This window comes from Hippopotamus amphibius, chromosome 4 (genome assembly GCF_030028045.1).
Source record: "Hippopotamus amphibius kiboko isolate mHipAmp2 chromosome 4, mHipAmp2.hap2, whole genome shotgun sequence".
Taxonomy (NCBI): Eukaryota; Metazoa; Chordata; class Mammalia; order Artiodactyla; family Hippopotamidae; genus Hippopotamus; species Hippopotamus amphibius.
Window position 1 is genome coordinate 16,141,376 of NC_080189.1, and position 1,105,632 is coordinate 17,247,007.

The 1,105,632-nt window shown below is 39.7% G+C and overlaps 5 protein-coding genes, 1 long non-coding RNA gene and 1 other non-coding gene across 11 annotated transcripts; 3 read left to right on the forward strand and 4 right to left on the reverse strand.

Moving 5' to 3' along the window:
• Positions 1-124,457: 124,457 nt before the first annotated feature.
• AKR1D1 (aldo-keto reductase family 1 member D1) lies at positions 124,458-168,310 on the reverse strand. The gene is made up of 9 exons (XM_057733366.1): positions 168,145-168,310; positions 153,159-153,326; positions 149,618-149,734; positions 146,152-146,229; positions 136,239-136,361; positions 131,655-131,764; positions 130,792-130,957; positions 127,783-127,865; positions 124,458-125,808 (listed from the first exon to the last, which is right to left on the reverse strand). Exons 1-9 carry the CDS (start codon positions 168,235-168,237, stop codon positions 125,766-125,768), a joined length of 981 nt encoding a protein of 326 aa, XP_057589349.1. The 5' UTR covers positions 168,238-168,310; the 3' UTR covers positions 124,458-125,765.
• A 69,494-nt stretch (positions 168,311-237,804) lies between these two features.
• On the forward strand, positions 237,805-349,687 carry CREB3L2 (cAMP responsive element binding protein 3 like 2). The gene is made up of 12 exons (XM_057733076.1): positions 237,805-238,311; positions 305,678-305,894; positions 320,437-320,612; positions 322,220-322,307; positions 326,158-326,342; positions 328,695-328,841; positions 329,812-329,870; positions 331,202-331,270; positions 343,650-343,749; positions 344,039-344,165; positions 346,005-346,221; positions 348,299-349,687. The coding sequence occupies exons 1-12, from the start codon at positions 238,210-238,212 to the stop codon at positions 348,372-348,374; spliced, it is 1,563 nt and encodes a 520-aa protein (XP_057589059.1). The 5' UTR covers positions 237,805-238,209; the 3' UTR covers positions 348,375-349,687.
• TRNAK-UUU (transfer RNA lysine (anticodon UUU)) lies at positions 339,425-339,496 on the reverse strand. The gene has a single exon. It is a non-coding gene; the product is annotated as a tRNA-Lys (tRNA).
• A 32,747-nt stretch (positions 349,688-382,434) lies between the features above and the next one.
• Positions 382,435-838,609, forward strand: DGKI (diacylglycerol kinase iota). 2 transcript variants are annotated; one of them, XM_057733401.1, is made up of 34 exons: positions 382,435-382,838; positions 543,602-543,710; positions 556,796-556,891; positions 578,091-578,165; positions 579,497-579,553; positions 586,691-586,756; positions 600,896-600,967; positions 604,302-604,418; positions 615,472-615,546; positions 616,074-616,172; positions 633,011-633,093; positions 642,880-642,940; positions 653,817-653,930; positions 655,388-655,525; positions 658,485-658,563; positions 664,519-664,574; positions 665,516-665,578; positions 669,376-669,449; positions 670,901-671,012; positions 688,980-689,179; positions 694,449-694,511; positions 716,046-716,146; positions 750,365-750,444; positions 752,858-752,902; positions 764,183-764,252; positions 766,723-766,763; positions 767,565-767,692; positions 769,728-769,850; positions 789,210-789,235; positions 816,225-816,262; positions 819,828-819,948; positions 832,842-832,878; positions 834,553-834,652; positions 838,493-838,609. In XM_057733401.1, exons 1-34 carry the CDS (start codon positions 382,435-382,437, stop codon positions 838,607-838,609), a joined length of 3,240 nt encoding a protein of 1,079 aa, XP_057589384.1. The 2 variants fall into 2 exon arrangements, with proteins under 2 accessions (XP_057589384.1, XP_057589385.1); XM_057733402.1 differs by lacking the exon at positions 694,449-694,511.
• On the reverse strand, positions 460,178-461,301 carry LOC130852392 (cytochrome c oxidase subunit 7A-related protein, mitochondrial-like). The gene has a single exon (XM_057733403.1). It carries the CDS (start codon positions 461,228-461,230, stop codon positions 460,886-460,888), a length of 345 nt encoding a protein of 114 aa, XP_057589386.1. The 5' UTR covers positions 461,231-461,301; the 3' UTR covers positions 460,178-460,885.
• Positions 830,625-877,481, reverse strand: LOC130852393 (uncharacterized). Its single transcript, XR_009053342.1, has 3 exons — positions 877,418-877,481; positions 836,465-836,572; positions 830,625-831,812 (listed from the first exon to the last, which is right to left on the reverse strand). It is a non-coding gene; the product is annotated as an uncharacterized LOC130852393 (long non-coding RNA).
• Positions 877,482-896,106: 18,625 nt separating this feature from the next.
• On the forward strand, positions 896,107-992,416 carry PTN (pleiotrophin). Of its 4 annotated transcripts, XM_057733922.1 has the most exons (7): positions 896,117-896,380; positions 901,824-901,940; positions 905,695-905,795; positions 964,472-964,587; positions 965,508-965,681; positions 967,838-967,999; positions 991,686-992,416. In XM_057733922.1, exons 4-7 carry the CDS (start codon positions 964,473-964,475, stop codon positions 991,739-991,741), a joined length of 507 nt encoding a protein of 168 aa, XP_057589905.1. In that variant the 5' UTR covers positions 896,117-896,380; positions 901,824-901,940; positions 905,695-905,795; position 964,472; the 3' UTR covers positions 991,742-992,416. The 4 variants fall into 4 exon arrangements, with proteins under 4 accessions (XP_057589903.1, XP_057589906.1, XP_057589905.1 ...); XM_057733921.1 differs by lacking the exon at positions 905,695-905,795 and having other exon boundaries at positions 896,118-896,380; XM_057733920.1 differs by lacking the exons at positions 901,824-901,940; positions 905,695-905,795 and having other exon boundaries at positions 896,107-896,380.
• The last annotated feature ends 113,216 nt before the right edge of the window (positions 992,417-1,105,632 follow it).

The following is a 1,105,632-nucleotide window of genomic DNA, read 5'->3' on the forward strand; positions in this document are numbered from 1 at the left end:
AGGGGGACCCCTTCCAGAGCCTGAGAGAGAGTGGGTTCTTGTCTAATACTCGGAAATGAATCATCTGAGGAGAGACACTTGCTGACAAAGCAAGAGAATTTGTTGGGAAGGGCCTCCCGGATGGAGAGCAGCAGGGTAAGGGAACCCAGGAGAACAGCTCTCCCACATGGCTCACAGTCTTGGGATTTATGGTAATGGGGTTGGTTTCCAGTTTGGCCAGTCATTCTGACTCAGGGTCCTTCCTGGTGGTGCACGCATCACTCAGCCAAGATGGATTCCAGGGAGAAGAATTCTGGGAGCTTGGTAGGACATATGGACTGGTCTTTCCTTTCTCCTTTTGACCTTTTCTGAATTCTTCTAGCTGGTGGTAGCTTGTTAGTTCCATATTTCTTGCCAGAACCTTCTGTTGTAAGATAACTTGTGCAAGTAGTGACTATGGTGCCCAGCCGGGGCAGATGGTTTCAGTCAGTGGTTCCCCTAACAATAACAGGGTGCTCTCTGCTTTGGACAAGCAGGCCCCCTAGGTAGTTAGATGTATATCTCAGGAAGAGTTTTTAATGAATGCAGATTCTTGCATCTTCCCATACATAGAAAGGCACTAAAATCATTAACTTGAGATATCTGTGCTTTGTAACTAGCAGTAATCTTTACGAACATGTATACTTGACTACAGGTATTCCCTAGCCAGAAATCACATATAAACTGGCTTCTCCCCTGCCTCTTCAGAACAGCTTCCTCGGAGCTACTGAGCAGCTGTCTCCCAGGTTATAGTTCTCAGTAAGACCCTGGATAAGACTTAAACTCACCATTCTTCTGTTGTGCATTTTTCTTTCAGCTGACAGGTGACATTCTGGTTTCCTTCAAGAGCATCCCAGAGTGGATCAAAATACCCTGTGTGGCTGAATCACCCTGACACCATTTTGTCAGCTCAATCTCAGGACCACAGTCCTACTCCCTCCCCTTTCTGCATGACTGAGCTTTAGCCTACTCACAAAGAATGCACCCAAGCTTGATAAGCTCCTTGCCATCATCTGATATGAAAACTAGAATGCCTTTTGTTGATGCCGATGGTTAATGAACTGCGAGGCATGATGCTCATGAGATCCTCTGCGGGGAGGAAGAAAGCCCAGTTCCCATAGGTGTGAACATGGTTTTCCCCTGGTAGTCAGAGCTTTGGCCCCTTTAAATCCCCCATACCCCTCTTTGTGGCTTTCAGTGGAGCAGAGTGCAGCTTCGAGTGCTTCTGGATCTTCATTAGGCCCTCCTGCCTGTATGTAAATTACCCAAAATAAACTTCATAATTGCATTTCATGGAGTTGCCTGCTTTGTTTTTCAGTCTCAAAGTTCCGTCTCAGTCCAGAGGGTATTATTCAAGACCCCTGACATCCAACATACTCCATTTCTAACACCATTTTTCTCTCTTACCTGATATACAACCAGAAAAGACATGATGCCCTACTATGGGTTCATCATGCTTTTATTTAAGGAGGTTTACCAATACTAATATTACAAATGTGACTTTGTTAGGTGTCCCATAGGTTTTTACACTGCAGGGTAAGATTCAGGTATGCCTTTCCTTTGTAAAGTTGGAGAAGGAAGATAGTGAAAAGGAAAATAGAATCACCTTGCCTGCAGGTGTTTTCTCAGAGTGTATCAGTTTAGGAAGTAGTACTTATGGAAACTGAGGATTTAGAAAGCCTTAGGAGAAGCCTAGTGTATTCTCAACAGTGTACATCCTCCTCTAAAGACTGCTGCTCTAGAGTGAGGTAGCTTCAGATGTTCAGTGGGACTACAAAAAGTCTGCCTGCTTTCAGTTTATGTTTCTTCTAAATGGCATGCATGTGAATCACTATTCCTAAGGCAGATAGCCCCACATGAACACTTCTCCCCCATAATTTTGCAAAGTGGTTCTATGAGTTACCACCTCCTTTCAGGTATATTTTTGTACAATGTTCGCTGATAGAAGAAAATACCTACAGCTTCACCTAAGACCAGCAACCCATCAATTTGCTGAATGTGTTTCCTATTTCCATTTCTTTCCAAAAATCCACCTGTTTCATTCACTTTATTTTTATTTTTTTTTAATTATTTATTTATTTTATTGGCTGTGTTGGTTCTTTTTTTGCTGTGCGTGGGCTTTATTTAGTTGCAGTGAGTGGGGGCTACTCTTCGTTGTAGCGCGCGGGCTCCTTATTGCCATGGCTTCTCTTGTTGTGGAGCGTGGGCTCTAGGCACGTGGGCTTTAGTAGTTGCAGCACATGGGCTCAATAGTTGTGGCTCATGGGCTCTAAAACACAGGCTCAATAGTTGTGGTGCATGGGCTTAGTTGCCCTGCGGCATGTGGGATCTTCCTGGAGCAGGGATCGAACCCATTTCCCCTGCACTGGCAGGCGGATTCTTAACCACTGCACCACCTAGGAAGTCCCATCATTCACTTTAACACACATATATTTTTCTTAATAAAATTAATTATAGCAACATTTCAGAGAAGTTGAACTCTCTCCACTTAAGAATAGTTGATTAATACCTTGCCACTCTAATTCCTTATGTCATTTTTTAAGATGAGAAATTATTCATTTCTCTCCAAATTATTGGCCTCATTAAATTGTTGAAATATCTCAAATTATTACATTAACCCTTCTTGATAAGTTATGGAACTTGGCCTCTAAATTGTACATTTAGAATGAAACCAGGAAAGTAGTCTGTCATAGTGGGTAAGAGCAAGTGCTCTGAGAGACATATATATGTCATTCAAATACTATTTCCACCACTAACTATGTGAATGTAGGCAAGTGATGTAAGATCTCTGAATCTCAGTTTCATCAACCATAAAGTGTAGCTAATCATACATATACCATGTGTTTGTTTTGAGGGTTAAATGAGTATTTAACATACAAAGTACCTAGCATAGTACTTAATATATTGGAAGCATTTACTAGCTACCTGGTAGGTGATAGTAATATATCAATGCAGATTCTCGCTACACTCTATCTAACTGATAAAATGATTAACAAGTTTATCTCATAACATTCTTAGATCTCTTCATACTCTTTCATTTTAGTAACAGGAACTTTCTGTTGAATGAAGTTGTAGTGCATAAGTGAAATTGAATCTGTTAATATCTGAATACTCTTGCCAAAATGAAAGTGTATTGTAACAGGTTTTCAACAGATGACATTCACCTTCTTAATCATGTAAACTTGATGGTGTTCTATTCTAAAGACAGCAGAGCCAACTCTAGAATCTAAGTCTCTTTATTCCTGTTTCTATGCTCATTGCACTAAACCTCAATATCTTTCATAATGGAAAATCAAGGCAAAATACTTGGAAATTACCACAAGGGCAATGGATTAAAAAATATAGTTGCAAAGACTCAAAAAGAAGAGGAGGATAACTTGTCCTTCCTACCAGTGGTTACAATCTACTCTGCTTCATCTTCTTTTGTTGCCACAGGTATTTTTATGGAACACAAATCTGACCACTTTCCTGTTTAAAAGTCTTTGATGATCCTTATTTGTCTGCAGAAGAAATTCAACTCCCTGCGAAGATTCCAAGGCCTTTTTTTTCACATCCCAGCCTTCTTTTTCAGACTAATCTCCACCTGAGATCTGAAGCACTGCTTTCAAGAATTCTGGATTGCATGGAAGAATAAGTTTTCACAATTTAGGGAGGGGCACCAGACATATTTAATATGCCCAACCATCCTGCTCTTCAGGTCATAGATCTTGTTTCCATTCATCCTCACGTTTTCTCACACTTTAGGCTCATTTCATACATGACTCTTTAAGATATACGGGAGAAAGACCTAGTTCAGAATCTGGCCTGAGTGTGAAAAGTAGGTCCACAAATTTAGATCTAATATTGCCCAACTGAATGAATCTAGAGATGCTTAATTTTCTTGAAGTTAACAGCTTTTGTTATCTCTATAACCAATAAGAGGGAAATGATGAAGGTGAATGGTGCAAATACGTCAGTTTGCTGGTTTGGTGTTGGAAAGTAAATCAGAATTTAAGTTTATGGGTTTAAGGCACATTCTCTTAAATGTCTTTGTCCTCTCATAGAGCCTGTGCATTTGCTCATGTAATACTATTCTCCTGGAAAGCTTCCCTCCCCGCCCCCCCACTTCCTGAAAAACCATAACAACATTTCAAGTCCTATTCAACTTTAATCACTTCCATGAGCACTCCTTGATAGTGACCATCTCCTACCTATTTGCAATGAATCATAACCTCTTCTGTTTTCTTACTGTACTCTGATGATAACATTATTGTAACTGAGCAGGACCCTATTTGGCCTTTTCAGGACAGACTCCTCCCCCACATCCTCTGTTTGAGCTCCTCTCTGGAGTGCCTAGATAATAGTATCCGATGCACATTTCCTGAGTTGTTTTACAGATGTGAAAACCCCCACCAAATGGAAGAAGGTAAATACTTGATGACCACGAGAACATAGCCCCCAGACCAACTGGAGCCTGAGGATTGATAATGTTAACCTCTGTGACACTGCCCTGCTACCTCATCAACCAATCAGAGAATTTTGCACAAGCTGATCACATAACCCACAAATCCCCTCCCTCATCTGACTTTTAAAAATGCCTTTCTGAAGCCCATTGGGGAATTTGGGGTTTTTGAGCATGAGCTGCCCTGGACTCCTTGTCTGGCTCCTTAAATAAACGTTCACTTTCTTTCATCACAACTGGGTGTCACCAGATTGGCTTTACTGTGCGTGGGCAAGCAGGCCCAAGTTCGGCTTGGTAACACTATTAAAACATGTACCACCTGGTTTTAGCTGTTCAGTTCTGTTCTCATCCACTGACTAAATAGGAGCTTCTTGAGGGCAAGGACGATGTCTTTTTCATCTCTATTTCTCTGAGAATTGCTTTGCAGTGCAGGCCAGGAGAATAACAATGGAGGTTATGAAGAGGTTATTTATAGAGGCTGTGGAAGGAAACTGCACATGCAGCTCATGTTGCACTGCCTATTACTTAACAAGGATATCTTGGGAAAGTATTTACACAGAGCTACATGTACATGTGCCAAGGCCGTTCATTAGCTGAATTGCTGAAGCATGAAAGCCAGGTTTATCCAGACATGAGCTATAATCTATGCTACAAAATTAGCAATGGAACAATCTTTAGGTTATCTGCAACAGCTGGGGCAGCCTGGCCTACAGCCATGTCTAAGAGCTTGCTAATCACCAGAACTGAGCTCAGGGTGCAGGCAGATGACTATGAGGTGGAAAGAGGCAGTGAAGAGTTTGCAGAGGTGGTGGCCCCTGTCCCACTGCCCCCTGCCAACCTATGCATCTGGAAGATTATGTGTGTGGTCAGTATCCTGCCCAAGGAGATGGGATAGCTTGCTGTGCTTGGCAGAGTAATTGTCGTTAACTCTCAGGCATTGGTTACCATTGGACACACCTATTTATGTCTGCCCTGTCACTACCATATTACTCTTTTAAAGTCTTCCTATGAAGTTGTGCACCACAAAAGAATTCTTTTAATACTTGAAGAAAGAGAGGAAACTAACAACCATTATATATTAGTCAGAGTTCTCCAGAGAAACAGAATCAATAAGTTGCGAACATATAGAGAAAGAAGGAACTGGCTCATGTGATTATGGAGGCTGACAAGTCCAAGTCTGCAGTGTGGGCCGGCAGCCTGATCACCCCGGAAAACGGATGGTGAGTTCCAGTCTGAAGGCAATCTACTGAAGTATTTCCTGTTCCTTGGGGAGGCTGGTCTTCTCATTCTATCTAGACCACCTACATTATGGAGGGTAAACTGCTTACTCGAAGTTTACTGATTTAAAAGTTAACCTCATCCCAAGCCCTCTTCAAGTTGACACATAAAATTGACCAGCACATGTTGAATACCTATTATGTGTCAGACTCTACTAGACGCTTTGTCATCTTACTGAATTTTCATGGAAACCCTATGAAATGTGTATCATTTCATCAGTGAGAAAACCGAGGCTTATATGGCCTAATTCCCTTATTTAAGGATATAACTGGTAGGAATTAAAAGTGTACTCTAGCCTTCATTTATTTGCTTAAAAGCCTGTACTCTTTCCACTAAAATAATAAATACAGTATATTGTCCTGATACTTTTTTCTCCAGGAAAAATATCCCAGTTTCAACTACTTTTTGAAGGGATTTACCACTCCCTCCCCCACCCCACCCCCAAGCTAGGTTTTTGGAGGCAGGAGATTTTCAAAACTCCACCCTCATCATCATATACTATAGATATGTATTTCTGGATTTAGTATCAGGGTTATTGTGTTATCTGGCTGATAATTATTCCAAAGTGGCTTATAAGATAGAATGCATTGTGGGCAACATTTTCCTCCCCTGCCTGGGTAGGATTTCCTGTGCAATTATCCAAGGAAGCCAGGTCCACAAGCTGGAGGTGGGGCAGGTTCCCGCAAATCACAGAAAGTAAGCATAATCTAGGTATATGTGACTCCATTTTAAATTCCATTTGGTTATACCTTGGGCTTTAGTTTTGCATAAAAAGTTCCATCTCCTTTTAATGGTGTTATGGGCTATTAAGGGCAGGGCTATGTGTTCCAAATGGATCAGAGTGTTAGAGCCAAAGCTACATGAGGTTGGCAGCTCAAACTAATGAGAAATTGCCAAAGAGAGGGTTAATCTTGGAGACAGAGTAGAAGTTTAGGTCCTAACTGCAGCAAACCACCTTGAGGATCCACTTTCACTGCCATATTTGGAAGACCTTCATTTTCTTTCAATAACATGGCAGCTTTCTTATCCTTCTTCTACTATTAGGCACATGTTTCATCATATCCTGGGAAACAAAAATCTTACATTTCTGTTCTCATATCATATTACTAGCCTCAGAAATGGCCAATAATAACTTGTCTCCCCTCTTGAAAATTTCCAGAAGGATCTCTTAGGAATCACAGCATAGATGGCAAGTGTTTATATTATGGGTTTTGTCCTTTAACTTGACAATTTTCAAGTTAATAGTAATAAATAGAAACTGTTTGCCCTTTAAATTAAACTATTTTCCTCTCCCTTGTACAATTCTAATTAATTACCAAGCATGGACTTATAGTTACTTTTATTTTTATCTTTTAAAAAATTTTGGCCGTGCTGCATGGCATGCAGGACCTTAGTTCCCCGACCATGGCTCGAACCCACAGAGTCTTAATCACTGGATGGCCAAGGAAGTCGTTAGATGACTTCATATCATTAGAATTTGTGAAATCATTGAAAACAAAGTCAGGCATAGACATAAGAAATTCACATCATTCATTCCAATGTCTTATATATCTAAAAATGTTGTCTTACCAGATGGAAAGGAAATGGAAATCATTCAGAGTAAAATAAAATATTAGACTAGGTAGTTGAATCTAAAAAAGCTTGAATTAGCAACCTTGGTGGAAACTACAGACACATCTGACCTGGTAATTAGGTAATGTAAGTAAGTGAGCCTGGGAGCCAGGGCTATAAGACTACTCATCCAAATGACATACATTTAAGAGTCTCTATTGACTTAGAGGCTACAGAGAAAGACTCAAAATGGCAGTCTAGAATGTGGGAAAACTTGCCCCAAGTATTTGCAGCTTTGCATCTCATGTTCCAATTAAATGTCTGGTTGATATATGATCTCAGCATCCATGAAGACAAAACCAAATGTATCGCCTTGGTATGTACTAACATACCCCATGAAGATTTAGAACTAAATACAGAGAGGATGAAGTAAATCGATCCAATACAATGAATATTTTTGTTTTGTTTGGAAATTATATATGAATATGCAGTGTTTTAATAACTTATTTGGTGTTTTAGAGAGTAATTTGACATATCAGCTCTGGGATTACAATTTAAAATGTGTGCTTGAGTCATTTCTTAGTATATTTGATATGGCAAGTCACTTTCTAAATATATAAAAATTTACACTATTAGATATATAAATTATAGGGGTGCACGGGAAAGCTTGTTTTTATCAGACAATTGAAACATCTTTTTAAAAATTGGAGTATACTGAATGTATAAAGGTAGTTAAAATGATTACAATATTAAGTGCTTAAAAAATCCTTAAGTAACTGTTTAAATGTGTGGATTTATAAATAGCATAATAAGATTTACAAATTTAAGTCTAAGAAACAACTCATTTTTTGAATTTGTAACTTTAATAAAATAAATACTGAATTTGAAAACAGAAGTGACCCCTGAAATAATCTTTTCACAAAAGCTACCTTCAAGGGCACCGAAAAACTCACATTGATTTTATTGGCAATATTAACCTCATCTTTTGATAGGACACATTGTCAGGTTGTGTAACATGTTGTCAGAAAGATGAAACTTAAGATTTTCTTTTTCCTTACTCCTTTATTTTGAAACCTGACCTTCAGTTTCCTTCAAGATCTCTATTTCTGGGCTTTCAGTGTAAACATGGCTGTGTAAGTCACATACTTGCCCTGTTACTCTTGAAAATAATAACAAACACAACAGGAGAATCAAGCAAACCCTGTATATTCCATTTTCAGTGAAACTATGAGACATATATAATCGGCATATTCCAAAATATGTGTAAAGCCTTCAAAATCAGGTGAGTTTGGCAGAAGCCTCAGGAGAGAAAGTGAAATAAAGAAGCAGAATAAATTTCAAAATAGTTCAGTGGTGGCAGAATGTTCCGGTAATAACACCATCCTAATGATGAGTGGCCCACCCTGAAGTACAAATACTGCATCCTTCATTTTCAGCAATGAGTAAAGGAACTGGGATAAATAGGACTAATGGTAGAAGCCTTCCTGATCTGAGAGCAGAAGAGGTAAGAGTACAAAGAGTCATCATATTTGTGGGGAGCAGTGTGTCTCTGAGGAAGAGTAAACTGGGATTGTTAATATTCAACACAAGATGTTATTGGATTGGCATCTTCAGGATAAATGGAAAGAAAGCATGTAAAGCAAAGATTTAAAATCCAATTATGTTATCTTTCAAACATAAAAGCAGAAGATTATTTAACATGCAATAATTCAGGAAATGTTATGATTCTCAAACTTTCTTTTTCTTTTCTTCTTCTTTTTTTTTTTTTTTTTTTTTGGCCATGCCATCCATGTGGCATGCAGGATCTTACTTAGTTCTTTGACCAGGGATTGAACCTGGGCCACAGCAGTGAAAATGCTGAGTCCTAATCACTGGACCACCAGGGAATTCCCTCTCAAACTTTCTTAGGGAAACTTCCAGAGGATGAATTCTAATGATGCAAATATGATAAAGGAAACCATTACAAGTGGACTGGCAAGGAACATTGAATATATTCAACTCTAGAACTGAAACTGAAAGAAATATGAGGACTAGACTCACAGGTAAGAATGTAAATAGTATAAATTCTGAAAATAAGATAACTACCAAAAATTAGGAGGGGAAAGAGGGGATAGAAACTCTCAGGTAGTGTAAGCTTAGTGATTACCTTATCTATGTTCACTAGGAGTCAATGCATACAATTTAAAGATGATAAATCAAATAAGAAAATTATAAGCATTAAAATAGCAGATATGCTAGGAAAGATAAAATTGACTAATATCAAAAGTAGAAATGGAATGGGAGAGAAAAAGAAAACACAACAGTACATTTATTACTGCACATTTTATGTATGTGAATCAAGCAAGAAAAAGGAACTATGATGTGTATTTAAAACTGAAGAAAATAAGGTAAGAATTTGAAATGAGATAACATAAGTAGGTGGTCAACTTCATTAGTTATGAGGCAAATGCAAATTTAAATCATCATGCAATGCTACTACATATACATAAAAATGGTTAAAATGAAAAAGGGAGGCAATATCAAGTACTGGTGAGGGTGTGGAACAATTGGAACTCCTATCACGGCTGATGAGGATGTAAATTGGTACAGCTACTTTGGTAAAACTGGTGGAATAAGCATATCTGATTTCAGCACCTGCACTCATACATATATATATATATATATATATATACTCAAGAAAAATGCATAGTATGGTCACCAAATGAAATGTACAAGAATGTTTATAACAGCACTATTCAAGCCCAAATCTGGAAACTACTCAAATATTCATGACCCAGAGAATGGATAATTGATATAGTCACACAAATACAGAATACTATTCTGTACTATACAGAAACTAGACTGAACAAACTACAAAGAGACACAATGATAAGTCTTACAGGTATATTGTTGGGCCAGGAAGTCAGACATAAAAAAAATACATAAGTATTTTTCTATTTACATAAAATAAAAAATAGGTAAAGCTAATTTATGACTTTAGAAGGATAACCTTAGCAGAGTTTGACTGAAAAAAGGACAAGCGAGGGTTTTCTGAGATGTTGATCATGTTTGTGATTCTTGATCTGGGTGGTGATTACATGGACATGTTTTCACTTTGTGAAAATTCATCAAGCATAGGATTTTGTACATTTCTGTATTATGTTAAACTTTATTAACACCTATAACAAAAACAACAAAATAGAAGGAATTTAATGCAGGGAATTGATTACACATGTGATGGAAGAGTTGAGCAATCAAAGGCTGATGAGGCAACTCAGAGACTAGCAATAACATGAAGCAACCATGCCTCCACGGCTGGAGGAACAAAGGCAATATTATTGGACTCCAGTTATGAGCTCCTTTGAACTCTCTTTTTGACTAGACCTCCAATTTGATCTTCTGTGTCTTTGGACTGCTAAACCCAGTTTTAGCAAGAATCTTGTTAAATTGGTCTAGTGAGAATCCCCCCACCCTTCATAGCTGATCAAATTCCTCATTCCTCATTCTGACATCTAAGTCCTTGGTCTGCCTTTAGAGAAAATTCTATTAGGCCAGCTGAGCAAGAATTCCCCCTATCCTTGATGTCTAATCAAATTCCTCTTAGTACTTTTCCATTCACTGACACTTTCACTCTGCTTTTTGGCTATAAATCCCCAGCTATCTTTGCTGTATCCAAAGTTGAGCTCAGTTTTATATCAAGGTTTCTCTCTCCCTACTGCAGTAGTTTGAATAAAATCTGTCTTACCATTTTTATCAAGCATCTGGTGAATACTTTTTAAAATTTTTCTATGGACTAGGGCCAGGCTGCAGAAGCTGAAACCACAGCAGCCAGGTCTGGAGACCCAGAGGAAATGAAGCCACAGCCAGGGCTGCTGCAGTAGGTAGAGAGATGTCGGAGAGGGGAAAAAGTATTTTTCTTCCAACCATCTTAGGTTCCTTAGCTGTGGCCCTGTAAATTAGACTGGCCAAAGACAGATCAACAAAGAAAAATGAACATAAGTTTATAAGAATGTGCATGGTGCTTACGTTAAGGAAACCACTGACTGAAACTACCATCCCTGGGCAGGCAAGATAGTAACCACTTGCATGAGTTATCTTACAACAGGAGGTCTTGGTAAAGAACTAACAAGTTACCACCAATAGGAAGAATTCAGGAAAGGTCAAAAGGAGAGAGGAGATACCAGTCCATATGTCCTACCGAAACAGGAGGGAAAGGGGCTGGGCACAACTTTTAAAAGGATGACATAGCCATAGGACATGACAGAAACTGATTAGAATCTACTAGGTCCAAGATGGCAGAAGATTTGACTTCCAGTGGACTTTGAGCCTCATTATATGCTCATTGTAATACATTAGCATGCTAAGTGACACACCCACCAGTGCCATGTCAGTTCCGAGGCTGACCATCAAAGATCAAAAAGTGGGTGGTGGCCCAATTCCTGGAAACCTCTGCCCCTTCCCCCAAATACTTGGAATAATACTCCTGCTCAGCCCATAAAAACTAACCACACCATATTTTGGGGACTTTCACCTTCTGAGATGGCCCACACTCTGTCTGTGGAGTGTGTTTCTTTCTAAATAATACCACTTCTTACCTATCACTTTGTCTTTCACTGAATTCTTTCTGCAACAAGACATCAAGAACCTGAGCTTTGTTAAGTCCTGAGACCAGGTGTGTGATCTCAATTAAAAGACTGTGGGTTCAAGTCCCAATCTGAGTTGCCCAGTTCCACTGTCAACCTCTCAGAATTCTTCTTGCTGGAATCCATCTTGACTGAACAATGTTTGTGCCACCGGGAAGGACCCTGAGTCAGAACAATTGGCCACAGACAACCTGGAAACTAACCCCATTACCATAAAACCTGAGACTGTGAGCCACGTAGCAGAGCAGTTCTCCTGGGCTCCCTTACCTTGCTGCTCTCCACCTGGGTGCCCCTTCTCAATAAAGTCTCTTGCTTTGTCATCATGTGCATCTCTTCGGACAATTCATTCCTGAGTGTTAAACAACAGCCCACTCTTGGGCCCTGGAAGTGGTCCCTCTTTCTGCAACACTTACATAGGGAAGTATCCTGAGATGAGTAACTCAAAGGTGTGGTTAGAATTTGCATTTAAATACTAACAAAAAGGGGGAGAGATTTGGGTTTCTGGACAGGGGAAGCAAGTTATGGGAAAGTGACCAGGGAAAGTATGGTAAACAAGAAATGTTTAGTAAGATTTTGTTATGCAGATTTAAGTCTGTGCCTTCTCCATTGATAAGACTTATTATGAGTCCTCTTCTTCCTGGTATGGGAGAGGGAGATTTCTTTACAAATGGAAATTTACTTTATAAATGTAAAATTTTCTTTATAAAAGAAAAACCTGGGCCTTGTTTTTAGAGCTTTTCTTATGTCTGCTGGTTTTCAATGGCCTTTAGCTCAACATAATCCATATGATAAAGAGGCCTTTTTTTTTTTTTTTTTTTTTTTTTTAGCTGTGCAAGTGGGATCCTAGTTCCCTGACCAGGGATGAACCCACACCCTCTTCAGTGAAGGACGGAAATTTAACCACTGGACCACCAAGGAAGTCCCTAAAGAGGCATATTTTGGGGCAGTATAACCTGGTATGCCACAGAGGGTGGAAGAAATACTCAAACTTCTCCTTTTCCCCTCCATTTCCTGACCTCCCATCTTCTGCCAGCTTCTCCCATTGGCAGAATCCAGAAGGCAACTAGCTGACATAGTGAAACTAAGCAGGACACTGTGGGGCCCTCCCAGGTACAAATACTTTCCTAGTCCCCCATTTCTTGTTTGCAGGAAAAATGCTTTAGCCTCCTAGGTCTTCCCTGAGTTCCTAAGAGCAGATTCAAACACTTTCTAATCAGGGAAGAAAGGGAATGCAGTCAAGAAACAATAGTGCAGTGATGGGACAAGGTCCTGGTTCCTCCAGAAGGTATAAACCTAACAATATCTTTGAGTTCTTCTACAGGAACTAAGGCCCTCACCCAGGTGGAAGATGGAACTTCAGGCTGAACACAAGATTCCTAGAGCACTGCCCAGTTAACTCACCACTATGCCATTTGAAGAAAGCCACCCACACTGCAGCCCTCACCCCAAATTTTATCTATTAAAAACCTCTCCCCAAAAACCATCAGGGAGTTTCAGTCTTTTGAGCATGAGCCACCCATTCTCCTTACTTGGCCCTGCAGTAAACCTGCCTCACTGTGCATAGAGCACATGAACTTGTGCTCAGTAACAACAGGTCTAAGAAGGGAGCATTAACTTGATTTTAGCTTTCTTATCTATTCTCTCTTTTAGGCTATTGTAGTTTGTCTCTTTTCCTGTTACATCTGTTAACAACTCTACCACATAAACCCCACTTCCCTGCCTGAAAAATCAAATTCTCTCTCCTAAAAACTTTTAAGTGCTGGAGATACCTGAGGTTTGTCCCAAATTCTAAGATAAACAAAGAAAAATTTCACTATTAAGAAAGAAATAGGACTTCCTAGGTGGTGCAGTGGTAAAGAATCTGCCTGCCAATGCAGGGGACATGGGTTCGAGTCTTGTTCTGGGAAGATTCCACATGCCACGGAGCAACTAAGCCCGTGCGCCACAACTACTGAGCCTGTGCTCTAGAGCCCATGAGTCACAACTACTGAGCCCATGTGCTGCAACTATTGAAGCCCACGTGCCTAGGGTCCGTGCTCCACAATAAGAGAAGCCACTACAATGAGGAGCCTGCGCACCACAATGAAGAGGAGCCCCCACTCGCAGCAACTAGAGAAAGCCCGTGTGCAGCAACGAAGAACTAAAGCAGCCAATAAAACAAACAAACAAACAAACAAAAAAACAAAACACACACACTATATAATTAAAAAAAAGAAAGAAAGAAGCATCTTTTGGGGGTCCACGACACAAAGTTGGAAGATGACAAAAAAATTTGAATTCAAATCCTGTTTTACTTCTATTTTCTACAAAGAATGTTTGTGGATTTAAAATGGTAGGAGAAAAGTGAATTTGAAGATGGGTAAAGAGATTATAAGAGAGAATCTTGTTGCTCTAAAATGAGTTTTTAAACCTCACTCAAATCATATTCTAAGCCCTTAAAAAACTTGCAAATGAAATTGGCAAGAAGATCTAGGATGGCAAAATGTTTAAATGTTCACAGTAAGAAAGAGGATGTGTTCTATGTATGCCTTGTGCATTACTTAGAATCATACTTCAAACAACCCCAAGCAAGATTTGAGAAGAGTTCATTAAAGAAGTTGTTATTAAGCAAGAAACTGGTGGTCATTTAGACCAAACATGAGATGCCTAAAGATACGTATCAGCCTAATCTAATGCTTTACTTTGACCAATAATTGACTGGCATGGTTGTAGGGAAATGAAGATCTTGCTCATGGTCTTCACCTTGGACTCCACAAAGAGTTCCATCTTCCCTTGTGAATAACTTAGAATTGTATTATTTGAGTGCTAATACATTTAGCCAGATTGGAAGTTGGTTAATCAATCATACCTAGAATTTACTCATTAGTGGTGGCTATTAACCCAGATATTTTTATTAGTATGAAGCCAGGCTCTTTCCCTGGCCTTATAATTGGAACTTCCTTTTAAAATCAATTCTTGGATAAATAGAAACACAATGAGATTATCAACTATTTGGATGATGCCAAGCTGTTGGGCCTAGATCTTTTATGCCACTGGATAGAGGCTTATGGTCATAGTGCTTGGTTGATGTTACCCCTGCAGGTAGATTGGCCTGCTTGTTGGTGTCACAGGTATGGAATAGGTGTAGTGTCAGCATGTCTGGGCTTCCCTGCTGCTGCTCTAGGCATTTGGTTGGCCTGCTTGTGCCCCCACTTATGGACTGGGGATTGGGATTGAGACAGGAGGGAATGGGGCAGGGCACAATCTTTAAAAGAATGACATACCCATTGAGTATATGACAAAAACTGGTTAGAATAAATTAGGCCCCAAATGGAATATTCAACTTCTAGTAGATCTTGAGCCTCATCATATGCTCACTGTAATACATTAGCATGCTAAATGACACGCCTGCAGGTGCCATGACCATTCCAAGGCTGGCCATAAAAGGGCAGAAAGTGGGCAGTGGCCCAATTCCTAGAAATCTCCACCCCTTCTCCAAAATAGTTGGAATAATCCTTCCACTGTTAGCTATGGAATTATCCAACCCATAAAAACTAACCACCCCATATTTCAGGACTACCCTCGCCTTCTGCAACAGACTGCACTCTGCCTGAGGAATATATACCTCTGCTTTCACTTTACTATGGCTTGCTTTTGAATTCTTTCCTTTGCGAAGCCAAGGACCCTTACTTGGCAGCCCGTCCCAGACCTGGGACACGACCATTCTCTCGCTCCCTATTTTCCTTATTTCCTGAGGAAGAAGGTGGTCTTCTCTCCCTCCCAACTTTTCCTTTGATTATAAAAATGTAGCCCACTTAGTTCTTGGGGCAGAGCCTTCTTGCCTACCCACTTGTATCCTTCATAAGTAACCTATATTAATAAATCTATGTCTTACCTATCACTTTGCCTTTCTCTGAATTCCTTCTATGCTGAGACGTAAAGAACCTGAGCTTCACTGAATCCTGAGACAAGTTGTGCAATTTCAGGATGGCCTGGGGCTTTGGTGGTGTTGCTGCTGCAGGCTAATCTGGCCCTCTGTGTTGCTCTGGTTGTGGAGAATGGTGTGCCTGCTTGTCAGGGCTTCGCTCCTGCTGCTGCTGGAAACAGATTGGGCCACATGCTAGTGCCTGATTGTGGCATGGCTGGGGCTGGCATGGCTGAATGACCACCCACCAGTTCTGGAGCAGGGGTTGGGCTCCACACTAGGTCTCTGTTGGGCCTGCCCTTTCCTAGTCCTTTTTAGTCAATGCCTGTTGGTAGTCTGGGTTTTAGGTCTCTCCTTCAGGTTTTAGGTGCCTAGTTGGGGTATATGGGAGATTAAAAAAGTAAACAAAAAACCCAGTGAATTTACCCTGTTGTCATTCCTCAAGTCCTGAGGTCCTTAGCCAGTCCACCTTCTGCACAGCTTTCAGAGTTCTCTTTATCATTGCCTGTTGAATAATTTCCAGGTATTTAGTTGTATTTAGAGAAGAGCAGGGAGAAATGAATCTACACCACCTTGTTCTGAAACCAGAAACATAAATCTTATTTTGATAATATAGTCAAGTAGTCTAAACAAAATATTAGATCAAATCCAGCAACACATAAATTATATCTTGGGTAAAATTCCAAGAATTAATTAGAAATTTAATTGATGTAATTCATCATATTAATATGTTCAAAGAGAAAAATCATGATCTTCTCAATCAATATAGACTAATTTGCTAAAATGTAACAATATTTCAGTGTAAAAACACCAAACTAGAAGTTTCTTATTCTGAAAAAGAAGTATATCTATAAAAAAATCCCACTGCAATTATATTTAATAATTAGATATTGAATGTTTTCCCTTTGAAATCAAGACAAAAAAGAAGCATAATAGCAGTACTTTTATTAAATATTAACAGTTCTAGACAGTGAAAGGGGCAATAAAAATAAGTAAAAGACATAAAGATAGGAGAAGATAAAATATTATTATTTGGAGTTAATCTGATTGTGTATATGGAAAAATGTTTTAATCTATAGAAAAAATATTAGGACCAATAACAGGGCTTACTAATATTGATGGATATAAAATTAATAAACAAAAATTAAGTGTATTTCTGTGTAACAGCAAAAATCAGATAATAAAATTTGAAAAAGGATACCTTTTAATATAAAAGCATCAGAAAATATCATGAGTTTAGGAATAAATCTAACAAAAGATATGTAAGAAGTTCAAGGGGACAACTACAAAACTTTATTGAGGGAAATTAAAGAAACCTATTTGAATGAGGGGAGGTGTCATGTTCATGACCTAAAATGCTTAGCATTGTAAAAACTTCAGTTTTCCCCAAACTGACCTATAGATTCAATGCAATGTGTTTATATACTGACAATCTGATTCTAAAATTTATCTACACATTGAAGGGTTAAGAGCATGTTGAAAAATTAATTAGTTGATCTAAGAAATAAATGGAAAATTTTATTTGAGTCAAATTGAGGATTATAACTCAGGAACAGCTCCTTAGAAAGCTCCAAGAACTGCTCTGCCCATTAGAAGTCAAAGAACAGTTGTATTAGTTTTTTGAGACAGAGGGCTGTACATTAAATGACATATTATTAACAGTTTACACAACCCAGATGTGCAAGTACAGAGTGTTGGGTCATTGTGACCCCTTACAAGATCAAGAATGTTATCTTGTAAGGAGTTGTCTTATTGATGCTAGGAGACTGTTGCTTTCTATGGTTGAACAGGTATTTCTGCTGATGGGGGAGGTTTGGTTGTTGTGTAATGCAGATACACAATACACAGTAGAGGGGAAAGTGGAAGTCAAAGGGTGAGAAAAACTTTTGTTTAAATTTTTCATGCCTTGCCATAAAATATTTATTTTATTTCACAAACAGCTAAGACTAGGTTGAAGAACAAAATGGGAAGTCTTATTCTGTCATTAGATATCATTACTTATTATAAAACTATGGTTATTATAATAGTGTGGTGTTATTGCAATAGCAGAAAAGTTGAACAATGAGATAGAATAGAAAATCAAGAAACAGACTCCTGCATATATGGGCACTTGATTTGTGAGAAAGTTGGCACTGCAGAATTGGTCTGTTTAATAAATAGTACTGGGTCAATTGGATAGCCATAAAAAATGAAATAAAATTGAACCTCTACATGGCACCATACCAAAATTCAATTCTAGATGTATTATTGACCCAACCATGAGAAGCAAAGCTGGAAAGCTTTTATAAGGTAATATAAAAGTACATCTTTATGACCTCAGCATTGGGAAAATTCTTTTAAAAAGGAAACACTAACCATAAATGTTAAAATTGATAAATTAAGCTACATTAAAATGAAGACATTCTTCATCAAAAACACTATAAAGATAGTAAAACAAAAGACATAGAATTAGATAAAATATTTGAAGACTTAGAAATGACAGAGTTGTATCTAGAAGATATAATGGTCTCCTGCAAATTAATAAGGAAAAAACAAACCCAGTTTAAAAATGGGCTATTTTCATATGTTCATTCGTCATTTGAATATCTCCTTCATGAAGAAGAAATCCAGATGACCAATGAACATATGAAAATATGCTGTCTCCTTATTAATCATAAAAATGCAAATTAAAACCACAAGGAAATATTATTGTGTACCCGTTCAATTGACAAAAATTGAAAATCTGACAATAACATGTTGAGTGAGGAATGTGAAGCAGTAGTAACTTTCATACACTATTGATGGGAGTGCAAATTTGAATAACTACTTTGGAAAATTATTTTTCATTACCTTGTCAAGTTGAAGATGCATATATCTTTTAAAATAGCTATTTCACTCTTGCAGTATACCTTGGAGAAATGTGTGCATATGTGTATGAGCATACCCAAATGGCAAAGTTCATAATGGTATAGTTCATAATGGTCTCCAGACTGGAAGTAACCCAATTATCTATTAATTGTATATTCATACAGTGAAAATGAACTACAGCTACAGGGAATGTAGGTGAATCTTATCAACATAATGGGGAGGAAAAGAATCAGACACAATTGAATACAAAGAGACTGTTTCCATTTTTGTACGAAACAGGTAACACTAAATCATGGATTTTGGGTTGGTTACTGTGGTTAGGCATAATACTGTAGTGCCTCTTCTGCACCCTCTCCCCACAAGATGTCCACTCTCTAATCCCAGAATTTGTAAATATGTTACTTTACATGTCAAAAGGAACCTCCCAGCTATTCTTAAAGTTAGGGATCTTGAGATGGGGGAGATGATCCTTGATTATCTGGGTAGACTCAATGTAATCACAAGGGTCTTTTGAAGTGAGAATTAAGAGTCAGAGAAAGAGATGTGACAAGGGAAGAAGGGTCAGAGAGATGGTATATTGCTCATTTTGAAGATGGAGGAAGGGAGCCATAGCCAAAGAATTTGGGAAGCCTCTAGAAGCTGGAAAGGGCAAGGAGAAGATTTTCCCCTAGAGCCTCCAGGAAGGAACACAGCCTGGCTGACACCTCAGCTTTAGCCCAGCAAGACTTGTGTTGGGCTTGTAACTTACAGAACTCTAAAATGATAAATTTGTATTGTTTCAAACCACCAAGTTTGTGGTAATTTGTTACAGCAGCAATAGGAAACTAATGCAGATACACAAGTGATAAAATTATAAATAAAGGTAAGGAAGTGAATGTCATAAGTCGCAGTGGGGATCATTTCTGAGAAGGGGTTGAAAAGGCAGTGTGAAAAGGAAAGGGCCCTTGGAAGGGTGGTGGGTGCTGGCAGTGTCTTGTCTTTCTTGACTTGGGTTGAGGTTACCTGGGACTTTGTTTTCTAACTACTTTTTATACTTTATATATTTATATTACGTGCCCTTTTATGCTCATGGGTTGTATATCACAATTAAAGGGGAGAAAATTTTTCTACTTTCACAGGTTAGAGAAAAAGTTTTCTAAAAAAGAAAAGATGATCTCTGAGGCTGAAAAATCTTGAGACTGTTTCCCAGGAGAAACTTGGAAAGACAGGCATTATCATTCTTGTTCTCCTAGAGGAAGAGTAAAGGCCATCAATCAGTTTATCCATGGGGGCTTCTCAGCTATCCAGTGACTACTCCGTGTTTCTTGGCCAATGTTTTTAGCATATATGGGTTGATGCCTCTATCTGGCTGAACATAGCTCAGAGTGGTCCTACTCCCACTTCTTTGAATAGTGTTTTGACTGGTCCTTGTGATTGCAGCCTTTTTTTTTTTTTTCTATTTAAACAGACTCCATTTTGCTAGCTGTTTAGTTTATGTAATGGTCTGCTTCAGTAATTGAGATTTATTCATTCTTTCCTTTAGTATCCTCTCTGTTCCAGGGACCATGCTCAGCTCCTGGATACAGACACAAATAGACCATAGTCCTTTCCTCATGGGAACTCTTGAGTCATAGGAGGACATCTCCTGGGAATAACAAATAATTTTGACAGTGCTCTATATTCCAACAGAGATTATATATCGAGTCATAAAAATACTCATGCACTCTGACCCACTTTGGTCATTCCACACTGGAGTTTTAGAGAGAAGCAATTTAAAATAAGAAAAAAGAGCTATATGTATGAAGATGTTTATAGCACATAATTTGAAATAGCAAGAAAAAAATGAAGAAGTGTTAAACTATAAATATCCTAAATTTTAGAGACTAGAGAATGCTCATAAATTATAAAATATCAATATGTTGGAATATTTTACAGTCATTGAAATAAAAAGTATGATTATTGTGGAACACATGGAAAACATTTTTGAAATAAGTTTAGGTAAATTAAAAAAATTAGAACTCAAAATTTAGCATACTTTATATTTCAAGTATGTAAAAGCTCTATATACTTTCATAATGACAATAATTGGTACTAGCTGCACTTTGTTGAGTGTCTCTTTCCCAGAAGCTATTCTAAGCACCTTATCTCATCTTTCATCCTCACAAAAATCTTTCAAAATGAACGTGATCATCTCCAAATAACAAATGAGAAGCTCATAGAGCTGAGGTTAATTTAATAAACAAATGGGAGTACAGATTTTTAATCCAGATTTATCTGACTTAAAATCTTTTGCATTTTCTTCTCTCCAAACTGCCAGTCCAATCTTGGAAAGGAAAGCTAACAAAAAATAAAACATAAATACAAAGAATCTAGTTGTCACATAAAGGTAGCATGATTGTAAGAGAAATTTTTATATTTTAATATATTTTATTGTATTTTGAAATTGATTTAATAATTTTTCTAAAAGGTACCCAATATTCAGTCTGTATCCTCAAACACAGAGTGATGTCCGTGCATTACCTGAAAAATGCCAAGTTCAGTATGTACTTTCCTCATCTCCGTTTCTATTTTAATTCACATACCAACTAGTGACCAAAAGCAACCAAAATTAAAAGCATCATTGTAGAAGTAAAAAACCCCTTCTGAAGACAAACCAGACTACAGTCCTAAGTTCTGTCATGCAAATTTCCAACACAAACAGCCTTTGAGGATTTCTTTCTCCACATCAAGCCAGAAGTGGGGAGGATTACTTACCCCACACCAGGCCAACAGAAGAGGGCTTCAACAAGATTATTGGGAAAGATTAGAGGTGCCTACAAGAAGGGGAAAAGGATATTTCCCTCCTCTGTTGGATGCCAAATAAACTGCTAAAGCTCATAGACTCATCCTGGTGAAGTCACTGGTGTATAGAATGGTGAGAATGTTCTTGGGAGAGCTTGATATATGTGCCCTGGAATCTGGAAGCATCCATGAGCCTACAAACTTGTGCCTCCCCCACTGGAGAATGGAAGGTAATAGGATGGCTGCCTACATATCCACCAACTTGCATTGCAAGTTTACATGTGTTTCCCTTAGGTTAAATGGACATCAAAGAATGGTAACAGGGCTCTGGGTGACTATCTAAGTCATCCTATCCTAGAGGAAAGCCTGCCAGGGTGAGGGGACCACAGCAATAGAGGACTGTGATTCCCACCACCATGGGCACTTGCTGAGGGGGAAGGGCATTACAGGAGTACAGGCAGGGACTTCCCTGGTGGTCCAGTGGTTAAGACTTTGTGCTCCCAATGCCGGGGGCCTGGGTTCCAACCCTGGTCAGGGAACTAGATCCCACATGCTGCAACACAGATCCTGCACATGGCAACTAAGACCCAGTGCAGCCAAATAAATAAATAAATAAGTAAATAAATACATAAGTAAATAAATAGCAAAGGCCAACAGTACTTTGCTCTTGTCAGGATCCAAGCAGAGTCTCTTAAAGAGCTCATAGCCTGCATCCTAGAAAGAGAGTCAATATTTGGACTGCACCAGATTATGATAGCACCAATTAGTCCCATATTTTCTAATTCTTCCTCCTCTAACTTGACCAGAGACAGCAAAAGATATATTAGTTATCTACCACTGCCTAGCAAATTAAAACTTTCAGCCTAAACCAAAAATAAGCATGTCTTATCTCACAAGTTTCTGTGGATCAGGAATTTGGCAGTGGCTTAGTTGGGTGTTACTGGCTCAGGGTCTCTCAAGATATTATAGTCTAGATGTTGGCAGCAGCTGCAGTCATCTGAAGGCTTGACTGGGCCTGGAGACTCTACTTCCAACGTGGCTCAGCCATGTGTCTGGCGAGCCGAGGCTGGCTGTTGGCAGGAGGCCTCAGTTCTTCACCATGTAAACTCTCCATAAGGCTGCTTGAGTGTATTCAAGACATGGTTTCTGGTATCCCCAGAGCAAGTGAATCAAAAAAGAACAAGTCAGAAATCAAAATATCAGTTTTGAAAGTCATATGCCATCATTTCTGCCATACCTGTATATATGTGAGCCCTTTTCTGGTGTGGGAAGGGAATGCATGAGGGTGTGAATACGGGGAGATGAGAATCACTGAAGGGAGGCAGAGTTAGGACAGAGCTAAACTTGGAAGAGGAGAGAGGCTTTGAACAGGACTTGCAATTGTTTCACCTATCTATCTATCTATCTATCTATCTATCCATCCAGCATGTGGGATCTCAGTTCCCCAACGAGGGATCAGACCCACGCCCCCTGCATTGGAAGCATGGGATCTTAACCACTGGACCACCAGGGAAGTCCCAGGATTTGTAATTGAATATGCAATTTATATTGCACTGGATTTTTTTAAGACCTGAAAGTGAGCATAATCATGGAAATGGACTTATAACTGGAAGTAACTGAAAAAATATAGGCAGAATGACAGCTAATGTCGACATCATTTTGTAAGAATAGGAGTACTGGCACTTTCACTTTGATTGACATTTGCTCTTGAATATGTGTAGAATCTCCTCCAGATATTACAGTAACTTTATCTAACATATGAATGACATGATAATGTTGTGTAATATTTGCAACCAAGTCATACAGTTTAAGTTACTTATATGTAACACTGATTGTTTTAGGCTCCTCCTGATGTGATATGGCTACAGTCCTCCAATAAACAGAAAGAGATATGGACTCCTGCTATCTGGATTGAGACCTTATGGAGACCCTTCTGTTACATGATTATTGCCTGGATGGGCAGTTGGGGAGTTAGGACAAAAATGTTCTATGATCACTGAAAACCAGTCAATGAAAGGAAAGACTATCCAGAAGCCAAGAATTAGCAGCAAAGTAGGAAGTTAAGAATTCAGTTGGTCAAGCCTATTGCAGGTTGTCACCTACAGGTGAACGGTCCCTTAGCCCCCAACTTGTCCTGAGCCTGATGGTTATACTTCCAGTGGAATCTTGATCCTCTTTTCTGTAAGCTTCAGGGACATGCACACTCCAAGGAAACAGCCTTTTACGTTATTAAACAAAGAACAAAGGAGGGATATTTGCCTTATATATACTTGCGTAAATACAGAAAATACATCAGCAAATCTACTTGTTTCCACCTCAGAAGTAAATGAAGATCCAATGCTTCTCACCTCTCTTGTGCTCCTGTTCTCAGTGAGGTATCATCTTCCTGCATGGACTTCTGGGACAAGTCTGGTGGTTTCTCTCTCAGCCCCCAGAGTCTCATCTCCACACAAAGCTAGAGTGGTTCTTTGAAAACACATCCAGATCATGTTGCTGCCCTACTAAAAACCATTTAATAGCATACATTCTCACTTAGTAAAATGTAAAATTTAAAATACCATTTTCTGATTCAGAAATTTCACTTTGGGACATATAACCCAAAGAACTGAAAGCAGAGACTCAAACAAATCTTTGTACACTCATGTTCATATTCAATGGCATTATTCAGAAAAGCCAAAATGTTGACAAGTATTTGTCAACAGATGTATGGATTAACAAAATGTTAATACATGTAGTAGAACCTTATTCACCCTTAAAAAGGAAGGAAATTCTGATGTGCTATAGCATGGATGAACTTTGAAGACATCATGCTAAGTGAAATAAACTAGTCAAAAAAGGAAAAATAAAATAAAGTAAAATACCATTCTCTACTCAGAAAAAAAAAAAAAATCTTCCTTACCAAGTACACTACTACATAAGCCTCTGTCAAAATCTTCCAAGAAGAAAACTGAAGAAAATATTTTGGTTGCAATTTTTCTTCAACATTCAGAAAAACTATCTAAAACTTAGAAATCAGGCAGAAGGCTGCTTGCATGATTTTTTTAAATTAATTAATTTTTTTGGGGGGGTACAACAAGTTCAATCATCTGTTTTTATACACATATCCCCGTATTCCCTCCCTCCCTCGATTCCCCCCCATCCTCCCTCGAGTCCCCCCCATCTTCCCCCTCCCAGTCCTCTAAGGCATCTTCCATCCTCGAGTTGAACTCCCTTTGTTATACAACAACTTCCCGCTGGCTATCTATTTTACAGTTGGTAGTATATATATGTCTGTGCTACTCTCTCGCTTCGTCTCAGCTTCCCTTTCACCCCCCGCCCCCTCCCAAACCTCGAGTTCTCCAGTCCATTCTCTGCATCTGCGTCCTTATTCTTGTCACTGAGTTCATCAGTACCATTTTTAGATTCTGTATATGTGAGTTAGCATAATGCTTATTGCAGCACTATTTACGATAGCCAGGACATGGAAGCAACCTAAATGCCCAGCAACAAATGAATGGATAAAGAAGATGTGGCATATATATATATACAATGGAATATTACTCAGCTATAAAAAGGGATGAGATGGAGCTATATGTTATGAGGTGGATAGACCTAGAGTCTGTCATACAGAGTGAAGTAAGTCAGAAAGAGAAAGACAAATATTGCTTGCATGATTTCTTAATGTCCAAAAAGCCCACTGAAGGGTCCTCAGACTCTGGGAATATAATGCATGTTGACTTAGAACCAGTCTTTTTTACAATTCTGTCAAGTTGCAAGTTAATTTATAGAAAACAGATAAGGTGAAGTTCCTCAAATGTTTGGGTTTATTGCCTTGTTTTGTGTCTGATTTAAAAACCTTAATTTTAGCATTCCTCCTTTCACTTTTTAATCCACTTTCTCCTATCCCCTTAGAATCTGCATTGTCACCCAGCTGGTTCCCTCATTAATGAGTTGATTAAAACTTTGATGTGGGCTATTTGTATGAGAAATGAGTTTATAACATTTTTTCTAATCACATAATTTTTATTTTCTATTTATTCAAAGACTTCTCTTAGATTTATTTAGGCATAGATTTTTATTTTATATCACTCTGGATTATACAAAAAGGAAAATATAAGTGAAAGCAATTGGTTAAGGAATTCCTAAATCCTCTTTATATCCACAGGCTAACTCTTCTACTAAACTTTCCAATGCAGCTTCATCAATGTCTCTGTTTTTCCACAGGCAGTGGTGATGTAACGTTCCTTAAAATTGTGCTCTTGAATCCAGCTGTCTCCTGAATATTCCAATTCAGCAAGTTTGGATGCTTGCATTTTCTGGCTTTGCATGTAATCTTTAATTCTTATTCAAACATTTCAGTAATGAGGTATAATACGACTTCATCTACAAGATCTTCTCTTAGGTCCTATAAAGTATTTTATTATTGCTTTGTAGAAAAATGTGGAATTGTGGTCATTTTGTTTGTTTGTTTGTTTCTCCAAAAAGAATTTTCTTCATTACCATTGCTAACTGGGAAAAAAAATGTATAATGTGAGAGATGTGAGTTAAGTTTTATTGGGGGCCTAATGAGGACCACAGCCCAGGAAACAGCCTCTCAGATAGCTCTGAGGAATTTCACCAAAGACGTAGAGGGGAGGTCAGTATATACGTGATTTTAGTGAGGGGGGACACGTGCACTCAAGCACACATTTTGGCACAAGAAGGTTGCTGCTAGTCACGAGGAGCAGATGTCTCCATCAAAGATTTTAGAGCTTTTCTAGAAAAAATATGCAAGAATTGGACTCATAAAATCTTCTCCTGAAAATATCTAACTATCTGAAAGCCTGTTCTGCCAGTTTTTCCCAGAGCACAGAGTGCCTCACTCCTGGTCTCCACCCTGAACTCATTTCAGGGTGTGGTGAAGGTCAGAGACTGCAGTAGCTAGTGACTTCATTCTTGTAGAACCAGATGGTGAGTGACAATTTTTAGTTGGCACCAATCAGGACTCCCCTGGGCTTATGGGGACCATAGAGTCACCAAGAATGCAGAAGGCAGTTGGGCAAGGCCTCTGTGTCTGGGGGTAGTCATTCCTGCTGATGATTAGCTCTGAAGTATAGATGTTGAGGACAAGAAGTTTTTTCCCCAGAGAAGACTCACCTCTAGCCCTGGATAGGCCAGTAAGAACAACATGTGTCCTTCAGTGCTCTTCCTCTTGGTATTCTCCCCTGGCTGCTCCCACTGGTCCCTTTTTCCCTTCTCCCCATTCATTTCCCTTTAGTTCTCTCATCACCTCTACATCCTGTAGGGTGTTGCCCACTTTCTGTTCTCAAGATAAAAGCCTCTTTCATTCTTTTCTTTCTTAATAGCTCTCAGGAAGAGCCTAAATCTTCAGCACAAAGAAGAGATTTCCTTTTTCTAAAGGGCAGTGGAGACACTGCCAATTTAGTTAATCCATTCAAGAGGAGAGAGAGGTTTTCTTTCCATCCTGGAGAACATTTCCCTCCTCTTTTCTTTCCTTGCCCCACAAGGGGATGAATGATACCTTCTATTAAAGAAAACAACAATCAAAGCAAATATTTTTTAATACTTAAAAAAACAACCAACAGAAAAATTATAATTACAATCTTTCCCTCCTCAAAACAGGAGGGAGCATCATGAAAGAATTTTTTGGTAACATTTAAGTAATATTAAAATAGTTATTCAGGGACTTCCCTGGTAGTCCAGTGCTTAAGAATCTGTCTTCCAATGCAGGGGATGTGGGTTCAATCCCAGGTCAGGGAACTAAGCTCCCACATGCCATGGGGCAACTAAGTCTGTGTACCATAACTACTGAGCCCACATGCCACAACCAGAGAGAAACCCACATGCCACAACTAGAGAAGCCATGTGCCCCAATGAAAGATCCCACATGTTGTGATGAAGATCCTGCATGCTGCAACTAAGATCCAATGCAGCTAAACAAATAAATATTTTTTTAAAAAAGTAATTCAGAGGGGGGAATTCTGTTGGTGTGTTTCCAACATGTGAATGCATAAAATGCAGATGAGTCCCAACTTCATCTCCACAGTTCTAATTCCATGTATGCAACATCTTACGGAGCATTTCCATTTTATTCTTTGTAAAGAAAAATGCTGAAATTTTCTTTGGGGAGGGAAGCAGCTGCCATCCCTGCCTTTGTTACTTTGTTACTGAACTCAAGTTTGTGTGCACAATGCACATTGAGGCCAAACAAACTGAAATGTTGAGGTTTGGAGAAGAGAAAGGTTTACTTCAGGGCCAAGCAAGGAGAATGGGTGGCTCATGCTCAGAAACCCTGAACTCCCTGATGGTTTTCAGGGAAGTTATATAGGCAACATTTGGGATATCTGCAGTATGTGTGACTTTCTTCTGATTGGTTGGTGGTGAGGTAATAGGATGGTGCTTCCAGGACTCTTAATCACCAACCTGAAATTTCCATCCTCCATCTGGGTGGGGGCCTTAGTTCTTGCAGAAGAACTCAAAGATATTGTTCTGTATATCCCTTGATGAGGAACCAGGATCCTGCCTTAAATCGCTGCACAATAGTTTCTCAACTTCTCCTCCTTTGTTTCTGCATTCTTTTACTTCCATGATTAGCAACTATTTGAATCAGCTCTTTGGTATTCAGGAAGGTCTGGGAGGCTGAAGCCTTTATCCTGACAATAAGAAACTGGGGATGAGGAAAGGTTTTTTACCAGGGAGGGTCCCACAGTGTTCTGCTTGGTTTCACCTTTCTCTTCCCTCCTTAGAGTGTCTCACTGAAAAGATAATAAGCTCCATAAGAGGCCCTAAATTGGATTCTATAATGCAAGATCAAGGTCTTCTCGTCCTTGGAACTGTAAACACCTACCACTGAAATTAATTCAGAAATCTTTCACATGTACAGAGCACATAAATAGGGGACAAACACAGGCACATTCATTTATCTGCTAAAGAAATGAGGCATCTTCATTGTTCTTTCTTCTACTTTACCATACAAAATTGCATGAAATTGTGACCAGACTTTGTAGTCATTTTCCTGTTACCTTACATATATATGTAAATTTGATCTTACTTACTATGTAATCAACTGTTATTCTCTCTCCTATATTGGTACTGTTAAAGTAACCAGATTGAGCCCAAAATGCAGTCACTCATGCTAAAACAAATCAGCAAACCAAAACTTAACTGAGTTTCTTCCTTCCCTCCTTCCTTCCTTTCTTCCTTCCACTGCACCAGGTCTTTCTTGTGGCATGCAGGATCTTTGTTGCCACGTGTGGGATCTATGTTGTGGCCTGCAGGAACTTTAGTTGTGGCATGAAAGATCTAGTTCTCTGACCAGGGATTGAACCTGGGACCCCTGCATTAAGAGCATGGAGTCTTAACTACTGGAACACCAGGGAAGCCCCTTAACTGAGTTTCTGTGCTCAGCTCTCCTGGAGAAGGAAGGTCCAGGTCAACCAGTCAGCACTTTCTTGCTTACCTCAGGGTACTTCATGGCCCCAGGCCTTCCCTTTACTCCATGTAAGGGGGTAACCCTGCTTTAACCAATCAGCACATGCCCAGCATAACTTCCTCATTCTTGCTAGCTTTGGTCTATAAAAATATCTTCTTGAAGCTCCTTTCTCTCTGCTAGATTGGATGCTCCCAATTCATGGCTTGCTGAATTAAAGCCAGTTTCCTTAAATTTCCTCAGCTGAATTTTCTTCTTTAGCAGTACAGAGGGCTGTTTGTTGGCAGAGCTGTTTTATTTCCCCTGAACTCCTCAAATTCCTCAAATTCAATACACTCAAAGCAGAATTCACTGATTTCCTGAATCACAGAAACCATGTAACTCAGATTGGGACTTGAACCCATGCTCTTTTAACTGAGTTCACACACCTGGTCTCAGGTCTTAATGAAGCTCAGGCTCTTGATGTCTCATTGCAGAAAGAATTCAGTGAGAGACAAAGTGGTAGGTAAGAGAGACACACTCCACAGAGTGTGGGCCATCTCAGAAGGCGAGAGTGGCCTTGGGGGAAACACATAACACAAACAGAGTGTAGGTCATCTCAGGAGGTGAGAGGCACCAAAACATGGCATGGTTAGTTTTTATGGGCTGGGTAATTTCATAGGCTAACAAGGGGGAAGATTATTCCAAATATTTGGGGGAAAGAGCAGAGATTTCCAGGAATTGGGCCACTGCCCACTTTTTGGTCTTTGATAGTATGCTAATGTATTACAATGAGTGTATAATGAGGCTTAAGATCCACCGGAAGTCAAATCTTCTGCCATCTTGGATCTAGTTAGTTCTAAGGAGTTTTTGTCATGTCCTATGGCTATGTCATTCTTTTAAAGGTCGTGCCCTGCCCTCTTCCCTCCTGTTTTATCCTGTGACTCAAGCTTCCTCTTAAACCTAAGAATGACAACAAATTCACACCTAGGCACCTAAAGTAAAGACCCATGTTATCCATGGTCTACCATTTCCTTTATTCATTCCACAAATATTTACCGAGCACGCTTTCTGTGTCAGACACTGTTTTGGGCACTGGGAGACAGAACTCTGAACAAAACAAAGTCCTCCTGGAGTTTACATTCTGTTGGGGGAAAAGACAATGAACAAATTGTTAATTTAATACCAGGTAGTGTGTGATGTGTATGAAGTTGTAGGGGAGCTAAATTCACTACCCCAAAATATGTCTCTTTGGTGTGAAGATTATTTCAGGCTGATTATTTTTAAGAAATAGAAGGCCCAGGAAGTCTTTCTTTTTACCTCCCCCTTAGCTGCCTAAGAATTTTGATAAAGGACATATCTAGAACAGAGCTATTACCAGAGATATCTGCAAAGAATATGGGCTAGGTGTGGTGGAGGAAACTCAGCAGGGCCTAGAGATCAGAGTCCACTCTGTGTCTCATTGTCTCTGCAAGGTCCAGCAAACATTAGTTTAAGCCAAACATTTGCTTTTCTATCTCCAAGTGAACTGCCTTCCTCCCTTTTGAAGTCCCAAACCACTGCCCACAACAGCCTCTTTTGTCTTTAGCTGAAGGTGGTATTTAAAGTGAGGGCTTTGGCCATTTTGGTGAGTTACTTGGTTCTCCAGTGTTTCTCCCATGTATACATGTTATTAAACTTTTCTTTGATTCTCCTGTTAATTTGTCTTATGTCAATTTAATTCTTAGACAAGCCAGAAGAACATAGGAGGGTAAAGGAAAATTTCTTCCTCCCTGACAAAGTAAAATAAAGAAGATTAAGGAGGACAGAGGATAACAAGAAGTGGTGTCTAGAAAAAACTCCATGGTGACATCTGATTAGAGGCCTGAATGCAGTGAAGAAGTGAAGAAGACAAAGATTTTGAGTGTGGTTGTAGCTCAATGAGACAAAGAAAGAGTGGTGGGTAAGGAGGTCCAATAGATATGCAGGGCCAGGCCCCTAAAACATGCAGGCTGTCCAGGGACTTGGATTTCAATACAAGTATGTTGGGAAGCCACTGGAGCCTTTGAGCAAGAGAATAACATGATCTGATATAGGTTTTCGTGAATCTCTTCACCCTGAAACCAGATGGTCCTCCCCATTCTTTCTTCTTCCTTCTTTGATTCCTCCTCTTTTCTTATTTATTCTTGATGAAAAGAGCTCTACTAATCATGTTAGTTATAAATATTTTGTCTACTTACTGTAAAATATTCAAACAGAATAGACAAAAATTTTTTTTAAGTATAGGTTGAGTGAAATCTCATGGATAACATTTTGGTACATCTTACTAGTATTTTGGTAAATATAGAGAGTGTTCTTATAGTACAAATACACTCATTTTACTCCTTGAATCAAAGCCTTTTAATAGCTTTTCATTGTGTAACCAAGCAGGACACTATGGGACCTTCCCAGGGCAGACGCCTCCCCCATATCCTCTGCTTTAGCTCCTCTCTGAAGAATCTAGATAATAGTACGTGATGCACATTTCCTGAGTTGTTTTACAGATGTGAACGTTCATCACCAAATGGAAGATGTTAACTACTTGATGACCATGAGAACATAGTCCCCAGACCTATTGGAACATGAGGATTGATAACGTTAACCCCTGTGAAATCACCCTGTTACCTCACCATCAACCAATCAGAGAATCATGCACAAACTGACCATATACCCTGAGACCCTCCTGACTTACTTGGCCTTTAACAATGCCTCCCTAAAACCAATCTGGGTGGGTCAAAACTCAAGCCTCGATAAATTCAAGAAAATTGAAATCATATCAAGCACCTTCTCTGACCACAATGCCATAAGACTAGATATCAATTACAGGAAAAAACTGCAAAAAATACAAACACATGGAGGCTAAACAATACACTATTAAACAACCAAGAAATCACTGAAGAAATCAAAGAGGAAATCAAAAAATATCTAGAAAAAAATGACAGTGAAAACACAATGACCCAAAATACATGGAATGCAGCAAAAGCAATTCTAAGAGGGAGTTTATAGCAACACAATCCTACCTCAAGAAACAAGAAAAATCTCAAATAAACAACCTAACCTTACACCTAACACAATTAGAGAAAGAAGAAGAAGAAAAGAAAAAAACAAAACAAAACCCAAAGTGCGCAGAAGGAAAGAAATCATAAAGATCAGATAAGAAAAAAATGAAAAAGAAATGAAGGAGACAATAGCAAAGATCAATAAAACTAAAAGCTGGTTCCTTGAGAAGATAAACAAAATTGACAAACCATTATCCAGACTCATCAGAAAAAAAGGGAGAAGATGCAAATCAACAGAATTAGAAATGAAACTGACACTGCAGAAATACAAAAGATTGTGAGAGACTACTACAAGCAACTATATGCCATAAATTGGATAACCTGCAAGAAATAGATAAATTCTTAGAAAAGTACAATCTTCCAAGACTGAACCAGGAAGAAATAGAAAATATGAACAGACCAATCACAAACACAGAAATTGAGACTGTGATTAAAAATCTCCCAACAAACAAAAGCTCAGGGCCAGATGGATTCACAGGTGAATTCTTTCAAACATTTAGAGATGAGCTAACACCTATCCTTCTCAAACTCTTCCAAAATATAGCAGAGGGAGGAACACTCCCAAACTCATTCTATGCAGCCACCAGCACCCTGATACCAAAACCAGGCAAAGATGTCAAAAAAAAAAAAAAAAAAAAAAGAAAGAAAGAAAATTACAGGCCAATATCACTTGATGAATATAGATGCAAAAATCTTCAACAAAATACAAGCTAACAGAATCCAACAGCACATTAAAAAGATCATACACCATGATCAAGTGGGGCTTATTCCTGGAATGCAAGGATTCTTCAATATACACAAATCAATCAATGTAATACATCATATCAACAAACTGAAGGATAAAAACTATATGATCATCTCAATAGAAGCAGAAAAAGCTTTTGACAAAATTCAACATCCATTTATAATAAAAACTCTACAGAAAATGGGCATAGAAGGAAATTACCTCAACATAATAAAAGCCATATATGACAAACCAACAGACAACATCATTCTAAATGGTGAAAAACTGAAAGCATTCCCTCTAAGAACAGGAACAAGACAAGGGTGCCCACTCTCACCATTATTATTCAACATAGTTTTGGAAGTTTTAGTCACAGCAATCTGTGAAGAAGATGAAACAAAAGGAATCCAAATTGGCAAAGAAGAAGTAAAATTGTCACTCTTTGCAGATGACATGATATTATACATAGAAAACCCTAAAGACTACCAGAAAATGGCTAGCACTAATTGATGAATTTAGTAAAGTAGCAGGACACAAAATTAATGCACAGAAACCTCTTACATTCCTATACAGTCACAACGAAAGAGCAGAAAGAGAAATTAAGGAAACAATCCCATTCTCCATTGCAACAAAAAGAACAAAATACCTAGGAATAAACCTGCCTAAGGAGGCAAAAGACCTGTATGCAGAAAACTATAAAACATTGATGAAAGAAATCAAAGATGAAACAAACGGATGGAGGGACACATCATATTCTTGAATTGGAAGAATCAACATTGTGAGAATGACTATTCTACCCAAAGCAATTTACAGATTCAGTGCAATCCCTATCAAATTACTGATGGCATTTTTCACAGAACTAGAACAAGAAATTTTTGTGTGGAAACACAAAAGACCCTGAATAGCCAAAGCAATCTTGAGAAGGAAAGATGGAGCTGGAGGAATCAGGCTTCCTGACTTCAAACTATACTACAAGGCTACAGTGATCAAGATAGTATGGTGCTGGCACAAAAACAGAAATATAGATCAATGGAACAGAATACGGAGCCCAGAGATAAACCCACACACATATGGTCACCTTATCTTTGACAAGGGAGGCAAGAATATACAATGGAGAAAAGACAGCCTCTTCAATAAGTGGTGCTGGGAAAACTGGACAGTTATATGTAAAAGAATGAAATTAGAACACTTCCTAACACCATACACAAAAGTAAACTCAAAATAGATTAAAGAGCTTAGTGTAAGGCCAGACATTATAAAACTCTTAGAGGAAAACACAGGCAGAACACTCTATGACATAAGTCAAAGCAAGATCCTTTTGACCCACCTCCTAGAATAATGGAAATAAACAAACAAATGGTACCTAATGAAACTTAAAAGCTTTTGCATAGCAAAAGAAACCATAAACAAGACAAGAAGACAATCCTCAGAATGGGAGAAAATATTTGCCAATGAAGCAACTGACAAAGGATTAATCTCCAAGATATATAAGCAGCTCATGCAGCTCAATATCAAAAAAGCAAATGACCCAATCCACAAATGGGCAGAAGACCTAGACATTTCTCCAAAGAAGACATGCAGATGGCTAACAAACACATGCAAAGATGCTCAACATCACTAGTCATTAGAGAAATGCAAGTCAAAGCCACAATGAGGTATCACCTCACACCAGTCAGAATGGTTATCATCCAAAAATCTAAAAACAATAAATCCTGGAGAGGATGAGGAGAAAAGGGAACCCTCTTGCACTGTTGGTGGGAATGTAATTTGGTAGAGCCACTATGGAAAACAGTTTGGAGGTTCCTTCAAAAACTAAAAATAGAACTACCACATGACCCAGAAATTCCACTACTGGGCATATACCCTGAGAAAACCATAATTCAAAAAGATACATGTACCACAATGTTCATTGCAGCACTATTTACAATAGCCAGGACATGGAAGCAACCTAAGTGGCCATCAACAGATGAACAGATAAAGAAGATGTGGCACATATATTAGCCATAAAAAGGAACAAAACTGAGCTATTTGTAATGAGGTGGATAGACCTAGAGTCTGTCATACAGAGTGAGGTAAGCCAGAAAGAGAAAAACAAATATCATATGCTAACTCATATATATGGAATCTAAAAAAATGGTACAGATGAACCCAGTGACAGGGCAAGAATAAAGATGCAGATGTAGAGAATGGACTTGAGGACATGGAGGGGAAGGGGTGTGAAGGGGAAGCTAGGACGTAGTTGAGAGAGTAGCACTGACATATATACTCTACCAAATGTAAAACAGATAGCTAGTGGGAAGCTACTGCAAAGCACAGGGAGATCAAGTCAATGATGGGTGATGACTTAGTGGGCTGGGATAGGGAGGATGGGAAGCAGTCACAGGAGGGAGGGGATATGGGATATATGTATAAATACAGCCAATTCACTTTGTTGTACAGCAAAAGCTGACACAACAGTGTAAAGCAATTGTATTCCAATAAAAAGCTTTAAAAAAAAGTCTGAAAAAATAAAATAAAATAAAATAAATAAAACCAATTGGGGAGTTTGGGCTTTTTGAGCATGACAATCCTTGTCTGGTGCCTTACAATAAATACTGCATTTTCCTTCACCACAACTTGGTGTCAGTAGATTGGCTTTACGACATGCAGGTGAGCAGACCCAGGTTTGGTTCCGTAACAATTGCCCTTCAGTTAAAGTTCATATCCTTTATGTTGAACACTTTCCTTTAATCACTTCTCTATCCTGCTCTCTTTTGCATCAGAACCTCTGCAGAGACCCAATGGTCCAATCTCCTGCATCCAACTAAGTCTTCTTCCATAGCCTCTCAGACCCTCCACACGTGCCTCAGTCCCTCTGCCTTATAGACCAGCTCTCTCCCTATGGACTGTGTGACCTTGGAGGGCAGACAGACTGCTAGTACCTAGCTCAGTGCCTGGTACATAAGAGGAAAAATAAATATTTTTCAATGAATGCATGAGAGATCTTTGATTCTAGATACCCCATTCAAGAGCTATTTAAATATCAGCTGTATGCCAGATTATATTCTGTTACTGAGAAGACAAAAGATCCTCACGACAAGCCTCCCCTCCTCAAGGTTTTCATAGTCTCTTGCTTGTCTAGTTCAGAGATGTTTCTGAACTAGAGAAAGGCAGTTCTTTGGGCTGTGTCAGCTTGATACAAATACCCTTTGTGTATATCACCTTTAGCTGTAATTCTGGGATTCCAAGTACTCGTATGACCTGCTATTTTGTCTACTATCTGTTTCAAGATAAATCAGTGCAATGAGGCTTTTCTCTTGCGTTTTCAAAATGTGGTAAAATACACAACATAAGATTAGTCTTTTAACCATTTTAAGTGTACAATTCAGTGAGATTAAGTACATTCACAATGTTGTGCAACCACCACCTCTATTTCCAAAACTCTTTCATCACCCCAAACAGAAACTCTGTACCCGTTAAGCAATAACTCCCCATTTCCCCTCCTTTTAGCCCCTGGTAACCTGTAATCAACTTTCTGTCTCTTATGAATTTGCCTATTCTATTTCACTTGTGGAATCATACAATATTTGTCCTTGGATATCTGGCTTGTTTTACTCAACCTCATGTCTTCAAGGTTACAACGAGTCTTTTTATTTTCATTTTTACTTTTTTATTTTTTTAGTTATGGGGGAAATGTTTGGTCTACTACCCACTTAGAAATAAATCAGTGCAATGTTTTTTATTTTCATTTTTGCTTGGAATATTTTTTACAACATGGAGTAAATGCTTAAGAATTCTACTTCTCCTGTTTTCTCCTTCCTTTGGTTTTGGCTCACACACTTATGGCATGTTCTTTCTACAGGGACCTTATTCTGTCTCCCATCCCGCTCCATAGTTTTTTCCTGCTCCTGAGATGTTTGCATATACTTACTAGAGTACAAGAGTTCTTGACCCTGCATCTGGGGGAGTGGATGACTTTATTCCTTAGGTATCCTGTTCTCTCTCCCCAAATCTGAGACGGGAATATCTTGAAGCTGGGGTAAGAGAACATTTTGGATTGCCTGCTATTCGTTGCCTTCTAGTTTTATTTCACATTCAGTCATAATTTTTCTCTCAGTGGTCATGGGCAAGATTATGACCATTCCTTCAAGTTCTTCAGTTCTTTATAAGTGTTTTATTATCAGTTCTCATAAGCATGACCACAGCAATGGCTAAGTTTCCTTCACTGCTCCTTCTTCTCAGCTGGCTTACCCTGGTCTCTGCTCTCTTTCTTTTGGCAACATCAACAGAATAATAGTAGTGTTAAGGAGAAAGAAAACTTTACTCTTCTAGGTTCTTCTATCTGGTCTAAGAATTAAAATGACATGAGATAGATTAACAGGAGAAAATCAAATTTAATTTTGTACATACTGGAACCCCACATACATGAGAGGGTCAGAGAAACACATATCTAAGAAGCTTAAAGACAGAAAGATAAAATGAGGTATACATACCATAAGGAATGGGATAGGGGCTGAGGCTTCCAAGGACAGGAGGGTCGTTCACAAGATGATAAGAAGAACAGCAGATGTTTGGTGATTAGCTATTTGCCCTGCCATACTGATGGAGGCCACTTAGATAAAATTTATCTCTGGTAATAATTCTTGTCTGGGAAAAATCCCCAATTTAAATTCTCCTAGGTAGTTAAGGGAGAGGTAGTTGTTTCTCTTGACTCTTCAGAGTCTCCATTGCTTTTAGCTCAAAAATAATCCTCATACAAAAGTTGCTCATTTGATGGAGACTGGTTCTGAACCCCTACAGTTGTGATAGTTGTGTAGGGGAAGCTACACAAATTCTTGTCTACACAAATTTCACCACCCCACATTATAAAGGACAGATTAACAACAGAAAAACAAGTTTAAGAGACGTGTATACTTCATGTATACATGGGAGATATCTAGGAAAACTGAGTAAGACTCCCTGAAATGGCCCAAGACACCACCTTGAATACCATCTTCAGATGAAGACAAAAGAAAGACGTTGGAGAGGGGGGCAGTCTAGATGCTGGAGGTTACTGGGAAAAAAGAGTAAGGTTTGTTATGCAGATTTGACTGGGTCCTCCACCATTAACAAGATCCCCTTTTTATTTAGAGCCAATCTTTTCTTCCTGGTACAGAAAAGGAGACACAAATAGAAGTTTCCCTTAAAAATATAAATTTCCTTGATAAAGAAAATGTTTTTAGGAAGTTCCCTGGTGGTCTAGTGGTTAGGATTTGGCCCTTTCACTACCATGGCTCAGGTTCAGTCCCCGGTTGGGAAACTGAGATCCTGCAAGCCACGCATCACAGCTAAAATAAAAAATTAAAAAAAAAAGCTTTTAGAGATTTTCTTGTGTCTACTTTCTCTCAAAAATAGTGGGCTCAAAATAATCCATATGCCCAAGAGGCATATTTGGGGGTTGCGTACTCTGCTACCTTCAAAACTCACTTATTTTATTCTCAAAACAATCTTGCAAAGGAGATAGGGTGGGGTCTATTTTTCTCACTTTACAAATGAAGAAACTTAAGATATAGAGAATTTAGCTGACTGCACAAATTCATGCAGCCAGTAAGTGGGAGAGCAGGAACTACGACCATGATTTGTTATCGGTTGCTAGGCCCCATCTCAGCCTGACAAAGCAAGCACTCAATAAATATTTGTTGAATGAATGAATGATGTGCTTGTGTTTATTCTTGTCTGATTGGCCATTCTGTTGGTAGGCTTGACAAAAAGCCAGCTGTTTCTTAGAGTAAACAGAGCTTTCCCACCCCTACTTACTTCCATGTGTCCCGGTAATGCTGACTGTTATTTGGACAAATCTTCAATAGATAATTTACTTTATCCAAGTAGCAGAAGAGCCTTGATTTACAAAAATCTCAAAATATTTTTATAGGAAAATAACACATGAGAAAGTGGAGGCCTTGGTTCATTGTTCATTCACAAAACACTTATATTTAACAACATTTATCTAACATTAAAACAGGAAGGAGGAGGGATAATAGGAGTTGAGTTTCAGCCTAAAGGAGAAAACATTTTTATAATTAAATAGAAGAAAGCCACTCATGGATCTATGGTGATAGTAAACTGTGAACTGAAGAATATGATAAACTCTTTTGCAGTTGAGATCCAAGAAGAAAAAAATATTCTATATATTTCTTTTCATACAATAATGGAGGAGACAAACAAAAAACCTAAGCCCTTCTAAAGAGATGTAGTTTTTGAATTTCACTTTTATGTTGTAAGTACTATCCTTTTGGAGAAGTGTAATCTCAGAAGAGAGAAAACTCTTTTCAGAGTTGCAGTCCTCAATGCAAGCCTTTTCTGCCATTGCTTGCAGATCTTTTCTGCCACCTGGGGAGTTGCTCTCAATTGTACTGACTTTCTGTGACCTTCCTTTATCATGCAAACCAAGGCAGTCAAATTGGCTGAGCTGGGTCCTCCCCAGTCCCCAGCAGATGGTCATTACTTATAGCAAGTAAATGTAGGAATATTGTTGGGCTCTGGCTCTGCCTACCATTCTATAAACTAGTAAACAGGTTCAAGGTCCCAATATTAGACAGCTATTTGCAATGGCTGATATTCTGTCATGCTCTCTGGAATGGATTCCTATTTTGAAAGCTTTAAATGTTTCCAAAGCACAAGTGAGAACTGATCCAAAATATTATGTAGGGGTTAGTTTAAATTCTTAAATCATTTACAAGTAACAGTAAAAATAAAATGTTATTTCAATGCTAGTCATAAAAGAAATAGAAAACATTTTTAACTTAATGTTTTCTGATTCCAAAATATCTTCTCTTTAGAAAAACTGGAAAACAGAAATTGCAAAGGAAAAAAATCTATTCAAGAATCACATTACCCAGAGATGAGACACATAACCCTTGGTTGAATTGTATTTCCTTCCAACCTTTCGCATTTTTACTAAATTAGAACTAAGTATACATTTAAAATTTTTGCATTATTTCACTGAATATTGTAAGTCATTGGGATTTTTCATATCACTAATAACTCCATCAAAGTGTTTTTGAGTACTGACATTTTATCATATAGACATCCCATTAAAAAATCAAGTTATAAAGTGTTAAAAGAAAAATTTCTATAGACAATTTACTGATTGGCTAGATTTTACTCAGTAATTCTTGAATTGGGCAGCATCCAATCTGGCAGATAGAAAGGAGCTCCAATGTGCTGTACACAAGGCAAGAAATTTAATAGCCTAAAGTGAGCAGCAAAAAGCACATTATACTGGGTGTGTTGATTGGTTAGAGCAGGGTTACTTTCCTTATTTGTAGCCGTGGTAAGTCTTAGAGCAGGTCAGATAACCTGTGCTGAGGGGGCAAGCAATGATTAGTTGATCTGGACCTTCCTTTTCTGGGGAGCAAAGCATAGAAAGTTAAACTTTATTTTGAGTGACTCCATCCTGGGCCTACTTTATTTATATTTAAGATTTTTTTTGACGTGGACCATTTTTAAAGCCTTTTTTTTTTAAATTTGTTACAATATTGCTTCTGTTTTATATTTTGGCTTTTTGGCCACAAGGCATGTGTGATCCTAGCTCCCCAACTAGGATCGAACCCACATCCCCTGCATTGGAAGGCAAAGTCTTAGCCACTGGACTGCCAGGGAAGTCCCAATGGGCCTACTTTCAATATTTAAAAAAAGGGAATTTCTGGACACTGTTAAGGGCTTTAGAGTTTGGTGATGGTACATGTTTATTACATCCAATTTCAGTTAAACATTTATGACTTTAATTTTCATTTTTTAATTAATATTTTAAAAACAGAGAGAAGAGTACAGAGAATAATATAACCAATATCTTTGTATTCATTACTCAGAATTAACCAATGCTAATGTTTCATCATTTTTCTCCAAAAATATTAATAAGTAAATGGAATATTAACAGGTAAATTATCTATTACTAGGTATAGCTGTATTCTACTTTATTTCCCCCTGCATTTCCACATTACAAATCTGTCATGGAGTCAGTATCAGTCCATTTTTTTATACTTTCTGTAGATGGAGGTTATATTTTATGTGTTTTAAAAACTATGTAATAGAATCATACAACACATATGGTTCTGCTACTTACATTTACTGCCCAGCATTGCCTTTTGAGATCTTCCGATCGATATAGATTGATTCTTTCATTGAAATGGTAATCCATACAGTATGCTACTCTGTAAACATGCCAACGTTTTGTTTATCCATCTCCCAGTTGATAGATGAGTTGTTTAAAAAGAAATTTTTTTGGTTACAACGTAGCATATTTAAGTCTCCTTGTATACAAGTATCAGAGATACTAAAAAAGTGAAATTTCTGGGTTGTAGGGTATGCTAATTTCAACTTAATAGCTGTTACTCCAGTAATTTTTCAAACAAGTTCTAGCAACTTATACATTCCTGTTTTCTCACATCCTTGTAAACACTCGATATTATAAAACTTAAATTTTTGTCAGTTTGATATAAAATATCTCATTACATTTTATTGTGTATATCCCTGAATACTGACAAGATTGAAGACCTTTCTACATATTCATTGGTTAGTCTTCATTTGTGAACTGCCTGCTCAATTCTTTGTCTTAAAAAACAAAAGAAAACCCTGTAATGTCAATGTTCTCTTTGCTTCTTTTCATTGATTCGTTCTTTTTATATTCTGAATACTAATTGTGAAAGGAAATTCATATATTATGGTAAGACAATAAAAATTTAAACAAAAAATTTTCTCTGTCTTTGGCCTTCTCTTTCCTCTCTACTGTTCATTCTGTATCTGCATTATGCATTGACCAAACCTCCCCCATCAGCAGAAATATCTGCTCAACCATAAAGAGCAACATTCTAGCATCAATGAGACAACTCCTTAAAAGATAACATTCCTTCTTGATCTTGTAAGGGACCAGATCTGGATTGTGTAAACTGCCAATAATACATCATTTCATGTATACCCCCTTGTCTCAAAAACTTATATAACTGTGCCTTAACTTCTAATGGGCAGAACAGTTCTCAGAGCTTTCTGAGATGCTCTTCCCAGGTTATAATTCTCAGTTTGGCTCGAATAAGATTTTCCATTTCTTTCTTAGACCAACTGATTAATTTTTTGTTGACATAATCCTTTGTGGTTTGTCTGAACAAATGCTTGCATTGATTTTGTTTGAAAGTTTTAATACTGATGTACCAAAATACATACATTTTTTTCTTTATGATTGCTGTTCTTAAATTTATGATTTCTGTTCTTAAGTTTTTTATTTTGTTGTTAAGAAATCCATCATTACTCCAAAGCTATAAAAATACTTACATTTACTTCTGAAATTTTTATTTTTATTTTTTATTGAAGTATAGTTGATTTACAATATTGTGTTAGTTTCAGGTGTACAGCAAAGTTACTAATATAGATAAGCACATTTTTCAGATTCTTTTCCCTTATAGATATTACAAAGTATTGAGTAGAGTTCCCTGTGCTATACAGTGGGTCCCGTTAATTATCTATTTTATATATAGTAGTTTGTATCTGTCAATTCCAAACTCCTAATTTATCCCTCCCTGAAATTTTTAAATAATTATTTTTACAATTAAGTTTGATATACTTTTGAAGTTTTCTCATGAAATGGAAATCTACTTTTACTTTTTCCCATATGGTAATCCAATTGACACAGGATCATTTACTGACTTGTCCATTATTTTTTTTTAGTAATTTGTATCGACATCTCTCTAATACATTGAAGCCTCATATGTGATCATGTGGGTTTCTGGGGACTTTTATGTATTTATTAGTCTCTATATCATACTGTCTTCATTTATATGGCTTTATAGTAAATTTAGGTATTGCGCGTTTTTAAAAAAAAAATTATTTATTTATTTATTGGCTGAGTTGTGTCTTTGTTGCTGCACATGGGCTTTCTCTAGTTGCGAGAGTGGGCTTACTCCTTGATGCGTTGAGCAGGCTTATTGCAGTGGCTTCTCTTGTTGCGGAGCATGCGCTCTAGGCTTGCGGGCTTCAGTAGTCGTGGCATGTGGGCTCTAGAGCACAGGCTCAGTAGTTGTGGTGCACGGGCTTAGTTGCTTTGTGGCATATGGGATCTTCCCAGACCGGGACTTGAACCCGCACTGGCAGGCAGATTCTTAACCAACTGCGCCACCAGGGAAGCCCCCGCTTTTTTATTTTTCAGTATTATTTTAGACTTTTATTCTTTTATATGAGTTTACCAAACTGTTGACCTGAAACAAATAGACAACCAGATATTTCTGCAGCATATAGGGGTTTATTGTGGATAGCAGAGAATTGCAATTCAGGGTCTGTAATCATGGTGAACCACATGCAAGTTCCTGAAGGACAAGGAAAGGAGAATACTTTTTATAAGGAGGAGAAGGAAGAGGGGAGGGCTATAGTAAACAAGGAAATCATGGTTTTTCATTGGCTGAGTCCCTGCCAGGAAAGGAGTCTTTCTTTTTCCCATTGGGCTCTATTATCAGCATAAGGCATGAGACTCCTCTTCTGGTCTTCCAACTCTATTTAATTGAAGTTTCTGTTTATTAATTTTTTATGAAACTGTTGATGAGTTTAAAGATGTTGCTTTCTATTTCTACTTTGCTAAGAGCTTTTATCAGAAATGAATATTGAATTTTAATGAGTGTTCTCATCTCAATCTATTGAAAAGATTACAGTGATTTTCTGTTTGTTACATCTAACATGGTACATTATATTGATAGTTTTGTGTTAACCATCCTTGTACTGATGAGAGAAACTTTACCTGATTATGATATATTGTTTTGTAAACACACATACCACATTTATACTATACATACAGTCAATTCTCATTATTCACCACAGTTTATGGTCTATATAGTTTCTGGAAACAGAATTTGTGAACATCAGATCATTGTTCTTAGAGGAAACACAAAGTTAGGTTCCTATAAAACTCCAGACACATTTTAGTCAACTGGTCAACATATAATCTTGTTTTTATGTGTACTTTTGTTTAAAGACACTTTAATATATATTGTTGATTCATTAGCATTGAACTCATGGCCAACAACACTGTAACTTACGCCTGAATGAGGTGTATCTAACACATATATTTTCTCTATAATACACATCACAGCCTTTTGTGCTTAGAACACCAGACGGCACTTTAGCACATGCTTGGGGGCCATTTTAAACAGCAAAGTCACCAACAAAAAGCACAAAGATGTGAAAAATGTGGCACTAAAGAGGCTGCCAAAAAAACACTAGTAAATGAGTGAAAACAGGAAGGCAGAATGTTGCCTGGTTTGACCTCAGCTGGGAACCTGTGAGTCAGGCAACTCAAATTTTTTGCAACACTGCACATAGTTTTGAATAACAATGAAAGCATTTTGAGTATTGATTTTGAGTTTACAAATACATTTTGACAAGTAGGCGATTTCGTAAATACAGAATCTACAAATAATGAGAATTGACTGTACTACAGAATTTGATTTATTTTTAAAATTCAGGATTAATGCTTCTGTGCTCATAGTGAAATTATTCTGTCCTTGTTCTCTTTGATAGCAATGTAATTTGATGACTTTTCCTCTTTCTGTTCTCTGAAACATTTTATGTGAAATAGGAATTATGTATTTTTTAAAAGCTTGGTAAAATATATATTTTTAGTGCTGAAAAATTGTCCTTTGGAACAGGAAGGGGAAAATTTGACAACCTCTTCAACTCCTTCAATGTTTATTAGTTTACTCAGCTTTTAATTTTTTTCAGTAAGATTTGGTAATTTGTATTTTTTCTGTTTTTTAGAAAATTTTCGATTGCATCTAATGTTTAAAATTTATTGGTTAAAATTTTTTAAATTATTTTTGCATCTCCAAAATACCTGTAAAAATGTCATAATTTTTGTTCATTATTTATGGCTTCTTCCTTTTATTCTTGCTCAGATTATCTAGAGTGTTATCTTTTATATTCATCTTTTTAATGACTACTTTGGGGCTGTATTGATTAGGTTTCCTTTGTTGTTATGTATTTCATTTGTTTTCTTGCTTATTTTTATTCTCTCATTTTCCAGACTTTAGTTTGCTCGCTTATTGTTATTTTTATTATCTTGAGTGGAAATCTTAATTTATTTTCACCCTTCATGTCTTCTAATTAGTGCATTCAAGGCTACAAATACTCCTCAGAGCATTAATCTTGGTATATTTCACAAATTTGAAATGCAATTTAAAAAATTTTTTTTGGATTTCAGTATAAAATACTGCTAATTTTCACTTTGATTTTCTTTTCAAATCATGGCTTATATTGGTTTTTTTTCAAAATATGTACACAATTTTTTTTTTTTTTTTTTGGAAAACTACCACACTATGGTCAAATCTGGTCAATTTTAAAAAGAATTTCACAATAGGCCAAAGATAATGACAACTAAATGCAATACCTAACCCTAACTAGATGCTATGCAAGTGGGGAATAAAATGTTATAAAGGATATTATTAGGTCAACTAACAAAAGTGGAATATAAACAGCAGGTTATAAACAGTGGGTTAAACTTATACCAATATAAGTTTTTAAAGTTGATAACTGTGTAGTGGTAATATAAGAGAATGTCCCTATCTTTAGGAAATACACCTTGAAGTATTTAAGGGTGAATAATCACCATGTGTGCAACTTACACTAAAATGATTCAGGAAAAACACTACATACATACACACAGAAAATGATAAAGCAAATGGGGTAAAATATTGACACTAGGTGGGTCTGAGTAAAGCCTATATAGGTGTTCTTTGTACTATTTCTAGCTTTCCTTATTTAACTTTCTGTATATTTAAAATTATTTCCAAAGAAAAAGTTTTTTATGGTTCCTCAAAAAGAATATGCATTTTTTCCTTGTTGGGCACAATAGTCTGTATGTATTAGGTGAATATTCTTAGCTATGTTATTCACCTCTGTATCCTTAGTAATGATCCACTTGATCTGTGTCAACTATCAGATTCAGAGAGAGGTTTTTTAAAACTCTCAGTAACTTTGGGTTATTTGTGTTTTCCTAGTTACTCCCTTAGGTTTTGTGTTGTTTTTTTAATTTATTTATTGGCTGTGTTGGGTCTTTGTTGCTGCACGCGGGCTTTCTCTAGTTGCAGAGAGCAGGGTCTACTCTTTGTTACAGTTCGTGGGCTTCTTATTGGGGTGGCTTCTCTTGTTGCAGAGCACGGGCTCTCAGTGCACAAGCTTCAGTAGTTGTGGCACATGGGCTCAAAAGTTGTGGCTCGTGGGCTCTGCGTCACCAGGTAAGTCCCTACTCCCTTAGATTTTGCTTTATACATTTGAAAATATAATGCTAGGAACATCATTTTTTTCTCTTTATTTTCAACTTCTATGTAATTTCATGTTAGGAGTACCTACTATGAAAACAGACAAATAAAGGACACCCACTGGCCAAATCTGGGATAAGTTACATAGCAAAATAAATGATGATAACACTAGGTCATAACCCAAGGAATAAAGTATGAATCTGTGAGTCCATGCTGATATAAATAAAGATTGAATAAAGAAATGGGGCCTAGGCATATATCCAGAGAAAACCATAATCTGAAATGGGACATGCACCCCAATGTTCATTGTAGCACTGTTTACAATAGCCAGGATATGGAAACAACCTAAATGTCCATTGACAGAGGAATGGATAAAGAAGTTGTGGTACATATATACAATGGAATATTACTCAGCCATAAAAAGGAACAAAATAGTGCCATTTGCAGAGATGTGGGTAGACCTAGAGACTGTCATATAGAGTGAAGAAAGTCAGATGAAGACACATATGATATTGTTTATATGTGGAATCTAAAAAAATGGTACAGATGAACTTATTTACAAAACAGAAATAGACTCACAGACATAGAAAACAAACTTATGGTTACCAGGGTGGAAAGAAGGGGGTTGCAGGATAAACTGGGAGATTGGTATTGACATATTCATACTACTATATATAAACTGGATAACTAATAAGGACCTAATGTATAGCACAGGGAACTATTCTCAATACTCTGTAATGACCTATATGGGAAAAGAATCTAAAAAAGAGTGGATATATATTTATGTATAACTGATTCACTTTCATGTACAGTAGAAACTATCACAACATTGTAAATCAACTATACTCCAATAAAAATTTAAAAGGAAATGGGGGAGAAGGGAAATGTCTTCTTTTCATCAGAATGCCAGCTAATAAATGCAGAACAAATGATTCAATTGGAAAACTGCCATCTGGCAACCAACAGAGAATAATTATTTTAGGGGAGGGTCATCAAGGGAGGCTAAAATGATTGGGTGAAAATTTGATGACAAACAAGATACTTACACAGTCTCAAAGTATCTTTCTCTAAGATAGTTATTACGTCAACTGGAAGAAAAACACACAACGTAAGAGCTGTGAATTTGTTTTATTCAGGGTCTTACTGAAGACTATAGCCTGGGAGACAGCTGCTCAGTAGCTCTGGGAAAGCTGTTCTGAAGAGGTAGAGGAAGAAGCCAATTTAACTGTGATTTTTGGCTGGGGAATACACGCAGTTAAGTACACATTTTGGTAAAAGATTTCTACTAGTCACAAGTAACAAATACCTCAAGTTAATGATTTTAGTGTTTTCCTATGAATGAAAAGATGCAAGAATCTGGGTTCAATAAAATTCTTCTGTAGATTATACATCTAACTATCTAAGGGGCCTGCTTGTCCGAAGCACAGAGAATCCTATTATCATCTTCATTTCCTCTATCCGGAACAAGAGTGCGTCATCCCATTCTCACCTTAATTTTCTGTCTGAAGCACAGAGTACACTGTTGGTCAGAGACTGCAGTGGGTGTATGAATCTTTGTAGAATTGTGTGGTGAGCAAAAATGCTCTTTTGTTCTTCATTTACAATTACAAAGAGAAAATAATAACAAGTGGAGAAATTTGGCAGATACCATCTTAATCATGTGATCAAGTTCATTAGAAATGGGATAAATCAGTATTTTGTCATCTAGGTCATGAACATCTCAAATTTATACTCTGATGGTTTTATCCATTACATGATATTTTTCCTTGAGCCATGCCTATAAATCCACAGATTCCTGGCTTATTTATCAGAAGCAATCCTAACCAACTTGGTTCTTCCTATTAACAGCATTCCATAGATAAGGACTCCCTTGCTAGCAAATCCCTTCAGCTCTTTTGCTAGGAGGTATTCATCAGCATTTTTACAAGGAAATAAGGTCTAATCACCTGCCTTTCTTCTGCCCTCACCCTCTTTTCCCCCAACCAGAGGCGAGAAGAGACTGCAGACTTACTGCTTCACCCTTTCCTTCCCATAGACATCACAAATATATTCACATATTCTTCTCTATTAATTTTTGACCCTGATGTGATTTATTAAATAGAAATCCTTGATCCAGCTAGAACTGTGTTCATCAATAGTTTACTATATGGTTCCTACTTTTGAATTGTGTTTATAAAATCGTTTCCCACCTCAGGTCACAAAGATAGTCTCCTTTATATTCTTCTATGGGTTTTATTGGGTAATGTTTTCTAAATCTTCATCTCAGAGCTGAAGCAGTCCTCCAAAACTCTTAACTTGATGCACACAGCCCTGGTCTAGCTCTCTGTGCCAGGGCATAGGCTGAATGCTACTTTCTGAGAAGTTGTCCTTGCTGTAGCCCAAAGCGTTTAAGGTGCCATCCAGCTCCAAGAACTCTGTGAGCCATTTAGGCTTCAGCTTCCTTGTGCTGCTTAGACTTTCAGTTCACTCTTTGTTTGGCATCTTGGGTTTTTGTTTTTAGCTTGGCTATGTTTTTTGGCCTTGCCATGTGGCTTGTGAGATCTTAGTTCCCTGACCAGGGATGAACCTGTGCCCCCTGAAGTGGAACTGCAGAGTTCTAACCACTGGACCACCAGGGAAGTCCCTCCCATCCTAATTCTTGACAAATAGCTTATGTAACTTTGCAGTTTTGGCCTATTAAGCCTCTCTCATTTTGTAGACCATCAGAACACAATTCAAGTGCTTCTTGAATATGTATCTCCCAGGCTACAGTCCTCAACTTGAATAAAATTATCTTCTAACCCTTATTATAGAATGTTTATTGATTATTTGCATTGCCACTTGTAACATCATAGAAAACAAACCTCTGAGAATAGGAAACTTTTGGAGGGAGATAGCAGAAATAGCTAAAGAAGACTTCAACTAAATTTTTGCCTAATGTGATATGTGATATGAATTTTCCTCAATGGATCCTCCCAATCTTTAGCAAAATATTCTGGGAGTTTTTGTTGTTGTTGTTTTGTTTTGTTTTTGTCTTTTGGCCACGTGGCATGCAGGACCTTAGTTCCCCCAACCAGGGATTTAACCTGTGCCCCCACACCACCTGCAGTGGAAGCACGGAGTCTTAAACATTGGACTTCCAGGGAAATTCCAAAATAGTCTCTTCTTATAAATGCCTTTCATCAGTAATCTGAACTTGGATGTAGCTAAGGATAGAGGCTGCTCATAGAACTCAAGTTACAATTTGAGGTTCAAATTCCACTTCTCTTAGTAGCTGTGTGACCTTGGACAAATTATATAACTTCTCAGAGTCTCAGAAGAGCTTTCTTTATCAGGATATCAGTTTTCTTCAAGCAGGATAATATGTACCTCACAAGATTGTTGTGTTGAATGAGGAAGGTCATTTCTTTTCCCCTCCCTGCTTTGGAAAAACAGAATAGTAAGATGGAAAGATTTCAGGGAGCATTTGGACTCCTTATTAACTTACACTGCAAAATTAGATTAGTAACTAAGATCAGTAGCTTAGTTAGTAACTAAGAAATTCTCTAAGATTTCTTCCAAATCAAAAAGTCTATGATTTAAGATTTTGCAATTGTATTTAGGATAAAAGCCTGAGAAGGCTCCTGGGCAGCTGTTTTTCTTTGCAAATATTTATTTATATTTATAAATTTACCAAATGAAAGAAGTGATTTATGAGTTAAATATTTCACAAGGTAGCACAGGATATTTCTTTAAATACCTGCTTTATCCTAATACACAGTTATGTTGTACCCAATTCCAAGAGGTGTGTTAAGAATTTTGTTTCTAAAATTGCTAATTCGAGTGGTTAAGTACAATGGAAGGAAGAAAGAAATCCAGCATGGGGGATCAGAACTGTCCGAGAGATGTTGGGGGTGGGGGGGGGCATTGACTGCAATCTGCTTTTGCTTTGTTTGGAAGTTTATTTAAACATTTATTCCTGAAAGAGCAACAGTGAAACTAATTTAAGTCTTCTTGTGTTAATTTGCCTAATTTGATGATCATGCGAAAGTTTTAATTTCTAGTAGACACCAATTTTTTCTTCTAGCTCAAAATGACAAAGAACCAAGTAAGGTAGAACTGATAAAGGCTCTCTCTATGCATATTTTTACTTTTTTACAAGTCATCAATCTTTAACGAGATTCTTTTTGTAATAGACAATCTAAATTGATCCATGGTAAATGGAAAATAGCAGGCTATTCTTAAATAACTGTGAACAGGAGGCTCAAAACTAGCTCCTGCTGGAAACAGTTGCAGAATGTGGAAGAAATCTGCACAGGCACACACACAAAGAGACCTCTCCCAGCAACAGAGGAGCAGCTGAGCTGCATCGTTGCAGAAGGCCATCGATCACATTTATTATACTGCAGACAGCAGCAATTTTAAGTGAGGCTGGGCTTCCTGAATGAATTCCAATAATTCAAGTTATGATTCCTAAACTGTGTGTCAGACTAATTCAATATTACTTTTAGGCAGAAAAAGAAAAAGGAAGAAATTATTAGTCCCATAGTATGGGTAAAAGAACATGATTTTATCACCTTGATTATTAATAATGGCATTACAAACCATGTGATGATTTTTAAAAAATAAAATAGTGAGAGAAATTGTGAAAATCCTATTTACTGCATTACTGTTGCATAAATGGTAACTTTTTGTTTGTTTTTACGTTAGAAATAAATTTACTTCAGAGTATAATTTGAGCTTTGAAGAACAATTTTTTTTCCCTAAAGTGGAAATACTTTTGTTGATTATAAAAGTCATTCATGGTCATGAAAAAGAAAGAAATACAGGATATTTAAAGTGAGTTTCCCCCATATAATATCTTTTGGGGAAACATGCAAAAAAAAAAGAAGTTATATATTTTCTAGACTTTTAATATAGAGCTTTCCTTCCTTCCTTCCATCCATCCATCCATTCATCCATCCATCCATCCATCCATCCATGCGATCTTTCCATATTGAGAAGTAAAGAGTTGAAGAGGGGCGGGACAGAGGAGTTTCCTGTTCCTGTGAAGTGGAAGACTCAGCATAATCAGGGCACTGCTCAGGCTCCACCGTGGGCCAAAGAAGGCACCCCTGCTTCAGGGTAGGCAGAGCTGAGTGCTGGGGGTTTGGGCCTCCATGATCTTATTTCAGGTCAGTTTCTAACTAATGTGAGACTTCAGGCAAATCATCCCAACCTCATTTATAAAATATATGTTCTTTGCATGTTACTATACTTTGAATTAGATTCTGCTTTATAACTGTTTTGAGAAACGAATCAATTTTTGATGAAAGGTAATTTTTAATTTATAGGACCATTTAATTGGTGGATGCTCTGAAATAATACTCTAACCAAGATGTGATATTGTATATATTTTTTAAAGCCCCGTAATGCCTATTTAGTTAGCTTCCTTTAGGCTGAGCTTAAAACACTCGATGTTTTTGAGGAATAGAGATGAAACAGATGTTTCTGTTGGCTCTGAGAAAATGCTTCAAACAATTGATCATGTCGTGTCATTGATAAAACGATACTAGCACTGGGATCTGTAACACAGACAAGGGTTTGGGAGTGGTTGTCTATGCATGTGGAATTTCAAAGATGTGGGCCTCAGGAATACAGGGGGTTTTGTATGGAGCTGAATGAACCTTCCACAGTCTGAAAGACCATCTTTGGGAAACAAATATCTGGTTGCCATGGAGACACTCAAGGTGGATGAAGGATGGATTAATCAAAATACAGTAAATCCTTTTTACGAGCTTCCTAAGAAATCTAGTGTGACATGAACCCTCTGGTCTGTCTCCTCTTATTCTTCCCTCCATCACACAGGAAATCCACCATGGATGTGCAATGACACACATTGATTGTTCTGAGTTCTATGTACACACTAACAATACCCACTGTTGTCTGAAAAGCAAAATCAAACAAGCACAAGGGCTCCTCAAACATTTATTTTTTAAAATAGTTTTTGAAATTTAAGGAAAAAATTATCCTACTCTCTCTGCTATAATAAGAGAGTGGTTAGAAATAGCATCTGAAAATTGATTATTTATTAACTGAGCTACATTCTCTGGGGAATAAAGGATATAAAATAATTTGTGCTGAGATAGAAGTTGCATTCAGACAGTCTAAATGTACAACTGATCTGATAATTTTAGCTGTTCAATTTAGTAAAAAAAAAAAAAGTCATTCCAGTCCCAGTATCAGTTAAATAAAGGAATGAATCTAAATAAATTATTAAGTGGAATAAATTAAGTGAATAAATAAATTAAATGGCTATTCCCTTCCTTCCCAACAAACTGACAGGCCAAATTAATCACAATAGTTAATCCAGTTGTGGGGGACATTTCCAGAAGCCTCCAGTAAATCATTTTGGGGCAGCCAATTCAATTTTTAACCTCTGGTCTTGAACAGTCACTGCATCAAGTAGATTGGATGAGCTTGCACAGAATCAAGCCAATGTAAGTAGGTTTTGGATACCCTCCAAGAACAGATAGATCCTTCACAGTGAGGATGTCAGTTATTGCAGGAGAGGGCCCAACAAGAAGTCCAGAGGGACCCAGTTCAGGGTACAGGCAGGGAGGTTTTCCACGTTGGCACACCAGGTCTGAGACTCCATGTGTTCTCACAGACTGAAGGGAAGAGGGGATGCAAATTCCTAAGGAATTCAGCACAGAGTAAAACAGTGATTCTCACCTCGGGTCGATTTTGTCATGACTGCGGTAGGGAAGGCTGGGAGTGGGTGCTATTGACATCTGATGGGTAAGCCAGGGATGCTGCTAAATATCCTACAGTGCACGCAACAGCCTCTTGTGGGGGAAGAAAAAGAAAAAAATGTTGATAATGTTGAGGTTGAGAAATCCTGGAGTAGGAGAAATAAATAGTTAATAGATTCTAAGCAGCACCTCAGATTGAACACAAAATAATGGATTTACCTGAGCAGAACAGACGGGCTATAACTTCTGAGCTGAGCAATAAGGAATCAGCTCCGAACTTGGAATCTGAAGACCTGAATCTCAATTGGAGCCTTGCTATTTATTTTTACCTATAACACGTCAGCCTCTTTGAACTCAGTTGCTTCATTTGGTAAATGGTGATGGTATTATCAGCCTACCTTATAGAAAGGATTGAGTGAGATAATAGATGTGAACACGTGGAACACAGGGTTAGTGTTCAGGAAGTAAAGACTGGAAACAGACAAGCCAGCTTATCTTTTATGTTTGTTTTTAGATTATTTTCCCATATTGGCCATTACAGAGTTGTGTGGGGTTTTTGTTGTTGTTTTGGCTGCACCACTCAGGATACAGGATCTCAGTTCCCCAACCAGGAATCGAACCCGTGTCCGCTGCAGTGGAAGCCCGGAGTCTTAACCACCAGACTGCCAGGAAAGCCCCTATTAGGGAGTATTGAGTAGAGTTCCCTGTGCTATACAGCAGGCTCTTATTAGTTATCTATTTTATATATAGTAGTGTCTTTTAAGTTTTTTGAGGCAAGACTGGTCAGTTTTGGACAACGGTGACAATAAAAAGAAAAAAATTGACTTGAAATTTATTATTCATTTTGGATCTTAATGTACTGTAGGGAGGAAAGTTTTCTTCAATCCTCTTAGGGTCCCTGGCTGGGTCTGAAACTTAAACTGACATAAGACAGATTAACAGAAGAAACACAAACACATTTTATTGAGTTGTTACAAGTACACAGGTGCCTTCCCAAGAGAATGAAGACCCAAAGAAGTGACCAGAGTAGGAGCGTTTATACCTTGCTGACAAAGAAACAATAAATTTGTAATTAATTGAGAAGACAGACATGTTTGGGCTAGGAGTAGTCAGTGATAAAGGAGTAACTAGGAAGATAAGAGTTAGTTTAACAAGGTTTATTTATACAGATTTCTCAGCCCTCAGTTCCCTGTCTCTGGTGATAAGGATGCCTTCCTTCCTCCTGGTACAGGGAGGGTACATTCACGTGGGAGATTGTTGATCTGTTTCAGAGGATAAGAGTGAGACAGGGGAGGTCAGAGTGACCTTCCTCCATCTCCTTCTGTTTAAGATATTCATGATACCGAGGTGCCATATTTTGGGGTCACATGTCTTGAACCCCACTAGTACAAAAAGTTTTTTTTTGCTTAGAGCCTGTTGGGCATGAGGCTGCAACACTGCAGAAGGCTATGTTTCCTGTGTGGATGAACCACACTGACTCCATTTTGTCAGCTCCATCTCAAGCCCACAGTACGACCCCCTCCCCTTTCTGCATGACTGAGCTTTGGCCTACTCACCAGGAATGCGCCAGAGCCAGATAAGCTCCCTATCAACCATTACCCTTGCCTTCATCTGATATGAAAACTGCAAGAATGCCTTTTGCTGATGCAGTTAATGACCTGCAAGGCATGATGGTCATGAGACACTCCCCGCCCTGGGGTGGGGGAAGGGGAGAAAACCACCCCCAGTTCCCATGGGTGTGGATGTGCTCCTCCCTTAGTAGTCAGATTATGTTTTTAGCTTAGGCCCCTTAAACCGCCCCCCCCCCCCCCCTCGCCGTGCCCCTTTCAGCAGCACAGGGTGCAGCTGGGATTGCCTCTGGATCATCCGCTCCATCCTGCCTGTATGTAAATTTCCCACAACAAACTTCATAATTGCCCTTCATGGATTTGCCTGCTTTGTTTTTCAATCTCAAAGTTCCTTCTCAGTTTGAAGCATATTATTTAAATATCCCCACCATTCAACACTTTGCACTAGAAAAAAGAAGAGCCCATGGGGAGGAGTGTAGGTAGGAAAGCTGGATAGGAAGCATGGGGTGCAGGTATCTAACGGGATTTCAAAAATGAAGTTTTACTGTGAGCTAGGCAGTGTAATGTGCTATCTATTTCTTTAAGAGTTATGTTTTTAACATTTTGAGACTATGCTTTGGCATCCATGTATTGCCTTTGTGTAAATTAGGAAATATGTCCCTTCCTTGAATACAATTAATTTTATTTTCCTCAAGTACCATTTTTAGAAGGTAGCGTATTATTTATTTGTTAATAATAAAAATTACAGTAAGCCTGAGGTCATTCTATTTAAATTCTACAAATTAACACCCCTATGTTCATTGCAGCATCACTTACAATAGCCAAGATATGGAAACATCCCAAGTTTCCATCAATGAATGAATGGATAAAGAAGATGTGAGATATATATATACGATTGTGAGATATATATGATGTGATATATATATATGATGTGATATATATGTATATATATCTATATCTATATCTATCTATCTACCTATCTATCTATCTAATTAGTAGTTACCAGAGGGGAAGGGCATTTCAGGATGGGTGAAATGGGTGAAGGGGGTCAACTGTATGGTGATGGGTGGTAACTAGACTTGTGGTGATTACTCTGTAGTGTGTACCGTTGTTGAATTATAATGCTGTACACATGAAACTTACATAATAATTTTAAAGATGTACAGATTAAAGTACTGAACACACAATAAAGGAAGTAAAATTTCTAGTCATAATAATAACTCACGAGAATACTCAAGATATTAGGACTTAATAATGTTATAAAATAATAATACATAATGCTTTCACAGAGACAAAATTTTTTAATGGCAGTTAATGCCTACTTCCTTCTGTCCTATTTTCTATAGAAATGCAGTTTTTCTTGTGACATTGTATACCTTTAATAAATTTTATTTTCATGAAGCTATAAAACTCTCCACTGGCAATTGCAATTGCAAGGTTAAATTTATCCCAAGAGCTACAAAGAGTTATTGGAAATGTGTCCTGTAAATTATTATTGCAAATACACTGCAATTCTTAAACTAGAGTATTGTAAGTATAGATTTTAGAAATCAACTTAGGATTTTAGTCCTTATACACTGAATTCCCATCAGAATCATTTTCCTTACTTTGTTCACCAAGCAACCTCATCTATTAATGCTTACATAGTTGCAATAGTTTATTCTTTAAATTACATTTGCCATCTATGACACTGAAAGGCCATTATATTCTTTCATTATATTCTGTATGTATTTAAAATATATATATTTTAAAACTGTCCTTTAAAAATGATGTTGTTGTATCTAATATAGAAAAAAAGAAAATTGAGTTTGAAATTAGTTTTGGATCATAAATGGGATTCTCAGTTGAATTAAAACTTACTCCTTTTTCGGTATTGCCTATATTGGGAGAGTTATCAATGTCAAGAGATTCTGCAATTTGTTTAGTATCAATATATTTTTTATAAACATTATTGTTTTATTTGTCTTTAAAAATATATTAATTCCTTTGATGCTTTTAAGTGCATTGTGTACATTGAATTTTTTTCCTGCATCATTTTTCACTTAACATCAATTTTACTGAAGCTATTACAACGAATTGGTACCTAACAAATAAATGTTAAAATGATTATTTTCAAAATCATATCTTTGACTTGTGTTGCAGAAAATACAACAGCACAATGGTTTTCCACAGAGCATTGCATTTTCCTTTAAGTAAGTTTCTGGTGTCATGATAGCTTCAATTTCATTTTCACATATTTTTTTTTCCAAAAATGGCTTCAAATTTCTTTCTTAAAATTGTTTTCAATAAACTCCAACATTGATACCAAAAAAGTTGTTGTATGTTTTCTATCAAGTTTAAACAAAACAAGGAATATGGAAGGTTTTATAATTTTTTTCAGGGATTTGCTGCCATGATCCCTTACGTTTTCCATGAATATTTGTGGCACTGTCATATGCCTGGTCATTCAAATTATTTTCTCTAGATTATTTTGTTTATTATTTGTAGATTTGTCTAGATTTTGCCTAGATTATTTTTGTAGGCATTCTACTGCGAATCGACAGTATCTGTGTCAATATGGCTTAACTGCTTTTCCCCAGGAAATTCTACCCCAAGGAGAAAAGACTGCCAACCAGTAAATAACTAACTTCATTGTTTGCTTCAGAAAATTTCTGTAAACCAATTTATCAAGGCAAATGGTTAGCTCACAGTGGAAAACAGCTAGTCATGTCAAGAAAACTGTGTGCTCACCTGGACAAACAGCTTGCTTATCAGGATAAGAGTTTGTGTATCCAGACTTGTTTCAAAACTTGCTATGCCCACTAATCCTACACTATTATGTTACCAACTTTGCCTAATCCTCACCAGTTCCTTGTCTTGAAGAATTTGCCTTAAATTACCTGAGCATAAACCCAAAAGCTTTTCCCTGCTGAGACACTAAAACTCTGTTAAGATGGTGCCGTCCCTTGCTGCTGTAAGTGTAATACACTTATCTTTGCCTGACCAACAGGTTATTCTTGTAGTTTTTTATTTATTTTTTATTTTTTGGGGGGTACACCAAGTTCAATCATCTGTTTTTATACACATATCCCCGTATTCCCTCCCTTGACTCCCCCCCCCCGAGTCCCCCCCACCCTCCCCGCCCCAGTCCTCTAAGGCATCTTCCATCCTCGAGTTGGACTCCCTTTGTTATACAACAACTTCCCACTGACTATCTATATTCTTGTAGTTTTTGTGGAGGGAGTTAACAGTCAACATTATTAAAAATAGAAAAATCCTAGAGATGCCACCAGAAAACTACCAGAGTTCATCAATGAATTTGGAAAGGTTGCAGGATTCAAAGTTAATGCACAGAAATCTCTTGCATTCCTATACACTAACAACTGAAAAATCAGAAAGAGAAATTAAGGAAACAATCCCATTTACTATCACAACAAAAAGAATAAAATACCTCAGCATAAACCTACCTAAGGATACAAAAGACTTGTATACAGAAAACTATAAAACACTGATGAAAGAAATCAAAGATGACATCAACAGATGGAGAACTATATCATGTTCTTGGGCTGGAAGAATCAATATTGTGAAAATGACTATACTACCCAAAGTAATCTACCGATTCAATGCAAATCCTATCAAATTACCAATGGCATTCTTCACAGAATTAGAACAAAAAATTTTATAATTTGTATGGAAACACAAAATACCCTGAAAAGCCACAGCAATCTTGAGAAAGAAAAATGGAACCAGAGGAATCAGGCTCCCCGCTTTCAGACTATACTACAAAGCTACAGTAATCAAGACAGTATGGTACTGGCACAAAAACAGAAATATAGATCAATGGTACAGGATAGAAAGCCCAGAGATAAACCCACACACACATATGGTCACCTAATTTATGACAAAGGAGGCAAGAACATACAATGGAGAAAAGACAGCCTCTTCAATAAGTGGTGCTGGTAAAACTGGACAGCTACATGTAAAAGAGTGAAATTAGAACACTTCCTAACACCATACACAAAAATAAACTCAAAATGGATTAAAGACCTACATGTAAGACTGGGCACTATAAAACTCTTAGAGGAAAACATAGGCAGAACACTCTATGACATAAACCATAGCAAGATCCTTTTTGACCCACCTCCCAGAATAATGGAAATAAAAACAAAAATAAACAAATGGGACCTAATGAAACTTAAAAGCTTTTGCACAGCAAAGGAAACCATAAACAAAATGAAAAGACAACCCTCAGAATAGGAGAAAATATTTGCCAATGAAGCAACTGACAAAGGATTAATCTCCAAAATACACAAGGCAGCTCATGCAGCTCAATATCAAAAAAACAAACAACCCAATCCAAAAATGACTGGAAGATCTAAATAGACATTTCTCCAAGGAAGACATACAGATGGCTAACAAACATGAAAAGACGCTCAACATCACTAATCACTAGAGAAATGCATGTCAAAACCACAATGAGATATCACCTCACACCATTCAGAATGGCCATCAACAAAAAGTCTAGAAACAATAAATGCTGGAGAGGGTGTGGAGAAAAGTGAACCCTCCTGCACTGTTGGTGGAAATGTAAATTGGTACAGCCACTATGGAAAACAGTATGGAGGTTCCTTAAAAAACTAAAAATAGTGCTACCATATGACCCAGCAATCCCACTACTGGGTATGCACCCAGGGAAAACCATAATTCAAAAAGATACACGTACCACAATGTTCATTGCAACATTATTTACAATAGTCAGGACATGGAAGCAACCTAAATGTCCATCAACAGACAAATGGTTAAAGAAGATGTGGCACATATATACAATGGAATATTACTCAGCCATAAAAAGGAACAAAACTGAGCTATTTGTAGTGAGGTGGATAAATCTAGATTCTGTCATACAGAGTGAAGTAAATCAGAAGGTGAAAAACAAATACCATATGCTAACACATATATATGGAATCTAGAAAAATGGTACTGATGAACCTAGTGACAGGGCAGGAATAAAGATGCAGACGTAAAGAACAGACTTGAGGACATGGGCGGGGAGGGGAAGCTAGGACGTAGTGAGAGAATAGCATTGACATATTAACACTACCAAATGTAAAATAGATAGCTGGGGGAAGATGCTGCAGAGCACAGGGAGATCAGCTTGAAGCTTTGTGATGACCTAAAGGGGTGGGATGGGGGGGTGGGATAGGGAGGGTGGGAGGGAGGTTCAAGAGGCAGGGCTATGTGGATATATGTATACATATAGCTGATTCACTTTGTTGTACAGCAGAAACTAGCACAATACTGTAAAGCAATTATACTCCAATAAAGATGAAAAAAATATATATATATTCTTTTTCTAGTCATATTATTTACTGAACAAACTCTCATAAAATGTTACAGACATGTTTTCTTTTTGAAATCCAAAAAATTGGTAATAATTATAATCTATTTTACATAGTGTGCATCAGGTGTTGTATCTAAAATAGGTGAGTCACATGTAGCACTTCTTACATTATTCAAATAATAGATGATTTGTTGTTGATGTTTGTATTCTAAGACAATGTTCTACATTTAATATTATCATTTGTTGTGGTTTCTGACAGATGTAGAAAATTCCCATTTATTATGCTCATAAAGTTCTTGGATGATCTGAATGTTAGCACTGTTGCACCAAAATCGTATCATCTATATTGTGTTTGACAATTGCATGAGATATTTTATCTTGTTTTCACATAGTTTCTGTTTTGTAGCATTAATAATAAGAGCTACAGATTTAAATTAGTTCAATTTCAAATGCCTAACACTATTGTTGATATGCATTTAATTTTCTTCATGTTTACTAAGAGCATATGATAAATGCTTCCAAACTTTGTACTATTATCAATCTTAAGTCAATTTTTTTCATTCACAATGACTTTGATATAAAGACAAAATATGGACACCTTTGAAGTTGAATGTTCTAGTAATCACTTTTTTTTTTCATTTGGAAGAATTTGTGTCTAATGGTCCCTAAAATTTATTATTCATAACTTGAGATGGATAGTTATCAACTAGAGTTTCCTTTGAATATTCAAGTTACATGGATCTGTACCAGCATTCACAAAAAGTATGTTGGGTTTAATGCAGTTTGGGGGTTATTTCTCTTCCAATTTAAATGAAAACTCATCAGTTATGATTGATATGGAGATAGAAGGTAAATTCATACCCTGTCCAATCAGTGGCATCGCAGTGCTACATTTTGTTGAAACTGGTAACTCTAAGGTCTTCTCCTTTCCCCTCCTGTATTTCATCTACTTTCTCCAAAAATGTGTTCAATTATACAGATATATATATCTTTCATTTTCTCTAATGGAGTTCCATTTTCTTATACTGATAATTAAAAAAAAAAATTATTTTTGACATCTGGGGAGAAGTTATGAATAACTTAATATCTTATAATTTGAAACATTTAAATATAATAGGCTTGGGGGGAAATATAACTTTATAGTATAGAAACCTAGCAGTCAACACCTTAACCAAGTGATCAAAGTTAACATTCCAGCAATGAGTGTAAAAGAACAAAATTTACCCCAAAATGTCTCTTTGGCATTCAGATTATTTAGAGCTATAAACAATCAAGGACCAAAAGACTCAGGAAGAAACTTTGACCTTCCCCCTAATTGGCTAAAAGAATGTAAATAGAGAACTTATTACAGGAAACGAACTGTCACCATAGATAACTACAGTACAAAGTAGATATGGTAGACAGGAAGGAACCTAGCAAAGCCTGTCTGTTAAAATTACTCTCTATGTTCCATTGTCTCTGTTTACCCAATGTTTGCTTTTCCATCTCCCTGTGAATTGCCTTCCTCCCCTTTGAATTCCCAGACCACTGCCCACAACATCCTCTTTTGTCTTTAGCTGAAGGTGGTATTTAGGGTGAGGCTTTCTGCCATTTTGGTGAGTTACTCGCTTCTCCTGGGTCTCTCCCATGTATACATGTTGTCAAACTTTTGTTTGATTTTCTCCTGTTAATTTGCCTCATGTCAATTTAATTCTTAGATCGGCCAAAAGAACCTAGAAGTGTAGAAGAAAGTTTCTTCTTCCCCGATATGAGACATGACATCATCATGTGCCTGCTGACACCATGAACTGAGAGGGACTCAACATCACTCTGAGACAGGAGGTATCTGGGCCCCAGGCTGAGCAGCTGAAACTTGTCTCCTGTTGACTCTTCGAGATAAAGATGATGACAGAAGCAGAGCTCTGCTTGAGTAACAGATAAGGAGGCCACATTTTTCTTGGGATCAAGAAGACATCTCAGACCACACATGTGCAGAAAAAACCCTGAGGGGTCAGGAAAGGGAGGGGGCACCAGCCCATAATATGTCCTACCACTCTCCCAGAAACCCTCTGCTGGAATCCATCTTGGCAAAAACACGTGTGTACACAGTGGGACGGACCCTGAGTCAGACCAAACACGAGCAATGGGCAACATGACTGGCCAGAGGCAACTCAGAAAACGGCCCCCATGTCAGCAATTTCAGCCACTCCAAAAGTGTGCGGCTCACTCTGAGCTGGGCTGTGTGTTCCTCCACACATACTTTGCTTCTAAGAAATGCATTACCCACTTCACAGCTGAGGCAGGTTAATAACAAAAACAGGGAAGGACAAGGCAAACAAAGGAAAATGCAAGCCCCAGGGAATAAATAACTTATGGCCTCTTTCACAAGACCCTGCCAGTGACACTGCAAACATCTGGGTCAACAAGATAAAAAAAAACTAACGTATGCACTCTGGCTTCTGTACATTGCTTCTGCATAGATAAATATTGCCATAGGCTCCCCAAAGCATGGGAACTGGTCTACAAAAGAAGCAGCTTTCCTTTGGGTTGGGGCTCAGTCTTTGGATGTGAATCCACTGGGCCTGTACCAGTACAATAAACATTGTTTCCTGCATTATAAGCCTCAGTGTCCTGCCCACCTCTACCAATTCCTTCAACACTACCTCTGTCTCTTTGCTGAATTCTTTCTTCAAAGAAGACAAGGACTGAGGTTCTGCTTCAAGCCTGCTGGCTCTCGTGTTCTAGTGGTTAGGATTTGGTGCTCTTCCCACTACAGCCTCGGTTCAATTCCTGGTCAGGCAACTAAATCCTGCTTCAAGCCTCTATACCCCATGGCCCCCCAAGATTAACTTCTGTGGTTTTCTTACCAAAAATCTGAATTTATCATGAGGAGACATCAGATAACCCTATGTGTCATTTTCCAAGATTAATTTTGTGATACCAGCTGGATGTCCTATAATTCAATTCAATCCTGACACTAACTATCTGGAATTAGCACAGACCCTGTAGGTTAAGGGCATAGTCCACAAGACTGCCCCTACTTCAGACACCAGCTATAATTCTTGGGCATCCTCAAAGCACCACATTTCTGCCCACCCAACCACCAATTTGGGAGTTCCCACAACCATGCCCCTCTGCTCAGGTTTGATGATTCTCTAGAATAGCTCACAACCTCAGGAAAGTGCTATACTTACAACTACAGTTTTATTATAAAAGGATACAACTCAGGAAAGGCCAAATGGAAGAGCTGCATAGGACAAGTGTTGAGGAGGGATTGGGGAGTGCAGGGCTTTCACACCTTCTCCAGGTGGCTATCCTCCCAACACACTGATGTGCTCACCAACCCAGAAGCTCCCAGAACCTTGTTGTTCAAGAGTTTCTATCAAGGCTTCATTACCTAGACATGGTTAATTATGCCAACTAAAAATTGTCACTCACCATCTGGTTCTACAAGAATGAAGTCACTAGCCACTGCAGCCAATGACCTCCAACATACCCTGAAAGGAGCCAGGGTGGAGATCAGGAACGAGGCACCCTGTGCTCTGAGGAAAGCTGGCAGAACAGGCCTTCAGATAGTTGAATATTTTCAGAAGAAGATTTTATGAGCCCATTTTCTTGCATCTTTTCATACCTGGAAAAGCACTAAAATCATTGATGGAGACATCTGCTCCTCATGACTAGCAGCAGCCTTCTGCCAAAATGTGTGCTTGAGTGCACGTGTCCCCCCTCACTAAAATCATGTATACACTGACCTCTCCCCTACCTTTTCATTTATTTATTTATTTATTTTGGCTGTGCTGGGTCTTAGTTGCACCACACTGATCTTCACTGTGACATGTGGGCTCACAGTTTTGGCATGTGGACTTCTTATTTGCAACATGTGAACTCTTAGTTGTGGCATGCATGCAGGATCTAGTTCCCTGACCAGGGATCGAACCCGGGCCCCCTGCATTGGGAGCAAGGAGTCTTACCCATTGGACAACTAGGGAAGTCCCCCCCACCACCACCTTTCCAGAGAAGTTCCTCAGAGCTATCTGAGAGGCTCTCCCCAGACTACAGTCCTCATTAGGCCCCAAATAAAAACTCAAAACCCTCACGCTGTGCATTTTTTTCAGTTGACAAAACATTGGTTATTGGTGACTGAACTCAATCTCCAGTCCCTCTTCTCTCACAAAGGCTGAAAGTTCTACTCTTTTAATCATATGGTTGGGTTTTTTTGGCAACCAGCCCACATCCAGTTGCTATCTAGGGTCAGGAGTAACCTTATTAGCATAACAAAGACACTTGTATCACTCAGGAAATCTCAAGAGTTTTAGGAGCTCAATGGCAGGAAAAGGCGACAAAGACCAAACTTTTTTTTATTGCAACATAGTTGATTTACAATGTTGTGTTAGTTTCAGGTATAGAACAAAATGATTCATATATATATTAGAAATTAATCCCTGTTTGTCACATCATTAGCAGATATTTTCTCCCATTCTGTAGGCTGTCTTTTCATTTTGTTTCTGGTTTTCTTTGCTGTACAAAAGCTTTTAGGTTTAATTAGGTCCAATTTATTTATTTTTGCTTTTATTTCCATCACTCTAGGAGACAGAGCCAAAAAATATTGCTGTGATTTATGTAAAAGAGTGTTCTGCCTGTTTTCCTCTAGTTTTATAGTAACCAGTATTACATTTAGGTCTTTAATCCATTTTGAATTTATTTTTGTAAATGGTGTTAGAGAATGTTCTAATTTCATTTTTTCACATATAGTTGTCCAGTTTTCCTAGCACCGCATATTGAAGAGACTTTCTTTTCTCCATTGTATATTCTTGCCTCCTTTGTCATAGATTAATTCACCATAAGTACATGGGTTTATTTCTAAGACCAAACATATTTTTATCACACCACAACCCCAAATTGTGGGACATTTCACAAAATAACTTGCCAATGCTCTTCAAAATTGTCAAAGCCATGAAACAACAATAAAACAAAACAAAGCAAACCAAACAGAAGAAAACAAAACTGTCTCAGATTGGAAGAGACTGAGGAGGCGTGATAACTAAACGCCTTGGATTGGATTCTGAACCAGAAAAAGATATTAATGGGACAACTGGTAATATTTGAATAAGGTCTTTAGCTTAGTTAATAGTACTGTATCCATGTTAGTTTACTCGTTTTGATTTGGTCACACTAGATGTTCACATTAGGGAAATGTGGGCAAAGTGTATGTAGAGAACATTTTATACCATTTTTGCAACTTTTTTGTAAGTCTGACATTATTTAAAAATAAAAAACAAATGTAAAATAGTATGCATGTTACACACTCTAAATGTTAATAGCAGTTATTTTTATACTGATGAAATGTCCTTAATATTAAAGAAATTCTTTCTATAAAGTATATAGTGAGTAATCATTTAGTAATCTCTAATTTATGACTAGGAAATACTGCTTTGTGAATTTTTAGTGGTAAATGAATATTAGTTATTACATAGTGATTCATATCATAATGAAAGAACTTAGAGATTTAAATTAGAAACTTAATAAAAGACCTTTCTAGTACAACAAATATATAGCTGATGATATGAAGTACAATATGAAACTAGAGCCAGTGCTCTGGTAACAACAGTGAATTTTGTTTTAAATTTTATTATACTCCCCAACCAATATATTAGTTAGTGAAGTACATTTAAAAAAATGTACTCTGGAACAATCAATTCAAACAATTTTTGCCTTATGTTTTTCTTCAGGCTTGCATTATAAATAGCAATTGCTCAAAGATCAAAGAAATGTGCTTTTATAATCAATTATACTCATTATACCTAAATGTTATATTTCTGCCATGGCAAATTTAAATCATCACTTGCAAGCGATTTGCTTTACAATGATTAGTTCTGATGCCAACTTCCAATCATCAAGTGTATGTATTATAGTTTTCTCTAAGGGTAAGCTGGCCTTTTAAGTGAGTTTTCCAGTGGTCATTGTGAAACAGGAGGGAAGGGGATATGGCACAACCTTTGAAAGAATGACACAGCTCAAGGACATGATATAAACTGACTACAATCAAATGGGTCCAAGATGGTGGACACATCTACTTCCACTAGACCTTGAGCCTCAGTATGCGCTCACTTTGACACATCAGCAAGCTAAATGACACACCCACAGGTGCCATGACAGTTCCAAGGCCAGACCACAAGGATCAAAAAGTGGGTGGTGGCCCAATTCCTGGAAATGCCCACCCCTCCCTGAAATAGCTGGAATACTCCTCCCACTCAATAGCCTATAAATTACCCACCCCTATAAAAATTGACAGTGCCATACACTGGTGCCTTTCTCATCTTCTGAGATGGCCCACACTCTGTCTGTAGAGTGTTTTTCTCTCTAAATAAATCCACTTCTTACCTATCACTTTGTCTCTCACTGAATTCTTTCTTCGACAAGACATCAAGAACCTGAGCTTCATTAAGTCCTGAAACCAGGTGTGTGATCTCAGTTGGAAGACCTTGGGTTTTGGCTGGATTTGAGTCCTGGCTGTGTGGGTTCAAGTCCCAATCTGGATTTAGGCTGGGTTCAAGACCCAATCTGAGACTCACAGTTTCACTGGGACACTAACTTTTCCAGAGTAAAGAATTTTTGTGTGAGGCAGATTGGGTTAGGTGAAAAACTAGGCTGAGAAACAGAGGATGTTGTGGTCTCTGAGGATACAGGTTGTGACAGAAAACCTACTGGAAAGTGCTCAAGACTGAAGTTAAGGGTTAATGTAACTGGGAAGTCTGGAGTTCATCTCTAGAGCAGCAAGGAGAAATTTATAGCAGGGATTTCCCTGACAATGGCCAAAAGTCTTCTATCTCCTTGTGCAAAAACAGCTCAGATGGGTTTGCTCTACCTCACACTTGCAGGCCATGCTCTGGATTTGGTGTCCCCTATAGTTACTGTTTTTCATGGGTGACGTGCTTCCTTCCAATGTGGCCAGTGTCCTTGGGCAGCCAGGTGGATGGCAGAGCCTGGGCTGGGAAGCCAGACCATTTAAGGGGCCTACACTATTACTGGCAAAAATAATGTGAAACACCTATATTCAGACATTTAATAATGGCCGCGAAGGAGCCATGAGGGGAGAATACCCTAGCATCACAGCTGCAGCACATCAGGAAGGGCTGGATTATAACCTAACAGTCCCAAACAGTATTTGGGGAAATACAGTATTGTATCAGTGTTAGTTTCCATCCCCAAATCCATCCTGAATAGTGTACAGAAATTGAGGTATATTTACTTACAATGGAACACCATATAATAACGAAAATGAATGAACTTCAGACAGAGGCAAATTTAAGATTAAGGCAGCATCATAAGACTATTCATTGAAAAATAGCATCAAGAAAACTGTTTTTAAAAAGTTATAATTCAGGGATATGGGGATATATGTATAAATACAGCTGATTCACTTTGGTGTACCTCAGAAACTGGTACAAGAGTATAAAGCAAATATATTCCAATAAAAAGCTTAAAAAAAGTTATAATTCATACATCTAATAAAATTCCATGTTACACACTTTAAAAGTTTAAGTGATTGTGAATAATTTTTGTATTCACATAAACTCCCTGAGTAGACTGTATACTTCTTGAGGACAGGCAGTGAATATTATACTTATTTAACTTCCTCCTTCACTGAAAAGCATTTGGGTAAAGGAACAGGAATGAACTAATGGATGAACAAATAAATAAATGTTGGGACTTCATAGGTGGCGCAGTGGTTAAGAATCTGCCTGCCAATGCAGGGTACACGGGTTCGATCCCTGCCCCAGTAAATTACCACATGAACGAGCAACTAAGCCCGTTCACCACAACTATTGAGCTTGTGCTCTAGAGCCTGTGAGCCACAACTATTGAGCCCACATGCCACAACTATTGAAGCCCGTGGGCCTAAAGCCCATGCTCTGCAACAAGATAAGCCACCACAATGAGGAACCCATGTACCACAATGAAGAGCAGCCCCCACTTGCCAAAACTAGAGAAAGCCCATGTGCAGCAACAAAGAACCAATTCAGCCAATAAATAAATAAATAAATAAATTTTAAAAAATAAATGTAAAACGGGGGGGGGGGGTGGGGTGTGTAGAAATGCTCCATTTTCTCCTGGTCACTGTCATTTGTAATTGTCCTGGTCTAGTGGGGTCTTTTTAGTTTGTCATGACAATGTCTGGTATGTACACCAAGAGCTAGAGTGAGATGAAACTCTATTGTCTTGAACTGAACTGTTGGCTGAAGTCCAGAAAGAGGTTAAGGCTCCTGGAAAATTCTGTTACATCGAAAGCCCTATTTAGTGTTAAAACATAATGGTATCGAAACATAGATTAAGTGTTGAGTGAAGGGAGAAAGCAAAGACACTGAGAACCATAAGTCAAAACACTGGTTCTCTATCTGGTACCCACTTAGGGGACAAGTGGCAAGTGGCATCTCTCAATCTCTCTGAGGCTGTTTCCTCATCTCTCAAATAGGGTCATTAATACAATAATTCTCGTGAGGATCACTGAGATCGTGCATGCGTAAATGAATGATTAGACAAATACCTGTGTTGGGGAGGAAGAAATTTCCCTCTAACCTCCCAGGTTCTTTTGGCTGGTGTAAGAATTAAATTGATAGGAGACAGATTAACAGGAGAAAATGAAACAAAAGTTTAATAACATGTATACATGGGAAAGATCCAGGGAAATTGAGTAACTCATCAAGATGGCAGAAGCCCTCACCTTAAATACCACCTTCAGCTAAAGACAAAAGAGGATTTTGAGGGTGGGGAGACTCAGTTATGAGAGGAGTCCAGGAAAAGCACAGCAAACAAGGGTAAGGCTATTATACAGATTTAAGTCACTGCCTTCTCTATTGATAAAATTTCCAGAGATTTGGTCATCCTCCTCTTCCAGGTACAGTGAGGGAGATACCTGTAAAAAAGGAGATTTCCCTCACAAATATAAATGTTTCTTACAAAAGGGTAACTCCTACTTGGTTTTCAAAGTTTTCCCCACATCTGCTGTTTCTTAGAAAATAACTAGCTTAAAACAATTAATATGCCAAAGAGGTATATTTTGGGGTGGCAAATTCTGCTCCCCTACACCTGCAAAATATTTCACCCATATTGGTATTTTTTGTCTCGGGGCAACTTTAAAGATTGGAAAACAAAAGACCTCTTCTCAAGAAGTTAATACAAAGAAACCATTTATGATTGCTGGGTAGCAGAGCTTGATTTACCACATTTTCAAAATTCTGAACTGAGCGGTCAGAAAGGGTTTCTAGACATTTCAGCAATACTACCAGCCCCCGCAGACATACCACCAGATTGTGTGTCTCCCTCTCACTCTTATTCTATATAGATTGCCATAATTATTTTAAACATTAAAACAACAAACAAAAAAAACCTGATGAATGGAATACATATATAGAGGAGGAAATAAAACATAATTATGTCAGCTTGGGGTCCCTCAAGAAGCTGTTGCTCAAAGGCAGAGTACCTGGTTGTTGTTGGAATTTCCTGGTCCAGGCCTAACAGGTCACCCCATGCAGTAGCAGTAGCAGCAGCGGCTCTTTCTGGAAGAGGCTCCAGTCAACCTTTGTGGGTGGTACTGAAACCAAGCAGAACCCTGCAGGGCCTTCCTGGATACAAAAGCCCCATGTCCCTGTTTCTTGTTTTCAGAAAAAGGCTTTATTCTCTTATGCCTTCCCTAAGTTCCAAAGAGCAGACTCAAGCTGTTACTAATTAGGGAAGTGACGGAATGCTGAAACAAAAGAAAGGGAAGAAAAGTAATGATAGTTTAGACACTAGTTCAGAGTCCTAGTTCCTCCCCAAGGGATATATGTAACAATCTGATGCTCATCTTTGAGTTGTTCTGCAGAAAAAAAGACCCCCACCCAGGTGGAAAAGGCGATTACATGCTGACCATGAGCATGTAGACCCCAGACTGGTTGGAACCAGAAAGCTGATGGTTAAGATTCCCAAAACATCACCCTGTTACCTCACCACCAACCAATCAGAAGAAAGTCCATAAGCTGCAACCTTCACCCCAAATGTTTTCTTTAAAAATCCTTGAAAGTCATCGGGGAGTTTGGGTCTTTTGAACATGAGCCTCCCATTCTACTCGCTTGGCACCCTGCAATAAGCACTGTAATTTCCTTCACTACAACCCAGTGTCAGCAGATTGGCTTGGCTGCATGGCAGGCAAATGGACCCAAGTTCAGTTCAGTAACATTGCTGAGACCTACAGTTCAGAAGGACTGAAGGGCAATGAATCCCCTGGGCAGAGCTGGGTGTACTTCACGTTGTATTTTCTCCAGTGTGCCTCTGTTCAAATTCTAAGGTGGGGTTTTGTGACCTGCACCAGTGGGACAAGCAGAATGCAAAGGTGTGGAATGTGTTGTCTCCAGTGTCTAAGCAGCCCCAGCAGGTGTTGTGCTTTTTGTTGAAGTTGGGAGTACTAGGGTGAAGTAAAATTCATATTTTACGGCAAGACAAGAAACATTTAAACATAAAAAATTTTCTTTATCCTTTGGCCCCCTCTTTCTCCTCTACTGTGCATTGTGTATCTGCATTACGCATCAACCTCCCCATGGGCAGAAATACCTGCTCAACCATAAAAAGCAACATTCTTCCAGCATCAACAAGACAACTCCTTAAAAGATGACATTCCTTCTTGATCTTGCATGTGGTCACATGACCCACCACTCTGTACTTGCAGATCCGGATTGTGTAAACTGTCAATAATACATCATTTAACATTCAGCCCTCTGTTTCAAAAAACATATAACTGCTTTGATTTCTAATGGGTGGAACAGTTCTCAGAACTTTCCAAGATGCTGTTCCTGGGTTATAATCTTTGATTTGGCTGGAATAAAATTTTTCATTTCTTTCTTGATCAACTTATTAATTTTTCAACTGACATAGGTATAGTCAGAAACTTCTCCTTAAAGTCAGTTGGAATGTCCCACTGGGCTCCATCCCAAATTGCACCTAAAAAGACGATATATTGAGCTGATCCTACAAATCTTTTGATGTTAATGACCCAGCCATCTGAGGTCACTGCCTGGACCACATTGTCCCAGACTGATATAGATGAGTGATAGCTCTTGAGCTATTACTAGGTGCTAGTAGAGACAATATGTGATGTGCGTCTATGGTGTTACAAGGCCTGACCATCCCCTCCTAAACTGGGTTGACATTAACCCAACCAACAAAGTGGGGCAGGCACAACAAAGTTCCATCATCAAATGGAAAAATGCATACAGCCCAGGGCCCCCAGGGATCACATACTTGCATAAACAGGTGGCTCACACCCAAAAAGAACCCCTTCTGGATGCAATGAAGCCTCTGGTTACCCCAGTAGTCTGCTGAGGACCATGTTTAGAAGAGGTTCCCACAGAAGATGTGGCCTGGTTCATAGGTGGAGACAAAAGCCTGAGGGGGTTCATTAACAGCTGTCAAGATGGACACATCATCAGCAACCAAAGATCAGACAGACAGACCCAATGAGCAGAGCAGGTGGCTGTGTGGTTAGCCATGCAGGCTATCTTCAAATCCCCTCCATGCTACACCTTCATGGACTCCTAGGCCTGGCCTGTGACTTGGTTATATGGTAAAGGAAATAACAAAAAGCAAATTGAGCTATCAAAGGTACCCAGTAAGGGGACAAGATTTACGGCAAAAACTGGCTGAATGAGAAGGCAAAATATTCGTCACCCAGATAGATAAATATAAAAAGGATCCCTACCAAGCTAAGAACAATTGGACGAGCAGGCCAATATTCCCTGCACCAAGTTGGTAGCCATCACAGGACACTGGAGCCACCAGTAGATCAGATATGGGACTGCAGTCCATATTCAGGACTGTCTCCCCCTCAGTGAAGCAGAGGCCAAGGATGAAGTGGCCAAAATACATAAAGTTTCTTGTTAAATATCCTGGTATGGATGAGCACAGTTTTCTCAGGGAATATATGTCCAGACATAGACTTGGGTCACTGCATAGGTCTCTACTTTTTTTTTTTTCTCTCTAATATTTAAATGTGAAGAGCTGGGAACGATTTTGGTGGGTTTTTTACACTGAATTAAATAGAAGAAGGTTTAAATTTTTTTCCTTTAAAACCATGAGGAGACAAGGATTAAGACTCAGGATAGTTGATGGGAGAGAGGAAAGAGTGATGCAGAGCAGTAGTGGACAAGTAGGTCAGGCACCCAGGTGCTCGAGCTGATGCCCCAGTTCACCCAGTGTGAACCTTGGACCTGCCGCTCCATTTCTCTGAACCTCAGTTTCCTCATCTCCAAGGTCCCTTCCAGCAGAAACATCCTATAATTAAGAGTAAGGTAACTAATAGCAATATTTACCTTCTTAAATCTTTTTCTAAACATACTTTACAGTTTATTTTTCTCGTCAGAATTTAAAAGTGTTTTTCATGCATAGGTACAGCTTGTGTGTTCCTTGGGTGTGGCCCTGGTTCCTCCTTCGTGAAGCGGCAGCCCAGTGGAGATTGGTCACCAATGCCCAGGAAGAGCCTGAGGAAGGAGGAGGGCAGTGATCATATTAATTTGAAGGTGGTGGGATATTAGAGGAGGTCATGGAGAAGATGTGACCACCAATGGACCCTGATCCCCTGTCCTTAGAGTGTATGCTCTGTCCACTATTCCCATAGTTGGAAGCATTTTCAAGGTTGCATTCTGGACAGAGCAATGTGATGCTGAGAACAGCTGGCCTGAATATGTGACTGAAACCATTAAGGCCTCTATACAAACTTTTGAGATTTTGGCAGCAGGTGCAAAGATGCAGTGTATCTTGGCACCCAAGCCTTACAAGTTCCCTTCTTATTCAACCTGTTGCCTACCAACTGGAATGCTCTGCCTCTTTCTTCAGTCTCTCCTTGCCCCCAGGTATAGGGGCCAGTTTGAGAACCAACAGGGGACAACGCAGTTCTGTGGTGCCACTGAAGATTAAGAAACATACCATGAAGTAAACTAGTGTGATATGATTTATAGTAAGAAATATACGTTTGGGGGGCTTCCTAGGTGGCACAGTTGTTGAGAATCCGCCTGCCAATGCAGGGGACACGGGTTCGATCCCTGCTCCAGGAAGATTCCACATGCCACGGAGCAACTAAGCCCATGTGCCACAACTATTGAGCCTGTGCTTTAGAGCCCGTGAGCCACAACTATTGAACCTGCACTTTAGAGCCCGTGAGCCACAACTATTGAGCCCACGTGCTGCAACTACTGAAGCCCACGTGCCTAGAGCCCATGCTCCGCAGCAAGAGAAGCCACAGCAATGAGGAACCCGTGCACCACAATGAAGAGTGGCCCCCACTCACCACAACTAAAAAGAAAACCCGCGCACAGCAAAAAAGACCCAACACAGCCAATAAAATCAATCAATAATTTATAAAAAAAAAAAAAGAAATATATGTTTGGCTTTTGTCCGTTTCCGCCACAAAGAGCCGAAAACTCTTGCATTTCCTAAGTGATAGACTCCATAACTTTTGTTATCTTAGTGAAGTGACTTTTTGGTGGCCAGCAGAATCAACCAAGTGATTAGAGGGTTGGGACCTAACCTCTGGGGAGGGGAGAGGAGCTGGAGATTCAGTTCAGGTACCAGCAGCTAAGGATTTAATTAATTGTGCCTATGTAATGAAGCCTCCATAAAACCTCAGCAGGACGGGGTTTGGAGAGCTTCCAGTGGTTGAACATATGGAGGTCCTGGGAGAGTGGAGCATTCAGAGGGAGCATGGAAGCTTTGCACCCCTTCCCGCATAACCTCCCCTATGCACCTCTTCCATCTGGCTGTTCATGAGTTATGTCCTTCTATAATAAGCTGATACTTACTTACTAGTTAACTGTTTTACTGAGTTCTGTGAGCCTTTGTAGCACATTAGTTGAATATAAGGAAGTGGTGGTTGGAACCTCCAATCTGTAGCCAGTTAGTCAGCAGCACAGCTGACAACCTGGACTTGCAATTGGCACTGAAGGGGGTTAAGCGCTGAGTCCTTAACCCATGGGATCTGATGCCAGCTCCAGGTAGATAGTGTCAGGACTGAGTTGAGCTGTGGACACCCAGCTGGTGTCAGAATTGCTTGGTGGTGTGGGAACCCCTTCCCTTGTACACACACACACACACACACACGAATTGGGTGCAGAATCATTAACTAGGTGATAGGTACAAGGAATCACACAGGTTGTCAATGAGGCGGATTGATGGGAGCGATCAATTTAAGGGACACACTTTTCTATCTGGAAACATTGCAGGGGAGAAGCTGTGTCCCAGCAGCAGGAGGTGTCTACTACAAAGGGAGCCTCACTCTGCTCCAGAACTGTGCTCCCTCAGAGGGCACATGCTCAGTTAAGAAGTTTGTTCCCCTCCCCCCATATACCCCACCTTCCTATTGCCACATCCTGACTACTCCAGACTAATTTTGTCAAGTCTTTCGTTGTCCCATTCCCCATTTCTTAATGTACATAGAGAAACTGGTGTATGTAAACAGACATACTGCCTCTTCCCCTATTCCCCCCCCCTTTTTTAACTAAATGTTCAGTGTTGTGCTTTAATCAAATGGAGATGTTTTGGGAAAAAAACCTGACACTGAAAAAAAATAATACCCCCAAATGCCTTGCTTTTTCCATGAGTAGTCTGTCTCAGTTAACTTGTTACTTTATATTCCAATGAGTTATTTTGTAATCACTGCAATAAAAACAATTCCAGCAACAATCCTTGGGAATCTTATTTGATTGGAGAATTTAAATATTTTTGATTGATTATTATAAAACCAAAGACAAAGTCATTACTTCTTTTGGTATGTAGCTGTTGTCTGTAGAGCAATCTGCCTTTAGAGGAGGAAGAGGTTACTTTAAAAGAAAGGAAACCTACATAAGTTTCTCTTTAGGTCAACTGCCTTATTATTTAATTACATTTCTTGTCTTTAAAAAAAAACCTCACAATTATTCTAAAGACACAATTAAAATGTGAATTGATGGTGTTAAACTTAAGTTTTCCTTAAGGTTAAGTACTGTTAGCTGTTTCAAGAAATATCTCTATTTTTGTAATTTGGTATTTGTTTTGTTTTAATTAATTTTTATTGCAGTATAGTTGATTTACAGTGTTGTTGTAATTTGATATTTGAATGGGAAGAATGCCCAGTTAACCTCATTCAGTTAAAAATCTCTAAGAGATATCTGACTGCTTCTCTGTCACATCCAAAGTCTTTTAACTGATGTCCCTTCAAGGCAACAAATCTAAGGAGAAGTAATCAACTTTTGTATTAGTTACAAATCTGAACTCTGACTGCATGGGCACTGGGTCAAGTTCAATACATCCAAGTTGCTGATTTTGGCCTGGGTTTGCTGATTTTCAGGAGCCAAATCCTTGAAAGTTTTGGCATCAAAGATTTTCTTTGCTTGTTTGCTGTTTGTTTTGGGTAATTGGGGGCATCTAAGATTTTTGGTATCACCACTTGCAGTAGTTCTGTCCATAAGTGTAATCTATTTGCATGAATAATCTTAGATGTAATTTTTTAAGTTAAAATTTATGTGTTTTTTGAGTAATTATGATATGTTGAGGGGAAAAATGGCATTTTCTTACTAGTATTAAGATTAAATTCTAGTCTAAAATTTTTGCTCAAAACATATGTGAAGTACAATTAGATTATTCTGAAGAAAGATTTTTTAAAAAGCAGAATTTTCTTTTGCTACGATTAGGCTCTATTAATTACTCTCTTATTCTGTGTTTAGAATGGAAAGGTGGGCGTTATTACCAAGTGCAGATGCAGGAACAAAAACAGTGAACCTACAAAGGAGGGGGAGGATTCATCTTAGCTCTTTTAGGATCACAGGGCTTTGTAAGTATGCTGATCAGAACTTCCTGAACCTTGGTGACATCACTGAGAAATATTCTGTCACTCTAAAAACATCCCTGAGGTGGGTCAAGCATGATCTAATCATAACACAATGAATTCATTTTATGAACATCAGGAGAAAACACTTCATGCTAAAATGAATGCCTTGGACTATCTACTCCCATTTAAAATTGAAAGACTGGAAAATTCACTACTGGCACATATGACTCACCCGCTAACCAAAATACCATGAAGCACGTGCTGGTAACAGCCAAGGTTTTCTTTCCATTCATCTTTAGGGAAGCTCTAAGAGAGAGTTTGCCTTTGGAATTTTTCTCTGTGTATTTGTTTAACAATCATTAAAAGAGATTTTGTAGACACTGTATTTTACTATTTCCTCCTCTTTCTTCTGTCTCTTCCTTCCACTCCTCCTCTTCTTTCTCTTCAGGAATTTCCATTTAAATGATGATAGGGCCATCTATGGTTGCCCTTGATGTGGGAATTGAATTTGGGTCACAGGTGGAGCTTTACAGCCATGCAGTGATGGAAAGAATGTTATATGAGAACTCAGACCTGGGTTGGTCCTGGATTCTAAGTGTCTGCCTATACCAAAATTGTGATTCAGGTTTTCTGATTTCACACCCTGTACTCTTTCAACCACATCATTATTTCTTCTATTTTTATGTTGAGCTCTTTGTATCATTTGCATATCAACTCCAGTTGGGAACTACTAAGTATTGTGGGGTTCCCCACTAGGAGGAACTAGGTTAGCCCAATGAGTGCACAGTTTTCCTGGGACAGGTAGGTTTGGGTTGGGGTACATTCAGAAGAGGTGTTTTCCTTAAGCAGTTACATTACTGAGAGAAGACTAGTTTGGCTTTACAGTAGCAGGGATAAGGTGAAGTCTGGAGGGAAAGGGAAGGAAAACAATGCTAGAATAAATAGCACAATTAGCTGGGAAGGTGTTGTGGATTGAATTTCATCCTCCTGAAAGATACATTCAGGTCCTAACCCCAGTACCTGTGAGTGTGATCCTATTTGGAAATAAGGTCTTTGCAGATGTAATCAAGATAAAATGATGTTGTGCTAGATTAGGGTGGGCCCCAATACGACTGGTGTCCTTATAAAAAGAGAGAAATTTGGACCCAGAGACACACATAGAGGAAATACCATGTGATGATGAAGGCAGAGATTGGACTGATGCATCTGTAAGCCAAGGAGCACCAAGGATTGCCAGCAAATGCCAGGAACTAGGAAAGAGGTGTGGAAAATCCTCCCTTGGAGCTTTGTTGACACCTTGCATTAGGCCTTCTAACTTCCTTGTTTTCTGTGAGACAATAAATTTCTATGGTTTTAAGCTACACAGTTTTTAGTTCTTAGTTACAGCAGCTCTAGGAAACTAATACAGATGGTTAGAAGTAGGATAAAAAAAAAAATCCATGGAAAGGGTTGAATGAAGTAGTTCAGAACTATAGAAGAATGGGGCTTCGTGCTGTGTTTATATTTACATTTGTCAGATACATTTCTTTCTTTTCCTAGTTTTATAGAGATATAATTAGCATATGACATTGTATAAGTTTAAAGTGTATAATGTGATGATTTGATATATGTATATGTTGCAAAATGATTACAATTTAGTTAGCACATCTATAACCTCACACATTTACCATTTATTTATCTATTTTTTTGTGATGAGAACTTGTAAGATTTACTCTCCTAGCAAACTTCCAAGTATACAATACAGTATTGTTCACTATAGTCACCATAGAACTTACTCATCTTTTAACTGGAAGTTTTTACCCTTTGATCACGTTCACGCATTTCCCCCACCCCCATTCCATCCTCCATTACATTTCTTTATTGACTTGCATTTTGCAACACTTGGGAAGAGATCACTTATATCAGGGATCTGAGATTGTCTGACAGCAAGAAAATCTTTCTTAATAACTATCAGTAAACATAAGAAGAGGATTTTGTATCTAAAGAAACAGAATATGCAAACAATCTTTAAAAATATATTTTTATCACTCAAATAATTTTTAAATCTTTTAATGAAAAATGATCATCCTCTGCCTTTTTTCTGCTTTATCTTTAATTTCCACTCTTTAGAGGAAGCCATTTTAATTCATTCAATTGTTAATGTTTTTTCCATATTTTAAAATAACTATTAAATTATTAAAATATTTTTTTCTTGATTTAGGAGTTTTAGGTACTATTCATTAACCTCCTAGTGTTGAAAAGGAGGCATGAGCCCTTGGAGTCCTTCCACCTTTGTACCTCAATGTATTCTTTCTCTATCCCCAATAATATTATTTAGTTTCCACTCAGAAAATCCAGGTGTATTAGCAAACATAATTTCCCTTTACCATGTAACATACTGTATTCACAGGTTCTGCGGATTAGGATGTGGACATCTTTGGGGGACCATTATTCTGCCTACCACAGGGGTATATTCCTGGTTACTATTATTCTACAGGACAGGTAGGAGAAGGGGGCTGGGAAGTAGAGTGGATACACGGTGTGTAGACTACTATTTAGTTCCCCTTATTCAGATAGCATCCTCAGCTATGCCTCTTGTCCTGAGTCCAGAGTTCAAAGCAGGATCTCCAGAGAGTAAATTTCTAGTCTTCTGCCAGGGTGAGGAAAGGTAGAGTCCTAGCTCTGTGGGTGTAAGGAGTATATCTGGAGACCTAAATACTTTTTTCATTTTCATTTAGTTCAAAATACTTTTAATTTCTCTGAAGACTTCTTCATTGATTCATTTGCTATTTAGAAGTATATTGTTTAATACCTAAATATTTTGGATTTTCCATCTACTTTACTGTTATTAATTTCTGGTTTAATTTCATTGCGGTCTGAGACCACACGTCATGTGATTTCTATTCCTTTAACCTAGTTGAGGTGTGTTTGATGGCTTAGAATATAGTAATTGTTGATGAATGTTCCATGTGAGCTTAAGAAGAATGTGTATTCTGTTGCTGTGGATGAAGTGGTCTATAAATGTCAGTTAGAACCAGTTGATTGATGATGCTGTTCGCTTTAGCTATGTCCTTAGTGATTTTCTGTCAATTACTGATAAAGGAGAGTTGCAGTCTCCAACTGTAACAGTGGATTTGTCTATTTCTCCTTACAGCTCTATCAGGCTATGTCTCACATATTTTAATGCTCTGCTGTTAGATGCATACACATAAAGAATTGTTAATACCTTCTTAGAGAACTGACCCCTTTATCATTAGGTAATTCTCCTCTTTGTCCCTGATCATTTTTATTATTCTGAAATCTCCATTGTCCGAAATTAAGATAACTACTGAAGCTTTATTTTGATTAGTATTAGCATGATGTATCCTTTCCTTCCCTTTACTTTTAATCTATTTGTGTCTCTATATTTAAAATGGGTTTCTTTCACACAACATGGTTGGGTCTTATTTTTTGATCTAGTCTGTCAGTCTCTGTCTTTTAATTGGTGTATTTAGACCATTCATATTTATATTTCCTTTTTTTTTTTTTTTTTTATAGTTGTGGCACATGGGCTTAGTTGCTCCATGGCATGTGGAATCTTCCCAGGGCAGGGCTCAAACCCATGTCCCCTGCATTGGTAGGCGGATTCTTTACCACTGCGCCATCTAGGAAGTCCTAGACCATTCATATTTAAAGTGACTATTGATATAGTTAAAATAACATCTGCCATATTTACAACTGTTTTCTATTTATTGCACTTTCTCTGTTTCTTTTTTATCTTTCCCTCTTTTCTGCCTCCTCTGGTTTTAATTGAGCATTTTATATGATTCCATTTTCCCTCCTCTTAGTATATCAATTACACTTCTCTCTAAATTTTTTTCCCAGTGTTTGTCCTAGAATTTACATTATGCATTTGCAGCTAATCTAAGTCCACTTTCAAATAATACTATACCACTTCACATCTAGTGCAGATACATTATAATATTCAATTTCTCCCTCCCATCCCTTATAACATTGTAATCATTCATTACACTTATCCATATACCATAATCACCTAATACACTGTTGCTATTATTTTGAATGAACACTGATCTATTATATCAATAGGAATAAGAAAAATAAAATATTTTATTTTCTCCTGATTTTTTCCTTTTTTACTGCTCTTCCTTTCTTTATGTAAATCTGAGTTTCTGACCTAAAAAATCCTTTTCTCTACAGAACTCCTTTTAACATTTCTTAAGAGGCAGGTCTACAGGCAAGAAATTCCCTGCTTTTGTTTGTCTGAGAAAGTCTTTATTTCTCCTTCACTTTTGCAGAAAATTTTTGCTGGATACAGAATTGTAGGCTCTTGGTTTTGTTCTTTCAACACTTTAAATATTTCGCTGACCCTCTTCTTGCTTGCATGGTTTCTGGAAAGAAGTTCATATAATTCTTACCCTCATTCTTCTATAGGCAAGGTGTTTTCCCCCTCTGGTTTCTTTCAAGGATTTTTTGTTTGTTTGCTTTGTTTTCTGCAGTTTGAATGATGTGCCTCAGTGTAGATTTTTGGTATTTATCATATTTGGTGTTCTCTGAGCTTTTTGGATTTGTGATTTGGTGTCTGTCATTAACTTTGGAAAATTCTCAGCCATAGTTACTTCAAATATTTCTTCTTATCCTTTTGCTCCTTCTTCTAGTATTTCCATTTTGTGTATGCTACATCTTTTGCAGTTGTTCCACAATTCCTGAATGTTCTGGGTTTTTTTTTTTCTCTTTGCATTTCAGTTTTGGAAATTTCTATTAATACCTTCAGGCTCACTTTCTTTCCTTGGCTGTGTCCAATTGACCAATAAGCTCATCAAAGATAATCTTCATTTCTGTTACAATGTTGTTTTTATTTAAACATGATTCTTCCTTAGAGTTTCCATTTTTCTGCCGACATTATCCATCTGTTTTTGCATATTGTCCACCTTTTCCATTAGAACCCTTAGCATACTAATCACAATTATTTTAAATTTCAGCCAGGTAATTCCAAAATTTCTGCCATATCTGAGACTGATTCTGCTGTCTACTTTGTCTCTTCAGACTGCATGTTTTCTTGCTTTATAGCATGTCTTTGAATTCTTTGTTGAAAGCTGAATATAATGTATTGGGTAATAGGAACTGAGATAAATGGTCTGTAGTGTGAGGTTTTATGTTTATCTGGGTAGGTGTTAGATTGTGTTTAATATTTGCTGTAGCTGTAGGTGTCAGAGAGTTCACTTTCCTCTAGTGTTTTTGTTTTTGTCTTTCCTATTCCCTTTGGGCTTCTCTAGCAACTCCTTAGTTAGAGACTGTTTCTTGCAGCTCTGTCAGTTGTAACTCACTACTGTTATACCAGAATCCTGTTTATATGGTGATAAGGTATTGCAGAAAGGAAGCATTGTATAATTTTATGATTGAATGTTGGTGGGTTTTTTGTTTTGTTTTGTTTTTGTTTTTTATTAAGTGGGCCTGTGTCTCTGAGTTGCAACCTTCAGAAGAATTTTTATAGGCTTCCCCCCCTCCTTTTACGTGAGTCAGGAAGGCTAGAGAAGGACAGGAAGGCTAATTACCCTTCCTCTAGGACAGGTTAGGTTCTAGTAAAGCATTTGTTTCTCTGAGGGTGAGAAACAGAACTTTCTGTCTGGATGCATTTATAGTGGTTACTTTTCTCCTCCCCCTATCCTAAGCATGAGAAGATTTTTCTATAATTTTTTATACAGAACTTTCTGTCTGGATGCATTTATAGTGGTTACTTTCCTCCACCCCCATCCTAAGCATGAGAAGATTTTTCTATGATTTTCATCATGAGAACTTGGTGTGGCTCCTGGAGGTAAACTCATGAAAGTATCAGAGGACACCCTGAGAATGGGCCCCTGAGACTTTTTAACTCTCAAGCCAGTTCTTGTTCAATCTCCAGTAATTAGTCAATAACATCAGAAGTGTTCCTATAGGCTTTATCTCCAGTGGCTTCTGCTCCATGTAAGCTATGATCCACCTGTCTCCCCAGTTTTTGGAGTGGGAATTTGTGCTGTAAACTCAATTTTCTGGTGGCTTTAAGAAGAATGATTTTCAGTTTGTATAGCTTTTTTCTTGTTTTGAGGATTGGAGAGATGATTTCTAAGCTCTTTTACATATTGGAATGGAACCAAACAGGCTTGCATTTTTCTGCATAAAATCTTTCTATCAATTTCCTTTTGAGATCACCATTGGCAGGGCTTGGGCTCAAAGAGTATCTAAGGGTTGCTTTCCAAGATGCTGTCATCCACAGGTAGCTCAAAGTAGGAGTTCAGGGCTCTTCACTTTCAGGTAAGTATTCTGCCAGATGGTGGTTCTCTGCCAGGTAGCTCTGTGTTGCAGCTTACATTTGAGGCAAACCCCACACATAAGATCACTGCCGCTTCACCTCATTCTTTCCTGCTTTTACCCAACTGCTTTAAAAACAGACTTTTTCCTCTGTTTTTATACCACTTGCACCCCACCTATGGGGGATCCTGGTGCCTCAAATCCCTGAGGCTGTTTGGGCTTCAACACTGTGAATCAGGAGCACACCTACCCACTTCTGGTTTGGTGCTGCCTGATACGAATCAATTTTTGTTAAACTGATTTAAGCAAAATTTAAATTTTGCTTAAATTTTAAAAGGCAAAACAAAATAGAAAACCATTGTCAATCAGTTTGCTTATATTCTACTTCCACATACACTTGTGCCCTCCTTCCATGCACTCTCTAGCCTGGTAAGCCAGTTACCCACCTTTCATTTTTATTCCAGCTCCCAAATTTTGGTTGACACACTTTCTCTCTCTTTCCTATTCTCTTTGCCCTTTCAGATTTATGCATCATAGGACTTTACTATTATTCAGTACAGTTTCTGGATGAGCAGAGGCAAACTTGTATTCAATTCACATATTTAATTGGAAATATTTTTGCCCTACCTAGTGTCAAAGAAAAAAATTATTCATAAAATTGTGTTAAAAGATAAACTGGGGCTTATTAAATTTATAAGTTTATTTGGATGTGGGAAGAAGGGAACTTTCATACACCATTGATGGGAATGTAAACTGGTGCAGCCACTGTAGAAAACAGTACAGAAATTTCTCAAAAAACTAAACTAGAACTACCACATGACCCGGCAATTCCACTCCGAGGTATATAACCTAAAAAAACAAACACACTAATTCAAAATGATACATGCACCCCAATGTTCACATTGTTTATAATAGCCAAGGTATGGAAGCAACCTAAGTGTCCATCAACAGATGAATGGATAAAGTAGATGTGATATGTATACATGTGTATGTGAATATATATATATATATAAAATGGAACACTACTTAGTTATAAAAAAGAAGGAAATTTTGCTATTTGCAACAACATGGATGGACTTGGAAGGTATTATGCTAAGTGAAATAAGTCACACAATGACAAATATTGTCATTGTGTGACATATCACTTATATGTGTAATCTAAAAAATACAACACTTTAGTGAATACAACATAAAAGAAGCAGACTCACAGAGACAGAACAAACTATTGGTTACCCGTGGGGAGAGGGAAGCAGAGAGGGGAAATATAGGGGTGGGGGATTAAGAGGTACAAACTATTATGTATAAAATAAACTACAAGGATATACTGTACAACACAGGGAATATATCCAATATTTTATAACTATAAATGGAGTATAACCTTTAAAAATTGTGAATCACTATATTGTTCACCTATAACATATAATATTGTACATCAACTATAACTCGACAGATTTTTTAAAAATAAAATTAAACAAAAAGCTGGGGGAAAAAAGAAGAATTAGGCCACATCAGAACTGAAGTGGCTAGGAGCTAAGGGAAAGATGCGGAAGCATCTTTTATAGGGAAGATGTGGAAGCAAAGCAAGGAAGTTATCTGATTGGCTATATTAAGTGTTTGCATATTTGGGAAAGCCTACTTGTCTGTTTGTGATCTGCTGTCTGTAGGTTTTGATTTCTTAACTCTGAGGCATTTTAGGCTTAGGCTTGGGTTTGCTTATGTAGGCTATTAAGGCATTAAAGCCACCTTAAGTCTAACAGCCTCCTTGTTTAACTTTACACCTACTAAAGACACAGAGGCAGATCTTATTCAGGACTATCTTGATAAGCATAGGGACTAGTGTAGGAGAGTTTTGCAGTGAGAGAGAGAGATTGGGCTCAGCTCTGAATACAACAAAGGAAAATGGAGATTTATAGTCAAGAAGCAGGGTCAGGGTGAAGGGCTCGGTGGATGGAAAATTATTAAAAGGCTGGGTAATTCTTCACTAAACTGAGCTGACAGGATTCTAGATGAAGACAGGCTAGGGCAATATTACCTGGGGGATGGTGGGGGTTGAGGAATTTATCAGATATGGAGGGTGATTAGATATCAGGGGTGGGGATTCTGGTGAAACTGACTTCACAGGATTCTTGCTAAAACTGGACAATTCAAAGATGGGCATAGAAGGCCAAGGTCAGCAGGTGCACTTGAGTTGAAGGCTCAGAAAAACCTTACTAAAGTTGGTCAAGGAGGGAATCTTTGTGACGAGTTCTTGTTTTTTTGTGTGTTTGTTTTTTTAATGGTTATTTCCAGAATGTAAATATTTTATAGCCAACTCCTTTTTATTTGTACTGAGAAAGATAATGGCCATCCCAGCATTCTGGACTTCATCAAACTTATTAGATATAACTGTAACTTACATTTCTATCATTATTGTTAGTCTGATAAAATCAAAGCTGATACTTTCTGATTTCCACAGAACTCTGTCATCGTCTAGTGTTTCCTGAAACCCGAAGCTCTGCTTTTTATAATGTGTTTGATGGTTGTGTGTAAGGGAAACAGGAGAATTTTCAGGTAAAAGTGGCTCTGTGAATAGGTGCTAGATGAAGGGACCAAGGAACCTCATAAATTCTTCAGCAGAAAGCTGCAGGCTGAGTCCCTGCTGCCTTTGTGTTTGGAATTTAGAACTATTCCCAAGGTATGAATGAGCATTGCTCTCTGTTCACACTGCCCCCTTCTCCATAACATGGTGATTTCTCATAACACATTATCTGTTTTCTTTTGATAGAAAAATTTTTGGCACTATAACTTTGATTTTGCTTCTGCTCCATTTGTTCTGATTTTTTTTTTTTTTTTTTTTTTTGGAATGCCTGCTTTTCTTTCATCTTTATCATCTCTTTATTTATTTTAGTTCAGCTGCTATCTTTTGTCATATGATTTCTCTTATGAAAGCCCATTCTGGTTTAATAAAGGAAAGCAATGCTTTCCTCTACCTCACTGAGAATAAAATGTGTGTATTTTATTTAAAAATCTTATGCTTTATGAAGGAACTCAATAGGAGGTGGGTTTGTGTGAGATTTTCACATGAGGCTTTCCTATCTTACTCTTCTATTGTTTGTAATACTGGGTTATTTTTGTTTGCAATACTAAGTTAATTTGTTTTTTATCCTATGTTTATCTTGAAATTATCTAAATGTATTCCTTGGTGGGGAGAGAGGGTACTGGTTTTAAGGCTAGTGAATTAAAACCTGTTTGACCTTAGAAAGAGTTATCCAGGGACAATATTAAAATAAACTCAGCACTGAAAATTTTGCTTTTGGGTTTCCATTCACTTGGAGGTCTCCTCTCTTTCAGAGTGGAGGCAAGATTATTCTAAGGAGCGCCTCCACAGTGTTTTCTAAAAGCCATTCAGTATTTTTCAGTTTCCTTTGAAGATGCAAATTATCAGTTCAAACCATCTAAGCAAAGAAAAAAGACCTTTCCAAATCTCATCTGAGAAGAAAATCTCCTCGGGAGTGAAGTCCCAGTTCAGAGAACAAAGGAAGAATAGACCAGAGGTTTATTTACCTTTCACTGCTTCAGGGATTCAGAGACAGGCAAGCATACAGATGCAAAAGAAAAGCTTAGGGCTAGACATTCTTTTTTCTACTCTTTCTTGCTTCTTCTTTTGTGAGATGCAATAGACAAACCTGCCCAGAGGCAAGGGAGCTAAAGAGTTTATAAACCTGGGGGGTGGAGGGTGGGGGTGAGCAATGCCATGGTATTATTATAAAGGCCTTTGTTGCTGATTTAAGGTCAAGGGAGTGGTGAAATACAGACTCCAGAGAGGAGTCCTTTGGGAATGCAATTTCAGAGTGCTGGGTTTGGGAAGGTGAATAGTAACTTTCCCTCTTGGGAGGATTAACAGGATGGAGAGGTCTTTCCCTTAGGAGACTCTGATAAGCCAAACTTGGAATGGGATCCTTACCCAATGTCCCATCTCCTCTTGAGAATCATGGACTGCATTGAGAAGAGAGTATAATTCATAATATCTAAGGTTAAGACAAAAGAGGACTTGGGCTTCTATGGTGACTTCCAAGCCTAAACCAAATCTCATTCTTAAAAGCAGGTGATGAGTCATTTTTGTAATCACAAATACTGGTGTTATTGTCACCAGCAAAGCCCACTGACAATTCCTAGGGAATAAAAATGGAATCTGGATAACAAAGTCTAACATTTTTTCCTTTGTGCCTAGTCTAGTTTCACTTGTTCATAGGGTACCATGTGTAGAGGCCTTGCATCTGGCACTTCAGACCAGAGTTCCTTGTGTGAAATGGCTGTGCCTGACATCTCAGCTTGGCCGGCTGTGTGAAGAAGTCCTGTGCACGACACTGAAATTCAAGATGATGGCAGCATACTGTGTGCAAAAATGCTGCACCCAGCACTTTGATCTGGAGTACTGTGAGCAGCACATGTGTGCCTGACTCTCAAGAACTCCAATTCCCACCCTGCTGACAAGAACCCTATAAGACAGTGCTGTCAATGGCCTTGCAGGGAGAAAATGGACTCTAGAGTACAAGTTCATACCTCTCCATTCTTTGATCAAAGAATAAAACTATCCCTTTCTTCTGAACCAACTCAGCCTCATTCTATTGGTGCAAGTGACACCAGGCAGGAGAACCCTTTGTGGAGGGGGCGGGGAGGGGGGACCAACTCAGGAGGGTTGGTAACAAATTTTTGGTGACCCAGATGGGACTGACTGTGGCCCTTCCACCTGGATCACCTATCAGACTCTGGACTTGCTAGACACTCTAGGAACTAGAGAAGCTAAACTGCTCTAACCTTGAGGCAGTCCCATCTAACCTCCTGAGGGGCATTTTGACTGAGGAGGGGCCATATCTAGCATGGACCATTATGAATTCGAGGGGTGCCCCCAAGTAATATCAGAGTCCATGCCACTTGGACGCCTTCTATTTGGGTATCTTGAGGAATCTATTAAGAGTTTGGTACTGGTTCCAAATTTCCTGAACTGGAAGTCTTATTTGAATCAAATTTTGTGGCATTGCATGCCAACAAATCACTCCAACTGTTCTCTAAGTAGCTGGAAACAAATCTAAAATAGAATATCTAAGGTATGGGGAACCAAACATCCTCCATACTGATGTCATCCTGCAGAACTGAAAGTTTTTCGGGTGTCATCTCCTGACCAGAAAACACTTAATATTCCTATATAATACAGCCTGGTCCCAATATTAGCTGAGAGATGGGGAAAGTTGGCATCTCAATGAGTCTCTAAATTACAAAACCATTTTACAATTGGACCTGTTATGCCAGAAACAAAAGAAATGGAAAGGTACTCCCTATGTCCAGTTTTTCATAGCCCTTTTTCAGAACAAAGGCCTTAAAAAAGGATGTGGGCTCTCTCCACTGAGGTAATACCAGTCCTTGACCCTCCCCCTGAGGACCCTCTTGATCTCCTCTCTAACCCTCCTCCTAATGCTCCCTCTCTACCCTCTTCCTTCATATATCTTGATTTGGGCCACAGGCCTAAGGAGTCCCATCCATACCAGTCTCCTCCCCTGGAATGCAGTCCAGCTAATACATGGAGTGGGACTAATTATCAGCTAAGGTCCAACAACCCACCAGGAAAAGTACTCATTTTGAGGTAGAGCTCCAAAGAAGAAGGAGATTTACAATTTACCACTTCTGATGGTTTATTATTTACCACTTCTGATCTGTATAACTGGAAAAGTCATAGTACGTGGTTGAAGTAAGATCCAGAGGCATTCCTGAATCTGATTAGGGGAATCTTTCAGACCCATGACCCCACCTGGGCTGACATTCAGAGCCTCCTCAGTGTATTCCTAATGGGGAAGAAAAGCCCACAGTATTTTCAAAAGCCTGAGAAGAAGCAGACAAAGAGAACAGAAACAGTGCAGGTCATGCTATTTTCAGACTTGGGATCAAGCAGTCTTAGATAACAAACCCAGCTGGGACTGAGACAATGGAGAAGGGGGTGAAAGACAGACTGATCCGTTATAAAAATATGACCTAAAGGGAATCCAGGCAGTAGGAAAGGAACCTGTCAATTGGAATAAGATAAAGGAAATCACAGACTTCCCTGGCCATGCAGCATTGGCACTCTGTGATTCCAATGCAGGGGCCTCAGGTTCAATCCCTGGTGGGGGAACTGGGATCCCACATGCCACGTGGTATGGCCAAAAGATTAAAAAAAAAAAAGAAGATAGAGGAAATCAACCAGGAGACAACAGAAAACCCTTTGGCATTCCTAGAGTGCCTCAAGGAATGTCTCTGAGTTTATACTACCACTGACCCTGAGTCATTGGAAGGGAATGCACTCCTGAGGACATATTTCATTTATCAAAGTGCCCCAAAGGCATAAACTTCAGAATCTGGAAACAGAACCAGATACCCTACCTATTGCCTGGTGGAAGTTGCCTACTGGGTGTTTAAAAACAGATACAGAGGAAGAAAAGTCAGAGGGTAAAATACCCAGAGGCATTCCCACCTACTGGCTGTTGCCCTCCAGTGTCATTTGAACTAACCACCCACAGAGACCTTTGACTCTGGCGAGTGACCACTGGCTCCCACTGAGGGACAGTAAGCCAAGGAAACTGGGACCCATTCAATGTGCCATATGTAAACAAGAGGGACACTGGAAGAGAGAATGCCCTCACTACCCCTGAAGGGGGAAAGAAATGGCACTACCCTCAAAGGCAGAAAGTCCAAACAGATGAAGACTGCCAGGGCCAGGGGGCTCCTAAGCTGGTACTCCAACTGACCCCCAAGGAGCCCTGGCTGACATTGGACATAGGCAAAAAAAACCTGTCAAATTCTTAGTTGACATTGGTGTCACTTACTTGGTTCTGATCACCAGATCATGAGAGTTGTAAAATTATGGGGGGTACCAGAGAAGGCCCAAGAATGGGCATTCATAGAACCATTAGAATGCTCATCCATTCCTTCCTATAAGTTTCCAAATGCCGTATATCTCTGCTGGGAAAGGATATCCTACATAAATCGGGAATTATTATCCACCTAATGGGAGACAAAACGGAGATTGGCATTTCCTAGACAAGGGGCACAAGATGATAACGGCCAGGGACAAACCTCCCTGGACAGAGCAAGTCGACCTCCCTGGAGTAAATCCTAAAGGTCTGGGCCCAGGGGTGGGTGGGACAAGCTAAAGGAGGCCTGTTATAGTCCATCTAAAACCCAGACATACATGGCCCAATAGAAAATGGTACCCTCTCTGTTGGGGGGCCTTGCTGGGCATTGCCCCTGTTGTACAAGGCCTAGTTACCAGGGTCTTATTAGGCCATGCCAATTCACCTGTAATACCCCCATTCTTCCCGTAAAGAAACACATTGGGGAATAGTGGATGGTACCGGACCTCAGGGCAGTCATAAAGCCACAGAGAAATATACCCAGTAACCCTTAATCCCTACACTCTGCTGACCACTCTACAACCCACCAGGACCTGGTATTCTGTATTAGATTTAAAATACACTTTGTTCTATATTCTAATCACCCCAGGGTCACAAGAAATTTTTGCTTTTGAGTGGCAGGACCCAAACATGCAACAAAACCAAGAAAACTGCTTGACAGTCCTGCCCTAAGAGTTCAAAAATTCTCCCACCATCTTTGGGGAAACTTTAGCTAAAGACCTTAAAGATCATATGGGGATATATGTATGGATGCAGCTGATTCACTCTGTTGTACAGCAAAAACTGGCACAAAAGTGTAAGGCAATTATATTCCAATAAAAAGCGAAAAAAAAAAAATTAAAAAAAATAAAATCCAGTTTATAAACTTGAAAAAAAAAAAAGACCTTAAAGATCTATCAATATATGTGGGGGAGGGTTCCCTCATATATAAGATGACATTCTGATTGCCAGCCTTACTAAAGAAGCCTCTGACAAAAACACTATAACCACTGGAACTGCCTAGCTAATAAAGGATATAAGGTGTCCAAGAAAAAGGCTCAAATATCACTAACTAAGGTTACCTATATAGGCTTCATCCTCACAGAAGGTCAGATAAGCCTACCAAGGAAAGGAATGAAGCCGTTTGCAGCCTTGTCGCCCTTAAAACTAGAAGACAGCTTAGTGGCTTCCTGGGGATGGCTGGGTTTTGCCACCTCTGGATCCCTAACTGCAGTCTAATAGCTGGGCCTCTATATGAAAAACTGAAAGAAAAGGATGATGATCTTTTTCAATGGAATTCAGAATGTGAAGGGGCCTTTCAAAAATTGAGAAAGCAGGGACTTCCTTGGCCTTCCAGTGGTTAAGACTCCATGCTTCTACTGCAGGGGGCACAAGTTCAGTCCCTGGTGGGGGAATTTATTCCATGTGGCATAAGATCCCTCATGCCTCATGGCACAGCCAAAAAAGAAAAAAAAAAACCAAGAAAAAGGGAATTGAGAGTGCAAACAATAAGGTCCTACTATACAGCACAGGGAACTATATTCAATATCCTGTGATAACCATAATGGAAAAGAACATATATAAAAAAAGATAGTCTGTGTATAACTGAGTCACTTTGCTGTACAGCAGAGATTGGCAAACACTGTAAATCAACTATACTTCAATTTTTAAAAATTAAAAAAAAAAAAAAAAGAATTAAGAAAGCAATTACTTTAGGCCCCTGCCCTGGCCTCCCAGATTTAGTTAAACTCTTTGACCTTTACATTCATGAGAGAAGGAGAATTGTCCTTGGGGTATTAACTCAAAAACTGGGACTCCTTATTTGGGTGGTTGCTTATTTCTCTAAACAATTAGATAAAACCATTAAGGGGTGGGCTCCTTGCCTGTGGGCAGTAGCAGCTACTACAACCCTGATAAAGGAGGCTGAAAAGTTAACATTTGGTCAGCCAATCACTATTTGGACTCCATACCAGGTTCAGGCTTTAGTAAGTTCTAAGGGAACAGAACGGCTATCCTCTGGAAGGTTGATTCAAGTTCAGGCTATGCTTTTAGACAACACGGTGCTCACCATAAAAACCTGTCACACCCTAAAGCCTGCCACCCCACTAACCAAAGAAATGGAACCCCTGAAGCATGACTGTATAGGACATAATCTATTCCAGTCTCCCTGACATGGGAAATGAGCTTCTCTCAAATGCCAAAGAGGAATTGTTCACACATGGGAGCAATTTTAGGAGAGAGAAAAAAGGATGGTGAGAAACAGTGACATCTCAGACCCAAGTCATTGTGGCATGAAGCCTACCACCAGGGATTTCAGCACAAAAAGCTGAGCTGATGGCCCTCACCTGGGCCTTAGAGCTCAGGAGAGGGAAGATCGTAGATGTTTACACAGACTGCTGGTATGCATATGCCATCCTGCAAGCACATGGGGCTTTTTGGAAGAGAAGACATATGCTTACTGCAGAGAAGAAGCAGGTGAAGCATGGCTTAAACATATTGAGACTCCTAGAAGCAGTGTAACTTCTGAAAAAAGTGGCAGTGATTCACTACAGGGGTCATCAAAAAGGGAATACAGAGGGAATAAAGGGAAACGACAAAGCAGATGCAACTGCCGAAAGGGCGGCCCTAGAACCAGTAACTGGACTCATACCTAAGAGGCTGGATCTATCCAATTACTCCCCAGCCTATACTGAGGAAGAATTAGCCAAACTCAGAAATGGGGTTCAACAGAGATCTAGGAGGCCATGGGTGACTAGTTAATGAACATGGGCAATACTTCTTTTCCCAAACTGCAGCTTGTCAAAACATCAGGGAGGCTCATCAAGGAACTCACTACGGGAGGGAAGCCCTATATATGTAATTGGTTAGTTGAGGTCATGGTAACTTCTGGCATGAAAAGTATAATCAGTTGGATAGTTGAGCCATGTCCCATTTACACAAGGAACAACCCCAACACCAGATCCCTTAGAGGCCCCTAGATAAAGCCCATTTAGACCACAGGGACTTATCCTGGGGAAGATCGGCAGATTGATTTCACTGTTCTGCTGGGAGTACCTGGCAATTTTAGGTATCTCCTGGTGCCAGTGGACATGTTTTCAGGGTAAGTAGAGGTGTTCCCCGCTAGAACTGAAATGGCAGCTGAAGTGACTAACGTATTACTAAAAGAGATAATACCCAAGATCCTAAGTGATAATGGTCCAGCATTGTGTCTCAAATGTGTAATGGGACAACAAGTGTCCTGGACATAAAATGGACCTTGTCCTCAGCCTGGAGACTGCAATCATTCAGGAAAGTAGAGAGATCCTCAAAATGAACCTTAGCCAAGCTATGCCAAGAAGACTCAAGAAAATTGGATTAAATTACTCCCAATTGCTCTGCTACACATGCCGCTGGCTCCAAGAGAGAAGTTAAATTTAAGTGTGTTTGAACTTACATACGGCAGACCCATTCTCAAAGCCCGAGAGAAGGGACACCTTAGCCCCCTTGAAATGGAACAACTCAAGTATGCCCTCCAGGTAGGAGAAGTCATGAAAGCCCTCACGGAATATGGTAACCAGGTGCTGCCCACACCAACTGACCTAGCCCTCCACTCCTTCTGGCCAGGAGACTGGGTATATCTAAAAACCTGGAAAATTAGCAGCCCACGAGACCAGCTTACTCCCAAGTGCGACGAACCCCACTTGGTGATCCCAACCACCCCTTCTGCCCTGAAGTTGCAGGGGATCACTCCATGGGTACAACACACTTGAGTGAAGAGGGCCCCAGGGCCCCAACCTCTGATAACCCGGGGGCAACGAACCCCCTTGATTACTAGTGTGAGCCTCTTTCTGATCTGAAGCTTCTCTTCCCCAAAACAACAAAAGTGTGCCCCCAAAGAGCAGACTACTAATTGCAGGAATCATTGCTCTCATGGGGGTTCTAGTGATCTTGGCCAGGGAAATCTTATGTAACTCTTTCACCATAAAAAACGGTAACAGGCTTTGCGGTGTTCGTGGCCAATGAGACCGGCCTCGACGTCAAGCTATGACAAAAGTCCACTGGCTCCCTGGCTGGTATGGTCCTGGGTAACCAAATTGCCCTGGATTGTCTGTTAGCTGCCTGCAGAGGGGTCCGTGCACCAGCCAATATGTTGCGCTGTTTTTGTGTTGATGCAAGTGGCCTCACTGAAGAAAGTGCAGACAGAACACTGGGAAAAGCCCCTTGGCGGGCAGAAACCAGGCTGGTGAACAGATGTGGAGGGGGTAACACAGGCCCTCTGGAGTGTCATTTGGTTTGCACCTTTCCTGGGCCCCTTCAGGACCATGATTCTATTGTTAATACTTGGGCCTGCATCCTAAATCATCTGGTGTCCTTTGTCTCCAAAAGGTTAGAATCTATAAAACTCCAAATGCTGGTCACTCGGGGATATGAAGAGTTAGAGCTGAGGCCTGGTGACAACCAAACAGATCTAAGGGGCAGCTGGGGACAACGTCTGCTCTCCTGCCCGCGGTTATGACAACCGTCGCCCAAACTTAGCAGAAAGCAGGTGAAGACGGGCCCCGTCGCCCCTCAGCGCGCCTCAGGAATGAGGAGCAGGACAGAAGACAGGAGGGGATTTGTCACCAGCAAAGCCCATTAACCGTTCCTGGGGAATAAAAATAGAATCTGGGTAATAAAGTCTAACCTTTTTTTTTTTCCTTTGTGCTTTGTCTGGTTTCACTCGCTCATAGGGTGCCCCGGGCAGACGCCTCTCAGCGGGTGCTTCAGGCCGGAGTTCCTTGTGTGACACAGCTGAGCTGGTACCTCGGCCAGGCGGGCGGTGTGCAGAAGCTCAGCGCCCGACGCTGAATGCAAGATGGCGGCAGCGGGCCGTGTGCAGCGACGCTGCGCCGGGAACTGCAGTCTGGAGCCTGAGGCACACAGCGAGCGCCAGCCCCGCGAGAGCTCCGCCCCCTTTCCCCGCTGACGAGATCCCTATAAAGCAGCCCTGCCCGCACCCTGTCCAGAGAGAGTGTGCTCTAGAGCGTGAGCTTGCACCTCTCCATTTTTCCGTTGAAGGAAAGAACCTTCCTTTGCTTCTGAACTGAACTTGGCTTTGTTCTATTGGCTGCAAGGACACCAGGCGGGAGGACCGTTGTTGGGGGCTGACTCAGAAGGGTAGGTAATTTTGCCTTGTCAGACTAGGAGATATGAATATCTCCAAGAAATAATGAGAAATACGTGTCTGTGATTAGATGATCTTTACATTGAATTTAAAATGTTTCAGCATAGATAGTGCAATACGATATGTTCAATTTAGTTTTATTCTCCTCTTAGGAATGGTTACTCGACATTTGAAGAATCCTAATTGGGAAAACATTCTGGGGGTGGTAGGTTAACATTTGAAATTCTCAATTCAGAAACCACATTCCAGAGGGGTTTGGTTAGATATAAGATAAAGATGGTCTCCAGCCATCTTTATCTTATATCTATCCCTGGGGCTTTGTTAATTAGCATACTGAGGGTGGAGATAATTTCTCATTGGTGAAATGAGTTTCAGATGAGTTTCAATTGTGTGGATTGGCTAAAAATGTTTTAGGTGTACTCTTGTCTTTGCATAAACAACATTAAGAAAATCTAGCCAGACTAACCATTTATACGCTTTGGATTATCTCTCCACGTTTAGGATGCTGAAGTGTGTTTTGGGCTGTAATGGGAGGATTCTTTCAGCTGACTCTGATTTGAGAGCTCAGTCCTGCCCCAAAGCTGAAAACCTTTTCTTCCTGCCTCTAGTGCCTGTAGAGTGCTGGGCACCTAAAAGGCCCAAGTTCTGAGGCTTCATCAAGCAAAGCAGGTCATGTGATTGTTTGGGACCTGATTGCTAAATATTTATACATGTGGCAGAATGTGGTCTGAGACTTTTTTCATTATAACATACCATCTGGAAATGAGGTCCCTGTAGTTGTCTCTTGCCTCTAATTATTGAAAGGCGTGGATAGCTATCAAAAGGCAAGTAATAACCGTGCATGACCAAATTGACTTGAGGTACATTTGAAAAAGTACTGCAGCGCCTTCCTAGTACCTTTCTTGGTCTTTAGCCACAAATGCATGCAAGTGACCAGATATCTGTAACATTTGCATTTCTTTTAAAAATCATTTCTTCTTCCTCGGATTACTCCTTCATAGCACCAAATGGAACTTAAATATATGTATCTGATTCGGGGAATCTGGCAGAACTAGGAGACAAAGAACCACTCTACAGAAGGTCTAATAAAATAATTATAATAATAGTATAGAGGAGGAAAAAAATTTCCCTTCTACCCTTCTAGCTTCTGTGACTGGTATAAGAATTAAATTGATATAAAATGGCTTAACAGGACAAAAAACCAAAAAACTTTACATATATAAGTACAGAAGCCCCACAAAAATATGAGATTTCAAATGTGGCAGAGGATTGAGACTTATATAGCATCCTGAGCTAAGGAAAGGGAATAGGGCTTGGGGCTTCTCAGTCGGGGAGGGGGGGGGGCAATTCACGGGATGGTGACAGGAGGAAATGTGTGGTGGATGAAGTTTACGCTTCCATGCAAATAAGAATCTCAGGTGAAAAAGTGGTCTGTGATAGTAGCACTCTTCCTGGCACAGATATTCTTTCTAATGGAAGTTTCCTTTATTAATGTAGGTTTTTCCCACAAATGGGGAAATTTATAGTTTCTTTTAGTCAGTTAAGAGTTTTTCCCGAGTCTGCTGCCTCTTGATTGCCTAGCTCCAAATAATCTACATGCCAAAGTGGCATAATTTGAGGTGGAATATTCTGAACCCCTTCAGTAATAATAGCTTTTTCCTTATTGCAAATTACCTCTCAGTATATTAAAAAAAAGTTATATTTGTAAAGAAATTGACATAAACACTTAAAAATCACGGAAGAAACTGATAATATTTTTTGAGAGTTTTTTTTAAGATTTATTTGTTTACTTATTGACTTATTTACTTATTTGGCTGCATTGGGTCTTTGTTGCTGCGTGCAGCCTTTTCTCTAATTGTGGTGCACAGGGGCTACTCTTCGTTGTGGTGCGTGGGCTTCTCGTTGCAGTGGTTTCTCTTGTTTCAGAGCATGCGTTTTAGGCGTATAGGCTTCAGTAGTTGTAGCATATGGGCTCAGTAGTTGTGGCTTGAGGGCTCTAGAGTACAGGCTCAGTAGCTGTGGCTTAATTGCTCTCAGGCATGTGGGATCTTCCTGGACCAGGGATTAAATCTGTGTCCGCTGCATTGTCAGGTGGATTCTTAACCACTGTGCCACCAGGGAAGTCCCTGATAATATTTTAATTCTGGGAAGCCTACCCCCACCAAATTTTATCGTTAGCTAAAAGCAAAACATTGTAAGACAAAAGATATCATAAAAAATGTTAAAAAGCAACAATCTGGCAGAAAATATTTGCAATATATAAAAAAAATCAGAAAATAATTATTTGCAATTGCACTAATTAAATGATGACATTGATGATGGTTCTTAATCACTTGGAGGGTGTGTCTATCTGTCATTGATCTCAATATCATAATTTTTCCTCATTTAATGACATAATTTCAATATATTTCCATATTATTAAGTACACTTCTAGGCATAATTGTTAACAGCCCCACAGAATTCCACTGTGCTGAATGTGGTATACAAAGTGCAGTTGCTGTAATGGCACGCTTGGGAGGAAAGTGAGCTGGTTACTTTGCTCAGGGACCTTCCTCCATTCTTCCCCCAGTCAGTGACACAGGCTCCTGTAAATAAGCACTGGACAAATATTTATGAAGTGGTGCCAAATTATTACCCTGCATGGTGTACCCCTGTCTCTTGACCCAGTACTGCTCTTGGTTCAGTTTCTTCAAAATCTTTTTTCTTCTTTTTAAGCAGAAAATGGAGAAATATGCAATAGTATGAAACTAGTAAATGCGTGAAAATCCCATGACTAATTTCTCAAATTACAAGCAGCTTTCTCAATAAATACCTATAGCATCTTTCTTATCAATATTTTCATAAAATAACAGGAAACTGTTTGATATATAATCATGTGTATTAACTCCCCTCTTTTGATATCCTTAAATAATACTTTAATTCTTAGACAGTACTAGATAAAAATTGTTTGGGGTATTTTTTATTTATAAATTTTTTAAAAGTTTGTTGTCTCTTAGTGTAAATATATTAAAATTTATTTAGCAATTAAAATGAATTAAAATGATTTTTGAGGGAAGTTCATGATTTTAAATAAAATGTTAAAAATTTTATGTTTGTAACATAAGTGAAAATGAGATTGCTTTAATAAAATTAAAATGCATTCTAAAATATATTTTAATGTTTTGTGTTTCTGACAGAGTAGTAAATTCTCTTGATTAAAAAGTAGAAAATGCATGTGTGGAAAAAAAGAAAAAAATCCATTCAAAATCTCAAAACTGTTAATATTTTTTTTTTTCTTTTCATTTTCTTAGCAGAGGTTCCTCTCTTCCACCCTTCATGATTATTATTATACTACATGTACAGTGTAAATTCTTCATTTTTCATGTGACATAAAATAATGTATTTTTAACAGAATTTTAATTCTATGAGAAGGATTTTTCATCCAAAGAATGCACATTTAAGATATGGCCCTTCTATCTAACAGCCAGGAACAACACCAGGCTGCAATAGATGTATTTATAAATGAGTTCTTGTTCAGTACAGAACCTTTTAGGAATTTAGAGAAGATATTTGGATAACATAACTCCTTTGGGCTCTGTTCCCAATGGCAAAGAGAATGGCTTTTGGCAGCCTGGCTTGTGATATACTGCCAATCACCAGAGGCAACGCCTGATGATCAGCTTAGGAAATCTCATTACTTTTGACTGATAGAAAAGGAAAGGGATAGTCTCCAATTTATAAATATTTGGTTTATTATTGCGTGACAGATACAAAACACATTTTGTGGGAAGATACTATTTATGTAAAATGCATCCTTCCAGTAGGTTGGCAAACAGATATTTTCTGTCTATAGATTAGTGATAGTTACAGCAGACATCCCTTTTGTCCAGGCAGCTCTCAGGGTCATTGTACCTACAACAGATTTAAGCATTGAGCTGGGCATTTTTGTTTGTTTTAACCTTGGTCCAGAGAGGAGTCACTCACTCCATCCTGCATTTCCCTTCAATGAAGTCTAGCCTCCCTGGAGAAAGCCTGCTGTGGAGGGCGTGGCCTTCTCAAATATCACTGCATAGTCTGCTTTATGCAGACACAGTGAATAATGCACAGAAAATAAAATTAATGCAACTGACCAGAGGTATTTATCTGTCTCTGGCACTGGAATTCCCTTCCCAGAAGTAGAAACCCTGACTCTGTGAAGAATGAAAAGCACATAGAACTACCATTTCAAAGCAAAACCCCTAGTGTGCACAAAACACTGCTTTGGATAAAAGATGGCAGCTGCAGAGCTGGAATGGTAGCTGGTTGCCATGGTTACCAAGGCTCTGATTCAGCCACCATATGCCACCTGGTGTTCTCAGCCTGAAAAAGCAGGTCTGTGGTGTCCTAGATTGGAGATGGAGCTATGGCCACAGTTCTTCAGAGAAATAGTACTAGCTTTGTTTGTGAAGCAATATTTGCACTGTTTTATCCATTGATAGATTTGAGGTCTACAGCCTTATCACTTAAGGCAGGGGTTCAACTGGGGAGAGGAAACAAACACAGCCGCTCCTCCTTTTTAAATAATTATTTTTCTCTCATGGAAACACTGCTATATGGATATTCATTCTCAAAGATCTTTGTCCTCTCTTCAGGGCAAATTTGCTCCCCAAATATGCTAGGTCATACAATATTGCAATAGCAACAAACTCAAACAATTATTGCAAAACACTGGATTATACCAATTCTCAGGCATCCAGAATCTTTAGTAACCTTATTTCCTTCTAAAAGTGCTAATGGCAAATAATAGCTATATGAATTTATTTTAATGTTGAGTTGTTAATTTTATGTATAAATTATTAATATATATTACAAATTTATGATAATTTTTATCCTGCTTCACAATAGAAGATAGAGATTCTTAGTACTTGTCTTGGGCTTCCTTGAGAATGTTCATAGTCACTGGGTAGTTGTCCTTATGTAGTAATAAATAAATATACAACATACTACAAAATGACAATAACATATAAAATTTTCAGGCTTTACTATAAGTTTTAGGACTTCATGTTTGATTTTGTATATTTATGACAAAGACACCAACTAGGTTTAGCAATTGCCAGTGATTTAACTTTGAAATCAGCATTTCATGTTGTACTACTTTCTAATTTCAAGAGCTATTAAAAATAAAGTGATTACTGATTTCACATTAATGATTTGAGCATTCAAAACTACGTGTTATTTTGCTGTCATTTTTATCAGAGCTGAGGAAACAATTATCAATGTAATAAATAAGGTGGATAAAAAATAAGAAAAAGATAGTAATTGTTACTCTTTACTCTTACAATTATTCCTATATTGTGTTAGGATTTTTAATACTATGCAATTAAAACAAAGGAATTTGATCTATAGATTGCTATAGTATTTAATGTCTTTAAAATTTGGGGGTTTATCACAACATTCTCATTATTCTAATCAATTGACTTTATAATAATAAATATTACAAATTTGAATTTCTAAACTGCATTATGTCAATTAAAAATAGCTTTTATTTCTCTTACATATTGGGGTCCCAAATTCAATTTTCTTTCTTTTTTCCCAAATGAGTTCTGCTGCTAAAAACAAGTCTGAAAATCACTAGACTCGTTAACGTCAGGCCCTAGTTAAATACCCTTTTGTAAAGAATTGACCCCATCTCAGTAGAAAAATCAGTTGAGGGAATTTCAGGGAATTTGGTCTCTCTTCCGGTCCAGGTAGAAGTGCCAGTAGTTTTAATCATCCTCCCAAAGAAACTCCATTAATGGCCATTCCCCATTTCCCAAAATCTCCCAAACCTAGGCAACCACTAATCTGCTTTCTTTCTTTATGTATTTGCCTATTCTGGACATTTTATATAAATGGAATCATATAATATATGATATATATTACAATTCTCCAAAATACAGAAAAGATATTTGCTGTGTATCATAAGTTAGGTGAGAAAAGGCAAAAACTGTTTAAACTACTCTTTTTAAATTTTTTTATTTTTTACTTTTTATTTATTGGCTGTGTTGGGTCTTCATTGCTGCACGCGGGCTTTCTGTAGTTGTGAAGAGCAGGGGCTACTCTTTGGTGCTCAGGCTGTTCATTGCGGTGGCTTCTCTTGTTGTGGAGCACGGGCTCTAGGTGCATGGGCCTCAGTAGTTGTGGTACATAGGCGCAATAGTTGTAGCTCATGGGCTTAGTTGCTCCACAACATGTGGGATCTTCCTGGAGCAGGGATCTAACCCATGTCCCCAAAATTGGCAGGCAGATTTTTAACCACTGTGCCACCTAGGAAATCCCTGTACATTTATTATTTAAACTAATTTAATATTATTCATGCTTTTCTACATTAAACTTGAAGCTTCTGTGTTGTGCCTGGTCCACAGAAGTTGCTTAATTTTATACATAAATAAATATTTCTTTTTCCTGAATACTTCATTTCATTGTTTATATTTGCTTATTTTTATTTCTGGATATAGCCTTACCTTATATATTGGTAAACTAAATGCTTTAAAATTTTCCATTTTTTAAACAGCATTATAAGCATTCATCTCACCAGTATGTGTGTATGTGTGTGTGTGTAAAATAAAAGAGAAATAGTTTTAATCTAAATTTCTTTTTTCCCCCCACTCACTCTGAAAGGAAAGCAATTACCAATCACCTATCACTTTCTAAAAGTTAAAAATTCAAGATTTTAAAAAATACTATTATATATAAAAAGATAATTTAGAATGATCTCTAGATACAAAGTAATTCTGATGAAGTCAACAGCTTTTCTTTATAACAGCGTTCCTGTTAAAAATGGAAATTTTAAAAAATTTATAGTAGCAACAAATTACAAATTACCAAGTATAAGTTAAACAAGAAAGGTGGAAAACTATACAATTTTACTGAAGGATATAAAACAAAAGCTGGAATACAAAGACATATCATGTTCCCGGGTGGGAAGATATAATATAAGGCTGTCAATATTTCTCAGAATAATATATAAATTGTATGCAATTCCAGACAAAGTCCCAATAGAGCATTTGGAGGGGATGTATTTTTGATTTGAAGGGAAAAAATGTGATAATTACCAAGAAATTGTTGAAAAAGAATAATAGGGAACACCTAACATATACTAACCATACTAAAATATAAAACAACACTAAGTAGTTTGTGTAGAAGAATAAACAAATAGATCAGAGGAATAAAAAAGAACCCAGAAATAGACTCGTGTACGTACGGGAGTTAAGCATATAATAAATGGAGCATTTAAAACCTGTGAGGAAAAGGATGGCTCCTTGAATATATCACATTGGGGCAACTGGATTTCAATTGAAAATATGGTTGTGACTATTTTGCGGAGCAAATGCAAAAGCATTTTCAGATGTATTAAAGATCTAAATGTAAACACACAAACAACTAGAAATGATTAGAAAAATAGGGGTGATTTATGTAATTTTGGGGTAGGGTAAAATAGTCAAACTATCTAAAGGAAAATACTGACAGATTCAGCTCTATGACATTTTATTTTATGTATGTTTTTCTTAGTTGGACTTTATGTACAGAGGGTTGAGTTCATCACAAGCCTTGTTTTATGGCACGTTAATATTATTAGGGTGTGTGAGGTGCCTCTTTTTGTTTTTATATATATACACATGTATTTGTGTATTGTTATTTATTCCTTTTCATTTTCTCCTCTCTCTATCCAAGTAACCATTCTAATATTTTTTAATTAATTAATTTATTATTTATTTATTGGCTGCATTGGGTCTTCATTGCTGCACTTGGGCTTTCTCTAGTTGTGGTGAGCAGGGGCTACTCTTCATTGTGGTGCGTGGGCTCCTCATTGTAGTGGCTTCTCTTGTTGTGGAGCACGGGCTCAAGAGCACAGGCTCTAAAGCACAGGCTCAGTAGTTGTGGCGCATGGGCTTATTTGCTCCACGGCATGTGGGATCTTCCTGGAGCAGGGCTCGAACCTGTGTCCCCTGCATTGGCAGGCAGATTCTTAATCACTGTGCTACCTAGGAAGTCCCCATTCTAATATTTTTAAATGCATATTCCGTGTGTGTATTGCTCTAACATGGGTAACATTGTTTAGAATACTTGTCTCTAATTACGTAAATTGTATCGTTACAGATCTCATCTTGTTTCTTGTTCTTTTATATTCTTCTCTCAGCACTGTGTTTTAAAGATCCATATTGCTATGTTCACAATTAGCCTGTTGCTTCCTCTGGCTGCATGAGTACTCTGTGCATTTACTGTCTTTTACTCATTCTCTCCCCTGCCATGGGCATCCAGATTGCTTCTGACACCCAACTACAACAAACAATGCTTCCATGAATATCCTTGTATGTGAAACTTTATGCACACGGGTGGGGATTTCTTTGAGATACTCAGATGTAGAATAGCTGAACCACAGGGTATTGCAGACTTAATTTGGCTAAGTGCCAGATTGCTCTCCAAAATAACTGTGCTGGTAGAATAACTTCCACCAGCAATTCATTAAGGCCAATATCCCCCAACTTTTCTAACAAATATAAATTGGTCTCATTGCTTTGTTTACAAAGATATATTTAAAAGATGTCCTATAGACAGCATATATAGTTGGGTCTTACACTTTTATTTAGTCTGACAATATCTGCCTTCTATTTTGGATTCTCAAATTACATTAGATACAATTATGAATTTGATTGGGTTTGCATCTACCATCTTGCTATACACGGTTTGCTCTGTCTGTTCTTTGATCCCTGTTTCTGCCTTTTGCATTTACTGAATTTTTTTTTATGTTTATCTCTACTATTGACTTTTTAGCTCTACGCTTTTTTTTTAATGGTTGCTGTAGAGTTTCCCTCATACATGTTTAGCTTAAAATGGGCTGTTGTCAAATAACTTCATATTCAATATAAAAGCCTTATTACAATATACTTTCATTTCCCCATTGGATAGCTAGTTGGCAGCTACTATAGGGGTCGGTCTGGATATTCTGTCCTTAAGAAGGCCAACTACAGGTATCTAAGAACGTCATTGGTTTATGGATTCTACAGAATAATTTGGGGGTTTAGTCAAGGAGTATACCCAGTAGCTGTCTCTGTGTAACGTCTGCCTGGGTCCTTTGCTTAGCACCACCCTTCGGCTCCACCACTCTCTTCACAGAAATTTCTCAGCTTTGGTCAAGTGAGCTCCAGGTGAAGCAGATTTGTCCGTAGGGGTTAGTCTCTTCTTGACACAGTCTTATCAACTGAGTGTCAGCTTGGGGTAATGGGACCACCACATGGCAACATTTTCACACTTGGCTATCAAGCAGTGGCAGAGGGCACAAAAGGATGAGGACAGCCACAGATATTAACCGAAAATTGGGTATGCAAAGCCTAGCAAGAAAAGTAGCTTTGCTAAGGTTAAATATGCTACTTTTCGTGTGCCTGTCTTAAAGGAGTATTTTAACTGTTATCTGGTTTATCATCAGAAATACATTATGGATCACACATTGTAGTTTTTGAAACTTCTCGCCAGAGTAGGATCCTCGTAGAAATCAGTGAAATCCAGTGTCTTAGGTGCTTTTTGATAAGTTTTAATATCAGGCTTTATTTTAAATACTTTGGAGGATTGGACAACTCATTTAACAGTTGGAAATTGATAGTGTTGCCCATAGAAAAGAGTAACATGAAAGGAGTAAGGAAATGGGAGGTGAGATGATTATTAAACCTAATCTCAAATGTAAATCCTGTATCCTGTTTGTGAGTCTTGATTTGAAGGCCTTGGCGGGACACTGTCTACACCCAATGTCGTCTTTTTTTTTTTTAAATATTTATTTATTGGCTGTGTTGGGTCTTTGTTGCTGCACATGGGCTTTCTCCAGTTGCAGAGAGTGGGGGTTACTCTTCATTGTGGTGCGCAGGCTCCTCATTGCTGTGGTTTCTCTTGTTGCAGAGCACGGACTCTAGGTGCGTGGGCTTCAGTAGTTGTAGCTCACGGGCTCTGAAGCGCAGGCTCAGTAGTTGTGGTGCACAGGCTTAGTTGCTCCGCGGCATGTGGGATCTTCATGGAGCAGGGATTGAACCCGTGTCCCCGGCATTGGCAGGCAGATTCTTAACCACTGCACCACCTAGGAAGTCCCCCCAATGTCATCTTGAGTCAGAAAATCTTAATTACAGAATTCACGGGAAGCTGTCTGCTTTGGTCATGGTCTATTTCTGGAGCCTTTTAATGGGTTTCTGGGTCAGGTCTCTAGCAGGTTTGTGTGGCCAGGTTGTAGAATCTTAAGTTGTCTCTCCTCCTTTTCCTTCTTGTGGTATAATATATATAAAATGAATTTTATCATTTTAACCACTTTCACGTGTATAGTTCAGGGACATTACTCACATTGTTGTGCAACCATCACCAGTACCCATCTCCAGAGCTTTCATCTTCCCAAACTGAAACACCATATCCATTAAACACTAACTTCCCATTCTGCCATCTCCCTCCCCCACCCCATCATTCCCTGGCAACCACCATTCTACTCTCTGTTTCTGTGAGTTGACTATTCTAGGTACCTCCTCTAAGTGGAATCATTCAATATTTGTCATTTGTGACTGGCTTATTTGACTTAGCATAACGTCCTCAAAGTTCATACATGTGGTAGTACTTCTAAACTAGTTAGTCTGTAGAGGTGTGTTATTGGTTTCCCTTTTGGATGTGTGGCTGATTGGCAGCTGCTGGGTATATAACTAAGCACATAAATTGGCTTAAATAATCATAGTCAATGAGATCAGGATGCATCAAGGTAGAATCTGTTAGTAGAGAACTCAAGCCAAGTCCTAAGGAAATTTTAGTAACAATCTGTTATAGTGAGAGTTCATGGAGATTTTGAGATAAGATCCCATTATCATTCGGGCAAGAGTAAGCTTCTTTGGAAGCTGGGCAGTATTGACTTTATTTATTTATTTATTAAGAACTTTTATTGAGCTACAGTTAACAGGCAATAAACAGCATATATTTAGAGTGTACAATTTGGTATCCCAATCTCCCAATACATTCCCCCCAACCCTCCCCGCTTTCCCCACTTGGTGTCCATGTGTTTGTTCTCTACATCTGTGTCTCTTTTTCTGCCTTGCATTTCCTCTTTCATAGTTGTTAGCATTTGACTTATGTACTGAGGTGCTCCTATACTGGGTGCATATATATTTATAATTGTTATCTCCTCTTCTTGGATTGATCCCTTGATCTTTATGTAATGTCCTTTCTTGTCTCTTGTAACATTTTTTATTTTAAAGTCTATTTTATCTGATATGAATATTGCTACTCCAGCTTTCTTTTGATTTTCATTTGCATGGAATATCTTTTTCCATTCCCTCACTTTCAGTCTGTATGTGTGCCTAGGTCTGAAGTGGGTCTCTTGTAGACAGCATATATATGGGTCTTGTTTTTGTATCCATTCAGCCAGTCTGTGTCTTCTGGTTGGTGCATTTAGTCCATTTGCATTCAAGGTAATTATCGATATGTATGTTCCTATTACCATTTCTTAATTGTTTTGTTTTTGTTTTTGTAGGTCCTTTTCTTCTCTTATGTTTCCCTTTTAGAGAAGTTCCTTTAGCATTTGTTGTAGGGCTGGTTTGGTGGTGCTGAATTCTCTTAGCTGTGGCTTGTCTATAAAGCTTTTGATTTCTCTGTCAAATCTGTATGAGATCCTTGCTGGGTAGAGTATTCTTGGTTGTAGGTTCCTCCCTTTCATCACTTGAAATATATCCTGCCACTCCCTTCTGGCCGGCAGAGTTTCTGCTGAGAAATCAGCTGTTAACTTTATGGGAGTTCCCTTGTATGTTATTTGTCATTTTCCCCTTGTTGCTTTTAACAACATTTCTCTGTCTTTAATTTTTGTCAATTTGACTACTATGTGTCTTGGCGTGTTTCTCTTTGGATTTATCCTGCCTGGGACTCTCTGCACTTCCTGGACTTGGGTAGCTATTTCCTTTCCCATGTTAGGGAAGTTTTCCACTATAATCTCTTCCAATATTTTCTCAGGTCCTTTCTCTCTCTCGTCTCCTTCTGGGACCCCTATAATGCGAATGTTGGTGCGTTTAACATTGTCCCAGAGGTATCTTAGGCTGTCTTCAGTTCTTTTCATTCTTTTTTCTTTATTCTTTTCCATATCAGTGGTTATCACCATTCTGTCTTCCGGGTCACTCATTCGCCCTTCTGCCTCAGTTAATCTGCTATTGGTTCCTTCTAGTGTATTTTTCATTTCAGTTATTGTGTTGCATATCTCTGTTTGTTTGCTTTTTAATTCTTCTAGGCCTTTGGTAAACTTTTCAGTCTTTGCATCCAGTCTTTTTTCAAAGTCCTGGATCATCTTCACTATCATTATTCTGAATTCTTTTTCTGAAAGGGTGCCTATCTCCTCTTCATTTAGTTGTTTTTCTGGGGCTTTATCCTGTCCCTTCATCTGGTACAAAGTCCTCTGCTTTTTCATTTTCTCTATCTTTCTGTGGCTGTGGTTTTCAGTTCTGCAAGATGAAATACTGCTGATACTGCTGTCTGCCCTCTTGTAGTATTGACTTTAAAATGTCACTAGCTTGCCTTTTTCCTCTTAGAGCTTTGAAAATCATATGGACTTTTCTGTTAAGTATGAATACTTTGCATACATTTAAAAAATATTTTACCTGTAAAGTAAGCTTTCCCTATTATTGATTATTGAAGATATTTCCTGGCAGGAAAATGAAATCTGTGTTTTTGTATGGGCATGTTAGTCTTTTGGCAAATGACTGCTTAAATTCAACCAGGATATTTATTTATAAATAATCATTAAAAATATATATATCAAAGCTTGAAACAAAAAAATGAAATTCATTTGTAAATATTCAGATGATTCACTAGGTAAGGATTTCAGTTATTGCCCTACAGCTTCAGTTTGTTAGGGGCTTATAAAAATTACAAATAATAGAAGATTTTATCAATAATTTTTTCCTTCCAGAAACTAGATTACATAGCTATCTTTCTATTGACTATAAATGTTTAGTTTCTTTTGGATGCAAACCAGTAAGAGTTACTTGTTTTCATAGAAATAATTAGATAAAGCATTTTCTTCATTGGTTTTAAACTTAATAATGAGATTTTTTTGGATGTTGGATTACCTCTAATAATTTTATTGGGCTTCACAAAGAAGTTAGAAAACTCCTTTATTTTTGTAGCATGGCAAACTCATAGGCAACTTTAAAGGTATAATATCTACTATTAAGTATAGATGTTAATTCTTAAGCCTCTGGTAATGTGGCATGCTTGGGTTAGTTATCTGAATGGAATAATTTGTTAGTAACATAATATTTTAAATAACATATTTAGAAATTACCTTAATTATTCTTAATACCAAGTAAAATCATATGAAGATTGTCATCAGAGTTTAGTATCAGACAAATTAGAATGAGAAGTTTAGGGTTTTAAATTGGAGTTACTATCCTAAAACATAAGCTTGGCTTTTATAAACTAATAGTGAAAGAGGCTTAGCATAGTTTGAAATATCCAGAGATTGGGGGCTGTTGCTATAATACTTGTTAAGAAAGGAAGGTCTATTTAGCATCTGGCTTCCAAGAGAGGGCTTTTGAGATCTTCAACTATAGCAGCCAAATTTTGTATCCAACTGACAGGGAAAATTAAAAAGAGAATAAACAAGAACTAGGTAGCTATGTTTCTCCATGAGTACTAATTATCTACTGTCAACTAAAAAAAAAAAGCACAACATGAGAGTTGTGAGTTAAGTTTTACTTAGGGTAAAATGAGGATTACAGCCTGGGAGGAACTGTTCTGAAGAGGTAAGGGAGGAAGTCAGTGTATACATGATTTTAGTGAAGGAGGTAAATGCAATCAAGCACACATTTTGGCAGAAGGTTCTACTGGCCATGAGGAGCAGATGTCTCTGTTCATGATTTTAGTGCTTTTCTAGATATGAGAAGATGTAAGAAATTGGGCTCATAAAATCTTCTCCTGAAAACATCTAACTATCTGAAGGCCTGTTCTGCCAGTTTTCCCCTGATCTCTGCCCTGAACTCCTTTCAGGGTGTGCTGAATTTCAGCTACTGCAGTGGCTGGTGACCGTATCCCTGTAGAGGCAGATGGTGAGCAGCAAGTTTTCATCCACACTATCATCTTATCAAATTTTAAGTTGGCAAAAATATTCATGAATGTTTTCATTTAAAGGCATTTTCATCTTTTAATCTGCTGATTGCCATTCTATAATTTTTGTAAAAATAAGAGAGAGGGTAAATTAATATGTTTAGTGACCAATGTTTTGTGTCTTTATCTTGCTTAGAAATTTTCCAGGTACCCAAAGATAACTCAGTGATTAACACAATTTACTATTAGTTTAAGTACTTAAAACTAAGGGTTTGGCTATTATATTTTATACTGACATGTTAAGTCTGTATGATTTATAGCATTGTAAGAATCCCTCTTATAAAGAATTATCTGTTATAATTCAATTTATTTTGACATGATTTTAATATTTTATAATCTTACACGAATTGACTTATTTGACCATTAAAATCAGTAGAGGAGCTCTAGAAAACTCAAATTAATTAGCTTTTTTTATTAGAAAATAAAGCCAAGAGGATATGCTAAACAGTTTTATACTGGTAAAATCAAAGATAACTATTTCGAAACCAAAAGATTAAACCAGCCTAATTTATCCAAGGTATCATCTTATGATATAAAACTTTTTCCTATATAACTATGTACCAGATATTAAAATTTCTAAGTTCTTTAAAAATAATTTTTGCTCTTGACATATTTCCAAATAATCAAGTAACAAATTATCATAAGCTTCTTTTAAAACATTTTTTCTGTTACCACTTTAGCAAGACATTTTTTTCCCCTTAAAGACAGTACATATAAAGCATAAAAAAGCAAAAAAAAAATCCTTAGAAATCTTTGCATTCTTTATATTCTTTATATTAATATTTGATATTAATGTTTTATTGGATAATTGCAATAAAAACTTGCTCCATTAAATTTTAATAACTCATAATCTGATTTATTAATTCTTCCTAGAGGTAGATAAGATATATATTTGCTCAAAAATTATATTTATAATATGGGAAATTTTCCCAACTCTTGTGCAAGCTAGAGTTGCAGTGGTGACAAAGGAGACTGTAACATGGAAATGGTGCCAATATCTATTAGGAATATTGATCAGTTAAACAAAGATGTAATTACGTACCAGCAGGACACTTGGGGAGAAGCATTATTGAAATCTAAGTAGTTTTATAATTTTTTTCTATAGTAGCAAAATCTTTCTCTTTCTCTCTCTGTCTTTTCAGTTTCTATGTCCCTATGATAATGACAGTCTCCTCCCTTTAGTCTCTGGCGTAGGGCAACACCGACATAAAAGGGTCCAGGTGATTGCGACATGAATAATGGGCCTTCCTGTTGCTGAGGGGCCACTGCTGTGTTGCTCCTAAGGCACTTTATAGTCTGCAGCTGGACCCCAAGGGGTGTGACAGAGGCCTCAGGCCTCATCAAAACCTGGGAGAAGATGAGAAACTGCCTCATTGTGGCCTCCTCCTTGGCAGATAGGGAACTGAGTGAGAAATGGCCTGGTACCAGCTCCTCACATGGCTCCAGCACATTCTTGTTTTCAGAGGATCCAGGATGTTCTGCCAAGGCTCAGGCCAGCTGCAGGTCAAGCTTTGCGTATGTGCCTGTGTGGATACATGCAGGGTCCTTACGTATTAGCGGAGAACTGTTCTTTAACATTACTCCTAAAAACACGTGTTTAGGGTCTTATCCAAAGGTGTACGTGTGAAGCATTCCTGGCAGGGTCTACCACCTGGTTAGAATGCAGTTTCCAGTTTAAAAAGGTGGTGCTAATAGTCAGGTGCAGCTATGACTGATGACACCTGTGCATAGGGGCCATCCTTTTCATGCCACACAGCTTTGAAGAATGCTCCTGGAATTTTGAACATCAGCAGTGCACTTGGAGCCTCATAGCTATGTGGTTCTGCCTCCTCGACTACCAATTGCTCAAGGCCATGTTAGGCAAAGACCTGTTGCTGTCTTCTTTGCAGTTGACTGGTGTAAACTATCTTCTGCTCTTGTTCTCAGTTTTCCATAGTTCACCTTGGTGTTTAACTTTTCTTTCAGAGGCTCCTTGCCCAGAAGGCAGGTGGAGTTGGCAAGAGAAGACAACTGGTCTTATGGTTTCCATGATGATTGTTCATGTCATTGGCTTCTTTGCCTCCTTTATTAAAAGCATACTATGAAGAGACAAAGGAGGAGCCGCAATGAGACGGTAGGAGGGTGGGTGACTCACAAACTGGACAACAGTTATACCACAGAAGTCCACCCACTCAAGTGATGGTTCTGAGCCCCATGTCAGGCTTCCCAACCTGGGGGTCTGGAAACGGGAGGAGGAATCCCCAGAGAATCAGACTTTGAAAGCCAGCGGGATTTGATTGCAGGACCTCCACAGGACTGGGGGAGGGAGAGACTCCACTCTTGGAGGGCACACAAAAAATAGTGTGCTCACCAGGACCCAGGGGGAAGGAGCAGTTGTTACAGAGTCCAAGCTCATTCTGCTCACAGCTAGTAACATTGACAAAGACATACTGCAGCAGGGAGACACAAAGCACAAACAATTTGTAAACAAAGAACAAATTAAAACAATGATTAGTATAACCAGTTGTAATCCAGGTGCAATAAAATATCAAGTCCACAGGAGAGACAGCTGGAGACACCAAATTCTGGCAGGATCAGGTAGAGAGAAAAAAGATAAAATGTTTTGTCTTTGTTTACAAAGGCATACTTTATCACCTTGTTGTAGGTCAAAACATAAAAGGTTTTTTCCAAAAATCAAGGATTAAAGCCAGTATGTTTCCCAAAGCCATAAAGTTATAAATCATATTTACCAGTCCACTCAGTCTCATGTAATTAATTCCCATTGATCTGGGTGAAATAATCAAGCTTCTCATGTTTTTGTCATTTGTTACCCAGCCCAGTGATACTATCTAAAGGAAACTTATATTTGTTAAGAAGTTCTTTTTAAAGCGTCAGGACATATCAGAAGTTAGGGATTCCATATAAATTTTGGGATATCCATATAAATGACAGTTATCCATACACTATAACCTGAGGTTCATTTCCAGTCACTTGACAATGTTTTTGAAATCATGTAACACACCAAATAAACTTAGCTTGACATCTCTCTCTGAGATGTCTCAGAAGTGTTCTTTCCAATTATCCCAGGGTCAGCTTGAGGCTAAAAAGCTTTAGTCAGATTTTGATATTTGGGAAGTTTGTTAAAAATATCAAAAAGGTTTTAAAATATAACAGGATCATAGGTTACTGTGAAACAATACTTATTCATTTAACCAAAGTCACAAAACAATTGAAAGAAAACAAATACGGATCACCTAAGGGCACAGAAACTCATACAGTCTGTTATCAAAGAAAGAGCATTCTTAACAGATCAAATTCCAGTCTTGTATTAGGTTACTTAACAGTCTGTTTACTTAGTTAACGTCAATCTAACTTTTTTTTTTTTTTTGGGCACACGGGCTTAGTTGCTCCGCGGCATGTGGGATCTTCCTGGAGCTGGGATCGAACCCGTGACCTCTGCATTGGCAGGTGGATTCTTAACCACTGCGCCACCTAGGAAGCCCAACTTCAATCTAACTTTAGTTAATCCTGACCATATAGAAAACTTTCTCAGTAAAATGTAATTCCATTTCTCATAACTTCTTAACTGAAAACACACATTATACTATCAAGTTATTTTTCTTGCTGACAAATTTGCAACAGATAACACTATTTCATTTAACTTCGATTAAACCTAGGTGCAGTGAGAGTACCATACTTAATGTTGATGGCTCTAATGGCATGTCTATATTAATTAGATCAACAAAATTAAACACTAATACTAGGTATTAGTTTAATACTGAATATGTCCCAGTTCACATCAACCTGAAACTCATTTAGCTTAATTTCTCTTGTATTTAGAAGTATTTGGTTTGTAAACACTTACTTTTCTTTTCTTTTCTTTTTTTTTTTCAGTATTCCTTGCTCTTTATTCTATTTTATTTTTTTCAGGTACACCAAGTTCAACACTTACTTTTCTTTAAGCCAATTAAATAGAGCTTAGATTAACCTCAACAATGGTATCCAAAGACAAAGACACACACAAACACGTAAACATAGAGACCTCATAGTTCTCATTTCAAAATTTCAGCCCAGAGTCAGGTACAGCAATATAAAACCCATCAGTTTACAAAAGGTTGGACTAAGATTTGTGTTTCTGGCAGATGGAACAAATCAAGCTCACTCGTCTAGATGGCTAAACCCTTTTTACTAATATTTATGGAAAATAAGTCAAGTTCTAAATTACTATCTCCTAGGATGACTTTGTTTCCCCTTTGTTGGTCTCTGAGCAGACAAAGCCATTGCAATCATGTGAGCCCTTTGCCTATTTCTTTGGGTGTGTTCAGCCTTTTCAGCCATATCCCTATTATAGAAAACTGAATAAGCCAATTGGACACTGGAGTCTGAGGACCAGCAATTGCTTTCTGAATTCTGTACCTGATGTCTGGGGCAGACTGGGCCATGAAATGCCTAGCCAAAAGGGCCTGCCCCTTGAGGGAGGAGGTATCCACGTTCATTTGGGATCCATTGCCCTGTAGGGTGAGGTCCCCTAGTTGGCCTTCTAGAGGTTGTAAGAACGAACAGTGTTGTACTTCTCCAGAAATTCCCATGACCAGGATTGACCGAGATGTTTTCCGTGCCACCTTGGTGTTTACCACAGAATATGTGGCACCCATATCTATTAGAAAGTCAGTCAACGTGTTCTCCACTATCAGTGTTATCTTGGGTTCCTGTGGGGAGATCAGAATCAGATGCCTCAAGTCCAAGGGAGTCTCCTGGTCTCTTTCCAGATATCAGGCAAAGGAAATTGCCCTGCTGCAGAAGTGGCAGCCGGTCCAAATTGGGTGCCCCACCAAGTCCCTGTGCTCCAGGGGTTAGTATCATGTCCCCACTCTCATTTTCTCTCTCTTCCCTTGTAGAACAGGTTTCCCCTTGGGTTTCCTTTCAGACCACTGCACCATAAGTTTGCAGTCCTCTGACTCCTTTTCTTCATGATGCGTTAGCATATGCTTCTACATGTGGAATCTCATCTCTTTTCCCTGCTCTTTTGCAAAACACTTCTAACTGCTAGATAGCATATTAATTGAGTGAGCTATTCAGGGGCCATTGTTCTGATCCTAGCATATATTGGGTCCACATCTGATTACAATAGTATACCACGCCTTTCTTAGTCGTAAGCTCACGGCTATGCTTTGCCCATTTATTTAATATTCACTTCAAAGGGCTCTCCTTCGGGATTGATGGAGTGTTTCCCATTTTTATAAATTTGATAACAACAGAACACAAAAGAAACAAACAAATTCCAACACTAGAAGCCTAAACAAATTCTAGCATCGATGCATATAGAACCAAGACAAAACCAAGACAAAAACCAGTGAACTAGTTCCCAGCAAGCCAGCTCCCAGAATCAAGTAGAGTCCAACAACAATTCACACCTCCAGCAGGGTGCCCCAACCAGATTTGTTTGTCCCATAAAGAAAAAGCCCAGATTGATGGGGAATATGTTCCCAGCATGCACACTGGAGTGACTTACCCTCAGAACTGGATCAAGTCCATCAACTCATATCCCGAGATGGGACTAGAGTCCCACAGATGGGACCAGTGTCCCCCAGACAGAACTGAAATTCCCCAGATGGGACCAAAGTCCCCCAGACAGAACTGAAGTTCCCCAGACAGCACCAAAGTTCCTCAGATGGGACCGAAGTCCCCCAGATGGGACCAGAGTCCCGGAATTGAGTTTAGTCTGTTGACTTGCAACACAGAAGGATACACAAAACCAAACCAAGGCAACACCAAGACAAATGAACCAGTTACTGAATTGGGTCGACTTACTGTACAAAACTGAGCCTGTGAACTCGCAGAAGTTGGTTGGTTCCTTGCTTCAGCTGCCAAGCGCCGGGGTAGCTGGTGCCACTTCAGGGAACTTTGAAGGGAATATCCTCAGGACAAATGGTCCTGGCAGCTGCTAGGGCCTTTCCCCAATATTCCCTGACCGGGGCCAGCTAGCCACAAGCAGCAAGGCTCCTGGCTGGCTAAGCCAAATTTGTTACCGAGTCCAAGCTCATTCTGCTTGCTGCACAACAGGCCAATGAATCAAAGACAACGTGTTGAAGCAACGAATACGACTTTATTCGGAAAGCCAGTAAACCATGAAGATGGCAGACTAGTGTCTTCAAAAAACCATCTTATTGGGCTCTGGATGCCAGTTTGTTTTATAGAATCAGAGAGGGAGGGGCTGGGAATTAAAGTAAAAAGGATTATCAGCCTTGCAAAACATCTCCTGGAATGACTAGCCTCCAGGGAAGGAATGTGTTTATTTCACAGGTGGGTAGGGTTCCCTGAGGCAGGCCATTGTGTATGATTAAGCAATGAAAAGCAAAGGTTAAAGTCAAAGAAACAGGTCCAACATGGAGTCCGATTTACCTCTACATGGTAACACAGTGACTCCATAGGAGACTGAACCAGACTTACCTGCTGGTGTTGGAGGGTTGCTTGCAGAGGTGGGGGCAGCTGTGGCTCACTGAGGGGATGGACACTGGCAGCAGGGGTTCTGGGAAGTGCTCATTGGTGTGAGCCCTCCCAGAGTCTGCCATTAGCCCCACTAAAGAGCCTGTAAGGTCCAGTGCTGGGTAGTCTCAGCCCAAACAACCAACAAGTGGGAACACAGCCCCATGCACTGGCAGACAAGCAGATTAAAGTTTTACTGAGCTCAGCCCACCAAATCAGATTGAAGTTTTACTGAGCTCTGCCCATCCAGCCGTACCCACTATTAGTCCCTCACATCAGGAAGCACACTAGAAAACTTCCTCCACAAGAGGGCAGATAGCAGTATCCAGCAGTATCAGCAGGATTTTGTTCTGTGGAACTGAAAACCACAGCCACAGAAAGATAGAGAAAATGAAAAGGCAGAGGACATTGTACCAGATGAAGGGACAAAACCCCAGAAAAACAACTAAATGAAGAGGAGATAGGCACCCTGTCAGAAAAAGAATTCAGAATAATGATGGCAAAGATGATCCAGGACTTTGAAAAAAGACTGGATGCAAAGATTGAAAAGATGCAAGAAAAGTTTAAAAAGAGACCTAGAAGAATTAAAGAACAAACAAACAGAGATATGCAACACAATAACTGAAACAAAAAATACACTAGAAGGAACCAATAGCAGATTAACTGAGGCAGAAGGGCGAATAAGTGACCCGGAAGACAGAATGGTGATAACCACTGATATGGAAAAGAAAAAAGAATGAAAAGAACTGGACAGCCTAAGAGACCTCTGGGACAACATTAAATGGACCAACATTCGCATTATAGGGGTCCCAGAAGGAAAAGAGAGAGAGAAAGGACCTGAGAAAATATTGGAAGAGATTATAGTGGAAAACTTCCCAAACATGGAAAGGAAATAGCCATCCAAGTCCAGGAAGCACAGAGAGTCCCAGGCAGGTTAAATCCAAGGAGAAATACGCCAAGACACATCGTAGTCAAACTGACAAAAATTAAAGACAGAGAAAAGTTATTAAAAGCAACAAGGGGAAAATGACAAATAACATACAAGGGAACTCCCATAAGGTTAACAGCTGATTTCTCAGCAGAAACTCTGCCAGCCAGAAGGGAGTGGCAGGATATATTTCAAGTGATGAAAGGGAGGAACCTACAACCAAGAATACTCTACCCAGCAAGGATCTCATACAGATTTGACAGAGAAATCAAAAGCTTTATAGACAAGCCACAGCTAAGAGAATTCAGCACCACCAAACCAGCCCTACAACAAATGCTAAAGGAACTTCTCTAAAAGGGAAACATAAGAGAAGAAAAGGACCTACAAAAACAAAAACAAAACAATTAAGAAATGGTAATAGGAACATACATATCGATAATTACCTTGAATGCAAATGGACTAAATGCACCAACCAGAAGACACAGACTGGCTGAATGGATACAAAAACAAGACCCATATATATGCTGTCTACAAGAGACCCACTTCAGACCTAGGCACACATACAGACTGAAAGTGAGGGAATGGAAAAAGATATTCCATGCAAATGAAAATCAAAAGAAAGCTGGAGTAGCAATACTCATATCAGATAAAATAGACTTTAAAATAAAAAATGTTACAAGAGACAAGAAAGGACATTACATAAAGACCAAGGGATCTATCCAAGAAGAAGCGATAAAAATTATAAATATATATGCACCCAGTATAGGAGCACCTCAATACATAAAGCAAATGCTAACACCTATGAAAGAGGAAATCGACAGTAACACAATCATTGTGGGGGACTTTAAAACCCCACTTACACCAATGGACAGATCATCCACACAGAAAATTAATAAGGAAACAGAAGCTTTAAATGACATAATAAACCAGCTTGATTTAATAGGTATCTATAGGACACTACATCCAAAAACAGCAGATTACACGTTCTTCTCAAGTGCACATGGAATATTCTCCATGATAGGTCATGTTTTGGATCACAAATCAAGCCTTGGTAAATTTAAGAAAACTGAAATCATATCAAGCATCTTGTCTGATGACAACGGTATGAGATTAGAAATCAATTACAGGAAAAAAACTGTAAAAAACACAAACACATGGAGGCTAAACAATATGCTACTAAATAACCAAGAGATCACTGAAGAAATCAAAGAGGAAATCGAAGAATACCTAAAGACAAATGGCAATGAAAACACAATGATCCAAAACTTATGGGATGTAGCAAAAGCAGTTCTAAGAGGGAAGTTTATAGCAATCCAATTGTACCTCAAGAAACAAGAAAAATCCCAAATAAACAATCTAACCTTACACCTAAAGAAACTAGAGAAAGAAGAGCAAACAAAACCCAAAGTTAGTAGATGCAGAGAAATCATAAAGATCAGAGCAGAAATAAGTGAAATAGAAAGAAAGAAAACAATAGCAAAGATCAATAAAACTAAAAGCTGGTTCTTTGAGAAGATAAAGTCGATAATAAAATAAAATAAAATTGATAAACCTCTAGCAAGACTCATCAAGAAAAAGAGGGAGAGGACTCAAATCAATAAAATTAGAAATGAAACAGGAGAAGTTACAATGGACACCACAGAAATAAACAGCACCATAAGAGACTACTACAAGCAACTATATGCCAATAAAATGGACAACCTGGATGAAATGGACAGATTCTTGGAAAGGTATAACCTTCCAAGACTGAATCAGCAAGACATAGAAAATATGAGCAGACCAATCACAAGTAATGAAATTGAAACTGTGATTAAAAATCTTCTAACAAACAAAAGTCTATGACCAGATGGCTTCACAGGTGAATTCTATCAAACATTTAGAGACGAGCTAACACCCATCCTTCTCAAGCTCTTCCAAAACATTGCAGAGGAAAGAACACTCCCAAACTCATTTTATGAAGCCCCATGACCCTGAAACCAAAGCCAGACAAAGATACTACAAAAAAAGAAAATTACAGACCAATATCACTGATGAATTTAGATGCAAAAATCCTCAACAAAATACTAGCCAACAGAATCCAGCAACACATTCAAAGGATCATACACCATGATCAAGTGGGGTTTATCCCTGGAATGCAAGGATTCTTCAGTATACGCAAATCAACCAATGTGATACACCATATTAACAAATTGAAGGATAAAACCCACATGATCATCTCAATAGATGCAGAAAAAGCTTTTGACAAAGTTCAACTCCCATTTATGATAAAAACTCTCCAGAAGGTGGGCATAGAGGGAACCTACCTCAACATAATAATGGCCATATACAACAAACCCACAGCTAACATCATTCTCAATGGTGAGAAACTGAAAGCATTCCAAGATCAGGACCAAGACAGTATGTTCACTCTTGCCGCTGCTATTCAACATAGTTTTGGAAGTCCTTGCCACAGCAATCAGAGAAGAAAAAGAAATCAAAGGAATCCAAATTGGAAAAGAAGAAGTCAAACTGTCACTGTTTGCAGATGACATGATACTATACACAGAAAATCCTAAAGATGCCACCAGAAGACCACTTGAGCTAATCAATGAATTCGGTAAAGTTGCAGGATACAAAATTAACACACAGAAATCTCTTGCATTTCTATACACTAACAATGAAAGATCAGAAAGACAAATTAAGTAGACAATCCCATTCACCATTGCAACAAAAAGAATAAAATACCTGGGAATAAACCTAACTGAGGAGGTAAAATACCTGTACTCAGAAAACTATAAGACACTAATGAAAGAAATCAAAGACAACACAGACAGATGGAGAGATATACCATGTTCTTGAATTGGAAGAATCAACTTTGTGAAAGTAACTGTTCTACCCAAAGCAATTTACAGATTCAGTGCAATCCCTATCAAATTACCAATGGCATTTTTCATAGAACTAGAACAAAAAATTTTACGATTTGTATGGAAACGCAAAAGACCCCAAGTAGCCAAAGCAGTCTTGAGAAGGAAAGATGGAGCTGGTGGAATCAGGCTTCCTGACTTCAAACTATACTTCAAGGCTACAGTGATCAAGTCAATATGGTACTGGCACAAAAACAGAAATATAGATCAATGGAACAGGATAGAAAGCCCAAAGATAAACTATGGTCAGCTAATCTATGACAAAGGAGGCAAAAATATACAATGGAGAAAAGATAGCCTCTTCAATAAGTGGTGCTGGGAAAATTGGACAGCAACATGTAAAAGAATGAAATTAGAACACTCCCTAACACCATCCACAAAAATAAACTCAAAATAGATTAAAGACCTAAATGTAAGGCCAGACACTATAAAACTCTTAGAGGAAAACATAGGCAGAATACCCTTTGGCATAAATCACAGCAAGATCTTTTTTGATCCACCCTCTAGAGTAACGGAAATAAAAACAAAAATAAATAAGTGGGACCTAATGAAACTTCAAAACTTCTGCACAGCAAAGGAAACTATAAGCAAGACTAAAGACAGCCCTCAGAATGGAGGAAAATATTTGCAAACGAATCAGCAAAGGATTAATCTCCAAAATATGTAAACAGTTTATGCAGCTCAATATCAAAAAAAACAAACAACCCAATCAAAAAATGGGCAGAAGACCTAAATAGGCATTTCTCCAAGGATGACATATGGATGGCCAAGAGGCACATGAAAAGCTGCTCAACATTACTAATTATTAGGGAAACACAAATCAAAACTACAATGAGGTATCACTTCACACCAGTTAGAGTGCGCATCATCAGAAAATACACAAACAGTAAATACTGGAGAGGGTGTGGAGAAAAGGGAACGCTCTTGCACTGTTAGAGGGAATGTAAATTGATACAGCCACTATGGAGAACAGTATAGAGGTTCCTTGCAAAACTAAAAATAGAGTTACCATATGACCCAGCAATCCCACTGCTGGGCATAGACCCAGAGAACACCATAATTCAAAAAGACACATGCACTCCAATGTTCACTGCAGCACTATTCACAACAGCCAGGTCATGGAAGCAACCTAAATGTCCATCAACAGATGAATGGATGAAGAAGATGTGGTACATATATACAATGGAATATTACTCAGCTGTAAAAAGCAATGGAACTGGGACATCTGTAGAGACATGGATGGACCTAGAGACTGTCATACAGAGTGAAGTGAGAAAGAGAAAAACAAATATCGTATATTAACACATATATGCGGAATATAGAAAAATGGTACAAATCAACTGGTTTGCAAGACATAGAGAGGCAGATGTAAAGAACAATCATATGGACACCAAGTGGGGAAAGTGGGGAGGGTTGGGGGGGAATTAATTGGGAGATTGGGATTGTTGTATATATATTGCTAATAAGAAATAATACCAAACTGTACACTCTAAATATATGCAGTTTATTGTCTGTTAACTATGTCTCAATAAAAGTTCTTAAAAAAAAAAAGGATACTATGAGCTTCTACTTAGTTTTATAGATGAGGACAAATCTCTTCCTCTACCCACCTTAGGTTCTCCAGCTGGAGCCCTGTAGATTGGACCGACAGACAGATTAACAAGAGAAAAACAAAGAGAAGTTTACAAACGTGTATTTTTGCACGTTATACATGGGAGTTTCCAGAGATGCGTAACTCAAAGGCTTGGTTAGAACTAGGTCTTACATAACTTCTTAACAAAGGAACAATACAGTTTTAGAGAAGTGACAAGATGAAAGTGAAGGACTTTGAGTCTCTAGGGGCAGCAAATTGTGGGAAGACAAATATATGGGAGACTAATAGAAAATAAAGTCTAGTTAGCAAAGTTTGTTATGTAAATTCCTCTGGTGCCATCTCCAGATTGATAAGGATCTAAAGTTGGTTCTAGCAATTAACTCTTTTCCTTCTTGGTAGAGAGGGAGGAGGGACACCTTTGTATTGTCCTCCTTTTATGCAAATACGGGGAGGACAGAGAGCTTTTCTTATGTCTGTTTCTTCTCAATTGCCTTCAGCACAAAATAATTCTTATGCCAAAGTGGAATATTATGAGGTGGCAAAATCTGTTCTGCTTCAGTTATAATACACTGGTTCTCGTACAGCCTGGGGTAGCCTTTAATCCTCCCTCTATTGTCACTTCTCCCCCTCCCTCACCCCATAGCTTTATCCTGGAAGTAAATGCCAAAATCAGCTTTGCTCTTTTCTTTTTTTAATCCTACCTTTTGTGTGGTTTTTTGAAGTTTTGCAGGCTGTGATTTGTTTCCCCAGTCTCAATATTGTGTTACCTGCTCGCTTCTGGAATAGTATTCACTTTGATTAGAAAGAAATGGGTTTCAGCCTGAAGAACAAGCATGGCTACAGGGAGCCACTCAGAGCTGTTTATACAGAGGTGATAGCCCTGTCAGGTGTGAGGTCATGGGAACTTCCACTATTTTTGTTTTACTCTAAATTTGAAGCATGTCTAAAATTGCTATTATCTTTGCAGCAGTTGTTTCCTGCAAGTATGTCGAGCTACAGATATCTACTCTTCTTTGTCAATCCAGTTGTCTCAGCTCTCTAATCTTAAGGATTTGGGGTTCAGTGATGGTACCCTTTCTTTATTCTATCTATAGACGTGGTCTATTTAATTGGCTTTCTGCGTAGTTATTTCAAGAAATTTGGGACAAGAAGGAAAGTAGATTACCAGCTTAATCTAATTTTTCAGATTGCTTCTGTTTTTCAATGGCGATCTGTTATTTATCAGAGTAATTTTCTCTTGACTCATACTGAAGAAATAATTTATAACTTCTGTTTCCTGCATTAACTCATTTTCACTGGAGCTCATTTGCCCATGTGCTTTGAACTCAAATACTAAAAGCATGGAATCCATTATCAGTCCAATAATCTGAGAAAAGATAAAATACATAAAAAAAAACACAGATGAATTATAAAAGATGGACAGTTTACCTCAAGCACTATAAACATGAGGCTAAATGGATTAGTTTTTCAGTTATATGCAATAAATTGAAATTATGGCACTAGGAATCAGCACATTTTAACATCCGGCAAGAAAGACTTCTGTTAACAGGGTTTTTCAACCTCAGCAATAATTCTTTGTCACGGGAGCTGTTCTGTGCATTGTAGGATGTTTAGCAGCATCCCTGACCTCTTCCTAGTAAATGCCAATATTACCCTCCCCACCACTAGTTGTAACAATCAAAAATGGCTCCAGACATTACCAAATGTTTTAACCCCCAGTGAAGAATCACTGTTTAAAAGAAAGAACCACTCACTCAAAATAGCTTTTCTAATTACTAAATGATAAAAGTGTATAACACAGGATTATATGTCCATTATATCCAACTCAATACTTTAAAATAGAATGTATCTTGTCACAATTCCATGAAATGTTGAAAACATTGACTGATGACATCTGAGCTCAGCATGGTTAAAAGTAGAATATAAAAGCTAGAAGAAAACTCTAACAATAGAAATTAAAGTAAAACAGGAACTCTAGTAAACAACTATTAAAGAAGAAAGCAAAACCAAAACTCAGAATATCTGGAAAATAACAAAATTGACTTAAGAAATCTTAACTAAAACAGTACTCAATGGAAAATTATTATATTCAGTGTTTATATTACTACACAAGAAAAACAAAAATCATTGAAACAGGTATTCAGCCTAAGAAGTTAGAAATCTATAGATGAGCTATAAAAAAACAGACGAGATAAGGAAAAGAAAATGAGATATGAATGAATTAAGAAACAGGCAGCAGAAGTAATCAATGAATTTTCTTTCCTTTGGGAAATTTGCTCTAAATGAAATCCAGAAAAAATAAAAAATAACTTGATAAACCACTAATTAATTACAAAACAAAACCATAGACATACAAAAGAATTGGAAGAGACAGGTGACCACATGTTTAGGAAAATTAAAGGAATTGGAAGAGCACAGGTGTGTATGAGAAGTCAGGGACTTTTGTTTACTGAAATATCACAACTGCCTAGGATAGACCCTACCAGAGTGGTATGCAAAAAAACTTGTTGACTAAATGAACAAATATATCTCCACTTGCTAAATATATAACATTGATAAATTTTAGAAGATAAATCTGCAAAATTGATCCTAGATGAAACAAAATCTACAACCTCCCTGTTGACAGAGATGCAATTCTCAGGTGAATTCCACCAATAGTTTAAGAAACAAATCATTTAAATTAAATTTAATTTGTTCTAGAGTGGAAAGTGTGAAAGAAAATCTTGCTCTCTTTTTAACAATGAAAGGAGCAGAATTTGATAATAGAAACTAATTCAAGAGTATACACAAAGAAGACTACAGAATAGTCATACACGAATATCAGTGAAAAATTCTCAGTAGTACACATCAAATAGCAACAGTTTAAAAACATATGTTCAATCATTTCCACTAGTTGCTTCTCTTTGACCACTATGTGACCAACTTCAGCAGGATTTAAAGTGAGGGCTTCCCAGCTCTAAGTCCTTCGGCAATTTAATCTCTTCCTGACAACCCCCAAGACAGGATTAAAGGGGCCCCAGTGATCCTAAGGATGCCACAGAGTCTTTGTAGGAAGATTTACCAACAGCCAGATTTAAGTGGGGCCCTACAAAGTCCACGTACTTTTGTCAAGACCACTGCTACTCCTTCCCTCCATATTCTGCATCCCAGCAATCAAAGTAGGCAAAATACCAGTGCCCAGAGGAGACTATGATTAAAAGTGATTATCTATTCCTCCCTACCCCTTATCCTCATCAAGAGAACTGAGAACATGGAGATTTGGTATCTGGAGGTAGAAACATGATGGGTACAGTTCAGATTCAGTGAGGGCTCACATTCAAGGACCAAGGCTCCACAAGATATCATGATTTAGTTACTAGTCTGCAATGGTCAGAAATTGAAGTCACCCATGAAAGCTTGAAATTTTAAGGGAGTTCCAGAGACGTACCAAGCCTGGTATTAAATATAATTTATATTATTAAATATAATTTAGCTCAACCTATTAAATTCCCATACTGTGGTCATGAAGTGTGCAGCATGTCACAGTGTTGAAGCCTGCAGACTTGGGATTGGTGCCTGTGTGTCTCTGGTGACCTCTTCCAATAACCTCTGTATTATTATCTACCGAAGACAGTGCCTGAGGGGAGGTCCTCCAGGGAGACAAGTCAGTGATGGGCAAACAAAAAACATTCTATAGGCTGGGCCAGAAAGTCCTTGCTGTTCCGGCCCATGTGTTTTTATGGCTTAGTGGGTATGCTGTTGGCCTCCTCTCCTTTTCCAGGCAGGTTATGTAACTACTGATGTATATTACTCCATACTCTACAAGAGGCCTCTGATTAGGAAAGAGATTGATTTGGGTTAACCAACATCTCCAGGGTTGCAAAAGTCCGCAAGAAGATCAAAAAAACTGGTCATCAATACCCGAGCTCAGTAAAGCATTGACTAAGTAAGGCCATTTTTACTGCTGATGTCAGCTTGAGCGACTGAAAATCTTGATTGAGAGATGGTGTATTTGTTTGCTAGGGCTTCTTGAACAAAGTGCCACAAACTGGCCACTTAAATAACAGAAATTTATTGTCTTAGTTCTAGAGGACAGAAGTCCAAGATCAAGGTGTTGGCAGGGTTGGTTCCTTCTGAGGGCTATGAAGGAGAATCTGGTCCATGCCTCTCACCTAGCTTCTGGTGGTTTGCTGGACATCTTTGTAAAAGCATCACCCCGATCTTTGCCTCTGTCTGCACATGCTGCTCTCCCTGTGTGTTGTCTGTGTGAAAATTTCCCTTTTTTATAAGGACACTAGTCATATTGGATTAGGTCTACTCTACTCCAGTATGACCTCATCCTACCTAATCACATATGCAATGATGCTATTTCCAAATAAGGTCACATTCTGAGTTACTGAGGGCTAGGACTTTAACATATGAACTTTGGGGTGGGGGTGGGAGGGACAATTTATCCCAAAATAGATGGGAAGCTTGAGAGGAGTGAGAGTGAAGGGAGAAGTGACATGCAGAAACTCATGCAGACCATCACTCTTTCCTGACTCTCTGTTTTCTGTCTCCAACTTTTTCCCCTCTATCTCTGTTAAGACTAAGAGAGAATTCCCCTCTCCCAAACTTTAGAAATACATGTATACATTTTCCCTGACAAATAGTGGGACTCTTTTCCAATGCCTGTCCTTAAAAAATGGTTTGATAGGTGTGGACCTTCTTCCACACCAGCCCTCTGAAATATTTTGAAGAGTTTTGACAATAGGGATCAGGACTTGAGTTTCTGTTCTTTCATTATGGTACCCCTCTTTTCTTCCCTATCTTCCCAGTGCTAAATGTACAGTGGGAATGCAACCAAAGGTCTTTAATTTAAATGAATTCAGATGATTCCCTACTCCCACCCCAAGCAATAAAATGGAGACTCATGTGGTAGAATAGATCATCATTTTTATTATTTCTTGTGAACAAGATATTTTCCAGAGAATAGTAAGTATTAATATTAGAATTAGTGGAAACAATAAATAGAAATCAATTTTTTAAAATGATAATTTCTCAGAAATGTATGTTTTCAGATCACAGAAGATTATCTATAAGCAATTGATCTTGGACAAATGTAAGTTTGTTTTGAAGTTTCGAAGAGCTCTCTCGTCCTGTGAGGGTGGCTTAATATGAATGAATAAAATATATTGCTCTGGTTGGATTGAAAATAGGTACATCTCTACTATGGAATTCTAATAATCTTTTTATTCACTTTTTAAAAAATTTACATACAGTAAAATTATCAGGGTTCTTTTGAACTTGCTACTTTCTCAAAATTCAGTTATCCCAATAACTTTCAAAGTCTTAAGTCTAATGATTTTATAAAGCCTCTTCTTTCAGTATGTTTCCTAAAGCTTCCTTTTTATATATCTTCTTTTGAAATAATGGTCTGTGGACTGTTTCACAATACAGGGTTTGTTGTTTCAAGCCATTTTGCATAATGGTGGTCGTATAATGAATGGGGGCAAGAGTGACAGGCAGTGTTAGCATGGATCACTGGCTTTTTGAAGTTCAGGCCCTTTAAAGCACGTGAGAGAAAACCAACAATTATCCATCTCTCAAGCTGGATAAAAGCTACGCAAACACACATTGGATGGAAACAAACAACCACCAAATCGGTATGGCTTTATTAACCACTGTGTGTTTAATTAGCTCGATTTAAGACTTTTCTATACTTAGCCCTATCTCTTTACTCAAGATGAAGCAAATCATTTCCTTGTTAATAATGCTTGTGTGGATCTTACCTTGGCTGTGTCTGTATTACAGTCGATGGTCCAAACCATCAAGGCCACTGCCAGCACACTGGCATGGTCCAGCTCTCCATCCTTGTTGTTGCCCTGTTAAGTGCTAAAGAACTCAGGCTACCCACAGCAGCAGTATCTGAATTCATGAGTTATTTATCTTCATATGTTGCCTTTAAAGTATTTCAAAAGCCTAATGTTTTTCTGTCTGCAACCCAGAAGACACTGATTTAATAAAATATTAGCTGATAATTTCCAATGATTATTTCAATAGATTTAAACCTTTTTCCCGCCCACATAGCTAAGTCAAAATCACTTACACCACACAAAAGTTAATTATATCTCCAACACCACTTCATCTGAGGATAGTAAACCCCTTTCATTTACATAGCTGGAGGAACCACCCAGCCCAAAGTCCTGGCGCACATAGGAGGGAAAATATCTGCTGCAGAACTCTCTGAAGTCAGTATTCATCATGAAATGGGTATTCAGGATGGTCACACCACCTGCCAAAACAATTGCCCCAAAGGGAAGAAGTTCACTTCAAATGTTGCATGGCTGTATGCGTCACTAGTATCCTTTGATGATTTCACCAACCACTCCCTCTTTCTCTTACTCATTCCATTTCTGTTTCATGTCCATTCTCCTTCCCTGTTTCCCCTCAAGCCAGCACCTTTTACTGAAGCCCCAGATAGCACCCCGGCTGTAAGTCTGTGTGTGTGGGGGTGGGTGGGTGGGGGTGGGTAGGGGGAGGCTAGTTGTCTCCATATTAACATTTTGCTTAGAACAAAAGCACACGAGGTGAGCCATACCTGCCTACTTTACACACCTTGTCCCAACTTCTTCCCTCCTTCTCCTCTCTTGATATAAGCTGCCTCCCATTTCAATAAACCACATAAGCATTTCTCTTCAAAATTCTATTATGAGTCAGTGTCATTCTCTTCTCAGAGTTTTTACTTGCCCTTATCACTCGGCCTCCTGAGAGTTGAAAGTTTGAGATCTTAGAAAGGTGATTACCAGCAAAGTAAGTTTCCATGATAATGTTGATGGTGATGACAATGCGGACTCTATCTCTTAGATAAAATGGTGAAACAGTCTATAAAAGGACTGGAGTGTGTGTGTGCCTGTCCTGAAACACACTCAAGATTTGGTTCTCTGCAAGTACTATGAGCTTTAAAATATAAAACAAAACCAAAAAAGGCTCTCAAATATCAAAGATCAACCAGATGAAAAACAGAAGAACCATGGCCCAGCATCCCTAAATGATACATTTTTTTGATCAATGGGGCCTAATCTTTGTTTCTCCTTGCTGATTTTTCTAGTTATTTCCTGGTGCAATGAGTTGTTTTCCCAGCATTGCTGGAATTAGGTATTAAAAATGTCAAATGTCAAGCCAAATAATGTCTTCAACCAACTGAAAAAGAAATTAGCACATTGGTGCATTGGCTGTCTCTTACTATCTCTTTTTAATTTAATGATATTTATTCAATAGAAATAGTTTATCTTCAAGAGCTGTTAACCTATAGTGTTTGTTAGTTCTGTGTTTGTGTTTACTTTTTTGTTCTTGAGTCTAGGAGGTGCTTTTTGATGTCAAATAATTTTTCCCCTGGAAAATTCACATTAGAAAACTGTTTTATTAATTCAGAAATTGATTCAGAATTTCAGTATTAGCATAGGCGGCACTTTCTGACTCATGAAAAATAGTGGGACCGAAAAGATAAGTGCCCAAACTATATGAACCATCCTAATGAGCATTTTCGAAAGGCTCACTTATAGAGAAGACTGTAAAAAGATTACTATCCGGGTGATTTCAAGAACTGGAAACACTATGGAGAGTGATTAAGAAGAAAAAAAATGTGGGTATGCATGTATACAAACATATGTATATACATACATGAACTATATTTTTTTTTAATTTTTAAGGTTCTATAATATTTAGAGAATAAAGGGTTACTTCAGTTGATAGCTGAATTTGGCAACACTCTGAAGGAATTTTGCTTGTGGGAAGTCAGACAATAGGTGAAGCCAGAAACTCCAAATCTTATAGACAAACATTTGTCTGAAACTCAAGGTTCTTGTCTCCCAACCTGGTGCTTTCTATTACACTCTCATGCCTCTCTCTCAGGAATTGTTTTTGCTGACAGTTTTACTCTAATTTGTGCCCAATTTGATTTTTAAGGAAGAAATAAATCTGTTGTTTGAATATCTGTGCTGCTGTTGTATTAACATATGAACACTGTGACTTAATTCTCCTTAATGTCTTTAGCCCGTGATGCCTTAACTTAACCAATGGGAATATCATAAATGCCAGAAATCTTTTAAACAAAAATGTAGGTTTGTAGGAAGTTCCTAATTCAGAACATGCTGCCCACCAGCCTTTACCCTCATGCCTTCTGTGGACATGGTCCCAGTTCATGAGGGCCTGTTGGTTGACTCTTGACCACTGGGCAGAACCTGATTAACGATCCCCTAGAACTCACATGAGCATTTCCACGAAGCGGACATTTTTATTCAAGGCTTCAATGTCTTTCATTTCTTCTTCAGTGAGAGAAAAGTCAAAGATCTGAAATAACAGAAACAAAAACAGACATTTATAATAATAGAAGATGGATCAAGTGTGGGATCAGGGAGTGGGGCCAGCAGTGGGAACCCTTCAAAGATTTATGAACATCTCTGCAGATGTCTTAGAGGAGTTGGGCTAGTGCTGGGGGGCCATCCCCCTCATGTGGAGCTGGAATTCTTCCTGCCCTTTTTGTCTTTAAGACAATCCTGCTAGGAACATCCTGCAAGAAATTTCAAATGTCTGAAACAACATGTGTTCAGAACATCTCCTGAAATTCTAAAAGTGAAGAATTCTTATTATTTTGGTATAAGATGCTGAACTTTTGATTCTGTGCTTTGGCCTTTGTACATTTTTTTTTTTTTTTACAAAAATATTTCCTAGTCTCTAAATTTGCTTATGTATTTTTTTAACTTTTAATTTGCTTTGTTTCATCCTCTTAATCCTTTCTCATCATGTTTAATGTCCTCTACATTTTAATTCTAATTACATTTTCACTGTTTGGTTTTTTCTTAGCTTGTATACTTTATACCTTGGTTTTATATTGCTTTATGAACATTTTAATAGTTTAATTTAGCTTATTTATATTTTTAACACTTGGTTATCTGTTTATAATTTATCTTCTCTTATTGTTTTATCTTTCTATCCCTTAACTTTTATTAATTTACATTAATAAATTTTAATTATATAATACATAAATATATGCTCTTTGTAAAGAAATGAAACACTGCAGAAGTACATGGACATTTATGGAGTGAAAAAACAAAAGTGCCTCTTGATACCTACCACCCCAGTCCTATTCTCCTTCCCACAGATTCCTTCCAAACATTCAACACTCCAAGAGCAAAATACAATAATTGTATCATATTTTTATTATTCTCACAACTTTATCTCATTCACATAATATGTCTTGGTGATCTTTTCTGCCAAAATATATAGACTGACTTTATTTAACCACTGTATTCGTAGTATAGATGCAATACAATTTACTTAGTCATTCCCCTGAGAATTGTTTCCAAGTGGTCTTTTCACAGCATTCTTTCCTTTGATTATTTATTATCCAAGTATTGGAGTTATGAGATCATATAAGGAGTTTTATTATAACGTACAGTCAGGAATGAATCAATCACTTATAAAATAAATTCTGACAAGCTTCCTTTTTCCTTAACACCTTCCCCCACCTAGTGGAGTTATTTGTCACGTGACCTCAGCTCCTTCAGCACAGGAATAGGGATGTAGCCCAGGGCGCCAATCAAGGTATCTTGTTCATTGGACACAGTGATTACTATGGGGCTAGCCAATGACCCATAAAGGGTCAAGCAGGCGTTGATAGAGACAGAAGCCTTTATCTATGATCATCTTTACTAAATATGGCTAATAGATTAACCCATATTAATCTGTGTGCCACCATGTGGAGAAAGGTGGTGGGGAGAACTCTCTCCTTTTATAAGTCATTTGAATAGCTGTGTCCAGTCATGTCTGATCTAACCATGGACTTTTCAATTATGAGAACCTATAAGTTATGTCTCTTTTTCTTTGGTACATTTGAATTGCATTCCTTCATGTTGCAGCAAAAAAGCTCTGAAGATGATTGTCTAATATCATGGATGTTTTCCCACGTCAGTACTTACATTTTCACTTTATTATTTAAAATGGATATAAAAGCACACATTGTATGAATTCATTTATATGAAATTCTAGGAAATGCAAGCTAATCTATAGGGATAGAAAGCAAATCAGTGCTTGCTTGGGATTGGGGACCAGGAGAGATAGATTATAAAAGGGCATGAAGAGTCTCTTAGAGGTGCTGAATATGTTCATTATCTTGATTGTGGTGATGGTTTCATGGGTGTGTACATATGTCAAAACTTTTCTAGTTTTACACTTTATGTTCAGTTCATTGCATTTCAATTATACCTCAATAGAGTCCTTTTAAAAAAGAAAAATAAGAATGGCTATATAATATTTCATTGTACAAATATATCATAATTTTACAAGATCATATTGAAAATTATTTCCAGTTTATTTTAGCTGATAATGTATGCTGTAATAAATAGCTGTATATGTGTGCATGAATATGCAAATACATCTATAGGAAAAGATTGTTGGATCAATGGATATGTATGTTTGAATTTTGATGAATCTGGAAAAATGACATCCTCCTCTTCCAAATCTTACATCAATTAATGTTTCTAACAGCATTATATGAAAGTGCCTGTTTTCCCACATATTGTCAACATTCTGATTATTTTCCTAAGGGGATAAATACTATCTCATTTTTATCTTTAATTATGAGTAAGACAAAGAATAACTTACTTTTGAAATTTAAATTATTAACTGATGGATAACTCATTAACTTTACATGGTACTTTTCTATGGCTGCATTTACCTAGCAGTTTATTCTTTGGGAGTAGCACAGTAAGCTAATCACTCTGTTGGCCTACTGGGCTCTTTTCTTACCTATAATTTATAATGCTGACTACAGATTACTAATAGAGGAAATAATGAGGGTTGGCATTCATGAATTCTAAATGATCCTCTTCAATAATTTCCAAATTTGTCCCCAACTTTTTCCAGAGCCGTTAAGAAGGTGGAAAGTTGGCTACTGTGAATTTCAAATTTTATAACTTCTCTAACTTCTCTTCCTGCTGTGCTGGCAGAGAAGGGAGTAGGTAGTGTCCAGAGTCAATGGTAAGGAAACAGAAGAAATAAGGGAGCTAGATAGCATACAAGCAGCAGAGCAATCCCTGAATTACTAGGAACTGTCTCAAATTCAGCTAAAATTAAATCCAGATATGGGCAGAGTGGGTCAGGGAGCTGGTATAAAATAACATACGAAGGCAGTGCAACTTTCTTATTAATCTGAGCAGAAGATTCTCTAAACATAAACAAACCCTACTTTTTACATTTCCAGAAGCAGTTCTCTTACTTGAAAGTTTTCTTTGATCCTTTCAGGGTTAAAGCTTTTAGGAATGACAACCACTCCTCGTTGAATGTTGAAACGCAAAACAACCTGAGCTGCTGTCTTATTGTGCTTTTTCCCCAGTGAGTTTAGAAGTGCATCCTTTAACAAAGGTGGGGAAGACACATTCACCCTTTAAAAAAAAAATTCAAAACATGCATCATATTTAGTCCAAGTAATGAGAACCAGTGGTTAACCAATCACCCTCCTCCTCTGACCCCCCATTCACCTGGTAACATATCCAGAACACGTCAGGTCACCTGTAACCAACTTATCTGAGTGCAGACTACTCAGAAGACCTGCTTTTAGTATGGGAAGATCAAGACAGGCAGATTCATAGAGCTGCCTCTTCCAGAGGGTAAACAGTATTTCTTTGATGTATCTTGTAGAGAGAATGGGGTTGGAAGTAGGCATACAGGGGAAGGCAAGAAGACTGAAGTAGATGAAATAGAGAAACAACTCTTGGAATCATCTTAGAGTAGAAAAATTTCTACTAAAGTCTGCAGAGCAAATCACAGTAGGAGTATTGCCATTGAGTACAGAGATTCAAAAAATTCAAAAATTTCATTATATGGTCGTAGAGACCCTTTGTCAAATAATAATCGAGGTACTGGTAGATAATTCCACAGGTAGAGTCTAATCAATTATTATAACACCTCAGTGAGGAAGGTTTCGTTAGCTCTAATTTGCATATGTGGAGAATGACTTGAAGAGATTAATTCCTTAAGATCACACAGCTGAACAGTCATGTCAATCAAGCAATTTACATCAGCCTCATACTCTACACCAACGGAAGTATACTTCCTGAGGCGACAGGCAGCATTACTTACCAGGATGGATTCCTAGAGGTCCCCAAAGGACTGTATGCAATAATGACAATGTCATGTTGTTGGCAAAATTTCAAGAGCCTTGGCTGGGTGAAATACGGATGGCACTCAACCTATGTGGTTGCATTGGAAAGCAGAGCACAAAATTAAGGCCTTGTGGATGAATGCAATTTTATATAGTTTGTAAAAAGTTCTTCAGTAAAGTCAATTGCAAAGTATTATAGAGAGTGAGGTACATCTTAAATATTTTCCCCAACAAGGACGTTTCCATTGTTTATATATGGGTGAGATGAGTTAAAACAAGGTTAGTGAGGTCAACATCTGTCGGTTGATCCTAAAATAATTGGGGAAAAAATTCAGTTTTTACAGCTATCATGGTGTAAACCTTTAAGTGAACAGACAATTATTTATAGTAAATATTCCAGCAAATACGATTCTCCATAACAAACACAGTCTCAAGGTTCTCATTACAGCCTTGGTAAATAGAAGTGACATGTTGCAGAAGCCATCTGTTCCTCACTATCAAACACCTAAGGATGTTTTCACCAGAGATAGAGTATATATAAAACTAAATTTAAAGATGAATTTTGTCTTCTTGGTGGAGAGTTCTTTACACCACCAAATGTAGGCCTACTTTCATTCTCTGTATCTTATTGACAAGATTCCTGCACTAAAAATACTTGTGTCAACAAACGTTCTTCTCAAAGTTTCTTCTTCTTTTTTTTATGTGAGTTTGGAGTTTTACTTTATTTATTTATTTATCTTTTATTTCTTTATTTTGGCTGTTCTGGGTCTTCATTGCTGCTGGCAGGCTTTCTCCAGTTGTGGTGAGCCGGGGCTACTCTTTGTTGCAGTGTGCAGACTTCTCATTGCAGTGGCTTCTCTTCTTGTGTAGCACGGGCTTTAGGTACGTGGGCTTCAGTAGTTGTGGGCCACGGGCTTAGTTGCTCTGTGGCATGTGGGATCGTCCCCAACCAGAGACTGAACCCGTGTCCCTGCATTGGCAGGCAGATTATTAACCACTTTGCCACCAGGGAAGTCCCTCAAAGTTTCCTCTTAAACACTATGGTAGTTTTTGACCTACGTGTTTCTTTTCTTTTTAATTAAAATCAGTCAAGGCTTAATTAAAATATTTTAAGTGTACAGTTACTGTTTTCACTATCTGGAATATTAAATACTTAAGTTACATTTCTAGAAGGGACAAGAAAATGCTGTTGATGAAGTGGAAATGTAAACTGGAGCTCTTAGAGGTGGGTCTTCTTTCCTTTTTCTAATTTGATAGCCTTTTTTGTCTTCCCCTTGTCAGTTTCTCCCATTTCTTCTCTTTCCCCTGACTCCTCATGATCTTGATCTCTTCTTTTCCCTAAGACACTTCTGTTTTTCCCCCATTTGGGAACATTTCTCAGTTCTAAAAAGTGACACACAGTGTCCATAGTACAGTAGTCCATAGGTGTTCATGTAGGATTGGTTCCAGGACAGCCCCCCCGCCCACCAGCAAACCCCCAAATCCGCAGATGCTCACCTCCATTCTATGAAATGGTGCAGCACAGTGGGCCCTCCGTATTTGCAGGTTCTGCCTCCACAGATGTGGAGGGTGGACCATGTTTCTTTCCCTTACCCTCTCCCACTCCCAGCATCACTCTCTCCCTTTGATCTCTTTCCCATTTTCCATCTTATTGGTACACTAATCTTTCCAAACACATTGTTTTATCATGTCACTCCATTGCTTAAAGACTAAGCGTGAGTTCCTTAATTTCATGCCTGCCTGCTTGTTCCAAACAATTTAATATTCCCCACAGGGACTCATTTCTAATCAGGTTGGAGTGCTGTTACTGGTCTCTGGCCTAAATATGTATATGCACATGTGTATATAGAATATGTATTTATGTATATATGTGTATATTTGTATATATAGAGAGAGCATTTTTATAACCTACACTTTGTAAAAAGATTTTATATGGTTTGTAGCAAAATGTATACATAATAAGGCTAATACAATTAAAAAAGAAAAACAGATATGTGAATATCTATTCTGTGACTGAACAAATATAGGAGTTTACAGAAAGTTGTATTGGGCAACATACTAGAAACCTGTACTCAACAAGAAATTTGAGTTAATATATATAAACTCAAGTATATGATATAATATAATATGATAGTTTTTAGATAAAAAAACTTTAGGGCATGTCACTAAAGGAACACTCAGTGAAGGAAATGCTGGGGATGGAGGTAGGGGTGGGGGTGGGAGTAGATAAGCTGACATGATCCAAGTGCATATGACTTCAGAGAATCACATTCTTTCTTTCCAGAGAATCTGTTTCAGTTTCTAACTACAAATAACTTTCAGTTTGTATCTCTGGAGCAGAGATGGTCCTATCAGGGCACAGGGTTGTGGCTGGTGGCCAGGAGACCTGCACTTTGATCTGTGCCAGCTCTAGAGTTTTGACATATTCTGCTTTCAAACACCAGAGAACACATGAATAGGTTCAGGCTATGATCCTCCAACGTGCCTTGTTTCTCTTTCAGGGTATATTTGTGAAGCTGCTCAACATTCCTGTGCCAACAGATCAGGACATTTCCTCCTTGGCATGAGGAAACACACTGTCAAATTTTCACTCTTTTTCATTCTCAGGTCGAAAATCACCACCTGTCTCTGTGCATTTGTAAGAAGAAATCTGCTTGTCATTTCAACATTTGTATAACAAAATATTGTTCGTAGGGGTGCAGGAAGGAAATGTGAAAGATATGCTGAGGAGGGGATTGGTTAGGAATAAAGGGATGGATTGAGATCAGTGAGGAAGGCAAAGTTGTTGCTCTCTGTTCCTGAGAGCATATGATATAGCGCTAGCTAAGGTGTCGATTTGGAAGTGGTACTTCTAAATATGGCAACACTTCTATTTAGCTGTGGGCTATTGTCGTGATGTAGGTAATACTTTGTTTTCTCTGTTATGCACTCTTTTGAGTTTTTAAAAATAATGAATTCAACAAACAAGTCCATCAGAATTCCAGAATGTGAGTATTTACCAGGTCTAAGAGCCTTTTTCAATGCATCTTCTTAATGTTTTATGAAGTAGAGGGCAGAGGGTGTCATATCCCCATTTAACAAGGTAGATAATAGTATTTTGTTGTGATTATGAGCAATATATGCTCACTGCAGAGGACTTGAAAAAATACACAAAAGCATAAAGAAGAAAACAGAATTTACTTGCAAACTTCACAGCCAGAGATAGCCACAGTTAGCATTTTGATATATTTCTTTCCAATATTTGCACTTTTTAAATAATATAATCGCCTTCACACTGTATTACATTTTGTATCCTGGTCTTTCCACTTAATATCATGGCCATTTCTATTTTCCTCAAAAATGATTCAAGAACATCTTTTCTTAAGATTTCGCGTATTATGAATGTTTTAAAGTTTATTTAAACATTTCCTGAATTTTTCATATTTATGCTTTCCTTTTTGTTTTTCATGATAAACAGTGCTGTGACAAACACACATATGGCTGTTCTGAGATTTTTTCCCCAAGGATAGATTCCTAGAAATCGAAAACTGAACACTTTTTATTTAAGGCTCTTGCTACTTACTGCAAAATTGCTTTTCAGGAAGGTTGAACCAATTTGCATTCACCAGCACTCCATCACTTGCTTACATGTAACATTATATTAAAAAATAAAACAAAAATTGCTAATTTGATACTCAATACAAAAGTACACTTAAATTTAAATTTCTGTAATTGCTAGTGCAGCTAAACATTTTTCATGTTTACCAGTCTTGCAATTTGTCTTCTGTGAATTTCTGTTCATTTCTTTGAGCCTTAGTATTTTTTCTCATTGATTTTTTTTTCATTGATTTTCATTAGGCTTTTAATTCATAAGAATATGATTCCCTTTTTCTGTTATACTTTTAAAAATATAATTAATTTTGTTTGCTCTTTGTTTCTAATATTTTTAGGGTTTAACATTTTTATACTGTTATATGTATGGGTTTTCTTTATAATTTTCCCATGGCTTCCCTTTCTATCCCTGGCTCCAGAAAACTAAAATTTTTTTGTAGTATTCGCAAATAACTTTTTGTTTCTTCTTTAACTCCTGATCAAAGGGACACTTTGGAGTATGAGGCAAAGTTCTATGTTTGTTACTATATAACTATCAATTTTCCCCACAGTATTTACTGTAAAATCAATCCCTTTGTCATTAGTTTGTGCTATTTCATTTTACATTGTTTTTATTTTATTTGAGACCGTTTCTAAGATATTTCTTATTTTCTATTTATTTGTATGTTGGTTCTTGTGCTAATCTTACATTATTTTAAATACTCTGTGTGTCAATATCTGGTAGGTTTTGTTCCCCCTCATTATTTTTCTTCAGAAAAAGTTTGGGTTTTTTTTGCCTGGATTTGAACTGTCAAATCTTTTTTCTTAAGAGACATAAATTGACTTGCCCAGGGTCTAATGATGAGATATTTGTAAAGTGACCACAAGACTTTCTGTCTCCTGGTCCAGGATTCTTTCTGTTAAGTAATGGATTCTCCCACATTCCCCAACCCCCACACTCCCCCCATCTCCCTCCCCTTGTCAAGCTGTACCTGGTTGCTGACAGGCTTATGCTTAAGTCCTGGTTTGTTCAAAATGAGCTCCAGCTGCCTACGATTAAAATTGGATACTCCAAGGGATTTCACCAAGCCAGCATCTTTGCAAGCTTCCAAAGCCTGTAGGGTAAAAGCCAATGGGATAAGAAAGAAACCTCAACACAAGCAAGAATAAAAGTTTATGAGGGTGAATGTGAATTCTTTAAAAAGGAAAGTCCTTGGGTATGTTAATAGGCATTCTGTGAACTAAAGAAAAGTGGAGGAGACAGGCAGGAATTCTGTAATTGAATGATTTCTGGGAAATGTTGTATATCACATCTTTCCCTTGTATTTTCATAACGTATACCAGCACAATAATAATGATCTTATTTCTTAAAATTTGTTGAGGTTTTCTTTATGGTATAGTACCTGAAAATTTTTATATCTGTCTGGTATGTGTGGAAAATGTATATTCTCCTATTTTTGGATACAGATCTCTCTTATCTCTCTCTCATATACACACACCTTATATAGAAGATTAGGTCTAGCTTTCTCTGGCTTTTCAATAATTTAGAGGAATATATCAGAAATCTCCCACTGTAACAGTGGATTTACCAATGTCTTTCTGTATTCTGTCAATTTTTGCTTTATATATTTTGAAGGTATTTTATTTGGTACATATGTGTTTAAAATTGATATACCTTCTTAGTAAATTAAATCTTTAACATTATGGTTTTTACACTTCCCTATACATTTTAGAATGAGCTTTTCAATTTCTTTTGGGGTTTTGATTGGGATTGCATTGAATCTATCCATGAATTTGGGAAGAATTAACAATTTATCTGTATTCAATCTTTCCATCAAAAAACATGACGCAGTAAGTCAGAAAGAGAAGGACAAATATTGTATGCTAACTCACATATACGGAATCTAAAAATGGTACTGATGAACTCAGTGACAAGAATAAGGATGCAGATACAGAGAATGGACTGGAGAACTCAAGGTATGGGAGGGGGCGGGGGGTGAGGGGGAAACTGAGACGAAGCGAGAGAGTAGCACAGACATATATATACTACCAACTGTAAAATAGTCAGTGGGAAGTTGTTGTATAACAAAGGGAGTCCAACTCGAGAGGATGGAAGATGCCTTAGAGGACTGGGGCAGGGAGGGTGGCGGGGACTCGAGGGGGGGGAGTCAAGGAAGGGAGGGAATACAGGGATATGTGTATAAAAACAGATGATTGAACCTGATGTACCCCCCCCAAAAAATAAAAAAAAAAAAAAATAAAATAAAACAAACATGATGCAGCTCTCCATTTATTTAAATTAAAAAAAAAACTCTCAGTAAGATATTGTAGTTTTAACTATATATTTTGTTAAATTTACCTCTAAATATTTTGTTAAATTTATCTCTAAGTATTTACCATTGTTTTTTTAAAATTCCACTTTCAATTGTGTGTTGCTAGCTTATAGGTTACATATAGATACAGATTTTGTTACTTTTTTCTTTATCTTATGGGTTATTTACCTGTATGCTTCTTAGTTTCCAAATATTTGAGGATTTTTCAGATATATATATATATATTTTAGATATTAAAATTTATTTTCAAAATACCAATTATCATTTGCACACAGTTTTGTAAATTTGCTTTTCACTTAGCAATGTACCACAGACAGCTGTACATGTTAACACATAGCTATTCCTTATACTTTTAACCACATCATAGTGGTTCCTAATATTGATATTTAATCAGTTTCCCTTTGATGGTCATGTAGATTGTTCCCAATTTTTCACTATTCCAGAACATCCTTGTGCACCCTTGGATGTATTCACTTATTTCCTTAGGCTCATTTTACAGAAATTGTTTTACTAGGTTAACATTATCACCCACTATCAAATTGCTCCTCAAAAAATTTACATTTCCATCAATTTACATTCCCATCAGCATTTCCATTCCCATTAGCAAGATGTGAAGGTATTACATTGCTGCCCAGAGTATTAGCATCTTACTCTCTTGCTACTCCCTTATGTATGTATGTACGTATTATGTTTTGTTTTTGTTTTTTTAATTTAACTTTTATTTTATATTGGCATATAATTGATTTACAATGTTGTGTTAATCTCAGGTGTACAGCAAAGTGATCCAGCTATACATATACATACATCCATTCTTTATCAGATTCTTTCCCCGTATAGGTTATTACAGAGTATTGAGGAGAGTTCCCTGTGCTATACAGGTCCTTGTTGATTATCTATTTTATATATAGTAGTGTGTGTATGTTAATCCCAAACTCCTAATGTATCCCACCCCCCATCTTTCCCCTTCAGTAATGATGTTTGTTTGCAAAGTCTGTGAGTCGGTTTCTGTTTTGTAAATAAGTTCATTTGTTTTTCTTTCGTTCGTTCTGTCGTTCTTTCTTTCGTTTTCTTTCTTTCTTTCTTTCTTTCTTTCTTTCTTTCTTTCTTTCTTTCTTTCTTTCTTTCTTTCTTTCTTTCATTTTTATTCGAATATAATTGCTTTACACTCTTGTACCAGTTTTTGAGGCACACCAAAGTCAATCAGCTATATTTATACACATGTCCCCCATTCCCTCCCTCCCTCGACTCCCCCCCCACCATCTCCGTCCCGGCCCTTTAAGGCATTACCCGTCATCGAGTTGATCTCCCATTGTTATACAGCAACTTCCCACTAGCTATCTATTTTACAATTGGTGATATATATATGTCTAAGTTACTCTCTCACTTCATCCCAGCTTCCCCTTCACCACCCGCCACCCCCCAACCTCGTGTCCTCCAGTCCATTTTCTGCATCTGGATCCTTGTCTTGTCACTGGGTTCATCAGTACCATTTTTTTTGTTTGTTTGTTTGTTTTAGATTCCGTATATATGAGTTAGTATACAAAATTTGTTTTTCTCTTTCTGGCTTGCTTCACTCTGTATGACAGACTCTAGGTCTATCCACCTCATTACATATAGCTCCATCTCATTGCTTTTTATAGCTGAGTAATATTCCATTGTATATATATGCCACATCTTCTTTATCCATTCATTTCTTGATGGGCATTTAGGTTGCTTCCATGCCCTGGCAATTGTAAATAGTGCTGCAATGAACATTATGGTATATGTTTCTTTTTGGATTATGGTTTTCTTTGGGTATATGCCCGGTAGTGGGATTACTGGATCATATGGTAGTTCTATTTTTAGTTTTTGAAGGAACCTCCAAACTGTTTTCCATAGTGGCTGTACCAACTTACATTCCCAGCAACAGTGCAGGAGAGTTCCCTTTTCTCCACACCCTCTCCAACATTTGTGGTTTCCAAATTTTGTGATGATGGCCATTCTGACTGGTGTGAGGTGATAACTCATTGTGGCTTTAACTTGCATTTCTCTGATGATTAGTGATGTTGAACATCTTTTCATGTGTTTATTGGCCATCTGTATGTCTTCTTTGGAGAAATGTCTATTTAGATCTTCCGCCCATTTGTGGATTGGGTTATTTGCTTTTCTGGTGTTAAGCTGCATGAGCTGCTTGTATATTTTGGAGGTTAATCCTTTGTCCATTGCTTTGTTGGCAACTATTTTTTCCCATTCTGAGGGTTGCCTTCTTGTCTTGTTTATGGTTTCTTTCGCTGTGCAAAAGCTTTTAAGTTTCATGAGATCCCATTTGTTTCTTCTTGATTTTATTTCCTTTATTCTAGGAGGTGGGTGAAAAAGGATCTTGCTTTGATATATATCATAGAGTGTTCTGCCTATGTTTTCCTCTAGGAGTTTTATAGTGTCTGGCCTTACATTTAGGTCTTTAATCCATTTGGAGTTTATTTTTGTGGATGGTATTAGGAAGTGTTCTAATTTCATTCTTTTACATGTTGCTGTCCAATTTCCCCAGCACCACTTATTGAAGAGGCTGTCTTTTTTCCATTGTATATTTGTGCCTCCTTTGTCAAAGATAAGGTGCCCATATGTGCTTGGACTTACCTCTGAGTTCTCTATTCTGTTCCATTGATCTTCCTTTCTATTTTTGTGCCAGTACCATACTGTCTTCATCACTATGGCCTTGTAGTATAGTTTTTTGTTTTGTTTTTTTTTTTATTTATTTTTTATTTTTTGGGGGGTACACCAGGTTCAATCAACAGTATAGTTTGAAGTCAGGAAGCTTAATTCCACCAACTCCATTTTTCCTTCTCAAGATTGCTTTGTCCATTCGGGGTCTTTTGCATTTCCATACAAATCGTAAGATTTCTTGTTCTAGTTCTGTGAAAAATGCCATTGGTAATTTGATAGGGATTGCGTTGAATCTGTAAATTGCTTTGGGTAGTACAGTCATTTTCACAATGTTGATTCTTCCAATCCAAGAACATGGTATGTCCCTCCATCTGTTTCTGTCGTCTTTGATTTCTTTCATCAATGTCTTAAAGTTTTCTGCATCCAGGTCTTTTGTCTCCTTAGGCAGGTTTATTCCTAGGTATTTTATTCTTTTTGTTGCAGTGGTAAATGGGAGAGTTTCCTTAATTTTTCTTTCTGCTTTTTCATTGTTAGTGTATAGGAATGCAAGAGATTTCTGTGCATTAATTTTGTATCCTGCTACTTTACTAAATTCATCAATTAGTGCTAGCAGTTTTCTGGTAGAGTCTTTAGGGTTTTCTATGTATAATACCATGTCATTTGCAAAGAGTGACAATTTTACTTCTTCTTTTCCAATTTGGATTCCTTTTGTTTCATTTTCTTCTCTGATTGCTGTGGCTAAAACTTCCAAAACTATGTTGAATAATAATGGTGAGAGTGGACACTCTTGTCTTGTTCCTGTTCTTAGAGGGAATGCTTTCAGTTTTTCACCATTTCAAATGATGTTGGCTTTTGATTTCTCATATATGGCTTTTATTATGTTGAGGTAATTTCCTTCTATGCCCATTTTCTGGAGAGTTTTTATTATAAATGGATGTTGAACTTTGTCAAAAGCTTTTTCTGCATCTATTGAGATGATCATATCGTTTTTATCCTTCAGTTTGTTGATATGATGTATCTCATTGATTGATTTGCATATATTGAAGAATCCTTGCATCCCAGGGATAAACCCCACTTGATCATGGTGTATGATTTTTAATGTGCTATTGGATTCTGTTAGCTAGTGTTTTGTTGAGGATTTTTGCATCTATATTCATCAGTGATATTGGTCTGTCATTTTCTTTTTTTGTGACATCTTTGCCTGGTTTTGGTATCAAGGTGATGGTGGCCTCGTAGAATGAGTTTGGGAGTGTTCCTCCTTCTGCTATATTTTGGAAGAGTTTGAGAAAGATAGATGTTAGCTCTTCTCTAAATGTTTGATAGAATCTGCCTGTGAATCCATCTGGCCCTGGGCTTTTGTTTGTTGGGAGATTTTTAATCACAGTCTCAATTTCAGAGTTTGTGATTAGTCTGTTCGTATGTTCTATTTCTTCCTGGTTCAGTCTTGGAAGATTGCACTTTTCTAAGAATTTATCCATTTCTTTCAGGTTATCCAATTTATGGCATATAGTTGCTTGTAGTAGTCTCTCATGATCTTTTGTATTTCTGTGGTGTCAATTGTTACTTCTTCTTTTTCATTTCTAATTCTGTTGATTTGCATCTTCTCCCTTTTTTTCCTGATGAGTCTGGCTAATGGTTTATCCACTTTATTTATCGTCTCAAAGAACCAGCTTTTAGTTTTATTAATTTTTGCTATTGTTTCCTTCCTTTCCTTTTCATTTATTTCTGCTCTGATCTTTATGATTTCTTTCCTTCTGCTCACTTTGGGGTTTCTTTGTTCTTCTTTCTCTACTTGTTTTAGGTGTAAGGTTAGGTTGTTTATTTGATATTTTTCTTGTTCTTGAGGTAGGACTGTATTGCTATAAATTTTCCCCTTAGAACTGCTTTTGCTGTGTCCCATAGGTTTTGGGCTGTTGTGTTTTCATTGTCATTTGTTTCTAGATATTTTTTGATTTCCTCTTTGATTCCTTTAATGATTTCTTGGTTGTTTAATAGTGTATTGTTTAGCCTCCATGTGTTTGTATTTTTTGCAATTTTTTTCCTGTAATTGATATGTAGTCTCATGGCATTGTGGTCAGAGAAGATGCTTGATATGATTTCAATTTTCCTGAATTTACCGAGGCTTGATTTGTGACCCAAGATGTGATCTATCCTGGAAAATGTTCCATGTGCACTTGAGAAGAAAGTGTATTCTGTCATTTTTGGATGGAATGTCCTATAAATAGCAATAACGTCGAGATGGTCTAATGTGTCATTTAAAGCTTGCGTGTCCTTATTTATTTTCTGTTTGGATGATCTGTCCATTGATGTAAGTGGGGTGTTCAAGTCTCCCACTATTATTGTGTTCCTGTTGATGTCCCCTTTTATGGCTGTTAGCATTTGCCTTATGTATTGAGGTGCTCCTATGTTGAGTTCATAGATAGTTACCATTGTGATATGTTCTTCTTGGATGGATCCCTTGATCATTATGTAGTGTCCTTCCTTGTCTCTTGTAATAGTCTTTACTTTAATGTCTAATTTGTCTGATTGAGTATTGATATTCCAGCTTTCTTTTGACTTCCATTTGCATGGAATATCTTTTTCCATCCCTTTCCTTTCAGTCTATATGTATCCCTTGGTCTGAAATGGGTTTCTTGCAGGCAGCATATAGAAGGCAGTCTGTGTCTTTTGGTTGGAGCATTTAATCCATTTACATTTAAAGTGATTATTGACATGTGTGTTCCTATTACCATTTTCTTAATTGTTTTGGGTTTGTTTTTGTAGGTGTTTTCCTTCTCTTGTGTTTCCTACTTAGAGAAGATCCTTTAGCAGTTGTTGTAAGGCTGGTTTGATGGTGCTGAATTGTCTTAACTTTTGCTTGCCTGTAAAGCTTTTGATTTCTCCATTGAATCTGTATGAGATTCTTGCTGGGTAGAGTATTCTTGGCTGTAGGTTTTTCTCTTTCAGGACTTTCAGTATATCCTGCCATTCCCTTCTGGCCTGCAGAGTTTCTGCAGAAAGATCAGCTGTTATCCTTATGGGTTTTCCCTTATATGTTATTTGTTGCTTTTCTCTTGCTGCTTTTAATATTTTTTCTTTGCACTTAATTTTTGTTAGTTTGATTAATATGTGCCTTGTTGTATTTCTCCTTGGGTTTATTCTGTATGGGACTCTTTGTGCTTCTTGGAGTTGATTAATTATTTCCTTTCCCATGTTGGGGAAGTTTTCCACTATAACCCTTCAAATATTTTCTCAGACCCTTTCTTTTTTCCTTCTTCTTCTGGGATGCCTATGATTTGAATGTTGGTGTGCTTAATATTATCACCAAGGCCTCTGAGATTGTCTTCTAGTCTTTGTATTATTTTCTCTTTTTCCTGCTCTGTGGCAGTTATTTCCCCCATTCTATCTTCCAGCTCACTTATTCGTTCTTCTGCCTCAGTGATTCTGCTGTTTATACCATCTAGAGTATTTTTAATTTCAGTTATTTTGTTGTCCATTGCTGTTTGTTTGTTCTTTAGTTCTTCTGAGTCCTTATTAACTGTTTCTTGTATTTTCTGTATTTTGTTATCAAGATTTCATATCATTTTTACCATCATTACTCTGAATTCTTTTTCAGGCATTTTTCCTATTTCCTCTTCATTTATTTGGTCTTGTGGGGTTTTTTCCTGCTCCTTTGCCTGCATGGTGTTTGTTTTCTCATAGTAGTCCAAACTTCAGAGGTTGCTTGTCCCAGCAATAAAGGGGTTTAAAGAAGACTGTCCAAGCCCCAGACTAATGGCAGAGTGTTGAGTCAAACAAATACTAAGTCAAGGAAACACAGACGTGTATGAGACACACAAATACTGAATCCAGTAGAACATAAGGCACCAGAAAGACCTGAGAGAAGAACCCCAATATGCTATCAGACATTCAAAGAGGAAACCAACAGAAATTCAAAACCAAAACAGAAGAAAACAGAAACAAAAGCAAAAACAAGCAAACAAACAAATAACACTACACACACACAAGCACAAATCCAGGGAGATATTGAAAGCTAGAATCAAATATAATAAAGAGCTAGAGTACCGCCAGACAGACTGGAGATTCTCAGAATGAAATTAGACAATTATACTAAGAACTAAGATAAAGACAAAAACCTAATAACAAATACCAAGGCTGTGTGTCATCTGGAGAATAAAGCAAGGAGACTTGAGCAGATCGATAATGTTGCTTATAAGTATATTAAGATAAAATAAACTAAAAATGGATAGAGGACAGGGCAACAGAAGAGCATAGTGTGACTGGAAATATGAAAAGAAAAAGAAAAATAGAAATGTATAAAAGATAGAGATGAAAAGAAGGTAGGAGAGACATATAGTCAGCAATACAAAAAACATAGCTAGAAATAGAAATATATAAAAAGGCTAAAAATAAAAATAGAATAAAAAATAGAATAAAAAAATATGTTATAAAACCTGTAGATCCCTTAGGACTAAGATCATAATTAATAAAAGAAAAAAACAAACAAACAGACAAACTAGAACTGATCCCAGAATGGACCAGTTCAATAGAATTAATAGTAATATTTCTGTTTCCTTGGGGTCTCAGCTGTAAGTGTCCTTCTACTCGCACCTTGGGTTTTTTGTATTATTCTGCGACCAGCAGAGCTTCCTTTATTGTTCATCTGTAAGCGCTGGTGTGTGGGGAGGGAAAGGGTACAATAGTGGCTCCTTCCCCTGGGAGTGAGTGAGCAGTGGCACACTGTCTGGGTCACGGCGGTTCAGTCAGGTGAGGAGGTGCCTGTTGCAGAGCAACACTGGTGGCTCAGGTGTAAACAGAATGAAATAAATGCCTTGTTATTTTGGGCTCTAAGATCATTTTCTCCTGAGACTGTGAGCTACGTGGTGAGGCAGCCCCTTAGAGGAGAATGCCAGACTCCAATCCTATTCAGCGCCAGTGAGGTCAAGAAGAGTGTATGGTCTTTCAGGTAGAGAGCCCCAGACAGCAGAAAACACAGTCAGCACCTCCTCACCCCTGAAAATAATCCACAGTTCAGATCTTCAGCTATTATCTACATGGGGGTGGGGAGGGAGTCTATTAGAAAGAAATAATCATTAGAGTATAATTTCCAGCCTTTGGAGTTTGAATTTGGAGAGGCAGGGAAACAACTGCCAGAGGTCAGAGACTTAAGTTTTTCTCAGTTTCTCACAAGTTCAAGATTTCAGTGCTGCTCCGACTTGATTCCTGAAGACATCTGAACATGAGTCCTAAGTGTCTACATGTGTGGATTGGACAATATGTTTCCCAAGGTGATAGCAAGAGAGAAATAATAGCAAAAGTAACTCTAATAGTTCCTCTCCTATATTATCTTACTGGTTGCTGAGCTGCCTCTTACTCTAGGTAAAAGCTGCCATATTATCTCAAAACAAACCAGTTCAAAATATCTGTACTTGCCCCCCTCCACCTAAATCCATAACGGTTTTCTCATTATCTTCCCCTAGTTTCCCACTCTTATAATCTTGGGGAAGGAGCCAGCAGCCTGCTCAGAAATGGAACTAGAATTATTTTTCAGTTTTTCATATATTATTCTATTTGTTTCTTTTAGACATCATATTACTGATTTTTTAAAAACTCTATTTGAGAAACAAAATATTTGTAAGTTTATCTCATTTATATATTTCTATTTACTGTTACAGTAGAACTAATTTCTTTTACTTTCTTTTTCCTTCCACACTCCTTATCTTTGGCATTCTTCTCTTCCATCAAAGCAAAATCAAACATTTTTTAGCACCTAGAAGTGGAGTTTTTTTTTAGAAGTGGAGATTTTATACATCTTTGCTCATGTTTAGAAATACCTGACTATTACTTTTCATTGGGAGTAAAGGTTGCAACTCTCCATAAATCAAACAGGAATAGTCAGATCACAGTTTAAAAATGCAGCATTTAAGATAAGAGGCCCACTTGAACTCACCTCCCAAGTGGCACACAGATTTGACTTGTGATATAACCACTTGCCATTTTCATCTTTAGGATAGAAGTCATCTCCAGGCTGTTAAAAACAAACAAACAAAGAAACAAACAAACAAAGTGTAGTTAACTTTATTTATATCTGGGGGTTGAAATGATGAAATTTGAGTTGTCAACATTCCAATATACCCAGGCCCTGGGAAAACAAAGATATAGGTATATAGATAGATAGGTAGGTATCTATCTATCTATATATTTTTTCTCCCCCTTGTGGAACTGCCCAGAAATTCATTTGCCCAACATGTATGACACATTAGTCTCATTCTCTCACCCTGGCATTCATTATTCCTTTATTTATTGACAAATTGTTGTTCTTAAGCCATGAAGTTCTCTCTTAATGATAAAATTTCTCATTAAAGAAAAGTAAAAGTTGAGAATTAGGACTTTTAGACTCAGTGTTTGAATAGTCTATCGTTGCCAAAGTTGCAAAACACAAATTTCTTACGCTCATAGGAAACCAAAGGTCATCACTAAGGCTGAGAGGAGGAAATTCTTCAGCTAAGAAAAGCATAGTTGATGAATGGAATGCTCCTTAAGTATAGGGGAAATGCACAGTACATTACTTCTCAGGTCTGGCTAATTGCCCCATGGTTCTTTTCTTCCCGTTTTTGGACCCTCCAGGAGTTCAGCATCTTTTTTTCTACCTTACATAATATCTAAGTGTCAAACCTCCTTCTCTAGCTTTTGGATGATACTTTCCCAATGAAGATTGACTATGGTGTGGAAATTGTCTTTCAGATTTCTCCTTTTCTTGCTATGTTTAAAAATGGGACTCATCTCTTATGGGTTTGGAAATGGGATTGAGAGAAATAAAAGATGATTTCCAGGTTCCTTGAGTGGGTGATGGTAATCATTTCCTGAGGTTGGGAAAGGAATTGAGAGTTTTGTTTTGGATATTTTGAGTTTGAAATGACCATTAGATAGTCAAGTAGACATTTGAAGAGAACAGCAAAGTCTTAGAGAGTGGCTCAGAGAGAGGTCATGGGTACAGATAAAATTTGGGAGTCCTCAGCGTATAAAATGGTATTCAATCCGTGCAACTGGATGAAATCACCTATAGAGAGAATGTAGCTCAGTAAGACACAAATATTGAGGATAAAGCACTGGGCAAAACATTTGGAGTTTAGCAGAGAAGCTGTCAAAGAATCATTAGAGGGTGATGTCATAGAAACTATGAGATGAAAATGTTTAAAGAAGGAGGCAGTAGTCAACTGTGTTGAAAGAGATCAAATAAAATACGAGGACAAAGCATCTACTGGATTTGGTTGGTGGCATAGAAGTCTTTGTAGACCCTGATAATGGGAATTTTTTGTTGTTGAAAATCAAGCAATTGGGTAAAAGCCATTATATTCTTAAAATTTTTCCCTCTGCCATCTCACCTGAATGAAACTTTTACCTGTGATAACACTTTCTCCATGCCCTCTTTAGCAAAGATAATTTCGTCTCAATTTTCTTCTGTTTCACTGAGAGCAGGAAAAGGACTCCTTTCTCCTCAAAGCCATGTAAACATTCATATTCACTACTATGTCTGTTTTTGATTTCTAAGCCCTTTGACCGTCTCAACACTTATGACACATTTCCACTCCAGTCTCCCTCAATATTTCTTGCTTTTTGCGCTTCCTAACTTTTCTTCTGGTCTGGAATGCCTCCATCATGAACTCTGTTAATAGTTTTTACTCTCCCAAATTTTAATTAAGTCCTTATCAAGTCTGACCCCATGTTAGATATTTCTGTGATGTTCCACTGTGCTTACTTTACTAATCCCTTCATCTGGATAAGCCCACTGTCTTTTTCTTCCTTTCCTGCTCCTGACTGTAAGGCACTATTAGAAGAATAATTCAGCCCTCTAAAAATCCATGCTACTGACTCTCATTCCTGTTTAGCAATAACTTTGTCTTCTTAAAATGTCTTATCATGATTTTTTGTACTTCATATTTTGTTGTTCTGAAATTGTGTCTGCTTGTTAACATTTAAAAAATAATAAAGTCATAAAATATTTTAGCGAGAAAGGTTTTTCTTTAAAAAAAAACATGAGATACAAAAAGCACATGATATTTTGGCTTCAAAGATTGATTTCTCAATTACAGGAAGTACAGGTTCAGTTGGGAGGTACTGTCACTATATTGTATAATTTCTCACTGTTAAAAGTTTACCTTCTCAGTGTTGTTGAGCCTCAATCCTGTTTAAGAATAGAAATAGAATTTATTTACCTTCTCCAAAAAGATTTTACAAGTCAGCCACAGAAAAGTAAATTTCATTTTCTCACTTTTAAATACAGGTTCTTTCCAAATCTGTAAGACTCAGCTTAGAACTCTGCCATTTGAACAAGAATTGAAATTAGTTGAGTGAGGAGAAGGGCTAAGGTCAAAATCCCAAGAGCCTGAAATCAAAAAAAATCACTGTAGTCCACAGGACATTGGGATTATTAGGCTTGTGAGGATAAGGCAGAGGGTAGTGTAGTGTAAGGGAACACGCATGAGATTGGCATCAGGGGACCCAGGAGCTGGTTCCAATTCTGATGGACTTTAAGCCTGACTAAGTAGCTCAGTGCTTTTCTATTCTGTGAAATGAGGTTATTGGGGTATATAATTGCTAAGGTCACATCTTGGATGTGACCACAGAGGAGAGTCAATAAGGAAGGTGCTTCCAAAGAACAGAACATGATGAGCCAGGTTGGCTACGTAAAGAAATTCTGGCCAATGCAATGGTAGAAAGTCCTTGTTTTTCCTGTCCAGCAGGATCTGGTTTACCTCACGGGCAAGTGGTCAATTTTGTTTTTCAGTCACTCCTTCCCTCAATGAAATTTTAAAGCAGTTGCTGATCGTCAGCAGTGCATATTGGGTGCGCTGGTGGTGGTTAAACTAACGTTGAGTCCATAGATTGAGAAAGTTCAAGGAAGGAGTGCATTTGAACTAGAGGAATAGATATCATATAGAAGTCCTGATCTTGGAGCTGGCTTCAAAAACCTGACTAGTCTTTGAGTTATTTTCCTTTGGAGAGGGTGGAGTGTAAGTTTTCAGTTGTATTTATTATTTTACATTATGTTGTGGAGGGGTGTTTTCATGACTGTGTGAATGGGAAGAAGGTTGTGTCTGGATGCTGGACAACTACAATGTGGACTACAGTTAGGAGACTGCTTGTTGGTTTGATGGAGAGGGTTTATAGCTATAAAGACATGATATAACAGAAAGTGCATTAGATTATGAAACAAGAAACTTGGGATCCAGGCCTGAGCTGGCTACACATAATCCTCCTTGGCATTTGTTGGGCTAGGTCAGTACTATGTGATTTATGGTAACAAAACATCATAATATTGCATGGTGCTAAGTAATGAATGAGCTTCCCATACATAGCTGTTGGCTCATAGTTGCCAAAGAGCAGAGGCCTAACCTTTCAGCATATGAACTTACCTTAAAAGCCATGGGTATTTCGATGATGTAAAGATCCACATAATCTAGCTGAAGGCCCTTGAGAGTCCTCTCCAGAGCTGGGCGGACCATCTCTGGGACATGATGTGTAGCCCACAGCTGAAAGAAAAAAAGGGGGACAGTTAACTAATATCCACCCTATTTTTTTGTTTGTTTTACAATAATGTAGCCCTTTAAAAATTTTTTTACTTTTTTGTTTGTTTGGTTGGTTGGATTTCTTTTTTTTTTTTGGCTGCACTGAGCAGCATGCAGGATCTTAGTTCTCCGACCAGGGATGGAACCTGTGCCCCCTGGAGTGGAAGTGTGGAATCCTAGCCACTGGGACAACCAGGGAATTCCCAGCCCTTTATTCTTTTTTTTTTTTAAATCAATTTATTTATTTATTTGTTTATTGACTGCATTGGGTCTTCGTTGCTGCACATGGCATTTCTCTAGTTGTGGTGAGTGGGGGCTGCTCTTCATTATGGTGCGCCTCATTGCAGTGGCTTCTCTTGTTGCAGAGCACAGGCTCTAGGTGCGTGGGCTTCAGTAGTTGCAGCACACAGCCCACCCCTTTATTCTTTACAAACACTCATACACATTGTATTCACTCATTTCATTTCACAAAAATATGTTTACCTTGCAGTGTCACCTAAGTATAGGTTGAGCTGATATAACTCTTGACATCCAGAGTATAACTTTATCCAAATATAGTACCAGAGATTTAAAGACCCACCTGAACCACAGAGTACCTAATTCAGCAATAACATCTTCCTCTGCCCTGTGCTAATTGCCTGATTAACTCTTAGCACTTTCACTTTTCCTCCTTGTGTAATTAGGGAACATGTATCTGACTAGTGGTTCTGACCTGGCCTGGTGCTTTATTTTCATTTCACTGATAAAAGGTGTGCTTCGTCTGAGTAACAAATATGGTTGTGTGCGTGACTTCACCAGATCCTTCCATTGTGATGGGCGGTGCAGAAGCTGGTGAAATTTTAAATTATTGCAAAGGTTTAGATCCCTTTTCACTTCTCCTTTGTTCTTATTTGGTCCACTTCCTCATTTCCCCAGGAAAATTCTGCCAATCCCTACTAAGAAATTACTCCACCTGAACTGATGATGTCACCAAAATGGCAGCACAGGAGACCCCAACCTCCATTGCTCCAACAATGATCAACAAACAGCTATTCATGAAAAAAACAAAACAAAACAGCTATTCATGAATACAGATGGGGAGATTTTGGTCAAAGTGTTCAACTCCCTGTTATAAGATGAATAAGTTCTGGGGATCTAATGAATAGCATGGTGATTATAGCTAGCAATACTGTATTATATACTTGAAGGTTGCCAAGAGAATAAATCTAAATGTTCTAATCACAAAAAATAAGTGGTAATTATGTAATGTGATAGAGGTGTTAGCTAACATTATGGTGGTAATCATTTTGCAATATATAATTGTATCAAATCAATGCATTGTACACCTTAGACCTATACAATGTCATATGTCAATTATATCTCAATAAAGCTGAAAAAGCAAATAAAAGGGATGTAGACTGCTTACATAAATAAGAAAGAAAGAAAAAGAAATTAATCTCTAAAGTTATAGGTAATGAAAGATTAGGCCTTGGGTTGTCAAACTAGAGCATGTGTACCTTTGAGGTCTATAAAACATAGGGTACTGAAGGGTCCTCAAAGCCTCAGAATAAATGAATACATCTTCATGGAGCATCAAATTTGCTTACATGTTTTTTGGGGAAAAAAGTTTTGAATTTGTGTACTTTTTTTGCCACAAGTAAGGGCAAGAAATATTGGTAAAAATTGATTTTTTCCTATGTTGGACAATAATTATTTTTCTTGCCTTCAAAGCACAGAGAAGAGAAAACAATGTGAGAGTAGTGAAAAATGTGTTTTTGTTGTTACTGTGGGTACTTCTGGTGTATTGTTGAAATCCCATCTAATTAAAAATTCTGTTTTGTATATATTAATCTATTTTTATTCAACAAACACATGCAGTACTAGTTCTAGGTACTCTAAGTGCTTTGTAAATGTTAACTCATAGCAACTTTGAAATGAAATGAAATGGGTGATTTAATTCAATTCAATTTTTTCAATGTGATAGGTATTGCAAACAGCTTTAACTGTTTACCAAGGAGATAAGAAGGCAGATTATAAATTTTTTTTTTATAAATTCAAAAAATCTCTGGCTTTGGGCAGGCTTCTTTGGCTCAGGTCCTCAGAATAGGAGTTCAAGTTTATTCTTCCCCTGAAGCACTTTGTAAGTTCTAATGAGAGACTCTGTAATAACAAAAACTCTTGGAATCAGGTTGTCAAACTATAATAAAATGACAAGCTTCAGGCTGATCTTTTGGGACAGTGGCTCTACATGGCCCCTTGAAATCATAACCCATAAGTGGCTGGTGACGAGGAACTGCAAACTCCTGGAGAGGCTGGAAAGGAGGTGGGAGGACGGGGTTCTGGGGAGTGAGTGAAGTCAGAAGCACCATTTTGTTCTCTTTAGAAAACTTAGGAGAATTGTATTACAAATTCTCTAAAGTTATGCACTTTTATCCTGCAATGCTACCTGTAAATATGTATCCTATATTTCCACTGGCTTTCGTTTTATCACAATGCTTTATCTTTCTGATGGCTCCTCGATGGATAGTGATTTCTAACACTGGAGATTTCAGTTTCTCAAAAGATAGTGATCTAAACAAAATGTGGTGTATCCATAAAATGGAATATTATTTGGCCATAAAAAGAAATGAAATTCTCATACGTGCCATAGCATGGATGAAAGTAGAAAACATCATACTAAATAAAAGAAGGTAGACAGAAAAGAACACATATTGTATGATTCCTTTCGTATGAAATGTCCAGAATAGGAAAACTAGAGAGACAGAAAGTAGATCAGTGTTTATCAGTGACTGGGGGAGAGGGGTAAATGGGAAGTGATTACTAGTGAGTAAGGGGATTCTTTTTGGAGTGATAAAAACATTCTGGAAAAGGTAGTGGTCATGGTTGTACAACTTTGTGAACATACTAAAACCACTGATTTAAAATGGTGAACTTTATGGTACATGAATTATATCTCAAAAAAGTTAGTGTTCTATGGACAAATAGGCATATACAGAAGAAAAAGTCTGCCTCCTTTATAAAAAAAGTTTTGACAAATGTTGATTGTAATATGAACCATCTCCCCACTTCCCTTCACTCCTCAAATCTACTTTCTTTGTAGATTTGGCTCTTCCATATTGTCCTAAATCAATGCCCAAGTATGAAGAAAGAACTTTGCCCTAACCTTCAAGGGGCTAATTAGTCCCTAAATTCTTGGCAAGATTGAGGAATTTGGCAGTGAAGAACTCACTCCTCAGGACTTCCCTGGCAGTCCAGGGGTTAGAACTCTGCACTTCTAAGGCAGGGGGCACTGGAGAGCTAAGATCCCACAAGCCACATGGCTTGGTGAGTTCAACATGCTTCAGCAGAGAAAGGTGACGTCAGACACACCATGAACATAAGTCGATGTAGGGTGAAGGGAAAATCTCACCTTTCCGCAGTAGAAGATATCCTCCCTCCGCACCTTTCCTTCTGCTATCTTCTCCCTGATGGCCTCCCCCACTTCGTGCTCGTTCTGGTAGATATAAGCGCCATCAATGTGCCGGTACCCCATGTCAATGGCAGTTTTCACTGATGTTGCACAGGTCCCCTTAGGGGTCTAAAATGATAGGGGGGTGAGAATGGGGGAGAAGAGAAATGTGTCTTTCCTTTAGTTTAATCATTCTTAATCAGGACACTTGGCACATACATTGTTTTATAGCAAAAATGACAAATTCCTAATTATATGCTGTTGTGATTGGAAGATGTTGTCCAAGAACTGGAGAAACTGACCTCCCAGGGAGCTTCCAACCCTCAGTGGACGAATCATCCATCCCAGGTCTACCCTCAGCTTTGCAGCTTCAGAAATGTAACTTGATCAATTTTTTCCCAGTGACACAAGATTTCAGGGTAGCCCTGTTATAGGAGGGCGCAAGTTCATTGAAAAAGGCTCAATTATAAGTCACAAGCTTGGGTAAGCAAACTGAGATATATCCACAGAATTGAACACCACTCAGTAGTAAAAAGGAATGAACTATTGTTACACACGACATGGATAAATATCAAAATAATTATACCCGAAGTTATGCAAAAAAAGAATAAGTATGTTATGACTTTATTTATATAGAAAATGAAAACTAGGCTATAGTAAGAGATTAGTGATTGCCCGGGGTAGAGGGTAGGGACTGTGGGTGTGAGTCACAAGGAGGGATTACAAGGGAGTTCAAAGTAACTTTTGCAGTGATGGACATGTTCACTGTCTTGATTATGGTCTTGATTATGGTGATGGCTTCACAAGTGTATACATGTGTCAAACTCCTCAAATTGTAAACTTTAAATACATGCTGTTTGTTGTATGTCAATTATACCTCAATAAAGCTGGGAAAAAATGATTGTCAGGGGCGTGTGTTACATTTTTCAAGATACATTTTATCAAATTTGTCAGCGGAAGCTTTGTTCATTTTATTAACCTGCAGGAAGCATAAGAATGAGAAAATTCAAGACCAAAAAACCTGACAAATTCTTAGCACTTGAGGTATAAGTTATTCATTTTTCAAATTGTACATAAATTACTGCTCTTTAGTCATGATGACATTTAAATATACAAGAGTGTGCTTCATTTAGTTACATTTTTTCTTAATGAGAAATGGAGGACTTGATGGAGACTTTCCTCAAGACAAACAACTAGTCTCATCAAATTAAAATTACAGATCATCTTTTAGGTTGTGTATGGGGAGAGGCTTAATTCTATTTGTATGTAGATTTTTATTGACCTCATAGTCAGATGATGATCATTCCCATCTCGTTCACAAATGTTGAAAACTATTTGTGCTTGCTTCTGTATTTTCAGTGTTCTATCCAAATGCTTGACAATATCATATCAGACAATTATTGATTTGTTGTAAAATGAAAGAGGCAAGGAATCTCTTGTATTTCTAGTGACTTTATAGTCCTGGGCTGGAAAGAAGACAGTGTTGGGAGCATAAACTGTATTTTCTTTCCCTATTTCAGTTAAAAGTCATTACTACTAAGGTAAGAGGATATGAAAAATGAACCAATTGGCTACACAGATGGGATTAGAAAAAAGGATTCATAGTCACAAACATAAAATAGTTGGGAAAGGGAGACACACTTTCCAGGAATGTCAGAAATATTAATACTTCTTTGGTGACTTAACAACATGATCAATAAGGCTTGAACAGAAATTGAGACAACCCTCCCCCACCCCAAGCTGTAAAATGAGGTGTTATGGATGACAATTGTGACAAGAAAAGCACAGTGGGAAGAGGAGGGTTGGGGTAGAATCAGAAATTTACAGGGGAAAAATAAAAATACTGCTTTCTTTCTTGGGTATATACCCAATACTAATGAAAAGAATAAAGTTCAATATGAGTAGTAAATATATCTCAGACATGTCACTGAGATTTTGTGGGCTGGAACTGATAGTTTAAGTACAGAGCTAAAGTAAATTTAATACAAGGGGAAGAGCCCAAAACAATGCCTATTAAATTATATGATTATATTTTCAAAGGTTAGCAAGAGAAGCAGCATTTAGGATAAAGAAAGGGTTAAAGACTAGGACTAAGGTAGGAGTGTGGTACTGACTCAGCCTGAGTAATGTATGGACGATGCTTTATTTAATAAAGATTATAGTACAGCAGCAAGTTCTAGTAGTGAAAAGCTTCAATTATTCAGTTATCATTAAAGAGCCTTTTCTAAAAGCTCTTTACTCGCTAAAAATATTCTCTCTTAGATGGCAGAAGCAGCAATGAGGTGAATTACTATTTTGGACTTAATTCTAATCAACATGGAGGAACTATTTGGAAATGTGGACATGAGAAAAATACTTCTTTGTAAGTCTTACACGTAGCATAAGAGAATTCTATATATAAATTCTGACAGGTTCTCTGGGAAAATCCATTTTAGGGAAAAATAAGAAAGCTCAAGTAGAATACCATGTTTGGAGACTCAAATAAGTGATATGATAGGAGAATCTAAAATGCAAAACATTTGACTCCATAATTAAGAACACTCTCAGTAAAATAAAGAATTCTGTTTTCTGAAATGGACAACAGCACTCTTTATCCACTTAAGAAAGGGGGGAGTCCCGTAAGAATGAGAGGTGATACACCCTAGGTCAGTATCCAGCATATGGTGTTGTGTGACCTGTAAGTGGAATACAGGAGTCTGAAAACCCAGCAGGCTTGGTATCACTCCCTTTGACCCATTTAGAAAACGTGTGCTTTCCATCCCTCAATTTTAGGCTCTGTGGATCTAAAGGTCCTAGTTGCTGGGGGAGAACAGGCTCCTTATTTCCAGAGTTGAGCATTCAAGGGGAAAAGCTGCCATTTTGGCAGGGGTAAGTGAGTTGGAGGTGGTGGGGCTCCTCCATAATTACACAACGGGACAGGGAAGAAAATGTTTGGCATCTAGGCCATCCAGTGATATACCCCTTCCCAGTTTTGATAGTTAATGGACAATGACCTGAGTAAATGACGTGAGAAGGGTAAGTTGATCAGACTCACACAACTCAGAAATGACGATCTGGGTCATAATATCAGGTAAACCACCTAGACCAGCAGAGATATAGGCTAAGGGTGCGGAAGTCTAGAATGGGGAATCTCAGAGGGAGAGATAAGTATAAATTGCAACTTGAAGACAGCTTTAGTGGCAGGAGCTGTATTCATCCTGTTAACCTACCTCTTTAAAATTTTTTCCAGGAAAGAGGCCAAATGGAATTCTGGAAGCACTTTTCCCAGGGGTGAACTTAGCACACATAGCCAATCGGTCTAATTGGCACCAGGGGTAGACTAGTGGATGGTGTGGGGTGTCCCCTAGTAGAGAGGCTCATCTGCTCAGCTGTCAGGAGTCCTGGCTTCTGAGTACTCACATCGATTCCCTCTATGGATGACACGAGGGTATAAAAGCCTTGTCCCCTTGACTCAGTAGAATTCTCTGGCACCATTCCCATTCCAGAGCTCTCTATGGGGTTGGTGAGCTCCTGCATCACAGTTCAACCCTCCCTACTTCACAGACCTGTTGTTCTCACTTCCTTACAGGTCTGGTTCCTGAGACTACACCCCAGTAAGCCTCCTGTGTGAAAATTTCCTTCTCAGAGGCTGTTCCCCAGAGTATCCAAACTAAGACACTTGGGTAAAGGAGGATTTCTTAAACAAACTAAAGAAAGTGCTAATAATAAATTAGAAGAGTGATAAATGTGACCACATTAAAATTGAGAAACTCTGGTCATCAGAAGACTATTAAAATAGTAAAAGGCAAATGGGTAGAGATAGTTTTATATGACGTAACTGACAAAGGACTCATATCCAGATATTTTAAAAATCCATCACATAAATAAAAAAGGAAACTCCAATAAAGAAAAATGCATAGAAGGCACAGCCACTTTACAAAAGATATACAAATGGCTAACGAAAATGTGAAAAATTGACCATCTTCATGTGGAGTAAAGAAAATGCAAACTAAAACCACAATGAAAGGAGAAAAGGGAACCCTCCTGCATTGTTGGTGGTAACGTAAATTGATACAGCCACTATGGAAAACAGTATGGAGGTTCCTTCAAAAACTAAAAATAGAACTACCGTATGACCCAGCAATACCACTACTGGGCATATATCTGGAGAAAATCATAATTCAAAAAGATACATGTACCACAATATTCATTGCAGCACTATTTACAATAGCCAGGATGTGGAAGCAACCTAAATGCCCAGCAACAGATGAATGGATAAAGAAGATGTGGCACATATATACAATGGAATATTACTCAGCAATAAAAAGGAATGAAATTGAGTTATTTGTAGTGAGGTAGATGGACCTAGAGTCTGCCATACAGAGTGAATAAGTCAGAAAGAAAAGAACAAATACTGTATGCTAACACATATATATGGAATATAAAAAAAAATGGTATTGATGAACTCAGTGGTAGAGGAAGAATAAAGACACAGAGGTAGAGAACAGACTTGAGGACATGGGGTGGTGGGGAAGGAGAAGCTGGAACAAAGTGAAAGAGTAGTGTTGACATTCATATACTACCAAATGTAAAATAGATAGCTAGTGGGAAGCAACTGCCTAACACAGGGAGATCAACTCCATGATTGCTGATGACCTAGAGGGGTGGGCAAGGGAGGCTGGGAGGGATGCCCTGGAGGGAGGCTCAAGAGGGAGGGGATGTGGGGATATATGTATAAATATAGCTGATTCGCTTTGTTGTACAGTGGAAACTGGCACAACAGTGTAAAGCTATTATACTCCAATAAAGACCGGGAAAAAAAATAGTAATAAAAAAAAACCCACAATGAGAGATGATTTTACTCTAACTAAAGTTGTGTAAATTAAAAAGACACCAAGTATTGGTGAGAATGTGGAGCAAGAAGTTCCCTCATGAATTGTTGGGAGAAATGTAAATTATATGACTACTCTCAAAATTGTCTATATTGACCTCATCTACTAAAAACTGAAGATACTCATACAGTGCATATCTTAGCATAATTCATGTACATGTGCAATAAGACATATATAATACTCTTTGTAACAATATTGTCTGTGAAGTCCCAAACTGGAAGCAATACAAATGCCTACCAATAGAATATAGGTACTGATATACTGTTTTAATTAAATATTATACAGTAATAAAAATGGTTGAAGACACAACACAGGTGAATATTACAATGTAATATTTGGAAAAAGAGGCAAAACAAAAAATACTGCGTTCAGTGTGTTTCCATTCATAGAAAGTCCAAAAACTCAAAATTTGAAAAGATGTACACACCCCTATGTTCATTACAGCATTTGTTACAATAGCCAAGATATGGAAGCAACCTAAGTGCCCACCAACAGATGAATGAAGAAAGAAGATGTGGTTACATAACACACACACACACACACACACACACACATACACACACATGGGAATATTACTCAGCCATTAAAAAAGAATGAAATAATGCCATTTGCAGCAAGATGGGTGGACCTTCAGTTTATCATACTAAGTGAAGTAAGCCAAGCAGAGTAAGACAAATACGATATGGTATCACTTATATGTGGAATCAAAAAAAAATGATACAATGAACTTATTTACAAAACAGAGATAGACTCACAGACATAGAAAGCAAAATTGCGGTTACCAAAGGGGCAGGTGGGGGAGAGGGATAAATTAGGAGTTTGGGATTAACATATACACATATATAAAATAGATAACCAAAAGGATGTACTGTATAGCACAGGGAACTATACTCAATATCTTGTAATAATCTATAAGAAAAAAGAACCTGAAAAAGAATATATATATATACATTGAATCACTTTCACTGTATACCTGAAACTAACACAACATTGTAAATCAACTATACTTCAATTAAAAGAGAGAAAAAAGATTTTTTTTAAAGTTGTATGACCTTTAAAGGGAGTCAAGATGGCAGAAAAGTAGGAGGGTATGGAGTTCATCTCTACCCATAAATGCATCAAGAATATATCTACAAATGGAACGATTCTCACAGAGCATCTGCTGAACAGTAGTAGAGGACCTCGGACACCTAAAAGGACAAGAAAGATCCTAGTAACTGGGTAGGATGAAAGAAAGAAGAGGGGGAAAAGAGAAGAGGAAGTGGGATGGGACCTGCAGCCCTGGTGGGCAGCTGAAGGAAAGGAGAGGTTTCCGAAGCCGGGGAAGCCCCTGCACCAGTAGGGAGATCAGTGAGAGCAGAAGGAGGAGCTTTGGGGGCTATCAGAGGAAAGTGCAGCAACCAGCCTGTGGCAGGCGGGACAGAATGAGACCTACACAGATGGTCCGTGCCACAGCCCTGAGCACCCCAGCCTGACAGATGTGTCACCAGGGTGTATGGGGCCTGGGTGCTAAAATGTGGGGTTTGGAGAGCAGACCTGGGGAAAGGGCTGCTGTTGGCTGTGCAGAGACAGCCTGAGGGAATGGGAGTGAGGAACTCCACAACTGGGAATGCTCGTGGAGGAAACCCACGCTGCCGTAGAAGCGAATTGCCCTTGTTAAGTGACCCATAAGAGGCGGGGCCACCATTGCAGCCTTTCTCCCCATGTGCGGCCCCTGCCTCACCCTCCCTGGGCACTAGGAGGGGCTCCCACTGGGGCAAGCACTTTCGTGACCCCAGCCAAGGCTGCATCCTCGCCCCCCTCCTTGCCAGGGCAGACTTATGTGCTCCAGGGCAGAATTGGGAGCAGACCCCTGTGGGTGTCCCACATGCGGAGGTGGTGCTGAAACCACAGCTGAGCCCCAGGGGCTGCGCAACTAAGGAAGAAAAGCTGAAATCTCTCCTCGTAATTGTGCAAACCGTGAACTGACACACCTGCAATCAGCTTTGTAAGCTCAGTGCCTGCAGAACGTCTAAATGGACAACAAGTGCTCCTGCAGCTAAGACGGGCCTAGCTTTAGCAGCTGTAGACTTTGTGGGCACTTACACGGAGAGATTGGGCCAGGCCAGAGTCTGAGCTGCCCTGATAGCACCCACAGTGGGTCCAGATCCAAGATTACTGCAATCCTGGGACCTGACTTCAGTGGATCTGCACTGGTGGCCTGGTGAAAACAATGTCTGAGAGACACCAGAGCCAACTGCTGGCGTACCCGTAGTTAAGGTGGGGCCAAGAGCAGTACCAACAACAGTGTAATCTAAGAGCTTGCACAACTGGTAAAAGGTGACACAACAGAGCACACCCATCGGTGAACATCTCCAAAGGAGGAATACTCAGTGGCTTCTGTCCCAGGGGGAGTGCTCCAGTCCTGCCTACCTCTCACCGCAGATCAGACACAGCTAAGAAACAGATCCGGCAGCCTCTACTCCAGCATCTAGGAAGCAGACCCCACCTCTTACAGGGCAGTGACAACCACAGAGCAAAGGGGAGGCCCTGCTCAATATCCAGTGCAGGCTCTGGTCACCACAACATCAGTCACACCTCCTATCAAGAGGATAATGGCCAGCATACACCGAGGAAAGAAATGGCAGACATCTATACTAAAAACAGCCCTCACACACAAAAAAATTAAACCCATGCAGGCTACACAGGGATGCTCCCACCTAAAAGTAGCCCTCCATGACAGTATGAGGGTCTGCATTGGGAGGAAGAACCCCCACAGCATTTAGCCTTGAAGGCCAACGGGGCTTGAGTGCAGGAGCTCCATAGGGTTGGGGGAAACAGAGACTCCACTCTTGGGGGGCGCACACAGGTCTCACGTGCACTGGGACCTGGTGCATACATAGGAGTACCTCCATAAGAACACGGGCTGGACCTACCTAGGGGTCTCGGAGGGTCTCTTGGGGAGGCGAAGGTTGACTGTAGCTCACTGTGGAGGCAAGGACTCTGGTGATGGAAGACCCAGTGAATACTGATTGTAGTGAGCTCTCCCAGAGGTCCACAATTCGGCACCAAGACCTGGCTCCACCCAACGACCTGCACGCTCCAGTGCTGGAAAGCCTCACGCCAAACAACCAACAAGACAGGAACACAGCCCCACCCATCAGAAGACAGGCTGCCTGGGACTTCCCTGGTGGTGCAGTTTTTAAGAATCCGCCTGCCAAAGCAAGGGACATGAGTTTGATCCCTGGTCCAGGAAGATCCTACATGCCTCAGAGCAACTAAGCCTCTGTGCCACAACTACTGAGCCCATGCGCCACAACTACTGAAGCCCACAAGCCTAGAGCCTGTGATCCATGACGAGAGACGCCACCGCACTGAGAAGCCTACACACTGCAACTAAAAGTAGCCCCCACTCACCACAACTAGAGAAAGCCCATGCACAGCAACGAAAACCCAACACAGCCAAAAACAAACAAACAAAAAACCAAAAGAAGCAGCAGACAGGCTGCCTAAAGCCATACTGAGTTCAGAGCCACCTCAAAACACACCCCTTGACATGGCCCTGCCCATCAGAGGGACAAGACCCAGCTCCACCCACCAGTGGGCAGGCACCAGTCCCTCCCACTAGGAAGCCTGCACAAGCCCCTGTACCAGCCTCACCCACCAAAGGGTAGACACCAGAAGCAAGAGGAACTATGATCCTGCAGCCTGGGGAAAGGAGACCACAAACACAGAAAGTTAAACACAAATGAGATGGTAGAAAAATATGTTGCCAATGAGGGAACAAGATAAAAACCCAAAAGAACAACTAATTGAAGAGGAGATAGGCAATCTACCTGAAAAATTTGTATGACCTTTAGAAAAAAGAAAGAAAATAATTGCCAAAAAAGTTAGATGACCAGGGGCTTCCCTGGTGGTGCAATGGTTAAGGGTGCACCTGCCAATGCAGGGGAGATGGGTTCTATCCTGGGTCAGGAGGATCCCACATGCTGCGGAGCAACTAAGCCTGTGCACCACAACTACTGAGCCTGCGCTCTAGAGTCCACAAGCTACAACTGTTGAGCCCACGTGCCACAACTACTGAAGCCCTTATGCCTAGAGCCCGTGCTCTGCAACAAGAGAAGCCACTACAATGAGAAGTCTGCACACCACAATGAAGAGTAGCCCCTGCTCTCTGCCACTAGAGAAAGCCCACGCACAGCAACGAAGACCCAATGCAGCCAATAAATTAATTAATTAATTAAAAGAAAAGTTTGGGGCTTCCTAGGTGGCGCAGTGGTTAAGAATCTGCCTGCCAGTGCAGGGGACACTGGTTCTATCCCTGCTCCAGGAAGATCCCACATGCCGCAGAGCAACTAAGTCCGTGCGCCACAACTACTGAGCCTGTGCTTTAGAGCCGTCAGCCACAGCTATTGAGCCCATGTGCTGCAACTACTGAAGCCCACACACCTAGCGCCCATGCTCCACAACAAGAGAAGCCACGGCAATGAGGAGCCCACGCCCCACGCCCCACGCACCGCAACGAAGAGTAGCCCCCACTCACCGCAACTAAAAAGAAAACCTGCACACAGCAAAAAAAAAGACCCAACACAGCCAATAAAATAAATTAATAAAAAAAAAAAAGTTTGAAGACCAATTACCTCTTGAGGGAGGGAGGGTTTTGGAATGGAAAGGGCACACAGCGGGCTTCTGGGGGTTGCTATGTTCTAATTTTGGATCTGTGTGGTGGTTACTCAGATGTTAGCTTCAAAAGTATTCACCCCTCTGTATATTTCAAAATTTTGTGTTAAAAAATAAGGAAGTAGATCAAAAATAAAAGGTAAGTGACCCAAATAAATTAAAAATTTTAGATCCAAAGAATGTAGTGACTTGGGCATGAAACACCCATTTTTGGCCTTGGATCTACTATTCACGCTCCTTTGTTTGGATCCATCCAATGGGTTGCCAAGCTTTGTAGAGTCTACCCCATGATTTGTATCCTTCAGCCAATTTACTTCTTTTCTAAGCTCCAGCCAAATTATTTTCCTCACAGCCACCAACCACGTTCAAGTCATTATTATTTTTTGCCTGATTTATTGCAGAAGCCATCTCACTTGATCTCTATGTATTTCATCTCTTCTCATTTTCGTTCATTTTAACTTTGGCAGGTTAATAGCTTTGAAATACGAACCTACATTTTTCTCCCTGGTATTTTTTGGTTACCATCTACCCCCAAGACCCAACCATTTTTTGCAGCTTGATGTGCAGCATTCATTGCCTCTGGAGAGGAATGACATAAAATGTAGAAGTCAGTTCTTGGTATTTGATTTCTAAGAGCCAAGGCTTCTGTGGCAGGAGTGTGAGTGTGAAGGGGTCACAGGTACTGCAAAGAACTCAGGATACACACTCTACTGAAAGGAAAAACAAACACCAGCTGAATTATATTCTTTGACCCTTAAAATACTATACCATATAGCATCTTACAAAAATATAAATGAGTCACCATTACTTAAAAATTAATTACTTTAAATATTCTCTGAAAAATGTGAGACGATCAGGCCACACTAGACTTTTGTTTATTCATGAGAATTGGCCGTAGTGGAGAAATGCCATCTTCGTTTAGAGTAGTGAGTGGAATCCCTGGTACTCTATTTATTGTGTTTTGTACCAGCAATCATCTTCTAAGTGTTATTTGCATGTGTTTTTTGTTTGTTTTTTTGTGTGTGTGTTTTGGGGGTTTGGGGGGTTTTTTGTTTGTTTTTGTTTTGTAGCAAAGAAGAAAAGAAAGCATTTCTGGCACTTTTATCTACTACAAAAATGGGAAAGCAGAACAAAACTGAGAAATAGACTTGGATCTCCCGGACCACTTATTTATGGTTTCTGCCTTGTCCCTGGTCCCTTTAGGTAGAGATTGTGAGAATACCCTCAACCCTGATGAAGATTCTTGCATGGACCACACTCGAATCAGACTCCTTTGAACTCTTTTCCAACATGGATTTTCACACTTATCTCTGCTCCATCTAAGCTTATCAAGAATCCTGCTGAGTCAGTTTAACCACAAACTCTCACTCTCCATATCTGATCACCCTTGATATCAAATCAGGTTCCTCATCCTCCACCATGCCCCAGGAGATGTCTAGTCATCCCGCCTTGTCTTCAGCAAGAATCTTGTTAGGTCGGTTTAGCCAGAATTGCCCCTTATTCCTGATATTTCCTCTTAGTAATTTTCTATCCATGGACCCCAGCCCTGCTCCTTGGTTATAAATTCTCACTTGCCCATGTATTGAGAGTTGACACCAATCTCTCTTCTCCACTACAAAACTCCATCACAGTGGCACCTTGATGTTTCAGACTCTTCCTTAGTACTCAAGAGCTTGGACTTCACCTTTCCTTTGCTCTGCATGCAAAGTCTTTGGCTCATTCTTCAGAGTGCATAAACTGTTCACAGCTACAGAAATCTTAACCAGGGCCACCCGGGAAGGGATACTGGATCAGTTACAACCCCAATTTACCCTCCTGGGCTACTCATTCCCCATAGCTTGGTGTTTCCTGATCTACCCCATAACTAGATTTGTTCAATGTTACTTTCATCTTTGAACAAGTGTTACCTCTTTTAAAGCACTTCAGCTTTATATTTTATTTATATGTGTATCTATTTTTTCTGCCTTCAGTCACTCACAGGTTTTAAATCCCTTGTTTCTAACCCATTGTTTCGATCCCTGTGTTACCTAGAAAAATGGTAGGCACAGAATAAATAACTGAATTATTGCCCATTTTCCAAAATATTTACCATTGGTCCCAGACTTGTGTCATTTGCACGCGTGGTAACATTCTTGAGTTTTACTTGAAGTTTTTGATGAATATTGGTTATTAACTCATAGGATGATATGCATAAAAACCAAATTAATTTCTATCAAAGCAGAAAAAAGGAACAAGATTCAAAACTCCTGCCTATTGGACTTTCTCAGACAGAGATATAGGGAGAGAGACAGGAAGAAGGGAGACCTGCTGGAAGGCTATTATAGACTATTTCATTCTTGTATGAAAACATTCTGGGAAGCTGTCCTAGGGAAACAGTGCATAACTAATTTGTACATCTTAGTTTTCATGAGTTAGTGATCATCAAGTGCGGAAATGCCCAGAGTGCTTGGTGCTACTAAATGTTGGTTCCATCTCAAATTCCCTGGCTCCACAGGCATGAAACACCTTTATAAGAAAGTTGGGCATATTAAGAGGAAAAAAAACATCTTCGTAAGTCAGGAGAAGCTAGGATGGTTGGCCTCACACAGCTGCACAGTAATGTTCCTCCAAGCTGCTGTCCTATAGTTCCTATCGCCACTTGTGACAGTGGAGTCTCAACTGGACAGATGCTGGAGGAGAGTGTGTTGTTAGTCTTCCTTATCTCAGCTTTTCACCTCTGCTCCCACCCTGCCTCCCCCTAAAGACAAGCCTAAATCTTCCTCTGGAGCCTGCTGCTAACTTTTGCATCAAAATAGAACAGGATCCCAGGACAAATATTGACTGACTTGATTATATATACAAAATGTGAAGCATTTCAGTTAAAGAGTTACCTCAGCCTGTCATTCTCCTTCCACCGCTTATGGAATGGAAGGTTCTGAAAAGGACCTCTAGCATGCTGAGGGGAGAAGACTGAATTTTGGCATCAGATTGCATCTCTAGGACTAAGACTCTGACGTTAAATCTAATGTGGTACTTTTATTTCCTGGTGACCGACTTGGGCATGGGTACTCCTCGTATCTGTCTCACCAGCCCTGGGTAGATGGTGAGGGAGTTGTCAGTTGTGTGGCTTTGAACTGAAAGCACTGAGTGCTCCACCTCCAAGATACTCCACCCTCCCGGCTCCCTGGCTCCCCCTCAACCCAGCTCTACCTCTCCCCCTCCCCCAAATCTTCCATGGTGGGTATTTTTCTTCACATTAGAGTTTCCGATTTCATGAGACATGCCGTTAGCTCTGTATTGCTGATCACAAATGTGGTTTGTGCATGCACAATCTTCATTTCCAGTAGGATTCCTCTAATGTCATATTCTCTAACTGCAGTATGACATCTTCTGAAGTGAGTTACAACTCTTTTTTGGGAAATGACACATGACTGCTTTTGAATGTCTCAACCCTGTAGAACTTAATATTACCAGACACACAGCAGGCACTTAATAATATCTATTGGTAGATGCAGCACTTTGAGCCCCAACTGAGTTTCAGGAGGTAGTAGATAGATAGAAAGATAGATAGATGTGCAAGTAAGGAGCCATATAATTGATAGGGAGCCATTGAAATAAGTAGAGGCATGACATAATCAGATTCACATCCTAGATCTATCATTCTCTCTCTCTCTCTCTATCCGTCCATCCATCCATCCATCCTAGGTACTTTCTGGATATATATTCCTAGTTACTTTCATATATAGACATACACATAGAAAGTCATAGAAATATACAGCTTCATTGACATAACATATATTTACAACAGGTAATATAGTATAGGGATTTAGAGGATGGGATCTGGGCCCAAACTACATTGGTTCAAATCCTAGTTCTCTTCCTCAGCATTATAAGTTTGGGGCATTTTATTTTCTCTCTCCCTGCCTCAGTTTTCTCATCTGTAAAACGGGGTAAAATGGTATCTCTTTCATAATGTTGTGAGGATTAAATTAGAGAATGCATGTACTATAAAGTACTAAAAAGAGTTCCTGGCACATGGTTAAGTGTTAAGAAAATTGTGGGTATTATTATTTATGCATTTACATCTCCATATCCTCTGGATGCTTTCATTCACTTGGCAAGCATTAGCTGAACACCCAGCACATACTATACTGGGAATACAGGGGTGAACAAGACATGGTCTCTTTCCTAATGGATTTTACATCTTGTGGGGAAGATTGCACAGAAACAATGGTTACAACATAGTGTGATGAGTGCTACAATAGAGTTGAGCATAAGGCGCTATGTGTACAGGCAGGAAGAGCTAGTTGTGGTGGCTGGGAGGTGGGTTTCTAAGGAGAGGTATCCTCCCGCTGAATCTTGCACATTTAGTAAAAATTAGCCAGCTCAGGAGAATGTGTGTTCAGGTGGAGGGCAGCATGTTCAGGGTCATGGAGATAGAGCTGTTCAAGAACTCATGTTTTATATGTAGGGAGAAGTAGAAGAGTGGTGGTAGGTGCTGCTGGACTGACAGGTCTTGACTGAACCATAAGGCCCAATGTGCAAGTAAGGAGTGTGGCCTCTACCCTGTGATTGATAGGGAGCTATTGAAAAATTAAGAAGAGGCATGACCTAGTTAGATTTGCATCCTTATGCCTCTGTGCTTCTCATTCTGCGTACAACGTCCTGCTTCAGCTCTGCTTCTCTGCCTAACTAACTCATACTCAGCTTTACAGATTTCATTCACACATGATCATTCAAATTTCAGTAGCATTTCTAGACATAGCAACTGTTTATTCTGGTAATCAGCATTAAATGTTGAATTGCAATGTGGAAAGCAGAAAGATATTTTTCTTACAAGTAGAAGCTTTTCTGTGTTTTAATGGAAACCCACTTCAGTCCTCATGGTCAAATCCAACTATTCCCTTTCCTGTGTTTTCCTAGAGTTACTGTTTACAATTCTCAGACAGCATTTACTCTTCATTGTTCTATGATTAGTTAGTTATTAAAGACTCTGTTTCCTCTATTAGATTTTTAATCCCTAGACAGCAGAGACACTATTCTCTTCATATTTGCAGCTTCCATAGCCTAGTGCTTCACACATGGTAGGTTTTCACTAAATGTTTTGTTAGACTGAACTAAAAATTCTCAAATATGAACTTAAAAAAATCATAAACCATCAATTCAAAAATTTTGTGTGCTTCAGTTCAACCCAATAATCAGCATTCAGGCTGAATTTTAGTAAAAGAAGCAGAAAGGTCCCATTCTTAAAAGCCAAGATACTTTAAAATCATAAACTGATCTCGTTTAACCGTTGGCTCAGTACTTAGCCAAACAGCAGTCCTTCAAGGTTGCATTCATTATTACAAAAATTAAATCAATGAAATCCATTCAAAATGAATTATAGATTATCCTTTAGGAGAGTTTTAATTAAAAAACATATAGAGAGATAAGCTTACCAGTTTAGGCTCTGAGTAGGTACCAAGTCCGATGATAGGAATGCTGTTTCCATCACTTAGAGGTATGCGGTGATATGCAGCACTGAGGTACATCTTGGAGAGTCTGAGGTTTCAAATTTCTAGAAATGATTCTGAACACCACAGAAAAGCCTTTTTGAAAAGGTGTCCTAATGCCTATTTAATCAAAGAAAGGAGAGCCAGAGGGAGGAGCAGTGGGAGGGAAGAGAGATTTCTCAACCTATTTTTTTTTCTTTTTTTTTTTCAGGTTGTTCTGGAAATCCTGAGATTGTCCTTTGAACTTATCAGAGGCATGTAAATAATTACCCATTTTGATCTTATGCTTACTTCCCTGCAAAGAAATGATTTTAAAAAGAAAAGAAAACAAATCTAGCTGGCTTCTGTCAGCTGGGATGCTTTTGTTGGCAAGTAACAGACCTATTGCAAATTCTCTTAAATAATAAAGGAAATTTATTGGTCTATATTCCTGAAAACTCCAACCTTAGGGCTAGCTCCAGGTGCGGCTAGAGCAAGTTTTCCAGGACTTCCCTAGAGATTCGAGCCAGCAGGAGTGGGAAAGGGTCTGGAATTTTTATCACCTAGTAAGTGGGAAACTGGACTGGAGGAGAAAATATGGCCAGGAACCAGTTTCTCACTCTCCAGTTCATTTCTCTGCCTCCTTGCTCTCTCAGCGGACTTTATCACTGAAAGATGGTAACCAGTCCTTAGAGTGACGGTTCCAGGCTCAAACCCAACAGAAAAAGGTATTTTACATCATAGCTTACACAGTAATCCAGAAATAGGTCCAGTTGGCCTCAGTTGTCTTTCTTAGTTCATGGAGCCAACCACTAAGTCAATCATAGGGGTCAAAGAAAATAAAAGACTGATTGCTTAATATAATTAGAAGTCATTTCTAAATTTGGAGTTGGGCTTAATCCCACCTGGGGAGATTCTGCAGATGGTTAAGAAAAAAGAAAGAAGTAGCAGCTAGTGAAGCAATCAACACGTGTTTATTATAGTCTTCCTCCAAAGGATTGTGCTGTGTTTGAGAGTTTTGGACCTGGTGATCTTAAAGATAACTGTGTCCATGATGGTGAAAGTATCCTGAACTTTGTCTCTAACTGACTTGTCTTCTCTCCAGGACAACCTCATTCTTGGTTACACACACATGCGCAGCCAGTGGACGCAATTATTTCAACTCAGTTGGGGCAGGGTGGAAGATGGGCAGTAGTCATCTTCAACATCGTTTGTAATTCGACCCAACAAACACTGATTGTGCACCTTTGTGTGCTGAGATGTTGGCTATATGCATTTCTTTATTTTTCACTTTTTTGGTGTTTAGCTCTATGACTTTTAGCACGTGTACAGATTTGTGTAACCAGCATCACAATTGGGATATTGAAACATTCTATAATCCGAAGAACTCCTTCATGCTATTTGTTTGTAATCACACACCCCCACCCTCCACCCCTAAAAATCACTATCTATTTTCTGTTGCTATAGATTTATCTTTTGAGAATATCATGTGAATTGAATCATATAGCATGTGGTTGGTCTTTTGAGATTGGCTTCTTTCACTCAGCATAACGCCTTTGAGATTCATCCAGGTCGTTGGTTGTGTAGATAGCTTATTTGTTTTTAAATGCTGAGTAGTATACATTACATATATGTGCCACGGTTTCTCTATTTGAAGGACATTGGTTCGTTTCCAGCTTTTGATGATTGTGAATAGTTCTGCTATAAATATTTGTGTACAGGCTTTTGTGTACAGGCTTTTCACTTCTCTTGGCTAAATACCCAGGAGTGGGATTGCTGGATCATGTGGTGTACTGAACTTTGTAGGAAGGTGCTAAACTGCTTTTCAGAATGATTATATCATTTTGCATCCCCATTAGCAATGCATGTGAATTGCTTTTTCCCGCATCTTTGACAGCACTTAGCATTGTCAGTAATTTTTAATTTTAGTCATTCTGGTAGGTTTGTCATGGTATCTCATTGTTAATTTTAATTTGCATTGTTAATTTAATTTGCATTGTGGATAATGATGTTGAACACTTCTTTTTTTTTTTTTTTTTTTTTTTCCTATGGTATATAATTTATTTTAGAAAATAAACAAGAGAAAAATTCAAACAACTATGAGGCTTTTCCAACTTTTAAAGCAAGATAAGGGTAGTATGAGAAAAAAAATAGAACAATTTCACTTTTGGTTATAGATCTGAAAGTCTGAAATAAATGCCAAGGAATAGACTTAAGTGGTATCTTAATTAATAACAAACTATGACAAAATAGATTTTACATCAATAATATGAGGCCACCTCACTATTAGAAACTATATTAATGGCCAAAAAAAAAAAAAAATCAGAAACTTGACAATATCAAATGTTGGCAAGCAAACATAGAACTTCTTTGAAAACAACCTTTGTTCTAGCATTGAAATAATTACTACAAATTTTTTTTCTTTTTAAGAAAAAACTCAGCACACAGTCCGAAGTAACCAAGCATCAAAGAAAGAAAACATCATGAAGCATGCAAGATTATTTTAATATTAGAAAATCAGTCATTCATTCATTATATTTAAGTAAACTAAAGACAATTCATACTGAGTCAAAAGAGGCATATTATAAATTTTACACATGATCTTTAAAATAACTTATGGAATTAGGAATGGAATTTATGGTTAAAATGAACAATAACAGAATCGACTGTTAGAGTGTTAGGTTTTAAACAATTTGTAGGAAACGTTGCTTAATGGTGAAGTGTTAGAAATTTCTCCCTACGATAGGGAACATTGTACAGTGTGTCACCATGATTTCTCACTTGGCTTACTATACAGTCTTTTTAAGAAAAATTTAAAATATTTGTCAGATTGTGACAATCTCAGCTCAAATCGCTGGTGACTTTCCATTACAAAGTGGGCTCCCTACATCATCTGGCTCTGTTACCTCTTCTGTTATTTCTTACCCTAGTTATGCTGTTTTAACCCCTCTAGACTATCTGGTATTTCTTAAACATGCCAGACACACTCCTGCCTCAGGGCCTTTGCTCTTGCTGTTTCCTCTGCCAGGAAAGCTCTTCTCCCAGATATCTAACTGCCTATCTCTTACCATCTTTAAGTTTTTTCCATTGTCATCTTCTTTAAAGGGTCACACTGACTTCTGTATTTCATACTGTAACCCCCACCTTTAGCTCCCCCTTACCTAATCTATATTTTCTTTTTCCCTTGGAACTTACCACTATATAACATATTATATAAGTTTTGTTATATGTCTTTTTTTTTTTTTTTAAATTAATTAATTAATTTATTTATTTTTTGGGGGGGTACACCAGGTTAGCATTGTCAGTAATTTTTAATTTTAGTCATTCTGGTAGGTTTGTCATGGTATCTCATTGTTAATTTTAATTTGCATTGTTAATTTAATTTGCATTGTGGATAATGATGTTGAACACTTCTTCATGTACTTATTTGCCATCTATATCTCCTCGTGGTGAAGTGCCTGTTAAACATGGGTTCATTGCCCATTTTTTAATGGAGTTGTTTGTCTTCATAGTGTTGAATTTTGAGATTTCTTGCTAAATTCTTGGTAGATGTTCTCTACTGAATACATGGTTTATAAATATTTTTTTTCTTAGTATGTAGCTTGTCTTTTCATTCTCTTGACTGTCTTTCATGCAGCAAAAGATTTTAATTTTGATAACATTTGATTTTTTTTGTAATGTTTTTGTTTCATGTGAAAGAACGTTTTTGTCTAACCCTAGGTCACAGAAGTTTTATTCTATTTTTTTCCTAAAAATTTTATAGTTTCATGTTTTCCATTTAGATCAATAATCCATTTTGAGTAAATTTTTGTATAATAATTTACTAGCATATTTAGGTAGAGGTGTTTTGTTTTGTTGTACATAAGGGTATCCTATTTTTGCAATTCCATTAGTTGAAAAAACTTGTGCTTTCTTTACTGAGTTTCTTTTGCACTACTGTTAAAAACCAAAGGTCATATTTGGGTAAATCTACTTTTGGACTTTCTACTTGGTTTCATTGATTTATATGTCTCTTCCTTCACTGATACCACATTGTTAAAATTATTCTAACTTTATAAAAGGTCTTAAAATCGTATGGTGTAATTTCTCCAACTTTATTCTTCTTTTCCAAAAGTGTCTTAGCTATTCTTTTTTATTAACTTTATATATAAATGTTAGAATCAGCTTGTCTGTGTCTTCAAAAGTCGTGCTAGAATTTTTTTCAATTGAGTTAAATCTACAGGTTAATTTCTTATCTTTACTACATTGAATCTATGAATCCATGAACACAGTATTTCTCTCCATTTATTTAGGTCTTCAGCATTTTGAAATTTTCAGCAATACACATCCTATATTTGTTTTGTTAGATTTATACCTAAGTATAGGTATAAATATATTTTTTAGAGCTATTGTAATGGCATTTTAAAAACCCCGTTTCCAGCAACCATACCCCAATTAAAAAAAAAAAAGAAAAACACCTGTTTCCAACTGTATATTGCTAATACATAGAGATAGGATTGATTTTTATAACTTCAATCAATTAGTGTTTATTGAGATTTGATTTGTTTTTGTTGTTTGACATACTGTCTATCATGGAGAATATTACATGTGCACTTGAGAAAAATATGTAATCTGCTGTTTTTTCGAGGGGGGGTGTCTTCTATAGATGCCTTTTAGATATAGTTGGTTCATAGCATCATTCAAATCCTCTATTTTAAAATTGATCTTCTGTCTAGTTTTTTAATTGATTGTTTAGAATGGGGTATTGAAGTTTCCAAGTGTTACTTTAAAACTATTTCTCCTTTCAGTTATGTCAGTTTTTGCTTTATATATTTTGTGGTTCTTTTGTTAGAGGCATATATGTTTATAATTGGTATATCTTGATATGTTAACCCTTTTGTCAACATGTAATGTCCTTCTTTGTCTCATAACAATTATTGTCTTCAAGTCCACATTGTCTGATATTAGTATAGCCACCCCAGGACTCTTTCGGCATTTTTTTTTTTATTGTATGGAGTTTATTTTTCATCCTTTCAATTTCAATCTATTTGTGTCCTTGAAATTAAAGTGAGTCTCTTTTAGTCAACATATACTTGGATCATTTAAAAAAACTGTTTTTCCAATCTCTCCTTTTTAATTGGAGAGTTCAATCCATTTATAGTTCAAGTAATTATTGATAAGAAAGGGTTTATATCTGCAATTTTGCTATTTGTTTTCTCTATGTCTTATTTTCTTTTTATTCCTCAATCCCTCCAGCTCTGCCTTGTTCTGTGAGTGATTTTTTTCCCCCTAGTTTATTGTTTGAATTCCCATCTTGTTTCTTTTTCTGTATACTTAAAAAAAGGTTTTTTTTTTTTTCTTTTTTTTTCTGGATGTTTTAGTCATCTTGAGCTGCTGTGACAAAATATCATAGACTGTGGCTTAAACAATAACCATTTATTTTTCATGGTTGTGGAGACTGAAATGTCCAAGGTCAAGGTCAAGATAATGGCAATGAGTTGCTGATGAGAGCTGTCTTTCTGGGTTGCAGATGGCCTACTTTTAGTTATGTCTTCACATGGTGGGGAAGAGAGAGAGAGAACAAGTACACTCTGGTGTCTTCTTATAAGGTTATAAATCTCATCATGAAGACCTTGTCCTCATGACCTCATCTAATTACCTCCCAAAGGTCCCATCTCCAAATACCGTCCACATTGGGAGTTAGGGCTGCAAGGTATGAATTTTGGGGAGCCACAATTCAGTCCCTAATACTAGGATTATCCTGGGAATACAATGAGCATTTTAACTTTGTAAGAATCAAGTTTGAATTAGTAGCAAATGACTTCAATAGTATATAACAATTCTGATCCTTAAAAACTCCATCTCCCTCCTTTATGTTGTTATTTTTACAAATTATATCTTTGTACATTGTGGGTCAGTTAACATAAATATATAATTATTGTTTTATTTATTTATCTTTTAATCATGTAGAAAAAAAGAAGAGTTATAAAGCAAACATGTAATACTACTGGCTTTTATATTTATCTGTGTAGCTACATTTACTGCTGTGTTCTCTATTTCTTCACATGGCTTCAAGCATCCCTTTATTTCAGCCTGGAGGACTCTCTTTAGCTTTTCTTATAGGGCAGGTCTACTAGTAATGAGCTCTGTTTTTATTTATATGGGAATGTGCTAATTTCTTCTTTTTTTTTAAAGGATAGTTTTGCCAGATATAAAATTATTGGTGAACAGTTCTTTTCTTTCAGCCCTTTAAATATGTCACCCTACTGCCTTCTGGCTTCCAGTTTCCAAAGAAAAATGAGCTATTAATTGCACACAGTATCTCTTATATGTGATGGGTCATTTCTGTCTTGCTGCTTTCTAGATTCTATCTGTCTTTGGGATTTCACAATCTGACTATAAAGTGTCTTCCTGTGAATCTCTCTGGGTTTATGCTTCTCAGAGTTCATTGAGATTCCTGGATATTTAGATTCATGATTTTCATCTAATCTGGGACATTTTTGGCCATTATTTGTTCAGTCTTTTTGTTTCTTTCTCTCTTCTCCTCCTGGGACTGCTGTTATGTATATTTTGGTATACTTGATGGTGTCTCATAGGTCTCTTAGGTTTGGATCATTTCTTTCCTTCTTGTCTCTTTTCACTTCTTAAACTGGATGTCAATTGATCTCTCTGTACTTTTCATCTCCAGAATTTCTATTTGTTTCCTTTCTATAATTTCTACTAATATTCTGTATTTGGTGAGACATATTCTCCTGGTTCCTTTAGTTCTTTCTCCATGATTTCCTTTAGCTCTTTGAGCATAGTTAAAAGAGTTGATTTAATGTCTCTGTCTAGTAAGTCTAAATGCCTAGGTGTCCTCATAGACAGTGCCTATTAATTTTTTTTCCCTCGTGAATGAGCCATACTTCCCTATTTATGTGCATGCTTTGGAAATTTTTTTTTGTTTGAACCTAGAGATAGATAGATAGACAGATTGATTGATTGATTGATTGGCTGCATTGGGTCTTCATTGCTGCATGCAGGCTTTCTCTCTAGTTGCGGCGATCAGGGGCTATTTTTTTGTTGTGGTGTGCAGGCTTCTCATTGTGGTGGCTTCTCTTGTTGTGGAGCGTGGACTCTAGGCACACAGGCTTAAATAGTTGCAGTACACAGGCTCAGTGGTTGTGGCTCATGGGCTGTAGGGTGCAGGCTCAGTAGTTGTGGCACATGGGCTTAGTTGCTCTGCGGCATGTGGGATCTTCCTGAATCAGGGATTGAACCCATGTCCCCTGCATTGGCAGGTGGATTCTTAACCACTGTGCCACCAGGGAAGTCCTGAACCTGGAGATTTTTAATATTAAAATGTGACAACTCTGGAAATCAGATTTCCCCGCTTCCTGGGGTTTGTTTTTGCTGCTTGTTGTAGACTGTTGCTATTTGCTTGTTTTGTGACTTCTCCAGACTATTTTGGTTAAGTTCGTATTGTTTGTTATGTGAAGTCTGTGTTCCATTAACTTCGGGGTCACCTGGTGTTTTGAAAGAGTTTCTTTTCAATGGAAAAAGAAAAGAAGAAAATACTCTCCCAGTCTTTGCAGATTGGTTCTACGTTGGAGTACTCCTTCAATGCTTAGCCAGGTTGCTTATAATTCTGCCTTAGTCTTCACTTACAACTTGCACAGAGCCTGAAGGCCAGTCAGAAGTAAAAGTTTGGAGTCTTCTCATGCCTTTTTTGAGCAAGAACCCAGCCCTGACGCTATGTATATCTGATTCCTTGGTATGCACAGGAGCCTTTAAAAGCCCCTTTACCCCCACATATCTCTTTTCCCAACCTGTTGTTTCCCAGGCTTTTTAGTCTGTTTGTTGCTTGTCTCAGCTATTATCCCTAGCCTGAGGCTCCCACAGCCAATATTTCTGCCTTTAAATGCAAATAGCAAAAGCCTCCTGGGCAGCCACCTTAGCCCTAGAAATGCTTTGAGTCAGGCAAAATGAAGGCAAGCCCTTCAGAGAGCTACCAGATGGGCTGGAACTCACAACCACAATTCTTAGAGAATTCTTTGAGAAATTCTGCATCCTTCCCTCTGGCGCTAGCATCCTGCACCATGAATGTGGGTGCAGTTTTCATGGCTGGCAACAAACAGGGGTATAGGACATGGTACATAGGCAATTTAAATCACCATAGCAGTCTCTTACTGAAAGTCAACAGCTTCTTTCTTCATTAAGCTTTCTCCTGGTTGTAAGTTTTTGACTAGACTCCAGAGTTCTGTAAAAATGATCATCAGGTTTTTTGTAAAGGGACAGAGCCCTGGAGTTCCCTACTCTGCTATTTTCCTCTATGTATTTTTTAAATTGGGGTATAGTTGTTTTACAATATTGTGTTAGTTTCTACTATACAGCGAAGTGGAGTTCCCTGTGCCATACAACAGGTTCTCATTAGCTACCTATTTTATACATATTAGTGTATATATGTCAATCCCAATCTCCCAATTCATCCCAACCCTCCTTCTCTAGCCTTGGTGTCCATATGTTTGTTCTCTACATCTTTGTCTCTATTTCTGCCTTGCACACTGGTTCATCTGTACCATTTTTCTAGACTCCACACATATGTCTTAATTTATGATATTTATTTTTCTCTTTCTGGCTTGTCTCACTCTGTATTGTTGAAGAAAACCAATCCCTTGAGAGACCAAGCATCACACTCAGAGGGTTAGAGAACTCAGGTTTATTGAGCTGGCGGACCCAGACAAGCTAACACTCCAAAATTCTGGGCCCCATTTCAGGGGAGTCTTCTCCTTATTATAGGTTAAAACATACAGCTATAATTGGTACAAACTAATTGGTTACAAAATTACTATAGGTTACAGGCAGTTTCAGAGCGCAGGAGTTGCTATGGGTTACACACATGGGGGGTTCTAACAGAAACTTGCAGGAGCAGGACATTCCATACTTATCAAGACTAAGGTCACAATTGGCATTCTCTTATTGGTTACAGGTTGAAGTTAATGATTGCATAACAAGTCTATGTGTAAAGGGTTTCGAACAAAGGCTTGGGGTAGGTGCCTAAGAATGAAGCATTCCTCCCTTATCTGATCACTTTAGTAACTCAACTCATTTTACTGTTTAACCGAGTGGCGAGCAGGCTTTTGCAAGATAGAGGAGAGTAAGCAATCACAAGTATTGAAGTTCCAATTTTCCTCACCATTCCCCCTCTTGATGCCCTTGGAAATTTCACAAGGCATCAAATTCTTGGTCATCCAGGCCCAGGGGCTGGTAACCTCTCAGGGCTAGAGGTGTGTGGTGGCCCCTCTATCCATGGTGGCTTCAGCTAGGCTGGAAATTATCCTCATGAATAAGGGCAAGAGGCAAGGTAAGAGGAGGCAGGTCCCAAGGAGGAGTAGAACTATTTCCACAAGAATTTTGAATCCTCCTAAGTAAGAGAACCACCCCCCAAATAGCTCTCCAGGATTCCATCCCTTCCAAGTCTGGATTGGGACATGAGCTATTTTAGTCATCTTGTTGGTTATTTTTTTTTTCTATAACCTTGCCCTTATTATTTATCTGTAGACAACAGTTACTGAGATTGAACTTCCCATAGATGCCCCCCTCTGCAGCCAGTAAGTAATCTAGGGCCAGGTGATTTTGATAAACAGCATTACGCATCTTGGTTTGTTGTTTTGTCAATAAATTAAGAGCCTTGGCCGTTTCATTAGTAATGATTTCAACTACCGCCTGGAGCTGGATAATTCTGTTAAGCATGTAAATTGGGGTTCAGAAGACCCAGGACCTGTCTTCCGCCCAAGTGGATGTCACCACGTAGGGATTTAGTGCTTTTCTAGATGTGAGGAGATGCAAGGGTTGGGCTCATCAAATCAGCTCCTGAAAATATCTATCTAAAGACTTGTTCCACCCATCCTCCAAAGCACGGAGTGCCTCATTTCTGGTCTCCACCCTGAATTCCCTTCAGTGGATGTAGAAGGTCAGTAGCTATAGCAGCACAAAGTGATTTAGTCCTTGTACAGGCAGATGACAAGTTCCAATTTATAGTTGACAGGGGCCCCTCATGGTCATAAATTCAACCATGCTTTAGGAGGCATTTCATGACCATTTTGTCCCACGGTGCTAGGAAGGCTCATTCCTAGGTCTGATGAAGATCTCACCAATAGGCCACTCAATGTGCCGGTACTGGGCTAGGTCTTTGTAACAAAAGCCAAAGCTCTCTGGACCACCTGTATTCCTAATCTGTTATGGTCCAGGAAAAATTCCCTTTTGTTGCATCTTCCCATATCCAGAGTTACACTATTACAATCATTGATCATATACAGAACTATGTACTTGATCAACTGCATCAAGTAGCCTAGTTATCATTATTTTTGTTGGCAGTTCAGTCACACATTTGGTAATACAAGAAGCAATAATCTTGAAAAGCAGGCAAAAATACAAATAATATAGCTAGTAGCATCAATAGAGTTACAAGTAAATACTTAAGCCATGAGCTTCCCATGCCAAACCCGTTTTGAAGAGGTCAAGACTTCAGAGTGGGTCGCAGAAATCTGAGCAGGTATTATTAATTGGCCAGGCAAGGGGATCACCAAACAGGACTATAATTTTTTTTTTTTTTTAGAGCAAATTTCCTAAGGGCCATCAAATTAGAGCCTTGGAGGGGAGAAACCCACCAAGGCAACCCAAAAGTACTAGTCATAGGTAATTGGCCGCAAACCCAACAATTGGATTGATTTTCAAAATTAGCATAGGATTGTGCCCATGATAGAAAAACATTTGATTTATACATAAAGGTCCAAGAAGTCAAGAAAATGCCCATACGAGTCAGGTCCAGCATCTTGGGCTAGCTGTCTACTTCTGATGTCGGCTTCTTCTCGTCCTAGTGTGAGAGTAGTTTCTCTTTTTATGTGTGCTTCTATCTAGGTTGCAGGTTGTCCTTTAAATTACGTCCTTTTAGTATCCATAATACCCAGGTTGCAGGTTTTGGGGCATCTGGTTTTTAGAGAGATTACTGAAATAAGCTTCAGAAACAAACTTAGAGTGTCCTTTTAAAAACTTAGTTGGATTTTATGTTACTATAGCACAACAGCAAGGAACTTTCCAGGGAGTGAATCTTAGTAAATACAGACCTCCATCAGCAAAACTGGCACTTAATATTTATTGAAACATAATCTTCTTCTCTCTGAAATCACCCTCATTTTTACCTAATATAACCAGATTAAGGCTAATTTGTTTGCAAAATAAGTCTGGTCTCAAAAGAAACTTGGCCTGATAATTTATGTAACTATAATTGATCATATAGGCTTTTGGCTTTGTTGAAACTTTTATAAGGAGCCTCACACTGGACTTTTAAAAGACCTTTCAGAGCTAGGAAAGCCATGCCAAGGGCTTGGGCTTATCACAGATTTTTGCCTAACAAATGTAGGTGAATTCCTCCATTTTCAAGGTTCCCAAAATATCTTAAGTTTTCTATACCTGTTAGTGACGTAGCCTTTATAATTTATCTGACAAAGCTCCTGGGAACCTAAGAGTTTCCAATGTCTGGAGGGAACAGATAGAGAGAAAATATAAATGTTTCAATCCTGCTTACAAATGTACAATTTACCAAATTATTGTAAATCATAATTAGTTCGAAGGGAAGGTTTTCCTTACACCTGGAAAACAGATTTAAATCAGTAATTTTTTAGATAGAAACCATAAAATTTATAACCATATTCAACAGTTTACTCAGTCCTATGTAACATCCTTTTTGTTAACAGCTTATGAAGCCATCAGGTTTCTCATTAGGATTCTTCAATTTTTTTTACCCCGTTCAGCATTATGGTCTGAAAGTCAGAAAGTTGTATTTATCCAAAAGTCCTTTTTATAAATCTTTTTAAAAAGGAGGCATTTTGCAAGGTCATCAGAATAAAACCAGAATCGTCTTAAGACATAAGACTTAAGAAGGCGTGTTTAAAATCTGATTGCAAGGTCAATCAATTTGGTTATTGTTGTGTCATACAACATTTTAAGATAATAACTAGAATTATGACTGATCAGGACATATCAGAATTTTAGGAACTCCATATAATTTCTAGAATATCTATATTAATAACAATTACTATGCACTAAAATCTAACATTTATTATTCATTTGACAATACTTCCTATGTAACTTAATGTACCAAATGAACCTAGTTTATATCTCTCTTTGGGATGTTTCCGGGGCTCTTTGAAGCATACCAAAGTTAGCTAGAAGTGAAAAGGATTTCATCAGAATTTGTTTTAGGAAGTTTTGTCCAAAATACCCAAAAAAGGGTTTAGAACACTCTGTCAGATAGGCTCACAGGTAACTGTGAAACAATAGTTAGTCACTAGGCCAAAGTAACAAGAACAGATCACTTAAAAGGTAAGGAAAAAAAAAAAAAAGGTAAGGAAACTTAAAATCTTTTATCAGAGGGCAGTTCAACATTTTAAGAAAATTTGTCCTCTTAACAGAAAGACCAAATTCAAGTTTTGCACCAGCTTACTTTCCAAATTAATTTACTCAACTAAATTTATCTAAGCTTAGTTAATCCTGATCATGCACAAAACTCTTTTCTTGGCATCCACTTTCCACAAACCTTATCACTTTCTGTATCATAACTTTATTTCCCATTCAGTCACCTGTAAGTCAGACCTACTTTCTTGGCTGTGTTGGGTCTTTTTTGCTGTGCACGGGCTTTCTCTAGTTGCAGTGAGTGGGGGCTATTCTTCGTTGTGGTGCGTGGGCTCCTCATTGCTGTGGCTTGTCTTGTTGTGGAGCAAGGGCTCTAGGCACGTGGGCTTCAGTAATTGCAGCACATGGGCTCAATAGTTGTGGCTCATGGGCTCTAAAGTGCAGGCTCAATAGTTGTGGTGCATGGGCTTAGTTACTCTGAAGCATGTGGGATCTTCCCAGACCAGGGATCGAACCCGTGTCCCCTGCATTGGCAGGCGGATTCTTAACCACTGTGCCACCTAGGAAGACCAGACCTACTTTCTTTTCCCTTAATAAAATGTAATTCCATTCCTCAGGCCTTCTTTAGTGAAAACACACACCCTACTTTCCTTAAGCAACCATGAACTGTCCCTTGTGACAGCATTCTGTAGATTGGTGAACATACATACCAGTGATATTTTCTAAAAACATTTGTTTTCTTTACAGAATGTGGCACCAAGCATATTTGTCAATAGTCCTAAATATCTTTATGTCTCTCTGTAAAAGGAAGCTGATGTCCAGTAATTTATGTTTCAGTATCTTATTTTATTTGGGAATGATCCAGCTGGTCAATAAGCTTTCATCACTTAATTTAGGGCAACTCCAAAATTTCAAATGACCAGGATCTGGAGAGACTATTTTAGGTAGATATTCCTAAGGCATAATTCTTCTTGACAGAGTTTATCTAAAAGCTTTTATTTCATTTACATTTTCTTTCCTCAGAAGTTTCTTTACATCAGGTTACTTTCCATGTTGACAAATTTGTAACAGACACAACAAGACCTTATTTAGCTTATATTACATCTAGGCACAATAAAAATTTATATGAAAATTATACTTAATGTTGATGACTCTAAAACATGTCTATATTAATCAAACCAGCAAGCTTAAGCCATCTTCAATACCAGATATCAGTTTAGTACTGAATTTTCCAGATGTCATGAACCTGAAATTCATTCTGGCCAGATTATTTTTCTATTTCTAAATATTTATAAGCACGTAATAATTTTTTAAAGCCAATCAGAGCTCTTTTATGAATTCTTTTGGCAATACCATACACCTACAATGAACATACAGATACATATGAGCACACAAACAAACACAGAGGCCTCATAATTCTCATTCTAAAATTTCAGTACTGAGTCAGGTACAACATAAAAGCCATCAGTCACAAGGGGCTGGATTTAAATTGGCTTCTACCAGATGGAAAAAATCGAGGTCACCTATCTAGAGGTCACCTATCTAGATGGCTAAACCCTTCCACTATTTGCAGAAAAGACACTTAGGATTTCTATTTATCTTTGACAAGTCAAGTTTTAAATTATTTTAATTTTTTTAATCTGCATTCAAAAAGATAGCAGAGATAAGTGTTCCTTAGGTGACCAGATAAGACATTTACCTCTCAAAGGTACAAGCAAGTTCTTTCTAAGATGACTTTTTCTCCCCTTTGTTGACAAGTGTAATTTATTTCTTTGACCAGGAAGGAGAGGGGCGCCCATGGAAAGGGCCTTGTCTTAGAGCCTTATAACCTAGGTAGCGCTGATGTTGCCACTCCTGGAAAGCCCAGTATTCCCAAACAGCATGATTACGTGCCTCCCTGAAGATGGCCCTGATCATTAAATGTCTGAGGGAGATGGGGCTGAAAGGAGGCGGTCCCTTGTAATGGGGTTCGCGGAGGAATAACTTCAGGTGGGGCTCTGGAGGGGGTCTGGGTTGATTGACCCTCTCGAGGGCACTGAGCAGGCAGAGGAGCAGTATGCGTACTCCTCGCCTAAGTGAAGAGCCTGAAATCCTTGGGGCATCAGGGGAGTATGAAGGAAAGGTGACAGAGGAAGGCAACCTTGTAATGAGAATCCAAAAGTATACAAGAACACATCAGAGTGTGCCGCTCCACATGGACCGGCCCAGGGGACCTAGAGAGAGAGAGGTGCAGATCTGTCTGGCAAAAGGGGCAAGTCTTTTGGGGAAAACCTAATTTCTCAATAAGTCAGCTCAAAGAGTCAGCTGATGGAAGGGGAGAGTGAGCCTTAAAACTTTAAGAAAACTTTGGTGGCGGGCCCTAGGGCAAAAGGGCCGTTTGGACATACACAATTGCTAAATCAAATCAGTAACCAATTCCCCCCTTGTGTTGATGATGCAAAGACAGACAAGGATGGGTGTCCCCTCCGAAGAGGAGGCCACTCAGGTGCCCACCTGGCCATGTTCCCATGGGGAGCTTAGGTGCCTCTTAGCTTTGGTGGGTGGTATAGAGTCCCACTTGAATCTGACTTGTAGAGAGGGACTGGGTCCCTCAGAGACAGATACCACCCTGAGCCATGAGGTCACCATGGAACCGCAGGTTAGGGCCCACTCAGGCTCCGTAGCCATGAAGGCCGTGGAGCCACACAATCGCTCTGGAACGAGGACGAACCAGGGTGCTCACTCACACACACATTCACACCAGAGTTTATCACAGTGCTATCACGGTGCTTCCCCTCTCTGGGAAGGTCCCTGACTGGTGATCTTCTTACTGAAGACCGTAGGAGGTGATCAAGCTCCTCTTCCATCCGGAGATGGGACCTGACTGGGTTAGGCACCCCGGGGTCTCACCTGATTCTGTGGCCATTCCTGGTGAGCTGGTCCGCCCTCCAAAGAGTCTGGTTGGGGCCCGGCTGTCTGGAGAGTCAGAGCACCAGTCTGAAAGAGAACCCCGAATACTGTCGGGTGGTGCACCTCCTCTTTCATCTCGGAGCTCCTTTGCCCCGACCCGGCCAAGCCACCGGTCCAGCGGCTCAAGGGGCCAGCGTGGTTGGAATCTCACTGGGGCCTCTAGAAATGTTGCAGAAAACCGATCCCATGAGAGACCAAGCATCACACTCAGAGGGTTGGAGAACTCAGATTTATTGAGCCGGCAGACCCAGACAAGCTAATGCTCCTAAATTCTGGGCCCCCTTTCAGGGGAGTCTTCTCCTTATATAGGTTAAAACATACAGCTATAGTTGGTACAAAATTACTATATGTTACGGGCAGTTACAGAGCATGGGGGCTGCTATGGGTTACACAAATGAGGGGGGTTCTAACAGAAACTTGCAGGAGCAGGACATTCCATACTTATCAGGACTAAGGTCACAATTGGCATTCTCTTATTGGTTACAGGTTGAAGTTAATGATTGCATAACAAGTCTATGTGCAAAGGGTTTCGAACAAAGGCTTGGGGTAGGTGCCTAAGAATGAAGCATTCCTCCCTTATCTGATCACTTTAGTAACTCATTTTACTGTTTAACTGAGAGTGGCAAGCAGGCTTTTGCAAGATAGAGGAGAGTAAGCAATCACAAGTATTGAAGTTCCAATTTTCCTCATCAGTATGACAGTCTCTAGGTCCATCCACATCTCTACAAATGACCCAATTTCACTCCTTTTTATGGCTGAGTAACATTCCATTGTATATATGTACCGTATCTTCTTTATTCATTCATCTATTGATGGGCATTTAGGTTGCTTCCATGACCTGCCTATTGGAAATAGTGCTGCAGTGAACATTGGGGTGCATGTGTCTTTTTAAATTATGGTGTTCTCTGGGTATATGCCCAGTAGTAGGATTGCTGGGTCATATGTTAATTCTATATTTAGTTTTTTAAGGAACCTTCATACTGTTTTCCATAGTGGCTGTACCAATTTACATTCCCACCAACAGTAGGAGGGTTCCCTTTTCTCCACACCCTCTCCAGCATTTATTGTTTGTAGATTTTTTGATGATGGCCATTCTGACCAGTGTGAGGTGATACCTCATTGTAGTTTTGATTTGCATTTCCCTAGTAATTGGTGATGTTGAGCATTTTTTCATGTGCCTGTTGACCATCTCTATGTCTTCTTTGGAGAAATGTCTATTTAGGTCTTCTGCCCATTTTTTGATTGGGTTGTTTGTTTTTTGGATATTGAGTTGCATGAGTTGTTTGTATATTTTGGAGATTAATCCTTTGTCTGTTGATTCGTTTGCAAATATTTTCTCCCATTCTGAGGGTTGTCTTTTCATCTTGTTTATGGTTTCCTTTGCTGTGCAGAAGATTTTAAGTTTTGTTAGGTCCCATTTGTTTATATTTGTTTTTATTTCCATTACTCTAGGAGGTGGGTCAAAAAAGATCCTGCTATGATTTATGTCAAAGAGTGTTCTTCCTATGTTTTCCTCTAACAGTTTTATAGTGCCCAGTCTTACATTTAGGTCTTTAATCCATTTTGAGTTTATTTTTGTGTACCTCTATTCATTTTTTTAAAAAATCTTTTTTAATTTCTCTGTTTTGAGATTGGATTATTTCTATTGACTTTTATCTTCAAGTTCACTTAATCTTTCCTCTGTCTTCTTTCTTCTTTAATCCATTCTGCTACAGAACTCATCCATTGAGGTTTCTTTTTTTTTCCTTAAATAGACTTTCTTTTTTAGAGAAGTTTTAGGTTCACAGCAAAATCAAGCAGAAAGTTCAAGAGTTCCCATATACTTCTTGTCCCCACACATGCTTCTCCCATTATCTACATCCCCACCAGAGTGGTAAATTTGTTACAATTGATGAACCTATATTGACACATCATTATCCACCAAAGTCCATGGTTTACATCAGCATTGACTCTTGGCGTTGTACATTCTATGCATTTTGAAGACTGTATAGTATCATGTGTCCACCATTACAGTATCATATGGAATAGTTTCACTGCCCTAAAAATCCACTGTGGTCTGCTTACGCATCCATCCTTCCTTACTAATCCCTGGCTACCACTGATCTTTTTACTGTTTCTGAATTTTTGTCTTTTCCAGAATGTCATACAGTTGGAATCATACAGATTTTCAGATTGGCTTCTTCCACTTAGTAATATGCACATAAGGTCTCCATGTCTCCCCCCCACCCCCTGCCCCATGTCTTTTCATGGCTTGATAGCTCATTTCTTTTTAGTAGTGAATTACATCCCATTGGACAGTTTTTTTTTTTTACCCATTCATCTACTGAAGGACGTCTTGATTGAGCCCAAATTTTGGCAATTATGAGTAAAGCTGCTATATATATTTGTGTGCAAGTTATTGTGTGGACATAACTTTTCAACTCCTTTAGTTAAACCCCAAGGAGCGTGATTGCTGAATCATGCTGTAAGAATATTAGTTTTGTTAGAATGTTTGTTTAATTTTGTAAGAAACTGCCAAACTGTGTTCCAAAGTGGCTATACCAAAGTGCCATTCCCACCAACAATGAATGAGAGTTCTTGTAGCTCCACTCCAATGAATTTTTAATTTATGTTTTTCATTTCTAAAATTACTGTTTGATCATTCCTTTTTTAAACAGTTTCTTTGTTGAGACTTTCTATTTTTATACTGGCTTCAAGTGTGTTCTTGATTATTTGTAAGGTACTTTTGCAATAGCTGCTTTAACATCTTTGCCAAATAATTACAATCTCTATGACATCTTGGCATTGACATCCTTCATTTTATTCTGCATAAATTTATATTTTCCTTATTCTTCACTTGCAATGTAAATTTAGATTATATTGAAGAGTTTTTGAATATTACACTTTAAGACATTTGGTCCTATTTATATCCTGTAAAATGTTGATAATTTTGCTTTAGAAGGCAGTCAACCTGGTTTCGTTTAGGTCACAAGATTCTCCTGGCTTTTGTGCACTATGGTTCAGTTCTCAGATTTTGCCGTGATCTTTGGATTTATCTTGCATATATACTACGTGATGGCAAATCTGAGACCTAGGCAGTGATCTATCTATAGTTCATTTCTCAAAGTATTTGGTATACTTAATAGTATCAGATCCAAGCATACACAGTTCAGGGGTGAGCTCAGGGTAGTTTATAAACAATTTTATGCGGTTACTTTCCCAAATTCTTCTCTCACTGCAACCTCTTTGTTATTTTCTAGTTCCTTAATGCTCTCTTTTTGGTCCTCCATCTAGACAGCTTTGGTTACCCTGCTGCTCTATTTTGTGCTTCCACAACTGCACCTGAATCTAGGGCCACATGACAAGAGACTATAGAGATGGTATAAAAGCAACACAGGTTGGATCCACCCTTTGCAGCTGCAGCTCCACTGAAAAAAGAGGAAAGTTTCCCTTCTGCACAAAAAAGTAGGGGAAAGTAGGAGATTTTCATATTCTCTAAGTATTATGAATTTCTCTCTCAAGCCACAACTAGAGGTCTTTTCCTGAAGTTCTGTCTGCACCCTGGTACCCACTTTGTGGTTGGCAGGGTGATACATAGAGAGCCCATTGACACTTGAGTTTTGTTCTTCTTTCCTAATACACCTGCTACTATTCACTCTTCAGTGTCCTGAAATAACTTCCCCATGTACTATTTCATGTTTTATAGCTGTATTCAGTGGGAGAATCAGGGTAGAATATGCTTACTTCATCTTACCTGGAGCTAGAGCCCTCACCTATTCCTAAAATTAATTTTTAATTTATTACACATGTTGAGTAAACTGACATGAATTTATGTATTGGATTGCTCTTCTTATGAGAGATGGCTGAAGTTACTCTTTAGATATAGATACTTTAAAAATAAATTAACCTAATTTAAAATAACCCATTTTCATTCAGTAAAAAAATTTCTTGTGAATTATTACTTTGCTGATATACATTCATAAATAGTTTTATTGGTTACAATAATGTAATTATTTTCAAGTATTTACTATGCCCTTTACATGGATTTTCTCATTTAATTTTCACAATTTTATGTGATGGGTGTCCTGAGTTGCATAGAATCCCCCAAAAGCTCATGTTCACCCAAACCCTCAGTATGTGACCTTATCTGAAACAGAATCTTCGCAGATATAATTAAAGTCACAATGATATAAAAATGATATAAATGAACTTATTTACAAAACAGAAATAGACTCACAGAGATAGAAAACAAATTTATGGTTACCAGAGGGGATGGGGAGGCAGGGGGAGATAAATTAGGAGTTTGGGATTAATATATACACACTATTATGTATAAAACAGGTAAACAACAAGGACTTGCTGTATAGCACTGGGAACTATATTTAGTGTCTTGTAATAATCTATAATAGACTATATATCTATAACTGAGTCACTTTGCTGTACACCTGAAGCTAACACAACATTGTAAGTTAACTATACTTCAATTTTAAAAATGGTTAAAAAAGCAAACAAAAAAACAAAACAAAACAAAACAAAAACAGATAAGGTCATAATGCATTAGGCTGAAACCTGATCTTATAACTCGTGTTATAAGATGAGAAAACAGATACAGACACTTGAGGAAGAATGTCATGTGTTGATAGAGGCAGAGATTGGGAGCATGCATCTGCAAGTCAAAGAATACCATAGATTGTTGGCAAAAACCAGAAGTTAGGAAGAGGAAGAAAAGGATTTCTGTCTAGAGCCTTCAGAAGGAGTATGAGACTGCTGATACCTTAATTTTGGACTTTTAGACTCCAGAACTGTGAAAAAATAAATTTCTTTTGTTTTAAGCTATGCAGTTTGTGGTAATCTGTTATGGCAGCCCACGGAAACTAATATAGTTGGTAATACTGTTACGAAAAGGGTCTTGAGGTCAAGAGAATTTACTTGTCAAAAACTTCTCAATGACTGGAAGAATTGTCAGTCTGTCTGACTCCAGAGTTCATGATTTTATCTAATGCCCTCTGGTAACCCTAATGGAACTGAACTGTTGACACATCAGTTAACCACAGAAAGTATTTTAAAGAGTGTGCAAATAACCAAGTCAATCAAATCAATCAGTGGACAAATCAATCAGCCACAAAAAAGTATTTAAAAGATATTGTGCAAATGACTATCTCAAACAAGTCTTAATTAAATGAAAATAAATTGAGACCTCCATATATGTAATGTGCTTATAATGCCAACTAGAAACTATTTTCTCTGTAGTCTGTTGATAGAAAAATCCTTACATTTGACCATATCAGAGATAGAAGTTGATATGTTTACTGGATAGCTAATATTAATAATCATTGTAACAACAAAAATGGAAATAAACATTTCTTGAGTATATTCTATGTCAGGTGCTTTACATGGTCCCATTTAGTAGTGCTATTAGTCAAGGACCATTAGAAACGTATCTGTAAACAAATGAAGTTAGTTTTACAAGCTTCCTGCAGCAAGACTTGCAATCTGCAGGGAAGCATGGGATGCCTTAGTAAGAAAGGGCTTGTTGTAGCAATTGGGCATGTGTTAGGTGATTTCAGGAGCAGGCTTGAGGATGCAGGTATTGTGTGTGTGTGTGTGTGTGTGTGTGTGTGTGTGTGTGTGTGTGTGTGTGTGTGCACGTGCGCGCATGTGCAGCTTCATAAACAGGGGCGATATAGTGATTGGGTACTTTAACAATTTTTATCTAGGAAGCAGAAGGAATAGAACATGGCTAGAGTTGCCACTGGAGAAAAATTAGCAGTCACTCATTAGTTGAAGACATAATTGATAATTTTTGTGGTTGCAGAGTATCCCTACTCAGGCATAATTATGGAGTGGACTTAGTTTTTTCTTATTCCATTCTGGTCATGAAGTGTCCTCATTTGATTTTGATAATCTGTGAAATTATTTAGGTTTAGTAGGAGAATAGCATTGCCTAGAGGTAGAAACTAGGCTAGCTGCCATTGACGGGCATAGGGCTGCTTTTTTAAAATCTTCTTTTAGTCCCCACTTTTGGCCAAGGACAGACAAAGTCAGGCTATAGGATATTAATCTTTGATGTTCAGATCTTTCCCATTGTCAGGATTCTTCTGGTTAGACTGTCTGAAGAATGTTACCTCAAAGTTGGACAAGAGGTAACTGATCCATCTATTGTAGAATGAATTGTTGAATTATCTGATATGAAAGTGGCTATACAGTTGCATCTAAGAATCTAGGTAGGATTCACTGACCAACTGTAATTCAGTCAATTACCAGAAAAAAAAGTATTATTACTTTGTAAAAGACTATTCATTAGGGGGCCTAGATGACTAAATCCGGGTCTCAAAAATGTGCTTAAAAATCTAGTTGTGTCTATTGTAGCATTTATGTATTTGCATCATGGCATGTTTGTTCCAGCATAAACTCCCTCTTCGTTAGTCAAGAATAAATCAAGGGCTTTGTGACTATCCAAATACCTTGGGCAATGAATTTAAACTGGTATGATGGGCCTCTAGTGGTAGTATCCACTAAGGAATTGTACTTTGGGTTGGGGGAGAGGAGTATAGACTATGGAGAGTATAAATGTTGCTTATCTTAACAGGAGTGAACCAGCCACTGGGCCCTGTAGGCAGACATATTTTGATCCTGCAAAACAGGATACAGTGACCCTGAAGACAGCAAATTGACCCTTGCAATGAGGATGGTTCCTGTTTCTCAGTAAACTAGGTTTGGTTGGCAGGATTTAATGACCTTACAAGAAGCATTTTTTGATGTGGATGTAAAGTCCATTTTTACAAGGTTGAAGGTTGGATTCATAATATGAGAAAAATTTTAGTACCAGAAGAAATCTGCATAAGGAAATCTATTTTGAAAATGTTTTTAAAAACACCTATTAATTTTTTTCAGCAGGGTCAGCAGGGTATTGATCGACCAATTCGATTTACAGCAGTGATTATGGTCTAAAGAAAATGCATGAGAATGTTTTGTCTCTCCTTAAATGGCACAAAAAGACCATAGCAGTTTAGAAGGAAAAAAATAAAATCGTAGAAAAGCATACTGAGAACTCTTTAGTCATTTGCCATATGCTATTAGGCAAGATTAGTAGAAAACAGACCCAAAGAAAAAGACTGTTGAGTTTTCTGAAAATGAATCTTGTTCCAGAGATTTGAGGAGAAACTGTCTACTTTGTGTAATCTTTAGTTTCAACTGAGGATTTTGAGTCAACTATTATTTTGGGTGATTGTCTACTTCTGGGAGATTTCAAAGAACCCTCAGCTTGAATGAAGTGAAATGGAAGTCTGATGATTTAGAGAAAATGATGTATTTTTTTAATTGAAAATATGAATCCAAGGATCACTACCTTAGAGTTTTATTACTGTGTTAATTATTAACAGTACCTGATAAGGTCCTATCTGTTGGCACCAAGGCAAATCTCCCTTTGTTTTCTTTTCCAGAAATTCAATCTTCAGATTTCAGGTCATTCAGAGATTGCTTCTGTGGTTAATTCGGAAAAGCCACTCATACCTGTTTAATGATAAGATTGGTAATATCAGCTTGCAGTAAGGCAAAGACTAGGATTATGAAACTTCTAAATGCACAGAGTGGGCTGTTACTAACTCATAAAGGGAGAGTCCATGTCATTAAGGCTAATAGGAATACCTTGAGATGTAGAAATTCCAGTCTCTGAGAACTTTGACAATTTTCAGTTTTAGAATTCCTTGGCTTTCTCTACATTTTTATAAAGATTAAGGATAAGGATAATAAAGATTTTGAGTAAAAGGCAAAATTCTTCAAAGTTCTTTAATAATAGCCTGGCAAGAAAAAGTCTTAATCTACCTTAGAAATAATGAAAGAATGATCAAAGCATACTGGAAAATAGTGATCAGATCAATATTTGCTCTTTTGTTTCATGCTAAATGGCAGGCTGGCCCAGGTAATTGTTATCTGAAGTGAATTTTCTTTTGGAAAAGGCCCATATGCCAAGAGTGAATTTGAATCCAGGTGCAAAACTTGCTTGACGACCTCTAGTTTTTGTGTTTAAGTATGAACTATAAATGAACGAAATTAAATTAGGGTTACCAAAGGTGCGTTATTATATTTGATTGCTTGATTACTGAAGGGATTCACAGGACTCAATTTATACTCATGTTACAGGCAACAAATATAATATAGCAATATTATAGTGATATATATATTTGTGGGAAGACATTCTGGAACCTATTTGAAACATTGAAAATGTTGAAGTATGTGGGCCCAGCGATGGGATTCAGAATGTCCTGCTTGAGCAGTGGAGGAGCTGAGGGTGCGGGGCGTGGAGACTAATATCACCCTGTTTGGTCCTGAGGGATGGCTGGTTAGCCAAAGACGGGTAAGATTCCTCAGAGGAGGAACAACCTAAGACAGGCACAGCCGCAGAGGGGCCAACAGGGGTGGTGCATAGAGCCTTCCTTATATCACCGTGTTTGGCCCTGGAGGATGACTGGTTAGCCAGAGACGGGTAAGATTCCTCAAGGGAGGAACAACCTAAGACAGGCACAGTCGCAGAGGGGCCAACACGGGTGGGGCACAGACCCCCAATATCTAAGAGAGGTCTCCTGCCCCCAGGGCTGTTTTGCTCTCCACACCCAGCTCAAATCCACACCTGCTCAGCTCGGACCCAGGAGGCAAACAAGGATCATTGCCCCAGTCATGTGAGGCCTTTGATTGTTTATGAGTGTAACCTGAGAATGTTAGCCCACGAACTCAATAAAAGCAACCTGGGATGAGTCAGCAGGGCTCTTGATCCGAGAGGTCTTGAGCCCCCCGGTCCCACTTTTCTCTTCAGTCTGTGTCTGTGTCTTCTTCAAGCTTGCGGCACCCGTCACTCACCTCGAGTCGCCGAGCTGGTCTCGGCATATATTATATATTATAGCAGTAATAACAGGAGAAGGGTATGCACTGGGAGGGGCCTAGAGATCTCAGGTACAGTTTTCCTCACCCTTCCACCACTGGATTACCCAGGATACACTTAGTCTTCAGGTTTTGACCCTCCACTGCCATGTATGTGAAGCACCTTGGTGCCAAGAAACCCAAAGCCTATTCCAGGTAAGCTGATCAGGGGCCCAGGCATATTCCAGCCATGTGACCAGTCTGAACTGGCAACTCTGCCCTTCAAGTGGAAGTTATAAATCCAACTATTACTACTGAACATTGTTGACAGGCTGGTACCTCTGTCTCAAAATAACTCACAGATCCATGGTTACAGAATCTCATAGTGTTTTCAAGGGTTGCCATCATGCTCCAGGCAGTTCTGGAGATAAGCATTTGGCCAATTCAGATCAGCTGAGATTAGTCCAAAGGGAATATTCAAAGGTCTGGATAAGCCACAGGTAGTCTCCTAACACAGGTTAAACAACCAAGGGATTTTTTTGGGGAATTCCCTGGTGGTCCAGAGGTTAGGACTCTATGCTCTCACTGTTGAGGGCCTGGGTTCAATCCTTGGTTGGAGAACTAAGATCCCACAAGCCGCACAGTGTGGCCAAACAAAACAAAACAAAACAAAACAAAACATAACAATCAAGACTTCCCTGGTGGCGCATTGGTTAAGAATCCTCCTGCCAATGCAGGGGACGTGGGTTCAAGCCCTGGTCTGAGAGGATCTGACATGCTGTGGAGCAACTAAGCCCGTGAGCCACAACTACTGAGCCTGCACTCTAGAACCCATGAGCACAACTTTTGAGCCCACGTGCCACAACTACTGAAGCCCGCGAGCCTAGAGCCTGTGCTCCACAACAAAAGAAGCCCCTGCAATGAGAAAGCCACACACCACAACAAAGAGTAGCCCCTGCTCTCTGCAACTAGAGAAAGCCTGCGCACAGCAACAAAGACCCAGCAAGCCAATAAATAAATAAATAAATAAATATATTAAAAAAATAATAACAATCAAGAGATTTTTCTTGCTCATATGTGGAAGGAGAATTGGGTTCAAGTTGCTACAGCTGCAGGTAGTGTGATATGTGAAGAAGCAGCAACTATGACAATAACCTGTCTCCAGGGACTTTAATTTATCCCATAAATGTATTATAATTATTTCCAATTGACAAAACATTTAAGTCTAAAATCCAGGGGAGGGACTTCCTAGGTGGCACAGTGGTTAAGAATCCACCTGCCAAAGCAGGGCACACAGGTTCTATCTCTGCTCCAGGATGATCCCACATCATGTGGAGCAACTAAGCCTGTGCACCACAACTGTTGAGCCTGTGTGCTGCAACTACTGAAGCTGTGCTCCACCACAAGAGAAGCCACCACAATGAGAAGCCTGTGCACCACAATGAAGAGTAGCCACTGCTCGCCACAACTAGAGAAAGCCTGTGTGCAGCAATGAAGACCTAATGCAGCCAATAAATAAATAAAATAAAATAAAATAATAAAATAAAATTCAGAGGAAAAATCTTTTAATACAGAGTGACTTTACCAGTCTTTTATTTAATAATAGGTATATTTCTTTTAACCTGAAAAGTATACAATTATTGATTTGTACTTATATTAATACATTTTATTATACATAATTAACCTGGGAAGGTGAATTTTCATTTTGATTTATCAGGTGTCCCTCCCCCCACCCCCCGCTTTCATTTTAAGTTTCATAAACAAAAGACTTTGTATGGTTGTTCTAAATTAATGATAATTTGGAGAATGCCAAGCAAACCTGATTATTTTTACCTATTTTTAAAATAAAATTTTGTGGTACCTAGTGGTCTCTCCAGGAAATTCAATGATAGTTTGGTCATCAAAAGACATCTTAATTGAAAAAATTTCCCAAATTGGGACATTTGAAGGGATTCATGAGACCCCACAGAGTCAAGTCAGGTAAAGAAACTGATCTTGCGGGTAGAGTTGATTTCTAGGGGTGTTTCATTGTTTAACTCGCAGACCATAAAGCTGACCCCTTTTTGGCCAAGAGTCAAAAATGTCATCCAGGAGATCCAGAGATAAAGCTAGAGGTTTTCCATTCCATCTGTAAATCAACTCTATTGTCCATATGGTTTTACTTTTCTGAATTTGGGCCCCAAATTTGGGAGAAGCAAAATCAAGAATGTCCAGAGGATAAAAGTTATAAACATAAGACATAAGTTTCTAGAGGCAAGCACAACTTATAGGGAATGTTTTGTTTTGTCCAGGCATTATTCTTAATGCAAATCACAGCCAGAAACAATCATTAGTAGAAACTTTTACCTCTTTTAAGCAATAAGGAACTTTTTATTAAAATGATTTAAGAACACGCCAGAATTAATGAGGGCTAACAGAATACTGTGACAATAAAAAAGATATTTTTTATTGAAAAAAAAAAGTTATTTTGTACTATGGCACAAGATAACTGAGTCATTTTACAGAAAGGCAACCTAAATTGTAATTTTCTCCTTTGGGTCAATAATCATGTAATAATTTGTAATAATGGATTTATTAATATGTAAATGTTTATATGTAAGTATTAAAACATACAAGGATATATAAATATATAAATAGATGATAAATGTAAAGGCTTTAATTTTAGTCTTAATATATAATTAATTTACAAGCATATATTAAATAAAATTGTTTATATTGAGTTTATAATCTTAATCATTGCAACAATTTCTTTGATAAATAGACACATTATATTTATTATCCTGTATTGATATTTGTATTTTTCTGTATCTACTGCTAAGCCTGTAAGGATTGCCTCTACATCAAAGCCTAAAAACCAATAATAAAAACACTTGTCTGGGACTTCCCTGGTAGTCCAGTGGGTAAGACTCCGAACTCCCAATGCAGGATCAGGGAACTAGATCCCACATGCGTGCCACAACTAAGAGTCCTCATGCCGCAACTAAGAGTCCGCATGCTGCAATGAAGATCCCACATGCCACAACTAAGACAGGCACAGCCAAAATAAAAATAAATAAATAAATAATAAATAAATATTTTAAAAACCCACTTGTTAATATTATGCAATTGATCAGTTTTGGTGGGCATCTATTGTCTGCCTAGCACTCTTGCCATCTTTGGGAGACAATCTTCCCTCCATCTTTTTGAAAATTGCTCCTTTACTTAGTCTAGTCACATGGTTATCATAGAGGCTGCTAACAACAATAGCTTTCCCACTTCCTGGCCAGTGTCAATTGGTCCAGAGGGTAGGCACATAAAATAGGTGGTGTCAGTCAGAATCCCTGCCATGAAGAGGAAGATGATCTGAGAGAATATAACTGATAAGCAAAGAAAAGTGTTGACAAGTGATGGAGAATGTCCTGATTGTGTTTGTACTCCATCATTCAGGCACTCCCAAGGTTCAGACCTTCTTGGCTGCCAAATGAACTAGAAGGAAGTGTGTAAGAGGACTTATAAGGAGAGATGTGTGATATATAGGAAATGTATTTGGTAAAAAACAAATCAGGAAATTTTTAGTAGACAATATAAATGTGAACAAGGTTTGGAAGATTTCAAAAACATTTTTGCATTATATATGATGTAACCCATTATGTATGATGTTACCCATATGCAAAAATTTCTTCCAGGTTTATTCCCTGGTATAGCAAGGGCAAAAAGTAACTCTACGTGATTGCAAGAGTGATGTTTATGCAGCTGTATTCTGATAATGCCGTCCGACAATTTCACCAGGTATTGTTAAGAAAAGTTACCTAAAACTTGGAAATCATACGAGGGTATTGTTTAAAAAGTTCCTCCAAGGATTATTTAATTCTCTAGGACTCTTTAGTACTTGATAAAAATCTAGGTATTGAATTTGTACGTAAACTTGTAGATTTCTATCTGTTAGAAAAGATAATCCTAAAAGTTATAGCTGTATTGCTTTATGGAACATTAACCAGTTTTGCACCTAACCCAGCATTTTTTTCCTCTAAATTTTTAAAATGTCTTTCCTCATGGATTACTTAAACTTTTGTTTTAAAATCCTCTTGGAACCAGCTTTACCATTTTATTTTTTCTTTTCTTAGTAAGTGAAATTTTTTTGTATTACACTTATATGAGTCATATTTTCAACGTTTTGGCAATTATAGTTTGACAGGATATTTGTGGAGAGTAGTCCTGTCCTTAAACTCGGTGCCCAGAAGACCTAAATAGGCATTTCTCCAAAGAAGACATATGGATGGCCAAGAGGCACATGAAAAGCTGCTCAATATCACTGATTATTAGAGAAATGCAAATCAAAACTACAATGAGGTATCACCTCACACCAGTTAGATTGGGCATCATCAGAAAATCTACAAACAGTAAATGCTGGAGACGGTGTGGAGAAAAGGGAACACTCTTGCACTGTTGGTGGGAATGTAAAGTGATACAGCCACTATGGAGAACAGTATGGAGGTTCCTTAAAAAACTAAAAATAGAGTTACCATATGACCCAGCAATCCCACTGCTGGGCATATACCCAGAGAACACCATAATGCAAAAATACACATGAACTCCAATGTTCATTGCAGCACTATTTACAATAGCCAGGACATGGAAGCAACCTAAATGTCCATCAACAGATAAATGGGTAAAGAAAATGTGGTACATATATACAATGGAATACTACTCAGCTGTAAAAAGGAACGAAATTGGGACAATTGTAGCGTCATGGATGGACCTAGAGACTATCATACAGAGTGAAGTGAGTCAGAAAGAGAAAAACCAATATCATATATTAACACATATATGCAGAATATAGAAAAATGGTACAAATCAGTTGGTTTGCAAGGCAGAATTAGAGACACAGATGTAGAGAACAAACATATGGACACCAAGTGGGGAAAACGGGGGGTGTTAGGTTGGGATGAATTGGGAGATTGGGATTGCCATACATACATTACTAATAAGAAAAAAATTATCAAACTGTACGCTTTAAATATATGCAGTTTATTGTATTTCAAAAAAAAAACCCCAAAACAAAAAACTTGGTGCCCAAATTTGGGGGTAAAGGTAAATTTGTTTTGAGTGATACACTCAACAAGTGGTCACTCAGTATGTAACTCAGGGCTCTGGAAATTAGAAGGGCTTTTTTAGCCACTTTGCTCAAGATTTTATGAGAGACTTCTAGAAAGAGCAGGACTATGATGGTAGTATAGTGTTTGAGTCTTTCCAAATATAGAAGAAAATTTTCCTATGTTCAAAATCCAGAGACAATAATAATAAAACTCTGTGTGTGTCATATATTTAGGACATTAATTAGGATTGATGTTGCTAACTAATTAACAGCTTCTAAAAAAAATGAAGAGCAGCAACACAATAAATTACTTAAAACATTGAATATTCCTCTAAAAAATGATACAAATGAACTTACAAAACAAAAACAGACTCACAGACTTAGAAAAAGAACTTATGGTTACGGGGAGGGGGGGATGGTGGGAGGGGAGAGATAGTTAGGGATTGACATGTACACACTACTATATTTAAAATGGATAACCAACAAGGACCTACTGTATAGCACAGGGAACTCTGCTCAATATTATGTAACAACCTAAATGGGAAAAGAACTTGAAAAAGAATAGATACATGTATATGTATAACTGAATCACTTTTCTGGATACCTGAAACTAACACAACATTGTGAATCAACTATACTCCATTTTTAAAAATATTGAATATTCAGATTGAAAGAAATTAAATGGCCCTTAAACATGTTAAAAGTTGTTCAACCTCTCTCACAATAAGAGAAATGCAAATTAAAACTAAACTGAGATATTATTTTTCACGTATCAGGCTGGAAAAAAATCTGCCCCATTGGAGAAGCTGTGTGGAAGCAGGGACTGTCACATTTTGATGAAGGGAATACAAGATGGTACATCACTATGTACCCCTATGGATGGAAATTTGGCAATATCTAGAAAATCAAATACACATTTACTCATTGATCTAGCAATCCCTGGCCTAGGAATCTATCCATAGACACAAGGCAAAAACATAAAATTATGTGTACACAAGTTGTCGCTGCATAAATTATTTGTATTTGCAAAACACTAGAAAAAAATCAAAAGAACTATGTGACAGGGACTACTTTGCTGGCACCATGGCTGAGTCTTCAGTAGTTAATTACAATTTTATTTAGCTAGCTACTTCTGGTTGATGATTAGACATCAACTAGAAGACTATGACTTGTATGAGCATAAATCTATTGACATACTTTCCCAATAAATGTGATATTTAGTCAGAGGCATTGTTTTTTGGTAAATAATTACAATAATGAAGATTCTGTAAATATTTATGTTCTGGAAGAAGTGCTGTGAGCAAGGAATGCATATCTGAGCCAAAGTGTCAAACTTCAGTGAGGACAAACACTGTTCCCTCTTTGATAGAAGGGATCCAGTATAAACAATCCATCACCAATGAAACATACACAGTCCTCCAGGGAACAGGATGATTTCTGACATTGTCTCATTGGGTACTAGGAAGTAACATGTTCATTCTCTAAGCATCTATACAACTAGCTAGACACTCCCCATGAATTTGTGTTGATCTTTAGACTATTTCTCCTTTCACACAAAGTGGGCAGCTAGATATACCATACAACATTTCGCCCATTGGGAGGATTTTCTTTCACCTATATCTTCAGGGCTACTGTGGAGTAAGACCATAGTGTAGTGGTCATTCTGTTCTATCTGGAGTTGGCCATAGTGCCTGCCATCTAACTGTAAGCGTAAACCAAGCCTTTGGTTTTCTACCTTTATTAACTGGTCACAGGGAACTTCCCACGAAGATGTATGTATAAGGAAATCACAGAATGTCAGGACTGGTGATGGGGTGACAATTACCCCCCTTAGCTTGGACAGGCCAGAACAGGAAGTGGCTCCTGGAACCAACATAGTGACTGTGTTTTGTTTTGTTTTAATTAATTAATTTATTTTTATTTATTGGCTGCATTGGGTCTTCATTGCTGCACATGGGCTTTCTGTAGTTGTGGCAAGTGGGGGCTACTCTTTGTTGTGGTGCGCAAGCTTCTTATTGCAGTGGCTTCTCTTATTGTGGAGCACGGGCTCTAGGTGCATGGGCTTCAGTAGCTGTGGTGCGTGGGTTCATTAGTTGTGGCTCTCGGGCTCCAGAGCACAGGCTCAGTAGTTGCTCTGCAGCATGTGGGATCCTCCCAGACCAGAGCTAGAACCCATGTCCCCTGCATTGGCAGGCAGACTCCTAACCACTGTGCCACCAGGGAAGCCCAGTGATTGCATTTTAAATTTTGTTTCCTTTAAAAATCATTTGTTATTCTGGAGAAAACTATAATTCAAAAAGATGCATGCACCCCAATGTTCATTGCAGCACTACTCACAATAGCTAAGACATGGAAATAACCTAAATGCCCGTGATAGATGAATGGATAAAGGAGATATGGTACATGTATACAATGGAATGCTACTCAGCCATAAGAAAGAATGAAATAATGTCATTTGTAGCAACATAGATGGACCTAGAGATTATCTTACTAAGTGAAGTAAGTCAGAAAGAGAAAGACAAATACCATATGCTATCACTTATATATGGAATCTAAAATATGACACAAATGAACTTATCTATGAAATAGAAACAGACTCACAGACATAGAGAACAGACCTGTGATTGCCAGGGGAAGGGGGTGAGGGAGGGATGGATTGGGAGTTTGGGATTAGTAGATGCAAACTATTATATATAGGATGGATAAACAACAAGGCCCTACTGTATAGCACAGGGAACTATATTCAATATCCTGTGATAAACCATAATGGAAAAGAATATGGAAAAGAATATATACATATATATACATATAAAACTAAATCACTTTGCTGTACAGCAGAAATTAACACAACATTGTAAATCAACTATACTTCAATAAAATAAATTTAAAAATCATGTTTTGGTTATTTGCAGTTTTCCTCTATGAATCACCTGCTCATGAAAACTTATGTCCATGCAAAGCCTTGAACACTAATGCTCATAACAGAATTATTTATGAGTCCCAAACTAGAAACAACACTAAAGTCCATCAAATGGGGGAATGGATAAACAAATTCATACACGAGAGTGCTACTCAGCAATAAAAAGGAACCAATTATGTATGCATGCAACGACTCAGATGAATCTCAAAATCATTATGTTGAGCAGAAAAAAAAACAGACACAAAAGTGTACATAAATTATTATTATATTTACATGAAACTCTAGGAAATACCAATTCCACCTATGGTGATAGAAAGTGATCAGTGATTGTCTGGAGTCTGGGATGGAAGGTTGGAATTCCCTGGGAAAGGACACAGAGGAATTTTTTGAGATGATGGGAATGTCTCCTATATCAAATTGTGGAAGTGGTATATGAGTATATAATTTGTCAAAAATTATCTAACTATATTCTTAACATGGGTGCATTTTACCGTATATAAATTATGCTTCAATAAAGATTAAAAATGTGTAAGTTGTGCTTGTTATGTCTTCTAAGAGGTTTAACTCCATTTACCACTCTTCTGATTTTTATATCATTATCATGTGTTTTAATTTTATATATACTTTAATAGCCTCAACATTAGTTATTTTTTCAGTAAATGATTATTTAGATTTACCCAACGGTTGATTCTGAGGAGCTCATTTCTTTCCTTCCCTCCCTCCTTCCTTCTCTCCATCCTTGTTTCCCTTTCCTGGCTTTAGCTACAATGATTGAGTTATTTTAGTGTATTTCTTTCTCCTTCCAGTGGTTGCTGGCCTCCATATTCTGCCTTGTGAAAAAACCTGGCATTTACCTTTGTTTTGGCTTTATATGATGCTTATTAAGTAAACATGACATTGATCTGGGGTCAGTGTGAACCTATCCCAGGACTCTGGGGCAAAGGGTCAGGGAGCTGAATAGATATTATTGTGAAGACTTTTCCTATAAACTCTACTGAATAATGCAATGTTGTAGAAGAAGGAAATGATTATTGAATGTGACATTATAATTCACTTATGTATATGTCTTTCTTAGAAATGAACTCTTAGAGGTGAGGTACATGGTCTGGAAAATTTTGTATCCTCAGTGACTGGTATAGTTTCTATAATATAATAGCGGCTGAAAAAAAAGATTTGTTTGAATTCAGTTTACATGGATGGTCTAGCCTCTGGATAATGAAGCCTAGAACTTCATAGTTGGAATAAAGTTTGAAAAGACACTGCTGCAATATTAACAGAGTAACACAGTATTAATGTCCTAATTGTTATTCTTAAAATTACTGGCCTCCTGAATTGTTACAATTGGTTGTCTATGCACACAATGCCTTTTGATTTTGAAAGAGTCATTCTGGTAAATTCATTTTTGGGTGTATGCTGAGATAGCTTTCCATATGAGGAAGATTCTGCCGTAGAAACACTAACCTCCTGATAATAAAAAAGAACAACATACAATATGGATAAGTTCACAGATATGTTAAGTGAAAGACATGAAAACATGGAAGAGCCCATATTATATGATTTCATTTCAATGAAATTCAAAAACAGGCAAAACTAACCCATGGTGATAGAAGTTGGAATAATGATTACTTTGGGTAGAGGTTTATTGACTGGGAGGGATCACAGGGGAGCACTCTGGGTGGCCAAAAATGTTCCATATTTTCTTCCTGGGTTGTGGTTACACGGATATATACATTTGCAAAACTTTGCTTAGCTGTACACTTAAGATTTGTGCACTTCAAAGCATGCATGTTAAACCACAATTTAAAAATTTAAGAAAAGAGTAACTATGTATCCTGCATATAGGCACTTATGTTTGTTTACATATTATATTGTGAAGTGGCAGAGGTTATAATATTAGTTTTTGAAAGAGAGGGAGACTAGTGTAAAAGTCTGGGGTTTCCACACATTTTCTCATTACAGTCACTTGTTTTCAACTAAGATTTGAGGTGTATGTGTTTCTTCTTGGCCTTAAATAATACAGATGCTGACTACACACTTCTCCAGTCAGTGCCAGCACAATTCAGTCTAAGCATCAGGGTACTCCACCAGCAAGCAAAGGGGCAGTGCGGTGGAATGGTACAAATGTATTATGTTTATTTGCTCCTTTCTGCTGCTGCTTCTTCCTCTTCCTCCTCCTCGTCCTCTTCTTCTTCTACATGCTAGATTTATTTGTCATCTATGTGCAGTCTTTGTTTGTTGCTTTGTTTCTGTTTTTTTTTGTTTTGTTTTTTTTTTTTTTTTTGGTCAGCACCATGCAGCTTGTGGGATCTTATTTCCCCAATCAGGGATGGAAACCATGCTCCCTGCAGTAGAAGCACAGAGTCCTAACCACTGGACTGTCAGGGAATGCCCTGCTCCTTGCTTCTTTGTCTCTCATAAATAACTGGGTTTCTAAGTGTAGGGTGCCCCGTTATTGCTGTGTCTCCTCAATGTTCTAAAGCAAGTTTTTTACATTCAAATATTATCAAACTGTCCAAAGTTTGTAAAATCTAGCCATGTAAATCGGAGAAGCACTAATGGTTTTCTCTTTGTTTTACAGTGGTGTGAATACAACAAGAATTTCACTTAAAATAACAAAGACATGGAAAAATCATGAGGTTTTCACTTGTACTATCTGTAAAGGAATCTAATATTACTATGCTTAAGAAATTGGTGCCTCATTTTTTCCAAAAGATTTTTTAAATTGAAGGATAGTTGATTTACAATATTATATTAGTTTCAGGTGTACAGAAGGGTGATTCAGCATTTTTGCAGATTATACTCTATTATAAGTTATTACAAGATATCAGCTATAGTGTCCTGTATCGTTGTTGCTTATCTATTTTATACACAGTAGTTTGTATCTCTTAATCCCATATCTTTAATTTGTCTTTCCGCCTTCCTTCTCCCTTTGGTAACCACAATTTTGTTTTTTATGTCTATGAGTCTGTTTCTGTTTTGCATATACATTCATTTATACTATTTTTTTTAGATTCCACATGTAAGTGATATTACACAGTATTTGCCTTTCTCTCTCTGATTTATTTCGCTAGTGATAATATCCTCTAAGTCCATCCAAATTGCTGCAAATGTCAGAATTTCACTCTAATATTCCATTGTGTGTATATACGAGGGTGAGTCAAAAATTATCTGCACTCTGGTTATATTAAGACTTATGTAAATTCTACAGCCAGAGTGCAGATAATTTTTGACTCACCCTCGTGTGTGTGTGTGTGTGTGTGTGTGTGTGTGTGTGTGTGTGTGTGTATCTCCAGTCGTCTGTTGATGGGCGCTTGAGTTGCTTCTATGTCTTGGTTATTGTAAACTGAGCTGCTATGAACATTGGGATACATGCATCATTTTGAATTAGTGTTTTTGTTTTTCCAAATACATACCCAGGAATAGAATTGCTGGATCATATGATAGCTCTAATTTTAGTTTTTTGAGGAGCCCCAAAGCCCTCTTTCCGTAGAGGCTGCACCAATTTACATTCCCACCAACACTGTACAAGAGGTTCCTTTTCTCCACATGCTCTCTGACATTTGTTATTTATAGACTTTTTGATGATGGCCATTCTGACAGTGATATCTTATTCTTGTTTTGATTTGAATTTCTCTAATAATTAGCAATGTTGAGCATCTTTTCATGTGCCTGTTAGCCACCTGTATGTCTCCTTTGGAAAAATGTCTATTCAGGTCTTCTGTCTATTTTTTCAATTGGGTTTTTTTTTTATACTGAGTACTATGAACTGTTTATTTTGAATATTAACCCCTTCTTGGTCATGTCATTTGAAAATATTTTCTCCCATTCCATAAGTTGTCCTTATTTTGTTGATGGTTTCCTTTGCTCTGCAAAAGCTTTTACATTTAATTTGGTCTCGTTTATTTTTGCTTTTATTTCTCTTGCCTTAGGAGACATATCTAAAAAAATATTGCTATGATTTGTCAAAGAGGGTTTTGCCTATATTCTCTTCTAGGAGTTTTATGGATTCAAGTCTCACATTTAGGTCTTTAATCCATTTTGAGTTTATTTTTGTATATGGTGTGAGGGAATGTTCTAATCTCATTGTTTCACATATAGCTGTCCAGTTTCCCCAGCACCACTTGTCGAAGAGACTGTCTTTTTTCCATTGTATAGTCTTGCCTCCTTTTTCATAGATTAATTGACCATAGGTGTGTGGGTCTATTTCTGGGCTCTTTATTCTGCTCCATTGATCTATGTGTCTGTTTTTGTGTCAGTACCATGCTGTTTTGATTATTGTAGCTTTGTAGTATAGTCTGAAATCTGGGACGTGATACCTCCAGCTTTGTTAGTTTTTCTCAAGAATGCTTTGGCAATTTGTTCTAATTCTGTGAAAAATGTCATGGGTATTTTGATAGGAATTGCATTAAATCTGTAGGTTTCTTTGAGCAGTATGGCCATTTTAACAATATTAATTCTTCCAACCCAAGAGCACAGACTATCTTTCCATTTCTTTGTATCATCTTTCAATTTCCTTCATCAATGTTTTATAGTTTTCAGAGTATAGGTCTTTCACCTCTTAGGTTAAGTTTATTCTTAGGTATTTTATTCTTTTTGATGCAATTTTAAATGAGATTTTTTAAACTTTCTTTTTCAATATTTCATTATTAGTGTACAGAAACACAATAGATTTTTAATCTTGTATCCTTCAACCTTGCTGAATTCATTTATTAGTTCCAATAGTTTTGGGGTGAAGACTTTAGGGCTCTCTATATAATGTATCATGTCATCTGCAAATAGTGCCAGTTTTACCTCTTCCCTTCAAGTTCGCATATCTTTTATTTCCTTTTCTTGTCTGACTGCTGTGGCTAGGACTTCCAATACTATGTTAAATAGAAGTGGCAAGAGAGGGCATCTTTTTTTTCCCTTAATTTAGTGGGAAGTCTTCCAGCTTTTCACCATTGAGTATGATGTCAGCTGTGAGTTTGTCCTGAATGGCCTTTATTATGTTGAGATATGTTCCCTCTTTACCTACTTTAATTTTTATCATGAATGGATGTTGAATTTCATCAAATGTTTTTTCTGCATCTATTGAGATAATCAAGTGATTTTTATCCTTCCTTCGGTTAATGTGGTATATCACATTGATTGATTTGCTAATGTTGAACCATCCTTGTGACCCTGGATTAAAAAACTTGATCATGGTGTATTATTCTTTTAACATATTGTTGGATGCTGTTTGCTAATATTTTGTTGAGGAATTTTGCATCTATGTTTATCAAAGATATTGGCTTGTAATTTTTTTTGGTAGTGTCTTTGTCTGGTTTTGGAATGGGGTGGCTTTATAGAATGAATTTGCAAGTGTTCCTGCCTCTTCAGTTTTTTTTTTTTTGAATAGTTTGAGAAGGATAGCTATTAGTTCTTCTTTATATGTTCGGTAGAATTCCCTTGTGAAGCTGTTCAGTCCTGGACTTTTGTTTGCTGGGAGGTTTTTTGCTTTTGTTTGTTTTTGTTTGTTTATTTACAGTTTCAATTTCACTTCTAGTGATCAGTCTGTTCAAATTGGCTGTTTCTTCTTAACTCAGTCTTGGCAGGCCTTATATTTCTAGAAATTTGTCCATTTCTTCTAGGTTGTCCAATTTATTGGCATATAACTGGTCATAGCATTCTCTTAAAAGAATATTGTTTGTTATTTCAACTCTTTCATTTCTTATTTTATTTATTTGGGTCCTCTCTCTTTTCTTCTTGGTGAGCCTGGCTAAATGTTTATCAAATTTATTTATCTTTTTAGAAAAAGCAGCTGTTGGTTTGTTGATTTTTCTATTGTTTTTTTAATCTCTATTTTATTTATTTCCTCTTTGATCTTTATTATTTCCTTCCTTCTGTTGACTGGGCTTTGTTTGTTCTTTTTCTAATTCCTTTAGGTGGTAGATTAGGTCATTTATGTAAGATTTTTCTTGTTTCCTGAGGAAGACCTGTATCGCTATGAACTTCCCTCTTAGAACTGCTTTTGCTGTTAACTTTTGCCATTTTAATATGATATGCCTTGGTGTGGGTCTGTTTGGGTTCATCTTGTTTGAGATCCTCTGTGCTTCCTATACCTGAATATCTTTAGATTTCCTTATTTAGGTCTGGGAAATTTTCAGTCAATTTCTTCGTATACATTTTCTTTTTTTTTTTTTTTTTTTAATTTTTTTTTTTTTTATTATTTTTTTGGCACACGGGCTTAGTTGCTCCGTGGCATGTGGAATCTTCCTGGAGCAGGGATTGAACCTGTGTCCCCTGCATTGGCAGGCGGATTCTTAACCACTGCGCCACCTAGGAAGCCCCCGTATACATTTTCAATCCCCTTCTCTCTTTCTAACATGTGAATGTTGGCATGTTTTATGTAATCCCAGAGATCTTGTTTGTGGCATTTCCCCCCCCCCATTTGTCTTTCTGTCTGCTGTTCTGATTGGGTGATTTCACTATTCTGTCTTCCAGATCACTTTTGCATTCTTCTGTGTCATTTAGTCTGCTATTCACTGCTTCTAGAATGTTTTTTATCTGAGATATTGAGTTATCAATTTTTGAATAGGTTTTTAAAAAATATTTTCTAGTTCCTTATTAAAATGATCTGTGTTTAGGTCAATTCTCTTTCCTAATTCAGCTAACATTTTTATTGCCAATGTTTTGAATTCTTTTTCTTGTAAATTGTTTATTTTTTTCAGGGGCTTTCTTTTGTTATTTCAACTAAGAGTGGTTCCCCTGCCTTTTCATTTTACTTGACTTTCTTTGCCCCTATGAATTTAGGTGAAACAGTTACCTAGTGTGGTTTTGAAAGGCTGTTCTTATGTGGGAGCACCCCTGTGTACACTATGTGTACTCAGTGCCTCTAGTGGGGGGGTCTGAATTTGATGTAGAAACCAGTTATGTCTTTCCTTGGGGTGTGCTGGCAGCTATCACTTCAGTAGGGGGTGTGGCTGCTGATGGAGGAGCTATAGCCTGTGCAGGGTGTGAAGTGGGACTTCCTCTCTGATCAGAGGCCATCACCATCTTGTTAGGGGTGGGTCTACTTGCAAGTTGCTGGAGTAGAAGCCTTAAGGATCAGGCTTAAGCTGGCTCTGTTCCCTTTAAGTGTGTGTTTTTCCCTTTCTCAGCCCTGGGACCTTTGCTCTAAAGGAGGGGAGTGCTGAAGCAAGTGGGGGTTGTGTGCTTTCAGAGGTCTGATACTCTGCCTGTGTAGGCATCTGTGGCTCTACTCAGATGCAGCCCAAAGTCACATCTTTTCCCATGATGGCTGTCCCAGATATAATGCTAGACTGTAGCATGGAGTGAGTGAGGCCAGAGTGTTTGCTTGGCTTGGGCTAGGGTGTGCAGCAAGGTGGTCATGGGAATTCTGACAGCCGTGCTGCTGTCAGAAGTCTGGGCCCTTTCTGCAGTGCCACTTGAGTAAGTGCCAATAATGGCTACTGCTGCCCCACCTGGTCTATGCTTTGGGTCCCTGGGTCACCTCTTTGTCCCTAGGTCGAGTCTTTTCCAAGGTCTTGACTGACCTAGATCTGGTGCCAGGCTGTGGTGTGGAGTGAGCATGGCTGAGGCATTTACTTGGCTGGGATTGAGGAGTTTGTCAAGTTGGCACCCATTAGGGCAGACCTCTCTCTGCCCTTCCTGGGGGGAGGCCAGCACCTGCACACTCCCCACAAGTGGAGTCTAGCTTTCTCTAGACTTTCTATCTGTCCCAGTGGTTCTCCAGCAGCCAAGGGGGCTTGTCTCCTATGTGTAGGACCCCCATACTGGGATACCCAGTCTGTGGCTCGACCTGCTCACTCCCCAGGGGGAGTGTCTGCCCATGCAATCTCCCTTTTTGTCTGAGTCCCCTCCCAGGGGCACAGGTCCTAGCACAATACTTTTCTTCCTGTCTTAATTGATTACCTGTGTATCTTCTTATTATGGCCTTGGTTGCATAGGAGTCCTTCTGCCAGTTTCCAGTTAGTTTTCCATGAGAATTTATCCACATTTAGATGTATTTTTGATGTAGCTGTGGGGAGAGGTGAGCTCCATGTCTTCTTACTCCACCATCTTGATCTCCATACCGCCCCAAAAATATTTTAGGAAAACCAATTGCTCTTTATTTTTTAAAAAACAGCTTTATTGAGACAATTTACATACCACACAATTATCCCATTTAAAGTGTACAATTCAATGGTTTTAGGTATGAGGGTGAGTCAAAAATTATCCACACTCTGGCTGTAGAATTTATTTTAATGAACTTTTAGAAAAGACAAATACATCATTTTTCGACACAATCTCCTTGCTTTTCAATACACTTTGTCCATCTGTCAACAAGCTTTCATATTCCCTCATTAAAAAATGTTTTAGGCTGAGCTGTGAGCCACAAATGCACTGTTGTCTTCACTTCTTCATCAGAAGTGAAACTTTATCCTGGTAGGGCTGTTTTCAGGGGACCAAACAGGTGAAAGTCCAATGCAGCAAGATCAGGACTATAGAGAGGATGCTTTAACACCTCAAAACAAAGTTTTTGCAGTGTGTCAACAGTGTGGGCAGAAGTATGCAGACACGCACACCCTCAGACCACAAAAACGAATCACTGCATGCTGTTCTTTCATGCAAATCACAAGTGGGGCATTCATTTTTGCTCGCACCACAGTTACAAATGAACTGATGTAACACGTTCATAGCCTTGAACAGAAAGTGCTGATAAGACAGTGCGGCCAACAGAAGTTTTAATAAAACTGGAGTGAGGATAATTTTTGACTCACCCTTGTATATTCACAGATGTGTACAGCAATCACCACACTCAATTTTAAAACATTTTCAACACAAAGAGAAACTTCCCTATCCCCCCATGCCTCTCAGTCCTAAGCAGCAGCCAATCCATTTTCCTTCTCCATCCATTTTCCTTCTCTAGATATTTCATATAAGTAGAATCATATAATACATGTTCTTTTTCTTTTTTTTTAAGATTTATTATTTTATTTATTTATTTTTCTCTGCGTTGGGTCTTCATTGCTGAGTGCAGGCCTTTCTCTAGTTGTGGTGAGTGGGGGCTACTCTTTTTTGCAGTGCGTGGGCTTCTCAGTGCGGTGGCTTCTCTTGCTGCGGAGCACAGGCTCTAGACGTGTGGGCTTCAGTATTTGTGGTGCATGGGTTCAGTAGTTGTGGTTCATGGCCTCTAGAGTGGAGCCTCAGCAGTTGTGGTGCACAGGCTTAGTTGCTCCATGGCATGTGGGATCTTCCTGGACCAGGGATTGAAGCTGTGTCCCCTGCGTTGACAGGCGGATTCTTAACCACTGCACCACCAGGGAAGTCCATACATGCTCTTTTGTGAATGACTTCTTTCACTTATTGTTTTCAAGGTTCATCTGCATGGTAGCATGTATCAGTAACTCATTCCTTTCTATGGCCAAATCGTTTTCCGTTCTATGGATATATCACATTTTGTTTATCCACTCATTTATTGATTAATGTTTGAGTTGTTTCTACCTTTTGGCTGTTGTGAGCAGTATTGCTATGAATATTCATGAACATGTGTTTGAACAACTGTTTTCAATTCTTTTGGATATATACTTAGGAGTGGCATTAAGTCGAATGGTAATTTTATGTTTAACTTGTTGAGGAATCACAAAACTATTTTCCACAGCAGCTATACTATTTTACATTTCCAGCAATGCAGGAGGATTTCATTTTCTCTATATTCTCACATTCCATTTTCCTTTTTTATTATAGCCATCCTAGCAGTTATAAATTGGTATCTCATTGTGGTTTTGATTTGCATTTCCCTAATTACTAGTGATATTAAGCATCTTTTCCTGTGCTTGGCCATATGTATATATTTTTGGAGAAATATCCTTTCAAGTCCTTTACCTATTTAAACAATTTTCTGTTTGTCTTTTATTCTTGAGTTGTAAGAGTTCTTTGTATATTCTAGGTGCTATACTCACATAAGATAAGATATGGCTTGCAAACATTTCCCCCAATTATTTAGGTTTTATTTTCTCCTTAATCAATAAAGCTATTATAAACATTTGTGTGCAGGTTTTTGTGTTCCCTTAAGTTTTCAACTCATTTGGTTAAATAGTTTAATTTTGTAAGAAATTGCCAAGTGGTCTTCCAAAGTGGCTGTATCTTTTTGAATTTCCACCAGCAATGAATGAGAGTTCTTGTTGCTCTACATCCTTGCCAGCAGCTGGTGGTGTCAGTGTTCTGCATTTTAGCTGTTCTAACATGTGTAACGGTGTCTCATTGTTTTAATTTGATATTCCCTTATGATGTTGAGCATCTTTTTTATGCTTATTTGCCATCTGTGTACCTTCTTTGGTTAAAAGTCTACTCAGATATTTTGTCTTCTAAAATCAGGTTGTTTATTTTATTATTGTTGAGTTCGAGTTCTTTGTATATTTTGGGTACCAGTTCTTTATCAGATACGTGTTTTGCAAAGTTTTTCTCCTAGTCTGTGGCTTATCTTTTCTTTCTCTTAACAGTGTCTTTCTTGCATGAGGAGTTTAAATTTTAATTAAGTCATACTTATCAACATTTTTATTCATGGATTGGGCTTTGGTGTTGTATGAAAAAACTCATTGCCAAACCCAAGGTCACTTAGGTTTTCTCCTATGTTATAATCTATAATTCTTATAGTTTTGCAGTTTATATTTAGGTCCATAATCCATTTGAAGTTAATTTTTGTGAAAGGTGTAAGGTTTGTGCTTAGAGGTTTTGTTTTGTTTTGTTTTTGCATGTAGCTGTCTAGTTGTTCCAGCACCATTTGTTGAAAAAAAAAATTATATTGCCTTTGCTCCTTTTTCTATTGAGTTGCCTTTGTCAAACATCAAAGATCAGTTGATTGAATTTATGTGGGTCTATTTTGGGGCTCTCTATTCTGTTCCATTGATTTATTTGTCTGTTCTTTTGCTGATGCCACACTGTCATGATTACCATGGCTTTTATAGTAAGTCTTGAAGTGTCAGTCCTCTGATTTTGTTCTTCTCCTTCAATATTATGTTGGCTATTCTGAGTCTTTGCTCTTTGTTCTTCTCTTCCAATGTTTTGTTGGCTATTCTTGATCTTTTGCCTTTCTATATAAAATTTAGAATCAGTTTGTTGATATCCACAAAATAACCTGCTGGGATTTTTTTTTTATGTCTTATTTATTTATTATTTATTTATTTATTTATTTAGGGGGTCTTCATTGCTGCACACGGGCTTTCTCTAGTTGTGATCAGCGGGGGCTACTTTTTCTTGTGGTGTGAAGGCTTCTCAGTGCAGTGGCTTCTCTTGTTGCGGAGCAAGGGCTCTAGGTATGTGGGCTTCAGTAGTTGTGGCACCATGGGCTCAGTAGTTGTGGCTCACAGGCTCTAGAGTGCAGGCTCAGTAGTTGTGGCTCACAGGCTTAGTTACTCTGCAGCATGTGGAGGATCTTCCTGGAGAAGGGATCGAACCCGTGTCTCCTGCATTGGCAGGCAAATTCTTAACCACTGCACCACCAGGGAATTCCCTGCTGGGATTTTGATAGGGATTGTGTTGAATCTATAGATTAAGTTGGGAAGAACTGACATCTCGACAATATTGAGTCTTTCTGCCTATGTACATGAAATCTCTTTTTTTTTTAATTATTTTTTTGGGGGGTACACCAGGTTCAATCATCTGTTTTTTTTTTTTTTTTTTTTGATTTTTAGGCAAATTTTTATTACTATTGGTGTAACTGTAAAAATTTCTTATAAAATATCTGCTTTCCAAGAACTCCTTTTTTTTTTTTTAATCTCTTTATTGGAATATAATTGCTTTACACTTTTGTACCAGCTTTTGAGGTACACCAAAGTGAATCAGCTGTATTTATACATATATCCCCATATCCCCTTCCTCCCATGACTCCCTCCCACCCTCCCTGTCCTGGCCCTCTAAGGCATCTTTTCAAGATTTTTTGTTTTGTTTTGTTTTGTTTTATTATTATTTTTTTGGGGGGAGTACACCAGGTTCAATCATCTGTTTTTATACACATATCCCCGTATTCCCTCCCTTCCTTGACTCCCCCCACCTCGAGTCCCCCCCACCCTCCCCGCCCCAGTCCTCTAAGGCATCTTCCATCCTCGAGTTGGACTCCCTTTGTTATACAACAACTTCCCACTGACTATTTTACAGTTGGTAGTATATATATGTCTGTGCTACTCTCTCGCTTCGTCTCACTTTCCCCTTCACCCCCCGCCCCCTCCCATACCTCGAGTTCTCCAGTCCATTCTCTGCATCTGCATCCTTGTTCTTGTCACTGAGTTCATCAGTACCATTTTTAGATTCCGTATATGTGAGTTAGCATACAATATTTGTCCTTCTCTTTCTGACTTACTTCACTCTGTATGACAGACTCTAGCTCTATCCACCTCATTACATATAGCTCCATCTCATCCCTTTTTATAGCTGAGTAATATTCCATTGTATATATATGCCACATCTTCTTTATCCATTCATTTGTTGATGGGCATTTAGGTTGCTTCCATGTCCTGGCTATTGTAAAGAGTGCTGCAATAAACACTATGGTACAAGTTTCTTTTGGGATTATGGTTTTCTTTGGGTATATGCCCAGTAGTGGGATTACTGGATCATATGGTAATTCTATTTGTAGTTTTTTAAGGAACCTCCAAATTGTTTTCCATAGTGGCTATACCAACTTACATTCCCACCAACAGTGCAGGAGAGTTCCCTTTTCTCCACACCCTCTCCAACATTTGTGGTTTCCAAATTTTGTGATGATGGCCATTCTGACTGGTGTGAGGTGATACCTCATTGTAGCTTTGACTTGCATTTCTCTGATGATTAGTGATGTTGAGCATCTTTTCATGTGTTTGTTGGCCATCTGTATGTCTTCTTTGGAGAAATGTCTATTTAGGTCTTCTGCCCATTTGTGGATTGGGTTATTTGCTTTTTTGGTATTAAGCTTCATGAGCTGCTTGTATATTTTGGAGGTTAATCCTTTGTCCGTTGTTTCATAGGCAATTATTTTTTCCCATTCTGAGGGTTGCCTTTTAGTCTTGTTTATGGTTTCTTTCACTGTGCAAAAGCTTTTAAGTTTCATAAGGTCCCATTTGTTTCTTCTTGATTTTATTTCCTCTATTCTAGGAGGTGGGTCCAAAAGGATCTTGCTTTGATGGATGTCATAGAGTGTTCTGCCTATGTTTTCCTCTAGGAGTTTTATAGTGTCTGGCCTTACATGTAGGTCTTTAATCCATTTGGAGTTTATTTTTGTGTATGGTGTTAGGAAGTGTTCTAATTTCATTCTTTTACATGTTGCTGTCCAATTTTCCCAGCACCACTTATTGAAGAGGCTGTCTTTTTTCCATTGTATATTCGTGCCTCCTTTGTCAAAGATAAGGTGCCCATATGTGTTTGGGCTTACTTCTGAGTTCTCTATTCTATTCCATTGATCTTCCTTTCTATTTTTGTGCCAGTACCATACTGTCTTGATCACTACGGCCTTGTAGTATAGTTTGAAGTCAGGAAGCCTGATTCCACCAACTCCATTTTTCCTTCTCAAGATTGCTTTGGCTATTCGGGGTCTTTTGTGTTTCCATACAAATCGTGAGATTTGTTGCTCTAGTTCTGTGAAAAATGCCATTGGTAATTTGATCGGGATTGCATTGAATGTGTAAATTGCTTTGGGTAGTACAGACATTTTCACGATGTTGATTCTTCCAATCCAGGAACATGGTATGTCCCTCCATCTGTTTGTGTCGTCTTTGATTTCTTTCATCAATGTCTTAAAGTTTTGTGCATACAGATCTTTTGCCTCCTTAGGCAGGTTTATTCCTAGGTATTTTATTCTTTTTGTTGCAATGGTGAATGGGAGAGTTTCCTTAATTTCTCTTTCTGCTCTTTCATTATTAGTGTATAGGAATGCAAGAGATTTCTGGGCATTAATTTTGTATCCTGCTACTTTACTAAACTCATCAATTAGTGCTAGCAGTTTTCTGGTAGAGTCTTTAGGGTTTTCTATATATAATATCATGTCATCTGCAAAGAGTGACAATTTTACTTCTTCTTTTCCAATTTGTATTCCTTTGATTTCTTTTTCTTCTCTGATTGCTGTGGCTAACACTTCCAAAACTATGTTGAATAATAGTGGTGAGAGTGGACACCCTTGTCTTGTTCCTGTTCTTAGAGGGAATTCTTCCAGTTTTTCCCCATTGAGAACGATGTTGGCTTTTGGTTTCTCATATATGGCTTTTATTATGTTGAGATAATTTCCTTCTATGCCCATTTTCTGGAGAGCTTTTATCATAAATGGATGTTGAACTTTGTCAAAAGCTTTTTCTGCATCTATTGAAATGATCATATGGTATTTATCCTTCAATTTGTTGATATGATGTATCACGTTGATTGATTTGCGTATATTGAAGAATCCTTGCATCCCAGGGATAAACCCCACTTGATCATGGTGTATGATTTTTTTAATGTGCTGTTGGAGTCTGTTAGCTAGTATTTTGTTGAGGATTTTTGCATCTATATTCATCAGTGATATTGGTCTGTAATTTTCTTTTTTTGTGACATCTTTGCCTTGTTTTGGTATCAGGGTGATGGTAGCCTCGTAGAATGAGTTTGGGAGTGTTCCGCCTTCTGCAATATTTTGGAAGAGTTTGAGAAGGATAGGTGTTAACTCTTCTTGAAATGTTTGATAGAATTCGCCCGTGAACCCATCTGGTCCTGGGCTTTTGTGTGTTGGGAGATTTTTAATCACTGCCTCAATTTCCATACTTGTGATTGGTCTGTTCATATTTTCTATTTCTTCCTGGTTCAGTCTTGGAAGATTGTATTTTTCTAAGAATTTATCCATTTCTTCCAGGTTATCCAATTGATTGGCATATAGTTGCTTGTAGTAGTCTCTCATGATGTTTTGTATTTCTGAGGTGTCCATTGTTACTTCTCCTTTTTCATTTCTAATTCTGTTGATTTGCATCTTCTTCCTTTTTTTCTTGATGAGTCAGGCTAATGGTTTATCAATTATGTTAATCTTCTCAAAGAACCAGCTTTTAGTTTTATTTATTTTTCTTATGGTTTCTTTCCTTTCTTTTTCATTTATTTCTGCTCTGATCTTTATGATTTCTTTCCTTCTGCTCACTTTGGGATTTCTTTGTTCTTCTTTCTCTAGTTGTTTTAGGTGTAAGGTTAGGTTGTTTATTCGATACTTTTCTTGTTTCTTAAGGTAGGACTGTATTGCTATAAACTTCCCTCTTAGAACTGCTTTTGCTGCGTCCCATAGGTTTTGGGTTGTTGTGTTTTCATTGTCATTTGTTTCTAGATATTTTTTGATTTCCTCTTTGATTTCTTTAGTGATTCCTTGGTTGTTTAAGAGTGAATTGTTTAGCCTCCATGTGTTTGTATTTTTTGCAGTTTTTTTCCTGTAATTGATATCTAGTCTCATGGCGTTGTGATCTGAGAAGATGCTTGATATGATTTCAATTTTCTTGAAGTTGCCAAGGTTTGATTTGTGACCCAAGATGTGATCTATCCTGGAAAATGTTCCGTGTGCACTTGAGAAGAAAGTGTATTCTGTCATTTTTGGATGGAATGTCCTATAAATAGCAATGAAGTCGAGATGGTCTAATGTGTCATTTAAAGCTTGTGTGTCTTTATTTATTTTCTGTTTGGATGATCTGTCCATTGATGTAAGTGGGGTGTTCAAGTCTCCCACTATTATTGTGTTACTGTCGATGTCCCCTTTTAGGGCTGTGAGCATTTGCCTTATGTATTGAGGTGCTCCTATGTTGGGTTCATAGATAGTTACCATTGTGATATGTTCTTCTTGAATGGATCCCTTGATCATTATGTAGTGTCCTTCCTTGTCTCTTTTAATAGTCTTTACTTTCAAGTCTAATTTGTCTGATATGAGTATTGCTACTCCAGCTTTCTTTTGCCTTCCATTTGCATGGAATATCTTTTTCCATCCCTTTCCTTTCAGTCTATATGTATCCCTTGGTCTGAAGTGGGTTTCTTGTAGGCAGCATATAGAAGGGTCTTGTTTTTGTATCCATTCAGCCAGTCTGTGTCTTTTGGTTGGAGCATGTAATCCATTTACATTTAAAGTGATTGTTGACATGTGTGTTCCAATTACCATTTTCTGAATTGTTTTGGGTTTGTATTTGTAGGTGTTTTCCTTTTCTTGTGTTTCCTACTTAGAGAAGTTCCTTTAGCACTTGTTGTAAGGCTGGTTTGGTGGTGCTGAATTCTCTGAACTTTTGCTTGTCTGGAAAGCTTTTGATTTCTCCCTCAAATCTGAATGAGATTCTTGCTGGGTAGAGTATTCATGGCTGTAGGTTTCTCTCTTTCAGGACTTTCAGTATATCCTGCCATTCCCTTCTGGCCTGCAGAGTTTCTGCAGAAAGGTCAGCTGTTATCCTTATGGGTTTTCCCTTATATGTTGTTTGTTGCTTTTCTCTTGCTGCTTTTAATACTTTTTCTTTGTGTTTAATTGTTGTTAGTTTGATTAATATGTGCCTTGGTGTATTTCCCCTTGGGTTTATTCTGTATGGGACTCTCTGTGCTTCTTGGACTTGGTTCATTATTTCCTTTCCCATGTTGGGGAAGTTTTCCACTATAACCTCTTCCAATATTTTCTCAGACCCTTTCTTTTTTTCTTCTTCTTCTGGGATGCCTATAATTCGATGTTGGTATGCTTAATGTTATCACTGAGGTCTCTGAGACTGTCTTCTAATATTTTTATTCTTTTTTCTTTTTCCTGCTCTGTGGCGTTTATTTCCCCCATTCTATCTTCCAACTCACTTATTCGTTCTTCTGCCTCAGTCATTCTGCTGGTTATAGCATCTAGAGTATTTTTAATTTCAGTTATTTTGTTATCCATTGCTGTTTGTTTTTCTGAGTTCTTATGGACTGTTTCTTGTACTTTCTCTATTTTGTTATTGAGATTTTGTATCATTTTTTCTATCATTACTCTGAATTCTTTTTCAGGCATTTTTCCTATTTCCTGCTCATTTATTTGGTCCTGTGGGTTTTTTTCCTGCTCCTTTGCCTGCATGGTGTTTCTTTGTTTCCTCATGGTTGTCCAAACTTTTGGGGTTGCTTGTCCTGGCGATAGAGGTGTTTATAGAAGACTGTCCAAGCCTCAGACTAATGTCCAAGTATTGGATTAAATGAATATTAAGTCTAGGAAACACATACATGTATAAGACACAGAATTACTGAATCCGTTAGGACATAAGGCTCTAGAAAGACCTGACAGAACCCCAGTGTGCTATCAGATATTCAAAGAGAAACCCAACAGAAATTGACAACTGAAACAGAACAAATCAGAGACAAAAGCAAAAGCAAACAAACAAACAAATAACACCTTACACATACAAACATTAATCCAGGGAGATTTTGTAAGCTAGGATCAAATATAGAAAAGAGCCAGAGTACCACCAGAGAGAATGGAGATTCTCAGAAAGTAATTAGACAACTGTACTAAGAACTAAGATAAAGACAAGCCTAATATTAAATACCAAGGCAGTGCGTCATCTGGAGAATAGAGCAAGGAGTCTGAGCAGACCGATAGTGTTGCTTATAAGTATGTTAAGATAAAATAAACTTAAAATGGCTGGAAGAAAGGGGAACAGAAGAGCGTAATGTGGTTGGAAATATGCAAATAAAAACAAAGGAATAGAAATGTATAAAAGATAGGGATGAAAGGAAAGTATGAGAGATATATTGTCCATACTACCAAAAACTTAGCTAGATATAGAAGTATAGAAAAAGGCAAAAAGAAAAAAAAAAAGAATAAAAAATATCATTAAAAAATTATGTTATAAAACTTGTAGATCCCTTAGGGCTAAGATTGTATTTAATAAAGAAAACAAAAAAAAAAAAAAGAGAGAGAAAAAGAAAAGAAAAAAAAAATCCAGAATGATCCCAGTTCAATAGGTATTGATACTACTATTTCTGTTTCCTTAGCGTCTCAGCTGTAAGTGTCCTTCTCCTTGCCTTGGGTCTTTTTGCATTATTCTGTGACCAGCAGAGGTTCCTTTATTGTTCGTCTGTAAGCGTGGGTGTGTGGGGAGGGAGAGGGTACAATGGTGGCTCCTTCTCCTGGGAGTTAGTGAGCAGTGGCGCACTGCTGTTTCAGTCGGGCTTGGAGGTGCCTGTTGCAGAGGGATGCTGGTGGCTCAGGTGTAAACAGAAAGTCTTAGAGTTGGGCCTCTCTCAGGTTTTTTGTTTTTGTTGTTGTTGTTGTTGTTGTTGTTTTTCTCTCGGCAGCCTCCCTGCTGTCGGTGTTCCAAGGGGTTTTAATCTAGCCCTGCCCAAGTGCCTGAGGGTGCTTGTTATCCCTGAGCGCCTTAGGTGGCCCACGGACGTCTCTCCACTGTCTGTTGCAGAGGCGCTGAAAGAGAGAGAGAGGCTACGCACGTGGCTCCTCCCCTCCGCCCGTGAGCCTGCAGCCTCCAGCCGCCATGATGGCTGGGCAGCTCTCAGGGACGGGCACTTCTCTCTGCGGACCTCCTCCCTCCTGTCCTCTCGGTCCGTCACCCTACCGGCACAATGTTTCTCACCCTGAACTAGCTCTCCAGTTCCCACATTCTCGCTCCCGGACCCTCCGTTCAGCCGCGGATCGACCTCTCGGTCCGGGAACGCTGAGCTGTGGGGCGGACCCTCCGTATGTTTCTCACTCCCTCCCATCTGCCACAGCTCCGCCACTTCACCCTCTTTGAGCCTTCGTAGATGCCTCCCTACCGGCTATGTCGGGCTCCCCGCGGTCCTTTCTGGTGTCCGAGGCCGTCTGCTGGTGTTCAGCTGGTTCTCTGTGGGAATTACTGTGTCCTTCCATGCATTCCCAGTGCATCTGTGGAGAGGGATGCACTCCACGTCTCTCTACTTCGCCGCCATCTTTTCTCTCTGAAATCTCTATTTATTTAGATCTTCTATGGTTTCAGTAATCATTTTTGTAGTTTTCCCTCATATAGATCTTATACATATTTTTTAAGAAATATACTTATTTCATTTTCTGCATGATAGTGTAAATGCCATGTTTTTAAAATCAAATTTCAATTGTTCACGATATCTCTGAGTTTGTTTTCCTATACACATTTGGTTTCCTTTTTAGATTCCACATGTAAGTGAAATCATACAGTATTTGTCTTTCTCTGTCTGACTTATTTCACTAAACATAATATTTTTCATTTACTCCTTCTCTAACATTCTTCCTTTCTTTATGTAGATCTGAGTTCCTGACCTATATAAGTATATAATTTATATAAATTCTTTTTGAAGAATTTAACATTTCTTGCAAAGCAGGTCCACTGGTGACAAATCCCTTCAATTTTTGTTTTCTGAGAAAGTTTTTATTTCACCTTCATTTCTGAAGGATAACTTCACTGGATACAGAATTCTAGGTTGGTGTTTTATTTCTTTCAACACTTTGAATTATTCACTTCACTCTCTTCTCATTTATATGCTTTCTGTAGAGAAGTCCAATTCTTATCCTTGCTTCTCTATAGGTAAATTTCCTCTTTTCCCTCTTGCTGATGGCTTCTTTCAAGATTTTCTATTCATCTTTAGTATTTTGCAGTTAGAATACAAATATAAGTATAGCTTTTTGGTATTTATCCTGCTTGAGCCTCCTGGATCTGTAATTTGTTGTCTACCATTAACTTTGAGAAATTCTTAGACATTATTGTCTTAAATATTTCTTCTGTTCCTTTATCCTTTCTCTTTCTGGTATATTCATTATATATAGTACACTTTTTGTAACTGTTCCACAATTTGTTGATATCCTGTTCTTTTTCTCTCTCTTTTTTCACTTTGCATTTTAGTTTTGAAAGTTTATATATTTCTTTTTTTTTCCGGCCATGCCATGCAGCATGTGGGATCTTAGTTCTCTGACCAGCGATTGAACTTGTGCCCCCTGCAGTGGAAGCACACGGTCTTAACCACTGGACCACCAGGGAAGTCCTCTATTGACATTTCTTGAAGCTCCCTGATTTTTTCTTTCCCTGCATCCAGTCTATTGATGAACCTATCTAAATCATTCTTCATTTCTGTTACAGTGTTTTTGAGTTCTAGCATTTCCTTTGATTTTTTTTTAGAGTTTCTATCTGTTGTGACTTTGTTACATTAGCTTTTGCTAAGTAGTGCCCCAGTGTGTCAGAGAGTGAACCACGGTTACACACACACACACACACACACACACACACACACAAAATGCAAGGAAAAGTGAAACAGGGAGGCCTATTACTCACAAGTCCTGGATGAGGAACATTGCACACCTCAAGAGGGCACATCTCAGGGGGGCCTCCATGGGTAGGTCAAAACAGAATGCAGGCCAAGAGGATAGGGCAGGACCTGGAGCACATGTTTTCATTAGGGTCTAGGGGTGGAGTGCTTTGGGGTTCCCAGGCTAAGACCAAATTTGTCATTCAAACCCCAAAGAGTAAGGTTTTGGTAACCTTCACAGGGATCTTACCTAAGGGGTGCCGAATGGGAAGGCACTGGGAGGCATGGGAAAGTGCTTAGCACAAGGGTAGTTGGGGAAGTCATATCAGGAATTTAATTTACATGTGATTCTGCAGGCTGTTACGTAAGGGATGCACCCATAGGAGGGCCTAGTGCCAGTTCAAAGCCCCTGCAGGCTGCTCGGTCATACAAATGATGCAGCAATATCATGGAGTAGTAGTTAAACTCTCAACACTCTCTCTCTGCTTACATTACCCATCTGTTCTTCACCTTTTCCACTTTTTCCTCTAAAGCCATTAACATGTTAATATAGTTGTTTTAAACTCCTGGTTTGATCATTACATCTCTGCCAAATCTGAGTCTGGTTCTGATGTTTGTTCTGTCTTTTCAAAGTGTGTTTTTTTGTCCTTAGCATGGCTTGTAATTATTTGCTGAGAACTAGACATGATGTGCTGGGCTAAAGGAACAGAAGTAAAATTTTAATCTGATAATTTGTGGTTGTCTGTATCTGCCTTTCTCTCCAATTTGGAGGACAGCAGTTTGCCCTGTTATCTCAATTCTTTGATGAGTTAGCTTCAGATGTACAGCAAAGTGATTCAGATATACATGATTTTATATATATATATATATATATATATATATATATAAAAGAGTTTAAATATATATATTTCAGACTCTTTTTCATTATAGGTTACTACAAGGCATTAAATATGTTGAATGTAGTTCCCTGTACTATGTGTTAAGCTTCTTGTGTGGATAGGAATGATGACTTTTAAGCACCTTACATGCTGGACTGGAAACCAGAAGTCTCTCTACAGGTTTTACTATAGTGGGACATTACATACTGTTCTTTCCAGCAATTCCATGTTGTTTAAATAGGTGGGAGTCTCACACGTGTACCAGGAAACATGAATAAGAATATTCACAAAAGTATACACATAATAGGAAAAATGCAAGAAACAATCAAATGTCAGTGACAGAAGGATAAATGACTTGAGGTATATTCACACAATGGAATAGCACACCTCAATGAAATTGAAGGAACAGCAGCTACACAGAGCAAAACGCACAATTCTCAGTAATATAACAGAGTGTGAAAAAAAGAGCCTTAGAAAACAACAAATGGTAAAGATACCCTTTCCATGAAGTTCAAAAGCCAGCAGTACTAAAATATACATTGCTTGGCACAGATATCCTATAGTTCATTGATTGTAAGATGCAAATCAAGGAAAACATTTTGAAACAGAAGCACTGGAACAACAAACTAGAAACAAATAAAAAAATAGTTCCCTCTAGTGGAAATAGTGGTAGTTTGGTGTCACAGTGAAAGGATTTGGAATAGAAGCAAATCTTCTGTGAGTATATATATATATATATATATATATATATATATATATATATATATTTTACACAATGCAAGATTCTATACAAGAAGGAAGCTCTTTCAGTACTAGAGCAATTGAATATCTTTATGAAAAAATCAATCTTGATTCCTACCTCACTTCATATAGAAAATTTATTTTCGGATAGATTATAGACCCAAATGTGAAAGGTAGAATAATAAAGCTTCTAGAAGAAATCAGAGAATGACTTCATTACCTAGGTGTAAGCAAAGTGTCCTTAGAACACAAAAAACACTAATCTTAAATGAAAAATTGACAAATTGAACTTAATTGAAATTTTAAACTTTGACTCATCCCAAGTCACCATTCAGTAAGTGAAAAGGCAAACCACACACTGGGAGAAAATAATTATACTACATGTATTGTAAATATATGTACATAAATTCATACATACTAGTTCTTGACAAAGAAGTTAGATATAGGATCTATGAAGAATTCCTATAAATCAGTAATATGAAAGATAAACATCCCAATTAAAAATGGACAAAAGACTCGAAAAGTTCTTCATAAAGAAATATATCTAAATGGTCAGCAAGTGTATGAAAATGTATGCAACATCATTAATCATCAGGTAAGTGCAAATTAAAACCCCCAGTACACACCCACCTGTCTAAAGCAGGTGTTGGTGAAGATGTGGTGCAAGTGAAACTCTCATATTGCTAGTGAGAGTATAAAATGGTAAACCACTTTGGAAAACTGAAAGTTTCTAATAAAGCTGTACAAGAACAATAATTTCACACCTAGGTATACATCTATCCAAGAGAAGTGTATGCATATTGCCATAAAACAGCTTGTACAAGAATGTTCATAAAAGCTTAATTCATAGTAGCCCTAAATAGGAAACAATCCCACATTTCATCCACAGGTGGAAAGATAAACAATTACCTACATACATACCATAGAATATTGCTCAGCAATAGAAGAGAGCAAAGTACAATCAACCCTCATTATTCATGGAGTCTGTATTTGAGAATTTTCCCGTTAACATTTATTTGTAAGTCCAAAATATGGCACTTTCATGGTCATTCACAGCCCTGCAGAGTGGTGAAAAATCTGAGTCACCTGGTGTGCGTGTTTCCAGTGAGGCTGAGCAAGGCCATCCTCTGACCTCTTGTTTCAGCGCTCGTATTATATAAATGTATGTCATTTGTGTGGTCTATTTAATGTTACATTTTCCACACTTTTGTGCCCTTTGATGTTGATTTTGCTGTTTAAAATGGCCCCCCAAGTATAGTGCTGAAGTGTTGCCTAGTGTTCCTAAGTGCAAGGAGGCTGTGATGTGCTTTACAGAGAAAATCAGTGTGTTGGATAAGCTTCTTTCGGGAATGGGGCGTGAGCTATAGTGCTGTCGGCAATGAGTTCAATGTTCATGAATCATAAACATATATTAAGTAAGGTACCTTTAAACAGAAACACACATAAAACAAGTTGTTTCGATTTTCTTGTTTACGTGCATTGATCAGCTAATACGCTTTTCTATATATTGATATGTTTGTTGATACATGTTAATCAGTTGATGAAACTGTTGTGAGTAGACTTGCAGGAACAATGGTTCAGCATTTGCTAATTCAATGTTTGTGGGACTTTATAGAATGCAGCTACTGCGAATAACAAGATTGACTGTACATGCACCATCATGGTTGAATCTCACAGACGGTGAACCAGATACAAAAGAATATGTGCTGTAGAATTCCATTAAGATCATGCTCAAGAACAGCAAATATTAGAAGTTGGAAAAGTGATGACGGGAGAGTATCAGTTTGGGAATAGCACAATGGCACTCTTTGGGTTGATGGAAAAGTCCTACATCTTGATCTGGGAGGTGGAAATTAAGATAGAACATGAGAATTCATTCTTTTTAATGACTACTCAGCTCTTCCAACCCATCCCTTCGGGTTTGCTAGCTGCAATGTTCTTCTATAGCCACATGGTGGCAGTGTTGTAGAAATGAACAAAATCCTGGCTGAAACTTAAGTTCCTGTGCTTTCTTGTTCAGATGTTCAGTTCCAGGTTGGTTGTGTCTTCCATCCTTCTGTAATCGCGCCTCCACCACCTCTCTTGTAACATAGCACGAACAATATCCCAAGGTGAGGGCCCCACATTGGTTTGAGGCAAAATCATGGCATAGCAAAGTCTACCTCTGAAGCCTCTGTCTCTTCCCCAGCCCTTCACATCCTTTTAGTTCCCTACTCCTTTCTGTCCTGCACTCCTGGCACCCCATTCCCACTCTCTGGGCACCAGGAGCTCTGTAGGCTGTCAGATGCAACAATGGGAGGCTAATCTTCCATTACTAGGAGGTCACTTATAGCAAAATTCAAAACAGAAAGGCATATTAACCCATTTCATACAATTGATGTTTCTAGAAGTAAAATCTGGAAATGGAATAAGTGCTTATCAACTGAGGAATAAAAAGTGCTTTATCCTGTTAAAATAAGACAACAGGTCCCAAATGGAGTCCCTTATGCTAAGTTCCACCAAACTGAGACTTAACATAAATAGAGTTTCTGCTCTGCTCGCCCAGAAATGGAATCTCCTATCAGCATTAGTTAGGTAAACTGCCTGATAGACCCCAGCCATTCCCTAAAGGAAAATAACCTTGCCAAAACCAACCTGCTTTTTCGGCCTAGTGTAACTTCCTTGTTCCTGCTCCCTTCTGTCTGCAAAAGTCTTTTGTTTTGTGCAGTTCCTCGGAGCTCCTTTCTATCTGCTGGCTTTACTGCTGCTCGATTCAAATCGCTTTTTTTGCTCAAGCAAACTCTTAAAATTTTAAATATGTCTCAGTTATCTTTTAATAGTCCTTTTTAGTCATTAACAAAAATGTATTAGCTCTATATTGGAGGACTTGGGGGGGGCGTTGAGATCTATTGTTAAGTAAGAAAAGAAAAATTCAGGGAAGTATGCATAATGCAACAACGACCAAGCTCCCCTATGTGTATGTGTATCTGTACAGAACTATATGAGCATAAAGTAAAATGTGGAAAGCTTTACATGGGATGGGAGTACAGGGAAAAACAATAAAAAAAAGACCTTCACTAAAAAAGATTCAGGTTAACAACAGCATGTATAACATTTTAATGACATCTGTTCAGGTTACATTTTCTGTGTGGATATATATATGTGTATATAAATATATATACATACATACACACATATATAGGTATACACAAATCTAGCTTTTCCTAGATGTTTTCTGCCTTTTATATTATGCCTAGATCTCTCTCACACTAAAATTATAGAAGTATTTTATCTCTACTCTGAACAGCTCTGTTTCCTTTTACACGCATATCCTTAGTCCATCTGAAGTTTATTTCCATGTAAGTTTTTAAGGTAGGGGTTATAAAATTTTATTTTCAAACGGTTAGCCAGCTGGCTGAGAAAATGTTCTTTCATGTTTGAAAAGAAGCTATAGTGTATTAGCTGGCTTAGTCTCAGTGGCAAATTAACACGAGCATGGATTCGGAATGTGATTGCAAAGCTGCCTTGTGGCACTGAGATGGGGTAGCCAGGATCTTCTGAGGGCAGCAAAGGTGCAGCAGGGCCAGTGACGCGTGGCTGCAACTGCCCACACCTGCAGCAATTCCTGTTCTTCACCTCGGCTTTGCTATCTCTGATCTTGCCAGGATGGGAAGAAGTTTACAGGTTTTTTTTATTAGATTTTCCAAGCTCTCTAGGCTTTCCTAGCCTCCTCTTAGAGAGAGAGAGAGACAGGGAGCAAGAGAGAGATGTTTCCTAGGCTTCAAGCAGAGTGGCACCACCCAGGACCTGCCTCAGGGGCTATTCTCTGTCAACAAGCAATTGTATCTGAAGTCAAGGCACTTGTGCCCTCCAGCCCTTTCCAGCTCACTATCTCATCAGGCCTGACTCCTCAGAGCATCTCCCTTCACCTCCTCCTTTTGTTTGATTCTTTATCTTGATGCTCAGGGTTCTCATACCATTTTTTTTTTTCAGTATCCCTCAGGGCTAAAGGACTCCATAGCCACTCCTAAAATCCCTGATTTTCTAAGGAGGGATTCTCCCAGACATCATCTCTCCTCTATGTGCTACATGTAGAAAATAATGACTGTGAAATAGAAAGACACCATTTCTAGTCAAGTAATGATAATTGAAAGAAATTCCTCATGGCTGGGAACTGTCTTTATTAAACTGAAGATGGTTAGAATAGGGAGAATTAAAAGAAGGAACATCAAGGAGCAGTAAAAGTTTGCTCCCATACAAAACTAGAGTTAAGGGATGGAATAAATTAAAATAGAATGAAAATTCTGAAAGTATGATAGAAAGCCAAGAGCATTATAGAACAAAGTAGATATTTGCATCTTCAGAACCATTAAAATAATGTTCAGAGACAAACCATTTATCTATCAAGAATAGAAAGGGGACAAGATAATGTGGGCTAAGAATGTCCCTGCCTATCAGCAAACAAAGGATATTGTGGCCATCAAGCCATCAGCCACTACAGCTCCCTATGGTGAACTCTGAGGGGTCTCAGGATGGGAAAGAATAGGGTACTGGCTCTAGATAAGGTGCATATCAAAGGAAGGATTTCAGTGAGCACAGACACTTGTATCTGCCCATACGCAGAAAAGTACTAAATTCATTACTTGAGATGTCTGGTTTTCTTTAATTAACAATAATCTTTTGATGTTCTGACTACCTGGTTTTTGTTGCAAAATGCCCTATATATCCTGGCTCCTCCCTTACCTCTTTGGAGCAGTCCCTCAGAGCTATTTGAGAGGCTGCCTCTCAGGCTTGAGTCCTCAGAAAATTCACCAAATAAAACAGAATTCTCTACTTTTAGATTGTGCATTTTTTTTTTAGTTGACAATAAAAACATAGGAGGAGGGCTTCCTAGGTGGCGCAGTGGTTAAGAATCCACCTGCCAATGCAGGGGACACGGTTCGATCCCTGCTCCAGGAAGATCCCACATGCCGCAGAGCAACTAAGCCTGTGCGCCACAACTATTGAGCCTGCGCTTTAGAGCCTGTGAGCCACAACTATTGAGCCCGTATGCTGCAACTACTGAAGCCCACGCGCCTAGAGCCCATGCTCCACAACAAGAGAAGCCACGGCAATGAGGAGCCCGCACACCACAACGAAGAGTAGCCCCACTCACCGCAACTAAAGAAAGCCCACACACAGCAAAAAAAAGACCCAACCCGGCCAATAAAATAAATAAATAATTAAACTTATAAAAAAACAGCAATAAAGAACAAAAACCAAAACAAACCAAAGAAAAACATAGGAGGATCCTGAACTCAGCTCCTCTCATGTACACACCAAATCTACAGCTACACGTGGAACAATTTCCTTTGAAAGGAACCCCCAAATGAGCTGAGTGACTCCTACACACAGAGCAAACCATTAGTTTACCTTGATAGCTGTGGCCTGAGGGGTAGGTTTCTAATTAAACACATCTAGGAACTCACTCAATCCTCTCCATAGACTAGGGAGGCCAGTGGGTATCATCTTCACACTCTTTCTCTGTCCCACTCCAGGTTGTCAGGTCTCTGAACAAAGAGCTGTGTACATGTCTGGCTCACCAGCTTTTTGTGGTTGCTACCCAGAAAACACATCACTTGATAGCCTGCCCTAGTGGCCAATGGAGCTTGTGTTCTTGGGTTCATTGAGATGGTGCCAAACAAAGAAACAGTTCTTAACTGGCTATCCCCCAGGGCTCAGTGCAGAGGGAGCAGACAGAAATTCCTATCTCCAGTTTTTCTCTGAAAGAAGTGTATTTGCATGTTTCACAAGCTGCTGCCTGAGAGTCTGACTTCCAATCAGCCTAAATCCAAGTGTTGACTGAGAGCCTTCCCTTTGGGATACTGACAGGTCTTGGCACAGTCTCAACTACTGTGAACCACTAAAAATAAAGTATGCTGCTTGGATCACAATGGTTTGAGAGATACCCAAGAGTTAAGGCTCAGTTGAACAATAACATTTTACATGAGGCCATTCCTTCAAGACTGGGAGAAGTGGCTATTCTAGCTAATGTATAGAAACCAGCAGAGAGAGTCAAAGAAAAAAAAGGAAGAAACAGAGTAATATGTTCCAAACAAAAGAACAAGATAAAACCTCAGAAAAAGACTTTAATGAAACAGAGATAAGTGATTTATCTGACAAAGAGTTCAAAATAATAGTCATAAAGAGTCTCACTGAGCTCAAGAGAAGAATGGATGAACTACAGTGAGAATTTCAATAAAAAGAAAATATAATAAAGCACCAGTTGAAGTCACAGAGCTGAAGAATACAATACCTGAATTGAAAAATGCAATAAAGGGCTTCAACAGCAGACTAGATGAAATGGAAGAAAGATCAGTGTACTCAAAGACAGGGTGGTGGAACTCATCCTATCAGAGCAGAAAAAGAAAAAATAATAAAAAAGAGTGAAGATAGTTTAAGGAACTTATGGGACGACATCAAGTGGACCAACATTTATGTTATGGGGACTCAGAATGAGAAGAGAGAGAAAAAGGGGCAGAAACATATGTGAAGAAATGATGGCTGAAACATTCCCTAACCTGGGAAAAAAACAGACATCCAGATCCAAGAAGCACAGAAAGGTCCAAATAAGATGAACTCAAAGATACCCACACGAAGCTACATTAAAATCAAAGTGTCAAAATTTAAAGACAAGGAAGGAATCTTAAAAGCAGCAAGAGAAAAACAAGTTTTTATGTACAAGAGTAACCCCCATAACATTATTAGCAGATATTTTCCAGCGGAAACTTTGCGGGACAGAAGGGAGTGGCACAGTATATTCAAAATAGTGAAAGAAAAAAAAACTTCCAATCAAGAATACTCTACCTAGGAGAGTTGTCCCTCAGAATTGAAGGAGAGATAAAGAGTTTTCCAGACAAGCAAATGGAAAGGGGTCCATCACCACTAGACTGGCCTTACAATAAATGTTAAAGAAACTTCTTTAAGCTAAAACAAAAGGGCACTAACAGGAAAACATATGAAAGGTCACTGAAAATCACTTACAAAACTAGTATAAAGGTTAAAAGACAAAAGAGTAAATAACTATACAATAACTTTTTTCCTTTCATCTATTTAATGAACATTATAAAATACACAAAAAGTTGTAAGTGACATTCTATCAGACATTGGTAAAGTTCTAAATATAAACTAGATAATTCCTTGAGTTATGGAACTTACAAACTTATAATAAGGTAATCAAACTTATAATAAAGATCAAATTTTCTATTAAAATTATAGTTTTTTAATTGTCCAATTTATGGGATATGACTTAATATAAATTTTTCTTCGTTATAGCACTATTTTCTCCTCTGAACATTACACTATATGGACATTTTATATGGACATTATATGAGTGTGAATAAAATAATACAATTCTAACTTTAACTGGCCTGGGGAAATAATCTTTTTTTTGGTATTTAAAAAACTTTTTTATTTTATATTGGTGTATAGTTGATTTACAATGTTGTGTTAGTTTCAGATGTACAGTAAAGTTATTTAGTTATACATATATCTATCCTTTTTTGGATTCTTTTCCCATATAGGTTATTATAGAATATTGAGTAGAGTCCCTGTGCTATACAGTAGGTCCTTGTTGATTATGTGTTTTATATATAGTAGTGTGTATATGTTAATCTCAAACTCCTAATTTGTCACTGCCCCCACCTTTCCCCTTTAGAAACCATAAGTTTGTTTTCTACATCTGTGAGTCTGTTTCTATTTTGTACATAAATTCATTTGTATCATTTTTTTTAAGATTCCACATATAAGTGATAGCATATGGTATTTGTTGTTATCTTTCTGACTTACTTCACTTACTATGAAAATCTCTAGGTCTATCCATGTTGCCGCAAATGGCATTATTTCATTATTTTTTATGACTGTATGATATTCCATTGTATACATGTACCACATCTTCTTTATCCATTCATCTGTTGATGGGCATTTAAGTTGCTTCCATGTCTTGGCTATTGTAAATAGTGCTGCAAGAAACATTGGGGTGCATGTATCTTTTTGAAGTATAGTTTCCTCCATATATATGCTCAGGAGTGGGATTGCTGGATCATATGGTAGCTCTATTTCTAGTTTTTTAAGGAACCTCCATACTATTCTCCATAGTGGCTGTACCAATTTACCTTCCCACCAACAGTGTAGGAGGGTTCCCTTTACTCCACACCCTCTCCAGCATTTACTGTTTGTAGACTTTTTGATGATGGCCATTCTGACTGGTATGAGGTGATACATCATTGTAGTTTTGATTTGCATTTCTCTGATAATTAGTGGTGTTGAGCATCTTTTTGTTGCTTTTTGGCCAAGTATGTCTTCTTTGGAGAAATGTCTATTTAGATCTTCTGTCCATTGTTTGATTGGATTGTTTGTTTTTTTGATATTGAGCTGCATGTGCTGTTTGTATATTTTAGAGATTAATCCCTTGCTGGCTGCTTCATTTGCAAATATTTTCTTGCATTCTGTGGGTTGTCTTTGTTTTGTTTATGGTTTCCCTTGCTGTGCAGAAGCTTTTAAGTTTAATTAGGTCCCATTTGTCTATTTTTGTTTTTATTTGCATTACTCTAGGAGATGGGTTGAAAAAGATATTGCTACGATTTATGTCAAAGAGTGTTCTATGTTTTCCTCTAAGAGTTTTACAGTATTTAGTCTTACATTTAGGTCTTTAATCCATTTTGAGTTTATTTTTGTGTATGGTGTCAGAGAATGTTCTAATTTCATTCTTTTACATGTAGCTGTCCAGTTTTCCCAGCACCACTTATTAAAGAGACTGTCTTTTCTCCATGGTATTTTCTTGCCTTCTTTGTTGTAGATTACACACTAATTTTTAATGGATACACAAGATAAAAAGATGTAAATTGTGACATCAAAAACAAAATGGGGGGGAATGTAGAGCTTTAGACTCTATTCAAACTTTATTATCAACTTAAAATAGATTATGATAGATACAATTTGTTTTCTGTAAGCCTCACGGTAACCACACAGCAAAAACCTATAGTAGATACACAAAATATAAAAATAAATATATCTAAGCATACCAATTATAGCAAATCATTAAATCACAAAGGAAGAGAGCAAGAGAAGAAGAAAGGAACAGAGGAATTACAAAACAGCTAGAAAACAACAAGATGGCAACAAGTACATATTTATCAATAATTCCTTTAAATATAAATGGACTAAATTTTCCTATCAAAAGACAAAGTGGCTGAACAGATAAAAAGATAAGACACATCTATATGTTGCCTACAAGATACTCACTGCAGCTATAAAGACATGCATAGACTGAAAGTGAAGAAATGGAAAAAGATATTTCATGCAAGTGGAAACCAAAAGAAAGCTGGGATAGCCATACTTATATCAGACAAAACAGACTTTAAGAAAAAGACTGTAATAAAAGACAAAGAAGGTCATTATATAGTGATAAAGGGGTCAATCCAACAAGAGAATAGAACATTTGTAAATATTTATGCACCCAACATAGAAGCACCTAAATATATAAAGCAAATATTAACACATCTAAAGGGAGAAATAGCAATACAATAATAGTAGGGACATTTAATACCCCACTTTCATCAATGGATAGGTCATCCAGACAGAAAATCAATAAGGCTTTAAATGACATGTTAGACCAGATCAACTGCACACACACACACACACACACACAGAACATTCTATCCAAAAGCAGCAGAATACTCATTCTTTTCAAGTGTACAGGATGGATCATGTTAGGCCACAAAATAAGTCAATAAATTTAAGAAGATTGAAATCATGATCAAGCATCTTTTCTAACCACAGTGGTATGAAACTACAGATCAAGAAGAAAATTAGAAAATTCAAATATATGTGGGGATTAAGCAACATGCTATTGAACAACTAATGGGTCAAACAGGAAATCAAAAGAAAAATCAAAAATACCTCGAGACAAATGAAAATGGAAATACAACATACCAAAACTTATGGAATGCAGCAAAAACATAGTGATAAATGCCCATATTAAGAAACAAGAAATATATCAACTAAACAACCTCAAGGGCTTTAAAAAAGAAGAAAAAATGAAGCTCAAAGTTAGTAGAAGGAAGGAAATAACCAAGATCACAGCAGATACAAGAAGAATAGAAACTCAATAGAAAAGATCAATGAAACTAAGATCTGGTTTTCTGAAAAGGTAAAGTTGACAAATCTCTAGCTAGACTCACCAAGAAAAAAAAGGAGGGAAGACTAAAGTACATGCAGAACAATTATATACCAAAAAATGAGACAACCTAGAAGAAGTAGATAAATTCCTAGAAACATAAGCCTACCAAGACTAAATCAGGAAAAAAAAAATCTGAAAAGACTGATAGCTGTAAGGAGATTGAATCGGTTGATTTTGATTAAATCCTCCCAACAAACAAAAGTCCAGGACCAGATGGCTTCATTGCTGAATTCTACCAAACATTTAAAGAAGAATTAACACCAATCCTTCTCAAACTTTTCCAAAACAAAGAAGAAGAGGGAGCAATTCCAAACTAATTTTATCAAGCCAGCACTATCCTGATACAAAACTCAGACAAGGACACCACACAAAAAAGAAAATGACAGACCAGTATCACTAATGAACATAGATGCAAAAATCCTCAACAAACTACTAGCAAACCAAATCCAACAATATATTAAAAGGATCAGACACCATGAGCAAGTGGGATATATTCCAGGGATGCAAGGATGATTCAATATCCACAAATCAATCAATGTGATACATTACATTAACAAGATGATGGATAAAAGTCACATGACATCTCAAAAGATGCAAAAAAGCATTTGACAAAACAACACTCATTTATGATAAAAATCTGAAAAGTGAGTATAGAGGAAATGTACCTCAAAATAATAATGGCCATGTATGAGAAGGCAACAGCTAACATCTGTTATATTCAATAATGAAAATCTGAAAGCTTTTCCTCTAAGATCAGAGACAAGACAGGGATTCCCACCCTCACCACTTTTATTCAAAATAATGTTGAAAGCCCTAGCCAGAGAAACAGGTACCTGAAAAAGAAAGAGAAGGCACCCAGAAGGGAAGAAGTGAAACTGTCACTATTTGCAGATGACATGATATTACATATAGCGAACCCTAAAGACTCCAGGAAAAAACTCTAAGAACTAAGAAACAAATTCAGTAAAGTGGCAGGATACAAAAATCAATACGTAAAAATCTGTTGCAGTTCTATACACTAATAATAAACTATAAGAAAGCTACATTAAGAAAATAATCTCATTTACAATTGCATCAAAAAGAATAAAATACCTTGGAATAAATTTAACCAAGGCAGTGGGAGACCTGCACACAGAAAACTGTAAGACACTTATGAAAGAAACTGAAGAAGACACAAATAAATGGAAAGATATTCCATTTATGGGATCCGAAGAATTAATGTCGTTAAAATGCCCATACTACCCACAGTGATCTACAGATTCAATGCTGTCCCTATCAAAATTCCAACGGCGTTTTTCAGAGAAGTAGAGCAAACAATCCTAATATTTGTATGGAAGCAGAAAAGACCCCAAATAGCCAAAGCAATCTTGAGAAAGAAGAACAAAGTTGAAGGCATCATGCTTCTTGATTCTAAACTACATTATAAAGCTGTAATAATCAAAACATTATTGTATTGGCATAAAAACAGACGCACAGATCAATGCAACAGAATAGAAAGCCCAGAAATAAACCCATGCATATATGTTCAATTAATTTATGACAAAGGATCTGAGAATATACAATGAAAAAAGGACAGTCTCTTCAACAAATGATGTTGGGAAAACTGAACAGTCACATGCAAAGAGTGAGACTGGACTGTTATCTTACATAATACACAAAGATTAACTCAAAATGGATTAAAGACTTAAACATAAGACCTGACACCCTAAGCCTCCTACAAGAAAACTTAGGTGGTAAGATCCTTGACAGTCATCTTGGCAATGATTTTTTTTTTTTTTGATTTGTCACCAAAGCAAAGGCAACAAAAGGAAAAATAAAAAATTGAGACGACATCCAACCAAAACGCTTTTGTGCAGCGAAGGAAACCATCCACAAAATGAAAAGACAACCTATTAAATGAGATAAAATATTTGCAAGTTATATACCTGATAAGGGTTTAATATTCAAAAAATAAAAGATTTATATAACTCAATAGCAAAAAAAAAAATCTGATTAAAAAATGGATAGAGGACCTGAATAGACATTTTTCTAAAGAAGATATACAGATGGCCAACAGGCGTATGAAAAGGTCCTTAACATCACTTGTCATCAGGGAAATGCAAATCAAAACCACAATGAGGTATCACTTCATACCTGTTAGAATAGCTGTTATTGAAATGATAAGAAAGAACAAGAGTTGGCAAGGATGTGGAGAAAAGGGAATCCTTACACACTGTTGGTGGATATGTAAATTGGTACAGCCACTCTGGAAAACAGTATGGCGCTCCTCAAAAATTTAAAAATACAATTATCATATGATCCAGCAATTCCACTTCTGGCTATTTAGCCAAAGGAAAAGAAAACACTAACTTGAAAAGATATCTGCACCCCCGTGTTCATCGAAGCATTATTTACAACAGCCAAGACACAGAAGCAATCTAAGTGTCCAACAGTGGATGAATGGATAAAGAAAATGTGGTATATGTATAAATTGGAATATTATTCAGCCATTAAAAAGAAGGAAATCCTGGCATTGCAACAGCATGGATGGACCTTGAGGGCATTATGCTAGCTGAAATAAGCCAGATAAAGAAAGACAAATACTGTATGATCTCACTTATGTGGAGTCTAAACAAACATACAAGCAAACTCATGGATACAAACACACTGGTGATTCCCAGGCAGTGGTTGGGGGGGGGGGGGGGTGGGTGGGCAAAATGGGTGAAGGAGGTCAAAAAACACAAACTTCCAGTTATAAAATACATAAGTCCTGGGGATGTAATATACAGCATGGTGACTATAACTAGACATTGTGGTGACCATTTCACAGTATATATAGATGTCAAATAATTATGTTGCATACCCGAAGCTAATACAGTGTGATATGTCAATTAAATCTCAAAAAAACAAAAACAAACAAAACATTCCAAAACCAGACCAATGAGCAAGTGCTGCTACTTTTTTTTTTTTTCTTTTTCCTTTTTGTGGTGGTGCTGTGCAGCTTGCAGGATCTTGGTTCCCCCACCACGGACTGAACTCAGGCCACCACCGTGAAAGCACCAAGTATTAACCACTGGACCACCAGGGAATTCCTGAGTGCTGCTACTTTTTAAGGGATGCCAGAGAAGCTGGAAAAAAAGTCAACTAAATTGTTAAGTCCTAAGAATGACAGGGGAAGGGACAAACTCTAGACTCAAGATGTAGAACAAGAAATGTGCTGTGAGAAGTCTTCGTACACTGAACTGGAGAAGCATACATGAAACAAAGGAGGCTGAAAAAATTCACTGTTAGGGATTGTGACATTACTATGGCAATATAGATAAATTTAATTAAGCATTTAGGAGACCAATTATTATGTTACTGATTTTATGAAGAAAAAACTCGGTGGCTTAAAACAATATAAACTTACTACCTTTAGTCCAGGAATCTGGCTGTGGCAGAGCTACATCTGGCTCTGGGTCTCTTGCAAGGCTGCAGCCATCTCAAGGCTCAGATCAGGGAGGATCTGCTTGCATAGTCACTCCAGTCGTTACATTAGCAGGATCCAGTTGCTCATGAGTTATTGGATTAAGGACTCTGTTCCTTGCTGGCTATTAGTTGGATACCTTCCTCAGTTCCTTGCTGTGTGGGCCTCTCCTTAGGGCAGGTCACAGCTCAGAGCAAGCAAACAAGAGAGGAGGGAATGAGCAAGGCAGGAGCCAGACAGTTTTTGACATCCCATCACTTTTGCCATATTCTCTTTGTTAGAAGGAAGGCCCCAGGTCCAGCCCATACTCAAGGGGAAGCAGTGATACAAAGGTGTGAACACGAGGAGGCAGGATCATTGCAGCCATCTTAGAAGCTGCCAACCACAGGGGGCAAAACCAGGGACTGACTTTGCCTAATGCAGAAGTGTTTGACAGATATATGCTTGTATTCCAGTGTTGAGGAGGGTGTACATGTTTCTTACCTCACTTGCTCATGTTGAGTGTCATGCTAAGAAAAATGGGAAAAGGCGATCTATGAAAAGGATGTGGTGAAGGATGTAGCAGACTGGAAAATAAAAACCAAGGACTAAGAGAAAAATGAGAAAACTATTATACAAGGAAGTTACAGCCCCATGAACTAGAATTTGTACTTAAAATATTAAAAATTAAAATATTTTCAAACGACTCATGAGATAGGACAAGAAAAATGGAATAGTTTCCATGATAAACTGCTGCTTAAAGACACCACAGAGTTCTAAGACAAAACTGGACTGACCCTACATACCAAAAAATACTTGCGAAGGGAACAAAGTAACACCTCCATACCGGAATATGCCATTGTAAGAAACTCCTAGAGACAACTGGCAAAGAGTCCCTAACATTTAAAATGAGTAAACTATATATGCAAGCACTTTGTTTCCTTAAAAGGAGTCTGACAAAACACTGTAAAGCAACTACACTCAAATAAAAATAGAAAAAAAAAAAAGGAGTCTGAAAGGAGGAAGAAAAATCACAATGTTAGCAGAGGCTACCTCTTTCCTAATCTAGGCAGGCCTGGTGGTCTGTCCCCTGCCCATCTTTCAGGCCCCTCTCTGCTCAGTCACTGCCCAGCCACACTTGTCTCCTTGGCTGTCAGTAAAACACCAGCTTCTCCCCAAACCTCGTTTCATTCAGGTTTGTTCTCAAATGTCACCTACCCAGAATGAACTTCCTTGTTATCTAAAACAGCATCGATCTGCCCCATCCTCTCACCTTGCTTTGACTTTTCTTTATAGCAGTTACCAGTTTCTGACATGATGCCTTTCTTTCTTTACCTGTTTATTGCCTGACTATTCCATTCAGGTAGAACCTCTATGACCTGGAAAAGAAAGCTGTTGGCTCTTTTCAATAATGTCTGTTGGGTAAATAAGAAAAGAAAAATAGAATAAAGAGAGCCTATGAAAAATAAAGAAGAGCCTAACAGCGGGAGAAAAATGTGAAGCACAAGCAATTACAATTTGCCAGATTATGTGCTAACATAAATTCATGCACAATAGGGAATATTTATACCTGTGTGTAACATGTGACTTATTTTTTTAAAATCTTGCAAGATTCAAATGAGCTAACCTACTTGAAAATATTTAGGACAGTATATAAACCTGCCCTCACAGCAGCGCTCTGTTCCTCTGGACGCGCGCGCTAATTTCTCTGGATCCTCAGGCGGCTGAGCGCACCCTCCTTCTTATAAAATGTATTCTTGTCGCTATTTGATTGGCTGTCCCTCCCAGGTGCTCCTTTCTCATTGGCTGCGCCCCCAGTCCGTCGCTCCTGGACCCAAGCACTTCATTTGTCTGCCGCCGCAGGCCGCGGCGACCCGCGGCACTGAAGCCGGAGTAGTTCCCGGGTGATGTCAAAGCGCTGCCCGCCCACATTCCAAGGCCTGGGCGGAGACTTCCCGCTGCCCCGCCTTTGGGCGGAGAGCAAGACTTCTGATTGGGTAGGGCGGGAGACGTGAGCAACCGATTGGCCCCCGGCCTGGAGGGAGGTGGAGTCGTAGCTGTGTCCCGGAGCAGAGCTGAGGAGCCCTGGGGAGTCTCAAAGTTTGTGTCTGGAGCGGTAGTGGAAAGTGGATTTAGCAAGGAGGGCTTTTTGGGGGATGAGAGCTGATCTCCTGCCTTTATTTTGGATGCACACCGTGCTTTATTGTCCTCAGCCTCTGGTCTGATCTCTAGACAGTCTGTCTCCTCCGGGGATCCTCAGATCTCGGAGGACGCTGGACCGGAGCCCGTGGCAAGTGTCTCTCGGGCAGGGGAGCGAAGGTGTTCCTTCCTAAGTGCATAAGCTACACGCACACACACGCACGCACACACTCGCGCACACACTCGCGCGGAGGCGGACCTCGCCCTCCGAGGCCGCCCTGCCCGCGCCTCTCCTGCGCTCAGCGTCCTCGGCCCAGCGCGCCTCGGCCCACGATGGAGGTGCTGGAGAGCGGGGAGCAGAGCGTCCTGCAGTGGGACCGCAAGCTGAGCGAGCTGTCAGAGCCCGGGGATACCGAGGCTCTCATGTATCACACGGTGAGGACTCGGCGGGGCGGGGAAGGGGTGGCCGGAGACGGGGGAGTGTCATCAAAGGAACAGCTCGGGGCAGGGGACCGGGAAGGAAGAATTTGGGAAGATCATGCCCAGAATGGAGAGATCTGGGGAGAGGTGTGGTTTTTCTAGCTGAGCAGTGAAGGGGGGCCGCTGGCCCTTTTAAACTTTTGATAATGGTAACGACGCTTTGTATGCCTTTAGCAACTTATAATCTTTTCTCCCAAGGGCTTTTCACATCTGCTGTATCATTTCCTATTGCGCCGTAAAGCAGGAGAAGGGGTAGATGTTTTGATAATCTGCTTATATTTACTTTGCTGCTAATTTTTGTGCGAAGGTTTTTTAAAAAACTGGACAAAATAAAGTAGCGTTTTCTTTCCTTCGCTGTCATGTTCTCTCTCTCCCTTTACTTTCTTGTTTGAGTTTTAAGAAGTATACGTGTGTGTTTGTTTTGAAAAAAGGCCCTTCCTAGTAGGAGGAAGACTTGCTTTATTTGGCTCCTTTAAGCAGCCAAGAAATCTGCTTCCTCCGTCTTCAGAGGAAAGATCAGCAAAGGAGCATGGAAAGTCTGAGGCAGTGCGTATTTCAGAAAGGCTTTGGAGAAGGTGGGACAGCTTACCAGTTCCTTGTTTAGTCTTCTGTCCCGGAGATCCCTTTGGGCATTAAACTGTCACAGAGCACACACATTTCTTGTAAAGTTTTCGGTTTCAAGTTTTTGATATTAAATTTGCAGAATGAAATTTTGTTTCCAACAGCCAACACGAGTAATATGACTTTATTGTGAGATCTCTTTGTTTCTTTTTACAAATGCAGAGTTTGTTTTGAGAGAGAGAGAGAAACTAATGGGAAAATGAGAGGCTTGGCTGTTTCCCCTTCATATTCTTTTAATGGGGTCAGTGCCAGGATATTTGAAACTTTTGCAAAATGGCCTGCAGGCTCCACCTCTTTGGCCTTTGCCTCTGGCTGACGTTATTTTGGGAAAAGGGATGAGGGCCTCCCTGTGATTCCCACCAAGGCATTTGTGGTGGCTGAGAATGGCTTGTTGAAAATACACCGAGTGTGGGGCTGAGAGGGAGTGGTAGTTCATGCTGGGTCAAAAGCCAGATGTGTGGTGTGATCTTCTGTGCTTTGCTCACTGAGCCTGTCCTGAGGAGACCACGTGGGCTGCATTTGGATTGGGGGCCCAGAAGTGCTTCCTGTCGCTGGGACAGAACTCAGAGCACGTTGGCCCTCAAATATCTTCTGATAGTATCTCCAGATGTTTCTCCTGACAGGGCAGCATTTTAACCATTTGGGAGGGGCAGCTCTTCTCTTTTGTTCTCAGGAGTACTGTGAAAATGTCTCATCTGGCAGCTGTAATGTTTTGGGTTGTCTTTCAGCTGGTGGGATGAATATGCACAGGGTCCACATTCCCTTTCTCGGGCCTCCTGACTTGCGTTTGTGAGATCTCAGGCCAGGGTTTGAGATGCTCCCTGTGACTGTGACATTAACCTCAGATGGAAGGAACAGCTTGGACTGCATCTGACATCTTTATGCAGTTTCAGGGGTAGCGACCTTACGTTCCTTTGGGTAGTAAGGGCTTAGTTTTTTTATGTCATTGTGATGAAGCAGTGATGGGTGATTATTTTTCTTCTAATTGATTTCTTAAAAAATTACTTTTGTGTCTGCCACTTAGGAACATATCTCTCTTCTGGGCAGCTCACTCGTATAAAATGCCACTCGTCATTGCTGCAAGTCATGGCCCACAAACGGTATATGAATTAGTGTTGAAAGACGTATTGAATTTAGTAGTACAGATGACTGGATTATATTCCTTCTAAACTAAGGGGAGTTTTGCAGAGATTTGAAAATAGATAACTTTCCCATCTGTTTCTTGAACTCTGCTGGGTATCCCATTGCAGAGCTGGTTATTATTGCCATTTGTCCATAACGCGAAATGGCCTGATCTGCAAGTGGAAAAAGGATGGCCTGATGATGCATTCGCTCAAAGATTTATGTGCTTTTGGTGGATGCTTATTGAATAGCTTCTGTGTGCAAAACCCTGTCCTAAGCAGTTGGGATACATTGGTGAACCAAAAAACGTCAAAATTCTTGACCTTGAGAAGCTTGCTTGAGTGTGTGACTGTGTGTGTGTGTGTGTGTGTGTGTGTGTGTGTGTGTGTGCAGGGAAAGGTAAACAGTGAACAATAAACATAATAAAGAAGTAAGTGATATAGTATGCCAGACAATATAAGTGCTATGGAAACGATAAAATTAGAGCAAGGTGAGGGGGCTAAAGAAAACAGGATGGAGGAAGGGCAAAATATAATAGTGCATTGAGTGATCAGAATAAGCCTCCCATAGAAAATGAATGTGAACAGAGGCTTGAGGGAGGGGAGAAGGTATCTCAGCAGGATGAAAAGATGGAGCAAAGGCCCTAAGGTGGGAGTGCATCTGGCGTGAGCTTATGGTAACATCACCTTCTGTTTTAGGTCCCCCCATTTTGGTCAGTTTCTTCCTTGTAAAAATGCAGGTTATTTCTGAGGCAGAGTGCCTGTTTTTGGAATGGCCCAGTGAAACTTTTCAAGTTGAGTAGATTACGCATCACATAGGGAGTGGAGAGCCTGCAGAGAGGGTAAGGCGCAGATGTACATTGGGAAATTGGTAAGATAGTATAGCTACCATGTGCTGAATATTTGTTATCTGAAAGGGAGGGCTGGCTTCCTGGGCCTGCCACCTGTACAGTCCCACAGGGCCCTGCACTTTGATGCTCTGCCTGTCACCATCCTGAAATCCTTAATAGTTTTTGAACGAGGGGCCCCACATTTGCATTTTGTAGCAGGTGCCATAGATCAGGTAACTGGTCCTGATGAAAGGTGTTGTACTCAGTGCTTTACAAAAATGACATCTCAATGGGACTTCCCTGGTGGTCTAGTGGTTAAGACTCTGCACTTCCACTGCAGGGGGCACACGTTTGATCCCTGGTTGGGGATACATGTGGCTAAGATGCCACATGTCCAGCAGCGTGCAAAAAAAAAAAAAAAAAAAAACTCAATGATCCAATGAAGGAGTTGATTTAAAGATAAGAAAACCGAGGCTTAATGAGTTTAAGGGACTTGGTAAAAGGTCATTTAAACTCAAGTCTGCCTGCCTCCAAAGCCCAAGTTCTTGCCTGCTATATGCATGAAGGATCCAGACTTAAAAGGAACTGAGTCAGAGGATGAGGAGTTAGAAATTGCTGAGTCTGAAGGCAGCTAATATTTAACCGAGGTGTCAGTTCTGCCACCAACCCTTCCCAGCGTGATCACTCTCTTTGCTCTAAATAGGGATTTAGCTACCACACGCATGATTGCTAATGCCCTGTTTTAACAAAACTGTCATTTAACTGATTTTAAAAACACAGAAGTTGCTAGAGGCTGGGATTGTCACATCTCCCAAGCGCCTTCTGTGAGCCATCGGGAGCAATGTTCTTCTCATTTGGTTAGTTAAGAAGAAGACTTCTTGGTCCAGAAGGACAAAGGCTTGGACCGGACAGGTTCAAAGTCTATAAAATAATGAAGCACATAGATATAGCGAATTTGGACTTGCTCATTAGATCCTGAATTATTAGCACTTTGGGCTTCCTCTTGAAGCTTAAAAAATAGTTCCCATACAGATGATGAGATATAATTTTAAATCAGTGAGTAGTACATTTAGGAAAGCTATTGCTTCTAGAGTGGATACAGGCTAAAAGTGGTTTCAGAAAAGATAGCAGATATAAAAATGAGGCGTGTGTATATTATGGTTTCAAATCATTGCAAGACACCTTGTTCCTTCCCCTAAACGTGCCAGGATGTTGGACGTTTCTAACATTCATGTTGTGTTTCCTATCAGACTCTGTGCAAATTACATTTCTGGGAATTTACTTTGGGATTTTGCAATTTAAAGAGCAAAACAGTCTATAAATCTTATCTATGTATGTTATTATATGCATCAACTGTATCTGGGCAGATGCTCGGGGAAACATAACCGATGTTTTTCTGATAAGGGGGCTTGAGGGACTGGAGGTCAAGAGATGGAGGGAGAGGGAGGGAGTTATTTACACACTATCCCTTTTGTACTCTTCAAATTTTTACTTCCTGTAAGTATTTAGGGAACGAAAAATGACAACTTAAATGCACCACGTAAAACTGGACTAGAGGTAATTTTAGCCTGTGTTTCCTTGGGGAGAGAGGGGGTTCTGGTGCTTACTCAGTACCACCAGAGTTGGTGGGGGCCTTGGGTAATGAAAAGAGGAAGCAGGAGTGCTTGCTGGAAAAGCACTTTGAGGATGGAAGATTAACAGTGAGTTTGTGTATGATAAACTTCGTGCTCTTGGTGACTTTCTTATAGCTCAGTTTAGCAATCTGGAAAACAGGGATTTTATCAATTTTTGCAATGATTATTTTTTTAAAGTATACAATAGGAACTACCAAGTCTTTGCAATGACAATGACAGAGGTTCTGCTTGGTATTTTATTTTATTTTATTTTATTTTAGGTATAGTTGATTTACAATGTCATGTAAGTTTCAGATGTACAGCACAGTGATTCATTTATATATATACATATATATTTTTCTTTTTCAGATTCTTTTCCATTATAGGTTATTACAAAATATTAAGTATAGTTTCCTGTACTATAAGTAGGTCTTTGTTGGTTATATATTTTACGTATAGTAGTGTGCATCTTTTAATTCCAACCTCTTCATTTAGTTCTGCTTGTCTTAAAGGCTAAATTCATGTAAATCCAATTCTTTGTAGAATTATTTAGTGGTTATGCTACTTAAATTTTATATCCAGTTGCTTCTTAAAGTGAAATGGCTGAGCCCAAAGGGTAGTAGGTGGGGAGTTAAGGGAAGGTTCTGAAACCGTGCACCTCAGATTGGGACTCGAAACCGGCCCAAATCCAAGGTCTTCCAACTGAGGTCACACACCTGATTTAAGGAATTAATGAAGCTCAGGTTCTTGATGTGTCATTGCAGAAGAATTCAGTGAGAGACAAAGTGGTAGGTAAGAAGTGGGTTTATTTAGAGAGAAACACACTCCACAGGGTGTGGGCCATCTCAGAAGGCGAGAAAGGCACCAGAGTATGGGGTTGTCAGTTTCTATAGGGGTGGGTAATTTATAGGCTAATGAGTGGGAAGAGTATTCCAGCTATTTTGGGGAAAGGGTGGGGATTTCCAGGAATTGGGCCATTGCCCACTTTTTGATCCTTTTGGTCATGGTGCCTGTGGGTGTGTTATTTAGCTTGCTGATATGTTACAATGAGCATATAATGAGGCTCAAGGTCTAGTGGAAGTCAACTTGTCTGCCATCTTGGACCCATTTGGTTCTAATCAGGTTATGTCATGTGCTTGGGCTACGTCATTTTTTCAAAGGTTATGCCCTGCCCCATTTTTCCTTTTTCAGTTCTACCTGCCTGGTGTGTGGATGTGAAGGCCTTCCAGCTTCCACATCGTGATTACCAGAAGGTGGATGGTTGGTCTCAGAGGCTGGTGGTTTCCCCTTCCTCTCAGTAGCCCAGAGACATGACCGGGCTCCTGTGGGATATGGGAGCTTTTGGTTTGATGTTCACCTCCTATTGTTGGCCTCTGGCCAGATTCTGAGCAGGACCCTGGGTCCTCATGGCTTGAGAAATCATTACTTCTGGTGACCTGACCTTCACCAATTGAATAAAGGCAATGAGTTCCAGTAGGAGACAGAATTGTGAAGTCGGTATAACTTGTCTTCAAGGCCCTACGTCACCTTTCTTCACCTTTACTCCTTTTGTGTTTCCCTCACTTCTTGGACCGCAAGTACTCACTGTAATGATGTTGTCTTTCCAACTCCTCCTCTTTAATTTTGCTCTCAGGAAAGATTTGATAAGCTTATACTAAAAATTTCAGTATTGGTAAAGCTTAACCTATGACCCCTAAGTGGGCATTTATATTTAACAATAATGACTTCAGGTTAAAATGGTGAATCTTTGAATGGAGAACTTAAGGCAATAGCCAGGTCGTAGGGGAGGAGTATTTGCGGAATGGGGGGGGGGGGGGGGCTCGCTACCTCTCTGCGTGTGGCCCCTATTCATAAGGTGACCTTGCATATGTGTTGCTGATTTAGCTATGATCTAAAGAATTTTCACTGCTTTGGTGAAAAATCTTTGACTCAGTTATATTATTGTCTTTGAAATTGTTCTCATGCTGTTAACATGGGTTGGGGGGAAGGTGCACTTGGGCACAGTTCTGAAAGATAAGAGCGCAGTACTGGGTTTTGTACTTGCCCTCTTTCTTGAGACATCCCTGAGCTCAATATCCTTGTGAGCGCTGATGTGAAGTTGCTCCGACAGAAGAAATGAGGCATTGCATCTAGATTAATAATTGAATTAAATGACAATGCTTGTAGCTGCGAGTAACTGAAAACGGATTCAGATTGCTTACACAACAAGTGAATTATTCTGTCATGTTGCAAGAGGCCTAAAAGTATAGCTGCATGTTTGGCTGATTCAGCAGCTCCTCAGTGTCATCATGGACCTAGATCCCATCCATCTACATGCAGGTTTCATCTTCAAGTTGGAGGCAACCGGAAGGCAAATCATACCCATATGAGTTTCAGGTGTTCAATCCAAAATGACAATATCCAGAGGAAGAAGAGAGGTTGTGTCTTCCCTGGGTCCCTTTTTAGGGTGGAAGAAACTTTTTTCAGAAGCCCACCAGCTGATTTCTCTTTGAGCCTTATTATCAAGGATTAGATCACATCATCATTTCTAAACTAATGGCTGGAAAGGGATTTACCTGATTGGCTTAGATTAGTCATGTGAGGATGGAGGAACTATTGGAGGCTCAACCAACATGACGGTGCGTAATGATCATTAGTAGTAAAGTAGTCTGAGTTGGCAGACCTTTCCTTCACGAAAAGGTGTGTTCACTTAACCAATGGCTATTTTTCTCACAAAGATGGGCTAGCAAGTGGAAACTGTTTTAAAACATTTAAATATGGAATATCTCTGCAGTGCATGCAGAGGCTATCATAGAGTGCGTACTACTGTGTCCCAACTCACAAGCCAGGAAATGTAGAATTAACGACACTGTCTGAACTCTCTGCGTCAGGGTCAAATATCAGGGCTGCAGATAACTGGCTGAGCCTGTAATCACGATCACTGTGCAAGACAAGAATGACTTGTTCTGTTCGAGGTCCATACAATCTCATCTCTGCAGGCAGAAAGCAGAGTGCCATTTTTCAAAGAAACTTTTTCCAGTTGCATATGGCTGTTCCAGCACTGATAAGGTCAGAGTGTGCCTGTTTGCAGCTTGAACTGCCGGCCTCAGCCCTGCCTGGCTGTGACCTGTCTGTGGACTGTCTTGGGGCAAATGGTCTTAGGCTTTGGCTGGGCATTTGTTAGGATCGATGGCCTAGGGCTGCAGGGTGACTGAATTGCCCAAGTCAGTGATTCTATGATTGAGGGAGTAGTGTTTACATTCCCTACCTCAGTAGAGTCAGGACTGTGAAAGGAAATGGTCAGATCCACCATTGGTGTGGACCTTGAGCCTGTTCCCCCTTCTGCCGGTTCACCACATGCTCTCCAGCTCTTCCAAATGAAGTTCCAAGTGACCTTATTTTTTTCCTTGAATGGAATTGTCTAGGTTACCTACAAGGCACATAGGAGGTGAAGGCCCCTTTTATCTATGGAGAATCTGAGGCCTCGAGCGAAAAAGAGATTTTCTCAGCTGGAACAAAAGTTCCTTGAAGGCAGGGGACGTGCCTGTCTTTTCTATACTCCCAAGCACCAGATGCTCAGACTTGGGTAGTATGATGTCAGTAACTTTTCTTGTTTTGTTTTGAGAACCAGATGGGGAGGGGTGGGTGGGGGGTGGTTGTGTAACCGTCCCAGTTTTCACTAGAGTAGAGTTGAAGGCAGTGTTGTGGAAAGGGTGTGCCTTTGAGCCAGGCAGATTTGGAATCCAGGGCCACTGGTTCTCTGGTGACCTTGGGCAAGTTACCTTTCCTCTTTGGGTCTCAGTTTCTTCACATGTCACTGCCTAGCTCTTAATGTACACACTTTTTCACCCTCTCCCCTAAGTCAAATGTCTTCTTTCTGGGGAAGAGGTATCCCCACCTCAGGAGTCTGACATCATTCAGGAAGCACAAGGGACCTGTAATTATTCTCTCTCAGGCATCTTCATTTCCTCTCCTCCCCAGCTTTTGCCTTCTGCTGTAAACACAGGTCTCTGCCTTGGACACATGTTTGCCAGATGCTGTAGCCCCTCCTTGCTCAGCTGGTTTTTTCTCTCTTGTTTACTGCCAGGTTTTCTCAGACAAGTAGTCAATAGCTATGGCCTCCATTTCCTCACTTTTTACTTCTGCCTCCTGTATGTTCTGGTTCCTACTGCTGCTGCCTGAACTTCTCTCTAACTGCTCCATCCACTAGTCTTCTCTCCTTCCTTACCTGCAAGGCCTCATGGAAATATTTGGCAATATTGACTGACCATACGGTCATCTCGTAACTCGCCCTTGCTTTGGCTCCCATGACGCCAAGGGAGGCTTAGTTTTTCCTCCTTTGCTGGTTGCCTGACTGACCGCCTGTTGAATGTGAGTGTTTGGTACTTGGTCTTCAGTTCTCTCTGTACACTCTCCTGGGCTTCTCCATCAACTTCAGTACAGCTGGTTCTCAGATCTTTACATCTATTAGTTGTCTGTGGATGGAAACTGGGAGATCTTTGGAATATGACCCAAGATTCTTCTGGGCCCTCATGAACTGTAGAGCGGCTCTGGCCGGGTAATCCTTGAATCTTCCTGATGCATTACTTTGAGAAGAACTGGGAGCACTTTGATCCCGCTTATCACCGCACCTATGTTATCTCAGGGGATGTTTCGTGACTCAGCTCTCCTGCAGTGTAAACCCAGGAGAGGCGCACGAGTCATTGCTGGGACACAGCTGTTTGTCGAGTCAATGTCACCCATCAGATGCAGGCTGTGTTTTGACTGGGCTCGTACTTATTCTTCAGCTTGGGAAGCCCTTTTGGTGTTCTGCGGTGGTGTGTCTAAGTTTTCTCTAGGACTGAGTGGAAGGTCAAGGCAAAAGTCAGACATAACTTCTCAGATCGTATACCTTCGATCCTTCTGGTGTGTATAGCTGCTGTCGAGCTCAGTTACAGTTGCCTGATTTTGAATTACCTGCCTTCAAGTTGCTCTATTCTGGTGTAATTTATTTATCTAAACTTTACTGACATTACTGAAGAGTTTTTTAAGCGTTGAGATGGGTTACTCTGAGCCACTCAGATTTCTTTGCCTGCTTCTTGTTAGAAGTATCTTGGAAGAGAGTTTTTCTTTGGAAAAACACATTGTAGTACAAGTGAACTTCACATTCTCCATCTCACTTTATCCTGCTGTAAAATGCAGTGTTTGTATTATGGTCCCAGAGGTTCCTTTTAACTCCAAAGTTCTGTGCTGAGTATCATGCTCTTACCCTTGAAAGTCTCTGATCTTTAAAAAATGGGTGATTTAAGACAACGACAACAAAGTTCATTTGATTGCCTCTTTTCATTTGGGCGATTTAGTTGGCGGGTATAGTTTTGCATTTTGTAGCCTCTATTTTCTGACTTAAAAACCTTGCTTCTGTAAAACTCAGACAAAATAAAGAATGGAAAAACAGAGAGGCACAGAGGTAGGAATTTTTTTTTTTTTTTTTAACATCAGAAACACACACACACACACACACACGTACAAAACCCTCTTCAGACTTCTTGGCAAATAAGAGGAGTCTGGGGGAAAAAAATCTACAAACAGTTTCCTAGTCGTCTGAGTGGAAAATCTTGGTTTTTTAACGTTTTATATCTTGGAAATGTCTGAATAGTTTTTGTTTAAAGGGAAATTCCTTTTGGCTGAGAAAGAGTCTGCAGGATTCAAACTGATAGGGTGATGTTTTTAGAAAACTTGGAGGAAACAAAGATTTGTGATGAAAATGCTTTCTTACTGGCCAATTGTGTTAAACAGACATTTAAATCCAAGGTTACCAGTCCTAGCATTTGAAAAGTTCAGCCATTAACTCCTTCCTTCCCCTCGCTTCCTGTCTGTACATCCTGGGGAAACATCTCTCATTGCTGGTCCTTCCTCCAATTTGAGGAACTTAATGAACAGCTTTTCTAAGCCTGTGCATGTTCTAGAGAGGAGGATATACATTCTTTTTTTTTTTCTTTTAAAAATATTTATTTTATTTTTGGCTGCGTTGGGTCTTAGTTACGGTGCACAGGATCTTTGTTGGGCTCTTCGTTTCGGCATGCGGGATGCTCCGCTGCTGCATGCTGGCTCCTCATTGCGTGGGCTCCAGAGTGCGTGGGCTCCAGAGTGCGTGGGCTCTATAGTTGTGGCCTGCGGGCTCTCTAGTTGTGGCCCACATGCTCAGTAGTTGCAGTGCATGGGCTTAGTTGCCCCGTGGCATGTGGGATCTTAGTTCCCCAACCAGGGATCGAACCTGCATCCCCTGCATTGGAATGTGGATTCTTAACCACTGGACCACCAAGGAAGTCCCAGGGTATACATTCTTGACGTTGTGGTTCTCCCAGCAGAGTGGGAAGGAAGATATGTAAACAAGTCATTAAGTCACATGTCATTAAATGTCTAGTGTACATTTTGCTTTAAAGCTGTGTTCAAAGTATTTCCGGAGCACAGAGGGTGGAATAACAGATCTGAAGGAGACGAAGAGTTGGAGAGCCTCTCACAATAAAGGGGATGTTTGCACTGGGTCCTGAAGTATAAGTAGGAGTTCTCCAGGCCGTGGGAACAGCAGGTACAGAGTAGAAATGTATAAAATGTCATAGTTGATTCTGGGGATCCCAAGTAGTTTTATGTAGTTTCGAGTAGGATGCTCTGTGGGAGTGTTGGGAAATATGATAAGATCATACAAGGTTTGCATGCCTTGTTAACCATTTGGATATTCCTTTGTGGGCAGTAGTATGGGAAGCTTTTAAGACTTTTCACAAAAAAGACACAGGGGGAGAAACGTGTTTTGGAAAGGAAACCCTAGTGGTTATGAAGGATGGATTGGAGGGGAGAATTAATGGCAGAAAGATGATCTGCTGACTGGCTATTTCATCCATGAATTAGAACAAGGCACTGCGAGGGCCTTGAACCTGGCAAGGAGGAGCACATGAATGCAAGAAAGGGGTAGGAGCTGAATGTAGAGACTTGGTGGCCGTGGGGCATGAGAGGGATGCGGGAGGCATCCTGGTTTCTGATGTGGCAGACTGAGTTGACGGTGCTGCCCTTGATGGAGGAAGAATGAGTCTGGTGGGGAAGCTAACAGTTTTGGACGTGATGGTTCTGATGTGTTCATGGAACATTCGGGAGAGATACCTAAAGTGCATTTGGAAACGTGGATCTGGAGTTCTGGAGAAAGGTCTGGAGATATAGATTTGTGTGTTATGAATCTCGTGGAGGAGAAGCGAAACGAATAGCTCTAATAAGATAGTCCAGGGAGATCAAGCGGAGAGTGTGGAGTGTGAGAGCAAGGCTGAGGATGAAGCCCCGAGGACATGTGAAGGGTTAGCAGGGGAAGAGAAATCTGCAGATGGAACGCAGAAGGAATCAGCAGAAAACGTGGAGAAAATCCAGGAAAATCCAGGATCCAAAGAGGGGAGGGTTGCCACAGAGTGGTCAAGATAAAGAAGGGCTGAGTGTGCTCTTCAGCTGCCTGCCAAGCACTGTGTGGTATTAGCTCAGGGTGGGACCCTATCCTTGAGCCCTGGAGGCCCCCCTGGGGTCTGTAGCTGTGGGCGCGCTCTGTGGCTTTGTGCCGACGGAGTGGAGGCCTTGCTTCCAGGCGAGAGCAGAAACTGCAGAAGGGCAGGCACTGGGAGTAAATATGCATTGTGGATAATGTGTACGGCCTCTTTCTTTCCTTTTGTTTTTGTAAAATCAATCCTCAAAATTGGCCTTGGAGACTGTCCTGGTGCCCGTGCAATATTATGAGGGTCCTTTCTTCATTCTTCTCTCCAGGCTGAATGCATGTATTCCTGACGTCCTTCTCGTGAGCAAGGAGGAGTTTGTGCCTGGGTCCCTTCATGCATGTGTCATTTAAGGGTCTCAGGCTTTGGGGCATGCAAAAGGAGGGTCTCTGGACCCATTAAATCTGTACGAGGTGATTGGGATTTATCAAAATGCCTAAAAGGTTTGAGCCTTTTCCTTTCTATATTTCTGCTGACTCTTCCCACTGAGAAAGTATCAAGTGGACCCAGTAGTTGCCAAGGATAAGTTTGATCACAGAGACATCAACAATATTCACATGGTAGAAAAATAGAAAAAAAACCAAATTGACCCCATTTTTAATGACATAATAATAGGGGCAGGTGAGGACAAATGGCAGGTGAGGACAAAAGCCCTGAGGGCTTTTCAGTGGAAGGTACATTAAAGTAAATGATGCTGCTTCAGAGAAAATGTGCAGCTCCAAGCAGTGCCTGGGTTTCAGGACCTACAAAGGGGACTCTGGGGGGACCCCCTCCGGCCCTCCCCGCCCCTCACATTAGGGGGCTTGATTCTACCTTTGCTGTCTGCTGCCCTGGGTCAGGGATGTTGCTTTCATGGCCCTTAGCCCTCCCAGGGAGATGAGGAGCAGGAATGGGAGGAGAACTCTGACGCTAGGACTGAAGTCGGGGCCCAAGAATGAAGGGGGTGGAGAATAAGGAGAATTCTGCTTTCCGACTGACAGCTCAGAGAGGAAGCGGGCGGCCCTTCTCAGCCAAGAGCGGAACAGACTGCTGTGAGGTGACACCGAGTTGAGGATTCTCTCTGCACAGTTCAGCTACAGTATGGGTTACGTGGGTCTCTTGGCTGCCTGGGAGCCGCTTACTTTTGTATATGTGTATATTCTTTTCCACTCTGGTGTATCACAGGATATTGAGTATAGTTCCCTGTTCTCTACAGTAGGACCTTGTTGTTTACCCATCCTATGTGTAATAGTTTACATCTGCTAATCCCACACTCCCAGTCCTTCCCTCCTCCACCCACCTCCTCCTTGGCAACCACAAGTCTATTTTCTATGTCTGTGAGTCTGTTTCTGTTTTGTAGATAGGTTCTTTTGTGTCACATTTTAGATTCCACATGTAAATGATATCATATGGTATTTGTCTTTCTTTGTCTGGCTTACTTCACTTAGTATGATAATCTCTAGGTCCATCCATGTTGCTGCAAATGGCATTATTCTGTTCCTTTTTATGGCTGAGTAATATTCCATTGTCTATATGTACTACATCTTCTTTTTTTTTTTTTTTTAATTTATTTATTTATTTATTTATTTTTTTGGGGGGGGGTACACCAGGTTCAATCATCCGTTTTTATACACATATCCCCATCTTCCCTCCCTTCCTTGACGCCCCCCCCAAGCCCCCCCCACCCTCCCCGCCCCAGTCCTCAAAGGCATCTTCCATCCTCGAGTTGGACTATATGTACTACATCTTCTTTATCCATTCATCTGTCAATGTACACTTAGGTTGCTTCCATGTCTTGGCTGTTGTAAACAGTGCTGCGGTGAACATAATGGGTGCATGTATCTTTTTGAATTATAGTTTTGTCTGGGTACATGCCCAGGAGTAGGATTGCTGGGTCATATGGTAATTCTATTTTTAGTTTGCTTTGGACCCTCCACGCTGTTCTCCATAGTGGCTGCACCAATTTACATTCCTACCAACAGTGTAGGAGAGGGGAACTGATTTTTTGATCACATTATTTCAATAACAAAATCTCTTGTGAGTTTGAAGCACCTGTGTTACAAATTTTTAAAAAATAACCTTCATTTTTTAGAACAGCTTTAGGTCTACGGCAAAACTGAGCAGGAAGTGCAGTCTGCATACATTCCCTGCCGTCTGCCCACCACGCACAACCTACCCTACCATCAACGTCCTGTCGTTACAAACTTTTGGAATGTGGATTCATAAGCTGGGGTTACCTGTGGCAGCTTTTGATTTTAACTTTGTTTTTTAAAATTAGTCACAGACAAGCTTCCTTTTGTAATCCAACAAGAAGCCAGATTGGCCCACGAGAGCCTCAAACATATACGTGTGTGTGTAGGCTCTCCCCCTGTGCCCCCTTCCATTTACAGACGGCTTGGGAACCGGACATTGTCCTTTGGAAAGGAGGGTGGGATTGGGTGGGGGAAATACTGTATTGTTTTGTAGCTGCAGAACCTGAAGCCGATCTTTGTAGCTATGACTTTTAACTTTCTACCCAGAGATGGGATTCATTTCTGAGGCACTGCCAGGAGTTGTTTTTCTGGTTCTGCTCTGGATTTGCAAGTTTTCTTTCCAGGGCTCTCCTGCAGCCCATGACCTACATTTGGGAGCAGCTGGAAGACCTGGGGCTGTGGGCTGGGGAGGCTGAGGGGGTCAAGACCAAACCCAGATGGAGACTAACCTGACCCCCTTGGGTTCCAGGGTATCGTGTTCTAACTGAAGGGGCCCAGTGATCCTGCAATCTTCAGGTACACATTTCATGTTTGATGAGAAAAAGAGGCAGAGAAGTAACAGCCAAAAAACCGTTTGGTGTTTCAGCTGTGTTTACACATTAGGAACATGAGGTGGGTTTTAAATCAAAAGGAACCCAGTGTTTCCTTTCGACCTAAATACAGACTTACAGGAGGAAACTGAAATTAAGCCTGACCCAGCTGAGAGGTGGATGGTTGAGTGGTGAGTTTTCAGCTTTCTTATTCCTACTCTTCCTGTTGCTGTTGTGGATTCTGGATGTCCTGTTGTCTGCTGATTGCTCGACCACAGGGGCAGAGGGTTGGTAGGAAAAACAGGGATTTGGAGTCAGCACTGACTTCATAGCCCTTATCACCACCACCAAGTTATGTATTGAACGCTTCGCAGCTCTGTCAACATGGCGCTAGGAGAACATGATGATATCCGCCCGGGACTTTGAAGCAGTGGATGAGGCTGATCACAGCCCAGGGGCTCTGTGGGCTGCAGCCTCCATTCAGGGAATTCCATAGGCACACTCACTGGGAAGCTGCCGGAACAGTGGCGAGCACGTCATAGGGATCCAGTGAGGTATCTGCCGAGTGAAGGGATGACTGAATGATCCTGGGCTCACCATCTGGTTCTGGCACTCCCTCCTCTGGGTACCTTTCTGAGGCTGTTTCACAAGGACATGATAGGCAATGAGTGATGATGTAAATGAAGTGTCTATCTCCATGCCTGGTACGTGGCCTCTGCTTAGGAGATAGTAGGGGAGATAGTAGGTTCCTGTCCTCCATTTTTTTACTCCAATAATTTCAAGGAGGCATAGGAAGAAAATGCTTGCTGAATTCTAAACTGAAGGAAAAAAATTAGTAAATAGAATAAAGCCTGTCTAATGTGACCTAGTTATTTTGCTTATTTATTTTCTCTAGTTTTATAGGGATATAATTGACATATAACATATGAGTTTCAGTTACACAACATAATGATTGGATATATGTATATACTGCAAAATGATCACTAAATGAATTTAATTAACATTCATCATCTCACAGAGTTACAATTTTTATTCCTTGTGATGAGAACTTTTACGATCTAACTGTCTTAGAAACCTTCAGATACACAATACAGTGTCGTTAACTATAGTCACTATGGTGTACATTACATCCCCAGGACTTATCTTAGAGCTGGAAGTTGGTACCTTTTGACCAGCTTCACCTTAATGTGGCCCGATTGTGATGACATTTAGGGGAGAAAAAACCCTAAAAGTTTTTTCATTTCCTGCCTGAATCTTTTTAGGCTCCAGGCCTGGTATTGATTTGCATGACTGAGTTCACACTTAGATTTTTTCAGGCACCTGCTTCTGCAGAACTGAAATTCTTTGTAGGTTTTGAGGGGGTGGGTTGGTGGCAGGTGTTAACATTCTTCAAGTCACAAGTGGGAAGGCATGTAGGGGCTGGCCCATTCCCTGTTCCTGCCATCACCTGAAACAACCATCTACGACTGAGATTATTTACATTGCTTTTTTAATATAGATAGTGTTTCTGGGGCTGATTGTGATAAAGCTTAGGAATTCATTAATAGGAAGAGTGGGAAGGAACGGCAAGCATGGCGTGGAAAAGCGCCGGAGGCCCTGCCAACAGCATCAGGGAGCTAGTGCTCAAGGGCTCTCCATCAGCTGCAGCACGGCCCGGCCCCTGGGCCTCCCCAACAGAGCAGTTTTGGGTGTTGCTGGTAAGCTGCGGCAAAAGTGTTAAAGCCACAGGCTCTCCTTCCGACCCAAGGCCTGAACGGACCTTCCAAAGTAGTTGATGTAAGTACAGTCCAGCAAGGGAACCTCCCCTGAGTCTGCTTTCTTGGGGAGCAGAATTCTCTCTGACTGCCTTTCGTGTGGACCAGCTAGCATTCTACCTAACAGAAGGTCCATAGAGATTCTGGCATGTGAATGGCCCACATCCATAATGCCTTGTTATCATTTTGGCAGTTTCAGCAGGACTTTGAGAGGGAGCTGTTAGAAACCTGGGTCCAAATCTTCATCCCCTCTGGAAGTTATAATTTTTATTTAAACAAACACACACACAAAAACCATTGCTGATAATGGAGTGAATGCCAAAGAGAGAAGAATCCTTAGCTATAGAGGCTAATACGTTTGAATGAGTTACCTGATGGTTCTTCTCCATGGAGCTGCATTATTGCAAAAACAGCTGGCAGTTTGGGAGACTGGTTAGGCCTTCATTGGTTTTTCATGAAATGCAGGTGATTTTCATGGAGAAGTTTGTTCTTTGGTATTTGCCAACCAAAAGAAAAATATCCTGGTAGGTAGATTTTTTTTTTCCTAATTGCCCTTTTGAGAAACTATTGCCTGAGCCAAATTTAGGAAAAACAAAACAAAAAACAAAAACAAAAAACCAGGAACAAAAGTTTCAAGATTGCAAGTGTATATGTCACTTAGCTTCAAAATACAGCAATTGAAACATGTAAGGGGGCTTATTTATGAACCAAGAAGTCTTGAGCAAGGCCTTCTAGGACTGGTGTAGTGGTTGAACAGTGCCAGTGGGGCCTAGAATTGTCCCATCTTTTCATTCTGCCATCTTTAGCAGGTAGACCTTTGTTCTCTTGGACACTGCCTCATGACTGCAAGATGACTGCTTTACCTCCGGCATAACATCAGCCTCCCCAGCAGGGAGAAAGTGGGAGGGCAAGGCAGATGAGGGTAATACCTGTATTAGAAAAGCCAAGGATTGCTCTGAGGTCTGCAGCAGAATTCCTCTCAGGTTCCGCTGACCACCCCTCGGGGAAGAGAGGCCTGGAAGGTGTGTGTTTTAGCTGGATACCTTGTCACCCTGAACCAGATGGGTAGGTCCGATTGTGAGGAGGGAGGGCAGATGGATATTGAGTGGTCAAGCAGCAGTGTCTGCCACACAAAAGAACATTTTCCCAAACTTAGAGGATCATAGGTCTGGTAGGGACCTTTGAGATGGCCAAGCACAACCCCTTCCCCTGTGAGAAGGGAGCTGCTTTATTTCCTCGTACTTTGGCTCCATGTGCCCAAAACCCCAACTGCACTTTTGGGCACTCCTGGGCTGGGCTGCTCATCCCTGGATGTGTAAACTGTGCCCGGAACGTGAGTGGGCTGTGAAGAAGTCCCTTTCACAGAACACGGGCAGTGTGTGTATGGAAATCCAAAGTTCTGATTATGCTTCTCAGGAAAAGCAGCCAGCCAACAACAGTTACTGGGCCGCCTCTGAGTGGAGAACCTGGAATCTGGCCTCCCGGAATGATCGCAGAAGCCCTGGAAGACTCAGCCCTGCCCTTGAGGAGCAAAGCCTAGCAGGGTCCCCAGAGCAATGTCACGTGTGCGATGCGTGCTGATGGTGAGGAACGGCCATGGCAGACCACGGAGCCAGGCCTGGAAGGCAACCTGGAGGAGTTAACTTTGGGCAGGGATCTGTAAAGTTCTGTTATTTGGTGGAGAGTGCTGCTGTGTAAAAACACTGATTTGAGGCTAAGCCGCTTTGCCGGGTTGGAGCCACTTAATAACACTGGCCTGCAGCCTGCTGTGTTTTCTTTAGGGGAGCAGCCTTGAGTCGACAGTGTTTATGGATTCCTCGCTGTGTGCAGTGGGGGTGTTACGTTAGGCAGATTTATTGGAACATATCAGAAAGACCACTAGCTCTGTTCCAGCTTTCCCTGTGAATTTCCAGTTTCAGTCTTCTTCCCTTCCTGCATCTCCTGGTTGCCCTGGTATTTCATTTCTGCCCTTGCTTCTCTTGTTTGAGATTCCTTCTTTGGGGGCACAGCCAGTGTCCTCAGTGCTGGATCTGTGTGCCCGATGGCGCTCTGGAGGGCATCCTCCAACCTTGCCTCTGGGCTGTGTGGAGAGGGGGCAAAAATGAGGGCACCAGCGTCTCAGCAGCATTTATGCCCCACAGTGGACCAGGTGGGTGGTATTTGGCATTGAAAGTATCTGGTATATTAGTTTGCTTGGGCTGCCTTCAGAAAATATCACAGACTGGTTGGCTTGAACAACAGACATTTATTTCTCAGAGTCTGGAGGCTGGGAAGTCCAAGATCAAGGTGCCAGCAAATTCTGATCTTGGTGGCGGCCCACTTCCTGACTTTCTTCTCGCTGTGTCTGCCTTCACATGGTGGAGAGAGAGAGCTATCTCTGGTCTCTTGTCCTCTTCTTTATAAGGGCACTGATCTCATTATTGGAGTCCCACCCTCATCACCTCATCTAACCCTAATTACCTCTCAAAGGCTCCGTTTCCAAATACCATCACATTGGGGGTTAGGGCATCACCATATGAGTTTTGGGATGACACAATTCAGTCCACAGCACTGGGGTTCACTGGAGTTTCATGAGGCTCCTCAGTCACAAGTAGGGATGACCAGACGCTGTGCTTTCTGCTGGAAGAAACCTATAAGAGTTGAAAACCTGTAGAGTGGCAGTTCTTTAAAGCTGAGATCACGGACTAAAGTGGGCCTGGGAACCTCCTGGAATGCTCTCCAGGATGTTGTAGGTGTACTGCATATGTGCATTTTTCATCACATTTTCGAAAGGTATTCATGACCCCAAAATGTTAAGAGCTACTGTCGTGGAGATTGTACTTCCGAAGTGGAGGCTGAGAGGGGTCAGGTCTACGCACAGCGGGTGTTCACTGCCAGCAGCCCTGCCCCCTCTTGCTGCTGTACACTAATTAGACTCTGACTGCTGACAGGTGAGCTTACCACCTAAGAACTAAAGGGACCTCTTTCCCCAGAGGCTGCATTGTTTGTACCCTAAACCCTTTGTCTTCATTTTGGGGGGGGGGAGCTTTTTTTTTTTTTTTTTTGAGAATGCATAAAAATAAATAGCTTATATCATAGGGCAGAAAATATCTTGCTTATTAAAGACATTTCATAATATTCTCAAAATACTGACTCAAAGTAAACAAAAGTTGAAGCAGCCTTCTCTGCCCGTAAGTGGAGGCCTCTGGCCCATATATTTATTCATCACAGCCAGTGCTTAACCCTAGTTTGCCCTTATTTTTTCTCCTTTTCTACTTCCTGGTCTTTCCACATCATGAATTCTCTATATCCATTTTCAATTTTATTTGACTTCATATTATATATTTCTTTTAAGCCTTTTGAATCATTTTTGAAACATGGTAAATATAGGTACATTTTAAAAGCACAGACCTTCCTAGAATCTGGGCTTAGGCCCAAGGCTGGCCCACTTCTGACCCAGGCACAGTCCCTGAAGGATGCTGGAGGCATTGGCCTGGGTTCCATCTCCCCACTCCCCACCCTGGCTTCCTTCTCCTCTCCTTCCTGTCCTTTTTCTCATTTTGTGTCTTTTGCTCTCCTGGGCCTTTCCCTGCTTCTGTAACTATGCCCTAAGTCTGCCACTGTTTCTAGAGCTCTGCTCAGCCCTGATGGTGTGAGGACCGCAACTCAGGGTTTGGCATCTGTTCTTAGATCCTCCTGCCTCATTGCCAGAACTTGTGGTCCCCAGCTGATGATGGCCTTCTGGAGGTTGTCACATGAATGGCGTGCATTGTTAAGGGGGGACTGCGAATTGCAGTATTGACTTTCCAAACGTATGCAGTAGCTGGAGACCCAGAAGGGGTCACATTGTGAAGTAACTGGGCCAACGTATAAATAGAGAGCAGATGTAGCCAAGAGAGGAGCTAGTCACTCTTAGAGGCGCTGAGGAGTTTTACTGGTTAACAATGGAAAACTTCTTTCCTATTTTGCCTTTCCTGTTTTTACCCCCTTCAGTTGAAATACAGGGGACCTCCAGGTCTAACAGTTCTGCCACCTGCACTGAACAAGCCTGGTCCACTGGTTGGGGAAATCTGGGCCTAGTTACTGGTGTCTGTAATGCTAGGCCCTGGGTACCAGCAACCCTTCGTACGTACCCCTTCCTCCAGCTTTGTCTGTCCAGGCCTAGGGGTGTGGCCCACCAGTCTGAATTCTTCTCCCTGGGCCTCTGGTCACCTCCTTGGCTGACCTCACCCCCAAATTGCTTTAGGCCCAATGAACCCCCTGGAATTGTGAGTCTCCTGCTGTGACCACCTTCATTGCCTACAGCAAGGGTTCTTGGTCTTTGCTACAGGTCATAATTACCCGTGACCCAGTGCCTGGGTCCCAGCCCATGAGATTCTGATCTAATTGGTTCTGAGATGAGGCCTGGGTGGCAAGATTTCTTAACAGCATCCCTGATGATTCCAAAACGAAACCAGGGTTGAGAATTGCTGACTGGGGACCCTGTTACTCGAAGTGTGGTCCGTGGACTGGCAGTATCAGCATCATCTGGGAGTTTGTCACTGATGCAGAATCTGCTCCAGACTTTCCAGATGATAAGCTGAAGAGCCACAGCTCCCAGCTGATTCCTCTGCACGTTCAAGTGAGAACCACTGTCTAGGGCGTCCTGCCGCCCCTCCTGTGAGGGATAGGACCCCCATCCGGAACACTGTACCAACTACTGAGGCCAGCTCAGACTAGATGGACCCCAGGAAACTGACTTGGCCCCCATGAGCTCTTCTTGGGGGTCCATTCTATATCTGGACTAGGCTCCCTCCCTTTCCTGACTAATCCCTTTTCTATCTGTCCACTCGGAAGTCCCAGCATGTTTCAGCGACAGGGTTGCAAGGGTCTGGGCAGCAATCCTCTTCTGAAATTGGAGGTCAGTGGAACTGATTGCAGTCTGTACTTTGGGATGTCTTGGCCTGTTGGCCTGACCTTGTGGTGGTTTGTCTGATCAACCTGGCAGAATTTGCCCTGTCGTGATCCGGGGGCGTGGAAGTAGGGAAATGAGACTAAAAACAAAAACTTCATGAAAGACAATGAAAACCAAACCAAACCAAACAAAAAACCATGCTAGAGCTGGGATGATTAGAACAGAGATGACAGGTGCAAAGCACAGATGTGGCTCTTCCTGTCTTGCCTGCTGTAGATGCCTCCTTTTGGACCCAGCTCTTTTACCTTCTGAGCTCAAACAGGACCCTAGTTTTCCCCCAGTAGGGTGCTCCAGGCAGACATCGCCAGTTCCTCAGGTTTTGCATTTAAGATACAACTACTTTGAATCTTCTTTTTCCCAGAATAGCAGCATTGACTACTCATATGGTGATTCTCGGGTTTCTTAGCACAATTTCCAAGTTCTCAAATACCCTCTGAGACGCCATCAGCGCCTTTTGCCTCTATTTGCTGCTCTCCTATCTCTGGGCCCTCACAGGCAAATCGTAAAATGAATGCATGCGTCTCTGAGATTGTCATTCTTGCCTGCATCCCACGAATCTTTCCGGGGCAGCCCTCTGCCCAGCGCTGCGGTAGGCTGGGACTTAAGGAAGCACAGACTTAATGGGGACCCAGCCCCCTGCCTCACCCCCTCACCCTTGCTCAGTTCCTTTCGTTTCTCATCAGTTGGTGGGAATAACAATAACATTCCGCTTCCTGAGCCTGAGGATCACTGCCTGACCAGGGTTCCCATTATTTGAACACAGTGTGACCTGACTTACTAACCTTCATGTAGCATTGGGGCTGTCCATTGCCGCCTTCCTGGAGCATCTGCGTTTATGTCGATTTGAGCTCAGGAGCCAGGCAGGTAAATGAGGGAAGCTGATCGGGGAGGTGGTAGGGGCCAGCAGGGACTGGAGAGGCTGGGAGAGCTTGGGACCTGTTCAGCAGAATCAGTAGCCCCTCAGCTCCAACAGATGGTGCCAGACAGGAATTCGGACCCAGTATTGGCAGGTGATCTAGCTTTCAAAGAAGCCAGAAGTACAGATTTTTGTGTAAATCTCTTGCTTTTAAAAAATTGTTCCACTGCATCCCACTACCAAATTAAAGAAAAAAACACAAAGTAGAGGTAAATATTTATGGACCATTCAGAGATAAATCTTGGACTCTTCCAAAATTCACAGAAATTTAGCAAATGCTCTAATCTGTGTAAACTGAGCTACCATCCTCCAGGTGGAGGCATGGCTCGTCCAGGTTGTAATTTATCTGTGTTACATAAAAAGAGTGCTGTTTCTGTACCCGCAGGAGATGCTTCTGAAATTAGAACCAGAAATGGCATCAGGACATTTTATTTGCATTGTCTTGCCTGCCTTTCAAGCTCATCTTTTCTGTTGTTTAAAGTCTGTTTTAAAAGAGATTATTCTGTCTGACTTTGATTTCAAATTTTTCTGTAAAGTGCTTTCAGATTACAAAAATGTGGCTAGAAATAGCTTCATTTATATTTTGGATTCATTAAGCTTAATAGTCTCTGATTTAATTTTATTTATCTTGGCCTCATTTGCTCCTTTTATAAAGTGAAATGATAATACCCATTGATTTCACAGAGTGGGCTTGAGGATTAAATGAGATTATTTATATGGAATCATTTTGGAAGAGGTTGAGTCCTCCCTAACAGTAAAGTATCAAGTTCAAATTAAAAGGCACTGCTGGACACTGCTTCTACATTTCTTAAACAAAATAAAACAGTTAATTGGTGTTACCTATGATCTATCTATCTGTCTATCTGTTGTCTTCAACATGAAATTAATATCCAGGCGTTTCTGATGCCGCTACTTATGATTTGATTAGATGCCCAGTGGGTTATACCAAGATTCTTCCCACAGTCACTATTTGTCATTCCCTTTTCTGAACTCCTGTAGGCATTATCTGTCCCCGCAGTTTTATCCTGAAATTGCCGTATTGTTGCGTAGCCATTTCATGTGTGTACTCTGGGTGTCTGCAAGAACAAAAATGGAGGTGCTGCTGCCTCAACAGCTGCAGCCACTGAAGCATTCTGCTCCTGGGTCACGTGCACTGAAAATCTAGGCAGGGTTTATTGCTAATCCTCCATTCTCCCTGTTGCTAGATTTTGAGATTACCTGCAACCCCATCTCCATGCAGCCTTCCACTGTACATTGGAGGCAGAGTGAGGGGGAGAAGGAAACTGTCAAGGATGGAGGGAGGTGGCTGGTCAGGGGCCATGGACCAATGTGTAAGCTCGGGGAGTGTCTTTAGACTTGAATTTTCCCTACTGCAGCCTCAGTTCTAAAGGAATAAAGGCAAGTCATTCCAGCCCACGCCTGCATCCTTTGCCCTTTGTGTTTGACTATGGTTGGTTGTGTGTGTTGCTGTGCACATACAAGAAGGCAGTGCTGTGGGCTACATAGCTTGTGGCATTCTTTTGCCTCCACCCTCTGGTTCACCCCCGTCCCCCACCAAGGTCAGGGCTCATGGGAAGCAGATGTATTCTCTCATCAATCCCTTTCCTACATGTTGAATTACCTGGGGAGATTGAAAAAAATTCTGGTGTCTTATCCCCATCCTAGAGTAACTAAATCAAAATTTCTGGACATGGGGCATAAGAATTTTTTTTTAAGTAAAAACTTTTAGTTTTTTGGAAATGAATTTAGACTTAGAAATAGAAAAAAAGTTAATGTTAAGAACTCACATGACCCTAGTATATTTATGGGAACTAGGAAATTAATATTGATACAAGATTATTAACTCATGTGCAGATATTCAGATTTCACCAGTGTTTCTCCTCATGTATTTTTTCGGGTCCAAGATCCAATCCAAAATCCCACATTACATTTGGTAGTGATGTCTCTTTAGTTTCCTCCAATCTCTGACAGTGTCACATTCTTTCATGAAACTTTTCTTGACACTTTTGAAGAAACCAGTAATTATTTTGTAGAACATTCTTCAGTTTGGGCTTGTCTGATGTTTTCTCAGGATTAGATTGAGATTAGGGGGATTTTATTTATTTATTATTATTATTATTTTTTGGCCATGTCACACTGCATGTAGGATCTTAGTTTCCTGACCAGGGATCGAACCTGTGCCCCTGCAGTAGAAGCTCAGAGTTCTAAACTTGGACTGGACTGCCAGGGAATTCCCCCATAGGAATTTTTTAAATAGTTCCCAGCTCAGGTCTGCATTTAACCTTGAGGTCTGTGACTTACCATGTAACATACAAAATAATAAAATGGAGTGATGGATGAATAGTTTGGTGGATAGATTTGTGGTCAAGCAGGAACAATAAAATGTTAATGGTAGCATCAGAGTGGTAGGCATACAGTATTCATTATAAAATTCTTCCAGCTTTGCTCAGATGTACATTTTTCAAATTAGAATACTGGGAAAAATGTTCCCCACTTCTCCAGATGATGAGTTCGGGGCTGATGCCACCCTGGGCTTGATGGAGGAGTAGAAAGAAACTGTGTCTGTCCTGTGGGAAAATAGTGTAGGGTCACAGGTTTCAGCACATGCCTGGTGACTGGGTGGCTGTTGTATATTTAGGAAAGTGATCCCAAGAAGGCCTCAGAGGGAAAGTAGATGAGAGCAGACTCCTGGCTGAAAAAATATCCATGTTGAACCCCAGATTCGATTAATTGGAATTCTGAGTGCCATTGACTCATATATGAGCATAGAGAAAATAGGTGTTTTTGAAAGATGCTGACTCTTTCATAAGAACATCTGGTTCTTACATACGGGAGCAGGGTCTTGGAGCTGGAGAAACCATTGAGGGTCATCTGGTCCAGCCTCCCACTCAATGTCTTTCCCAATGGCCCTGCGCTGAATTGCACTTGATTTATGCAGCTGGACAGAATGAGTCTAAGGTCACTGTTTTGAGGGTGAAATCACTTTCAATTCCAGCAAATGAATGTAGTTTAAAACAGTTTTCGTAGGAGAAAAATAAAAGCTATTTTGTGCAAGGCTTGCTTGCCTCTCTCTCTCTCCTGCTATTTTAAAATTGGGCGTCGAGGCAACGAGAGATGAAGAGTGCCTTAAGGAGAAGCGCGTTGTGTGATGCTTGTGTTTTACTTCTCACTGAGTCATGGGTCCCGATCCTCCCTGAAATGAGCAGAATGAAGTCTGTCTCTAACTTGCCTGCTCCCCAAACTTCATTCCGCTTCTAAGGGCTACAGAAGCAAAGGTCCTTCTGTTCTGCCTGGGGGGCTGGGGAATAAGCAACAAAGGCCCTTTAAGAGAGAGAGAAGGGCGAGAGTTGTGCAGATGTGAGGTTACAGTGTGTCAGCCAGGCCCCTGGGAGCGGCAGCCAGCTTATTGCAGAGGCCTGAGTACCGGGCTCATTTGTGGGTTCTGGAAAAGAAATACCCCGCTGATTATGAGTAACTCTACGCCTCCTTCCCAGAGCCTCTTGGGCTCATGGAGAACTCAGACAGTCTGTTCTGGACTTTTTGGAGCTTTGATAGGGATTATGCTCCAGCCCGGTCCTGTCTGTACAACTCCTGGCCTTGCTGAGCTCCATCTGTAACCTTCCTTTCCGTTTCTATACCTATAAAATGCGGAGAAATTGAGTTAGTCTCCAAACCCTTTCAGGGTTTAGAGTAACTAATTTTTATAGTGCTTTACAGTTTATAAAATCCATTCATAGCCGTCCTCTCCTTTGAGGCACACAGTGTTCTAAAAGGGTTTGAGTACCTTGGGGCTCAATGCTGAAATGTCATCTCTTCTCACTCGATAACTGTTCCTTGGGCAACTTCTGTTGTGTCGATTGCCATCTGTGTTATGATAGGCCTCTAATTTATATCTTTAGCCTGGATCGCTCTCCGAGACCTGGTTATCCAGCTTGTCTCTCCACTGTGCTATCTCACAGATTCCTCCACGAAGTATGTCAAAGACAGAACTTATGATATTTCTCTCTCCCAGCCTCCACCCCAAGCTTGTTCCTTATCCCAGCATATGGTACAGTCATCCATCCACTGGGACAGGACAGGCACCCAGGAGCCATCCTTGATGTCATCCTCTCCCTCAACCCTCGGATCCAGTCCTGTGGACTTCCCTCCTAAGCGTCATGACTCCATCCACTTCTTTCCACCTCCTTGGCTGCCTTATTAAGACAACGCAACCCCTATCTTTTACCAGGACTACTGCAGCAACCTGTTAACAACTCTCCTCACATCACTTTTGTTCTCTCTCCTTCCCATCATCCCCAGATTTGGGAGAAATATTTACAAAATGCAAATCTGAATAGGTCACTGTCATTCCTTAAGCCCCCCAGTGGCTTTATATTGCTGTTATGATAAAAACACAATCCCTAATAAGGCCTACAGCTCCCTCTGTGGTTTGACTTCTGTAGAGCTCTGCCCTGCCAATTTGTGCTCCCCTTTTATAAGTTCTTTTTAAAATTTTATTTATTTTTAAAAAATTTTTGTCTGCGGGGTCTTTTGTAGTGGGATCTTTCATTGTGGTGCATGGGCTCTTCACTGTGGCATGTGGGCTTCTCTCCAGTTGTGGCAGTGGGTTTTCTCTGCTCTAGTTGTGGCACACAGGCTCCAGGGTGTGTGGGCTCTGTAGTTTGCAGCATGTGGGCTCTCCAATTGAGGCATACAGGCTTAGTAGTTGTGGCGCTTGGGTTTAGTTGCTCTATGGCATGTGGGATCTTAGTTCCCCCACCAGGAATCAAACCCACGTCCCTTGCATTGCAGGATGGATTCTTTACCACTGGACCACCAGGGAAGTCCCTAAGTTCTTTAACTATATTCCTTCCTGCCACAGGGCCTTCGCACATGCTATTCCCTCTGTCTGGAACACTCTTCTTCCCCTCTCCCCTTTGCCCAGTGAACTGCTCCTTAGCCTTTAGATTGGGAGTTTCTTTTAGGCTTGGAGCCTAGAGATCTGGTTCCTTTCTTTCAGGGAGTTATAACATTTTATCTTTTATATTTGTCATTTTGATTGATTGACATCGTCTCTCTCATTAGTGTAAGTTCCAGGCAACTAAGAATCTGTTTGCTTTTCACCACTGATGTATCCCAGTCCCCATCACACAGACATATTTGTTCAGTGAATGATCCCAATGAGGTAGGTAGGACAAGGCTGTTTTTTCACACTTTTTTTTTTTTTTGACACAAGGGGATTGGTTTTGTTTTTTTTTAAAGGCAGACATTTGGCTTTATTTCTTTTATATCATTTTATAATATGGGTATTTCTGCCTCTCATCGGTTCCTTCTTCCATCATTTCTCCTTCCCAGCTGATTCCAGCTTCGCCCCAGCAGTCAGTGGTGAGCAATCATTGGTTTGGAAATGCTCCTCAGAACATCAGTGCCAGCTCATAAAATGTTTTTAGATTGCTAGAAACCTTGTGAAAACTTGCTTAATTAACTGCTGGAGAATTTAACTGTGAATATGGATGGAAGAGTCGTTAATTAGAAGCCCTGTATGGGTAATTGCTTAAACAATAAAAGTGGTTTTTTAAAATTAATTATCTTCCCTTTTTTATTTTTTTAAATTTATTTATTTTATTTTTATTTATTGGCTGCATTGGGTCTTTGTTGCTGGTCGCGGGTTTTTCTCTAGTTGTGGCGAGCGGGGGCTAATCTTCGTTGTGGTGCACAGGCTTCTCAGTGTGGTGGCTTCTCTTTTTGTGGAGCACGGGCTCTAGGTGTGTGGGCTTCAGTAGTTGCAGTGCATGGGCTCAGTAGTTGTGGCTCACGGGCTCTAGAGCTCAGGCTCAGTAGTTGTGGTGCACGGGCTTAGTTGCTCCGTGGCATGTGAGATCTTCCCAGACCAGGGCTCGAACCCGTGTCCCCTGCATTGGCAGGCGGGTTGTGTGCTACGAGGGAAGCCCTAAACGTGGATTTTTAAGAGGAGGGTTTTGAGACTGGATTGTGCATCTCTGGCTGATTGAGACCACTTTTGCCATTCTCCTGTTTTGCCTGCATGGCATTAGGAAAAATGCCCCGTCCCTTCCGGTGTCTCAGATCCATCCTATTAAGTCTCTGAGCATAGCAGTGTATCTGGTGCCAGTCGGGCCCTCAGCTTCTGCTTTCTTGACTTTGAACATCTCTCATTATATTTTGCTGCTGGATTCCTCAGGAGAACACCGAGAATAGTTTACCCTAGCTGGGCTTTCTTCTAACTCACAAGGGCCATGCCCATCTCCACTGTGTTCAAACAGAAGAGGCACCTATGGGCCACTGTCTAGGAAACTCTGTTTCAACTTTGAGCACACAGCCACTATGAGCTTCTGGATTCAGGGAACAGCCTGGATTTCCACCCCTTAGGACCTAAGTCTTCTACACAAGAAGAACACGTGGGGATAGGGCTCTTTATGACTGAGTTTGTTGTTAGTTGAGAGATTTCAAACCATTTGAGTCCTCCACACTAGCCTGGTTCTTCAATTTTGTAGTGTGTGTTGTGTATGTGTGTGTGTGTTTTATGTGTGTGTGTGTGTGTATGTGTTTTTTCTCATGTATAAATATTTTCACAAAGGCCCCTTGCATTGGCATTTGGGGACATTCCCCAAATCAAATGGGTGGACTCTTTTTTTTTTTTTTTTTATTTATTGGGTGGACTCTTTTGCCAGGATGTCCATATGGGAACTTGCTGGTGTGAAAATACTCTCTGTGTTGATGGACCCACAGTGAATTTATCAATGATTGTTACGGATTCCCGGTGTTTAGTTTAGTTCTCTTAGATGACTGTGGAATTCAAAATAAGAAATCTTTCCTTATTCTAGATTCATTGTTTGGCTTTGTCTTATGAAGAAAAACTGTTATTATTGTTCACTACAGAAAAAATATTACCCCATTACAGAAACTGAAAACTAAGCAAAAAAGACATCTCTCAAAAATGCATCTCCCTGTCAACTGCTGTTAACTTCTGTTGCATTAGCATTCAGAGATATTTTTCTGTGAACATTTCTCTTATATAGCTATAATTCATATTGTATTGCATATAAGGTTTGTGTCATACTCTTTTATGTTCAATGATAGACATTTAAAAATTTTAATACTTATCTGTTACTTTTTAATCCCTATGTTTTATTCATTGTGTTTATATTTTATAGTTTCTTAACTAATATCCAAGTGTTAGAATTTTTTTCTCTTTTAAATAGGTTGGGGGACTTGCCTGGTGGTCCAGTGATTCAGACTCTGAGCTTCCATTGCAGGGGGCATGGGTTCAATCCCTGGTCAGGGAACTAAGATCCTGCATGCCTCATGGTGCAGCCAAAAAAAAAAAAAAAAAAAAAAAAGATTGGATTAATTTTTTATAATTTTAGAAAGGTGAAAAGAGCCAGAATATGCATTCTATGGCTTTTTGTGACATTCCAGAGCAGTCCACAATTAAGGTCAGAAGAACATATAATAAGGTGGTTTGCAACCGGGAAGGAGACCTAGGGTGTTCTGATTGCAGGGAGTAAGGACTCGAGTTCTGTACGTACCCAAACATCACAGCATTGCCACAGAGATAGCGAGTTCTGCCATGTCTGCAGCTTTCCTTAGTGTCCTGTGTGATAACATATGTCATCCAAAACTTTTAAAAAACATACATAACAAATTCTGGGAATAAGTGGACAACTTTAGGCTCTGTGTAGACTGGATTATTTTCTTTTAAATTTGTGTCTCAGTGTTTCTGCCAACTTAATTCAGGGACTCGGTTCGTATTAATGTTGAAAGCATTCCATACTCAAGGCTTTAAAAAAAATACGGATATTCTGAAGTGTCTGACACTAGGGCCCTCAGTTTTAAAGTGAGTGCAGTATAGGTGGATGTGCACTGCATAACAGGTCTTCTGTCAGCTGGAGAAATAGCTAGAGGAGAAGTCTGTTCTTAGAACAAGGCACAGGCTGTTGGTTCCAGACATTCTTTCTTGCTGGAGGATACAAACGTGGTGTTTAACGGCCGCTGGCCCCAGGCCCACTCTCCAGCCCTAAGGAATGTGCTCTGTCTGGGCCACATTCCTGGTCCTCAAGGCAGTTACTGTGGGGAGCGAGAAGCCAGCCCTCCAGGTCCTCGGCCTGAGCTTTTCCTGCCAAAAGAAGGAAGAAGTATGTTTTGACTTTGGACTTGCCACCTAGCCCCGTGAGCTGTCCTGCTTACCTGGGAAGCCTCATTTTTCTATCTTACAGTTGCTATTTCTTCACTGCAAGTGCTTCACCTGAACGCAGTGTTAAAAAACAGAGTTTAGAAGAAATGTTGTTTCGTAGAGAGGCATCACCCTGTTCTCCGTGAGAGACATGATGAGTAGATCAATTCCAGTATCTGGTTTCTGGCACTTGCCATCTTTCTGAGATTGCTTCTCTGTGTTTTACTTAAGAGGAAGAGAGAGAAAGAAAATTTTAAAACAAAATAGCTTATCTTTAGAATTCTATTTGGGCAATTTGAGTGGGGAAAAATAATAATAATGATAGTAATAATAATAATAATACTTTATGAATCATCTCATTTAGCTCTCATAATCATCTCCTGGAGCTAGGTTTTATTTTCAGTCCCATTTTACAGGCGAGGAAACTAAGGCTTGAAGGGTTTAGGTTACTTGCTCTGCTCATTAGTGATACATGGTGTCCCAGCCCAGGCAGCATGAATCCAGGGCTGGATGAGGCTTTAATCCCCAGAAAATAGTGCCTTCAAGGCTTATGGAAGTTTTGCTTCTTAGGTTGGGGCTAATTTGTAATATTTCCCCCTAAATTTTCTATTTTGAAAAATTTCAGGCCTGAGAAAAGTTGTAAAAACACTACAGTGAAGACATATATCCTTCAACTAAATTTACCAATTGTTGATATTTTACCATATTAGCTTATCTATTTGTTTTTCTGCGTGTGTGTGTGTGTGTGTGTGTGTGTGTGTGTGTGTGTGTGTTGTGTTTTATTTTTGCTGACTCTTTAAAAGTTAACTGAGACACTGACATTTCATCTCTGAATACGTTAACAGGTATCTTTGAAGAACAAAGACATACTTCTAAACAACCTCAAAATTCTATTGGTCCAAAAAATTTAGCATTGATTCACTGCTATTTTCTAATGTGTTCATGTTCACATTGCCCAGTTGTCCCCAAAATGGCCTTTATAGCTGAATTTTTAAAAAATCCAGTATCCAGTGAAAGATCAGACATTGCTTTTATGGTCTGTAATCTTGATATCATACACGTTCTCTTCTCAGACTAGGAACAGTTTGCTTTGGCTTAACTAAAAGACCAGGGATCGCGCTGCAGTTCCAGATTTTCCTGTCCCTCCTGACTAAGCAGCCTCACAAATGTCCTTATTTGACACATATTGTTTTACTGGGCACCCTGTCTTCTTTCTTCTTTCTCTTGCCTCTGCTCTGCTTTTTTCTTGATTCTTTCTCCTCCTTCTTTTCTCTTTTTCCTTCCTCATTTTCCTTTTTCCCCTCCTCTCCTTTTCTCCTTTTCCCCAACCCTTCCCCCCACCATAATGTACACAAGACTTGTTCTTATGCACTGGAATTATTTTATGCCTCTGTCTGGAAACTGACAGCATGGCAGGTGGGAGCTGCCAGATTGGATCTATTCAATATTTATGGGTTGGGGTGGAGACCAGGTGATGGGGTTGAGGAGGGTGCACTGGGGACTGACCCTGTTGCAGAGGCTTAGACAGCTTCTTGGCACCGCATGAGCCTAACAGGATGTGGGAATGGCCAGTTTCAGTCCAGGGAAGCGTCAGCAGTGGAAGTTAGGGAGAGGATGGGGTGTTCTGAGATGGGAAGAAATGGCATGATGGTGTATTGGAAGAACTATAGGCTTTAAAGTCAGACAGACAACTTGAAATAGCAAGACTTTACTGACTAGCTTTATGATCTTAGGAAAATTATTTAACTTTCTAAGCCTCATATTCTTTACCCACAAATGGGAAGAGTAATATCTGTCTTGCAGAGTTGTGTTGAAGGTTAGGGATAATGCATGTTAAAGCCAAGATCCCAGCACAGAGTTGGTGCTCAATAAACAGTATTTACATGGTGTTAGGTATTTACATCGTGTCCCAACAAGTGGATGGAGCACTGCAGTGAAGGGAATCCCAGGTGGGTGATGGTTTAAGTTCATGCAGGTGGCCAACATGAGGCTGACCTATTAGTGGGTAGAAAAAGGTCCTTTGGAATGGAGTTCAGGGCAGGCCTCCTGTGGCTGGGAGGGAAACTTGTAATGCAGGTTCCAGTGATCAGAAGCACAGTGCCATGGGGCTTGGGATCTGGAAGAGAATCCAAGTGCCAGAACCAAACTGTCCCATTAGGTTCAAGTAAATGGCAAGGGCAACTTGCTGCTGAGCCATCTGGAGCATCTTTTTTTTTTTTTTTTTTTGGCCATACTGTGACATGCAGGATCTTAGTTCCCTGACCAGGGATCGAACCCATGCCCCCCTGCAGTGGTAGCACTTAAGTGGAAGTCTGAACCACTGGATCACCAAGGAATTGGAGCATCTTTTGTTTGGGGTTAGCATTAGGGAGGAACTGGGGGTTTGGGTGGAGCCACTGTGGGAGGGGGACTGGGACTCAAACTAAGCCTGGGATATATCCTCTTTTTAGAACTGCTATTGATGTGATGATATTATTACATTAAAGAGGCTCTTTTCTTCCTGGATACGTGGCCCAAATTATCACTAGGTAGATGATGATACCTTGATAATGAGTCCAGAGCCCAAACTGCTGGGCAGATCTAGGTTTACTCCCCTTCTCTCTTAGTCAGTGAGAGTTGCCATAACAAAATACAATAGAATGGGTTGATTAAACAACTGACATAATTTTTCCCAGTTGAGGGTGGGGGGAGGGGAGAGAGAAAACAAGTGAACAAGCTCTCTGGTGTCTTCTTATAAGGGCACTAATCCCATTTTGAGGACCCCACCCTCATGACCTCATCTTAACCTAATAACCTCCCAAAGGCTCACTCTCCAAAACCCATAACATTAAGGGTTAGGGCTTCAACATTTGAATTTTAGGGGGACACAGATGTTCAGTCCATAGCCCCTTCCTTCCATGCTTCTGTTCCCAGACACCTGAGAATCTGTATGTAATGAAAGATGTTACCTTGAGGAGAGAGATACTCATATGTCTTACATGGAAGGAGAAAAATTATTCAGAATCACAGTTCTTGCAGCTTGACAGTAAAAAGAATTTAAAAGGGAGCTCCAATTACTTCTCATATCAGTTCTTCCTTTTTCCCTCCAGTCTTTCTTTTTACATTTTCCTTATTTTTATTATTTTTCACTCCAGAATCATGAAACTGTGGCAAAACACATTATTGCTAATTCTTTGTAAAATCTCCAGGTTAAACATTTTATGGCCCAAAGTGAGGCATTCTCCCCCTTCTCTCCAAAAGATTTGCTTATTCCAAGCTTTCTGTCTTCTATTTGAGCCTGGCAAGAATCAACAAAAACTTCTTAAATATTTACATTTAACACCATGGATAAAGCCACTCCTTTCCCTTGAGCACAGGTGCTCCATGTATTTCCAGTTTTCTTTGTTAACTAATTTGCTTTTGTTTCAACTTGCTTTCTGAAAGAGCAAAAAATTACAGTCTAAGCTTATTAGGACATAGGTTTTGTTTGTTTTTAAAGTATTTAAGCAAGATATACAGTCAAATAACAATCTATTTTACAAATTTTAAAGTAATGTACATTAGAATATAATTTAAGAAGATGGAGCTAGTCCTTTATTTCCACTTTTCGGAAGAATTTCATGGCTGTTCACATTTGCACCTGCTTCTCTGGTCTTGTGTCTTCTTTGACTCTCCTGCCTTGGTCAACTGGTACCCTTCCCACCCGCAGCTCCCTAAGTCCCTGATCGCATCAGTGAACATCAAGGCCCTTCCGTGCAGACCAGTGGTTCTTCATGTGTGCCCCAGGGACCAGCAACAGCATCTGATTACTGGTTAGAAATGCATACTCCTGGGCCCCATTGCAGACCTGTTGAATTAGAAACTCCAGGAGTAAGACCCAGCCATGTGTGCTTTAAAGACCTTTCGGGTGATTTCGATACATACTTGGAATGGATGGAATGTTTATGGTCCCCCCCCACCCCAAATTCATCCATTGAAAACCTAATCCTTAATATAATGGTATTTGGAGATGGGGCCTTAAGGAGGTGAATGGGATTTAGTCCCATATAAGAGACCCCAGAGAGAACCCTGACCTCTTCTGCCATGTGAGGACAGTCTAAGAAGACCTCATCTATGAGGAAGCAGGCTCTCACCAGACACTGAATCTACTAGCATCCTGATCTTGGACTTCTCGGCCTTAAGATATATGAGAAATAAACAAATTTCTGTCATTTATAAGCCACCCGGTCTATGGTATTTTCTTACAGCAAGCAGCCCCAAAGGATTAAGACGATGCTAAAGTTTAAGAGTCCCTGGCCCAGACTAGGAGGCAAGATTCAGTGGACTTATCTCTCAATTACCAATTTTGGCATAGATAACAGCACTTAGTTTTGCTCCTCTTCAGGTGTAGAATTAGTTTCAAGTGGAGTGAGACTTTAGGATCGCCCTGGTCAGTACACTTTTCCAATAGAAGAGAGTTTGTGCCTTGTACAAGGCTTTGCAGACAGTCAGTTGCATTATTCAGATGGGAACCCAGGCTCCTTGCTCCTGACATGGGCTTTTCCTTCTCTAAGACTGTTTAACCTGTGCTTTCTGAGCCCAGGATTCTTTGTAAAGTGGCCTAAGGAAATATTCCAGAAGCACCTCTGGCTTCAGCCTAATCACCTGTGAGTTCTCTTAACATTTTAATAACAGTGTTTTAGGATTTCAGAAGCAGACTCTGAAACCTTCAAATCAGGTGACTTTTGTCATTGATTTATTTCCATTTAATAATTCTAGAGGATAAAAAAAATCTCATGCTTAAACTAGCAGAATTCCACTTTTTTTTTTTGGTCCTTTTTGGCTTTTGTTCACCTGTAAAATAATGTAAACATATCTATGTGTTTGTGTGTGTGTAATGTGTGTTTGTGTGTGTGTGATGTCTGAGAGAGAGAGAGGGAGGAGAGCAAAATTTCTATTTTTGGGAAAATTGTTAGTTATTTGAAGAAGGCATGATTACTGGAGTGGCAGCAGGTGGAGCAGTTGTGGGGTACCAGCCACCCTGGTGTCCCTTGATCTCACTGGTTTTGGAGAGATGTGCACTGCAAGTGTCTTCACTTAGGCAGTTTCCTCCTCTGTCTTTTATTGGATAATCTGTGTAATGGATTTTACTCATTACTAGCTTGTGATGCTCTGTAATCTGAAGGAAAGGGTAGAATTTGAAGGAGTTTATCCAGATAATTCAGTGTCTGACTACCTTGCACATCACACCTGTCCCTCTCCTTCCCTCCCCGGAGGCAGGGGAGACCAAAGAACGCCTTTACCTGCACGATCTGTTTTTCCTGGGTGACTTAAAATTCTTATGTTTGATAGGCCCGTAGCCTCAGGTGTTTCAATATCTGTTCTGAGTGTGGGAAAAGATAAAGACTTGAAGAAAATAGTCCCCTGTCAAAATACATGATCGATTTGGTCGTGGCAAGTGTTCTGGGAGCCAGGATATATAGACTTGCTGGTAGATTAAGTATGGGTTTCTCCATGGTAACTTTAAAGAAGATAAGGGGACTATTTAGACTTTCTAGGATTTGTTTCTGCTGGAAACAGATCATGTTAAGTACTTATTTTGATGTTGTCATCATTTGTTCATTTTTTTTCTTTATTTCTTTAACAAATATGCCAAACACTAAGCAAAATAAGCTTAAAAAAAAAATCCCACCAAAACTAAGAGGGGAATGACCATTTCTCTTCTAAGATTGTAAAAACACATCAAGTAACACCTGCACATAATTATGCCTGTAACAGAAATTTAGGGAGGAGGATTTCAAATGACCCAGGGAGAAAATTACATAAGCTCCTGGCCAAAGACTCTAATATAAATATAGTTTGTGAAGGATGAAGTTAGAAGACAATTGAAATTTAATCTATAAAAAATATGAACAGTGAAACAAAGATAGGGAGTAATGACACCAGAGAGATTAGAGAGTTTTCTGGTAAGCTCAGATTTCAAAAGAATGTATGTGGAAGACAGAAGGATCGATGTTTATCTTAGGACAAATATAAAAGTCCCATGGACTGTTAAATTGTAATGAGGACTACCAAAGCTATGTATGAGTTACCAGAGAACTAGAGAGAAGTAAGTCCAGTATAGACTTTTGAAAAGTGAAAAGCTTGACATTAATCGCTGGAAAACATCTAGAACTGATGATTAAACAGCTTCTTGAGGAATAGAAGAAAGTAGTGCTGGCTGAGTGGTAGCACGGATTTGCTAAGAGGTAGTCAAGAGAACATACATTCTAGCTTAAAGCCAAAGGAGGGGGGCTCTTTAGGAGGACTGTGTCTGTTCATCTTTCATGTCAGCAAATTAGAAGATGACATAGACCATATACTTTTTATGACTTTCATTGGGGTAGAAGGTTCTGGATCAGGAAGGGGAGTAAAGGACGGGGCTGGTGTGAGGGAGGGGAAGAAGGAAGGAGAAATGGAGGTCAGAAGACTCCAGGGACTCAGAGCTGAGGGGGGCTGTGCATGTGCCAGAATCGGTATTCACAGTCCCCTTACTGGGTAGGCAGGTGGGACATGCAGGCCAGTGGGAGAGAAACGGAGTGATGGGGAATGGTAAGGATTGGGGGGGGGAGGGGGGGGAGGGTGGTGGTGGAAATTCATTTATTGAATAAATATTTACAAAATACTTACTTTGTGCCTGGTGCTCTATTCAGGGTACTGGGGATACAGCAGATGGAGGTCCAGCCCTCCTGGAGCTGACATGCTAATGAGGGAGAGAGAGAAGAGAATTATATAAGTACATAATTTCTCAGAAGGTTCTAGTGTTATGGAGAACAATAAAGCCAGGGTAGGGGCTGGCTTGTTTCCGTAGGGTGGTCAGGGAAAGCCTCTCTGATATTGTGGCATCTGAGCTGGAAGCTGTGAAGGTGAAGGAACATTCAACCCCATGTCAGTTTGCACAGAGGAGCGACAAGATCTGAGAATAAATATTGAATCCTTCTGTAGGACAGTCTTCAAAGAAGTTCTAAAGTCAGAACCACGACCAGCCAGCGAAAGTTACGAGGAGATGGCTTTTAGTTCATTATGTGACAGCGTCACAATTCACGCTGCTCTGCTCAGCCGTGGTCCACGCAGCTCCACAAGGGCTTCATCTTCAGGCTCTGCATTGAGCCTGGGTTTACATTTGAAAACCTCCAAGGTCCCTTTCGACGTGAGCACTCTCTGGTTCTTCCCCCTTGGAGGACAAGAGTTTCTTGACTTTGGCCACGACTTTTGGTGGGATGTCGGGTGGGGAAGCAGAGCAGGGGCATGGAGGTGAGTGGGGTAACTGGAAGGAGAAATGGGCTGGAGACAGATATGTGGAGACACCGGGGAGCGGGTTGAGTTTCTAGGAAAGGGGCTTTGTGGGTCAGATAAATTAGGGCATCAGGCATAGGGGGTGGACAGGTTGAGCAGCAGGGGCACGAGGAGGGTGTCATTGTCATCATAAGATCAGGTGAGAGAGGACTGAACCGTGTGCTGGGCGAGGTGGGGGTTGGAGGATGCAGGTCCTTCAGCAAAGGATGAGGCTGTGAATTTGCAGGGACCGGAGAGTAGAGACTGCGGTCAAGGCGATAATGCAGAGGTCTGTGAGAGGTGCTCCTGGATGAAATAAGAAAATGCTTCATTTCTCCAGGGCCCAGTATACCAGAGAGGAAGGTGGGATGGCCTGGTGTAGAAATGGTGAGGGGGAGACGCAGCGATGGGCCAGGGGAGTGACTCCAAGACACCACAGCAGAGTTGAGGCCTAGAGGTGGGTCCACAGAAGGAGTGCTCTGAGTGTCCTCGTAAAGGACCTCCTCCCCAGAGGGCAAAGTGGGAAGGTGAGATTCCCCTGGCTTTTGGGCCCTTGGGTGTGGGCAGTGACAGCTGACTCAACCAGAGAGACTCAGACTTGTCTTTGCTCTGGCTGTAGAGGGGCAGAGTCCCTGTGGCGGTGTTTGGCACCTGCGTGGCTTGTGGGATCTTAGTTCCCCCCACCAGGGATTGAACCCGGGCCCTTGGCAATAAAAGTGCAGCGTCTTAACCACTGGACTGCCAGCGAATTCCCTCTTTCCTTGGTTTTAATTCAGAGGATTTATACACTTTCCCCCAAACTGCTGCTTAATTATGTGCTGCCCTGATCTCAGGGAGACCGGACTAATCAGTTGAAACTGGGAAAACTCGGGACAGTCAAACATTTAAAACGTTTTCATCTTTCCCCTCCAGTTTATGAATAATTTGGAAGAAGGAAATGAATTTAATATGGAACATGAGTCAACTAAAGCAGTGGATTTACTCTTTAAAGCCACCTTTCTTTTGGAGTGAAAGAAATAATTTACTTTTAAGTTTAAAATAATTGATAAAAAAAGATTATATTTATTTGTTAATTTAAATAAAATGTATTTTTGACTTTAGTAGTGGCTGTATTGTGCAAATCTGTTCGCAAATATGCACAATTAGCTGCATTTCTGTGAATTTTAGATGGTTCCCCTCCTGATGTCTTCACATGAGTGTGCTTCCCGCTAAGAGATGATTGCTCCAATGATGTCTTTTATTGATAGTTCTGGACCAACATCCCATGAATCCTAACCATCGTATATTCCTGCTTCTTTCTTTTTCTCTAAGTCTTGGAAAGGCTTTGGCCAGAATCAATAAAATTCCAGTTCTTTTGATAGAATTGCAGTTTGCATAGCCACGTTTTACTCTCTTTTGTTCTTTTTCACACACACTCTCTCCCCCTACATATGTGTGTATTTGTGAATACTTATTTTTGCATTTATTTAGAGTCGCTGGATTTTAAGCTTCCTTTCTCATGAGAAGTCTGTTATGGGCTCAGCACTCATTGTCCTGTGGAGGCAGTGTTACATAATGGAAAATTCATGAGCTGTGTAATCACACAGATGGTGGTTTAAAATTCTGACTCCAGAACCTTCAAGCCATATGACCTTGGCAAGGTAATTAACCTCTTTGAGCCTTGGTTTACAGCGCTATAAAATGGGTCTAATCATACTCACCTATTGGGGCAGTTGTGAGAATTCACAGTATAATGTGTTTAAAGCACCTATTAAAGTGCCTCCATAAGTGGAAGTTACTGCTGTTCCTTTTGTTTTTCTTAGAAAACTACAATGGGGATATGAAGTAAAGGGAATTATAAAAACTAGGGAAGGGGAATATGGAGGAGTAGACTTACAAGAAGTAAAGGAAATGGAATGAAAGTGAAAAGTTATTGAGGTGAATATTTTACTATTTGATCTTCTGCTGCACTGGTAAATTCAGAAGTAAAATTGCTTAAAATTTTGTAAATATTGTACCCACTTCCCTCACTGGATGGTGAAGGAAGCACTTTACCTAGGCTAATTTAATATGGTCTTTATGACTTTGATTTTCATCATGATTTCATTCAACCAAGTTTGTAGACAGTCTGAGAAATCATTGGTGTGGTTCCGTTTTCAAGGAGTTAAATGCCATTCAGACATATGTTCACCTCTTCCAAAAAGTTTTTGAGAATTGGAATGAGTTTTTGCTGCTAATAACTGATTAATAAATTAGTGATTTAAAACATACAACCATTTATTTAATCCACAATTCTGTGGACCAGCAGTTTGCACTCAACTCAAATGGACAGTTTTGCTGAGCTCAGCTGAGCTCACTAGTGGGTCTGTGACCGGTTGCTGGTCATCTGGGAAGCTCTCCTTCTGGAGCATGGCTGGTGATGAGCTGGAGGAAAGTGGACGGGAGTGGTGGGGGTGCTGGACCTTGCATCTCCCGTCATCCAACAGGCTAGCCCTGGCTTGTCCATACAGTAGCTTGAGTTTCCAAGAGGGAGACTGGAGGGTCCAAAGATTCTTGAGTCAAGTTCTGTCCAGTATCAGAAGGTGGACAATGTCACTTCCACCATATGCTGTTGGCCAGAACAACTCAAAAGGCCATTCCAGAATCAATAAACAGAGAAATAGAGGCCACCTCTAAATGGGAGGAGCTGCACAGAATTGAGGACATTTTTGCGCCCCTCCCCAGGTAAGGACTCTACAGTCCTCGTTGATAAGTCAATATGGAGTCAATATGTTCTTCCTCAAGTCTACCAGAGTATCTTCTGCTTTACTTTTTGTCCTTTTTGGTTTTTGCATGAACTGGTATTCTGAAGGCTGAAAAAAGATGCTTAAGTTATTACTTCCCTCATATTGCAGCCAGAGCTCTAGTTTGTAAATGCTGACACCAGAAGGTTGACCCTGACCCTGCTTGGATTTCATCCCTGACTAGATCCACTCACCCGTATCTAAACAGTGGCCAGGCAGAGTGGGGAAAGTCAGCTGCATGACCTCCCTGAAGGCTGCTCAGGTGGCTCAGGTTCAAGAGCTTTTTCATTGTCCTCTGATGCAGAAGGTGTGTGGGGAAAAGAGCCTCCCCACTTACTAAACTGGCTTTCTTGGAACATTTAGACGTTGCATTGCAGCAAATGCTAAGCAGATAAGTTGGTTCCTCAAATAAAGTTATTTTGAACTCTTTCAGATCTATCAGGTGCTCTCAAGCTGCTGGGTGTGTTTTGAGTAGCTAAGGAGTCATTTTCTGATCATTTTGAGGGAGTAGAAATTCCAGTCATTTTCTCCAGATACTAGACTTGAGGTCTCAGTGGTGTGTCTCTAAGTTCCAGACTTATTGTTTTTTGTTTGTTTGTTTTTGTTTTTTAAATAACATGAATGCTCTTCTAACTTGTAGTAGACCATCAAGTTTGTTAGCTATAGCCTTGGCCTTGTATGCCTTGGGTAACTCAAACTCCCTGATTGTCTTCTGACCTGTAAATTCTAACCTCCATTGTATTCCTGCTGACCCCAGGAAATTGCATGAGCAAGGAAGGAAGAAGAAGGGTCAGGGAGCTGCCTGCTTCCCTTAGTGACCATGCAGGTCAGGTACAGTGATGACCTGGATTTAGGAGAAAACTAGGAAGTGATTGATTCAGTTTAACAGCTCCTTAAGATTTAAGTGGGTCAGGCCAAGTATAGAACATGCCAGACATGGTGCTTCCACCTTCTGGGAGGAGATGCTGTATTGTGATCTTTATTCCACCTTGTATTACAGCAAAGATTAGTAAGAGCTCAATGGAAGTGTGTTTGCTTATTGATTATTAATACCTTAGTGTAGGAAAGAGATAAAGTTCCTTGCATTTACCACTCTGCTTTTATACCTAGCCGTCCTTTTATGGGTATGTTCTTTGAAGAAAACTTATGAAGCAGGTACATGGAATGGAGTAGGAATTATTTGGATTAGCAAAATATTCTTCACTTTCTAAAAATGAAGAAAAATTATCCATTGTCACTTGAATTTAAGAGTTCTTCATTAGGTGAAGGAATGGCCTGGTTGTTCAGGTCTCAGTTGCTGAATTTTTTTCTGGTGGGAGGTAGTCAGGGCTGAGCTGAGACTTCATGGTGAAGGGTTACCCCTACTAGTGTAACTAGGCAGCCCCATGGATGCTTAGAAGGTGGTACAGAAGGGCAGGGAACACAGCAGGGCATGGCTTTCATTGGGTTTATTATTTATTTGGCTTCTGCCATGTCTAGGCACTGTGTCAGATCCTGTGGTCACCTCCTTGAAGAGGGGAAAATAGTAAAAATGCACAAGTGATAAAGGTAGTAAGAGAAGTGTATGTAAGGGGCTCTGGTGCACTTTGGGTGCATGGTGACATAGGCGCGTGGGAAAAGGCTCGGTTATGAAGTCGGAGTTTTCCAGGAGGAGGAGGGAGGGCAGTGGATTTCTGGGCTGCAGAAATCTTGTGTCTGAAGTCAGACAGATGTGATGAGCACTGTGGTTGGGGAAGTCCATGCCATTGTGGCTGGCTAGGCCAGAGTGGGGCCTGGGTAAGTGGAGAGGTAGGAAGAAAGAAAGACAAAACATTTTGAGAATTTTAATGTACATCAGGGGGAAATTGGATTACATTCACACACAGTTTTTAGAAAGGCCTCTATTTGATAAAATGAAATGCTGTTCATCTTTAAAAGCAGCTCTTTAACAACTAGGTTAATTGAATTTGGTCACTTTTCTGTAATCGGAGAATTTCTTTTCCTAGAAAAAGGTGAACAGATTCTTCTAGCCCTGGGGGATGTTATTTCACCTGTTAGAATGGTCTGACTTTTCAGGTGAAGCATTGTCTGTATGTACTGATTGTAACATTCAGAACCTGGATTGTGAAATATGAATAAAAATGAAATACCTGTCGTTATTTTTTGCTGTTTCAATGTAGCATTTCTGGGTTTTTGGCTTCTCAAAAAATACTCAGTGTTGCACTCTGGTGGCTTGTCAGGGCCCCCCAAATGGAAAAATATAGAGTGAAATGGCAGTCTGCAGGGGGCTGGGGTGGGCTTGAGAGCTTTTGTGAATAGAGAGCTCAGTTTTATATGGAGGAAATTTGAAAAATGGTTTAAATTTAAAATGTTTAATTATATTGAAATCATACACTCCTAAGTATATCTTATTCTCTTTTACACGACTGCTTTTTAATTTCATTTTCCACTTATAAGCAGGAATCAACTGTTTGTAGTTAATTATAAGGCCTTTTGAGTCTTTTCTGTCTCCAGATTTTACATTCCCAAGGTGAAGTGACTGTTCAGTCTTGCCACCAAATACCTGGCACCTGTTAGCACTTGGTGGCAGCAAAATCTGAGTCCTGGAATCACATGCTTTAGTTCGTGTTGTAAGCATCCAATTAGGAATGATTTCAAGTGAATTGAAAAGTACAGTGAGAGAAAAGAAATCGTACTTGCAGCAAGGAAGGCTAGAATGTGAATGCTCCCAGAGACCCTTCCTCTGTAGCTGCGGGAAGTTATTTAATCTTCCTGAGCTCCTGTTTCCACCTTCCTGTGGCATCCGCCTCTTTGAGTGGGGTTCCGGTGTTACCTGCAACATTTCAGTCCTCTTTTGAAAATCCGAGGCCAGCATAGCAGATTGACATTTGAAAACTCTGGTGGTGGGTTTCAGGGGTGTCTGTGACATTAGTCTCTGAAATACTCTTTATTTCAAATCATTTCCTAATTAGAACAAAATTGAAATCAGAGATGGTAAGTGAAAGTGCCCGGTGCCTTCACCTATGTTTCTAGACTCAGGAAGCAGTTTTGAATCTGATGTTCATGTTTAGCTTGAGGGGCTTAAGGGGAGGTGAGTGAGGCGGCAGTACTGAAGGACGAGTCCTAGAATTGTCCTTGCCACATTTATCCCGCGGCTCTTAAGCTACTCTGTGGCTTTGCTTCTATCCAGCAGGCCTGTGGCTGCTTGCTTCGTAAAGGAAATGTCCACGAACGTGTGCTTTTTCTGTGCCTCTTTGATGGCCTCTTACTCTACGAAGGTGGAAGATGGGCAAGGATTTCTAGAGAAATGTCTGATGATGGTGTGGTAGTACATGTGCTGACCACTTACAAGAGGCTGGCCTGGTGAGAATTGGGGCTCAGGAAGCTAATGGGTTCGTCACAGCTGTTGATCGTTTACCTCTAAGTATAGGGTGAAGAGGGGGAAGAGTGGTGTCTTTACCAGTGGCTCTGCTGGAGGAATGCTGTGCTTTATTTGATATTCAGTAAGAACCCAGATGCCCAGTGAAGGGAGCAGGGTGGGGAGGCTCCGTCATCACAGGTGCTGGTTCCCTGCAGCCTTAGAGAAGGGACACTGAGGAGCGGGCTTTCCTGAGTCTGGGTTCTCTGTGACTAAGAGTGTTGAATGACTAAGTACGTCTGCGCTTAGGCAATGTCTGCAATTTTCCTTTTTCTGCTTTGTAGGTTGAGCCGTTGTCCTAGTTTGCCTAGGACTGAGGAGTTTTCTGAGATGCAGGATTTTCAGTGCTAAAATCAGGAAAGCCCCAAACAAGTTAGGGCAGCTGGTTATCCTCCCTTCCAGCCCCACTGCCTGTCTCCTCTCTCTTGTCTCCTCTCACTGCCACGCAATACAGTGAGCCTCTCAACAACTCTGTTCACTGTTTCTGGGGACTTTGCACATGGAGGGTCTGGGGAACCTGGCAAAACAAATGACCAGTTTTTAAAGATAGGGGTGCCTCTTAAGTAGTTCAGGTTTAAGTTTGACTGTCTTTGTAGAGGTTGACACCACCCTGCGATGCCCTGGTTATTTCTTTGCAGTACTTTTCCTTTTGCTGGACATCTATGGAAATAGAAAACTGGGGCTACTGCAGCCAGAGCAGGGAGCAAAGAGGCCCCAAGCCCACAGCCCCCTCCTGGAGCCCCTCCTGCCTCTCCTGGAGCACTGTCTGCTGTCCCCACCTGCAAGAGCAGGTGTAGTTATAAATTGTGAATTATGTCTCTATGATTAATGACTAGACTTTTGTTTTCAGGAAAGGTAATAGCAATTAGAGCAAAACTAAGTAAACAGGAAAATCCTACACTTTTGTCCCCAGTGAATGTTACATGCTACGGGTCATTTCACAAATTTCGTTGTCGTTTTCGTTATCCTTCATGCTTAAGTAGAACAAATACAACCTGTATCTCAAGATCAAAGGGCAGAATTCTAGTTATGCTTGTGGAACTTCAAAATCCCAGCCAGGAGCCCATGAGGGGGCCTCTCAAGGATTTGATCTTCTCTCTTTTGAGAGTGACTGGATTTTTTCTCTGTGTGATTCATCAGGAAAGTTCCATTTGTTCTTCCATGTTTGATGCTCACAAATCCCTGCTTCTTTTTCATCCTGGCAAAGTTACATGGCTGTGTGATCTTACTGGGCTATGTGAAAACCCATGATCGTATCAAGCATTAAGCAGTTGCCTAGACACCCTCATGCAAACAGGAATAAGTGAAGCATTTTTTTCTATATTACAGCTGCTTTCTGATTAAGATGTGATGTCAGAAATAGCTCATTGTATACATCTTCATGGCCTTAAAACACAGATAAATGAAAATAAATTTTCAACAGACATAAAATGATTGCTCCATACTCGCATCTTGAGATGGTCACCACCAACCCGAATCTCCCCTCCTCCACACCCCACAGACACCTCCCTTTCTGGAGAGTCATGTGTTGGAGATTGTTGGCCCATTTTTTAAACAACAGGAACATAAACCCACACAAATCTCAGACTGTGATTTGTCCATTGATGCCGCGGACCTCAGCCAGACTAGAGGGTATGTAGAAGAGTTGGAAGGCTGTTGCAGGAATTTGGTCATGAGGAAGGAATGTGTTATGTGGAGCCACTCAGCGATAAGCAGGTTTTCAGCAAAACATCACCAGGAGCTAATCCCACTTTAACGCAACTGCAGTGAGTTAGCGAGAACTAAATCTCTAACTCTGGACTCTGTTGTCTCCCAGGAGACAAATTGGGATGGAATCAAGGGACATCGAGAAGTATGAATTGAAAGGACTTATTACAGGATTGAGGTATTCCTCAGCTCTCTTTGGGATAAGATAGGTAAATAAATGATTATGGCTGGTTTGGGGTCAAAGAAGAAAAAGCAATCAGGAAAACCTGAGTCAGTAAGTCAGCAAATATTTATTGAGCTCCTCCTATCTGCCCGTCAGCCCTTGTAGGTGTGGTGGGGGGGTGGGATGGGTGAGGTGACTGTCAACAGTGAGTAAGATGGACAGTCCTGTATGTTCCAGCGAGGGGCCAGGGGTCAGGCAATGAAAGCTGGAACAGATAAATAAATACAATAATTTCAGATAATGGTAAATGCCATAAAGATGGTAAACCAAGGTCTGTGACTACAGTTGGAGGTACGGGCACTGTCTTTCTGGGGTGACATGTGAGTTGAGGGGCTGAGAATCTGAGGGTCTTGGAGCGATACCATATTGGCAGTGGGGAAGTATGGAAGGAGTCTGAGTGTGTAGTAGTGAATAGTTTGTAGAAATCAAAACACAATGTTGTTGGATAATAAATCAGGTCCATACTAGGAACATCTTTTTCCAGATTCTAAGAAAAGTGAATCACATCCCACCAGTCCTCAAGAAGGTTTTAATTACCTTTGGGGGGTTGCCTGACATAGATTAGTCATAGAACTGACAATGGGACTTTTGTGTTTTTCTCACAGATATAAATGGTGGGAGTTTTTTGTATTTAAAATTTTATTTTTAAACCATGAAAATAACATATTACCAAAGCTGGAGAAATAAGAAAACGCTTCTAAAATTATATGAACCTAGAGGCACTTTTATCCATTTTGTATATTCCTTCCCAGTCTTTTTCATGTATCTGGTTTTAGATAGTTAATAGATAACCATTGAGTTGTAATGTACAACATGATAAATATAAGTAAAACTGGGGTATGTTATATATGAAAGTCACATATGTTAAAGTTATATATGTTAAGTATGTTATATAAAGTATGTTATATAAGAGTAAATCCTGAGTTCTCATCACAAGAAAAAAAAATTTTTTTATTTCTTTAATTTTGTATCTATATGAGATGATGAATGTTCACTAAACTTGTGATAATTGCTTAATGATGTATGTAGATCAAATCATTATCCTGTACACCTTATACTTATGTCAATTATACTTCAGTGAAACTGGAAGAAAAAATATATAGCCCTTTAAATGCATAGCAGACATTTTCCCACTCCTCTTCAAATTTATATTCCATATTTACAAATTTTAAGGACTAAATATCCTTGTCTGGGAGGTAGTTATGTTTTATAAAGTCCCTGTGAATAGTGAATTAGTGAATACTGAATTAGTGAATACTGAATCATTGCTTCTAGGGGAAATACTGGGTTAGGTTCCTGTGAGCTTCTGGTCACATGTTTTTGTCAGCTGATCAATACATTGCCTTGTTTTCTGTGTGTTTCTGTTTAAAAACACCTTATTTAATATACATATATTTTTGATTCATTAACATTGAACTCATGCCAAGAGAACCATAACTCATGCCTGAACAAAGCTTACCTAACTAACACATGTAGTTTTTCCATAGTGCACATCACAGCTTTCCTCTGTTTAGAAACTCTAGCCAGGACTTCAGCACTCCACTTGGGGGCCATTTTAAATGGCAAAATCACCCACAAACAGAACAAAAGTGTGAAAATGTGGTACTAAATAGACCATGAAAAGGACACTTGTTTACAGTATGAGCTGAAAGAAGGCAGAGTGTAGCCTTGTTCAGCCTCAGCTGACAATGCGCACTTCAAGAAACTCAAATTTCTACCACTCTGTGCATATTTGTGAATGACCATGAAAGCACCACAAGTATTGATTTTTGGGGTTTACAAATACATTTTAGCAAGTAGGCAAATTTGCAAAAATGGAATTTATGAGTAATGAGGGTCAGCTATATGCTGTTCTACTGACTGACTGTGCCGTGATTAACTGGACCATAAATGACATAAATGACTCACTTTAGATGAATATACAGACGTGCTTCTGCTCGGATGTTTGTGGAGTCTCCCTAATTCCTCCTTATTCCCCACCCCAAAGAAACCAAATCCTGAAAAAGCCCTGCTAGGGAATAGCTCAGAAGCACAGGGTAGATGAGAAACAGCCCTCTGTCTCGGAAGGGGATAATGTTAATTGTATCACCTTACATTTACAAGGGCTTTAGAATTTGTGAAGTTCTTTGATGTGGTCCACGTAATTTGATCTTTACAAGGACCCAGTAAGGGAGATGGAACTGTTATCTTTATTTTCCCAGAAAAAGGCACAAATGTGAATTGATGGTACACATACCTGACCTGACCTGTCTTTCTGAAATGACTCAGGCATTTCGCCCTCCGCTGATGCCCAGAGAATAGATATCTCATTGGAGAACAGTTCCTCTCCTGTGGTCCACAAGCATCCACCTACATTTTCACTTTGGAGAGTTGAGAGGCAGATGGTGTAGTGGAAAGAGTGTAGCTTTCAGTCAGAGGAAGTGATTTGACTTCCTGGTTCTGCCCCTTCTTTACCTGTGCAACGTCAGCCAAGTTGTCCAACCTCTCTGAACTTACATTTTTGCATTGGTAAAATGGGGCTAATAATATTACCTAACTCCCACATTTGTTGTGAAGATTTAATGAAATAATATATTTAGCCACTTTCCTCATTATACCTCTGATAAGAACTGTGTTGACAAGGAGCTTGATAGATCCTTAGAGAAAAATCAATAAGTAATCTTGACAGTGACTTCTGTTTCCTAGCAACTCTGTCTGGAGATTACCACCCCCAATAGAACCATTAGTGAATAAACAGTGTGCATTGATTTCTGCATCAATGAGTGTCTAAACTAATGCCATTTCCCTAACATATTGTTTTCCCTTTGTGTAAGAAACAAATGTTTCAAAATAAATATTAATGAAGTCTCCCTTAGATTTTTTTTCTAATCTTGATTGGGATGTTGATAAGCTTTATGTACACGTTTGCTGTTGAACAAAGTGGTGGGAGGGGCTTGCTGAATATAACAGACCCAGACCAAACTAGTGGTATGGGAAGAGGTTTGTGCAACACCAGTACCTGTCCTATTGATGGGAAAGTGACGTATAGGGAACTGACTTGCACAATAGGACCCCCACAGTAGATTAAGCCTTCCCAAGCAGCCACCCTTTGAAATACTAGGGCTGGGATGCAGGGAGGAGTAGAAAAAGATTCTTTTCCTAGTTTTGCAATTAAATGAATATGTGGGTCCTTTATAAAATGTTTCGAGATCCACTTTATACCTACAACACAGTTTCTGGCACATTCTTCTTTAAACATCTGTGCAGCATTAGTAGAAAATGAAACCCATCCGTTAGAGTGCTCTTGCAAGGTCACCGTAAACCTCACAGTGGCAGGGATGATGGGGTCAGCAGTCTGAATGCTAAACTCCAGGTCCAAGTGGCTATTTCTTTCTGAACTTTGATAGCTGGTATCTGCCTGAGAGAAAATGACATTTGTTTTTGCTGGCCTGGCCTTTGAGATTACTCTGAGACCAGTGATCTCTGGACCGTGATGTGAGCTCTAGATTAGGTAGAGGAATGCCTTCATGTATAACTTGTTTGAGATTTTCTCCGTTTTTGTGTGAATGTCTCATTATATTTCCGATGACTCATACACAGCCATCCTTAAGCTTGGGGCACTGTGACAAAACTGACACGGACAATTGCAGGGATCATGCTGGCTTTCATTGTCGTCACTAGAACTCATTTGAATGGCCACTTGCTTATTATGTCGTGCAGGTCACAGAACAAAGACAAAATGCATCTGATCTGCCTTCTGGGAGCTCGCAGTCTCAGGACAGCTACGTGGGTGAGGATGGTCAGCTTATTTTCATGAGGCTACTTTTCAGTAAAGCAGTAATATTCATGCCTATTGATTCAATGAGAAAATTCAAACTAGGGAATTCTTGTGCTGAGCCCAGCACACATTTGAGTAACCGAGAGGGCCCTCTTAGAAGTTAATATTTACCTCTACTCATTCACGTTGGCCAAAGCAAATCAGTATCTTATTTTCTTCTGTTACTTGCAATGGGTATTTGCAAGTGAACAGTCTAATAGTGAAAGTCTAGCAGGGAGATGGAACTTAGGCACTGAAATTCGAATACATTTGTTTTCTTTTTTTTTCTTTTTGTCTTTTTTCATTGCCTTGCCTTGCCTTGCCTTGCCTTGCTGCGTGGCTTGGGGGATTTTAGTTCCCCAAGCAGGGATTGAACCCGGAGCCATGGCAGTGAAAGCACCAAGTCATAACCACTGGACCTCCAGGGAAGTCCCTACATTTGTTTCCTTACAACTTTATAGAATGTAGAGGTGGAGAAGCTGTAGGTCCATGGTGCTCCTTTGGCTGCTAGCTAGATGCCGCTTAGGCATCAGCCACGAAAAGTAGGTTGACCGTGAATCAAGTTTTGAAATAGTACAGTACCAGCCTCCATAATGGACTAGTGAGTGTGTTTTAGGCAGTTCCAGTAGGCCGTCGGCTGCACAACAGCATCCGTAGCTCTGGAGTTCAGCACAGTTGCCTGAGGCATAGTGAATTCTTAGTATATCTTAGGTGACTTGAAGCCAAAGGGACAGAAAGTAAGAGTAAGACACAGGAGCACAGAGATCTGAAGATACTGAGTGAAGCACAAGTGTCTTGTAAGGTCCCCAGCATGAAGCCTCGGGGAGGAATCATTGAGGTCAGATGGGGAAGTTCCTTCTTCATTCTTGGAGCCAGAAACCAGAGAGGGAGGACCTGGGAGGGAGGCTCCAGGGCTAGTAAGGTGCCAACTCAAATGTAAGTCGGGCCAGAGGGAGCCTGGCACAGTTGTAAGCCTCCTGCAAAAAAAAAGGCTGGGGAGGGAAGCGGATGTGGACATGAACGGTCCAGGAGCTGCACCAGCCAAGCCAGGCTGCGACCCGCCTTTAGTTAAGTTAGAGCAAGAAATGTGTCCTACGCATGTGTGTCTCCTTTCATTTCAAAAATTCCTTCTTCTTCCTTCCCTTAGTTTTCTTGTAAAAGTTTCTTTAAAAAAAAAGTCAACTTGACCTTGGCCAGTCTATCAGGAAAAAGAGATTTATTCAGACCTAGATCCTTGATCTGGGAGGCCAGATGTTAAGTCACAGCCACCATCTAAACCTGACTTCCCCAAAGGAGTGCACAGAGTGGGGGAGGCAGAGCATGGGCTTCAAGAAACAGGGGTTGAGTGCCTCACAAGTCGTCGCCAGGTGGGCCTCACTCCCCAGGTTGAGTCTGACTCCAGGGATCACAGAGGATTCTTTTTTCCTCCACGTAAACATCCTCAGAGGGGGTGGAGAGTGTGGGCGAGGGCGTGGACAGACACGTGGCCAGTCACTGGGTGTATTCGTTTTCTATTGCCATGTGACAAATTATCACAAATTTAGTGGCTGAAAACAGCCACACGTATTATCTCACACTTGCCCTGGGTCGGGAATCTGGGTACAGCTTAGCTGGGTCCTTGGCTCAGGGACTCACTCACCAAACTGCAGTCAGGTGTCAGCTGGGCTGCAGACCCTCTGAGCTTGTGGTTACTGGTAGAATTCGGTTTCTTGCACCTGTAGAACTCTTGGTGCCCTGCTTCTTCCAGGCCTGCAGGAGAATCTCTCTCTGGCTTCTAGACCTTCTTGGAAAAGGCTTGTCTGCTTAGGGCAGACCCACTCAGGACAATCTCCCTTTTGAGTAACTCAAAGTCAACTGATTTGGGACCTTAACTACATCTGCAAAATTACCTTGCCCACAGTGTAACCTGGCACTCACAGGAGCCCCATCTGTCATCCCCCTAGGCCACATTCAAGGGGATCTTAAAGGGTGTGTCCACCAGGGAGCAGGAATCTGGGGGTCATCTTAGAATTCAGCCCCTGACAGAGGGCAAGAGAGTAAGTGACCAGTGCTTGTCTGTTCTCTCCGTTGAATGGACTGTAACGTGGGAAGGGGTTGGAGAGAAGGATCAAAGATATTATTTTAGGTGTTTGTGGCTGGTGGCCTCAAGTCATGAGAGAACAGAAGTTCTACCACTAAGTACAATCTAAGGATAAAAACTTAATTGTAGTGGCTCAGGGTGGAAATTTTGATTCAGAAAAGAAAACGTGTTATTGATTGGGCAATTGCTGGGAGCTGTTTCAGGGCCCACCCTGGTGAGGAGAGGGTGAGTGAAAGGAACTGTTTGCCCATCTTTGTGATTCTGTTACATACGGAGTTCCTGATGGAAGCTGTTTTTAAAGACAGACCCTGCACGTGACTTGTGGGTAGCTGTACTTGTGCTTGTTGGACAAAGGCCCAGCTGTTGTGGGTCCTAGTTGCTCTTAACATGGAGGATAAAAATAGAGAGGAGGTTTCTGTTCATTCAACATGTAAAATGTCAGGAAAAATGGGGTATTACTGTCCTGCAGAGGGGTCTGTCTTTTAAGCCTGAGCCTGCCAGTGGGTTATTTTTGATCAGGAACGAAATACGGAGTATCCGTCTTTTGGGCAGGAAACCTTGTCTCTAGTCAGCTGTCCTCACTGTTCTTTGTTCCCTGAGAACTATTTAAACCAGGTCTCACTTAATTTGATTAAATGGAGGCTGTTTTTAAAAAAACAAATGCTTCCCCCCGCTCCAACCCATTATAAATTCATAGGTTTTCATTATAGAAAATACATGTAAGAAGAACAAAAAACCACATCTGTTACACTCTGCAGAGTTACTGTCAACATTTTGCCAGATATCCGTCCACATGCATCTACAACATGGCATTTAATAGACAATTCTCTACAATCGAAAAATAGAGAATTCAATTTTTTTGTAATATATTTTCACTTATATATATTATGAACACTTACTAACAAATAGCTTTCTACAATAACATTTTTAATAACCACTTCGAGATACTGTAATTTATTGAAACAGTCTTATATGGGCTATCTTAAGTTTTAGGTAGATAGATGATAGCTGTTAAGTCAGGGTTATCCATCTTTATCAGTAAATGTTTCTTAGTGGTTGTGATGCTCGTGTGTTCATCCAACACTTACTTCATTTACCTTCATTTGTCAGGTGCTCTGATGTCACTGATGCTGTGCTTGCCGCCTGCAAAGGCGAAACTTGTACTTTATGTTTACTTTTCCCCTGGTCTGTTCCCAAGGCTACGTGCAGAGTTTTTAAATACCTCTTTTGTGAGCTAGAAGCCCTAATAAACAAACCGCTTTGTTGAGACTGGAGTATTAGCACTGGCACAATTTACAAATTTTACTGCACGTTACAGACATCACGAGTCAGCGAGGTGGTCCAGCTGCACCTTCGTCCTACATGTAGACTGTGTACAGCTTTGTGAGTTGCTGTTTTTCTTTCTCTTTCCCTCCCAAATGGGCTGCTGGTGGCAAAAATCTGTTTAAACAAAGGTGAGGAAAGGATCAGTTTATTACAAGCCCAGACTTTAAAAGTCAGTTAGAAGTTTAACCTATTAGAAACCTGAGCTTTGCAAATGTTGAGAGTATTAGGATGGATGGGGAGGGGCACTCAGATCTTGGTGGGTCATTAGGCAGTTCAATGACCCAGATGGTTATGAAGAGAATTTTTTTTATAATAATGAAAATAGACCCACAGAAAGAGCCTGAATCAACATAGAGATTCCTCACAATCCAGCTGAGCCTATATATGGGAAGTCAGTTTTTAGAAACCCGTGGTAGCATTTTTAGTTGGCATCCTGGTGGGGAGGGGAAGCTAGCAGCATTTAGTTCCCAGGGCACCTGTGATGTTCAGGACAGTGCCAGTCCATGAAGAATCTTTTTACCTAAAACTCCACCACGGTCTAGTTGAGAACCTCAGGCCCTGCAGAACTTGGTTTCTTGAAAGGAATGGAAAAGAAAACAAGAAATTATGGCCATGAATTTTTTCTGGAGCTTCCTGGAAATTGTCTAGTCCTCTCTTTCTCTCCCCCATTTCTCATAGAGGGTCTGCAGAGCTAAGGTTAGAAAGATATTGGTCCATGTAAGGAGATGTGGGTCGGGAGAAAGCAGTACGGAACTTTTTAAGTCTATTTTTCTCCGTCTATACTTGGCCTGTAAGAGTTGAGTCATTTTTTCTGACAAAAGCCTGTCTGGTTGTTTGTCTCATAGACCAGCTGTTCAAAGGCAGGAATCAGCCAGTACTGTCCAGCTGTTAACTCAGTCATCCTCAGGGGAACTAACTCCTTGCCAAAAGAGTCTCGGAAAAGGCCAGAGAGAGGGAGTTGGCAGGGAACAGTGACTCAGGCTTTAAATTTGTTTTCAGACTTATTTTATTCCCTTAGGTGTGTGGCAGCAGAGGCCACCTCCATCATAACTGGTCTCAGAATTTCTGTCAGAGCTGCAGGGGGCCTGGAATACCAGCTCGTCCTATTCTTTTATTTTATATTCTAAGAAAAGAGATCTAGAGAGGTTAAATGACTTGCCTAAGGTCACAGAGCCAGGTTGTGGCAGAGCTGGATCTAAACCCAAGCATTTTGATTCCAAATAGTGTTCTTTCTACTTCACCAGCAGCTGCCCTTTTGACTTCTGTTGTTTATTAACAACGCTTTGCTGACTTTCTTTCCAAAATATTCCCCCACCCCCACTGAGGCATTGCATCATTGGTTCATCCCAACCTTATGTCATTTCTGAGACCACTGGCTTCATGGGCAACAGAAAAGAATCTTTTACAACCAGAAGGCAGAGGCTCCCTATTCGTGGTGCACTAAGCAGTTATCCACCACTGTCCAATCATGAAAAAAAAATGTAGAAGCATTGTTCTGTATTCGCTATGGGAGAAATGTATTCAGTTAAGCTGTTTGGTAACACGTTTTTAACATGTGGTATTGCACGGGTTTCCCAGAGGGACTGCAGAACATCTTCAGTTTGCTTATTCTCATAACAACTGTTGACTAAAAAAAAAGAAAAAGAAAAAAAAAAGCACAACCTAAAAGTTGAGAGTTGTGTTTTATTCGGTGGATAGAGCCAAGGACGTAAGCCTGGGACACAGCATCGCAGATAACTCTGAGAGACTGCTCCGAAGAGGCAAAAGGAGGAGCCAGGATATATAGGAGTTTTTAGAACAAAAGGTCAGGTAGTCAGAACATCAAACGATTGCTGTTAATAAAAGAAACCAGATATCTCAAGTTAAGGAATTTAGTGCTTTTCTCTGTATGGGAAGATGCGAGAATCTAGGTTCACTGAAATCATTCCTTTGACGTGTACCTCAGCTCTCTGGGGCCGGTATCCTGTGTTTTCTCATCCTGAGTTTCCTCAGGGTGCACCATTGTGGATGGATGCTAGATAGGCTTAGCAGGGGGCAGCCTGTTTGTCTCCATCCTGAGTTCCCTCAGGGCTCACCAGCAGGGCGGCTGTAATAATGATGGCTTGATGGCTGCAACATCCTTTGTTTACTGATGTGGCAGGTGATATTTTAGTTCACACAACTCTGAGATCACTAGATTCCATTTATGGTCTTTCTTAGAAAGGGAATATTATGGCCTCTTTTTTTCACCTTGCTTGGACATTCTTCAACTCTTCCAGGGTCAAATGAAGAGGAGGGACAGGGCTCTAGCTAGGTGACAGGGATTATCTTGGTGGCAAAGACACTTAGAGGGATATCTTTAGGAGCACCTGGACTCCAACTCCAGAGTAAGATTTGAGAACCTGAACATCTGTTGGGAAAGATTTGGCCGGCTGCTGCTTAGATCAGGGTCGGGAATCTTTGAGCATGTCTAGGACATTTGCTGTCTTTTTCTCCTTTTCTGCTGGTGCTCCATCATGGACTCTCAGTTGCTGATCTCATTCTTTTTACTGGCTTACTTTGGGTTTTCTGGGCCTTTTTTTGTCAATAGTTCCACCAAAGAGGGAACTTGATGATTCGGTTTTGCTGTGACGAGTTCTCTTATAAATGTTTGAGTGAGAGGTTTACAGAAAATTGCAATTGCTGGTTAAAATGAAGAAAGGGCACTGAAGAAACATATGGATGTGATCAAAATGTTGTTGATGGTCTACAGCGGAATTGCAGGGAATGTGAGAGGTGTTTAAGACCGGAGATAAAGGCCTGGTTTTCAAAAAGGGGGAAAGGAAGATGTATCAGTTATGAACCATGAACTGAACCTTGAGCCCCTTGGTAAGCAAATGGGCAAGCTAGAATCTAGTATGAGATCACTAAGAATAAATGACATTTAATGAGCCTCATAATTTTTTATAGTGTTAATAGGCTGATAGATCAGAGAAATGCTTAATAATTTGTCCCAGTTTCAGTAAGGCATGTGGTAATAACAGCAATAAAACAGCTATCAATTATTGAGCTCTTATAAGTGGAGGAAACTGTTTTAAGTAAGTAGAGAAACATCAAATTTTGCTTCTTTTTTGGGAGGGGAGCGGGTGGTGTAGCATCTCTTAACTGTGTCTTCTTTTTTTAAAATAATGGAGCTTGCCTTTCTAATTGTTCTTGTTCCTAGTGATGGGACTGGAGTTAATGGCTCAGCTTGGAGCAGACAGTGTGGGTAACAGAGAGCTAACTGCTGATTTTTCACTCCCTGCTGTCCCGAGATGTCCTGTCCTGACCAGGCTGTTGAGTTCCTGGATTCTAGTGGCATTTGGAGATACAAGAAGGTTCATTACCTCAGCTGCTTGAGTTCTGTAAGAGGAAAAAGCATGCAGGAGCAGACAGCCAGTGGGTGCCATGCTGCCATTACTGATCACTGCTAAATGGCTAGTCAAGGTGGAGGTAAGAAATAACTGTGTGGATGACCGTGAAGTAGCTTTCACGTTCATAGCTCACTAATGGTTCTCAGCCAGTTTTCACTTACTGTGGTACCATATTATATCTGGATCAGACAACTTATGGCTTCATTTTATCTTCACAACAGTTTTGAAAGGCAGAATGTATTCTTCCTAATTTCAGGTGGAGTAGAAAGCATGAGTGATGTGCCCAAGGTTATTGCTGATAATTACAGAGCTGATCTAGCATATGTATCTTCTGACTCATGACTCCAGTGCTTAAGATGCTCCTTCAGCTGGTTAAGATTCTCTGGTGTGTTTCAGCAGGCCAGCATTCCAGAGAGGTGGAGCATAAGTGTGAGATCTGACAGTGAGAATCCAAGTGGCTTTAAGCCAGAACCTGCCTGGGTCTCCCAGTTTGGTAACCTCTGGATTTTTTCTTGTTCTTATCTGGGGGTGAGGGGAGTACTTTCTGGCAGGGAGTCATCCCTGTGCATTTACAAAACAAGATAGATAATTCCTTGTACTTCTGAAGCACTTTTCCCTTTTCTCCTTTGTGCATTCTAGGGATGAGATTATCTCAGTAATTCTTACGACATCTCTGGCTCACAAATAAATGATAGCTTTCGAGGGAGTGTGCCTTTTTTTTTTTTTGTGTAACAACTTTATGGGCTCCTTTAATTTTTCGTATCTGACATCTTTGGCATTGGTTCTTGACTTGGAGACAGAATTCTCTTATTGCAAAACATACGTCCTATTCAGAGAATTCCATGGCGGACGTCTGTGGGACCCTCTTCAGTTATCCTTTTGGGGGTCTTTCATGGTCAGTCACCATCTTTCTTATTACAGAATCTACAGTATAAAGAGGTCAACCTTCAACTCTGATTTCATGTACCACCCTGGACCTCAAATTAGCTGTCATTTCTCAAATTAGAATAACCAGGTAGACTCAGATGATTTCCTTTGTTTCTTCGTGCTTAATCAGTCTATGATTTGGAGCCTTATATCATAATCAGAAGTTTTTCTGGGATGGCAAAATACCAGGTTTTAGTTACTTTAGGGTAGGACCTAAGAGGGTGCGCACAATGAATATCTTAGCTTGGGCCTTCACTGAAGGATAGGAAGGAATTCCCTGAGTCTTTCCTGGTGGAGGAAAGACTGAAGGAAGCAGTGGAAGGTATGTGATGGAGGAGGGAAATTAGGGAGTTGTTTTCTGTTAGAGTGGAAGGAACCTAAGAGGAGAAGGTCATGTTTGTAGAGCAGGCAGGTGGAGACCCAATTAGAAGAGCCTGACCAAAACAGCCTCTGGATTTGCTCATATAAAGAGAACATAAAAGGGTTGAAACCTGCAAATTGAAGGTACAGGACAGGAGGAGTATCAAACAAAGGATAAAACATCAATTAGGAAGAAACTCTTCAGGGGCTTTGGCAGAGAGTGAATAAGAAATTTAATTCTTTTTTTAAAAATCTATTTTAACTCAAACTGTGGAGAATTTGGGCTTTTGAGTTACGTTGGAGAGTTTTAAGTATGGGAGGTTAAAAGCAAACATTCTGTGGCTTTGGCATGTAGGCTAGATCAGGCAGAAAGCCCTGCTGGGTCACCAGCAGTCCCATCGAGAGTGTGGAGGTGGAATCTGGATTTAGGGGTCAAAGTGGAGAAGGCGGGAAGGAAGAATCGGTCGTCGTGATGGCTGCCTCTCACCATCCCAGGTCTCTGTGGCTCTCCCACTGCAGATGGAGAACAGAATGGCAGTCTCTACTGCCTCAGCCTTGAATGGTTGGCTTGATCATGGTTTTGAAGCGCTCTTGTTTGTTGGGGGAATTCAGCTGTCTGTTTGGCAGAAGGAAGAGGCAATAGAAGGACTCTGGGGGACGATTTGAGTTTCTCAAAACAAATCCAAGAGGACTCCTCCACCTGATACGGACTATAATTTATTTCTGCAATGGTTCTGCCTGTTTTGAAAGGACCCTGAGGATTTCCTCCCATAATACGAGAAGATTGCCCTGATCTCAGGCCCACATTGCAATTCAAGAAGCGTTTGACAATCTCAGGAATCTGGTTGCTGTGTTCTCTGTGTTAGTGATCGGGAGGCAGCAGGCTCTGCTGAAAGCACATGGGCGTGGGAACCAGAAACCGGGAATCCTGCCCTACTGCACGCCGCTCCACAGCCTCCAGCTCTGCACTCTGGGTAATCCCTGATCTTGTCAAGATCAGATACAGCAACGACGTGGAAGTGTTTTGTCATATGTAAACCATTATGTGTTGAACATGGGAGATATTATTATTATATTTTCTTGACATTTTTATTCTTATGCTTAGATACTGTTTTATTCCTGGTGAAATACTGTTAAGCCATAGAAAGAGAGGCCTTCTACTAGGCTGAGGCTAGTTTGGGTTCAGAAAGAACTAAGAAGTGCATTTGGGGGCATTTGCAGCTGTCTGTATAAGTGAACCAAGAAGTCGGCAGATTGAGTTTCTTTGTGCCAGCTCACTCTGAATCTCTTAGCTTTCCTTTGCCAGCAGGAGCCACCCATTGGTGGTTTTTCTCTTAATCTCATTAACTGATTTATTTGTATAAAATGAAGCCATGAATTTTTTTTTCAATTCAAGTGTTAAGCTAGGAACTGCTGTAGACCATTGAGGACTGGATTGCATTTGGGGAAAGCACATCATTACCTGTTTTAGTGATGAAGAATGATGTAATTTAAAAGGAATTAGTGTTGGTGCATCTCCCTTGAAGCACATAGCATATGTAAAACCTCATATTTACATAATTAATAAATTAGGGATTTATTTGTAAAAATCTTTTTACAAAAAATAGAATATATTCTACCAATGGACTTATAGGAGGTTTCCTTTAAATAAGCATCCCCAGTGCCTTTACAGTTTGATTGATGTATTTCACATACTTTTGTTTTTTACAAAGAAAGCCACATCTGGATATTACAAACCAAAGTGTGCATGTTTTGGAACTGGGCTCTTTAAAAAACAGTTTTTGCCACTGCCTGTGAAATTTCAATAAAGCCAACCTCACTTCATCAGAGAAACAAAACCCCCCAAATTCCCAAACCTCTTGTGTAACAGAGTTCCAAGGCTCACCTCTCATTTTTTTTTTAAAATTTAGAGAAATATGTAATGTACCTAAATTTTGATATCAGAAAAAAAATTGGGTCCTCTTGAAATTTTACTGTAATAGGGTTTGACTTGTGAGCCTGTTTTTTTTTTTTTTTCCCCTGTGACTTTGACAGAGTGGCCTTTTCTTCTCCAGGTGGTCATTTGGCCCTTTTCTGTGTGTTGTGTGCACAGGGCACGCCTGCAGGGCAGGAACCCCCTGAGGTCTAATGGGCGGCTCCTTGAAGGTGGGCTTCTGCAAGAGTGGAGGGGTGGGGTACCTCTTCCCCCTCCCCCTCCCTCCTCCTCTCTCCCCCTCCCTCCTCCTCTCTCCCCCTCCCTCTTCCCCTCTCTCCCTCCCACCTCCTCCCTCCTCCTCCCTCTGCAATACTGTCGAACTATGTTTTACTGGAGGGAAGCCTTGGTTTCTAAAGTGAATTTGAGCAGTGCCCTCAAAATTACTTCCCTGCATTTCTTTGAAGCTTTGGGGGTTGTCAGCTCGCCCCCACCATGTCCACTACATCGGTGACTGCTGTCTTTGGAGCATTCTGTGCTCTGGGCAAGGCTCCTCGCTGCGATTTATCAGTAAAAACCCTTCTTCCCCTGCCTGAGATGGAGCCTCCAGCCAGAGGCCAGCAGTGGAGGCAGCGGGTTTCCAGGCAGCGGGCCTGGAGAATAAGATCTTTGTGGGGCGCGGGCAGCAGAGCCCGAGCCTTGGACCCGGCCTCTCGCAGTGAGCGGTCAAATTCTGCTTTCGGAACCTGCGCCCCACCCGCTTCCCTGCCCCTGGGCAGGGTTAACAGGGGCAAAGCTAAACAAACCCAAGAAGCAGAAAGAGGGCGTTTTCCCTCGTCCTTTTCCTAAGTTGCAAAGCTTTTCCATTTTAGCATCGCCTGCACATTTTAGAAAATTACAGTGTAGTAGAGCAGAATAGCTCGTCAGCAATGACTGATAACGCTTCGTGTGTTCTTACTGTTTCATGTGTTCTTACTCTTTCCTTTGCTGGGAGTGTCTACCGGCACCCATGGAACCCGCCTCTCCATGGACAGACTTGGGGGTGGGTGAGCCCCCCCAGGAGTCCTGCTCTTGGCATGCAGTGCCCGTGGGCATTTTTCCAGCAGGAAGCTTTCATTAGATTCTCTAAAGGGTCCACACATCAAAAAAAGGTGAGAAACTCCTGACCAAGTCCAAAGAAACTCCCTCACGTCCCCTCACCTTCCCACACACTCGTGTACACACACACACTTTTACAGACAAGGAGACAGAATCCAGAAGATGTGGGGTGACAAGCAGTGAGGTGCAGGCCTGGGACTAGAACTCCCGTCCCTATTCTGATCCGGCACGGAAGATGCCTCTTGGGCCCACCTCAGGGGGACAGAATTGCTTTAGAACCTGCTCTATGAGCACAGCAGTCATACGACATACTTCAGATAACTCATGTCACACCTCAGGACAGTCCTCTCTTAATAAGATGCCCTTTAATCATATTCTGATGACGCCTTGCCCAGCCCAGGCCTTGCTCACAGCAGCTCCTCTCTCTGTTGAGGGAGTGGACCTCCTTGGTGAGCAGCAGAAGGAAGGCAGCTTCGTAGCTGTATGCAGCCAGTTATTTGAGCTCAAGATTTGTGCATCTTTCATTTTCCTCCTCCTTTATGCCCCTTCCTTACCCCCTCGACCCTGGTTCTTGGGGCAGTTTTTAGCAGCAGGAGGCACCCCAGACTTTAAGCTACTCTTTCCTTGCAAGCTCCCTTGACTACTAGTTAAGGACCTGCAAACACACGTGTAAATGTTTCAGAGCCTGGGGAATTTCTTACAAAGTGAGTAATTTATGTAAGGTTAACAACTTCTCTTAATTTATCTGATTTGTAAGTTTGGATATATGTTTTAAACATTGGATAACATTTATTTATAATTGTTGGGGAGGCCTGGGCTCTAATTCAGATTTGTTTACTGCTTGACTGGGATATTATAGAATCATAATGGGTGGAAATAAGAGAAAATTGTAAGTATATATGATCTGTGATCTGTGCTGGGCTCAGAGGGGATAGGTAAAAATGTCTACATCTGGGTCACAGAGTCTATAAGGTCTAATGACAAAAACTTTAATGACAAAAACTTTGGCAATGAAAGGAACATCAAAGAAAAATTTTTAAAAATTTCAAATTAAGAAATACTTATTTGAAGAGCTTTAGTTGGTCAGGGAAGTGAGAGATCAGTTCAAGCTATGTCTGTCTAGGATGACGTTGTAAAAGAAATAGATTTATTTTGTCTTAGGTAGCTTCCTGATGGATAGAGAAGAAAATGAAGGGATGTTCTAGGAAGAACAGTGGGAGCAGCCAGTGTACAAGTAGAGAATGCCCACATTTTGTTGTTTTAATTTTGATAGAGTTTTTTTTTTTTTAAGAACTTTTATTGAGACACAGTTAACAGACAATAAACTGCATATATTTAGAGTGTACAATTTGGTATCCCAATCTCCCAATTCATTCCCCCCCAACCCTCCCCGCTTTCCCCACTTGGTGTCCATATCTTTATTCTCTGCATCTGTGTCTCTATTTCTGCCTTGCAAACCGGTTGAGTTTTGTTTTGTTTTTTTTAAAAGCTTTTTAAAAAATTGATTGTTATGCCAGTGAAGCGTTAGGTGCATTACATGCATTATTTAATTTAATCATCACAACAGGAAACTGGTGGTATTGTTATCCTTACTTTACGGTTGGAGCAAACTGGAGTTTGGAGAATTGAAGGGTCTTGCTCAGGTTTGCACAGTTAGGAGCCAGGAGTCAAATCCAATTGTCTGGTTCCAAAGCTGTATTTCTCCAGTGTCATATGGACACTGTTAGGGCTGGAATGAAAGTGTCATGTATTAGAGTAAAGGGAGAGACTTCCCTGGTGGTCCAGTGGTTAAGACTTCGCCTTCCAATGCCGGGGGTGCTGGTTCGATCCCTGGTCAGGGAGCTAAGATCCCACATGCCTCGCAGCCAAAAACATAAAACAGAAGCTGCATTGTAACAAATTCCATAAGGACTTTTAAAATGATCCACATCAAAAAAATCTTAAAATAAATAAAGGGAGACAAGACTTCGCACGATGGTTGTGGCCAGGTTGGAGGATGTTAAATGCCAGGTCTCCAGTAGTGGGGAGACAGACCTTAAAACAGATTCATAAAGGAAGTCGCAGGCATCTTCACTGAGGAGATGAGGAACATTCATGTCATAAGACTGAGGTTTAGCCTCGATAGGAAGTTCCTTCCAACCGGAGAGTCTGTGGTGTGACTTTGAACCCACTGGCAGAACCACGCTCAAAGGGTGAGAAAATATCTCCGTTCTCATTGCTGATGCCCTGTGGAAGTGATACCAGGAGCCTCTCCGTCTAACAACCCCTGACACACTTCTGCACTAGGAATGTGAAGACTGTGTGTTCGTAATGGATGAGTGGATGGGCTGTCAGTGAGTCTGTCTTCTGTTTTTTAAAACCCAGTCTCTACATGTCAGCTTTAGAGGCTGACTTAAATGACGGAGCATTCTACGGTCGAAAGTGCATAGGCTTTGGAACCAGCTGGCCTTGGGATGGAATATTATTCAACTGTGCAACTCCAGACTTAGGCAACGTACCTAACCACCCTGAGCCCTAGTTTTCTCACCTATAAATGGGGACATGCCTACCTTACAGCCAAGCACTTAGCTCATTTTCTGAAAGTCTAATATGTCAAGCACTTCGTCCATCAGATGAGTCTACCGCCTGATCCTATCAACATCTTCATTAATCATCAGCATTAGCATCTCGTTTTCACCTTGGTTAGAACTTCTGTAAGCGGTTGGGTTGTAAAGCTCAGATACCTCTTTCCTAGGAGAAACGATGTGGGAGAGTTCGGTCAGTTTGCAGTAAGAGGATCTGTGTTCAAGGCCAAGCTCAAACAGTAGGTGACGGAGACAATGGGTTTAAAGCCAGCTCCCCAGGACTGCTGTGAATGTTGGTTGAGGGGAAGGCTATGACAGTATTATAAACCCGTAAAGCTTGATGAAACTCTTAGGCAGAATGGTAAAATGCTATTATGCCATGTCTTTGAAAGAATTCAACTGACATTTCATAGCCCTTGAACTACTACATGAGTAGTCCTTGGCTAAAGTGTTTGTAGGCAGAAAGCATCCTTCTGTGAGACTTACTTTGCTCCTTTCTCTGATTTTTGGTCTCAAAGACCATTGCTCCTCTCTCATTGGCATTAAAGATGGTCTGATTCTGGCCTACTTCCTGCACAAACAGTGGGAGCCTGACCTGTCTGTTGAGCCCCAGAGCCCATAGCTGCCAAGGAGACCCAACTGGAGCTGATTTGCTGGGCTGAGTCACAGCGTCTGGTTGGGACAAGTTGGGCGTATCTTTTCAGTCATAAGTCTCTCTCTGGGACCTTCTCAGTGCTCACCACTTTGCTGAGTTCCTTGGTGTGGGAGGTGGTTAAGCACAGTTGCTCCCTTCTTCTGAGGAGCTTCTTTTTCCAGAGGGGAGGTTGTCATAACGCACTTGGTAACAACCATGAGTTCTTCAGGACTCCCTATCATTTAGGGCTAAATTGTTTGGTGACATGATAATTACTGCAAAATCCAAAGTAAGGGGAGGTCAGGGATGGTTAGCAGAGTTAGAGAAGGTTTATTATCGGTTATCCAGAGAATGTTCTTGAAAACATTCATTAGTGCTGCTCAGGAGAAAGAGAACAGTGTCAGCAGAGTAGCCCAGTCTGGCAACTTCCATGGGAAAGCACCGGCCATCGAAGAGAGCCTTGCCTCAGGATAGAATGGGATTCCAGAGGCTTAGCTGGGCCAGCACAGCTGGCCAGGGCTGACACTGCAGCACAGGGACAGAATCGTGGCTTGAGAATGCAGGGACTGTGAGTTCAAGTCTTGCATTTGTGTCTTACATTGTGTCATTTTTTTCCTTTTTTTGTTTCCTTAATTTTGGTCTTGAAGAGAATTCCATCAGACGCTTGCAGAATATTCACCATGAGGCCACCAGTAAATTTGTCTTTGGGGAGCCTCTTAGGGAATCAGACCCTGGCTTCAGGTTATCAGAGAATTAGGAAACCTGCATTTTAGTCTTGGCCTGGAAGCTGTTCCACTCCTTGCCCTGCAATGTCGGGTCCATAGGCCAGCAGCATTCCCTGGAGGCTGATCAGTAATGCAGAATCTCTGGCCCACCTAGACTTGTGAATCAGCATGTGTGTCTTAAGATCCTCAGGTGATTCATATGCACATAAAAGTTTGAGAAGCACTGGTCTGGATGATAAGCTCAAGGGAGGCAGGGCTTTTTCTATCTTCTTATTTATTATTTTGTATCCACAGGACCTATTTAAAGTTTAGCACATGGTGGCTGCAAAATCCATGAATCTTTCTCTGACCTTGAGCATGTCCAAACTTCCAGGGACTTTGTAAACTTCCAGGGACTTAATTGTAAAGTGGTGTAGGGAGAGGGGTGGTGAGGGGAGATGGGGTCAACCTTCAGTGGTTGAAAAACCGACGTGAACATTAGAATCACAGGTGGTGGTGGTGGTGGTGGTGGTGGTTTTAATATGGTTGTCCTTGACCTACGAAGTCAAAAGCTCTGAAGATGGGCCATAGGATTTGTATGTTTTAAAATTTCCCTGTATGTTCAATAATGTTTATTACAATAGCATATATAAAAAGTCTTTAAATGTCCCTCAAGAAGAAATGGAAAAATACAAGGTAATACAATTCAGAAATTTAAATGAATGAAATAGAGCTACACATGTAAACATGAATAAGTCTAAAAAATTTTTTTTTGTGAGAAGAAAGTTGCAGAGGAGGTGTGAAGTGTGGTACTGTTTATTTAAAGTTGAAAAAAAATCTGTATATATGTAATGGAAACATACTTATGTAGGAAAAATGTAAATTCCTAGGTGGGAAAAATAAACATCAAGTTCAGGGTAGTAGTTAATTTTGAGAGGGAAGAAGGGGATTGGATGAGAGCTTCATGTTTTATTTTTTTAAAAATAAAGAGTAAAGAAAAAGTTGCAGTAGCAAACGTGGAAAAAAAGATTTTTTTTTTGAAAAGGAACACATACATCATTATTCCTGGTACTATTCTCTATAATTTTTCTGAACGCTTAAAATATTCCATTATGAAACAACTAAAACAAAATTCTCCTAGTAATTGTGATGCAGACAGTTGCCATTCTTTCTAAGGGAATTCTTGCCTTCGATGCTTCTAAGGACCTTTCAGTTCTAAAGATGCTTGTACGCCGAGACCCCTCTCCCCTCTCTTGTTCTCATAAATAACGCATGCCTATTAGGACGTACCCAAGGCCCGTGGCTTCTCTGCATTCTGTCCTGATGAGATGCGGCCATTTCTCATGTTTGTGCTGTTGGTGAAACCTAGCAATTTAACTCTGCTTTAAGGAACTAGCCTACAAGGCCTCCTCTCTGTTGTCTGCTTCTCTCCTTTGAGAAAGGGGAAGTTCTGCCCTGCAACTATCCTAATCTTAGAGCTCTAACCTTAGGGTCACCTCCTGCCGCCTCTTCCCCAAGCTGCTTTCATTTTCGTAACTCCTTCACTGACACTTCAGTTCAGTGGTAGGACTTAGTTGCCCTGCGATTCCCAAGAGTTTTCATTGCCTACCCCAAGTATCACCATTTGCAGTCAGTTCCCTTATTGCTGTACCTGCTTTCCTAACTTCCTTTCTATACCAAAGGTGTCCCTGAAGTTTAATCAGTAAGGATGACACCTGTTTAATCTGTGACTCAGGGAACGTGAAGATGGTAGCAGTGGCTGTAACAGCTGGTGCCAAGTGAACTTTTAAATTAAATTATAAATATTTTTAACATACTCTACAGCAGTAGTTCTAAGCCAAGGGTGATCTTCCCCTTACCTCCCCTCCATCCCCCCCCCAAGGGACATTTGACAGTGGCTGGAGACGTTTTTTGGTTTTCACAATGAGGGGAGTGCTACTGGCATGTAGTGAGTAGAGGCCAGGGATGCTGCTAAACATCCTGCCCTGCCCCCCAGGACAAAGAATCACCCATCTAAAATGTCAGTAGTACTGAGGTTGGGAAACCCGGCTCTACACACCTTCATATCATGAATATCTCCCTATCAGTGAGGGACTGTGGATGGGGCTACAGTCCTGTAGTGTGCAACCATGGAACAAGGGATGTAGGAGTCCCTGTGAATAGATGTGTGCACCGTTCCTGTATCACCGTCATGGCATGGTGGGGGCTAGGGAGGTGGTGCTGTTGGAAATGGATGGTGAGAAGAGGTTAAGGAGACTGAAGAAACACCGGAGAGGAACCAAGTCCAGGTAGTTGGGAGAATAGAGGGAAGCTGCCTCTGATGCCTTTTGGCACTTGGCTATAAATAACACTTTCATGCTACGGAAATACAGGATAGCTTATTTTCAAATATTCCCAGTGCACAATGTGGTAGATAGTTCCAGTGATGGCCCCGAGTGAGTCATGCCATCCTGTTTTCACTTGCCTGCAATATGACTTTGCCATTGCTTTGGTCAAGAGGTGCTGTCTGTTTTCCCACCCCGTGAATCTGGGCTGGCTTTGTCACTTGCCTTGACGTGAAGAATGTGGAGGGAGTGATGATGTGTGACCTCTGAGGCCTTTCAGCTTTGGTGTTCTCCCTCTGGGAACAGTTTTACCATCATGTGAGAACGCCCAGCCTGATAGAGCCTCTTTGAGGAAAAGGCCCAGGTGTCCAGTGTCCCAGCCCAGCCCAGACCCTGCCCACCTTCCAGCTCACTGTGCCTCTGTCAGTGATCCCAGATGAAATCAGCGCATCCACCCAGCCAACCCGTGGAGTGGTGAGAAAGAATAAACCGTGGCTGTTTTAAGCCACTACTCGTTGGGATGGTTTGCTATGCAGCAGTAGATAACTGGACATTGTGTATAAGGGACTTTGAATTGTGGATATTTTTGGTTTGGAATGTGTGTGTAAATATCAGATCATGGTTAAGAGAAACTGAGTTCTTCCTCCTTTGTTTCTTGTAGCACTTCTCAGAGCTTCTGGATGAGTTTTCCCAGAACGTCTTGGGCCAGCTCCTGAATGACCCTTTCCTCTCAGAGAAGAGTGTGTCGATGGAGGTGGAACCATCCCCAACATCCCCGGCGCCTCTCATCCAGGCTGAGCACAGCTACTCCCTGTGCGAGGAGCCTCGGGCCCAGTCACCGTTCACCCACGTCACCGCCAGTGACAGCTTCAATGACGGTAAACCCAGAGCAGGGGAAGCAGCTGGGATCTTGGCACCTTTGACTCTGACCTCCTTGAGGCTGTGGAGTGTGTGTTAGATTATCATCAGTGCCCCCTTCAGCCACATACCTACTATGTGTGGCCTTGTGCTTGGGCCATGGGGAGATACAGAGAGGCACAGAATACCTCTTTCTACCTGAGACTGTGCTCTGGAAATTTGCTAGAACTGAATGGTACTAATTGCTTTCTTTGACTCTGTGGACTGAGCACCAAAGCATCCTTTTGCGAATCAGGTTGGCCTATCTGGTTGACAATCCCCGGACATCCATTATTTTAAGAGGTCATGCTATTTTTCCTGAGAAATTATTTTTATGACCATTCTTCTCCATAAACACTTCTTAGACATCCTCTTAACCATTCTCAGCATGTTTCATTGATGCCAGGTATCAATGTATCATATCAAGGAGATCTTGGCAAGCATTCCTAGACTTTCTCCTTGGTTACCCTTTCATGCCCATTATCGGTGCCATCAGGATGGTATGTGTTGAAGATTTAGTTTTCCTGGCCTTAGAGATGTTCAGATGTTTTGACCATTATTCTGTAGGCCTTGAATTAGTATAGGCTGTCTGTATACTTTTCAAATTTAACTTTCTGTGTTTTGTTTTCCCAGAAGTATAACCAGCTATTTTAGTATCTCAAGTACATTTTGAGAACTATATTCTCGGATACTAGTTTGGTATACGCTCTCTTCTCCCAGGAGGCTGACAAGAGTGGGGGATGGTCACTACTTGATGTCCTCTGACTTGAGCTGGATGTCCCTCTCCCCTCCTATACCACCACACGCACGGCAGCATCTTGCGAAGCATGTGTAGATGCTGTAGGCAGCATCTACCTACAGAACAAGCTCCCTCCTGCTTCCTTTGGGTTAAAGGCAAATGCCTGTATCTACTTCACAAATAGGCCATTAGCTTTGTGGAGGAATCCTTCCTCTAGTTGGGATTCTTAGATCTACTACTGGCCTCTAAAAGAACCAACTCTGGGATCAGTAAAACATCATACCTTGGGACAGAGAATGCTCTAGGTTTTTTCTTTCCTATCTCAGGTCCATTCTTCCTTTAATTAGAGGTTTACTGACGAGCAGCCCAGGAAATCTGGCCTTATATCCTCAGTGAAGGGAAGCCCCCAATCTGTGGGTGGATTCTTTCTTGATTGGACCCTCTGGTACCTTAACTGTATTCTCAGATTTTTCCTGGCAAGAGGTCAGATGCATAACGATTTAATCCTTCTTCTCTGTAGTTTGTCCACTTTCTCTACCTCAGGTCAGGAGAAGAGGGTGAGGGGAAGTCTTCTGGGAAGGAAAGGAGGAAGTAGAACTAAAATAATTTGAAGGTGCGAAGCTGTTGTGAGGGTAAAATGAGGTGATGTATTTAAAGAACTTAGGACAGTGCCCAGCACACAGTATTTCGATAAATCAGTGTTTCCTCTTTCATCTTCTGTTGTTGTAGCATTGTTATTGCTCTTCTTCCTGATCCCCTTCTTTTCCTCCTTCTCCTGCTTCTGTTTCTTCTGCTTCTCCTCCTTTTTGTCTTTCTTCTCCCCTTCTCTGCTCTCCATCTTCCTTCCCTCTCAATTTCTTGTTAAATCACTTCCAGGAATGACCTCAGTTCAAATGCAGAAATATGACCTCTGTTTTGACTACATTCTCCTCACTTTATCATTACACAGGGGAGAGCTATAGGGAGTCAGCCTTCTTCTGGGTTTTAGCTTAGATAAATTCATGCAGTCCCTGCCTTAGTTGTTTTATGGACTCTAGCCCTAGATGAAAGGTTGGACTAAATGACCTCTAAGAATTTTTTCCCAGTCCTGAGGTTCTGGGTGGGTATGGTTTCTGTCTGACGTTTGTCTCTGCCTTTGCCCAGGGTTTGCCCCATACTCTCTTCACTGCTTTGCCTCTGTTATTCCCACAATTCCTTTGATGTCTCTATTTCAAGCCCTACTTCCTTCTTGGAAGTCATTTCTAATACTGTTGTATTTAGTTACCTACCGCTGGGTAACAGATCTCCCCAAATTCATGGCTTGAACCAACAGTGATCATTCCTTACATCTCATGATTTCTGTGGATCAGGAATTCAGGACTGGCCCACTTAGGTGGTTCTGTTTGTTGACTGAAAAAAAGAAAAGCACAACCTAAAAGCTGAGAAGTATGTCTTTTTATTCAGCAAACTTTCTGAGGACTTAAGTCTGGGAGGCAGCTTCTCAGATAGCTCTGAGGGACTGCTTGGAAGAGGTAAGAGAGGAGCCGGGATATATAGGAGTTTTTGCAACAAACACCAGGTAGTTGGAACATCAAAAGGTTACTGTTCATTTGAAAAAAACAAAACAAAAAACCACAGACATCTCAAGTTAGTGAATTTAGCATTTTTCTCTCTTTGGGAAGATGCAAGTGTCTGGGCTCATTGAAATCATTCCTCTTATATGCACCTTAACTATCTAGGGCCAGTATCTTGTTCTTTGCCATCCTGAATCCCCTCAGGGTGCACAGCTGGGGACGGCTGCAGTGGCTGAGGGCTTGATGGCTATAACATCCTTTGCTGATATGACAGGTGGCAGTCTTTGTCCACATTGTTCAGGATCTTTCATGAGGTAGACGTCAGATGTTGGCTGAGGCTACAGTTATCTGAAGATCTTTCCAGGGTTAGAAGATCTACTTCTAAGGTGGCTCACTTACACAGCTGCAAGTTGATGCTGGTGAATTGGTTCCTCTCCATGGGGCTGCTCGAGTATCACCTCAGCGTGGCAGCTGGGTTCCCAAAGAGTGAGGGATGCATTGGTGGTGTAGCGGTGAGCATGGGTGCCTTCCAAAGAGTGAGAGAGCCAAGACACCAAGGCAGGAGCTAAAGTACTTTTTCTGACCCAGCTCTGAAAGTTATTATGTCGGTCACACAGGGGAGTCCTGATTCTTTGTGGCCGAGGATGATGCAAGGATGGGAATGCCAGAAAAACAGGATCGCTGGGGTGATGTCTCGGAAGCTGAGCATCGCACTTCTCCTCATAGTGATGTCTATAAAGAGGCTTCTTCCTTGTCTGAACCCCTTTATCACATGTTATCAGTGCCTTACAGTGTAGCCATTCATTCCCCGAGTGGTTCTTGAGTTGTTAAGGGGGAAGGTATAAGAGACTGAATGAAGCATGTTCCCAGCCTTTGGTGATGCACCAGGGAGACATCTGCTCCGCTTGCCCCATCACTGTGCAGACACATTGAGCTGCAGATACTTGATCAGGTTACGATTTCCTGGCTTCTAGCAGTGGTCTTGTACAGGATCAAGCACAGTGCCAGGTAGAGGTTTAAGTATTTTATAAGTGCTTTTTGATTCATTTAAAAAATGTATTCCCTAGCTATTTACTGAGTACCTATTTTGTGCTTAATCTGCCAGGGACTATCCTAAGCATTGGGGGGTAAAGAATGAACACAATTTATAAAGATCTCTGCTACATGGAGGTTACATGCTAGGAAGTGAGGGCAGAATAGAAAATAAGAAATAGTAAAGAAGTAATTGAAGGGGAAAGTTGCCCAGCTTGTTTAAGCTGCTCTAACCCGCATATTCTGGAACCAAGGCAGCTGAGTGGCTGACTAGCTCCACAGACGGTAACTGAATACAGCACAGGTATTGCTATGTTGTTGTCACACTCCTGACACCGGGCCTCTGTACTTGCTGTTTCCTCTACTTAGAAGCCTCTTAGACACACAGCTAGTTCTTTCCCTTGTCCGCTGATCTTTGCTCAAGTGCTACCTTCAAAGAAAGGGATTCCCTGTCTCTCCTATTTAAAAATCTCAACTCCCCGCTGCTATGGTTTGAATGTTTGTGTCCTCCCAAATTCATTTGCTGAAATCCTAATGCCCAAAGTGATGGTAATAGGAGACGGGAGTGGGGAAAGTGGGGCGGGGATGCAGGGGGATGAACTGGGAGATTGGGATTGCCATATATACATTACCAATAAGAAAAAAAGTATCAAATCATACACTTTAAATATATGCAGTTTGTCGTATGTCAATTGTATCTCAGTAAAAGTTCTTAAAAAAAAAAGAGGAGATGGGGCCTTGGGGAGGTGATTAGGTGGTGAAGGTGAAGCCCTCTGTAATGAAATTTGTGCCCTTATAAAAGAGACCCCCCCAGATCTCCCCAGCCCCTTCCACCATGTGAGGACACAATGAGAAGTCTGCAACCAGAGAAGGCTCTCCCCCAACCATGCAGGCACCCTGATCCCAGACTTCCGGCCTCCAGAACTGTGAGGAATATATTTCTGTTGTTTATAAGCCCCCCAGTCAGTGGTATTTTGTTACGGCAACTTGAATGGATTAAGATGTGGCCATCAAGTCATCAGCCAGACCATGACCCTGAGGAGATTCAGGATGGAAAAAGGCAGGATACGGGCCCTAGGTAGTTAAGGTACATATCAAAGGAATGATTTCAGTGAGCCCAGACTCTTGCATCTTCCCCTACAGAGAAAAATGCTAACTTCATTTACTTGAGGTATCCAGTTTTCTTTAATAAACAGTAATCCTCTGATGTTCTGACTACATGGTTATTGTTGCAAAAACTCCTCTATATCCTGACTCATCTCTCAGCTCTTCAGAGCAGTCCCTCAGAGCTATCTGAGAGGTTCTCTTCCAGGCTTAAGTCCTCAGAAAGTTTGCCGGATAAAAAAACATAATGCTTAACTTTTAGGTTGTGCGTTTTTTCTTGCAACACTGCCATAGGCCATGCTAGTAATTTGTTGAGGATAGGTACAGTGGGCCAGATGTATTTTGCAAAGAGTTTCTGATCTACAGTCCATCTTTTTTAAGTACCAGTTTTTCTCTGAGTAAAAGCCTATGCCACCTTTTTTTTTTTTTTTTCTTCTTTTTTGGCTGCACAGCATGCAGGATCTTAGTTCCCCAACCAGGGATCGAACCCTTGCCCCCTGCAGTGGAAGCACAGAGTCTTAACAACTGGACCACCAGGGAAGTCCCAGCAAAAGCACTTTAATAAGTAGGGGATAATGAACGTGGATAGGAACCGTTTGGGATGTGTGAAATCAAAGGTAGGCAGTGTGCATGCACGGGTGGGGAACTTGCCCAGGAAAGCTTTGTGTAGGTCCTGGCTTCCATTGTTTTTCTGAGTTTTGTGTGGATAGGCAAATGTTTGGGAACAGAATTATATGATTCATTTGAACCTCAATTTGCATCCGCCTTAAGGGAGGATTAATTCACAAAGGTCCCTCTGGAGTCAGTGCCCTATTAAGCAGATTGTCTTCTTAATTGAGAAGGATGATAATTCTTTAGGAAATGCAGAAATAGGCAGCATTTAAAATAAATTTAATATTCTTCATCTGTTGCATTCTCTAAACAGCTTAAGCAAAACTAGGAATCCTTGTTTCTAGTGATAGTATTTCATTATATCTTGGAAAGCCAGTGATTCCAATCTTCTTGTCCAGTTTTACTGAGATTAAATGCAATTCTTCTGTAATTGCTTCTGAGCCTGAAACAAAGTGATAAGCTAAACAGTTCAAGTAGAGATGCTCTCTCAGTTTATTAGGATTTTTTTCTTCTTTTTTCTCTGTCTTCCTCCCTTTTTTCCTCTCTCTTTCTCTCTCCCACCATCATTCTTATTTCTTTCCCTTCTTCTTTCCTTGTGTCTCCCTGCTAACCCTTTCTTTCCCCTCTTCTTTCCCCCTTGAACCCCAGGCCAACTGCATTGGGCAAATGTAGGTATTCTTTTCCTGTTAGTCTGTCATGTTCTTCAGATGGACTATAGACCCCTAAAGTTGTATGCAAAATTTTGGGCTGTCAACATCTGTCAGTTTTTCTGCTGAGGACATCTATAACTTATTTTAGATCCTCAAAAGAGTCTGTGACCAAAAAACGGTTGAGAAACACTAGTCTAAGATTACATAGGAGTCATCTGTCTTCAGGGCTGAATTTGACTGTGGGCTTCCCTGAAACACTTGAGCTAAAGAACTTCACATGGTCTGGCAACCACAAGCGCCAGGCCTAGGAATGTGGACTTGACCTTCAAAGCCACCAGAAAGACATCCTACATTCGGCTCATTCATTTCTGCCCATGATGAAAGCTGCTAAGCAGGGTGTTCTGCTCTTTAAAAAAAATAAAGTGAAGAGGTAATAAAGAGTTAAGCAGAAGCATCCAAGTAGATTGAGGAATAGAAAGCTGATACCTGAGTGACGAAGCCTTGCAGCTCACCACCTGGAGGGCATCTTCATGAGTTACTCTATTTTGGTCATGTTCCTTTGTAATTAAATTGGGATGCTAGGTATTCATTTGCTTTGTTTGTTAACTTCAGTCTTCTTCCTAAAGAAGAAACTAAGTAGTGCTGGATGAAGGCTGTTCCCGGAGAACTAGACATGGCCCCTATCCTCCAAGATGATATAAGAAGCAAGTTAGGAAAGATATAAAATATCAACAGACTCAGCATAAAATATACTAATACAGAAGTGGTCTGTTGGCACCATGCACAAGTCAAGGTAACTTTATTTCAGGTGGAATACAGAACTGTAACTGTGGCTCTTCCAGGTCTAGAGAGGGTGGGACCAGCACTTAAATGATAATCACCTTCCTTTAGGTTAGCCTGGTTAGGCTTCTAGAGTGAGTAGGGCAAGGAATGGCTGGCTACACTGGCTTAGTGTGGATATCCTAAATTTAAGGAGCTGCTTTCACAGGTGGGAATGAAAACAATAGTCTGTGAGCTAAACATGAGCAGATGCTGCTGGTATGAGGTAGCTGATGGAAGGTGGAGACTCGGCGTTCGATGGGAAACAAGACCTTAGGAAAGTAGGATGGTGTTTTTTTGGAGACTAGAATAAGAAGATGATATCTTATGGCTGATGATGCCAGAGCAGGGAAGGTGTGCATGGATGTAGCAATGCAGGGAGAAATGGAAAGGTGTGTACCATCCATGGCGAAGAAAAAGTGGATTTTGAAAGGATTCGATGAAAACCCAGAGCAGGATTAGCACAGCATCGGGTATGCTGAGTAAAGGGTAGAGATGAGTCATGGGTGACTTAGGTTTCCTGTTTGCAGTGGTGAAGACATCTTGATGTTGAAATGTTCCAAGGCCGTGGGACCTGGGAAAGATTTTTACCGGAGAGATGATAAATAGCTGTATCTTCCTCACATTTGATGAGAGCTACTGACAAGAACATGGGTCTGAGCTGTCTTAGAGGAGGTAGATTTTATGGTTAAAAAAAGGCAGATGTGTCTTTCAGCTCCCTACAGAGGGTAGCTAGGTACCCTGATGTGGATGGGCTACAGACAGAACCTGATGCAGCTGGGGTGGACGAGCAGAGGACAGTCTTCCTCTCTGAGTCTGAAGCCTGGGCTAGTGGTGTAGGCTCTCTCGCTGTTCATCATCCTTTAGAGATTACCTTTTATTTTCTTTTTCTAACAGGTTAAGAAAATAATGATGTTTCTCCCCCTTTCTAATGTGAAACAGTGACTTCTTTTTTTAAAATTAATTAGTTTATTTATTTATTTATTGGCTGCATTGGGTTTTCATTGCCACACAGGCTTTTTCTAGTTGCGGCAAGCGAGGGCTGCTCTTGGTTGCAGTGCTCGGGCTCCTCATTGCGGTGGCTTCTCTTGTTGTGGAGCACGGGCTCCAGGTGCGTGGGCTTCAGTAGTTGTGAGATGTGGGCTCAGTAGCTGTGGCTCACTGCCTCTAGAGTGCAGGCTCTGTAGTTGTGGCACAGAGGCTTAGTTGTTCCGTGGTATGTCGTGTCCCCTGCATTGGCAGGTGGATTCGTAACCACTGCGCCACCAGGGAAGTCCCAAAACAATGACTTCTTTGTTTGCCTGGCCATTGCAATGCTAGAATAGTATAAGAAAGCAATATTTATGGGTATCTAGCATTAAACTTACTCTATTCATGAGTAAGAGTCATAATTTTCATGAAAGAAAGGAAATGTACACAAGAGGTTTTTTTGGATGCGTATACTAAGTAAATCTTTTGAAGTCAGTCATTTGCTCCACAGATATTTATTTCATGCATACTCTAAACACAGTATTCTACAGGAGGACCTGAGATGCCAAGCACAGAACCTGGATAGAATAACGCGACTCATCTCTGGAATCAGTTTGCCTGAATTGAAATCTGGGCTCTGCCACTTACTAATGGTGTGACCTTGGGCAAGTGGCTCAACTCTTGTGTTTCTTTCCTGATCTTTAAAATGGGAATAATAGTAATAAGACTTAACCTTGTGCTGCTGTTGGAGGGATTAAATGAGTTTACTATGTGTTAAGCATTTATAACAGTGCCTGGCAATTAGTAAGCACTAAATAAATATTAGCTCTTGTTATTATTAGCCTATGTAACTTACCACATAAATACACAGTTTACCAACTGCCGCAATATGAATGTAAGGGAAAGAGGTTCTGTAAGCACAAGCACAGAAAGAGCATGGAGTGAGGGAGGTGTCCCAGAGAAATTGCGTCGATCACTGGAACCTGTCTAAATACGTGGAAACCTTTAGAACGGTGCCTGCCACACAGTGAGCTCTCAGAACAGTTTAGCTGTGATTGGATGGTCTCAAACTGGGATTCTTCACCTCAGCAACCCTGGATTTGGAGTCCATATAAACAAAGGTGAGAAGTATAGAAAGAACCAATATTGCACCTTTCGTAGTGGCTGATTGTGGGCTCAAAATAACATTATTTGAAGAATATTCACTTTTGGATAGAGGTCTGTTTCACCATTGATCACTTGCAAAGCAGTATGCTAGAGGCGCCAAGAGCATGGGCTGTGGGGCTGGTTTGCCTGGGTGTGAATCCCAGGTTGGCTGTATACCAGCTGGGTAACGTAGGGTGAGGGAGTTAACCTCTTAGTGTCCTTGTCTATAAAATGAGGGAATTGTAATACATGCCTTCCAGGGTCACTCTTAGGATTAAATCAATTAATATATATCTAAAGCACTTAGAACAATGCTTATTAGCACGTAGTAAACACTCACAGTTAAATGTTGGCTATTTTTCCTTTTTTCAACACTTCTTCATGCCACTCACGACTGGAGGTGATTTCAGAGTCAAGGCGCTCAGGGAGGAGACCCTGGGTGGGCAGGTGCCTACCTTCTGTCTAACATGCAGTGGGCTGCAGCTTTATATGATTCTGACACATTCAACTGTATTCATGCCCCTTTCCCAGTCTCCAGAACCCAGCCTTAGCATTTTCCCTTGAGATGTTTACATCAAAAATCAGTCAAGAGTCGCCAACTCCTTTGAAAAATTTCAAAGGGCAAACACAGTTATCAAATACTGAAGGTGTTAGATGAGGCATACTTATTTAACTTATACAAATTCTCTTTTTACTTTAGACATATTATATAAATAGCTAATGGGTACATGTGTATATCATACAAGTGGCATTTGCCCTATGTGATTTCTCTTTTTAAGAATATACAGACACACCATGTATATATATGTATATAAAAAGCAAGGAAACTGGGACATTTCTAGAGACATGGATGAACTTGGAGACTGTCATACAGAGTGAAGTGAGTCAGAAAGAGAAAAACAAATACCGTATATTAACACATATGTGCGGACTATAGAAAAATGGTACAAATCAACCGGCTTGCAGGGTGGAAATAGAGACACAGATGTAGAGAACAAACATATGGACACCAAGTGGGGAAAGTGGGGAGGGTTGGGGGGGAATGAATTGGGAGATTGGGATACCAAATTGTATGCTCTAAATATATGCAGTTTATTGTATGTTAACTGTATCTCAATAAAAAAAAAAAGAATACACAGACACACCATGTATATATATGTATATGTGTGTGTGTGTGTGTGTGTGTGTGTATATATATATATATATATATATATATATAAATCGCACACACATTTATAAAGACACTGCCACTTTAATCTCTTTTTTCCGCTTCCCAGGAATCAGTGTCTATTCAGTGCAATTACTTATGCAGCCCGTATGGAAATGATTTGAGGACCTGCATTTTGGTGTTGCCTCTGTGTTGGCTTTGGCTTGTGGGGTTTTTAGCTGCTGTCTTGGTAATCCCGGCATCTGGCCCCATTGCTCATAGCTGCTCCATTTTGTCCTTGGATATGAAGGACTCATCACCACGAGACAGTGGTTTGTTTTTATTTTCTTGCTGACAGCTAAGTGGTGATGCCGAGGAAGTTTGCCGGTTGAGTTTGACCTTTGATAGGAAGCTGTTTGAATAAAATCGGATGATATGTCGGTTGTGCTTCTTCCTCCCCACAGTGCAGTACTGACCTTACTGAGTGGTGTTTTCCTTCTGAAATGAAACTTAAAAGGCTTATAGACACAACTTGGGAAAAAAATGTCACTCAATATTTGAGCTTCAAGTTTTAAAAATTGGAGGGTGTATAGAGTGTGTACTGAGTCTTGTTTTCGTAGTTTTACCAGTAACTCAACCATCTAAGTTCTAAGCCATGGTGCTTTACTGGTCTTTTGCCAATGAAATAAAACTACAAAAATAAGGTCATGTGGAAAAATTATAATACATATTCTACTGATTCCCTTTCACTTTATCCTTTGTCAACCCTGTACCTCAGAGGTTACACTTGTCATTTTGTTTTCTCTGACTTGATATTTATTTCCATTGATGGACAGGGTATAAGCCAACACCTAGCAGTTCAGAATGGAAGCTCTTTTCTCTGATTTCAACTGCCGCTGGAATGTTCTCAGCAAACTTCTTACTGGATGACCTTCATCTGAAGTCATTTATTTTATGATATAGCTGGTAGATTGAATCAGTCTACAAATATTTATTGATTATTGTTCACAGTTGATGGTTTAGAGGAATTATTATGGGAACCGGGTGCAGCTATGTTGTTGCCATAGGTTCTGATGTAATGGATTTAATTTCTTGTATATACATTCAGCTGTGTTGTATCAGCCAGCTGTATTCCTGCATAACAGACTGTCCCTGAAACTCATTAGCTTTGATAACAATCCTTTATTATTATAGCTCCATGCCTGTGCCTTGGCTGGAGGTCGACTGATCTAGGTGTGGAGGTGCGGGGTGGGGGGGGGGGTGGGCAGCTGAGTGATTTTGCTGGGTTCAGCTGCATTCGCTTACATGTCTAAGGCTGAGAGTTGGCTGATTGTGGCCAGGCTTATCTGGGGGAACTCTGTTTTGTGTGTCTGTCCTCCTTCTGGGATCAGTAGATTGTCCTCCTCACTGTGATGGCAGAGGTACATGTGCATGAGCCCAGTTGTGCAAGTGCATTTCAAGACTCTACTTGTGTTAGGAAGCTGACATCCTTTTGGCCAAAGCAAGTCATGTGGCCAGTCCCAGCGTGGGGATTAGTCCCCGGTGGGAGAGCTCTGCAAAATTACATGGCGAGGACATGGATAGAGGCACAAATGAAGAACTGGGGCCAATTATGCAATTTATAACATGTATTAAGGTACTAATGGGCTCTTGTTAAGTCAAGGGACTCTGAATGGGCCCCCTGACCCACTATGGCTTCTATCTAATAATTACCATCATAAAACAAAGCAGAGCAGACAGGGCAGGCCAGGTCCATGTGTAGTCACCCAGGGACAATATATTCCCAGCACAGGAACTTTAGAAGTAGTACAAAATTAGGGAAAAAAGGTCGCTCATGTTCTGAATTATTCTCCAGAGCTATTTTTACTATTTTGGCATATTTCCTTTCAGTCTTTTTTTTTTTCCTATCAATTTCTTCATTAATAGTATCAATACATAAATTTATATCAATTTTTTTCTTAATAATCTATCATAAATCTTTGCCTTGTTATTAAAAAGGCTTTAACATGTAACATTACTGGCTCCATAATCTTTCCATGGTGTGGATGTACCGTAATTCATTCACTCTGCCCTTCCTTTTTACTCTTCCGGTTATGTTCAGTGTTTCGTGATGATAAATAGTGCCGCAGGGAGCAGATTTGTACACACGTCTTCATCTACATGTTTAGTTGTGTCTTTAATGGATCGTGAGATCTGGTTTCTGCCACTCATGTGCTGTGTGATTTAGACCTGCATGTTCATTTCCTCATCTGTAAAATGACATATCTGAGGTTGCTGGCCTTAAACTTCTTCCTAATTCAATAAACATCTTTCAAGGTAGAGTAATAAATTGCTGTAAAGAAGTGGAAGCATGAAGGCAACCCCACTTGTTTGTCCCCAGAAGGCTCAGGGGAGGAGGCAGCTTCCTTGGGCTTCTCTCTTGGAAAGTTCAGGGGAAGTTTTGGTTCATAGGTCATGTATCATCATTTGTCCTTCAGTCTCCATCTCTGATACAGCAAAGGTTATGTTTATATAAATTTTAAAAAGTAGGGGTGTAGGACACTGAGCATTAAGAATATAAACTATCTTGACCAATTTATGAATGTGTGAGCTTTGAGAATGGCTTAGCTAGATTGGAAGAACTGATTTCATTACCTGTCTTCATCTTGCTTGTCATTTCGCATTCGCTTTTTGTATTTATTTTTGCCTTTTCTTTTGTGCCTTGTGAATTACGTCTCATCACAGTAATCATAACTGCACAGCCATGGGACGTGGCCTTATCTCCCCATTTCCTGGTGATTGCATGTGCCTTTTTCTCAGGGATGCCTCCTTAACTGTTAATTTTAATATATACTGAAGTTATTTTTCATCTTACTGTCTCTCTCCCAGTCTCTGCTAGGGAGGAACAGTGCTCAGTGTGGACAGGCTGTAAGTGTTGACAAGGCAGAGGTATGAACACATCGTTGCTGAGTGGAGAAAGTGTGATCTATGCTCTCTCTGTCTCTCCAACCCCTCCCCACATCTGTCCTAAGTGTGTCCTCCTTGCAGGTGACAGAGACTTCTCACTCCTCAGCTCCTCCTGGGAGCGGCGCCAGATACTTCATTTGGCTCCTCAGCCCGTTGTTTCCCCAAGCTGAGCTGGGGCGCCCATCTGGCCAGCAGGATTCTGCTTTAAGCACAGTGTGGTCTCCATCCTGTGGCTGCCTTTAAAAGGCCCTTTGTTTCCTGCCCCTGCCGCACGGCCAGGATGTGGTGCACACCTCGGGAGGGATGGAAATCCTCCATCACCCATAGCACTCACAGCCCCACAGAACCAGCTCTGCAAGCAAAACACCTTCAACCAACCCAAGTCTTGCCTGTCTTTATTTTACCTCAGCAAATACAGTGGGACTGGAATAATTAATCAAGTCAATTATAAATTGGATTTCGGGGAAAATTATTTTCCTTGGTGCATGTGAATCTAACCTTTCCTGTGTTTGAAGGAAGTTGCTTATAAAATGCAGCCTTAATAATTGCGAACTTTAGTTTTTAGCTTCGGTGCCCACTCATCCACTGCCCTTCTGACAGTTCTGAGTGATGTTCGTGTACCTTTTCATTAGAAAACTTGAAGCCAATTATTGAGTGTAAAATAATTCGTAATGTGAATGACTTTGCTCCCCGTACAGTAATAGTTCACAAAGCACCTGGGGTGTGTGTGTGTGTGTGTGTGTGTGTATGTTTAAGCATTTTATAAAGCAAGGGAGCATGTCTTTGCTTTATATTAGTCTCGTTTTAGTAAAACTGGAAACAGGTGAGGAATGCTGACTTTGGGACTCTCTGACTTGCTTTCTCTTGTTCTGCACCTGTTTGCAGCCTCCTTGCTGCCCTCCTGCCTCCTTTCCCAGGGCTATGCTGAGGTACCCGCTCTGCAGTAACTCAGAAATGCAGGGTGCCGTGCAGGCTCCCAGAGTGTCACTGAGTGATAGAGGTGCTTCTGTCTGTTGCTCTGTTGCCATCCCCAGGCCTGTGATCATGACAAAAGCCAGAGGCAAGCTGAGACCAGACTTGGCAAGATGCTGCCCTTTTCCCTGGATGAGCATTTCGTTCATTGCAGCAAGGGGTAGATGTTTGTTACAAACTCTGAAGTTTCCTAGAGGGCTCAGTAGAGTTCTGGAAGTCTAGGTCAAGTGTAAGGTGTAAGTGGGGCTGTAGGGAAGCAGAGCAGGACCACTGATGGAGAGTGAGAATTAGAAAAAACAAAAACAAATAACCATCCACTGGGGAGGATAAAGACCTTCTAATTCTAACCATTGTCTTTGGTCCCGTCTCCTGAGATCCTAGTTGTCAACTATTCGCCTCTTTCCTTCTTATTTTTAAATGCATTGATTGATTGATTGATTGATGGATGGATAATATATTAATTAGTTTTAAAACCAAAAAGTATAAAACGCTACACATTGAAATTCTCCCTCCTCTCCTATTCCACATCCACCCAGTCTCCTTCCTGCTCTGCCCAGGGAGCCTAGTTTCTTTCTCTTATATGTGTCCTTCCAGAGTTGCTTTAGGCATCCTTACACTCAAGCGAATGCAAGTATAGATTCTTAATTTGCCATTCACTTCTTCATCCATTTATCTCCTCTGTCACACCTTCCTTTCACTTCCTTTTATTCTACTCTCAATAATTCTTTGCTGGAGCTTTTTTTTTTTTGGGAGGAGAAAAGCCAGTGATCATTTGTTTTACTTATACCTGATGCCCTGAACAGATTCACACGTGTGCTTGTCTTTTTCCCATAGATGAATTGGAGAGTGAGAAATGGTACCTGTCTACAGACTTTCCATCAACAACCATCAAGACAGAGCCAATCACGGATGAGCCTCCCTCAGGACTTGTTCCCTCTGTCACTCTGACCATCACCGCCATCTCCACCCCTTTTGAAAAGGAGGAACCTCCTCTGGAAATGAACACTGGGGTATACTCATTTTTCCTCCATATAAACAGTTTGGATCAAAAGATACAGATCTTCATTCTCTAATAAGGCAATTAACCTTTTTGGAGCAAGTGGTTGTGAATGTTTAAAGATACATAAATATATATGTATGTATGTAAAAATGTATTTATGTATATATCAAGGATATATTCATCAGCGCTGATTATATTACTTCCTTTAAAGGCATTGTCCAGAAAAATGGGTAGCAAGTCTCATTTCATTTTTTCTATGATTGCTGTTACAAAATTTTAAAGATATCCACGGGGAAAAATTCTCCCTGGAGTTGATCTTTGAGCCAGTGGAAAGGGAGTGGTTATGATGATGATGTGACCCATGGCTTACTGTGCCGTGGCGATAGGGATGCTAGTTCCGCGTAATACTTTACTCTCCTAGTGCAGTGCTAAGTTGCCCTGACTTAATTCAGGGATCTCCCACCTACCAATTCCTATTGTATTACCCATGGAAAACATAAGAAATCGGGAGTTTCTTCCTTGCTCAGTTCCATGCTTGCAGCAAGTAGGATTTAGTTTTATTCTACCTTCTCTTTGGGTATTTCAATGTCTGGTGATGGGCCAGAGTGATACTTGTACATCTTCTTCAAGATACTGGAATCCAGTCCTAGCTTTCCTTAAATTCAAAGCCACGGGTTAAAACAATGACTCCACTGACATTCTTTAAGTCAGATCCTCTCTGAGCTAGACATAGTGGTCCACCTATTCAGGAAAAGGTAACACAGCAGCGGTGGGGCCACCAAAGCTTCGCTGCATACTCACTCCTGGCGCTCTTTACCTCCCATCTGTGTGGAAGATGCGGGATTGTGGACAGAGCACCTCTGCGCTACCCTCTAGAATTCCCTTCTCAATCAATAGCTACCTGGGTCTGTTTATCAGACTACGTTAGTCTCCTTGCTTCATAAGATTTTAGTTCTTTTCATTTTTAAGCATGTCACTAAGAAAGGCCATGGTTACGGTCTTGCTCCCCATGCATGGGCCAGATACCTTTCCTCCTTCCTGTACTCAGTGTTTCATGGTTAGATGTTGTCAGTTGTCAGGAACCTGGAGAGAATGGATGCAGCTGGGTTCACACAGTTCCTACAGCAGGACACCCTGCTGGAGGCCATCACCCTTAAAAATGTACCAGGCTATTTTGTGATAAAAGGCTTTTACAGCACCATAAAAACAATAGACAGAAAGCACTGATAAGGGAGCCCTGGATTTTTTTTTTTTTTTTTGGCTGTGTTGTGAGGCTTGCAGGATCTCAGTTCCCCAACCAGGAATTGAACCCGGGCCACAGCAGTGAAAGCACCAAGTCCTAACCACTGGACCACCAGGGAACTCCCAAGCCCTGGGTTCTTAATTTTAGAATTCTGAGGGTTGCATCACTTGTACTGCCAGGTTGGGCAATGAAGGAAAGGTTAAGGACTAAAACACCTCCCTGTCCAAGAAGCAGCCTGTGCTCAGCTGGGCCTCACCAGCCCCAGAGAAGCAGGGCTGCCCTTGGGGGAAGACACAGTCGACAAAGAGCTCCCCAGGTGTTCCTTCAGATTTGTTATTAATTTTTGAAAACTGTGTTTGAAATTCTTGCTTTAGGTTGATTCCTCGTGCCAGACTGTTATTCCTAAGATTAAGCTGGAGCCTCACGAAGTGGATCAGTTCCTAAACTTCTCTCCTAAGGAAGGTCTGTTTATGCTCTCCTTCGGGGTAACAGATGTGGGTGCACCGTCTAGGGACACGGGGAATGTGGGAGACAGGGCTGGGGTTGATTGTACCAAAGGCAGAGCTTGCTTTACGAAATAGCTCTGTTCTTGATTCTAAATACAGGCTTTGAAAGCTAAATTTTATTTTCCCACGTATATGTATACTTAATTTCCAACTAAATCTTTAACCTTTACTCCAAGCCAGGGTGACTTTTCAACATGTTTATAGACTGCTGTGACTTGGGTGCTGACGAGGGAACAAGGGAACCCCTGCCCTCAAGCCGTCCTGGAAATAAAACCTAGCTCCCTGCCCTGGAGCGATGATCAGGAGGCGCACATAGGCACAAATCCACAACGGCACCTGGCCTACTTACAACAGCTCTAGTTGAAACCCTTAGTGAAATGAATTCACGGTTTATCTGTCTGACCAATTCAGTGTTTTCAAATGTTGATTTCAGATGACAGTAGTTGCAAGGAGGCTCCTCTGTTCTGCATCCCTCTGGGCTTCTTGCCATCCATTTGGAATTAAGTAGTGTCATACGTGGGGGTACCACACTCTCACTTTCTTCTTTCTCTGTGTCAGTCTTTTTCTTGTCCCCATATGAAGCCCATAGTTAGGAATCCTGAACACAAACCCTTAAGTCTCCCGGAGTCTAGGAAGCTGTCTCTGCCATTTTTACTGAGATACTTTGCACAGATCCTGCTCTTAATTCTGCGCCTTCAGACATGTCCCCCCCTCCCTTTTTACTTATACTTTTGGCACAAGGTTAGAAGGACGGCTCCTCGGTGTCGACAACAAATAGGAAATTAGTATATGCACTGGTCATGGAAGGGTATCTGTGCTGCAGTGGGGACGTAATGTGCAGGTGTTACACAGGAACAGTGCTCACGGAAACAAAGGCTACCTTCATTCCACCAGAAAGATACTCAGGATTTGATCCGTGACCGTTTAATCAAGCTTGGCATTTACCTTTATCATCAGTAAAGAAAGGATTCCATTTTTAAAATTAGAAATACTGACTAAAATCCATATTGAGACAATATTTCTTTTCACTGAGTGATACACATTTTAGTGCGTTTCAGCTTTATGTATTGCTCCAAAGTAATTCCTTTCATTTTTGTGACACTGGTTACAACTATCAAATACATCTTGCTTCTTAAATCTAAGTTGCAATATGCTTCAGAAAATGTCATAACTGTACCAGTGAATCCCTTAGTGGGTTCAGAATCTGGGATCACTGGAGGAGAAAAGTTTCAAGGGTAAAGTAAATGGCTGTCCTTCCTCATTATCCTAGATAAACAGAGGGGAGGAAATTCAATATCCTTGAATGCAGTGGGGCTTCTGGGCAAAGTAGCTGGTTGTCCCCAGGCCTGTCGGTAGGTAACCCAAGAGCAACATTTCAAGTGATATTTAGAAATCTGATACTGCACCTGTGGCCAGGGCAGTAGATCTTAATAAGTAGGTAAGAGGAGATTCGAGTTTGCTTCACTTTTCCTGCCATGCCATTTGCATTCTTTTGTGGAGCTCCTTCTGCTTGGAAAGGAGAAAAGTATTAGAATAATTTGGACTGTGCCCAGTGAAAGGGACAAATGATCTCTAGTATTCTTGGCTAGTTCTCCAGACTAACAGCTCAGCATGGCAGACGACAGGAGCCCCTATTAGATTTGTCTGCTCCTGGGTTTTGTTTTGGTTTGGTTTTGGTTTGCTTGTTTGTTTGTTTACCATGGTTAAAGGATAAACATTATTAAAAGGTAAACTCTAAAAAAATTTAAAAATTTAAGAGCTTATTTGAGCAAAAATTAATTAGACTTTGCAGCGCCAAACCGGTTAGAAGGTTCCACCGACAGGAGCTGGGGGGAGACTTTTGTAAAGAAAAGGTGGAAGCAAAGTAAGGAAACTATTGATTGGCTATAACTTAAAGCCTGCTTGGCTGTTTGTGACTGGTTGTCCTTAGGTTTCAGTCTGGTAACCTTGAAGTGTTTACAGGCTTAGATTTTGGTTTGCCTACATAGGGCCGCCAGAGCCCTGGAGCCAGCCTAGTCGCCCGCTTCCTTACTTAACTCATCTGACACCACAGAGGGCCGTAGGGTCGTCATGGCATTGAGAAAACCTTGGTTAACACTCTCAGGCTTCTTTCTAGGTGAGCACACATTTAAGGCGCACACCTACCCTCTTTAGCTGCCTGGAAGTGTGGGCAGAAGAGTTGGCAATGGGGATGTATAGGATTGTTTTAGAATCTTCTTTAGCTTTAAGAGTGCCCATGGACTCTAAAAAACCCGGGAACTCTTCGGCAGAGAAGCATCTAGTGGAAAGCAGTATGTTAGAAAGAGAAAAGAGAGGGTTAGGGTAAGAGAGAGAGAGAGAAAAAAATGTGTGCTGTGAACGGGGTGGTGGCAAGGGGGGTGGCAGAGAGAGACATCACGTGTGGTTACCCTAGGATATTCAGGTGTTTCAGTGGGCGAGAGAGCGACTGGCGGCAGCTTGTCACCTCCAAAGGCAGCTGTGGGGGGTCCTTTTTCTTAGGTGAGTAGCTGTGTCTCAGAAAGGCTCTTCCCATTCACACCACATCAGGCAGGAGACGGAGTCCTTTCCACGGCCAAGCAAGTCCAGGTGTCTATGAGGCCCCCCAGGCTGCTTGTCCAGTTCAGAGCCACCGCACTCAGGGATGTGTTGTCCCAGGGGCCCCAGGAGGGGTGTGGAGTGAAAGGCTTACCCAAGGTCATGTTCTTTGGCTCCGTAACAGTGGCAGGCTGTCAAGGTATTTCAGCACAAAGTGAAGACGTGCAGGTCAGAGAAAGAGTGAGACCCCAGAGCTCGTTTGTCAGGTTGAACGCAGAGTGGATTCTTCCCTCGGGAACCCATCCCTGCTGCCCTGGAGATGCATGATTGGCACCGACTAAGGCTCAAAGGCCCCGGCAGAGTGTGTGGGTGTCTCCCTGAGGAGAGGTGAAGGATGCTTAGATGCTGGAGGACTTTGCGGGAGACACCCCCTCCCACAATTTATCTTGCAGTGCCTACCTGTCTATCCACAGATGGATGGGGTATTATCTGAGTCAAGAATGCCTGGCATCTGGCCTGTGGGTCCTACCGTACACATTCCTCCAGAAACAAATGAGCTTTTCTCAAACCCTCATGGGCTCCCTGCTTTTGCTATTAAAAAAAAAAAAAAAGAAAGAAAGAAAAGATCCTAATACCTTAACGTGGTTTACAAGTCAAACTGTGGAAACGATATGAAATGAACAGAGGAAAGTTATGCCAGCACTGTCCCTACCTCCGTAATTTCCCCTGCCCCCATTACATCATAACTTTATTAGTTTCTTATATATTTTCCAGAGTTTCTTTATGCAGAGACAAGCAAATAGGAGGCTGTGTTCTCTTTCTTTCCTTTTCCATAGAAAAGGAGGGCTACTTTATACACTGTTTTGCACCTTGATTTAGTCCCCTCCTCTATAGGCTGAGACCAGCACACAATAATGTCACATTTACTGAAACCCCCATTTACCAAAGTAAAACTCAAAAATCCAATCCAAAAATGTATCCAAAATAAAGCCCGAAAGTCAAGCCGAGAGCACTTGCTATGAGGTCCTATCAAGGGCTGCAGAGTTGGAACCCAATAATTCAACCTACCACATTTTTTGAAAGAAACACTCTGAAAATTTAGCCTTGATGATAGCACATCTTGGAGCCCTGTCCATATCCCTCTGCAGAGGTTCCTCATTCTTTCGTTTGGCTGTCCTGAGCGCCGGCTGTAGGAATGTTGAGATGTTTAACTGCCCCCAAGTGCTGCTTCGTTGCTCCCTGATGGATGCAATCCATTCTTCTCCCCTTAGCCTCCGTGGACCACCTGCACCTACCGCCCACCCCTCCCAGCAGCCACAGCAGCGACTCGGAGGGCAGCCTGAGCCCCAGCCCGCGCCTGCACCCCCTCGGCCTGCCGCAGACCCACAGCCCCGCCAGGGCCCCCGCGAGGGCCCCCTCGGCGCTCGCCAGCTCCCCGCTCCTCACTGCGCCTCACGTGAGCGTCCCCCGAGTCCCTGCAGCCGGGTCCCCCTCCTCTGTCCCTTGGGGCTTCGCCCAGCGTGGGTGCCATTCGCAGCCACTTGGCCTTTATTCCTGTAGGAAGTTTCAGGTCTGACTGCTGAAGCAGGGGAATGACAGTCCTAAAGAACATTTGCTAAGAACTGTCCATGATCTCCTCCTGCTAACACAGTCTCTTCCTTTCCTGTGCATGCTTCCGGTTTTTATTCCTGTGTGTATTTTTTATAGCTATAAACATGAGGGATAAAAATGTGTTGTTATTCCTCTCGAAATTATATCACAAATATTGACCATCAGTTTAGGCGGTCTTTATGACCTATGATAGGAAATCATTTACTTTTTAAAATAAGCAATCTTTGGTGAACTGAAAAGTTGCTCTGAGATTAAACACTTTAATGTCTAAAGCTCAAAAATATAGTTTAACCCTTTTTGTCTGTGGTACAACTCTTAACCCAGTGACTCGGGGTAGAAATCATGAGTCATCATTCATCCGTCACGTATATAAATTTTCCAAATAAAAGTTAGGAACAGATAACTAACTTCTCATTGTTCTGAAATCAATTGATTTCTAGGAGGATTTAAAAATTATAGTCAACCTTATTGAATTTGTAATATCACATAGAGCAAATCTGAATGAAATGAGATATTTACAAAATCTTAGAAGAATCATGTATTAATTCACATAATTTCGAAAATTTGAATTCAGTCTGTGTCAGAAACTCAGCAAGTTCTAGATCTGTGGCCACTTTCTTATATATCACTATTACCGAGGGCCACGGCATTAACTCCTTGCACTCCATCTTTACCTTCTCACCTCTAACCTTTCCCTCCTTTGATTACTGAAACAGAGTTCATCCCATGCATCTGTGGGTGCTACCACGACCAGTCCATTCCACACAATCATGGAGGAATTCCTCCCCATAGCATACCTGGGCTCAACATCCGTGTTGTGTTTCCCTATTATCTGTTGGCATCAAGCCCTCATGCCTCTGCTGGGTACCAGCACCCTCCTACGTGCCCAACCCGCTGCTCCGGCAAGAACTCCTCACCCCTTCCAGGCAGATTGGCTTCTTCAGTTACCTTTCACAATGCTGCCTTTTGTTGGAACACCCTCCTCTGTGTAAATCACCCCCTTTCTTTCAGGAGGCCCAGTGCAAGGCTTATTTGCTACCCTAAGCCTTCCCTTATCACACAGACTCACATAAGTGTTCTCTTTCTTCATATTTTTAATGCACTTTGAGTGAATATTAGAGTCTAGCATTTAATGGCTCTCATTCTTTCAAGTGCTTCAATTCAGTCTCGGTCTGGATCATTAGCTACTTAAGAGACAGGGTTTATTGTATTGTATTGTATTGTATTGTATTGTATTGTATTGTATTTATTGTCTGTGTTGGGTCTTTGTTGCTGTGTTTGGGCTTTCTCTAGTTGGGGTGAGCGGGATCTACTCTTCATTGTGGTGCACAGTCTTCTCGTGGTGGCTTCTCTTACTGTAGAGCATGGGCTCCAGGCACAATGGCTTCAGTAGTTGCAGCACACAGGCTCAGTAGTTTTGGCGCACGGTAGCTTAGTTGCTCTGCGGCATGTGGGATCTTCCCAGACCAGGGCTTGAACCTGTGCCCCCCTGCTCTGGCAGGAGGATTCTTAACCACTGTACCACCAGAGAAGTCCCCAGAGTTCATTTTGATGCTTCTGTGCATTTAACATGGAGCTGATATTGCAGTAGGTACTCCATTTATTTGACTAATTATAGACACATTGTCCTAATATGGGTGAAATGAGATGAGCGACAGTTCTCATCTCCACTGATGATGGACAGTCTGGGACTGTGCTGACCAGCCACTTACGTGGAACATGCCTGCAGGTGTGTCCCTGGGAGCCTTGGCCCCTTAGCTGGAAGTGGAGGTCAAGAAGTGGCTCCTAGTATATAGAGAGCATCTCGCAAAATGGCATTTTCAGGAGAACAATAAAACTTTCCACAAACAGAGCTCCAAGTGAATCCTTCATCACTCCAAGAACAGGAATCTCTAGGGATGTGGGAAAGGAATTCTATCTTTTAATTTACATGTTTTAGCCAGCGGGGTACTTTCTGGGAAATAATGCGCGGAGGTTTCTTTACGCATTCCCTGAAACTATAATCCTTGGGTTTTAACACTCACACAAGTGTCTTCTCTATTTTTGCTTCCACTCAAAGTGCCTGTTTCTCACTAAAACAGATGGGCATCCTTTTCCCTTAGCTGTTTGCAAGACATCATAACAGACCCTCCTCACCCCTCCGGAGGTGTGCCCAGCTTCTCCTCTTTGACCCTTTTCTGCTCCTTGGTCTGCACAGAAGCTGCAGGGATCAGGCCCCTTGGTCCTGACAGAGGAGGAGAAGAGGACTCTGATCGCCGAAGGCTATCCCATCCCCACCAAGTTGCCCCTGACAAAATCGGAGGAGAAGGCCCTGAAGAAAATCCGGAGAAAAATCAAGAATAAGGTGAGCCCTTCAGATCCAGCCACTTTTGTGAGCAGAGACCGTGAGCAGAACCGAGCCAGTGTGCCTCTCCTCCCTTCCTGGTGGCCAGTACCGGCCCATCCCCTGGTGGGGACCAAGGCTTGCCCCTGTCTTCCCTCAGACCTCCCTATCCATGTTCTGGTCAGTGGGCCTCCAGATTGGGTGTGCACGCTCTGTGATGCCCAAGATGACCCACTCAGGGGTGGGAAGAAAGTATTAGAACTCCCATTTACATTATGAAAAAACCTCAGCCTTTAAAGTGTCTGCTTTATGGTATACACAATATTTCGCTCTAATAGGCATGTATATAATTTATAAATAAGTAAAAATAAATATATTATGGGTGCTTGCTTAATTTTTTTTCTTGATAGGGGTTTTTGATAAAAAATTCTGCAGACCACTGTTGTATACCTGGGTCCAGCAGTCTCCTATTCCTAGGCTCCTGCAGTGGGAATCAGGAATGCAGAGGCCCTGGGGCATGGTTGGGGTGTGGGCAGAGCAGGAGGGAGGGGGCAAAGAGAGGAAGAAGGAAAAAGTTTAGAATTATAATTCCTTATCCACGTGCAGAACCACCAGGGGTTTTTATATGACTAACCCCAACTGGCTTACGTTATGTATTATAGCTGAGCCAACTAGATCCACAGACTTGCAATCATTTATCTAAGACCGTACGGATAGTTCATGACCTGCATGTTCTGGTCTGACTCCTGGACCGCTGTCCTTCTCACTGGGAGCCTAGTTTGTTGGAAAGTAGATGAGACCATCGCCCGGTTGAAACCAGGGAGGACAGAAAAGGTGATTAGTAGATGCACCAGCAGGTTCCACAACTGGAAAGTGGCCACAAAAGTGAGCAGGGCTTTTGTGGTTTCTGTGCTCACGGCCTCCTGTCATTCCTTTACCGGTTTATGGATGCAGCTGGAACATAATTCCTTTTTACCCCCTTCCGTTACAGATTTCTGCCCAGGAAAGTAGGAGGAAGAAGAAAGAATACATGGACAGCTTGGAGAAAAAGTAAGCCTCCTGCCAAACTGGTTGTGTGTATTGAGCAATTCAAGTAGAGGAATGTGAGGGTGAGGCCCCTGCTTTCCAGGAGACGGGGGTTCAGTTTCTTGGTCTGGCCACCAGCAAAGGCTGTTGGTTTATCAGCTGTGTTTTGCCTGCCACCTAGTGGTTTTTAGAAGGGAAAGCTTGTAAGTCTGGCAGGAAATAGAAAGGACAATCTTAGTAGGCATTTGTACCGCGCGGTTTCCCACCAAGGATCCTTAAGTCCTTGAAGGCTTCCTTTCAGATATGTACAAATGCTAACCTTCACGCACATTCCTGGACTCCTCAGAGGAGAGGCGCTGTTTCGGCAGAAAGGAGCAGGGCTAAGTAATCAGGTCCCTTGGCCACACTCCCTCGCACCCTAGAGAAAGCAACGGGATGAAGTAAGTAAGGCAGGTTGGTGTGCTTTATTTTCTGTCGCTGTAATTTGTGTGATAGGTGAGTGACTTTTCACAGAAACACTTGAAGGCACCTTTTGCTCTTCTGAATAGCCTGGAATATCAGGAGGGCTGTTAGAAAAACGTAAATTAAATACAGTTTTGTGTTAGCCCTAGAAAATCGTTCCCATCTGACAAACTGTATCGTTTTAAGATAGGGATGAGTCCCCGGACCTAGAAATGAATCTTTATGTGTATCTGGCTGGAGGAGTGGTTGGTGGATCCTGGCTGGGTCTTGAAGTTCCTACTGAAAGTCAGTGTTTCTACCTCCTGATTTAGGTGTTGGTGATAGAGTATTAAGCGGTCCCACTCTGTGTGTTATTGACTATAGGTATCCAGGGTCAGGATGTTTCGATGAAAATCTCTTTATTGCCTCTTTGAGGCATGCCTGCTCCAGCAGCTGGATTCCCTGTCTTGAGGTCCTGGGTTCTTGTCCTTCTCTCTCCCCTCTGCCCCAAGCCCCCTTGGCTTCCTGACAGTCCTTCAGGCCAGGAGTACAGCCAATAGCATCCAGACCCCGTAGTATAGAGGGAGAAGTGTGATGGACATTCAGAGCCATAGGGAAGAGTTGAGAGAAATCAAGGTTGGAACACACTAAAAGAAGTTTATATTTGTACCATCTCTATTTATTTTCCTTTATTGAGGCATTTGTTACTCAAATCTCTCTCTCTTTTTTCCTTTTGCCTCCTCACCCTTTTCCCCAACTCAGGTTGACCAAGCTCTCTCTCACCTCCCTAGAGAAGCTGCTTCCCTGTCTTTTTTCTTGGAACCCCACCTGCCTCCATCCTAGATCCTGGCTTAGTGTTTGCACCCCTGAGAAAACTAAGGTTGTTTTTTTTTTTCTCTCTCTCTTCTCTGTAGGGTGGAGTCTTGTTCAACTGAGAACTTGGAGCTTCGGAAGAAGGTGGAGGTTCTGGAGAACACCAACAGGTGAGGGTCCCTGGAGTGAGGCTGCCTGATGGAAGGTGGGGAAAGAGGGGCAGATCCAAAGCTAGAGCTGGGAGGAGAGGGGAGGAGATGCCGTTAAAAGAATAGTTGTGCCAGGATGCTCAGGACGGCCACGCTTCATCCACCTGTTCCTGCCGTGCATACACACACACACACACACACACATGCATGCATGTTCTTTACTTTTCCTAAAATACATGGGATTGATGAAGAGGCTGATTCTGACAAGGGCTGTGATGAGAGGGTTAAGGAGGGGGCTTGGAGGAGAATAAGGTCCATGAGTCTGATTCTCCTGAAAATGACATCAGACTTTAGAGGAGGACAAGGAAGGCCTGGCCACTTAGTTATCACCCAATTTGAGTAATGAATGATGTTTGTCAGTAAAAAAAAAAATGGAGAGGAAACCAAGTTTGTTTTTTTAATGATTGTTTTTAAGTTAATTAATTAATTTTAAGCCCATTTTGAAAAATAACTATAGGACAGTTCATCTACTACCTCCTGTGCCAGGTATTGTTTGCAGCACTTTATAGATATTAATCGATTTACCCTTTTAATGGCCCAGTGGCTGGTCCTATCACTGTCCCCATTATATAAAGGAGGTCCTGAGACTTAGAAAGGTTAGGTGATTTGTCCAAGGTCACATAGCAAATGCTAGAGCTGCATTTGAAGGCAGGCAATCTGGTCCTGGACCCTCGATGTAGGAGAAGCATACTGAGCTTTCCCCGGGGTCACACACAAGAGAGAGAGGTTAAGGTATAGGGCTGAGAAATGGCGCTGGGGAGTTTCATCATGTGTGTGAGTGTGTGTGTGTGTGTTTGTGTGTGTGTATGTGCACGCACATGGAACCTGCCTATGCTTTGAAAATTAAAGTGTTCATTAGTCAACGGATCCTGTTGCCCTTAGTTGTTATAGATCTGACAACGTAAGCAGAGAAAAGTTGGCTTTTCGGTAAGCAAAATTTTAACTCATCATTTTAAGGCTTAGCACTAATGCCTAGGAACAATTTTGCAGATGTCAAGGGATCAGGGGAAATCTATTTGCATGTCTTTGGATAATAACATGAAATTTGGCTCCCATTTCCTAAATCTTCATGGTCTGTTGCTCAAACAGCAGGCTAATTGAGTCATAAGTTAAAAATACCATCAGTAGGAAAAGTGGGCATTGTGGTCCCACTGGGTCTCCCTCAGCGTTTCTGGGAACGTGTGCTCATGTAGCAGGTTAAGGACAGTCACCTCTAGTGCTCTGCAGACAAACAACAGAAGTAAGTAAATGGCACCAGCTCCGTGTGGTATCACCTTCATCCCCCGAGGCAAAGGAACTGGTTTCCAGAACCACTTCAGGGTTCTGGTTTCATGGTTGCCTTTGGCCATTAGTCTCCTGAGGCTTCATCCCTTCTTATCTCCACCTTCACTTCTGCCAGGATGGTTCTCTGGGTCCTGAACCCCCACCAGAGTCTGTAACCATCTTGTTGGCATCCTGAGCCAGTGGTGTTCCCACCACCATTCTAGCACTTGCTGCTTCAGAAGCCCAGTGTTCATGGGTGGGACAAACCCAGCCCAGGAATTGGTGAAAAAAAATCCATCCAAGATAACCTTGGAATTTGGTCCAGGTTGGATCTTGTCTGGGGGGTTCTGGGTGTCATGTCTCCCTGTGGCCACACGGGGGCAGCAGAGGCGCAAAGAGCACTGGTTGGGTGTGAAGAGGACTCCCTGCCTCCTTTCCTGGGGAAGGGCCTCTCCTCCCTTCTCCAGGCTGACACTGCTGTATCGTGTTTTTCAAACTTAAAAAAGAAAAAACCCCACACGTGTAGTATATGCCCATGGTAGAAAAAAATGAGAAAATACAGTTAAAAAAGAAAAAAAAAATCCATCTTTTCACCCAGAGAGATGTTTACACTTTGGAATATTTTATATGTATGTATGTATATTGTACAACCTCTTCTGTTAAGAACCTTTTCCACTTGACAAAAAAACACTGGGTATATATTTTCATATCAGTAAATATATTTCTACAGAATCCTCTGTCTTTCAGATTTTGATAAAGATCTGTCACCTGAGGAGCATGAAGTGCATCTGATTCTATGTAACAACAATCCGTGTTTTGCCAACTGTTTTTATCTTTTAAAATAATGGCCGCGGCTATTTTAACATGGTGTCGGTTATTATACAGTATGCTTTATGGGAACTTGTGTGTATTTGAGCTTGGGGTCAGCGTATCTGGCGTTCTTCCCTGAGAGCCAATGGTGCTTTTCCTTCTGTCTTTTTCACTGACTGTGGAAGCTTTTCCTGCCATCCAGCCTGCTGGAACCTCAGCTGAGAAAGCAGTCTATCTCGTGCTAGTGGTGCTCTGCTCTGTCCCTTGACTGTCAGAAGTCTCCACTGTGGCTCCCCCAGAGGCCCTGTGTCATCTCCTCCTTCTTCCAAACTTACCTCTCCTGGGAGACAACCCTTTATGGTGGAAATGGTTAGTGACTGATTAATCGGTAATCTCCCCACAGGTAGCCTGATGAGGGAGCACCTACGGTCCTAATCTCTCTGTCCAGCAGCTTTTCATATGTTTTGGTTTGAGACGTCAGGGAATAAAAGCAGAGCTGCTCTAGTTCACACAGGGAAGGGCATTCCTTGCCCCCTACATCCTCTTCTCCCTTCTCCTTCTGTTCCTGCCAAGGGCCTCCCCTTGCCCAGAGGACACCACACTAGCTAGAGTGACTGTAACGTGAACCGTGGCAATCTCCTGCCCCAAACCAGTCAGGAGGAGTTGATGTTTGGGGCCTGTGATAAGGGGAGACTTTCGGGCACTGTATGCATCACACGGTGTGAGTGGACCCAGTGTTTGAACTAAGTACAGGGTGGGGCTCAGTGAACACACACCTGTGTTTATGTCTCGTTCATGCTTCTTGTATTATCGTTCTTTGGTGGTAGCTAGGCAGAGGTAGAGATGGCTGTGAGAAGTGGACAGGATCTTGGGTCACCAGAGGTGGCGTGGGAGACCTTGGGTGCCACTGTTTCATTTGGCATGATGTGGCAGGAAAGACAAGCAGGCCCCAAAATAAAGAAAAATTACACCTCTTTACGTTTTACCACTTCTGTGCTCCAGCCCACAAGGGACCTTCTATCTATTCAGATGAGAGCGAGGGCTCAGATTCCAAATCCATCCTCAATTTTTTCAGTTAGTACTGGCCTCAGCAGCAGCCACTTAGCATACTGTTGGGTTCCAGGCAAGAAAGGCTCTTTTACCTGAGCTCAGGAAGCTGGAAGAGGATGGGGACAGGAGAGGAGACTTCTGCAGCCTTACCCGAGGAGCCTCAGAGCAGCCGAAGCAGTGGAAAGGCCCCTTCACACTTCTTTGCTAAGGCGATCCGCTAATCGCGTGCCACCAGGAAATGTGTGAGCTGAGAGCAAGACGGTTTCCCAGGGGGCCCTTCTTCCTGTGCTCAATCAGGAAATACATCTGCGCTTACAAAGTCCAGGCGAGGCCGCATGTGGTGCCGGAGGGTCCTTCTGGCCTTCCTTGCGTATCATTCGTCTCTAAGCTGCATGTCTCTTTCCCGAGAGACCCTGTCTTTCCCCCACTTTATAGCCTTTTCTTCTGCTCAAGTGATGCACGTATACTGCCAGCCCATTCGTTTTAGGTATTTTTGGCTCAGTTTGCTCCATTCATTTCTTTTTTTTCTTTTTCTTTTTCTTTCGTTTTTTGCATTAATAGCATTTATTTATTTTTTAAGAACTTTTATTGAGATACAATTGACATATTGAGATAAACTGCATATATTTAAAGTGTACAATTTGATATTTTTTTTCATATTACTAATGTATATATGGCAATCCCAAGCTCCATCCATTCATTTCTAATTTTGCCCTCGAATGTCTGTAGGGCTGTGAGCCACAGTCCCTCTCCTCCGACCCTGATTTGTAGCCTCATAGGAGCTTAGACTTGAAATGCACTTTAGAGATCGTCTCATTTAACTGCTAATCACTGCTAAGCGGAAGCTGAGGGCTGATGAGGTGAAACTCACCCAAACATTTAGAGGTAGGACGGGAACTAGAACTCAGCCACTTACTTTTTCGACTGGTCCTTAGCTGGTCTCGTTTGCCGCTGTTGTGCTCTCTCTTCAAGGACTGCTGCCTTTCCCAGTACGGGGCCAACCGTAGATCCGAACAAGAGGGCCCAGCTTGGGATCTGTGTTTTAGGGGGCCCTGCTCAGGCCTTCCCCTAGCCACACCCCTCCCTATGGGATGAGGAGTCAGCAGAACCAAGGCAATGTGTCTGTCTGGAGCTCTAACTCGGCCTTGGAGGGAGCTCGAGGGAGCAGGTGTTGGGGGTACCCACGGGCAGTGGTTGCCTGGCTTGGGGTGGGTGGGGTGAGGAGAAACCTTAGGACATATGATATGGGATGTGGGCCTCATTGGCACCCTTTCCCTGGACCTCACAGAAGTAAAGGATGTGCTTGTCCTGGCGAGTGTCTGTGTTGTTATCAGAAACAAGAATTCCTTAGTTTCCCTCTGACTTTCCTCTTCGCTGTAGTCCTCCTCTCTGTCTACCTCTACTTTTCTCGTTCTTTAACATCTACATACCGTTCCTGATGGAGGTCTTCCCGGCCAAGCCCACGGGCCTTTGGCTGTGTTCTGCCTCTCCTCATTTGTTTGTTTAGCCGCACAGCCGCGTCCATTTGCACCAGTTGTGTCTCTCTCCCTCTGCACTATTGTGGTCTTCCATGTGTGTGGTCTTCCACATGTGAAGTCTTCTCTTCCCTTCGACCGATCGTGACTGGCTGGTCCCACTCCCCTGCTGTGCAGAGAAGCCGTTAGAGTGCTGATGAGTGACCCAGGTCCAGGAATGACCCTCTGTAGGTCATTATCTTGGTTTAAATCACTTTTCGTTTCTCCATTATCTCTAACTTCTGGTGGTGTGAAGAGTATAAGCTTTCTTTTCAGTTGAAAACATTACAGACTTCAAGGGTTTCTTGGATACTAGACTGAGTTCCCAGGGAGTTTAGAAAGGCATTTTAGTATGAATTTATGGTAAAGTTAGACATTCCTCAGCCCCAGAAAACATTCTAGAACTATCTTTTTTGTGTGTTCCTGGGCAGGTAGGTGATAGAATATTTCAGAAGTGCCCTCTGGTCCCTGAAAAATAAGCCTCCTTGTAATGTGGCAATTACACAGCAAGAGAAAGGAGACTTGAGTGGGGGCTACTCTTCATTGCAGTGCACAGGCTTCTTATTGCGATGGCTTCTCAGCTGAGGCACAGGAGCCCTAGAGCGTGCGGGCTTCAGTGGTTGTGGCACGTGGACTCAGTAGTTGTGGTGCATGGCCTTAATTGCTCCACGGCATGTGGGAATCTTCTCGGACCAGGGCTTGAACCCATGTTCCCTGCATTGGCAGGTGGATTCTTAACCATTGTGCCACCAGGGAAGTCCCGACAATTTGTATTTTTAAATATTTAGCCCCACGAACAACCCTCAAAACTTAAGTAAAAGATCATAAATCAGTGAGTATTTATTCAAAGTGTAGGATTTCAGCAGAATGTGATTATCTTTTGTATAAGAGTTTGCACTTTAGTATTTAAAAGTCTTTGAGGTAGTTCACAAGTCTCCTTAAATATTGTTAGGCAATGGTTTGCATTATTACTCACATCATATCATACCGCCTCCCCACCGTCCACCTGAGGACTTTGAGGTAGTGTTTCAGCTTTTTAACACCTCCCTGCTAACACTCGGATCTTTGACACTGATTCTAGAAGACTGGGGTGGGTGGGGAGGGACTTGGGGGGATTTTGCTTCTGAAGGACATGGATGCCCGCTTCTTCCATCATGAAGTGACCTAATGTTCACTCATACCATGTTTTTGCATGTGTGCTCTAGGTAAATAGCACTTAGACTTTTTTTTTTCTTTTTTTGTCTATGTTGGATCTTCATTACTGCACACGGGCTTTCTCTGGTTGCAGAGAGCAGGGGCTACTCTTCGTTGCTGTGCATGGGCTTTTCATTGTGGTGGCTTCTTTTGTTGTGATGCATGGGCTTAGTTGCTCCGCAGCATGTGGGATCTTCCCAGACCAGGGATCGAACCCGTATCCCCTACATTGGCAGGCGGATTCTTAACCACTGCCCCACCAAGGAAGTCCCAGCACTTAGACTTTTTTGATTACATCATTTTACATATGTAGCAACGCAGACATACCACATGTACGTTTACATCATATATATAACTAATATAAATGTTTTCACAAATGAATACTTATTTATTATGTGTGTTGCCCTCAAATATTGTGTTCTATTTGATTATGTTTCATTGAAAAATATACCAGTCACACCCCAATTGTTTTCACAACCCACAAATGGTTCATGATTTGGAATTTAGAACTTACTGCTCTAAGTAGTTCCATAAGGATGTAAAAAAAAATTTCCTTCATCCCTGTGGGAGGCTGATTTGCCCAGAGAGTGGTTTACTTACACACACAAATGTGTGCACACACACATAGCCGAGCTACTTGCATTTCTGAGTAAGGTGTGTTACAGGATTTGATGGAAAGCGTGTTTATAGAGAGGACCTGATTTGAAGCTCTTGTCACAGCAGGTAATTGGGAACCACCAGTTTACTCTTCTCCTTGCGTTCTAGTTCCTGACTCCAGTAGGAAATTAGGTACTAGAATGTTCAAAGTATAAGATGCAGTAACTGTATCACTAGCTCGTTCTTTCTTGCTCCCCCCACCCACCTCTGCTGTTTCTCTTAAATAACGGAAACAGAAGAAAACAGAATTAAACCAAATACAAGAAAACACATGAGGCTGTTGATGCATTTCCCAGTTTTTGTAAGATTGTGTCTCACCCTCTCGGCTACTTTTGAATGTTTTGCCCAATTTCCTTTGATACGCCTCCCAAGATACAGGGTGATGCTTTATTTTGGGCAAGGCTGGCAGCTGCCTTCGACTGCTCTTTTACTAGGAGCTGTGTGAGGACAGCCGTAAAGTTTATTTTTACATCTCAGCACAGGACAAAATTCACATTTTCAATCGAGTGTTGGACACTCTGATTTAACAAATTGTGAAAAATCCCTTGGCCCAGATCAACGTCTCTCTAAATTAAGACCTTGCTCCCGGAAGCCCAAGAATTCATTAAGCCATAATTAGCCATGATCACTGATGATTTAAAATACAGTAATAAAGGAGAAGTTTATACTGTGCTCTGAATGCACTGTTGGAAAGAGAGTTGGTCCTATGATTGACTTTTTATAGCTTTAGTTTTAAAATAATTCTTCCATTTCATCTGATGGCTGCCTTTTCTCCAGCCAGCCCTTTCTGCAGGCAGGGTAACAGCTGTCATCCAAGCTCGCAGCGCTGCAGGCCATGGCATCTGTCCCAGTGGCATCAGGGAAAGTACCACGTCATCTCAGACCAACATATCAGTTGTGAGGTCCCAGGCTTTCCCGTAAAGAGACTCATCTGTCATCAGTGGAAAGAGCAAGCACTTTGCAAAGGTGTATTTGTTTCAGCAAACCCAGAGTACCCCAGAAGGGGATTCTCTCATTATTCTGTTAGCTGGTGAGGTCAAGGGAGTTAACTTTGACTAGGTGCCTAAACTCAGGACTTAAGTAATGTGATTAAAAGCACACAGCCATGGTACTGAGATCTAATTCAGGTTTCTTTTCCTGGGAGCTTATCGCCCTGTTCTGCTAAATATTACCGACTTAATAATCCCAAAGCCATCTTGTCAGCTCTTTTGGTGTCCAGTGGAGGGACAGGTCTTATAGTTTCCATTTTCCTAAACAAAGCTCAGGTTTGACTTCCTAATACTTGACATAGGCTAAGGAACACCTATTATTCTTTTATTCATCACTTGCATTTTATCTTGGCATATCCAGAGATTTGCCAGGAAATGTTTATTTTACCCTATTGCTTTTATTTGTATAAGTACCATGGAAACTTAGTGTGTATCTCACTGCCATCAGATTCATTGTGGCCCTTCTGTCCGCAGTTTGGTCACCGTCTGCAGTGTGGTCACTGTAATCTTTTCTTATTTAACAGTGGACATTTGTTGTACTGTTGTCAATATAATGGGTTTTTTTTTGTTTTTTTGTTTTTTGTTTGTTTGTTTGTTTGTTTTCTCTTTGCCACACCGCAAGGCTTGCAGGATCTTAGTTCCCAGGCCAGGGATCGAACCCGGCCCTCAGCAGTAAAAGTGCCGAGTCCTAACCACTGGACCACCAGGGAATTCCCTCAATATGATGTTAATGTCACTGGATTTAAGAAAAATCTACTTAACTAAGAAGTCTTTTGATCATTAATTTCATTCGATTATAGGTTCGGGTACCATGCTGTGCTGAATTGGAAAGTACATGAGCTATGGAGTCAGGTTTGGGTTTACACCTTAGGACTTCTAGTTACTGATTACATGTCTTTGAGACATTTACATAGTATCTCAGCGTATGAAGTTCTAGCACTCGGCCAGTGGACACTCAATCAATGAAAATTTTCTTTCCCTACGACAAAAGTTAGTGTTTCTGTTGCATGAGTGTCTATGAATTTCCCAAACTTTATCACATCATGGAAATCTATTTAGAGTTTGGGGATGATGAGATAACCTGCTTTCCTTGGGTGAAATCCCTCTGTTGCTGATGGATGGGGCTTCAGACTGTCATCATTCCCGTGAGCTCACCTTCGCTGATCCGAGTAGGAGAAGCAGTGGCAAACAGCACGTTATAAATCACTGCTGCTTTCCACCAAAATTTAAAACTGTAAGATCTATTTTAAACTACGTGTTTGCTCATCTTAAAAGAGTTGGATTATAAACTGTTAGAAATCAGGGACCATTAAACAACCATTTTCATTTGCAGTGGATTCAGAATATAGTTATCCTTGAGTTTGGAAAGGATATGTCGATGACAGCCAAGTAAAGCACCACACAGCTAGTGAAGATACAACCCTCCCTGCTCACCCAGCCACACTTAGATGGTCCTTCTTCCAAACTGATAGCACTTCACACCTATAGCTGGGGAGTCCCAACTTGAACCTGAGGCATTACACCATTGGTGTTTGGGTGTGTCTGGTCTGTTAGAGGTCCATTTTCAGAATGAACTGTGGAGCCTCCTGGGAGACTCTTCATCCTAGGGAAGGGGTCCCAGGCCTCATGATTTCAATCAGAAATTGCAAGGGAGGAGTAATTCTGAGTATTGTGTGGAGTTGGTTTTTTCAGTGGTTCATGCTCTGAAGACTGAACAAGGGGCAGGGAATGGACGGGGGGAGGTACGGAAGATTGTGGGTAAATTGAGACTGTTGGCAAAAAAAGGAAATGGCGATCTTGCTTTAAAAACACCTTAAGACTTCGGAGCAAAAGTATATGGCTTCGGTAACATCTGGAAATCTGCTGTCTCATGGAAGCCTGGATGGAGGAAGCCCCCCCTACCATGCACAGAGCACAGCTGAGCTTCAGCACCTTGGGGCTGTCAGTGCAGGCAGCAGAATGCCCCTCGGGAGTTGAGGTGCCCATCAGAAGTGTCAGTCGGCATTACACACGTGGCTCTTCAGCAGGCCACCAAGGGAACAGCGAGGCCCCTTTCTGTAGCGCAGCTGGTAACAAAGACCCTGTTGACTGGCACCACGGGAGGAGGCCAGAATACAATAGAGAAGGTTTGTGCCACACGGTCAAACACGGGTCTTATCTGTGGCTCACCTGTGTATCTGCCCCAGGATTTTCAGAAATACAGCAGGGAGAACCCAGAGAGGGCTCTGGGGCTGGCATTACAGGAAGTTGTCGATAACAATGTGTGCCACTGCCCGCGAGATCTCAGCGCTGCCAGAAGGAACGCTCACCTGGGAAGTGGGTGTGTCACAGGTCACTCAGCTCTTAGCTTTGAAAAGGCAGCCATGCAAGCTGGTAAGAATGGGGTGCTTTTGGGAGGTCCTGGGAGAAGAGAGAAGGTGCGATGAGGGAAAAAACTTGCTGCATCATATGACCATTAGCTGCAACCTTCTAATTTTTTCCCCCATCTTTATTGAAGTATAACTGACAAGTAAAATTGTGAGATATTTAAAGTGTACAACATGATGATTTGGTACACGTATACGTTGTGAAAGGAGTCCTCACATCGCATTAATGATCACATCCATCGCCTCACCTATTTACCTTTTGTAATTTTTATTTTTTGGTGAACACATTTTTTTAAGAGCTTTTATTGAGATATAATTGACATACAATAAACTGTATATATTTAGAGTGTACAATTTATTTTTTTTCTTATTAGTAATGTGTATAGGGCAATCCCAGTCTCCCAGTTCATCCCACCCCAACCCCCACCTCTGCTTTCCCCACTTGGTGTCCATATGTTTGTTGGTGAACACATTTAAGTTCTACTCTCTTAGCAAATTTCAGTTATATGATACCTGTGGACACCATATTTTACATCACCTGAGGTCCCCAGACTTTATTCATCTTATAGCTGAAAGTTTGTACCCTTTTACTAAGTTCTCCCTATTCCCCCACCCCCAGCTCCTGGCAATCACTTTTCTACTATTTCTGTGAGTTCAACTTTTTTTTTAAAAGATTCCATGTGTAAGTGATACCACGTGATACTTATCTTTCTTTGTCTGGCTTATTTCACTTTGCATAATGCCCTCCAGGTTCATCCATGTTGTCACAAATGACACAATTTCCTAAAGTAGAATTTAAAGTAATCACACTATCAGTATTTCTCAGCCTTGTGTAACGCACAGAACTCTTTTAAAGAACATGTTGCTTGAATGTATAGAAACATAAACCAGTCTATACTACTTGTGATTATACTTCTAGATAACGCTAAAACAAGAAAACAACAAGTACTAAAAAGACCTTCGTATTAATAGAATTTAAAGATATTAAATAATGGGATGAATGATTTTGTTTTGCTTAAATTAAAACCTCTGTACAAGGTAAAAATATGGTGTGGATGGGACCACATGGGGTTATTGGGTTCAGAAAGCCTTCGCTGTACGTGCTGTGGGTTCCAATTCTGCCTCCACTCTTATCCATTGAACTGCTAAAAGCAATATCATTCTTACCACCAGCCTCTCCCCAGTTGGCTTAAACCTGAGAGAACTTGTTTCATTGGTACTGGTCACCGGGGAAGCTGCAAACTTGGGAAAACCTGCTTGTCCTTCTAGCACTTGAAAGCTGTTCAGGAGGTGGGCTGTGGTAGGAGGCAAGGTCTCTGCCAAAGCCCAGAATTCTGCAAATGAGTGATTTGCTGATGTTTTCCAATGAACTTGTCTGGCTTTCTGATGTTCCATCAGCATGAATTTTCTGAAAATCTTTGAGACCCAAGAAAAAGCATCTGCTTGTAAAATCTCTCCACTTTGCTGAGTGCACTGGGCTTGGAGAAGATGGATGGAGATGAGGAGCAGCCTTTATGCTTCTCACACAGAATTCATCCCCAAGGCTCTAATTCAGGATTGTGTGCTGTGAGATCCTTTTCTATGGTGGTGCTGTTCAGAATTTGCAAAGAATTTCACCATCTGCTCCTTCTGTGACCTGATGTCACACAGAGCAGAACATGCTATTCTCATCCTCAAACCCTTCCCTCTTAAGGGTGTGCACAGTTGTCCAATTTTAGGGGTAGAACAACTCTATTTTGCTCCTGCTCTCTGTCTTTTCCTGGAGAAACATCGGAGTCTGCATCAGAGGATGGCTTGTGAGATCCTGGTTCTGAAGTCATGTCCAGCTGAGCAGACTTCTTTGCTCCTTCATGTTTGGGCTTTTATTTCTGCCTGTGGAGGTGCCATGAGCCTCCAAGGACCACAGGTTGGAGGTGCTCATGGCTCTTTGCCTCCCTGCCATTCTTGTTTTCGTCTCTGTCTCTCTCCCTCTCTTCAGATCTGCCGTCTGAGCACCTGCTGCTCAGTGATGCTTCCTGTCACAGCCACCGCCTCTGGCCACCCCCTCCCCCCACTTGTTCTCTGCTGGGCATCTTCTTCTCCATGATTTTCTCCTTTCTTGCATCTTCTTCAGTGTTTCTCTTCTCTTGGGTGAATGAGTTCTCCTTGTGTCACCATCACCAGCCAATTTTTACTTATTTTTTTTCTCAATGGCTGACAAACAAATCCAGGGATTATCAGCGATTACTTGGGGGCACTGAAGTCACTGTTACTCAGAACAGCACAGAATGGACAAGCTGCTTACGTGGGCAGCTTCTGAGCCCCTTAAGCTCTGCGACTCTGGTGCTGGAAGACAGTGGTGTCTGTGTCTTCACGAGAGGAACTGTTTCCTTGGTACTGTGTTCAAATTCAGACACAAAGCCACAGCAACTTCCCTGGAGCCCGAGGCAGAGATCACTCACAAGCATTCTCTTGTCTCTCAGACGCCCTTCATGGTTTCAATGTGTTGTGTTTGTAGAACTCTCCTGCAGCAGCTGCAGAAGCTTCAGACTTTGGTGATGGGCAAAGTTTCTCGCACCTGCAAGCTGGCTGGCACACAGACTGGCACCTGCCTCATGGTGAGTTTCCTGAAGGGACAGCATGAACACTGCTTCTGCCCACTCCCCAAGCTCCAGTCTCTCCCCAGCTTGCCACGTCCAAGTGCTGGTGGGGGCAGTGGGTGGAGGAACCACACAGCTCACTCAAGGCTGTTTCTCTGCTATGATGTGACAGTGATTGACTGGGTGTGGTCTGCTGGCCTGAGGGAGGGGAGTCATCTTCCTGGACCTCCCAGGTGTTGCAGGTCTAAAGGTTTGCTCGGTGGATCTTGGAACTGACGGCTCCCTACATTCTCTCCTCATCCTGCAGGTCGTTGTGTTATGCTTTGCCGTTGCATTTGGCAGCTTCTTTCAGGGCTATGGGCCCTACCCTTCTGCCACCAAGATGGCCCTGCCCAGCCAGCATTCCCTGCAGGAGCCCTACACAGCCTCCGTTGGTAAGACAGCACTCAGCAATGTGGGGGGTGTCTTGTTTCTTTTCTCTTTCATTTCTCAAAGCTTAGCTTTCTGAAAGAAGTCTTATGTGAAAGTCTAATTTCTTTTTTTTTAGATGGGAGGACTTTATTAAACCACGTGGTTTGAAATAGCTATATGATAAACCTCCTTGGCTAAAGAGCAGTGGTCTCAAAATCATTTATCCTTATAAATGCATATATATCCATTCCTTGGGAGAAGGCAGTTCAATGCCACTCTTCCCTCTTCCCCATAAAAAACATTCATTGAATAGTACCAACACAAGCATCTGCCCCCAAATTAGCTAGTTTGCAGTTAACTGTCATTGCTGTGACCTCCAAGACATTGCAGGAGGTGTTCTTGGCTTCTGTTTACATATGAAAGCCTAATTTTCAAAAAGTGGTAAAAATGTAGCTTCTCCATTGAAGGGAGGAAGAGGGCTGTGGGGGAAGTGGGTCTGGTGCCCAGGCTTCTGGGCCTCTCCTTGTGCCCCTCACCCACTGGGCTGAGACACCCCTGGGAATTCTCTAGAGCTCGACAGAGCATGGTTTGCAAACTGCTGCTCTGGAGTATGTTCCCTGGCAAATTCTGACGTCTTCTCATTGAGTTCTGTTTGTTTTTTGGCACACGGGCTTAGTTGCTCTGCGGCATGTGGGATCTTCCTGGAGCTAGGATCGAACCCGTGACCTCTGCATTGGCAGGCGGATTCTCAACCACTGTGCCACCTAGGAAGCCCTCTTATTGAGTTCTGATAAGGGGGAAGGATGTGTGTTTAGGGGGAAGGGATGGGGAGACCATTAAGTTTTCCATAACATTTTAAAAGAATTCCACTCAGTGGAATTCTCTGTTACCATAGTAAGCATCTGTAAAGTGAAATTAAAGAATCAGCCTGTCTTACAAAATATTATGGCCAAGATGTAGAGAATTTGGAGCCTCAGGTGTTAGAAGCGATATTCTCACCTAGATCGGTGATCTCTTTCAAGTATGTAGGCAATAAAGAGGTGGTATGTAGGGATCATAAAATAGATACACTAATAAGAACAAGTGTGGAATTAGGGGGTACTGGATTTGGGGTGGGCATAATTTTGCAGATCTGAAAGATCTGTGCTCTTTATGAGGCAGGTGAGGTAGCTGAAGTAGGTGTATCCCTGCCAGGTATATGACAGAAAGGCTAGCATTTCAACCAAATAATTTCAGTGGTCTCCTGGGAAATTCTTTTTTCCCTGAGGGAATGTATCTTTAAATTTAAATGGAAGCTGGTGAGAGCAAAGTTTCTATGTTGTAGAAAATTGCTACGGGCCATCTAGCTATGCAACTATCCTATAAAACAAAAGAGAGCGTCTCCATTGTTTGATTTATGGTTTGGCTTTGTGTCTTCTCTCCAGTTTCTAAATGAAAACACAGTTTTCTGCCCTTGTACCTTCTCCCTGTGCAAGACCTGCTCATTGGGGATGCTTATGTTAGCTGGGCTTGGGCATCTCCAAGTATTTGACTCCTATTCTCTGTGAATTGTTTCCCCCAGATGGTTGGGGGTGGGTCACGGAGGGGAGTTTTATTTTCAGAGCACTGGGGGTGGCAGTTTGCTTCCTGTTTATTTGCTTTTCTATTGTTCTTCCAGCACTTTATAATTGGTATCATTTTTCAATGCACAAAACTCTGAAATCCTAAAGCCTTTATAGAAAGCCAACTCCAGTTGGCACCCTCAGTCCTGGGCAACAAGAACTCATGAATGATCGTCTGCTCTCAGCTCTGGGCATCGAGCGAGGGGATGTGATGCACCCTTGTGGTCTCTCGTAACACCTGTTACTTTGCTTTGTTCTCAGTGAGATCCAGGAACCTGCTGATCTATGAGGAACACTCTCCCCTGGAGGAGCCGTCCAGTTCGGCCTCGGCCGGGGAGCTTGGGCGCTGGGACGGAGGCTCCTCCCTGCTCAGGGCATCAGGGCTGGAGTCCAGGCCAGATGTGGATCTTCCCCATTTCATTATCTCGAATGAGACCAGCCTGGAGAAGTCAGTGCTATTGGAGCTGCAGCAGCACTTGTGAGTCAAATAGATACAGATTCACCTCCTCGAAGGCGCTGATGATAGCTTATGAGTCAGCAACCTGCGGTGCAGGGGTGTGGACTTTCCCACTGCCCTCGTCCAGCCCTTGGTTTTTTTGGTTTTTGTTTATTTATTTATTTGTTGGCTGTGTTGGGTCTTCGTTGCTGCACACGGGCTCTCTCTAGTTGCAGCGAGCAGGGGCCACTTTTTGTTGTGATGCGCGGGCTCCTCATTGCCGTGGCCTCTCTTGTTGCAGAGCACGGGCTCTAGGGGCGTGGGCTTCAGTCGTTGTGGCACATGGGCTCAATAGTTGTGGCTCATGGGCTCTAAAGCACAGGCTCAGTAGTTGTGGAATGTGGGCTTAGCTGCTCCATGGCATGTGGGATCTTCCTGGAGCAGGGCTCAAACCCGTGTCCCCTGCATTGGCAGGCGGATTCTTAACCACGGCGCCACCCAGGAAGCCTCAGCGCTTGGTTTTTTAAGGACCTATTTCCAACACCTGGACTCTGGAGAGTCTATTGCTTGCTAGCAGCTGCCCCTAACAGAGATTGGCGAAGAGACCCAGCGTGAGCTGGCCCTGTGTCTGCTCTGCCACTGGGAAGCTGGCAGTGGTGGCTCCAAGAATCGGGGAAAGGGCTTGGCTCCCTTCCTCCCCATCTTCTTCCTCTCCTGAAAGCCTCAGAAGTAAATATACAGTTCAGTAACAGCAGTGTACTTGCTGTGTAAATGCAGCCTCGAGACACATTCCCAAGCTTCCTTCCAGTTAGAGATACATATATGTCATGCTATATGCCAATGTGTAGTTTTATGATTTATATGTAAATAAACATGCATGAATTATAATTACATATTAATATTGAGGGTCACTGTTTGAGAGGCCCTGTACATGATGTGTTTCCATATTGAAAATGACATATATTTGTCTTCAATTCTCCATGAGTTATTTCCTTTAGATAGTTATGAGGAAAAGTCCTTGTATGAACATAAAGGCTTGTACAACTACTAGGTATTGTTATTGTGCTGGGGAGATACCTGGGTATACCAGATGGCACGGGAAAGAGAGTCTGCTACAATCCTGGTTATACATGCTGCGGTTGGTGGTCTAGCTGAACTCTGCTTCTCTGCCTCCCAGAAATGATGCTATTCCAATGCAAGTGGGAAAGATTGTGTTTCAGATTCTTGAGCTTTCTTCCCCTAATGCTACAGAGGAAAGTTTGTACTTATATATACTTTTATATGTTTACATTATATTATACATGCATATTTAACATTTATAGTACTTATTATTTCAAGCACTATGTAAATATGACACATACAGTAAATCCTTTGAAATACTCTAAGACGTCAGACATTATTATTATTATTCCTATTATAGCGAATTGTAGAGCTGCCACTGGGAATCAGAGAAGACTCAGCTGCTCGATTACTTGACTCATGACACATGTCTTTTCTCCTCTTGTCTCAGCCATTCAAGGCCCCGTTGAAGTCCCTCTTGTTCTGGGATGTCTCCCTGATGCCAGAACCCTCCTAGCCCTCCTCTGAATGCCTAGAGACTTTCTAGGCTGTTATACAATTTAATAATGTGCTTATTTTCTGTTATATATTTATTGTTATTTCAAGTTACTTTGGGTGTTTTTTTTTTAAATCTTTATCTAGAATCTTTTAATCTTTATAAAGTTTTCATCTTTATCTAGATTAAAAAAAATCTTTATTCTAGACCAAGGATCAGTCTTTATCCTTTTATTTTCTCCTTCCCAGAGTTTATCTTAGGGGTAACTACCATCCTCAATAAATACAATCATTTAAAGCAATGTAAGCAAATCAGTAGCAAACCTCCATGTTTATCCTCTGGGCTGGAAAGTCTCCTTTGGCATGAGGATAAAGGCAGAGATGTGGATGATGGCTAGGCGGGTAGCGGGAGGCTTTGGGAACAGAGAATTGCTCCTGGGAGAGGAGAGGACGGGAAGCGTGCTTGGGCTGCCCACAAAGTCGCAGTCATGGAATGATTGTGTCATCCTACCAAGCACGAGACAATTGGTGGTAAGACTTCTTTTTCCTTCTGATGCCTTTGCAGGGTCAGCACCAAACTGGAGGGGAATGAAACACTAAAAGTTGTAGAACTCGACAGAAGAGTGAACGCCACCTTTTAAAGAGGCTGTCCCCACCTCCCTCTGTCTCTTCACTCTACCTTCACATCTCCAAACCACCTTTGTCATAAGCTTTTCCTTTTTTGCCACCCGATCTTGAGGAAAACCTGGACCAGCAGTCGTGGCTTTGGATGGGAGGACAGCCTGGGATTTTCACCTGCGGTGAGAGAGCGCCTCCTCTGGTCGCATGTCCCTCCCTGCAGAAGGGAGCCTGCACCTCTCCCTCCCTGTTGCTTACTGCCATAGGAAATTATCTTAGGGTCAGGGGTGGGACAAGCAGGCTTGTTTCTACCGACAGTGCCAAAAAAGATACTGCCTGATTCTCACCGGGGTGGGTGTGACTGCTTCTTTGAAGAAGAGCTGACTCTTGTTCATGCGAGACCCCCTACTTGAGCCACAAGAATACCGGGATGCCTGTTGGAATCTGGCACAGCACTGACTGAAGTCCTGCCCTCCTCAGCCTGGGTCTGCGGTGCCTCCCGCGGGCGCGCCCTGCCGCTCTGCGTTGAGCCCCCCCGACTGTCCTCCGGCACTGGAGCTGGAGCGAGGCGTCCCCTTCGTACTCTCAGGCCGCAAGTGCAATGCCTGAAGGAATCAGGCTCTTCTACTCCAGGCAAACCTGCCCCGTCATGTTGCTTGTAGGATTTCTCCACAATCTGTGTCCCCACACGCCCCTAGTTCTGCCTCCCTGGCTTCTCCTCCCCATTTGTAAATAGTATTTATTAGCTTGCTGAGGCTTCCCTGGGCAACCACACTGAAGACATCCGGACGCCTCCCTCCAAGCTTAGCAAAGTCTTCTGTTGGCCTTTGGAGCAAGGAGGGCACCCTAGGCTCTGGGATCCCCAATCCTCCCAGGCCATGTTTTGGTTTCTTTTCTTCTTTTTTTGCTGGAGACCTATAATTATAGTTGGGAAATCTCCCTAAGCATGTGTCCTCCTAGAGAATGAACTCAGAGGGAAAGATGGAGCGGTGCCTTGCCCAGGTCTGGGGCTCTGTGGACAGATGCTTTTTCTCTCCTGTGCCCATAACAGGGAAGGGAAGCCCTGTCTCTGACAGCAGGCATTTCAGACAACTGTGCTAGCTTGTCTTTCCCACCTCCCCCAACACTTCTGCTTTCCCCTCCTCTTCTGCCCCAACACAGGGGGTGGGCCAAGAGGCCTGCTCCTGGGGTCAGAGTAGGTGACATTTCTGTATCCGCAGTCTTACCTTTTATAGTCAGGTTTGGCTACTTTGCAGCTCACCCAAAGAGACACAACCTAATCCCCCAGCCTACTTTTTTTTTTTTTTTTTTTAATGATTAAAAGTAACTTTTGTAGTTAAAAAAAACTTTTCTCTTTCATACAAATAAGAAATGGAAATTGACTTTTTCTTGTATAATGTAGAAGACTCCCTTTAAATGTTTTTCCCTAGCTTGTAAAAGATTTTGTGTAACAAATTTGCTCACATTTTGTATTTTATTTTTAGTAGTAGCTGAAGCACCTTTAGCTTTACCTCTCTCTGTCTCCATTTCTCTCTCTCACGTACATTGTCACTGGAACCTGTACTTAGGCGAGATTAAGCCACACCTGGGCCTCCCCTTCCACAGCAGACATGTGATTTGGTGTCATTAGCGTTTGCCATCAGACCTCATAAGCAGATCCGGTACCTTCGGGCTCACCATCAGTGATTCCTCTCTCCCTATTGTGATGGAGAGAGTTCTGGCTGGGAGACAGCCAAGTTCATCTTCTTGGCACTGTGTAAAGCTGGATCAGGATTGCAGTGGTCCTGGCAGCCCTCGCGGTCCTCTGCACGCCTCTCCCTCTCCCTTCCCTTGGCCAGGCAGGGCTGAGACCAGCTGGGCTGTGCCGGAGCAGGGTTGCTAGCATGCGCCTCGCTTCTGTTTCTCTCTACCTTCTCCTCCTCTTCTGCTCTACACCCTCCTGGGCCTGGCTGGTGTCTGCCTACCATGGGCCACTACTGAACCATCTCTCTCTTTGAAATGTCATGTCATTATCAGGCACAGGCAGCCTGTGTGTGTTGGGGGCTGGTGGGGGCTAAGAAGATAGAATTAACTCAAGTAGTATTTGGACAACAGGAAAGGCAAGCTTTCGTATGTCAGTGAGAATGGGTCAGTTTACCCGCCTGACACGCTGGAACCAGATTGGGTTTTTAAGGCTCCTGGATTAGCCCGAGTAGAAAACCAGCTCTTCTGAATCAGAAGGGAGAAGGAAACAGGCAGCAAACTCCTAGTGCCTGTCCTTAGTGCCTTAAGCATTTTATTTCCTTCCTGACCTACTCTCTCTTGACCTCACTCTCTCCAGCCCTGCAAGCAGCAGAGCTCGATCTCTGGGAAACCGTTCTTCCCAGAACTGAATCTGTGTCTAGGGACCGGGGACATGAGCCTGAGAGCTCAAACAGCCATTGTCAGGGGATCCAAGGACCAATTGCTGCAATTTTGAGAAAGACCTCTGCCTTCCACTCCTTGCTTGGGCGAGTAAGGGGAACTAAGCTGTTATCCCTTTAGGAGGACGCAGTGGAGTCAAGAGGGTGCAGAAGAGTTGGATAATACCCGATTGGTTCCAAATAGTTAATGGGTGTGTGTGTGTTTTCTGTTCCAGGGTTAAGCCCACAACGTCAGTGGATTTGTTTCCTCTCCCAGAGCCATCCCATAGATGAGTCAGTAATACCTGGTTAGCCCTGAAGATGTCAAGTAGCGGCAGGCTTTTGGTTTCCGAACCTCAGTTTTGGAAAATATGAGACTGTTAGTGCAACCATCAGTCATAAAGAATCAATGTTAATGATAAATGTATGAATATATTTTTCATCTTGTCAACAGCTTTTCCTCTTTCATTTCTTTGATTAGCCTAGTGGAGGAGATGTCTTGCAAAAGTTCAGAGAACATGTACTTTTTTACTGGATGAGGCCTGAGTAACCCAGACCCCCCCAGCGAGGTTCTATTCACAGCTCTGGACTTTGCACTTAGAAATGGATATTGTAAATGAAAGCCCTCAGTGCCAGGTTTAAGGAGGAATTTCTGTGAAGTGTTAGGACTCTGGAGCCTAGCTCACATAAAGGGACTGTTATATAAAAATCTGACAGCTGAACTAGGTTGCTCCTTTTGGGCAGGAGGTGGGGGCGAGGTTTGACACCAGTACAGGCAAAATTAGATAACCTTTTTATTAATATAAATGATTTTGGCTTAGAGACCTAATTTGTAGATTGTGAAAGCAGCTTTTAGCTCAACTTATTTACACACCAACTATAAATACCTTGTTTTTTTCTTCCTAAATCTCTCGGGTTAGCCTGAATGCCAAGAGAGGGCTGTGAATCTCACGTGCCTGGGAGCCGGAGTTGAACTGGTTCACCTTTATTCTGACAGTGAGCCAGTGTCCAGAATTTTTGACAGAAGTGTTTTATTAAATTTTTTTTCAGCACTTTGTGCCTCCTTCCTCCTATGTCCTCACACCAAGCAAAAGACAAGGAGCAGAGGCCCCTGAGGGCCAGCTCCTCCGAACACACCTGTCACGTGAGCACGGAGTGTGTGGAGACCTCCTGCTTCCTGTCGAGGAGCTAGAGCATCCGTGCTGGCCTTGCTAACGTGGGGAGATGGGAGACGGAGGAGAAGGCTTTAGCCTCTCCCTTGTCTGCCAAGTGCCCTTGTCACTAATTTGGTTCTGTTGAATCCAGTTGCTGAGAAACTTCTATTACAGACACCAGCTCTCCTGCTTGCAGGGCAGGCAGGATCTGGGAGACAGACCATTAGCAGGTAGTGCCCTGGTCAGAGTCATTTTCTTTGAATGCTTTTCAGCTGAGACAATTAGATGTGCTCGCTTAAGCCCCTCTGGGAGGGCAGCTACAGGAGAGAGTAGGGGGCTGCGAAGCAGCCAGAGACAGAGTTCAGATTTTTCTTTCATTCATTCATTCATTGAGTCAGTCATTCACTCCCAAGGAAGGCCCTAGTGAATATTGGGGAATAAAGGGGCTGAGGGAGCTTCATTAACCAACAGCTCTTCAAAAGGCCCACGTACCAGCGCTCGCTCGCTCTCTCTCTCTCTCTCTACCTTTCCCTCTCTCTCCCTCTTGCGCAGGCGTGCACACACACACACACACACACACACACACACACACACACTCCTCCCTCATCTTAGACACTCGTTTGTGCCTTACACGTGCCTTATATTTGAATGCAGGATAACTGAGGGCCACCTTGTCACTGGGAGATTTTATATACATCCTTGTAGTGTTAGACTGAGGTGGAAATGGGAGAAGGAACCTTTTCCAAAGGCTCAGAAATAGTTTCCTGAAAGTGAGCCTTGATCCTATTTGCACATCAGGAGAAAAGAAACAGAGTTACGTCCATTAGGAAAATCCCATTTTATAGAGGTGCAATCACATCAAAAAATGGCCAGCCGGGATTAAAAGTATTATAAATCCTCAGAGCAGAACATTTTCTCAGAGCAGAGGAACCCGACACCTTTGAGGATTAAGACTCCATGTCTCCGTGGCCAAAGGGTCAGCGCCTACCACGGGACAAGACTAGGTATTGTTTCATTTTGTCCTTTTGTGCAGCATAAAATCTGGGAATGCTTTATTTTGTCTTGGTTTCTAAAAGGAAAGGAAATAATAATTCTTGAGCACCTACTAAGCGCTGGGTGCTGTGCTAAATAAGTCTTTTAATTTTATAGAAAGAGAAAACAAGCACAGCTAATTACTATGAGATGGATAACCAGCTAAGTGATATGGAAAGTGCAGCAATTTGTGGATTAGGTTGAGCAGATCTCTTTCTGCGTGAACGTGCTGTAAACTTTTAAGGTCCTCAGGGCAGGGCACGCAGTGCCTACTCCCTGCGCTGGCCCTGCTGTGCAGAGTTCAGGTTTTCGCCTCATGCTGGAGATGTTCATCTCCTGCTCAGTTCATCCAATCCTTGGTGAGTTCCAGCGAGCAGCCTCTGCATCCTGGGAAAGCTACACCAGCGGTTTTAGCTACTTCTCTGCTCCTCTCCCTCCCTCACCAGCTGGCTGAGAACACGAACTGTGTGCACCATGGACCCACGGCCTACGCTGTTCAGCAAATCTCCCTTTCAGATGAAACACTTTCTGAGTCTATGAAAATCACCAGCACTCTTTGACAAATTGTGAGCGACCCCTTTTAAGCAATGCTGAGCAGGCTCTGGACTATAATCAACTGCGAGCTTTTGTGTCTGTGCTGACAGGCAGGGCTTTCCTCTCTTTGGTAACAGGTTATATAGACCAGCAGTGTTTAAGTCTAAATACATTGCGAGTCTATTATCTATCGTATCATGCTGGTTCGTGTGGCTTTCTATTCTTTGTCATAGCTAAGCAAATACAAAAAAAAAAAAGTAAATGCTTTGTAGGATACTTGTACTTAGTTTGGAAAAAAAAATGAATTGAAATTGTTATGCTTTTGTATTTCCATTTCTTGCAAATAAAAATATTTTTTCTTAAATCGTTAAAAAGTTGTCCAGTCTGGGAAATCCTCATACTCTGTTTTTAAAAGCTTTTCATGTAAGCATGGATGTGCGTACGTGTGCCTCACCGTTCTTTCCTGATTATCTAGAACTGAAAGAAGAGCCTCAAACCAGCAATTTGTATGTGATCTAGCGCTGAATCCAAGTCTCAGTTGGAGGAATATTGAGAAATGTAATTGTTTTTTCCGTCAGTCACAGGAAGAAAAGTAGTATTCTCTGCAGATTTATGCCAGCTGACTGCTATTTTCCTTGTCTCCTACAACTATTCTCTAACTAGATTTCAGAACTCCGTGGATTTGACTTTGCTTTCCCCATCTCAGGGTGCTTGAGAATGATGGCCTGGACCTGAGCCAGAAGAAAAGGATCCTTCCTCACATGGACAGTTGCAGAGGATGCCTAACACAGGTTCATGCTCCGGAAATTCCGATGACATGGCTGATAAAGGTCATTGCACTCAAGCAGAGTCATCTTCATTCCATTGCAATCTCTGTATTCAAATTTAATTTTCTCCACTCAGAGAGAGTGGGGCTTCGTTTAGCCTTGGAAAGAGTATCCAAGATGTTAGAGACGAAGGTGGTGGACCGTGCTTACCTGGACCTCCACTGCTTTTGCCAACTTTTTTTTCTCAGCAGCATGCCGAACCCTTCTTTGAGCTCGTGGGTGCCTTCATCTCCTGCTGCCTTTCTTCTCTGAGCACCTTGACCTTCTCTTCTTCTGTTCCTATACAAGAGTCCTTTCCCAGTGGAGGATTTTAGTCACATACCCTCCCTCTTTCTTATTCTGCGAGCCTATTATGGAAACCTCCTCCTCAACATCTGGCCAGGGGTGTGTGGAGAGGGCAAATACGCACTGGTTTGAAAATACTCTGTATTAATCATGACTTTGTATTTTCTATATTTCTGATGCTATGACATCTGGGACCTTGCTGACCCAGGAGGGACTGCTCCTCATAGGGGTAGCCAACCACTAGACAAAGTAAAGGACTTGCCTATAAGCACAACTTTCATATGCAAACCAAACAATCCAGAGCCCATTCCTCAACCTTTATGGGCTCTCAGGACCTCACTATCCCCCCTGCCCTAATCACCTACTCACCATGGCCAGGTACCAGACAACTAGGAACAATCTCTATACCTCAGAACCCATTGAAAATTTTCAAACTAGGCACCCCTAAACCCTCTTTCCTTGCCTGGCTTGTTCCTTTCTGCAGAAACTACAGTAAAGCTTCTTGCCTAATTTTCCTCACTCCCTCTGCCTCCCAACCAGCCCTGGTGCTTCCCTGTGTGGCCCTGCAAGGTGTGGCATGCTCCCTCATCTTGGGAACTGTGAGTAACAAACTATATTTTCTTTTTTAAAGAAATTTCAATAGCTTTAATTAATATTAATAGTCATTTTCACATATTTAGTAAGTACCCATTGTGTACTGAAATATGCTAACTGATATAGGACAAATTGCAACAATAGCATAAAATTTGTCTACTTTGGAAAAGCTAAGAAACTATAAGGCATAGAATCATTAACTTAAAAAATACACAATATTTATTAGTAAACATGTTGGTAATATTTCATATTCTTTCATCTTGATGCACCTCTCTGCTAGTTAATATGTAGTCTGAATCTTCTTATAGATCACTTTTTGGACAAAGATGAACATTTTTTAAGCTTTTATTTTATAAACCATCTTTTCAATGGCAATTGTCTCCTGATCTGTTGGCCTCACAATATCTGAATAATAATAAAACCTATGTTTTAAAACACATTCCTTATGCATCAGAATGTCAAATCAGAGGCTAATTAGAGGCTGATCCCAGGCTCACAGGCCCTTTGGGTTTCACAGATGGACCTGCTACGATTTAGAGCAATGTAACATAGATTTATTGTCTCATTTTACACTGATTGTCACTTTTGTTCCAGAGAAAATAAATGAGACCTAAACAGCTTGATGGGACTTGTTCATGGGAAAAAGAAGTAAGTCAGAAAGCAGGTGTCTAAAGCGCTACTCCTGTGCTCAGGTTCCAGGGTGAATAAATCATATCTCATACCTCATACCTCATATCTCTGAAAATGAGAGCTATCCAGGCAAGAGAACGCTGGCATACAGTGGGCAAAAGAAGCAGGCTGGATCCAGGAGATAAAGGTTATGAGTTCTTTCCACCTGACATTATGAACCTGTTGGCCTGGAGGGAAAAGGAGACACTTACTGAGTGCCTATTATGTACCAGGTGATTTTCATATGTTATCTGTGATCTTATTTCCTCTGGAACATTTATGGAGGATGTATAATTACCCCCTTTCACAGTTAAGGAAACAGGGGTTCAAAAAATGAAGACTCTTACTCAAATTATCAAATGGCAGATTAGCTGCCGATGAGAGATTTGAGCCCTGGTCTTTGCTGACTCCAGGTACATAGTCTTTGAACTACACTACACGGCTTTTTAGGGCTTGAGGATTTGTACTTGTGAAAATACAGGAGTTAGCCTGGATCAAAAGTTGCAGACCTTCAGCCCGTGCCCAGATGCTTCTGGTTTGGCCCTATGGTGTTTCAAACATGTAAGCATTGTTGGTTAACCTTTCAGCATTCAAAGGTTTCTCATACAACTCCAGATTTCCATGTTCTCTGGAAAGTCTCGAAGACCCAGCAACGTCAGGAGCAGAGTAATGGTGGCCCCTTAGATGGCGTAGGTCAGCTCTGCATGGCCACAGTTCCCCCACCAGGCTGATTCACTCATTTACATCACTTACCTGGTACTTGCATCACCTGAATTGACAGCCTCCGGACTAGATGATGGCTGACTTTCTGGGAGTCCCGAGAGAGGGAATAAAGGAAAAGATACTGTGTGGGTGGTGGGACTAGGAGGTGGGGAGGGTGGTTAGTTTCACCCTGAGGGATAGGAAGTGAGAGGCCTGAGTAGGGAGGCAGCTGGATTGTGAGTGGGGGAGGAAGCTACCCAGCTATTGCCTTTACATGAACTACAGAGAAAAAAATTGCAATCTGGGCTCTGTTCTTCTTAGCCCCAGAGATAAATCTTCATTAATCTCAAATTTTATATTTAAAATCTTTTTAATGATCCCCCTTGTGTAAGACCCTGTGCTTTCCATAGAGTGCTTCCCCATGCCTTCCAGTGTAACTTGCTGGTCATCCATGAGAAAGTGGAGCAACCGTTATTGTGCCTGTCGCTCAGCTGAGAAAGCGGGGGTTGTAGAGACACGAATGCCTCCACATTAGGTTACACAGTGTGTGAGTGCAGAGCAGAATCACAAACCAGCTGTCCTGATTTCCAGCCTAGTATTAGTTCCATTAACCATGTCTGATCTGGGGCAGGTGACACTCTAGCTGTCATCCACGACCCCTCTAATGGGATCACTTTGCAAGGTGGTACTGCCATCCTCTTTTGCCTAGGATTCTCAGGACTGAGTTTTAACTGGGGATTTGGGACGCTCCCAACAGCTCCTGTCTCTACAGGGAGGATAAAAGAAGGACGATGGCTTGTCTCAGTCCTTGACTGCAAAATAATCCAAGCCACCATTTGTGAAGCTGATTACAACTCGATGCCTCATCATTTGATAGGTCTGGACAGGTCGCACAAGTTGATGCTGCTGTCTTCCAGTGGGCACAGCTGTTGCTAGATCTTCTGGCAATTTTAAAGAAGAGTTCTGGCCCCAGGAGGAGCCCATGTATTCTCCTCCTCTCTCTGTGCTGTTGTTTTTAGATGGAAGAACAAAAATAACCATTGAGGGATACCATGAAAGCTGCTGGAGAGGCTGTTGTGCTGTTTTCCAAGAAGTCTGTTTCAAAATGTTTAATGTTTCTTAAGTGAAAAATATTCAGGAATCAGGGCTGCCAGCATGTTCATAGCTAATGTCCTCCCCAATATTACTGCAAAACAGATGGCAAGTTGAGTTTCCTGATGGGTACATGAGGGGTTCCATGCGCTGGGGCTGGTTCACAGAAAAAAGCCTCCCCCCAGAGAAGAAATGTAGATTTACAATCACCTGCATATTAACAGACCACTGGGACAGAAAAGGTGCCTCTAATCCCCCCAATATCTTCTTTCTTGGCTTCATTATTATTTAAATGCTTTCAATGGTTGATACAGCTTTTTATGCTGGTTTGAGATAGTTCAAATTGTAAATGAATGCAGAAAAGAAAATACAGTTGAAGTGGTATATGAAATACTGCATACATAATTCCATGCAGTCGTACTTCACAGGGAATATAGGTTGAACTAGGACGGCTGCTTTAGAAGAAGTCAGTAAAAGTAAGGGTCTGCATGTGTGGCATAGCAGGGAAAAGAGAGAGGTGGAAAGAGTGCTGTTGAAACCCATGACAAAATTTTCCTGCGATACAATTAGATTTTGAAATATTGTGACAGTGATATTGTCCATAGCTAAAAAAAATTAGAGTGCTAAAAAGCTTTTATTGAAAAACAGCAGTCCATTTTTCTATATCTTTTCCACCCATGAGTCCTACTTCTTGGAAGTAACCAAATTAAATCTCTTCTTGCATTTATTTCTGTATTTGTAAATAATTTGTTTGTTTTAATCCTTTATATATCTTTTAGTTTTAAAATATTTATTTATTGGGTTGCGCTGGGTCTTAGCTGTGGCGGGTGGGCTCCTTTGTTATGGCATGCAAACTCTTAGTTGTGGCATGCATGTGGGATCTAGTTCCCTGCCCAGGGATTGAACCCCAGCCTCCTGCATTGGGAGCACAGAGTCTTAACCACTGTGCCATCGGGAAATTCCTATATATCATTTTTAGACTCTTACTACTAGTTATTTTCATGGTATATAAGAATTTTACCACCACCACCATCTCACACACACACATACACACACTTCTTTCTCCATTTGTCTCCTTTTCATATTACCAGCCTCCCTCAAAGATCTGAATGGCTTTTGTTGTTCATTCTCATGCGTAAAGAACATTGATGATATACAATGATTAATTATAAACTTGAGAATTGGGGTAAGTGAATGTTCACTTTCATCTAACCTAGTGTTCTTCAAACTGAGGGCCAAAGTGCTGGGAAATCAATTTCATGTGTTTTTAACCAATGATTTACAAAAGAGAAACAATGGAATGGGACAGAATGAGATTGGGATGGAATGGGATAGAATAGAATTGCACAGAATAAAGTAGGAAATATCAGAATGCATTTAGTAGAGATTAACACAGTTTCATGTAACTTTAATTGCAGTTCTGCTTGTGTATATGTAAGCATTGTTCTGGATCACAACTTAAAAGTTATGTCTTTCTGAGGATAACAATAAAAATATTTTAAATTCTCAAAACAAGAGCATTCACGCACAGCACACAGAGTATAACAAATATTTTATAAGAACTCTATATGAAGTGTAATCTATAAAAATATTGAATCACTATGTTGTACACCTGAACAACACTTGAATATTGTAAGTCAACTATACTTCAATTGAAAAAACTGAATTCTCTCTCTGTAAGGAAATAGGATGATAAATTAGTGTTTTCTTGTTAGGGTTCCCAAAGGGCAATATTTGAATACCTGGGACGATTCAAGTTTCTTAAGAGGAGAATGTTGCTATGTCCCGACTGGGGAATGTGACTGTGGGGGTATGCTGGGACCATGGTGCGGAATGGCACCTGGGAGAGTCTAATCATTTAGTATGTGGTTTACTTCCTCCTCCTGTCTGCGCCACATGCCCCTCTCCTCTGCTTTCTTCTGTCTCTGGTGGCCTAAGCTGTGTTATCTTTGGATTATCTCCATCAAAGAACCTCCAAGAATCTTCTAGATGATTCAGCACTTGCTCTCACCCACCATCACCTAACTGATGTTGTGAAAGGCTGGCACCAAGGACTGGCCGTGAGTGAGTCTTTCTCTTCCCTGCCCAAATTTCACCCCCCTCTGACATTGCCAAGCCAACAGTGGTCTCTGATTCTGTTTTCATTGCTCTAGAGGTGCCTGAGTTTTTGCACAAATTAAAGTCAAGTAGCTCTGTGTGTCTGAAAGAGTAGAAATTGTTAAGAAGAGCCAGAATGTTGGACCCAAATTTTAAAACAATTTCCAAGCTGGGATTAAAAATAAATTAGAAACCGAACATGTCCTGGGGGAAAAGTGGGAGAGGATGATATGGCAAAGAGGACAGCTCCCATCAGGATCAGATAACATTTCATACACGTAAGGTTGGTCCCTTTGCCTTTCCTGGATACCTGATCACAGCAGTGGTGGAGACAAAATTAAGAGCATGAAGTGGGTGGTAGCAGATAGAGGCAGAGCACTTGGTATAATGGAATGCCTATTTTTAGGTCTAAAACCATGCCTTTCCAATAATAGATTGAGGAAGCTCTGGCTTGGCAATATATCTAAAAGTTTCTGTTGACACTTGGGAATGTGACTGTCATGAAGTGAGTGCAAAGTTAGAACCGGCCTCAACTTATAGGAAGCAAGAGTACACTCTGCCCCGAGTTAATCAATTTGTGTGTGGAGTAGTCCATTCTGTTCTGGATACTGCATTTTTAAATACATATCATAAGCCTTCTTAGATATTGACAAGCTTTATTAAAATGGTTGTATGAATTTACACTTCTACCAGCAATACATATGTTCCTGTTTGCCAATATTCTCACCGATGCTTGATGTGATCTGATTTTAATTTTTGATGGGTATAAAATGACATCTTGTGGTTGTGACTGTTTGAAGTAAAACACACTTTTTATTCTTTGAAACATACTGTTTTTATTCTTTTCACGAACATTTAACTTAAACACTTAAAATTAATCGGTATATTCACGCTCCTCCTGAGCAACTGAGAACCTCAGCATACCTTACTTCTGAGCAGCTCTCCAAGTTTCATGAAATTTTTGTGCAATATTTTAGTTGTACATTTGGTCCTTGTATTGTACAGAGAGCTTATCTGTGAATTTGTCTACTTATGAAGATTTACTTGTATCTCTGAAATCAATCCTCATAGCACTTTCATAATAATTCATGAACTTGGGCAGGACAGCAAAAAATGTGAATTGCTTGATGCACGTGAATCCGGTGAAGGTTGAACAAGGTGACACTCTGCCTTCTTATCTCAGCACTCATACTGTATACATATGTCCTTTTTGTGATCTATTTAGTGTCACGTTTTCCCCATTTTTGTGCTTTCTGGGGTAATTTGGCGGTTTAAAATGGCCCCCAAGCATGGGGGCCTGAAGTTCTGTCTGTATTCCTAAGTGCAAAAAAAGCTGCAGTGTGCCTTATGGAGAAAGCATGTGTTAGAGAAGCTTCATTCAGGCATGAGTTACAGTGCTGTTGGCTGTAAGGTCAATGCTAGTAAATCAACAATACAGTACGTTCAGAAAAAGGAAGAGGCAATCCTGACATGAGTCTACTCTGAAAAGTGCTAAAGTAACATCTCTAATGAGTGATGAAGCTATGGAAAAGGTAGAAGAGCAGCTAAGTTTCTGGATTCATGAGATGAGGATTGATTTTAAAAAAAAGCACAGTGGACATCATTGTTATGAAGCTGGAAACCAAAGAAATTTATGGTCGTATTGCCCAGGGTTAGGGTAATGTTAAACCCCTTTCAGCTAGTGCAGCCTGGCTCATACATTTCAAAAAGCTATAAGATGTGGGAAAATGTTGAAGTTGCAGGAGAGGCAGGTACTGTAGATCAGGCAGCTATGAAAGAATTTTAAAAATATCTGCTAAGGGTTATACAGGAAAAGAGTTAGGTGAGGGTCTTGTTCTAAGATTTAATTTGCCTGTAATTGTCCTTTTTTTTTCATAAACTTATAAGATAGTTTTGCTGGATATACCATTTTGTTTTATATAGGTTTAATATTATATTATACCTCAGTTAAATACTTCATTATATTATACCTCAATTATATGTTGTATGTCATATAACATTATGTAAACATTACATTGTACAATGTACTGCTTTGATACATTTATATGTTGCAATATGGCTGCCATGTTGGCTAACACTTTCATCATGTCACATAATTACCATTTCTTTGACAATTTTAGATCGACAGTTATTCTTTCTCAATATGTTGATTCCCCTGTGTTTAGGGTTCTAATCTTGCTGTTGAGAAATCAGTTTTTCTAGCTCTTGATTATCTGAAGGTAGGCTGGCCTTTTCTCCTGGCTAGTTTATGACTTTTCTTTGTCTAATAATAAACTCAGTGCTATATTTGTTTATTTATTAAAAGATTTTTTTGATGTGGACCATTTTAAAAGTCCTTATTGAAGTTGTTACAGTAGTGCTTCCTTTTTATGTTTTGTTTTTTTGGCCATGAGGCATATGGGATCTAAGTTCTCTGACCAGGGATGGAACCTGCACCCCCTGCCTTGGAAGGTGAAGTCTTAACCACTGGACCACCAGGGAAGTCCCAGTGCTGTATTTATTGATCTTACTTGAGTCGCATTGTATTTCCTTAACCTGAGAAGTGATATGTTCCATCAGTTTTGGAAATTCTCTGCCATTGTCTTCTCAAATATTACCTCTTCCCTTTTCCCTCTGTTAACACCTATGGGATTCTGACTACTCTTCTTCCAGACCTTATTCTATCTGCGATATCTTAACTTTCATATTTGTCTTCCTGTGGGCTGTCCCTTCATATTTATTTTCCAAGTTAATGAGTCTCCTTACAATTGTGTCTAATCTACTGTGCCACAGGTTGTGTTTTCTGGAAGCAGATGCTAGAATTGAGTTTGAGGGGTGAGCTGTTTATTAGGGATCAAAGCCTGTGAAAGGAAGGAGGAAAAAAAGGGACTGGGTGGAGGGAAAAAGAAAACTGCAATGGAGTCCAAAAAATCCTTGGCTAATCCATCAGGGAGCTCGGAAGTGAATATTTCCCATCAGAGCTGTCCTGCATTGTGATGGAACCATCAGGGTCTTTGTGTCCTTCGTTACTCAGTAACTGGATACAGGCTGCTCCAGGGACCTGGGCAAAGGCAGCTTTCCTCATCTGAGGCAAACTCTGAAGGAGGTGACAGATGGAGGCTGACTGATCAGTGTACTCCTTGCAGGTGAATAAGCTCTTCCTTGAAGGGGAATCTTGTTGGCTGATCTTTGAGTCTATCACATGTTGCTTAATCTGTCGATAACATTTCTAATTTCAATGATTATTTTTTTCCTGAAGCTCTATTCGGTTTTTTTTTAGAACATGCCTAGTTGTTTTGATTGCCATTTGGTCTTAAATCACACTTTCCATACCTTCTATTTTTTAAACATATTAAACATAATTATTTTATATTCTGTATGAATATTTCCCAGATCTGAATTTTGGGCAGGATGATTCTGCAGTTTGTTTTCCTGTGGACTTTTGCTTATAGTGCCTCACCTCTTTACGAGCTTTGTGATATTTGATTGTGAACTCATCTTTTTTTGAAACTTTATCTGTGGAAATTCAGTGACACCTAGATTTAAACTGTGTTCCTCCAAAGAAAATCTGCTTTTATTTCACTAGGTGCCGAGACTCTACCTGCCTGACACTACTTTAAACTAAATCTCCAGTTTGTATTCAGATAATCAGCTGTGTTCATTTAATTAGTATGAATTCTGACCCCAAATGTACACCAATGTGATGAGAAATTTCCTGAGACTTACTTCTTCTTCTTCCTCATCTTCCTCTTCTACCACCTTCTCCTCCTTTTCCTGCCCCTCCTCCTCCTCCTCCTTCTTTATTGCATTTAACTGCTCACCAAGCATCCACACTGCAATCAACTCTAGCAGCTTCCTCTGTGGTGTGAGTTTTTTCTAGGTTTCCCACTGTAGATGCAATGTTTCCGGGATTTTGGCTGTGTGTGGGTCTTCAGTCCAACTTTTCACCCTGTTTTGGCTTAGTCTCCAGTTCCCCAACTCCACAGTCCATTAAACTTCCATTCTAGTTAGCAAGGGATCAGCTTAATGAAGGATTTTAATGAATAAATCAGACATTCATTAAAAAAAATGTATCTATATTTTATCCAGAACTGTAGGTGGTCTATATCAAGGGAAATGTCTTTGGACAGTTAGCCCACCATATTTCCAGGAGTTAAGTTGATTAGCTGTGTAGACTTGGAAATACCTCAAACATTCTAGCTCTCAGTTTTGCCATCTTTAAAATGCAGGATCAACAATGATTGTGTTGATTTATGATGCCTTTCCAACCTTAATGCTAGGTTATATATAATCCTGTAATCCTAGATATATAAGTCCTTTATTACAGGCATTCCTCAGAGATATTGTAGGTTCAGTTCCAGACCACAGCAATAAAGTGAGTATCACAATAAAACGTCACACAAATTTTTTGTTTTCCCAGTGCATATAAAACTTATGTTTACACTATACTGTGGTCTATTAAGTGTGCAATAGCATTATGTCTAAAAAAACAATGTACATGCCTTAATTAAGAAATAATTCATTGCTAAAAAATGCTAACCATCATCTGAGCCTTCAGTGAGTCATAGCAGTAATATAACATCAAAGATCACTGATCTTTGGTCACCATAACAAATATAATAATACTGAAAAAGTTTGAAATATTAAGAGAATTTCCAAAATGTGACACAGAGACACCAAGTGAGCAAATGCTGTTGGAAAAAGAGCACTGAGAGACTTGCTCCACACAGGGTTGCCACAAGTCTTCAATTTATTAAAAAAAACGCCATATCAGTGGAGCACAATAAAATGAAGTATGCCTGTATGTGAAACAGATTTGTCTTCAAAGGGCAAGTTAGAACCCACAAATAGAGTCGGAAAATAGGAAATGTTTAGCTCAGCTTAAGGAATCACAGATGAATCAAGTGGTTCTATAATGGGATTTGGCCTCACAGATATACTCCTATCTTAGGGTTATTTAGGGCAGAGAGCCTGAAGACAGACAGTCAGGGTTCAAAATCCTGACTCTGCAACACACTGTCTTTATTGTCCCAGGCAAGTCTCTTGGCCTCTCTGCTTCAGTTCCTTCATGTGCAAAACGGGGATAAAAATACTACCTACCTTACAGGTTATTGTGAATATAGAGTGAGTTAACAGAAGCAATATATTAATAATTGTCACATAGTATTCACCACCTAAGTGTTAGTTATTATTATTATTGTGTATACAAGGTTTCTAGACAGAGAATCCTCATGGAATAGAAGTAGAACTGTACCTGTAATTTTAAATGATACTGCTGCAACAAAACTTTCCTTAATGATCCTACCCACCCCAAAGCAAGCTCTCCCCTCTGGAAACTACAACACCCTTTGTTTATGCTGCAGTAGCCTTGGGGAACTATGCTACTTTATCAGGTACTAACATTCACTTCATGAATGTTGCCCAAATCGTTGTGCCGAGGAGAAACCAACAAGCGTCCAGATCAATGGTTCTCAAACCTGGCTGTGTGTTAAAATTGCCTAGGAAGTTTTTCTCAAAATATTGATGCCTGGGCTTCATTCCGAGAGAGTCTGAGTAATTTGGTCTGGGGTGAAGTTCAGTCATCAGTATTTCTTACATGCTTCCAATAAGATATCCACTCACCTTTTGAAACCCATTAGCATTCCTCTCCAGCTTAATGGCTATCTGTGTGCGAAAGAATAGGCAGGTAGGGAGGAGGAAAGAATTTGTGGGGTTTTGTGTTGACTTGAGTGTAGATTTCAGATTCCCTAATGTCTCTGCTTTTTACATGGGCCGCTCAGCTGCTAAAGTAACTCTGGCCAAACACTGGAACTTGGTGGACAGTCCATATAGGACCATACCCCCAGTTAGGAAGCTGGTGGACAGCTCAGATAGCTAGACCAGATAGGATGGTCCCTAAACCAAAAAGCTGCAAAGGAGGCCTGCCATCTGCCTTGGGCAACCAATGGGCTGAGCCTTTGGACCTTTTTGGAGCAGAGGAAGTTTGCTGGCTGGGAGAGAGGCTGCCTGTTCCTGCTTACTCTGGCAGGTTCTCTCAGCACCAGAGAGGTGCTCACGGTACTCCCTTCTTTTTTTTTTTTTTTTTGGCACATGGGCTTAGTTGCTCCATGGCATGTGGGATCTTCCTGGAGCAGGGATCGAACCTGTGTTCTCTGCACTGGCAGGCGGATTCTTAACCACTGCGCCACCTAGGAAGCCCCTACAGTACTCCCTTCTTGACCAGACTTTTTGCTGCAGGCCTCCTGGAGGGAGAAATGATACCCTCCTTACCTTTCACTTCTCGACTACTTCTAGCTAAGAGGCCCAACAGCCTGACTACACTGGTGTTAAGGACAGCACAGAGTGGCTGACACAAGTAGAAAGAACATCACCAGCTGCTTATCAGTAGCCATTGAAAGATATAGAAATGAATGAAAAAGGGACTTCAGGCTGAATAATCAGATGAGCTTCTTTCTATGGAAAAACTGAAGACAGTATTAATAAAAATATAATGAGAGCTATTAAGGTTATTTGCTTAAATAACAAATTAGAGTTTATGGAATCAAAAGAAATTCTGAATTTGAAAATTTATTAGAGGAACACGGAAAGTTTTTCTTTTGCTTTTTCCCCTGACAACTCTACTGACATTTCCACAAGATAGTAATTGAGTTAGCCATAGCTTCATCCTTTTCAAACTCACAAAACATGTTTAATTCATTTCATTTTCCCCATTTTTTCAGTAGTCTTCACTACTTGCCTCTGAACTCTCTTAAATCTCTCCATATCTTCTCTTAAACAGTAACGACAATTTAACCAGCACCGTGGAGCTAGCGTATTCAATGTGATCACATATCGCTGCGGGAGGGCAGACCACCTCATCACCTGCCAGAGTAACGCTCAAAGCAAATCACAGAGTCCTTTTGGGCTGTAGGGAACAAATGCATCTCCTTTTGTATGAATTACAATTTTCTGCATAATGTGTTCTCTCCTCTTCCTTCCTACTTCCTCCCATCTCAAAGAATTCTTCCAGAGTGGTTTTTAATTGTAGCATTTCTGTTATTGTTATTTAATGTTTATTGAGTAATGGAGCAGGAAACACATCAAGGAACTCTTGACTTCCAGACACAGTTACCCATTAGCTTTGATGAAGTGATCTTTTGGAAATCATTCAACATTCAGATTGGCAAACATGCTCATGAAATTACTTTCGGAGACAGAAAAACATCAAAAGAATCCATGTGTGTTCCTGAGAGAAGGGGAACACACGGGAATGTTTAAGAAGGTCTGTGGTTATACCCTTTGAAAGCGTTCTTGATGCCATTCCTCTTTCTTCCCTGAGGCTGATCACCATCTGGAGGGGAAGGGAAGAAGAGGAGAAGGAAGGGAAAGATAGAGAAAGAGAGAGACAGGAGAGAAAAATGAAACAATTGAGTAGTAAGGGCATCACTGTGGCTGCTCTAGGACAGCAAAGTATATGATGAGGTGGCAGCCTACCTCAACTCTCCCGATTCCCCTCATTCATAGTTATTAGAGAATTTCTATTTCAACTCTTTCATTTTGTAAATAAGATAACTAAGTATAAGAGGAGTTAGGTGACTTGCCTGAGGTCACACAACTACTTATGATAAAGATAGAGCAAGAAGGGCTCTGGCTTTCTCACCCAGCATCCTTTCCACTACAAAGTCCTTCTGCAAAGTGCTTTGACAATGGAAGGTTTGGTGTAGTTTTTCCATACTTGTCATTCTTGTCCAGTTTCCATTTTCTAATGGAAAAGGAAGTCAAGAAGTTTGAGTGCTCAGGTGGTATGGTCTGAATGCAGGTGGTCAGTGGAACACTATCCGTAGTAAGCCAACAGAACTTCTCTTTGTGTCTGAAAATGACCTACATGTGGACTGAATGTATTTCCTGGTCCCAATTATGATAGCTTTTTTAACTCAATAAATTGGTACCTATTGTAAACCTTAAACTTAGGCAATGTTATATGTTAATTGTATCTCAATAAAACTGGAAAAAAAATAAATTGACTGGTACAGACTCTAAAGGAGTAAACATTTAGGAAACCTTAATCAATCAATTCAGCAACCTCTGAAGCAAACAGCTGGTCAATTATAAGTTGTGGCAATGGGCATAGTTTTACTGGGTTCTATAGGAGAAGCCATAGAACCATAGGACTTAATACCTTCAAACTGCTGTCACTTTAAGTTGGTGGAGATACATAGGAAACAATGAATTGCTTTAAATATTAAGCAGGTGCTAAGGGAAGTGTGCTGTAGAGTAATGTTCCCCAACTGATTCCAAGAACATAAATCTTGTCATTTATCTTCAAAGTTAATTTTTCTGTTTTTATTTATACGGTTGTCTAAAAGATTAGTATATGTCAATTCTGCATGACCAGGATTACCTGTCATTACTAAATGGCCTGTAATTTCAGGAGGCGCATTTACACGGATGGCCAAGTAGCACTATTTTGTGACTGTGGCCGAATGCGTAAAGAACAGAGACTGAATTATTATGTATATGATGCCTCTGTGCTAAGTGAGGCCAAGTGGCATCAGAACGGGCTGTATGAGCAAAGGCTTCATAGTCACTGCAGTATAGAAATATGACCAGAGAGCTGAGTAGTCACAAAGCACCCATCTCAGGAGCCTGCTCTGGAGCAAGCACAGCCACATCCCTGTTGAAGGTGGTGATTCAGTCTGAGCAAAACAACGTTATCCATCACACAGAAATATTGTGATTTTGGATATTTGGGTTGTGCATATTTGAAAATTATTTGGGGTTTTTTTTGGTATTTATAACTAATATAAATAGTTTTGCCTTGTTTTGCAAAACATAATTAAAATTATAATCCAAAGAATTTAAATGAATCTGCGGGAGTCTATAAGAATCTTTTTTTCCTTTAAGGGAGTTAAGTATATGAGGGAAGACTGAGAAACAGCAGTATAAACTATGAGTTGAACAGGAGTTCAAAGAAATGTAACAAGAGCTGCTTTCACGCCCCTTGGGTAGCAATATTGGACAAGGAACATTACGTTACCGCAACCCAATTAAAGCCCCAACTCACTTGAAACAAAAGGGGAAATGCCCATATTCTCAGGTGCAGTTCCATAATGGCGGACTGGCCTGGGTGAGTGTTCCTGACCGTACTCAGCCCATCAAAGGGACGGTGAGTGGTAACAAAACCAGACCTCTGAGCACTCTGTTTTTGCTGCAAGCAAACACTGGTCCTAAGAGCACGAGCATTGGTCCTCAGGGAACTTTTCTCATTCCAGTCAGCATCACTGAGGGAGGCAGAAGATGGAAAACTCTTTGGCAAGGAATTCCACCCTGTAATTCTGCATTATCTTTGATTAATGAAGAGGAAAGAACAAACTGCAACATTCCAAAATCTGGTACAGGGATTGGCATCGTAGCATAGCTACTCCATCAGGAAATGATTTCTTGCCTTGCCTTGCAGTTGCCCCAGCCTGACTCCTGCTCATTTGGACTCATCTTCTTAGGAGAATTTATTTTCCTTGCTCATGGTCTGAGACTTAACGTCAAAGACAGATTTAATAATTTGTGATCTCAGCATTTTAATTTATTTTACTTTTCTCCCCATAGTTTTTCACCCCTTGTTTCAGAGGATTTCCACACATAGTTTTTTTTTTTTTTAATTTTATTGTGGTAAAAAAGTATAACATAAAATTTTCCATCTTAATCATTTATAAGTATACAGTTCAGCAGTGTTAAGTATATGTACAGTGTTGTGCGGTGAATCTCCAGAAATTTTTCACCTTGCCAGACTAAAACCCTGTATTCATCAACATTCAAATAACGTCCCCTTTCCCCCTCCTCTTAGCCCTGGCAACCACCATGCTATTTTCTGTTTCTGTGACTTTGACTCTTCTCTGTATCTCACACACAGTCTTCGTCTTGTTGTGACTGGCTTATTTCATTTAGCACAATGGCCTTGAGGTGCATTCATGTCGTGGCATGTGTCAGAATTTCCTTCCTTTTTAAGAATGAGCAATACCCTCTTGTATGTATAGGCCATATTTTGTTTTCCATTCATCCACTTGGGTTGCTTCCACCTCTTGGCTCTTACGAACAATGCTGCTCTGAACATGGGTGTGTAAATATCTCTTTAAGATCTGCTTTCAGTTCCTTTGGATATATATCCAGCAGTGGAGTTGCGAGGTCATATGATAATTTTATTTTTAATTTTTTGAGGAACTGCTGCAGTATTTTCCATAGTGCCTATACCATTTCATTTTCCCACCGACAGTGGACAAGGGTTCCAATTTTTCCATGTTCTGAACGACAACTTGTTATTTTCTGGGTTAAAAAAAAAATTTAATAGTAGCCATTCTAATGCGGATGGCTGATTTGCATTTCCTTAATGATGAGTGGTAGTGAGCATCTTTTTATATGCTAGTTGGCCATTTGTGTATCATCTTTGGAGAAATGCTTATTTAGGTCCTTTGCTCATTTTTTAATCAAAATATTTGTTATTTTGTTGCTGAGTTGTATACGTTCTTTATGTTGGATATTAGCTGCTTATCAGATATATGATTTGCAAATACTTTCTCTTATTCTGTAAGTTGCCTTCTAACTTTGCTGATTATGTCCTTTGATATACCGAAGTTTTAAATTTTGATGTAGTCCAATTTATCTATTTTTACTTTGTTGACTGTACTTTAGGTGTCATATCTAGGGGATATTTGCCAAATCCAATGGTATGAAGCTTTCCCTCTGTGTTTCCTTCTAAGAGTTTTATAATTTTAGCTCTTTCTTACTTTTTTGGTCTTTGATTCATTTTTAGTTGTTTTTGATAAGGTATAAGTGTTATAGATTGAATGTTTGTGTCCTCCCAAAATTCATATATTGAAACCCTAACCACCGATGTAGAAGGTAGGGCCTTTGGGAGGTAATTAGTTTTATATGAGGTCATGAGGGTGGAACCTCCATGATGAGATTAGTGTTCTCATAAGAAGAGGAAGAGACATCAGGGCTCCCTGTCTCCGCCATGTAAGAATACAGGCAGGAGGAGGCTGTTTACAAGCCAGGAAGAGGGCCCTCACCAAGAACCGAATTGCTGGCAGCTTGCTCTTGGACTTCCCAGCCTCTAGAGCTATAAGAAATAAATGTCTGTTATTTAATCCACCAAGTCTATGATATTTTGCTACAACTAGGGCTAACTAAGCAAGTAAGGATTCAAATTCATTCTTTTGCATGTGGATAGCCAGTTTTTCCAACATTTGTTGAAGAGATTATCCTTTATCCATTGAATGATATTAGCACCCTTGTTGAAAATCATTTGGTCATATATGTGAAAGCCTACTTCTGAGCTTTTTTTTCTGTGCCATTGTTTTATATGTCTGCCTTTATACCAGTACTGCACTCTTTTGCTTACTATAGCTTTGTAACAAACTTTGAAAAATCAGGAAGTGTGAGACCCCCAACTTTGTTTTTCTTTTTCAAAGTTGTTTTGGCTATTCAGGGCTTTTTGAAATTCCATAATATATTTTAAGATGAATTTTTCTATTTCTGCAAAAAGTGTCCCTGGAATTATGGCAGGGATTGCATTAAATCTGTAGATTGCTTTTGGTAGTATTGACATCTTAACAGTATTAAGTCTTCCAGTTCATGAACACAAGATGTCTTTCCATTTATTTGTGTCTTCTTTAATTTCTTTCAACAACATTGTGTAGTTTTCAGTGTATAAGTCTTTCACCTCCTTGGTTAAATTTATTCATAAGTATGTTATGCTTTTTGATGCTATTGTAAATAAAATTGTTTTCTTACTTTTATTTTCTGATTGTTCATTGTTAGTGTATAGAAATGCAACTGACTTTTGCATGTTGAATTTTTATCCTGAAACTTTTCTGAATTGATTGATTGGTTCTAACGATTTTTTTTTGTATGTGGAATCTTCTGGATTTTCTACACATAAGATCATATCGTATGCAAACAGAGATAATTTTACTTCTTCCTCTTCGATTTGGACACCTTTTACTTCTTTTTCTTGCCTAACTGCTCTGGCTCCCAGCACTATGTGGAATACAAGTGGCAAAAGCAGGCATCCTTGTCTTTTTCTTGATTGTAACGAAAAAGCTTTCAGTCTTTTGCCACTGAATATTATGTTAGCTCTGTTTTTTTTGTTTGTTTGTTTTGTTTTTTTGTTTTGTTTTGTTTTAATATGTGAGCTTTATCATGTTGAGGTTTCCTTCTATCTCTAGTTTCTTGAGTGTTTTTTTTAAATCATCAAAAGGTGTTCAATTTTATAAGATGCCTTTTCTATGCCAGTTGAGGTAATCAGATTTCCCCCCTTCATACTGTTAATGTGATGTATTGCACTGATTGATTTTCATATGTTGAACAATCCTTACATTCCAGGAATAAATCTCACTTGGTCATGGAGTATAATTCTTTAAATGTGTTGCTGAATTCTGTTTCCTAGTATTTTGTTGAGAATTTTTGCATCAGTATTCATCCGGGATATTGGCCGATAACTTTCTTACAGTATCTTTCTCTGACTTTAGACTCAGGGTAATGCTTGCCTTATAGAATGAATTTGGAAGTGTACCGTTCTCTTCAATTTTTTGGAAGGATTTGAGGAGAACAGGTATTAATTCTTCTTTAAATATTTGATAGAATTCACCAATGAAGACTTCTGGTCCTCCTGGGCTTTTCTCTGTTGAGAGTATTTTGATTACCAATGCATCTCATTACTAGTTATAGGTCTGTTCAGATTTTCTATTTCTTCATGATTCAGTCTTGGTAAATATAACAAGTATTCTTGATTTAACCTCTCCCTTGCATAACTTGTGTTTGATTAGCAGAAATTTGGTATGCTAGATATGGAAGTTTTGAGCAAGAATTTATGGCATATAGATAAGACCATGTTAAATTCCATTAGGTTCTTTGTGTTATTAGAATTTGCCTAAAATTTCTCAAGCTACTTGTTGTTTCATCATTGATTCTACCATTTCCCTCAATATCTATAATTAATTTGTTAAATACTTTTGGTTCTATCTCAGTAATAGCTCTCAAATATTTATTCTTCTTCCTAGCACACTGCCCCTGCCTTAGTTCAAGCCTTTAGTATTTCTTGCACAAACTATTTCAATAACCTCATAACTTGTCTTTCTGCCTCTTCCTGTACAGCTTGTCCCTCACACCTCTTTAGATTTTTAAAACTTATATCTAATTATACTATTTTTCCTACCTAGGAATAATCTGTGCTCTTTATTTGCTTATTTCACAAAGTTCAAAATCCTTAGAATAGAATAGAAGAATTTCTCAAAGTGTCTGTAACTTACCTCCTAGCCTTATCTACCTCCTCTTCTTCCTTGCTCCTCCATTCCAAGTCTATGCCATATCAAAGTATTTGGCATTTTTCAGCACACCTGGTTCTTCTTTTTTTTTCTTCACTTTTGCAATGTGCTATTTCTGGATGGTGAAATTCCACTCAAATCTTCAGAAGTAAGGCAAAAGTCACTTCTTCCTTGGGATGCTCAGACATCATCTGTTAGGCCCTCCAAAATCATATTCCAAGGCATTTGGAATCTAGTAGAACATAAAGCACTGATGTCAGTATGGCTTATAATTATTATCCTGTTGTTCACTCCACAAGACTCTGATGTTTTCAGAGTAGTGTATTATCCCCAACTTGTCTTTGAAAACAGTGCCTAACACAGTGTCCAGTATAGCAGTACAGAGTAACTACTTAATAAATGCTTAGTGAATAAATGTTTATTCTGTGGAATGAATAACATTAAAGAACACCTGAACACTATCCTTTTTCTCCATTAACTACTTATGTGACATTTGGTGAGTCACTTAACTTCTCTAGGTGTTTATTCATTTCTGAAATGAAAGGTGAGGGCAGATAATCACCTAAATTCCTGCCAGCCCTGATATCATATTATTGCCATTTTTATTTGTGCAAAAGACGATCTTAATTATTAAGATAATTTCATTGTCCCTGACTTTCAAGGGAAATGAATACAAAACCAAATTTCTTTAAGTCATTTGACTCCACATTTCATGTTCATTCTTGAGAGTAACCATTCTAATCTTAATGACAGGTAGGAGTACGAAGAGATATTTTTGAAAGAACATGATATTTAATAAAATAATATTTATCATCTAAAATGTCTTACAATGATAAGTATAAAATTATAACAGTATAAATAATTTTGAAAAAATTGAGTCATCTCAAACCCAATTATTTTTCTATTTGTGCATTCCTTTTCTGCCTTATATACCTATATTTTATATAGTTTCAATAATGATTTTATTCAGCTTTACATCTCAGTGTTTTCATTTAGCACATCATCAGTGATTTGTATGACAAATTTGTCTGTATCCATCTGCATAATATTCCTTCAGTGGACATTGAAAATTCTACTTATTTCCCTGTTGTTTATCTGTTAGATCATTTCCTCATCATTATAAATTATTCTACAGCAAATATTTTCCTTTCCTTACTTCTTCTTACGTGGGATTTTTACTTAAGATACATTTTAAAAGTGGAATGATTTGATTAAAGAGTAATATTGTTAATTTCATAGTTAACTTTGGAAATTATTCACAAAATACAATGGGGGGTTCTAACTGATCTACCCGATTTGATTTAGGTTATTATGAATATTTCAACCAATATATTAATTTTTTTTCTGAATTCATTTGTGTAAACTAAAAGTTAGGAATGGATTTAGCTGCAAGCAAATAAAACATCCAGTCAACAGTGGCTTAAACAGACAGGAGTTTAATTTTCTCTTGTAATAAAAAGTCTAGTGGTAGATGAGCTGTCCTGGGCTAGCAACTCCTCAAGGAAGTCATCACCCATTACAATGACTTTTCCATTCTTAGTAAATGATTTTCGTCTTCATGGTTGCAAAATGGCTATTACACGTCTAGGCACTGAATTGAAGAAGGAAGACAGGCAAAGGACTGAAAGGGCAAATTATCTTTCTGTACTAGTAAAACACTCTCCCAGAAGTCTCATCTGGTTATTTTGGCTTCAATCTCATTGTTTAGAACCAGGTCACATAGTCACACTTCACTGCAGGGCAGTTGGGAAAGAGTATTTTATCTTTTATATCTCTGTAGACTAGGAAGATGAGGGAGAAAGGGGACATGAATGGCTTTTGAGCAAAAAGGCTTTGGGGTATGCCATATGACTTGCATCACTTTCAGTAAAAAAAGGAAGGAAATGGTTTTCATTTATTACAATTAAATTGTAAACTCTTTTAGGGAATTTATTGAATTGTATCCATCTTTGAATCCTCAGCATTAGCACACTGTTTATATAGGAGAGGCTCAAGAAAGGTTCGCAATATGTTGAAAAAAGAAAGATATGATCTCTGGAAATTAGGACGGGTTAATTAAGAAGTCACATTAGATTAGCCTCATTTTCTTTGATAGGCTTTCTTATCTGATACTTGGGGGAAATATAAGAGTACTGGACATAGTCCCTCAACTGAAATTTGTCCACAAATAGAAAAATGTTGATTTGGTAAAAGTTCAGCTCAAGGTTTTAGCTTGGATTTTAATAACTATTCACAAAAGTTATTGATTAATAGACCACTAGAATATTTAGCACCAAGAGAGCAGAAAGAGAGAGGTCTTTAGTTTTTCCCTGATGAATTGTTAGTGCCTAGAACAGTGTATATCACTGTTTAGTAGCTGCCTATAAAACCAATGACTATGAGTCTGGATTGAGGTTTCTAGGGGTACACTATGCATTCTGATTCTGACCTTATCCTTTTCAGGAAGTTTATCGGCAACTTCACAGTATATTGCAGATCAGATCTGCTCTTGATAGGGAATCAAGAGGGATTGTGAATGCAATGAATGACATACCTCAGGTCCCCAAGACTCTTGGACGGGTGAGTGATGGTCTGCAAGAAGAAATGTAATGAAAATGTGTTAATTCCTTCAATTTGGCCCCCAAACCAGCTGCTCAAGTCCAGGAACATTGTAAATTACGTTATTTCTTTTGGGTGCACCAACAGTTAGAGTAAGGAGTAATAATGAAAAATGAGAAGAAATTTGTGACTTAGCCTGTTGAAAATGACCGAGTTGTCTTAGAAAGTAGTGACTCCCCATAGCTTCAGTTGTTCAAGGCTGAAAAGGATCATATGAAGGGATGCTGTGGGAGTACCGTGCATGGCTAGAAGACTGGATTGGATGATTTTAAGACCCCTTTCATCCTGGAGAAAGAATAGCTCTATGTTAATTTAAATCTGGCTTAGAGGCTGCCCATGCTAATAAATTCCTATCAATAGAACCTAAAAGATTGTTCTTCATTCTAATTCAGTAGGCTCCCACTGCAGCTTCATATTTTGTATGGCAGCAGTGTAAGCCTGAGAATCTTGGGTTTAACATACATCCTCATACAGATCTCTCCTTTCCTTATTGGCTAGTAAATTTACAATCTCAGTGCCTTCCTGACTGGCCCTCTGATTTTCCCTCTAGGCAAATGAATGTTAGATAACATTTATTCATTCATTCAGTAAACATGTTTAATGTACCTACTGTGTGCCTAGTACAGTTTTGTTGAAGACATTAGCTAAGATAGAGCTCATGTTCTAATAAGAGGTGAAAAATGAAGAAGTAAATAGACAATACAATTTAGACAGTGGGAAGTGCTAAGAATTAAAAAAAAAAAAAACCCACAGTTTTGTGTCAGCTATGGCTAAGAAGGGCATTTTAGGAGTGTCAGGGAGTGAAAAGGTGACATGAGAAGTAAGACCTGGAAGATGAGAAGAAGCAGAGTATATAGGACCCAGTTTATGTGTGGCTCCAGAATAATTGGCCCCTTCTGCTCCCCACGCCTTCGTTTCTTTGTTGCTTACTGGAGAGCCACCATCATTGACAATGACATAGCCTCATAGCCTACCTCTGCCCCCTCTCTCAGCCTCCCCCAAGAAGAGCTGGACTCTAGGATTGGCAGGAAGCTCAACAACTTGATGCTCAGGCTCAACCGGCCTCTATTTTTAGAGTTTCCTCCCATCACTCCCAGAAAGGGCTGAGGAGCCTGACTGTGCGGCAGGATGCTGGGTTCCCCAGTTACACGACCTGGAAGTGAGGGTGAGTCAATTCTCTAAGGGACAAACTTTAACCAGTGAGAGACAGGAGTCAGGAGACAGGAAGAAACTGGTAGAGAAATTCCCCTTCTTCCTGCAGACAGAATGTTCCCAGATACAGTGATGATGTAAGTTCTGTCTGGACGAAGTTCTGGTGACCAAGCAACCAGGTGTGTTTATTTGTGAGGATGCAGCCATCTCACACTCACCACTGTGAATTTATTTTCCCTCTTTTTCTGCTTTACTTCTCTTTTCCCTTCATAAAGTCCTGGAACTACAATTCTCCATAAAGCCTTGGCTTGTAAGCTCTGCCTGAGACTCTGTTTTCTAGGGAACCCATGCAAAAACAAACATCCTGTAAAAATATTGGGATGGAGCCGTGGTTTCTGAACTCCGTGGAGGTTCTCAGGTATCTGCTGTGAATTCACAGGGGCATTGCCGGATATTTAAGATTTTCAGGGCAAACAGGGATACTCAACCTCTGTTAGACTCCATGCCAACTACTAGCTCAAGGTAGTTGACAGTTTCAACACTGGATCATGCTACATTTTTTCAATGACATTATTATCTTGGCAGAGCTGGGTTTTCAGTGGTTGCTTTGATAAAAAGCAAAGTGGTGTCTCATACAATTCCAAGGTTTGAGAAGTTGTACTGTACCCATTACTATCTCATTAGTAAGTAATTTGGGCTATTTAAGAATGAAATACAAACATTATTTTTTTCCTTTGAATTTACATGTGTCACTTTTTAAACAGCGACTGGGGTTGTTAAGGCATAAATGCTTATTAAATTGTTACCTACCTAATAAATCTAAATGTTAGGTTCTTCTTTTGGTCTAGAGGTGCCTGAAAAAATAGTTACTGAGATGCTAAGGGGTCTGTAAACTGAGAAAGTCTGGGAATCTCTTAGGTAGAGCATTCCAGGCAGCAAAGTTATTTAGCAAGTATAGAGGCGGGAGGCAGGGATAAGCTTACACACGTCAGCTCAACCCTGGAAACTTCCCTTTCTTTTTTCCTTTAGTGACAATATTTTCCAAAGCTCTGTTAACCTTAGGTTGGTCTTTAGATAACTTAGACCCTACATGGTGTGTTTGTGTGTGTGTGTGTGTGTGTTGGGGGGGGGGAGGGTATATGTGTGTAATGTGTGGCTTATGTGTTACTTGCTTTCTAAAAAAGCAAACATGATTTTGTGTTATTTCCTGAAAATTCTTAATCATTACATACATTTAAAAATGTTAAATATAATGTTCTCTTTATGACTTGTCTTGCTGTCTAAACTCTAAAAAAATTTTTTTTCTTTCTTTAAAATTTCATGCTTGAAGCCATTTTGATCAGGCCTAGAATTTGGGAGACTCAAGTTTGGTGTGTAAGACTGTGATGATACCTATTTTAGAATGAACAGTAATTAATAATAGAAAGATAAGGTAAGGAGCCCACCTAGTGGGGCATGGCTTTGGGTCCAGTGATGGAGAATTTTTCCAGGGGAGGTCTGAGATGAGAAGCAGCGTTTTCCAATATACTCAGAGAAGCTCATTTTCTTGTTTATGTACTTATATTCCTCAAAATCATACACAACACATTTTTAAACCTGAAGATTAATTTCTTCTCTAGTGATCAGGGTGCTTTTGACCTATGCCCAAGGATTCCACTTTTTAGAGTCAAGGTAACTAAGAAATTGAATGAATAACTACAAGGTTGCTTAGTGGCCGCTGAAAAACAAAAAGGAAAATAATTGTCTAAAAGGATAACTGATATTTTAAGTAACTTCTCAGAAGGCCACCCACAACAAGAATTCATTTGTCTTATGCTGGAATTATTTGTGCTTCTCAGGTGTAGGTTTCTCTTTTCTTCTCTGTCTTAAATTCGAGTGCATTTTCAATGATCATTTTTTTTTTAACTCTGTTTTCCTTTGTGCAGTAGCCCATCTTTGCTGATACACTCTTTAAACATGCAAACACACACCTTATTGGTCCAGCTGACTTTCCTGCTAGCCTGGGGGACATTCTGTCTTCTATTGGTATGTATTTATTTAATCAAGCAAAACTCAAGATTCTAGCTCAGGCTACTCAACTCTGATTATCACTGTTTTCTTATATATGTTTCCTGAAATATTATATCTGTAGCTATCATCTCTTTTTCTGTAAATGGTAGCATACTAAGTACTCTGAACTCTGTTTTTTTTAGTTATATTTTTGAGATTGTTTTGTATCAGTACCTTATCAGTTTGCCTTATTCCTCTTCATGACTGCAGAGAATTTCATTATTTGGGTGAATGATAATTTAAGTAATTAGTCCTATATTAACAAACACTTAGGTTGTTTTTAATCTTAAATTTTTTGTGTACACTTTCAAGGATATCAGAGAATAGATTCCTAGAAGTGTAATTGCTAGGTCAATTAGGTTAGCATTTCAGATGCTGATGCATCTCTCCAAACTACCCTTTGGAGACTATACCAAACTATACCAACAATTTGAGAAAGTGTTGGTTTTCCTACCCCTCAACCAATACCACCCATTTTCTTTCTTTCTTTCTTTCTTTCTTTCTTTCTTTCTTTCTTTCTTTCTTTCTTTCTTTCTTTCTTTCTTTCTTTCTTTCTTTCCTTCCTTCCTTCCTTCCTTCCTTCCTTCCTTCCTTCCTTCCTTCCTTCCTTTCAATATTTATTTATTTATTTATTTATTTATTGGCTGTGTTGGGTCTTCGTTGTAGGGAGCGGGGGCTACTTGTTGTTGTGGTGCATGGGCTTCCCCTTGTGGTGGCTTCTCTTGTTGCGGAGCACGGGCTCTAGGCACACAGGCTTCAGTAGTTGTGGCACGTGGGCTCAATAGTTATGGCTCGTGGGCTCTAGGGCACAGGCTCAGTAGTTGTGGTACATGGGCTTAGTGCAGCATGTGGGATCTTCTTGGACCAGGGATTGAACCCGTGTCCCCTGCATTGGCAGGTGGATTCTTAACAACTGTGCCACTAGGGAAGTCCCAATACCACCTATTTTCAAATTGTTATTTCTAAAAAATGGTATCTTATTATAGTTTAAAATTGAATTTATAATTTTTAATTTAATTTTTATATTGAAGTGTAGTTGATTTAGAATGTTGTACCAATCTCTGCTGTACAGCAAAGTGACTCAGTTATACTCATATATTCTTTTTTAAATATTCTTTTCCATTATAGTTTATCACAAGATACTGAATATAGTTCCCTGTGCTCTACAGTAGGACCTTGTTGTTTATCCATCCTATATATAATAGCTTACATCTGCTAATCCCAAACTCCCAGTCCTTCCCTCTCCCATCACCTTCCCCTACCACAAGTCTGTTCTCTATGTCTGTGAGTCTGTTTCTGTTTTGTAGATAAGTTCATTTGTGCCATATTTTAGATTCCACATATGTGATATATCATTTATATATGTCTTACATGATATTATATGCTATTTGTCTTTCTCTTCCTGACTTACTTCACTTAGTATGATAATTTCTAGTTGCATCCATGTTGCTGCAAATGGCATTACAGTATTTCATTCTTTTTTATGGCTGAGTAGTATTCCATTGTATATATGTACCACATCATCTTGATCCATTCATCTGTTGATGGACATTTAGGTTGTTTCCATGTAGTTAGCTAGGCTAATATTAGGGATGGGAGGAGCTTGGAACAGGAGGCAGAGGACCCATGTGTGCAAAGATGGGAGCAGAGAGAGTAGAGAGCATCTGGGACTGGCACACAGTCCAGTTCAAAGTGGCACTATCAGGACAGGGTGGAAGGAAGTAGGCAGGGCTGCCATACCACCCACTAATGTGGCTTTGAAAATCAGTGAAGGGGTTGTTGGACCTTTGCCCTAACGACAATATGATGTAATTGGAAGACTTTTAGGTAGAAGATAACATATCAGAAGTATCTGGGGGTTGAGCTAGAGAATTGATGGGAGGAGGTATGGAGAGCTGTCTATTAGGAAGGAGGAGTTAGGAAGCTGCCTAGTAATTCAGGTAAGATGACGTTTCCTTGGTGTTACCATACACTAGATATTAACAGATCTCATTTAACATGACTTAATATGCCCACTCTCCTCTGAAAATGGGGCATGCTGCATAGGGGGTGTCGGGGGGGGGGTGGGGGAGAGTTGGGGGTGAGGGGATAGGGGTGTGGGGAGCAAAGACCTATAATCAGGCAGCCTGGGTGTAACACATGGTTCTGCCAATTTCTAGTTGCACAAGTCTGAGCAATAGGGAGCATACATTCGAGGTGTACTGTGAAAAGCAGAGACAGGCATGTGAAGTGCTTAGCGCAACATTTGTCCTGTAAAAACAAAGGCTTAATAACCATTAGCTGTTTTTTTAAATTATTTTTGTTATTATTACCTTTCCTTACTCCACTCTGGAAATGTCCTGACCCTTGGCTTATTATAATGTACCTACCTATGAAGACAATTACAGAATGTGGGGCTTAAGAGAGATTTGAGGTATCTTATTCAATCTCCTAATTCTAGTCATGAGAAAATAAAGGGGAAAAAAATCAAGCAGCTGGTTTGGGGTCGGCAGCACCGACCTGAATTTCTTCACTGGTTTGGTTCTCTCATCGCCTGTCCATGTGTTGAATACGTATATTTTTGTTACTACACTTAGCCTTAAGTATGAATCTTTCTCGTGTTTATTGCCAGCAGTGATTCTTGTATGGAAATTCCTAATTTGGAAAACTATCTGTCTCACACACTTTGTAGCACATCATTCAAACCTCATAGAGTTTTTGATAATCTTAGAAACAAAAGCGAGACCGGTGGACAATTAAATCTGCAGAGACTGCAAGCTTGGCTTTGTTTTGGCAGTGGGGTCCGAAGAGGCTGGAAGCCCCTCCTTGAGCAGGCTCTTCCTCGCCTCCGGGCTCCGCCAGCAGCACCCAGTGCTCACGTCCTCCCTTTGCCTCCTGGATCCTCTCAGTTTTTCTACTTCGCTGAGGGCCCTGTGATCTGATTCAAGCTATGAATAGCTGTTTAGGAAGACCTTCCTATGTGTAAGGAAGGCATTGGGCTGGGGGATTCAGGGATGAAAGGGTCCCAGCCCTCGCTCTGAGAGAGGAGGTAGGCTCTTCGCCTGCATCTTAAACTTGACGCCCTCATCATCCCTTCATTTACCCTGCGCACGGATTCTCTCCCAGGTTCTCACCGACCGCTTCATTCCCCCCAGGGTTTCCCGCGTAGGGAGACTTCTGCCAGGCTCCGGCTCCGCACGGTCGGGCAGCGGCGGTGGGGAGAATGCCGCCCTGGCGGACATCAGGCATCAGGGGACGGGGACCAAGGTGGGCGCTACCGCTCCCGGGCCGGCCGCCTGGGCAGGGCACCTCTCCCTTCCCGGTCTTCACTTCCTCGTGGATTAACCGGGGTGCGGCACGCTGTCCTCCGAATTTCCCTCCGGAGCTCTCCTCTCTCGCTGCCCCTGTCGGCGCCCCCAACTCGGCGGGTCCTCATTCCCTGCCCTCCTTCCACCTCTCCCGCGACCCGACGCCTCAGGTCAGAGCTCAGGTTCGGCCCTGGCCGGTGCTCCCGATTTAGGAAAATGCCAGGGGGGCGGGAGGGCGCGGGTTTGCAGCCGGGAGGGAGAGGGGAGGCGGAGGGAGGTGGCCTCTGATTGGTCGAGGAGGGGGAGTGGAGGCACGGAGTTTCCCACAATGCCCCGGTGCGGGGCCGCCGCGGATGGATGCTGCGGGAAGGGGCTGCCATTTGCCGCCCCTGCCAGCGGCGCGCGGACCTGCTCGCTCCCCTGCGGTGGCGGCGGCCGCCCGCGCCGTCCGCCGGCCCGGCCTCTGCAGCGGCGCTGCCTCGGCTCCCTCCGCGGCCGCCGGAGCGGTCGCCATGAACCCCAGCTCCTCGGCGGGAGAGGAGAAGGGGGCGACGGGCGGCAGCAGCAGCAGCGGAAGCGGCGCCGGGAGCTGCTGCCTGGGCGCCGAGGGCGGCGCGGACCCGAGGGGCGCGGGGGCAGCGGCGGCGGCGGGGGCCGCTGCCCTGGAAGAGCCCGGGGCCGCTGGTCCGAAAGAGAAGGACGAGGCGCTGGAGGAGAAGCTGCGGAACTTAACTTTCCGGAAGCAGGTCTCTTACAGGTAGGCGCGCGAGCCCCGCAGCCGGGAGACAGGTGCCGCCGCGGGGCGCGAGACCCGCTCTTCGCCCTGGAAAGGCGCTTCCGCGGACTTGGGGGCACCTGGCGCGCGCTCTCTCTCTCCCCCTCCCTCTCTCTTTCTCTCTCCTTCTCCCTCCCCCTTCTGGGCTTGGTGTTCACTTCTCATCCCATCTTTCTGGGCTGGAGGGAGGCTACGTGCACCAGGTTCCCCCTGTCTCCCGCCCCCCCCGCCCCCGCCCCAACTGGAGAGAAGACTGAGGATCCCTGAGGTCAGAACAACAACAATAAAAGTGCGTGCGTGCGTGTGTGTGTGTGTGTGTGTGTGTGCATGAGGAGGGTGCACACCCACCGATGCCAGGTTTTCTTGAGAGAAGTCCTCAAAGTTGTCCCTGAACCTGGGTCATCTTCAGCCACTCCCCCTACCCTGCCGATTTCACTGGGTGAACCTTTGGCACTAACTTGATACTTGAGATCATGGACAGGCAGAAAAGAACAGTGCTCTATCCTGAAGAGAAACCCTTATGGAAGTTGGACCTGCATCGGAATATCCCATTAAGGAAGAGTCGTTGGGAATCTATGTCTGTAGATACGCAACTGGTTCCGGGGGGTCACACGTACACGTGCTCTGTCCCTCTCTCCTGGGTGTGCCCAGAAGGACAGCTTGGAGAGCCTGCGAGCAAATAAGGGGGGAGGGCGAGAATGGGGCCATGCTTGCCCCTAGGATGGGTGTATTTGCAAGACAAGGACAGTGTGGGATAAATGGCCACCCAGTGATGCCAAAAGACTACCCCGAATTGTGTCAGGATTCACGAATGAGAAATGAGGATCCAGTAGGTTTTCTGTACCCCCTACCCCCATTCTCAGGCAAGAATAAAGATATTGATAGGTTTGGAGAGTTTTGGAGACCCTTCCTGCTTGTTGATTTTAAAAGTTGAGGTGATAAACAAACATAGAATTACAAAGATGTGCACTTGCTCGGACTCGGAGTGTTTCTTGAAAAGGGGTCAGTAAAAGCATCCTTGTGACCTTCCTTATTTTGGGTTAGCAATTCTTTCCAGAAACCCATGTAAAGTATTAAGCCTGTCACACCATGTGCTATTATGTAAGCAAAAGCAGATGACAGAGGTGTGTGGGTTTGCGAGGGTGTGTGTTGTATTTCTGGGGGCATGTGTGTGAATCACTGGGATCCCCATAGGCATCGCCTGGACAGGAGGCCCTGGTCACTAGGGCATGTGCTCTGTGTCTCCGTGTTGGCTCCTGACGACTCCGAAAACAGTCTCCCTGGGGAGGGTGTTGCTCCCTCATCCCCCACGTGCATTTTGTTCACTGTGCATTGAGGGAGTTTCCCACCTGACTTGCTCTTTTAGTTACTAGTGTAGATGAGACAAAATGGATCTTTCTCTTTATATTTTTGGTTTCTAAAAATAGACAGGTGGTGGAGAGTGAGGTAGCTCTAGGGAGGTATGCTAGGACACAAGCAGTTCTACTTCCTAGCTATGATGGCCTGTCTGGCCCTTCGGGGACCAGGGGCTACGTTCAGCCTAATTTAGGAACTGTGAATTGGAAGGGGTGGTTGATAATGCAAAGCACATTGTGGGTCTGGGCTCCTGGGCCCAGAATCCTTCCTGTGTCATTGGTATTCATAATCAGACTCCTCGCTGGGTAGAGCTACAAAGCCGGAGTTTGCAAGGGAAATCATTTCAGCTCGCCTCTTGGCAGGGGTCATTCCCTGAGCCTCTCTCTTGGAAATGAGTAGTGTGTGGGGCCATGGCTTTCTAGGTTGCATGCTCACGCATGCATGTGTAAAGGTGTGCATGCACAAACATAGACATAGACCCAGACACGGTATTTTTCTGCAGCGAAAGAATAACACTGCATCTGCCTTACCATCCACAGAGGTGGATCCTACTTGGTGAACATCATTTCCTTTTAAATAAAGCTTTACAGTTCCCAGTTCAGGAAGCCTCCTGCAACAGCATCACCTCAGGTGGCTGGTTAAAAATGCCCACCACCCCACACTTGCAAAATCAAACTCTCTGTGGGTGGGACTTTTAAACAGGCTCCTCAGGCAGTGCATAAGCACACTAATATCTGAGGATTGCTGCTCTGTTCTTTTTTTCCAAAGGCTAAACAATTGATCTTTGAACTCATAAGCCATCATGCCCAGCCAAAGAAGGCTAGGGAGCCTCAAAGTCAGAGAAAAGACAGCAAAAGGCAGGTATTTCATTTGGCACGTGTTTGTCCTGGGTAACCTGGAGAGTGTCTCCATTTTGATGATGGTGATGCTTTTTTTTAGAGTCATGGTGAATGGCCTACCCATTCAGGTGTAGCTGGACTCAGGTGTAGCTGGGCCTGGCCACTTCGCTGCTGGGTTAATGAACGGTCTGTAAGAAAAGAGCAGCTTTGGCTGGAGTTGGGCGTTAGCTCCTCAGTGAGGACCACATCCCTCACTTCTGGGGGGTGCCTGAGGACGGTGACTGGTGGAGATTGATGGAGAGGGGTCCGGAAGACCTAACAGAGTGGAATCTAAGTGAAAGGGTTCAGTTAGGGTGTGAAGTATGGCTGCTGTGTAAGGGAGGTCATTTGAGGTGGGGAAGAAGAGATTTGCAGGTGGTCAAAAATATCCTTTGAAGAACATGGGTGTTTGCAGAATGACACTTGACAGGAGAGAAGAAGGGGGCCAGGGGAGATGGTGTGCATGTGCGTGTGTGTAGGGGGGTCTCATCTGCTCCTTCTGTTGCTAAGGAACATATAAGCTCGGGTTTAAAAATAAATGAGGAGTGGGTGGGCATAGGCAGTGACTCCTGTCTTTTTAGGAACCAGAGCCCTTTACAAAAAAACCTTTAAATAACCATTTCTGGAGGCAGATTATTCATTTTGCTTGACTTTTACTTTGTTAGGTAAAATAAACTCCATTATATACCCCTCGATTTCCCCTCATTATCTTCTCTTTCTTTTTGGGGGCACCATTTTTCCCATGAGAATGTTTCCTTTATTTCAGATTCTGCTCCCCTAGAGCAAATAGTCTCCATAGACTGTAAAGCTGAAGGTTTTAGAAGGCAGTGCAAGTGAGCTGGTACTTTTCTCTTAAAATTACTACTTCCTTTTTCTTTGCAAATTACAGTGCTGCAACAGATTCATATGGGCTGATGACTATATAACGTGTAGGAACTGTTGTTTTCTTAACCACTGTAAGGATTCCCATTTAAGTCAGTAAAATAAAAAAAAAATCATTTAGAAACACGCAGGGGAGGGGAAGGAGAAGGTAGCTGGTGTTCATTGTCTTCCGTGTACCAGGCACTGTGCTAAGTATTCTTGTATGTTACATCTTATTTACTCTTCATGACAGTCTTATGATGTGATCATGGTTATTTCTGTTTTATAAACAAAGGAACCTGAGGCTTAGAGCTTGGGTAGGAGGCAGAATTTTAACCCAGATCTGACTCTGAATGACATTCCTTTTAGATCCCATCATGCTTCTCTAAACATTGACTTCTGGTTTGAACTCTTCCCTTGGGTGTCTGTGTCTGCATGTGTGCAGGGTAAGCTGTTCTTTTACCTCTTCCACCATATGTCACAGGTCATTATTTATTATCTCTTGTATACTTTATTCTTTGGACCGTGTCCCTTTGGCCATATGATTTTAAGGAACTCCTCTACTCTTTCAGAAATAGAAATAAATATAAATTCATGACCACCAGAAAATATATTGGTTTTGCTTCTGCGAACAAAACCACCTACATGACACCTGCCATCTCTCTGAAGATACCCATGTTAGAGTTTTATACGCCTTTTAATAAAACTACACAGGTGTTGTGTAGGTGAACCTAGATCCAAGTGAAGAGTTGGCCTGTCTGTACCTTTCTGAGCAGCACAGAATAAATGATGACGTTTGTAAGGAGGACTGGACAGTTACTGTTACTTACGAGATAGTGATGCCTGTGCTTCAGTTTCTCTGCTTATAAACCAGGATGGTAATACCAGACCCTCCTGAAAGGGAGTTTTTAGTGTGAGGTAAAAGTAGAAGCAGGGAGCATTTAACTTCTTAGATTATGCTGTGAGGTGAAAAAGGGCCTCTCATTCTTTACAGGTTGATAAGAACATAGTATCGTCCTGCAGCACAAGATTGTGATTATAGGGAAGACTATTGGGATGTTGAAAGCCGAGTAGGAGAGCACGGACATTGTTCTTCCTTGGGTGGGAATCAATAGTGTACGGGGGGGGAGGTTTTCTTTTCCTGAATATCAGTACGCAGTGTCCTCCTTTGTAAATGTTTTTATTTTTAATTTTTTTGTCTGTTCTTTACATATTTGTTTGATATTTGGAGACTTCAGGATCAGATAAAAACCTTGGTTCTAATTTACTGCTTCCTTCCTCAGTAATTACTTAGGACTCGGCTAAGTGTAGACTTCCTCCACCAAGACACACACCAGGCAAGACTGCCCTTGAACCACTGTCCAGCGTCCTTAATCTGCTCTAATTGATCTTTCAGAGGCTTGGTTTTCACATGGGAGGATGACAGCACTGGGTCCTGGGGCATCAGGGGAGGACGAAGTTGGTGGGAGCTTTGCTGGTGTTCATTTCTGCTGTGGCAACAGCTTCACTGCCTCATAGGGTCAAATTCAATTAGACTAGAGCTAGCTCTTTGGAACACTTTACTTTCTAATCTGAAAAAATGAGGACTCCTAGTAAGGGCCCAGGCTAGCTGCACCTACGAGGCTTTTCTTGGCTGGAAGCTGGGATACACATTCCTTACCCAACCTTAAGGTGTCCTTGAAGTAGATTCAGAAGCATTCACTGTGAGACTGGAAGCATCCGGAAGGACCATTGCCTACATATTGGGCTGTGACATTTGCTTTCTTACACGGGTTTGCCTTGGTAACACTGATCCTAATTATTTTTTCTGAGACCCTGTAATTATAGTTTTAGGACAGTAGTTACTGTATTAATGGTGGTATGTGAATGGATAGCTCTGGGAAGAAGGTAGGGAGCAAAGCAAAATCTAAGCAGTTAGGCTTTTCTATGTTCCTTTGAAGTTGAATTTGCTTGAAGTAACTATAAAAATGGACTAATTTCAAATTGTTTGAACTGGTTGGAATTGTTTGAACTGTTGAATTGTTTGAGCTGGTTGGAATGTTATGCCTATCGCAAAGCGTAACAAACACACGCAACAGAGAAGAAGATTAAAGAAAGAAAAATGCCAAGTTAGGTCTGTTTGCACATAACGCTCCTATAACTTATCCCTGGCTTGTTCATCAGGCAAACTCCTCCATAGGCTTGAACTCAAAAGGGTCCGCTTTCTCTGGTAGGTGGTTGGTCCTCTCCTGTCCTCACATGATGCTTTCATACTTGTAATTTTCTGTCCTGGGACTTAGGACTAGGATTTGAACCTGGCATGTTCTAGCAGATCGTGGGAATGTTATGTCACCCCTTTGAGGCTCATATGGTAATAGTAATACCTATCTTAGAGGTTTGTTAGGAGAATTAAATGAGTTACTTTATGTAGAGAACGCCGCACAGTGACTTGCACAGAGTTAACTTTAAATGTCTTATTCTTCCCCGCTAAGTTAGCTCCTTTGAGGACAGAAATTGCACCTTATCATTTGAATCTCTGAATCCTGTTCTTAGTGCTCAGTAGGTGTTGGATAAATATCTATTGAATGAATGAATTTATTCACCTTCTTTAAATAAACTACTGTGTTATTCGTTCCCTGTCCATCTCAACTGTGACTTTTCCTTTCTACTCAGAGAAAAGTCTGCCTTTTTCTCATGTACACTTTGTCCAACAGCCCAGGACTGTTTCTGTTTACAACTTCCTGTGTAAGTACCTGCCAGCCGTTTAGCCAGCTGTTGGCGGCTGGAGAGGGGTGGCAGAATCTCTTGCTTAACCAGCTATTTGCAGCTTGTCAAAGAAAAGGCCTTAATTTGCCTTCTGAGTAGCACTAATTAGCTCTCCGGCTCTCTGTCTGTCTCATCCCTTTCCAAGGGGCATCATTGATTTTCTCCTCAGGGAATTTTCTGTTGACTTGTCCTTCTGTGAGTGGAGCTTAGACAGGCAGAAAGATGGCTGCCCCATGTTCCTGGATCTGCCCTGACCGTGGTCCAGCTGATCCAAGGTTACTTTCTATATTACTTCACCCCTTCTCTTCTTCCAACTCACCTGACTGACTTGGGTGGAAAAGTTATTTGAGGAGGAATTTCTCAGTCAATTTTGTGATGCTCAACTAAACCTGTGTTTTGATTTTAACTCGTTTAATAGCAAAGTCTGAAAAAAGTGCCAGCTACTTTTTATTCATATAAAGCACCTGAAGCATGGCTGGTGAGTTTCTTGACATCCAGTGTTCAGAGGGGTGGCATGAGCACTGGTTGGGTAATTTTAGAAAAAAGTCAACCCATCAGGGGTGTGTGTATCAGCTGAGGGAGGGAGCTGTGGTTGGGTAGAGGTGGGAAGAAGGCTTTTTGCAGATTAATTTTTAATGTTTTTTCCTTCCAGCCCTGAGGTTTTGCGGGCCTTTGAAATGGAGCAAATACTGTTTTTTTTTTTTTTTTTTAAAGGCAACAGCTTTTATGTATTTATTTAACTTTTTATTTTATATTGGAGTATAGCCAGTTAACAATGTTGTGATAGTTTCAGGTGCAAAGCAAAGGAACTCAGCCATACATAGACATGTATCCTTTCTTCTCCCAGCTCCCCCTCCCATCCAGGCTTAAAGGCAACAGCTTGTAGACGGGGACTTGTGGAGTTCTTGTGCCTAAACTCCGTGGGTTTTGCTCAAGTGGAGAATTGCCCTTAGATTTTCAGACTCATAAATAATGCTCTGATAAGGAACCAATTCTAAGTTAAGCTATAACGTTAATGGTATGGCTTTCGTTGGGTGGAGGGGGAAACAGTCAAAGTTTAAAATAGTGATTAAACTGCAGTCAAATCTCATTATTCTTACTCTTCAATTCCACGAGAGGTCGAGTAGTGGCTAAGAGCCCTGGCTCTGGAGCCCTACTTCTTGGGTTCAGTTCTCCACCTCTGCCTGCTGTGGGATCACGGGCAAGTTACTTAACCCCTCTTGTGCCTTAGTTTCCCAGTCTATGATAAGGACAATAGTACCTACCTTGTATGATTGTTTGAAGGTTGATGCTGATAATGCTCCCTGTCATAAAGTACTTTCTGTGAGTGTTTGTTAGAGTGGTATCATCCGTACTTAAGCCCAGTTAAGGAGCAGATTTCGTGGGGTTTTTTTAATTAGTTATCTATTTTATACATACTAGTGTATATATGTCAACCCCGATCTCCCAATTCATCTCACCACCCCCGGATTTCATTTTTATTCTTCAAATTATTGAACATTCATCAAGTGTTGGTACCTAGTGATAAAAGTATTCAGATAACCTGAAAAATGAGATAGATATACACTTAGGAAATTTAATTTACAGGTTTCGGCATTCATTAAAGTACAGAATATGCACTTTTCCTTTCCCAACTTATTAAAAACTAGTTCACTCCTCCTAAAGGATGTGAAGAGGAGAAAGCAGCTTCTGAGTGCTCTGGAAATCGGATCAGACAGAAGGCCAAGGTCGGAGAAGACAGGCTCAGTGAGCAGAGGAATCAGGGGGCAGCGGCCCACAGCCCAGCTGGTTGTCTGGGAGCAGGAAGCCAGACGTGGAGGGTTGGGGAACAGGGGTCTCAGAGCTTCGCAGTGTCAGGGATGGATTAAGTAGATAAAGACAGAGGTACTAGAAATAGGCTGTCACCAGGGATCCCAGGACAGAGGTTATTTCTCTGCTGGCCTGGCTGGATGATGTCTTCTTTGTATTGCAGACAATGGCTGGCTGCCGTGTCCTGGCAATCAGAGAAAAAAACCTTCCCAGACGCTACCTGTCCTGGATTATTTCAGAAACGGAAGGCTCAGCCTCCTGGGATGTGTTATCAGTTATCTCAGCCAGACCAAAGAACATATTTTATTTTTTTTAATTTTAGAAGATTATTAAATATTTGTTGAGCAAATAAAACTGGCTTAGGACTGTGAGGTAAGTATTGAGGAAGTAAGTCCATTTTTTTTTTCTTCAAAAGGCAAAGTTAAGGCAGTTTGGTTGCTTTTGTGTATCATGTAGATCTTCAGGAAATAGTCAGAAAATAGACTTCTTGCAAGGTCCAAAGAACATTTTAAAATGTGTCATTCCTTTGTACGTAAGATGTCAAAGTTCTGGGACTTCCTGGTGGGTCCAGTGGGTAGGACTCTGAGCTCCCGATGCAGGGGGCCTGGGTTTGATCCCTGGTGGTGAAACTAGACCTCAAGTGCATGCTGAGACTAAGACGTCCGCATGCTGCAACTAAAAAAGATCCCACATGCTGCAACTAAGACCCGACACAGCCGAAATAAATAAATACAATTTTTAAAAAATGTCAAAATTCTATGGAAAAATTAATTTTTGTTTTAAAAACACTTGAAAGCAATTTGTTTAAAGTTGTTTTTTTTTTTTTTTTTCAAAAAAAGAGCTTTACCTAAGCTTAAGTGGAAGCAGTTGGAAAGGGTTCCATGTATCGCTTGAAGACAAACTTCCAGAACATTCTTCAAATCGAAAGAACCATGTTCTCATCTTTGTCCTTATGTACATGATGGGGTTTCAGGCAGTCTCTCTCAGACAGAGAGCACTCCCTGTAGAGGTTTTTGAGAAGAGAGCCTGATTTAAAAGTTTCTTCCTCTTAAATTGGCCCCCTCTCAATCAATAAGCTGTAGCGTATTTGTTTCTTTCCTGTGGAAACACCATCCTCAGCATCTGAAGTTAGGAAGCAGAAGAATGTTGAACCCCAAAAGCTGCAGAATGTGGTCTTCCCAGGCAGAGTGAACACCCAGGGGGCTGCCTACCTTCCCCATTCACCCTGCCTTCTTCTCCCAGTGACCAAAAAGCAACAGATATCACTGTTCTCGCCCATTCCAGTAGCCACTATAGACTGTTCACTGAGTCTGCAAAGGCAGTCTATGTATTTCCAAAGTTCTTTTGAAGTGCAGCTAAGAGAAGGAAAAAGCTTTCCTTGGTTCAAATTTGGACTGCAAGTGTTAATTTACTTGTCTACCTACTTGTGTGAATATTACTCAGTACAAGTTACTGATTTTTGAAATGCTTAATCTGTGTCAAGAGATGCTAAACATTTTATATGTAGCCTTTCATTTAACCCTCAATTAAATAGGAACTGACATTATCTCCACTTTACAGATAAGGACATTGGGGCTTAGACTTTAAGCAACTTGCCTGAGGTCACAAAGCCAGTTAAAGGGCAGAGTTTAGATCTATGCCTGTATTTGCTTATTGCCTCCCTAATACAAGTTTTTTCACTCTGGTTCTTTTTCACCCTTTTCCACTTCCTGTGTGCAAATAGCCATATTTCTACCATCTAGTAGTTTATTAGACCAAAATCCCTTAAGAGGAGAGAGCGTGTATTTCATCTTAGCAGACCCAGGCAGTCCTAACACAGGATGTAGAGAAAGGTCTTTACAAAGGTTGATTGGCGAAGAAAACAAGAACTCCTTTCCTGTTCAAGCATAGACGCAGCTCTGTGAATAGCTACATGCTACTGGCAATTGTAGAGGCCAAGATTGAGCTTTCCTTGGTGGTTCTTTTTAGAACTATATGAATTTTCCATTGCATGAATGGGGGAATAAATCTGGTTTCCTGGGGCCAGGAAATGATTTGCAGGGATTATAGCCTGGTACTCCCCGATTCCGATTCCACCTCCAGTATAAGACCTCATGAGCTGTTGTAATCAGAGTGGAACTTGAAGGGAGGTGGGTAATAGTGCAATGGCTCAGGGTCCAGTAAAGAAGTTAGAGACAATTTATGTGCATTTTGTGTGGCTGAAATGGCATAGTAGGTACCATTTTTTTTTTTAATTTTAATATTCTAAGAAGAGTTGAGTCTTTTGCCTTTAACTTAAGGGTCTATTCAGGCTTTAAGTACTTGCAATATGTTTTTCCGTAACAGCATGTTTTAGAATTTGTAAGTATATTCGTGTGTGTAGTTATAGACACCTAGAAAGTTCCAAAGTATCATTTAAAAAACCTGAGTCATTCTTTCACATTTGAAGAAAACCTTCAGAATTTCTTAGCAAAATAAATCCCTAGTTCAAAAATAAACGTCAGAGCTATTTAAAGATTAAAACAGAAGCTTTCTATGAGCCAGTGCAGAATTATAACAAAATCTAAGGGTTTTTTTTTTTTTTTTTACAAAAGACAAATTTCTGGAGATTTCTTGAATTGTTAATACTGACTAAATTTAGGTACTTATAATAAAAATGTGTGTGGCGCTTTTAGAGCTTTATCATTTATAAACGGCTTTCACATAATTGATCTAATTTTACCCTCAAAACAGGTAGAGCAGATATTGTTTTCATAGCCCTTGTACGGTTCAGGAAACAGCCATGACCACTCACTGCCTGCCCCAAAGCCACCTGCCAGTGACAGGGCAGTGCCAGGCTTAGTCTAGGTTTTGGATCTGAAGTCCCATGTTCCCTTCAGTTCAGTGCACTGCCTCCTCGCACTGCTCTTTGGAAAGAGAGTTCTCAACATTTCCCTTTTGTTCATTTTACTTACTTGAATTTATCTCATTTGTTCATCACAATGAGCGAAGTTGGAACGCACCACTGGCTGGCGTACCGAATCCATGTCGCATCAACGAGGATGTGACCTCACTGTCATCCTCATGACTCTTCCTGTTTACATGAAAACTGTACAGGGACACCACCAATGTGATGGTAGACGTTTTATACTCCTCCTACTGGGGGAAAAAAAAGGATACGGAACTATTCAGGCTCTTCCTTTGCATTAGTTGCTAAGCAGCAGCCATTTCATTGTAAAGGAGATTCGGCTCAAGTAATGACATAGGTATTCCCAGAATAGCATTTCATTTTTACAGCAACTGCATTTCACGTCTCCATATAGCATATGCTCCTGTGGCTCAGTGACTTTAGGAAAAGGGATAGGTACCTCAACACATTTGTTGACTATATGGAGAAAATTCAATCTAGCTGATCACCTAATAGCCACACTCCCATGTTCTGTGATTAAGAGTGAGCGGCGATTTTAAGGATTTGGAAGCACGGCTGCTGAACAGGTATGTTTTTTGAGGCCACATTTGACATGAACCAATAACATCTTGATGGAATACTCTGGATGGTTGGGAATTCTCTTTTCTGAAGTAATATGGCATAAAGCAAAATTTGGTTGCAGCCAAGGAGTTGGTTTGCGGCCAAGATTTCATTGTGTTGAGATTTTGTTGGCAACTCAAGGCTCTTAAAATGAAGACAAAAGACAAATGATAGGTAGGTTTTCATTGCTGTAAACGTTTCAGTGTTTTCTAAATTTTCCACAATCGCTGCGTATTCCACGTGTAATCAGAATAAATGTTTCTAATAAAAACGTAAAAAATGAAGACAAAAGAAAGTATTTACAAGGCTAGCACAAGTCGTGGAGTTTATCAGGAAGAAGAGTCGGGGTATAGAGGAAGATATGTATTTAACGTCCCTACAGGTATGTGTGTAAAAGGGGAGATGTCATTGTACAAAGCTGGCAGGTGATGTGTTTTTTCTAGTTGCACCATCAGTAATTTTGAAGACTGTATGATCCATGCGTGGGAGCTCATGGTCCTGCCTTTCCAGGCATTTCCGCCATCTCTGTTGTAGCTCAGGCAGGCTGTGGAGAAACGCGTATGTAGCTAGACAAGCATCTTGTCTCCAGAGCACTGCTTCCTGCAAGTTGTTAAGGGAACAAACTTTGCTGTTTTCTAAGAGTGCACACCACCACCCCTTAGTGCCTCTCCCCAAGCCATTTGGAAGAAAATACCTCTTTCCGGGAGCAGATGGGATGCTTGAAAGTTGGTCTTTAACTTCCAGTAAATTGCCCTCCCATTTATGGCAAAATACCTCTTCCAGGAACTGAAAGTCATGTTCGGAAGAAACAGCACGTGGATGAATCCACAAACGGTGACCGGTTATTCCCACTGAGGTGTTGTTTTCAGCATCTCGCCAGCAGTTAATGCTTCTGATATATTTCATTGTGTGCTTTTTACAAGTACTCAAAAAAGCTTTGGTGAAGCATCTCTGGTGTTATAGGGACCCATAATCCAAATGGGAAAATCAAGTCAAGAAGGATCGAGGAGAAGAGGACTAAAATAATTGACTTCCTGGCCTGGTATGAAACCACAGAGAAGCAAGATGCTGTGTCTCTCAGAAAAAGCATATCTGGGAGGTGCTCAGTGGTGTACTCTCAGCACTGCTAATAGTCATATCAATAATAATAACATTTATTGAGGCCTTACTATGTGTGCCAGGAATGGTGCTGAGTGCATTACATATAATATTTCAGTTAATTCTTACAACAACCTTATGAGCTAGGTGTGATTGCTGTTTAGTTTTACGGAAGAGGAAACTGAGGCACAGAGTAATATCTCAGGGCCTTACAGATAGCGTGAGCTTTGGAGCCAGGGTTCAAATGCCAAAAGAACTCCCTGGCTAGTGCACTTAAGCATTGCTCTGGGCCATATGCCGGTATAAATGTATGAATATACCCTATTTTCCTTTTGGGAATTACCTCTACCCTGTTGTGTGCAGTCTTGTAGGATTGTACATTGTGGTGCCTGGCTCTGTACCATGGAAGCCAGTGAGATCTTTGGGAGATGTTATTGGTGGCTCCTCTCACCACCCTGATCCCTCCTTAGGGCATGAGACATGAGCTTGGACACCAGACACTTTTGGACTTGGCCTCTTAGAGGACTATCAAAGGAAGTGCCAGTTTGTTCATTTCCATTAGCAGTGCCCTGGTAGGGGCATTTCCTGCTGCCCTGGTGCCTGTCCATTCCAAGCACAGATCACCAGCCTTCCTACTGAACATCTTCTCAGTGAAGTTCCTTTTTAAGTTAACCAGGGTTGGTTTACTATTTTTTGCAACTAAAAAAACAAAACAAAAAAAACCTAACTGATAAAATATCTTTGCAAATGGTCCACCAGCCTCTACTGGTGAATGTCTTCCATGTCAGGAGTTCTTGGCTACATTAGGGAGATCCCATTGGTTAGATTTAATTGTTAGAAAGTTTTGTTACAGAAAAATTGAAAATGTTATCATTTAATGTATATTTAACATGAATTAGGTACTTTGTGCCTCTGTTTTTGTTGTTCTCATTTAATTATCCAAACTCTCTGAGTCAGTTATTTATATTATACAGATGAGGGCACTGAATCTTAGGAGGGGAAACAATCTGCTTCAAGTCAAAGAGGTATTAATTGATGGAGTCAGGATTCAGACTCAGTTCCAGGTCACCCAAAGCTCACATTTTTTCCTCTTGTACCATGCAGCCTCCATATTGAGTCCAAAATGGGCGCTTTTACTTCTTACCTACTGGCATTACAGTTTCACTTCTGGGGGATATTCAGGGTAACCCTCCTCCTTTTTCTGTATGATAGGTCTTCAAATACTTGAAGTCAGGTATTACATTTTTCTTTAGCTCTCTTTTCTTTGGACTAAACCATCTCCACTTTTATTCTTCCCTTATCTCTTATCTAAAGATGATTTTCAGTCACCTTCACTTTCCTGGCTATTCCCAATTGGAGAGCATACTAGTTTATCCATATATGACCTTCTTTATAAGAATTGAGCAGTAAACTAAAAATGTGGTCTAACCAGGTCCACCACTAGCACATATGATGTCTTTGTTAGAATTAGAAACAGATCTCAAGTCTAGGTGGACAGATGAACAAAAATCCTGCCTTACTCCTCAGCTCTGTTTAGCATATGGTGGGTGGCACTTAGGCTGGATTTCAGTCTCCACCTGACCCTTGTCTGGATGCCCTAGTGCAGGACACCGTCTGCACAAGTGTAAGTATGACTCTGGGGACTTAGTTCCCTCGCTGTGGCTATCGGTTGCCATGAGTAGGTGGAGTCACATGGGTGCAGGCCAATTGCTGTAAAACTCATTCCAAAAGCCAAATTTCCAGACTGCCAATTCAACACATCACTAATGACATTTCCATAGTTTTGCTTAGGTTGCAGACATTTCACTTAAGAGTCATCATTTCAGTTTGGCTAAATGTTTATTTGGCATGTTTTATATTTACTTTAGACACCAAGCACTTCTAGAACATTCAAGATGCCTCCTCTTTCCTTCCCTTTATTTCTCTCTTCTTTCCTAAATACGAAAGGGAAAGCTCTCTCTCAACTACGATTTACTATTATCTCTGCTTTTCAGACTTATGCCTGTACTGCCCTCCCCTGGGCCCTACTGCTGATGGAGAAATGCCTGTGGTCAACTCTTCTAAAACTGGCTTACGCTATTTGTGTGAGAGGTTTGGGTGAACTTTCTTTTAGTGAGTTGGCACAGAGCTGATAAAAAAAATCCATCTGTACTTTGGCTAAACCTATATTTGGGGGTCAAGAAGGCTGCTTATTTTGCCCAGGAGAGCATTTTATTGTTCCAGATGGGGCTATCCAATATTGTAGACACAAGCCACATGTGCCTCTCAAGAGCAGTTAAATACATTGAATTTGAAATCCAGTTCCTCAGTCATACTCCCTACACATTAAGTGCTTGATTGCCATGGGTGCTAGTAGCCACCCTATTGAACAGCACACATGTAGACCATTTTCATCACTGCAGAAGGTTCTACTGGATGATGCTGCTCTGAAGGATTAGTGTCAAGGCACTCATTTATCAAACCTACGGAGACCTCTAGCCAGTCATCCTTAAACAACAATCTTGAATTAAGAAGTCCCTGAATTAAGAAATCTAGTTCCATAATAAAGAAGTTACACTTTAGAGGTATAGCTAGGAAGGAGAGAGCATTGTAGATGGGATGAAGGGAAAGACATTTTGCGTGTTTTCCATCATGCTTCTTGTCACGTGTTCCTCCCCTCCTCATTACAGAGGTGACTGATTTCCACAAGGGTAGAGATGGGGAGTTTGCCTTCTCTTTTCTTTGTAAACTGTATCTTTCCCTGCATTGCCAGACACAGTGGCTCTATGCGGGAGGGAACATGCTCTATGACTTTCAGGTGCACTGGCTGTTTTGTCATCGAAAATACTTAGCTCAGCTTGTACTAGCTACATCTGGGGGTAGAGTGAAGGGTGGGGGAAGAGCAGTACTGCTCCTCTACTGGTAGATTCCTGAAATTTGGGCAAGGGCATGGCCCAAGATACAGGGTGTAAACTTTGCGTGTGGAAGTGTAGCTTCAGGTTCTGTCCATGTCACGGAAATTGCTCATTATGCCCTGTTTTATTCTTAACATTAGTTCCCATCATGTTCAATATTTATTGTAAATTCACCAGGGAGGCATGGAAGTAAAAGTCTGGACTTAAACCTTTAATGTGGCTCACCTGGATCCTACAGGGAAGACCTTAGAAAGCTATGAAAAGAGCTTCAAGGACAAAGCAAAAGCCCCAGGAGAATCCTTGTGTGTTTGTGTGGATTCTCTCTGGTGCTTTGAACTGCCAATACTGCACACAAGGGTGTTCTAAAAATAACCCGAGTAATGTGCATCTTCTGCTGAAGGGAGTGAGATAATTTGTGAGGATGATGAGAAATGGAAAAGGAGAGAAGCTTTAGAAGATGAGAAACGAAATACATGAATCTCAACGGTCTCTGAGGCTCTCCCACACACTGAGTGCTTTCTTTGAAGTCTTGATACTGAAAATCAGAAAAAAGTACTAAAAAAAAGCATCACTGGGAGGAACACTGGGTTTTTTATCACCTGTGTTTTATAATATAAGCAGTTCCATGGATAAAAATGTACCTGTTTGATAAGAATAGTTATGGGATACTCACTTATTACACGTGGAAAGCACAATTTCAAGCTCTCGGTGAGGAATCCAAAGTTAAATAATATATGATTTCTTCCTTCAAGTTGGTTCAAGTTGTTTATAACTTATTCGGAAAACAAAAAAGGTTTTTGAGTGTATACTGTGTGCTAAATACTATGCTAAGTGCTAGAAATAAAAGAGAAATAAGAAACTCTTTTACCAAGAATTTTTGGTTTAGTGAGAGAGAGAGAGGCAATGAGTTGACCTGAAACATTACAGAATGAAAAACACAGATACAGAAGGATGTTGGGGGCAGGGTGTGGGAGGTCAGAGAAAGGGCATGGCAGAGGTCTTCTGGAGGACTTGATGGTTCAGTGTGCCTTGAAGAAGGAAGAGGACATAGCTAAGGAGAGATAGCTAAGTGGCTTTGTTCATATCACTGATTCAATGCAGAAAACATACCTTAAATTCTTTTTTTAACATTTATTTTTTAAAGCATAGTTGATTTATGATGTTGTGTTAATTTCTGCTGTACAGCAAAGTGATTCAATTATATATACATTCCTTTTTATATTCTTTTCCATTATGGTTTATCACAGGATATTGACTATAGTTCCCTGTGTTATACAGTAGGACTTATTGTTTATCCATTCTATATGTAATAGTTTGCATCTGCTAATCCCAAACTCCCAATCCATCCCTCCCTGCCCCATGGTAACCACAAATCTGTTTTCTACGTCTGTGATTCTGTTTCTGTTTTGTAGATTGGTTCGTGTCATATTTTAGATTCCACGTATAAGTGATACCATATGGTATTTGCCTTTATCTTTCTGACTTACTTCACTTAGGATGATAATCTCTAGGTCCATCCATATTATTGCAGGTGGCATTATTTCATTTTTTATGGCTGAGTAGTATTCCACTGTATAAATATACCACATCTTCTTTGTTCGGTCATCTGTTAATGGACATTTAGGTTGTTTCCACGTCTTGGCAATTGTGAATAGTGCTGCTAGGAACGTAGAGGTGCGTGAACCTACCCTAAATACTAAATGGCAAACTAGAAACAGAATTTTGAAATAGTCCATTTACTTCTAATCTCTTTTGAACAGTACCCACCCCCCAATCGATTATTTGACTTTTTTGAAGGAGCGGAAGCTTTAAACAGGTTGCACTACCTAGAAATCTATGCATAAAGGACCTTTACTAGGAGTTCTGTCTACTCCGTACTTGTTAGATGTCAGCAGCTTGAACAAAAGTAAACAGCCATGAAGCGATGCACATGGTCATATCTGAGTTGTAGGAACTCAAAAGAGGGGAGAGTGATTAGTTTCAGTTGGGAGATGTTTTCTTGGAGCTTGAAGGAAGAGATGGGACACAGGAGGGCAGGTATGGAAGACAGTCCAGGCTGCAGGAATTGCATGAGTAAAAGGACTCGGTGGGTGGAAACGCGTATTGTATTTGGGCAGCAGTGTGAATCGTGGAATAATTTTGCTTTGTGTGTGGAGATATGTAATGGAAGGCCACGCAAGGAAGGTAAGTTACATGCTCATTACAGAAGGCCTTGAACACCGTCAGAAGAATTTGGATTTTGCAGTTAATAGAGAGCTATTGGAAGTTTTTGGGGCAGAGATGTGATGCTCTGTACCCAAAGGTGGGGAAGTCCTTGTTCTCCTTGGATTCATTGCCAGGGCCCCTTCTGGAGCCACTGTCATTATTACAGAAGGGACACCTCTCCCCTGCCCTGCCGCTCAACATCCCGACCTTCCCTGCCTCCCCAGGGCATGAAGAGGAAGGGGAGATCCCTGTTCCCTCTGCAGTGGCCACGGTGGCCGAGAGCCATGCTCCTCTCATGCCTCTGGGACAATCAGGAGGAGGAAGGAGCGTGACTCTCAAATTCATGAGAGTTTGGGAAAGACTGAAAAAGGAGAAGGTGGGATGTCCTCAGAGTCTGAACATGAAACTCATTTTTACATCAAGTAGTATAGTATGAGGGTGAGTCAAAAATTATCCACACTCTGGCTGTAGAATTTACAGAAGTTTTAATATAACTGGAATGCGGATAATTTTTGACTCACCCTCGTTAAGTGGTTAGATTTGATGTCATTCGTTAATACTTTAGCTAAACAATATTGCCCTAAGTTTAAAACAGGTGACTACACAGAAAACTTGGGAATTTGGCTTGTCTCTGAGCTGGGGAATTTCTCTCTAATCTGTTTGGAGAAACTCCCCAAATTCACATCACTGGAATTTTTTTTAATGAAGTGGAAAGTTTTCCCCCCCAGATTTCAATACCTAGAAATCACTGAACAGATTAAAGGAGAAATATGTGTTCGGAATTTATTAGAAAAGAGAAGTCAAACAGCTTAGATGTTGTTCCCTGTCAGAGGGCTGTGTTCCTACCTAACACTATTACGTGAACAGAGATTGGCTGGACCAGCTAATAGAAACACAGATAATTTTGCAGTTAGGAAAGATTTGCTTTCAGCTGCAAACTGCACACTCTTTTCAGACTTAATCTTCAGTAAATGGAGTGCAGCATTGTGGTAGAAAGTCAGTGTGACCAATTCTGTCCCCTGGCTTTCATGCCTGTTCCTGAAGGATTAGGACGGCATCCAGCTTATACTCTGCATTATGTACATCGCATTGCAATGCCTGAGAGCTGGTTCATGGCCTGCTTTTTGGAAAATCATCATTTTTCTCATATAAATGGAAAATAGAGGAAAATCGGGTAGAAGAGGGAACAACTTTGAGATGAAAGTAATATTAACATGCAGGAAAGAATAGGATCTTGGCTCCAGGCCACCCAGAGTGATGAGCAGTCTTGGACCTACAGGCCCACATGAGCTGTCTGATGTGGGGATACAGCCTGCAAACTAATTTCAGGATTGAGATTAGGACACTCTCTTTACTTGTCAACCAAATCTAGTTATTAATAATGTAGTGACTACCACACGATGTCATATTTCTATTCGATTTACTAAACTCTAAGATGCAGAACTTCCTACTTCTTTCCATGTTACTCAAAGAAGTCAGTTTTGTTTTAAATGAAAAAAAAATATGACCCGTGGGTTTTTTTTTTTTTTCCCTCCTGATAGGCTTCATTCAAAAATCTTTACTCCTCAGTGCGCCAGATTGAGAAAGGCATAAATAAAATTAAAAACCAAATTGGTTAATGTGTCCCTGTCCATCCGTGTTAGAAAATACTACTACCTGCTCCTAAGTGTGTGTGTGTGGTTGGGGGTGTGTGTGTGTGTGTAAATGGGGTTTGCGTGTGTACGTGTCACTTGCTAACCTTCAGATAGGTCTCATTCTCGCCGACCCTCAGTGTCCTCATCTGAAAAGTGAGGCTGGTGATGCCTCCTGCACAGCATGTGTGCTGAGACTGGGTGGAGTGGTGTGTGCGCCCTGTACACTGTAAAGTCCTATATAAATGCCAGCTATTGCTAATCCACCACCGTGCTGAATGGCACATGTGCGTCTGCCATGGTGTGATGTGAAGACCTTGTGAATGTCTCAGGGTAATTCAGTTTCCTCATGACGGCTCTGGAGCTTAGATTTGCTAAGCGTACACATCGTTCTGGAGATGTGCAAATGCAGGTGTGAGGAACAGCCAAACTTTTGCTTAGTTTTAAAATATGACATATTTAATCAAAGTAATCCATAAGCAAAGCTTAATGCATGGTTAATTGGTAACTAGAACCACCGGGTTATAACCCAACCCAGCGGTTCCCTTCTCCCTCTCTCTCCCCATACTCCTGTTTCCCCAAAGCTGCTATGATATGTTAGCTGTTTCCTCTGGAGTCTACATTTATGTTTTTAATAATATGCCACTGAGTGATGTTTTGTAATTTTTCTCAACTGTTTCCTTCGAGAGGGTGAGGATTTAGTTCCCTTTTATCCCACCTGCACATATACCTTCTTTAATCCTTTCAATATATTCATATCACAGTTTTATTTAAATCGTTCATGAATGCTTATATTATTGACGTTGTAAATCGCATGCACAACTGAGCCACCCTGTGTGCTAGGGAAGGCATTTCCTTTCTTGTATTATTGGTCTCATTTTAAAAATTATTTTTACATGGGCTTATTTCTCATTCTTCCACACACTTCTTAACAGAACCATAAATTTTCTGTCACATTTAAACGTGTCAAGTAATGTATCAGCTTCATTATTTTTCTTGTCGGCCGCCCTCCAGTTTCCCTCCTTCATCTCGCCCCTCCTGGACTGTTTGGGAGCACAGCCCTACCCCCCACCTCCGCTTTTTTTTTCTTTTTAACCATTTTCTTGATTTCTCATTGCCGTTTCCCATAGTTGAATCCCCTTTTGTCTAGATTTCCTGGATTTCACGTCTCCTCCTTCTTTGATTTCTATCTCGTTTGGTGGAACACACAACAGTTTCAAGAACAATACCACATCCCTGGATGGGTTTTTTTCCAGGAACTTTCATCATATTTTTAGACGACTGAGTTGAAAATGTTTCCCAGGAAGTGGGACACATCTTGGGAAAGGGTGCATAGGAGGTAGATATTTTGAGTCCTTTCATGTCTAGGAGTATCTTTTTTTCTACCTTCATGCATGATTGAGAGTTTTTCAGGGTATGGAGCTCTAGACTGGAAAGAATTTCATCCCAGAATGGTGGAGGCATTTCCCTGTTGCTGCTCTGTTTCCAGCGTTGCAATGGAGAGGCCAAGTCCATTCTGATTCTCAACAACTTTGTGTTTTTCTTTCTCTCTGGGTTAAACATTCTTTTTTCTTTATATATACTTTTTATAAATTTCAGAACTGATGTGCCTTAGTGTGGCACATATATTTACGGTATTGGGGGCTTTTTAGATCTCTTCAATCTGAAAACTTTGAGTTCTAAGAAAATTTCTGGAATTAGTTCTGAGGGAGAAAGAGAATATCTTCTTCCTCTCCATTTTAGTAATTGCTTTTTTTCTGGAATTGATATCATAAAACAATTGTATCTACTGGACTATTCCCCTAATTTTCTTTTCTATTAAAGTTCTTTCTTTTTATCTGCTTTCTGGGGGATTTCCTCACTTATTTTCCATTCTTTTATTGGATTTTCACTTTTTTGTGATCTTATTTTAATTTCTAAGAGCTTTCTTGTTTTCTAGTGCTCGTTTTTATAACACTATTCTTGTTTCGTGGCTTTAATATCTTCTTATATCTCTGAGGATATTAATAATATATTTTTGGATATTTTATTAACCCTGTATCAACTCTGTTTTCTTCAAATTTTTTTTTTCTTTTTAGTATCTTCTTTTCATGTTGGAGACTCTATTCAAATGTCTGATGATCCAGTCATATTGAAGAGAATGGCCCCGAGGGCTGAATGGAAGCTCCATGTGTTTATATTTATAATTTGTTAGACCATTAAGCTCCACTGTGGAGTGACTGGTTGGGGACCTGTTTGTTTTACCGGGAAGACACTAAACATTAATACTTTGTTAAGTTTCCTCAGAGAAGAATGCTCCACTTTTCTCTCGAGAGGTTGACATCTAACTGTTATTTCTCTGGGACTGGAGTTTTTCATATTCAGGGTACAAATTTTCAGTTGATCTCTCTCTGCTTGCAGTGGAGGGTCTCATCCTCAAAGCCAGTTGTGGTTGGTGTTTCTAGTTTGTCTCTGGCTTGGATTTTTTAGAAACTGCATCTCCAGACTCCAGGCTGTGTGTGCCAGGAGGACCCACCACGCTACTCCGGATGGGACTCTAGTCTCCGTGAAGACTTTTGGCCCCTTCTCCCACCCTCCCCTTCAGTGGTGCTATACTTGGTGCCTCCAATTCCTGACCTTCCCTGGAGCTCTGTGGGGTGAATCCACCTCTTGATTTCTTTTCTTCCCCCTTCATACACTTAATTTCCAGCCTTCTCTGCCCTGCCTACACATGGTTATCTCTACCCAATTCACTCCCCAGCCCCCCAAAATCTTGTCATCCCTTTTGCTGTCATTGCATCTTTTCATTTTTCCTTATGACGTTGTCTTTTATTTCCTTTATGTTCATTTCAGTGGGAGTTTCTGGAGGGAGCTGGGATGAAGGTGTGTGCCCATTTCCTCATGGGGACCTGAAAGTTCTCACTCTGTTCTTCCTCAGTAAGAACAGTAGAAAACTTGACAAATCAGTGTATTTCTTTAGAATTTTTGAATAGACGATAATGTCCTTAGTGCCTCTTGCTTCAAAAAGCTTTTAGGAGTTTCACACGCATTTCATTTCTTAACTTTTTCTGTGCTAGAGGAGGGATGAGTGACTTTGCATCATGTTTCAAGCATCCAGGTCCCTCCTGTGACTCCCCTCTGGCATTCTGCGCAATCCTGTTGCCTTCTTTCAGCTCACAGTTTGCCTTGCAGCCAAAGTTTCAATCTATCCCTATGATTGCTGGCCCCTCGCAACCTTGAACCACTGATTTCTGCCAGACACAATGTTCCTGTCTGTTTTGTCTCTGTAGCCTGTGCTCCCCTGGTTTTCTGGGAAGCCTTCAGACTTGTCATTCTCCTAGCAGCTCAGATGCTATTCTCCCCAAACGCCCAGAGTTCACTTAGCACCAACAAGGTACACAGTCTGGGATTTCTGAAGTCCTGTCGCTGGGGAGAGACTGTTGCTAATGAGGTGCAAATTGGTAGCAGTTGGGGAGGGGCCGCTCTCTCTGGGCAAGGCCCCAGGGGACGGTGGATCCCTAGGACACTTGGAGGGGAGGCTGGCTTTGGGCTGCAAAGCCTGATTCCCGGCCAGGGAGGCCTTTGCACAGTGCGGGGAGGCTGGTCTGGACTCACATAGGCCCAGCCCCGGAGCTGCTGCCAGCTGGCTAATCTCTTGGCTGAGTTTCCTGGCTAGCTTTCCTTGCAAGTAGGAGAGGCCGTGCTCAGTCATGGGGCTTTCCCAGACATTGGTTAGGGAGCCAAGAAGACCCAGGGCCCCCAGACACTGTCCTTGGGGTTGGTATGCTAGAAGGTTAAGAGGTTGGGGGTTTGGTGGTAGAATCGCGGTTCCAGTAGCAACTGCTGGAAGGGGGGTGTGTATCTGTTCCTCCCGAACTTCTGGCCAGCAGCCTCGTGTGAAGACTCCCATCTGAGCTGTTCACCTGAGTGTCCTCCTCAGCTGCTCTTCTGCGATCCTGGAACGTTCAGCCTTCTCTCAGCTGTTGTCATTTGCAAGTGTCCCCACCAGAGTATGGCTGAACTGTGGGTGGGAAACTCTGCCCAGAACCAGAAACTATGTTCTGGTGCAGAGGAAATGGAGGGAAGGAGGTGTTGCATAGATGAAGAAATGACTTTGTGCCTCCTGGTCTGTGTGACCCCGTGTGACAGGGCCCCTGATGCGGAATCCGTGTGTCCATTTGGGTGATCTTGAGCAAGTTTCTTAAATTCTCTGACTTTAGCACCCTCTCCCTTTCTTTTTTCTTTCTATTTCTCTTTATCTCATTTCTCTGATTTTATAAAAAGGTCCCTGAGAGCCAGTCTAGATGCAAAGGTGACAAAAATGAAGGAAATACAGTCGATATCTTCAAGGAACTCATATTCCAGTGGAAGAAGACCGACTGCAAACAACTTAGAGTTCCAAGATGAGAAATGAACTACTATGTCAGAGGCATGTAAAAAGTGTCATGGGATGATGGAAGAAGGGTGTCTGAAACGGGCAGAGCATGTCTTTATGATGGTGGTGACACTTGAACCAGTTGCTGAAGCTTGATTCAGGAGGCACACAAGGAAGTGTGCTCTAGAGCCATGACAGCATAGCCATGGATGTTTGAAAAGTATGGTATGTTCTGGAAAAGGCGAGTTGGTGGGTCCTAGGGTGCAGATGCAAAGTGGGCTGGCAGGCTGTGCATCTGGAAATAGATGGGGTCAGAGGGTGGAGAGTGCTACTCTGTGCAACATAAGGTGTGTTTGGACCTCTCCTTATTGGTGGTGGTGGGTGGTGGTAGGCTTGGAGAACTGTGCTAATTTACTAGATGAGGAGGCTGGCCTAGATGATTTTTAGGATCCCTTGTCGTCTGAAATTCTTGGATTCTCTGTGTGGGTACAAAGATGTGGGTCTGGGAACACAGCTTCGTTGAGGAGTGTTATCTGGTGTAACGTCTGTGAGTGGGTGTTTAAATGTGGGCTGGACTCCGTCGCTATATTAAGAGGTAACATCAAGCAGGGGTTGGAGCACCAAGTCCTGAGTGAAGCTGGAGTTGAAACATCCAAGTCTTGTTTCAGCCTTTGATCACGATTTTGACCCTGGCTAAAGCACTTGACCTGTCTGTGCCTCAGAACCTCCACATGTAAATGGAAATTTTCACTTCTGTGCAGCTGGGAATTTTTTTCTTTTTTGAAATAGTTTGATAATGACGTTGCTGTGATTAGGGCATTGGAGGGGAAAAAAAGTTATTTTAAAGTTTGGCATTTTTTGTAATTGTGTCATTAGCTGTCAACAAGCATAGAAATAAATGTTAGCTGCGCAGGACCTTTGTGTCATACACTTGTGTTGAGTTTTTCCTGAGTTTTGAGTCACATTTGGAGTAGGAATCTGGTGGGAGTTGGGCTGGGGAGATGGAAATGTATGCAAACAGCAGTGTTGCAGGAACTAACTTAGGGAACCACCCAGACAGCAAAGCCTTAGCTGAATGTTCCAGCCAGGCCATTTTAGGAATGCATTTGTGTGTTGATGACACATTCCTGGACTTCTAAGTGTTGGCTTATGCTTGTTGAACTCTAAACCCCAGGAGATTATTGTTTTCTGGAACCACATGACACTTTGACCCGATTCCACGGCAGTTTCCAATCTCCAAGTTGCCTGTTTGCATTTGAGATGGATGCCTTTTTTTTTTTTAATTTTTAATTTTTAATTTTTTGATTTTGAGAGTCCTTAGCTCACTAGCCAAGTCATCTTCTCGAAATACTTTCCAGTTAGCTCATCATTGTAAAAAGGGTTAAAGGATTTCTATGCGGTTCAGTTCTCATGCTCTGAGACAATGTCACTGACGATCTGACAGCCAAATACAGGTGAAGCCAAGAAGGATACTTGAAATATGGAACGACTGATAGTGTGGGCGTTGACACTGCTTGTCACAACGGATGCTTTCATACAAGGGCACATGTCTGATGTTAGCTCTGCTGTGGCTAGAGAGGCCTGGGACACACACATACAGGAAAGAAACTAGTAGATGTGACATCTTAAAGAGACGGCAAGAGAGATCAGAAGGTACCTTTTAACATTGGCCTCACTCAGACACAGCTCAGGCCCCTATGTTCTTTGAGCGCTTGGCATTGAAATAATCTGCTGGTTGGCTTTCTAGTAGGAGTGATGGTCATTGTGAACCAGGTGCATCCTCGTGTCTGGTCTGTGAGGCCTTTGTTGGTCACGAGTGAAATTATGATCATGGTCTGTGACTATAGGACTATGTTGAGGGCGGGGGTGCAGGGAGTCACAATTTAACACCATACAGTGTTTATTTTGTTCTACATAGAGGAGTAAACTTCTTAGTGGAATGTAATTTTTCTTGACTATGAACTCTAATGACAGTTATTTCTCTTGTGCCACATATCATTTTTAGTATTCTTGGAGAGTTACGTCTGTATATATCTTGTTGGCCTCTAAATGATTGTCATATCCTTGAGGGCACAGCAATTAATTCATTCAACACCTAAGGTGTGTCAGGCACTCAGTGTGTGTTTTAGGCACCAAACACAAACGAATAAGGTCTATTCCCTTACCACGAGAATCTCTCCTATTAGTAGGGGGAGATAGATAAGCAGATAGACAATTATAATATATATAGAGAGAGTATTAAAAGATGAGGAGGAATTATTCAATTCAAGAGGAATGGGAAGGTCAGGAGGTCAGCACAAGCAAAGACACAGCTATGGGAAATGATTGTACAGAAAATTAAAAGAGAGTTGATAATCCAGGAATATAAAGTGATAGGTTAGGTCAAGAAATGAGACCAGGTTGGTAACCATGGTATCATTTTGTTTCATTGTTATTCAATGACTTTGAATGACTTTGTCATGACTTTGGAGATGCTGCTGGCATCTAGTGGTTAGAGGTCAGGGGTGCTGAGAAATATCCTACAGTGAACAGAATAACCCCTCACAGCAAAGAATTACCTGGTCCAGAATGTCAGTAGTGCCAAGGCTGAGAAACCCTGCACCTGATCTTTTCATCATGTCTGGGTTGAATCTTTCAAGTCTTAGCTCAAAAGTTACTTCTTTAGTGGTTGTGCCACCCGCTCCATCTGTCATAGAAATGCTTGCCTCTTCTTTATTACATAACCCTGTGTTACTTCCTTTGTGCCTTTTGATACCATCTGATATCATATCATGTATTTTTTTTTTCATTATCTACCTCTCCCCCCTAAAACAGAAACACCATGAGGTCTTTGATTTGTTTGCTGCTGCTTCCCTAAAATCTAGCATAGTACGGGGCACGTAGGCAAATTCTTGGAAGCATTTGATATCTGGGGGTTCTGGGTGGAGGAATGCAGCATGTTGGATACAGCTTCTGTGGTGCTGGAATTATAACAAGAGTTAACATTTATTTTTACTATCTATACCAGGCACCATTCTAAGTATTTTACAGGTGTTAACTCATTTAATCCCTCAATAACCTTAGGGGGTAGGCACTATGATTATTCCCATTCTACATATGAGGAAACTGAGAAGGAGAGTTTAAGTGTTTTCCTAAGATGATGCATCTACCAAGTGGCAGTGCTAGGGAGGTATAAGATCACCTCATGTGATCTTTGCATATCCACACATGCTCATTACGGCCATTACGGTGGGGGGTATGTAGGGGACTTGTAAATTGGATTTGAAGAGTTTCAAAGAATGTGCCCCAGATTAGAGATGCCAGGTTAAATAGAAGTCAGGGAGTGAGTAGTTGGCAGACATAAAAGATTTAATAATGAAAAGATTGGTGTCTTGCCAGGGATGGAGTGTGATACCCTAGTGAGGGTGTCTAATGACCCAAATAGGTCAAAGCTGATGATCAGGTGCTCTCACTTAAGGGAGCACTTTGGTTTGGAGGCAGATACAACAAGCCTGGCCTCCATGGCACCCTTTGGGTGGAGTCTCTGTGGCCAGTGGCAGAGCTGCTTCCTCATTATTTTAAGACTGTTCACCGCTCACACCTCCAAGGTTCCTGTCCTGGTGGCTCTAGAGCTCTCAGAACTAAGACCACACAGCTGGGTCATTTTCTAGTTCCTGTCCAAGCAATCCAACCTGTGCTTTGTGGGAGGCCCTGACCTGCCCTCCACAGATAACATGGCTGGTCTGGTGTAGCCCTGCTGGGATGCCAGATGGTTCCTGCTGTCAACATCCTGGAAATGAGGGAGGAAGATGACCACCCCGTTTCCTTCTCTCTCTCCTTTCTTTTTCCCAGTGGTGGAACTACACACTGGAGCTCAGTGAATCTTGATGTAAACATACCTTATAGACAAAAGTGGGGAGGATCTCTGGGTTTTGAATACATTTCACCACTTGTGGGAAGGGCCGTTGGGGTTAATGGGGCAGAGCATGTTGGGTTCTGAATTTATAGGTTCTTCACATGTGGTTGGATTGCCTGACACTGGAGGGCACTATTAGGTTATGAGTGGGGTAGAGAGGGAGGTTGCTGCACTGGTATCAATGGGGGCTGGTAGTATTGGAATAGAAAGAGGTCAGGGACCTGCTGTTGAAAGCGTTGGTCTCCTCTACATCCAGCCAAGGATGGTTCCAGCTGGAGCAATAGGTAGATGTATAGCAGAGATCTAGGGCTACCATGTTAGACTGGGACCCAGAAAGAAATGATCTTGATTTCTTTTCTTCCATAGTAGAGACTTGGCACTCTTGTCTAAGTTGAATTTCCAGAAGCTGGAGCTGGCGTGGTACTGGCTAGAACTGATGTCTAGCAGTGGAGGATGCTACTGCAAGAGAGGCTTCTAGTCTGAGTTGCAGGTGCAGCTATGTCTGGAAGTAGAGACTTGAGTCAAACTGAGTTGGTAAAACAGAAGTTGAAAGAGTAGAGTTGGAAGGGAAAGATTGGAAAGTTCTTGTGAGAAAATTACGCAGAGGGAGAGAACCTTCTTGGGGAAGCTGTGGGCCTTGGAGGCTGAGGCTTAAGGCAGAGAGCCAGGACTGAAAGTGGAGGACTTTTTGCCGTTTTATAACTCATATGGATTGCTCCTGAGAGGTTTTAGATAAGGGAGTGGATTTTTTGTCCGTCAGCAGAGGAATGGATGAAGAAGATGTCACACACACACACACACACACACACACACACACACAATGGAATATTACTCAGCCATGGAAAAGAACGAAATAATGCCATCTGCAGCAACATGGATGGACCTAGAGATTGTCATGCTGAGTGAAGTAAGTCAGAGAAAGACAAATGTAACATGATATTGCTTACATGTGGACTCTAAAAAAATGGTACAAACCTATTTACAAAACAGAAATAGAGTCACAGATGTAGGAAACAAACATATGGTTACCAAGGGGGAAAGGAGGTGGGAAAGGGATAGATTAGGAGATTGGGATTGACATACATACACTGCCGTACATAAAATAGAGAGCTAATAAGAACCTACCATATAGCACAGGGAACTCTACTCAATACTCTGCAATAACCTATATGGGAAAAGAATCTAAAGAAGAATGGATATGTGTATATGTATAATGGATTCACTTTGCTGTACAGCAGAAACTAACACAACATTGTAAATCAACTATACTTCAATAAAACTTAATTTAAAAAAAGAAAAAAAAAGGGAGTGCATTTTTCAGACTTGCCTTTCAATTACATGGTTGAAATGCCTACACAGAGGATAGGTCAGCAGAGACTCTTGGGCCAGTCTAGGTGAAAGAAAATGGGCAAGAGCAGAGCTAGGAGATGGAAGGTTGAAGGAAATCTTTAGAATTTAAAATTAAGAGGACTTTCAGAAAGAGAAAAACAAATATCGTATATTAACATATATATGCGGAATATAGAAAAATGGTACAAATCAACCGGTTTGCAAGACAGAAACAGAGACACAGATGTAGAGAACAAACATATGGACACCAAGTGGGGAAAGTGGGGAGGGTTGGGGGGGAATGAATTGGGAGATTGGGATACTAAATTGTTCTCTCTAAATATATGCAATTTATTGTATGTTAACTGTATCTCAATAAAAGTTCTTAAAAAAATAGATGTTGTTTTTAAAAAAAAATTAAGAGGACTTAGTGATTGTGAGTGTGATTTATTGGGAATGAGAAAAGAATCAAGGATGACCTCTGTGTTTCACGTTTGGTTGGTGAGTGGAACTAGCACCTCAGGTAAGAGTAGAGGATGATGAGCTACACTGGACAGGAAAATGATGAACTTTCAGTCTTAGGGCGTACAAGGACCTGTGAGCCATCAGGATAAGAAAGGCCAACGTGAAAGGGACTCTGATATTCAAGGGAATGGTCCAGGCTGGATGTGTACATTGCGCAATGGGAACAGAAATCATGAGAGCAAACATGATAATCAAGGGAGAGTCTGTAGGATGAGAAGAAAAGAGGACCCGGGAGCACTGATGTCACATCCCACATAAGGGCCCATAAGAAGGAATAGAGTCACATTTCAGGATTTGTGTTAGATGCAAGCTTCTGTCTGAAGTCTCTCTGTTGTAGAATTAATTCTTTCTCGCTCTGGTCCTCTATAGTATTTTTAATTTTCAATGTGATATGTGATGTTATAGAGGCAATAGGCGATAGCTAGTGCTATGACTATCATGAAAACTCTAAGCTTCTTTAGGCCTAGAGCCTCCTCTTTTTCATATTTGTATCCTTAGTGTGAACTTCAGTGACTGATGTGTGGTAGGATTTTAGTAAATAGATGATATTGAATACATGGATTAGGAAATGTTCATTGAGAGAAATAATGTACCATTTCATTAGAGAATTTGTTTTTAACCCACATCAGAAGATGAAGACATTTGTAGACCAATTGGTTTTTTTTTTTTGCTATTTCACAATAGACTTGACCCCCCAACTTCTTTTTTTAATAATTTTATTTATTTATTATTTTTGTGGGGTACACTAAGTTCAATCATCTGTTTTTATACACATATCCCCATATTCCCTCCCTCCCTCGACTCCCCCCCCCACCCTCCCTTGAGTCCCCTCCACCCTCCCCGTCCCAGTCCTCTAAGGCATCATCCATCCTCGAGTTGAACTCCCTTTGTTATACAACAACTTCCCACTGGCTATCTATTTTACAGTTGGTAGTATATATATGTCTGTGCTACTCTCTCGCTTCGTCTCAGCTTCCCCTTCACCCCCCGCCCCCTCCCAAACCTCGAGTTCTCCAGTCCATTCTCTGCATCTGCGTCCTTGTTCTTGTCACTGAGTTCATCAGTACCATTTTTAGATTCCGTATATGTGAGTTAGCATACAATATTTGTCTTTCTCTTTCTGACTTACTTCACTCTGTATGACAGACTCTAGGTCTATCCACCTCATTACATATAGCTCCATCTCATCCCTTTTTATAGCTGAGTAATACTCCATTGTATATATATGCCACATCTTCTTTATCCATTCATTTGTTGATGGGCATTTAGGTTGCTTCCATGTCCTGGCTATTGTAAATAGTGCTGCAATAAACATTATGGTACATGTTTCTTTTGGGATTATGGTTTTCTTTGGGTATATGCCCAGTAGTGGGATGACTGGATCATATGGTAGTTCTATTTGTAGTTTTTTAAGGAACCTCCAAATTGTTTTCTATAGTGGCTGTACCAACTTACATTCCCACCAACAGTGCAGGAGAGTTCCCTTTTCTCCACACCCTCTCCAACATTTGTTGTTTCCAGATTTTGTGATGATGGCCATTCTGATCGGTGTGAGGTGATACCTCATTGTGGCTTTGACTTGCATTTCTCTGATGATGAGTGATGTTGAGCATCTTTTCATGTGTTTGTTGGCCATCTGTATGTCTTCTTTGGAGAAATGTCTATTTAGGTCTTCCACCCATTTGTGGATTGGGTTATTTGCTTTTTTGGTATTAAGCTTCATGAGCTGCTTGTATATTTTGGAGGTTAATCCTTTGTCCGTTGTTTCATAGGCAACTATTTTTTCCCATTCTGAGGGTTGCCTTTTAGTCTTGTTTATGGTTTCTTTCACTGTGCAAAAGCTTTTAAGTTTCATGAGGTCCCATTTGTTTCTTCTTGATTTTCTTTCCTCTATTCTAGGAGATGGGTCAAAAAGGATCTTGCTTTGATGTATGTCATAGAGTGTTCTGCCTATGTTTTCCTCGAGGAGTTTTATAGTGTCTGGCCTTACATGTAGGTCTTTAATCCATTTGGTGTTTATTTTTGTGTATGGTGTTAGGAAGTGTTCTAAGTTCATTCTTTTACATGTTGCTGTCCAATTTTCCCAGCACCACTTATTGAAGAGGCTGTCTTTTTTCCATTGTATATTCGTGTCTCCTTTGTCAAAGATAAGGTGTCCATATGTGTTTGGGCTTACTTCTGAGTTCTCTATTCTATTCCATTGATCTTCCTTTCTATTTTTGTGCCAGTACCATACTGTCTTGATCACTATGGCCTTGTAGTATAGTTTGAAGTCAGGAAGCCTGATTCCACCAACTCCACTTTTCCTTCTCAAGATTGCTTTGGCTATTTGGGGTCTTTTGCGTTTCCATGCAAATCGTGAGATTTGTTGCTCTAGTTCTGTGAAAAATGCCGTTGGTAATTTGATCGGGATTGCATTGAATCTGTAAATTGCTTTGGGTAGTACAGTCATTTTCACAATGTTGATTCTTCCAATCCAGGAACATGGTATGTCCCTCCATCTGTTTGTGTCATCTTTGTTTTCTTTCATCAATGTCTTAAAGTTTTCTGCATACAGATCTTTTGCCTCCTTAGGCAGGTTTATTCCTAGGTATTTTATTCTTTTTGTTGCAATGGTGAATGGGAGAGTTTCCTTAATTTCTCTTTCTGCTCTTCCGTTGTTAGTGTATAGGAATGCAAGAGATTTCTGTGCATTAATTTTGTATCCTGCTACTTTACTAAACTCATCCATTAGTGCTAGCAGTTTTCTGGTAGAGTCTTTAGGGTTTTCTATATATAATATCATGTCATCTGCAAAGAGTGACAATTTTACTTCTTCTTTTCCAATTTGGATTCCTTTTATTTCTTTTTCTTCTCTGATTGCTGTGGCTAAAACTTCCAAAACTATGTTGAATAATAATGGTGAGAGTGGACATCCTTGTCTTGTTCCTGCTCTTAGAGGGAATTCTTCCAGTTTTTCCCCATTTAGAATGATGTTGGCTTTTGGTTTCTCATATGTGGCTTTTATTATATTGAGGTAATTTCCTTCTATGCCCATTTTCTGGAGAGCTTTTATCATAAATGGATGTTGAACTTTGTCAAAAGCTTTTCCTGCATCTATTGAGATGATCATATGGTTTTTATCCTTCAATTTGTTGATATGATGCATCACATTGATTGATTTGCATATATTGAAGAATCCTTGCATCCCAGGGATAAACCCCACTTGATCATGGTGTATGATTTTTTTTAATGTGCTGTTGGATTCTGTTAGCTAGTATTTTGTTGAGGATTTTTGCATCTATATTCATCAGTGATATTGGTCTGTAATTTTCTTTTTTTGGGACATCTTTGCCTGGTTTTGGTATCAGGGTGATGGTGGCCTCATAGAATGATTTTGGGAGTGTTCCTCCTTCTGCAATATTTTGGAAGAGTTTGAGAAGGATAGGTGTTAGCTCTTCTCTAAATGTTTGATAGAATCTGCCTGTGAATCCATCTGGTCCTGGGCTTTTGTGTGTTGGGAGATTTTTAATCACTGCCTCAATTTCTGTACTTGTGATTGGTCTGTTCATAGTTTCTATTTCTTCCTGGTTCAGTCTTGGAAGATTGTATTTTTCGAAGAATTTATCCATTTCTTCTAGGTTATCCAATTGATTGGCATATAGGTGCTTGTAGTAGTCTCTCATGATGTTTTGTATTTCTGAGGTGTCCATTGTTACTTCTCCTTTTTCATTTCTAATTCTGTTGATTTGCATCTTCTCCCTTTTTTTCTTGATGAGTCTGGCTAATGGTTTATCAATTTTGTTAATCTTCTCAAAGAACCAGCTTTTAGTTTTATTAATTTTTGCTATTGCTTCCTTCCTTTCTTTTTCATTTATTTCTGATCTGATCTTTATGATTTCTTTCCTTCTGCTCACTTTGAGGTTTCCTTGTTCTTCTTTTTCTAATTGTTTTAGGTGTAAAGTTAGGTTGTTTATTTGTTAATTTTCTTGTTTCTTGAGGTAGGACTGCATTGCTGTAAGCTTCCCTCTTAGAATTGCTTTTGCTGCGTCCCATAGGTTTTGGGTTGTTGTGTTTTCATTGTCATTTGTTTCTAGATATTTTTTGATTTCCTCTTTGATTTCTTTAGTGATTTCTTGGTTGTTTAAAAGTGAATTGTTTAGCCTCCATGTGTTTGTATTTTTTGCAGTTTTTTTTCCTGTAATTGATATCTAGTCTCATGGCGTTGTGGTCTGAGAAGATGCTTGATATGATTTCAATTTTCTTGAACTTGCCGAGGTTTGACTTGTGACCCAAGATGTGATCTATCCTGGAAAATGTTCCATGTGCACTTGAGAAGAAAGTGTACTATGTCGTTTTGGGATAGAATGTCCTACAAATATCAATGAAGTCAAGATGGCCTAATACGTCATTTAAAGCTTGTGTGTCTTTATTTATTTTCTGTTTGGATGATCTGTCCATTGATGTAAGTGGGATGTTCAAGTCTCCCACTACTATTGTGTTCCTGTCGATGTCCCCTGTTATAGCTGTTAGCATTTGCCTTATGTATTGAGGTGCTCCTATGTTGGGGGCATAGATATTTACCATTGTGATATGTTCTTGAATGGATCCCTTGATCATTATGTAGTGTCCTTCCTTGTCTATTGTAATAGTCTTTACTTTCAAGTCTAATTTGTCTGATATGAGTATTGCTACTCCAGCTTTCTTTTGCCTTCCATTTGCATGGAATATCTTTTTCCATCCCTTTCCTTTCAGTCTATATGTATCCCTTGGTCTGAAGTGGGTTTCTTGTAGGCAGCATATAGAAGGGTCTTGTTTTTGTATCCATTCAGCCAGTCTGTGTCTTTTGGTTGGAGCATGTAATCCATTTACATTTAAAGTGATTATTGACATGTGTGTTCCAATTACCATTTTCTTAATTGTTTTGGGTTTGTTTTTGTAGGTGTTTTCCTTTTCTTGTGTTTCCTACTTAGAGAAGTTCCTTTAGCACTTGTTGTAAGGCTGGTTTGGTGGTGCTGAATTCTCTTAACTTTTGCTTGTCTGGAAAGCTTTTGATTTCTCCCTCAAATCTGAATGAGATTCTTGCTGGGTAGAGTATTCTTGGCTGTAGGTTTCTCTCTTTCAGGACTTTCAGTATATCCTGCCATTCCCTTCTGGCCTGCAGAGTTTCTGTAGAAAGGTCAGCTGTTATCCTGATGGGTTTTCCCTTATATGTTGTTTGTTGCTTTTCTCTTGCTGCTTTTAATATTTTTTCTTTGTGTTTAATTTTTGTTAGTTTGATTAATATGTGCCTTGGTATATTTCTCCTTGGGTTTATTCTATATGGGACTCTCTGTGCTTCTTGGACTTGGTGAATTATTTCCTTTCCCATGTTGGGGAAGTTTTCCACTATAACCTCTTCCAATATTTTCTCAGACCCTTTCTTTTTTTCTTCTTCTTCTGGGATGCCTATAATTCGAATGTTGGTATGCTTAATGTTATCACTGAGGTCTCTGAGACTGTCTTCTATTCTTTTTATTCTTTTTTCTTTTTCCTGCTCTGTGGCGTTTATTTCCCCCATTCTATCTTCCAACTCACTTATTCGTTCTTCTGCCTCAGTCATTCTGCTGGTTATAGCATCTAGAGTATTTTTAATTTCAGTTATTTTGTTATCCATTGCTGTTTGTTTTTCTGAGTTCTTATGAACTGTTTCTTGTACTTTCTCTATTTTGTTATCGAGATTTTGTATCATTTTTACTATCATTACTCTGAATTCTTTTTCAGGCATTTTTCCTATTTCCTGCTCATTTATTTGGTCCTGTGGGTTTTTTTCCTGCTCCTTTGCCTGCATGGTGTTTCTTTGTTTCCTCATGGTTGTCCAAACTTTTGGGGTTGCTTGTCCTGGCGATAGAGGTGTTTATAGAAGACTGTCCAAGCCTCAGACTAATGTCCAAGTGTTGGGTTAAACAGATACTAAGTCTCCATCAAAATCACACAGTGAATAAGTGACAGATCTGGGTCTTGAAATCAAATCCCTTGATTCTGCATTCCAGTATGAGAGATTTTTTGACATCACAATGGTGTGAAGGTGAGACAGGCTGGGACCTGGGACTTGGGAGCCTCTGCTGCCGAGCTTGCACCTGGACCAACCTCTCCTCCAGCCACAGAATGTAAAGAAACTATAAAGGACTAAAAATAACTGCGTGCATAGGCAGTTGGGGCAAATTAGGAGCAACAAGATAGAAAAAGACCAAAAACCCAGCTGCCACCTCTGAGGTGCTGGGAGCCCCCCGAACTTCTTAAGCAAACCAGTTCACTCATTTCTGGAAAGGGAGCAGTTAGGTTAGTACCATAGGCACCTGCAGAAGCTGGACCAATAACTTGAGAAAATATTTGCAAACAATGCGACTGACAAGGGATTAATCTCCAAAATATATAAACAGTTCATATAGCTCAAAATCAAAAAAATAAACAACCCAATCAAAAAATATGGGCAGAAGACCTAAATAGATATTTCTCTAAAGAAGATATACAGATGGCCAACAGGCACATGAAAAGATGCTCTACATCACTAATGATTAGAGAAGTGCAAATCATAACTACAATGAGGTATCTGTCAGAGTGGCCACCATCAAAAAGTCTACAAACAATAAATGCTGGAGAAGAGATAGAGAAGAGGGAACCTCCCATTGTTGGTGAGAGTATAAGTTGGTGCAGCCACTATGGAGAACAGTATGGAGGTTCCTTAAAAAACTAAAAATAGAGCTACCATACAATCTAGCAATCCCACTCCTGGGCACATATCTGGACGAAACTCTAATTTGAAAAGATACATGCCCCCCAGTGTTCATAGCAGCACAATTCACAGTAGCGAAGACATGGAAGCGACCGAAATGTCCATCAACAGAGGAATGGGTAAAGAAGATATGGTACATATATACAATGGAATATTGCTCAGCCATCAAAAAGAATGAAATAATGCCATTTGCTGCAACATGGATGGCCTAGAGATTATCATACTAAGTGAAGTAAGTCAGACAGAGAAAGAGAAATATATGATATCACTTATATGTGGAATCTAAAAAAAGAAAAAAGATACAAATGAATTTATTTACAAAATGTAAATAGACCCACAGACCTAGAAAGCAAACTCATAGTTACCAAGGGGAAAGGTGAAGGGAGGGATAAATTAGGAGCTTGGGGGAAAAAAAGGTGGATCAGTAACTCAATATGATTTCCTAAGAGCGGTCGACTGTCCTGGCTTCACCTGGAGTGTCTGTAGAGGGGGAAGGCTCTCGAATTCTCCTTGCTATCAGATGCAAACACACAGGTGCTCTTGTCTATGCTGCTTCAGGGAGAAAGAGGAGGATGGCTTTTTGAAAGATTCAGGGGGAGAAATGCAGATTCTATAAATACCCAAGAAAAGTAATAAAGCAAATAATTCTACTTTTATGAAATGAAAGCCAGTGTTATTTAGTACTATTTTTCACTGGGAGGCAAAAAGAGAGCAAATCTTTTGGGTAATTATTGCTATTTCCATGTTTGCAGTGGGATTCCAGATAGTGAAGGAGAAGCTTAATTTTCCACTGTCCAAACTTGGAGACGTCTTGAGTAATCCAGAGACAGGAAATTGCTGCCCAAGGATTTTCTTTCAGTTTATATACCTATTTGACCCAAACCCAGTATACCATTTGTTTTTAAATATAAACGACATGCTCATGTAGTTTGTTCTGCCCCTGGACTATTTGTAGGCTCAGAATTCTCTCTATACTTGTTCTGTAGGGAGGTTTACACTATTGAATAATACTTAGACAGTCTGGGGCATTTCTTATCTAATTCCAAGCCTCAGTTTGTATGCCAGATTGCTTGGAGTAGCTCAAATCCATGTAGTCAGAGAAGTTGGAAGCTGTCAAATGCTCAAGAGTGTGAGAGACTCCCCCCTTCTAAGAGGGATGAAGTTGATGATGGAATTTGAACCCTTCTTGGCATGTCCCTTCTTCATAAGAACACTTGACAGTGTTCCATTCCAGTGCTGAGAGTTTTTCTTAACCCTCGAACTGAGAGCCCTATTAGAAAAGGCCTCGTAAAGGCTTTTGTGAGTGCGGGTCATCCTGCTCCGCTGGTGGCTTCTTGTCCTCATGTCTCCCCTCTGTCCTTCATTGTCCCTCCACATCCACCCTTCTTCCCACTGCGGAGAGCCTTTGAAAAATGAGAATGAAAGGACAACCCGTTGATCAATAAAGGTAGCCAAGCTGCCTTTTGGGGTTTAATAGTGTGCTCTGCACTATTTTTGCCTCATTATGAATATGTTTTCCTTTGGGCTTTCACTTCTGAGATTATTTCAAGAAAAATTATATCCAGGTATTAGTCTCATTTGCCCATATCTCACTCAATAACTATTAGAGTTATTGAATATCTTGAACCAGGAAGTTGCATTCTGCCAGCATTAAATGCACAGCTTGAAATGCTAAGATTCAGTTTGGAGAAAAATCACTACATTTGAGTGGATTAGAATCTTGCCAGAAATGCATTTTTCCATCTGTCTCATGGTAAGAGCTGTTTTAGGATTTGAAATTTATAGCTATGGACTCTCCACCATCTTTGCAAAGTGGTCTGGAACTGGAGAGGGCAATAAACATGGTAGATCCTTGGGAGCAGTCCTCCAGATGGAGGGTGAAGTTGAGCGGAGGTCCGTTTCTTTCGGCTCTAGTTCCTTGAATGGTACACATCCTTGGTGTCTCATGCTATAAAGTCAGCACCAGCACACTCAGCACCCAAGGGGGTGGTTCCCAGAGCGTTGGCATCCACAGCCCTGCAGTCCCCAGTCTGACATGACCCAGAGCGATGATCATGGTCACTTTTCATCCCTTCCCCTGACCTGAATCTGCCCTGGGAATGTGAGCATAGGATTCATCCTTACCCACTTACTCTAATGCATGCAAAGAAGACTCTGAGTTTGCCAAAGCCAAAGAAGAGATCAAAGACCAATTCAGGAATTGGTTTTCAGCTTTTTCTCTGATGTGGACCCGCGTGCAGTTGTTCTGTATTGTCCGGGTGCTGCTGAGAGGACTCTCTTCTCTTTGTCTTGGCGTTGAAGTTGAGACCCATGGACTAGCACAGTCACTCATGAGCACTGTAGCTGGTTCCCCCAAGTCTCTGTTCTTGATGGATCCTGCTTAGCAGCGCATCCTTGGCCTATTTACTTTGCTTAAAAAGAGGGGCTCTCCTCCTTCTGATGGCTGGTCGAGTTGTGTCCCTTGCATACTTTCATGGAGTCATTGTTTGAGGCATTGCCATCTTGAATTCTTTACATTTCTCACAACTCACATCGTTCAGTGATCTCACGATTTATGCTTACTGTGCTTCAATTCGTCACGCATCAGCGACTTGGGGAGCTGCAGTCTTTCGTGTTACACACATAACACATCCTGTATTGTTACTGACTCAAATATGACTGTGCACTTAATTCACATAACACATAGAGGCAGCGTGGCTTAGAGGGTGGAGCATGGGCTTTAAGATCGAGCTTCTTGGGTTTAAATCTTCACTCTACCCCTTCCTAGATGTAGTTAGGCCAGTTATTTAAGCTCTCTTGGCCTCAATGTCCTTATCTGTAAAATGGGTGTGTTAATAGACTCTGCCACATAGTGTTATTGTGAATGGGAATTAATAAACACAGAGGGCTTGGAATTGTGTCTTTTACACATTGTGATATCAAATTTTAGTTATGATGATTGTGCTAGGGGCCGAATATCAGGACCTTGAATTGAAAGAGCAGGGTTTCTTCATGAGTCGTTTTGCTTTGGCACTTTACTGTCAGTGAGACGCCAGGGAAATATTCGTGAAACTGCTTAAGCGGTTGGGTATAACCTTTGCTGCAGTTAAATGCCTATTGGCTTTATAGGATCTAGAACCTAGGTGGTGATAATAATAACCCGCATTTACTGAGTGCTTACGGTGTATCAGGCCCGTCCAAAGCAGTGTATATAATTTTACTTATTCTTCATAAAAACTATATGTTGGGAGGCTTGTCTCCATTTTACAGTTAGGCTGAAGCTGCAGCTTAAATGGCAGCTCAGAGACTTGGAGCTGGGTTCACATCCAGGTCCACCTGCCCAGAGCCTGCACTATTTATCATTATTATAAACTGCCTCTTTTACGACAACTGACTGGTTCTCCTGCAAATGGAAGCCTGGGGGAATAGGAAGTGAAGGGAATCTTCCTGGGATCTACCGCTTATGAGATGTTGCACCTTGAACAAGGCACTCAGCTTGCTTAAAGTTCAGAGTTTTCATCTGTAGACTGAAGATGACAGTTACTGCACAGGATGTTGTGAGAGATTCAGAACAAAGTAAAATCTGTAACAAAGCAAGCACAGAGAGATACTTCAAGAGTTGCTCCCTACCTGGCTTTGCCAGAGCCATCAGAAATTATGAAGATTCCATTTTATATACATGTTTAACACACAATAAAGGGGGAACAGTTCATTCTGAGATCAGGCTGCATTTCTCTTCACTATGCAACCAGAGCTCAATCACCTTTAACCAGTATGACTTGGTTCAAACCGGTGTACATGTCACCCTTGTCCTGCTGGGGGTTCCAGAGACCTCCCAGCCAACAGTCTGACTGATCTGGAAGGCTGCCATCACAGCCTTTACACGAAGTCTCAGTTTTTCCCAATGTCAAAGGGATTTACATGGCAGATTTCAGTTCTTCCTGATAGGCTTTGCAAAATGCTGGCACTTCTTGGTCTTTCTAACAGAGTATTTTGTATTTGCTTTCTTCTGAGTTCGGTCAGGAAATTACTTTGGGGGGGACGTTGGCTTCTGCAGACTGTGATTGTGGGTGGGAGTGATGGGAGGAGGTGTATTAAATCCTTTTTGTCAGCTCTTGGTCAGAATGGTCCTTAGAATGGCTCTCGCCATTTGCAAAACTCCATAAGTCTTCCAGTGTAATGCCATTAAAGAGCCTCCTGACAGCAGTAGGTAAGGAGTAGCTCAGGGGTGTTACTGTTTAATCACTTTAAGCTCAATTTCATGTGTTATTAGACCCATCCCCCTTCTTTATCACTTCATCTTTGGGTAGCACACCATTGCTTCAGGAGCAGAATTCAGGAACAATTTTAGTTTATCTGTTGACAATAATCACGTTAGACTGTCTGATCAAGGCTGATGCACGAGCTCAATCTCTGGGCTCATGGTCAGTTAAAATAGGGCCTGCTCTGCCACGTGTCCCTGCTGGTCACTGGTGCCGTTCACCAAATATTTTGGCTCTCCCCACTTGGGGAGCATGCTAGGTTGTACTACCTGGATCCCTCATATTTGGGTGACTAGTTCTGGACAACATGTTGTGATTGGAAGTGATGTATGCCACTTCTAGCTGGAATGTTTATTTGCCAGTGCAAGCCCCTGCAGGGATGACTTTTCCTTCTGCCACAGTTACTGGCAACGTTCTCCACCATCAGCTTGGGTTCCAGAGACCCCCCCCCACCCCCGCCAGCCAACCCTGATTGACAGGCAGTGTGGGCTAGAGATAAACTTTTGTTACTTAAAAAATGAGGCATGCCTTATTGTGTCTGGAGTGTATCCTGCTCCATCCCAACTAATGCAATGATCCAGGTCGAGGGCTGGCACTTTTGGTGACCAGTCAAGATGTAATCTTGCTGGCACTTATTTCCTCTGTTTTACTTTTTACCATAAAGCCTGTCTAACAGTCTGAGAAAATGTAAGACTTTAATAATAAGTGTTTTTTGGGGAGGGGCAATAAAACTTGATTAGTAGCCTCACAGTCTAGTTTTTTTCCTTAATGTTTTCCCCTGCATTTCCTTGCCCGAGCCCTTAATGTTTTGCTTGGCATGTAGTGGCCACTCAAAAAATGACTGATAAATGAATTTTATATAAACCCATTAATTTGAAGGGAACTTGCCATTAGCATTATAGAAACATTTTGACTCTCTCTGAACTTACTGTTGCCAGTTTTTCTTTTATTGTTTCAACTCTTTAAGTCATACTATTTTCCATTATCAGGGCTCGCTGATGAGAGACAGCCCCTGCCCTGACTTAGTGGCTGCAGCAGGCTCTGGGAGAACACTACAGGGCGCTCAGCAAACCCAGGAACGGCATGGGACTCTTGTTCATGAAAGCAGGAGAACCCCTTCTTCCTGCATCATTTTGGGCCAAAGCCGTAGCATCCAAACTGCTGCTGGCTCTGGAGAATTTTTTCACCTTTTTTTTTCTCCCCCCAAACTTACATGGTTTCAACTAAACTATAATTTTTCTGACGCTGGAGACTCTCCCCGTCTCTAAACTTCTACCCATCAGGACACACTTAAGATATCTATTCGACCATTATTAAGTGCTGAGAGGGAAAGGGGCAGGGGTTAGGACAGCCTGAGACTTCAGTTTGTTACCTGGTGACAAAACATCCGTCTTTATAACCCTGAGAACATATCCTGCTTGGTTAGAGATCTCTTTTGAAGCGATTCCTTCTCCTCATTCCTCCAGACATTGCTTCAGATCAGGCTCTCAAACCTGTGATTACACCATTAAATTAGAACAGTGCCTGGGACATCAGTAGGAATATGCTATTATTATCTTTATTATTGCTATTTTGGCAGCCTCATGTTCTCCTCATCTCCATGTTTTCTCCACTCCGATCCATACTCTGCATCTTTTAAAAATAGATTCAGTTCTGTCATTTCCCCTTTACTAAAGCCCTCTTCCTCCATTGCCTGGGGGATAAAGCCCGCCCCCCAATCCTGAGCTCATCCTGCCTCCTCTGCTATGGTTCCCCGCACATTAGCCCTATCTGAACCCCCGGTGGAGCTCTCCAAACTCCCACTCCCAAAGTTGCTTCCCCAGGAGATTCTGATAAGCTTATGAGTGATGGGGAGGGGAGACAACACGTGCCCAGGGTGGGGCTGTGCAGTTTATGAAGGGTCCCCAGGTGATTCACAGACCACTTCTTCCCACCTAGCCACCCCACCTCCCCAGAGAGAAGCACAGACCAATGCTCCTCTCGCCCACCATGCTGCCATGTGCAGTGTGTGTTCCCGCCACGCCAAGCTTCTGGGGCCTCCTCGACCTTACGCTGCTCTGTTATACCCTCTTGCTTTGTACGTGCATTCTCATCCCCTTGTACGCCCTTCTTTCTTTGTCTGCTTGGGTCTGTGTTTTTTAAGTCTTAGTTTAAAAGTCAGTTCTTAGGCCTTTCCCAGCATTCCGGGATGGCTCTCTCTCTCTTCCTGTGGCACTTTGCATTGACCTGTATTATTATTGTTATTATTTGTTGAAGTATAGTTGATTTACAGTGTTGTGGTGATTAGTTTCTGATGCACAGCTAAGTGATTCAGTATATATATATATATATATATATATATGTATATTTTCTTTTCTATTACAGGTTGTTACAAGATAAGAAACATAGTTCCCTGTGCAGTACAGTAGGACCTTGTTGTATATCTATTTTATATATAGTAGTTTGTATCTTTTATCTCCAAACTCCTAATTTATCCCCTCCCACCCCTGCTTTTCCCCTTTAGTGATCATGTTTGTTTTCTATGTCTTTGAGTCTGTTTCAGTTTTGTAAATAAGTTCATTCATATCATTTTTTAGATTCCACCTATGAGTGATATCATATACATGTCTTTCTCTGTCTGACTTACTTCGCTTAGTATGATAATCTCTAGGTCCACCCATGTTGCTGCAAATGGCATTATTTCATTCTTTTTGTGGCTGAGTAATATTCCAGTGTATATATGTACCGCATCTTCTTTATCCATTCATCTATTGCTGGACATTTAGGTTGCTTCCATGTCTTGGCTATTGTGAATAGTGCTGCTATGAACATTGAGGTGCATGTATCTTTTCAAGTTAGAGTTTCCTCCAGATATATGCCCAGGAATGAGATTGCTGGATTATATGGTAGCTCTATTTTTGTTTTTAAAGGAACCTCCATACTGTTCTCCATAGTGGCTTCAGCAATTCACATTTCCACCAACAGTGTAGGAGGGTTGCCTTTTCTCCACACCCTCTCCAGCATTTATCGTTTGTAGACTTTTTAATGATGGCCATTCTGACCGGTGTGAGGTGATACCTCATTGTGGTTTTGATTTGCATTTCTCTAATAATTAGTGATGTTGAGCATTTTTTCATGTGCTTCTTGGCTATCTGTATGTCTTCTTGGGAGAAATGTCTATTTAGGTCTTCTGCCCACTTTTTGATTGGGTTGTTTGTTTTTTGTTATTGAGCTGTATGTGCTGTTTCTATATTTTGGAAATTAAGCCCTTGTCAGTCTCATTATTTGTGAATATTTTCTTCTATTCTCTAGGTTGTCTTTTCATTTTGTTTATGGTTTCCTTTGCTGTGCAAAAGCTTAGGAGTTTGATTAGGTCCCATTTGTTTATTTTTGCTTTTATTTCTATTACCTTTTGGCCTGTATTATTATACTTATCATATTGCAGCCTCATTACTTGTGCCTGCAACTGGCTGGAGGATAGGAGAGTGCCTTGTTCTGTGATCTTCTACCAGATTTCAACTGTGTGTACATAGGAGGCACTTAGGGAGAGGCAGCACTCTGTGGAAGTATGGGCTTTGAAATTTCCCTCCTAGGGTCCTTGTGACGTTAAATGAGGTAATGTAAGAGGCACTTTGCCCCGTGCCTGAGTCTTAAATGCTCAATAAATGGCACCTATCATTTTTTTTGAAATGAACATTTAGTGATTAATTAGTATGTATATTTCTTTCACTCATATGCTGAATTGTTTCACATTCATATCCATACCAGGTTGCATCTATTTCTCATCCAGATACTTTATTAACCAACCAGCATTTATTAAGCAAATGTTAGTGGCTGTGGACATATATACTACTGCATCCTCCTTGCTATCAAGGAGATTACAACTGAATGCCACCAACATCCACACAAGTGCATGTAAAACAGCAATGAGGCAATCACAGGCAGAAAGCTTAATCGGCTGTGTAACAAAACTCTGGTCTAGAAGCGCAATAGGAGTGAAGGGGATTTAGTGAGGCCCGGGAGACGAGATTCAGTTTTTAGGGAGCTACATTCACACACACACACACCCCCACGGTTACCCTTTAGGAAAAATGGTGGCAAGAGGGTGTATGACTTGATGAGTGGGGGAAGCATGGTCAAATGGACAGGTAGGTGGGTGAGAGTCTGGGCCGAGTCTGGGTCAGTATGAGTGCCACAGCCGTGCTTCTCAAAGTGTGTCCACGCACAGCAGCAGCAGAAGCATCACCTGCTAGAAATGCAGACTCTCAGACCTGGCCCCTGGCCTGCTGAATTAGAATTTACACTTTAAAAGGGTCTCCAGATTCATGAGTGCATGAAAGTTTGAGAAGCACTGGCCTAGAGGATGCTCGGGGACTTGACTTTCATGGTGACTCACTTAGGCCTCTCCTGTGAACTGCTGGATCATTACAGGGGGTCCATCAATCCATCTGCACTTCCAATATAGTCTGAAAACTGCATAAACTATGTAGCTCATGCATAAATGTAACATTTCTTTGTTCCAAATGTATCTAGATGATATTATGACAAAATACAAAATTCATTTGGAAGGTTTACCGATTCCTAGTGGCTTTTCATCATTATATATTTTTTCCTGGCATCTAAACCTAAAAGAAAACAGCTCTTTGGTGAAGGTTTTGAAACATTTCATATTAAAAGGGAGTCCTAGTATTTGCAAACCAGCATTTGGAAACCCAGATACTCTCAGTACTGCATGATGCACTATATTTTGGGTCTTCACAGGTAGAATCAAAAGTGAAATGCATCTCCTCTTTAAACAGAACAAATCACCTAACGCATAGCAAGCTGTTCCAGTGACCTGGGGTTTGGAGGTTTGGTATAGTTCTTACATTTGTGTCTTGTACTGTATGAGCATCTTCTTCTTAGGGCTCATAGGGTGGGGGGAGCAAGTACCTGCATAGTCCTGTTCCTTTCCCTTTCCCCGTACCCTCTGGCAAATAGGCTGGTGGTGATGATTGATCTGTGGGGTGAAAATTGAGCCCTGTAGTGATTTTATACAGTTTTTATTCCACTTCTTGGTCCCTGCTGGGTTACTGACTTGGATGAAGTCCTGCCTGGTGGGGAGGAGGGCAGATGAGAAGCCTGGCTCTGTTACTCATCTCAGTCCTGAGCACAGAAGCAAAGGTCCAGTGCCTGGTTCTTCCCAGTCTGGTGTAGCATTGACTTTGGAATCAACTAGGCCTGGATTCAAATCCTGTCTCCATCACTTTGAGCTGGTTACCTAACCTCTCTTGGGCTCAGTTTCTTCATTTGCAAATGGGGGGATAACAATACGTGACTCAGAGCAATTCTGAGAATGAAATGCAAGTTGCAGGTCCCGTGGCACGTACTCCCAATCAGTGAGAGCCTCCACTGCTGTCCTTGTTACTGTTCCCCCCGGCAGCTGTCTTTCAGGTGGGGATCGTCATCTGGTAGTTCAGAATGCCAAAGAAGGGAGGGGTGCAGGGTGGCTGGAAAAGGGAGGCCACACAATCGCTCTTGCTCACAAGTGATTCATAACAGATGAGGTCAAGAAGAGGAAATGAAATCCCGTCTCCTTGCTCTTACTCGGTTCAAGTGCAGACTCTATTATCACTTAGCATCACAGAAATTATCTTATGCTTTGTTTAGCTCCCTCCAACCTGGGCCCACAGTTCTGATGTTGGCCCGGCCTTGGGTGACCCGTGTGAACTCAGATTTAAGTCCCTTTGCCTTTCTTAGCCTCAGTTTTCTTATCTTTAAAACGAGGGCGTGAACCTTTGTGATCTGGAAGGTATTTCCAATTATAAAATTCTAAGAGGTTCTGCCCATCTGAGAGCAAGTGGAATGAATTATGAAGGGGGAACCCTCAAAGGAGAAATGCCAGAGATGGGAGCAAAATAGATGTGAATCATTTCAGTTTTTGAGCTCAGAAGAGCTTATGGCAGGTTTTTGTATCTGTTTGCCTGGTTGCATGCTTATGCACTGCCCTTGTTTGACCTTGAGGAACATGGTTTTTTCCATTGTTTCTAGTGGGGACAACACTGTATGGCCACAAGTCATTGTCTCACATATGCTGGGGAACCAACCACACCTGTTTTCCTTTGGAACCTTATCCAGGAAGCTCTCAAGCCAGCAGGTTGCCTCAACAATTCATAATGCTCTGGGTGGCTCCCCTTTGGCCAGGAGCCTGTTCTCCCCACCCCCCTGGACACCACAGGGGTGATAGGCATTTTCTCTCCATTCAGACTTTCACCAGGAATGGCAGGTAAGGAGAATGCTGTCACGCTCAATAGAAATGTCAGACCCGATGTGAGTCAGCGTTCGCTTCCCCCAAGCACAGCTGAAAGATAAAGAAACGGATTTACTGGAGATGTACACAAACCAGCACCTATTATGTTCAAAAGCATAAATAAAGCAAGGGAGAAGGCATACAGAGTGAAATTATCTTTTTAAAGCATCTTGGCAAAATAGCACTCCGTACACATCAGTACAATAGTGGAGTCATCCATGTGTGTCAACCTGTAGTTTTTAATGACAGGGATGTATAAACAAATAGGTAATATACAGCCTAGCTGCTTCTGGGGTTTTTCTTAACTTACTCTCTTTGAGAATGAGTTGGTGGAAACACAGCTGAAAACTCAGACTTAGAAAACGAGTAATTTAAGTTGAACATAGAAAAGGAGACATGGATGAGGGTTTGGAAAGAATATCCATTCAACTTCATAAGCCTACAGAGTAAGATTAAACAGACAGACCGAAATTTTGTTCTACCCTCAAGGGATAAACATCATTTTCCATTTCTTTTGGTGGATAGGCAAAGCTATGCTGTAATTTTTTTAAGGCATGATTCTTTATGAAAAGAAAAATATACCTCATTTCCTCTCCTTCCTTATGTCCACCCAAGCCCTTGGTCCAGGAGGAGTTTCTTCATATCCCCTTCTAGCCAGTATCAATGTTAAACACCCAGCACACAAACACCAAAAAGTTTAAATTTTTAGTTTTTTCTTTAAGAATTCAAAAATGCCCTGCCTCTGTTCTTACAGATAACTGATAATAGCAGATATAGTTTTATTTGTGTTAGACTCTTTGCCCCACTTAGCTAAGATCAGACAGTCAGTGAGTATTCAAATTGGAATCTGGACCCAGGTATGTCTATCCCTTAACCCCTTGCTTTTTTCCAATATACATTTAATGCTTACTGAGTTCTCCACAGTATTTGATGTGGACTTAGCATGTTACAGATGCAGAAGTATTTGTATTTTAATAGAAGATCCTGCAGGTGAAATGGCATTTGTGTAAGGAATTCATAGGTAAATGAGGGGAATACTTTTGTTGACGGAAAAATTTCCAGAGTCTTCAACATGTCACTCTATGTAAAATCTCTGTCTATGAATGTGAGAGATTATCTTGGTTGGTAGATGACAGAGAGAAAGACAACATCAACAAGAAAAAAAAATATTGTACAAGTAAACTTTTGGTGATATAAATAGTATGTTTAACTTTTGAAAAAAATGTAAAATCAGTGGTGAGGATTCCTTCGAGGATCTAGTTAGTACACTTGTCAATATCAGAACCATAAAATAGAGCTCCAGTCTTGTTACTTTCTTGTATGAAAACTTTTTCTAGCTCTCTGTTACAAAACTCTGGTCTCACTATGCCCTGAATTTCTTTTTATCTCACCTATGTTCTTCTCTCAGCTAGGCTCCCTCCATCCCTTCTCTCCAAATGAGGAAATATTTTATTTTATTAATTAATTTATTGGTTTTGTTGGGTCTTTGATGCTGCACACGGGCTTTCTCTAGTTGCAGTGAGTGGGGGCTACTCTTCATTGTGGTGCACAGGCTTCTAATTGCGGTGGCATCTCTTGTTTGAGGATCACAGGCTCTAGGCAAGTGGGCTTCAGTAGTTGTGGCACACAGGCTCAATAGTTGTGGCTCACGGGCTTAGTGGCTCTACAGCATGTGGGATCTTCCCGAACCAGGGCTTGAACCTGTGTCCCCTGCATTGGCAGGCAGATTCTTAACCACTGTGCCAGGTAGGAAGTCCCCAAATGAGGGAATATTTTAAATGCCCCATATGTTTCCAGGTAGTCTTGGCTGCAATTTCCTTAATGCAAGTGACCTGACCCACATTTGGACTTTCTTGTTTGTAGCGTTGCTATTTATCTTGAGATCCTTATTTTGCTTTGCTTTGTATGAATTGCTTATAGTACTTGTTTTACCTACTAAACTATAAGTTTCTTGAGGGTTTTTCTCATCTCTTTTTATTCCTTGTACCATTTGGCACAGTGTTTCACAAGTTGTATTAATGAGTATCAGTAGATACCAGTTAAATGAAACCCAATTAAAAAAAGGCCAGAATAAAATGTGTAGTCAGAGCAGCCAAGCATTCAGATGTTCTCTGAGTTGGGGATAAACTACTTCCCAGCAAGGGAAGGAGTTGGAGGAGAGAGGCAGATAGGAGAGGAGAGTGCTCTGTAATTGCACTGATGTGGAATTTACTCTGGAAAATTGGCATGTCTCCACAAACCACCTTCACCCTTCTCATGCGGGAGGATCTCTCCTCACTGGGCAGAAGCTTATACAAACCAATGGGCAAATCTCACACACCCCGCTACCCCAACACTATAACCCTGTTGATGACAGCACCTGGGTTGCTTAGCAACAATTACGAGATCACACATTAAGGATTATGATTTCAGGTGTGAAAACAATTGGAACAAAGGATTAAAAGTCAACGATGAGAGGTAGAGATTCAGTAAATTCAGAGCTGAACAGAGTTTTTTCAAAAAGACATTTTTGTATAAAGTTTCCTAGGAAGCGACAGGGAGCATATCCTAAAGTTAAAGCTTTTCCCACGGAGAGAGAACCGAGGCCTCCAGTCCTTCCGGACAGTGTTTTTCCTAGCCAGAAACCTGTATTTATTTCTTCCAGGACATTTACTAATCCTCTCCCTCCTGCCCTCAACCCCGGTGGTGCATGCCTGGGCATGGACATACACCCCTTTCTTTCCCATTCAGGATTAGGAATAAGATACGTCATCAAAGAGGATGATCGCCGTCCTGATCCACAGGGCCCTCTGAAGACCCGGATCACAGCATGCAGTGGGGGGGTGGGAGGGCCATAAGGTGGTCAGAGTTAGTATCCATCTTGTGGTTGGGGAAACACAGAGGTGAAGCCTGCAATCTGACTTTTTCCACATCACATGGTTGGGAACTGGAGGGTCCCAAGCCTTTTGGTCCTAGGTCTAATGGGTGAATGTTTTTTTTTTTGTACTATACTTAACAGCTGTAATGATGTAAAGGATATTGCTGTTTACTTTTTTGCTCTCCGTTCCTCCTGGCTCCTTCCAACCTTGACTTTTTTTCTGGCAGCTCATGACATTCAGGAAAACTGATCGCATTTCCAACTCTGGGGAGCAGGAGAATAGGCAAGGCCAGATGGGCTTGGGAGAGATGGTGGTTTCCTTCAATCTCTTGTTATTCATCCATCCATCTAGCATCTTTCTTTTTCTTCCTTTCCTTTTTTTCATTTATTTTTGCCCTCTCTCTTGTATGTTCAAAACAACATCAAGAATGTCTTTGAAGGTTCAGAAAATTATAAAAGACATCTCCATGTCAGTAGGAGGGTATGAATGTACAAGTAGATAGAGAAAGAAGTCAGAGGTTCACTCAAAAGTTGGGGGGCATTTGACCTTCCAGCTTTTTAAGCACCAGCTGGTACTTCCTTCTCTTTTCTTCCTGACCCATGAGTCATGCCCCATCAAAAGTTTCTCAGGCCCCTGAAGTAAAAATGGTGAACTGTGGATAAGAGTGACAGAAGTACAAGATTTCATTGGCCAGCATAGAATGAAACACTTTGCAAAATGAAAAGTTGCTGACATCTACACACTACTATATATAAAATAGATTACTAATAAGGACCTACTGTATAGCACAGGGAACTCTACTCAATACTCTGTCATGACCTAAATGGAAAAAGAACCTAAAAAAAGTGGATATATGTGTATGTATAACAGATTCCTTTTGCTGTACACCTGAAACTAACACAACATTGTAAATCAACTATACTCTAATAAAAATTAAAAAAAAATAGAAAAACCTCAAAAAAAAAAGTTGCAAAGAGTACTGACACTTGTACTACAGAAAGGGCATCAGCTAGATTGGGCATCACGGGCCCTGGATGGGGCAGAAAAGTTAAAATTATGATATATATCAAAGCATATACAGTCCAGAAATAAGACTTAAATACCAATGAGCCTGAGCTGAACCTCTGCTCTGCCAATCCTGTCTGGGTCTAGTTTTATTCTTATTAAAAAGAAACAGCGCATAGACATATATATACTACCAACTGTAAAATAGATAGCCAGTGGGAAGTTGCTGTATAACAAAGGGAGTTCAACTCGAGGATGGATGATGCCTTAGAGGACTGGGACGGGGAGGGTGGGGGGGAGTCGAGGGAGGGAGGGAACGGGGATATGTGTATAAAAACAGATGATTGAACTTGGTGTACCCCCCAAAAATAATAAATAAATAAATAAAATTAAAGAAAAAAAAAAAAAAAAGAAACAGCAGTCTATTTTACTCCTTTCCTGAAACCGGTGGGAAGCCACCTGGATAGCGTATCACTCCAACTTGTTCTGAAGATGTAGTAGATGTCTGAGAATTCTTTGAGCAATAAGCTCACTCCCAACCCTGCCACCTTCTACAGTGGGGAAACTGGGATCCTCAAATCTTTAGGGTACCTGAGATTTCTCATCACCCTTATGAAGATTCTGGAACTATTGAATATTTAACTAAGACAACCATGTCCTTTACCCCTGCTGTCTTTGATATTTTCTTCCTGCTGTATTCCCAATGGTCATCCAGAGATAAACACACTGAAGAATTGAACCAGGTGATTTCTAATGTCATTGAACACTTACAACTAGTAATGAACTAATCAGTACAGAGGGAAATTTCAAAAAAAATAAAATACATGTTTTATAATCACAGTGAGTTTGAAAGCTAGAGATTCAAAATGGATGCATCTGGTGGAACATCAGACAATACCAATGTTGTCTGGGAGGTATTGTAACTAATCTCTCATTTGGTCCTTTTATTCAAGCATTCCTTCGACTGAGATGGATGAAGCCAGTTGCCTGAGTGTTTTATGCTGGGTTCCTGAATACTCTGGTTTTAATTCTTGGAGGTTCAGGAATGTATTTTTATCATTTTTCCTTAGGAAAGTAGGTGATTGATTTCTTAACAGTCTAGCCAAAAGCTGATGAACCGTAATGTCAAAATGATTACTTTTAAAGGAATAAATTCTAGGCAGAATAACTGAACTCAGTATGTTCTCATGAGGAGTTGGACTGCTTTTATTTTTATAACAGCTTTATTGAAATATAATTTACATGCCATAAAATTCACCTTTCTAAAGTGTACATTTTAGTAGATTTTACAGTACTCATAGAGTTGGGCAATCTTCCACACTATTTAGGGAACATTTTAATCATCCCCCAAAGAAATCCTGTACCCATTGGCAGTCATTCTCCATTCCTCTGTTCCATGCAGCCCTTGGCAATCACTCATCTACTTTGTCATATAGTTGCCCATTCTGGTCATTTTGAGTAAATGGAATCATACAATATGTGATCTTTTGTGGCTTTCTTTCTTTTTTTCTTTCACTTAGCATAGTGATTCCAAGCTTCACCCATATGGTAGCATGTATCAGACCTTCCTTCCTTTTAATTGTCAGATAATAGTCCATTGAATGGATATACTACATCTTTTTTTTTTTGGTTATAATGAATAATGCTGTTGTGAACATTAGTGTAAAAGCTTTTGTCTGGACTTGTCTTCTCATTTCCCTTGGGTTTAAACCTAGGAGTGCAACTGCTGGGTCTCTATGTTTAACAGTTTGGAGAACTGCCAAACTATTTCCTAAAAGTGCTGTACCATTTCATAATCCCACTAGCAATAAATGAGCATTCAGTTTCCTCCACATCCTTGGAAACTTGCTGTCTATCTGCCTATCATCTATCTATTTATCTATCTATCATCTATCTATCTACCTATCTATCTATCATCTATCTATTATCTATCTATCTATCTATCTATCTATCTATCTATCATCTATCTATCTATCAATCTATCTATCTATCTATCATCTGTCATCATCATCTATCATCTATCTCGTATTGGTTCTATTTATTTCTCTGGAGAACCCTAACTAATGCACAGGGTAATACTAGCCACATAGAATAAGATGGACAATGTTCCTTACTCTTCTAGTTTTTGCAAGAGTTTTTGCAAGATTGGTATTAATTCTTTTAAGTGTCTGGTAGATTTCATCAACAAAGCCTTTTGGGCCTGGGGGTTTTCTATGTGAAAAGATTGTATTGTATTGTATTGTATTGTATTGTATTGTATTTTTATTACCATCTTTTTAAAAACTTTTTATTTTATATTGGAGTGTAGTTGATTAACAATGTTATGATAGTTTCAGGTGTACAGCAAAGTGATTCATTTATAAGTGTACATTTATCTATTCTTTTTCAAATTCTTTTCCCATTCAGGTTGCTACATAATATTGAGCAGAGTTCCTTGTGTTATACAGTAGGCCCTTGTTGGTTATCCATTTTAAATATAGCAGTGTGTACATGTGAATCCCAAACTCCCTAACAATCCCTTACACCCACGCTTCCCCACTGGTAACCATAAGTTCCTTCTCTAAGTCTGTGAGTCTGTTTCTGTTTTGTAAATAAGTTCTTTTGTATCCCTTCTTTTTAGATTCCACATATAAGCAATATCATACAATATTTCTCTTTCTCTGACTTACTTCACTCAGTATGACAATCTCTAGGTCCATCCATGTTGCTGCAAATGGCATTATTTCATTCTTTTTAATGGCTGAGTAATATTCCATTGTATCTATGTACCACACCTTTATCTGTTCCTCTGACAATGGACATTTAGGTTACTTCCATGTCTTGGCTATTGTAAACAGTGCTGCAGTGAGCATTGGGGTGCATGTATCCTTTTGGACAATGTTCTTCTGTGAACGTATGCCCAGGAGTGGGATTGCAGGATCATATGGTAGCTCTATTTTTAGTTTTCTTAAGGAATCTCCATACTGTTAGTTGCTGCACCAATTTACATTCCCATCAACAGTGCAGAAGGGTTCTCTTCTTTCCACACCCTCTCCAGCATTTATTGTTTGTGGATTTTTTGATGACAGCCATTTTGACTGGTGTGCGGTGATATCTCATTGTAGTTTTGGTTTGCATTTCTCTAATAATTAGCAATGTTAAACAACTTTTCATGTGCTTCTTGGCCATCTGTATGTCTTTTTTGGAGAAAAATTTACTAACAGCTCATGCAGCTTAATATCATCAAAACAAACAACCCAATCAAAAAATGGGCGGAAGACCTAAATAGAGAAATGTTTAAATTACTAATTGAATCTCTTTACCTGTGATAGGTCTGTTTACATTTTTCCTTTTTTTCTTGAGTCAGTTTCATTAGTTTGTTTCTTTCTAGTAAATTTTTCTGTTTGATCTAGGTTATCTAATTAATTGGCATAGAGTTGTTTTTAGTATTCTTCATATTTCTGTAAGGTTAGTAGTGATGTCCTTCTTTTATTCCTGCTTTGAAAATTTCCTTTTCTTAGTCAGCCCAGCTGAGGGATATTCAATTTTATTAATCTCTTCAAAAAAACCAACTTTTGATTTTGCAGGTTTTCTTTACTATATATAGTTTGATTATGCCCTAGTTCATTTATTTCTGCTCTAAACTTTATTATTTCCTTCCTTCTGCTTGCTTTGGGATTAGTTTTTTTTTTTTTTTTCTTTCACTTTTTTAGTTACTTAAGGTGGGAGAATAAGTTATTGATTTGAAACATATCTTCATGTTTTTTTTTCCTTCATTACTGCCTTCTTTTGTGTTAAATATACATTTCTTAGCACACCATTTTAATTACCTCCCCTTTTAATTATACATTTTTGAGTTGTTTTCTTTTTTTTCTTTTTCTTTTTCTTTTTTTTTTTTTTTGAGTTATTTTCTTAATGGCTGCTCTGGGGATTACATTTGACATTTTCTTTTAAAAATTCTAGTTCTGATTAATACTAACTCAATTTCAGTAGTATGCACAAACTTTGCTCATATGTAACTCTCTTTCCTCTCTCCTCCTTTGTGCTGTTATTGTCATAAAAGTCACCTCTTTATACGTAACAACTACACCAATGTCATTTTATCATTATTAGTTTATACAGTTGCCATTTAAATCTGATATAAAAAAGAGGTATGAAAAAATACATTAATATTGTCTTTTATATATACCTATGTGGTAACTTTCACTGGTGATCTTTGTTTCTTCATGGGTATTCAAGTTACTGTATAACATCCTTTCATTTCAGCCAGAAAGGCTCCCTTTAGTATTTCTTGTAGGGCAGGTCTGCTTGTAAAGTGTTCCTTCAGTATTTAGTTATCTGAGAATATCTTAATTTCTCCTTCAACTTGAAGGATAGTTTTGCTAGATTTGATATTGTTGACAGTTTTTTTCTTTCGGCTCTTTTCATAATATGTTGTCCGTTTGGCCTCCATATTTTCTGACGAGGAGTCAGCTGTTAATGTTATTAAAGATTGCTTGCATTGATGAGTCATTTTTCTTTTGCTGCTCTTAAAATTCTGTTTGTATTTTTGCTTTTGACAGTTCAACTATTGACTATGCGGATCTGTGAGTTTATCCTACTTGGAGTTCACTGCGCTTTTTAAATGTGTAGATTAATATTTTCTATCACTTGGGAAGTTTTCAGGCATTATTTCTTCCATTATTCTTTCTACCCTTCTCTCTCCTCTCCTGAAACTCTCATTTTGTAGATTTGGTATCCTGTCATGTCAAATAAAGATAAGTTCTGTGAATGGGTCTTTCCCAGGGAGCTGCCAGACACTAGTGATTATTCTCTGAGGATGGGGCATTTTGGGGAGCTCCAGACCTATTCTGCTCTCTCCAAGAGCTGGTGGGCCACTGGTTTTCACAGCTACCATGTCTTTAAAGCTGCTTGTTTTCAAGGCTATTGCAAGCCTGGGAAGAGGGAGTTGGGTATAGGAAAGTTTAAATGCCACAGAGCTTATTCTTCTAGAGAATCAGCCATTTTTCTTGCAACTCTTTTGTTCATTTCCAGTGTTTTGAAAATGTTAATTTTGACCATATTTGCCACTGCTCTTATTGCTTTCATGGAGCACCATTCTGGGGGTGTTTCTTCTTCCTACATGATTTTAATATCAGGACTGCTTTTGAGACACAAATTTCAGACCAGAAAATTGTTTGGTGAGTACAAAATCAGAAAAATGGAAACAGGTGTGCTACAGGGTACACAGTGATTAAGTCTGGTGCTTGTTCTCCCCCTGGAGAGATGGAGATTCATGTCTCCAGGGGAATGTTGTACCTCATCTTTCTGTGTACAAGATCCACCACGATGAGATAGTTCCCTTAAGCCTTGAGCTTAGGAAAGAGGGGGAGGCTGTTTGCGGCGGTAACAAAGTCAGGATGGAAGGCTCAGCTTGGAACCCTAATAAAGGCAGCAGAACCTAATTGTGGCAGTGGGGTTTGGGGGTTGACTGGTCGATAGTGAGCTGTTGGCTGGGGACCCTAGAAATATGCTTGCTGTCGACTTGCTACTTGAAGTGTATCTCAGGAATCACAGCACCAGCACTGCCCGAGAAAGCTTGTTAGAAGTGTAGAATCTCAGATCCCACTCCAGATTTACTGAACCAAAATCTGCATTTTAACAAGGTGATTTATGTTCACATTAAAGTTTGAGAAGTATATGCCTATAGAATATGTACATCTTTATGTGGTTGTTTTGGGAAGATTCCTGCAATTGACTAGCCTCATCTAATTCGTGTTGATATTTATCAACTTAAATCTCAGAAGTACATTATCTGCTTCCCTAAAATTTTGAAGAATTCCAGTCTTTGTACAATCTTGTCCTTCTTGTAAAGTTCTTTATAGTGGCGATTAAGGGTTGAACTTGAAGAGTATTGGAGAAGGAGACAGTCCATCTGAGTTGGAGTGGTCCAGAAAGGCATTACTTGAGTTAGGCTTTGAGGAAAATAAGGGGGTGGCAGGGAGGTGAGTACATATCAAATAGATGAAAGAATATGGGCCACCCTGCAGAGGTGGGAATTATTTATCATATGCAGATCTCCAAACTGTAAGGGCATAAATTATGTCTTCCTTATATACATCCTCAGTGACTGGCGTAGGGTCAGCACACTATAAATTCTCTGTGAACTGAGCAGTAGGAAGATTAGCTTAACTGTAGGTGAGAGTTTATGTAAAAATTATGGGAATTGATACAGATTTCTTGGGATAAGGCTAGAGAGATGATGGGACCTTGAAAACTTGGTAAGCGTTTGCATTTAAATTTGTTGAATAATTTTCAGTAAGGCAAGAGGGGATGGGAGGAGGCATTTTTGGGATTGTTATTAGGAAAATGATCAACAAATTAAATAACCATGTTCAAACTCCAGGACATAAAGCCCTCCAAAGTCTTCTCGGCTCTTCCAGATATGCAGATGTTTGAGAATTTACTGCAGAGATCACACATGAAGGAGAAAGAAGACTGGAGCAACATGATAGACATTAGTAGCACCTTTCAATTTTTTGCATGTTTTAGGTTCTTAAACAGGAGAACCATGTGAAAAAGTGGTGTTTGAAAGTTATTAAAATGCAGTAAAGTGCCAGGTGAATTGGAAGGGGAAGAGAACAGAGTCAGGTAGACCAGGTAGGGGTTTGTTTTCATAATCTAGGGGATACCAGCAGGTAGACGTAGACCAAGGTAATGGCGGGACAGAGGATGTTTGCTGCTGAAAATTCCTGGTATTATAAAGGAGAGAAATCTCATCAAGCAGTTTGAGTCTTGCACTGGCGAGAAAGAAGAAAGGATAAAAGAGAGAAACCACCTGAGGCAATAGTAGTAATAACAGATATTCTTTACCACTCTCATAATCCTCATGGTGAGGATTAAATGAGCTAATTCTTGTAAGTTGCCTGGGAAAATGCCTGGCACATGGTAAGCACTCAATACCTGTTAGCTATTAGCTTTTATTTCCTGGAAGAAAGGACCTCCTGGTGCTGTCAAGTGGCACTTCTGTTCCTCAAAATCAGTACCCAACTCAGTGCTTATTTGTAACAGATGCTTAATAAATGTTTGATGAATGGATGAACGGGAAATAAAATCTCTCTCAATGTAGGAATGAGATATATTGATTCTAAATAAAATCACATTTTACTGTTAATTTCTGTTCTAAATATAATCCCCATGGAGGATTGGGGGAAAGTGGTTATTGATCTGTCATCTTTTACTCTCCAAATTAGCTTTATCTCTCTTTCTCTCTCTTTATCCCTTTGTCCACTCCCACCCTAATGGATTCCTATCTGTATATTCATGATTCCTGGAAACCAGCTCTCCCTGTCTGTGTTTTAGCGCAGATGCTCAGTAAATATTTGTGTTAATTGGTAAACCAATGTGTTCTAGGCCTATTGCTCACACTTCAAAGCAGGACTATCAGTGAGAAAGATACCCTCTTTTCTTTGCCATATTTAAATCAGCCCTTTTAAATAGTTTGTCCTCTCTGAGAGATCACTAAGATGTTTGGTACAACCAATTGAACAGTGGCTAAACTATTTCATGCTGAAATACATTGAACATTTATGCATGAGCCTGAATCTCTAGATGTTTCATCATTATTTGACGGAATAATTGAAGCGAGGGGGCAAGCATTGAATGTTTCATATTTCATTTATATTTCTTCACCCACCACTAAATAAAATATTCCAGAGAACATTTTGCTCCAGAGAGCAAAAGTCAGGAACTTTTTCTACCCCATCACCAGATGACAGCAAACTGGAGAGTGGAATTAAAATATCTAGCATCTCTTTTCAAGAATCCAGAAGCTCTTTTCACGTATCACCAGAGCATCTCTGTGATAGAAAAGAGAAGTTTCCACATATGGTGGCAGCTAATTTTCATACTTAAGGAATCTTATAGGGACTTACAGCCATCAAAGGTCTTAGTTTCACTTGGGAAAGTCTGTAGAAACGTGAAATCCAGCTCTTCTGATATCTTTGAGTCCTTCTATTCCGAGTTGGTTTGCCTTTTGCCATTAAATAAACCTTTTCTTTAGTGCTTCATAATGATGGGTCGTTTGGAAGAGATTTGCTACAAAGATTGTTGAACAGGGGAGGAGAATTTTTCTATATCAAGGCCACTGACTCACTAAAAAGATTAATCAGGCACACTGAAGAAAGAGCAATGTAATTTAGGTTATTTGAGAGGGAATGCGAAACCACTAAATAAATATACTTCTAGCTCATATCATGGCCAATTGGTGAAGATGAGGGAGGGGACATAGGGGAGGAAATAGGATGGGTTAGAAGAAGGAAAGAAGGAGAGAAAAACATACACTCAGAGGCAGACAGATGCCCATAGAAACAGAGAAGGCTAGAGAGGGGGGAGGTGTGTGAGTTTTGACATGAGAGATCCTGAGTGAGGTGCTTGGCATGTGCTGTTGCTCACTTGCACTGGTTTCTGTGCTAACGAGGTGTTTAAGCATGGCTCATAGCTCCTCCTATAGCGGTTTGCCAGGAGAAACAAAATTCTTCTTTGGACTGTAGCAACATTAACCCAAGTGATGTCTTACTGAGAGAACAAATAAAATTAAGCCAAGGATTGGAGGTTTTCCTGCTCTCTTGAAGAGAATGCAACTAACATGAATTCAATCCTTACTCTGTAGCCCATGTTCTTTATAGGTTATCTAATTTAATCCTTCACAAATCCTGCCACAGGCCCTGTTATGCCCATTCTACAGATAACAAAACAGTCATTCAGGGATTTGCCGGGTACCATAACTAGGTAGTGGAGAAGCATGCACCATCCATCTCCTGAGTCCTGCTCTTTCTGTTTCACCAGCTGCATCCAAGTCTCTTTCTAGAACTTCAGAAAATCATCCAAGTTTGCAAATTGGTTGAAATTGCTCCAGGCTTCAGACGGATAATAATTTGCTTTATTGAATAGAGATGCGTCACTGGGCCCTATGCCAGCCAGCCGGGCTTCTTACCCTTGTAAAGTAGAACAGCATCCAGTTGGTTGCAGGGAGCATTGTATCTACCCTTCCCTGACAGATGGTTTTCTATTCGGCTTTTGAAATTCCTACAGGAGGCAGGTTCGCAGTTTCTCCCAGTAGCTTATTGTGGTCACTTCCAGAGTCAGTCTTAGGCTCATCAATACCATGAGCCTTTCCCCCTGCCTTTGAGTGCGGGATCCTTTTGAGGGCTTGGCTTTCCTGCTGGCCTAAGATGGCGCTACACTTTTTCCTGTGATACATAGAAACTGTGGGTTTCCAAGGAATACTATGAATAAGGAGTCAGCAGACTTACACTGTTTGGCCAGATCTGGCTGACTGTTCTTGTAAATAAAGTTTTACTGGAACACAGCAGTGCTTATTTATATATTGTCACTGGCTGCTTTTGCGCTTTGACGGGGGAGTTTAGGAATTGAAACAGAGACCGGATGACCTGCAAAGCCTAAAATATTTATCACTGGCCCCTTACAGAGCAAATGTGTGACTCCTGCTGTAGATAACAAGTCACCTAGAGCATTCTCAAAGGGAAAAGGGAGCGTGGCTGTAGCAAAGTGAGAGTGTTCCCTAAGCAGTAGTACTGGGGTCAGTGACAGATGTTTTCCACGTGCCTCTAGTTGTGTTTGGGGTGATCCAAAAGGGAGAGGTCTCTTGGTTATATGCCGAAAGGACTTCTAAAAATAGGGGTTGGGAGTTCCTGATAGGAATGGTGCTTGTGCATCAAAATATAGACCCATGTTTCTCTGTTCCAACTGTGTTCTTGTCCAGGCAAGTCTGGAAATTGTGACTCCTTGAAACCATGCAGGCAGCCAAATATTCCAGCTGATGTTTTATGATTTTTTTTTTCTTTGTTTAAAAATAAACTTTGTAGAATCTTTTTTTTTCCCTCACAGCTCTCTAAATATTCTGTTTTGAAACATTTAATTACCCAGGTTATTTATATGGAGAGGTCTGATAATGTTTCTATGGGAGTCTGTTATTTATTTTTTTTGCTAAATTTTATCTTATATTAGGGGAAGGGCTGAGGTTGGTTACTATGGCAACATTCTCAAAACTGCAACAGTCCTATTAAGGATGCAGAAACTATAGTCATTCTGGTGGGAGGGCAGCATGGGTAGTGGGTGGTAGTCTTTTTATTTTTATTTTATTTTTTTAAAGAAAACCTCTCCCACTTCCAACCCTTCTGCATTCATTTATTTTAAGCTTTGCAGTGTAAAGTACTGGAGTAAGAAATGAAAAGGAGAAAGGGCTCCTGTCTCTCTCCATTAAATATCTATCATCTTTATCTGCTCCATCATAGGGATACCCTACTTTCTATCTGACTTTTTATTTATTTATGCTTTCATTTATTCAACAAACACATAGAGGCCTACTCTGTATTAGAGACGAATAAGATAGAATCCCTGTTCTCATTTCTTCTTTCAAATTACAGATTCCTTGAAGTCACTAAGGACTTTAATTCAGTTAAACAAATATTGGTGAGCACTTGCTCTGTACCAAGCATTACGCTAGCCAACAAAAAGGAGGCTTTTGTCAGAGAACATTGTTTTGCTTGGTTGCGTGGCACAGGGAAGGGCAAGTGGTTAAGCACCGAGATGTTTAAAATAAAATTTGATAAATGCTAACTCAGAGGCATGTAACCCACTTAACTCTCCAGCCTGGAGAACATAGGAAAGATTTTGCAAGAGGGGTGACATCTGGGCTGATCTGAAGACAACAGGCATTTTCCGGTTAAAGCGCCGGGGGTGGGTAGGGCATTCCAAGCAACTCCGGACCAGCAAGAATAGAGGTATAGTGGTGAGGGAGCCCTTGGCTTTGTGCATGAGATTTTTAAAAACATGCAGATGGGTGGTGGTTGAACAGTCCAAAGACACAGGCAGGATCCACCAGGAGCAGTTTTGTCTGGGATTTTGCATACTGGGAACCATGGAAAATTCAAGCAGGGAGCGACTTGAGTGTTCTGGTTTAAGATGTTTCTGTTGGCGGTGTGTGGGACGGGTGGATGATGAAGGGAAAGGAGCAGATTGGGTTGGGAAGAATATGGAGATTTGTAAAAGATTGCTAGGTTCATCTTGGGACATGCTGAGTTTAGGTTGAGCCCCACCATATTGGACTGTCTAATAGGCAGTTGGAAATATGGGCCCAGGAGTGAAGGAAGTATGGATGGGAGCCAGAAATCTGGGGACCATCTGAGAAGGCTTGTGGGGAGGGGAAGCAGCCTCCTGGGATATAATCATAAAACAGCCTTGCTTTCTCCTTCCATTCATTCTTTAAACTGCGTGATGGGGCATGTTCTTCCCTGGTGCTGCCGGTCACTCTTAGGTAATTAAAAAACAGTCAAACACAAAAACCCACTTTCAGCTGTAAAACACCAGACTAACTCGGTAACTAAAGCTTCCAGAGGTAGGGCGTAATAAACACTCTGGACTTGATTTAGGGTGGAGGCTTATTCCCTCCCCAACTTGGGCCTGCCATGGGCCTGCTGCACTCAGGGAGAAGACGAGTGGTCAGCTGCCCCCTCTTTCTCCGTGCTGCTCTTTCATCCTTTCCTCCTATTTGCTGGCTGTGTTGTGGACCTGTTGCATACCTCTCTCTCTCTCTCTCTTTTTTGAAGTATAGTTGATTTACAATGTTATATTAGTTTCTGGTATACAGCAAAGTGATTCAGTTATATGTATACATATACATATATATGTATATATATACTTTTTCATGTGATTTTTCATTATGATTTATTATAGGATATTGAATTCATTCCCTGCGCTATACAATAGGACTTTGTTGTTTTATATATAGTAGTTTGTATCTGCTAATTCCAAACTCCTAATCTATCCCTCCCCTACCCCCTTTCCCCTTTGGTAACTGTAGGTTTGTTTTCTATGTTTGCCAGTCTCTTTCTGTTTTGCAAATAAATTCATTTGTATCATATTTTAGATTCCATGTATAAGTGATATCATATATTTGTCTTTCTGGCTTCACTTAGTATGATAATCTCTAGGTCCATCCATGTTGCTGCAGATGGCATTGTTTCATTATTTTTTATGGCTGTGTTGTGTATATGTACCACATCTTCTTTATCCATTCATCTGTTGATGGACACTTAAGGTTGCTTCCATGTCTTGGCTATTGTAAATAGTGCTGCAGTGAACACTGGGGTGCAGGTATTTTTTCTAATTAGAGTTTTGTCCAGATATATGTCCAAGAGTGGGATTGCTGGATCATTGAGCATCTCCATTTTTAGTTTTTTAAGGAACCTCCATACTGTTTTCTATGTTGACTCGATTGCAGACCTCTCTAAAGTTGAAATTGGGTTGGGAGAGAGCAGGAGGGAGGGAACAATTAAGTTCCTATGTGAATAGTAATGAATTGTTTTTCTAGTGCCAGTGCTTTCCAGATCTAGCAGATGTTTAAGGTGACTTCTCCTCTTTTGAGATCTTCTGTGGAATCTTTGCAGTCTTCCCTCCCTCATTGCTGAGGATCTCCAATTTGCAGTTCCTGGAGACAGGGCAATGCATTGCCCTTCTAGCTACAGTTTTCTCAGCCCTTAGGCTCCTGGTAACACATCCAGCAAATCTCAGCCAAGGCCAGATGTGGCTGTCTCTAGTACATGGCCCACGCTGTGTTCCACGGGGGATGCTCAAGCATCCTTTGCTTCTGCAGACTCTGGGAGTGCAGCCACCTCTCCTGTATCCACCATCGAAGCAGCCAGCAAGCCCATCTCTATTTCTGGATTTCAGCTGTGAATCAGAAACAAATCTGTGTGTCTCCCAAACTGCATGAACTGCTGAGGACAGATGTTTGTCTGCCTCTTAAAGCTGTCTCTTGATGTGAGATGGAGAGGCAAGCAAATCTAACCACCACCCTCCTTGGTTGGAGGGATGTGCGCTCTCAACATATCAATAGCCGCCTTGAAAAATCCCTCTCATGATGTCCAATTCTTGATCCTTTGGTACCCTTGATGTGATAAAGGAGTGGTGAGTTTTATAAACAGTTGATAGCCACCTTCTTTAGTACGTTTTGCAAGTGGTCTAGCTCCCCTTTTAAAATTCATTATGTAGTGTTTCTTGATGCTTCAGAAACAATATTCATTGGACCATCGTGTTACATATGTATAATTTCTCTCCCCTCATGTAAACTTTCCTATCTTGTCGTGGAGAGCATTTTGCTATCCGGAGGCAGGATTGACTGCTTTCAGGGTGAATTTAGTGGATGCCCAGGGTGGAACCGGGCAGTGTTTGTGGGGATGGTGTGCATTGCTCCTAGGTAGACAGGGCCTCCCTAGATGAGAAGCTACGCCTCTAACAGGAACCTAGTTTACAGACTGATCTCCCCTGTGCTAATGACTCCCCAGTGTCTCTTTGTAGCCCAGATCTCATCCTGAGATGCAGACCCACATATCTGGCAGCTTACTGGGCTTCTCTGATCACAGTGTCACAACCTTAACCCACACCATTACTGTGAACCCCACTTTCCATCCCAAATACCCACCCACCTTCATGTAATTTCTCTTCGGTCTTAATAAATGACACCTGGAAAATCCAGCTGGTTTGCCCAAGTCAGAAACCTGGGCGGCATCTATAGGTTCTTGAGCTAGTATGTGTCATTGCCCTTTAGCCATCTGGTGATATCTACGGACACCTTTCAAAATAATGTTTTTAAGTATAGAAGACCATTATGGAAATCAGTAATATGGAAATACAGTTCTATGTGGATAATTTGGAATCTGTGAATTTTCCCTCTCTCTCTTATCTCTCACAGTGGTTCAGTATCTGTCACAGTCACCTTCTGAACAGCAGTCAGACATTTCATTTTGTCTAACTTCACTGCTGCTTCCTTAATTCAGGCTTCATCCTCTCTCACTTGAATTACTGCAATAATTCAAGTAAACGAAATAGAGCGCCCGTCTAATCATAACCTAGTTTTGACAGTTATCAACCTAATACCTCAACTAACTTTCCAGTCCCTGCTTGATGATGATGATGATGGTTTTAGAGGTTCTTTTTTTTTTTGGAGTAAATTTTATAAACATTGAAATGCTTAAATCTTAGATATACAATTTTGATACACGAATTCACAGCCCATCCTTCCTGGTATAAAACTCACACCTGTTTGAAGACACAGAGCATTTCCATCTTCCCAGAAGTTTCCTCTTCCCTTGCCTTTCCAGTCAAGCTCTCTGCCCTGCAGGGGCAACCACTGTTCTGATTTTGTAAATCTTAGTTTAGTTTTCCCTATTCTAGAATTTCATACAACTGGTATCATACAGTATATATTCTTTTGTGCCCATCTTTCATCCATGTGGTGTGTGTCAGATTCATTCATGAAGTTGCCTATATTAGTAGTTCATTCCGTATTATTGTTGAATATTAGCCCATTGTATAAATAAACCACAATTTGCTTGTGAATCTCCTGTTGATGGACATTTTGGTTGTTTTGATTTTTGACTATTGTGAATAAAGTTGCTTTGAACATTCTTGAAATCTTTTTGTGGGCATATGTTTTTGTTTCTCTTGGATAAATACCTAGCAGTGGGGTTGAAGGGTAGGTTATGTTGACTTGTGTAAAAAAATTGCTAGATCTTTTCCAGAAGTACCATTTCACTTCCCGCTAGCAAGGTATGAGTATTCCAGTTGTACCACATCCTCACTAACATTTGTATTATCAGTGTTTTAATCTTGATGTTTTGGTGGGTGCATAATGATGTCTCAATGTGGTTGTATTTTGCATTTCCCTGGTGATTAATGATGTAAAGCATTATTTCTCATTTGACATTCACATATTTTCTTTTGGGAAGTGTCTATCCAAGCTTTTTTTTTTGGCCTATTTTGTTAAAATTTTTTTATTAGAGAGTTATAGGATTAAAAAATTCTAGACATAAATCCCTTATCAGATGTATATTTGGTGAATTTTTTCTCCAAATCTGATACATATCTATTAATTTTTCTAGTGTTATTTTTCTCAAGCAGGAAATTTTCATCTTTCTTTTCTGATATTGCTTTCTGTTTCCCATCTGAGAAATCTTTACCTTATCCCCTATGAAGATGTTCTGTGTTTTCTTCTAAAAGTGTTATATCTTAGCTTTCACATTTATATCTATAAGCCATCTTGAATTAATTTTTGTGCATAGTGTGAGATGAGGATATCTTTTTCCACATGGATATTTAGCTGTTTCAGCATAATTTGTTGAAAAGATTCTCCTTACTTTGCTGAATTGCTTTGGTGACTTTGTCAAACACCAATTGCCTATATAATTGTGGATCTACTTCTGGACTATCGATCTGCTTCTATTCTGTCCTGTTGATCTATTTGTCTATCTTTATACCAATTTTGCACTCTAGATTAAAGATAAGTTGAAGTCATGTAGTGTACGTTTCTCTTTTTTTAAAAAATAATTTTATTTATTTATTTAATTTTTATTTATTGGCTGCATTGGGTCTTCATTGCTGCACATGGGCTTTCTGTAGTTGCGGAGAGTGGGGGATACTCTTCCTTGTGGTGCACGGGCTTCTTATTGTGGTAGCTTCTCTTGTTGTGCAGCATGGGCTCTAGGTGCATGGACTTCGGTAGTCGTGGTGCGTGGGCTCAGTAGTTGTGGCTCACAGGCTCTAGAGCACAGGCTCAGTAGTTGTGGTGCACGGGCTTAGTTGCTCTGAGGCATGTGGGATCTTCCTGGACCAGGGCTCAAACCCATGACCCCTGCGTGGGCAGGCAGATTTTTAACCACTGTGCCACTAGGAAAGCTCATGTAGTGTAAGTTTCTAATCTTTGTTCTTTTCTGAGGATTGTTTTACTTTTCTAGATGCTTTACATTTCCAACTAGATTTTAGAATTAATATGTCAGTTTTTATTTATAAAACCCTGCTGGGATTATGATTGGGTTGCATTGACTCAACTGGTTAATTTACATGCAGTTTATTGGTTAGCTAGGGATTTGGGGGGATTTTATTTGCAGATTTTAGTGTTCACTCCCTTTGTGACTTTCTCACTTGCAACATTTCCCTGTAAGTTTCTGGCAGTTCTGCCTTCCCTGAAATCATCTGACATTTCAGTTAAGTAAGGAAGCTGAGGCTTTCTGCAGTCCCAGCTATGTGTGGATTGGGGGTGCTCTCAGGCAAAAATTTGCAAACCTGCAAATTTCATCCAATCGCTGCTCCAGTTTTTGCCTGACCTTGGTAGCTTTTCAGTGTTTTAGTAGCTAAAAAAAAATTACCCAGATACTATCATTGTTATTTGTGGAACAGTTGTTATGACCAAAGTGCTCTGCTATTAGGAAAAGACAGAACACCTCCTTTAACTACCATATAGTGATTTCCTTGCCCCTTCTTCCACCTCCACTAATCTATCTCTACAAGGTCCCCAGAGTGATCTTTCAAAAATGCAAATGTGAGCAGACCATTCCCTGATTTAAAGCCCATCAGTAGCTCCTCATTGCTTTCATCCTTCCTCATTGTTTTCCCATCTTCTTTTTCTAGTTTTTCCATACTTATCTCATGTGCTCTTTAGTTTTATTGAGCCATTATGCATTCCCTAGACACATCCTTCCCTGGAAAATCTCTTCTTCTTTGCACATATAATGGTTCCTTTTTGAAATGCCTGTACCTTCTTTGTAGCCTGGCTAACTCCTAAGGTCCTTCAAAAGTCACCTCAAAGCATCAACCCTTAGGGAAACTTCCTCAAATTGTGTTACTCATACTCTCTTCTTTTCTCATTGTTCTTGCTATATTTTAGTATCATAGAGCTTATCAACTTGTAGTTAATTATTTAATGACTTATTTGTTACCCTAAGTATTGAGGCTGTGAGCTCCTTTAGAGAAGGGTCTATGTCTTAGTTACTATTGATTGTCCATCACCTCGTATTCTTGTCAAAGTAAAGGAAGGAGGATGGATGGGCTTTATAGCCAAATTATCGTTGCTTTGTAAATGCAAATTATAAATTGTAGGTATTTGACCATCCTAAATTATTTTCCCTCAGACCTCTTGCTCATGGCCCTGGATATTTTATTGCCAATGTGAAATTAACAAGATAAAAGTAGAACCATAGAAATGCCTCAATCATCCAGAACAAAGCCTTCTGAGAGCCTCAGAAAATGTATCGTCAAGATTAAAAAAAATATATATATATATATATATTCCTTTAAAGAGACTAAAGGACATCCATAAGTAGAAAGCAGTGACAAAATACCTAAAGAACCAATTATGCAAAGATTTCACTTATTGAGATGTAATTTAAAATTTTGTGGACACAAAGGAAAAGGCTGATTATTATTTCAAAAATTAAACATCTCTTATGGTAATTCTATTTTTAGTTTTTCAAGGAACCTCCATACTGTTCTCCATAGTGGCTGTATCCATTTACATTCACACCAACAGTGCAAGAGCGTTCCCTTTTCTCCACACCCTCTCCAGCATTTGCTGTTTGTAAATTTTCTGATGATGCTCATTCTCACCAGTGTGATGTGATACCTCATTGTAGTTTTGATTTGCATTTCTCTAATAATTAGTGATGTTGAGCAGCTTCTCATGTGTCTCTTGGCCATCTGTATGTCTTCTTTGGAGAAATGCCTGTTTAGGTCTTCTGCCCATTTTTTTGATTGGGTTGTTTGTTTTTTTGATATTGAGCTGCATGAACTGTTTATATATTTTGGAGATGAATCCTTTGTCTGTTGATTCATTTGCAAATATTTTCTCCCATTCTGAGGGCTGTCTTTTCATCTTGCTCATAGTTTTCTTTGCTGTGAAGAAGCTTTGAAGTTTCATTAGGTCCCACTTATTTATTTTTGTTTTTATTTCCATTACTCTAGGAGGTGGGTCAAAAAAGATCTCGCTGTGATTTATGTCCAAGCGTGTTCTTCCTATGTTTTCCTCTAGCAGTTTTATGGTGTCTGGCCTTACATTTAGGTCTTTAATCCATTTTGAGTTTATTTTTGTGTATGGTGTTAGGGAGTGTTCTAATTTCCTTTTTTTTTTTTACATGTAGCTGTCCAGATTTCCCAGCACCACTTATTGAAGAGACTGTCTTTTCCTCATTGTATATTCTTGCCTCCTTTGTCATAGATTAGTTGACCATAGTTTATCCCTGGGCTTTCTATCTTGTTCCATTGATGTGTATTTCTGTTTTTGTGCCAGTACCATATTGTCTTGATCACTGTAACTTTGTAATATAGTCTGAAGTCAGGGAGTCTGATTCCTCCAGCTCTGTTTTTTTCCCTCAAGATTGCTTTGGCTATTCGGGGTCTTTTGTGTCTCCATACAAATTTTAGGATTTTTTGTTCTAGTTCTGTAAAAAAATGCCATCGGTAATTTGATAGGGATTGCGTTGAATCTGTAAATTGCTTTGGATAGTATAGTCATTTTCACAATGTTGATTCTTCCAACCCAAGAACATGGTATATCTCTCCATCTGTTTGTGTCCTCTTTGAGTTCTTTCATTAGTGTCTTATAGTTTTCTGAATACTGGTCTTTTACCTTCTTAGTTAGGTTTATTCCTAGGTATTTTATTCTTTTTGTTGCAATGGTGAATGGAATTATTTCCTTAATTTCTCTTTCTTATCTTTCATTGTTAGTGTATAGAAACGCAAGAGATTTCTGTGTGTTAATTTTGTATCCTGCAACTTTACCAAATTCATTGATTAGTTCAAGTAGTTTTCTGGTGGCATCTTCAGGATTTTTCTATGTATAGTATCATATCAGCTGCAAACAGCATCTCTTCAAGCTTTACACTACATGGCCAGCAACATGGCACAGAGGACACTGACAGAAGCTTGACCACAGCTGCTCTTGATATTGCCGGACACAGGGAGCCAAAATCTTTGCACGTTTACTTGGATGGGTCAACCAACTTTTCCTTCTTTCTCCCTTTCTCCTTTTCTTCCTCTCTCTCATTTCTCTTTCTCTCCTCCCTCCCTCCCTTGCTTCTTCCCTTCCTTCCTTCCTCTCTTCCTTTTTTCTCCTTTCTTTCTTTCTTCCTTCCCTCCCTCCTTCCCTCCTTCCTTCCTTCCTTTCCCTCTTTCCCCACTTTTTCAAAGGGTTTTTTTTTCTTGCAATTAATGATTATTTAATTATTCCCCCCTTCTTCCTCTATTTTTCCCTTCTCCCCTTAGATTACTCTGTGGAACATTACCTTCCTATGTTCACTCCACTTTTGCTTCAAGCCTCCCAGCGGTACACTTGGCCCCTCAAATGCCTCTCCTTTCTCACAAGGTCCTCTCCTTTTACCATTCCTTAAAACACTGATAATCCACTTCCTCTAAGTTCCACTGGACTAGTTGATAACGTGTTTGCAAGTGTGTATGGGGATGTACACTCTTTTTTAAACTTCTAATTATAAAATAATGAATGCATTATTCATCTAGAATAGATAATATAGGATAAAAATTGAAAATTTCTCATTTAAATACACCTGCTCCCAAAACATCTCTTTCCCCAGCCCCAGAGGTAACCGCACTTAACCATTTGCTGTGTTGTGTGTCCTTCCATATTTTTTCTAAGCATCTACACATGCTTATGTATAGCAAAATGATGAAAATATTTGCCCACTAGTATGGTAATATATATAAATAATAATTCATCACTTAAAAATATATTCTCTTCTATTCTCTAAGTGAACTAAACTGTATATAAGTGCCCACCAAGTGATATAACTCAGAGGGCAAATCATTCATCATATCATTCTGATAATTTCCAAAGCATATATTGGTTTCTAGTTGGTGTGGAGCAGGCATCTCTAGCTAAGTGATAGCCCTATATGAACCATGGTTTGAAATAAGAAACACCTTAATCTATTCCACAATTCACTTATTGCATTGATAAGTATCAGGCATTGAGCCCAGGGTTTTGTTACAGCCAGAAGGTAGCTGGACACACACCTGAATGCACGGATATGGGGAGCTGGTGCTTTGGCCTCCAGGGAATCGCTCCTGGAAGCCACCTGCTGCACTGTCCCATCCATCAATGCTGGGCTCCAGGTACCTCTGCACTAGCTCTGCTTCCTAGTCCAGTCACTGCCTCTGTGGCCACCACTGGATAGTGTCATTGAGTGATTTGTATACTTCATAAGCAGAGGATTTCTCTTTTCCCATTGATATGGAAGTCTTTAAATAGTTTACCAAAGGATATGGCTGTAGCAGTGTATAAAATATGTATATCAACCCTGTATGTATTCCACACACATTAAATTCATTGTATGTGTATATGTGTGTACATGTGTGTACCTAAGCATTTATGCATCCACAGACCCCAAAACAAAGGCACAGTTAGGTAGGCAAGAAATAAGAATGGCAGAGGTACCCAGGGTAGAAAGTGAAGGAGAAGAAGAAAGAGTGCAGGTCCAGAGAAGTATCAGCATTTACCCTCCTGGAATGAGCATCTGTCGGCCAGACTTTAAGAAAATTCCTTGAGTGTTATCCTTTCCTCATTGTCCTCTGAAGGATACTTAGCATTTGCATTTTTCTGAGCACTAAAGGCCACAGACTGTTCCTCTGGATCGTTCATCTGGTTCCCCCATTTAGATGAGAAGAACTAACCCTCAGTGGAGCATACATTTCCAGGAGCCAAGGAGTTAAAAAAAATAAAGAAACAAAGAAAAGCAGAGAAAGAGAGAAGGAAGAGAGAAGTGAGTCAGAGGACTTCTGCCTGTGCGTCTGAGTCAGCTTAGTGTGTTTAAAAAAAAAAAGAAAGCTGTGTGCGGAGACCTGCCTGGAAAAACTGCTGAATGGAAAGACTTGAGAATAGCTTATAGACTTTGATGGCAGATGAAGAATTTTCACGTCTTTTCGGAAATGGTGAGCGGCCGCTAATAACGCTCCTGTGACATCACAGAAACCTTGACGGTTGCTCGTCCTTCTCATTCTCTTATTAAACCTATCCCACCTCCTTTTCATAGAGGACCTTAGCACAAGGGGGTTAGGGAGAGAAGAGGAGGGAACAAGGCAGGTGAAGGTGCTGGTCTACCTGACAACCATGTTCTCCCACCAATCAGGTGGTCTTTTTGGAGGAGATGCCATTTGGTAGAGGTGACCTGGGAGCACTCGCTACTATCAGCAACTCAGACATGTGGGACCGCTGGAAAGAAAAACACCCCTGGATGGGGGGAAGGTTGAGTTCAATTTTATTTTTTATTGTGTGTGTGTTGGGGGATGGTAAATTTGTGTTATGGGCGCGTGAACTTGCAGCAGAAGAGCAGATGCAATTTTATTATATTCATGCACATAAGAGGGAATGTTTTAATTTTATTTACAGAAGGGGGAAAAAAAACCCTCCGGGGTTAAAGATTTGATGTAGTGGAAGTTGGATCGAAGCTTCTAGTTTCACTCCGTTTTCATGAACATGTAACTTTCTGAGGAAAATCTCCATTTGACTGACCTACTTCAAAGTTGGATTTTTACAAAAGCAGCTTGGACAATTGGAGTTAAAATTATTCCTCCTTTTTAAACAGTGAAAATGTTTTTAGTGTACTTTTCATGTTGTACAAACTATGACCGTGAATTCTGTTTGATTTGGTATTGACTATGTTGACAAGTTTAAATACAGTCCACATGCAGGCCTCTATTAAATTCTGTGTGTTTCACTATTTGTTTTCATAAAAAGTAGAATTTGTCTTTTTTTTTTTTTTAAGTAACAATTGCTTTCCCCTCTGGTGTTAGGAAATGCATCAGCGTGTCTCTAAAGGTTAGGTGAGCATTGTTATAACTGCCCTAATTCAATGGCAGTTAGAGACACCAGTCCAGGGCATGGACCCACCAGGCAACTTACAAACATGTTCTTGTTACTAAATCGCTCTGTAAAGCAAAGTTCATTCTCTAGAACTAAAATTTCAGTTGAATGTCAAGGATCCTTTTGCCGGAACCTAGTAGAATTTTGAAACATTGACCCAAATTAGCCAGAAATATTTTAAGGTACCCAGTTAAGAGAGTAAGTTTAAGGGACTGAAGAAAGTTTGGTAAAGTATCTCCAGACTTGCTTACTCATCTATAAACCTCAGAGGTATTACCACGTATAGTGTCTATGCATTTAGATATATGATTTTTCTCACCTCCTAGGTACTTACCCTGTTGGGATAGAAAGAACATGGATTTAGAGTCAGTCTTGGATTTGAGTCACTTTATTACTTCTGTGGCCTTCAGCAGGTTATAGAGACTCTGTAAGCCTGTTTCCTCATCTAGGAAATGAAGATAATGCCTGCAGGGTAGTACTGGAGTGAGGATTAACTCAGATTAATTTTATAAAACCTGGGCCTACATTAAGCATTCAGAAAACATCAGTTTCTTCATTTTTCTTGTTCCTTGATTGTCATTATTTATCTGTTTGTTTTTCTTTCTGAGCCTTGGTTTCTCCTTAGTTTAGGCAGAAGGTGATCTTGAAGTATCTAAATCTCAATTCTGATTGGTCTTTTGTCTTACCTTGATGAACAGCCACCCATTCAGGCCAGCTTCCTGATCAGTATCTTGTTTCTCAGTTCCTGTGCACTCTGTTGGGTGCATGGAGACCCCAACACATGGGTACCCCTCAGGGTCACTATTTCAGGCCTCCAGCATCTCCTGGGGGTCAGGTCACCGTTTCAGGCTGAGTCTCTAAAGCAGTAATCTATTTCTTTGGCAAAGAGCCTAATGGCATCTTCTCTGCAAGTTAATCATATTTATTCACTCTGATCAAAGTGGGGATTTTCCCAAATTGTCCTGTCTTTGCAGAGTGTTTCCTACCATTATGTGCTATAAATGTAGCATCATTCTATGTTCCTACTTGTTTTTGCTAATATAAGAGAAATCCCATTATAAATAATTCCAAGGGATTTTGCCGATTATTTCACTGGTTCAAAGTAAGAGGACAGTTCCCTAGAATGTGGAGCTGCTGTCACAGAGTTTGTAGATGTAAAATGGGGTATTATGCGATTGCCCTGTGGGCCCCATCTTGTGCAGAATGGCGTCTGCTGAGAGAAAGCAAACAGGGGAGCAGACCTCTGTATCTGGCGATTCTCCCCATACTGCAACATTAACCCAGAGTGTTTTATTTCATTGTGACACTGACTCACCCTTCCTCTCTCCACCCCCGTTGTCCAGCTCCGCTGTGCTCTGGCCCCACTAGTTCTAGCGTTGCACTGACTTATGCCTCCTTCATCCTAAGGCAGGGAGAAAGCTGGTCTTTACTAATGAAACTATGAAAACAGAAATGCCACCACTTTCAAGACAAATAATATATGCTTGTTGACCGTATGAATACAACAACTTGGAATAACTGCCGGCTGTTTTCCAAATATTTGAGGCCTATTTAAGTAAAGAGACATGGATAATTTGAAACCGGAATGCTTTTTTTCCCTTTTTTCTTTCTTTCTTTTTAATATTAGCAACAAATGTGATGAAACCTTAAAAACTAATTGTTGTTAGGAGTGGTTGCCTCTGGGGAGTAGGACCAGGAGCCGGTCTGGGGACTTAGGCTGTTCATTATAAACCATTCTGCATGCTTTCTTTTTTTAAAATCAGATGTATGTATTCCTTTGAATTTTTTTTTGATACCTCCCTTATGTAGGCTCAGTTCAGTTTAAGTAGAAATCTATTGAGTGCCTTGTGCCAGACATTGTGCTGGTCATCTCAGCTCAGGGATGGGTAACAACTGGCTCTTGCTTGTGAGTTCGCAGTCTAGTTGGAGACGCAGAACAGACCAAAGGCATATTTAAATATGAGAGAGGTCACCATGGAGTTAAGTATCTTCCTCCCTAGATGTTCTATTCATACTTTTATTTTTAATTTCTGTCTTTATGATGAGTGTATCTCAACAGCATTCTAATGATCACGATTTTGGTTTTAGTGGAAAAATAATAGATGAAATTTTATCTAAGCTTCCCCAACATGGAAGCTTCCAGAATGAGTCAAAGAGAGAGACATAAAACCAGTCCATTAGTTTTATTTTGCTACTTTCTCTCCAGGCATGAGTGCACAACAGTGTACAGTGGACCTAAATCATAAATCGGAATAAGGCTGTGCACGTACCAGGACATTCTTTATTCCTTGAACCCCACAGCTGCCAATTCCTGTGTCCACACCCAGTGGTTTTTACTGACTTCCAGTGATTCTGGTGCACCCAAGAGCAGTGTCATCTTATTATTAGAAGGTGTTTCCCAAGTCGAGTTAGAGGCAAGCCAAGCATCTGTCTCAGACCCTAAGTCCTTCTGGTTTTACTGACAAGGCTTCCAGACTCATCTGGGTCTGGTGGACAGATTTGAGTAAACCTATCGGCTTGTTCAGTAGTTAATGGGGCTCCACTTTCCGCAAAGGGCAAAGCAGCATCACCCTGCATATCATCAGTCATTTTGATTTTTAAAGTCATTTTGATTTTTAAAATATCATTGAACTATAGCATTAAAATAGCATTGAAATGAAGATTCATGTTTTGTAATGTCTACCTATTCCTCTCTCTTGTTCAAGAGAAAATTTGCTTAAATTTGTACAAAAAATCCTTTTGGTTTAATTTTATGGGTTTGTGATTTCCACCACACCAGAAATATCTGCAATAGGTATGATACATATCACATGATATGAATCTTGTTTTACACAAACTAATTGGTAAAAACTTTATTAGGGGTTTAAGAAAGTGATTTGTGCAAAAATGAATGAATATGACTTCAAAAATAAGACATAAACTCAGATTGGGAATAAAAAGCAGAATCATACCAAACTAGAAGTTGACGATCGTATAGATTCAACTTCTACTTATTTCATTCAATGATTGCCTTAAATAAATGGAGTAGGTAACTGCCTATGTTTTATCAGTTGACTGTAAGACTATATGATGATATCAAATTTTTAAATAAATAAACATACCTTAAAAACTCCTAAAATATGTTATTAAAATCCACCTGGGTATAACTAATTACCTGTTAAAAAGAATATTTCATTGTTATCAACCAGTGAATGGTACTGCTTTTATCTTCACTGACTGATTAGAACAATTCTGTTTTTAAAAATTTGTTTTATTGAAGTACAGTTGATTTAGAATATTGTGCTAATTTCTGTTGTACAGCAAAGTGATTCAGTTATACACATATAAATGTATATACATTCTTTTTCATATTCTTTTCCGTTATGGTTTATCACAGGATATTGAATATAGTTCCCTGTGCTCTACAGTAGGACCTTGTTGTTTATCAATTATATACATAATAGTTTTTGCATCTGCTAATCCCAAACTCCCAATCTATCCCTCCCCCACAGCCCCTCTGCCCTGGCTATCACAAGTCTGTAGAATAATTCTTCACAGCTCACTTTAAACCCGTTTCTTTGGTTGAGATAACTTTTACTTTAGTTCCAAATTTTCAGGTACAGTTGGGGTCAAAATCTTTTTACAGAACTTTGTCCTCAACTGCCATAGCTGGATTCTACCTGAGCCAGAATTGATCTACTGTGTTTAACGTGCTGTGGCTTCTCCTGCATCTGCTCTTATTTCTCCCTTGAAAGTGGCAGAAGCAGAAAGCGTGATTATTATTGTGTAGTAGGGCTGCATAATCAGCGTGATGAATCCCTATGTATAAATGCTGTCTTTTCTCAGAATCTCCTGACCCACTTTCCATTTTTCGAGATGACAAAATTGTCTTTCTTTCCTTCCTGACTTCTTCAGAAATCTCTTACAGTAACTGGTATTTTCATCGCTGGCACCTCTAACTATTACAGCGTGCCTCTCAGATAGAATACAGAGTGCCCACATTTCATCTTATAAAAGAAGTGCTTTTCTGCAACAGTTAGTTTCTCTGATGAAACCACCATATGGTCCATTTAATCCAAAACTCAAAAGATTTGAGAGCACAGTTTAACAGCCATTCAATCAAGCTGCAGCAATTTCTTTTTTCCCTTCATGTGATGGAGGGGCTGGGGGAAGGTTTGGCTTGGAAGGCAAGAATACAAGGAACGGGGCGGGGGGTGGGGGGGAGGAGATTTCCTGATGATCCAGTGGTTAAGACTCTGCACTTCCATTGCAGGGGACGTGGGTTTGATCCCTGGTCAGAGAACTAAGATCCCGCATGCCCCGTGGCAAAAGAGGAAAAAAAAAAATACAATACAAGAGCTGCCTGAGGAGGGAGGGGACAAAGTTCAGGGCACCTGGGTGCGCCAGGGCACAGCAGGATTTTACCTGGGTGAGGAAGAGGGGGAGGTGGGCCGTGCACCAGGTCTGCTGGTCTCCCTTTCCCCTAGAGCATGGCCTTCACTTACTTTTTGTCTGAAGCAGCTGGAAGGATATTTTTTTTGTTGTTATTCTGAGTCAGTGCTTAGCTTTTGAAGAAGCAGCTTGGGGAGAGTCATCTATTGTCATCCCCTCTGGGTTTCAGCTCAGTGTGATAAGGTTACTTAAATATGTGTGTGTTTTTAGATGGTTATGAAAATAAACTACTCATGTTCATGTGACTTGCCTTCTCCCCACTGTTGAGCCCTGCCAAGGGTTGCAGGGAACAGCAACTTTCAATTCTTCTAGCTGTTTTTCCTGGTATTTGTTTACCTCTTCACTTTTATTTATTTATTTTTTTATATTTTAATATACACATTTTTATTAGGTAATACATGAAGTTAAATTTCCTGGGTAAGATAATTTCATTATTGTTATTTAGAAGAAGACCCTTGTTCGTAGGAGATATATTTTGAGCTAATTGGGGCAGACTGTCATCATGTCTGCAATTACTTTTAAATGATTGTCCTCTTCATTTTTTAAACACCATGTTTGTGCTACTGTTACTTGATTTTGCCCTTTGGAGACATTATAACATGTTACAATACTGGCTTCTTTCTATGAATGATGAGGTGTTAGACTAACAGCCCTGTGTCCCATCTTCCTCATCCTCTCTCTTCCTCATATATTTACATCAAAGGTTTGGGTTAAATTTAGTGATTATATTATTTGTACTGTAATATTATATAACATTTTAAATGATAGCTAACAATATTGGGTACTCTCTAGATGCAAGACACTGTTTAAGAGCTTTAGACACGTATTAACTTATCTTTGTAGCAACAATATCAAGTAGGTACTGTTATTTTTTTCTATTATGCAGATAATAGAAAATGTAACCTTGAGACATAGGTTAAATCACTTTTTCAAAGTCATAAAGGTAGTAGTTGGTGGAGCCAGATTCCAAAGCAAAGGAAATCTGGCTCTAGAGTCTGGTTTTTTTTTTTTTTTCATTCATGTATTTATTCCACAATTAAAATCAATCATAATTTAAAGCCATAATATTTTTAAAAGGTAAAGGAGAATTTGTGTCACATCTATACTAATAAAACAGACATTGGTCTAAAGTGCAACATTAAACAGGTGTTCTGTTCCCAAGGTGGAATAAATACATAACAATTATACATAAAATTTCACTAAAGATCTGAGATGATGCAAATAACCCTTTGAAACAAACTGCCCAATGAACAGAGGCACGATGCAGATAATTTCTATTAACATTTTACTGCAAGATGGAAAAATCCCCAAGGTGACTACTAACTCAAAATCTTTCATGTGCCTGGCCTTAGCTTCTGTCTTCCTTTCTCAGTCACATCCAAATCCAGAAGGGCTTGTCCACCCCATGCTGAAAACTCCACCATAAGTCCCCAAGGACCTCGGCACAGACTGCCATTAATGAGCCTGTGTACAACCTTCATTCAGAACCTCCAGGGAAATCAGGAGCCCAAATGCGGAGAGCAGCAGCATTTCTTTAAACGACAGTTTTAATTGTCAAATGAGCTCTGCCAGGCCATGTGCATTTCATAACAAACAAAAATATCTTAATTTCTGTTTTTCTTGAAGAATGTTACGTAGTAGGCTATTCAAGTAAAAATGAAAAAAAAAATTTATGGAAATAATGAAAAATGAAAATTCAAAGGATTTATGCTAAAAAGCATCATTTGTTTCTGGGCTGTGATGCCATGTAGAGGGCGATCAGGCAGTAGATGGTCCCTCCCACGGTCAGCGCCATGGTGGTCCGGTAAAGCATTTGGTCAGGCAGGCCTCGTTTCAGGTGGATGGGCACACCGTCGGATTTCTGGAAAAACTTCTGCAGCTCTGGAACTTTATTTTTCCCAGCATAATCATATACAGTAGAATTGGAACTCAGTTTAGTTGGTGTGGCAAATATGATAGGTGGTGCTTCTGTGGAAACCACAGGCCTTAATCCCTGGGGGCTGTAGGCGTCGGAAGCCCACGCTCCCGTCAGCTTCTGCATGAAGCCACTAAACTTATAATACATGTCGCCTGGCGTCCACGGCCCGCAGCCACTGCCTGCGCGACCGCCCTAGAGAAGGACCCGGCCTTCCCGGGTGTCGGCCGAAGGCTCGCTCAGCTCAAGGACCTAGAGTCTGTTTTTAACCACTACACTCTTTAAATTACTGTGATTTTGTACAAACTGTTCATAGAGGAGCTGTATATACATGTACTATCACTTCTTTTCTTTCCTTTCATTTCATTTACAGTCCCTTCATTCTTTTCACTATCACTCTATTTTTTTTTTTTCCTTTTGGAGCTCTTACTACCTGGAGGTTGGGTGTCCTGAATTGATCCTCTAATTATCTTACCTTTATATCGGCATTATCTTTTGTCCTACATTCTGGAAGATTGCCTGAACTTTATCTTTTAACTCTTCTCTTGACTTTTTCTTCCGTGAAGTTTTTAAATCCCAAGAACTGTTTATTTGAGAGCGCGTTCCTTTGTGCATTTTTCAGTTCCTTCTTCCAGACTGTGTGTTTTGGTCCTGTCTTTTGTATTAGTGGCTTTGTTAGGAGATCTTGGCCATCAGTTCACGTAGATGGGGAGGCTCTAAGGAGCTGATGGGATGCACCCTGAGGGGGGCCCAGATTCTCCAGTTAGCCAGTCTCGCTGCCCAGTGGTCTGGGATCTGCAGATCTGTTCAGTTGAAGGATCCCTGGTTACCACCATCTGGAAGCTTTTCCCATGGGCAGGTCAGATTATCCAGGATAGAATCTTCCAGACTTATCCCTGGGCTCCCGTGCCTGCCACAGGAGCCGAGCGTGGGGCAGGGACAGAGAGATCTCATTATGGGTGTTGACTTTCACTCAGTTCTCCCTTTTCAGGCTCATATTTGCCGCTGTACCACCCTCACATCCTCGCAAGCCTCCCACTTGTGCCCGTTGTTCCTGAGCACACCTCTTTTAATTTCTCTAGAAAGAAAATCTCTCATCTCCAGCGTGGTCTCCTGCTGAGCGGGGGTCAGGAGGGTTCTCTGCACCTTACAGGACATCATGGCACTGCTTCCAACCCCTCAGCCTTGCTGAGGGCCTGCAGTGTACATTGGCTTCTTTTCGTGGCTTTGCCCTTTGAGAGTTTTAGCTTTCTTTGTTCTAATGGGTCGGTAATGACTTGTTTATTCAATATCCATTTTCTGGAAGACTGTGGACATTTGCTTCTTACTGTTATCACTTCTCCCTTTCTCTTTGTTCTCGCAGAATTTTACTTTTTAAATTTAATCACTCTCCTTACAGTGCATTTTGGGAAAGGAGCAGAGATAAACACCATGTTAATATGGTGTGCTTAATGGAAGTCTCATTACATCACTGTTGAAAAAATTTGTTTTCTGGAGTTTGTTTTCCTGTTAGGCTGGAAAATCCCATAGTAATTGTTTCAGAACAACAGGGTGGTTCACTGTTCGTCCTACTGGAGCCTTCCTGATGTAGACCTTTTTTCCTTTTCTCTCAAGATTAAATCCTGAGTGATCTCTTAACCGTTTTTCTCTTCCTGTCTTTATCTGTAAATGAAAAGGACTGATTGTCGGGATTCAGGAGCTGGATCTGACATTTAGGGAAACCTTTGTTCAGCCAGGCTTTTCTTGGCCTTTTCCTTTCAGGGGTCGTCTCTGAAAGTCTTTCTGTATCACGTTGAGGTACAAATGCCTGATATTGGCTTAAGGTCTAAGTGTAACTAAGGAATAAGGATAATGCTTTGGGGATGAAACTCCAATAAAAAATTTTCTCTTCTTAACCAGTTGAAAGGCTAGACTGCTTTGAGACATAAAGGCCTTTCTGGAAACCTCCATATCACACTCTGCCTGTCCTTAGAGTCACTCCAGGCCTGAGGACTACTTGGCTGAATCATTTAGTCATGGTGTGATTTAGCCATCATTTCTAGGAAGATTCCTGTGTTCACATCTCATAGCAGAGGGCTGGGGCGGAATGGCTGTAAACTTTGGCAAGGGAGTACTTTCTGCTGGGATGCCCATTGGAAGACTGTGGTGACACAGACAAGACAAAGAACATCACTGGTGAAATCATTTTGAGATTCCCATTTTTTTCCTTTTCTTTTTCTTTTTTTTTTGGCTGTGCCATGAGGCAAGATGGATCTTAGTTCCCTGACTAGGGATTGAACCCTTGTCCCCTGCAGTGGAAACACGGAGTCCTAACCACTGGACTGCCAGGGAATCCCAGAGATTCCCAGTTCTTGGACTTGCCCTGGGCAGTAACCGTGCCCGCAGGTTGAAAGAAGACACCAGAGGCGTTCGTGTCAAACTTTTAATACAGAGGTCCCCGGCCCCTGTGCTTCGGACCCTTACCAGGCAGCAGCCTGTTAGGAACAGGGCCGCACAGCAGGAGTGGGCAGCGGGCAAGGGGGCGAAGAAGCTCCATCTGCCACTCGCCATCGCTCCCCATTGCTCACGTCACCACCTGTACCATCCCCCATATTTCCCCCCACCCCCACTCCCCACCGTGGAAAAATTGTCTTCCACGAAACCGGCCCCTGGGACCAAAAAGGTTGGGAACCACTGGCTTAACAGATGCAAAGCTGGAAAGAACGGCCAATGTAATCAATAACAAAAACATGTCTCAAAATGATCTAGGTACACTGGAATGCTGGGTTAAAAATAACCAGATGACGTTACAAAGAGATAAATGTAAAATCTTATTTGGGAGTTTAAAAAAATCAGTGGTCATGACGGGAGAGAAAAAAATCTACTGGCAGTAGTTCTGGTAGAGAAAAGACATTTAGGTTTTATTTGACTAAAAGCTCAATATAAGCTGCTAAATCTGAAGAGGCAACTAAAAAGCTGCATTAATGGAACCATAATGTATTGATCCTGGGAAGTAACACCCTCTTCAATGGTTAGATTCATCTGAAGCCTCGTGTTTGCTGGTGTATCTTTTATTAGATAAAGCAAAATAAGAGTTTGCCAGAGAAGGGCAATTAGCAAAGGGCCTGAGGGTTTGGAAGTGGTGTTTCAGTAGAAATCGTTGACGGAACTGGTGTTTAGATGGGAAGCTGTCTTCTACTTATTAGCTGGAAAACTTTAGGTGAGTTACTACCTGTCCTCAGTGGCTATGTGTGTGCAGTGGGGAGAGGAGAGCGCTTCTGTGTGGTGGGAGTGGGGGATGTGTGGCAGGAAGTACTGGATGATGAGAGAGGGAGAGAGGAGGTGGGTGGGGAGGAGATTATGACTAACGTGTATCTCAGGATGAGGAATCTAAAGTTTATCCTGTGCTGTAGGTAGATTACATGGTCACTCTATTATCTTCCAAACCAGGACATTGAGAGCAAAAGGGGAGCTTATTAAATACACCAGAACAATAGATCTAAAATGGGACTGCCACTGGCATCCCAGGTAAACCAGGAGGAAAGGCACTACTGGAGAGGAAAACTGCCTTTTGGGTGCCACTTAAGCAGAGCTTGGATATACTTCTGTTATGGACCAGCATTTCTGCTTTGGGTAGAAATGAGCTAAGTGAACTTTAAGAACTTATTAACCACGGCTGCAAGTGCTGCACTGCTACAGGTACTGTTGGGGTATCTGAAACAAGGTAAACAGAAACCATCCTGGCCTTCCTCAGATTTTTTTAGATGTGCATATTTGGCAGAAAGGGGGCAGACAGTTCCTTCTGAATTATGAAAGTAGAGTGTGAGAGTCTGTTCACCGGGAAGAATAATTCTGGTGTCCTTAAACACACTGGTGCCCAGGAGGCCGCCCTGGACTTGTGGAGTCAGAACAGGGGTGGGGTGCCTTAAGAAACGTGATCTGTTCTAGAGTGACACCATCCATATCTGGCATGAGCAGCAAAACACATTTATTGACTATTTGCCGGATCTGTGGTAGGATCCCATCAAAGTGCACCCAGGAGCCATCACTTGGCACCTTTAGAGGCTTAAAATGAATGTTTCAATGACACACGAACACGGAGCAAATGCCAAAGCAGTTAGACAGCCTGTCGCCTATTTAGGGCTCTGGTTCTCAGGCCCAGACTGCTCTGTCCGTACTGGTCAGAGGTATTACGGCACGCTTTTATCATTGTTACAAGGGGCAGATAATTCCTCCATGGTGGGTGGAGGCGTTATTGGGGACCAGGGGCAGGTGGCATATCACGTTGTGCCAGTGGTTCCCATGGAGAATAGTGGCTCCTCTCGGATGGGTAGGTACCTCTGTTTTTGCCTTGAGAAGAGTGTAAACACCAAGCAGGTCAGGGAGGAACCCTTCTCTGCCTTGTGACTTCTCTCCCACTGACCATCCAGTCACCACTGTGCCCAAGAACCGGACAGTGGACCTCATGACAGGTAGGGATCCCTCAGTCAAGGAGCTTGCATTAGGGAGATGCTAAGTGATCCTCTCTTGGTTTTAATTTTCACTTGTGAAAGTGACTCTACTTAGAAAGGAAGAAGTCTACACTGTGAGAATGGGTGACCCCGGACCTAAGAATTCTGTGCTTTCTAATTTTCCAAATAGAAGGATTTTATCATGGAGGCAAGAAAGAAGTGTTAGAGGAGATTAGAGGAAAAGGTTAAATTTACTGAAGAAAAAACAATTCCCCATGAAAGGCAGATCAAAATTCCTATATAGTTCCTAATTCAGAAAGCTAAAAAAAAGTGGTATTTTTTGCTCGAAACTTAAATACACCTCAACAACCACATACATTTAAAAGGTTTAAGAATCAAGGGTGCATCCCAGGTGATGGCTGAGCACTTGACTCCTGTGAGGACTCCTCTTCCTTCCTGTATCTCACAATTTAACTCACCCGACTTGAGCCCATTAAGAAGTGATATCGTTGAAGGCCTGGGTACCTAAATAAGAGCTAATAGACATTTCAGCTGTTTCTGTGTCTAAAAACCGAAACGGAAAGCAAAAATCATAAAGTGAATTGAAAGCCAAGAAAGATTTGAGTGTTTCCATCACACATGTTCCTTAGAAGGCCTTCAAATGTGGGGTGACCAGTGTTTGGGGCACGTGTGGCCGAGGCAATTGTACCTGATGAAATGAGAAATGGGTGCAGCCTGTTACCTGGAAACTATACACAGCTCACCTGCTCTTTAAACTCTTGGCTTCTAGGCTATATCTGAGAGCTCTCAGCAAGGTCTGACCCTAGCAGACCTTCTTCTGCCAGTGCCTCACTCTGTTCTAGGTTGTCTATGTTGGTCTTTTTCTTTTTCTTTTTTTTTTGCTTTATTTTCTATGTAGCATCCTTGCTTTCCTACGAATCGGGGGACTTCCTTTACTCTTTTAGTTACACAGTGTGAAGCTCACATCAGATGTTTGAGAAGGATAAGATTTTATGGATAGATAGTTTTCAGCAGATATTACAAGGAAGTCCTGCATCACTGTTCTAGATTGGCTTAATTCTTCCTGCCATTTGATTCCTGACAATGTTCTAGACCCTTTCACATTAAGAATCACATGCTAAAAATTACTCGTATAGCTTGAAAAAAGTTTCTAGCTAATGGTAGACCTGAAACTAATGGTAGTTTCAGTAGCAGGTACCGTTTACAGGTACCTTTGTATTAACTCATTGATCCCTTAAAGCTATTCTGAAAAATGGCATTATTTTTCTTCATATTTTGAAATTGAACAAATTGAGGCTCATAGAGGGTAATAGTCTTGCCCAGGGGTGCAAAGCTACTAGATGATGAAGCTTGGATTCTTACAGGTCTTTCTGTCTCCAGAACCTCTGTGTGTGTGTGTGTCTGTGTGTGTGTACCTCTGTGCTTGAAAAAAAAAATCAATGGATGGTTGATTTGTCTGAAGTCTTTAAGGGAAACTACAGGATATATCCCTAACTTTAGGATATACCCCCAATAACTGTAGGAAAAAGCTAGTCCTAGTTCCCTTTTATCAAATTCTATCCCAGTGAGGAAGGTGTAAGGAAACACCAGCCTAAGTGACATGATCCAAGGCTTGTGGCCTGAATGAATGACATTCTAGGTAACAAAGAGAAGCTATTGAATTACATTTAGAATCTTTGGGGAATCATGGATAATAAATGGGACAGGAGCTGGGAAGCTGAGACAGGCAGACATTTTCTAGGTTTTAAAAAATGGGAGGACTGTAGATGAGCGGGCCTGAGATCATTTCCATAAAACATCCTTGAACAGGTTATGAAACAGACAGTGTGTGAGTACTTGGATAGGAAAGGAGTGAGCCCCAAATGCAAATATTGGCTCACTGAGAATGTCTGAGTAGCGTAATTTCTTTTCAAGATATTTAAAAGTTGCAAAGCCTTAAATAGAGTAAATACGGCAGATATGGTATATCTGGGCTTCAGCAAGACAATTGACAGTGTCTGTGCCAGGTCACTTTCCACCCACAGTTTCCTGGACAAGATCAATAGATATGAGCCACATAAAGGGATGCTCGGATAGCATCCTCCCCATTTGAATGACTTCTCCAGGGTCCTTACAACCAATACCTCATAGGCAGGCAGAGAAATTTCTCTTGTGGACTCTGTGCATTGAGGTTTTTTGTCATCACTTAGATGAGGATAAAAGAACATGGAAAGCAAAATTTTAAGTGACCTGTATTTGGGAAGCATAACGAAACTTTGAGATGATGAAGTTTCAAAGAGATCCGAACAGTTGAGACAATGGCGCTAAAGCCTACGTGTCACTCCCTCAACAATGTAAACTTCCCTGGTTGCCTGGAATTGGACTAGGTGCTGGGATTAGACAATCACAACCTGTAGAAGGGAGAACAAGAAGCAGACAGTATCCTGTGACGGTGCAGTGATGAGGGTAAGCCAGGATGCTGGAGGGGCACAGGTGACATGAACCTCATGAAGGCTTGGGCTGGGCAGGGGTGGGGAGAACTACTGAACCAAGCAAAGCCTCCTGGAGAAGGCGATGTTTGAACGGTTTTGAAGAATGAGGAGGAGTTGGCTGTGTGATCAACATTGGGGTGAGAGTGTTCCACATTCAGGGAGCCGCATTTATAATGGTGTAGTGACCAGGAGCAGTGGGGACTGGGTGTGAGACAACATGGAAAGCCAATGGCCATGGCCATCAGTGGCAGGGGACTGGAACAGAGAGATGTGTTATGTGTTTTCCTCACTTGTTTTCTGCTGCTGGATTATAGAATGTGAGAGAGACCTCAGGAATTCTCTATAGAGGAACAGCTATAACACAAAAGACACGCTCTCTGATCTTAGAGGCCAGCCTTTTCCAAATTTATTGAACTTGAGAATCACTGGGCACTTGTTAAAAATACTATCTCTTTTGGAGAAGCTGATTTCATTTAGTTGACGGGGGGACCGAGGTGTTTATAAGAAAACCCCAGTTAAGTTTGGGAAATACTGTTATAGTTCACGATGAGCTGTTGAAGATTTAATACAGGGAAGAAACATGATCCTGTCGACCTTAAAATGGGTTGTTCCAATAGCAGTGTAAGGAATGATTTGAGAGGGGTAAATACTTCTGATGATCTAGGCCTGAAGTGCCTAGGTGAAGTCATTAATAGTAGACAGCTTACTTTGGTGTACCTCAAAAGCTGGTAGAAGAGTGTAAAGCAATTATTTTCCAATAAAGAGCTTGAAAAAAAAAATAGTAGACAGCTTAGATAGGCTTGCAAGAGACTGAAGTAAAGCTGATTGGATTTGGTTATTACCTGCATGGAGGGGCTGAGGGAAAGCCGCTTTTCTGGCTTGGACTACTAGTTGGTGCAATTCATTGGGATAGAATAGGCCGATGGAGAGTTCTGCTTTGATTGAACTGAGTTCAGGTTGCCTATGAGATATCCAGGTGGAGGTACCCAATGGTTAGATATATAGGTCTGGAGTCCAGCAGAGAAGTTTGGCTGAATGTAGAGATTTGATGGTTGACCGTGTACTGTGGTAGCTAAAATCTTTGATATAACTGAGGTTGCACAGGGATCATGTTTAAAGTCAGTAGAGCAGAAAGTGCAGAGTAGAATGCTGTGAGATATTCAGAAACCTGGTGAGGAATTCACAAAGGATTCTGAGGGGAAAGACACAGGGGAAGGAGAAAAAAGTGGGAGAGGGTTTCAAGAGAGGATGAGGGGACTTCCTAGGTGGTGCAGTGGTTAAGAATCCACCTGCCAATGCAGGGGACATGGGTTCGATCCCTGCTCCAGGAAGATACCACATGCCACAGAGCAGCTAAGCCCATGTGCCACAACTATTGAGCCTCTGCTCTAGAGCTCATGAGCCACAACTGTTGAGCCCATGTGCCACAACTACTGAAGCCCATGCACCTAGAGCCCGTGCTCTGCAACAAGAGAAGCCGCCTCAGTGAGAAGCCTGCACACCACAATAAAGAGTAGCCCCCGCTCACCGCAACTAGAGAAAGCCTGTGTGCAGCAACGAAGACCCAACACAGCCAATAAATAAATAAATACATAAATACATAAATCTAAAAACAAAAATAGAGGATGAACAGCAACACTGAAAGCTGCTGCAGAGTTCAGAGAAGAATAGTAGTCGACAGTGATTTTCTAGCGCTTTCTGTGAATGGGCACTGCTTTGGTTGTTTTACATGTGTTGCCTCGTTTAATCATCATGATAACCTGGTGAGGTAGGTACTGTTATTACCTCAGTGAAATAGGAGGAAACTGAGGCAACGGAGTTAAATGACTTGGTTAAAGCCACACAGCTGAGAAATGCTAGGGTCAAATTTGCAAATAAGTAAAAGGACCCCAGAGTCCTGTGTGTTAACCATCCCAACCACTTGTTAGGGAGCACGAAGGCTGAAAGCCGAGAGGGCGTCCACGGAATCTCACAACAGGGAGGTTCTTCACAGCCTGAGCTCTGCCGAGGTCCTGGAGGAAACCACTGCCAGGGGGTTGAATGCACAGCAAGGAAATAGAGACAGGAAGGGGAGACGGCTTCCGAAAAGGAGGATGAGTGGGCAGTAACTAGAGAGAAATATGGGGTCAGAAGGGGATTTTGTCTTCAGATAGGAAATTGTGTTCACATGCTGAGGGGAAAGAGTAAGTAGAAAGAAATTGGTTTAAGATTCAGGAGACTGGGGAAATTTTGGGTGAATTAAGTGTTCTCATCACAAAAAAGGAAGGAACAGAAGAAGGAAAGAAAAGGAAAATGTAACTGTGAGCTGGCGGGTATGCTGATTAGCTTGTTTGTGAGGATTATTTCACGCTGTATATGTATACCAGAACATCAGGTTGTACACTTTAAATATATACAATTTTTGTTTGTCAGTTATACCTCAGTAAAGTTGAAAGAAAAGATCCCTAAGGAGGCAGGAGTTTATGGAATCCAGGGCAGCCTAAAGGGCATTGCCCTGGACGAGAGGAGGCAATGTTATCCCTCTAGCCTGGGGGAAGAGGCATGTGACGTGAGGATGCGAAATGGAGGTGAGGAACAGTCCCTTTAGAATAGGGCGCAAGGTCTGATTCTGGGGACAGCTCGCTGGGTGGACTGGCATTAGCCAACCTCAGCAGGCCTGTCAAACAGCTTTTCTAGACACCACCTCTTTTTGTCAACCAAAATAGTTCTCACTGAACTTATCCCTTCTGGCTCCTTTTCCTCCTTTCTCCCCTCTTACTTCTAGAACTTGTGCAGAACCTTTATTTTCGGTCACTGGTTGTGTCGGTCATGAGTGGTGCTTTTCCATTTAGGAGCATGAAAGAAAACCCTCCTGATAAGATCTGGTGGACTGGGAGGGGAGCGATGATCACTCCCTGTTCCTTTCATCCCTCAGGAGAGGGAGACCGGAGCCCGGGGAGGGAGGGAAGGCCTGAAGGACATGGAGGTGGGGCCACCAGCAGGTAGGCTAGAGCGAAGTCAGCTTGTTTAACAAGCAGAGCAGACAAAGATTAGAGTAACCATGACAACAGGCTCCCGGCAGAGGCACTCAGGATGTGGGGAGGAGGCAGGGAGGTGGAAGGAGTTGGCTGGGGTATAAGCCCAGAGTTTTGGAAAATGCCATTTCTCCCTTCAGGGCTCTTGGCTGTTACAGAAATCACCATAGTCACCAACAGAGCCTGGAAGGGAAAGGAGAGAAGGGGAGCAGGGCGATTGGAGGGTGAGGTGGGCCCAGCTGATTCAAAGAAAGGGAGTCATCCCTGAGGACAAGCAGGACTCCTGAGTGGGGTACAGAAAAGGACCGGGCGTGGTCAGCATCCTGCCCCTGAGTGCGCAGAGTCTGTGTGTGCGTGTGCGTGTGTGTGTGTGTGTGTGTGTGTTGGTGACTTGGTGAGTTCACCTTAATGCAGGCCTGTATTTACCTAAGAATTTCTTGGAAGGACCCAAGCACTTGCTATGCGTCCAACGACATCTATAGCTGCTTGAGACTCTCTATCGAGTAGCACGTGGATGTTTTAAAAAATACGTGAGCGCAGTCCTCCCTTTCTGAGTAAGATCAGAGCATCTGCATGGACAGTGTAAGAAACTGTCATAATTACAAGTGAGACTTTCGGCTTCACTGTCTCCTCACCGCACCCAGTGTGATCTCACACAACACAGTAGCGGCAGCTCTGCTGTGGGAGGAGCCCTCAGACCTCCTCTCCGTCTAGCAAAGTGCTTTGCAAATAGGACTTTGAGAGTCTACTACCCTTCTCCCTTTCTAGCTCTGCCCCCTTTACGCTCTCCCTACGGAAACACATGCTGGACCCCCTCCTGGACGGGCCACGGCCCCAGGTGCCTGTAGTGAACTTCAGGGAGATCTGAGCCCCGCGCCTCACTCAGGGGCTCTTAGAATGCTGTCGGTGCCCTAGACTTAGTGTCACAGATGTCATTTCCAAGATGCGGCAATTTTGATTGGGGAGGTGGTGGGAAAGTGTCCACAGCCATTTCCAAATCTCTTTCCCTACAAATGAGTGTGTGTGGTTCAAGCTGTTGGGCAAAGAAGGTTCTTTTGTGCAAAGGAAAGTTAAAACAAGAGGCACAGGACTTGAGTTCTTTGTTCCAAGCTGTCATAAATAGCTGTGAAAAGAGAGAACGGGATGAGGACTGATTTCCCCAGGGCGCAGGGGAGACCTGGCTCCAAGCTGGAGAGAGTCTGCACAATTCTCCAATTTTGCTTATAAGCCTAAAACTCCCTTTTTTTTTTTTTTGGAAAAACTGATTTCTGCCAGGTGGATATAATCATCTTGTTCTTCTCAGCTATGTTATAACTCGTGAACATGTATATCTGTCCAGCAGTGATGCAGAGTTCCCAGAGCCCTGGGAAAACAGGCTCTACAGTGAGATCTTGTTGGTTTAGAGAGATTTCCTGAACCCGTGACTTCAGTCTGGCTTCACGTTGTCGTTACCAGCCCAAGGCAATAAAACCACATGCGACAGTATGTAGCTGGCTAAGTACCTCAAATGTAGGGAAAACAAGGAAGACCCAGGTAAAAAACGAGGTCAGGCAATTTCTTTTGTGTGGGAACTGCATTCATAAAATTCAGAAGGATTTGGGGAGGGAATGGAGAGATGGTTCTACAGTTGGGTACGAAATACATTGATTTATTCACTCAGTCACCCCTTGCAAATAAACCATCTCCTTGCGTAGGCATACATGCACACACACCACCACCCCTCCCCCCTTCAGCACGCATAGACACCTGGGTGCCCACCCAGACGCAAATAGGAAATTCAGTTTTACTCATTTCATTTACGAGTTCATCAGTTCATCTCACAAGTATTTATTGAACATTTACTATGACTGGATACTGTGCTAGGCAAAGAGAAAGGACACAAAAGTGGGTAAGACATTGTTCCTGCCCTCAGGAAGTTGATAGTTAGTAGGTGAGAAAGATATGTGAACAGGCACTGCATTACAGGATGGTGGATGTTGTCATTGGTGGATAGCTGTGTAAGCAGTAGGAAAGGATGACCAACTTTCTCCAGGGTGAGAGGGTGAGGGATTAAGCAAGATGGATTAGACTGCTTGAGCTGCCATAACAAAATATCACAGACTGGGGGGCTTAAACAACAGAAATTTATTTTCTCACAGTTCTGCAGATTGGAAAGCCCAAGACTAAGGTTCCAGTTGGGTTTGGTTTCTGATCAGAGCGCTCTTCCTGGTTTGCAGACAGCTACCTCCCTGCAGTGTGCTCACGTGGCCTTTTCTCAGCATGTGCATGTGGTGGGGGGGAGAGAGAGAGAGATTCGTAGTGTCTGTTCTTATAAGGGGACATTAATTTTCTGGGATCATGGCCCCACTCTTATGATCTCATCTCACCTTAATTACTTTCTAAAAGGCCCCATCTGCAAATACATGCACACTAGGGCTTTAACATATGAATCTGGGCGGAAGGGAATGCAAACATTCAGTCCATGATAGAAGGCTTCATGGAGCAGATAACAGCTGAAATGTAGATTAAAGAATTACCCAGTCAAAAGAGAAGGCGGATGCATTCCTTCTCCTGGAAAAGAATAGACGGGAGGGGATGGAGGAGCTTTCTGCCTTTGGGAGACCACAAATAATTTAGGATAGCTAGAAGGTGAGAGGGAAACGTGAGAAGGGACATATCAGAAGGCTTAGATTTACTTTGTAGTTGATGTGGAACCGGTGATAAATCTTATAGCAGGAGCAACGTGTCTAGTCTCGCTGGCAGCTGGAAGACCCAGGAGGTGTGACAATGTCCTAAACTAGCCTGGTAGCTGCAGAGGGGGAGGGAGGGTTGGCTGGGTTTAGTGACTGGATGTAAGGAATGAAGAGGGCCGTATTAGGCCGATTTCCAGGTCCTGGCTTAAATGATTTGCTCTCCTAGGAAGTGCAGGTTCGGGGACAGATAACAGGTACTGTTTTAGATGTGTCGAATATGAGCTGTTCGCTTCCAGCTGGTCAGGAAAGAGGTCTCAGACCGAGATGAAAAGTTGGGTCTCCTTGTTACAGGGGAGTCACAAGAGCACGACAGCGGGTGTCTTCTAGGGAAATCATGGCGGGGAAGAGAGGAGGGCTGTGCACAGATTCCCAAGAGTTAAGGAAGGAAGAAGAGAAGCCTGGGAAGGAGAGGATCGAAAACTCAGGAGTGAATCATGTAGGGAAGTCAAAGGAGGAAATTGTGGTCAAGAGGAGGACGTGGTTACCCGTGTGGGTAGCAGCAGACGGTACTGAGCGGTGGACAGAGTCTCGCCCTCGGGACGGAACTGGTGGCTTTGGTGAGAGGTTTCCTGGGAGCGGGGACGGGGACGCCACTGGACCTCAGATGGGTGAAGACGTGAATGCAACGTTAAAGGGAGTGGAAGAGAGTGTCCCGGGAAAGGGAGGTCGGAAGAATCAAAGGGCTGCTCTTCTTTCTTTGTTTCTGAGATCCTGGAGAATGTTTACTGATAAACTCTAGGGAAGCAGCAAATACAAAAGCGTAATATTTAAAGCAAAGAAAGAAATGGATTATATATGTAGAAACACATCCAAAATATAGGAGGCCCACAGGCTTGAGAGAGAAAGAAGGTAGATAGATGGATCTGACTGAGAGGTGGGGAAAACCGAAGGGGGTAGGTTTTGGGAAAGGGAAGAGAGAGGACGGGGGAGGGGAGGGGCGGGGGTAGTAAAGATGTTGAGGAGCTAGTCTTAGGCACGCTGCTTTAATCAACTCAAATCTACTCAATGTAGTTTCTGAGGCAAGTCCATTTTAAAATTGGAATTTAAATTAAAAAAAAAAAAAACTACTCCACAAGTCTGAATACCTAGTCTTTCAGATCCTAGAGATGGATGAAGTTAAATAGCTCTTTTAAGAACAGCACTGCATGGAAAATAACTAGGTTTACCCAGCTAAGTTTAGCATATAAAGCTCTTTACTGAATGGCTTCTTTGTCAGCCTCAGGCTGGAGGAGTTCAATTCCTTTTTATTTGGTGAATTCCTTAATTGGATTTTGTTTGCCGATCTTACTATCTCACATTGTAAGATTTTAATAAATCATTATAATCATTCCCTTATGTCTTGCAAAAATAACCTTTCTGACGGTTCCCGAATGATTTCTTTCTCCCCACTGTGTTTGCATCATGGGATTATTAGTGTAGCTTACAAATGAATCAGAAAAGGGCTGTGCAGCCAAGGGTGTATTTCTATCATTTCCTAGGCGTGAACTCAGGGCATGATACCCGGGAGCCCTGAGGTCGTGCTTGATGGGGAGGGCACAGCAGGTCTTGGCATATTATCTCCTGCCTGGATTATTGATGAGATGCTCTGCTTGGAAACAGGGGAGAGATCTCCTATTTGCTTGGTTATTAAGGCCTCTGCAGGAAACAAGTTTATTGGTGATATATGTGCACTGGTGGCTCTATTGCTTTCTCGGCCCTGATTCTTCTCTGTCACTGATTGTTGGTGACTGACTGGGTCAAGGAAGAACTTACTTTGTTTGACTCGTGTGCTTGGTGACATGTCCAGCTCAGAATAGACCTCTCCTAAGAACCTTCCATGACTGACCTCCTTTAGCAAGGCTGAGGGGCTCTCTCAGTCACCCGTCTAGGAATGGGACCATGGACCCAGTTTTTTTCTTCAAATTTCTGGTGTTTTCCAGTTTGCTGCTTTGCTCATAGACCCTAACGCTTGGCATTTATACAAACTCTGTGATCCTGAAATGTAATGATTTCTTACAGGGATTAAGGGTGGTTGTGTCTCTTTCTAGTTTCTGTCCACCTCCTTTTTTGCCTACCACTGTCCAGGACGCCTGTGAAGGGGCCCAGGAGAGGGTGACCTTCTCCAGGGCCTGACGACTTTCACAGTCTCCTTCTTGTTGGTGGAGCTTTGGGGAAGCTGGGGTTTCTTTGGATGATGGCAGTTATAGGACTTTTTGGACTAGGCTTTTTTTTTTTTTTTTTTTTTTGGCTGCGTTGAGTCTTTGGCTTTCTCTAGCTGCGACGAGTGGGGACTACTCTTTGTTGCAGTGCACTGGCTTCTCATTGGGGTGGCTTCTCTTGTTGTGAGAGCCTGGGCTCTAGGCTCACAGGCTTCAGTAGGTGTGGCACATGGGCTCAATAGTTGTGGCTTGTGGGCTTTAGAGCGCAGTCTCAGTAGTTGTGGCGCACGGGCTTAGTTGCTCGGTGGCACGTGGGATCTTCCCAGACCAGGAATTGAACCCGTGTCCCCTGCATTGGCAGGCGGATTCTCAACCACTGTGCCACCAGGGAACCCCCTAGACTAGGCTTGTTTATTTGGCAATTCAATGCCCTCCAAGAATTAAGAGCATTCAGATTGATTTGTTTCCAGTTTGTTCCATGTGTGAGTAACCAGGACAAAGATCTTAAACTAGAGATAGAAGTAATAGTTAAGCCTGAAAAACTTAACTCACTTGCTTTTGTTCTCTGTCCCTCCCTCTCCCCCTCCCTCTCAAAGGCAACCATCACGAGGCCAAATGAAAAAAATAGGCTGGGATAGGAAGGCAACACCCTTCATCGAATCTTTGCCCTGGACTGGCCCCCTCGTTTGGTGGTGAATCCTTAGTAGGAAGTGTTGTGAAAGGCTTCGCATCCTTTTCATTTTTTCCGTTTATATTTCTATTTTGAATAGGTTTTTGCTTCTTGAGACAAGAGGATTCTTGCTTAATGCCTCATGAGCCTGGAGACCTTAGTTTCTTCTTCCTCTTTCTATGTGCAGCGTCTGCCCTGGCCCTCACTTACAGTCCTCCCAGGTGCTGATTACACATTGGTTTACTCGTGTGAGTGGATGTATATGAAAGCTTGGAACTAGAAATGCCCTTGAGAGCAAAATACAGAATCTAAGTGCCTGAAACATAAAGAGAGTAAGATAATATGGGAGGAAGAAGGCAAATGTTTTAAAGCATGCATTGTTTGAGCATTTCTGCTGTCTCTGCCAAACAAGCCTCAGAGTGGCCGCATGTGCAGTATTTTTCATTTTGCTCCCAGTGGGCACAGGCGTCATCTGCCTGGCCCTCTGCTTTCGGTTGAAGCTGCTCATCAGGGCTGTGGCTGCGGGTGTGAAGCCAGCTCTCCCAAGGACCCGGGGGAAGCTGCTGCCTCCCACTGCTGTTTCTGCCTCTGCTTTCTTTGCTGGAAAGTTGGCAAATGCTGGTCATGGCGTCGGTCTATTTATAGTAGGCACACGTCTAACCACCTTGTTCTTTTCTTAGCATCGGCTTGACATGCTATCAATTATCCATGAGGTGAATGACAACACTAGGGAAGTTATTTGAGGCAGGTGCCCTGAGGTGAGAGAGAGGTGGGGGGGGAGGGGGGTGGCGGAGGTCACATGGGGACAGCTCCAGATGAAAAGGGTAAAATAGACATTTCTTGCTGCATCAAAGCCAGAGAATGATTCCAGACGGCTGGAGGGGCAGATCTGGAGCTGGTTGGCCAGCAGACTCCTGCCCTTTTTTACCTGTGTCTGCTTACGTTTGAGAGGCCCTTTTGGAAAATGCAAGTTGCAGCATGTGAAGGCAGTGATCTCCGTGCAGAGGAAGTCATTTCTGTTACACTCTCAAAGCCACAGAATGAGTGGAGATGAGGCCCAGTTAGGGAGCTCCTGGGAGAGGGAGTGGAGGAGGTGAGGGCTGGACTCCCTCCCTCCACCTGCAGCATTTCTGGTGGTAGTGAAGCAGCAGCCGGAGGACAGAAACTGGAGTGCCCAGGCGGACCCTCTCTTCTCTCTGGACCAGCAAGGATGCTGTCCCTTTCCTCCTCCCCCTCCCCTTTCCTTCCTCTCCCTCCTCCTTCTCCTCCCCATCCTTCTCTTCCTCCCCCTCTCCTCCTCTTCTCCCTCCTCCTCCTCTCCTTTCTCCTTTAAAAGAAATACTGTAACAGAAACAGCAAGTATCCCATTTCAGTGTGACCTGCTGCCCTGGTGTTATTTTCTCATTTATCTGCTACCCATCTGGGGTTGCTCTGTGGGAGCTGGTGGGATTTGCTACCAGAGCTGCTATACTGTTGTTTTAGCATCAGAGATGGAATTGCTCGTGAAGGTGGTGGGAGAGGGACTTCTGCCTTTTCCATAGCCTCTTGGTACCACCTTCCAGTCCCCATATCCTCTGTCCACCTCAGAGTGTGTGTGTGAATCTGAGGGAGAGAAAGACTGAGCTTGAGTCAAAGAGAACAGAAAGTAAATTCACTAAATGTTCTATCAGCCTTGCCTTTGGTGTGAACCGGCTCAGACCTTACACCCATTTCTCTCTAAGTTTTCTCCAGTCTCTACCTCTTGCTTCTCCTCCAGTCCTTTTGGCCATGAGGGACTAAACTGTCCCCTGGATGTGAATGCATGCAGACTCCTTGGGGACAGGGTGGCTGGGTCCTGAAAAGCCTTGGAATTCTTCCTAAGTGTATGTGGTCGGTGCTCCAGCAGTTGCTGGCAGGCTCTCCCAGGGATCCGGGCTCCGAGTCTAATACCATCCGCCCAGCTAATCCACTTTCAGGGCCAGTGTCTAGCGCCAGAGGACGTCTGGGTCTGTGAGTGGCCTGGAGCCATTTAAACTGACTCCAGGTTCCTGGGGATCAGTTTGCAGCCCTCGTTATCTTTTGGCAGAGCCGGTCTGTCTTCTCCTCTTCTCGGTAGTCAGACCACTCAACTTCAACTTGGTTCATTATTTAGGGACTCATGGGGAGGGGTTGAGATGATTAGTCTGAGATAGAGCTCCAAGCTTCCAGGCGGATAATGTGTGTTGCGTGTGTGTGTGTGCGCGCGCACTCACGCGCATGCCTGAAAACACATGTGTCAGTGCAAGAGTGCTCTTGGCTGTCTCGGAACCATGAGTCCGGGGTGGATGGATTTCTTTTGCAGAAGCTGCAGGAACCAAAACAGGTGCCCAGTGCCAGGGTCAGAGTCCTCTGATGGCTGGTGAGTAAAGAGGAACTTCCTACTTTTTGTAGCAGAAAAATGTAGTTGATAAATATTAGACCTTCCTGTTCCCTCTTTACAGACTGAAGGTTGTGAATGAGGACCCCTCCATTTACACCTTTGTGGGGGTTGTGAGATCTGGTTTTTCTTTTCTTTTTATGTAGATTATATTATTTTTGAGTGATGGCAGTTCACCACCCACAAGGTTTTTATAATTTGCCCACCTCTTCCTCTTCGTTTTCCTTCAGCTTCTATTATTCAGGGAGAAATCTCTTTGGAACAGGCTAGGGGAAGTTTCTTATGGGGATAGGTTTTGGAAGTAGTCAGATTTTTAGTGCAAAGGTTATTGTGGCAGGACTTAGGATTTTGAAACATAGTGATGGATTGTATGTGGTTATGTATTTAAATCCATATGTCACATGTATATAATATTAAATATAGTTAAATGATTGGCTAGTGCCCAGACATAGTCAATAAAGTGAAAGATGTTGCTTTAGTTTATCCTTTTGTTATTATCATGTTATTATTGTCTGTTTTCTTAACCTGCTCCTTAAGAGTCTATATAGGATCAAATGTCTCTCCTCATGACTAGCAAAATGATAATGAATTGTTCTTATGCTTGTTTTTTTTTGTTGTTCCAGAATTTAATTCAGGGGTTGGAAAGCTATAGCCCACAGCTCAGTCTGGCCTGGTTTGTGAATAAAGTTTTACTGAAACATGGACATGGTCATACATATAAAAATATATTGTCTGTGATTGTTTTTGTAGGGCAGTGCAGAGTTAAGTAGTTGTGACAGAGACTCTATGACCTAAAAAGCCTAAAATATTTAGTATTTGACCCTCAACAGATGTAGGTTGCCACACTGGTTAGATTTCCTCTTTTCCTTTACATACTTTCTAAACGTCTATAGCGATACTAAATACTTAGGGGATCTTTCATGAAGTGTGAGCATTACCGGTGCACAAGGAGGTTCTAAACCAATCAGAGGAGGGGAGAGACACCTGAAGCATGTGTGGGACACATATGATAAAAATATACGAAAATATGCCCAGCAAATATTTACAGGCCCCACCAAATGCAGGTGCTGTGACAGACACTCAGGAGGATGGAATGTGGTGCTATTCTCAAAGAGTTAACCATCCAATAGGAGAAATTTGCTAAAGTAACTAAGCTGTCTGACAGGTTCTCAGTAGTGGCTATAGAAAAATACACAATGTTTTGGTTTTCAAAGGAGACAAAATGCCTTTTCTAGACCAGCCTAGCAGGTAGAAACTTTGGAATGGAAATTAAGAAATGATGGTGGTACCTGCTCCCTGTAATAGTGAAGGAGACTTTTATCTGCAGCCTCCGGTTCTTCACCAAAGTAGACCTTTGCTTCTGTTGTCGAGGGAGGCTTGTTTTTTCCAAAGAAAGCAGAGGAGGAACCTCAGCCCGTTAATTGGCGTGAGAGTCACAGTTATAATAGACTCAGAAATGCCCAATTTTGGACCTTTGGAACAAAAATATGAATTAAAACCAACGTGACCCTGGAACTAGGAGTGACCTTTAGAGATCATCTACTGATATCCCACTTATTTTACAGCTGAAGAAACTGGGGCCAAGAGATCTCGTTAGCTGTATAAAATTATCTCTGTAAACTAGGACTTTTGACTACCTGGCCTTTGCTAAATTTTACTAGCTTTTTATTTTTTCTCAAATTTTAAACCAGATTCTCTATGCATGTGGAGAACATGTTGAAAACATCAGCATAAAGTCTTTCATTGTCTTAAAGACCTTCATTACATGCCTGTCCTTTCCTTGGTCCTCCAGAATCCCCAAGGTCACAGAGGGAGGAGTGAAATATGGACAACTCCGTGAGGACTTACTTTCTCTTCTCTGCCCTGCGGGACTGCTCGTGGGGGCAGACCTTCCTGGGCTGGGCTGGGCCCTCTGCTCTGCTGGAGTGCTCTCTATGTTTCTACAGCTGCTAGTCGGTGCCTGGAACACCAACTTTAGGGGTTTGGCGGGAGCGGGGGAGGGGGTGGATAGGTGAGAAAATGATCCACAGGTAACAGGGTGGGGGGTGGGGTGTTGACCTTCCATTTAACTGTCAGTGAGTAGTCATCTGTTCATTCATTCAACGTTTGTTAATTCCAGGCTTTGTTCCAGGCACACGGGATGCTACAGAGATTTAAACAGACAAGGAGACAGCTCTTGTGGGTCTCACATCTCGGTGCGCTTCACCAGGGGAGAGGGTGTTGGTTTTCTGGGGGAGTAACTTGGAGCATGGACAGGTCGGGGCGCCGGACCTGGAGTAGGGAGGCCTGGGTCTGAGTTCCAGCTCCACTTCTTCACCAGCTTTGCACCTCTGTGCACCTCTTTCTTCCCGTCTCCTTTTCCTGTAGCCAAAACCCTGTCTCCTTCCCCCTGGCTCCTCTAGGACTAAGGTCCTCTCTCTTAGCCTCTCCGAGGCTGGCCTTCTTTCCTGCCTCTCCTGATTCTGCTGGACCTTAGGTTCCGCTGTCACGGTCTCCTGTCCTGCTGCCTCTTGTTAGGACTCCTTGATGCCAGTGCTGTGTCCTGGTGCTGGCTTCTGTTCTCTTGTGACACTGTGCTCTGCTCCATGGCCTTCCAGCTCCTACCTGACCCCAGTGAACGTGTCCAGCTCCAGATCATGGGTCCCACCAGAGGGCCCATTTGCCTCAGGGAACAGCCCCACCCCAGCTGTGTCTGGAGTCAGGACTGTCCATTTCTTTAATGAATTAACAGTGTTTCATGGGCACTGTTCTAGGTGGAGACAAAATGATGAAGACCAAGTCCCTCTTCTCATAGCTCTTATATTTGCAGATGTGGAATCAGGGTTGGATTTTGGCTAACCTCAGAGACTCTGACTCTTCATATATAAAATGATGAGTTTGGAATTTATAAACTTTAACATCCCTTTAAGCTCAAAATCCAATTTATAAAATTTCTCCTCTTCAGTCTCTCTCTCCCCTCCCTCTCACAGCCTCTACCTATAGTTGATTATTATTATTGAGCTAAAGTTATAAAAATAACCAGGATTTTTTAAGCAACCAAAAAGAAGTTGAGAGAGCGAGAAGGAGAGAGAAAACAATTCTTTCAACCGTGGATAGGATGGGCTGGGTGGGTAGTTTGACGCCTTTGCTGCCTGTGAGCTGGAGTTCAGCAGTGGTTTGAGGGGGGATCCTGCTGGGGAAAAGTTAACAGTGTCCACAGAAATGATAGCAGATGTAATAGCTGAGGAAAGGAGAGGGGGAGGGCAGAGAGCACCAGAGTCCTGCCTTCATTTTAGTGTTGTGCTCTTGTGCTTTTTGCACATTGAGGAACAATCAGTAGGTATTTTGTGATTTGCACAAGGAAAGACAGAAGACAGAGGAGCTGTTTTAGTTTATCTTACATGAAGTGAAGAATCTTGTTTTACAAGTTTATTGATAATAGAACGCTAGAGTCGGAAAAGGTGACTCCATTCATAAATATTTGATGATCACGCTGTGATATGGCAGCCATACATCCCAACTGCAAACAGTGTATTCCGTTGTCTCCATAAGTAATCCTGTAGTCATAACCTGCATGTCAATATTTGGCTCTGAAAATATAATCACGGGTTGCTGTTATTGTCGGCAAGGCACAACACTAAATTATCTTGTCATCCAACTCAGTTTTTATTGTTAGCTCTTTACCAGTTTTATTGGAAGAAACCAGTAACTTGTAAATCATAAAAGGTTAATAATCCCAGTCATAATTTCCTTACATTGTCAGGTGTCTTTAAGACACCCTCTCTCAATTTTCACTAAGGTTTTTTAAAAGGTTTTTAAAGACCTGGATCGTGATTTGTATGATGGGACTAGGTTGGGAATGGTGGGTTTAAAATGAATTTCTAATAGTATATAAAGAGTATACGTGCAATCAGATTTTGTGGGAACAAAACATTCCAAAATCATTCCATATGTAGTGCTATTTTCATTGTATTTTCTTATGATCCCTCTAAGAACTTCCAAATATAAATGCATCTGTGGTTGAAATGAACAAAAGGAGTTGCAAAACTGAAATACAGAATATGATTTAAGGATGTAAATGTAATCATTATTATAGACTCTTCATACATGTGTATATAGGGAAAAAATTAAAGGAAATACACAAAATTGTCAAATACACAAATATTTACTGAGTGTCTACTTTGTGCCAGGTATTTTTTGGCACAGAAACAGAGCATGAAACAGACAATAGTTCTACCTCATAGACCTCTTACATTCTAGTATTATTTCTTGGGAAAGAGGAAGCCATGAGAAATTTTCTTTTGTATATTTTTCTGTGTTTTCAGTGTTTTTAAAGACCTTGTATCCTTGTCTGTAAAATGGGTTTGCATTTGTTAGGATAGACTCCTTAGAGTATGTTGCCATAACAGATAAACCCTGGAATCTAATTGGTTTAGCACGACAAAAGAGTATTTGTTCTTCACACAAAGTCTGAGTCAAATCTGGACCAGTTGTGTGGGGAGGAAGGCAGGGGTGGAGTGCCCTCTTCTCTCTGGGGACTCGGGATCCAGGTTACCTTTTCTTGTGATGCTGCGGTTCCATCTCAGCATGTGATCTTTAATGTCTGTGCAGCAAAGGAGAAGAAAGCCGGGTGTTGGCACCCAGCTCCTAACTGCCTTGACATTGAAGTTATACATTAGATGTCACTTCTGCTCACATGCCATTGTGCTGATCTAGGCATATAGCTGCACTCAAGTACAGGGGCTGGAAGTAAAGTTTTTGAATACCGAGGAAGAAAAGGGGACCCGGGAATGGGTGAGCACTAGCAGTTTTTATGACAGAGGCTAATAATAGTAACTCCAACAAATGTTAGTAGAATCCAAACTTCAGCAGCCTGTGATAAAAAAAAAAATAAGATTACGCTTAGTTTTTAATCTTAAATTCTTATGACAAGGAACCTCACTAGCCAAATTACTAGAAATAAATTCCCCGCAAAATATCTCTCAGTGATTCTGAGGAATTTGCTGAGTCCTGTCTCCTGGGGATTCTCTAAGAGGTCTTTTAGAGTTCTGCCTTCTGGTCCCCACATCTCGCTCATTGGCTGATGCTGGTGCTGTTGAGAGGACTTGCTGTGCCTGCCCATCTTCCCCGGTACCCACCACTGCATCCTCTTCCCATGTGCTCCCTAGTTCCCATCAGGACAGCCACCATAAGGCTCAGTTTATAAGAACATACTGGAGCCTCGAAGATAAAGCAAGCGAGACCCAGAGAATAGCTCACAGCTGGTACCAGATGTGTTTAGGCTCGTTGGAGCCTCAGACCTAAACCTAACTTCAGAGTCTCCTGCTCTCCTGGTTCCGGGCTCACTTCTGTCTCCATCTTGCCCCCCATGGCAGGGACTAGTTCAAGCCCTTACACGCTTGAGCATCTCCAGTCCCCAGGGGCCTGCGGAGACAGCGAGGATGACTTCCCTGACCTATTTCAAGGCATTTATTGTTAAAAACTCTGGATTACTTTTTCCCAGGATGACTGCCAGGGAGAAACTCATTTCCTTCCAAGGGAGAGTCACAGTGTGGCTTGGCCCCTGTGTCCCTGAAATATAATCGGCAGTGCTTTAATCCAAATCTGAACTATTTGGGCTTAAATCATGCCCCTGAGGGGACCAGCAGCCCATCCAGATTGTGCTTTGCCAAGTCCGTATTGCCTTCCTGTGGCCTTTCCTCTAGGGGCAGCAAAAGGAAGGTAAAGTGTTACTTCAGTCCTGATAGTCTAGCCCCAGCTCCATCTTCTGACAGCGGACGCCTGGGTGATACAAACACAGTATCTCAAGAACAAACCAGAATCTCAAGGATGGATCAATTCTCAATCAAACTTTGGGGAAAAACAAAACACAATTCTGCCTCTGCAGACACAGTTCTGTTAAGTGTAGCTGATTTCCATAATTAAATAGGTATTTAATATGCTGGTCTGGAGTTTTTACAGTGGGTTTCTTTGAGTTCAGGTTTTCCAAAGAAGAACGGAAAGGTGCCTGTTGCCTTCCATCCATCTGAATAAAAGGCCTACTAAAGCAATCCTTTCAAAGGCTAATTCTGCCCGGGTTCCCCCACCCCCACCCTTCATGCCTTCTTCACTGTATAAGGCAGAAACCTGCAAGTGGATGTTTTTCCAGCTTTACAACAATTGTAAAGTCCCATTCCCCCTAGAACTCCCTTATGTTAGGAATTATGATTATAAGGAAACAGCCTTACATTTTTCATTCTATAGCTTTCCATGTGTTATTTTATTGAGTAAACTCCATTATATATAAAATTTTAGTCCTGTTAGTGGTTACTTCTGGAATCAAGCCCTTTTTACTCACACACTTAATTTTTCCGTGCCAGTGTCAAATTTTCTCTCAGTAACTTATTCTGATTCTTGCAGTTCTGTTTATTGAGTGAAACATAGGCTGTTTATACACCTGGGCTTTCATTCCGTGAGCGTATGTTTGTGGTTTGCATATTAATCTGGTCATGTGGGTCTGAGTCTGTCTCTGCCTCGGAGATGGCTCTTGCCTGCACGGGGGCCTGCATGTTAAGGTCCTGTGTGTCTGTGGCACAGAGTGGAGGCGAAGCGGAGCTGCCTGGGGGCGTCCTTGTGCACACCTGGCCGGGGCAGTGAGTTCCAGGCTGGCTTGCTGGCACTTTTTAAATTGAGGCTCTATTTCTACCCAGAGCAACGCTGAGGTTCTTTGCTGCTGCTCTGAACGCAAGGGGACCCCACCTAGGAAGGATTTTAAAGTTCTATTTTTTTCTTTTTTCTTATTCTTTCTTCTTTTTCCTTGTGGAGGCTACAGCTGACAGAATTGGAATGGCAGTAGGTGGGTGAGGGGGGTGGGGTGGCAAGAGGAATGGCAGTCATCAGTTTGGGAACAATCTCTGAGCCAAAGAACTGCCTTTGGCATGTGAGAGAATATGAGAGAGTGTGCCTCTTTGCCTCCTTGGAAGGAGGTATGCTGTAAATCGGACTCAAGCAGCAACTATTTACGGGGTATCATTATCAAAGAACAGGTATTTGATTTTCCAATTAGTACAAGTTGGGTGAGATTGTGAGTTGGGCCACTAAAAGCTTGTCGTGCACAAGTAACTTTTCTCCAGCTAGCCTTCAGGCAAATACAAATTCTCAACAGGGAACTTTTCAAGAGAATCAGGATTATGATTATGTAGTGTATCTGTAGATGTAAAAACACTAACAAAACATAGAGCTTTGTTGTTAGATAGCAACTCCTGTGGTTTTCAGCACGGCTACAATCCAGAGGTTATATTCGTGTTGTCTATTGACTGTGTTTTCCAAATCGTCCAGTGCTGCAAGTTAATGAAATTGGAGCCAGTGTCCAAATGTGTCAAGGTAGTTATCACAACTAGATTCAACCCCGAGCCCACGGGAGACTGTCATTCTTAGTGATTCAAATAGACACTTGGACACAGGTAGTCATGTTTGGCCGACAGGTTCCATGCACATTTGGCACCTGTGGTTTGTTTGGTTTTTGTCATTTAGACACAGATGCCTCTTGGAGCACCATGTAGTGCTTTCTGATGAAATCTTTCTGCGTAACCCACCACCTCTCTGTGATCTGAACATGAAGGAGTCAAGGTACAGAGGGATGTGACATATTAAGAATCAGAAGCTGGGATAAGCCAGAGGGAACCTCATGGGATTAACTTTCTTCTTTGGGTTGGATAAGGTTTTTTGCATGCCCTCTTTTCAAACCTCCGCATTTCACTTCTCCATCTGCATTTTCTCTAAACATTGGCGATATCTGGTTGGTGTGAAGAAGCATCTATAAAACTGCTGGAGTGAGTAATACCTCTGATGTTTATGTACAGAATAGTGTGCCCATGGCAGGCTGACTTTCGCTTACGTGCTGTCTTTTACTAATTAAAATCAAGAAGGTTGTACAGTTCGACCTGCCACGTACACAGCACCTGTCAGATTGATTGTCTCTTTTGGGGGATTTCTGATCTGATGGGAGGCAAGAAACGAGAGCTGAAGACTTGCAGCAAGTTACAGTGGTGATGTCCTATCACTCTGGGACAGACACTTCATTGGCCTGTTTAAATGTATCTTTCTAATTCTCAAAACAACCCTTCCAGTAGAGATTTACTGGTCCTTTTTATAGATGAGGAAATGGAAGCTCAGAGAAGTTAACTAGTCTGCCCAGTTATTCAGAATATGACAGACTAGGATTTGGACCCAGAGCCCCTTCTAAAGCTCACTCTACTTCCAGTCTCCAGCTGCCTTACAAGCAGGGTATGGCCCGAGAGTCCAGGCTTTTGCTTTTGCCTGAGGGCATCCTCATCGTGGATTTAATATGTTGGATGGTTATTTAAAATTATTATCACAGGGACTTCCCTGATGGTCTAGTGGGTAAGACTCCGTGCTCCCAATGCAGGGGACCTGGGTTCGATCCCTGATTGGGGAACTACATCCCGCATGCCACAACTAAGAGTTTGAATGCTGCAACTAAGAAGTCTGCATGCCGCAACTAAGGAATCCACATGTGGCGACGAAGATCCCATGTGCTGCAAATAAGACCCGGTGCAGCCAAAATAAATAAATAAATAAATATTTTAAAAAATGTGTAGTCACAAGCTGAGCGTTTAGGTACCAGCAAGTCATAGAAGCTTTCCAGAGATGTTTCCCTGATTAAATATTTGCACTACTTTTGAACACTGAGCAGCCAAGGTTGGGGCTGGTTGTTGTAGAGGGAGAGAAGGGTTGGGCTGGTCTAGGTAGTTTCCCATTTGTTACAGCGAGACAGTCTCTGAGTCTCGGGTTTTGAGGCAGAGAGGAAAAATTGTGGTGAATCCCAGAAGAGAATTGATGGGTGTTCTCTGTGTACCCCCCACTGCCGAAACGCTTTGGTGGGGGCTGAAGTGGAGACACAGGGCAGCCAGGCTGATGTCCCAGGGGAATTTCTTCTGCAGCATGACTTCAGGTATCCTCCCTGTGGAAATTCCTCACATCACACATCTTGCATTTGTGCCAAACAGTACTGATTCAGTCTCACTTTTTCCCTAGAATGAGATGAATAAAATCAGAAGTGGGAGACAGAAGAAGCTAGTCTTTCATCCACAATTAATAAACCGATATATTTTAGGTTTATTTCCCAAGAATGTGAATTTCTGTGGTGTGTCTCTCAGACTGCATAAACAGAATTTGTGCTTAAATTTGTTAGAGTCTGCGATTTCCAAATCCTGTCGTAGGGCTTTAAGCAGAGGAGATGCTCAGATTTAATATGCTGTGAAATACGGTGGTGGGCTTACTCTTCAACTTTATTCCAAGGCAACTGATTGGTTGATGTTCTCTGTTGCCATGAGATGCTTCTCCTTTCCTGCTCCAACCTTGAAAGTCATGGCGGAGCAGAATAACTGGGCAACACCAGGAGGAATAATGAAGACCTCAGTGTCAGCCTTCTCTGGACATCCAATTCAATCCTGCAAGTGGCAAAAATAGACTGGAAAGCATATGTTTGCTCTCATATGCTCTATTGAAAAGTAGGAAAAATAGGGAAGAAGGGCATCAAAAGGGATATGACCAAAAAGAATTTCACCTGGACAGTCTGGAGGATACATGCCTCTGGGAGGGCCTAGCAGACATATCTGTGTAACACCTTTTACGTTTGCCAAATGCTTTCATAGCTACCCTCTCATTGGCCATTCTGACTACACTGGGTGCTGGGCAAATGGTTCTGTTCTTCCCATTGAAGAGAGGGCTGAGATATCTAAGGCAGCCCTTTGGGAAATTAGCAGGAGAGCCAGAGCTGGAATCCACAGAGAAGTCCTGCCCAAGGTCCCATAGGAAGCCTCTAGAATCTCTTGTTCATGCTTTTTTTTTTCTTTTTTTTGCCTCTTAGGCAGATCACACTGCATCTCTGAAAAATCCAGGGAAGTCTAAACTTTTATATTTAGAGTTTTAAACATGGGATGAGGTTGGGAGTTTATTTTGTCCATCTTTTCAGCTTATAGATGAAGAAAATAAGACCCAGTGAGATGTGACTTTCACAGGGTTGGATAATTCTGTGGCTCCGGCTAGACCATAAGATACCTGATGTGAATTTACAAAAATGTACCACAGGAGAACTCAGCCCTTCTGCACCTGGCTCGGCAAGCCAAGGTCTGCACAGAGGAAGAGGTTGCCCTTCTTTGAGGTGGACACAGAGCCAGGTCGGTGCATGGCTTGGAGGGCTGAGCCCGGGCTGGATGTCAGCTCCCGATCCGGTGTGTGTGATGCACTAACTGTGTACTATATGAAGTGGCTCTGCATGGTTTTCCCAGTTCATTTAAAACAGATTTGGATGGGAAACATGACTGAGTGAGGGAGTATGCTTTCCATTAGGTAGATGAGGTTGTCCATATGTCTACTAATTGCCCTCATTTGGCATAAATCAAGCAGACCTGGCAGATGAGGGGTGAATCTTTCTTTTCTTTCTTGCGGTTATGGGCACTAATAACTAGGATGAAACCAGACCTGCATGGGCTGGTTTGACAGATGATGGGCATTTTCAGAATTGTAGCAAAGAAAAGAGACAATGAAAGTCTGGCAAACTTCACCATGAGTAGTTAGTGAATTGGATGTGAAAAGAAAAGAGAAAACCTCACCTTCTGTGGTATTAAAAAAAGAGTGTTCAAGAAAGAAAGGGCTATGTGGTTTGAAGAACCATTTTCAAGCTTACGTCAATACAAGAGGACATTTCCTCTGGCAGCCAGAATGTGAATGGACAAAGTCAAGTTTGTGTCAGTGGTTAATGCTTAAAGTTGTAAACATAACTTTCCCCTCTATATTACTACAAACGGACTTTGCTAATATGGCATTTTGTATTGGAAGGTAAATGTTACTACAACGTTGACAAGTAGTGAAAAAGTCTGTTAGTGAACATAGCCCTACGCGACAGTGACTAGATCCTTCTTTTAAAGGAGCGAGTAACTTAAAGTTTCCCTTTATATAACTAATTACAATGGTAAAGTAAATAATGATCTGTAGGTATGTGTTTAATGTGCATCTCCCCCTCTCTCTTAGAGTCAATCCAGCACACTGGCTATGGGTGGAAGCTTGGAGGTCTGGTTTCAAATTCCACTTTTGTCACTTAGTAGCTGTGTGACATTGGTTAGGTTACTCAATCTCTCTGTGCTTCCTTCTGCAGCTGAAAAATGGTGATCACCATAGGACATAATTCATCAGGCTGTGTACTGGGTGTATTAAATGAGATAGTCCATGTGATTGCTTAGCTCCGTGCCCAGAACACAGAAGCCCTCAATAAGTATTGGCTGCCACTGTTGATAGATGGTAAAGGACTGCTCTGTCTTATTCGCTGTGTTACTCTGAGAGCTTGGGGCACATAGACAAACAACAAAATTGGTTGAATAATTTACTGGTCCCATTTCTTCATGGCTCCCGTGCAGTGAAGCCTCAGATTGCCAGCGATGTGTGTGAAATTAGCTCCCATGTGGCTGAGCCTTTTCAGTTGGGCGTATCTCTTTCTGCCACACTTCGTTTGCCTCCAGATTGATCTGCCCTTTCATAAAGACAGTAGTCTATAGGAGGCCTGAGCTCTGGCTCTTAGCTTATTAAAAATTGACAGCTCATGTTTATAAGCATTTCAAAATACAGTATCCAGATAATATGTAGGGAAAAGGAGATGCAACTGGGGTGATGAGAAGTGCTTAGGGGACCAAGTCAGGGCTCTGACTTCCGATCCCTAGGTGATCAGTGATAAGATATCACTTCAGCTGCTGACACAGAATGCTTTTTGTAAAATGAAAAGCTTAGCCTCCATGATCTTCAAGATCTTTTCCAGCTTTTCCATTTTATGATAGTAAGATTTTAGTTATTTTTGTTAATTCCTTAACTGCATCGCTACAGGTACAACTTTATATCAGTATGATAGAAGCAGATTTAGTTTCTGGAATCAGTGTTTTTTTATATTCTAAGGAATCTTGCTACTCAAAGGAATCCTTCTATGAATATTTCCTGTAAATCTTCTAATGCAAATCATTATCTTTTGATGTCTCTGCTTTGAAATTTTGCATGTATTTTTTTCTTAAAATAAGGCACATAGAAATATTTTCAAGTTAAAGCTAACACCATTGGGTGATTGTCCACAGGCCCAGTGTAGGAAACTATTTTGCAGTCTACATTTTTAAAACACTGTCTTGTTTCCTGCCATCCAATTGTGTTCTGCTCAATGGTGTTTGGTCCAATTTTCGAAACCAATTAGCCTTAATTTTTAGGAGCTATTCAAAAGATGGTTCAAACTTCTATTCATTCTGACTTACAAGAGATAACAAACAAAGATCATTATTTAAAGCCACTATTATTAATGATCTGCAGGCAGATATTAAAAAAAAACTGAATAGAATGCTTGTCTTGTCCTGTGGTCCATGTGACCTCTGATTAAGTTAATCATAATTCTGCGTCTGAAGTGGAGAGCCTGACACAAGGTCTTTTTTTTTTTTTGTTATTTATTTATTTATTTATTTATTTATTTATTGGGGGGGTACACCAGGTTCAATCATCCGTTTTTATACACATATCCCCATCTTCCCTCCCTTCCTTGACGCCCCCCCCAAACCCCCCCCACCCTCCCCGCCCCAGTCCTCAAAGGCATCTTCCATCCTCGAGTTGGACTCCCTTTGTTATACAACAACTTCCCACTGACTATTTTACAGTTGGTAGTATATATATGTCTGTGTTACTCTCTCGCTTCGTCTCAGTTTCCCCTTCACCCCCCGCCCCCTCCCATACCTCGAGTTCTCCAGTCCATTCTCTGTATCTGCATCCTTGTTCTGGTCACTGAGTCTTGATTGACAAAATCTGTTTCCTCCTCATATTTATTCAGGCCTCTTAGAAGCTTGGGGTTTCTGATTAAATTAAGCTATTTTTATAACCTGCAGAAGATCCCATATGGTCAATCTCAAGTTCCCAGTGCTTTCAGTGTTTTCCCTAGATGTTTGTTTTGCTTAGGACAAACAGGATGCCATTTGTGGGTTTGTTGTTTGACCTTCTCATACAGAAAGGTTTTAAGTGTTTTCCCTTTTAGCTGATCAATTTAAAAGTTAAATTTATTGATCATGAAGCCAATGAATTCTCTCCTTTATCCTTCACAGCAACCTGACAAGGTAAGGACGACTATTTGTCCCATTTTGCCTGTTCAAATATAAGCCACAGAGGAACTAAACAACATTCCCACTGTCACACAGCTAGTAAGAGGTTGAGCAGGTTTGCAGTTCAGCTTTATTTGTCTCCAAAACCCTTGCCTAAGCTTTACATTAGGCTGCCCTTTGCCAGAACTGAGCTTGACAGAGATTGTCTGCTGAATATATTCTGTTTCAGTGTTGGAAATGGTTTATTGATGTTCCAGCATCCATATTGCTCAGGCTGCAAGATCTGTCTGGATGTGTATTAAGAGAGTGAGGCCACATTAATGATGTCTTCTCCGAATTTTCCTTTGTCTTATCTTCGGAGACGTTGGAATGAGCTGAGGCGGGAATGGAGAGGAGAGAGCATGTGGAAAATTAAACAGATGCCGTGTTCACTAGTGTTGAGTGGCTCCGTGTACAACACGTGTAATATGTGTGGAGCCCTATGACAAAGGTTCAGGCCATGGTCGTTCACTCATTTCCTGCTGTTGTTCTGCATGGCAAGTAATCACCATGCCAGGGAGCAGGGTCCAGAAGGGCATCCTGCCTCACTGACATGTGTACTGCAGCAGGTCCAGGGGCTCAGCACCTGCCCCCCTCCCCCCAACCCCTGCCCCATCCTCGGCTTCTACTCCTAGTCACTGCATTTCTCAGAAATCAGTGCCCTTCCCTGTTGCTGGGCCTTTGAAGGCTCCACTTGTTCTGTCCTAATTGGTGTCCTTAACTTTAAATTTGGAGGACTGAGAGTAGGGGTTTTACTTCCTTCCCTCCTCAAATTCCTTTGGGCTCCTTATGCAATTTGGTCCACTTTCTTCACAGTGACCAACTTTACCTACTAGCACTTCCTAATCCCAGGAAAATGGCTTGCTACTCAGTAGACATTTAAACTCTGGAGAGGTGCCTTTATACCATCAAGAAAAATTAATTTATTTTAAATAAAAAGTTGAAGGGAAGACCTTACTACCTTATCATTTACCTAAGAGATACTACAAATGTACAGTAAATGCTGAAACACAGGTATATTCAGGGTCCCCAGGGAGCACAAGAAAGGACTACGTGGCCAAATCTGGAGGATGCAGAGAAGGTTTTCTGGAAGGATAATTTCTAATGTGGAGTCTTGAAGAATGAGTAAAATTTAACCAGGGAGAGAAAGGTGGAAAGAGTTTTTAGGTAAGAGCACAGTATGAACCAAGGAAAGGAGGAAAAAACGGGTGGTTTGTAAAGAAAAATCTAAGTAGAATAATATCACTAAAGCATGATGTATAAGGTAGTGAATGGCAGAAGGTAGGTTTGAACACATAGGTAGAAGCCCAGATATGAAGATGTAGATATTGGCGGGGGGGGAGGGGAGTGGGGGGTGAGGAGGTGTAACATTCATTTCATAGGTGCTCTGTGAAACCATCAAAGTGATGACCATCTTACTTCCTTCAAATCATTGCTGAGAGGCCACCCTTTCAATGAGGTCTATCTTGACCAATCTATTTAAAATTGCAGCTCTCATGTAAATACTTTACTTGATTATTATTCATTGTTTATCTCCGCACATCAGAATGTAAGCTCCACGAAAGCAGAATTCTTTGTTTTGTACACTGGTTTATCCTTAGTGCTTAGTAAGGATAATGTACCCTAATGTCTCTCAATAGTTATGGAAGGAAGGATAAAAGTTTCCCAAGGTAGTATCCCCAAGCCGAAAGGTGGGAGCAGCCCAGATGTCTGTTGGTGGATGGATAAATAAGATGTGGTGCCTGCATACAATGGAATGTTATTCAGTCTTAAAAAGGAAGGAAATTCTGACACATGCTGTAATGTGGATGACCCTTAAAGTCATAGCACTAACTGAAAATAAGCTTCTCACAAAAGGGCAGATATTTTATGATCCCACTTATATGAGGTACCTGGAGTAATCAAATTCATAGAGACAGAAATTAGGATGGTGGTTGCCAGGGGCTGGGGGGAAGGACATGGACGGTGGTGATGGTTTATTTTCTGTGTATTTCACCACGCACACAAAACATTTCCAGAGTTTGTAGAGATACTAAGTAAGATGAGGATTGAGGAACGTCTGTTGGATTAACCAACACAGAGACCACTGGTGAGGTCAGGTGCAGTGGGATTTGGGATTAGAGGCTGGACTGCTGTAGGTTGAGGAGTGATGGAGAAGCTGGGGGGATGAAGCTGCAGGACCCTTCTTTATAAAGGATGGATGAGATTTGAGAAGATTGGAGTAGTGGTCATTGTGTGAGAGTGTGTGTGTGTATGTTTGTGTGTGTTACAGAGAGAATCAGTGCATGGGGGGGAGGTCACTTGGAGATACAGCTCTTAAATAATAATAATACAAAAGATGGGTTGGGAGAAATGAGGAAGGACACGGAAGCAGGTCCACCCGTATGTAGGAATAATGTCTGAAACTTTCCAAATAGATAATGATGTGGTACATGGGAGGTTTGGAGTAAATATTGTAGTGGCTTTGGATGACTCACACAGCCTGCATCATTCAGACTGGTGTCCGTCAGATCCCAGGAACTGCTTTTAAGACTAAGCTCTGCTGAACTGTGTAGAGAGGTCAGTAGTTTAGGGCAGTTAAGGCCACAGGCTCTAGGGCAATTATCATAGTGAAAGGTGTTGATGGAAGGAAATAAACCGATGAACATTTTTTTAGGCTATTATATTTGTGAGAGCCTGTGAATTAGAATATTTGACTATAACAGATATGTTGTATGCAAAGTACCCAGACATTGCAAATCAGGCAAGGTTTAAAATGACCCAGGAGTAGGTACTAGAGCTCTATCACAGATTCTACAACACAAGCAAACTCAATTTAATATATCTTCATTGACTACTTATAAGGCCCCATGGTATGAAAGGCACACAAAATGTATATTTACAAATATCTATGGAAAAATGGTGATACATACTATTGTGAAATCACTATTTGGTTTGCTAGTTAGTATTTGCATAGCTAATATCAGCATAGCAATTGTCATCTGGGCAAATAAATTGATATTACACATGACAGAATTGCAGGTTTTCCCAAGAACTGTGAGTGGATTTTAAAGTATCGTTGGAAGATGGAAACTTCTACGAAGACAAAAAAGTGTTTATGTGAATTAAAGATTGTTTCATAAAAATATGTTTTGCTTAAAGTTATATGGTCCAACATGTGGACATGAACAGTTAGCTGTAGAGAGGGCCTGATCAGGCAGAGGTTAGGATTGACATATGGTGTGGATTTTTATTTTGGGGACCAGAAAATCTGAGGTTAATTTTGGCAGATTCTTGAGGGTCAGATGGACTAAGCTCTGAACAGAAGGTCTGTGGTTTATTCAGTGGTGAGGCCAGATTTAGGAAGTTGAGAAAGCAAACATTACGGGCAGCAGCTAGTTCCAGAAATCAAGGTTAGGCAAGGTCAGGGACTTTGGAGAGATGTAAGTTGACACACCGGCATTGCCCTTAGCATGCGGATGTGTGGCTGATTTGGGGAGGAAAGGGTTTGGTCTCCAGTGTGTTTTAGAGTTGGAGGCTGTTCACTAGGTATGGTGGTGCTAGGGCACATGTGATGATGATGATGGTGGCATTACTGATAATAGCTGCCCTTTGTTGGGTCTGTACTCTGTGCCAGAGGCACTGCTATTTCAACAAACGATGTTTTTAGTACCTGGTATGAACCTAGTGCTGGAGAAACAGTGAGCAAAAGAGACAAAGTCTTTGTTCTCATGAAGCTTATGTTTAAGGAAAGGGAGACAATAAATATCTGAGCAGATGTATAGGAAGCTGGAGGGTGGTAAGCACCTTGGAAAATGGAAGAAGCGGAGTGAACAGAAGAGGGCTGCGGAAAGGTAAACATTTGCTCAGGAGAGGCTTGGCGTTTTGAACAGAGATACAATATTAGTATAGCAACTAGCCAGGCAAGTTTGGGGGAGAATTTTTTTTTAATTCCTTTTTTTTTTTTTTAATATTTATGTTTTTAGGCTGCACTAGGTCTTATTTGCAGCACGCAGGATCTTTGTTGCAGCATGTGGACTTCTTAGTTGCGACATACATGTGGGATCTAGTTCCCTGCCCAGGGATCGAACCTGGGCCCCCTGCATTGGGAGGGCGGAGTCTTACCCACTGGACCACCAGGGAAGTCGCTGAGGAAGAGTGTTTTGAGCACAGGGAAGAGCGGAGCATAAAGTCCCTGTGGTAAGGAATTGCTCGGCAAGTACAAGGACCAGCAGTGCGGCAGAGCAGGAGCTGTTGAGGGCTCGTTCATTCAGAGCCACGCTTGTGGTCATTTTAAAGGATTTGCCTTTTAATCTAGTGAAACAGGAGCCACTGGACGCTTCTCTTTAGTGCTCTCAAGTTTTAGCTATGTCTTCCTTGTCACACATATGTGAGATTGGTAGTATTATTATTTTACTTTAATGAGGAAGCTGAGACAGAGAGAGCTTAAGTGCTTGCCCAAAATCAGCTTTGAAGGTTTGGAATGAAGATTTTACCCAGGTGGCCTGATTGTAGCTCACATACAGGTTGCATAGGAGGGATTACAAAGAGATGCGAGAAAAATGTGGAGGGTGATGGATATGTTCATTATCTTGATTGTGGTGATGGTTTCATGACTGCACGTGTATGTTAAAACTCATCAGACTGTACACTTTTGATATCTGCCATTTATTGTGTATCAATCATACCTCAGTGAAGTTATAAAGAAAAATGTTTTCAAAATGTGGGGCAGCCTTTGAAGAATTTTGAAGCAAAGATGTGACATTCATATTCTGTGAAGGATGGATTGGAGATCAGTTAGAGGACCATCAAAAAACTCCAGGAAAAAGCTGGTAAGGAACTGAACTAAGGTGATGTAGAGAGGAAGGAGGAGAGGAACTCAACTGTAAAGGTGACAAGACCTGGGGACTATTTAGAATAAGGGGTGAGAGAAAGAAGAAGCCTAGGATGACTGCCAATTTGAGGGCTTGGTCAGAAGTTCCACTAACTGTGGTGACATTAACCAAAGTGTAAAATTCTGGAGGAGCAGCAGATTCTGGGGAAAGACGGTATAGTTGTAGGCATGCTGAGACTGGGATGCTTGTGGGATATCCAGGCGAATAGACAGTTTAATGGGGGGAAACTTCTGGTTTAGAAATAGGCATGTGGGAGTCAGTGTGTGAGAGGTTGTTGAAGCCATAGGCACAGATGACATGATCCAGGGATGAAAAGGGAGTGAAAGGTAAAACTCTGGAGGATACCAATATTTAAAATGAGGTGAAAAAAGTACTTGACATGCATTGTGTCCTGTGCCTGCATTTTGCTCATGAGAAACACTGCTCATCAAACTCAACACTCTTGGAAATCTCTCAGCACAGTGTTCTTAGAACCCACTGCGACTGATCAGTGTCAGTAAGGAAGATGAATTCTCCTTTCCACTTCTGATTTAAGCAGAGAATGTGAAACCGTGAAGGAGATGAAGACGGGTGTCTTGGCAGCCAAGAAAATTCCAAGAAAAGGGAATTAGTCAGACCTTAATCCTGTGAGGACCGAAAGTCATTCATTGGATTTAGCCATTGGAAGGTTAGTAACGCCCTTGTTGAGGGCTGTATCAGTGGCACAAGAGGGCAGAGTCCAGATGAGAGTGGATCCAGGCATACAAGCAAGGACTGCTCTTCCCAGAAGCTCAGCTCTGAAGGAAAGAATTAGTCATCTTATTGAAATACCGTATATTATTTTTGTAAATTTCTTCCCAAACCAAAGAGTTGTATTAGTTTCTGTAGATTGTCGCATTTTTTCCTTAAATATAGGAAGATCTTTGGAGTCTCTTTGCTAGGAGATTTTGGAGCACAAGACAGATGCCCTTATTTCTGGGCAACATCCTGCCCTGAGGTCTGGGAGGAGACTCTCTGAACATTGGAGCCATTGAGGATGGTTTTCCAAGTGCTGTTCTACCAGCCATGCCTGCCTGACCCAGACCACACTGGAATAAGAAGAGGTGCTCATGGTGGGAAAAAAAGTGGGAAAACTAAAGGTACCACCCTAAAGGGCACCACTTCATCTTGAGACTGTTTTTATTTCTGTACCTGGATTGAAGTATCTTTACTTAATAGATGGTATTTTTTCTTTTAAATGCTCTTAGCAAGATAAATAAGTTGGCAATTCTCTATTAATTACTCCATTTTTCTCAATGATTTTAATTTCTTATGAACAGCCATCTTTAAAAAAAAAAACCTTTTTATCTTTTCTGAGCCAGGATTAATTTGAACAAAGTGAGCTAACTGGAATAATGAGATTGTTATTGATCTTTAGGAGCTACAGATCTGTTGGTCTAACCCCTCATAACTTCAAAATAAAGAACATGAGATGATCTGCTAAAATTAGACTTCAAAATCAGTTATAATAGAGAAACGTGCAAAGTCACCTGAAAGATACAGAATGGCTCCCTTGCCGGCCAGACTTGACTTGAATGTGAGTAACAGTATTGATATATCTAATGGAAGAATGTGTTGTTAAGCAATGAAGTTGATTAACCATGGGAAAACAGAGAAAACACTGGGGCAAAGCTGGTGATGCCTTTCTGAGCCCTGATTAGCTGAGATGGAACTTTGGTAAATGGATGCCTTTGGGTGCTTGGGTTGCATTGGCAGAGACCAGATGGGCGCATTGAATCAGGGAGGCTGGGCTGGATGTCAACCCTTGCATTTACTGCATCCAACTCGCCTTCATCTCTATCCACCCTCATTCTTTTTTTATTTTTATTTTTTTGGCTTCCCAAGAAGGAAAAGAATGTTATCATGCTGGGGGTAAAATGTTTTTCACACAGACTGAAAATTCAAGTCCCTGTGTGGGTTTTTTCTCTATAAAAATTCATAAACTAGCATTCTGGATTTATCCCTCAGTCTCAGCTGTGGACGAAGGATTCTTTAATGTTCTGACAAAGGCTGGTTTCTGAGCCTGTGGGGATGAGGGCTGATTGAGACTCTGTGATATTAGCCAGCAGGACTCTGAGCCGTGACTTTCCCCCGATGGGAACACACTTTATTTTTTTATCTCTTTTTCCCCCTCCAGCTTTACTGATGAAAAAATGACGAATATAATTGTGTATTTTTTAAGCTCTTTATTGGAATATAATTGCTTTACACTCTTGTACCAGCTTTTGAGGGACACCAAAGTGAATCAGCTGTATTTATACATATATCCCCCTATCCCCTCCCTCCCGCGACTCCCTCCCCACCTCCCTGTCCTGGCCCTCTAAGGCATCGCCTATCATCAAGTTGATCTCCCTTTGTTATACAGCAACTGCCCACTAGCTATCTATTTTACAGTTGGTAGTGTATATATGTCTGTGCTACTCTCTCGCTTCGTCCCAACTTCCCCTTCGCCCCACCCCCACCCCACCCCATGTCCTCCAGTCCATTATCTGCATCTGCATCCTTATTCTTGCCCTGTCACTGGGTTCATCAGTACCATTTTTTTTTAGATTCCGCATAAATTGTATATTTTTAAAGTGTACAATGTGATGCTTTGATATATGTATACATTGTAGAATGATTACCAAGATCAAGATAATTCAATGAATGATCATTCATTCTATCACCTCACAGTTAACTCTTTTTTTAAAAAATCTATTTGCTTAAAATCTATTCTCAGTTACTTTAAAGTATACAGTGCTGTATTATTAGCTAGAGTGACCATGCTGTATATTAGATCCTCCAAAGTTACTCTTCTTATAACTGAAAGCTTGTGCCCTTTGATCTACATCTCTCTCCCCTCATTTGCATTCTCCCCTTCCCTAGGCAACCAACCACCACTCTATTCTCTGTTTCTATGAAATCGGTTTTTTTTTTTTTAAAGATTCCTCATGTAAGTGATGCCATACAGTCATTGTCTTTCTCTGTCTGGCTTTTGTCACTTGCATAATGCCCTCCAGGTTCATCCATGTTTTCGCAAATGGCGCATTTCCTTCTGTTTGAAGGCTGGATAATATTCCATTGTGTTTATACAGCACATTTTATTTTTTGATTTGTCCATGAAAGGACATGGATTGTTTCCATAGCTTGGCTATTATAAATAAAACTGCAATGAACATGGGGGTGCAGATAGCTCTTTAAGAAAGCGATTAAGAGAACACTCACACACTGTTGGTGGGAATAGAAATTGGTGCAGCAACTGATGGAAGAACAGTATGGCAATTCCTCCAAAAAAAAAAAAATTAAAAGCAGAATTAACATATGATCCAGAAATCCCACTCCTGGGTGTACATCTGAAGGAAACGTTGCCCCTGCTTTGGACCATGTTGTGACATGCCTTAATTTTTCTTTTAAAGTTTTCCCCAAATTATCATTTTGAAGAACACACCAAATTAATAGCGTGTTTGTTGACCAGATATTCCAGAAAACTGTGTTAAAAAGTAACACAGTTATTGCCATTCTCACCATGCAATTTTTAGTCAGTTCAACATTTTTTGTTTGTTTGTGTCTTACAGGGAGTAGCTCCAAACTTTTGTAAATTTTTATTCACAAAATTGTACTCATGTGATTTTGGATCATCCTGTCATGATAGACCCCAAGCCAGTTCCCCCTTCTTTGTCCTTAATTCTGGTAAGATGGATTTGTCTTGCAGATCTTGAGAAAAGTGGATAGAAAGGGTTTAATCATAACAAGATATTTTCCTAGCTTCCCAATTCTGACCACAAACAAAATACTCTGTTTTAAGCTCTTGCTGTGAAAAATTACATGTAGTTCTTCTCATGGTTTGCAAATTATCTCACTCCTCAGGCTCAAGGCTATTGATATGACATTGAGCATCTGGGGGGAAATTAAAGGAAACAATTTAGTCATGTGCATGTTGGGTATACAGTTTGAGAAGTTCGTAAATTTATAAACATTCTGATCTGAGTCATATGAGTTTTTTCCTCTACTTATTTAATCTGCTCCTTTGTCACCATGTAAATAGAGCCCTACAGAGGTCTGTACGAAGAAATTACAAAGAAATACTTCTTTGCCCAAATCCTTTTTTAAAAAATTTTTTTGATGTGGACCATTTTTAAAGTCTTTATTGAACTTGTTACAGTATTGCTTCTGTTTTATGTTTTGGTTTTTTGGCCCCCAGGCATGTGTGATCTTAGCTCCCTGACCAGGGATCAAACCCATACCCCCTGCGTTGGAAGGCAAAGTCTTAACCACTGGACCATCAGGGAAGTCCTTGCCCAAATCCTTTTCTTCTGCATTTGATCAGATGCCCTCTGTGCTTGGCTCTGGGTGGTACACAATGGGTGTGGAGAGGCTTTGTAGAGGAGCAGTGGGATTAAGCAGGAGCTCTTTGGTTGTTGCTTGAGTGGTTTTACTCAGAATCTTCTCTTTTGATGACAACTTTCTTTTATTGTTGTTGTCATATGATTATTTAGAAACAAAAATAAGATGAAAGATGAACTTGTGGAACATCTACTCTTGTCCTAGATGAAGGTCACGATCCTTGTGTTCCCCATTGACATAGGAAAGATTGGCTGGTAATTTCTGTCCCCTTTTCTCCCTTTTGTGTGACTTTAGGCACCTGATTATTAATGTCATTGCACTTAAGGGGAAAAGTCCTGTTTCCATGGAAATGGCATTAGGAAGTAGCTTTGGGAGCTAAACATCCCCTCTTAACAAGATAACATTTTGTTTTCTCTTGCACATCTTAAAAGCAATGGCACCCTTAACAAACAACATGCATGAATATATGTTTCGGTAAATAAAATAGAAACATATAAGAAGTGTTTCATCAGAGTATCAGATCTGTAATAACAAAGTAATGAGGTCATTTAGGAATGGGGATATTGACTCTCAGAAGTCATAAAAGCTTTACCATTATGCACAAGATAAGACTTTTTAGGAAATTATAACAGAGGAAGTGATATACTATCAACATCTTTCATAAATCTGTATGGTCAACAGCAGAGGTCAATAGTGATATACCAAGAATTCTTGAACCCTGAAAGGTATTTCTTAAAGGGACAAAGCCTTAGAAATTCTTCCTCGTTCTTAGCTGACTTCTTCATGAAGAAAAGGTTGTTGATGATTTTGCCTCATATATGAATCCTTGAATCCTCCGTAGAAGAATTCATAGAAGAAGAAAGTTTGTGACCATATCATCAACTGCATTTTTCTTAGATTTTTGGAACTCTCAGATCTTTTTAGCAACTAACATCATAATTCAGTATCATTTTGTTTTGATGAATGATTTTGGTCTAACAGGGTTGTTTTGATAACCAGGGAATTATCTTACCTGATTTTCTTTCTCAGAATGATGTCTATGACAAAAATATTTTGAGATTGGACTTGGATTGGAAGAGGAAAGTGTAGAAGATGAGAGACCGATTAGGAGGCTTTTGCAGTATGTAGTGTAGGTAAGGATGCCTTGGGTTGGTGTGGGGGCAGAGGAGATGTAGTGAATGGAGAGCTTTAAGACATATTGTATCCACTCATCTGTCGATGGACATTTAGGTTGCTTCCCCGTCCTGGCTATTGTAAATCATGCTGCAGTGAACATTCTGGTACATGTACCTTTTTGAATTACAGTTTTCTCAGGGTATATACCCAGTAGTGGGATTGCTGGGTCATATGATAGTTCTATTTTTAGTTTTTTAAGGAACCTCCATATTATTCTCCATAGTGGCTGTATCAATTTACATTCCCACCAACAGTGCAGGAGAGTTCCCTTTTCTCCATACCCTCTCCAGCATTTATTGTTTCTAAATTTTTTGATGATGGCCATTCTGACCGGTGTGAGGTGATATTGTGAACCAATTATAATCCAATAAAGATGAAAAAAAAGACATATTGTAGAAGTGAAATTGACTGGATTTAGAGATTATTGGTTGTGGAGGTTGAGGGTGTTGGAGCCCACAGCGAGGAATCTCAGCAACTGAGGGGATGAAAGGACCATTGAGATGGAGGAGGAACCAAATGCTCAGTTTGGAGCATGGTAGGTATGAGGAATCTTCTAGGTGAGATATAAAGCGGGCAGTAGGAGGCATGAGTTGGGGTTAACAGAGTCTCTTGGACCACAGATATGGCATGTTACAACTGCTGACATTTGATGAGGATTCAGGTATTTTATTTAATAACTAATTTTAGGGTATATATGACAGTCATAAAAAAAGATGATATGCTTGATAATAGTCCCAAAACAAAGGAAAGATATCAGGTTGCAGCCAATAAAATCTGTCAGTAGACTTAAAGAGTATAAAAGAGTTAGGCTCAGAGAGAAATTTAAAACTTTCCATTTTGTTCTCTTTTGGTTTAATTTATATGGAAATGTATGCTTGAAAGGGAGATAGAGGCTGTAATCAGAAGTCAGGAGACAAAAGTATAGGAAGAAAGTAAACAGATTAGTCTACCACCACTTTTAATTTGCTAGGGCTAATTAAATCTATTTATGTTTTTTAATGAGAAAAATAATCACAAAAGTCATTTCTAAAAAAATTACACATTTTAAATAGTTATTTTAAATAGAAATGCCTTCATTAGATTCTCTTTTTTCAAGCTGAGGGGAAGCTTTCCAGCAAGCTACAAGGATTTAATGTTGTTGTGATGTCTCCAGGTCTCTTCAGGGACGTAGTGACATAATAAGGAAGACCAAAAGGTGAATGTTATAGGCCTGAAATTTTAAATAATTGAGGGAAGATTGTTTGGACTAGGGGAAATATGGTTATTTTGACCATTTGTCAAGGTGGTCCAACTTGTATCTCTGCTCAGAAGAATATATTTCAAGTATCTTGAGCTGTAGGCTTCTTTATTTTTTGTAATTAATTTTTATTGGAGTATAGTTGATTTACAATGTTGTGTTAGTTTCTGCTGTATAGCAAAGTGAATCAGTTATACATATACAAACATCCACTCTCTTTTAAGATTCTGTTCCCATCTAGGTCATTACAGAGTAGAGTTCCCTGTGCTATACAGTAGGTCCTTAGTTATCTATTTTATATACAGTAGTGTGTTTATGTCAATCCCAAGACTTCTTAAACAGCAAAACCAAGAAGACCAACAGTTCCACTGATTTATCAGTTCTCCTCTAGGTTGAATATGTTTTGACCAGTTCTTTTGTTGGTTGCCTGATGCAAGTGTTGCACGTGTGCATAGGTACACACACACACACACACACACACACTTGATTCAGCAGAAATGGGGAGAAGAAAGAAGCATAGGGAGTAGACATGGAAGAAAAATGACAGGATCTGGGAGGGTGTGGTATTAAAGAATAGAGAGAGGAAAGATGCCAGCAATATACCTGTGATGAGTTCCTTCAGGAATCCTTTTTGTACCTTTCCACCTCCCACCCGTTTTACCTCTATAACTTGATAACTATAAATAGTTATTCCCTTTTCTACTCTGACTTTCCACCCTCCATCACTGGCTGCTCCTTTTTAGCCTCTTTTGCTAGAACAATCTTGCCTTTGCAACTTGGAATTGTTGGAGAGCCCCAGGGTGCTCTGCTAGCACTTCTAGCACTTCTTTTCTTCTCTCTTCCCGGCTGCTCCCCACTGGGACCTCATCTGGCCCAATGACTTCAAATACCATTTATATGCTGAGGACTCCCAAATGTTATTTCCAGTCCTTACCCTCTCCTGAACTCCAGACTACCTACTTGACATCTTTGTTTAGATGCTTGATTTTCGCATCTCCAACGCTTGGTCCTCCCTCAGTGTTCCCATCTCAGTAAATGTGGCATTTTGTCCTAAAACCTTGAGTCATCCTTGGCTGTTCTTTTTGACTCATAATCCTCTTTCAGTCCATTAGCAGACGGCTGTGCTTTCAAGATGTGTCTTGAATCTTACCACGCTGACCGCCAGCACTGTTCCCATCCTAATCCAAGCCACCATTTTCTGGACTATCACAGTAGCCACCGAAATGGTTTCTCTAATTACACCTGTCCCCTTCCAAACACATTCAGATCTATTCTCCACACACCAGCTAATGTGATCCTTTACAACATAATTCTGCTCTGATCATTTTTGGCTCAAAACACCTCTAATGGTTTCCTTTCAAACTTAGAAATTCCAAAGTCCTCATCCTGACCTAGAAAGCCCCAAGATGCCACTCCAGTCTCCTCTCCTGTCACTCTTGCCCTTGCTCATTGAGGTCTAGCCTCACCGACATTCTTGCTTGTCCCTGAACAAGACAAAAATCAGAGGGACTCTGCACTTGGAGTTACCTCTGTCTGGAACTTTTCTACTAAATAGACCTTGGCTATCTCTCACTTCATCTAAAGGTCTACTTAAGTGTCACCTCTTCCAAGAGGACTTTGCTAACAACTCATCCAGAACAACATCCCTTATTCCGTTCTTTTTCTTATTCCCCACTGCGGCCATAACAACCTAACTCTGTGTTAAAAGTGTGTTTGTTTGTTGTCTGACTCTCTACTCCACAGAAAACTCTCTCAGTGAGGGGCTAGGTTGGGTTTTTCTGTTCTATGTCTTGCATCCAGAAGATTGCCTGATCACAAGGCGTAACTATTAGCGCCATAAATATTAACTGACTAAATAGCAAAATCAATAATCAGGGAGATCAGTTCCTTACTTTGGCAGCTGTGGGAAGGGCAGTGAGTCTGCCCAGTGCCCACAGGTGTCTAGCATGGTGCCTGGAGCAGGGTTTGCATGTATAAATATGTGTTGAATAGGTGAATAAATGATTGAGTGAACGAAGTCACATTAGTAAGTTAATCACTAGTACATCTTTATCTACACTTTAGACCCCTTCATAAGGCAGGGTTTGTATGGCAAAGGGATCTAACCTTGTCTAAGGGGTCCTTGAAGACCTCTCAAAGGAGGGTACATGATAGTCATCATCCCTGTCACGTACTCAGTACTTACTATGAGCCATCTATTGTGCTTAGTGCCTCAGGTACACTAAGCAATTTAATCCTCACAACAAATCTATGAGGTTGACACTATTGTTAGTCCCATTTTATAGATGGGGAAAATAAAGCACAAAGAAGTAGATGAATGTATTTCGAGTATACAGCGAGTAAATGGTAGCAGCAGACCCAGGCAGTCTAGTTCTAGAGCCTGTGCTCTTAACCACTGAGCTGTAAGTCTAAACTGCAGACTGAGAATGGAGGAGTAGCTGACTAGATGGAGGGTTGAATTAGGCAGGAGTTAGTGTTCTGGGCAAATGGAGTCAGATGTGCCAAGGGTCAGACCGTGACCAGTTCCATTGAGGTTCAGCGTGGCCGGAGTGTAGAGTGGGCGTGTAAGAGGGTAAGAGATGAGCCTGGTTATTAAGCAAGGGCCAGAGAGGCTGTGGAAGGAATTTGGACTTACCTTAGGCAAAGGGAAACATTAAGCATCTTCAAGCAGGAACGTTAGGTGCACAGTCGTGACGTTAGGTTACATTTTTAAACAGTCACACTGGCGGCCCTGTAGAGGATGGGCTGGAAGGCAGGCAGGTGGACGGCAGGGAGACCAGTTCGGAAGGTCTTGCAATAGACCAAGAAAGGGATGATGGTGACCTGGGCCAGGGTGGAGGTGAGGTGATGGAAAGGCAGTATAGACTTGAGGTAGAATCAACAGGACTCGGTCCCTGGGTGAGGAAGAGGGAGATGCAGATAGCATCATTTAGAGCGATTGATTAATCAGTCAGTTCACGTCTAGGGTTTCATTCTACAAATCAACTGGTTGCTGGTATCTGTACACAGGCCTTATTTCCAAAGATATTTATTGCAGGACTGTGTATAGTAGGATTAGAAACAGTACAGTGCATGGCCTTGCACAACCCCAGGGGCCGCCGTTCACAGAGAAGCCAATGTGGGAAGCTCCCTGAATTTGTGCAGCTGGCCAGTTAATGACTGAATTACAGTGTGTCCAAACAATGAAATATGATGCAGCAGTTGAAAAACAGGATGCATGTCTTTATGTACTGCTAAGTAATGATTACCAAGATACATTGTGAAGTAAGAAGAAAAAGGGTCAGAACAGTGAATGGTATGCTATGATTTATGTTATACAAATCTATTTGTACACACACATCTATGTTTGTAAAGGCAATACAGGTTCTGGAAAGATACATAAAATCTTTGTATGTAAATATTTTACATAAAATTGTAAAAGGATTAGAAAACTGGAGGCTAATAGTGGTAAGGAAACTTACTTTTTTACTGCCTAATTTTTTTATCTTTGCGTGTTAACTATTAAAGGAATAAAATTTAAAAAATACATCATGGAGACTTGAGAATGCAGTGATAGTTACATGACTAAGCAAATGGGAATAAAGCAAGCATGATACTAGTTTATAACCATTTTAAAAACTCTGCAACAATAAAAATTTAAACCATAGTTGTAAATCCCAAGGCAAAATTAAATATGAATGTGATAAATGTGGGATTTGAAATAGCATATGGGGGAGGGACAGCATATGAGTGTAATTAATTGACCTTAGGGATCAATGTACACATAGAGGATTAAGATTTGAAAGAGATGGTCTGGATTTAGAAATGGCATCATAGAAACTTGAAATATCTAATAATTTTACCAGAAATTTCACTTTGTAAGTTACTCCAAGGACTCAAGGTAAAATGTGAAAATTCTTAAGATTGATGAGTTTTAGATTACACTTCCAGTTCTAAGATAAAATGACTTCCTTAAAAAGTGTGAGAAGCTCTGTGTCCTGTAGTAGGTGCAGAGCCTCAGTGTAGCTTTGAGGATTTGCCTTGTTCGCCTGGACACATGAGCACGTTCTGCAAAATGAACGCGCAGGAAAAGTGAGAAGAATGATGGGCAGGATCAGGATATTAGATGGAGTTTTTCATTCTGGACTTCTCTCCATTCTAACTCTGTGAGTAATTGGGGTCGTTTGAGACGGGGCAGACTTCACCAGCCCTCGCTTCTCTGGGCACTCACAAAAATGCTTCGGGGCCAGGATGGTGACTTTTTTTTTTTTTTTTTTTTTAAGAATTTGCCAGGGTTTTAGGTGAGCTTGGAATAGGAAAATTTTCTGGTTGCAGTAGTAACATTCACTGTTGGCACTGTGTGGATGTCAGAAACCCTTAAAAATAAGTCTTGAGGGAAAGGAATGACAAATCAAAGGCAAATTCCAGGTAGAGAGTACGTTTTCTCCTCATTCCTTTTCTATCTGTAGGAAACCAGTAACTCAAACAACTGAGAGTATAATATATATAAATATAAAATAAAAATACGTTTATTATACTGTCTGATTATCTTTCCTCTCTAATCATCCTCTCAGAGATGAAAGTCCTAGCATTGTGACGGCCTTGTCAGAATGATCAGCGTGATTGTCTCTGAAGAAGATGCTGATTTATGCCAGTATAACTGCAGCGAGAAGCAGGAATGACGTGTAGGGTCGTTCCCCTTGTCCTGACAATGAGTCCAAGCAGAATACGGCAACTTCTAAGTTTCCCTTTTCAGGGTCTCACTATGAGGTTCTTCTCTCTTGAGCTCCCTCGGTTGGTCTTTCTCTTGCCGCCTGTTGCATAATCAGTGACAACAGTGATGTTGGGTGGATTAGATAAAAAGTAGTGAGGCGTGTGTTTTGTCCCAGGGGACAAAATAGTGGGCCAAGGTCTGCCTGTTTCCTGTGAAGGCCAAACGAGCAGACACTTGAATGTTTAGGTGACCCCCAAAATATGAAACCGAACAATATCCAAGGGTGTAGGATATTTACTTTTTCCCCAAATTTGAAGTCCAGTACCCCCTTTTAGGTCTGAATTCTTCAACCCGTCTGCAGAGATTGCTCGTCCTAGAAGCCCATGTTGTATGCGGGAAAGTGCTTGACTTTGGGGTTTACATACAGCCCTGCTTCAAATAATATTTGCATCCTGTTAGATGGGTGAACTGGGACATGTTACAAAATGTGTGTGAACTTCAGTTTCTGCATGAGTACAATGGGGATAATAGCACTGGCCACCTCGGAGAGCAGGTAGGGGGGTTGCGTGTGCTCACGTGTGTATGAAATACTCCCGCAGAGCACACATTCCGTAAATGCTCGTTCTCTCTTTGGGCCAGCCCTTTCCCTCGCAAGTCAGTGTGCTTTGTGGACGGCTTGCATCAGAACATCCTGAGGAATTTATCGGAAATTTATGGCCACCCCCCCGCCCCCCGCCCTGCGCCTCTTAAAACCACTGGACCAGGAATCCCCCTGGGAGCTGAGAATTTTTTTTTTTTTGCTTACAATAAATGCATATATTTAAATTGGGAGCTGAGAATTTTTGATTAACAAGCTCCCCAGGTGATTCCGATCAAAGTAGTTTGGGTACCTTGATGCTGAGGGGTGATGCCTTCCCAGCCAGCTTCAGACGAACCCTTCAAGTGCCTCGTTTGCCCACTCTTTTTCTAGTACCGTTCAGCGAGGGGGCCTGTGGAGAAGCTTGGCTCCACAGGGAATCCCTCATGAATTCAGCTTAGAAAATGATAGAGTCGTGTTCAAGGGGAAACTGGAGACATGTAGCTCTTAAACTCTGTGATTTATTGATCAAATGCAGTAGGGCTTACCTGGAAAATTGTCTGGCTTTAAGAGATGTTCCTGAAAAAGTTGAGACAGTTATAACTAATTCTTGGCTGAGGAGGCTGCTTTGAGACCCCTGCTGTAGAGGAGGTCCCCGATGGGAGGAGCAGCCGTGTCCCCACTTCACCTCATGTGGCTCTAAGTCCAACGAAGGCTCTGACAGCACATACCTTTCAACACAGTGTTTGAGCCAAGCATCCCAGCTGGGCTGCAGACAATACTTAGGTGATTTTAGGGCACATTTCATGTGGATTCAGGCCCTGTTTAAGTTTCAGCAGCATCTTTTAAAGGTGGATATAGGATAGCAAATGGATGCAGAAAATCTAGACGTTAAAATACTCTGCGCCAAGACCAAGGACCTTCTGCTGACCAAAATATTGACAAAGTGAAAGACACATATGTCCCATGTGTATTTTATACAGAAATCCATCCTGTTGAAAAATTGGGTCCTTTTTCATTGTGATCACATTTGCCACAAGTCCCTCCAAATGGAAAGTTTTTGTTAATGTCAGGCTGTTGTACCTTACGTGGCATAGTCCACTTCCCAGCTCTCTCGGAGTCACTCGTGCCTCCAGTAAGAGCTTCTTTTCCCCTTCGTTGCTCAGGGCTGGGAGATCCACTGGCAGAGTCCTGGGGACCTCTGTTCTCGCTTGGAGGAATTATGAGCCTTCTGGGACGGTGATTTTCCCGTGTTTTCCTCAGTCCTCATTGGATGCTCCGGGTTTTCAGAGGGCTTCCCCTCCACCTATGCCCGGGTATCGTCACCCTGAGCAAGTCTCACGTTCTTTTGAGGCACTGACACTGTGACTGGAGCCCTGTTGGCTGGAACCTTGTGTGTCCTACAGGGAAAGCTCTTGAGTCCCACAGACTGGGCCTGAGTCAGAGGGAAGTCTTTGGCCTTGGCCTCCATTTTTTAGTTACAGGGCCTCTTCCTCGCTGGCCTTGGTTCCTTCCTCAGCCTCCCCGCCAACACGCACATCACACCTCCCGGCAGGGTGGGCATCTCTTCTCCAAAGGGCCACCCTTTGGGTTCAAATCCCAACTGTATCCTTTATTAATGTGTGATTTTAGGCACGTTACGTAACCTCTGTGGGCCTTATCATACGCATCTACAGAACTGCTCTAATAAACTAATACTACTTCCTAGTGTTTGTTTTTTTTAAAAAAAAAACGCCTCATATATTGTCTGATAAAAAGCAGATCTCAATGGCTCTTCACTGTTATCCTCCCAAGGCTGGGAGCCATCAGCCAGTCCAGTTCATTCTCGTTTCATTCACTTGAGATGCTGAGAGTGGGCAGGGCCACTTGGTGAGTCATCACTCCTCATTCCGGGTGGGCCTGCACTCTAAGCGCTTCTGAGAAGGCTGTCTTTGAGGAGCATTCCTCTTCTGATGGACGAGAACAGGGCTCATGATTTTTCCTTCCCTGGTGGATTGCAACAGCCACAGAGTGGAGTGGTAATTTGCACCAAAGATGCTCAAGGGAAATTTAGCACCATCAGAGTCGTGTATGTGGAAATGGTTTGATAAGTATTCAACACGTGCTGAGATATTTTTCAGCCAGGAGTGGCTACTGGGCAGCAGGCTTTATATGAAAAGGCTTCAGGACAAGGTGAAATGTGAACCCCTTGTTCATCATATTCCCTTGTTGGAATTTCATCTTTTGTTTCTTCATGCCTCCTCCCCACCCATGTAGTATTCCTCTTTTCGTTAATTTTCATGGAAATTTAACACTTCCAAATACCTATATAAAACATTAAAAGTAAAATCAAAATAAAAAACATTTCTATGCAAGTGTGTGTCTACACACCCACACACCCATCCACCCCACCCCCACACACATATAGTGTAGCTGTTACTGAGCTGTGCGGACACTTCATAATAAATGAACAAACAGACCCATCTTTAAGCCTTACAGAGGTTCCACAGCATCTTAGAAAATGCTGATGTCACTGAAAATGTGCTTGTCTACTCTTTGATTTTATTTCATTTTTCATCTTCCTGAGAAATGTTCCCTGCAGCCAAAAGGCCAACTACTCATTTTAAATAGAATTCTGGTTTCTTCTAAAGTTACAGAAAGAGGAAAAAGCCACAGTCTTTCTTTTCTGTTTCCTTCTTGAGAGCCAAGAAAAACACGTCAAAGCCATTTCTGACCAGTATTAAATAATAGGGCCTCCCACATCCCACAGACTCTAAACCAGCAAATCAAAGACAGCAACCCTTTTGGAGTTTTTCTGTGTATGGGGCAAAATTTCTTCATGCGGTTGCGATCACATTAATACAATTGGCTACCTACTGTTTGCTGGTCCCATTATGGCCCCTAATAAGACTCAGTCCCTGTTTCCAAGGGTTCTATAATAAGAAAGGTAAACTGGCCTTATAGGACAGGTGGAATAGGATGAGTTTTGTAAGATAAGAGCCCATCTGGAAGGAAAGGGTAAAGTTAGCAGGGAGAAAAATGATGTTGATACAACATTGTACAAGAGGCAGGCAGAAACAGAGGAAAATCAGCATTGATGGAAACATTTGCTTAGGCTGGGAGATAGAGCTGGTTGTTTTTCTGTTTGTTTGTTTGTTTCAGAGGGAGAGGCAAAGGGATAGGTCAGTAATAGTAGTAAGACTTGTTTAAATTTGAGGAGAGAAGCGTTAAGGAAGTACCCACTTTGACCTTTGGGAATTTGTACAGTCTCTTGCAGAGAGGGAGTGGATGGAAATGAAGTTGGGAAAAGAGACCCTTTCTTGGTCAGTGATAAAATGTTCACTCCTGGTGTACCTTTCAGTCTTTCAACACACGCTGCATGTGTTCAAGGGTCTATATTATCATTTCCTTTTAAAGATCATTAAGAGAATAGTAATTTCATTTTTAATTACCTTCCTGCTGAGTTTTCCTCCACTGGCATCTTTTGCTTTATGTTTGAGTTAACCAATTCTGGATCCAGCTGTCTTCAGGTTACTGGTGTAAAGTAGCAGTGAGTGGCAGGTTGTTATAGCAACTGAATGTGATAGCAGTTGGGGATACCTGTGGGGATTGATCACAAGCCTGAAGAGTCTGCAGGCTTTTCTTAGGAAATTTTACAGTCATTTAAAGACCTTTTTTGCAGTCTTATTCTGATAGTGAACCTTTTCATGAATGTTCAGATTGTCTGAAGATGCTACAAAATTATAATGAGACAGTTGAAAGAACGTTCCACGCTTCCCAGAGAACTGTAACGTTGAATGTTCTATTGTGGTTCTATTAAAGTTGTGAACAAGAAGGATCTGGCAGAGACCAGAGTGGTAATGGATTCTCTGGTACAAGAGCTTTGGTGATTCCCACTGTCTGTGATCTTTTTAGTAGGCAGCTCAAGACTTCATCCTCCTGCCGTCAGCCATCCAGCTTTGTGCTGTTTCTTTCCTTCATACATGTGAGCACAATGGTGACTCTTGGTACCAGCACAAGACTTTCACGGTCACAGCTCTGGGCCTTTGCTATGCTTTCCCCTCTCCCTAGCAAGCTTTGAACCTAATTCTTCATCTGGTTAAATTTTTCTCAGACTGAGCTTAAGTGCCACCTCCTCTGTGAAGCTTTACCTGCACCCTCTTCTAGGCAGAATTCACTCCATTTTCTGTGCTCCCTGCAGACTGGCTGTACCGCTGAGATGATATGTTGGGGGTTGTATCATGGTTGCGTGGTTGGTTTTCAGGGAGCACAGAGTACTTCTGAGTAACACATGTTTTTCCTTGTTGCTTTGCATATTCCTTTTCTCCTTTTGCACAAAACAGGGCACTTTGCATGTGCCCACATTTGTTTATTCTGTTGGGCATGTAGTATAGCACCACGTTAGGTGAAGCTGGGATTTTCATCATGACCCCCCTCTAGGACCTCATAGAAAACCCATGCTTTGGATGATGCTAAAAGGGGGCATTGTTCCTGTACTTTAAGGAACTTTCAAAATGGGAGGGGAACAGGGCAGTAGGCCTTAGAAACTTCCACCCTGCTCCACCATCCGGCTGATATACTCTTTTGCCCGAGTTTCTCAGTCTAGGTTTGGCAAGAACTGTTTAATAATACAAATGCCTCAGCCTGAGAGAGTTTAATTTGGTAGGTCTGTGGCTGACTCCTAATTAAGAGAATGTTTCCAGAGCTTGGCCCGTGACTCTGCACAGCTGGACCAAGAGGCATGGATCCCATGGTGGCTTTGATTCCTGGGTGCGCATTAGTTCCCCAGGGTAGTTGTCCAAATATCAGGGTCCTATTGGGTCCTACCCACACCATTTAGCACAGAATCTTTAGCACCAAACCACTGATCTAAGCTTTCCTCCTGTTTTCCACCAAGAAGCAAGATGTGGAAGGAAGCAGGGCAATGAGGATTGATTCTATTATGAGAAATCACAGAGAAGGCTCATATTTATTAGTTTTTACAGTGGTTATTTTTATTTTTGTTTTCTGATAAGGAGGGAGGAATGTCGGAGAACAATATGAATAGCTAGAAAGGAAGGGCAAGGTCATTTCAGGTGGGAGAATTAATATTTGTGAAGGCACAAAAGTGAGCAATGTACTTTAGCTGGTGGAAAGACTACATACGTGAATTAATGAGTAGGCTCTTTCATGACTGGACACAGGGATGTGGTGGATGCGGCGGCTCAGCGTTTAGGTTGAGGATATGGATTTAATGTTGGCTAGAACAAGGAGTTACTTTCTTTCTATCCAGGGGAGTAATTTTATAGCTAACATTTAATTTCAATAAGGTGTCTTTTTTTTTTACCATGCTTATAGTGTGTCTTAGTTTGGGCTGCAGAAAAAAAACAGAAAACAAACAAACAAAACGAAACAATAAAAACAAAACAAAAACATAGACTGGGTGGCTTAAACAACAGGAATTTATTTCTTGCAGTTCTGGAGGCTGGGAAGTCCAAGGCCAATGTGCTCATTGATTTCGTTCCTGATGAAGTTTATCTTTCTGGTGTGCAGACAATCTCTGCATCATGTCACGGTGTCCTCACGTAGTGGGGGTGGGGGAGCTCTGATCTCTCCCTCTTCTTAAATAAGGACGCTAATCTTATCATGGGAGCCCTGCTCTCATGACCTCATTTAAACCCCAAGGTATTCCAAAGGCCCCACCTCCAAATACCATCACATGGGGAGTTAGTGCTTCAACACATGAATTTTGGAGGGGTGCGGGACACAAACATTCAGTTTATAACCAGGTGGATTGAAATAAATAGTAATGTGGAAAGACTTTACTCAGGACCAATTTGATGGGTAGTTATGGAGTGCTGGCTGCCTCTTTTTTTGCAGGTCCAATTTCATGAACCAGGGTCTAACATGGAATTTGGGCAACCCATGCTACTTCCCCTCTCCCTGTGCTTCTCTTGACCTTGCCCCTTCCCTGTCTCCTTTCTGTGCTGAATATATTGTTGTCCTTTATCTAGGATAAATGTCTAAAAGTTGGTGCAAAGAAAGAGAAGAAAAATTTAAAAGCAACCATTATGGGCACACAGTTTTAAAGATGAAAGTTGCCTTAGAACAGTCTGCATTGTTTAAAATATGTATTTTAAAAGCAAATATGTGTTGGGTGTTTTTAACACATTGGTATATCCTTCTAAGAATCCTAAAAGAAAATAATATTAGAATTTTAGATCTTTAAAAATTTAAAATTGGATTTTTGCCTAATATTGCTTCAGGTAATTCCATGAAGGAGAATTATCTTCAAACTGGAAGAAATGAATAAATATTGATAATGGAAAAGAAACTAAAATCAGAAAGAACATATTTTAAAACAACCTAGCTTCTTTGAAGAGGGAAGTTTTCCACATTCAACTAAATTGTATCACAGATAGTGAAGGCTCTTGCAAATTTGATCATAGGACCACGGACCAATAACGTCAGAGATATACTGCAAATGCTAGTGTTTCTGGAAGAGTGGTGATAGGAAAATATTCCGTTATCAAAACTATGCAGGTGAAATTGTAGCTTAATAAGTTTAATAACAACCATTATAAAATTTCCCAGAGTCCTTAAACAGATGTTTTATGTAGACCTAGAAAGGAAAATCACAATGAACTAGCATGAAGTAAATAAAATATATGTTAATAAAGTATATATATCACATAAATAAAATATACATTATATACATGTATGTAAATAAAATAAATATATGTAATTAGCCTCATTTCATTTATTGGGTAGGGTTATTATAGCAGTGGGTTTAGGAAGTTCCGTGGACAATTTGTGTCTAAATTTTAACAGTGCATCTCTTTTCATGATTTCCCTGTGGTCAAGATGGAAACCACTCCCACAAATATTACTTATTCCCAGCTGGAGGCAGGTTTCTGTTTGAGCAGGATTTCTGCACTAGGTCATGACCTGGTTGGTACTTTCATCAGTGACTTAGGTGAGTCATACATGACTGCTTATCAACTTATTCCCCTCTGGGAAAGCGAGCTAATGCACCTGACAATACAGATTTTAATATCTTATCAATGGAAACAGTGGTCCAATATTAACCAGTAACCTATAGCAAAAGACTATACATTTAGAAAGTGTGGTAATTAGATTAATGGTAATTATCAGTGCTTATCCCCACCCATCCTCGAGGGTGTCTTGTTTACTTCTGTGTTATTTGTAAATTCTAAGCTGAAGCTGACTGGCCATTTGTCAGGCTTCTGGCAGAACTAGTTCCTGAGTTGTGAGGGAGGTTGGATTTGATTACTTCGCTAAGCCTGGAAGTCCATTATTTTTTGGAATTACTTCGAGAAACTGTTTTATGAAACACCCTATTATCTCACTTACCTGTCATACAGCAAACTCACACCTCTCATCTATCAAACTTGGTTTCAAATCACTTGCTGCTGTTTGGATAAAAATAAAGTCTCTCCTCAGGATGAGGACTGTCAACAATCAGAATGCTCGAGAGAAGGGCTGCAGGCTAAGAAGGCATTTCCAAAAAAGAGAAATCGCTAATGTTTTAAGCAAGGTACTGGAATCTCAGGAAAACACCATCTGTTATTGAGAGGGATTTTGTGTGTATTTTCCAGGGTGGCAGCTCTGAATGGACAGCGGTACCTTGACTGTTTTAACTCCTCTATGCCTTTTATTTCTAATCTGACAAAGGTTTGAAGTGTTTTTCATTGCGTGGAGAAAACGTAGAATACAACAAAATATTTACAAAGTGTTCGTAAATTATAAAGAAGAATAACACAACAAATACCTGAGAATTCACTACCCATTTTAATCACAAAGGTCACTACCAGAACTTCTGACATCCACCAGGGTATTTTTGTTAATCCATCCCTGAACCTCCTGTAATTGCCCTGAAATTTTTACTTATCATTCTCTTGGTTTTCATTATTCTTTTTACCAAATATTTATATCTTTAATGATGGCAGCATAAAACTTTTATACAGTGATTTCTATGCACCAGACACTTTAGGTGCCATATACTCATTTAACCCTAGAACAATCCTCAGAGGTGTGTAGGCCCATTGTACAGATGAGGAAATGAGGTAAAGAGAGGTCAAATAATTGTCCCATCATGCAGGTAAGTGTAGTAACCTGAATTCCAACTCAGGCAGTCTAGTTGCAGGTTGTGTGCTCTTAACCTCCATGCCATGCCACCTCTCAAGAATACAGCAATCCCACTACTGGGCATATACCCAGAGAAAACCATAATTCAAAAACATACATGTGCCACAATGTTCATTGCAGCACTATTTACAATAGCCAGGACATGGAAACAACCTAAATGTCCATTGACAGATGAATGGATAAAGATGTGGCACATGTATACAATGGAATATTACTCAGCCATAAAAAGGAATGAAATTGAGCTTCTAGTGAGGTGGATGGACCCACAGTCTGCCATACAGAGTGAAGTAAATCAGAAAGAGAAAAACAAATACCGTATGCTAATGCATACATATGGAATCTAGAAAAATGGTACTGATGAACCTAGTGGCAGGGCAGAGATGCAGACGTAGAGAACATACTTGAGGACACTGTGGGGGTGGGGAGGGGAAGCTGGAACATAGTGAGCAAGTAGCATTGACATATACACACTACCAAATGTAAAATAGATAGTGGGAAGCTGCTACAGAGCACAAGGAGATCAGCTCGATGTTTTGTGGGATAGGAAGGGTGGGAGGGAGGCTCAAGAGGGAAGGGATATCATGATATATGTATACATATAGCTGATTCATTTGTTGTACATCAGAAACTAACACAATACTGTAAAGTAATTATACTCCAATAAAGATGAAAAAAATAGTAAACTTGACAAATAAAAAGAATACATAGCATAGTTCTGTGTTTTCTAAATGTTATATAAGTGAGATACAACTGTACATATTCTGGAATTGGTGTTTTTTAATCACTGCTCACTCTCTGTTTTGTTCTGTGGAGCTGTAGCTCATTCATTTTCATTGCCATGGAGTATTATTTGGCATTATGAATGTATTTATCCATTCTGCTTTCACTGGACATTTGGGCTGTTTCTGTTTTTTTCTATGATAAACATTGCTGATAAAATGGTTTTGATACCATCTCGTGTGTCTGTGCCAGAGATATCTGGGGTCTGTACCTTGGAGTGTAATCAGTGATTATTGTGCTGTGCACACCTTCAGTGTTCCTAGGTGATGCCATGTGTTTCCCAAAGTGATTGTGTCGTATTGTACACCTTCTAACTATAAAAGTTCTCTCTCTTTCCAATGGTTAATATTTCCAAGAGTTAATATTAAAAATAAAATTAAAAATTTTTGCCAGTGTGTGTAGAGGAGTTTGAAGTGGTAGAGAGAAAAACGAATGGGGGACACAGGGAGGAGGTGAATTTCCATTTCTTTGATTACTAATGAATTTGAGCATGTTTTCTTTCTTCTCTTTTTCCCCTTCCTCCCTCCCTCCATCCCTCCTTCCTTCTATTTGGGTTTCCCCTTCTGTAAAGTACCTGTTCAAATCTTTCTCCACTTCTTTTTCTTTTTTTTTCGGGGGGGGAGAGGCTTTTTATTATTGATTTCTACTAATGCTTTATCAATTAATACTTGTGGACAATGTCTTTTTTGTGGCTCGTTTTTTCACACTCTTCATAGTGTTTTTGATAAACAGAATTACTTAACTAAATTTATAAATTATGTTAGAATATCTGTATTTTTGTGTAGGTTTATTTATTAGATACTTCCCTCCACTTTTGATAAAAGGATACTTTCCTATGTTATTTTCTGAATGTTACCTAGTTTTGTATTTCATATTTCCATCTTTAACCTACCTGGGAACAATTTTTATGTATTCTTTGACGTAGGGTCCAATTTCTTTTTTTCTATAAGGATAATCAGTTTGGGGGGTGGGACCATTTATTGAAAACTGTATCTTTCCTCGCTAGTCTACAATGCCAGTTCTGTCATAAATCAAGTTTTTATGTATTTTTTGATCTGTTACTAAATCACATTTTTTTTTGTTTCATTGGTCAACTTGTGTATTCCTGTGTTAATACCACACTGTATTAATTGTTAACATTTTATGACAAGTCTTGATATCTGTTAATGCTCACCCTACTTCCATTTTTTTTTTTTTCCTGGAGTCTTGGTTACTTTTGTTCTTTGCTCTTGTATATAAATTTTAGAATTAGTCTGTCAAGTTCACCCAAAAGCCTATGGGAATTTTGATTGGAATTTTATGAATCCATAGATCATTCAGGGGAGAACTGACATCTTTAAAAAGTCTTCCACCACAAGAACAAAGATCTCCTTTTATTTGGGTGTTTTGATAACTTTCTAATATGTTTTTAAGTTTGCCTCTGCCCCGTTCTCTCTCTTCTCTTTCGAAAACTCTATAGACGTATGTTAGATTTACTTTCTCACTGTTTTCTACATCTCTTAACTTTCCTTTCTTTTCCTATTTTCTATCTGTATTATACATTCTGGATAATTTCTTTAGATCTGCATTATAGTTTGCTAATTTTTCTGTTGCTTCTATATACTATGTACCCACTTATTATTTGCTTTCAATGAGTTTTCCTTATTAAAAGTTATTTATATTCTTTTAAAAATAGTCATTAATTTATAGCCTCTTGTTCTTTAATCTTTAATCTTAATTTTAATCGTGTTTTTCATTTCTTTGAGGACACCAAACATAGTCGTTTTATATTCTAGTTAGGACAGTTTTAGTCTTCTAGAGTCTGCTGTTGATGCTGGCTGGTACTCATCAACTCCTTTTTATTCTCCTGTGCTTGTGATTTTTGATAGCGATTTCATGTGTCTTAGTACTTTCTTGGAATTCTTTGAGACCTTCGTTTAAAATTGGTTTCTCTAGGGAGGACTTGTATTTACTCTTAGACGCTCAGGGAAATTTATGAACCCATAACTACTTTATACTAAATATTTGAGTTGACGTCTTTGGGACAGCCCAGGGAGCAAACCCATGTAAAGGCTAGCTTACAGCCAAATATTCAGGGAAGATTTTTTTTCTTTCTATCACTTCGTACCCATATCCAAGACAGATATTTTTCCTGTAGACCCATGAGTGGAGTCTTTGAGCCTTAGCCCCTCTTTTTCCTGAATTCCCTTTAGACTGTGCACCAGACACGTTTACACGTAATTACTTCCTCACTGCATCCTGTCTCACTCTCCCCCATGCAAAATTCTGTGACCCCCAGTAGTCACAGTGGCCCATGTAAGTGAGAGACCCTACAGTTTAAACTTCATTAGTTTACTGATCAATCCACCTCTGCTTAAAAGTGTATGTTCATTATTTTATCATATCAAGGACACTGGAGCTTTACAAATAAATATTTTTATTTTCAGAGGTAGTTTATAGCCTCATACACTCTGTAAAATATTGGCTTCTCTCTTTCATAGTTGAGGAAGAGAAAAGCTTGGAGCCGTTACGTGAGCCATTAGGTGGCTTGCCCCGAGTTACAAAGTTAATTAGTGTCGAATCTGTTTTGCTTTTAATTTTTATTTTGGTCCAGTTCAGTTCCCACTTCACAATGCAGATCCTCAATTTAATGAAAGTAGGTGCCTTAGACACCCTTTTAAAACCTTTATTGTGTTCTAGGAAAGTAATAGGAAAAAGGTGCTTTTAATATTCTACTTAATTAAATCATCACAACAACTCCATGCGGTGTAAATTAGTCTTGCAGTTTATAGATGAAGAAATTGAGTCTAAGAGACATTAAGTCATAGGTAGATTATATACTTAGCAAGTGGGAGACGGAGCCTTCAACTCCGGGTTACTTTAAACCCTACTTCTGTCACCTCCACCTGGTAGCGCCCCTCACCACCATCATTCCCCTTCTGCACCACTTATTCCTATTATTCCCTTCATAAGAGTCGTATCTCTCAACAATAATTCACGTGTTTATTTACTTATTTATTATCTGTTTTCTGAACAAGGGTCGTAAGCTCAATCAGAGGAGGGACCATGAGCATTTTGTTTGCTTCCGTACAACCAGCAATTCATTGTACTGCTGTGTAGTACGTAATAGGCATTGAATATAAATACTGAGTGTCTAATAGTCTGATTCTGAAACCCATTTTATTTTTCCTAAATATTCTGCCTCCCCCTTTCTTAAAAGCCATTACTGAATGGAGTTTTTCCTGTTACCTTGGACTTATGGCCAAGTCTCAAAACTGAAGACCGTGAACACACTAAGGATCGCACGTTCTAAGTTTGGAGAGCTGCCAGAGGTTAAGTTCAGACACCTATGGGGAGGGCTAAGCTCAGAAAATTATTCTACCCAACCCTTCCCTCCATCCCTGTAAATCAATATAAAGGTAGGCTAGAAGAGATGTTGCTTTGTTCAGAGTACAACGTTCGTAAAGAAAATTTCCTTGCTTGTCTTATTCTCTGGCTGTCACTAGGGGTAAAGGAAGAGGGCTCAGACAGAGTAGTCTTGCAAGTTAGCGGTGTCTGGATGAAGGCCCGGCAGACACCCCCCATTAGGGCATACGCTTAGCTTGTGGACTTGGCCACTGGGCCATCCAGTAGAAGAAACAAAATCATGAAGAGATGACTTGGTGGGGGACTGCCTGGCAAAATGGGGCAAATGTTGGGGTCCCCTCAAGTGCTTGGTTCTCTAAAATTTTAGAAGATTGATCCCACTCTGCCGAGACCAGCTCGGCGACTCGAGGTGAGTGACGGGTGCCGCAAGCTTGAAGAAGACACAGACACAGACTGAAGAGAAAGATGGGACTGGGGGACTCAAGACCTCTAGGATCAAGAGCCCTGCTGACTCATCCCAGGTTGCTTTTATTGAGTTCGTGGGCTAACATTCTCAGGTTACACTCATAAACAATCAAAGGCCTCACATGACTGGGGCAATGATCCTTGTTTGCCTCCTGGGTCCGAGCTGAGCAGGTGCGGATTTGAGCTGGGTGTAGAGAGCAAAACAGCCCTGGGGGCAGGAGACCTCTCTCAGATATTGGGGGTCTGTGCCCCACCCGTGTTGGCCCCTCTGCGACTGTGCCTGTCTTAGGTTGTTCCTCCCTTGAGGAATCTTACCCGTCTCTGGCTAACCAGTCATCCTCCAGGGCCAAACACGGTGATATAAGGAAGGCTCTATGCACCACCCCTGTTGGCCCCTCTGCGGCTGTGCCTGTCTTAGGTTGTTCCTCCTCTGAGGAATCTTACCCGTCTTTGGCTAACCAGCCATCCTTCAGGACCAAACAGGGTGATATTAGTCTCCACGCCCCGCACCCTCAGCTCCTCCACTGCTCAAGCAGGACACCCTGAATCCGATCACTCGGCCCACATACTTCAACATTTTCAAGGTTACAAAAAGGTTCCCGAATGTCTTCCCACACCACTCAGGCTCTCAGGAACAGGTAGTTGATTTTTTTTTTTTTGGTGGGGCGAGTGCAATCTTGTTAGTATCATCACAATCCTGGGCGAGTTGAAGGCCAACAACAACAACAAACCCTGGATGTTAGAAGACTGCAGGTTTCTGCAACTTCCATCCTGCCATCAGGTGGAAGATAAGACAAAATCTTGGTTGGGACGGTCAGTGCTGAGGGAGCTGTGTGGGCTACACCCCTGGTCAGTGGAGCAGACTGAAGCTACCGCTGGTTCAAGACGAGGGGCTCAGCCTGCCCTTGTGGCTACCCAAGGCCAGTGCCGCTGCCACCCTCACCCGATCAATTGGTAATTTCCAGAGTTCTGAAAAATAATGATTTTGACAATTTTGCCGGTGTTCTCATTGCTTCTATGAAGGAGCAGTTTCTCAGAGGTTCAGATTCTGCTTTCCCACTGTTGGCACAGGAATGGGAATAGCAGAGTGAAAAATATCTTTTGATACTTTTTTGATAAGTAGAAGTTTTAAATTTTGATGATTTCCTGTTTGTCAGTTTCTTATTATATGTTTAGAACTTTCTGCATCCGATCTAAAAAAATCATTGTCTGCTCCAAGGTCATGTTTTCTTCTAGAAATAATAGTTTTACCTTTTAGGTTTGTGTCTGTGATCCCTCTTGAAGCATTGTTTGTATAAAATGTGTGATAGGGATCAAATTAAATTTTTTCCAGTATGAATAAGCATTTTTTTCCAAGATCATTTGTTAAAAGAATATTCTTTTCCCCATTGATTTATTTCAGTGCCGCTTTTGAAGTCATACGTGTGGTGGGTCTATTTCTGAAATCTCTATTCTTTTCCATTGATCTAATTGTCAGTTCTTTCTTCGATGTCACATGCTCTTGATTTGTCTTTATAGTAAGTTTTAAATTGGGTAGTGCAAGTCCTCCAACATTTTCTTCTTTTTCAAGATTTTTGACTATTTTATGTATTATTTTCATTTCTCTCTATATACATTTTAATATCAGCTGGGTTTTCAGAGGGGTTGTGTTGAATCCGTGTATCATTTTGGGACGATTTGACATCTTAACAGTATTGAGTCTTTCAATATGCAAATATTTATATATTTATTAACAACTTCCTTAATTTATCTAAGTAAAATTTTGTAGTTTTCAGTATAAGGTCTTATATTTTCTTAGATTTATACCTTAATAGTTCATTTTTCTGAATGTCGTTTTTGATGGTATTTTAAAATTTTTATTTTTCAATTTGTAGTTGTATATATAGAGAAATACAATTGATTTTTGTATATGGCTTCTGGACACTATGACTGCAAACTCATATGTGAATTCTGGTAGATCTTTATAGATTACTTGGGATTTTACACAGTCATGCCATCTGCAAATTAAAAGTTTTACTTTTTCCTTCCCAATGTTTTTTTTTTTTTTCTTTACTTATTTTTCTTTTTTACTATACTGGCTAGGACTTCTAGTACAATGTTGACTAGAAGTGGTGAGAGTAGACATACTTTGTTTCGATATTAGGGGGAAAATGTTGTGTATGATGTTACTTGTAGATTTTTCAGACATACCTTTTATCAGATTGAATAATTTTTTTTTTCTTTCTAGCCTGTTAAAAATTTTAATTATGATTTTTTTTTTTTTGTAAGTAGCGCTGCAGGGCACATATGAAGCATGAGAATCTGGGTAGTGATGAGTTAGTTGCTGGGGTGGGCAGGGAAAATGGAAAGAATATGTACACTTGCTGGCCAAGCTGGATGGGATGGACGAAAGCCATACAGTGATAATGTAGATAAGCTGGGCTGAGGTGGAGAGACCTGATCTCTATTCCTGGCTCTACCACCGACTAACTATTTGACCTTAAGTAGGGTATTTTGCCCTCTACCTTGGACCCAGAGATATAGCTGAGAGCCAAGTTGATTTCAGAGAAAGTCTGGTAGAGTTGCAGATGTGACTAAAAGAGTTGAAAAATAAGAAATATGAGAAGAGATTGATGAGCCTGGACTTCCTTTGGCTGCTAAAGAGAAGGATGAGAATGTACACCGATTTGTTACTGATTCTGGTTTACTGCACCAAGACAGACATTCACCAGCTCTCTGGTCTCTGGGTACTTTGACATCTCTTTTCTCCAATACCACATGCTCCTGGGTTCTTTAGCTTTATTGTAAGTCTCGAGATCAGGGAGTAGTTTATTCCCTAACCCTATTTTTAAATAAGTCCTTTATGGAAGTCTTCATCTAAACCATCTGAGGTGAGTTCTCTTTTTTGCCAGGACCCTTCTCTCATTGATACAAGTTGAGAAGACATGTGCTCTTGAGCCTCTCTGTAAATCTAGCCATCATGCCTAGGGCTGGTCTCAAAGTAGGCAGTAGGTCTCTGCCTCTAACCCTACCCCCACCCCATCTATATTTACAATATTCTGGATTGTAGCTTAGGAAAATTATTTTAACTACTTTGACTATCATTTGACTCTGTTCCTGTGGATCGTGAAGGTTTTTGCATTTCCATGAGTCTCATTTGAGACTGTAGTTACCCTTATGAGGGAAATATCCTAAACTGTTTTCAGTTGACAAAACCATTGGGTTACCTATTCAGTAGCATTACCAGTTGAACAAGATTGCGGTGGAAGCAGCAAAGGTGCCAGGGTAACAGGACATTGAAGGATTTCGGGAAGTGTCCTAGCATGGAAATGGGGAGGGAGGGCTCTCAAGACAAATGTGTCCTGTTGCTGGTTTTACTGGGAGCAACCCTATGGAAATCTAAATTCTTTCCCCTAAATTCTGTGGATTCCCAAAGGGCTTATGTTCATAAGGTTATTTCTGTTCCCAGGCTCATGCTTTTTCTAAATTTGTTCAATTTCGGATTATCTTTCTATCCCAGTAGGCAGTCTATTCTATATTCATTGACCTAGATGTAAAATTCAGGCCCTTCTCCGACTTCCACATTCATAAAACGCCACTGCCTCTAAGCCAGGAGTAGACTTCCCTGAAGATATTGAGTTGGCCAAAAGGTTCATTCGGTTTTTTCTTTAAGGTGGCTCTAGTAAGCACTTAGTTGCTTTTAACTTCATTCAAAACGATTTTGTTAGATTGTATGTGACAGCTGTCATATCAGCGTGCACTTAAAAAAACACTTCTCAAAACTGGTGAATTTTTGTGTAGCCGTTTTAATATTGAAGATGGAAGAAAAAAATCAACATTTTCAGCATATTATGCTTTCTTATTTCAAGAAAGGTAAAAATGCAACCGAAATGCAAAAAAAAGATTTGTGCAGTGTATGGAGAGGGTGCTGTGACTGATCGAACGTGTCAAAAGTGGTTTGCGAAGTTTTGTGCTGGAGATTTCTTGCTGGCCGTGCTCTACAGTCGGGTGGACCAGTTGAAGTTGATAGCGATCAAATTGAGGCATTAACTGAGAACAATCAACATTTTAGCATGCAGGAGAGAGCTGGCATACTCAAAATATCCAAATCAAGCGTTCAAAATCATTTGCCCCAACTTGGTTATGTACATCACTTTGATGTTTGGGTTCCACGTAATTTAAGCAAAAAAACAAACAAAAAACAAACAAAAAAACCAAAAACCAACCTTGACCCTGTTTCCACATGAGATTCTCTACTTAAACGTAATGAAAACATTCTGTTTTTAAAACAAATTGTGATGGGCAATGAAAAGTGGATACTGTGCAATAATGTGGAACAGAAGAGATCGTGGGGCAAGCGAAATGAACCATCACCAAGCACACCAGAGGCCGGTCTTCATCCAAAGAAGTGATGTTGTGTGTATGGTGGGACTGGAAGCGAATCCTCTATTGTGAGCCCCTTCTGGAAAACCAAATGATTAATTCCAACAACTACTGCTCCCAGTTAGACCAATTGAAAGCAGCACGCGACGAAAAGCGTCCAGAATTAGTCAACAGAAAATACATAATCTTCCATCAGGATAATGCAGGACCACATGTTTCTTTGATGACCAGGCAAAAACTCTTACAGCTTGGCTGGGAAGTTCCGATTCATCCACTATCTTCACCAGCCATTATACCTTCAGATTTCCATTTATTTAGGTATTTACAAAATTCTCCCAGTGGAAAAATTTTCGATTCCTTGGAAGACTGTAAAAGGCACCTGGAACAGTTCTTTGCCCAAAATGATAAAAAGCTTTGGGAAGATGGAATTATGAAGTTGCCTGAGAAATGGCAGTAGGTAGTGGAACAAAAGGGTGAATACGTTATTCAATAAAGTTCTTGGTTAAAATGAAAAATGTGTCTTTTATTTTTAATTAAAAACTGAAGGCACTTTTTGGCCAACCCAATATAAGAGTGAGTGGGAAATACAGAGGAGGAGGCAAGGGGGCATTTCTGTGATAGCAATACAACTTCCAATTGGACATTAGACTGTGTTCTTAAAATGTCCTTCTGCCACCCCCACACCAGGGCATTCCATCAGTGACTTCAAGGCACTTCATGCCCAGTGCTTGTACCACCGTGTCCATCCTTCTCTCCCTCTTTCTACACCTTTCCTTCTCTCCCCTCCTTCTCCCTTTTAGAAGGAATGCAGATTGATGGAGCCTGTGGAACCAGACATCTGGGCTCCAATCTTGGCTTCATGACTTCTGAGCTGTATGGCTTATGTAAGTGCCTTCAACTTTCTAATGTCAGTTGTTCCATCAGTAAAATGGACATAAGAAAATGATCCATTTTGCAAGTTGTCATGAGTGTTAGAGGTGTATAGTGGTTGCTGTTCACATGCCTTCTCAGGACCAAGGTGCTTATTTTTCCAGCTTAGAGGAGTATTGGCTGCTAATGGTCCCCAGGCATTGCCCCAACATGAAAGAATCTCTTGCCCATGTTATGCCCTCCCAGGGGGCTGCCCATAACCAAAGACGGGTAGATGTGAAGGTTCAAAGTCTTGTCTTTGCCTGAAATTGGACAGCTCTGAAGGGCCATTCCAGCTCCAGAACTTTATGTGAGATCAGCTGAGGTTTCTGTTATAATCACATCACAGTTCATCTTCTTACTTTGCCAGTCCTGCTTACCTCACTCCCCCACAGACTCTCCAGTAAACTTGCAAACATCAGCTTCCAGCCTAAGAGAAAATGGTTAAAATAATGTCCCAAGTGTACTAGGTGTCCCATGGAGAGTGTTATTATTACTGTTGTTGGGAGAGTAAGATCATGTATTCTGTGCAATTTTCCAGAATATTCCAGACATATGTAAAAGTACACAGCAAATTCTAATTAATAGTTTGAACCATGAGTAGTGAGAATAAAATTATCCCAAATTTTGACAGTGGAAAAAGGGTTATTGTTTGGTTTTTTAAAATGTTATTTTATTAGAGCATATCCTAATTAGCTGTTCCAATAGAAGCAGAACCTTGTTTCTTAGTAATTAACTCTTACCTGATACTCTTGGGTACTGTAATTTTGTTGTCTCTGTATATTTGATTAATTATCCGCAACTGATAGAGGGCTGGCAGTTTTTATCCCCATAAAATTAGAGGTTAACCTGTGAAAAGCTGATGTGTTGTGATTTTATAGACCAAAGAAAAGTTAATGCCACAGGGGCTAAGGTCTTATTAACCTCTGGAAAGTTAGCTACTGTTGCAGCAGATTTAGCAGTCTTTTTAGGCATTTCCTCCCTGACTGTTATAAATAGTTAGTCACACATAATTTCTTATATACACTTGGATTTTGTATTTGTCTCCCCTATTGGTTACCTCATTAATTAGTTAAATAAAACTTTGTCGGGGACTTTTCTGGTGGTACAGTGGTTAAGACTCCTCCTGCCTATGCAGGGGATAAGGGTTTGATCCCTGGTCCGGGAAGATCCCACATGCCGAGGAGCGACTAAACCCGTACACCACATCTACTGAGCCTACGTGCCACAACTACTGAAGCCCAAGTGCCTAGAGCCTGTGCTCCAGAAGAGAAGCCACCGCAACGAGAAGCCCGCGCACCACAATGAGTGTAGCCCCTGCTCGCAGCAACTAGAGAAAGCCCATGCACAGCAACGAAGACTCAACGCAGCCAATAAATGAATAAATAAATCAATAAATAAATTTATTAAAAAAACACACAAAACTTTGTCGGCTGCTCACTATCTGTGTGAGAATGTTGTAGAATTATGATAGGAAGGCACCCAAAGTTTCATGGGGCAACTGGAAAAGAGAAGTCAACAGTTTGAAGTTAGCCCAACCCTGTCATAGTAAATTCAAATTGTGGGTCTGGCTTCGAAGTGTGTGTATTTGCTATTAAAGATGTATGTGTGTGTATGTAAAGTGTGTGTATTGGCTGGTGTTGCCATAACACAGTACCACGCCCTGAGCGTCTTAACAATAGAAAGTTATTGTCTCACAGTTCTGGAGGCTGGAAGTTTAAGATCAAGGTGCCCGCCTGCCCATTGGTTCCTTCGGAGGCTGTGAGGCAGAATCTGGTCCAGGCCTCTCTTCTTTAGCTGCTGTGGTTTGCTGGCAGTCCTTGGCCTTCCTCGGCCTGTAGTTACATCACCCTGATCTCTGCCTTTATTTTCACATGACGTTCTCCTTATGTGTGTGTCTATCCAGATCTTCCCTTTCATGAGGACATCAGTCATATTGGATTGGGGCCCACTCTATGCCCTCATTTTACCTTGATTGCTTCTGTGAAGGCCTTATCTCCAAATAAGGCCACATACTGGTATAGTGGGGATTAGGACTTCATCAGATGAATTTTGGTGGGGGGAACATAGTATGATTACTTTTTCTTCATTCCCAAGGATTACTTTTCCCCTCAACTGATACCTTAAGGAGAAGGATATCATTCACTCCTGAGAGAATCCCAGTTAAGAAATCTCTCCTCATTTCAAAGTGAGGTTTCTTGCCACATCCCACACCAACTTCATGCCAGCATTGCTCTAGGAATGTGCTGATGATGAATTAGGCTTGGGAAATAAATCCTGACACTGGGTTCACAAGTTCTCAGGGGCATTTAGCAGCCAGTCTGCTTTACAGATTAAACAAACAAACACATGCCTTTTGGGTATTGCGTTCATTTACATGAATATGATGAAATAACTCCAATGTCATTTGGATTGCATTTAAAAAAAATATGTTGGTAAATTTGTCTGACGGGAGAGTGTGGTGCTGCTTAATTTTGTTCTAGGAGGTCAGGCAAGTCGGGGAAGAAGAATGATTCCTTTGGCAACTGTGGAATTATTTACTGTGATTAGAAGAAGAATCTTCTGTTTGAATAACCCCTTTGAACTGCCTGATGCATGATGGAAGCTTGTTAAATGTTTATTGAATGAACAGAAGTGTCCAGGGAACTTGGAATATTTGAGAGCAATTGAATAAAAAGCACATATTTATTCAGAGATTTACCATATACCTAGCTTTGGCTGGATGCTGTGGGGGCGGCCAGTACATGTGAGAAAATAATAATAGCCAGGACTATTTATTGTGCTTGTCATGTGCCAAGCATCCTACATGTGTTTAAAAAAGAATGATCCTAGCTACTCTCTGAGTTGGATAGTATTGTTCTTATTTGAAATACAAGGAAACGGAGGCTAAGAGAGGTCAAGCAGCTTGACTGCATAGCTGGTGATGGTATGGTAAAGTGTGTTCTCAACTTGTGCAAGCTAATGCCTTGCAAATTGGCCTCTCTCTAGAAGCTTATGTTCTTGTTGTGGAGATCAGACATTTATAATTGAGTAAATTACAAATTTAGGATGGTAAGAAGCTAATTGTATCGTATGTTTCTTTTGCTGTGTGTGCTCTGTCACCATTTCGTACAAGTGTGTGTTGTTGTGATGGTTAAATATGTACAATCAGGAGTAAGATGCCTGGATTCAAATCTCACATGGACCTCTTCCCATATGTATGGTCTTGGGCATGTAGCTTAACCATTCTGTGCTATAATTTTTTTATATTGTAAATTAGGGAATAATAAAAGCACCTGTCTTATTGTGAGGGATATGTAAGATACATGAAGTGAAACGGTACCTGGTGAAATGTATTTCCTGTTAGAAGCTCCACAAAGGCAACAATTATGTCTGTTTTATTCATTCATCTGTCATATATCTAGAACAGTGCTTGGTATGAAATAGACATTTAGTAAATACATTGTTGAATGGGTAAATATATTTCAGTATGTAAATGCCAGGGCTTAGTCACATTAGCAGACATAATGAGGTGGTCAGATGCCTGCACATCTACATGGAACAGTGGTTCTCAGCCCACGATTCATGTTAGAAATATCTGGAAGGCCTCTAAGTAGACCGGTTCTCAAGCCCCACCACAGGCACAGGTTGAGAATCACTGTTGGAGAATCACTGTGAGAATAACAGCTGCAAATGTAGAGAAATACAGGTGTAACATGTTGAAGAGTCAATACCAGTGGTGATTCTCTGAATGACCTTCAATCCTTAGGAAACTAAACCCAACCTTTGGTTCAATAATAATTACATTCGTGAAAATGTCAATATGTTAAGATCGTCAAAAAATACTTTGTGTTCATATGTAAAATGAATTAAGGTTTTGGCTCAAATAATTACACAAAGTGTATTCCTCTACATAAATCTCTGGTGGGATATTTGGAATTTGTGTGGGGCTGGAGACAATTTTTTATATATTGAGTAGATTCTCCCTAATATGGAGGCAGCTGGTCTGGATCAGCCTAGAAACAATGTGGGATGCTTTTTTTTTTGTTTTTTAATTCGCTGTGTTGGGTCTTCATTGCTGTTCATGGGCTTTCTGTAGTGGCGGAGAGCGGGGGCTACTCTTCACTGCAGTGTGCAGGCTTCTCATTGCGGTGGCTTCTCTTGTTGCGGAGCACGGGCTCTAGGCATATGGGCTTCAGTAGTTGCGGCTCGTGGGCTCAGTAGTTGTGGTGCACAGGCTTAGTTGCTCCAGGCAGCTGGAGAAACCAGGCGGCTGGTTTCTTTTCTAGAACAAGGAGATGAGTTCACCAATCTCTCATGTGAAAGTTGCTTGTCTTAAGAGACTTCCTGGGAGAAAAAGATGGCGGCGAAGTAGAGAGACGTGGAGTGCATTCCTCTCCACAGATGCATTGGGAATGCACGGAAGGACGCAGTCATTCCCACAGAGAACCAGCTGAACACCAGCAGACGGCCTCGGACACCAGAAAGGGCTGCGGGGAGCCCGACATAGCCGGTAGGGAGGCATCTACGAGGGCTCAAAGAGGGTGAAGCGGCGGAGCTGTGGCAGACGGGAGGGAGTGGGAAACATACGGAGGGTCCGCAGCGCAGCTCAGCGTTCCCGGACCGAGACATCGATCCGCGGCTGAACGGAAGGTCCAGGAGCGGGAGCGTGGGAACCGGAGAGCGGGTTCAGGGTGAGAAACATTGTTGCCGGTAGCGTGACGGACCGAGAGGACAGGAGGGAGGAGGTCCGCGGAGAGGAGTGCTGGTCCCTGAGAGCTGCCCGGCCATGATGGCGGCTGGAGGCTGCAGGCTCCTGGGCGAGGGGGGGGGGGGGGAGGAGCCGCGCGCATAGCCTCTCCCTCTCTTTCGGTGCCTCTGCAACCGGCAGTGGAGAGACGCCCTGCAGGCCACCTAAGGCGCTCAGGGATAACAAGTACCCTCAGGCGCTCGGGCGGGGCTAGATAAAAACTCCTTGCATCGCCAGCAGCAGGGAGGCTGCCGAGAGAAAAAAAAAACCAGCATCAAAAAGAAAAAACCCCGAGAGAGGCCCAACTCTAAGACTTTCAGTGTACGCCTGAGCCACCAGCGCCCTCTGCAACAGGCACCTCCAAGCCTGACTGAAACAACAGTGCGCCACTGCTCACTCACTCCGAGGAGAAGGAGCCACTATTGTACCCTCTCCCTCCCCACACACCGAGGCTCACAGACGAACAATAAAGGAAGCTCTGCTGGTCACAGAATAACGCAAAAAAAAAAAAAAAAAACCCAAGGCAAGGAGAAGGACACTTACAGCTGAGACGCTAAGGAAACAGAAATAGTAGTATCAATACCTATTGAACTGGTCCATTCTGGGATCAGTTCTGGATTTTTTTTCTTTTTTTCTTTCTCTCTCTCTCTTTTTTTTTTTTTGATTTATTAAATATGATCTTAACCCTAAGGGATCTACAAGTTTTACAACACAATTTTTTAAGGATATTTTTTATTCTTTTTTTTTTTTTTTTTTTTTTTGCCTTTTTATATACTTCTATATCTAGCTAAGTTTTTGGTAGTACGGACAAAATATCTTTCATACTTTCCTTTCATCCCTTTCTTTTATACACTTCTATTCCTTTCTTTTTCTTTGCATATTTCCAACCACATTACGCTCTTCTGTTCCCCTTTCTTCCAGCCATTTTAAGTGTATTTTATCTTAACATACTAATAAGCAACACTATCGGTCTGCTCAGACGCCTTGCTCTATTCTCCAGATGATGCACTGCCTTGGTATTAATATTAGGCTGTTGTCTTTATCTTAGTTCTTAGTACAGTTGTCTAATTACATTCTGAGAATCTCCATTCTCTCTGGTGGTACTCCAGCTCATTTCTATATTTGATCCTAGCTTACAAAATCTCCCTGGATTGATGTTTGTATGTGTAGGGTGTTATTTGTTGTTTGTTTGCTTTTGCTTTTGTCTCTGATTTGTTCTGTTTCAGTTGTCAATTTCTGCTGGGTTTCCTTTTGAATATCTGATAGCACACTGGGGTTCTGTCAGGTCTTTCTAGAGCCTTATGTCCTAATGGATTCAATAATTGTGTGTCTTATACATGTATGTGTTTCCTAGACTGAATATTCGTTTAATCCAATACTTGGACATTAGTCTGAGGCTTGGACAGTCTTCTATAAACACCTCTATCACCAGGACAAGCAACCCCAAAAGCTTGGACAACCATGAGGAAACAAAGAAACCCCATGCAGCAAAGGAGCAGGAAAAAAACCCACAAGACCAAATAAATGAGGAGGAAATAGGAAAAATGCCTGAAAAAGAATTTAGAGTAATGATAGTAAAAATGATACAAAATCTCGATAACAAAATAGAGAAAGTACAAGAAACAGTTCATAAGAACTCAGAAAAACAAACAGCAATGGATAACAAAATAACTGAAATTAAAAATACTCTAGATGCTATAACCAGCAGAATGACTGAGGCAGAAGAACGAATAAGTGAGTTGGAAGATAGAATGGGAGAAATAAATGCCACAGAGCAGGAAAAAGAAAAAAAAATAAAAAGACTAGAAGACAGCCTCAGAGACCTCAGTGATAACCTTAAACGTACCAACATTCGAATTATAGGCATCCCAGAAGAAGAAGAAAACAAGAAAGGGTCTGAGAAAATATTTGAAGAGGTTCTAGTGGAAAACTTCCCCAACATGGGAAAGGAAATAATTCACCAAGTCCAAGAAGCACAGAGAGTCCCATACAGAATAAACCCAAGGAGAAATACACCAAGACACGTATTAATCAAACTAACGACAATTAAACACAAAGAAAAAATATTAAAAGCAGCAAGAGAAAAGCAACAAACAACATATAAGGGAAAACCCATAAGGATAACAGCTGACCTTTCTACAGAAACTCTGCAGGCCAGAAGGGAATGGCAGGATATACTGAAAGTCCTGAAAGAGAGAAACCTACAGCCAAGAATCCTCTACCCAGCAAGAATCTCATTCAGATTTGAGGGAGAAATCAAAAGCTTTCCAGACAAGCAAAAGTTAAGAGAATTCAGCACCACCAAACCAGCCTTACAACAAGTGCTAAAGGAACTTCTCTGAGTAGGAAGCACAAGAAAAGGAAAACACCTACAAATACAAACCCAAAACAATTCAGAAAATGGGAATTGGAACACACATGTCAATAATCACTTTAAATGTAAATGGATTACGTGCTCCAACCAAAAGACACAGACTGGCTGAATGGATACAAAAACAAGACCCTTCTATATGCTGCCTACAAGAAACCCACTTTAGACCAAGGGATACATATAGACTGAAAGTGAAGGGATGGAAAAAGATATTCCATGCAAATGGAAGTCAAAAGAAAGCTGGAGTAGCAATACTCATATCAGACAAATTAGACTTGAAAGTAAAGACTATTAAAAGAGACAAGGAAGGGCGCTACATAATGATCAAGGGATCCATCCAAGAAGAACATATCACAATGGTAAATATCTATGCCCCCAATATAGGAGCACCTCAATACATAAGGCAAATGCTAACAGCTATAAAAGGGGACATCGACAGTAACACAATAATAGTGGGAGACTTGAACACCCCACTTACATCAATGGACAGATCATCCAAACAGAAAATAAATAAAGACACACAAGCTTTAAATGACACATTAGACCATCTTGACTTCATTGATATTTGTAGGACATTCCATCCCAAAACGACATAATACACTTTCTTCTCAAGTGCACACGGAACATTTTCCAGGATAGATCACATCTTGGGTCACAAATCAAACCTCAGCAAATTCAAGAAAATTGAAATCATATCAAGCATCTTCTCAGACCACAACGCCATGAGACTCGATATCAATTACAGGAAAAAAACTATAAAAAATACAAACACATGGAGGCTAAACAATTCACTCTTAAACAACCAAGGAATCACTACAGAAATCAAAGAGGAAATCAAAAAATATCTAGAAACAAATGACAACGAAAACACAACAACCCAAAACCTATGGGACGCAGCAAAAGCAGTTCTAAGAGGGAAGTTTATAGCAATACAGTCCTGCCTTAAGAAACAAGAAAATGATTGAATAAACAACCTAACCTTACACCTAAAACAACTAGAGAAAGAAGAACAAAGAAACCCCAAAGTTAGCAGAAGGAAAGAAATCATAAAGATCAGAGCAGAAATAAATGAAAAAGAAAGGAAAGAAACCATAAGAAAAATAAATGAAACTAAAAGCTGGTTCTTTGAGAAGATAAACAAAATTGATAAACCATTAGCCAGACTCATCAGGAAAAAAAGGGAGAAGATGCAAATCAACAGAATTAGAAATGAAAAAGGAGAAGTCACAACGGACACCTCAGAAATACAAAACATCATGAGAGACTACTACAAGCAACTATATGCCAATCAATTGGATAACCTGGAAGAAATGGATACATTCTTAGAAAAATACAATCTTCCAAGACTGAACCAGGAAGAAATAGAAACCATGAACAGACCAATCACAAGTACAGAAATTGAGGCAGTGATTAAAAATCTCACAACACACAAAAGCCCAGGACCAGATGGATTCACAGGCGAATTCTATCAAACATTTCGAGAAGAGTTAACACCTATCCTTCTCAAACTCTTCCAAAATATTGCAGAAGGCGGAGCACTCCCAAACTCATTCTACGAGGCTACCATCACCCTGATACCAAAACCAGGCAAAGATGTCACAAAAAAAGAAAACTACAGACCAATATCACTGATGAATATAGATGCAAAAATCCTCAACAAAATACTAGCTAACAGACTACAACAGCACATTAAAAAAATCATACACCACGATCAAGTGGGGTTTATCCCTGGGATGCAAGGATTCTTCAATATACGCAAATCAATCAACGTGATACATCATATCAACAAATTGAAGGATAAAAACCATATGATCATTTCAATAGATGCAGAAAAAGCTTTTGACAAAGTTCAACATCCATTTATGATAAAAGCTCTCCAGAAAATGGGCATAGAAGGAAATTACCTCAACATAATAAAAGCCATATATGACAAACCAAAAGCCAACATTGTTCTCAATGGAGAAAAACTGGAAGAATTCCCTCTAAGAACAGGAACAAGACAAGGGTGTCCACTCTCACCACTGTTATTCAACATAGTTTTGGAAGTTTTAGCCACAGCAATCAGAGAAGAAAAAGAAATCAAAGGAATCCAAATTGGAAAAGAAGAAGTAAAATTGTCACTCTTTGCAGATGACATGATATTATATATAGAAAACCCTAAAGACTCTACCAGAAAACTGCTAGCACTAATGGATGAGTTTAGTAAAGTAGCAGGATACAAAATTAATGCACAGAAATCTCTTGCATTCCTATACACTAACAACGGAAGAGCAGAAAGAGAAATTAAGGAAACTCTCCCATTCACCATTGCAACAAAAAGAATAAAATACCTAGGAATAAACCTGCCTAAGGAGGCAAAAGAGCTGTATGCAGAAAACTTTAAGACATTGATGAAAGAAATCAAAGATGACACAAACAGATGGAGGGACATACCATGTTCCTGGATTGGAAGAATCAACATCGTGAAAATGACTGTACTACCCAAAGCAATTTACAGATTCAATGCAATCCCGATCAAATTACCAATGGCATTTTTCACAGAACTAGAGCAAGAAATCTTACGATTTGTATGGAAACGCAAAAGACCCCGAATAGCCAAAGCAATCTTGAGAAGGAAAAATGGAGTTGGTGGAATCAGGCTTCCTGACTTCAAACTATACTACAAGGCCATAGTGATCAAGACAGTATGGTACTGGCACAAAAATAGAAAGGAAGATCAATGGAACAGAATAGAGAACTCAGAAGTAAGCCCAAACACATATGGGCACCTTATCTTTGACAAAGGAGGCACGAGTATACAATGGAAAAAAGACAGCCTCTTCAATAAGTGGTGCTGGGAAAACTGGACAGCAACATGTAAAAGAATGAAATTAGAACACTTCCTAACACCATACACAAAAATAAACTCCAAATGGATTAAAGACCTACATGTAAGGCCAGACACTATAAAACTCCTAGAGGAAAACATAGGCAGAACACTCTTTGACATACATCAAAGCAACATCCTTTTTGACCCACCTCCTAGAATCATGGAAATAAAATCAAGAATAAACGAATGGGACCTCATGAAACTTAAAAGCTTTTGCACAGCAAAAGAAACCATAAACAAGACTAAAAGGCAACCCTCAGAATGGGAAAAAATAATTGCCTATGAAACAACGGACAAAGGATTAACCTCCAAAATATACAAGCAGCTCATGCAGCTTCATACCAAAAAAGCAAATAACCCAATCCACAAATGGGCAGAAGACCTAAATAGACATTTCTCCAAAGAAGACATACAGATGGCCAACAAACACATGAAAAGATGCTCAACATCACTCATCATCAGAGAAATGCAAGTCAAAGCCACAATGAGGTATCACCTCACACCGATCAGAATGGCCATCATCACAAAGTCTGGAAACAACAAATGTTGGAGAGGGTGTGGAGAAAAGGGAACTCTCCTGCACTGTTGGTGGGACTGTAAATTGGTACAGCCACTATGGAAAACAATTTGGAGGTTCCTTAAGAAACTACAAATAGAACTACCATATGATCCAGTCATCCCACTCCTGGGCATATACCCAAAGAAAACCATAATCCCAAAAGAAACTTGTACCATAATGTTTATTGCAGCACTATTTACAATAGCCAGGACATGGAAGCAACCTACATGCCCATCAACAAATGAATGGATAAAGAAGATGTGGCATATATACACAATGGAATATTACTCAGCTATAAAAAGGGATGAGATGGAGCTATATGTAATGAGGTGGATAGAGCTACAATCTGTCATCCAGAGTGAAGTAAGTCAGAAAGAGAAGGACAAATATTGTATGCTAACTCACATATACGGAATCTAAAAATGGTACTGATGAACTCAGTGACAAGAACAAGGATGCAGATACAGAGAATGGACTGGAGAACTCGAGGTATGGGAGGGGGCGGGGGGTGAAGGGGAAACTGAGACGAAGCGAGAGAGTAGCACAGACATATATATACTACCAACTGTAAAATAGTCAGTGGGAAGTTGTTGTATAACAAAGGGAGTCCAACTCGAGGATGGAAGATGCCTTAGAGGACTGGGGCAGGGTGGGGGGGACTCGAGGGGGGGGCGTCAAGGAAGGGAGGGAATATGGGGATATGTGTATAAAAACAGTTGATTGAACCTGGTGTACCCCCCCAAAAAAATAATAAAATAATAAAAAAAAAAAAAAAAAAAGAGACTTCCTGGCTAAGGGGACCTCCTGACTCTCTGGAGCTTCTCCTCCAAGCAGGCAGGCTCCTCATTCTATTCCCACAGGTAAGCATCACTTGGAGAGGGAGTTGGCAAGATGGGGATGGATCGATTATGGGAATCACATCAACCTGGAACAAAAGGAGAACCAAACTGAATTGAGAGAAATTTGCAAAATGGGAAATTAGAGAGTATCCTGGCTAAATAACTACTTACTTATGTGCTTTCCCATAAGTTAAAAATTCTCTTTATGAAGATTATATGCTGCATGTTTCTTTCAATAGATACATTGCCAAAATATTAACACTATCATATGCCCTTTACAAATGTTGTAGCAAAAGATTCCATTTGAATGTTGATCACAAAGCCGTTTTGAGGTCTTTTAGGCTTCTTAGCACTGGATTCTACCTCTCTTTGCCTTTATCTTTAAAGAGCTGCTTTGAGGGATTTCTGACGCTCTCAGGAAAGAATATCACTGAAACGCAGGGCCTGGACTATAACTCAGATCATCCTAATCCGATTTCACAACCCTTGATCTAATCAGCAAGCTGTTTTGCTTAGCTTCTTGGTCAAGTTCATTCATTAACTCAAAGCATTTATTGAATATATGCTGTGTCTACCCCTGGGCTAGAAGGTAATAAGATTAGTAGATGAATTGAGCCCTGTCCTTTAGGAGTTTATAGTCTTATTGAATGAAGTGAAGGAAATAATAGAATGCTATTTAAAATGTATGATGGCTTTTATACTTTAAATATGTTCAAGGTCTTTCATGGCAGGTAATTGACATCAACTGTGACTTTGTGTGCCTGAAACTGCATTTTAGAACATTTTCTTTTCATATCTATTTCATCATTAATATCATGCTTCTCTCTCTTTTTTCTTCAGATCTTTATTGGAGTATAATTGCTTTACAGTGTTGTGCAGTTTCCACTGTATAACAGACTGAATCAGTTGTATTTATACATATATCCACATATCCCCTCCCTCTTGAGCCTCCCTCCCACCCTCCCTATTCCATCCCTCTAAGTCATCATCCATCATCGAGTTGATCTCCCTGTGCTATGCAGCAGCTTCCCACTAGCTATCTGTTTTGCATTTGGTAGTGTATATATGTCAATGCTACTCTCTCACTTCATTCTAGCTTCCCTGTCCCTGTCCCCTATGTCCTCAAGTCCATTCTCTACATGTGCGTCTTTATTCTTGTCCTGCCACTAGGTTCATCAGTACTGTTTATTTTTTAGATTCCATATGTATGCGTTAGCATATGGTATTTATTTTTCTCTTTCTGGTTTACTTCACTCTGTATGACAGACCCTAGGTCCATCCACCTTATTGTAAATAACTCAGTTTCATTCCTTTTTATGGCTGAGTAATATTCCATTGTATATATGTGCCACATCTTCTTTATGCATTCATCTGTTGATGGACATTTAGGTTGTTTCCATGTCCTGGCTGTTGTAAATAGTGTTGCAGTGAACATTGCGGTACATGTATCTTTTTGGATTGTGGTTTTCTCTGGGTATATGCCCAGTAGTGGGATTGCTCAGTGATATGACAGTTCTATTTGTAGTTTTTTAAGGAACCTCCAAACTGTTTTCCATGGTGGCTGTACCAGCTTACATTCCCACCAACAGTGCAGGAGGGTTCCCTTTTCTCCACACCCTCTCCAGCATTTATTGTTTCTAGATTTTTTGATGATGGCCATTCTGACCAGTGTGAGGTGATACCTCATTGTAGTTTTGATTTGCATTTCTCTAATGATTAGTATCACGCTTCTCTTTTTCAAAGACTTTTTTTTTTTTTTGCCATTACAGTCATCCCCCGACAAAGTGTTGCTGTAAAATTAATAGAAAGAATCATTGGCATTTCACAGTTTTACTGACTGTGGGTTCAGGAAGATTCTGAGCAGAAGGAAAGAATAAAAATTGAAACCCCATTGATTTTTTTTTTTATTGGAGCAAATTGGAGCATAAACCCCACCCCAAAACACACATCAAATTCTACCAGACTCTTAAATGTCATCTTCTGAAACCAAGATGAATCCAAATAGAAAAATAACTTATACTAATTTTATTTGAGGTCTTAGAAACAAAGAAATACTTTCTTATTTTGGAACAAAATGTGTATACATGTATGAACTATTGGAAAAAAGAGTTTTCTCCCATGGTTATTTAGAAGAATGGAAAGCTATAATCAGAAGTTACCTCCCACCCCCTGTAGTACCTCTATATATTTTTCTTATTCTCTTTCTTATGTAATGTCCTTTTGTGAGGCCCATTTACAGTTACAAACTGGCAGCCACTTTGATGTTTCTTGTTTATTTCCCCCCTAATTAATGTTTTTATGTGTGGTAGATATACAATTTTCTTCTATTAATGTTACAAAAAACCAACCTTAAATTTGCATCCACAATGAGGAACAAATAATCAACAAAAGCCCTTACTTAATCGTTTCTATTCACAGGCTGGGAGAGAGTGTGATCTGACTGTAATTTCATTGCAGGGCCTATCCAGGGTTAAATGTTAGTTAGTATGTCTCTTATCTTATAGCCACGTTGCTCTTCTAGAGACACATGTAATCCCTTGCATCCTAATTTGGTTCTTTGAGCAATTTGCTGGCAGTCCTCATTAGCAAGAGTGATCAGGTTTTGGTGGTCAGTCTCCAACTTCTGGTGAGTTAAACTCATTTGTTCTGTGGTTTCTACTGTGACAATAGAATTTTATTTCCTCTCTTCTTTCTTTTTTATGATCACAAGTCTCTGTGGCTGTTCATGAGAAAAGGAAGGATTTGTGTTTTTCTCATTCACCTAAGATTTAGGAATTCTTCAGCTGTTCTAAGGCTTTGTGCTTAGGCACCATTTGGTATTTTTTTGCTAGAACACTTAAATTTAGGTTGTGGTGACTGTTAGGGAATCAAAAGTGGAACCTGTAGTTTCTGACTTCACAGAGATCTGGCTTTCTTGTGATAAAACTCGTGATTCAGATCACCATACAGGGTCCTTCAAAGCCAGAGAAAAGTCCTAATGAAAAGTGCTAAAGAAGTTCTTTGAACTCAGGTGGAGGAAAAAATGCCTGCGGGATGAAGGCTCACCATATAAGAATTTTCCAGTGTTCTTTTCTTATGGCTTAACAAAATGGAATATCCATTGGACTGAGGGGCAGAAGAAGAAGAAGGAGAAGAATTGGAAGAAGAAGAAGAATTGGAAGAAAAAGAAGGCTGGACACTTGCTGAATCTCAGACATACTTGATCCTTGATTCCTGGCTGCACAATCCTGGATTCCTCTCTGGATTCTACCCAGCCTTTCCTTGGGTTTTGGCTCTGCTTTTCATCTTGCTCACCTTTACAAATTCCGTGTCTGGGTGGAGTTTGCAGAGATCAGTGAACAGTACAGGGAGATCATCTATCTTCTAGAGTCCAACAATGCTTTTAGATTCTGCTGGGTCACGATGGGATTCACCGTATACCTGGCCATCCCTGCCTTCCTCTCCCCATCTCACTGTCTGTGTGTAGCCTTGTTCCTCTGTGTGAGGATATGAACCTCCCTGGGGACTCAGTGTGTCTGCAGGTCCAGTGTCAGAGATGGCAGGTTCTTTCTGCAGTGTTCACATCCTATGAGACAGGCTGCAGAGAGCTAATGGGGGTACAGGGGGTAATGAAGTGGCTGATGCTTTCCTTCAGGCTTCTTGTTGATAGACCTGAGGTACTGAGTGCCCCCTCGCCTGCCCAAACATACTTGCTCTGTCAACCTAAATAAAAAAGTAAACCGAAGCAAGCTCAAATGACCAGAAATTGAGTTATATGGGAATAGCAGAGGAAGTGCAGTGTCGGACACTCAAACTACAATAAGCCGTGGGTGAATCCGTTGATGGTTTGGGACACACTGTCCTTATGGTCAAAGAGAGCAAAGAGGGGAGAGTCCAGCCAGAATCCAGGCAGCAAGTTCAGTGGCTTAAGGATGGGGAGAGATTCTTGGTGGATGTTCATTGTTTGAGGGATAAGTTTCTGCCTCCTGTACATCAGGCATTTACTGGAAATCAATCTCTTAGTTCTTAACGTTTTATTTGCCTGAGGGCACATGTGTGAGACTCTCCATTTCATATCCTCTGGTTCCATTTTAGATTAAAATGCTTTCACACTCCCGTAGAGCAGTGTGAAGACTTTAGCAACAGAAGGAAGCACCTGGGAAGCATGTGTAAGCACAGAGTCCTGCTCCCCCCTCCCCCGCTCAGACCCACTCGGCACTCAGAGCTGCAGCATCACCAGACGCACCTGATTCTAGTTCAGGTCATTCTCAGAGCACACGTGGACAGTCCCAGAGAGGAATGCGCCTCTCCCTTCCAGGGAGCCACTTAGTTAATCCACAAATCAGCACTCCTGTTTAAACTCGAGACCATTGTCTGACATTTTTGATGGAGCTGTTCAGAAATTGGACGTGTATTATTCATGGTGATACCACAAGCTCTTCGTGGGTGATCGCTGCTTTCTTCCTTTATCTTGCTGTCCTCATTCTTTCCACTATGCTATGTCCTCCCTCCCCTTTGCTCAACAATAGTCATGCTTGCTTGCTAAAGCAGCTCCTCTTATTTCTTATCTTTGCAGGCAAAGGTCAGGCCTGACTTTCTCAACCTCTCCTTATTCATTCCCTCCTTTCTGACCCTAATTCTGTTATGTTCCACTCAACAAATCTAAAGTCAAACCAATGTGTTTGGATTTTTCTTACCACGGACCTCGGTAAGATATTGGTCTTTCAGCGTGTGCGATTTCTAGGATGCAAATCAGTCTTTTCCCATTTAGAACCTCAGGCCACGTATAGAAGTCCACCACAAGGGAAAGGGAGGATGTTCTTGAGACGCACAAGTGTGAACTTGGGGCGGTAACCAGCTTGGAGAGCTCTTTGCTGGGAAATGGAGAAATTTCAATCAAAGACCTCATGAGCCTGATTTTCTTGCTTTTTAGTTTCTGGCAGCTTTAAAATTGTCTTAAAATTGGGACCACACCAGCCTTAGGTCTTTTTCTGTAAACACAGAGACCTGCATTCCACCCTCTACCCTGCATAGGGGTTCACATTTTAATTTCTGGTCCTGAAGCAATATTGCCCTAAGGTGGTCCCCCTTAATCTCTCTGTCTTTTGAGACCTGCCACCCTCTGTCTTCACCATGCACTTTAGAGAGATGTACTCCAGTACGTTTCCAAAGGTTTTCACACGGAAACTAACTCAGGCTTCGTTTCTGCCCCACGGGAAATGTTTCGCTCTGTATTACCTTCTGATGTTGGTTTTTCTTTCTGTTTTGTCTTCTTGCTGCAGGAAAGCAATCTCCCGGGCTGGCCTGCAGCATCTGACTCCTGCACATCCCCTCAGCTTTCCTGTGGCAAATGGGCCAGCAAAGGAGCCCAGAGCGACTCTGGACTGGAGTGTAGGTGTTGGCGGTTTCATTTCAGTATCATTCCATTGCATGTGTGTCTCCCTCATTCTCACAATTCCTGTAGCTACCAGCAAGGCTTAATAATTTTTAATATTGTTCACTGACCAATCTTCAGGTATCTAAGCCATAGCTCTGTTTTCAGATCCCTAGGAACATAGCTCCTTTATATGAAGTCAGAAGTATTGAAGACTAAAATAAAAACTTCATGAATCCTTTGAAGCACTATTGCCTGGATTTGCAGCTGTGAGATTAAAAGTACCTCTGTGCACATGCTTTATGGGTCCCTGCCAAGTTGACGGTGAATAGTTTACCCTTAGCGACATCACAAAGTCCAAGTTTGATTTCCTTAGCTCAAGCTGCCTTTTTCTTTTTTGGTGTTTTTTTTCTTCTTCTTTTTTTCCTGAGAGAGGATGACCTCACTTTATATTCCAGGCACTCCATGTCCTCCTCTTTGCTATACTTCCTCCTCTAACCCAAAGGTAGATGGGTCTCGTATCAGTGGGGTGGGTATATTAGCTGATTTTTTAAAAATGTATTTAATTAAAGTATAGTTGATTTACACAGTCACGTTAATATCTACTGTACAGCAAAGTGATTCAATTATACATATATATATACATTCTTTTCCATATTCTTTTCCATTATGGTTTATCCCAGGATATTAAATACAGTTACCTATGCTATACAGTAGGAGCTTGTTGTTTATCCATTCTCTATATAATAGTTTGCATCTGCTATATATTAGCTGATTTTAATGTTTTATCCAAAAGACATCTACAAAAACTGTTAATTTGAAGATTGAAATCTGAATTGCTTAAGTCAGAATACATTTATTGAGGGTCTTCAGTGAGTCAGGTTCTTGGCTGAAGACACTTCTAACTGTAGACTGAAAGGCCTCGTCCCTTCCTGAAGGAATGTAAGAAACAGGATGAAGCTAGAGGAGGGCTGCTCTGAGATTCTGCCAGTCTGGTCTTGATGATGAGTCTTGTTTAGCATTTCTGGTTGAGCTGAACAGAGGGAATAATCTATGTTCTTATCTTCCCATAAGAAAGACCATGGCAGGGTGGGGGAAAGGAGAGGAGTTTTTAAACTCAGTTTTATTTTTTGCACATATGCCGTGTTTAATGTCCTTTTATACTGTAATATTCCTTCCTCTTTCCCAAGAACACACTAACATCCTTATTTTATATTCTGGACACATACCAATGTATGCAATGATGTATGAAGTACCTGGCAAAAGACTGGATTTAACTGAAATGCAACTTCTTCCTTGATGGAGTCCGGGAAGTGCTCAGGTAGCACCTGTGTACGTTGAGTTGGTGTTCCGGAAGACTGTTCCTCTCCTGGAGTTTCCCTTTATTTCAGGACAGTTATTTAGTAAACTTTTAAACCATATATTCTATACTCATAGAATATATTTATACCAGTGTTTACATAATTAAAAATAATGAAATATATAAACAAACAAATAAATAGAATAAAAGAGGGATATGCATGGGCCAATGATGAGAGTGTGTTATGAATCAGGGACCCAAAAAAATGAGTTTAATATTCATGGTGTTCCAAATCCTCTGATCCAGTGTAGTAGGATCCTATTTGAGATGCAAGATTCTAATGAGAGACAGTTTGTATCATTTAGATAGAAATGTCCATTAAATCATTTCTCTGCCCCTTGTGTGACATTAGTCAAGTCACTTGATTTCTTTCAGCCTCAGTGTCCTCATCTGTAGATGGGGACAATGGTGACCCCTCCCTAAGGGGGACTTCAGGGCTGTTGTTAAATCAAATGGGGCGGTGAGTATGAAAGATCTTTGTAAACTGTACAGCCTGTGGGTTATTTATTCAGAAATGAAGTAATTGATGAATTCATTGATTTGTCACCATTTGTTGAGTACCTGCTGAAATGGGGACTTCCCTGATGGTCCAGTGGTTAAGACTCCATGCTTCCACTGCAGGGGGTGTGGGTTTGATCCCTGGTCAGGGAACTAAGATCCCGCGTGCTGTGAGGTGCCCCTCCCCCCAAAAAAGAAGCTTAGAATGCAGTGGGCAGAAAAGACATTGACTGCTAAAATACAGGGTGGTGACACCTGGAATAGAGGGGTACAGAGACCGTCACTGGGGCACGAGGAAGGACGATTCATCCCTATTTGATGTTGGAAAGAGTTACCAGAAAATGCTTCTAGAAAGAATTTTCCTTCTTGAGCCAAAGCTTGACTGGAAGGTATTATTTTTCTGATCCCTGTAGAGAGGTATATGCTCTAATGTTTCATCAAAATGGTATTTTTGGCTCGTGGTAGGAGGCAGCAGTACACAGTTTGGGAAGAGCAAATAGGAAGTAAGACTGGGTCATGAGTAGCTGATCTTTAGTCCTTCAGCCCCTTCGATGGTGGCCACCTTGCCATGGTGCCCTGATGAATTATCACGGTGGCAGGAAACACAGTGTTTCCTGTGGGAATGTGTAACAGTGGAGGGAAAATGGAAAGCCTTCCCTGAAGACACGCCATCTCAGGGCTTATTCAGAGACCTGATGCGGAAGGAGTTATAAGATGTGACTCTGAAAAACCCCGTGATTGTGAGCTAATATTGATGTTAGCAGACGGAAACCAGCCCTATACTTCCTTATTATAGTCATGGAAACGATTTTTCTCAGATGAGAGGAAGAAGCAGGTTGTTAAAAACATCTCAATGACTTTTTTTTTTTTTTTCTGAGACTTGCCCTTGCTTCCAAATTTTTGGCTTTTCCTAACCTAAGTGCTTTACACCAACTTCATTTATGTCACTTTAGTTTGCCCGCTTGTTCAAGAAGCTAAATCAGGATTTTCTTTGTTAGATTTAAAGTATTGGGTTGAAAAAATAAATAAAGTATTGGGTTGGCCAACTAGTCCATTTGGGGTTTCTGTAACATCTTTTTTTAAAAAATTTTTTATTGGAGTATAATTGCTTTACAATGTTGTCTTACTTTCTACTGTACAACAAAGTGAATCAGCTATACATATACATATATTCCCCCTTTTTTGGATTTCCTTCCCATTTAGGTCACCACAGAGCCTCAAGTAAAGTTCCCTGTGCTATACAGTAGGTTCTCATTAGTTATCTATTTTATACATAGTATCAATAGTGTATATATGTCAGTTCCAATCTCCCAATTCATCCCAGCCCCTTCCCCTTGGTAGCCATACCTTTGTTCTCTATGTCTGTGTCTCTATTTCTGCTTTGTAAATAAAATCGCCTATTCCAATTTTTTCAGATTCCACACGTATGCATTAACATACGATGTTTTTCTCTTTCTGACTTAATTCACTCTGCATGACAATCTCTAGGTTCATCCACGCCTCTACAAATGACCCGATTTCATTCCTTTTTATAGCTGAGTAATATTCCATTGTATATATGTACCACAATCTTCTTTGGCATCTTATGGAAAAATCCGAATGAACTTTTTGGTCAACCCCAATATAAGACTAGTCCTCTGGCTTGACCTACAACCACTCCCTTTATTCCACCCCTTTGTTTGCTTCTCTCCAAAAAAAGCAGTGTAACCACTTCTCTCTGTCAGCCCACATTTCTGGACTAAATGCATTGAAATGATCGAACTTTATTTAACTGTTACTATTTATTGAGCACTGATTTGGCTTGGAGCCTCCTCAGAGTCTCCCAAATGAGAATGAGGGAGGTAAAATTTTTTAAAATAAAGGTAAAAAAGGAGGAACTTTAATTTCTTGCCTTTGATGAGGTAAGGGGCCCCAGTAGTGCTAAGGGATGTTTCTGGCATAACGGTGAAGCAGGGCTGTGGAGAGTTGCCTTGTTCTGCGTTCTACCCGCTTGACTCTTGGGTTTAGATTCTCTTTGCTCCATCACCACTTAGCTCAGGGGTGGTGGGTCATCTCAAAAGCCTGTGGTACTATGACCCCCTGACTTATGTCACCTTTCCTCTCTTCATTTTACCAGTGATAAAACAGATGCAAGAGCTGTTCATGGTGCATGTGAAGTTGAAAACAAATCAGGGTGAACCTGGAATTTGGATCTTGGTCCCAAGTTTCTACTTATTGTAGAATTCCAAGAGGGCCCCCTGCTGACTCTGGTGTACCAAAGTCTGCAGAAGGGGCATAATTGTTTCCTAAACATCCCCTTGCAAAGGGCTTTGAGGAGTGTGGCCTGCTTGTGGGGTGCCTGAGACCCAGGTGAGCCTAAACTGTAGGCAACTGTGCATTTTGGCTGGGAGACTACTATTGCAGGGGTCAGTTTTTATGCTTTGGGTACATGAACTTAATAATTTCCTTGAAGTATTCCATTTTCATATTCTCGTTTCCCTACCTGGTGGTACATACGATCTCTCTCTTATTTTTAGTCTGTTTCTTGAAGTCCGGAAACTTCTCTTTTGCTGTGATTTACTCAAATGGTTTATTTTGACTTACAGGATTCTCTGCCCCATGCAGTGTCATTTCCTTGATGACTTTTCGCCAACCTTTGCTCTTGCCGCCTGCACACAGGCCGTCCCCTCCATGCATGTCAGGGAGAGAAGGCTTAATGATGGGGAATAGCCAGATCAGGCCTCAGTACAGAGCCGGGGTCTTCTACTGACTACAGTGGACAGTCAGCTTCACCCAAGATGAAAATGGCTCTTTCCTGCAGAGACTCCACTCCTGCTCTCAGCCAGGCTACACTGTTTTTTTTTTTTTTTTTTGGTTGAACTAGTTCTGTTTATTTTATTCACTTTCTGTTTTAATCCTTCATAAAACCTCTACCAAGAATGAATTGTCTTAGAGCCAAATTCATGTTTTGTGGTTGACTTTCTTATTCTAGGTTCTAGTTTGATTTCAGACACTTTGAAAGGAAGAACAATGTCTTCTGCTTGTTTATCTTCTTCACAGTGGACAGCACAGCATCGTAGGTCTACTAGCTGTCTAGTAGATGTCAGGGACTCATTGACTGCAGCTTTTTTGCTTAATCAACAAGAAAGGAGCATTTTTCTGGGAGCTGATGGGCACTCAGGGAATCTCCAGTTCCCAAAAGGCTTTGGTAGACACAAGTCAAAAGCCTGTTTGAAACATAAATGGATTTATGCTATTGAGTCCCAAGTAACTCTTTTTAAATTTCCGTCCTAATCTAGTGCATTGTGCTAAGAAGTAAAGCACACACAGTTTTTGATCTTCACATTCCTCCCAATGGCATCCTCTCTTTCCTTTCATGGTGACAACCTATGGGGGTTGCTCCCTTTGACGTCATGCCGTGAACATCAGCCAGGCCAGTTTGGGGGAAAACAAGCTAAATTGCTAGAAAGGAAGGGAGTAATTCTCAAAAAGGAAAAATAGTCTCTCGTAAATGTCACGTGCCTCTTCTGCAATGGAGACTTAATTTGGACGGGAAGATTTCTTCCCCGTTTTTAGTGTTAGAGCAGAGAACATAGGAAGTGGGTCTTCACTCTGTATCCTCTGTTTTGTAATTCGCTTTTGCCCATTACACTGCCTGAGACAACTCTCAAAGCAATAGTGGAAAAGCCACAAAGATCTTTCTGAAAAAGCATGTTGATTTTTAACATAGCAGCCTTGATCTCAGTTCATTTTTTCCTTCCTCATTGGAAAATTTCCTCCAGTGCTGTGGGCTGTAGAAAACAGGGCCTCAACACAAATAAACCCAGATCTTAAATCCAGACCACCTTTCCTTTCCTCTGGTTGATGATGCTAAGAAAAGGAGTCCTTTCTCCTGGGTAGGTAGAACACAGCACGGTGGGTGTACTGCCTTACTGTTTGGTTCCCAGACAAGATTAGGGAAACAGAGTCTTCATGTGGGATTGGTTTAAACTGGGTTATGAAACTAGGTCATTTTATCTTTGGAAACCTGGAATGAAAAGGCAGGAGGAGGCAGGGGTGTGTGTGTGTGTGTGTGTGTGTGTGTGTACCTGTATGCACGTGTGCAAACTCTCATTTTAGTCTTGTTTCAGATGGCAGGTCCTAGCAGACCTGCACCTTCTTTACAAGCTCTGGGCCTTGGCTGTTTAACTTCAGGTATGGGTATCGTCACCAATAGTGACTTGCCCAGATATCTTTCTCCACTTCCATCCCCATTTCAAAAAACATTGTCAGGTTAATCAAGATATCAGATTGCTGAGCAGAGCAGGAGGAATTAACTGACTATAACTTAGTGAAGGTCCTAGGCCTGGTCATCCATGGTAGTAGTGGGACAGATCTAGCAGGATTTCATTCACCCTCATTAGTCTTTTATTTTCTAAAATTGTGAGAATTTTAAATTAACTCACATTGGCTGCTGGGAGAAATCATAGAATCTTACAACTTTCCAGGTCAGTGAGAAGTATCTAGGTCTGCTCTTTTGCCTCTTAGTAAGTTATTATCTAAACTAACACTGTTGAACAGAAATATATATGAGCCATAAAGTAAGCCTAAATTTTAGTGGCCACATTAAAAAGTGAAAAGACATAGGTAAAATTAATTTTAATATTATATTTTGTTTAACCAAATATATAAAATATATTACTATTTCAACATGTAATCAGTATAGAAATGATCAGTGAGAGGGTTCACATTCTTTCACACTAAGTAAGTCTTCAAAATCTGCTGTGAATTGTACACTGACAGCACATCTCAACTAGTGCTAATCACATTCCAAGTGCTTATTGGACAACATAGATCTAAACTATCTGAGACGGATTTTACCTGTTATTACCTGGAAGATATTTGGGGGGGGGGGGGCAGTCCAGATTTTTTTCCCTTTCTGAATTTGTAAGGGTATTTTCATTTGATACATATTTATAATTGTCTCATTGTTTCAAAACATTTTCACAAGGAAGTATCTTCATTTTGTGTAGATTATTTGCCTCTGGTGTCAGTGTACTTTATCTATGTCATTCAGTCTATAACTCCCCCTCTCCACAACTTGTATTTTTTTACCTATAGCTACTTATTACTAGGACTTCAGGTAGAACTTGAGAGCAAGGAATCACATTTATATCTACATAGGTGGGTCTCTACTCTTAGGTAGCTAGATCTATCTAGCTAGATAGGTTGATCTGTATAAATAGGTTGATCTATATATATCTGTGTATATCAATAGAGACTTGTTTCAACACTCACTAATACAGAAGCAATGTTATCTTCATTTAGAAATAGAGCTATTTTTCCTGACTGGCACAGTTGGATACTCTGAGCTGTATACTGTTTGAGATGGTATTTTAAGAGGGATGTGTAGAGAAGAGAGAAAGAGGTACCTGGGTGTAGAGAATGGAATAAATTAAAAAACATGGCACAGAAAAGGAAAATATGACTATGTTTGGAGAAGAGTGACAAAAGAGTAGAATGTATGAAGATGAATAAGGAAGACAGATTGGTACCATTAATGGAAGGTCTAGTATGTGGGATTACGTTTGGATTTTGTTTTGTAAATAATAGGGAGTCTTTTTTAGCATCCTGAGCAAGAGAGAGGCATAATCACAGCTATGTTTTAAGGGAGTTAATTTTATAGCAGTATAAAATATCAGAAAGAATGTCAGAAGTAGAATTCAGAGCAGGAGAAACCAGGACTCAGAGATTAGAGATGCTATTCAGTGTATGGTAAGTAACTTGAACAAAGAGAAGAGGCTTGTAATTAGTTGGGGTAGCCTAGGCTGCAGTAAATAAAATACTCAGACATGTAATGGCTCAGTACAAGAGAAATTTATTTCTCACTTGTGTAACAGACCAGGACTGTTCCAGGTTGGGTTGGGGGTGGACTCTGTTCCACATAGTTATTCAGTGACCGGACTGACAGTTGCTCTTACGACTTCATTAGAAGTCTTCTTTTTTTAAAAATTTTATTTTTATTTTATATTGGAGTATAGTTGACTTCTAATGTTGTGTTAGTTTCAGGTTTACAGCAAAGTGATTCAGTTATACATATACATATATCCATTCTTTTTCAGATTCTTTTCCCATATAGGTTATTACAGAATATTGAGTAGAGTTCCTTGTGCTATACAGTAGAAGGCTTCTAAAATCATCCCAACGGCCAGCTTCCCGGGTATCCAGTAAGGGAAAAGAATATTGAGGGACGCATGTGGGAGGTTTTAATGGGCCATTTCTGAAAATGGTACATGTTACTCCTGCTCATGTTCCATTGGTTAGAACTGGGTCACATGGCCACACGCAATTACAAGTGAGTCTGGGTAATAAGGTCTAGCTGTGTGTTCAGGAAGAAGAGAAAAATGATTTTGGTGAATGGCTAGCAGTCTTGACTACAAAGACCCAGGAGAGAAATAGATGTTGGCTAATACCACCATCTATGGATTGGGAGGAAAGAAGCAAAACTGGAGACTAACCATGATGATAATAAAACTATATTGAACACCTATTAACTTCTCATTGTGGGCAAGGCATTGAATGTTTTTCATTTTCACATTTAAACATCATTGTGATCTTGTGAGGGAAGTAAAATTATTATTACGATTTTAGTGGTGAGTAAACTGAGGCCTAGGGAAGTTAGAGAAACCCTAGGTCATAGAGCTAGTAGGTAGCAAGTCTCTCTGACTCCAAAGCTTATGTTTATTAATATTGAACTAGAGAAGGGTTCATCAGAAATGTAAGAAGAAAACCACAATAGTTTATTTGTCTACTCTATGCATGGGCTAATGGATACCCGTGCATAGAGTATCATGGATACTGGATGCCCAGCTGGATACCATTATGTAGAATTCCAGCATTCCCAAGACCACACTCGTGTTCAGTAATTCATTAGAAGGACTCAGAATTTACTGAAAGCTGCTATAGTCACATTTCTATTAAAGTGAAAGGATACAGATTCAAATCAGTCAATGCAGAGTCCAGGAGATTTCTACACAAGGAGCTTCCAGTTGTTCTCTCCAAGTGGATTTGTGACAGTGACAACTTCTCCCAGCATCCATGGTGTGACTATACAAATGGCCAATCAAGGAAGCTCATCTGAGCCTTGGTGTCCAGAGTTTAACTGGGTCTTGGTCATGTAGACATGGTTGACCACCTGCATGGTTGACCTTAGCTCCTTGCCCTCCTGGAGGTTGAGCTGATGTATGCCCCACTTTAAGTCACTGCTATTTTAGAATATCTGGCATGGCCCAAGGTCCCCAGGTAAACAAAGATACTCTTATCAGGCAAGACATTCCAGGCACTTAGATTACCTTCCTATAGTGGAGGGCAAAGGCCAGACTCTCTTTGGGTAAAGTTACTTCTTTGCGATGCGTTGGACTGGACAGGTGTATAAGAAAAGGATGAGGCATGGGGAAAATGTAGTCTAAGAAAAGGTATGCTTCATGTTTTCCTTGCGTGACTGGTTCTTTTTTTTTTGCACGCCTCTTTTTAAGAACTCTGTTTCTTTCATGATTTTGAAAGACTGTCATGTCTCTTAGGCATCCATGTTTACTTCTCACAGTTCATGACTCCAAACTAATGGAAAGATAAAAAAGTAATTATCCCTTATACTCCTTGGAATTGCATATAACAAGAATGTGATTCAGCCATTGATTTTTTTTTTAAGCTCTTTATTGGAGTATAATTGCTTTACGCTGTTGTGCCAGTTTCTGCTGTACAACAAAGTGAATCAGCTGTATTTATACATTTATCCCCATATCCTCTCCTTCCCATGACTTCTTTCCACTGTCCCTATCCCGCCCCTCTAAGTCATCACCAATCATCGAGTTGATCTCCCTGTGTTATGCAGCAGCTTCCCATTAGCTATCTGTTTTACATTTGGTAGCTATCTGTTTTACATATGTCAATGCTACTCTCTTACTTTATCACAGCTTCCCTTTCATCCTCCCCTGCCCCACCACCCCGGTCCCGAAGTCCATTCTACATCTGCATATTTATTCTTGCCCTGCCACTGGGTTCATCAATACCATTTTTTTAGATTCCATATATATTCATTAGCATATGGTATTTGTTTTTTTCTTTCTGGCTTACTTCACTCTGTATGACAGACTCTAGGTCCACCCACCTCACTACAAATAACTCAATTTCATTCCTTTTTACAGCCATTGATTCTTAGTCTCATCTTTTAAGGTCCTCAAATGTATTTATCATCTACTATTTGCCAGGTGCTAAGTTAAGTGCTGGACATTTAATGTCCATATGAAGTTTAGAATCTAGCATAAGAGGGAAACATGACTCAAATAATCCTGCCGATGAATGAATAATTGCCAGTTGGGGTAAATGATGAGAAGGAAACATGGTTTTATGAGAGTAACTAACAAAATGACTTTGGTTTTGGGGTCAGTGATGGCTTCTTTGAGAAGGTAACATGATCTGGTGTCCAAAAGGTAAGTAAAAATTAACCACATAAGTCAGAATGGAGAGCAATGAGCAATTTGGATACAGTAAACAATATGCAGTGAACAGTCTTTGATGTGGGGACATTTGAACAGAGACCTGAGTGAAATGAGGACACATAGTGCAGGTATCTTGTGTAAGCACTTTTTAGTTAAAGGAGCGTCAAATTCAAGGGACCTGAGATGAGAGCTTCCTTAGTCTGCTTGGGAAATACAAGGAGACCAGTGTGATTGCAGGTCAGGGACTGAGAGGAAGAGAGATAGAAGATGAGGTAACTGGACAGGGAAATGAGATTGCAGAGAGACAGGAAAGGAAGTCAGAGAGGCTCCCAGAGTCTAGGTAAGTGAGGACTTTGCACTCTTCTGAGTACATAGATAACCACTGAAGAGTTTTGAACAGATTAGTGACTTGATCAGATTTACATTTTAAAGCAATTTTTTTGCTTGCTCTGTGGAGTAAGAAAAGAATGGAGCAGGGACACCAGTTAGGGGGCTACTGGGAATACTCCAAGCCACAGATGATAGAGGATTGGGTGGTAACAGTAAATGTAGCGAGAATTAATTGGGTTTCATATACATCTTAAAACTAGAGTCAGTAATATTATTTCTTGAACCCAGTTCTATCAGGCTTTCTTCCTTCTCATCCATCAGTTGGCACTTTTGTCAAGATCATCAGTGACTTCACGTGTTCACGTGGTCTTTATTGGCCAATTCTCAGTCTTCAGCTTTTGACACAGACCTTTTAGGGGCACTTTCTTCCTGGAAACGTCCTACTCTTTTTTGTTTTCCTTATACACCAGTGGCCACTGCGTCCTAGTCTCCTTTGCTGGATCTTTCCTATATTCCCAAACTCTAAGTATTAGAATGTTCCATAGCTCAATACTCAGAGCTTTCCATCCACATTCAATCCTTAGCTTTTTGCATTCAGTTCTCATGGCTTTAGATCCCACCAACTAACAGTTGCCTCCCAAATTATTCATACAGTACAAGCCTCTTCTGTGAACTTTGGACTCATAAAAAAACTGCCCTCTCAACATCTCCACTTGAAGGTCTAATAAGCATCTCAGAATTTGACATCCTCAACACTGAACTCTTATTGCACTGATCATTTCATAACGCATAAAAGTATTGAATCACTATGTTGTATACCTGAAACTAATACGTTGAATGTTAATTATGACCCAACTGAAAATAAAATAAGAAACCCGAATTCTTGACTTACTCCCTAAATCTGCTCTTACTCTAAACTTCTCCCTGAATTTTCAGTAAATGGTATTTCCATTCTTACATCTGCAAATATTTGCTAAAAGCTTCAGGCTAGTTAAAGCAGACACTCTGGGTATGGGATAGTAGCCAGGTATTCTTCAAAACTCACCAGGTCATTTTAATGAGCAATCAGATTTGAGAACCAGTGTGTTCGATCCACTGTGTCAGGAAGCCTCCACCTTTCTCTTTCCCTCATCTCTTACAAATGTCAGGCTTTCTAATCAGATCCCCACTCAGGAGTGAGATTAGCTCATCCCAGCAGCCCTGCTGTGCCTGAATCCTTATCAGCAAGCCTTTGAGTGCCTGCGGGGGGTCTGCAGTGTACAGAGGCAAACGGCCCAGCGTGGATGAAGCCCGCCAGCCCAGTGAGTTATCGATGTCTTGCAAGTCTCTGACTCCCTGGGCTTTCCCTGCTCCTGCCCACCTTACTTGGCCTACCAGGACTTCATTTCTGGCTTGCCTAGATGGGTATTATCAAGGATTTTTTACCTGTTCCCCACTGCAACATTTTATACTTCAGTTTTTAAAAGAGTTGGTGGGATTTTTGCTGTAATAAGTTTCTCTAGTATTTGCTGCCATGATTATGTGTTTAGTTGCCATTTTCTCTGGTAGATTTTACTACACACTAACCCAGTGCCTGGCACCAGGGGTGTGGAATGTTGATTGAATGAATTAGAAAACTAAAGAATGAAAAGAGATTTAATTCTATAAATGGTTATAAGTTAAAGCTGGATAATAAGTTCCCAGTGGTAGAATATTTTAGTTTGTGGAGCTTGATTTCTTTAGGATACCTGGCAAAGAAATGCCTTTCAATTAATTTATTTTTTATATTCTCATCCATCTCAATCTGAAAACTTTCAGGGTTCCAAACCTACAGCTCTTCTCTGTTTGCCACTGGAAGTATGTGCATATTTTTAGAAGCAGGGAAATCATTCCATTTGAAGAATTTAGAATTGGGCGAAGGCCCTATTGAACTGGTGAAATGTTTGAATTAGTAGAAATTTATTATGCTTTGACTATACAGTGACTAAAAACTGTTATTAGAAGTTTCTGGTTTAGAAGTATAATTTACCCGTTACTGATATAAATGTATTTTCAAGCAGTTTTTAAAGTACTTTAATACTACTGTCCTCCTTAGCTAATTTGCTAAGGAGAGTCGACTTTTAATAAAATTTTTGTCTCAATTGTCATGGACTCTGCAGTGGGCCTGGATGAATAAGGCCTTACCTTGAGGTTTTTTTTCTTCCCTCATTTGTTATATATTTCAAAGGTGACCACATCCATGGGTAAAGCATCTTTGGACCTAACATCTTAATTATCGCTCAAAGTTTTTCCAAACACCTTTTTCCATTTCTAGAATTTTGGTAGAACCAACTCCAGCAGTATTTTCAGGGGTAAAATGAGAAGTGTTTAGACTCCATGGATTCACTAATTTTCTTGCATCCAAAATCTAAATTTGAGATCTCCCCATCCCTTTATGCCTGAAAAGAAAACTGAAGTCAGGTGGGTCTTTTCCTTCCAGGAAAATGCCGTGAATGGAGAGCACCTGTGGCTGGAGACCAACGTCTCGGGAGACCTGTGCTACCTGGGAGAGGAGAGCTGTCAAGTCAGATTTGCAGTGAGTGTACGCCCGGGACCCCTGTGCTCTGGCCTTTCTGCGGGGAGCCTTGCGGGTAGTTGAGTCTGAAGGCAGTGGGGTCACCATGCCTGAATTTCCAAGGAGAGGTTTGAAAGACCCTGGCCGTGTGAGATGGTTGACAGAGTTTATCAAGTTAGCGTGGCTTTCAAGGGGTCAATGTAATGGTTTTAGGTTTTTTTCTTGACTCTGCAGGTGGAACCTTGGGATAATGTACTGCTTTGTGATGATACCCAGGGTTGGTTTTTGTTATGCGCTGTGTTGAAAGTGGGGGAGAGGTGAGTGTGCAAGGATGCCTGTGTGTGGAGGAGGGGTCTGTGTGGGAGGGGGCTCTCCTTTGCAGGGGAGTGTGTTGTGGTGGAGGGCATCACTAGTGGATGAAGGTGAAGATGGGTGCGAACACGGGTCTGGTGGTGGGTGTAGGCTCACAGATAATTCAGACTAAGCTCCAGATGAGAAAATTCTAGAAACCACGTATGTTCTCAACAGTCAACTCCATTAGAGTATCTTTGGCTTTTTAAAATTTGCTTTGTCCCTATTTGGAACAATCTGTTTAAATGTTAAATCCTCTTTCTGTTCCATGAAAAGAGCATGGTTGCCAGGCAGTAAGTTGAGAGGAACTAAACTTACTAAGAAAGTGAACTTAAAATTTTTGTATCGTTTAAAATTATGGGTCTGAAAAGAGAGTAATGGGAAACTAAAAATAGTAAAGAAGGAAGTAAAGATGTATTCTTTCTTATTTGAGGGAAATGGGCATCGTAATTGACCTAATAATTTTTTTCTTTTTTGTTATGTTTGTTTATTATGTGAAAGAGAGATTTGGGGCAAAATGTAGAACCTAGGAATTGTGAATGAATATGTTTATATGAATAACAAATAAGGAAGAAATGAGCTTTTGCCATCGTTTACACAAGACTATAGCCCCCAGGGACCTTTATTAGGCTGCTTGGGATCACAAAGCTGGGGAACCAAGATCTTTAAAATCGCATTAGCTCTTTTGATGCCTAAGTCATACATTTTGTTTGGAAACTTTATGAGAACTTGGAGGACCAAGATTTGTTTGAATGAGGGTGGGAATAGTTAAATGTCAGTTAAAGACCCAGCTGTACAAGCTCTTGATTCAAAGTTGGGATTCCTGGATTTGAATCTCAGTGTTCCTACTGGCCATGTGACATTGAGAACTCCTGACCTTTGGGTGTTGGCCACCTTCAAGGTAGAAAAATGGAGTAGGATTAAATTAATTTTGCTTCCAACTCAGATCTGTACTTTGTTGTTTGCATTTCTTTTAATCTGGTTGTAAATTCAATTGATTTAAATATTTCAAATTTATGCATATGTATTTTCAATTAAAGTATAATTGCATAAGATTTGATTAAATTAACCAAACCCAAGAGAAGATCAGCTGTTTGGACTAAAATGCTATAAATGATGAATTAGCATTTGGATCTTAGTTAATTGCATAAACACTGGTCTTGATAGTATAAAATGGAAAAAAATGAAAGCCAATCCTTCTTGGGTATATACTTTTGAACTATCATCTACTGATGCTGCTGCCAGCTGGTGGACTGTAATTTGTTATGGAGTTCTGCCTTATTTCCAGATTACTCGCTTTGATCCTTTACTGATGCTCTTTTAGGGTCAGCTACATGTTATGTCTCGGCAAAAATATAACAGGTACCTACATCCTCCTTAAACCTTCTATCAGTAAATAGCATTGCTACCCACTGATTGATTGTAACTTGGTCACTATTACCTATAAGCCAGGAAAAGTAGCAAAAGAAGGAAATATTAGGGAACTATAAGGAGGTAATAGAGTTACAAAAGTTTCTAGTGTTCTTTTAAGCCTTCCTCATAATTGCATCCCAAATACTTGGCTCTCTTAACTCACTTTACAAAGTGTCTGAAGGATGAAGATCTCTCCTCCCAAGACATTGATTAAATGAAGGCATAAATCGGTGAGAAAGCTGAAGACCTGTGTTTCTTCACTGTAAGTTCCTGAAGGTTCAGTTTCTTTACCTGTAAAGTGGGGGAAATGTTTTGAAGATTAGATGAGATAATGCATTGAAAAGACTTACTTGCCACAGCCATGGACATAATAAATTAAAAGGTGTCGGGGGGACCCAGAAAGGACAAGCACAGACAATTCATGAAAGAACTACCACTGACCAATATACATATGAAAAATATAAACAAAGGCATCCGTATTAAAACAACTATGAGGAGTCAGCATCATGCTCCTGTTAAAGATGTACAAAATGATAATACCTGCTGGCTAGTTTAGACCAAAATTTGTATTGTCATTGTCAGCTGGTGGGAGTGTAATTTGATATACTTCACAAAATTATCAATATGTAGTAAAAGCGTTAGAAATCTAGCTCGCGGTCTCCACTTCATTTTGGCATCACGTTTTAGGGAGGACACTGGAAAAGAGAAGACCCAGGAGGGTATGCCTAAGTTGGATCAGGGTAGGGAATTTTGTAATAGAAGGAAGAGTGAAATAACCTGGGTTACAAAAGAGTATTAATGAGGGAAAGGAGAGAGAACTGACATCTTCCTGCATTAGAAGAGCTGCTGTGAAGAAAAGGAAAGGGTCTGTTTTTTAAATTTAATTTTTAATTTTATGTTGGATTATAGTTGATTTCCAATGTTGTTAGTTTCAGGTGTACAGCAAAGTGATTCTATATATATATATCTCCATTCTTTTTCAGATTCTTTTCCCATATAGGTTATTATAGAGTATTGAGTGGAGTTCCCTGTGCTATACAGTAGGTCCTTGTTGGTTATCTATTTTATATATAGCCGTGTGTTTATGTGAATCCCAAGCTCCTAATTTATCCCTCCACCACGTTTCCCCTTTGGTGACCACAAGTTTATTTCCGAAGTCTGTGAGCCTTTTCTTGTTTAGTAAATAAGTTCATCTGGATCATTTTTTTCTAGATTCCACATATAAGTGATATCATATGATATTTGTCTTTCTCTGTCTGACTTCACTCAGTATGATAACCTCTAGGTCCATCCATGTTGTTGCAAATGGCATTATTTCATTCTTTTTTATGGCTGAGTAATATTCCATCGTATATATGTATCTATACCACATCTTCTTTATCCAGTCCTCTGTTGATGGACATTAGGTTGTTTCCATATCTTGGCTATTGTATATAGTGCTGCAGTGAACATTGGGAAGAAAAGGGAAATGCTTGCTGTCCCATTAGGAAGGTAGAACAAAGTTCTAGATATAGAATCCACTGACTCTAACAGTGGATCTTATACTTTGGTATAATAAACATTACCTGGAAAACCTGTTAACAATGTAGATTACTTTTTAAATCCTTGCTCCAAATGCTGATTCAGTGTGTCTGGAATGAGACCTGGGAACCTGTGATTTTTAACGAGCACCTCAAATAATTATGGTACAGATGGTCCACAAACTTAACTTTGACAAAGACTGTATTATAAGGAAGAACTTTAACAGTCAGAGCTTGGACACCCAACAAGGGAACAAGGTGCCTGGAGAGATGGGCTCAAAGGTGGTGTTTATGAATAAGTTGGGTGGCCATCTTGTTGGATGGGATGCTGGAGGAGGGCGCATCTCTCCTGTGGGTAAGAGGTTAGGTGAGGAGATCTCCAAGGGAGCCTCCAGTTTAAATATTCTATTTGCAGCTTTCTTAGAATGGAACAACAGTTTTGTAAGAAAAAAAAAGCGTGTGTAAATAGATTATGTATTCGCATTTCTTTTAAAGAACCACCTTTGAAGAAAGCCAACCTGTTGGGTTTGGGACCAAATTACCATCACCAGGTGCTACCTGCAGGCTTCTAAACAAAGTGCAGGCAGAGCGCTTGGAGGAGGAGTGAATCCACCACTGAAGAGGTGCCTTTCACTCCTTACCCTATTTTAGCAAAGCAAATGTCACGGGTGGAAGTTAAGAGAAGGGAGAAATCAGTGTGGGTTGTGTAGACAGAGGCGGCTTCATGGAAAATGGGGCTTGAATGCAGTAGTGAAAGATGGGTTAGATTTACATAAGTAGAGTGGCGAAGGAGAATTTTTCAGGCAGGGAGAGGAACACGGGCAAACTCAGAGGCAGGAACAAGCTTTGTACAAGGGAGGAGGCAGTCACCAGACACGCATGAGCACACCAAAGACCATGTGTTAGGTAAGAATGGAAATAAGGACGGATGGGGGTGCGTGTGTGTGTGTGTGTGTGTCTGTTTTCTCAACTGAAACTCAGAGTGCATGTTATAAATGTCTGTGTGCTTATAAAGCATGACCATATTGTCTAAACCAAGACAGATTTGAGGGTGAAAATGGCTGCTGTGAAATCATCACAACTTATGGGGACAGTGCAATAGTCTATTTAAAACCAAAGCCATCCTGCAAATTCAGGACCGCCTGCTGCCATATTTGGATGGATACTTGGGGGCTGATATTGGAGAGCACTGCAAGCAAGGCAGTGACGACACAGGGTATGACGACTGTTGTAGGAGAGTTTGCTCCCAAGTCTCAGGGCTGAACCAGATGACCTTTACAACTCCTCTTCTTTCATTTTCTCCACTGACAACATTTAATACTGTAGAATGTCTGTGAGTAGATATTTAATGGGATTAAAGTTGTTCCCAAATCAGTGACAGTCCCCAAATTAGTAACTGTTTCTTTTTCTGGCCTGGAGAGAAGAAAGGGATGCAAAAGTAATGACATTGGGGAAGGATCACTGTTTTCAATCATGATTATGGGAGGAAAAGTGAGATTAAATTCCAGCTAGGACCACTTTTGTTTCGTGATATTTATTTAGATGGATATTTCTTCATACATTTATTCTACAAGTATTTATGGACTGGGTACCCAGTAACAGAAACTTCAAACCGAGTTGACAGTGATAGGTGACAGTTAATTGTAAGTGACAACATCATGGCTTTGTGGGTACACTCTGTAGAAACCATTCTGGTGTGTGGCCGGTAGGATTTACAAAGATGTTCAGCCAAATACATGTTTGTTTCCGAAGAAACTCACGCCTCCACTAAGAATCTGTAGAGCACGTACCCGTGCACACCGATTTTTACACTTAAAAGACACTGCCTGTGTTGCTATGTAGAGGTACAAACAACCATGGTCTCACCTGCCCAGGGACAGTAAGGCCACGTGGGTAGTGGGAAGGAAGGAGACTCTGAGTGACACTGACCTGGGTTTGAAGACCTGTTGTTCCATCTAGATACTGAGTGAATTTTGGACGTGTTGTTTCACCTGTTTTTGCCCCTATTTCCTGATTTACAGTGTTGTTATTAAGATTGACCTCAATGATTCTTATTCCCCGATGAGCATTGTAGTTACTTATGAAGTTTTACTTCTCAATTTTATTTTTAAAAATGATTGGTTCCCAACCTGGATCTACCACATAAGACTCTCTAGGGAGTAGGACCAGGGGTGAATGTTAAAAACAAGCAAACTCTACAGATGATATTATGTGCTGTCACACATAGTGTGTAGGGAGCCACTGATCTACTTCACAGAGAGGGTGTCAGAACCACATGAAGTGGCTTGGTCCCTGCATCTGGCTGTTAGGGGTGAATTGTGTACCCCCCAAAATATGCTGAGATCCTGACCCTCATGACCCCAGGATGTGACCTTATTTGGAAATAGGCTTGTTGCAGATGTAATTTGTGCAGATGAGGTCATACTTCACTTAGGGGTGGACCTCATCCACTTTGACGAGTGTCCTTAGAAGAGGAGAGGACACACAACGGTACCCAGGGAAGAAAGCTACGCCGTGATGGAGGCAGAGAATGGAGAGGTGCAGCTGCAAGCCAAGGACTGCAGGCTGTTACCGGAAGCTAGGAGAGAGGCATGGACAGATTTGCCCTCAGAAGGGTGCCAACCCTATTGACAACGTGATGTCAGACTTCCATGCTGCAGGGCTGTGAGAGAATTCATGTTTCTGTCGCTTTAAGCTACCCAGGCTGTGGTACTTGGTTGGGGCAGCCCTAGGAAGCCAGGAGAGTAACCATTTTGTTAAGGTGAATTACCTTACCTGGCCACACAGATGCCTGCACACGGCTCTCCGATGCACTCACACAGGTACATTTAAATCAGGCTTGATTGAGGATTTCAGTTGAGAGGTATGTGGCTTTCTGGATAAGTGAGCAGACAGACAGGTAGGTACCAGAAGCTGAGAACTACAGGAAGAGTAGGTAGAAAGGTGAGGGAGACTGCGTAGGTTGGGTAAGAGAAAAAAGGAGCTGTCAGACTTCAGAATGCTGTTACTAGATATATCTTCTCTATTTTTAAATGTGCTTATGTCACCTTCTTTTTTGTGGGTAGGCTAATGGGTACTGTTTTGCTTTTGTTATTGTTTTGTTCATGTGTTTTGCTTTAATCTTGTCCTTGTGGGTCATGTTTGGCAAGAGTGGCCAACCTCACCTCGTAATACCTGACCTTAATTCTAAGGTGCCTTCCAATACTGCTCAGTGCTTAGCAAATATAGTTTTATTAAGTAAGTGAATGAATTGCATTAGGGAGACCAGGTGAGATGCGGAGGAAGGGAGTGGAAAGTGAGGAGCCACTCAGATCCAGAGACAAATAGATCTGGATAGAAATCCTAGCTCTGCCCTGCTGCTCTGAGTCTCAGGTTGCTCCGTAAAATGGTGATGATTTTATCTGCTTCTCAGAATTGGTAGGAGGATTCCGTTAGTTGACAATGTTAATATCCTCCCTCCTTCTCTCCTGTCCGTGCTTATGTTTCAGTGCCATTAAGTTGAATTGTAGTTTGGTTGGACTTTGGTTTCAACAAAGCCTTCTGTTTGGGATGATTCTAACCCCAACACCGAGACTCTTACACTTTCCCTGACATTTTGCTGCTGTGAGTAACGTGCATAGTCTCCCTAGGTCATGGGTGGGACCAACTAAGTGTGACAAATCACAGTGACTCATTCTGGAAAACATCTCACAGGCCGTGTCTCCTGATTGACGGGTCAGACGGCTCATCCTAGTAATCAGGCATCACAGCATCTGCTTGAAAGGATGCTGCCTACGTTCCTGGCTTTTGGAAGAAACTTGTAAGAAGAGTACAAGGGCAGTAGCTCTCTGCCCTACTTGAAGGAAACTTTCAGCTTTTTGTTGTTTTAAAAAAGAAAAAAGGTGGTGAACCTGGTGACAACTCTGCCTATCTCGTCTCTGGAAGATGCGAGCACTGGGCAGTGGCCCGTGCGGATGCTGGTTTGCGTGCATCTCTGTGCTGTGAGAGAGAAGATGAGAGGGTCGGTCCCCAGCACAGGTGGCTGGGGACCTCTGACCGTCCGCGCATTCGGGTCTGGTGGGTAGACTCCCCAGAGCACCAACACTGGACACGAGCCTCAGGCTGTGCTGGGACCCCCTGCTGGCCACCCCTGGTCGTCCATCACAGCAGATTGATGCTCCCGCACCTCCAGATGGCGGCCTGGCTGGGCGGGGTGTGGGCTCGCAGAGGGAGCTGTGAGTGCGGCAGCAAAGCCCAGACGCCTAAGCCAGCCTTCCAAGCTGTTTGGGTGCCAGCCGTGAGGATGCCATCTCCGGGGAGCTTCTAAGGCCGCTCTCTGTCAGAGGCGCCTCCCACCATCAGGATAAGGAGGAGCCCAAAAATCCAGATGACTCAGGGAGAGCAGAGCCGTCAACAAAAATAGTTTTGAAAAGCATTTGCTCAGACAGACGCTCTGCTCCTGACCCCCGACTCAGTGGATGTGAGTGGGGGAAGGGGGTGGGGGGTTCCCGTGGTGGATGCGAGGGATGTTGTCCATGTGTGTCTGGCCAGATGGTCGGGAACTTCCATAAGATCATCCAAGGGCACACACAGCACTGGGGCTAGCATGTGGCAGATCCTCAGTAAACGTTAACCATCGCTATTATGACAGCTCTCGTTGTTTTCATTGCAATTATTTGACTTAGAGTGTTATCTGTATGCTTGAGGAGCTTATAATTCTGACCCTGCCACTTTTTTTTTTAAGCTCTTTATTGGAATATAATTGCTTTACACTCTTGTACCAGTTTTTGAGGTACACCAAAGTCAATCAGCTGTATTTATACACGTATCCCCATATTCCCTCCCTCCTGCGATTCCCCCCCCACCCTCCCCGTGACCCTGCCACTTCATGCACTGGAGAGAGTGATAAGATATGGAGCCCAGGGAGCTGCAAGGTTCTATCACTCTTATAGGTAACCTGGCATCAGTAGTACCGTTATCTATTTGCACAGTCCACTTTAAAAAAAAAAAAACAAACCATGTTCTAGAGAGCACTAAACTCCTATAAGATCAATATGGGGTATTGTGCCTTAAAAGAGGCTTGTGATCGAATAAGTTTAGAAAACACTGAACACCTTTGTGTTTTCAAATATGTATTCTGAAGCTCCAAGAAGGGCATTAGGTATGCAGGATTTGCTATCTGTTTGCCCTGGGGAAGGGCTGATTGTTGAAAACCCATTATTTTCCCCACAGAACACCCATCTTCATCTTGTGGGGTCTCCGTATTCAGTGGAAAACTATTTGAGAAATATCCATGCCATGCAGTTTTCCTCTTGTCAGCGTGGGTCAGTAACAACAACCCTTTGGGGTGGTCGTTGGGGCAGTTTACTCCCACTTAGCGGAAAGAAAAGTCAGAGAGACAGTCACTGCGGTGGGGCTTCCTGACTTTTCTGTATCATCACGCAGTTCTTTTGCCTTCGTTTTAAACTTTCATTAAGCCGTGTGTCTGTGTGTGTGTCTGTCTGTCAGTATGTCTTATTTAATTTTTAGAGCTTGAGCCTTTGAGAATGGTTGTCACCTCTTCTGCAAAGATGCTTTTAGACTGAGGGTGCATTTGTGTGTTTGTATGTGGCTATGTGCTTGTGTGCTGTGCGTCTGTTCTTATTTAATATGGATACAGTTCTGTTACTTAATAAAAATAATTTGCATATGATTCAGTATAGGCTTTACATATCACCTAGGCAATGCCCAGGTGTGCAGAAGGGCTCTCCATCCTTCCAGTGTCCCTCAGTGCCGGGGACCCAGAACAAAAGATTCTAACCAACATTCTTGCTGCCGAGAGACCCCAATCTCAGCCGAAGCTTTGTTCGCATTAGCAGTTACCAAGAACTGCCACTGGCCCCAAGTTAATATTGCCTATTTTTTAGGAGCTTTTTGTTGTTGTTTTTCTTACCACCTGTTCCAGGCAGATACAGATTGCAGAGGTAATGTTTTAAAGACAGAAGGAAATGGCAAAGCCTGCTTTGATGTCTCCATTTGAGGCGGTGAGTGGGCTTTGGCATCGAGTGACCCGGCTTTGAATCCAGGCTCTGGGATTTTCTAGTTGTGTGACATCGGTCATTGTTTTAACCTCTTTAAGCCTCAGTTTTGTATCTGTGAGATGTGGATAATACCTGCTGCTTATGGTTGCTGTGAAACTTCAATGAGATAAAGCCTCTATAGCAATGAACCGCGTGGCCAGTCACAAGCACTCAGTAAAAATTTGGTTACTCAGGTCATTCCTCCTTGAGGGAAAGTGGCTCCCATGGATTGTCAGAAACTGAAACCCAACAGGCAGTGCCAGGGTATTTACTTTGGAGGGCCTTGTAATCATCCCCTCTCCCTCACTGAATAAAAGAGAGGGTGGAACAGCCAACCCAGCTGTGCCCCTTCTTCATTCTCTCCATCTTTTCCGGTGTGCATCACTTTCTAGCCTTTAAAAAAAATCACTTCCTTACTTGTCTGTCTGTGTGCCTCCTGGAGCATAGGCTCCGTTTAGCTCAGGACTCTGCCTGTCTTGTGCTCTCCTGGGTCCTCAGTATTGAGAACAGTGACTGCACTGAGTAATTATCTTGCCCTTTTTCATGGAATGAATGAATGAGTTCAATGATGTGATTCTTGAAAGACACACACACAGACAGCTGTCACCAGATCAACCCTGCCATTTAAGTATCATTATACTTTGAATCCAGGGCATTTGAATTTCTGCCTTATTTTTAAGGCTGTTCACAAGGAGATTCCACACTCACTACTTCCGGCTATTGCGGGGTTTAAGTCCTGGTTAGTCTGTGTTGTGCCCTTCTTATTTGACTCTTATGGAGGATAGAGACTGCTGTTGACCATTCTTGGCACAGGCGGTCATGGTAGGGTTGTCATTAGTCCATCCCCTTGGGGCTGTCATGAGAACAGATCATCTAAAGCAATCTTGTCAAATATCATGGTTACCTAGCTTCATCAGTCTTGCTCCCCTAATCTCTCACTAGCAAAATGAGAGGAATGTAGTAAGATGTTATAGAAGGAGATGGCTTTGAGTCAGAAAAACCTAGGTTCCACTCCTGGCCACTCTATTGTGGACAAGTTGCTCAACCTCATAGGATCTTAACTCCTTATCTATTAAGCAGGTGAATGGTACCCACCTTGCACAGCTGAAGTGAGCTGTATCTCCAGTGCACATAATGTATATATCATACTGCCAGCCTCCTGGTAAATACTCTGTCCGTGGTAATGATGTCCTCGTTGAAAAATGGTACTGGTAGTTGTATGCATGTGAGTGAAAACTACATGGCCAATTGGAGATACAGTGTTGGATGAACTATGATGGAAATCATGGTCTTCCTGGGCCACATTGGCTGAAAGACTTTGTCTTAATTATGTCATCAACAGCTTGGGGTGTTGGAAATGGCAGTAAAAGGATTGGTAATTTACCATGGTTTGATATGGCTTCTTAAGTAGATACAATCTTCTAGATTAAAGCAAATGTCTCTGAATTATTGTTTAGAGATCTTAAGCCGTGAACTTTAAAAAAACAGTTTCATCTATTTCTACAAAGTAAACTGATATTGAGAATGTATTAGAATTCATGCTGCAAGTAAGATGGCAAACTTTGGTTGGTGTTTTCTAGTTTACATTAAGCTTCAGATCTCTGCTATGCCCTTGATATCCTACCTCGGAACTAGACAATTGAGATCATGTTGAGACACCATTTCCTGTTGTCTCTATTATGACTTCCATCCGTAATATGTCCAGCTCATCCTCACTCATACCTTTCTGCTGGAAAATTGTGAGTACACGTGTGTTTGTGTGTGTAGGGTTTTAATTATGTGAATATCTACTTATTAGTGCCTGTATACTTGTGATCATATTTATATACATTTTTTGTACATATGGAAACGCTTCAGTTAATCTACAATAAGATACATGGCAGCTTTGATCTGAGATAACTTTGAAGAGAGTATAAACATTGAACAGGGAGCGGCCATAAAGGCAGCCGAGAAGAACCAAAGCAGGAAGATACCACGTGATAAAGTGAAAGCTATTGACTGGCCACCGTCAGAACCCGCTGACACCAAAGCTGAGAAGCACAGAGGAAACAAATGGGAAAAAAGAAATGAGGAAAAGACAAGCAGACAGAAGAAAATACACAGTGAAACAAGGGATGAGAATAATAAAATATGGAGACAGTCAATAATAGCCGTCATGGAAATGCAGCATGTGCTTGGGTAAAAGGAGAACCAGGAGTGGGAAATAGAATTATGGATTTTTCAAGATTTCTTGGGGTTCATTAGGCTGAAATCTTTGTTTCATGCATTGTGGGCAGGCAGGAGCAGGTGGAAGGAATGCTTAACGCGGGCAGCAATCTTGGACCAGTCAACGAGAGACACTTGGAGCATCTCACATCCCAGCTCTGGGGGCAGCCATGTGTTGGTTTCCTTCCATTAAACTTGTACCAGCCAATGCAGATTTAGCAGGCCTTTCATCATCCTTTTCATAAGTAACAGCTGCAATCTATATTTGGTTTCTGTCTCCATAACTGTACCTGAATTTTATGTAGATGTGCAAAAGACAGTAGCCGGGTATACCAGTTACCCAATCAAGTTGCAAGATGTAGACTTCTCCTAAGAGTCATGTGGTAGTTTTCTATTAAAGCCCATTAGAGAAGTCTTGTACCTATCACTTTCTTCTCATTTACAAAATGTACCAAGTCACTAACATAAGCCACTTTTAAATCATTCTTAAAGAGAATGATTCAGTATGGATTTCAGTGTATGGGTAAACTATTGAGATGCAGGCATGCACCTTTTTTTCCCTCTTAAAATGAACCTGTGTCATTCTGACCACCGTTTCTGCCAATCCTAATCCAACGGTCAAAACACAGAGAGGTGCCATTCTTTATAACCAGCTATCAGCTTTAGCTTTGAATTAAGAGGGGAGCTGTCAGCTCAGTTCTTACTGAATTTTCTCCTGTGAGCCCTGACTGGCTGCTTTTCAGGACGAGGACAGGTTTCCATGTGTTGCTCTGGTTTTCATGTTCAGCTCACAAAGTCCTTTCCCTTCCCTGAGCTTTGTGCTCTAAAATTTTGTGTTTCTCTTCAGATGAAAAACATAAAATGCACTGGCTGTTGAGAAAATAGGATACTTTTATTCATGTCCAAACAGTGATGAAGAGTGGCACATTCCTCTTTCTCTCTGTGTCTCTAGGGAAGCTGTGGAGTAGACCCTCCTGTGCCTTAGTTCCTGTGGGTCCTGCCTACCCCAGATTTATGTGCGTGTCTGCGGTTCCTCAGGGAAGGTGTCTCTGCAAACATAAACACTTCATATGCAAAGTGCTTCAGATAATGTGTTCCTTGGAACAGAACAAGCTATGCTATTTGAAGAGCATGTTAAGTGAGTTTTATTGCAGTACTTCAGAGGCAATCCTGACCATAGCACAGCACGAGAGTGCGGTACCTGTAGTCAATGCTGAGCACACAAGCAGCAAGCTGACCAGCGAGTAGAAGTGAAGCCACTCTTGACTATATCAGTTCTTCTCCTGAAAGACATGAGGCCCAGGTGTGAGAGACCTGCGTTCACCTTTCTGGAGACCTGCGCATGTTGGAAAGGGGGCCCTGCTCTGTCGGATCATCACTCTTGCTTCTCTACCTTTTCTTCTGTTCCAATCTCGTCACCCCAATTCAGGTCATTGCCTAATACATGAATTTTCACCGTGAACTCTCATTGCTTAATGCCTTTTTGTAAAATTGAAGTATAGTTGGTTTACAATGTTGTATTGGTTTCAGATGCACAGCAAAGTGATTCCGTTATGTATATATTCTTTTTCAGATTATTTTCCATTATACATTATTATAAGATATTGAATATCATTTCCTATGTGATACCGTAGGTCCTTGTTCATTACTTAATCCCTGTGTGACCTGGCTGCCACTGTGGTCTGGCCTTATCTCTGCCGAGTTTACTCCATCCACTCCAGCGACACTGACTCCTGGTCACTCTGCAAACCTCCTATGGTCCTCATGCCTTTGGGCTCTGCACTCTCTGTTCCCTTTACCTGGAGTGTTTTTCCCCCAGATAACTACATGGCCAGCTCCCTACTTCCTCCTGGTATTTCTTTTCTTTTCTTTTCTTTTTTAAGAATTGCTTTGTAGTTCAGTTTTGTTTGTTTGTTTGTTTAATTTCCTGGCTGCACCTTGAGGCATGCAGGATCTTAGTTCCCCAACCAGGGATGAAACCCACACCCCCTGCACTGGAAGCGTGCGGGCTTAACCACTGGGCTGCCAGGGACGTCCCCCGCCTGGTGTTTCTCCAAATGTATCTTCTCAGTGAGAGCTTTCCTGGTCAACCTGTCCCACCTTCAACTCTCCCCTGCTGATATTCCCTCGCCCCCGTTCTCTCTTTAATTGTTCTCTTTAGCACTTATTTCTATCAGCGTATTATATATTACACGTACGCATCTTGTTTATTATCTGTTTCTCCCTGGAGAGTGTAAGCTCCATGAGATCAAAAAAAATTCTTAATGTTATATTCACTGCTGTATCCCCAGTGCCCGGGACAGTGACTGGCACTTCGGAGGTGCTCGGTATTTATCGGTTGACTGAATCAATATATCCCGCATCTCATTTCCTTTCGTCTTCCTCCTCCTGCTTTCAGATAGTGCTGCATCCTGCCATCAGATTGAATTATTATTTTTGGCCACATGAGTCTCAGAAATTTTTAGTGCCCCATTGCTTCTTAGGTTCAAATTTCTCAGTCTAGATTTAAGGACTTTGGCAATCTTTTCCCAATCTACCTTTCTAGCCTAATCCGCATCACCCAGCGGGACTTCTGTTCGGGAAGACTGGCCTGTGTGCTGGCCCCAGTTCTATCTACCCCTACAAAGTGCTACCCAAGTAGATATGCCAGAGTCTTATTAGCCTGTAGATCCAGGTGGGATCACATGAGCAGCAATGACGCAGAATTCCTGTTCTTAACTCTCCCCATTTATGTAAGACCTCAGTCTTCTGCAAGACAGCCTTCCTGTCCTATATCTCTGGAATTCCCCCAAAGACATATGTGGTCACAAAATTTGTTCAACTGTACTCATCATGAAATCTCTACCCCATTTTCCCTCTAGTGTTTATAAAGCTCTTCTGTCCCTCAAACACCGATAGGACACCTCGTTCTTGCTCCTTTTGGGGCTGCTTATCCTGAGAATGCCTGTGTCCTAGGGGGGGTTTCTCTTATCATTCCAAAGCCACCCGTTCTCCAGACTGGGGTTGGGCTGGGGGCTTACGTTGGAGAAAAAGCCCTACCCTGCAAGCCCTTCCTCCTCTCCTCCCCTCTCCCCTCCCCTCCCTTCCAGAATCTCTCTTCCAGCCCCTGTTATGCGTCAGGCAGTGTTCCTGGTGCTGGGTTAGAGCAGTATAGGGAGACACAGAGGAATCTGCTTCTTCTTGTAACTCTGTGCTTTTCAACCCTGGGCCTCTCAGGAAGAGTTTTGCTTTGCCGTTTCTCTTTGAGACCCTCGTGGCCCACGGCCAGTGTGCCCACTCCTCACCTCTGCGGAGACCTTCCTCCACCTGCCCCCCCAGCCAGGCGCACAGAGAAGCCTCCACACTCCACCATCAAACATGGTGCCCAGCGACTCATGCAAATGGACCCCTGGGAGCCCCTGGCTCAGTGCCCCATCAGACGCTCAAAAGCCAGCTCCCTGCTTTCAGGCGGCATCAGTGCCTACTATGTAAAGAGACTTTGGATCCTCTCCCTGCTGGAGTGTCTTCAATTTTTCAAATGTATACATCTTTTAAGGCCCAATTCAAGAATTTGCTTTTTTTCTGTTAGGTCCTTTTTACTGACTCGGCCTCTGAGGTTTTACCCTGCTCTAAATTACAGCTTTTATTGTCTGAGCTGTTCATTTAGCACTTAGCGATGCACGGCCTTCTCCTGTTAGTGACCTTTTCTTTCCAGTCCTCCTTGTCTCCTCAAGTGGCTCACGAGCTTCTCCCAGGAAGGACACAAGCTTCTTTCTCTTCATTTCCTGCACAGCACTCAGAATGCTGACATTGTTTCAGCTACACACAAAATTCACTACGTAGGATGCCTCCGACCATCCTGATTCCTGAGAACTGGTGTGTTTAGGCATATCTGTGTGTATTTGAGTGTTGCAGGTGTATTTTCATTACTTGTTTACGTGACCCCCTCCCCCACCCCCGCAACCTCCTGTTGTCCCTGCTCCTTTTTCTTTCATGTATTCGGAGGTACTTCCGGCATCATTTAGTATCGGTGGTGACGGTAGGGGGGTATCTCTGAGGGATTCAGCCCTCACCGAGCCCTGTCCAGAGGACATGTGGCAGGAACACGTGGGGCCCTGACAAATGAAGGCCCTGACTCTCCACCACGGACAGCAGTACCCAGGCTGAGGGCTGGGACCCTTTCACACAGAGCAAGGTGTCCCCACGGGAGACCCTCTGAGGAGAGCTCTCTGAGATTCCCCCCAACCGAGCACAGACTCCTCCTGACACGTGGCCTCTCTGCCCCCTGGTCTGGGCTCTTGAAATCCTGCCGTCACGGAAGGACTGACTTCTGTAGTGAGGGGCCGCAGTAGGGGCATGCTGGCACTTCAGCGAGCCACCCTCTGGGTTTGTCCAAGATGTGCTGTATTCTGTTTCGGGAAAAGAGGCGCCAGCGCAAGTGGCAATGGAGTCCGTGCTTTGGCCCTGAAACCACATTAATGGCACTTACAGATAATGTCAGTCTTCTTTTTCTCCTAATACCAATTTACAGATTGCATCCCCGACTCCCTGGAGGAGTAGAACTTGCCAAGTATGCTTGTCATTTCTTCTAATTAGCTTTTTAAATAAATCAAAGAACTCTTGTTTTCATTTACCTAGGATTATACAGCAGCAATGTTCTCGTTCTTGTTGCCCGTAGAGGCAATCCTCACCGAAAGGACGCTGAATTCCTGACAGTCTGAAGGCTTAGGAAATTTCCTTCCTTGCACTTTACCGAGCAGCCCATTCACCCCACCCTTGGAGAGGGAAAAAGGATGACCTTGCCTGGGCCCTGTCGCCCATCTCCCCTCTCCATCAAAGTGCCCCTGTAGACTGAGCTTTGTGTCTGGAAGGGAGGGATACTTCTTGTCCCACTCGCTGTTTCTCCTTTGACTCCCAACACTCAGTTTCTATTTCTCACTGTGATTCTTCGAATGTGGGAAAGGTGAGGAGGCTGAGAATTACCGGGGAGAAGACAGCAGAGGGGAGCATGATTAGGAAACCCATCCCACCAGCCTCATCCAGCCCTCTTTTCCCTGGCATTCCACCACTCAGTGCTCCATCTAGTCCTCCCCCTGATGCCTTCTCTGCCTTCCTCCCTGCTCCCAGGATGGTTGGGTTCCTACCTGGAGCCCCTTCCCTGGCTGTGCATCCTTTTGTCACTGTGGCCTTATGATGAGGGTGGGGCTGATGGAAGCAGTGATTCCTTGCATTGGGTCTGTGAGCCCGTGGTCTGGGAATGCTGTCTGCAGTGAGATGCTGCCAAGCGCATACTTTTGTATGGCCAGCAGCAGGCTCTGGCTTCTGAGGTCTCCTGAGACAGGAGGCCAAGACAGGGTGGCCGTGTTGGCTCTGGAGACTAAGTATTTCCTCCTACTTCTCCGTTTCTGATCTCTGATGAGTAAACCTGTGTGTGTGTGTGTGTGTGTGTGTGTGTGTGTGTGTGTGTGTGTGTTAGGGGAGGGAGTGTCCTTACAAACCCAGAGGCAGGATAACTTGCCCATCTTCAGGGAAAAATGAGATTTGGTGTATGCTTGCTTGGAAGGGGCTCAGCCAGCCTTGTACACGCTTCTTGGGGTCAAACTTCAGATTATTAGGGGTGACGTTTGATTTGAGTTTCCTTGGGCAGCAAGGAGGACTTGACCTGTCACAAATCATAAGCCTGTGAAACTAGATTTCTCCTTCTTTCTCCTCTTCTTTCCTTCCTTCCCTTTCTCCTTTCTGTCTTTCTATCAAACGCTGTTAACTACCACCAGATCTTCCTTGCTGCTTAGCAGAAATCACATCTCTTGTTCAAAGGAAGAAAATGTAGCTTGCTTGGTGATACAGATGGATCAGGGACTTGTGACCAAAGGAGGTGGGTAGGTGGGATAGGATTAGATATTAAACTCTTTCTCAGGGACAAGTATATACTTTCTACCACTGCTTGTCTGTACTCCCTATGTCCCCGCTCCAGCTTCCATCCCTAGTGCCAGTGGTCTAAGGCTGTGACAGTTTTACTTCCACGCTTGATGTGAGAAGTTTGGTGAGGAGCTGTCACTGCTTGGAATGCCAGCGGCGCCTGCAACATGGGAGGCATGTACGGCCAAGTCAGAACCTTGAGTGTGTTCTCTTACAGTCACTGTTAGGTCTTCTGGTTAGGTGAGTCCCGCCATCCCAAAGCATAGCATATCATTCATTGTGTCATCATTACATAAGGAAATTAAGATCATAGTATAATGGGATATAATCTATATTCTAGCCTATGTTGTCTTAGTTTCCACAGATGTGCCCCCTCCAGCAGTTTTTACAGATATCACACTTACACACAGAATTTCAAATCAGTGGATTTCCTTTGACAAAATCAGGAAGCCCTTAGTAAGGGCACTGAGATCACTTGATATTTGAAGCAGTAAGCCTAACTGGCCTTTAAATTCATTGATGAGAGTGAATTATTAAACTTTTATAATGTTAATTTTTAGGCACGTTTGGGTCCCAGGCCATATTTATTTTTAAAATTGTATCCTTGTGCTAGGCTCTATAACAACTATGTCCCAATATGAAGAATAACAACTAATATGCTGACTTAATTTTAATGACTTTTCTTGCTTTATCATTTTTCATAGCAAAGGAGGTATTGACGTAAGAGTTTTTAAAGAAAAACTGAATACTTACAGTATTTAGAATGTCTAGATTCCTGCGTTTTATCTTTATATTTAGTTTAAATCTTGCAAATTAAAATTGGAACATAATCAAGCATGAATTGAGCAATTTCTGCCCAGACGCTTATTATCCAGCCATCTCGAATAACTTTAACCCATTGATGCATAGTCGTGAACCAAGAAGTCAGCAGTTCAGACTTCTGATTCACTGAAACAGTTTTCATCAGTTGAGAAACTAAAATCCATGTATTTTTCTACTATGGAAAAAGACCTGAGGCCTTCATTCAGAATTTATTCACTTAATTTTGCATGTGATTATAGACCTTAATTATCTGATTTATCAGATTATAAGCTGTTTAGAAGCTGTCATTTAGGAAATTGAGGGTAACTAAAGTCAGGCACAATAACATTGAAAGACTGTCTAGCCTGATAGAAAGACAGGAAGCAGAAAAATGACTGTTCTTTGTAGTAAAATGCATCATGTTGTAGTCATTATAAAGAAAAATTCAGATTATTGTTTATATATTCTGCCTCAGAAGGCGTAGAAGCATGTATTATAGTTTATGAGGGCCTTTTAAAATTTAATACTGTTTAAGTAAAATTAGTTTTATAACATAAAACACTTTTCTTCATATATTATCATCTGTAGAACATTGCACTTAAATGATTACATATGAACGATATCCGTGTGGATACATGTTATCCTAGGAAGCTGAGAGAGAACAGTCTTAACCCACAGGTTCTCAAAGTCTTCCAGGCAAGATCCCTTATTCAAAAGAGATTCTGACTTGGAATCCAGATGGAAAACAAGGCAAGGAAGGGGTATTCTGGCTACAGTGAGTGCACATTTGTCTCTTCCCACAATCCCTAGTGACTTTGTAGGGGCCTCACGGAGCCCTTGGAGCTCTACAGACCCTAGTGCAGAGCACACAATCAGGCATAAAGCTAGACCAGGGCAGGAATTACTGGGAAGGAGGGAGGCTTTTCAGGTGGCCTTAAGTCAGTCCATCAGTGTTTGCTACCACGAGAGTGTTGCTTTGCTTGCCTGCGGTGAAGTCTCCTAGGAGTTTAGTGGATAAGGAGTAGAATGACATCAACTCCCAAGCATCACTATAGCTCTTGAGCAACAGGACTCGAGAGCCCCGTGTGTTTGCTGCAGGTGGTGCTAAAGCAGTGATCCCCACCGGGAGATCCAGAACAAACAGGAGAGCAATGATAGTTTGCTTATGGGCACTCAGCTCACGAAAATTTGCAAGCCTCGGATTGTATTATTATTGCCTCCAGTGATGCTGCCACTGCTGGTGCTGCTGTTGCTACTACTTGTCGTTCTCCTTGTTCTCCCTCCCCTTCTCCCACCCCTTCCTCTTCCTCCCCACCCCCTTCTTCTAAATAGTAGAGCCAAGACACTTTTCAGTAGCGTAGCTAAATGCTTGGGTTTCCCTTATCCTGTGTTTTTTGCAAAATCAATTGATTGCCACACTTACTTAAGGTTACAGACCATGTTCCTTCCTCTGGCAGAGGAAAGGCAAGAGTGATGAAAGTGTTCGCACGCAGGGTACCTAAACCATAGTCAGCGGGTATCAGAGTGACACGTGTCGTTGCTGCGGTCCTGACGGCAGCGTTCTGGGTGTGTGATTGGTGGCTGATGGCACTCTGGAGACCCCGTGCTGAATGGGTAGAGCCATCAAAGAGGCAGGAGGCTGTGGTTTCTTTCCTGACTCTGCCCCTTCCACGTTGCTGGTTTGCAGTCCTTCCAGGCTCCTTTGGTAGCAGCAACACCTCAATTTTTGGCTTAAAAATCATATTTCAGTAGGGGAAGCCAGTCCTCACAATGTGCCCTATGCTAGTGCCTTTCTTAAGGATAGGGACTTGGGGCCTTCACACTTGGATGTTTCGATGCGCTGTATCACAGACTGGCTTTGTTATAATAAGTTTCTTTCAGTAACCCCCAAATTATTCCTGCAGATCCGCCTTTGAGCCTGTCCTCTGTAGAGACACCTGAGCATTTGTAGCTTCGAGTTTACCTGGCACTGGCAGCATTGAATCAAGATTTCCACCCCTTTCTCTCTCTCCCTGCTGCTTGTGTTTTACTGTTAGAAAAAAAGATAAACCTCAGAGAGGTTTTATTGTGAATTTTTAACTGGTACTGACTGTCAGAGAGGCCAAACTGTGTAATGCTTTCAAGTGTGAGCCTGGTATCAGACTCATTGGCCCTGCTGTGCTCTAATTATATGACCTCAGCCACATCCCTTGCTGTGCCTCAGTTTTCTCATCTGTAAAATGGAAGTAAGAATACTACCTATTTCTTAGGGTGGTGAGGATTAAATGAGCTACTATTTGTGAGGTGCTCACAAGAATACCTGGCACAGAGCAAGTACTAAATTCGTGGGAGCTGCTACTGCTGTCCCTGGGCTGCTGCTGCGATGATGATGTTGATGATTTGTAAAGTGAGACTTGTCTTCTTACTTTCCAGAAGGTCTGGGCAGAAACCCAAGTGAGTAAGTTTGTATACATTTGTGCTGGGAATAAAAATCCAAGAGGATAGTCCCTTGAAATGTGGACTGTTTGGCTGTAGGGAAAGAATGTGTGTTTTGAACCTGGACCTACATTGTGATATTGGCCCTACCCCTTAACTATTTTTTTTATTTTTTTTGGGGTACACCAAGTTCAATCCTCTGTTTTTATACACATATCCCCCCCCTTAACTATTAAACACGAAAAAAAAAAAAAAAGGACAATAATGCTGACAATGTTAGGTAATGAAACAGAAGAAAACAGAATAAAGAGCTTGGTTCATAGTATATGTTCAGTATATATAGCAGCTAGTAAAATTATATTTTGAAGAGAAAATCTAGGCCACCCTAAGTCATGGATATGGAGCTACTTGGTAGGTCAAAGGACTATTGATGAAGTTTGTCATATTATTGGGAATGTTTATGATGAAGTTTTAAATTGGTTTATGTTTGCTTCATTTGTGTATGCTCTCTTTACTCCCAGGGAACCTTTCAGACAGACTGTTAACATTCCTTCTTGTGTTCTGAATTCTCTGTTGCAGAAATCAGCTCTCAGGAGGAAGTGTGCCGTCTGTAAAATCGTGGTCCACACAGCCTGCATCGAACAGCTAGAAAAGGTGAGACAGCGCCACCTGCTGCAATTTTTGCTACCCTGCAAGTCTTTGGACTTCCAAGACCAGGTGTCAGTTTCCATTTCCAGCTTTTTGAAAATAGTGCTCATTTAAAAACCTGGAAGTCCAACATTATTACCAGATTAGTAATGGAAGAATGGAGGGACAGAGCTTAAGGTTCATTCACTCTATTGTTTGCTGAGGTATTATTTGATATTTTATGTTGACTCTTGAGGAAAGGAATAATAAGGTTAGAGAGAAAAGCCTGGTATGTGCTAATTTTCTTCACAATAACAAGTGTTGTTATTCACCCTTCGTCTTAAAAAAAAAATTCAATAAGCTCTTTAAAATTATTGTTTAGACATGTCTGACCTTTGTGAGTTTACTTCTTTGTAAAGTGGCTGCAAGGGAGAGAGACCAGCCAGAAGCTCAGTTCCTTGCTTTGAGCAGCACTCCTGCTTTCGCAGCATTGATGTGTGGGTGGGGCTGGAAGTGACATCCTGGTGGTGTCTTTCCTCCAGGGGAAGTGGATTCTGCAGAGTCCATTTATCTGTCATCAGGGCCAAGGGCAAAGGCTCCAGTAGTGAGTCCTCTGCTGTCCTCTTCCTTCCACTCCTCCTGCTCCTTTTCCATGTGGGATTCTCTGTGTGTCTTCTATCTTGAGCTGCCATGTGTAAATGTATTGAAGTATTTAAGTCCCCTGTGATATTCATTTAGTTTTACTGACACATTGTCAATTGTTGCCAACTGATACTTTGTGGGAATGACTAGTATTATTTTACAATAATTTCTATTTGGCTGTCCCAACCCCATTTACTCATTTCCTACTTCATTTCTTTACTTCTTTCACCTTAGCAAGTAGCTAAAGGGGATGTAAATGTACGGGGAGGCCTCCCCATCTAAAAGAAAGGGAGTGCTGAATACTTGAAGAATAATTTTGGGAATCATTGTCATCATATTAAAAATTTCTCAAGTTTATATTTTCCTATGTTTAAAAGCTGAAACACAGCTGGATGATTCCAGCTGCCGTGTGTTTTCCTCCTGCCTCTTTATTATCTCAGTTTCTCAAATTTATGGCATAAGGGCATTACTGTCTAAGGATACGTTGATTTCATCAGTGAAACTGAAGAGTCATGGACTGGAGATAACAGGATCACTTGGGATTATCTAAGGTGATGATTTCAAAAGATTAAGAATAGTGTAAGACTTTTCCTTATTCTTTGAGGTTTGTTTTTTTTTCTATAGTCTCAATATCTGTGACTGTTGGTTTTTTCAAATAACTCATTCTAGTTGGGTGCCTATCCCTAATATAATACACTTTTCTTTTTAAATGACAGATTAATTTCAGATGTAAACCAACATTTCGAGAAGGGGGCTCAAGATCACCGAGAGAAGTGAGTATCTCAGAGCTCTGTTTCATATATCACCTTTTATTTCCCATTGATTCATTGGATTCATATTCACCAGGGATTAAAAAAATAAAATCCATCTCCCTGCATTCCACATCAGTTTCTTATCACTATATCAACAAATACAATCTATAAAACCCCCAAGTCTCTTCATTGTGTGTCTACTGCCCTTTCTTCCTCTCATAGAATATATTGGGAGCTAAGGTCTTACTGAATGGACCAGAAAGTAGGGAGCAGGAACAGTGGTATAATTGAAAAGGTAAGAAAGAAGTAGCATTTTATTGACTTTTGGCCCATTTTAATTCCTGGAAGATGTGGCAACTAAACTGAGACCCAAAGGAATGATCTAAGTGAAGGGGGTGGGTTAGCTAGGAGGTGAGTGAGAGCCTTCTAGACAGAACACATGTACAAAAGTGAGAGGACATAGGAGGAAGGCATGAGATCCGAGAGATAAGCAGGAGCTAGACCATGAAGGCCCTTCTTAGCAAGGCTACAGGTTGAGTGTCTCATCATGGAAGTAATTAGAGGGAGCATTAAACTGTTTTAAGCAGCATATATTATTCTGGCTACAATGTGGAGGGAATGCCATGTAGTTCAAGAGCAGCAATAGTGGAGTCATGGAGAAAATTTAAAGAGCTCTTCTCCTAATCTAGGCAGGAAATAATGGTGATCTGAACTAAGAGAAATACTGAGATGGAGAAAATTGGAGAATATGAATTTGAAGGAAACAGAATTGACTAGATATAGTAATTGATTGGATTTTGGACACAAAAACAGGGAAGCTCAGAATAAACCAGGGTTCTTCTCTGAAGAAGCAATGAGATATTGGCAAATGAGTTGCTTTGAGGATGGGGTAGGAAAGTAATGAGTTCAGTTGTAGAACTCTCAAATTTGAGATGTCCTGAGGCCCCAGCTGGAGATGTCCAACAGAAAGCTGAGTGGGTAGGTGAGTGTGGAGCTTGTGAGGAAGATTGGATTAGACATTGGTGAATTGTCAGCATATCGAGATAGTAATTAAAGCTATGAGAACAGATGAATGAGTAGAATAGGAATAGAAGACGTCTGAGTACAGAGAGGTGTTAATGACAGTTAATGAAAAAAGACACTGTGAAGAAAAATGATCTCATTGTTACTGACATTGGGAGAAAACATGGAGAGAGAACAGGTTGGCAGTGGAGATTGTGGAGAGAGATGAAAATATCAATAGTTGTCCCCGTCAGCTGTCCTCTCCCACTGTGCTTGACTATTGTGTCAGCAAGAGGAAAGCCATGGGTCATGTGTAGGGTGAGGAAATTTAAGAAAAATGATAGGGTTGTTTTACCCTTGATGTCACCCGAGTACACTATTAGCACTGACCAGGTGATAACTCAGTGATAGCTCAAATGAAGGAGAAATTTTATTTAGGACAGTAGACAAAATCATTTTGAGTTTTTAAGATGGACTTTATGAATTCCTAATCAGGGGATTCATATGTCTACCTTTGGCTCTCTGTCCTTGAATCTCTCTTTTTCTCTCTGGATAGATAATTGTAATGATATGTGCAATTTTCTAATGCAAGGATTTTTGGGGTGTGTTTTCAGTAGCTGTATTATTTCTCTTCTATGAAGCCAGACCCTTCATAAGTGTTTTCAGTGCCTTCCCCTGTCTTCATATCAAGGACTTGCTATGTCTTCCATTCCTACATTTTCAACTCCCTGCCCTCCGTCTAGGTTATTTCCATTAGCGTAAACATGCTCTGGTAGCTCCCATCTTAAAAAACAAACAAACAAAAATATTCCTTAACCACAAACTGTGTCTTAACTGCAGTTCTGATTCTCAGTGTTGTGTTCAGTGCTAAACTTCCAGAAAGTGTGAACTGTATAAATTGTTTCCAGCATGTCCCCTCCTAGGCATTTTAACCTGTTCTGATCTGGCTTTTACTCTACCCACTCACTGAAATTGCTTGTTTCCACTAAAATTGCTTTTTTAATGTTGCCAATATCTCCTCTATGCCAAATCCATTAGAAATGTTTCTATTCTTATTCAGTCTTTCAAATGTGTTCAAACCACTCAATATTTCATCCTTCTTGAAATGCTCTCCTGTCGTGACATCTTTCCTGAAGTCCCTCTTATTTCAGTGGATAGTCCTGTCGTTGCTCACTCTCTGGTATTTGTTGGGCTTAGTACTGGACCATGTTCTGCCTGCTGTGGTTGGGAGAGCTCATCCAATCCCTTGGCTTTAAATACCATGTCTGGGCTGGCAACGCCTAGCTTTCCATTTCCCGTCCACACTTGGAGTTCCATTTGATATGCTTATTGAGTGTATCACAGTCATCTCAAAAATATAATACATTACAAACTAAACTCTTTATTTCTATTACAAAAACTGCTTTTTTCCAGTTCTTTTGTACCTCAGAAAATGAGATGACTATTGGCCCAGCTCTCCAATCGAGAAAATGGGGGGGATTTCATATTAATTACTTCTCTCAGGTAATCCCCACATCTAATTCAGTTGGCAGCCCTATCAATTTTATTGGTAAAATGTATTTCAAACCATCCATTTATCTCCATTTCTGTTGTCAGTGCCTTAGACCAAGACACCATGATCTCTCGCTTTTGACCACTGCAATAACTTCTCCAGGATTCTTTAATTTCCCCCTTCAATCCACCATGATTTAAGAGAGTTATCTTTTAAAATGAACATTGGATTATATCATTTTCCAGCTTGAAACTCTTCAGTGGTTTCCATATCACCTAGAGGAAAACCGTACCCCTTGGCTTGGTATGAAAATCAAAAGTCCTGTGTCGGCTGGGCCCCATCTATCTCTTCCAACCCATCCAGCTGCCACATGAATTTTTTTCTGATCTTGAGGCACGCATTAAGATACTTCTCACCTTCTGATGTTTCTGTGTTTCACTGCTGTACTGGAAAGCTCTGGGCATGGCTAGTTCTTTCTTATAGTTAGACCTCAGTTCAAATATCAGCCCCTCAGAGGTCTTCCGTGATGACCACCTCTGGGGAGGTTGCACATTGTACTTTATCAAAACACCTGTTCTGCCCTTCAGAGCACTTTGTATGTCGTAATTATTTATTTATTACTCACTTCCTTGTTTGTTGCCATCCTCCTATAGTGTAAGCTTCGGGGGATATCTGGAATTTGTACTGACCTCACTGTACCAGGCAGGATGCGGAGGATGTGATCAATGAATATCTTTTGACTGAATGAATTTATAAAGGGATTAATTTCTCCCCAAATGTCTAAGAACTCTTGGTCTAAGAGGACAGTTTGGAGGTGATACTTATGACAGATTATGACCCATGGAGATTCTTAATTGAGAGACCTTAGGTAGTTTACTTAATGTAAATGAAAGAAACAGTCACTTTAGAATTAGTTTGACCTGGGTTCAAAGGACACCTCTGCTTCTTTTCCCCTCGATGGTGTCTCTAGGGCTGAGATCTGGAGCAGGGCTGCTAATCACTGTCCCCTAGGCTTTGTGGGGTGTCTGATACATGGAAATTTTTTAATGAATATTGGTTGAACTCCTCTAAGTTGAATCTTTCTGGCCGGACCTCAGTTTCTGTAGGGATAAGCTGCATGGATTGGGCTATAATTTCTAAGATCCTTTCAGAAGCTCTATGAATAATACTATCAATTAACCTGGCTGCTTTTGAAAATAATTCAACAATTGTGTTATGCATTTCTGCTAACAATACTGACCATGAACCCTGAAATAATGGATCACTGAGATTTTAACACCCATAAATACTAGCCCTTTCCTTACCCAGTATTTGAAGATGGTATATGAATAATTCAGATTATTGATGAACAGTAAAAAGACGTTATGGTAGCAGAAGCCTTGCTTTGCTATCTTAACAGCAGTGTGTCAACACTCATATTTGCCATGTGAAGATGCTGAGTCTAATTTCAGTTCAGTAATTTAGGAGATATAAATAATAGTCAAAAGGAAATGGTGTGAAAAATTAAAGTGCTTGGGAAAGAAGGATGATAAAACAGCAGTGATTCTATAGGATTTTTTTTTCCCCCTAATTGATAAAAGCAATGGATGGTCCTCCAAAATGGTAACTACATGATTTAATTGTCAAAGAAATTAGGTTGAAAATTTCATTCAATTCAACACACATTTTTTGGCTTTTTCTTTGTTCAAGCTATGTTTAAGCAGCAATAGAAGACATTTATCTCAGGCCTAAGAAGATCTCTGAATAGATAGATTCTTCACACCTCAAATCAGAGCCATAGATTAGAGACAACCACTCAGTTTCTATAGTAGTGCTTTTGTTTGAGTTACTTTATCTATGCCTTAATTTCCTACCTATTTCCTAGGAAAGATGACATTAAAAACATTTAACAACTTGCAGGGTCATAAATATTTAAATAAACAATTTAAAAATGTTCTCTTTTATTCCCTAAATAAACTGAACTACATGGTATTATAAATCTGCTTACCAAGCGATATATGTTGCAGCACACATGATTCATCGTCAGTCTTATAATTTCTAAATAATTGTTGATTTGTGAAAATTGCTGCTTTAATCTTTTGATTAGAGCTGTCACTAGCTAAATAATCCCATGAGTCAGCCATGATTTCTCATAGGTAATTGCATCAAGTTCTTCCAATGTTTCCCTCCTTAAATTCTTAAATTGAGAGTCATTAGGTGATTTATAATCTCAATAAGCAGAGAATTTCCCTTAACATCAATGATATTGTTCATGCTCCCTCAGCTTCTGCTAAACTAACAGTAATTATAGGAAATTTTTCTCTCTCTCATAATACTGCCTGACATTTTTATGTATTCAATATTTCCACTACTGTCATTGAAATCATTTATTGAAGGAGCTTGAACCTGATCTTTCAGAGCAGAGGCGAGGCCCTGCAACACAGTGCTGCCAGCCTGCCTGGCTTTGAATCCTTGCTCTGCCCCTGATATTTGAAGTCACCGCTCTATCCCTTAGTTTCATCATCTGTAAAATGGGGATGATAATGAGAATTCAAGTCAAACCCTCTGATTACATGCCCTACAATGATGTGAATTGGGGTAGAATACAATAAGCAGTTGGCCCCCCGCCTCCCCTGCCCTCACTCTTAAACAGGCGGTGGGCTAAAGCGCTTCTCACTTGAATGAGTGCAGAGCTGGAGCAGTCTGCCTCATCTCTGAAGCAGAGAGGTGGAGGGTCCAGTACCTTCATCCCCAGTAGGGTTTTTGCACTGACCTGATGGTATGGACGCTGATAACTGAGCAGGTTCCTGGACGTGCAGCCGTAGGCCCCCTCCTTGTTTCTGTTGATCTTTAAGCTTGGACGGACAACTGCCATCAGTGGGGTGCAGCTCAGTCTTCTGAGTTTGTGGGAGAACCCAATGGCAGTGCCCAGGCAACGTGATTTATTTTTGGAAGAGAGCTCTAGAATCTTGGAGACCTGTTATGCCCAAAATTAACATTCTAGTTGTTCCGTAATAAGGAGGTAGAAATGGTCTCCAGTGTTGAGGGGGTAGGGGAAGCTATGGCATCTGGGAGAAGCCAGGGGGATGGTAGGGGCATTAAATTCAGTTTATCACCCAATATAGAAATATCTCAATATTTTACCACCTTGGGGTTTTACTAGTACTTATCAATTAAGTCGCACCTATACTCAGGAAAATTCTCATGAGAATTAAAAGTATTATTACATATAAGGCATTTTAAAAAATGCCTGACACAGAGTTAGCAGTCAAGAAATGTTAACTATTATTATTAGCTTCTTTCTGAGAACAATGTAAGAATTGTGTCCTTGTTTTATTAAACTGTCACAGTGGGAAAAGGAAGACAAAAACTAGACTAATTAGTGGGACCATTATGCTTCTTTATGTCTTATTATAGTTAAAAGACCATTATTCCTCCAGGATCTTTGTTTAGTTTTAATTTAAATTGGTTTGACATTATGAAGAGAAATGGAGGTGACATTTTGGAATTGATAATTCCAATGCTTGTTAGGGGTATCTTTGTCACTATGAATTTCATGCCTTGATATAACTTTTTTTTTCTCGACACTGATCTGTTTTCTGTGTCCCTCTGTACTTAGAACAATGCCTGGATAGTAGGCATTTGGTAAGTATTCGTTGAAAGACTGAATATATTTTAAGGGCCTAATTTAAAGGGAATGTATGGATTGTGGCCTAACAATACACATGTTAACTTCAGGTAAAGTATTTCTCAGAAAAGGGCAGGAGAAAAACATTAGTAAGTATTTTAGGCATATTGGCCTAAGAGAGATGAGTTGTAGGTAAGTTACTAGGGTTTTACCTGCACCATTAGGCCTGAAGACCATCTTCTCTCTTGTAAAGAATCCCAACAGCTGTGGTGATGGGTGCTTCTTGAGTGATTCTTTGTTTGGGAGGAAAAGGACCTTCCATGTTTCCTACAGCTCAAGCCAAGAAGCTGATCTCATTCAGGATCCCCAAGGACAGTTTAAATACAACTTCGCTGCAGAATTTCACGATATGCCCACATCTCTTATCTTTGTCATCCATTTCCTTCAGATTTTCTTTTCCTTCACTTTCGCTAGTGAAAAACTCTCACCATGTAAGTCCTGAATCAGGAGATCTATTTCTTTCTGAGAATTTAATTTCTTTAAGTTCTTTCTAACTCAAACGTTTAGTACAGCGCGTGCCTGGCATTTATAAAGCATCAAATACATATTTGTTTAAAAAATTGGACGTCTTCATCCTTCTCTCCTTCACATTCTCATTTCTTTAAGGATGTTTCTTTTACCTGCTTCAGTTACCTTCCCCTTTCTTCCCAGCCGCCAGCCCAAGGTTACAAATCATGGTGTTTTACTGGGGAGAAAGCAGAGTAACGGGAACTCATGATGGCCATTTGTCACCAGGAAGCCGCAGAGGGAGGGCATGACTGATGGTTTCTACACATACGAAAGGTCACTGAGGATGGAGACTTAGCTGCATTTTTCCCAAGTGAATTTGCATTTATTGTTAAACACATCACACGTACACATATTTGTTTTGGGGCTAAGATGGGCTTGGATGACCGTTCACGGAAATCTCTGTTCTTAAAACATTAAAAAAAAACCAAAAACCTGAGGTTGGAGTTTGCACATTGAAACGTATTCATTTAATTTTGTTTCCCCACAGAACTTTGTGCGTCACCACTGGGTGCACAGGCGCCGGCAGGAGGGGAAATGTAAGCAGTGTGGGAAGGTAAGGGGCCCGCACCCCCCCCCCCCCCCCCCGCCGCGGCCACCGCAGGAGGCTCCTCAGGCCCCGGCGAGCCCCCGAGCTCGATGAGTCCCGCGACCTGAGTCCAGGGCTCCGTGTGTCCCCTCCTTTCCCAGAGGCCTCCTGGCTCCAGGCCTCCTTCCCTTAAGAGGTGTTTTCTTTGTCCTAGAACTCACTCAAGAGGCAGTGGTCTGCATACAAGGAATTAGCGCCTTTTAAGAGAGATGGATGGACTTTTATGGTGAATTTCGTTGTTGATCGTTAAAAAAAGGATGCCTCCTACTTTGTTAAAACTCCCTCCTGAGGACTCCTGGCCCATCACACACTTCTTTGGAAAACAGCAGAAAGTCAGTAGGTTGATGAGTGGAACTACTTGTGTTGATGCGTCGTGGTTGAGCAGAACTGGATAGAAGGACAGCACAGAAGCCAGAAATGTGTTGTTGTCTTAGGATATTGTCCACTTCCTGGAGAGAGATGCCCTTCTCATATGTGGTCATTTATGTCTACTGTCTGAGCATCACTGGCTACAGGCCCCTCAGGGTGCAGGGCCGCTTGGAAGAGTGAGGCGGGCGTCCTACAGCTGCATGCTCTGTAGATTCCACGTTATTGACCCTAACGGGTTTGGGTTATGGCTTTTTCAATGTACGAAGATCTACTTTAGGAATGAAAGGATCCTCTGAGAAAGTTAGACTGGTGATCTACAAATAATCCTACTACAAAGATTATTTTAAAATTACGTCCACATAAGCTAGTCTCAATAAAGGACAGTTTCACACGGCTGGGGAAAAGGAGGGCAGCCCTCTACCCTCACATGACCTTCCTTCATTGGGTCCGTCTTCCTTCCCTTCCTGCTGTTGCCCTCGGGCTTATGGATTTTCCCTTACTTAGTGGACTGTAGGCTGTCTACAGCTTTCCCTTAAGAATGTGTGTGTGTGGATGCGTAAGAGGGAAGGAACAGGCTGGCATGGCCAATGTTGAGGTCAGATGTGGACAGTAGGAAAGATCTGGATGAACAGGTTCTTCACTGTGGAGAAGGTACCTTCACTGGACAGGCTGGTAGCTGGCACCACCTGAGCGGCTTTCAAGCCATAATAGATTTGGAGGAATTTTATTAAAAGAAAATCAATAAGCATTACATATCTTGTGACAAGTGTTCCCTAGTGTCGTATTACACTCGCTTTTCTGGCTTGTCTTCTCTTGGTCTGCTCAACCGAAGGGGAAGAACTGGACACCCTGCACTCTGAGTTGCTGTGACCGTGTCTCTCTTCCTGCCCAGTGTCCCCAGGCAGCCATCCAGGAGAGCTCACAACTGGCTGCTCATCACGGCTCTCCGCGGGGAAGTCCATGATCCTGACTCTTCACATAACGTTCCCATGATATTGTGCTGATAGATTCATCTCCTGTATTTATAATCCGGTTGCTTATGGATTCTCAGAGGCTCAAGCAGTTGTGGTATGGGATGGTCTTAAACCTGTGTCTCCTGACTGGAGAATAAATAACCCTTCTTTAGAGCCTGGCTTCTCCCCTGGATCAGAGGAAAGCTAGTGACTCTCTTTCCATGTGCAGATTAAGTGATTGAAAGATTCACTGCATGCTGTGGTGCTATGCAAAGTTTTCATCAGTACAGTTGGTTGTACATTCTTACATATCCAGAGATTTCTAAACTGTTATACACACACACACACACACACACACACACACACACTTCTATACACATTATGCTATAATTTATCCATTGGGATGGGGTAAAAAGTACTTCTCTTAGCAAAGAAAAATTTTTAAACTGGGTAGTTTAAAAACTTTGGGGGTTATTAGTGAGTGTTTATGGTTAAGGGTGTTTGTGGTTTCACTTTCTACTTTTTAAAATCCAGAGTAAATATTTGGACTAGTTTTCTCTCAAGCCTTGATTACTCATTTGGCTGAGTGTGCGCAGCATGTAATGGCCATCAGATGAGACAGCTCGTGACTCAGTTGCTCAGCTGCTTTAGACATTCACCGACTACCAGGCTGCCATGTTTATGACCATCACGTAGTTTTACATTGTTTTTATTCGTAGTCCTACTTTATTGTAAGAGTTAGGCTCCAGGCAGAAAAGAGATGTCATACTCAAGTTATGTAATTTGGTAAGTGTTTAATAAAGAGAATATTTTGAATATGTAAGCAGAAGAGAAACCACAAAGAAGAGTGAGAAACTCGAGGCTAGTATCAGCAGGGAGCTGTGGTCAAGCCATGTCTAAAGGGGTCCTGGAGAGGACCCTTCACAGGAACTGTAACCTTTAGTCATGAGACTTAGCCGGCCCGAGGTGATTTACCAGCTGGGGGAAGAAATATCCCAACTTCACTCACCTTCACTCTCCAGTGGCCAAACCCAATAGAAACCAGAGCACAAGGGACATTGTTGAGGCAATCCATAAAAGTTAACTTTTTACAACAGGACATGGGATAGAGAAAAATGGAGAGTGGATCTGAAGGGGCAGTGGGATTGATCTAGTACATATTTAGTGTAAATCTATATTCAGCCAATGGTTAAAGCTGCATACGTATTGATCTAGTACATATTTAGTGTAAATCTATATTCAGCCAATGGTTAAAGCTGCATACGTATTGATCTAGTACATATTTAGTGTAAATCTATATTCAGCCAATGGTTAAAGCTGCATACGTATTCTACAAGTGTACCTCTTTACTGCTCTTCCCCACATCTGCACCTTGCACTCATTCATTCTAGATTTATTTAACACTGAGTTATCCCTAGTAGTACTTAAAAAAAAATCAATATGCAAAGAAAAAAGATAGTCATGATTATAGCTAATTTGATCTTTCATTTTTAAAGGAACCATCCAAACCTAGCAGTATGGTAATTGAGGAAATATGCTTGTCAGTCACAACTTGAAATTTTATCTTTTGTGTCTTCATTTAGAAACATATATAAAAGTTATAAAAATAAATTTTTAAATTTCAAACATCAAATCATGAAAGCAGTTTTTAATATAACAACACATAGTCTAACTTTGGTCTACATTTTTGATAACCTTCCAGTTTCCTAATCAAACATGCCACATCATTATGAATTATTTGTCAATGAATTGTATGTACTTTCATATGTAGTTAAACTAAACTGCAGGTAGCATTAATTAAATGGGAAAATGTCAAAACTACTCTTTATTATAATGAATATTGTTAAAAATTAATTTAAAATGAACTTGTGCAATAATTAAAATACACCCATCTAACGGAAGTATCCTTAATGGCACTTTTATATTGCAAAAATGACAAAATGACTTAAGACATTCCATGGGGGTGTGGTTGAGACATGGATGAATAGTGAAAGGGTTTAGAGAGTCTAAAAATAATGGAGACTACTGACCTGGAGCTTTGGGGGATGTTTCCTTATCATCTTGAAGCACCATTCTTTACTGATCTAAAAATGTGTGAGCCATGGAGCTCAGCTCTCAAGAGATCTGCAGAGTTAGGGACAAGGAAAGGAAGTTCAAGGGTGAGGATCTGTTCACTAGTTAGGCAGATTTTGTTATTTGCCTGTCTGTATATTTGTCCAGCTATCACAGAGGAATCTTCTGCCACTAACCTCAGGAAGACTCTTGAGGATGTAAAGTGGGTAATAGAGCAAGGTCAAAAAAATCAAGCCTCTCCACGGAGCCCATGCCCACATAGCTGCTGTAAGCCTGGCTTTTCTTTGTGTCCTTGGCTGAGTATCGAGTGAGGAGATAAGGGCAGCTACCATTGTATTCCCTGCTTCTGTGCATTTGACTGTGTTAGATTCCTCATGTAAGTGGTATCGTACATGATGTAGTATTTCTCCTCCTGTGTCTGGCTTATTTTACTGAGTATAATGTCCTCCAGATTCATCTGGAGAAAGGAAAATGGGGAAGTACAAAGGGTGCACAGTTTCAGTTATGTAAGATGAATGAGTCTTTGAGATCTATTGTACAGCAGAGTGCCTGTAGTTAACAATACTGTATGGTATACTTGAAATTTTCCTAAGAGGGTAGATATTATGTTAAGTGTTCTTATCAGAAAAGATGATAATAACCAAGAAGAGCAGGAGGAAACTTTTGGAGGTGATGGCTGTGTTTATGGTGTAGATTGTGATGATGGTTTCACAGGTATATACTTGTTTCCAAACTCATCAAGTTGTACCCATTAAATGTGTGCAGCTTTTTTTGTGTGTCATTCCTACTTCAAAGTGGTTTTAAAAAGGGGAGGGGAGGACAGGGGCTGAGGGCTCAGAAGCATAGTGTTTCTTGCTTCAGTCACCAGGTGGTTGTCACTCACTTCTCACCTGTAGAGACGTTTTGCTCCTGCTGCTGCTCCCCTCATCTTTGGCATGACCAGTTAATGTAGTTACAGCTACTGTGATGCTCTAGTCATTCTGGTCCCCATTGATCTTTCTTCAGAAATGCCTTCCTGAGTGAAGGCATGAGGATCGTGCTGAAGGAGGAGTGGAACTGCAGTGCAGCCCCAACAGAGGCCTCAGCCAATCCCACAAGGAGCTGGAATAGCCCCTCAGAGTTGCTCTGCCTTGACTAGTAATTGGATGTGGGCTGTCCTTGGCTGAGGTGACTCTTTCAGGCTCAGGGCAATGCCTACAGATGGAAAGGTGACTCCTTGGAAAGTCTTCAGCCTCCAGCATGCCTGTCAACTGGGGGAGTGAGCTGAGCGCTTCAGGCCCGCAGCAGAGTTTTCTGGGTGGAACATCACAGCATCTAATACAGTCTGTCCCTTGTGCTTCTTAGAATCACTTCCTTCATAAAATACATTTTCAGAAAAGCTCCTCTGGGATTCTGGTTGGTCTTACTTCTCGGAGAAACATATAAGAGGAAGGTTAGTGGGATACGCTACGGTCCTCTCAGTGTCAGCTGGTCTTAAATCTGCAACTGATGTTCTCCATTTCCCTCTTCAACCACCCTTTCTGTAGTCCCCTCACTCTCAATTAACACTTCTGGTCGAGGCAACAGCCTGTTTGGGCTGCTGTAACAGAAATACCATAGATTGGGTAGCTTAAAAACAGCAGAAACTTATTCCTCAGTCTGGAGGCTGGGAGTCTAAAGTTGAGATGCTGGCAAATTTGGTTGCTGGTGAGAGCCTACGTTTTATTCATAGATGTCCATCTTCTCTCTGAGTTCCCTCATGGTGAAAGGGACAAGGGAGCTATAAAAGTATTTTATAAGGACACTAGTCCCATCATGAGGGCTCCACTCTCATGGCCTAATCACCCTGTGAAGACCCCACTTCCACATACCAACACATTAGAGATTGGTTTTCAATGTATGAATTTTGAGGGGACACAAGCATTCAGTCTCTAGCAGTGACCTACTTGGTGGAGTGACTGAGACCCTTACCTTAAGCAGTCTGATTCCCTGGTCTTGGCTGTTGCACTTGTCTATTTCTCATCAGAAGTTTTCAAATAATTAGAAAGGATATTCCAGTGGATAATTTGGGTGCCAGATATTTTCTTCCGGCCTCCATTGTCAAATACCTATATTTCCACCTAATGATCAGGGCCAAGATGGTGACTCCTTCCTGTGCCTGTCAGTCTCTTGACACAAAGATGCCAAAGTAACTTGATGCAGTGGTAGATTAAGGGTCTCCTGTTATCCATGGTGGAGATATTCCCCATCTGGTATTCAGACTCTCAGATCCCAGAGACGTGGGGAAAAGAAGCACAAATTCCCCAAGTGGGCCAGTGAGAGTGATAGTAGGCAGGGGTACGCCTGCTCGCACGCCTTGGTCTCTGCATCCATGTATTTTACCATGGAAACACAGCACCATTAAATGATTATGGGTTTGGTAAGTATTGGAGTTCTTTCAACTATCCAACTGTACAATTAGGGACTAGGGAAAATAACCCTGCTGGGTTTACAGAGATAGTAAACTCTCTGTAAACCATTCCTAGTCCAGGACTCCTTTTTTAACTGGACCTCATATAATCTCTACTCTAGTAGGGGACCATGGTGCTGCTTCATACCCCAGTCCTTGGGTATACATGTTGATTTAGACTCTTGTCCAACAGTCTTTAAAATATTTGGACGTTTCTTTCTTCCCAGTGTACAGCTACCCAAGTAAATGGACCAAGTAGATCCTTTTAGATAGAGTCTGGGGAAATGTTGCCATAGACTCTTACTATGATGTTGCAAGATTCTTCTCCTGGGGACTTGCCCTCTCCTTCAATCAATGGATTGTATCTTTGAAAACTGGCTTTAGTCCAGAAATGGGGCAAAATGTTTTGACCCTTTATTGGAGCATTTACCCTCGTATTTCTTGGTCTGCCATTCTTGATTTCTTTTGATTGTATTGATTAATACCTCTTTTATCTGATGACCTATCTTGCCTTTGGTAGGTCATGCTGTATTAACCATTTGGTCAAGCCTTCAAGGCTGCAACTTCACTCTTGCAGTAATTGCATCCACCTTGCTTTAATGGTTAAGTGCTGCCGCATGTGCTGTATTAGTTTGAAACTTTATAATCCTAATTGCAATCAAGAGTGCTCACTCTGTAGGATTTCCTACCATCAGGCCTAACCTAGAGAGGAAAGGAGAGCTTCTCATCGATTACACCCTTCTCACCGGCATGTTTCTCCTTGTTTTGGTAAGTGGAGTATCCTTTGGACCCTCTTGCAGAACATAGTGCACTGATGGGCTTTCCAGCTGTCCCTGGTGTGCCACGGCAACTCTAACTTGTCTATTTCTGTGAGATTTTGATTGCTTCTTCCTCTATCACAGCAATTCTGGCATTGCTACTTCACTTAACATGGTCTGTTTCTTCGTTCAAGTTTTCAAATGCCATTCTAGTATTAGTGTTAGTCCTAGTGTTAGCACCATCTTCTGGGGTTCCTGACAGCGTGTTAAGTTCTCTATTGTAGATGAGTGCTTCCACACTGAGAAACTCTCTTTCATCCAGCTTTAAGCCCTGCCTCCACTTTGTCCTCCACCCTCAGGGTCCAGTCCCATGTACACTTTCCCATTCCTGCCGGTACATATTGGTTAGGTCTTAAAGCTAGATTTTTCAAGATGGATTCCTTTTTCTCTCTGAGCAGCCCCTGCATGTTTCTGGCTGGGGACATTGGTGTGAAAACATTATTAGGTCATCTGAGATCCTACCAGGAAGAGTAGATCTAACACTAGAGTGGCATTTGAAACTTGAATAACAACAACAACAACAAAACAGACCATGTTTAGTGAAGTAAAGATGCCAGAATTGCTGTGATAGAGGGAGCAGAAATCAAAATCTCACAGAAATTGGCCTGCTAGAGTTGCTATATTAAGGACAGCTGGAAAACCCATCAGTTGACTATTAAAATCCCAAGTGAAGTCAGAACTATTTCGAGGTAGAAGAATCTTTTCTTTCTCTAAGGCATGCATTATATGGTGATATTCCTTTGACATAGGAATTGTGTCCCTCAGATTCATGAAGCCATGAATCTGAGGGACACAATCTGAGTAATTTTGGCATATTTTGTCTCTTTCTCAGTTGTCTAGGAGCTGTTATAGCAAAATAGTCTAAGTTTGCACAAAAAGAAAATATGATTAGTTTTACCAGCAGAAGAGCATTTTCCTCAGTTAGTTAAGGGTGAAGAGTATGGCCAGTCATTTCCTGGAATGTCATACTGTCAACAAGATTATAGATTATATGGCTTCTCTGAATACCTGTAATGATTTGTAGCTGGTAACTGTGGTAACATCAGTCCTGTCTTTTAAAAAAATATTTTTTGTCAAAAACAAATTTTCTGAAAAACAATCTGCTTGGTGAATCTTATCAGCATTAAAATGATAATTTTTACTGGGAAAGTTGTCAATTATGGGGCAGTCAGAGATGGACATTAGTTTTCATGGAAGACCATTATTATAATTGTAGCTGTTTGGGTCATTAGGTAAATATTTTCATGTAAGGAACTTCCCTGGTATTCTAGGACAAAGGTATAAAACCCAACAGTTACAGTTTTGTATGCAGTTTTGGCCATATTGAATATAAGTATCTGAATAAAGCATATTTGTCCTAGAATCAGAATGGCCATAAAAATATGAACATCACAATTAAAATAGTTAACATGTAAATCGAAATGTATATCAGTGGCCATTGTTATAGGCTTAATGTCAGTTATACCTTAATTACAAGGTTAAGGCTTCTACTTCCATGAAGTCATCTGCATCTGAGGAAGATGCTCTGGATATCACGTCTTAGGCGCTTCATACAGATTGACAGGTTTGTGGTAGCAGTGTTAACTTATGTGGAGAATCCTGTGCCCTAAATTTTGCTCTCCCCCAACCACCACCCTCCACCCTGCTCTGGAGACTCAGTTTTTGATCTGTAGCTTGTATCAAGGACCTTCAGATAAATTAATGGGAAAAGCAGAAACTATCGGAGAATAATGACTGATGGGTTTGATTAATAAATTGTAATTACCAACATTAGAATGGAGGGATGCAGAAGGCTCTATTGAGGAATATTAAAATGTCAATCAGTACATGAGAGTCAGTGATTACCCTTGAGTGAGGGCATATTATGGACAATAAGGGCAATGATAAATTTTCAGAGCTCTTAATTAATGTCATAAAGTGTATTATAATTAAACCCAAAGAATTAGATTTTTCAAAGATAATTCTAATAAAGTAACTATAGATTCACATAATTTGCAACACTGTCAGAAGTTATAAAAAAATTGGTTATTATAATTCCATTTATAAAGACATTGTTTATTCTCATTCAATTTAGATGACCATATATGTTTGCATTTTGAAAATCATGAGTGTTTATAAAAATTTTAGCTTAAAACCACTAAAATCAGTATAGGAAGCTTTAGGAATTTCAGATAAATTAGATTTTCTACGAGTAAATAAACCCTAAGCTTGCATAAACTACAGTATTAATGGTACCAATTTTACCCTGTGATAAAGCCAAGGAAAAGGCATATCATAAAACTAGCCTAATATCCAGTGATTCGCATTGCCAGGCAAGGGTACACCTATCTGTGGAAAACCGGGATGAATAGTTTGTTGACAGGAAAAAGTCAACAACTTGTGTGTATGAGGAAAGAGATCAGTTCGTGGTGACTGTTAATTAAATATTGAAGGTTCAGCTCTGGATAGGACAGAATTAGTCCGTAAGTCTGTAGATCATGGGTTAAAACTAGTGCCATTTTTTATTAGTCAGAAAAAAGTTTTCCATTAGGTTGGTTGAGTTTGCATGTGGGTCACTCAAAGGTCAAACAAGTGTTGTTTTTTATTGGTTAGAAAAAAGTTTTCAGTGGGGTTGATTGGTGGAGGTCTGCATCTAGGTCACTCCAAGGTCTTAGTTACTCATCAGCTTCAGCTGGTCAGACGCTGAAACGTCATCACTGGTTGTCAGCTTCCAGTGGTTAAAAGCAGTTGCGTGGGAATGGCACAACCAGTTTGAGATCTGCTCTAATTGGAAAGGTTTCCTTTTACTTTGTGAGTTATCAAATTGCTATGTTATTTATATCCCACTGGATAAGTTTACAGGAGTGCTACAATAGTTTTGTTTCAAAATTTTATTTTTATTTTCCTAGAAATAATGATCTTTGCATCTAATTAAGCTTAGGATGAACATGTTAGATATTAAATATAAAATGTGTAAAAGAGAATTTACATTTTTCAAAAACGAAAGGGAGTATTTGAGCAAAAATGAAGTTCTCTGTGTTAAGATAGATATTGATTTAGTCTGATTTTATAATTCCCTTGGGTTTGCCTTTTGTAATACTTTGTGAGCTTTGAATATGCAAGTGGATGTGGCAAGGTTTATTTTGTTGGTGGTGGTTAAGGTTTTGGAGGCAAGAGCAGTATTAACTCTTGGGTTGGATCAAATCAAACAGGGAATCAGGCTACGGTCAGGAAATTCCCTCACCCAAACCTCAGTTAAATACGTAAGCAATGAAATAGTTTGTTTCCAGTAAAGCCCTTTTTCCTGTTTTCAGCCAAGGCTGTAAAACTGAGTGCTGTTTAGTGTATGCCCTAGATTGTGCAAGAAAAAGAGGCAACAAAGCTTTAGCTGCTCAGAATAACTGTTGTTTAAACTTTATGCTAAGAAACTCAAAGAACTTTATCCCTCAAGGTTCTTGGTATTTATAATTCTGAAGTCAGTGAGCTCCAGAGCATCTGACCTCACATCCCTGTTTTCTTCGTTGACAGTGATGAGCAATATAACCCTTAAAAATCAGAGTCAGGTAAAGTTCCGTTAGGGCATCTGTTGGTACCATAACACCAGATTTGGGCCAGCATTTAAAAATGGGTGATTAGGAATCTGTCTCTTTTTGCTGTGCTAAGATCCCAGCAAAACCTCCCCATTGCAGGTGGTCTATGGGAACTTGGTCCATGAAGGCTCCAGTGTGGTTCTGTTTATGTCTTTATGTTAGACAGTGATGCTGAAGCCATGGCCACCGTGACTCTGCCAGACTAGAATCCAAAACAAAGCATAGAGCTTGTCACACCAGGCTCATTTCCAAGGGACCCACCACAATTCTGCACAAGCACAGTGCCTAGCGCCCCAGTTGTGGCTGGCCTCGTTGTTTGTGTCTAGTATCAGCCTGGCTGTCAGGGCTACACTGGACTCTATTTCTTCCTGAAGTCGGAAGGTGGATAATCAATAGGGGGATGGGCTGATACACTCACTCTGTGCCACTGAATCCAGTGTTGTTCGTCACATGTGACACCCTGGAGGACTTTGTCAGCAGGGGGTTGGAAGAGGTTCTAGCAATAAATGTACTTATGTGTACTGTGTTATAAAGAACTTTCCGAATGCATTGCCTCATTCGATGCTTATAACTACCCAGTGGCGTCGGAGAGGTTTGTATTTTTATGACCCCTTCCAGGTGAGGGTTCCAAGAAAGTGGAAGGGTTAAGTGGTTTGCCTAGCATGTTGCCGTATCTATAGCGGTTGCGGGAGAGTATAGTGAGGGGGCATATTTTCCGGGGGTTTGGGTTTGGTTTTTAAAGTCTAGATAGCATGAAGTTTGTAGTTGGGTCACAGTATGGTAGCAGTGACTTTCTTGATCAGTTAATCAGAAAATATTCATGGCATGCCTGTGATGTTTAAAGAACTATGCTAAGTTGTAGAGATCTGTTAAGAAATATTACAAGGACTTCTCTCAAAGAGCTTATAATTCCATTGGAGAGAGAGAACATGTGCATGTAAAATAACCAGCAACTTAGGGCAGCTGTTCATCGATGCCAAGGGAGGTACAGGTGGTAAGGCCTGTAGGTTAGGAGGAGAGATTACAGTGAATTGAGGGGATCTTGGAAGATTCTTTTTAGATTTTGTAGTGGAAGTAAAATTGAGATGCTGTAAATGAAAGAGTGGGAGGCATTCTAAGTGGTTGGGTTCGGAATTAAAAAACAGCAAAAAAAAAAAAAAGGTAAAATGGGAAAAAATGGTAATATAAAAGAATAAAGCATATTTTAGAATATAATTGATCCCATCTCACTGTAGACAGGGATTTATCATGGCTGGGAGTGGGAGACTGATGTAGACAAATTGGCTGGGAAGATTATGGATGGTGCTGAATGTTAGTATGAAGTTTATTCTGTAATCGCGATGAAAGAAGTAGTCATTTGAGTATTTAAGATTGAGGCTGATATTAATAAGAAAACAAAGAAACAAAACATTTTCCCTGGTGGCATGGCCCAAGATAGAAGGAAGAACACAGAGGGAAACAGACTGTCAATGGAGAGACAAGTTAGCAGATGGAGCAGACATCCAGATGTGACGTGACCAGTCCACAGAGCTTGCTTGATGCCTGCTGGACGTGGGGTCTGGGGTGGGAGAATCCCATCACGCAGCCAAGGTTGTCTTCAGGAGTCCCTGCTCAGGCCCTGCACCACCTTCAGCGTGCTTGCCCTGGGCTGCTGGCTTCCCTGTGCACACAGCAGCCACAAATTGTTGCTGTAGCTCTAAAGAGAAGTCTTATTCACCTGTTTTTTTGGTCAGTCCATCAAGAGTGGCTTCAGCAAAGAGGAGGAACTTTTCAAGTGACTCTGATGTGAAGTCATTCCTGCTGATTTGGTGCCATTTTGTTTCACATTGAATAGTTTGTGCCTCATCTTTGAAGTGACCTGCCTATCTAACCATTTGGTCCGCTGGACTTTGTGTCCTCCCTGGATGCTATTTCTGTCAGGCAGTGATAACTCTGATGCCAGGGGCTGTGTGGGTTGTGGCTGGCTGACACAGCAGTAAACCCAGGGACGCCAACTTGTCCTAATAATTCAGTCCAGGTGTGTTTTACAAAAGTGCATCCTTTCCTGGGGAAATGATATTCTCATTGACAGAGGAGGCATAGCAAGACTTGTTTGTAGTGAGTATGTTTGGCATCCTTAAGACCACCCCAGTTTCAGTATTCACCAGGAGGACTCATAGGACTTGGTATATATTACTCACAGCTGTAATTTATTATAACAAGAGGTGACAAAGTGGAGTCAACAAAGAAAAGGCACATGGGGTAAAGTCTGGAGGAAACCAAGTGTAAGCTCCAAAAGTCTTCTAACGGTTGCAGAGGGTGTGCTTCATTTTTCCAACAGGAGTTGTGACAACATGTGTGAACTACTGTCTCCCAGTCTCATCAGAGACTCGGTGGCCAGGGTTTTATTGGGGGCTGGTGACAAAGCACCCCCTGCCTAGCACATACCCAACTTCCAGAGTCCCAGAAGGAAAGCAGGTGTTCAACATCAGCTTGTTTGTACAAACGGTTCAGGCACGTGAGCCACCCTTAACTGTCTTGGAAACTGGGGAACCCCTCCTGAAGTTCAAGTTCCCGAATGCCAGCCAAGGACCAATGTCGCAAGCAGGTTTTTGTAAGGAGAGCAGAACTTGCTCTGTGAACTCCTCTGCCCTGAGTGATTCTACTGTTACTTAAGTTGTTGAGAAAGGGATATTGATGCAGAAACTTTTCAAAATCCAGGAGAGTCTGATGTTAAGAGGTTATGTTTCTTGAGGTGATATTTGAGGTTGGGGAAAAAAGAGAAGGATTCAAGGAGGAACTGCAGAACATAGAGGACTGACACTGGTTCTGGTCATGTGTCCATGTGCAGTAGATTGGAGAGAGAGAGGAGAACTGGGATGTGTTTTAGGAAACCAAGAGAGGAGAGAGGACCAAAAATTAGGAAATGCTCATTAGTATATGAAATGCTGCAGATAGGTAGGGATTATGAGGACTGCAGAAATGCTGTTGGGACTTCTTTTAATAATGTGTAAATTGAATTTTTTTTTAACTTAAAGTTATCTGTACACATTAAGCAAGACTTAGCCAGTGTCTTAAAAGCTTTCCTGCCCGTCACATCTTTCTGTTTTCTTTGGATCACTTTACAAAAGCCTTGTTTTAAGATATTTTTGTCATTGATCTGCATTAGTTTGTATGGCTTAGATTTCACAGGCAGATAAAAATGGATGAGCTTTGGGAAAGCGAAAAAAATTCCCTGAGAGTCACTGTGTACTTCTCTCTGGTAATTATTTAGGTACAGAAGCAGCCAAAAAGCCTCTCTTCTTTTCTTGATGGAAAAGTAATTCTGTTTATTCATTAAGAGGATTGTGTTTGCCATTCCATTAATCTCATTGCTGCTTGCTGGCAAAAAATGGAAATTGAAAGCTGCTTGTTTTGAGTCCAGACATCCCAAGGGGATCATGAAAGTGTCTGCCTTTCCTGTTCTACCCTTGGACTTCTCCCAGACTCTTAGTTCTAGGTCACCTGCGTCTCTCGTGCTTCGTTGCTCTCTTTGTGGGTTCTCGATGTTAGGGTCGTATAGACCTCTGAGATAGATGACCACTGTTATAAACAATCATGTGAACCAATAGCAGCTTTTTTTTTTTAACTCACAATAAAAATGTATCAGAACCTCATTTATTTAGGCTTTTTTGTGGCTGACTTTGAGTGGTTAGTGGTACAGCAAACACTGGTGCCTCCTCTCTCATACTCGAGAGGATGCTGGGATGGGAGACTCTTGTGTGGTAGGAGGTGGCAGTGGCGAAGGGCCGACTGTGGCATTTGCCTTCCCAGTTAGCTTAAGCCTGGCCTTGCTCACTTCATTGGACTTCAGGAGGGCAGATGCACACTGTGTTGGAAGTGGTTTTAATTCTCTGTCTCTTGTTCTAACATCCCAGGGCTTCCAGCAAAAATTCTCCTTCCACAGTAAAGAGATCGTGGCTATCAGCTGTTCCTGGTGCAAGCAGGCGGTAAGTTTGGGGATAAAATAAAAACAAAGTGGGTTCATGTTTTATCAAAATTGACTTGGGTCTTTGCTGGAGTTCCTGTCTGTAAGCGGAACGTTATCCTAAGTTATGTATCATTTCTCTCATAGGACACATGGAGAAAGAAAGAGGTTAAAACTATAGGACTATAGCGTAAGTGAGCTGGGAGAAACTATAAATGAATCCCTCTATTTATATACTTTGAAACCTGGGGTTATAGATTGGAAAATCCTCTCCTGGTTCTATCCCTGGGTCTAGAATCGAGAGCTTTTCACTCCTTGGGCACTTTTCTCCCCAACTACACTAGATTGTTGACAGAGACTCCCATAGTAGGAAGTTGCAACCTTAGGTAATCCCTCTAACACAGGAGTTCAGGCATCTTAATTTAGGCATTCAGGTTCTTCTGTTTTTGATGTGAGTGACTTTTTTTTTTTTAAGGGCCTGCATTAGGGTAAGAGTGGTCTTGTATCCTTCTCTAGGTTTGGATGTTGTTATAGTTGGAGGTATGCTCATTGAAATGCAACTCTTTCTTACATTCGAATACATATACTCTTTAGGACCCAATGGTAATTTCCCTATTTAGTTTTCTTCCCTTTTTTTCATTTTCTAACACCTTTGTCCCAACCAGATGGTTCATTTTTTGTTTCTTCCTTCAACTAGACAATGTATAATCTAACTCACAGGTTGGTAAACTATGGCCTGTAGGCCAAATCTGATGGCTTGCTATTTTTGTAAAACACAGTCCATCCTTTATATATTCTCTGGCTACTTTCATGCTATAGCAACAGAGCTGAGTAGTTGCAGAAGAAACAGTATGACCCCGTAAGACTAAAATATTTACCATTTAGTCCTTTTAAAGAAAAAGTCGGGACCCCTGCTCGCAATTCGCCTGTTCTTTTGAATGACTATATAATTGGGATACATTGTCCCCTCACCGCACAGCCAACCTGAAAAGAAAGGGCTGTGCTGTTTTAGCTAGGTAAAGAGTTTGAAGGAAAACTTCAGGCCTCTGCACACATCAGTTTTACCGAGCCAAACAAGGCCATGCGACGGGAGCAGCAGAGGCATTTAGTTAAAACACATGAAATTAACATTTTTGTGGGTCAAAAACTTTTTTGAGTTTCGGCAGTTCCATCAGGTTCCACCTAACAATCTCTCTGGCATAATTTCCCAGCCCCCTCATGTCAGGAGGATCTGCTGTCACTAAGGAGGGGCACCTTGGTCTGGAAAGCTCCGTGCTCGCTGGGTCACCCTCCTGGCATGTTCTTTTATTTTTGACATTTCCATCTCCTTTCAGTTAGTTGTTACACAAATAATCTTTGTGCTTCTGTTCAAGAACATGTTCACAAATATAAGGCCATCCTAGTCCTTGAATGAAACTATGCCATCAAAGCAATATCTCTACCTGGAGAGGAAGAAGCTGATTTAGGGCCCAGGGGTCCCCAACTCTGTCTGTGCTGCTAGCTTCCCTGATCTAGTGAGATGCCACTTGCCAGATAGCATCAGCCTGGCCTCAGATAGGCTGTGCCTGCTCCTGCCCCCGTAGCTGCCAGGTTGTGGTTAGATGGTTGATCCCGGGTCATTTAATTAGGGAACTCAGTCGCACTTGACAGTGAACACATGTGCTCTCTTTTCATTAATCTGTAGTCCAATTGAATCACTAAAAAGTAAATTTCACTTGACCCCTGCGGCAGAGTTTTAGTCAATTCCAAGTATTGATATCTTTGAATTTCCCAGGTTCCCACATTGTAGAAGTTGATTTTTCAAGGACTAAAAATACAAAACATTTTAAGACAGTCTATAGTGGTGGTATATTTTAACACTACAGGTAATTCCTTCTAGGATATCTGATATCAAACAATTAAGTGCCTTCCATGGGCACTTCCTGCAACAGAAAATAAAACTGGTTTGGGGAGCTGAGTTTCATAGATTCACATCCTGACACTACCGCTTAAAAGTCCTGCAGTTTTGGACATAGTTCTTAGTTTCTCTAGATTAAAGCTTACTCAGGTATAAATTGAGAGAGTTGGCATAGGCAGTCTCTGAGATCACTACCATTTTAGAAATACAATAGCCATTCATTTGGGGGGTTATTTGAATTGCTAAAAATAAAATCACTTTCTAAAGAAGGAATTCAAATGACATTTCTCTGGTATATCAAATTATTTGCAGATCACAAGTAACTGGTGGTAGTGGAAATTATTATCTTATTAATTAGTATTTCACGCTTCATTAATTGATTTAGTAATTTGCCACTGGATCATGTCAGATCTTGAAGATGTTCAACAATGAAGACAATTGCCCTGATGTGATATAATTGGGGTGGCTGTATTTGCCAGTTTTCCTGAGACCGTCCTAATTTATGTCTGCTGTTCCAACATAATTATTACCAGTGCTCCCCTTCCTTCTTAAAATTGTTTCAGTTAAGAGGATAAATTATGTGGTCACATTAAGTATAATCCAAGTAGCTAATGTTAAATTTTTTAAAAAAATCACTATGATGAAAATTTTAAAGCCCATAATTGTGTAACAGGGATTTTATGTTTATTAGAAAACAAATGTTACCACACATCATTATCATTTTACAGTCACAAAAAAGATGATTGGAAATACGATTGGCCTAAGGTTACTCGGTCTGTTGGGGTATAGAGTTAAGTCCCTAGAACCGAGGTATCGTCATGATCATTAGTCTACTTCCTTTCAAAAACCAAAAGCACTTGAGACTTGCCAAGTATGACAGGACCATTTTTTCCAGTGGTCCTGAACAAACCCAACAGAAGCAGTCTCTTTGTTCCCTCTTGGATTAACAACTCTCTAGAAGAGACATCTTCTTTCTTGGGTCCCCTACACTGGAAGGACTACCTGGGAAAGATTTACATCTATGGATAGAAAAAGGAGAGGCAGGTGGTTGACATTGTCTTTCTGCTTGTGTTCATTTCCTTCTCAACATCATCCCAGATCAACCAAGTCTGTGACCAGTGCAAGTCAAGTGAAACAAAACCATGTGCAAAGTTAGCCTTCACAGACCCCTCCAAGTCTCTAACGTCTTTATGTAATTATCCTATTAAAAGGTTATCAAGTTTTAGCTGGCTTGTCCTACAAGACAGAGTTCTGGTTATCAATTGTTATCAGTTTGTAAAGTGGAATGAATTTGAAATCTGGTCTCTAAGTTCCTGGGACTGGTTGGGCAGTGATGAGGAGTGTGTGCCCTCAGTGTGTGTGTGTGTGTGTGTGTGTGTGTGTGCACATGTACTTACTCTTTCTTGCAGCAGCATTTTCCTTTGCACAGAATTGTTTACTGGCCTGTTTTTCCCTTCAGTTTCACAATAAGGTGACCTGCTTCATGCTGCATCAGATTGAGGAACCCTGCTCCCTGGGGGCTCACGCTGCTGTTATTGTCCCGCCCACCTGGATCATTAAGGTGAAGAAACCTCAGGTAACTGCTGGGACCCTGGTGTTGCTTGGCCAGCGCAGAGAAAAAGTAACCGCTGCTTCTTGCAATTCTCCCCCTGACGAGTCTCTGGGTTCCAACGATCTCGGCTCACTTATCCCCATGGTCCCGTGCTTCCCAGTTCATCCCATTCGCCCATCACTGTACCGCATCGGGCTCTCTCATGGAAGCAGCCTCCTCTTCCCAAATAAATCAAAGTTCCGCAGCAGGAGCGTTTCCTCCCCGCTCAGGTGCTAATGTTCTCTTTGATGGGCGCTCTCCTGAGCTCATTAAGGACCCGTGGTGGGTACAGCTGATTCTTACACAACTCTCTTCTCTTCCAGCCTGGGCAACCCAGGGAGCAGCTGTGAGGGCGCCCTGTGCAGGCTTCATTGTTTGGTTGCGATACCACCACTTCCAACCTGAACGCAGACTGTGGGTCATGACCTTCCCCAATACACGAGGCCTGCTTAGAGAGCAACACTCTTTTATTAAGGCAAAGTAGAATTTATCCTCTTAACACCTGGTCTCACTCTGTATTCGACCCTCATTGTACTTTCTGTCCTGGAGAGTTTCTGCTGCGATAGTCTAGAAAATCTTGGTGGTTTCTCAACAAGGTCCTAATCTGTGATAGAAACATTTCTACCTTTGTACTGTACATCTTAGACAGTCATCTCCAAGGTACAGGATGGTAGACTTTTAATGTTACAAGGAGAAGATTCTACCTCCCCCAAGGTACAGGTACCTTAGGGAGTCTTCTTGAATGTAGTATCTTTAAAAGATATGGAAGTCCTACTTCAAATGGTCTCCAAAATCATTGTGCAGTGTATTCTCATTGACTCAGTTTTATTTAAAAACTGGTGGATCAGGGACACCATATTGCTTCATGTGTTTTATATAAAGTTTCACCTCTGAGTAACACGTAGGAATCATCTTTCCAAGTTACAATTCATGGAAGCCCTTGGAAACTCTTTTCCAGAGGCAAGTACAGTATCTACACATTAAAAAATGGAACATCTGGTCATTTTATTTTACATTTTAGAGCTGAGTGTCAAGAGATGCTAAATAACTTGTCCAAGGTGACATAGCACGTCAGCTGCATACTACGCCTGAGATTCAAAGTGTACCCATTTCCAATTTGGTGTTATTTTAAAACCTCTTTAACATTTTTACTTTTTGTGTGTGTGTTTTTCCCCTAAAATTCAGTAATCTCTCCATGTGCTTTATAGTAAATATTCAGTTAAATCAGCACGTTTTCATCAAAAACCTTGATGGTTTCAAGAAGGCTACTAGACATTGTGATGTAATGCACAGTCTTGCTCTAAAGAACCAGGTAGCTGTTTTAAGGCAAGATCAAGGAGAGCTTCACAAAGCAGGTGGATTTTATTCTGCCTCCTTAAAGAGGGGTGGGATTTAGATCAGTGGAGAGGGATGGCACAAGCAAGGATGCTTTCTCCAAAATGATCTCCATGGGGCTGTGAGACTAGGTTGACTACAGTGGAAGGTTTGTATAGGGGGGTGCAGGGGATGGGTATAATGTTGCTTAGGCCTGGCTGGGGGAGATTTTTTATTCATGTCAACTTTATCCTTTTAAGCAAGGGAGTGATAGAGTAAAATTGTAGTTTAGAAAAAAAACAACTAACACAAGTGTGTAGGATGACCCAGTGGTCTGGGATTTTGGACCACGGAAGATAGAACAGGAGAATCAGAAGACTATAGCACTCTGTGGAGACATTCTGTTTACTTTTCTAAACTTTAAAAATTCTTTTGGTCGTGAAAATTTTCAAGCAAGTGAAGGGAAAGAGGAGATCATAATGAATTCCATAACTATAAACTTTTTTTTTTGGTGTCAGATATTTTTAATGTTCTGAAGGCATAAAACAGATCTATACCTGAAACACCACAGATAATATGGAAATCTGACTTGAAATACAAACTCTGCAATTATCATTTCACTCCTGAATTGCTTGTTGCAATATTCAATAACAGTTGTCTGCTTCTTTCTGACTTGTCAGTTCTTTCCTACAAGCAATACTACTGACAAAACATTGTACTCATTTGTCTCTTCCTATCAAAGCATTTCCTTATTATGTGTCTTGTTCAACATTACATTTAAATATACAGATTTTAACTCACTGTCAGAATTCTGGAACCAAGACCTCATATACCTGATATATTTCTGTTTGAGGTCGGGTCCTTCTTAGTCTTCATTTCAATCAATACTTTTCTTATCCTATGTCTAAATAATAACCCTTAGTTATTTGTATGTTATATCATTAAACATCTTTTCTGAAAAGGAACTGATCTGCAGTGCCAAGAATAGTAAACATTAAAATAACTACATTAGACACTTGAGCATAAAAATGTATAACCATGAACTTCTCTGCTATTATTGTTTCATGTGTCCCCTGCCACACCATATTTACCTTTTTGTAATTAAATTTGTTTTGAGATTCACATGCACTTGTAAGAAATAACACAGATGGATCCCACATACCCTTTACAGACTTTCCCCTCATAGTAACATCTTGCAGGATCATAGTATAGCATCATAGCAAGGATCTTGACATTGATTAATCAAGACCCAGACCAATTCCATCACTACAGGTATCCCTGTGTTACCTTTTCATAGCCACATCCGTTTTTCTCCTAGTCCCACCCCATTTACTCTGTCTTCCTGAAAGTGGAAGTCTTCCTTTTTTTTTTTTTTTGCTAGAGCATTTTAAAGCATATTTTAGCATATCATTTAATCTGTAAATAGTTTTTGTTTCCCGGAAGGATAACACTTTAGAAAGACCACTACATACCATTACCTCACCCATCAAAATTAAATAATTTGAGGTGGCATCCTTAAAATATTTTCTGATCGTTTCAAATATATCTTTCCTACAGTTATTTTTTTCAAATTAGGATCCAAAGCCTGCAACTGCCTCTTTGTTGACTGGTCTCTTAAATCTCTCAGTCTCTAGCAATCTCCTCTTATTTTTCCTGCCATTTATTTATTGAATAAATTGGGTCACTTTACCTGTAGAATATCCCATATTTTAATTTTGGCTGAGTGTATCCTTTTTGTGTTTTAAGATGATTTTCCATATGGCTCATGTTTCTTGTAAAAAAATAATATTTTGATATAAGGACTCAGATTCAGGTTTAATTTCTTGGCAAAACGACTATATGGGTAATGGTGTCTTTCCCTATAATGTTGCTTTTAAGGGAACAATATCAGGCTGTTCACTCTTAGTGATGTTAAGATTGATCCGTGAATTCAGGAGCTGTCATCCTAATCCATCTATTATAAAGTTGTCCATCAGTCTTTCATCTATAATTTTGTCCATTAAGGATTGTTCCCTAAATCTGTTATTTCATGAGGGCTTGCTAAAGAGTGATTTTCCAATCTTTATTCTTCATTTTTTAGCTACAGTTTTTCTGTAAAGAGACCTTTCCCTTGTTACCAGCAAATATATATATAACAAATGCTTACGTGTTTGCCTTTATGTGTAGATTTTCAGAATAAGAAGTTGGTATCTTAGCAACTTTTATTAAGTGGCTGACTGGTGGGGGTGGTTTTTGGAGAGTAGTTCACAATCTGGATGCTAAAGTCCAAAATTTTTTTCATCACACACCTTTTTATTATCTTCTTTGATGCAGCACATTGTAATAATAAGAATGAAAGCTACCATTTATTGAATGCTTTACATATATTAGGAAATACTTCAGGTACTTTACATTCAGTATCTCATCATCAAGGGCTCTATGGGTCATGTATCCTGTTAGTCCCACTTCACAGCTGAGGAAACTGAGGAATAGAAACGTCAAATAAATTAGCTGGGGCTATAGAATTATTAAATAGTTTGAGGTGGCATTTGAACCCAAGAATTGTGATTTTGGAAAAAAAGCTCTTAATGTATGCCATGCTGCTTTACCATGTTGCTAAAATCAGATATCTTTAAAAATGTGGTGGTCCCGCCTCCTCTGCGCTCCAAAGCCATCAAATAATTTAATCAGTTAACTAAGTTCTATGTAAAGGGTGGTGTATGATGAGCTTGGGGGCCAGGTGGCAACAGAGTAGTGGTGAAGCCGGGCTGCGTAGATTCATAACCTTGCTCTACCACTTAATAACTTGTTTAATCTCAACTTAATCTCTTCTGCTTCAGTTTCTCAGCTGCAAAGGGTAAATAGTACTAGTACCTAATTCATAAGGTTTCCATGAGGACTAATGAGCTAAAAAAAGAAAAATAAAACACACAGAACAGCACTTGGCTCATTGTAACCACTCAGATGTTAGCTCTTGTTATCTTCCTTCTCGTTGACTTTTAGGACTACAGGATATCAGGTGAAGCTGTGCAACAACAGATGGTAACAGTGGCCCGTCATACAGGGATCAGGACAGACGTTATTGATCCCTGAACCTTCTGTATTACAGTGAAAGAAGATGTAAAGAGGGTGAGATTTCCAGTGGGGAGGGTAGAAAGAGACAAGAGAAGGAGCCATAGCCTGACATCTGCTCTGTTCCCAAGTGCACCTTGAAATACTGCTGTAATGGTTGTAGTTCACACTGTAGTGGGATTGTGTATTCACTAGCACAATGCCTGTCCCATGGCAGAGAGTCAAGACCTGTTCATTTACTGAATGAAAGAACGGAAGGAGACTAGGACAACATCCACACCCAGAAAGTGGGAGGAGGAAGAGAATGCTGCAAGAGCGAGAGGGAACTATGATAGCATAACGTTTCACTGTTACAAAGGCAGTCATCAGTGTTACATTCTGTAGACATGAAAATGCTAACAAGGATTGAGAAAAGTCCTTCTGTTTGGGACCAGATAATTGACCATCAAAACTACAGTTTGTAGAGTGTGGAGTATGGGTGGCAACCTATTAGTGATGGTGTGGAAGCAGTAAGATGAGAGAATTTGTTGGAGACATTGGGAAATGTTCAAAAATTGAATTTGGAAAGTAGATGGAGAACAGATAAAATGTTTTTCCAACTTTTAGAATTTGTGTATCTTTCCTTCTACATCTCTAATACTTCTGTATTTTTCTGTGGCACTTCTTAAAAATGATAGAGCCTTAATTGAATTAAGTAAATGTTTAATTAATTGACCACACTCAGAGATGCTGTTGCATGCAGTGGGAGGTCCAAAGATGAATCAGATGTTCATTTGATGCCCACAAAGAGCATACTCCATAGTGGGGAAAATAGACACAATAGTCTAAATCATTGGTCAGAGTGTTTGTGGATACTGGAGAGGAATTCAGCCACATGTAAATCCTTAATAAAAGTGTGGCTTACAGATGTCTGGGAAGGTTTGTCTTTTTGATCAGTGTGCATCTCTTGGGAGATACACACATATGGTCATGAGAGGAAGGGGCCAGACAGGTTAGTTGAATCAGCCCTGGTCAGTGAGATGCCTACACATCTAAGGTGGAGAGGGGTAAGTGCCACCTAAGATGTAGAAACACGGTGGAGACATGAAGCAGGATTGAGCAGCTTCAGTCATGGAGAGGAGCCTAGGCTCAATGGAAAATCTGTCATTTGTGCTTGATCTTGAAGGGTGTGGGTGGCATCACTGGGAAGAGGGATGAGGAAGGACAATGCAAGTTGATATGACATAACTGAGAACAACAGTGAAGATGGGTCATCAAATAAAATCAGCTTTATCTGTGATGTTTGTGTCTAAACAAATGCCTTGAAAGAACAAGAGTAAAGGAAATCTGCTGGAGTGTAAAATGGTCAGGAAAAGTGGGTTGTAAAGAGGTGGAATTAAACCATGTATTTCCCTTCCCTGCTGAAAGATGGCTGGTTCTGAGTGGCCATCTTCACACAGCTCCCAACTCCATGACCAGCTGTGGAGCTGGTAGCTGTGTAAAGCTTGGTGGTTAGGGAAATGAGGGCTACCTAGGTGATTTGCTGGGTTTCATCACCAGATTACTTGGAGAGACCTAGAAGTTAAAAGATGATGGAAGGTAGATGACTGAAAGGAATTAAAATGAAAGAAAACCAAATTTCAGCAACCAAGCTTGAATCTGTTGATATAAATTCAAAGTTATATTTAAAGTTACAGATGTCAGTGTTTGTCCTCTGGACTGAAATGTTAGCAGATGATATTTTGACTGGATGAATGAGTGAAAGATGTTCAAATACCAGTGCAAGCACTTGGAGCTGATGGAGCAAGACCTGTGTGACATGAACTTTTTGTGGGGTCAAGTTTGTGGGAGGAACACTAGAGGTGTGTGTTTTTAATAAATAATATCATTCTCTACTTAATGCTTTAATATTTGGCTTTCCTAGTTAAAAAATATCATAGGAAGATGTCTATATTAATACATATAGATTTGACTCTTTAAACTACTGTATATATCCCACACTATGGATATTTTACAGTTTATTTAAGCCTACTCCTTACCAATGTATATTTATATTCTTTCTAATGGTCTACTTACAAATGTCACAATCAACTCCTGCCTAGCCTTGCATCAGCTTTCTTCATGCCAGTCCTTATTCCTTATGATTGGATAATCTTAAAATACTGAGGTCCCCATGATATGTAATAGCAATGGCCAACAATCTCCCTCAATGCTCAAGTGACTTCCTTTGATCAGTTCTAAAGGTCAAGCAATACCTTGATTTGGCCAAATATGCCTGAAAGCTGCTGAGACCCTGTCCTTAATTTTTTTTTTTTTTTTTTTTTTTGTATTTTTTTCTTTTGGCACACGGGCTTAGTTGCTCCGTGGTCATGTGGGATCTTCCTGCAGCTAGGATCGAACCCGTGACCTCTGCATTGGCAGGCGGATTCTTAACCACTACTGCCACCTAGGAAGCCCCTGTCCTTAATTTTGGAATGAGCTTTCTTGACTCTTCTGCTTGCCTTTCCTCACAGCAACCTTTGCTGCAATGGTATAGCTGAAACAGGGCAGAGTGAGAACGTTCTTTAATAAAGTCCATGGATCACCCTCTTATCCATCAGAGTTTTGTCCAGTGTATGATAGAGGAAGACTTCATTTGGGATGCTGAAGTGAGATATCTTCTCTTTAGATCTATCATTATAACTGATCCTTTAGGATCCCATCACCTGAGGAAATCCCTGAAGAATAATAAGAGTAGTAAGTTAGGTTTCATTCACAGTTGAGCGATTCACCCGTAGGATTTTGTAACAGCCCAGGAAGGAGTCATAACTATGATAAAGACTGTGTTGATAGGATTATTTTTGTGACAAGGTAATGCTGCCCCAATACCTGGTCCAAGAAAACAAAAATCCTGTATCTTTTCTTAGGACTTTAACAAAAGAGTGGGCACAGAATGTACAGGGGGTAAATGCTGTTGGAATCAGAAGGATGTAAAAATCCAAACGAGAGCACAATGTTTCACTGTTTGGTCAATGTTGTACTTGCAAAGTGAGCCCTTGGTATCACTGAGTTAGCTGCCCTTGATAACAGGGATGCTTTGTTTTAGGACACAGGACAAGTATTAAAGGTTTCTTGACTGTATCACTATCAATTCTAGACAATAACGTCTTGGTATAATTTTTCCATTCTTGGAAAGCATCTTGTTTTGTTTAACTCTCACAATACTGACCAGGCAGGGTAAGTGATATTGTGGATTAGCAAAGCTAGAAGACTTGTCTTGGCCAAAACACAACCCAAATCTGCCTTCACATCCATCTGTTCCTCATTGAATTACACTGCTTTCTAGAAGTGCTGTATTGAGACAGATCCATATTTACACAGGAACAGAAGGAAACCTGGGGAATTTGGATGTGTGCTGTGAAGTTCCATACTGCTTATCTTTTGCTATTTGACCATCCATAGGGCTGTAAGCTTGCTCAGAGCTCACATAGAAGCGTCCAGGTACTGTAAGTCAACCACTGTGCTTGATTTTTGCCCCCTCCTTTTTCTGTGAGATGAAGGCCTCAGATGTGTGTGGCTCGGTGAGGCTCAGAAGCACTTTGTGTTTAAAACAAAGACCATTTTGTGTACCCGTTCCCTATTAAAGTTGAGTTCCCTGCCTGCTCTGTTTTCAGCCATCAAGCCTTATTTTGATGTGTTTTTCTAACTCTGTGTTTCTCAAACATACTTGATCATCAGAATCACCTGAAGAACTGTGATTTCTGCGATCAGGCAAGTTTAGGAAGCAATCTCAGCTTGATCCATTCAACCTATCTCTTGGAGTTTAATTATTGAGTCCTGGCGAGAACCAAGGCCCACAGTGTGTTCCTGCAAGCACTTGGTGTCCTGCGTTGCTCTTGGTGCTAAATGAACAAAAACAACAAAGAAGTTAGGAAGCAGTCACTCACTTCCTAAGGATCCTTTTTAAAATCAGGAAGACTCAGTCAGTGTTGCGAACTCTAAAAATAGTGATTGATTATTTCCACAACGATTTGAGTGCATACTGTGTGCCAGGCGTTTGTGCTGGGTGCTGGGGATATAGAGCTGTGAACCAGGCAGCTGACGTTTATGGAAGTGCTTCTCATGGGATGGATACCAGATTAACTGCTTCACATACCTTTTCTCATTTAAACTCCGCAACTGTCCTGTGAGGTAGGTATTATCACCTTCAATTTTTTTTTCAGCTCTTTATTGGAGTATAATTGCTTTATACTGTTGTGCCAGTTTCTGCTGTACAACAGTGAATCAGCTGTATTTATACATATGTCCCCATATCCCCTCCCTCTTGAGCCTCCCTCCCACCCTCCCTATCCCACCCTTCTAGGTCAGCACCCATCATTGAGTTGATCTCCCTGTGCTATGCAGCAGCTTCCCATTAGCTATCTATTTTACATTTGGTAGTGTATATATGTCAGTGCCACTCTCTCACTTCATCCCAGCTTCCCCTTCTCCCCTCCCCTGTATTCTCAAGTCCATTCTCTGCATCTGCATCTTTATTCTTGCCTTGTCACTGGGTTCATCAGTACCATTTTTTTAGATTCCATATATATGCGTCAGCATACGGTATTTGTATGACACTCTGTATGACAGTCTGTAGGTCCATCCACCCCACTACAAATAACTCAATATCATTCCTTTTTATGGCTGAGTCATATTCCATTGTATGTATGTATCATCTTCATTTTAAAATTAAGAAACTGTTTTTTCAAAAGTTTGACTGACTTGGCTGAGGTCACAGACCTAGTGACAGGGAAGTTCAGAATTCACACCGAGTCTGTCAGATCCCACAGCTCTCACTTCTTACCCCAGAGATCAGCTTTACCACAGTACACATGGCTCCTCACTCTGCCCTTTGTCCTTCAAACGAGGTTCTCAACCCTGGCTGCACATTAGAATTCCCTGTGGAGCTTTTACTATTCTGTTTTATTATTTTATTTTTCTATTCTATTCTACTATTCTATTCTATTCTATTCTATTCTATTCTATTCTATTCTATTCTATTCTATTCTATTCTACTCTGGGGAGCTTTTAAAAAGTATCTTTGCCTGGAATTCACCCCAGACAATTTCAATAAGATTCTTTGGGGCCAGGTACCAGCACGCAGAGCATCATTAAATGCTGTCAAGTAGATACTGCTGCAGCTGGTCTAGTAGTTTGCAGCATTCTTCTTGGAACCTTTGGCTGATTAAATGTTTAAAGGTTCTGAGTAATTTTTCTTCTTTTTTAATAAAACTGAAAGTAGTCAAAATAAAGCAAATACTCAAAGAATGCAAAAGTTTTTCCAAAGAGGGACATAATAGTAGATCTATTCAAAGAGGAATTCAGAAACTCGGAGATCTGCTTGCAGGAGAAGTATAGTCTAGAGTGAGTGACAAGAAATCACCGGAATCTTGAACACCCATGAACTTCTGGATTTCTTTTCTGGTGAGATTCAGAGAACCTGAAGACTCTTTTAATCTGATGGGGGAGGAAAGCCTTGGGACAAATGGTGGTGCAAGAAATTGTCCTTCATCCTTGGTGAGCATGGGCCACAAACCAACTTATTTTTTTCATGGTCCAAATGAAAGTAAAATAAAAGCCAAATAGTTTCAGTCTTGCTAACTTGGATGTGTTAATATATGTACTCTAGACTAAGGTTTATTTTGAATGCTTTAAGAAAAAATACTCTAAACTGTTGAAGAATAGATATCTAAGTTTCTTCAAGCTGTTTGAAAACATTTAATTGCTCAAACAATGCATGTGTATTTACTTATATAAACTTTTAGGTTAAGAATTATGTATTTCAGGCTTTCAACACTTTGTAAAACTATGACATGGTAGTAATAGCTTGCCTTTATGAAGATAGAAATCTAATTAATTATTGACTCTTCACTAATTAAATATGGTTTTGCCTTGTCTTCAGTCAGTGAGCTGTGACTGTCTCTATAAAATCCCTAGAAAGATAAAGACAGAGAAAGTAAACTTGGGGTCACTGTGTTTCAACAAGTTGGATGCACTTCTGTGAGAAGGAAAAAAAAAATGTTACCAGGGAGGGAGGACTTTTAATCCAATGGATCTTTAGTCAGAGAAAGGAGGAGCAGTGACTGCCACTCTATTATTATGAGTAACTTGAGTCTTCATATTTTAAAACCAAGCCATTAATGCTGACAGGAGAGTTGGATCATAAAGTTCCAGGGGGGTTGAGTCATTTTATGAACAGGTCATTCCCTATAAAAAAGTAAACAGAAAAAAAAAACAAAAAGCAAAACGTGAAAAATGGCCTCCTTTTTTACATTTCCACATAGGTGATCTCCATACCAGGAGATGAACTTGAACTTGGTTGGGCGGGAGACGGACCTGGTTGGGCGGGAGACTGGAGCCCCTCAGAGAATTTGGGATTCTTCCATTTTTACTGGGAGGGTTGGCAGGTATAACATGTGTTGTTATGTGAGTCCATGAGAGCCTCCAGGGTTCTAGCTCCCTGCCTCTCCGTGTGGTGGGGAGTCAGTCGCTCACTCTGAAGCACGCGACTGGGTTCTGTGTGTGGCTTACCCATGAGCAGTGGCTTGGAAGTGTCAAAGCATGAGAAGCATGTCATCGAACAGCATGTGCTGCCGTCACCTTCTAGATGGTTCTGCATGGGAAAGCTCGTGGGCCGTCTGCCTCCGAGCTCAGGTGGTCCCTTCTTTCCCTACAGAACTCTCTGAAGGCTTCAAATCGGAAGAAGAAGAGAACAAGCTTTAAAAGAAAAGCCAGTAAAAGAGGAACCGAAGTAAGTCTTTGGGGATGGTGGTCCAGTGAAATCCATCCTCCTTTCCCAAGCCTCCTCTGCCTGACTTGACCTGGCCAAGCTTATTTTTCTGATCTATCTCCTGCCACTCTTTCCTTCACGCCACTTGAACCACACTGGGATTCTGCCTATTCCTTTTATATATATAACACACACACCTCCTGCAACTTCAGAGTCAGAGCATTTGCACCTGTGTGTGGAAGTGTTATCCCAAAGACAATAAAGGTGAAGATAAGGGCTAGAACGTTTCTGGAACACTTTGAGTATACAGAATGAAAACAAAAGCCTGGCTTAATTCTTGGGGGCAAATTATAGCTTGAGATACATTCTCACTATGAGTAAGTCCTGTGAAACAAGATGCAATGTTTTTGGAGGGAGGTTGTTTGGGTTTTTGGGGGGTGCTGGAGTGGGAGGTGGCAGTGGTGCCAGTCATTTCTCACTTTCATTGTTCTGGGGCTGCCTTTCAAGTCAGGGATGTGTGTGTCAACAGTGCTGCTTTCTTTCTTCAGCAGGAAAACAAAGGTCGTCCTTTTGTGATAAAACCTATCTCTTCTCCTCTCATGAAACCCTTGCTTGTGTTTGTGAACCCCAAGAGTGGAGGCAACCAGGTAAGTCAGCGTTCATGAGTTTCACTTGGAAGCTTTGATGCTTTCTTGAAAACACATTCCCAACACCAAGTAGAATAGCACCACGTAGGACCCCTAGCATTGGAAGACAACCAGTTTCTCCAGTAAGGGACAGCCTTACACGTGACAGGGCCAGGCCAAACCTGGAGGGTCTAGGACTTATCTGTCTACTTCCACACAAGACTTTACTAGAGGTACTCAAAAACCTAACTGCTAACATTTTACTTACGGATTTTCAAGAAAGAGCATTCTGTAATCTCTTAGTTACTATGTTTCAGGTTTCTCAACTCCTGTAGTTAGGAAGCCCTTTATGAACTTATCTTTCTTTCATTCTATTGCATTTTAGACCCAGCTGCTTTTTTCCCTCTTTTCAGAGGAGACAGAGATGAATGATTTATTATTGAAGATTATGAGGAACAACAGACGCCACCACGGCTGGCACACATACATCACCTCTCACAGCTTCCATTCGGTCTTTGCCCAAGTCCTGTAGAATAACTAGTATCAACTTCATTTGAGGATAAAGAAATGGCCTTAGAAGAGTTAAATTTAATGATAACTCTAAAATTCACAGCTCTTTAAGGGATAGAAATTATTCCAGAATGCAGGTCTTTGGCTTCTCATCTAGTTCTCTTCCCACTCTCTCAGGCTTCTTTTCTTTTTAAGCTCTTTATTGGAATATAATTGCTTTACACTTTTGTACCAGCTTTTGAGGGACACAAAAGTGAATCAGCTGTGTTTATACATATATCCCCATATCCCCCCCTCCCGCGACTCCCCCCACCCTCCCCATCCTGGCCTTCTAAGGCATCACCCATCGTCGAGTAGATCTCCCTTTGTTATACAACAACTTCCCACTAGCTATCTATTTTACAGTTGGTAGCATATATATGTCTATGCTACTCTCTCACTTTGTTCCAGCTTCCCCTTCGCCCCCTGTGCCCCCAACCCCGTGTCCTCCAGTCCATTCTCTGCATCTGTATCCTTATTCTTGCCCTGTCACTGGGTTCATCAGTACCATTTTGTTTTTGTTTTTTTTTTTAGATTCCATATATATGAGTTAGCATACAATATTTGTCTTTCTCTTTCTGGCTTACTTCACTCTGTATGACAGACTCTAGGTCTATCCACCTCATTACATATACCTCCATCTCATTCCTTTTTATGGCTGAGTAATATTCCATTGTATATATGTGCCACATCTTCTTTATCCATTCATTTGTTGATGGGCATTTAGGTTGTTTCCAGGTCCTGGCTATTGGAAATAGTGCTGCAATGAACATTATAGTACATGTTTCTTTTGGGATTATGGTTTTCTCTGGGTATATGCCCAGGAGTGGGATTACTGGGTCATATGGTAGTTCCATTTTTAGTTTTTTAAGGAACCTCCAAACTGTTTTCCATAGTGGCTGTACCAACTTACATTCCCACCAACAGTGCAGGAGAGTTCCCTTTTCTCCAACCCTCTCCAACATTTATTGTTTCTAGGTTTTGTGATGATGGCCATCCTGACTAGTGTGAGGTGATACCTCATAGTGGCTTTGACTTGCATTTCTCTAATGATTAGTGATGTTGAGCATCTTGTCATGTGTCTGTTGGCCATCTATGTGTCTTCTTTGGAGAAATGTCTATTTAGGTCTTCCACCCATTTGTGGATTGGGTTATTTGCTTTTTTGGTATTAAGCTGCATGAGCTGCTTGTATATTTTGGAGTTTACTCCTTTGTCAGTTGCTTCATTGGCAAGTATTTTCTCCCATTCTGAGAGTTGTCTTCTTGTCTTGTTTATGGTTTCTGCTGCTGTGCAAAAGCTTTTAAGTTTCATTATGTCCCATTTGTTTATTCTTGAATTTATTTCTGTTGTTCTAGGAGGTGGGTCAAAAAGGATCTTGCTTTGATGTATGTCATAGAGTGTTCTGCCTATGTTTTCCTCTAGGAGTTTTATAGTGTCTGGCCTTACATTTAAGTCTTTAATCCATTTGGAGTTTCTTTTTGTGTGTGGTGTTAGGAAGTGTTCTAATTTCATTCTTTTACATGTTGCTGCCCAATGTTCCCAGCACCACTTATTGAGAGGCTATCTTTTTTCCATTGTATATTCTTGCCTCTTTTGCCAAAGATAAGGTGCCCATATGTGCTTGGGTTTACCTCTGAGTTCTCTATTCTGTTCCATTGATCTTCCTTTCTAGTTTTGTGCCAGTACCATACTGTCTTGATCACTGTGGCCTTCTAGTATAGTTTGAAGTCAGGAAGCCTAATTCCACCAACTCCATCTTTCCTTCTCAAGATTGCTTTGGCTACTCAGGGTCTTTTGCATTTCCATGCAAATCGTAAGATTTCTTGTTCTAGTTCTGTGAAAAATGCCGTTGGTAATTTGATGGGGATTGCATTGAATCTGTAAATTGCTTTGGGTAAGATAGTCATTTTCACAATGTTGATTCTTCCAATCCAAGAACATGATATGTCTCTCCATCTGTTTGTATCGTCTTTGATTTCTTTCATCAGTGTCTGATAGTTTTCTGCATCCAGGTCTTTTGCCTCCTTAGGCAGGTTTATTCCTAGGTATTTTATTCTTTTGGTTGCAGTGGTAAATGGGAGAGTTTCCTTAATTTCTCTTTCTGCTCCTTCGTTGTTAGTGATAGGAATGCAAGAGATTTCTGTGCATTAATTTTGTATCCTGCTACTTTACTAAATTCATCAATTAGTGCTAGCAGTTTTCAGGTAGAATCTTTAGGGTTTTCTATATATAATATCATGTCACCTGCAAAGAGTGACAATTTTACATTCTTTTCTAATGCGGATTCCTTTTATTTCTTTTTCTTCTCTGATTGCTGTGGCTAAAACTTCCAAAACTATGTTGAATAATAATGGTGAGAGTGGACACCCTTGTCTTGTTCCTGTTCTTAGAGGGAATTCTTTCAGTTTTTCACCATTTAGAACGATGTTGGCTTTTGGTTTGTCATATATGGCTTTTATTATGTTGAGGTAATTTGCTTCTATGCCCATTTTCTGGAGAGTTTTTATCATAAATGGATGTTGAATTTTGCCAAAAGCTTTTTCTGCATCTATTGAGATGATCATATGGTTTTTATCCTTCAATTTGTTAATATGGTGTATCATGTTGATTGATTTGCATATATTGAAGAATTCTTGCATTCCAAGGATAAATCCTACTTGATCATGGTGTATGATATTTTTAGTGTGCTGTTGAATTCTGTTAGCTAGTATTTTGTTGAAGATTTTTGCATCTGTATTCATCAGTGATATTGGCCTTTAATTGTCTTTTTTGGTGACATCTTTGCTTGGTTTTGATATCAGGGTGACGGTGACCTCGTAGAATGAGTTTGGGAGTGTTCCTCCTTCTGCTATAGTTTGGAAGAGTTTGAAAAGGATAGGTTGTAGCTCTTCTCTAAATGTTTGATAGAATTTGCTGTGAATCCTTCTGGCCCTGGGCTTTTGTTTGTTGGGAGATTTTTAATCACAGTCTCAATTTCCATACTTGTGATTAGTCTGTTCATATTTTCTGTTTCTTCCTGGTTCAGTCTTCAAAGATTGTACTTTTCTAAGAATGTATCCATTTCTTCCAGGTTATCCAATTTATTGGCATATAGTTGCTTGTAGTAGTCTCTCATGATCTTTTGTATTTCTGTGGTGTCCGTTGTTACTTCTCCTTTTTCATTTCTAATTCTGTTGATTTGCATCTTCCTTTTTTTCCTGATGAGTCTGGCTAATGGTTTATCAATTTTGTTTATCTTCTCAAAGAACCAGCTTTTAGTTTCATTGATCTTTGCTATTGTTTCCTTCCTTTCTTTTTCATTTATTTCTGCTTTGATCTTTATGATTTCTTTCCTTCTGCTCACTTTGGGGTTTCTTTGTTCTTCTTTCTCTAGTTGTTTTAGGTGTAAGGTTAGGTTGTTTATTTGATATTTTTCTTGTTTCTTGAGGTAGGACTGTATTGCTCTAAACTTCCCTCTTAGAACTGCTTTTGCTGCATCCCATAGGTATTGAGTTGTGTTTTCATTGTCATTTGTTTCTAGGTATTTTTGATTTCCTCTTTGGTTTCTTTAGTGATTTCTTGGTTGTTTAATAGCATATTGTTTAGCCTCCATGTGTTTGTATTTTTTATAGTTTTTTTCCAGTAATTGATACCTAGTCTCATGGCATTGTGGTCAGAGAAGATGCTTGATACGATTTCAGTTTTCTTGAATTTACCGAGGTTTGATTTGTGACCCAAGATGTGATCTCTCCTGGAGAATGTTCTGTGTGCACTTGAGAAAAAAGTGTGTTCTGTAGTTTTTGGATGGAATGTCCCATAAATATCAATAAGTTGAGATGGTCTAATGTGTCATTGAAAGCTTGTGTGTTGTTATTTATTTTCTGTTTGGGTGATCTGTCCATTGATGTAATTGGGGTGTTAAAATCTCCTACTATGATTGTGTTCCTGTCGATGTCCCCTTTTATGGCTGTTAGCATTTGCCTTATGTATTGAGGTGCTCCTATGTTGGGTGCATAGCTATTTACAATTGTGATATGTTCTTCTTGGATGGATCCCTTGATCGTTATGTAGTGTCCTTCTTTGTCTCTTGTAATAGTCTTTACTTTAAAGTCTAGTGTATCTGATATGCATATTGCTACTACAGCTTTCTTTTGACTTCCATTTGCATGGAATATCTTTTTCCATCCCTTTCCTTTCAGTCTATATGTATCCCTTGGTCTGAAGTGGGTTTCTTGTAGGCAGCATATAGAAGGGTCTTGTTTTTGTATCCAATCAGCCAGTCTGTGTCTTTTGGTTGGAGCATGTAATCCATTTACATTTAAGGTGATTATTGACATGTGTGTTCCTATTACCATTTTCTTAATTTTTTTGGGTTTGTTTTTGTAGGTGTTTTCCTTCTCTTGTGTTTCCTACTTAGAAAAGTTCCTTAAGCAGTTGTAAGGCTGGTTTGGTAGTGCAGAATTGTCTTAACCTTTGCTTGTCTGTAAAGCTTTTGATTTCTGTGTCAAATCTGAATGAGATTCTTGCTGGGTAGAGTATTCTTGGCTGTAGGTTTCTCTCTTTCAGGACTTTCAGTATATCCTGCCATTTCCTTCTGGCCTGCAGAGTTTCTGCAGAAAGGTCAGCTGTTATTCTTATGGGTTTTCCCTTATATGTTATTTGCTTCTTTTCTCTTGCTGCTTTTAATATTTTTTCTCTGTGTTTAATTTTCATTAGTTTGATTAATATGTGCCTTGGTGTATTTCTCCTTGGGTTTATTCTGTATGGGACTCTGCTTCTTGGACTTGATTAATGATTTCCTTTCCCACGTTGGGGAAGTTTTCCACTATAACCTCTGCAAATGTTTCCTCACCCTTTCTTTTTTTCTTCTTCTTCTGGAATGCCTATGATTCGAATGTTGGTGTGCTTAATGGTTTCACCAAGGTCTCTGAGACTGTCTTCCATTCTTTTTATTCTTTTTTCTCTTTACTGCTCTGCGGCAGTTATTTCCCCCATTCTGTCTTCCAAGTCACTTTTTCATTCTTCTGCCTCAGTTATTCTGCTGTTTATACCATCCAGAGTATTTTTAATTTCGGTTATTTTGTTGTCCATTACTGTTTGCTCTTTTCTCAGGCTTCTTATCAGTACTCTTCTGTGGGCTCTGATTTCCTGTTATTTTCATGTGAGGCTGGATTATAATATATTTCCTGTGTCCCTTAAGTTAAGTGCACATTTCACATTTTGAGACACGATTCCCTGAAGTGTCACGCTAAACAACTTAAAGATTTAAACCTGTTTAGTCACCCCATATAAGGAGTAGAGTCATAGAATTTGGATTGGTCTAAGATGATGTTTTTATTACCAAAGTTAATGGGCATTTTCCGGATCACATTAATTATAGTAAAACTTCTCTTATGGGAGCTTGTAATTTAAAGAAAATATTATCCCTCCTTTCCATCCTTTCTTTAAAATTCTTAGTGATAATTCTTGTGTTAAAAGTCTGTATTAACATTGTAGAGAACAGGGAAGAGAAATGTGTTGTAAGTAGAGAAATAATCTGTTTTCAACATCCTGCTCTTCTGAGTTACTGAGTGGTGACCTTCATGTTGTAATGATGGTGATGCTAGAACTATCACCAGAGGAGTTTCTTGGGAGTGAGGCTCAGTTTGCCCTGAATCTTGCCTCATCTCTAGGTCTCATCTCGCTGTAGCCTAACTAGGATTGGGGGTGTGGATGGGGACTGTGGAACAGAACAAAGCTAATGTAATTAACTCCATGATTTTGGCCACCTGAGCACCACATGCTAATTAATGTCAGATATGTTTTATCATGACAGTCTTTATATAAAATGCCTTTGTTAAATTCTCATAAACTTTTTCCCCAGGGCATTCAGAAAATTGTAGGTGATCTCTGCTTTTGAGGAGGGGACATTCCAGTTAAGTTACAGCCTGTTCCTGTTTCAATCTCTGTATAAATTATCAAAGACAGGGACTTCAGAGATGATGTAAGATTGCTCCCTTTTTCACCAGATAGAAAAGAGCTCAAGGAAGCTTAAGTGAATTTTCTAAGGGTATCATGTTTGTTAATGACACAAAAGGGGCAAATGGGAAAAAGAATCTGAGCAACATTAAGTATATGTGAGTTCTAAATTGAGTGTTTCAGACCACAAGTGCTGTGGAATTTCAGAGGCAAGCAGTAACTTGGGAGTGATAAGGAAATGGTGTCAGGGAAGTGGCTGAAACAGAAGATGGACACCACTTAGTTGTGCAGAGGAGAGAAAGCTGGAGTCATGCCCTCTTCCTCCTCTTTATTATGTCACATTCCTTTACTGTGTCATCCTTTACTGCTCAGTAGCACTTTTCTGAACTATTGCTCAAAATTAATCTCCCTGTCCACTATGTTCCTGTGGTCCTTGGCACACACCTGTATTACGTGAATTGCAACCTACGTGCTCCATGTGTGCCTTTACTGCAACGATACAGGCTCTGTAATGCTGGGGCTGCACCTTTGAAACTGTGATGTCCACTATACGGCATATGGTAGTGAACAGATAATGGTTAAGCAGTATGTGTAGAAGACGGGATGTTGTGATGAAAATGATTCATTTTGAGCACCATATGGTGAGTAGATCATGCATATTAAGTTATTAGAAATGTGGCTACAGATTAGTATGAACCTGTGGAACAGTGTCTTAAAACCTGGCTAAGGATTTTGGATTCATACAATGAAAACTTGTTTTTTGCTATTTAAAGTTTTTTAGTTTTGAAAATATTTTTTAAGCAAAGGAGTAATATGATGGAAGATTAATTAGACACGTAGAGAATATATTTAAGTCAGAAGTTTATTCACCTAGTGTAAATCAGATAGAGGACCTGATTGTTTATCCATCCTATTTATAATAGTTTGCATTTAGTAATTCCAAACTCCTAATCCTTCCCTCAACAGCAAGGTCCTACTGTATAGCACAGGGAACTATGTTCAATATCCTGTGATAAACCATAATGGAAAAGAATATGAAAAAGAATATATATATGTGTATAACTGAGTCACTTTGCTGTGCAGCAGAAATTAGTACAACATTGTAAATCAACTGTACGTCAATAAAATTTAAAAAACTTTTAAAAATTGGATAGAGGGATAGCTCGATGAATGGATTGACGAGTGGTTAGGTGGAGAGATGGACTAATGGATGAATGTGTGGATGAATGGATAGATGGGCACGTGGATGAAATTCAACAAAGGAAAAGAAATCCTAAGAATCTGATTTAGTATTTAGTCCTTTTAAAGTCACTGATTTTAAATATAAGTGCTTTAATTTCATAGTCAAAAAACTAATTATAACAATATACTATAATAAATTTTGTTAGGGTTTTTTGTGTGTGTCAGAGGGTGAAAACCTCCTTACTACAACCTAATTCATCTGTTCAACATAAAATTTTTTTTACATTAAATTGTAATGGCCTTTCCCAAATACATAAAAAGATACATAAAAGGAAGTAAAGCAACAAGATTTTCTAGCTGGTTGTCTGGAAAGTGGCTTTGTTATTGATGGATTTTCAGGAAAGGGAAGAATTATTTTTGGAAAGAGGTTGAAATGTGTTTGAGGAATTTGAGATCACAGGGAGGTATTCAGTTTTTTTTTAAATGGCCAGTTACTAGAAACAAAAGGCTTAATGGCTGTGCTGTCATTGGATGCAGTTTGGCTTGTGAATGCATTGCCCTAATGATGTTACCTCCAGAATATCTAGGATTCTCAGAAGTGTGACTAACCAAATCAAGATAAATATTACATAACTTTAAATTTCTACTCCTCTATAAAGTATAATTCTTTACTAAGCCTAGGAAGTGTAAAGAACATTGTTTCTAAGCACAGGGTGAAATGTTAAGAAAGCTGTAAAGAAATCCAGATACCCATGTGTTAATATAATTAGAATCATTCAAGCTGACCGCCAGCTGCTTAATATACGTACGGTTCCTTCTTCAGCGTTAGGATGGTACAGTTTGATCCCTTGATTGTGGTGAGCAGGGCAGAGTCACAGTTAGGGATGATCTAACGCCTCTGTTAGGGCTAGCCTTTCCTGAGTTGTGGCGGTAACATGCCCTTCACACTGCAGGTTAGGGTACGTTCATCCCCGTAGGATGGGGAGTCAGAGGATCAGAAACCGTTCCATTTGGCAAAACAGAATCAGAGGAAGGAGTTTCTTATACGTCAGCAACCTTAAATCTCACTTCCTCCGTAGTTTTGCCCTCCTTTTTTTTCTCTCTGACCCAAATGAGCCATAGTTGAGACAAAGAGGCAAAGGAGAAACAGAGGGCGGCCGTGGAAACAAAGCAGGTGAACCCCAGGAAGGAGAAACAGGGGGTGGGGGCGAGGAACATACCCCTTCTTACCTGGAGTTTCTCCTTCTGGAGCATTCTGTGCTCAAACCTTAATAGTGTGGTGTTCTGTTTTTGAGAAGGGAGACCATTCACTTTTACTTACCTCATAAACGAGTTGAGATTAGTAACATGACCTCTGTATTTATTTGACATCCTCAGTCATAAGAACCTTTGAAATACCACTCATTAGAATTCTTATCTGGAAATTTTCAGTGTCAGGAAATTTCAGCCTGACATTAGTGTTCAGTCCAGGTAAATTCTATTTGAATATGTGCCTCTTATTCCCTTCTTTCAAATTGTTTGTAAATAAAATCCACAAACACACACGTTAGAAATGCTCCACCCTGTAAAGTCTGATGCAGTGGGTCTGGGATGGGGCCCAGGTATGTACCAGTGAGCAAGCATCTCTCGTGGTTCTGATGCAGGCCTTTTGTGGAACATGTTTAGGGAAACATCATCAGAGTCACGTCAGGGCCTTTGAGATTACCTGGGCCTTGTGTGAGGGGCACAGAGGGTGACAATTTATTTGAAATGAAAGTTTATTTTTTTGTTTGAAAAATAGCATCTTAGCTTGTCCTTACTGTCTTCAAGGAGGCTCATCTCTTAGCTCAGAGAAGTGGTTCTGAGCCCTCACTGCATGTCAGAATAACCCCGGCAGCTTTTAAAGAGTGAAGTCTTCTCCACCGCATGCTAAGAGCCTGTGAGGACAGGCCCCCTTAACTGGTCTAAACTCCTAGGTGATTTTCTTGTCTAGCCAGGGTTGAGAATCATGGATTTTTTTTTTTTTTCTTAAGCTTTAATGTACGTATGAATCACTTGGAGATCATGTTAAAATACAGATTCTGCTTCAGCGAGTCGGGGTGGCTCTGAATTCCTGCTTTTCTAACAAGCTCCTTGGTACCCCTGTTGCTGGAGCTCAGCGACCACACTGATTCACAAGAGTTTACAGCAATCAATAGAAAAATACTTTGTTGTCCTTGTTAAATCCTGATTTTTGCCTTTTAGGAACTGATTTATTCTTCTCATCTGTATGTAGATATAAAGCATTCCCCTCTCTTATGTTTGTTTTTTAATTAATTAATTTTATTGGCTGTGTTGTGTCTTTTTTTGCTATGTGCGGGCTTTCTTTTTTTTTAAGTTGCGGTGAGCAGGGGCTACTCCCCGTTGTGGCGTGCAGGCTCCTCATTGCCGTGGCTTCTCCTGTTATGGAGCACGGGCTCTAGGTGCGTGGGCTTCAGTAGTTGCAGCACATGGGCTCAGTAGTTGTTTGTGGCTCACAGGCTCTAAAGCGCAGGCTCAGTAGTTGTGGCGCACGGGCTTAGTTGCTCTGCGGCGTGTGGGATCTTCCCGGAGCAGGGATTGAACCTGTGTCCCCTGTATTGGCAGGCGCACCCTCAACCACTGCGCCACCTAGAAAGCCCCCTCTCTTCTGTTTTTGAAGCTTAGACTTCAAACTTAAAAAAAAAAAACCAACACAGGAAACCTGCTTAGGCGTCTGTTCTTTGAATAACTAGACTGTATCGCCATCTGCTGGTAAGTAAAATGCCTGTAGCTTTTTTGTTTTTTTCTTTCTCTTCAGTATTGTATATGTGCTTGGAAATTTTCTGACACTTGTCAGGAATAATATTGAGCTGAACACATTATAGGGACTGATTTTATGTCCTCTTTTTTTGTTGGTTAGAACACATCAAGTTTTATTGTACAAGTTGTATTTTATCAAGTTGTATTTAAGTGTCTGTTTCCCTCAGTGGATTAATCACAAGTACTGTATCTTAGGCTTCTGTGCATAGTTCTAATCTCTTATATCATTCAGATAAAAATATATATATTGGGTGCCAACTCCGTGCCATGCACTGTGCTAGTCATTGGGGATATAACAGTAAAACAGACCCATGTCACCTTTGCTCTTACAAAGTACTATGTCCTCTTTTAAAATAATCTCTTCTTTTAAACAGACGATTCACAATAATTATTTTTCTAACACTCTTCAGGTTGACACATACTGGGTGTTCTGCAAAGCTTTGGAGGTCGGTGGCACGGCTGTTATTGGTAGGATGTGAATTATTTGAGGGAGTGGTCACTAAAATTAGGGCCTATGATATCATAGTGATATTTGAGTGTCTCCTCCTGTGGAAAAGAGGTAGTACAGGAAAGAGAAGCTATTCCTGCAGGATCCCCTCCCCAGTGTGGAAACCTGAGGGCTTGAGAAACAAGCCCCCTGTCTTAAACTTATCACTGCTTTAACTTCAAAACTTATTTTTCTTGGATGCCTCTGACTCATTAACATGTTTGTACCTGAGTCTTATGGACCCTTCTGATGTCTCTCAGTGTTTCCTGCTTTCACACTGTGTCTCCTTCACACTCCATCATGAATTTCATCTTTTGGTAACTTAGATTATACATTTGTGGTTAGGCAAGTGTCTTTTTTTTTATTGAACTCTAGGTGATTTATGATATATTAGTTTCAGGTGTACAACGTAGTGATTCGGTATTTTTATAGGTTATACTCCATGTAAAGTTTTTTTATATATTAGCTCTATTCCCTGTAAGCAGGTGTTCTGACCGCTAGAGCGATTCTAGCCAGCCAGTCCTGAGAGTTGAGGGTCCAGGCCTTGGGTGCTCACACTGTTCATTGTGAAATCCCAAGGTCCACGTGTGGCATAAGTTGGACCCCCTGGATCGGAGTTGCCAGGGAGCTTATCAGCAGGTTGTAGGAGGAAGGATGTTCAGCCTGTGAACAGGCTCATACTGACTGAGTTCACGCACCATCCACGGACAGGCTTCCCCAGACCAGGTCCGCCCCTCCTAAGTCAGGCCAGGGAAATTCAGCGCAGGTGGGGAGAAGGAGGAGACAAAAAGAGGAAATAACTTCAATTCTGAGTCCCCAGACTGTTTCTAAATACTGAACAAACAACCTCCATGAAGATGTTATTTTTTTCTTGAAGTATAGTTGATTTACAATGTTGTGTTTCTGTCGTACAGCAAAGTGATTCAGTATATGTGTGTGTGTGTGTGTGTCTATGTGTCTTCTTTTCCATTGTGGTTTATTACAGGATATTGAATATAGTTCCCTGTGCTGTACAGTAGGACCTTGTTGTTTGTCTGTTTTATGTATAGTAGTGTATATTTGCTAATCCCAAACTCCTCATTTAGCTCCCTCCCCGTACTTTCCCCTTTGGTAACCATAAGTTTGTTTTCTATGTCTGTGAGTTTGTTTCTGTTTTGTAAATAGGTTCATTTGTATCATATTTTAGATTCCACATATAAATGATATCATATGATATTTATCTTTTTCTGCCGGACTTAATTCACTTAATATGATAATCTCTAGGACCATCCATGTTGCTGCAAATGACATTATTTCATTCTTTTTTATGGATGTGTACTATTCCATTGTGTGTGTATGTGTGTGTATATATATATATAATATATGTGTAGAGATATATATTTATATTAGAAACATAATATAAATATATAAAACACCTTTATTCATTTATCTGTCGATGGACACTTAGGTTGCTTCCAAGTCTTGGCTATTGTAAATAATTCTGCAGTGAACACTGGGGTGCATGTCTCTTTTCAAATTAGAGTTTTCCCCGGATATGTGCCCAGGAGTGGGATTGCTGGATCATACGGTAACTCTAGTTTTAGTTTTCTAAGGAACCTCCATACTGTTTGCCAGAGTGGCTGCACCAGTTTACACTCACACCAACAGTGTAGGAGGGCTCCCTTTTCTCCACATCCTCTCCAGCATTTGCTATTTGTAGACTTTTTGATGATGGCCGTTCAGACTAGTGTGAGGTGATACCTTATTGTGGTTTTGATTTGCATTTCTCTAATAATTAGGGATGTCGGGTGTCTTTTCATGTGCCTATTCAAAGGGCCCCACCTCTTAATACCATCACATTGAGGGTGAATATTGGAGGAACAGACATTAGTGTACAGCAGTGGCTAAACCAAGCCACTGAGCTCCTTTGATAGGTCCAGGGTCTGGTGTCTAGCTCCTTAGCTTCTAGTCAGACTGATGTATCAAAATGTAAATCCAATTCCCCTGATTACAACACTTCAGTGACTCTCATTTCCTGCAAAACAAAGCCTGAGCTCCGTAGCCTACATGACTTAATTCACAAAGCACATGGGCAGTTTCATCTCCTACCACTCCTGCCTCATGGTCCAAAGATTGAAAGGAATATAATTTTTCCATGATGTCTTGCTGTCTCACATGTCTTGTACCTTTACCCTAAAACTTCTTCCTCTACTCCATGTAAAAAAAAATATATATGGTTAACTCTACTCATCTTTCAAGACAAAGTTCAAATATCATACAACGGAAGTCTTCGTCCAATCCCCATAGCTGGGCTTAGAGTATCTCCTCTGGCCACACATACATCTCAGTAGGCATTTTCATCATAGCATTGACCATATTTAGTGAAGTAATTTATTTTGTGTTGGTCTCCTGAGCTCCTGGGTGTGCACATGGGTAAAAAGTAGGAGCCTAATACAGGTTTATTGAATAAATCAAGTATTCCTTTGAGATCGTTCGGTTTAAGAGAGTTCTAAATCTCTTGCTCTCAGTGTTATTTTCCTCAGGTCTTTCTTATTGTCCGGACAGTTCTTTTCATGATCTAGATAATGCCTTCATGATATAAACCAAGGCTTGCTTAGTAACATAGAGTATTTATCCCTACATGAGAATTACAATGCTTTGATGACAATTGATGTACTGCTATTGGAACTGACCCATTCTTAATTGATTTTTTGTAACACTCCCCCAAATCATTATATTTTCTCTTATGAATAATTCAGAGAACTTCCTCTGGAGAATGAGATATTCTCTGTCTTGTCCATCTCCTGATTCCCTTACCTAAAACTGTGCCTAGCACATAGTAGGTGAATGGATGAATCCTGTTCATTTCCCTCTAGAACTATCTACCTATTTTCTTGAAAGTTGTTTTTATCCTGCCCCACTCTGTTCCCTGACACCTGGAGCTGGAAAGAACAAGGTTTCCTTAGGAATACCCAATCTCACAATATGTTAAAAAAATTTCTGTGTTCAATGACGTATTACATCTACAACCATATGTATAAGAACACTCTCCAGAGTGTATTAGAATTGATGTGTAAGCTATTTTTTTTTACATTTAGAGAAAAAAAACTCTTGCACAGAATTTCAGCTTTTGCAAGGCATATAGTGTGTGATGGCTGTGAGAGTATTTGGAACTTACTGGTGAATTGTGTAAATGATGGAGTAGACTTAATCTTGTCAGTAAGAAAGAAAGAAATTACTCTTTTCCTGGTGAATTAGTACTTGTCAACCCATTCAGTTCTATTGAATAAATCATCTCTATTAAAGCGCTAAAGGAGCTTATCCTAGAGGTGACAGCAGAGTTAGTAGAACTGACTTAAATGTTTTAGGCCTCTTTTCTTTACCCACCAAGATTGATTTAAAACAATGCATTTCATTCAGACACATCATTTTTGCTAATGAATATATTTTGGAATGATTATTTTTTATTTCTTTTTTAAAAATTTTATTTATTATTTATTTATTTTTGGGCTGCGTTGGGTCTTCATTGCTGCGCACGGGCTTTCTCTAGTTGTGGCGAGCGGGAGCTACTCTTCATTACGGTGTGAGGGCTTCTCATTGCAATCGCTTCTCTTGTGGAGCATGGGCTATAGGCATGCAGGCTTCAGTAGTTGTGGCACTTGGGCTCAGTTGTTGTGGCACATGGGCTTAGTTGCCTGCGGCATGTGGGATCTTTTTGGACCAGGGCTCGAACCCATGTCCCCTGCATTGGCAGGAAGATTCGTAACCACTGAGCCACCAGGGAAGTCCCAGAAAGATCACTTTTAAAAGAAGAAATTACATCATGCCTGAATGTAAAGTCTGATAGGGTAGCCTAGCATGTTTATGCAAGTCATCCCTGCCTAATTCTAGAGAGCATCATTCCAGTAGGCTGCAGCATAAGTGGCACCTCCTAGAGGCATGGGGTGCAAAACTTTCCAGCCTTAAAAAATACCCCTTTATCAAAATGACAAATGTAGATAATTAGGTGTTCTAACTAACACAAATTGGAAATGAGCAAAACCCCAAACGGTGTGGACATTCAAACCTTTTAGAGAAATTTGAAGATAAAAAAAACCCTCTCGTTCCTTTTTATTTTTTATTTTTTGAAAGGTGTTAATTACCTCGTATTGTATGTATAAGAGAAGCTGGAATTGAGACACGTACTTGTACTCTACCATAGCCAAAGATGACAAGGAAGGAGTAATTAACATCGACAGTTCACATTGCCCTAGGAATCTAGAAGTCAAAAATTAATTTTCTAGCAGGTCAGTTGGAAATTTTTAACAAATTGATTGGTCATTAAAATGACTCTGGTGTTACCTATGAAACATAAAAGATTACTTGAAATAATCCCCAACTGATTTGATACCAAGGCCTGGTGAGGAAAGAAGAGCAAGGTCTAGTATTTAGTTGTTATTATGTATCTAAATCTATATCTGGATTTTATAGGAAGCAAAATATATCATTTGGTGAAACTGAAGGATTAGTTGTAATAATTAAGGATAGAATGTTATTCCTAAATTTATAGCAAGAACATGATAAAGCAGAACTTTTAAATTATAGGTTTGGATGAAATGTGGAACAAAAGACCTAGATTGGCCTCTGTAACAACTGGCATAACAATGTGATAATTATAAACTACACTTTAGCCCTCACACCCTCAAGTGTAATTTAATGAATAGATTAACCAGGAACAAAAAAGAAAGGGACTAACGTTTACAAAGGCCTATTTTGTGCCACATACTGTGCTGGATCCGTAACTGTTACTGATTCAGTTAATTCTCATAATCACCCTGAAAAGTAGACATTGCCGTATTTTACATGCTGAATTTCTGCAAGATTATAAATGCTCACAGTCACCCAGTTAGAACACCCAAGTTAGTTCTGACTAAATTATCATGCTGTTTCTACTGTACTCGGGTGACTCTCAAATATAGCGTGTAGGTACACAAACTTAGGAATACTTTTAAGGAAGAGCCATCATGATAGCTGATAAAGGGATTATAATTATGAGCAAGAGGCACTGCCCAACTGACCAAATATTATTTTCTGTGGTTGCTAAAGACCTAAAATGAGGCACCCTGCTCAGTTTTAAAGCTCATTTGACACTGATTAATAAAAAAAATTCTTCTTTCGTCTGATTTTTGCTCAATTCACTTTAGGAAATGATCTCGAGAACTGCCTGATATTTGCCATGATGGTATCTCTATAAGTGTCACAATTACTTAAGACATTCCAAAAATGGTTATGAGAGAGAGAAATAGACACAGATGTGGACATGGGAGTTGAGAAATGTCAGAGTAAGATTTGATAGCACTCACTAGAGAAATTATATATTATGAGTAATGGGGAGCTTCTGATACTTTGTGGTTAAAAAATATTTATTTCAATAAAGTCATACTTAGCTAATAATGTCCTTATTTTGTATTATGCAAAGACAATAGTAATCTACGCAGTAAAGTAAAAATTAATGTTAAATTACATAAGTTGACTAATAACTTCCCTATGTCGATTTTCATACATTAAATAATGATGGTAAAAGCTAATAGATATTAATCATTAAGCGTTTGTTGCATGCCAACCACTTTGATGTTCTCAAACATTATTGCATTTAATCTTTGCAACAGGTCTGTGAACTAGGCATTTTTATCTCTGCATTAAAGAGAAGAGAGCTGAACTTAATGAAATTAAAGAACTTGCCCAGAGTTACACAGGTTAGACAGAGCCTAATATAAGTATTCAGCCTATATATATCGATGGCCAAAGCCCATGATTTTAACTGCTTCTCTATACTGTTTATAATTTGATATTATTTTTTTAGATCAGGGCTTATTTTTGTTCTTTAAATGAGCCACTAATATTTGGAAATGTCTTCCTATTTTGTCATTTTATTTTTCCTTACAGGGAACCAAAGTCCTGCAGATGTTCATGTGGTACCTGAATCCACGGCAAGTCTTTGATCTTTCTCAGGAAGGGCCAAAAGATGCGTAAGTCTGGAAATACCCTCCATGGTTCTTACTATTTTAGGCGAGTGAGAAGGACTTTCTGCTTTGGAGTGAAGCTGTATTATTTGATTACCTCATGAAGTATTTTCTGACCATCACCTATCTACTTGCTCACCTGCACTATCTTCCCTTTAAAACTTCATCTGATGTTTGCCTCTTCACTGGGTTAGTTTCCTTCAACGCATATCTTCTGAGTTATTAACTCCGAGTGTGTTTGCTGTTTAGACACGTGTAACTGTAGATTATGAGTAAGCCTGAATTGAGAAAGGATCCATCTTTTTTCTGCTTATGCATGTACAACTTTGGAGATGCATGTTAATAGGAATGTAAATGTATCTTTGTGGAGAATGGGCATATCTGTTTATGAATATGTTCATTTATTTGAATTAGAAATTGTGTGTGTGTGTGCCCCTCTGTGTCCATTTGAAAGATTGATTGATTAGTTGATTATACCTATGGATTCCATACCAGAGTGGGGGAGACATTCTAATTCCTGCTCAATCCCTTATCTGAGCCTCTCAGAAATTTCATTCTCTGTTTTTTTGTTGGAAGTGGTGAAAAATAAAGTCTAGGTGTGGGTGACATGTATCCTATATCTTCCCTTTGGTGGAGGGGTACCTGGTGGGAAGGAACAGGGACATTTCTGCTCTTGTCTGGTTCCCTTTTTCAAACCCATAATGAGATAGTTCAGATGTCATCTGATAAACATAAGAGCTAAAGAAATACTATTTTCAAATAAGTAATAATATCAGAGGCAAAGAAACACAAGCTCAGATAATTTCTAGAAAAATAATATTCCTGTATGAAATGGATGAATTACATATTTTAAGCATACAGGAGAACATTAATTATGAAAATTAATTTCTGTTATTCTTTTAATCTATGAACTTTTTTTTAATCTATTTTTTAGGCTCTTTATTGGAATATAATTGCTTTACACTTTTGTACCAGCTTTTGAGGGACACCAAAGTGAATCAGCTGTATTTATGCATATATCCCCATATCCCCTCCCTCCCGCGACTCCCTCCCACCCTTGCTGTCCTGGCTCTCTAGTTAATCACCCATCATCGAGTTGATCTCCCTTTGTTATACAGCAACTTCCCACTAGCTATTTACTTTACATTTGGTAGTGTATCTATGTCTATGCTACTCTCTTACTTCATCCCAGCTTCTCCTAGGCCCCCACCCCAGCCCCATGTCCTCAAGGCCATTCTCTACATTTGCATCTCCACTCTTGCCATGTCACTGGATTCATCAGAACCATTTCTTCAGATTCCATATATATGAGTTAGTATACGGTATTTGTTTTTCTCTTTCTGGCTTACTTTGCTCTGTGTGACAGTCTCTAGGTCTATCCACCTCATTACATATACCTCCATCTCATTCCTTTTTATGGCTGAGTAATATTCCATTGTATATATGTGCCACATCTTCTTTATCCATCCATCTGTTGATGGGCATTTAGGTTGTTTCCAGGTCCTGGCTATTGGAAATAGTGCTGCAATAAACATTACGGTACATGTTTCTTTTTGGATTATGGTTTTCTCTGGGTATATGCCCAGGAGTGGGATTACTGGGTCATATGGTAGTTCCATTTTTAGTTTTTGAAGGAACCTCCAAACTGTTTTCCACAGTGGCTGTACCAACTTACATTCCCACCAACAGTGCAGGAGAGTTCCCTTTTCTCCAACCCTCTCCAACATTTATTATTTCATAGATTTTTTGATGATGGCCATCCTGACTAGTGTGAGGTGATACCTCATAGTGGCTTTGACTTGCATTTCTCTAATGATTAGTGATGTTGAGCATCTTTTCCTGTGTTTGTTGGCCATCTGTGTGTCTTCTTTGGAGAAATGTCTATTGAGGTCTTCTGCCCATTTGTGGTTTGGGTTATTTGCTTTTTTGGTATTAAGCTGCATGAGCTGCTTGTATATTTTGGAGATTAATCCTTTGTCAGTTGCTTCGTTGGCAAGTATTTTCTCCCATTCTGAGGGTTGTCTTCTTGTCTTGTTTATGGTTTCTTCTGCTGTGCAAGAGCTTTTAAGTTTCTTTAGGTCCCATTTGTTTATTCTTGATTTTATTTCCCTTATTCTAGGAGGTGGGTCAAAAAGGATCTTGCTTTGATGTATGTCATAGAGTGTTCTGCCTATGTTTTCCTCCAGGAGTTTTATAGTGTCTGGCCTTACATTTAAGTCTTTAATCCATTTGGAGGTTTTTTTTGTGTATGGTGTTAGGAAGTGTTCTAATTTCATTCTTTTACATGTTGCTGTCCAATGTTCCCAGTGCCACTTCTTGAAGAAGCTATCTTTTTTCCATTGTATATTTTTGCCTTCTTTGCCAAAGATAAGGTGCCCATATGTGGTTGGGTTTACCTCTGAGTTCTCTATTCTGTTCCATTGATCTTCCTTTCTAGTTTTGTGCCAGTACCATACTGTCTTGATCACTGTGGCTTTGTAGTATAGTTTGAAGTCAGGAAGCCTAATTCCACCAACTCCATCTTTCCTTCTCAAGATTGCTTTGGCTATTCGGGGTCTTTTGCATTTCCATACAAATCGTAAGATTTCTTGCTCTAGTTCTGTGAAAAATGCCATTGGTAATTTGATGGGGATTGCATTGAATCTGTAAATTGCTTTGGGTAAGACAGTCATTTTCACAATGTTGATTCTTCCAATCCAAGAACATGATATGTCTCTCCATCTGTTTGTATCGTCTTTGATTTCTTTCATCAGTGTCTGATAGTTTTCTGCATCCAGGTCTTTTGCCTCCTTAGGCAGATTTATTCCTAGGCATTTTATTCTTTTGGTTGCAATGGTAAATGGGAGGGTTTCCTTAGTTTCTCTATCTGCTCTTTCATTGTTAGTGTATAGGAATGCAAGAGATTTCTGTGCATTAATTTTGTATCCTGCTACTTTACTAAATTCATCAATTAGTGCTAGCAGTTTTCTGGTAGCATCTTTAGGGTTTTCTATGTATAATATGTCAACTGCAAAGAGTGACACTTCTACTTCTTCTTTTCCAATGTGGATTCCTTTTATTTCATTTTCTTCTCTGATTGCTGTGGCTAAAACTTCCAAAACTATGCTGAGTAATAATGGTGAGAGTGGACACCCTTGTCTTGTTCCTGTTCTTAGAGGGAATTCTTTCAGTTTTTCACCATTTAGAACGATGTTGGCTTTTGGTTTCTCATATATGGCTTTTATTATGTTGAGGTAATTTCCTTCTATGCTCATTTTCTGGAGATTTTTTTAATCATAAATGGATGTTGAATTTTGTCAAAAGCTTTTTCTGCATCTATTGAGATGATCATATGGTTTTTATCCTTCAATTTGTTAATATAGTGTATCACATTGATTGATTTGCGTATATTGAAGAATCCTTGCATCCCAGGCATAAACCCCACTTGATCATGGTGTATGATCTTTTTAATGTGCTGTTGGATTCTGTTAGCTCGTATTTTGTTGAGGATTTTTGCATCTATATTCATCAGTGATATTGGCCTGTAATGTTCTTTTTTTGTGACATCTTTGCCTGGTTTTGATATCAGGGTGATGGTGACCTTGTAGAATGAGTTTGGGAGTGTTCCTCCTTCTGCTATAGTTTGGAGGAGTTTGAAAAGAATAGGTGTTAGCTCTTCTCTAAATGTTTGATAGAATTCGCCTGTGAATCCATCTGGCCCTGGGCTTTTGTTTGTTGGGAGATTTTTAATCACAGTCTCAATTTCCATACTTGTGATTAGTCTGTTCATATTTTCTATTTCTTCCTGGTTCAGTCTTCAAAGATTGTATTTTTCGAAGAATTTATCCATTTCTTCCAGGTTATCCAATTTATTGGCATATAGTTGCTTGTAGTAGTCTCTCAAGATCTTTTGTATTTCTGTGGTGTCTGTTGTTACTTCTCCTTTTTCATTTCTAATTCTGTTGATTTGCATCTTCTCCCTTTTTTCCTGATGAGTATGGCTAATGGTTTATCAATTTTATCTTCTCAAAGAACCAGCTTTTAGTTTCATTGATCTTTGCTATTGCTTCCTTCCTTTCTTTTTCACTTATTTCTGATCTGATCTTTATGATTTCTTTCCTTCTGCTCACTTTGGGTTTTTTTCGTTCTTCTTTCTCTAATTGTTTTAGGTGCAAGGTTAGGTTGTTTATTCGATATTTTTCTTGTTTCTTGAGGTAGGACTGTATTGCTCTAAACTTCCCTCTTAGAACTGCTTTTGCTGCATCCCATAGGTTTTGAGTTGTTGTGTTTTCATTGTCATTTGTTTCTAGATATTTTCTGATTTCCTCTTTGATTTCTTTAGTGATTTCTTGGTTGCTTAATAGTGTATTGTTTTGTCTCCATGTGTTTGTATTTTTTATAGTTTTTTTCCAGTAATTGATATCTAGTCTTATGGCATTGTGGTCAGAGAAGATGCTTGATATAATTTCAATTTTCTTGAATTTACTGAGGCTTTATTTATGATCCAAGATGTGATCTATCCTGGAAAATGTTCCATGTGCAGTTGAGAAGAAAGTGTATTCTGTTGTTTTTGGATGGAATGTCCTATAAATATCAATTAAGTTGAGATGGTCTAATGTGTCATTTAAAGCTTGTGTGTCCTTATTTATTTTCTGTTTGGATGATCTGTCCATTGATGTAATTGGGGTGTTAAATTCTCCCACTATGATTGTGTTCCTGTCGATGTCACCTTTTATGGCTGTTAGCATTTGCCTTATGTATTGAGGTGCTCCTATGTTGGGGGCATAGATATTTACCATTGTGATATGTTCTTCTTGGGTGGATCCCTTGATCATTATGTAGTGTCCTTCCTTTTCTCTTGTAATAGTCTTTACTTTAAAGTCTAGTGTATCTGATATGAGTATTGCTACTCCAGCTTTCTTTTGACTTCCATTTGCATGGAATATCTTTTTCCATCCCTTTTCTTTCAGTCTATATGTGTCCCTTGGTCTGAAATGGGTTTCTTGTAGGCAGCATATGGAAGGGTCTTGTTTTTGTATCCATTCAGCCAGTCTGTGTCTTTTGGTTGGAGCATGTAATCCATTTACATTTAAGGTGATTATTGACATGTGTGTTCCTATTAGCATTTTCTTAATTGTTTTGGGTTTGTTTTTGTGGGTGTTTTCCTTCTCTTGTATTTCCTACTTAGAAAAGTTCCTTAAGCAATTGTTGTAAGGCTGGTTTGGTGGTGCAGAATTCTCTTAACTTTTGCTTGTCTGTAAAGCTTTTGATTTCTGTGTCAAATCTGAATGAGATTCTTGCTGGGTAGAGTATTCTTGGCTGTAGGTTTTCCTCTCTCAGGACTTTTAGTATATCCTGCTGCTCCATTCTGGCCTACAGAGTTTCTGCAGAAAGGTCAGCTGTTATTCTTATGGGTTTTCCCTTATATATTATTTGCTTCTTTTCTCATGCTGCTTTTAATATTTTTTCTCTGTGTTTAATTTTCATTAGTTTGATTAATATGTGCCTTGGTGTATTTCTCCTTGGGTTTATTCTGTATGGGACTCTCTGTGCTTCTTGGACTTGATTAATGATTTCCTTTCCCATGTTGGGGAAGTTTTCCACTATAACCTCTGCAAATGTCTCCTCAGACCCTTTCTTTTTTTCTTCTTCTTCTGGAATGCCTATGATTCAAATGTTGGTGCACTTAATGTTGTCTCCAGGGTCTCTGAGACTGTCTTCCGTTCTTTTTATTCTTTTCTCTTTTTCCTGCTCTGTGGCAGTTAGTTCCCCCATTCTATCTTCCAAGTCATTTATTCATTCTTCTGCCTCAGTTATTCTGCTGTTTATACCATCCAGAGTATTTTTAATTTTGGTTATTTTGTTATCTATTACTGTTTGTTTGCTCTTTAGTTCTTCTGAGTCCTTATTAACTGTTTCTTGTATTTTCTGTATTTTATTATCGAGAGTTTGGATCATCTTTACTATCAGTATTCTCAATTGTTTTTCAGGCAGTTTTCCTATTTTCTCTTCATTTATTTGGTCTGGTGTATTTTTACCTTGTTCCTTCATCTGTGACATATATTTTTGTCATCTTATTTTCCCCTCGCTTTGGATGGGAGGGATTGTGTTCCTGTCCCACTGGGTGTTTGGCCTGAGGTTTCAAGCACTGGAGTTTGTAGGCTATTGAGTATAGCTGGGTCTTGGTGTTGAGGTGAGAACCTCTGGGAGACCTCACTCTGGTGAATATTCCCTGGGAACTGGGTTTCCCTGTTAGTCCAATGTTTTGGACTCAGAGCTCCCAGCTCAGGAGCTCAGGCCTTACCGTGGGCTTGTGAATCAATATCCCACAAGCTGTATGGAGCAGGAAAATGAAAAAAATAAAAAAAAAAAAGTTGGAGAAGAGCAGAACAATAGCAAGATAAAAAATACCATAATAGGAAACTAACAGATGTGTTAGAAAAAATTAAAAAAAAAAAAAAAAAAGATGGAGCAACAACTGGAAGGTAAAACAACTGCAATAGCCTAAGTGAGGAGGTGGGAAGAAAAAAAAGGGAAAAGAAAAAGAAAAAAAGAAAAGCCAGAAAAGGCCTTGGCTGTTGGGGCGGGCCTTAGACAAGGGTGGTGGGGCGGGGGGGAGGTTAGGCAATTGGCAGGGCCTGTGCTTAGAAAAGGTCCTGGAGGTGGTGGGGAATAGGCCCAATGAGGCAGAGGGGCCCAGGAATGCCTCTGGTTCTGAGGGCAAAGGACCAGTTCAAGGTACCCAGCAGGCTCCCTGGGCCCGAGTTGGTGGGAGAGATGCTAGGCACCTCCCCTAGTCCTCCAGTCTCCTAGGGTCCCTCTCCCTTGGGTTCTCTTCTTCCTCACCCCCTCTCTCCTATTCTTCTAGGACCCTCACAGCTGCAGGGGGCACTGGAAGGCAGGAGATCAGACTCTGATGCCCAACAGGCTTCCCAGGGCCAACTGGGCTAAAGTAACACCTGTGGCACTTCCCCAGATCTCCCAGTCTCTTAGGGTCCCTGTCTGCCTCTCTTCCTCTCCCCCACCCCCCACTCTCCTAGGTCCCAAGCAGCTGGAGAGGGCCCTGGAGTGTGAAAGACCAGGTCCATGAGCCTAGCAGGCTTCTCAGAGCTAGTGGGCAGGGGAAACACCTTCTCTGCCTCCCTTGATCCTCCAATCCCAGAAGGTCCCCTCCCCTTCCCGCCTCTCCTCTTCTCCCCTGCTTTCCTTCTACACCCCTAGGACCAGTGAGACCTAGAGGGGCCCCTGGAGGACTGAAGCCCAGGCCTGGGGGTGCAACAGGCCTCCTAGGCCAAGTGGGTAGGGAGATTTCCCACAGCATTTCCCCTGATCCTCTAGTCCTGCAAGGTACCCCCCACCACCACCATCTGCCTCTCTTCCTCTTCTCCTCTCCTCCCTCCCTCCCTCGCCTGTACAACCCACTCAGCTGGAGAGACTAAGGGTCCAGACTCGAGAGCCCAGCAGGCCCACTGGGCCCAAGTGGGCAGGGGAAAGGTCCTCTGCACCTCCCCTGGTCCTCTGCTCCTGGAACGTCCCACCACCAGTCTGCCTATCTTCCTCTTCCCCTGCCATGCACCAATGTCCCCGGGACCAGCATGTCTGGGAGGGGACCCTGGAGAGTTGGAGACCAGGCCCGGGAGCCCAGCAGGCTTCCTGGGCCAGTGGGCAGCAGAAATGCCTTCTGCTCCTCCCCTGATCCTCTGATCCCAGAGGGTCCCTCCCCGCTTCCACCTCTCTTCTTTTCCCCCCACCGCTTCCCTCCTGTACTTCTAGGACCAATGGCCAGGAGGAGCCTTGGAAGGTGGAGGACCCACCCAGAAGAAATCCCTGGCGGCACTTCCCCTATTCTTCTGACCTGGAGAGACCCCTTCCCACTCCCACTGTCTGCCTCTCTCCCTAGCCCCCCCCCCCCCACTCCCCCAGGACCCTCGTGCCAGAAGGGGGCCCAGAGAGTGAAGGAACAGGCCTGGGAGCCCAGTCGGCCTCCCTGGCCAAGAGGGCAGGCGAAACGCCCTCTCCCCTCCCTGTCCCCCAATCTCAAGGCCCCCACCCCCACTTGTCCACCTCTCCACCTCCTCACCCTTCCTCCCTCCTTCCCACACCCCCAGCACCCAGGCAGCCCGGAGGGGGCCTTGGAGGGTGGAGGACCCCACTGGGGAGCCCAGCAGGCCCCCAAGCTGGGGAGCTCAGCAGGCCTCCTGGCCTCCTGGGCAGGAGAAACCCAGTTGCAGTTTCCCTGATCTTCCCAGCCCCCAACAGTCCCTCCAGGCGGGAAACCCCACCTCACCCAGCCACCCCCAGGGGCTCCGGTCCCATCTGGCTTCCCCTTCCCCTCTCCCCTGACTTCCCCCAGATCCTACCCAGTTGCTCCAGGGTTCCTGTGGTCTGCTTGGGCCTCTGGCAACTGATTTGTTTTTGGGGAGACGCTATCTCTGCGTATTCCCATGCCACCATCTTGACTCCACCCCCCCTTTTTTTTTTAAATTTGTTTAATTTAATTAATTAATTTTATTGGCTGTGTTGGGTCTTTGTTGCTGCGCACAGGCTTTCTCTAGCTGTGGCGAGCGGGGGCTACTCTTCATTGTGGTGTGTGGGCTCCTCATTGTGGTGGCCTCTCTTGTTGCAGAGCACAGGCTCTAGGTGCATGGGCTTCAGTAGTTGTGGCACGTAGGCTCAGTAGTTGTGGCTGACGGGCTCTAGAGCTCAGGCTCAATAGTTGTGGCACATGGGCTTAGTTGCTCCGTGGCATGTGGGATCTTCCCAGAGCAGGGATCAAACCCATTTCCCCTGCATTGGTAGGTGGATTCTTAACCACTGTGCCACCAGGGAAGTCCTACCCGCCCCACCCCCCCTTAATCTATGAATTTCTTTGCCACTAGAGTTTGCGATAAGACTTCTGTATTTTTTCTGCATTTGGATGTATTAAGGCAAATCTGCTACCCTGGCTTTTGCCCTTTTGCATTTACTCTTAAGATTTTATCAATTTTTAATTAGACTTTAGGTAGATATTTCATAGATCACCATAAAGAACATGGCAGGACAGGAACTACAGAAAAAAATATTATTTGATTTAAATAAGGTGATGTTTTCTGGAATAGAACTATTAAAGTCTTCACTTCAGCAAACATTGTAGCAGGGGAAGTATCATTGCATTTTCTTGAGAGATAACAGGAGAGATCTAATTTCAAGCAGACCAATTCAAAATAAAGAAAATTCAGTAAATCTTCCCTCTTTGGGCTGAGGAGTGTAAACGGGGGTTTGAGTGTCAGCGAGGGAGTGGAGAGGGAGGTAGAATTGTGGGTGCGGTGGTAATAATGCTAGTGGAGTGTCCTTTCCATCTCCCTGAAGGTTTTCTAAGAGTAAGAGTGGGAAGTACAGGTTTGAAAAATAAATAGATCTGGGAAAAGCTAATCAAATATAAGGAGGAGACATATAAGGATTATTGATTAATGATGATTTTCTTGGAGAAAGGAGGGAGGAGAATGATTGGAAAGAAAAACAAGGAATTTGATACTAATGGAGAAGATAATGTGTGTTGACACATTAATAGGAATTATGGGAAATAAAACACTAAGAATCCTGAAAGCCATTCCAATGATGTTTGCTGCCAAGCTCTGATCCAATTGCTGGCGTCAGTCCTCTTGCGATTACTCAGTAACTAGTTTCGAAGGTATTATCATCCTCATGGTTATACATTTTCTCCACTGGACACCCTCCATGCCCCCTTTCTTTTTGGTGTATTTTGGAATCATGCTGTCTGCTATGGCCAGTGATATGTTCTTTTATTTACTTTTTCTTCTGTTTCCTCTACAGGCTTGAATTATACAGGAAAGTACCAAATCTGCGGATTCTGGCCTGTGGTGGGGATGGAACGGTAGGTCCTTGAAAGAGAATCTAGTTCTCTTATTTCTTCCATCTGTGTTTTGTTTTCCTTAATACATTTCTCTTTCTTCATCCCCACCTCACAGTCTTTCCAGTCCCCTGAAATGTCTGTCTCTCATATGAATCCAGGCCCCTAAGGGATAGGAGAGACTTTGTTATTGCCCTCAAGGATTCATACTTGATCTTTCTAAATTATATTTCCCTCCCTCCGCTACACTATATCCTTTCCTGTTCCACAAAGTAAGGATGTGGTCAGATTACGAGAATGAGGATTGTAGACAACTAAGTTATTTTTAAAACAGAAACTGACCTATTTCCATATATTCCTAATAATTGGTCACAACTGTGGAGAATTATGTGTACACAATTGAATTACGGCTTTTTTTTTTTTTACTGGTGGAAATAAAACTTAGAATATTGACTAACGTTGGTTTGCCTTAAAGATCACACTTGGTCCCCTTTGTAGTCATTTTTGGAGAAAAGATGGAATTGGGCTGAAGTTTAATATCACTGGTGTATTTTCCCCTGTTTATCTCATCTGTTTTTCAGTTTGCCCTCTACTTATGTTGCTATATTTAGCAAAGGCAAATGATTGAGAATCATGACATTTAGATTTTGCTGTCCAGTGTCTCTTCTTCTGCATTTGGAGTCTGATCTCATAGGATTTTATTATGAACTATCTTTGGCTTCTTTCTAATCTTCCTAATTAGAATGTTTTATTCTCAAAAGTAGCAACAGAATCTTCTAATTTTATCTCTCACAGCACGTGAGCACTTAATGCAGCACTGGATACACATTATATACTAATAAAAGCAACCAGAAAAAAAATAAAGCAGTGATTCCACTGGTTCTTTTAGATTTTCTGTGGAGAGGGAAACATTTTTTCAGTTGGGAAAATAGTACTTACTATTCTTCGAGACTCCAATATACATGATTAGCTTATAAAATTTGTTATGAAGTCTTAAAGAAGCCAAACCTATTTCACTTAGTTTAACCCAGTGCTTTCCAAAATTATTTGACTATGGGCAGATACCTGGTGTCCTGAGTTCAGAGTCCTTCCGCTTTTTTAACTGAAGTGATCTTTACCTCAAATCCACATAGACTGCCTGTTCCATCTCCATATCGTGGGCTTCATCGTGGATTGGCTGTTCCACCTTCCAAACTTCCCCATTATCCACTGCACCTCCCATCACCTCTCTCTGCCTCCCTGCTTTCTTCTTCCTTTGCTCTACTGAGCAGATATGTGTAGGAAGCACTTCTAGGTTATGTGGTATTGAGGTATTCTCTGCAATTAGGAAAGTGTTTGGAAACATTTCGGACAAAGAAGAGAGCCGAGTCCAGACACTTTTTTTTTTTCTCACTTGGTGAAAGTACCTTTATTTATCATAATATTTCTCAGATGGACTATATGTTTTATATAAGAAATAAAACAAAACAGAATTGAAATATTTGAAGTAATGTTTTTCCTCTTATGAATCCATCCTAAGAGGTAACCTCTGGTAACAGTGTTGTCAATATGGTAACAATTTTAAAAATATTTTCTTCATAGCAAAAGATCAACCAGTCTCATCATGAAGTAGGCAGATCTCCATTCCATGGTGTTACTACTCTGGTTATAATGAAGCTTATAGAGACTTTGAAGACGTAATGAAGGCCACGAACCATAGGACTATGCTGTGGAGTGAATGTTTGTGTCCCCTACAAAATTCTTATGTTAATATCCTTAGTTGGTATTAGGAGGTGAGGCCTTTGGAGGTAATTATGTCATATGTTGGAGCCCTCATGAATGGGTTTAACACTCTTATACTGAGATAACAGAGTGAGCTTTCTTCTCTCTTGCCACTACGTGAGGATTCAACAAAGAAAGTGTCCTGACATGTACACACTGCTGTATTTAAAATGGATAACCAACAAGGACTTACTGTATAGGACAGGGAACTCTGCTCAATATTCTGTAATAACCTAAATGGGAAAAGAATTTGAAAAAAATAGGTATATGTATATGTATAACTGAATCACTTTGCTGTACACCTAAAATGAATACATTTTTAATCAGCTATCCTCCAATATAAAATAAAAATTTTAAAAAATTGATCAGAAAAAAACAAAGGGCCATCCGCAAAACAGGATGAGCTATCTCACCAGATACCAAATCTGCCAGCAGCCTGATCATGGACTTCCCATCCTCCAGATGAGTGAGAAATTCATATTTTTTGTTTAAACCATCCAGTCTGTGATATTCGTGTGTGTTTGTTTTGTCATATTCATTTGTTTTCTTTTTTGATTCCACATATAAGTAACAAAATTCAGTATTTGTTTGTCTCTATCTGACTTATTTCACTGAGCCACATACCTTGCAGGTCCATCCATGTTGAGTGTGATTTTATATATATTCACATCTTATTTAGCCATTGATCTGTTGATGGACATTTAGGTTGCTTCCATATCTTGGCTATTGTAAGTAATCCTACTATGACCATTGGGGTGCATTTATCTTTTCAAATTGGTATCTTTATTTTCTTCATATATACCCAGGAGTGGAACTGGTGCATCACATGGTAGTTCTTTTTTAGTTTTTTGAGGAACCTCCATCCTGTTTTCCATAGTGTCTATACCATTTACATTTTCCCAAAGTGTGCAAGGGTTCCCTTTTCTCTGCATCCTCTGGTTATAGGTATTTTCCTTTCATCTTTTAAAGTGATACTGTTTCACTCCCCTTGGCCTGCAGACACTTTTGAAACATTTATAATTATGGAGTCAGAGCTAAATTTCAAAAGGAAAGTGAAAAGATAGAAGCAGAAGGACCACCAGTAGTCAATTCTGTCAAGAAAAAAAAAAAAACCCAGAAGGAGTTTTAAGACAGAGGCAGTGATTATATTCTTAAGAAGAAACTGAAGAATTACTATGGATTTGGAGACTAGGAGTAACTGGTGGTTTTCAAGAAAATAGTTTCAGTAGACAAAACACAGAATGAGAGAGACTTGGTACCTCCTTAATGGGTCCTAATGACCAGGTCAAATCACAGTGTTGAATTTCTATAAATACTCTCTGGTGCCATTAATGCCACTTTCTTGACACTCAGACTGCCTGGTTCTCCTGCTTTCCTTATTTTTTCTAGCATCTCTTCTTTAGATAGACCATAATTAACGGGTATTCCACAAGGCTAAATGTAACTTTTCATTTATGTTCTAGGTACTTTTTCTTCCTTGGTACCTTATCTATGATCCTAACTTCAATTTTCACATCCTTCTACATAACTCACAGCTCCCCTAGACATTTATATGTGGGTCCCTTACCAGAGCCATGAAAAGTGGTATATTTCCCATAGAATTGATGCATACTTTTGAACTAATTATTTTTGTCAATGGTAACCTTTGTAGTCCAATCACACAGAATCAAAACTTGGCATATCTTATACCTTAAGTAAAAGCAGGTTTTATTTGATTTTACCTTGTTAACAGGAGGTGTTTTGTGAAAGCTATTTGGGGTTTATGAAGTGTTTTATCAAGGTATATGACTGATATTTTTATCAGTTTAGAATATGAAACTTAATGTTGAGTGTTTCTATAAAGAAGAGGCATCTTGATGGATGCATGAAGAAGAACTGTTGGCTCTAGGCAGGTGAAGGATAATTCCTGAGTGTCGGGTATATATTTGACCTAAGATGTTCAGCCTTTATTTAGTGAGTGTATCTATCACCGTGGTGGCTGTCAGAATTCTGTCGGTGACAAGGTTACAGGAGGAATCAGAAATGCAATATTTTTGACTGGTTAGGATGAGGCTGTGTTAACCCTTAATCAGTTAGTGTGCGCACAAAGTATTATTTAATATACAGATGTTGCATTAATTTGGAGAAAAGTTCCTAGGCTTCAATACGAGTTACTTTGATTTTACGCTGTTAAAAAGTGTGAGGAGACAGAGTGATCTATCGCCCAATATTGCACTTGGAGGTGACTGAGGTGATTCTGCCAATATGCTGTGGCTTCTGGCAGGTTCCTTAACCTCTTCTGGGATGTTCTAAATCTGAAAAGGAATATATTTGGATCCCTAAGGGTCTTCACAGTTGTAGCATTATATTAGTATAGACCACTGCTATTCAAGAGAACGATAATGTAAGCCGCCTTTTAAAATTTGAAGTTTTCTAGAAGGCACTTAAAAAAACTAAGGAGAAGCAGGTGAAATTAATTTTATAATATATTTTATGTAACCCAGTATATCCAAGATATTATCGTTCTAACATGCAATCAGTATAAAGTCATTAATAGGAATTTTATGCTCAACTTGTACTGTCTTCAGAATCCAGCATATATTTGAAATGTAACATCGCCTGCAGTTGGCATCAGCCACGTTCAGAGCAGTCTGTCACCACAGGTGGCCAGTGGAGGTGGCAGGGGACTGTGACACAGGTGCAGTCTCTTTGTCACTGGTTTGCATCATCCTGATGTTCTCACACAGCTGCAGGTATCCAATGCACTGGTCCTGTCTTTGATCTCTGGGCTGAGAGAAAACTAGCTCAGAATGATCTCAAACCTTCATGTTTGTGAACTCTCTTTGCTCGTGGGGTAAATTTGTATTCTGTTCTTTCCTCGGCCACATCTCCACCCATCCGGCTCCCATGGCTGTCACCTTGCTTAAATATCCAGGAGGAGGAGTGTGTGAACTGAGACTGTAGGGTCACAGATCTCCGCCCCGCCATATGGATCCTTAAGGTGAAACGTGATCCCTCCTTACCTGCTCTTGGATTTGATGAACTGGGCTAGATCTAAAGGTGCACCCTTAAATCCTGTTAAGTATTTCCAAAGGGTTGGAATTAAGTGGACTTGAGCCACCCACTGTATGCTTATTTCTGGTTCAGTTGGCTTCCCTAGATGAGGATACTTCCTAAACAGTAGGCACCCCATGCCCGACTCACTACAGCCGCAGCAGGGAAGAAAGGATTACTCCCCTTTAATGACTGGAGAAAGCACATCGATCCGCACATGCCTCTTCTCCCTCAGCTCCCCCATCTCCCAGCCTCTCTCCAGAAGAAGCCCATGTACACCCTCAGTTCCCTCGTGCCAGTGAGGGGATGCACAGCCTAAATCTATATTTCAAAGCAAACTCATACCTTAATTTTTATCTTGATTTCTTTAGGGCTGATTTTAAACATTTCTTTTAACACGTAGTAACTTTGTAAACTATTAAATGCAAATATAAAAATACCAAAAGGAAGAATCGTAGTGTACATGTTCGAAAGGGAACCCAGTTGTCAGAGGCTGCGTTTGGATGCTCTTTCAGGGTGCAGAGACTTGTTCTCCTTTGATTTCTCCATATGAGGATCCTTCACTTTTCTGCCTGCAGATAATATGAGGAAAGAGCAATTGTGCATCTGCTCTGTTCAAAGAAAATGTCAATTCACAGTCCTCTCTGCCCCTCAGCCAACTCTAATGCTAGCATATTTTTTTTAATAAATTGATTGATTGATTGGCTGTGTTGGGTCTTCCTTGCTGCATGCAGGCTTTCTCTAGTTGTGGAGAGTGGGGGCTACTCTTCATTGCAGTGCGCTGGCTTCTCATTGTGGTGGCTTCTCGTTACAGAACACAGGCTCTAGGCACGTGGGCTTCAGTAGTTGTGGTACACGGGCTGAATAGTTATGGCTCGCAGGCTCTAGAACACAGGCTCAATAGTTGTGGCACACAGGCTTAGTTGCTCCTCGGCATGTGGGATCTTCCCGGATCAGGGTTCGAACCCGTGTCCCCTGCATTGGCAGGTGGATGCTTAACCACTGCGCCACCAGGGAAGCCCTAGCATATTTTTTTCAATACATCTTTATTGGAGTATAATTGCTGTACAGCATTGTGCCAGTTTCTGCTGTACACCAAAGTGACTCAGCTATGTTTATACATGTATCCCCATATCTCCTCCCTCCTGATTCTCCCTCCCACCCTCCCTCCTCCACCCCTCTAGGTCATCCCAAAGGACTGAGCTTATCTCCCTGCATATGCAGCAGCTCCCCACTAGCTATCTATTTTGCATTTGGTAGTGCATGTATGTCTATGTTGCTGTCTCTAATAATGCCAAAGGAAAACTCAATGCAAACTCCACGTGCACTTGGGAAACATACGGTGATGGTTACAGCTGAACACGGCCAGCGGGTGGCAGCATTGTGCAGCTGCTGGGGCCGCAAGCCTGGCTGGGCTGCTTTGCTCAGGGCTGAAGCCCAGGACCCTGCTGTTCTAGACCCTTCAGCCCTGCTTTTCCTAACACAAAGGCAGGAAGGAACGCTGCCACCTTTAAAGGGATCTTGCCCAATCCAAATTGTTTCCTTCAGTTGTGATGGAAAATTTGCTAAGTGGTGTGTTTGTGTGTTGTGGTTAGTTAAGTTTAATCAAAAAGTGTGCTGGTCCAAGCTGGTGGAGATGATTTGGGGTAATGTGAAAGCCACGACAAACACAGTCCCTGCCCAGGAATCTGCAGTCTGGACTTCAGCAGGAGCAGGGTCCTGGGTCCTGGGAAGGGAGAGCCTCCGATAACAGCTTTGAGCTTTTAGACCTCTTATATAGTTTTGCTCTCATAGGGGCAGAGACACAGATTATTACTTAGGATCTTTTATGTCTCCTGCTATTGTAGGTGTATTTGTTCCATATTCTCTCCCTCATTCTCTCCCTCTCCCTCTCTCTCCCTTCCTCCATCCCTCCCTCCCTCTCCTGCGCACCCGCTTTTATGCTGCAGTGCAGCTTGGCTTTTACTGTTTTTGATAGTCTGTGAAAGAGATTTTTGTGACCTGATGGCAGTCAAAGGTGGGATTGATTTGTGAACTTTGAGGCTCAACTTTTAAGTGGAGAGACAGGAAGAGGGCATTTTGCTTCTAGGAAACTGGACCTTTATGGATGAAGTAAAGAAAGAGGAAGAAAAATGTATTTTAATCATAGCAGTTATGTTAATTTAGCATTTCCTGTTCATCAGGCACATGCTAAGCGATGTCTCCATGTTATTTAATTGGTAAAATGCCCATACGAAGCAGGTACTGTTATCCCTTTTCACATAGGAGGGAACTTAGTCGAAATGACTTGCCTAAACTCACCAGGCCGGTATGTGATGGAGCCCGGCTTCAGACACAGCTGGGCTCCTCCAGCTCTGTGCATTCCCTGAACTTCTACATTATGTTGCCTTCTGAAGAAGCTGATTGCTGGGTGTGATGATGTAGCTCTTGGATGAGAAAAACTATTCAGGAGTTGTGCACAGGAAAGATATAGGCCCACTTCAGCCAAAGAACTGTTAGCCTAACATGGATTACACAAGAGGGAATTTCAAGACAAAAAAAAAAAAAAATCTATTCTGTGAAAGGCAGGAGACATTTGATGACTCCAAGGGTTACTTAATGATGAAATACTGAGATTATCCGCCTGTATTCAGGGGAAAATTAAATAGTTGATGAACTGGCCATTGGAAAATAGGAGAGAATCTATGCAGTTTGTTTTTTTTTTTTAAGCAAATAAGACAGGGGAAGATGCTTTCCGTTCACATCAACTGTATGTTTTCCTTTTGTGCTTAGGTCAAGTATAAAAGGGAAAGTAGACAGTGAGGAATCAAAGGGTCCAGAGGGCTCATGTCATTTTGTGGAAACACACAAGTTTCATGTGGATTCCTGGCAACCTTCTCAAGGAAAAAAAAAAGAGGTGGGGGGGAACAGTACTGAAGAAGATTTGAATGAAGACAATTATACTAATCAAAGGACTATTAGGAGATACCTTATCAATTCATGGAAGTTATGGGACACTTATTTCAAAGCCATTTGAAAATTATTTGTGTTTCATGGGCTGTGAATGATTCTTCTAACCTTCCTGTCCATCTCGCTATTAATGTTCTTCCTGGGATTTAGAATTTCTCTCTGCAGGCTCATCTTCAGAGGAAGTTGTTTTGCTGTGTTGACTTTTCCCTTTACTTTCTCTGCCTCCTTTTACTAATCCTTTCTAGTGGTTTGAATGGTTTCCAGGATCCTAGACTAGAGTCAGGTTTTCTGTGAGTGGCTAAGGCTCCCATCCTGAGGCCGTGTCAGGGGTGCTTCAGGTGTGTCAGTTAGCTTCTGGGAATTTGGACTCACTATTAAAGAGAGGCTTTGTGCCTCCAGCCCTGAGGCATCACAGCTTTCTATGGGTTATGGCCTCAGGCAGTGGTCCCTCACCCTCTCTTCTTAGCCTCTTTTCTGCGGGCCAAGGGGGAGTCTGGTTCATATACAGCCTCCTACCAGCAAGGGCTGAACCTTTTATTCTCCATAGAATTGGACAGAAGCAAAACTCCTGGCCTCTTCTGCTTGCTGTTTTGTGATTTGTTTCTGGCCCATGAAGACTTTTTTTTTTCTCTCCTGTTTTTGTGTCTAGAGTAAAATTGGATGTTGAAAGTATGAACTCATAGCATTATCTTTACTCAGAAAAGACAGACCTATTTCAAATAAACATAAGAAAAATCTACCTAAAAGAAAATGGACTGACTTGTGAGTATAAATCATAAAGGGAAGGCTGCATGATCATCTCTCAGAAAAGTTTTAAAGAGACCACCTTCTTTTCCCTGCTCTGTATGGAATATTGAATTAGATTTCCAGTAAGTTCTACCGCATTTCTGAGAGTCTCTGGTTCTACTCAGGGCTGTTTACAGCTGCAGTCAGTGATCCCATATTGTTGGGCTTTCAGAGTTTTCACATCCTTTTTAATGACCTTTCAACCCCCTTCTTGTGGTTTATTAGAGGCATCTGCTTCTACTGTGTCTAGTGTGTGCATTTAGCAGCCCAGGAACAACATCCAGCACAGCCATCAGCCCTGCTTTAACATCTGGCATTTTTTCCCTTCAATTAGCGAGCTTGGTGAGTGTTGTGTGTGAAGGAAGAGCTAAAGAAACGCTGGCTGGAAATCTAACAACTTGTCTAGAAGTAAATTGCGCAGTTTGAGGGAATGGGGGAACTTTTGAACACTTGTGTAGATCTGGATTTTTAGTTTCCTGCCTTGAGTGAACATTGCGGTATCCCTTTCTCGAAGGTAAACGTGGTTTTAGATTTCTTGCCGCATAGGCAAGTTTGACATCCTGGGAAGTGGTCATCGTGGAGCAGAAAGGATTTTAGATACAAGTCAATAGACCTGGTATGACTCTGACTTTGCCATTTTTGATTGTTTTGTCTTGAGCAAATAACATGACCTCTGTGTACCTCAGTTAATAAATCTGCAAATTAACTGAATTTGATTAAGGAACTTCCAAGGTTTCCCCAGTGTTCCAAAGATTCCCAAGGTACATGCCATGGTCTCCGGGATGGTCAGGCCACATCTAGAACTAAACCCAAACGACATCTGTGTTTAGTTCTTTACTTAAATGTACCCTGCACCAGAGTAGCTAAGAGCTTGGCACTTGGTGTGTGGCAAACCTAGCTTTGAATGTCAGTTCTACCATGTAAATGATTAAGGAGGTCACTGAACCTTCCAAGTCTTGGTTTCCTTATCTACAAAATGGAGACAAAAATTATATCTATTGTAGAGAGTTGTTTTGAAGTTTAATAAGATAATTCAATAGAAAACTTTGCTCAGGGACTAGCACATAGAAAACAATCAGTATGCCCTCCTTTTCGTTAATTGTAAACCTCTGAGAGCAGGCATTCTGCCTTACCTATCTTAGTGTAGCTCATTTATCTTTTTATTTCAATTGCTTAGTTCCATGTTTTATATATAGTAGTGTTCAATAAAAGTACTATTAAAGTTTAAAAAAATTTTTAAAAACATGATTCTCATACAAATTTAGAATGAATACATGTCAAAATTTTAATTAGCTTTTTATTAAAGGAATCAGCAAGATAATAAGCCAATTTATTGGAGAAGAAGATGAAAAGGATTATGTAGTTTATACCAAAATAGTTTCTCTAAATTTTAGACAAATTGGTTTACGCCCTTATGGGGGAATAGAACTATAACCTTTAAAGTGATCTTCTCTTGACATTTGTATCTCTACAGGACAGAAATCCTCAAGTTAACCTGCAGCCATAAAGTTCTTAAATAGGCCCGTGACACTACCCTAGAATGACATTGTGAGGATATGCAAGTTTCTTTTTGCCATTTCTAAGTTTAGGGTAATTTTTCTAAATAGTTATAGTAAGACCAAACCCAAAGTATTATTTATCTTAGAAAAAAGATTAAACAGGAATATGATTCTAGTATATAAGTATCTATTTTCTGCCTAAACTTATAATAAGTACTAAGTTCATCCATAATTATGTTTTTGTAATGTTTCATTAAGGGAATGTAGGGATATTTAGGAAAGCACTACTAATTTCTAAGATGATAACATGGATAGTGACCATTTAATGAGTGCTTCCATGGGCCGTGCACCATATTGAGGGCTTTATATATGTTTTAGTTTAATCTGTAAACAATCTTGTGAGGTAGATATTATCTCCATTTTGAAAATCAGATAAATGAGTCTCAGTGAGGTTAAAGAATTTAATCAAAATTACCAAGCCATTATGAGCCAGAATGGAGAATTAGAGGATTTAGTCTGATTCTGAGTCTTACATTTCCTGCAGTACCTTATGTATATACCTCCCTAAGTTGTAAACTCTCCTGAAGTTTAAAGTAGATCTCTGGTTAAACACACAGATGAATGGGTCTAGTTTTGCTTACATGATACAGCATACGCAAAATGGTTCTTCTCCCTGTAAGAGACTTGCCGTTTTGAAACGCTTGAGATAAATGGTCTTTCTGTTCCCTGGTCCCTGGATTAAAACATTCATGTTTTAAAGAAAAATAGAACTACTCAGTTTTGCTCCTTTTAAAGTCTCCTATTCTCAGGTTATCTTCTTTGTAACTTACCTATCTTTCTTATATCTCTTCTGGTCCCCAAAATGTCTGTAGGTGGGCTGGATCCTTTCCATTCTGGATGAACTGCAGCTGAGCCCTCAGCCTCCCGTCGGGGTCCTTCCTCTGGGGACTGGGAATGACCTGGCTCGAACTCTCAACTGGGGAGGGGTAAGAACTGCCCTCAGGGGCTGTCCATGTCATCAAGCAATGGGGTCCCCAAATCCACAGGTGCTCTAATGAAAGAGGCATATGCTACTCTTGTTCAAGGAACAAGTTAGAGTTGAGACTCAAGGTCCCCATGAACCATTGTTTTATCTGCTAACTTCTTCACTTTAAATTTACCGTCAGCTAGCGAAGAAGGGAACGTTTTCTATATAGTAAAAAACAAAACAAAACGGGAGTTAGTACACAGGCGTGGGGCTTTTTGAGGTATCCACTAAAAGACAGAGGGTGGATTGGCCTCAGGTCCTCGTGTTAAACAATCACAGAAATATGGATTGCTTCCGACCCCCAGTCCTGGCCACAAGAGCAAATGTGGTTCAGATTTATAGTCCTTACTTCGGAAGAGTTATGGCTTTGTTTGAGCGTGTAGTTTTCTGGTCAGTATCGTCATGGTTTTTGCTATGCAGGTAACTAACTCTCCTTTTCACCATGGAGCCAGCTTCAGACAAGCTGTTGAAAGTAGTTTACCTGTCACTAATCCTCATCACCATCATCATTATTTTTATAGTACTAAGAAAATAAGGATGCACAATATGCTAATATATGCTGCCCCACCAAATTTTTAACTGCTCATCTGAGATCATTGCCTCGGCTGGGCTCCATGAAAATTATCTTCAGATATTAGCAGATATTAATCTGGCTTTTGGGTGCATTCACCTCCCACAGGTGATAATTATGTCTGGATATTAGCAGATATTTATTTGGCCCTGGGTGAATTAACCTCCCATGGGGATTTTTTTTTTTTATTTTTTAGGAAGCATAGTATAAATAATAAATAGATTTACATGAAGCAGCTAATGTATTATTGGTATTAATTCCTCTTATCCAAATCAATGACTTGGCTATCCTGAATAATCGTAGTGTGTGCTCAAGGGGTAAGTAGCTAGCTCCCCAGCAGGGCTATTCCTCAGTCAGACTTGCCTTAGGTCCTGGAAGGAATGGTGTCCTAGTACAAGGTCAGGGAGAGGTGAGTGAAATGGAATGTTAGTGCAAGAAATTGTCTAGCAGATGTCGCCTTGATTCTTGTCCGGCTTTTGCACATACACTTGTTCTGTGTATCCTCCAAATTCCTCTAGTAGGTTGCCTGGGGAGATCTGTTTTTACTCTGATAAAAACAGCTATCCAGCATGGCTCTCAGATGCTTACCGGTGACTGTTGGTTCTTGGTTCTGGCAAAAGTCATTCCTCAGCTCAAACCAGCTGGAGTTAGTATTTCTGTGCACAGTACCCATGACTATTGTCTTAAATTCTAAGTACCTCGAGGAAAACAGTTTGCTCTGCCACCCTTGCTAATTGCAAAATAAACAGAGAGCTGTAGCACAAGGGCTCTGCCTTGCGTGAAATGCCTTTGGCTGTACTGTCTGCTACTCCATACAGCAATGTGTGTGCTCTTTGATTCCTCAGGGCTACACTGATGAACCTGTCTCTAAGATCCTTTGCCAAGTAGAAGATGGGACAATTGTACAGCTAGATCGCTGGAACCTCCATGTGGAAAGAAACCCAGACTTGCCTCCGGAAGAACTTGAAGATGGCGTGTGTAAGGTTAGAGAGTTCTTCCTTCAGCAGAAAGCTAACCCTGGAGTATCTTCCTGAGTCACAGGAAATATGTTCCTGGCTGGAGGGTTGTGTGCCTATTCTTTCCTTTGAGATAATAGGATGGTGTTTGAGTTGGTGGCTACTAGGGCTGTGAGTATAATACCACCTGATGGTTCTGCCCATAGACTTCTAAAGACCAAGATTTCCTACCCACTTCCACAACACAGGGAGCTGTTCTCTGTCCTCAAATTCCACACCAGAAAGACATATATCAATTTTCTAATCTTTCCAATTCATTACAAACTCTTAACCTATGAGAAGATTAAAAAAAAATTGTATGGTCTGAAGCATTAGGCACAGCGTCTTTCAATAGAAAGGTAAATGCCTGAGATTTCTGTTCTGTTAGCAAATATTTCAATTTCATCACTTGATTGGACGTCAGGATGCCTAAATAAATGTTTGACTTAGTGTTCTTTTCTTCAGTGATTGAGCTTGTAGCTCAACTGAAGACAAACCAAGGGACATGGTTGTGAAAATGCTACTATAGAGCTTCAGGGGAACATTGGGTTTTAAGTTCTGGGATCAATTTCAAATAAATTTGGTAGGTTTCTGGGTAGCCACTTTCTTTCTATTACTTTCCACTTTTCTTGTATGACAGTGTTTTCAAATTTTTGTTGTATAAGACTCTCCAGCTGTGCCTATAAGAAGCAGATTACAAGGTCCTATTCCTAGGGATTCTGATTAAGTAGATGCAGGGTGAAGGCCCAGGCATCCATACTTCAAACAGCATCCCTGCTATACTGGATTATGCCATTGATTGAGTCCAAGATTTCATGGTGGTTTCACCTTTAAAATCCAATATCATTTTAGACCAAACCAATGCACTTTTATTGATTAGCACCATGATCCCAGCCAATTGTGATAGATGCTCAAGTTACTTATTTGGCTAAAATTGGTTAAAACATGTTTTGTCTGTCATTTGTGGTGTTTTCACCTGAGCTATGATTCAGAAACTATAAAGTTTTTAGTAGATATTATGATTGCTTAGTTGACCTTGAGTTCATAACGTCACAATGTTGTTTAAACAAGTATCATCTTGGGATATAATACTTCTTTCTAATGTATTTTACAGAAATTGGAGAGAAAACAGCTAACGTACAAAGAAGTATACCATATGGAAATGTTAAGTCCTGTCCCCACTCAACTCGGAATGGTTAGGCCCTCAATTGCAATCTATGTTTAATTCTCTTCCCAAGAGCTTAAGAAATGGAAAGACTTCTTGGTGCAGCCTGGGAACATTAATGCAGATAATTAAAGGGTTCTGAAAGTGGATTTTTGAAGAGATGTGTAGGAAATCAGGGCAATTTTTCCTGGAAAATATGAATAAGAACTTAATAACAGACTAAATTGTGATGTTATTTAGGGGATGGTGACCAGATGTTCTCCTAAGTTATCAGTGGATGCTAAGACATGTGTTAGAATTGTAGCCAAAAGAACATAAATGGTAGAAACGAACATATCTGTGCTTTTGGCGGAATCACCAACCCTTGCTGTCATTACTAAGGACTTGTGTTTTGTTTAAGTGCAGGAACTGGACATTCTCAAATTTGGAGCCAGGAGAGTGAGACATGTTTTGGCATTGTTCTATGTGTTTAGTTTCTGTCCCTGTTCTTCAGGCGGTTGTAACTACTTCTAAGGGCTGATCTGATCTCTGAATCAGTACAAGCTCTAACTCGGCCTTCCATGGAAGGGTTCATCCTTTATTTCAGTTTCTCTCACACTGTGTTAACGTCTCTCTTGCTCTCCCTCTGACTCTTCCTCTCATTTCATTTTTCTCTTAATGGGACAAGATTATCACTCTAGTCAAACAGAAAATCTTACTGATCAAGGGCCATATGAAACATGTAATAAACTTACTTTTGAAATCTTGAGGCCAAACACTTATTTCTAATAGAAGAGAAGTGCATTTCTATCTGGAGGATAAACCTGATAATTATCTGGAAACATTATGCAGGCTGAGATAAAATTACCTCTGTTTACTTTATCATTTATCTTGCATTCCGAGTTGCAGAAGGAAAAGTGGAAGAACCACCATTTGCCTTCTAGCATTTTCCACATGGTTTTCTAATTGTTCTAACATTAAACTGAAGCCTTCAAATCATATCAGCTTTGTTTAATGCAGGACTTCAGGCTGCATAGTTTGTTCTTTTCTTTACTCAGCTTGTAGCAATAACAGCCAGGGACCCAGAGGACTCTGGGAAGGAAAGCTAAGGCATGTGTGTGTATCTGTGTGTCTGCGTTTGCATATTTCACAGTCATATTAAAGATATAAGTGTTGATATACTAAATAGGAATCTGAATACTGATAAATACACACACACATATATTTTTATTTTCCCTCTAGGTTGAGAATAGTTGAATGGGTCCCACTGACTTACTGTTTACATAACTTTTGTCAAAAAATATATATTTTCGGAAAATAAATGAAGGGTAAACAAATTAAATGTTATTCATTTTAAGTTGCAGTATTAATATGCTGAACATAAATTCTTGAAAAAACATGCATCCGCTGATTAAGGAGGTTAGACACGATCCTTACAATTGAATTTACTTGCGAAGTTTGCTTGTTAAATCATCCTTTGTGACTATTACAAACGTGCATTCCTCAGCTTATAAGGTTCTCTTATAATATCCACAAGAATGGTTCTCATTTAATAGTTTGTATTTGTATCCCTTGTTTCCTAAACTATTTAAAATTCTTAGGAGTGTCCTTTGAGTTGACTTTTTGCTAAAGAACTAATTCGAAAATCCCTTGTTCCTTTAACACAGACACCCCTACCTTGAGCTGTGACTGATCGTTCTCCCAGGGACTTGCCCCAGAGACAGGTGTCTGGCTTTAGGTTTTATTTTTCTCTTTTCACCTGGTTACACACAACTTTACCTCTGCTTTTGTTCATCATTGCAGCTTCCTCTGAATGTTTTCAATAATTACTTCAGCCTCGGATTTGATGCCCACGTCACATTGGAGTTCCATGAATCCAGAGGTGAGGACAACGTCCCATTTCCATCTCCCAGGGAGGAAGTTTCCAGCAGGTGTTTTGCATGTTCCCTTTTGTTTGCATATCACTTAAGTGTTAACAGTGTGCTCTAATGCTGTTCCATTTGAACCTTCATGTTGACCCTGGGAGCTAGACAAGATAGAAACTAATTACAGATGTTACCCTGAGACCTCATTGTTTAGGGTCTCAAAGATGGTGAAGGTCAGGATCAGATGTGTGCTTCAGGACTCGGGACTGCTCATCTTTAGGTCTGACTAGAAACTTTCAAGTTAATGAACTACTAAGAAGGGATAAAAAGAGGTTCTTTCACTAAAGTCGTTAGAATACTTACAACTTCTCAAACCACCAATTATTAAAGTTCAGGACTTTATAACCAAGGTCATTGAAATCTTGTAGCCAACATAAAAGTCTTCCCTGTGTGCACAAAAGAGACAACAGATACCTTAGAACAGTAGGAGGGCTCTAGGTGGTTTAGGTTGAAAGAAAAGGGCATGATGGTGATTGGGTTAAGCGTGGAAGGTGCTAGAATTGCCACTGGACTGGAAATGGTATGAATGAGGCCTGGTGGTCATTTTAAGTACTGGAAGAGATAGAGTCAAGATTTGGGGAAGCAAAACAATTTTTGAAAGAGAAATAAGATGAAATAATGACATGTTAAATATTTCATCGAAATTTTCTTATGTCATTCACAACTGAGAAAGTTTAGAATTTTGACTGATGCTTTGAAGCCTCAATCTCTTGCTTTCTTGGTCTCCCTTAATCTTTTTCTCTCTTAAACTCTCTTCTTGTACTATATGTCTATGTCTCTGCCTGTACCTAGTCCCTTGTGAATATGGTAATATGTAACCAAAATAATGCTTGACTGTACGTGTAACTAATTCATGAGATACAAGTCACAAATGAGGGATTATTCTACTTATTTTCCTCCAGATTCTGCAAGAGCCTCTATGCTTTTAACTCATAGAATTTGGAATACTGAGTGCAAAAGGCTAAAAATCAACTGCTCAGATTCCAGTAATAATGCAGAGAAAATTCTGATAACACTTTTATATACTAAAGGTCAAGAGTGGAGCTATAGGATTAAGGCTGTTAGAAGACAAAATGAAAGCGGAATATAAACCTGTAATTTTCTTACTGAATTCATCAGTTTTCATTCCTGGTTTCATGAGGCTTTGAGGGTCAAATGCTGAGCCAAATAGAAGCAATAGTAATTAAAGAAAGTCATGGTTTTCTCTGATTAACCAGGAAATCACAGATAGAAAGTTTGGTTGATAACAGAACCATAAACATCAAATACAGAAATCAGAAGCACCACCACGCTCCCCACCTCTCTGCTCTAGACAGTTCTTGGAGATTAGATATTCAGAGAGTCCTACATTAGGGCTGATATTTATAACCTGTTGCCTTTCCTAATTTAAGGAGAGTAAATTTGGGGAAGTAACTGGAGTTTCTTTCTCCATTTCTTATCCCATTTTTTTTTTCACATATTCTTTGGGAGACTCTGGATCTGGGCTTCCTAATGAAATCTTTACGTTTCTTAACAATACTTGTAAAGCAATACAATTATCACTAATGTATAAACCTCCAAATTAGACATCTTGCCATAAAAAGAGGCCTAAATGAGCAAGTGGCTGACAGTGAGCTCATTCAAAGGACCTAGTATTTTGTCATATTAATCTGAAAGTTATTTTAATGATACATTTCCTTGTGCTGTGGTGAAACTTTGGTGCCTCAGAGTGAGAGAGCAAAGAGAGACATCAAGGTGGAAAAACCAGGCTTAGGAAGAGTTCTTATGGGAAAGTGACTTTTCTTTTAAACTGTGGGACTGTTTCATTGTAGAGAGGAATATGCAAATTGTGGTGTATACGTATGTCTACATCATTTTATATGTGTATGATTATAAAATAATTGGTTAAAAGATGCCAAGCATTAATCTTTGAATACTTTTTTGCTGAGGCTTAGTGTAAGTGCTTTCCTGCAATAGGAAAAGGAATTGCAAACATTTGCCCTGCAGGTAAGCCAGGGCCCTTGAGTAAACACAGCCATGAAAGAGCTGGATAAGGGAGGATTGATGTTGACTGAGAGTAATGCATACCATATTCATGCAGAGGATACAGAGATGGTACACAGTAAATATGCACAAAATATTGCAACCGAATTTGGTTGATACGCCTAGACCAGAGGTGTGAACTTCTTAGTATCTGTTAGTCTATTCTTTTGGCATTAAGTAAAAAAAAAAAAAAAAAAAAAAATCATTGTTTATGATGAAAGGTATAATTACTCAAGCTTTTTTTTTTTTTTTTTTTACTGTTTTCTGTTTATTTGGATTTTCCCCATTTTTTACCTGGATAGTCAGAAAATCTCAAGCTCGGCTGCTGGAAAAAGAGAAAGATAGCAAGGCCGCATTTTCAATAGGGGCATATATACTGAATTTTGTTGGTAGATTGTGTGAGTGGCTGTTCTCAAGTGACACAAACCATAGTTGAGACTTCTCAAACAGAGCTGCTCAGGTATTGAGACTTCATGACAAAACTTGTATCATTTGCCATCAAATACTTGCAGAGTGATTCAAAGCCTCATGAGAGCCATTACAAAAAAAAAAAAAAAAGAGCCTACATAGAATAACCTATTAGTTATTAGTCAAAAAATAGAATAAATTGGGAATTATGCTAACCCATTTACATGGAATGGGTAATAAAAACAAATCTCACTAAAGTAGAATCTTAAAAAATTTAATTGCAGAAACAATTTCTGGCATAGATGTGAAATAGCCCATCAAATTGACATGGGACAAATGCAGACTTTTGCATTACTACCTATATTGTATTTCTTTTAGAAGGGACAATTAAAATGACATTTATTTTGAGACAGTTTATTAGTGGCATTACTGTGTAAATGCTTTTAGAATTACTAGTGAAAAATCAGGCAAGGAGCAAAGATAATCTTCACATATTTATTGACAACATTTTGTATGTAAAGAATGAAAACGTATGAATAATTTGATCAGAAAGAAGGTATACTTCATTTGATTGGAAAACAGATGCTTTTCTATTCTCATAGTGGCTAAGCCATGTGCGGCTGAACTGTTGCATATCAGAACATGCAATCATTTGGAACAGAATTTAGAGATTTAATAGGATTGGTCATTTAATTGTCAGTTGGAGTCTTGCCCGGTACTTTAATCACTATTGCATGATAACAGTGCTTGAGGAAGTACATTGAAAATATTCCAATCTATTAATATACAGTCATGTTAACAATGATTATGGTTATCAGGTAGCAAAGCTAGGTCTCACTTTGCCAGCTATGTGAATTAGATTGTCATTTGAGGGGAGACATGAAGGATATTAAACACATCAAACTTTTAGTCTGAGATTGGATGCTCAAGTTGTACGGCCTCATCGAAATTACTTATTATTCAGAGGATTTGAACCTTACACTACAAGGTCAAGGAAATGCAATTATGACTCTAGAGGAGGCAGTTTTTAAATTTGATTTAGGATTTGCTATTTTCACCAAATATACAGAGACATGCAGATTAGCATGTTTCAAAGGATTATGAATGTTTCATGATTCATATGGAGAACTGACACATTTCTTTAAAAAGGTGTTATTTTCAGTGGATTGCTAAATTTGATCATCACCATCACTGCAAAGGACACACTGCCAGGCTCTTGCCCAGGCAGTAAGACTCAAGCACAGTTTGCCCTTGAGAAACTCTCACTGTCCGAGATTCTTTGTGTGTAACCTTCTTTTCCATCTTGAACCTCAGCATGGCATCTATTCATCATTCTAGACTCGAGTGTACTTGCCTCTGGAACACTTTTCTGATCATTCCCTTGATGTGTGACCCCCACTTCATCTTATATAGACATCTTTTTATGGCATATACAAAATGACATTTTAGTTTTCATGTTCAGACATGTCTCCCGCTCTAAACAACATGAGGGCAAAAGGCTATGTCATATATAAAAGATACATAAAAGTAGAGGGAATAATTAGTAAGCATAAGATTAATTGTATAGGCAGTGTATAATATGGGAGTTTGGCTGGGACTGTTGGTAGGTAGTGTGTAATATGGGATTTTGGTGGGGACTCTTGTCAGAGAAAAGTTTCCAGAAAGGGTAGGAGAAAATATGGTAGGAAATAAAGAAGGAGTATGATGTAGACAAGAAGTAAAGTGGGTAAGGGCATTGCAGATAGGAAAGAAAAGTACAGAGGAACCAATGAGCTTGTGATAAAAATGGGTTAGATGACCAATTAATACATAATGAAAGATTTTTGCAATGGTGTTAGAAAAATGAAGATAATGTTAGTGAAAATAGTTGTCCTTAATTGGAGATGACATTGGGAGAAAACATTTTTAGAATATATATAATTTGAATTGAAGGTGGCACTGTTATGTAGGCATAGATTTTGGAGTCATTTATATACACGAAACGGAAGTCTTAAGGTTGGGTAGATATCCAATGCAGACGATTTAGAAGATGTGTGAATTATATGGGGTTCAAATCACTTACTGATTTTTATAAACATAGTGTTGAACTTATATTTACTAATATCTCCCTAATGGGCAAGACCAATTACAGACAGAAGTAGGGTGTAGGATTCCATCCTAATGGCACATATGTTATTGTGTTGTATACAAAGATGGGATTAATATATTAAAATAATGGAATGGATTATACCCAGGGCCTCATCATTATAAATGGATTACCTCCAGAGCCAAATCATTTAGATGATTTAGGTGATGAGATTTGGGAAGTTTGACCTAATGAGATTTAAATGAGGTTTTTGGATTTTGAGTTGATGCTGTAATGAGGATGAGACCTTTGGGAAGGAAGTGGGAGGGAGTGAATGCGCCTTTCATATGTGAAGGATGTGAATCATGGGGGCCAGAAGGTAGGTAGAATTTTGGTCTCCATGACCTTTGCCATTTGGCATCATGCTTGCCGTTCAAAGACAGGGTTGGAGACTTTCAGCTAGTCAGCCAGCTGTCTGATAAGAGATAACCTGGAGAAAGATGTACTCCTAACAAGGGATTAATGATCATATGGGACAAAATAGCAAAAGGCAAACAATTCCAGTGGGTTCCTTTGGAAAGTCTTGAAATTTTATTAGAAACAATGTAAGGAAATATTTCATTTGGGGATGTTATAATCCCTTGAATTCATGTGAACATTCTTTGATGCATATTCTCATTTAATCTTTTCATGGTCCTCAACCTATATAACATCCAAACTCAAAATGAAACCATTTCAGTCAGAGCCTTTGCTGTCACATGCCCTGAGTCCATTCTGCAGGTCCTCTGTATATATCTACATAGATATATATTATAAATATATTTATATTTATGTATCTTCACTAAATCAAATGATTTTTCAAGGCCTGTCACAAACAAGAGTACAGATGGTAGTCACAAATACTCCGTTAACTTTTATCCAAATTCCCCATATTTAATTAAATTTGAAGGTGTGTACATAGTTTATGGAAGCCATGCCCTATGGAGGTCAAAGCAAATAACTGACCCTCCTCTACTTCCCCCTTCCTCTTCTATCATCTGTGCCCTGTATCCCTGCAAACCCTCTACTTTGAGTAGAGTCCAGAGTGTTTTAACCCTTAAGGTGCATGTGGATAACCTGGAGAACTTGTTAAACCAGATTCCTGGACCCCAGCCCCCAGTAATCTAATTCAGTAGGTTCGGGTAGAGCCTAATAATTTGCATATCTAGCAAGCTCCCAGTTGATGCTGCTGCTGATGCCAGTTTGGGGCTGCACTTTGTAGCACTGGACCATGCCAACTGCCTGTAACTAAGGGGAAGCGATAATGAAGCTCTTGGGTCCTTGGCATGGGAAGGGAAGGGAAAGAAGTAGAGGCGCTAATCTATCTCACTACCTTTAATGAGGTCTCTGTAACAAAACTACCTTTTCCCTTTTGCAGAAGCAAATCCAGAGAAATTCAACAGTCGTTTTCGAAATAAAATGTTCTATGCAGGGGTAAGTATATATTTCATTTTTTAAAGATTATATATTATTTAATACTAATTCACTCATGGTAATAAAGATGCTGACTATACTATGCTAGTAATTACACACACATCTCAGATGTTTACATGTGTGTCTATCTATGGTTAACGTTTAATGTCTTGGTTTAAGAATGAAAGTAAGGATGCATTTCTGAAGTCAGTTGGCAGAGAACTCATCATCTTTGAACTTTAAAGCCCTGAAAGTTGTACTGAGGGGATGATATTCAAGGAGCGGTGTGAAAAACAAACATCAAAGCCAGTCTGGAGAATGTGGAAATTAGGTAGACTGAAAGATGTAAGGCAAGTCTAGGGTAAGAATGTAGTTTTCATAGGGGTACGTATGAACTGACAATTGGATGAGAAATTGACAGGATATGGGACATTTTTCATGGAAGCACAGATGAGGTTAAAGGGGCCCCCTTATTTTTCCTTCTCCTCCTACTCAGGTCATCCCTGGGTGTGCATGGCTAGAAAGGAAAAACAGGGGCCTCCAAAATATTGATTTTAAAAAGTGTGGCTTAAGCTTATACCACTGGAGAGAGGGAATTGAAATAAAAACTGTGAAACAAGACATTCTCAGTAGCAAGTTAAAGATTATATCAGAATCTAATGGACAAATAAGATCAGGAAAGATAGTCAAATCTCCAAACTGACCCTTGAAATTACCTACATTTTCACTCTCCTACTGCGATCTTAATCTTTATTGTAGGTTACCTTATGAAAACAAAGAGAAAGAATTCAACTTGACAGCCTCTGCATTACTTTACTTTGGATTTGGCAAAGGGAGAGCTTGCTATATATTTTTGCATAACTGAGAATCACTGGGACTTACCTATCTATCATATAGAAGCAAGGATTTGGCATAACCATGTAATGAAATTTTTTTTTTTCTTTTTTTCCCTTGTGATATAGGCAGCTTTTTCTGATTTCCTACAGAGAAGCTCTAGAGATTTATCCAAACATGTTAAAGTTGTCGTAAGTATTGAATGTGTTGAGTCATTTCATTTGGATGCAAATATCATGCCCCCTAACAGGAACCCCAAATACCAGTTTATATACTTAAATTAATCAGTGGGCTGCATAGAACTTTAACTGAATTGAGTGTAGTTTGTTCAACCAACATTTATGAGCGTTTAGTTGTGTGGCTGGCACTGTCTTAGTTGCTGAGGATGAAGTTAAATAAGATGACTGGTTTCACTCCTGAAGAAACTCACAATTGAGTCATGGGGAAGGGCACATAACTCTGGGCAGAACAGGATAATAGATGTTGTTATTGAATTACTTACATAATATACTGGTGGCACAAAAGGAGAAATGAGGACTGCCTGTGGCGCAGTCAGGGAAGTCATCAAAGGAATGATGTCAAGCTGGGTCTTGAAGTAGAAATAGATGCTCACCAAACAAGTATCTTTATTCCCGGGCTATGTGAAGAGTCTCCATTTAAGAAAAACACTTTGATTTCATTATTTTGTGGTTACTCACTCTCCAGCCTGGTTAAGGTCCTTCACCACTTAAGAGATTTTTTATTTTTGGTGGGGGGGAGGGGGCTGTTTCTTTCTGGGTCTCTATCCCAGGTTTTGGGGGCACTCATATTGGAGGCAAGGGGGATGGGAAGTCATCTTTTCTCTAAGAGATATATTTTAAAATAACACAGCATTCATTATTAACAAAGACAAAGTATTTCCTTATAGTAAACAAGTTAAAAGAGGGAATGAACATGACTTTGTTGCACGCACCTGTATAAGGAAAGAGAAACATGATAGAGAAGAGTATATAGATGGGAAAGAAGGAATGGGAATACAGCAATGCTTGAATTTATCGTGGAATGAAGAATAGCATTTGTGACAAGAGGGGACAGGACAAAAGGTATACATGAAAATAGAGAAAAACATATGACCTTAAACTAATGGATTTATAGAGGAATACAGAGAAGCCCAAGAGGATACAAATTCAAATTTGTCACCACCAATAAAGTACATAGGAGACATGAATCTCCTAAATCAGTTGAAACAAAGACTTTCCACTAACACCCCTTAGCATCATTTTCAGATGTTTCAGTTCTCATGAAACACCAACAAAAAGCAAGCATCCTTTAGTAGTAGCGACTACTGAAAACTGGAATATTGCCTTTTTAAAGCTAGATGCAAGAAAGACACATGGTCCATTGAACTGTGAAGATCTTGATTCTGATAAAATGATGATTATTTAAGTAGCAGCAACCTTGCCTCAAACTTCCCCTGTTTCTTCTTTGGCTGCCTGCAACCCAGCCAAAAATAAACTTTCCCTCTTCTTCCAGTATTTTTCATATTATTAGGAATATTGCAGCACCTGTCCGGAGAGCCAGTGAGTGGAGGGCAGTGGCCATACTGAATGGTGTCCACTGTTTAAGTCAGCTGGATGGAGATTAAACTCTGTATGCCTCCTCAGCATTAGAGAGCTTTTCTCCCACATGTGGCAGTCCTCCTGACGAGCAGTATCTCAGGCATGGGTGGCTGTATAGCAGGGATGAAAAGAAGCTTGCAGAGAGGCAAAAGTGGCAGTCAAATAACTAGAAAAGATTTGCTGTCAGCCAGTATGTGTAATATTCCAGATGGATTGGTCTATGTAATCATCTTTTTTTTTATGAAGAGAAAAAAAACCCGAAACAATAGAAACTAAGTCTGAACAATTGGGATTCAGTCCTAGGTCTGTCTTTATGAGGTATATGACTGGGGGAAGCATTCAACCTTTCAGAAGCGTTTACTTTCCTCCTCTGTGAAGCAGGCATAACAACACATGCATTTGAAGCAACAGTTACTGACCATTGTGCTGTGACACAGAGGGACACAAGCATAGTTCTACAATGACATCACTGTATGTTTCCTGAATGTGAGATGAAAAGGATGGAGCAATTAGATGTACACGTACCAGCAGACCATCTTATCTTTACCACAGGGCGAAGTCAGTGTTTCTGTGGTAATAGTTAATAATCTCTCACATAAATATAAAATATGTGTGTGAATACTACACACACACACACACACTCAAACCCAGAGGACAGTGACAAAAGCCTACATATAGCATGATTTTGTTCTACTTCACTTGCACTCTTCTTCTTGTTTTGTTTCATCAGTAAGCTTCCTGTGTGAGGTTGCACACAGGAAGATGTTTTGCGTGCAAGTATTTTCCTTTGTGTGTTTGAAGTAGGGAAGAAGTTGAAAACTTCTGTTCTAAAAAGTTGTAAAGTTTAAATGCAGTAATATATAAGAGAATTTTGTAAAACTCAATATATTGTAAGGTGCCCATCCTCATAGAATTCAATGAGTTTCCAGAATCGCTGACATGTTTTTCAAGAGGCAAAAGTAGAAAATTTTTAAGAAATAAATCCTGTACTAAATACAATAATATTAAGTATAGTTTTTTTCTATAATGCAACAATACTGCTTTGCATGCTTTTAACGTATCACATGTTATTTTTTAAAAGTTTAGTTGCTTTCAACACTCAGTTTTGATCATTGAAGTTGTCTACATTTTTTCTTCATTGGTGAAGCCGTCTGTCAATTCATTTCAAGTCCTTAAATCGGGAGACCCGTGTTTGTTTAAGTATCTGAGAATGTTGTAAAAACACCTTCGATCAATGTCTAGAATTTGATTCCTATCTAGAAAAAATTTGAAAATACTATTGTATTTAGGATTGTAAGATTTCCCAGAAACACCTTTTGAGAACGCTCATGAAAAAAATTAGGCTGCGTGAAGATCAGCTGGGAGGAGAATGAGACAACCTGACCACTAGCAGAGTCATCGTACCTGGGTTGAAATTCCCTCTGAAGAAATTTTTAGAAATTCACAGGGGTTTAGGATGCTTTACCCTCTCTCCAGAGGAGAAGGCAACGGGGGAAATTCTGTGATGAGGGTGTGAGGAGAGCCAATATAAAAGCAGGCTTTATACGTTTGACCTTGAGAAGCCTGCAGTCGTGACTGGAGTGTTCCTCTTTTGGCTTTTGTCACCAGTGGGAAATGAGGAAGGGAAATGAAAGTCTTTACTTTGATTAGTCAGAGGATGCTTTTGAGGAAAGCACGGATGGGTGAGGGAAGCCACACGCAAAGGTATTGAGGCCAAGCCAGCCTGAGGCTCTTGAAACCCAGGGTCACGTCCAGGTTCAATAAACTGGTTTATCTCAGAAGACATGTCACAGTCTGTAAGAGATGAAATGGATAAGAGCAAATCACTAATGGAGATAATACGAATTTATAATAGATACTTTTTAAAAAGCATGAAGGATATATTCCTTTTAAACAGTGTTCAAAAGATTATGTTGAACATTTTCAAAACAAAAATTCGGAAAAGCAAATAAGATAAATGGTCATATTCACAACTATTGTTTGAATCAGATGACTTTGGTCGAGATTGCTACTGCCTCAACTTGAGGCTTCGTCCTTTTCGTTCTTTTAAGCATTTATAAATCTTCTGATGTTGATACTGTAAGCCTCAATAGCTAAGAATAACCCAAGGTTAAGAATGATGATAGTTCCTTTGATTGTGAGACCAGAGAAAAATTATTTTGGTCAAGTGGCAGCTTTATTTTTACATTAAGTCAAAACAAAACCAAGCCCTGAACCCTGGGTCTGGGAAAGTTATAATCGGGATAAATTTTCAGTCATAGTGATGGGCATCCACTTCAGCAGACACAGAGGCAAGGGAAAGTCCTTGGTACATGCTGTCGTCAACCTCGTTGTCTTTTAGACTTGTGCCTACTTCAGAACCCTTGCTTTTTCTGCTTTGATTGTTGCAGTGCGATGGGACAGATCTCACCCCAAAGATTCAGGAACTGAAGTTCCAGTGTATAGTATTTTTAAATATACCCAGGTAAGCTCTGTTCATATTGTTTCCTTAGTTTGATGTGAACTCTGTTTGGCCTAAGGTTTTCTGCTTTCATTATAAAAATTTCCAGGTACAAACAATGAAAAAGTTATTTTAATGGCTTATTGAGTCTCCAAGTCTGATAATTGTGTTCTCCTACTTGGTTTGTTTAGTGTTCTCTGTGGTATTTTTTTGGGTATGTGATATGGCATGCATGGTCTATACTTAGCCATCCTGAAGAAGCCCAGGCAGCCCTCTGGACTGGAACATTTTAATGCAGTTCTCAATTACTGACCCCTCCCCCCTACTCCCCCCCAGGAACGATAGACTTGAATAAATCCCTGTTCTCAGTTTCCCAAAAGCTATTAGGAAATCATCCAGCCTGATTTCAGCATGGAATTTATTCAAAATCGTTGCCAGATGATTGCTTTGAAAAAATAGGATCAATTAAAGTAACATTTTCTAGCCAGGATGTCAACTCTCTTTGGAGCTATTATATACCTCAGGAGAAAGGGGTATTTAAGATTAACTAGTCTCAAAATAAGCACATATCTCAGTGGCGTAAAATTAGATTCTAGGCTCCCAAGCCAAGATTTAGAAAGGGATGGATCTATGACCCTTTGTTATTTGCAAACCAGGCAACTCAGACACAAAAATCCACAAGTAAGTTCTATTTAGACTGCATTTAGTTGAAATGAGAATTGTATGTAAATCTCTGGCTAGGAAAGCATAGTCTCCTGATTACTTTTGGCCGTGCTCAGCATAGCCCCTTACAACCTATTCCAGAAGTATTTTCATCTTAGTTGTTGAAGTAGAAGGTCCAGATTCTCAGGAGATATTGTTAGCTTGCTTTAACTTTTTTTCTCTTCTCCTTGCTCTTCTCTTTTTCTTCTTGCTCCTCCGCCATGCCCCCAACCCCCAGATTTTGCTTCCTCCTCTTGTCAATTTCCTTGATTTCCCCTTCCCTCTCTAATCTCACATCTTTGTCTCATCCCTTTTCACTCCTGTCTCCTTCAGTTACCTTTCCCTCGTCCTGGGGTACTTACTGTCTTCGTTTTGTATATACTATTGATGTCACCTACCTCGTCCCATTTCCCTTTCCTATTGGCATGTTTATGTCTCCCTCCAAGACCACATTCTGAAACCAACTATTGATAACTCATGGTGTGTGATAGAAGGCAGGCATTTGTGAATTATAGAGCGAGACGTTGAGAAATAATGAATTAGGAGAAAGTTGTGCACCATGAGAAGCTTTTGTTGCACAGTTTTGCCCCATTTTCATAAATTGATACTTGGAGATGATAAATCCATTTTCTTTTCTATTGAGAGGTGTGAACCAAGAGTAGAAAGCTGTTCTTGTGTGAAATAAACATCAGATCTAACTATAAATTAATCCCTCATGATAATCGTGAGAGGACTGGAACACATTTAATTCTGTTTTTACTCTTCTCTCGCAGATATTGTGCTGGCACAATGCCCTGGGGGAACCCAGGAGATCACCATGACTTTGAACCCCAGCGTCATGATGATGGTTATATTGAAGTCATTGGATTCACCATGGCCTCTTTGGTGAGCAATACATCTATTTGATTGAAGTGAAATGTACTTTAGTCACAGTTAGACTTTACTATTCATTTTACAGAACCTTGGTATAGTGTTCTCTCCTGCCTTATCAACTTATAAACTTGATGCAATGTAGAGTTGCTAGGGGAAGACAAAATCAGAAAGTAATTCTTCATGTCACTAAAAAAATGGATGCATATTTGTTTGAACTTCAAAGATAAGTGCATATTGTGTTAATTATCTTGATTAATTTTCTACCAGAATGAAATGCAAAGTTTGCATGCTAATTAAAAAGCATTGTGTCATAGACATATCCCAGCATTGATGCAGAAACCTTGCCATTTGATGCTTTTTTGATTCACTGAGGACTCAAGTGTTTAGATAAACAGGAAAGTGGTCATTTGCATTCATCTCCATCTTGCCTGCTTAAGCATAAGACGAGCATCTCCATGATCACAAAATGCCTGGATGTGGAAAGACATCATTGTTGTGACATTAATGAATATTCAGTTGCACAGTGTTGAAACTACCCTGCATTTTAATTTTGTTTGCTGTCATTAAAAAAGAAAACATATAGTATAAGATGAGTTTCAAGCAGGTTTTAGCGATGTGTTTCAACTTATTATTTTAATTTAATTTTTGGCTGCATTGTGTCTTTGTTGCTGTGCGCGGGCTTTCTATAGTTGCAGAGTGTGAGGACTACTCTTTGTTGTGGTGCACAGGCTTCTTATTGTGATAGCTTCTTTTGTTGCAGAGTACAGGCTCTAGGTGTGTAGGCTTCAGTAGTTGCAGCATGCAGGCTCAGTAGTTGTGGTTCACAGGCTCTAGAGCATAGGTTCAGTAGTTGTGGCACATGGGCTTAGTTGCTCTGTGACATCTGGGATCTTCCTGGACCAGGGCTCAAACCCATGTCCCCTGCACTGAGATGTGGACTCCCAACCACTGTGCCGCCAAAGAAGCCCCTGTTTCAATTTACTATTAAATGATGAGGAAACCAACTTAAAAGTTTGGTTATTATTTTATCTGGTGTAAATCAGGCCACACTATCAGTTTGTAAAGCAAATTAAAATAAAGTTTCTACTTGGCTTGGCTAGCACTTGGTTTGTTCTGTACCTTAAGCCTCAAAGCTAGAAGGTTGTATTTCTTATGCTAAACAACCCGAAACAACTTTCACTCATCTCATGGATTCCAAATGATTTTTCCTCCATCACCTTGAGTTAATGAGATTTAACAGAATAACCTATTGTGATTATGGCAAGAATGTCCATCATCTAAGATACTGATGTTGCTCATTACATCTGCCATGTCTAGAATGGAATGGCTGTTAGGTATAAAAGACTGGTCTGAGATTGATCTAATTTTCAGGGTTGTAGCTCATATAACAGCTCTTTCTCTCCAAAGGTGATTATTACTAATTATAGGTGAAGACTCAGCCAAGAGCAAATAGGAATAAGTACAAGTAGGGTACGTGCAAGGGAGAATTCTTGGAGGTGCTCAAGAAAGCCATGAACCTGGCCACCTGTGTTTTACTTATTCATTTATTCATGAATCCAGTGAACATGTATTGAATGTTCACCGTGTACCAGAGCATCCTTGTCCTGGCTGTGTGGTAGAAGGCTGTCGGGGAATGTCTAAAAGAAGATGATCCCTTACCTAGGCTTGGGAGGTCAGGGAGAGTATTAGACACTTTCCATTGCTCTCAAGATCAAAATCTAAATCTTTACTGCAAAACTGAGTTTCTCTCCGATTTTCCATCCTTTCCCACTGCCCTCTTTGCATTCTAGCTCTTTGCCTCTCGAGTCAAGTACATCTTTGGACATCCCTTGCTTCTTTTTTTTTTTTTAATAAATTTATTTATTTATTTTATTGGCTGTGTTGGTCTTTTTTGCTGTGTGTGGGCTTTCTTTTTAGTTGCGGTGAGTGGGGGCTACTCTTCGTTGTGGTGCGTGGGCTCCTCATTGCTGTGGCTTCTCTTGTTGCGGAGCATGGGCTCTAGGCGTGTGGGCTTCAGTAGCAGCACATGGGCTCAATAGTTGTGGCTCACAGCCTCTAAAGTGCAGGCTCAATAGTTGTGGCACACTGGCTTAGTTGCTCCACGGCATGTGGGATCTTCCTGGAGCAGGGATCGAACCCGTGTCCCCTGCATTGGCAGGCAGATTCTCAACCACTGCGCCATCTAGGAAGCCCTCCCTTGCTTCTTTTGTACCACAGGGCTATTGCATATGCTGCCTCTCTCAAATGTTCTTTACCTCTTCATCTTCTATAACTTTTCAGCCCATATCTGTGTCAGGTTCTTTTTATAACCTTTTTTTGGTTTGGGTTGTTTCTTCTTACAATTATATAATTAAAGTCTGGACAAGAAGGAGATGGCAGAGTGAAACTGTTAATTAGAGGAGAATTTAATGGAGGGACTCTTCACACATAGTGCACTGGGTTTATGAGAAGCAACAACGGATGGTGGTGTATGCCTGAGCTAAAGGTGCAAAGGCAGGTAAGCAGTCAGTTGTATCAGAAAGAGAACTATTTGGGAAGGACCACCTGGAAAGAGTAGTATTTGCTAAGTGAAAGCAGCCATCCTGTGCCAGCCTGGCAGGGAGAGGGCCAGGGACATCAGTACAGTTCTTGCCCTCCAGGTCTTCTGCTCTTGTCTCCCTCTGGAGAAGTCCAGCAGAAGCCAGAGGACAAGGGAGTCACTCATACAGTCTAAATGGGTCAGTTTCATAGGCAGAAAGGAGCGCAGGGGAGGGGTGGAGTTCTGGGTGGGAGTGGCAGATGGTCGGTATCCATCACTCCAGTGTACCTCTGATACAAGCAGAGAGCCTGATACCTGTGATTGGCAACGAGTAAATGTGACAGGATGAATGAATTTTGCCAGGAGGAGAAGAATGGAACTTAGCGTACTGGAAAAAGGGAAATTTACATACACTTGGTAGTTTGAGAGATCATAGTCCTCTGTGGAGACTACATTTAGTTTTATATAACTTAAAGGTAGGTGAAAAGTGAGAGTTGTTTAGATGATGCTGGAGAGGCAGGCAGGGTGAGATTACAAAGTGGGTTATAGAATTTATCTAGGAGTTTTGACTTTGGGGAATTAGTAAAGTGTGTTTTTAAAAAAAATATTTGTTATGGGTAAAGTTCAATTTAAAAACAGACAGTATATTGAACCCTCATGCACCATCACTTAGCCTCTGTAATTATCAATTTATGGACAATCTTATTTCTGTCCCCAACTATGATCTCTTCACTTATATTATTTTGAAGTAAATCCCAGATATTGTATCATTTTACACATAAAATTTTCTGAGTGTGTTTTTAAAAGATAAGACTTTCTTAAAAAAAAAAAAAGATAAGACTTTCTTTTGTAGATACAAGCACAACATCTTATCTCAAACATTAAAACAGTAGCATCTGAATACCACTAAATATCTACTTAGTGTTCAAATTTTTAATTGTCTTGCAGATGTCATTTGTTTTCTTATGCTCTGTTTTCATCAGGATTCAAATAAAACACATTCACTGTGATTGGTTGATATGATCCTTAAGTCTCTGTAGGTTCCCACCCATCTCTCTCTCTCCCTCTCTCTTTTCTTCTCTTCATTTATTTATTAAAGAAACCAGGCTATTTGTCCTGTCATGTGCTGATAATGTCCCCAAGGTCTCAATAACATGTTCTTCTCTCTTCCCTCTTTCTGTTAAGTTGATGGTTGGATATAGATTTATCAGACACATTTTTGCCCAGATCTCTTTTGTAGGCAGTGTTTTATTCTTCCAAAAGAGCACATGTAACATCTGGTTCCCCCCCCCCGCTCTCTCTCTCTCTCTCTCCCTCCCTCTCCCTCTCCCTCCCTCCCTCTCCCTCTCCCTCCCTCCCTCCCTCCCTCCCTGCCTCTGGTTAATGGTCTTTGATGCTTAATACTTACATCCAGGAATCATCAGTGGTTGCAAAGTTGTGATATTCTAATTCTATCCTTCTTCATTTATTACCTGAAATATTTCTCTAAAGAGAGATTTTTTTCTATACCTACTGTTTGGTTACTTAGTTACACAGTTTGTTTCAGAGAAGCAGGATAAATAGTTCTTTTATATATACATTTTCAAAGTAATAAGTTAGTTCACTAGCATCCTTTGATGGTTACTGTGGTTTGGAAGTGGCATCCAATTTGGGGACTTCTCCCATAAAAAGTTTGGGTCTATATACCCTCCCCTTGAATAGGTGGGCTTACAAATACTTGGCAAATAGAGTACATTGAAACTGATGCTGTGTAACTTCTGAGGCTGGATCATTAAAGGCCATGCAGCATATGGGAAATATGGGCAATACTGATGATCTCTAATTAATAGGGATTTTGTGAATTCAAGGTAATACTTACTTAAAATGTCTCACTGCTTTCATTCATTTAATGTCAGTCATGAATATTTACTGAATAGTTGTTGAATTCACAAATATTTATTGAATCCATAAGTGACACTCTGCTAGGTGAAATGGTTACAGAATGAACCAATAGAAAAGCTGTATCCTCAGGTGCCCACAGTTCAGTGTTGTGGGGGGAGAAGGAAATGAACAATCACGGTCTGACATAATAAATTCTAGCAGAAAGGCACGTGTGAGGATAGAAAGGAGAACCATGTTTACCAACTGGGGAGATCCGCAAAAATTTCACCGAGGAGGCAGGAGTCTCCATGAGTGAGGTTGCCAAGTGGTTGCTTCCCTAGAGGGATCAGCCTAAAGAGGGCACGGAGACCAGGAGAACTACTAGTGGTGGTTCAGAGTGATGATACGAATGGTGAATCAAAGGCAGAAAGAGTTGGGTTTTTAAAATTTGTTGTTTTATTTTAACTGTTATGGGGAGGTTGTGGCAGATGGTGTGAAACAGGATCAGATTTGTTGCTCAGAAAAGTTATCTGGATGTCCGTGTGAAAGGTGACCAGAATCTTAACTTTTGGAGACAGATGGACAAATCAGGACGTTGGTACCAAAGTCCAAGTGAAGAGATGAGGGGATCTGAAAGCCTGAAGAGAGAAAGTGGTGATGAAGACAGAAGGGGTTGGTGAATTCAAGAATTACTGATGGGGACTTATTGTGAAGGATGAGAAAGGAGTATCAGTGAATGTTGGGTGGACAGCATAGACCTTTAGGTAAAGGGTGAATATATTATATGAGATAGAAAATATAAAACAGGGGTAATAGTGTCAGAAAAGAACTCTGTTTTAGATAAGTTAAAATGGAAACCTCTGTGAGATATCTAAGAAGATATAGAAATGTGCAATTTGAGATATATGTGTAGAGCTCAGGAGACCCCTCTAGGTTGGGAGAGAGTGTTTGGGAGGGTCTATCAAATCTTTCGGTCTCCCATCCTATCAGTGGGAAAAAGAGGAAAATAATAGATGAGAGTTGGTGTAGAGAAAATGGAATAGTAAAATTATTAAATGTAGGTTATCTGCACAGTTTTGAACATCCTATGTTCTGTAAATAATATTACTCAATGTACATACATATCTTACTTTACTCTTCATTAGGAGACACCATTGTATTTTTTTTCACTCAATAATGAAAGCGCTTTATTTTCAGTCCTTAAATTTCACGTCTTGAAACTATTATATTGATTATGTTTCTAAGAAGGTAAATTATTTGAAAACTCACACATCTGTGTGAGATGATTACATAAGCAGAAGAGTAGTTATTTGGGTAAAAGTGTATGTATTTTTGTGTATTTAAAATATTCAGAGTGGTACTTGAAGAGAGATTTGAGATAGAATTACTAGAATGGGAGAAAAGATTGTTTCTTTTAGACTCTTTATCTTGTAATTGCACATTTCAAAGCAAAAGTATTCAATTCATTTTACTGGTTGAAATGCATTCCTATTAATTAAGATGATTCTTCATTGGGTGCTTGGTAACCTGATTACCTTTTTGGATTCTACACAGACCATAATTAGACATTGTAAGTTGTATTTATTTCTGCCACAATTTTCTGCCATTACAGTCTTGAAGGTCCTTTCATGCTGAGTCTGTTTCTAAGTAATCTAAAAGTTTTCAAGACAGTTGAAAGCATTATTCATATTGAGGAGCCTAATGTGCTATGTGGTATGCAGTCCAAAGATTTTAGTCTCCTGAACTTTAAGGAAAGCAAAGCCAACTTTCTTTTTCTTAATTGAAATTAAAATGTGTAGGCTTTTTTGTATTTATGAGTTAGAAAAGCAAAAGGTTATGCAGTGAGAAAAGTTACATGGAGAAACTCCCAGGGTTTAAGTTATACATATAGGATAATCTTTTTTTATATATAGAAAAAAGTAATATTAAATGTTTATTTTGATAACACATGTAAGTATAAGAACTAAAAATAAAGATATCACTCAGAATTACATGATCCATAATTAACTATATTTATATTTTGATGTGTTTCCTTTCAATTGCTCTATTTCCATGTTCTTAAACAGGGAATCATAGGTAAAACACTACTTTTTCATTGTGTAAATATGTTTCAATTTATGTAAGAGTTATCCCTTTATGAAAAGCTTCCATTATGGAACTTTTAGGTTTCTGGATGTTTGGTGGTATAAAAAAAACTTGTGTAGTTAACATAATGTTCATAAACTCAGTTAACATTTCAAATTATTTTCTTATGTCATATCCCCAGGAGAGAAATGACTGATTCAATAGCATAAACATTTTAAAGCCTCTTAATAAAAATGATAAAACTGCTTTCTAGAAATTTTGTACTGTTTACTTGCACAACAGCAATGTATAAGAATCTACTTGGTGAGAAGTGATCAAAATTTAATACCTCACAGGTGCTGAAAATGTGTTAGAGACAAAAAGCTATTATAATATTACACTTGAAACAGAATGAGAGGATAAAATTACATCCCTAGAAAGAAAGAAATTATGTATGTTTTATACAATCCATTATGTTCAACAAAAAATGAGAGTAAGACGTTGTTTATCTTTATTGTTACCTTTTATGTCTTTTCGGTTTTAAAAAAAGTCTGTGCTTTTTGCATATTTTGATGGGCTGTTTATCTTTTATTGTTGAATTGTAGGTACTATTTATATATCCTGAATGCAAGCCTTTTGACAGATATTTATATTTAGTGCAAATATGTTCCCAGTTTATTTTTATCTTTTTATTTTTTTAATGTTTCTTTTGATGGGCAGAAGTTTAAACATTCTTATGAATTCCAGTTTTTATGAGGTAGGCACATTTCATATTAGAGCTTTTTGTGTCCTTCTTAAGAAATCCTTGCTTACTCCAGGGTAGGTTGGGCAGATATTCTCTTGTGTTTTCTTCTTGAAGATTTATAGTTTTAGCTTTTATGTATAAATATGTGATTCAGCTCAAATTCTTGTGCATTTGGTAAAGTAGCTTCAAGATTCATTTTTAAAAATATAATTATCCAAAACTTTGCAAGTTTCTTAATAACATCATGAGAGGTGAAATTAAAGAATCTTATTCATAATTGAAAAAATACATTTATCCAGTTTTTTTTCCCAGCACTGCGTGTTGAGTGGACTTTCCTTTTCCATAGAATTACTTTGGTGCCTTTGCCTCTTGATTGTATGTGGGTCTTTTTCTGAACGCTGTTCTGGTCCATTATTTGTTTATCCTTATGCCACTTCCATGATGTTTTGATTGCTATAGATTTATTATAAGTCTTCAACCTGGTAATATGAACCATTTCACTCTGTTTTTCTAAGAGTGCTTTGGTTATTCTACATCTTTTGAATTTGTATACAGATTTTAGAATCAGTTTGTATCTACAAAAAATGTCTGGATTTTAATTGGAATTGCACTGAATCTATAGATATATTTAAGGAGAACTGGCATATTAACATTTTTGAGTGTTCCAATCTATAAACATATATTTCTCCACTTATTTAGGTGTTGTTTAATTTTTCTTCTCAGTCTTTTGTAGTTTCAGTGCAGTTTTCAGGTCCTTGCATATATGTTAAATTCATGCTATTTTAAATAGTTCTATTTTAAATTTCACATGTAGTTATTATTGCTACTGTTTAGAAGTAACTCATATGTGTATGTGTGTACACACACATTTATTTATTGACTTTATCTTGTAACTTTGCTAAATTTACTCATTAGTTCTAGTAGTTTTTGATAGATTCCTTAAGGTTTGCTATGTATTGATACATAACTGTGTGGTTTGTGAATAAGGACAGTTTTATTATTTGCTTATACACCTTTTATTTTTCTTGGCTTATTGAATGAGCTGGCAATATGTTTTTGTCTTTTTATAAACTTATTTATTTATTTATTTATTGGCTGTGTTGTGTCTTCATTGCTGCACACGGGCTTTCTCTAGTTGCGGCCAGTGGGGGCTACTCTTCGTTGCGGTGCACAGGCTCCTCATTGTGGTGTCTTCTCTTGTGGAGCATGGGCTCTATGTGCGTGGGCTTCAGTAGTTGTGGCACACAGTCTCAATAGTTGTAGCTCACAGGCTCTAGAGCACAGGCTCAATAGTTGTCGCACACAGGCTTAGTTGCTCCGTGGCATGTGGGATCTTCCTGGAGCAGGGATCAAACCCGTTTCCCCTGCATTGGCAGGCGGATTCTTAACCACTGCGCCACTGGGAAGTCCCAAATATGTTGAGTAATAGTGGTAAGAATGAACATGCTTGTCTTATTCCTGATCGTAGGAGGAAGTATTCTACATTTCCTCATAAGATATGCTGTTTGGTTGTTGTTTTTATAAAAGCCCTTTATGTAACTAAGTAATTATGATTCTATGATCAGTTTTCTGAGTTTTTTTAAATAGTAAGTGACAGATGTATTTTAGCAAATACTCTTTTTTTTGTATATATGGAAGTGACCTGATTTTCTCCTTTATTTTCTTTATATCACAGATTCCATTGACTTTTTAAAATTACTAACCTTGCATTTCTAAGATAAGCCTCACTTGAGGTATTACCGTTTTTTATATGGTGGATTCAATTTACTAATATTTTATTAAGCATTTTTATGACTGATTATGAAGGATATTTGTCTATAAATTAATTTTCTTGTAATATCCTTTACGCGTTTTGATATCCAAGGTTATGTTGATCCCATAAATTGAGATAGGAAATGTCTGTTTTCTGAAAGAATTTGTATAAGTTTGGTGGTATTTTTTTCCTTACGTATTTCATAGAATTTCCTAAAGAACTGTCTGGGTTTGAGATTTCTTTGAGGTAAGAATAGATATAGAATTATTCACATTTTCTATTTCTTCTTCAATCAGTTTTACAGTTTTACTAAGTTGAATTTTTCAAGGAATTTGTCCACTTTGTCGAAATTGTTGAGTCTACTGGTATAAAGCTGTTCGCAATGTTCTCTTATTATCCGTTTAATGTCTGTAAAATCCCCTCCTTCATTCTTTTTTTAATTAATTTTTATTAGAGTATTGTTGCTTTACAATGTTGTGTTAGTTGCTGCTGTACAGGAAAGTGAATCAGTTATACATATTCATATATCCCCTCTTTTTTAGATTTCCTTCCCATTTAGGTCACCACAGAGCACTGAGTAAAGTTCCCTGTGGTATACTTCTTGATACAAGTAATTTGTGACAGACCTTTTTTCTCTTATAATTCCATTTTTCCTCCCTTACTTTGTGCTGTTTTTTTCACTGATTACACTTTGACATGCATATAAACCCCACATTTCAATATTAATATTTTTGCTTTAAGCAGTCAGTTATTTTTTGAAGAAATTAGAGATGAAAGAACAGTTCATAGTCTTTTATGTGTACCCACATATTTACCATTTCCAGCTTTCTTCATTTCTTTCTGTTGATCAGAGATTTCATCTGGTATCAATTTGCTTGAGTTTGAAAGATTTCCTTTAGCATTTTTTTATAGTACAGTTCTCTTGACAGTAAATAATTTCAAATTAATTTTTCTGAAATGTCTTATTTTATGCTCATTTTTTGAGCTATATTTTTATGAATATAGAATACTGGATTGACTGGTTTCTTTGTTGGCTTGTTCCAGCACTTTAAATCTGTTGTTTCATTTTCTTCTGGCCTCCATGTTTTAAGGATGAACAATCAGGTACCATTTGTACCATTATTCCCCTGTGTGTAATGTGTCTTTTTTCTCTGTTTTTGAGATTTTTCTTTTAGTTTTAAGCCTCTATGTGTTTGTTTTTACTTTTCTATCACTGCTGTAAGCAAATTACCATGAACAGTGGTTTAAGACCACACAAATGTGTTATCATACAGTTTGGGAGATCAGAAGTCTAAAATGGGAGATTGGGCTGTGTTTCTTCCAGAGACTCTGGGGAAGAACCCACTTCCTTGTCTTTTTCAGCTTGCTGAGGTGGCCTCCGTTCCTTGGCTCATGGCCCCGCATCACACTGAGCTCTGCTTCTATACTCACTTCTTGTTCTCTGACTCTCCTGCCTCCCTCCTTCCCTTTGTGATGACATCAGGGCCCCCGCCTGCAGATAGTCCAAAATAATCTCCTATCTCAGCATCCTTAATATAATCATACCAGAAAGGGCCTTTTTGCCTTGTAAGGTTTTCATAGTTTCTGGGCATTGGAATGTGGGCATCTTTTTTGGTGGTTGTCATAGTGGGCATTATTCTAAATTCCACATGATTTTCTTTGTATTCATCCTGTTTCAGGTTCATTGATCTCTTTGGAACTGAGGTCAACCTTTTTGTTTCCCCTACAAATTGAGAATATTTTCATCCATTTATTTTTTGCTGCATCCCCCTTTCCCTCTCCTTCTGGTATTTAATTATGTGTACTTTAGATTGCTTGCTATCATCTCATGGGTCTTGGGAAAAAAAATATTTTGGTCTCTTTTTCACTATTGCTCTGTTTTCATGTTCACAGACTTTTTTTTTTTTTTTTTGGTAGTGTCCAATTTGCTCTTAAGTCCATTGAGTGATCATTTCAAAAAATTTTTTTTTCATCATGGATCACATTTTCTTGCTTCTTTGCATGTCTAGTACAATGGATTATATGCTAGGTACATGATATATTGTATGGAGTCTGGCTTTTGTTTTATTGTGACCTAGCTGATACTGTTTTAGCATTATATTCTATTTGGTTCCCTTCTTCTGGCTTTGCAAATTCCAAAAACAAGTCTAATATAAGAGACAGATGCTACTAACCTAGTTTTTAAAAAAAAAAAATCAATAGAATGTGTTTCTTCCCAGGTTTATACAAATTTATTTGATCCCAGGATATGAAGTTGATTATATGACTATACTGTATTAACTCTGTCACGATATTACAGATTTCAGAGGATTGATTGTTTATGGAAATAGCTCGAAAGCATGGAGATGATTTTTGTTCCCCACCTGCACCATTGAATTCCAAGCTAGATCTCCCTGCTGGCAGAGAAGCTGAACAGGCTTCTTTGGTTGCCTTTTTGCCCCTCATGAACTCAGCTTAATAGTGAATCTACCGCTATTGAACAAAAATGGAAAAAGACATAAGTATACAAGTAACACGAATGAGAAGGAGTACTTAGGTTTCTACATTATAAGAATCTTCACTTTTTCAAAAAAAGTTCTTGACCCATAGTAAGTATTCAATAATTGCTGGATTAATTTTAATGAGCAGAAGGAAAGTTTTTCAAATAAAGCCTTTCTTTTTCACTGTCTTCTGCTTCATTGTAGATACTGGCTGTGTGTTAGTCATACAGCTAATGTTGTCAGAGTAAGGAAGGAGACTTTAGATGGCATGTGATAGAATTTGAGAATGTGAAATTATAGGTACAACTTAGAATTATAAAATGCTGGTGCTAAAACAGACCATAGCAGCCTACCGGAATCTCATCACTTAACATATAAAGAAACTGAATCTGTGGAATTATTTTTGCTACAAATAGTTGCTCATATGGACAGTAATTAAGTAAATTATAATGCTATTGCTGATGGTATTTAGACTGCTTACAGCATGTATTGCAGTAGGATTTTAAACACACCCATATTCCAATATCTTAATATTCGATAAAATGGAAAAAAGCAATAAAACTTAACGGCATTCCATCACAGCACTAAAACAGCTTATAAAAACTTGTATAGGAAAATATGGATTAGATGATAATGGTGCCACTGCAAATTACTTAAGTAAAATTTCTCATTTTGGTGACTAGGGTGCTGTGTCAGAGAGGGAAAATATTCCATGTGAGGTAGTTCAATTGAGGGAATTTAACACAGGGGACTAGTTACAGGATGTCAGAAGAAGAACTGAAGACAGGTAACCCATAGGTAGCAATCCATGCATGAGCAACTGCAGAAATCTCTGTTGCCTCCAGGGCTGGAGGGACAAAGGGTTACCAGCACTTGGAGCCGGGGCCGCTAGGCAGTGGTGGAAGCTTGGAGAAGTGGCCGTTGACGGGCTGTGTAGTGAGGGTCATTGGGCAGCAGCTGGGACTCCGGAGAAGGAAGTCAAGCCATGAGGGTTGGGGTCACTGCTGGGGTTGCCTGTAGAGACCGGGGGTGGCCTGGGGAGAGTGTTTTCCAGTGGGAAATAGAGGCACAGAGGAGAATCAGCCCCTGCCAGAGACACTGCCTGAAAAAAAAGAGAGCTAAGGGGAAATACTTGCTCTCTCTTTCTACTGGCTAATTGTTACATTAATATCTTTGTTTCCTATTCCTAGTCCTTTAATACATCTGGGTTTATGTTTGTGTATGATGTGGGTAGAATACTGATTTTATTTTTCTCTATTTTAGTGAGAAATGTTCCCAGCACCATTTGCTAAATTATCCATCATTTCTCCAGTAATTTATAATCCCATATCCACATAGTCCGTGTCCTTACACATATGGGTTTATTCTGCTCTCTCTAGTCATTTCTTCTGACCTTATGTCTTTTCTTGTGCCAATACCTTTATTTGAATTACTGTATCTTTGAAAGTTACATGATTCAATATTCAATAAGGACAGTCTATTATTCTTTATATTTTCAAAGTATTCTCAGCCATTTGTGGACCTTTATTCTTTGAAATTTATTATAGAATCAGTCTGACAAGATTCTTCAAAATAATGTTTCTCATATTCACTTGAAATTACATTGAATTTATATGTTAATTTGGAGGAAATTAATATCATTAGAGTATTAAATTGTCCCATCCATGACTGTAGCATGGCTCTCCATTTCTTTAGGTTTTTCTTTATGTCTCCAGTAGTTTAAAATTTTCTTTGTAAAAGTGTTATGCATGGCTTTATTGTTTTTATTGATATTATAGATGACAGCCTATTTTTTATTATATTTTTACTTAGTTATTGCTAGAGGCAGGCAACACTATTGATTTTTTTATAGCTTTCTCATGAAATTTAATTCTTGGCCTGTGAATTTTCTTGCGCTTTCGATGTATGGGATAATATCAGTGGAAATATTACCAGGTTTGCTTTTTTCTTCCAAGACTTTTCCCTCCTATTTTATTTCCTTGACTTATTATGTTGTTCAAGACCTCCAGTACTATGCTGAAAACTTTTGTTGCTAATGGATCCTCTTGTTCCTTGAAAGGAATGCTTCCAAGTTTTCTTTATTCCAAATAATATTTTCTCTAGGGGTTTTGGTAGCTGACCTTTATCAGTTAAATAAGTTGTGTCCTATTCCCAGTTTTCTAACAATAGATTCTGAAAGGCACTGAACTTTATTATTTGTTCTGCATCTTTTGGCATGGTAATGTTGTTTTTCTCACTTAAACCACACTGTGGTGAAATTATAGTATTGCATTTTCTTTTTTATTTTATTTTTATTGAGGTATAGTTAATTTACAATGTTATGTTAGTTTTAAAAATTATACAGCAAAGTGATTGAGTTATACATATATGTATATAAATATATTCTTTTCCAGATTCTTTTGCATTGTAGGTTATTACAAGACAATGAGCATAGTCCCTTGTGCTGCACAGTGGTCCTTGTTGTTTACCTATTTTATATATAGTAGTGTGTATATGTTAATCTCAGACTCCTAGTTAATCCACCCCCACATCCCCCCCCACCCCCCCACCCCCACTATCTCTTTGGTAACCATAAGTTTGTCTTCTGTGTCTGTGAGTCTATTTCTGTTTTGTAAATAAGTTCATTTGTATCATTTTTTTTAGATTCCACAAATAAGTGCTAGCATAGGATATTTGTCCTTGTCTGACTTACTTAGTATGATAATCTGTAAGTCCATTCATGTTGCTGCAAATGGAAGTATTTCATTCTTTTTTTTTCTGATGTTGAACTATTCCTAATTCTTGCAAAAACCCATAATGGATCACAATTTAGTTTTTATGTAATAGGCCAGCAGAAGCAATTAGCTATTTTTAAAAATGATTTTGGTATGTGTGATTTTATAATTTTGTTTATCTGGTTTTGTTATCTCAGAAGCCATACCATCATTTTCCAAAACAAGTTTTATTAGACCTGTCTTTCTTTAAAACTTGGGTAGAATTACTTGTAAAGCACCTAAGTCCACTTGGCACATTTTTGGAGTTGGGCGTGGAATGAGAAATGTTTTTATAATTTTAAATATTTTAAACAAGTTTAATCTATCCAATTTCAGTATGTATTACACTAAATTTTGCCAGTTCTATCTTTTCGAGAAATTTCTCTCATCTAGGTTTTTCCAGTGTATTGATATACAGATCTTCATAACATTCTTGTTGACTTGGAAACTCTACTATATCTTTATCCTATTTTATTTTATTTTATTTTTTAATAAAACAAAATCGTTTTCCATTTTCCATTTTTTGTTATTTGGTTTTACAAGACCAGCTTGTTTGTCTTTAAAAACAAACAAACAAAGAGATTTCCATGTTGTTGATTCCCTCCGCTGTTTACTGTCGGTGTCACCGATCGCTGCCTGGGGCATTTTGTTTCAGGACTAGGACTGGGAGTCAGGGGCTGGCAGCAGCGGGGAGAAAGGAAAGGTTGGAGGACTTGCCCTCATTTCTCTTCTAATCTCCCAACCCAGGGTTGTCTGTCCTGTCACTGGGCAGCAAGTGGAATAAGGACTTGAGTAGTAAGAAAGAGGATGAGACCCGAAGAGAGATGGACAATAGTATTCCGGGGAAGAACCTACTGCAGAAAGTCATAAAACCTCACACCACTCACCCCAGGGACTTCCCTGGCGGTCCAGTGGTTAAGACTTCGCCTCCCAGTGCAGGGGGGTGCGGGTTCAGTCCCTGGTCAGGGAGCTGAGATCCCACATGCCTGGCGGCCAAAAAACGGAAACAAAACACAGAAGCAATATGGTAACACATTCAACAAAGACTTTGAAAAAAATGGTCCACATCAAAAAAAACTTTTTTTAAAAAAAAGAAAGAAAGCCTCACCCTTTCCCTGTGGACTGAAGGTTGTTAATGACTTTAGGACAGTAAATGGGAAGGGATGGACTTCGTTCAGGGGCTGTCTCTGTTTTCCTCCCAAGTCACATACTACCAGGAAGGCAGTATTTGACGTCATGAGCGCATAATATGTGCTAGGTTGAACAGACACTTGAATACCTGTCGTTAATACACCTATGTATTTTTATCAGGAGATGACTCATTCTAGCAAATCCTGAGGATGACTATGGCTATTAGGACCTTTGCCTTATAGGATGTTAAGTCTAGATTAATCTGATGAAAAATAATGATTTCTAGTAAGTACTTAAAAAATTAGCCTTTACTCTAACCTGTTCCGAAAATAAACTAAAGTGGTTGTGTTAACAATAAAAGAACTGTCTTTCTTCTGAAAAGCTAATGACTGTAATTCCTCTTGTGCCTGTGCAGTGATCTTGGATTGATTCTGAAATGCCAGTGGAACTGCCGTTGACAGCAATTTGCCTTTGTTGGTTGTATTTGCTGTTGATCTATCACTGAGGCTGAGAATGTGGCTTAAATGTGCTCTAAAGTTCTGTGGAAGCCTTCTGATACCAAGGGGTTGGAAAGTATTTAAGCAATTTTCAGTCCTGTCCAACCTAGAAGAATATGTTCTTCCTTGGCAGGTTCTGCATTTTTATTTGTCATTAGGCCTAGTCAAGGGTGGGGGGGAATAAAGAAGAAAATGGTATTTCCTCCATGGATGAAGGGATACAGCATTGTCAGATAACTATTGGGCTGAGAAGTACTTGAAGGCAAGGGAAATATCCTGGAAAAGTTCTGCAGATGATATATTGCCTCAAATCCATAGATTAACTTGTGGGTCACATAAGTACAGCCAGAAAAACTTTAAGCTGAAAAACGGAGGACTGGGTAATTTTAGGAAGAATTTTAGTAAATTCTCACTTCATTCTCTGCCTCCTTGTTCTACTAATGGAATAAAATTGTATGTAAAGCTCACAGTTTTCAACATCAAAGGTGTTCAATAATGATAAGTTCTTTACTTTTCAGTTTTTATTCTATTTTCTTTCCCTTCTTTCTGTCCCTTTGTGTTCCTTTTCTCTTGGCATTTATAGATAATCAGGTTTCTATTATTCAAATTAATGCAAGTGCCAAAATAGTTCAAAGCATCAGATAAATACAAATATCTGGGAACCAAATTAGTGGAAGTTGACTTCACAAATGTCAGTTAATATGGTTTTTTCCCTATTCAGAAGATAGAGAGGAGACATATGGAAACAAGCTGATAATATGTAGTTTTCTCTCTTGCTTTTTTTTTAAGTAAATCTTTTAGCTTTTGAGCTGGAGTTAGTATTAACTCCTTTTAAAAGTTTGTTTACTTCATTGTAAATTGATACTCAAAATGCATTATAATAGAACCTTATTGAACAACTGTTAGCAGTGCCTACTAAAGTTAAGTGTACATCTAAACTTACAGCATAGCAGTTTTACTCCTTGTGTGTACCCGAAAGAGTACGTATCCACCAAGAGATATACACAAGAAAGTTTACATCAATAATAGCCCCAAACTGGAAACAGCCAAACATTTACCAGCAGAAGAGTAGGTAAATACACTTCTATTACTCAAAAATAATGATCAGCAACAGATGTCAGACACGAAAGAGTACCTATTGGATGATTCATTTTATATGAAGTCCAAGTTCAAACAAATCTACGGTATAGAAGTCAGAACAGTGGTTACCGGTTGCTTTGTGAGAGAAGTGTAAATAGGTTCGGCAGGGCCACATGGAAACCTTCTGGTTGCTGTAAGCTGCCTAAAGCTTGATCTGGTGGAGATACACATATATGTATACAAATGTCCATCATACTCTATAAGACAATTTGGGTACTCTGTGGATGCTATAACCAAACATATTGTTTGATTTTATTTCATCCCTGAAAGGGTGAATGATACTAATATATACATATATAATTTTTTTTTTTTTTATTCCCAAGGCAGAGAAGTTATGCTAATTTGTTGCAGAATTTCAATGCTGGGTTGACTTTTTATTTTGTGGCCACTGTACTGAGCTCTTGTGTTTGATTTTGATCCTTAAAGCTGCTTTACTCTTCAGAATGTTTTCAACTGAGGATTATTATTTTGTATTTCATTGGTCTTGTACAGATTAGAAGTAGTTTGAGGATGTTTTAAGTAAAAAGGAAAAGCTTGCCTGAGGTTTGAAAAGTTTTCTAAGGATGGGTTGCATATTTAAATTAATGTATATTTAATATATAATATATAACTATATAATTATATATTATAATAAATATATAAATATGTTTATATATTAAGTGTAGTACAGAAGCTGTGTTAAACTATGTATTTTATCTCTTTTATATTCTTTTGTTCTGTGCACATTGGTTATTTAATGGGAGTAGATAACACAAAGAGCTTTTGTATTAAACTAACAATTAATTTAAGGATGAAAATATATAAAAGCAAAAAGTGGCTATCAATGAGGATGTATGATCAAGCCATCAAAAGTTTAGATATTTTAGTTTATTTGTATTAATGACATCGCAGGTTTCCCATTCTATGCATGGCTAACAGCTTTCAGTTAGTATTTTTCAAAGGCCTTTTGATTATATGCAGGGATCTTGGGGTTTCTAGATTTCCTAAGTAACTCTTAAGCACTGACCTCTTGCTTCCTTTCGCCTCTTATTTTTACAGGCTGCCCTGCAAGTCGGGGGTCACGGAGAAAGGCTGCACCAGTGTCGGGAGGTCATGCTGTTGACTTACAAATCCATCCCCATGCAAGTGGATGGGGAGCCCTGTAGGCTGGCCCCAGCTATGATTCGGATCTCACTGAGGAATCAGGCCAACATGGTACAGAAGAGCAAGAGGAGGACATCCATGCCTTTACTCAATGAGTGAGTCCGCCCTTGCCCACCTTTGTGAACACGGAGGCCGTGGAGAGGAGGGCGCTGAGCATGTGCATGGTCAGGGGCCTCCCTGTGCTGAGAAAGGAGAAGAGTCCAGGAAATGCAGCCGTTTCTTAGTCTCTCGCACGTATTTCTTCTTCACGTTTACTCTACGGTGACCACAGCCTTCTTTCAGAAGTTATTGCTGTATGGTGTGTTAGAATGATGATGCGTTTTCACTGACCACTTGAGTATGTATTTATTGGTACCAGCGGAAAACCACTGAGTGATTCAGGGTTGTAACATGTGTCCTGTTAAATGTGATCTTTTTTGTTTAAGAAGGCACGCTGTTGGCCTCCTCTTTACCTGGTCGCTTGGAGAGTGTCGGTTTCTCCAGGTGCAGGAGGCTGGCAGAGCTGGGTTTGACTCTCCTCTCTCCACGTTGCACCCCCTTTCTGCCCTTTCCTGATGCTCCCATTTTGGGGTCCCATGTACTCTGATGCTTCAACTCAGTTTCACCATTCTGGGTGGCATCCTATTGTCTAGATGAAACCCGACCCACAACTCAGTGCCCAAGCAAAATGTATCCCTCCTGGACCCTTTCCTTTCTTGGGTGTTTTGATAAACTGATTTGGACAATGTGATAATCACTAGATGTTTTGAGTGCACCTTCATTTTATAGAATCCCTTAATCTAATTTTGATTGAAATGTCTTTTGGGGGTTGGAGAAAGAGATGGAGAAAAATGGGGATTTGGGGCATCTTTGTGAGTATCTTCTGTATAACATGCACCTATGCCTGACCTGACTCAAGGTAAGGCCGTTGTAGGGTTCAGCCTTGGGCCATTCTTCTGTCACGGTGAGGGACCCTCCAAGGTTCTCCTCCTGTTTGTGGCCTGTGATGCATGGTTACCTATTTGTACTGAATGGCCGGCTTCCTCTAGTGCCTGTGAAGCAAGGGCATGCTTTGCTATGTATTTATCGAGTCAGTGTGACAACTACAGAAGTGCCTGGAATGAACCAATGACACAGGTGTCATCATTCCCTGCCAGAGCTTCACCTGTCTTTCTGAGATGGCAGACACTGAAGGATAGCATTCGGCAGGGCTCGAAACGAGTTTTAGTTTTTAGCGTCTGCTTCTAAGCTTAAAGCTGGGGTGAGGGATCTTCTCTCCTCTATCCTCCTTTTCCAGAGTCCCTCTGGACTTCCCCAGCACTTTACCTAGCTCGTTATCCAGAGGGCTTGTTTAGTTGCCTTTTTCTTTTTGTTTACACGTTGCAGCTAGTGAAACTGTTGGCTCATTTCTGCTGCTTTCTCTATCCTCTGCCTTTACCTGCTATTAGGTTGAATATACACTTTGTGAGTTTCAGGCACGGTGTCAGCAATAGTATATGGTTGACCTTATTCTCTTGTGAAACATTAGAGTTAAGCCATGAACTGTTGGTTTAAGAGAAAGCTCTGAACTACTCAGTGAAAAGCCCTCTCTGAGATAGTCCAGGTTGCTCTGGATCACTTGCAGGCCATTTGTTAACAGAGCTAAAAATTCTTCATATCTATAGGCAAGCAGCTCCCATTTTCATGCCTGGTGCTTCTACGCATAAGAACCTTATCAGATGTGAAATTGTTTTGGGGTGTTTAGTTTCAAACAGTTTTTCCCCTTGAGAAAGAATTTGTATTTGCTCAGAAACTGTATTAAGAATGTATTTGGGCTTTCTTCACGTATAAAAACAAATGTAAAGAGTTGTTTTCTTTTTGTACACATGGCACATATGACAGATGATGTGACTTTATACATTTAGCAGTGAGGGTTTCAAGTAGCAGCCTCAACTCAAAAATGCAGTTATTTCCCACCAGGGGGCAGTAGTGCCTCCATCTAAGCAGCCTCAGGCCATAGGAAAGACTTGTGTGAAATGGCAGTAGTAATATTCTGTTCATTTCTTGAAAGAACATATATAAATCTTAAAGATTAGCCAAGATCTTTATTACTACTTATTATTAAAATTATCACTCAACACTACATTTTTAGAAAATCTCTCATCACTATTCTTATTCACTTTCTGTAATTAGATTGCTTCGTTCTATTTCACTAGAAATCTTTGTTTGGAAATCTAACTTCTTCCACTGTATTTCCAGGTGGAGTTTCCAGTTTAAGGGCAGCCCTAGCCACTAATATCTTCTTAAAAGTTTCCTTCCACCTTCTGAGTCCTCCAAGCTTGTCTCTGTTTAGGTCACAGGTGTGCAAATTTCACTATTGCAGCCACAGCAGAAAGAGATTGTTGAAAGATAATTCTTTCCTTCCTTTATTTTTTCCATCCTTCTTTCCCTTTAGTTTTCTTCCTCTCTTTCTTATTTTTTACTGTTTCTTCTGTATCATCCGCATGCCTTCTTTCTGAAGAAAGAGAGCTGTTTAAACTGTTCTTAAAATTTTAGTTTAAAGACCTGTGTGTCTCTGTGTTAGGGGGAGGGGAGTTTCTCAGTCAGAAGTGGGTAGCTTTTAAATTCATCTGAGGGACTCATCCTCCTTTCACATAGCATGTTAGCATGGATATTTGAGGTTTTAGGGCAGTGGCGCCTTTTCTGCTGGAATGCTGGTGTTCCTCACGGATTTGCCCCTTCTCTGCGAAATCACATCGGCAGCACAAGTTTCCTCTGTGACAGATAAGCTCGTGTGTCTCAGATCTGTGTCTTCAGCACAGGCTTCCTTCTAAAAACTGAAGACTCACACCCAAATAGATTAGTCGACATCCTTATGTGTATATCTCATAGCAACTGGAAACTCCATGCTGCAAGTGGACTCACTAACTCTATTCCCTCCTCACCACCCAGTGAGCCTTTCTCATTCACGTTTGTGTTAATGGAACCTCCATCCACTCATTCACTGCGTCCCTGGTCCTGGAGTCAGCTCAGTCACCTCCACTTTTACACACTCTTTGAACTCTTCCTTCTGTTTATTTCCCACACCTCTACCTCTCCCACCATCCGTCCCCTCTGCTAGTAACACAGGTTTGGTCGTGAAGCCGTATCGGTTACCTCTCAGCAGCACGGCTAAAATAGGCTCAATTCATTCCCTCGTTTCCGGGGTTGCTGCCCTTCACACTGTATCTTTTCCAATAGGCTGATTAGAATGATCTTTCTAAGAATGTAAAACCTACCTTCCTTGGCTCCACAGACCGTTTTGATCATTGCCTTGGTCCTCCTCTTCCTGTGCTCCAGAGCCTATTGCCATTTCTGGAGCAGTACGGCCTGTCTCTGTATCACCATAATTTCACCCTCCTGTTGCTCTGCTGGAGGTGCCCTCCTTGCCTCCTTTCATCTGCCAGCTCCTGCCCAAGTTCAGACTCCATCGAATATCACTTTCCTTAAGACTCCTTTTCTCTCTGCCTCTAGACATTAAATACCCCACTCAGGGCTCCTGTAGTGCTCTCGTTACTTCTCTCACACCATTTATCAAAACTAGTGTAATTATTGTTTTACTTGTCTCTCCTGCTCTGTGGGGAGACCCTGGGGTTTTCCTCATAGGGTCCCCAGTGCCTGCTAGTGTGTCTGAGACCTACGGTTACATGTTGAATAAGGGACTCGCACGTGGATCAGCTCTATAACGTCCTGTTACGTGTCTCAGAAATTGCTTCTACGAGGTAAAATAACGCAAATCTAAAAGAACGTAAGTCTAAAATAACATGAATATAAAAACAATATAGAAAATGTCTTGGTCACAGTTTACGACAATAAGTGGAAGATATATACGTAAGAATTTCAAGGTCTGGTGCACATGGATGGCTGGAGGAGTTCCCATCAGAAAGAGCTAAATAGTGGGCTTTCATGATGCCACTGGATCCTCATTTATGCAAAAAGGAAAACAATTTTCTAAAAAAAAAATCTTGGCTTCTGATCCTATTTTCTGTTACTATATACGAACTGCAAGGCTGGGCCTGTTCTATTCACTGCCCCTCCCCTCTCCACCCCGTTGGTATGGGGGGTCATTTATGGCTTATGAATCTACTTGAAATGTGGCTCCAATACACATCTTCCCGCCCAAAAGTCATAGAGCAGATTTGTCTAGATGCATATTCATGTACTACTAACATGATGGCCAGATAAATTTGATTATGTTCTCTATTTCCAAGGCACTTCTGAGGGAGATCAGAAATTCTGCATTACTCAGGTGCTTAGGAAGATCCTGGCCTGATTTCACAAGCAATTACAACAACATTGTTCAGGGTGATTATATTATCCAAGGGCAAGGTTTCTAGTTGGCAAGCTTTGAATTGGGCAACTGGGTTCCACCATCCTGGGCTGCTGAGAAGTATTATTGGTTATAACGGATAGCCCTTTGAGGATAACAGGGAGTTGATTCATGGGCGGGTTGATATGAGAATGTACATTCCCAGCGGAAAAGAGGGGTGGGGTGGGGGAAGGGTACGTGTATTGCAGTTAGAGTGAAACTGTGCAAACCGTCTGAGTGGAGAGAATAATGATGTAAAAGTGACAGGGAATTTGGGGCTTAGTTTCTTCAGTTCCACATGTCTTTTCTGGTAGCCATCGAAGACCCTATCCTTTATAAAAGAAGGGAGAGCAGAGAGAAGTCTATGGTTTCACCCTTCTACCAAGAATATGAGTGAAATTACGGCATCACTGTGATAAAATCAGGCTTTCTTGGTATAACCTTTGGATTTCTTAAAAAGCCTTCTTCGTTCAACTGAAGGAAGTTAAAGTTTTTGTTGAGTCGCACTTTTGAAGATGGGTGTCTTTTGACATGAATATTCCAACGAAGCCCTAGAATCGTGAGGACCGTGTTAAGGGATTCAGTGTACCTCGATTCTGCTTAAAGATGAATTGACTGTGCCAGCCTACCACACGTGTGTGTGTGTGTGTGTGTGTGTGTGTGTGTGTGTGTGTGTGTGTGTGTCTGCGCGCGCACAGATGGATGCCCAGTGAGACCTAGAGCCAGAGAGGACCGTGGTAACCCTCCGCCCCCGCAGCCCTGCGCAGCATCCGCGCTCCTCCAGCATCTGCAGGCGCCCCGCCTCGTGCTCCAGTCTGTGGCTTGCCTGAGAGCCGGCCCTGCCATGTGTCCTGTTGGCTTCGTCGCTATCACTGGCTTTTTGGATTATTTCCGTGGCTGGCTTGATTTTCTTTTTCTTTTCATTCACTGTTTGGTGACGCGCTCATTTAATTTCTGTTTAAATTTTGTGTGTCTCTCTTTCTCTCTCCTGGCTTGTTCCCTGTCTGTCCACGCTGTTTTGCTGACTGTCTTCGCTGCTCATTCCCTGCTGCCTCTAGTATCCATCAGGTGCAAGCTGCGGACCTGCGGAGAGTGTCTGCCCCGCCAGGCTCCTTCGCCATGTGAGTACAATGCCGTTCAGTTTTTACACTGTGTATCTCACCCTCATCTCGTCAGGGCCAGACTGCCTGCACCCTCTTCCTTCACAGGTCTGCTTCTCAGACAAAGAACCACCTCACTGTAATTGTCTACTTTAGCCCTTCTTTGATTTGAGATGCAGCTGTGAAGCTCTTTGTGTTCTATTCGTCTCAATCTTCTATGAGTTCACAGTTTAATTTTTTGATTAGGTATTTTAGGGTCCAGAGTTGCATGGGGTTGTATAAAATTCCATACTAAGCACTGGTTTCTATGGAAAGTGTGTAAACCCATTAGGCCATTCCATTATCTATGGCTCAGGGATGACCTTGAAGAAGCACCCGCTGCCCTTGATTCTGTGGATGGACCCCTGAAATTCTGTGTGGAGCTTTGAATGTATGTACGTGCATCTGAGCATTTTTCCAGGTTGGAGATCCATAGCTATAATAAAAGATCAATGACCCGAAGTTGTTAATGAGTTAGCAAAATGCATTTTGTACATAGTAATTTGTACTTAACACACTCTATGCTTTTATTTTTTTTCTGGTGAAAAACAGAAAGAAAATGTGTTTTAGCACTTCACTTCAGGACTTTATTTATGCTGTTGCCTCTGTCTTGCCCTTCTTTCTTTTCTCCATCTTACATATACTTTTATTATGTTTCCGGTACTGTTACAGGTGCTTTACACATATTAACTAACTCCTCCAACAACCCTATGCCATATGTGATATTATTATCTTCATTGTATATATAAGGAATCTGATGTACAGAGAAGTTAAGTAATTTGATGAAGGTCACACAGCTAATAAGTGGTAGACTGGGATTCATACTTCTGCAGCCTGGTTTCAAAATTCATGCTCTTAACAATTTTTAATCTGCCGCTTTTCATCTATCAGTATTTTACGTATTTCTCAGGGCCCAGTTGGATAACTGCCTTTTCTAAGAATTGTACCTTGATTCTTGCTAGCAGAACTGATTACGTCCTCTTCGGAGTTCACTATTTATACTATTATTGTACTTTTTATAGTTCTCAAGGTATAATCAATTGATGTACTAATTATATTAGCTCTATATCTGTGTATATCCCACACTACACTTAGGCCACTTGAAATCATTTACAGTATCTCTTATGACCCTTTGTATTCCCAGCCCTGATCACAGACCTTAACACAAAGTATTCTGAAACTGAACAGAATTGTTGATTAGTTAGTAGATTGAATGAAGGAAAGAATGCATGTCTAAATAGAACTGTGCAATGTCTAACATTTAGAGATATGCCAAAGTGATTCCTAAAGTTCAGTTATATATAATTTTACTTTCAACTCTAGTCTTGAGGATTCATGTTTATTTATTCATTTATTACAAAATATTTTTCCAAAAGTATTATTTTGTACTTGCTCTGTGTCAGATGCTATTTTTGCTTGGTATGGTGAACACAACAGTCCTACACCTTCCTGGAACTTAAAATTGAGTGGTCAAAGAATCAATAAAAAATTACGTTTAATTTCCAACTTGGAAGCTGTTGCTGGGGTAAATTACTCTATGTAAGGGGTGTTTGATACATTTGATTCCAAAGAATGGTTCTCAGTGATCATTATTTTCAGCAACTCTGTTCCTAGAGTTCAAGGAATTGAGAGTATCAACAGCAGAAGTGCCGGTGAAATTTGTCATCTTTCTATCGCCATTTAAGTTTTGTTTGTGTTTAAGTTTTCATCACATAATTTACATGAGCCTCTCTTTTTCTTTTCCCAGGCGTATATGCTATAGTAAGGTGAATTATCATGTTTGTTTTCATAAGGTGTAACAGGCAGGGCACCTAAATGTGGCCACTTAAAACTTGAATGCTGATCTAAAATATTTTATATTTGTATATGCTGTGTTCTTATGTATTATAGATTTTATATCTTTATATAACTGATGAAAGATTTATATAATAAAAATGTATTAAATTAGAGTATTCTTTTAAAAATTCAATAACAAAACACTGTCCAATAGAGCAAGGAACAGGGAGAAAAATCCAAGCACAACGAGTATTGTCTTTATATATTAAGGCAGTGGTAACTTAGCTTAGACCCACTGTCGCAGTGCTATTTGCAGCAGTGTTTGAGAAACACATTAACCTTGCTTTGGCCCTTACAGAAAGTCAGGGACTCCAGTATCCTGAGCTAAACTGTGTCTGATTTTTTTTTTTTTTTTTTTTTTTTTGACTATTGGATCAGCCATTCTCTGCTCAGAACAATTCTGTGTTATAGATGATTTTCCTTTGGGAGAAACCTCTGTTTCTGCTTTTCCGAAAGTAAATGTTGCTTTCCTAAGGCAACTTGAATTATCCTTTCTCTCTAGCTTTCCAAAGACTTCTTTTGTTTTTCATTAGGGAGGGGGTCATGGTCCTAACGATGTAATACTAGACACTGCAACATACTATTAATGTCTGCGTACATGGGCAATTATGGCTTTCCACAGAGAAGAATCTTGAAATTTTCATTTTGATCATATATGACCACATATGAATGCTGAATTTTAATCAAAGGTATTTAGTGGCTTCATCTAATAGAACAAAACAAAGTAAATAGAATATTTCACTGCAAATTTTACGTATGGTAGGTTTTCTTGTTTGTTTGTTTTGTGACAGAGAAAAGCTATACTTCCCAGACTTGGCATACCACATAATTTATAATCTGGCCATTCTCACTTTTTTCTTTTTTATTGAGATGTAATTGACATGTAACATTATATCAGTTTTAAGTGTACAACATAATGATTCAGTGTTTGCATATATTGTGAAATGATCATCACAGTAAGTCTAGTTAATATCTATTACCACATGAAGTTACAATACTTTTTCTTGTGATGAGAACTTTTAAGCTTTTAAGATCTCTCTTACCAACTTTCAAATAGACAGTACAGTGTTCTTAACTATAGTCACCATACTGTACATTACACCCCCAGGATTTGTTTATTTTACAATGGAAGTTTGTACCTTTTGACCCTCTTCATCCATTTCACCGTACTTCCCCAGTATTGCTGAAAGAATTATTAGAGCAGTACCTCAGTTAATAAATTCATTATATAATAATTGGCTTCATAGTAGAATCTTCATTGAAGACTACATACATGCACTGTATATCATAAATCATTAATATTCACATTACATGGTCATGCCCCAAAAGCCCCAAAAAGTGTGTAACTGTAGAATGACTCTTTCTGGGACTCTTGCAACTTTTAATAGTTGCTTTTCATTAAGTTCTGCTTCCCTCCTTCTCTTCCCCCACCAAAATGAAATGATGTGAACTGTTTACATCTAATTTATTCATTTTTCATCTTTTGGAAATATCATTCAGTGTCTGCTTTAGATACCAGATGCTCTATGGGATACTGGAGATGAGAGATTAGAAAGCTAAGGTTTCTGCCCTGGAGAAATGGACACGCCAGGAACAGACCCACTTGTGTTGCCTACAGTACCATTACAACACAATGTGACAGGCATCCAAATAGAAATTCTGGTTGTACTTCCATGTGAATAATTTTTTATTGAATATTTATTATATTTGTTTTTATATTTTATATTTAAAATTGACATAGGGTCAAATTACTCACTTTTAAGACATGTATGGATTCATATAACTAGTATCATAATCAGGATACAGAATAGTTCTATCACCCCAAAAAAGCTGCTTTGTAATCTACACCCTTTACATCACACCCCTTAATCCCTGCATCTCTCATCTCAACCTCTGGTAATCATTGATTGCTATTGTTTTGTGCTTTAGAGAATGCCCTAAAATGGACTCATACAATATGCCACCCTTACAACTGGTTTCTTGGAGTGAATATAACATCTTTGATATTTCTCAGAGTTGCTGCATATATCAATCATTTATTCCTTTTTGTTGCTGAATAGAATTCCATTGTATGGATGTAACCCAAAAGGACATCTGAGTTACTTCCAGTTTGGGGTGGTTCTGAATAGAGCCGCAAAAACATTGATGAAAAGGTTTTGTGTAAACATAAGTTTTCATTTCTCTAGGTTAAACACCTAGGGGGGATTCCAGGGTCATATGGTAACTGCATAAGAAGCTGACAAACTGTTTTCGAGAGTGGCTGTACCATTTTGCATTTCCACCAAGGATGTGAGAGTCCCTGCTGTTCCACATGTCTGTCAGCACTCACTAATGTCAGTAATTTTACATTTTAATCACTCCAATATGAGTGTCTTTTCATGTGAATATTTGCCATCTTTTATACATTCTCTGGTGAAGCACCCTCTCAAGTTTTTTGCCCATTTCTTTAATTGGGCTGTTTGTTTTCTTCCAGTTGAGTTTTGAGAGCTTGCCATGTATTTTGGACCCAAGCCTTTGTTAGATATGTGCTTTGCTTAATTGTTTCTTTGTTTTAGAAGGCAGTTGACTCAAGTTTCAGGCCACAACTTCTGATTCATCTTCTGAGGGCTGTGGCTACCGTGTTAGTTCTGTTTTCACAGCCTTTTGCAGGACTATTCCTGTCTGGAGTGTGCCCCTCCAGGTCGCAGGATGGGATCTAAGTGGAGGTCTGCTCTGTAGTTCAGTTCCTAAAGTCTACGGTATTATGCTTAGGGCCAGATTCACATATTTGCAGCCTAGAGTTGAAGCCAAGTTCAAGGAGATCTTTGTGGAGTTGTTTTCCTGAGATCCTCCCTCTCTCTTGGCATCCTAGGTACTTTCCCATTTCCTGGGGCTCCATTTTTGTATCCTTCAGCCAGAAAGTTAAGGCTTTAGTTACCTCATTCTGCTGCATACCTCCTGAAACCATGTCCACCTCCAGGACCAAGCAATGATATGACTGAAAGAGAAAAAGAAGCAATGGTGGTTTATCCCACCCTCTTGGGATCACAGCTCTTATCAGAGAGGAAGATTCCCTTTCATTATAGCTTTTTTTAAAAATTTTATTGAAGTGTGGTTGATATACGATGTCATGTTAATTTCTGCTGTATGGCAAAGCGACCCAGCTATACATACATTCTTCTTCATATTCTTTTCCATTATGGTTTATTCCAGGATATTGAATATAGTTCCCTGTGGTATGCAGTAGCACTTTGTTGTTTATCTCCCTCCCCTTATAGTTTTAAGCACATAAAGGCCTTTGTCATTGCTGCTGCAAGCACAGCAAAATTGCCTGAGTGCTGGGTTGTGAGAAAATGGAGGGATACAAAAGAGGACGATTTCCCCAAATTTCTCTGATCATTCAGAGTCCCTTTCCTTTCCTCAAGCCAGAGTTCAAGGGCTCTCCTAGAGCTTTCTCTGCCTGTACCTCTTGTCCATTTTAGGCTTTGTGCTGCCTGCAGTCCAGACCAGGGTTGATTAGAGGTCAAAGGAGGAGAGACCTCATCATTAGTCGGGTGGTATTTTCAATTCTGGTCTTCTTCCCCCATCTGCTGCTTTCATTTATTTTTCCGAGTTCTCAAATAGCTGTTTTAGGCATTCTGTCCAGGTTGTATAGCTGCATTCATTAAGGGAGAAAGAATGGTGAGTGCCTACCCTCTCTACCCAGAACCAGAACTTCTCTACTGCCTTTTAAAGCAGAGAATTTTCACCCTGTATCCCCTTTTTACTCACTACAGTTACTCAGAGAGTGCCACAGCTAAACTCAGCAGAAGAGCTCTGCGGAGAAACCAGGGTGTTTTTGAACTACAACCAGCAAATGTTAATTGTAATAGGCTATCTTGCACAACAGTCACAATTTAAATAGAAACAAGATGTTTCCCAGGGCTAAATTGTGTGCATTTGTTTGTTATCTTGGGGAAGGCAGAGTTAGACACGGGTCCACGAAAAAGAAAAAAGTATAAATTGTTATATTCGACCACAAGCTGAATATGACTCAGCGTCCTAAAGTTGATTCCAATAAGCAAAGGCTTCTTGGTAAAGGGTAAAAGCAAATTGATTTTTATTCTACGAGGAAAGGGAGTTTTACTAAGAGAAAGAGAAATATTTTTGATATGTCTATTTTTTTTTCTTTTAGGTTGAATTTAAGAATTTTATTGCTGAGAAACCAGCAAGACAGAACCAAGAATCTTTAATCTTCATGATTGAAAAAAACATAAATTGGTCATAGATGGTTTGATCTTTACATGCCTCTGGCCAAGGAATTAAACTAGAAAATTCTTTGAAGTACTTTCTAAAAATTCGGTCATTCTGTTCTCTCACTAGTCACATCAAAGCTTTTGTTTTCACATTTTCTTGAATTTGTGTAATATGCTACAAAAGCTCTATTTATTTTGTTTATTTAGTTCTGGCCCTTTAATTGGAAAGTAAGACTTGGTCTACTTTTTTCAAAACCCTTTCTCTTTTCCTTTCTTCTTTCAGTAAACTTCACTTTCCCACACCCTGGCCTCTATCAGGGAGTAGGAAAAACATTGCCAACGTAGAAATTTACATGCATGCCTTTGTAAACAATGGGGTTTACCTCTAAAGTAGCCAAGAAGACCCCCTAGGTGTGGTTTACCTCCAAATGAAATAAGCTTGGTGGCTAACACACCACCTTCATGGGAACCTCAGGATGAACGGGACTCCTGGACCAGTTGAGCCTTCAGAAGAGTGCTTCATGCCTGGGGCAGGAATCTGCCCAGATTCTAATCCATGGATTATTACTTTTGGGTCATAATTTCTGGACCAATTGTGAGGGTACCAAAAGGTGCCAAGCATTCAAAAATATTGTGAATACATTTGTTGTTAATGCTTCTGTGGTTATTTTTGTCCCTGGATGAGTATCTCTGGTTAATAGGATTATAGATAAATTTTTGCTAAATTTAATGGCTTTCTGTATTTTCTTGATTGCTTTCAATGAGTAACATTACTTCTATAAAGGGGAAAAAAGCAAAACAAAAAAAATTTATAGCAATTCATAAAAACGTCTTCTTAGAGGTCAGTAGAGAAGTTCTGGTTCTGGGTAAGGTAGGAAAGCACACACTCTTCTTGCTCCCCCAGTGAAGCAGCTATAAAACCAAAAGCAAAAAATAAAGTTTATATTTTTAAAAGAACAGGAGAGAATTGCTAAATTCACTGATGGAGTACTTGATATTTCTTTTGATTCTCGCTCAGAGTCAGATGGCAAAACATAAGAGTTAGGTTCAGGCTTTCTGGGAAAAAAAGCTGTTTGCTCTCTGATCCTCTGAGCAGAGGAAACTGCTAAGCTTTACTTGTCTTCTTCCTTCTTTCTCTTGTTCCCACTCCCACGTTTTCTGGATCTCTAGTGATTTCACTCCCCACTGTGCACAGTTTCTTGACCTTTAATCACGTCAAATTGTCCCGCTTTCCTCTCTTCCTGTGGTTCCATAAAACTGATATACCAAAGTGAAAATTCCCGAGAAAAGTTAAGAGCTACTTGAGATTCATCGCATACCAATTTCCAAACTTGAATTCAGGCTGCACCTCCGATTCTTGGTTTTTCTTCTCTCCTATGCTCTGTGAGTTTCCTGCAAGAGTTCCTCACTCTGCCTGTGCTTCTGTTCTATGCAGGTAGCCAAGGCGGGGGTGTTTCGTGGCTTAAAGACAAGGGGGCTGCAGGAGCGGACCCAGGTCTCCAACTGCAGTGTCTTCCTCCTTTTTCTGTAACCCCAAGCCCCATGAACACATCCTCTGTTTGGAGTGTCTACAGGAGCCCTGCTTTTGTCCGTGTGGCATTGACCATATAGTAACCTTTTTGCATTTCAGTTTTTCAGATGTTAAAAAGAAATGCAGTTGGTCCCTGGGATTTCTATCAACTCTGAAGTTCTGTCATGCTAAAATTCAGGGCATGACCCTAGACTCATGCCCCAGAGGGATCTAAGACATGAAGTAGGTGAGACTTGCCATAGGATATGACAAGGTCATTCTTTATCCTTAGTACCGATCAGGCAGGCCAGGCCCTGTACCGCCTTGGTACACTTTTGCCTTGCTCTCAGCAAGAACCCAGGCAGACTTTTTAATTTAGCGAAAGAGGTAATATGGGCCTGAGATTGAATTGTGATCAAATTCGGCATTCTGGTAACTGTGTGTGATAACGATTGCTGTATTCCCATCCCATAGAGGAGAAGACTGAGAATAAGAAACGTGGGGAAACTTGCCTAAGATCATGTGCTATAAAGTCATAAAGGTAACATCCAGGGCTGTTTGAAGATAGTATTTAAGGCACTGAAGTCTGCTGTTGATATAACCTCTGGTCATTTTCCTGTGTGTGTTTATCAATATATATGTAACTTATGTGTTACATATATATTGATAAATCATACTTTGTACACTTCTCCCATTTTTAAGAAAACCTCAGAGATACTAACACTTTAGAACTGAATTTGAGTGTTTCAAATGTGTGAGTCTCTGGTATTACAGGTTTGAAGTTTTAAGTGTTATTATATGAAAAATGTCACAATGACAAACCCTAGTTAAAAATAAATTCTAGTGTAGTTGAGGAAGGTGGAGAGTCTTTCAGGCTTGTTAGTAATGGTGTTTGGTCTGTGAAAGAGGCTTATCAGGAAGGGTACTGCTCGCATCCTCAGGGGATGGATGGCACCTGTGTTCTCTCAGCAAAGGCGAGCATGGCTCTAGTATCTGGTGCCGCTATGTAAAGGGGTATTAGGACTCCCTCAGCATTTAAAGTTATGTCTCGTTGCTTTTAAAATTTAGTTTTAGAGATGAATTATTCATGTCTGTGTAGGTGTAGAAACAGTCTTGCGAGTCAGCACTTCTTGTATAATAAAAGGTCACTTCAAAAGAAAAAACAACAAAAAAGTGAAGCTGATACTCACTCAGGTGTTGGCTCCTTGCAGGGCATGGGGCCCAGTGAGCTTTGGGGGGTAAAGAGGAGGGTTTTCAGGAAGGTTTGGGTGCAGTCTGTTGGGCAGGACAAAGAGGGGAGGGAAATTCATGAATTTTGCTTGTTTAATCAAAGTGAATTTTAGAAAATTAGAATTTAAAAAGCCTGACATTAGAGGTAACATTAGTCCAATAAACACAACAATAACTTTTTAAAGATTATTCTACATACCTTGACTTGTAGGAGGAGAAGCAGAAATTAGGGCTGATAATCCTAACAGTGATATCAAGCCAGAAGAGGTTTCCAAGTCAGGCTGGAATTGTGGAAAGTTAAAAATTAGATTCATCTCATTCTTCTATTATGAATCTTTTTATCAACAGTAATCGTCAGATTAAAATGAAGTGTGTTAGTTCTCTTAGTGCATCTTCTTAATAGGCATCTGTATTACTTTGCTAGGGATGCCATAGCAAAGTACCACAGAACAGTGACTTAACAACAGAAATGTATTTCCTTAGAGTTCTGGAGGCTGGAAGTCTGACATCGAGGTGTCGGTAAGATTGGTTTCTTCTGAGGCATCTCTCTTTGGCAATCTTTTCCCTGTGTCTTCACATTGTCTTTCCTCCCTGTCTGTCTCCTACTCTCTTCTTCTTAGAAGGACACCAGTCAGATTGGATTAGGGTTCATTCATACGACCTCATTTTAACTCAGTTTATCTTTAAAGACCTTGTCTCCAAATACAGTCACATTTCTGTGGTACTAGGGGTTAGGACTTTAATACATGAATTTTGGGGGCACACCACCTAACCCATAACAGCATCATACTATGAGGATGAGTCAAAAATTATCTGCACTCTGGCTGAAGAATTTACAGAAGTTTTAATATAACTGGAGCATGGGTAATGTATGACCCACCATCATAGATAAATTTGAATGAATTTTAGGGTTTTTTTTTCTATCACCAACTGTGTGAAGGTTGAACTTTATGTATATTATATGCATTGATAGTTTAATTCTTTAACATCTTTTTTTATTAAATTGTCTAAGGGGCCAAAGGACCTTGCTCTTTTACTTATGGCAAATTCTAAGTATTAATTATCTGGGTACAATAAAATCAGCAACCTTTATGCACCAAAATTCATTTTCTGTGAAATAAGGTGGTTTACAGCATGAACTTTAAATTTTTGTTCAGATCTGAATTCCTAAAACATTATTATAATAAAACAACTATAAAAATACAGATGATAAGTGGCAAGGAAAAGGAGTAATTTTGCTAGTCTTTGTGAATAAAAGATTTATTTACAAGTAGACTCTCCACTCAGAAAAATACTTTTAGAAAATAGTTACTAATATCTTCAGATAAACCATGACAACTGCCATGTTAGTCATAGAATTGCTGCATTCAGAGAGAAACAAAGAAACATTTCAGTTTTTACTCCAGCACTGCTGATACTGATACTGTATTCTCCCACAGAGTATAAAGAACATATCAATAACAAAGAAATCTAGACGTTTGTTCTGAGTGTTGCAAGAGGGTATTTATTTCAGATTGCTTTGCTGAGGTGGTGATGAAACGCAATGTGCGTTTCATTTACAGGAGAGTTTCAGTTGAATTATGCCAATGCAATTGGGTTTCCCTCGTCTGTCATAACACCCTGAAACACTTATATGGAAATGAAAACAGAATACATTTTAAAAGATAAAAAGAAAATACTTATTGATGCTAGGTTTAATTAATCCCCAGAACTCATCATCACATTGTGTGTTAGAAAATAGAATTCTAAAAAGAATTCAGCAAGTTGCAAAAGTTGTGGCTAAGATAGTTGATTAAAATGAACATGGCATTGGAAGACTTACAAATGGAACAGAAAGACCAAAGCTTTTCAGCTTTATATTACAGAGAACTATAATTACTTTATTTTCCTTAGTTAATCATTCAGGCTCTGCTGCTCTCGAAGTGATTTATGTCCTCTAATTGGGACATAAACAAATTGTTTGCTCCGATGGTATTTTGTTGTACAGGTGAAGTAAAACAATTACATGTTTCCTTGAAGAAAGGTGCTTGGCTTATGAATATGTTAGGATACGGCCTTTAATAGAGACTTGATCTACTTAAATGTGATAAGTGAGAGGATATAAACAAATGGGACCAACAAAAGTACCCCAAATTATCTTCACATTCTGTTATGCCGTTATCAACAGAAACCTTTTTTCCGCTCTTTTCTTATTTTCCTTTTGGTATTGGAAGCGCTAAAGTATTAAGTAGTTAATATTTTGGCTGGTTATTTTGTGTTTGTTTCTTCATCCTCCAAGTATTCTGTCTACCACTAAAACTTTATCTTAAGGAACTTTTTTCCTCAAGTTTACTGTCAAATTTTACAAAAGTTATTTTTGTTGATGAGTAATTGTGGTAGTAAGAGAACTGTTCTATGATTTTTACAAGTTCTTTTCTAGCTATGTGTCTTTAGTCTGTCAATTCTTACACTATCAGGAAGAATGGTTCCAAAAATAAAAGTCCTTAGTCATTGGATGAGAAATTAGAGAAAGGTGGTGAAAAGTTTCCCCCTAATTGGCTGAATTTGTGGAGTCGGGTGTAGAGGATTCTCCGATTCTTTCTTCTTGAATTTCTGACAAGGAAGCATAGTGGGGACACATCTGTGTTACAAGTGAGGGACTTAGCTTTCCACCAGCTGTAGGTTGATGGATAGGAGAGTTATGATGCCACATCTCCCTCCAGAGCCAAATGGAGCACCGCTGAGAATTCCAGACCTTGGCAAGCCATTGTCAACCTGGGGGGAAAGTGAGTCAAAACATAGCACGGTGAAATATGACCTGTTAAGAAAAAACAACTTGGCAAATATTATTTCTCTGATATCCAGTTTTTAGGAAAATATGAGTCTTTTTACAACAGTCTTTCTATAAATCTGTAGAAAACATTTATGGAAATGTTTCTTATGTGATGGCATTTATTGTCAGGACAGTACTTTTATTTTCTTGATGTGAAACCAAACATGGAATGCTCTCCTTCCTGAGCCTGATTCCTAGGGATGCAGAGCTCTTTCCACACAGTTTGGGTGATAACTTTTCAGTAAGGACACATCCTGTTATTCATGCATCCAGTCCTTTCTCAAGCAAATTGGAGTTACAACATTTCTCCACCTCAGTAGGCAGTTATATTTATTTTCACTCTATTATTGCTTTCTGCATTTTTGGCCACTGCTTTGTTATTTTTACTTATAAACAATTCTAAATTCTTGATTTTTTTTCTGTAGGTTTATAGGTGAAATAAATGTTAAATATTCAAAATTATATGTATGCTAATTTTTTTTTTTTTGGTAAAATGTTTTAATGTTACACAGACACCCACTCAAATACCTCCACTTGATTCATCAAAGTGCTTAATTACTAGAGGACCAGCAGATATGGTAGGTGTTAAGCCTATTTTCAGTGTCTTTCAGGATGTATGTGAAAGGCCAGAAATGTTTTCTTCTGTGAACTAGTTTTTAAACTACTCATCTCACCACTTGCTCCACACTCTTTTCCACCAAAGAAAGTCAACTTCTTCATCACTTGCAAATAAGAGCAGGATATTACAACCATTAGCAATTGCAAACCCAAGGGAAGGTTTTTACCATTTAAATAGCAAATAACAATAACGTATAGGGTTTTCCCTTTGTTTGATATATTGGAAGTGAAACCTGAAGTAAAAAATGTCTTCCTTTCTGAGCCCATGAAATCTGAAGCCATTGACATGGCTCCGGAGAAGCATCCCGTTATGTCTCATTGGTTCAAGCCCAGTGTTCCTTATCATTGGAGATAGTGATTCATGGTCCTCTATAATCAGAACAGAAAAGTAGTCCTCTATGCTGTTGCAGGCCACGGTACTCAGAGTAGCTCATAATAGCGTTTTATGATAGACTCTTTAGTCCCTTCTAATACAGGAAACCTTCGTTTCATGGGATTTCCTCATAAAGGGGGAGTGCTTTTGGCTGGGTGTGATGAAAGGCGGGGCTTGAGTTCTTTACTTTGCCCATCCCAACGGTCCTTCATCTCTGCAATTTGACTTCCTAGAATTCTACTCCCCAAACGCATGTTCCCTCTTCCTCTGATCTCCATCCCTCTTTGCTTCCTGTGGTATTTTTTTTTCCTTGCCTTTCATCATGATCTTTTTATCCTCTTCATATACTCCAAATTTTATACTTTTATACTTTTTCATACTATAAAATAGTATGAAAAGAGTATAAGTGGGAATTTCAGGTGTAAAACTCCTATTCTAAAAGACTTTTTTTCTCTCCTGAAAGGCTGTCATCCCTAGTTCAGCAAGTATCAGGGAAGGAGATTCCATTTTCATAAGACTTAAATCTGTAGATGGTGTCTGATCACAGGTAGAAATTCCTCTCCACTCAGATTAACCAGCGGCAAGCCAGAGAATCAACTCCATACGTGAGGAGAGCACAGCAATGATAAGATACGTGAGCACTGAGATGATTTCCTGTTTGTTGGCTTTAGGAATGGAAATTGACTTTCATTGATCCAAATTCTGTTGGGTCGTTCTCATTCTGGACAATAATACACCATACATATCACACATGATTTGGTGGAATGAATAATGTAGTCAGTTATTGTGACAAATCATTTTTCTCATTGCAGAAGTAGCAAGTCTAGATGGGAAGCAGTAGCTTACAGATATTGAAAGCCTCATATTTAATACACATTGTGGGAAATGTAAAGATAGATGTATATAGATAGCTGGGCATTCTGCTCTTTTTTTTATTGGGATTTACAGTAGTATATTCATTGTAGGTGTACAACATAGTGATTCAGAATTTTCATAGATTATACTCCATTTGTAGTTATAAATTATTAGCTGTGCTGTACAATATATCCTTTTAGCTTATTTATTTTGTACAGAGTATAAGGGAAGGTAACAAAATCATCATGTGGTCATGGTTACATTTCACAGTGCTGCGTCTGCAGGGTGATAAGGATGTGAACGCGCACAGGGGCACAGTTAGTTTAGGTGCAAGATGATGGTAGCTTGGTCTTGGTCTGTGAGGGTTTTAGTGGAGGGGGTAGAGAGTGTACATATTTGAAAGATATTTAGAGGAGGAGAAAGAAGGAGCAGCAGGAAATTTAGTTGGGAGACCAGGAGAGTTTTTCGGATTGAAATCCAAGAGAAAAGAGCTTTAAGGAGCAGGGAGTTAACCACTGTGTGAAATGCTGCTGAAGGGAGAATTAGGATGAGAAGTTAGAAGGGAATTTGAAGTGTACGAATAAAGGGAAAGGAGAAAGTGAAGAGACTGCGATCTTATGGAGAGGAAAGTCTGAGTTTCTATGACTTAAAAAATAAATCTGTGTCTCTGGTACCTGGAAGTTGTAACATTAAGTGTATGTGGGGTGTTTCCACATAAAAGTCTCAGAACTGGATGACTGAGTCCTTAGCAGCTGTGGCAGTCACTGCCACAAAAGCAGATGGGTGGCAAGGAGAATTCGAAACATTGATCAAGGCTATTGGGCTTTTTCTTTTGCCTTACAGCAGAAATGATGAAATTGCTGTACTGGTCCGGCTGCTTTGCAACACCACTAAGTAAAGCCACCATTAGTTCATCCACTTTGCTTCTCCTTTAAATGCCAGGAGCCTAATAATGCTCATTGTGCTCGATCACGTGTTCATTTATTACAACTTCAGAAGCGTAGGAAAGTATTACAGTTTCAATGGAAGCATGAAGATCTGCATTTCAATGTGTATTTGAAGATCTCAAGAAAATTTAAAAATGAAGTTTTGTTTCAACCAATGGTGTGAAAGCTTTTTGACATTTGCTACTTGTAGCCTATTTTTAATTTATTAGCCACGAAGGCAGCGAACATTTCTTGGATATACGTGTAGCTTTAGTGCTTAAAGTTTACATACCTTTGCCATTAGTGCCTGTGGCTGAATAAAGGTCAATAAACAGAAACCACAGAGAGAGAGAGAGAGATTTAGATTCTTTAAGAAGAATTTACAAATGCTTAGAGCAGTCTAAACAAAGAATAGGGCACTTCCACCCTGTATCTCACAAATAGCGGAGGGTCAGGCAGAGGCTGAGTGGCCATTTGAAGGTGGAATAGGGGAATATAGATGGAATAGTAAATATTGAATTAGATGATGTCTAAGATCTCTCCCAACCCTATAATGTTTTAACTCCATTATCTTGTTGGAGATCTGGAGGGCTAGCTGTCTCAAGTAATTTGTAAGCTATGACATATTGTATTAGCCACCTGACAAATGGATGTCTTAAAGAGCCTAGAATTTAGTCAACTTCTATCCAAAAAAGTATTGACAACCTTTAAAGGTACTTTCTCCAGAAAAATGTCAGACAGTAGGATGTCATGACTGACTGCTGCTAATGCGATTTTGGTTTATCCTTGGTTCCAAATTCAAAAACCCTTTTACAATGTATTTCACAGTCCTGACTCATTGTTCTCTACTTCAGGCAGGAGACAACTGAATTACCAGAGTTCACTCTGAACTCAGCAGGTGTCAAAAGTCCATTTTAAATCTCTGTTCAGAAGCCTTGATTCAATTTGGTTTTACTGCTCCATGTAAAGAGGCCCACTGGATGTGTTCTTGGATTACTTATTATCGGTCATAGTTTAGAAATGTGCCAGGGTAAATAAATAATTTCTAGGAAGTTGCTAAAGGGAAGACCATTGAGTGTAATTATATTTAAATAAGACTCAGCTTGATAACTGATGAAAGGATGTGGTAATAAATGTTTCTGGTTCACCATTATTTAATTAAAGAACAAGCAGTCCTGAAATGGTCTATGTGCCTTTGTGGCAGGGACATCCTCTTTATTTGTATGTTTTTCTCTTTTTATTTGTGCAGATCCCACTAGAGATAAGATGCAAGGGAGTGAGAGAGCATAATTCAGCGTGGGTTTACCTCCAGCTCTAGAGAACTAGATGGCCATAAGACAGAAATATACAGTCAAGGCAGGGTTTGTCTGGGGCTCCCAAAGGGAAAAGCCTCTAGTGAGCATCTCACAGATGGTCTGATGCCAAACTGCGCTGAAGCCTCAGAGCCATTCAGAGTTCCAGAAGAATTTGACTTTCTTGCATTTCACTCATTTATTTGTTCAAAATCAGTTATCATAAACAACACAGACCAGACTCTATTTTGGGTGCTGGAGCTGCAAAGAGGGGGAAGAAAGTCTTTCATGCCAAGAATTCACACTGGAAATTAATATTTTAATCAAAGTCCATTTATAAAACAAGAGCTAATTCAAAAGAATTCTATTACATGTTAGTTATAAACATCCTTTATTATATCTAGGTTATGACTGAATAGAATCTCACATTTGCATTTCTTGAAAGAAATTAAATCTACAGCAATTACTACTACTACTCCTTCTCCTCTTCCCCCTCCTCCTTCCCCTCTTCCTTCTTCTCTCTCCCCCTCCTCCTCCTGCTCGTTATTTTTATTATTATTAAATCAGGCCTCAAGAGACTTGTGATGCTTTTCTGCCTTGCAAAAGAAAACTATATACCAGTAACAAAGGCCCAGTTAAATTATGGTTTGTCATAAAAACCAATGAGTCTACATAGTGAGTGGTTTAGGGGTGAGTTTTACACTGAACCATTTAATCAGTGTTAAAACAGGACATTTGCAAAACACAAAATGTAGTATAATTAGACAACCTTAAGGATATCCTCTGTAATGTGAATTAAGACTTATATCCTTAATATCTTTAAGTAGAATATTTTGCAAACATTCACAGTCCCCACTTGCATCCTCATTCAACAGAAGATAGATGGCTACGTAACTCTGAACCTTGTCTCCCAACCCATGTCAAGAGACTCGTACCCTGCTAAGGTTAGAGATTTACCAACTCCTATTTGGAGCTATGACTATGGCTCCTGCTGTGATGTTATTATTCAGGAGTGCATTTTTGAAAAAAGGCCTGTGGAAATTGAAGAAGCATCAGGATGCTAATTATTGTAACAAAGTAACAATACATTATACTTTGAAAACCTACTATCTACAGGAGTGTGCTAACTGCCTTACCTGCATCTTCTTCATTAAGTTCTCACTATATTCCTGTTAGTCCTGTTTTCAGATCCAAAATAGTTTAGAGAAGGTAACTTTAGAGCTCTGAATGTCAAATGTGTGTTAATTGATAGAGTTCAGATTGGAACTGAGATTTTCCTGATTTTACATCCTGCCTTATGCGCTGTCCTTTATTGTCTTAATACTGATATTAGACAGTGTTACTCCCAAGTGAGTCATGTTCCCAGTGAGAAGAAAGGATTACATGATGTCAGTTGTCTGAAAGTGGGAACAAAAGCACCCAACTCATCCCCTGTGTCCATGAAGGGTGTCCATATGTAGGAGATTGGGATGAAAGGAGTCTGTTACCAGTCTGCGAGAGACAACGTGTGGTGAAGAAACTGAAAGAATGAAGAAGCTTGGAGGCCTAAGGGAGGAATTGAGCCTAATGGACTGAAAGTCTTTGAAGAGTCAATTTAAAACTCTATTGGCAGGAATCCAGGAGAGCAGAGAGTGATGAGAAGTAGCGGTAAGGTGTGTTCAGGGAGTGTTCTTGATGGCCCTCCAACCTCTCCCCTGACCCTCCCGCATCCCAGGGTGACAGGTGTGCTTAAGTGGAGAAGGAAAATGTGGTCTGGAGATTTTGGAGGCTTCTGTCAGTGACTTTAGTGAGAGGTGCCCTTATTATGGTTCTTGAGAAAGTCGTGATGAGGACATTTGGGAGTTAAGTTCTGAACTTCCACTCTATACAAGGAGCTTATTCTCGATGTTTCAGAGGAAATTCGTGGGAAGGCGACAGGTTGAGGCCATTGTCCTGATTTTAAAGGACATTCACTGATTGCTGAGTCCTTTCTAGGAGCCTTAAGGGGAAGTCAGGTTTAGAACCTCTGATACAGAGCTTAAATCAGTACAGGAGTAGCTTGGGGTAGATGTTGGCACAAAGGCAAATCCATTCTTACCAGGTTGTTAGCCTCTTCTATGCTCTACTAACTTTCTTGGCAAAATCTAATTTTAGAAGACTAATGGCAATGCTATTCCCCAGAGTCCAAGGAATAGCTTTGTCGTCCTCCACCTCCAGTCAGCCATTAATGGGACACTAATATATTTTGACATCAAGGGACACAATCGAATTACTTGGCTTTAATTTGATCTCTGTGCACTTTCCTGCCCCGTGTTCTAGTTGTCCGTTTCCATGTTCTCGCTTGGCCTGTAAAATACCAAGTGGGAGACCATCCAGGAGAATCATGACACCAGCCAGGCTGGACGGTTCGCCTCCAGAGGAAGCCTGGCAGCTTGTTAGACGTGTGCAGGAGTTCCTGCCCACGCCCTAATCTCCTTCCGGTACCTGGCAGCAGCAGGTGCTCGTGTTTGTCAGGCAAAACCTTACCTGGAAGAACAAGTTTCAGAATGATAATTATACCGATAATAGCTAATACTGAGCACTTGCAACGTGCCAGACATTTTTCTAAGCTCATCACCTGTATTGACTCACGTAATTCTCACAACATCCCTGTGAGGTGAATACTGTTGTTGTCCCCACCTTTCCCATGAGGAAGCTGAAGCACAGTTTCCTGATTATCCAGTAATGGGAAGAACGTCACTTGCAGTCCAGCCCATCTGACCTGGAGTCTGAGCTCTTAACCACTTTGCTGAGCTGCCTCTCATGCCTACTCTTTATACCAGGGTCCAGAGTAATTCAAAGAGATTTTCCACCAGGGACCCTCTGGGTAAATGTCCTAAAACTTTCTGATTGGCCTGATCTGGGGCACCATTTGATAGCAGGCCAAACACCAGGTACCCTCATCAGAAGGCTGGGTTTGTGCAAGCTGCCACTGGTGGGAAAGTGGGATGTGTTGTAGGTTGTTGGGAGAAGATGGGAGATGAGAGAGAGCAAGAGAGTGAATGTGTAGGAGGTGGAAGGAACAGAGTATCAGCTGACTAGTGGGAGTCTCCATTCTTTTCCATTCTGGAGATGACGTGAGATAATGTGTGAATTTATTTGGGATCTGGAAAGTTCTATAAGATTGATGGGAGGCTGTGGTTCAGGGGTCAGTAGTCCGTGGTGGGATCAGTGGGTTCACATGAGATCCTGGGAGGCAGAAGTGTGTGAACAGAGAGCAGACGCGGATGGATTTTGAGAAGCGTGGTTCTCACTGGTTAGCGCATGGGGAGCCCCCTGGGGGAGGGGTGTGGGGACTGGTCTGCAGTCACTGAATTTGATTTCCCACTCGGCAGCTGCTGCTATGGCCAGCTCTTGACTCGATACCTCCAGCCCACTGGAGAGGACCAGAGCTCACTGCCACTAGATCTGCTGTATCTCAAAAAATGTTTTGGTGGAGCTTTTCAACCTCTGCCCTCTCCCTTCTGCAGAGATGGAGAGTTACAGAGTATGGTGGGCCACCATGTTCTATGCTTCCAGCTTCCCTCTTACCTGCTACACTTGCAGGAGAATATTTGCTAATTATCATCTTTGCAGTTCACTAGGGTGAATGTGGCGTGAAAAAGATCAGGCCCCTCTCCAGAATTCCCTGGCAGGCAAGTGGTTAGGACTCTGTGCTTCCACTTCAGGGGGCACAGGTTTGATCCCTGGTGGGGGAACTAAGAACCCGCATAGCCAAAAAAAAAAAAAAAAAAATTTCAGAATGAGCATTTGGTGCAAACATTGTGTGGTCACTCTGTTAATAATTCTTCCTTATCTACTTACATCTAATGCCTGACACTGATGTAATCCTTACTTTTACTCTTGCCCTGAGTTATGATGTATTTACATATTGATGTACTTTTAAAATAATTATTTTTCTAAAAATGATGATACTCAGTGCAAAATCATCCCCACATCCCACCATGTAGAGGTAACCATCTCAAACAGCTTATTGAACATTCTCTTCAGACTCTTCTCTATAAAATCCTGAATTCCACAGTTCACATGGAAGAAATTATGCCGTATGTAAATTTCCATGACTTATTTTTCACTTAATATGTGTTCAGACTTTTTTCTAAATGTAGACACGCATTTGTAATACTTGCCCCGAGTTCTCCTGTTTGCAGCAACAGTTTATTTAACTATCCCCCGTCGAGTGTTCGTTGACAGAAGGGTCTGAGCGCCACACAGGGATCACCTGCCTCTGCTAATCCGGGCTCTGTGGCTTTGCTGTCCGTCTGTGGGATTCTCGGCTTCATATAATAGAAGGAGCGTGAAGGATGAGTGAGGAGTCCAAGACTCTGCTCCCAGCTCTGTCACTTAGTAGCTCTGTGACCTTAAAATCACTTTACCTTTTGGAACCCCAGGTTCCCCACCTGTACATGGCAGCATGGGTATATGTGATATTAAAGGTCTGTTCTGCTCATTCCCAAATGTGCTTCAAACCATATCTCTCATCCCAACTCAAATACTCATGTCCATTTTATTCAGCAGTGCCTGTTAAGTTGGAGTCTGTATGGGGGCAGTTATTATACTTTGCCCTAAAATGAGTTTTTAGACAGGGGAATGAAATAAAATTATTTCTCCCTCTTCCAGAGTTGCAGTGAATTTGTGTATGTGAGTATGTGTGTGTGTGTGTTTGTGTATGAGGGTGTGTGTGTGTTTGAGGTGGGGGTAGGAGGTATCCTGACAATATTTTAAAAGCATCACTCTGTCCTTCCATTCATCTTTTCCCTCTTTCTTCCCCCTTCCTCCTCTCTCTTCTTTCTGTCTTTTTTTTCTTTTTCTCTTTCTCTCTTTCCCTCTCTTTTCCTTCCTTCCTTTCCTTCGTTTCTCTCCCTTCCTGAAGTGAATTGAGGACTATGCACTTCTTTCTGCTTCCGTCAATGGGGACTTTTACCCCATAATGTAAGAGAGGAGAAGCAATAAATACGAGTGGGGATTGTGTTATATTCATACATGGAATAAACGTAGTGTTTCATAGTGGTGATGATGAAGATGAAATGATTTCACTCTCATAATGCCCTTGATTAAACTGTGTTGAAAACAGTAGTTAAAAACATCCAAGGAATCCAGGTAGAGACATTCTGAGGGTAGATCGGATGCCCCGGAAAGTTTGGTGTGACCCGCTTTTAATAGTTCGCTATCTATTCTGAACCAGTTTGGATTGAATTCTTTTCAAATGTATTGAATACTTCATTCTCTTCCGAAAGAATGTATGTCGTACATGTTTTAACACGTTTTTCTTCACTTTGGGGTACCCAGTGGCACCATCCCAGGCAGCGTTTGTCATAGTTTGCTTTGACGGAGACGTGCTCCCAGGGAGTTTGAGGTGTGTGGAGCCATTTCTTTTTTTCAGTCCTGTGCTTTGTGAACTCTTGGTCTGCTTTTTAGGTTTTTCTGTCTCTTCTGAGAGCCAAACTGTTATGGGCATATTTGCTAAAGCAATTTTCTTTCCAGTTCTACACCACTTCTCACCATTTCAGATTAACTGCATCTAATGTATTGTAGAACTGAACACAGGATCTTACTGGAGTTTTCAATAAGTTAGTAGAAAAAAAATGAGCGGGCTCCAGAAGCAGTTTCTGCTTAATTCCATGTTCTTACCTAAATTTCAGAAACTTGAGGTTTCTAGAGAAGTGTTCTCCAGACAATTGCTGTATTCTGGTCAAGAACCCATGATTCTGGTTTGAATGCGAACTCTTTCTTCTTAGCAGGAAGAGACGATGTTGCCCTTAGTCCGTCCAGGTGCATATGACTCCCAGTTCCACTCTCTCCTTGATATCTGACCAGTTGGTTCTTGTTTTGCAGTCCCCAGTCTGTCCCAGACCGTCTGAGGATCCGGGTGAACAAAATCAGTTTACAAGACTATGAAGGATTCCACTACGACAAAGAGAAACTTCGGGAAGCTTGTAAGTTGGAAGTGCCTAATGGATGTCATGGGATCAGCCTGTTTTCAGCTTCTTCGTCCCCCTTGGTTTGACAGATAGATTCATCTTGTGTCTGAAAGTCGTGGTTAGAGAAATGAAGGGACACGTAGTAACATTTGAACCCCAAGTGATGCTATATGGGCTTAAGAACGTGGAACTAGGAAAGCAAAATCAGAATAAAATAGTTCTGTTCTTGGTGCCATGTCAGGATCTCTTGATTTATTAACCATTTTAGCCCTCAGGTTTACCTAAAATGAGAAGAGCAGAAAGTTGGTGATACCACATGGTATAGTAACATCTAGAAAATTCTTGAGATAGCACAGTCTCTTTTCTTAGAGCCTGCATTCCCAAATACTGTCCTCATTCTTCATGCTGGTGTGACAGAGTTATCTGTGAAGACACATCCTTCACTTCTAGCTGTTATGTGATTGTATGACGTCAAAGAAAGGCCCACAGAATAGTAAATGTCATGGTAAAATGAGGCATTGATGAGGTGCCAGGGTTTCTGCAATGTTAAATTGAGTCAACATGTGAATTCCTTCTGAAAGTTCGTATTTTCCATATGCTTCTTTAAATATATAACTATTAGTTCACCTTGCTCATTGTTCCATATTTATTGGGCATTTTTTACATTCTAGTCACTATTTTAGATCCTTGTCTATATCATGAAAGATGAGGTAACTGGGGAATGTTGGCCAGAAGCAGTTAAGACTACAGGTGTGTTAGATGTTAGGATTCTGGGTTCCTTCTTAATTGTAGACGCCAACAGTCAAGTGCAGTAAAGTCAGAGAAGACGAAGACCAGTGTCCAAGGGCACAGTCAGGGATACCAGCAGAGAGAAAAGAGTGTTGTGTAGAACCAGAGATTTATGGACTAAAACCCAAACTGGCCCTAACTGTGGACCTGCCTGAAGGGGTAGAAGATGCAGATAGTTAAAACTGGCAGGAATGGAGTAGGGGCCACATTTCTGAGCTTTGATTCCTGACCCTGTGATTTGGAGAAGGGTGTACTGGATGGAAGTCCCCAAAGCCAGGGAGTCTCAGGGGTGGGGCAGGGACGTTCAGATTTGGAGGTGGCAGTGAGCAAGGATCCACTTCCCCTGTCACCCAGGCACTGAACCTTCCAGGGCATCCTGTGTGGAATTTCCCTCTCCATTCTCACTGCTTCCGCTTCCTTAGCCCTCTTCATCCTTTTCTGTAAACGTCAATATCCTTCAGCTTCTCCCTAGCCTTCTCGCTCCCTCCTTCACTCTTGTTCCCTTTGGTAGGAATGCTTTGAGGTGGAGGAGGAGCAATTCCCTGAGCCTCTGCATTTCCGCTTCTGCCAAAGGCAGAAGGTTACAGTTTCTAATGTAAATGAGATTATGCAGACCAGACCAGGCACAAAATCTAATTTAACCCATAAGGTGGTGGACCTATATGTTTGCAATGGGAGGTGTAGCTATAATGTAAATGTAACTGACTTTTAGAGGCTACTAATGATAAAGAATGGTGTTTTATGTTCTTTTTCTTACAAACTTCTAAACAAATAGCTTACAAGTTTGAAAAATTGAAGGAGAGACCCGATCTCAAGCCGGTAGTATTTTGCAGCTTACCGTCAACTCTGAGGCGAGTCAGTTGGGGGTGGGGAAGCATTTGAAATTTTTGGCTGAAATGAGACTTGAGCTTTATCTGTGGATTTCAGTGGTCTGTTCTATCTTTTCTGGGGCATTATCTGTCCACTGTTGCCAGAGGTGATTGTGATTTGAGTTTTTACAAGGTGACAGTTCCTGGCAAGTGCTCTACTCATCACGTCTTATGTGATAAAACATCTATGTGAGGAAACTTCTTATATCAAATTGGGGGAGGTGACTTGATAGAAATATAAGTCCAATAAATTCAGCCATGTCTTAGGACCCAAAAGAACAAAGAAACTCTCAAAAGAGAGAATCAGAGCGTTATCTCATTCTAAAGATTTGAGGGAAACAACATATGAGTTAGCATTAAGTGCAGCCAACTCAGTCATCCTATTTTAATATATGATGATGCTGCTTCTCAGTTGTGGTTGCTCAGGAAAGTTTGTCCTTGGGGGTTTATGGATTTATTCTTATTCACACTCACACTGTTTTCCCACCTCCAACTTTCAAGTGACTACAGATTCATGGGAAGACGGACAATTCAAATTGAGTATAAAGGCAAAAACCAGTTCAAATCCAAATGGGCAGTGCATGCCAGAATAGGTTATTTCAGAAGCATTATGACATGAAATGAAATGCAGAGAACACATCTAGATAAAAGCGAGTCTCCGAGTGTGCTCTGACTTGCATCCTGGAAGAACAAAGGGAGTGAATCCTCTTCGGTCATTCATTTACTGTCAACATCCAAGTCTAAACCAGAGCAGTCCTGCATTACTGGGTTTAAAAAAATTAGTTCCCTTTCTTGATGATACACCAAGCCCTTCATCCAGGCGGCAGGTGGCTGTTTGCCTTCACTGTTTAATAGAATCTTGCTCATGTGTCTGGATCATTATTCATATTAGATTACAAGCTCAGATGTTTGTTGTCTTACAAAGCCCAGTGTCCATCTGTAAGGCAGGACTCTGGTAACTGCAGAATGGCAGCCCTTTTAATTGGCACACTTCTTCTGGTGTAGAGAAAGATGGCGATAGTATTTTAAATACTGCCTGTCCCCCTTCCGTTTAGCCCCAACTCACCTGGCAGCATTTCCTCTAAAATAGGAACACAGAGAGGGTTAGTCTTTGCCAGTCTCCGCCTCTGCTCTTGTTGGTAAATTTCAGACTTTATACTTAAAACAATTAAAAGGTTTTTCACTGGATTTATGAATTATTAATCCTCAAGATAATGGTTGTGATATCCAGTTGAGGAAAGTCTGTTCAACTTGAAATAGAACATCAGGAGAAAGTGGCCATGTTAAAGAAAAAAATTCTTAAGGTAAATCTATAATTAATATAGCAGAAACTCACTCCCATAATCTGAATGAAGTATATAAATGAGTCCTTAATAAAGCATATAATCATACAGTGTAGGCAAAGGGTAATCAGTTTTTAAAAATATCTTGTATGTCTAAGTACAAAAGAGTTTCATTGACACATGACATATATGTTTGCATTTAGAATAACTTGATACTGGCCAGGATCTAACCCTGTGTCTGGTAACTTGGCTAAACTTTCCTTCTGGCATCAGCTTACCCTGCACTTTTGAATGGCCATGATAATTCGTATGAGTCCAGGGCCTAAAACACAGAAGTGAAAACCAGTTTGGAACTAATTGAAAACAGATGTAGCCTATAAAGATGGGGGTTGCTAACACTTGTTGTGTATCAAATACGGTGTTCTCCGGTCAGAATGGCCATTATCAAAAAATCTAGAAACAATAAATGTTGGAGAGGGTGTGGAGAAAAGGGAACGCTCCTGCACTGTTGGTGGGAATGTAAGCTGGTACAGCCATTAGGGAAAACAGTTTGGAGGTTCCTTAAAAAACTTAAAATAGAACTACCATATGATCCAGTAATCCCACTACTGGGCATGTACCCAGAGAAAACCATAATCCAAAAAGAAACATGTACCATAATGTTCATTGCAACACTATTTACAATAGCCAGGACATGGAAGCAACCTAAATGCCCATCAACAGATGAATGGATAAAGAAGATGTGGCATATATATACAATGGAATATTACTCAGCCATAAAAAGGAATGAAATGGAGCTATATGTAATGAGGTGGATAGACCTAGAGTCTGTCATACAGAGTGAAGTAAGCCAGAAAGAGAAAAACAAATATTGTATGCTAACTCATATATACGGAATCTAGAAAAAAGAAAAAATGGTACCGATGAACCCAGTGCCAGGGCAAGAATAAGGATGCAGATGCAGAGAATGGACTAGAGGACATGGGGTTGGGGGGATGGGCATCGAAGGGGAAGCTGGGATGAAGTGAGAGAGTAGCATGGACATATATATACTACCAACTGTAAAATAGATAGATAGTGGGAAGTTGCTGTATAACAAAGGGAGATCAACTCGATGATGGGTGTTGCCTTAGAGGGCCAGGACAGGGAGGGTGGGAGGGAGTCACGGGAGGGAGGAGATATGGGCATATATGTATAAATACAGCTGATTCACTTTGGTGTCCCTCAAAAGCTGGTACAAGAGTGTAAAGCAATTATATTCCAATAAAGAGCTTAAAAAAAAAAAAGTATAGCTACAGGTAGTAGGGTACTCACCATATTCACTGGTTCTTTCCCTATTTATATGAAGAATTTAAAACAAAAGACTCAAACTACTCCAGATAAAACCACTCTATTTTGCTAATTTTTTGATTTTATATACAAAAGTATGACTTTATTGGATACCATAAGTATTTTAAAATATTAATAGGAAAATGTTATAGAAATTAATAATTTAAAGTAACAATAAAATAAAAACCAAGATACAAATGTCTCCTCCCCTAATATCACATCTCCCTTCTGTTCCATTCATGCCTAACTGAACTTTAACTGACCACATCATCTATAATATTTCAGAGTCAGAATCACTTTTACTCCTAAGTCCAGAGGTTCAAAGAGTTTCACTTACGTAACTTGAGCAGAAGATAGCCTCAAACAACTTCAGAATCTGAGAGGCCGTGATGCATCTCTTGAAAACTCCCATGTGTTCAGAGACTTTTGTGCTAGCTCCAGTCTGTTCCCTCTGGTAGCAGATCCGTAATTAGGAGCTTACCCCACACATGAGCTAACACCCTTCTGGAGAACTGTCTTCTGCTAGTTCTAGCAAGATTTCTAATTTGCTACATATTTTTGCTGGCCACATCACTAAATTTTCCTCTTCTTCCAATTCAGAACAGAAGAATGAAGGAAAACAAGAGAGCCTTCTCTCTCTTTTGAGCAGACCAAGCCTCTCAGTGTTCTGAATGTTTTTCAACAAAATTTCTCGAGTGGTGAAGGTACTATGTTAGCCTCATTTTGTACTTTGCAATTTTTCTTTAGGATTTCTCTCGCTTTTTTTTTTTCATGAATGACTTAACACTGAATCAGTTTTCTTTCCTTGAACTAGAACGCCCAGAAGTGTTTAATATTCACCCAGATTTCTTAAAAGTAACTTTTCCTAACACTCCTTTCTATAATCATGCCCTGAGTGCCTACTGATGCTAGGCCAGCTTACATAGACTTTCACCACATAGAGGTCAGCTGTCCAGTGTGGTAGCCACTAGTCACATGTAGTTATTGAGCCCTTGAAACATGGCTGGTCTAAATTGAGATGTGCTGTAAATGTAAATGTACACTGGATTTTGAAGATTTGGAACAACAAAAACAACCTCACTAATAATATTCTTATTGATTACATCTTCAAATGATAATATTTTTGATATACTGAGTTAAATGAAATATATCATTAAAATTAAAAAAATACGATGTTCAACAACACTTTTATGTACAGTATCTCAGTACAATGGATATTATCTGGCCGTTTACAATTTAATATATCTATATAGTATATAATATCTCAGTTTATTATTATCTGGTTAAGACTAGTGATTGTGGCTAATTAGATATTTAGGCAGTTGTCCTAATGGAATTTCCTTGTCTTCTGTTTAATGACGTAGTAGAAGAGATAGAAATGTTTGTGTTTGAATCTCACTTGCAACCTTGACAAAGTGATTTTACTCATGACCAAATCTCTCATCTCTCAAATGAGAATATAATTGCAGCCTCGTAGGGTGCTGAGGGTTAGATGCAGTGCTGTGTATGAAACCCCTGCTGCACAGTCTGGCAGCGTTAACAAGCTTTCCCAAAATGGTAGCTATGATTGTTAGGGTTGCTGTTTTGAAAGACACTGCTGTGACATTGCCCTTCAATCTGCAGGTCCAAAAGCCAGGCTCAGAACAGCTGACCTTTTTTATATATCCTCTCACCAAACGGCACACGCCCTCGCCACCCTCCAACTCACTTTCTCACTTTCAAAAATAGAATTGAAAACACTAATATATATTACAGAAAGATTACGGAAAGAAAATATAAGTAATCTTTCAATTTACTTTCATTGTGTCAACTAGTATGGACTGTGATAATGGGAAGATACTTACGTCTTTGAAGCCCATATTTAGTGATCTGGTCAGATATCTGCAAACTCCCTTTCTTAAGTCCTTATACATTTTCATAAGAGCATCATCTATTATCCATCACGGAATATTTTAAAATAACTTTATATTGGAATAATTTTAGATTTCTAGAGAAGTTGCAAGGATACTACTGAGAGTTCCTGTATACCTCTAACCCAATTTTCTTGTTGTTAGACATTGTATTTTACCGTAGTACCATACATTTGTCAAAGAAACTGATGTTGCTTCATTACTGTTAACTAATCCGTGGGCTTTCTGTTCTGGAATCTAATCTGGGACGCCACATGCCTTGGGTTGGTTGGCATGTTTCCCCAGTCTCCTCTGGTCTCTGACGGTTTCTGTCCTTCCTTTTTTTTTTTGCCCTCCCCTTGACCTTGATTCTCTGGAGGAATACAGGCCAGTGTCCTGTACAATATTCCCTATTATGGCTTCATCTGTTGTTTACTCATAATGAGACTGGAGTTGTAGGTTCTTGGAAAGAATACTGCAGAGCTGAAGTACCCTCATCCCATCATTATCAGGGGTTACCTGATACCCACGTGACATGCCTGCTGATGGTCACCTGATCTTTTGGTTAAGGTTGTATTTACCTGGTTTCTCCACTGTAAAGTTACTGTCTTTTTCCATTCCCTGTGCTATTCTTTGTGAATCAGCATGCTTCTTTCATCTTCAGAATGGCAGCATGTGGATCATTGGATTTTTTTCTTGTTTCCAGTTTTTGTGTTTGACTCAATTGCCTTTGGTAAACTTGCCAAAATAGTGGAGCCACTCACTCATGGATGCATTCATGCTTCCAAAACTATATGTTTGTGTCAGTTATATGCTGGGTATCACCCTGGATGCCAGGAATTGAAAGATGAAACCAGGACATGTAACATTATAACATCATTTATTCAGTACACATTTATTGAGTGCTGACTCTGAGCAAACAGTGGTGGAAAAAGAAAAGCAGGAATAATCCCTGATTTGCTGGAGCTTTTTCTCATTTGATGAGGATTATGATAGAGCTATGGAAACACTATGTATCTATTTTCTTAGTAAACATTTAAATAACTAAAGGAAGGGATGGAATATACAAGCAAGAATGACAAAAACCAGTCTAACCACTAATTAGTTGAGTGACCTCGGGCGATACATTTACCCTCTTCAGGCTCCAGTTGCCTTATCTGCTGAATGCAGTGGCTAAACTCTGTATTTCCTCAAAACATACTATACAGTAAAAATGTTTAGCCCTATCGAAATTACATAGGACTTAAAATTCTTCCTCCTGACGTGTTTTCTTAGAAAGGTTTTTAAAGCCCCAGCATCGTTCATTATAATGATTGCAAGTGTCAGAACGTAAGTGCATTTTGCTTCACAAATTTGCTAAAAACACTGATTTTTCTCCCTATCAATTGCTTCATCTAAAATTGAATCTTTCCCCCTCATTTAACAAGTTGACAACAGGGCTGTTCAGTAGAGATTAGGCCTCCATTTGGTAGAGGTAGGCGCTCCACTTTGAAATCTGCCTGAGGAGCTAAATGATGTCAGTCTGTCCTCTGAAGGGCACTGTCCATTCCTTTGCAAGTGTTTATGTTTATTTCCATTTTCATGCGTTGACATTTACTCAGGGTTCTGTGCTTAGTTTCCTCTTCTGTTCTCCCCTATCTTTTGTCTGTAGCTCATATTTATCCTTAATAAAAATGTAATGATAATAGATAAAAATAATTATAGTTAACATATATCATACTATTACTGTGAGCTCGCAAATGTCTTAATATTTCTACACATATCATGTAATTTAATTCTCCCAGCATCTCTGTGTAATAGGTAGCATGGTTATCCCCATTTTATATAGAGAGCAACTGAGGCCCAAAACCTTAAGGAAAATTCTAAGGGCCTGCCATGCTGAATACTTAATCACTGTGCTCCCTATTTCTTCCAAGTAGTAGTTATTTTCTTTTATAAAATATCTTTAAGAGTGCACTTGTTTTTAAATATGTCACAGTACCATTTCAAATGCGTTTTGATGTTTAAACTGACTCTACCATAATCTACCAGACCCTGGTTTCTGGATAAGTTTCTATTTTGGATCTTTCCCTGCCCCCAAATAAATCATCTGTTCATAAATTCATTTATTTATTGCCTGCTTACCACATTTCCAGTACTACTTCAGTTGATGAGGATACTGAAAATTGCCTGCCCTCTTACAGCTTATAGTCCATTTGGAGAGACAGACCAGTGAATAAGTAATATGAGACAGCAGTAGAGTGTCATAGGGGAAATAAATGCAAGGGTGACAAAGGATCCTGTTTCGGCTAAGGTGATCGGGGAGGGACTTTCTGAAAAGGTGACATTTAAGCAGAGACCTGAAAGTAAAGGTTGAGTGCACAGTTGGATTTCTGAGGGAAGAGTGTCCCTAAGTGGAGGGAGTGGCTAGTGGCCAGTGCTAAGGCCCTGTGGTGCAAACATCCTTGGACGATTTAAAGCACAGCGAGGAAGTTCATCTGACTGGAACCTGGTCAGTTGGGTGGAAAAGGGTATGAAGTGATTTTGAAGTTGTAGGAAAGGGCTGGCACATGAGGGGAGCTTGTAGGCCATGGAGAGGCTTTGGGTTTTATTCAGAATGTAATGAGAAGGTCCAGGAATTATTTGAGAAGGAGTGTAACATGTCTGCATTTATTCTGAATAATTCTGGCTGCTGAGTGGAGAATCGACCTGCTGGGTTGTGAAAGTAGAAATGAGGGTACCAGATACAAGGCTAACATGATATTCCAATTGAGATGTGTGCTGGAAGTTGAGGGAAAGTTGCAGAGTTGGGGAGAAACAGTTGGACTTTGGATCTATTTTGGAGTTAATGCTGGTAGGATTAGACGATGGATTAGCTGCACTGTGTAAGAGGAAAGGATGATTCAGGAATGCCTCAGAGGTTTTGGCCTCAGCGACTCGGTGCTTAGAGGTGGGGCAGAGGTAGAGGACCCAAGGGTGACCAAGAAGCACATAGTGAGCTAGGAAAAAACAAAAAACAGGAGAGCTTGGTTAAAAGCCAAGAGAAGAACATTTTATAAAAGAATAGTGACAACTGTGTCCAGTGCTCTGTGGAAGTGGAGGGAGATGCACGCTAAGAACTGGTCATTGGATTTGGGTAGAGGGTGGTCATTAGTAACCTCACAAGAGGTTGTAGAGGGAAGACGGTGAATAGACTAGGTTCATGTGCAGATGGGAGCAAAGGAGGTGATTCTGCATAGATCGCCCTTCTGAGATGTTTAAGTGGAAAGAAGAGAAATGGAATGGGGTCTGGATGTGGAATCAAGGGAGGATTTATTTATTTATTTATTTATTCTACTTTGTAAGCTAGTTCAGCTGTACGGGCTGGATGTGTGCTGATGGGCCAGTCCACTAGAGAGAAAAAGAACTTGATTCAGGAAATAGAGGGCCAGCTGCGGGGGCAGTGCCTTTGGGTAGGTGGAGATGGGGTCCAGTGCACAGTGGAGGGGTGGGGACAGTCCCCTAGAGTGCAGGGAGGGAAGGCAGAGGAGTGGGTACAGAGACAGGTAGGTTGGGGGATTTGGTACCAGGGAGAAGCAGAAGTTCTATTCTGATTACTTTTATTTTCTCAGTGACATAAGAAGCAAGCTAATAGTAGGAACGGGAAGTTAGTGTTCAGGAGAAAATAAAAAAGAAAGTTTGAAATAGTCATTTGTAGAGTGATACAGTGAGTGGCCTGGTAGGAATTACTGAGCAGCACGTTAGGTCTGGAAACTTGAACTCCTTGGCTTTTCTTTTCTTTCTTTCTTTTTTTTTCTTAATTTATTATTTATTTTTGGCTGTGTTGGGTCTTTGTTGCTGTGTGCAGGCTTTCTCTAGTTGCTCTTGGTTTTGGAGTACAGGCTTTTCATTGCAGTGGCTTCTCTTGTTGTGGAGCATGGGCTCTAGGTGCGAGGGCTTCAGCAGTTGTGGCACATGGGCTCAGTAGTTATGGCTCATGCGTGTTAGAGCTCAGGCTCAGCAGTTGTGGCGCATGGGCTTAGTTACTCCACGGCATGTGGGATCTTCCCGGACCAGGCTCAAACCCATGTCCACTGCATTCGGCAGATTTTTAACCATTGTGCCCCCAGGGAAGTCTTCCTTGGCTTTTCATAATCACAGAGACCCTGACCTGTCAGTTCTTGGCTTATGCATGTGTGCACTCCTTGTCTTGCTAACTTCCAAGACTCAGATGCCAGGGGAATATTAGGCTGAAGGATAATGACCTTGTTTTTAATATAATCCCCTTCATTGTCTAATTCTGTTTATGATCCAAAGCCTGGCTTTGTTTACAAGAAAATAAGAGGTGATTCCAGAGCTGTGCTTTATTAGATGCTAATGATGTTTGGTCTCAGACAAGGAAAGTATCAACAAGCCTAAAATGTTGATACTGATATTCTATCCTTCTTTCCTTGTTAAAACTTAGCCTTTGGTAATGAGAACCATCATTTGCAGGTATAGTCTTAAGTCTTGCCGAAAGGAACATTTTCCTTTTTTGTTGGTTTATCCTGTGTAAAACACACACACATACACACACACAAATAATGACTAATTCTCACTGCTTCTATACCAACCTAGTCTGTTTCGCTGTTACCTTCCCAGGTTGCCATCTCTGGGATATGAACTCAAATGGCTGTTATGTGCCTGTCTGAAGACTTTCTTCTAAGAGCATTGTGTAGATTTGTTCCTTTTTCATTCATCATGTTAATGTGTGGGTGGTGTGGTATTAGTCACTGCAGAATCACGACATCATATTTAATAATAAATAATGACACTTAGAGTCTGCCTAGTGTCTCATAGTCTACAGAGGACTGTCGCATACACTGTCTGCAGGCATCATCACGGGGGCACTTAACAAAGGTGGCTTCACACAGGCTCACGGAGCTGCGGCAGGATTTTAATAAGAATTTGCATCTCCTCTCTCCTAATCCAGTACACTTTCTAATCACAACCCTCCTTCTTTGGAAAGACATAGCTGTGCACTTACAGAAATGTGTTTTAAAAAAAGAATTTGGGGTCGTAGTTCTTGTTCTTGGTTGTGTTTCCCGGGAAACACACTATGAGACTTTTGAGCTTTATATGTTAGGAGGTTTACTGGAGATTCTCCGAGAGGAAACAATGAGGATGTGGAGGGCGAGGAGTGGGACTGGGCAGAGGAACAAAGTGAACTGTGATGCGACTGCAACAGAGCATTCCCACAGGGACATTAGCATCTGGGATGGCCATACAGGATTGTCCCAACTGAGGCAATGGTTATTGGAGATCCTTCAGGCTGTCCCCTGGAAGGAAGCGAACCGTGAGTGAGGTCATGTTCTTCTTAGAGAGGAACTCAGCTGTGAGCTGTCAGCAGAGCCAGCACTTCCAGCGGCTGAGGGACTGAGGGCCTCCATCCCATCATGGATCTAGGGGCGGGCAGTGCAGGGTGGGGCACATCTGTTCTGAAAGCACCATCTTGTCTGTGTAACGCGGCACCTGAGTTTTAAACTAAGGCCAGGATGTAGCCATCTACACACTCAAATCCTTGAATCTGTTCTTCCACTTCTTCAGGTAAACAGCTTTTCATCGTACGCTTACTGTGTACCAAGCACTATGTAGGAACTAGGAATTAGGCTCATGTATCACTAACCTCCAAGTTTCTCTCTTTGTATTTTTTGGCCTGACCTCCCTGCTATTCCAAATTTGAGGAATTGGAATATAAGCTAATTACTTTCTTTAGATGTCTCAGAATGAGCTAAGGAAAAGGGAAAACCTAAAATGTTAATGCTGACCTTTTCTTAAAGGTTCTGTTTGCCCTGAACTACTGTCAAGCCAAATAGTCTCCTTTTGGAATTTGAGTAATTAAAATTGGAAACCTAAATGCAAGGTAATATAAATTTCAGGCTATTTCTAGCCTAACATTGTACTCAGAGATAACACCAGAGTTTGATCTTCAACAAGATGGATATTTATTCTATACGTGGATCCAATTTATTGGTAAAGATACTGAACTGAACAGAACGAAGGACAGAAATATGTGCTGGTCTGAAAATAACCTCTTTGCGGATTGATTCATAACCACAATTTTATTTGCTAGTAATGTGAATAAAAGCTTTAGGCCTTTCATAGTTCATACTGGTGGAAAGCATGCTTTCTTAATACTTACTGGGCTTCCTGAATCACTGATCCACTGCCCCTCTCCTGGAGTCACTGATTAGCAGAATTAGAGCATTCCCTAGGTTATCAGATGCTATAATTGTGTGCTCTTTAGACTGCCCTAGTTCGCATCTCTACATGGCAGTTGTCTATATACAATTTGTTTACTCTTTTCGCTTTTGGGCCCCCGTAGCAGATTTTATGCCACCTTCCATTATTAATTCTTCACACGTATCCAGTCAGCTCAAATTCAGAGCTGCACGACAGAACATTTCTCCAACATCTGTCAGTGACCTTGCCCATCACCGTCATGTACAGTTGACAGTAAGATGACAGTAAGACGTGAAAGAGATTTGAACCAGTGTCTCTAAACATCATTTTGAGTACAGTATTTAACTGGTCTGATTATGAATCTTTGCTTTTGGATACTTAAGATTTCATCTTGACTTTCATGTGTATTTGGCTGGCCACGCCATGTAGCCAAGATTTCCATGCCTCTGTTAAGTGCCTGTTATCTTTCTCCCAAATACTACATCACTGGCAGTAAGTTATCAGTGGTGATTCGTCCCTGTATCTAGGAATTTTGCAAATATTACCTTCCTAGTGAATGTACCTGGACAAAAATTATATTGTTTTCTAATGCCTATTGTCAGGTACCTTCTAGAACCTCACAATTAAACATTTCTTTCACATTTAACACTGGGAGTGCGCTCCAAGGAATTTTACAAATCATTTTATTGTACTAGAATTTCATTGTATCTGACATTAGGAATCTTCATTGAAATGGAGTTCCCACCATCAAAAATAGAACTTTACTTCATTGTCAGTAGACTTGCAGATTAAGTTGAAAGACAATGACATTTTTCAGAACTGTTTGACCTGGACCTTTGGTTTCTATTATTTATTAGAAGATGGTATTGGGCCTTTTACCTTTACTTTCCCCTGGATTATAACTGGTAATATAGGAACCAAATTTATCCGAAGTAGGGAAAAAGAAAACTCATGCAGTGTTAAACATATCAGCTGTGATTGAGTTGCATTCTCCCTCTGACCCCTTTCATCTTTGTTCAGAAAACTGCTTTAATGTCTTTTTTTTTTTTTTTTCTTTTCTGGATTTCTCTTTCTCACTTATGCTTTTCCATTCCTCATGTGCTATATGCTGATGATTGGAAAATTAAGGAGAAAAGGACCCGTTACTCCTAGTTCCTGAGATGCTGTGGTCTGGGCCTGGGGTGATGTCTGGGGAGTTACATCCTCCCCTTCCCTCCCCCTTCCTCTACCTGTTCTTTATTCTCCAGGCTTGAGAATGTTCTTTCCTCATTTCTGCCTGTGGCGACATTCTAACTCTGAAATCCCTTTCACGTGTTTTAGGTGTCATCAGTGGCCTTGGAGACATTTGTAAGTGCTCCTTATCAACCATCTTTCCAAGAGTCACTTACTTTTACGAGGATAAGTCAAAAATTATCCTCACTCTGGCTGTAGAATTTATTGTAATTAACTTTTAGAAAAGGCAAATACATCGTTTTTTGACATAATCTCCTTGCTTTCCAATACACTTTGTCTGTCTGTCAACCAGCTTTCATATTCCCACATTAAAAAATGTTTTAGGCTGAGCTGCGAGCCACAGATGCACCATTGTCTTCACTTCTTCATCAGAAGTGAATCTTTGTCCTTGTAGGGCTGCTTTCAGGGGACCAAACAGGTATAAGTCCGATGGAGCAAGATCAGGACTATAGGGAGGATGCTTTAACACCTCAAAACGAAGTTTTTGCGCAGTGTCGACAGTGTGGGCAGAAGTGTGCAGATATGCGTTGTCACGCAAGATCACAACGCCCTTGGATCGCAGGCCTGTGTGCTTAATCTGAAGTTGAGGCCTCAGCTCTTCAATAAGCATCTCACTGTAATGAGCACTGTTGATTACTGAACCTTTTTCCTGATAATGTTCCAATACTGGCCCTTGAGAATCCCAGAAAACAAAATCATGTCACGTGTATGCTCAGTGTTGTCATCAGCCTTGGACATAGGTGGGCATCTGGCTCCTTCTTGATGGCTAACACTTGTGCGACCTTCCTTGAACTTCTCTCTCCATTCATACCCACTTCTTTGCGACAGAACACTTTCTCCATACTGAGTGTAAAGTCTTCGATAAAGAGCAGCACTAGGTACATGCTCAGACCCCAAAAAACAAATCGCTGCACGCTGTTCTTCTTTCATGCAAATCACACATCCATTTTTGCTCCCACCACCGTTATAAATGAACTGATGTAACATGGTCACACCTCACAGCAGTGACTGGAGAGATAGTAGCCTTGAATGGAAAGCACTGATAAGACAGTGTGGCCAACACAAATTTTAATATAACTGGAGTGCAGATAATTTTTGACTCACCCTCATATATTGTTTCCATCATCTCTCCCTCTCCACCCTCCCTCTTTCCTGCCTTCTTGGTTTTCCTGCCCTCTCTCTAGCTTAGCAGGCCACAGTCTACTGAGGCATCAGGCAAGCGTGTGAGAAGGTTGTAACCGCCGTGGCCACTCTCAACAGCTGTGAATCTTCTTGGTTCCTTTTCCCTCTCACCATCCAGTTCATCATGGAGCTGATTCATAATGTCTCCCTCACATCTCTCTCTTATCTTTACCATCATCCAGTATTCCAGACTCCAGCATTGCTCATCTCATTTACTGCTATAGCTTCCTAACTCATCTTCCTGCCACTCACCTCATCTTCTACTAATTTCCCTTCCATATCTCTGCCAGTGATTTTTCTAACATGTTGTCAAAGAAAAGTTTCACGGGACAAGTTAAACAGGCAAGGAAGACTTTATTCAAGACTATTGCAGTAGGGGTCAAGACAGTTGCAATGGGGAAGAGGAAGTGAACTCTGCTGTAACAAAAGGTGGGAGACTTTTTAAGCACTGGGGTGAGTGAGTTGAAAAGTACTGGAGGACTTTAGCCATTCGATTAGGCTATCTGTGTCTGCTAATTGTCACTTATTAGCTACCTATAGAGACTAGGAACAGGAGCACTATTTTACGTGAAGGATTCTATTTCAAAGGGATGGGTCCCAGGTCTTTGAGAAAGATGTCCAGGATTGTAGAACTGGCAGAAGGCTGGCAGAAGATTTGCCTCTCAAAGGGGTCAAAGAAAGAATTTATAATTGAATTCGAAAGTAAGTACTCTACGAAAAGGGAGGTCAGGGGCCTATAGTCAAGAAGAAATCTGTCTAAAGTTTAGTCAAGTTGGGGGCAACATTAAGCCGCCCTTGGTCAATGTAAATCTGAACTCATTTTCTGCTGCAAACCTTTTATCATCCGCCAATCCTTTTGAAAATAAAGCTCCCACTCCTTAGCATAAAAAAACCAAGCCTCTGGCCTTGGCCTCACCCCCTTTTACTATGCACCTACCTATCTTCTTCAATCCTGAACATTTGCTTCTTTTCATGCCTTGATTTCTTAGCATCTAAGGATGATCTAAGACTGAGAGAATTCCCTTTGTCTAGAAAAACTCTTGTGTCTCTTGTCAAATGTCATTGTTTTCTTCACTTGGGAAATAGCTCCTTATGAAAGTGGATCTCGTTCTGGGGAAGGTGCAGCTCCTTTGAGTCCTGCACACACTCAGTTCCTGTCTATCAGCATTCCTAGTACAGTGTGTGTAATCAGTAGGATGTTTTTATGTCACTCCCCTTCCCCCACTCCCCTGTGACACCCTGAGGGCAAGTATTGTGTCAGCTCCTGGTACTGGAGGTGTCTCTGGCACAAGAAAATCCTTAAACCTTGTTCTCTGAGTAATTAGTGAATGACTTGTAGACCAATCCCTAGTATATACAATACACATTTGCCAAATTAAATGAAAATGAATACCATAAGTTGTTATTAAAGATTATTATTAAGCACTTAAGAGGATTAAAAAGAAAAGTGACTTGTATGTCCCTTGGGTTGCCTTCTTAGGTAGCATACCATCAGAATAAATAGCAGAATTTGACCTGTAGTTTGAAACCCAGATTTGTAGAGAGCCTGCTAGTTTCTGGAAAGCACATCTTCAAAATATTATCCTCGAATCAAATGCAGTGAAAACTACATAGTTACTTTTATCTTATGGGTGATATTTCAAATTAACTATGGAAAGGGCTCAGTTCAGCTCAAGCCATGAAGCTCAAACTCTAGGATCATTTTTCATCACAAGCACCAGGGGTGGTGAAACCTTTGACAGACCCAGGCAGGGCAGGATGAGATAGAAAGTTCTTAGGGTGTTGTGTTTCCTTTCGAATGCTAATATGCCCATTAATTTTCCCTCTTGGTTCCAGGTGAACAGTGGGCAGGTAACAATGACAGATTGTTGGGGGATAAATCTGTGGCACACGGGGAGGATTGAATTGAAATATTGCCAACTCATTCTGTTTAATTATCGTCAGCTATCAAGTTAGAATTTTAGTGCCCTGATAACCCTGACACGTTTGGAACTAATGAGGTAAAATGGGAAGACTCCACTTGTCCCTTGCCATCCTCCCTTCGGGCTTTCTTTCCTTCCTCTGGTCCATGACCTCCCCTCCTTTATGTTTCCCTCCAGCTCCTTATTCCATCCTCCTGTTGACTTTCTTAATAGTGCTTACACCCTGGTTAAGAAAGCAAGCTTATTTTTCTGTATGTCAGTATTCTCTGGTATCGGCGTAATATCTGTCTAAGGGAAACTTGGAACAGTATTCCCCCCTTTCCTCCTGCTTTTTTTTTTTTAATTAATAGGCATTATTTTTTAGAGAAGTTTTAGATTTACAGAAAAATTAAGTGAAAGTGCAGAGAGCCCCATGTATCCCCTCAACACTCCTCCCAGCCTCCAGCATACATAGTTTCTCCTGTTGTTGGCATCTTGCATTAGTGTGATACATTGTTACAACTGATGCACCAGCATTAATATATTCTTATTAATTAAAATCCATACTTCACATGAGGATTCATTCTTGTGTTCTACAGTTTTATGGGTTTTCACAGAGGTGTTACATGTATCCACCATGACAGTATCATACAAAATAACTTCGCTGCCCTAAGTACCCCCTGTGTTTGACCCATTCATCAGTCCCTCCCGCAACCCCTGGCAACCTCTGATCTGTTTACTGTCTCCATAGTTTTGCCTTTTCCAGAATTCCACGTAGTTGGAACCATGCTGTATGTGGCTTTTTCAGACTGGCTTCTTGCTTAACAATATTCAAGTTTCCTCCATTATCTTTCACAGCTTGAAAACTCATTTCTCTTTGTTGCTGAATAATATTCTATTGTGTGATAACCAATTTGTTTATCCTTTCACCTATTAAAGGACATCTGGTTGCTTTGAAGTTTTTTTTTAAATAAATTTATTTATTTATTTATTTATTGGCTGTGTTGGGTCTTCATTGCTGCGCTCAGGCTTTCTCTAGTTGCTGTGAGCCGGGGCTACTCTTCGTTGTGGTGTGTGGGCTTCTCATTGCAATGGCTGCTCCTATCGCGGAGCACAGGCTCTAGGCGCACGGGCTTCGGTAGTTGTGGCACATGGGCTCAGTAGTTGTGGCTCTCGGGCTCCAGAGTGCAGGCTCAGTAGTTGTGGTGCATGGGCTTAGTTGCTCTGAGGCATGTGGGATCTTCCTGGAGCAGGGATCATACCTGTGTCTCCTGCATTGACAGGTAGATTCTTAACCACTGCGCCACCAAGGGAGTCCCTGCTTTGAAGTTTTGGCAGTTATAAATAAAGATGCTATGAACATTCATGGGCAAATTTTTTGTGGGGACATAATCTTCAACTCATTTCGGTAAATACCAAGTAGTGCAGTTGCTGGATCACATGGTAAGTGTTTGTATAGTTTTTTAAGAAACTGCTAAGCTGTCTTCCAAAGGGACTTTACCAGTTTGCATTCCCACCAGCAGTGAATGAGGGTTCCTGTAGCTCCATTTTTCACTAGCATTTGGCATTATCCGTTTTTTTCAATTTTAGCTATCCTAGTAGATATGTAATAGTATCACATTGTTGTTTTAATTTGCAATTCCCTAATGACATGTATCATTGAGCACATTTTTCATATGCTTACTTGCCATCTATGCATCTTCTTAGGTAAGGAGTCAATTCAGATCTTTTGCCCACTTTTTAACTGACTCTCTTATTGTTGAGTTTTAAGAGTTCTTTGCATAATTTTGAATACTGTTTTTTTTTATCAGATATGTGTTTTGCCAAGATTTTTTCCCCAGTCTGTCTTTTCATTTCTTAGCAGTGTCTTTCACAGAGCAGAAGTTTTGATTTTAATTGAGTCCAACTCATCAACTTTTTCTTTTGTGGATCATGCTTTTGGTGTTGTATCTAAAATGTCATTGCCATACCCAAGCTTACCTGGCTTTTCTCTGAGGTTATTTTCTAGGGAACAGTTTCTTTTTCAGACTATTTGTTTCTTAAGACTGCATATAAATTGACAGAAAGATAGCAAATATTTGACAAACTGTATTGATTATGTCAGTAAACCTAAAAATTAATGCTTAAGGGAATGTCTAGTTTTTAAAAATGTATCTCTGGAGAGTGTTAACATAAAATACATTCATTCTAAGATTACCTGCATTTTTGATGGTTTCCCTTATTGTTCCAAATGCACTTATATTTTATGAATTTTTAACCCTATTGTTACATTTATTGTTCTTTTTAGAAAGCAACAACCTTTTTATTTAGCCTTAACAGAGCCTTTGCAATTCTGATATTTTTATGTATATATTTAGAGCTTAAAATCCAATCTTTGTAAACCTTTGCAGTTTCTGAGGAGCTTTTCCCTAAGGTCTCACACCTTCCTTTAATGATCCCATTGAAGATAGTTTTGTTTGTGATTTGAATAGGTAAATAGCCCTATTTAGCTGCAATTCTGTTTGAACAGGAATTGAACTATAATTGCTCATGTGTCAGATAATTAAATCTTTTCTTTATTTTTAAATGCTGAGCTTTCAGCCCTTTCTTTCCGTAGTGATACCTTGTTGAATGCATCACAGTATCTTGCAGGGAATGAATTAGCTGCTGTGAGTTTTCTCCCTTTTTATAAATCCTATTAACAGTTTCGTGTGGATTTTGTGGCAAAGGTGGTTCTTTCTTCCTTTGGCTCTGAGGATCTTTGCTTGCGTCATAAAGCAGCCAGCTGTGATTCCTTGCAGGTTTGGTTGATTCTTTTATTTAGATGCTTTGGTTTAGGCTCTGGCCTTTAGAAGTTTGGGTGCAACACATAATCTGCTATCAAAGTCACCACATTTGGTCTGCTGAAAGTGGCTTGAGGCTTTATGAATGGCAGAACGTGTTGATATAGAATTAGGGAAAATCCATGAATTTAATAAGGCTTATAGGAGTGAATATAGGATGGATTTACAGATGTTATGTTCTATAGGCGATGACTTCTTTAGTCTTCACAATAACCTGGATAGATAGGTACCATGATACCTATCTTTGCATGGAGACCTCACATACTATATTGCAAAAGAATCAAGGGCAAGATGAGCTCATTGAGTAATCAAAATGATCCAAAACATCTGCCATTGTGATTTTCCTGAATAGCGTTATTTACCAAGAATAAACATTAAAATGAATGGTTGCGAATACCTATCCGAGCAAAAACTACCAGATTAATAATATCAAATGCTGACAACCCAAAACTAATGTTCAGTAAACATGCTATCAAAAGTCTGAGGGAAACATTTTGAATATCTTGTGGATCTGACATAAGTAACTTTTTCTACCTCAAGTGAGAACGTGGGTTTTACGCTTAGTTTATGTTGACTGTCAGTCAGCTCTTCAGCTCAATATGGGAAATTTTAATACAGTGATTTTAATAGGAAAACATCATGTGATTGTCTCTAACAATTCTGATTAAAGTCAGCTGTGCTCTTGCTGTCTCTACTACCACTACAATAATGTGTATCCTGCTCACGATTTTATAGATCATGTATTTCTTTATAAAGTAAGAAACAGTTTAATTCTGTGACTTAATTTGCAGACATGGTTAGAGCTTATCAGCTCTATTTGGATAAGTTTGATCCACAGTCTCTAAGACCCTCAGAAGCTGGGATGGGAAGGGAAGGGAATGGTATGTCTTTAAAAGTGACCCACCCCTGCCAAGTGTGTTTACGAACATGTGCATGACCTGACTCATAGTTTCTGAGTCCCAGGGCCACGCGCCTTTGCCCCGTCCTGGAACTGGTTACCTTGGCTTTGCTTCCCGAGAATCGCAGCCTTTCCCCAGTTCCTGTAGCTCTGGATACGGGACTTGTAATTCTGCTCTCACTCCTTGGTCAGCCTGTCACCAGTTTCTGACTTCACCTCTCTGAGCTCAGTGTTGAAAGGAGAGACTCTACCCTCTGTGTGGCCCAAGTTTGATGAGAAGGGAGAACTCAGGGCAGGAGATGGGCCGGCTCTCAGTGAAATCTGGGTGCTCCGTTTAGTAGCTGTGACATTTCAGGGCATATTATGTAATCTTCCTGAGACTGAGTTCCCTCACTTTAGACACAGGAATAAAGACATCCACCTGTTAGGATGGGGGCAAAGATTAAGTAACACTGTAAAACTGGTACATTGTTTATGTTGAATACCTTGTCTTCTTTTCCTCTTCCCCGCCTCCTTCCCCGCCCCGCCCCCACCACCCCGCTTCCTCTACCGCTTCTCCTTCGTGTCACATAATCATTATTATCATTTTCCTCTTCTCCCGGATTTATTCCACCCCGGCCTAAACCCTTGTAATATGACTCAAGATTGTATATCTTTAAATATAACACGGCTTAGCGTATGCTCCTAGAATATACATGTACGAAAAAAGGTCTGTTCTGGCAGAGCTGGCTTTTCTAGAGGTGGAGGTAGGATTTGCTAATAGAAGAAAATGAATGGCTTCAGCCACCCTCCTCCTCCTCTCATGGCTGCTTCGCTGGACCACAGGGCTCAGGCTCAGAATAGCTGTGCCAGGCTGAGTGCTCCTCTAGCAGTTCAGCAGAAAATAGCTTCGGATCTGGGAACTCACGAAGTGTGCATTTTCGTAAACCTGAGACTCCCATACATTGTGAGTTCATTGGCCCCAACACAGTTCGCTCACACTCCTATGGTTGTACCAGAATAAAATTGCTCCAGAGGTCTCGGGGAGGGGGGAGGGGCATTCATCTCAGACCTGGTCCACAAGGATCTTTTGTCTTTCTTCAGTCAAATATCAATAACTGATTGTCTTGAGGAAGCTCTTTGGTTGTCTTTTGCATCATACCTCTGACTTTGAAAAACATTTTTCAGGTTTTCTTAAGACTCTAGGCATTTTCTATTTAGTAGCCTTTTAAGAACTTTGGTTTTCAATGTTTTGGGCAATTCAGTTCCATATATAGGATATCTGAAGCTGATTTATTTCCTGACTGCTCGTCATTTGTGCTGAAATATATTTTTTAGAAACCATATTTTATATATTTTCTTTTAGTGCATATGTACTTTAAAAGTTTCTTATAGATAAAAGAGTTCACTTGTGTATTGGTTGCGAGATTTTGAATTTGTTGAAGACAAATGGTGTTAATTTATTCACTCTTTGGCGTAAATTTGCATAATGACTTCAAGTAGTCCTAACGTCAATTGTAGAAAACAAAATTAATTAGTATGACCTGTTGGCATTTTATTTCAGACGTAAAATCCAGAGCATGCATTGTGAAATATATAATGGATTTCTCAACCAATTAATGTAATCGCATTCTGGATTATGAGACATTTAAACAAACAGAAGTAGGGAGAGGAGGTTAATGGAGGCCAGGGTAAAGCCTGAGAGGGGGGCAAGGGCAGGGCTCATGTTTTGGCTGGGAAGAAGTAATTGGTAGTATAATTTTCTCAGGGCTGAGGATTGCCAGTCAGCTCCACAATTTCTTTCCTATTTGTGTACCTAAATTTCTCAAAGCTTTGTTTGCTCATACATATATACACACACCTATACGTATATACACACACACATATATACACATACCTATGCCCCTATATGTATACACACACACAGACATATACACACATATGTATATAAAATGATTAATAGTAAAATGGGCATTCATGTACCTCCCGCCCAGATTAAGAAACAGACCAAGTACCTCCGCTTATCCCTCTCCTACCAAGAAAAGCCCAGTGCACTGATTTTTGTATTTTTCATTCTCCTCATAGGTATGTATTTATCACCATTATATGCATCCCTAATTCAGAGAGAGTGGTTTTGAAAAACCAAGTAGCAATCCTAAACCTCCTTCTGCAAGGAAGCCAGGATGCTTTCACTTTTAGATGAAGGATAGCTGTCTGGCTTCGGCGTCCCTGAGAGTGCCCATGAGCCCATTCTGCGAGGATTTAGTGTGCAAGGTCATGATTGCATTCTGGGATGCATTTGGCAGCGGGTTAGGGTGGGTTCTACGTATCAACTGGAACTATGGTGAGAGGGGATGGACTTGTTTGAATCTCTCTGCTTCACCATGACCTAACTCTTCTTCTCAAGAACAGGTTAAGGCAGCGCACATCTAGGGGTGATTTTAAGAAACTGGTTCAGGCTCACTAAGACATTCTGTTCTTGGGCTGAATAAACAGCTCTCCGATGATGATAAGACTCAATGATGACAGTTCTCTACATCCCTGCCTATGGAGTCACAGTGCCCCAATATGTCTGTCATCCTAGAATCTTCTTCTTTTTTTCTTAACATTTTTCTTTTTCTTTTTAAATTAATTTTTATTGGAGTGAATTTGCTTTACAATTTTGTGTTAGTATCTACTGCACAGCAAAGTGAATCAGCTATATGTATAGATATATCCCCTCCTTTTTGAATTTCCTTCCCATTTAGTCACCACAGAGCATTGAGTAGAGTTCCCTGTGAAATACAGTAGGTTCTCATTAGTTATCTATTTTATATATAGTAGTGTATATATGTCAATCCCAGTCTCCCATTTCATCTCACTCCACTTTTCCCCCCTTGGTGTTCATATGTTTTTTTCTCTACGTCTGTGTCTCTATTTCTGCTTTGCAAATAAGATAATCTATACCATTTTTCTAGATTCCACATATATGCGTCAGTATATGATATTTGTTTTTCTCTTTCTGACTTCACTCTGTATGATGGTCTCACCCTATGAGCTTCTAGCCCCATCCCCGTGGAGGGGTTTTTTCCCTCTCTTCTTTGTTGGATTTCCAATTTGTTTTATCCCATGCATTCCTCATTCTTGTTGCAAACTCAACTTTTATAGGTGCAGGTTCTGCAGTAACTTTTTTTTTTTAAGCTCTTTATTGGAATATAATTGCTTTACACTCTTGTACCAGCTTATAAGGTACACCAAAGTGAATCAGTTGTATTTATACACATATCCCCATATCCCCTCCCCCCCACCCTCCCTGTCCCAGCCCTCTGAGGCATCACCCAGCATAGAGTTGATCTCCCTGTTATACAACAACTTCCCACTAGCTATCTATTTTACAGTTGGTAGTATATATATGTCTATGCTACTCTCTCAATTCGTCCCAGGTTCCCCTTCGCCCCCCTGCCCCGTCAAACCCTGTGTCCTCCAGTCCATTCTCTGCATCTGCATCCTTATTCTTGCCGTGTCGCTGGGTTCGTCAGTACCATTTTTTTTTCTTCTTTTAGATTCCGTATATATGAGTTAGCATACAATATTTGTTTTTCTCTTTCTGGCTTACTTTGCTCTGTATGACAGACTCTAGGTCTATCCACCTCGTTACATATAGCTCCATTTCATTCCTTTTTATGCCTGAGTAATACTCCACTGTGTATATATGCCACATCTTCTTTATCCATTCATTTGTTGATGGGCATTTAGGTTGCTTCCATGTCCTGGCTATTGTAAATAGTGCTGCAATAAACATTACGGTACTTGTTTCTTTTTGGATTATGGTTTTCTCTGGGTATATGCCCAGTAGTGGGATTACTGGATCATATGGTAGTTCTATTTTAAGTTTTTTAAGGAACCTCCAAACTGTTTTCCATAGTGGCTGTACCAACTTACATTCCCACCAACAGTGCAGGAGCATTCCCTTTTCTCCACACCCCCTCCAACATTTGTTGTTTCCAGATTTTGTGATGATGGCCATTCTGACTGGTGTGAGGTGATACCTCATTGTGGCTTTGACTTGCATTTCTCTAATGATTAGTGATGTTGAACGTCGTTTCATGTGTTTGTTGGCCATCTGTATGTCTTCTTTGGAGAAATGTCTGTTTAGGTCTTATGCCCATTTGTGGATTGGGTTATTTACTTTTTTGGTATTAAGCTGCATGACCTGCTTGTGTATTTTGGAGATGAATCCTTTGTCCATTGCTTCGTTGGCAAGTATTTTCTCCAATTCTGAGGATTGCCTTCTTGTCTTGTTTATGGTTTCTTTTGCTGTGCAAAAGCTTTTAAGTTTCATGAGGTCCCATTTGTTTCTTCTTGATTTTCTTTCCTCTATTCTAGGAGGTGGGTCTAAAAGGATCTTGCTTTGATGTATGTCATAGAGTGTTCTGCCTATGTTTTCCTCTAGGAGTTTTATTGTATCTGACCTTACATTTAGGTCTTTAATCCATTTTGAGTTTCTTTTTGTGTATGGTGTTAGGAAGTGTTCTAATTTCATTCTTTTACATGTTGCTGTGCAGTGTTCCCAGCAACACTTCTTGAGAGGCTGTCTTTTTTCCATTGTATATTTTTGCCTCCTTTGTCAAAGATAAGGTGCCCATATGTGCTTGGGTTTACCTCTGAGTTCTCTATTCTCTTCCATTGATCTTCCTTTCTCTTTTTGTGCCAGTACCCTACTGTCTTGATCACTGTGGCCTTGTAGTATAGTTTGAAGTCAGGAAGCCTAATTCCACCAACTCCATCTTTCCTTCTCAAGATTGCTTTGGCTATTCGGGGTCTTTTGCGTTTCCATACAAATCATAAGATTTCTTGTTCTAGTTCTGTGAAAAATGCTGTTGGTAATTTGATAGGGCTTGCATTGAATCTGTAAATTGCTTTGGGTAAGATAGTCATTTTCACAATGTTGATTCTTCCAATCCAAGAACATGGTATGTCACTCCATCTGTTTGTATCGTCTTTGATTTCTTTCATCAGTGTCTGATAGTTTTCTGCATCCAGGTCTTTTGCCTCCTTAGACAGGTTTATTCCTAGGTATTGTATTCTTTTTGTTGCAGTGGTAAATGGGAGAGTTTCCTTAATTTCTCTTTCTGCTTTTTCATTGTTAGTGTATAGGAATGCAAGAGATTTCTGTGCATTAATTTTGTATCCTGCTACTTTACTAAATTCAAAGATTAGTGCTATCAGTTTTCTGGTAGCATCTTTAGGGTTTTCTATGTATAATATCATGTCATCTGCAAAGAGTGACAATTTTACTACTTCTTTTCCAATTTGGATTCCTTTTTTTTTTCATTTTCTTCTCTGATTGCTGTGGCTAAAACTTCCAAAACTATGTTGAATAATAATGATGAGAGTGGGCACCTTGGTCTTGTTCCTGTTCTTAGAGGGAATTCTTTCAGTTTTTCACCATTCAGAACTATGTTGGCTTTTGGTTTCTCATGCATGGCTTTTATTATGTTGAGGTAATTTCCTTCTATGCTCATTTTCTGGAAAGTTTTTTTTATCACAAATGGATGTTGAATTTTGTCAAAAGCTTTTTCTGCATCTGTTGAGATTATCATATGCTTTTTATCCTTCCATTTGTTGATATGGTTTATCACATTGATTGATTTACATATATTGAAGAATCCTTGCCTCCCAAGGATAAACCCCACTTGATCATGGTGTATGATCTTTTTAATGTGCTGTTGGATTCTGTTAGCTAGTATTTTGTTGAGGATTTTTGCATCTATATTCATCAGTGATTTTGGCCTGTAATTTTCTTTTTTTATGACATCTTTGCCTGGTTTTGGTTCAAGGTGATGGTGGCCTCATAGAATGAGTTTGGGAGTGTTCCTCCTTCTGCTATCTTTTGGAAGAGTTTGAGAAGGATAGGTGTTAGCTCTTCTCTAAATGTTTGATAGAATTTGCCTGTGAATCCATCTGGCCCTGGGCTTTTGTTTGTTGGGAGATTTTTAATCACAGTCTCAATTTCAGTGCTTCTGATTGGTCTGTTCATATTTTCTCTGTCTTCCTGGTTCAGTCTTGGAAGATTGTATTTTTCTAAGAATTTATCCATTTCTTCCAGGTTATCCAATTTATTGGCATATAGTTGCTTGTGGTAGTCTCTCATGATCTTTTATATTTCTGTGGTGTTGGTTGTTACTTCTCCTTTCTCATTTCTAATTCTGTTGATTTGCATCTTCTCCCTTTTTTTCCTGATGAGTCTGGCTAATGGTTTATCAATTTTGTTTCTCTTCTCAAACAGCCAGCTTTTAGTTTCATTAATCTTTGCTATTGTTTCCTTCATTTCTCTTTCATTTATTTCTGCTCTGATCTTTATGATTTCTTTCCTTCTGCTCACTTTGGGGTTTCTTTGTTCTTCTTTCTCTAATTGTTTTAGGTGTAAGGTTAGGTTGTTTATCTGATTTTTTCCTTGTTTCTTAAGTAGGATTGTATTGCTATAAACTTCCCTCTTAGAACTGCTTTTGCTGCATCCCATAGGTTTTGGGTTGTTGTGTTTTCATTGTCATTTGTTTCTAGATATTTTTTGATTTCCTCTTTGATTTCTTTAGTGATTTCTTGGTTGTTTAATAGCATTTTGTTTAGCCTCCATGTGTTTGTATTTTTTACAGTTTTTTTCATAATTAATATCTAGTCTCATGGCATTGTGGTCAGAGAAGATGCTTGATATGATTTCAATTTTCTTGAATTTACCGAGGTTTGATTTGTGACCCAAGATGTCCTGGAAAATGTTTTGTGTGCACTTGAGATGTAAGTGTATTCTGTAGTTTTTGGATGGAATGTCCTATATATATCAATGAAGTTGCGATGGTCTAATGCATCATTTAAAGCTTGTGTGTCTTTATTTATTTTCTGTTTGGATGATCTGTCCATTGATGTAAGTGGGGTGTTGAAGTCTCCTACAATTATTGTGTTCCTGTTGATGGCCCCTTTTATGGCTGTTAGCATTTGCCTTATGTATTGAGGTGCTACTATGTTGGGTGCATAGATATTTACAATTGTGATATGTTCTTCTTGGATGGATCCCTTGATCATTATGTAGTGTCCTTCTTTGTTTCTTGTAATAGTCTTTACTTTAAAGTCTAATTTGCCTGATATGAGTATTGCTACTCCAGCTTTCTTTTGACTTCCATTTGCATGGAATATCTTTTTCCATCCCTTTCCTTCCAGTCTATATGTATGCCTTGGTCTGAAGTGGGTTTCTTGTAGGCAGCATATAGAAGGGTCTTGTTTTTGTATCCATTCAGCCAGTCTGTGTCTTTTGGTTGGAGCATGTAATCCATTTACATTTAAGGTGATTATTGACATGTGTGTTCCAATTACCATTTTCTTAATTGTTTTGGGTTTGTTTTTGTAGGTGTTTTCCTTCTCTTGTGTTTCCTGCTTAGAAAAGTTCCTTTAGCACTTGTTGTAAGGCTGGTTTGGTGGTGCGGAATTCTCTTAACTTTTGCTTGTCTGTAAAGCTTTTGCTTTCTCCATCGAACCTGAATGAGATTCTTGCTGGGTAGAGTATTCTTGGCTGTAGGTTTTTCTCTTTCAGGACTTTCAGTATATCCTGCCATTCCCTTCTGGCCTGCAGAGTTTCTGCTGAAAGATCAGCTATTATCCTTATGGGTTTTCCCTTATATGTCATTTGCTGCTTTTCTCTTGCTGCTTTTAATATTTTTTCTTTGTGTTGAATTGTCGTTAGTTTGATTAATATGTGCCTCGGTGTATCTCTCCTTGGGTTTATTCTTTGTGGGACTCTCTGTGCTTCTTGGACTTGGTTAATTATTTCCTTTCCCATGTTGGGGAAGTTTTCCACTATAACCTCTTCCAATATTTTCTCAGACCCTTTCTTTTTTATTTCTTCTTCTGGGATGCCTATGACTCAAATGTTGGTATGCTTAAAGGTGTCACCAAGGTCTCTGAGGCTATCTTCCATTCTTTTTATTCTTTTTTCTCTTTCCTGCTCTGTGGCGTTTATTTCCCCCGTTCTGTCTTCCAAGTCACTTATTCATTCTTCTGCCTCAGTTATTCTGCTGTTTATACCATCTGGAGTATTTTTAATTTCGGTTATTTTGTTGTCCATTACTGTTTGTTTGCTCTTTAGTTCTTCTGAGTCCTTATTGTATTTTGTTATCGAGATTTTGGATCATCTGTACTATCGTTACTCTGAATTCTTTTTCAAGCAATTTTCCTATTTTCTCTTCATTTATTTGGTCTTGTGGGTTTTTTTTCCTGCTCCTTTGCCTGCATGGTATTTCTTTGTTTTCTCACAGTAGTCCAAACTTCACAGGTTGCTTGTTCCAGTTATGTCGTAATCTTGCAGTCTTTTCTGGTGTCTGATGTCGTTTGCTGGTGTTCAGCTGGTTCTCTGTGGGAATTATTGTGTCATTTGGTGTATTCCTGATGCATCTGTGGAGAGGGATGCATTCCACATCTTTCTACTTCACCGCCATCTTTCTTCCCCCCACCCGCAGTAACTTTTTAGTAGAGGATGTGTCCTTTATGCAGTCCTTGCACTTGTTTGGTAGTTTGGGTCATGTGTAAAAGTCTCAGAATTCTGAACACATTGTTTCATTGCTTCCCTGACTGTACAGTTGCCTGTGAGAAGTTTAAAACTGCCTAATCCCTGATCCTTTCTTTGCCATCTAGTTTTTCCTCTTTGGAAATTTTGTAGACTCTTCTCTTTGTTCCCTATATCCTTAAATTTCAAAATAAAATGTCTTCCTATTGTTCTTTTGTTGTTGTGCTTGTTGGGCCATTTCAATTTGGAAACTGATGTTTATCAGTTCTAAGATATAGTCTTGATTTTTTGTTTGTTTCTTATATGAGGATGAGTCAAAAATTATTTGCACTCTGTAGAATTTATTTTACTTAACTTTTAGAAAAGACAAATACATCATTTTTTCAACATAATCTCCATGCTTTTCAGTACACTTTGTCCATCTGTCAACAAGCTTTCATACTCACTCATTAAAAAATGTTTTAGGCTGAGCTGTGAGCCACAAATGCACCACTGTGTTCACTTCTTCATCAGAAGTGAATCTTCATCCTTGTAGGGCTGCTTTCAGGGGACCAAGCAGGTGAAAGTCCAATGGAGCAAGATCAGGACTATAGGGAAGATGCTTTAACACCTCAAAACGAAGTTTTTGCAGAGCATTGACAATGTAGGCAGAAGTGTACAGACATGCATTGTCATGTAAGATCACAATGCCCTTGGATAGCAGTCCTCTGTACTTAATATGAAGTTTAGGCCTCAGCTCTTCAATACACATCTCACAAGCATTGTTGATTGTTGAACCTTTTTCCTGATAATGTTTCAATACTGGCCCTTTAAAATCCCAGAGAAGTATAAACATCAATTTTCCAGCTGATGGTTGACTTTTGAACTTTTTCTTGGTCGGCTATTGAGGATGTTTCCATTCTGTACTCTGCCGTTTACTTCTCAGGCTGATCAGTCCAAATTTCGTTTGCAGATATGCAAATGCTTCTGTTTATGCTCTTTGATGAGTTGTTTGGGTACCCATCTCACACAAACTTTTCAAAACCTAAGTCTGTTGTGGATTACTTCGTTTTTGTATTTGTCTTTTCTAAAAGTTAATTACAATACACTCTACAGCCAGAGTGCGGATAATTTTTGACTTACTTCATCATTGTTCCTCTATATTTTCCTCTGGTTTTTAGAACTCCTGTTATTGGAATGTTGGACCATTGGGCCAGTCCTATTTTTCATACCTTTTCCCTCCTATTTTATGCCTCTTTTTATGTTTGCTCTTCTTTTGTGGCGTTTTCCTCAACTTCATCTTCTAACCTTTCTATTAAACTCTGTTCTATCGAATTTCAAGGACTTTTTTGTTGTTCTCTGAATGATGCTCCTTCTCCTTTTTCTTCTTCATATTCTTCATCTTTTAATATAATCATGTTTATATTTCATGGGTGGAATATTTTAACTTTCTGAGAATTCCCCAGAGAAGCGTCTTTAGATCTCTTTCTAAGAAGGCCGGGTTCTGGCTGCCAGCTTTTGGAGAGTCTAGTGAGAGAGGAAAGTTGGGGATCTCTGCATTCTGTAGATGATTAGTTAATCCCCATGTTCTATGAAGTAACTGCACCTACCAAGAGTGGGTGGTGGACTCTGGGATGCAATATCCAGTACTTTTTATTTTAGCTGCAACTGATACTGCCAGTTTGTACGTATTCTGAGGCTTTTGCAGTGTAAATTGTGTTGGTTCTTATCCATCCCTGTGCATAGTTTAGGATTAGACTCTATAGGGGCTCTGAGTCAGTTATGAATTTTCCATCTGCTATTTCTGTTACCATTTTCTCCTCAGTTTCTCCTCTCTAGCTCTCTTTGTTGTTGTTGTTGTTGTTGTTGTTATTGGTTTACGTCTTTTTAAAATTCATGTGCTGTAATTTGGTAGCATTTCTGGTGCAAGAGAAGTTAAGTGTGTGTTAAATCTGCCTTCTTAATCTAGAAACCAGCTTGTTCTTTATTGCTTAGTTAGAACTTGTAAATTCCATTTGATCCCTGCAATAAAAGTCCCATTATGTAGGTTGAGTATTGGCTGGTGCTTATTGGAGTCAAATAAAATCTCTAAGGTAAAAATCAGATGAATCATCAAGATCAGGAATAGTGATGCTGATGCTTGGGTGATAAGTATTCTCACTGCTCCCAATTAAGATGAAGATTTGGCAGTTGGTTGTCAGCAGTGTAAAAGGAAGGTGGTAATTTTCTACAAGTTTCTGGTTTCTCTTCACCATGTAAAGCCTCAAATGGAAGTGTCAGGTTACAATATTTTTGTACTACAGTTATTTTTTCCCTCAAAAAAAGAGAAGTTAATTTTAAGTAAACAGGATATAACTTATGGAACTACGACCAGCTAATCCTTGTAGTATGATAAATTGAAAGATAGATGATTGGATGTATCCATTTTCTAGCTCAAGATGCTCAAAAGTTAGTAAAGGGATTGAGGGAGAACAAACAGTGATGTTCTGGTTATTCTTTTTTTTTTCTTTCTTTTTTTTTTAAGAACTTTTATTGAGATACAGTTAACATACAATAAACTGAATATATATAGAGTGTACAATTTGGTATCCCAATCTCCCACTTCATTCCCCCCCAACCCTCCCCTTCATTTTTAAATATAGCGTTGCATTTAGTCTTCACAAAATCCTAGAAGATACCTATTCTAAATACTATGGCCTTCAATCCAAGGGTCAAAGGAATTCAGAAAATTGCAAGACCACACAGCTAACATGATTAATTTGTAAGACCAAAGCAGCACTGGGATTTGAATCCAAGAGAGAATGACTGTGAACTCTTTCTACTGCACATTGCACACTTCACAGGATAAATTTGACAACAGTTGTCAGTAATAATACTATGAAATTGTTCTATAGGATGCCACTTTTTTTTACCCCAATTGAATAGCTAATATTACTCAAATGCACTGTTTCTCTTAATTAGCTTCTTGAGAAATAGGGAAAGGTGCTAATTTTATACCCGTAGTAGAAATGAATGACATATCTTTGAAAACTTTTTCCTAGACATTCATTATTTTAGGTCTGGAATATCCAATCTCTAATCATAGTTTAAAATATCTGCTACCAAGTGTAATTGGATTTATGGCCAGACTAACTCCAAGCATTGATAGCAGAAGGAAATCAGAGGCGTTGACCAAATTCCTGCATTTCCATATAATGTCTGCTCATTTAAGTAAATAGGTAAATAATAATGAAATTTTATTTCTCTACATTTGCACATTTGAAATTAAGAGAAAGTATAATTAAACAAGATTCTAATGTAGACTCTCATGATAACTATAGCTGTACTCTATTTCCACAACCTTTGATTTACTTCTAGGCCAAAATTCTAGGTTTTCCTCATCATTCCTCAAGTATTAGAAATCCTTATTCTTCTCTTACCAAGTAGGTCGCCTTATTTGGACCTATTTAGTAGTCTAGCTGAGAATGATTACTTTATTCACTACTTTTAGGGAATCTCTTTATTGAATTTCCCTTTTATTCATTTCAAAGATGCATGATTACCATACTGAAGACTTCTGGATATTTCTATTTATATTCAAAAAAAAGATAAAAAAGTATTTTTCCAAATTATTATTCCCCCCAAACATGTGACACTTGCCTGGTTCCTCACCTGTTTGCTTACTGTTCTCTTGCTTAGCTTCTGGAAGAATAGGCAAAAGCAAGCTCCAACCCAATGCACACACTCTACTCCTGCTTCAGACCCTTTTTCTTTTTCTATCCTGGAAACTAGACTTAGCTCTTAAAGACACACTTTCTCTTTCACACTTGAACAGACCCTAAGCTTGTCTTCCTCCCCAACCCCCATCTTTTTTTTTTTAAACAAACTTTTATAGAATATCTACCAGACATTGGGGTTGTAAAAGGAAATAGGTCTCATTCCTGTGGTGAGAGAGTCCATACTGATTCATAGGCTTATGTAGGTCTGCAGGACGATGGATGCCTTCCAGCGTATGTGTGCAGCACTTTGGGAACCTAAAGGTGTGAGGGAGTGGTATTGATCTCCCTAGTGGGACCAATCTAGGGGGTATTTCTTTTTCTCTAGACAACTCTTGCTTCTCTGAGAGGCCAGTGGGGCTCCGTATCCTTCAGAGAACCTAAAATCTACCCTCCAGGCAAAAATTAGCCCCTCTCTGCTATAGTTCTCCAGTGACTAAGTTCATATGTCTACCATAGCCTGCGTTCCATTTACTGTTTTTTATGTGTGTCTTCTCTACAATTTTCTGAGTTCCTCAAGATTTTCCCATGCATTTAAATGTATTTTATCCTCTGTATGATTACTTTTTAAAGCCCTAGCACTTTGCATTTTCAGATCTATTTATTGATGATGAACCTTTAAAAGTTCAATGAGTGAAAGATTTTTAAAAACCCTTAGTGGACACCATTGTCCTGTCATCTTGTTACTCTCTAGCTGGTTGACTGAAGATTTTGAAATATTTTTCAAATCATGGGTTTAATAGTATAACTGTACTTTTAAAGTCAGAAATGTACACATACTTTTTTTGAAGTTTTGGAAAGGAGACTATTTTCAGTATTTCAGGAATCTTATTGTTATATCTGAAGTAGGAGTTTCTATCCACTAAAGCCATTGTATGACATTTACCACCACCTAAAGATGGTATTTAAGGCATGTAACAGCTTCTCCTCATTGTTTTCTGAAGCCCTGCTGCTACCACATTTACAATGACCGTCTTTAAAAAAAATCAGTTGGATTTTTCAGCTGTGAACCTTCTAGAAGCTTTTTTTTTTCTTTTTCTTTCTTCCTTTTTTTTTTTTTTTTTTTTGTTTAATATTTCTTTTGTTAATATTTCTTGTATTTAGTTCTGGTGTTGGCCACCACCAGGTAGCAACAGTGCCTTGACTAGTTTGAGTCTCTTAAATAAGGAACTGTTGCAAATTGACAGAAAGATTAAGCCCCATGCATTTAAGAGGGAAAGGGCTAAGGGTCCAGAATCATGATTTTTTAATTCCTCTCTGGTACATTGGCTACTGCAATTGCAGGCATAAATTAGCAGCTGGCTGTGAACAGCCTCCAGCCCTGTCAGTCTACTGTTTCCATGACATTATACTTCATATCAGGGCCACTGAGACAAAATGAAATGAAGGCTGCCCAGGTGGCAAGGGGCAACATGGATCATGGAAGGAAAGAATATGAAAACTGCATCAGTAAAGAGACTGAGCTCATAGGGGAGGTGCCGGGATACAGTGAACTATCCAAAAAACCAATCCTATTTATGAGAGGTCTTTTTTAACCATAAAAAATGCATTTATGCCAAAATAGAAAAATCAAATATGTTATTTTAGACTTTTCTCTTTCCTTCACCCTTAGCCATCCCTCTGGGTATTCTAGTTGTGCGTGGAGACTGTGATTTGGAGACTTGCCGTATGTACATAGATCGCCTGCAGGAGGTGAGTTTCTTTAGCCAATTATTTATTCTGCTAAGTTTTCCATTTTTGTCAACAGTTCCCAGCCATCTATATTTGCTTCTAAAATGATGCATTTGGGGAGGAAGTGGAATTGTGGTGGCCTTGTCTTTCTTGTCCTGTAAGCATACACCACATTTTCTCGCTCCCCCTCCCCACTGCTGTTTTTCCTTATCCGGTGGTTTTACTGGGAAAGGATTGGTTGGGTTAAGTGCAGTGCATTGTTGCTCCAGTGTGATCCATAACTATAGCTCGGAACTCCTTGTCTTGCCAGAGAGCTCCCCTGTGTTTTTTGAACTATGCAGAATTTCAAAGGGCACTGATAAATAACAAAGGGAAACAGAGTTTTGGGGTTACTTAATGTTTTGTATCTGGTACAGACTTCTGTCAAAGACAGCTAGACATTTTAAAAAATGTAACTTCTACAGGAAATAAAAACCTATATCTCGAAAGAATTTGTGTCAGCACACAAAGGAGTAATCTGTTATTTTTTTTTTCTCCGTCTGGTCTTACCATAGAGAAAGAAAGGAGGGGGTCTCGCATATGACATTCCCATGAATTTCAACTGTACCAGAAAAGCCAGCAGACCCAGATCCGTCACTGCAGTGGGCATGGGTTGTTTTTGCAAAATTTCAAGGCAGAGTACTCAGTGCCTTGTTCTACACGTGGCAAAAAGCATAAACAGCCGCTTCTTCATCTTTGTTTCTTGGTGAAAGATGCACATTAGAATCACTTTTTTGGGATGTGGTCTAGACATTTATAGTTTCAAAGCTGTTGGGTGATTTTAATAAATACCCCGAGATGGGCAACTTTATTCCTGACAACACATTACACAGAAGTAAATATCACAAATAAAGAAGATGTATCGTGTTTAAAATCCCTTCGAATTGTAGCTACTTCACTTTGAAGATTAGATTCTGTTTCTCTTGGTGGAAATAAACTGAGGTAGGAGGCATAAAGGAATGTAAAAATTACTGATTTGTCTCTTCGGCATTTTTTTTCTTTAAGGACTTTTATTGACATACAATTGACGTACAATAAACCGCATATATCCAGTGTACAGTTTGATATTTTTTTCTTATTAGTAATGTATGTATGGCAATCTCAATCTCCCAATTCATCCCACCCCAGCCCCCCTCGCTTTCCCCATCTTCAGCATTGTTAAGGGTAGAGATGGAATTGGGAATGCAGAATATTTTGAGATAGATGCCAGACTGTGAATGCTAATAAGGTTGCGAGAAGAAGAGTCGACAGTTTATACGTGTGGCTTCATTTAGCTATTTTTACCAAAGATAACTTTAACATGTTAAAATTTGTGAACTTTTTAACATGCGACTCAGGTCCAAATCAATCCTAGGACACAGAGTAGCTCATTTTTGTTTTTCAAAATGATTGGCCCTTTATTGTAGGACCTCTCTCAAAAAGACCTGCAATAAAAAAAAGTGGCTCATAATTGATACGAAACTTTTCTTTTTTTTAACACCTGAGTAACTTAAGATTCCGCAGTAGCAAAAGGTATGACTGAGGAATTGATTTTTGTTGAAAATTAACTTACTGTTTTGCTTATCACACCAATATTCAACAACGAGAAGTAGGATTCTTTAAAAAAGAAAAGAGCCAGCACAAATAAAAAGGAAAAGTTTTCAACTTGGGCTCAGACAGTAGGTTGATAAAGCCTGTGGGAAGCAGGTATGGGGACAAAGGTACCCAGGATTGCTGACATCTGTAAATAGAATCCCTACGCACATTAATAAGGAAGCCTGCAGGACATGACAGTGGTGACAGCTTAGTTATAAAACTTTATAAAGGGAGCCTGGCTCTCAGAATCTCCCGGTAAAACCTCATTAATTTCAACACTGTTAATTTGCACTTCGTGATAATGCAGAGGTGGCCCATGATTTTCTCTTTTCAGTCTATGAAATCCTGTGTTTGCCAAGCAACTTACTGGTATAAACACAATTATTGTGACAGTGTGTTTTTGGTCTTAGATAAATAAATTCTTCCTAAGTGCCAAAGGGGACTTACGCAGCTTACTTCACAAGCCAATAGTCCAGGTGCAAGTTAAATATGACCCCCATTTATTACCACAAAATTGCCTGTCTTTTACATTTGGTCTTCTCTGTTCTTGAAATTATGTCACTCACCTCTACACGCTATTTAGGAATTATAAGTTTCAATAGTTAAATGGCTTTTCTTCTCTCAGTCCAACTTGATGTGCTTTTATTATTTTTGGCATTATCTTCTTTGTTTAACCTTGAGGGACTGGGGAGAGTGAGATGCTTTCCAGATGGGTTTAATAATATAAAATTGGGCGTTTAGTTGATAGCATTGTGGAGGCAGCTTGTTCAAACTAATCTTAAGATTATGGGTATTTTTTTTCTTCCCATTTTCTCATTAGGACCTGCAGTCAGTTTCTTCTGGCTCCCAGAGAGTTCATTACCAGGTAACATATAATTGACTCTCCTTGTTTCTTACATTCCGTCCAAAAGAAGTTCATCTTTTAATTAATGTCTCATTTGGATTAGAGTTCACATCTGCCCTTAGGGATGGAGTTCGCTCCAAGAACCAAGTTGAAGTTGGCATTCTGATTCTTTTGCATTTTCCTGCAAAGTGGACAATCTTAGTCTAGCACAAATTTGGGCTGTGGCTGTTCTCCCAGATCATTTAGAAAAGATTATAAAATGAAGCACTTTCAGTGACAAATGCTAGAACACTCAACTCAAACTAGCTTGACAGGGAGTCTGTTGGTTCCCATCAGCACAAAGTTCAGATCTAGGGTGGATTTTGTGTACCACTTGGCCACAGTTCATACTGCAGTTTTCTATTGGTTTTTCTGCTCTGTTCTCATTTTGTCAAATTTCACCTCTGGACAAGATGTTTTTCTGGTCCAAGATGGCTGCCAGTAGGAACTGGGGCTGTGTGTTTCTCATTCGCATCCAGGAGAGTAAATTTCCTGCTTCTGCAGTCATCAAACCAACTTTCTGAAATGCAATCTAATTGTCCCATCCTGGTCTCTTGGACAGGATCCAATAAACCCAGCGTGCCTTTCTCTAATAACCCACATCCAGTCCATGGGAGGACACTCAGATATCTTTTGCCCCAGCACTCTTTGGGAGTGCAGTTCCTTCCTCACTTTCCCACCCCTGCTGTGCGGCACAGTCCTCTCCAGCCATCCTCTTCCCATTAGATTTCCCAGACATGATTTAGAGATCAGTGCACTACATCACCCCAAATGTAAGGGGTGCACACAAAGGTCTCTAAGTTGTCCCATAAAAGCCTGTCTCTCTGAGAAGCCCAGTACCCTTGCCAGCTGGGAGGGGCACGGAGGTGTCACAGCATACTAATGACACCCTCCAAATAAATCTTTTCCTAGGCCCTCATGTACCTCTATGTGACGGAAGGACTTAAAATGCCTAAATCTATAAATCCTGGTAGCACCACACTTTGGGTTTTGGTGTCTGTTACGCTACACCTGAAATTCCTAGTTAAGCATCCTTTTGCAAAAACAGCAAAAACAACTGTTAAAAAAAAAAAAACAAACCCTGTGCCTTGTAGCCTCTAGGTAACTTTCTTCCCCTGCCAGGTGATAGCCTGTACCCTCAGTCAGAGCAGCCTAATTATTCTGAGGCTGGATGACAAAAATGGCCTTGGTATTCTTGTTTGTATGGTCATTGCTCAAAGTACCCCACTATTCCAGAGTCCTGTCTTCCATCTGGCTGCAACAGAAAGGATGACAATTCACTTAGGGTGTGCTTACAATGAGAAAATGAAGTCTACTTCTGGGACTGTTTTTTACCAAGCATTAGAAGGCAAATTTCTTCTTTATTTTTTTAGATAGAGCACAACATTTCTCATATCCATTATTTGCATATTTACCTAGAGCCACTATCTAGGTGTCATTTTATTTTTTAAAGTATAGTGTTTTTAAAGATAGAGCTGATTTCTACCATTTAAGGATTGGCACTGGTAGCTGTAAGATTTTAAGAGAGTCTTTTTTTTTTTTTTTAGAATTTTTAATTTTTACCCATGAACATTTTAAACCTTTGCAGTTTTATCAAAGCATCTCAAACATTTATTCTAATTAGTTTTATGAAACTGATATATTTATTTATTATCCATACTTATTCGATGTAGTCATTTTGACATGAGAGTTTTGGTATATGGATATTTTGTACCTTGTTTTCTTTATGCCGTGTTTGTACATATCCACAGATATCAGGGGATGGTTGAGACTCTAGACTATGATAAGGATATTTATTTTATTGGTTATTTGTTAATAAAAACATGCAGAAGGATTCATGGTACTTAGCTGTATCAAAATCTTTCTGTGTTTTTTGTTTATTTGCATTAAGGTCAAACCCTGGTGTCAAAATTGCTGCATTATAAATGTCACTTCAAAAGGTTTGGGCACTGACCACGTAGGATAACCAGTACAGCGATGAGTGTCAGGGATGTTCCTTTGCCCCACACCCCTCGTTGAAGAGTTGTAACAAGCAGGAGCCTTCTGGGTATTAAGAGGAGGCTGGAATAAGAGATGTAGGGATGCCCCAGATCTGCTCATCAAACAGGAAGTGTATCTGAGGGAGACGGTGTTTGAATTAACATGGCCAGAGCACAGGGAAGCAGAGGTTGAGGCAAGGAGTGAGGAGACATAAACATTCCCATTTGGCTGGGATCTTGGGCAGACAGGACAAAGGATGAGTTGGAGGGATGGTGTTAAAGAGTTCTCTTTTAGCTACACTGATTTTGATACGCCTATTGGATGCAAGAGGTTTTGGTGAGTAGAAAGTTGGAAGTATGCCTTTCAAAGCTCATTGAAAAAATTCAGACCTCGCCATTGAACTTTGAGGGTCGTTAGCAAATGATTGGTATTTAATTGAAATTATGAGGCTGGAGATCATTCAGGGAGAGTTTGCATAAAGAAAAGGGCCCAATGTCATACCTATCTACTGAGTGGTCAAGAAGAGCACAAGTGTAAGAGAACCATCAGTCAAGATCGTCATGGGAACAGATGGGCAGCTGGAAACTGGAAATCAAGGAGAAGGTGGTATCAAGAAAGCCAAAATTGAAGCGTATTTCAAAAAAGGAAGAAGTAAGGAAATGTGTCAAATGCTGTGGAAAGGCTGAGATGACATAGATTGATTTCTATATTTCCCCTAGGGTGCGTATAAAATACATGGGCTAGAGGTGCTATTAGTTTTATGTAGAAAGTGACAAAACCAACTGGCAGGAAATTGAATACTAGATCTTTTGTTTCCTAATGCAGAAACTGGTAATATCAGCATCTCTAGTGTGGGTCAGTCAGAGTTAGGGGGTGATTAGGAGAAAGACCTGTAAGAAACATGGACAACAAAAAGCCTTAAATGCTTTTTAATGACCTTTCTTATGTATGAGATGGAACTAAATATACTTGAGAATTAACTGTGATGGAATGAGTAGACACCAGTAAGTTTAAAAACTTGAGAAATTCCTGTGGGCTTACTAATTTGCAGTTGGAATTTTAGCTGAGTGTTTTCTAAGGTTAGAAAAAAACTCAAGAGAAAATCAGCATTTGGAAAGGCGTACAAGCGCCCAAGACACCTTATTAGTGAGCCAGGTGGCATTTCCTGGCTATTTAAGCATTTCATTGCTTTGGTTTCTTTCTTTCCCAAATTCATAGTGAATTGCCAACAAAGCACTAAGCCTCAAAAATGACACCCTGTATTAATCTAACAAGGCATTTTGGGTTATACAAGAATGTGTTGGATATTTATAGCCTGCTGAAAATTCCTGCCTGCACCATCTCTGAGGTCGAAACACAAAGGTCCCTCCATCCTAATGCATCTCGTGTATCCTGTAACTGATAAGTTATAACTCGACAAGCAAAATGCATTGTGCTTGCAGTGTCAGGATATTCTTGAGCTTGGCAGATAAATTAGAATTCATAGGGAAATGGGACTCTGCCTACCTATGTAATAAAGATGCTTCTTGGGGCCACCTACTATGAAATCATTCCTTCCTCTGCTCCCTCCCTGGACTTCATTATATCCCTTCTTAACTCCCAGTCATAAGGTTACTAAGGAATAGAGGCAGATTCAACCATTCTAGTGATTCTCAACTGGGGGCGATTTTGCCCCTCACATGGGATATTGGGCCATTTGGACATTTTTGTGTGTCATGACTAGGAGCGGTGGTACTACTGGAATCTATTGAGTAGAGGTCAGGGATGCTGCAAAACATGTCACAGTGCACACAATGCATGTCACAATGCACAACTCAGCCCCAAATGTCAGTCGTGAGGGGTTTAAGAAATGCTGAGTCATTCTGATGGCTCTCAGGAAGTGACTGGGGACCAGGCAGATGTGCTAGAAAGTGCTAGATGAAGAAAGTGGAGGGAGAGAGAAAGAGGAGCAGGAAGAGAAAAAATAGTAAAGGAAAATAGAAAGAGGTATCTGCAGAGATGGTGGAGCAGTGGAACCAGGAACAGTTAGGGGTTTTGTAGACACTCAGGGCTTCCCCATTTCTATGGGGTACTATGTAGTTGGCACACAGAAGTGTGTTTCCAGAATATTATGAGCTAATACTCTGAGGTTTTAATAAATACAGTAAGATTCAATAATGGGTGAAAATGGATCTGTTTAGTTGATTCCTCCTCTTTAAGAATTCATTTACTTAGAATAACATTAGAATGGTTAGAATGGTTCCCAATAGATGGAACAGTTTCAAACAGTTCTTTCATCCTTTAGAGCCTTTACAGATGTCTTTCACTTTCATAAGAAAACAGTCATGGTCAGATCTGAGTCTGCAGCCATTCGTTCATCCTCTGATCTCGTTTTTTCCTTTCCTGCACACCCGCCCTTCTCCTGGAGGATAGATCCGTGTTATAGTCCATCAGAGCTCTGTCTCGTCCAAGGCAAACAGCATGTGCCCCAAAATGTTTGATTTATTCCCCTTCCCCTCATATTGGCTGCCCTTACTCATGTCTCTCCTTCCTCTGAAATCTCTTCCTCCTTAATTTGTTTTCTGGATTCTAGAAGAGTCTGAATGGTTGGGTTGAAACAAGTTCAGGGGAGTCCTCCTGGGAATTAATTTATCTTGTCTTGGAGAAGGACAGGAGTAAGCTAGGAAATTTGGAGAATGTTGTTTTTTGGGGGGGCTAGATCAAAGCTGTTAGATTTGGCTCAAACGGGGCCTGAAAGTAAGACTTGCCTGGGGTCAGGTCTGTTTGCTGTTACAAGTGAAGGCAAGACAGCTAACACACACACACACGCACAGTTGTTGTTGTTGTTGCTAATGGAAGACTTTCTCACCAGAAAAGGGCTTTTGAAAAAGTTGGAATATCTCTCATTTCCATCTTCTAGTACACCATCACTGTTTCTTCGTCTTTCAAAGCTGGATTTGGAAATGTGTATCCCATTTCTGTACATTCTTCTGTTGCAGGAGTTGTGGGTGGTAAAGGAGTAGGTTTGAAGAGTAAGAGTTTTGAAAAACAAAACAAAACAGTAGCAAGTCCATTAAGTGGGATTGTAGTTAGACAGAAATGCATAAATGCATCTTTCTAATCATCCCTGATGGTCTCTTCATTAAGGATGAAGAGATATTGGTATACAACTTGGTGATGGCAAGAGAGAGAAAAATGAATGAATAGATGAGTTGGGTGCAGGAAATGTCAAGGCAGGCAGATGAGAAATTTGGATGGATACATAAGAGAGAAATTTAAAAGTAGTGATTATTGACTAGACATTATTAAATGAAGCAGAGATTCCCAATTCAAAGGGACTTCTCTTTGGCCTCTGCTTACATCTTCCCTAAGTTTTATGAAAGAAAAAGAATTTCACTCACAGTAAGGGTGGGGTTAAATGCTAGGTGAATATTGCTTAATTGGATAACCTACTGGAGTGTATAATGGGACTGCTCTGCAGTCATTAAATTATGTGTGCCTCAGCTCTGAGTAATTGAATATAAATTAAGGGCAAGTATGGCATATGTTTGCCAGATAGTGGTTCACTTAATTTCCTTATCAATTACATATAATTCATACCAGTTGACTTTCAAAAATATATATATGAGAAATATCAGGTTTGCTTTTGTGCTTTTGTGCATGCTATATTTTTAGCATGAGAAACAGATTTTCCATTAGCATATATCAAAAGAGAAAATTCATGTATCAGGGATTTTTGAAATGCATAGTATTTGTTAATATCATTCATTTAAAGAGCATACAATTTTAGAAAATAGAAAGAAGCATGGTTATGTCCAAGGCTATATCATTCTGCCTACACTGTAGAGCAATGACAGTTGCATTCATCTAAATCATACCATTTATATGAAGAAAAATAACAGATCACAAAATGAGCAAGTCAAGTATCTTCTCTCTTTGATGAATCATTGAATTGATTCTGCAGTTTGAGAGGAGTGAGGAGACAAGAAGCCCTAAACTAGTACTGAAGGTTACTGATGTGATTGCTAGTGGCACAATTAAGGGAATTATGTTACTGTCTCCTGAAATGTAGCTACATTCACACAATCACATTTCTTAAGTGTCTACAGTCAGATACTGTTCAAAGGTGCATATTCTGGGGCTTGTTTTCTGGCTCCACCAGAAGTCATCTTTGTAATTGACTTTAATATGCAGCATTCACAAAGCAAGCATATGTCTGACCATTCTTTTGACTGTCACTTGTTTCATGGCAAGGCTGTTGCCATGTGCACCACAGTGGGTCCATGAGGCTATGGATGCATCGTCCAATGAAATCCTGGGGGCTGATCCTTGACCTCCTGCTTGGGGCTCTTTTGTTGCCTTATTTTCCCCTTGTCCTGCTCCAGTCAGAATCCTGGTCTACACTGTACTGCTGGTCACTGTCCTGCTGCCCCTGAATCCAGAATTTCTTAATGCCAGTGTCACCCACTCTACCTGTGTGCCAGGCCTTCTGTGAGGACCCAGGTTACCTGATGTAACACCCACAATGCGTTAGCAATGAGAATGTGTTAAGACAGCACAGCAAGTTTTTTTATTACCTCTATACTAACATCTACCACTCATGAGTATTCGGATTCTCTTTTTTGAGTAGGAGGAACAGGGGTATAGATAGACACGCTGCAGGAGTTACATGAGTACAGAAGACCCTCGTCACTTCTGTGGTCATCATTAGTTGGGACCCCAAGGTATTAGTTAAGGTCTTCAAGGTATTTCTCTCTCTCTCTCCTTTTTTTTTTCATGGAAAGGCATTTTATTTTAAATATAGCATACGTCAATCCCAAACTTCCAGTCTCCCTCCCCCGACCCTTCCCCCTGGTAATCACAAGTTCATTCTCTGTGAGTCTATTTCTGTTTTGTAAATAGGTTCATTTTTTTTTCATAAATTTATTTATTTATTTATTTTATTTATTTATTGGCTTTGTTGGGTCTTCGTTTCTGCCCACGGGCTTTCTCTAGTTGCTACGAGTGGGGGGCTACTCCCCATTGTGGTGCACAGGCTCCTCATTGTAGTGGCCTCTCTTGTTGTGGAGCACGGGCCCTAGGCACATGGGCTTCAATAGTTGTGGCACATGGGCTCAATAGTTGTGGCTCACAGGATCTAGAGCACAGGCTCAACAGTTGTGGCGCATGGGCTTAGTTGCTCCGCAGCATGTGGAATCTTCCCAGAGCAGGGCTCGAACCCGTGTCCCCTGCATTGGCAGGCAGATTCCTAACCACTGCTCCATCTAGGAAGTCCCTAAATAGGTTCATTTTTATCATTTTTTTTAGATTCCACATACAATCAATATTATATGATATTTGTCTTTCTCTGTCTGACTTACTTCACTTAGTATGATAATCTCCAGGTCCATCCATGTTGCTGCAAATGACATTATTTCATCCTTTTTAGTGGCTAATATATTCTATTGTATACATGTACCACATCTTCTTTATCCATTCATCTGTCAATGGATATTTAGGTTGCTTCCATGTCTTGGCTATTGTAAACAGTGCTGCAGTGAACATTGGGGTGCATATATCCTTTTGAATCATGTTTTTCTCCAGATATATGCCCAAGACTGGGATTGCTGGATCATATGGTAGCTCTGTTTTTAGTTTTTTAAGGAACCTCCATACTGTTCTCCATAGTGGCTGTACCAATTTACATTCCCACTAACAGTGTAGGAGGGTTTCCTTTTCTCCACATCCTCTCCAGCTTTTATTGTTTGCAGATTTTTTAATAATGGCCTTTCTGACTGGTGTGAGGTGATACCTCATTGTAGTTTTGGTTTACACTTCTCTAATAATTAGCGATATTGAGCATCTTTTCTTGTGCCTCTTAGAGACATTTCTCAAGGTGTTAATCTCTTGGCTTTCATTAGCTACTTGTGTCATGAAGTCTGCCAGGTGTTATAATCCTGGTTTATCTTAGTTTTCCAGTTGTTCACAATTCTAGTCTTCTGTTTGGTTTTTAACTCTCCTCCCAAAGTAGACCTTATGACAGTGCCTTTCTGGAGTGTGCCCTTTTGTACCTTTCTCCGCATTGATGCAAAGTTACACATATACACATGTGTGCATACACATATGGGGTTTTGTTGGTTTTTAAAAATAAAAATGAATTTACATTCCTTATACACTCACTATATATATATTACACCGCAATTTGCTTTTGACAGAATATACCATGGGACATTGTCTTGCTAATACATGAAGCTCTCAGTCTTTTAAAACTGCTGCTCTATTTCATGGTATAGATTTAACTTTATCTCTGTGGGTAGACATTTAGGTTATATACAGTTTCTGCCTGAAAAAACAATGCTGCAATAAGTGTCATTGTACAGATTTGAATATAAAGTTGTGGCAGAAATGGTAACTATGTCACATGCTAAACCATCTGTTATTATTTGCCATACCTGTATAGAGTTTCAAATTGCAGTCACATAACATACAGTGAAGCTATCTAAACTCTATGATCAGAATTTTCTTTACATGAATGTAGTCTCAGGTCCTTGTCTCTGGATTCTGGGTCTGTTGTTTCCATTGATTACCATATTTCTAGGGGATTCTTTAGCAGATATGTACATGGGGGTGGAGAGTAGGTAGCAACATGGCTGGGGAATTTGAGAGAGGAAAAATTCTGAGTTACCAGCCAGTGAACTGCCTGTTAAGATATACTGAAGATGAGTTTAACAGTTAACAAAAGCTGAAACTATGGAAAATTCTTCAACATCAGGAGTCAAAGGAAGGTCTTCATAGACATTGAGGTCTTTCTTTCTTTTGCTTTCCTCATGGTTTTGCTTGAGTTGGGTCAAAAAAACTTCTCTCAAACCTGACCTATACAAAACCCCATTCATCCTTCACAATCCCAAATGATGCTAATTCCTCTAGAAACCACAAAACCTGGGATATAAGGTTATGGCTTCTGTAGTAAGAAAGGCCTGTATTTGAATTGTAACTCTACCACTTAATATCTGGATACTTCTGTGAGTTTATTTAAATTCTCAAGGCTGCAGTCCTTCACCTGTGGCTTGCTTTTAGGTGCTGGAAAAGAGGTTCAGGAAGAATAGTGAAGAAGATGGTAGGAGAAAAGCCACCAGCTCAGAGAGCTTCAGGTGTTTGATACTCTAATCACCAGTACCTTTGAAATAGTCATTCCTATTTTTGTAAGTCTGGATGTTGTTAAGACATTTTAATGATTAGAATTGTCTTACTTTGTCGAATCGCCTCTCACCTAAACTTTTGAGTATTTAAATTAGTAGCTTTTTAACCTTTTGGGGATCTCAGCTCACTTTGATAATATATGGGAAGCAGTGGAATATACACATACATATAGACATACCAAATTTACATGAAATTGCAGGGAGTTCAAGAATTGTTGAACCTATTTGAAGTGTTTTAAAGAGTTGTATGGCTTTAAAAAATGTTTTCACAGAGAAAACATAACATTCTCTTTAAGCAAAACCCCTTTAAGGAAGTTGAGTTGTATCAAATGCTTTGTGGAACAAGATGCAGAGTAAATAAATGAGCAGAAAATAAGCAAAGTAAGTCAGGTACGTACATAAAACTCTCCAGGTACACAGACACTCAAAAAAGGTATACAGTTATATCAATATTACATTAACAGCCTGTGGTAAGCTGGTTTTGTAGCTGAGGCAATATATCAACCTACATTTTATCAAACTAAATAATAGCCAGCATTCTTGAATTTGAATATTCTAGCAATAACATTATTAATCTTTAGGTTTTAAAAATAGTAAATCAAGCATTTCTGTATTCTTTCAGAGTCAGTTTTTACCTAGGGAAATTCTGATATTTTTTCATGGTGGTCTCTGTAGCACATTCAGCATCAAAATTCAGAAAGTATCCTTGGTGTTTAAGTCCCTTTACTCTTAGAGCAGAAAGTCACATTTCTGTTTGACATCTTTGTTTATTAGCCCTCATAGTTGCCACTAAATGCTTCAAATCATTTTCAGATTTCTTGATTTATAATTAAGTTCTCACTAAACCGAGACATGTTAGGAGTTTCAGATATTTTATAAAAATACATTAGGAACCCTAAGTTCCTTTAAAACAAGATATCATGTGTCAAAATATAATTCTCAAAATGTTAAATGCAATTCTCATATAAATAGGTAGGTACATGTCAAGATTTCATTTAGCCCAAAGCCAACTCAGAAAGAGGATTATACATTTATTTCTGTGTCCATAGCTATATCACTGCCATATCTCTACGTATAAATTTTGGTATCAGTCCTGAATGAGACCAATTTTTCCTCAATTAATTTGCGGAATCCATTCATATAATAACTCTATCGACCCAAGATTTCCAATAATGGACCTTTTTTGTCCCTGTAACTGTAGGCCAATGGTTCTAAAACTTTGACATATATCAGACTCACCTCAAAGGTTGCTGGGTATCACCCCCAGGGTTTCTGTAGATCTGGGCTGATACCTGGGGATTTGTGTTTCTAACAACCTCCCAACTGATGCTGCTGGTCCAGGGTTCATACTTTGAGAACCAATGATTTAAACAGAAGCTTTGCCTGAGGATCATGTGGGGCAGATTAAACCCCCAATGAAGTCAGTGCAACCTCTGATTTGGTCTCTTCTTACCTCTTCTGTGTTTTTCCCATTTCCTTCTCCTGTCCCCCTCTGTACACACAAGATCATACACACCCAGCCTCATGCCAGGGATGCTGCTTCTATTTGCACATCTCAAATCTCTAATAAGGGTCAAACTCCCAATGTCTTCCCCACAGAGACCCAACCTCCCTCCTCATTTGTCCTGTTTCTGTCAGTGATTTCAATTTCACTATGAACCAGGGCCAGAATGCTCCAAATCATGTGTTATAAACTAGAATGTGCATTTTATGTTTTTACAAATTATTAGTGGCAGAGATTCTTTTAGTAGGGGACATTTTTATACCTATGTGGAGAGCTGGAATGTAAATGACAGGCAGCTGCCACTAGTTCCTCAGCTTCATAAGGGGAAAGAGAGTCCCCTAAGGAAGTACATGTCCCAAGTTATATAATGTATGAATGTTTAATGGAATAATTGAAAAGCTCCTGGAAACTTCATGTGGGAGCTGTTATGTGAAATAAATCATTTCAAAGCAGAGCCCCTGTGTGTGCCTACAGTGAAAAGTATGCTTCCATCTTTCACCAGTGCTTTGTGTGGGAAAGGATGCTCACTCTTAGAAATAGGTGATGGGGCAGAATGTGGAGTGAGGGACACCCCTCAGGTCATTCAGATGGAGTCACAAGGATGTGTATGTCTCTTTCCAGGACCACGAAACCTCCTTCCCCCGGGCGCTCTCAGCTCAGAGACTCTCCCCAAGGTGGTGCTTTCTAGATGGTGAGTGTTTCTGTATTTCCTGGAGGGGTGTGGGTTGGGGAAGCCACAGGGCAAGGCATTGATGGATAGAGTGGACTCTAATTTTCCAAAAGACTATTCAGAAACCCTTCACACGGCTCCACGTGACTGGTATTTGCATCTCAAACAAAATGAACTTGCTGATGTTGCAACACACCTTCCTGAAGTTATCTCCCTCGAAGCAAGTTGGTTAACTCCGGCTACACTTCTCAGCATCAAATTGCTCAAGCTGACGTTTCCCTTTCATGCCCCTTTTCCAAAAACGTGTTGAGTACCTGTCTTTAGTTCAGGCTGGTAGATGGATTCCATAAGCATGGGGACGGTTACTAATTGGTATGTCGTTTGCATGTTATGTAGCTTCCATATTATTTTCAGTAAACCATCATTTCAGGATGAGGTATAAATTTTTGTAAAAGGGTAGGCATGTTCAGTTGCATTCACACCTGCTCTGCTGAGCGTGACATACTGAATGTATAATAGGACGGTCATTTTCTGATTAGTTAATGAGGCCATTTTCCATCTCTCTCCCCAGATGCTGCCTAATGCCACTTTTCTATCCAATTACCCATTTTACAGTACATTCCTGCTTAGATACTCCCAATGTATCTTCTTCCCAGTATCTCTCTCGTGTGTGGACATTTGGCTTTCACTGTAGACCTCTCTTTTGTTTAGCTGTGTGTGCATCTGAAAGGATATAAATGTGGATAAGAGAATGACAGGATGTGTGAGGGTGTGAACATTTTATGAAGATGAGCACTTGTATCTATTTCAAATCTGGTCCACATAAATCATGACATCGGTTTTCATTAATGACTTGTCAGCTGCCTCTGAAGATAATCTGTACTGCTTTTCCTTCAGGTCCTTTATTCCCTAATGGTGAGAAACATAATCATTTGTTTTTGCTGAATCCAGAGAGGAACAACTTTTATTTAAGAAAAATTATGAAAATGTACATGATTTGTTCTATATACAGTCTATTTTATATACAGTCCGATAAAATTACAAGTGCGGTTAATGGTCTTGACCTAGATAGTAGTTTTACTCTAGAAACAGTTTCATTAAAAATGTTTAAAAGGCTATTGCAGTCATGGTTAAAATAACAGAGTAGGCTAAGTGCTTCTCAGGCAGATTTTACTCCCCTGTTGCTTTTAGAGGGCAAGAACCATGATTGTCTTGTTTCTTAGCTCATTTCCTTTGGAGAGAAGCTACTCATTAAATATTTATGATTTTTGAATGATTATTTGCATTTTGAGTTTTTCCCTCCAGTGCTATATACTTTGTAGAAAATCTGTGTATAATATTTGGACTCAGATAGATTTAAATGAGGAGGAACATAATTCTTTTGAATATTAAGAATAATCGGATTAATTTCTAGAAGCCCAAAGTTTGTCATTAAGTTTTTTCTTTTTTTTTCCTTCAAACTACAGATGCAGCCCATTCCCTTATAGGAATGCTTAAGTAATTTTTTTTCCTGTTTCAGTTTCTTCAGACATGGCTTAGGGACTCAGTTTTAAAGTGAAATAATTCCTTTAATACCAGACGTGGTCCCTAGCTTTGCATCTTCAAACTTTTTTCCAAAATGAAAATCACTTCCCCAGGAAGTCAGGCTACCTACAGTTTTGTTTTGTTTTGTTTTTTTTCCCTAGCTTTATTTACTTGATAAATATATATTGGGTCCCAGCATCATTGAGGGTTCTGTGCTAATATCTTGAGACATAAAAGGATAAATGAAACACAGATCTTTAAAGAGATGTCTTAGTCTCAGAGTTCTCTGTGAAGATAGTTTTTATAAGAAGTGTAAACAAAATGCAAATGTGCATGGTGGTAGGAGCAACAAATTCTATCTGGGGGTAGGGAGGATGGGGCTGAGGAAGGTTTCACAGAAGAGGTGGCATTCGAGTTGGTCCTTAATACATGTTTTTTTTTAAACTTTTATTGAAATATAGGTGATTTACAATTTTGTGTTAGTTTCAGGTGTACAGCAAAGTGATTCAGTTTTACATATATATACATATATACATATATTTTACATATTTTTTTTTAGATTCTTTTCCATTATAGGTTATTATAAGATATTGAGTATAGTTCCCTGTGCTATACCATAGGTCCTTGTAGGTTATCTATTTTACATATAGTAGTGTGTATATTTTAATCCCAAACTCCTAATTTATCCCTCTCCCCCTTTCCCCTTTGGTAACTGTCAGTTTGTTTTCTGTGGGTTAAGACATGGTTTAGGTAGGCATGGGTCATGGGGTCGGGCTTTCTAAGCAGTGGGACAGCAGTGGCAGAGGCATGAAGTCCTGAGTTTTTCTGAACAGATTTAGGGACTGGCCAGTCATCGAGCGTGACCGGGATGTGAGGTTTCTGATTGTCACAGTGAGAGAGAAGGTTGTAAATTTTGTGCCAGGGCATAGGCCTCTCTGAATACCGTGTACATTTTTTCTTTCCCTAGCTACTTCTGCAGACCGCTTTTATCGAATAGACAGATCTCAGGTAAGTTTTCATGAGCCTATTTGTGAATGTGAAAAATTCCCAAGTAACTGTACTCATCTTACACATTTTTTTCAACAAAAACACTGAAACGGGCACACATTCTGGAATGTTACTCATAGTCTCAGCTATGAGCTTATTATTTATCTTCACGTGTTTTGTGATTTGTGGACTCAAAGTGTTATGGTTTGACCTTGAAAATGAGTCCAGAAGATAAGTAGGCTTAAGAAGGTGTTGTCACCAGCCTGTACTCCAAATTTTCATTCACACTGCTGCTTTTACTGCTTCCTAGCCAAAATTATGCCCTTTAAACTTTGTTTCTGATTAGCAAATTTGAGTCCTCAAGTGTGTATCTATACTACTTAGTTTCAACTCATCACTTCCCAGAGTTTGGTAATGAGAAGAAAAATGCTTATGCCCAATGATAGCAAGTGTTCCCACTGTCCAAATTCTCCTGTAAAAGAAGGTACAGAATGGAATTCAGTGATAAAGCCAGTTGTTAGCCATGCCGCTTAGCTTTGACCAGATCCTGGGGGTGGAAGTCCAGGTGATGCCTAACAGGATCCTGGTCAAAGAGTCCGAGACCAAGAAGGATTCAATTCTCCCCTTCCCCAGCCTCTTGCTACCATGTTGCTTCAGGGAGGGATGCCCACTGGTCAGGCCTCTGAAAATACACTGTGGTCATTTGCTATGTCATAAAATTTCATTATTCCTCAAGACCAAGGATGCTTTGTTTTGTTATTCTTCAGATGATAGATGTGAACATCCTATCAATCATCCGACAGACTTCTTTTTCTTCCTTAGGAACATCTGCACTTTGTGATGGAGATTTCCCAAGATGAGATTTTTATTCTGGACCCAGATATGGTGTTGTCACAGCAGGCAGGGACACCTCCAGGAATGCCTGATCTGGTGGTGGAGCAGGCCTCAGGGTGAGTGGACTTCTTCCTTGCTGGTATGGTGGTGAGGCTGGCTGCAGGGTGACATCCAAGTCTGGTTTGGCTTTGCACTTGACATTAGTAATGAAATCAAACTATTTCAAAATACAGGTTTTCTTGTGTTTTCTTAGAGCGTAGTATAGCTGGTTCCGTTGTAAGTCTGTCTTATGAATGTCTGGGTAGAGTTACTCTTTCCATTCAGTTCTGTATCTTGTGTAAGCCTTCTTTACCTACCACACCAACACTTCCTACCAAACTAGAAAGCGCTAGTATTTGCATGTGTGCATATACATCGGAAATGCCTGTATTATCACATTAAAATATGACACAGGTGGTTTGACAATTATTTTTTCCTTCTTCTCCTTCCTCTCCTCCTCTTCTTCCTCCTCTGTCTCCTTTTCCCCTATATCCAGGCACCCTGATACACGTAGCTTATGTAACAATAACTATGAAATATAAAGGACTTATTATGAGCTGCATAGTTTGCTAAATGCCTTTCTTATATCCCTACTAATACTTCATGGGGACTTAATCATCTTAAGTGCTCTATGCTTATTTCCTCATCTGTAAAATGGAAGTCATGATACCTACTCATAGAATTGTTTTAAAATTAAATGAATTGATACATGAAAAATTAGGGTAGTCGGTGGCACTTGGTAGACAGTCATTAAATATTATGTTATTGAAATCATTTCACAAGGACCCTGCAGATTGATGCTGTTATTATTTTAAATCCATTGAGAACAAAATTGAGGTCTAGAGAGTTTTTGTAACTTGGCCAGTATTGCACAGAAAATAAAGGGAAAAAACTGAGATTTGTTCCCAGGTTTTCTGATGCTAGAGCGCATGTGTGTTTTAACCACCATATTGAACCACCAACATATTAGTATTCCTAGATTATTTTAAAAATTCAAAAGTATTTATTTAGAGAGATTTTTTTGTGGCAGGTTCTAGTGTAAGCACTTGGGAAACAACAGACCAAAGTGAAAATACAAAAACCTTTGCCCTTTCGAAATTTAATGAACTTTAGTAGTTTACTGGTACATAGAGCCTAAATAGTTAAAAATAAGGATTTCCCAGGAAAGCATACACACATGCACTCCAATGGCATATGCAAATGTGTACACATACTTCTACAATATTAATAGGCATATTCACTTGAGGTAACCATCATACCTGTTCACCCCTGTTCACTGATTTGACCCTGACAGCTATTTCCTACTCTGCCAGGCCAGCTGATAGCAGTGGTACATCCTGAGTCTATGGGGAGCCAAGAGAAGACAGAAGTGGCAGGCTGGAACAGATATACAGCTGTGTTTAGGAGCCAGAGCTAGTGATACCGGAGCTGTCCTGGCATGAAGGGAAAGCCAGCTGGCATGAAGGATGGCCTCATAAAACCCTAGGAGTCCTGGAAGGTGGTGGGAAAGGCCATATACGATAGTCAGGCCTGTCAGTTGTGGGGAAAGCAAGTGTGATGCTGTGTCCTGCTGCAGAAGCGCTGGAGTCTAGGTGTCCTCCCACCCCACCAGATCAAGGCCATAGTGTTTGATCTGATGAAGGGTGGGCCCATTCTGCCAAGCTCACCTGGGCTTTGCCCTCTTGGTCATTCTCTATTAGCTCCAAAGATAAAGCAGTCTGCAAATCCACAAGAACTTGAGTCATTTCCTCTCTTATTGCTTTTCCATTGCCCCCTCTGGAAATAAACTAGGAACAGGGAAGCCGTGAAAGAGCAGCTCCGGGCTTTGTTATTTTCTAACCTGTCTTTCTACATGAGGTGCCATTACTTCTTATCTATGTCATATTTTAAAGTACTTAATCTTGAAATTTGGTTTTCTCATTTATAAAGAGGGCAGCAGCATACAAAGAGTTCCTGATGGTTGAGAAAATTAAACTAAAAAGTGTGAAATACCTCATAAATACCCAATAAAGATTAATTTCCCTCCTCACATTTGGAGATGAATCATCCTGAGAAAGAGCAGACTAAGTCCTGTGGTTGACCTTGAATGTCTGCTGCCCTTCTTCCTCCCAGAATGACAGACTGGTGGAATCCTGCCCTCCGGAAACGCATGCTGAGTGACAGCGGACTGACAATGATAACGCCACACTATGAAGACTCAGATCTGAAAGATTTCAGCCACTCCCGAGTGCTACAGTAAGAGCTCTCTCGCCTCTGGGATTGCTGGGAGAGGAGTCCGCGGGGTACTCACGAGTGGGAAGGATTGTCTTCTCAGCGGTGCACCAGCTGTCTCCTGATTGTGTCACCCTGTGGTTTGACATTTTATTCACCTCTCTCCCTTTTACCCACCCCGAAGCTCCCAATGGAGGCTCCCTTTCCATTTCTCTTGCTCCTGAGCCTCAGTGAGACCTTGCATGCGGACCTATAACTACCTTGAACCTCACTAGTGTTTGCTTTCCTGCAACCCAGAGTTTACCAGATGCCCCTGCATTTGCTGTGTCGTCAGGACATGCATGAGGGTGACATGAGTAGTTTGCAAGCGACGTAGAGTGTTCTATTTGTGTGAACATTTTGATGTGCCGTGTTAGGTCAGTTTCATGAGTCTCCCGTTCAGAGCCTCTGACTGTGAGGTGTAATATTGCCAGGTGGTTTTGGTCGCTAAGCCTGCAGTGCTTCACACGCTGTTTTAGTCTCTCTGGGTAAACGATGCAATGTTTGTTCAAAGGTTGGGAGAGTGGGTGTGCTTTCATCTGAGGGATGGGTGTTGAGTTTTGCAACAGTGTTGGTACACTGGTGTCCTGAGAATCCTTCCTCCTGGTGCCCCCTCCTTCCAGGAGCAGGTTCAGGGTGCACCCTGAGGTCACGGACAGGGTCATTTACACCCATTGTTTGACTCCAGGCCACTCACCCCATCTCAGAGGTTATACAAGTTCATTGTAATTAGTGAGATCAGGCTGGTTTCCAGTCCTGTTCAAGGTCCTAATGGACTAGAGACAGTGGCCTTGTAACTATGCAGTCTTAACATTTTTACAAAATAACAAGATGATTGAGATTCTTAGAAGCCTAGGGTTAACTGAAGAGGCAGGACAAAGCGTTGTTTCTAAGACTGGAAGCAATTTCAGTATGACAAAGGGGAGGAAAATGAGAAATCTGAAGCTAATTATTTCGGTGGTGAAGGTTCTACTCAGACACCCCAAGGGCAAAAGGTGACTTCATTTTAATTGCTTCTCTATACTACCTCTTATTCTGTTGTGTGAAGAGTGGAAAGGAAAAAGTGAATTACTATGGATTTTCCTTTTTAATTAAACCTTGTTGTTTTTTTCTGATGGCATTTAGATTGCTTACAATTCAGGGCGTTGTTTTCTTTTCTTCTGTGTATGGAATTGAGGCTTGTGAACCAGGCTGAGTCAGCCAGCCATTGACAGCTAAGAAAGTGGCCATCTAGCTCCAGGCAGATTTATTTGAAAATTAGGGTTTTAATTAGCCATAGAAATAGAAATTAAGCCTAGACAAACCAGATGAGTGTTTCAGTTGTTCTTACATACAGGCTGGTTCCAAAAAGTGGAGTGTGAGCTCAGTCTATTTTCCTGTGCCCTGATTTTTCTGTGTATAGTATGCTAATATATATGTGAGATTTTTTTTAAGACAGTAAATATTCTTTCCAAGAATCACAAATAAATGTACCATTTTATACAATAGCCAAGTTCTTAGAACCCTTTATCAAAATCAACTCATTTTTTATTTGGGTTATATTATCCTTTTAGGAATTTCTATTCATGTTTTATTGATCTTCAATTGGCAGCTACTAGTTTTGCTGAATATTTAACTACCTTGGGTCTTAAATGCACCAGAGCAGCTGACTCCTTCTTAAGATATTTTTCTGTCAAGTAACTTAGAAAACAAAGTAGCATTCAAACATTCACTTCCAGCTTTGAGTCTTTCCAGCTGAATCTCCAGATATTGTGTAACAGAGACAAGTTGTCCCCATGGGGCTCTGTTTGAATCTTTGACTCACAGAATGTGCGAACAAAATAAAATGGTTTCTTTAAATCATTTAAATACTTTACCTTATCCAGTTTGTCTATTAATTCTGAAAATTGTTGTGTATGTGTGTTCATTAATTCCTTAGGAAGAAGATCTCTTTGTTAACTTCAGAGAGCATCTTTGATACAAATAGGCATAATTGCAGTTATAGAATAATGCAATTGTGTAATAATGTGTTTTATATAGATATGTAATGTATGATAAGGTCAGTAAGAGCTAGTATGGATACTTCCTACGTGCTTTGCAGTATAGTTAAATTATCTTTAATTTTTTCAACAACTTTTAAATCTCACATTGCTTAACAGATGAGTAAACTTAAGCTCATAGAGTTTAGAATATTCATCTTGGGTCACCGAAGATAACAAGCATGGGAATTGTGGTTTGAATGAGGTCTGCTTGACTTCTGACTCCATGCTTTTCCACCATACAACACGGTCTTCCCAAAGGGCCAGTGTAAAGGCAGGTTGCCCAGCCCCCAAGTATTGCTGAGAAAAACCTGACCTCTGTTCACCAATGCCCAATAGAAATATGGGACAGAGCTTTGGAGGAGTAGAAAGGAATCGCTTTATTACTTTGCCAGGCCAAGGGGGAACACAGTGGCTAGTGCCTCAAGAACGGTGCCCCCCTCCCTGGGAAATAGGAAGAGGTCTTACAGTTGGGGCTCGTGGTCAGGGGTGGGCAATAAGGATCAAGGCAGTAACAGTCCTGCTTTCTGCTGATGGGTTGGTGGTGAGCTAAGTAGCAGTCAGCATCATCCACCTTCAGGTCCAGTGGGTCTGGGGTCTACATGCTTGTGGGCAGCATACCATCATTAATCTTTAACCTCTCCCACCTGGAGGGGGTTTCAACTTCTGCAAAATAGCTCAGAGATATTGTTGTGTGTATTGTTGCTGGGGAGACAGGACCTGCCCCAAGGCTGCTCTTGCCTGTTTCTCCCAGGTCTCGTGCATCCCCTCCCTTCATTAATTAACAACTGCTTGGATCTGCCCACTGGAACTCAGGGGAGGTCATGGAGGCTGAATGAAGGCTGTTTTCCTATAATCAAAGAAATAGGGGACACAGAAAGGCTTTGTGCCCAGGAGCCCTACAAGGCCCTGTTCGGTACCACAAGGCACAAGAAAGATATATTTTGGTATCTATTTTTTTAAACATTTGTGAAGTGAAAAATTCTACAATGTAGGAGTATTACTGAGTCCAAGTTCGCTTTGCTCACTGCACAGCAGGCCAACGAATCGAAGACGAGGTGTTGAGGCAAAGAATACTTTATTCAGAAAGCCAGCAAACTGAGAAGATGGCAGACTAACGTCTCCTAAAAAACCATCTTATTGGGGTCTGGATGCCAGTTTGTTTTATAGAATCAGAGAGGGAGAGGACATGAGGGAGTAAAGTAAAAGGGCAGAATAGAGAGGGAGAGGCTGTGAGGAAGTAAAGAGAAAGGGCCATCAGTCTTACAAAAGAGCTCCTGGAATGGCCAGCCTTGGTGAGGGGATATGTTAATTTCAGCCATTCACACAGGTGGGCGGGGCAGATTGTCTGCTGGTGAACTGAACAGAGGCACTTTAGTTCAACATTCAGGCAGAGGGGCAGTGTTCCCTGGGGCAGGCCATCATGTATGATTACAATAACAAAAGCAACCAAAAGCAAAGGTTAAAGTCAAAGAAACAGATCCAACATGGAGTCCGATTTAGCTCTACGTGTCAACAGGAAGACTATATATACACATTAAATATGTACAGCTGCTAATTTACCCACAAGTAAATATGGTTGAGAACTGATTTTAAAGCATTTTTTCCTTCAAAAAAACAGATTGAAACAAAAAATAAAGATAGGCTTTTATTTAAACATTATTAAATATATATTAAATATGCCCCAATCTAAGTAAGCACAAACATCATATGAAAAATACTGTGTTAACAATGCTGAAATATCATGTTATTGTTTTATTATATTACTTGCATTAAGTCTTTGTACCCATAACAACATATAGTAGCATAAAAATATATATTGTTTTATGGGTTTTTTTGTTTTGTGTTATCTTTTTTCTTTTCATCGCCTTGATTGAACAGTGCATACACTTTTAGAGCTTGCCACTTCATGCAACATTGAATTTTTAAAATTCATTCGTATTGATGTTACTGAATGTAAGTTCGTGTCTCGAATGCACAGTAAGGCCAAACAAACTGAAGCCTCAGAGTCTGGAGCAGAGAAAAGTGTATTGCAGGGCCAAGCCAGGACAGTGGGTGGCTTGTGCTCAAAAAAGCCCAAGCACCCTGAAGGGTTGCAGCAAAGCATTTTTAAAGGCAAGGTGGGGGCTGTGGTCTCAGGGTATGTGATCAGCTTGTGCGCAGTTCTCTGATTGGTGGTGATCAATTCTTAGGTACCAGGAAGTCTAGGGGCTCATGATCATCAAGTAGTTAATTTCTTCCATTTGATGGTGGTTTTACATCTGAAAAACTCTGGAAATATGCATCAGATAGTATTATCTAGGCACTTCAGAGAGGAGCTACAGCAGAGGATATGGGGGAGGGGTCTGTCCTGGGAAGGCCCCCATAGGGTCCTCCTCGGTTACATTGATATATGTAGATTTTCAGTCATTTTATTTGGTATAGAATATTGTGTTATACAAACATGCCATAACTTATTCCTCCATTTAGATATTGATTTCTAGTATTTTATTCTTTAAAAATACAGTGAACATTCTGCGTGTGTCCATCTGTGTCATAGGGTGTATATACAGTTTCAGCTTTGCTCAGTATTGCACAATTTACTTTCCCATTAGGAATATTTAAGAATCAGTATGTGAAAGGACCTAAAGAATTACTGTAATATTCTAGGTACAATTGGCATCTGTTGCTTTTAGCTTTGAAGCCCCAGTCAGCTTGGAGATAGTAAAAGTTCAATTTTATCATCTTGTTCACCATGCCAAATACCCCATTCTATAAAAAAATCAAAAGGGAAATTTTAAATTCTTAGACCTGAAAATAGTATTTACCAGAATTTGCAGGAAATAGCAGAAGTGGTATTCACAGAATGATTTATAACTCTAAATCATTTATCAAGAGAAAAATGATTGCATACAAATAAAGCATTCAATTTGATAAACTGGAGAAAGAATCTTACAGTAGAGAACAAAAAAACAAGAGTGGAGGGACTTCCCTGGTGTCGCAGTGGTTAAGAATCCACCTGCCATTGCAGCAGACACGGGATGGAGCCCTGCCCCATGAAGATCCCACATGCCTCGGAGCAACTAAGCCCATGTGCCACAATTACTGAGCCTGCGCTCTGGAGCCTGCAAGCCACAACTATTGAGCCCATGTGTCACAACTACTGAAGCCCATGCTTTGCAACAAGAGAAGCTGCCACAATGAGAAGCCTGTACACCACAACAAAGCGTGGCCCCCACTCTCTGCAACTAGAGAAAGCCTGCGCGCAGCAACAAAGACCCAACACAGGCAATAAATAAAATAAATTTTAAAAAAAGAAACAAGAGTGGAGAGAAATAATAAATATAGAAATCAATGACAAGGAGAATAAAACAGACAAAATGAATGATAAACCAAGAATAAAATTTTTAAAAATTGATTCTTTCTAAAGGTAAAGAAGAGACAAAATTCTGAGAAGATTAATTTAAAAATACGGGAGACAGAAAGGAATGCAACTCCAGTGCTTTACCAGCTCACTTTTCCTCCGTGGTACACAGTTGGCATCTGCTCAGGAGACCTTTCCCCTCTGAACTCTAACTGACCCAACCTACTCCCTAAGCCCCTGGGGAGGGGAGTGGGCTTCTCAGGGTTTTCTCATAGTTTTAACTTTAGCTTCTAAGGTTCATCAGCCTCCCTCCTACTTCAGGGAGAGCAGACAGAATGAACAAACAGAATGAATTAGATTTCTGTTATTACTGGAACTGGTTACATTTATATTAAAATTCCATTTAGATACATTACAATTTTTAAGGAAAGATTTATAGAGTCATCCCTTGGTATCTGCAGGGAATCGATTCCAGGACCAAAATCAATGGATGCTTGAGTCCCATAGTCAGCTCTCTGTATTCACAGATCCACATCTGCACGTTCATAAACGTAGTACATGATCCTCAGCTGGTTGGCTCTGAGGCTTTGGAACTCATGAATACATACATACATGTGTGTAATATGTGTATAATATGTATGTATCTGTAATAGCTTCATTCCTCTCTTGTCTTCAGCTATTTCCTTTACCCAGTTTCTTTTTAGAACTTTAGGAGATGGCCTGACTCTAAAGTATGTAGATATTCCGTGTGTGTGTGTGTGTGTGTGTGTGTGTGTGTGTGTGTTGTCTACTTATACACAGGTCCTCTAGGGGAGACTGCAATTCCAAAGAAGGATATACAGCACACATAGGTTCTTCAAATCCTGTGAACACAGTAAAAAGCAATCTTTAAGAACCAATTTTGAAATAAATTGGTGAGAAGTAGTTGACTCACATTGTTACTGCTAGCACCATGATGAATTTGTCTTTAAGTTAAAAAAAATTGTTTTCAGTGTCTAAGAAAGCACTGCTAAAATAACATGTTTCTGAAAACACATTCGCTCTCATCATTAATGGTACCACCGCAATTTATAACAAGCCTGTGTTTCATTTTGGCAGAAGATTCATAAGTAATTAACTAAAATTTTAGCAGACAGAATCTGTTTAATTCCTAAGGAAGACTTATCCCAACTTTAGGATCTATGAGATTAAAAAAAAAAATAGGCACTGAGTGAAAAGAAGGATATACAACACATATAGGATCCTCAAATCCTGTGAACACAGTAAAAAGCAATCTTTAAGAACCAATTTATTTGGTTCTTGGTATATTCTTTCCAAGTCCTCTTTGAGAAAAGGACACACTTAACCTGGGATGGGTTAAGGGAAAACAAGTAGAGAGATATTGTTTAGTTTATGAATAAAAATAATCTTTTCTAGTTTTTATTTTTTGTGGTTTCTACAAAACTCCCAAACTGACTGAAGGAAATGTACTTTTTCTTAGTATCTCCAAGTCCTGAGTCCTAAAGAGCTAAGGTAAAGGTCACACAGGTAACAATAAAAGGTCTTTCCACTGGACTAAGACACTGGGGAGACAGTGTAGGGAACTACCGAAGGCAGACATTCAGTCCAGACATCTGTGTACTCAGGTATCTGTTACTTGCTTAGCTAAGCAGGGCTGATGGATTTTTATGTCTCTAACAAGAGACAGTGTATCAGAAATTGAACTATAATGTATCTGGTCTGATTTATGATTTCATTGGAATCTAAAAAATGGGTTGAGCCATTCAGTTAGTCACTTATTTTTTGAGAAAATATATATTCGGCACCTTCTAGGTAGAAGCGATGTATATATACCTAGGCATTGATGATGTAAAACTAAATGAGAAATTATTGTCCTTGAAGAACTTATATTCAAAGGTTAAATAGTAAATCAGTTATCACAGTTCCCTCTGATAAGTGCTATAATGGATATATGCATAGGGTGTTCTGGAAAGAAGAGGAAAGAGAATTTGCTTCTTCCTCTGGATTTCACATTTTAATTTTTATATGAAAAGGGTGAATGTTTAAAGAATTAATGAAAATGCAAGATTCTAAGAAAAAGAGAGGCTTTTTAAGGTCTCTATGGTTATTTTCTTCAACTTTTGCCCAGGAACAGAGAAGTATGTGCTTTTCATCATTATATCACTAGAAATGCCTCTCAAATAATTGAATACTCCATATCGGTTTCACATCACTCTACCTAATGTGTATTTAAGGAAGTTTGTACAACCTAACAAATTATTTAGGGATATCCAAAACACCTAGTAATACTTTAAACTGAAAAATTGGCCTTTTTAGTGTAGTCTATAATTCTGAACCACCCTATGGAGAAGATAGCCCTGAAATTTCACCTCTTCCCAAAAGCTCAGAGGGTCTGGGTGGAATGTAGGAGTAATAGCTTCATGCCTCTCATGTCTTCAGCTATTTCCTTTGCCCAGTTTCTTCTTGGAGCATTAGGTGATGACTCGACTCTAATAAAAAGGATAATTGTGCTTATTGTCAAAGCTGCAGGTTCTCAACAGGAAGACAGACTATTGGGCAGTGATTCTGGTTGTGGAAATATCCTTCAAGCATCACAATCAGATAAGAGGGAGAAAATTAATCCTCTTAGTGGGATGCAGGTTTTGCTGGAATATATCTTAGAAATGAAATCAGTGCTGTCAAGATAGAGATGGTCCCTTGCATCTGCTTCACAAAGATAGTTGGGTCCCATCCCTACTTACCTTTGACTGGTCTAAATCTTGCTCTGCTTGGCTAATCACTCAAGCTGGAAAAACTGCAGTTTAGCTGATATGTATCTTCCTTTCTTCTCCTTTTTCTTCTTAACCTACCTCTAGTCATTGACCTCTCTAGCCAAGCACGTAATGATACTCTGTGCCTTTCTTTGTGCAAAATGATTAATAAGAAATTTTGCTCTGTTCTTTCTGTAATTGTTCCTCAATTTGATCCAGGGAATTAACATATTAAAATCATAAAGATGTACTGAATCCCTGACTCAGAAAGCTCTTGCTGTTTTACAGGTAGGAAGGTAAAAGGTAAATCTGGTGGGTGTTGGCAGATGTAGGCACTATTAATGAGCAGAGGGGTGGAGAGGGGGGAGAAGTGTCTCTAGAAGCCTATGCTGTGAAATTTTAGCATGTCTCCCATGTATCTCTGGATTATTCTGGTTGTGTTAGTGAAGTTTAGTTGTTGAAGAGGTTTTGGATGTTCTTTGGATGGAAGGGAATAAACTTGGCATGTGGGGAACCATAAACCATCAAAATGTTATGGATGGAACAGAATTCTCAGATTTCCAACTAAAGGACACAAGGCAAAGCCAGAGCTTTAGGAAGTATGAGGGCAATTTGTGAAGAAAAGCACTTTTCTTGAGTTTCCTTATAGGCAGAGAGCAGTGCATAGGGCCTCTCGGGGAACTGCTGAGTCTTCTTTAAAAACAAAACAGAGAGATTTCTATTTTCTTCCAACAACACGCTCTGCCTTAGGGCATTAAGGAAAGCAGGTCAGAAGGTAAGGAGAGTCTTTTGTGACAAAATCACTTAAGCACCATTCTAAACCTGGGAAAATAACTCCATCTCCCTCTGCACTAGGGAAGTTAGAGTGAGTATCGTTATGCCAATATAGGAATGGGAATTTTGTTTGTTTTCAGTGGCTGTCCTAGAAGTGGGGACTTGGGCACACAGGGGAGCCCCTCTTATTCCTTTGTCTTCTGTCCCTTGGGAGCAAGCCTAGGCTGGTGCAGGGTCACAGCACTATCTGTCTTTGTGCAGTTGGTCCTCTCTTCCCTGAAACAGTGGCTGAATCTTCCTTGAGGACTTGACACTGAAATCTCATCAGTTTGGTAAATAGTGTAGGGTGTGTTGGACAGGATTCAAGCTAGAAAAAGTCGGCCTAGATGCAAGGGATGTTAGCTCTACAAAATGATGCCGTGTCTCTCCTTGAGGGCCCAGGTTTTGTAAGCATCAGGATTAAAATTTAGTCAGGAGTGGCAAGAACCACCCCTGGGGATGCTGGCAAATGTCCCTGCCGACAGCCTCTCTAACCACTCACCTCCAAAATAACCCATCTGTCCTTTCGCTTCTTTCTCAAACTCCCACCAAGATCTCTTGTTTTCTCAGTGCATCACCTTAGAGGAATAATTTGATTAAATTCATTTAAAGGATGAGTGATAGTTTTGAAATCCTTCCAAAAATATTTGCTCGTGAGTCTCAGGTTGGAGGGCTGTTGACGGGTTATCACCTGGTGTGCTCAGAAATGGGGTCAGGGATGTGAAGGGGTGCATTTATTGCTGTTGGAAATGGGAGGGTGTGTCCACAGAGCGTGGAACTTCTCTCAGGGACCTCTGAACCCACAACCCTGAGGAGAACAGGACGAGGAATATCTCTACAATGTAGAGATATTGGAATTCAGGGAAATGGGGACCACGTTTTACCTTTTCCTAACTTTTCTGGCTCTTGTGCTAATCACCAAGCATAAGAGCAAGTACAACAGCAGACATTGCTTTACGACTTTCTCCAGTGCTCTCTTTAATGGTAGCCTCACCAGATACCCCCCTTGGAACCTCCTTAAAAGCGGGATGAAATGTTCTAAGTTGAGCATCCCCCGCGACTTCCAAACTGGAGTTAAGCATACAACAGTGGTTGATATCCAAACATTGAATTAACTGAGTTATGCTCAGAGTTTGTGGAGCTCATTTTCACTTCTTGTTCTTGTACCATGATTTATTTGTATCAATTTATCATATGCTCATAGAGCTCCTTTCCTACTTTGGGTTGTTTAATATATTACTTAGAAACTGCCCTGTCCTTGGACATAGAAAAGTTGGGCAGAGAGAGAGAGGCTTTTTTTTTTAAGGTGTTGTTTCCCATGCCAGTGTCTTGAGCATGAATTCCCTCTTCTGAGAAGTGGATGAGGTGGGAGGAGATTTTGATAGGAAAACTTCTAGAATATATTACAGTTATCTTCAGGAGAAGTGCCAAAGCAGCTCCCAGCTCCACCTATTTTCTCTTCCGTTTTCTAATGCGGGATTCAGACATCCTTACTGCATTTCACAAAAATAATTAGCTGTGGGTAAGCCCTTGCTCAACTGCCTTGGCCCCACAGGTAGATGATATCCTGAATCATGTGATATGTGAGATGCTCTTTTGTATAAGTTTCTTGTGTTAACACTGAACATAGCACTCCCGTGATTTGCCCTCACAATTTAGAACTTCATGTTTCAGTTTATGCTTAAAAAAAAAAAAAGTCCATATGCACAAAACTCCAGATGGATTGTGTCTCAACAGGAGTTTTTGGCTAGGGCTCCCAGAGTCATTAGGCTAAAGCCGACAGCTCTTTCTAAAAGGTATTCCCTGCTGATACACCCTAGCAACACTCTGCAGGTATATCTCCCTTGATCAGATTTTAGAATAACATGCCTTTTCTACTCCTTTAATCCCTTTTTAGAAATTAGGCAGGCAGCAATATTGCAAAGACTGATTTGTAACATGAACGATCACATCTTTTTTTCTCTGCATGATTATACAATGTCTGATGCATGTTTTTGTTGTTGTTATTGGTATGTCTTCTTCATAATGTTAAAGTATTTCCCAGGAGTGTTCATATTTTACATAATAAAAAGGGTGGTGGTCAGTTTTTCATGTTGAATGAACTTGGGTCAGTATTAGGTTCTTCCTAGAACCAGTATTAGATTCTTGTCATCTCTCTTTTTTAAAAATCTCTTTCTTCGTGTAGCCAACACCCACTTTTGCCCATTTCTCCTCATCTCTAACCAGGCGTTTGGAAGAAACGCCTTCCCCTCATTTTGTTCCAGTTCTCAGGGATGAACAGTAGGTGGCAGTAAAATTTCAAGCTCAAAGGGCGTGCAGGGGCTTCCTTCTCACCCTGCAGACTGATTAAGGAGGGTGTATAGAAGAAATCAAATCATACAAGCTAGTGGTAAAACAGTGCTGCTTGCAACGCACCAAGTATAACTATATACAGGAACTTACTAAAAAGGATATTTCAAGTGCAGCTTATGTGGAGATCATCGGGTGTATATTTGGATAGGAGAGTCTTAATAGGAAATTATTAGCATGAACAGAATTAGAGGAAATTTGCAGAAAGTGAGGAACTCCCCTAACAGCCCTTATTATTTGAGTTCTGGGACTTATTTCCCTACCTCCACACAAATGCCCATCTCTCTCTCCTTCTTCCTCTTTCCACACCCCTCCCCTCTGTTGGTGGTGAATGTTACCTTTGAGGCTGTTTGGCAGTCCCTGAATGGGTTTGTGACCACTTGAATAGAGAAAGTGTTTGTCTTTCTCTCATTTCAATGCCACTTTGTGTGGTTGCTGTAACTTTCATCTCTTGCTCTCATTCTCGCCTGCTCTCTTACTGTATGTGCTTTGTTCTTTGTCTTAATAGCAATATTCATAATTAGAGGGAGGAAAAGCAAACAGAGAGAGGATTGTATAGTTGATGGAGATTCTCATTGCTAAGGGATTTCTGGTTCTATTTTATCTTGTTGGCGATGCTTGGGGGCTGGAGTGATGGTGGTGAAGATGTCACCTAGATCTGTGATCTCACTGTTGCTCCCTCAAGCCCTCAAAATGATGTCATAGGCTGGGCATAGCAGCCCCTAGGCAGTGCATATTCCTGAGGGAAGCTCAAGGGAGAAAGCTGTTGCCCAGAAAACTATAGCCATACTTTGAGACCGTATTAAATCATCCCTTGGCTGGCTTGATTTAAATGAAAGTTCTTAGCCCATCAACAGTTTCAGGAAATAAACTGAATTTGTGTAGCCTCATCACCTCAAGCTAAAACCAAAGAAAAATAAAGGTGGTGTTTCTGCCACAGTGGTGTCCAGCTGAGAAATCAGTTTCCACTTGGACCATTTCTCAAGAGTTTGTTAACAGACAACTAGCAATAATGGTCCAGCCAGGAGACAGAGTCCAACCTGGGGAACTTAGCCCAGACTTGAATGTTCTCGGTGTTCTGCAGTAGGAACAGGTACATCAGCACACGATGGGAGGCTGTGTGTGTGTACAGAGATACTGGATTTCACCAAAGTGTGAGAAAGGTGGATGAGATAACCCAGTGAGCTTTCGGGGCTGTGTTCAGGAGAGGGAAGGAGAAATAAAATAGAATGACAAAGGAAGGAGGGAAAGAACATTCAGAGCTGATATAAAGCTAGAAACCAGATGCTTCTCTTTCTCTTCCTGAGTAAGGTGGATGATCTGCTCTGTGTTTCTGGGAAGTAGTGTGTTTGCTGTGGTTCTCATCCCAAAAGCTGGAGGGTAAAGAGGAAAGTTAGGTGTGAAAAGGAAAACTGGTGAAATATATGTAGAGAGAGCTGCTTTCGGTGTGTGGTCACAGACTGCCTTGTTCACGAGGACTTCACAGCCAAGGATGTTTATTTGTAGTGTGCTGGGCAGAGTCTAGGGGTAGCACAGCTTCTAGATGACCCTACCATTCCTCCTGTGTTTTCTATTTTAATTGTTAACCAGGAAATGTAGGGCCTTAGCTCCTCCAGCCAGGCCTGTGGGTTGCTATGAATGTCTCAGAGCTCCCCTACCCCATCCCCAGTCTTATAGAAATAATCCATGGCAAGTATTTGCAGAATATGAATCTCTACTTTTGTGCCTTTTCAGGTGCCTCTTACACCTGTCCCATATTTTTATGCCAAGCTCACCTCTGTGGTGACCCCATTTGCTGCCAACTCCCCACTGGGTGGTGGTTTAGAAATTCTAAGTGGAGGATATATGTGTTGGGGACACTGGAAAGGGAGATTGACATTCATTTGTGGGTGATTCTCTCCAGAAAGTGATAGACCCATATAGGTGGGTCCCCAATATTCATCTACTTTATCTTTAGGAAAGACTCTGTAATAGTGGAGGGAAGAAATGATACAGATAGTCCAAGGAAGGGCCAAGTAGGAAAGCCATGGATGCTATCAAATTAAAGCCATGAGATGAAAAAAAAAAAAAAAAGCAATATATTTTATAGAGGCTTAAAAAAAAAAGTAGATTCAGGACAGTACTACTCAAATAAAAAAGATGTGTTAGGAAGAGCTTGTAGATTTAGAACATATTATGGAGGTTGCCAAGAAAATGCAGGAACCTAAAATGTATTGCAGAGCATTTCACCACATCGTAAAGGCTGAACTAGTCATGATGCCCATCATCTAAGATCTAGGTTTATTGATTAAAAACAATAAAACATCACAAGTACTGCGATATTTCTTAGCCTTTCTCTTTCATAACTAGGGCACTTCTGGGCCCTTATTGTTACTATGTTGCTGGTAGAAAATTGAGCACATTTTTCAGTGTCCCAAGCCTTGTGATTGATCTGCTGGAAAGATTAGAGGCCTTGAAGGAAAACTTGCTGATGGAAGGCAGTCTGCACAACTGTTTTTGTGTTTCTTAGCGATTCCTTGTGTCTTAGTGATGACAAGGTCTAAAAACAGTGCTGTCCGATAAAGCAGCCACAGTTGATGTGTACTTGATGTCTTATCCCTTCAGATTCTTGATATCTGCATACATTAATTTTATAAAATGAGTCATTCTGAGATGTTATAGCTGTATTTAAGCAGATAATTTCATACTTTCTTATTCTTAGAAACATCCCTATTGCAGGGGAGAACAAACTCATCTTCTTGGGGACCTTGGAGGTATTCCTGAAGCTGATTGTCTCAAACACAGATTTTTTTTTTAACTTTGTTGCTTTAAGAACTCAAGTGACTTTCATTTTGGGATCCATAATATGGCTGTGCCAGTTTCAGCATAAAAGTAATATCTTAAAAATATTTTATGGGACTTCCCTGGTGGCGCAGTGGTTGAGAATCTGCCTGCCAATGCAGCGGACATGGTTTCAATCCCTGGTCCAGGAAGATCCCACATGCCACAGAGCACGTAAGCCCGTGAGCCACAATTAGTGAGCCCATGCGCTGCAACGACTGAAACCTGTGTACCTCAACTACTGAGCCCACGTGCTGCAACAACTAAAGCCTGCACGCCTAGAGCCTGTGCTCCACAACAAGAGAAGCCACGGCAATAAGAAGTCCGCGCACCACAGCAAAGAGTAGCCTCTGCTCCCCACAACTAGAGAAAGCCTGTGCTCAGCAACGAAGACCCAATGCAGCCAAAAAATAATTTTTTTTTTTACCAGTTAAATTATATAATTCCCCTTCTAAAAATGGTGTCTTATTTTCCTGAGGCTTCCGTTACTTTCAAGTTCCCATGTGTACCCTAGCTTGAGAAATCTTGCCTTCATTTAAAAGGAAAGGAAAGTATGAAGATCAATTAAACAGGGTTAATATTGGGAAGGGGACTTTCACTAGCAAATGTTTAAATTAAAATTCAGATAAAAATAAATCAAAATGGCTAAAAAGCAAAACACTTTCACAAAGCAGATTTTTGAAAGGATGAATAAATGAATGGATTATTTAATATAGTTTTAATTGTTATTCACTTCCTCTTAATCCTTTTTTCCCACTGCAGTGGTGACACAGTGGGAAAGCCTGCAGGTTTTTTCTATAACTTAGTAGTTCAAAGATCTGCTTTTTTCCTCTGCTGTCGTCTTTTTAGCTGGTTTTTAATCGTGTTTCTTCAAGTTTCTGTTCAGAGACTCTATTTCCTTCCTTGTTTCTTCCTCCCTTCCTTCCCTTATTCCATTTATCCATTTCATGGAGATCTGTTAACAGTTTTTACCTGCTTCATACTGTCATCTTTTTGGTATGTTCCCAGCCTGTGTTTTGTTTGTCAGAAGATCCTTGACCTGCTCTCTTCTCGGGATATTTTTGTGTGGATGTCATACTGGTTCCTTTTTGTTCATTACTCATATTTGTATTGGCGAGTTCTTTTTGGAAGTGCTAGTTTGGATGAATAATTAGGGATAGTGGGTTGGTGTGTTTCTGGAAGCTTGACTTTGGATCTGTTGTCTTTAGATTCTTTCTTAGCAGCTCTCTTCTCCAGGATTTGATTTTGCTACTGAATAGCTCAGAGCAGAGGGCCTTCTGTCATAGGTTTTGTGGTCCATGGTGTAACTCATATCTCCTCAGTTAAGGTTAAAACACTCTCTGTCTCCCTGAAACTTGGTCTAATTTTACTATACTTAGTAGCTCTTCTTCATGTATAATGATTCTGGTTTAGGGACATCTTCTAGTTTAGCCAAAGATGATGTTTCCTTTTCTGTTTCTCATTCTCCCTGTTATTTTCCATGAGTTTCAAAAAGAATCAAAGAGCAGAGATACTAATGTGGAGGTTTTGTGGTACTAGCCTATAGCTTGTCTTCTGCCTTTATTCTTGCTGTTTTGTAGTCTGCTCTCCACAGCTGCCCAATCAAGAGCACAGATGAAAATGTGTGACTTCCCTGCTTCAGAACTTTGCTCTGTGTAGCTTGGAAGAGAAATGACAAGCATTTCAGATTGCTCGGCCCCTGTATGAAGCACCCCTCCCTCTTATGTCTCTAGTCCTGATGTTTATGACTCCTTTACATGTGAGCAACACTGAGTTGCTTGGGTATCTGATAACATGTTATGAAATTTCCTATTTCTGCCCCTTTTCATATGCCTGTTGCCACCACCTGGAGTTCTTCTTTTTCCTTACTTAATAGGCTTCTACTTATCCTTCAAAGCCCAGCTCAGATGGTTCTTGCTTTTTGAAGCCTTCTTTTACTTTTTTTTTGGAAGAGAATTGGTCTCCCTCTCTTCTGTGCTACCTCTTTACTCGTACATGTTTTGATTATTGCATTTTTTTCGTTATACTATAATCATTTGTTTACGTATTTTCCTCCTTTGCTAGATTATGAGTTCCTTGAAATTGATATCTTGTTTCTTTTTTTACCCACATCACTTGGCACAGGGCCTGGTACTTTAAAGGGTCTCAAGTAATAATTATTATTCAGGTTTGAATCAACATAAAGGGTAAGATTCGAATCTGAATAATAATTATTCAGTTTTTGTTTTCGTTGTCTCTGCTGAATATGAATGGAATGTAAATAGAAAGGTAAAATAATACCAAAACAAATAAAACAAAGCAAAATCAAGTGTAAATATCCTGTAGCCCATAATAATAAAAGACTAGTGATGAGGAAAGAAGTGAGGAGGAAAATTCTAAAACCTGGAGCTGTTTAGACACTAGTAAAGTAATAGTCTGCACTGTGAGAGCAGCTGGGTTCTCCAAGATAAAGTGTATGCGGAGGAGAAATGAACAGGTTGGGCCAAAATCTCAAGTCTTTCAGGTGCAGTGGAGGGAACAAACAGGGAGCTTTCTTGCCTTCCTTATTGTCAGATTGAGGAAGATGATCTCTTCCTAGGAGTCAACCTCTCTGTTTTAAAAATAACTACTTATACTGCTGAATTCACGATATTTCTTCTCTCCTGAGCTAAGTTCCAGAAGACTTTTTATGCCCATTTCCAGCAATAATGGATTGATGTGCATGTCTCGGTGGAATAGTTTAGTGACTCGCTCCGGTGCAAGGTGAAATACTGAGTGAGGATTGAAATACTCCATATGTCTTAAAATTCCACAAACCCAGGCGTGTGGGAGACATTCTGCACAGAAACTCAACATGACTAATCCTCAGAAAACAGTCTGAAATCGATAGTTCTTCCCCACTGCCTGGACATACTGCAGAAGGCGTCCCCTTGGGGCTCTCACGGAGCCATCTGGAATTTTTCAGATTTAATATTAGTGATTTGCTTTTATAGAAAGGCACCAAAAACCCTTCCTCACAGGCCTTCCACCTGAGACATTTAGTCGTCCATTGGCATGGATTTTCCTTTATTCCTATAGCTCTGTGAGAAATTAATTGCAAACCATCCAAGACATGCTTTTGCTTACTTTGCCATCAAAAAACACCAGGGGTGAAGATGTTTCCTGGTTGCTGACTCTTTTTTATGCCCTAGGCAGCTTAAGAAACTCTCTATTTTCTTTTTTTAAGTTTTTTATTTTTATTTCATATTGGAATACAGCTGATTAACAGTGTTGTGTTAGTTTCAGGTGTACAACAAAGTGATTCAGTTATACATACACATTTTTGTATCTGTTCTTTTTCAAATACTTTTCCCATTTAGGTCATTACAGAGTATACAGTAGGTCCTTGTTGGTTATCTATTTTAAGTATAGTAGTGTGTGTATGTTGATTCCATTTCACTTCTATTCAGTGCCCTCTGCCCCTTTGTTGAATGGTGGGCCTCTCTGTTGCGGGGGGAGGGGAACTGGATGTCTTTTGGCTTTGAGAATGCCCACATTGTCACTAACTTGGAGCTTCAGATCACTCCCTGGACCCTTCCCTCACAGCTGACCTAGGAGCTGGCAAACTTGAAGGTAGTTTGAAGGTGATGCAGTGATTTTTGAGGAGCTCCAGACTGTGTCTGAATCTGAACTCTAGTGTATGGTGCGAATATTAATGCAATTTAATCAGGAGTACACTATGTTCTAAATAAGACATGGTCCTAGTTTCCAAGGACCTCCCAACCTAGTGGGAAGACTGGTGTGTGAAAGTGTGAAATAGGGGGACTCCAGGGAGACAGATCAGCTTCACCCAGGGGAGCCCAGCGATGTCTCTCAAGCAGCCGATACCGCGGTGTTGAGTTAGTGGGATGTCAGGTTCCCTCCCTCTGCTCCCTGTGACCCAGATGCCAATTTTCTCTCCACCAGATCTGGGGACCCTCTGTAGTTTTAACATGCAAAAGTCTACTTGAAGAGACCTATAAGGTTGAAATGATTTCACTCTTTGCCACCCAATGGAGGTTAAAGGCTGTCTCACCATTAATCCTGTGTCTTTGTTCTGTTTGTTCACATAATGGACAAAAATATTTCTGATCAGTAGATAAAGTAAAGTGGTATTGGGCATTCCAAAGTCGCTAAAATTGTCTTTCAACCAGTATGCACCCACTGAATCATTCTTGCCCCGTTTTTCATCATGTCTCATAAGTGTTAGTTATATTATGACTGTATATAAATATTAGTTATATAAAGTTTGGTAGCTTTATTACCAAACTCATACATTTGCCTTTGGTCATCTCCCTGCTATAGGCTCCAGCAGGCCCATCACTTAGAGGAGAAGACCCCTCCCTTCTGGTTTCTTGCCTTTCCCTTCAAAATTCTGAGACCTCTGAATATAGTATTATGCATCTCTCTCTTCTCCCAAGAAAAGCATGAGTTGGTAGTCAAGACTGTATCTTTCAAGCTTGAGTGGAATTCATCCACAAGGATGTGTTTCTATTGCTCAAAGTAACTCAATTGTCAGCTGAGAAAGAAAAGAAGGTTTTTATTGTGAGGGGGTTGATATGATGATCCGTTGGCATCCTCATATTGTAATTAGACCTGATCCTCAAATGCTATGCGAGAGTCATCGCTTTGTAAGAGTTCTGGGGGACCCCAGTGATTGCCCTGTTGCCTCATCCTGACTCTCATAGGTTTAGAGAGACATAGGGCCAGCACGTGGAGGATCTACACCATGCTCACCCAAACATTAAATCCCACTAAGAGCGGAAACGAAAAATAATAATGATTAGGGCACGTGCCATTTCTTTTACTTCTGTCTTATTTTTTATTGTCCAAGTAGATTTCTTTTTACCTACAGACACTTAATATAGTGCTTGTTTACATTCCTGGCATTTTCTCTGGAGACCTGACCTTGGGTACTAGTGACCTCACAGGATTTCATCCATCACATTTCCATGAGTTCTTTTTTTATGTGTGATAAATCCAGATAGTTTAAGTTTGTTTCAGTCTTAAATCACTGTGCTGATAGACTATTTTAGTAACATCTACCACTCAACCAATCCAGGTAAGCTTTGGGAGTTATTAATTGGAATATACCATACAACCAACATGTTAATTACACCATCTACTATATTGAATTTCTATGTAACTGAATTTTGGGGGTGTAATTTCTGTGAGCTTATTCTTGATCATTGTTGTACTTATAATTATCAGTATCACTTACAAAAGATTTATCTTACTTATTATCTCATTTTAGGTCACCAGTCTCTTCAGAAGATCACGGTAAGAATCTGTCTTACTTATACTAATTCAGAATTAAAAGTTGAACTGTGGTCCTTTCATTTCATTGTCAGAGGGAAGAATTATTTAAGAAAATGCCTTTAAGATGTTTGCCTTGTGTTTTTGCCTTGTGCACAGTATGAAGCACTTTTAAAAACTTAATTCATCCTAGCTAAATTTGGTACCTTGTATTATCTTCAAATCTGTTACAACTATTTTGGTTGACAAATATTTTGAAGCTTCATGTATTCTGATTTCTATACCATCTCCAGGTGCAGTTAACCCTTGAACAATGAGGGGATTGGGGGCACCAACCCTCCATGCAGCTGAAAATTTGTGTGTAACTTAAGAGTTGGCCCTTCGTATCTGCAGTTTCTCTGTATTCGCAAATTCAACCAACTGCAATTCCTGTAGTGCTGTAGTTTTTACTATTGAAAAAAATCCCTCATATAAGTGGACCTGCACAATTCAAACTCATGTTGCTCAAGGGTCAACTGTACTTTGTGTGACTTTGGGCTAGTCCTGTAATCTCTGAGCCACAGATTTCACCTTTAAAGCGGGGATTAGTAGTAGATATTTCCAAAAGTCCCTTCCAGATTGGACACTGAGATTTGCGGAGGATGTTATGAATCTGAAATGAAGCTAATTGGTAGTGGTCTGAGTAGTTATGCAGTTGAGGTGAGTGTTTTATTCTCACCTATGACTATGGTAAGAGATGACCGTTTTATTCAAAGGATAAAATGTGTAGTTTTGTCTAAGCTTTGGAGTTGTACATTTATTCAATCATTCAAAATGTTTTATTAAGTGTTTACAATGGGTCAGTTATGTTATATAATCATGTTATACAAATATGCTACACAAGGCTATATTCAGGGAAAACGTGATGTGTGACACAGAACTTTTCCCCTCAAGGAACTTGATGGGTCCCCTTTTGGGGAAGGGGGCAGTGAAATGACACATACCTACTGCAGTACAAAGTGAAATGCGATTAATCTTTTATAAAAGGGGGATAAACCAGGACTCTAAGAGGACCACTGACATTCCACTTCATGCTGTCCCTAATTCAGCTAAGGCACCATTATCTATTTAGCCAGCCAAGTTAAAAAAAAAGAAAGACAGCTGTTTTAAGCTTTCCTCTTCACCCTCTCATTCCTACCTGGTTGCTAAATTCTATCAACTCTGTTTTTTATACTTCTTTTATCTCTGTTTTCTTTTCCATCCCCATTCCTTTCGTTTAGGGTCTCTCCGTGTCTTACCTGGACCTTTAAAATTGTCTTCTGTTAGCTATAGTTCTAGAATTCCTTCTTTTATTTCACTGTATACCTATATATCACCAAACTGATTATGGTAAAAATCTATGCCATTGCCTATAGGATGAAGTCTTTTCAATAGACCAATCATTGTATTCATCTTTCCAGTATTGAACTTAAACATGGAATAGAAAGTCCTAAGTGATGGGATCTTTGTCTTCCTCTACTGCTTCTTGCTTCTTTGGGCATCTTTCCCCTGATCTCTATGCTCTGTACTTTCACTATGCGGCACTAAATCTGATTTCTGAAACTCACCATGTTTATCATGTTTGCCTGCTTTTGTCTAGACTGTTTGGACAGAAGTCACTCCTCCTTTTTGCCCTAGACAGTTTCTACTTCCCATTTGAGACCTTGTTAGTCATCTCATCCTCCGTAAGAGCTTTTTGCCCTACTTAGCATTGCATTACATATTTTTCTTCATTCTAGAATTTAACTTAAAAATTTGATGCTTGATTTACCTGTCTCCCCTTCTAGGCTGTGAGTTCTTTGATATAGATCCCAACAAATAGCAAACATTCAAGAAATGCTCATTAATTGAGTACCATAAAGGGGGGAGGGGGAGTTTTTAAGCAGGCCTGTTCTGCTGCCCTGTCATAAGGTCTCTCCGAATATTGGAATGAAGTTGTATCATGTTCTATGAAAAATCATGGGGCAAATTATGTTCAGGCTTATTAAGTCAGAATTAAGAATCGACCACCTAATGATGACCTACTGTTATATGTTATTTTGCTCATTGGTGTTGATATGGCTAGTTTTTTTATTGCATCTTTAGAGGTCCTTGGATTTTCAGGTTCAGATGATAAACCAGAAACTTGTGTTTGGTTTTTATTTTGAACTAGTGTTTCCTTTAATGACCTTTGTTTGCATTTGCCTTCCTATCTGTAGGAACTTATCCCCCATTCCAGAATAAAGGAGGATGGGCCTTCTGAATTACAATTCTGTCGTCCGCTAGGGATTCTTAAGGGTTATGAGCTATCAGTGAGCAATATCGATGTTCTGGGGAGTCCTGAAAGGTAACAACTACCAGGAAGACTTGTTCAGTATTTTTTTTTTTTATATAATAGTTTAAGAATGCAAGATTTGGATACAAAATTCTTTTTTTTTTAAGCTCTTTATTGGAGTATAATTGCTTTACACTCCTGTACCAGCTTTTGAGGTATACCTAAGTGAATCAGCTGTATTTATACATATATCCCCATATCCCCTCCCTCCCACAACTCCCTCCCACCCTCCCTGTCCTGGCCCTCTAAGGCATCACCCATCACCAAGTCGATCTCCCTTTGTTATATAGCAACTTCCCACTAGCTATCTATTTTACAATTGGTAGTGTATATATGTCTATGCTACTCTCTCACTTTGTCCCAGCTTCCCCTTCACCCCCCGCCCCTCCAACCCTGTGTCCTCCAGTCCATTCTCTGCATCTGCATCCTTATTCTTGCCCTGTCACTGGGTTCATCAGTACCATTTTTTTTTTTTTTAGATTCTGTATATATGAGTTAGCATACAGTGTTTGTTTTTCTCTTTCTGACTTACTTCAGTATTAACAGCACTTCAGAATCAGTTATTTTGAGCATGGGTATATGTGATTAGTTAAAGGCACATTATCCAAATTAGAGGGCTTTTACATTTTCATGGCTTCAAAACATTTATTCCATGTCCATGCCTCTTAGTTTGATTCTGCAGCTTCCAAAAATGATTCAAATATGTAATGTAAAATTATAATGCTGATTTACCTAATCTTATCTAATTTTCATCCTCTTCTAGCCCATGTATCCTTGAGGAAAAAATGTTCTTTTCCTTTTATCACCAGGATTTTCTACTAGCACTTAAAATGTGTTTTCTTATGTTTATACATTTTTTAAGTGTTTATGTTTGCTGTGGTTAGCATAAAACCTTGCATATCATGTCATCAAGCTTGTGTTTGTATACAATAATGATGTTGCAATATACTTGTAAGAGAGGTAAGAAGTAGCATTTTTGCTTTCTCAAAGTTATGGGGTAGAAAAATCGAGGCACATTGGGCAAATGGACTATGAAATTGGAAAAGAAAGATCTGTGCCCCTTGACTTTCTATTTTGTTTGCTTTCCACCAGGTGATCCTATTCCTTTCTCTGCCTGGTCTCTTTGGCTATCCCCCAAACAGATTTCATTCTTGAGAAAGTCTAATTTTCCTAAGTCCAATAACCCTGACCTCCTCAAGCCCCTCAGATTACCTGTTCATGGAAAGTGTGATTGAATATCATGGCTTTGTCATTTTCCCTCTTAGTTTCAGTTTCCTTAGCTCTAAAGTGGGGCTGTTCGTATCTACCTGCCTACCTCATGGGATTGTTGAGTTCAGTTGTGAAATCACTTTTCAATTTGTTAAAAGTGCCCCTAACATAATGCTGCTGTTGTTGGCAGTGGATGAGGACATATGTGTTTACTATGGTGTTTGCTCAGTGGTATGTACTGCCTTTGACAGGTTAAAAGATGTGCTGGGGAGGTGAGGGGGTGTGAAAAATGTTTCTTTCAACATTATCATTAAATATTAAATTTTATTGGAAATCTTTTTATATCTGGGTGAGGAGAAGTTAAAAAAAAAATACACAATTTAGCCTGCAGTGACAAAGTAAAGGGACAGTTCCTGATTAGATACAGGGGTCACTGGATATGGGGAATCGATGACATCAGGTATAAGTGAAATGTAGAATGCTTTTATTTATATCACAGAGTATCAGAGTCATTAAGAATAAAGGCTAAAGTTTATTGAGTGCTTCTTTCATAGAGACACTGTGCTAAAGTGTTTCAACTACATCATTTCACACAGTAAATGTGTTCTCCTCAATTTTTAGTGGGGGAAACTCAGAATACTTACATCATTTGCTGAAGATCATACAGCTAGTTAGTGGTAGTTAATTTTCAAACCCAGTTGTAACACTCCGTTCTTGCTCATTTACCCACCATGTACCCAGAACACAAAAGAAATGATTGTCGGCATTCAGGTGCATTGATAGAACTATAGAGAAAAACAGTTTCCCCCTAACAAGAGTTTATTTACTACTGTGTGAGTGATTTCTTTTTAATGACAAAAGAAAACAGGTCAAAGAAAAACAACTTCTCCCTCCTGCTGGGAACGATTTGTCCCTGTAGAAAAAGTAAATACCAATGTCACATTCTCTCATAATTAGTTAACTGAGTGAAACTGAAGCTTCAGGGAAGCCTGCCATGCCAAGTCCCAGGGGGAGCATTACCTTTTAATGTTACAGCTGGAAGCTGGAGTCCTACTCCTTGTCAGAAGATAAGCTTGACTGTGATGGATTGCCCTGTCCTACAAGTTTCCTCTGCCTTTAGTGCCTATCACTTCATCATTTAAATTGCCCCTGGAGCCACCTCCGGCGCCCAGGCTGCTTCGCCTGCTCCGAGCTCTCAGATTCTGTCCTGTCTCCTTAGCCCGCTTGCTTTACGGGCCTCTCAGAACTGACACGGAGGGGCACTGACAGCGGATCAGCTTCCAACCAGTGTCTGTTCGCTTACAAAGTAAAAGACACTCATTGACTCTCTTGAGAGGAAGTGCCAACAATCTGATTCCCCAGGCATGTCTGAAGCCGCACCCCTCTCCTGTCCTACCGCCTCGACCTGTTGTGCGTAAAACTGGTTCTCACGTTATGTGGTAGTTCTTCTGTTGCAACGGTTACACGGCGGACGAGTATGGGAGTGAGAGCTATCTGGACATAAAAATTGAAACAACCACAATCACTAGTGTAAGTGCCCAAGGATGAGCCACTGTCACGCTTGGAGGCAGTTTTACTTTGCAGTGGGTTGTTCAGGGAAACACATTGTAGGGTGGCCTAAAGCTCTTTAAGACATCGATGGCTGTCTCTGGCTCAAATACCATACATTCATTTTTCTCTCTAGTATAAATATATATATATATATTTACTGAAATAGAAATATTCATAAAAATATATAAAATTTATCGACTCAGTTTAAATTATAACCGAAGGGACTACTGTGTACCCAGCCTCCAGCCTAAGCAATAAAATATTTGTAATAATCTGGAAGCTTCATGATTGCCTTTCTGATTAAGACGTTCTCTTCCCTCTCCTGCGGGGATAACTACTATTCTCCTTTTTTGTTAAGAATTTCCTTGTTTCTTTTTATCCTTTTACTACACATATGCATATTCCATACATGGATATATGTATGTGTATGTATATGTATATTATATATATGAATTCCACATATGTGTGTATTTGTATATCATTTTGCTTATTTTGAATTTTTTATAAATTGAATTCTTTTGCAAACTCTTCTATAATTTGCTTCTTTGGTTTCAGAGTAGTGTTTTTGTGACTCATTCTTGTTGATGAGTATCATTTATTTCATTAATTTTTCATCTTGTATAGTATTCTGTTATATGAATATATAACAATTTATATATCCAAATTCTGCTAATTAGCATTTAGGTGGACTCTGGTTTTTTTGTTTGTTTGGTTCGTTGGTTGGTTTTGTTCTTTTTGCAAACAATATTGTTATGAACATTCTTTTTTATAACTCTTCCTGGTGGCCATTTGCAAGAATTTCTCTAGGGTTTAAACCTAGAGATAGTGGTAGGTTCAACACATGTTTAACCTATCACATAATGACAGCCTGTTTTCCAAAGTGATCATTCTGATTTACACTCCTGACGACAGTGGGTGAGAGTTCCTGTTGATCCATATCCGTGCCAACCTTTGATATGAACTGATTAAAAAATTTTTTTTGCCAATTTGATGAGAATGTTGAATGGTATCTCATGATTTTAATTTGCATTAAATAATTACGTATCAGATTGAGCATGTTTCATATATTTGTAGGTCATTTGTGTTTACTTTTCTATGAAATGCCTCTTTATTGCTTTTACCCATTTTCCCCCACTGGAAATGGTTCATAATGATTAATCATTAATAAATGGTTAATAATTCATAAACATTTTTACGTATTCTAGGTAAAAAATTTTCATTGACTATATGTGTTGCAAATGTTCTCCAGTTTGTGGTTTATCTTTTCAAACTTTTTTGAGGAATAGATATCCTTTAATATAATCAAATTATTAATATCTTCTCTATGGTTTATACCTTTGGTATGTTCTCTAAAGAAATCCTTTCATAGCATAATCATACGGATATTGTCCTGTTACTTTCTCTACAGTTTTTATAGTGTTGCCTTTTAATTGTGTCTTTAATATCTTGGAATTGATTTTATGGTTTACTGAGAGGTAAAAGTCCAGTTTTATTTTGATTTTTTTCATATATATAACCAGGCATTATTATTTATTTCCTTCACTGACTTGCAAAGCCTGTTCTGTTTCCCCATATTTGTGGGTTTCCACATTCCCTTTTCTGTTTTATTTATCCATATGTCTATTTCTCTACAATACCACATTGTTTTAATAGCTCTCAACTGTGGTAAACATCTTGGTATCTGGGAGATACCTAAAATTTGTTCTTCTTCAAGAGTGTCTTCATTATACATGGACTTTTGCATCTTCATATAAATTTTAGAATCAGCTAATCAAGTTTTGTGTGGCAATTTTCATGGCAGTTGTGTGAATCTATAAGTCAGTATAAAGAGAATTGATATTTTTATGATAATGAATCTTTCCATCTCAAACCACATCTCTTTACATTTAATTTTTTAAGACTAATTGGCCTTTTAAAATGCCTGTCAGCAGAGTTTTATAATTTTCTTGAAGGTTTTGGCTACCTTCTCTTAAATATATTCCTAAGCACCTTACATTTTTAGTGATGTATTTTTAGAATTATATTTTCTAAGTGATCATTGTTGGCATATTAAAAGACAATTGACTTAGAATCTTGTTTCAAAATTAAGATTCCTGCTAATCTTTTATATTCATAAACTTTATCTGAAAGTTTATGAATATAAAACTTTTAAAATATTTTTCCTCCTTTTGTGAGGAAAGAATTCTATGTAGGCAATATCATCCTCAAGTATACTGAGAATCCTGTTTCATCCTTTCCAGTCATTATGCTCTGTGTGAGTTTTCTCTTGTTCTTTCTGTGCTGAGTAGAACCCTCAGTACAGTATCAAATAGACATAGAGATTGTCCACATCACTGCCTTGTTCCTGATCTGCAAGTCAGTGCCATCCACAGGTCACCACTGCTTGTAAAGGTCACTGACAGGTGATCGTGGTGTTGGTGGTATGGTTGTTTTGTGGATAGGCTTTTAAGGATTTTCCCCTAAATTTGTTAAATTCAACAGGTATTGAATTTTATTGAATTTTTTCATCTTTTGAGATGACAATATGCTTTTTCTCATTTGGTCTTTTACTATGGTGCACTTTATTAATTGATTTTATGGTAGAAACCACTATTATATACATAGATGAGTTCAAATTGGTTATTACATTTATCTCCTTTATACATCGCTGGGTTCAGCTTACTAATATTCTATCTAGAATTTTTACATTCATGTTCGTGACTGTGATTGGCCTTTAATTTTTTCCTTTTAATTGTAATGTGCATATATGATATTTCTACCTTCATAAAATGGATTGGAAAGTGTCTCCTCATTTCCTAACCTGGAAGACTTTGTGTAACACTTGAGTGTTACACACTGGAATATCTTGGAACATCCCATTAGCAAAATTGTCTGAGGCTGGCATTTCCTTTGTGGGAAAAATTTCAGTGACAGATTGGTATTTTTTAATGTTGAGGGAGATAGAGTTTCTACTTCTTCTTGAATCAGTATAGGTAACTATTCCTAAGGAATTCATCCATTTTATTAAAGTTATTTTTCATTTTTTGGCATAAATTTTTAAATACTATCTTATTATCTGTGTAATTTCTATGAGATCTGAGGTTACATCTATCTTTTCATTTTTAATATTGTTTGTGCCTGCTTCGTGTGTGTGTGTGTGTTTGTGTGTGTGTGTGTGTGTGTGTCTCCCCACTCTTTCTCCCTCTCACCAGAGGCTTAGAGCCCTGTTTATGTTACTGGATTTTCAAGAAACCATTTTTTACCTTCACTGGTCCTCTGTATAATGTGTTTGTCTTCTGTTTCATTAGTTTCTTGTGTTTATAGTTTCATTCCTTCTAATCACTTGGCTTATTTTTATTCTTTTTTACCTTTTTTTTTTCTAACATAGACATTTAAGTACAAACAAACCTGAATGCTTTCTCTTCCCTATATATCTTCTTCTGGAATTCCATTTAGGTACATGTTAGACATTTTCATGCTATCCTGTACGTGTTTTACCCTCTCTTCCCAACTTTATGTCTCTTTGTTTCTCTGGAATGCATCCCGGATAATTTCTTCAAGGTTGTTTTCTTGTTCAATTTTTACTGATTTTTATTCATGTTCATTTAAGATTATTCTAGGTGAGCTGCTCATTTCCTTGGACCTTTATGCATGAGAATTCTTTAAGTCTTTTAGAGAGGTTTTCCAGTCACCAGAGAAAACTGCCAGACTTGATTGATGTAGGTTAAATTCTCCATTTGTGAGTTTGTGCATGTGGGTGCTTGCTTGGTTCTTGTTCAGAATTCATCGGAAACACAGAGACATTAATTCAGAGTGCATCATATTCAGAGTGCAGTAGATTCACATAAGGGTTTTCTTTTTGTTTTTAATTCCACACAACACCAAGTTTTCTTGCTAAGTCCTTTGTAGTCTTTGCTTCTTAGTTATTGTTATACTGCTTTAGCTCTTCGGGGGCACAATTTTATGTGGGGTCCACGTGGGCAGGTTCCAGGCTTTACCTTGTCTCCTATGCCTCACACAGCCATCAAAGAGGGGTTCAACATCCTCAGGGTTTGGCAGAAACCTTTAGGGCATCAGGTAGTTTTGGCACCTGTTCATCTACTAGGGTCATTGAATTCACTTTTTTTAATGGATCTAATCTTTGCTGTCTTTAACAATGGGGAGGGTGGATGTGTGTGTGTGTGTGTGTGTGTGTGTGTGTGTGTGTGTACGATGAATCTTTAAAGGTTATTTCATTTCTGCTGTAAAATAAAGTACAAATTATAGTTTACAATATTATTATCATATTAATACCATTATACACATCACCCAGGCCAAAAAATAGAAATCCCTCCCTGTGTCTCCATCGTAATTGCCAGTCCTCTAAGTGTAACCACTACCCTGACTTTTATAGTAATTTTGCATATCTATAAAGCGTTATCACTCAAGTGTGCTACTCTAGATACTATAGTTAAATCTTGCCCAGTTTTTAAATTATAGTATGTCTCTTAAGTCTCTTTTTAATACATCTATCCCTTTCTTTTATTTAGAATTTATTTTTGAAACACTCAGGCCGTTTGAACTGCAGGATTTTACACAGACTGGATTTTAATGAGTGTACACTAATGGCATAGTTCACATATTCCTCTGTCCTCTGTATTTTCCACAAATAATCAACTGGATCCAGAGGCTTGATCAGACTCAGGTCCAATCTGTTTTGCAAGTCTGTTGGTGATACTGTGTTCTTTTATCGAGGGCAAATGATGTCTGGATTTCACTGTTTTGTTGATGTCCAATGCCTAGATTTATTAATTGGGGTTGTAAAATAGTGGTATTTGAATTCTGTCATTGTGAGTTTTCTAATTCTATCATTTTATAGAGGTTCTTCATCTCTTCTACTATTTGATCACTCAGTGACACAGTTCCTTACTTGAAAACAGAATAAATGTTTGAGTCTGTCCTTTTATTTATCTGCTTATCAAGATAATTAATTGGTTCTTTATTACCCTAAAATGACTAATTAAAATATCTTTATGAATTAACGATTTTAATATATCGTATAGGCTTCAGTTAATTGCATATCTTATTCTGATTAAAGTTTAAAGTGTTCTATCTTTGATTAAAGGGAGTACTTTCAGGTTGGCTTCTAAGACCTCTAACATTGTCCTAATGTTCTTAGATAACTTCCTTCATATAGAAGGTGATATTCTTAGATAACTTTCTTGATATGGCAGGACATTTCAGGCTCATCTTCTATATTTCTTGCCCTGAACATCGCTTCTTTAAAACCTTTTAGATTCTTTTAATGAGAAATAGTATTTCAAGATCAGAATCTGGGCACTAGGTACTACAATGTTGGTCATTGTTTCTGATGATCAGAGCTAAGACAGATATATGTGGATTGAGGGTGTATATATATGTGTGTGTATACACATGTACATATACATCCTTAACCTTTAGTTTTATCCCACTGTAACACACAGTATTCTCAGAATATTACCACACTCAATTATGTTTAGTGGAAGCTATTACAACATATTTCCTTGCATTTTCATTGATTTACAATATCTTGATGTTAAGATCATATGGCCACTGCATACTAAGATTTCTCCCTTTAAACATTTATTTTTGACTTAGTTGCAAAACTAACTAGTTGATGCTTATCATCAGTCATCATGTCAGAGTCTCTAGTTATTCTGCTTGCCTGAACCACATTCTCTAGTAGATTCTTTAGGAAAACAGTTCTTTTATGTAATAGCAGTTTGTCTGGGTCTTTTACCCTTGAAAATTAGTTGTGCTGCATACGAATTCATTGGAGTACGTGTTCTTTCCTTGGTATTTTAAATATTACATTTTTTTCCTGCTGTTAATATCTTTAAGCTCATGTGAAATAGTATGTTACTGCTTTTTTTTTTTTTTTAAGCAAGTCTTTGTGGTACACTTCCAGTGTTTGTAGGAATGTTAGTCTGTTCCTTATTCTTGTTTCTTTTCTTTTTCTTCATGTGAGATTTTACCTCTTTTTTGTTTGTTTGTTTTGCTATTTTATATGAAATTAGTTTCTCCGAAATTTAGAAAGGAAAACATTGTTTAGCTATTCTAACTTCAGAGAGCTGTTTCTTCAGTTGGTCTTGTGCACTGTTAAAAACGTGGTAGCTTGCTTTCTCAGTCTTCCTGGCTTTGATCTCTAGCCTTCCTTCCTTTGCTCCTCCTGTCCCTATTCTGCTCACTGTGTATTCTACTCAGAAGTTTACCCTCACAGTGGGTCCTGTCTTGAAGGGGAGCCCTGGATGGTCAGTTTTCAGAGTTCCCAGGGGCTGCAATGCTCCAGGTAATTTTAGTCCCTACTGGGGGCCCTTGCACTCACATGCCGTGGAAATGGGAAAAACTTCTGACAGTTTCTGAAGCTGTTCTCACCTTGGCCCACTGTACTGTTCAGTGAACACGTGTTGTCTGTTTTAGGCTTCCTGTTCTCAGGTCCATCAGCTGCGCCACTGCTTCCCTGTGCTTTCCTGCGCAGACATTGATAGAATGCAGGTCATTTGACTGTTGGTGTCTTCTCTCCAGCCATTTGTAATTTTGAGGTTTATAAAGATATCTTATTACTTTGTCTTAAATGTTGACCATGTGTTTTGGCTCTTCTAGTTTCTCTGTCTCTCTCTATATAGAGACTCAGGAATATTCAGAAAGTCTGCTGCAACTATTACCACTATCTTCCCACATTTCCTGATTTTTTTAATCTAGCATTTTAGCTTAAATTGTTAAGGAAGTATCTTGTTCCCATTATTATCAAAAAGGGAAACCTATGTTCATTTTTATTCAAATAAAAGTTACACAATCTTGAGAGTTATATTTTTAAAAAAATCTATAAAACCTCCTGAAATTAAAAAATTTTAAAAAAGAATAATTGATTTTTGAGAAACTAAGGTTGAAGGAATGAATGGTTTGGATCCTCTGTTTTAGCAAAAATAGTTTCAACTACTCCTTTGAAATTATTTGGCATAATATACTCTTATGTGTTTAAAACTAAAAAAAAAGGTCAATATTTATTAAAACTTAATAACTTCCAGGCAGCGGCTTAAGGGATGTTCTGTTGAGGTTTAGAGAGTTTAAGTAAATTTAAGGTCACACCAAATGATTATATACACCAGCTGCTCTAAATGTTTTGTATATATTTAATTTTCACAACAATCATAGTACTACTATTATTCCCATTTTACAGATGAGGAGACTAAGGCACAAACCTATTAGGTGACTTGTTCAAGGTCACATGTGTAGAACCAGGATTCAAACTCAAATACTCTAGATCCAGATCCCATTTTTAGCCACCCGTCTATACAGTCTCCCAGTAGCATGGCTAAGTTTTGAGCTAATGTAGTAGGAAATCTTGATTCTTTTTACTGAAAGGAGACCTCATAATTATTGGGTTGGAATTGATCATTAAAAATGAGGTTTTATATTTTTCTTCTTGTTTCAGCGAGCAGTACCCTTGACACAGAACAATTTAAAGCTGTATTCTTGATCCACTTCTTTTACCTCCATACTTCCCTAATCAAGGAAACAGGGATCTAATTGCCTGTCAGTAGCACTCGTTCTTAAAAAAAGGTAGAATTCTTGAAAGGTAGCTATTTTCTTAAGGAAATATCACATAGAAAGACAATTATTTTATGACCAGAAGAGTAGAGTAGATTAAGAAAGTTAGAAGTTTTTCCTTTTTATTTTCTATAAGGTATTTATTAGTAAAATGTGATATGTAAACTTGGCTCATGATACAGATGGAAACACCTTCCTATCTTGAATTGCCTTGCTAGGAAGAGTTACCAGTATTGGCCATCACAGTATGCCACTTTGCAGTGACCTTGGGCTAGCTAATGCAGAGTGGCTAGAGTGTGTTTGGTTTGGTTTGGTTTGGTTTGGTTTCCCCCAATTCAGTTTATGACTATAGAATCCCCTGTTGAGTTTTGAATTTAGATTCAACCTTTTTAGTGGTCCCTTTTGAGGTTCTTCCTTACCCTGGTTTTGCATATGTCGCTTTAATGAATTATTTTCACTCCCTGCCTGTGGGGTCCTCTCCAGTTCCCATCTATCTCCCTTGTATTCGCACAGCCATACGGCTTCTGTGCCTTCCTGCCCACTCTCTAGCAGACCACCTTCATTGTCCTTCATTCCAGTCCCTCCTCTGTGCTCATTAATTCCGTGTTTTGGAACCACCTCTGTCGATTCTAAGGATAAACAATGAAGAATTTTTCTGACAACTCAAATGCCCATGATTTCTCCTTCCCTATTCACTGACTGGTTTTTTGAGTGTATTCCAAATTTTTTTCCCCATGGGTGGTGTCGCCCTCCTTATTTAACTCTGCACTGAATGAATAGAGATGTTGCCCCATTCTGTACTGTGCCCTGGCACCGAAATGATTCCCTCTATACAAGTCTCACTGTTACATTTGCTGCAGAATGTGGTGTTGGCAAACAGAACCTTCTAGTACATATCTTTGAGTTCCATTGTAGCCTCATTAACATTGTTCCTTCTTGTAGAAGATAGGTTAGCGCTGGTCCTTTTCCAAGGAAATTCAGTTACTAATGTGCTGAAAAGATGGCCTTTTATGGTGGTCTCACTGGGTGCTCCCCAAAGGCTGTGTGAAAAGAAAGGAACAAAAATGACAGCATGCTTTTCCTTGCCTAGTCTTCCTTCACATTTTCTAGGAAAACAGACAATCACTGCTGATTAAAAACAAAATAAAACAGAATGAGCAAACAAAACAAAACAAACCCCTATCCTGGGCTTTCCAAGGTAGTAAAGAAAGAAATTTCTTTCTTTCTTTCCTGACCCTACTATTCTCTCTCATTCCTCCTTATTAAATCTGACTATTAACTGTAACTATATAATCCTTTGATCCTTTCGGGTTCTTTGGAATGCGTTGTTGGTAATCATTATCTAATTATCTTTTGAAGCCTTATTATAGATGTCTCTGTATGTCAAGGGGGAAGTATTCTTTACTAAGATTTATATACAGCTTTGCTTTAGATTGCCTTTGGCCTCAGAGAATTTTTAAGTTAAAGTATTTAAAACATTGCAAAATAAGAAAGTAACAGAAAAAATGAGAGAGTTAGGAAGGGAGGAAGGCTAACCTCCTGGTTTGCTTTTAAGTGGATGGGTGGGAAGGGGTCATCAAATACAGTTGTGTTGTGGACCCTCCAGCAACAAAGGAAGCTTTCATAGATCTCATTCCTACAGATACATCACCTGTCCTCCAGGTAAGTGTTTACAATGGGAGTGGGAAATGCCTGGCTTGGTCCCCATGTAGTCATCTATAAGAGCAGAGGTGAATAATTAAATTGTGCTTGTTTTTTAAATTTTGCTGTTTATTTAAGCTTTTTACTCTTAAAGTGACATTATCTGGGTTATATTGATACCCATATAACCAAGGGGCTATTCGGTATGTTGGCAGTTACTGTGTTGATAATACAGTCCTTATACAAGGATCATTCTTATTGTTACTCCATTTGTCTGTGTTCTACTTGGCTAGAAACCCTAACAGCCAATGAAAACTTTTCACCCAATCTACTCTACCTAAAGCTTGTTTTTTATTTCCATGGCTTTCTCTTACAGAGAACTGGGTGGGTGCTGGTGAGTGAATCATGGTCTTAGACTAAGGGTCTCTTATCAGTTGCAAAATATTAGAATACGTTGTTCCTTTTTTAAGGTGGTTCCTAGAAGTTAGTCCTGGATGTGTTACTTCAACCTGTATGTTCCAGGATCCTGGAAGCATTTTTCCTGTGTGTATTTTTTTTGTCCATGGTGCCTATTATAGCTACTTAGGCCTGTGCTGTCCTGGATAGAGCTGGGAAAATAGCCATCAGTCCAACTCCTCTTTTTCAAAATATGGGAGTCAACTAAATGCTTCCTTCCTCATTTTGCCAGCCTTCTATGTCAATTCTCTTTTTCTGGATGCTCTGAGTTTTAGGGTATGACTTTCTTAGCTTCATGCAACATCCCTTCTTCCAATCAACATAACCCCACATGATACTACTGCATTTCCTTTCCCCAGCGCTGCAGCTTTATTTTCTGCACCTTCTCTCATCAGCACCAGAAAAGTATGGGACATGGAGACAACTAAACCTGCATTCCTCGTGGCTGTCCAGGGAAGCGCTGGGAAGGGAGCACCTTGTTTCATCACCTAGTGATACCATAGTGCTATCTGACAGTCTGTACAGCCAAATAAGGGGGGCAGTGTGGTCCCCTGCTGGGAAGAAAAGGCTCCCTTGTCAGCCCATCACATGCTGGGCTGACAGCCTGGCTCTATTACACAGTAGCTATGTGCCCTTGAGCAAATGTCAACCTCAATAAGCCTCAGTTTCTTCATCCTTCAAAATGGAAGTGATTTACAATGATACTACACATCTAGTCGACCTAGTGTGAGGATTAAACTGGATGACATGGGGAAAGCATCCAGCTCTATGCCTAGCACATAGTTTGCTTGCAAATATTAACAAAAGAAAGGGACAGAGCAAGAGGATAAAAAAGCAAGAGAGAGGAAGAGAAACTGTCAAAGTCAGGTAACCAAAATGGGAATGTGTTTTTCTATAAATAGACTCAATAGATCCTATTTGCATGGACTTACGACTTTATTTAAGCCTATTGTTTTATAAATTTACTGGAACTAAACATCTCCTTCGGGGAACCCAGTGGACAGAGAAAGACTTGTGTCATTCTGGGCAGTGGTCACTTGAGCATGGATGATAGCATCAGGCAAAGACAAGAGCCTTGGCCTTGGCATGGGAAGGACCAGGCACCACCTTGGCTCTGCCTTTTGCAGGTTGGGTAACCTCAGCCAGAGCATTGCTCTTGCGCCTTGGTCTGTTCATTGAGTAGGCTGAGCTGGCTGACATCTAAGGCCCCATCTCTTCTAAAGATTCGGGGCTCTGAGCCTGGAAAGAATATTAGACAATGAAACTCATGAGGCAAAACCAAAAATGTCATCTTCCATTTTGGAAAGGTATTTTGGAGACACCTATGCCCTGCTAGCGTATGGATTCCTGCAGCCGAGTGCCAGTCTGTTACTTCTGCTATTTCCACACCTCACCATGTACGCATCTTCCGAAAAGACAAAAACTGATCTTTGCACATGCATAAATGCTGCAGGCAGCTTTCACACTGGTAGCTTTCTTTATTAAGGTAACAAAATACATTACTATTTAATTATGCAGCTTTCAGCTTCTCTCCTGACAAAGCAAAGCCCCATTGCTTATTGAAAAAGGGATTTGTAATCAGCCAGAATCCACTCAGTTTTGCTCAGCCTGGTGACATTTCCATACCCTCTTTTCACTCTAGGAAGTAAAGGCAATTATTTCAGACACTGCAAAAAAAATTAGAGTGGTGTTTTACAAGGTAGCAAAAAAGTCATTTAAACCATGCTGTTTCTGCAGCAGTTTGCTCTGTTTCTCTGACCATGTGTCTCTCTGGTCCTCATATCTTCCCTAACTAACCCTGAGGGCTTCTGCTGTTCTTAGAAAGCATGACCCACCCCAAGACATTCTTATTCTGGTATTGATTTCCCAGTGAACTTTCCTTTTTTTTCCCTCTTCTCTATATTTAAGCTCTTCTTATCTTCGAGGAAAAGAGTGATAGTCATGGCCAAGGTTATATTTGGAAAATGGAGTTGTTGAGTGATTTTCATTGACATTTTTTAGAAAAAACTTTGACCTCACATTGCTCTTTGAGTCTCTGAAGCACCTTCTTTTTACTCGCTGACTCATTTCTCCCTGCCCCCATATCAGCTCTCCTTTATTAAGTGAAACTGCTTATCACTTTGTCCTCCGTGCCTCTATGCCAGATGGTCTTCTCTATAGAAAACTCTCCTCCCATCTTTTTTGCTGATACAGTTCTTCCCTTTCTGAACAATTGCTAACAAATTCCCTAGGAAATCATTCCATACACCATTCTGCTTCTTTAGCAAGCAGGGCTACGTGTGGCTGTGTAAGTGTGCCTGCTACTTGATACTCTTTTCTGTCTTTGGAGTATATGAATCTCTAAGAATGAAGGTTTAGTTTTATTTCTCTTCTTAGCAACTGGACAGTAAAATCTGCTCTTTAAGAAATATCTTTGAAGTTCAGCTCATGTACTGAATGAAGCCTTTTCTGCTTTGTATCTTATTCTTTGAGAAAGCTTCAGAACTAACCATTTGCTTTATAATTCTTGCTTCTAAGTTGTGGTATTGCTTAGTCAATTTAGCATAATATTGAAGTGAAAGTTAAAACTTATTTTTTCATTTCTCTGAAATAAAGTGCTTAATTTTTCTATGCTTCCAATTAATATCTGTCATCTGTTGATATGGGGAATAGTCTAATTAGTTTCTTTACTGTAACTTAATTGCACATACAAATGATCTTGTCTGTCTTCACACTCACAAGTAAGAACAGACTAGAAATTTTAGCTTTTTAGAAAATGGTACACTTTTGCTATGTGTGGATTTTGCTTGTGTATGTCCCTGAAAGTGACTTTTGCTGTGTCAACTCCTTCTTGGCTTTGTTTTGTTCCAGGGAGGAGAGTTTTGGCTCAACCTAGTCATCTTCTCGGTTACAAAGGTTTTCATCTGACAGAGCGGTCAGCGTGCTGCTAGGCGATGATAAGATACTTAACGGACATCCTGATGACCGGATGAGCCATAAACCTATCATCTTTTTGAGCTCTGGCGCACACTCATCTGTACTTGGATCCTGGCCTTAAACACCATTTCCCATGCAGTCTTGATGTTTGGTTAAAACCAATAACCATCCATCACTTTCAGGCCCTGTCAGATCTGCTTGCAGCTATCGCTGAATGAAATATGAGTGCACTTTTTCAACCTAAGTTCCTCTTAGATGTCCTGAAGGACACTGATAAAATACATCACATGGGTTCAAGGAAACCCATCACAGGAAGAAAGCCAGCCTGACGTTTGGGGGGGGGGGAGGGGATAAAGCCAAATCCCTGATGCTGTCGTGAGGATCCTCAGTAACAGTCTTTAGGACCTGCAGCCAGCAGCACCTTCCTCTCATCTGTGAGGCTAACAAGGACCTTATTTATTAGTTCCTCCTTGTCTCCTACCCTCTCAGGATTATGCTTTATCATCCAAATGCTAGGAAAGCAAAAATAAACAAAGTTTGTCGATCTAAATTAAATTCTCTCAACATTCTAGGGATGAAGGACTTTTGGAGAATACTAGAACTTTTTTTTTTTAATCTCTTACATTGCTAAAGTAGTTTACCATGCACTAAGCATTTTCATATGTATGACTTTATTCACATGTTAAGGAGAAAAAGTGTTACTGTGTGCTATAATCATTTAGGGTTCATGAATTTAGTAAGTTATAATCAGATTACCTTTACAAATAGGAAAAATCATCCCTGTGGATGGAAGCTTAATATTTATTGAACAGAAATAGTTGATAGGATTCTCTAATATTGATGCTAAAAAGGAAATTTTCTAGTTTTATGGAAATAATTGGATATCACTTTTGAAGATGTTTCTACGTAAAAAAGTGTGTTGACCCACTTCATCCAAAAATGATATTAATCTGTCATCACTGGAGAAAACATTAATTTTGAGTTGTATAGACTGTTAAGAAAGTATTTTCAAGAGCCTCTCTGGTCCCCCAGTGACCGTTAGCACATATTTTCACAGTTGGCAGAGGTAACATTTTGTGACTATAGAAAAATAGAAACCCAATTGACTCCTTACCCTACGAACTTGTCTTTTTTAACCCAATGCCCAAAGCAAAATAATTAACCTATGAAATTTGTTTTAACAGTGAGCCAAGGCTTACTACTGATCTTCTAGGAAGTAACATGCATTTTTGCTTAAGGCTCTGATTTGACCCATAATACAAACATTTCCGGTGTACTGAGATACTTACAATGGTGTTTCCCTGTGTCTGATAAATGCCATTATATACCTAAAAGAGTTATGGAAATATTTTCAGCTCCAAAATTGACTGCCAGGTGTAGCAGGGGCCAGTAAAGTAGGCTTTCTTCTGTTCCTTAGAATGTCTTCCTCGACCCAGAGTTTGAAGAACATTGAAATGATAGCCAGGTGAATCACCGGGCCATAAGATTCCACCAAGTAGTTAGTAAGCACTTCGTATATTTCCTGTACTATAGAGTTTTCATTGAAAGGAGGAGTTTGGGTAAAACAGATAGGAAAAATATTAAAAACACAGCCCCTGTGCTTGTGACTTAATTGTAGAGATGGGACTTAAACATGTAAAACAACCAGAGAACAATTTCACAACGAGAGATAAACAAATGGGATGTTTGGGAGAGACATCTGGTTCCTGCACTGTTTATAGTTAATTCCATTGCTGTATAAGAGAAATGGAACTGACTGTTTTTGAAAGGAGCACATCCTGGTCCTCTGGCAGCAAGGTACACGTTTTCTGCCAGGAGGGAACACTGGATGGGGGCTGTTTGTTTTTTCTCCAAACAGGAAACCTCTTCCATGCTAGTAGCAGCTTCAAAAAGATTGCTGTAGCAGATGGAAAAAACCCATATACATGCAGGCATTCAATTAGCAGGGACTAATTGAATTTGAGGATTAACTCTGTCATTAGAGAGACACAAAACCTATTTATGTCTTCCATCTCTGGTTGCACACACTAAGAGGGATTTGGCACAGGTGGTATTTGAGTATTAGAGCACTGTTGCATTTAATGGCCTTTAGATGCCACTGATGGGTTAATCCCAATGATGATGAGGTGATAAGATGGCAAACTATGTGAGATGTGTGCTCTGTACCCTCCACTCCATATTTCAGCAGTGGAGGAGACGCCAGTAGGCAGAACATGAGGAATATAGGAGTAGAGTTCTTTAAGTGTTTGCCTGACTGGAGAAGAAAAAGAGGAGGGGCAGTCTCTTCTCACATGTGATGCTTAAAGAGAGCTCACCTTATATAGAATTGCTAATTCAATTCAACCAGCATTTGTTGTCTGCAGAGTCTTCTACTCATCTTTCCTCTTCCTGCTCGGAAAAAGCTGATCCTTCAGATATGTAGTTCTCAGCCTTTTTTTATTTATCTGCTGAGATACTCATGATGTAAAGCAGATGACATTGTATGCAAATATACTCCCATAGGTCACACAGGTGACAGAAGCTATTGTTCTTGGTCTTTTCCCAACACTAACTGAAAGTCAGCACCAACCCACTGACTCCAAGCACATCACGATGCAAGTGTAGGATGTGACAGATTGTGTTTTCCAAAAACAGCCACAGCATTATCTCCCATCCCACACATTCTTCTTGCAACATGACTGTGACATTCTTTTCATTGAGCTGTGAGGTATGTGTCTCCTTTCCTTGAATATGGACAAACTTAAGACTGCAGCAGAGCAGACGTGACACTGTGTGATTTCCAAGGCAAGGTGGCTTCCACTGGGCTCCTTTGGAATGGTTGCTTTTGAAATAGAGTCGCCATTTCAGGAGAAAGCCCAAGCAGCCCAAGGAAGCCCCCACAAGAGGAGTCAGAGCTCCCAGCTGAAGCCAGCTCCCAGTTACCAGTCATGTGTGTGAACATCTTGAAAGTGGGTCTTTGAGCTTTCAGTGAAGCTGCCCCAGCTGACGCCAGATAGAGCAGAAACAACTATGTCTGCTTAACCCAGCCCAAATTGCCTCTTTTTAAAAATAAATTTATTTATTTGTGTATTTATTTATTGGCTGTGTTGGGTCTTTGTTGCTGCACACAGGCTTTCTCTAGTTGCAGCAAACGGGAGCTACTCTTCATTGCAGTGCGTGGGCTTCTCAGTGTGGTGGCTTTTCTTGTTGTGGAGCATGGGCTCTAGGCATGTGGGCTTCAGCAGTTGTGGCACATAGGCTCAATAGCTGTCTTGGGGCTCTAGAGCGCAGACTCAGTAATTGTGGCACACAGGCTTAGTTGCTCCTTGGCATGTGGAATCTTCCAGGACCAGGGCTCGAACCCATGTCCCCTGCATTGGCAGGCAGATTCTTAACTACTGTGCCACCAGGGAAGTCCCCCAAATTGCCACTTTTTAACAAAATAATTGTCATGTTTTAAGCCACTGTGTTTTGTGATGGTTTGCTATACAGTAATAGAGAACGGATATAGACTTATGTGTCATTATAACAATAATCTTGAATTTGTGCTAATATATTGTTAAGAACCCTTAGTATTTTAGCTATGATTATTAACAAATAACTTGGTGTGTATCTTATTATCAATTGTCAAAACTTCCTTGAGGCCTAGATTAAAATGCAGAGGTCTTTAGAGATTGCTAATTCCTCCTTTCTTTCACCTCATCTTGGGTTTGTTCAGAATGAGTATGTAAAATAATATTAATTACAGTCATTTTCATGAACTGCTTCCTCCTTTATGCCTAACTGGCATAATTCATGGTAGTTATCCATACCATTAAATGTGTGTTAGACTACCTTTGCTATGTTTGACAATTATAGTAAATTCCTTCTTGGGGAGCTAAGCCTTCACAGTTTGTTGCTCACGTACCAGGGCTTGCTGCTAACAAAGTAGAAAAATTGGACAGAATGCTGCTGATAAGGAAAATACCAGAAAAGCTATGCAGAAATATGTATCTCAGAGAAGTAAGCTCTTGGGCATCTGACAGTGCAGACTCTGTGGTGGCTAAGCAGTAAGTAATAAAGGAAACGTGTGAAGACACCTGTCGTGATCAGATCAAGGGAACTGTGAACGTGACATTCGCCATAGGGATGCTTGTTATTCAGTGTCAACTTTGGCATAAAAAGAGTTGGAGCCTAAAGCCATACATCGACTTCATTTTCTATGTGTTGCATTCATGAAACTTTTATTTGGGGTTGTTTTAATTTTTGCCCACCTTGCTCCAGGTTAAAGAAGAAACAGCATGGTGGAAGGAACTCTAACCCAGGAGTCAGAAATAATAAAAGAAAATATAAAAGAAATAATAAAAATAAAAGAGACAAGCGTCCTTCTCTCTCTCAGCTGGGTTGCTAACTATCTGTGTGACCTTGGAAAAGTCCGTTTACTTCTGAAGCCCCATCTTCCTCATCTGTGAAGTGAGAGGGTTAGACTAAGGCCAGATACAGCTCTGGAATGTGGAATGTGGCTTCTGAAGCATTAGTTTCATGCTGCGATTCTTGCTTTGCAGATGTAAATACCCAGGAGTGAAAAGTATGCAGAACTCAACAAAGCCAGATGTATATATATGATTCTTAATGAATCAACTGATTTTTACCCCCAGGCCTTCACAAGCCATTCTTCGTTCAATAGTTTTTGTTGTTACTTTTAATTTTTTTCTTCTACGATTAAAAAAAAGATTTAGATGACTGCTATCATTAGCAAGTGAGAGAGCAACAGAATGTTAATTTTAAAATTGAAAAATAACTGAACGTGAAAGATTAAAAATTTTAAATAGACATAAATGCTCAGAGCTGTGACTCTTTATATATAGCATAGTTATTTTAGTTGATTTATTGAGATTTACAAACATATATGTAGCTTTGCCAGGTTCTGTATACTTGTTATTTGCAAATATTTTTGTCTGCAAAGCAGACTTCACAACCTAAAACTATCCCTTTGGAAGTAGTCATATGCCATGTTCTGGAGCTATAATTGACCTTAGTCTAACCTTCTCATGTCATAGATTAAAAAGTGATTCATTTCTGTGTAGTGGTGTTTAAAACATCAGTATTCCGTGGTGTTCTATAGAGAAGACCACAGTGGTCAGATTCGCTGTTTGCTTGAGCTTACTTGCAAGGCAGAGTCTCAAAGGAACTGATTTTATCTTCATTTTCCTAATGAGAGAACTGAAGTTTGGTTAAACTAACTTGCCCAAGGTTAAGGTTAGTGGTACTCACAAGACAAACTCAGGCAGTATGATTCTAGACTCAGTTAAAATATATCCCTTCCTAATTTGGATTTCTTGCCAAAATATCAGCTCTGAGAGGATGGAGTTTAGTTTGTACAGTCAACCTCGAACAGGGCCTGGCATGGCAGGAGCAGGCAGGCCAGCCAGGGGCCCCATGGACTGTTTTCTCCCAATCGTAATTCCAGGTGATAGGAGTCAGTTTGTTCCATCTGTGCACAGATGTCTAAGGACGTCCGGGCTTTTGGGAGTCCAGGCCTAAGAAAGAGAGGCTGTGAAGACAGAAGACAGTGATTCCTTCCTGGTAGTCCTGACTTTTCAGTTCCAGCTTTCTGTCTCCGGATGTTTACTGTTTAGCAATTGATTGGACGGCAGAGCGCTGAAGGAAAATTAAACCATTTCTTGTGAACTAATGACTCAACTTCTAAACTCTCAAAATGACAAACTTTTCAGTTCTCTACCCCCTCACTTTCCTGTCTGACTATCTAAGTTTATGTGATTTAACTGTCCAGGAAACTAAGTATTCACTTCCTCAATAACCCTTGTGTCCTGTTGGCCATTTGACTTCCCTTGTTCTTTTGAAGTTGGCAGCACTGGTTCCTCAGTACGATGGAGTTTTGGAAAAGGCAAGAAGGCAAGCTCAGAGCTGAAGAAATAGTAAAGAATAATACTGTAATCATAACAACTCATTATTTGTTTTTAAGCCTGATCTTTCAGAAGGTTATTATCTGGAGTTGAATACTAATGGATCCAGGCTCTGTTTACGCAGAGGAAATCTTAAACAGCAGTGTTCAGCAGGGAAGGACATTAATCAGGAGAGCAGAGGGCCTTGTGCCTCATCATGTTTGCATAATAGCTACGCTTGAGTGTATTGCTTGACTTAAAAATAAATATTCATGTTTTCTGTCTCCAGTACAATCAGAAATTATTTGTGGTTATGATTCTTTTATATGCTCTTCTAGCTGTTCATGGGGACTTTAACTTGGGAGGCTGTAGGAAACCAAAAGGCATAAATAAAAACGCTCGTGAGTGAGTCTGAGGTAGCAATGGAAAGCCGCCGTAATGGAGGGAATCCGGAGCTAATGAGCTGAGAGCGGGTCGTAACTCTGTGTGCAGGAGGGGAGAGGCAGAATCAAACTGGCGTGCGTCAGGACAGTTATACCATCCTCTGATTGACTGTTAACTCTTCCATAGCTTCTCATTACTCGCGGGATGAAAATCCAGATGCCTTCTCTTGACGTAGAGGTGCTCCCTGGAGCAGTCCCTCTGGGACACCATGGTTGTGACCTAAGACAACCCAGCCTCAGATGTGATAATGCAGAACCCTTCCCGGGGCCCCTCAGGCAACATGACTCTTAGCTTCCCAGTCCCTGTTTGCATCTTCCCTACATCTTGTAAGGATTTTCCAAATCTTCTTTACTAATTAAGTCCACTTCTTATGGAAGATTCAGCTTAAACTTCACCTCCTCCAACAATCCTTTGAACTCCTCAGCTAGCCAGCAAGTTTTCCCCCAGCCTCTCATTCATTCATTCGTTCATTCATTTGTTTATTTTCAGGGCTCTCTCAATAGTACTTATCCTGGGGAATATTTTTTGTCGTCCTGATTTATTGCTTATATGCACCAAATTTTATTCACTGGTGCTTTAAATTAGCAAATTCACTTTTCTTGTCTCTCCCCTTTTTTCTTTCTTTCTCTATTTCTTTTAAATTTCTGGGAAATGTTCCAATACGGTCTTGAAAACGCAGGCTCTACATTGTTAGGAACTTCCGTGTGTAAGTTTCAAGGCTCTTCATTAGCTGCCTTCTCAGGCAGTTTCCCTAACCTTATTTCTTTCCTGAATGGAGACGCTACCTCAGTCAGGAGAACATCCTGTAGTATAAAAGCCCAGACTGAGTGGTTCTCCCAGACCTGAAATTGCTCCTACTTTCCGCTGTGTCTCCCTCCCTGTCCTCTGAGGGAGAGTTGAAATCTTGGGGTGAAGCACCAACCATCCCACTGGCTCCTGCATTCATGCCTCACCTCTGATGGGGGCCTGTGGACAGAGAGCTGTCTGCTTGACTCACACGGCAGTGTACCCTCATTGCTAGGCTCCTTCTGAGTGTTTACATATCTTTTTCATGTTCTTATGGATAGTCACAAAAATGCCCTAAACTCTAAGCTATCCCTTCTGTCAATATAACTTATCCTATTTATAAAGCACTTTTTTCGGTTTCATCTTTACTACAGAGAAGTGAGCAGAGCAGCTGTTAATCTTATTTTATAAATAAGAAAATTGGTTCAAAAAGTTTGAATGACTTCTTAGATTTACGTGTCTAGTAAATTATAGAGATTAGAATTAGACTCCAATCCAGTGCCTTTTCCACAACACTGTAAGCTTAATAACCTTTTATAAAGACTATTTTCTTCCATTTTCCATAGGTCTCACAGAGCCTGGTAGAGCTTCTACAGGGCAAGCTCCCAGAGGGCACTGGACAGAGGCTGGGACTGGTCACAGGGACCTGCATCATGGTGGTGACTGGACCACCACTGGCTCTGTGCCCCGAGAGAGTAACTGCACTCTGAACCCCAGTGTCCCATCTATAATAGGAAGAGCGAGACACGTTACTTAGGTTCTTTTGACACGTAATGTTTTATTAATTCCCTTTCTGTTATTTTTATCTCCATTGCCTTCTCACTCCTTTTCTCCTTGCTGTCTTTTCACTCAGTTCAATAGCTGATTGGTGTGCATTGACAGTGTACAGAGAGCACTGCGCTGAGAGCCACAGGAAGGTGAAAAAAGCGTACTGCTTACAGAAACATTCTTCCCTCTCTTTCCTGTTCTTGCTTTTTCTCCATTCTTCTTGCATTCTTCTTCCTCCCATGCTCAAGCAGCCCTCATCCTTTCCACAGGTTTTCAAGGCTTCTGCTTTGGTCAGAGGGAAGGCACTCAGCCCTGGGCCAGTGAACGAGTTTAACATGCCTGTGGTCCTTTGCCTGTGGTCTCCCAGGGCTCGTGACTGCTCATTATAAAAGCTTCAAGGGCTTTGTTCAGTGACCGTCAAGGGCTTCTTGTACTTTGATACATGATACTACATTTTTAGCTAACTCTGTATAAGAGACTCTGAAACAAGAAGAACAAAATGACACTTTGAAAAATAAATTTAAAATCTTCTAATTATTTTGGTGACTTTAAAGCCTTAAAATAATCCTTTTTTTTTTTTTTTTTGAGCAGTTTTAGAATCTAAGTATTTTTCTAAAGGGGCCATTTTTGACCTAATACACGTTCCCTTTAGGAACCATAATTGTCATTAGACACTCATATATTCTTTCTCCCTTTTATCAGTTACATTTTCTCATTCCTCTTCTACACCCCCCTTGACATGCACAAGTACTTATATTTTTTCCCCTTGGCTACAAAGTCTTATAATTTGTTTAGGTTACCTAGGACTTTTAGAAATCTTCCTATAAGAATCACTCATAACTTTTATGCTACATATCTGGTTATTTTCTTCAAAACATAATTGAAACGTGTTTCTTCTTTACCGTCTCTAGTCCTTCTTTCCATAGCAGTAGGTATTTATTTATAATTATAAAACACACAAACAAAATGACGTGATTTTTGAACCCCAAAAGGACAGAGTAGAGGGAACTAGAAAGAAGGGACCCAAAACAATCATGATTAGACACTTACTTTGCATCAGTGGATGAGTTAAGAACATTCATATGATTTAATTAATCCTTTCAAGGATCCTATACAATTGAGACTTGCCGTTTTACAGATGTGGAAACCGAGGCTCAGAGGGGTTAAATAACTTGCGCAGGATTCCACAGCCTGTAAGGCTCAGAGCTAAGATTTGAATCCAATATGTGTGGTTCTAAATTTCATGTTCTCTTGACTGCACCAGGGCTGGAGGGGGCTCAGGTAGGCTCTATAATGACGTATGAGCTGAGTGCCCAGGCAGGGAAGGACTAGAGAGAAGGCCTTAGTGTGTTCCCAGATTCAACCTTTGGCATGCTTCTCTTCCCCTGGTCCCTGCCCCAAATGTAGACTGTGTCTCCAAAATAGGGATCCCGCCCTTTATAATATTTTAATGAGAGGGTCTTCTACTAATGGGACATCTCTCTTTTGTCTTTCACAGCAATTTTGCAGGCAGTAATAGCTGGTGATCTTATGAAGGTAAGATATCTTCCTACTAGAACTTTTGGTGATTCTTTAAGAACTTTAAATCAATACCATTTCTCACCAAATTTTCATGATCCCGTATATCGTTTCTCATCCCTGTGGTGCTAGCTGGGTAGAACAAGGAAGGATGCTCTTTTTGAGAATTGAATAGAGAGGGTGAGAAGAGTCTTCACAGCATCTCTACATCTCCTAACAGCACATGGTCTATGCAAAGGCACTATGCTACTTGCCTTGACTAGATACAACTGATGCGTGTCCCCAGGAGCCAATGCTCACAGCACTCAGGATGCCTGCTCTCTGGAAGCTGAAATTCGAAGTTTAAAGATTTCTTTTTAGACAGGTCTTTAAATGAATGCATCTGTAAGAATAACCTGGACAATACCCCAAAATACATTCTCTAGGCAAAAGCCTACATCTTGCAACATTATTACAGTTTCGAATAACTTTGGGGATCACAGTTAATCAGAAGAAGATATTCTGATCCACCTTAAATATTTTGATTTGTGCTTATGTTTTCTGGCGAATTTAGTTCAGAGGGAAGGAGGTGGTCACTTCTTGCTTCTAGATTGAATGCGAATTCTGAAGTCAGACTGCCTGGGTTCATATCTTGACTCTGTCATTCACTACATATGTGACTTTGTGTAATTACCTAATTCTCTCTGTGCCTCAGTTTCTTCATCTGTGAAATGGAATCACATTGCCCCTCTCTTTGCTTTATTGTGAGGATTGAATGTAATATTCACGTAAAGCTCTTAAGACTGTTCCTATTACATAGAAGGGACTCTAAAATGATAGCTATTTAATATAATGTTAATCTGTGTTTCTTTAATAGCTCAACTTAGTGGGGAGGCAAGTGTTTCTTATAAAGCATAATATCGTCTATGAATACCCTAAAAGCTATATTTGGCCCCAAGTTATTTTCAGGCATCAGGACTTAGACTGCCCATATATCCCTGTATAACCCACATGGGCGTTGATCTGCTCTGTAACATCAGGAACTGCCCCAGGCGCAGGCTCTACCTTACTCGTGGAGTACAGTGTCATCGCATATTGAGAAACCAGAAGCCTTAAAAGAAAGCCGAGAAGCAGTGCCCTTGTATTCAACTTCTCCTGAAGCACATCTGTTGAATAAACTGAGAAATCTCTGCGCTACATTTTTAACAGGTTACTAGCAGAAAACAAATGATGAGAAGGTTGCCAACATCTTGATAAACTGCCATCTTTAGACACATAATCCTGGGAATGTGCCTGTGCCACTGTCCAGACCATAGTGTTATCAGGAATTGTTATCCACAGGAGGAAGGTGCTCTCTAAGTGGCGTGTATACCTTTGAGTTCAGTGCCACTTCCCAGCAGTGGATTAAACCAGTACTATCCTATATTCCCTGCAAGGCCTTACAGTAAATTCTGTGGGAAAGAGAGGCGTGAGTTATGACCTGATCCCTGCCCTTGCAGACCTTTGAAACCAGAAAATTTTGCAAACTGTTGTACATTTGAAACTTTTTCATTTTATTTTATATATACTTTTAGCCTAGGCAACAGATTTTCCAGGTGCCAGGGCTTCTTACCATACTTTTTTGGTACTTAATAGAGAATTACTTGAGAGAGAGGAAATCACTGTATTCAGCTGGTTCTCTTATTTCATTCTCTGTTATAATTATTTCCTAAATGACTAAGAAGTGACTTAATAACACCTTATTTACTGAAAGGTGAAATATAAAGGCTTAGGGTTTTTCTCTTTCACTCTTTTCTTTCTTTTTCTGTCTTTTCCTTCCCAAGTACTTTCCCCCCCTTTCTTCTCTATCTTCTTTCATTTCTCTATGCCATGTAAAAAGTATAATAAATATTGAATATTAAACTGTGTGTGTGTGTGTGAGAGAGAGAGAGAGAGAGAGAGAGGAAGGAGTGGGGAGAGATAGAGAGGTTGGGTGGAGAGCTTGGGGCGGGAGCAGGGCACCAGTGAGCGGAGAACAGAAGACCCAGGATCGTTCCAGTGTGAAGGCTGTCATGAGGGGCTCCTATACACTGGGCTGCATAAAATGCCTGTGGACTAACTTAGCATTGACAGTGTCTGTAAACACCACAGTAAGGTAGAATCAAGGCAGCTGATATATGTGGTCCCTGTGACTCTATTGAGCCCAAATCCTTTGTGGATCTGCCCACAAAGAATGGAAGTGTCATTGTGAGACAATACAGTTGCACAGAACAGAATTCTCTTAGATTTTCATGGAGGACAATTAGCTACTTCTTCCTGTTCCTTTGCTTCGCAGTGTAGGCATGAAAACCCCATATATTCCTTACTTCCATTCAGCTACTCCTTTTTGATCGATCTCCTAGGAAGTCTTTCCTGACTTTTTTCCACCCCCTACTTTGTGCTCTCCTAGTGCCCCGTGCTACCCTGGTCGTGTTCCTCTCCATCTCCATGCGATTCTTTACACATCTGTCTCCCCCATGGACGGCAAGGTCTTGGAGGCCAGTGGCCGAATCATACTCATCTTTGTCTCCCTGGTATCTGGCACATGGCAGTTCTGTGGTTGTATCCGAGTGAATGCGTGAACTGTGACTTTACTCTCTTTGACCTTGTGAGTTGTCTGATTTTTTTTATAATGCTGTGCCGTCTAACTTCTTGGTGGAAGACACATTCCTTTCGCGTGTCACCTGCTGGATTATTCGATTCTTATTTGTCCTAAAACTACCTTTTAGAAGCTCCAAGAAGGCTCTTCTTGTTCTGATATGCTGCAGTTTAGAGAACGGAGACCTATCTACACTTTCTATAACGTTCAGTATTTCACAAACTTAGACCATGTCCTCGTTTAGCCCCCTAATTCTCAGGCTGCAAAATCTGTTTTTTACCAGCCTGTTCTCATGTTTGAAGCCTTTTAGGTTTCTACTAATGCAATCTCTGAACCCTTTTGGTTCTCATCCCATGGGTCATCTCAAGCCTAGATGAGTGGTTAACAGAAGGCAGGCAGGTTGGGCTGCAGATCTGGATGAAGGAGGGGGCCATCCACAGGTGTTGCGTGTGCCTGCCATGTGCATGTGTGCCATGAGCTCATGCTGGAAAATGGGAAGCAGCTTCTGTACTCGGGAGCTAGGTTCATTAGAGATTGAAGAAGAAACTAAAGGACGGGGAAGAAGCTTAGCTACCAGACATCCAGCTGTTCCTACCTGTTGACTTAACTGTTCTTTCACTCAAGGGAATGCTAGGGAAGCTTTTATTCTCCTCTCCACCTTTTACTCCCTTGAGACAGAGGCCAGTTCCCAGAAAATAAAAAGACCAAAAAAAAACCCAGAAAAGGAACAAGTAATTTAGCATGTTTCCATTTCCTTAGGCTGTTTAGTACCCACATAACCCTCTCCGGAGTTGGCTGAGACACTGGCCATCTATTTGAGTGATAACGCAACCCGGGAATGGGTACTTCATCTCTTTGACTTTTGTCTGTGTCCTCTGAGGCTGGAGACATTTGTGGTTTGCTACATTACTTTTATTTTATCACCGGTGGGCTGTTTCCCTTGTTCCGGACTCTGCCTGAGCTGCTTCTCCTGTGTCTCTTTTTCAGCTAATAGAAAGCTATAAGAATGGAGGCAGCCTGCTCATTCAGGGACCAGACCACTGCTCACTCCTTCACTACGCAGCTAAAACCGGCAATGGGGAGATTGTGAAATATATCCTTGACCATGGTGAGTAGACAGCCAACTGAGAATCGCTTATCCATGAAGTAGACTGAATGTTCTAAGTTGACTTTCATCCAGGCCGTCCTCAGAATGATGGAAATGTTCTCCAACTTTAGCTGACTCTCATTGCTTATTCGAGGGAACTGGGATTCCAGATGCCTTACACATGTAGGTCACCTTAACCAAGCCATTAATAGAAATAATTTCCATATCATATATATATATATCATATATATATATATATATATATATATATATATATATATCTCCATACCCTTTGCAGGGTATTTGGGGGCTGATTAATTAAAAACTAAAAGACAAAACCAAATGTGGCCTTGGCACAATGTGCTTTATTGTTCTGGGAAGAGCTTTTATGTTTGGAAAGTTAACTAGTTGGGACCAGGTACCTAATCCACATTCATAGCTGATCATTCTGAGGAGTAATGAACCTGGTTTTGTTTTGTTTTTTTTCATCTCTCTAGTCCCCACCCCCCACCCCCACCCTTGTTTTGCTGTTTGAATCTCATTCACCTTTTCAACTCAAGTCACACTTTATTCTCTTTGAAAACGTCTGGTACTCTCGTGTCCTCTGTGGCAGGCCACGTTCACCTCCTGGACGGTGTCTTAACTGGGTTTGTAATTTGGTGTTAGATCCTGTACTTTTAGCATCTACCTCTGATAGCTGTTTAGAGGCACAAACACATGAGAGGAATATCAAATCTTGACCATATTTTCAGTTTCCCATGTTTATAGTGTTTCTAGGACTGAAAACTAGGAAAGAAGAGGGAAAAATCTCCCTGGCTTGGCCATTTTTGAGGAGACTCTAGCTCTGCTGAGTACGGGTACACAGAGATCCCGGGAGGTTTCCTGTGAGCCCTAGCACTGCGCCTGTGGCCTACCCTCATTGTATCCATATTTAGGTTGTAAATGGTAAGCATATTAGTACAGATACACATTCAGATTTTTTAAATTGGAGTATCGTTGATTTACAGTGTGTTAGTTTCAGGTGTACAGCAAAGTGATTCAGTTATACATATAAACACATCTATTCTTTTTCAGATTCCTGTCTATTGTAGGTTATTACAAGATACTGAGTATAGTTCCCTGTGCGATACAGCAAGTCCTTATTGTTTACCTCTTTTATATACCGATTCATCCCACCCCTGCCCCTTCCTCGTTGGTAACCATAAGTTTGTTTTCTATGTCGGATTCACGTTCCTTTTTGTTCCTCTTTTTATTCAATTCAGCAAACATGTCTTGTTCCATTCATTCATTCATCAAATATTTGTGGTGTCCTTCATAGAAACTACCTGTTATAGACCAGCACACACGCAAATAAAATACAGTCACTGTTATCAAGCAATTGCAGGCCAAAAATATATATAACCATGTGCCTCATTAAATTTAAAGCAGTTGTATATAGATGCCTTAAGTCCTATTGTTAAGCCACAAATGGATAACAGAGCCACCATTTCTCAAGCACAGGTTATATGCCATGTGCTTACACTGAACACATCCTATCGTTTAATCTTTACAAGGACCTTGTAAGGTAAGTATTAAACCGTCAGTCACATTAGACTCACCTTGCTTTGTCTTCAGTACCTTCTCACCATGGAGAGTTTGCTTGAACTCTCGGCCTGAATTATGGTGGAAAGAGTGGTTTAGGAAAAGGAGAGGGTGTGAAAGTAGGATGGTCGCCTTTAGAGGCTTTCTTTCCCCCTGGTGGGCTTGGTTGGATAATCCCAAGCCTGTCTGCCCAGGAGAGCCTAGATACATTTCTGAGGCTGTGTCTGGGGTGTGCGTATTCTGTCTTCTATTCCCCTGACCATCTGCCCCGAGCAATTACAGCATTTCTCTTTGGGCAAGACTTGCAAAAGCAATGGTGACATAGATTCTGCTTACCTCCCTCCCTCCCCCACCTACGCACACACACATCACGGGCGCTTTCCCTTGCCTATAGTGACTCTTCCACAACCTGGTGACAGGCAGAACCAAACATTAGAACCTAGCCCCACAGAGAGTGCGTAAAGGTCACACAGCTTCCATGGTTATTTCTCAGTATTTCCACTGTACAAAGCTCAGGTGAACTTTAGGTATACGCTGTCACTTTGTTTGCCTTTGCTCAGACTCAGGTACTCCTGGTGGCTGTTGTTTTGATTATTCTCAATCCTTCCCTCCTACTTTGCCCTTTACCTGATGAGATTGAATGTTTGCCCACATACCTTAGGCTGTTCAGTACCCACATGCTGCTCTAGAGTTAGGGGAGACACGGGCTGTCTATTTGAGTGATGAGACAACTTGGGAATGTTCTCTTCTCCCCTCTTGACCTCGCACAAGCATTCCCCTCCCTGGTACTAGGGTCCTCTCTGCATCAGTGATCTGCTGGTATCTCACTTGGTCTTACCTGTGAGGCTGCAGGGAGCTGCCGTTTTGACTGAGTCTATATTTAAGGTGGGGTTCGCAGCTGGAATGCTTGGGACACCTGAGCCTTTCTCTTCACCTGGACTTTCATTCCAGACTTCTTCACAGCATGCTGGTCCTCGGGCTCCAGGAGGGTGAGGATGGAAGCTTCCAGACATTCTGAGGCCAGGCTGGGGAAGTCTGTCTCACCTCTGTGGCATTCTGCCAGCTAAAGCAAATCACAGAGCCAGCCCCAACTCAAGGGGTGGGGAAATAGACCCCTCTGCTTCAGAATTAATGGCCGTATTTAATCTATGCCCCTCCCTTACTCTGTCTTCTTCATGGGAAAATGATGATCCTCCCTTCTCAATGTCCTGAACTACTGACTCACTTGGAATTCCCTGGAGCTCTGCATTTTTATTTTCTTTTGGTTCAGGGTTCTAAGCTAGGGCTGCAAGATTTAGCAGATAAAAGTACAAGACAACAATAACTTTTAAGCATAAGTATATTCCGTGCAATATTTGGGACATAATCACACTAAAAACAAAAACAAAAATCCTCTTTTCAGCTGGGTCTCCGCAGGGGCTTGAATGGTGAGGCCTGAGATAATATTACTCTAACACCATGGATTTTCACACCCTGCCCCTCCTCCACTTCTCTTTCCACTGCCTCAAACAAGACGGTGTTTAAAAGCCCCTGTAACTCAAACTTACAAGGCTTGGAGTTTCTAACGTCAGCTATAGATCAGTACACACACAGTTTTTCTGGCATGAAATCCAGCTGGCAAATCTTAGTGCTTTGACCAAAGCCTGACATTCCAATTCTAAACTAGATTCTTTTCGATCCCAGGTGTCTTTTTGCAAAAGAGTGAATCATGTGATATAGCTCTCTGTGTCAAAACTGAAGGACACACGGAATTTGTTAGTAACTGGGGTAGAGGGGAGCTTATTTTTCTAATTTTTTTGCTTCGCTTTTGTGAATTAGTTGGTTTAATATTTATACTAATGAGAAAACACTTGGGATTCTTGTAATCACCTCAACTTCACCCACAGGCAGACTGTGGTCACTGGGTCTGCCTCACCACAATGTCTAATTGGCCAGTAGATACACGGGGGAAAGACTGGAGACCGTGAAGCAAAACCCATCTCTTCTGTTTAAAAAAAAAAAAATCTTACTATGATCTACAGTCCAAGGATCACTGTATAGTGATGGTTGGCAATTTTTAACCTTTTAATTCTACAGTCAAATAATAGAAACTGAATTGCAGTTGATTCTTATTAAAATTAGTATTTATCAACCTGATAGGCATGGTCAATTTCATTCTTAACATCAACCTCATTATTTCTAGTTTCTCAGGAACATGGATGTAAAATCTTTTGACACTGTCAGCCTAATTCTCCACGTTCCTTAAGAGCTAAGCACTTTGGCTCAACCATTTCTGTTGTTGTTTGTTTTAATATCTTTAGTTGCTGATATAATTTTATAAACCTGTGCAGTTGGAATTGAAAACTATCTTTGCAGAACTATTCATCTCATTTAAATTACAGAAACCCCTTTAAATTATTGTGTTCTTGAAGTCAAGGACACGTACACAGAAAACATGACCCTTTCTCTACTCTGTAATCACCTTCTTAATGTGATCTCTGCTCAGTGAATAGTCTTGCCTAATTTAATGATGATGATGACTCTGAAATTCCCCTATCTGATGGAAAATAGCCTTGGCCAAGATGCCTCTGTGAGGCTGGGATTCGGGGATTTCTAGCAGGCTATGGCATCCTTGTTTATAAAGTAGCATTAGATTTGCAGTGGGTGGGTCTGATCAATTTGAATTCATGCAAATAAAAAAATAAATGAATACAAATTTCCTACTGTGCCAAAGATCAAGAGATACCCCTCCTAACAATCTCAATTGTTGCAAACCGCTTGACGTTTTAGTTTTTTAAATTTTTTTTAAAAAGTCTGTCCTGTGGCTTCATATTATATAAATCCTAAAAAGGGTTCAAAGACCTGCCTGTAGAGATGCCTTTAATGACAAGGGTCCTGAGAAATCAGTGGGCCCTTTTCAAGGCGCATGACTGATATGACTTGTTTGCTTTCTGCATCCTTACTCCAGGGAGCCCCTCTCTCCCCTCTGCTTTGCCCTCTTCTTCACCGATTATTGACGCTGAGCTGTGGGGTCCGCAATCGGGAGGACGGCCCCTGAACGGGAGTCGTGAGAGATGACTCATTCTCCCAGACACCACATTCAGCAATGAAGTTCTCTTCTCAGGGCTCTTTTAAATCCAGGCAGAGGGGCTGGGGGCCATGGGACTTGTGGTTATTTCTGAAAAGCCACAGGAGGCTTGAATTTTTCTCTTCCCGCATCTTCTTTAGGACTTCTTCTCTCAAATACACAACATGCTGCTTTCCTTTATGAAAAACTGGAATTTAGGCATTGGGAGGGATGAAAAGAGGACGGAGGAGGGAGCGCGCTGAAGAATTCCACAGGGACTGGGTGGAGAGAGGAGGATTCGGAGGGAGTCCAGCTGAGAGGCCCCCCTCCCCCCCAGTGGCCCCTGCTTTTCAACTCCTTTCAACCATATTTTTGCCCACTCCCTCCTCCCTCGTTTTACCCCTCCGAGAGACTTTTATGGTGTCTTAGTCTTTTACCACCCGGCACATTTTGCTCTTTTGTTTTTATTCTCCCAGCTCGCATCCCTCCGCCCCCTACCGTGTTTCCTGATAGAAATCTCACTCATGCATTTCCTTTCTGATTTCAATGGCTTATTTTGTCTTCCCTCTTTTTCTGCCTTCAGTCTTTCTTTTCTTTTTTCACACCCCCCCCCGTTTTTTTTCCTGCCTCTGCCCCCCCTCCCCCCCCTCCCCCGAGAGAAACGACCACCATCCCGCTGGGACAGGAGGACGGTGCTGTTAAGAGTTCCCAGTGCCAGCTCTCCTCACATCTGTGCAGCTTTTGTCTTGGGGCAGAGGAGGATTTGGAATGGTCTGCTGGCAGCGTCAGGGAGACTAATGGGAAATGAGGTCCAGAGAGAGAGAGAGAGGCCACGGGGAGGTGGTAGGAATAGCCAAGGGGATTTGGATGCCTCGTTGTGGGAAGCAAATTCAAGGATGCATGTGACAAAAGACACATCATATATAATACAAGTGCAACATTGACGATAAAATTGCATCAGTTCAGTAGAAGAGCCTGTGGGATGAGCACTGATCGGGTAGCAAACTTGAAATTTGGAAGGTTTGACTACTTACCATGCTGTTCACTTTTTCATATTGAGAGATTTGTGAAGTTTTGCTTCTTTTCAAATTCCCTGGCCTTCACCTGAATACTGATGTATATCTCCCCTCAATGTATTTTTCTTTCCCTTATTTTTCAGACCATTTCTCATACAGCATAGCTTTTTTTTTTTTTTTTTAAATCTATATCCCATTTATGGATCTGTGAGAAAAAGTATATTGGCCAGGATCTAAGTGGATTTTTAAATGTCTTTCATTCATTCATTCATTCGTTCATTCATTCAAAAATTAATTCTGTCCCCTTCACTTTTGAAGAAAATGGTATCGTAATAATCACTGCTCATCTTTATTGTTCTGAATGCTTTATGTGTATTCATACATTGAATTCTTACAACAACCCTACAAGGTAAGTTCTCATCTCTATTTGACAGGTGGTAAAAACTGAAGCATAGTAAAGTTAGATGACTTGCCGAAACTCATCCCTGATATGAGATATGGTCTCTGCCCTCCATATTCCTAACACCCATCAAGGGAAAGGAAACGGATAAACAACCACAGTGCAGGATAGTTTGAAATGAGTATCATATGCAGGGTTCTAGTGACAACTGGTACAGGGCTACAGAAGGACAATGGTCATCATCTGAAACATTTCATGGAGAAATTTGTACCCATATCCCCTTGGTAGAGATTCAGCAGTTGTTTTCTGGTGCAGGTCAGCTATGGGATGGAGTGTGGATATTTTAGTAAACTCTGGGAGGGACAGAGAGCCAAGACTTACTTTCATATTCAGGGAACAATTGGGAACTCTATGCTGACAATTTAATGGCATTCCTTCGGATTCCTTAGGGGGGTTTCATGGTATCCACAAGGAGAGCATATGTATACATGAAATACGAACTAAGCCCAAACCCAAATGCTCCCCATTGTTATATATTGAAGGAATCCCATCATCTTTATGTTTTCTTTCTCCTGTTCTCTCCCTTATGAGTGAGACTAAAATGAACTTTTCCAAAAATCATAGTTGCTGTTTTTTCACATGTATTTTTCTTTCAAAGGAAAATATCTGTGGTCTTTGTTGACTGCTTTTGTTTCTCTGGCCACGCCGCCACCTCCAAACCTTACACCTATGATTCTAACCCGCACAGGGCACTATTAGCACAATATACTATTAAAAACAGCTCCCAATAGGTCACTGAAGGCACAAATAGGGAGGGAAACCACAGCCTTGTCTCAGGCTCCATCTGACACTCACTCCATTTCTCCTTTCCTCTTCTGCAGCCCCTTTTTTGCTATCAATTAATTAAGTCCATCTTTCCACAGCCATTCCTGAAACCTTTAACTGAAGTTTCTTTGGATATTAATTAAGAGCCAAAGCATCTTGTTTCAGTGTCAGCACCTCTTTTTCTCACCTCTGTCAGCTGTAGAGGATTAAAGGGGGAGGGGGAGATGATAAACAGCTCCAGGCATGCCTGACTCATCAATTAGATGACCAGTTCTGGAATCCTTCTGGGTTGGCTTCATTTATAGCAATTTTTATCAGAAGTTTGAGGAACAAGCTTCTTTCTCTTCCTTGCCCCACTTTCAGGGTGTCAAATCCTTGCCATTTTAGCACAGATTAAATGCTTCAGCATCCTCTCAGTGCATGGAGGCGTGGACCCCAAAGTCCATGGACCCACTGTGGGTGCAGCTCCCACAGGGCCAAGTGACAGTGCTAAGGAAATGAGGAAGTGAGACAAGGCCCCTGTTGCCTAAATATTTGTGCAGTGTTATCGAACCAAGTTTTCGTGCCCCATGCACAGTGAGGCCAAACAAACCGAAACATCGGAGTTTGGAGCAGGGAAAGGTTTATTGCAGGGCCAAGCAAGGAGAATGGGTGGCTTGTGCCCCAAAACCCTGAACTTGTTAAAGGGTTTCAGCAAAGTATTTTTATTTTTTTTAATTTTTTTTTTCAGCAAAGTATTTTTAAAGGCCAGATGAGGGAGGAGCATTGCAGGGTATATGCTCAGCGCACGCACAATTCTCTGATTGGTTGACGGTGAGGTAACAGAGCAATGTCACTGTGGTTAATACTATACTATCAATCCTTAGCCACCAGTATGTCTGGGAGCTCGTCATCATCAAGGAGTTAACTTTTTCTATTTGGTGGTGGTTTTAGCATCTGTAAAACAACTCAGGAAGTGTGCATCAGGTACTATTGTCTAGCTACTTCAGAGAGGAGCTACAGTAGAGGATATGGGGGAGGGGTCTGTTCCAGGAAGACCCCACAGGGTCCTGCTTGGTTACACAGTTATCAGTAACGATGGGAACAGATGGTGGTGAGGCCAGGCTGCTTGCATTCATGGAATTCCTTTCAAAATGAATGGCTTTGCTGAAGGTGACAGGAGCTCTCTAAAAGGACCATTGGGCAGTGTGGGCATTCGTGTTCCTGACCTTGTGGAGGATGCCTCATCAGTGATTGAATAGGCCTGGAGGACTTGGTTCTCAGGACACAGAATTGGAATCAACACTTCAAATGTAAGTGGGAGCCAAGGCACTCTCTTATATCTCCTTCCCTCACTTATGTTCCAATATCTTGACTTAGTGTAACCTGCTGTGTTATGTCAGAGAGTAGGACACTTAATTATACCTAAACTTTAGGCATTTCATGTAGTGTCCCAGCTACTGTTTACACACATTTTTTTTTACTAACTTATGAAACCTCATAACACACCTGCGAGATAAACATTATTATTAATCCTGACTCACATGTGTGACAATCAAGGGGCTGAGAAATAAAATGAACTTGCCCAAGATCTAGTGAGTGGCAGATAGAGCTGGGATTTGGAATCAAGGAGGTTCAGCTCCAGAACCCTCTCCTTATTCACTGCACTGGCCTGCTTTGCACTTCTTTATGAGCGGTGCGGCAGGGGATTATCCTTCACGTTTCCTTAGAATCACAGGACTGAGGAACAAAAATGAATGAGTTAAATCCTCATTGAACCTGTGAAATAGGGAACATGCTAGAAGGATATGAAAAATAATCCAAGTGTTCTTACATTTAAAAGGTGTAGAATACTTTATTTAGGGAGATAAGGGATACAGTCAAAAAACAGATACATAGTACAAGGGGGGACTCCAGTAAGTGTTATGGGAGTTCAAAGATGGGGTCGATTCCTCTGTCAAAGGTGGCCTTTTCAGAGGACCTTGTCACACACTGGTCTTTAAAGAATGTGTAAGGTTTAGGTGTGTGGGTAGAAAATCCTGCTCTGGATAGCAGGAGTGGAGGGAGCAAGCTCTCAGAGCTGGGGGAGCCCGAGAAATATTTGGGTGATTGTGCAGCTACCAGTTTAGCTTGTGCAAAAACTTGGAGCCTTGAAAACAAGTTGAGGAAGGGTAGTTCCAAGTGAAAGACTGTGAACTTCAGTGTTTAAATACTGGGGAAGACACAGGACATATGATGAATTTAAAACCTGGAAATCTAGATGATGTAAGATCTTTTTTATGTTTTCTTAGTAACCGTCCTGCATGCTAATTACGTTCCTGACAGAGACCTGTTAGGAAGTGTATTTGTCAAATAGGACAAGCAGGAGCAACAAACAGGACAGACATTGCAAGAGAAGAGTCACCCGGCCTTGATGACCAGTGGATGGGGAAGAGAGGGGATGCAGTTGGTGCTTTAGCTCCTGGATGACCAGGAGGATTGTAAACATCATCCTCCTCCCTGACTAATGACTTTTTTTCAATTGAAGTATAGTTGGGTTAGTTTCAGGTATCCAGCACAGTGATTCAGTTTTATATGTATATGTTCATATATATGTGTGTGTGTGTGTGTTCTTTTTCAGTATTACAGTATATTGAGTGGAGTTTCCTGTGCTATACAGTAGGCCCTCGTTGGTTATCTATTTTATGTATAGTAGTGTGTATATGTTAATCCCAAATTCCTAATTTATCCCTCCCTGCCCCATTTCCCCTCTGGTAACTGTAAGTTTGTTTTCTGTGTCTGTGGGTCTATTTCTGTTTTGTAAGTAAGTTCATTTTGTATTTTTTTTTTTTTAGGTTCCACATATAAGTGATATCATGTGACATTTGTCTTTCTCTGTCTGGTTTACTTCACTTAATCTCTGGGTCCATCCATGTTGCTGCAAATGGCATTATTTCATTTTTTTATGTTCCGTATACAGAACATTTTTTTCTTGCTTTCTTTTTCTTTTATTTTTTTGTTAAAGTTGATTTACAATGTTGTGTTAGTTTCGAGTGTACAGAGAAGTGATTCAGTTATACATATATATATAATATATATATATTTAGATTCCTTTCCCATATAGGTTATTATAAAATATTAAGTATAGTCTCCTGTGCCATATAGTAGGTCTTTGTTGTTTATATATAGTAGTGTGTACAGGTTACTCCCAAATTCCTAATTTATCCCTCCCACCCTCCTTTCCCCTTTGGTAACCATAAGTTTGTTTTCTATGTCTGTGAGTCTGTTTCTGTTTTGTTAATAAGTTCATGTGTATCGTGTTTTTAGATTCCACATTTAAATGATATCATATGATATTTGTCTTTCTCTGTCTAACTTACTTCACTTAATCTCTAGGTCCATCCATGTTGCTGCAAATGGCATTATTTCATTCTTTTATGGCTAATATTCCATTGTATAGATATGCCACATCTTCCTTATCCATCTATTTGTCAATGGGCATTTAGGTTGCTTCCATGTCTTGGCTATTATAAATAGTGCTGCTGTGAACACTGGGTTGCATGTATCTTTTCAAATTATGGTTTTCTCTCATATATGCCCAGGAATGGGATTGCAGGATCATATGGTTACTCTTAGTTTTTTAAGGAACCTCCATACTGTTCTCCATAGTGGCTGTACCAGTTTACATTTCCACCAACAGTGTAGGAGGGTTCCCTTTTCTCCATAACCTCTCCAGCATTTGTTATTTGTAGACTTTTTAATGATGGCCACCCTGACCAGAGTGAGGTGGTACCTCATTGTAGTTTTGCTTTGCATTTCTCCAATAATTAGTGATGATGTTGAGCAATTTTTCATGTACTTGTTGGCCATTGGGATGTCATCTTTGGAGAATTGTTTCTTATATCTTCTGCCCATTTTTTGATTGGGTTGTTTTCTGATATTGAGCTATATGAGCTATTTGTATATTTTGGAAATTAATCTGGTGTCAGTCGCATTGTTTGTGAATATTTTCTCCCATTCTGGAGGTTGTCTTTTCATGTCTTTTGTTTGTGCTTTCCTTTGCTGTGCAAAAGCTTTTAAGTTTAATCAGGTCCCATTTGTTTATTTTTGCTTTTATTTCCATTACTCTGAGAGACAGATACAAAAAGATATTGCTGCAATTTATGTCAGAGTGTTCTATGTTTTCCTCTAGGAGTTTTATAGTATCTGTTCTTACATTTAGGTCTTTGATCCATTTTGAGTTTATTTTTGTATATAGTATTAGAGAATGTTCTAATTTCAAGCTTTTACGTGTGTCTGTCCAGTTTCCCCAGCACCACTTATTGAAGAGACTGTCTTTTCTCCATTGTATATTCTTGCCTCCTTTGTCATAGATTAATTGACCATAGGTGTGTGGGTTTGTTTCTGGGCTTTCTGTCCTGTACCATTGTTCTGTTTTTGTGCCAGTACCAAACTGTTTTGATTACTGCAACTTTATAGTATAGTCTGAAGTTAGGGAGCCTGATTCCTCCAGCTCCATTCTTCTTTCTCAAGATTTCTTTGGGTCTCTTGTGTTTGTATAAAATTTAAAATTTTTTTTGTTCTAGTTCTGTGGAAAATGCCATTGGTAATTTGATTAGGATTGCATTGAATTTGTTGATTGCCTTGGGTAGTATAGTCATTTTAACAATATTGATTCTTCCAATCCAAGAGCACAGTATATCTTTCCATCTGTTTGTGTCATCTTCAATTTCTTTCATCAGCATCTGACCACTGACTTTCATAAAGTCCTAACCTCATCTTCCCTTTCTTCTAACTATGTAATAAGTAGTTACACAAATAAATGCTCAATGATAATGATATCCACCAATATGGAGAGTAAATCACCAGGATCATACTTCTAAAGTTTACAGTGCTTAATACCTAGAGCTGTGTTTGACCCCTCCAAACATTTTTATTCATTAATTCAACCAAACATTTAAGGTTCTGCTTGGCACTAGGCTCCATGTCAGGCACCAAGGAAGGACACAGTGGTGGACAAGGCATCAGCCACAACTTCAGGGGGTTTTCCAGAGTCTAGCTGTGGAGAGAGACAAGATAGCAGGTGATTTTAATATGGCTTGACAAGTGTCATGATCAGTAAGGTGACCATATATCCCTACTTGTCAGGGATAGTCTCAATTTAGATGATTAATTATATTACCCTCCCAATTATAGGGAATAGGGTTAGTACACAAAGTGAGGGAATACAAAGGTAAGGCATTTAATGCAATATTAGGAGTGGGGTGATAGAGGGCTTTATGGAGAAAATGTGTCAGCTGATACATGCAGGTAAGGCACTGCAGGAAGGGTTGGGAGGAAAGCAGTGGTGCAGAAAGGGGAAAGGTGGACACGTCAAGCACTGTTTGCAGGTTGAATGAATAAATTAGTGAACAAATGAGAAATTGTGAACATGCAAGCTCAGAACATTTCAATTCCTGATGAAATATCTATAATCTTTTGATCTTTATGTATAACATTTCTTTCAGATTTTGGAAGGGAAATTTTATGAAAAATGGAATTTTACCCTATTTCTAACATAAAGAGATTTGACTGGATAATATCTTGACTTAATGTAACCTGCTATGTTATGTCAGAGAAAGGACACTTAATAATACGGTCTCTCGTAGCTTTAATGTTATACTACGTGAGACCTCATACCGGACAACTTGCTGCTGGAAAATGAAAAATGGTCTTTAAAGCTCACCTGATTGTCCCGTTCCTCCCTAGGTAGCCACTTAATTCTTTTTCATTTATTCCATTCCAACTAATTTTATTTTTTAAACGAGTTTGAAAGCTGCTTGAAAGCAGAGGCCATATCATTCTTTTGTATCTCCCATTCTGTAGATACTGGCTGGTGGGAATTGGGAGATTGATGAGGGGGAGGGAGAGGGATCCTTGCTCTTTTGGAGGGGAAGTATTCTTTATAATCCCTGTCACCAAATACTCTTTCTTATTCAGCTTTTGATCTTTCTTATTCAAGACATTTTAATTTTGTGACGATCATTTTTTGTTAATGGTTGGTTTTTGATCTTATGTGTGATGGACATCTTCCTTTCTCCTTCTTTAGGACCTTCCGAGTTACTGGATATGGCAGACAGTGAAACGTGAGTGCTGCCTTTCATGACATAGTCTAGATTATCTTCTCAGGACATATCTCGGAGAAGAAAGCCACCTCTAGGGCATACATTCGACGATTTTAATGTCAGTGAAAAAGATGCCTGCTTTTAATTGTATTTATAACTGCAGGGTTAGTCTTCTGAATCAAAAATGAGATAATAGATGGCACCTGTCATGATGATTGCACACGTAGCTGTTGCTGGTCATCATTTAGAGCTTCCTTCAAGTGAGGAATTCCTGCACTGGTGTACGTTGAACTATGAAGTCTAAATTAATGCACTTAGCTCTTAATTACCCCTCACATTTTCTTTCTCAACTGAGGTTTATAAGAAAATTAAGCTCTAAGGCATCCTTTCTGTGTAGCAAAACAGTTTCTCTTTGCTGAGTCTGGAATGGGACAAGTTATGTACAGTCAGTGGAGAACAGAGAACATAGTAGCTCCAACCATTTCACATTTTTGTGCTTCAGAAGAAGAACCCTGTTTAAGAAAAGTCATCAGCTCTGCAGATGGTCCCCAGACTGATAATGTTTGTTTTCAACTTTTTCAGTCCTAGGCAGCAAAATAGCTACTATTCCCCAAACAGGAACAAAGAAAGGCTAAACATTTAACCCTGGAAGTCATATGGAGCCTCTAGAGAATGTCAGTGAAATTTGAGAAGGGATAAAGAATGGGCTGGGTGGAATGGGATGGAGTGGGGAGGGGCTAAGGAGGTATGGAGGAGGACAAGTAGGAAGGGTTTAGCCATGCATGAGTCCCTGACAGGGAGAAACTGTCCATTGCTACAAAAAACTTGTCCACGTACCACACATTCCATTGGCAAGGCTGTCACTCACCCCAGTTCGCCTAAGGACTGCATTCGATTTTTCATAAAACACTTTGGCATTAAGTGTCTTTTCAATTTCAGACATAGAATGGGAATCTCCTCCTCCCTGTACTGCTTGTCAGGGGTGGGGGAAATAGTCACTTTGCCTTGGCTGTTCCCCATATTGAGTGGCTGACCTCAGGCCTGCTGCCAACTGGGGCAGCTCTGGTTGCTGAAATTTCCCAGAGTCTTACCATCCCTCCCAGGTATCCTCTGTGGCCGTCCCTCCCCTTCCACCTGCCACTCACAAGGAATCAGCACAGATGGCAGAGTGGGTGTCTCCTGGGTCTCTGAAGTTGAGTTCCCAGGAGATACTCCTCCCAGAGCCAGATGGCCTCCCGAGCACTGTGATGAGGTTCTCCATGGCTGCTCCTGTGTGTGCATCATCTAGTGTCGCTCCTGCTCTGCCCGCTTGTCTACACGGAGAGAATGGCTCCACACTGTTCAGACACATCTACACACACACACCGGTCTATTTCATGGTGCCACTGAGTATTACTTAAATCAGACAGAAGTCATTTGAAACAAAATCACTCAGCCTACTTAACCAGCCAACACTTTAAAAAAAGAGGCTGGAGTCCGATATTATGGTTATTTAATGACTCAAGGCACTTTTAGGCCCCCCCCCCCACCTCCCCTGGCCATGCCCTGCAGCCGTGGTCTCACTTACAGATAGGGAAAGCGGCCAAGAGGCACAGAACATCAGCAACAGGATGCTACCCTCACTCCCCTCCCTGCTGCCTCTACCCTACCCCCACTCCCGCCTCCAACCCTTTTCCCATTTCATCTTTGATTTAGGGGTGAGACTGCACTGCACAAGGCAGCCTGCCAGCGGAACCGGGCTGTGTGCCAGCTTCTGGTGGACGCAGGAGCATCTCTGAGAAAGACGGACTCCAAGGTAACTTGATGAGTGAGTGCAAGCATCCTCCCACTGGGCAAGATCTCTGGCACCATTGCCTTCACTTGTGCCCATAGCAAAGGCATCCTTTCTGTACTTATGGAAGTGCCTGGGACTTTGGAAAAAGGAGGAAAAAATAAAGTGTTTCATTTAGAGAAACTGCAGTTTAAATGTATAAGCACAAAGCGAGGGTGTGTGCTTGCCTAAGGGACTTTATAGACCTCTGAACGTGCTGACCTCTGGACTTTGGGGTTCTCCTCCTGTTGATTGCCAGCAGCCAAGCTGTGGAGAGGTGAGCTTCAGAGCACTAGGAGAAGGGTCGGGACCAGGTGCAAAAGGCATTGGCCCAGCTACCGAGAAGCCCTTTTGGAATTTCTCCTTCAGCTGCTTAATCCAGAATAGCTTAAAACCCATGATTTATGTGGCCCCATATATGAGTGCCAAAGTGATGACCCATCACTCCCACGACAGGAGATCAGACTGCACCATGAGTTGTTCCAAATTACAGAGAACACCCAAGGAAAGGGTTAAAGCTGGAGTAGAGGAGGAGCTGAAACTTAGTGCTGTTGACCTAGGACTGAAGCCCATGGGAGAGAGAAGGACAGAAAGAAGAGTTAATATAGAAGATCAACCCCATAGGGGAGTTCTCTATGATGATCTGAGGTCATGACCATGGTCAGCTCTGAGAGCTTTGAAGCACCCTGGGTAGACTCCAAGAAAGAACAGCCACTTAACTGTAGAGGGTTACAGAGAAGGATTTTAATATATAAATGAGGACTTCATTAAGTGGGTACTAAGTAACCTATGTTTGGGGTCAATGAGTGTAGCCAAGAAACATAGACAAATAACTTAGAAGCTTACCGATGACTTAAAAGCCCCATTAGATTAATTTAAGTGATGAGCACTTCTTAGGTGCGGTTTTCACCCTGGGGTTTCCTCCATCTGCAGTGTACATTGTGACAGGACTTTCTCTCTGATGTGAACCTTTCTTTCCTTCCTGAACCAGTTGCACTGCTTGATTCTCCACATCCCTTGTGACCCACTGGATGCTTGCTTTCTGACGGAGGTCCCCAGCTGCCTTAAGTCTGGTAGCTCTAGGCCATCAAATTCATTAAGCTGGGTCCTGGTTTCTAGCTGGTCTGTTACCTGTCTGGTTAGCTAATTGTGTGTAGGATTCCAGGTGGCAGATAATTAGTCACTGTGACATTCTTCCCAGATGATATTTCCACTTAGGTGCTTCAATGTGTAACCTGATTGACAAACACAACCCATGGAGGCAGGACCAGCTGAGGCCATGATTTGAGGTGGACTTGGCCTTTCTTGCTGGGACCAAACACACAGGGCCATTGCCTGTTCGCCACACAGAGACTGGTCTCAACTCAGGTGATAAAAGAGAAGGGAGGAGCAAGATGAAATGGAGGAATAAAAGGCTGGGCAGGAAACCTGGCCCCAGAGCAGATGGCTTTTTTTATCTAAGTTTCTGAATCAAATACATGGGTTTAATGTTCCTTGAGATTCCTTTCTATTTGTGTTATGTATGCATGTGCTTTTTCAAAATGCAAACAATTTTATTATTTTTTTATTGTAAATATAGTTCATTCTCTCATTCTCCCAAACTCTAGCAATGCAAAAAATTTTTTTTAAATAAAAATTGCTAGAAATCCTACATAGACTTATATACCATTAAAACTTTAATGATTTCTCCCCACATGTGGGTATGTCTACTTTTCTCATTTTCTTCAAGTAGGTAAAATCATACTGTGCATGCTATTGTATAACTTTTCACCCAACATTTTGTTTCATAGATCTTACCATATGAAGTAATAGAGCTTCATCCTTTTCAGGGATCCTATGATTTTTCCATTCCATAACTTTTTGCTTTGTGAAAGCTGAATATGATAAGTATGACTGGCTCTTCTCCTGGAAATTTTTGAAGAGAAGCAATATTTTGAGAATTTCTCTTGATAGGGAATGGCTCCTTAAAAATCAACTCAGAGGCCCACCCAGTCCATCTCTCTGAGTATTTGGGAATCCCAAACCTCATTATCATTGAAGCAAAGATAACCTACAAGTACGGTAACCAAGCTGAATAAAATTATTAAAGGAACTTGAAGCTATGGTTAGATATTAAATCCCAACTAAATTAGTAGAATTTTAGAAAGAGTCTAAAGCCATTGTTACTTCCCTTTTATCTTCTACTGCATATCTCCCTGTAGACTACTAGGATCAGACTTAATTGAGGTTGATACCACCCATTGCAATTGATGAGATGGAGGCTGAGAAGTGTTTGATAATTTTAATAATACTTGTGTGCATTTTTATACATGGAGTTGTTTCTTTGGTACTGTGATCATGCCTCTACCCTTTCCTTAGAACTTAATATCACTTTGTACATATATACAATGGAATATTACTCAGCCATAAAAAAGAACAAAATAATGCCATTTGCAGTGACATGGATCAACCTAGAGATTGTCATACTGAGTGAAGTAAGTCAGACACAGACATATATCGCTTATATGTAGAATCTAAAAAGATGGTACAAATGAACTTATTTACAAAACAGAAATAGAATCACAGATGTAAAAACCAAACTTATGGTTATCAAGAGGGAAAGGGAAGCGGGGGGATAGTTTGGGAGATTGGGATTGATACATACACACTACTATATATAAAATAGATAACTAATAAGGAGCTACTATACAGCCCAGGGAAGTCTACTCCATACTCTGTAGTGACCTATATGGGAATAGAATCTAAAAAAGAGTGGACATACATATAATTGATTCACTTTGCTGTACAGCAGAAACTAACACATTGTAAATCAACATACTCCAATAAAAATTAATTTTAAAAAACTTGATATCATTTTTAAATAGATATCATTGAACAAAAGAAGCTTCAAGGAATGTTAAATAATGTCTATAAACAGTCAAAATAATGGAGACCGTTCCTCTTTTTACTGCTGACTTCTGTTCATTGGCCTCATTTCAAAAGTATTGTATGTGTATAAATATGCATATAATAGACTGCAAAAAATTATACAATAATTTAAAATGATGCAGAAGAACATGACATAAAGAAGTCTGATGCATTATTAAGTTGAAAAGCACATTACCTGACAGTATATAAACAAAGTATTTTTATTATTTTCATAAAAATAATTGTGTAGAGCTGTAGAGAAAAAAGATAAAATAGTTACTCTATGGAAGGTTAACAGCAGTTATCTTAGTATAGTGGAATTACTGGTGATTTTTATTTTCTTATGCTTTTCTGCTTTCCCAAGATTTCTTTAATCAACATCCATCACTTTCCTTTTCAGAAGTTAACTTACTTTTTGGAGAGATAAGACAGTTCCAAATTGGGGAGAACCTAACTGAAGACTTTGAAACCAACAAAGAAACCCCTTTAGATTGTCTCTGACCATCGCTTCCTCTTTGTTTCTGCATGTTACTTGCCAGAGTTTAGTATAACAGAAAGCGTTAATCAGAATGCCTGCTTCCCTACTTTTCTGTTCAGTGATTTCTGTCCCCCTTCTGAAAAGGATCTGGGTTCCCAAACTCACTGTGCTGCACAGTTTGCTGCTGTGTACCTCGTACCTTTCCTTAAAGGGATGCCCCACCTCTGAAAGGTGGTCATCTGTCTTGAACTTTTGTATCTCACACATTCAATGTGATGGGTCTATCAAATGATAGATTTAAAGTGTCTCATCAACTCTAAAACAGCAAACATGGAAAGATCTTTTTTAGTGCAACATCTTCGAGTAGCTCTGCCTCTGTGATTTTTTAAAAATTGTATCCCAAGTGTTTGTGTCTCTTTTCTTTTCATTGTTACCTACAGGGTAAGACACCTCAAGACAGAGCACAGCAGGCCGGGGACCCGGAGTTGGCTACCTACCTAGAAAGCCGCCAGAACTATAAGATGATTGGCCATGAGGACCTGGAAACTGCTGTTTGATCCTGGTAGACAGGCTGAGAGAACCTGAACGAGCATATCACCTGTGCTCTCCTGGCGATTGGGCAGCTCCCTTGGAAGAAGCTGGTGGAATCCATAAATCTGTCTCCTGCAAGAATCTATCTGAGACCATGCCACCAGTTTTAAGGGCTACCGAGATGTACAACAGAACATGATAGCCCACTGAGGACGAGGCAGGATACCTGGAGATTTGTGGAATATGAGTTCCGCAAAATTCGATCCTTATTGCTTCCAGCAAGTAGCATGAACTTCTGTGTTCACCTGTATAATTTATTTTAAAGATTCAGAGGATGTTTGTATAAATGGCACTGCTCCCTCCGCCCCCATGCATTCCCCTTTCCCCTGTACCGCACAATTCTACTGTAACGACCCATCAATTTAAAAAATATGATATGATCTCTTCTCTTTACATTCAGTCTTTGAAGACCAGAAGACTCTGAAGGTCTTTTCAAACCCTCTGGATGTCCTGCAGAAATACAACTGTCAGATCGCTTCCATTTCCAAGACTAAATATACCAAGACTACCTAGTGACCTTTTGCATGTCTCCTCTCCCTCCCTCATCCCTTTTCGTTATGTAGGAGCTGGGGAGTGCCACATAGACAATGTCAGCTTGTGTGCGATATCTCTGAGGTGTGGCAAGGTGGCATGGGAGTTGTCTGGGCTCAGAGGGGCCTCAGAGAGGGGACCCAGGGGTCAGCCAGGTGGCGGGGTTGTTGGCAATAGCCATGGAGGACTGGTTCGGCTTGGGCTGTTGGTCCAGCTCTGCACTGCTTACGTGTAGCCATCTTTGCCTTTTGCTGCAATAGAGATGAGCGATGGATTCAACAGAGGCCCATAGCTAGTTCACAGAACCACTCAGTTTTAAGTGCTGCTGAAATTGCAGAGCAGAAAACCATGTGTGGGAACTGTGGTTACAGGAAATGGAGCAGGACGACAGCGTTTACTTTTAGGCTTTTTTGACTGATAATAGAAAGCAAGCTAATCGACTTGAAATAAAACAGCAAAAGCAAAAGTAGCAACATATGTCAAAATAACTCACTTAAGCAAGAAAACAGTCGCTGGAATGCTGCACAGAGGCTAATAGATTCGGGTACAGTGGTGAGAGGGGGCCCATTTTAGGTTTTCCTTCCAAGGTTTTGGTTTTCATTACCCCAAGTAAGCCTTGTCCCAAGGATAAAGCCTCATGTTTATGAGTTCCACTGCCAGATTTCCAAGATGCCTGGATCTTCATGAGGGTTGCCTCACCTACTAATTGTCAGGTTCCAAGGTCATACCTGAGAGCGTGATAGCCCCATTTCTCATGTACAGGGTCATCAAGTTCTTTTCTCTATTTCCCCTACTAGAATGTTCTTAGTGCAGACTACTGTGGGAGTCTAGTCAGAAGTGTCTCGCTGGCCGTAGAATTACAGCTTCTAATCCTGCCACAGATCCGTTGGTACTTACAGGTACCTCTATCAGGGCCTCTATGATACCTAAGGTATCAGGAGAAAAAGTCTTCTAACTTTCAGTGAAAATGTCTACTTGACTTGGGTATAAGGCAGAAATGAAAGTGGGTGACCTTTTTGCTTTAAACTAAACCGATGTCTTTGGAGCTTTCTTCCATTTTGCTCTCAGACGTAAGTGAAGTGTTTCCCTAGTGTTTCTGCATGTGAACATAAATGATTGTCTCTCTACATTTAATGTAAAGGTCCAGTGGTGATGCCTTCCTTATCTGAACCACTTTTGGTCACGTATCATTTTGAAAGTACAAAGATGATATGCTGTATTAGGTTGGAATAGCCTCTCAGTGGATGGGGACTAAGTCTGTCCTTAGTTGTTTCAAAATCAAGTTGTTGATGTTATTTCCAGCTGTGGGAGAATGGGTTGGTTGTGAATAATCTATTTCTATACATCAGTCTTAGAAATGGAACTATCTTTTGGGTTTTATGGTGAGGGCAAAAGGGACTGAAGTAGATTGTTTCCAGAAGCTGGAAAAAAAAAAAATATGTTCCAGGAGAATTTAATCACTGGGCTTCTGCTGGGAGTCTTTCAGTTGGTGGGACTTTCAAGATGTTGTGATGACAGAAATATAATCCTTATGACAGACTAGAATCTGGCTTTGAATGGTGCCTCCCATTCCCTAGATTGAGCCAAGCATTTGGCCACGCAGCCAGTTACCAGCTGCCATTGCTGGGATGAAGGACTCTGCTTTCACCAACTACCATCTCATATTTCTGTAATGCTTCAAAGCGGCCCAGAGAAAATTGAGGGTACAGGTGGCTATGGGCCAATTCAAATAGCTCCAACTGAAGTCACACGTAAATCCTCAGTATGGAAATAAATGAGGTAATGACTACTGTAGGGGTCCTGGTGCATTTGGAAATTATTCCAAACCAAAAAAAAGAGAAAGACGTTAATGTCCTACATTATTGATGGGGAATGACATAGGACCAAGGCAAATATCTCTGAAAAAGCAAACACCCTGAGAATTTAGGTTTTGCAAAAAAAAAAAAAAAAAAAAAAAGCATCAAAAATGATCAGAACAGTGACCTATTTAATGGCTTCAACATTAAATCTACCTCCTGTAGGTTTTTTTTTTTTTTTTAATTGGCTACTAAATGTGACAGTCCTGGGCTTTAGAAGGAGCTAAGGGCACGTGCCCTGGAGTTTCCAACTCAGTTTACGGCAGGTAGTATCCCCTCTAATGGGCCATCAGGGATTGTAGAAGCAAATAGTCTGGCCCTGCTCTGCAAATCGACATAAATTTACTTTAAAAGACATAAAACTATATACCTATAGAAATACAGTTTTCTACAAAACGAACTGAGACAGTACTGCCAAGAGTAGCTGGCTTAGCTGCCATTCCTCTGTGTTTGGCCCTTCGTGTCGTGGTACTGTCTGCTCTGGGATTCCATTTTTAGATTAGGCTGATAGAGGCATGAGAAATGGGGAGTTATTAAAAGCCAGCCTTAAAGGTAGTCATTTTTTGAAGCCTTATATTCCAGTATTACACACTTAATGGAAAAGAACCCAGTTGAGCTATGCTTTGTCACATTCAAGGACTTGATAAAGAATAGAAGCCAAAGAGGAAATAAACATCACAGCTGGGAATTTCACTCTGAGAGTTTGGGTTACCTCTATAGAGGTTATAACCTAAAACGAATGCAGTTTCTGAAACGGAGAATTTAGCTGGCAAGTACACAGACCTGAAACTAGCGACAGCTGCTGGAAAGCCTCACGTGCCCCGTTGCTCCCCATCCTTCCGTCCTAGCTGGCCTTAGTGCGTAGGCAGATCCATTTGCATTGAGAGATACTCAACAAGTAGGTAGTTTTCATTTAGCTCTAGTACAGTATAGTTTCTTTGCCTAAAGGATTTCTGGAATTTATTGACTACACTCATAATATCCATATGTTAGAAAATGTGGGCGCAGCAGTTTTATTTTTTTACATGTCAATTTTATTTTAAATGTTTAGATTTTTTAAGTTATAAAAGTAGAACATACGTTTTATAACGAGTTCTAATACCGCAGATGCGTATCACAGGCAAAATCAAGCTGTTCCTCTCTGCTGGTGTAGTGTCCTCTGTCCCCCGCCCCCAGAGATAAACAGCGTGAATACTGATAAACATTGCTTGTGTGTTACACTCTGCATATACAAGCCCCAACACACACATAGAAATGTATTTATTTGTATACATATATGTGTATACATCCTATACACACATGTACTGCATAGGTTTAAAAGAACATTTTAAAAGCATGCGAGTCACCTGTGCTTTGTAGTTATCACCAATGGGCAAAGATAAGCTCATAGAAATTTTTCATTTATTCTTTGTTATTTTTACTGTTACTAAGCTTAGTTCTATTACGGCAGCACTTCAATTGCACAGGGCATTAGCTCTTGCCTCTGTCATAAAATCTATGACCAAGAGGTCTTGTAATTGTTTTTGTTACTTTCCATGAAGCATGAAACTTACCTGAGCCCAGACTTGTTAATGCTATTTGTGGATCTCAAGTGGAGAGTTTCTTCCTCTGTGGTGCTTACACCCCTTTTGTAAGGCTGAGTTTACAGGACGGACACTCAGTAGGCTGCCTAATGTTATCTAATTCTGGCAAGCTGCTGTGGAAAAGGTGTAGTAACTTGGATATGGGTGGGGTCTGAGTAGCTTGGCTTCCTTCCAGTAGGAGTAGCTAATGAAATCACACTGAGAACAGCATGATATTTTATTCGATTATACTATTTAAAAATAAAATAGATGGTTGTTAAACTGACTCATCATAACCATCCAATAAAACTACTAATTGCTCTACTTAAATGGATTATTTTCATTTTAGGGGGAAAAAGTAGAACATCCATTAAATTGGAGCGTTTTCTAATTAATCTTTAACATTTATTTAGTATAAAGTAGTTTCTGCCCAGGTCTTAGTAGAACCATTTTTGAATATCTGAACTTTTTTATTCTCTAAATGCCATAATCAGCTGCTTGTTTTAAGTCCAATGGTTTTTTTCTCTGCACAGCCTCTCAGACTGTCTTTGGCTTCAACCCTTTTCTGTGTCCTGGTCATCATCCCATCACCAGTCCCTCCAATTGTCTGACCATGGCAATAGTCCCGCTCCTGGACTTTCTGCCACTACCTTCAATAATTTTGAAATACAGATGCCCCAGTCTCCCCCAGATATTATGCTCAAAACGGATCAAAATGAAATTACCCTCTGGGACAAGTATCCGTTTTTCCGAAGGACAAATAGATTTCCACTGACCTTGATCATCTTGTATAGTTACAATAGGCCTTATTCTGAGAAGTAATCTCCCAGATAGATTTAGCAAATTTCTGTCCTAGTTACACCACTAAAGTTCACAATCATAGCAGCTTCTTCCACACCCAATGATGTAAACAGTGTGCTCCCATGAAGTCACCTGGGTGACCATATTATATGCATGTTATACGCTTGCTGGTCATCTGTGGATTTTAGGCTGTCTCCCCACAGTTTAATAAGAAACCTAAAAATAGGAACTAAGCAAGGAATAGTGCTCATTGCAACATGCTCACCTAGGACACCAAGAGTTACTGAACTGGTCCCCCTGCCTCCAACAAAAAAAAGAATTCTTAGGCTGTTGAAGCATTACATTTTGAAGTGAATATTGGATGGTATCCTTATGGTGGAAAGATTCTAGAGTCTATTTATACATGCGTTCAGTCATTTCACATGCAATCATCTGTTCACAAATCAATCATACAATCATGTATTTTATCATTTATTTTAAAATGTGTTTATCATTCACGCTGATGCAGGCGCCATACCAAGGATATAGGAATGAATGCAAGAGACAGAACTCTTGACCTCATGGAGCTCAGTCTTGGAGAACATACAAATTCCAGTCTGATGAGTTCTGTACGGGAGAAGCCCACAGTACTCGCGAGCATGCCCTGTGGGTTCAAGTCAGCCTTTGCTGTGCCATTGCTTTTTAGCCAGCCATGTTTTAGTTCAATGAAATATGAAATGAGAATACAAAAGAAGCTGTAGTTTGCATTTGCTTTTCCTTGGAGTCTTGGTACTGTTCTTAAAAAATGGATTTGAAACCAAGACTTTAAGGTGAGACTTAGAAACGCTACTAAAAATGAGAACCAAAACGTTTATCCTATTTCTCAAGGACAGAACTAGGAACAAGAGGCAAAACTTGCAGTGAATTTTGACTGAATATTAAGGTGAAGCATAAAAATTGACAAACAGCAGAGGAGGCCCAGAATCAGAAACTTTAGTCATGAGAAGTGTTTAAGCAGAGGCTACGTGGCCAACTGGAGGGGTGTTGTGACTCGGGACATGAATCTGAGGGCTGGATTAGATCCCAGGAGTTTTTTTAAATGTTCTTTTAAAATGACTTTGTTGAATGGCAGGATTTCATTTTAAAATTTTATAAAAAATCTTGACTTTCAATCTTTTAAAACATCACTTTGTGACAGTCCTTAACCCTTAAAGAGAATGACATTTAGTTGTTTAAAGAGCTTAAAACTAAGCATGAATTTAAGAGCAAATGAAAAGAAAGCATACTAAGAGGTATAAGTTACTCCAAAATACTTCTGGAAGCATTATGGATTTTGATGAACATTCTTAGACATTCTTAAGTCCTATTAGAAAGCTGTTTTCCCGTCCAATATAAAAAAGTGCTGTGATTTGATATTCTCAGAATTAAGTGTAATATGGTATAACCACAGAAGAAAATTCTGCCTAAAAGATATTTGGGGCCCAAGTAAATGTACATGAAAGGCAACCATGGAAAGTGCCTTGGTTTCTGCTGCTGGCATGATAATTACAAGGGAGGGCTTACCCATGGAAATAAGAAAGTGATGATTCTGGTTTTTACCCATTTTCCATAGTTTCAGTATTTTGAGCCAAATGGCATCTGACATGGGAGACTTTAGTAGTGGGAACAACTGAAACTATCTTGTTTCTCAATCCTTTAGTGCGTATAGCTTTCAATAAAAATAATTCCAACAACTCAAATCTGTACAATTTATTAGTAGCAATTTCGGTAAATTTAGAATGTTGCTGCTTTAGCATTTTGATGCATTTTTGATACTTTTGGGCTTCAGTACAAACCCCTGAGGTGGATAATGCAGATTGTGCATTTTAAATGAATAAATGGCATCTCAGAGCAATGAATTCAATGAACACAGATTCATGTAGTAAAGTGGTAGAACTGTAGCACAACTAAGATCTCTACATATTACAGACTAATGTGTCTACAATAGATGTTTTCTAATTTTCCGCCATTGCTTTCAATGCTGTTTTACATCCATCATTCAGATTTCCACTATTTAGAAGGTGCCTCCTTGAAAAAATATTTATCTAAGTTTCCACAGCATGGGTTGGTTAGGACTAAGGGGGGGATATGAAATTAAAAATTTAGGGGTTTTCCTCTCAGATGGAGGCTTATCAGCTTGGACATATTTTAAGGGGAAAAAAAGGCCAAATGTTTTGGTACCAGGATGGATTTCACGAAATAACACTGAGGAGGACTTCCTGGCTTCTCTTCTTCGTGATTCTCAGCACTTAAAAATGTTGGTATTATTTTCTGTCCTTGGAAGTCACTATTGGAATAATATTATTTCAGAATGCTGCTCCAAAAGTGTTGAAATGGTCTTGCCGTTCAAGACCCCACTGCTTGAAGTTTGGGGTGAATATACAAGGCAAAATCCATCACACACAGTCACGTAAGAGGGGTTTAATGCACCTATAGGAAGATGCCACATTTGAGGTGGAAAGAACAGATAGGCCTGAGGTATCCTTCCATTCTGAATCTCGTATTTACAAGGCACTTCTATGGACAGTTTGATGAATATGTAGAAGAGGGGTGCTTGATCTGGGAAGAAGCCAGATTTGGATTAGGAATAGGAATGTTTGGAGGAGACAGCTTAAGTAGGACAGTGAGGTTCAAGTTCTGTAGCGCATACAGTTTGCAGAATAAAGCAGGGACAGAAGAGATCAAGAACAGACATGGGGAGGAGGCAGCTTTATTTCTTATATAAGGATTTAGTTTTCCCTAAACATTATATCCATAAAAATGGATTAGGCTTTCTAAAACAAACAAAAAAAAAAACCCCAAAACAATGACAACAACAAAAAGTACCCAGTGAACTTATCACAGCTAGTGTTTCTTCTAGTATTTAAGTGAAAATTGAACAACCAGATCTGGGATCATGTTAAAGCAATTTCTTGGACTGAAAGACTTCTCTGATGTTTTCCAGGTTTCAATTTCTATGCTTTTAGACTGGAACAGAACTCAGTTAGGGCCCATTTTTTCAGGTTCCTGCCATATAGATGCAATGAAAGCGTATTTGTAAAAACACCAGACATTGCAAATATATCCCAGATCATTTAGAAGCCAGTATTTCATGCCCCTAAAAAAAAAAATGCTTTGCCCCCCCCCCCCCCAACACACTCACTCACTCACCACTGCTAGCCAATTCCCAAATCTCCTGAATAAGATATATGTTTCTACCAAGGCATAATAGTCACAAGTTCAGGAATTAAAGTGAAAACAAAGGATCTAGTGTTCACTTTCCTACTTTCTATGCATTTTTTTGTTTGGGGTGTGCATTTGGGACTAGGGCTTGGAGAAGGAGGCAGAAGATCTCTGCATTTTCTGGTACAAAAAGGCATGGAGGCAATTTCTGTAACTTACTATAATGAAATAGGACTTAACCTCATATCCCTAGACTAATGTTCTTATGATGTTTCTGCTTGTAAACTAGTTTTAAGTGCCCACCTTCCCTTACTTCTATGAGTTCCTAGATTTCAGGTTGCCTGGATAGGGGTGGGAGTCATTCTCGAGATGGTCTTAAAAAGTGGGCTCATATCTGGAGTCTTGCTCAGAGAACTTCTCCCACTCCATCTTGTCCTCCACCCCTCTCCTTGCCTCTGACACGGGAAGGTGAGAAAAAAGAGTAATGGGGAAAAAAGAGTCTCAAGAGCAGTGCAATAATAAGGCTCTAGTCTTAAAACAAATTGCCATGGTAACCCAGAAATAAATAAAATATACTCTCAGCAAACTTTGATTCTCATGAAAAGCAAATTCAGAAGATATAGAAAAAAACTGAACTTGTTTAGAGTGGCTTCAAGGAGTATCAGTTGTGAAATTTTCAACATATGCTGCTTAGAAGAATTAGGTTATGTCTGGAATTTAGGGGGAAACAGTACTCTGCTAATAGAAAGAACTTTCTAATAGAGCTTTCCAAAGGACTGGGTTGATTTTGAAGCAGTTTCTCCAAGTGCTCATAGGAGGTTAGACCACAGACTTGTGCAGATCTATGATAAAATTTGAGAAAAATAAGGACAATTTAGGAAGTTTTTCACAATCCTTACAAATTCTGACTTTATTTTGGGGTTTACATGTAACATTTCCTCTTAAGAATTATAGAGATAGGAGATGTTTACAAATTGTCTTGTAAAAATAAAGAGATGACAGCCCTGAATTGGTTTATCCTATACTTTGTTTTAAATTTATGGGTAACTCTCTCAAATATGTTAGTAATATTTATCAACTTTTAAGATAGAGTTTAGCTTTGATATTTACTATACCTTGTGTAATGAACCAAATGGTTCCTAACCTTTTGGGTTTTATTAAGAGCAAAATTTTTCATTTCCTGCTCTCCTCCCCCATTGGTTGGACTGAGGCTTTGAAGACGTATAATTTCCAATGCAACTGGAACCTAGATTGAGTCTTGCTAACACCCTGATTGTGGGCTGGGACGTGTGGGGTTCTTGCCATCCTGGGGAGTGAGATTTGGAAATATTTTAGACAAAATATTCTAGCACAATAGAATATTTTGCAAAACACATCTTTGAAAAGTTAAGGTCCAGGTTAGTCTCAGTTAAAGGTTAAAGGTTAGCTAGGCTGTGTTGTTTTTTTCTTTTAATTATCAATGATTAAGTGGGCAATCATGAATCTGAGTATTATATGTACTGTAGATGATTGAAAATGAGGAAAACCATCCCTGTAAAGAATTAAGAAATAGAGGACAATCTCAGTTCCATAAGAGTGAATATATTTCATTTAATTTGATTTCTGAGTGGGAAAAAGTCCCTGGGCATCCAGAGTACCCTTGGCTGTGGGTAGTCTACTCTCAAAGGCTACATCTGAAGGAAGGGTTGCAGTCACATTATAAAGGGCTCTTTCACGATTTCTTATTCTGCCCTATCACATCCCAGAGCCATGCTTTTGCAAAGCTGCCAGCTGGCAGGTGGAATCCAAAAGAGAGTAGCATCTGTGGCAGTAGGATGGTGAAGTTTTATTTCCAGGTAAAGTAGGATCCAGATAATATGAAATGGAGGGAGGGAGGGAGGGAGGGAGGGTGGGTGGGAAGGGTGGGGTGGGGAAGACTGGAGTTTTTTGTAACAAAGTCATAAAGTATTTTTCCCTAATTTTTCTTGCATTTCCTATTTATACAAAGTATCTTGATCACTGTGTTGCTCAACATAGATTTTCAATGGAATTAATTTGGGAGACTGAACTAATCTCTGAAAAAGAAATTGACTAGTTACAGTTACTTTTTGGACACTTTTTCTGTATTGTGAATCGTGTGGAAATGTACAGAATAAAAACTAAGAACTACAATTAGTTTCTTTTCTTTGGTTACTGGCTATTACATGCAGTTGGTGTGAATATTATCCTTAAGTGGGTTAAATTCGACTTTCAAAATTGGGATGTAAGCAAAGAGTTGGCTGTTTGGGAAGGCAGGAACTAAAAGAGATCCCTGATAAGGCAGAATTTTTTTTTTTTTTTTAAGACTCTGCTTTTAAGATGGACTAACAGAGGCCAGATTTACTCTCCCAATGGAATTAAAAAAATCTATATATAAAACAATAATTGTTAAGACACTTGAACCCACTCAAAAAAAAAAAAAAAGACAATAATCCCTGATTGATGAGAATCAGATAAGCTCTATGATTTCTCCATTTTACAGACTTTAGAGAATTTCCTGGCAGTAGCTCAGGGAGGAGAAATTGAGGCAGAGTCTGGCAAATTTCCTAAGTTGGGGAGACAGAGCTGAGAGCTTAGGAGACCAAGGCAGCTAGTGCTTATGGAGCCAAGTATTAGAGAAGAGAGATCTGCACAGAGAAATAACCCCGGAGATCTGCAGAGACCTCCACTCATTCAGTAAAATTCATATCAGTGTATGCACGTGAGGAAACTACCTGTGACTGGAGAAAGAACCACCTGAAATGATGAGAAGGAACAAACACCGGCTTACACAAGGCTGGGAATAATGCCTGTTGCCACTAGCCAGGCTGCACCTTTACTGCCTATGCAGCTTTTATTTCAGAACAAAATATTACAGTCTCCTGTGTTTTCCCACTTCAGTTCCATCTCCTCCCGCTCTCTGGTCACAGAGGCAATCCTTGTGATGGTTTTGTGTGAATCTTAGCACATCCCCATCTTTTCTCCCTTCTTCCTCTTCTCAACTTCTGTTAACTATATTCCCTGTTACAGATGCAGACTTTCACACCCTATCTGGTACCAATATTACAACTTCTATGTGTTGTCAAATTGCATTCTAAGAGTTGAAAGCAGGGGCGTGGAGTTTCATTAGCCTGGCATGTTAGTGTGCACTGCAGAGGATCATAGTGTATGACAATCACACTGTTTCCTGAAACACTCAAGGTCATGATCCCAATGCCAATGAAAGTCAATGTTCCTTCATCTGGATCAAATAATTTCACTTTTCTGACTTTTTTGGATCACTCTGCTTCATATTTGGACTCTTTGACTTAGTATTTATGAATTTCTTTCTCTTGGTGTTGGTTATTTTTCTCTGTTCTTGCTGAAAGATAAAACATGCACATACACACATAATTTTTTAAAAATATGTCCCTAGTATCATCTAGCTCCCTAGTGATTCTTGAATTCCATTCCATTCTTTCTCATGAAGGCATCCTTCTCAGAGTCCACTGGCTTCCTGTTCTAATTTTGATGAACTATTTCCTAAGGATGCTGACCAATTATCTTCTTAGGATGTTCTTCTTTTGGGCTCCTGCATTTGTCTTATCGCTTCTTGACACTCACATGTCTTAGTTCCTTGATTTGCTGAAGTATAGCCACAAATTATTTACTAAAACTAGGAACTAGGGAAATTAATCTTTGAGTTCTTTCATATCTGAAAATGTCTATCTTATCTTTTACTTAGATCTTGTCTGTCTTGGAATTCTGGTTCCAAAGTCATTTTTCATTAGAAATGCAGAGAATCTTAATGAGGAAAAAGAAGGTTATGTGCTTTGTGAAAAGTAGAGGTTCATTCATGAATAGATTAAAATCACAAAGTCATATGTATAAATACAGATGATTCACTTTGTTGTACAGCAAAAATTGGCACAACAGTGTAAACCAACTATATTCCAATAAAGAGCTTAAAAAAAAAAGCAACCCAACTTTTGGACTGTACAAATATCATTCTCCTATTTCTCAATCAGATGTGAGCTAATTTGTGTTAAAGAAATAGGTGTTCTAGCAGAATAGATTGTAAGTCATTTTATAAAACAATGGCATTAAAAACTTGTTCATCCAAATAAGGGGTGTTGTCTTCATAGTAGGAAACAGGGCAGACAATATGTTTTATGGCAAACAGTGCTCAAAACTTTTTGAAAAAAAAAAAAATCACAGAGTCACACATGTTATGTTAGTAAAATGACTTTGGACATCATGTCCATCAACTGCATTGTGCAGAGGAGAAATCTGTGGTTCCAAGTGATTAAAACACTGCCCAAGATCACATAGCTAACTAGTGACAGGGCGATTTCACTAAAGCTCAGGGACTTCTCTTCTGCAACTTGTGTCACCATGCAATGTTCAAATGCTTTAGATTCCAGCTGAAGGCACTGCAGGATGGATCAGATATGTGCAGTAGAAGAGAATACACTGGATTCCAGCCCTGGCTTTGCTCCACAGGGGCCAAGTATGGTTTTTGCTTTCCTTGGGCCTGAATTTCCTAATCTATAAAACAAGACTGTACAGCTGATGGTCTCTGGGCCTCTTTCTTCTCTCAAGTGGTGAGATTCTCTGATGGGGATCACTTTTATAGAAGATTCATTATAAAGATGGAAAAAGTGTCAAAATGATCACTGTTCAAAGCCCCTACTTTGGAAACTGCTAAAGCCTCCCCCAAAGTATACCATTTGAGAAGTATTTGCCACAATATTCATACTGATTGGCATTTAAAAAATCTAAAATATCTTTTTATAAGATATCTATGACTTCAACCCCGCACATGTTGTAGGATTCAACCCTTGAAATTTTGCATGTGGTTTATTTCCAGAGATCAATACAGCAAGCCACAGGTTGCTAGTTCCTCAACTCTACAGGCTGTCACTTCAGAGGTGTAAAGATATTTAGCTCAGTTTCATACAGATCGAAAGGACCAGAGCTTACACAGAGCACAGATGTTTAATAACCATTATGTGTTACAACTACATGGAGGATATGGTCTTGATAACAAGGAAGGATGTTTCTCCTTCACTGCTCAATCTAATTCAATCATGGTGGATTTCTTTTCTACTTGGCATTTTTGGAATCAGTGTGGACAGCCCTGGATTTGGCACCTATGTTGCTGGTTACAAACTGGGTGAACTTGTTCACATAGATCTCTTTCTGTTTCTGAAACTCAGTTTCCTCATCAGAAATATAGAAAACACCACTGCCAAACAAAGGGAGTTGTTATGGACATTAAATGAGATTTTGGCTGGAAAAATATTTAGAACAATGCCTAGTACCTAGTAAGTACTCAGTAAGTTATACCTATGAAAATATGCTAGGGATGATTACATTGATAAAATGCATATTATCATATTTCTAGCACTGTTCTTTGCACTGTGGGGCAGGCGACAGGCAAAATGCTCTCACCTTGGAGAACTTAGTGCATTAAATCCAGTTGGTCTGGAAGAGAGACAAGATGATGGAGTAGAAGGGCCTTGAGCTCTCCTCCTCTCATGAGCACATCAAAATCACAACTAAAGGCTGAATAACCATTGATAGAGAAGACTGGAATCCACCCAAAAAATAAAAGATATTCTAAAACAAAAGACACAAAGAAGAAACCATGACAAAATGGTAGGGGGGCACACTTGCAATATAATCAAACCCCATACTAAATGGGTGGGTGACCCACAAATGGGAAAATGATATTGCAGGAGTTCTCCCACAGCAGTGAGAACTCTGAACCCCACAGCAGCCTCCCCAGCCTGGAAGTACAGCACTGGGAGAAGGAGCCCCCACTTGGCTTTGAATGCCAGCAGGGCCTGATTGTCGGAGCTCCACAGGACTTGGAGAGCAGTGACTCCATAGGAGCCTGGGCCAGGTCTACCTGCTGCTGTCAGAGGGTCTCCTATGGAGGCGGGGGGTGGCTGCAGATCTTGCTGGTATCATAAAAGCTGGTGGCAGACATAGCAGGGAGTGTTTGCCTACATGAACTTGGGCTGAATGCAGCCATCTTGAGCCCTTGGCATGGAGACCTGGCCCCACACAACAGCCTGCAGGCTCCAGTGCTAGAACACCTCAGGCCAAACAACAAGGCAGAATACAGCCCCAGCCATCAGCAGACAGGCTACCTTAAAGAATTCTTGAGTCCACAGCTACCTCTATACATCCCTTGACACAGCCCTGCCCACCAGAGGGCCAAGACCCAGCTCCACACACCAGTGGACAGGCACCAGCCCCTCCACAAAGAAGCTTGGCACATGCCTCAAGATCAGCCTCACCCACCTGGAGGCAGATACCAGAAGCAAGAAAAGTATGATCCGGCAGCCTGTGGAACTGAAACCTCAAACACAGGTAGAACCTACAGTAGAACTAGCAGGTCCCTTGTCCTTGATGATAAGAGAGGAATGTATTGCTGGGACACACAGGACATTCCTTACAGAGGGCCACTTCTCCAAGGTTGAGAAATGTGACTAACCCACTATATACATAAAAATTTAAATAGATTTTAAAACAAAGTGAAAGTGCAAAGGAATATATTCCAGGTGAAGAAATAAAATTAAAACCCAGAAGAACAATTAAGTGAAGAGGAGACAGGCAATCTACCCAAGAGAGAGTTCAGAGTAATGATCATAAAGATGAACCAGGAACTTGGAGAAAAGAATGGATGCACAGACTGAGAAGTTACTAGAAATTTTTAGCAAAGAGTTAGAATATATAAAGAAGAACCAAACAGAAGTGAAGAATAACCGAAATGAAAAAATACAGTAGAAGAAATCAACATCAGAATTAATGAGGCAGAAGAATGGATAAGTGAGCTGGAAGACAGAGTGGTGGAACCACCACCATGGAACAGAATAAAGAAAAAAGAATGAAAAGAAATGAATACAGTTTAAGAGATCTCTAGGACAACGTCAAATGCACCAACATTTGCATTATAGGGTTTGCATTATAGATCCATGTCTCTGCAAATGGCATTATTTTCTTCTTTTTTTTATGGCTGAGTAATATTCCATTGTATATATGTACAAAGTGATATTAAGTTCTAAGGAAAGGGTAGAGGCATGATCACGGTACCAAAGAAACAACTCCATGTATAAAAATGCACACAAGTATTATTAAAATTATCAAACACTTCTCAGCCTCCATCTCATCGATTGCAATGGGTGGTATCAACCTCAATTAAGTCTGATCCTAGTAGTCTACAGGGAGATATGCAGTAGAAGATAAAAGGGAAGTAACAATGGCTTTAGACTCTTTCTAAAATTCTACTAATTTAGTTGGGATTTAATATCTAACCATAGCTTCAAGTTCCTATAATAATTTTATTCAGCTTGGTTACCGTACTTGTAGGTTATCTTCACTTCAATGATAATGTGGTTGGGATTCCCAAATATCAGAGAGATGGACTGGGTGGGCCTCTGAGTTGATTTTTAAGGAGCCATTCCCTATCAAGAGAAATTCTCAAAATATTGCTTCTCTTCAAAAATTTCCAGGAGAAGAGCCAGTCATACTTCTCATATTCAGCTTTCACAAAGCAAAAAATTATGGAATGAAAAAATCACAGGATCCCTGAGAAGGATGAAGCTCTATTACTTCATATGGTAAGATCTATGAAACAAAATGTTGGGTGAAAAGTTATACAATAGCATGCACAGTATGATTTTACCTACTTGAAGAAAATGAGAAAAGTAGACATACCCACATGTGGGGAGAAATCATTAAAGTAAAGGCAAACATACAGTAAAGGTAGGAAATCATTTGCACACAAACATGGTATTAAAACCAATAATCTTGAGAGGAGGAGAGTACAAATGGAGGATAATTGAAATGCATTTGAGACACATGCACATGCTGCCATGTGCCAAGAAAAGCCCCTACTGGGACTGGCCTTTTCATGACTCCTGCTGGGCACTAGGCAACCCCCGCCCCACACTGCCGCAACACCAGAAGCTGATCCTCTCATGATGGCTGCCAGGTGCTAGAAAAGGCTCCCACTAGGGCCAGATATCTTGCTCCTATGGCCACTGGCTTCCCCACACACCTCCTCACCAGTGGGACTGGATCTCTCAAGGCTGCCAACCTGTTGCCACTGGGGCTCCCGACCTGCTGCCACTGGGGCTCCCGTGACCCTGCCTCCACCCACTGTCCTCACCATTGCAGACCCAAATGCTCAAGGGTAGTCTCAGGAGCAGTCCCCTGTGGGTGGCCAAAACACAGAGGTGGGGCTAAAACCACAGCTGACCTCCAGAGGCAGAGTGACTAAGGATGAGGAATGAAAATCTTTCCATGCAGCTGCAAAAGCTGCAGATTAAATCCCTTTGATTGACTTGGTAAACCCTGCATACATGGAATATCTGAATGGATAACAGGTGTTTCCATGACAGAGACCAGTTTATGGGGGCAAGCACATGCAAGAGGTGGGCCAGGTCAGAGTCAGAGCTCCCCCCATAGTGCTCACAGCAGGTCCAGAGACCTACCTACAGGTATTGAAGGGCCTTCTGGGGAGGTGGACGTTGGCTGTGACTCACAGTGGGGTCAAGGACACTGACGGCTGAGAAGCCAGGAAAATATTATCATTACATTTTTTAACATTTTGTTTTGTTCTGTTATTTTTTATTGTTTTATTATTTATTATTTTAAATTTTAAAAAATTATATATTTTTTATTTTCTTCTCTGTTTTTACTTTACTTTTCCAGTGCTTTGTGGTTTTTTTCTTGTTTTCTTACGTTTTGGTTTTAATCATTTTTTTTATTATTTTGGTGTATTTGTGTTATATTTTCTTTGCTTTTGTTTAGTTTGCATTCTGCTTTTGTTTCTTGTTTTTGTTAGTTTTGTTTTAATTGATTTCATTTTTGTCTGGTTCTCTTGCTTTTTGGTTTCTTTGTTTTTGTTTTTACTTATTTTTTTGTATGTATGTGTGTCTTTTGTTAGTTTTTGCTTTTGTTTGTGTGAGTTTGCTTTTACCATGTGTCTTGGATTTTATTTGCCTCTTTGTTTTCTTTTTTCCTTTTTAACTATTTTTTTTTGTCTTTGCTATTTGTCTTGGGTTTTGTTAGTCTGTTTGTTTTCTCCTCCCACCCCTCTTTTTTTTTCTGCACTATGAGGCTTGCAGGGTCTTGGTTCCCCAGCCGGGGGTCAGGCCCAAGCCTCTGTGTTGGGAGCACCAAGTCCAGGATGCTGGACCACCAGAGAATTCCCGGCCCCAGGGAATATTAATCAGTGAGAGCTCTCCAGGAAATCTCCATCTCTACTCCAAGATCCAGCCCCACTCAACTGCCTGAAGGCTCCAGTGCTCAGCACCTCACACCAAATGACTAGCAAGATAGGAACACAAACCCACTCATCAGCAGACAGGCTGCCTAAAGTCATACTAAGCTCACAGACACTCCAAAACACACCACCTGAAGTGCCCCTACCCAGTCAGAAGGAAAAGACCCACCAAAAGTGCAGGCACCATTTCCTCCCACCAGGAAGCCTACACAAGCCACTGAACCAATCTCACCCACCAGGGGCAGACACCAGAAGCAACAGGAACGATGACCCTGAAGCCTGAAGAAAGGAGATCTCAAACACAGTAAGTTAGACAAAATGAGAAGATAGAGAAATATGTTGCAGACAAAGGAGCAAGGTAAAAACCCACAAGACCAAATAAATGAAGAGGAAATAGGCAATCTACCTGGAAAAGAATTCAGAGTGATGATAGTAAAGATGATCCAAAGCTTGGAAATAGAATGGAGGCACAGATCAAGAAAACACAAGAAATGTTTAACAGGGACCTAGAAAAACTAAAGAACAAACAAACAGCGATGGAAAACACAATAACTGAAATTTAAAATACACTAGAAGGGGACTTCCCTGGTGGCACAGTGGTTAAGACTCTGCACTCCCAATGCCCAGGTTCAATCCCTGGTCAGGGAACTAGATCCCACATGCATGCCACAACTAAGAGTTTGCATGCAGCAACTAAGAGGCCACATGCCACAATAGGGAGCCTGCCTGCCACAACTAAGACCTGGCACAATCAAATGAAAATAAATAAATAAAATAAAATGCACTAGAAGGAATCCATAGCATACTAACTGAGACAGAAGAATGGATAAGTGAGCTGGAAGATAGAATGGCAGAAATAACTGCCACAGAACAGAATAAAGAAAAAAGAATGAAAAGAAATGAGGACAGTCTCAGCAATATCTGGGACAACATTAAATGCATCAACATTCAAATTATAGAGGTCCATGAAGAAGAAGAGAAAGTGTCTTAGAAAATATTTGAAGAGATTATAGTTGAAAACCTCCTGGGAAAGGAAATAGCCATCCAAGTCCAGGAAGCACAGAGAGTCCCATACAGGATAAACCCAAGGAGAAATATGCTGAGACACATATTAATCAAACTAACAAAAATTAAATACAAAGAAAAAATATTAAAAGCAGCAAGGGAAAAGCCACAAATAACATATAAGGGAATCCCCATAAGGATATCAGCTGATTCTTTAGCAGAAACTCTGCAGGCCAGAAAAGAGTGGTGGGATATATTTAAAGTGATGAAAGGGAAAAACTTACAATCAAGATTACTCTACCCAGCAAGGATCTCATTCAGATTTGACTGATAAACCGAAAGCTTTACAGACAAACAAAAGCTAAAATTCAGCACCACCAAACCAGCTTTACAACAAATGCTAAAGGAACTTCTCTAGGCAGGAAACACAAGAGAAGAAAAAGACCTAAAAAACAAACCCAAAACAATTAAGAAAATAGTAATAAGAACATACATATTGATAATTATCTTAAATGTAAGTGGATTAAATATTCCAACCAAATGACACAGACTGGCTGAATGTATACAAAAACAAGACCCATATATGTTGTCTACAAGAGACCCACTTTGGATCTAGGAACACATACAGACTGAAAGTAAGGGGATGGAAAAAGATATTCCATGCAAATGGAAATCAAAAGATGAAAGAAAGAAAGAAAGAAAGAAAGAAAGAAAGAAAGAAAGAAAGAAAGAAAGAAAGAAAGAAAGAAAGAAAAGGAAGAAGGAAAGAAAGAAGGAAGGAAGGAAGGAAGGAAGGAAGGAAGGAAGGAAAGAAAGAAAGAAAGAAAGAAAGAAAGAAAGAAAGAAAGAAAGAAAGAAAGAAAGAAAGAAAGAAAGAAAAAGGAAGAAGGAACTGCAGACCAATATCACTGATGGACACAGACACGAAAATCCTCAACAAAATACTAGCAAACTGAATCCAACAACACATTAAAAGCATCATACAACATGATCAAGTGGGATTTATCCCAGGGATGCAAGAATTCTTCAATATATGCAAATCAATCAATGTGATACACCATATTAACAAACTGAAGAATAAAAACCACATAATCATCACAATAGATGCAGAAAAAGCTTTTGACAAAATTCAAGACCGCTTATGATAAAAACTGTCTAGAAAGTGGGCATAGAGGTAACATATCTCAACATAATAAAGGCCATATATGACAAAACCCACAGCAAACATTCTAAATGGTGGAAAACTGAAAGCATTTCCTCCAAGATAAGGAACAAGACAAGGCTGTCCACTCTCATGACTATTATTCAACATAGTTTTGGAAGTCCTAGACACAGCAGTGAGAGAAGAAAAAGAAATAAAAGGAATCCAAATTGGAAAAGAAGAAGTAAAACTATCACTGTTTGCAGATAACATGATACTATGCATAGAAAATCCTAAAGATGCAACTAGAAAACTGCTAGAGCTAATCCATTGATTACTTAGCAAAGTCACAGGATACAAAATTAATACACAGAAATCTCTTGCATTCCTATACACTAGCAGCAAAAGATCAGAAAGAGAAATTAAGGACACAATCCCATTTACCATTGCAACAGAAACAATAAAATACCTATGAATAAACATACATAAGGAGCCAAACGACCTGTACACAGAAAATCATAAGATGCTGGTGAAAGAAACTGAAGATGACATAAACAGATAGAGAGATATACCATGTTCTTGGACTGGAAGAATCAGTATTGTGAAAATGACTAATCTACCCAAAGCAATCTACAGCTTCAGTGCAATTCCTATCAAACCACCAATAGCATTCTTTCAAAGAATTAGAACAGAATATTTTACAATTTGAATGGAAACACAAAAGACCCCAAATAGCCAAAGCAATCTTGAGAGAGAAAAATGGAGCTGGAGGAAACAGGCCCCCTGACTTCAGACTATACTACAAAGCTACAGTAATTAAGACAGTATGGTACGGGCACAAAAACAGAAATATAGACCATTGGAACAGGATAGAAAGCCCAGAGATAAACCTGCATACATATAGTCACCTAATCTATAACAAAGGAGGCAAGAATATGCAATGGAGAAAAGACAGCCTTTTCAATAAGTGGTGCTGGGAAAACTGGAGCTACATGTTAAAAAAAGGAAATTAGAACACTCCCTAACACCATATACAAAAATAAACTCAAAATGGATTAAAGACCTAAATGTAGGGCCAGACACTATAAAACTCTTAGAGGAAATCATAGGCAGAACACACTTTGACACAAATTGCAGCGTGGTCTGTTTTGGCCCACCTCCTAGAGTAATGAAAATAAAAATAAAAATTAATAAATTAATTAATAAATTAATAAATTAAACTTAAAAGCTTTTGAATATCAAAGGAAACCATAAAAACAACAAAAAGACAACTGTCAGAAAAGGAGAAAATATTTGCAAGTGAAGCAACTGACAAAGGATTAATCTCCAAAATATACAAGCAGCTCATGAAGCTCAATATTAAAAAAAAAAAACAAAAACCCAATTGAAAAATGGGCAGAAGATCTAAACAGACATTTCTCCCAAGAAGACATACAGATTGCCAACAAATACATGAAAAAATGCTCAACATCACTAGTCATTAGAGAAATGCAAATCAAAACCACAATGAGGTATCACTTCACACTAGTCAGAATGGCCATCATCAAAAAATCTAAAAACAACAAATGCTGGAGAGGGTGTGTGGAGAAAAGGGAACCCTCCTGCACTGTACGTGGGAATGTAAATTGATACAGTCACTGTGGAGAACAGTATGGAGGTTCCTTAAAAAACTAAAAATAGAACTACCATATGACCCAGCAATCCCACCCTGAGAAAACCATAATTCAAAAAGATACATGCACCCCAACGTTCACTGCAGTAGTATTTACAATGGCCAAGACATGGAAGCAACCTAAGTGTCCATCAACAGATGAATGGATAAATAAGTGGCACATACATACAATGGAATATTACTCAGCCATAAAAAGGAATGGAATTGAGTTATTTGTAGTGATGTGGAAGGACCAAGAGTCTGTCATACAGAGTGAAGTAAGTCAGAAAGGGAAAAACAAATACTGTATGCTAACGCATATATATGGAATCTAGAGAAATTGTACTGATGAACCTAGTGGCAGGGCAGGAATAAAGACACAGATGTAGAGAATGGACCTGAGGACACAAGGGGGAAGGAGAGGCTGGGATGTAGTGAGAGAGTAGCATTGACATATATGTACTACTAAGTGTAAAATAGATAGCTATTGGGAAGCTGCTGCATAGCACAGGGAGATCAGCTTGGTACTTTGTGACAACCGAGAGGGATGGGATAAGGAGGGTGGGAATGAGGCTCAAGAGGGAGGGGATATAGGGATTTTTGTATACTTATAGCTGATTCACTTTGTTGTATAGCAGAAACTAACACAACACTGTAAAGCAAATATTCTCCAATAAAGGTATATAAAAAATAAAATAAAAAATAAAATAAAATAAACCATGGCAACCCTCCCCTTCCCCACATCAAAACTCAAAATGGATTAAAGACCTAAATGTAAGGCCAGACACTATAAAACTTTTAGAGGGAATCACAGGCAGAACACTTTTTGACATAAATCACAGCAGAACCTTTTTTTTACTCACCTCCTAGAGTAATGAAAATAAAAATAAAAATTAACAAGTGGGACCTAATTAAACTTAAAAGCTTTTGCATAGCAAAGGAAACCATAAACAAGATGAAGACAACACTCAGAAAGGGAGAAAATATTTGCAAATGAAGCAACTGACAAAAGATTAATCTCTAAAATACACAAACAGCTCACACAGCTCAATATAAAAAAACAACAAAAAAAACCCAACCCAGTCAAAAAATGGGCAGAAGATCTAAATAGACATTTCTCCAGAGAAGACACATAGATGGACAACAGACACATGAAAAGATGTTCAACATCACTAATTATTAGAGAAATGCAAATCAAGACTATAATGGGGTATCACACTAGTCAGAATGGCCATTATCAAAAAATCTAGAAACAGTAAAATCTGGAGAGTTGTGGAGAAAAGAGAACTCTCTTATACTGTTGGTGGGAATGTAAATTGATACAGTTACTGTGGAGAACAGTATGGAGGTTCCTTAAAAAACTAAAAACAGAACTACCATATCACCCAGCAATCTCACTCCTGGGCATGTACCCAGAGAAAACCATAATTCAAAAAGACACATCCACCCCTATGTTCATTGCAGCACTATTTACAATAGCCAGGACATGGAAGCGATCTAAATATCCATCATCAGAGGGATGAATAAAGAAGATGTGGTATATATATATATGTATATATATATATATATATATATATACACAATGGAATATTACTCAGCCATAAAAAGGAAGGAAATTGGGTCATTTGTAGAGATATGGATGGACATAGAGAGTGTCATACGGAGTGAAGTAAGTCAGAAAGAGAAAAACAAATATTGTATATTAACACATATATGTGCAATCTAGAAAAATGGTATAGATGACCTTATTTGCAAAGCAGAAATAGAGACTCAGAGGTAGAGAACAAACATATGGACACCAAGGGGGGAAAGGGAAGGGGGTGGGATAAATTGGGAGATTGGAATTGACATATATACACTATTGATACTATGTATAAAATAAATAACTAATGAGAACCTACTGTATAGCTCAGGAAATTCTACTCAATGCTCTGTGGTGACCTAAATGGGAAGGAAATCCAAAAAAGCGGGGATATAAGTATACATATAGCTGATTTACTTTGCTGTACAGTAGAAACTTACACAACATTGTAAAAAACTATACTCCAATAAAAATTAATTTTAAAAAGAAGTGCATTTGAAATTGAGATCAGCAACTTAAGTCATGTATATATATGCTGATCTATATATATACATATACATAGACTGTTATATGAAAACTCCGTGGTAACCACAAATCAAAAATCTGTAATAGATATGCACGCAAAAAAGAAAAAGGAATCTGAACATAACAAACCACAAGAGAACAAAAAGGAAAGTGGAAAAAATACCAAAAAAAAAAAAAAATTCCAAAACAATTAACAAAAATAACAATAAGAACCTACATATCACAATTACCTTAAATGTAAATGAATTAAATGTTTCAACCAAAAGAGAGATTGGGTGAATGGATACAAAAACAAGACCCATATATATGCTGCCTATAAGAGACCCACTTCAGATCTAGAGACACATACAGATTGAAAGTGAGGGGATGGAAAAAGGTATTCCATGCAGATGTAAATCAAAAGAAAACTGGAGTAGCAATACTTTTATCAGAAAAATGGCCATCAAAAACTCTACAAATAATAAGTGCTGGAGAGAGTGTGAAGAAAAGGAACACTCCTACACTATGGGAATTTAAATTGGTACAGCCACTATGGAGAACACAGAGGTTCCTTAAACCAAAATAGAGTTATCATATGATCCTGCAATCCCACCCTGGGCATATATCTGGAGAAAACTATAATTCAAAAAGATACTTGCACCACAATGTTCACAGCTGCACTATTTACAATAGCCAAGACATGGAAGCAACCTGAATGTCTATCAATAGATGAATGAAGAAGATGTGGCACATATAAACAATGGAATATTACTCAGCTATCAAAAAGAATGAAATAATGCCATTTGCAGCAACATGGATGAACTTAGAGATAATCATACAAAGTGAAGTAAGCCAAAGACAAATATATGATATGGCTTACACGTGGAATCTAAGAAAAAGATACAAATAAACTTATTTACAAAACAGATAGAGACCCACATACATAGGAAACAAATACATGGTTACCAAAGGGGAATTGAGAGTGGATAAATTAGGAGGTTGGGATTAACATTCATACTACTATATGTAAAATAGATAATCAACAAGGACCTACTGTATAGCACAGGGAACTATACTTAATATTTTATAATTTATAAGGGAAAGAATCTGAAAAAGGATATATATGTATATATGTGTATAAATATATATGTATATATATATGACTGAATCAGTGTGCTGTACACCTGAAGATAACACAATACTGTAAATCAACTATACTTCAATTTAAAATAAGAAGTTTAAAAAAATGTTTGAAATGAAAATGGAAAAAAACTCCATCAGCTTGAACTAAGGTCTGATTTCGCAGTATGTCAGCCAGTGGGTACTCCCAACTTAAGAGGAAACCACTGTGCTGTCCCTTTGGAAATACATGCATACACACTCAATGTGTTTTAACAGTTTAGTTTAAAAGTCTTTGGATTAGTCTTCTTATCTTAAATTTACCTGTTTTTAAACTACCTTCATTTTTCTGAAAACCACTAAAGTTCTAAATTTGGATGCTATAGAACCAAACTTTAGAAGACTCTTTCATAACATTAAAACCTCTGACAATATTTAAATTGTAGTGATATTCTATATATACTCCACAAATCACATAAGTTCAATTTCAGTTTCTGTGTTTAGTCCCATTGCTTGAAGTCTGTTTAAATTTCCTCTATTCATAACTTTTCATCTCAGTTCTGAAATTATATTTGGCCTGGCTCCTCTGAATTTAGGTGTTTTTTTTTTTTCTTTTGTTTTGTTGTTGGTACTTCCACAGAAAGGAAAATGCTTCTTCAGCTCAAACCTAAGTTTTCCAATGGGGACCATGATACTGTCACAGGAATTAAGGTCTTTTCGCTGTCACTGATAATGGGTATGAAATACGGGCATGTGAGCTGTTTTCAATTATCTGTATAGAAAAATCAATGGCAGCAGTTGGTGCTAGCTCAGTGAGCTGTTGGTTTATTGTAGGAAGAGGTTACAGCTGCTCTGTCTGCCAATGACACACTCATTCCTCTGACAGAGGCAATTAGGAGCAGGAGTTTGGACTCTGTTAGCAATAGTCTCAGGTAAAAAGTACATTCTTAATTACCAAATGGGAAATAGCCATTTAAGTTGTCAAGAGAAGTGTGATACTGAAGGAATAGAATTTTCTAGCTCTAACACAAACCAGCTCATATTTTCCATTCTATTTATCTTGTCTAAAAAGAACTAGGGAGTAAAAGTTGGCTGAGCAACAAATGCTAAATATCATCCATGTAGTTTGTAGTAGAATAACAAACTAGTCATTTGGTTTAATAGGTCCACTCAAGAAAAATGAATTTTTCAGAGATTAGTTCTGTTGTGATTTTTATTTTCAAGGAATAAAATATAGATTGTAGGAGCCTAGGTCAGAAGCTGGTCTAGTATACTCACTGGTATCAACTGTTTGAACTAGAAATCCCATATTGGTGTCTCCGGTTGATTGGTTTTTATCCCTCCAATGAGCCCTGCCTCCTGCTATTAATGTCTGCATAGTCCCCTCTAGCATTAAATTTGCATTTGGCCCTTTAACTAATGGGGCATTTGCTGGTGTGAAATAAGTAGTGGTTTGATAGGCACTTGCACGTTGGGTTTGTCCCTTTGGTATGCTCCTGGAAACCCAGCATCATTATATTATATAAACCCCAATTTAGCCACATGGGGAGGTATACAGAAAGGAAGAGATGTACTGTCATCCCAGCTGAGGTATCCATCAGATACATGATTGAAGAAGACTTCTTGGATGTTCTAGTCCCAGCATGACACAGAGTAGAACTGGCCTGACAAGCCCAGTCCAAACTGCATAATCATGATCTTGTAAGTGCCACTGAGTTTTGGGTGGTTTGTAACACTGTTATCGCAGTCCAAGATCATACTGCTCATCACAAGACAGGCCAAGAAATCAAGAGATGGGTTCTTGGGGCAAGGAATAGCCATTTTATTTGGAAAGCCAACAGACTGAGAAGTTGGTGGACTCCTGTACCAAAGAACCATCTTGCCTGAGTTAGAATTCAATCTTCTTTTATACTAAAAGGGGAGGGAGTAAAGTCAAACATTTCCTAGTTCAGGTCAGCCTCCAGAGGGGACGTGTTAATTTCTTCCTCCCTTTAGTCATTCACAGGTGGGCCTGCTCAGGATGTTTCCAGTTAGCTAAACAAAGGTATTTTAGCTTAATGCTCATTACCTGGGAGGCAGGGTTCCCAGAGATGGGCCATTATATATAATTTAAGCTTATGGGCAACATCCCTTTAATGATTAACTTGTAGTAGAAAAAGTTTCTTCTCTATTACAATTTGCCATTGTCAATGTCCATTCCACAATCTTGTGTGAAAGAGATGAAACTGCTCTGGTTACTTCCTGCACAGGCAACAAATGTTCCTTAGACTCTTTAGTCAGTCATTTTTTATCTACAACTATATGAACCCGATGAAACCCCTTAGCACTTTGTTGTCTAATTTGTAATTGAACTTGGGGTTTTGGTTCTAGTTCCCAATACATATACTAGATTCCTGTGCTATTTATCTGGACAAAATTAAAGAAATTGGTTGACACCTCTCCAGTTACAATGAAATTGGATAGATAGACCTGTTGGAGGCAAACTCATGAACAGAGGTTAGTGTAGATCCCAAAGTTTTAGCCTAATTGGCAACTACTAGGTCTTAGGGTATTTATAGATTCTCCTGCCTGGGCTGACACTTGGAACAGCCTACTATGCAATATTTTAAAGGAGATTAATTTAAGCCTGCTTCTGGGAGCCAATGATCTGTAGCAGGGCAACTGGCAAGGCCTTATCCCAAGTTAAATTAGTCTCTTGACATATTTTAGAGATGTTCCTTTTTAGTGTATGATTCATTTTCTTGGTTTTTCCTGTTGCGGTCTCCAGGATGAGTCTAGTTTCAATGCCTTAATTTAGATCAAATGATAATTTCCCTAAAGAGGGCTTTAATAACTTCAGAGACTTTTTGTCCAGGTGGGATATGCTTCCCCCCATCCTCAAAAGTATCCACAAACACTAGCAGGTCACCTGAAATTTCTTGCAGCTTGAGGCATTTGAGCAAAGTCTATTTTCTAGTCCTATGTGGGGCAGGTTCCTCTGTGTTGATTCCCCATCTGGGGAGGTCTGACAGCAGTCTTTGGGTCATTTAAATCATGCAATTCTGAGTGACTTGCTGGATGGTTTTTTGTAGGTTAGGCCCCATTATCTATATTTTTGAATCCACCATAAAGTGGCATGTCTCCTGTAATGGGTACTATTCTGAGTTGCTACAGCACAGTGTCCAAGCTGTGATCCAAGTAAATCCCTACTCTTTGGCCCTCTCTTTGTTCTTTCCTGAATACACTGGCTGGTATTTTGACAAGTCAACTTGTGGGAGAAGTAATTCTCTTGCCTCAGAAGACATTGTTTTAGATTAGGTGTCCCCTCATCCCTTTTTAATGGGATTCGTATTGGCTGTGTGTTTTTGTCCTTTCCTGGAATGCCACTAGTACACACTTCTGGTTTTACATTTCCATAGACCTGGGGTGGGGGGAATGAGCTCCATTGCCTTTCCTGGGGTTTTCATGAGTGCCATCTGCAGGCTTAAAGCCTGTTCTGGTGGACTCTGATGTTAAGCTGTTCCAGTGAAAAACTTCAGGGTGAGGTCTATCAGAAAGTTAATCAGCTCATTCCCCACTGTCAGTTTTACCCAGAGCTACTGTGGGAAATTAGATGTCTCTACTGCAAGGGAGTCTCTGGGCCCCTTCATTCATCAGTGTTCCTCTCATTCTACCATATGAGAGCCTCTTGTCTTTTATTGTTTTCATTATGTTTTATCCCAGGGCAATCTGTTTTCCAATGTTCTTACTTCTTACAGTAAGTATATTGTTCCTTCTCCAGTACTGGCTTACCTCTCTTTGGGTTACTTGCCTTCTGGGAAACCCAATGTTGCTGCCAAAAAAAGTGGCATTTCCTTTTGCATCTTCTTTCTTCTCTTGTTGTTCCCTGTTGAACACTTTAAAAGCAACATCTACCAGTTAAGAAAGGTTCATTCCAAATGCACCATCTAAATTTTGCAAATTTCTCCTGACATCTGAGGCACTTTGCCCACCCACCCTCTCGCCTTGGCAAGAAGTCAAATTTACTATTCTAATATTATTTTTAAGGGGCTTGGAATCTGCATTAATATAACATCTGTAGGCCTGATAAATCCTTTGAAAAAATTAAGAAAGGTCTTCATTTTTTTTTTGGCTGAGTTTCTTGAATTTTGTTCAAAGTCTTTTGCTTTTGTTCCCCTTTTCAAAGCTCTGCCAAGATGCACTAAGGGGCCCTCTAATAAGGGCATTCTTCCCTCATTGGGGTCCCATTTGGTTCAGGTGTCGGTACTGAGCAGTGGGCTTTAGATGTAGAGGATCCTCCCTATAAAGGAGGGTTGTGTTCTTTCCAGTTAAAGCCTGAGATACCCAGCTGGCTGGTCATTTGCTTTTAGCCCCCTGTATGAGATAACAGTGATGGAAATTGCCCTCCTCTGGGGGTGGCTCCTGGTCCAAATTGGGTACCCTGTCTGGTCTTAGATGGTGATACCAGATGAAGTTCCTATGCCCCAGAAACTAACAGAAGATTTTCTATTTGATTCCTATGAGGAGGGACAGTCTTGAGGCCCTTTGTCAGGAATCAGGGCTGGAAAGGAATGGAAGGTGACAGAAGGGGTAGGTATACTGGTATAACAGCCAGAGTGGTTGGGACAGCTAGCTCAGCTGCAGGAGTTCAAGTTTGAAGCAACATATCCTCAGTCTCAGTCCCTTCCATTTCTTATTTTCCCAGATGTAATAGCACAAATGCTTGCACATAAAGGATTTCATCATTCTTCCGTGTTTCTTCACAAAATATCTATATAGTCCTTCAAAAGCCACTATAGATTTTTCAAAGTAGCTTGAGTTCCTGGACAAGATGGCAGACTAGGATTTTGAGCTCACCTCCTCTCACAAGCACACCAAAATCACAACCGCTGAACAACCATTGATAAAAAATGACTGAAACCTACCAAAAAAGATATTCTACATCCAAAGACATAAAGAAGAAACCACAACAAGATGTTAGGAGGGCGAAACTCATGATATAATCAAATTCCATGCCCCCCAGGTGGGTGATCCACACGCTGAAGAATAATTATATTATGGAAGTTCTCCAACAGGAGTGAGAGTTCTAAGTCCCACATTAGGCTCCCCAGCCTGGGGGTCTGGCATCAGGAGGAGGAGCCCACAGAGCATTTGACTTTGAAGGCCAGTGGGGCTTGATTGCAGGAGCTCCATAGGACTGCAGGAAACAGAAACTTCACTCTTGGCAGGCACACACAAAGTCTCATGTGCACTGGGACCCAGGGCAAAAGCAGTGACTCCACAGAAGCCTGGGCCATACCTACCTGCTGGTCTTGGAGGTTCTCCTGGAAAGATGGAGGGGAAGTTGGGGCTCACTCTGAGCACAAGGACACTAGTGGCAGAAGAAACAGGGAGTATTCACTGGCATGAGCTCTCCTGGAGGCTGACATTTTGGCACCAAGACCTGGCCCCATCCAACAGCCTGTAGGCTCTAGTACTGGGATGCCTCAGGCTAACAAACAACAGGGCTGAAACACAGCCCCACCCATCATCAGACATGCTGCCTAAAGACTTCCTGAGCCCACAAACTCCTCTAGACAAACCCCATGACAAAACGCTGCCCACCAGAGGGCCAAGACCCAGGTCCACCCACCAATGGGCAGGCACCAGCCACTCCCACCAAGAAGTCTGCACAAGCCTCTAGGCCATCCTCAAACACCAGGGGGCAGATAACAGAGTCAAGAAAACTACAATCCGGCAGCCTGCAGAAATGAGTCTACAAACACAGAAGTTTAGACAAAATGAGACAGCAGAAGAATATATTCCAGGTGAAAGAACAAAATAGAACTCCAGAAGAACAACTAAGTGAAGTGGAGATAGACAATCTACCCAAGAAAGAGTTCAGAGTAATGATCATAAAGATGAACTAGGAACTTGGGAAAAGAATGTATGCACAGAGCGAGAAGTTAAAAAAAGTTTACAACACAGAGTTAGAAAATATAAAGAACCAAAGAGTTGAAGAATACAATAACTAAAATGAAAAATACACCAAAAGAAATCAATAGCAGAATAAATGAGGCAGAAGAACAGATAGTGAGCTGGAAGACAAAATGATGGAAACCACTACTATTGAACAGAATAAAGCAAAAAAAAAAAAAGAAAGAAAGAAAGAAAGAAAGAAAGACAGTTTAAGAAACCTCTAAGACAACATCAAGCATACCAACATTTGCATTATAGGGGTCCCAGAAGGAGAAGAGAGAGAGAAAGGGCCTGAGAAAACATTTGAAGAGATAATAGCTGAAAACTTCTCTAATATGGGAAAGGAAACAACCACTCAAGTGCAGGAAATTCAGAATCCTATACAGGATGAAGCCAAGGAGGAAAACACCAAGACACATAGTAATAAAACTGACAAAAATTAAAGACAATGAGAAAATATTTAAAGAAACAAGGGAAAAACAAAAAAATAACATACAAAGGAACCCGTATAAGACTATCAGCTGATTTTTCAGCAGAAACTCTGCAGGCCAGAAGGGACTGGCATGATGTATTTAAAGAAATGAAAGGGGAAAACCTACAACTGAGGTTGTAGGCTCTCAGATTTGACAGATAAATCAAAAACTTTACAGACAAGCAAAAGTGAAAAGAATTCAGCACCACAAAATCAGCTTTACAACAAATGCTAAAGGAACTTCTCCAGGCAGAAAAGGCTACAACTAGAAACAATTATGAAGTGGGAAAAGTCAGTGGTAAAGGCAAACATACAGTAAAGGTAGGAAATCATCCACATACAAATATGATATCAAAACCAGTAATCATGAGAGGAGGAGAGTACAAATGCAGGATATTTGTAATGCATTTGAAATTAAGGGATTAGCAATTTAAAACAATTATGTATATATAGAGACTGATGTATCAAGCCTCATGGTAACCACAAGCCAAAAATCTATAATAGGTATACACACAAAAAAGAAATAGGAAGCTAACACAATACTAAAGATAGTCATTAAATCTCAAGAGAAGGGAACAAAAGAGGAAAGGAAGAAAAAAAATACCTACAAAATCAAATCCAAAACAATTAACAAAGTGGCAATAAGAACAAACATCAATAATTATCTTAAATGTAAATGGGTTAAATGCTCCAATCAAAAGACAAAAACTGGCTGAGTGGATACAAAAACAAAATCCATATATATGCTATCTACAGGAGACTCACTTCAGATCTAGAGACACATACAAACTGAAAGTGAGGGGATTAAAAAAAAGGTATTCCATAGAAATGGAAATCAAAAGAAAGCTGGATTATCAATACTTTCATCAGACAAAATATATTTTAAAATAAAGTCTGTTACAAGAAACAAAGAAGGACATTAATTAATGATCAGGGATCAATCCAAGAAGATATAACCATTGCAAATTAATATGCACCTAACATAGGACCACCTCAATATATAAGGCAAATATTAACAGACATAAAAGGAGAAATCAACAGTAACACAATAATAGTGGGGAATACCCTCACTGATATCAATGGACAGATCATCCAGACAGAAAATCAATAAGGAAACACAGGCCTTAAATGACACTATACCAGATGGACTTAACTGATATTTATAGAGCATTCCATCTGAAAGCAGCAGAATACACATTCTTTTCAAGTGCACATGGAACATTCTCCAGGATGCAGCACATGCTGGGCTACAAAACAAGCCTCAGTAAACTTAAGAAAACTGATAGCATATCAAGCATCTTTTCTGATCACAACACTATGAGATTAGAAGTCAACTGTGAGGAAAAAAAAACTGCAAAAAACACAAACACATGGAGGATAAACAATATGCTACTAAACAATCAATGGATCACTGAGAAAATTAAGGAGGAAATCAAAAAATACCTAGAGACAAATAAAAATGAAAACATGATGATCCAAAACCTATGGGAGGCAGCCAAAACAGTTCTGAGACAGTTTATAGTGACACAAGCTTACTTCAGGAAACAAGAAAAGTCTCAAATAAACAACCTAATCTTACACCTAAAGCAACCAGAGAAAGAACAAACAAAACCCAAAGTTAGTAGAAGGAAAGAAATCATAAAGATCAGAGCAGAAATAAATGAAATAGAGACTAACAATAGAAAAGATCAGTGAAACTAAAAGCTGGTTCTTTTAAAAGATAAAATGGATAAACCTTTAGCCAGACTCATCAAGAAAAAAAGGAGACTGTGCCCAAATCAGTAAACTTATAAATAAAAATGGCAAAGTTACAAACACCACCACAAAAATACAAAGGTATGTAAAAGACTACTCTAAGCAAATATATACCAATAAAATGAACAACCTAGAAGAAAGGGACAAATTCTTAGAAAGGTACAATCTTTGAAAACTGAACCAGGAAGAAATAGAAAATAGGAACAGACCAATCACAAGTACTGAAATTGAAACTGTGATTTAAAAACTTCCAATGAACTAAAGTCCAGGACCAGAGGGCTTCACATGGAAATTCTATGAAACATTTAGAGAAGAGTTAACACTTATCCTTCTAAAAATCTTTCAAAAACTTTTAGAGGAAGGAACACTCCCAAGCTCCTTCCATGAGGCCATCACACCCTGATATTAAAACAGCCAAAGATACCACAAAAAAAGAAAATTACAGGCCAATATCACTGATGAACATATATGCAAGAATACTTAGCAAAATACTAGCAATCCAAATCCATCAATACATTAGAAGGATCATACACCATGATCAAGTGATGTTTAACCCAGGCATGCAAGGATTCTTCAATATCTGGAAATCAATCAGTGTGATACACCACATAAACAAACAGAAGAATAAAAACCATATGATCATATCAATAGATGCAGGGAAAGCATCTGACAAAATTCAATACCCACTTACAATAAAAGCTCTCCAGAAAGTGGGAAAAGAGGAAACTAACCTCAACATGATAAAGGCCATATATGACAAATCCACGGTGAACATCATTCTCAGTGGTGAAAAGCTGAAAGCATTCCCTCTAAGATCAGGAACAAAGCAAGGATGTCCACTGTCACCACTTTTATTCAACATAGTTTTGGAAATCCTAGTCATTGCAATCAGAGAAGAAAAGGAAATAAAAGGAATCCAAATTGGAAAAGAAGGTGTAAAACTGTCACTGTTTGCAGATGACATGACACTATAAGTAGAAAATCTTAAAGATGCTACCAGAAAACTACTAGAGCTCATGAATGAATTTGGTAAAGTTTCAGGATACAAAATTAATACACAGAAATCTCTTGCATTCCTATACACTAACAACAAAAGATCAGAAACAGAAATTAAGGAAACAATCCCATTTACCATCACATCAAAAAGAATAAAATACCTAGGAATAAACATACCTAAGGAGACAAAAGACCTATTCTGAGAACTATAAGACACTGATTAATGAAATTGGAGATTACACAGATGGAAGGATATACCATGTTCTTGGATTGGAAGAATCAATATTGTCAAAATGACTATAGTACCCAAGGCAAATTACAGATTCAATGCAATCTCTATCAAACAACCAATGGCATTTTCCACAGAACTAGAGCAAAAATTTTTACAATTTGTATGGAAACACAAAAGACTCCAAGAGCCAACACAATCTTGAGCAAGAAAAACGGAGCTGGAGGAATCAGACTCCCTGACTTCAGACTTTACTACAAAGCTACAGTAATCAAAACAGTAATGGTAACAAAACAAAACAAACCAAAACAACAAACAAAAAAAACAGTAATGGTACTGGCATAAAACAGACATTTATATCAATGGAACAGGATAGAAAGACCAGAAATACAGCCATGCACCTATGGTCAATTAATCTAGGACAAAGGAAGCAAGAATATACAATGGAGAAAAGACAGGCTCTTCAATAAGTGATGCTGGGAAAACTAGAGAGCTACACGTAAAAGAATAAAATTAGAATTAGAACTTTCTCTAATACTATATAGAAAAATACACTCAAAAGGGATCAAAGACCTAAATGTAAGAACAGAAACTATAAAACTAGAGGAAAACATAGGCAGAACACTCTTTGACATAAATCACAGTAATATCTTTTTTTGATCAACCTCCTAGAATAAAAATAAAAACAAAAATAAACAAATGGGACCTAATTAAACTTAAAAGCTTCTGTACAGCAAAGGAAATCATCAACAAAACAAAAAGTCAACCCTCAGAATGGGAGAAAACATTTGCGAGTGAAGAAACCAATAAGATTACTCTCCAAAATATACAAATGGTTCATGCAGCTCTATGTCAAAAATACAAACAATCCAATCAAAAAATGGGCAGAAGTCCCAAATAGACATTCTCCAAAGAAGACAAACAGATAGCCAAAAATCACATGAAAAGATGCTCAACATCACTAATTATAAAAGAAATTAAAATCAAAACTATAACGAGGTATGACTTCACACTGGTCAGAATGGCCATCATCAAAAAGTCTACAAAAGATAAATGCTGGAGAGGGTGTAGAGAAAAGGGAATCCTTCTACACTGTTGGTCATAATGTAAATTGGTACAACCACAACCACTAGGGAGAACAGTATGGAGGCTCTTTAAATAACATAAAATAGAACTACCATATGATCCAGCAATCCTACTCCTGGGCATATACCTGGAGATAACTGGAAAGGATACATGCACCCCAATGTACATTGCAGCACTGTTTATAATAGCCAAGACATGGAAGCAACCTAAATGTCTATCAGTAGATGAATGGATAAAGAAAATGTGGTGTATATGTAGATGATGGACTATTACTCAGCCATAAAATGGGATGAAATAATGCCATTTGCAGCAACACGGATGGACCTAGAGATTATCATACTAGGTGAAGTAAGTCACACAGAAAAAGACAAATATGATATTGCTTAAATGTGGACTCTAAAAAAAATGATACAAATGAACTTATATACAAAACAGAAATAGACTCATAGAGTTACAAAACAAACTATGTTTACCAAAGGGGAAAGATGTGGGGGGATGGATAAAATAGGAGTTTGGGATTAACATGCATGTACTACTATACATGAAATAACCAACAAAGACCTATTGTATAGCACAGGGAACTATACTCAATATTTTGTAATAACCTATCAGGGAAGAGAAACTGAAAAAGGATATGTATACAGAGAGAATATATTATGTATATATACACACACATATACATATAGAACTGAATCACTTTGCTGTACACCTGAAACTAACACAATATGGTAAATCAATTATAGTTCAATTTTAAAAAAGCCACTGTAAAACCACAAATAGCAATCGATCATCTCTAACCATTAAAAGGATGCCCTTTTGCTTTGGCATCAACCAACTGGGATTACAATGCAATTGAAGAGAAACTTGGTTACTCCTGTGACATACAAAAATTTAAGATAACTACTAAAATTATGACTGATATTTTCTAGGATATACCAGAATTTTAGGAGCTCCATATAATTTCTAGAATGTGTATATTAATAACATTTACCCATATGATTCAGTCTAAGAAATTTTATCACCACTTATTTGACAATGCTTCCTATGTAATTTACCATACCAAACAAGCCTAATTAATTTAATATTCCTCTTTCTGAGATGGAGAGGGAATAAATAATTTGAGGTTTTCCAGGGACACTTTGGAAAACCTCAAAGTTAGGTAGAAGTCAAATGAACTTCTTTTGGAATTTGACCTTTGGGAAATTTGTCAAAAATATGGAAAAGTTTTAACCAGTGAAAATAAAAGATCTCAATGGCAAATACAGATCACTTAAAGAAACTCACAGTCTATTACCAAAAGCAGTTCAATATCTTAAGAAAACTTTGTCCTTTTAGAGAACCAAATTCAGATCTTTATGTTAAAAATTCATTTTTTTATATAAGTTCAATCTTATTGTAGCCAATCCTGACCATGCACAAAACTCAGTGTTCCTCCTCCACTAACCTTCCACAACTTTGTTTCCATATTAATCTGTCTCACTTTTTTTTTTCCATTCAGAAACAACCGGTTTAGGACAAAGTCACCTTTTCCCCTTTAACAAAATGCATTTTCATTCCTCGTACCTTCTTTGCTGAAAACACACATCTTATATCTTTGCATAATGAAATGTTTCCTTTATAATTCTTAATCTTAAAATCTTAATCTCTAATGAAAACCAAGAGGCAAGTCATTGTAAGCTCTCATTCCAGTATTTCCTGATTGACAAACTTATGCTTTAGTCTTCCTCTATTAAAGGTAGGTAAACTTAACTGTAAAGCAATTATACTTCAATAAAGATGTATTTAAAAAAAGTAAATATGTCAGGTGAAAACCAAATAAAATAAAATTACCCCCCCAAAAAAAGAAAAAAAGAAAAAAGTAGGTAAACTTAGACCTGCCCAGCAATTAATGTTCTAATATTTTATCCTATTTGAAATGACCCAGGTATTCAATGAATTCTCTTCATTTAACTTACTTTTGTTGCAAGTTATGAAAATGCAGAGAGACTTTTTTAAATAGGCATTCCCAAAACATAATTATTCCTAGAGAGTTTACCGAAAACTCTTAACTCATTTACCTCTATTTTATTTACTTAATATCTTCATCATATTGTTATTTTTCTTGCTGACAAGCTTTGTAATAGGAATAATAAGATCTTATTTGATTTCTAGTAAACCTAAGTACAATAAAAGTACTATACTTAATGTTGATGACTTTAAAGACATGTCTGTATTAATCAAATGAATAAGCTTAATCTAAATTTAATACTAGATATTAATTCAATACTGACTATTTCCTAGATCATGTGAATCCAAAATACATTCTGGCCAGGTTTTTTTTTTTTTTTGTATTTGAGTATTTATATAAGTGCTTAATTTCCTTTAAGTCAATTAAATAGAACTCTTTTACAAATTAATTATGGCAATGCCATACATCTATAACACGTGTACAAACAGACAAACAGGGACCTCATAGTTCTCATTCCCAAATTTCAGCCGTGAATCAGGTACAACAATGTAAAACCCATCAGTTACAAAAGAAGCTGGACTCAAGGTGGGTTTCTAGCAGATGGGACAAATCCTGTTTAGGTCACCTGTCTAGGTGGCTAACCCCTTTTTACTAATATTTATGGAAAAGACACTTCTATTTCTATTTGTAGCTTTGATCCTTTCCCCCATTTGAAATCAGTAAAAGTTTTAAATATCACAAAACTGATTTGGCTCTAAATGAAGAAACAGTACCCAACAAAATAAAATGAAAAACCCAGAGGACAGGGCTTCCTATGTGGCGCAGTGGTTAAGAATCCGCCTGCCAATGCAGAGGTCACGGGTTTGATCCCAGCTCCAGGAAGATCCCACATGCTGCGGAGCAACTAAGCCCGTGTGCCAAAAAAAAAAAAACCCAGAGGACAAACAGAAAATCCTAAATAGACCCTAAAGTTTGGTCTTGGGGTTTTACATATACTATCAACACAGGAGATCATAAATGACATAATTAACACATCAAGGGTAACAGTACATAGTATATGGGATCCCAAGATAACCCTGCCTAAACCCATTGTGGGGATCCTAATAGATACTGTGGTTACACATTGTTTCAATAAAATATCATTGTCTTACTGGGCATATACCCAGAGAAAACCATAATTCAAAAAGACACATGCACCCCAATGTTCATTGCAGCACTATTTACAATAGCCAAGTCATGGAAAAAACCTAAATGTCCATTAACAGATGAATGGATAAAGAAAATGTGGTATATATATACACAATGGAATATTACTCAGACTTAAAAAGGAATGAAATTGGGACATTTGCAGAGACATGGATGGACCTAGAGACTGTCATTCAGAGTTGAAGTCAGAAAGAGAAAAACAAATATCATATATTAACACATATATGCAGAATCTAGAAAAATGGTATAGATCAACTGGTTTGCAAGGCAGAAACAGAGACACAGATATAGAGAACAAACATATGGACACCCAGGGGGGAAAGTGGTTGGGGTGGGGGTGGGGATTGGGGTGGGATGAATTGGGAGACTGGGATTGCCATATATACATTACTAATAAGAAAAAAAAATCAAATTGCACACTAAATATATGCAGTTTATTGTATGTCAATTACATCTCAATAAGAAAAAGAAAAAAAAAGACATTTAAAAGTGTCTCTGATTTAGCAAATACAAATTAGATGTACTTACACTGTCATTTAATTGAAAAAAATATCATTGTTCTCTTACCCATGGGTTCATAGCTGTAATCAGATCACTTATCCAAAACGAGCCTCAGAGGGCTTTCTTTAGGAATAGTTGAAACATTACCCATTTTTAAAGACAGAAATTCAAGAAAAACAAAACACAATATGCACACACAAATGCTAGCCTCCAAAGAAACAAATGAAGCAGTTCACAAATCGAGTAAAAGTCCAACAACGCCTTCCTCTCTTCAACAGGGTACCTCACTCAACTACAAAACAAATTAGCTTATTCCTGAAAAAAAGCTCCAAACGGAGAGGAAATGCAACTCTTTCCTCTCTCCAGTGGAGTACCCCACTCAAATAACATTTGAGAGAAATAACATTCCCGGCTGTATACACCAGAGTGACTTACATTACTGCCCTCAGCTCTTGCTCCAACTGCCAATACTGGAGCAGCCGGTGCTGCTCTGGGGAATTCGAAGGGGAGGTTCTCAGGACAAGCGGTCCTGGCAACTGCTAGGGCCTTACCAGCGAGGCTCCTGGCTGGTTGCACCAAAACTTGTTTACCAAGTCCAAGGTCCTCTGGCTTGCCACATGACAGGCCAATAAATTGAGAGATGACTTGCTGGGGCAAGAAATAGCAACTTTATTTGGAAAGCCAGCAGACCAAGAAGATGGCAGACTTGTCTCTCAAAGAACCATCTTGCCTGAGTTAGAGTTCACACTCTTTTACTGAAAGGGGAGGGAGAAAAGCCAAACATTTCCTGTTTTCCATCAGCCTCCAGAGGAGATGTGTTAATTTCCTCCTCCCTGCAGTCACTCACAGGTGGGCCTGTGAGCTACACAAAGATATTTTAGTTTAATGCTCTTTACCTGGGAGGCAGGGTTCCCAGGGATGGGCTATTATGTATAATTTATGCTTATAGGCAACAACCCTTTAGTGATTCGCTTGTAATAGAATATAAAGCTTCTTCCCTATTACAACACAGCAATAGATAATTGAATCACCTGGCTATCTAAAGTGACAACACAATTGGCATGACCATTTGTGATCCATTCCCTTATGTGAGTGGGGACAGGAGGCAGGACTGTTGCATAATTTTTTTTGCCCAATTAATAATTGAATTTGTGATACTGGAGTGGCTCAAACTACACTATAGAATCATAGAATTAGGGAGTTGGAGAGTCCTCACAAAGTATATTTTCAAACTCTTCACTTTGAAAATTAAAAAAAAAAAAAAAAAAATGGAGTCCAGAAAAGTTAAGCTGGGAATAGAATCCAAGTCTTGTGATCTTTTAGTATCTGTAGCAAGTTGACTCCAGTGATCTTCAACACTTTCAGGGAAGTGGATCACTGCTAACATCTGGAACACAGTAAATGCTATGTTAATGTGAATTATTTGTTTTCATTATCACACTTTTTCTGCTAATGTTAATGTAAAGCCTCCAGATTCTTACTATGTCCTCTGATATAGTATCATCTATATCACATATATCCATATCAGAGTGAATAGCATATAGTGATAATTAAGTCTTTGAGAAGAGAAAGATGAGGTGAAGGGCTTATGTAAAGTCAAATAGCTATTGAGTGAAAGAGAAGGAATTATGTTTGTAAGTTGTTTATTGATGGGGTTCAAGAAGAACCCAGTAAATGACATACCATGTTACAGCTCAAGTTCTAAGCCAATTCAGAAAAATAAGAAAAAATAAAAAGGGACAAAGCAAATGAGAGCCCCAAATATTGCCTTTACTGCAGATAAGTATGATATCTGACACGTGGCTCATATGGAAGGACAAGTGGGCTTTCTATTACTGGCTTTTAGAGTGACATAGCCCAAAGGGTGGCATTACATGTGGTTCCCTCAAAACACCCCACCTTGAAATGGAAAAGAAATATGAACTGGAATAATTGGAGTTTAGAAAATTCATCAACAAGAAATATATAACTGGCTAATCAGGAAGAATTAATCTTCTTTAACACACATCCCTCCTTTAATAACATTTGGCCACACTACACATCTTACGTGCCGCTGTTAGAGATGAAATATTTGGCTGAATAAGGCATTAGTGTGACTTATTGAAAATATATCTTATGCGCTTATTGTATTTTCTTATTTGAACTAATATGATAGAAAAAGTGTTTGAAGCAGTATATTTCTCAGCTATTAATTTGACATTTTCCTCCTTGACTTAAAGAAACAAAAATGTTAATATCTAAAAATACATAGTCAATTTCAATGTACATAAATTAGTAATCAATAGATCTTGCTAAGGAATCCTGAGCCTACAAGGTGAGAACAACCAAGAACTCTAAAAAAAGTGATTGAAATAGAAAATGAGAGGTATAAGGGAAAAAACAGAATGGTTTAAAGAATGTTGGCACAGGCAGAAGTAAGTGATCTGATGGAAATTAAGAGTAAAATATTTTCCACTGCAACAGCTCTTTATTAATAAAGTGAGTTAGTAAAAGGAAATGAAAGAATGTTGCTAAAACTCAGTACAGATGCTGAAATTCAGCATTTAAAACCAAACCAAACCAAAACCAAAAACCCATGTAGGTGCCAGTAACTATGTTTGGTCTTTGAGGAAGAGATCATGTAATTACAATTTGTTCATCATATCGAAGGGGGAAAAAATCTATGCATGTCATGTAATAGTTGTAGCAGATGTGTTCGTTGGCTACCCTATAGCCTTCTGCACCCTCCATTTCCTTTGCCTGCCTCCCATATAGAGGCTGAAAAAAATCATATCTTCAACTTAGTCTTCCTTCCATGTCACTCGCCTATTAACCCTGCCATGCTAATAACATGTAGGGGGTCTTCTAGGGGCCTTTGGAAGGATTTTTCCCTTCCCCATAAGAAAGAGATACTCAAGGAGCAACCCACTGTCCAGTACCACCCCTGAGACATAGCCAGCTTGTAGACATAGTGCAGGAGAGCAGTATGGCCAAGACCAAAACTGAATCCAAATTTTTGAGAGACTGAGTCAATGCCAGCAACCACCTATTTCTAGAAGTCTTGTTATGCAAGATACTGTCGGTCAGGTTTTCTATTATTTGAAGCTGCAAACATTCCTAATTATCCCTAAAGATGGAGGCCACACTTTAGATAGCAATCTATCTCCTCATCTGAATTCCATCATGATTTTTCTCTAGCAATTTACAGTTTCAAAATGTAAGTAGTCATAATAATTCATTTTCCACTGATCAAAATGTTATAGGACATGGCAAAAAAGGAATGAAAAATTGGGGCAGATGATGACGGAAAAGACCAGAGTATATTATGTGTCAGGACTGGCTCAGACCTCAACTTAACTCCCTCTAGCTGTGTGATCTCATCCAAAAAATAGGATAATGAGTCATTTACCTCATAGAATTTTTGTGAGAATTACATGTGATATTTGTAAATTGCTTACTGCTGTGCCTGGAAGGTGAAGATGATTATAGCCTGCTTTTATTATATACTCCTGAGTTAATTTGCAAACTAAATGTTCAGTTTTATAGTCATCTTTTTGATATCACCTTGCACTTTTCCAGCTTTTCAGGAAATCTTTATTTACTTCTCAAATATACTCATTTTTCCTTTTTGACAAAATTCCTATTGATGCTTAAGCTTTTCCTCAGTAGTTATTCCAATCCTTTAGCTATTATGCACAAACAAAACATTGTACTCCTCTTACCAACTGTCTCCCTCATTCACCTAGCTAGGATGTGGCCAAAATGAAGGTACTGCAAGGGAAGGTGAGGGAAGGGAAGAGCATGGAAATAAATTAACTGGAGACAAGTACTTAGCCCAACACATGTAAAATCAATGTCAGAGAAATTTCACCTGGCTGGGATAGGGGACTAGCACAGACCTTAAGGTGGCACTGATGCTCTCATGCATACACACAGAAAGCCAAAACAGAACAAAAATAATGACGAAACAAGAAAGCCTTGGGTAATAGCAAAAATCTGCTTGCAAGTTTACTAAAGAGTCATTAGGTGCTTAAAGAACTAAAAGTAGAATTACCATATGACCCAGCAACCCCACCCCTGGGCGTATACTCAGAGAAAACCATAATTCAAAAAGACACATGCACCTCAATGTTCACTGAAACACTATTTACAATAGCCAGGTCATGGAAGCAACCTAAATGTCCATCAACAGATGAATGGATAAAGAAGATGTACATATATACAACGGAATATTACTCAGTCATAAAAAAGAACGAAATTGGGTCATTTGTAGGGACGTGGATGGACCTAGAGAGTGTCATACAGAGTGAAGTAAGTCAGAAAGAGAAAAACAAATATCATATTTTAACGCATATATGTGAAATCTAGAAAAATGGTATAGATGAACCAGTCTGCAAGGCAGAAATGGAGAAATAGGCATAGAGAACAAATGTATGGACACCAAGGGAGGAAGGGGTGTGGGATGAATTGGGACATTGGGATTGACATATGTACACTAATATGTATAAAATAGATAGCTAATGAGAACCTGCTGTACAGCACAGGGAACTCTACTGCACTTTGCTGTATAGTAGAAACTAACACAACATTGTAAAACAACTATACCCCAATTAAAAAAAAAGAAGTCATTACAATGATTGTTTAAATGGATAAGAGAAGGGACATGGGGGAATGGGATGGGGTGGGAAACAAGACTTACTTAAGCTACCAATTTTGTCACTTCAGTAGCAGATAACCAGATTTTTCTTTAAAAGGCATGATTTCCCTTTTCTCCAGCCACTTTGTTATGGCGAGCTACCAAAGTATGGTTACCTCCAAGTTGGCGAGAAATGAAAGCATTAGTCATTAGCTAAGTTTCTCCTTTTTTACTTTGGACATAGAAGCATCAGAAAGATAAATTAAACACCCCTTTTAAAAGGGCAAACTCTAGCTTGAGAAGATTTTTATTATAGGGTTGAGAGCTTCTTGCACAAATTGATTTAGGGAGGCATTATAAATGGAATAATGAAAGCAAGTGGCCCATAGTTTTGGATCAGTCTTTAAAAACACATAAAAGGGGAATTTAAAACTGTCAGTTTGTACCATGGTACATACTTCTAAATTTTGCTTAAATAATATACTCTCTACTTGAATCTCGCATAAACCTTAGAACTCAGCATTTCTAAAGGTGGACTCATCTCTAGCTGTCCAATCCTGTCCCCTGTCTCAACGGTTGGCACTATCATCCACAAAGAGGTTATTTTTGATCATTTTTTCCTTTCACCATTCATAGCCAATCAGCTACTTCTTGACAATGATTTTCTCTTGAATCTCTTGTCCTTCCATCACCATTGCTGGTTTAATTATTCAAGCATGTGATTACCCACCTAGATTATCTCAGCTGGTGTCCAGGCTTCATCTTCACTCTTTCTGCTCTACCTACTCAGTGCAGTAAGATCTTTAAAGTGGAAATATGATATATGGTATTCTATGGCTTAAAATGTATCAAGGAATGCCTATAACAATAAAATAAAGTCTAACTTCCTTAAGAATGTTTGCAAGGTTATCCATACATCTGACCGATGTTCATCTCTTCAAATTCACCCCCTATAATCTCTTTTAAGCATGCTATGTAATGAAAAAAATGGCAAATCTATAATAAGTGGTCAGTTTTATTGTTTCAGTTTCGATGACTCTTTCATGTGTACACAGAGATAGAAAGGGATATATATGTATCTGCATATTGGCTTCTTCCTTCAACCCAACCTTTTATTTTGCTGTCTAGATTTCCACTGAAATTTCCACTCATGTCAATCAAAAAGTCAATCCACTAAATATATACCAGTAAGTCAGCAGGGTAACAAGTGCTAGAAATGTAACTTCTTACAGCAATTACCATCCATTTACAGTTGGAAAGAATGAAAAATCTAAAAATTATATGCTGGAATACATTAGGATATGAGTTTGAAATGACACCAGGTTGTGATTAAATGAGGTCTTCACAATTCTGTTAATTTTTTCAATATACTAAGCCCCACTTTGCATACTAGACATGCATTACATTCAACCTAATTCTTGAAAAGTAAGTTTTTCCCCAACCATTCTAGATAAAAGTGAGCAAGTTTCAAGTTGTGCATGCTCTGTTTTCAAGAGAAGACCTCAAGGCACAGCGAATGCAAATGGATGCCTAGAGGTAACCACTCAGAAAGCAGCTGATTGGGGCACTCAAGTCCCACTAAATAATTCAGAATCTCTAATGGAAATCAGATCCAACGTTTCCCTGGTGGAGGAGCAGCGCTTCTTGTTACCCAATATTCAGCTAGCTACCTAAGAGCTTTTGAGAACAATAGAGTAAAAGGTAAAAAATATTTTAATGGTGTGCATGTTTTATTGGGTGCTTTCTTGGCATGAAGTTCCCAACTTTCTGACAGCTGCTGCAGTTGTGAAGAGACAGAGAGAGTGAAAGAAATCAATATTTAAATCTGAAACAGCTAGAAAGTTCAATGAGGGGTGCCAGAAGTAAGTGGTTTGTGTATGTGTATGGCCTTACAAAACCCCCCGTCTTAAGAAGAGAGAAGACATTCTAAGTAAACAACTCATTAAGAATCACATGGCAAGTATTATGTAGCTCATAACACACACATTTAATTTAAGGAAGAATATTCATGTGAGATTTTTGTCTAGAAATTTCAATAATAGAATGAACTGCTGCATAAAGTAATGTGCCTGTTTCTCTCTCTCTCTCTCTCTCTCCCCCCCCCCCCCGCCAACAGGAAGAGAATATTGATTTCCCAGTCTTGGCCACCAGCCCCACCCCTTCTCACTATAAGCATTGAGATGAATGAGTTTGTGTCTCTAAAAGCACTAAGCAATCTTCAAGAGAGTACCGCTTTATAAATTAAAAAAGCTGTATTATTATTGGGTAGAAATGTTAGAGAGAAAGTTGGAGCTCTTATCAAAGGCTGTTGGTGCCCCGACATTTGCTGTCAGCTCTGAAAAGGTGGCTGTGAAACTCATTGTATCCAATTGTGGTTGGCTTGGGGCCCAGCATACAGTGGGATTTCTGGCCAATGGCCCCGTACAGTGGGACTGCTGGCGCCTGGCCCAGGGATTAGAGAGCTTTCATTTCTTTGTCTCATTGATATTAGTCACAGAATCTCCCTTTTCATGCACAACCCAAACCCGTGCGGGGGGCAGGGGGAGAGAGCAGAAGCAGAAATGCTGCAAACTCTGAGCTCTTGTACCCCAGGAGTAAGAAGAACATTTCCATTTCCAACTCAGTTATCCAACATCTGCATCTATTTCATTTCTATGCACATTTAGCAGCAAATGGATAGTTTGGTATATCCTTAAAAGAAAAATTGCTTTATAGATATAAGATACTGCAAGTTAGCCTTGGACAAACAAGGTATTCAGTATCTCCAGGCTTCTTTGCTTCTCCCTTTCCCCTCCCCTCTCCTTCTCTTTCTCTTTAATGAACTAATGACTATTCTGAAATTTCATCTTAAGGAGCAATTTTGGTAAACATAATTTGTGGGCACATTTCCTTTCATTTCTAGGGGGGTGTGTGTGTGTGTGTGTGTGTGTGTGTGTCTACCGTTTGCCAAAAGGCCATATGTAATATATTATTTGTTGACAGGTTTCCCTTGATTTCTTCCTTGCGTATGTGTCTGATTGTGTATTTATGTGTAGGTGTGTGATAGGTGCTTTGCAGACCATCTGTACTAATATGTCCCAGAGTCACATTCTCCTTGAGTCTTGGAAAATGTTTTGCTGAGTTCCATAGGCTAAACTTTGGTCTCAGATAATAATAATCTTGGCTTAAATATTCATGCCCAATGGAAACTTAAAGTCGTTTCCAAAATAGGACCATGAATTACTAAATAGCAACTGATCTTGAAATAAACCTCAAAGCCCCAACATATCAGAACAGGATGACTCAAGCTCACATCCCTTTGCCTAATTCCCCTAAAAACCTCTTCTGATGCAAGAAAGAAAATACTAATGTCTGGAGGAGGGTCTAACCTGAGTGCATGGGAATGGCTTTGCTCCTTTTCAGTATATTGCAAAACTGCCATTAGTGAGAAATTAGTTCACCTCAAGTATAAAATATGTACATTTTCTGGAAGTGATAGAGGGAGTCAGTGAGAGAGAGAGAGAGAGACAGCTAGAGAGACAGACAGAAGCAGGGCAGGGAGTGGGGAGAGAACCTTAGATGAGATAGAAATGCCTCTGTGTAAAGCTGTCACCATCCTCATTAGAGGATTAAACTTCTGCTTCCTCAGCTCTGACAGAGTAATAATGATATGGATTCCTGATGTGTATCAAATGAGAAAAAATACATGAAAGACTTTGTAAAACTTACATTATTTAAAGAAAGTAGAGTTGCTGTAGCACTTGAAGATCGCAATATTTGAGGGAAAATGAAAAGAAAGATGGATTTTGTTCAGATGAAGACGCATTAACTACAGACTTCCAAATTCCTAAGATTATAATAAAATGTCCAACCTCATACTCAGAATAGCAAGAATCTTAGATTGCTTATTTTACAGATAAGAAAATGAAGGTCAAGAGCCATTAGTGGTTTATCTAAAGTCAGAAAACTGACCAGCAGCAGATCAAGGGAATCAGACTCTGCTCATTTTTAAGCCCATATTCTTGTGTCTGTATTTCTTACAAACGACAACTCACTGTTTTTTTGTTTTTTGATTTTCACAAAATGAGCTCTGAGAGAAGTGCTGGAGGTGATGGGACAGCTCACTGCCACTGTGTAATCCTGGAAAGTCTTCATGGTGGCAGAGGAACTTGACTGAGGAATAGGCTTTGGGTAAATGCAGTAGAGCAGGGAAGACCATATCAGTCCAGAAAAATAGCAAGAACCTATTAGGCATAAAGAAGCATGCTATGTACAGAAGCCGCTGGGGAGAGCTACCTGGCTACAATAGAAATGGATATTGGAGATGATGAGAAATTTTAAATGATGTCATTCAAATACATTTTACCTGCACTATACAAGTTTGGATTATTGAATCAAAGACTGACAAGATGACAAGTTCTTAAAAGATTTTCTTTCTTTTAGTCTGTCTCCACGCTTTGTACATTTGCCAAATTAATCTTCCTAAATACTGCTTGCACCGTGTCAGTCTGTTTCAGACTCCTCCGCATCTCTGCAAGGTCAACAACAAAGGCAGACTCAAGATCTGCGGTAAAGTGACCCTCACTCCAGCTCAGGTTTGCTCCCAGATCTGGTCTCTGCTTCAGCCAAAATTACCCACAAACCATACCTAGGATTCTTTCTGGACTTCAAGGGCTTCCTTAGCTGGAATAATTGCCATCACTGACTCCACTCATAAAACCCAGTCTTCAAAACCCAATATAAATCTTTCCATTTCTATTGTGTTCTTTAATTTTTCCTGACTTTTGCTGTGGATGCTTTTTCCTCTGAACTGAGGAAACAACCCTTCATTATAAACTTATATGCATTTGTCAGTAACGCCGTATGTGTAACCTCTTTGAGGACAGGGCACGTATCTTCACATGTTGCTTTGTCTTTGTGTATCCCCAGCAAAAGTGCTGCCTGGATGAGCCGGTCTTGAAGCAGAATCTGAAGGTTGACTAGTCAGGCACCTACACACTGCAGACATCCTTCTTGGTTGACTATTGACCAAATACCTGTTAACAATAGGGGTTAGCAATCTAATTTGGGAAATGAGCAAAGAAAAACTGATCTCTTAAAGTGGTTTACTTTTGAAAGTCTTAGGGATACAGCTTTTATTTAAGGGAATGTATATATTTAAAGGACTTATTACTTTATAACATATATTTCCTTTCCACATGGATCTAGTCCCTATTTAATACAGTGTCTGGCCCAGATTTTAACGTAGTGATTTTAAAGTTTATTAATTTAGCGAATGATGATATGGTGTTTATTAATAACCAAGCAGTGTTCTAAACCTATTAAAAGCTTAGTTTTCTTTGCAAACTTATGAGGCAGTCACTATTGTTATCCTTACTTTTCAAATGGTAAACCAAGGCACAGAGGGGTTAAGTAACTTACCAAAGGTCACAAGCCTAGTTAGGCTTTGAAACCAGACAGTCTGACTAGAGTCAATGTTATTAACCACTACACCTGACTACCTCATTATTTGATTTCGTAAAAAATTTCCTTGATGTCCATTTAAGAATTTATTTATATACAAGAAAATGCACCCATGTTAAGCATACAGTCTGAAGATTCTTAATAAATGTATATTTGCATGTAACTACCACATCAATAGATTATTAGGTGGTTCTATGAACATCTCCCAACTTGAATTGCAGTCGCAGGCAACACTGATCTGTTTTTTGTCAATATAGATTAGGTTTGCTTTTTCTAGAATTTTATATAATATAATCATACAGTATATGCTCACAAGTGTCTGGCTTGTTTTGCTCGGTATCATGTTTTTGAAGTTAATCCACATTGTTTCATGTATCAGCAGTTTATTCTTTTATTGCTGAATAATACCTCATTGAATGGACCTAATACATGTTATTACATTCAACAACTGATGGATTTTGAATTTGGGGCTATTAAGAATAAAAATGCTATGAACATTTATATACAAAATTTTGTGTAGGATACATATTTTTATTTAACTTGAGTAAATACATAAGAGTGAAAAGTCTAGATCATATGGTAGATGTATGTTTAATTTATTAAATTTATTAACAGCTACCAAACTGTTTTCCAAACTGGTTGTATCATTTTACATTACCACCAATGCTTAAGATTGTCAATCTTTTAAATTTTAGCTCTTTGAGTAGGTAGGTAGTGATATCTCATTGGGGTTTGAGTTTGCATTTCCTTGACAGGGCAAATGATATTAAGCACTTTTTTTCTATGCTTATTAGCATTTATGTATTTTCTTTTGTGATGTATCTGTTGAGATCTTTTGGCAATTTTTTATTAGGATGACTGACTTCTGATTACTGTGTTATATGAAATCTTTAATATCCTGGATCACAATTTTTGTCAGACGTGTATTTTGAGAAGACATCCTGCCCTCCTGTGTTTGAGGATATGGAAGCCATGGATACAAAGGTCAACTGCACTATGCCTTTTCATATAAGGGACTTGAGCATGGGTAGGTTTTAGTATCATGGGAGTCTTGGAACCAATCTCCCTGACAAATACTGAGAGACAATTGTATTTATTTTCATTGTCAGGTTTGCCTCTTATTATTTTTTAATGATGGCTTTCAAAAAGCAAAATTTTAATTTTGCTGAAGTACATTTTATCAATGATTTAATAATAGTTTGTGCTATTTACGTCCAATCTAAGAAATCTTTGCCTAAACTGGGGTAACAAAGAATTTCTCCTACTATTTTTCTAGAAATCTCATAGCATTTGCTTTTACACTTAGGTCTATGAGCCATTTGGAGTTAATTTTTCCCTATAGTGTCAAAGTTTACTTCTTTCCCATGTGGATATCCAGTTCTTTCAGGACCATTTGTTGGAAAGACCATCTTTTCTCCACTGAAATGTGTTTAAAATCTATTTGTGAATTGATGATTTTGTTCTCCATTGACCCATAAATCTGTATTTATGCCAGTACTAAGCAATAGTTTTGATTATTTTTACTTTACAGCAGGACTTGATACCACTGCTTGATACCAAGCAGTGTGAATCTTCTAATTTTGTTCTTTATTTATAAAAAATGTTGCCTATTTGATAGACATTTTTCCAAAGAAGATATACAGATGGCCCAGAGGCACATTAAAAAATGCTCAACATTGCTAATAATCAGATAAATGTAAATCAAAACCACAATGAGATGTCACCTCACACTTAAAACGGCTATCATCAAAAAGCCTACAAATAACAAATGTTGATAAGGATATGGAGAAAAGGGAACCCTGTACACTGTTGGTGGGATTGTAAATTGGTGCAGTCACTGTGGCAAACAGTATGGAGTTTCCTCAAAAAACTAAAAATAGAACTACCATATGATCCAGCAATTCCACTGCTGGGTATATATCCAAAGAAAATGAAAACACTAATTTGAAAAGATACATGTACTCCAATTTTCACAGCAGCACTATTTACAAGATATGTAAGCAATGTAACTGCCCATCAACAGATGAATGGATAAAGAAGATATATATATATCACACCTTCTTTATCCATTTGTGTGTGTGTGTGTGTATATATATATATATATATATACATATATATATATATATATAAAGTGGAATATTGCTCACCCGTAAAAAAGAGTTAAGTTCTGCCCTTTCCAGCAATGTTGATGGATCTAGAGAATATTATGCTTAGTGAAATAAGTCAGATAGAGACAGCTAAATATTCTATGTTATCACTTTTACGTGGAATCTTAAAAATAAAACAAATGTATGTAACAAAACAGGACTCACAGAAATAGAGAATAAACTAGTGGCTGCCAGTGGGAATAGTGAGGAGGGGGAAGGATGAGAGATGGGTATGGGATTAAGAGACACAAATTTCTTTATAACTTTTTTTTTAGAACTTTATTTTATTTGTTATTTTTTTGGCTGCGTTGGTTCTTCATTGCTGTGTGTGGGCTTTCTCTAGTTGTGCTGAGTGGGGGCTACTCTTTGTTGTGGTGTGCAGGCTTCTCATTGTGGTGGCTTCTCTTGCTGCAGAACATGGGCTCTAGGTGTGCAGGCTTCAATAGTTGTAGCACACGGACTCAGTAGTTGTGGCTCATGGGCCCTAGAGCACAGGTTCAGTAGTTGTGGCGCACGGGCTTAGTTGCTCCACGGCATGTGGGATCTTCCCGGACCAGGCTTTGAACCCGTGTCCCCTGCATTGGCAGGCAGATTCTTAACCACTGTGGCACCGGGGAAGTCCCAAGAGACACAAATTTCTATGTGTAAAATAAATAAGCAACAAGCATATATTGTACAGCACAGGGAAATATAGCCATTATTTTGTAATAACTTTAAAAGGAGTAAAATCTATAAAAATGCTGAACCACTATGTTGTACACTGAAACTAATATAATATTGTAAATCAACTATACTTCAAGAAAAAAACATTTTTAAACTAATTTTTAACTAACTTTTAAAAAATCTTTTGCCTATTTGAGACTCTTTGCACTGACACAGGAATTTTGGCATCAGTTTGTCAATTTTTATAATAAAGTCCCTTGGGACTGGGTTTGGATTGTATTTAATCTATAAATAAATACGTAGAGAATTTTATTCTAACAATTTAAAAATTTGAAATCAATTAACATAACGAATTGCTCCCATTTTTTAGGTGTTCTATAACTTTTATCAGAAGTGTTTGGTATTTTGCAGTGTATAAACCTTTGATATGCTTTGTTAAATTTATCCCACAAAGTAGTTCATGCTTTTGATATGTATTTTTTAATATATCATTTTCCAATTGTTCATTGCTAGAATATGGACATAAAATTAATTTTTATAATTTGAACTTGTATCCAGCTAAAGACACCAGTTCTAGAAGCTTTTCTGTGCGTTCCTGACAATTTTCTATGTACATACTCATGTCATATGAGAGTAAAGACAATTGCACTTCTTCCTTTTCATTACTTTTCTTTCTTTTTCTGGCTTTATTTTCCTGACTAAAGTCTTCAGTACAACGTCGAATAAAGGTGGTAAGAGGGGTCATTCCTGTCCCTTTCCTAATCTTAGATGGAAAGCATTTACCTTCACTACTAAGTATCACGTTCGCTGGAGGCTTTCTGCAGCTATGTCTTATCAGAACAAGGATACTCATTTATATTCTTAAGTTGCTGAGAACTGTTATCATGAATGGGTGTTGAATTTTTTCAAATGCTTTTCCTATATATTTAATGTGTTCCTTTTGCTTCTCTAGTTAATCTGTTAATAAGCGAATTCTACTGTTTGATTTTCACATGTAGAACCAAACTTGTGTTCCAGGGATAACCATCCAATGTGATGTACAGTATTATATATTTTTCTACATTACTAGTGTTGATTTGGTGATATTTGTTAAGGAATTCTGCATGCATGCTCATGAGGGATATTATTCTGTAGATTTTCTTTCTTGTATTGTGGAATCAAGCTCCTTTGAGTGTTTCAGGCTGGACTAGTCTAGGGGAGGCCACTGCCCAAGTCCTGCTCCTCAGCTCTGCCAGCTTAGAACCTTGATTTTTAGCTGTTCCTGACAAGAAAGACAAGATTGAGGAGCTTGAGTCAAGCTACTTAGATTCCTAAGAGACTGACTGATAAAGTGCATATTTATAAAATTTCAGGGAGAAATTCTAGCAGGTATTGTGGACTGCTTCCCTGTCCACCTCTTCCTTTCTCTGGCAGAGTCTGTGGCTGTGAGACTTGGTTCACAAATTGGAGATGCAGAGTCAAAAGATGGAAAGACCTAGGTCCTTGAAGACTTTAAAACACTTTTAGCAACGTGTGTTGTTTGTGAGATAAATTCCTGAATTACTTAAGCCCTTCTTAGTTGAGTTTTCTGTTTTCTTATCAAAAACCAGCAAAATCATTTAAAAAATTACCTGAAGTTGAAGTAAGTTTGTAACCTAGTCAAAGAGACCAAAAAACAAAAGGTTTTTTTTTAAAAAAAAATTACCTTTGGACGATTCCAGAGAGAGGATGAGAAATGTATTAATGGGACTTCCATCAAACTGAGGGTGTGATGAATTGCCCCTTTGCGTTCCAGGCATATGGAAGAGCTCAGGGTGGTAATCAGGAATCTAAACATCCTGCCAAGTATGCAATCCAGGAGACACGCTGGCCAATTTTTCAGCAGGTTTCTTCACATTTTTTAACTTCATGCTGATTACACTTCTCGTATTTGTCACTGCAGAATCATTTTCAAAACACCCTTAGGACATGTTATAATTTCTATGATTTCAAATCGTCTTGCATTTAGTTCTATTTCAACCTGGTAACACTCATGCAGGGGGCTCATTAATTACCCCCGCAGAGGCTGGGAGCTGGCATGAGCAAGCCAAGGTGACTGCTGACAGGCACTTCTGTGGGCAGAGAAAGTATGAAAGGGTAAGTTTGGAGCTAGTTATTTTTCACAAGAAACAGGGACAAGCAGAAGTCTGGACAGTGGGTTACTGCTGTAGCCACCTAACTAGGATCTCTGCTTCTACCCTTGCCCTCGTGTGGTCCATTCAACTCAGCAGAGAGACCCTGTTAAACCAGAGTCCGGTTCTGCCACTCTTAATGGCTTCCCACCTCATTCAGAATAAAAGTGGAGTTTCTTACAGTGGATACAGGCTTTGCATGATCTGGCCTGTTACTTTCCTCACCTCCATGCCTACCTCCATGCACTACATTCCTGCCCCGGTGACCTCCCCACTGGTCCTCGATCACATCCAGCAAAGTCAGACCTCACAGCCTTTGCATGTGCTGATCCCTTTGCCTGGAGGTCCTTCTCCCAAATATTTGCTTAGCCAGCTCCCTCACCTCTTTTAAGTCTTTACTCACATTTTACCCCATAAAGTTTTCCTCCCCCAAATTAATGATTTCATCCTCTTTCACGGTCTTATTTTTTTTCCATGGCACTAATCATATCTTTAAAAAAATTTAACTAATTCCTTAATTTCATTTGCTTATTTATTTATATAAACAAATATGTAAGCTATATGAGAATGGGCATTTTCATCTGTTTTTGTCCATGGCTCTATTCACTCAAAAGCTTAAGTGCTCAGGGAATGTCAGCTAGATAAATGAAGTGACTTGAAATCTTAGATCAACAGACCCAGGACTGTGCCACAGGAAGAAGTCTGGATTTGAAGTTGCACATTTCAGAGTGCAGTAGAAAACATCTTCTTCTTAAACTTTGATGTACATGCTGAGCTAACGACTATCAACCTCATAGGTTTCTATTTCTTAAAAAAAAAACAAAAAAACAAAACCTCTCTTTCATCTTCCTTTATATTTTTAAAATACAATGGTTAAAAATGGTAACTATGGTCCCTTCCAGCCATTCTAATCTCTCATTAAGAGCCTGGGAAGCATGGTGGTGATGATCACAGAACAATGTGAGTGTACATAACACCACAGAACTGTACACTCAAAAATCATTGTATATGTTACCACAATAAAAACAAGTAAAAATAAATAAAACACTTTTAAATGAAAAAAATGCAATGGGTAATAATGACAGTCAGGGTTTCTCAATGTCAGCTCTCTTAACATTTCAGGCCAAATAATTTCTTGTTGTGGGGGGCTGTCCCTGGCCTCTACTCACTAAATACCAGTAATGACCCCCTCCCCTAGGCTGTAACAACCAAAAACGTCTCCAGTCATTGCCAAAGCTTCACTTGAAGGCAAAATTGCTCCAGGTAGAGAACCACTGATCATTTTCAGTGGACATATGAATAATTTTCATATGTTCCTATTTGAATAAAGGGTTGTATTTTTGATATAACACATGGAGTGGAAATCATGGGGCTCTCATGTTTACTTTATCAACACTATAGATAAGCTCCATAATAACTGGCAGCAACATGTTACATTTGTAGATGTTAAAATAATGTTTAAGAAGGTACAGAAAATGGATAACTCCTTTCCAGAAATGGCCTGGAAATGTCACCCCTATGGAGTGAGAGTGAATACTGAGAAGTCTCTTTCAGCAAATGGTCTGGGAAAAATAATAATAAAAGGTGATAATGTCCATTCCTCCATCATGTATACAGGTAAAATCAGATTAAAACAAACATTGCTTTATTTCATTGGGTAAATGGGATCACAAAAGGGAAACAGGCAACCTGAAGTCTGTGTGTAGAAGGAAGATAGTTCCTTATTGATTTGTTTCATTTGAGGATGATGTGTGGCAGGTGCATGGAGAGTTAGGTTCTGGGATAGACTGGAGGCGTGTAAGTGAATTGATTGATTGATACAAAGCACTACTTGTAGAGACAGCTATTGGTCCCCACCCAGCACCTCCATGACACACTTGTTCACATAGCTTTCAGAGTCCCTAAGTCCCTAAGAACTACTTCCCACAAAACAATTGCTTCTTATTTGGGGATTTAGGTTGAGTTCAAAGTACACATAAATTTTAAGAGTTATGTAAGACCCTTAGGTCATCATCAAAAAAGCTATGAATGTTGGGGAGGGTGTGGAGAAAAGGGAACCCTTCTGCACTGTTGGTGGGAATGTAAATTGGTACAGCCACTATGGAGCACTATATGGAGGTTCCTGAAAAAACTAAAAATAGAACTACCATATGACCCTGCAATCCTACTCCTGGGCATATACCTGGAGAAAACCATAATCCAAAAAGTACATGCAGCCTAGTGTTCATTGCAGCACTATTTACAATAGTCAGGTCGTGGATGCAACCTAAATGCCCATCAACAGAGGAATGGATAAAGGAGATGTGGTACATATATACAATGGAATACCATTCAGCCATAAAAAGGAACAAAATTGGGTATTTGTAGAGATGTGGATAGACCTAGAGAGTATCATACAGAGTGAAGTAAGTCAGAAGGAGAAAAACAAATATCATATTTTAATGCATATATGTGGAATCTAGAAAAATCATATAGATGATCTTATTCGCAAAACAGAAATAGAGGCGCAGATGTAGAGAAAAAAAGCATGGAAACCAAAGGAGGAAAGGGGAGGGGGTTGGGATGAATTGGAGACTGGGATTGACATATACACACTGTTGATATTATGTATAAAATAGATAACTAATGAGAACCTACTGTATAGTACAGGGAACTCTACTTAATGCTCTGTGGTGACCTAAATAGGAAGGAAATCTATAAAAGAGCAGAGGGCTTCCTGGGTGTCACAGTGGTTAAGAATCCACCTGTCAGTGCAGGGAACATGGGTTTGAGCCCTGGTCTGGGAAGATCCCGCATGCTGCAGAGCAACTAAGCCCTTGCGCCACAACTTCTGAAGTCCGGGCACCTATAGCCTGTGCTCCGCAACAAAAGAAGCCACGGCAATGAGAAGCAGCCAATAAATAAAATAAATAAAAATTAAAAGATAATAAAATAGAAGGATGTATGTATACGTATAACTGATTCACTTTGCTATACAGCAGAAACTAACACAACATTGTAAAGCAACTGTACTCCAATAAAAATTAATAGAAAAAGAAAAAAACGAGTTATACAAGGCACTTAATAGATATTCATCAAATTGAATTAAAAGGATGTTACCTCAGAACTATGGGAAATGGAAGTATATTTTGCAACCACATTTGGGGTGAGTGCCATCAAACGATAAGCTGAACAGAAGTAAAAGGAGCAAGACGAAGAGCAGGAAAGAACGGATGAGTGGAGGAGGATCTCAAAATTTCCTTTTTGAGAATGTTTGGGTAAATTTGTTTTATACTTACATTATACATACAGTTTTATGCAATAGTTTCCTCTCATCTATATTACACTCACCTATGTGTTACTTAAACAATCCTAGGTATATTCCCTTAGCTTCTTTCCTCATTCGAAGAAAATGGAAATTCCAGAAAGACACAGAAGCCCAGACTGAGTTTTACAAAGCTCAGAGTTCGAGCTATATTCATTAATCCCCTAAATTCTTGGGTGTCAAAGGCATGTCTCTAAATAGGTCAGTAAATGCACCAAGAAAGCCAGAAAAGGAAAGAGCCCTCTAAAGGAAAGTGGCATTTAATTGGGAACTTTCCAGACATCTGTCACTCTCTGTGACAAGCGCAAAAAATTCCTTTGCACATGTGGTGACGCTCGGGTGGGATGGGACTGACAGCTGAAGTGACTGAAGCTGTGTGGGGGGAGAGCATTGGAGGTGGGGACAAATGAAAGCCTGGTTTTGAAGATTGTGCTGTTTCACCCTGAATATCATTTTTAAAAAATCGCCGGGGGCCAAAACTGTAATCTAAGATGCCATCAACCTTCCATTTAAGATGTGCTACTTGATAAACCTGGGTAAGCCCCCACCTAACGAAGAGGTCATGCACAAAGTTTGGAAAAGAGATATTGCATCGGTCTTTGCTGAAAACGAAACAGTGTTTCATCCTCTGGCCTCTGGGTTCAAATCCGCGTGCTGGCGCCCGTGGGGAGAGATTGCCCCAGGAGAACCCTGCTTTTAATAAGCTTCCCAATCAGCTCGCAAGGGGAAGGCGCGCTCCCCCCTCGCCCAGCCCGCTCTCTCCCGGCCCGCTCCCCTCATCCCTCCCCTTCTCCATTTCCCTTCCGTCCCCTCCCCGGCAGGGCGTGCTCCAGTCCAAGGCAGGATCGGGTTCCCCGCCTTCCAGTCCGAAAATCCCGCCAAGGGAGCCGCAGAGCAGAGGAAAAGCCAAAGTGGAGAGAGGGGAAGAAAGGGACCAGTGAGTCACCGTGCGTGCCGGAGGCAGGGAGCAGGCGCCGCGGCGAGCAGCAGCGACTCGGGTACCTGGACTCCGCGCAGAAAACCTCACCCTCATCAACAAAGGCAGCCTGAGCGCGCACAGCACGTTTGCAACTCCAAGTAAGTAGAAGGGGATGCGCGATTCCTCCGAGGGATCTCCAATGGACTTTCCCTTCCTCCTCCGCCACTTTTCTAGGTGCCTGCGGATGATCGTGGTAGGAGTGGGAGAGAGGTGCCTTTGCTGGTGGGGCTGCTTTCAAAACTGATTTGCTCCAGGAGCATATTTGGGGCGAGTCAGGTCAGGATGGTCAGGGTGTCCTTAGATGAGTGGAAGGAAAGAAGCTTTTGTGATGTTGTGGGTGCATTTGGACTGTGTTCCTGCTTCCAGCTGGATAAGAGAACATGCAGGGGCTTTGCTCTTTGTAAAATCTGAGTTAGTAGGTGTGTCTGTAGCTAGGTAGAGAAGAGAGAGAAAGTAAGGCAGCCTGAGCAAGCAGCGTTCATTTTCCCATTCTTGCCCTGCTTCCCGGATTGCTCCAGGGCTTGCCAGCTGATGCGTCTTAGCTGGCATTTCTAGGTACCAAGTGGGGGCTTGTTGCTCCCAGTGCCAGCTGACACTGTGCATCCCTCTCAGAGCATCTGGGCACTCATTGTCCTGCCTGCCAGCCTAGGAATGGCTTTTGAAATGGTTACGTCCGAAGTTTAAAAGACACACCTTGAATCACATTTCTCATTTGAATAATTTTAACAACTGCCTTGTACACTTGAACTTTTTATTTCACCCACATAAACCTGGGGTATATTTATTAACAATCTGCTAGATTCTTAGTTTCTGAGTTGATATTTCTAAGAAGTTAAAGTATTTTAAAAAAGAGGAATGTATTCAACTCCTTCCCTCTACTTAACACACAGAACATAAAACTTACTGTCTTCAACACACACACACACACACACACACACCCCTTTCTCTTTAACACAACACACACGAACACAGGAACACAAACTTGAGTTTATTTACACTCTTGTTAACTCACCCTGACCTCTGTTAACAGCCGCTTTATAGATTTGGGGGATACACTGAAAAAATAGGAGTGGCATGTGGGGGGAGGGGTGGCGATGGTTGGGTCGAATGAACAATTTGAGAGAAATTAAAGTTCCAGTATATTGGCATCTTTCCTTTTCATCTTGAGGGTTATTTAGACGTTTTGCTTTAATAACTGGAGAAAGGTGATGTGTGTGTTTCTGTGTGTGTGTGTGTGTGTGTGTGTGTGTGTGTGTGTGTGTGTGTGTATGTGTTGGAGGGAAGGGCCTGGGAGGAGATAGAGGAATTATCAAGAAGAGCTTTCGAACTAATAATATAATAAAGCAATTTCATGACCTCAGGCAAATGTGGGGTTGATGAAACAGCAAAGCTCATTTTAGCCCTTTGATCATCTGGAGATAAAGTGATATTTAACATATTGAAAGATAATGGGAGTGAAACAAAAGAGGTGTCTCCTAGCATAGAAAATGAAGCTTCTGTTTTCCATCTTCATTATGTTCCTTTTTAAGTAAATTATGCACTTTAAAGACCAAATCATTAAAAAAAAATTATAGTCCAGTTAAATTCAAAGGAAATTAGAGTGGATATTTTCTTCTTTCCTTCCTTTGGGATACGAGGTTTTTCAGAATGGCGGTATTTGTACTTTCTCATTTAAATTAGAGAATGGGCTTTTTAAAAACTATTTTATTTAAAAAAATCCTAATGCCAGTATTTTGTGCTTTAAGAAACTTTGGTGCTTTGAATTCTCTAATTGTACTTTAAATCTGTAGAAGTTGATCTTTCCTCTCCTGTTCCCAGACCACTTTAGGACATTTTTTTTTCTGACTTAGTGAAAGGAACACCTACCTGAAGCCATACTTAATGCATTAGGTGCTGTGTTCCAGTTGTTTGCTTGTCGGTACAAATATATTATCTTTTCAAAGCTAGAACTGTGAGAGAAAGGAAACTACAGTTACTATGTCACTTTTTATTAACTGACTTTTCAATGGGGTATTATATGGAATAAGAATAATAACATATTTTAGAACATGTATAGTATGTTGTGTATATAGTACATAATTTTGTGGTTTCCTAGACCTCTTTTCATGATATTGGGAATAATAAATTTGCTAATTTATTGAAAATTTCCATGTACATTATTTAGTCTTCATATATAGCAATATGTAGCAAAACCCACATTTTTTTTAATGAACATTTTTGATGTTTTTACTCTAGAAAAGCTAGTGGCCTGGTTTGAATTTTCACAGAAACTGATCATTGGAAATAACTTGAGAGAAATGAGGTCCCCAAATAATTTAATAGCTTTTATCAATAAAATCAATCTTAGAAATTAAATATTTTGAGTTAAAAAATTTGCTTTTTTTCCTTTTGGAGATGCTCTTGCTTTCGCATTTAAATGACATTCTCACGTGAATTCTGATCATATTCTAATTTGTCATGTGGTATTTTATTACTATTCAAGATTTTCTCAGGAGACGGTGTTTGGTTGGCTTGTTCAAAATGGTGTATAACTTAATGGTAGGTTGAGGCCCAGTAGTTAGAATTCAGATTATATTCCAGTTCTCCAAACACTTACACTTTTTAATATGGTGACATAGTGAAAAGGGGAGCTGCCCTTGACTTCCCTCCTAAAGGTAATGCCCAAACCCAGACCACCCACGGTGATCAGGGAGCAAACTTGTTTACAGCTGAGTGCAGATCAGTCCTGTTTAAAGAGATGCTCACCTTTAAGCATCAGGTGACTCAGGCATCTCCAAAGGTCCTTGTTCCCTTAGTTGGATGCTGAGTGGAGCTTCTTTAAGGGTGAACAATGTTGTCTCTTTTGGCTGCAGTTCTGCTGAATAATCAGATAACTTTTCTTTCCTCTTGATGCAAGACCATGTCACTACCCTGAGGTACAATACTATTCAGATATGGAGCTTCTTTTTATGAGCTGGGCCTGCTTTTTTCCATCCAGAGTCAATCAGCTTGAGTGGAATTTGGGCCACGGCCTCACATTGGATAGTTGTTCTCCATTCTTGATGTTTATGGCCAATTCAAGTTTCCATCCGCTGGGCCATTTTTCCATGCACTTCTTGCCAGTCTTGTATGTGGCAGTTTTCCAGGTGTCATACAATCTTTCTAGATTGTCAAGTACAAACAAGCCTTTTGTTCCTCCCTATTTTAGTATTTGGTAAATGACAAGTTAAGATGTCTGTGGCTTAGAAGGATAACTATAATGTAGTGTTATCAGAGGGCATTATAATTATGGTAATATTGCAGATTTGATTATGTAGATCACATTCACCACAAATCCCTATTTCTTAAAAGTAGGCAGGGAATACAGTGAATAGTTTATGCTTAAGGCATTTTGAGAAATGATTTAATTTCTTCTATTGGGCTTTATTTTAGAGCTATTTCTTCATAGTAGATTTAGATACAGTGACATTTCAAATAAAAACTTCATCATGGGGCTTCCTAGGCAGTGCAGTGGTTGAGAATCCGCCTGCCAATGCAGGGGACACAGGTTCAAGCCCTGCCCCAAGAAGATCCCATTAAAAAAAAGAAAAAAAAAAACAAAAAACAAAAACATCATCATAGTGAGTTTCCTAAAAGCAGAATTCTTAGATTCTTAAACTTCATAGTTAGTCAAAAAAAAATCTATTGTTATATATTAATCTTGAATGAAGTAAGTCATAGTAACTAACACTTGGCTCTTAATTCTAAGAATTGTGCTTAATAAAAACCAAAACATCATTTTAAGGCACAAATAGCATTCTGTAACTCTCACCTTTTATTCCCACTTCTTTCACTTTTTATACTGACATATGAGATGACTGTCCTTCAATGAAATTATAGACATGGAGGCAAGGATAGCAAGTCCTCTAGCTTCAGCAGTGGAATTTGGGTGAAACTGAATGAGATTAAAGGCGCCAAGGGAGGGTCGTCCCAGGCAAATCTGCCCTCTAGGTGGCGCTCTAATTCTCCCCCTCCTCTTTTCTTAGCCCCTCCATCAATCCTTCCAGCGACTTCAATTCCTCCTTTCCCAGCAGCACCAACACTGGAGAAGCACATCATTTACCTCTTGGGATTACTCACTTTTACCACCAGCTCCACCCCACCCACACCATGCACCCCTTGAAGGCAGGGACTTTCTCATTCATCTCCAGAACCCTAGAATATCTAGAGCGGGACCATTGAAATGCCCAATAAACGTCTGATGAATGAGTGAAAAAAATAAGTAAATGATTCTGAATATCAGTCTCTCTGCTCTTTCTCATGCTTTAGAGACCTCGACTATCTACTACACTCAATCCCTCCAAACATCACCTGGTAACAATTTCCTGTTTAAACCTAAGCACCCCATTCTCAACCTTGAATATCTAGAAGAAGGCTCTCCTCTCTTTTCCTCACCTTCTTTATTGCAAGCGCCATATAGGTCTGCCACTTCTCTGGAGTGTCTTCCTAATCATATTTCACCTTGTTCATTTTAAGGCCCTTGACCTTGCATGGTCTCTGACTCACCTCCATAATGGAGAAGGAAACCTTACCTCTTCTTTGAGAAACTGTATTATTTAAGCTCTAAGGTTAAATAAATCAAGGTAAACTACAGCTACACTTCTTACTAGCTATGTGACCATTAGCAAATATCATAGTCTTTCTTGCTCCAATTTCCTTATCCTTAAGATGAAGGCACTAATACTTACTTTTAGGATTGACATAAATGTTAATCTAGAAAATGAGTGTGAAGGACTGAACCCAGAGTCTTGACTGCTACAGAGTGTTTGATGAGGATGATGGAAATGTTGATTATGGGGATGTAGCTCCCCCATGAAAGTCCACCCTAGCTCTCCCTCCCCCATTGCTTTTATTTCTCATGTCCAGCTGGCATGAGAAACAGACAAACAGAAACGTAGGCGAGACTTTCTGCTTCTCGAAATGCTTCCGCCCTCTATACTCTCAGACTATTCTCTCCAAATGCAGATCCAAAGGCCCTTCAGAAAAGAATCACATGGAATATGTGATCATGCTCCAGGCCCCAGGGAATTTGTGACGTGTAAGGTCCTCAAATCAGACTGTTGACCTTGGCCTTTCCTATGATGTCTAGGAGAGCATTTGGCACACAGGGCGCTCCCACGCCAAGGTGCAGCCATCTCATTGCTGATGTTGGTGACGCCCCTAGGCACGTCCTCCCTGGCCTTGCGGCCGTCATGGAGCCGTCAGCTCAGAGGAAGGCGTCCAGGTTTGGATTCAGGAGCCTGCATTTATCTCATAGCCGTTCTGCCTGATGCTGAGTATGTCCCTGTATTTCCTGGAACCTCAGGGTTTCCATCTGTAAGATGGTGATGATGTTGATGATGATGGTGATGATATATGCTTTGCCTACCTCACGGGCTGGTGGTAAAGGTAAATTGTAACAATGCAACGTTTATATATTGTGAACTGTTATGCTACATGTAAGCTACTGTAAATAAGCTCAGTGGGCCCAGTTCTGCTTGTCTCTTTTCCCAGTTCTGCTTCTTGTCCTTATCGTTTTCTCAGGACCCCTAGAGACTGCCTAAGATGCCAGAAGGTAAGTTTGACCAGATGAAATGAGTAGGAGGAAAGATGTGTGGCAGGTGTGAAGAAAAGGAAATCTGAGTCAGAGTGAAAAAAAAAGTGAGTAGACACTTCTAAAAAAGGTTAAACTAAAATGGTTATGAATTGTTTTACTAAATATTATGTTACAGTGCTTCCTAAGCGTTGTAAAGGATGCATACCAAAAATTTCAACTGGTTATTCTCACTAAATTTAGGTTTTTACGGTTGATTAGCAGCACTTTGTTTATACCATAGCTGTGCCTTCTCACACTTCAGTGTGCGTATCAATCACCTAGAGATCTTGCTAAAATGCAGATTCTGATTCAGTAGGTCTCTGGCCGACTGTCAGAGGCTACCTTTCTCACAAGCTCCCTAGCAATAGCAGCTGCTGGCCCAGGGACCTCACTTTGAGTGACCAGCCATTAGTGTTTAGTTCCACAAACTTGGGAGCCTAGGAGAGAAATCAGAACTCTCTAATCACGACGTGCATAGCTTGATACCCACAATGAAGGTCACTGGCAGTAGCACTTCCTACTATGTGCAAAAGCTGATCACTCCTGTATCTTCACGTCCAAATAATATTTACAACTTTGGATTACTTATGAAAGAAATTTGCAGTCACCATCCGAATTGCTGTTGACTTGACTGAAGTCCACTAAGAGTACAAGGCCCTTGTCAGGTGCGATCTCAGGCCTCTTACCACAGCTTCTGCTGGAACCGTTCCCTGAGAGGGTGTAAGTGAGCCAAATACTGCCACCGTAATTTGCCTGAAAAGCTGGTGAGAAGTGTTTTGGAAACTTCATTCTTACTACGAGAAGGATGTAATGTCATATGCTTTCTGCATGCTAGTGTTCTCTTCTTTAAGGTTTGAACATCTGTTTCTCCCTTGGATATCCCCTTCCACACCATACAGGAAGTAGAGCAGGGACCACCCATCTGTGTGACTTCCTGGGAGACACTGGGCTTCACAGGGAAGGAGCCAGGATTTTTGCCTGAGGGTCTAGATTTAGTCAATAAGGAACATATCTTGGTAACAATCTTAGGTAACAGAGAAAATCTTCACTCAGGATAAAACAAATAGAGACCATATGAAACTTTAAAATCGTATTTTTATAATGGCCTTCTGTATTTGCTGACAATATGGCCTCTTCTAAACCTGGCCATGGGATTATTGCTTCCAATAGTAGAAAATCATCTCTAAAGTTGTAGCATATAGTGGCCTTCATCTCTGAGCATTAGAACATAAGAAGGCTTTCCACTGGGCATCTGCCAACTGGCCAGATGGGGTGTCCATGTTAAGCCAGAAGTTGGATCTTTGGCTTAAAAAAATATCCTGCAGCTTTGGAGAATCTTATGCAAGGGCCAATTTAGTTCTTCAAAAAATACTTCTTTAAAAAATGTTGCCTTCTGTGTACAGTATAGTTCTTTAAGTATGGCCTAAGGCAATCAAATGGGGAAGACTGAAGCTGCTACAGGAAAGAAACCAGGGAGTTTATTAAGTTATTTTGACTGGTGGAGGTACTTAAATTTTGAAACAATAATATAAAGCCTTCCTTCCCATCTTCTTTTCTTGATTACAATACACATTTAACTATTAAATTCAATGTGGCTGGCAAAATGCAGAGTCTTAAATACAGCTCAGTTCAATTCAAACTTGTGAAAAGATTGATTAATTTTAATGATGTGAAAAATAATAAGGTTTTTTTCATTATTATGTTATTAGGAAAACACAGATATATGCCTGGAGAAACATATTATTTTTTCTCATTCTAGAAAAATGTGTCCATGCTACAGCATATTAAAATTTTTAAAGTTATGAAGAAGGAAAAAATAACTTATAATCCTGCTCAAAATGGACACCACTATTAACACTCTGGTACACTTCTATAGTTTTTCTGATTTAACTTTTGAAAATAGTTGTACAAATAATTGTATTTCCTGCTTTTTAGATCAATATTGTAATCAATGTATGCTATATTTTTATGGCTTTACACACATTAACACGTGCATTTGTTCCTCTAAGTGGGCCAATTAATATGGAAAGTCAATTTATTTAGCTTGACATGGGTAAATTTGAGTCATAAAAAAAGCTTAGTAATTAAGCTGATGGACTCGCATTAAAAATTGGAAGTAGAAAATGCAAACAAACAAACATAATCCCATGAAACAAACAAAAAATCTTTCTGCCAGCAAAGGATGTGCTGTCTACATGGGAACAAATAACCCTGTGGATCTTAGTGTGTGCCAATTAAAGGTCAAGCTCAGTAAACACTATCTTCCATTCTTAACCTTGAGGACCCTTCCAGATACATATCCAGGGGTCAAAGTCTCCCCAGGGAAGCCATAGCTGCCTGATCCCTCCCAGGTCCAATCTCCCCCCCTTAGCAGGTCCCAGGAGCCTGGGGAACTTTTGAGCTGCTCTGGGCTAAGAGGAATGGGCCTAATGTACTGCACGTGGGTAAACTTGCAGGGGCAGCAAACCTCTTTGATGCATGTCCCTCCAGGGCTTGGCACCCTTTGAGGAGTTATTTATTTGCTCTATTATTATTTGGCATGACTAGTATACAGATTGGCTCTAGTTTAAAGTGAGTCAGATCAAATTTGGGTTCGTCAACCGCAGTGTTGTTTGTAGAGGAGGGGTGGACGTTAAAGGCTTTTATTGTCTATGCCAGTATTGGGATTCCCACCAACTTGAGCCTAAATAATTTCCAGCCTTTTAAACAGCGGTTTGAGTCTGATGGTTGGGGCTCACAGAGTTTGCCCACTGATATATGATATCTGGGGATTTGAAGATGGACTTCAAGGATGTCATAAGTGAATTTGGTTTGGAGAAACAGATCGAAAGCAATTTAGCAGGAATAAGCCGGTTAAGGTGGATTTCTACCAACTTCTCTCTAACTAGACCCACATTTCCTAAAAGCAAGCTAGCTGTGGGTTTCTAAGATCTCATCCAGTGATATTCTCTTGCAAGGTGTTAAATGAGAGCAGTTAACTTCAAAGGCAGCAGAACCAAGAAGACAAAAGAAATAGAAGTGGCTTGAACTGAGACCTTAGGGAAAACATCCAAAAATCTGAAAGACAGAAGGCTTATGCTTGGGGAGAGGAGCTTCAGACCTCACAGAAAACTATTAGGTAGTGCCGAGGTTTCTTCCATTCTGGATGAACTGCTGGGAAACTCTCTTTGGGTCCTTTGGGGTCATCTGGCTCTGGTGGGGTTCCTCAGGAGATTTCTCTCCAGTGGATTTGCCTTGTTTGCTTTCTAAATCTCCTAAGCTCTACATGCCTCTTGATATAATAATGCCATGAAGTCATTCCAGGACAGGGGCAAGCCTGTCCCCTCTTTGTTCCTCTCAGAGGAAGTGTTTGAAGACAAAACAATATCAGTTGTTCTAGTGAAGAGTTCCTGTCTCAAAGAGGACTTGAACAATCTTGGATGCAGGGCCATGAGTTATTCAACCTGGTTGCTGGAGTCAACTCATCCATAAAGTTTACACCCTCTACCCCATTGTTTCCATTCATATCTTCCCCACTCTTGCAGGGGGATCATGAAAGGAGATCAAGGAAAAGACCCAGAGGCTCCTTTCATGGGCACAGCAGGACCCCTCAGGCCCAGGGTTTAGCTACACACACACTAGTTTGCTTCCTGGATTAGTTTTCTATCCTGGCTTCCATTTACCAGTTCTAATGTGTAACGTTAAGTATCTTGTTGAAATCAGAAAAAAATTTAGACTTGGGCATTTCTATTAAAAATTGTTTAATTTTATTTTGAAGAACAAATATGATTTTGTCTTCTTCCCATCTCAAATCGATTCCTTCCTTATCTAATTTCCAAGTCCATACCAAGGTATAGCCAGGTTTATCATCATCTATTGGAACTTGAGCAACTATTGAAAATAAGTGCGGAACAGAGGAAGATGTGACCACTCTTCTTAAGGTGATTTTAATGTTTCTTTGGTGAGGAAGATCAGCCTAAGTATTAGGGGGCTGTTTTCCTCAAAAGGGAATAGATTTCATTGCTTATCTAACGTGACAAGGGGTTGCTTATCTCTATTCGTGGTGGAATTTAAGCAAAATCACATGTTGTCCCTTGAGAATGTTCAAATATTTGTATCTGCTATGACTCCTAATGCTGCAGTAAGATTGGAGTTCCTGCAGGGAGGCCAGAAACCTCTGAATTGGAAGAGGTGAAAAATGTGATGGTTGAGTGCAGGACAGTTAGTAAGGCTTTAAGGAGCAAGTAACAGAATTCTCCCAGAAGGTGGAACCGGAGAAACTATGGATTGTGGCTTATCCGATAAATTGACTTTTCCTGAAATGAAGATGTGGACATACCCAATGAGGAGTGCCATGTGCAACTGAGGGGCACTTAAGGTACATCCTAGAAAGGATAAGACAAGGCAATATTGACTGGTGCTTCCTGAAGCAAATATGCAGATCTTATAATAGATTCCTCAAGATACCAACAGACTGATATTATTTCCATTTGTAGGTCTCCATCTGAAGTTGCAACAATCATTAAATCATTTTGGATTGTCCATCCTTTGTATTTAAAGGAAGTCACTATACTAATTTGGAGTTTCAGTGGTCCTGCATCTTCTCACTGAACACCTTTGCTTTTTACGGTACTGCTAGACAGTTGTTTCTAGTTCTTTGACTTTACTGCTACCCAGATAGCAACTGGCACCTAGTAGGTACTCAGTTCATGTTTATCCTTGCACAGAATTAAGATAACCTTTCACTAGTTTCTATTCACTTTCCCCTCTCTCCGCCACTCCCTCTACCAACTCTGGAAAGATGTAATGTTAACTGGCTGTCCTAACCAAAAATTGTGATGTGAGCAATCGTTTTCTTTGGCATCTCCACCTTTTCTTTTCTGCTTCATCTTTCATACTCAGGGATGTTTCCATTCTCAATGTGTGGGCACCCAGAGTCCCAGCTCCTGCTGTTGTATGAAGACATCTTGTATCTAGGCTTCATGCTAGCCATGGGCACATCTAGTTTCCCTTGGTGTGCTCTGGGGACACATGGCAGTAAGTCAAAGTTCAGGACCTATCAGTGCCTCTGAGGCTCTGTTCCTAGAAACTGCCAGGACCAGGGAGGAGGCTTCATCCCCTATCACCAGCTACTTCTGGAAGCTGAAGACCTTGCTTTCTTGTCTTAGCATTTCCTCTCCTTTTTCCTTTCTGAGCACAATTCACCAACATTCCTAACAATAGCAGATATTTATGAGTGCTTCTTATACGATGTGTACAGTACTAGAATTTTACATTCAGTGCTGGATTAAATGTTCCCAGCAACCCCATAAGGTAAAGACTATTTTCTTTCTTAGTTTAAAAATGAGAGAACTGATTGGACTTCCCTGGTGGTGCAGTGGTTAAGAATCTGCCTGCCAATGCAGGGGACACAGGTTTGAGCCCTTGTCTGGGAAGATCCCACATGCCGTGGAGCAACTAAGCCCATGAGCCACAACTACTGAGCCTGCACTCTAGAGCCCACAAGCCACAACTACTGAAGCCAACACTCCTAGAGCCCCTGCTCCGCAACAAGAGAAGTCACTGCAATGAGACGCCTGCACACTGCAACGAAGAGTAGCCCCTGCTAGAGGCAACTAGAGGAAGCCCATGCACAGCAACAAAGACCCAACACAGCCAAAAATAAATAAATGAATAAATAATTTTTTTAAAAAATGAGAGAGCTGAGTCTGTGAGTGGTTAAGTAACTTGTCCAAGGTCATAAGCTAGTAAGAGGTGGAAATGAGATTGTAGATCAAATATATCTAACCACAATGCTCCTAAACATCACACTCTTCTACCTCCACCCCACTCTTCTACCTCCACCCCACTGTTCTATGACAAGGGCTCAGGAGTATCTGAAAATATTTTGGTTCAATCCCTTCCTTCCTCCCCTTTCCTGTGTCCAGGAATATGCTCTCATGCTATGTATTTTATTGCTACCTCAATACGATCAAGAGAATATACTCTCTTGGACAAAGAATCCTGTTGTCAGACCAGACCTCTTTGATTGCATATTATTGCATATTGTTTTATTCTCCATTGCTTTCTCAAGCATCGGTTTGCCTGGCCTGGTGGTTTGGCTGGCTTGTGCTGAGGAAGGGGATGGGGGGAGTGAAGGCAGGAGGGTGTCTGGGTGATGCTCTGTCTGTTCCTCCAGTCTGCTATCACCTGACCAAATTATTTGTTGGATTGCTATGTTCCAGCCCCGGGGGAGGCCACAATGCCGTGTTTGTTTGTGTATGAGAGTCTCTGGCTTTGATTAGCAGCTAGCTTCAGTGCAGCTGAACATACAATAGGGACCAAAGGATGGGAAAAAAATCCTGCTACAGTTTCTCATTGGAAAGCATTCACTGTCAAGCTTGGACATCCAACAGTGGGGCACAGATGGATAGAGGCTGGGAAAGGTTAGGTGATGGATTCTCCATGCCCTGCAGCCTGTTGTGTGATGAAGTCGCTCCTTTACGTGAAGTACTGAGCCTCTATCCCTCTAGATGCCTTTTATGGTTAAGGTTTGAGACTGGTATTGATGTGGTTTGATGAGGGGCAAAGCCTGGAAGGCTGAAAAGCACGAAGGAGCCCCGTGATGACAAGGGCAAGGCTAAAAACAGTGAAAAGGATGCACCTATTTTACAGGGCTAGTCACACAGTTAAAAAAATGTCATTACTTGGGCTGCATGGAAGAGGTAAAAATAGCTATAACTGTAATTCTATCAATGAAGGAGGAAAATAGCAAGTTTTAATTTCATAACATAGGCAATGTTAGTGACTTCATAACATAGACACACTGATAATAGATAATCTATTTCTTCTCATTAAATGAAATCTGATATTTAGGCTAAGCACCCCCATCTGCTGGTAGCTGAATAATAAGATATCTGCCTAAAGTAAAGACTCCTCATACATCCTTAGAGAAGTGCTTAAGTTGTCAAGAATTTTTCGTGAAAAGAATATTTGTCTGGAACACCGCGCATGCTACAAAAAACCACCAACCATTATCCTAGCTTGCAGGTACCTTATTTGGTCCTCATAAAGGGGCAAAGCAGGCTTATGGTTAGAAAACTATACAATGATTAAATGGTGAAAGAGTGGTTATCAATCTGTCTAGAAAAAGAAGGTACTCTGATTGGAGTGGAAAAGGGAGGCTGCATGAAGGGCGTAGGGTTTTCAAAGACAGAATGGTATTGTCTGTGGCAGGAAGGCAGGTGGAAGGCATTCCAGGTGAGGAATGGAGAAAGAGGAATGCCAAAGAGATGATAAAAAGCTAGATATTGGGGGACAGAGAGCAGAAGGGCCTGATTTGTGCCGGCAGTGGGTGGCCAAGCAGTGAAAGTTAGGTTAGAAAAAAGTCTTGGGTAACAGTAGCAAGACCCTTCAAGTGCAAACTGACCTGCTTGGATTCTATCCTGTTAGATAGTAAGGCATCACTGAAGGTTCTCCACAAGCAAGGATGCAAAAAAGAAAAACTTTGCTAGAGTATAGGAAAGATTATTTTTAGAGAAGTAACAGATTAGAGGTGGAGAGAATCCGTTAGGTTTTAAAAAGTAATCCTCTGTGTACCACCTCTCCCTGCAAGCCCTTGATCTTTTCAAATTCTGGAAATCCTGTTCACACTTCAGCGCTTTGCTTAAATACCATCTCCTCCATGAAAATTGTCTTCATTCCTCTAGTTAAAAATGAGTACTTATTTCTTATTCTGTTTCACAACTTTCTACGATTTTTCTTTTATACTTTTTATCCATTCATTCATTCATTCATTCAAAAATATGCATTGAGCACAGTCTACTGGGCCCTGTGTTAAGTACTAGGAATGCAGGGGTGAATACAACATGTCTCTGTCTTTAAAGCTCACAGGCTAGCTGGAGGCCAGGCACGTCGACAGCGAGTGCAATGTCAGTGCAATGATCTAGGTAGGTACTTTTGAAAGCCCATAAGAGAGACACCTAATTCTGCTGTGGGTGGATTCAGGGCAGGCTTCCAGGAGGAAATGTCTCCTGACTTGTGTTTAAAGACTGAAGAAGATGAGGCAGAAAGTAGGAGACAAGAGTGTGACTCTTGACTTCATTCTTATCATATAGCAGCTTTTTAAATGATTGTCTCTCCTCTCCTTAACTAGCCCAATGCTTTGCATGGCACCAAATGTCTGAAAAAATAAATAAATGAATGGATGGATGGATTTCTGATGCCTTGACACAAGTAGGTACTTTGGAGGAATTCTTTCTGGGGACACTATAAGGAAAATAAAAGCTATCTGACATTAGGATGGAAGGTCTAGATGTTAGGTCGGGGCATGAAAAGGGGGTGAAAAATGATACATTGATCAGTCTGAAAGAATTCCAGTGTCACTGATGGACGAAATCTAGAGAAAGAGCTGATATAGGGGAAGAGGTGAGTGTTCTGGGCTTGAAGGAACTGTGGGAGAGACAGGATTATCTTCTAACTGGAGTCTGAGCCAGACCCAGGCTTCTCAGGTCTCTGACCTTCATGGGCATCTTCAGTAGCTGGGGGACTGTTTCACAAGAAGGAGCCTCAGGCACGTGGTGGGCTGTGGTGACCAGGCTCCCATCTAACTCAGGTGCCTGGGCTCAGTACTGTACTTTCCTCCCCGGGAGATCTTGGGACATACTTCTGCTAGACTGAGGCAGGGCTGTGTTAAGAGTTTTATTTTCTGGGCAATATATGTTATTACTTTGCTCCCTATTTTAAGGTTTCCTTGGATGCAGCAGCTTTCAGGAAAACTCTGTAATGAGGTCTAGGCATTTCACATGCACGTGGAATGGTTTGAAGCCACATCTTCCAAAAGAGATCGGTTGGCCTGTGAGTTGGCTTCTGTACTTTGAGTTTACATTTTAGATGTGTGCTGATCACCACACTGAGATGCCTGCAATTCCCTTGAAACTGCTGATGCTGCTTTGCTCAAAGCAATGATCTTCTGCCAGCCGTGTACAGAGTCATTACTTCTGCAACCAGTGGAAAAAGTAGTTGCTCATGAAACTCAACACCAGAGTGACCGTGGAAGCCAGATTTTTATGGCTCAATGAATATTGATTAAAATATGTGGAGAAATACAAGTCATGGGCCCTCAAAGGGAGAAAGTATCTTATGTTCAACGGTCTGCGGGGAAGGCAGACTGTCTTTCCCTTTCTGGTATTTTCTTTCCCCAGCTCCAGGGCCCTCCTTCATAGTGAGGGTGGAGTCGAGGTAAATGGGTCATTTTCATTTTTCTTCCTTAAAAATTATACTTTCAGCTTTACTAAAAGAAAAGAAAGCTCAGAAAGTCAAAATTGTCTGGTTTCCAATCCCCAGTTCTTTGGAGAGTTGGAAGAGGCAGGAAGTGTCCTGGGGACAGAGATGAGACCAGGTGTTTTCTAAGGAAGCCATTGAGCCTAGGATATCATATTTTTTATCGTTCCAGATTGGGATTTAGTCTTTAAGTCCTGTTCCAGGTAATTTGGGCCCTATGAAGGTGAAATCTTGTGATTTTATAGAGGTTTTACCTCTTCTAGTTCCTCTGACCAGTAAGTAAGCTTCTGCCAAGGTGAGCCTATTGTAATACAATTAAGAATCATTTTATCTGCAGATACCCCACTTGGTATTAAAAAAAATCATATCCTGTTTAGGCTTCTCCATAATGAAGCTAACTAACATCCATGGAATATTTTTGCCTTCACAAATTGCTTTCATATATCTTATCTCATTTTATCCTCAGAACAATTGTATATCAGTTTTAATAATTTTATCCCTTATACAGATGAGGAAAAAGAAGCTTTGAGAATGGAGGAGGCTTGACCAAGGTTTCTCCAAGGAGATGCCTCATCCACCTTGTAGGATAGTTTGGGGAGTTTTCATAGTCTGTAAAAGTATTTTGTAAAAAAAAAATTCAAAGAAAAGTTGTCATTCTGTTCTTTCCTGTGTATAGATTCTGTGCTTTAAAACATTGGCTCACACAATTCTAGAGCAGGCTCTTAAAGAAGAGTTCCCCTGCATTTGGATCTCATGGGGTTGCATACTCCACCTCTGAAATCAGAACCTTTAGGTGCGGGCTTAGGAATATTAATTTCTAACCAGGCCATTTCACATGCAGCAAAATTTGAGAAACACTGTGTGTGTGTGTGTGTGTGTGTGTGTGTGTATGTGTAATAGTTTCACCTTATAGCTATTGAGAATAGGGTCTATCATGGTGCTAGCTATCTTCCAGAAAGTATTGGAGATAAGATTCTAGGTTTTAGACCAGACTCTGTGTCTGGTTAACTTTGTATTTGAATTAAATGATTTGAATTTTGCAGGCTTCCACTTCCTTAATTGTAAAACAATAAGCCTAAAATAAAAGATCTCTAACATACCCGAAGCACTTTGATTCAGCGTCTGTGCTCTTGCCAGATTTTGGTCTCCCGATTCTTTTCTTTCTCCTCACGATTCCGAATGTGCTTAAGTCAGTGGTTCTTAAAATCTGGTTCCTGATGTTCAGCCTTAGTTTCACCTGGAAACTCCTTAGAAAGGCAAATTCTCAGGTACCGCCCAAACCTATTAAATCAGAAACTCTGAGGGTGGGGTCAGCAATCATTAATAATCCCTCTAGGTGATGCTAACACATGATGAAGCTTGAAAACCACTGATTCATGCATTTCTGATCCCAGCTAATAAATGCGAATATGTGACAGTACGATTACAACATCTTGTTTTCTTTGACCTATGCAATAACCAAAAATCTACAGCTCTCTATTTCTCAGGGAAAGGCAATAAGGAAACTATGATCCCTCCATTTTTAATACATGACTTCTGAGGGTTAAAACCTGATTTGGCATGTTTTCAAAGTAGCTTCTCTCATACATAGAGATAGTTAGAGGTCATATAAAAGTTTGGCAAAGAAATTGTATTTTCAATTACAGGCAGTTTTTGCTTTGCACGGTTCCAATGTGCATGAATTTTTGTTACTACAGTTTAGTTAGTTAGTACTAGCTCCCCAACGACATGGTTCAAATTTTAATATGTTAACTATAAGTAATTGCATGAAGTACAAATTAAACTGTTAGCTCCTCAGTCCACAAATCACTCCAGAAATAGCAGATTTGCTTTATAATCAGTGACGAGTCACATCACTTCTTTCATCCTTTGCCCATCATTGGTCCCTCTGCATCTGTTCTTCATTTTATGCACAGACAGTGAAGCATCGAGTATTGTTGCCTCCTTGTCTCCCAGTATAAACCCAATGACATTTTTCAAAAACAGACAATTTAAAGCAGAAATTGGCCAACAGAGATGAATGTGCAGGCAAGAAAGGAGAAGTGATTTAACACTGGAAGTGAAATTCAAATGAAACATACATGGAGGTAGAGAAGAAATATCTGTAGGTGGGAACTGCTGCCAGTTGAGAGGCTCTGCGTACGCAGCCAGAGACACTTAGCTTTGGAGACAAGCTTGTCGATATAAATGAGGAAGACAGACAAAACAGAGAGGATGAAGATGTCCCAAAGGAACTGTTGCTGGCAGGAAACTCACTTTAATGGAATTCTCAAGTATATTTGAAGATACTGAAAAAGTGAAGAATAAAACGTTGGAGGCCAGTCCAGACCTGGAAAGGCATATGACAATTGGCCAAGGCATAGAAAAGATGCTCACTCTGTATTGTAATTTACACAGTGAGAAAAAGAAAGCAAGCTGTTTAAAGTAGTCTTGTAAGTATTTTACCAAAAAGCGAAACACTTTAAATCTCAATATTTCTAATGTTGTAAGTTACCATATACTAAATAGAGCTTTGCTATATTTTTTATTTTCCTATACATTTACATCTGATAGTAAGATTTTTTAATGATTTGGCAAAAATTTTAAAGTTCAAGGAACAATAGCAATTATTCCCAATGATTATTAAGGTTGCTTTCCATGGTTTCAGTTTACCTGACCGTTTTTATTGTCTTACACTTCTGTGTAAAGCAGTGACTGCCTCTATATATCTGTTTATATATCATTTCTGAGAAATAAGTATATGAGATTATATGTTTTGTATTTTTAAAATAGAGTATAGATGAAAACATCCACCCATTTATTCACTCATCAGATATTTATAGGAGGCCCACATACTGCATTATATGGCAACACAAGGATGAAAATGTAGAAGGTACCTGCTTTTATTCTTGATAAATGAAGAACCAAATGAGTAGACACAATTTCAGTCAGTGGTAAATTATGAGGAAAATAAAACAGTAATTAGATGGAGAATGATTGCGTTTGTCGAGGGAAGGAGGGATGATTTAGGGAGGAGGGTATCAGGAAAGGCCTATTGAGTTTCCACCAAATTCTCTTCTGTCCCTGGGCAGGGCTAAAAACAACTATTAAATCTTACCTCATACAATTTCAATGACTAAGTCTGAACTTCTATTCTGAAACTTGTAGTACAATATATTTATGAAAATTAAATAGTTATTAATGTTAAATACACTGTTTTACTTATCCTAGTCATGTATGGCCTGTTTTAAATAAAATGAATAAAAACTCTAATAATGAATGTATGATAGAACCTTAACTCAAGACTTAAGCATTAAACAATATTTTAGTTTTATTGATTACATATATGTAAACCTAGGATCATATGTTTGAGTTCCGGAGGCTGTGGCTATATCTCAGCTGAGAAATGAATATTAAATGGGGTTTGGACAAGGAGAGGAAAGCATGTGCTGACGTTCATTAATAATGTTGCTCAGGCCTTAGTAAATATCTAGCAAAAATGATATTGCTATAGAGAAATTATAAATCCGCATGTAAAATATTTCTTACCATCTGTCATCTAAGAACTTGGCAGCGATGATAAGCACAATTAATGACAAGAGAAATATTGCCAGTATTGCTGTATGAATCCTGCAGTTAGCACATGGGCGTAAACAAAGACACTGGGTTCTCTTTTTAGGTGAAATATGAAACTATGACTGTATACATAGTCATTTCATTCCTACTCATGTATTCATATATTCATATATTCATATGAATAGGAATAAAAAATATATATATAAATATTTATATATATAGTTAAATATGTGAAACATATATTAAACATGTTAAACATTTAACATATGTTATGCATCTAAAATATTTAACATAAGTTAAACATATTAAATATATATAGATAAATGCATAAATATATAAATATATATTTATATTTGTACATAAATATATATTTATATTTGTACATAAATATATGTGTGTGTATATATATATATAGAGAGAGAGAGAGAGAGGGTGGGGGGAAATAGTTTAAAAACTATTTTAAAGCCAAACAGAAATTCAAACCTTATTTGGTTTAAAGGATTATCTTCTCGCAAAGCAAACATTTCTTTGATCCTTAGTCAAGCTGTGAGCAGGTAGAAGGCTGCCCTGAAGCCGGTTTGATAAGCGATATTCACCTTAGAGTCTGGAGGGGCAGAGAGTGGTGGACGCGGGGCTTCTTTGCTTGTTTTGCTGCGCGTGTGTTATTATTCAGCACTGCCTGGAGCATGAAAACCATATTGGCAACAGCCCGGGAGGCCTACCAGCTGTCAGGTCGTTTCCATAACTGTCCATTAACTTAGATGCTCTGAATGGGACACCTGTGGACACAAAGCACATTGTTGAATACTCATTACAGAGCCACAGCACATACAGTTCACCTCAGAGCTGACTTGGAGTCGGTGGAAAATCGAGCCAGAAGTTCTAACACAGAGGCTTCCCCCAGTCCCAGCTTGCTCTGCGAGATGAGTAACCGTCCCACCCAGACCTCTAAAGAGGAATAACAAGGTCTCCTGTGGGGCAGGTTGACAATGAGCCGCAGGACCCGAGAGGCCAGAGTGCTGGTTTGTGTAAGGCTACTGCTGTTAGGAATGAAATTCAATTGACAAGCGAAAGTCAGAAAATCAAGAGAAAACAGATGATGCAGACTTGGAAAAAAAACCCACAGTGTTATAAAGGTTTACTTACTTTTCTCTATTCCGTGTCCAGCGTCGAATGTTTTTCCTGCAGTACTTCTGATTCCTGTCTTAGCTCTCTTTCCCTTACCTAAACACCTTCCAGAAGTTTTTCGCCTTTTTTAAATCTCTCCCAGCCATAGCTTTAAGTTGGAGATGGAGTAAAAATGTTTATAATCTTATAATAAATATATATTTATTAATGCAAGGGCCAGATATTAAACTCTAAGAGGAAAACAGCAGAATAGAATAGTTAGAAAACATAGTTCACATTTTAAAATGGACCTTAAAATGTTCTGCTTTAAAGAAAGATTTTATAAATTTATTTATTTATTTTATTGGCTGTGTTGGGTCTTTTTTTGCTGTGCACAGGCTTTCTTTAGTTGTGGTGAGTGGGGGCTACTCTTCGTTGTGGTGTGCAGGCTCCTTATTGCCGTGGCTTCTCTTGTTGCGAAGCATGGGCTCTAGGCACGTGGGCCTCAGTAGTTGCAGCACATGGGCTCAATAGTTGCGGCTCACGGGCTCTAAAGCACAGGCTCAATAGTTGTGGCACACGGGCTTAGTTGCTCCATGGCATGTGGGATCTTCCTGGAGCAGGGATCAAACCCGCGTCCCCTGCATTGGCAGGTGGATTCTTAACCACTATGCCACCTAGGAAGCCCTAAAGAAAGATTTTAGACCCCACGTGTGGCTTTTTGTTCCTATCAGGTGAGTGAGGAGCTAGTGAGTGTGGGGGAGGGGCTCTGTGTGAGAATGTGGGTGAATTATGATGAAAGATGATTAGGGAAATGGCGTGGCTCGAGACGCGGGTTGGAAAAGAGTTTCCAGACACAAGGCAGAATGTAGGGAAGATAGAGTTTATTAGAGAGAAGGGATGCTGTAGAGACAACGGGATGACTTCCTGGCAGACTAGGGGCAGCCGACCCTCTGGTGAGCTCGTGGCCAACTTTTACAACCACAAGACAAGGAAAATTCCTGCTAAGAAAATGACGCTAATTCATTGGTCAGTGCGCCAAAGGCAACAGGTATGGTTAGGTATTAGGCTAGGGTCCTATATGGTGAATACCTTCCCTAATGGGTTCAGCTGGCCCAAGTCATGAGTCAAAGATTGCTACGGGGGTCAAGATAACTCTGGAATTTGGTTGCTATGAGGGTTAGGTTAACTCTGGAATCTTGTCCTGTGACTTTGGTATAGGGCTCTTTTTATTATTTCTTTTATTAGAAAAGAAATAATAAAAAGACTATTTTATTCCCCCATGGCATAAAATAATAATAATTAATAATAATAATAAAAATAAAATTAAGGATGTTCAATGGTTGTCATTTAGACATGAATGCATGTGTTTGTATTTTCCAAGCACATATTGAGTGTACATATAACGTGCAAGGGAATCCAGAGCTAGAAGGAGGGAGGGATTTGTTTTCTGCCTTTTAGAATCTCATGGGAACTCGTCTGTGTGGATTCTTAATTAGTGGAATATGTATCTGGCAGGGGTATCAAAGAAGGCAGTACTATTGAGTTTGGACTGAAACTGTGACCCAGGCCATCTTAACGTTCCCTCTGACCCTTTGATGTCACTTAAACCCTACCCTCAATGTAGAAAAATATGTTATCACTGAGCCCTAGGAAAGCTGTAAGAGGCTGGAGACCAGGCAGCAGGTACTGCCCACAACAGCAAGATAAGCCAGGCCTTGCACCCAGCCTCTGGGTCCTGAAGTCTTGGCAGTTTGTCCTTCTCCTCATCTGGGCAGGTTTGTGGATGCCCAGAAACAGTCTGAGATGTCGGTCAGATTCTGATAAAATAGAAAACAAAACCCTACAGGGGAGAAATCTTGAGTTTTCCATTTCAATGACTACAGAGGAAGCTGAACAGCCAAAAAAAGAACTGTGAGCTGTATGAGGAGAGCGGCTGGCTGTCTCCGTGAAATGACAAAGAGATGTTTGCTCTCAGTCCCTGGGAGTGCCTTGCTTCAATGTCAGGTTTTAAGGAAATACTCAAAAAAGAACTCCCAGGTTATATGGGTATTCAGGTCATGCCCTCTATGGAGACTTAAGCTTCCTGAGAGGAAATGGAAGGGAGAAAAAGTTAACCTTTGCAATAGCTAATGTTTCTTAAGCCGGGAACTCTGATAAATCCCTTATGTATACGACTTTAATTAATCCTTAAAATAATTCTATAAGGAATGGAAATTAATGAATCCCATTTTACAGATGAGGACACTGAGGCTGAGAGTTGTTAAGTAAATTGCACAAGGTCTTTAGGTTAGTAGGTGAGATCTGAAAGCAGGTGTGTGTATTACTCTAGAGCTCAAGCTGCCAGCAGTTATGCAATATCACACGGCTTAGATATTAGTGGGGTGGACAGATAGGGAAATAGGTGGGTAGCTAGGTAGGTGGATTAGAAGCTTCTCCCTTTAGTAAGGTAAAAACGGAGAGACATGACACTAGTCATTAAAATGCCAGAGAACAAACAAAGAAACCTGGGTGCGGATGGAGGGGAACTTAATTCTTTGTATTGAGTGCTATGCTTGCTGCTTTCAAATACCTTATTTCACTTGAAGAGATATTATCCCATTTTGCAAATAAGGAAACCGAGTTCTTAGGAAGGTTAAGTAGATTTCCGAAAGTCATCAGCCAGTGATTAGCAAAGGCTGGATTTGAACTCAGGTTGTCTGATTCCAAAATCCCCGCTATTTATAACCTCACGGGGAATGAAACAAATGCCCTGAAAGATAAAGGAGGGGCAGCACTCGGCTCAGAGATGGTGTTCATTCATTCACAGCACACACATTTGTGAGTCAGGTCTCTGGAATGGAACACAAGGTTAAATGAAACTAAGAGCCTACCATTTATTGTTGTAAAATTATGAATGATGAGCCCCAAATATAAAATATATGTAACATAAAATATATGTTATAACATAAAATATATGTAACCTAAAATATGTATATAAAATATATTTTATATCAAAATCCCTAAAAATATGTGTAAAATATATAAAAGTTAATATTTAATGCAGAGCCACATGTGATAAAATGCTGTATAAAAGAATCTGTTTCTATGCTTTGAAGTCTCTGGAATTGCTGGAATTACTATCCGGGCCAGCGTGGGAAAGGTGAGGTGCTGAAATTCTTGGTCCATTGCAAACCTCCATCTCCAGTGGGCTCTCTGCCACTAGATTTCTTCTTGTGAAGAAAGGCTCAAGTCCATTTTTTCCAGGAAATCTTCTTTAAACCTTCTAGCCAAGCTCAACACCCACTCCTTGAGGTACACAGGCACTTGCTCATGTCAGCCCTCATTGGCAGGTCCTGTGTCACTCAGTGTCTGTTAATGCATCTTCTTCCTGCAAAGACAGGACAGGACTCTGCCTATCTTTTTAACTATAGCACAATACCCGGCAAGCCATCACTGCTTACATATTGAGTGCTCTACATATAATTATGGTCCTGTGTTTAATTAAGGTATTCTCTCAGTAAGGCCCTATAAAATCCAGTTACAGAAAGAAAAGACACACGGTTATCTGTTACTACATTTGTTGATGTGGGACAGGCACAGTTTGAAGTTTCTGGGGTGGATGGAAAGGAAGTCAGTGAAGTTTCAGGGCCTACAGGACTTTCCAAAGTTGAGACTCCCACGTATGTGGTCAGGAGTTTTGGGCCACAGGGGTTGCCACATCGGGGACCTCTGGGATTCCTCTCATACTCTTTACCTGTATTTTCACACCCACTGCTCTGTTAGAAAGTTTAAAGAAGAAAATATGATGCTGGAAGTGCTTGGATGTTTATAAAATTCTTGATATTCAAACTTACAAGATATTCTGCATAACCACATGGGAAGAAATCTAAAAATCACATTCTGATCCCTGAGCCGAGGATACCAGAGGCCAGGATGACGAAAGCACTTCACATCCGGAGGCTAGGACCAGGAGGAGAGGACCTAGAGCCTGCGTGCACAGTCCCAGCCCTCTGCTGTCTCCCCACACACCCAGGGCCTCTTTTCATCAAGCCTGACATCCTAAGTGATTGATTTGCTAACACAGTCTCAGAAAAGCTCTAGGTGACTGATGTGATTTCTGATTAAGATTGCTATGCATGTGTGGAAATAAGAAAGAGAGAGGGGGAGACGGAGAGAGAGAGAGAGAGACCACCAACCTGAGAGGAACCCCATGTCCAACAGAGAGGCAGGCTTGGTGACAGACAAAGCAGTTATTTGTGAGCAGTTTCACTAAGGGGCCTGGGAAACTCGCGCCCAGAGGGGCGGCTGTGACCCATTTGGCACAGGCAGTGCTGGCCTTGCATATTTCAACATCCTCCGTGGTCAAACACCTGGGTTACCTCATGAGTGCAGCCCTGTTCTTGGAGATTTATGATGTTTACCAAATCTGGCAGCTAGCTAATATGTAGGAAAGGTGATGCTTTGGGAACCCAACCCACTCTGAGACCTCATTCCGCCACCCCCACCCTGCCCCCCCCCCCCCCCCCCACCGGAGCACTTTAGTCCCCCTGCTTATTGTTCTCGCTGAATTGCAGGCCAGTTTCTACAGCAAAGAAAGTGCTTTCCACTCTCTTTTGGGCCCTCTTGATCCTTTGGTAGCTGCCACTGGTCATTTTGAAATCAGCCCCCTCCTGTTTGAAAGACATGAAGCCTCTCTTATTAATGTGAGGTGACTGTGGCCTGTCATTATAAAGTTTCTTCCATGGGGTCACTTGACATATGTAGTTATGGAAAATGCCTCACTCTGAATTTCTCAGGAAGGTGACTTGTTTGTCTTCCCAAGGATTTCTTTTGTTAAGTTTTCCTTACTGTGAAGGAGGCCCTCAGGATGGAAATTCCAGGAGTGGACACGAAAGCAGAGGGTTACCATCTTGCTCCAGGGATGCACAGCGAGGGAGTGGGAAGACCGAGATGTGAGCCTAGGTAGTCTGAGTTGAGCGCCTTGACAATTTTAATTTCTGCCAAGTCTTTGGTGATGTGATGTTTCTTGTCGGAGGACTGCAGTTTAAGAACAAGGTACTTTAGACGTGAAGAATTTCAGAATCAGGTACCTTTAGAGTAAGAATGATCTTGAGAGATTATCCTATTGAAAGGTTTACTGACTGTATTCAGTAGAGCCTTAGAGCCCTGAAGAGGTATCTCAAAGTGAATGCAGCGGACAAGGGGAGGTACCCCTGTTGGGTACAGATATAATTAGAGCAGCTTATTTTTATATGTTTTATATATTAGAGTTTTATACACGGTTTTATTTGAGAAGAGGTTTTTGCTACTCAAAACAAAACTGGAACTAAACTACCAATCTAGTCCAACATTTTCTTTTCAATATGTAAATGCAGATACAAAGGCAGAGACTTACTTAAGATCCCAGAACGGCATCACTAGGTCTTTCTGTTATATCATGTTACCTCTCACACTATACAGTTTAGCTGCACATATGTGCCGGATTCTTGTCTCTCAGCTCCAAACCCACCCTTCTACACTCTACTCTGTGGTGCCAGAGTTGGGACCCTGTAGACACATTACTGTTTTGCTAGTTGGCTCCAGGTTAGGCTGTCAGTAACGGGTGCTAGAGGGAAATTCAGAGTAACTCAGGGGTTTAAGTGTCTGGGTTTTATCTGAATTCAACTAGATCTTTTCAAATGTCAGGAACTCTTCTTCCCAATGTCCTCACTTGAACATTAGAGACCTGGTGAAGTTGTGACTTCAGCATAATTTGTAATTCTGTAATGCACATCATTAAATGTTGTGTTTGAGTTTCAGTGATGTCAGCCCAGAGGTTACTGGAGATAAGAGATTCTTTTAGGGCTGCCACATAACTTCTCTTCTGTGATTTGTGATAAGAATTTAGACTTGAGCTCGTCACTGCTTTCTCTAATCACTGCGGAGTACTCAGAAGAATCCAGCCCATACCACAGTCCTCACAGTTGTCATGGCTGCCGCAGTGGTCAAGGACATCAGCCATCTGGGCTCTCAAGGCACTTTCTTCAGTAGGCACTTTATCACAATCAACCACAGGTGTTCATTTGATTAATTGTGATGTCGTTGCATTGGGTAATTATTAGCATCCTATTTTCCATTGGTATGGAGCCCATCACTGTGTTCACACCTAAGGATGTAACCAAACCAATTCCTAAATACCATCTATGAGGCTCTGATTCCTGATCTCATACCTGTCAATTTCTGCATCAATCAGGACTAGCCATGAGATAAACTACTGATTATTTTAACAGAGAGAATGAATATAAATCTTGGTTAACTATATATAAAGTTATTAGGTAACTGAAAATAAAACACTAAGGAATCATGATGAAGTATCCCAAAGCAGCATATGGAAGGATGGATGTGGACCTAAGAGAACATAAAAATAGGCATAATGTATACTGCACATTCATGAATATATACTTTTCTTTGACTTCTAAGCTTATCAAATCTCCCAAGACTGAGTCTGTATTCTTACAGCATTTTTTACTTACTTCTACAATGCCAGCTTTGCATTGTGCTATTAATATCTCTATACATGTGTGTCTTCTGTTCACAGTGGATTCCTCAATGGTGACTCTCATCTCTGCTATACACCCTAAAACATGGAACAAAGTAGGTCAATAAATATAGAAAAGAATAACGAGTCATGATACTGCTGCACTTGCTTTAATTAATAGAGTACTCAGTGTAGACCCTATTCTAGAGAGAGGGGCTGCCTTGGGATTCTATCTTTAGGGTATCACACAGGTTCCTGAACATTTTGGCTGTGTTGCATAGCTTAATGCTCTCCTTAAATGACTCCAAAATACATACTTTCTTCTGCCTTCCTAATGTGATTTCTCAGCAACTAAAGAGTCTGAATAATAAACCTACACCTATGCCAGTCCAGTAAGACTGCGCGTGATGAGCACCCAATGCTGAGGAGAGTTTGTGCTCCAAGAGATACGAGTTCTCGCTGAGTTCCGAAGCGGATTAAATGAAGCTTCTCAGTCCAACAGATAGGATATCTGCAGTACACTAGATTTCAATCTTTTTAGAGATAGATATAGGCAAGATTTATACTAGCCTTATAAATTTTCAGAATAGTTGCTTGTGTGTGAATTGAAATAAAAAATCTTAGTGAGAATTTGTTTCATCCGTTGACAGTTACGGGAGGGTTGGCTGAGAGCAGAATTTGACAAGGGAAAGAGTGAGTTTAGGTCAATTTCTTTTTTTAGTTGTAAACAACAGAATCCCATCTGGGTAGTTTAAGCAGTGAGAGATTGATTAAGGGATAGAGATAGTTCCCACAATTATTGAGAGAGCTGAAGAAATAGATTCTAGGTTGAACTCCTGGGAATGACTCTGAAAAACACACTGCAGAGCTGGGTCACTATAGGAGTTGCTGCCTTTACCATAATTAAAAAACTAAGAGTCAGGAAGCTGCTACCTCAGGAATCACATTATTTCTGTCACAAACAGGAAGGAAGGGAATGAGGATTCCTGGCTAAACCACTAGGCAAATAACAGAGCTACTGTCTCCAGAATCAAGTGGTCCCTGCCGCAATCTTCACCCTCAAACCAGATACCACACCCTTTACCTGTCTCCCCTTATGACTTAATTCTCGAAGTCTCTTATGAGTGCATTGGACTGGCAATTCCCTAAACCACCTGCCAAACAGCTCTAAGATGGGCTGGGAAATATAATTTTCTTTAAAAAAATTGCTTGGTTTTATTGCTCTTTCTGCTCTTTGCTTTTCATTTTCTGCTTCTTGGAAGAGGGTTGCGGTGGATGTTGAACAAGACAATACGTGATATGGACTGGAAGATAGACAAGTCTGATGACTCTTGAAGAAGCCTGTTTGGAGACCTAGGTGGGGAGTGAGGGCGACCAGGAGGACTCTTGGCTTGAGCAGGGTGGGTGAGGGCTGGGCAACCAAAAGGAAGAAAAAGAGAGAGTGTTACTAAGATACCTGTGGTAAAACACCTAGAAGCAATTTGTAACAATATCAGAATATAAATAACATGCCATAGTATAAAATTATTCTAGCATTTTTGTTATGTTCAGTCTTTGATTTTATCACTTCATTCTCACAACAATCTTGTGAAGTAGGTAAAAAAAAGTGAATTAGTTTTAATATCAACTAATTTCTTTATTCCATAATTTATGTTTTACACATTTGTTTTATACTAACATAGAGTATGAATCTGTAAAACTCAACATTGTAAAATTTTTGTTAAAAAACAAATAGAATTTTCTAGCTTTCTCTTCACCTTACTTTTTTGTCTGCCCTTGGACCAGACGTTAAAAATCTCCCCTGTGTTAACGGCTTCTATTTCTCATTAAATATGAGGGAAGGATGGGGAAGTAGTTAAAAAATTAAATTAAATAGAAACAATCTTTCAAAAGGTAGGTATTTAAACTGAATTTGAAAGCTGAGATAAAGAGTGGCTCAGAAACTGTAGAGATTGCAGCTAAGCATCAGGTGAAGAAAGTGACTGGGCAGAACAAACCACCCAGACAAGATGGCAAGCCAAGCAAAGTTTATCTTCAGGCATCTTCCATTTCTCATGTTAGTAGGCATCCCAATGTCTGGTTTCCTGTCTCATTTACCCTACTCTCTTTCATTGGTAGAAAAGCAAGTAAAAGTGTCCTGAAACATGCACACTGCAGAGTCCTCAAAGAGAAATGGATGGATTCCTTTGGCTGCCTTATTGCTGCACACCCTCATTTATATTCATTTTTCACTGGAGAATGATTAAAACTGCATAATTTTAAAGTTGGCTTTGAAAACTATTGGCACCAAAATAGACAATAATTAATACTCTGTTCTTCAAACTGGAAAACATCATACTTCTCCCATGTTGGTAATGTCTGGTAGTTTTAATAGATTTCTTAGCACTTCAGAATTGCCACTTGTATCTTAAAATGAGGTCTTACCTTTGTATGACATGGCTAATGGCTGATATAAACCCATTTTCTCAGGCATCCCAACCACCCAGCTCACAGAGAAACTGTGTTCAACCCACTCTCCTTGTTTTAGGATCCATTTCAATGTCTATTTTGGATCCCATCCTCTTACTTTATCTTCCAGCCCCAACTTCATTGGGCCATTTGAATTAATAGAATAAGTCATCATCTCAGGTTTAGAGGTAACAATTTCCATTTGAGCCTGTTAGGTGGCAAAACATCAATCTCAGGCAATTCAGGGTAATCCAGTAAATTTAGGGTTAGCCAGTTGATTTAAACCTTCTTGTTTTTCCCTAATCTTTATAATTCCTAGAAGAGTGTCTAAGTTCCACAAAACTTGGGGAATGTCCTAAAGAGAGATGGTGAGATGGAGGTTGGGTCAGGAGCATCTTATCCTTGGTCATTCTGTTTTCTGCAAAGATCTTAATGCTCTTCCATCTTAGGATGTAAACTGTGATCATGGCCAGATCACCCCAGTGAAGTCCCTATTGTGATATCTTCCAACAAAAATTTGCCTTACCATGCTCTGAACCACAAACTCATCAGCAGTTTAGCATAACCTACCATGAAAAAGAAATAGGGCAGATGGCTAATCCTTCTAGTGGTTTCAATAGGTTTTGGTCAGTTGATTTGAGAATCCAGTCACCACTGGTAAGATATATGACTGTACATAAGAATGCATGTATATCTATGAAAGTAATGATGTGAAATAGAAGAATTAGTTCTGTGCTGATTTTTTTTTCCTGCTGGTAAATCTAGTCTCCCTATATCCCTTCTTTTTTAAAGTTGCTAGACAAAACCATAATGCAACCCTCAAGAGAGAATGCATGTAGCAGATCATAGGAAAAGAGAACAAAATTTATGACTTTTGAATAGTAATCAATTTGGGGGCCTCCAAAGCCATGGGGGACTCAGGGGATAAAGGTTATACCAATAAACAATGAATTGGTTCAGTAAGAGATGGTTCTTCCTCCCCCTGGACTAAAGGTTTTACAGGCTGTATGAAAAACAAATCAGACGGAGTAGGATTGCTAAGATATAAGTATGTTCCTCAATAGGGACCTTATAACTCTTCCCTTGGGGAAAAGAGAACAGAAAACATAATCCTAGAAAGTTTAGAGGTCCCGCGAAGAGATTAAGTTGTTTCTCACTTATGAAGAATACAGCAAATCATACATATATACGTATATTAAGTATATATACATTTTATATTGTGTGTAATTTTTAATAGAATCAGGATGTGACACGATAGAAGGACCATTGGCTTAGGTATTCTAAAATATGTGTCCTGGTTTCAGCCCCACCACAGTCATATTATGATTGTATGATTTTGAGCAAAACATTTAATCTCATCTCTCTTAGCCTCTTACCTCCGAAAACTAAAAGGAGGAAGACCAGATGGCTTCAGTAATCTGTTCCATCTCTGAATAACTATGATTTTGACAACTTACGCCTGTATGTTTAGTCTGAGTTCTTAATCAAGCAAGAGTGAATTTTAATGTGTTGGTCTGGTCAGAAATAAAAATTAGAAAAAATGGAGTGTTCGAAAAGGAAAATCAGTATGAATAAATCATCTCTCCATCCAATTAGAAGCATTCTTTAAAATATTTAAGCTGCCTTTCCACTCATGCATTTATGTAATGATTTATTCTAACAGACACGTACTGAGTAATTTCCAGGTACCAGGTTTGGGAATCTAGGTACCTTTCCTATCTGGCCCTAAAAAGGAACTTACATTATTAGGAATTAAATAGCTCTCAGATGCTGTACCTCAGTGATCCAGCCGGATACAGTATCATTGAGTTGGGACAGGAAAAGGAATGAACTTTCATGGAAGCTAAGACTAACCATAGGGAAATGTCAACATCCATGAAAGCCCAAACTTTAAGTCTTATATTCAAAGTAACTGGCATGTCCATTATTCATAGCTGGTGAATTTTAATTGTCCCTCTGAGTATTGAGTACTTGTGGCATGTGTTGTCGTAGACCAAATGGTGCTAGTGTATATGAATCCAGTTATCTTCATGTGAGGAGTCTGAAGCCTTGAAAAGTGAAGTGCTTGTCCAAGATTGCATGTTTGCAGGTGGCAAAGCCAGAACTAAAGGTCTAGATCTCTGTTTCTTACTGCTGCGATGTTTCCCACTTTATTTAGCTCTGCTACTTGAGCAATGGCTTTTTATTATGGCATCCTAACACAAATCTGATCTTCCTAACACAAAAGTCAGCTGTTATTTTGAGGATGAATTTACATATCTGAACATCTCAGGAGTTGTCATATTTAGCGATGCAAAGTGAAGTAGACACGAGCAAGGAGGTAAATAAATTCAGAGTACATTTCCAAATCTGCTGGAAGATGAAAGCTCCGCTATTTTTGTTATCCTTGGTCCAGATTTTTCTGTTTCTATCAAAAAATTGTGAGTTAAGCTGTATAACCATTGGTTTTGGCATTTTTTCAAAGGGTTTCTTTCACTTTGCAGAAGACCTCATTTATTCCTAGCTCTCCCTGCTCCCAGGGGGTTGGAAACTCAGCCAGGGCATCTGATTTATATAATTAGCCTTTCGTGAGTATGGATGGCCTCTCACTCCAGCATGAAGTGAGGTGAATTTGAGGAAAAACACTCTTCCTTTATCCTCCTCCTCACCCTCCCTCCCACTCCAGTTCTTATTTGTAACCCGAATTACCAGGGAAAGCAATGATTCTACAATCCAATGTGATCTCACCCTGTCAGAGCTTTCAGCCAGAAAGACTTAGAGGCCATCAATTTCATAATAATGGGTGTATAATGACGGTCCCTTTGGTATTGCTCTCACCCAAATCCCCATTTAGAGACGGCGACTGGAAGGACAAAGGCTAGTGTTTCAGGAAGGGCAGATTTAGGGTAGATCAGCCATGGAAATCAGCATTGGCTCACATGTCCAGGACCTAATGAGAATCTGGCAGAGGCCCAAAAGGAGCTGAATCCACTCTGCCTCTGCATTCTAGTCCCCACTTCAGGGCTTTTCATGAGAATCTGTAGACTTGTAAGGGAGGAGGTAAGGGAGCCATGCAGGGAGGGGGTCATGACAAGAGTATTAGCTGCAGGTTAGTCTGTGTCCTGCTTAGAACACTGACAATAGGGCCTCTGATGGTTTCTTCTGTGAGAGATTCTTCTGCGCTCATTTCTAGTCCCATTTTGTGTGAGATGCTCAAGGGCGTTGCCCTTGACGGTGGTTAGTATGTGTATTTGAAGTTCACGAGATTTCCACTTGATGATTTGAGCTCATGTGAATTTGCCAATGTTACTATCTTTATTTTTCCCCAATCACAATACATCACCTCCTTCAAGCATATTCTTATGCTCAAAACCTAAGTGCTAGAAATTGTAGATGGTCAAAAAAGTATCACTTACAGATGGAAAAACTAGGGAACGTGCAACAGTTATTTAGGACTAGTGCCAAATTTTCTGGCAAAATGGTTTTAGATTTCTATTTGAAAGTAGCTGGAATATGTCAGCAAGTAGGGGACTTTGTTTCTTGCGAATACAATTCTTATCAAGCTACAGGGGTGCAGGTGATGTCCCATTGGTGGGAGAGAATGGACCGCAAGGTGGCAGAAACATTTTCTTGCCCTGGATGCATGTGGTGTTGCCTTGGAGTCCCATAAAATGAAAACTTTTTACTTTGGAGAGCTAATCTCGGAGATGGCACTCATATGGGGAAAATCGAACAGGTTTTCAGACAGATGATTAATAAATTATTAAATGTTTACATCTTGTGAGGGGGGAGGAAATATGGCTAGTGGTGCAGAATTACTGAACTCCATTTAGTTTTGAGATTGATCTGAATTTAATGCTGATTTTTCTTCACACCTGACATTCTTAGATTGAGAGGAAATACTCTTTGTTTTCTGGCCTCTGTGCTGTTACCAAGTTGGTTGACTGTGAGGCCGTTGGCCAAGTCTGAGTTGGGTCACTTTCTTAGGTTGCAGTTTGATCTTGGGGACGTCACATTGCTCAGCCAAGATTGTTGAAATGAAGATTGACTCTGTGTGTATCAAATAATATATCTGCTGTCATTTGCTTTCTGACACATAGAAACATTTCCTCTGGATGAGTGTAGATTTTAGGTTCTCAGTTCTCAACTCTGTGAGCAGGTGTCCCACCTGCTGTATCTCCTGGCTCCCAACAGTGCCATCAAGATGTATAAAGAAAGAACAATTCCAGAAGCTCAGGCCTTCTCCCTTTGGTTCTCCTTTAGCTGCATTCTTGTTTTAAGAAGGTGTGACACAAGCTATAGGAATGCGTTTTTGAAACAGTTGGCCCCTTACAGATAACTCAGTTTGGGAAATGTGCAATGCTGCTTTTCAGCCCTGGGTTTTTATTTTTGTGAACTCACAACTTGCCCTCCATACCAGCTCCTTACTCCTCTCCACTTCTTTCCTGGCACTCCTCCTCTTTTGCCCTCTCTGCTTCTTAGCTTTCTTTTCGGCCAATAGGACTTCTTCATCTCCTGCTTATTGATGAATGAGTTTCATTCATCTTTCTCTCTCCTTTTTTTTGGGGGGGGGCAGCAAAGGGGAGTGGGGTGGTCTGTGAATAGCTATAGACTTTGCCTGCTCCCATTTTTCCACTTGACTATTCAGTTCCATGGAGACAGAAAATAGAGGGGAGCAGCAGGGTGGGAGGCACCAGGGTCAGAGGTCAAGAGTGGTCACCTTTTGAATGAAAGCTTCTGATTTCCACTGGGGATAACATATTGTCACCCAAAGTAACGATGCAAGTACTTGACTGTCGGAAGCCTCAAAGCAAAGGGAGAGAGGAGAAAAAAGGGGGGAAAGATCAGAGAGAAAGGGAGGAATGTAAACCCTGGGGTCACTTAACATGATTTGCAGTGTTTTTAAGATTGTGTTTGGTGACTCCATGCGAGAGCCATTATGCTTTGTACCATTCTCTGTATCTTCTCAAGGGGTGGACCTGGAATATATTGTGCAGCCTGTACACAGATTACAGCCTTCCTACTTTGTAGACAACTCTATTTAAAACTATTTAATTAGGTGGCAAACTATTGTGCCACATCAAAGCTTTTTTGGGGAGAGGGGTAATGCTACATGTTAAATGTATTGTTACTTCCTAGAGACTTTGCAAGATCAGCATTTGACAGGCCATTTGTTGGCCCTTTGGGCATTACATATGCACTTAAGTTTGTCTGTTTTAGTGTCTTAGTGATTGTCTCCTGGATAAATTGCAAGAAATTCTATAGACATAGTTCAGTGAGTGATATTTGCTTGCTTTTTCATTCACATGTGCTATTTTAACAGCCCCAAATATAATTGTGATGAGGAATGGGTTAACAACAGGATGCCATTGTAATTTTTTCATTGACTTTTTAAGGGCTGGGTCTCCATTCTTTTCATCTTTATGCCCATGGCACTAACCTCAGCAGTATTCAGTAATTGTGTATGGAAAGAATGAATGTTAAACAAAGGGAGTTTAAAAATTTTTTTGTCATCTTAAGTACTTTTTACATCTAGGATATTACTTGGTTTCTGTCAAATGATCCTAATACAAATGGAGAGTCATGCTAAGAGAAGTTTTCATGTATTTAGGCTTTAGTTTTGTCTGGGGAAAGGCTTTCATTCTACTAGTACGATAATCATCAGATGGAATTCTCAAAATATAGCCATTCAACCTAAGTCTATAATAAAATAAAAGGGTGTTCCGTAGAACAGTCATTTTAAAATCTGGCAACCCATCATAATCACTTGGGAAACTTTAAAATTCTTCCTGGGCTTCTTAACTGATGATTCTGCTGTGCGACTTGTTTTGAAAACTCCTATCATAGTGCAAGGAAAGCAAAGAAGGAATAAGTCTTACAAACAAACTCTTCAAGTCTGAAGCACTTAGTAGAATTCAGAGCCATATACAACAAAATTCCATTATAACAACAGCAAAAAAATACAAAGAGAGTGTTATGAAACAAAGCTATTTCCATGTCTCATGCAGCTGGCCCATAGAAAGAGTGCCTTATTGGTATGATTACAATAAATACTATACAATGAATAAACATGAACATCAAGTGCTTTCTCTCTGAGGCCATATAAGTCATAGCTATTGTTTCATGAAGGAACTAAATTGCATACAGTTTACATTGAGAGTGGGGAGAACAGAGCAGAACTGATATACTTTTTGAGTTATTTTGAGATATTTATGCAACTGTGTCCCACCATTAAATAGCACATGCTATATATTCCAACAACTTACCAAGAAAATAAAATGAGATAATTCAAATGGAAATTGCTTAAAATGATAAAAGCACCAAGTAAGTGTAAGCTGGAGTCCACTACTGCATTCTTCCTAAGAAAATTTCATGTCAATGACAGCAACCACACTACTGAATACCTTGTGAAATTCCTTATTAAACATGTTAATCTGGAGGTCATACCCAGAAGTGCTTTGAGGGAGAGGGTGCTGATGGTTGAGTAAAACTTCTTGTGATGTTTGGCATTGGTGGTGGTAAATTCAACTTCTTTGCATCCATTTTTGACTTCCATTCTTCTTTGCTTTATCTGAGTCCATTCTGAGTTTCGTTTTTTTTTTTTTTCACTGAATTTCTCCTGATGGCTAGAACTGTAAATTTTCATTTTAAAAGCAACCAAATTCTTCCTTTCACTGTTCGTTAAATATTGTGTTACGATACCAAGAATATTCGAGCCTTTTGGTAACTAAGGGCCAACAGACATGGTATGTTGCCTCTGCTTTGTTTCTTACTAGCTGTGTCAACTTCTTCATGGCATTTAGCTTCTCTGAGGACTAGGCTTCACCTCTGGAGGATGGGGATAATACAGATTGCCCCTCTGGCTTCACAAAATGGTTGGGATCAAATAAGAAAATCTGCACAACATTCTTCGTAAATCATATATTACCAAATAAATGTAAGGACATTTTAGGCTTTACTTTCTTTATTATATTGACTTCTCTTTTTTTAAATTGATTTTAAAAGTTTTTTAATTCTTTGGCGGCACTGCAGGGCATGTGGGATCTTATTTCCCCAACCAGGAATGGAACCTGTGCCCCCTGCAGTGGAAGTGTGGAGTCTTAACCACTGGACCGCCAGGGAAGTTCCTATATTGACTTCTCTGAAATCTCTGTATAATTTTTATTTTACGCAGAAATGATTTTTATAATATTTATTTCTAAAAAGAATGCCTTTAAGCTGTGTTATTTGAAAACCCAAGAAATAACAAAAATAATAAATTACTGGAATTTTAAAGGGACATATATTAACATTGTGACTCTTACCCTGGGTTTTTGACAGTCAAGAGTAAAGCAGGGCTTCCTAGGTGGCGCAGTGGTTAAGAATCCGCCTGCCAATGCAGAGGTCACGGGTTCGATCCCAGCTCCAGGAAGATCCCACATGCCGCGGAGCAACTAAGCCCGTGTGGCAAAATAAAATAAAAAAAAAATAAAAATGCTTAAGAGTAAAGCATTTCAGGTTACCTCTACTTTGTTAGGTCTTGATCTTCAAATGCTAAGATATATTTTTAAATTATGATAGTAACTGAAAAAACATGTTGAGTTCAAAGAAAAAGAAAACTGTTTTCATGTTTGCCTGTTTTAATCTGAGTTCCTGGAATTCTGTTTATTCTGCACCTGTCAGGGAACTCACTGGTACTTTTCCATGAGAATCCGAAATGTAAACTTCTGTTACACATGGTGTTCTGCACCAAGTAGGCATGTTGTACATTTCTGTTGATGGTATATACAGAATTCTCAGCCATTTTTGGCCTCCTTCAGAGAAACTTGGGACCCTTCTATTTATTATTTATCTATCTGAATTGACCTATATGCTCACTCTTCCTCCCTCTTTCAAACATCCAGTCCAATCATTAGGTGAGCTGGTTCACCTCCATCTCTGTGACAACCCTCACTGCTCTCTCTCTCTCCTGGTGGATGTGTGGGCATTGATTGTCAAGGTTCTGTAAACAGCCTGCTGCATCCCCCATCTTCAGTGTTCTTTATACCACCCATGGCTTCCTCACTATAACTTAGGGTTCTGCCCTTCCTGTTTTCTTTCCCATGTCAGCCTTTAATTGCAGGAGTACTTTACTGTCACACGTAAACTCTATTTTCCAAATTGCCATGGTTCATTTCTCTCTCTGACACATTTTGCAAATCTTTAGGATATTGTTTAGGAAACTCTAGTTATATAAGGGTGGTGATTGCAGAAGCTACATTTTTAGCATATACAGTACAATCCCTTTTATATTTTTTCTCTCTGGAACCTCAGCCTTCCTCCTTTGCAATTATCCAAAACATCCTTGAGGAGCCTATGTGCACAACATTAAAAATGGGGAACAAGTGAGGATTCAGTTTTAAGGTACAGGTGGAAGGATTAAATTATAAAAGGGCTAATCCCTAACAGCATGGCAGGAATAGGTTAGACAAACTTTGTGCTATATTTAGAATAGGATTTTGGAAATGGAACCTTTAGCTGGGCAAGGTAAGGCTCAGGAATTGGAGTTATGATCCCTTGGGGTTGAACTGATGAATTCAGGAAAAAAATGAAAGCCCTGTGAAGATAATCTGAGACACAGAGAAGATCTGCCTTCATGCTTTTACTGCAACACCTTCTCCAAAGCCCCACAGTCCTTCTTTGTGAGTCAGGAGACCGACCGTGCTGAGCAGGCCTGCCAGGACCTAGTGCCTCCTTGTCTCTGACATCAGAGCATCTCATGCTGATATCTGTTCATCCCTTTCAGGGTCCACCAGGCTTTACTCTCTCTGAAACACCTTCCCTAGCTCACCCTGGCTCCCAAGAAGAGTGAGATCCTTGCTCATCTGTTTCCATAGTGCTCCAATATCCTATCTTTGCTGGTTTATTTGTCAGTTTCCTCTACCAGGTTCTGGTCTCCTCGAGGGCAGGTATCATGCCGTATTTTGCTCTCAGTCTCTGGTCTCTAGCCCCATAACTGACACCTATGAAACACTTAATAAATATTAATGAAAATAAATGCATGAGGACATAAGGGGAAAATTGTTGAGCACATTTAAAATAGCTGATGTGCTTTTATGCTTCCCAAATTATCCTGTTGATCACATAGTGCCTTAGGCCCTATGACCACCCCGATGGTCACGATGTTCTAAGTCAAACGGGATGAAAGAGATAAAAGTGTTTAAATAGTGAATTTTAATGCAATACTAATGATCTATCTATTTATCTATCTATCATCTATCAAGAAAGAAAGAGGATTCAAATTTTAAAAAGAGAAGAGGTGACACTGCTATCTCGAAGGGGGCAGTCACCTCACCTAAGGCCTTTGGTCCCCACGTTGCCTCCCCCACAAGATTTCAGGTAAAAGGGCATGGGTGCTCCATGAAAGGATTAGCCCCGATTTTTGAGGATTTGGCTCCCATGGAAGAATTTAGGGCTTCTCTGGCCTTTTAAGTAAAGAGTACCTTTTACTTGGGGGCCTCTATGATTCTAGGGTCAGGAAAGGGTCTCTCACAAAAGAGTCAGACATTCAGTTCTTCAGGGCTGATTCTCAGGCAGAGAAGTTAGAAATAGAAGGGTAGTGTTTCTTGACATCTGTTCCTCTCACAAGGGCAGAAACAGGGATGAGGAGTCAGGGAAGGTTCTCTGTCCAAGGTCAAAGGTGGTATATTTGATGGGAGTGTGTCTTTTATACCAGAGCAAGATTTTAGTAATACTAACAATGTCTGCCTCCTCTTTGGAGATGACTGCGCAGCATATTTGGTGGTGACACTTCTTTTTGTCCTGCATGATGCTATTCTGTGTCCCGCAGAGGCCTCTCTGAGGTGCAGGCCAAGGTGCACTTTGCCCTGGATGGTACAGCACCTCCTAGTTTGGGCCCTAGCTCCTTTCCTTATGGCTTGATCTTTGTAAAGCTCAGCATTCTCATTGGTACAGTGGGGTTAACAGTGATGGCTAGCGGGGCCATAGTGAGGAGCAGTGGAGATAAGAGCATCCAAAGCATTTAGTTCTGTGCCCAGAACCAAAGAAAAAAAAGAGAGAGAGAGAGAAACTACAACAATAAAGCAATAAATAGCAGTTAGTGTTAACTATTAGAAGTAGTTCATTCTGGCCACTGGGATGCCTGAATAAAGTGACCTCAGGGGCTATCAAAGGCTGGATGTGAGGCTAGACATATTGTCCATGAGTAGTGTTCTGGCTGTGAATGCCCCCAGCAAGTAGCGTGGACCCATAGCGGAGGCATGTAGGAAGGCTCAGCACCATCTTGTATTAAATTCCAAGGGGCAATGAACATTCTCTTTGCTCTTAGTATTTCAGAAGACACTCTAGAGTTCTCCAGTTGTTTCCCATTAGTCACAAGCTCACCAAGTCTCACCTGGAACTGATCCCACAATGAATCTGGAAAAGAGCAAGGGCTCTATCTTGCCAGGGGCTTGGGGCTATTACCCAGGCCTGAAGCTGTGCCATTTCTCTAAATCCCTGGATATATTACAGATCTTGCTTCATTTCTTTGCGCACAAGCTAAGTTCTGGATAAGAAACCAAAACAGAGTTAGCTCTTTTGAAATTCCTGGCAGTGAACCCTAACCCCTGCAGAGAGGTGGTGCCTGTGAGCAAAGTGGGTTGAAAGAGTTGGATGCTTCCTGCTATTTTGGGCAGGAAGGCAGGAAATAGTCCTGATTTACAATAATTATGGGCAACAGGGCAGGAATAAAGCAGGGCTTCTATGAAAACAATCTGTTCTCAATACGGTGTGCTGAGCCACCAAGAATGTGTACAGAATTTTGACCGGGTCTCACTGTGTCTCGGTGGCCAGCCACCCTGCGGCCTTGTATTTAGTAACATGAATTATAATAAGAGGTTGATAACTCTTTAATTACCAACATTTTAATGTTAAAACCTACAAAAGGAGCAGAAAATTTGAAAAAAAAGTCATAGTAAAGAATCTACCGTATTAAATAAGTAGGACACCTTTTTCTGTCTCATGTCTACTCAGACTCAGAAAGCTTTTGGACAGTTCAGATCAATATATCGCTAAGTCAGAAAAAATAAAATCTGAAGCATACTTACTCAGCTAATGAATATAGAATTTGGGATTAGTTGAATCAAAATTTAATCAAAATTTGGATTAACACAAATCTCAGGATTTTCGAAAACTCAAGATTAGAAACAATGTTTTTATATCTAAGAATTATTTTTTGCACTCTTCAGGTTGCCCACAGGCCTATTTCTTGTTCATTCTTGCTCCTTAGCCCTTGATTTGGTCTTTCATGTTGAAAGTCTGTAGAATAGCTGCTTGTAACAGTTCTTTTGCTGCCTGCAGAGTGAGCTACTTCTGTTATGTGAACAATAGGAAATGGATTCAGAGCACACTTGTGGCGGGATAAGTAGGGTGGACAGGAAACATAAACACTTCTCCATCCCAGCCCACCATAGGAAAGCTTCTAGCCCCACGGTATCCTTTTTTTTTTTTTTAATATTTATTAATTTAGGCTGTGCAGGGTCTTAGTTGCGGCACGTGGGATCTTCGTTGTGGCATGTGGACTCCTTAGTTGTGGCATGCAGGATCTAGTTCCCTGACCAGGGATCGAACCCGGGCCTCCTGCATTGGGAGCTCAGAGTCTTACCCACTGGACCACCAGGGAAGTTCCCCCACAGTAACCTCTTGATCTAACTTATCAGCTCTTTGGGATATGTTCTATGCGTCCCTTCAGTTCCCCTCTCCAGTATTTTCTGTTCTGCCCTGAATAGCAGGGGGCTGACCTTTATAGGAAACATCAACAGATTCCTTTGCCATCTGGCTTTTGGTTGGCTTTGGTCAATGGAGGCACAGTCAAGAGATCAAACACGAGGGAAAAACGAGTCTAGGCTGTCTTCTGAGTTTGCAGAGGTTGATCCTCTTTGGTCTGTGGTCTCCTGCAGTTAGAGCTCTCTTGAGGGTCTGACAATGATTCCTTCCACTTTCTCCTCAGACCAAAAGGTGGTGGCATCTTCCTGCTGCTCACCTCAGGATGTTTCAACCCCTCCCCTTGGTTTCACGTAACTCCTCTCACATCATCGTAAATAATGCTTTCATTAAACTCTCCTCCCTGAATCCATGTGCGTGTGGCATCTGCCTCCTGCGAGAGCCCTCTCTGTGCCACTACGTGAAACCTCCATTCCATTCAGACAAGTTCACTCACTGTATCTTAAATATCCTCTGTGGCTTTTCCATCTTCATGTGGGTGAAGTTCCATACCCCTTCATACCACAAAACCAAACTTAAGCCAAACTTAACCAGGCTCACCTGACCAGCCACTCTGGAGGAAAGTGATGGTACAGATACTGTGGGAAGAAAAGATCATGTGTTATTTCATAACATGTCTTTTAAAAAAATATTCGTCGACATTATTTATCTGGCCATGTCTTATGGAAGCTCTGTTGAGCAAAGTTCGTTTCCTTCAGTTCTATACATTTCCTCACGAAGTCAACCTCTTTGTCATGCACACTGGAAGATGTATTTACTGGTTAAAATTAGCTCTGACTTGGGATTCCTTTTGAATTGTTTGTGCAGGCAAGTAAGCATGAAACAGCTCCACAGCCACACTGCGACAAGCTTCCCAGACTACAGCAAGCACAGCCAAACCAGGACTTCTGAAGCTATCAGATCTGCCTTGATTTTCAGGGTCTGATGGGGACCAGGCATGTTGGGACCAGCTCACATACCTAGAAAAATAATCCTGTCTTTATGTCTCGCTGGTGTGCAATCTGGGGCTAAGTGGTGTGGTGCTTGGTGTTGCTCAGCCAGAAATTGTACAAAGCGCCCTCTGTTTCAACAAGCTTCAGCTTAGGCAGTGTGAAATCAGAAACCTACCGCCCACCTTTTGCTCCTGCAGAAATACTCAAACGATTGGCCGCAATATGCATAGGGTGAGTTTGCTGTTGTTTTAAATCAGTAGCATGTATAAGAAAATGTTCATCGGAAAAACACATATCAGAGTGGTCTCTTGGCATCAGGCAATTGATGGAGACGTGAGCTCCAAAACCAAATTGCTCCTACGCTTCTACATGCCCCCACTAGGAGTCCCTATTCCCTCACCTTGCCTCTTCCTCTGCCAGTTTTACGATTCAAACATTTGTGTTTTAATATTTCTATTTGAATTTTTGCTGGTTTTGGAATTTCCCCAGAATTAGGGTATTTTAATCTTCTACATCTCAAGAGTTTTCTTGATTGCTTATGGAAGTTTGTTATTATGATCATTATTCTAAATGATGATGATGACAGTGCGGCTTACAATGTATCAGGCGGCTTCTTATGCATGTGTTTATCTCACTTTGTACAATTCTATCTGAAATAGAGAGACCAGATTATTTTTATATTTATACCTAAAGAGATGGAGATTCTGCAAGGTCTCGTGATTTGCTCTTGATTTTTCAGTAAGTGAATAAGAACTCTGAGGCCAGCAGAAACAAGGTTTTCTAATGAACAGCTACTGCCTTTGCATTGCATCATGCTGCCTAGCTGTCTGGATTGTGTCCATGAATTACTCAAAGGTACAGGTAATCCTCAAACAGAAAAGAAAAGAGAGAGAAGCTGCAGCAGCTTATTAGTGCCCTAGTTTGGTTCAACTTCCTCCATCAGCTGTTCCTCAGGTTTCTGGAGGGCAAGGCTCCATCTGGTGTGGCTATTTGCACTGGAGGAGTGGAAAACATCAGTACAGAGAAGTGCTGGCCAGTACAAATAATGAGGGGGGCCAATAGGTAATCTTAATTTTTCTTGTAACCACATTAAAAAGTTAGAAGAAACAGGTGAAATTAATTTTAGTAATACATTTTATTTAATCCACTACATACAAAGTATTATCATTTCACCATGTAGTCAATATAAAATATGAATGAGATACTTTATACACATTTTTTTCATGCTGTCTTTGAAATTCAGTGTGTATTTTATACTTACCGCCCATTGTAATTGACTAGTCACATTTTAAACATTCATCTGGAATAAGTGGCTATTTTATTGAATGACAGAGCAATGAGAAATGGCACCTTGCCAGGTGGCAGTTGAGAAGTACCCCAGCGCACATCCCTGCCCTTGACATTGCACCAGGACTACGGTGGTGTCTGTTTTGAGACTATCGGAAGTATAATCAGAGTATTCATGCACAAGGCCAACCAATAAAGGAAGACAATTTTGAATAACATCTAATAGGCTTTAAGCTCCATGAGGGCCAGGACTGAGCTTATGTTATTCATTGCTCTATTTTTAATGACTAGTCCACTGTCCAACTCTTGGGTAAATGAATTATCGATGGAATGAATGAGAAAACTATATGTGAGATATTTTTACATTCCTTTTTGTTCATATTAAGTCTTCAAAGTCTGGCATATACTATACGTTTATTGCGCATCTCAATCAGACCACCCACATTTCATGTGCTCAGTAGCCCCGTGTGGCTGGTGGCTGTGGCGTGAGACGGGATAGGTGTGAATTGTTGGGATGTACCACTGACTCAGTCACCAACATCCATCACCAGACGTATAACCCAGAGCAGGTTAATTTATTTCTATTTTCTGCTTTTGCCAAACTCTCTGGAAGCATAAGCTCCAATGCAAAATTTTGAACCGCCTTATAATAGAGGAAACAATGGCCAAGACATATGACATTCACATCTAATCCTACACCTACTTGATCAAAACAATTACTTCACCTTCATTGGCAATCCAAGCAGTTTGGCTAATGGAAATGGGATACGTTTTTATTTGTCTCCTCACCTTCCCCATGATGTACTAATATGCAATACCACGAGGACACATAACGAGAAGCACTGAGGAGAAGTCAAAGATACAGTAGATAATGGGCTTTTCAGTAACTGCAACTTGGCCTGTTTTCTGGAGGCTGGGGCAGATGGCAAAGAAACTTATTAACTGGCCAAACTCCCTTGGTGGGGCAAGAGATGTCCTGGTGGGGGGCAAGAGATCCTTATTTGGCTTCTGACTAGATACTTGACTGCGAAGCAAAGCAGCCAGAGACTAAATTAAAAAAAAAAAAAAAAACCATGAATTTTTAGGACCAAGACTGTTGCACATCATGAAACATAATGCAAAATTGTGTCCTGCAAAGGGGTGTGTGTCCCAGGGGAGAGTGAGTAGTAAAATCCACACCCAGTGTGCTCTGCTGAGGGCTTGAGTTCAGCTGGAGGGAGAGAGCATTGTTAAGGTTTGTACCGGGACACTTTATGGGCCATCAGTACCCCGTTTAGGACGTAAGCAGCCACCTTCAGCGCTGAAACTATGGCTGGAAGGAAGAACCCCCTTTGGCTAAGCTATTAACGACAACGACAAGAAAACAAACAAACAAAAATCAGTTTGCAGCTAAATCCTAAAATGTGGAAGCTCTTCCATACCTGAAATTGGTCTAAATATGAGTATTATTTCTTTCTAGGAAATAAAAGGAAACAAAAAACAACCAAACTGTGAGTAAATCTATAAGAGTAGACTTGAGATATACTTACCATGCTCTGTGAACTCTTTTTCCTTGGGTGGTATGCCAGAACTTTTCTTTTCCTTAAGTATTTTATAGCATACCCTAGACATTTTATTATTTCATCTGAAAATGCCAAGATAAAAGCTCTTTAAAAATTCTAGCCACAATACCGTTATCACATCTAATAAAAACAACACTTAAGATTCACTATTCTAACCTTTCTTAGCATGATCTCTCTCCATAATAAATCATTCAGTTGAAAAAAGTAAGGTCAGGACATCAGTTGCCTCCTTCAGGGTGCTGTGCCTTGTACAATCATGCAAAGCTCCACTTCCTAGATAAAATACTTCCAGCTTCCCTCAGCATCCTGCACAACTAATTCCACTCAGTTACTAGCATTTCAAGTATGCAGGCCCAGAAACTTTATCCGTTCTATGATTCATGGCTTGTAAAGGTATTTAGGGGTGCTTGCATTTTGCTTTTTCCCCAGTAAGGAGTTATACTGCTTGGGAGGGTAAAGAATGCCTGCCCCATATCAGCACAAACCAGTTTCAATTACTTATTTCTAGTCCCAGGAGCCAGAAAGGAGGAGCTGGTTCCTGGATGTCTATTTATGGACGCTTCTTTTTCTCTCTTATCTGTTGACTTGGGTGTGAAGCAGTTTTAGGCCTAAACAAACTCTGTTGTTGAGCTCCTCAAGAGACCCGGTTTATGTTTACCCGTTTATAGAACCAGGAATAGCTCCAGGAAAGGAAATCTCCCCTGAAGGTGACGTGGGGAAGAGTTAGTCTGAGGGAAGTGGGCTGCAGGATAGGGCTTTGCTACTTGCATATTTTTGCCTAACATTTAGGTAAGAATCTTCATTTTGGGGAATTGGTGGAAAGGGAAGAAACATTTGGCATATCAAACTGTAGTATTTGGTAGGAATTCTGCAGCCATTAAAAATAGAAGTTAAAACATAGCAAAGAAGTATTAAAAAAAAAGCCTTATGACTTGTTAAGTTTTGAGTACAGCAAGCAAAATTGTGAGTATCATGAGTGACTATGTAAAAATAAATATGAAGATGAGGAAAGTATTAAAGGCAATTAAAAATTAAAACAATTTTGTTAAGGTGTTAGGACTAAGGATTCATTTTTTTTTCTTTTTAAGTGTTAAAATATTGTTTTATTCCACATTTTAATTACTTATTTTTCTCTTCTTGAAGATGATCCCACCAAAACTTACCCACTTGACCCTAAATAGACTATTTTCCAGTGATGGCAATGGAAAACTACAAAATTTATGTGCATGTTCTTTGGTTCAGAGCCAGCCAAAGAGCCAAAGGTCCTCATGCTTTATTAGAATCCTAGTTTTACTCCCCAGACACAAAGGGACACAGGGAGTGAATGACATTAGGTCTCTAGAGGTGGATGCCAAAGGACGTAATCCCAATAAGAGAGGGCAGTTGAAATGCTGGCCAAGTTACACCTACTTTTCAAGTGTGTCAAAAGAACTCACAGTCATTTTTATCCACTGCCTTTGGCTGGAAATTTATACGTTTCAGCAACTCTGATTGGAAGCTCCATTTAAAAAGAGTCTGACATTTTCACAGCCTGTGAAAGAGAAAGTGAAGGAAGAAAATTCCCTTCAATTTACTTTAATTGGAGCCATACAAAAGAGTCAGGGACTGTTTCTTTGCTCAGAGTACCTGGCCAGGTGTAGGATGTTATTTGGAGAGTTAATTGGCACTTGTAACTCAAAACAAAACTGGTGGTCAGGAACAGTCAGGGATTTGTAGGTGTTGGTCATGGAGATGTAGATGCTGAGCCTGTGAAGTACGGGTGTGTGCCCAGCTACATTAATGGGAATGAGGAGTGATCTGATAAAGATGAGCACCTCGCCCCATATTTAATTCTCAACCTTCGTATAGACTCTGGATATTTAGTAGTAACTACATTGCTTTGATGTGACTAGGTTGAGAGTTTGGATCAAATTATTTTGTAAAATGAAAATGACTTTAGTGTATTTTTTGGAAGGCAAAAATATACCATAAAATATAATACTTATAAGGAATGCAGAAAATCTAGAAAGCATTAAAAGAAAATTAAAATTCCACAAGACCTCAGTCAAAAATTTGGTATATTATACGTGTGTGCATATGTACATTTTTTTTAAATAAATGGGATTGTAGTGTATAAATGGAATCAGCAACTTCTGAGGTAAATAAATATATATCACAACTTTTCATGTGGATAATGATAGATCACATTTTAATGGCTACATAGAATTCCATTGGATAGATGTATTTAATGAACCCATATTGGGTACTGACAATTTTCCATTAACATGCATGCTATTTTGCAGCTTAGTTCAAACTTTTACAAAATTAGTTTGCATGTTTTTAAAGTATTTGTTAAAACATAAAAATAAAAGTTTTAAAAGCTCACATTGTGTGAAGAGTAGGAAAATTTGATGTGGGGAGTAAATCAATTATTTCAAATATAAAATTATTTATTCTTTTATTTCTTGAGATAGGAAGAGAGTTGGAGGGGGGACATAACTCCTTTGTTTTGCCAAAGTATTTTAAGTCAGCCAGAGGAAAAATGTGGTTTTGAGAGAAATCAGAAGATTTTGATTGTCACCTTTTGGCCACCCCTTTGTACCCCCAAATTTTTGTGATTGATCTTCAGTTGGTAACTTACCTCTTCTGCATTCTTGTACTACAAGAAGAGATACTGTCAATTACTATTTGTATACTCCATTGGGTTATAATAAGGCTTAAAGGATATAATGAAGTACATTGAACTCTAAAGCAGTATTTACTTATTGTTCCTATTCCTATTATTATTTATAAGTCCACATGATTAGATGACCAGAGGAATTTGAAGAACCTGCAATTTACTTCTTAGTTTGTAGAAAATTGATTAGACTATTAATAGATAAGCTTATTTTCAAGCTAACTGAAGTACCCATTAAAGTCCTAGTCACAGGTTAACGCTTGCCTTATGAAAGTGTTTAGCCCCTTGTTTTGTTCTCTGTAGCAGAGTGTGACAAATTACTGTAAATTTAAAGCAACACCTGTTTACTAGCTCACAGGTCTGTAGGTTAGAAGTTTGGGCATGGTGGCTAGGTTCTCTGCTCATGTTCTTGAGACCGAAATCGAGGTTTGGCTGGGCTGTGTTTCTTTCTGGAGGATTTGAGGAAGAATTTGCTTCCAAGCTCATTCAAGTTATTAGTCTTCTTCAGTTCCTTGTAGTTGTAGGACTGAAGTCCCCACTTCCTTGCTGGCTCTCAGCTGGGGGCCACTGGCCTCCTAGAGGCCACCCACTCTCCTTGGCACGTGACCCGTCCATCTCAAAGCCAGCAGAAGGATGTTCCTTGTGCCAAATCCCTCTCACACATCCCCTGTCTTTGCTCGCATGACCCAAATTTAGTGGCCTCCTGTGGTTAGGTCAGGCCTACTCAGATAATCTCCCTATGTTAAGGTCATTGATTTGGGATCTAACTGCATCTGTGAAATCCCTGTATAGCAACACTTCATGTTTGCTTGAGTAATTAGGAGAAGGTATGTGTACAGCAGGGCCCAGGAATCTTGGGGACAGCTTAGAATTCTGTTTGCCATACCCCCAAAATCCAAGGTTCTTCTTTTCCAATGATTTAAACGACTGCTCTTTCTGAAAAAAACAGACCCTCCAGTGTGAAAGGCATTAGTAGATCCAAGTTCTATTGATAGAAAGCTGGGAGATCCCATTTCATTACCGAGGTTCTGATTTCACAGTGACAGTCATGTTAACCTCCTCTTAGAAATCAGATATGCAAAGTTCATGTTTCTAACAAGACCTGTATGAATTGGGTAAGATGCTTAACCTGTTTGATTCTGTTTTTTTTTTCTACTTGTAAAATGGTGATAATACCACCTGTTTTGCAAAGTCTTTGTAACTATTAAATAAGAACATGTGTGTACACAAATGGGCGGAAAACCTGAATAGGCATTTCTCCAAAGAAGACATGCAGATGGCCAACAAACACATGAAAAGATGCTCAACATCACCAATCATTAGAGAGATGCAAGTCAAAGCCACAATGAGGTATCACCTCACACTGGTCAGAATGGCCATCATCAAAAATCTAGAAACAATAAATGCTGGAAAGGCTGTGGAGAAAAGGGAACTCTCCTGCACTGTTGGTGGGAATGTAAGTTGGTGCAGTCACTATGGAAAACAGTTTGGAGGTTCCTGAAAAAACTAAAAATGGAACTACCATATGACCCAGCAATCCCACTGCTGGGCATATACCCAGAAAAAAACCATAATCCAAAAAGAAACATGTACAATAATGTTTATTGCAGCACTATTTACAATAGCCAGGACATGGAAGCAACCTAAATGCCCATCAACAGATGAATGGATAAAGAAGACGTGGCAAATATATACAGTGGAATATTACTCAGCCATAAAAAGGAATGAAATTGAGTTATTTGTAATGAGGTGGATAGACCTAGAGACTCTCATACAGAGCGAAGTAAGTCAGAAAGAGAAAAACAAATACCGTATGCTAAATCATATATATATGGAATCTAAAAAAATGGTACCGATGAACCCAGTGACAGGGCAAGAATAAAGATGCAGATGTAGACAGCAGACTTGAGGACACAGGGTGGGGGACGAAGGGGAAGCTGGGATGAAGTGAGAGAGTACCATTGACATATATACACTACCAAATGTAAAATAGATAGCTAGTGGGAAGTTGCTGCATAACACACGGAGATAAACTCGATGATGTGTGAAGACTTAGAGCGCCAGGATAGGGAGGGCAGGAGGGAGTCGTGGGAGTGAGGGGATATGGATATATGTATAAATACAGCTGATTCACTTTGGTGTGCCTCAAAAACTGGCACAACTGTGTAAAGCAATTATATACCAATAAAGAGCTTTAAAAAAAAAAAAGAATTTGTTTGTACAAAGCTTTAGTATAGCACCTGAATTTAAGTGCAAAATAGATAGTAATCTCAATTTGTTTCAGTGGGGAGGAAAGCAAAAGGAAGTGCAGATTTATATTATTTTCTTTTCTTTTAAATTAATACCCCATCCAGCAGAAGGGCCGATTCTGCTGTTTTGGTGCTGTTACTGAAATGATATCCCTTAATACTATCAGTATTAATGAATATATTACATTCATTTTTAGTTTTCTTGAGAGGTGATAGGTCTAAACTTTCCAAACTGCAATGAAAATTTTGTTTTCCTCAAATAAACATTTCTTTCCATCTCTGTGCAAATATTTATTCCTGATTTTTAGGTCACAACACTAAATTAAATATACTGATTTTCATTGGAGGCCCCTAGAATGTGGTCAAATATCCTTTAAAGTATAAACAATAATCACAAATCATACTTAACATATAAGTGAACTGGGAAGTGAGGAGCAACCCTGAGAATGAAGCCAGGTAGTCCTTCTGAGTTATCCCATATTTCTAGGAATTATTTGGCCAGGAAGATAGGGCTATAAAACCAAGTCATAACTTTGTTGCTTCATAAAATTCCTGAAAGCCAATATATCCAAACACATAGTTTACTTTTCTGGGCAAATGGTTCTCCCATTAGAGTAATAAACTGCTCACCTGGGTAAACAGTTTGCTTACTAAACAACAGTTCACTTATCAAGACTCACTTTATGACCTTTGCTTCACTAAACCTTTATATTATGAATTTTACTCAATCCTAGTCAATTCCTTGCCTTGAAAGATTCGACTTCAACTGCTTGAGACCAGATCCCCCAAACCATAAATATCTTCCCGAATCTACTCCTTCTGAGACACTGAGATGTGGCCAAGGTTTTATCTTCCTTACTGTAGTAGATTTAGTAAAATTAGCTTTGCTTAGTAAATAGATTTTTCTGCTTGGTCTTCTGTGGGGAGAGTCCACAGTTGATAATAATTATCATATGCACCTTTTATAATTTGGAAAAATGTAGTAAAGAAAAGAAATCATCTAGATCTCCCTGGCTCCAGAGTGGACCGCATGGTAAGCATTTTGAGAAGCACATACAGTATAAGGCTTTTAATTCTATGAGAAAGTTTGTAATATTGAGCAAAGGAGCTGCATTTAGATTTTCATGAAAACCTTCAAGTTTTAGTTTAACTTCTTTATGGATAAGGGTCATATATTATACATATATTTTATATATAATATATATATATCCACAGAGTCTTGCACATGACAACATTAAATAAATTCTAGCTGATGGATTAGGAGCTGAAGGGTCAATTTAAGGTCACACCTCTTTCTAAAATTCTCTGAAAAAATGTACATTTGTTTGTACTTAGATCACATCCTAAGCAGAAAGGAACTCCATGTCAACCCAAAGATAGCTGACAAGCTTTACATTTGGTAATTCATAAACTCCTTGTTATAAGTCCTCTGGAAACAGCAGTTATTTAAAAGAAGCACTGTAAGTAGAGATTAACAGTGAATTCGTTCACACATTGTGACTGTGGAATGTCAAGAGAGGAGAGAAAAAAACTTTACTAGCAGAACAGCAACTATTATACTATATGGGGAGCAAGTCTTGTTTAATCAGTATGCTCCTTTGTAAACATGCCACTAGAATGAAATTTCAAGCAGGAGATGGGATAACTGGTGATTTCCTGTCGTAAAACATGGATGAGACCTATTATATAATAAATTGAATAATTAATTAGGATTCAAATCAAGTCACCTTCTTATCTGGCTTCACTACTAACTAGCTGTGTGATTTGGGGTAAGTTTTGTAATCTATTAAATCTTCAATTTCATAGTCTATTAACTGCAGATTAACAGTGCCTGCTACTGTTTATCCCACAGTGATTTTGCAGAATTGAACAAGATAGAATCATACCATTTTGGGCTTGAAAAGTAGTTAATGGTTATTTAGTCTAATTAGTGCTTTAAAATGAAAAGTGCTTTAAAGGAAAAAATTTAATACCTTATACTGTATGTGGTATTTTAAACATATCAGACCTTTCAATTTTTAACTCATTCTGAAAATGCTCCTCCAGTTTGTTTAAGTGTCTGTTTTCTAAAGAAAGTTGCCTTATCTCTACATTTGCATCACCCAGCCTGGTGCCTAGTATGTTGTATACATTCACACCATCAATTTGTTCAGTCTGAGGGAGTGATTAAGTGGAAAACAACATCTTTACCCTCGAGGAGGAGACTGGTCTCAGTTTCTCCTGATTCACTTTCTTTTGTGTTCATTTGATTTAAATGTCCATAAATTAGATACGACGCCCTCATTCTACAGCTCTGAGGTGTTATGATAACTGAGGTGAAAATAAGAATTGCTGGAAGCTAGTAACTTAAGTTGCATTGATGATCTTAGCTGTCTTGCAGATATCAATACTGAGACATCTGGGTGCTCCATTCAGGGAAAACTGAGTTGTTGAGGGCTGTTTGAGTCTATCCTAAATGACCCATGTGTACATATGAGTTTTTAAAAATAATTTTCCCACATTTTCCTTTATCATGATGCTGATACTGATAAACTTGGTGATAGCACTTATTTTCTTCCTTCTAATTTACTGAAAACCAAATAGCTAAACCTGCAGAATTATACATGAAAGTCGAAAGATAATGATCGCTATCCGAAGGGTAGCAACTATGTGATACTGTTTCATTGGGTTTGGCTGGTCAGTCTTTTAAATTTTATTCATTTATTCATTCAGTAAATATTTGCTGAGTACCTAGGTAGTTACTAAGTATGGAGATTGAAAGATGTATAGAAAGTTTTTTAGATATATGAAATTTCTGGATTTATTATATTTGCCAGTAAAACAAGATTATTGTATAGTTTAAAAGAAATAATATGATCTAGGTTAGCAACTACTTTAAATCTAGTTAAAATTTGCAGCTGCAAGGTAATAATCTCTAATCTATTTGTGTTGTTCCCTGCTGTCATCATCATGTTAGACATAATCAGAGTTAATTTTGTATCCTATTGTCTTTGTAAGAGTTGCCAGCAATTCACCTCACTTACCTCTGAGAAAAATTAAATGAAATTTACAGTGGATAGATTCCAGGTCATATAAGGAAGAATTTTCTAATTGTTTGAAATTCTTAAAAATAGAATGTACTGATTGCTCATTAGCTTCGTTTTTCCACCTATATTTACCATTTGTATATATAAAGCTTGCGGTCCAGTAAACCCTTCACTGTATCCTGTGAACCACTGTGAAGCAAGTTATTGCCTATTGCTTAAGTTATTAATTTAAATACATTCAAATGCAGGACTTTCCAGTTATCATTGTTAGATTTTAATTCATTTATTTCAAGTCAACATTGTCATCCATTGAGAACAGAATTAATCGAATTTATCATCAGTGTAATTTTTTGATAGCCCCCTAATTTTAAGTAGCCTGCACATTAACTAGGATCCTTTCATGTTTCCATTCCTAGTATTAGCACGAATTTTTACAGAACAGTGTTAAAGAGAGAATCTTCTGTGAATTTCTTGTGGGCATCTCATTGACTTCCTCTACTATTTTTCTCTTTTCTATTTGTCAGTTTCTAGTCTGATCCTGATTATTTCCTACCTTTTTTAATTTGGACTTGAATTTTTTTCTGGATTTTTGAGATGGAAGATTAAATTACTGATTTTAGATTTTTTTCTCTTTCGATATGAGCTCTCTCTGGTGAATAGGTAGTTATATCACAGTGTAGCCACCTCACGATGTTATTGCCTGACTGGAACTTCATGGTCTTACTCAAGAGATGTGTTTTCAGAATGTGTCAAAATTTCTTGAAACCAGGATACTCTATGGCCATAAGATCACTATTATTAGCCACTTTCTCACACAACTAAATAAGGTTTATTTGGTGTGAAGGAACCATTTTGATCTCTTTGTTACTCTTTTATAAATTTCAATGGTAGTTTTAGCCCTCAGGCTAATTATTTCTGGAAAGGAGGGAGTTCAGTAAGTGGGGCATTTGATGCTTCCAAAAAAGGGAAAAAAAAAATCAACAATCTCCTTATTTGACATGGAAACCATGCAGAAGGACTTCACAGATCTCTGAAGGGACAAGAAGCAACACATTCTCATGAACCATCATGAGATCTGATACTCATGTCCACATTCGTTTACCTACTGTGCATTCAGTGAATCATTAGATGAAAGGAGTGGAAGGAACTATGTGTATGAGAGAGGAGGATATGGAAATGAGGTGAAAATAACCATATAAGCAGAAACAGAAAGTGGGCTTTTAGAGGACAAGGCGAGTGAGCAGAATCACAATCCCTGATTTTAATGTTGCTAGTTTCCAATGTTACATCTCTTTCAGCATATTTTTTAGTAGCAAACTTTTCACCATTGATAAAATATGATGAAGAACGCAAAGAATGAGGCAGACAGAATGAATGGGGATGAGGTATTCCTACCAAACTACAAGGTCACTTGATGTTTTAAACTAACCTGATGTAATGTTCTGGTTTTGGAAGATGTCACTGGGTCCCTAATGAAGTGAATTTGCCAGGCTTCTAACAAGATTTTCCTCTTTCCCAAAGCAACACTCTGCATAATCAATTAAGCCTTTCCTTGATTTCTTTTCTTGTTTTTCTGTTTTTTTTTCCCCCGTTCTTCTTTATTTTTTTAGTCAATGAGCTCAACTCTAAATGAAAGCTGGAGTTGTATGAACTGAATTGGCTGGAAATAGTAGCTGAAAGGCGTGCAAATCAAAGCTGGCAAGTCTCAGCTCTTCCGTTCTTGAAGGAGAGGCTAACTTCAATCCAAATGGCTTCCTGGGCAATTGTTTGATTATTCTTGCGCTTTGTTCCTGGTATAGAACCAAGCATTAATAACCCAGCCTTTGCAAGCTAAACCAAGAAAACACACATCACATCTTTACCTTGAGGTGGCTTAGTACCCATTGGGACACTTCCTAGCAGTGTGGGAACTGTGTAGGAAGGGATTTTACATCCCTCATGGTTGGGGGTGAGTGCGTAGAGAGGGTGACTAACCTTCAGGCTCTTTGGTCTTTCCTGTTCCATCCTAACCTAGCAAAGGGCCTAAACTACAGACAGAGGAGAAAACTAGGAGCTCTGAAGTCAGGCATTTCCATCCACTTTGGTACCTATATTAAAGACAAGGATTTCTAGTATCGTTGCAGGAGATATGTATCTATATCTCTCTATGCAGATTTACACATCTGTCTGTTTCCATACACACACATTTTGGGGGAATTGGAAATTATTTGTAATTTTGCTTTTGGAAATTATTTGCCTTCAAGTCATTCATTTTTAGACTGTCACTAAGTGTATTCAAAAATTCCTGCAAAGTGAGAAAATGTAATCTAGAGGTTTTACATAATTCACATTTTAAAAGGATGTATAGCTCCTCTAAAAAGTAGTGGTAGCTCTCCTCTACTACACAAATAGCATTCTAATGGGCAGAGAATTAAATACAGATGTGGATCTTGTTCTTGTATTCTCTCTCCACATCAGCTTGTAGAAAGTGTAGAGCCAAATGTTGGTAAATTATTAGTATACAAGAGTATATCACAGACATTTTATATTTTAACCTCTCTATTCAACTTTGTGTTTAAGAGCACAGATCTAATTTGGTTAGATCTGTGTCTAGGTACAAATTCTCCTTTTTTTTTTTTAATTGAAGTATAGTTGACTTACAAACTCTACTTCTAACACTTTGTGATCTTGGACAAGTTACCTTAACTTATGTTTTACTCACCTGTGAAACTGGAGTAATGTTGACTCTTTTCTAATGTCATTGGGAGGATAAAAGATAAATCTCAGAGCAAAGTCTTTAATCCATGATGGCTACTATCTTTCCCTACTCTTATTTTCCCTTTGCCTTTTTCTTTACTTTTATTTTTTAATCTTTCTAGAATGTGTATATTTTAAAAGGTACCTTGAAATTATTGGAAGAAATTGGACGATAAATAATTTAAATGAGTAATCAAATAATTTGCAAATATTTAATTTTTTATTTCTAGAGAAATTATGGTTTATCAAGAAGAAGTGTTTATCAAATTTTCAGTATCACCTGGGGATCTTGACTTTGTTAGGATGAATATTCTAGTTCAGAAGGTCTGGAGTGGGACTTGACAGCCTGCATTTCTAACAAGCTCCCAGATGCTGCTGCTGCTGCTGGTCCTTAGAGTAGTACTTTCTGTAGAGTCGTGCAAGTGGTTCAGAAGACAGGCTTAGAGTTTTATAAAAACACAAAGTATCCAGTGCCGAACACACTTTGAATCGCAACCAAAAGCAGTGAGATGGTGTCTTATTTCTCTTATTCTTTTATGAGTAAAAGATTCCTTTCTTTAATCCAAATTACCTGAAAGAATCCCATGGGATTCTATTTCTGACACGTCATCGTCTTTGCCGTCCTTTTGAATCACAGCAGTTCCCCGAGCAGGCACGTGGTCCCTTGACTCTTGGACAGTCTTTTCCATGACACTGCAGCCGTTCTCAGAGCCTTTCGTTACGTCAGATTGAATATTTATTAGGCTCTTCTAAGGTAATAACTTGGCCAAATCATACAGATACCCACTGGCCAAGAAACAGTCTCTAAACTAATGTTAACTTAATGATTGTTTCAGAAGCAGCCATGTGCTTTTTCTTTAACTTCACAGTTTTACTAAAATATACCTCATTAAGGTTACCAGTGATTCCTTATTGCTAACTCCCAGAGGCACCTACGTATGGAATTTGACCCTGTTAATCATTTCTTACTTCTCGAAAATTCCTGTTTGTTTGGTTTCCATGATTCAACTTCCTTTGCTTGCCTCTTACCCCTCTGTTGACTCATCCTCGTATTAACTATATATATATGCATGTGTGTGTGTATATATATGTATGTATATATATATCATATATATTCTGACATTAAATATATGTCAGTTGCTGAGAATTCTGTTCTTAGGATAGATCTGAGTGTGTATTACTTATGAAACTGTTTAAAATCATATTCTCTATGTTGGCACCTACCTCTGGATTGAAAATTAGAATCTGGGAGATGTCCTAGAGTTCTCCTTCTATAGTATATTCAGTTAATGTGATAAGTCCCATAGATTTTATGCCTTAAATAACTTTTTTCTCTCTTCTCTCTATCCCCTTTCCAGTGTCACAGTTTAAGTCTTATCCATGTCTCACCTGGATTGTGTCAACTGTCCTCTAAGCCTCCCCGAGTCTAGGCTCACATCCTCCTCCGTTCGCTCTGCTTGCCGATTGCTGAGTGCTCTCTGATTCACAGCTGATCATGGTCCTCCTTTGCTCAAAATTCTTCATAGCTCCATATTTCCTAGAGTAAAACATCATTGCATCTCTCACGTGACCCTTATATACGACAAGCAAGAAACATCAAGATTAGTCTCTTCCATCACTTAGTTTCTTTTCTATTTCTCAACTTTTTTCACTGATGCCTGAGCAATTTTTAACCGATCGTTGATTCCTGGAATATATCACACTTACTCAAACCTGCAGGCCTTTGCCTGAATGTTCTTCTTTCTCTAACCTAATCTGTTATTTGAGACTAAACTCAAAATTAGTCTCTTCTGGAAGCTTTCCTTGAAGTCTCTAAACATACTTAGGTAACTTTTATATGCCCATTAAAGAGAAAAAGAAGAACAAAACTATTACAGCAATTTTCTAACTTTAGTGCATCATTATTTTATCAGGAAATAGTGTTGGATTTGATTCAGGTTTTTTTACAGCATCTGTTGAGATAATCCCATGATTTTTCTCCATTTTTCTGGTAATTCTGCTAATGCAGTGAAATACGTTGGTATTCAGCTGTTAAAACAGCCTTGCATCCTGGAATAAACACCACTAGTTATGATTTATTAGCTTTTGGTTTATATTTACTGGATTTGATTTACTAAAATTTTAAAAAAATTTTATGTTTATGTTCATCAGGAGTGTTAGTCTACAGTTTCTTGTATTGTCTTTGTTAGGTTTTAGTATCAAGTCAAGTTCATTCATAGTGATTTTTTTTCTACTTATACCAGTTAAAGTGGTTAAAGCCTTAGATTATGATTCTGGATTGGTCTGTTTTTTTTTCTTTAGTTCTTTCAGTGAGAGATTCATGTCTTTTGAAATTTTATTATATGTAAGCCCATTTGTTATTGTCTTCTAGATTAGTAGGTATTTTTTCTAATTATGAAATATCTCTCTTTATTTTGTTAATTCTTCCTGTCTTGGAGTCTACATTGAGTAATACTACTCTAGCCACACTAGCTTTTTTATGATAACCGGTTTTGTGGAATAACTTTTCCCATCCTTTAGCTTTTAACTTTAAAAAAAATGTATATTTAAAATGTGTCTTTGGTAGATAGCATGCAGTTCAGTATTGCTTGTTTCTTTAATTTGACAATCTGTGTTTTTTGATTAATACATTTTTTCGGTTTGTATTTAATGCCATTATTCATATGTGTAGGTTTACATATACTTTCTTGCTCTCTCTTTTTATCCCATTTGTTCTTTGCTCCTTTGTCCCTCACTTTCTGATTATTTTAGGTTAATCAAACCTTATTTTAAATTTCCTACTTTAATTTCTCTACTCTTTTAAGTTGTAACTCTCAATTATTTCTTTTCATGGTTGCTCTAGGAATTGACATATGTCTCTTTGACATATATTTTCCTATTTAAAATGAACAATACACCACTTTATGTAAAGAATCCTTAAAACAATATAACTGCATTTCCTCTATCATACATTTTACTTCCACATGTGCTGTAAACCCCATAATAATTTGTTGCTTTTAAAGTTATCTATTTAAAAAATAACAAAAAGTTCATATTTTATATTTATGCACATATTTTCCACCTCTGTCTTTCATTCCATCCTATAGATATGAATTTGTATATATTAAATAGTATATAATTATATATAAGTATATGAAATATATGGATACAATTATATATTATACATGTTTTAACATGTATAATACATGTACAGCCATATACAGTATAGTATGCTCACATAATATTCTTTTCAGTTTAAACAACAGAATTTAAAATATATTGTTAAAGGCATCAAATTCTTTCAGCTTTTTTTCCTGAGAATGTATTTGTTTGCTCTCAGTTTTGAAATACAAATTGCAGTTTGTGATTTTTCCTTCTGTCCGATGTTGTCTCACTGTCACTTGGCTTCTGTTGTTTAGAAGCAAGCAGTCATCGTTGTTGTCCTACTCTGTGTCATATACCTTCCTCCCCAGTTACTTTTAAGGTTTTTTGTTTTGTTTGTTTGTTTCTTTATGTTTGGTTTCCAACAATTTGAAAATGAAGTACCTCTGTGAGGCTTTCTTTATGTTTATTAAGTTTGGGGTTTGCTGAGCTTCTTGGTTCTGAGGGTTGATGTTCAAATTTTAGAAGTTTTCAATTATTCTTTTTCTCAAATACTTCTGGTGCCATGTTCTCTCTGTTCTCTACTTCCAGGACTCCTTGACTGGAGTCTGGTAGACTGTTTACACTGTCCCACAAGACAGTGAAGCACTCTCCATTTTTTAAAAATATTCATTCTTCATTTAGTTTAGATCATTTCTGCTGATCTCTTTTTAAGATCAGTTACCCTTTCTGCTGTATCTAAACTCTTATTAACCCACCCAGCAGACATTTCATTCTATTTTTCAGCTCTGTAATGTCTATTTGATTTTTTTTACAGTTTCCATTTTTCTGCTAATATTCCCCGTTTACTATTGTGGTGTTGCCATCTTCACGTGAAATCATTGACAATATTTATTATAGCTACAGTGTTCTTGTCAGTTAATTCCAACATTGTGTCATCTTGGAATCTGTTTCTGTTGACGTGAGTTTCTCTTGATTATGTCCTGTTCATAGTTCTTTGATGTCTAACATTTTATTTTTTTAATTAAAAGAAATTTATTGAAGTATAGTTGCTGTACAAAGATGTCCGCTGTTTGAAACCTTTATTGGGTTTAACAGACATACCACAGACTGCACATATTTAATCTGTCCATTTTATGACTTTTGATTTATGTATATACTTATGAAACTATAACCACAATTGAGATAATGAATGTTCCTCACTTCTAAAAATCCCCTCATGTTCCTTTGTACTCTTTCTCTCATGCTTCTCCCAATGCCCCTAAATTCCAAGTCCAAGTAATCATTGATCTGTTTTTTGTCACTATATGAATTTGCATTTTCTAGAATTTTATGTAAATAGAATATATATATTGGTACAGTGTGCATTATTTTTTGATTGACTTCCTTTACTCAGCACCATTATTTTTAAATTCATACCTGTTGTTGCATGTATCAATAATTTTTTCATGTGTATAGTAGGATAGCATTATTTGAATATGTCACAATTTATCAGTTTACTTGTTAATGGACATTTAGGTTGTTTCCAGTTTTGTCTATTATAAATAAAGTGAGCTGCTATCAATATTTGTGGACAAGTGTTTGTATAACTGTAAGTGTAAGTGTTTTATTTCTCTTGGGAAAATGCCTAATTAGTAAAGTAGTTGGTTATATGCTAGGTGTATATTTAAATTCTTAAGAAACTGCCAAAATGAACTTTAGAGTGGTTGCAACCAGCAGATTATGAGAGTTAAAGTTACTCTACATCTTTGCCTGCACTTGGTGTGGTTAGACTTTAACTTTCAGTCAGGTGAGTGGGTATGTAGTAGTATCTCATGGAGGTTTTCCTTATAATGTTGGACATTTTCTGACCTGCTCATTTGCTATTTGTGTATCTTCTTTGAAAAGTGTTCAGTTCTTTTGCCCATATTTGTAGGGGTTTTCTTATTATTGAGTTGTAAACGTTCTTTATGTATTCTAGATGGAAATCCTTTGACAGATACATATTTTGCAAATACATAGTTACCTAACTAATATTTGTTTATTGATCTGGTATCCTGCAACATTACTGAGTTCACTTATTAGTTCTGGTAGCTTTTTGGGCTAATTCCATTGAATTGTAAATAGAAACCTATTTCTGGCAGCTTCTTTGGTAGTTCTAGGTATCAAATTAAGAGACCTGATATAGCCTCTCAGTACAATCAAGATTTACTGGTTAAGATTTTTTCCGTGATTTCTTTGTGGTCGAAAGTAATACTCAGTGCCTTTTCTGGTCTAAGTTTAAGAGTCTGTAACAGACCAATCAGCAAATTTATATCCCTTTTCAAAATTCTCACTTTCCAGGTGTGACACATTCATTAGGTGTCTGACCTTTGTGGCAGATGTAGAAGAACCTCTCTGCGCTGGTGCTCAAGGCTGCCCTGTGAAGTCTCTGTGCCACACAGCCATACAATACTTCTTCTTTAGCTCCCCCCAAACACATAATGATGTGAAGTACTCTTCTAATGCTTAGTACTGTGTTCATAAACCTGAAAATCTGCTTGCTGTTTTGTTAATTATAGTTTTGATTGAGTCACTTCATCTGAACAAATAAAGCGACCAGTTACCAGTGAGATGCCATCTGAACATGGTAGTTAATAAAGCTGTACCGAGTTGTTTACAAGAGTATGAAAATGTGGTAGTAGTCTTGAAGGAAATACCTTTTTATTTGAAGTTAAGATCCACATATTTTTAAAAATGTGGTTTCTTACTGAGGTAGGCTGAATGAGCATGGACTTGTGTCTTCAGTCAACATGGGGCATTTGTCCATGACTTGTTAACACCATTGACTCTTGCTTTGAGAAACTAATTCAGCTTGCCAGTATAGACACCTTTCTTTTGATTTGTACTGCCCCAAACTGATACTCTTTAAGCTTCATAGAAGCAATTTTGGCAAGACTATTAGATACGCCTCTTTTATCAAAAATACTTTTGTTTTAGTTACAGCATTTTTCATATCTTACACACGATATGGCATATATTCTTAGCGTGTCTTGGTCTCCATAAGGCATTCGTAATCTTGTAGGGTTCATGAGATCAAGCATAACTCGTATCTGTGTCTCCCTGAGAACGTTTCATATAGTAGGTGTTCACTAAATATTCACGGATAATAATTATAATTTCAAAGGTCTGCCTGCTAAAGCTCCAACTTATCTATACCACACTTCCTTCTCTTACTACCAAACTGAAGTATTGGTTGGTTTCTCGATTTCTCACCCAAAACTCTGGCTTATTCCATTTCTTCCATTAGAAATGCTTTTCATTTCAGATTTACTTATCAACATTCAAACCATTTTAAAAGGAGGTATTGCCACCCTCTTTATACAGCTGCCTTTCAAAAAGAGATATACACTCTTCCACCCCTACTCTCTTCCTCTAAAAGCCACAAGGGTCACCACTGATGGAGCACCTAGCGTGTGCCTGAAAAGATGCCAGGTGTTTTTTGTTGTTTTTTTTTCCTAAGCTCTTTATTGGAATAGAATTGCTTTACACTCTTGTACCAGCTTTTGAGGTACCCCAAAGTGAATCAGCTGTATTTAGACATATATCCCCATATCCCCTCCCTCCTGCAACTCCCTCCCCCCCTCCCTGTTCTGGCCCTCTAAGATGCCAGGTGTTTTATATCTGTTATCTCATTGTGATCCTTAAACAAATAACGAGTCTGCATGATAAAACTCTAAATTGCCTTACAGGAGGATATGAGAGTACAGCTTTGTCCACAGGTATAATAAGTGACGAAGTTTATATGGAAGAAAGCTGGCTGACACCAAAGCTTCTTCTCTTTCCACCGTATTAAAAATTTTGTTCTTAATGCCTTACAATTTTTCTGTCGTATTTTCCTCATAATTATAATCATACTTGTTATATTGTGTATTTGATCTTTGATAAGAGGACATAATCATGGCAAACTTTACCATAGAGTATGAAATAGTTAAAATATACACTTGTAAAATTCCTACTTTTGCCACCACAAACAAGGCATTTTGCATACTTAAATATATTTCATACTTATATCACCTACTTGAGACATTTTCCTATTTCTTCCTTTTGAAAAAATATTATTTTGCACCATCATATCCCCAACTGGATAGACTTTGAGATTTGCCAGACCAGTGACTTTTAAATACATTTTTCTTTCTTGATAAATGAAATCTTACAAGGAAGCCAATAAGGAAAGTAGTTAAAGAGGAGCTGCTCCAGCTGAAGCTAAGGGTGGGAGATATGGGGGTGAAGGGATAGCTTTCAACACACCTTCTCAGGATCCTTTAACACCTGGTGGCAGTCCTTAACCTCTTCATAGAAACCCCAGTGCTCTAAAAATCACTGCTTTAGCCCAAATTTATTTTTCTAATGAAAATCAGAAGGGATTTTTTGAATGTGTGTGTATATGAACTTTTTGTGTATGAAGTTTTTGAGTCTTGGAGCTTGTTCTTGACTCCAAATATAGTACTTTAGTAATAAACACCCCAAAATGAACCAAAGTACATAGAGCAGCCACAAAACTGATAAACAAAAATAAAAACAAAGGCCAAAGAATAACAAAGGTACTATACAAAAGATATCTGGATGAACTGTTGAGTATGACGGCTGCCCCTTTGGTGGTAATTTAGGGTTTTAGTCTCGTTTATAAATACAACATACAGCCTTTTCCTCTCTCCCTGATCTTCCCTTGCTTCTCTTCTCCAGACCAGTTAATAACGCTCTCTATCTTCCTCCCTCCCAGCTCCCAGGATTAACTCATTTCCTCTTTCTCCTCTTGAGGTCCACACACGGTTACTTGCCACGGTACAGTCTATTCTCATCGCATTCTGCCACTGAATATATTATAAACGTCATCTCCATGTATTCACTTATTTGGTCCCTTCTGTCTGAATTTCCCTTCCTTCCCTCATTTCTTTATTTAGAGGACTTCAACTATTTAAAAAAAAAACAGATAAAATATACCCAACCCTCACCTCAATTAACCTTGCTAAGCAAAATTATCGCTTGAGCCTATGTACTGAGCTAGCATTATGTGTATAAAATTTTCATGATATTTACCATAATGAATCATGTCAGCCACATCTCTACCTTTTCTCCCAGTTAAACAGAACTCTTGTAGGGGGAGGGCTGAATCATATTCTTTTATCATATTCCCATGCCCAGCATACACCTGGCCCTTAGTAGGTGCTCTAAAAATCGGTGAATAGATGTCTAAAGAAAATGTGCTAAAATATCACATTTCTCCAGCAGATGCCACTGTGCCATGAAAATATTTCAGCTTGAAAAGTTCCCTGTTTTATTGAGTTATACAAAATTAAGCAAATATCCTACTTTATCCATCTAACTGATATGCACTTAGTTAAAATCAAAGATGGAACACCGTTGAATTCATTTCTGGGCTGTGAGTAAAGTGCACCTGAGGTCATGCACACACATGACTGGGACACATTCTTTTCTAAGGCTTAGTGTTTAAATAAGGCAGTTTACCAAGGTCAAAGTGAAGGCCTCATTTAGCAAAAGATTCCATTAGAAACATAGTGGCTATTTGTATGAGACTTTAGGACTCCAAAGCAATGATCAAACCATTTGAAAATAAATCAATATGAGGATTATGACTTGAAGAGTTAGTGAAAATAAAGAAAAGTGACCTATAAAAAGGAAAAAAATTACTATTTCACAGAAATTTAGACAGGTAGATCACAAAATACCTAGACAGGTCTGATGATGTGTAATATATGATGCAGAAGCATTGCAAATCGTTCACTGTTCATGTATGTATGAAACTGCTTTAGATTCTGATTGTTTCCAGCCCAATTTCTTCAGTGAATTTTATATCCCACGGCATAGACGAAGGGCTGAGTCATCATTTTAGCATAAATATTCATTCCTCTGATACCATGCTTTGGTGATAATTTTTTTCTTTTTTAAAATTTTTGTTTTATATTGGGGTATAGTTGATTTACCATGTCGTGTTAGTTTCAGATGTACAACAAAGTGATTCAGTTATACATACACATATATCCATTCTTTTTCAGATTCTTTTCTCATATATGTTATTACAGAGTATTCCCTGTACTGTACAGTAGGTCCTTGTTGATTATCTATGTTATTTTATTTTTATTTTTTAAGCTCTTTATTGGGATATAATTGCTTTACACTGTTGTGCCAGTTTTTGTTGTACACCAAGGTGAATCAGCTGTATTTATACATATATCCCCATATCCCCTCCCTCCCACGACTCCTTTCCACCCTCCCTTTCCCAGCCCTCTAAATCATCACCAATCATCCAGTTGATCTCCCTGTGTAATGCAGCATCTTCCCACTAGCTATCTATGTTACATTTGGTAGTGTATATATGTCAATGCTACTCTCTCACTTTATCCCAGCTTCCCCTTCGCCCCCCACCCCGTGTCTTCAAGTCCATTCTCTACATCTGCATCTTTATTCTTGCCCTGTCACTGGGTTCATCAGTACCATTTTTTTTACTGAGTGGCAACTAAGTGCTGGGGCCCTATCCTAGGTATTTGAAATAAAAAGAGGATGGCAGAATAATTTTACCACACAAGAGGCATAACAGATGCAAAGTTAGATTTTTTTTTTTCATTTCATACATGTTAAATTGCATCAACATTTTCCTTAATTCTCAACATGAAGTCTCTTTACTTCCGTGAACGCCAAAGAAATACTGGGGATGAAGTTTCTTGAGTTTATTTTAAGTTTTTAAGAAGTCAAAAGGCTGAACAAATTTGCATCCTAATAGAGCTGAACTAGTTGTTAGTTGACATTAATTAAATCATCTCTGTCTCTTTTTTTGTTTTTTAAAGCTTTTATATTTTGATTTTAGATAATATTAGGTAGCTCAAAGTGTCATGCTTATTATTTCTTAATAAAAAGTACTTCCTTTTAGTAAGTAATATGAGTGTAGAGGTGAATTAACTTATTCAGCAACTAATAACGTATTTCTTGATATTCTGGGTTAGCTCTGTGTCTACATCTTGCATTTTCACAACAAACCTCTCAAGTTGTTGTTATAATCAAACCTACTTTGTAGATGTCAAAACAGCGGTTCAAATGATTGTGATTTGCCCAAGAACATTCCAAAAATTATATGGTGGAGCTGAAGTTTAAGCCAAAGCTTCTGCCTTCAAATCCTGTGTTAGTCATTCCAAGCAGATCACTAAGAGACAGATTCCAGAATCCTTGTTTTATGTCTATACCAGCTGTTAATCATCTGTAAAAATTCTAGATCCTATTAAAATGCTAAGGGAAAGAAGAGCTCTCTTTTTCTTCTCATATGTGATTTCCCTATAGAAGTGACCAGGATTTAACAAATTAACACTTTTCCCCCGAGTTGGTTTCTTTGACAGATTTCCTTTCATCTTTGCACTTTGTACTTTTTACTGATTGAGATAACTCAACAACAGTTTCCAGATGCCAGACATCTAGGGTATTCTTCAACATAACTGTTAAACCCTATGGAATTAAATCTGTCAGAGCAAGTACAACAAAAGATGGCAGTAGGAGGGGGTGAAAATAAGTAAATCCTTCAAAAGAGCTGAGCTGACGTAGCAAGACTTATTCTGCCACTGTTTTACTCCCCTCCGTGTGAAAAATGTGATGATCCTGACCACTTCCTTAAGGTCAATGTTCTTGCCTCTGTGGTCATCTAGCATCTATTGGAGAGCAGGCAAGGTTAAACCATATACAGATGCTTTTGCCTTTGTTTGAAGCTAAGGACAAATAAACAACCAATTAGGCAAATACCCCAGCAAGGGAAACTGTTATCTACACATGTTTAATTACTCAAGTTTTTACCACTGCACTAAGGCTACTTGGGCTTTTGGATACTTTGAGTCATCTCTTTTCTAAAATCCCTTACTCTCTTCTTTTAAAGAACCCTCTTTTCATTTGCTCTACCCAGAAGAATCTTAAGCTATCAAAACAGAGGCTTAAGCAGAATGGCAGGCAAAACAGGAGGAAAAGGAGAAGAGGTTGAGAAGAAAGATATTCCCCCAACTCAAACCTACTGCTGATCACATATTTTACACATTTTCCCTTACACATGGAATCACATGCATTTTTTAAGAACATCTAAAAGCTGAAATTAACCATTTGCCCATTAAGATTCTGAATTTTTCTGAATTAAAAAGAGAAACAATATAAAATAGAGTGCACTTCTGTTCTACTGACTCTCCAACTCTCATCCCAGTTCCTCTCTTTTTCCTTCCGCTCTACTTCCACTGCAGTTAAGATCACTTGTTTAAGAGACCATTTTATGACTAAAAAAAAATTCATGGTCAGGAAATTCTGGCCCATGTGGGATTTTTTTTTTCTTGAAATTAAGTGAATTTAACTTGATTGAGAGAAAGCTTTTTGAAAATAATTATAAGAGTAAGAGCTTAGCAATGTCAAACTAGAAATGCTGAGGTTAAAATAGCCAGCAATAGCACCTTTCTATTAATAAACTGTGTGTGTGTGTTATTTATGGAAGAGATCTTTCCATTTCTGACAAGTGGCCATGCTTCCTCAGTGACCTCTCTTTTTGCTATGTTACAAGGCTCTGCAAGCATCTCTTCGTTGTTTGCTCAGAAAGTTCTCTCAGGAGCTGTGCTTTCACGATGCACATTTCTGAATTCTCACAATAATCTAGTTCACAATCTAAATATTTCAGGTATTCGAAGGTAATTGTGAAACATAATGGTGTATTCCATCTTGGAAAGAAATGCATTGAAATTTAAAAGTTCTGAATTTAAAATTTAACTTACCCTTTAAGAAAACTCAAATGAAAAGTTTCCACCTCCAAAGTGGTTAGTCACTGAGAGTATGTTCTTGGACAGCCTTTGGAGAAAACACCAGAAGACCTTCATTTTGGCTTGAATTACATCTAATAATTGTCAAAGATACGTGGATATGTGATATATGTATAGCAGTGTAGATATACTGGGGTACTCAACTCTGAGAAGACTTGCCAACCAGTACCTCTAAACTGGCTTCTCATATAGTTCATGTCCAATGAAAGTCATAGGAAAAGTCTCAGAATCAGTAGGAAATTTTCTGCCTGACCATCAGTGAAGTATAGTTAAAAAACTTAGCATTAACAGGAAGAACAAAGCCCCTAATTTTAGATTTTAGAAAGCGACGGAGCTGCTGAGTAGCTAATTAGGATGTATGATTCAGTGAAAGGACCAAATGACCAAAATATTAACTTTAACTTGTAGATGAAATATGCTTCATCCATACAATGGAATCCAGTCATCAATTTAAAAAAACCACTAATAAGGGACAGCATTTCTATAATAAGGGATAGCATTTTCAATGTCACAGAAAGGGCGAAAAATTCACTGATGAGGACATCATTTCATAGATATGTTTGAATGAGGAAAAGCAAATTGCAGAACAGCGTGATCTCAATCCCTTATATATATGAGGTTTTATTGTTTACATTCATGAGAATGTAAAATCAGCCAAGCAATCTGTACAATCTATACTTCTGGAAGAAAGATTCTCAAAGTTAATGACTATATGCCATTACTGCCATTTTTATATGAAGTATAAAACACCATGAACATACCAGATGGAGATAAATGACTGCCAGGTGAGTTGCTGCAGCCAGTGACTTGGTGGAGCTCCAAGAAGTGGGCTGTCCTGGAGCTTAAACTGAGACTTCCCAAGTTTGCTTGGCAAGGCGATCATATTAACACTAGGCTGTCACAAGTGACTTCAAGTTCTCGGGGAGTCTTCCTAACGTTATCCTAGGATTTTTATTCGTATCAAATGTGAAGAATTTCAAATTATGAGTTAAGTGTAAGCTGTTCATTCCATCCTAGAATTTAGAGGATTTTCAGCACATGTGAGTTTAGAAGTGTTTTTGCTGTATATTGAAGGTGTGCTAGCTCTACTTCTGTTTTGAGCTTCACTCTTCGGTGGACCAATGAATAATAGAACTGTGATGATAAGATAATCATGATCATGGAAATGATATAAAAAGTTAGAGACGTGGGTCATTGCTGACACATCTGAAGATAAGAGCAAACCTACACTCGCTCAGGTAATCCATTCATTGTGTCCATTCAGATTATCCGCTTGGACTACACCATGGCTGTTTTCAGGAATTGCCAGGAGTTATAAGGATGACTATGGTTATTGACATTACCAAGTGTTACTATCAGCAAGACACTGTAGGAGTCTGTTCCAACACATGCTGTCAAAATTCTTTTGCTTCCATCACTCTGGAGTCATACTTAGCAAATGGGTGTGTAAGTTTTTACATGGAGGACTGTTGTATTTTATCAGTGAATACATGACTGATTGCAGAAAAGCACTTATTTCAGTGGCTGTGGGAAAAGATAGAATTCTGCTCCATATAATTGACACAAATCTTCCTAAAGTCTAATATTCCAGAAATGGAAAGTGGAGTCCTTCATCAAGGACTTTAATGAGTCTTCCTCTATAACTTAGGTTGACGCCACCTTCTTCTGTTTCTCTGTTTATTCCTAGAATGCAGACCCAACAGTACCTGCAGCAGCGTCGAAAGTTTGCAGCTGCCTTCTTGGCATTTATTTTCATTTTGGCAGCTGTGGATACTGCTGAAGCAGGAAAGAAAGAGAAACCAGGTAAGCAATATGGTTGTGAACACAAACGTCTCCATTGACGAACACCCATCTAATCCAACTACCTGATTTTTGTCTTTTCTCCTTCCCTCCCACCCTCCTGTCCTCCCTCCCTCCCTTCCTCCTTTTCTTCCTTCCTTTCTTCCACTTTCCTTCCTTCCAGGTATTTACAGGAGCCTAGGTGACATCCCCTCTCATTCCACCCCCGACTCTAAGTCCTGAAATATAGATGGTGATCAACTATTGACTGAAATGATGGTCATGCTAACAGCTACAGCACACAGAAAACTGACCAGCGATCCAGTGTTTTACTTATGTTGACACTTTTCCTCAAAGAGTCCTGAAAGCGATTTTTGTTTTATCTCATATTAACAAAGGAGGAAACTGAAGAGAGTTTCAGAGAGAGTAAAGCACCTTTTCTGTGTCACTCCCATTGTCATAAGGAGGCTGTAGAGCTGAGAGTCTGTTACATCTGTGGTCCACCGCATTTAGTTTATGCTATTCCATCTATAAGACAGAAAAAGGAACATTGACATGCATGAAATGGCTAATCTGATGACAGTTACTTCTCATAGAATATTTTCTCATTTTTTAGGTTTAACAGACATTGGTCAGCTTCTCTTTTTCAGAAATGTTTGTTTCTCAAAGGAGATGTCAGTAAATCACGTAGCACAGTCCCTGGCACATAGTAAGAGTTAAACGAATATTAGTTCCAGCTCCTTAGTTTTCTTTCTCCCTTCTCTTGGTCATTGGTTGATTCAACCATTCAGCTAATACCTGTCAAATCCTACTCTTTACTGGACACTGAAGATAGAGGTAAAAAGCACAGACCATGCAATTAAGAAGCACAGGAATGAACTGGGTTATATCTAGGGGTTAAAGAGTTTTCTGGACGTTGATTGCTTTTCCTTCCTGCCTTTCAGAAAAGAAAGTGAAGAAGTCTGACTGTGGAGAATGGCAGTGGAGTGTGTGTGTGCCCACCAGCGGGGACTGTGGGCTGGGCACCCGGGAGGGCACCCGGACCGGAGCTGAGTGTAAACAAACCATGAAGACCCAGAGATGTAAGATCCCCTGCAATTGGAAAAAGCAATTTGGAGGTAAGTTCCATCCCTACTGTCCTATTGATTTAATCTTCCACCCTGAGATAATTCTGTCCTTCTTCCATCATGTATCTTTTTGAGGTTGACTATTTATTTAAACAAGTTTATTTTATCAGATACAAAATAACCTGGCATCTTGCCTGACCCCGGTCCCTCATTTTCAGTACTACTAGAATTTGGGGCCAGATAGTTTTTTGTCCTGGAGGGAGGGCTGTTCTGTGCATTGTAGGATATTTAGCTGTGTCTCTGACTTCTACCCACTGGTTTCTTGTAGCACTCCCCACCTCACCAACTGCAGACAACTGAAAATATCTCCAGATATTGCTGCACATTTCCTTTCGGTGGGGAGCGGGGGCAGTGTCAGAATAGTCCCTGATTGAGGCCACTATCTCACCGAGAGGGAGAGAAAATATGCCCTTAATCCCTCCTAAGAGTGTTCTCTTTCCTTCTTCTATTTCTAGATTCCTTTTATCTCCCCTTCCGCTCTTCTTGTTTATTCTCCTCCTCCTCCAGATCTCTTTCTGTTACTACCAGGCCCGCTCTCTCTCCTGTTCCCTCCTCACTCTCCACACTGGTTCATAGATTTATGTATCAAATCCAGCAGGGCTGCTATGGGCCATTTTTCATAGATTTTTCTCTCACCGACTATTGCCAGTTTCATGCTGATCTCATCTCCCTATTTGAGAAGGAAGCTTTCAACCCTTCCAACTTTAAACCCAGCCTTGAACACCCAAATTGCCTATTTCTTCACATTCTAGACTTACTATCTTTCTCAACCGTAGTGGGCACAACACCCCAAATATTCTCACTGATTTACAGAATGTGCTTTGGCCTGTTAATGAACAGAGAAGAATAATGAACAAATGTGCTACATCTTTTTCATTACCTGTAACCTGGGGTTATAACTTTTCATGAATGGTGGTAAATTCTATAAAGGCACAGTGAAATTCAGATATATGTGATCTTAATGGGTACCCTAAAGAACTACATGCAAAATGTCTTAAAATGTGTGTCTTAGAGGTCTTATACTTAGAATATATAAAGAGCTCTAACCATCCAATTAGAAAGTGGGCAAAAGACATGAACAAACATTTTACTGAAGAGGATATATAGGTGAAAAATAAACACCCAAAATATATTCAATATCTTTTCCCCATGAGGAACATAAAAATGAAAACCAGTGAGGCATCACTATATACTACACACCTATCAGAATGGCTAAAATTAGAAATAACATCAAATGCTAGCAAGGATGCAGAGAAACTAGATCATTCATACACTGGTGATGGGAATATAAAATAGTAGAGAGCCACACTGGAAAAGAGTTTGGCTGTTTTTCACAAAACTAAACTTGTGTTTGTTTACCATGCAATGCAGTGGTTTCATTCTTAGGCATTTATCCTAGAGAAATGGAAACTTATGTTCCTATAAAAATCTATACATGAATGTATATAGCAGCTTTAGTTGTTATAGCCAAATGTTGGAAATAACCCAGATATCCTTCAACTGGTGAACGGTTAAACAAACTGGGGTACCTCCATACCATGGAAGACTACTCGGCAGTGAAAGGAACAGGCTATTGATACACACAACTCAGATGGACCTCCAGGAAATTTTGCTGAGTGAAAAGAGCCAATCTCAAAAGGTTACATACTATATGATTCCATTTGTATAACATTCTTAAAATGACACAATTATAGAGATGGAGAACAGATTAAGTAATTGCCAAGGGTTGAGATGGGAAAGGAAGAAGGAAGCTAAGCTATGACTGTAAAAGGATAACCCAAAGAACCTTTGTGTTAGAACTTGTTTGCATATTAATGGTGGGGGGCTTCACTCTTATCTACATGTGATAAAAGTTGCACAAAACTAAATGAACACACACATATACACAAATGAGTGTATGTGAAACTGGGGAAACCTAAAGAACTTGTATGGAATGTGTTCACATCAGTTTCCTGGTGATGCTCTAGCTGTGTAGGATATCACCACCAAGGGGAACTGGGTTCAGGGTGTATGGGATCTCTCTGTATCATTTTCTGCATGTGAACCTACAGTTACCTTGCTACAAAAAGTTAAAAACAAAAGTGTCTGTTTTCATGGCACCCCAAGAGGAACTCAGAGATTTCTGTTCGGTCCTACCCTGCCTGTAGCGGAGTGCAAATACCAGTTCCAGGCCTGGGGAGAGTGTGACCTGAACACAGCCTTGAAGACCAGAACCGGAAGCCTGAAGCGAGCCCTCCACAACGCCGACTGCCAGAAGACAGTCACCATCTCCAAACCCTGTGGCAAACTGACTAAGCCCAAACCTCAAGGTAGGTTCTTACCTTTGAACCATAATTTTAATCTGAATGGATTGAGGGACTCAGGCAGGATCTTCAGATGTGCAAACTCAAAATTTTCCAGAAGGAAATCTTGGGTGAATTATCTTAAAGGGATTGAAAATTGCCCATATATTAAGCATCACACAAGTACTTTTCAGCAGGCAATTGATGAGTTCAAATTGAAGTCCTCTGCACAGATGGGGGGATAGGAAGAGTCTCCTCGCACAAATAAACAACTTAGCCAAACAGGCCAATTAAGACAGCTGTATGGTGACTATATATTTCAAGCCCTAAATCAGGACTACATCCTGACAAGTTATGAACAAACTTGGAAAGATCAAGAGGCTGAAAATTAAAAATCAAGTCTCTCCTAGATTATCAACATATATAATTTTCATGAAATCAGTTAAATTATTTTATATTTTTCCTTTTTTCTACTACATAACTTGATAGGTTCTGTATTTCTAATATTTTTTTTCAGAGCCTTTATATTTGTCTAGTTAGGTTAGCTTACCAACTACATTTATCATGGAATTTCAAAATTACGTAGAGCTATCTTTCTGTTCGTTCTCAGAAAGTCAGGCTCTGCTCTCATACTGGAAAAAGTAAACCAAACCAAATATCATGGTCATGATTTCATACAAATAGAACCCCAGCTGAGTGAAGACAAAGAGGTATTAAACTCTTTTATTTCATGGTTGTATGGGCTGAGTTATTTCCCTCAAAATTCAAATGTCGAAGTCCTAACCTTCGGTACCTCAGAGTGTGACTGTATTTAGAGATAGAGGCTTTAAAAATGGGTAAAGTTAAATGAAGTCATATGGGTGAGCCCTAATCCAATGTGACTGGCATATAAGAAGAGAAGACACAGACAGACACACAAGGAAGACCATGTGAAGACCTGGGGAGAAGACCGCCATCTACAAGCCAACAAGTGAGGCCTCAGAAGAAATCAGTCCTGCTAACTCCTTGATCTTGGACTTCTAGCCTCCAGAACTGTGAGAAAATAAATATCTATTATTTAAGCCACACACTCTGTGGTTCAGTGTAGGGCAGCCCTGGCAAATGAATACAGTGGGCCTCAGTGAACTTTACATTAAAATATCTCCTTGGCCTTTGCTCATTTTTGACTCTAAAATGGACCTGAAAATGCATACTGGCTTGATTAAGTATAAGGAGAAGCTCAGAAAAATGAACATGAAGTCCATAATAAATGAAAATAAGAAAAAATATCCTCAGAAACTGGGGAGGATTGGGTGACTTGCTGCTGATGGTCAGGAGGGACCCCTTTCACGGGCCTCACTCTTTCGTCTCTGATGGAATGGTCCATAGAAATGGATACCTCCAACTTCAGGATAGCCAGATGCAGGCTGGACCTGCAGATGCATACCTAGGATTCAGGCTGCTCTTTCCAGATCAGGGAAACCTCTGCTGATTGTAGTGTGTATTTGGAAGGCATGACGTGGGGCTGGGTCAGTGCACTGAGTCTGTGTGTGCCGTCTGTACAAATGTCACTCATCTGGAGACAACTACACAGATCTAATGAAAATCAGTGGCCTCATCTATTCAGTGAGATAGAGGCCCCAAACTGGAAGAACTAAGAGATACGGTTTTCAAATTAACTGATTTTTTACCAAGTCAGGGAACCAAAATCGTCAGCATAAATATAGAGTGGAAAAGAAAAGGGATTGAAGACGTCTTCACATTCCATTCCAGTGGTTCTCAACCTGGGCTGCACACACAATTTTCTATGGGAACTTATAAAAATCCCAGTGCCCAGGTATAACGCAGACCAACTAAATCAGCATCAGTAGTTTTGAAAATTAAAATGTTCTTCAGGAGATTTCAATATCAACCAAAATTGAGAGTTACTGCTCTAATGTGAAATTCACAGAGACCACGCCTAGGCAGGCGTGCGTGCGCGCGCGTGCGTGCACACACACACACACACACACACACGCCATCCCTGTTCTCTTCTGTGATGGGAGAAACTGCAGCTTAATGGATAGGGATGGAAAAATGGGATTGTGATTAGGTAGGTGATGGATGGTAGCAGTGCTGGGTTGGTATGGAAAATGTTGAAAAGTTTGGACTATGTCGGACAAAGTGGGAACACGCTTGAAAAAGGCTCCTCAGGATATTTGATAAATACATTAAGTGAGCCTTTTTTTTAATTGGACTGGTGAATCGTTCGCCCTTTTATATTTCCCATTTAGAGATATGTAATGAAGGTTAAAAGTTTGGTTCAGGCTTGAAAAATGGTGGTAAAAATATTTCAAGTGGGTAGACAGTCTGTAATTTTTTAGGTCAAAAATTAATATAATTAATTGAAAATGCAGTTACCCTGAGTGAGTTCTGTATGTCACAACATGACCAGTTTTGCATTTCATAGGTTATTAAAATGTAATCTTCTTTTGGCGCATAACATACCTTTGTTAAAACTAATCGTTTCCCTCTCAACACTGGAGAGCTCTATGAATGCTGTTTTGGCACCAGGAACTCTGCACAGAGAATAATCTTATCAAACGCGTTGAGCTAGGGAGACATGTCAGAAGATCTTTTTAATGGGATTCACTCACACTTTTCATCATGTATTTTTCCTGGTTTAAGTAAAATGTAACAAGTGGGTTGTGTATATTTTTATAACATTTTTCTCAAATACCGTGACTGGATATTCCAGCTTTCCCTGTGTGAACTTCTACCCTTAAGATAGCTCATTTATTTCTGATCAATGGAAAAATAAGTAATAGCAGGATGGAATCTCTATTATGATTAGTATCTTTCTGTTTTTCCTCTAACACCTTGCTTTAAGTGTTTTCCATATATTATCTCATAAAAATTCCATATATCCTTGCAAATAGATATCGATATGAAGGAAACTGAGGAACACTGGTTAATCTAGTCAATATTTGGCTAGGGTTACATCTCTAATAAATGACAGAATCTGCCTTTGGTTGACTGTAAATTCATGTTCTCTTTCATACCCTGCAGATTTCTCGCTTAATCTCATATGGGTATAAGGTAACCTCTATGAGTTTATTTTCCTTTGAAATAGAAGGTAAGCTTTGTAAAGCCCAAGACTGATGTGCAGGATGATGTCCAAATGGAAGAAGACAATTTCTAGAACATTATGAAAGACATCTCCCAGAATATAAGTTTCAGGAGGTTGGGGACCTGGTCTTTTTTGTTCTCCACTGTATCCCTTTTGCTTAGAACATGGAACAGCACGTAGTAAGGGCTGAATAAATATTCATAAAATAAATAAATGCTAAAAGGAAAAAAAAAGTTTTGTACGCTAGATCCACCAAAGACTGGTGGAAGCTATAGTAAAGAAGTCATTTAAGCAAATTTTTCTCAAAGTTATACAATTAGAAATTAGTTTCTTCCTTTATTCAGGAGAGAATGTCATCAATGTTCTCTCCTGTTTTAGCCCAGGACATGCAAAAGACAGAAGGAGGTAGGGGACCCAGTAATTTTGACTCGGGCACTGTCATAGGCACTCCTCATCATTTAATTTAACCTTCAAAGCAACACTATGTGGTGCATTTTATTTATCCTACTTTATATATGAGAAAACAGGCTCAGAGAGGTTAAGCAACTTGCCGGAGGTTTCACAGCTTTTAAGTGTTGAAACTGGGATTCAGATTCAAAGTCAGACTGACTCGGAAGACCCACTGCCTTTTCCATTGCACCGTGCTGCCCCTAGGTGTTATAAACTCATGAATCTCTGGCAGTATTTGATAAATCTCAATTCCTAGACTCATTACATTGTCGAGCTTCTGGGGACCTTGCCTGTGATTGATGGGACCCTCATGTAACAAATGAGGACAAAGAAAATCAGTGATTCATCCAAGTCCCCCTATTGTTTAGTAGCAGAATCAGTTCCAGGCTTTGTTCTCTTTTGACATCATTTTTCTGCCTTTTTCAACCCAGTCACTGACCTCATAGCCAGAATGTACCTTTTTTTCCCATCATTGTCTTTCTCATGAAACGCATCGTCAGGTTCTGGGATTTGTTTGTTTGTTTGTTTATAAAATTATTTTGCTTGGTTACTGGCCTCTTGTTTTGGGAAACGGTAGTGGATCAATATGCAAACCATATGATGTTCAGTGTGGAAAACATGCTCTTTAAATTTTCGAATGGCATATAAAGAGGTTGGTAAGGCTGTGACGACCCAGCATTAAATTGAGGGAAGATGGGAAAACATCCCCCTTGTGGGATACTCGTTGTGACTTGATTCTTAATGAGGCTAAAAGATTAAGAGACTTGCTTGGGGAGAGGAGAGAATGGATGTGTGGACACGGTGGGGGAAGGAGAGGGTGGGATGAATTGGGAGAATAGGTTTGACATAAGTACACTACCATGTGTAAAATAGATAGCTAGTGGGAACCTGCAGTAGAGCACAGGGAGCTCAGCATGGTGCTCTGTGATGACCTAGCTGGATGAGATGGGATGGGGGGATGGGAGGGAGGTCCAAGAGGGAGGAGATACATGTATACATATAGCTGATTCACTTCATTATATAGCAGAAATTAACACAACATTGTAAAGCAATTATACTCCAATAAAAATAAAGTACTGAAAGAAAAAAGACTTGCTTGGGAGAGGAGGTGCTTAATATCTAGAACTGCCATCTAAACTTTGCGAAATTACTAAATTTACTAAATTACTAAATATCCTACTTGATTTGGTTAAAAATTGTCCTAAAATTCACTATACTCCATTCTAACAGCATTACTTTTTTTTAAGCTCTTTATTGCAATATAATTGCTTTACACTCTTTTACCAGCTTATGAGGTACACCAAAGAGAATCAGCTGTATTTATACACATATCCCATTATCCCCTCCCTCTCGTGACTCCCCACTACCATCCCCGTTCCGACCCTCCAAGGCATCACCCATCATCGAGTTGATCTCCCTTTGTTATACAGCAACTTCCCACTAGCGATCTGTTTTACAGCTGGTAGTATGTATATGTCTATGCTACTCTCTCACTTCGTCCCAGCTTCCCCTTCACCCCGCCCCCCCAGCCCCATGTCCTCCAGTCCATTCTCTGTATCTGCATCCTTATTCTTGCCCTGTGACTGGGTTCATCAGTACCATTTTTTTTTTTATAGATTCCTTGTATATGAGTTAGCATACAATATTTGTTCTTCTCTTTCTGGCTTACTTCACTCTGTATGACAGACTCTAGGTCTATCCACCTCATTACATATAGCTCCATTTCATTCCTTTTTATGGCTGAGTAATAGTCCATTGTGTATATATGCCACATCTTCTTTATCCATTCTTCTGTTGATGGGCATTTAGGTTGCTTCCAGGTCTTGGCTATTGTAAATAGTGCTGCAATAAACATTACGGTACATGTTTCTTTTTGGATTATGGTTTTCTCAGGGTATATGCCAGGAGTGGGATGACTGGATCATATGGTAGTTCTATTTGTAGTTTTTTAAGGAACCTCCAAACTGTTTTCCATAGTGGCTGTACCAACTTACATTCCCACCAACAGTGCAGGAGAGTTCCCTCTTCTCCACACCCTCTCCAACATTTATTGTTTCTAGATTTTGTGATGATGGCCATTCTGACCAGTGTGAGGTGATACCTCATTGTGACTTTGACTTGCATTTCTCTAATGATTAGTGACGTTGAGCATCTTTGCATGTGTTTGTTGGCCATCTGCATGTCTTCTTTGGAGAAATGTCTATTTAGGTCTTCCACCCATTTGTGGATTGGGTTATTTGCTTTTTTGGTATTAAGCTGCATGAGCTGTGTGTATATTTTGGGGATTAATCCTTTGTCCATTGCTTCACTGGCAAGTATTTTCTCCCAATCTGAGGGTTGCCTTTTTGTCTTGTTTATGGTTTCTTTCACTGTGCAGAAGCTTTTGTTTCATTAGGTTCCATTTGTTTCTTCTTGATTTTATATCCATGATTCTAGGAGGTAGGTGAAAAAGGATCTTGCTTTGATGTATGTCATAGAGTGTTCTGCCTATGTTTTCCTCTAGGAGTTTTATTGTGTCTGGCTTTACATTTAGGTCTTTAATCCATTTTGAGTTTCTTTTTGTGTATGGTGTTAGGAAGTGTTCTAATTTCATTCTTTTACATATTGCTGTGCAATGTTCCCAGCAACACTTATTGAAGAAGCTGTCATTTTTCCATTGTATATTCTTGCCTCCTCGTCAAAGATAAGCTGCCCATGTGTGCTTGGGTTTACCTGTGAGTTCTTTATTCTGTTCCATTGATCTTCCTTTCTATTTTTGGGCCAGTACCATACTGTCTTGATCACTGTGGCCTTGTAGTATAGTTTGAAGTCAGGAAGCCTAATTCCACCAACTCTGTCTTTCCTTCTCAAGATTGCTTTGGCTATTCAGGGTCTTTTGCGTTTCCATACAAATCGTAAGATTTCTTGTTCTAGTTCTGTGAAAAATGCCATTGGTAATTTGATCGGGATTGCATTGAATCTGTAAATTGCTTTGGGTAGTACAGTCATTTTCACAATGTTGATTCTTCCAATCCAAGAATATGGTATGTCCCTCCATCTGTTTGTATCCTCTTTGATTTCTTTCATCAGTGTCTGATAGTTTTATGCATCCAGGTCTTTTGCCTCCTTAGGCAGGTTTATTCCTAGGTATTTTATTCTTTTTGTTGCAATGGTAAATGAGAGAGTTTCCTTAATTTCTCTTTCTGCTTTTTCATTGTTAGTGTATAGAAATGCAAGGGATTTCTGTGCATTAATTTTGTATCCTGCTACTTTACTAAAATCATTGATTAGTGCTAGCAGTTTTCTGGTAGAGTCTTTAGGGTTTTCTATGTATACTATCATGTCATCTGCAAAGAGTGAGAGTTTTACTCCTCTTTTCCAATTTGGATTCCTTTTGTTTCATTTTCTCCTCTAATTGCTGTGGCTAAAACTTCCAAAACTATGTTGAATAATAATGGTGAGAGTGGGCACCCTGGTCTTGTTCCTGTTCTTAGAGGGAATGCTCTCAGGTTTTCACCATTTAGAATGATGTTGGCTTTTGGTTTGTCATATATGGCTTTTATTATGTTGAGGTAATTTCCTTCTATGCCCATTGTCAGGAGAGTTTTTTATCAAAAAGGGATGTTGAATTTTGTCAAAAGCTTTTTCTGCATCTATATTGAGGTTATCATATGGTTTTTATCCTTCAATTTGTTGATATGATGTATCACATTGATTGATTTGCATATATTGAAGAATCCTTGCATCCCAGGGATAAACCCCACTTGATCATGGTGTATGATCTTTTTAATGTGCTGTTGGATTCTGTTAGCTAGTATTTTGTTGAGGATTTTTGCATCTATATTCATCAGTGATATTGGCCTGTAATTTTCTTTTTTTGTGACATCTTTGCTTGGTTTTGGTATTAGGGTGATGGTGGCCTCATAGAATGAGTTTGGGAGTGTTCCTCCTTCTGCTATATTATGGAAGAGTTTGAGAATGATAGGTGTTAGCTCTTCTCTAAATGTTTGATAGAATTCTCCTGTGAAGCCATCTGGCCCTGGGCTTTTGTTTGTTGGGAGATTTTTAATCACAGTCTCAGTTTCAGTGCTTGTGATTGGTCTGTTCATATTTTCTATTTCTTCCTGATTCAGTCTTGGAAGATTGTACTTTTCTAAGAATGTATCCTTTTCTTCCAGGTTATCCAATTTATTGGCATATAGCCTAACAGCATTAGCTTTTTAGGTAAAGAAGTGGTCCTTCCTATTGCTACGTCAGTATTTTACAAACTCTATTCTCTAGCCCTGGTCCACAATGTCAGTGATAGCAGATATTACATTGGAAATCCTTATCTGAAGGTTCTCTTGTGTTGCAATCCCATGTAATCTGAAGAGAGATTTTAGTCATTTACTTCTGAATTATGTACCCAGAAGAAAGGAGACTATTGATATTCTAACGCAGACATAAGAATTGAAAGATGCAGAATTGGAATGTAGCTTTCCTGGGGATGGGTACAGATTGCTCTGCGGAAGGTCATTGATTGACTGAAAGATTGTAACTGGAGTTTGCTTAATTGCTGTCAGAATCTGGCAGGGAGAAATTGGTGAGCAATTATGTGGGCACTTGAGATTTTGATTTCTTAGGAAAAGAGATTGAGAGTATAAATTAAAATTTTTAATTAAGAAAATCCTGTATCTGTCAGAGTTTTTAGTTGCAGCAAGATCTATTCTAGCAAGTGAAGCAGAAAGGGGTTGATTGAAGAGTATTATATAGCTCACAGACTCTCCAGAGGGCCAGAGGATTTGACTTGGATCCAGCAATATTGCAGAGAAGGCAACAGAACCAAAAGAAATGTCTAATCACACCATATGTGACTGATATAGCAGAGACCCTCTTGCTGAAATTACCTACTGCTCAACACATGTAATATAAGAATCAGACACTGGAAACTTCACCCTCCCTGTACCCCTAAAACCAGACACTTCCATCTCCTTTCTTGCCAAAATGTCCAATCTCCCCTGATTTGGCCTCATTTTCTACTTGTTCATTTCTACCTCTAAGACTCATTTAAGAGTGCCTGCACGGTGGAAACTAGGTCACATATAAAATTCTGCTGCAAGAGGGTCTGGAAAATGTCTGTAAGTTTCCAAACTCTGCCTATAAATATGAGAAGAGAAGCTGAAAGGTATTTGAGTTGCTATTTAGTGAGTGATCCTCCAGGTAGTATATGTTGGAGTATATCATTAGACCTACCCCTCTCCCCTGTTGGGCTAGAAGAGGCGTGGATGACATTTCTTGGAGAACAAGTTGCTGAGAGAAATCATATTGGACCAATTGCATACCCAACTGCAGAAAGAGTTAGGTCTTTCCTTTTTGAAATCACCAGTCATTCTTTGTTTAGTCATTTTGGTCTTCTCAGTTTGAAAATTATGTGCAGGAAAAATTGAGCTGTGGACAAGGGTAGAAAGTTGGAAACGTGGCCAGTCTGGGCTGACAGCGCTATATCAAAGATCAGAACAGAGAACGCTTCAGAGGGCAAATAACTGCTCTCCAAGCCACAAGTGTTTCTCTGTGGTCCCCTTGGAAGATGGACTCACTGTAGAATTAGAAGAGGGCTGAGCTGAGTGGGGCTGGCAGGTGGGGCCCATCTGTGGGGGAGCCGTGTTCCTCCAGGCAGTCCTGTCTGTGGGAGCAGGTACAGCCCAGAGGAGCAGGCTATTGGTATCTATCACCAGAGTGCAGAGTCAAAGATGAGGCTGAGGCGGGGGCTTGTGTGGAAGGCACCTAGATGAGCTGAGATTTTCCTCGGTGCCACGAATGATATAGCCTAATGATCATCTTGGATCATTCTAGAACCTTGAGTTATCGTTAACATGGAAATTATTAGTTGCTTTATAAACAAGATACACAAATATTGCTAAGTATCATGAAACTCCTTTTGATACTAACAGGCCAGCTTGGCATGTACCTGCTTCCAGGTTTGCCTGACAGAAGGGTATTCACAAATGGTTTCCAGGGCAGGCAGAGGGAGGAGCACGTGGATGGATATCTGTGTCAAAGGTGGTCCAGGCAACAGTGTTAACCCCTCCTGCTGTCCTGTCCACCAATTCATGCTCTGGCTGGGATCGAGTCCTTGTTAAATTTCCCTGCTCTTGATTACCCTAATTCCTTTTATTTTTTCCCAGCTATTTCTAAAAGTTTTGCCATGTCGCTGCTCTCTCTTTTTGGATGATTTCCTAGCCCTCTCAGTTTGACAATTCGTCTTTAAAGGTCAGAAGAACGACAACGATTTAAGTGCCAGACTCAGCTGTGTGCAGGACACAGCACTTGGCAGCTGATCATTAAATGGGAAAGGGGGTCAGTAAAGTGATATTCCCAGCATTCTCCATTCTCTCCCACTTAGTAGATTCTTTTCTTAGTTCTTTTAAAGATAAAAGATGCTCCCCAACATTTCTTTCTATTTTCTGGGCTCTGACATCCCTTGGGAAGGAGCACAGCAACACTGTGTGGATGAGCTTTGCTGGGCCAAGAGACTCTGAAACTGTGTCGAGAGGGGTGAAGGCACAAGAATCCCACTGTAGGCCAGGCTGGGATGGGCTCCCTCCCCTCTGGGACCCCTGATGGGAATGGTAGAGGCAGCCTGAGGAGTCTTATGGGAATTTTGTGCTTCTTAATCAGAAGGAAACATTCTTATTCAGTTTGGCCTCAAGATTTTCATTTCTTTTTTATTCTGCTTGTGGAAATCGTTGAATGTCTATTTTATTTCCCATCCACGATACTGTTCTTGAAGCGAGAAAATCTAAATCTGCAACTTTCTTATTAGAGTATCTGTTTTGTCTTCTGTAAGATAACGTCTACGGTGAATATCTCATAGCACTGCTGTAAAGATGAAGTAATTTATGTAAAAATGCTCCATAAATGTATTTATTCTGCAGTATTTTTAAGACTGTTTCCTTCCTTCCAAATGGATTTCTTGAGGCAGGCATGTCCCTCCGTCCCTTTTCAGGCAAAAGAATCATGGTGATTACAACAATAGTAATTATAGTTGATATTTCGTGAGAGCCTGGTGGGTTTTGATTATAGTTGGATTCATTGCTCATACATCGTGTCATTGAATATTCACAAAAACTCTGTGAAATAGTTATTCTGATCATCCTCAATTTTACATATACGGAGACTACGGCTTAGAGAAGTGAGAAGCCCAGTGTGAGGTGACAGAGCTAACAGGCAGAGGAGCCAGGACTCAAATACAGGCTGCCTGACTCTAGATCTCCTGTGTTACGTACAGCTCCTGCCCCTGTATCTATGCAACACAGGCATCTCAGTTTCTTTTCTCAGAGAGGTAATGAATTTCAGACCCACTTTTTCTTCCTAAAATCCCTCTTTTAGCATCACTTCCACCAGTAGCAGAATCAGACCCTGGCTCGTTAGCAGGACGTGCTGCTCTTGTATCATCCAATTTGGCTCTTGCTGGATCTTGGTTCAGGCATTGCCCGTATACTCCATCCCAGCCACACGAAACTCCCGGAGATGGCCGAATGGGCCGTAATCTCTTATTTGTCCATTCCTCTGCACCTGTGGTTCTAGAAACCTGGAACTTGTTCTCCTTCTTCTATATGTCATACATTTCATTCTGTAAAACCTAGTTCGTTCATTCATCAAATGGATGTGGGTTCTACAGGCTAGAGTTAGCACCAGGGATAAATCAATAACCTATACGGACCTATAGTGCAATAGAAAAAACAGGAGGATAAATCCCAATGTACTGCTCAGAGTACAAATGCTATGAAAGAGAGCAGCATGCTGTCCTTTGGCATTGTTTCCAATTTATTCATTTATTTATAAAATCTATTAAGAGCCTGCAGTGGAGCAGGTTGTATGTTAGGTGCTACTAATATTAAACAAGTGTCCTTCCCTCTTACTGCTGTGTTCTAGTGGTGGTGGTGGGTAGATAATAGTGACCAAGAAGATAACTAGTAATTAAAAAGAGAACTACGTATTGGAGTAAGTGGTCCTAAAATCTAAAGAGTCAAGCGTTAGAGTTATACCAAGAGCAAAGGGGGCTAACTTAGAGTAACCAGGGAAAGCTCGTTTGAGAGGTAACTTTTGAACTTGGACTTGAAAACATAGACAGCCTGCCATACTAGTGTTCTAAATAAAACAAGGGGAAGCTCGAAGTCCTGAGGCCAAAAATAGCTTGTTTTGTTCAAGGATTAGAAAAGAGATCAGTATGAGAACTTGCCAGTTTTCCCTTCCGGAGCCTTGAGTCGCTGCCTTCTCTCTGAGGGGTGGCTCCTCTGATAAGACGTTCATCCCTGCCTCTGCTGTGAGTGCCTGTCTGCCTTGTCCCACGCTGAACCTCTTGAGGTCAGAAGCCACAACCCATTCACCTTTGCAAGTTACTACATCTCATGTTCCTAGTCCATGAGAGGAGCTCAACAAATAGTACTGACTTGATGAATGAATGATGTGTCCAACTAGACTACCCTGGTCTGGCTCACTAGGGCACGTCATTCACTCACTGGCTACAAAAAAAAAAAAAAAATGTACAGAGAAATCACAATTAAACCACAGGACATTCACCTGGAAAAAGAGTTACCTGGGTGTTTTACTCCCATCCTTATTAAAGAATTTTTGGTTCTAATTGCCGGGACAGATGTGAGGACTAGGAAGTATAAATATTTGTAGGGTTTACTTCACTCTGTGTGTCTGCTGTCATCTCCCTTGGTAAATTCCATGCTCAGAGGCTCATTAGCTGTGCACACACAAAACAGCTATATAATAATTAGCATCAAGGAAGGCTGCATAATAGAACAATGTTCGCACTAATTAGATTCTGGATTGAAGGGCCTTCTTTTCATTTCCCTCTGAAGCTTCTGCATTTCTCCTTTCTGACTTCTGGACTGAGAATTTCTGTTTTATGTTTTAGGCTGTAGCTATTATCATCAGCATTTCTCGAGCATCACAAAAGTAGTTGCTGTTTATTGAGTATTTACGATGTGGTGGGCACTACACTAAGCCCTTAGCATGCACTGTCTCACTTGGCCCCCACAGCAGCCCCAAGGAGTCTGGTTCATATTTTACAAATGAGGACACGAAGGTTGCAACTTGCACAAGGTCACTAGCCAGTGAGGGGTCAGGCTTGAACTTGAAATCAGAGGAGTCTGTGCCTAGCGTTCTTTTGTTTTATACCAATTCTTCCTAAACTGAGTGCTTCCTATGGGATCTCTTTGGGTATTCTAAAATAAACGAATAGGTTTGGTGTTTGTTTTAATGATAATTCTAAAACATTAGTATAAGTATGTTTGGGGTCATTTATGATTGAGTCGTGTCAGATAATTTTTGACTCACGTCTTTATGTAATAATTACATGGGAGCAAATGATAACTTTTAGCGCCACACTTCTCACATTGGGGTTCTGTAAAGGGGTTGAATTCCTCCCGAGTAAGACACAGCAGTGCTGTGCACCCCATTGCACTCGGTGGCCTCCAAGGCTTGACCGAGGGCTGGATTCAGGGCTACCTTCTCTCCACCGTGAGATTCATAGAGACACTGGTGCCTCCCGAGGATCCAAGGCATTGGTGTCCTGGTAACAAGTGCTACCAGCAGAGACACTTTGTACACTCCCGGTGACTCCAGCCAGCCCTGCCCTGATGCAAAGCCTTCAGGAACCTACAGGGAAATCAAAGCGGGCTGGCTCAGCACACAGAGTCAGGGAAAAGAAAAAAGACTTCTTCTAGAGTTAAAAACAGTATTTGTAGAAGAGCCCATCAGAAATCCAAAGAGCAAGAAGCAGGTAAACATTTTCCTGGTGTCCTACTGCTGGGACACTCTGCTTGGGGCAGAGCTATTTACTGCAGGTTCACACATTCACAGAACTCGCTCTTGCAAGGCGAAAATAATGTCAGGAATTATTTTCATTCCACAGAAAACAGAAAAACTTTACTTTCAGATCTCTGCCCAGATGCACAAGAGTCGTAAATGAAGCTGCTGTCTAAAAAAAAAAATGTAGAGAAATTGAGAGGAATCTCTTCAGATCTAACCTTTGCAGCTGCTGCTGTAGACAGAATGTTGGGTTCATGGGGGTGGGAGGAATCAAGTAATGGGGAAATGTAGCTCACCTGCTGGAAATCTGGAGGACAAGGGTAGAGACGGGTGAACAGATTAATGCAGGGAGCATTTGTGAAACTATTAATGATCATCAAGTCCTATAGTATGCAGTACCAAAGTCACATAGTCAAATGATGTTATTTAAAATCTGGGGGACGAATTTCTGAAAAATAACAAGAAACACGTATATTTTGCATCTCTGCAACTAATGAGGGGGATCTGAAGGATATATAAAAATGAAAGCTAGTGTGAAATCTAGTTTACTGCTGTATTAGCTTGCTAGCACTGTGGTAACAAAATACCATAATCAACAGAAATTAATTTTTTCACAATTCTGGAGGCTAGAAGTCTGAGATCAAGGTTTCAGCAGGGTTGATTCCTTCTGAATGCCGTGAGGGAAGGGTCTGTTCCAGGCCTGTTTTCTTGGCTCATAGATGGCTGTCCTCTCCCTGTGTCTTCACATCGTTTTCCCTCTGTGAACATCTGTGTCCAAATTTCTTCTTCTTATAAGGACACCAGTCCTATTGGATTAGGGCCCACTCCAATGACCTCATTTTAACTTAATTACCTTTGTAAAGAGCCTGTCTCCAAATATGTTCACAGTCTGCAGTATCGGTGTCAGGAATTTAACATGAATTTTTGAGGGGGACATAATTCAGCCCATAACAACAGATTCTAATATATATATACAATATATGTACATATATATATCAAAAAATTTCATTTACAGTGAATAAAAATGATTTATTGAGCTGTACTTACTGAGCTTTTAAATATTCCAGAGTTCAAGTTTTCCCCTTTTTCATAAATCATAATTTGAGTTTCCAGTAGCACCAGTAATATAATATTAAACATCAGATATGACAATAGAAAAATAATGATGTGCTAAGTGGGAACTATTTATTGTTTATAATGATACATTTCGTTTCTGACCTAGGCTACAATATAATTTATAATATTTTATAATAAGGTAGATTTTCTACCTACGCCTTCATTATTGCAGAAACAAGCTTTTAAACATTTAAATATTGTATTAGAAATAAGCGTTCTTCTTTTCTGCTTTTGATGGAGAAGAAGGCAGTTAATCCGTGTGTGGGGAGATCACTGTCAAGAAGTGTAAGCTGTTGAGAGTGGCCGATGGACTGAGGAAGGGGCAGATGCTTTGCTCAAGGGAAGAAACCTAGACATTCATTTTCCCATTTTCCCATCTAAGGCTGTGTGTGTTTGTTTGTGTGTGTGTTGTGTGTGTGTGTGTGTGAGAGAGAGACAGACAGACAGACAGAGACAGAGAGACGTGGATGTAAGTATCACTCTATTCTAGCTAAGTTCTTCAAAGCAGCTGGAAGCCGTGGGAATGGAGTTAGGGCTGGCAGTATCACCAAGCATCACAGCATATAGTGACTGCCAAACCAGACACACACACACACACACACCCCGAGTCTCTAACACAGGTATCATGAAAATAGATTTTCATGCTGTTGCACCTGCAGATATGTGGGTGTAATCATAACCTACATTCTCAAAGCCACCTATATAAAATCACACATTCTTTGAAGAGGTTCACTTGCTTTAGCTATATTCGCCTGTCTTCAATTTTATTTAGTACTTAAAAACCTTTTTTTTTTGCCAGAGTTGAAAAAGACACAGTTTAGCAGCTGAATGTGAATGCAAACACACACATATACATCCATAGCTTTTTGTTTTCCTTCTGTAACTATATACAAGTGAGAAAGCCCTAGATTAAAGGATGTACGGATGAAGTACCTTTCTTCACTGCTCTTCTCTCTTGTGACTCTCAGAGAAAAAATCCACAAAACTTTTCCGTTGTTTTTACATTTTCAAACACATGAATAGGTGTAGCTGATACATAAGGACAATGTGAACGTGCTGAGCTCAAAAGAGGGGTTTGACTTGGTGACTCTCTACCTGGCACACACATGCGCATAGGTCAAATCACAGTGTGACCCCAGCACACTGGTGTCTATGGTATAAAGGAAGCACATCTGAGAGGATTCCTTTCTTGATAGGCTGGAGAAACCAATAGCTATCTCAACCTTTTCCTTCAAAGAAGAGGAAATGGAGAGAGAAAAGAGGCTGAAAAGAGGAGTCTTTGGGTGAAAGGAGAAGGGCTTCATCTACTGATCCGGCGAGAATTGCTTTGGAAAATAACTGACATGCTTAGGGACTTTTACTAAGCTTGCTTGGGGTGGTTGATGAAATAATTTCTTCATCTCCACTGAACCTTCTGTTAAGTCCCCATTACTCACCACTGCTTTCATGGCTGAACTCGCTAGTCTGAGGCTGCGCCGTTAAGTGCCAAGTCACCTCTTACAGTAAATGGGGACAAAACAGGTTCATCAAAGGGTCCCAACATGTTTAGCTTGTGTCTAGACACAGATGTATGCTAGTTTTCATGCACATCTACTTGATGTCAGAAAGCAAACTTGTGTGGAAGGGCAGATAGTTGGGAGGGAGTGCTAGGTATCGCTGTGAAATAGAGCTGATAAGCAAAAACGAAGGTGGACCCTGAGGGAAAGAACGGCTCTCAGCATGCGGGCAGCACTGGGGCGCAGCCGTATGCAGGTGGACACGTATGTACAGAGGTAGGTGTTTATGCCATACGTAATCCTAGAAGTAAATGTATCGAGTCCATAAAAGAGGAATTGAAGCAAGTGACATTACAAAATAAGAACTCAAAGAGGAAACAATGTATTAGTACATAGATGTTGGCCCGAACCATATCTGAGAATACTATCTTAAGAGCAAAAATTTAATAGATTATACTTTCGATTTTTAAATATATAGAAATTTCTTCCTGTGTTGTGCCACTTAATAGATGCTACCCCAATTTAACCTGAAGTATTGGGAGTTTTAATGAATGGTGCCACGCAGGGAAGCCTAGCCAGCTAGTACCTGGATCCCTGGTGGATCACTGAGTTGTACATTTCCAATTCAGCAAGCCTTGTTATCAGTTCTGAGACACAGCTGGCATGGTGCGAGGAATTAGGTATTTCCAGGTGACTAGGCAGCTCATTCTTAAGCACAGGTGAGTTGCTTTAAATAGGTTCATGAAGCATTCAAAGGGTGTTGGTGGTATCCAGACTTTGGGGCTTATTTGCACTGCGATGTTACTGTTGAACAGTAATCTGATCCTTTTCCTGCACTCAGGTTCCATGATTTATTGAAAGTGTCTGCACAGGTTAGCTTTAGGGCTCTCTGTGGGTGCTTCCCGCAGTCCCTGTCTGCCGGCACACTTGACTCTGAATTTTCAGCGTCCATTTCTGAGTGTTCATACCTTCCTCATATAGGAATTCTACCTCTTAGAAGGTACAAATCTTTCTCTTATTCTAATCATAGTTCTTCCCATTGGTTTAATGACCCAAAGCCATTTTATTTGAATCAGTAGCAAACACAGGTTGACTCAGTTGAAATCCAAGCTCCTCTCAAATCATTTCATCTTTTAATTTTCTTTTTATGTTTTTTGTATATGCCATAGGTCATCTAAAAAAAAAAAATGACACCAAGACATTTTGCCAAGAAAATGTGATCAGCTTATCCCAGAATTTTCAGCTCTTCTACTTTGTAGAACAACATCTCCTCTTAAGGTCTTCAGAAAATCTTTAAATTGATATCTTTCTTTCAATGCCCACTCATGACCTTATTTCTTCCAGATTTCCCTAATATTGGAAGTGGGAGTGGGTGTTTATTTGTTCCAACCACATGGCAATCCTATTTCTAAAAGGGCCTGTGAATAGATGGTAAAGAGATGATGCATTCTGTTTATTTGTCTTTTGAGAACAAGTTTGCTGCAGATAAAAAATCTAAACTGGTACTTTCTTTCAAGAAATAAATATGCTATTTCATACTTAGAGGTTTAAAAATATCCTGTCCAACTGACCAACAAAAGAAGAAAGGTTAAAAAAAATAAGGATGGGGGTATCATAAAGGAATACTACTTGGTCATGTTTCAAAGTTTATGGAGTGGCCTGAAAATTACTACAATAGAACTTTTAGTTTAATATACTTTATCAACTGTCAATATGTTCCTAAAGTATATATTACATATATTTATAGAAAGGAAACATAAATAGAACTTGCTGCTAAAAGTGTTATCTCTATAGTGTGAAACCATGGGTAATTTCTTTACCATATGTTTCTTATTTCTGTATAAGATGATATTACTTTAAAACTGGAAAGCTAACTAATATTTTTTAAGAAGAATGAAATAACTCAGAGAAGGGAAACTCTCTCCCCCCTCAGGCTAAATCAACTATAGACGTACTTTTTCTCCCTACTAATTCATTCTCTTTTACATCACATACATCTGCGATGTAGCAAGAGAAATAGGGAATGAAGCCATAAAAATAGCTGCCATATACACGTCATCTTGAATACAAATATACACTTTCAGAGGACTTCACAACTTTGAAATACTCTCACTTAAAGCAATCTTGAAAACACTGCTTATAATGTACGCTCTGTGACAGCAGAATTGTCTTGTTTGCCTTTATATCCCAGCATCTAGAAGAGCACCAGATATGTAGTGGATATACAGTGTGTATTTGCTATGTGAAATTTTTTTGTGGTATTAGAAAATGGGATCTTGGAGGTCATAATCTTACATGATATTCACGGTGGCCCTATGAGGAGGATATACCAGGTTTTATTATCCCCAATTTACAGGAAACAGATGCAGAATGATTGATTTGCCCAAGATCACAGAGCTGGTAAATGGCAGACATCAATCAGAACCAATTCTCTGGCGAAGACTTGGTTCTCAATACCATCTTAACAGAACTTATATCCTCGTTGCCTAACTAAACAAATGGCCATTGTTGCCACTTATTTCTTCAATGTCCATCAAGATTTTGTTTTCTATTCAGTGTAGAAAAATATATATGGGCTCAGAATTTATTCTAGCATAGCTCATATTAATTCTCATTCTTCTCACTGCCTCTCTTCTTTACTATCAGTAGTTGCTATGCATTGAAAGAATTTTCTTGGCTAGAGTTTGAGTTTTCTACATAAAATATGGTAAAGATGGCACTCCAGGTGCTGTGATTCTTAGCAATATGAAAATCCTGAATTCTTTCTAGAGTATTTCTTTTTAGGAAAGTCTTAGGAGTTTCTGAAAACTTTCAAATATATCTCAAAAAAAAAAAACCCTGCTTCTATTCAAATAATACAAAGTTTTACATACATACCATGAGAGAGAGAGAGAGAGATAAGTACTTTCCTCCATCAACTCAAAAACTGGCCAAAGAAAGGATGAAATTTGGGAAACCCAGGAAATTAAAACACACCAAGGGCACCACTGTGAGTTTCCAGTGTGGCAGTGTCCCCGTAGCCATCATTCTGGGGAACAGAATAAGCCCTTCGCTCTCATGTTTTGACAATGGCTCATTTCCTGTTTGCACCCATTTCTGCTTCACAACCTCAATCCAGGTGGGGAAGAGTGATAGCAGCTTGGGGTGTTATTTGATGTATAGTGTGTGTGTGTACTTCTTTCCTTTGACGTGGCTCTTTTAAGCGTGAATTAAGGTGCCCTACTATTTCAAGTCAGGACAGTGAGCACATGGGCTCTTAAAACCTTTGAGAATAGCCACTGTAAGACTTCATTACAAAGCACTTTGTTTTACCCAGTTAGACCCCTGCTCTAAGCCAGTTCATGACCCTTATGCTTAGAGGAAAGGTTTCTTTCACCGTAACCTTGAAAGGCTACTAAAATTAGACACTACTTTTACCCACAGAGTTAATTCAGGACTTTAAAGACAAGAAAAAAGTTGAGAAGTTTGGATAAATTTCATGTATATGCGAGGGTGAGTCGAAAATTATCCACACTCCTGTTATATTCAAAGTTATGTAAATTCTACAGCCAGAGTGCAGATAATTTTTGACTCAATCTCGTATGTTTGTAAATTATTCTTCATAAAAAATTCTTCAAATACTATTTAAAGAAGAACTTTAAATATTTCTCTGAAATATTACAAGATTCTGGTTGATTTATACTTCTTACTTTACTCCAGAAATACTACTTTTCTATATTCTAATGAGTTGACTTTTTATTTCCCTTCAAGGGTTTATTGCTTCACTCTGTATGCAACAGATATTTTCTTCATTTCACATATGAGGCTTATCATGTGCCAGGCACTGAAGACACAGATGCAAAAGGCAAACATAGTTTCTACCCTCGTAGGAAGGGAAAAGTGCATATCAAATAATTCGATACAATAGTCCGAGCAATGAGAGGTGCAATGGAAGTGTCTAACCATGGGTGGAATATGCTTAGCCTGGGAGTTTGGAAAGAGCTTCCTTGAAAAAGTGAAATTGAAGATCTTAAGGATGAGTTTGATGTTGGCTAAGCAAAGTTAGGATATTAGGAATAAAAACACTCAGGTAAAAAGAACATAGTATGTAAAGACTGAGGTGGAAATAACCAAGGAAAATTTGAGGAACCTCCATAAGGAAAATGGGTGCATAAGGAAAATGGTAAGCCAGTGAGGCATGGGTTCTTGCCGTGCTGCTGATTTATTTAGTTCACTGAAGACTTATTAGCCAGCTATAATACACTAAGCACTATGCTGTGGGCTAGGGGTTTAACAGTAGTAGAGATTCTGCTCCCTCACAGCTTATACTTTGGTGGCAATTACAGTACTAGAGATAAGTGCTTTGATAGGGGAAATAAAGGTAATAGGCTTGTAACTCAGACCAATGGGTTAACAAACTAGAAGTGGTGTCAAAAGTGGTACCTGAAGGACTGGAGGCATTAACAAGACGGAGGTGGGGGTGGAAGTGTGGACTTGATGGAGTGAAGAGTGGGTTTGAAGGCCAAAGACTGGAAGAAAAAGATGAAAGATGTGCATGGAGAATTAAAATAAGCGTTAAGTGTAGAGATTCAAATGAAGGGAGGTGATCTGAACAATGGGCAACATACAAGCACAAAGTAAGACCAGTGGGTATTTACTACAGATGTGATGATTAGTGGAGGCAGTGCTGTGCTGTGCAAAGAAGTCAAGGAGTCAGGGAACGGCCCCTCATCTGATTCTACTGCTGGATCATTGTAGACCTTGAGGAATCACTGACACTCTTTTGGCCTCTCTTTCTGCATCGATTACCTAGGGGAGTTGGATTAAGTTCTTTCTTGATCATAGATTCTATGATACTATTTAAAAACCCTCAGGTAGACAGGGTAAAGCTTGAGAGGATGTTCACAAGTCTTTGAGGCCACAGAGACAAGTAGTGACAAAGCTTATTTTTTTAAATTAATTAATTAATTAATTTTATTGGCTGCGTTGGGTCTTCTTTGCTGTGCGCGGGCTTTCTTTTTAGTTGCGGTGAGTGGGGGCCACTCTTTGCCGCGGTGCGCGGGCTACTCATTGCCGTGGCTTCTCCGATTGCGGAGCACGGGCTCTAGGTGTGTGGGCCTCAGTAGTTGCAGCACATGGGCTCAATAGCTGTGGCTCACGGGCTCTAAAGCGCAGGCTCAATAGTTGTGGCGCATGGGCTCAGTTGCTCTGCGGCATGTGGGATCCTCCTGGAGCAGGGATCAAACCTGTGTCTCCTGCATTGGCAGGCGGATTCTCAACCACTGCGCCACCTAGGAAGCCTGACAAAGCTCATTTTGTCTGTCAGTAAAATGTATATAAAAGTCACAATGTGAGAAATCAAATTGACTTTATACAAATGCAAACTCTTCCTTCTTTCCACTAGCTTTTACTGAAGACTTCGTATTTTTCTGTTTAGATTGAACCCAGAGTGGACTTAAGGGGTGTGGTGTGTCAAAGGAATGCCATGATGCTTTGTCAGTTGCATCAAAAAATAAATTGATTGATATAGCGCAGATAATATGGACGATTGATTTCTTAGTATTTAGCAAGTTGTTAATTGATGAATATAAAAGAAATGTCAGGCTCAGGTAACAGAGAGAGGTTGTGCTCTTGCCTTTGCCAAGGAGACTGAGGAGAGATTCCCATTCCCAAAGTGTTCCCTGTGGTAAACAACCTACATTAGTTGGATCAAATAGTGTCCAATATTCAGAATAACTTTAAATCTTATGAAATAAAATTTTACAAACACCTGATCAGTATGGGATTTACTTACATATGAAATAGACATGCTAGCCAAAATATGCAAATTGTTGCCCCAAATATCCACTCTGCTGGAGAGCTAGAGAATTATAAATTACTAAGCCTTCCCCAGTGAGGGATTTGGAGAAGATGAGACAAGGGAAACCAGAGTTATATTTCAATTGTCATCCTAGGTTATTCCCTGAGGGTATCATTTTAATGTACAGCTGTTACTTCAAATGTCAACCAAAGATTGGGAATTATTAGACATATAGATATTATTTGTTCAGAAATTGAACAGAAAACCTTCTTTGACCTGAGCGGTATCTTTCAACTTGGAAGTTCTAGTCATCTCATCTTTAACAGATTAAAAAAAAAAAGGAAGACATAATGACAAGTAAAAATAGAATAAAAAATTGTGACTTCAGTATGGAGAGGGGAAATTTTGAGGATATACATGAACAAAAAGAATACTTGTGAGCAGTAATTTAGCAAGATTTTAGCAGCTCCTGAGCTAAGTGTATGTGTTGCACCCTTGAAACTTGAGTAAAAGAAGTTTAGGACAATCGCTTTGTACAGAAATACTGCTTTGCTTAGTATGTAATGGACTTTGGAACTTATCTCAAGAGGTGGTAAGGATAAGAATGGAAAAAGTTCAAGCTCTGCTTTAATATAAGCTGGCTTTTGTACACCATTTGTGGTTGGTGTCATGTCCCCTCTCATCATAAGCCTTGTGACCCTCTTAGACACGTGCCCTGTGAGCCAATGAATAAATCCCTAATCCCTGCCGGCCATTGTTTTCGTCCTGATGTTCCTCTGTTGCTTAGCACCTTAAATGACCTGCTCAGTGCATATGTCTCGGAGATGACAAAGAGTATTAATCTTACAGAGAAATTACCTCTTGTTTTTAGTCTACTATCACACTAATGATAACTGCCAACATTTACTGGCACATGTTCTTGTGCCATGTTCTGTTCTCAGTGGATTTTATACAACTCATGGAATTTGGATATGAACATTACAAAGTGGTACTATTCATATGCCCGTTCACAAGTGAGGAATCTGAGACATAGATACACAAATTAGCTTTCTCAGAGTCTTATAGTAACTAGCGATGGAGCCAGAATTTAAACCTCAGCAGTCTGGCTCCAGGCCCTAACCCACACATTTCTGCCACTGTTGTGGACCGAATGAGGGAAGTATCTTAGAAACGTTTAGCGATATCCTTTCACTCGTTAGCCTGGTGATGCTGGCCACTCCTATCGTTGGAGCCAAAGCTGACATGTCCTATTCTATACTGCATCCTCCTAGGCTTAGGAAAAGAGAGACGGCAGAGGACTGAGTGGAAAAGGATCAAGTCTTTGATTTAAATCCTCATAGTTTTACCTGCCTGGTTTAACCCAGGCTGCTACATTCCACTAGCTTCATCCAAGGCTAAGAGCCTTCTTAGGTCCAAGCTCCATGTTTGGTAGGTTCAGAGGTGGTCCTTCACATATGCATAGCTGGCCAAAAGTATAAACAGAGGGAAAATCAGGAGTGGAAGCACTTGAAAATTGTTTGCCAGGAAAAAATGCTTATCAACAGTCCCATGGAAAGGGAATGTGGGAGATGAGGGGCTAAGGAAGCATTTGTAGCTCTCCATTGAGCAATGACCTGGCTTATTCTCTCAGAGAGGCAGGCTGTGTTTCTATTTTCTAAGTAGGACCCCCAGACAGTATGTTGTTTATCAAATGGGGGCAACCAGTAAGATAACAGGCATTTATAGGTGTTCACACAGGGAGGTAAGCTGTATTACTGCTGCCTATTCTCATAGGCATTCTCCTGGCAAAAGCACAAAAGCAGACACACACACACACACACACACACACACACACACACACACACACACACACACACACACACACACACACAGAGAGAGACATGTACTTTGTCTATGTATCTAATCATTTCATTCCTGGCCATTTATAAGATAAGTGGCTCCCTCCCTCATAGCTTACTAATGTGATGCTTTTTCTTCTCTTTCTTTTATTTTTAATCACAGCAGAATCTAAGAAGAAGAAAAAGGAAGGCAAGAAACAGGAGAAGATGCTGGACTAAAAGATGCCATCTTCTGTGGACCACGAAAAGGACAACAGCAAACAGGATCAGTTAACTATTGCATTTATATCTACCATAGGCTTTTTATTCAAAAATTATCTATAGCTTAAGTACACAATAGGCAGAAACAAAAAGAAAAGAAAAATTTTGTAGTAGCATTTTTTTAAATGTATACCATAGTACAACTAGGGCTTATAATAAAGGACTGTAATCCTATTTAGAAAGTTGACTTATAGGACATGATAAGTGATAGAAAATTGAGGTAAGTTTTTTGAAGTTATGTGATATTTTACATTTAAAATCTTTTTTTACACTTTTTTTTCCTTTTGGCAGCAATTTAAATGTTATGACCATGTAAACTACTTCTCTTGTTAGGTAATTTTTTTCACCTAGACTTTTTTTCCCAATTGAGAAAAATATCTACTAAACAAAGCAGCAATAAAATATGATCATCCTATTTGAGGAAAATATCTTTTTTTCTGCCAGTGGATTTTAAAAAAATTTTAGTCAGCAAAATGAGGGGAGGGGGGTCGTAGTTCAATGTTGACTTTTTTAAAAAGAAAATCATTAAAACATGCAGTTATTTCACTTTGGCAGAAATATTTGTTTTCTTGAAAAATTATTTTTCCATATGAGGAAAAAAAAAAGAGTAGGAAAATAAATCAAGGTGATGCTGAAAAAAAAGATGCTTTTGTGTGTGATAATTTGATATTGTAACCCTCCTCCGTTTGTCACCTACACTGCCCCAGCCAACCTGTTACAGTGAGAACTGATCATACAAACTAATTAAATCATTCTTGGGCATAAAATGTTATAGAGGGTTTACATAGATGTAGCTGTAGCTGTAGATCTATAACTATATATTTTAACTTTCTATCAGTAGGTTAGACTGGTGCTGCTAAATTAAACGAAAGTTCCAAAGTAGTCTAGGGTAGTGGGAGAGAAAAATGCTCTTCTTCTGTTGAGTAAGTTTGGGCTTGCATAGTACAAATCCGTAACACCAGCCAAAATGGTAGCTTGTACCCTGTTTCTATAAACCAATAATTCCTACTCTATTATCTACTATGTGAGTGCCACAGACTATCTGTACAACTAACACCCTTAACTGCTGAGCTCTGAACACAGTTTTTATGTAAATATTATGTCTATGCTTCTATTATTCAGAGAAAGAACACCTCAGAAGTCAGCTGGGATTAGCCTCAAGCTATTTCCCTTGAAAAAGCCACCTCTAATTTTAAAGTGATAAGACTCAGTAAACAAACACTTGTCTACCTAGGTAACTCTAAGTCCACTTTCAAAAATGATGGTTTCAATACCTTGGGCTAACCATAAAATATTACAAACTGGTCTAATGATGCAGCCAACGTGTCTTCAAAGCTGAAACATGAATAGTGAATGTGGTTCTTTTGCAAGTGAACCTAAATAGGAGAAAAGCACTCATGGGGATGGATGGAGGAGATGAAAGGAAGGCATTATCTTGACTGGGTTTATTGACAGCAAAGACCTTATAAGGATAGGGATGGTAGAAAAGCCTGCAGCATATTTTGTTAGCCTCTCACCTAATATTGCCCCTCCATCGTCATTCAGCCAAAATAGCAGCCCATCAATCAGTAATGAGCTAAGGTGAACTAGAACAAAATCTCCCAAAGGAAGAAAACAGTCCTGTAAATAATCGTGGCGTTCCCCCCTTTTCCCCAGGACATGGCAGGAAGCCAGGGGTTCTCTGCTGTGTGGAGGACGGTTCCTAACACATCCTATAATAACTCCCTGACTCTCTGTGAAAGCAAGGGTCAGATTGCTAATCTCACTGCATAGGGTATGAAATTAAACTTAAATTCTCAAGAATTATTCTACCCCAGCCCAAGCTTTAAACATCTTGCTAAATCTCACTGAAGTCTTGAAAATATAAATACAAAAGGACAGGCTCCAAAAATCACTGACTCTCACAAATAGGGGAAAAAAAGACCATCTTCAGTATTTCATAGAGTGCCCCACTAACTCTCTCTTCCCAATCGTTCTGAGTTTTATGAACTTATTTACCCTGGTGTTCTTTAAGCCTGGAGGAAGGAAAGGGAAATGGAAAGAAATCAGCTGTGTTTCCTTAAACGGCCTTAGACTGAAGACAGGCTTTCCTTCCAATCATCAAAAACAGCCCTTCAGTTACCAAGACGTGTCCTTATTCAACTCAGTGACTGCAGCCTCCACACTTGGACTTGGGTAGACTTTCTGATTTATCCTGATTGTATGAATCCTATCACACTATATTCCTAGAATGACATCATAATGTCTTGTTAACTTTGTAGGAGCAGATCGCCAAATAGAATGTAACGCTCTGAATAGTTATCAAGTTCTACTAAATTGTGTGGGTATTAAAAAAATAAATAATTTCATTTGTGGGTCCTTTATCATAAGAAGCCTTATTTGAGGAAAGAAAAGTTACAGTCCTTTCCCCATTGAGAAGATAGATATTTCTTTAGGAATAAGAGATACACACTTTTTTCCCATAATATGTAACTTGGTTCCATATTTCTAAAAGTCTTAAATCGTTTCACAACTTCTTTAAATGAAAAACAAAGGTAAATATGCTTTAGGAGGCACTGAATGAAGCAATAGAAAACACTGTCTTTCGCAAATTGAATTATTTTTAAATAGTTCTCAAACATAAAAACTTGAGTTTTATCAAGCTTTAGTCACAGGATTTTCTAATGGAGTGAAGCAAAGGGCTTTCTTCCCATTAATCATACCCAAAAAATAATAAGGCAGGTCAGCATCCTTGCATGTAGACTATCAAAGCATTCAATCTCTCTTTGTTTCCTTCTGGCTTGCATTTAACTTAATTAGTTTAAACCCTTAAGCTTTTAAAAGTGGAATCTATCAGAAAGTGAGAGTATAGAAGAATAATGTTCCAACACTTCTCATGTAAATTCAAATTTTAGATTCTTCTTTGGAGTAAAACAGACTCTTCATGGTCTACAAGCTTATTTCTGAGTTTCAAAAATTCTCTCCATGTTTTTCCCTATCTTACTGTGTTTTTCTCCTGTATTTCCCGATTCAATCTGGGCTGCCAGAAGACACTTTTTCCCTTGCATCTAGAAATTTAAGCAGCAGACAGTAACTGCTCCAGGTTTGTCAAATAGATGCATTTTTCAAACTACTTTTCAGAGAAGATATAGAGTCTTGGAATATATTTACATCAGGGATAAGGCGCATAATGGTATTTTGAGCATTCAGCAAGTAATACCTACCTCAAACTTATGTGGACTCTAATTCCTCTAGAAATAAAAGATATGCAGCTTTTTAATCAGAGAAAAACATCTCATGATCTTAGAAATCCACTCCTCCCCCACTGTTTCTCTTCTTCCCAATCTTTCAATTTTCCAAACAAGGCACGAGAAGTAAAGTAAATGTTCAGTCCTGTTTGGGTCACAACTGAAATCATATAATTTGAGATTATTTCAACACATAGGAATGAAAACCAGCATTTCTTATTTTAATTTAAAAAGAGAAGTAAAGAACAATTAGCTCTCAATATCTAATTTCTGTAATGTAATTTTTTAAAGGACAAAACCTTAACCAGGAGAATATTGTCTGATGTATTTGTGATGTATATATCCATTACAACTACTATCTTAAGCTATTCGTGGGGTTGGCTAAGGAGGCTATATATCTAGGTTATTGCCACATATTTTCTTTTGTTCTTTGGAAACGTGCATGGAAGCCACACAATTTATGTTAGAGAATGACAACATGGAAAATCCTTACATCATATCCCTAAACTGCTGGGAATGGAGGGATGCCTTACGGAGTATACAGATGTAGTGATTGAGTCCATATACCCAACTTGCTCTTAGTGAAGATACAAAGGTTGCATAAAATACACTAATCACAGAGAATCACTTTTCCCTCTGTCTTTTGATTGTCAAATCCACCAAATATAGGAGAAAGAAATCTTCAAGTATCTTAGTTTCTGAGATTCTTGGAGAATGACATGAATACCTCAGTTAAAATGACCAACAGATTGAGATGCTTTCAATAAATGATATACATTTTAGACTTCTAAGTCCAAAGTTACCTGCTTTTAAGGTAGCCATAGCTAATAATTAAACTTCTTACCAACTTATTCAGAGACGTGCCAATCCGTTACCTCTTGCAAGGAGGTAGGGAGAGTTATTACTGATCTGTTCTGGGATGTGGTCAGGAGGAAAGTGGGCAAGTTGTGTATAACTGCTCTGATCAAGAATTTCTGAAATCTCTGAATTCCTTCCCTCTATGTTAAGCTAAACAATATCTGGCCATCTACTGTAGTTTTCTATTGGCAACATTTGGTTTAGGTTTGTATTAATTAAGTTAGGCAACTTAACAGTGCTGGAAAATTGAATTCAGACTTTCTAGTGAAGGCACCCTTATCAAGAAATTTGACCATATCCAAAATGGGATTCCATCCCCCTAGGAAGTGCATCTCTAAAGTCTGTTTGAACAAATGTTATTCTATGATAATTATACTGATTAATAGAGATTAATTCCTAAAAATCTCTCTGAATACATTTCCCCATCCAAATCCTGATTATATATTTCATCCCATAGGCTCTGTCTAGTTTAAATTCATTCATTAATTTATGCTTTCCTGCATTTGAAATGTTTATTAAGTGCTCAGCACAGTTACAGGTGCCAGGGATTCAGCAAAGAACAAAGTGGGTCCCACAAAACCCCTGTTTTCATGGAATTTACACTGTTGCTGGGGACACAGACAATGAATGCAGTGAATACCGTTTTGGTTACATATCGCTGCACAACAACCACCTAGTGGCTTAAAACAACAATGATTTTATTATCTCCTGACTCTCCTGGTGGGCTGATGGGACTCATCCGGACGGTGCTTTTGTTCCGTGTGATGTCAGCTTGAGGGGCTGGGACATCCAGCACGGCAACTCCCTCACATGTTTGGCTTCTTAGTGTAAGTAGCTGGAGAGCCGGACTCAAGCCGGACACTGGAGGGCTGGGCCTCTCAGTTTCTCCGTGTAGTTCAAGGACTCACTCTTTCCACATGGCATTGTCTTTCTCTACAGCACCTGCCCAGCAGAATAACCAGGCTTTTCACAGGGCAGCACAGAGCTCTTCCAAAGCACAAAGTTGGAAGCCACCACACCCTCTTAAGGCTTAAGCCTGGAACTGGCTCAGCACCGTTTCTGCCACATTCTCAAGATTCAGATGAGTCACGGAGCCACCACAGATTCTAGAGGAGGACTACCTGAGGGAGTGAATCCCAGGAGGCAGGGTTCATTGGGGGCCATGTCTGGGGACAAAGTACACAAAAATGTAAAACATACAGTAGATGGTAGTACGTGCAATAGAGTAAAATACCAAAGGGCAACGTAATATTGGGCAAGTGTTGCAATTTCGAATACAGCGGCCACAGGAAGCCTCCAGGAGAAGGTGACATTCAAGCCAGCAAAAGTTTCAAGGAGATGAGGGAGCAAGTCAGGCGGTTATTGTCATCTGGAGGGAGGGCGTTACAGGAAGAGGCAGCAAGGGCAGTGAGTGCAAAGCCCTGCAATGGGAGCTCCCAGCACATTCCAGGAAGAGCAGGGAGCCTGTGAATGAAGTGAGCAAAGGACAAAGGAGTAAGAGATCAGGAGGTAAGGGGAGATGAGGTCAGCACCAAGGAGCTTTGGCGCCAGAGGAATCATTTTATTTCTCCTGTGGGAGACTCTGCTTCCTCAATCAAGGGGGTCAGACCGGGAATACTGGCATGAGCTTTGGTGGCTCAGGTTTCTTCAGGATCAAATGTTTACTAATGTAACCGCTGAACAGCTCGTATCCCATTATTTTCCTCAAGATTTATGCAAGTTATGTGGCAACGTTCTCAACTGCCCTCGTCTAAGCAAGCTGGCTGATCCACCTCTGAGTCTGGTTTTCATCAATCTCAGTCCCATGACAAGTAGTAAAAGGAGAAGCTTGGGGCATGGTGACAAGAAAATTCTGAATTTTAGTCCATGCCTCAAAGCAACAATTTTAACGTTTGAGCTCACAATTCCCTGTTTCATTTATCCAGGTCTATTGCAAAAGCCAACAGTTCCTAGAAGTTCCACTCACAGCATTCCAGGAAGCCCAGTGAATGACCTTATTTTCCAGCTCTCCACTGCATGTCATGAACCTTCAATTTTCCATCTTAGAATTTTAATGTCCGTCCCATTGCTTTTTATGACATTTTAGCTTGATAATTAATTCCACGTGCACCAATCATCACTGAGGAGGTCTGTGCCCTATTCCACATCTAATAATCTCCCATATGCTTTTGTCCTCATTTTTCCATCATTTAATGTCCTTTGGTTGCAAGCAATAGAGACTCCTGTCCTTAAACAAAAGCATGCAAAGGAATTTCTTGAAAGGATATTGAATAGCTCAAAGAATTGAGTGGAAGTATTTGGGGAAGGATAGAGGATCAGAGGAACATTAAGATAAAAGACACAAATACCCAACAATTCTTCACAGGCCTCAGTTCCAATCATTTTTGGTCCCTCTTTGTCCTTGCATTCTTGGGACACTCCTTCTGGGAAGGAAACTCTGGGTGGCCTAACTTGGGCCATGTGGAACTCCTCTTGTTAGAAGTCCATGGTCTTCTGATTGGCAGCCCAAGAGAATCACATGGAAATGAAGTAGAGAAAGTCTTCAAAGAAGGGCACACATGTCAGAAATAAAAAAGAAAAATTAAACACGAAGCATTCAAATAATAAATATTTTAATCATTTATTTTAATGATGATTAATATTAAAAATAAAAATATAATAAAGAGCTTAAAAATTTAAAACAAATACTAGGAAATAAGTATTGACCATATTGCACGGAAATTTGAATGCAAAGAAAAGGGTCTTGTTAGGTGACAAAGAGATGTTGGTATTTTTTAGTAGAAGACTGAAGTGGGAAATAGTGTTTACACTTGAAGAATTTTAGTCTGTCACCTGGAAGTGGTCTATGAGATAAATTTGAGTAGTGAAGCACTTAAGATGGGTAGGCAATTTAGGAAGTTGTTGGAATTTTCCAACTGAGAAATAATGAACGCCATTTGGGTCTGTCATACATTTTGCCTCCGGCGACCCAGTCATTTTTTTCTCTGGATTGTTTCTTTTTCTCTTCTTCTATCACTGTTGCCTTATTATTTTCTCTGTGATCCAAGGAGATCTGACTTAGTAACACATTCTGCTTCATGTTTTGGGAGCTTAATGCCACAGAGTAGATACCTCAGAGAGTAAAGCCGATTTAGAGAGCTGACCAGTTGTCATAAACTTCTTGGTTCTCTGCCTTCAAAGCACTCCATTTCCATTAGCATACATCTGGTCACCTTGACTGGCAGACTCAGTCCCAATATGGGCTTTGTGAACCATCTTCTCCTTAGTTATTTAAGATGATCTGATTCAATCTTGCTTTCTTGTGCTCAATTTGGGTCCAGGAGTAAGAAGCCTCTACTTTATTACCCTTTCTACCATGTCCTTAATTGACTTCCTTGCAGTCAGCCCACTATCCTTACCCTTATAAAACTGGACTCTGCTTTCCTCTCTCAATCCCCTGGCCCAACCACACCACCACCATCCCAGGTATAGTCCTGCCCTAAATCTCTTCCACATCCAGACAGACTCGTCTGATGCAAATCAAATGTCCAGGTCAGGAAATTATCCATATTTTGATTGATCTTAGAGTACTTGCTGCCATGTTCCCTGGGCTACCTTTCAGCAAACATTTCACTTTTTTTCTGGACTTCCCTGATGCTAGCTTCTGGCCAACATGTGGCCTACATTTCTATCTTCTGGATGCTGAGTGCTGGGTTCTGTCTGCTGGGTTGCACTTTCCTCCTACCATCTGCAGTTTTGTCTCCTCCCTCATCACCTTTTTTTTCCTTTCCTTCCTTTCAGCAGTTCCCATCCATGTGTGGGGAGCTCAGCTTTTATATGTAAGCCCTTCTGAATCTCCCTACCTGCTTGAAGTTACCGCGTTCATCTCCAGGTATATGCTGAAATAGGGAATTCATTTACATGGAAGAGAAAAGGACAAAAGAGAGAGTAAAGAAAATGGTATGAAAGGGTGATGTAAAAATCCTTTATCTTATCCACACACAATGCTAATGGGGTCCTAAATACCAATTACATTAGAATTCCAGAGGGAGCTAATAGATGGAGTTGTTTCCCTGGAGACTGTTGGAGAACTAGGTTGATAGAGAAAGGGGTGCGGAACGCTAAAATCAAAATACTAATTGTAATGTAGGGGTTCTTCATATTTTTTTTTCTTCCATGAACTCATTTGGCAGTCTGGAGAAGCCTAGGGATCCCTTCACAGAATAGTGCTTGTAAATGCTTGATATAAATTCTATTGGCTTATAAATAATTCCAATTATATTGAAATGCCGTTGTCACTAAACTAAGAAAATATTTTGATGCAGAAGTATTTTCGCTTCACTGTTTGCCCATTAAATAAGAAGATCTACTGAAGATAGTGGTAATGCACATGATAGTTGTAGCCATCTGTGACAACTGTAATATGATGAGACTGTGATTTCTATTCATGACAAAGTCAGAAATCCTGCTTATACTCTTGTGGTTTGTTGCCCACATTTGCAATGGAAAAAAGTGTTAAATTTTAGTTCAGTTAGAGACAAGCGAAAATAAACATGATTTGTTTTCCTATTTAAGTCTCCAAATTTACTTCAGCTACTGGTTCGTTAAGAACCTTATTCCAATGGAAGTCATGGTCATAGTCAAGAAAAGTGTGTTGTACTGTGATCCTTAGTGGCCCCATTCACTATTTTATCAGACTGGGAACTGCCTTTCCTCCCAAACACAAGGCTGCCCTTCTTGTCAAGCCCCAAACACACCTCTTTTCTCTCCTCTTTGTTCCTGTTATTTCCTCCATTTGGAATGCTAGTTCTCCTTGCACCGGTGGCACGCCAGTCTTCTCCCCCAATTCTCACCTAGCTTCCTTCTTACTCATTATTCTTGAACTCATACATTGATTTATTCTTTAATTCAACCAACAGTTTTTAAGTGTGACAAAAAGGTATGTTACATCTCTGTCCAGATAAATTTCTATGTGATGAATAAGGTTAGTTTAGGCTGAAAAAATAGATGTTAATCTTTACATAAAAGAGAAATTAGTTCTATGTCAAACTGATTATTCAAGCCTGAGATGTCATTATTTTTCTCATTATAAATTAATACTAAAATGGGAAAATTATGTATTATATGAGCCTCTCACTTTTCATACTCTGTATTTTGTTTAGTGTTGGTAATAAATGTACGGTTCTCAAAAGGAAGTCACATATTTCCAAGAGTCATAAAGATGTTTTTTCTAACATCTGCCTTGAACTCAGCTTCTTCAATGGCTAACTGTTATGAACTCTGCTTTATAATTCCTAATTATGTTTCTTTTTTTCAGAATTGTTTTCAATTCACCATATTTCAATTTCTAATCAATTATGTAAAATTATTGTCACTGATTATTAGTAGCTGGAGTCTACACAGAGGAAGTCTCCAAGAACTTGAAAATATATTTTAAAAAGAAATGGATTACCTTCTGGAAGTGAATCTAACAAATTAATGTTTTCTAGGTCACATGCCAAGAAAACTTAAAAATAATGGCTATTATATCGAGGAATTGAGTGGTGCAAGACTGATGTCACAGAGCTATCAGAAAAGGATGTGTTGATCAGAACTAGGAGTCTAGGGGTGGTGGGGAGGGGTGAGAAAGGATGGTCAGCATAGGGAAAGGGGCGTCGCAGTAGCCCATGTTGTAGTGCCATTGTAAGCATGCGCAGAAGAGGTAGAAACTTAAGACAAGACACGCTATCATATCCAAAACCACTGCCTTGACAAAACTGATCTCACTGAGCAAATATCTGTGCCCCATTTACATCTACACGTAGGAAGAAAATCAATGCCATGTCGAAATGAGTATTGTAGCCTAAGATAGAGTTATTTTCATCACTATAAATTAACACATGGAGATTATGATTTTATATTTCAGCTCTATAACATGGTTAATGGGAGTCTCCTCTGCCACATGTGTCCAATGTTAGTATGCTGATAATTCAAAATTTGAGTCAGTTGGGGTCAGTTCTTGAACTATGAAAGATTACTCAATGTAATGCTGCCTTGTGGGATAGTTTCTAGTGTGCAACTTACCTTTTCCAAGTGATACTTCTGTTTCATGTAACAGTTTTTGAAATTTCTACTGTTGATGTAAGTCATTAAAATTGCCAGAGTAGAAAGTGTTCTGTAATAAATTATTTTAAATAATTATACTTCATGGTAATACAATACAATATTACAGTAGTAATATGTACTTCTTTACTCTGGTATCTATTGGGATGAATAGAATTAAACCCAAGTTAGGAAACACATCAAAATTAAATTACCAGGAAATCATGTTCCCAAACAGTGGACTGCAAAACAAATTTTAATAACCTTCTGAAAGAAGTCTCTTCTCACATTTTATGAGAATGGAGAAAAGAGACTTCAAGATGATACATAGAGAGAGGAGAGTTCTTATATATCAAGAAAAATCTTTGAGACTGGAATGACACTTCTTACAGTATTTATATGAGTTGCATAAAGGCTCATAGAAAATATGTGTGTAGACTGTGTCATTATCAAAGTGTCTGGCCATGTTCTGGCTAGCTAAAAAGCCAATTTGAGAAGAAAAATTTAATAGGGTAGAGATGGATAACATGTCGCAAAGGGAGATTTATTTTCTTTCTGTCATCCTGGTGCATGATGAGCTCATTTTTAATAATATTCCAACATGCACTAAGCACAGTATTATCAAGGAATAAAATATTTTGGCAACGTGGAAAATAGATGAGAGGTGTGGTCTTTTTATCATTATCTTGATTAATTGGATAGAATCCACAGCAAAGTGAATTTGCCCTCTGGGTTTTCCAGCAAAATCTCTCACATAGTTTTCCTATCCAGGAACTCAAATTGAACTGTCCTGTCTTAAAAGTATTTATTAAATTATTGGGTTTTTTTTAAAACAGATACTCAAACATATTGCCAGATGAATGTGCATGTACGTACACCACTGCCCTCCCCCACACGCCCTGCGTGTGGCTGCCTCAAAGAACAAAGCAGAACCACTCCTGCTGAATTAGTCAGCTTGGGCTGCTGTGACAAAGAATGAGTGGCTTCGACAACAAAGACTTATTTCTTACAATTCTGTAGGCTGGGGTGCCAAAGATCAAGGTGCCAGTGGATTTAGTGTCTGTTGAGGGCCCTTTTCCTGTTTTGCAGATGGCCATCTTCTTGCTGTATCCTCACATGGCAGGGAGGGAGGAAGAGAGAGAGAGGAGAGAGATTGAGAGAAAGACAGAGAGAGAGACTAGAGGATCTTCTTATCAGGATACTAATCCCATCATCATGGGGGCTCTACTCCCATGAGCTCATCTGAACTTAATTACCTCCCAAAGGCCTAATTACCCCCTAATTCCATTGGGGGTTAGGGTACCAACATACATTTTAGGGGGACACAAACATGCAGTCTGTAACAGCTGCTGTAGATTAACCACTACCTAATGGTAAGTATATCGTTGATAGCTTTTGTATTATTTCAAAGCATCACATACCAGTCCTGATCAGAAATCAGGTCCTTCATACACACTCAATACTGAGAAAAATCCCAAGGACCTCTCTGATGAGTTTGAAATCAATATTTATGGAGTTATATTAAAGAAGTTATAGAAATAATGAATTATTCTACTAATAGCTTTAATTAGATATATAAAAAAAAACCCAAAGATTTATCAGGACATAGGGAAATCTCGGTAGGTTTGGACCTCACAAAGGCTACACCTGGAAAATGTTCCTTTACTAGCTGTTTTGAAAACCTCAAAAGCAGCAGGTCATGGAACTCTGCTGCTCCATAGTGAATGTGAAGTCATGTATAGTCTGACGGTCTCTTCTGTTTAACCTAATATCTTCTATGTTGCTCACTATTCTCTTTATCTTGTTCACAATCACATTAGCAGGACCTCCGAAAGGTCTGCAGTACCCAAGACATTGCTGGGCTCACAGGCTCAGCATGCAGCCCCAAACCCATAACCTGGAGGCAGGATTTGTCCGCTGATTAAAGAGCTTTTCCACCAGGCTGGGGTTTTGCTATAGTGCTGATATCTCTCTGCTGCAACTGCTTTTAATTTCAAAGGCAGGTTGCTTTGAACTCCATGATACCATTACTAGGCGAGGTACTTCTAACCTGGGGTAGCCAGCAAGGGTGCCTGCGTGGTTCCGGTTTAGTTAAACCCTCTGTTCCCTTTGGTAATCACAGTGATTTCAGTCAGTCCTCGGTTTAACAAACCTAGAGCTTTCTAATTAAACAAACTAAATAAAATTTTATGAGACTGTCTATTTATATCAGTTCTAGGGAAACCATGATCCACTAGCTAACATAAAAGATTTCTGCCAGGGAGACCTTTCCTACTACAGATGTGGGCTCTGCCTCTCATTCCAGGATTCACACATTTCTTGTCTTTGGTAATTTAGTGCCATCACGTGTCCCATGACACCCGGGAACCCACTCATCATCATCATTAAAATCAGGCAACCCATTTGATAGCAGCAATTCCTACCACCAAACCTGGCATAAGAGAAGAGCCACTGTAAGACGTCAGGGTTCCTCCCACTAATGTATTTTGCACATCCCTTGCAAAGGAAGTATCCACTGCACCTTCTAGGGCAGTGGTCCCCAACCTTTTTGGCACCAGGGACTGGTTTCGTGGAAGAAAATTTTTCTACAGACAGGGGGTGGGGGGTGGGGGTGGGGGGGATGGTTCAGGCCATAATGCGAGCGATGGGGAGCGATGGGGAGCTGCAGATGAAGCTTCGCTAGCTTGCCCACCACTCACCTCCTGCTGTACAGCCTGGTTCCTAACAGTCCGCGGCCCCGGGGGTTGGGGACCTCTGTTCCAGGGGATGTGTTTAGGGAGTGGGTGAGCAAGTCTGACACCACTCTAGCATTCCAGTCTTCCTAGACCTTCGAATACCTTTGTTGGAAGGTCTAGCAAGCATCTCATCTTCATTTTATGCAGATCACTTTTGGGTCCAGGTTTGTAAATTGTCTTAATTCACCAACAGCAATGTTTAGACCCAGTCTGACAGTATATTTCTTACACCCCTCATCAAATACCTTAGGATCCATTACTATGCATGTTTCCAAGATGTCTATCGATCCAAATTGGCAAATTTTTGCAATTCTTTGTGTGCATGTTATACCTCCTCAAAGGTTATACTTTGTACTTTACACTCTTTACAGACTGCTATTATTTGAGTCTGTTTATAGGACTAGAAACAATAAGTGGTGAGGGCAGTTCCTAAGGAGGATCAGTAGTTCCTAAACTTATAAAATTATGAAATTATCCTGAAATTATACCAGAAAAGCCCATTACATAGTCTTCAGGCAGGAGGAGACTCACTCCCCTGAGGGGACATAAAGAGATGCATTTATATGTCAAGGATACTTGGCAGAAAATAGAAAAAGGTCGCCGGCTTTATCAGAATCTGACCATATGTCCCGATTCCAATGTTTTTAAAGGTAAATTATAAAATTATTCTGGTCCCTAACTAGAATCTTGGACTGGGCATTTTCTTTCCCCAAATTCTCCAACCAACCTACAAGCAATCAACCAAACATCTCATTATAGTTATTTTTTCTAACATGTGCTATGGCAGCAACTGCTTGACCTACCAAAGTTGTGCCTCTTTTATAGGCACTTCATTACAGACATCTGCAGGTGATAACCTAAGGAAGTGCTGTGCTCTTCTGGACTATCAGAACATCAACCACAACAGAATGACGAGTACAGATAATACAGAATCGATCCAGAGAACTCCTCCTAAAAGTTCTGTTCCTCTAGAACCACTCCCAGCACCAATTTCTGAAGTCGGGGTTTTATCAGAGAAGCTACTCTTATAAGTGATATAGAACAAGAGATTTATTATAAATATTAGGCCCTTCCCAACCGTGGGATCTGTGGACAAATCTATGCAAACTCTTGCCTTTGAAGCTAGATTGTGCTTGAAGTCTTTATGAAGCCAGAGAACAGAGAAAACTGTAACTTGTGGAAATAAATCAGAATCCAGAAAGATAAACTGGAACCAGAGTCTGTTTCTGACCTACCTGGATGATGCTGGAGGCTGTAGGGAAGCTGACATCTTTTATAATGACGTTGCACATGCACCTAGGCCAGGACTTGAGAAACCAAATGAGAAGATCTGATGGAAGTTGGAGGGGGTGGGTTAGATGCGGCCCTGTGCCAACAACTGAATTAGCAGACAAGTGACTACACACATGGATGCCACATTACTGCAAGTTCCACAGCTACCATCAGAGCATAAGAATGGCTGATTCTTCTTTTCCATCTTCTAAATCTTGCACCCATTTCTCCTGTGACCAAGTACCATCTATAAATTCAAGAACTTTCTGTTAAACAACTCTTGAATAAAAAGATAAAGATGTCAACAATTTAATTTTTTGGAAAAATAATGGTAATGAAAGTCAGATAATGAACATAGAATATATGGGCTACTTTGAAAGCACAACTCAAAGGAAAATGCATAGCATTGACAGTCACAGCAATAAAAGTAAAAAATTAAAAATAAATTATTTACAACCATTTTCAAATTTTTCTAGGACTTATAAATGATGTTACTTGATTTAATTGATTGGTTTCATAAAAGGAACTGTGTATCAGTCAAAGTTTATTTGCTTCTAATAAAGTTGATAGATTAATTAAAAAAATCAGGGACAGCTGAAGGAAAAGGGGAGCAAAACTTCTCTTTTGTTCTGAAAATGTATTATTGAGATTTCACAGTTAGACTACATTCAATGTTATTGTTTGTATGATTATAATAAAGGAATACATAAATAAAAAGCACAGAAAAAATAAATGATTTAAATCATTAATATAAGAAAGTGGAAAATCATAAAATAAACCAAAAGAAAGCACCAAGAAGGAAAAAAATTAAAGATAAAAAAATGAAGAGAGCACAGAAAAACTTTAAATCAAATTAATAAATCAAAATCCTGCAAGGTGGAAAAGGAGCAACATAGACAAATCACTAGCTAGTAATCAAACTTAAAAATGGAGAAAGCACAAATTTACAAAATAAGAAGTGACAAAGGGAAGAAAATCTACTTCCATCATGGCTGAATAAACCTGATTGGGACCAGCCCTCCATCAAGCAAGAACTATAAGGCCTTGTCAAAGCATAAAATACAATTATGTGAAAACACTTGACAGGGAATGAAAGCACAGAGATTTGGAAGGGGAGCCAACACTTGAAAGAAGCAAAAGGTACAGGGTAAGTTTCCCATTTATTATGGTTTTCAGCCTTAGGGCAGTTCACAGTCTTCACCACATCAGAATGGCAACATCTTTGCTAGGAAATCTACATTCATTTTCCTCTAGTGGGTTCAGAGAAATGAGGGAGGAGTTTTAGAGAGGAGAGAACCAGAGAGAGGGAATCCCAAGCTTTGTGGAAATCTCTGCTCAAATCTCTGGCTGATACTTGGGTCATATATATATCAGGTAGACACAAAGCAGCCCACCAAAACAAACAAACAAACAAAAATCAAAGAACTATATTACAATGTCAGATGCCAACGAAGGGTTGGCAGTTTAAGTCCAAGCAGATTAGTCGGCTGCTAAAGTTAAAACCAAAACAAAACAAGAAAAAACAAAACACCTCATTGAGAGACTGTAACAGAATCCAGTCAAAAAAGTTGCTGTAAAGAGAATGGACTGGAGAACTTGAGGTTTGGGAGGGGGCAGGGGGTGAAGGGGAAGCTGAGACGAAGCGAGAGAGTAGCACAGACATATATATACTACCAACTGTAAAATAGATAGTCAGTGGGAAGTTGTTGTATAACAAAGGGAGTCCAACTCGAGGATGGAAGATGCCTTAGAGGACTGGGGCGGGGAGGGTGGGGGGGACTCGGGGCGGGGGAGTCAAGGAAGGGAGGGAATACGGGGATATATGTATAAAAACAGATGATTGAACTTGGTGTACCCCCCAAAAATAATAAATTTTTAAAAAATGGGTAAAATGGTAAAAAAAAAAAAAAAGTTGCTGTGAAACTAGTAAATGGTCAAAAGTACATCAACTACCCAACTCAATTCTGCAGGCTGTCTCAAATTAATGCATATTACTTTTTTTAGAGACTTTTGTTTCCTCCTAAGAAAATATCTGTAGCTCAAGCAAAGATCCATTTGCTTCAAAAATGTAGGAAAGTTGTATTTAAGTAATGGAGGGAATGGCTGATGCCTCTCCAATCTAAAGTACATCCAATATACGCAATTTTATAATCACTTTCAGGATAACAGAATAGTGACCAGAAATTCTGTATAATCTTGATAGTTGTAAATCAACCTCAGACTTTAGGTCAACTGGCTGGTTTTCCACTTATGCCCATGTTTTGATTATACAGTTGAAATGCCAGAACTACTCTGGAGTGTCACCGATGCAGCAACCCTCAGTCCATTCTTGTTTAACCCATGCTCTCTCTGCAGCTCTCCAATCATCACATCTCTTTCACATCCATTTCATCAGACAGCACAGTGTTCTCCTACCTGGAGGTCACTCCTTCCTCATAGGCAAAGGAATCGAAGAGGAGGGAAAAAGAAAGAAAATGAATAGAGGAGAGTAAAACATCAATCAACCCATACATGTTGAGTCAATATATCTGCAGAAGGGATAGGAGATCAATTAGAAAATTGTTCCCACATAATTCTGGTAGTCAGTTATGACCCAGAAAGTCTCATTTTGGACCGCACTAAAGAGTATCCATGCCATGGCCATATGGAGGCGTCCAACACTTCCTGAGAATTCAGATCTGGGGTCAATCTGACAACTGTGTTGAAGTCAGAGATTTCCTGAGGAAATATTGCAGAGTGATATAAGAACTCTCAATGCTTAGTAAACATCACCCACCTCCTTCTAAACAAGCTCACTCCAGTATAAATACAATGTGAGCCACAGATGCAAGTAGTGTGTAATTTAAAATTTTCTAGCAGCCACATTTTAAAAAGTAACAAGTAACCAGGAAAATTAATTTTATTAACATACTCTATTTAACCCCAAATCCCCCGATTATGATCATTTTCATATGAAATAAGTACAAATAATTTTTATCATCTTTTTTCATATTAAATCTTTGAAACCTTGTGTGTGTTTTACATTTTCTGCAGATCTCAATACTGACTGTAGCATTGTTTTTATTATACATCTTCGTTCTCCATCCTCAAAATTTGAATATTGTCCTAGAAAAATATTCCAAAGAAAAATGAAAATAGAAACCAAAGCACAGTAGTGCACGTAAGAAGCATTTGAAAGTGTTCAGCCATTCCCGCTGCTCTCCTGCAAGCATCACACAGCTCGCGATCCCTGCGTCTCGGCCCCAAGTGTGGAGCCCAAGCTGAAAACCTCTGCCATTTGACTGGGGCTCTGGCAAGTTGACAGTTGCTTTATTACGGGAGCTTGAAACTGAGGCCAAAAAACTTCTAGCACAGAGAGGGACCTGAAGTCTGGTTTGCGGAGACAAGGCCACCATCATGTGGAAACTGACGGAACTGCAGTGAGATTCACGTCCCCATTGCAGGGAGGAGACTCAAATGACCAAGACATCAGTGCATCCCACATGCTCAAAGTACCTAAGAAATGTCCGAGATACATGGCGAAGATCCAGAGAAGTTTCAGAGAAGACCAGTTACTGTTTCAACAGAAATAAAAGACAGACTGAAGTAACTAAATATGTGATAGGAATCAATGAAGTCACAAAACATAAAATGGAGCCTTAGACAAACCTATGCCTCCAGAAACCAGGGTTCACATGAGTTCACTTTTGAACAGGAAACTTTTTGGAAATATATATCATAAGAGGAGATATAGATTTTAAATAAAATAAGGACTATGAGATGACGAGTAATTCTTTTCGAAGAGTATTCAAGCCAGTATAGTCAGTCATCAGGAAGATTTGAAATAAGACGTTTTCTTCCAATTGGCAAATTGCTTTGACAATATTAAGGAATTGAGCCTATTTCTAATATTATCCTATACATAGTCTATCTTCTAGTTTCAAAACACTGTAACATTGTATATAATATTATAATACAGTATCAAAATATTCAAATACATAAGATGTAGGCTCATGTAATTGTGAAGTTAATGAAATGACCAGGATGTGTGTTGAAGAAAATGGGAGACAATTGTGTTATATACAAAAACATGGTACTGCAAATAGTATCAACTTGTGTTTGCACCATTATCTTCCACTGAAAGATCCATGTTTTCTTTTCTCAGAAAGAACTCTCAAGCACATAGATATCTGTTCCCTGGAAAATCCCAGGACATATTATTAACCGTATGTTTTCTGAGCCTGTAGAAAAGATTATGTGATTACCAGGAGCCAACATGCATTCACCAACTAAGCGTATGTCAGATCAAATTGGTGTTTTAATAGGGTTGACATATAGGATATAATGGCTTCTGCACAGCGTTTAAACAAAGTTACTCTTATTTCCTGGTTAATAATATAGTGAAATATATCTGGATTATTGTCCTGCAAACCACTGAGCAATTTCTCCAGAGATGTTTAGTTTTTTTTTCTCTATTTAGGGGCTTTTCTAATAGAATATTGATAAATGTTTATCTTGTCCTTTTAATATTTTAGCAATGACACGAGTAAATACTTAGAAAATATGATTGTGAGATGTGCAGATGCCAACACATTTGGAGGCTGGTTAATATGATAGATGTCAGAATCAAGTTTTAAAATGATCATGGCAGGTCCAATCCGAAATGATGACATTTAACAAAGACAAATGATCTTGTATTTTAGTTAAAACAGTAAATTGTACAATCAGATCAGGAAGACCTTTCTTTGGAATAATTTGTATAAAAATGATCTGGAAGTTTTGTTTACTAAAAAATAAATATAGATTTGGTAAGACCCACACAAATTTACTTTACTGAAATGGAACTGTTGGGCTCAAATCAAATTTGGTAATAGTCCCACCACACTCTGCCCTAGTAAGATAATATCTGACACATTGTGTTTATTTTTGTGCTGCATTTTGAGGAGATACTGACAAAGTAAATGGTACATGGAAAAGATTTTGAGATGGTAAGTGCTGTAGAAGCCACTAAAAAAGGTTCATTTTAAAGAACTGTAGTTATTTTCCGTATAGCAGAGCGGTTAAGCTCACAGATTATGGAGTCAAGGAGAACTGTGTTCAAGTCCCATAATAGCCATTAACCCTGGCGTTCTGACTTTGGATAAGTTATTTAGTTTGAGTCCCTGTATACAGAAATTGTTTATGATAATAATGAAAAAGAACAGGAGCTGACAGATGTTAGATTCTGAAGAGGGGACACACAGAAGAAGACATATTCTACTTAGCTTTGTAAGGTGAAACCCATAGAAGAAAGAGAATTTTAATTTAATACATTCTAATAATCTGAATTTGTTAATTAAATTACCAGTTACATTACCCAATAATTTAAATTACCCAAATTGCCTTTACAAGCAATGAGCTCTTTGTTCTTGAAACTATTCCAAAAAGTCCAAATTACCAGCTCTCAGGGGATGGCTGCTGTCAGTTGGAGGTTTGACTGTTTGCATGACCACTAATTTTCCTCTATGTAACTATGCCACTTACGCTTTCAACAAGCAGTTATTATTGCCAGGCACTGCACAACCAACAGACAGGCAGGTAGCCTGCCTCTGAGTCTCTGAGTCTAATGGAAACAGACACACATGCTCAAATAATCACATTACAATGGGGCAAGTGTGGAGAAGTAAAGTACAACAACGGATGGGAAACTAAGGTCGACACATTCACCTGCCTGGTAAGATTTCTTTAGTTCCATTGCCCAACTTTGTTCTTATTTGGAATACCACCCTTTAGAATTAAAACACCAGAATAGTTTAACCTTTTTTACTGACCTGCAACAAATTCTCTTTTCCAAAATCCTCTTCTGGCTTTCTATACATTTCTCTCTGCCCCAAACCCTTCCTGGACTCCCCTCTGGAAATTTTTTCATCTCATCTTTCTAGGGAAGCAGAGGCGACAACACAGTATACTTCTTCCCATCATATTTTCCTCCACTCAGAGACTTATTTATTTATTTATTTTTAAATAGACCAAATCTCACCACTTGCTGAGGAGTGGGGAATAATCATTACAGACTTTTGACTGAGGTCTCAAATCATTTCTATTGACAACCATTTCTTCCAGTTATTAAAATAGCCTCCATTTTGAATGGACTAGAGTGTTCCACAATCACTTTGGTTCTTTGGAAAAACATAACCTCATAATTTTCTGACTTTATTCCCCAGCCGTATGGACATCCTTTCCCTCAGACTGCTGCCTACCTTGGCTTTCAGTAATGTGGGCAGCACAAAGTCATTCTATTTTGAAAAAGATAGAGGAAAAATATCTGTTTAGGGTTCAAGCATCATGCATCAAATTTGAAGGAAGAGAAGCACACCTGGATGGAGAGCCAAGTGGTATCGCTATGGACTTAACACATAGCTTTTTTTTTTTTAAGCTCTTTACTGGAATACAATTGCTTTACACTCTTCTACCAGATTTTGAGGTACACCAAAATGAATCAGCTGTATTTAGACATATACCCCATATCCCCTCCCTCCCACGACTTCCTCCTGCTCTCCCTGTCCTAGACCTCTAAGGCATCACCCATCATCCAGTTGATCTCCCTTTGTTATACAGCAACTTCCCACTAGCGATCTATTTTACAGCTGGTAGCATATATATGTCTATGCTACTCTCTCACTTCGTTCCCAGCTTCCCCTTTGCCCCTGCCTCCCCAGCCCCGTGTCCTCCAGTGCATTCTCTGCATCTTCATCCTTATCTTGCCCTGTCACTGGGTTCATCAGTACCTTTTTTTTTTTTTTTTTTAGATTCCGTATATATGAGTTAGCATACAGTATTTGTTTTTCTCTTTCAGGCTTACTTCACTCTGTGTGACAGACTCTAGGTCTATCCACCTCATTACATATAGCTCCATTTCATTCCTTTTTATGGCTGAGTAATATTCCATTGTATATATATGCCATGTCTTCTTTATCCATTCATTTGTTGATGGGCATTTAGGTTGCTTCCAGGTCCTGGCTATTGTAAATAGTGCTGCAATGATCATTATGGTACATGTTTCTTTTGGGATTATGGTTTTCTCTGGGTATGTGCCCAGTAGTGGGATTGCTCAGTGATATGGTAGTTCTATTTGTAGTTTTTTAAGGAACCTCCAAACTGTTTTCCATAGTGGCTGTACCAACTTACATTCCCACCAACAGTGCAGGAGGGTTCCCTCTTCTCCACACCCTCTCCAACACTGATTGTTTTTCAATATTTTGATGATGGCCATTCTGACTGGTGTGAGGTGATACCTCATTGTGGCTTTGACTTGCATTTCTCTAGTGATTAGTGACGTTGAGCATCTTTGCATGTGTTTGTTGGCCATCTGCATGTCTTCTTTGGAGAAATGTCTATTTAGGTCTTCCGCCCATTTGTGGATTGGGTTATTTGCTTTTTTGGTGTTAAGCTTCATGAGCTGCTTGTATATTTTGGAGATTAATCCTTTTTCCGTTGCTTCGCTGGCAAGTATTTTCTCCCATTCTGAGAGTTGTCTTCTTGTCTTGTTTATGGTTTCTTTCGCTGTGCAAAAGCTTTTAAATTTCATTATGTCCCATTTGTTTCTTCTTGATTTTATTCCCATGATTCTAGGAGGTGGGTCAAAAAGGATCTTGCTTTGATGTATGTCATAGAGTGTTCTGCCTATGTTTTCCTCTAGGAGTTTTATTGTGTCTGGCTTTATATTTAGGTCTTTAATCCATTCTGAGTTTCTTTTTGTGAATGGTATTAGGAAGTGTTCTAATTTCATTCTTTTACATGTTGCTGTGCAATGTTCCCAGCACCACTTATTGAAGAGGCTGTCTTTTTTCCATTGTATATTCTTGCCTCCTTTGTCAAAGATAAGGTGCCCATAAGTGCTTGGATTTACCCTTGAGTTCTCTATTCTGTTCCATTGATCTTCCTTTCTATTTTTGTGCTAGTACCATACTGTCTTGATCACTGTGGCCTTGTCGTATAGTTTGAGGTCAGGAAGCTTAATTCCACCAACTGCATCTTTCCTTCTCAAGATTACTTTGGCTATTCAGGGTCTTTTGCGTTTCCATACAAATCGTAAGATTTCTTGTTCTAGTTCTGTGAAAAATGCCATTGGTAATTTGATAGGGATTGCATTGAATCCGTAAATTGCTTTGGGTAGTACAGTCATTTTCACAATGTTGATTCTTCCAATCCAAGAACATGGTATGTCTCTCCATCTGTTTGTATCATCTTTGATTTCTTTCATCAGTGTCTGATAGTTTTATGCATACAGGACTTTTACCTCCTTAGGCAGGTTTATTCCTAGGTATTTTATTCTTTTTGTTGCAATAGTAAATGGGAGAGTTTCCTTAATTTCTCTTTCTGCTTTTTCATTGTTAGTGTATAGGAATGCAAGAGATTTCTGTGCATTAATTTTGTATCCTGCTACTTTACTAAATTCATTGATTAGTGCTAGCAGTTTTCTGGTAGAGTCTTTCGGGTTTTCTATGTATACTATCATGTCATCTGCAAAGAGTGAGAGTTTTACTCCTCTTTTCCAATTTGGATTCCTTTTGTTTCATTTTCTTCTCTAATTGCTGTGGCTAAAACTTCCAAAACTATGTTGAATAATAATGGTGAGAGTGGGCACCCTGGTCTTGTTCCTGTTCTTAGAGGGAATGCTTTCAGTTTTTCACCATTTGGAATGATATTGGCTTTTGGTTTCTCATATATGGCTTTTATTATGTTGAGGTAATTTCCTTCTATGCCCATTTTCAGGAGAGTTTTTTTTATCATAAATGGATGTTGAATTTTGTCAAAAGCTTCTTCCGCATTTATTGAGATTATCATAAATCATGCCACACCTATGATAGTTGCTCACTCATGATAGCTGTTCATTTATCTTGTAACTAGTAACATCATAGACAAGTATTTGTATGTCTACCATATTACAAGCTTTGCACTTACCAGGGTAGAGGGTAAACATTTACTGTGCAAGCATTTTTTCCCCTTTGCACTGAGCAAAGAACCATATGTAGCAATAGAATTGTTTTGCAATAGAATCATAGAATCATAGAATTTTAGAGTGAGTATGGGTATAAAAAGTGGCATATGACTGTCTCACCAAGGTTTTTTATGTCAGTTTAAGTGAAAGATCAGAACATTACATGCTGGCATCAACAGGGGAAATAGATTGCAAAATACCATTTAGTATCATAACTAGGCTGCTAGAAAGATATCAAATAATCTAAATATATATTTATTCCTATTAAATGAATGCCTCTATTTCTATTTAGTTTTGAATGTCATTTTAATATATACTTATGCATTAACATGAGAACTTTAGACTATTCAAACTATGACTTTTCTTCATTTAAATTTAAAAATGAATATAGACCTTACAGGAATTGCATATCCTATTTACCATCAAAAGTACCTAAGGATGTCATTTCTTTTAATTTTAATTAATAGAATTGAATATCAAATTTTCAAGCTGACACGCATGAATTAAAGACAGTTGTTTTATAAGAGCACCAAAATGCTTCTGATTTTGCAGAAGAACTGGTGACTTTTACAACTTTTCCTGAGGAATAATGCTTTTTCTAAGTAAAACTTGGCCAGTAATTAAATTAAAATAAAAACAACTGTGAAAAAAGAGAGGCAAACTCAGAGTCCTGATTTTGGCTTTGTTTCTGCATATTACTCCATATTTATACTTGTTCTCATCTACTTTCTATAAAGTAAATGAAAAAAAAATCTAGTATATGGAGAGAGGGAAAAAGAGAAAAGGTAGCAATTAGGCATCCCACACCAAAAGGAAATTCAACCTCATGTTTGTGTCTATCCATTAAAGAAATTCTTTCTTGTCACCATTTTCAAAGCACTGACGTTAAGTTCAGGAGAAAGGAACATGGCAGTTCAGACAGAGCTGAAAAAAGTTTTTGTTATTTCACTATCCCTTTCCATTAAGGTTACTCCCATTCTCAACTATTGGTAGTAAAATGGCAGAAGTCAGCGTTAGTTCAAAGCAACTTTGTTGTTCTAGTAGCAGTTGGTATTTAGTAATTGGCCCAAGACTGGCCTATGAACTGGTCAAAGATTAGATTAATGCCAAGAATATGATCAAATTATTTCTTGATGAAATTCTTGGTAACTTTGGTTCTTGAACCATTGTGTATTTATCCATCTATCTATCATCTATCTACTATTGATCAATTGATTATTATCTCTTTATTAAATATTAGTAATAACACTAACATTTATTGAATTTTGTGAGCCTTTGTATATTTTCATAGAATATAGATTTTTGATATTAATACTAAAACATATTTTAACCTGCAGAGTTTACTTTAATAGCTAATGAGCACAAAGCAACTTGGTTAATGTTATTTTCTTATACATGATCTTATTTACCAGATATCTACATGTTCATGACCTTTTCTTCTCAAATAAAAACAGCTTCAATTTTTAATTATGTTTGTTATAAAGTTAAAACTATAAAAATATAAAAATAGTAATAAAAATAAAATATATGCTTTATTTACAAATATTTTCTCCCATTCTGAGGGTTGTCTTTTTGTCTTGTTTATGGTTTTCATTGCTGTGCAAAAGCTTTTAAGTTTCCTTAGGTCCCATTTGTTTATTTTTGTTTTTATTTCCATTATTCTGGGAGGTGGGTCAAAAAGGATCTTGCTATGGTTTATGTCATAGAGTGTTCTGCCTATGTTTTCCTCTGAGTTTTATAGTGTCCGGTCTTATGAAAGATTAATCTTCAAAAATACACAAGCAGCTCATGCAGCTCAATATCAAAAAAACAAATAAGCCAATCCAAATAGTTGGTCCCCTTTACCCATTTCACCCTCCCTCTCAACCCTCTGCCTCTGGTAACCACTACTCTTGTTCTCTGTATCTATGTTTGCTTTAGTTTGATTTGTTCATTTACTTTGGTTTTGTTTGTTTGTTAGTTTTTTATATCCCACATGTGATACAATGTTTGTCTCTCTCTGTCTGGCTTACTTCACTTAGCATAATACCTTCAAGGTCCATCCATGCTGTTGCAAATGGCTAGATTCCATCTTTTTATGACTATTATTCCATTGAGATATATATGTATGTATACCACTTCTTTATCCATTCATTTCTTGATGGACACTTAGGTGGTTTCCATATTTTGGCTACTGTAAATAATAATGTGATAAATATAGGGGTGCATGTCTTTTCAGAATAATGTTTTTGTATTCTTTGGATAAATACCCAGAAATGAGATATGGTAGTTCTATTCTTAAATTTTTGGGGACTCTCCAAACTCTTTTCCATAGTGGCTGCACCAATTTACTTTCTCACCAAAAGTGTGTGAGGGTTCCTTTTCCTCCATGTCCTTTCTGGTACTTGTTGTTTTTGTCTTTTTGATAGTATCCATTTTAATAGGTGTGAGGTGATGTCTAACTGCAGTTTTGATTTGCATTTCCCTAATAATTAGTGATGCGGAACATCTTTTCATGTGCTTGTTGACCATCTGTATATCTTCTTTGGAAAAATGTCTATTCAACTCCTCTGCTGGCTTTTATATCAGTTTGTTTCTATTTTTGTTGTTGAACTTCATGAGTTCTTTATAAATTTTGGGTATTAAACCTTTATCAACTATATTATTTGCAAACATCTTCTCCCATTCCGTAGGTTGTCTTTTTGTTTTATTGATGGCTTCCTTTGCTATGCATAAGCTTTTTAGTTTGATGTAATCCAACTTTTATTTTTGCTTTTGTTTCCTTTGCCTGAGTAAACATATCTAGAAAGATACTGCTCTGATCCATGTCAAAGAGTGTACTGCCTGTGTTTTCTTCGAGGAGTTTTATGCAACAAGTTATTAATTTATTGTATTTGTAGATAGTTAGATATAGGTAGATAGATGAGTATGAATACAAATACGTATTTAAATAACTAAAGTAGTTGTATTTTATAACCTGTTTTATACACTACCTTTTATACTCATCACTATGTTACATATGACATTTAATGTCAAATGCTAATATCATTTTCAATGGCAATAGAGATGTATTGGTTAAAAGAAAATAGGATCTTTGGCCACACTATATTTAGTCAGTCTCATAATAGTGGACATTCAATTGTTTCTGGCTTTGTAAGAGTATAAATAACACTGTGATGAATTCATTGTAAATTATCTTGTATATTTGCATGCTTATCCAGTCATCAGTTTAGGAAATATTCCTGGATATGACTGATGAGTCAAAGGATATGTACAATTGAAACTTTGATAAATGTCTCCAAAATACTCTCCAGAAATTTATACATATTTACACTTCCACTAAAAATACCAGTGAGCATATTCCCTTCACATTTTCTTCAAAACAGACACAGTCTTCTTAATCTTTGTCAATCTTATGGGTAAAAAGCAATACCTCTTTTCCAACTTTTTCAATTTTAGTTTTAGATTTTTTTTCCTATTTAGTGCCAATTTGTATATATATGACAACATGTGAGTGATAAAGATGTCGGGGTGGGAGAGAAGAGGAGAGAAGTTTCCTTTGTTCTTATATTTTACCTATTTTTCTTTGGTACATTTTTTTTGTTCTCATTGATCTGTATGAATTTTTGTATAAATGGGTAGTTAACCTCTTATGGATCAGTATTATAATTAAGCACACAAACTTTGGAATCAATGAAAGCTTAGTGTAAACTCCAGTTCCTAGAATTACTAGCTCCGGGACTTATAGCAAAATCACTGAGCTTCACAGTTCCTTTATTTGTAAAATAGGAGTACAGAGTTGTTGAGAATATTAAAGTAAATGATGTACATAAATGCTGAAAGATCACCCGGGACTTAATAAAATAATAGTAGCTACCCATATCGGTACTATCAAAATATGTTGCAGATACATACTTCCATTTTGTCAGTTGTACCTTAAACCTCTTAGGTTGTTTTTATGACATGCAGAATTTCTTGTTCTTCTTTTAAAAATCAGCAGAATGTTCAACAATTTTCTTACATTTGGTATCATGTCCTAAAAAAGGATTATTCTCAACCTCTAGTAAAATAATCATTACCTATATTCTGTTCTAAAGGCTTTCTGGTTTGATTTTTGCATTTTGAGTTACCTGGAATTTCCTTTGCTTTTAGAAGTGAGCTAGAACAATAGTTTAATTTTTTTGCCCAAATGACTAGACAGTTGCACAAAAACTGATTGAAGAATCTTTTTTTTTTCATATTTGAAATAATACTTTTGTCATAGACTAAGTTATATTTAAGCTGATTTCTGGAGTCACTACTGATCAGTTTATCTATTTCTGTTTAATTGCCATATTCTTCATTTCACTCTACTGCTCTTACTCATCCAACCTCCCTTCGCACATTCATATACTTTCCAGCTGTACCAGACTCTAGTTTCCCAAGGATGTCTTCTTATATTTCACACTTTCATACGTAATACTGTCATTCTCTTTACGTTAAGAGCTTCTTACACTCACCAACCCACACATACTTATCATGTAGCTCTTTCATGTCTTCAAAACCTCAATTCAAGTCCTCCTTCCTCTAAGCAGTCTTTCTTTAGAGTCTTGTCACATTTTGAGATCCCTTTCCTATGCTGCCATGGAACTAAATCTACATTCCCAGCAGAGTGGTTTTCACATGATTAATTATTGATTTACTTGTCTGCTTCTTTCTCTAAAAAGCATCCAGAGTGTGCCTTATCCGACAAATATCCCCAGTGCCTGGAGCATAGTAGGTGTCCAATAAATATCTTTAAGTGAATGAGTAAGTTGTTTTATAAAATGTTGTAAATCGTTCAGAGAAAGGAAAACACATTGTTCCCTTGAATAATTCAAAGCCGTTTCAACCAAAAGCCTGAGCCAAATGGTAAATTATAGAAACCGGAGAAGTAAGCAAAAGCTCTGCTTTTGTTAATGTCTGCTACAGTTGGAAGAGGGAAGTGAGTGATTTCATGGCCAAAAGGAACCTCTTTCTAATGGGAAAAAAATATTTTAAAAAAGTATGCCTTGTGGAGGGTAGTAGAAACAAAGTACATCTAACCACTTTATTTTTTATCTTTGCTATTGGCCCCTGAAAACAGAACTCACATCTTGGAGCAGAAAATAACATTTTGATGGAAAGTTTCTTGCATAGAGAGCACGGAAGGATATTGGACATGAGAAGTAGAGGAATGGATATTATGGAATAGAATACCTCATATATGGCCCTGATTGCTGGGAGTGGGGAAGGCAAGGTTTGGAAGGTATTTGTGACATAATCATTGATTAAAATAGTGAAGCTTTTACATCGGAAAACAAATCACCAAGACATAAACCCAAGAGTTGTGTCTAAGTCAGAGCAGTTGCCTCCTCAAATGATTTGACTCTGAGAACACAATTCTTTCATTCAACAAATACTTATTAAGTCAATGCTTTATGCTCGAGATTGTTCTAAACGACGAAAATTGCAGCAGAGTATGACAAAGTCCATGTCCCCATTGAGATTACAGAGTGCTGTGTGTTCAGTCTGGTGAGGAGAAATAGGGGTCAGTGGTAGTCAAAATTAATGAGAAGTTTAGGCAGAAGGCATTAATGTGTAGTTACTTTATATTCTTTTGCTCCTTTTTGTTTTTATCCATTGATGAAGTTATTAAATAATTTGTATTTAATTGTTACTTTTTTTTCCAAAAAATATTTTCTTTCCTTTGTATGTACCCATCTAGTAGTGTATATGTCCATTTGCCAGCAGTGACTACTGGTATTAGAGGTATGGCAGCCTGGAGGGAGCAAAAGTCACTAAAGTGATTCTCGAAGCCTGACATAGACGAGAATCAACTGTGGGATTTTAAAAACGGGCTTGTCCTCTGGGCACCCCAAGTCAAGAACCACTATTTTATGGGACTGAATACGCATACTAGGGATTGCAGATGACATCAGTATTTACAAAGTAAAGTGGTGGCATGTGAACAAACAGATCTTTCTTTCCTAAATGATTTCTCCACAGATACTAAAATGTTGATTGCTCCAGTGAAGTCACCATTCCTATGAGAGACTGAGAAAAGAATTCCTGTTTTACTGTTGGAGGTAGCCCTATTAAACTCATAAAGAGACTGTGGGAAACACTAATTGTAAAGGAGAGAAATTTTTGCTTTTATACCACTTTTGCATTGAATAGATAGTATATGCAATTTTAATTATCACCAGCTAGTCATAGATAAACATCCCCAAATAGACATACAGATAACTGGCAGCTGTTAAATTTTAATGTCTGTTCCATCAGGGATGGATACAAGTGTGTGTGTGCTGTGTTCCATTCTCCACCCTATTTCAAAAGCCATTAAGTCATTAACTCATTAACGGGCATATAAATCTTGCCAATGATGTCATGCTTTTTCCTGAATATGTGTATACCCTTACCCTTGGCTGATTGGAAAACTCTCTCTCTCTCTGTTTCACACACACACACACACACACACATACACTATGCTCACACATGCTCATACAGGTACACAAATAACCTCTCGCTGCATTTTTGTTGGACTCCTCTCTGTTTGTAAAACAATCAGGATGACAACTGAAAAAAAGAATTTGAAAGAAACATTTTTCTTCCTCTTCTCCTCTCTGGCTGCCTCCCAAACAAACTAAGCGATGCAGCTCTGGATTCTGTCTGACACATCTTAACTACTGACATTTAGCAGATGCTTCTCCAAGAAATGGGGGAGGGCGAAGGTGAAGCAGGGGTGTGATAGAAGTAATTAGACTAACGATGTCTCAATTATCAAGATGTTCCTGCAGTGTCCCCTTCTGTTAGCAAATCTGGACCAAGAAGTCTGTCTTTAGGGAAGGAAAGGTTGAGTAAAAAGATGCATTGGTTTGTGTCTGCAATAGAATAACTCAGAAAGTTTAAAGAAATTGTAAGCCTAATTTTCACACCAAACAATAAGCAGATAAATCCAAGCCTTAATCTATACAAGATAATTGAACTGGCAAAACTAGACTGAGACAGAGAGTTTAGTTTTGTAATTCTCTCCTCAGCTGCACCTCATTGATGTGGCTGATTTGATTATGTGATGGTCTACATTAATGTTAGTGGTAAATAATTCACTTGTTTCTTTCTGGCTGGGTCTCATGTACTCATTATACTTTGGTAGAGTCCAAATAAGTCCAGGTTTTGTTGCTCAGCTCAAAAACTCAAGTTATTCTTCTAAGAGTAACTTCCACACATTTGTTTGTCTCAGCATTCCTTATATGACTATAATTGTGTGGTACTCTGAGTTCTCTTTTGAACAAGCTGTAACATCTATTATGTCCCTCATTAACTAATGACTTAAGTAAAATCTTTGACTTGTTTATTCTACATCTGTGTAAGAGCTATGTGTATATACCTTTTTAAGAATTATCTTTTTGCTCTCCTCCTCATAACTGCCCCCACTTTTTTGCCTATTTTAGTTAGTAATTTCTGTTACTTGCACCAAAGAGTTCTAATTATTAGAAAACCGCCCCCCCCCCCTTTTTCTTTTCAATTAGGACAATCAACTTGTCAAAAAAAAAAAAAACGGTAAGAAGAAGGCTGTTTTGAGACTTTAAGTTTAGAGTAAATAAAAGTATGTGAAATAATAAAATATTCTTTTTTGAAAATATCATAAAATATGAATGCCTATTGCTACTGAATGGAATTGAATGGTATTAAGAGAATACTTATTAATGCTCTGGTGATACTCCTTCCTGTTAGGGATGAAACTATTGATTTTTGTAAGGTAATAATTTGGGGCTTCACTATCTTTAGGGAGTGCTATAGGCAGAAGGAAAATTTCTAATTTTCAATGACTTCTTCAGCATTTTTTTATCAGTGTCCAAACAGAACTATTGTGATTTCCATGACTGCAGATTATTTTATGTTATTTTTATTTTGGTACCTTAATTTCAGAAGTAAACTCTCTCAAAAAACTCCTGCAGGGTGAGTTACAGACGCTGTCATGAGTGGTTATACTGTGTGCCGATTCTGTTAGTTTCAGAGCCTGACTTTTCCTGACCTCATCCTAAGATTATGTGCTCCATTCCATTTATGGTCCCATAATCTCATAAGTACTGGCTATAATGAGTATAATTCCAGCAATCTGGCAGTGCCACAGTAGAAAACATTGAGGAGTCTGTATTTGCTGCGTGAAGGCATTAGTGACCTCTGTTATTTTGGTATTTGAAGATCAGAATGCCTCTTGGGACAGATGATTCCTCCTGCTATGAAACTGAGGACACAGGCAGGCATGGAATTAGTATAATTCAACATGAATGGAAAATTACACATTTTAATTAATAATATTTTTAGGTAAACTATTCAAAGAGATTAAAGTTCACCTAGCAATATATTTTCTTTCTTTTTTTTTTATCACATGTTGACCATTATGGTTGGCAGATGCCCCCCAAATTTTCACCCCTAGTGTACATGCCCTGTATAATTCTCTCCCCTTTAGTGTGGTTGGGAACAGGGACCATGACAGGATGTCAATCAGTGATTTGGTCACGAATCAGTTGACTTTGAATTAATAAGAAAGGAGATTATCCTGGATAGTACTGATTGAATCAGGTAAAAAGGTAAAAGAGGGTCAAGTGTTGGAATCCCTGTCCTGCTGGTTTGGAAGAAGGCAAGCAGACACGTTGCGAGCTGCCTTGGACGAGAGCCACATGGTTGAGACCTGAGAGCAGCCTCCAGGGTGAGCCCCACTGACAGCGAGGAACTGGGCCCTCAGTCCTGCAAGAAACTGGGTTCTGGCAACAACCTAAATAAGCTTGGAAGAGCACATCAAACCCCAGATGAGCCTGCAGCCCTGCCAGCACCCTGGTACCAACCTTGTGAGACCTTGAGCAGAGAGCCCAGTTCTGTCACGCTCAGCCTTCTGACCTACAGAATCTGGGAGATAAAACGGGTGGTGTTCAGCCACTAAGCCTGTGGTAATTCATTGTGCAGCAAAACTGACACAACCACTCTTCAGAAGTGGGCATGACAGAACCTGAAGGACATGTTTATTGTAAACGCAGGTCTTCAGAAAACAACGGGAGAGGGGCCCTCAGGGAGAACCCATGTTAAGTGCTTTCAGTACAGTAGAACAGAGCCTCCCTAGGATGCCCCGATGAACTTGAACACAGGCGTGCTATCTGGCAGGACAGAACAGTGCTTCTTGGGCAAAACTGGGAGAGGGATCACGTCCCCTCCATTCTCTTGTGGCCTGATCCGTTTGTAAAATACAATAAACATAGATTAATAGAAAAATAAAACTTTTTAAAAAAGGACAAACAAAATACAGCCCTCAATTTTTTTTATTATCATTCAAAGGACATAAAATTACTCTGCCAAATTGCTATAACATGTTCCAAACGCTTGCTGTCAATTTCAGTGCTTATCGCGTTGCACACCAGTTACAAACAGCAGACCAGCAGCAGGACGGGCACTGCGATCTGAGGGGCGCTACTCTAAAAGACATCAAATGTTCAGGATGTCTCTTGCTTCTATGCCTAGAATGGACATCTAGTGTTCAGCAAAGATCACTTGCACATGTTCAGATAGGGCTCTGACTAATAATAGATGGGTATTATCCAGTTTGGAGGCTAGTTGTTTACTTTTTAGTTTGGTGTAGATGGTCCCCCTGAACTTGCAATTAAAAAAATATGCACTGTAACTCCAGCTCCACTATTTAAAAGCCATGGAGTCTTGGCAAGTTTCTTATGCTTGAGAGACTTCATTTCTCTCATTTGTAAAAATGGCAATAATATTAGTAATCTGTTTCATATGGTTGTGAAGATTAATGAGGTAACATGTATGTACGTGTTTTGTAAACTGTTAAGAACACTAGACATGTATGAATTAATAGTATTACTATTCCTAAATTCTCCCTAAATAACTCATTTCAGCATGCCCTCCCCAGGGGAAATGAGAGAAATCTGACCATGTGTTCTAAACAACTTGATTTTACTGGTACTAACAGTTTCTGGGAATGCCTGGGAACTAATATGTGTGTGAATTGCAGACACTGAAAAGGTCTCTTTGTTACATTAATAACAGGCTCCTCTGCACATCTTGTTTATGTGCAGAGGGATCCTAATTAATAACATAACTGGGGATAATAGTCACTGAATTCCACCCTCTAATCACGGCCTCCATTCTGCAGTTACTCTCAGGGGTACTTAGGGCAGGAGTGAGACTCAAATAACTCCCACCACACTGCCTAGTTCCATCTGTGAACTATGTGGCATCATAACAGTACAACTTCTAGAAATGGAATAGGGGCAGAAAGGAAGCAGCTTTGGGCTTTACAACAGGAATCTGGCTCCAAAACAGAGCATTGCTCAGTGAGACTGTCCAGAGACACGTTTATTTTAGACATAAATAGAATAGCAATTTTAGATTACTGCAAGAATTTTTCTTTACTCTCCTGAGGTTAAAATATCCCTGTGTCTCTGCTACCTTCTCCCTTTAAAAAAAAAATCACTTTAAAACAGATTTACTGTCTGATAGTCTCATTCCATTTTGGAATGAAAAGGCAGGAACAGTATTCTGGCCTCCTGGCTGTTGTTTTGCCCTTTGATAGAAGACAAATTATTCCTTTAAATATATTTTCCAGTTCACTATCCACTGCATATATTTTTCATTTTTATGAGTAAAGGTACAAAAAAATCCCTCAGAGAGGAGGCAGAGTCTCTAGTGACTGACTTTCCACACGTCACTTTGTGTATTTATTATGGCCTCAGTATCAAACCACAGTCATACCTTCTGTATTATCCAAACATTGTCTTACAGAATCTTTATGAAAACTGAGTATGTTTTGGGTGTGAGGGAGACCAAGAAATAACATATTTTATCTAGTAAGAAAGCATATTCCTTTGATACAGTGGCTGCAGTTGGTAAGTAATCTACAGTTCAAGAAACTGGCCTAATAGGCACACTCCCGTGCAAAGAACAATGGAATGTTCCCTATTGGTGAGGGCCGCTGAACTTCAGCTGCAGACAGTGACCTCAATTAAGAACATACCTGCAAGGAAATGTCCCTTTAAATTACAGCTAATAGCCAGTGGTCCTGTAATAGGATTAAATGCAAATAGATTCATAAAAATGAGAAACTAGAAAACATATTAATGATAAGAACAATGAATGATAGCATTTTAAAGTAAGCTTTGTTTACATCACAGAGTAAGGGAGAAGAATAAAGAACTTAGTGATTCTCTGAGTTTTCTCAGCTTTTCTGAACTCTATACAACTTCCCAACTCTCTGTCCTAATTCATATTCTTCTATTTTACACAGAAGTAAATTATGGGACATCCATAATTAGAGGTATCATTTAACTCTGGACTTCTATGCCCAGTTCAATAAGGGCTCTTAAAATGTGTTCATTTGGATTCTGGTACAATACTACTTCCTGTATTTATAGTAATATTAACAACCAGGGCGTACCTCCACCAAGCACTCTCTGTAAGTCTTAGAAAGGTCTTCCAAACAATACATCTTGCCAATGTACAACGTCTGCTGCCACTGTGAGATTGGGACTAGGCTAAGAAGCCAAGAATATGCCAGATTCTAGTCACATCCTTAAATCAGCTACAACTTTAGTCTACCATCCATGCAACTGAATCAGGGGATGAGCAGTAAGAACAAATAACAGGGTTTTACACAGTGGTACCAAGAAAAGTTACAACACAGGATAGAAACAAAAATTGAAAGAAGGAAAGACAAATGGTTTGGACATGAATGGTTTGAGAATTCAGCTAGAAGGATTATTTTAATTACATTATTTGTCCTGACTCTCCTCTCATTCTATAAACCTGTAACCTGTTTTCTGGTCCAAAGACGTCTTAGTATGAGTTCAGGTGTGGAGGAATATTTGATTGAAGTTACTGATTGTATACAGAAACTTGGGAGGATTTAACTGCAAATAATGTGTCTATCCAGGCACACTTTCTCAAGCTTAATCCTTGTTTCCCTGAATCCTCTCCATTTTTGTAGGATTCTGAAGATTCCAGTGATTCATTGACTTCTTAGTCCCCAGTTCCTCTACTTTTGTAGATACCACTTTCTTATTCTCAACTTGGTCCTTACATTCCTCCATTCTCAGGTTATTTCTCTGCTTGGCCTTTATATCACTTGCTCTAATTTTCTTGTTTTTATGTATTAATTATTTATTGTTGTATCCCGTGACTACCCTTGACTCTTTTCATCTGTGTTGCATTAACGAGACCAGCTGGTCCTTCTGTTCACTCCTTGCGTTGACATCTCTCTGTTGTCTCACCTACAACTGGATAAAAATAGCAACAGCTTCTGCCAGCTTTAGTTCCAACAAGACTTCAGGTTCTGCCTGGGGACACTATCATGTAATAGTGATAAGACATTCTTGCTAATCATTTTGTTGAGGCAGTGTAAATAAAGTGCATAAGACTCTTCAGGACACAGACATTTTGACGTAACATGGGGTATCTGTTCATTGAGTGAAAGAAAATAATTAGGAGGAAAGGTTTGTAGTATGTGTATAAATGGGTTATAATGATACTGTTGATGCACAAATATTTATAGCATTGTGAAAGGTCTTAAAACAACAAAATATGATGAATTTTTGACAGGACAATGTCACTGAAGAAAATAGGATGAAGATTCTTAGGAAGAAGCTGCAGGAACACCTATTTGTCTCAATGAAAGGAATAGCATGATTTGTGTTGTTTTAAAATGAAATAGGTTTTTATTTTTGTTTTTTCTGTGTGTGTGGTTGTGAATTCCCTTTCAATGGAAATGTATGTGTTGACCAGATGATAATTGGAAGCACGCAATGTAAAGGAACATTCTGCATAAGAGATTTTATTACTTGACTCTTCCCCAGCCTCATTGAGATATCATTTAATTAAAATAAAATCCACCCATTTTAAGTGAAAGCTGTATGAATTTTGGTAATGGAATACTGACCTGTACTATAGTTAGAACCAAAATCATAATACATAATAATTTGTTGTTGGTTTTTCATAGATGCCCTTTATCAGGTTGCAGAAGTTTCCTTCTAATCCTAGTTTGCTAATTTTTTTTTGAAATCAGAAATGGAAGTTGAATTTGGTCAGATACATTTCTGTATTGGATTGTGATTGTCAGATATTTTCTTCTTTTTTGGTTAGTACATTGTGTTGCATTGATGGATCCTTTCAATGATAAACCAGTCTTGTACTTCTGGGGTAAACGCCACTTGATCATGATGTATTACCTTTTTTTCATACATTGTTAAATTCAATTCTTTTACTACTTTTTTACTATTAAAATTCACTTTTGTTTTGCATTTATGCTCATGAGGGGTATTTATCTGTACTTAAAAATGTCTTTGTCTAGTTTTGGCATCAAGGTAATATTGGTTTTGTACAATGAGTTGGGAGGTGTCATGGACTGAATGTTTATGTCCCTCTCAAATTTGTATGTTGAAGTGCTAATCCTCAGTGTGACTGTGTTTGAAGGTAGGTATTTTAGGAGGTAATTTGGGCTAGATGAGGTCCTGAGGGTGGGGCCCTCATGATCAGATTAGTGGCATTATAAGCAGAGACTCCAGAGATCTTGAGTGCCCCCCATCCCCCTTCCCTTCCCTTTCCTCAAGCATGCACAAAGAAGAGGTTATGTGAGCACACAATGAGATGGTGGCCTCCTACAAGCCAAGAGAAGAAGACATATTGAAACTTACCTTGCTGGTACCTTGATCTTAGATTTCCCATCCTCCAGAACTGTGAGAAGCAAACTGCTGTTGTTTAAGCCATTCAGTCCATGATATTTTATTACGGCAACCTGAGCAGACTAAGACAGGAGACACTTCATCCATTTCAATTTTCTGGAAGAGTTTATGTAGAATGAGAATTATTTATTCCTGAAATGATTCGTTGACTCTCCAGTAAAGCCATCTAGGACTGGACTTTCCTTGTGAGAATGTTTTTAACTGAAAATTTCAGTTCCTTAATAGATATCAGATAGTCACATTATTTTTTTATGAGTGAGCATTGATATATTGTGTCTTTCAAAGAATTTGCCCATTCATCTAAGTGATTGAATTTATTGTCCTAAAGTTTTGAAGAAATAGTGTTTCATTATCATCCTTTTAATATCTGTAGAATCTTCAGTGATGACACCTCTCTCATTTATTATATGTTTTTTAATTGAGGTATAATTGGCATATAACATTTTATTAGCTTCAGGTATAAAACATAAGTTGATATTTGTGTACATTGTGAAATGTTCATCACAATGTCTAGTTAACATCTGTCACCTTACATACATACAAAATTTTCTTTCTTACTTATTATATTTATAATTCATATTTTCTCTGTTTTGTAGTTTATCAAATTTATTACTCTCTCTAAGAAATAGCTTTTGGCTTCATTGATTTTCTTTTCTTTCTGCTTCTTATTTTATTGATTGTCACTCTGGTCTTTATTATTTCCTTTCTACTACTCTTTTGTGTTTAATTTGCTTTCCTTTTTCTAATTTCTTAAAAGGATGTTGAGATAATTGATTCAATAGCTTTTTGTCCTGTTGTAATACAGTTATTTAGTGCCATAAATTTTCCCCTTATCTGTAGTGCTTTAGCAGCAGCTCAGAAATTTTTGGTATGTTGTGTTTTAATTTTAGTTTCACTAAAAATATTTTCCAATTTCTCTTTTGATTTATTCTTTACCCATGACTTAATTTTCAAAATATGGGGATTTTACAAGTATCTTCTGTAAGTGATTTCTAATTTAATTTCCTCATTACAGAGAACAAACATTGTATGAACTGAATCTTTTAAAATTTATTCTGACATGTTTTATGGAGTAAAATATAGTCTATTTTTATAAACATCCCGTGTGTTTGAAAAATCTGTGTATTCTGCTATTGCTAGGGAGTATGTTTTAAAACTATCAATTAGGTTGTTCGTTGATTGTGTTCAAATCTTCTATATCCTTAATAATTTTGTATGCATTTCCTGCCAATTATAGAGAGGAAGAGATATTGAAATCTCTGGCTATAATTGTGGATCTCTCTGTTTCTCCTTGTAGTTTTATGAGTTTTGCTTCATATATTTCGAAGCTGTGTTATTAGTGTATAAATGTTTAGGGTTATTAGGTCCAATTGATGAAATTACCCTTTTAATATTAGGTAGTAGTAACTTTTTTGCTGATAATATTCTTTGATCTGAAATATACTTTATCTGATATTTATATGGTCACTCTAACTTCATTTGAAAGTAACATAGTATAGCTTTCACATCCATTCACTTATAACTTATTTTTGTCTTTATTTGAAGTGCATTTCTTGTAGGCAACAAATAGTTGGATCTTGCTTTTTTATCCGTTCTGAGAATTACTGCCTATTAATTGGTGTAGTTATACCATTTATATTTAATTTAATAATTTTATGGACATTATCTACAGGTATATTGTCTCCTAAAGCTGTCCTACCCCTCAGTTCACTGAGACTCTGTTCATTTTCCCTCATTGTCTGTTATGTCTTTGTTTTATTTGGATAGCTTCTATTGCTAGGCCTTCAAATTCATTAATATTTTGTTTTGCAAGACCTAATCTTCTTTTAATTTTATCCAGTGTATTTTCATCTCGAATATTGCAGTTTTCATTTCTAGTAGTTTGATTTTGGTCTTGTTGCCATCTTCCATACCTCAATACTTAAGTGTCTGAACACATTGCATTTTCGTCTCTAGTAGTTTGTTAACTCTAGTTGTAGTGATAATAACCATGATAATGTACTTCTCTGCTAATTCTAACATCTGTTTCAGTTCTGGGTAGGTTTCAATTAACTGATTTAAATCCTTGTTATGGGTCTTATTTCCTTGTTTTTTTCACCCCTAGTAATTGATTATTGGATTAAAACACTGTGAATTTTACCTTATTGGATGCTAGTTATTTTTGTGTTTCTACAAATAGTGTTTAGCTTTGTTCTGGAATGCAGTTAAGTTACTTGAAGATAGTTTGATCCTATCAATTGCAGCTTTTAAGATTTGTTAGGTGAGACCAGAGCACTGCTCAGTCTAATTAAATCCTCATTAATGAGAAAAGAGCTTCTGTGTATTCTATACTATGGCTCATAAATCATCAGAATCTCTAGGGGAACAAGCACTGTTCCCTGCTCTGTATGAGCACTGAGTAGTCTTACCTCTTATCCTTTTAAGTGGTGTTGAGTGATTCTTTCCCTGGCCTCAGTTAGTTTCCTGCATGATGTGCTAATCAGTATCTAGTTGAATACTCAAGGGAGGCCCTCAGTAGATCTCCAGAGATCTCTCTCTGTGCATCTCTGTTTTCTCTGCTACTCTGTCTTGCAAACTCTCCCTAAACTCTGCCTGCTCAACACAAGGATAAAAGATGGAGAGATAAATGGTATGATGTCACAAATAAACAAAACTCCAGAGGTGTTTTTCTAGTGTATAAATATTTTAATTAAGTATTTGTTGGCATTATTTTCCACACAGAAGGAATCACAAACATGACATAATTTGAATACGGAAAAAAATTTCTCATCCTGATAAGAAAAGGCATCAAGATATTTCCCAGGAGGTAACAGCACAGAATAAGAAGCAATATTCTTCATTTCTAATATGTTCAGTTTTTGAAAATCCCTTAATTTGAGAGGAGGGGGAAACTTAGTTTCCTCAGTTCTAAATTTGGGGTAAGAGAAATGGAAGGGATAAACCTGATGGTTAATTATCCAGTAGCCTAAATGCCTCAGTTTGCTATAATCTTAAGATAATATAAATTGCACTTTACTTGCAATATGATTAATAATCATTCTTATTTCTGTTAATGATGCCAATAGACAGTGTCCAATTAAAACATGATTTATTTCCAATAGTTTGCACTTCAAATTTTTCTTTGGCATCTTCTATTCTTCAGGTAATTGTGTGTTATTTCAGTTAAATCCTTAAGCATATATATTCAAAGCATTATATAACATAAACAGAAAAACAGTTAAATATCTTTTATCTTATCAGCACCTGACTTGATGGTTGCATTTGTAGATATTTATGTAATTAAAATTCTTGAGAATATAGACTTTTAGGCTTTTAAATTTATAATTATGTTTTAAGCATTTTCCATACTGTTATATACTGTTGCAACTGTAGTGTAATTTTAATGAATAATGTATCAACCAGTTGATATACCATTATTTATATGGTTATCTGCCAATATTTGGTGTTGACTTGTTTTTCAAATTTTCACTGTTACAATATAACATTACAATGAATATCTTCTTGTCATTTAACTTCCTTAAGATTAGTTTCCAGGACTTCCTGTCCTTTGTATAATTAAATGGGCATAAAAATCTTAATGGCTTCTGTTGTTGTTGTTGTTATTGTTGTTACACTAGGTTACTGTCCTAGAGAATTCATCTATTTATTCACTGATTTTTCAGTTCACCCAACATTTATAAAGGGTTATGTGTCTACCAAAAAAAAAGTCAATATAATAGATGCAATACAAAATTCAATGGGAGCCAAATAAATAGAGTAGTAATAATAACACATGGTAATAGTACAATAGTGCAATGATGGAAGTATCTACCAAAGACTGTAGTTGTATGTCTAACTCAGCTTGGGATAATCAGAGAGATCTCAAAAGACATAGCATCTATATTAGGTCCCAAGGATGAGAAGGGGCATTTATAGATAAAAAGGTGAAGGAAGTATATACCTAACGAATGAATCACCTTTATAATGTTTTTTATTTTGATGAATGGAAAATAAAACCTGTCTCCTTATATGACGTATTTTGTCTTGCACCTATTACATTCCTGGTTAATTTTTTTTTCTCATATCACCCTTTAAAAATATTTGGTGAATGGGATAACTGATGAATAAATTGATGAATTTCTAAGGACAGTAACTTAGTATTACATCATTATCATCAGCTACAACTACAATAAAATGCCATTACATAACACATGTGACCTTTACAAATTGTCCTTAGTTGACCTTACCAGTCTTACCTTCTAGATTTCTCTCCATGGATCTTATGTTCCAGTCACATCAAACTCTTTACTGTTCCCTGAATATTGCTCTGCACTTTGTGAAAGCACAGTAATGGAATACCACATATTAGTAAAAAAATAAAAAACCAAAACAAAACAAAAACATTCAGTCTCTCACTCTATCCAACACAAAAAAGAGATAATATTGAAAGAGAAAAATAAATGAATTCACAGATTCATATTCTAATGCCATTTATGTAAATTAAATACTATCTGGCAATTACTTTTCAACACTTTTCATCGTTACTTTTTATCACAAGATTATCCTCATAGACACAAGGCAGAAGGATGACAGCATGACCTTCATTGTCATGCTGTGTGGATAAACATGCCTAAGGATCTACTGACTCAAGAGACATACGCCTTTGTTTGATTTACTATTGATTAGCGGCAGACATTTTACAACTCTTTAAAGTTGGATGTTAATTTGTGGGAAACTAATTAGATGCAAATTATTTTCTCCAGAAAAGAAGATAAATCTAAAGCTTATATATTTTCCCCCTGTAAGATGAGACAGTTTTGAATTTAGTAATTTTATTCCAGTATTTTTTTTATATCTATATCCATATATCTTCTGGACTTCTTATTGTGTTTCCTATACCCCTTCACCAATTTTCTAAAATTCTAAAATATATTTAACTATACCCTTATTGATGGAATGTTTTTTTTTTCTTCCTGGAGCTTTGAAAGCTACATTTTTATCTCTTTTTTTTTCACCTCTGATTTGAGAGTTTGCATGCTTTACTTGAGTTATTTTTTCCAGACATGATTTCTTTAGTCCTTAATTTTTAATTTTTTTCTTTAATTTCATATCTTAAGCAAATTATTTTAATTTATGAAAACCTGCTGGTCTATACTTTTCTATGCCTAGTAATACACTTCACTTTTGGGGGGAGGGGTCATATTTCAGTCTTTCCTTTTAACCTGAGTCTGATGGGCACAAAATAATCCATTTTTGGTTTTTACTCGCCTCTAAATGGAGATAGTTCTTTATGAGGGATGGGTATAGAAGTTTAGTGGTAGAAAACAGGGAGATGTGAGCATCTTAGAACCCACATTCACTCTCATTTTCATGTTGAGATACGTGCCCTGCTCCAGGCTGACAAGAATTCTTCCCGGCTTGTGGTGAAGCCACTCATATAATAGATATTCTGTGTAATAATTTAGCATTGATTTACCATCTATTGACCAAGATCGGCAAACTCAGAACCTCCTGACTTTCATTCATTGTCTCATGTTTTACCACAGTATCAGCCCACTAAGGTTTGTCCCACTAAGGATTAGCCTGTGAAGATGTCATATCTGCAGGTTTCTCTTTGTTCCTCTGCCTTTTTTGTCAATATGCCGTGTCAACAAGACCTTGATGACTGGCCTTCTCTTCTAACGAAAAAAATAAATGATTTAGCTATTCATTGCTCTCATATTTATTCAATAAACATTTGTTAAGCATTTATCATCACTCTTATGGTGCAAAAAGGGCACAAGAACTTGCCAGCACAGCCAGAACATGCTTTCACCCACCTACCCTCTTGTCCAGGTGTGTACTCATGGCGGACAGTTTGGAGAGAAAGACTTTCAGGCAGAGGTAACAATCAATTCAAAATCCATTGAGCTTGTTATGTGTAAGGACCAGCAAAAAGGCCAGTGAACAGGGTTGATGGAGCGTGTTCTGAACCAAGTGGAGATCTGCTGAGCTTGTTCTGAGTCCTCTCTCGTCTCCTTCCATGAGCACTGTACTCAGCAACTCATCACCATGCTTCATACTTGTGTCTGTTTTCTGCTTGACTTGTCTTAAGCTGTAGTCTCTGATCTAGTGCCCAGATTCTCCCCTACAATCATGTGCCTCCAGCTGATTCTGATCTAAACACAATTTGAGGCCTCTTCCTTGTCTTATATTTTTTACTTTACATCTTTTGAAGAAAGGAAGAGATGCCAAGATTTTTGGTTTGTTTTTTGTTTTTGATTTTTTAGAAATGCAGTTTCACGTGCTCCTCAGTCAAAGGAAAACAACGTCAGGTTGATTCCTCCTGCCTCCAGATTTTCGAGCAGTAATTTTCCTTGGAATTGGCCACTTTTCTGAGTTTGATCATGTCAGTGTAGCAGAGCTGATCAGATTTGGTGATGCCAACTCATGCTGCAAATCTCGCAGAAGATGTAAAAGCATAATGCTGATTTACTAAATTTCATTGGGAATTATGACCGTAAAGGGACAGACTGTTCATATCTCCCTAGAGCATTTTTTTCCTTAAGCGCAAGCTACACAGAAAGATAATTTATTAGAAGATAATTTGGTGAGCAAGAGATGGAATAAAATGAGTGAGTACAGTGTTGAGCGTGCTTAGTGGTATCAGGCCTAATGGCTTGATGCGTCCATCTTTCTAATAGGACCCCATCTATCAGAAAGACCCAATGCTCATATTAGCCTGAGGGTTCCAGTGTGGTCAGAGCTGAAACAATCTCAACCAGCATTTGCATCCAATTCTCTTTTACCCATACTTCTTCAGGTGAAAAAAAAATTAATTTGATACGTATAGTAAATAGCACAATAATTTCTCATAATCTTTTCTTTCTTCTTCCAGACATGTGGTAATACTGCACCTTCCCACTCTGTTGTATGTAGACATGAGCACGTGATTTGCTTTGGCCAGTTGGTTGAGATTGGAAGCCACTGAGAGCCAGCATGCGGGCTGCAGCATTCCCCTTACTGTGCCAGGGTGATGAGAGAGAACTTCATCATCTTGTGCCTCCATGTGAGGATGACTTGGAGAAGTCTCAACCAACCCCAAATCATAAGAATGATGTAAAACTTTATTTTAAGCCCCTAAGATTTGGGTATTGTTTGCTACCATAGTATTTTGCGTTCCTAGATCTAATTCCAACGTGTATGTGTGGAGGGGGTTCCCTCACACCGCCACCAAGCAATTCTTTAGACCCAGCTGAATGTCCTACATTGTAACAATCCTGACACTATCTACCTGGAGATAGCATCAGAATCCGCAGGTTAAGGGCTCAGTCCTGTGGGAAGACATTCTGGAACCTTTTTGAAACATTGAAAATGTTGAAGTATGTGGGCCGAGCGATGGGATTCAGAATGTCCTGCTTGAGCAGTGGAGGAGCTGAGGGTGCGGGGCGTGGAGACTAATATCACCCTGTTTGGTCCTGAGGGATGGCTGGTTAGCCAAAGACGGGTAAGATTCCTCAGAGGAGGAGCAACCTAAGACAGGCACAGCCGCAGAGGGGCCAACAGGGGTGGTGCATAGAACCTTCCTTATATCACCGTGTTTGGCCCTGGAGGATGACTGGTTAGCCAGAGACGGGTAAGATTCCTCAAGGGAGGAACAACCTAAGACAGGCACAGTCGCAGAGGGGCCAACACGGGTGGGGCACAGACCCTTAATCCTTTTGAGAGAGGTCTCCTGCCCCCAGGGCTGTTTTGCTCTCCACCCCCAGCTCAAATCCACACCTGCTCAACTCAGACCCAGGAAGTAAACAAAGATAATTGCCTCAGTCATGTGAGGCCTTTGATTGTTTATGAGTGTAACCTGAGAATGTTAGCCCACCAACTCAATAAAAGCAACCTGGGATGAGTCAGCAGGGCTCTTGATCCGAGAGGTCTTGAGCCCCCCCGGTCCCACTTTTCTCTTCAGTCTGTGTCTGTGTCTTCTTCAAGCTTGCGGCACCCGTCACTCACCTCGAGTCGCCGAGCTGGTCTCGGCACAGTCCCACAAGGTCCCCCCTCCTCCAATAAAGACGCCAGTGACAAGCCCAAGTTATCACCTATGCTCCTGACCAACTGGCTATAGATTGGAGGTTTCCAAGATCCCCTCCTTAGTTTTGATTAATTTGCTAGAGTGGCTCACAGAAATCAGAGAAACATGTTACTTACTAGATCACTGGTTTATTACAAAAGAATATAACTCAGAAACAGCCAGATGGAAGAAGTGCATAGAACAAAGTATAGGGAAAGGGCATGGAACTTCCATGCCTTTTCCATGCATGCCACTTTCTCCAAATTTCCACATGTTCACAGGCTAGGAAGCTCTCTGATCCATCTCCTTTTGGTTTTTTTTTTTTTTTTTTTTTTGGAGGCTCCAATACATAGGCATAAATGATTAAATCAATGGCCATTGGCAACTAAACTCAATTCTCAACCCTTCTTCCCTTCTTGGAGGTCAGGGGTGGGGGAGGACAGTGAAGGGGAGGACTTTAAGTATTCATCTAATCATAGGGCTCTGGCAACGAGCTGATCCAAAATCAGCTCATTACATAACAAGAGACACCTTTATCACTCTCCTCACAGGAAATTCCAAGGGCTTTAGGAGCTCTGTGCCAAGAACAGTGGACAAAGACCAGATATATATTTCTTATTATAAATCATACTATCATATATGGCAGACTTATGCTGACAGATACTGTGAACTTGATAAATGGAGTGCAATCAAACAACCGTAACTATGTGGTATTGGCTTAACAGCTTATATGCTTGGTAGTGAGGAGAGTTTTTACCATACTCTAGAAGAGTGAGGGTCTTTATTACGTAGTGGCTAAATACTTGGTAAAAGCAATGACTATAGTAACAGAGGCATTCATACAGGCTTTAGATACATAGAGCTAAGTGGAGAAAGAAAGAGAGGCAAGGGGAAGAGGCAGCAAAGAAATATTCAAAGTGAGCATTGTGATTCAAAAGAAACAGGTGTGGTCATTGCTCATAGAGCTGACTGCAATAAAATAGAGAAGCTAAAACTATGTTTTAGAAAACTGTGCTGTCAAAAGAAGCAACAGCTTGGACTAAAATAGACCATAACTGTTTGATACTTAAAAGGATGCTGGGGAGCTTCCTAGGTGGCGCAGTGGTTAAGAATCCCCCTGCCAATGCAGGGGACATGGGTTCCATCCCTGTTCCAGGAAGATCCCACATACCGTGGAGCAACTAAGCCCGTGAGCCACAACTATTGAGCCCATGTGCTACAACTACTGAAGTCCACGTGCCTGGAGCCTGTGCTCCACAACAAGAGAAGCCACGGCAATGAGCAGCCCGCACACCACAACAAAGAGTAGCCCCCACTCACCGCAACTAAAAGAAAGCCTGAGCACAGCAAAAAAAGACCCAACACAACCAATAAAATAAATAAATAAACAAATACATTTATAAAAAAAAAAAAGGATGCTGGGGCTCCCAACTCTCTATAGGCAAGAAGTCAGCTGAGAGAGTTGCTCAGGTTCCAAGAACATCTTCATCTTGCTGATGTCCAATTCAGATACAGCCAAGGAGAATAATATAATAAAAAAGGGGGAGGGGGAGAAGAAAAAGAAAAATTGTCCAGGGAGAAACTTGGACAAGTTAGCTGTCCTAAGGAGGAGAACCAGTGCTTATTCAAGAACCACTCCACACCAGCTTCGGGAGGAAATCCTCAATATGTCTTTTGGAAATTTTTCAGAATCGCTATAGACAAATCTCTATTTTCTGAGATCAGTGTTTGCTCTGTGACTGCAATTATTCCTCTGCCCGAATGATTACTGCAGTTATCTGTCCTGGCTCCATTACTGTGTATTGGATTTTGGAGAAGTTTATAGGACTTCAAATCAAGAAGAGCCATCCAGACCTAATATCAAGATGCTGCACAAAACCACCATATTCCTTAGATATCCTTGTGGAGTTGATGTCATGATTAGAAAGGACTTTTGTGTTAATTCCCTTGGGGGGGGGGGCGGATATATTTTGTATGTGAGTAGGAGAGAAAACTAAACGTTTTCTTAGCAGAAGTGTGGACTGTGGTAGTAATTAGAACTATTTACCAAACTCTTAGTTACTCCCCTTCTGCAAACCTACAATTACAATTGCCTAATCCTTTGATGAGAGCCATGGCCATTTGACCTGGTTTTGCCTAAGGAAATATGAATAGCTATGATCTGTGTGCCTTCCAGAAAAAAGTCTTTAATAGTCAGTGCATGCTTTGTTATGTCCTTCTCTCCCTAGTTACTGGCAATGTTCCAGATGGTGGAAGCTCTGTCATCCTGAGTCTCTGTGTGACTGGTGTGAGACGAGCATGTAGCATGAGCAAGAAATAAAACTATAATGTTTTAGCCACTAAAATTGTGGAAGCGTTTATACTGTGGTGCAGTATAATTCATTCTGACTGATACAACTCAAAGCTAGATCAATTAAAATCAATATTGTAGCCCATTTTCCTCATGATTGCAAAGGTTCTAAACAAAATATTAGCCAAGAAAACTCAGTACTCTCAAAAAATGCACCATAAACAAGTTAGGTACATCCCAGGAATGCAGTCATGTTTTTAATAGAAAATGTATACATTTAATTCACTGCATTAATAGATTATAGAAAAAACCATATGCTTACCTCAATAGATACAGAAAAAATGTTAATAAAATTCAAGACCGATTTAATAAGCTAAACTAAGGGAAACTAACAACTTGATGCAAGATAACAAGACCTTCTACACTATGCACAGTCATCAATGGGTAAACACTGGAATTGTTCCCTTTAGATTTAGGAGCAAGGCAGGGATTCCCAATTTTACTACTTCTATTTAACACTGTAGTAGAGGCCCAAAACTGGAATAAAATAAGGAAAGTAAATTAAGGTGTAAAGGTTGGAACGGAATAAACACAAGTCTTATTATTGGGTGTATTATTGTTTTCATAGGAAATTTTAAGGTACCTAGAGACAATCAACAGAATTAGAGCAATGCTGTTGGAAGTGAGATTAAACGCACAAATATCAATTCAGATCTACTCATCAACAAAAGACAATTAGAAAGCATAATAGAAAAGATACCACTAATTAAAATAGCAATAAAAACTATAAACTGTCTGGGAATAAATCCAACATGTGATGTTCAAGTTGTGCATGTTAAAATTATAAAACTTTACTGAAGAACACTGAAAATAATTCAATGGAGGGAAAGATAGTATATGATAATGTCCGCACTTGTATTTACCATCTACTTGTCATCAAAGTTTGCTCAGTTTATGTTTATTTTTGGTTGCATACAACATTTCTGTGTACTGACAAGGCCTCCGCGTTCACATTATCAATCCATAGTCAACCATATCTTTGAAATCTGACTCAAAATTTACTCCTCCCAAAAGAGTTTTCCAATTAACACGCCCCTTCTGAATTTTATTCTGCATGACGCAGGATTTAAGAAATAATCCTTAATTTATGCTACACCTTTTTGACAGACTTTTGCATGTGTTTTTATGTTCTTTGAGGGTTTGTTGTGACTTTCATCACTATTATTTATACTATTAGGATTCAATAAACAACTCAACCATTGCACAAATAACATCTATCTACCTACCTGCCTACCTACTTACCTACATATCTATCTATCTTGTTTGGAGGAAGCAAGTATAACGTTTTCTCTTCCATGTCCCTGAAATGTGTGAAATTAAACTGTATATTTTGCTAAACTCACACTATACCCATATAGTTAGATTCTTTTTGCAACATTGTCTAATTTTCATTTTTTCTTTGTCTCCTCTTGATCTGTGATGGATGGTTGGGTGTTGCTTTCTTGAATCCCAATTCACAACAGAAAGTATTGCTTCACTACACTGCCAAATGCCTCAACGTCTCAATGCCATTATAAATATTTCATAACTTCCTATGTGGACACACACCTTACTCCTTGTCTTATTTTAGTAACCTCCAAAATGTCTGCATTGTTCTCTTTGGGGCAATTTTTCTCCCATTTTCAATTTTCTTTCCTACTGTCTACCTATATATTACGAGATTTTTTTCCCCCAGAAAATTGCTTCTGTGTAGAAGATCTTGCTATCTTGGGTAAAATGGTCAGAAAGTACAAACTGCCACCTCGTCCTTTCTAAACGGAGATCTAATTACCCAGCTGGCACCGAAGAATACAAACATTTTCACTCTGGACAGTGTTTATCTGTTTTTTGCAAGTACATCACTCTGAAAAGCTGCTTGCTCAGCTAATCTGTAACTGTCATGGAAATGTAATTTTTTCCCTCCTCCAAACCAATAACAGGCACCTGGTAAGACTGCCTTATGCACCCATGCATTCAAGCCTAACTGTTTCCATGGAAACCTAGAAAACCCCTTGTGCAAGGTTCCCAGCATCCCGCCACATTTCCCTTTCCTCTATGCTGCTCTATCTCTCCATTCCTTCAGTGTACTTGCATGAGATCACAGTGCTTTGCAACAGCTCTGTAATAGACTTCTTTCCCATTCTTGGCCTTGTCAATGATTCATTCTTGCCATGTTAGAGGGCAGAAACTGGGTCTTATTCGTATGTTTAGTCTCTTCAGTACTTAATCCAGTGCCTAAGATTTTATGGGCGCTCAAAGCTTATTTGTCGAATTGCATTGGATTAAGGGTTTATTGTCTTAGTGAGTTTCACTTTTGTGATATCTAAAACATGCTCATTAAGCACTTCCTCAACAGCATAACTGGAAAGATAAAAAAAAGCCTGTTGACTGAATACAGAGTTTAAACCACCAATTTATGTATTTCCAAACTAAACATGAATTTTCAGCCCTCCCTCATATCTTAAAATTTTTTAAATCTATAAAATTTAGAAACGAAGGAACGTGAATTAGTATTTATTGAACAAATACTAAATATTAAGCATTTTAATTTTTATTTCCCTGTGAATTCAGTATTATCATCTATAGGATCTGAGTATTAAAACCTTAGGAGGTACAGTACATGCAATTTGAGTTATAATTAACTTACTAAACCTTATGATCTCTTTAAACATCTATGCTGGCACAGAATTTATGATCAAGCATTTGTAAATGGTCAGGGATAACAATCTTAGGGAAAAAAATAGTGAGTATAAAACTTAGTATATAAACTTATTTTATGAAAAGGTAAGTCAGGCTAAAAGATATTCTTAAAAACTTTTTGGAAAAATTACTAATGGCAGAAGCTATAAAGTGAAAACTGGGACATTCAGAAGAGACTACCTTAAATTTGACGTACACCAACACTTATTAATAATAAATACACTACAAAGTATTAAACAACATGTAAGAATGCATATAATATTGGCATTATTGGATCAAAGAATGATCAGGGTCAAAAACACTCTAAATCACTGAATTTAAGACAGAAGACATAAAGTAATTATTCCAATATTAAAAAGGGAACCCTAATTTGAAACACTGCAATCCCACTGTGTTAGTGGAGACTATGCTGGGAGTTACACCTGTACTTGGTAGTAACACGCCATCTCTTTCCTTTTTTTGACAGTTGGTGTCAGAGGAGCCCTAGTGGAGGGTAAATGCTTGCTTTCCACTCAGGGACAACAAGGCGGCCTCCCTTATGAATTGTCAACAGAGACCACATGTAGAGTCTGTACTTTCGTCCCATCCATGGCAAGGAAGTAGCCTTCTCCTTCTCTAAGAAAGGGTATCAGAGGAGACCTACTGGAGAGTTAAGACCTTCATCTTTGCTCAGAAATAACAAGGACACCTCTATAATGTTAGTGGAGGTCGGGTGGGGAAGAGTAAGGAAGCATCCCTTCCTAGGCAGATTGGTATCAGTGGGAGCCTAGGATGGAGCCTGAGCTCCCACCCCTACCCAGCAGTAACAAGAAGTCCCTCAACCTCAGGTGTCAACAGAAGCTGAGGGGAAAAAACTGGACTTCCATCCACACCTGACAGTAATGAGGTGCTGCCTCCCTTCAACCATAGGAGCAGTGTTAGAGGGAACATGTTAAAACACAAGATTGCAATAAAATCCAGAATCTTGTATAAAATGTCCAGGTATCAATTGAAAATCACTTGTTAGATCAAGAACCAAATGATCTTACGCTAAATGAGGAAAGACACTGAGATGACAGAAATGTTAGATTTACATAATAAGGACTTTAAAACAGCCCTCATAAAAGTGTTTCAACAAGCAATTACAAACATGTTTGAAACAAATTAAAAAGAAAGAAAGAAAGAAAGTCTCAGCAAAGAAAGAGAAGATATAAGTGGAAATGTTATAAATAAAAATACCTAAGGTTAAAAACTGATCATACCATGAACTCAGTGGTAGAGGAAGAATAAAGATGCAGAGGTAGAAAACAGACTTGAGGACATGGGGAGGTGGAGAAGGAGAAGCTGGAACAAAGTGAAAGAGTAGTATTGACATTTATATACTACCGAATGTAAAATAGATAGCTAGTGCAAAGCAACTGCCTAACACAGGGAGATCAACTCCATGATTGCTGATGACCTAGAGGGGTGGGCAAGGGAGGCTGGGAGGGATGCTCGGGAGGCAGGCTCAAGAGGGAGGGCATATGGAGACATATGTATAAATACAGCTGATTTGCTTTGTTATACAGCAGAAAACTGGCACAACAGTGTGAAGCTATTACACTTCAACAAACATTGGGAAAAAAACACAAAAAAACCCCAAACAAACAAAACAAACAAACAAAAACAAAGAAAAAAATACTGATCATACCAAATGTTGGCTAAAAAGGAAGTTTGTTGGCCAAATAAAGAAATAGAGAACCCAAAACTCTCATACACTGCTTTTGGAATACAAGATGGCACAACCACTTTGGACAAATGAAATAAAAATACACATCCACACAGATAGATCTGAAAATGAATGTTCCTAGCAGCTTTATTTGAACCAGCTAATACTGGAAACAATACACATATTCCTCAACACATGAATGCACACACTGTATGTCCGTCCATCCAGTGGAATATACTCAGCAATAAAAATGAACTATTGATATACATGACACGATGGATGGATGAATGTTGAGATAACTATGAAGAGTGAAAGAAGCTTAACAAAAATAAATACATACTTTACTGTTCTGGTTTATATAAAATCTAGAAAATGCCATTTAATAGACAAGGACAGAAAGATCAGTGGCTGCGCAAGTGGGCAAGGGGTGGGGGGGAGGGGAACTGGAGGTATGGGAGGAAGTGACCCAAGGACAGGCTCTGGGCACTCGCATTAGTTCTCCTTGGACCATTTGTGCAGACCCCGGTGAAGGATGAGGGGGTTGTTTGCCTGATAGACTGAGTACGGTTGCCTGGTAAGCCCCTGCGCAAGTCCCTGCACCATTGATTGGGCCACATGGCTGCTGTGCGTACTTGGTTGCCGAGGGTGTCTCCCTGGGTCACTCCTGGAACAGGAGCCGGACTGGGGGTGGACACTGAGCTTCCGTGTGGCCCTCTTGGTGCCTGTGTGACCTGCTCACCCGTGGGATGTGGGATGTGGTGACAATGCAGGATTGCCTTGGCCTGTGAGGTCTGCCAATACTTGGAGAAACACAGCTCTGGAATAAAAGGAGACTGAGCACTAAAACAATCTGCATCTGGTTTCATGAAGTATTTATCATCCGCATTGTCCCACCTTAAAAGCTTCAAAGACCCCAATTCAGGATATCATTTCAGCAGTTCTGGTCTCTAATTGAAGCTTTCTGCCATTAAATATGGCTATTAGCCCTGCGGGAATTTTTGGCCATCAAGATTAGCTATAAGACACTTAAAACTTCCACGTCTCATACTAGCATCTGCTGTTGGAGGTGGCCATACAGCCCATCAGTGGAAATATATGATTCGTGACCTTAGCGACTATAAATGGATTGAACTTGATGTTGTGTAGGGGATTGATGGGTATATTAAGTTAGAGAAAATTAGAAAAGCTCTTCCTAATAAGAGGACCTTGCAAAGTTGGCATCCAGTTTTGACAAGATTGTTGAAAGTCTAAATTGTTGAAGGACTTTTTCACCACAGTTTCACCTGGAAAAATGCCATTTGGAGCAACAGAGCATGGATCTGAAAGTGACAAACATTGTAAAAAGGGTCTGCTTGGTGAGCTCATTCTCTAACAACAGCAAATAAAAGAACATGAAGAAGAAGTGTGCAGAGCCTCTGGCCAATATAGCATGAGCCATGCAAGGAGAAGCACAGGGTTCCAGATGAAGAGAAAATGGATCAACTTCAGGAAGAACTTCAAAAAGTACAGAGAATCTTGGAACGATTAGAAAAGGAGAACAAATAACCAAGAAAATTAGTATTTCAGAAAGATTGACAAAGGCATCCATCATAGAAAGCTTAAGAAATCTTTGACTGACACTGTATTCTAAAGTTCTTGATGGACTGTGTGATTATGATGTCAGTTACAATACACAAGCTCCTCCTCCAAGGATTGTCCTGGTTGGACTTAGGTGACTGGGGCAGGAGGATTGATTGAGCCCTGGAGTTCTGGCTTTTGTGAGTGCTCTATACCCACTGGGTGTCACACTGACTTTGGCATTGATATAGCAGCCTCCCTGAAATGTGGGGGTGGGGGGACCAGGTTGCCTAAGGAGGATTAAACCGGCCCAGGTCAGAAACACAGCACATCAGAACTCCCAGGCTGGTCAGTAGTGGGACTGCGCCCGTAAATAGCCACTGCACTCCAGCCTGAATTAAAACAAAAATGGCATGAGGAAACTTTTGGGAGTGATGGATATATTCACTGTCTTGATTGTGGTAATGGTGTCATGGGTGTTTATATATATCAAAATATTAAATTGTAAACTTGAAATATGTGCAGTCTCTTATATATCAATTATACCTTAACAAGGCAGTTAAAATTTTTTATTTATATGGCTATTAAAAGTCCTAATTTTCCAACTCAATTAACTAATTTACAGTGATGTCAATTTCTATTTTCTCCTTCATATAGCCTTATTAAAAGGTTCCTGAAGGGACCTTAATTTGGAATTATTTCATTGTTTAAAGACTTCTAGCCAATCAAAGAGAGCTGATTTCTCTTTATTTCAGAGGTTGTCTTTCATTTCCATTCTAAGTCTCCACTTACAACACTTTACCAAAATCAAAAGTTAAGAAGTATCATCTTTGATGTTGAATTTCCATGTTTATGGATATTGACAACTATTGTGGCCATAATGCAAAAACATTAAAAAAAGGCTTGAGTGGCGAGGAAAAAAATTTGTTTAATTAGAGGAAGCCATATGTGTGCAAACAACAAAAACAAACATAAACATAAATTTTACTTATGAACGGAAAGACAAAATACTGATGAGTTCTCACTCCTGTTTCCAAATGTACACAGTATCAGAATCAGTTATCTCCACCTGATAGGAATTTCCAGTTGGTCAAACTGTAGTGTCAAAGGCCACACTACTCTACTTTTGTCAACAACGGAAACAAATAATCAGAATTATAACCAGAAACAAGCTATACCAAGAAATTTACTTAGCACAGTAGATCTGGAGTATTGAATCACTACACATGAGACTTACTAGAGGAGCCAAGAGAAACCGAGCCCCTTAAAGGGCACAATTTAGATCCTAGGGTACACAGTTTTATTGGCTACAGTTTTAGAATTCAGGTCAATAATGCTTCACTAGAAACTCCAGAAATAGATTGTCAAAGGCCAACTCACGGATATCGAGTTAGTTATATGCATGCTAATAATTTACTTACGTATATGAGGGAGAATGTTAGGCTGTTGTCAATCAACAAAGGCAAAAGCAGATATACAGAAAAAGAAGAAAGAGGGGAAGGAAAATCTGGGAAGAGTGAGTTTTATTTTTGTATATTGGCAGCCAGCAAAGAGGTTGGTTGCGTCAAGATGCACTTGAGCAAGTCTGATGGGGGTCATCAAAGGAAGCCACGTTAGTTCTTTCTGGATTCTTTAGGAAGGTTTGAGAGTTTAGCTGGAGCACAGAGAAAATGAGTGGAGATACAGTTGGCTTTTAAGATGAGAGCCATTTTTTCCCTACTAAGTTCTGTTTAATCAATGAACATGGGACAGAGTTGTCATCTGAAGGTTGTGTTATAAGGTGAATGCCATGAGTGGAATGTAGGAAGAAATTTGATTAAAAAAGGAATCTTACAAAGTTGAAGAGCAGACTCACTATAGACATATGGTAGGATTGAAGAAAATAATTTCTTTACCAAATAAGTGTTTTTTTAATCCAAGTAAAAGTTTGTTTCTTTATCCTGAATTTTATTGTGAAATCTGTATTTTCCTCGGGTAGATTGATTTTAGGTGTTATTTTTTAAAATCTCAAATATATACTATGCAAATGTCACTATTTATAATATTTTAAATCCCAAATATATAAATAATGCAAATTTCACTCTTCATAATGTTTTAATTCTTGTGGTAAAAATTTCTTCTTGGCTTCATCCCCTTCATCTCTTGCAGCCTTTCTTTATCTTGTTGTTACTCTGAAATCCTGCTTTTTGTAGCAGTCTACAGTCATCCTGAATCAACCTTCCTCCACCTCCCTTTACACTATTTTAATACATTTTGTATTATCATGACCTGTCCTTTTGTTTTTCCTTTTTTCTTTTTAAAGTAAAATTGTATTTAACAAGTATTATAGGTAATTGGTAAATAATTAGAATTTAAACAGGACTAAAATGTGTGCCACAAATGTAAGTCTCCTTTCTGCTTTTGTGCTTCAGTTCTACCTGCTGTTATTAGTTTCTTATCTTCTCCCAAATAGGTGGCAGCATATATGTACCTGAACGTGTGTCTGTCTGTTTGGCTGGCTGGCTCTCTCTCTCTGTGTGTGTGTGTGTGAATACAAATATTCTCTTTGTAACACAAATTATAGCATACATTATATATAACGTACATGTATGTGTATATATATAACATTTGGCATCTTGTATTTTTCATTTAAAAATATATGCAAACCCTCAGCATGGTGAGTAGAATACAAAATTCAATCTAATAAAATTCAGGATTGCATTAATAGTGCGGTTAACAAAATGACCGGGGCGAGACTATACAGGTTAGCCTTCAGGAGTCTTCAAGTGCTTAATCTTTCCTGGTCTCGGTTGAAATTTGCCCTTGCCCTGGGGCCATTTTCTCTTTCCACTTAAATATCCAGATTATACCCTGGCCCCTGTTGCTGGCTAAACTATTCAGTAAAGTGACAGGAATTCCAGCAATCTATTTGGCTCCTGTTTTGCCAAACTGGTCAAGAGGTGTTTGGCCAGGCAAAGTTAGGAGCCATAGGTACCTGCCCTCTGCTTCCCAAATTGGAGTCGCCAGTCATTTTTGTACCAGGCCTTACTGTCTTTTTACATCTGTCTTCCCAAGATAAGGACTTTAGTCCACCCACATTTGGGCTGGCTGGAAGCCAATTGCTAATAGTCAATCAAGTTACATCCAAATTAGGTTTTCCTGAGTCTGTTTATTTTTGTTGTTATTCCTAGTTTATCAAGGTTGTTATTTCATATCAGTAAATACAAATACACCTCATTCTTTTTAATGGTCACATAAAAATTCTTCATTGTGTAGATACAGCATGAGCAGACAGCCAGATAAGTTTGTTTTACTTTCTAAATGACATTTCTGAGGCTGATCAATAATGTAGATGCTGTTTAATGGTGCCAAACTTCCCCAGGGCAGGTCTGGGCTTTTAATACGCCATGTGTATAGTTGCTGGAAATTTATGGGTGAGTTTCTCTAGTGTTTAATTTAAATTGTCTATTGTCTGCATTTTGTCAATATTCACAATTATTTTCCTCTATTTTCCTGTGCTATCTAGACTGGTTTTTCTTTAGGCCTGCTGTATAGCTGTTATCTTCAACCATCTCTCTACCTCCCTTCTGAGTTGGATTCATTCTTTCCTGCACCCCATTTCTCTGCATCTTCTGGTTTGGTAAATACATCCTCCAATATCTTCCTAAAGAAAGATTTATGGAATCTTTAAGATTTATGGGATTTATAAATATCTAAGTGTTTAAAAATATCTTCTGTCCTCACACTTGATTAGTAGTTTGCTTAGGTATGGAAATCTAGATTGAAAGTAGGTTTCTCTCAGAATGTTTATTACTATTTGTTGTCATCTGTGGTCAATTGGATGTTTATTTTATATTTTTTATTATCCTTTGAATTCCATTTTTATTTTTACCAAAGCACTATCTGTGCATAAGCAAATATAAAGTTTTAGGAGTCTCATAACAACAAAAAAAGAGTATTCCCCTACCTCATTCCTGCCCCACCTACCCAGATCCTCTTCTCCACAGTCAACTACTTTCAATTCTTTTAGTTGTTTCTTCGGGTATTTATAGCAGCATTCCCTACTGGGGTGGGGGTGGGAGGTCTCAGGCTTCTTTTGTGTACATGAGGACTAGTGAAAGCAGTTCAGTTAAGACTGCTGCAATCACTGGAACCCTGTTGGAACTTGCTCAGATAGTGAACATCAATGACTTCTAATTAAAAAAACAGCTTCTACATAGATATTAGTTGGTGGAGAAATGTAAGAGGCAAAGTAACACAAATATGCCTACACTGACTTATTTAAACACACAAGGAACTGAGCTAGGGAAACAACAGACTGGAGCATGCTAGAAATAATCATATTTGCATGCTTGTAGTTCCATCTTTACTAAAAATAACAGCAGCAATAACAAAAAGCTTTCCTTTTTTCCCATTAGACCTTATATTGACTCCCCTTTAATTTTCACTACTACCTGAGTGGCCTCATGGTCCTGCCCACATTCATGACTAAATTAGGTTCATTAATTCCCCTTCTTGTACTACCTCATCAATTTCATTGGATTATTTTTTTTTTTTTTGGTGTGCTAACTGGTTTTCTTCCAAGCTTGTGTAAGCCAAATTATACTTCAACAATCCAAATTATACATATTTATCTTCTGTGATGTCCTATAGACACAAAGTTGGTTTTAAATTATCCTGTATATTTTTTCACTGTTTTTGCTTTGTGTGTATATGTGAATCTTTCCCTCCTCCTTTGTTTTATGGTGACTTTTACTAACTTACCAATTATATCCCACATTTATACTAATATATTCCTATTTTTCAGGCTTAGATATTATCTCTTAATGTCCTAATATGAAAAATGAGAATTTAGAAGCCTGTTTCCTATCTTCGGAATGTAGTTAACAGACCCCTTGGTTAAATCAGTATTTGCTGTTTATATTTGAATAATAAATAGTTTTCAGTTTCTCTGGTCAGTTCTCAGTCTTAGATCTTTTTTATTTTTCCTTTCCATCTTTCAAAAGGACACAGTTCATGCGGGGCAGCAGAACCACAACTAGTGATGTAGAATAGCTCTTTGTTATAGAGATTCTTATACAATTACAAGTGCAGGTGAAGGTGTCTATGAATGGCTGTTGCCTCTGCTTCTTTGGTGGTGGTGAATTTCTGTAGGTCAGAAGGGCTAACAGTTGGGTAGAAAAGCTAAATGAGAACCAGAAGACAGCACGGGCAAACTAGAACCCACAAGGGAAAAGTGTAACCTGACTAATCGCCTCCAGTCTCAATGACCCATCCCTTGCAGGAAAGCTGATACTTTTTCCATGTACTGCACTTGTGCCCAGCCCAGAACTTAGAGAGTTTGAAGAAAGAGATCTGGCAGAAATTAGAGAGTCTATGGCCTGGCTACCAAGAACAGCCAACAGATCAGGAACATTTGTGAGTTTGCACTTGGTGAGCTGGCAACTCTAACCAAGGATGAGAGAGGGAAGGAATTTTTGGGAAAAATAGTTCCAAATTAGATTAAGTGGATGAGTGGATGACCACAGACACTCAGAGACAAAAAAAAAAAAAAAAAAAGGATCCATGAAATAAAAGATAATGTAAAAAATTACAGAAATTATTAAAAAAAACTTCAGCACAAGAGGGCAGACAGCAGTATCAAGCAGTATCAGCAGTATTTCATCTTGTGGAACTGAAAACCACAACCACAGAATGACAGAGAAAATGAAAAAGCAGAGGACTTTGTACCAGATGAAGGGACAGGATAAAACTCCAGAAAAAAACCTAAATGAAGAGGAGATAGGCACCCTTCCAGAAAAATAATTCGAAACAATGATGGTGAAGATGATCCAGGACTTTGAAAAAAGACTGGATGCAAAGATCGAAAAGTTTACCAAAGACCTAGAAGAATTAAAGAGCAAACAAACAGAGATATGCAACAGAATCACTGAAATGAAAAATACACTAGAAGGAACCAATAGCAGATTAATTGAGGCAGAAGGGCGAATAAGTGAGCTGGAAGACAGAATGGTGATAATCACTGATGCGGAAAAGAATAAGGAAAAAGGAATGAAAAGAACTGAAGACAGCCTAAGAGACCTCTGGGACAATGTTAAACCCACCAACATTCACATTATAGGGGTCCCAGAAGGAGAAGAAAGAGAGTAAGGACCCAAGAAAATATTGGAAGAGATTATAGTTGAAAACTTCCCTAACATGGGAAAAGAAAGAGCTACCCAAGTCCAGGAAGTGCAGAGAGTTCCAGGAAGGATAAACCCAAGGAGAAACACGCCAAGACATATAGTAGTCAAATTGACAAAAATTGAAGACAGAGAAAAGTTATTAAAAGCAACAAGGGAAAAATGACAAATAACATGCAAGGGAACTCCCATCAGTTTAACAGCTGATTTCTCAGCAGAAACTCTGCAAGCCAGAAGGGAGTGGCATGATATATTTCAAGTGATGAAAGGGAAGAACCTAAACCAAGAATACTCTACCCAGCAAGGATCTCATTCAGATTTGACAGAGAAATCAAAAGCTTTACAGACAAGCCACAGCTAAGAGAATTCAGCACCACCAAACCAGCCTACAACAAATGCTAAAGGAACTTCTCTAAAAGGGAAACATAAGAGAAGAAAAGGACCTACAAAAACAAAAACAAAACAATTAAGAGAATGGTAATAGGAACATACATATCGATAATTACCTTGAATGTGAATGGACTAAATGCACCAACCAAAAGACACAGACTGGCTGAATGGATACAAAAACAAGACCCATATATATGCTGTCTACAAGAGACCCACTTCAGACCTAGGCACACATACAGACTGAAAGTGAGGGAATGGAAAAAGATATTCCATGCAAATGAAAATCAAAAGAAAGTTGGAGTAGCAATAGTCACATCAGATAAAATAGACTTTAAAATAAAAAATGTTACAAGAGACAAGAAAGGACATTACATAAAGATCAAGGGATCCATCCAAGAAGAGGAGATAACAGTTATAAATATATATGCACCCAATATAGGAGCACCTCAATACATAAGGCAAATGCTAACAACTATGAAAGAGGAAATGCAAGGCAGAGATAGAGACACAAATGTAGAGAACAAACATATGGACACCAAGTGGGGAAAGTGGGGAGGGTTGGGGGGGGGATGAATTGGGAGATTGGGATACCAAATTGTACACTCTAAATATATGCTGTTTATTGTCTGTTAACTGTATCTCAATAAAAGTTCTTAAAAAAAAAAAAAAAGAACTGCTAGGTAATCCCCAGGCTTCCTTTGTACTACTGGTGTCTGATTCTAGTAGTACTGGCTCTGATATTTTCAACAAAGAAATAAATTGGATAGACTAATATCCAGGTAGCCTCTACGAGAAGCCTAGTCCACTTATTTGCTTTGTCCATTTCTATGATGCTCACACCAGTCCCGCAGATCTGTAGCCTTAAATGTACAGGGAAACCTGCTTCCTGTGGTATTTTTTTATTTGGCTACCAGTGAAGTTTGAAACTTGTTCATTGTGTTCTCCCGTGCCCTGATCTTGCCCTCACCCACTACCTATAGAGTAATAAGCACTTGCCGTTGCCCCAGCTACACGCATATGACTCCGTTGGCTAAAAGGGGGAACAGGAAAAAAAAAATCTTTAGAAAATATTATGGCAAATTTTTAGAATTCAATATTTATAAATTTTAGATGTAAAATTCTCCATTGGAATAGACCAATAAGACAAAGAGAAGAAAAATGGGAGAGAAGAAAATAAGATACTTACAGGATCAAGCTAAGATAACTAAACAATTGGACTTCAAGAGAGAGAACAGAGAAAATCAGGAGAAAATTTTTGGTCTACAGAGAGGAGGAACAATTGACTGCACTGATGTTCAAGGCCTCAATTCCTCTGCAAAGGACAAGGAACTTTGAGTATAAGAAACCTGAGAAATTATATTTAAAAAAAATATATGTATATATTTCCAATTAGTCTAACCTCATATGTCATAAGAGCCACACCTTTTGTCAGTTTCTCCATTAGGTCAGAAGACATGCTCTTCTAATATGGACACTTCCCTTCAAGAAGAAAGACAGCATTATAACTAAGCCAGCTTAAATGTCGGAGCCACAGTGTGGGTGATTCCAACCACATAGTACTGGGATACAGCAATTAAACACAAAAATAGAGAAAACCCTGGACAAGTCTCTAGCTGAGAGCTATGCAAGTTCCCTTGTATAAGCCAAGCAGGACCCTTTCTGCTAAATCTTTGCTCTTGATCTTAGTATTACATTCTTATGAATCAACTCTTCACGGATGAGCCTTAGCACATCTTCAGATTCCTGAAACCTGCTGAATTCCATGTATTTTACAGCAAGCACCAAGTTTTGATTCTGGTGTTCTTGAAGCACATTCTTTTTCTTTTTTAATTAATTAATTAATTTATTGGCTGCATTGGGTCTTTGTTGCCACACACGGGCTTTCTCCAGTTGTGGAGAGCAGGGGCTACTCTTCATTGTGGTGAGTGGGCTCCTCATTGTAGGGGCTTCTCTTGTTGTGGAGCACAGGCTTTAGGCACGCAGGCTTCAGGAGTTGCAGCACACAGGCTCAAAAGTTGTGGGCCACAGGCTCTAGAGCGCAGGCTCAGTTGTTGTGGCGCGTGGGCTTACTTGCTCTGGGACATGTGGGATCTTCCTGGAGCAGGGATGGAACCCATGTCCCCTGCTCCAGGAAGGTGGATTGGCAGATTGGCAGATGGATTCTTAACCACTGCGCCACCTAGGAAGCCCCGATGCACATTCTTATTAAGTGGTATTTTTCATGCTAACTTCCCAATTTGTCTCCACCTAAAGGCTAGTAGGAGCCCCATCACCATGCCCAGTGAACCAGTCCTCTTCCAATTCTTAGAGAATGTGGTGAGTCTACTTCAGGAACTGACTCATTACTAGAATTTTATGTGAACTCTTTATACTGAGAGCTATACGTCAGAATTTAGGATATGTAACTCATAAGTTCCTTGACTGAATCCTTATGTAATACCATGTATGTTAATGGCTACTGAGTGCTAGCCCCTTGGTCAATAGAGAAGATATCCTGGGTTTGATGGGAAATGAGACAAATAAGGACATTTAATTAATTTGCCATAAAATTAAATTTATCTAATTTAAATATTCTGAAATCATACCTTTCCCAATTTTTGCTGTAAAATTTTCCTTCATTTTATGAAATGACGGAAGTAGTTTTTGCTTGTTTTATTTGAAATGACCTTATTTGGCCAAATAAAAATCCAACTGCCAAAAGAGGAAAGTAAACATCATATGTTGTTTTTCAAATATCGAATTCAAAACCCTGGTGACAACTGATCTACCTCCCTGTGACAGGAAGAGCCATCTCTCCCAGGATATTACATTCCAGAGCTAACTGTATTTCTTTCCAAAACTACACAAATTAATCCTAAATATAAATCAAAGTCTGAAGTATAATTGATTAGAAAGCCATATATAAAACAACCAAGATTTGGAGACCTCATTTTTTAGCTTAAAAATTCTGTTAAAGTTTCCATCTTGATTAACAAGTTGTATTTTGTCTCACTAGTTACAGGTGTGGCAGGTGGGGAGAGCCACACAGAAATCTAGCTGTTGAGGTCTGGCTCTGCCTCTTCACCAGCCTTATTTTGTGTCAGTCTTTGCCATCTTCAGGAAGCAACAATGGCGTGGGATTGCTTTCATGTCCTTGAATAGACTAGGATCTGTCCCAATGCAGGGGCTTCACAGTGCTCTTCAGTTTGCTTGAACCATATATTTTGTTCAAAATTATATGCTCACGTTTCTAGCAGTTTGCCTCTTTTATAATAGGCATATTACAAATATTTCTTAAATAAATAAATGAATTTGTGTTGTGTCAACATACAAGCTAGACAACTGATTAGAGGAAAAGTGAGGATGGAGTTGCAACAGTGGAAAGTGGAAAGAGATAAAACCACAGGATTATTTCCCTATATAAATAAGGATGCAAGGTATTGTTGACTTTTGACTAAAATAGCTGTTGCTATATATAGATAATTTGAAGCTATTCAGCAGATGGACTATTTCCTCCATATTTATATATACTGCCCAGAACCCTTTTGCTTGTTGGAATTTCTTTGAAGAATTCCAGTTTTCCAGCAATGACTTTCCAAGCCCACAGTTTCTGCTGACACAAATTACAAATACGTTTAATGCCAAGCTTTAATCCTGAGCTAGATGACAATTTTACATCTCTAATTCTGAGTCAGATGGAGGCATTTCACACGCCTGTGTGGCAGCAGTGGGTGTCCAAGCTGTTGAGCTTACTGATCCTTCAGCATTTATCGTCTTATGGAAATTTTGAAAAGCATAAAAATGCTGAAAAAGCTAACCTTTAGGTCTACCATGGTGATTTCTAACCCCAGATCTGACAATCATTCACGGGAAAGATTACAGTATGAATTGCTAGAGGCTTTAAAAAGATTTGAAACTTGATGAGTCCCTAAACCTTTTTCCTGATTTCATAATGAGAAAGACAAGAGGGCCCTTTTCTAGGAGAAATTTCACAGCACCCCTAAAGTGCCAACACTTTAATTAGAACAATATTTCAAGTGTCAGTGGATAAGACTACCAAATAAAGCAGAAGGATAAGCTGTTGGAGGTGAGAAAGTCCTTCAAGGTACTTTAAGCTCTATTGGGAATGAATAAATGTGTAATATATATCAGAGAGGAGGAGAAGAATTAAATATAATTTATATCTCTAGATCTCAATATAATCAAATGTCATCTTATTTTTCTCACCAATGGACTTTTGTTTTCAATGATTGACTTGACAATGCATTACATTTCCTTACAGACAGTGGAATATTTAGCTTATTTCTTTTTTATATTACTGCTTTCTCCACTGTATCTTATCCTAAATTTAAATCTAGTTCATAGCTGCGGCAGAGATATGCCATTTGCTTTATCTGGAATTCCCTGTCCTCTTTCCCCATTGCTCCTTCACCAGACTTAATCTTGCGTGTTCTTTGAGACTCAGCTTATATCTTCTTCACAAAGTCTTTCTATGATACTGGAATTGTCCTCTCTCAAAATGCCATAATCCCCAAGTTTCTTCATATCCTACCATTTGGTCTTTCTATTTCTGAGTTTCTACCAGGAAGTCATATGCCTCTATATCACCATAGTTAAAAGCTTAAACTTCAGAGTCAAAATAAAACTGTATAGTCATTTTTGCAGCTAACTAGCACTGTGACTTTTGAAAAGTTAGTTAACCTCTCTGTGCATCATTTTTTTCATCTGTTAAATGGAAATGATAACAGTGACTGTTTGTAGGTTTTCCATGATGCTAAAATGAGGTAATGTGTATAAAGAACTTAGTATAGTGCTTGGCTAATTAAATGGCTCAAAATGATTTCACTATTTTTGCTATTATTATCTTCCATGATAACAGGAATTGTGTTTTAGACCTAGTGCCTGGTTCATAGTAAAGGCCTAAAAATATTTAGTAAACACATCAGAAACATTTCTTTTTGTCTTTTCCTATTCAGTAACCAGGAAAAAGTCATTTTAAATTAAAAAAAAAAAAACTAAAAGCAAAAAAATAAATAAGTGAAACCCTTCCCTTCTGATCTTAGTAAATGTAAGAGTAAAATGGGTAGTATCTTTAGAGAGAGAACACAAGCAAGTTAAATAGCTGTACCTTGCATTAACGTCAATGCTATAGAGACTATTCTCACAAAAATCTGTAACAGGGATCCCTGGTGGCAGAGGTCATTACAGCACAATATCTATATTTCATTTGCATTACTGGTGTTTTCTAAAATATCACATATACCTACATTAAAATATGAAGATAGCATTTCTAAAGTATTTAATATTTTAGATTTTCCACTTCCTGCTTTTGTTGCACAAATAAATTCTCTCTCCTTACTGTGAGAATCTGCTTGTCCCTGATAGGCAAGAAATCCAGAAGTTCTGAGTCATTACCTTAGAGCTTATTTGTAAATCATTGATTGCTGTCCTAGTTTGGATACTTCTATGGAAGAGTCATACCTATTTGGGTGGAAAATTGTTTCCCAGCAAAAGGGAAACAAAAGGAAAACAAGATTTACTATAACCTTCCTTGTTAACAATAGTGTAGATTTCCTGTTGTTTATTGCATTGAGTCTCAAATTCAACACCTGGCTTGCAAAGTCATAATGACAGTGAAAATTATTATATCTTGCATTTACACACTTTTGCAATTTACACAGTGTTTTAACAGTAATAAATTCATTTTCTTCTGGCATTTCCAGTCTGGATGGAGACAAACCAGCACAGACCTGCAAACCTTGTGTGTATCATGGCCCTTCCAGAATGGCTTGGATGTATCACAATGTGGCACAGTCAGGCTATGAAAATGTTGGTAAGTTGTTAAGGCGAGTGTGTTGTTCACTGTAGCCAAGAGTGTTCTGTTTTGGAAGACATGGAGAAGAAACTTCTTACTACCATAATCCAGGCAGTAACTGTGCTTCTCTTAAGCAATTTAATTATATGGATATTGTGCACTACAGTACTGATCAGATATTTCTCTACGTGTTAACAGACAAAATGATTAAATCCGATTTTGTTGAAAACCAATAGCAAGGACATCGAGCTTATATTACTTGGTTACCTTACATGTCTCTGTGCTTTTTTTCTCATCTATTTCAAATTTTTGATATCTTGCCATATTTTATGTGTCACTATAAACTATTTTAACTCCTTTTTAAATAAGGCAGGACATACATTATTAAAGTGTTTTCGCATATAATATTTTATTTGCTTTTCATATCAGCCCTGTGAAATAGCCGTATTACTAACCTGCTTTTATCTCTCTATCCATGTGTTTCACTATTTTCCCCCCAAACAGACATTTTCTGCAACGTGAAGGCTGACAGAGAACGGTGCGTGGGATTCTGTGCTCTGCAGCCCTGGCTTCTGCTTTGTGTAATAGATCCCAAAAGTAGGCTTATGCAAGCAGGCAGCCCAGAATCTAAGCCAGGAGCCTGTCTCTCCAGCACTGATTAATTCCTATGTCTAAAAGCCATGTGTTCATTGTGGATGATAAGCTTGTTTCACAAACATAAGCTAACCACAGTAAGTTTGGCATTAGTTCTGCACAAACCCCAGCAAGAAGGATATTTGCCAAAAGGAAGGAGAAAATTCCTGCCAATTTAGGCATGAATGAAATGTTTTGAGGCATGTGTAGACTTTTACATACTAAAAAGAAAAAATATACATTTATAAAGCTGATTTGAAGTTTATTCAACCAAACTTGTTGCACTGAGGAGTTCAGATTCTAGGCTTGGAAAGTGGTCTAGACCTGTCCTTAGGAGCAGATGCATATAAATACAAGTAAATATAAAACCACTAAAAAGTCAAAGCACGCTATTGTACTAATTCTTCTCCAGATATCTGTGTACAAAGATAGATAGTGATACTATCTGCAGTATCTATAGAAGCCTGAACATTTCCAGATCAGTTTTCTTCTCTTTCATAAGAAAGAAAGAAAGGGAGGAGAAAAGTCTGTGGAGGAGCCAGAACCGCCACGTGAACAAATGCCATCATAGATTGGATCACAAGAATTATTGTGTTCTAGTTTTACTTTTTGTTTTAACTTGGGAAAAATTCTACCTCTTTATTTTTCAAAGAGATTTATTTTTGTATTTCTGGAAGAGAGAAATGAAGTGAGGCCACATGTATATGGCCCAATTAGAAACATAGAGTTTAGAGCTGGAAGGACACTGGGATTATTTACTGCTTCTTCTCACCCGGGGCAGAAAGTCCCTCTGCTGCATCTCTGACACATGGTCATTGGACATCCGCTGAGAACCCCCAGCACACCCCGTGAGCACAACCATTAGGAGGAAGGAAACTGCTTCCCCCCTACATTATCATTAATAACCTCTTGTTTACATGTATACAAGTGCTTACCTTGTCACCTCCATATGTTCTTACTCTTTGGAGCATCCTAGGACTGGCATATCCTTTCTGCTATATGACAACCCTTCAAATAAATGGAAGAGCTTTAACAACTGTTTTACTATGACCCTAAGATAAACCCATGTGTTTTTCTTATCTTTCTAAATGTGGTGCGGTTTCTAGAAACCTCATCAGTCTGGTCAATCTTCTCTAAAAAGAATCAACCTGTTCATATTTTCCCTAGAATGTAATTCTCCAGGTAGGGATGAGTCAGTTCAGGCTTCATTTGGGCTATGACTTCCTATCATTAAATTACACAAATGTTTCTATTGTCTTGGACTAAGACTGCCTTGCTTTTTAATAGCTTCGTCAACAGCATCTGCTTTTGTGGAAATCAGAGTTACAAAAGCTCTCTAAAATGTCTAAAATTTTCCCAATAAATATGTTTTTTTAGCCTATTAGAATCATTTTTTTTACTAAATACTTGATGGGAAGATTTCATGCTAAATCCAATAAAACTATTCTGAATTGTGTGTAAACCAGCCCAAAAAAGTGCTTAATTTTGAACTACAGGTTAATTATCCAAGTTTTGTAGATATGTCTTATTTTGAATTATCTTTGTGTGCCCTAAGTATTTGTATATAACTGGGGAATCTGGAACTAATATCATATTCACACATGGTAGCAATAGTCATCCATATCTATAATATGCATGTAACAGGATATCGAGCAGAGATAATAATCTGAAGAAGTTTTCTTTTACCTTTCTTGTATTACTGTTTTTTAAACTTACTCTAACAAATACCCCTCTTTCCTGTCTTTGACAACTTCATTGGCAATGTCCATAGCTTTCTTTTCATTTTTAATTAATATACATTCTGTTTAAAACACTCCTTTTTTTCTAAAGATTTATTATTTATTTATTTATTTATTTTTGGCTGCATTGGGTCTTCATTGCTGCGCACAGGCTTTCTCTAGTTGTGGCAAGCAGGGGCTACTCTTTGTTGCGATGTGCTGGCTTCTCATTGCAGTGGCTTCTCCTGTTGCAGAGCACATGCTCTAGGCTTTCAGGCTTCAGTAGTTGCAACACACGGGCTTAGTAGTTGTGGCTCACAGACTCTAGAGCACAGGCCCCGTAGTTGTGGTGCACGGCCTTAGTTGCTTTGTGGCATGTGGGATCTTCCTGGACCAGGGCTCGAACCCATGTCCTCTGTATTGGCAGGCAGATTCTTAACCAATGCACCACTAGGGAAGTCCCTAAAACACTTCTTCTTAAATGTCATCTCCTCCCCTCCCAGGAGTGCCAGGTAAGCCTCAGCCTGAGGGACTGTCTATTCTGTCCCATTGATCTATGTTTTTGTGACAGTAACATACTGTTTTGCTTACTGTAGCTTTAGAGTGTGTTTTGAAATCAGGGCATGTGGAACATCCTGTTTTGTTCTCCTCTTAAGTTTCTTTTAGTTATTCAGGGTCTTTTGTGTTTCCATACAAATTTTAGAATTATTAGTTCTAGTTCTGTGAAAAATATCATTGGTGTTCTGATAGGGATTGCATTGAATCTGTGGATTGCCTTGGGTAGTGTGGTCATTTTAACACCCTTAATTCTTCCAAACCATGAGCATGATATATCTTTCCATGTGTTTGTGTCATCTTCAGTTACTTTCATCAGTATCTTATAGTTTTTCAAGTACAGTTCTTTTATCTGTACAATAAATATCTTTCCATCCTCATCACTTAATTCTTCTTGCTAAACCTGGGGAAATAGAAACCAGTGACATTTTCCTGGTTCCCTTTTTCAATTCAGATTGATCATAAGAATGTCTCATTGCATTTTTTAAAGAAATGTAAAATTTTAATGATTCCATGGTTTTGAATGGGTCCCAGAACTCAAAATATAAGGACTCTCTTTTACACTCTCAACCTCATACTAGTTTGGGGGAAATCAAAGGAATTGTCCTAAGGTAAGACATCTTACACTCTTCACTCTGCATGTCACGCTTCTTGTCAAATGCAGGGCAGCTTTATTCCCTTCAGTCTCTTTTTCTGTATTCTCGGAATCCAGACAAAGACTTTTTTGTTCTAGAATTCCCCCAGTCTTTCAAAGAAGACTATTGGTGTTCCAACAAGTTGTATGTGTATTATTTTACAATTGTTTATTTTTTCATACTTCATGTTGGTCTCCATTCTCATACCCAATCTTGAGTATTTTTGTTCTTTCTCTCTCTCTCTCTCCAGCTCCTTCTCCTTCTCTCTCCTCCTTATTCAGATTTTCTGGACCTGGATAATGACAGTGGTTTAGAAAGAGATCTGTCTGGGTTTGAAGGAGTCTACAGATCAGTTTTTCTTCTCCTATCCTAGCACTTGTCTACCAGGCAGTCATAGGGATAAAACACAGAAGCATCTAGGATTGTGTGCAGTTGAACATACTGGTTTTCAATGTTTATGGATTTAGGGTACATGCTCAAAATTACAGACATAGTCTCTCTAGCCCAACATGTTATTAATATTGATTTTATTTTGCTTAATTTTCAAGAACATATATGAACATAAAGTATTTTCTCTAATAAAAAATGTTGATTCAATTGTATTTTTGAATAGTCACAGCCTACCTTTCTACACAGTGAATTCCTCATTCCACTATTATTTATTTTCATTCAATATTTGATAAGTTGTGTCCTTCCTTCTCACTGCCTCATTTCTCACAGATTGGACTATAGGAGGAGAACATATCTGTGAACAGCTTTCTGGGCTGTGCTGTATGGATAACAACTTGACAGTGTAGAGAATTCTGAAGATTCCACCTCATTTTTCTCTGATACCCAGTGCTGTGGAGGGAAGGTCTGATTCTCACTCAGAGCTCTCCAGTATTGCTTCTCTGGCAAGAGCCCTTCTCTGGTTAAACCCTAACAAATCTAATGAAAAATAGAGAAGACACAAAATATTGATTATTAGATAAGAAAGGAAACATAGCCACAGATATGGAAGTTATAAATTTAGTTGTACATGAAAATATTATAGGCAACTCTAGTGTAACACATTTGAAAACTTAAAGGAAATACTTTCCTAGGAAGTTGTCATTTAGCAAAATTGACCCAGGTAGGAACAGGAAGCTTAAATAGATGAATTTCATATAAGAGGTTGGAAAGGAGATTACAATTAGAATATCCATGCCAAACAGACTCCCTGCCAGAACTATCTTCTGCTTGTAGCAAGTGGAAATTATTCACATGGAATCATGTCACAATAAAGCTCAATGCTTATGTACAATGAGACTCTTTGAAATGGAACACCTAGGACTTCAGAAACCTGATATCCTTCTGTGTGCATTAGCCACAGAGATATTCGAATAAAGAAAGCAATTGAGATAACCAAAGTTAAGAGTCTTTTAATCCTGTAGTTTAAGTAAGAAAGAAAGAAAATAAGCTAAGTGTTTCCGTTCTGGAATTTTCAAGGAAAAAGAAAAAGCTAGGAGTATTTACAGTTTGGAATTAGTAAGAAATTATTACTTGGTGTTGTTTTCTCTAGGAGTTTTTTCTATATATTTTTGTTTCTTAAGGTAATATTAGATTCAATTTTTAAAATAAATATTAAGAAATACACTTTAAGATAATTTTGCACATTCCCAAAATTCAGTTTCCTTTGGACATGCTACATCACTTTGCTTTAAAGGGTTGCACAGAAGAATATCAAAACAGAGGTCCTGAATTTGTAGAGCAATAATTTTCCATGTTAAGCTAAGTGAAGGTATACGGTAAAGGAGCCCAGGACATCCTTCAATTGTCCTTTAATAGAAAAATAGTCTTATCTCAGTTGCTACTTTTGCAATCCAACTTCTAAACCAATCGTGACATGTTTGACATTATCACAACCAGTCTACTAAACATCTCTTCCTGGACATTTCTGTAGGAGAACCCCAGTGTGGAGCCACCTGGGACATTAATACCAGTCCAGACCAGATCTGGGCTCTGGTTTGGGCAGTGCAAATTTAATGCTGGTTTGCTCAGAAAGCCCATGCAACGGGGCTGCTTACAGCTTTTCTCATGCTTGCCTCCTCTATTTTTCTTTTAAATCTATGTCTAAGGTATCAATACAGCAAATGTAATAGAAAACAGATACCATTTATTACAATAAAAAATTTACAAAGTGCCTAGGAATTAACTGAGCAAAAAACTGTAGAATTTATTAACAAATTAGTCAATCAAAAATAGCATAGGATATAAAAGATGACTTGATTGCATGTAATAAATAACTTCGAATGGGAAAACTTAGCATTGTAAAGATAAAACTTAAACTCAGATACATATGCACATTTATGCAATCTTAATCCAAACATACATAGGCTTTGGGGAAAGCCATTTTTTTTTTCAAAATGAGATTAAATATCATGATGAAATTGACATGAATAAAAATAATAAAAATTTTTTGAACAAAAAGAATGAAGAGGAACATACCCTACCAAGCATTGACATATTTGTTACAATAAATAAAATCACATGGTGTAAGAGAAGACAGGTTAATGGAGTAAATATAGAGAAAAAAAAATTGTGCATTATGCTGGGTCCTTGGTGACACTTTCCATGTAGAAGTCCATCTTTCAACTCAGGGAAAGTTTTTAAAATTATCTTGTTAATAATTTTATCACCTTCACTTTTTTCTACTCAGTTTGGAAGTGCTGTGAGTCATATGTTGGATCTCCTGGACTCTTCCTATAACTTTCTTATATTATCTCTCCTATTTTCTTACTAAGCCTCCCTCCACCTCTGCCCTGCTTTCCAGATAATCACCTCAACTTTATCTTCCACACCTTCTACAGACGCAGTTATTTCTAAAGATTTTTTCAGTATTCTTTGATGCTTGTAAAAGCCTTCTCTTCTTATGTCATAGTTGCAAAATCTCACTTTGCCTTTCTTTTGATGTCAATTATAGCTCCTTTCCTTCAGATTTCTGTTCTTAGATCTGGTTAGCCACCATAACCAAGTGATTGAATTTAGCCTCATTAATTATACTTATTGGTGGGCCAATCTAAATTTATATGCTCTTCTAACATGATATAATAAGAGCATAAAATAACACCATCTATAGAGTAGACCTATTTTCAGGAAATACAAGAAATAAGGGAATAATTTGAAAAAAATGAAGCACCAATAAAGATCACTTGTGGGATAATATGGAAGATAAATAACATAGAACTATCCATTTTCTTAGGTGTGAAAATGACGTTACATAGTGAAAACCCTTATTTTTAGAAGATATATGCTAAATTACTTAGGAGTGAAATCCAGCATTTGAGGAGGGTGAGGGGAGAGCGAGAAAGAGAGAGATATCAAACACAGACACGGTAAAATATTCGCTGCACTATTTATTCGGCTTTTCTTTAGGTTGGACACTTTCAAGATAAAAGTTGAAGAAAGGTGTTCTTTTCCTGCAGACTCTGTTTCTTCTAAGTTATCTCCTTTTTTTTTTTCCTGTCTGTTTTCTGTCTTTCATGTGTAGAGGATTTCATCAGATGGCAGGTAATCCTTGGTTGTCTGCTCATATTTAAGATTAGAAGATTAAAACAGCTATCTTAAACTATGAATGTAGGTGGAGCTTGTTTACTGTGGTTTCACTGTTGTGTTATCTGTCTGGGCTATTTTTGTGTATGTGTGTGGATAACCCTACTATAAATATTGTTATCTGTTTCCTCATGGCTTGTCAGATTCTCTAGAAAAGAGTTTCTCAATCTCCTTTCCGGAGTATTTAGACCTGAGTGTTAGTAGGAAAACAAATAAACAAAAGCCAGGAATCTCACCATTCATTACATAAACCTACAGTTATTTCTACATTTTCACTTTGGCATGTACCCCAACTACACCTGTCTCCCTATCTCTTAAGTGCAGAGACTCTTCAATTATCCTCTTCAGGGCATAAATCTCAAGTATGGAAGAGTCCAAAATCTGCTTAAGGATGGCAGGAAGTAGCTGAGGGGATATAACAGACTCTGACACAAGTGTCTCACTTTAATTTCACCTTCACTTCTACTCAGAGGTAGTTGGCATTGTCAATTCCTATGCCTGTCTGGGATTCCCCATTGCCAATGTAGGATTCTGCTTTCTTGTATTTGCTAAATCAGTTACCACCCACCCATCTGTTTCGACTTCCAAAAGTTGGCTGCATTTGCCTCTTTCCCAGCTATTTTTGTTCTTGTAGATTCCTGATGCCTTTTTAAAAACATCCCTTCACTTTCCATCTTAGTGGAATAAAATGGGAATAAGCAAGGTAATATATGTGTATATAACCCATTGTTTATAATCAACTTTTCTGAGTATATTGATAAAGAAAAGAATTGAATATATGTTGCTTTGACAAACAACATATTTTTTTATTTTTAAAAGCTAGTGTTTAATAACCTCAATTTTATAAAGTTAACATATATGCATAAAAAGAGTACTGAAAGAACATGTATCAAAATTATACTGATAATAATCATTGAAGTAGGACTTCAGGTTAATTTTTATTTTATTTCTCTTGTTTGTTTTTATTACTATTTTTATAGTGACAAATTATAATTTTTTAAAATGAAAACCACATATAAAATCTACATCATAAAAAAATAGCAAATAACCCACACTTTTAATTGATTTCCTATTAGATAACCAGAATACCAGAATTTTTAAAAAACTTACTAAGAATATGAAATAGAGTTTGTATAATTTTGAATAATGTTCCAAACTTTAATTATTAATGTGTTATTATTGAATGACACGTCCCTTCCTTGCTGGAGAAGGTGTGATATGACTGCAAAAAGAGACCTAAAAATCCTCCGTAACTCTGTTCTAAGAATGAATTGCCATCCTCATCATGACAACAATCTGAAGGTTTGGTCTAACTAGGAAGGCTAGCTCCCTGTCCTTCTTTGGTGGGCAATGAGCTTTTTGTCTTGTGCAAACCAGAGCTTCCAAACTATGGCTGCCAGTTAGATGAGACAAAAGCAGTGCCAGCTTCAGTCCATCAGGCATAGATAAATCTGATTCTGAATGTATCTCCATCCATAATGAATTCAGCAACACACTTGGAAGAAGGAAGGAAATCACAGCCCTTTATTTAAAAGCTTTCAGAGGACTTGATGGCACCCAGTTCTGCTGTCTGTCTGCCAACAAGAGGCCAATCCCTGGGGGCTGCAAAGTCATTTTCATTTGCCCTCTCTCCTGAGCAGTGACCAGCAGATAGGAACTGCAGTTTTGAGAATTTACTACTGTATTTCATTATTTCAAGTCTACATCAGAATCTGACAATGATGCTACACTCAGTGATTTTAAATTCCCAAGAGGAAAAAAGTGCCAGGACACTGAGCTTTTAGATAGCCAGGAACCTAGATTGTGTAGAACTGTGCCAAGACCTTCTTTGCTTTCTATCCTATGGCTCTTCAGAGTTAAGGTCAGATGTCCTTCCAGATGTCCATTTTTAGATGATCTAATCCCAAATGAGGGAGACAATTCTGACTCACAGTCTTTTCAGCCTAGCATCAATTTCCATTTTTTCTATCGATGCCCTGTACTTTCTGCTGAAACCTATTAACTAGTACCTGACTATTTTTCTGCGAGGTTACTAATCTTTTAGTTTCTGTTCTCCTACTGTGGTTCCCAATCCAGGCTATCATTTTCTTATATATATTTCTTATATATACAATCCTTCTATGTTTAAAGCATTTTTCTGAAAGTCTCACCTGTATTCCATCCACCTGCTGCTCTCTTTTAGCTCTCTTCTGTGGATGAAATCCTAGGGCTGTGCTGCTTACGGAACCACTGTTGAAAGTGACACTCTCTGCCCACAACTTTCTCATCAAGTCCACGGACCTAGTTCTTGTTGCACATTTCATGTAAATCCTCATAGATAAAGTCAGAAGAGGCAAAGCAAACATCTCTTTCCTTAGTGCAAATAATATGGAACAATTCTTGAACTTGGACTTCTCTTGATTATAAGTTTTTTAATCACTCAGCTCCTAGAAAGTAGTCTTTGTAGACTGTATCTAATCTCTCTCAAATTTGGAGTAGGATTCAGGCCACAAGCTGAACCTGTCGGAGAAGCATTCCCTCTAGATTCTTGAGACCTTGACTTAATTAAGTTTCCAGAGGAGCTATTCCCCATAGCTTGTCCTGATGCATGAATCAGGAATACATGGTCCTAGTTCACCTTGGAACAAGCACCTATCTTCTCAACATCCTGTGGGTTAACCATTCGCTTTTCTCCGTTCTCCTATTCTGCCCACTTACTTTCAGTCTTAAAGTATCCTGGTTTGGATGATAAATTATATGATCACTATTGTTATAGAAACTTTTTTATTTCTCCATGTAAACATCCAAAGGCTTTGTCTTTAATTACTGAATTGCAACTCTGATGAATGACTAGTCTTGCTATGCTTTAAGAATAGGAAAGATTTATTATTACAATAAATCAGAATCTGAGATCTGCCTTTATTACCCAGTCTGGAGGATTTTGGTTAATTAACTGTTATGATTGATAGATAGTTGTTGATGTATTACTCAAGGCTTAATGCTTCTTTCAACATATATTTGCAATCCTTCTATGTTTAAAGCATTTTCTGGGTACTGAAGTGTTCTATAAGCATAAAACCTGACACGGACACATTAGTAAGGAAGTATTACCAAGTATTCACCCTGATAAATACTCATTGCACTTATTAATGTATTTCTAGGTGTCAAGAACATTATAGATATTATCCTGATTCTCATCATAAACCTGCTAAATGAGTAGCGACTTTAAAAAGAAACTGAGTAACAAACAAATGAGCACATCTAGAACGTGGTAATGAGATATGAACTTAAACCTGTTTGTCTTCAAAGACAGATATTCTGATGATCACTAAAATTACTGATTTATAAAAATGTACCAAATACAGACATCTAATGGTAAATAAGATAAATTGTTCAGAAGACCTTTTCAAGAAAGCCACATTCCCCTTTTCTTACCCATGTCTATACCAGCTCCATTCCAATTCCTTAGAGTCCTTCCATACTTTTCTCTGTACTAATTTAACCCTGTACAGTTATAAAGATAGATATACAGATTTTGTTTTGTGAATGCTTGTTTTACCAAAATGGAAAGATATCATAGATTATTTTATATATCTTGCTTTTCTCCACAAACTGTATAGAAGTCACTCCAAATCATGTAATGTAAGTATGTCATGTTTAATTGCCATAAAATATTTCATACATATTGATAAATGTGCCAACATATAATCAAATTATTCCTCTATTGATGGGCTTTTACGTTTTGTCAGTTCTTGACTAGTAAGAACAATGCTGCTATAATTGTCACCAAATACAGATATTGGAAAATTATTTCTTTTCTTTTTATAAAATAGATTTACAAGAGTGGAATTGTCAGGTCAAAATACCTAGGTGTTACTGATGTCAATAGATTATTTCCAGGTAGTCTTCCAAACAAGTAGCAGACTTCTTATTTCTTTCATCAATGAATCAAATTACATATATACATACTTCCTGGCAATATGTCTTATAGATTTGTACATAAGTTTTTTGTTAGCATGATGTGCAAGGTAACATCTCATTGTTCCTCCTATTTTTATGTTTTAAAGTTTTATTCTGTTCTTTTGTAATTTAAAACAATAAAGCCACTCATTTAAGAGCACAGATTGGTAAGCTTGGTAAATGTATAGAGTCATGCAATCACCACACAAAAAAATTCCATCTGGGACTGACTATGTAATTTGTGGGTCTCAGTATAAAATAAAAATGTGGGCATATTTGTTCAAATATTATTAAAAATTTCAAAATAGCGACAACTGAGCATTAACCAGAGATAAAGCCCTTCTGAGCTTGAGGTCCTGTGAGATTGCACACGTCACACCATGAACTGGCCCTGCTCCATCACTTCCAAAAAGTTTCCGTGTTCCCTTTCAACTAATCCCTGGCACCACGCAACCACAGCTTTACTTTTTGTCCTTGTAGTTCTGCCTTTTCTAGAATTTCATAGAAATGGAACTGTATAGTATATACTCTTTTGTGTCTGGCTTTCGATTTTATTCATTTCCCCCTACTGTTTGTCTGTTTTCCATTGCATTGATTTCCTTTATGATATTTATTATTTCTTCTACTTTCTTCTACTAAATTACTTTAAATGTCCAAATAAACACTGTCTTAGCTGCATTTCACAAATTTGCTATGCTGTATTTTCGTTTTTTATTTGGTTCAAGGTATTTTCTAATTTCCGTTGTGAATTATTCTTTAACCTCTGGGTTGTTTAGAAAATGTGCTTCATATTTTAAGCATTCTGTATATTTATAGATTTTCTGGATTCCTTTTGTTATTGATTTCAAATTTAATTCTGTTGATTTCCAGAACACATTCCATATGATTTTAATCCCTTTTAATTTATTAAGGTATTTTCTCTGGCATAGCATTAGACCCATACTAGTTAATATTCTGTGTGCACTTGAAAATGAATGTATTTCACTGTTATTGGGTGTTTGACAGATATAAATTAGGGCAAATTGATTGATTGCATTGTTCAAGGCATCTATATCCTTACTTGTTTTCTATCTTCTCAATATGTCAGTTACAGTGGGAGGAATACTGAAATCTCCATTGATTCTTTTTTTCAATTGCATTAGTTTTTGCTTCATGTTTTTGAACTTTTTATTAGATGCATCTATAATTATGTCATCCTGCTGTCTTCATTCTTGTATCATTATGAAATGTCCTTCTTTGTCACTAGTGATATGCCTTTTCTTAATGTCTATCTTTGTATATTACTATATCTAACTGGATCTCTTACGCTTACTGTTCTTATGATACTTTTTCATCCTTTTATTTTCAACGTATACTGTCCTTGATTTTAAGTGCATCTCTTATAGACAGTGTATAGTTGGTTCTTGAATTTTTATTCAGTTGAACAATCTCTCTTTTGATTAGACTATTTAGGTCCTTTACATTTAGTATTATTAGTAGTAGCATTATGGCTATATTTTCTAGGTCTGCCATTTTTCAGTTGTTGGATTTGACTATGCAGAAAATTTTAAATGTGCTTAGGTCATAAGATACAAGGTCAATATAAAAACAAAATGCTCAAATTTATGATAGTGAGGGAAATAAAAACATAAGAAGTGACCTTACTTCTGGCAGCTTGATAAAGTTGTGAGTTACTTTTCTGCAGCGAAAAGCATACACCAAAATATACTGCTAAAAATAATTGAAGGACACTGGAAAATAGTCAAAGACAGGCAAAAGAATGGGAAATGTTTACTTACCTAAAAAACTCAACAAACTGCTCTGTAATAGGTAAAAATGTGATTTGTTACTTCCTTGTCTTGGGGTATTATTTTTCAGCTTGAGCTGAAGGTAGCAGACTTAGTTCATGACAGATGGTAATGGAGCTGTTAATGTAAGGGAGGAGATTTGCAAGCTGAGATAGCTGATACTCCATATTTCTTGCTAACTTATAAACTATGTGCTCACTTAGGAGATCCCATGGAGCCTGAACAAAACCCTGAAAGTCTAGGGAATCGTACAAACTTTCTATATCTTTGAATCTATTCTTTATCCAGGCAACAGAGATGGATATTTTAATAGCTTCAAACATCTGCTCTACAAGGTCACAGGAACCAAATTTAAAATTATAAAAGATAGAGAGAGAGAGAGAGGTAGCTGCACATTGCACATGAGACAAATTTCTCAGATTGAATTAAGTCATCAATTTCCTACGAGTACAATGATCAAAAAATAACTCTCAGAAAAATAAAAGTGTATATTATATACAATTAACTGGCTTTCAAACAAAAATTACTAGACATGCAAAGAAACTGAGATCTGTAACCCATAAGTTAGATTTGGAGACAGCATTCCTCATAGCACAGGGAAATAATATCTTCTCCAATCACTTGGAAGGAAGAAATTAAATGTGTGTTTGTTGTTTTTCATTTTTCTTCCCTAGATTATTTTTGATTCCTCCAAGTATTTTTTTTCCCCTTATTTACTCAGTTTAGTTTTTCTATTCCATGGTTCTGGCTTCACTTTAACACCTGGCATTCCTTGAACACCCATTCCTGTTCAAGAATGAGGCCATGAAACACTGATCACAGGCTCTCCAATGGAGATGCTACTTTTTCCACCCTACCCACCATCCTCTAATCCATAAGTCCAGAAGAGTTTTTCCTGACTTCAGGCACATGATGATAATAGTCAGGGCTATGGTCTGAATGTTCTTGCTGCCCCCACCCTGCCCAAATTCACATAATGGAGTCCTATTGCCCAGTGTAATAGTATTAGGAGGTGGGGTCTTTGGGAGGTGATTAGATCATGAAGGCAGAGCTGTCATAAATGGGATTAATGCCCTTATAAAAGAGGCCCAAGAAAGCTCCCTTGCCCCTTCTAGCATGTGGACACAAAAAGAAGTCTATAGTCTGCAACTTAGAAGAGAGCCTTCACCAGAACTAGACCAGGCTGGCAGCCTAACCTTGGCCTTTCACCCTTTGGAAGTGTAAGAAATATATTTCTGCTCTTTATAAGCCACCAAGTCTGCAATATTTTGCTATAGTAACCTGAATGGACTAAGACAGTCAGGGGATACTTAAATAATGGACAGAGCCGGGAATTTTTTTTGTACTCTCAGATAGCAGAGGGATTGCGGTATGAAAGACCTTGGACTCTCAAACCTAAAATGGATTATCAGAGATAAATTTTTTTTTTCCATCCTACAACTTTTGGGCAGGTCTGTACTTGTACCATTTTAGGAAGATAAAGATCTCTTCTCTTTAGAAAGATACTCAGAGAGAAAAAGATGGTGGCGAAGTAGAGGGACGTGGAATGCATCCCTCTCCACAGACGCATTGGGAATGCACCGAAGGACGCAATAATTCCCACAGAGAACCAGCTGAACACCAGCAGACGGCCTCAGACACCAGAAAGGACCACAAGGAGCCTGACATAACCGGTAGGGAGGCATCTACGACAGCTCAAAGAGGGTGAAGCTGCGGAGCTGTGGCAGATGGGAGGGAGTGAGAAACACACGGAGGGTCCACACCGCAGCTCAGCGTTCCCGGACCGAGACGTCGATCCACAGCTGAACAGAGGGTCCGGGAGCGGGAGCGTGGGAACCAGAGAGCTGGTTCAGGGTGAGAACATTGTTGCCAGTAAGGTGACAGACTGAGAGGACAGGAGGGAAGACATCTGCGGCAAGGAGTGCCTATCCCTGAGAGCTGCCCGGCCATGATGGAGGCTGGATGCTGCAGGCTCGCGGGCGGGGGGGTGGAGCCTCGCGCATAGCCTCTCTTTCGGCGCCTCTGCAACAGGCAGTGGAGAGATGCCCTGTGGGCCACCTAAGGCGCTCAGGGATAACAAGTACTCTCAGGCACTCGGGCGGGGCTAGATTAAAACCCCTTGGAACTACAGCAGCAGGGAGGCTGCAGAGAAAAAAAAAAAAAAACGCGAGAGAGGCCCAACTCTAAGACTTTCTGTTTACACCTGAACCACTGGCGTCCCTCTGCAACAGGCACCTCCAAGCCTGACTGAAACAACAGTGCGCCACTGCTCACTCACTCCCAGGGGAAGGAGCCACTGTTGTACCCTCTCCCTCCCCACACACCAACGCTTACAGGCAAACAATAAAGGAATCTCTGCTGGTCACAGAATAATGCAAAAAAACCCAAGGCGAGTAGAAGGACACTTACAGCTGAGACTCTAAGGAAACAGAAATATTAGTATCAATCCTATTGAACTGGTCCATTCTGGGATCAGTTGTGGATTTTTTTTTTTGTCTCTCTCTCTTTTTTTTTTTTTCCTTTATTAATTATGGTCTTAGTCCTAGGGGATCTACAAGTTTTATAACATAATTTTTTAAATGATATTTTTTATTCTATTTTTATTTTTTTGCCTTTTTATATACTTCTGTATCGAGCTAAGTTTTTGGTAGTACGGACAATATATCTCTCATACTTTCCTTTCATCCCTATCTTTTATACATTTCTATTCCTTTCTTTTTATTTACATATTTCCAATCACACTATGCTCTTCTGTTCCCCTTTCTTCCAGCCATTTTAAGTTTATTTTATCTTAACATACTTATAAGCAACATTATCGATCTGCTCAGACTCCTTGCTCTATTCTCCAGATGACGCACCTCCTTGGTATTTAATATTAGGTTTTTGTCTTTATCTTAGTTCTTAGTACAATTGTCTAATTTCATTCTGAGAATCTCCATTCTGTCTGGTGGTACTCTAGCTCTTTTTTATATTTGATCCTAGCTTACAAAATCTCCCTGGATTAGTGTTTGTACGTGTAAGGTGTTCTTTGTTTGTTTGTTTGCTTTTGCTTTTGTCTCTGATGTGTTCTGTTTCAGTTGTCAATTTCTGTTGGGTTTCTCTTTGAATATCTGATAGCACACTGGGGTTCTCTCAGGTCGTTCCAGAGCCTTATGTCCTAATGGATTCAGTAATTGTGTGTCTTATACATGTATGTGTTTCCTAGACTTAGTATTTGTTTAAGCCAACCCTTGGACATTAGTCTGAGGCTTGGACAGTCTTCTATAAACACTTCTATCGCCAGGACAAGCAACCCCAAAATTTTGGACAACCATGAGGAAACAAAGAAACACCATGCAGGCAAAGGAGCAGGAAAAAAACCCACAAGACCAAATAAATGAGGAGGAAATAGGAAAAATGCCTGAAAAAGAATTCAGAGTAATGATAGTAAAAATGATACAAAATCTCGATAACAAAATAGAGAAAGTACAAGAAACAGTTCATAAGAACTCAGAAAAACAAACAGCAATGGATAACAAAATAACTGAAATTAAAAATACTCTAGATGCTATAACCAGCAGAATGACTGAGGCAGAAGAACGAATAAGTGAGTTGGAAGATAGAATGGGGGAAATAACTGCCACAGAGCAGAAAAACGATAAAAGAATAAAAAGAATAGAAGACAGTCTCAGAGACCTCAGTGATAACATTAAGCATACCAACATCGAATTATAGGCATCCCAGAAGAAGAAGAAGAAAAGAAAGGGTCTGAGAAAATATTTGAAGAGATTATAGTGGAAAACTTCCCCAACATGGGAAAGGAAATAATTAACCAAGTCCAAGAAGCACATAGAGTCCCATACAGAATAAACCCAAGGGGAAATACACCAAGGCACATATTAATCAAACTAATGACAATTAAACACAAAGAAAAAATATTAAAAGCAGCAAGAGAAAAGCAACAAATAACATATAAGGGAAAACCCATAAGGAAAACAGCTGACCTTTCTACAGAAACTCTGCAGGCCAGAAGGGAATGGCAGGATATACTGAAAGTCCTGAAAGAGAGAAATCTACAGCCAAGAATACTCTACCCAGCAAGAATCTCATTCAGATTTGAGGGAGAAATCAAAAGCTTTACATACAAGCAAAAGTTCAGAGAATTCAGCACCACCAAACCAGCCTTACAACAATTGCTAAAGGAACTTCTCTAAGTAGGAAACACAAGAAAAGGAAAACACCTACAAATACAAACCCAAAACAATTCAGAAAATGGTAATAGGAACACATATGTCAATAATCACCTTAAATGTAAATGGATTAAATGCTCCAACCAAAAAACACAGACTGGCTGAATGGATACAAAAACAAGACCCTTCTATATGCTGCCTACAAGAAACCCACTTCAGACCAAGGGATACATATAGACTGAAAGGAAAGGGATGGAAAAAGATATTCCATGCAAATGGAAGTCAAAAGAAAGCTGGAGTAGCAATACTCATATCAGACAAATTAGACTTGAAAGACTATTAAAAGAGACAAGGAAGGACACTACCTAATGATCAAGGAATCCATTCAAGAAGAACATATCACAATGGTAAATATCTATGCCCCCAACATGGGAGCACCTCAATACATAAGGCAAATGCTAACAGCCATAAAAGGGAACATCAACAATAACACAATAATAGTGGGAGACTTGAACACCCCACTTACATCAATGGACAGATCATCCAAACAGAAAATAAATAAAGACACACAAGCTTTAAATGACACATTAGACCATCTCAACTTAATTGATATTTATAGGACATTCCATCCAAAAACAACAGACTACACCTTCTTCTCAAGTGCACAAGGAACATTTTCCAGGATAGATCAAACCTTGGCAAATTCAAGAAAATTGAAATCATATCAAGCTATGAAACAATGGACAAAAGATTAACCTCCAAAATATACAAGCAGCTCATGCAGCTTAATACCAAAAAAGCAAATAACCCAATCCACAAATGGGCGGAAGACCTAAATAGACATTTTTCCAAAGAAGACATACAGATGGCTAACAAACACATGAAAAGATGCTCAACATCACTAATCATCAGAGAAATGCACGTCAAAGCTACAGTGAGGTATCACCTCACACCAATCAGAATGGCCATCATCACAAAATCCAGAAACAACCAATGTTGGAGAAGGTGTGGAGAAAAGGGAACTCTCCTGCCCTGTTGGTGGGACTGTAAGTTGGTACAGCCACTATGAAAAACAATTTGGAGGTTCCTTAAAAAACTACAAATAGAACTACCATATGATCCAGTAATCCCACTACTGGGCATATACCCAAAGAAAACCATAATCCCAAAAGAAACATGTACCATAATGTTTATTGCAGCACTGTTTACAATAGCCAGGACTTGGAAGCAACCTAAATGCCCATCAACAAATGAATGGATACAGAAGATGTGGCATATATATATACAATGGAATATTACTCAGCTATAAAAAGGGATGAGATGGAGCTATATGTAATGAGATGGATAGACCTAGAGTCTGTCATACAAAGTGAAGTAAGTCAGAAAGAGAAAGACAAATATTGTATGCTAACTCACATATACGGAATCTAAAAATGGTACTGATGAGCTCAGTGACAAGAACAAGGACGCAGATGCAGAGAATGGACTGGAGAACTCGAGGTTTGGGAGGGGGCGGGGGGTGAAGGGGAAGCTGAGACGAAGCTAGAGAGTAGCACAGACATATATATAGTACCAACTGTTAAATAGATAGCCAGTGGGAAGTTGTTGTATAACAAAGGGAGTGCAACTCGAGGATGGATGATGCCTTAGAGGACTGGGACGGGGAGGGTGGGGGGGGAGTTGAGGGAGGGAGGGAATATGGGGATATGTGTATAAAAACAGATGATTGAACTTGGTGTACCCACTAAAAAATAATAAATAAATTAAAAAAAAATAAAAGAAAGATAATTTAAGAATTGTAGGAATAAATGGATTTTGCCTGCAAAAGAAGTTATTTTTAAGTGGCCGAACTAAAACAATATAAGGTCTTTAGGCAATTAATAATTTATCAGTCTTGAAAAAAAATTACATTTTCCAGTAAATCAACCAATGAAGTTTTCTGAAGTTTTCTGAAGTTTCCTGCAGTGTATGCATGTATGTTTAATACAGTTACATTTTTAAAATGGAGGAAATATCTAAGTGTGTGATTTTCTAAAAGTGTTTTGCAGAGTAGCAATCCCAGGAGATAATCCTGGAAAGAAAGAGTTCCCTAAGCAATTTACTTTGTTTTTCTCTTAGGACTCACAGTGCATAGGAACACACTCTAAGAAGCCATCAGTAAACAAACTTATATCACCTTTAAACTCCTTCGCAAATGCTTTGCCATAAGAATCATTTTAACATTAAAACCCACGAATATGTTTTAGAACCCTAATATTGAATAGAAAATATTTTAGGAAATGCATATCTAAGTTCATGCTTTGTGGTTGTAAACTAGAAATCTGTGGAAACACAAACGAAAGCACAATTATTAATTATGGTACATTTTCATCAAACAGAAGTTTTCAGAATTTCTGCTGTTCTAGTCAAATCATGTGGGAAAAGATTATCAAAGGTTGGGGCCAAAGTTTTTTTGTACTCAGGCTCTTAACAACTCAGGCCCTTACTCCCATCATTGTAAAAAAAGGAAACTAAGTAGTATTTGAAAATCCTCAAAAGAAAACAATTTCTTGCCAAAATATATAAACAAATGGACCTTTATTTCTTTAGGAGATAAATATTTTGCAGTCAAAATATCTAAAATGTTGCTCTTTTATAAATCATAGACATCTTTTGTTAAAATGTATCTGGATAACCATGTCTTAAAAACTGTAAAAATGAAGAGATGCTAAGTGCTCTAATGCTATATATTTCATTGAAAAGGACAGTTGATGAAATCCTTGTTAGAGAAGATCCTGGGAATTCTAGTCTTAGTTTAAGAAGAGAGTCTGTAGAGTTGAAAATAGTATTAAAATCAGAATGTCCATTGGTGTTTGCACTTATTTTTATGCGACAAGACAATTATTTTCAAACGGAATCTTACTTGGAATTCCAATATTTAAAACTAAGCAAAGTTGTGCTGGAATGACTAGAGTTAAATGCCCTCCAAGGTCCCTTGGTCCATAAAAGCTTCTGCTTCACCCTAGCTAATGGTTCAATAGATTCATCTAGAGAAAACTTTTTAAAATATAGAATTCTGTACCTCTTGGGAAATGGCCTTAGGCATTTGAAGGAAAACACTGATAATGTTTAGTGTAACTTGATCTAATTTCAGAAGTCCCCTTCTGTTCAAACACTTCCAGTTTTTGGAAACCCACTTTCTAAAATAATATGATTCTAAGATGCGTCTTTTAGTGTTTTCTCCTAAGTTGCATAGTTGTGGGTTTCACTGCTGTTCTCTTTGTAGTGTCTTTTGGAAGGGCTACCTTTAAATGCCAGATTTCTAGCCTACCAAGGTGGATTGTTCTGTGCTTTATGGTGTCGTTATGAATTACACCTGTGATTCACACACAAAAGAGAAGATATTAGCTATACTGAGGACTACCAGATACTTGTCTCACCTTCAAGAGATCTTTTGCTGATTTCTCTGCCAGAATGAAGTTTAATTATTCCTCTTTTTCTGTCTTATCCTGTTCTAACTTATGAGCTGCGTTTTTCTTTCATGCTGATGTGTATGAAGTGCTTTGTATCCGCAACTGGTCTGCGACATTCTTGACTACAGAACTAGACCCTCCACTTCTTTCACTTCTTTCAGAGCACAGAATAGAAAAATAACAGCAATATTGATTACCTCTCAAAGCATTACAATTAATCCAGTACTATAAGTGGTTTCATTAACAGAAAGAAGATCAGATAGTGGGAACCATAGGACTAGAAAAGTTTGATTCAAAAAAATCATTTTTTAAATGAAAATGTTCCTGTCAATCAATTTGGAACATCAAATTCTATTCTAAGGGCACTAGGAAATTCAACTCAGTAAGGGAGGCTCTTGGGAAATCCTTATGAAATGTAATTAACCCCCTCTGTATTATTTTGGTTATTTTGTATTCTCATTTATTCAAATTTTGTTAAAGCAAAGCCTGTCTTTTTAGTGCAACAGAAAGGAAATAAACAGGAAAAAAAAAACAAGAAAGGACTAGATATGGATTTTTTTTTTTTTTTTCTGGTAACAGCATAATGAGATTAGAGATTTTCTTCTTTTTTTCCAATGAGGGCATTTTGATTCTGGACTAAAGCATCCTTCATGACACTAATTGTCTTCTCAGCATGAGAAGATGAATCACTTTCATAAGAAGGAGAGTGTGTGTGTGTGTGTGTGTGTGTGTGTGTGTGTGTGTAAACTGTTCTTAGTTGTTATGCCACAGTAAATACTTTAAAACTATAGATAAAGTCCTGGAAGCAATTCCAGTAAATAATTAGAAAGTGCCTGTGTTTGCCTTTCAGGGAACAAGGATTTCTAGAATACCTAGAGATTCACTGTAGACCAAGTTTAATGAAAACATCTGATACTTAAAAAAATTCTTCCATGCTTTCAGAGTTTTATATGTGCAAGATTACAATTATCTTCCTGTAGGAAATGATTAAGGGTTCAAGTTCTATCCCATTCATTTTGTTTGCACTTTGGCACGTCTGTTCCTTCTTGAAGACTCAGTTGTGTTGTTTGCAGCCTTTTTTGAATTTTCTGGGCAGCCTTATGCACCTCCATCTCACAGTTACACAGGTCTGTGTAAATGCTTTCAACAGAGCATTTCACATCATATTGTAGCAGTTTGGCTTTCCCTGAACAACTGAAACAACTGAACATAGATTACTGAATAGCAAGCTGTTCATCACAGTTACTATTTGTCACACACCAAGAAAATGGCATTTTATCTTTGGACATCATGTCTTCCCTAAGAGCTAGTATATCACATTTCTATTCAATCTATTTTCCATTGTGATTTATTGGGACGAGGGTAAGTGGGCACAGTGGCTCTAGAGTGAGAAAAAAATCACTCCTATTTTGTGTGATTCTTACCTTTGGATTGCTATAGATATTCCCTGAGTTTCCCTGATTGCACAATTGCACTGGACCTGAATCCTTTACAAGGCTCAGCTTTATTTTATTTCCCTTTTCTCTGAAGTGATTCCATTATTGCAATGTTGGGATTTAATGATCAAGATTTTATACTTATTTCTGATATTGAGTCCTACTCACTGTTGGAGTATAAGCTCCAAATGCTGCTGTGACTAAACCTGACCCTCAACCCTATCTGCCAAGACTCGGCTAAAGCCTTAACTAGAAGCAGCTGTTGTTTGTTGAGCGCTAGGCTTTCGATACAAACAAACAAAAAAGGGATTTAAAAAAAGGGATTTTAAAAAACCTGATCACTAAAATGTGGTGCTCTTGAGAGATGATGTAAGAGGTGAGGTAAATAACTCAGCTGCCAGCTGTTAGGTGCTCTAGAAAGTTGATAATGTCCATCTTATTTGAGAATCACTGAAAGGGCCAAAGAAAGTGATCACATATACAGTATTTTTCTAGGGCATATGATGAGTATCATTTTCAAGCAAAGATAGTAGACAGAACCTATTATGTATCTAGCAAAAACCATAGAATATAATATATACTAAATCAATAATAAAAATGTCTAGAGAAAGAAAGCCAAGATAATAAAAATTTCTAGGTACCTAACACCAGTTTAAGAAACAGAATTTATATCTCCATATTACAGTGGATCATATTTCCACCTGATTGTGTAGATTCTGAGAATTTTTATAGTTATTCAAAAGGCAGGATTTAGACATGAATGCTGGGTGAAAAATACAACAGCTTTTAAAAACTCACCACAGTGACACTCCAGTAATAAAGAGCACACCTAGTATTCAGATCTTAGTTTCTAAAGACCATGTTCTAAGAAAAGAAAAGAGAGCTCCTTGCAAAAATGGATGATTCTAGGACTGGGGCATGGAAAGCACAAGATGAGGCTAGAGATTGTTGTTAATGCCAGAAAGTAAAAACAATAAAATGCTCAAACCAAACCAAACAAAGAAACAAACAAAAATGTGGCTTATCAAATTGACACGGGAGCCAACTTCAAAGAATTTCCAAAATGTTTCAATATTCCAAGTTGAAACAATTTGAGCAGCAAAATAAATAATAATAGTATTGTCTTACATCCCAAAGAATAAAATAAATACTCATGAGTCTATGCTGATAAACATAAACGATTGAAGAAATAAATAAATAGTGAAGGAACAAATGAACCTTATAGAAGAATTCCAAAAAATAGTTAAATCCCTCCTCTTAAGTGTGGACTGAACTTAGTGACTCATTTCCAAAAATAGAGTACAAAAGGAAAAAAGTAGCAATTTTATAGTGGAGAAACTTAGACCATCTTAGCATGATCAAGTTAACATTATCAGTAACCACTCATATTATCATACACCCTCTGATTTGATGGAATGAGAGGACATCTCAGCTCTGTGGGTTTTTTCCCCCAAATCTATAATCCTAGTGTAATTTTGAGGGAGCACTGAGCAAGCTCAAATTGGGGATATTCTAGCAAACGTTTCACGAATACTCTTTGAAATTGTCAAAGTCATACAAAATAAGAAAAGACGGAAACTCTCACAGAGGAAGCTAAGGAGATATGCTGACTAAATGCAAATGGGTATACAGAATGCTATTCTAGAACAGAAGAGGGAAACTAGTGGAAAAGTTGGAGAAACCCAAATTAAGTCTGTATTTTAAGTGATAACATTGGAACAATGTTAAGATCCAAGTTTTGACAACTGTTACAGTTAAGTAAAATGTTAACATTAGGGGGAGCTGGGTGAAGGGTATACCGGAATTCTCTCTACTATCTTTGTAACTTTCTGTTAATCTAAAATTATTTCAAAATAAAAAGTAAAAAAAAAAAAAAAACCTCAGAATTTAAGATAGTGGCCTTATACAGATTACATTTTTGGTGTCTATATTAGAATAAGTGCTTTCCCTATAAAGTGGGAAAGTATTTTTTCCATCCAGTAACTTTTTTTCCTGTTTTCCTTACATGCCGAGATATGTATTCCAAAGACAAGCTGGATGTTTATGGTTTTAAAAAGGTTCACAGATGTAACCTTGGCTCTACAGAGTTGAACCAATAAACACAGCCAATGGTCCTCAGCTCTTACTGTTTATCAAGAACCTACAGCGCTTAAAAGAATGTAAAGGCTAGGGTCACATTCCCAGAGGTTCAGATTCCATTATTCTGAGGTGACACCAAAGTATCACTTGACCTTCATAGGGGGATTTATTATGCAGTTGGTTTTAAGACCCACTGTATCTAATCTGTTGAGACATGTAGGAATTGGTTTTCCAGAAAGATAAATAAATGTTATCTTAAATCCCCCCAAAAAGCCATTGATTAATTTCAAGGACATAAAAAGCCAAATGTGATTGTTCTACCAAAAGACTAATTATACATGTATCACAATCACAGGTTAGATATGGGAATTAGCAGGAATATCAGGAATGGATGTCAAATTGTTTTCATAAATTGATGCTGATTTTTCTACTTTGAGTGGAACATAAAGAAAGGGGAGAGGTGAGTCAAAGCAGAGTAGAGGAGATGCATGAAAATGAAGATGTCACTTATTTTGCCCAAGGCTCCCTTATTAGCTTCATCCAATCAGAGTAACAGTATGTTCTTTATGGCTGCTGCCCATTCAGATTAGTATTCAAAGATTGCACTGTTATTGATAAGTGACTTTCATAGCATATTAGCTACTGTGCATACTAATTTAGAGTGATAGAAAAGTGGTAATATGAGAAAGAATTTGCACTTGAGTTTTTACTATTTCCAGCTGACTTCATGGTTCGTCTGAATATCAAGGACAAGGGAGGGAGATAGAGGTAGAGGTAGAGGTGGAGGTAGAGGTGGAGAGAGAGAGAGGGAGGGAAGAAGGGTGGGAGAAAGAGAGGAAGAGAGAGAGAGAGAAATGGTTTGATTTCTTGGGGGTAGGGGTGCTGTTGAGTGGAACAGAAACCTCATATGCAACATTCCCTATTCCTGAACTCATATCAGTCAGCTTATATAAGTCAGCTTTATTGAATTTTTTAGTAGGAAGGCAACTTTGCTTTCCTTGGATTTTAAAATTCAGAATTTATTTATTCAGTTAACAGGGATTGGGAATCCTTATGACTTAAAAAGTACTTTGGTTTCTACCATTGACTCGAGGACTTGATCCTAGAGCTTAATGGTCCTGGGGTGTTTTTTAAAATGTATTTTTATTTACCGTATTATGCGCATTTTATAGCTATCCAACAAATATTTCTGGAGCAGTAGATACATGCAAGACCCTATTCTAAGTCTGTGGGTTCAGCAATATGCTGGACAAATTGTTTGTCATAGCAGGATCTGATAACCAGTAGATGTTTACGTTTATAATCAAATCAATGTGTAAAGTTTTTCTCATAGAGAAATATTTGTCAACTTATTCATTTATTCATTCGTTCCTTCATGTATAACTTGTGTTCATCAAATATTTCTGTGACTTCTGTCAGAGGAACGAAAGCTTCGTGAGAGCCTGGAGTATGCTATATTGTTCTTTCCATCCAGTGCTTGTCATAATGCCCTGTATATTATGAGACACTGAATAAATACTAAGAGATTGAATATTTGCTGTCTACTGGGTTGACACATATGAAGGCACGCGTCTAACCTCTATCAGCTGTTTGGGCTTCTTGCCTTAGCTAATTGTTTTTTGTTTATTTTTAATGTTTGTTTGTTTGTCACATCTCCCCCATGGACACTTTTATTTCCCTCCAATTATATTATTTTTTCTACAGTAGTAATTCCAAATACCCTTCCAAGGAATTCTCCCAGATACTGTGAATGATGAAAATCATTGAGATTGTTTTAGTGGGAATTTAAAACAAATTATTTATAATTTTATGAGTCTAAAAATACATTATATGTTTTATTTGTTGCCATTGTTATTTTTCCTGAGATTTCATTGAAAAAACATCTTTAATCTGGGTTGAAATGAACATTTCTTACACGCATGTCCAGAAAGGAAATATGAACATCCCTGTGCTATAAGAAGCTACCATTTAATGACTGGCTTTTTCCAGAATTTAAAGATAAGGAACAGTGTCTTTGGCCTTTCATGAAGAAGTAAAGGGAAGTAGGCATTTAGTCTAGTTTTAAATTACAGTATCATTGTCCTGGTTTTGTTCCTTAAAAAGTACAGCCATTTAAAATTAATTTTAATTACAGTTGAAGAATTTGCTATCAGAAGCTAAATAAAATGCTTAAAAGGCAGGGTTACCCCATTGTAGCTGAGGGCATTTATTTGAAACACTTGAGCTGAAAGTTCACCCAGAGAACACTGAAATCTGTAGGAAAAGGAGCTTTCCTTTACAGATTATGCAGACTCAGAACCACTTTCAGATGATATATTTAGAGTGTGGAGGAAAGAAGGAATTAGATATTTTGTATTATTTCCATATTTCATAGTAAAATTTTGAAGGAAGCATTTAGCAGTACTTGCTACTTTTCGGTTTGCAGTAAACTTTTTAAAGACAGTGGCTTTAAGAAGCAAATCAGCTCAAAAGGTGTCGAGGCTTATTTATAATTAAATCCAAATATAATCGAAGTTTTTATGCTTAATTACGGAATTTTCTTTTCAGGAGATTTTGCTTCTGAATTTATCACTGAAGACAGAGTTTCAGGTTATTTGGATGAAATTATATGCTGTATTCTTTACAAAAGTGGTTGAGAAGATTCTACCATGAATGATGTCTCTTTCCAGTTGCCAAACTCAGCAACATCACTGAAAATGGTGGGTTCTAACTAGCTGAAGTGATAACATTAATTGATGGGACAACAGCCTCCAGAGCCATGAAGTGGTGAAGTAGAGGACAGCACCTGAAAACGCAGTTGAGTATCTCTGGGAAGTTAGGCATTGGCATGCAGACGAGGTCTCCTAAATGTCCTTGGCTTACTGACCACCCACACTTTTAGCCAGAAAAGAAAGAAATCAAGGAAGAAGGCAATTAGGTACAACACTTCGATTCAGAACTTAAATTCTAGGCTGCTGTTTCTGTGGAGTAGTTCATGTGGTAAATGCTTTTGAGGGAAACTGTACATTACAGGGAATGGAACCTTTGATCCTTCATTTATAGCTTCTTTGTAAACTTCATGTTGCTCACCTCTGTGTCCACAAGACTTACCTCTTCTTTTTGCATATATCTGTGAGATATGTCTTTATAATAAATTCTCCATAAACTAGCTTGTGGGGGTTTCTGTTTCTTGAAAATAAGTGATAATCCTGATGGAAGAAATATCACAAATTGAGGTTTGGGGAAGTCATTCTGGCTTATTACAAGTTAAGTTTATATAATAAACTTTATGCTAACTAGAACAGATTGGTTTGTGGCCTATCACATACATTGTTCATCTGCTTTAACCATTGAAGCAAAGGGTAGATTGTCCAGGAGTAAAGAAATTCCATTTTGAAGGTAGAGATAAATGCCTCCCTTCCTGGGCTGTCAATACTAGTACTCCTTCGATGATAAGGCTCCCTTCCCAGGTGCCAAGGCCACATGGACTCACTGTATGCGTTGATCTGTCTTTTTATTGAAACTCTGAAGGAATGTACCTGGTTCATGTTTGATGTTCTTTGGTCTGCCAAGATAGAAAACTGTGCTGAAAACCATGCTTCTTTGGAACAGTTCCTCAGAGCTATTTGAGAGGCTGTCTCCTAGGCTATAGTCCTTAGTTTGACTAGAATAAAACTCTCTTCTATTCTTATAATAGATTGATTATTGATTATTTCCAGTGACAATCTATAACTTTAAAGATAATGTTCTATTCAGCAACCTGTCCTTAGTGAAGCAGACAGTGTGAATAACTTTCAATGTCAAGGAAACCCATCTAGGTTTTAATAGGACAGTATCTGCTTTCATGCATGCATCGTAATTTATTTTCATTAAAATGTTTCATATGATTTAAAGTTTTAAATATGAAGATATGTTCCTAAGAAACGCAAGAGAAATACTAAATGGAGTAAAGAAAATAAAATTCAATCAGTTTGATCACTAGTGTCCATTACTAACATATCGGTGTATTTTCACTCCAATTGTTATTATTTTTATTATTAGTTTCAATTTTTTAAATCCTTCAAGTAATATTTTTTCTCTCTTTAAAAAGTAAAGCATTACCAAGAACACTAGTTTCCTGTGACAAACACTCTCAATTCTGATTTTTCAGTTATTGGAATGGGGTTGTTTTTAGTTTGTTGTGTAATGTTCCAAAATGTTTCCCATACATTTATATACATGTAATAGATCATTGTAAAATATCATTTTATCTGTATGTCTATGTTAACTTATACTTGTAAATACAAGATTTATTCTCAGTGCCTATTATTTTACAACTTGCTTTTTTCACATATATTTATTTAGTTCATATCTTTAAATACTTGAGTAGCATTTCATAGATTCTAAATTTTACCTTCTCTGTTATTAGATACTTGGATTTTTAATGATTTTCACCAAAAATTCTTTGTTCAGAGAAACATGCAAAAACAAACACACACAAAAATATAAGCTCCCTATATTGGCAGGAGACAGGCTGATCTACATTTTATACGAGGCCAAGCAAATAATAGACAAGGATACACATCTCTGAGGATGGAATCAGTAGCCTTATAAAACAATGTCCAGAGGAATTTTTCCCTTAGAACAGAATCTAGGCACTCTCCTCTCTCCCAGAATAGGAAACCTTTATGCTGTCCAAGGGAACTGCAGATGTGCTGTGGACCAGTGATACTGTGTGCCTCCCATTCTCCTCCAGTCTTAACAGGAATGTTTCTGCTACCCTGTCCCTATTTCACCATTGCGTATGTGATGTGTGTGGCAGACATGGGGAGTAAAGAAGTGTGGGTGCAGGTAACTTGAATTTTTTTTTTTAGTTCATAGGCTGCTAGACAAAAGAAGGACTACCTATCACACAGAGATTTTTGTTGCTGAGCTGGTCGTATTGGAGGAATGATTGTTCTCCTTGAGGAAGAAGTTGATGAATTTTAAGGAAGGAAGAGAAAGGGAAATGGATATTTGGTGATCAGATGGTCAAAATGACAGACTGTGCAGGAGATACTTAGATGCTTAACACTAATTTTCCTCTTCCTGAGAGAAGAAAATTTATGAGTTTAATTTCTCTAAATACATATATATGTATATATCTCATAGCCATTCTCGTAGGTGTATAGTGATATTTAATTGTGGTTTTAATTTACATTTACCTAATAGCTAATGATGTTAACAATTTTCATATGCTTATTTGCCATCTGAATATCCTCATCAGTGCAATGTCTGTTCATGTACTATGCTCATTTTCTAATTGGACTTTTCAGTTGTTAAGGTTGAGTTTTGAAAACTCTTCATATATTCTATGTACTATTTCTTTGTTAGGTATGTGGCTTGCAAATATTTTCTCCTAGTCTATAGCCTGTCTTTTCATTTTCACAGAGTCCTTCAGAGAGTACAAGTTTTTTAATTTTGATGAAGTCCAATTTATCAATTTATCAAATTTTCCTTTTATGGCTCATGCTTTTGGTGTCAAATCTAGGAACATTTAGCCAAGCTCTAGAACCAGGGATATTTCTTCTGTGTGTGTGTGTTTTAAGTTTTGAAAGTTTATGTTTTACATTTAAGTTTGTGATGCAATTTCATTAAATTTTGTATAAGATATAAGATTTAACTTGAGGCTTTGTTTGTTTGTTTTGCTTGTAGATGTCCAGTTGCTCCAGCACTATTTGTTAAAAAGGCTATCTTTCCTCTTTGAATTGCTTTTGCACTTTTGTCAGAATCAGTTGTGTTTATTTGTGTGGGCATATTTCTGGTTTCTCTCTTTTGTTTTGTTGATCTGTGTGTCTATCCCTCTGCAAATGCCACACAGCTTGATAACTGTGGCTAAGTCCTGAAATCAAGTAGACTGATTCCTCTCAATTTATCTTCCTTTTGAAAAACTGTTTTAGTTATTCTAATTCCTTTGCCATTCTTCATATTTTTAGAGTAATCTCGTCTATGTCTAAAATAAAATCTTGCTGAGATTTTGATAGGAATTATGTTAAATCCATATAAAACTTGGGGAGAATTGACATTTTCACTCTGTTTAGTTTTCTAATCCATGAACACAGTATGCATCTATATTAGTTTAAATCTTTTTAAAAAATTTTCTTTCATTAGCATTGTTTAGTTTTTATCTTATATCTTGTACATGTTTCCTTAGATTTACATCTAAGTATGTGATTTTTTTCAGTAGCTATAAAAGGTACTGTCTGTTTTTAAAATTTTGCTGTCTTCATGTTCATGGTTATATTGCAGAAATATAGTTGATTTTTGTATCTTTATCTTGTATCCTGTGACCTTGCTGAACTCATCCTAAGAGGGTTTTTTTTGTACATTCCCTTGGATTTTCTACATAGCCAATCATGTCACCCGTAAATAGGGATTTTTTTTTTTCTTCTTTTAAGATCTGTATGCTTTTTCTCTTCTTTTCTTACCTTAGTGCACTGGATTGTGCTTCCAGTATTGTGTAATATGAGTGATAAGATGGGATATTCTTGTATTGTTCTTGATCTTATGGGGAAAGCATTCAGTGTTTTGTCATTAAGTATAATGCTAACAAATAGGTTTTTGAAGATCCCACTTATCAAGTTGAGAAATTCCCCTCTAATTCTATTTTTCTAAGAGTGTTTTCAAGTCGTAAATGGATGTTGAATTTTGTCAAATGCTTTTCTGCATCACATAGTCATGTGATTTTTACTCTTAAGCTTGTCAATGTGGTGGACTACACTGAGTGATTTTCAAATGTTGAATAACTATCTTGCATTCCTGGAATAAAGCACAATAGATCATGATACATTTATATTCATGATGGGTGCTGGTCTGCAGTTTTTTTTGTGTATGTGTGCTTTGTCTAGTTTTTGTAACACTAACTTCATAGAATGAGTTGGGAAGTTTTCCCATCTCTTCTTTTTTTTCTGGTAGAGAGTGTATATAACTGGTGTTAATACTTTTTAAAATGTTTGTTAGAATTTTCAATTGAAACCATCTGCAATTGGAGATTTCTTTGCTCTTTTCTTTCTTTCCTCCTTTTAATATGTTAAAATTATGAATTCAATTACCTTAATAGTTATAGGGCTATTCAAATGATCTATTTTCCTATTGGGTGAGTTATAGTTGGTTTTTTCAAGGAGGTGATCTACTTCATCTAAGTTATTAAATTTACACATGTGGAGTTGTTTGCAGCATTCCCTAATTATCCTTTGGATGTCTGCAGATCTGTAGTGATATATCCTGCTTAACTCCTTATTAGTAATTTGTATCTTTTCTCTTTTTTCCCTTTGTCCATTTTGCTAAATATTTATCGATTTTGTTTATCAAACAATAGCTAATAAGTTTATCAGTAGTGGATATAACTAACGCTTTTGTTGAGACTAGATTTTTTTTAATTGACAATATTCTTTGTTTTAATTTGTATTTTTATTAATTATGAAGATAGAACCTTTTATATATTTAAAAGTCTTTAATTTGTATTTCTATCTTTTAGGGTTTACCTTTTCATTTTTTTTTGCCAATCTTCTGTGAGGCTCATCATTTTACTATTGATTTTTAAAGCTACTTATATACTAAGGATTTACACATACAGATTGTATATATATAGATACATATACAATCCCTAGTTTGTTTTAAAGCTTTGTTGAAGTGGGATTTTTGTAATATAGATTTTAGTTTTAATTTTTCAAGACAAATATGAAAATATTTTTCTTTGGGATTTCTGCTTCGGATATCAAAGCCCTATGTTTCTAAAGCATCATTTTCAGATATGTAAGATGAAAAAGGGGTCAGCTAATAATAGCCACTAATTTCAGGGGGTATTCTATAATTGACAGTGTCTATAAAGAACTTTTTTTCTTGAGATAAATGGGCATTATAATGTGTTTTTATCCTCTAACCTTTAAGCATTTCCAACCAAATGGAGTAAGATAAGAAAATAAATCGGACATATTATTATGTTTGATTCAGAAAGTAACATATTAAAATTGACACTTTTTTTTTTTAGCCCTGACAAGGGCTAATTCAGAATACTTAAGATTGTCTCATAGGTTATTTAGCATCTAAATAATGTAAAAGACTTCCCCAAACTTAGGGAAATACTTCCAAACACTCTAAAATATTATCATCTCTGCCTCCAGATAAACAGAGTAACCACACCCCTGTCTAGTGTAAGAATTAGTCCTGTTGTCTATATAACGTCTATATAATGCAATTACTCCAAATTCTCAAAATATGATTTTCCTAGTGGTTCCTTCCAATGGTTTTCATTGCCCTGTTCAAATTCCAATCAAAACAGCTGATAATGTAATTTTTAGATCACCAGTAAATATTTTAGGAAGATTTGAATGATGGTTCATTTGTTTTTTCATTTATTTTACGTTATTGTTTATAAAGAGCTAGTATAAAGAATATCTTCTATTTTAGGGAAGATATGTTAATCGCATGTGATTTCAGACTATAATGGTGAATGAATATTTACAAGTAGTCATAAGTAATCATTAAACTTTGAAAATTGCTTTGTCTATATATTTCCTTAAAGATTGTTCACAGGAAACAGCATTTCATCCTTTTAGGTAAAACATTTCTGGCACAGAGATAGTTGAAGTCACTATCATTTTGATTAAATTTTAGATGTTTCTGTGAAAATCACAGTCATAAGATAGAACATTAATGATGTCAGCAAATAACACTTTCAAAAACTGCCCTGCTCAAGGCAGAAATCCCCTCACTGATCTCTCTGTGTACACTACCACCCATTGTCTATACCACTACAAGGGTGAGATTTTAAAATATCAGATCTGACCATATGCTATCCCTCTTCATAACCCATTAACATCTTGGGATAAAGTTGAAAATCTTCAGTGTGGCCTGATCAGTGTCTCCATAGGCTAGTGCCTCCACAGACCATTTCCCAGAATTTCACCTACTCACTCATTTTCAGCCACACTGATTCCGTGGAGAGACTTGTTTCTTCCTTGTGTGGTACTGCACTTAGTGCAGAGCCAGGCATAGAATTTCCAATCAATAAATATTTGCTGAATAATTGATTTTATGAACAGATGGAAGAATAAATAATAACTGACTCCTGATTTGTTTGGCCAGTCCATCAAATTAGACCATAGTTAAAAAAAAAACAAAATACAAAAAACAAAACAAAACAAAACAAACAAACATTGGATGCCAAATGATTCACTTAGTCCTAGTCCCTGTGCTGATATTCTGCCTTTTGAATCCATTTGAATCCATCTTTTTGAACTGGAGTCCTAAATTACTTTTTTAAGGATTCGGTGGAAATGAAAGACATTCACCCAGCTTCTGCTTTAATGAATATCCCTTGTTTATCACTTAAGGATACAGTAGGTAACACATGGTCCATTAAAAATAGGAAAGTTTAATAAGGGTACTATGAACAAAGGTGATGAGAGTGTTTAGGAAATCTAACAGAGTAGTGTTAGACCCTGGGGCTAGTGACGGTGAGGCATCAGTACCACCCCTAGTCCTGAAGGCCAAGGGAGGGATAAGTTATTGAACCCAGAGAGGCCACCCAAACAGGTCTTTGTAGAAGGACACAGTCAAATTATGGAGGGCTAAAAGGAAGTGAGGAAATAAATATTACAATCTCATTCTCCTCCTGTCCTGTTGACATCTTGCAAGGTCCCTGGGATGACTTCAACTAGAAGCTGGAGGGCAAAAGAGCGTGTTCACACCGTGCATAGAGATCAGCTTCCCAGAATCCACAGAGCAGGAGAGAGAAGGTAGTAAATCAGGAGGGGCTAAAGAAAACTATCAGGCATAGCCTGCTACATGTTGTCAGGCCAAGCGTCCAGATGTTAGGAATCTCTCTAATGACTGGTGATAAAGTCCCCTTCTTATTGTGCTTCCTGCACTAGGCCCGCCTCTTAACTGATAGATCTCCACCTGTTGCTTGAGTCACCTGTCTGCTCTACCTGTATGTCGTTCACTTAATTGGATCTCTCTGGATAGTTTGCCACAGTTCTTAGCTCCAATCTGTCTCTTCCATCTGACTTTCCCTTGCAGGGATGACTACTACGAATTGAAAAATTGTTTCTGACTCTTGAGGCAATTAGTGTAAAGATATGATTAGAATTCTTGGGAATGAATACGGGAAATAGAAAACTAAAGTCTCAGTTTTCATATTCAATAGTTTAACTTGAAAACCTCAAGAAGCTTCATAAGAATTTATCCAGAATATTTCTAAAGATGGCTATGATTTTTTTCATCCTCTTCTCCTCAACAAAAAATTTTTTTTTAATTTTTAAAAGGGAAGATTTTAATTTTAGCAAGTTGAATTCTAGTTAGGAAAATACATAACAGATCTTGGTGATTCTTGCACTACCTTGAGAAGCAAATATAGTAGTCACTTGAATGGGTACATTATTTTGAAATAAATTTTAAAATTTAATCATTGGAATTTGTAGCTGGCCCCACCAACACCATTTGGGGACTGGTCTGCACTGACAAGACCTCAAACAGATTTGCTTATCTTGTAACAATATTCTGAAATTCTTGATTCATACCTGAGAGTAGCCGCTAAAAGACTTTCCTTGCAAACTTGAACTTATTAGGGGAGAGGAATACAATATCCTCTACCATAAGCACATATGAAATCTATCTATTATCTATTAATTTTCTACTACCTGAGTGTGCTCTTTTAAATGTGAAAAAGCAATCTGTTTCCTTATTTACAGTTGATCACATTGGTGTAGGCTAAATCGTTTAACTTCGTAAGTCACATATTCTTCATTTGCAAAGGGGGATAATAGTGACTACTGCTAAGAGTTAGGTATAAGGAGTAGCTTGGGTAAAATAGAGTTCACTAAAAAAGTCACTAGGCATTTTATGAAGGGGCGTTTGTTCCACTAATCATGGTTTCACTGTTTTGTTTGAGGTTAGCAGGAACTATTCTGTTTTGAAGACTAATGTCAAAGTATCTGACAATCTTAAAAAAATTCTAAAAATTTCAATAACTGTAAAAATCTTGGGAGGATTTAAGGGGGAAAAAAAAAGCTGCTCTGCCTTATCAAAAGCTTCAAACTCCTAAGAGCTGCACTGCTGTCACACAACACCACAACACTAGTGGGGTGTCAATACAGAATATATATATATATATATATATATATATATATATATATATATATATTTTATATATTTTCCCTGGAAGGGAATAAGGGGATTCCAATGTAGGAATATCATATTTTTTTTCTTTTTTCTTTCCTGTAGAATTTATCTACAGTTTTGATTTTTGGTAAAGATATACAAGATTCCTGAAAACAGATTTACTTTGCCAAAATATGCAGTTTGGTCATAACGTGCTTGTCTGCCACTGCTAAGTACAATTAGGATATGGAAATCACATCTTGGTTAAAATAGATGGTGCTTGCTTTTCTTTTCCTTATTTACAGTGTAAAACAAGTTTATATTCATTCCTTATCCTCTTTAGTTCATTTAGTCGAAACACTCATGCTTTTCTTGATAATTTTTGAGATTATTTAGATTTTTGCCTGTATCATATTTTTAGGCAGAAAAGATGGATGAATGAATTTACTTTGAGGGGCATTCCATTTAATTCCCTAAATGCATCTTTTAACAATACACAAAATAAGACTCTACATAGCATGAATTCTCTGAAACGCCTACCTAGTGGTGTGCCCACTCTAATCCCAGACACACACAGATCAATATCAAATCCTCAAATCACATGAGCTCTCGGCAGCTGCTTAAAGCAGCATAGACTACAGATATCAACTTTCAACCCCTAGTGTCAATTATATTTTGACTAAACCAAATAAATGAGATTTCCTGAGGTAGTACAGCTAGGAAATGGTATCATCAGGACCAGAAGCCATTCTCCAACAGCCACGCTAGTGCTCCTTCTGCTCCACCAAAATAAAGGATGACCATATAACATATTATCCAAATCAGCTCTTTTGGGAGTGGAGGTACAAGAGGCATAATTAATTACATCATGCCAGCTAATGTAAACCAGGTCCAGACCCAGTAAACCAGGTCAAGTGGCTTCTATGTGCTTCCAGCTTGTGATAAACCATTTGTAGGATTTGAGTCCTGGTTGTACCACATACCAACTACGACCTTGGGCAATTACATGGTCTCACAGAGCCTCCAATTCCGCATCTATAAAATGGGTATAATAATGACTTCTCATATGATTATAGCCAGATCTAAGTAATAAAATTCCTGGCATAGAAAATGAGTTGTATCTGTGTGAGATGCCAATAATTTTATTACTATGATATGTATGATTATTCAAGCAAAAAACTAAATTAAGGAATTTGACCATATGCAGAAGGAAAGAATAATTGCATTCTGGGTGTTTCAAAGTTAATTCTCTGTTCTGAAGAAGTGATCCTGAGGGTCCAAATGTCTCACTTGTTTGAGAAAAGCACCCACTGGGTTGATGAGATACTGAGTGCTCTGCAAAGTACAGTTTGAAAAGTCCTCGAATCTTTAGTCTCTATTACAAATTTCCAGTTTAATAAGTGTTATAAATAAATGTATAGCTTTTATTTAGTGTCCCTCTTTGTTGGGCACTCTGCTAGGAACTTTTCAAACTCTACGTGGTTACTTCTAATCCTCAAAATATTGCTTATATAAATATATGTGATTTATAGCATTACTGCATACATATAAATATGGACAATCTTTATATATGAAGAAATTAAATTCCTTTATCAAGGTCAAATAACTAGTAAGTGGAGAGAGAGAGGGAGAGAGAGAGAGAACAGTGACCATGAATCAGACACTGTCTGAGGTAGACAAATGCAAACATGGTCTTTGTATTGTAAAGTCTATAGGCAGAGACAAAAAATTATTCACATATTCGACAAATATAAATAGTATTGCAGTTGTGAAAAATGCTGTAGGAGCTATAGTGAAGGATCTGATGGAGTTAGAAAATCAGGGGAGACATTCCTGAAAATGTCATACTTGATTTGTGATTTCAAGGATTATTATGAGTTAACTAGCAAATGAAAGTTGAGGAGAGCTTTCCAAAAAGTTGTACCAAGTGCATGTGCAAAGGTCCCTTGGCAGGAGAGGGCATGATGAGGGTAAATGTAACATGTGGCAATGTGGCAAGAGCAATGAAATCGCATGGGAATGTGGTGAAAGGTCAGGATGGAGAGGAGGGAGGGGCTCAGCCCATGAAGGGCTTGGAGAAAGGAATCTGGACATTGTCAAAAGAACTCACTAACAGGGTTTAAGCAGGGGAGTTCCGATTTGCCTTCTGAACGGATCACTCTGGCTGCAGGGAACAAGATGGGTGGGATGGTGTCAGAGTTGATATGGCAAGATCAGTTAGGCTGCTTGCACAATGTAGTAGCATTAATGGAAATGGGATAAACTTATGGATACTTTGATAGATTTGATATTTATGAGGTAAAACTGGGAGGATTTGAAGCATGATTAGGTGAAAGTCAAGGATGATGGCTTGGTTTCCGTTTTGTGCACTAAGTACCTGATGGGTCAAGAAACAGCAGAATAGGGCTAATTCTGTGGGTGAATTCGTGAATGCGAGTTTGGATTTGGTGAGTTTTAGGTGTGTTTGAGATATCCAAGAGGGGTTCTGAAGTAGATAGATGATAGGATATGCAGGTTTGGTGTTCCGTGGAGAGGAATGAGATGAAGATAATATTTATGTCTTGTCATATTTAAGGTGATAATAAAAGCTGGAGTTATGGATGAGATTGTGTTTGGAGAGAATAATGAAATAAGAGAGAGCCAAGCATGCATGATGCCTTGAGGACTTGGAACTGCCCATTGCTGGGAAAGATGAAGCTAATTCTTCATGACCATCAGGGAAGGTTTGGAGAATTCCTGCTTTTAGCTGGAGGTGAGAATAGGTAGCAAAAGACATTTTGACCAACCCTGAGAATTGAAGAATCTACATTTACCATAAACTTGAGTAGGAAAATGTCTGAACGGATCCTTTCCTGGGGCTGGAGTCAGGCAAGAACATAGTCATCTTTAAGCCCATTCACTATGGTACTTATAGTTTGTGTGGTATTTAACTTGCTTCTCCTTATTTGGAAAGAGGAAAGGATTTCCAGGTCAATGTCTCACAGTCAATCATGGGGAAAGTGCACAAAAAGAGGAAAGCTTCCCTATACACCTAGCCCACCAAGTATTTCTAGAAACCTGAGCATACCCAGAGTCCCTCTATGGAATATTTTAGATATCTGAGAAATGGAAAGCAGAGGATAGAAAAAGTGTTCTGGAGCAGTTTTCATGTGGTAGAGAAAGTGAAATGAAAAATTTTAAGGGTAGAGCTACATAGAGCTCACACTAATTTGTATTGAGAGTAGCACTTTATCAAGTGAGGAACTTGCCCTAGTTGGTATACTTTCTTAAAGAATACCAAGGACTACCTAGAATCCGAAGTCCAAAACATTCACATGTCTTCTAAACATGATGAATCCTATAAAAATTTTTTATTGTTGAGTTTTCTCATTGGTGTAATGCTCCATTTAGGAGCACAGCTTGGCTAAAACACATCCAAGGACACAGCATGTAATTGCTATCATCTTCCAAGTATTTCTGGGATTTGGCATCACTGTTACCTCAGCACTGAATTTGGAAGTTGGAATGTCTTTGCACACATGCCTCATCAACACTTAAGCCAACACTCCTTCGGTATGTTGAATATTTTCCATTGTTTCATGCCTCACTCCTTGATCTGTGAATCACTTTCCATTAAATTCTTACTACCATCTCGTTAAACATGCTCTTTTCCTTTTATAAATAAAATGATATATATATATATATATATGATTATACAGACCTATATAAATATATGTAATTTATAGCAATACTATATGTATATACTATATATATATACACACACATATATATGGTTAAAACCCTATCAAAATTACACTTTATAGACTAAAACATATGTTTTCTTTAAGAATATATAGTCTTCAGCTATTTTAACGTGTGCATTGCCTTTATTAAACAATTTCACTATGGGATTTGGAATTCACATACATTTTAAATAACTTTTAATATAAGATTTTTTTAAAAGACTAAGATTCTACACCATATGTGTATTTCTTTCTAACGAATGTTATATTTTTTACTCTTAAATAAAAAGCAAAGCAGTGGAGACAGTACCAGGTTCCTTTTTCACGACAGGTTTTCAGGAATCCTTAAAGCTTATGTAACCGCATCATCCTAGTTTGCCTGTTACGTAAACTAACCTGAACATGGCCAAGGAAGACTGTCTGTTAAAATCGGCTTCCTCATAGGCATGTGCACGCTGAATATAACTTTTAGCTCTTTTATTGAAACGCCCAATAATTTCGTCCTTCTTCAGTCCTCCCAAGCTTACGACCGTGCAGAGCTTCTCACACGCCGTCATCAGCAGAAGGCTTGGCAGGCTCAGTCTTCTGGATTTAGGTCCAGTACTTAACCATGGCAAGTTCCCAGCTGATGGTCATGCCCGCTCATGTCCCCACGGGGCTTGGTTTAAAACATTAGGTCGGTGTGTCCAGACCTCTTCCCAGGGTGACTGAGGGCCGGTGTCCATCACGCCGTAAGCAGCTATGGGAGGGTCCACAGGACCGCTGAGGGAATCGATGCCGTGTTGTTCAGAAATAATTTCTACTGGAAACCGTCCTCTACACAGCATTTTTTTTTTCAGTGACAGCTATGCTTTTTGCCCTTCATTTTTGCTATGTTGTTTTGTTTTGATATGTAAAGCATATGTGTCACTATCAGCAGTTTTTCAAAAATTCTTTTTGCTTTCTGGAGCAGCAGCGTCAACTAGAGCAAAAATCAAAAAAATCTCCAGGGAGACAGTCATTTTTATGTTGGCTTCTCAAAATATTTATAAAAATTACTTTTAAAGCAATGTTAGTAAAGACTTTACCAAAAATATTAAAAAGAGATGAAGTAAACATACAAAAAAAATACAAAGAACTTGGAAAAAGAAAAGAAGTTCTATTATATACGTATTTTATTCCTTTGAGAGAGCTTGGGGTAAGATTTTTGTCCCTCACTGGGATTTCTTATTTTTATTGCTCTTGGTTCATTCCTAATTTTATTCCCTATGGTTATTTTTCCTGCTTAAGTAAAAGATTTTTAGATTATTACTTCTATGAAGGGTTGAGAAAAAGTAAAATGGTTTTATTCAGCCATTTAATATCTGGCCTTTAAATGACCTCCTGTACTTCTTTATTCATAAACAGAATAGTGAGTCTCCCAAGAAAAGCAAAAATAACCTGGTTGATAATTCTACTTTTTCTGTAAGATAAGACTTGCATTCCAGTCTTCTTTGTTTTTCAGGACACCAGACACTTTGACTATTTGACCATCTGTTGCATATTTGAAGTAAATATCACTCCTAAGTTTTTATATCATTCAGAGGTATAAAGAGCTATACACCTAAAAAGAATGTCTGAGAGGGATTGTGGAAGGAAAGTGCTGAGAAATTATCACTTTTTTCTTGTACTCAGTGCTCTAGAAAGTCACGTTGGTATTAAAAACATCATATTGTGCAGTTGTAGACTGTTTGGGGGCACCCATCATGAAGGCATGTATTTGTAGATATGTGTTCTAGGTGTTATAATGTATTTCAGGCATCTTTTCTCACCATGACCCTATGTAATCACTGGCATGCCCTGAAGAGATGGCTTTCAGATGACTGGAATGTATTGGTGGCAGACACAAAGCTAAGACTCCTATAATTCTAAAGGCTGTGAGAAAATTCTGCAGTTTACTGGCCATAGCACAGAGGAAAGAGAAGAATTTTTTCTTCAATATCATTTGGCTGACCTGAGGGTTCAATATCTTCTCTAGCAAAGTTCCAAGTCTTTTTGGAAGTAGTAGAAAGGTTATGTCTCTGGGTACTGTCAAGATATGCAAGGTGAAACGTGTGTTTGCATGCATGTGTATATTTGTATGTGTATCTGTGTATCAGTGCACATATGCCTAACTATGTGTGGTTGTGTACGTATATTAAGAAGAGGTTGAAGAATTACTTGTAAGTTGCCAATTAATTACCATTAATTCTAAATGATGAAATAATGGAATGATTTATTCTGAATACTCATATGAGGAGAATGTATTTGCATACATGAGCTGTGCAAAAATATATGATGTAGGACATCACGTAAAATGTATGTCTAAAGTAGCTTTTACTGGAGATGTCACAGATAGAATTCAAGCGTCTGTTGTGTTTATCTTTAAATTTTGGTATGCTAATTTATCTTTATGTAAATGTATCAATATGGTATGGCACTCAAAGAGACAGAAAATATGAAGAGCCTATTTATAAGTAAGCAATAGACCTTATTTTTAAGAGAAACTTTCCTGTGGATAGTGTTTTACTTGTAAATTTTTTGCCATAAATAATAGATGACTTGCTAATTATTATAATGCTTTGGTAAAAATTCTCATTAGACTATAAAAGTCAGTTGTTCTAAAAGTGTGGTCCACATAAGGATCACTTGGGAATTTATTAGAAACACAGATTCTCAGATCACACCTCAGAGCTACTAATAGGGCCCAACAATCTGCAGGTGATTCTATTGCAGGTTAAGTTTGAGAACTATTGACATAAAGGCATAATATGGCCCTAATAAAGATACTCATACCATCACAAATGTTAGGCACTTGCTCTACATACAAGGGCAGTAAGGAGAGCAAGACTTACTATGTTGAAGATAATTAAGGATAAAGTGAATTATAACTTTTTTTTTAGGTTTTTTTTTTTTTCAAAGCTCTTTATTGGAATATAATTGCTTTACACTTTTGTACCAGCTTTTGAGGTACACCAAAGTGAATCAGCTGTATTTATACATATATCCCCATATCCCCTCCCTCCCGCAACTCCCTCCCACCCTTCCTGTCCTGGCCCTCTAAGGCATCACCCATCATCCAGTTGATCTCCCTTTGTTATACAGCAACTTCCCACTAGCTATCTATTTTACAGTTGGTAGTGCATATATGTCTATGCTACTCTCTCAGTTTGTCCCAGCTTCCCCTTCGCCCCCAGAGCCCGCAACTCTGTGTCCTCAAGTCCATTCTCTGCATCTGCATCCTTATTCTTGCCCTGTCACTGGGTTCATCAGTACCATTTTTTTTTTTTTTTTTAGATTCCGTAAATATGAGTGAGCATACAGTATTTGTTTTTCTCTTTCTTACTTCACTCTGTATCACAGACTCTAGGTCTATCCACCTCATTACATATAGCCCGTTTCATTTCTTTCTATGGCCAAGTAATATTCCATTGTATATATGTGTCACTTCTTTATCCATTCCTCTGTTGATGGGCATTTAGGTTGCTTCCATGTCCTGGCTATTGAAAATAGTGCTGCAATGAACATTATGGTACATGTTTCTTTTTTGGATTATGGTTTTCTCTGGGTATATGCCCAGTAGTGGGATTACTGGATCATATGGTAGTTCTATTTGTAGTTTTTTAAGGAATCTCCAAACTGTTTTCCACAGTGGCTGTACCAACTTACAGTCCCACCAACAGGGCAGGAGAGTTCCCTCTTCTACACACCTTCTCCAACATTGGTTGTTTCTGGATTTTGTGATGATGGCCATTCTGACCAGTGTGAGGTGATACCACATTGTGGCTTTGACTTGCGTTTCTCTGATGATTAGTGATGTTGAGCATCTTTTCATGTGTTTGTTGGCCATCTGTATGTCTTCTTTGGAGAAATGTCTATTTAGGTCTTCCGTGTATTTGTGGATTGGGTTATTTGCTTTTTTGGTATTAAGCTGTATGAGCGGCTTGTATATTTTGGAGATTAATCCTTTGTCCATTGCTTCATTGGCAAGTATTTTCTCCCATTCTGAGGGTTGACTTCTTGTTTTGTTTACAGTTTCTTTTGCTGCGCAAAATCTTTTAAGTTTTATTAGGTCCCATTTGTTTCTTCTTGATTTTATTTCCATTATTCTAGGGTCAAAAATGATCTTGCTTTGATGTATGTCATAGAGTGTTCTGCCTTTGTTTTCCTCTAGGAGTTTTATAGTGTCTGGTCTTACATTTAGGTCTTTAATCGATTTTGAGCTTATTTGTGTGTATGGTTATAACTTTTTTATATACAAATAGTCCAACTATTATCCAGATTCATATTATCCACCTCTGCATTCCATTGCAATTCTTTCTAGATGCAGAGACAACTTATTCACTCACAGAAGACTTCCCTGGCAGTCTGAACTCCAATGCAGGGGTCACAGATTCGATCCCTGGTCAGGGAACCAAGATTGTGCATCCCATGTGGCGTGGCCAAAAGAGAAAAAAAAATGGATGCAATACTAACACCATTCCTTATCTTGGTGTTATTGAAAACAATACTCAATTTTTAAAAAATCCTTCAGTATAACTTCCAAACATATCTACATTTTCAGTAAATGTATAGTTTAAAGATTCTGATGAGCTGCTGGGTAAATGGTGCAAGTACAGAAGATGGGTGCCTTTTTTTCTTCACAGTTTCCCATGGCTTACTGTGTGTGTGTGTTTAAGAAGCCAAAGAATAGATGTTCTTGAATGTCACTACTTGATATATATCTGTCTATATTCCACAACTTACTACATTGTACTTCTTCCATTTTTGGTTGAAAAAGACTGATATATGTTATAAAGTGGAAGCTTCTTCCATTATGATGGCAAGACATTTTTATCCTCTCAGTATTTTCAATCACCTAGTCAAGAATAGCATTTGACAATTCATCAATACAGTATTCAAATTCTAAAAAATGAAATGAGAACAATTCACTGGAACAATAATAAACTAATGAGAATTGAAAGAAAGCACATTTTTTTCTTTTTTTTTCCCTAGAAATGATTTTGGTTTACATTAGGAACAGTAATTCACAAGGGTAGATTGTGGCATAAATGGCAACATTTCGGAAGTGGGTATCCATCCAAGAATGTCATAAAATTCAAAGAAAACTAGAGTTCACTGAAAAGCATCTCTCCCATTTCATGCCTTGGTATCTAACTACTAACAGGAATCTTTCAAATGTTCACTGTTTATGCTTTTTCTATTAAAATGCAAGCATCTCTTGGGGCTGCATGCCTGATATTAGCTAACGTCATCACCATGTTTTCTAAGTAAGGACTTGTGCTAATGGACCAAAGAAAATGTTTTGAGGAACGTGGGTAGCTGAGTGGGCAACAAGGAAAGGATGAGAATTGCTATGGAGAAAATGTAGGACACTTAGAAACAAATCATATATTTTATAATTTCTTGGAGAAACTTTCAATATCATGCTGCACTGAAAATTTTTGGCATTTAATGTATGGGATGCTGTATTGGCCCCAAACTGAAAAGAGTGGTTTGTAACATACAGTGCTTATACAATTTTTCCTTGTTTTTCGAAGTGTAGAACATTCTGAAGGTCATCCTTTCCTTCCCGTATGATTATTTTTTATTTCACAAAAATCAGTTAATTTGGAGGAGAGTGAAGCCGTAGGTCAATGAATTGGTTGCAATCTCATCAGGCAATCAGACGTGAGATCAACACAGCTGTTGGAACAGAAACAGCCAGGAAGATTCTAGTTAGAGGACTGTCAGTAACACAGAGGCGAAAAGCATTGTCGTCAAGTGGGGTGACACCAGCAAAGATTTATTAGTATATTTCTCCAAGAGCTATTTAAAATAAGTGCTATGTTTTAAAAGATTATGAAACAGTGTAATAGTAATACAGGTAGGGTTCTGGCTGTTTAATGTCTTCCTTCAAAAGCAAATACTACTTTCTTTTAAAATTGGGTATATAAAATCTATTTTTCTTACTCTGAAGCAACATATACCATATTACATACGCGGATTTTGTGTATAATATATTTATTTGCATACAGAAATATGTATTTCTATTATACATTTTGTTACTTTATTTATAGAATATGTATATTAAGCATACAGCATATTCCAGGAAGATACATTAAATATGCACACAGTTCATGCTGTAGCGTGCACCCTTTTAAAAGAAGCATATTTAAGAGGCATGGTCTTGTATATACATGCGGAAAATACACTTTGCACAATTCATCCAGCTTTGGGTGCTTCCCTAATCTATTTGTAACACCAGTGCTGTGGTTGTTGAAAGGGATACTATCAAACTGGGGAAAAGGCAACTACCAGTGAACCAAGTAGAGGAAAATAAAAGTAGATTGCATTTCTAAGTATATGTTGCTATCATTTTGAACTCCCATCTCCCCCAGTGTCAGATCTTTAGGATCAAAAAAGCAGTGAATTGACAAAGAGCAGGAGTATGTGGGACCTCCAGCTTTGACATTTAAACCAGAAAGCTTATCCTATGTGACTTATTATACTGATAACTTTATCCTACCACTTGGGAGCTGGCATTAAATTAATGATGAACTGGTAAAAGGGCAATCATTTCTTTTTTCAAGAAATGAACTTAGCTTTTTCGCATTCTTAAACTCCTCTTCTTCTAAGACCACTCTGGTATATTTACATTATTGCTATGAGGAAAGAAGAAATTCTTGACAGATATTTACCTTTCCAGTGAAGATAAAGGAGATGAATCATATTGTCTCTGAAAGAGGCTCTTAATGTTTCTGAGAGGAAAAATAGCAGCTCCAATGGAAAGTGACCATATCAACTGCAACCATTTTAATAGCCAACTACTTCAACTTCAATTGGTTAGACTCTGTAGCAATCATAAATATGACATTAAGATGTTGGAAACAATGTGCTATGTGCATGGTATGGTAATTTTGGATATGTAGGTATGTCCTGTGTTCCCAATCTGTGAATTACAAATACACCAGACTCAATGGATGACAGTGAGTCTGATATATGATTGGTGAACATTACCTTTTCAAACAGATAAACAGTTTGCATTGATATTCTAGTAGTGATACAGGATAATTTTCCTACTTATAAAGCAAGTTCTAGAATCCCTTAAGATAGACCAGGATTTCTCAACTTTGGCACCACTGACATTTTGAACCAAAAAATTCTCAGTCGTTGGGTCTATCCTGTGCATTGTAAGCTGTTTAGCAGCATCCCTGGCCCCTATTCACTAGATGCCAGTAGCCCTCCCTCAAGTTGTGACAACCAAAAATGTCTCCACACATTGTTAAATGTCCCCTGGAAGGCAAAATGGTCCCTGGTTAGGAGCCACTGAAATAGACAAATCCAGCAACAGTTAATACAAGCTTTTGGATACAGTCTCCATATCTTTCTAATCATCTACCATTTTCAGTATTCTTTCCATTTTTCTGATTCCGGTTGACAAAACTTCCATGATGTGTCAGTCTATACTCAATTCCTTTCTTTAAGTTTTGATGGTTTCTCTCTCAGTAAGATTGTGGTAAATATGGTGAAGATCAACAATAGAAGGAAGAAAGGAAAGGATGTAACGGCAATGGAGAGTAAGAGGCAGTTTGATTCATGATGAGTTGGATTGTTAGAGCTGACAAAAAAAAAGAGACTCAAATCCAGAATCCTCAATCCCTGAATCCAAAGAGTTCATCCCAACTAAAGCTGACTCTGCATCATAACAGTACAAGTTAATAAGTGAAATATTCAGCCAGTCAATTGTTTTGTATACAAGAAACCAAATAGCCCATTGGTTTGATGTACTTTCCACTCAATTGATACGTTGACTTGAAGAAACAAAATAAAAATAAATATGGATTTAAAATGTAAAAGTTTACATTAAGGTAGAATAAAGATAAACGTATCTGTATGAACTGATGCTGTATGTTTATAAATAGGAGATTCGGTTGGCGAGGAATGATTAAAGTTATTGAAATAAGAAGTTATTTTTATAAAGGATAAATTATGTACAAAAATTATTAGCAACTTGCTTCTTACTAATTGTTCTTCTCTGTTGTTATTTGCTTTGTGCTTTTTTTTCAGCTCTCAAAATTGTTGAGATGCCATCAGTGAGGCAAGTCACACAAAACAACTCTAAAATGCTAAAGTCTAATACTGACAAATTCATCATGCAACTCACATGAATATTACTGGTATCAGTAAATATCATAAAGATATCATAAAGCCCATAAATCTAAAATGCAAAATATGAAATTCGAAAAGGGTTTTATAAATTTGATTTCTACTGATTGGGTCATCTTTAGAAAATCTGATTGGAAGACTATAGCAAATATAGTAAGAAAAAAAAGTTGAGGGATAAAAATAACTAAGGGTGAATCAATGTAATTGTATATTTATTTGGGGTACCAATAAAAAAGTCTTATATAGACAAGATTCTATATAAAGCCGCCCTTGGGTAATCGTTCCTGATATGACTTTTCTATGGTCACGAATTAAAGAAATGGTAAGAAGTGGCACAGGTGCAGCCACCTACATTCTTTCAGATTCTGCTGAGCTCACTTGGCCTGTTTAGTTATCCATAACATTTCTGCCATAAAGATTACTACTTCTATTGACAGAAGTTTGAAGTTAAAAGTTTGAAGGTAAAAATTTTTAGGGAGAATTGATAATTTGAGGAACATGAAATGTGGTTTCAGTAAATGGTTTTTAATTACTCTATTTTTTTCCCTCCATAGGTCATAGGATGGTTATAAACCTCACTTGACTGTAACTGGAGTACCATCCTTTAGCAAGCATTAAAGAGAAGGTCTTATTCTCTTGTGACTGACCCAAAAGTCATTGCTGCCACATGAATAAGTTAATCCTATTTAAGATTCCAGATGAATAAAACAGCATCTTCTTCCTGCTGACAAAGGCCAGGAGTTCGTGTTTTACAAGTTAGCATGTTATACATAGGTCAGGCAGATCAGGTTGAAACAGGATGCCCTTTCAACCTTCTATTTTCTTATCTCAAATTTACCTGGTCTCAGTACACTCTCTCTGAAAAGAATGACCATCTTTTAATTTGATGAAACCTCAATTTAAAAAATGACTTTGGTTTCTCAAGCATGTTTATATATTAGGTAGGCTATGCTACTAAAATAAGAGTCTAGTTTAGTAGAAAACTAGATTGGTGAAAATATTTCACATGAAGAATCATAAGTGAACTAAATCCTCATGGGCTTTTATACCCCCAAAGAATGCAAAAGACACAGTGGGCAGGGGTGAAATACCCTTCCTCATGTCTGTCTCTGTATTTAGTGAAAGTTCTGCAGATTTTGCCCTTACACAGTGTAAAACACGGAAGTATAAAAACCGATACCACATGAGAAAAATAATGATGTAATCTAGTTAAGTTTTCCGTTTGTTTTTGTTTGTTTTCTCCCTTTTGATGGTGGGAAAAGGGAAAGGTAAAAAAAGATAAAGCATTTATTATGTTGCAAATCTCCACATAAAACCATAACAAAAGAATAATATATGTTTAACACTCCAGAGGCCATTTCTACATCCTTTTTTTGATCTTCTTTCTTCACTTCCCCATTGTATAATGGTTTTCTTTATGTTTAAGTCTC

Bases quoted from the DNA above. Each gene is read 5' to 3' on its own strand.
- CREB3L2 (XM_057733076.1), top strand. From the start codon at position 238,210: ATGGAGGTGCTGGAGAGCGGGGAGCAGAGCGTCCTGCAGTGGGACCGC. The intron at 320,613-322,219 runs GTATACTCATTT...TTCTTGCTTTAG, and splicing joins CTCTGGAAATGAACACTGGG to GTTGATTCCTCGTGCCAGAC. The intron at 344,166-346,004 runs GTAAGACAGCAC...CTTTGTTCTCAG, and splicing joins GCCCTACACAGCCTCCGTTG to TGAGATCCAGGAACCTGCTG.
- PTN (XM_057733920.1), top strand. From the start codon at position 964,473: ATGCAGACCCAACAGTACCTGCAGCAGCGTCGAAAGTTTGCAGCTGCC. The intron at 964,588-965,507 runs GTAAGCAATATG...CCTGCCTTTCAG, and splicing joins AGGAAAGAAAGAGAAACCAG to AAAAGAAAGTGAAGAAGTCT. The intron at 965,682-967,837 runs GTAAGTTCCATC...CCCTGCCTGTAG, and splicing joins TTGGAAAAAGCAATTTGGAG to CGGAGTGCAAATACCAGTTC.
- DGKI (XM_057733401.1), top strand. From the start codon at position 382,435: ATGGATGCTGCGGGAAGGGGCTGCCATTTGCCGCCCCTGCCAGCGGCG. The intron at 665,579-669,375 runs GTAAGTATTGAA...TGATTGTTGCAG, and splicing joins CCAAACATGTTAAAGTTGTC to TGCGATGGGACAGATCTCAC. The intron at 816,263-819,827 runs GTAAGATATCTT...TCTCTTTTTCAG, and splicing joins TAGCTGGTGATCTTATGAAG to CTAATAGAAAGCTATAAGAA.
- LOC130852392 (XM_057733403.1), bottom strand. From the start codon at position 461,230: ATGTATTATAAGTTTAGTGGCTTCATGCAGAAGCTGACGGGAGCGTGG.
- AKR1D1 (XM_057733366.1), bottom strand. From the start codon at position 168,237: ATGTACCTCAGTGCTGCATATCACCGCATACCTCTAAGTGATGGAAAC. The intron at 130,958-131,654 runs GTAAGTAATGCT...TTTTTTTTAAAG, and splicing joins ACCTCTAGGAATCCATCCTG to GGTGAATGTGTCTTCCCCAC. The intron at 127,866-130,791 runs GTAAGAGAACTG...CTGTTATTTCAG, and splicing joins GGATCAAAGAAAACTTTCAA to ATCTTTGACTTTTCTCTCAC.